This window comes from Podarcis liolepis, assembly GCF_965112155.1.
Source record: "Podarcis liolepis genome assembly, chromosome: 1".
Classification (NCBI taxonomy): Eukaryota; Metazoa; Chordata; class Lepidosauria; order Squamata; family Lacertidae; genus Podarcis; species Podarcis liolepis.
In genome coordinates this window covers 57,223,951-58,377,383 of record NC_139554.1, presented here as the reverse complement: position 1 = coordinate 58,377,383, position 1,153,433 = coordinate 57,223,951, and the positions used below count along the sequence as shown (strand labels likewise).

The 1,153,433-nt window shown below is 41.7% G+C and overlaps 19 protein-coding genes and 4 long non-coding RNA genes across 74 annotated transcripts in view; 9 read left to right on the top strand and 14 right to left on the bottom strand.

The window, feature by feature from the left end:
* The window catches only part of PPFIA1 (PTPRF interacting protein alpha 1), a 59,272-nt gene extending 34,010 nt beyond the window's left edge, over positions 1–25,262 (top strand). The window contains exons 15-31 of one of the 8 annotated variants that reach the window (XM_083462415.1): positions 228–451; positions 1,531–1,768; positions 3,167–3,196; positions 4,028–4,179; positions 4,635–4,807; positions 6,021–6,114; positions 8,221–8,302; positions 8,394–8,594; positions 10,525–10,587; positions 11,445–11,471; positions 12,500–12,675; positions 12,772–12,869; positions 16,471–16,646; positions 16,929–16,997; positions 20,449–20,614; positions 22,208–22,278; positions 23,865–25,262. In XM_083462415.1, coding sequence (XP_083318541.1) covers positions 228–451; positions 1,531–1,768; positions 3,167–3,196; positions 4,028–4,179; positions 4,635–4,807; positions 6,021–6,114; positions 8,221–8,302; positions 8,394–8,594; positions 10,525–10,587; positions 11,445–11,471; positions 12,500–12,675; positions 12,772–12,869; positions 16,471–16,646; positions 16,929–16,997; positions 20,449–20,614; positions 22,208–22,266 — 2,028 coding nt within the window. In that variant the 3' untranslated portion in view covers positions 22,267–22,278; positions 23,865–25,262. The remainder of the gene's footprint in view (positions 1–227; positions 452–1,530; positions 1,769–3,166; positions 3,197–4,027; positions 4,180–4,634; positions 4,808–6,020; positions 6,115–8,220; positions 8,303–8,393; positions 8,595–10,524; positions 10,588–11,444; positions 11,472–12,499; positions 12,676–12,771; positions 12,870–16,470; positions 16,647–16,928; positions 16,998–20,448; positions 20,615–22,207; positions 22,279–23,864) is intronic. The other 7 variants (XM_083462416.1, XM_083462417.1, XM_083462418.1 and 4 more) reach the window with 7 other exon arrangements.
* On the top strand, positions 22,208–60,027 carry CTTN (cortactin). 4 transcript variants are annotated; one of them, XM_083464311.1, is made up of 17 exons: positions 22,208–22,278; positions 33,177–33,260; positions 33,632–33,705; positions 36,225–36,354; positions 39,425–39,535; positions 39,743–39,797; positions 41,166–41,276; positions 42,180–42,290; positions 44,258–44,368; positions 46,117–46,227; positions 48,135–48,190; positions 49,191–49,260; positions 50,205–50,353; positions 53,665–53,778; positions 55,023–55,206; positions 55,867–55,935; positions 58,250–60,027. In XM_083464311.1, the coding sequence occupies exons 2-17, from the start codon at positions 33,177–33,179 to the stop codon at positions 58,384–58,386; spliced, it is 1,677 nt and encodes a 558-aa protein (XP_083320437.1). In that variant the 5' UTR covers positions 22,208–22,278; the 3' UTR covers positions 58,387–60,027. The 4 variants fall into 4 exon arrangements, with proteins under 4 accessions (XP_083320437.1, XP_083320436.1, XP_083320438.1 ...); XM_083464310.1 differs by lacking the exon at positions 22,208–22,278 and adding an exon at positions 29,513–29,646; XM_083464312.1 differs by lacking the exons at positions 22,208–22,278; positions 46,117–46,227 and adding an exon at positions 29,513–29,646.
* A 9,586-nt stretch (positions 60,028–69,613) lies between these two features.
* SHANK2 (SH3 and multiple ankyrin repeat domains 2) lies at positions 69,614–400,189 on the bottom strand. Of its 8 annotated transcripts, XM_083462298.1 has the most exons (24): positions 399,805–400,189; positions 358,806–359,034; positions 351,308–351,511; positions 347,805–347,876; positions 346,948–347,056; positions 346,630–346,781; positions 345,490–345,657; positions 339,117–339,233; positions 333,399–333,476; positions 314,459–314,525; positions 272,997–273,306; positions 266,707–266,876; positions 260,563–260,676; positions 222,563–222,638; positions 208,713–208,795; positions 207,000–207,124; positions 127,899–128,034; positions 124,571–124,651; positions 119,817–119,837; positions 97,704–97,763; positions 97,338–97,468; positions 92,573–92,684; positions 87,430–89,845; positions 69,614–74,056 (listed from the first exon to the last, which is right to left on the bottom strand). In XM_083462298.1, exons 2-24 carry the CDS (start codon positions 359,007–359,009, stop codon positions 73,483–73,485), a joined length of 5,580 nt encoding a protein of 1,859 aa, XP_083318424.1. In that variant the 5' UTR covers positions 359,010–359,034; positions 399,805–400,189; the 3' UTR covers positions 69,614–73,482. The 8 variants fall into 8 exon arrangements, with proteins under 8 accessions (XP_083318424.1, XP_083318417.1, XP_083318422.1 ...); XM_083462291.1 differs by lacking the exon at positions 97,704–97,763; XM_083462296.1 differs by lacking the exon at positions 97,704–97,763 and having other exon boundaries at positions 87,430–88,804.
* Positions 97,704–110,382, bottom strand: LOC310688678 (uncharacterized protein). Its single transcript, XM_083465476.1, has 2 exons — positions 109,070–110,382; positions 97,704–103,616 (listed from the first exon to the last, which is right to left on the bottom strand). The coding sequence occupies exons 1-2, from the start codon at positions 109,155–109,157 to the stop codon at positions 102,760–102,762; spliced, it is 945 nt and encodes a 314-aa protein (XP_083321602.1). The 5' UTR covers positions 109,158–110,382; the 3' UTR covers positions 97,704–102,759.
* A 44,235-nt stretch (positions 400,190–444,424) lies between the features above and the next one.
* Positions 444,425–472,763, bottom strand: LOC310688535 (actin, alpha cardiac muscle 1-like). 6 transcript variants are annotated; one of them, XM_083465079.1, is made up of 10 exons: positions 472,579–472,725; positions 470,978–471,153; positions 466,808–466,955; positions 464,631–464,759; positions 460,155–460,265; positions 457,978–458,062; positions 455,890–456,051; positions 446,780–446,971; positions 445,473–445,654; positions 444,425–444,680 (listed from the first exon to the last, which is right to left on the bottom strand). In XM_083465079.1, the coding sequence occupies exons 3-10, from the start codon at positions 466,934–466,936 to the stop codon at positions 444,537–444,539; spliced, it is 1,134 nt and encodes a 377-aa protein (XP_083321205.1). In that variant the 5' UTR covers positions 466,937–466,955; positions 470,978–471,153; positions 472,579–472,725; the 3' UTR covers positions 444,425–444,536. The 6 variants fall into 6 exon arrangements, with proteins under 6 accessions (XP_083321205.1, XP_083321203.1, XP_083321207.1 ...); XM_083465077.1 differs by having other exon boundaries at positions 466,808–467,012; positions 472,579–472,702; XM_083465081.1 differs by lacking the exon at positions 460,155–460,265 and having other exon boundaries at positions 466,808–466,996; positions 472,579–472,763.
* Positions 472,764–474,613: 1,850 nt separating this feature from the next.
* On the bottom strand, positions 474,614–518,869 carry LOC310687166 (uncharacterized protein). Of its 9 annotated transcripts, none has more exons than XR_014516287.1 (25): positions 517,914–517,960; positions 513,566–513,623; positions 511,753–511,896; positions 511,151–511,297; positions 510,508–510,600; positions 509,691–509,855; positions 509,264–509,449; positions 506,857–506,979; positions 506,062–506,175; positions 505,146–505,449; positions 504,406–504,515; positions 504,004–504,121; positions 503,198–503,289; positions 502,477–502,628; positions 497,554–497,707; positions 497,146–497,269; positions 495,422–495,552; positions 492,605–492,714; positions 491,774–491,942; positions 491,121–491,225; positions 482,286–490,391; positions 478,629–478,723; positions 478,269–478,404; positions 476,841–476,952; positions 474,614–475,157 (listed from the first exon to the last, which is right to left on the bottom strand). XR_014516287.1 is itself a non-coding variant. In XM_083461901.1 (25 exons), the coding sequence occupies exons 2-25, from the start codon at positions 513,608–513,610 to the stop codon at positions 474,999–475,001; spliced, it is 11,175 nt and encodes a 3,724-aa protein (XP_083318027.1). In that variant the 5' UTR covers positions 513,611–513,623; positions 518,307–518,869; the 3' UTR covers positions 474,614–474,998. The 9 variants fall into 9 exon arrangements, 8 of the variants coding, with proteins under 8 accessions (XP_083318027.1, XP_083318030.1, XP_083318032.1 ...); XM_083461901.1 differs by lacking the exon at positions 517,914–517,960 and adding an exon at positions 518,307–518,869 and having other exon boundaries at positions 478,288–478,404; positions 497,554–497,708; positions 502,478–502,628; XM_083461904.1 differs by lacking the exon at positions 517,914–517,960 and adding an exon at positions 518,307–518,869 and having other exon boundaries at positions 478,288–478,404; positions 497,554–497,663; positions 502,478–502,628.
* On the top strand, positions 478,730–481,189 carry LOC310689206. Its single transcript, XR_014517402.1, has 2 exons — positions 478,730–479,629; positions 479,682–481,189. It is a non-coding gene; the product is annotated as an uncharacterized lncRNA (long non-coding RNA).
* A 2,887-nt stretch (positions 518,870–521,756) lies between the features above and the next one.
* Positions 521,757–529,728, bottom strand: LOC310688843 (guanylyl cyclase-activating protein 2-like). Of its 2 annotated transcripts, XM_083465648.1 has the most exons (5): positions 527,859–529,728; positions 527,535–527,684; positions 525,593–525,701; positions 523,412–523,540; positions 521,757–522,731 (listed from the first exon to the last, which is right to left on the bottom strand). In XM_083465648.1, exons 1-5 carry the CDS (start codon positions 528,051–528,053, stop codon positions 522,562–522,564), a joined length of 753 nt encoding a protein of 250 aa, XP_083321774.1. In that variant the 5' UTR covers positions 528,054–529,728; the 3' UTR covers positions 521,757–522,561. The 2 variants fall into 2 exon arrangements, with proteins under 2 accessions (XP_083321774.1, XP_083321775.1); XM_083465649.1 differs by lacking the exon at positions 523,412–523,540 and having other exon boundaries at positions 527,859–529,719.
* Positions 529,729–534,795: 5,067 nt separating this feature from the next.
* Positions 534,796–544,404, bottom strand: LOC310689025 (CD59 glycoprotein-like). The gene is made up of 4 exons (XM_083466248.1): positions 544,248–544,404; positions 540,710–540,802; positions 537,661–537,762; positions 534,796–535,336 (listed from the first exon to the last, which is right to left on the bottom strand). The coding sequence occupies exons 2-4, from the start codon at positions 540,771–540,773 to the stop codon at positions 535,137–535,139; spliced, it is 366 nt and encodes a 121-aa protein (XP_083322374.1). The 5' UTR covers positions 540,774–540,802; positions 544,248–544,404; the 3' UTR covers positions 534,796–535,136.
* Positions 544,405–548,471: 4,067 nt separating this feature from the next.
* On the bottom strand, positions 548,472–558,746 carry CD59 (CD59 molecule (CD59 blood group)). The gene is made up of 4 exons (XM_083466288.1): positions 558,564–558,746; positions 555,101–555,178; positions 553,633–553,734; positions 548,472–551,143 (listed from the first exon to the last, which is right to left on the bottom strand). The coding sequence occupies exons 2-4, from the start codon at positions 555,162–555,164 to the stop codon at positions 550,950–550,952; spliced, it is 360 nt and encodes a 119-aa protein (XP_083322414.1). The 5' UTR covers positions 555,165–555,178; positions 558,564–558,746; the 3' UTR covers positions 548,472–550,949.
* A 2,504-nt stretch (positions 558,747–561,250) lies between these two features.
* Positions 561,251–575,691, bottom strand: FBXO3 (F-box protein 3). The gene is made up of 11 exons (XM_083464726.1): positions 575,298–575,691; positions 572,438–572,527; positions 571,356–571,510; positions 569,280–569,394; positions 568,945–569,149; positions 568,075–568,120; positions 566,125–566,209; positions 565,626–565,748; positions 564,959–565,074; positions 563,672–563,862; positions 561,251–562,090 (listed from the first exon to the last, which is right to left on the bottom strand). The coding sequence occupies exons 1-11, from the start codon at positions 575,402–575,404 to the stop codon at positions 561,959–561,961; spliced, it is 1,365 nt and encodes a 454-aa protein (XP_083320852.1). The 5' UTR covers positions 575,405–575,691; the 3' UTR covers positions 561,251–561,958.
* LOC310688909 (uncharacterized protein) lies at positions 562,063–643,554 on the top strand. Of its 8 annotated transcripts, none has more exons than XM_083465911.1 (7): positions 562,063–562,117; positions 605,987–606,066; positions 624,225–624,323; positions 637,476–637,571; positions 639,729–639,824; positions 640,674–640,756; positions 643,370–643,554. In XM_083465911.1, exons 2-7 carry the CDS (start codon positions 605,999–606,001, stop codon positions 643,453–643,455), a joined length of 528 nt encoding a protein of 175 aa, XP_083322037.1. In that variant the 5' UTR covers positions 562,063–562,117; positions 605,987–605,998; the 3' UTR covers positions 643,456–643,554. The 8 variants fall into 8 exon arrangements, with proteins under 8 accessions (XP_083322037.1, XP_083322042.1, XP_083322039.1 ...); XM_083465913.1 differs by lacking the exon at positions 562,063–562,117 and adding an exon at positions 598,805–599,268 and having other exon boundaries at positions 640,674–640,769; XM_083465912.1 differs by lacking the exon at positions 562,063–562,117 and adding an exon at positions 598,807–599,021.
* LMO2 (LIM domain only 2) lies at positions 583,970–595,268 on the bottom strand. 3 transcript variants are annotated; one of them, XM_083466007.1, is made up of 4 exons: positions 594,805–595,268; positions 594,441–594,640; positions 587,727–587,942; positions 583,970–585,046 (listed from the first exon to the last, which is right to left on the bottom strand). In XM_083466007.1, exons 2-4 carry the CDS (start codon positions 594,479–594,481, stop codon positions 584,827–584,829), a joined length of 477 nt encoding a protein of 158 aa, XP_083322133.1. In that variant the 5' UTR covers positions 594,482–594,640; positions 594,805–595,268; the 3' UTR covers positions 583,970–584,826. The 3 variants fall into 3 exon arrangements, with proteins under 3 accessions (XP_083322133.1, XP_083322134.1, XP_083322132.1); XM_083466008.1 differs by having other exon boundaries at positions 594,971–595,268; XM_083466006.1 differs by having other exon boundaries at positions 594,441–595,268.
* Positions 643,555–658,450: 14,896 nt separating the features above from the next.
* LOC310689238 lies at positions 658,451–663,580 on the bottom strand. Its single transcript, XR_014517417.1, has 3 exons — positions 661,503–663,580; positions 660,767–661,141; positions 658,451–659,525 (listed from the first exon to the last, which is right to left on the bottom strand). It is a non-coding gene; the product is annotated as an uncharacterized lncRNA (long non-coding RNA).
* On the top strand, positions 662,451–698,026 carry CAPRIN1 (cell cycle associated protein 1; the record flags this gene model as incomplete). Of its 9 annotated transcripts, XM_083463951.1 has the most annotated exons (19): positions 662,451–662,700; positions 663,213–663,465; positions 676,619–676,681; positions 677,025–677,111; positions 678,456–678,694; positions 678,809–678,891; positions 682,298–682,432; positions 683,395–683,447; positions 683,532–683,618; positions 686,040–686,195; positions 686,664–686,772; positions 687,223–687,284; positions 687,977–688,087; positions 688,363–688,512; positions 688,717–688,870; positions 689,353–689,400; positions 690,403–690,503; positions 692,318–692,381; positions 693,796–698,026. In XM_083463951.1, 18 exons carry the CDS (start codon positions 663,220–663,222, stop codon positions 693,858–693,860), a joined length of 2,013 nt encoding a protein of 670 aa, XP_083320077.1. In that variant the 3' UTR covers positions 693,861–698,026. The 9 variants fall into 9 exon arrangements, 7 of the variants coding, with proteins under 7 accessions (XP_083320077.1, XP_083320079.1, XP_083320075.1 ...); XM_083463953.1 differs by lacking the exon at positions 683,532–683,618; XM_083463949.1 differs by lacking the exon at positions 683,532–683,618 and having other exon boundaries at positions 689,353–689,547.
* A 4,042-nt stretch (positions 698,027–702,068) lies between these two features.
* On the top strand, positions 702,069–729,356 carry NAT10 (N-acetyltransferase 10). 2 transcript variants are annotated; one of them, XR_014516575.1, is made up of 30 exons: positions 702,069–702,473; positions 702,815–702,937; positions 704,249–704,340; positions 704,533–704,704; positions 705,469–705,591; positions 706,460–706,521; positions 707,484–707,598; positions 708,187–708,294; positions 708,804–708,937; positions 709,732–709,825; positions 710,461–710,559; positions 712,346–712,482; positions 713,007–713,131; positions 714,020–714,170; positions 714,415–714,511; positions 715,129–715,245; positions 716,076–716,177; positions 716,288–716,362; positions 716,915–717,031; positions 717,350–717,483; positions 719,527–719,575; positions 720,664–720,760; positions 721,033–721,143; positions 721,709–721,881; positions 722,986–723,105; positions 723,802–723,900; positions 725,314–725,387; positions 726,496–726,579; positions 728,112–729,054; positions 729,148–729,356. XR_014516575.1 is itself a non-coding variant. In XM_083463252.1 (29 exons), the coding sequence occupies exons 2-29, from the start codon at positions 702,830–702,832 to the stop codon at positions 728,203–728,205; spliced, it is 3,063 nt and encodes a 1,020-aa protein (XP_083319378.1). In that variant the 5' UTR covers positions 702,069–702,473; positions 702,815–702,829; the 3' UTR covers positions 728,206–729,356. The 2 variants fall into 2 exon arrangements, 1 of the variants encoding a protein (XP_083319378.1); XM_083463252.1 differs by having other exon boundaries at positions 728,112–729,356.
* A 5,976-nt stretch (positions 729,357–735,332) lies between these two features.
* Positions 735,333–885,367, bottom strand: ABTB2 (ankyrin repeat and BTB domain containing 2). The gene is made up of 17 exons (XM_083463236.1): positions 883,879–885,367; positions 787,695–787,841; positions 783,167–783,380; positions 761,635–761,787; positions 758,148–758,313; positions 757,344–757,433; positions 756,767–756,868; positions 752,364–752,460; positions 751,606–751,741; positions 748,236–748,462; positions 746,529–746,707; positions 745,633–745,738; positions 745,426–745,528; positions 744,146–744,236; positions 742,793–742,861; positions 739,213–739,326; positions 735,333–737,453 (listed from the first exon to the last, which is right to left on the bottom strand). Exons 1-17 carry the CDS (start codon positions 884,750–884,752, stop codon positions 737,256–737,258), a joined length of 3,066 nt encoding a protein of 1,021 aa, XP_083319362.1. The 5' UTR covers positions 884,753–885,367; the 3' UTR covers positions 735,333–737,255.
* Positions 885,368–885,497: 130 nt separating this feature from the next.
* Positions 885,498–931,768, top strand: LOC310688255 (catalase-like). 3 transcript variants are annotated; one of them, XM_083464525.1, is made up of 13 exons: positions 885,498–885,655; positions 917,774–917,945; positions 920,410–920,520; positions 921,264–921,394; positions 921,866–921,970; positions 922,972–923,097; positions 923,718–923,909; positions 924,031–924,183; positions 926,641–926,779; positions 928,181–928,311; positions 929,173–929,280; positions 930,325–930,411; positions 931,006–931,768. In XM_083464525.1, the coding sequence occupies exons 1-13, from the start codon at positions 885,632–885,634 to the stop codon at positions 931,066–931,068; spliced, it is 1,542 nt and encodes a 513-aa protein (XP_083320651.1). In that variant the 5' UTR covers positions 885,498–885,631; the 3' UTR covers positions 931,069–931,768. The 3 variants fall into 3 exon arrangements, 2 of the variants coding, with proteins under 2 accessions (XP_083320651.1, XP_083320650.1); XR_014516823.1 differs by lacking the exon at positions 885,498–885,655 and adding an exon at positions 908,284–908,561 and having other exon boundaries at positions 929,173–929,793; positions 930,038–930,411; XM_083464524.1 differs by lacking the exon at positions 885,498–885,655 and adding an exon at positions 908,285–908,561.
* Positions 896,534–903,203, bottom strand: LOC310689187. Its single transcript, XR_014517388.1, has 4 exons — positions 903,162–903,203; positions 902,023–902,207; positions 899,581–901,509; positions 896,534–899,051 (listed from the first exon to the last, which is right to left on the bottom strand). It is a non-coding gene; the product is annotated as an uncharacterized lncRNA (long non-coding RNA).
* Positions 931,769–935,924: 4,156 nt separating the features above from the next.
* On the bottom strand, positions 935,925–963,286 carry LOC310688308 (catalase-like). Its single transcript, XM_083464684.1, has 13 exons — positions 963,084–963,286; positions 949,654–949,825; positions 947,823–947,933; positions 946,581–946,711; positions 945,305–945,409; positions 944,594–944,719; positions 944,129–944,320; positions 943,861–944,013; positions 940,559–940,697; positions 939,630–939,760; positions 938,120–938,227; positions 936,864–936,950; positions 935,925–936,072 (listed from the first exon to the last, which is right to left on the bottom strand). The coding sequence occupies exons 1-13, from the start codon at positions 963,147–963,149 to the stop codon at positions 936,067–936,069; spliced, it is 1,527 nt and encodes a 508-aa protein (XP_083320810.1). The 5' UTR covers positions 963,150–963,286; the 3' UTR covers positions 935,925–936,066.
* On the top strand, positions 963,189–1,059,705 carry LOC310689226. Its single transcript, XR_014517409.1, has 2 exons — positions 963,189–963,313; positions 1,059,493–1,059,705. It is a non-coding gene; the product is annotated as an uncharacterized lncRNA (long non-coding RNA).
* ELF5 (E74 like ETS transcription factor 5) lies at positions 993,030–1,020,225 on the bottom strand. Its single transcript, XM_083465633.1, has 7 exons — positions 1,020,094–1,020,225; positions 1,014,169–1,014,296; positions 1,008,652–1,008,885; positions 1,008,122–1,008,172; positions 997,786–997,854; positions 994,463–994,658; positions 993,030–993,932 (listed from the first exon to the last, which is right to left on the bottom strand). Exons 2-7 carry the CDS (start codon positions 1,014,293–1,014,295, stop codon positions 993,836–993,838), a joined length of 774 nt encoding a protein of 257 aa, XP_083321759.1. The 5' UTR covers position 1,014,296; positions 1,020,094–1,020,225; the 3' UTR covers positions 993,030–993,835.
* A 17,539-nt stretch (positions 1,059,706–1,077,244) lies between the features above and the next one.
* On the top strand, positions 1,077,245–1,127,439 carry EHF (ETS homologous factor). Its single transcript, XM_083465571.1, has 9 exons — positions 1,077,245–1,077,462; positions 1,102,249–1,102,348; positions 1,107,413–1,107,658; positions 1,109,389–1,109,448; positions 1,111,926–1,111,994; positions 1,112,095–1,112,163; positions 1,120,332–1,120,394; positions 1,121,629–1,121,824; positions 1,122,619–1,127,439. Exons 2-9 carry the CDS (start codon positions 1,102,252–1,102,254, stop codon positions 1,122,716–1,122,718), a joined length of 900 nt encoding a protein of 299 aa, XP_083321697.1. The 5' UTR covers positions 1,077,245–1,077,462; positions 1,102,249–1,102,251; the 3' UTR covers positions 1,122,719–1,127,439.
* Positions 1,127,440–1,153,433: the final 25,994 nt, after the last annotated feature.

Here is a 1,153,433-nt window from a genome sequence, read left to right as displayed (position 1 = left end):
ATATCTTGATTTTTTATAATCTATCTTATTCGATAGAAATAATAATGACTATGAACATGATATTACAATTATTGTTTTGGTTTTATTGCATTCTTAATATTGCTGCCTTGATGGATTACTGCAGCATGTAAGTTAAGTCTTAGTGATTTTATCTGTCTATCTTATCTTATCTATATGTTAACTGAGAGAAATTTGCAATTAAAACTCAGATCACATATATTAAACAGGTTCAGACTCTTAATGAGCAAGACTGGGAGCGTGCGCAACAAGCAAGTGTGTTGGCAAATGTTGCACAAGCCTTTGAGAGCGATGTTGATATCTCAGATGGTGAGGATGACAGAGAAACAATATTCAGCTCAGTTGACATCTTGTCACCTAGTGGTCAGGCAGATGCCCAGACTTTAGCCATGATGCTTCAGGAACAGTTGGATGCCATCAACAATGAAATTAGGTACAGTATACATTTGTATCATTAACTTAAATTTCCACTATTTGATGTGAGAATGTATTCTTCCTGTACGTCTAGTTTGTTTACTCTCATTTCTTTTCGTTCACAGAAGTTATAGCAATAGGTGTGTTTAATTTAACCAGTGCTCTTCATTTGTATGGATATAGATATGATTTTTCTACATTGTCAGTTTGCCAGAGTTCTTGAAAAATTAACTCAATGTGATTATTTCTAACTGCTGTGGTAGTAGCATGGCTTCTCCAAACAGCATGAATCTTTACTTTTTCTTAATGAAGGACCATGTCTGTGAACACAGAGCAAAAATTTAAGATCTGCTGTATTTGGTTATTTTGTGAGTGTTGAATCATTTGCCTTAAAGACAAGCAGCAAATTATTTTTCATGAAAAAGAGCTTTAAGTAAATTTAATGTCCCTACCTAGCTTTAATAGTAGCTACCACTCTTGAAGAATTCACCCCCCCCCAAAGGGATATATATGCAGAGAACAGTGTAGGAGTTAGTACAGAGGCTGCAGGCTGGGGGCAAAATGCAAAAATAGCCTCACTATCTTATTTCCTCACAGAAGTCTCAGTTAGATCAAATACTGCATATATCCATGAAGGGATAGTGTTGGATGCAGTCTCAAATGAGTACCTGTTCAGTAGAATTCCAATAGTAATACTGTACCTTTCATGAGGACTTGTAAAGAAGTACAGTGGAACCTTTGTTCTCGAACTTAATCATTTCCGGAAGTCCATTTGACTCCTGCAACTGTTTGAAATCCAAGACGCGGCTTCTTATTGGCTGCAGCAGCTTCCTGCACTCAAGCGGAAGCTGCGCCAGACATTTGGCTTCCAAAAACCGTTTGAAAACCGGAACACTTACTTCCAGGTTATCACCGTTCGGGAGCCGATTTGTTTGTCAACTAAGCCGTTCGAGAACCTTAAACTGTACCCTTAAACAGCTTATCATAACTTGAGTTATTGATGAAAATAGCAAATGTTAATTGATGGCAGTGAAACTTTGATAACATTGGCAGATACACTGCATAAAGGAATTGCATTCTTTCTTTCTTTCTTTTTAGACTGATACAAGAAGAAAAGGAAAACACGGAGCAGCGAGCAGAGGAAATTGAAAGCCGTGTTGGTAGTGGGAGTTTAGAGAATCTTGGCCGGTTTCGGTCATTGAGCTCTCTTCCTCCTCCTCCCTTTCCTGGTGGCTCCCTTTCTGGCTCCTCTCCACCTGGCAGTGGTCGTTCCACCCCGCGGCGAATGCCACATAGTCCTGCTCGAGAAGTGGACAGACTAGGCATCATGACGCTAGTAAGTGTTTCTGTTTTCCTCCCACACACCCCAGGGTGGAAATCCCTATGATTAGCTCTTGTGTTGTTCCCCATTTTTCTGTGTGTCTTGTATTCTTGTGTTTGCGTACTGGTCAACTTTATCAGGAATTCCAGACTGTTTGCATGTAGCATGCAGCCACCTAACCCACCCATCAGAAGTTGTCTAGTGTATGTTCAAGTTAATTTGGAACGGAATGTTGGAAACTTACCATGAATGTTAAACATGAGTTGAGTCCCTGGGAGGTGTCCAAGGCTACATCCTTCTAGGTAGAGATAAAAGATACAGGTAAAGGACCTCTGGACAGTTAAGTCCAGCCAAAGGCGGCTATAGGGTGCGGCACTCATCGAAGGAGCTGGCGTTTGTCCACAGACAGCTTTCCTGGTCATGTGGCCATGACTAAACTGTTTCTGGTTCAATGGAACACGATGAAGAGTGCCAGAGTGCACAGAAATGCTATTTACTTGCACTGGTGTGCTTTCAAACTGCTAGGCTGGCAGGTGCTGGGTCAGAGCAATGGGCGCTCACCTCATTGCACGGAGTCAAACTGCCAACCTTCCGATCAGCAAGCCCAAGAGGCTCAGTGGTTTAGACCACAGTGCCACCCACTCTAGGTATAGAGTTGCAATCACATTTACACTGCTCTCCACTCTTACCTAGCTTTTCCATCTCTCTTGGCTTCCTTCCAAGGTCTCTAGTCCAGGGCCTTGGGTACTTCTTGCTTGTGCTGTTCCTTTTCCTCGTTTCTACAATGCATTTTGCTCAGCTTTGACATCAAATGTTCAGCAGGGGGAGGGGATTGTGATTCCCATTTCCTACCTTTCAAGCAGGAGAAACGAGAATTTACTTGGTCATCTCCAAGGGACTCAGCTCAAAACCAATGTTTATGGAAGGTTTCTGACATTTTGGTCCATGGTAGAAGAAGCAGAAAGAGCACTCTACTTCTGTCCTTTATTTTTGTGGCTTTTAGAAAATTAGTTAAAAATAATCCCTCATGTAAAAAAAAAGTCATTTATAGCAATGCTTAACTAGCATTAAGAATCCAATTTTTAAAACTGACGTGTGATACTGCAGCAACAATACATGAAGGTAATTTACACTCCAGAGTGATCCCTTACTTATGGTTAAGGTATTCCACCCATTATGTCTGCATCAATCTTAAATGCTGCTTTCCAGGGTTATGCTTAAATATTTTCAGTATAGAGAAGTGGTCTGTTTGAGCAATGGTTTCATGAATAGGTTAAATAGAGCATATGGCTTGTCTTCTCCTGGAGAATGTTTTATAACTGCGAAAATCGTCCCATGTGTTCATGCTTTCTAATTTGAATAATCAAAATACCTGCTTTATCTTAATTTCTCTTCTTTGCATGCTTCTGTCAGCCTAGTGATTTAAGGAAACATCATAGAAAGGTAAATCTTCAGCCATTGTTCTCTGTGGAATCTTGAACAATAAAGTCTAGTATAATTAAACTGTATTTTAAAAATGTAAATGGTTTTTCATCAGCATGACCAGAACAAAGGGTACTCCATGCATACCTCCACTGCTCTCTTGCTTGCCAGGTGTGCTCATCTCCCTATACTATTTCTATGGTAACACTTTGCTATTAAGGGAAGGTGCGGGACAAATAAGGATATATGCAGTCTACACACCTGCCATTTAGACTGTCTTCCCTTCCAGTTGAAGAGCTATGTTTGCATTGTACATAGTACGTATTCCCTGTGTATTTTCTCCATGGCTGATTAATCCCCTTACAATCCCTGCAGTGGTAGAGCAGATATTAGAACAGGTAGAAGTTCAGTCCTATTCTTCACTTCTTGTTTCTACCAAAGCAAAGTGGGAAGGAACCTGAGCCATGCCAGAAAATAGTACATGCATACCATCAGAACTTGGAACAGATGCTCAAAGCAAGTCCATGGAGAAGAGAAATCCGTTTAAATACCCCTCTGAATTCTGGGCATTGACTTCAGAATTAGTCTCAGATTCCACCAAAGTCTATTTCAAATGTGTTATAACTGCAAGAAATATGAGTTCTGTGTAAACTGGCAGACCCTAGATATACACGAACTTGGTTTGGTTAGAACAAAATATTGTATCATTGCATACAATTTTTCTTTGTTGAAACAAAAGCATATAGATGTAGCAGCTGTTGAAATTATAAAATCTATAACACCTAAGAATCTTTACTGTGAGTACTCTGCCTCTTAGAGATGAAGTAATAATTAAATTGTGTTTGTTTGCAGTCTCCAGTTTCAAGAGAAGAAGTTAGAGATGACAAGGCTACAATAAAATGTGAGACCTCACCACCCTCTTCACCTCGATCTCTGCATTTAGATAGAACCTATAAGGGTGCCTTGCATACAGTGAGCCATGAAGATTTAAGAGATCTAAGAAAGTAAGTTATGTTTAAATAGAATATAGCTAAACTGAAGACTGTCATCCTATGTTTTGTTGTGTAACATAAAATCAGTATATGATATTGGCTTTTTGGAGTCCTTGGATGCAAACTCCTAGCTTCAGGATTTCTCATTGACTGCCAACAGCTCATACTGTGTGTTTCCTCAACTTCCCCTTTCTCCTCCTTGGCTCCCTTTCTCCTCAGACTTCTACTTCCATTGTTTGCTATTTAGTTAGTTATTTACAGAATTTTATACCAGCTATTACTGGTTTTGGGTAGTGTACAATTGAAACAGAACAATACAGAAAATAGAATACAAACAGAAAATCCCAAAGACACTTTCATAGAAATACCTGTGTGTGGACAGACTAATTTCCTTAGCACTGTGTTCAATAGAACTCAAAATGTGTATAGTGCATATTTTTATAGACTTAACTGTATCTGCTCTACAGTTCCACAGGTTCTCAAGATGGACAAGTAAGCAATCCCAGCAGCAGTAATAGTAGCCAAGATTCCCTTCACAAAGCCCCTAAAAAGAAGGGGATAAAATCCTCAATCGGGCGCCTATTTGGTAAGAAAGAAAAGGGTCGACCTGGACAGATCAGCAAAGAAAGCGGAGGACAAGGTTGGTGCATTATTGTACCTAGAACAGAAGGCACAGCAATTCTTAGGCTAATCGTTGTATAGGGTATAAGGTAAAGAAGTCCTAGCTGTGTGGTATGCAGATTACACCTACCTATGCTAGTATAGGCATAAGTGGAAGTTGGCTTCCTTGGGTATGCAGATGACTGTCTCAGCAGAAATCCAAAATGCAAGGTATTAGACTGAGGCAAATGACTGTGATTCTTCCGGAACTGACCTTAGTAAGCATTTTATATTTATTTGATTGCTGTTCAAAATACTACTTGTGCTACTTATCGTGTAAGCACCATTGTCTTGCACCTCACTGCCATGAGACCCCAAAGCAGTGACCAAGCAGTCCCTGGCCTTTGCCTACCCATCTGGGTCAATTCATAGCATCCACCACTGAGTATGTTAAGGAGACTAGGGGTGGGCTCTTAAGTGGATGGATGGATTTATTTAGAAGTATTTCCAAGTGGTGTATAAGTAGTATAAATCGGCATACACGATAAAGATGTAGAAAAGCAGATACAGGGTCCAATTTTACATATCAAGGAAAGTCCTTTTGTTCTATTGTTACGTGGTTTTGAAATCATCAGATAAAGCAGCTGCAGGAAATTGATAGCAACAGGAAATATAGGTGTATCAGTTTCTACTACAATCATAATATTTTATTTATTACTACTGTGTTTATATCCCACCTTTTCTCTAAGGAGCTCAAGGTGTCTCCATTTTATATTGATGTTCACTGTTCATTGTCTCTTGGTAAACAAAGGTTTGCTGGCTTTTGAACTATACAGTTGGAACCTGAGAGTCACTTCCATAAAGGAAAGAGTTCTTTTTGCTTGTGGGACCAACTGTGATCCACTGGAAGTTCCCTGCTGGAGAAAGGGTCCCCATCCACTAATTCCCTCTTCATCCCTCATCACTGCCTCTTATTCTGCTCTGGAGAGCCCTCCAGTTCTCCAGAGCAAATTTTCAGGGGGAAGGACAAATGGGCAAAAATTGCCTGCCTCCCTCTGTCTCTTCTAACATAAATGTAACTGCTGTGTTTTAATTCTGGACCCTGTTCAATGTATATATAACATTTTACACTGTTGTACTGCAAACAAACTTGTATGTTGGAAATAAACACAAATGACATTCATTACTGTAATTCTGCTGCGTGCTAAAGTTAATTCCAAGAAGTACATGACAGGTTTTTTTCATTCTTGCAGTTAGTGTAATGGAAGCAGACAGTTCAACTCAGGATGGCTTGGGACTTGGAAAATTGGGAGGACAAGCAGAAAAAAATAGAAAATTGCAAAAAAAGTAAGTTTTAACTTCTCCTCAGTTCTGATATCTAAACAGTGAATGTTCTGCAAACTGTTTCTTCAAGATAGAATTGAATGTTCCTGTTACCAAAAATCTCAAGAAATCAAGAAAATGGATATAAAACTATGACAAAAAAATCAGGTTTATCTTAAGAAATGTCTGCTGTTTTCCTTTAAATTATGCAGCTTTACTGAACCTTTAGGAATAGCTAGAGTGAAAGATGGCTATACTGGATTGTATCCAGTGCTGCTGTTGAGCTCAAAAAACAGAGTTCCACTTCCACAACTTACCCCTTCCTTCTCTCTCCTATAGCCGTCACTTGCAAATCTACTCCAGGGTGTTGGGGGATCCTCTGGAGTAGATTTTAGGGGCCCATAGGAGGGGAAGGGGAAAGTCCCAAATACCCATGTCTGTATGCAGTTTTCCCATAGCATCATGATTTGCAGCTTTGAGTTGAGAACTTAGTCAGCATGCATGGTCAGCATGCATGGCTGCACTTGAAGAAGACTTGGAAATTTCAGCAGGGCTAGATTGCAGAGGCCTGAAGGTTACATACAGGATTAAATTACACCAGTTCTGCAAGAGCTCTGCTAACTTTCTGCATTTCTTAGTGAGATTCAAGGTTCCTTTATGCTGTTGTCTTTTTAAAATACTGTTTCCTGTTCATTTTATCACTATTATTATATGATGCATTGGGAACTGAGATACAGCTGTAAGTTGAAATAATAATATAATAATATTTCAGCGAGTCTCAGGACCTGAATGAATAACATGGGTACAGTGTGGGACAGGGGAAAGGTTGTTAGAGGAAATTCATTTTGTGTTATCCTGTAAGTAGAAAAATAAATGCATTACTCGTCTTGTCAGTCAGTGTTCTATCTTTTATTCACCCATAGAGCATCACCATACACTATCATATTCACTTTTATCTAAATTAAGTACTTTTCAAGTTTTAGTTTTACATTTTATTTTCTTTATTTCCTTTTAAATTTTCCATTTGGTGTGGTAGTGCAAAATCAGGGTAAGTTGATTTTGATTTAACTTTTGCAGATTGTGAATGTGTGATGTATTGGGAAACTCTTGTTTAAAAGATTTGTGATAACATCAGCCATTACCTTTTTGAATTATTTTCCTTGCAAGATGAATATTAAAGAATATTCTGCTGAAACATTTTCAGCAAAATCCTGTCAGCATCTTCATGAATTAGGAATAATTCATGAATCCTCCCATAACTTGTCAGTGTGCTGTCAAACAAAAATTATTGACATAAATTTTTTAGTCCTAGCATTTGATTTTAAACTGTTTGAGTTGATTTTATTTAAAAAAAAAATGTATTGCAGAACTGTACATTAGTAGTGAGTGTTGTTGTCAACCGAAGAAGAGTGAATCTGTTAGGCCAAGTTCCTCAGCTCATCTACCATTATACTCCCTAGCATTTTCACATACAGTTTCTCCCTTCACTGTGTCTAATGTGTATTTAGAAAATGAGCATATGTTTTAGATTAGAGAACATGCACTCCTAGTCATATAATAAAATAAGGTAGAAAATAGTTTCGGCCCTCTTCTGCTTTGTTTTCAAACTTTAAGGGATGGTACTTCTCAAATTGTGTTAGCAACCCTTAGAATCCTCAATGTCATAAGAGTTCTTCAGGAAAAAGATCACTAATAGACTTTCCCAAAAGATAGCATTCCCCACACTGCTTAAAAAAGCAGAACCCCAAAAGAGTGTATATATATACTTGTCAGTGGCTCTTGGTAACAGTAAATACAGGTTCTGAAACCCCTTCATATTGAGGCTGCCCAAACCTTTCCTGTAGAAACTATTCCCCCCTAGGTAGTGCTTGTCTAGTGCACCTGCACATGATAACTAATTTAGACCAGGAGCTTCAGCAGTGTAATGGATTCTGCTTTCCAAAGGTCTGGTGCAATCCATTATTCTAATGTTACTTTTCTACTTATCTCATGCAGTGTGCTTGCCATGCTGCTGTCGCTCTTGGACAATTTGCTGTGTTCATAGAGTTGCTGAAACAAAGGGGGAAATCGCTGGAGGACAATCAGTGAAAATATAAGCACTTCACAAGTGTATTTTGCTGTTTTTTAAAGGCATGAACTGCTTGAGGAAGCCCGGAGGCAAGGTTTACCCTTTGCTCAGTGGGATGGGCCAACTGTGGTTGTCTGGTTAGAGGTAAGGAGTCATTACAATAATAAACGCAGTGCAGCATGGCTTCTAACTTGAAACTTGTAGGTGATCCTCTTCTTGTTTTTCTCCTTGCCAGTTGTGGGTTGGGATGCCAGCCTGGTACGTAGCTGCTTGCCGTGCAAATGTGAAAAGTGGTGCTATAATGTCAGCCTTATCTGATACTGAAATACAACGTGAAATTGGAATCAGTAACCCTCTACATAGGTTAAAGCTGAGACTTGCCATTCAAGAGATTATGTCACTAACAAGTCCATCTGCTCCTCCTACATCGAGAACGGTAAGTTGGAAAGCAATGAGGTCTCTTAACTAAAGAGAAGCTAGCATATCTTTTAGAATTCTGCTTTTTGTGGAGGTCTGCATTAAAAAAGACAAAATAAAAATAAAGTTAGGGATAGTTCTTAGAAAATGACAAAATGAAGTGACCTGTTGAAACAAGTTTGCAAAAAGTTATGTTTAGTAACTGTGTAATGACTGCAGGAAGAATGTCAGTTTTAGGCAGGTTCTTGGGATCATTTATGGCATGCTAAGATTTAAAGGCATGTTTGAAATGTTAGGCAATGCTAATATTTTTAACTAGATGTTTGTTACTGTAAGCAGGGGTCCACAATTTTGCTCACCATGATGAGTATCCTGTGTCCTTCTGTTGAGCATGACAAGCCTCCAGCCTCCCAAATTTGGAGCTGGAGAATGGGGCAAGTATCATCCACACAGTACTGCTCCTTTTCTAAGGCTTTCCAAGCACTTTGGAAGCACAGCAGCAAAGCAACCCCCAACCCTCATCTCAGTTTAGAATATTTTGGAGCAGAGATCCTTTTGTGTTTCTGGCTCTGGAGAAGAGGTGTGGGGCTTGATTTTACCGTGTTCTTCCAGGACACTTGGAGTACCTTGTATAACACAACACAGTTTCTGGGACTCAAAATGGAGGAGGGGATTCCTTTGAAAGGCACCCAACTTAGATTGGGGATAAAACCTGTCCAGGGGGAAAGGCAGAGTCCTGACAAGTCAAACCTTTGGTTGGCTACCAAGGCCAGCCAAAATTTGTGAACCCAGTATTTAAAGATACAGTAACACCCTATTTCAGGCATGTTACATGAAAGCAATCCCCTTTTAAAAGTGGAACTAAAGAAAGTTGTACCTGTGTTGTATTCTTGTGTGGGGTGGGGGCACATGTTGAAGGCAGGTTGTTTTGCCTGCCACAATTGAATCACATTTCATTATTTCTATCTGGGGTGCAGAATGTCAGCCAGTTCAGTGGGGCCTTGATAAATACTGTGCTGTGGATGTGCATACAGATGCAAATCTGCATCATATAGCCTACATATGCACATCTCATTGTGGGGCTGGAGTGAGAGTGATGGTGACTGCGTCTTGTGACTATCTGCTGTGTTTGTAGAGTGATTTGAAAGAAAACTGACTGACAAAGAATAAGCAGGATCCATTTCATGTTCGGATCCAGAGTTCCTGTGCTCATGGAACAATTATTGCCACATATGCTCTTGGCTTATCATAAATATATGTTATGTATATTTATGTATTATATTATGTATAAACTTAATCTGATTGCATTCTATATAATTTGGTCTCAAAAGCAACCTGCCTAAACTGAGGTGGTTCCCATATAATGCCAGCCATGATTTGGTGTTACATGACTGATCTCTGGTTTGCAGTCCTGATTTGGAGCAAAGGCAAGCCATAGTTTTTCGGATGTAACAAAAATCTGTGGTTTACCACAAACCTGTAAGTGCTTTGGAGTGTGCAAGGGGAGGCATGAGTACACAAACACAACTTGTTCAAGTACTGCCAACCATGATTTGGCATTGCATGTGAATTGGCACATAGTATACAAGGGGATACAGTAAATTTCTTCAGAAGGATAGATGCACTCTAAGGAACTAAAATGAAGTATCCTACAGTATTACTTGGCACTGCTAAGTGTAAGGAGTACACCTAGAAGTCATATTATGAGGAATTATAATTTTTCTAATTTTGCTTAAATACTGGGTATACATTAAGTTATTATTTGAAGGGAAATGTTTGCCTGCAGGCTTGCATCTTACATCAGTCTGTACTTAACAATCTAGAAACCATTGCTTTTGCCCATGCCTGCTCCTTATATGTACCTGTTGCTTATATATTCTGCAACCTTTCCTCTTTGTTACTGCTTTCCTTTCATTGGATGTGATTGGTTCACTTTGGGGTCATATTAGACCACAGGAAATGTCTGGGTAACACATGAAGAAATGGAAAATCTTACATCTACACCACAAACGGTTAGTTATAGCACTGAACCTTTTTGTTTTTACAGTGCTTTTCCCACTTCTTGAGTGCTTGAATCATGTGCCTCTTAATGTCTCTGAAAAGAGTAGAAATATTAATTCTTCTTGGTTATGGCCTATTTTAATTACTAACCTTATCTGAAATGTATAATTATGCTGTAAAATGTTTTTCCACCAAGGTCATCATGGGGTTGGGAGAAATTATGTGCATTGAAGGCAAAATCAGTGCATTGATTTTGGAATTCTTAAGATGTTGCCTAATATTTTACTTGGGTTTACAGCTAAAGGCTGCTTCTTGTGTGGATAAACTAAGCAGCATGTGGTGTTTCAATTTACACAAGGGTATAAATATATTGAGAAATTCTTATGTACATAACTTTGAATGCATGATGCTTGCATTCCTAACAATTAGCATGCCATTATTTTGCCTTTCCTTTATGGCCACATTCCAGAGGTGTCATTTTATGCACAGAAAGGACCATGTACACTGTTCATTGCTAGGATACATATACTAAGTGTGACATAATTTTATTATGTATTTTGTGGTTTTATATCTTGATTTTATTCTGTAAACTGCCCTGAGACCCCTGGGTATAGGGTGGTATATAAATTCAATCAATAATAATAATAATAATAATAATAATAATAATAATAATAATAATTTCAACAGCCATAATGCTTGTTTTGAGAAGTTTATTGACGTCAAGCCTTCTACAGGTTTGCACAGTTCAGCCATTTGATTATTTTTTGCACACTGGACTGCGGCCATCACCTTGAATTTTCTTGCATTACTAAACTTACAAATACTAACATTTGTGTGTTCTTTTGCTTTTCTAATTACGTAACATCAGGAAGATGTGGAAGGAAGCTGGGCTCAGGTTGGAGACTTTTCTTTTAAACCTTCTGTGTAAAACATGAAAGTTTATTTAACCATAGAAAACTTTTTTTTTAAAAAAAAAATACATTGAAAAACATTTTTGAGGGGAAACTAATGAGTAAATATTTCAAATGTTAACTCACCCAAAATTTATTTTGAGAAATTATTTGGCATGTAGGTTGGCATTATATTACCTACTTTTGAGGCTTGTTCTCCTGGAGTTCATCACCGGCTTGTGATAGCACAGCAACAAAATGTGTGCCTTTTGCTGATTTTTGTTTCTGTCACAACGCATTCAGATTCAACTAAAATCTGTTTAAATAAGTTAATAACATCTTTCTAACAGCAGCCACTTCCCACTTTGCGTAGCTGGCCAATGCCAGTGATTCACATTGTAAACACGTGAAGGATGGCTTCACATGACATGGTAAGCCAAAATACGACTTCAGTGAGGCTGTGCAAACATGCAGGGGAGCTCAGAGCTCATTTGCCCCTCCCTACTCATTTTTACAACTGCACCATGCTGACTAAGCTAAAGTTTGGCTTTAGTGTATCATCCAAACCAGGAATCATGGTTAAGCCATCCTCTCACTAACCATGAGCTGTAGCCAAGAACAAACTTCTCTGTAGCTCATGGTTAGTCAAGAGAGAACTTAGTTTTGCTCAGTTCAAGGCAGCAAAATGAAAGTCCAGAGGAGAGGAAAACAGCTCCTCTCCAAGAGCAGGTTCTCACAGTCTTACTAAGTCATTGTTTGCCGTACCCAGTTGTGCAAAGCAGGTCAAAGTTTGAAATGGGGAATTGAAATGTACCAGGAAGCTGCAGCCCTGGCACTATCAGAGAGTTTCACTGTTCACCTAAGTAAATGCTAGCTGCTGTATAAATAAAGTGTGAAGTGGTTTTAATTTTTAAAACATTGCTTTGCATCTTCAGTAGTTACAACCTCTTTCTTGTGTGAAACTGTAAGGCACTGACTAAATATTTTACACCTTCTTATTTAAAATTACACTTCAATGGTTTTCTTTAAATAGACCTTAGCCTATGGTGATATGAACCACGAGTGGATTGGCAACGAGTGGCTTCCCAGTTTGGGGCTCCCTCAGTATCGCAGCTATTTTATGGAATGTCTTGTTGATGCTAGAATGCTGGACCATTTAACTAAAAAAGATCTCCGTGGTCAACTTAAAATGGTTGACAGTTTTCACAGGTAAATAGATTTAAAATAGTCTTTATTAATGAGCATTTGGTCTGTGCATTTCAACATACTTTCCTAATGCCTATTTCCTTTTTAACCTTTTAACAGAAATAGTTTCCAGTGTGGCATTATGTGTCTGCGGAGATTAAATTATGACCGAAAAGAACTTGAAAGAAGAAGAGAAGAAGGTTTGAATGAGATTAAAGGTAGCCATTTTCTTTCCTGGATTGACTCTACTTATGAGAAATATATGAAATCATGATCCTATATTTTCTGTTGATTGAAAAATCTCCCAAGTTGCAAGTATGTTCAATGGTAGATTCATGCCAGTGTTATATTTTGTATAGAGCTGGTGTTTATGGGGTCTAGCATAGTGTTGTTAGGTCCTGTGTTCAGAATGTTATGACTGCATACTGGAAGCACTAAATCTATGGTGTGCTTTCTAAAATACCCTTGAACTGTAAACAAGTGCCTATATTTCTTTTCCTTCCTAAACAATTATATGTACAACTACTGGCCCTATTCATTTGTGAAAGAAGGAAGAATCTGTGCAGTAAAAAACTAATGCTGTTCTGATCTCACCCTTGTGGTGCAATTTAACGGGGTAAGATACAGGTATTCTAAATAGTACTTACTCTCATAGTTGCAAGAATACAGTAGTTAATAATAATAATAAACAATTTTTAATATGCTGCCCATCTGACTGGTTGCCCCAGCTATTCTGAGTGGCTTCCAACAAATTAAAACACAATACAACATCTAACTTGAGTGGAAATATTTAACTAAAGGGAGTGGGTGAAATTAATATAATAAAAGCGCATTTGCAATTCCAGTGAGAGAGAAATGCTAGGCATCAAAAGAGACTGGAATAGCTGCACAAGGAGCTTGAAGTCAGATTTTGAATGCTATGGATGTTTTTGTTTCTTTAAAGGATACATAAAGTTTACTAAAAATGAGTTTTAGAGACTACTGTGATTAAACAGTATTCAAATTCTTGAAGCAAACAAATGCAAAATAATTAATGTTTAGAAATATTTGCCTTGCAGTTTTTTTAATATTAAGAGCTGTATCCAATATGCAATGAGCAAACACAGTAGATTTCAGTTCACACAGCAAACTGAGCTCCTGCAATGATATTTGGTTTTCCTTTCCTCTCCTACTGCTACCTATGTGCCTTCAAGATCTATTCCAGAGTGCTGGGGAGTGCTCTGGAACAATTTTGGGGAGATTACAGGGGCGAGGGGAGAAAGGTTTACGTCAGTTGCCTTGTGCAATGTTAGATTTCACCCAGTGTCTACAGTGTTGAAGGAATATTTCATAACCATTACAGTGGTACCTCGGGTTACATATGCTTCAGGTTACATGCGCTTCAGGTTACAGACTCCGCTAACCCAGAAATAGTATCTTGGGTTAAGAACTTTGCTTCAGAATAAGAACAGAAATCGTGCTCCGGCGGCGCGGCGGCAGCAGGAGACCCCATTAGCTATAGTGGTCTTCAGTTTAAGAACAGTTTCAGGTTAAGTACGGACCTCCGGAACGAATTAAGTACTTAACCCAAGGTACAACTGTATATGCCAGTATCAGACATTTAGCTGCTTCATAACTTCTGTATTTACAGTTCCATCTGTATTTGGTGCAGAACTGTATTTGGTGCAGAACAGAATACAAACTGTTGACAATGTATAAAACACTTCATTTGATACTAATTTTAATCAAGTGGCAATGCAGTCCCAACATTTATTTCTAAGCTTCAGTAGTATGCAATACAGGAACCACACCTGAAAGAAATTGTATTTTATATATATTGTCAACTTTTTAATGACTCATAGAAAGTCATTAGGCAGAATGGCAGAAAACTCACTCCGAATCTGACCGGACACAGGTTAGAGCTCAACGTCAAGCCTACCAAGTGGCAATAGCGACGGCGAAGAAGACTTTCTTCACCGCCTCTATTGCATCTGCAGAAAATAGTAGCAGGAGACTCTTTCAGGTGGTCCGCAATTTAACGGAACCACCTTTACCACCGGGGCCTTGTAAAGACCCCAAGATCTCCTGCAACGATTTTGCAAAGTTTTTTGCAGATTCGGAATATGAAAGTTTTTTTCATATTCGGAAGGAGCTAGACACCACCGTGGGAGCAGGGCTGGGGCGGGAGAGTGCTAGAGCCCTGTCTGGTCAAGTTGCATGGAATCAATTTCAATCTGTTACGCCCGAGGATGTGGACAGGCTGCTTGGACTTGTGAAACCAACCACCTGTCTCCTTGATCCTTGCCCATCCTGGCTAATAAAAGCAAGCCGGGAAGGGCTAGCCGATGGGCTCTGTGGGGTGGTGAATGCTTCCCTCTGTGAGGGAACATTCCCAGATCCGCTGAAAGAGGCGGTCATTAAACCGCTTCTTAAAAAAACATCTTTAGACCCGGCCAGTATGGCCAACTATCGCCCAGTCTCAAATTTTCCATTCTTGGGCAAGGTGATTGAGCGTGTGGTTGCTGAACAACTCCAGGCACGCCTGGAGGATTCGGACCATTTGGATCCCTTCAGGCCTCATCATGGGACTGAAACTGCCTTGGTCGCGCTGGTTGATGATCTCCAGCAAGCTAGGGACAAAGGTGAGAGTTGTTTCCTAGTTCTGCTGGATCTCTCAACGGCCTTTGATACAATCGACCATAACATCCTTCCGGACCATCTCGAGGGGCTGGGAGCTGGGGGCACTGTTATACAGTGGTTTCACTCCTTCCTCCTGGGCCGTGTTCAGAAAGTGGTGGTGGGGGATGAGTGTTCAGACCCCTGGGCTCTCACCTGTGGGGTGCCTCAGGGTTCCATCCTCTCCCCCATGCTTTTTAACATCTATATGAAGCCGCTGGGAGATACCCAGCTCTACCTCTCTTTCAAATCAGAACCAGTGAAGGCGGTGAAGGTCCTGTGTGAGTGCCTGGAGGCGGTTGGAGGATGGATGGCGGCTAATTGATTGAAGTTGAATCCTCACAAGACAGAAGTACTGTTTTTGGGGGACAGGGGGTGGGCTGGTGTGGAGGACTCCCTGGTCCTGAATAGGGTAACTGTGCCCCTGAAGGACCAGGTGCGCAGCCTGGGAGTCATTTTGGACTCACAACTGTCCATGGAGGCACAGGTCAATTCTGTATCCAGGGCAGCTGTCTACCAACTCCACCTGGTACGCAGGCTGAGACCCTACCTGCCCGCGGACTGTCTCGCCAGAGTGGTACATGCTCTAGTTATCTCCCGCTTGGACTACTGCAATGTGCTCTACGTGGGGCTATCTTTGAAGGTAACTCGGAAACTACAACTAATCCAGAATGCGGCAGCTAGACTGGTGACTGGGGGCGGCTGCCGGGACCACATAACACCGGTCTTGAAAGACCTACATTGGCTCCCAGTATGTTTCCGAGCACAATTCAAAGTGCTGGTGTTGACCTTTAAAGTCCTAAACGGCCTCGGCCCAGTATACCTGAAGGAGCGTCTCCACCCCCATCGTTCTGCCCGGACGCTGAGGTCCAGTGCCGAGGGCCTTCTGGCGGTTCCCTCATTGCGAGAAGCAAAGCTACAGGGAACCAGGCAGAGGGCCTTCTCGGTAGTGGCGCCCGCCCTGTGGAACGCCCTCCCATTAGATGTCAAAGTGATAAATAACCACCTGACTTCAGGGAAGTTTTTAATGTGTGATATTTTAGTGTATTTTTGGTTTCTATGGAAGCCGCCCAGAGTGGCTGGGGAAACCCAGCCAGATGGGCGGGGTACAAATAATAAATTATTATTATTATTAATATCATAACTTTACTTCCCCCCCTACAGATGTCCTTGTCTGGAGCAATGACAGAATGATTCACTGGGTGGTGTCGATTGGTCTCAAAGAATATGCAAATAACCTTATAGAAAGTGGAGTTCATGGCGCACTTGTGGCCTTAGATGAAACTTTTGATTACAATGCATTAGCTCTTTCTCTACAAATTCCCACTCAAAATACGCAGGTAATAATGAAGAAATAATTTGATGGGGATGATTCTTATTCATTATCAGAATACAGCACTGAATAAGAATTTGTAGTGTGTGGCCTATTTTAACCCTGAAATACTGTATTGGTGTCAAAGAGCATAATGAATCTGTGGGATTGAGATTTAATGTTTTTTAAGGCAGAAGTGGGAAACATATGTTGACTCTAGGTGCCAGATATTCAATATCTTATACATAAGAGATTTTCCAACTGTAACCCAAAAGTTTGAAATAAGTTTTGCTAATTCTTGTTCACTTAGGCTCGTGCTGTGCTGGAACGAGAGTTCAACAACCTTCTAGTTATGGGCACAGACAGGAGGTTTGATGAAGTGAGTATTTTGGTTTTTAGTTCTATGATTCCATCCAGACTTCTTATTTGTACATACAGCCACCACGACTTAATGAAATCCTGCAGCAAACCTTGGGCTCAATTATGGGGACTTTTAACTGGAGTGTGTTTTTGGACTCCCCCTCCTGCACATTCGCTGCCGAGAGATGCAGTCAAGGGGCTCCTAGACAAGTGAGAAGATAATCTTTCCCCCCTCTGGTGTCACAGCACCTAAGATTAAGAACAGTTTTCCTGTGCAGGCAGCTGACTCACTGAGATCAAAGATATTTCCACTATTGATCAATTTCTTTGTCTTAAATTTTAGGAATGGAGTTCTGTATAACCATTTATTCACTATTAGATGTTCAGCACTTATAAATCACCAAGAACCTTTCACTACTCCCTGCTTTATGGTAGCAAAGTCTTCAATATAGCACTAAGGTGAACATTCCGTCAGGGCAAGGATTTATCCTTGTGCAGCAGAATATGTCCTGTCCACCTCCATCCCACCAGTGCGAGCAGATTTTAAGGATGGCACAGGCTGCATGCAGGGAGGAGGAGGGGACCCCTGTTAATCCTTGCACTAATTAGTGCAGAACTGCCCGTACTGTATTGGCTGTGCTTCATTTTAACATAGATTTGCTCTGTTCTATCTCACTAGAAGCAAATAACTCTAGCCCTCTAACAAGGTTTCCCAGTAAGCTCCACAAACTCTGCAGTGCAGATTCTTGTGCAAACTGCACCACAAGTGAGAGAAAAACAGTGTCTCTCTTCTAAGCTCTCTGCACATTCTGGAGGTCTCAGGAGAGACAGAATCTTGTTTCACTTGCAGGGAGGCGTGGGTAAGTTAAGGAACAGGAAGGACTCCGGCTGTTTTCTTATTGAAATTTCTGTGCAACTGACAAAAATCTCCACCTCTCATTGAAGCCATTTGTTCTCACTGCATTTAGGAAGCTTGGGGGTGAAAGTGGAACTCCTTCTGACATGCATAGCAGTTTGAAAAAAGGGGGGAAGCAGGAAAATTCCTGTAGGTTCCTTTTTTCTTTTCATGCCACAGTGCAAGTGAGAGGAAATGCCTCTGCCAATGTCCTCTCTGCATGTGCCAGAAGATTTGGTTTGTGGAGGGAATTGAGGTTAATGAGGACAGATAGAAGTTTGGTAAGCCGTCAATATTTGTTGATCCCTATTTTAACATAGGAGATTTAAGACGTTTAAGTAGAGTTTTCCATCCTCTTGTTATAGCTCTGCATTTGCTGTACCATGTTGGGCAGTGATCATGGCATGTTTTGTTTTTTGAATAAGTGTCAGGCAACTGCGAGAAAGAACTATGCCTCCTCTCTGTGTTGTCTTAGTGGGAATTGTCACGACACTTGCTGTGCTAAAGCATAGGGAGAAAGTGGATAGAGAGATGTTTTTCTGTCTCTCATAATACTAGAAAACTGGGTCATCCAGCAAAGACAAACATTGGAAGATTCGGGACAAACAAAATGAAGTACTTCTTCATACAGCACACAGCTGAATTACGAAATTCACTGTGGAGTGAATATAAGTTGCTAGGAAGCACAAGTGGGAAAGAGGGCTGTTGAACTCAAGTTCTGCTTCTGGCCTTCCTTTAGGCATCTAGTTGACTGCTGTGAGAACAGGATGATGGACTAGATGGGCTTTTGACCTGATACAGCAGGTCTCTTACATTCTCAGGACATGTATGCCACTTCTACATATTCAGGGAATAAGCCCTTCAAGTATAAGAGTAGCTTGAGGAATTTATCTCAAATGTGTACTAATGAATCTGTTTCCCACTGCAACCCTGGCTGTCTTCTGCTGTTTTCAGTCCAGTAGAGCTGGCCCAAAGTAGCACACTAACCAAAACACAAAAACGATCAGGTGTGAATAACTTTAGGATCATTTAGTTTAGGTGGCAAAGTGCCCACTTACCATGGCGAGTAATGGAGATGAGGTCAGGGCTTTTCTAGAACTGATGTTTGATGATGGTTATGCAGCACTGGAAAGAACTGAGCAGTCATATAATCAAGTAAGCCTTGATTTTAAAAAAGCAGACTAAACATATAAGAGTGAACAGGGGCAAATGGAAAGGTCAAATTTTAAAAGTGTTGGTTCATTTTTGTTCAGTATCTCAACAGAACAGAGCACAATATACACCCTCCAAGCCCTCTTGGAGATCTGTGGGTGCTGTGGTTGCATGGATGCTATCCCTGGCTTTCTTTCTTTATGAGACAGCTGAGTTTCTGTAAATTGTACTCCTTCTCAATGAGTTTAAATAGTTTCTTGATTTTATCTCAAAAAGGATGATTAACTATTGAAAGGCTTTTTAGAGGGAGAGCACAAGAGGGTGAGGAGGAGGAGTTGTGGGATGAATGGTACAGCTGTGCACTGTAGCTTTCTGCTTCTGAGAAGAGAGCTGGTCGGAGGGAAAGGCTTAAAAAAGGAGAAATATAACATCACCTTGTCTTTCCTTCCTTACATTCTGTTGGAAATGCCAAAGAAGGTGATGGTGATTCAGTGAGGTGCAGGACAGACCAGGAGGGCACTTGCAAACTGGGTGAGGGACAAGGGATACTCAGGGGAAAGGGGAGTGGTCAGTGGAAAAGGGAACTCAAATTCAAGGGAATTCCAGCATGCCAGAGCTGTTAAGGCTGAGTGGAAAGAGGCTTGATTGAACAAAAGGGTAGCCCTGCAAAGGGAATTTCCAGGCACACAAAAAGGAAAGCCAACTGTCTTGTTTGTAAAAAAAGGTGGTAAGCTTTTCATTGTTTTTTTGAAGTTCAGTTTACAATACTGCTTGGATAGCACTCTTTATTTCTCAGGGCTGTAGGTAGCCAATTAATAGGCAGTACAGTGATTGAATTAGAACCAGAGGAGAACTGTAGTCCTGGAGATCTCAAGCTATTTGAATCACTCTCTCGTCCACATCAGTGAGAATTTTGTGGGAAACTCGCAGCTTGATTCGTCTGTCCAGCTAAATTTTTGCTTAGCTTATTTTCTCAGACAAAGCAAAAAGGAAACTGTTCAAGGTACACAAAATGGCAACAGAATTGCCCTTCTCACAAAAGGCTGCAGAAACGTTTCTTTTCTGCATTAATTTGGAATTCAGCACTGAATATTTGTAATTAATGTAGTATCTTCTAAAATTGCTTATCATATTGCATAGTTTCAAATTCCTATTAGACGGGGGAAAGATGACTAAACTTCTTTCCTTCAGATACTGACAGCCATGGGAGTAGATAGTCTTTGAAAAGGATGCATGAATATTGGATTTTTAAACATCACCAATAAAACGAACAACGTGCAAAATATGTGGTTCCAAAGCATCTAAGAATCTAAACCAAAGCACTCTTGAATATTATGGTTGTCTTGTATATTAATCATATATTAAAGTGTATTGCCTTTCTTTTTTTCATGTTCAATCTTCGTTACACTTGTTAACTTGATAGGATGATGACAAAAGCTTTAGACGAGCACCTTCATGGAGGAAGAAGTTTAGACCAAAGGACATACGGGGTTTAGCAGCTGGATCAGCAGAGACTCTCCCTGCAAACTTCAGAGTTAACACCTCAATGTCTTCACCTTCTATGCAGCCAAAGAAGATGCAAATTGATGGTAATGTAGTGCTTATTTTTTTTAAGCATGATGATGATTTATGCCTGAGGTTGTAAGTGTAATCATCTGCTTTCTTTGTATGGGGAGTGGGGAGGACTTAACCCTGTGCATGACTTTCAGTAATGCTTTAATTTGTTAGTGAATGATGGCAGCATTAGTAATACTATTTCAGCATTAATAACTGTTGACTTTCTGTGATATCTAATGAAGCAAACTTTAGGATTGTCTTCAAATGATTTAGAAATCTTTTTAAAAAAACATTTATCTCTGTGTGGTAATGGAACACATCTGAATCTATTATCCATGTAGCACATAATGCAATATTGTTGCATGCAATCCACAAAGTATTATTGCTGTACATAATCCAGTTTCAGCTGAGCTTGTATGGTGTTCTGCTCCAGTCCTCTTGGTGGATAGGTATTATTCAGCAGCTGGAAGTGGTAGATTCCACCAGGTATGCAAGTCTTACCAGCCAGTAAACAACCTGATTCCTTAACAAAGGGTGGGGAGTCTCTGGCCCAGATGCACTCTCTTAGTAAATGTCATTAGCCAAGACAGCCAAGGCAGTTTCAGTGAGGTGACCAGGGCTAAAGTCAGTTTGGAATGGATCCGAGTAATCAGCTTTCTCCAAGCATTCCTAAGGCTGGGCCACCATCACCTTCTCAAACACCTTGCTCCAAAACGGTATATTTGCCACTGGGCAATAGTTTTAATACTTCTGGGTCCAGGGAGGTCGTCTTAATGAAGGGACGCACAGCTGCCTCCCCCAGGGCAGATGGGACACCTGCTATAGTGCCATCTCTCATGTTTTATAGAATTGTAGAGTTGTAAGTTACCAAGAGAGTCATCTAGCTCAACTCTCTGCAGTGCAGGAATCTTTCGCCCAATGTGGGGCTCGAACCCATAATCCTGAAATTCAGAGTCTGGTACTCTACTGTCTGCGCTGTCCCCTTTCCTCTCTTCATTTTGGTTAGTTCTTTTATGAGCTATGCTAGTCAGGTATATGGAGAGGAACTGTGTCAGTATTGGCACAGGAGCATAAGGCTAGGAGTCACCTGACCTTAAACACCTAAGTGAGAAGCTGCCATGTGAATATAGCTAGTACGAGGCTTATAAATTCATGACCCCGGGCACCACATTGAATGCTGCTCTAGGGATAAAGCTGTTAAAGAACCTAGGAAGCTGTCTTACACCAATTCAGAGCGTTGGTCCATTAGTATTGCTTCCAATTCCTGAGGCCCTCTGCACACAAAGTGTGTCTTTTGGCATTGAGCTGTGACACCTTTTCCAAATTTGTGATTGGGGCGTGTGGTTGTTTTGACCTACTTAGGAGAATGGAAAGTATATGCTGGTGTAGTTTGGTGGGCTGCAGCCAATTTGACAATTAACGGTGGCCCTCAATATGAGCAAGGTTTTCCCATCCTTTTCATAAAGTGGCTTACAAATACAAAGTAGTGAATATGTAGCCAATTACTTTACATTCTGCGTAGCTAACATTTTGTAACTTTATGTTGTTACTGTAACTGCATTGATATGTGATTCTAATACTAACTGCATGCTGTGTTCTGCATGTCTTCCTGATTGTTGGAATAGGCAATGTATCAGCAACACAAAGATTGGATTCTGCTACAGTAAGGACTTATTCATGTTAAAGCCTTTTATTGGTAAGTAACAGTGATAGCCTCCTTGTGGTGCATTGATGTTTTTAAAGTTACAGTATACAGTGGTGCCTCGCAAGACGAAAAGAATCCGTTCTGTGATTCTCTTCGTCTAGCGGTTTTTTCGTCTTGCGAAGCAAGCCCATTGACAGATTAGCGCTATTAGCGGCTTATCTGCTGATCGGATCAGCTGATAAGCAGTTTAGCGGCTTAGAAAAGGGGGGGGGGAAGGAAAAAAAAACAGCAGGAACTCAAAGACATTGTTGTCTTGCGAAACAAGCCCATAGGAAATTCGTTTTGCGAAGCACCTCCAAAACGGAAAACTCTTTCGTCTAGTGAGTTTTCCGTCTTGCGAGGCATTCGTCTTGCGGGGCACCACTGTACAAATATAGGAACACATCCTTGACATCTTTCTGGTTGCTGTCTGTGGCATGCTGAAGTCCACATTGATTCGGAAGATGTCCCCCAGAACCACAAACTGCTGTCCAGCCTCATGAATTTCGAAAGCAGTTTTGTGATTCAGCCAAGCAGCTGTAAAGAGGAAGCTGGTGTAATAGTCCACATACAGCCTCAATATATAATCCCCCTTTGAACAGCTGTCATACCTAGTCCCCAAACTACTTTTTAAACTTCGTAATTTAGACATAAGTTTGAGTTCTGTGGGGACACCTTTTGAAAGGCTCTGGGCGCAGGAGTCACACCCCCTTCTTTATTTATTTCTGTATTTCTGTTGTCTTTGTGAAATGGGCAGTATATAAATATTTTAAATAAATCTACATTAGATAAATGTAAAAAAATAAATATTTTCATGCGCTGATAACTGTACTTTCAGCACCAGGCTTTCTAGTTTGTTTTTGGAAGATTGAAAAGGGGGAACTTTTATGTAATGTGCAAATAACTTGTATTGGGGTTTGTAGTATTGTAAGTACCAATACATCTGTATACTTCAAAAATTTTATTCTGTTGTACTGGGTAAGTGAATGAACAAAAAGCTATGCAGGACGCTGCTCCTTACCCTTTAAAATTCTGTCCAACCCTTAAGGACTATAACCCTGCTTTAAGGAATAAAGGCTGCCTTCATGGGTGTTACCAAGGGAAGGCAGGGGGGCGGCCTGGCTATGCCCATGGCTAGATCAGCCTCTTCAAGTAAATGGTTTGGTTTTTGTTTAAAATATGTCTGCCTTAATTATATCTTTGGGGAAAACAGTGCATGGGAATACATAACATTTTATTGTGAAGGAAGTGCTTCACAGCTGGTTGTGCATCTGGTGCAGTTGCACTTGTGGGGCTGAAAGGAGTAGCCCACTGGTGCTGTGACACTTCTGAGTAAAGTCATTCCATACAACTGATCAGCTTTTGGATGTAGAGGAAAAGGGAAGTCTGGGCAGAGTTTGGTTCCCCCCCTTCCTTTGCCTAACAGCCAGTTGGCACTGTGACAGGCTTTCACTGCCTCCCTTGACTGAGGCTGTGAAAAGAGAGTAAAACTGCATGTAGTCTCCCCTCTGTGCTTGTCATTCCATGGGTCAGAGAGATGGTGCATACATTTTCCTGACTTGACTTCTGCAACTAACTGAATCTTACTTTATTTTCAGTTTATCCCCACTATTTCTACAGATGACCTGAAACATTTTGAATCAAAGACCGTATTTTGGAAACAATTCAAATCTTTAATCTTGTTAATACTTGTTAAATCAACACTTTGAAATATTTTATTACAGAGTTTTTAATTAGATGAATTTGTGAGTACTATAGAGAAAGTATTTTAGACTTAAATGTTTCTTATATTTATGTAAGTGTATGTGAGTCTTATTACTTACCTTTGTATTCAGTCTATAAATCAAATTACTGCCGATTTGTTAATTTTAGTCTCTTCAACTGAATGTACTGTAATGCTTGTATGTATCTACCCCTATAAGCAATGTAGGGTTTTTGTAAATTATGCAGTTATTGTAATTATCAGTAATAAGTTTTTAATAATAAACACAGGTGAAAAGGATTTTACTATCTTTGTAAAGGTATCCTGACTCAAGCAGTATATATATTTTGCCATTTGGAAAATGCTAGCTAGCTCTAAAATGTTAAATAAATCCCATTTTTTTCAGAGAAGCATATGTTTATTAATAAAGTGGGCATGGTACCTGCTTCTATTTCCGTTCATAACTCTACTTTTTCCACCTAGCATATGATTTTAATGTGGATTTATTTAAGTCTTCTGTTCAATATAACTTGCTTTAAATGAAATTCTAAAATGTGGGATTTATTTGAATACTATGAAATGTGTGTGAGACCTGGTGAGCTCATTTATAACTACTTTTTGTGGCTATATTTGTACAGTCTATGTTCATTGACTGAGCATAAGCCATAAGCGGAAATATTTTCTCTTAACCGAGGATAGCTCCTAATAGTACTCAATAGGCAACGAAGTGCTCTCCTGTATTTTGATGTGAAACTGTTTTTCAGAAAAATACTGATGTAATTCTTCTAAGTGGACCAATCATGATGCGCAACTGTCTCATGACGAAAATGCTGATGGCCCATGAGGCTAAAGCGTGTAGTAGTGCAACTATTAAAAAGGCCTTATTTTTCTTATGCCATCTTTTGCATATATTTATAAACTTGTTTTAAATTCTGGACAAAAGATTAATTGTTAATAGCGTTAGCCATTTCAACCAATATAAGTAGAAAATGCATCATTCTTTTTTTAAATAGCATCTTAAGAGGCCAGCAAGGAATGAGTTCAGATTATGGTGCATTATTTATTATGCAATAATATATACAGCATGTCTTTTTCTGTTTTGGTTTTGGCTCTTTTTAATTGTACGACTGAAATCCATTGTTACTGTTTTGTTGTTTTTTCTATTAATCTTTTATGTGTACTTCTGATTATGTAACAAAATATGTACAGACTAAGTACTTTTGAACTATTTTTATCACAGTATTATTTATTGCTTTCTTTCAATAAAGTACTGAAGCATTTTTTTCCACTGCCAGCAATGGGGCTTGAAGTGTTTTGAAGTGAGATTTCAAGTAATTAATTGATGTGGATGAGATTTCTTGTGAAGCATCCAGTCATGTTCCCTTTTGCTGAAACCAGCTTTCCCCCAGCCCAGGTGCCCTCCAGATGATTTTGGAGCACAACTTCCAGAATTGGAGTACAACTTGGATGAGGCTGGTCTGAACTGAGGCAAGTCCCATTTCCTTCAAGACACTTAAGCTACCCGTGGTGTAGCACAATGTGATGTTCTAGTAGCTTTGCACTACAACTCCCATTCTCCTATTGCCCATGCTGGCAGGGGACTGATGTGAATTACCCAGGACATCTGGAAAGCACCGCCTGTGCTGTGTCACAGTCTGTTTACGTTCCTAAAGTGTAGCCCTACATTAGATTGCGGCTTTGATGGTTAACTCCATTGGACTCCAGTGCAACTTCAGAGTAAGCCTGCATAACAGTGCATGGCTGAGCACCTCAGCTGTGTGCAGGAACCCTGCTGATGAAAATTTGTCTCAAAATGTGCTACATAAAACAAGCATTTCTAAAATGCTTCAGTAAGTGGGTTGCTTTTAAACCTTTTGAAGTTCACCCCACAGTTGAACTGATGAAACTGCTGTTGCCTTCTGCCATCCGCTTGTTTTCTAAATGGCTGCTTAGCCCTGTGACCAGGAGCTATTGTCATGTAATCTGGGGATTATCCCCCCCCCCTTTTTTTCCATCTATGCTATTCTAGCACTTTAGTGTAGAAACAGATTAATATTTCTGGTAGCTATAGCAACTCTATGTTGAATGTGCTTTCCTCAATATTGAATGATAACAGGAACCAGTCTCGGTTCTCTCTGCAGTTATTTCAATGCAGATGAATCACACATTTCCCCTAGCTTTTCCTTTCTCAGTGGTTCACAACTTGCCGCTCGCATTTTGAGGTGCAAGCACAGAATCAAACAAAACAGCTGTTTGCTACCCTAGAGGCAAGGAGTTGCAGCTTCTTTTCCTTCCATACTTGCATCTAAAACCCTGGAAAGGAGGAAGATTGATGTTCCCAGCAGTTTCCCCTTTTAATTCTGTATCAGTATCTTAGACCTTGGGTAGTCAGTGTGGTGTCTGGGCAAACTCCCTCAGTAAAAATGGGAGCAAGGTAATATGACCAGGTTGGAGGCACTTTAAAATTTAAAACACCTCCTGACAATAATTATTGAGAGGTAGGAGATTCTCTGTACATGGTAGTGTTTACTAATGCAGCAGCAAGGATTCTTTATATAAAGGAAAACCTGAGGCCACTTATCCCTCAACCAGTAGATCAAAAGTATGAATGAGGCATGTTGGAAACAAGACTGGAATTTTATTTATACACATTCAGTGAGGGTTAAAGCTCAGTGATTGCTCTGGGAAGGTACAACATTTTGTTTGTCAGATCACTTTACAGAAGTAATTAAGAACTTTACTTAAAGCTTTACTTTAAACCTGTTTCTAATTAAACTAATTGTTCCAAGAATGGTTATTTACCCAGCCAGTAAAACACTTTCAGACTCCTAGAATCTTTTCCTTCCCTTCAGAGAAATAATCTGGGGTGCCCAGCCTAGCGAAACCCTGACCACCCAGCCAAGCCTTTAAAAGCCTAAAATCCATCTAAGCGCTATCTGACCATTTATGTCAGGTTCTCTTCTTTAACGCTCCACTCCCTTGTGATTGGTCAACACTCCCCCCCCCCCAGCCCTCATTGGCTTCTGGGTCTCCAGGAGCTTGACCCAAGGCCCAGTGTCCATAAGGGTCCTCCAGATAACTATTCCCATCATCCCTGACCATTGCCCATGTTGGCTAGGGCTGGTGAGAGCTGCTGTCCAACAGTATCTGGAGGGCATTACATTGCTTAGCCCTGACTTAGATCCGTATGAGCCTTTCCATCACTTGAGATCTGGCTGGCTCTTCTCCCCATGCCATAAGAAAAGTTTTCTGCTTCAGTTTTGTAGAATATTCTCTCCTGGAAACGGTGATGCTCTCTGGGCAGAAGTCCAGGGTCCTATTCAGCAGAATGATAGACACACAGAGAGAGCAGGGCTAGATTTGCACATTTTGAAGCAATGCGATGTAGCAAGCGATGGTGCTAATATTTGGAAATCTTGTTGAGGTCAGCCACAACAGTTTTAAGAGAAGCTTTTAGAAACTAGTTTTTTAGCATATAAGTCATGTTCCAAATTTCATTCAGCTATAAATTCCATAGATGGAATAAAGTTGCTTTTCTAGACTCTTCCTCACATTTTTACCACCATTTAACTGTATTGTGAGTCATTGCTCTTCTTTCCCAATGGTATAGCATCTCTCATTTACCCTAAAAAAGGTCTGTAGGAAATTGTATCCGAGAACATTTTTTTTTAAGTTGCAGGTTTCCAAAGAGTAGAAAAGTGTTCCTTAACAGTTTCTAATACATACATACATACATACATACATACATACATACATACATGTTTTTAAGCAGTCGGTCTCTGCTCCGTGCCCCAAACATGAGTTTCCAACAGTCATCATTGCTATTATTTGGAGTTCAATAGACAACTTTTTTAAGCTATAGAAATGCCATTTTTAAAGCATGGATCTCTGAAGTTTGGACTTACAGATGGTAAAAAGAGTGTTCTGTTTACCTATTCTTCCCATTCACATGCCTGGCAAAAGCAGCTAGAGGGCTTCCCTCTTCTACAGGAGCTTGGCTGGGGAGAAGGGAAACAACCTGAGGCAGAAAAGTGGAAGTGACCCGTTATTCTAGGTCAAAGACTGTTGCTTTTGTCCTCCCTCTGCTGAAGCCCGGGATCCCTCCAGCTCCTTTCTTCCTCATTTGTGATGGCCCTACACAAACGGTCATGTGAGGCTGTAATTTTGGGGGCAAAGTGCCATCAGTATGCTAGTGATACTCAGCTCTATTTCTCCACAACATCTCAATCCGGAGAGGCCGTGCAGGACCTGGACTGGTGCCCAGACACAGTGGTGGGTTGGATGAGGAAAAAGAAACTGAGCTTTGAATCCCAGTAAGATGGAGGCGCTGTGGGTGAATGGTTTCCTGTGTCTGAGAAATTGGCCAGTTGCCGTCCCTGGATGGGGTTGTGATTGGAGGCCTCAGTGGCTAGGAGTGGCTTCTGTTTGCTTTGACTGGTGCAATAACAGGATCGGTATAGCTTGTTGCACATTAATGTTCAGGCATTAATGACTTCAGTATTGGATTACTATGCAGGACTTCCCTTGTGCTTGACCTGGAAACTGCAGCAGGATCGCTGACAGGAGTGAGACCCTCTCAGCATATCTTGCTCAGAGATCTGCAGTAGCTGCCGGTATGTTACCAGGTCAAGATCAATGTGTTACTGTTAGTATATGGCTCTCAACAACTTGGGGCCAGTTTTCTTAAAGGGGGGCCTCACCTCATATGTGTCCAGTCGGCCACTTCAGTCTGTGGGACTAGCGCTTTTACAAGTACAATACAGTGTTCATTCCACGCTTGCAAGAAGCCAACTTTTCAGTGTTGCAGCACCTACACTTTGGAATTCTCTGCTCATTGATATTAGGCGGGTGCCTCCTCCAAATGGTTTTTCCGTGCCTACTAAAAACTATTTTAGTTCCAGCAAGGCTACCCAGGCATGTAATCTTAATACGCAATTTTAATGCCTCATTTTAGTAAGTACAACTGTTTTAAAATTACAGATGTTATTTTAAAGCTTAGCTTTTTATGTGACTTGTTTTTAATGATTTTTTAAAAAAAATAATGTTTTAGGCTATCTAAGCCTAAAATTAATGTTTTAGGCTATCTAAGAGGTCTTTTGTTCTAGTGACGGTATGCAAATTTTGTTAAATAACCCCATGCCCATTTTAGCTGAGAGCCAACCCCACTGAAATCAGTGAGACGTGGTTTACTTTTGGATCGACGTTGTGACCCAATTGCTAATAAAATTTCCCGCCCACCCACCGGCCGACTTGAACGCCTGGGTTCCCCCACTCCCACCCTCTGAATGGCAAAAGCCATTGCACGCTTTGGTAAGAAACGATGCTCCCATCGGGACCCGAGCAAGCGCGTTAGGAAGAGGCGGCGCAGAGAGAGGGTCCGGGAGCTTTGGCATAGGAGATGCGAGGGGCGCATCGGGGGGCTTCCAATATAGGCGACCCCCGTTTCCGCGGACTTGCTGCAAAGCCCGCTTGGAGCCGAGTGCCAACCACCACCGGCAGCTCGCTTTAGTCCTCTCCCACCTGATGACGCGCTGTGATGAAAAACAGGAAACGGGATCTTGGGAGAGGCGGAAATTGCAGCACCAGCCGAGTTAGGAAGCCCCAGCAGGGGAAAGCGAGGAGACGCTGCATCGGGAGAGGAAGGCGCCTGGGCAGCCAGGAAGTGGGCTGGGAACAAAGTAAGTGGCAGGAGCCCGGCCAGGTGCTCCCTCGCGCCGCTCGCCTTTTGCGCCAGCCACGGGGAGGCTCCTCGGCGCAGCAAGGTCCGCAAGCCGGGAGGGTCCCTGCCGCCCGCGATCCGCTTGCTCGTAGCGGGACTCGGCTCTTGGCTGGAGCGGGGAGGTAAAGCCGTTCGTGGGGGCTTTAAAAAAAATAAAAAATCAAGTGGGCGGGTGGGGGTGCCTTGGCTCTGATTTCTGCGCCACGCGCAGCATGGCCATCCCGGGGATCTAACTAGGGCATCGGCGCTGCAAGGTGGGGCCCGTACCTGGAGCAGCCCAGATTGAGATTTGTGAGGGGAGGAGGAAGGAGAAGAGTCGTATAGGGAGGGAAGAAGTGGGGGCTGGGGTGCCACATGGCATCTCCGTGGCTGGCTGGGTGGGCTGCCTCGCTTTGATCGCCCTTTGTTCTTCGGTGGCGAGGAGGCAGCGGATCGAAGGGGGTTGAGCCGCTCTTGCTTCCTTGTCTGGGACGCTCATTCCCGAAGGGAGGGGAGCGCCTTCCCGGCTCGCTCTTCCGCTCGCCGGGCGTGCCCGCGCTCCGTGCCTGCTCAAGGGGGCAGCATTGTGCTGGAGAGAGGACTGCCCGCCCCCCTGGGCAGTTGGCATTTTCCTGGGCACATGGATTGCAGTTCAGGCTAGTGGATGTGGATGCGAAAACTGGATGGGCTTGTCTGGAGTAGGAGAATATCATTGTGTGTTGTGTTGGATCTCAGGGGAAGGAAGTTATTTGACAGCTTCATCTTGGGGGTGCTGCTCCCCGCAAGCTTAAAGCTGGTAAGAACTCTGGCAGGGTGAACATCAAAATAACCCGTAAGTGTCTCTAGGATATGAAGCTGCCAGGTCCGCCCAGCAATGGTCCATCTACCTCAGCATGTCTACATGCCTGCCAAGGTTTCTCCAAGGCTACCTGGAGATGCTGGGGATGGAACTGGAGACCTGAGTGCAAAATAGGCACTCTGCCACCACGCTAATAGCCCTTCTCTTTGTCCTGTGATCGAACCCTACCCCCACCCACTTCTCAGCCATTAATGCAATAGGGAGATGCGCAATGATTTTCCTGGAGCATTGAGGGGATGCTTACTTGCGCTTGTTAGACACATTTCCATGTTTATAATTACCGAAAGGCCACGGCATGTGAGCCAGTAGTTTATGGAGGCAGCAGGTCATGAGCGCTGCCGCAGATCATGTGTCTGAAAACTACTGCCTAGCTGCATGTTATGTTCATCCTACGGATGTTGATGTGTGCCGGGCCTACTCTTGTTATCTTGGTGAGACAGTGTGCTTTCGGAATCCAGATAAGAGCACTGTTCAGCTGGATGCAGATACTGTCCTTTGGAAATGGCTTGTAATTCTGTGGTAATTCATTGCCTGTGATTCAGTCAGTCACACAAAATGTTACTCATGGTGCAGGCAGAAGTTGGACTTATTCATTCTTTCATTCTGAAGTCCACATACCACTGGACTATCCACTGTTTCAATGAAGAGTGCTGATTGAAGCTGTTTATTTCTGTTGTGGTCATTGCTTTGCCTTTTCAGCTTTGCATCTAATTGTCTATGTCCCACTCTGTTTTATTTCCTACCTCATTGGACTTCCTAGAGCAGGGCTGGCAAGCCTGTCCCCACCCCCAAATGTTCCTGGGCTACAGTTTCTATCAACCCTGACCATTGGTCATGCTGGCTGGGGTTGGAGAGAGTTGGGAGCCCAACATTCGTTTGACCATAGATTCACTCATTCCTCTTTTTCTAATCGACGTGAGAAGTTGGGTCCAGACAAAATGTTATCTGATGGCCAAACCATGGTTTAGTGATCAAGAGTGTATTTATATTTTACCTAACACTAGTTGGTGGCAAACCGTTTTCCTGATATTGAACTAGTGATATGAAAAGCTTCATTTGTTCACTATTTGCATGCCATACTGTTTTTAAAGGCACAGAGAAGCCTGTAGTCCTAAAATTAATAGATGCTGGATGTATCTGACTTTCTGACCCAAAAGGCACATACAGTATATGTAGTATACCTGCAGAAATGTGCACAAGTCAAGAATACCCATGAAAGGGAGATTACTGACAACGGTTAATTTAAGGTATTATTTTGAGGCCTGCTCTTTGCTCACTTAGGGAGGATATGTACACAAATGCAGTAACCTTATATTCTATAGCACAGACCTATAGGATGGGTAGATAATGTGAAAAAATTCCTCTGAGGCAATTGGGGTTGACTTGCTACACCACTTTTTACTTTCCTGATGTATAAAATACACTCTGCATGCCACTCTCCTTTCTTGACTACAGTCTGGATAATTTCTTTTAATGTTTTATTATGTTTTGATATGTTGGAATCCACCCAGGGTGGCTGGGGGAACCCAGTCAGATGTGTGGGGTACAAATATAATAATAATAATACAGTAATAATATTCTTCTCTGGCTGCTGTAGAACAAAGTAGCCAGCATGTCTGATTGTCTGAGTTCTCTATTCCCCACCCCCTTACCCCTTTTCCAGAAATTGTGTGAGTCAATGACTCATGGATAACGTTTCTCTCCAGCCTGGTTTGAAAGAAATTGGCCAGAACAGCAAATTGCATAGGAAATTTAAAGCCACTGAGCTGCTAACCATGTTCAGTGGAAAACTAGAAAGGTTAGAGCTGGAAAGGAAAACTCAATATCTCTTGCGTCTGCAAAAGAAGAGAGGCTGAGATGTTGTCTGTTGTGCAGTACCTCTGATCCTCTCTGAATGTTGATGACTGTATGTAATCCCAAGCACGCTTACTCTAAAGTGAGCTGGCTGAATTCAGTGTGGCTTACAGAGCATTGCAGCCTTATTTTTGGTCTGGTATGTTTTGTGGGGAGAGGATTTGAGCTATATGGAACTGGGTGGTCTTCAAACTGCCTGTGTGGGGAGGCAAGAAATTGCTCCAGATTGTCCACATGTCTTTAATTAATGCCCATGGCCATTTTTATCCCAGTTGAAACTCATTTATATAAAGAGAAGCTACCTTTAAAATCACCTATTTCCATAATTGCAATAAATAATAGTAGAAGCAAAAACTACCTTATATTGCTGTAAGTGTGCAGAGGTGAGCTGGCTAAACAGTTCAGCTTGTGCCATGCCTTCTCTGAACTGGCCTCCCTTTCTGTGGCTGGTTCACAATGTGTTTCAGATGAATGAATGAACCAAACATATGCATGTTGACTCTTACCGGAATGAATTTCCTCCTTTTCCTTTGAAATGGTGCCAGTAACTATTCCTAGCTGTGGAATAATGGCAAGAGTATTCAGCTTGCAACAATGTGGGGTTAGCTAAATGTACACCCATTAGAATTGCAGTTGTTGGCAGTATCTAACCATAGCAAAGTCATTAACCAACCTTTCATTGGGTGGAATCTATATATTTTTCCTGGCAATAATAATGTGATTCTTGCAGAACTATTTTGTACTGCAAGCATGAAACCTTTTTTATTCTAATGTCACTGTTTCTTCTGAAATTTCAGATGTGGAAAGCAAGTGCAGGCCACACTATCAGTGTCAGCCAAGATGATGGTGCTGATGACTGGGAAACGGATCCTGACTTTGTGGTATGGTTAGAAACTTTCTCTAAATGCTAGCCATGCTAGTTAGAATCAGAGCAAAGCAAGTAATTTAGGGCTTGCTAAGTCAAAGTCTGAGAGTCATCGGGAGGGACATGCTTATGTTTGTACGCAACAAATAAATGAATTTAACTGGGTTTTTTAGTAGCTGGATGTTTATCCTGCTGAAGGACTTGTTGGAAGAGGGCAGGATATGAAATTGAAATTAGCCAAAATGACCAGTGACAGATGGGAAGAGGCAGGGAGGATGCAATTGTAGGATTTGCTTTCATTACAGACCTTAAAGTCTCTGTCACCTCTGAACGCTCTGGTTCAATTGTAATTGCTGCTTAACCTGTTTCTCTCCTGTGTACTTTCAGAATGATGTGAGTGAAAAAGAGCAGCGCTGGGGTGCTAAAACTGTGCAGGGATCTGGTCACCAAGAACACATCAAGTAAGCCACTTCTTTCATGGCCTTAAAACTGTGATTCTGGTGATAGTTTTGGCACGTTATTCCTTATTTAAAGCAGAGGTGGGGAACCTTAGGCCCTGGGAACCAAATATGGCCATTGAGCCCTCTCCATCTGGCCTTGGGTCTCTTTCCATCTGGCCTTTCTTCCTCAAGTGTTTTTGCCTGGCTAGAATGTGAATACTGAGCATGTCTCTTGCAGGGTGGAGTGTATGCATATATAGAAACTAGCCACTGTGCAAAGCTAAAATGCATATCTGTTGCTCCTCTCATTTTTGCCTCTGGCCCCACCCACCACAAATATCGCCCTGAAGGAAATGCGGTCCTCAGCCTGAAAAGAGCCTTGCTCTGGGAAAACAGCAAACAGGCTGTGCGCACGTAATGGGCCTCATCTTTTAACCCAGGGCTCTTAACCAAAGTTTGAAGCTGGTCAAGAATCCTTGGCTAAACATGTAGTTAACATTAGATGCTGATAATATCGGTGTCGAAATGCCCTTTAACTTTGGGTAAGGAGTTTGCTTTAGGGAGAGACTGTGGGGGTATGAGCATGTTATCAGACAGCTCACTCTTAATCTCTTAATTGTGGTTTAGATATTAATTGCATGGCATGCTCACCAGCCCACTGCTGTCACTGTGAGGGCTCATATGTTTTTATATGTTCTAAAGGGAAGTGAAAAACTGCTTCCAGCTACCACCTTCATTGCTACATACAATGTCTCAGAAATAGAAGGGCAAAATTTCAGGTCTTCTGCCCTAAGTCCTGTGCATTGCAGCCATTCTTATTTCTCTGGTGAGAGTTCAACTTCAGCTGGGCCTGCAGCTGGCGAAAAACATAGCCGTATGTAACTTCTCTGAATGGTAACCTAATGATCAGTTCTGAAAGGTAGATAGTATTGCTGTAATGAAATCTGAAGGTTATGAAAACATCAGTACAATCGTACCTTGGAAGTCGAACGGAATCCCATCTGGAAGTCCGTTCGACTTCCAAAATGTTTGGAAACCAAAGCGTGGCTTCTAATTGGCTGCAGAAAGCTCCTGCAGCCAATCGGAAGCCATGGAAGCCCCGTTTGGATGTTCAGCTTTCAAAAATAGTTTCCAAACCAGCACATTCATTTCCATGTTTGCGGCGTTCAGGAGCCAAAATGTTCGAGAACTAAGTTGTTCGAAAACCAAGGTACGACTGTAATGGCCTTCTGCTCTAAATATTGAAAACAAATGTTTCTTGAGCATGTGACACAGTTGAGGAACCAGTTTTCCTACTCGGCTCTGGTCATTTGGTCCGTGGTATGCTTCAAAACATAGTTTGGAAATTTTTGCGACAATTGCCTGTTCCTAAAGGCATGTTAGAACAGACAATTGCCTGTTCCTAAAGGCATGCCATAATAGCAGCATAGCTTCTGGTATTGTACACTGATGCTTGAAGTAGCTCCGTCTCTGGAATAGTACAAGAATGCAGATTGCGCTATCGGGTAAGGTGGCAGGGCTGACAGCATCTGCATGTTTATTGTTAGGAGGAACAGCTTCGGATGAACGGCCCTTTTCTGAACAATGTCACGGGCTGTAAACAGGGTACACAGGGCAGTAGAAAATGGTGGCCCTTTGCATTACAGGTGACTGGGGCCATATCTGGAGTACTGTGCTTAATTTTTAGTCACCATGGTGAAGAAGGATGAATTCAAGGTGGAAAAAAAGATGCAAAAAGGAGCTACTAAGAAGGTAGCAATAAAACAGGGACGGTTAATTTAATTTTTTTCATAAGTAATTTTTTATTAGTTTTCAAATATTCCCCCAATAATAGCCAAATTGTAACAATATCAATTTGCGGGACAGGTAGTTTAAAGGCAGCTCCACACAGTGTGATATAAATGATACGATGGGTATAGCCTGTGACTTCTTGCACTTCGGTCAGCACAAGAAATCCTATTTTTGCCCTGCAAAATCTTGGATGATTGAAGAACTATCTGAACAGGATGGTGAAAGCACTGAAATATTTTGCATTTTGGATGTGTAATGCACTGCAGTATTAGCATTTGAATTTTCTTACTGCAGACTTCTCAGGCAGCATTCAGTTAATGAGTTCCATCAGCAGAAGCTAACTTCTGTTTGCACAACAGGGCTTTCCCCCGCTGCCCCCTGTGTGCTCCCCAAAATTGGTGGGCTCTGGGCAGGTTGGGTGAACCTCAAGAACAGCGCAAGGAGAGGAGGGATTGCTTTGTTTGGCAAGCTGAAACCTTAGTACGACATTGAACTCATCCCCTAGGTTTCTTCCTCTCTTTAAAGCAGCAAGGTATGTGTGTGCAGAGGGGTGGGAATAACGTAGAAGGATTCTGAAACGGGTATGCAAATAGTTGTTTTTATTTAATTATGGGAGTTGGTGTAGTTTCTTTCTCTAAAGATAATTAAAAATGTTAAGGGCAAAAATGGCACAGGAGGCGAGAGCTAGATCAAAGTGGCATCTTTTAACTGCAATTTCTCTTGTTTTTAATTCTTTTTGTCTCAAAAAGCATTCATAAGCTGAGGGAGAATGTATCCCAAGAGCATCAGACTCTCAAGGAGAAGGAACTTCAAACAGGACCAAAAGCTTCCCATGGCTATGGAGGAAAATTTGGTGTGGAACAAGACCGCATGGACAAAGTAAGTGCAGAAGATTTTGCACGGCTGATGTGCTGTGTACAGGCATGATTTGCCAAACAGGGGCCTCGTCAGGCTTTCTTGGACCCTGCCTCATGCTCAAATGTCCTGTCCCTCTTTCTGCTTCTGGGTGTCTGTTGTTGCATTCCTTTGACAGGGATCTTGGGATAGTGGAAAAGTTGGTCTGACTTGACTTGGCAATCCGTCCAGCTCTGTTTTGCTTTCTAATTGCAGGGAAGTGAAAGTACCTTGTGTCATCTGCTGCTCCTGGGAAGGTGCTTAATATTTACAGTACGCTTTCTAAATTGAGGAAATGTCTACCTCACATACATAATTGATATTCATGCTGACTTCCCTTCCATTCGTGAATCAAGCCTTTGACATCTTCTCCCTCTCTCTACAGACCCTCACTATCACTGCCCAATAACAGAGTTCTCAACAAGAAATAAAACAAATTCAATAACAAAACACTTAAGAGTATAAAGACAGTGGTGGTGGGGAAGTCATATTAAGAACATGAAACTAAATTGAATTAAAAATAAATAAAAATAAAACCTCCTGCCTGGTGCTGAAATGACAGAAGGGTAATACTGCTGATAGACTTGAAAGCCGCTGAGAGGTTTAGGAGAACCCACAGGATTGAAACCCTCATAACTGCCTTCTGGGAAAGGTGATCTCAGAGGGCAAACCAAGACCATTTCTGTGCTCAAATGGGCTAGAATGACAACGGAAATTGATTGAGAATGCTGAGGATTATTGGCTTAAAAAGAAAAAAAAGTTGTTATTGATTGAGGCATAGAGGTAGTAGGAGTCTAAAATAAGAATTGCATAAAGCCATTGGCCAAATTTGCTAAGAGACATGTTGCCTCCGTGCTTGATGAGTCAGTGTGGTGCAAGTGGAATATACACACCACAATACTCTAGGCCTGCATTGTGGCATGCAGTAAATGGCCTCTGATCCTTACAATTCATGAAGGAGAATTGTGGTTAGTAAATCTGAGTGTGGGTTGCAGCAACCACAAGCTCTTACCTCAACAGACAGATGATGAAGAGGAAAATCCCCAAGTATCTTAATTCTGAACACAGGATATGAGGAACTAGCTCTTGGGTCAAGGTGAAACCACCTCAGCTGATGAAAGAGGCTACTAGAACTCTCTCTTTCTCTTTAAATCTGATCTGCAGGTTGACTTATGCAAACCTGGTACAATCATTTAATTGCTTATCCCACAGTCCCAATAGATTTTGTTTCTGGTCATTGCAGTTTGGAATAGAAGCCTGTTGTACCTCCTCCCATGCTGAAAACTCTGTTATTATTTTATTTTGAAACTCAGAAATGGCAAACTGCGCGCTAGAAAAGCTCCTGTTTGATAAGGCACATGCTCAGCATCTCTCTCCTGCTCTGCAGGAAGACAAACGTGGAGACAAAATGTGGAGGAAGTTGTTAATGCTTGATAGAGACTTTGGGAAAGGAAGAGAGTGTCTGGTGGCTTCCTGTAGGATAGCAACACAACACAACATAGTGCACACTGAAGGCACAATTTTAGCTGAATTCTCTTGCAGCTGGAAGATACTTTCTGGTAAAATAGCTGCCATAACTGCTGATGCATTAATGGCAGCCTTTATTTTATTTATACTTTTTCTTTGTAACAATATTTAATATACTGATGACTTGTATAGAAAAAGTTGTGTAAAGCACATATACAGTCACGCTAAGCATCAAAGAACAGAAACTGTCATAAGAATCTGGCCGATCACATAAAACTTATCCAGCTGAAACAACCTATTGGCATAAGTAAGTCTTCGAAAGACATCTAAAAAAATAAGAAGCAGAGACTCTTGTTAGAATTCCAACAGGAGGGCATTCCACACTGATGGTGTAGCCACACTAAATGCTTGATTTCTCATAGATACCAAGTGGGCCTCATTCACACAAGGATAGTTCAAAATGAAGTTTGTAGAGTTAAGGGCTATCCTTTTTCTTGCGTTTCTAGACCATGATACTCCTAGTGCATTGGCTTTTTTCCCTTTGCTATTTACAGTTGAGTCTGCATATATTTTGGTAAATGGAAGTACTGACTCCTATAAGCTGAGGTAATGGAATCCCCCCCCCCCCCAGTTCACTTTTAATTTGTATACCGCCTTTCTATATTGCTGTACACAAGGCAATTTACCAAGTTGAAGAAACAACAAAATATGCAACAAAGATCACACATCCTATAATAGTCCAGTCCATGAAGTGAACAAATACCTCCCAGTCAGTGACTTGCTCAAGAGCCTTTGCACCTATAAATACATTTTGAACTTGAAATTTAAGTCTTATTTGGAAAAGTAAAAATAACAAGAAAGCTGGATTTTTACAATGTTCACATCATATCAACTGAAGAGATTGTGTTCATATATATCTTGGATGGGGACCTCCAGGCCACAAGCCAGACTTGGCCCACCAGCTTCCTGCATCTGACCCAGGAGGCTGTTTCTCTGAAACCCGGCCCACCTGATGTCATATGTGATGTCAGGTGTGAAGCAGGTAGAGATGAAGCTGCACAAAGCAGGATTGAACCATCAACTGCATCAACTGATCCACAGGGAGTTCAGTCCCATCTAGTTCAGTATGACAACAGATGACCGACAAGTAGCTGGTCCCAGCCACCTGTCAGAGGTGGCCTTCTGGCATGAGGGAGATAAAGATCTGGCCAAAAAGCTCCCCCACACTCCAATATACATGGAGCCAAGAGACTGCAATCTTTGCTTGTCTTGTACAATTTAAGTAGAAAAGGCACCCAAGGTTGAACCTTTAAAGTTACGTGTTTTCTTAGAAATACAGAGCAGCCGTGGTTTGACTTGTTTGAATAATCTTAAAAGTGCTCTTAATTGTTCATTGACGCCCTTAGCTTTCTGATGTCATTTCTATAGTTTCTTTGGGGCTTATACAAACTTCAGGTTCCACAGGGAGGACCCAGTAACCATAGTACTTGTTCAATTTTGTGTTGAATGAATAGGTTTTTCCTTCCTCTAGGTGGAAGTTAATTGGTTCATATGTTTATATTAAATGTGTCTTTTCTTGTTCTTCCAGTCAGCTGTTGGTCATGAATATCAGTCTAAGCTTTCTCAGCACTGTTCCCAGGTGGACTCGGTGAAAGGTTTTGGTGGGAAGTTTGGTGTGCAAGTCGATAGGGTTGACCAGGTAAACGACTTCCTGTATTTCTAGAAATGTGTTTGATAGCTGCCTCCTACATTTTTATAGTGTAGGTGTTGATGTGGCTGTATTAAGATGGTTCACATGTAAGTGTCATTTATTAATAACACTTAGGGTTGTTTCTTCATTTAGAATACTCTTGTAATACTTTTTATTTTTATTCAAATAATTTTCTTTCTTTATTTATTTCTGCAGTCCGCTGTAGGATTTGAATACCAGGGGAAAACCGAGAAACATGCTTCTCAGAAAGGTAAAGCATTCTGAGGAGTTTGTGTAGAATTCGTCTTCTCTTCTTCACAACAAATTCTGCTGCAGAATTCTATTCCAGTATTTCTTTCATGAAGGCTTATGGAACAGGAATGTTAAGCCTGTCATTCCATGTCACTGTTGGCAAATGACACAGATAGAAGAATTGACCTTTTAAATAATGTGTTTTGGCAAATCCTTTCCTTTTTTTAGGGTTGGTAAAAAAAAGAAAGATGGAACCCTTTAAACAAGAGGACCTTTTGTTACAAGAGACTTTCTACAGAACCTAAGTATTGAGTCTATTCCTAACTGAATAGCCACTCAGATGGAAGCCCTATTAGGGCATTCATTTCCTTCACACATCAAAATCATGTGAGGAGCATGGCGGTACACTGCCTAGGCCTTACCCCAAACATATCACAGTTCTCCTGCACAGTACCCTTCATGAGGGGTGAATTTCTGCAGCAGGGAGTCGTCCTGCACAATTAAGAACCCTGAATAATCCTAATTTTTTGTGCTTGATATATAACTTGTCAGAGAAGTCTCATGGGTTTTATTCACCCCTGACTTGTTGGAAGAACTTTTATTCTAACAAACTACTGGATATTTCCCCTTCAAGACCAGGACAACCCACATTGCCATGAAACCTGTAGAAGTTACATTTATTAATGTTGGAAGATTCAGGACTGGCAAAATAAAGTACTACCTCACACAGCACAGAGCTGAAGTATGGAATTCACTGTCACAGTAGATAGTGATGGCCATCATCTTGAATGGCTGTAAAAGAGGATTAGGCAAGTGAATGGAGGATCAGACTGCCAGTGTCTCCTAGCCCCAAATACTATGTTCTACCTCTAGTATGCCTCCGAATAGCAGTTTGGGGAATTACAAGTTGGGAGAACACGATTCCATTCAAATCTTGCTTGCAGGCTTCCCATAGATATCTGGTTTGCCACTGTGAGAACAAAATGCTGGAGTAGATGGTCTTTTGGCCTGATCCAGGAGGGACATTACCACCTTTAAAATTTCTAAGCTTAAAGACTAGTGGCAAAACCTGGAGGAAGCATGAAACCAGTTTTTCATTTGTGGACACATGCCAGCTATCCAGACAGGTCCTACGTGGGCCAGGAAAAAGCCAGGAAAGAAATCAGATATCAACTTATCTTCCTTCAGTAAAGTTACTGTAACTGTGACTATTACATAAATGCCAAATATTTACTCTTTAACATGCTTCAAACCACTCTTTTCATAGTTATAAGGGTGGCAGGGAGGTAATTATTGAAGGAGGTGCCACTAATCAGCATCATCTTCAGAATTGTTCAACCGGCATCCATGCAGTTTCTGACATTATTTCAATGTGCTTGTTTCTCAGACTACTCAAGTGGATTTGGCGGGAAATATGGAGTACAGGCTGACAGGGTAGACAAGAGCGCATTGGGATTTGACTACCAAGGGAAAACAGAGAAGCATGAATCGCAGAAAGGTTTGTTGCTTGCATTATATTCTGTGCATTCTTTAAAATTTCAGGAGCTTGTGCTATGATGGTAAATTTGTAAAATCCCCCCCCCCCCTTTAAAAAATAGGGCAGAGACTCGTTTTTATAGCATCAACTCAACAAATAACCTTCCTTTTGTGTTTGAAAATTCTCACGGTTTAGCTAACACAAGAGTCCTCTTCAATCCAGAGTTGTCATTAGAGGAGGCAAGAAGCTTATCTAGTAGATTTGATGGAAAATCTTAATACCTGCAGATTCTGAATTCTGAGTTCCAGCTGCAGTGGTGGAAAACCAAAAAAAAAGTGTCTCTTTTCAAAAGCTTGGTAATGGGTTTCCAAAAAAACCAACAAACCCTTATTTGCCTGTTTGTGGAAAATGACCTCTTATTCCCAGTTCTCTGGGATGGGGGGTGGGGGGGTGTTTGCCAGGGATAAGAGGTAGTTAGGCTTTTGTTTGCATATTTTTGTTTTTGCTGCTGCTGCTCCTTGCTGCAAAACCATGAGCAGAATTATGCACTTTTATTCTCTGTGGAAGAAACCAGTCTCTTTCTGTTTCTGTTCAGTTTTTGCAGGAGGCAGCGAGAAGCTACTGCAAGCATTTGTTCTCCAAAAGGTCGTTTCTCAGGGAACAAAAAGCCACTTCTCTTTTCCTTCTCCAAAATTTATTGAAAAATACGGATGAACTCGATGTCTTGTGATGTGAAAGTGTCCTCTGTGGTGGTTGGGTAGTGATGGCTCTTTCACACATGCAAGTCAGCACTTGGAGTGATGAGCAGGAGAATGTGCTAAACTGACCACTGCTAGCCAAATAGCTATCAATAGAAAGAATTTAATGTCTTAGTTTGTACTGCTATGATGATTTTTTTTTGATTTTTTTCCATTCCATCTCTAGATTATTCCAAAGGTTTTGGTGGTAAATATGGTGTGGACAAGGAGAAAGTGGACAAAAGTGCTGTTGGCTTTGAATACCAGGGCAAAACTGAAAAACATGAATCACAGAAAGGTTTTTATTTTAAATTTTATTCCATGAAATTGTTTTGGGTTGGCCTTCTTTAAGTCTGAGCCTTTTAGTATACTTCAGTATCCCTGCATAAACGGAAGCCTTCAACTTTTAGAAGTAAAAAAATCCTCTTCCCTTTCTCTTTATTCTGTCTTTCTGTTTTGTTTATTTTGTTACTTTTATATCCTTCTTTTCCTTAGAATCAAATAAAAAAAAAACCCCACAGCAGCTGACACCTATGAAATAAATAAACTTAAAGTTGATTACTTAAGCAAGGCCTGTGTGAGAATACACAGTTGTATTAAAGTTCTGAACTAACTTCACAGCACACAAGTTCCTTCATAAGGATTGTGTTGTGTTTATGGATGTTACGGATTTTGATTTGTTTGCTTTACTGTAAACCATCCTGTGGCTTGTGCAAACGGTGGTATATCAATCATTTCAATAAATCATCTAAATAATCTTATTTGTACAAGTATTTATAAATGTTTATAAATACAATACCTCTGTAATATATAGATATATACAATTTAGAAGTGTAACAACCATTAAAAGCAGTATAGAACAATCATTAACATGACTAGCTACCTATGATTATTTGTTTATTTATTAAATTTATATATTGCCCTTCATCCGTAGATCTCAAGGTGGTTCATAACTTAAAAATATCAAAAACCCCACAAATATATCCTGTGAATACCTCGGCTCAGACAGTTTATTGCATCCAGCAGGAAATCTGGATGATAGAACTAGTAACTGCTGATGTGGCAAAACACTACTATTTTTGTTTGTTTTTTGTTTGGTATAAACAGCTGCCTCTTAAGTTTGCACCTCATAAGATGAGCAGTATTCCTTCTTGTGCATTTCTGTAAATTGGACTATAGTGAATATTTGCTGAGTTCTATACAGCAGTGGCGTAGCGTGGGGGGTGCCAGGGGTGCCGGCCGCACCGGGCGCAACATGGGCGGGGGGCGCGCTCGCACTAGCAGCTCTCTGCCCCTACTAAAATCCACGGGTTAGGGAGCCCGCGCTCGCTTGGCTTGGCGAGGAGGTCGCGGAAGGGGGAGAGCGAAGCCTTCTGCCGCGGGCAAAAAAAGGAGAGGAAGCCGGGCGGGCGGGCGGGCTGGCTGGCTGGTGGGGGTCTGGCTGTGCCTGCTGCTGGCGTTGCCGCTGCTGCTGGGCTTTGACAGCTTGGTGAAGCGGAGGGAGAGGAGCTTTATGGTAATTGCGGCTCTCTCTCCACTGGCCGCCTGGGTAGTGAGCCGAGCCGAGCAGGGAGTCTGGCGAGGGGGCGGGAAGAGACTTTTCCATCTCGCCTGGTCAAAAAGGAGAGCGGAGTCTCCTCAGGGCGCCCTCAGGCAGGGCAGGGCAAGGCAAGCAGAGCAAGGAGGAGAGAGAGGGGAAGGGGGGGAAGCAGCCAGGAAATGCTGCGGTGTGGAGGAGGAATCAATTAAGGAGAGAAAGCGAAAAGCCTTGGAGAAAGGGAAAAAAGGAAAGAAAAGAGGCAGCTCCAGGAGAGCGCGGGGGAAAGAGAAGCCTCGCTGCTGCTGCTTGGGAGAGTAAATTACTGTACTTGCCTTGCCCCGGGTTAGGGGGCGCAAATTAATTGCCTTGCCCTGGGTTAGGGGGCGCAAATTACTTGCCTTGCCCCGGGTGCTGATAACCCACGCTACGCCGCTGCTATACAGTAGCATTCTCAAGGCACTGTGGAACCAAGTAGCAGAGTAGAAATTGCAAAATAAATGTCCTAAACATGTAGTTTAATTCATCTCAGTTCACTGAGTCCTTATGACTGCAGCTTTGTGTACTAATATTTTCCCACCATTTAAAAAAAATCCTACTCGTACATTGAGTTGGCAAGGGAACGAAGACCTCTAGCTACTCTCTCTTAAATATATAAATTCACTTTAAACCTCCTCCAGGACAAAAACATTATCTCGGTAACACCTTGTGTTATTTTATCTATCTAGATTATACAAAAGGTTTTGGTGGAAAGTTTGGGGTGCAGACGGACAGACAGGACAAATGTGCCCTTGGCTGGGATCACCAGGAAAAAGTACAACTGCACGAATCTCAGAAAGGTATATACATATTTCTTGGCTGTACATATAAAGGAGTATGATGATTACCATCCTGTATACTGTACTGTATATTATACTGTTGTCGTGTTCATATAGAAAGAAGGTATATGCATCACATTATCTCTAGCAGAGGTCACCAAAGTGGTGACCTCCAGATTTTAAACTACAGCATCCCTAACCATTGGCTGAGGCTGATGGAACTGGGAAACTTGTGAAAATATTCTTCAGAGTTTTCAGACTCAAACTACATGTTCAAAAATATTACATGGGCTTGCACCATTTCATTTGTATATTGTGAGGTGGAAAGGGAAATAGTAGTATGCCTGAATGCTTTCCCTTGTGAAAAATGTGTTCTGCTTTTGAAAAGATGGGTATATCAGAGAAAGTTTTAGCACATGCTTCTCCTTGGTGTGATTGCTGTGTATATGCAGGGGATTTTTGGCATGGGCTTTCAAACGTGTGGCATTCCAAGCTGTGATTTCTCCCAGCTGCAATCTGAAGTAAAACAGTCTTGGAACCATAAGATTTCTCAATGTGTATTTTGGTTCTGAATTGCATGATGTGTTCCTGAAAGTCGTTATGGGAGGCTACTGTTCAACGCCATGGGAGTCATCCCGTGGTGTCCTGCAGGGTTTCATCTTGTTCCCCATGCTATTTGACCTCTATATGAATCCACTGGGAGCTGTCATCAGGAGATTTGACGTGCCATCAATATGCAGATGGCATCCACCTTTCTCTTTTTGTACCATCTGAGTTGGGAGAGGCAATTGCTTGGAGACAGTGATGGACTGAATCTTGGAAAGACAGAGGTGTTATGTGTACTGAGTTCTTACACCCAGGAAGTGAGGAGATGACCTGTCCTGGGTGGGGTTACACTCCCCTGGGAGGAGCAGGTCTGTTCCTGGATTCAGCACTGTTTGTTCCTGGAGGCTCAGGTGAGCTTAGAGGCTAGGAGTGCCTTTTTCCAGATCCCGCTGGTTCACCAGCCTCAGCCCCTTTTGGGCAAAAATGACCTGGCCATTATACTCCATGATTGGTAACTTCCAGATTGGATTATTGCAGTGTGCTCTAAATGGGGCTGCCCTTGAAGACAACTCAGAAACTTAAAATTGTCGAAAATACAGTGGCCAGATTACTGGCTGTGGCTCCATTTAGATAGCACATAACTCCTGTTTTAAAACAGCTGCACTGGTTACCATTTTGTTTCTGGCTCCAAGATACTCATATTAGTGTTTAAAGACCTAAATGACTCAGCCTCTAGATACCTGAAAGACCAACTCCTTCCCTACTGGACCCCCTTGAGCTCTAAGATTGATAGAGGGGGGCACTCTTGTTTGTTCCACTACCCTCAGATGCTATGGGGAGGGGGTGGCCCAGGAAAGAAAATTCTCTCTGGCAGCCCCTAAGTTGTGGTTCTCCATCCCAATAGAGGTGTCTGGCAACTTCTTTATTTAGCTTCTGTGATACTTGAGATGCATATTTTTAGGACCCACCTTACTTTTGTGATTTTTTTTTTAATTATTGTGATTGTAAGTTGTTTTAATCTGTTTTTTAACATTGTGTTTTAATTGTTGCAACCTGCCCTGGTACCTTAGGGTTAGGGGCAGGTGATAAATTAATACTTTTTGGGGCTTTTTAATGGTGTTTGTTTTTTGGTTCGTCCATGTTATATCTAAATATGTTTCTCTTCTTCCTGTCCTTCTCTCTTCTTGCTTCTTTTTCCTCGTGATATAACCTGGATTTCTCAGACTATAAGAGTGGTTTCGGAGGGAAATTCGGTGTTCAAACAGAGAGGCAGGACTCCTCAGCTGTGGGGTTTGACTACAAGGAGAAACTAGCGAAGCACGAATCGCAACAAGGCATAGTTTCTAGTTGTAACTTACCCAGTGCTGCCACTTCTACCACAGACTTAAGTTGCTCTCTTTGAAAGCCCCGCACCTCCCTCGGGCAGTTTCACGGCAACATTTCTTTCTCTCTGAATCATATCATCCCAATACATCGCCGCAATCTTTAGTTGAATGTTTTAAAGCTAATGGCAGCCATTCTTCATTATTATTATTTTTGGCAAGTGCGCATCAGGTCAGTCGTCTGCAATAGTATTGCTTGAGTGTGGACTCTGTGATATATAAGGAGTGGACCTCTCCCATGCCTTGTGTAGTTCTTGATTCTGGCCTACAAAGCCTGAGTCTTTGCCATAGCAAGGTTGCTTCTGTTCAGGAAATGTCACTTGTGATACCCACGTCTTTAAACAGTTGAGTTTCTTCCGTCATAACAAGAAGCCAACATTTTAGGTTTATGCTGAAATTGATAATACTGCTTAAAAATGCAGACATCAATGTCTCTTTCTTTAAATGCAATGGGTGAAATAGCATAACAGGCACCACTGTGAGATTATCTTCTTTTCTCCATGTGCTGTGAAATCAACCTAGCCAACATTACATATAAATATACAGTGGTACCTCAGGTTACATATGCTTCAGGGTACATACGCTTTAGGTTACAGACTCCGCTAACCCAGAAATAGTACCTCGGGTTAAGAACTTTGCTTCAGGATGAGAACAGAAATCGCGTGGCGGTGGCGCAGAAGCAGCGGGAGGCCCCATTAGCTAAAGTGGTCTTCAGGTTAAGAACAGTTTCAGGTTAAGAACAGACCTCTGGAACGAATTAAGTACGTAACCAGAGGTACCACTGTATATATATATATATATATAGAGAGAGAGAGAGAGAGCGCTCCCTTGCCTCTTTCTTCAAAGGAAAACCCATGTGCAATTCATTTCCTAGAACTAGTACAGTAGTTTCCATATGTTGCAATGTTAAAGTCATGCACCATCCATCCGATATAAAATTATGCCCTGATTTGGCTGTTAGAAGGTTTGAGATTTTGTTTTTAGTGATCACCGCTTCATGCAGTGTATCAGTTCGATATAAAACATGTGAAATAATGTCTTCATTGAAACGTTAGGCAAAGGTGATTTGGTTCCAGTGTTTTGGGCGGATAGATAGATATATAAACTCTCTTTACATAGAATCTCCTTGATGAAAATAAGGCAAGGTAGCCCATGAGATCCTTCCATAAATAAGAAGTATTTCATTCCTTCAGTCCCCCCCCCCCCCAGTGTGTGTGTTTTGTAGAAGTTTGTCTATCCAGCATTTAATTGTACTTCTGTTGTCAATCTGTAATGAGACAATGCCCTGCTCAAAGTAGACTCTCTAAATCGGTGGGCCTGACTGATGTCAGTTCAGTGCTTTTCAATGTGTCTACTGAAGACTATGGCTTGGTTGGATACAAAGCCAATATATCTGGTCACTATATCTGTGTCTTTTTGGCATTTAAAACACTCATTCATTGACATGGTGAATGCCAGAAGTGGCGAGAAGTAAATGCTAGAAGTAGAGTAATCCAAGGCTATTCTATAGAAGTGGGGTGTGGCAGGCAGAGTTGTTGGGTCCAGAGAGGGAGAGCATCCTTTTCTTTGCTTGATTCCTGCCAGCGGTCATCCAGTGTCATTTCAGCCAATGAATGTGGAAGCATGAATCTGGCCCACTGTAGCTTGCACATCTGCCGACACTTCTTCCAAAATCTTACAAGTATATAAAAATATGTATATCTATATTTCATCTACTTCTTTTCTGTTTTTTGCTTGGCTGCAGTCATTAGGAACTCTTAAGCATGCAGCTTCTTTCAGTACTCATCTGCATTTGAGAAAACTCAAAAGAGGGGTAGAAACAATCACCTCCAATTAGTCTTTTTTTGTCCTGTTTTTAGACTATTCGAAAGGCTTTGGTGGAAAATATGGCGTGCAGAAAGATCGAATGGATAAGGTATGACCGTAAATAAAATATTTCTTATGGCAAGGATGGGCAACCTTTCATTTCTGTCGGGGAACTGATGATGGGTGGGGCCGGAGATAAATTGTCTGCATTAAATAATGTGGAATAAATACCCCCTGACATCAGTTTTTATAATGGCTGCCTCAGATTAGAATCTCCAGTCCAATGCAGAGTTGCTCAGAAATAATCCCCTCTGAATTCAATGAATAAGTATACAAAGGAGCTTCTTACTTTATTTTTTAGAACAGCGGACTAATACAGATACTGTTCTGGAAAATAGATCCTTTCTTAGGTATATATACATACTCACGTGTGGCTGGTGGATGATGAAAGCGTTTTTTTGTTGTTTTGTTTTTAAGAAACAAAAATCGTGAGGAAATTCATATCAGCTGCAATTTTTGCAGCTCACAAGAAGTAGAAAAACATTACAAAAATGTAGCATATAAATGTCCAAATGCATAAACAAGAGTGTTGCAACATAAAAAGTATCAGGGATCAGTTCATAAAAGCATCCTCAACCTTCAGTGCAATTGTGACCATGTCTACTCATATGTTGAACCTTCATATATTTGTGATAGAGGCATCTGCTCCCCTTGCTACCTCCTATCATTGTGCACTTAAAGCTTCTCTACTGCTTTTTGAAATTGAGATTTGCTCTTTTGAGTTCTCTGCTCAGTTGAAATTTAGCTCTGTGTTTCATTTTACTTATAAAAAAATGTCAAACACCTCTTGCATCCAAGTTTTTTCATTTGTCATTATATTGCCAAATGTCAGGTGGCATTTTGCTTTGTCTGGATACTTATTAAAATCACACAGCCTTTTTACTTGTTTTGAGTCCACATGTCACCTTTGAGAACATGCAGCTTCTACATGAAAAGCAACTTTGGAGCATAAAAATGACTTCTTTAAATAAAACTGTTGTATGCATTTCTAATGGCTTGTTATCTTGTCCCTGAATATGTTTGTGACCTCATCTGGCTTTTATTGATAGAATGCATCAGCTTTTGAAGATATTGAGAAATTGTCTTCAACGTACCAGAAGACCAAACCGGTGGAAGCTGGTAAGGCTATATTTTAAAATGCTGAAAATCTCTCTCCAGTGTTTTCCTTGTTTATGGTTTAGGTTGCCCTTATACCTAAAATATCTTAACTTCTTGATGGCCTAAGTGCCTAGCATTATGAGGATGAGGGGCTGTGAATCTCAGGCTTGTGTGCTCCTCTCTTCACCTCTGACACAGCCACAAGGAGATTCCTGAACTTTCAGCTTTTGTTTTGGATTAACCACGGTTTAGTGTTGCAACTGAATCCCAAGTTAATCTTAACTATGGTGAATAAAAACAAGACAGCTTCCTAAATTATGGCTTGAAGGTGACTAGTTTCTATTAAGCTAAGGCGAGCCACAGTTTCTCCCAAGTTCAGATGGCTGATCAAATGTGGTTAATGTATAAATGAAAGGAAAACTTCTCAACTCCTTGTAGCAACATTTCAGGGGTGGTGGTAGTTTGTGAGCCTGAGGTTTACTGCATTTTACCCTCATAATGCCAAGCCATGCTTAAGCATTACATGGGAGTGCAGTCATTGCATCAGCATAAGTACTAAATCTCCTAGGTGTATTTAGCTTTCTATGCTTGGAATGGCGAAATAAAAATTGGATGGACTTTCTAATGTATTTTCTTTTTTGTCTGCTCAGGAAGGGAGTGATCATTTTAAATTGAACGTGTCAGCTAATCCATGGCCTTGTTGCTGGAACGACTCCCGAATTCCTAACTTTTAAGTCAGTCATTTAGGCCTGAACTTTCAGTATGTTCCAATTTTTGCAGCATCTGTTTTTAGTAGGAAGGTGAATGAGTCAGGCTTCTCAGGGGATTACATTACTTTTTCTAAGTATAAAGAATTCGCTTAGTCTTAATTTTGGTTACCAGTTAACCCTGGATCTGCATGTTGTGGAGGTTTGCATAGGAAACTGCCCTGTAAAATGAGCGTCTCAATATTTCTACTATTACAGCAACTAACAAAACGAGCAACATCAGAGCTAACTTTGAAAACCTAGCTAAGGATAAAGAGCAGGAGGATAGAAGGAAGGCGGAAGTCGAAAGAGCTCAAAGAATGGCACAGGACAAGCAAGAGCAAGAGGAAGCCAGGAGGACGCTGGAAGTCAGTGAAATTCATTGCTTTGCCTCTTTGTTCCACCCTCCCCCACCCTTGAGAAAAAAGTCAGAATTGGTTTGGTTTTGTTTTTTGAAAATAATTAACTTTAAAACTTCTAGAAATCTGTCAATTTTTACGATTCAGAACTAGGATACATATTATAAATAGGTCTGGTTATTGTTTGCTTAAAGTCTTCCTAGTTCCAGGATTCATTAATTAGGCTGTAATCCAAACTATGGATTCAAAACTATGAGGAGGGAAGGAAGCTATTTTTAGATATTCTTAGGATCCCTGCTTTCTGGTTGTCACTGCAGTATACATCTCAACTGATGAAGCTCATAAAAAGAAAGTTTCTGCTGATAAAATGTGAGCTGTTGTCAACCAATCCCTTTGTGTCTGGACTGGACACAGAAACCTCTAGCCATGTTGTGTTCCCTGTTAGGCCCTCCACCTCCGCCTGAATTGCTCCTTTTATTGTTAAGAAACCTCTTGGTGTAACTCCGTATTTCTAGCATCCTATAGGCCACTAGCTTTACTTGTAGCAGAGACATTCAGCCCCCTGATTTCCTTGCTCTGGTGCTGGCAATAGAATCATTGCTGAGCATTTTGGAGCTGCCGAGCATTTTGTAGCAGGGATAGAATTGGGTGCTGAAGATGGTGGGCATGCCTCCTTTATGACCCTAAAGCTTGATCCTATGACAGGGGCACACAACTAGACAATAGAGAAGGATGTTTGCATGGGGCTGAGCAATTTTAAAATGTTCTCACCCTGTAAGGTTTGAGTTAAGTAGTTGGCAAAATGCAGAGGCAGTTCCTCAGTAAAATATGTAGAGCCAGCTGGAATAAATACACTAGAAGGGTTTCTTTCTCCCGCCCCCCATCTCTTGGAAAGCGTCAACCTCTGTTGAGTGTTCTCTGTTAAAGAAATGTAACTTGGCTGTATCCTTGCTCCCAACCAATTCCTTTCTTCATCATATGATCTGTGTCCCTGATGATGTCATTTAAATCTAAGAAAAAGCAAAGTGGTGGTTTTTACTTTTATTTCTAATGAGCAAAGATACTAGATTATTGCTCCTAAATGCCTACCTCTTTTGGACTATCTTTAAGTCCTAGAAAGTGCTGTGCAGCTTAATCTGGAGACAATTACTAGCAGCAGCACCCAGCATGGGTCTTCCTACTGCCACCCACTCTGACTCCTGCCTTTGAGACACTGATGTAGAAAGAAATTGCCTGTCTGCCTACAAAATATGTGGGCTCCATGAAATGAAATGCAGCAGTCCTGTACTGCTTGCATTCACAACACCTGGTAACAATTTAGTGTGTCAGACCACAGCCCTGGGACTACAAATGAAAAATAAGTTCCTCTCCCAGCTTTGTAGTATGTCTTGTCTTGTTAGTGGGTTAACTAGACAAGGGAAGACTTACAGACTTGTTTCCCATCAATGCTTACTTGCGGGGGGTGGGTGGGGGTGGGGAGATATGTAGTAATCAATGTTATAGTCATCGCTCTTGTGTATTGTAATTCACCATTAGGGAAATGCACAGTACCTAAATGTTTATGGCAGGAACAATGAACAGATCACTTATAACCCAGTGCTACTAATTTTATGTATTCACAAATCTTATATCCTGTTCTTCTTTCAACGTGGAACTCAGGACGCCTGACGGCCAGTAGATAAAACAACTGTACACAGTAATATATCATCTAAACCACAAAGTCATGGCAGCAACAATTCATCAGTACAACTGCAACTAAAAATAGTTTACCTCTTTGTATAAGCACCTGGCCAGTGTAAAAATATATATAGTCTCCTTGTAAAAGCAGCATTCCTCCATGTCTTGTTGCCCAGACATATATTGACTTAAGCAAACAACTGAGACTTAAAAGTGCAGTGGATAATAAATCCTACCGCAATTTCACTAATCAGCCATGGTAGAGAAATAAAGATACATACAGCGAAATAATCAGCTAATAGAAGAGTATAAAAATACAACAAATACAATACACTAACAATAGAAAGCAAAAACACACAATACCCTCTTCCCTCCCTCAGTAGCAGCAGCAATGTGGAAATATGGATAAATAAAGTGAAATGTGTAGGATATAGCAGATTTAACTATTGCTGTTTCCACAATTGTTTACAATAAGCAGGTGACCACAAGTGTACTCGCTGTACGTACCTTGCTTATCTAGGGACAAAGGGGCTGCTCTTCCTTCTGTGACTCTTTCAGCTTTCACCCAGAAGCATTATATGATCTCCTATCCTGGGGTGCCTTTCTTCCCTAACTCTGACTATGGAATTCCTCCACCCCATTGGCAGTTGTCATAGGGGTGCTGCACACTTGTTGCTCCAGAAATGGTGACCTGTGTCACCTGTGTTGCTCCACCTCACACCAGTTGCTGTTCATTGGCATCATTGTTTCTGGGAGTCTCGGGAACAGGAGGCTGCAAAAACCCCTTTCTGACTCCCACTGTCTTGGTGGCAGCTGCTGCCTCTGACAGTGCTCCACCTGGCAGTTCACATTTAGGCCATCTTTCATCTCCCTGTCCTTTACCCTTAAGTCCAACCAGCTTGTCAGAAAGGTGATGTTTGGTGCATTGGAAAATGCGGTGCCTTTATGTTCCGAGGCCATTTCTAAAAAAGGATCTTGAAGCCTGCTTGGTGAATTAACGCAAGGGAACCAGCCCCCCATGCTTTAAGGATACATAGAAAGCAACAAAACAGGTGAAGGAAGAACTTAACAGACAATACAGGCGTCTTGCCTTATGGTGTGGAATTCTCCTTACAAGTGCATCCTGTGAAGGAAATAAAATACTTGCCAGCCCATTCACACTGCCACAGTGCTGCTTCATGGGGCAGCAGTGATGGCATAAGAGTCAGCCCATGAGTGGGGTAACTTGGTTGCCATATTCATGCAGCTTGCCACTGACTATGTTGAGTTGCAAGCTCTCAGTGTGGTCACACTGACTTACATGCTCCTTGTAGCTGTAACTGCAGGGTAGCTCCTTGTGGAGGATTTAAAGGACGACCTCATCATAGTCTTACTGTTAAGTATTCTCCTCACTGTGCCTGCTTTCTGTTTTAGCCTCCTGCAGTGTGACTCCATAAGTGAAACTGCTGCAGAAAATAAGTTACCTTCCTTACAAATTCTCACTTTTTCATAGAGGGGCAAGTTAGTGGTGGTGTTGCGTGTTAAGTGCAGGTCACAAACTTCCTGCTCTTCTTGTTGTGTCATGTCTGTGCTACAGATCTTGCTTTGATCCATATCTCTTCTCCCTCCCACCCACTCTTGTTTTCTCTCTCTTTCTTTTAAAGGAACAGGCCAAAGCCAAGAAACAAACTCCACCTCCATCTCCGGCTCCTGCTCCTGTTCCTGCTCCCACACTGCAGCCTGTGGAAGAAAAATTGCCATCAAGTCCAGTCTATGAGGTTAGTTTGCTAGCTATAGTCATGTAGCCAAACAGGAAAAAACCAGAACCCTAGCTGAAGGGCAAATGCTTTGCATGCTGAAGCTCCCAGGTACAATCACTGGCATCTACCTGTCAGGTAGGAAGTGCTGTGAAAGAGGTCTGTGCCTCCTCTGCTTGTGAGAGGAGACAATGTTGGGCTATATTTACAAGTACTCCAACAGGGGCATCACCAGAAGCTGCCTTATACCACTCAGGACAATAACACTGTAATAAATTTAATCACATTTGCTATGCTAAATTTGGAACATTCGACAAGGGAGAGATCATGGGGAGAAATGAGACAACGCTTGAATGAATTATCACGGGGTAGTGAAGAGCAGACTTTCAGCTGTATAATGAACAAATATGCTGTGCAATTGTATTCCCACAATGACTGTGATGCGGCTGTTGCAGTGCACCATCCCAGCTTCTCCTCGAGTCTGCCAAATTACTTTGCCAAGGAATTGATCTGTCGGACTCTCATAAGGCACTTGCTGTGTATCTTCACAGGAAGGGCACTTGCAAAATGTCAGCTTGCAGCAGTCTCCAAAATGCAAGCAGTCTATGGGCTGTCTTCATGTGCTCCTCATTTTTGAAAACTCTGATAAGGACTTGTTCCTGCTCCTGGGGAGGCTTCTAAGCATGTTCAGCTGAAAGCACTTAGGAAGGTCTAAAGGGGGCTTCTGTGTCAGGTGGAGCAGATGAGCATTTGGGGGTGCGGGGGGCTGGCACAGAGGTGTCCTTCCCCTGCACACTTTAGCCATATATGCATTCATGTGGATATGGTGTGCACTGTGTCCTGTGTACCAGGGGTGGGGCACTTTTATTAGCCCAACAGGGACATTATGAGAGCCTCGTGCCAGCTGTGTGTGGGGGGGCAGAGGCAAAACAGATGGAGCTATGAATGTAACTTCCACTTTTGTAGTGTAGCATATATGCAAAAAAAGAGGTTTCTCTGTGTGTGCTTGTGTACACATGTGCACACACTCTGTGTGCACTTTCCTCTCCACCCTATGTGCAGGCAAGCAGCAGTTCAAGAACACATGCCAGTCCAGGCTGTGGATTGGAGAAGGCCTTAAGACTCCCTGCATTCCCCACCACCCTTCCTCCAGAGTTGAGGTTTCCTCCTCCTAAAGGAAGCAGTAACAACTGCATTTCTGTAACAACAATGTACTTGAAGTTCTCTCTGCCTGTTATATTCTGGCTGCCTCTCCTTCCCTCTAGGATGCCGTTTCCTTTGAGTCCGGCTACAAGAATTCAAATGCAAATTACTCAGCCGCACACGAGCCCGAAACCAACAACAAAGTTGAAGAATCTGACTACCAAGAAGCAGTCAGTCAGCGGAAGCCGGAGTATGAATCTGAGACGGTGTATGAAGTGGCTGGGGCAGGAAACCAGTATCAAGCAGGTTCGTCAGCTTGTCTTTTGACCTAGGAGAGAGCTCTTGGGTCATGGCTTTAGGCAACGGTAGACTGTTCTCAGATCTGGTAGTTTGAGATGTTCAGGCTAGAAAACACTCAATAAGTGACAGGAGCTGGGAGGTAATACTTTTGAGTAGACGGTTCCTTCTTTTTCTAAAGCTATGCAGGGCTGTGTCTAGCTAATGCTGGGCAGCAGATTTACCTGGGAAGCCTCTCTGTGCTGTATTGAGCTCCTTAGAGTAGCATCAGATACAAACCTATAAATATTTGGGGCCTGTGCTTTCTGAAAAACAAAGCTGGGGAAAAGGCATATTAGCTTGACTTGTAAGGTGCTAACGGTGTTACATATAAGGCATTTGCTGGGCCAGGGATATCTAATGATTCTAGGCATCTGAAAGTAAGTCCCTCTCGGTGGGATTTATTCTCCAGTAAGCATGTCTAGGATTGCAACCGCAGCCTACTAGGTCTTGGCTTCATGCAATAAAAATGATCTTAAATGGTGATTAGAACCTATGTTGGGTGATGCAACTGAATATGGGAGAGACCAACTTGTAAGTGTCAGACTACATGTTAGTGCATGAGTTTAAGAAATTCATATATCCATTTATTGTGTCATGCATAATAGTAATGTGTCCCTTTCCCTTTAGATGAAAGTACTTACGAATATGAAAACGACCTTGGAATAACAGCGATAGCCTTATATGATTACCAGGCTGGTAAGCAATACATATCCTTAGTTCTGCAGTTCTGGTTTTTTTAAAAATATATATATTGCATGGAGATATATTGAGCATATACAGTGGTACCTCTGGCTGTGAATGGGATCCGTTACGGAGCCTCATTCGCATCCTGAGTAGAACGTAAGACACGTCTGCACGTGCGCAGGTCGTTCCGTGCATGTGCGTGACGTCATTTTGAGCGTCTGTGTATGCGTGAGCGGCGAAACCAGGAAGAAATGCGCTCCGTTACTTCCAGGTCACCGCGGAGCGTAACTTGAAAATGCTCAACCTGAAGCACATTTAACCCAAGGTATGACTGCGCTATCTCATATAATGCAGAACGTTTTCAGAGCTGTGTCATAAATTTTGCAGTTTTCTGAACACAGCACACAAGCACAGGAATGGTGGGTGCGAAATTCAGTAGGTGAGAATATTGACTAAGTTTCTAATCCTCACAAGAGGGAAGTAATGTTTCTGGGGGACAGGAGGCGGGTGGGTGTGGAGGACTCCCTGGTCCTGAATGGGGTAACTGTGCCCCTGAAGGACCAGGTGCGCAGCCTGGGAGTCATTTTGGACTCGCAGCTGTCCATGGAGGTGCAGGTCAATTCTGTATCCAGAGCAGCTGTCTACTAGCTCCATTTGGTACGCAGGCTGAGACCCTACCTGCCCGCAGACTGTCTCGTCAGAGTGGTGCATGCTCTGGTTATCTCTCGCTTGGACTACTGCAATGTGCTCTATGTGGGGCTACCTTTGAAGATGACCCAGAAACTACAACTAATCCAGAATGCGGCAGCTAGACTGGTGACTGGGAGCGGCCGCTGAGACCACATAACACCAGTCTTGAAATACCTACATTGGCTCCCAGTATGTTTCCAAGCACAATTCAAAGTGTTGGTGCTGACATTTAAAGCCCTAAATGGCCTTGGTCCAGTATATCTGAAGGAGCGTCTCCACCCCCATCTTTCTACCTGGACACTGAGGTCCAGCGCCGAGGGCCTTCTGGCGGTTCCCTCACTGCGAGAAGCCAAGTTACAGGGAACCAGGCAGAGGGCCTTCTTGGTAGTGGCACCCATCCTGTGGAACGCCCTCCCATCAGATGTCAAAGAGAACAACTACTACCAGACTTTTAGAAGACATCTGAAGGCAGCCCTGTTTAGGGAAGCTTTTAATGTTTGATTGATTACTGTATTTTAATATTTTGTTGGAAGCCACCCAGAGTGGCTGGGGAAGCCTAGCCAGATGGGTGGGGTAATAATAATAATAATAATAATAATAATAATAATAATAATAATAATAATAATAATAATAGTGTGTGGGCAACACCTGACGGTATCTCAGAAGCCAAGAAGGTAGGAATGAGGCTACATCTCACAGCTTTGCTATATGGCAGAGAAGTATTTTCTGCTTAAATCACTTACTCTGATTGAGACCACTGAATTTCAGTTTGTGGTAATTCGTTACACCAAATAGTTGGCCACATAGCGTTCCAAAGCAGAATCCACATTGTCTTCTGGGGAAAGAGTTATTAGTTCCACCTCTAGGTTCAAAAATATATTTCCACATCTATGGCAGGAGTGAGTAGATGATAAAAATAACTGGTAACTCTCCCAGTTTTATGAAAGATTTTACGTAAGCATTTTTGTTTTGCTCTTGGGATTTGGATTACCCTTTCTTCTGCAAGGTTTGTGTCACTCACCATACTGAGTATGCTGAGTATATTCCTCTGAGAATCCTGGCCAAACAGTCTCCCTTTTGCAATCTGCTTCAAAGGGATTTCCCTTTTGGTAAGCATTCCACTGCAGGATTGCCATGCTAGGTGATCTGGAAGACAAAGACCCCAGTGCCACAGCAAATCAGCAAAGGGCCTGGCAGAGTTCTCATGTGAATGTCAAACACACTTATTCATCATGCCTGACCATTAAAAAACAAGTATCCTATCTGGAAGTAGTCCTTGGTGATGGCATGATCTGGCACACACATGCCACGAACAATCTTCAATGATTTCGATCTTGTTCTCGTGTACCACCTAGGCAAAAGAATCGCACGTTTCTCATAGAATTAAGGTATTTCATATGGAAGTTTGGAATCTCGGGTGCAATCTAGAGTTGTGTTCCCATGTCTTGGGTGTAACCCATACCCTGCAACACCAAAGACCCTTTCCCTCTTTATAACCATCAATGAGAACCCTGCTTGAACACAGATTAACTAATTGCAAATACTATTATTTAGTACCTTACCCGTTCCCCCACCCCACCCCCTTTTATATCTGTATGAGATACTAACTGGAGAGTTGCTTCTGCTCTTTCCACAGCTGGGGATGATGAAATTTCCTTTGATCCTGACGACATCATCACAAACATTGAAATGATCGATGATGGCTGGTGGAGGGGAGTGTGCAAAGGCCGATACGGGCTCTTCCCAGCTAATTATGTCGAGCTGAGGCAATAGGAAATAATGTCCTACCATTTATGCCTTAATACCGTGATCATTCGTCTGATTTATTACACTACAAATCATGTTCTTTTTCTTCCGGAGGATGGAGGGGGTCTATACATATTCCTTTTATATTTAAGATATTTTGCCGATGCTTTTACAAATGTTTATGGGCTCAGAAATCGCTTAATATATTGTAACTCTCGCGTTCCCCACTTCAGCCTGTTGTCATAGGTTTTTAATGCGGTTTGAAAATGGGGGCTTTTCCTTTTGGCCAAATTGGTGATGGTGTTCCCGACAATTTCCAAGGCATTTTTAGCTCTTTCTGATGGCAACTGCATGTCTCATTTTGTAGCTGTTTGTGTGCTGAATTCCCAAGTAATTATGTCCAGCTGCTCTAGTACTCTGACCGTACTCTCAGCTACTCATTGTCAGCTTCCCAGAGCTCAGCCGTGCAAGCTTATATATCATATTTCCATATATAGGGAACATAGCAGGAGGAGCTGAGAAGAGTTGCAGTTGATGGCAATTGCTCCATAGGAAAAACCTTTTTATATTGATAATAGGAAGGATCCAGTGCAGATACATTTAAAAAAATATTTTCTTGAGGACTGCAATCCAGTGGAAAGTTCCCTTGTGCAGCCACCATTCATTCAGTCCACGAGAGGGTTGATGCCATTGCCATAAGCATTTGTTGTCTTGTGTTCTCCTCCAGTGGAAGCCTCCCAATATATTGGCAAAAGAAAACCCTGTTTTGCTTCTTCTCCCTGTGCCCAGAACACTGTGAGATTTTTTGGTCCTTAGAGACTTGCCAAGAAGTGACCGTTGTCATTGTCTTGCAAATAACACCCATCTGTTGCATGCAGTTCATAACACGGCTGCCTTGAAGGTTAAAATGAGGCAATAGGTATATACATACATACTGGATTTTTATGATTTGGAAGTGGGAGAAGGCTGGCTGTGTGGTAAGCTGGTTATGCAACCATTTTTCACTCAAGGAATGTTAATAAGAGGAGCTTAAAACCTTGCAGATAATCTCTACTAAGCAATGTGTAGAAAACTACCACCTTTTTTTTATAAGTTCAGCTGAAACTGCCAGTAACACAAATCAGTAAAAGTGTGTCTGCCTCTTGCCAAATGTTAAGCTGAAGTTCTTGCTACTACTTCAATGGGACAAGTCAAATATTGGGTTAGTCACTAATTTTGATCACATGAGCATCCCTACCAAAGACGTGTTCAGTGTGTGTGTCCTGTCCATTTCTACTTGACTGGAGGAATTCAGGGAGGAACTGATTGAGCAAGAAAAAGTGAAAAAGTCTCGTAAGTAAGCCCAGTGGAATATTAAAACAATATTTATGTAAAATGGCAGTGTACAGTGTATCTAGGAAGGCGGCCTTGGGGGTGGGATCGTGGGGTGGTGGTGGTGGAATTAACTAGTTGGGACAATCTTAAAGAAGAATGTCACTTTTACCTGATGTTTCCTTTCCCACTGGTTTCTATTTGTCTCCTGATTGCATTAATAGTATTACATTGGGTTGGGCCGGATTTTATATGCAGTTAATCTTACCAAGTTTTGCATAGGACACCTCATAGGGTACATTATTCCTTTTTTCCTTTTTTGTAAATTAAATATTCAAATAAAATTTTGGAACCATCTGCAGAGCCTGTTTGTGTGTGTGTTTTAAAGGTTTTCTCACATACTGAGCTAGTTTTAAAAAACACACAAAACTATCTCAGAGTATGTGAGAAAGCCTTGGTCACTCCAGCTCTCAATGAGGCATCCACAACCATTGGTAAGCCACATGGACAGCCCAATTCTAGCAGATTTCACCATCCAGGAAGGACTCTAAAGTCAAAGGAGCACACAGTAGACCTTATACCTTTGAGCACATTGTCTGCATCTTTGGGTACAACATAATCAATGTGCTAATTCCACCCATCTCTAGCTCTGTATTCACTAGGGCAACTAAATTGGCCTGGATATGAACTGCTTTCTCTGCAAAATATGTAGCTAATACATCATAGTGGGCTCAGTGTTAGCCAGCAGAGCTTTTTAAGATGGCAAGAGGCCTTGGTGTAGACATGGGGAAAGTGAAGGGGACTGGTCTAAATCACTGAGCCTCTTGGTTTTGCTGATTGGCATGTCGGCAGTTCGAATCCACGCGACGGAGTGAGCTCCCATTGCTCTGTCCCAGCTTCTGCTAACCTAGCAGTTCAAAAGCACACCAGTTTAAGTAGATAAGTAGGTACCGCTGCAGCGGGAAGGTAAACAGCATTTCCATGTGCTCTGGTTTCCAGCACAGTATTCCATTACACTAGAAGCAGTTTAGTCATGCTGGCCACATGACCCAGAAAGCTGTCTGTGGACAAACGCCAGCTCCCTTGGCCTGAAAGCGAGATGAGCGTCACAACCCCATGGTCGCCTTTGACCAGACTTGACCGTCCTTTACCTTACCTAAATGGAGAAGCAGGCCCTAGAGCCCTCAAGGGCTGAACAAACTGACCAGTTGGTGTGATACCCCCTCCAGTCTATAACTCTGGTACACTTGTCAGGGGGCTAGGATTGACGGACTTGATGATACGACTAGGACACACACACACGCATTCATGTTATGTAATTTATGAAATGGTTCACAACTGGTATATATGGAGGATTTGTGCTTGGCGTAAAGTCAAGTCATTTTCAAGACCCCCTGTGTAAATATATTTTAAAGGTATACTTTTTTTGTGTGGGGTGGATGAAGGCAGTATAGCTGTAAATACATTTCATTCCACCTGATGAAGCTTCCTATGTTGCTTCTGTGAAAAACCTGGGGTCCATTTTGCCTATTTGGGAGAATTTCTCATCTCTGTCAGATTTAATGATAGCAGGGGGGGAAAGAGAGAAAATACATAATTTGGAAACCAGCGGGGTAGCTTACAGACAGCTTAATCAATGTGAATCACCCACCAACAACATGATTGTGTTTGTGTCCTCTGATTATTGTATTGAAAAAGCTTGCTCTATTTTTTGAAAGTCTGTGGTATATTACTGATAGTTGGCGGCAGCTGCTGTGCAGAATAAACCCATTACATACAATGCTCCCTTGTTGCGTCTGTCATAGTTCTGCCTGGATAGGAAGCTTTTTAAAGCCAAGAACGACACATTTAACATGCAAAGTCACCTTTTCAAGCTCTGGCTCCTGCTCTCTGCTGCAAAGCAGCCATGGCTAAGGGCAGTTTTTGCAACAAACAGGATGGGCCCCTAAGCAGTTACTTTTGCCCTAGCCAGCATTCCAGCTAGTCAGTTTGCTGTAGAAAAGGAACAGCTGTAATTATGATCTCCTGGGACATGATGGTGGTATTTCTGAGGATAGGCATCTTTACAATTAACAGGTTCCTCTTCTTACCTTTAAAATGTACAAACACATAGTATCTTCTGAAGATTGCAGAAGCCTGAAACTTGAAAGGATAGTCAGTGAAAACAGCCAGACCCTGTAAAACCTAGCTGATAGAAGAAAGTGCTATGAAGACATAAACCTCATATTGTAGCAGGCTGAGATCCGAAAAATGTGGCTTCACTAGTAAAGACCCTGGAATTTTTAACTGTTTCAACACAAACTTGCTTTTATTTGCTAGCACTGCCAATAAAATAAAGACTCCCTGGGGGAAAGGTTTTTGTTACATTCTGTGTTAAGAGTGAATACAACTCCCTCTGCTGTTTGTGTTCTTCCAGTACAGCCACTAACTCTGACCCACCCTCCTTTACAGATCAACAGAATAAAATCCTGAAGGTTTCAATAGCCTGCGAAGAAAAACAGAGCGCAATCTTGGCTGTGGTGCTCAACACTGGGAGTAACCTAGCATAATTTTTTTTTCTTGAGAGAGTCCAGCCAATCTTAAGGCATTTCTGTGCTGCATTTTATAAAGCCCCTCTTTAAGCTGCTACTTTATTTTTAGCTTGCACAGATGGCAAGATTTAAGGAGATGGTGGAGAATGTTCTTGCATCCAATTTATTTTATATAAAGCCTTGAGGCTGAGGAGAATTTTTAAGGGGTGGGGGTTGGGGAATCCATTACCCAATGTGTTTAATTTTCAAATGTGGTTTGGAACTGGGAAGAAATGAATCATGGTTTGGAGACTTGCTTGCATCTACCTCAGTGGTGGGTTTGCACATCTTGCTCCTCCATTCTTTTCTTTCCCTTGCAGAGTCTTCCTTTTCCCTCCAGGGAAAATAAGAAATTTCAGATTTCAGAAGTGAAACCCTTGAGGCTGGTCAGCAGGAGACGGGGCTGCAACGAATGCTTCCCAAGCCAACCATTTCTGCTTCAGATGTTTCTGTTTCAGTGGATAGAAGTAATTACTCCCTGTTAAAGCAGGCTCATATTCAAAGCCATTTTGTTTCACTTAGAAAAACTAAACTAATTCAATAAATAGACACATTAAGCAAATTGGATTTTAACATGAAAGTTACTAATGAACAGTGTAAACAGGGCTAGCGGAAGAGAAGGGAAGGCCATAGTCAGCACCACCACCTTTCCAAGCAGAAACATGAGCTTCCATAATGTGATTATGTTGGCCTCTTTTAAAATCAATGATAGCAAATGATTAGCGGATTTCTGTTATGCTTTTAACCAGTTGAGTAAATAATTTATAAACGGCACTGCTGGATGAAAATTGGTTAAAGTGCTTTTGAATTGTCTAAATCAACAGCTATGTGACCAGTGACTTCTCAGCAGATGGTTTAAGATGATTTAATATGACAAGTGAATTATAGTGCAACCCAATGCTTCAGTTGCATGGTCTGGAAGGCTTTAGGATCTGCTCTAACTCTCCAGGGATGGAGTATTTTGGATGTGCTATAGCCAGAGACCCTGCTGATGGATTGCCAAGAGGCTGCAAGGCCAACACACCCCACAAATAAAAGGGTAGGGGGGAAGGCTCTTGACAAATTTCACAAATCTGTTACTACTCCTGTGCAGAATGATGTAGTCAGATGGCATGAGGTGGAAGGGGACTGTGGGCAGCAATGTTTGTTTGGGCAACGATCAGCAGGTTCAGGCAAATCGGAAAGGAAAGGTGTGACTGGATAGAATCGCAGAATCATAGAAACACAGAGTTGGAAGGGACCTTGAGGATCATCTTGTCTAACTTCCTTCTGTGCAGGAAACATAGGACAGAAACTATATAAGAACATAAGAACCCCCCTGCTACACCAGGCCAAAGGCCCATCTAATCCAGCTTCCTGCTCTTCCAGCAGCCAACCAGATGACCACGCCCAGCAGCATTCTGCCCAGTTGTAATTCCTAGCAATTCGTATTTAGAGGCCTATCACCTCTGGTAGTGGGAGCAGGACACAGGCATCAAGGCGAGTAGCTAGAATGATGCTTAAAAGCCAACCTGGGGGATATGAGAACCAGGCCATCAGTCCATGCAGTAGTCCCTGTGCTCTAGCACCTCCCAGCCTTTTCTTAGTGGGAAATCATAGTCAGGCTTTGCACGTGGGTTCTCCTGCAAGCAGAACATGTTTCAAAGCAGCAGGGTTGGTTGTGCAGCTCTTTTTGTCCATATACAGCTGTGGGAAGGTATTCTCCCATGGTGCATCCTTCCCTGAGCTGCTGCGTCTCATCTATCCTACCTCACTGTGGTGGTTTTCGTTTGTTTGGTTTTTTGAGGATACAATGGAATGAGGGAGAACCGTGTATGCAGCCTCGAGCTCTCTGGAGGAAAGACAGGATATCAGTGTAGCAAATAAACAAACAACTGGCATGGCTGCTGGGGGAGCAGCTGGTGCTGCTACATTCCCTGTGGTTTGGTGTGCTGCCAATTCCTTCTCAGGTAACTGGAAGCATTGTAAACTTGCAAGGCAGGTTCATTGGCTACCCAGAACACCAACAAACTGTCAGGCTTACAGCTCAGATTAATTTTGTTCATGAATGGGATAAGTGAGGGGAACTCATTGTAAATTACAGTGTAATGGGTTCCAGTCCAATCTCCTTGTATAATTAGAGCAGAATAAAAATAGCCCAGCATGTTTTCAGGTGTGTTTTGAAATGCTCAGACCAGTAGTTCCTGGAAAGGACAAGGATGGCACTTCATAGACTTTCTTCCACTTTCCCCTACAATTTGTACTTTGATGGAACAAATTGCTGTAGCGATGGGACTCATCTGCCCCATTGTCAGTCAAATTCTCACTAATGGATTGTGGCCTCTTTAGCTATTGCTTCTAGCATTAGCTACAATTCATTTTGTTGTTTTTATTAAAAGTTGAGTGCTTTTGCCTGATTCTATACAGGCATTTAATTTCAGGAGGCTTGGGCACATCTAAATCTGCATAGGGTTAGTTTGATTATATGTAAGATTATGTACTGTAGTACTGTAGTTCTTGTTTGGGAATCACAATTCTGGAACATTGTTTCTGCTCCTGCTAGTCTAATGTGTGAGATCCAGGAGAGCAAATGTGCTTATACATGCAAATAAATATAGACTATTTCATGGGTAGGCAAACTAAGGCCCGGGGGCAAGAGCCGACCCAATCGCCTTCTAAGTCCGGCTCGCGGACAGTCTGGGAATCAGCATGTTTTTACATGAGTAGAATGGGTCCTTTTATTTAAAATGCACCTCTGGGTTATTTGTGGGGCCTGCCTGGTGTTTTTACATGAGTAGAATGTGCTTTTATCTAATATGCATCTCTGGGTTATTTGTGGGGCATAGGAATTCATTCATCCCCCCCCCCCCAAAATATAGTGTGATCCCCCACAAGGTCGGAGGGATCAGCCCTGCTGAAAAAGTTTGCTGACTCCTGGCTATGCACACCTATAAAATACACACAAGCAGAAAGAAACAGACTTTGCAGCATAAGCATATCCCAACATTACAGATATATGCAAATGTGCTGTTCCAGATAGGGTTATGTGCTCCTTGAAGCAGTTTGCTATAAGTGTAACTGTTCAGTGGAAAAGGAACTGCATGTTCAAATACACGCTATGTACACATTTGACTTATTGTTTAAATTTAAACTAATATTCCATTAGTGTTTATTATGATTCTATATTATAAAATATAAGTGATACTACGTATAATGTCCTAGTCAAAACAACAAAAACAAAGCAAAACAAAACAAAACAACAACTACCACCCCTGGTTTAATTTGTAATTCATTTTTATAATGAAATGTTTTAAAAAATGTTGGATTATTTGATTGTTGTTAGCCGCCCTGAGCCCAGCTTCGGCTGGGGAGGGCGGGATATAAATAAAATTTATTATTATTATTATTATTATTATTATTATTATTATTATTATTATCAGCCTAAGCAACCTCACAATATTTGTGAAGGGGGGCCTGTGGAGAGGAGAGAAAATGTATACCACCTTGAGCTTCTTGGAAGAAAGGCAGGATAGAATAAATGAAATAAACAAATCAAAATGACCAGAAGGGTCGCCACTAAGAATCTCATTAGTTTTTTTTCATCCACTCTTTCTTAATCTTTAGGAAAAAGCAACATGTTCTGCTCACCACCAGAAGAAGATCCCCCTCTTTTCTATGTTCCCCCCTCCATTGAAAAGGGGCAAGGTATCAAATGCACTGTTGTCTTTGTCCATGGACCAGCATGAGTTTGATCAAACTGTGGGAGGCAGTGGAAGACAGGAGTGCCTGGCGTGCTCTGGTCCACGGGGTCATGAAGAGTCGGACACAACTAAACGACTGAACAACAAATGCTCACATAGGTTGGGGAAAATGTTCCTAGCATTTCAAACCTAAAGAAAGCATGGCATCTGAAATATAAGCCATTTGTTATGATATCTGAATACTGGATTAATGGATCTGATCCTGAGGAAGTGGGCATGTGGAGTGTTATAAACATACACATTCTTACCTAAGCCAAGCCACCTTCTCTGCATTCTGTATCTGACAAACAATGACCCAGCTCAGAAGTTTTTAAAGGCTATTTTGCTTTGAACCATAGACTCTCAAGCTGCTTCAAAATCAGTTTGCTATGCACCCATGCTCTATAGCAAGCTAGTTTTGAAACTCCCTTCAAAGTAAAGTATCAAACATTGGGCTAGAGTATTACAAGCCCCTTGCATAATTACCCTAAGCAGTACCTAGATCCCACTGAGTATTCCCCATTTCCAACTGAAAAATCCATCCACCATGATGCTCCTAGGCAACCTTCTGGAAAATTATATTTCCACAAACAAAATGGCCTTCCTACTGCATACCAACTTACGTACTACAATGGAGACAAAAATTAAATGAGACTTTCATCCCTTCTCTTTCACAACATAAAACAGGAAATGTCTCACACACACACACACACACACACACACACTCCTATGCACAGCTTGTTCTCTTAAAAAATATACCCAAATCAGTAGGCTCCCAACTGCATTTTGCTCTAAATATGTCACATCTACTTATTTAAATAGGAGATTCTTAAATCACATGCTGGGACCTTACCACTGAAACCAATTAGAGTTAAATTGCAAACTTATTAGTCTCTGGGACAGCATCCCAAGGGGCCATAGGACACTGTGGATTTCTCCCTCTGTGGATGGAAAGCCCTGAGTTGAGCAGAAGCCAAGCCCCAGAGATCTCCTCCAGCTCTTGCAACTGTCCCTCCACTATCACTAGTACTCTGACAATGGAGAGGGCAAAATGAACGCATTACTGGAGTGGGTAAGGGAAGGCTTTTAATCTGCTCCTTCCAAAGCTCCTTCCTTCTCCCAAGCACACCCCCAGAAGAGAGGGGCCCTGGGACACGTTTACTTCGTTTCCCATCCATTGGGAGCAATACAAAAACTGTAAACAACAACACGGAAACCACAAAGCTGATGGAAGGGAAAAAAGAAAAAATGTGGACCTACCTTCTGCTCTGTTGCCACAAGCTCACCTGGGCTTTGGACTGGGTGATTTCTCTGCCTTTAATTCTCCCCCCCTTTTCGATAGCTGTGTAACTTGCAAATGTATTTATTTAAAAGACGCACCTGTTGCCTTTTAGGGCACTATTCTCCAAACCTACTTCAATGCTACATTAAAATACAAAATTTTAAAATATATATGTTCAAATAATAGGTTAGTAAAATAAATGTGGTTTTTATTTTTTTAAAACCAGATTCCTTTATAATTTATCGTTTGATAACTTTATATAAATTGTTCCCTGACTTCTCAAACAACTGCCACTAGGAGTCAGCAGTATCTATCTGTAAAGAGCTTGAGTTTGATACGTAACAGCGACGTGTACACTGTTAAATTAAGATCTGCATAAAAGTACAGAAATTATATCCCTACGTACTGAACAGATGTTGTACATGTTTGTTATTGGGAAACAACTGAAACACAATTTTATTTGAATTTTTTATTTCATTTTGGTGACTCATCAAGTCACAGCTTTATTAGAGAGGGCTGCAAAATAATGTTTTGATTCCCCCCCCCCCCAACATTTAGCAATTTAATTTTTTGTTAAGCTGTGCACTGATGGACTTCTTGATCCAGAATACAAGGCACTGTAACTACAATACATGGATGTTGAAATGGTATTTCTCATCAAAAGATCAACAGTTTGTAACATGATTTGTACAAGTCAGGTTCAAAGTGTCCGAGGCCCGCACTTCATCCTTGTATTTACTGCGTTGTGATGTACAATTTCAGTATACAACTCATGGTCAGTGCTGGTACTGTTCTTGAGTATTATCCTGTTGATGCAAGTCTTCACTCTGTGCTGTAAGGTGGCCAATGCAATATGTTTGAAATTAACCAGTTTCCTGAATGAAAAAGCTTTAACAAAGATGTGTAAATTACTACCTGGAACCATACCCAGCACTAGTATTTCCATAGCATGGTGCGAGGCTAGTTTTATTATTATTATTACAAAATAATAATGTGTGCAGGTATAACCATATCTATAGCTAGATAAAGATATCCATGTATCTTGGCAGTTAGAATAACTGAATACAATTAAACACTGAAGAAAACAAAGCTACAGAATCCTTTGAATATCAGACACAATGGACATAGACCAGAAACCCATGCATGGGAGAAAACTAAACCTCCAAACAAAGCCAAATCCCATCTATTATGGAACATAAATTTCATAACTGCATTAAGGCATTTTCTTCCATGAATCTTCAGAATTTAAACCAAGGACAGGAAACCTGTGGCCTCCCAAGTGTTTTTGTCCTCAAACTTCCACCAGCCCCACCTTGCATGGCCCATGGTCAAGGATCATGAAAACTGGTGTTCAGCATCTTTTGGAGGGCCTCAGGTTCCCCACATCTGACTTAAAGGAAAAAAAGGTAGGAGGAATCAGAGGAAGAAACAGAAAGCTTAGAATATTCAACATTCTTCCCATGAAAAGGGAAATGCAGTCCTTCCATAGGAATTGATGAACTCCAATTGCAGAATACGAGTGATGGAAACATAATGCACTTACACCTGAACTGCGTTAGGAAATAAGCTTCTGTTTCCCGATTCCCCTTTCTGACTATAATTCTGTATATGCAAACGGTTGCTGAACAAAAGGGGAGCGGGAAAGGCCTTCATTTAGCTTCACATTTAGTAAAATGCCTTCATGCAGCGCACAGTTAAACTTTGGAATACTCTCGCGCAGGAGGCAGCGACAGCCACCAACTTGAATGGCTTTTAAAGAGGATCAGGCAAACGGTAAAGGAGATATGTTTGGAATAAAGGCGTCAAAATGGTCTGCTGTTAAATCTCTCGTCCAATAGGGCAGGCAGTCCCTTCCTCCTCCACACGGTCAGCACGCTGAGAGGGAAGAGCAGAGGTGGGCCTTCTGTGCAATGGCGGTGCTACTTATTTGCAGCCCAGTGAGGAACGTGAGAACCTTTGAGTCACAGCCCTTGCGTCTCTTTCATAAGGTGCCTTAACATGGGGGCCTTTCACTAAACTATAATGATTTAACATCTGAAATGACAACTAATTGTCCTTTGGGAAGCTCAGAACACTGAAATCACTACAATCGGGGGGGGGGGGGGATCGCAAAAACATCCATCAAAGCAAGAACTCAAATCACCCTTACATAAACGTGTGTTCTCTCATATTTCTACAACACACATTTCTCATCTGAAATTCGGATTTGGAATCCACAATAATGATAAGTAGTCAGATATCTTGTGGGAGCTAAATTAAAGGTAACTGGAACAGTTTTTAAAAAAAGAAATATTAAACAGCAAGTTTTGGCAACTCTTTCCAAAAACAAAAGATTCAGACTGTTCTTACTGTTTGTAATCAGAACCACAACCTTAGTGCAATATTATATTTATTTCTTACAGTAATTTTGGTTGCCATACAAGAGTAGTAAGGATTAGGGAAAGTGCAAGTTACAGGAGCTTGATTTTGTTGTCATCAATTTGAAATAAGAGGAATTAAAGCACAAAAATTACAGCAACAAAGATAACATGAACACAAGTTGTTACACAAACTATAGCGAGAAACATTACTATCTAGAAAATAAAATAAATGTAATGGAAAAATTATCAGTATTAGAGGCTCATACACAGAGTCATTGCCAGATCAACTGGGTAATGCTTGTTTGTAAAGGAACTCAGAATCAGAAAATCACTTTTATTAACTTAGGTACCACAAATAGTTAGCTTTTGTGATATGTAAATTCTGTAAATCAACAGTCACATATAGTCATTTTATAATATATGAATTAAAACTTAAAATGTTCCCAGACACCCAGGGAATAGAGTCTGTGCAGTTATACACAATTTACATCTTGTGTGATTTTGGTATTGTATACACAAATATTACAGAAACTAGGCATGTAAATGCAATTTATTTAAATTACAGTATATAAACAAAAGTTGTTCCTAAAACCTGGAATATCATTAACAAGATTATCTCTAACACCTTATTTTGCACCATCATAGTAGCAGGAGATTAGAAGGGCCTTTCCTGCTCCCAACATTTTCAAAACTGATAAAAATGCTAGGAGGAAACTGTATCTGTTACTATTGCTTTCTGTGATAAAACCATCAAACAGTACTAAAGACTACTTCCTCTTGGCAAAGGTGTATTTTATTGATAAAAGCAGTTCCTTGTAGACCCTATTACTCTTTCAATCATAAGACACAATGTAAAAATAAACTATTTCATTAGCTCTTTGATGTTTAAATCTCTTTTCTACTAATTCTATTGTACCTACTATGTAAGTGCCTGAAAGAGATACGTATCTAAGAGACCCCTTTTAAGAAAGGGATTACCATCACTTGTAACTTCGGTGTACACCATCATAAGATATTCAACAGTAAAAGGGTATGATTAACAGCAGCTTAGAAATAATTCTCTCTATTTTCTTTTCCTACCATGTGTCCTTTTGTATTTCCTGGCACATATTGTAGAGGTAACACCAACTGCATTCAAAGAAGCAAAAAGGAGCATGGCGTTCGTGGTTTATTTACTGAATTCTGCAATATCACCAAATGGAAGACAATGATGGCTGAATTATCATTTCCTTTTTTACACCCCCACCACCACACAAAAAAATATTTGATGGCTTTTTGTAGCCACTGAATATATGAATGTCATCCTCTACATAATCCATATAATTATGGAAATTTCAGGACTTTTGCATTTAAACTAGATTTTAATTATAAGGTTACTTGGAACTTTCAAATGCAAATAGGAACCTGTGAAGGATACAACAACAGATGTTAAGTCAAAAGACCAGTTTTTGCAGAAAGTGAAGTGGGGGGAGAAGAGAGAGATGAATATTAGTTTTCATAATTAACCACTGCATTGTTAATTGTAACCATGTTTGAAGAAACACTCATCTTCTGAAGAAGTTCTAGCAAAGATAGAAAATATAACACAGCTCTGCTGGTTCAGATGCATCCAAATGAGGTTGATTTAAAAAGGTCAAGACTTAATAATTATTCCACAGAAATAGTAGTAAACCACAAAAGTTTTATTTTATTTTTTTAAATTTCTAGCATTGAAGTGGCACAAAGGCTGCCCAGTAGACCAGCCACTTATATTCTTAAAATATTGTGCTTATAAACTATCTGTACAACTATTTAAACTTGCAGTAAAGAAAGATATTGAAATTGCTAAATTTTATGTACTAGTTCTAGACCTAATTAGACACTTCGTTGTGAGAAAATATAATTAGAGATAGGCTGGGATGTATTAAGGAAAGAATTTAGATGCCTTCCAAAAATATGAGGCCTTCTGAAAGTTAAGTAGTTTGATGACTGAGTAACCACATATGATTTAACCTTCTGTTATAGGCTGAAGTCTTCAGGAAGGCGGGAACCACAAAATTCATAATGTGTATTACTTACAGTGGGAGAGAGAATAAGGTGGGAGAATACTGCTAATCTCCATAGGTTACGAAATCTCTAAATATATATCCCACAATAAAGACTATCATTCTAAGTATGCATTCCAACCAATTCATAGCCATTACATTGGTTTTCAACTCAGTGTCAAATAAACTCAACCCAAGTTGTGAGAACAAATGTATTCTCCTGCAATGCTGCTCTAGTTCATGCAGCAATGCAGAAGTGAACTTTGGGATTTTTGATTTTCAGTCAAACTGAAGCCAAAGTCAAACTGACGGTGTGCCAACTTTAGGTGGCTGACGTGTCTTTGGCACCCTGAATATTTGTTGGAATGGGGTCGGGCCCTTTCAATGTTGAGTGGGTCGCATGCTGCAGTATCAGTGGCTGGCTCCTCCACAGCACTCGGCCTCCTCCAGGTGTTGTGATGTCGTAGTGCGCATTGCCTGTGACACAACGTGTGTGCACCACGCAAGACATCACACGTGTACAAAGCATGCCAGGACCCCTCAATCTGGTGGGCAACCTGGCGCCTCTGAACTGAAGCTAACTTGAATTTTTAGAAATTGATCCTTGCATCTATAATAGGTGCCCACCAGGTTTCTGAAAAAAAACAACCATGCATCTTGCTTATAGTTTCAGTTTCTGCAGGCAATCGCTTTTAGATTTTCCTCTTCCTGGTGCCATAGACTAATGCCAACACATAAAGATACACTTCTGCATGTAAAAGCAGGCTTTGTGCCACGTGGATTCAGCAAGAGCAGAAAGATGATCTTTTGAGATGGAAAATCCTACCCTATGCACAGTTGTGAACATAGCTTGTGCAAAGGTTTGTGCATTCACATGCAGAACTGTAGAAACAATATATATTGTTCTTTTATTTATACTTTGGATCATAGCAGTAATTGAGTCCCTCGCCACACGTGATCACTTTGACACAGCAAAAGCAATCGGTGCATAAAAATACTTTTCTTTGCATGAACAGCTCATTCATATCTGAATCTAACTGTGTGGGAGGGCAAAAATTAATGAAAGCTATGTGACTAGTTACAAAGGATGACAAGAACTAAATTCATTAGAGATAAACCAAGGAATGTAATAAACAAGCCAAAAGGATGTCAGAAAGTTGTTTGTTTGTTTTTTGAAATCTCTGCTTCTACAACCCCACAAATGTATTGATTTTTAATTAAAACCAGTAAATGTGCTATGAAAAAATGTGAATGTTAGTATGGTGTCTAATTGGCAGAAGTGAGAATCAAAATAGGAGGAGCCATGGAACTGAGTGCAATGGGCATGTGGAATGACTGGGGGTGGGGAGAGCAGAAATTGCAAAAAGAGCTGGACATAATACTTTATTGTGAAAGGAGAAACACCAATATGTTTCAAACCAAAAATAAACTGGCACAGTATTGTTCAGGCAGAAGGGCATTTCTGAAGGGCAGGAAAACAATTCATGAATACCAAAGGATGAATGTTATTCCCATGCCCCATAAATAAAAATACTGTAATAATTTTAGAAATATTTTCAGTAAGACCAGAGCTTACACACACATGTATATATATAAAAATTAGCATTTCCCCCCTTTCCTTATTCTCTCCCCTTTCTTCCTTCCTCTTTGAAATATATAGTCCCTTTAATAACGTACATTTACTTGGGGCTGCTCCCGGGCACCAAACTTACAATCTACACTTGCATATCAAAAACTATAGCAACCAACTGATGCTTCAATTTAGTGGTACTCTTGGGGAGCCAAGGCATTTGGGGTGTTTCAGTACCAGCCCATCTCTATTTATAACAAAGGTATGTGAGGCAAGCATAGCCATTCTTATCTGTCCAGTAGCTGTTTCAAGGCTCTTTCTATGTTCATTCTGTGACCAACTCTAGTCACTCCAAGGTCTATCAAGTCTTCCTTCTGAAGGTTTGGTAAGTGAGTGCCATCTATTTCATTATCCATAAAGGTCTCTTTATGTTCACCTAAGTTTAAACTCTCCAACCAATCTGCCACATCTGGCTTGGTCCACAGGTGGACAGGCTTAGTTGTAAAAGGCTTATTTGATATTGGCTGTTGCAAGATTGAGGGAGAAGGAGACCTGCTGCGCCCTGTGTTCAAAGAGAAGAGGTCCCCCGAAGGAGGCTGGCTGGGTAGGCTAAAAACATCAGAAAGTGTTGGAGAAGGAGATGCAACTGGAGCAGCAGCAGTCAGAGGAGCTGGCATGATGTCCTTACTTATTTCTGTTGGTGAAACCACTGGGCTTGGAGCATGTCTTGCTCCTGGTGTCCTACTATCATAGTCTGGGGATCTGCTCTGCAGTGTGATTGGCTGGCTAGTCCCAGGCCGGACAGTAAAAGTGATGGTTGAACTTCGAGTACCTGAGACAGTGCTCATGACTTCTGTGCCCCTGAAATAAACAAATAAAAATGAACAGGAAATATTCAGACTCTCCACGTATTAAAAATACAAATCAGCTCATTGCTAACTTATGACACGATTACGTATTAAAGATATATATAAATGCCAAAGAGATACCATACGACTTTATGAAAACAATAGTGGCAGAAAACTATGAGCAAGCTTTACAAATATTTTAAAAGTCAAAGACAATCTCAAATATGCTGCTAAAAATTAACTCTAGCCACTGAATCATTGCCCCAAAGAGCATTATGGTAGCAGAAGGCACTTAAGTGTGGTGAATCTCACAAGAGAGTTCCAAAACTGGACAAAACAACCAAGGATGCTTCTCTGTGTCATTGTTCTAATTTGTTGCACAGATGATGCACTAAGGAAATTACATCTAAGAGATCAGAAGACAGAAGGGTACAGGGTACAGAAGAGGAGGCAGTTCCCAAGGTAAGTTATATGCTGAAACCTGTCTTGCTAAGCACAGGCCAGAATCCTAGAAGAACCCAGTTCTGATGCTTGGGAACTTCACCTTCAGGAGGCAGGCCATTGTGTTTTGAAGTAGCTGAATGCTCTTAGTACAGTGACCTGGCTCACCAGGGGTAGTCCTACGCATTGGCAGAGCAAGCCAATTGGGCGCCTGGGGTGGCATGCGTGCCCTGCACCCAGGGGCAGAGCCAGCCGCCTATGGGGTGGGGCGAACCAGGACACGACGCTCTGCAGGGCCTCCGAGGAATCTGCCTGCCTCCTCCCACTCAGCCGCCCTACAGCTGACGGGGAGGAGGCGGGTGGACTGTTTGGGGCAGCGCAGAGCCTGCAGGCGCCCAAGCCACCGTGTCATTCCCAGACGAGATGCATGGCTCGGGCGTGCTGCAGGCCCCGCGGTGAGTGCCGCTCAGCGTTTTGTCACCCCCCTTAGTGGTGACACCTGGGGCGACCCACCCCGGCACACACCCCTTCCTCCGCCCCTGGTCCTATGTACAGTATATTAAGTGACAGTGTCCAGAGGTGGGGCAGATATTTGCATACCCACATAGTAAATCAAAGAGAGCTGAAGTCTCCAAAAAATCCAGAGGAAATACATTTTGCACCAAGTGAATCGAATTTGGTGAACAGAAACTTCACTCAAAAAAACATTTTGAGAGAGTTTTAGCTTGGAGATGGTCTTGTTGACATGCTAACAAGTAACCCTAAGGTCTATGCTTAGGCAGGGTGGAAAGCAAGAGGGGTTTATCAATAGGTAACTAAAGGATGAAAGACACACATTATGTATCAATTGCTGTGAAGATCTGCCTGCCTGTTTTAATGTTATGATCAGGGCTGGCTCTAGACACATCAAAGAAGAATTGCAGTTTAAAGTGGTGTAAATTTAAACAGGGAAAACAAGTAGAGAAAAATGGGACTCCACATCGCTATCTGGTGACACAATGTTATATCGCACATACAACACATATAAATCGCTTTTTCTTTACCAGTCTAGCGGAGTCCTGGGACTAAGAGTAAATGAATGTGTATGGACTATAGATTTTTATTCATCCTTACTTTTGGCATTTCTGATGCATCCTGTTTTATTAATATACAAAATAATGCATTTTAAATTTTTTAAAGGATAAAAATAAGAGCAGCCCCTGTTTTTATTTGTCAAAGCAAGATTCTATTACAGATCCAGCTCATTTGAAGGCTCTTTTTAACCTGGGGAAATCTGAAGCTAGTAACACTGCTAGCTTTCCACGTTCAAAGGAAGAAAGTTTACCATTCAGGTAGGAGGTCTCTGATCTCTGACAATTACATGAATCTAGCCTTGAGGTCACGAAGCATAAATAATTGGTAACTAAAACAAAACTGAAATAACAGGTTGCAGTAAACTTGGCAAAGAGGACTTCTACCTACAACTGTAATTGGGGCATCAAGATGGAGCAACAGATCCAAGGAAGTCTTAGCAATGCAAGCCTGACTAATCAGAGGGGATATAACAGGTGTTAGTGTCCACTCCAAGTCACAGCACATGCACATTTACAATATCTCAGACTTGCTTTTATTCAGCTTCTATCCGCTCAGCTGCACTCATTGCCCCTCCTTCCACAACTCCCAATCCATCTTTAATCTGTTTTTGATTTGAGTGAGAACTGTGCCTTTCTGGTGCTTTTTAAGATTGTTGTGTGAATAACTTTTAAGTATAAAAATATAGGCTTGGATCTAAATAGGTACTTCAGGCATGTCAAGTGAGAATTTTACTTTTTTCCTTCATACAGCAGAGACACATATCACATTACAAACTACTTCTGAATACCCCTTCGTTTTCAAAATACGTTTGGCATGCAATGGGTAAAAAAACACAAGCACAAACTCTCTTGAATATGTAAAGCAAGTTGCACAGTTCCTGGGATTTGGGCCATAATCTGTGCATTTTAAATTATCAACACAGAGTTGATTAGTTGTATTCTAACATTATTTTCAGTTAAAAACGAAATCAACTTCTACACCAAATGATAATGAGACCTCAGGTGTCAAAATGTCTTGGGCCAGCCTTGGTCACAGTTTATCTCCCCCAGACAAACCATGTGTGGTAAACCATATAATTCTTTGCTAACAGATCACACTTTGTCTGGAATGAGATAAAGTTTGGCTTAGCATTATGCAGGTCAATGGACGGAAACAAGTCTTGCCTGCCCCAGGTTTGCATGCTTCCCCCTTCCATCTCTGGTGTGGTCATAAAAGGGAGTTCAAAAGTTCATTTGTGGCACAACTTACGTAGTAGTAGTACAACTAATGTATGGGACATCAGAAATGTCAAATTCCTATACAGAGGAGCAGAAGGAGCGATTTAAAGTGCAGCATGGATGGGCTAGTATTAATAGCTCTCTGTATGGATAAAGGGAATCAAACAGTGAATCTTCCCAACATGGCAGTAAAGAATTAACAAGAATGCAAAAAATGTTATTTGTAACTAAAGAAAAGGTTTTCTAAGGTCAGTGTTCAATTTCTGCAGAAATCACTGTAAATTACAGTGGGTAAAAAATAATTTAAAAATACTGTGGATTCTAGAATGCTGATGCTTAGAGCTTGTCGACACTTCCGATTTCCCCCTCACTTTCCCCTGGGAAAACCCATGGTTTAATACTGAACTGGAACAAGTGGCAATTGGGCTTTCTACAGATTGCCATGTGTTCCAATTCAGCAGTAAACTGTTTTTTCAGGGCAAGAAAAAAACCTCTGGGTACTGTGCTTTCTAGGCATGGGACAAGCAAAAGTGTGGGCAGGCCTTCAGTCTCTAACATCTTGTTTTATATCCTTAGCAGATTGTTATCTCAGAGAATACAAAGACTAAGGAGAAGGGTCAAAATGTGCACAGCACAGGCAGGCTCCTTTCTTCCTTTCTGTGCATTGCTTCTGGCCTTATCACATACCAAACTGCATGTCTATAGTGACAACATGCCTTTGATGGCATGCTAACAAACAGGCCAATGGGGTCTGGGTTGGTTTGTACCATATTCTCTGGTACAAAGAAAAACATGTCTCAGACTTAAAAATGTACCCTGAGGAGACTTTGCCCATGAAGCTATTTAGGTGAATGGGAGGAAGAAGACAACTCGGAAGTATTTAATGCTGCACTTTCCACTGCCAAGTTGGAAACATCTGTTAAGTTTAAAAAGTAGCTTCTCTCTTTGACAGAAGTGCTACAGGAAAAATGTCAAATACGAATCACCAGCGCTTACAATTCCCAGCATGTCTAAATAGTTTCTTTGAATTTGTGATAATTATTTTACAATCACAGTGAGAGAAACATTGGTCAAAGGTTATTGATTTGTAATTCAAACACAAAGGACCTGAAAATTTACCCAAAATAATGATTTATATTTAAAAAATTACATTAAATGGCATCCAGACCAAAGCTGTGCATTTTATTTAAGATAGAGCAGTTAGGGATTTTTAAAAAGTCTTTCAGAAATAAAAAAACACTAAATTGAGCTGTTTAAAATATTGATTGTCAGAAGTGGGGAAAGAGTTTCTTCTAGAAATATCAAACACAACCACATCCATAGCTGTGAGAAATAAAGTATCCGTTAGCAACTTCGGACTATACCCTTTTCTGTAAATTGTCAATAAGCGGTTATTAGACTAGAGACAATTCTTTCCAACCAAATTTACTTTTCTAATATGGCTTTTTATATTGTCAGGAATATATATATATATATATATATATATATATATATATATATATATATATATATATATGAAAAGCTGGCTCTATTAGGAATAAGCATACAGTGATATTTTGTTGCAAATATTCACTTCCTTTGATTCCTCTGATTGCAATACACATTATGTTGTCTTAGATTATTTCACAATATGTAATTACTGTGTCACATCACTGAATTTTCCCAGGAAAAGCAGTCTGTAGGCATGAATTCCTATTAAAGTTATTTTGAGCCATTTTAATAGGATTTAAATATAGTACTACATTTTAAATAAACGTTTACTAGAAGTAGGACTGGGCGATATATCAACATGCCCAATCCATATAGTGATATCAGTTTCATAATTTTTGACCTGGCAATGTATCGTGAATCACAATATGTGTGTGTGTGCATGCATGCTATGAAAAAATTACAGTATGGGAAAAACCATGAAGCCAGCCAATGCCTCTACATAGCTCCATCCTTGTTTCAGACATTGTGATATATCAGTATATTGTGATGTTTAGCTGGTGATATATCACGATGTTGAAAACCAGACATTGCCCAGCCCTAACTAGCAGAAAGCTTCAATATACAAGGTGGTTTTTTTCCTGCTAAAATGAACTACATGGACACAAGAGTTATTTATACGCCAAACTGTTGCCCAAACATCTTTTTAAGATGTACAATGTGATCCTATGTATGTTTACTCACAAGAAAGTTCTCATGAATTCAATGTAATTTGCTATTTAGCAAGTGAACTAAGGACCACAGGATGTAGAGCCAAACTGTACATGATGTTCATCTTTATTTTAATATGCATTTTAAATAATTCAAATACCAGCTACCTGGTGTGGGGCTTATAATGATCAAGATTGCAGCAGTCAGTGGGTGGGGAGAGTGAGAGATTAAATCATTATTTCCCTGCTGGAGTCATGACGAAAATAATACATTTGAAGCGGCTGTTTGCATTGGGAGGAAATCCTGAATTTGTGTTGAAGGTCTCTTCCCCCAACTTCTGCAATCAGTCCCCTTTCAAGTGGCTGTCATTTTGCAGCTCAAGCTGTCTTACTCTGGCGACCAACCTGGATGCCGAATTCTGCACCTGCTGAAGTTTCCAAATAGTCTTTAGTGGCAGCCCTACGTATAATGCGTTGCAGTAATCTAACCTAGCGGTTACCAGAGCATAGACAACAGACGTTAGGCTATCCCTGTCCAGATAGGAGTGCAGCTGGGCTACAAGCTGAAGCTGATGGAAGACACTCCACGCCACTGAGACCACCCAAGACCAGTCTTTCAGAGGGAGTGTAACCCCATCAAAAGCAAGAAATCTCCCATTCATCCGATCCAGGGACCATCCACTAACAGTGCCTCTGTCTTATCTGGATTGAGCCTCGGTTTATTTGCTCTCATCCAGTCCATAACTGAGGCAAGACATCAGTCCAGCACATCCACTGCCTCACCTGCAGATGCAAAGGAGAAGTAGAGCTATGTGTCACCAGCATATTGCTGACGACATACTCCAAAATTCTGTATCTCCACTCAGGGGTTTCATGTAGATGTTAAACAGCATAGGGGATAAAATTGAACCCCAAGGAACTCTACATTGAAGATTCTGCAGGACCAAAGCACAAACCCTGCATCACCCTCTGGAAATGACCATCCAAGTAAGACCAGAACCACAACAAAGGGGTACCACGCACCCCTAATTCGAACAACCACTCCAGAAGGATACCATGGTTTATGGTATCAAAAACCACTGAGAAGTTGATAATTGACTGGAACACATTTCTTTCCTGACAGAGATCATAATGTAGTTTCTGTGCCAAAGCTTGGCCTAAATGCTGACTGAAATGGATCTAGAAAATCAGTTTCCTCCAAGAGTGCCTGGAACCCAGAACACCTCGCAGAAGAAGCAGCTGCAGTGCAGGCTTCTGAGTTCTGGTGAGATTTTGGTGGAAGCCGGTTGCGACCACATCTCTGGGAGGGGAACCTGGAAGCCAGCGCTACAGACATGTAACCTGGTAAGCCATGCAACCCCAGCTTTGGTGGGAAGTGGGGAGGTGGAGTCAGCAGATGCCACCACTAACACAAATTCCAATCTATGTATCTCTTAAATGAATAGCAGTTCCATTACAACCTGATAGTCTTCAACCCAGCATAGTCTCCAGCCCTCCAGAAGTGACACTCAGACTTCTGTCTTGCCACTATTGTTCCTAGGCCCCATCTGAAGTTTTCATTGGCTCTTGTTTTCTTAAACTCCCATCCCTTCCCCACCCATCGTTTCCTCAGACCTCTGCTTTTTAATGCACTGCCTACTTTGTCCCACTGCTTTAGCCAATCTGCTGCATGTGCAGATTCTCCACAACATTCCTCTCTCTTCCCCCATAGACCTTCTAGTCCTTAAGCATTATGCAATTTCTTCAGAGGTCCTCCTTGCCTCAGAAAATATTCTGACAACACTGTTTCCTTGGCAGTTGGGAAAGTGCATGAGTTTGCACCAGCTCAGCCAACAAATACCAGAGGCTTCTCTATCATCATAATTATGTGCAATACAATTATAGACTAGAAGAAATGGCTGCCTAGAAAATCTCAATATGTGAAATACAGTCACCTGCACTGCTTATTGATACTTGTTGCCAGTTCACAACGCTACACTAAAGGCAGAATTAATAACTGGCAGAATTTTCTTGGTGTATCTAGATTCTAGATAAGTCTTTGCCAACCTGGCCATGCTAGCTGGGGCTCATGGGAGTTGTAGTCCAAAACATATGGAAGGCACCAGTTTGATGAAGGCTGTTATAGACCTAACAGCTACTTTGTTACCTATATTTTTCTTAACTAGCCTACCCAGCTCTCCTTCTACAGCATATGTCAGGAGTGACATAAGCTATGTGAAGTTTCTTCAGAGACCACTTTTGCCACAGTTCTGTCATCTTTGCACCTTACCTCATTCTCCGCTTACTTTACTTTCAAGATTGTCCTACTCAGAGCCTTCCTTCGGATTCCTTGTCTCTAAATTTTCTGTCCAATAACTTCTCTACAACCCAGGACCTATTTTCAGTCCTAAGTCTGCCCCCGTGCAACTTCTTACTCCCAACCAAACTGACACTCTCAATTCCCCTCACAGAAATTGAACTGAAAACTTTCAGCAACCTGAACAATAACTTCATCGTTCGTGCCAATAGTTCATGCCACCATACTAGGCAGTGGAGGTTGGTCCATTGGGGTTAATGGGCATTGCCCCATCAACCTCATTCTGCTCTCAGGCACTGATATCTGTTTGATGTCCAACTTTTAACCAGTTAGGGGATGGCTCTGCCAATCTCTGGCTCTCTCTACTGTTGGTCACCTGGCCTTCTGGCCTATCATTCCCAATGGGCACCAGTCATCACTGACGCTAGGTAAGAGGCTTTACAAGTACAATGCAATATAAATTAAGCATTTGACTGTGTCATTGATTTCAACAAGGCTTAGACATGGCTGAATTTTATCCTTTGGCTCAATTCCTCATATTTTAATTTATTTATTTTTTAACTACACACTTTCACTAACTCTAGATTTGGAGTTGTTGGAGGCAAATTTTCCCTGGCGGCAGATGACAGAACCACAAGACTGGTGTAAAACACTCAAACAAGAGTTTTATTAAGGCTATACAAACAACAAACACAAAGCATGTGGGTGTTTTCTTTTTGCAGGCAGTTGCAAACTGCAACTTCTTCTCTTTATACACACCACCATCTGTGCCTAATTAGCCTGGGAAACCACACCTAGAACTCATAGAAAATGTCCTTAAAGTTACCTGACCCTTTTCCTATTTCTTGACGAATGATACCTAACAGGAGTACTAGTGAAATTTATGTAAGGAAGGGTCTAATGTTGAAGGCCTATGGTGAATTTTAAAGAATGGCTACCACTTCTGGATAGGAGAAATATCTAATCCAAACTATGAATGAAAAACGAACAAAAAGTAACTAATGTGAACCAATGCATGGATTAAAAAAAGAAACAACCCCCAAATAAACCCCCTTTGGTCGTCACTTACTTCATGGCACTTCAGAATGCCCCTCTTCTGTTAACGGCAGTCATGAGAGCAAATAAAATGACAAAATGGAATGACTGAGACACTGTAGAGTTACAAAGCAAAAGCATCTGCAAAATTGGCCGACAAACAGTTAACAAGATGAAGTGAAAGTAAAGGATGTAACAAAGTTCAGCTTTTAAAAAAACACCTCTCTGATTGTTGGGTTATTTATGAAACTCTAAGGTTATGAAGTTCAAAGGTGACCAATTCAACATCTGCCAATGCATATACTCATCTTCTTGATTTACTTTTCACTTACCTGTCTGGGGCAAAATTGTGTCAACAATGAAACATTTACAACTCAGTATATTAATGCATGGCAATGAAACACTTGAATACCTCCTGGCTTCAGGAAGGACTGAGGACAAATAGTAAAAAATATCACTAGCGTACAAAAGAGTGTCAGAAGAACAGAATCTTCCCTGAATAAGACATTAAGTCAACAGTTTCAGGCTGGCAACCCTGCAACTATTGTAACATCATTATGGATTAGAATAAACCTCCAGGATAACAGATACTGGTTCCAGCCTAAATTGTTCAAGATGCTTCCTGCCCCTTTCTTTCCCTCTTCACAGTTACCTCCTTTACTCTATTGATACAGTAATTATTCAGTGGATACTTGATCATTGTGTTTTAATACAACTATTTGGTTCAGAGGTAGATTAACCTGTTTATTTACTTGCTAATGTATTTACCTGCGTATTTATGAATGGGTGGTGGTGGTAGGGAGTACAGAGTTTATAATAAAAGCCGGGGAGAAGGAGCTCAAACAGCTGCTCTCTGATAATCAACAGGCTTTTGCGAGGTCTTTATAATTTGCTTTTTGTAAGATTAATTTAACAAAGATTATGTGGCAAGGACACCCAATTTCTTCCTATAAACAGCTTAAAGCAGGATGGGAGTACAAAGAACAAAAACTAACCCATCTGCTCAGGGATTGATTTTTTATGCTTGTCATTTACAGATTGAATTCAGCTAAGGACTTAATTCTTTTATTTTGGCAATTTTACTATGCACTTGGTTTTGATGGCATAATTTCAACACACACACACAAATGTGTCTTTGAAATGCATAGTAGTTGAAATATATTTTTCCCCTCCAAAGGGTGGAAAACCTGTTTGGAAACATCCAAACTCTTAAGACTGGTATGGAGGTAGGCTGGTTATATCTTTTCGTGTGTGTGTGTGTGTGTGTGTGTGTGGAAGAGCACTCTTAATTTTGCCCTTTATACACTTCCCTGGAGCAAGAGGAGCAAGAAGCAATTGCTGAATGTGTGAATTGCTGGGTGTGTGTTTGTGTGAATGTAAATTAGTGAGAGCACTCTCCGAAAGCAATTTTCAAGGCTTTGTACACTCTCAGAAAACCACTGTTCTACAGCTGGTGGTGCCTTCTAATGCACACATGTATGGGTGTAGCCAGGACTTTTTTTTGGGGGGGGTACAGAACCGATGTGATTGGCCATATAGTTAAGTAATTCTGTTACCCTTGACTATGCCCATGCCTAAATCAATACAATAAATCGTGGTACCCGGCGTTTTTGAAAAACAAAAAAGAAGAAACAACATTCAGAGTGTCCTGGTTTTTACTTCTTGAAATATGACATAAAAGTCAATAAGGAAAAAACCCTTCCATTGTTCAAATATCAGTATATGGAAGTATACAGATTTTTATTTCTAGAACCTACAAACTATAGCAATGCAGAAAAATAAACAGTTTTCAGAGAAATCTGTATCCAAATGATACTACAAGATAAGCTTGTAAAATTGACAATGACATAGTCAATATAGAGTGGCATCCTTTTTCTTTAAACTGCCTTAATTCTGTCTAGTTTAATTCATATGTTTTAGCTATGTTATATTTGTTATACCCCATTAGGGAAATCTGATTAAAAGATGAGTGTACTGGCACCATAGGAAAGAATCGCACTGATACAATTACTGTGAAGTACCTTAACATTTAAGTTGGTTTATAATTGGGACTTACACTGCCAGCTGAGTGGACAAATTTTTAATAAGTATGCAGCACAGGAAGAAATTACCTTAATTTGCTTATTAAAATTAAATGAATCTTCATACTAAACTGAAAGTTGCAAAGTTAATCAACACTACAGTATACTGTTAGGATTGCTACATTTCCTTACTGAAAGCCACAAATGTCATGGCAAATTTGGCTGCCAATTCTACATACGCTTTCCAATGTTATAATTTCCAAATACTGCTAATACACACTGAAGACACACAAACCACACTGTTCACATCTCTACAACAAGCAGAAAGCTAGCCACATTTTGATTATTACTTAAACTTCATGATTTAGCAAGCTCTTGTGGATATGACTCTCCGTGCCTTTGGATTTTCCTCACTCTGTGACCTAAGCCAAGAATAGAAAGAGTAAATCCTGTGGTGTTTTAGCTCCCTCCATTGAAACTAATGGAAACCAACATTTTTTTGGAATTCCATGTGCACCTCTGAGTGTCAACAGACCCCTGGAACAGGGAGAACATTGTAATTTATAGAGTAACAGAAACTTAGCAGTACTTTTGATATTACAAGTTTGGTTCCGATTTGGCCTTTCCTGAACAGAAGGGCTTCTTCCATATATGGAAAGGACGGAGATCCAGAGAAGATTTCTACTGGAACTGGAAGAAATGGCTGAGGCCCTTTGTATGATCCCACCCCACTTCTTCCCATAGCCACAACACTGTTCTGGAAGGTCCACAAATCTTCTGGAGCATATTTTCAAGGGGAAGGGGGAAATCAGTAATGTGTCCTTCCTACACCTAAAAGTTATGTTTTATAAAAAGGCAGGAGTGAAATAAATAAAATAAATACTTTACAAAGAGTACACCTTATGAACCCTTTGCCTATTCACTGGTAAATCAGATTGCTAAATGAAAGGGAAGAACAAATAAGAACTGCTAGGTTCACTAACAGGAGTATAATTTTTAGGTATCCATTTGTGGTTTAGATATTCACTTGGCTTAATATATTGGAGAAGCAGAACAGCACACACACCCGTTCGACCCATAAAGTAACATGATATGGAAGCTCCACATAGAAATTTCATCACTGCCCCACTGGTATGTCATCCCTAGTTTGAGTGAGAACTGACACAAGAATTGAGTGTCTGTGCACATAGGATCCCTGTGGATCATTTGTATTATACAATAAGAAGTATGGTAATGGGCAGAGGGACTCATGACAATTCTCTACCACAGGCATGTCCAACTTTCAAGAGACTGAGATCTACTCTTACTATTAAAAAAACTGGCAGTGATCTACCAAAGTTGTTGAGCTTTCCTTTTTTTGGGGGGGGGGGGGAGGGTTCCACGATTGACTGCGATCTACCACAGACCCCACGCAATCTACCAGTAGATCGTGATCTACCTGTTGGACACCCCTGCTCTACCACATAAAACCTGTCCCCATGTAGCTGAAGCTTAAACTTTGCTAGGAAACAGGTCATAATAATAATAATAATAATAATAATAATAATAATAATAATAATAAAAAATAATAATATATAGATTTTTTTTGTATCTTGCCCTCCCCGGCCAAAGGCAGGCTCAACAACAGGTAAAAAATGGTACATTCAGAGTTTGGGGTTTCTTACATCACTCTACTGTTCCGCTACCATGGGTTGCCACCTTCAGTTGAAAGTCCTAGAACCTATCATAGCAAGTGCAACAAATCCATCCAAAGGCTCAATAAATTTCACAATATTGACTTTAAAAATATGTCTGATAAATGCAATCTTTCAGTGGTACTGGCTGTAAGGCAGGGTGGTTGAAGATGGGATGCCAAAGCTGACCCTGCCACCATATACTACCACCATGGAGAACATGTTTTTTTTTAAAAAAGTAATGTATTATTCACCATGGCAGTTGTATGCTCTGATGAAGAGGAGAGGATGACAGACCTCTCACATTTTTAATAGCTGTGTAGAAAATGATTTTTTTGAAAGTGCAGCTGCTTTCACCCTTTCATGATAAGATGCACACAACAAAATTCCACAATTGAGAGAGGTGCAAAAGCCCTTGTATCCTTTGTCTCTGGCCACCCTAGAAAAGACTAAAGGACAGGCTTTGTGACTACTCTTCTTCCAACAATTAAAACCAAACAGCTCAGACAACAAATCATTAATGTACCTTGATCGCTTTACTGGAGTAACTGAATGTGCACAGTGTGAGAACAAGATGCTAGACCAAATGAGCAACTGGTATGATCCAGCAGGAAACTTGATTTTAAAAAATGAAACCAGAATATGGTCCATTAGTACATTCTCCTTTCTTGCATGCGCTGAAGCCCATGCAATAAAATAAATATTTTTGAGATTAAATGTGTCACTTTTGGTTTTTTCTAAAGTTGCATTAGAATATTTGTTATCAAATAAAGGACAGATTTTTATTTCATTTACTAAAAAAGCATAGAGAAATTCTGGCTGGGATCCAAAGGTGTGAGCAGAAAGCACTTCTACATTTGCATGTGGGACTGCTGATTTCTCTCTTTCCTTCCACCTCCAACTGGATTCTCAGGAGTGCTTTGTTGGAGGTTGTAATGGATTGCAGCAGGAAGACGAAAAACCTTGGCAAATACATGCAGCGCCACATGTGGCCCTTTGCATTGTAAACTAAACATATGTATCATGCAAAATAAAACACACAAAACTACTCAACACATTCTAAATAAGATAGCTACTGCTGAAGCAATATCAACTTGAAATTAAATCAGAACTATAACCAGTCAGCTGTCACTTAGAGCCACTTTGAAACCTTTTCATTAAATGTGGAGAAGTTAGGGGTAAACCATAAAACACATAACCAGGGATTCTAGAAAGGAGAGGTGAAATTGATTCTTAACTAGCAGCATAGTAAAAGATAGCATGTTTCAATACGTGTTAATATCATAAACAAAGAAGGGCAAAGGTGAAAAATGATAATAGCAATTAACGTATTTTGTAGATTTTTAAGAGGGTCAAAAATTAACACTGGAGCATTAATACCATGCATTTTAAACATAAGATTAAATGGTATTTAAGACATTATTAATGAAAGCAAAGGCAATTTAAACTTACGGAAACTATAGACTTAAAAAATAATTTAGTTGCATTTACCTTGTACTAAGACTTGCTGTTTTTATTCCTGGAGGTGACTCCAATCCTTCCCCTGGCTTTGATGATTTCTCTCTGTTCATTTGCTGCAGTATTGAGTTCAATTCACTAATGACATTAGCCTTTGGGCCTGAGAGAACTGGGCTTTTAACCTCCGTTACATCACCCCATAGCTTAGAGGTCCTTTGCTGTACAACTTTAGCCATACCGGGCTGTGCGCTGATAGGAGGTGGGGGTGGGGCAGGTGGAGGAATAACAAAACTATCTACAGTTTCTTCAATTAGCGCATCCTTGTAAAGTGCATTGCTTTTGTTGATTATGGGCTTCATTTTTGGCTTAGGAGGTACTGGGGGTTTGTCCACCAGAAATGTTTGCCCATCTGCATAGACTGTACAAGTATCCAAGTTCTCACCACCTTCAGAGGATAAGGTAGAGATGCTGGACACAGTTGAGATAGTGCTGGTTGTCTCTAGGTGATGGTCACTACTGCTTCGACTGTCCACCTCTTCAATCCCAGAGTCAGTGACATTATCAAAATTTTCAGGCGGTGGTAAAAATGAGGCAGGCAAACAGTTTGAAAGACCCACTGGTTTCTTACTGTCTATTGAATTTGAGGGTTGAGTAGGATTGAATGAAGCAGGCGGAGTTCCATTTTTTCTGTGTTTGAGCAAGTCTGTTAGTGCAGAGCCTGGGACAGAATGGTCATCAGGGATATCAAAACTGTTAGCAAATTCTAAAGGCGGTGGTAATGGCTCAGTAAAGATGAAATCTTCATCAAGGTCAACAGATGCTAAAGGGGGTGGAGGGATACGGAACGGTAAAATGATTGGATCATCAACGGAGCCAACTGCTACAATAGTTTTGCAGGGAGATGCAGGTAGCTCAGGCATGTCAGCTTCATCTAGTCCACTTTCTGCTGTTTCTGTACTTTCCTGCGCCTCTGGTGGAGGCTTTTCAGTATCCACATCTATCTCAGCACTTTCCTCTTCCTTTTCATCAGGGGTCTCATTGGACTGTGCTGTATCTACCGTATGAACCATGAGCAAACCAGCAGACTTCTGCTGTGAGGTATCCACAATATTGATCAGCATGTTCTTCTTTTCTTCAGGCCTCCTCTCTTTCCCCGTATCTGTCTCATATTTGTTCTCCGTCTCCTGCCGCCTTAGTGGACCACGCGTATTTTGCCTAGCAATTGTAGCTGTCACTGGAAATGTAGTTTCGATGTTGGACCTCATCTTTGTATCTATATAAAGGGGTTTATTAAGGTCTGCTTTGCCAGATTCTCCTTTCCCTGGAATTTGCTGGGTTTGTTCCTTCATGGCTCTATCTCTGGCAGAAAGGGCAAGGGCTAAAGGTGAATTTGGATCCAGTAATTTCCCTGTGAGTGGATGAACATAGTTATCCAAACTGGACATACCAGCATTCTGAGTTGCCAACACATTATTTTCTGAACCCATGGATGTTGGGGTTGGAGGGTTTGGTGTCCTTGCATCACTTTGATTACTTGATTCACTGCTATTAAAAATATTTTCAGGCTCTCTAGGTGCTGGGATAGGAGATGGTGATACAAGTTGCCTAAAGTTGTCTTCATTACCAAACATTCCCTCATCACTAAACTTAGACTGTCTCAAACGTGGCATTGGAGGCGACAGCCCAACATCCTCATCTCCCAAATCTGTGGAAAGGAAAGCTGGAGAGTTACGCCTGGCTTCTAATCTTTTCTCCCTATCCCTCACTGCCCCTGCAATGGCTGCTGCAAATGGACTACTGACAGTCAAGTTATCTTCAGGTCTGAGCTGTCCTGGTTGCTCTGAAGACTGTGGGTCAATTTCCATGCTGCTTCCTTGACTACTTTTCCCACTACTGCTGGTAGATGGCTCTTTAACAATGATAGTTGGAATTGGAATAGAGCAGGTTTTTTCTGGACTATCCTCAACATTAGATTGTTTCACTAGCATTCCCTTCCGTCTTGCTGGCTTGGCTGGGACATACACTGCTTTGCTTGCTATTTTTCCAACTTCAGAGTATGGGTTCTCCGGCATCTGACCTCTCTTGTTTCTGAAGCTTGCCTGAGTTGAGGCATTTCTGCTATATAAGTCCTCAGAATCTAGAGAATAACGGTCCATCTCTCTCCGGTAATATATCCCTTTGTCCCTTATCACCGTTCCCATATTTTCAGATCTACCTGAAATAGCTAACTTTGCACCTGAATTCTGATTAAATGCAGGCTTAATTGTCCCATATATTCTAGACACTGGAGATTTGGGGGAGTTGTAAAGAGAAGGAGATGGAGGTGGTGGTGATGGAGGTAAAGACTGTGGAGGAGGAGGGATATCTTCAGAGGTGTCTGGCATGGATAGACTTCTGGTAAATTTTAGCATGGGAGGAGCCAAAAATTGCCGTTCTTCCTCTGTTATCCCTTTAAAAAAATCACAAGCTACAATTTTTAAATTGCTCTTGAATTTTAATTATCATCCATTGTCACCAAAGACATAGTAAACCAGGTACAGAAAATACTGTATTATATATTACTATGCATGGTTTGGTTTTAGAATATGTCTGCAACTAGATCTTCAGTTTACATTTTGGCTTGCCTCAGTGTCCCTATGCTGATCTTCCAGCATTTTCTTACATATGTGCACAGAGAATTGTGCATCCCTAAAGTAATGTTTTTTATGAACTGTGCATAAAAGGAAGTTATCAGCCAAAAGCTGTGAAAGACTGGAAGAAGAAAGGAAAGGAAAGCTTAAAAATAAATGTATGCATGTTGGCATTTGTGAATAGGTGGCCATGCATGAAACATGATAAAACAATGTTTCTACATGGGTAAAGAGAGTGGATTGAGAGGCATTGTGAAACAACCTTCCAAACAAACATATGTAACTTTGGAGTGAGATTGCTACCTGTTGTATGAGGTGCTAGATTTCATGCTGGAAAGCTAGACGTGAAGCACTAACCAGGGCAGGTCACAGCATGAGGCAATGGCTTCACAAGCTACTTGTGGTACTTCCTGGTACAGACAGAGCAAAGAGATGCTCTCCTTACACAGAAAGTCTCTGAAGTAATAATTAATATAGCTGGCTTGCTGGTTTGTGTTCAGGATGAAACAACAGCAGCAAAAGGGTCTATCTAAGCTATGGGCTGATTCCTATTCCTTGTAATAGTTGATAATATACATTTCTTTCACTGTATTTCCCGTAACTATTTTTATGTAGAGAGTTGCAAAGAATAACTTCATTATTTCACCAGGGAAGAGAATATCCCTTCAAACATAAAGGACAAGAAAGGACAAGAAAAACGTTGCCTCTCAGCTTTAACTCCCATATTGCAACCTGCTCTAATTAAAGTTTGGTGTTAAAGTTTGGTGTCTCTGCTTGCCATTGCTATTACAGCAAGAATAGCAATTGAAATTGTGGGGAATAAGACCTTTGACTAAGTTTCCAATATGACTAAAACAACATCATTTTGCAGAAAAATACATTTCCATAAAGCATATGTTGACTCTGTTTAACTTCCTCATTGTACAACCAAATACTTCTACAGCAAAATGGACCAATTAATATATATTTTACTAAAGCTTTCTGTAATTATTTTGAACAAAAATACCATCTTATCACATATACACAGATTATAAAACACAATTATAAAGCAAAGAAGAATGATTGCATTTAAAACTAACTTCTGAGTAACTTTTACCAATATAGTCTTTTTAAAAATTATTGTTCTTCTTTTTGTAGTACGAATTTGGCATTGTGATATAAACAAAATTCTACACATGGAAATCAGAATGCTAAAACATTTTCAAATGTGCAAAAGTAGATGCTTTTGATTCAATAAACATAAAATTTAAATGTGTATTAAATTTGGTTTGGATTTTACCATACTTTATAGGGATTGTCTGCTGTTGGTTACTTTGTTACTTATTAATTTATAAATGCATTTTGTATGCTAAGAAATTCTGATATTAAGCAGTAAATAAATATTTGAAATAAACAAGCTAAAAAAAATGAATTACTTAAGAAATTGTATATTTCAAAGAGCACAAATTCCAGTTGCAATATTCAGCCAATGTTATTGACAGACACTGGCCTCAGCGGTGTCACAATGGGGGAGCGGTGGGGGCGGTGTGCTCCCGGTGCCACGTCTCCAGGGGTGACAAGGCAGTGCCCCACCGTGGCGGCGCAAGCAGCCATCACGCTGCTGCAGCTGCGAATGAAGGACCTTCTACATGCGGCTGCAGCCACGAGCAGAGGATCCCGACACTGTGCTGCCGGCAAACCGCTATGTAGTGCGCTTGCGCACATGTGTGCTACGTAGCGGTTTTGTGGTGGCACCTAGCGGTTTGCTGGCCGGCATCCTCTGCTCGCGGCTGCAGCCGCATGTAGAGGATCCTCCGTTCGCGGCTGCAGCCGCGAGCAGAGGATCCCGGGACCCTGCCGCCAGCAAACTGCTACGTAGTGCGCTTGTGCGGCGTTGCTACGTATGGCGCATGCATCGTACGCAGCGATGCCGCACATGTGTGCTATGTGGCGACGCCCCGCCCCCGGGTGCACATCATGTTTGCTGCTCCGAGTGCCCGAGCGGCCTTCTCTGCCACTGACTGGCCTGGTTCACATGTCACATGATATCTTAGTTACAATTAGCTATGGTTTAATGTGAATGTGCTGCTGCATGCTTCTAAAAAGCAGAGATGCTTTGCTCTTCTGCTGCTCATGCTGTGCTTCCACGAAACAAGCCATGGTCTGGTATGTCATGTTGTCTAAACCTGGACTCATAATTTGTTTTCCCCAAAGTAAGCCAATAACAAACCTTGGCTTCTGCTCATGGTTTGTTTGGATAAAAATAAACCATGAACTTGAGAAGCAAAACCACATCTTGTTTCACAGCAATGCGGCAGCAGCAGGAGCAGTGGGGGAGGAGCAAAATACCTGCCATTTCTCAAACATGCATTTGCATGCTACTCTCTCACATTAAAGTACAGCTTATTTTATGGTTCAATATGACATGTGAACGGGCCAGTTTGTTCTCACGCAATGGCTATTTGATCAAGACTCAAAATCAACCCATGAACAAATGCATTTGAAACAAACACTGTAAGCAATTGTTGAAAACAATGAAACGTCGCTTGTAGAAAGTTTCATTTTACCTATTGATTTTTGTCTTCTCACGGTACCTCGTGGTACACCCAGAAACGGGCCTTGGGAACTCCCAGGGACTGTTGGTGGCATCACAGCAATCCCTTGTCTCTCATACATAGACTACAAAAGAACAAAAAGAAAAAATAATTGTACCTGAAGCCATAATTTAAAGTTCTGTTTCATTCTCACATATAGGCCTGGTTTACACAATACCTTGGGCAGTATGGTTCCATGTCTTCATTGTCACTTTCATGCCATTCTATCATCTATCTATCTATCTATCTATCTATCTATCTATCTCTATATCTATCTCTATTCCTGGCCATGTCAAGAGAGACAGATTGCATGCTGGTGATTGGGGCAGATGTGAATAGTGTGGTTGGTAATGATGTAATTTGGCCTAGGCAGATGAATTATATGTTACTGGTGCAGAACGGTAACATTTACAGGAGGTAGTGGCAAAATACATGCTACAATTCAAAGAAACATGTCAACTTGGCCATAGCTTTGATATTCACTTCAAATAGTAAGTGACAATTCGGAAAAAAATACATCATACTCTACACAATTTGGCCATTATTTTGAGACATCCAAAATATTTGTTTCATTGGATATTTGGGAAATTGGGCAGATTATTTCTATATTACACAGGAAAATGGCAACACAAAAAGGAAGGTTTGATAAACTAGTGAACTATGAGCTTTTGCTATGGAAGGCTTTATATTTTTACTCAACTGGCAAAAGAGAAAGCCATTTCTATGGATCACAAGTTTATTTCTTACAACTGATCTTCTTCCAGAGCTGTCCATACCTGTCTGCCACATATGATGGCTCACAAAACCTTTCATAGTGGCATCAGGTGTTGCAAGAGGCCCTCCCTCAGTCACTTGCAGTAGCAAAGTTAAACATAGGTAGGGGAAGGATCTATTCAGAACCGGACAACTGGGATGAAGGAAAACCTGGCTAATGGTACCAAATGGATTTTTGGACTACAGTATGACTAAGAACAGACATCCCCTTTGAAGAAAAGCACTTATAGGAAATGATTGTTATCTTCTTCAAATGGTGGTATGTGCTACCGTACACATAGGTGACCAGAATATTGCAAAGTAAGAACTGAGAGTAGAAGCCATTAATGTAGAGCAGGTAAGGCACCTTTCAAAACCCTGACTTGTGTCTGAGATCAATTATTAGATCAATTATCCTGCACACCTCTCCTAAACATCTCAAGGTAGGAAAAGGAATATAAATAAGTAAGCCATAACATGCTATCCAGAAATCAACAGGTCTACAGCCACAATGTGCTAGTATTCAGCTCTGGTATGAACAATCTCTCTCTCTCTCTCCCCCCCCCCCCTAGGAAGAAACAGAAGTATATTGTTAAGTCCCCGTGATGCCTTGATATACATGGTTCCTTAAGGAAAAGGTATGGGAATTGAGGTCATATCCACAGAGGACTGGCCAGGTGGTACAAACTGTTGGACAAGAGTATAGCACAAGACCGCAGAATGTGTCCCTCCAAGGGTCTCTTCTTATACTAGGCCTGCATGACAGTTTCTTGTCTGCACCTTGGTATGTGCCACTTGTGTCGACATCAAGCAAAGAGTCAGAGCTCCCGGACTAAGGAAGTTTAGCAGTGCACCCAAGAATAAGCAGGAAAAGGAAACACTCTACAATACAATACAATCACATTTATTCAGAAACCACAGAACAGAACTAGAAACTTGTTTTCCTTGTTCTTTTACAGGGAGTAATAAAGAGATAACAACCTAAGGTATACTGTGAAAGGATAACGTCTTCTATTAGAAAACCTCTCTAGTCTTCTCAGGTGACCTCAACAGTCCACAACACACTGACCTCAATCTTCTTTCCCTTCCTCCAACACAACAAACACTGTGAAGTGAGTGAGGCTGAGAGAATTCAGAGAAGTGTGACTAGCCCAAGGTCACCCAGCAGCTGCATGTGGAGGAGCGGGGATGCGAACCCAGTTCACCAGATTACGAGTCACCCGATCTTAACCACTACACCATACTGTTTTTTATACAGTCATACCTCGGGTTACAGACACTTTGGGTTGCGCGATTTCAGGTTGCACACTGCACCGAACCCAGGAGTACCGGAATGGGTTACTTCCAGGTTTCAGCACTTGCGAATGCCCATAAGTGCTAAATCGCGCTTTGCGCATGCGCAGGCACGGTGCTGTGCGTTGCGAACATGCTTCCTGCACGGATCACATTCGCAACGCGAGCGTGGGTCTTATGTTTTTGGCTGTACTGGTGTACCTCCGGTTATGAACTTAATTTGTTCTGGAGGTCTGTTCTTAACCCAAAACCGTTCTTATCCTGAGGCGCACTTTCGCTAATGGGGCCTCCCGCTGCGTGACTTCCACTCGCATCCTGGGGCAAAGTTTGCTACCAGGAGACCTACTTCTGGGTTACCAGAGCTCATTACCCGAAGTGTTCGTAAGGAGGACGGTACGTAACCCAAGGTTCCACTGTATTGTTATTTGGAGTGGGCAAAACATGAGCCAGGGTCACATACAATACTACAGATACCTTCAGAAAAATGCTGAATGCAGCACACCAACAGCTAACTAGCAGTTAACAGGCAATTTGTAAGACCAAATTTATGTGCAAGTATGTGAGAAAATTATGCACACAGCTAGAGGTTTCTTTTGTTTCCACTGCAGTGGCTCACACTCCTGAATTTGCAAGCACTTTTCAATTTAAAATGCAACCTGTCTCCTCATTTCTCTCTCTCTCTCTCTCTCTCTCTCTCTCTCTCTCTCTCACACACACACACACACACACTGAGCTTTACTCAAAAATTCACATTTTTTTTTCATTTTAATTATAGATTTGGGACTGTCCTCCAGTCCAGAACCTACACTCAATTCTTTTCTTTAAAAACAAAACGCACAAATAAAAGCAGCACATGTATCAGCATCTATTTTCCTCCTGAAAGAAGAATACAGCACATCTGAAGAAAGCCCGTCTCCACTCCCCAACTCTCCCCCCCAAAAGTAAGAAAAGGTTCCTAGAGGAAGTAGATGCTAAACAGCTGGAATTTTACGCGAGAAGGAACAAGACCACTGAATAACATAAATAATTTTATAAGGCATAAGTAGTGCATAGAGAATAAAAGTGAAAATGATTATTTTGCAAATGAACAGTGAGAGAGATAAGAAGTGGGGTTCATTCCATAGCTTTACTGAAAGGCCAGCTCTATCAGACACCGCCTGTCCCTAAACTGATTCCATTCCGCCTTGTCATGATAATAACTACTATTTAAACTTTAAGAATTGGCCTCTGAGTTTCCCCACCCTTCACCCCCTGGACACTTTTCCTTCTGTGCTGTTGTTTTTTTTGTTGTAAGCTGACAGACAGGGACTATCTTGATTGTATGCAAGCCACTCCAGGAGCCTTTTTGGCTGAAGACTGGGGTATAACTTTTCTAAAGAAATTTAAAATTAAAAAGATTTTTTTTTAAACAATGGGTTGGGGATGATAAGTTGAGGTGGACAGGTGGACAGTCTCAATTCTTCAAAAATATTCTCAAGAGATTATGCTTCTCTGGCACTTTACTTTCTGGGAAAAGCTAAACATCTGCCTCAAGCACCTAAAAAGCACAGAATCAGAAGTTCCTGAAGTGAAGGAGCCACAGGATTTAATGCCATCTTTTGTCCTGTAAACTGTGATTGAAGGAGATACAGTTCAGAAACCGTATCTTTATACATTGAAATAAACTGTTATCCCAAAAGCTTACTGAAAAAGGGAAAACTTTAGACTAGCTAGAAGTATCAAAGCCAGAGCTGAGCAAGACAATCAGAAGTTTCATATTTCTTTGGCATGTCTTCCCTGAGGAGGAGAATATTTATTATTCCACCCAGCTGAGGTCATTACTTCCTGTATGCTGTCCATCACCAACCAGAACACACAGCAATCCAACTAACAGCAGGTCAGTTTCTCCCCTAATTCTTTCTGCCTCAGTAGGTGGGGAATCAAGAGTAGCGGATGCACACAACTTGTACAAAGCAGAGCCTTCCACACTAGTCGTGGTATTTGAACTAAGAGCTTCTAAAGTCATATCAAATTCTATGAATGATAGTATTTGTGAAATATGTGGCAAATTTGTCATCCTGGACAGAACATATTTCTTGGTCTGAGCAGGATTTCTGATGGGAAGGAAAAGAAACACACCATACTGCACTGTAAAAAAGGTAAAGGGATCCCTGACCGTTAGGTCCAGTCGCGGACGACTCTGGGGTTAGGAAGACCTTTAAGTTCATTATGTGTGATTCTGGGACAAGATCTGATTCAATATTTTGATCTACTTCATATCTAGATACAGTCCCATCGCATCATTACAATAAATCATGAGAAAGGTTTTGATGTTGATTTCAAACTCTGGAAATTCGCTATTAAAAGGGCATTTGAATATACCATTGCTATGGATCCAGTTCAAGAATATGGTGTAACAAAGGTGTAATTTTATAGAACATGAATATATCACACTTCTAGAGGTGCCTCTCATTTACTTCAATGGGACTAACTTCCAAGTAAATTTTCCCAGGAAATAAATCTTAATCCGTTACAGTGAGGAGTGTCATTCCAGAAGGTGATCATGGGCACAAGTCAGAAGAATTAAGGATAAGTGTGCAAAAAGAAAAGGAAAGCTTGGAGGATTATCCTCTACTATTAGGAATCTGGAAAGATCTTAATTTAGTCAAAATATCAGAACTCTTAAGTACATTTTACAAGAGCCATTACTCACATTCATATCTGTAGCCGAGGGAAAGCATCTGCTGGAAGGTCGTTGTTTAATTGTTGCCACTCTTGAGTCCACGGCTGCATTGTCTGGAATTCTTGATGGCTTGGAAACTGGTACTATTTCATCAACTTTATCTGTAACACAGAAATATTTGCTAAAATAAATCTAATTTGTCCAAAGACTGAAAATCTAAATAATGCAATGTGAAATTAAGAGTTTAACTTTTTTTAAAGATGCAAATAAAAAGGGGACTTTGGCAATTTAACAAGGCAATGCTTCAGCATCGTAAGTCGTGCAAGCCGAGCACTTTTATTGTTGCTGCGTAACATGCATGCTTTAGTTTTAAGCCTGCATGCATTTAATGTTTACTTAGTGTGACTCGAAAAACAATCCTCTTCTTCAAACCTTCAAAATGTGAAGGGAAAATATCTATATAGAAATGGAAAGAAAACCTTTAGAAATTTTACACCTGCAGAGCACTATTCCACACAGTAGTCACTAGAATGCTAATGAAATTTTAGACAATAATAGGTATTTTTAAGTGCTCTTTATGCTATTACTTTGTAACCTATTCCTGATGTCAGGCTATTAGACAAAACGATTTGGCACTGTTATAACAGCACTTTTTAAAGTCTCTTAAATATGCAAATACTTAATTTTCTATGGACTTCTAAATGTTAAATGAATCATACTTAGGTCCAATGAGTCAAGTTTCAAATCTTCATTAGAAACTTTGCTATAAGCCTGGCAATTAATATCTCAGGGCTAATTCTCATGGCCACGTTGTTAGTAGCAAACCACTTTCTAAACTCTGGAGTACTATTTTCCTGCATTTGCCCATGAGGAAGTAGTCATGAAACATTTTGACCGCAAACTCAGATGGTGTTACTGTTTGCCACAAATGTTCAAAGAGTATGTTTGAGTGATGGCCATCAAACTGTGATCTCAAAGTCATAGTATGACCACTTCACTATGGACAAAAGGTAGGAAAACTAATCTGAGCTGGATAAATAAAAGCAGCCTGTCACAGATAAGGTTATGAAGAGAATCAGCCCTCAGTTTTAAGTGTGCTATAGAGGCCAACCACACAAAATTTATCTCTACCCTTTGTAGCACAGGAAAATTTGGATCCAATCGGCACAATGCAGAATGCGACAAATTACAAACACAAACCAAAATAGAAGCAATCGATACAAGTGATTTCTTTTTAAGATGCAAGAGGAATGTTCAAATCTAGAGTTAGGCAACAACTGGATTATAGCATTATACAATGGGTATCATCCCTTTGTATTTATGTTGAAACTGAGTCATTTTACTGATCTAAGATCACACATCAATTCATCCTCCACACTTGGAATAAGAGCCAACCTTATACTATAAAAAATAGTCCTATATTCTTTCTTTGCCACACCTTCAGTATCAATGTTCAGAGAATGCAGTCAGATTATATATATGCAGTGGTGTTTTTTTTAACATTTAGATTATCAAAGCAAAGTTAGCAAAATATTCATCCTAACCACAGGGCCCTGGATACTCAGCATATATGCATTCATAAAAAGTTATGTAACAACTGGAAGAGACTCCATTGCCCACCAATTTCTTTTTTTCATCATGTCTGACAACTGAAGTCTGAAAGGCATCATACTTCCCAACTGATTTTTCTAGAATTAAATACAAAATACCTGCATTGCAAACTGCTTTAGGAAGAAAGAGAAACTAGCCCATTAGTTACCAACTCAATGCAGTCACCTCAATAATTTTCTACAGACAATTCCACCCATGCAGAGTGTTGAAATTAGAGATTGTAATTAGATATGTAGAGCATATTCATCTCTTAAGAATGTGGTTTAGAATGGTATATGGGAAAAGGAAAATGGCTTTTAATGTAGCACATCTAGTTAAATGCAGAGACGCTTCCTGAACCAGAGCCCCGTGTGTGCTGCAATGTGCACAAGGAGCCCCTGCATGTGTGGGTTTCTCAAATCACAGCAGTGGATGGAAAAGATCTATGTGCATATCTCTATGCATGTGATACCAGAGATGCCTCGACCACTGAAGTGAATGGAGAAGATCCTGTGGCTGGGTGAGTTCTGTGCGTGCATCAGAGCCCTTGGGCCCACAAGGGATAGCTGGATCAGGGCAATGGTGTTTATAGGAATCACAGTTAACTTCTCTACCTGTGAAGAAAATTGTCATGGAAAATCAGATTCTTAAGTCACTGAGAAGGCTCAAGATCTACTGCCAACATCATGGAACTGGACAATGCAATAGATTATTTGTAAATATCAATATCTTTCAGTATTCTATATTTTTTTGCCTGCTTTTTAAAAGATTCAAATGTGATAGATTTATACTCAATTTAGCAGAAATCTGAATTTTGTCTTTCAAACTATGAGTAAACCTTTCCAATTTGCAGTAAAACATAAACCTTACAGGTTTCATCTTTGACATTTGGGTTTGCTGGTATATCCACCACCAAGAGGGAAGATTTTGTGTTATGCCTCTCTAGTCCTGTAAATGATGCCACAAACCTTTTGTGATCAACAGTGAAAGATTTTGAAGATGGGAAGTATTTGTTACTCAATGTCTGCACGTAATGTAATATTCCACATAAAAACTCATAACTTTTGTAACTGAAAAGACACACGTAGCCATATTTCTAGCCAGACAATGAGAACTACAGGGAAATAATGAATAGGCTTTGACAGATACAAGAAAAAAGCATGGGTATATTCACTTTGAAAATGATAAAAACCATGCATACCTCCATTATTTTGCAAGACAGTATTGGAAGTCTGATCCAAGCACTAGATCTGACTACAATATCAGTTTGCAGGTATTCGCTAACAAAATCTGATATTGCCACCACACATTAGGTTAGTGGGAAACTCTATCTTTTGTTGATCTTATTATTGTCAGCTCATTTCTCCTTGCCCTACAGCTTCTTCCACTCAAAATGGCAGGTATTACAACCCTTTCTAATCACAGATAGCTGAAACAAGTTGGAATGGGGAGGGGGCTTTGTATATTACTGCAAAGAATGAATTTTGTGCTGATTTTTTTTTTAATCGCATAGTGAAGTTGGGATGCAGTAAAACCCAATGAATTAAATGTATTAAATTTAGGGAGGAAATCTGGACTTTCCAACAATGGTTATGTTTGAACTGTAGTATATTTGTCAAATTCTGAATACCCCCCCCTCCCCAATTCCATCACACTTTTAGAGTGACATAATGCAAATAAACACATCTTCATTATATTGTAGATCTAGGCTGATCTCAGGACGTTTGTGGAACTCCATGTATTTCCCTTTTCAAACATATTAATAAAAGGCTAATTTTCAAAGAGCTCTGCAGCTTGTTTTTGTTTAGGACTTTGAAAGCTACATTGGAACCTTAACAAAATCCATTGGACTGGACGTGCGTTTCATACTTGCTTGTGACACTTCCCTTTGGTTGTTGTTTTTTAATGTAATTTTGTAAGAATGTGTATTCTTGCATCATGATTCTTACATGCTTCAATTTGAACTGTATTTATTTATAAAGGCATCTATATATACCATATTTTTCCGTGTATAAGACTAGGTTTTTCCCCTAAAAAATAATGTCAAAAATGAGGGGGCGTCTTATACATGGGGCCATCTCCCCCCATTTTCTTAAATCTGAGTCCCCCAAAATAGACTTATACATGGAGGTGTCTTATAGACGGAAAAATTCGGTATATTATGTTTAACAAACAAACAAGAAATAAAACAGGCACAGATGGGGCACAAGTGGTTTGCAGGTGTGAAAGGTCATCCCTGACAGACCGGGTGCATTTAGAGTTTATGGTCAAGACAGCACACCCATGGCAGCTCACCTCAGGACAGATACCTGAACCGTACGTTGTGCCTGCATGAGGGGTTAGCCCACACTAGCTGCACCTCACCATTAGCCCAGTCACTTAGCAAAAAGCAGCCACAAGCAAATATTTCACTAAGAAGCATATTATGGCTGGTTTGTACTGCAGCAAAATGCTTCTTGCTCTCAGGTTTTCTTCCGTCTGAAACAAGAGTAGGTGGAAGAGATGGCCCACATGGTCCACAGCCTGTTTAGATACAGCCACAAACTTGGATTTAGATATGGGCTGGATAAATATGCTCTCACAAATATGCTCTTTAGGGAATTTAGCTCCAAAGTGAAACTGGAAAGTGAAGCAGGGCCTACACTGTGCCTGTAACAGTGGTGGCGACCACACAACCCAGTTTGGTGGTGAAAACAGGATGATCTCGAGTACCACTCAGAAGCCACTCTGTATTCCTGATATGCATCTAGATGCTTTTGTGTCCCGCTTTTTAACCAACCCTCACAGAGGCAGTCCCAACAGTAATAAAAATGCTCTCCAACCCATGTGCATTAGTTATCTGCCTAGTGTGCTAGGACCACTCTTAGCATCAGTAAATGAGGTGGCCTAAAGGAAGAGGAGAGATTTTCATATCGTCTGCAATGCAAAGCTGTTATTTAGACATTGTGGCACAGAACGCAACTGCGTGTTATGACTCTTAAATTCTGAGAAGGTCTGGCTAAAAGGAAGACAATTGCTTTGATCTGTAAGTATCTGTGATAGTATTAGGGATAGTTTCTCCTATGATATTTCTTTATGTGATTCACATATAATAAATGCATTGCTATTTTCCTCTGTTTCTAAATCTCCAAACTTCCCCATGGGATAACAATGTTGCTCGCCAAACCATCAGTTCAACAAGGAAGGAGCTTTTGAAAGTGTAGTTCATGTGCCTAGATAGGTTTGCTGGCACAGTTTTTGTACAAGTCACAAATGCTGCAATATAGTCCTGGCATGTTGCTTATTACACAACCCAGCCAAGATATGTAATTTCCACAAAATAGGCAAGAGATTAATCTGGTCAGACCCACAGAGGATAAGATTATTATCAAAAAAGGCACTTACAGGCTAATCCCAACACCTCAGGCCAGCATGCCAGAAACACCAGGCAAAGACTGATCGAACACAATTTCTGAGGCGAATATTGCCAAGACCCACATACTTACCAAAAACTCCAGAATGCTTGCTCAGAGGGAAAGGGGGAAGGGGGGATAATGGAAAAAGAAAACTCAAAAAACAACTGTGTCCAGAAATGATTTGTATTTGTAAGAAAAGCAATGAATGTCTGGCACAGTGTAAAAAAATGCTCTCATGAAGCTGAAGTGAAAGAACAGAAGCAAATGTTCTTCAAATACCAGTAGCACACATTGTTAACAATGCAAATATAAACTACAAAATGTAAGACTAATCTAGTCAGCCAGAATACAATGTTAGCCAAATGTAAAAATGGTCAAGTTCTGCCACTCATGGCCTTATGGCTAAGAATTAAAAGGACAGGCACATTAAAAAAAACCCTTAAAAATACTATCACTAGTGTGATAAATTATTTTTTCTTCCCTCCCCCCTTTGCTTGGCGCATGGGCATGGGCAACGAGGCCCTTTCTGTTATGGCTCTCTGCATTCGGCCACTGCGACGAGGCAGTGTGGCTTGCAGTGTTTCTTGAGAGTCATTAATCCCTTCATCCCTTGGTAAGTATCCAGTGGGCATTGCCACTGCATCCTCACCAGTCCACGTTGAGGCACTCGTTAACTCAACATGAGGTGTGGCTCTTTGGGAGATACGTGTTTCAAGGACCTGTGTCCTTGGTTGTTTGAGGAAAGCTAAAATCTCAGACAGGTAGTTATGGATGGCTCTTGTGGATGTAGCCACAATGCCTAGCTGCAGCTCCATCCGGCCCATGGACTGTGACATGAGACCCATGGACTGTGCATGCTCTCTCTTGATATTTTCCAGCAGCTGTACAATCCTACTATTGGTTTCCATTAATAACCTCTCTCCCTCTGTCAGCTGAGTTTGCCCTCTCCAACCCCGATCCCTAGGGACAGGCTGAACACCATGGTGCTCTTCGTTCATTTCATCATTTCCCTCCACAGGAGAGTCACTCTCATATTGGGGAGTCCTACTGAGAGACTGATCCCCAGGAGATTGTATGTCCATTGTACACTGCGGAGTCCGCTCTGGTGTTGGAAATCCCTCAAAATCTTCCCCCAGGTTGCTGTGTGTTTCAGATGATGACAATGGCCATGGCCAACTCTCTGTAGTTCTGGCTGGTGAATCTTCATCAGAAGCTGGCACTGAGGATTCTTGCTCTTCTGCAGGTGTGGATGGTGAACTTCCTCTCTGGTGCCTGGGCTGTCCAGAAGATCCAGGAACCTCCCCATCTTGCTGCCCAGTGACATCTGGCAATCAAATAGAGGAGCAACAACCACTGTATCTGAGGCCAGGCAGATGGAGGAATCTACATACATCGGACAACACACAGAAAGAAGCCAGTTGGGAAACCAGAGTGTTTGTGTTTGGGCAAATAATTGGGCAGACTAAAAATTGGAGACTGAAAAGTGCAAGTGGCACTTCATAAAATGCACACGGTGCTACACCCATAACACATACAACTGTACTGGATCCCAAAGAACATCTTTCAATACACCTTATTGTGATTGTGACAGTAAATGTCTGTGAACCTAGCAAAAAGCTCACCTATGCATTGTAGTGATGTCACAGTCAGAAATCTCTGTGATGAACTTGGAGTCAACTTTCCAAGCGACCTGAGCTTCCTGTGGTGTCAGATGTGCTCCACCACTGGCTTGTGTGGCAACTTTTGAAGCACTGCTTGCTATCTTCTCTTTTGTCCGGCGCTTCATCTCACCCCTAAACTCCTTCCAGAATTATTGCCACAAAATCTGTGTGGCAGTCAATCAAATTTATCCTGTGAACAATGTCTCTTAGGTCTTCTGTATGCATTCATTTCCTTTTTGTTAATATTAAACTGAAACTAATTATGCACAATGGCATTGTTCACCAGGATGCCTTTTGTTTGTCTGAAGATAAATATTTCCCTTGCACTTGCCTTGCTGACTCCTTGCCTGAGTACTTTTATAAAGAGTTATATAACACGTGTACAATGCAGTTTACAAAGAAAGGTCAAGCATTAAATAAGGGCATTTGTCCATGTATGTTATTTAAATTCACATCTACTCTTAAGAAAATGTATCCCCAAACACTTTAAAATGATTATATATTGCATGCACTTCCTAACTAAGCAGTTACTTTATGCATTTATATATATTATGCAGGCTAATGAAGAATGAGAAAATGTCCTAGGTTGGGGGGGAAAATAAAGTAAGCCTTCTGCCTCTGGGACAATTTACCCATTCATATTTATCTGAGATGTCCTCTCAAATTATCATAACAATCACTTATTCAAAGTACATTTCCCAATCTTAAGCAAGATTTGTGTGTGAACAGCATGATTCTCACTAAGTCTACCTAGTAAACAAGAGTAACTACTACTAATCATTCCTGGTGAACTGGTTGCTCTGTGTGGTTGGTGCTAAGTAATTTGCACCTGCTTTGCAGAATCTCCAAATGAATTTGTATTTGGTTAGGTGTCACTCCTGCTCATTGACACACACCACATGCTGCTCTTATGAACTTAATTTGGAGTTGTGTATTTGCACCAGAGGGACACGGGTGTATGTGTGTATGTATGTGTCTGATTGTAACAATGTTTCTTATTATTTCTTATCCTTTGAGATCATCCATCTTATTTTAGTGGGAGCGGGATGTTGGAGGTGGTTCCTAGAGAAAACCATGGTCTCTCTCACCACTCCAAATCCTGAACCCCTCCAACCATAGATTCATTTAAAGGGCCTTGTACATTTCATGATTCAATATAACTGAATATTTAATCTCAACATTAATTACGTTGTGAGTGCTAATAATTTCTCCATCTATTAATTAACGTATTCACATTCAAAGTATTCACACCTGCTTGTGTTTGTTTAGACTGTCCAGTTGCATGTTTATGGAAAGTGAGAATGAAACTGTTTGTATATAATATGCATGAGTTCCTTATGAAAATGGATGTGGAGACAGAGCGGCAAGCAAGCCTTGGATATTCCACTGCATGGATACTTTGTAAAGGGACTTCACAAGACAATTTAAATGTAATACCTGCTGCTTTTGCACTTTAATTCCCACCTTTGCTCCACCAGCCCAGCGACAGCTGTAACCAGTGATTCCTATATCCCTTAGATAGATAGTGCGGGACCACAAAACCCACTTTCCAGAATTCTCTGCTAGGGTACACATATAAAACAGGGATGTTTTTAACCACATGAACAAATGTCTTTTTCAAAATTCTAACTGAATCTCTAGAGCAGGGATGGCCAGCTGAGGCCCATGAGCAAGATGTGGCCCAGGAAATAATTTTATCTGCCTTACTCCCTGCTACATTTCAATCAGTAATAACATTTTATATAAAAAGGAATTTTTTTTTTTTAAAGGTTGTGTGAGAAGCCTTTCACGTTGTTAGCTGTGCAAATCTATGATTCTATCTCCAGGTTTTGAATGCAACAGCCCAAATCATGATCCAGCACACATGCACCATAACTATGAAACCGCTTTTCCTAGGTCATGCTGAATACAACTTCTGACTAGTTGCGAGAAGGTCCAATTGGACAGCAAAATATACTCCCCTTCCAGGAATGGAATCTAGAGAACTGAGTGGCCGCTTATAATGCAGAAGGTGGCCATCCCATTCTAAAGAAGGGATATTATTATTATTGGATATCATTGATCATATGAAGTCAGGCATTTTTCATATTTTAAAACTCTTTGTCTGAACATTTACAACAGAACCAAATGGAAAATAGTAGACCTGATAAAATAATCTGAAAAATATAACCTATCCCACCCCCAGCTGATGTGTGAACATTGATATACAAATAAAATAATATTTTGGCATAGTTTGTTATTTATGTAGATGGTTCATTTGCCATTTACTGGTGAATCCAGTTTCCTAACTTGAAAAAAAAAATCCTTATTGCTCAGAAACATTTTATTCACTGCAACGTCTTCCTAAGCAAATAACTTCAGCCTTCCAATCAGAGAGATTGGCATGTGTGGCCAATCACACAAATAACAAACTGAGTAAACAGTTTATAAACAATCAATGGACTTAAATTCTGACACTGTTGTCGAATACTTATGAATCATGAATACATTCAAAGAGGTTAAGATGGGTTGTTAGACTAGCCATTAACAATGAAGGGGCTGAATCAAGAGGCAACATTAACAACAAAGTGTTCAAGCATCTCTGATAACTAGGATTTACAGCCTTTATTTAATATTATTATGGGGCACAGAGAACCTTAAGCTGATTTTCATTCAATGCAGAGCAACTGTGGCAACTTGGGATAATGGTTGATGCATCAGGCTCTGCTTGAAAGGTCATTTTCTTGCTGTCTGCAAGTTGGCCTGATAAAATTCAGGACTTGGAAGTTGTTAAGATGATGGCACCAGTGCTATGTTGGTGGTGTGAAAGAAGTGCATTTGGTAATATGGAGACAATGGAAATTTGGTGTGCCTAGAAACTGTGCTGCTCAGCAGCAGGACTGAATGATCAAATGGCTTACGCTTCTGCACCATGTGACTAGAAATATTAAAATCAAGTTAACTTCTCTCTTGAATTAGGTGCCTTGATCTTGCATTGTTGCCTAGTTCTTCACCAGGAGCATACAACAACTGGACTGCAAGGATCAACATGTAAACAAAATAAATATTATGCATTTATCTTCTAAATACTTTTCATCTACAGATTTGGTTTCATTACAGGGGCACAAATCACTAGCTTGGGGTTACGCTCAATGAGATGTAGAAATAATAATAATGAAAAGAAAATGAAGCAATTATTTATGCCCAGTGCAGATGCAACACTGTTGATCTTTTACTCATGGTTAAGAGACTGGGAATAAGCTGCACATAAGATCATGCAGGAGTTATTTACTGAGCTAACCGTAATGCTAACGCTAACCATGATTAACGCTCAACAGCTTTACAGGGTTTGCCAGCTTATTGAAGCCTTGCTTCAAATCCTGATTAATGCTTAGCGAAGGCAAGCTTTTAACCATGCTTAGTACCACTGCAGATTATTTATTATTCTCAAAAATATTTGACTTTCTATAGGAAACCAGCACATAAGCTGACACTACATAAAAACATGTTAATACAATTGAAGACAAAATGTAAGACTCTGAGATGAATTTAAAATAGGAACAAATAAACCAAAGCAGATGTAATGATAAATATAATTAAAGTTCAAAGGAGAAAGAATGCCTGAGACAAAAGGAGACAGAGGAAAGAGAGGGTTAGATTCAGACCTGCTGTTCAACAAATCGAAGGCCTCCTTCTATTCACAAAAGCAAGTCAATTCCTGCAGAGGCTCCCGTAGGTGAGAGGAGGAAGATAACTTTTGATAGTTCCCCTCTCCCCCTCCAGACCCATATCCATGCTGTTCCGGAGGATCCCCCCCAATCCTCTGGAGCAGATTCTGGAGAGCACAGAAGGCTCCAGGAGGAAAGGAAATATTGAAAATCATGTTTCAGCTTCCATTTGTGGGAGCATCCAGTTTGCATGGCTGCTTCCTCCCCACCAGGGAAGGAGGGGTGAATGAAAACCTACATCAGGAACAGGACGGGGGAGGAATAAATATCTGCATTGGGATCTGCTGTCCATGTGGATCCTGCCGCCTGAGTCAGATGCCTCACCTTGCCCTATGGGTGGGCCGACCCTGCCAGTTTGTGCAATTCTGCTCTGCGCAAACCTGTACCCAACCCAAGGTATCTGTGCATGACCAACTCCCACTCTCTTAACCATGGTTAAGAAATCAGCACCATCATGTCTGCACTCTGCTTCAGACCCCAACACCCTTACATACTACATCTACCTAACCAAACAATGTATTTTTAAACCACTGCTAACTCAATCGCTTTCTTTCTAGACATACAGTGAGTTATAGGGTATGTGGATGCGTGGCTTCCTATACTATGGTTTAATCAATATTACCTGGTTGCATTTTGTTCTGGCATGCCTACCAGAGTTCTCAACTATAAAGATGTATTTGAAAACAGACGGAGAAAGCAAGAGGACTGTGCCAAGAGCCTGGTAATTTTTTGGACCGGGTGCTCTTTTAGTTTTTCATTCCATAGTGTTATTGTTTCTGAATTAAAAACAAAAAAACCCAGACAGTGTGTTTGGCTTCTTTTCAGCATCTCCCCTATAACATTATTTTATTTGTCAACTGGCTGAATTTTTAAAGTGTTGTGTGCAAAGAGGCAGTGTTAGACTTCTCACAGTCCCTCTCCTCAGTGTGATCAGATGCCTCCTTCGTTTCTGTGATTTAGTACATCTGTGTCATACACCTCGGTGTATTGTTCTGACCCCTCCATGTGCATGATACACCTCATAATTTTGTGTTCACTATTCGTAGTTTGCCTACTCCCTGCCCTGAAGTATAAGCTGCCTTGGACAGGATGTTTGTCAAATGTTGCCAGAAGTCAGGACTACACCAGCTCCATAGATGCTTGGGTAGGATCATGGTGCTGGTGTACTGCTGGCTCCTTGAACATGGTTATCATGCTTCTAGTTTCTCAGTGAATGTAGGATACCATTTACAAGTTATTTGTGATATAAAAGCTACAGAAGAAACACCAAGGACAACTTAGTTCTAGGAAGTATATGGAAAGAGCACAGGCTACAGTACTTATAATAATCAGAGGTTTCAGCTATAAGAAACATATTTAAATTGATTCACTGAAAATAGTTATCTCTTTATGGCCATGTTGAGTCTTACCTGCCACTTGTATTGGCAGCTGATCCCTCCCCTGGGAAGTGCTGCTCTCAAAGAGTCCTTCCTTTTGAGATCCCACCAGATTTTTCATCTCCACTACTGGATTGCTTTCTTTTCCTTATATATTCTTTCCTTTCCCCCCATATGAACAGCTGGATTGCAGGAGTAGGTATGATCTTCTTTGTTGCCAGATAACTGGAAAGTTCTTTGGGTACAATTAAATACAGCTAGCAATGCAGCAGCCATAGTAGCACGCTTGAGAAAGTTCTTGGAGCCGTGAATTGTTCCTCTGCACTTAGGCCCATGTTTGCAGCATGCCCCTTCTTCTTACTGTTCAAGCTGCTTTAGATAGGATGAAAGTTTCTGAATACCTAAGACAGATACAGATAGAAACTGTGCCATGCACAATAGGTTACATCAAACTGGGTGCAACATCCATTGCACCTTCATACTGTGGCTTCAACTACATTATTAACTTCGAAAATGAACCATAACCACTATTTTTCATGTGTGTTGTTCTTCCTCCCAGTATACCCACCCAATGTACTAATGAAAGGACGATACATCACATGCTATGAGATCTATATAAAAGTAGAACTTGTGAGGCGTTCTAGCACATGTTCATTTCCCCCACCAAAAGACACACAACTGACAGCCTGAATCTTTAGGGGTTGCCGATCCCATGGCCTGGGAGCCATTCACAAAATGAAAAAGCTTTGTATAAATTCTACCATACAGTAGTGCAAAAATGCATATTCTGAAAGGTGTTGTGTGAATCTGCATTCAAGTTCTAGACCACATGTCTCATGTCAGTGTAAGATTGCAAAATCCCAAGCAAAGTACAATTCAAGTGTGCTTTCTACTTATTCAGAGCAATTAAAAAGAAAACTATTCCATGTTATCTAATATGTGTTTGAAAGAAGCTAAAACTTACAAAAGGTACCTGCCTAAATATTAGAGCATAAATGTACATTAAAAAGTCATTTGTAAATTCTGTGCATATTTAGCTATCGATGGCTTTTGAAAGCACTCTTTTTGGCAGACATTGCAGATGCAAAGCAATAAACACGAGCATGTACACTGCAGAAGAAGTACCGTTAAGTTGTCTCTCAACAGCTTTAGGAGGGAAAGGGAGAAAGGCATGGCAGGGGGGAAAGAAGAGGGCATATGGCGTGTGATAAAGGAATAATGTGGTGTGTTTCAACCAAAGTTAAGAATTTCAAGTCCAACTGATTTCAACTAGGAAACATATGCATGCTTCCTTAGAAGCAAATCCCACTAGGTTTACTTGAGCTGTGCACAGGACCACAATTTTAAACATGTACTCAATTCACCCACTAAAATCAATAGGACTTAAAACTACTTTGCTGTGGCTGCTGGTATCCATGACATTCTTTGGACATTTTAAATTTATGATAATTTAATATTTTTGATTTTGTGGGTGTTGCTAATTCTCATTAAGGCAAAGGAAACTTAAGAAATCTCTCACTCAACTGAAACATTTTCATGTTAATAATTTCAATAATAAATAATAATAATAATAATATTTTTTTATTTATATTCCGCCCTCCCCAGCTGAAGCCGGGCTCAGGGTGGCTAACAACAATAAAATAATACAACATTCTAAAATCATTTAATTATAAAATTAATTCAAATCAAATTGATGGCAACCATTGGGCTAGAGTTCTGTGAAGATTGCCAAAGGAGGGAGTCAGGCTGTGCCCTGGCCAAAGGCCTGGTGGAACAGCTCTGTCTTGCAGGCCCTGCGGGAAAATGTCAAGTCCCTCAGGGCCCTAGTCTCTTGTGGCAGAGTGTTCCACCAGATCAGAGCCACAGCCAAAAAAGCCCTGGCTCTGGTTGAGGCCAGCCTAACCTCTCTGTGGCCTGGGACCTCCAAGATGTTTTTGTTTGAAGATCATAAGTTCCTCCGTGGGACATACCAGGAGAAGCGGTCCCGTAGGTACGAGGGATCATCAGAATCTGGCTTCAAGACTGGCCAAAAAACCCCAACAACAGTAATGGTACTTTGGAGTGATTATGGCCAAGAGCCAAATACATCTGTGCTGATGTGATTGAAGTGCTTCTGTAAACACGTGAGATACTGCTGAGTTTTGCTTTCAGCTGCAGTCCTTTGCACTATGCTAGATACTGCACTGGACAATTGTCTAATCTTCCTAAGAGGCTTCTCAGGGAGACACCGAAGGCTGCTGTGAAATGTGGAAACCGGAAATCTTGGTGTACACAGAGAAACAAGGCAGAAATTTTGAATTTCAGCCCAATATAGACACCCAATGTACTTAAGAGCAAGATATAAAAGTGACAGCTTCAAATGGAAACTCACTTCACTTGAAAGCGCTCCCCACCTTGTTGTGGGGGCTGTCCAACATAGATCTATTCCATGTCTATATATACTTTAATTTAAAGTCTACATTGACAGGTAAATTGAGATAGTTTCTCAATGCATTGTGTACGTGTATTAGACATGGCATCTCTTAAACAGCTGACTAGCATTAAGATGTAATTTTAAAATTAAGAAAAAGGATTTTATAGCCTGATCTATAACCCAGTAAACCTTGAATATTTGCATATCAACCAGTATGGTTTCATTGACTAATTCAAAGATTGAAAAAGCACAAATTCAAGTGTTTAATCTTAGATTAGTTCCAGAAAAGGATAGTCATGAATGGGAAAAGCAAGGGGGGAAATGTTAGTGCTGTTTGAAATGTATGTAAGATTAACTTATTTGATTATAAAAAGAACAATTTCCCTCTTTTATTATTACATAAATTTTATTTGTTAACAAAGTTTAATAAAGCAAACTTAAAATAGTTACGGGTCAGACTGTTAATTACATTTGCTCACAAGAAATAACCACTGATACCATATTCAGTTTGTGGCTAATTTATTTAACATTTGCAAGCTTTTTACAGATGCTAAAAATGAATGCAATCAAATTATTCTTATTTTATATGACATTTTAAGACACAAAACACAGATTCTCTCCATATGTGAAATGTATAACATAAAAATGTTATCTCAGGGGAGTCTGATATTTTGTACATAGAAGTTCTGTAATTTACGAAAAGAATGCTACTAAAGATGAACGGATGGTATCAAGATAAAATAATCTAAATCTGGAATCAGACATAATGACTCAAATTCAGACACAAATCAAACCATGATGTGATGCCTGAATTGACAACACACAGCCTGTGATTATCCAGCAAATCATATAAGAAACCATGGTATGAATTGGTCTTGCAAGCCATGGTTTCTGCTATTATGGTTTAGCATGATAGGAGGTCTTTCCTAGGGTGTGCACAATGCAGGACAAAGTACGTTGTTTAACCTCCATGACATTTTTATACAGGTGAAATTCAACCAAACCAGGAGGTAGAGAAACCACAATTGGATGTCTTGAGAAAACATCTGGAAGACACCTAAAAGCTAGTGTGGTGTAGTGGTTAGTACCAGAGCAGAATCTGGAAGATTCAGGTTCAAATATCCACAGAGGAAAGAAGCTCACTGGGCGATATTTGGGCCAGTTAGTGCTTCTCAACCTAACCTATGTCACAGGGTTGCTGTGAAGGGAAGGGCAGGAATCATGTACTCTACCTTGGAGGAAAGGTGGGATACAAATGTAAAAAATAAATCAAATAAAGCTTTTAGACAGGTGCCTGAGTTTGAATCTAGAACTCTGTACAAAGCATTTCTAGGACATACACCTTAACCACTTACTCTATAAGATAGCTTTAGTAACAGCAAAATGTAGAATTGATATTCTCTTTTTACACCTTCATTATTCATACATTATAAATATAGCATGTGGCCTTATAAAACAGTTTCAACATACGAGATTTTAGTAAGAAATTCTGTCCAATTCCACCCCCACTCCAAGAAACAGAAAAGAGCAGAGAGTGCACTAGTAATAACTTTCACTATTAAGAGTAAAGGTCTTTAGTATAATGCCATTTATGTAGGATTACTCACAACAATATTTGGTTTTACGCAAGTAAATATTATTGAATTAGTTGAATTCAGGATTTGCGAGCCTCAAATGCAGTTTAAATAGGTGAATGTGGTTGCCTCACATTCTTGGAGTTCAACATGGGATGAGACGCAAAGTAAGTAGGGTAAAAAATAACAATACCCCCCCTACCCCACATGGGAGAGGGAAAATAATAACTTTTCTGTCATTGTTTATTTGAAATAGTTTTCTCTTAATGCAGGCATGCCCCTACCCCATGCCTGCATTTCCTGGAGCCACAAAAGAGTGACTGAGTGCATGGTTTCTGCCTAGCCACTGGCCAGCTCTTTGTCCGTGTACAGGACCTGTAGTCATGTGTGCTGTGTTACGGTGTGGGCCCCTGAGAGCACTGGACCTAGGCAGTTACCTATATTTGCTCCACATGGGAAGGAACTGACATGATGTAGCAGAGCAAACAAAAGCAAACAAGCAGCTCTAACTCATGCGTTGTCTTTACATATGGAAGCTCAAACCATGGTTTGGGTTCTAAGCTACAATTAGTGCAAAGCATGCTTTGGTGTGAGGTCTGAATCAAGCCAAACTGTAAGATAAATGAAATTAAGACAGTGTATTGTAAAGTATGCAACCGTACAGCCCAACATAAGAAGTTGACAATTTCAGATTATGCAAGAGGGCTTCTAAAATGGGTAGTCTGTTTAAGAGAACTGGGAGGAGATGCTTGCATTTCTTGGCACACCTCAAATCAGACATTGAACAGGATAGAATCATTGTACAGGGTGGGGAAAATGGTATATGAAACTAATACCAAATATTAATTCGAAAGCAACAGATTTACAAATCCTGTCACCTAACATCTTAACACCTATATACCTCTTATCTGGAAGAGGTGCAAATTAAAAAGGTATCTGGAAAATATGATGTGTGCTTCAGTAATCAGATTTCACTCTAATGCATGAAAGATAATATTTATAGATTAATAAATTATACTATAATCAATGGGCAGAAACTAATAAGAGATGACTGGGTCATATTAGATACATATGCCGTGCTTCAAGAATAGTTTTTAGTAAAAACGTTTAAGACTTAGGGAACACAGAGCCACACAGGTTGAATCACTTGATATTCATTTGAATCGTAGCTAGGGATCCATTAATTCTTTGCTGGCCAAATTTTAGACTACCTGCCTTTTGGGAATATTTACTAATATTGCTGCTGAATTAATTCTACTGGGAAGTTTTATGAACATACTGACCCCCAATCTCATCCTTCCTTTCTGTAATGTGGTTTCTATCGAATGAAGAACCAAAGGAAAAGTCATTCTAAATTAGTCATTCCAAACAACCAGCTGCTAGGGATAAGATAACCTCATGATAACATTGTTATCTAATGCTAGATTATACCTTACTCCATCACATGGAATGACAACTCAAATCCCCAGATGCAGATGAAAAAATATATTATGTGTGAATGTATGCATAGATGCTCCATATGTTTGTAATCTTACAACACAAGAGATATTCTACATTGCAGAAGCAACAGTTATTTTAGAAATACAGTATTTATTTTTCAAAAAAAAAAAAAGTTATTTCATTCTGAAAACATGGAAGGTTTTCAGAATTGAGAAAATAAGTGGAAACAAAATGTGCTAGATTTGAGCCAGCATTCGAAGAGATGGAATTTGGAGATGGGGAATCAATCTTCCAAACATTATAGTAAGTTATGGTGCAATTCTGCAAACACATGAGCCAGCTTGTAGAACTGAGCAAGGCAAATGAAAACAAACTACAAGATGCCTAGAGTAATTTATTTTACAGTTTTAATTAGGAGTCAACATGACATTGTTAACAACTGAAAAAACAAACAATGTGGAATGGGAAGAAAAGGCCTTGAAAAAATAAGGAAGGAAATCAGGAAGAAAGGAAAGAAAGAATGAGAGAAAGGAAGAGTATGCTGTCCACCTCTCTGGTACCTTAAATAAGGCATACTGAAGTTTAAGTCACAGTGGCAGCATTACAGCACCTGAAAGACAAAAAGATTAAAAGCTTTGAAAATGTGTTCTATGTGCAACCTTTAAATTCTGAAAATCTTAAATAACAAACTGTCTAAAAATATATAATAAAGTCTTACTCATCTTTCAGCCAACAATTTCCAGGGGTTTTGCTCAAAAATTTCACACCTAATGGCCGTAGTAATATGATTCTCTTGAATACTTACGATTCCATCACTTTATTTTCTCTTGCAATGTTTTCCTCACTGGGATGGCAAAGTCACCCTCAATTACTTTTCTCTAGTGAAGAAAGACAATGAAGTGCTTTACATGTGGGGATGCATGACTAGTTATAATTGTATGAGTATTCTGCTCATAATAGACAGCAAGAACAATGGCAACATGGAAGCTTTAAAAGCCCTCATGTATTAAGGACTGCAAACATTTTCAGAAGCACTACTAATTTTCACCACCTGATTATGAAATCATGCTGAATGTTTCAGAAATATTCAGCACCTGGATTCATTATCTCTGAGAACTCCCAGAAAGTACTGAACAGAACTCAAAAATTCACCCCTTGTATTTCTTTCATCACTAACTCCTTTGTACCTCTTTAACAGATAACATTCTTACTGATACGTATTAGAAAACAAGTGAAGTCTGATTCCTTGCTATGCTAATAAATATGGCTTTACCTCATTGGGATAAATGAACAGTTATTTAATAAATTTGGTAAGAGAAGACGGAATATCACCCCTTAAAAATGATTAAGTGTGCATTCAACACATCTCTATCAAAACTTAAAACTGCATACCATGAAATAGTAATATTAACTCAGATTTTCATTTGGTGTCAGCAATTAATACTTACACAAATATCCTTCAGAGGATCCATGTTAGATTGGTAACATCAGGAATATCCATATCTTTGACGGCAAGGTTTCTTTCTGATGACTTAAATAATTCTGTCCAAAACACCTTTCCGAGATTATCATCATATTTGAAGGTGTGAACACTTTAGAGCTGGTACCATGTCTGCTTTCACTATTCCTTGGTTGTGAAAGTCCTGTGATCTATTCCACAGTGCTGAAATACCTGTAATCGCAGTGTGTAGCCTTTTCACATCAGGCCACTTTTCGTTCCCTATTACATTTGGAATTCAAGTATTGGATTTAATTTATGTCTTAATTGTTTCAAATGCCATCATTTCACACTTTTTTCTGGAAAAAATGATACTATACCATGTACTATAAATATTATTGCTTTTATTATTAATGCCACTGATACGTTTCTTTTAGAAGATACCACTATTAAACATTGTTCTGTTAGGTGAGTTGCATCTCGTATTAAATTGCACTATGACCTAACCTAATGTTTCTGCAGGTGATATTGTAATATTCTTCTAGAATTAAAATTTATACTCCCAAGAGAAAGATCAACAAAAATAGAGGAAGGCAAAAATATTCCTGTTTCAGAATTATTATTATTTGGCTAGCACCAATTCAGCAGTAAAAATCCCCTAAACGCATATCCAATTATTCTTGTCACAAATTAACATTTTGGAAGCACTTATAGATGGAGTATTGAACAATATCCAGTTTAGAAACTGTTCAGGGGGAAAAACCAACTAGCTAGGCTTAAAATCTCAAATAAGATCAAAGGAAACCTGACATTGCTTGATACACCAAATTTGCTAGGATAAAATTTGGTACTTATGAATTAGAAAAGTGTTCCAAAATAGCTATGCAAAACCTGCTCCCCCTACAAATTCCATAGCTATCTGGTCATGTAAGCCATCGTTGCCTCATGATTTCTTTAAAAAATAATAATCTATAGATAGGCTGGTTTATTTTGTTGCTGCTTCATTTTTGAAAAAATGAATTAATAGGCTGGAATTATTTAATTTAAAAATTCTAGTCATATTGTGCTTATACTGGTGAAATAATCATATTGCTTGTTGTTTGGGTATGTTTTTGTTTGATTCAGTGGGGATTTGTTGGGAATTGCATTATCACATGCCCTGATAAATCTTGTTTTCACCAAGACATGTTAATGGAATTCTCTGTTCATTTCAATGGAGGTGCCCTATCCCCATATGTCCTATCATTGGCACACTTAGTTTGGGTCTATCCGCTAAAATGAAGAAGTCCTTAAAAAGATTGGGAGACACCATACACATACATATACATAACCTACCATGTGTATATGTGATCTCTTGATCGGGGCAAGGATGCATAGACATTAAACAGAGGAAATATATTGCTATATAATATATTGTTCTAAAACTCTATGAGATACAAAAGGTATGCAAAAGTTTGGTCTGAATTATGCAAAAATCTCCCTGTGTTATTTGTTTTGCTAATTTTAAGATTCCCCCCCCCCATTGAGTTCATGGTCTAGACTAGCCACCTTGCTAAGCAGTGGATACTCCAAAAAAATTCCTACAATTTAGATTAATTCATTTATTAATACATTCAACTGAGTATTTTTCTGGGTCAAATTTGTATTAATTTTTCAAAATATTGTAAACCAAAAGAAATAAGACCAGTTTTCAAGTTGAAATAATGCGTATTTTAAAGTTGAATGGCTTAGTTCTGAGTTTGAGAAGGATGATGAAAGGGAAAATAGCAATGTAACAGTGCAATCCTGTAAAAGTCTACTCAGAAGTAAGCTCCATTGAGTTAAATGGGGCTTACTGGCAGGTGAGTCTATAACTGGAAGCTAAAAAGATGTATTACAGATTGAGAAGTTGGTTTTTTTTAGTAACACTATGCAACATTCAGAAGTAAAGTTAAAAGTAGCAGAAAACATAATATTTGATTTTAATCTTACAAGGAATTTTATCTCTTAACTGTATTGCTAAACCACGGCCCTGATCCAGTGGCTCCATTGTAAATAAGGGGCTCTGATTAAGAGTAATAAGGGGCTACCTTATTGTCTTCAATTTCACGGGAAACACCAAATATATCCATATGAACCTATGCCTGCTATTGGGACAGCCCCTGCCTATGCAGAATGCCATGCAAAGTACAATGCAACTTCGCATAAAGGAAATTCTACACGTGAGGTCTGCTTTACAAGAAACATATATGCTTTAAAGTATGTGTACATGTGGCAGAGACAAATTCTTGACTCTCTGGCACAAGTAATGACTTTTGTGTCAACGTATACATCGTTCAAAGTGGATGTCAGTTTGAGAGTATGGACTGCATATATACACTAAATGTTATAACACATGAAGTGGACCTGGCTGTGCGTGGTTTCAAAAGCCATATCCAGGGCATTTATCCTCCCCCTAAGTGAAACAAAAGCAAGCAAACACACACACACACACACACACACACACACACACACACACACAAACATTATACTTATTGGAGAACCCATCTACACTACAAAGTGTTCCAAGTCACTGGGGCTCACAACTAGTTACAAGGTTTTATTCTATATGGGTTTCTGTAGAATGATTTGAGTGGCAGTGCTGTAGGTGTACTTGGAGCTCTTGTTAATATGATCAACAAAAGGAAGAGAAACGAGAGAGTTGGGAAAAGTGTAAAACAAAAAACAAAATTAAGTAAATTTAACTCCAGCCACTTTGCTTCACCACTGTAACATAGCATCAAAGTTAATGCTTCACACAACTCTGTAATCTACACATGACTTATCCTCAATTTCTTCTACCTCTATGGATTAGCAGTGTGCTAGGCAATCATATATACAAAAAAAAACAAAGTTCCCTGCCTTGAAGAAAGCAGGTGACATACAAAGGGTAAGGAAGAAAAGGGATGCAGCTAAATATATGCAACCTTTATATACATATATTTATTTATAATTAGTATTACTACAAAATGTCAACAATCCCCATCTGTCCTTTCACATAGCAATCTGTCATTGCAAGTTGTGCAATAGGCTCAGTAGGCATTGCAGCAGAGGTGGGTCTCAAGGAGATAAAGGAGAGGAGAGTTGTGACCTTATGGATCAGTTCAGGGAGGGCATTCCATGCATACGGGACAGTGTGGAAGATGCTAAGTTCAACCTGAAATTATGCAGAGCAGCAGTTCTCCAGGTAAAGACTCAAGGTGTGTGTGAGGTGCCTATTTTTGAGACAGAGGCAGTGTGGTTTTTGTAAGTAACGACTGGCTATTAAGCAGGCAAGTGAAATAAGTGATGCAGGACTACACCAAACTCCTGTTACTTGCCACTGCTTTTCATAGGGCTGCTTCATTCATGAGTTTCCTACATAAAGGGAAACTCAGTGCAGAAAAATATGTGTACACCCACATACATTGCTGAGCATGAAAACGGCACAAGTGTTTATTCTGCCTTGGTTACACATGTTCAGAAGCTGCAGCAGGTGGTTCCAAATACAGGTAACCACAGCAGAACAGACATACAACATGACGTGTGTGCACATATTTTTTTCCTACCCGGGGACATGCCATGCATGAAATAGCCCTAAGTGATCACCAGTTAGCACAGTAACTTTGAAATAATGACTGGGGAACAACTGGGAAGGGATCTTAAACATATAAAGGGAGAGGAAGTGGGGATGAAGGAGGCAAGACAAAAGAAAGAAATGGGATCATCTATTTCAAATGTGAAGGAAATTAGGTTATTTTATGTGATTTCAGTTCATTATCTAAATAGCTAAAACATATTAATAAATTATTTTTATGACTGACAAACTGGACCATTTACAACTATGTATCCTCCTTTAATATGAAAAGGTGTAGGGGAGAAAAAACAAATTAAAAGAGATAAAATGCTTCCCCTTACCCTTCTTCTTCCGTACTGAAGCTTGAAAATAGAAAGGGAATGAATGGTAAATAAAATGTGAAGAGAAGGTCATTCTAAAATGATAAATCCCTGTTTGAGTCTCAAGCACCAACACTGAGCATACTCAGTACTATGCTTTCCCTTTTTCAAATCACCATAAGCATTAGCAAAACTAGCACAGGCTATGTTTAAACTCTAATTCCGAAAGATACAATCTAAAAGGCAGAATACCATGGCTATGCCGAAAAGGAAGATCTCATCCTAAAAGTTAAACAGCATGATTTAGATTTTTAAAAATATCAGCATGATTGTGGAGGGGCGGTGGCGGGGAATATTTTAAGAGTTTGAATTCAAAGGGGAAAGAATTGTGACAATTTCTTAGGCCATTAGTTCCTGACAATATTAGTGCAGATTCTAAAGAGGGACAGACATGAATTAGAGCTTGTGCAACACTAATTTGGAAGCAGCCGTGTAATATTACAGGGGGCACAAAGCTGAACATGAGCTCCACAGAACCACTAAATTAGTTCCTTGACCCAATGGGCTGTTTCCTCAAAAATAGCAGCCCCTTAATACACAGAATAGCAAACTGGTTTAAAACTGAGGGGGAGTTCTTAAACAAAACAATTCATTCACAAGAAGGGGGACACTGTCATGTATTCAAAGAAAAGAAAAGAAAAGAAAAGAAAGAAATTCCACTGGAATACCACAAGGTAAGAAATATTATTGGTCACAAATAAGAAAATCGTAGTGTTGGACATTCAGCCCAGACTATTGTTGCTTTCGAGGTGGGGAAGAATAACACCCGCCCCTGAAGATCCGAATCAAAGAACTTTAGGGTGGGAGTGAGCTTATCTTCAGGCTGGGATGGGAGAGGATATTTGCAAAGGACCATAAAAAAACTCTGCCAAAGTTTCAAGTGGCAGCTTGGCTGCCCTGAGCAGCGCATTGACACTCCTTTGTAATTCAGTACAGAATGGCCCCTGAGAATTATGCTGTGTCATGATGTAGTATTATTCCTAGAGGTATTATTGAGGGTGGTGGTGGTGGGGAATGGTGGCTGTTGTCATTTACTGTGGCAACAAAGCTTTTCTATTGTTAAAAAAAATAAAGTATTCATGACTGAAGTGTAGACCCACATGGACTCCAAAGTTCTTTGATTGCTTCCCACCCATGCACTATAAAAGTCACCAACATCCCCCCACTGCTTTCAAGGGGAACGAATGGCCCTGTGAAAGTGGAGTGGGGGGAGGCTGGTCCAGTTTAAGAAGAGAGAGTACAGAGAAAAGTAGGAAGAGGAACCCATTAAGAAGAGGGACAATACAAATACACTATCAATGATAAATAGTGAGCACATGCTTTCCATGCAGAAGGTTCCAAATTCAATCCCTGGCATCACCAGATGGGACTGGGCAAGATTCCCATCTGAAACCATGGAGAGTCATTGTAGGCAATTTTGGATATATGGACAAATATTTGTACTATGTTCCTATGGCAGCTTCCTGTAAGTCTATCTTTTTTATATACTGGCAAATAAAAAAAAATTTTAAAGCCATTTAGACTAGTTAATAAAACATTTATATGCACAATAGATATAGTTTTTGAACTATTTTTGTTAGACATCACTGATGAAAGGAAGTCGAAAAACAGTAACAACAGAAGCAACAATAATAATTTAAACTTTTGCCATGACTAAAACGTAATTTTCAACTCCATATTCTGTGCAGCATGAACGTTTGCATACTCTTATAAATGGTAGGTGGTCTTTCAAAAGACACCATCACATCTACAGCCTTATCCTATGCAAGTTTACACAGAGGAACATACAAATGACATTAGTGGTATTTACTCCTAAGTTTGCAGAGGACTAAAGCCTTTGCATATTTAGCAGCGTTGGTAGGAATATTTTAAGTATTGTGTGCTCTTTCCCTGTATAATCAAGGGGGTCCTGTTCTCTTCAACACAATTCCAGAAAATCTTGCTTACAATTATGTCATGGAAGTAAATAAGGAAGTTCCAACTCATACAAAGTTTCCTGTGTGCATTCATGGACTTTGAATCACGTTTGGTGTGGATATCTCTAGCTATTAAGACAATTTTTCATCATAGCAAAGTACTTAATTTTCTATAAAATTATATAACCATTTAATATAAAAATTATGAAGGACGAACAAACCTCAAATTTCTATATTATAATGGCCAGGAAGACATTTTCTTTATTGCCAACTCCTTTAAGGTTATTTATGCCTATCCTTTCAGTGATAGCCTTCTCAAAAATAAAACACCCAATATTTGCAACCAGAAGGCACGAGCTTTTCTTGTATTTCTTTAGAGAAAATGTGAACTAACTAGAGTTACACTAGGTAGGACAGAGTAATTATCAGGCTGACCTGTTTAAAGTGTTAAAACGTGTAGCAATTGATTCTCTCCATAGTTGCTTTTATAGGTCTTAGCACTCTACCAAGAACTATAAGAAAGAACAAGTTTTCCTACAGACACACCTAGACCTTCCTGCTGAGCTTATATCATTCAAGCTCCCATTCAAATTTGCCCTCCTTGGCAGGAAGACCATCCCCTGATACTGCTGGCCCAGGGGAATTTCCCCAGCAGCTGGCCAGCAAGCGAGTGCGGCCTGGTAGCCAGGGATGAAGGCAGAGCGCGAAGGGGCCATAATGATCCCCCCCTGTGGACATGGTGAGCAACCATGATATCCACATGGTTCCAGGATTAATCATTCAGGCATTTCCTGATCTCATCTTTGCTGACATCGTCTTTTCACCACTGCCTAGTAGGCAACATCTCCTCTGAGGGAAGGGAGTGGAAATTGCTCAGCCCCTGACAGAAGCAACTTTTCTCTTGCAGGTAGCTGTCAGGTTCCCAAGGATGACCTCTGATGCAAGCGAGTGAGACTGAGCTGCTGTGATTCACTCAAGCCCATGGTGGAGGCCAAGTCTTCCCTTGACGGCAGTTGATTTCAAATTACAGCCGAAGAACTGCCATTCCTTTGAAGTTGTGTGATTTTCTTGGGGAAAAGAAAGGAGCTCAGAAGGAAGGTGCAGTTGTGGCCCAAAGAAAGCTTTTTCCTGAATCTCAAAATGGTTCATGAGTCGGATGCTAAGACCTATAAAGGCAGCATGGTGAGGAAGTCAATTACACTGAGTTTTAATAGGTCACCCTGGTGATTACTCTCTCTGCTCAGGTGTAACTTCTTGTTAGCTTACAATGTCCAGATTGAAGAAAAATGTCCTAGTTAGCCAACAAGATCATTATTTTTATGGTTCATAAGGGAGCCTTTCCCATTTTTCCATGGCGAATGAGCAAGGACTGTGCTATGATACAAAAATTTGTTTAAAAGGATAACTTCATGATATTCAAAACAAGTGAAACAGGAATTTTATGGTTGGCAAAAATTTTTTAAAACCCAATAACTCTCATATAAAATAGCCCCCTATTTCCCACCTAATCCCCCCCAAACCTAAACAGTATTAATTGCAACTGGTCTGTTGTGTTATTTAAAGCAAGAAATAGCACAAAGGAAGGCATATTATCAGCAAATTGCTTGCTGGTAATTCACAATCAAGCAATAAATTTAAACGAAGATTATATAAAAAGTAAACTCTTCATTTGAGAAACATCTGTAATTTCTATTTTAAAATGTTTCAGCTTAATACCCCTAAAGGTGTTAAATAAACAAACTCGATGTTACCTAGAACTCAGTGAGACTGGTAAAGAAACAGTGATTGATATGCGTTGTATGTGCAATAATGTGCCACCAGATGTCGATGTGGAGTCCCTTTTTTCTCTACCTGTTTTCCCTGTTTAAATTCACGCTTTAAACTGAAACACTTCTTTGATGTGTCTAGATCCAGCACTAGACATCAGGATATCTAAAGTGTTTTCTATGTAACAAATATTTGATTGCTAAAAGGTAGGAAAATGCTGAACTGTTTTCTTTAAATAAAAAAGACCTTATATCAGAAATATTTTAACTAGAATATTGCAAAAATGGATACTACTACTACAGCACTATTTTTTTCTGCACAAAAATAGGTGAAGTAAAGATTAAGAAATGTTCTTGTCCATGCAAATTCAGGCTGCAATCCTACAGACACACACCTGCAAGTAAGTCCCATTGAACTCAATGGGATTTACCTCTAAGTACACATCCATAGGATTGCACTGGATCAAATAGATAAATAGATAATGGTAGGCCCTAATCCAGGAGGAGAGATTGAAATTATGGTAGGGAACATCTGAGAGCCAAAACCTGCTTTAAGCTAACAAATTGCTTTTGCTGGATTGGGGGCAATGAACACCAATAAGAGATAGTTTCCTTTCAGGTACAACACTTTGGTTCTGGGTCAGCTTTTATACAACGACAGCTAGCAGCTTACCTTTGTCCACTAATGAGAGGCCACAGAAATTTAAAATAAAACAATATTAGATAAACTGATTTCTTAGGGGGGGGAAACAAGCTAATAAAATATGCTTATAGCTTTAAATTAATGTGTAAAATAACAATGCACATAAATGATAAAACACATTCTGTCGCAGAGCTTGAAACAAAATTAAACACAACAAAATCACTCATGCTCATCATGCACACGTGGGAATCTCCAGAAAAGCAACATTCCCATGTAATTTATTTTTCCAATACCACGTTCTGTACAGGGTGCAGTTCACTTTCAAACAGTCTTAACATTGCCTTTTCATCTCTGCTATTGCAGCATGCTCATTAAGAAACACTTTCTTACCAAGCTCTTCAAGTTCTGAGGTCATTGACTTAGACCGCAAGGTCAGTGCAGTGGTTGGAGCCCGTTTTGGAGGTGGTGGGGCTTTGCATTAAACAGAAGGACATACATGATAAGAAACAGCACTCACTGCATGCTCATATATGCATTATTCATATTCAACACAAAAATGCATTACTAATTAAATGAAAATATGTTTTTCTCTATGTAGCTAATCAGTTAACTGATCTCTGGAAACAACGTTTACAGCAGTTTACATACAGCAGTTTCCACACATAGGAAAGGAAGACGCCACAGTATTTCTTTGACATATATTTTATTTTAGGAGATATTCATGCCGCGTTCACAACTAAGCTTATGCTATTTAATCTTATATGCTTAAAGGTTTATCAAATGAGACATGGTACTGTAGAAGTCTGTAAGCTCTGCATTTCTACGTTACTCAAAGAGCCTCACATGAACAGCTCATGTCAACAGCAGCAAATGACCTGAAAGTTATCTGATTGACAAGTGGGTTTGACCAGAAATCATGACTGGACACAAGCAGTGAAAAGGAGAACCATAGAAAGTGACAGTTTACAATAATGCTTCTAAATCTTTGAAAAGCAGTAGGCTATACGCAACTTTTGTATTGTAAACTGAACTAAAAAGAAAATGATTGAAGCTGTGTTCATTGATAGTTTGAGTTAGACACGTAAGTCATTGTAGCCTACAAAACAATGATACATTAGCTGTGAGGAGCTCAAAGCAGTCAAATGCTCCAGAACTTACAACAAGAGATTAATATTTAAGTTGTTACATCCAAGGTGTATTAGATCAAATTTTGCTACCCTGCCCAAATCAGCTTATCTCAAGTAGCCCTTACTACGTTTGTTACTGAAAGTCACATATATAAAACTGGCAGCCGTTTGAGCTTAATGGGCCATGCATTCAAACTGTACAACTGACTTATGCCCTGCTTCAGAAGTAGATAATGGAGAGCAACTCCAAGCAGACATATTTTTGGTCAAGTTTCAAAAGGAAATGAGCTTCATACGTAAATGCACTATGCTGTTGACCCCTTTTTCATAGGTCCATGGCAAATGAATATGCAGGAAATGATCATGTATATAGGATTCAAATCAATCATGAAAGACCCATTAAACAAGCCCACATGGTTGGGATATTCTTGCACATTTTCCAAAAGTGCAGAACTGCACCAGGAAAAACTAGTTCTCGTGTCAATTAATCTCTATTAAAAAAGAGCATTTTTTCTACTTTGGAAATTAACTCTTCCGTAAAATAATACAACACATATTAAATTGTGGGAGGAAGCTCAAATTGTGCAAATTGAACTTAATCTTCCATCAATAATTGAGGTCATATGTACTCCAACTGTGCTGAAAATAAAAATAAAACTTCTGTGCAAGACTTCCACAATTCCAGGTTCTATGTATTCTTCAACTATTATGAGGTTTGAACTGGTATGTGGTGTTCCAAGTCACTCCACCTCACTGGAATGACTAAAAAATTGAAAAACCATGCACATTAGGTGCTAGGGGTCAAAATGACCTCACAAAATGCTGCTTAATTTATTAGCTACTTGTCATGTCTACATATACTTAGCCTAGAACCTTTTATTTCAATTTCTTGTGAAAAGGAAAATAGAAGATGAAAAAAGTCTATTTTCATATCAAATTACTTACTTTCCTCAGTATCACTACAAATTATATTAGAGGTCAATAATACCCAAAAGGCTAATAAAATTCATTTTCAAACCTTAATACTGTATATTAAACATTTTTATCAGTGAGAAGGTCCTTGTTTACCCAGCCAAACTATTGTTTTCCTCATAGCTACTTGTAGACTTCATTTGAACAATACTTATTTATTCTGCTTTAGGGGTCATTTTCACCTCATTTGCATCTTTAAAATTGCAAACAACTTGCACCTCCCCCTCTGCAGGTGGGCAGACTTAATGGCAACTCTCCATAGAGAAACTTTAGATTTTATCTGTTTACATGAAGATATTTGCAAAATGTGTTGTTGAGAGCTGCCTTGGGCATCTCTGCGATCAGCAGCTCAAATTCCAGGTCGGACAGTGGTTGACAAATGAGCAACCCATTTACAGTCTTCTGGACAGAATATAACAACTTTTTCACCAATAAGCAATAAAAAAACCTGACTATGGCAACAACATTGAAAAAACAAGCAACCAGAAATCCCCCCAGAGTTCCTTTCGCACAAATTCAGAAGTGTCAACAGCAGCATTTTTTTGTTTTTACACTTATATATTATGTGCTAAGGAATGGAAGGACAGTGATTTTCCTTTCTTCAGTGCATGAGAATGTAGCAATCTTAGTCCACAAATACAAGTCTGAGATCATTCTTTCTTATAATAAAACTAAAGCTGGTATGCACAACTGTGACCTGATGGTGTCTGTTTAAATGCCTATATTTGCTGGGAAGGTAAGCAAACCACAATGGAGTGAACATCCCAAAATCTTATTTTCCTGGTATACCTGTATCTGGAGTTGATCAAACTCTGAGCTGAGCATAGACACATAGCCAACCTGCCTGGGATGTCAAGCGGCAGCTCCAAAATTGGTAGAGCCTGCCTATGCTGACACCAGGAAAAGGTGAAGGCATGATATCTATGATTGACACAATGGCAGAAAATCACAGCAACAAGGTGCTTTATGTAAATATTCTGCCTCCCATATTCATGGTGCTGTAAATGTGGCATTGTGGCAGAAAATCACAGCAACAATGTGCTTTATGTAAATATTCTGCCTCCCAGATTCATGGTGCTGTAGATGTGGCAATTGTGCATAAGCTGCTCGAGTAAAAGTCATTTGCAACTCACAGTAAACTGCATTGTTATACTCACGTAACAATTTATAATGAGGTTATATGTATGCTAACAACACACGATTCCTTTGCTCCATTTTGGAGGAAGGATGGAATATAAATCTATCAAATAAATAAATAAATAAATAGATTATATGTTGCTTCGTGTTTTAAAAAAACCTCTGGGATCAATTAGACCCTACACACCATTCTTGTGGATTTATGCATTTTATGTTGTGGGTTTTTGTTGTCCCTCATTAGTTATTTTCTTGTTTTACTGCAAAAGAAAACTTCTCAATAAGGACATTTTTCAGAACACTTAGATGGGACCTTCCTCCAGCTATTTTAAAAATGTTTTTCTTGGGATATATTTGATTTCAAAACTGCTGTGATACACTATTTTTTCTATTAATGGAGGGTTACATATTTCTAAATAATTTCTCATTTACATTGTTCTCTCAATGAAATACGATAAACAGTTCAAACTATGAAAAGAATGTACCTTTCTTTCTGGCTGTGTCATCTGGATCAAGATTCCTGGTTACTGTGACAACTTTAAGAACTAAATGATTGCCTCCTTGCCGAATCATGTTCACCACTTGCCTATGGCCAACTTTAACTACATTTTCATTATTAACCTGCAGGGGGAGAGAGAGAAAGGACAGAGTTATACTAAAACACGTGGAAAATAATACTTGATTGTAAAAGATAAAGTAAAACAATATCTATAAGGTTTTGAAGAGTGTTCAAAGAATTTGATTTTGACCTAATCAGCAGCTCCCTGGCTAATCTGCAGATATTCCTGTTTCAGAATTATTATTATTTGGCTAGCACCAATCCAGCAATAAAAATCCCCTAAACACATATCTGATTATTCTTGTCACAAATTAACATTTTGGAAGCACTTATAGATGGAGAATTGAACTCCACTTATAGATGGAGAATTGAATCAATATTTTTCCACTGCAGTGGAAATAAGGTACAACAGACCAAATATATTGATATTAGTTTAATTTGACTCATTTTCTTTATATCCCTGTCATGCTTATAAACCATAATGGCGACTTCCAGCCCCCAGAAACATCTATTGCTTGCATGATTTGTAAACACACTGGGAAGCCAAACCATAATCGTGACAGTCTTTTAACGTGTACCCAGACAGCTGTGAGTGTAATTTAATATAAAGTGTCTTTGATCAAAATTTGCTCTTGACACAAATCTGCACAGGAACCACATTGGATTTCCCCCCCACAAGTACTTAAGTACACTTCAGAAGGTCTGTACTTTATTTTCATAAAATATTATTGTTATTTAAATTCATTAGTTACTTGCTACGTAAGGAATCTCTAAGCAACTTACATAACTTAAACTTCTTAAAGTCAGAAAAAATGACAAAACAAAAATCATTAAATCTTTTAGTGTAGTCAGGCAGGTGGTGGTGGTGAGGAGGAAAGGTTCCACATTGGAGGCCTCTGGGGTCTGATCTCCAGGAAAACTATGGATAGCCATCTTTATTATAGGTTCCAATCACAAGGAGTTTCCTGATGTGGATATCCTTTTCCTCTCTGCAATTGCTAGTGCCACATTAGGGAAAGCATATGGGTACATAGCTGATTTCCTTAAGAAGTCAATACCAGCTTGGTGATTTAGATTAAGCAAGTGACATGGGAAAAGAGATAAATCTTTTCTCTCCCAGTACCACAGTCTTTATCCAATTCACCCCTGCTTTGGCCACTACTAGCTAAGACTGCTTTTTAAAAGAGATCCAATCTTCTATGGTTTGGTCCTAAACAAGCATCTCAAGAGAAGAGGGAAGTGACAATATGGCACAGGAACATAAAGACTATAAGCCCAAAGACAAACATTATAACTGTCAAAGAAAAAGATAGCAGCAGCAGCATACAATAGGGTTGTACTATGCTGAAACTTGTCTTTCAATTTCTCAAAAGTTTCTTCCATTGTGAAAGAGGCTACTATTTTTCCTTCCCATTTGCTATCACTCTAGAATTTCTTTACAATTTTGGTGGGTGTAGGGTTGAGGTTATAGTTCTCTGCTGCTCCTTTGTTCCTTATCTGACAAAGCCCCATGGAAGCAGTTACTTGACAAGTCCATTCCATGGCTTTAGTGGAAGCTCAGGAAGCAGGGGGCGTTGGCTAACAAGCACCTGAGATTGGTGCACTCTGATTTGGTTTTTAAGGGAAGTCCTATTAAAGAAAAAAAAATATATTTCTGCACCAATTTCTTTATAACAAAAAATACCAGAACTTTAAAAAATAAAAAACCCGTTAGGTGCATGGTACGCAGCCGCTGTTTTTTGTGAGTTGAAGACCCGCCACCCACATAGGATTATAATAAAACACAAAGACACATTATTTTAGGTTAATGGGCAAAATTAGGCCACAACTTTATTGGTTACAGCATGTGAGTGGTATTGGCTTAGGCATTGGACAAAACAGCAATACATGACTCCATCCCGCTCTGCGAGGAGTTGTTTCGGGGGTTAAGAACCAGTGGGAGGAGCTTGTTAGGCAACTGGAAGCTTTCCCATGATGTCACTGGGGGTTGTGCCATGGCCCTAGCCACCAGCAGGGCATCGGACAGGATCCACAACCATCGGATTCCTTTAATGGAATACCCAAAAGAGGAGGGGTAGATGATGGCCATACCCAAACCTCCAACACAGTACACATATTCTAATGCCTAACCACCAATACTAAAAAAGTTGTGATGAGGCAAAAAAACCAAGAGGCTGGTGCCAATTTGCCAAATTGATAAAAAAGTTCTACCAGGCCCCTTGGGCAACCAAGGTAACCAACCAAAGTCCATAGCAAGGTCAATAGGCAGAGGAAGCTGACCTAAAAGGGAGGGAGGGCGGGAGAGCCGATGCAAGCAGGAACTGATTGGGGAGCTAAACCCTGCCCACCAGCCGGCCCTATTGGCCAGCTGAAAGGCTTGGCCATGGCAGCAAAGGCAATCAGAGGCAGGGAGCCGAATACGCCTCCCTGCTGCTATGGGAAGCTGCTTCCGCTCACAACTCCTCCTCCCCGGGAGGAGGAGAGGTCTTCTCAGCCAAAGATGTCATGATGGGTGCTTTTAAAGAAGCATAGGTACCAGGGAAGACTATACAATACAGACCCACCAGTCATCTTATTTATAGACTCTTGCTAAAACCCTAAGCTACCCTGAAAGTTAGGTAAAGGCAACAAAATCCTGTGCCACAGCCATGAAAATTCCACTGAAATTTTCTCTTCCCTTTGATAATTTTCAGATCCTTCCCCTTTTCCAACAAATTGATAATGGTGGAAATATACAAAAGAAAATTTCAGCACAGCGGTAGCAAATAATGAAGTGTGACCTCTTCTGCAGGTAATGCCCAACTTAAACAATTGGTTACCTCTTGGGGCTCCATGCCAGCCCCAAACTGCCTATATTATGTAAAGGTTTTCTTGTTATCTAACATGCTTCTAAAACTGCTGTCCACGACAGAGAAGAAAGCTAGCAACATAAGCAAATGAATCCAGGAAAAGATGGGATTATCTCAAACATATTCATAATCTGTGAAGTGGAATGGTAGAAGGAAGAAATTGGTGAGTTCAGTTTGATGGCGGAAGCCTGGTCAAATTGGCTATATCAGATTATGTGGGGGAGACCTGAATTGCTAGTATGAGGTCATATTCAGTGCCTGTCAACTAGAAATCTGGGTAGGAAGTTGCAATTAGGTACTGGGCAGATATATTTAGAAAACTGGTACAGAAGACTCTTGGAAAGTGGCATTATCCTACGATAATCTTTGTAGTTGGGAGTGTGTGTGTGTGTGTGTGTGTGTGTGTGTGTGTATGTGTATTCTAGGCTAGATGGGGAGTTTTGATTAATGCATTAATGCACCAACCCACACACAAAGCAGCTGTGATTACGGTTACATTTTTCTTTCTCCCCCTCACCAACAAGATTAGCTGTAAATGGCTCAGTCTCAGTACAGCTATTGCATCTACTTGAATGTTGAGGTGGCAAAATAATTTCTAGAAGGGAAATGTTCACAGAAGGTGATTTTAATTGATATCCTGTTGCTACTGATGTGGGTTTTTCTTGACACAGGTAGTAGAAATTCAAAGACATTTGATATGGGTAATTTTGAGAAGGACTGAAAAAAGAAAAATTCTGGCATGTAAAATATTAAAGGACAATATATGCAGGAGCTGATTTTGTTCACAACAAAGGAACCCACTGTAAAATTAGTTCTATACCATGTTCTTTGACAGCTAATCGTTTGTGCTGCATTTTAGAAATAGGAAAAGCAGCAGATGAAATCATCTAAACTTCTGGTCTAAACTCCACCTAGACCGTGAGGAACTAGATGAAGCAGCCATATTTGAAGCACTGGGCACTGCATTGGCAGAAATAAAGATGGTGGAGGAAACAGTCCAAGCACTCTTCATTGGGGGATGAGAGGAGGCACAACTGCAACTCATTAGGGACAAACACAATTGCCCCAAGATTAAAACTGGCTACACTCTTTGAGCAACCAACTTGAATAAATGAAAGGCAGGGGGAAGCAACTCAAGCAAACACACTTGGTACTGGTAGGCTGTGGGACTTGCTGAGAAGGACGGTGTGAGAAAGCAGTGTGAGAACAGCTACAGCTGCATGACGGACCTCCGGAACGAATTCAGTTCGTAACCAGAGGTACCACTGTAATACAAGAGGATCCACCTGATGTTGACCACAGGTAAGGAGGGCAATGTGGTAGGCAGGACAACTCAACCTGGAGAGGAGCAAAAAGGCTCCACAAACTCTACCTTTCATGTCCAGTAGGAGTCATCCCTACCAGGAATGTCCTCCATTCTCCTCTTGAAAAGGCACACTCTGAAACATACATACACCATTTCTAAAGAAGCAGCTCATAAATATCACACAGTTGAAGTCATATCCCAATGTGAATAGCCAGATTTCTGCCACAGCCACACTGTTACTGAAGCTGCAGAACCAGAGTGGTTAATATTACAAATTAGCATCCCTCACTTATTAGCGTCAAACCAGTCTGATCCAATTTGTTATTTTTTTATCTAGTCATAACACCATTCCATAACAAAAGTTTAACTATGAAAGCAACATAGGGCAACATCGATAGCATTTAACTCAGACCCAAATGAAGCTATGTATTGTCCCAATGTGTTCTTCTCAATATGTTACATCTGTTTTTTTGAAGTGTTATAAGTAGGCAATACTGTATAAAATAATATGTACAATGTAAATCAACTCAGTTAAAACCACAAGAACTGGTACATTCAGAATTTTTCTGAGACTTCATTCTAAAACAGTTGATGATAACAAATTCAACCAGGATTTAGTAAAGGCCACCCTCACTTTGTTTCTGCAAATTGTTGAAATAAGAAGGAAAATTATTATACGATGATGCTACTTTAGAAACTGATATGGTTGTCCTGTCCATCTGAAGGGAAGCAACAGATAATTTCTGTTCAAAAACTAAAAGTATACTCCATCACCAAAACTCTAAGTCCTAATTTCACCAATATGTAATGCAAGCCCCTTCCAAGAGTGATTGTTCAAAGCGTTTTCTCATGTCTGTCCATTATTTCATGTTCATATTGCTATTATAACTACAGTGGTACCTCAGTTTATGAACTTAATCCATTCCGGAAGTCCGTTCTTAAACTAAAACCATTCTTAAACCGAGGCACTCTTTCCCTAATGAGGCTTCCTGCCGCCAGTGCCCTTCCACTGTTCGGCTTCCGTTCTTAGACTGAGGCAAAGTTCGCAAACTGAGATACTACTTCTGGTTTTGTGGAGTTCATAAACCAAATAGTTCGTAAACGGCTGTTCTTAAACTGAGGTACCACTGTACTATACATGAAGGTTAGAAGAGAATTTTTCATTCTAGCACTAGATTTCACATACGTATGATATAACTGGTAGATTGTGCTACCCATTCTCTCTCTCTCTCTCTCTCTCTCTCTCACACACACACACACACACACACACACACCTTTCATATCTATCATCTATCTATCTATTTGCCTCTACACACTGACGATTCACAAACCTGTCAAAATGTTTGGGACAAATTCACTAATCTTCATCCTACTTTCATTTTACACATTTTTACCAGCTGCCTCAAATTTGTACATACACTGGCCTCTACACATAAAAGATTCGCAAACCTGTCAAAGAATTATGAACACTTTCATGAAAAATATTACCTTATTACCAGCTTTGCAAAACAGTTACATATATACATCTGTCTTTGGTTCTTTATGAAAAACTAAGATTAATTTAACAGGCAACACTAATGTTATCTTTGATGAGCTTGATCCTATATATCAACTCCTACTTAAAAGTGTTACAGCTATTTCTGGTGTTGAAGCAGAAATGCATTCCTGTTCCAGGCAATGAGACAGAGCTGCCTAGTTCTGCCATGCTTGAAAGCATATTGCTCCTTCTCCCTGATATGAAGGATGGGTGGGATGGGTGAACATTGCCCTTAGCCCTGGATATGGCAGGACATGCTGGCATTGGTGTGTTTGGATGCACACTGTACACCTTCCTACTTTCAGGGTCAGCACAACTTCACCCACACAGACCTGCTAAACAGCACCCACACCCCAGGAAACAGCTTCAACTGGCTGGCTAAACCAGGTGAGGATAGCTTATGGGCCTCAAACCCTTGGTGAGTTAGGCATTTGCCCCTGTATGTGAAGACAGGCTCTGGAGAATTGAGTGGGTGAGACCAATACGTAGGTTCAACAGCCTACAGGAAGATGGCTTCAGCACGTGTGGAGAGAGAAGTGAGGTGCAGATGGGACTCATCAACCTGGGAAGGCAGTGCATCTAGGAGAAGGAAAGCTCCAGTTGTAAACGTCTGCTGAATTGTGGGATATCTTCAGAAGAAAAGTCTCAGGATTAAACCCTACACAAAGACAGTTGGATGATATCTTGTATGTCTCCTTCCAGCAACTCCTGCAGCAAAGCTGGTGCCAAATATATTGTTCTGCTTTCCTGTGGATCACATCAGCGAGGTCAAGATGGGAATCCTGCTGTCTGGGCAGCCCAGGACACAATACACAATGCCCAGGCTTGCGCCCCAAGGAAGTCACTTTGGTGCTGCTAATGTAATGGCTTGACTTCACCCCTGGAGGCACACTCCATTGTCTCTCAACAATGCCAACAACAGGAGCCCTGGAACTTGCAGATGAAGGGTAGGCAATCATCACCATCATCATCATAGTGATCTGGGCAAGACTCATTCTCCCCTAGGAATGGGGGAGAAATTTGTTCACATTTTAATGCAAATCTATGTAATTCATGGGGTTTTCTTGGCAGGGAGACTGGAGTGGCTTGCTGGTTCCTGCTCCAGGTGAGAGCTGGACCGTAAAGAAGGCTGATCGCCGAAGAATTGATGCTTTTGAAATATGGTGCTGGAGGAGACTCTTGAGAGTCCCATGGACTGCAAGAAGATCTAACCTATCCATTCGTAAGGAAATCAGCCCTGAGTGCTCACTGGAAGGACAGATCGTGAAGCTGAGGCTCCAATACTGTGGCCACCTCATGAGAAGAGAAGACTCCCTGGAAAGGACCCTGATGTTGGGAAAGATGGAGGGCACAAGGAGGAGGGGACGATAGAGGACCAGATGGTTGGATAGAACACCAGCTTCAAGTGTTCTTGAAGCTACGAACATGAGTTTGACCAAACTGCGGGAGGCAGTGGAAGACAGGAGTGACTGGTATGCTCTGGTCCATGGGGTCATGAAGAGTTGGACATGACTAAAGGACAACAACATGAACATGTAATTCATCCTTCCCCAAACCAATATAGGAACGGAAACACAGCTATCCTTCAAAATTCACACTGTGAGAAAATTAAAATGAGAAAGAGCCCTGAGGCCACAGAGTTCAAAGTGCTTAAACCTGTAAATTACCGTATTTTTCGCCCCAGAGAACACTATAACATGCCCGTAACATTGACAACTATATTGACTGTTTAGGCAAGAGGACTAACTGCTGTGGCAGGGTTGGGAGGAGATAAATATCAACTGAAACAGATGGCTCTAGCCCATTGCAACTTAGCTAAATAATATACTTCAGCAACTATTTATTAGAACAAGAAGTCTAGGGAAGCTTGTCAAAAGAACTGAAAGACGTTGTAGTTAAACCACCACATGTTCTCATTTCAAATTCGGCAACTTATTAGTAGTGACTTTTGGGTACACACACATTCAAACACACAATGCTATTCAACACTCTCATTGCAATTGCCACTGTTAGGTAAAGGTAAAGGTAAAGGGACCCCTGACCATTAGGTCCAGTTGTGGCCGACTCTGGGGTTGCGGTGCTCATCTCGCTTTATTGGCCGAGGGAGCCAGCGTACAGATCATGTGGACTAAGCCACTTCTGGCGAACCAGAGCAGCACATGGAAACACCGTTTACCTTCCCACCGGAGCGGTACCTATTTATCTACTTGCACTGGTGTGCTTTCGAGTTGCTAGTTGGCAGGAGTTGGGACCGAGCAACGGACGCTCACCCCGTCGTGGGGATTCGAAATGCTGACCTTCTGATCAGCAAGTCCTAGGCTCTGTGGTTTAACCCACAGTGCCACCTGCGTCCCTTTTAATTGCCACTGTTAGAAAGTGTAATAGCAAAAATATACTTCAGGTTAATTATAATAATACCATCAACTGCAGTTGCCTCTTTATCAATAAACCTCTCAAAGGCCAAACTTTTATTTGAAATATTCCAATCCATGCATTTCTCAAGGCTTACCATAGGAATTAAAATCTGGCAGTTAAAAAAAAAAGCCACTTAAAAAGGGATTTTATGCAATAATGCCAACACACAATGTTTTGTTGCTTTACAATACCTCAGAACTGCTAGACAAACTAGAGAAAAATAATGAAGGTTATAAGAAAAGCAGTACTGACATCTGATGAAAAATGTATATAAGAAAGGGGAGTACCACAAGTTCAAGTGGCATGGAATACAAATGCCTAGTATGTTTTTGTTTGACAGATTTAATAAATAACAAATGGAGGTCAAAGGGTGAAAAGATCAGGGAAACTTCATTGACATATACCTAATAAATTACTAATCAACATGCAAGTGACTCAGTCATTGTCTTTGGTTGGGTGCTGAGAACATGCAGGAAGATTTATGAGTTTTTATTTAATGTCTTTCTAGAGGGCATTACTGAACTCTCAACTGATATAATCCCCCAGGTTCTACTTAATGCTCTGGTGCCAATGGAACTACAGCACGACAAGCAGTCACTCAATTAGTTAAATGTTTGAGACTTCCGGGTTTTTTGCAGAGAGGAATGGTGGCGCCCAGCGCTTCATCCTGCTAAAGATGCCTGGTACTGAAGCCACTGCCACCATTCTAGGTGCTGGCATGCATATGCATGTCATGCGCACTGCACGCCAGCATGCAGGGGCAGGGTGGCAGAGTCCTTTTAAAGCTTGCATCACCTTATCCTCTGTCTTGGCTGGCACCCTCCTTTCTACTCTCCTTTTAACACAGTATCACTGTGGTGGTTGCTTTGGGGCCACAATGGGATTTTTCGCAGGTGGGGTTGTTTGTTTTTTGCCTACTGTAAACGTGGAAGAGGAGACTTTAAGGTGTGGTGCCTTAATATTCAGCTCTTCTAGCTGATAGGTTGATCTGTATTTTAATTGTAGGTTAATCTGACCACCTGAATGTTCTATTTCTTAAACAGATTTATCTGGTCACTTTGGCAGGAAAGCGCTGGAAGGGCAATTTAATAGCATAGCTTGATGGCCCCTGTTAGCTTCCATTGAGGATGACTTGTGGTTTCCAAGGCCTGCAACCCAGGGCTGTAGGGCCTGGGGGTAGGATAGGGACCACCTCTTGAGGCCAACTCACCCCAGTGTTTGAAGTTGTGGGAGCCCAGAGTTATTTTATTTCAAGGATCTTAAAAGATCTTTAAAATGGTGGTGCCAAAACAACAACCCAGACACTAGTAAAACCATCCTAGGGATGCACTGCAAAGGCGGGGTGCCAAAACAAGAAAGATCCTGTGTCCTGTGGTCACAATTCACTGCACCTGAGAAGGAGGGGGAAACACCTAGAACAGATAATTCAACAGTCACTCTGTGAGCACTTAGAAAAGGGTGTCATGCTTACTAAGATCTCATTTCTTTTTCCTTTTTTTGATACTGTTACAAGCTTTGTGGATCAGTGAAACACTGTGGACAGAGTGTATCTTGATTTCAGTAAGTCCCCTATGATACTGTTGTGGAGAAGCTGGTAAAATATGGGCTGGACGAGGTAACTGTTAGGTGGATTTGTAGCGGTTGACTGAATGAACCTCAAGTGATCACTAATGATTCCTCAACATCGTGGAAAAAAGTGACAAGTGGGGTGCTGCAGGGTTCTGACCTGGTTCCATTGTTGTTTAATAAACATCATTTATAAATGATTTGGATGAAGGAATTGAGGGGGTGCTCATCAAATTTGCAGATTATACCAAACTGGGAGGGGTAGCTAATGCTGCAGTAGACAGAACTTGGATTCAAGATGATCTTAACTGATTGGAGAGCTGGGCCCAAGCTAACAAAATGATTTTCAACAGGGATAAATGTAAGGTTTTACACTTAGGCAGGAAGGACCAACTACACCCATATAAGATGGGGACCACCTGGCTTACGAGTACATGTGAAAAGGATCTAAGGGCCTTAGTAGACCATAAACAGCAGTTAAAAAAACAAAATCCATAGCTAATGCATCAACAGAAGTATAGGGTCCAGATCAAGGGAAATATTCTGCCTTGGTCAGACTACACCTGGAGTACTGTGTCCAATTATGGGTGCCACAATTTAAGGAGGATATTGGCAAGCTAGAATGTGTGCAGAGGAGAGCCACCAAGATGATCAAGGGTCTGGAAACCAAGCCTTATGAAGAATGGTTGAACGGAAGTATGTTTAGCTTAGATAACAGGAGACCAAGAGGGGATATGATAGCCATCTTCCACTATCTCAAGGCTGTCACATGGAAAATTGTTTTCTCCTGCTCCAGAGGGTAGAAGCTGAACCGATGGCTTCAAGATACAAGAAGGGAGATTCCGATGAAACATCAGGAAGAACTTTCTGACAGTAAGAGCTGTTTGAGAGTGGAACAGACTCTCTTGGGAGGTTATGGACTCTCCTTCATTGGAAATTTTAAAGCAGAGGTTGGATGGCCATCTGTCATGGATGCTCTAGCTGAGATGCCTGCATTGCAGGGGGGTTGGACTACATGACCCTCTGGGTCTCTTCCAACTCTGCAATTCTATGATTCTAAGTTACTGCTGCTTGTGAAGTGATTTGTTTTCATGCAGTTTTGATGACCAATATTTAAACTTTTTTCTTCTATATGACATCCAATACTATTTCACTGATGGCTCCAGTTTTAAAAATAGAACTGTACTTTAATATTCATGATGGAATATCTGTCTCTTGAACTACAAGAACAATTCTGCATTCCACGTACAGCTTGTATCCCATTACTGGCATTTGAGAAATATGCTGTAGTCTGTTTAAATCTACAATGACAGCCTGATTCCAAAAAGCAAATTAAAACAAAACAAAACAAAACCCCAACTGGCTCAGTGTATATATCATACAATGACAAATCAGCAAAATACTGCCAGGGCAAATATGCCTTTTATTATTTGATATGATGTGACATGCCCAGTTCAGGCGGTAACACAAGAATGTTCCTCAAACCACTGCCTATATGCCAAAAATTAATCAATATGGAATGTATCAGCTCTCTTTTTAGAATACTCCCTCCACATATTTGACTCGGTTTGCATTTAATGCCAAATTTATAAAAAAATAAATAAATCACACCTATCTGAATTTTGCGATGCAGTTCTCTAATCAATGTTCACAAAAATACATTTACTATGGGGAAGTGTGCATAAAGAAATGCCAAAATTGCTTGCAGAAATGTGTACATTACTAAAAAATGGCATATAAACTGTGTTTATTAGGAGAAAAATCAGACTGAAATGAGGAAGAATTTTCATAAGGATTTTTTTTAAAACTCAAATTGCCACAGAAATGTAGAGAACTGAATTTAGAATTAGAAAAAAAGAGAACCTAAGAGAACTGAAATTGACATATTATTCCATCCCTACTCAGGATATAGTAATCTTTTCAACTGCACATACTGAGTTCTTGTGGGTAGTGGTGGTTGTATGGTAAAATAATTTTCAAAAGCCACACACTTGTAAACATTTCAGACAAAAACATCTGAATGTATAGATCTTGTTCTATCACCTGGAGCAAATGTGGAACCAGGGCTGACCCAAGACGTTTTGATGCCTGAGGGGAACCACAAAATGGCACCTCTTCCCTGCTAAGGAAAAAGGGTTGAGTGAAGATCTCCATCAGGATCAAATGGGGAATGAAGATCTACATTGGGATCTGCTGCCCCTGAAGATCCTGCCACCCAGAAAGTCGCCCTACAGTCATGGGTAGGCTGGTTCAGTCTGGAACTGTTTTTGTACTAGAGTACCTGTGCCTGGGACGCGGGTGGCACTGTGGGTTAAACAACAGAGCCTAGGACTTGCCAATCAGAAGGTCGGCGGTTCGAATCCCCATGACGGGGTGAGCTCCTGCTGCTCGGTCCCTGCTCCTGCCAACCTAGCAGTTCAAAAGTACATCAAAGTGCAAGTAGATAAATAGGTACCGCTCCGGCGGGAAGGTAAATGGCGTTTCCATGCACTGCTCTGGTTCGCCAGAAGCGGCTTAGTCACTCTGGCCACATGACCTGGAAGCTGTACGCTGGCTCCCTCGGCCAATAAAGCAAGATGAGCGCCGCAACCCCAGAGTCGTCCAAGACTGGACCTAATGGTCAGGGGTCCCTTTATCTTTACCTTTACCTGTGCCTACAAAAAGGAAAACGAGGACAATAGCCACACTTCCATGGACCTCCCCAGGCCCAGTGCTTTTGCACTAGCTCACTGACTGACCAGTTCCTTCTTCCTGAGGCTGGAAAGTTCACTGGGCATGTCTATCTAGGGTTTGTTTAGGAATTATATTGCTTGAGGAATTTTTCCAGTGCTTCCTCCTCAAAACTCTTCATTAACTATGAAGGGGGGTGGCAAAATATAAGTGGCATTCATCCTTTCCAGCCTATTTTTACTATCACCCGTTACTAAATTAATCCTGTTTATGGACTTATGTTTTTCAGATGGACGAGGAGTAGTTCAACTGAATAAAACTGTCTCATTTCACAATTGCTCATATGCCTGCTACCTAACTGTGAAGGTACTTGAGGACCATTGCAGGCTTACACAAATCACAATATTTGCTCACAGCAGTCGTTTGTGTTTGGTTGCTTTTCATCTGATTTGGTGAAGTAAACCTTTCATGTGTGTCACAGCTGGGTTCATCCACAGGCAAAAACCTTTTGTTACGCCATGTTTTATTTGTAAACCATTTGAAAGTGAAATGTTACTCAAAAACATGATATAGCGCGCTCTACAAAACATTTGGTGTATATTTTACTTCTTTAATTTGTGCATGTAAATCTAATGCCTCACTTAACAATGCCAATAGGATGATACAGTTTGCCCTTGGGGAAATTTGTTCCATAGCAACATAGCTCAGCATTCATTCAGTGAAGCTAATATATTTATGCAGGCGTCTTTTTGCTTGACAAAATGTTAAACCAAAATATCCTGGCAATTCTTAACCAGAACAAAAACTACAGAACTGACTGCCACACACAAGACGGATTGAAAGTGCTGCAAAGTATCAGTTGACAATTTGCGGATTTTGGGTTTCTGGAAGAAGAGTGAGGATATAGATACTCAGGGAAACACACACCCATAAATAAAATACATACAGACCACAGAAATGAATATGGAACCCTAACTAGAGAAGGATGAGAAAGGAGAAAAGAACCTGATGTGCTTTTAGAAAATTATTTGTAAAATATAATTTCATCCTAAGATATAATTTGTTTCAGATATCATTATCATTATATAATTTGATTCAGATAATTATTTTTCTCCACACTTGCACAGTTATTTTTACAGGAATCATACAGTGGAATTCAGTTAGGCTGGCAGCTGGGCAGCAACTGCTACCAATTGTGCTGGGAAGCACAATTATTGCATCTTGATGGAAACACAAAAGCATCAGAAACCATGGGGCTGGATCCAACACTCCTGTTCCACTAGTGTAAGGGATGTGTGCTAGAGAAGTGGAACATTCCCATTCCCTACAGCCCCTCCATGTCCTCAAAAGGGGGGTTGCAGGACCCTCCAGAGGTGATGGTGGGGCACAAGGAGAGGAGAGGAGAGGAGAGGAGAGGAGAGGAGAGGAGAGGAAATGGAAGTGCTGCTGTACCAGCAGAAATTCTCTGGCACTGCCTTGGATACAAGCAGTGTGTATAAGATTCATTCACACAAGACACAGTGAAGTACCTACCAATTATTATATCCTATTGAAGGGGGGGGGGGAACCAGATGTATAACATCCTTAGGCACTAGGTCCACTACTGTTCATTATGGCTGAGTAGAAACAGCACAAGCTGATTTGCCTGACCCTATTGATTCTATCCTATTTATAAATAAATAATACTTAAAAGCACAATATCACACAAGTATCCACAATTAATTAATGCTTGAATTTAATTAAGTCATTGTGCAAATGGAACAACTTCTGCAAACACAAAGGAACCTCCCTTCCCACACTGCACCCATATCAGCTCTTGAGGGCTGAGGAACTTCTAGAGCAGATTTGGGCAGGTGTGCTGGGGAAGGAGCGGGAGAAGAAGTTCCATGGTACTCACAGAAGCACAAGCAATGATTTAGGTGAATAACTCTCAGACTACAAATACTTGAAGTGATGAGGAATTCAACAGCTGACAAACTATTGTTTTATCAATAGCAGGGATAGGGGAATCTGTAGCCCTCCAGATATTGTTGGACTCCAGCTTTCATCACTCTCTGCTAGCATTGCCAATGACCAGGGATGATGGGAGCTGGAGTCCAACAATATCTGGGAGGTGACAAAATCTCCATCTCTGATCTATAAAATAATAGTAAGTCCAGAATGAATAATTCTACATGGAAGTTTTCAAGAAATATGTTTTGATTCATGCATGCAATTGACTAAAATCTCAAACAAAACAATGCATTGCATTTGTTATAGATCACTGCACTAAGAAATGAGATTCATTCCCATCAGTCAGATGCTATTTAATATTCATTTTTACTCTTTGTACATGCATGCATACATACATACATGTAAAGTTTCTGACATTTCTGGCAATGGAATACATCAATCCTACAGGGAAAAAATGCAGTACTGCCTTTTGGCTGCTATTGTTGGGAATCTAAAATATATAATTGCAACCACATCTTAATATAAAATGTATTTTAGATCCTACTAGGAAAATCCATCCTGAAAAATAGCATCAGTGTATAAATGGCCAGGTTATTTCCATCTCTTTCTTATTTCAAGCACACTAAACGAGAGTTGTTTCTTTTTTATATTTGCCTAGAAACACTAAGAAAGTTATTTGAGATTCAGCCATTAATGTCAGAGGGAAGAAACATTCCACATAATTGAGTTGCCAAATGGAAATAACTGTTAGGCAATGTTTTATTTAACAAGAGAGCTTGTGGCCTCCAAACGTCATATGTAGGGGGAAAAATGCCAATGATCCAATAGACGGCAAGCAGAGAAATGGATTAACTTTCTTTTCTTGGGGAAATTACAACTACTCTCTCTAAGATGTCATTTGAAAGCAATAATAGGAAATTATCAAAGAGAGAATTTGTTTTTTAACCTGGCACCCTAGATGTCACATTATTCCAGTCTTTAACTCAGTGTTATGTACTTAGTCTTAGTTAAATAACAGTATGTTTCCCCTCATGAGCAGCATCAGGAAAGCACAATTTCAAGCCTTTGGATGTGAATTTTTGTTGATGTTGCTTGCTGAAATATGTCCAATATAGATTTTCAACTTGTGCTTCTGTTTACTTCCTAAAATAAGTACCACCTGTTTAAAAGGCATGCAAAAGTAATACCACATTTAGAAAGAAAGGCATTTACTTTCCACCCTTAGACCATGCCAATCCCTTGCACTCACAGCTCACCCCACACCTTCCCCATCCCTTACAGCTGGGATGAGGATCCCCCCCCCCCACAACTGAAGGGCCATATTTTAATTTCCTCCTCTGCTGGCAGGCCAAAGGTGACAGGTAGGTGGGGCTGCCCAACTGCCAATCATGTGGTGTCTGTGACATCCGTGGATGCTTCCTATTGACATATTAAACAATTACAAAACATTATCAACAGTTTTATTTCTCATTCTCAATTTCCTAGAGTTATGTTTAAAGCAACACCCCCCCAAATAGAAACCACCTTGAACCAAGCAAAAAATAACAAAACAAAAAGAAAGAGGATGATGGTTTAGTAATCCCTAATATTGTACTGGTTTTCCCAGTAGTGATGTACGGAAGTGAGAGCTGGACCATAAAGAAGGCTGATTGCCGAAGAATTGATGCTTTTGAATTATGGAGGAGACTCTTGAGAGTCCCATGGACTGCAAGAAGATCAAACCTATCCATTCTGAAGGAAATCAGCCCTGAGTGCTCACTGGAAGGACAGATCCTGAAGCTGAGGCTCCAATACTTTGGCCACCTCATGAGAAGAGAAGACTCCCTGGAAAAGACCCTGATGTTGGGAAAGATTGAGGGCACAAGGAGAAGGGGACGACAGAGGATGAGATGGTTGGACAGTGTTCTCGAAGCTACAAACATGAGTCTGACCAAACTGCGGGAGGCAGTGGAAGACAGGAGTGCCTGGCGTGCTCTGGTCCATGGGGTCACGAAGAGTCAGAAATGACTAAACAACTAAACAACAACAAAAATATTGTGCTTCTGTTTTAGTAACAATGCTACAAAGAGTTGATAATATTAAAATTGGAATCACAAGAAAACGGAGATATTATTACCTCGTAATTAATGGATCTGGGAGCAAGACCAAGAGATCTTGGGATCATCAAATGCACTTAAAGATGCACAAAGGAAGATAAACTGGAGTACACTGAGAAGGAAATTGGTACAAGAATATTGCCTATAATGCTGTTCCTTCCATAATACATTCTAATGAGTAAGGATCTATAAGAGAAAGGAATTGGGATTAAGGGATATATTAAAAAATATAGATTTATTTATAAACAACAGACTTCTTTAATATTATGAATTAATTCAATGGGAGATATGCATTTCTGGTTTTGACACCTTAGGACTTAGCAAGTCCGAAGTATCCATTCAAACTAATCATAACCTAACTCTGAAAAAAAAAAATCTTTCTGCAGCAACCTCTCAAAGAGAAATAGAACATACAAACTCAGGAGTTAAATAGTAATAGAGGAAAATGCTTCAAATAGCTATTACAGACAGCCGCAAATTCCCGACCCCAATGCACCCTGCAAACTAGCAGGATAGAATGAATGGACACGACAACTGTCTGGGATTTGAAAATGGCCACAACTTTATTGATCTCAGGTGTAGGTAAGTCTTGGCATAGGCATTGGGTGTGTATCCCTCTCAGCTCCCTGCTGGGGGTCTAAGGCATGACAGGTCTAGTTTGGGAAGGTGGGTCCATCGCAAAATGCAAGTTTATACAGATGGCCCCCCAAAAATGCTGAGGGAAGTTCTATGGCCCGCTTCCTGCTCTTTGGACAGAAACTTCACTCAAGACCCCACTAACAGGGTATCCTGTTATCGCCAATGGAGTTATTTACTGCAAAAAGCCTTGACTAACACCCAGAGGATCACCTAGCTATTGGCCCCTGCCAACAGAGCAGAGGCAGAAGGGAGCTGACATTGTGCCCTCTGCTTGGCACCCCTGGGCTGCCAGCTCCTGGGTAGCATGTCATGCTGCTGTGTGAACAGGGCGACAAGGCACCTCTGTCTTTGTGCAGGATTTTGCCCCTGCCCAACCTGCTTTCCCCCCATTCAGTTATTGACAGTGCGAGGAGGAACTGGAGTGTGGCAGCCAGCTGAGAGGAAGAGGAGAATGCATGAGCAAGCCTGGTTGAAATATAAGATGTAAACAGAAAACCAAATAGCTACACTGCCTTGGCAAATCTAACACAAATGGTTGACAGCTCATTTTCAACTTAAGTTTGTAAACTGACATTTCTCTTACTTACAGAAAAGGTAGTTTCCTTGCCACTCCAATTTCCTAACCCCAGCACAGTTTGAAAATGCCTCACAACCTCTTCCCAACTGCCTACTAATCTTTTTTCTTTTCTGTATATAGATGTATTCATATGCATGTTTTCCTTTTATCTGAGTAAACTTTGTGTGAGTTCCAGTAGTAGATAGGTAGCCGTGTTGGTCTGCCATAGTCAAAATAAAAAAATTCCTTCCAATAGCACCTTAAAGACCAACTAAGTTAGTTCTTGGTATGAACTTTCGTGTGCATGCACACTTCAGATACACACTTCTGTGTATCTGAAGAAGTGTGCATGCACACGAAAGCTCATACCAAGAACTAACTTAGTTGGTCTTTAAGGTGCTATTGGAAGGAATTTTTTTATTTTGTGTGAGTTGTAAATGAGGAATCAAGAGGCTCTGGCAAGCTGGGGTGACTGAGGTGGGGGGGGGGGAGAGAAAACAGGCAGCTCTGAAAGGAAGAATTCCATGGGGATTACTCCCTGATAAGTATGTACAGGAGTGGAGCTTGAATTGGTTAATCTTAAAAGTGCCACACAGTTGAGGTTTACTGTTCTTATTCAGTTAGAATTGAGAATCCCTGCCCATGGTCTTTTTATAGTTTCTGCTTTTCTCATGAATATTGCATGGTTAATTATATTCCATTTATTTAGTCACTACTTCTAGACCAGATTGAAACAGCAAACCTAAAATTGTATACTAGGTCCAACTGAATTCACATTGGATTTACTTATGAGTAAATTCTGCAGCACAATCTTATCCACACTAACACTGTAATCCTAACCCTAATCCTAACCAAATCTACTCAGAAGTAAAGCTCAGTGAGTTCAGTGGGACTTACTCCCAGGTAAGTGGAGTTAAAATTGCAGCCTAACCTGGGAGTAAATCCCACTGAATTTAATGGGATTTACTTCTGAGCAGACATGCTATGGCTTGTGCTGTGTTAGTATACTTATATGGAAGAAATAACAAACTCACCGGGATCTACTAGATGGCAGAACAGTGTGTACAGGAGTGGTTGCTGTTCAAAAACTGCAACAATTTTTTTAAAATAGGTATTTTAGCCATGGGGAGAGACTTCCCTGGGCAATGGTGTGTTGGGGAAATGAATGCAGGGCTGATAGTGCAATCCTATTCGTGTCTACTCAGATGTAAGCTGTCGTTGAGTCCAATAGGATTTACTCCCAAGTAAGTGTGTGCTAAGGTCCCAATAAAGAGGAGAGCCCCCCCCCCAAAGCAGGCACAGAGTGACACCTCCTTTCTCCTGTGTAGTCTCAACTCCCATTTAGCACAGATTAAGGGCAGAGGCAAGTAACAGAGAAAAAACTATATGCTTAATTCTTTTCTGTCTGCCTGCTGATTAAGACCCAAAAGCTGTTTTTTCCTAATCCTTTGAAAATTAGATTATATATTTCTGTCAAAGCTCCTGTGCCTGTCTGTGCCTCCCACCCTCATGCCACCCTCATGCCTTACACCAGCCTTTGCCAACCGAGTGCCCTCCAGATGTTTTGGACTACAACTTCCAGTCTTGCCTCATGCTCACTCCTCACTTGGGTTGTGTAAACAATTTTTGGTGTGTGTGTGTGTGTGTGTGTGTGTGCGCGCGGCCTATACAGCCTCTTTCCAAGGGTACAAGGGATCCTAGGTACGCCTTTGCCAACAGCACTCTATCCACTGATATATAGTCAGGGCTATTTTCAGCTGGAACTCACTAGAACTCAGTTCCGGCACCTCCCAGGTGGGCTCCATTGCCATTGTAAGAGAACAAGAAGGGAGGCATTCATGGTGAGCTCTGGCACCTTTCCCCCTAGAAAAATAGCACTGTGTGTAGTGATTGTGTCAAGCTTGCTACAGATACATTTACACAAGGAATATGAAACCAGTTCATAAGGAGAATAAGGCAAGGTGTTGTTTTTACTAGCTTAAGTGGAGATTGCTCTGCTCCACCAGATTAGAATTATCCAGCTACAACAGATGATCAGAATGTAACCTTGCATGTAAAACTATGTATGACTTGTATACCCTCTGGGATGAAAAAAGATTGGACCTGGGATAGCTCAGTTGGTACAGCATGAGACTCTTAATCTCAGGGGTCATGGGTTTGAGCCCCATGTTGGGCAAAAGATTCCTGCTATGCAGGGGTCTGGAATAGGTGGCCCCTTCCAACACTACAATTCTATCATTCATTCCTCTGAAGTCTCCCTCCTTGCTTATTGCATAAAACTCTAGAATGCAAGGACTTTGCTCAAAGGTTTAGGAAAGTGCTCTGTTGGATCAGTCTTTTGCATCTTAAACAGGTTCATTTCTTCACTCCCACTCTCCAAACTCCTTAAATCTCTCAGTGAAATGAAAGAGACATCTTCCATTAATGACCATTGCTTCTGCTGGATTCTAGGATACAATCTCATGCACAGAAGGCAATGAAACCTCATGGACATCCCATCAGGTACCAATACACTAAACTGAAACAGTATACACACAACAAAACATTTAAGAGGCCAAATGGCTCCAAATGCCATTGTTTATATTCATGGGCTAAAAGTGCATACTTTAAAAGATTATGGTATAAATACTGTATAAATGGGGGTTCTGAGCTTTTATAGGCCACCAGTTTTGTAGTATTTTGCAAACAGTACTTCTAATCAGCAAAGAAGAGCTTTATGTGACACCCTGACTTCCAACTTCACTGCAAAAAGGAGAAAGGAAAGCTAAAAGAAATGAAGTATCTTAAGATATAAAAATGCCACTTCCTGTCCAAAAGACATGATGCCAGTCTGAGATGTTGGGGAGGGGGGCTCCCTCACATAGCAATATCAGATGATTGACTTTTCCTTCCAATGAGGAAGAGCTATCCCAGATGTGAAGACTGCCCTCTGGACACCTAAGAAAGAAGCAGATTTTTTTTTGGTCTGTGTGTATGTGTGTGTGTGACCCCCAGGGTCACCATTAAATTTAACTAGGCAAGAAGATGAATTTTGTTTGACATAGCGGAAGCCCATCTGGAGGCTTGCAGGAGATCAAGAAAGGCCTACGGCAAGGACTTAAATTGTGTTACGACAGCTACTAAAAAAAGCTCACTGAACCCTACATAGTTTCCCCTGTGCACAACATTTATTGCATTAAAGTCCTACTAGCGATTATATTCACCTTTGCCATTCGCAATTATAAATGTATCATTAATATTTACACAGATAAATGGCTTGAATTCAAAGATCCGGGTGTACAAGCAGAAGGCATTTCTGTGTACACATGGGGAACCATCAGTGTTATTTATTCATCTACTTTAACAAATTTATAATCTGCTTTTCAAGAAGACTCTTAACATAGTGTCTTACAAACACAAATAAAAATACAAATCTCGCACACAACTGCATCCCATGCCACTTCTGAGTGTCCCCAAGTCCTGAGGACTGGTTCTCCCACCCCTGGAAAATCAAAAACTGCTATTGGGGAAATAAAACTGGATGAAACTTGCAGGATTCCTTCTGCTAACGCAAAGGAATCTTTAGCACTCTATATAATAATTAGGTATTGGGGTTATCGTCATTGAAATATGACTTTTAGAGTGCTGTATTCATTTTCAGAAGCTGATAAACATGTGTAACAACTATAACAGAGTTATATATTTATAAAAATAATGAGAACTTTCTTATATAACATCTTACAATAAGTTAGCATGATTTTGAGCTTAAAGCTGTGGAGAGGCATGATATAAATGCTGTAAACAAAACAAAAACACCATCATGCCCAACATGTAAGCCATACATTTTGAATATGAAGGCTAGTGCCAAAAATATATTGGAATCCAATCCAGCTGCTGTTTCATCACTCCAAGGACCTGCCATGCAACCTCCATTATTTTCCCTGCCCTAATGTAGTAACCAGTCACGCTGCTGTCTGCTACAGACATATGAACATGACCACTTAGCAACTACCCAGTTTATGGTCCCTCCGCCAGCTCACTGAACCCTACAAAGTTTCTACAGTGGTACCTACGCTTCAGGTTACATACACCTCAGGTTACAGACTCCGCTAACCCAGAAATAGAACCTCGGGTTAAGAACTTTGCTTCAGGATGAGAACAGAAATAGCATGGCGGCAGAGTGGCAGCAGCAGGAGGCCCCCATTAGCTAAAGTGGTACCTCAGGTTAAGAACAGTTTCAGGTTAAGAACGGACCTCCGGAACGAATTAAGTCTGTAACCAGAGGTACCACTGTACTGCATACATCATTTATTGCATGAAAGTCCTCATAGCTACTATAGTCACTTTTGCAATTCACAATTATAGATGGATCATCGTTCCAAACTTCTTTCTGAATGCAAAGTAGTGCTTTAATTTGAAGGATTTAGTTTGAAGGATTCAAGATATAATTAACTGGCTGCCACACTTCCCTCATTGGACAGGGCCACACTCCAGCGCACAATGTGAAATATTAAGATTGAGCTTTTACAGGCAATGCATCTTTGTGCTACCGGGCCTTCAGTGAATAGCATCTCCTCGCTCCTAATTGCTCCATACCTGCCTCAATTCTAACCTACTAAGAGCGAACCAAGAGGAATAATCTGTCCATCTTTTCCCTCCTCTATGTGCTCTCAACAAGTATTATAACGATAAGGATGCTTCTAAATTTCTCCTTTTATCAAATGTACCTCTGGGTTCCCTGTACAGTTCCCCAGGAGGGGCCTGCACATTATGGTGTACATTCACTACCTGGAAGCATTTAAAAGGGGTTTTACTGCACAACCAGCAACAGCACTGCTCTAAGCAGCTTAAAATGTTCAAAATGTGTTTAAGAGGCTGTCTGAGTCTTGTATGAGGCTTGATGCAGCTGAACCGTGTCTCCATGGAGCCTCACAGTTGTGTGGGAGGCACTTTCTCTCCTCGGCAGACTATAAAGAGGGAGTTGAGAAGGAGAGGGGAGCTGCAGGAGCAGCATAGATTTGGAAGGAAGAGATGCTTAAGCTATGTCCTCAATAGGACACCCAAGTGTACATGACTCGCTGTTTCTATGTGCATATTTGTACATCAGTTTTATGCCACAGAAATATTTCTCAACATCTCCTGTCCACACCAACGGGTGGTGCTGGGTGAGATGTATTTGTGCTGCGTGTTTCTGTCCCCTTCCCTCGTTTAGTACTTCCCCACCCACCACAGGTTCCGGAAACCTGAGGTCTGCTATGGATATGTACACCTGTGCGCACACACCTTGCAACATTAAATAAATACAGTACTCAGATATGCAGAGAAGAGCATTTAAATATGAAAAAAAAAGTGTCACATGAAGTCAGGCAAGAATTTAGGGAGTCACTTACACGAAAGATTTCCACTTCCTTTCCTCCCCATTTCATTTCTCACCTCCTCTAGCTACTGCAAGGGCAATTGCTATTTTTATTTGTAATACAGCTGCTTTTATGCAAGAGCACTTACAGCTGTTTTTAAAAAATATACCATGAACGTGCCACTTGCAACAACTGGTGCATCCCTTCCTTTGCACTAACAGAAACAAAGGTTGAGGGTGGTGGTGATAGATGCCACCTAGTGAAATCTCCCCATGCGTGTAAACAAAAGCCTACCTGCCCAATACGCTTTAGGGCATCCACATCTGGGTAACATGCAATTTCATATAGTATTTTCTTCCCTTATTGGATTATTTGTAGATCAGGAAAATCCGAAGTTAGCATGGGGAAAGTGCAGGCTGCCACTAGGATGAGGAGGATCCTATACTCCTATACTAGGAGCTGTGTAGGAGCCACCAAAAATAAAATAAAAATAGAGCCACGAGAAGCTTCAAGTCCACATAAAACTCTAGTGTGCATGAGTCCTTAGAAAGCCAAGAATTCCCACAACACAGGAGATGCAGCAGGGACCAACAGGGAATTATTTCTGGATTAAAGAGCAGGGAAAGAGAACTTTTTAGAGAAGCCAGATACTGAGTGAGCAGGAAGGAAAAATGGAAATTGATCCAGTAGCTCCAGGGAAAGCTTAATACTGAGAAGAGTCTCAACCCTCCTATACTAAGAGCCAGGGACTCACCAAGTCCTCTCTAAAGCAAAGACAGTATTGTGGGGCTCAAAGTGCCCTCCCATGTTGACTGCTCTCATCTGGTGGAGATTTCATAACAAGGAGGGGAGAAGGCAGCCATTGCAGCACCTCCTAAGTGCATCCCACCAATTATGTGGACTAATATGCTGATCAATGTTCCAATCCATTCATGGGACTGTGGTGGAGATAAAGCAGGGTTTGCTCCAAAACTCAGAGTGAACTGGAATTCTTCCCAGCCCTCAGTATTCTCTATCTCTTTCCCTCCCTCCCTCTCTCACACTAACTTCTCAAACAGCAGGCCCCAGAGATGTGTTTTTGCATTTCCTACTCATGTATTATGCTTGTGCCTCAATCACATAATATCCTTTTGCATTAATTTCAGTACAATGCTTACTCAGAATTAATTCCCTCTGAGCTCAACAGAGTTTGCTTCTTGAGTCAGTGTACTTAAGACTGAAGTTTTCATCTTGTTTCTGAACTAATGCAATCATAAATATTTGGGGTTGACAAGCAAAGTGCACTTAAGAAAAAAATTCAAATGTTTGTGAGTCCCAATAAAAAGACAATAATTTTACAGTATTTCACATACTAAAATGTTTGTTTTGTAAAAATAACAGAAAAAGGAGACAAATGTAAGTACCAAATAACATTAGTATAACAATATCTTTGAGAGAAGAAAAGGCTAAGGAGTAAACTCTATTCAAATCTGGAGTGGTGTCCCTAAGATGGTTGGATGGCGCCTTGTACACCTCCTTCCGGCAACTCCTGCAGCCAAGATGATACCTAATGTATTGTTCTGATTTCCTTTGGACCACATAAGTGAAGCTGGGGGGGGGGGGTTGTCATCTAGGCAGTCTAGGACCTCCACACGCACTGCCCAGGTTTGAGCCCTGGGGAGGTCACTTAAGTGCTGGCCACTGGGCCCACCACCTCCTGGCAAATAGAAGGGGAAGAAATGGAGGCAGTGAGAGATTTTACTTTCTTGGGCTCCATGATCACTGCAGATGGTGTCAGCAGTCACGAAATTAAAAGACACCTGCTTCTTGGGAGAAAAGCAATGACAAACCTAGACAGCATCTTAAAAAACAGAGACATCACCTTGCCAACAAAGGTCTAGTTAAAGCTAGGGTTTTCCCAGTAATGATGTATGGAAGTGAGAGCTGGACCATAAAGAAGGCTGATCGCCGAAGAATTGATGCTTTTGAATTATGGTGCTGGAGGAGACTCTTGAGAGTCCCATGGACTGCAAGAAGATCAAACCTCTCCATTCTGAAGGAAATCAGCCCTGAGTGCTCACTGGAAGGACAGATCCTGAAGCTGAGGCTCCAATACTGTGGCCACCTCATGAGAAGAGAAGACTCGCTGGAAAACACCCTGATGTTGGGAAAGATTGAGGGCAAAAGGAGAAGGGGACGACAGAGGACGAGATGGTTGGACAGTGTTCTCGAAGCTACCAGCATGAGTTTGACTAAACTGCGGGAGGCAGTGGAAGACAGGAGTTCCTTGGCGTGCTCTATTCCATGGGGTCACAAAGAGTCGGAAACAACTAAACAACAACAAATGCAGAAGTTTTATTTTACCCCCAAAGGCACACTCCATTGTCTCTGTTTAGGGAAGCTTTTAATGTTTAATAGACTATTGTATTTTAATAGGGAAACCCAGCCAGATGCATGGGGGTATAAATAATAAATTATTATTATAATATATTATACCTCTAGACTGACTGATGCCAACAACTATCAAAAAAACAAAAGGGGGTGGGAGGGAGTGGAAAAGTAATGCAATGTTCCAAGTACTGACAGGCCAAATGCCATTGTTTTGCATTCCAAACAAGGATAACCTCTCTGAGACACATGAAGATTACAGCTTTTATTCTGACATGCCATGTTGCTAAGATAACTGTACCTAAGTCCATGATTAGATGCATATTTTGAGAGGATTTTTTTTTTCTAAAGAAGAAAATTGTGAGCTGATGACAGAAGACAGCAGAGTTGAATTCTGGGAGCACAACTGCAAGGCAGAAAGTGAGGCAAGAAAGATAGCAAGTGAGATTTGCTCATCACTAAACCCTGGGCCTTGACACTGCAGCTCACCTACCCAGCAGACCGGATAAGACCATGGCACTTTCTCCATTGTAGTCAGTCTATTTATGCTATACAGTTTGGGTTTCTGGTGCCATACAGTTACATTTTCATGCTGCTGGATGTTCCTAGGCAACAATTAGCTTGAAGTAACATATGAACACTTCAACACACAAAAACAAAGGCCAACACACACAAAAAGATAGCTTCACTGTGGTTCAGATATTACAATAATATGTTTCACTTCTGATCATGATTTGAAGTGTGCATCTGTGAAAATACCCTGCAAAGATTTTTTCCCCAGAACAACAAAACTCATACATTTCAAAATAAAACAATATTAAAAATTACATAGGATTGTATCAAATGGCCCCCTCTGACAACATAAGGCTCTTTGATCCAACAGAGGCTTCTGTCAGCAGAACAGGGGAATGCAGCTACTTTTGCATACGTACCTCGGGTTACAGACGCTTCAGGTTACAGACTCTGCTAACACAGAAATAGTACCTCGGGTTAAGAACTATGCTTCAGAATGAGAACAGAAATCGCACGACGGTGGCACAGCGGCAGCGGGAGGCTCCATTAGCTAAAGTGGTACCTCAGGTTAAGAACGGACCTCCAGAACGAATTAAGTTCTTAACCCAAGGTACCACTGTACTCTTCTCCCTGCAGTCGCAATCACCCGTTCCCCAATTGGCTCCAGTGGGTTGGGGAAATCATTGTGACAGTGAGGCAGATGGGGTCTGAAAAAGCAAGGGCAAATTGGTGAAAATGGATCTCTCCCTGTTCTGTTGATGGGAGCTTCCACCACATTCTGTCAGCAGAGGAACACCTCTGGATACAACCCATTAAAATTAAAAGATAATGTCAATTAGAATGTCAGGGATTTCATCAATTATTCAAGTTCCAAATAAATACAGGAGCCAAACATCTTGTGAGAAAAAACCGAAATCAATATTTACTCACCACAGATGGCTAAAACTATCTTCATTAATCACACTTCAATATTCAGAATGATTTTACAGTAATTCTTTGCTGTATAATTTCCTCTCTGGTTCTGGCTGTTTTTCAGTCTCTCTCCCATTGCCCTGAAATGAGCATTTATTACAGGGCAAGGAGCTACAAGCATGCAAATGAAGAATATTTCAAGAGCAGTACAACAACCTGGATCCAAAATCGGGAAATGAACTTTTGAAAGCTAGTATGAATGGAGACAGGTATGCACTTATAAGCTATCTTCATAGATTACTTTAGTCCTACAACATTCATTTTCTTACAGCTCCATTCTTATTCTTGTAACTGAAGAATGTCCACTGGTGCTCAAATTAAGCTTTTCCTATACCAGTTTATGGTATTTGGCAGGATTTGGGGGTACTCAAGTGCTGGCATCTTTTTTCTCCAAATGTTAAATGTGTGGCACTTACTGTAACAACTTCATGGTGAGTACCGGCCCTTCTCCCTCCTTTAAAGCACTGGTATTTGGCCTTTTGTTTTAGCAACCTCTTCTAGTGCTGCATACACATCATACATTGAAAGCACATCACTTAAAGACGGAGCACACTTGTTTTCTCCTGCTCCGGTAGTCAGGATCCAAACCAATGGATTCAAGTTACAAGAAAGCAGACTCCAACTAAACACCAGGAAGAACTTTTAGTCAGTAAGAAAGAGCTGTTCAACAGTGGAACAGACTCTCACGAGAAGTGGTAGACTCTCCTTTCCTGGAAGCTTTAAAGCAGAAGTTGGGTGGCCATTTGTCATGTATGATTTAGTTGAGATTCCTGCTTGGCAGGGGGCTGGACTAGATGACCCTCGGGACCCCTTCCAACTCTACAATGCTATGATTCTATGGAACAACTTACAAGGGGAGAGGAAAGAAAGAGCGAAAAGCTAAAGTCACTCAGTATCTGATGTGATACATTCCTCCTGACTCAAAACAGAACAATTAATAGCTGAAACCAGCCTTTTTGATCTGTCATCCCTTTACTCAACAGAATTTATGTATCTCTTGGGGTCCCTTCCAACTCTACAATTCTCTGATTCTATTACTTTTCCAAAGGAATCATGGGAACTGTAGTTCATTTTTATTATGTTTTTAGATATGCTGTAAACTGCCCAGAGTCGCTGGGGAAACCCAGCCTGATGGGCGGGGTATAAATAATAAAAGTATTATTATTAAGAGTTTTGTGAATTGTAGCTCTGCGAGGGGTAAATAACATTTTTCAGCATTCATTGAAGGAAGTCACGTGCTTTCAATGCATGGTGTGTGTGCAGCCTACATTTCCTTAACTTTATGGACGTCACACTTTCCTTCATATTATTGCTATCCTCCTTTGAACTTGTCTACAGTATGTGACTACATACTATAAGAACACAAGATCAGACTTACTGCATCAGTTCAATGACCCATCTAGTCCAGCTTCCTGTTCTCAGTGGTCAACCACAGGCCTATGGGAAGCTTATAAGCAAGACCTCAGTACCAGAGCACTTTTCACTCCTGTGGTTTCCAGCAGCTGGTATTTCGAGGCATAGTGCCTCAGACAGTGGAGGCAGAGCATGGTGGCTAGTAGCTAATGATAGCCTTATCCTCCATCAGTTTGTCTCCTCTTCTTTAAAAGCCACTCATGCATGTCAATACAAATGTTGAATGCCTATTACTCTGTGATTTCATTAGATTCCTCCTCCTCTCACATTTGGTCTGGTTATATTGCTCACCAGCAAACCTCAAATTTCAGAGTGACAGGGCAAACTGTATTGATTTCATGACAAACTGAATATTCAAGCATTACAGTGGATGGTAGCATGCTGGAAAATGCATTGGCTTTGACTATAAAGCCATTCTCAAGAACCTACTGTAAGCCTTAAATCTTGTTGAATTTTCACTTTGAAGTTTTGAAAGATAATTCTTTAGGTCCAGCATTGCTTTCGACTCAGTGGGGGAAAGCCTCATTTCTTGGGAATTTAAACCAAATAGGTGCCATATGGAGACTTCCAACTGATCTTTGGCAATCTGACAAGGTACAGGATGAGAGACAGACTCTGAAACAGATGGGTGATAGTTCATGAAGATCGCTTAAAAGACCATGTGCACTTTAAATACCACTTGGAGTTATGGGAAAGCTAACCAGAGCAATGCAAGTATCCTGTTAATAGTGACCGAATTTATTGGATAATTGGTTTATAACAAATTCCCAAAAGTGGCGACAATTTACATCCACAGTATTTGAGCTGAAAAGGCATTCAGGGTATGGAGTCTTATTCACTTGAAAAAATGGGAAACTACACCGTCCTATCAACTACTGAAATATAAGAAAGCAAGAGCAATATAAGTGCATCAGATTGACAGACAATTCCTGAAATGATAGAAGATCTTGATTACAGTGGTACCTCTGGATGCAAACGGGATCCGTTCCAGAGCCCCGTTCGCATCCAGAAGCAAATGCAATCTGCGTCCACACGTGCACGGGTCGTGATTCACCGCTTCCGGGCATGCGTGTGACGTAATTGTGACCGCCTGCGCATGCGTGAGTGGCGAAACCCGGAAGTAATGCGCTCCGTTACTTCCGGGTCGCCACAGCGCACAACCCGAAAATACTTACAGTATCCCGAAGCTACTTCAACCTGAGGTATGACTGTACATTGGTGTAGCCTTACTGCTGAAACATAACATCTTTGAATTAATTTTAGTAGACTTTAGTAGACCTATCTTTGGGTTTCCTTTTCAAAAGTCTGGATCCTCTGTTGAATGTCTTGGGACTGAAGCATCTACTCTGTGATTTCTGCACCCCCATGCCCTTTTCTGTTTATGCTTTTGCAGTACCATGTTGACCTGCAAGGTCAACATGAACACGACAGGAATTTAGCTGCACTTTGGATTCTCTGGAAGAATACTACATTTTTATATATGAGGCTGGGTGGGGGTGGGGAGCAGTAGGAAGCTGCATTCCTCCCAAAAGAAAGGGGACTGGAACTGCAAAGAAGCTCCAAGCAGTAGATTAAGTAGCAAAGGCAATAGTGAATGGAACAGGCAGATTTATCCCACCATGCATTGCTTAAATAAGGGGATGCACCCCCCAAAAAAGGAACAATGAAGTAAAGCTTTATAGCCTTTATGCTTCTGGAGGCAAAGAGAATTTTAAAGTACTTTTAAAGGACATATATTTAGTTTTGGCTACTACATCGCATAAATAGATCTGGGAAAAGGAATGCAGGATTTTCAGCATACAAATGGCAATGTGGTAGAGAACATGTGTGGGAGAAGCTGCTACGGTCTCTTTGTTTGGGATCAACTGGGTGCCTGTAGCACTACAATATGTGAAAACCCAGCACTGCAGAAATTAGACACAGTGCCTTACTCATAACCCCAAATACAATGTATTTATTTCTACTAAAAAAATTGAATTAAATAAAAGAGAGAAAATTATTTTTATTACAAACAAAGCCATTCTCGAGAGCAGGAAAGCAAGAAAAAGAAAGCAAAAAAATGTGAGAATTTTATGGAATCTATTAAAGTATAAATTGTACACAATGTGTTAAGATATAGAACATTTCTCCAAAGGTACTGCCATCCTACGGAAGCAAAACAATGGCCACATCTGAAGGCAGACCTGTTCGGATAAGTTTTTAATGTTTGATGTTTTAACTGGACATTAGTACTGAACTCAAATGCAGGGGTGTTTCAAGAAAAATGTTTAACTCTGATGCCCAAACTAGATGATATGTTAAAGTTCATTAATGGATTTACCGGTAATCTGCTTACTTTCTACCTTAAAAATAACACAGGGAAAGCTTTGGTTGGTGTTTAAATTATTTATCTCTGCACTATGGCCTGGTGAAAACAGCCTCTTTTGGAATGGAAGCTGCCACTGGCACCAATGGCAGCTTCCCTGCCAGTGAGTACAAGGATGTTTTTCTTTTAAGGGGGGGATATTTTCACTGCAAAAACTCTTTAAAATGTTTTAAGCTCTCTGCCTTCTGTGTGTTTCATTTGTGTGATTTCAATTGGAGAGACCCTTAGACATTTTTCAGGGGAGTGACCAGAGCTTATTTTTAGCTGGAACTTGCCAGTGCTCAGTTCCAGCACTCTCAGGTGGGTGCCCTGAGGGTGCCTAAGAGAACAATGGAAGCATTCATGGTAAGTTCCGGCACCTCTTTTTCAAGAAAAATAACACTGATCCTCAGGTAACTGCCACTGCCAAGCCACTCTACCTTGCAATCCTAGCAATTTTACTCCACCAGGCTGCTAGAGGAGTGATGACCAGCCCCCAACCTAAGAAGGAAGTACAGTGGTACCTCTAGTTACGAACATAATTCGTTCCAGAGGTCCCTTCTTAACCTGAAACTGTTCTTAACTAGAGGCATGCCTTTGCCAATGGGGCCTCTTGCTGCCGCTGTGCTGCCGGCACATGATTTCCGTTCTCATCCTGGGGCAAAGTTCTCAATTCGAGGTAACTCTTCCAGGTTAGCGGAGTTTGCAACCTCAAGCGTTTGTAACCTGAGGCGTTTGTAACTCGAGGTACCACTGTACAATTACATTACCTTATATATGGATTGGTTTAGATGTTTTACTTTAGAATACCAATAAAGATTTCAGATTTATATTCCTTGGGTTTTCATTAAACAGACCACAAAACAAACAAAAACTCAAGGTGACTGTCTGCTTTTATCAGTTTCTTCTACATCATCCCGAATGAAAGTAAGCACAGTAAGAAAGATATATGCCTTTTAAAAGATGCATATTGCAAAGCAGTCTGTAGGAAATTTTAAGATTTATATCCCACAAAGTTATGTGCTTCTGTGACAGTGCAATATGTTATGGGTTTAGAACAGCAACTTCAGGCAAGACCTTTCCGTCTGGACTCTCAGTTTTGCTTACCTTCTATAGATAAGCAGAAAAAAAATCTGTTGACCTTCTGTACAGTCAGCAGCACTATTTGTTGTTTTAGCAGATGTTTAAAATAGGGTGTAAGTATATTTTATTTGTTCAAGGTCAACAATTTCAGATATAAGAAAGTTTCTTAAAATGTGCATTTTGTTAATGCAGAATAGCTGAATAGCTCATCTTATCTATAGCTCATATCTAGCACAAACTCCTTGTCCTTATCTTCAGTGCCCTCCATGACCTTGCCCCTTCCTTTATCTTTATCCTTTTATATCCCAATGCCTCTCTGCCCATAACCTTCACTTCCCCAGCTCCACTGCCTTGGACTCTGTTAACTTCTGCAGCTAAGCTTCAGCTCTGTAGCAATTTCTGGGAAGGGGAGTGTTTTCTCTGAGGTAACCCCCTCAAGAATGTGACATGGTGGTGATAGCAACTCCTTACCAAGGTATGTTTGTGATCATAGGAAAACGTAAAGATCTGTACTTCCTCAGGTGAGAGATGGAAAAGGGAGCGAGAAACAAACTACACATTATGTTAAACATGTAGTTTGTTAGCACATGCATCTCTTAAAAAACAAAATCTGTAAATAACACCTTGCCAGATGCTGGATTAGGATTATTGCATGTGCAAAATGAGGGCGTTTAACCTTATCTTCCTGTCAAGGTCCTGACAAACTTCCTTCCCCAAAGATGCTATTTGGTATGGAAAGAAAGTTGACATTGCCATCTACCATATTACCCAGCCCAAATAAATGATTTAAATTTATAATATGTTGAGTTTACAGTGGTACCTTGGTTTATGAACTTAAACCGTTCTGGAAGTCCATTCTTAAACCAAAGCGTTCTTAAAAACCAAGGCGTGCTTTCCCATAGCAGCGAAGGACTCAATTTACAAATGGAACACTCTCAATAGGAAGTGAAACCTGTTCTTATTCCAAGGCAAAGTTCACAAACCAAAACACCTACTTCTGGGTTTGCAGCGTTCTTAATCCAAGTTGTTCATAAACTAAGCTGTTCTTCAACCAAGGTACCACTGTTTTTTTCCTTTATCAACTGTTTTTCTTTTGTTTATAGCAGTTTTTGGAGGCAATGAAATAATACAAACTACAGTGGGGAATGCATTTTGAGTGCAACAAAACCCAGTGCAGAGATAACAGTGCCTGGTCTCCAAGCATTGGCTAAAGCTCTCACCCATATAATTTTCTGCTTGCCCCACCAACATTTTCCCTGCTAATTATAGCTTGTGTTACATGTGCATGTATCATAATGCTAAGTATAGCTAGTATAGGTAGCTCAAAACAGAATGTGCAAACCTGATTCAACTAGTTACAAATGCTGGCTCATAGCTAACCATGATTACCATTATCACTGGGGTGACTCTAACAGTAGTGCCAAAAAAGGAAGGAAATGAGTGCGAGACAAGGGAGGAAGGAGAAGAGGAATGCACAAACATTGGGAGTGCCTCCATCCTTTTAAACATGACTATGAGACTAGACAATATTACATGTCAAGGTGGACACGTCAAAGTGTATTACTAAAACTGAAAGTTGGAAAATAATCACGGATAATTTACGTAGATGGTGGAGAAGCATTCTCTACACACATGCAAGTCATTGTAACTCATAGTAGGGAAAAGTGAAATGCACTCTGAAAATCATTTTTCCAAAGCACATGCTTCTCTAGCATCAAAGGGTAGTTTCTCTTAATAAAATAACTCTCAACACTTCATTTTTTAATTTTTGTAATCATCTTTTTTGTAATCATTCTGCCATATACCTAGATTTTTACTATGTAACTTTGCTTTTGAAATACACTTGGGCGTTATAAAATCTCTGGTTTATGAAATATTTCTAGACCATTGTGTTAACTCTTAAGCTGGGAAGGCAAGGATGATACACAAAAAAGAAAACAATGTTCGTTCTGTAACAGAGCAGAAATTGTCACGTACAGTACTTTACTGACTGGCTGAATATTATTCAGGTCTTCTTTGTGGTCTAGAGCGTACATGTTCTGTGAATATGTAATATTGTCTGCCCTCCCCCACAACAAAATGAAATCTGGCTCCTTCTTGGAATAAGAAGCATCTGTGTTTTATAGGCTTCCAGCCAAAGGCATCATCTGGCCTTAAGAGAGAAAACTCTGGTTCACATAGTAACTTCCACCTCCTGAGAAGTATTGAAGTATTATTGTCAGCACCTAAGTAGTCTTGATAAAGATGTCAAAACCCTTGTTTTGATTCTGAAGAAAGAACTAAAAGAACAGATGTAAGCTGCAGAAGGCCAAGGTGAGTGTGCTGTGCCACTGCACAAATTTCAGTGAATTAAAAAGGTTACTGTGGGAAGGGGGAGGACCACTGCATTTGTTGATACAGAAATAATATTATTATCCTCATTCACTAGGTAAACCACAAGATACATGTAGAGAAAGCTACCTATCTATGACTTTCAGACCATATATATATATGGATTATATGAACAAGCTGGCTGTGAGAAATTGGGAGCACCAAAAAATGCAGCACAAACTCCATCCAGTCCTATCCCAAAGTGGCTTCTTCAAATTCCCCAGTCACACTATTTATTTTCCACACTGTTTTATAACATTTAACATTGACAGGAGTAAAACCTTTAAAAGTAAACAGTGAAAATTGGAAGTGACTGTCCTGAAGTCTCACTGGGAACATAACTTAGGTGAAGCAATAAATGACACATTTTAGGAAAATATCTGAGATAAAGTAAGTTTTTGTTCATAACTTCTGGTATCCATGAAAATGAATTACAAATGCATCTAATTAAGCAGACAAATGCTGTAAACTGCTGGAGAAAATGTGACCATGACTCCCTCTTATCTAGTGGCCCTGCCCAAGGATCCAACCATTCTGGACAAAAGTGTTCAATGAATCTGAACTAATTACTAACCAAACTTTTGTCCTAGAACCAAATATACCTCTCTTGACAAAATACAACTTTGATATGTAAGATCTCATCCAAAAGAGACCTCATCACGAACTTCGTGGCAGCAGCAAGATTAACTATAAATAAATTTCACTGAACTTCATGAAAGAATGACATAACAACTTTGGATATAATATGCTACACTTGTCTGTGGGGTTTGGAAGAGGGGCTGTACTGGATATGTTATGCCATCTTGATTCAATACTCAATAAAGTATCATTTAAACAAAAAACAATAAAAAAACCTCCATCCACACACACATAAAAAATAGAGTCCAAATGTCCTTCTAGTTTTTTGTTGTCTATACTGATTGGTAGGAGCTCTCTGGAATTCCAGAAAGGGGTCTTGCCCATCAGCCCTATCTAGAGATGCCAACAACTGAATGTGTCACCTTCTGAATGCAAAGAATGTGCTCCGCCACTGAGCTGTGGTCTAGTCAGTTCTCTGGCTTCTCCCCTCTCCTGACTCCGCAAGGTCTCTTACAGCACACAGTCTTCCCTGTCTTTAAATCCTATGTCAGCTTTTACATTTCAGTTAACTTGGCATTTCACTTGTCTCACTGCAGCTGCACTTTCAAAATTCTGTTGTCAACAACTCTCTCACAACTATCAATGATATCACAGCTTAAACAATACTAGGGGATCTCACCAACAGTTCAGTCAAGAAATTTAAAAAATTGTGCTGCATATATACATCATCTTATTTGTATGCCACCTTTCCATAGCCAAAACCATGGGTAGGCAAACTAAGGCTCGGGGGTGGATCCGGCCCCAATCGCCTTCTAAATCCGGGAATCAGCGTGTTTTTACATGAGTAGAATGTGTCCTTTTATTTAAAATGCATCTGGGTTATTTGTGGGGCGTAGCAATTCGTTCATTCCCTCCCAAAAAATATAGTCCGCCCCCCCCCGAGGTCTGAGGGACAGTGAACTGGCCCCCTGCTGAAAAAGTTTGCTGACCCTGGCCAAAACCATGCTCTTGGCAGCTTACAATGCAAAATAAATAAATAAATTAAAATGCATAACTGCGAACATAACAAAAGTAGTCATAAATAATAAATGCACAACCAAAATGAACAATTTCCACATAAATCATAACAAGAACCATAACAAAGATATAAAAAATTAAGATCAATAACGGCAGCAAAGACTCCCAATAACTACTTCCCTAAAAAAAAATAAAAAAAAATACCCCAGCCCAAGAGTCTGTTCAACAGTCTCAACTATTGCAGCTGGAGTCAGTCAGCCCCCCACCTGCCCAAGCAAGATGGAAAAAGTCCTGTAAGGTGGAGAGCAAGTATTCCAGGACTCTCAGCCAATATGATCTCCTGGAGCTGGCACATCAAAGTGCCCCATCTATAAAATGTTTTGAGATTAAATCTAGCAGTAAAAACGAGTAGAGCTGTGCACAGAGCCTAGTAGTGGAGCCATTCATGGAAGCTGGGGGGGGGGGGGACCTTAGGAAGCATGAAAGGGCTTGCCTTAGAATTAATGGTATGGCCAAGATGATGGGCAGAGACAACCTATGGCAGGAAGTTCTATCCTATGGGACAGCTCCACAATATACTCTCTACAAATTAGGAAACACCCATTTGATTGCACTCAACACCTTTAAAATATAGATGTTAAGAATATGGCTTTCCAAGACATCAAACAGATACTGCTATGCTTCTCATCCTTCTGTATAAAGAGAAATCAAATGAATGTTGCAAAATGGAAAGAAAGCACCCACTTATGACAACAACAGTCATGCGTGATACCCAAACTCAAGCCATCAGTAAATATTTTCATAGGCCCTCTTATTCATCCAATTTGTCACTGGATTTCTAAGTTTCATTAGAAGCCAAAAAGTGAAAATAAGCAGCTGCTATTTAAAGATGCTGCTACAGATATCAGATCCAAGCTTATAGAAGATGTAATATTTTATTAGAGCTGCAGATTCTGCCCTGGCTGCACAAACAGTACAGTGCCAAATGGCACAGGATTTCTGCTTCTATGACAATCATCAGGATACAGAAAGATGGAAAGTTGATCCCCACACACTATGAGGCAGCATAAATTGCAGGTTCCAGTACTGAACACTGAGGAGCCAGGGACTGCAATAGTCCCTGAAACAACTGATTCACTGTTTAAAGGGCATTTGCACCACTCTTCATGTATTACCTTTCGGATTAGGAATATGACATTGAAATGTGTGCTAAATTGGAATCCCATCCATGGGGTTATACCAAACACCTTTTAAATACAGCTGTGAAGAAGATGGCTTTCCAAGACACCAAGCAGATATACCGTACATGTTTCTGTTTGTTGGAGGTGATATGGGTTTTGGCTAGCTTGAATGAATTGGTTAAGTTAATATTCTTTTATTCTTGGTCAGTGCTGGGATCTGAAATCAGCTGCAGTCTAAACAGCTGTAGTCTACTAGGTGAGTTTGAGAACCAGTCTTAATGTGAGAAATACGATTATATGGAAAGTTAGGAAGTCATCAATGTCAACAGGAGTGGATCCAAAATGGGGCACCTGAGAAACAAAATGGAGTCTTGGCATGGAGGCAGAAACAGTTCACATAGTGGGACATACCTTCCAACATGCCTCAGGAAAGAGTGACATTTTGAGGAATGTTAGAGGGTATGGTAGGGCAGACCATCAGTAGCCTCCTAGCAGCTGAATCCTTGCTGCTTACTGGAAGGTTAAGAGGTGAGGAAGGGATCGGCAAGGTTTACCTCGCCTGGGCCGGTTCACTCCAGCAGAGATCCTTCCGTGGGCTGGACTGCACATGTGTGTGAATTCCAGCGTTTGTGTAGACGTGATTTCCAGCATCTGTGCATGTGCAGATGCAATTTCTGATGCCATGGAAGTGAGTCCCTGTGCCGTGCTGGTTTAGTGCAGCACGCGGGGACTCGCCGAGCGGGTGGCTTGGTTCGTGGGCGGATCATGGGCCGGTTAAACGACCTCTGTGGGCCGCTTGTGGCTCAGGGGCCTTAGGTTGCCTGCCCCTGAGGTGAGGTACCAGTAAGATAGGAGTTGTGTGGCACTCTTGCCCTCAGGCATGCAGAAGTGCAGGTCTTTGTAGTAAACAAAAAACCAGGGTTTGCCCAGCTCCCTCTCCCCCCCCCACAAGCCAGACCTTTCTCCTCCCCAAGTATCTCTCTCTTCCCACCCAAACCAGTTGCGCTGCAGTGCTGTCCCAAGTGACGCTTCTTCTCCCCCGACCCCCAAACCAGCGTATGATCTCTCTCCCCCCCCAAAGGGAGTAGCGCAGATGATGTGGATCCCAATAGTGCCTGTCCTCCCTCCGTCCCCCCCGTCATAGGGATCCTTTCCCTGCGACTCCTCCTCACGACTCCCTCCGTATTTGGCAGCCGCCCCCTTCCCCGATTGGGAAATAATAATAATAATAATAATTTATTATTTATACCCCGCCCATCTGGCTGGGTGTCCCCAGCCACTCTGGGCGGCTTCCATAAAAACCAAAAATACAGTAAAATATCACACGTTAAAAACTTCCCTGAACAGGGCTGCCTTAAGATGTCTTCTGAATGTCAGGTAGTTGTTTATCGTTTTGACATCTGCTGGAAGGGCGTTCCACAGGGCGGGCGCCACTACCGAGAAGGCCCTCTGCCTGGTTCCCTGTAGCTTTGCTTCTCGCAATGAGGGAACCGCCAGAAGGCCCTCGGCGCTGGACCTCAGCGTCCGGGCAGAATGATGGGGGTGGAGACGCTCCTTCAGGTATACTGGACCGAGGCCGTTTAGGGCTTTAAAGGTCAGCACCAACACTTTGAATTGTGCTCGGAAACGTACTGGGAGCCAATGTAGGTCTTTCAAGACCGGTGTTATATGGTCTCGGCGGCCGCCCCCAGTCACCAGTCTAGCTGCCGCATTCTGGATTAGTTGTAGTTTCCGAGTCACCTTCAAAGGTAGCCCCACGTAGAGTGCATTGCAGTAGTCCAAGCGGGAGATAACCAGAGCATGCACCACTCTGGCGAGACAGTCCGCAGGCAGATAGGATAGGCCTCCCCTCTTCCAGCAGCATCACACAGACCTCTCCGCAGCTCCCTCACACCTGCCTCTGTCTCCCTGTGCACACATGCACAGCTCAGGGTTGCATCGCTGTGAAGACTGCTGCTGGTGGTGGTGGCGGCAGTGGCTGCCATATCTGAGGTAGCAGAGAAAGGTCTTGCGATCGACTATAAACAACCCTGCAGTCCACTGGGGGCTCACGATCGACGTGTTTTACATGCCTAGTTTATACTATGCTCTCTTTCTTTCCTTTGTCACTGTTGTTGTTTACTGAGCCTGACCTGTTCAGAGTGAGCTTGATAAGTAATTTTGGAAAATTGTCTTAAAACACAAGACTTTTCATTTTTGTAACCCAAGAAATCTTTTAATAATTTTTTTAAAAAAATTCTTTTCATTCAGTGGAGGCTCATGTCAAATGATAAATACATATATGGGTCATCCCATATCAAGTGATCCAACCTAATGTCATCCAGTTGTCTTAATATTTTGTACACTTGTTGAATGATTGAAACTAAGTTTAAATCAAAATGTTTAATTTTTTATTTCATCCCCTTTGTGAGATGAGGGTTTGAAATTTCAAAAAATTGACAGTTTTGGCCCTGTCGGACCTTAACAACAGCCCAGAACATCAAAACTAAAAACACCAATCTCTTCAGAACTTCATGAGCTTTAATATGATATGTCACATGATGGACTTACTTTAAAATTGAAATTTAAGTTACAAAATTGAAAATCGATTTTTTTAAAAAAGTGATTTAAGAAATAATATGATTCAAATTTACAAAAAAGTATCAACTATTAAACATTTATAAGAGCCACCTGCAAAATTTCATCTTGGGATCATATTTTTTTAAAAAACGTTTGTACATACATGTCTGCCTTATTGGGTTCTACAAATTTTACTCTTCTTGGAGTAAAATATAACAGAATAAACAAGACTTCAAACTGTAATATCAGTTACTTCAGGCATTTCTTTAGAAAGTTATTCAATTAAAAGGTATCTGAAAAGCTAGTCAGGCTTTTCTTTTAAAAATGTCTTCCAAAGCAGGGCGATCTTTCAACAAGTTTACAAAATATTAAGAAAAATTGGATGACATGAGGTTAAAAAGTTGGATCTCTTGATATGGAATGGCCCATATGTGTAAAATCAGCCCTAATATATTTAGCTATTTAAGGATGGGCCTTTGAGACACCATGCAATGTTTATAAACGATCATGGCAACAACTCTTACTGTAAACAGTATAAACACGGAAATGTGGAATTGCATCCTGTATGCTAAGTAATTAAGAGCTTATAATAATTTGCTGCAGAGGTTTAACACTCATTTTAAAGACATACAAAGCTTATTAAATTGGATTAAAAGGAAGGGGGGGCACTGTTGCCATAGCTATAATTTCTGCAGTCTGCAACCACCTCCACTCCCTATCTTCCTACTCCTTCCAATGCTGGTATTCTGAACCTCCTGCTCTTTAGAAAAAGCCACACATAGAATGCCACCTGCGCAACTGATTATGCATGTTCAAAGCACTTGGGCTGAAAGGGACTAATTCTTCATTTCTTAATTAAGAGAAACTTGCCATCTATCCATGCCCTCACATTTAATTATAATTTCAACAAAGAAATCCTTCAGAATCAATTGGCTCATTTTTATTTGTTTAAAATGCCCTATGCCGTAAATATACATTTCTATTGGAAATAAATACTTAAAATGAAACAAAGAAGTCTTTTCAGACACACATACACATAGCAAAACTGTGTTAACAAGGCCAAACTTTGTCTGGAGGCTGACACTCTGACAAAATTGACTTATAAAGAAAGCAAATATATGAGATGTCCAAGACAAGAAAATTGTTGAGAAACACTGGGTAGAGGTGCCTGGTTTTCAAAATATTGGAGACACAACACCATTTTGTTTGATAAAAAATGCTAGTCAACACAATAGCAAGCAGTAACAAACTATACTTGTCAGTCAGTCTTTCTGCATTCAGTTCTTTCCTATTTTCCATATTGCTTGCCTAAGCTGATTACAAAGTTACTAGGAAGTGTTTCTTCTGCCTGTTAATTGATTAGAAATAGAAAGTAATTTAGGGGAAAATGAAAACCAAACCATGGGAAACAGGTGTGTGTATGTGTGTGTGTGTGTGTGTGTGTAAAATCTGATGCTTGATATTCCCCCCAAAAGCATCAAAGCAGTCATCAAGGGGAGGACTTTGTTAAGACTTCCTTCCTACAAACTCTTTCCCCATTTTTCTATTCTCTTTTTATTGCTTTTCCTCACCTAATCCAGTGCTGACCTTGACAGTGAAGCTACGAGTACACACCTGACAGGGTGCAATATAGAGTTGATGGGTTGAATGAAGGTCATTAGTGGCCCAATATTGTACAGGCGCAGCCTTCGGCCAGAAAGGGCTGCATGCTGTTAAGTAAGTGGATCAGGAAGGGAGCAAAGGAAGCTAATGGCATTGGAGGCCAGAGCTCTGAAGAAGTATAAAGTCTATGGGTATGGATGAGGAGAGACAGAACCCAGTTTCACTAAGTTCTTTTGGCCCCTGGAGACTGTTATTTTACTGTGGGTATATTCTGCAGCGGGGTGTACAGAGTGTTAAGGGAGGGGTAGTACATCTGGTGGGAGACACATCATGCTCCTTTGTTCACCTTTGGTTCCCACCCCGCACTCAGCTTTCACCTGTGGCTCCTAGAAGATGTCAGCATTCGACAACGGCCACACCCTACGAAATGGCTTCGACTGGCCAGCTGAACCAGGTGAGGGCAGCTGATGGGCCTGAAACCCTTGGTAAGTTAGGGACTTCCCCCTGCATGTGAAAACAGATTCCAGCAGATTGAGCTGATGAGATCAATAGTAGTCAAGACAGCGGTTTCTGCACATGCTGTAGAAGGAAGTGGAAGGCAGATGAAGCCTATCAACCTGGGATGGTAGCCCACCTAGAAGAAAAACTCTGGGAGGAAAAAAAATCTAAGAAGTAACCTTACATAAATCTGGAGTGAAGTCCCTAAGATGATTGGCTGGCGCCCTGTACGTCTCCTTCTAGCAATTCCTGCAACCAACCTGGTGCCAAATGTATTGCTCTGCTTTCCTTTGGACCACATCAGTGAGGCGGAGAGGGGGGTCTTGTTGTCTGGGCAGTCCAGGAGCTCCCTACACATTGCCTAGGCTTGTGCCCCAGGGAGATCACTTCAGGGCTGCTAATGTGGAAGTTTAACCTCCACCCCTGGAGGCGCATTCTATTGTTGCAGACAGATGGATGCCCCCAACAATATTCCACAAAAATACAGTGGTACCTCGGGTTAAGAACTTAATTCGTTCTGGAGGTCTGTTCTTAACCTGAAACTATTCTTAACCTGAAGCACCACTTTAGCTAATGGGGCTTCCTCCCTCCGCTGCGCCGCTGCACAATTTCTGTTCTCATCCTGAAGCAAAGTTCTTAACCCAAGGTACTATTTCTGGGTTAGCAGAGTCTGTAACCTGAAGCGTATGTAACCTGAAGCATATGTAACCCAAAGTACCACTGTAGTGCATTAGAGGTGCATTTATTCTGCTTTATTTGTTGTACTACGATGCTTCCCCAATGCTACCTCATTATTACTGTTCAAAGGGTCTATAATGCAATAAAAGGACAAAACCCAGAATGTTTGTGGTATGGAAAGTAATGGGATTTTAGCAGCAGGTTACTGAATATGCACTGATTGGAAATGAAACCGTATGGACACCCAAAAACTTCTGCAAGCGTAAATAGCATTGAAAGTAGGATCACGTATGACCGCTCTGATAACTTCATGAGCACAAATCATTATTTAAAGGTCACCCAGAGGAGCCCTTTGAAATAATTAGTTAACTGTTTTTCAATAACTGTTCAGTTATTTAATAGCTACATTGATACTAAACAAAGCCAATAATAATAAATATTAGTCAAAAACATTTGAAGGGCTGCAGTGTTTAATAATAAAGATGAACATATGCTTATTATGCATTTAGTAGCATCTATATTAAGATATTGGTTTTACTGTAAACCATATGAGTAACTCAAAACTGAGTTCAACCAGGACACAATTTAAAAATATAGAGGGTCAAACCAGCAAATTTAAAATACCACCCTGCTCCCCATAAATTTTCTGTTTTGAAGGAACTGTGTAACTCAGATGGGCTAGCAAGCATATGGATTATTTTCATTTTTTAAAAATTCTGTCTGTAGCTCTTCCCCTGCAATGGTCTTTCCAACCGGAGGGCAGATTAAATAAAGCAAGATGATTAATCCCAGGCTTCATTTTGACTGGAGCACCACCGTCCATAGCCAATATAACAGATGGTGGTGAGTGCTTGGTGGGTGTGCCCACGAGCCCAAAAAAGCTGGCCACCCCTGATTGATGGCAACCAAAAGCTGGTAAGAAAAGCATAAGTGCATGCACATACACACATGCATCACATTGAAATAAATTCCGCTTGGACAGCATTCACATTCATAGAGACAACTCCATTTGCATACACTTGCTCATCAAAAACTACTTTTGCAACATATATAGTTCAAGCCTCCCACTTGAATGGACTTGGTTTGTCCTATCTGCTTATGAATGTGCACTGCTACCTTCTTCTAAATAACCTACCAGGCATGAAAACAAGCATTTTTATATTGAAACAGACTTAATTTTTATCTCTGTATATTTAAAGAAACATCATCCTACCTAACAAAAGCAACCATGTATTACTGCCGAATTCCAGCCATAACACATAAACTGAGGAACAGCTACCCATATATACCTGATTTGATTGCTTTTTGAATACATTCAAAAGAAATCAATGACCAGTTTTAGATTAAAACCCCATATTCCAACCATTTAATTTTACTGCTATATTCTGTACAATATGCTACCGAAAGGGCGGGGGGAACCAAGCACACGTCCAATGAATTTCATGTGCTGAGACTAGAGGAATAGCCAGAAGCTTGTTCTGATCTAGTGAAGTGAGTATCGTTATTGAAGATGACCAGCTATTTTTATTTCAAGTTCATTATGTTTGCCATTTTGTTCACATCTTATGAAATAGTAGGCGGCAGAACTGAATCAATTCTTCCAATACAGTTCCCTCAAAGATGTGTGTAATACACTGTACTTCAAATTATTGCATACTAGTCTTTATTATTATTTAGAAAGCACTGCAGGCACACCACCAAATGAAAAAAACTTCAACTCTGCAAAAAGTGAGACAAAGCTACATGTAAATTTTGGAACAGAAAACAGCAACCTTTCAGTTCTTTGAAGCAGACACATGTTGCTGGGCTGTATCCAAAGCAGCGTCAGTGGAATTCTGCAAGTGCAGCAACACTTTCCTTTCCTCTCCTATCCCGAGCCAACCAGTTCTTATTCAGAGTTCCCCAACCCTCCAGAAATTATTTTGAGGGTGCGCTGCTGGGGAAGGTTAAGTTCTGCTACTGCTAGTCTCTTGCAGTAGTGGACCAGGAGAATTGGATATTGCCTGATGAATTTCAAGCACCAGCATAGTTTTACAGCAGGCATGTCCAACTCCCAAGGGACTGCAATCTACTCTCAGTATAAAAAAAACTGGCAGTGATCTACCCATTGTCATAGAATCATAGAATCATAGAATCATAGAGTTGGAAGAGACCACAAGGGCCATCGAGTCCAACCCCCTGCCAAGCAGGAAACACCATCAGAGCACTCCTGACATATGGTTGTCAAGCCTCTGCTTAAAGACCTCCAAAGAAGGAGACTCCACCACACTCTTTGGCAGCAAATTCCACTGTCGAACAGCTCTTACTGTCAGGAAGTTCTTCCTAATGTTTAGGTGGAATCTTCTTTCTTGTAGTTTGTCATTGGAGAGAGGAGGAGTGTGCATGGAGTGGGTGGATTGCACAGTTTTTTTAGCTTTCCCAACATTTTGTACACAGTAAGGATCCTGTGATCTACCAGGATCAGCTGGGGATCTGCCGGTAGATCACGACCTACAGGTTGGACATCTCTGTTTCACAGGTCACTGTAGATAACTTTGGACTTGGCCATCAACAAACATGCTTTGGGGCTTCCAAGATTTCAAACCAAACCAAGTTGTAGCAAATACTGAAAAGTAAATTTAAAACTTAGTTGTGTGATTCCTGTATAAATAGTCTAACAGTACAACAGGCAGTTGAATCTGGAGGCGGCCTTGTGCCATAAAGGAAAAAATGGGAAAGATTCAGTGCTATTTTTCTAGAAAAAGAGGCACTGAAATTCACCACAAACACCTCTTATAATGGCAATGGCACCCACCTGAGAGGCGCCAGAACTGAGTTCCAGCTAAAGTCTTGTCTATATTAGTATTGATGTCTATTCTATGGAGTGTTAATGTCTGCATTCCAACTATATACAGATACTGCTCAGATTCATATGTTTCTTTTGTAACAGAGGAAATTGTTTTTAATGATCATGGGCTTAAAGACTTTCAACTTAAAGTAACCACTGATGCAGAACCGATGCAGTAAACATGTTGAGTGAATGAGCCCTTGTGGCTTTTTGTTGTTGTTTTTAATTAAAATTTTAATAACACAGAACGATCCCCTCATCTCTTAGATGAGGTGAGGGGAGTCTAAGATTGGGCAGGGAGAAGACAAACCAAAAGCATTAATCAATCAATCAATCAATCAATCAATCAGGAAGGCCCATTAGTAAGTATTAAAGCTCAAATCTAGAATTTTCATAGCAGCCAGAAAGTTTTGTGTGCTTTGTATTTCATCTTGATTTGTATAAACAATAAAACAGTGCCAATCTGCCACAAGCAAGGCTTTATATTTCATTCATTTAGCCAGACAGATTATTTATTAATTTTTCCACCTTTGCAACTTGCCAAACTAACTTATACCAATTTGGTGCACCCTTTGGGTCCTTTCAATACTGAGCAGTGAGTAGCCTGACAACTGCAAGAAGATAACCAATTAGAGATCCGAAATGACAATACCCACTGGTTTCTTACATCTCTCCAACATAGTCCTGAATTAAATATCTTCATTTGAAAGAGTCTCGTTGGGTCTTTCTCCACTATTTTTAATGCCTGTTCCCTCAGGCTTGATGATACAGATTTAAATGGGAACTTTAACCACTTAGAATTTCAACAATTGTCATGAATGAAAATATTCAATTCACATCCATTTCAGGCCCTTTACAAAGCCCATATCAAAGCTAAGATGTAAATTAAAAATACAAGACACAAACCCCTTTTCTTTATCCTTAGAGCTAAAAATCAGTGGCTTAAAAGATGTGAGATCCTACAAAGCTAGCTGCTTAATATGCTCCTGTCTAATAAAGGATCCCACCTTTAATGAGCCTTCATGTGAGGACAGCTATTAGTTACCACACCAGAGTAAATCACTGAAGACTATTGCTCTCACATGGTAAATATTAGTGTGTGTCAGATGAGGGCATATTAAAACACCTTGCAAAACTGACTTGCCTCAATCCTGAAAATTTTAGTCTCATTCAGCAAACTTGGCCACCTCACTGCTCACTCTTAACAGTAGAACATTTGTAAACATGCTAAAAAGCATAGGGTCCCCAAACCAATCCTTATTTGCTTTTGTAAGTGTATATTCTATTGCTGTAACTTGCTCTGGGACATTATAATGAAGGAATACACATTTCCTTCCTATATTTGCTTATGGAACACCTGTGGATAGAGATTTCTCTGTTTCTCATTACACCAGAGCTTGTGCACACCCAATGAAGCTGAATGCCGGCACTGGCGGAGGAAGAGGAGTGCGGGGGGAGTGCACCGCCCCCGGCAGCGTGATCCCAATGGGGTGCCATCGTGGCTGCCTCCCCTGCGCTGGGTGCCACGCCCCCGCAGGCGGCGCGCCATGCCCCCAGGACGCACACCAGCCCTGCCCCCGCCTGCTCTCCGCCCCCCCCCCGGTGCCGGAGCATGAAGCTCCGCCACTGAATGTCGGAAGATTCAGGACAAACAAAAGAAAGTACTTCATGCAGTGCACAGTTAAACTATGGAACTTGTTCCCACAGGAAGCAGTGATGGTCACCAACTTGGATGGCTTTTGCTTAGACAAATTCATGGAGGAGAGGCTAGCCATAATAGTTATCCTTTACCTCCACAGCTGAAAGCAACAATGCTTCTGAATAGTGGTTGCTGGAAACCACAAGAGGAGAAAGTGCACAGGTGCTTGAAACCTGCTTGCTGGTTTCCACAGGCATCTGGTTGGCCACTGTGAGAACAGGATGCTGATCTAGATGGATTCAGCAGGCTCTTCTTATGTTCTTACACGTGCTAATGATTTCTCAGAACCATGACCGGTATTAATTGAGTTATAATGGAAATAGATAAACTTTTCTGTCGTATGTTTTTCAATTCTATGTTGCAAGCTTACAATTAATATTATGAAGAAAAAGGAAAACACCTGCACATTAGTCATAAAGTTGTGTGATTTAAGAGTGTACCTATAATGTCAGTTCTTCCATTCATTGGGAAGTAAGAGAACACTGTGACCAGCTTTTTAACTTAAGGTCAGAGATGTTCTATAAAAGAAAATTAGTAACAACCTACTTTTCTGCCATGTTATGGTAAAGGTTAAGAAGCACCATAGGCATTAGGATTACTCAACACCATCTGTCTCCTCCTCACCAATTTGGAATGATTAAGAGACATACATTTTAGTTCACACCCAAAGAATACCAGATGGTTTTCAAGAGACAGAGGAAGTGAAAATATCATTAACCAACTGTATGTCTTGAGGTTCCTATGATAAAGGGACATGGAAGAAGAGTACAACCGTCAAAAGAAAAAGTAACTCAACCATAAAACAGGATTTTCAAATTCACAGCGAGTAAAATGGAAGCAATGTAAGAAATGAACAAATTATCCATGTAAATTCTACAAAATTCCTACGAAGAACAGGTGCATATCATGAATATATCATACTAATTATGAGTTAATTGTATCCGGTCCTATAGTACCAGGAGGGAATTATTCTGCATCAAATTCTTCATTATGCAGGAAAAGTGGTCAGGGAATGGTCATTAACAATAATCAAATTGCTGCCTGGTCATCTAACCATTTTAAAGAGCCTGGTTGGCACTGGACACACCAGTTGTTTGCCCCTGCTCCTTATAGAACAGTTTATATAAGAGCTGAGCAGGAATGGAATATAAGTTTCCACATACTATTTCAGACTATAAGGCATGTCAGAGGAAAACTCTCAAGCTCCATATATTGCTTCACATAATTGAGAAGGAAGCAGGGCTAGCTCTCCTTATTCTAAAACCTACTCAATCTTTATATAGAAATTATCATCTTACTGCATGCTAATTGCATCCAGTCTTAGTGAATTACATTCAGTCTTAAATTATGTTCAAAGCCTAATGACAGAAACCAGTGATCTATTAGGTGGAGTAACTTACCAATGTAGCATTTTTAATATACATAAACCATACGAACTTTTTTTTTAAGGGAATATTTCCTCTTAGAAACAACATTATGTTTTATACAACAAAGCCAATTTTTGACACTGCACTGGGATGTAGGTTGTCCATCATACAGGATGTAGGAGTAAGCCCTGATCTTGTCTGTCTTCCCCAACCCTAGCATAGGCTCCTGAAATGTAAGTCGGGTCCTATGGACAAAAATACTTACATGCATATAAATGTGCATATGCTGGCTCATATTCTAGGTCTGAAAAATGTTGGGGAGACTCAGTCCAGAATATTGCTCCACTGTAAGTTCACTGGGCCATGTCAGAATTGCTATCTAATATTTCATCAGCTGTTTCAATCAAGTTACTAAGAACTGTTGAAACTTCAAAGTGATTGACAACAGTGGCGTAGCGTGGGGGGTGCAGGCGGGGCCGGCCGCACCGGGCGCAACATCTGGGGGTTAGGGTTAGGGTTAGGGGGCGCAAATCCACGGGTTAGGGGGCGCAAATTACTTGCCTTGCCCCGGGTGCTGACAACCCACGCTACGCCACTGATTGACAAAGTGATGCTATATTGCTTTGACAAAAGGTAAATACAACCATATGGCAAGCCAGGTTTTCATAGTTTTCATCACCCACAAGTGAGGAGACATACTACAAACCCGCTCCTGATCAGGGGAAGGGAGTGGCATCTGAATCAGGTGTGGCTGTATGAGCCCAGAGCCAGTGCTTATACCCAGCGATCATCTGAACAAGGGCCTATAAACTGAAACTGAATCCCTGAAAGATGGTGGTCCTGTATGTGAGCGGTTTTATTGTCAGAAATATAAGTTGCTTACCTCTTTTGGATAGGGTTGTACTGCCTCTGAAGGAACAAGTGTGTAGACCAAAGCCGCTCACTGTTTATCACTATAAAATATAGTTAGGATGCTAGCCAGTCATGCCCTTTGTTTGGGAAATTGCTTTTTAATAGATGAGGATGTCTCCTTGATCAAAGCTAATGGTTGAGGTGTATAAAGATTATCCCCAGAATGTGAAAGCCACCAGACCTAGGAGAAGTTGACTTATTGTTCCTGCTGCCAGCTAAAAGGCAGCCTTAAGGTCTGTGCATGAAAGAAATTGCCACTGTAAAGCAGAAATGGAGAACATGGCCCACAAGGACATTTCCCTTGTACCTGATACCTTAGGTGATGTCAGGTGTGGGGCAGGTATGTGGCTGGACTGGCTGTAGGATCAAGATCCCTGTGGGGAACTCAATCATGCAGCCAATCCCTGCAGGAACCAGGCTTGAAGTCACTGCTCATCAGCTGTCTGACTCCTGGACTGGTTGTGAGACAGAGTTCTCCATAGGAAACCTGATCAGATAACCAATATTTGTGGTGACTGTATACCTGCTTTCTGCAGGGATTGACTATGCAATCAAGTTCCCCATGGGCAATCAGTGGATGGGTGAGGACTTCAAGCCTGCTGGTAAGATCAGATTCTGGCCAGAAGGAGATAGGGAGAAAAAGAGAGGCAGAACTCAGTTGGAAACTAAAGGCAACTTGGGCGGCGACCATTTCTCACTGGGGATGGGAGTTATGTATCTGCTAGAAGTATGTACTTTTGGTACCTGCTTCCATCTAGGCTTTACTTGTATATTTATTAATGAAATAATTATTACCCTTGATGAACCCACCCAAATAACCTCTCTCCATCCATAAGGAAGCCAGACTCGGATAAAATTATTGTTTATTGGATTTTCTACTCAGCGTGAACCACATTACAGTTTAAGCCCTTTACAATTAGAAAAATAGAATGGTTTCTCTCATCTGTCTGTCTGTCTGTCTGTCTGTCTGTCTGTCTGTTTATCTATCTATCTATCTATCTATCTATCTATCTATCTATCTATCTTGGGCATCAAGGGCCAGAGAAAAGAGGTTTGTTTGTCTTCTGCATGTGACAAAAGCTATCTAATGAAGTTCCCAGATAGACCTTCGTGGGGAGGGAATGCCACCGCTAAGAGGCTGCTATGGAGAATACCTTCTCCTGAGGGTAGTAGTGTCATTGGCACTGCACACTGCTTGGGGGAGTGCTGAGTGTATGATAGGAATAACTGACAATCACATTAATGTTTTCCACAGGTAATTAAATAGGATTAGGCACATTTAATTTTTCTGGGTTATACTAAGGTCTGTCTGTCAATCAGAGAGAATATGAAAGAGATGTGTGTGCAAACTTAGAGCAGTATGACATTCATTATGACCTTTACTGAATACCAACATTATCTATACCCAGCAATCCCTAAGCAGTGTATACCGTATTTTTCGCCCTATAGGACGCACTTTTCCCCCTCCAAAAATGAAGGGGAAATCTGTGTGCGTCCTATGGGGCGAATACAGGCTTTCGCTGAAGCTTGGAGAGCAAGAGGGGTCGGTGCGCACCGACCCCTCTCGCTCTCCAGGCTTCAGGAAGCTATCTGCAAGCCTGGGGAGCCCGCGGGAGTTCCCGCAGGGCTCCCCAGGCTGCGGATAGCAGCCTGCTGCCCGGCACGCAGAGCGCCCTGAAGCAGAGTGCCCCGCGCGCTGGGCAGACATCCGCAGCCTGGGGAACTCCCGCAGGGCTCCCTAAGCTGCGGACAGCAGCCTGCTGCACGGAGCGCGGGGCGCGCTGAAGCAGAGCGTCCCACACTTCGGGCAGACATCGGCCAGCCCCACAAGCTCGGGGGACAGCGGGGAGGCAGAGCGCCGCCATACTGCTGTTCCCCGACCTGGTTTGGTTTCCCCGACCTGGTTTTTTGGGGAAAATTTTTCCTTTATTCCCCCCCCCCAAAAAAAAAACTAGGTGCATCCTATGGGACGGAGCATCCTATGGGACAAAAAATACGGTAAATGTGGGCAAGGTAAGCCTCATCTGCATGTGAGTTTTGCAATGGGTCACTGGTGATGTAATAACTACAGGAGCAGCAATTTATTTTTTGTATCCTGCCCACTTGACTAGGGTTGCCCCAGCCACTTTGGGTGACTTCCAACATAATATACAGAAACACAACAACAACATCAGAACAACATAACACCACACATTTAAAAGCATCCTAATACAGGTAGCACACCTCATGACTGCCTGAAGACTTGGTGCCATGTTGTAAAACAAAAAAACAAAAAACAAAAAAAAACAGCAAAACAATATCCCCCCCCGCCAAATGTCCTACTAATTTATCAAAAATACTCTGCAATCTAAGTACCACAGTTCCACCCCACATCACACATTATGCCCTTGGTCCCCCCCCCCCATTGCCCCCTGCTTCAAGTTATATGATTTGGATGTTCTCCTCTTCCTTTTATGCACTAATGAACTACTTTTCAGATATTTCAGGGGGGTAATACAACACAAAATTCACCTTCAAGCTCCCCAAGGAGAAAGATGACTCTCAATGAATTTTTGACCCAGGCCTGGCCCGCCCATGAGGCAGGGTGAAGCAGCTGCATTAGGCAGCAGAAACCCCCAAGGTGGTGCCCAATGGGTGCCGTGCTGCTGGCAGAGAAGCTGCACTGATGCTGGTGAGATCTTGTTGGAAACCAGTGCTGGCACTGCTTCTCTGCTGGCAGCGCCAGTGGTGGGGTGAGCAGCACACCCCATTTCGCTTCAAGTGGCAAAGCAGGATGTGCCACCTCTGTGTTTACCAGATATCACAGTGTAGGAACTGCCATTTGACCTATTTTTTACCCTACGGTTGGTTTATGATATAAAAATATCCTAAAAAGTAATATTGGTACAAATGAGGACAAGACAGAGATGCCACCAGGCCCGTTGATTATTTAAGCGGAAATGGATTACAGTTGCATCAATTTCTGGATTTATATCTGCAAGACACTTTGTCATCTGTACACCTTTTAAAAATAAAAATGCAGGCAGTTCTATCTTAGACATTTTCAAAGCACCTTGGATGTAATCTGCAGGTTCAGTGGCTAGCATCAAAAGCTGCAACAGCTGTCCTGTGTCTCCCCCCCCCCCGCCTTCTCCTCCGCAAGTCTTACATCTCAGCTAGTGACACAGTGCAATGCTCGTTGCTAGGAGACTGTTGCTCTGAGTTACTAAACTAGCAATGTGAAATAGTGCTGCTAGCAAGAATATTTGTTATAGTCTATTATGCTCACATTTTGCTTGCTGTCCAGTCACTCTTATCTTCTCACACATCCATTATAAAGGATTTATGTATTTACTGATTTGAAAATCATTTTTAAAAATATCATTGATTGGAACGAACTTCCTACAGTTTGTTACAAGCTGTAAGAGAAGAAGAATGATTTATAGAAATCAGTGGTTATGCCTGATCATACCTAGATTTGAACTCAAAATATAGCCTGCTCTGCTTCTCAAATTCAATTCATATATACCACAATTTAGGCAAAGACTTGAAGATCCCAAATTTTCTCATAAATGCCACCATATACACCTTCAAATTAATGTACTACTTTTGGCTATGGCTGTCATTCTTGGAGGCATTACATGCACAATAATATTTGATATGTGTTTCAAATTTAGTCCTGAGGTACAACCAAGCATCCTTGAAAATCCAAAGTAGAACCAATAGATTCCCCCTCCCCCAAATAATAGTAGTTTTTGAAAGGCATTTGTTTATTGAGAGCCCCTGACAGGAGGGATTCATTTGTCAATTGACACAACTCATTCACATAACAATTGGTTTCTTGTAAGTTTATAAGCTTCCCTTCCAACATAACAACACTGCCTAACTGGGGGGAGGGGGGGAGGAGGCTTGATGGGAAGTCATCTGAGAGAGATATACTGACTATTCAAAACAAAATCATGGCAAGCTTTTGAGTTCTATAGAACACTTAATGAGGAAAGAAGTTTCACTGTTGGTGGTGGTGGAGAGAAGAAAAAATAAGAACAAGAATACAAAAATTAGGCGGGATGTTGTAGCCATACCGTCAGCTTGTAAACTCAGTTTGAAGACAGAGATTTGTATGCAAAGGAAGTTTCTGCTAGGTGTTACAGGAATCAAGTTACACATCTAGGATTTGAGGCAGGTTGAGGCAATGGCTACTCCCCATTTTTGAGGACATAAAGCCTGACTTGTAACCCAGATCTGTCCCATTCCTTACACACATGTTCCTGTTAAGCAGAGGACAGAAGCAAAGAGCAAAATGGCAGACTTTATATGATCAAATATAGGGATTTAATGTGGATGGCATACTATTAGAGCAAGGAAGAAGATGAATGGTGGGCATTAATGAGTCACCATTATCATTCATAATAATATTGGTATCCCATCCTTATTCCAAGGTGGTCAGGGGGCATTATTTGGAGCTGCCCAGTCCCCTCCCTCCAGCAGTATTTTTATAAACTAGGTTAAGGCTGAGAATATATTACTAGACCAAGCACAACTTCATAGCTGAACAGCCAATCTCCTTCATCACATTGTAGAAGATACACATATCATGTATGACAAGTTTTTAAGTAAACTTGTTCAATGGGGAAAAACCTGATATATTCAAAGAGGGAAAGAGAGAAACAAGCTTCAATACAAAAACATGTCAGAAAAGTGATCGGAAAATGAAATTGAGCAGAAGGACTGAGTGCATCAGGTGAGGCATCAAGGGAGATTAAGAAATACAGAAAGAAAATGATTGAACCTATCTTTGAATATTATCTTCTTACGTTTCACATTTCAAGAGGAAATGTACAGGCTTTATATTGTGACATGAAAATGCTTATTGCAAAGTATTGGAAGACACAAGACTTACCCACTCTGGAAGAATGGCAGATGAAAATGATGGACTACATGGAATTGGCGGAAATGACTGGCAGAATCCGAGACCCGGGAGAAGAGTCGGTGGAATAAGATTGGAAGAAATTTAAAGACTATTTACAGAAATATTGCAAAATTAACGAATGTTAGAATGATGTTTGATTGAAGTTAAGTGGTTTCTAGCTGTAATGGTATAAAAGAATATGGAAAAATTGGATTTTTAATAGGTAAAAATTTAATGCTACAATATATTAAGATTAAAGATCAGGATAATAAGGAGGGAAAGGAATTACCGAACTAATAAATTGAACTGGAATACAAAAAAGGGAGGTATGAGGAGGTCCGGAAAACAAGTAAATGAAAGATAAGTGACGAAAAGATGGAATTATTTTTAACTGTTTTTTATTTTTTATTTTGTATTTTTTCTTTTTCATTATGTAATACTGTGAAAACTTTAATATATATATATATATATATATATATATATATATATATATATATATAGTGACATGAAAAGGCATTGGCGGAAATATATAAAGTGAAGCCAACCAAGATAGGCTATGAAGTGTACAGGATCGGCAACAGCCAAGAAGATTACAATGACATTGTCCATGAAGAAGTCAACACAGCACGTAGTCCAGTCAAACTATGAAATAATTGCTTGGAGGGTTTATTACTATGGTGCTGAAGGGAAAGGGAAGCTTATTAAAGCAGACTCATTGCCTTGATCAGCATTGCTCCAAAGTGACCTTTTAACACATTTCCAAGAGCCATGCACTACCTGAATTCTAAAAGAAGAAAACATGATACTGTCACAGCAAGACCACAGGAGATTTTATTTATCACTTGTGGCATTTGTATTCTTGCAGCAGGGTATCTAGAGTTCAGCAATGAAAATTTGTAATTTTCTTATTTATTTTGTTGCTATTCATTATCCTGGAGATGCAGATTTTAATTGTGTCCTGACAATTCAGGTGTTAAAGACCATCTTGGCTGTGGGTCCTGAAAGACCTGCTCCTTGCCTTAGAGGCCTTTGCCCACCTGTTCTGGGAGTGCAGGGCTCAGACTGACTCCAGCTACAAAAGCTGTGGCTGCTGAAGGAGCCATAGACTATCTTGGCTGTCTTTTAGTGCAGAACCAGGTCATCCAAGCCTGAGTTCCCACGCCTGCTGCCTGCCATGAACCACCATTGGCAGGATTGGCAGAACAGCAGCAGATATGTGCTATGTGTATGATAATATTTTGTTCTCTTGTTAATTATGCTGTTTTCAATATGCATTTTTATATTTGGCTTCCTTTACTAATGTTTAAGATTTTTAAAATTAACTTTACTGCATTAAATGTGCATTCAGTAATTGACCTCATTTAATGTTTTATTTTGAAATTTCTAAGATAATATTTCAGTTTCCTGTTAATTATTCTGCTTTGAATGTATAATTTATTTTTGACTTTCTTCAGTAATGTTTTATTCTGGATTGTTTTATTTGATGTTTTAATGTGTTGTAAACTGCTTTGAGGTTTTTTTCTTTAAAATATAAAGAGTTATAGAAATGTAATGAATAGTAATAGTAGAAGCAGTAGCAGCAGCAGTAATAATAATAATAATACTAAAAATTAAAGACTATAGACTGATCCTAGCCATCATAAAAGGAAGCCTCAAAACACAAAGATTGTAACAAAACAAAACAAAGGAAAAGACTTGGAACTTGAAGATGCAGCTTGATTTTCTGGGATTGGTAAGGGAATGGTGAAAACCTAGCATGACATCTGAGTGCTCAAGCTATGCAACTATTAACATATTTTCCCAAAATGGAACATCCATGTCCCTATTATTCTGTCAGATTATACCTTGCAGGCAGAACCAAAAAGCCCTTGAACACTGATGCATCTATGTAGCATCTTTGTCCTCAATCCTATGCTATGCTTAAATTCAATAAAAGTATGGCTGGTTTAAAGAACAAGGAATTGTAAATTGCCCATCAGAAACAGGATGGTTTCTGTTAATGGATTGCATAATGAGAGCAGTCAAAAGCAAAGAGAATCCCATGGTGCAAATGAAGGTAGCTAACCACCAAAGAACGCCAGAGGCATTTTTTGGAAATATAAAAACACTGCTCTCACCTTCAATGCACATATATATGGAGGAATTCAAAGTCAGGCTAAGGCCATTGTTCCATCCAAGCAAGCATTCCGACTTGCCAGACAAAATGATCCTCTCCTCCCTGCGCTGTTCCAGGGGTTCTCCTTGTTGGTGCAAGGAAAGAATAAAATATAGAAAGGAAAATTCCCAGGTGTGTGGCAAGTACTCTTTGGTGAGAGAACCCCAGCAAATATTTTAAATCACAAAATATGCAGCAAAGTAAAGCAGGGAGCTATAGGCTGTTAAACCTTTAAAATTTGCCCTTGTGAGTTCCAAAACTCCCCTCTTCCCTTAGCATAGAAAAAGACCGCATGTTTGATAAGTTAAAAATGGTTTACTTACAAACTCTCTAAAGGTCAGATTCATGTACTTTTCCATACAGCATTCTGAAAACGTTGAAAAGGCAGTAAAACTTGACTTAGGTACAGTGGTGAAAGTTCCTAAATTATTGCTGCAGGAACTCAAGAGATACTTGTTAGAGCCATGTGGTCTGAGCTGCAGCAAGCAGCTAAAAGCCTATTCAGATATTGAGCTTCTCAGGTGGACTGAGGCGAGGGACGACAACAAAAGCCTTGATTACCTTCCTCCCAAGATGAGGGGGGAGTGACCTAGCTAAGCCTGGCAGGACAGCTTACTCTATAGTATTAATTAGACTTAAACATGTTGGTTATATGAGGCTGGTTATCCCTCACTTTTGATCCCCTGCACCAAGCCAATTTTCATGGGTGCTGAGGAGGACATGGGAGAGGAAAGGGAGAGCTCTGTTGTGCAAGCAGAAGTCCTTGTGTAGGGTTTTCACTGACAGGACTCATTAGTTGAATCCCGCCCTTTGTGAATGCTCAAAGATGAAACACAGTCACAATCATGCCCACAGGACTTGCCTTCGAAGTGGACTGCATCCAAATGCTACATTCCAATAATTCCAGACAACAGAAGAATAAAAACAAATGGATTGTAGAATGCCACTAGCAGAGAGCAAGAGGGTGGAGCAAGCTAGTTTTCTGCTGCTCTAGAGGCTAGGACCCAAACTAATAGATTAAAGTTACAAGAAAGGAGATTCCGACTAAACACTAGGAATAACTTTCTGACAGTAAGAGCTCTTAGAAAGTGGAATGGACTCCCTCAGAATTTGGTGGACTCTTGTTCCTTGGAGGTTTTTAAGTAGAAGTTGTCATGTATGATCTAGTTGAGATTTCAGCACTGCAGGGGTTGGACTAGATCACCCAATGGGTTCTTTCCAACTCTACAATTCTGTGATGCTATGATTCTATGAAACAACCTACAAGGAGATAGGAAAGAAAGAGTGAAAAGCTAAAGTCACTCAGTATCTGAAGTGATACATTCCTCCTGACTCAAAACAGAACAATTAGTTGTAGAAACTAGAGCATGCATGGAGGACCAGCCCTTTTGATCTGTCATCCTTTTACTCATCAGAATTTATTTAGCACTTTCAGAAGATAATCATATTCAACAGCACATCTTCAACAGTGGCCCTTTTAGGTGAAATGTGATAATAGAACAAACTCTCTAATAAGCAAAAAACGAAGGATAAGGTATTAGGCAGAAATACTGAAAAGATGGTATAGAAAACAGATTGACAGTGAATCTATAATATAATACTGTCACAATAAAATGCGATTAAAGCTCTGGTATATAGAGGAAATAGAATGTGTGTGGTGGTGGTGGTGGGGAATCTACCTTACCTGAACTATGCTAACAAAATTTGGAAAGAGGGCTTTAAGAGAAACCAGCTAATTATTATAAAAGAAGGCTTAGGGAGGAAAATTATGCATTTTTGTATTGTTTTACTTTGCCCCACACTGGAAGTAGTACAAAATATGTCCTATTCTATTTCTAGTAGACCGGAGTGAGCAACCTTTTTCAGCCATGGGCCAGTCCACCATTCCTCAGACCATGTGGTGGGCCAGACTATTTTTTTTTGGGGGGGGGGGAATGAACGGATTCCTATGTCCCACAAATAACCCAGAGATGCATTTTAAATAAAAGAACACATTCTACTCATGTAAAAACACGCTGATTCCCGGACCATCTGTGGGCCGGATTTAGAAGATGATTGGGCCACATCCGGCCCCCGAGCATTAGGTTGCCTACCCGTGTAGTAGACAGTTAGTTCACACATTACAGAGAACACATGTGAGAGTGCCTGCTCTGCTTGTTTGGGAATCCTGTGGGAGTCTGCTACCTTTCATAAGGACCCAAAAAGCTAAGTCAGAAGCAGAATGCCTCTGAATGCCAGTGGCTAAAAATCACAAGTGGGCAGAGTGTTGTGCTGAAGTCCTGCTTGTGGGCTTCCCACTGGCATCTGATTCGTCACTGTGAGAACAGGATGCTGGACTAGACAGGCCTTTATCCTGATTCAGCAAAGCTCTCCTTATGTTCTTAAGGATCAAACACTGTATTATCCAATAAGAATTCAATAAGGTGTAATGTATTTAATTTGGATGAAAGTGAAGGAGGATTGCTTGGGGAATCCAACCTTTGCCAACTCAGACCTGAACCACACCTCTTAAATGTGTACAGATCAGAAATTTCACACATGTTGAAAGATCCAATTTAGTTCTCAGCTAAAACAGTGTTTTGAAATACGCTTAAAATGCATATTTTTAAAACAGAGACACAGTAAAATATACTATTAATAATAAGGATTTTTGTTTCAGGTGAGTGAATTCATGCAAAGTGACACAGACCTGAAACTGATTGATATATTCATCCCAAATGAGAAGGAACCAAGAAAGTTATGGAAAGTTATGGAAGTTATGGAACGAACCTCCCTTTTCAGAAATTGTTGAGATTATACATAAATAAATATAATTGTTGAGAAATTGTTGAGAAAAATATCTGCAGTATATACTACTTAAATAATTCTATTTCAGTTCATAGGATTGAATAGGTTTTTCATGAGGAGTCTGAGTTCTGAGATTTTATGATAAATGACTTCTGGAATTATCACATCTGTTACTTTACCTTTTAATCAGTTGAGGAAGCCTTTTAATATAATATGCTCTACTCCATCAGCATCTCTTAAATAATTCCTTTAGAATTAACAGAGCTCACAGAAATGGGTTTCAGGACCAAAATTGATTTGCAGTAGGACTAAAGGAGAGTACATGGCTTTCTAGCCTTTTCTTTTAAAAAAGCAAAGTCTAAGTTTTCACTGTTTAAATGATGCATACAATTAGAGTTGGTTCAGACATCATGATAAACCATGGTTTACTGTGACAAGAATGAGCTGCGAGAAACTTCATGCTTGCACACTCCCCTCTTCCTCTGGTGTGGCCATGAGACTGGGTGTTTTCACTTCTGTTTCTGATTAACTGCAGCATTCAATTTTGTCTAAACATGTCAAACTATGGTTAATCTAACTATAGCTTGTTTAAAAGAAGCCAACTTCAAACCATAGCTTGTTTCAAGAAGAAGAAATGGAGTGGGGAGATTGTTCCCATTATGATAAACCATGGCTTTATTATTATGTCCAAGAGATTCTTTATTTTGTATAAAAAATGTGGGGTTTTCTGTGTATGGTTTTAAAACTGGACAAAATAGGCATGTATCTACCATTCATATTGAGAATGTATATTTACCATTTATACATCTTTCACATTAGCATACTTTCAGATGAGTGAATTTATAGTACTGTACAGTGGTATCTCTGGTTATGTCTGCTTCATGTTATGTACTTTCAGGTTATGTTCCGCAGCGACCCAGAAGTACTGGAAAGGGTTACTTCTAGGTTTCGCTGCTCATGCATGTGCAGATGCACAAAATGACATCACACACATGCGCAAAAGCAGCAAATTGCGACCCGCATGTGCGCAGACACGCCGCTGCGGGTTGCGCTCTTTTCATGTTGCGAATGGGCCTCTGGAACGGATCCTGTTCACAACCAGAGGTACCACTGTAGTCCTCTTTTACTCATCTAAAAGCTTCATTTCACTGGCCCTTGGTTGAGCATTAAGGGGCCACTTATATCTATCATACAAGTATAACAGGAAAGCCAAGAAGATGCCACTGGGCTAGACTAGTTATTGCCCAATGATGGAACGAAACCTCTAATATACCAATAGAGGCTTGGGTTCATAATATCTGGAGTATTGCTGTATCAGAACGCCTCACATACAGTGGTGCCTCGCAAGACGAAAATAATTCGTTCCGCGAGTCTTTTCGTCTTGCGATGTTTTTCGTCTTGCGAAGCACAGTCCATCGCAACTGCGCCTCTTCAAGCGGCTTTTAAAAAAAAGCGCAAGACGTTTTCGTCTTGCGAAGCAAGCCCATAGGGAAATTCATCTAGCGAAGCAACACAAAACCGAAAAACCTTTTCGTCTAGCGAGTTGTTCGTCTTGCGAGGCATTCGTCTTGCGGGGCACCACTGTACCACTGGCGACTAATCAAGGGAATCTCCAAAAAAAGATACCTTTGATACAATCTGGTCTCCTTTTTTTTCCTTTTATTGAAGAAGAACAGGATATTTTAATGCCATCATCTCCAGAGAGGTGTCTGTGCAGAGGATATATTCATTGAAAATGTTAGCTTTTATTTCTTTTTTTACAAAGGAACCTACCTGTTTGTTAAGTCTGGCACCAGAGGCCCTTCTCTAAATATCCCTGCCAGTCTGTAGGCTTTCTTAATAATAATTACTATTATTTATAAGCCGCCAGCCGACTGGGTTGCCCGGAGAGTCACGTTTTAGACATTCTAAAATAAAATCAAAACATTGCCCATTATTTTAACTGTTTCTGGTGTTTTTGATCTGTTTTATGGCTCTTTTTTTGTAGGCGATCTTGAAAATCTAGATCTGTAGGCTATCTTGAAAATCTAGATTAATAAAAATATGTTTGAAGAAGAAGAAAATGCCACTGGACTGACTACGGAAGTAGGATGTATATTGTTTCCTTCAGAGATAGTGACATCCTATCCTAGTTTATCACACTAGTTTTTGTTTTATGTTGTTGCATCTATTCCTTTCAGCTTCTCAGGGGCAAGCACAAAGCAAGCTGATCTAAACTGAGCAGCCCTCTTCCTTGCAGTATTAAGAAGCATAACTCAGAGTGACGTTAAATAAATTTGAATCTCTGTTCTGCTGATAGCTCTAAAAATGTGTGGAACTGGCTGCTCTGCTAAGGTTCACTGCAAGTTAGAGTTCAAAGGTAGCTGTTTCAGGGCTCACTCTGGAAGTCCTGGAAGCCATCCTAGGAATTACTGTTGCAGGGCTCTATGGAAATTTTCTACAAGAAAATCAATACAATTCATCTACTTATTTCATCACAATGTTCTTATGCAAAGTGATTAGTGCTTTATCATTTACACTTCGTCCAAAGGCTCACTGAAATTGCCTAACACAACAGTGCAATGGAAACATAGGAAGCTGCCCTCAAACTGAGCCAGACTCATTAGTCCATCTAGCTCAGTACAGTCGACACTGACTGGCAGTGGCTATCCAAAATTTCAGGCAGGGTTCTCTCCCAGCTCTACCTGGAAAGCTTACTGATATTATCGTTCCTGTTATGTACTGAAGTTCTCACCCTGGGCCAGCAGGGGGATACTGTAGATAGTTCAGGTCCACATATGCAAATAAGGGATCGAAAGTGACATTCAGTGATTGGATAGTTACAGAAAATGGTTACTGTTGCGTTCTAGTGGAGCTCTATATAAGCAGGCTGGCTGAACGCTTCAGTTCAGTTCTGTCTGACCTGTGAATAAACAAGAGCTGTTTGAAGAATTGCTGTGTCGTCTGATATGTTCACCCACTTAACAGTTCCTTCTTGGATTCCTTAAGCACTTCAGTGGCACCATTTTAGATAATCTGCTTAGATTATCTAAAACAGGGGTGGTTCATCCCATTTCACCACTTGAGATGAAATGGGAAATGCCCTGCTGCCTCTGCAAAAGTGGAGCTGGCAGCGGTGCGCAATTTTGGTTACGTCTTGCTTGAAATTGGTGCTTCTCAGCCAGCAGCAAAACACCCACAGGGACACCACCCAAGCCAGCGGCCTCACCCCAACTAATGGACGGACTGGCTCTGATCTAAATGAAAATTAAAAGCAGTGGAACACATGACACATATCTGAATACAACCGCATCAGATTGTGGTTGAAATCAATCTATTTCTGCTGCAATATCACCCTTCCTCCACTTCCCCCAAACCCACAACCCTCGACTTTGCTTGTTGTGAAAAATATTGGTAATGTTTGCTCTTGTATACTTCCTGGGGATTTTTTTTTAAGGTGCAGACATAATGGTACAGAAAGGCATGGGGCATGACCAGAACAGGAAAAGATAGTAGACAGTGAGGTAGAGGGAAGGAACAACCTCCCTACAAAATGGGTACAGTATGTAAAGCTCTGATCACTGGTGTGGATGGGAAGCAGCAGAATAGCAATGATTATTAAGGCTAGGGGGAAAATGGGAATGCGTGGAAGCTAAAGTGCATACAAAAAACCACTGGGTTCACATTACATGCTTGCGGTATTTACCTCCTGTCTGAAAGCAGCCAAGAGAATGGTTTTGGTACAGCTTAAAAATGAGCCAAAATGTTAACTAAACAAATTACAGCAGCACTAGCCATCATGAAGTTTTACAAAGACAAGTGCTTCAAACAACTGTCAAACACCTTTTCAGTTTACCATTCTGCAAACCTGAACTGCTAAACTATAAAAGATCTAAAGCAGCAAAGTCAGAGACTGACAACATAATAGAAAAACGACCAAAGAAGCAATTTCTGAGTTTCAAACTATAGCATCATGCAGCTTTTTAAACATTTATATTGCACCACCTTCTACTCCTTTTACTCAAGGATCTATTTTGGAAAGCTGAAGGCACTGCCATGCTCAAAAAAGGAAACGTTATTTAGAGAATACCACATTTTGTTTGTGTTCTCTCCTCTATGGAACAGGTTTTGTGCAGGAGAATATACAGAATAATTACTGACCAATTATTGCAAGCCTACTTTTTAACTGTGCCTGCAGGTTTGCTCACGAGGTAAGGAAAAATCCTGCAGGGAGTAATTGAGGCTATGGCTGCAATCCTACACTATTAAAATCAACGGGAATGGCATTAATCACTTCAGTATCTGTAACATAGGGACATTTGCCGCAAAATGGTGGTGAATACAGTAAGCCTAAACAAGATTGCTCATTGATTATACAGATTTGGAAGGTTTACTACATTTCACATCATCATCATTATTAGAAATCAGAGCAAAAGGATCTGTTCCTTTATTTCCTCATTGTGGGAATCGCTACAGCACACTGCATCCCCCTGTCCCTGATAGGGCCTTGCTAGATCCCCTCAAGTCACATGGGAGAGGTCAGCAAGCAATGGAGCTCTTCATTCTCTATCACTGCAGAACACACATGCAATAGCATCTTCTCTAAAAACAATACTGTAATATTTGGAGAGCCATCTCCTATACCTAGCTTGCCACCCCAAAACAGCTATTCTTAATGGATAGAAATGCACCTTAGCCTCTGTTGCTGCCAAATTTATTACTGCTAGGTTATATGATATGTGCACATTAACAGGAAAGTAGGCAGCACTCTTTGACTTCAAGGAAGTATCTTGCAAGTAAAAGAAGGCTCAAAATCCTGTTAAAGTCTCTATGCTGACAGGGAGTCAGATGCAGCAGAGAGAGAATAAAAGGCCCACTAGACCTTTGAAAAATCTAGAAGATTGGCTAGAAGAACAGCTGCTTGTTGTTAATTGGGTGATAATATGCTGACAGTGTGGCTAAATGAATGTTAAGTGATGTGGTAGAAACACTGCTGTCTTTCAAGTGTAAGAGATAAGTAAATATGTCCTTAATTAGAGTATTCAAGGAAATAACGTGAAGTGACTTGGCTAAATGCAAGAAATGCTACTATTCTACTGTGTAGCCATTCTAGTACAGTTTCCAGTTCTAGAGGCTCCTGCTATAGGAAATGAAAGACAGAGCCTTACAAACCTGCTTGTTTCATGTGTTGAGCCAGGCTACATAATTATTATAATTTATACCCTGCCCTTCTGGCTGGGTTTCCCCAGCCACTCTGGGCAGCTCCCAACAGTACACCAATAACAATAATAAAAAAGGAACAACATCAAACATTAAAAATTTCCTGATACAGGGCTGCCTTCAGACGTCTTCTAAAAGTCAGATAGTTGTTCATTTCCTTGACATCTGAAGGGAAGGTGTTTCATAGGGCGGTCGTCACTACCGAGAAGGCCCTCTGCCTGGTTCCCTGTAGCTTCACTTCTCACAGTGAGGGAACCACCAGCAGGCTCTCGGAGCTGGACCTCAGTGTCCGGGTCGGACGATGGGGGAGATGATCATCAAGAATTATATCAAAATGGTCAAGTTTTGAGAAAGAAGATGCAGTATAGTACCCAGCACCCACTATGGAAAAATTCAGAGTAGGAACAATCTCTGAGAGATTTACAGTCTGTATCCACAATCAACAAAGAGATCATTTTGACCGATCTATACTGCATATTTGCAGGGTAGGGGGGCCTGCATGTCTAGTGCTCTTCATCATTCAAAACTTGGGAAACATCAACCCATGATGAGTTGTTGTTCTGTTCCAATGTTGTTTTGTTCCAATGCTAGGCCTCCCATTGTGCAGTGGGGAGCATTTTCAGTGTTGGGGAGTCAAATCTGGGGGAGGGAAGAGGTAATCCTACCCTTCCCAGATTTTCCGCTCCCACCTCCAATTGTAATTAGGCTTGAAAGAAAACTTCTACTGCAGCCACCAGAAGGCTAATTGTGGTGCAGGGGCATTTTCAGAAGCTGCCTAGCTGTCTCCCTCCCTCCCAATATTGACCCACCACACACCACACTTAACCCTTCTTCTGGTACAACAGGATATTTCTTTCAAGCCTAGTTTCACAGGTGAGTGGGAGGGGACCCTACAAGTGCCAGGGAAAGAGTCTGCAGGGTCAAGTGCGCATCACAATGGCAATCTATGGCCAAGATTCCTACATAAAAGGCTCTGAAGAACCATCATGAAGCTGACTTCTTTTTTCACCTGTGCAGAAAATTAGGCAAGTACTTTCACTACATTCATGCAATCAACAGGGGTATTCAATTCCTCAAAATGTTGCAGCTATGACAATAGGAAATGTGTCCCTTTCACCATAGCTCTTTGCAGCTTTTGAATCCCTGCTTCCCCCGGAAACATAAATTAAATTGGCTGGTGCTAAACATAAGGAGGTTTGTTAGGAAATTCCTCTCCTCACAGAGCAGGGTTCCCAGAATTACTGCTGGGCTACCATACACCACTTGCATGAGCATAACCAAAAGAAGATTGAGAATCATCTTAGGCCCTGTTGACACTCTTTGGAAACTGGTCAAGTTTCTGAGCCTGAATGATAAGCTCTTCTTTATCCCAGCCCAAAATCACAGGATAGTTTAGCAACACGTTTTCTCAATATCTCTCGTCATTGTGTATTTGTAATACATTCTGAACACCACCAAGTTATCTAAAGATGGCAGCTTTTAGTCATCCCAACATTTCCCCCATAAGATGAAAAGTGACAAAGATACTAAGGGGAAATGGCAGGAAACAGCAGACACATCCCCATGTAATCTTGGAAGTTTCATATCTTGGTGGGTTTTTCTATAAGCACCAGTAAGCTGACAGGACAAACACTGTGCACATCAACTGCCTAATCCATGAATGTCACCTAGTCTGAACGCACTCAAAATGTTGAATGGCACCAGCAATACTTGCAGGTTTACTTGAAGACTGCAATAATTTGCAGTTCTAATAAATGTGAACTCTCTGATGGGTGCATACCAGGCACTTACCGGAGCCAAGAGGTATCCAAAATATACAATCCAGCTTCTTTGATAAATTTGCTTATGTGACTATCCACAATTGTCAAAGTTTTCTGTGCCCGAAAATTTGATTCATCAATCAGATGAATAGCAGTTGTGATACTGCATCAATCAGTCACTCCAACAATGCCTGATCTCAGTGTCCTCTCTGAGGGGAAGCAGTGACCTTCCACAGTGTTAATCCAAAGTAATCGTAAATATCCTCCTTCCAGGCTGTGGATGTGAACAAATAAGATAAACACCTACACCAGCAAGAACCTATTGGGGTTCCCCGCCTAACTGAGGTGAAACACAAGAGGTTTGCACATGTTGACTGTTCCCCAAAATTCTTTAATTCACACTTATAAAATACAACAGGTAAAATTACTTTAGAACAAATGGGAAAGAATAGAAGCACCCACTCCTACCTCAGCAACATCCCAGTTTCTTCTGGCAGTTAGACATAACATTTTGAAAAGCAAGGTTTGTAGCCCATTCTCTAGGTTTGCTTGTGGGGGTGTCCAATTCATTACCGCTGTCCATCTAGTCTTTACATCCCACCCCATTTCCATTTTCTCCCTCCCATGTACCCTTTTTACAGTGGCTGGGATTGTGTGGTGAGGCTTCCATCTTCCGCTGCTTGCATCTTCCGATGCCTGTGCAACTCCATCCAGCCTAAGTACATTTAGACCTGGTCTCAAGGCATAGACTTGTAGGGTTGCTGCATATCCTCTTATTTCGAGGACATGTCCTCTTATTCATGGGTAGAGTTGTCATAACGATCCATAGTTAAAAGTAGAAGTCAGAAAATGTGTCCTCTTTTTTATCTTCAAAATATGGCAACCCTAGAGGACTCTGTAGGGTCACAGTGGTGGTGGTGCTGCTGCTGCTGCTGCTGCAGCAGCAGCAGCACATCAAACGGGAGACAGAACAATTTGTTATAGTGAGCAGCCCATCCATGGGAGGGAGATACTCTCTCTGGAAGAGCAGGGAGACCTGGGGCTGCTTCTGAACCCACCTTTGCTCCTAGACTTGCAGTTCATTTCTGGTGCCAGAGGAGCCCTCATCAGTTATATCTGATACACTATGGCACCATTCACGGAAAGCCAAGACCTTACTACCATCATTCCTGACTTCTGACCTTGTAATGATTATTGCAATGCACTATATAGGCTTTGCCCTTGAAGACTGCACCTGCTGTAGCTTCTAAAACAAAGTGCTGCAGCCGGTCTCCCAAGGGTACAATTACAGTACAGATAGGGTGAGCCTACAGAATCAGCAGCTTGCCGCAATCAGCGCTGGGGAACTTTCTTATTTATTAGGTCTGCTCACTTTTAAGGGAAAAAAGGGACACGGGTGACGCTGCGGGTTAAACCACAGAGCCTAGGACTTGCCGATCAGAAGGTCGGCAGTTCGAATCCCCGTGATGGGGTGAGCTCCTGTTGCTTGGTCCCTGCTCCTGCCAACCTAGCAGTTCAAAAGCACATCAAAGTTCAAGTAGATAAATAGGTACCGCTGTGACGGGAAGGTAAACGGCGTTTCTGTGTGCTGCTCTGGTTCGTCAGAAGCGGCTTAATCATGCTAGCCACATGACCCGGAAGCTGTACGCCGGCTCCCTTGGCCAATAAAACGAGATGAGCGCCGCAACCCCAGAGTCGGTCACCTGATGGTCAGGGGTCCCTTTACCTTTACCTTTACTTTTAAGGAAAGGGCTGGTGCTGTGATGTTTCTAGTGTTACAATCTGTTTATAATCTTTTATATGTATATATTTTAATTCTACTGATGTTTAATTGTCTTTTAATGATACTTTTAAATATGTCTTTAGCTGTTTCTATTTTAGTAGAAAGCTTGAGTCCTGTTAGGGAAAAAGGTGAGATAATAATAAAATAATAATAATAATAATAATAATAATAATAATAATAATAATAATAATAATAATAATGGTGTAAGCAATATATTTCACTTGCTCATGCTCAGCTCCACCAGAAGTTAGATTGCTTCTGTACTTCATTCAAGTTGCTGACTGAGATATAAAGTCCTGCATAGGGAAAACCTTGTGTATCTGTAGCATCTTTATTTTCCTTCATTGTGTATATGCCTTTCTACTAGTATCATCATATACAACCCTCTCTGTTCTTGATATCATAAATACATGAGGCTAAGGGGCAAACCAGACCTGATATTACAATGAATTTGTATGTGTGTGTGTGTGTGTGTATTGCAGATACTAGCCACTGAGGGAAGTGGGGCTGATAATTATCAATATTTCAGTAGGCAGGGAAAGTTCCCTGTTGTGGTCCTGACAAAAAGAAAAGAAAAAAATTTTCTATTGAGAGGAAATTCACAATTAGTGAGTTAAATTCCCTCTCCCTGCCACTATGATACTAATAATTATCAGACTAAGTCACCACCATGCTCCATGGATACTATTTGCATTTAAAACAAACACGCAAAAGGCAAATAGGCATTTAACCGTAATATCTAATTTAGTTCTTCGTCTGTGAGAAGAGTAAAGAATTTTCTCTCTGGAAGATCAGCCACATGATTACTCTTTTATATAGCCTCCACCAGCTTGGTGCCCTCAGCTATGAGCTGCACTCCAAAACATCTGGAGGACACCAAGTTGGTGAAGGCAACTTTATAATTTCAAACAACTGCTAACACAAAACACTTATTTTAACCAATGCCTTTTACATTTCCTGCAATTGTGGGTTGCATGCTACTGCTCTGCTCTACTGGTTTTAGTTATTTTGTCTTTTGTATATGTGGTGCAGCTATTTAATGATTTTATATTTTAAAAAAATATTTGTTGTTGCATTGAGGTTTTCTTTTTTAAAAAAAAGATGGCCTAGAAGTTTAAAAATAATAATTTCATACATTTTAATTTTATTAATTAATTAAATTTTAATGCATCTCCAAGGGATGATTGGAAAACTATTTCTGAAATGGGCCTCCATTTGTCTTGGTGAAGCACCAAGCATGCTGTCCAGGAATAGATGAGTAGAGACAATACTGCCAGCGTCTTTTACAATTCAAAGGAAGCTTGCTTCTTAAAAAGGAGGGCAGCCAAGTTGGCAGCAACAGAAATCTGGAAGTTGTTGATTTAGGATGGACATTAACACAGAAGCTCTGTGCCTTTTCAGTGGTATGTAGATAGGGTAAAAACTTAACGTTCCCCCCCCCTTCTCTCTTTTTCATACTGCCTTTCCTCTATTTTTACATTTCCAATTTTAAAGTCATGGCAAGATATCTAGAAATCCACACATGGACACTCAAATCCCCACCCCCAAAGAAGCAGCTCATGGAAGACCCTAAAATCATGCTATAGGTTTCCTTTGGCTCCAGCCATTTTCTAAGCAGCCATGTAATTTTGCTCTTTGTAATTTAAGATGCCTCTTAATTATAACTAGATTACTACCACCCTCACCACCCCAAAAGAGCCTCTGTTTTATGGAAGAAAATAATTGTTTCAATATGTAGCGCATGTGTGGACTATTCGCCAAACAGTAAGAATTCCTCAGATTATTTAATGATTTCTTTTCTTTTGCTTTTCATTCTTTTTATCTCTACAAAGATGAAGAGATTAAAGACGACAAGTATGGGGAAGATGGAGGTGTCAAGGTGAGGGCCAGAGTCAAAAAGAGCAAATCATAGGATTATAGCGAGGTGTGGGGAGAGAAATGGATGAAAATAAAATGTTTCATATTCATGGACTGCCAAACCAAGCAACCCAAACTTACATTATGTCAGGACCTGAGATATGCCAGAAATATGCTGGTGCAATAATTGCCATATTAGATGCATGTTTAACCCAGGACAGGAAAAACATAACAAGAGAATTAAAAAATGGAATAAAAATGGCTATGGAAACACTGGTCAGAGGCTGTTTCAGTGTTGCTACCACATACTGGCCACAGATTGGGTGTGAGGGGTGTCAATGAACTCACAACGACAGGTTCCCAGCACACATCCTTGCACCACAAAAGATGACACACTGCAGCATCCTCACTCCATTAGCACCAGTGGCTCAACCCGAAACGACCCCGCTATAGCTAGTCCTACAGGCAGAGATCTGAATCCTTTCATAGCCCTCACAAGTACTGGTTTATGAACACAGCATGCAAAGGGGAGTAAGGAGAAGTCACATAGCACAGCACCCATATAGCTCCAAGGACACACTCAGAGAACACACTTAGCTCTACTGGGACAAAGATTCAAGATATACCCAGGGAGGAGAAATTCCTCTGACATGCAGGTCCGTGGAGAGGGGCCAGGATTTAGGACAAGGGCAGACACACACTGACTGCAGCACACCAGCAGCCTCCAGTGGCTTATCGCATGGGATTGGAAGCAGGAAAAGGAGTGCAGCTTCCCATCAGGACAAGCGATGGAAATGCCCCCTTTTACCTTTTGTAAGCCTGGCCAAAACAATTAATATCAGGGGCAAAAGAGAGGGAGCTCCAGAGATTTGGAGCCCCACAGCAAGCTCCACAGAGCAGTATCCTAGCCACAAACATACCCCAGCACCAGACAGGAATAAGACACATCATGGGGCACTTATTTCTCTTGCCCTCCGCCACATCAGGGTACCTGAGTCAGCAGAGAAAAGAGGGCGCTAGTATAGAATCCATAAAATTGCCTACCTCACATCATGTGAAGGAAAGTGACCACGATCGATCAATCTTGGCAACCAAGAAAAGCCTTATGTGGCACAGGTAAAGCCTTTATTGATCAGCCTCTGGGGTAAGATACATCCTGAAGGGGAGGTTTCCTTCAGCAAATCAGAGGTGTTTTGATGGCATAACTATCATGGTGACTGTGCACATAGTGTTCTGCTAGCATATTGGGACATTCTGCTTAATGCCTCAAAAGCGGCTCCCCAGTATATGACTGTGCCCTAAAACTTTAACTTTTGCTTTTTTCCTGCTGAACGGTAAAACCAATGCTTTTCTTAAATTCTAGTTATTCTGAAATTGTCAGTGCTAATACATAGTAACCTATATATAGAATGAGATAGAAATGTTACCTAAGAAACAGTAACGTAAACTTAAACACTTCACTAAACAGAAGAGAAACAACATCGTTTTGGTCAGACATTCCTGAAGGAGCTGTCCCTGCATAATGGCTGTGATTTGAATTTAACTAGGAAATAATTCACATGTTACGTCACTAAAGTCATGACTACAGACAGAAATATACATTTACATCCAAACACTTGTAAAATAGCCAGATTAAGTTGTTACTTAATTGAACAATAAGCAAGGTAAATCCATTTTCAATGAAGAGAAAAATCCGTACCTCAAGAGTCATAGTGAACAACACAGAATTATAATCATTTATAAGTATACAAGTGATAACTTGAAGAGTTTAATAATATGACTTTTCATTTTGAGAATTTGAGTCACCACTTTTTAAAAACAAAAAGCTTTAAAATGCCAATGCAGACCAAAGCTGACATTTCACAGAATCATAGATTGGTAGAGTTGGAAAGAACTCCAACGATCATCTAGTCTAGCACCTGCAATGCAGGAATCTCAACTACAGCATCCATGGCAGATCACCATCCACTGGCTTGGTTTCCAGACCCTTGATCATCTTGGTGGCTCTCCTCTGCACACACTCTACCTTGGCATGCAGTTCAATACAGATCTTTAGGATACAGTGGACGCTCACACTCACAGATACACGTGGGTTGAGATTTGGCGCTTCTGTGCATGTGCAACCGCCGAAACCCGGAAGTAACCCATTCCGGTACTCCCAGGTTTCGGCGGTCCATAACCTGAAAAAAACGCAACCTGAAGCGTCTGTAATCCGAGGTATGACTGTACATGGTTTTACTTACACATAAATACAACCTGAGCATATCAGGGAGTGGTTTACAGCAGTAACACTCCAAGAACAGAGTTAGAAACTGAGATAGAAAAGCTAGGAGCCAAATTGCTCCTGGAACCTGGGTTCTAGGCACAAAAACAGAATGGCTAGTCGCTATTTTTCCCTTAACGCAGCAGCTCTTTCTATCTATTTTTTCAAAATGCATGAACTGAGTCATAATTCACATCAGTGGCACATTGTTAACATCACATTTTTAATAGCAATTCTTAATTGGACACCACAAACATAAATGGGGCTCAGTCCCTGCAAAAGCAGTCAAAACCACAAGTCATTTGAATAATTAATATTTACAAATACTGATGTGTATATGTGTCTGTGTGTATTGTGTTAGATGTGAACTTACATGCTGGGGTGGGGGCAGGAGAGGCAAAGGGACACATGGAAGGCAGCAGCCAGCGATCTAGAATCAATTTCATTTTAGGCTGGGCAGGGAAGGCGAAACATATCTGACAGGGGTGTTGTAAGGCTTAAAAGAATATATACCTGCAGCATCTGAACACTTGAGCACAATGAGGGCACATATTATTGTTACTATATTTAATTTTTAATTGCTTTAATTGCTGTTTTAACTCTTAACTGTTGCACTATTTGAATGTCTTTGCTTTACTGTATTTTTATGTTTGTGCTTATTTTAAAGTTTCAATGAAATGGTTCTATTGTGCATATTTATTACATGCATATATATATATTATTTTGTAATTGGTTTTATACTTGTAAGCTGCATAGAGGCCAACTTTGACAATAATTACTACGATGCTGAACTTGAAAGAAATTTCAGAGAGAAAGTGAAACAAGTGTGTAACTACTAGAAAGTTCAGCAAGGACAGGCCTTGGAGCCCTCCTCCCCTCAGCCCTCCTCTCATGGTGCACCAAACAGGGACATGCTTGATGGGGCTTGAAGTGCCGAGAGGGGAGTTGGGGCCCTTCTCCCCCAGCCCAGCCCTCACCAGGGCAGGCTTGGAGCACCAAGCAGGGATGGGCCTTGGAGACCAGCTCCCCGAGGGCTTGGAGGAGAGTGCTGGCGTACCATGTGGGAACAGGTCCTAGGCTCAATACATGCACCCACAGATCTAAAATTGGTCACAATTGGACCATAGCAAGTTGCAGAATGTGCCTAGTCCTTAGGAAGTTTTGAACACTTCCCAAGAAGATCTTGCTTCTCCTTTGGGGTTCCAGGCGAGCCCTAAAGTCACAGCTTTGCAGCACAGAGCAAGACATGTCTCTGTAGGTTTCTGCTCTCACACACAGCTAGTCTGGCTAGTCTTCTTCTGCCTAGGATGATGATGAGGAGGAGGAGGAGGAGGATGATGATGATGATGATAATAATAATAATAATAATAATAATAATAATAATAATAATAATAATATATTTATACCCCGCCCATCTGGCTGAGTTTCCCAAGCCACTCTGGGTGGCTCCCAATCAAGGATCACATGGCCTGCAGTCAGGTGAGGTGTGTGTGTGTGTGTGTGTGTGTGTGTGTGTGTGTGTGTGTGTGTAACACCAACCCACCTTTCCTGGAGAGCACCATCACTTACTCCATTGCTTGAGATGCTGATGAGCACTTAACTGGCCAGTTAAAGCTACTACTTTGACAAAGGGGTTAGTTGGGCAAACTTCCTTTTATACATTCCACCCTAGGTAAAGGTACCCCTGCCCGTCAGGGCCAGTCGTGACCGACTCTAGGGTTGCATGCTCATCTTGCTCAAGAGGCCGGGAGCCGGCGCTGTCCGAAGACACTTCCGGGTCACATGGCCAGAGTGACGAAGCTGCATCTGGCGAGCCAGCACCAGTGCCGCACACAGAAACGCCGTTTACCTTCCCGCTAGAAAGCGGTCCCTATTTATCTACTTGCACTTAGGGGTGCTTTCGAACTGCTAGGTGGGCAGGAGCTGGGACCGAACGATGGGAGCTCACCCCGTCGCGCGGGGATTCGAACCGCCGACCTTTTGATCAGCAAGTCCTAGGCACTGTGGTTTAACCCACAGTGCCACCCGCGACCCCCACATTCCACCCTAAAGGTACAGAATTGAAGGGTTGGAAGGGGTATCTGGGTTTCTTCCAGACTGTCTCCCTCCCAAATTCATAACAGTATTTATTATTAATCTGCAACATAAAAAGCAACTCATAAATTGGTTCCTTGCAAGTGCACATCTTGAAAAACTGAGGAGCGGAAAGAAGGGATAATACTTCACAGAGTATTTCAATAAAACAACAAATATGTGAAAATAAGTATTTGCACTGCACCTTAGTTACTAGTATGTTTAGCAAAACTGACTACAAGGTTTCTCGCGATCTACCATCATCTGTGTAGAGCGGTCTAAAAAGTTTTAGAAACATGGAATTTGGAGAATTCAGCACAAGTGATCTTTCTGCCCTTAATTATTCAGTGGCTGTAGTGCCTGCTGCAAAGGATTAACACACAAAATTTATACAGAGCAACAAGCTTTGCAGCAGGTAAATGCCAGAGTATTTGCTGATATGAGTGTGGAAAAGAATGTGTGTGTGAGGGGGCGGGTTGGGGGTTGGAGAAAGAGATTGAGAACTTAAATAAACCTGCCAAAACTCACAGCTTTAAATACTAATACAGAATATGTTTAGAACTACTTTGCTCAATCGTTTTCCTTGCAAAGAATAAGTAAATAAATCTTAGATACCAGATAGGTCTCAATACAGTTAAAGCATAACACAACCACACATCACCCACTGAAATATCATAAAACAGCTAAAAATCTCGGTTCCTCAGCTCAAGAGGTTTCAGAATATGGCATTAGGATCGCAGGGCACATGGGTTGCTTCCACATTAGAACACTTTAGCACTGCTGAGACATCATCCCCGCCCCAAATTAGCTGTGAACAGAATTAAAATTGAGATTCTACACAATGACTTAATACCAGTATATTATGCACAATTAGTATATAATGCCTCTCCCTATAGTATTTACTCTCACATTAAGTCCAGTTCAGCAATGCTGCTTAAGTTTCCTCTTTTAAGTTTATCGTATCTGATTGCTTCATGATGAGTACAAGTGGTAGATAAATGACATATGAATTACTTCTTGAATAGCATCAATTTCATTCATACGTTTGGGAGGGGGTAAGGGAGAAGGATCTTACCATTTTTTTTCTTTCTTTTTGGTTGCAAAATTCCACTCTTAAAAAACAAGGCGAGGAAACTACCTGTTCCAATAAATAGCTTCAAATCTCCAAAGGCATAGGAACCCAGAGAGCCTTAAAAGTATCTTGCCTGCCAACACTTGCCCAGCTGGTGCTGGAATTGTGCTTTATTATAAACGTTGAAAAAATGCCCAAAATCAGGACTAGGGGAAAGGGAAGGAGACCATGCACACACAAAAACAATGCAATGCAAGAGGCTGATAATCACATTGTCTGGGTGTTCCCCCAAAAGTGAGTGAACAAAGGATTACCATTCCAGTAAAATGGCTGTTGTGAAAGCAACTTCACTGCACTTGCAGCTAAATCCCAGTTGACTTGTACATGCTGTATTCCATGTGAACACCCATGCACACCCTGGGACCAATGACTGGGCTACTACTTGTAAGTGGGGCAATGCCTGAAAAATGAATTTTAAAGACCATCCATCGTTTCACACTTGACGCATTTGCTGCATGAAACACTTGCTTAACACACAGTTGTCACATTAAGCAGGAAGTAACCCTGAGGAACAATATGACTATGAGGAAGAATGCAACTGCTCTCCTGGGGTGCAAGGCACTGCCAAAGGCTAATAACTGCTTAGTTTCATCTTTCCTCTGATCCCCACATGTCAGTGGGTCTATAAATGAGAAAATCTGCAAAAGATGCTGAAAATGAATGGAGTAGGTTTTTTGTTGACTTGCTCATTTCTATTCACTAATGATAAGATACATGCATGAGGAAGAACATTTTAATGTAAAGGAATGAAGCATATTTCTATACCGCAAATTATAAACAAAGCAGCAGAAAAATAATCCTCTTTGAAAATAATAAAACAAAACAAAATAAATCTGGCATAAAATAGCACTATATGAAATTATCAAATAGTTTACTTTTTCTTTAACAAAAATGGCAGCCCAGCCATATGCCAGAAGCAAATAGTTGAGCTTCAAGCATGTAATACTGTGAACGTCTGAGTCATTGAAGATTTTCTATCTCTTGGCAACAAGAGATAAGGCCAACTACATCCAGTATTATCATAATGAGGTTTCACAGCAATTAAAAGTGCATACAAACCTTTCTAATTCTTCTTACTGCAAAACAGCTATTTCTGGGATAAAAGTTTTTTTAAAAAAAACAGAAAAACCCTTAACACATTACAGTTTCCAGAAAAACTTATCATGTTAGGATGGAAAATTCACTACAATTTGTTTATAGAAGTATTCCTCAGTAACAAATGTGAGCCTGGTTGACAATGGTCAAGTTTCTCAATTATCAGTGGGATTTTGAAGCATCAAGAGAGAAAAAATAGGTGATTTGTCATACTGTTATGGTATGTGATGGACTTTGCTTTCAAAACATATTGAAGGTTTTCTTTATTTTGCTACAAAAGTTGGCCTGATTCAGCAAAATATTCAGTACATTCTTATTTTAAAGATAACTGAAATGTCTTGCAAAGTTCTTGGTCAGGGTAAGATAAAAACCTATGCTTAAAAACACCCACCTTAAAATAGTTTTTTTTAAAAAATAAAAAAGTGCCTTAAAGAATAATCTGAGGCGTTCCAAACGAACATTCACACTTCCGGGTTTAAGGCATTTGGGAGCCAAAACATCCGAGTTCCAGGGCGTTGAAGATCCAAGGTACGACTGTACCAGAGGTGTACTTTGTGGGGTCAGCCCCCCCATCACGTAATTAAATTTAAATACTTAGCTGGCCAATTGCGTTGCAGATAACTTGGTTCTGCCCCCCGCCACTTAATGCCTGCATGACAAGTACCTAATCAAAGACTCTAAACTAAGTTTAGTAGTTGTGAAAAAAGAGATGAGGTCCTCTTCTGGATCAGAAAGTATCAGGAAGCAGAGAGTAGGAATAAATAGACAGTTTTCCTGATGAAGATATGTAGAAAGCAGTGTCCAAAGGACTGGTATTGGGACCTGTGAATGGAGGGCCAAAAAAGATTCTTAACTCATATGCTCATGGGGTCTGAGGTCCCACAGGAAAATAGGACTTTTTCTTCCCTTATTTTGCATGTGTAGAAAGAGAACCAAGAAGGTTGGTCTCTTATCAATACTGTAAAGAGGTTCACAGTGCAAAAAGAAAGTGGCCTATATTATCCAAGGTTTTGGATTATGCTCCTGGATTATAAAAATGTTCTATTTAATTGCAAACCAATATGTACACACCTAGTACACATGCTTGCTCATGAAATAAATGCACTTTAAAATGAGAAACTTAACTTAAATCAATAACATAAATTGACCTTTATTCCTGTTGATTTACATCATTCCACCACACTTTGTGCCTGTATAACTTTCCCACACCTAAAGTATTTCAATAGTATTTCAATTGCTTGTGATAAAAGACCCCTGTTAGACCTATTCAAAGTATCTTATGCTTTCCAGGGTACTATTAATTCCAAATATTTCATTGTACCATTTACCAGTATCCTAGTCCTAAATATTTCTGTCTATGTATCTTCTACCAACAGTGGAGAACATCACTGCAGTGCTGGCATACACTTACAGTTTGGAATCCTGGCCATCATCCAAAAAACAAAACCATGCAACTACTTCCACAGACAAATGTCAGCTTTGGGCTTGTGCTTCTTGAACAGCAGTTTGCCCATACCACCTAGCAAACTGAGTTTGAAATTTTGGAGAAATTAAAAAGTAGTTTGAACATCGTTATTCAGAGAAGAAGAAAAACATGAAAATTCAACAAACCATGTCAAACCATGTGCCAAAAGTAGCTCTTTATATAATGAAAGTTAAACCACATGCCAATATGCCCTATCATAAATATTTATCTGCTGGTGCAGGAAAAGTTAGGATCAGTGGTTTATGAAGTGTGATTCTCAGGTTTAACTCCCAAGGAAGTCCTCTAAATAGGAAGCTGTCCATCAATTCACTACCCAGCAAAACTTATAAGGCAATGAAGCAAGGATGCATTATAACCATAAAGAATTTACCAATACATTTTGTATTGTATCACATTATTTCTAACATGTTCCTGCTAAAAACTTGACCTTACTGTGACTTGTAAATGCAAAAGATTAACATGAAAACTTGAGAGAAGAAAGCTCAGTCTACTCTTCAAGTCTGAATGCATAAGGGAAAATGACCAAGTACTGTATCCTAATCCAGTTGTACCAGAAATTGCATAGATTAGTAAATGGCATTAGGGGGGAAAAATTCTACCTTTTTATATCATATGCCACAAAATAACTTACTCATCAGTCTGAATATCGACAAATGCAAACTAAAGAATTATATGGGTAAATGACATTCAATAAAGTATCACCATTTGTTAAAACAGGGGAAAAAATGAATACCAGACTATAATTCACATTGTATGAATAATTCTGAATATAGCCAGATATATACTCAAAATCCAATAAAGTAACAACCACATTATTGTTCTGATGTTCAATAATTTCTTTGAAACTGATGGAAAGAGTATCCAAACCATTGCTAATTTCACATAAGAATTTTCATTAGGAATAATAACACTGTCAATTCCAAAAGTTAAAATGTGAACTAGAAGCTAACAAGCAAACAAACTGGTCTACTTAAATCTGATACACAAAAGCTGCTTCCCCTTTCATGAAATGCAATCACACATTTTCTCACTAATATCTTACTCTCTATCTAATCACTTGATGCATTTTTCACTGTTAAATGGTGTACAGCAAATACAGGATATTATCCATTAAAAGGGATACATAAAAGCTTTATTTGGTGTTGGGGCAATGAAATAAAAGAGGCCCTGTCACCATAGAGATGAGATTACTAATCTCTATGGAAAGGAGGAGGATATCATCACACCACCACCTGCTGTTACACGCATGATGGATCAGGCTAGTAATTAAAACACAACCCTTTCAATGTTATACTGCAGCACTAGACATCCATTCAATTATCTTCAAAATTAAATTTAGTCAAAACTACCAAAAGTAGAATTAACAGCATCCTCTCTCATGGAGGTTTCTCACACGTATTAATGTGCTGCCTAGAACTACACACATCTATATTCACACAATTTGTGTCAACACAGCAAAGGGAGGTTTGAATAATGAAGCCATGAAAGACTCTGCAACTAGGATTTGCATCAAACTGCTGAATAAGCCTCTTCGCCAGTAGTTAGAAGGACAAGTTTAAAGCAGCCAGTGAACCTTGTGCAAACTGATTAAACTACAGAATTTTCCTGAACAGGAAAGGTTAGATCACATTCAAAATTCTCCTACCTCGATCAAAAAGTCTCCTGTTCTCAAGCCAGCTTGCCATGCTACCCCACCTTCATCCACTGATTCCAGATACTGCAAAGCAGGAAAGGCTGGAGTGGGGGTGAATTCTTCAATTGGTGTATCAGCTTTGGGAATAATATTTTTTTAAAAAAATATATTTTAATAAAGAAAGATAAATGTTTGAAATATATACTTAATGTGATTAAATGATTACTTATGCAGTGCCAGAAATTCATTAAGTACAACAATCCCTTCTCTACAGATCTCCCTGCTCTATAGTTCTCTCCCTCTCTTTTTTCTTATGTATTCATGATCACTTGAATTTAGTCAGCAAATAAATGAAGCTCAGTTCTGATAAATTGCTATATAGCCAAAAAAGCAAGTGATTTGGTGGAACAGGACTCTCATTTGAAACCAGTATCATTAATTTTCAAATATGGGCATAGCATGGAGAATTCAGGCATTTAAAATTTCAAGTCTGTTACCAGCTAATTACCTATAGCTACAATGAAAACAGTACGAAGTAACTGAATTTAATGGTGTAACATTGTATTTGCTTATGCATCATGTACATATTTATATGCTGAATGATCTGACATGCATACACTTTCATAGACAATATGCTCCAATAAGGTCTCAAACATCATTTATAACAAATGATACATGAAGCTGGATATTAGCATATGCTTTAAAGGGGGCCCTTGAATATTCCACCTGGAGAGCTGGGGCCCATACAACATTAACATATATAGTAAGAGAATAACCTCTGTTTGCTGCAGAGATAGCTCAGCGCCAGCTGATCTACACTGTGATGAAGTCACAGAGTCTCTAGAAGACCCCGCTAAAACGTGCATTTAGCCAGGAGGGTTAATCAGGAACTGTTACATAGCTAGGGAAGCCCAATAGGTGTCTGCCATGCTAGCGAGGAATGATAGAAACGGTATTCCCAGAGGAAGGGTGTGGAGGATCCACCATAAGCACATATGGGCTAGCCTTGAAGCCAGGCTGTGTGAGGGAGAGCCCATCCAGCAATTGAGGGGTGTCTCAGTGGCAGGCACTGGGATGTACCACCACTTTAAAAAATGAAATGCAAAAGCAATAGAAAGAAAAGCCTTAAAAATATATCTTAGGCATAAATCTACTGGAGTACATTTGGCATAAGAAAAAGCTTAGCACATTTCAACACATGAAGCCAGGCATCCCTCACAACAGAACACACTAAAAAGGCCACTCAACATACATGCAGCTTCTGAAGACATAAAAATGATCTGATTTTCATACTAAAACTGCAGTAGTTCCACCTTGAGCAAGCCACAGATCTATTTCAAGCTTGTTGGCAACATGCAGCTTCACTCCGCAAATAATTTTAACACAGGAACACTTTAAATTAAGCAATTTTGACACCCCCACAGCCAGGTTGCTTACAGTGTGAATAAACTGAACAGTAACATATACAAAATATGTAGGCAACCTTCCCCTCAGAATTATTCTCCATATCTATTCTATACATATATCTATGCTGTAAAAATATACATGCATTCACATACCCCTCAAAACTGCTCAATCAGAAATTCATGTCAGTTTTACTGCACAGAGAACACTGTTGTCTAGCAACCAAATGCATAAGGAATAATGCCTGTTTATTTTCAGAAATGCATGCCATTTTTCACATAGGCACTCACCCAATCACACAGACACAGAAAATCCACATACCTTTGGCCCCTCTGAGCACAAACCCAAATCCTTCATTGTCTTTTTTCTGCAGGACCACAGCCTTTTCTTCTATAATGCAGTCACTGTAGAGAGAATTCCGAGGATAGCGACCATTATTACATCCCTTCATCACCACAGTAGTAGCTGCTCCTCCAGTGTGTAGGTTCATCATCATCACAGCCAGTTAATCAAATAATATTGCAGTAATCAAACATGGGGAAAATATAACGGCAAACAGAAGGAGGAAAGAGACAAAGACAAGGCTTAATGGCAAGGGGGAACATGACAGTGCAACTTAACGGAGGAGAAAATGCAGCAAAAGCAGAGGACGAAACCATGCATGGTGGTAGCTGAACAAATGTGTGATCATGTCATCTGTGTGCTAGCTAGGAGTCGAAAAGAAAAGAAAGTGAACTGAACGACAGTAGCATGAATAAACTCCTCAATCGTGGATGTACCAGATGCATCTTCTAGTGAAGCCAAAATGAAACCAACCAGAAGAAAAATGAGGCAGCATTTTAAAACCTAAAGTTAGCTTGGTTTGCTGTTATAAGTAGCTAAAAGGCACGGATATATTCAGAAGCTATGCCTTGCATCAAAAGCCCTTTTTCAATCCTATTGAATGTTGCATGCTGCAAGGATCCCACATGATCATCTGACAGCCTACAATGCTAACAACGTGCAGCTGCCTTGGCGTCATCAAGCACAAATTTTCACAGCATCAAGAATCTGCATAATTTAAATAGTAACAAGGCATGTATGTTCATGATCACCTTTTTCTATAAAAATTACAGAGCCTTCCTGAAAGCCAGCACAATGAACTGATAATGAGAGGATCCTCTGAAAGACAGACATTTCATTTTTTTAAAAAAGGCAGCTTCTTAAAAATTATCTGATAATTACTCTTCGATAAGTGTTTTTTTTTAAAAAAAATTAAAAATCCAGTTATTCAAAGAATAGATTGAGCGTAAGTTTCTAAGCCAAATCACAACACTTCAAGAGATTTAAGCCGATCTGAGTTTTTTATAATAAAATAAATATTTTATATCATTAAATGGCAACACATTTTCAAGAAATTGTTCATGTAGAGCTTTCAGGTACACCCTCATTTCTTTTGCATAGTAGGCAATCTTTCCTTTAAAAAACAGTAACATGCTTCAAAAAAATGATGGTGCAGTGGCAGAAAACCATTGCTCTTGAGGTAATAAAATATAGGGAAACTCTGGAATCTGACCTGACAAAATATAACTAGCTGATCCCCAAGACTACAATCCTGTACCCATTTACACACACTTGTTTAGTTAGGCTTCCATCATATCCCCAAGGCTCTGATTAGCTTTTGCACAAATGTGTCTATATTCACAGCTGAAAGGAATAATGGAAAGTTCCCTCAACATTCCAAAATAGCCAGCACCCTTTGGCAAAAATCCACAGAGCAGCTGGCAGTTATGATGGAGCTCTTTCTGGGAGAGAGGCAGGGCAGGTTGCCAGAGGCAGTTGGTTTCCTGGCTAGGGGTAGGGCCAGGATTCCCTTTCTCTTGTTCCCAGATGATGACACAGAAGCACAAGTAGATAGGGTGCAGATGAACAGGTCTGGAGTAAAATCCTTACACAACTGGATTCTGAGCAAAAACTGCAGTTTCTGTCAAAAGGATTTACAGTGAGAGGCAGGAGGTGGGAGGGGGAGGGGGAGGGAGCATTAAAGAAAAAAGGAAGAAAATTGTCTTCTCCCCACCCCACCTGGTCACCTCCAAGTTAGCAAATTTAAAAATAATGGCTTAAAGTGGCAGGACTGAGGCTTCCATTGCTGCTCATCATACTCTTCTTTCTACCCTGTCCCTCATTCCCAGGAAACTATTTATCCACCCTTTCCTATAGCCTCTATTTCATCTTGTGTGTGGAGGTGGGGGAAGGGACTGAGAAATCCCCTCTACAGCAAGTGACTATGGTTACTATAGCTACTATGGCTAATTATAATGTAGCATAAATTGCTAATGTTTGAAACCTTTTGGGGCCAAACTACATACAGTGGTACCTCGGGTTAAGAACTTAATTCGTTCTGGAGGTCTGTTCTTAACCTGAAGCACCACTTTAGCTAATGGGGCCTCTTGCTGCCGCTGCTCCACTGCTGCACAATTTCTGTTCTCATCCTGAAGCAAAGTTCTTAACCTGAGGTAATATTTTTGGGTTAGCAGAGTCTGTAATCTGAAGTGTATGTAATCTGAAGCGAATGTAACCTGAGGTACCACTGTAATTTGTTGTAGTGCTGCTCCAAAAGTTTTTGGATGAAAATGGTTATTTAGATCACTTCTAGAAACCAGTTTCAGACTGGTTTTGGCTAACAATAAAACTTCCTTGGTTACCTTAGTGCAGGCATAGGCAAACTCAGCCCTCTAGATGTTTTGGGACTACAATTCCTATCATCCCTGACCACTGGTCCTGTTAGCTAGGATCATGGGAGTTGTAGTTCCAAAACATCTGGAGGGCTGAGTTTGCCTATGCCTGCCTGTGGCGATCACACAGAGTCCCCGGACGTTTGACGGTCTATTGATCCCTGTGCCACCACTGTGATTGTTTTCCCGCTGCCACCAACCCGTTTCTCTCGGGTACACACAGAGTCCAGACAGTTGTTAACATTAAATCAAATAAGCAAGTTTATTTTATAAGCCTTAACAAGTTTATGGTTTCAGATAATTTTTCTTGTCAGTTTCTTAATCTTAGTTTCTATCCCGGCCTATACCTTTCCTAATAACTAACTGATTATCCCAACTGTCTATCTGACTCCTATCAGTTTCTCTCACACTCTCACAACACAACTCGACCAACCCAGACTTATCCTCCCTCTTCCTTCTCCAACTCCCAACTCTAACTCCTCCCCTTGGGTTCCCACTGGCCAATCACATCACACTCATTTAACCCCTTCCTTATGACCCACCTAGGAGGGCAAACATCACACTGCCTTAGTGGATGATCTGGGCTGGGAGATGAATTACGTTTATTATTTATTAAATTTGTATACAGTTCTTCATGCAAAGATCCCAGGGTGGTTCACAACAGAAAAATACAAAATGAGAATACAAAATACATAATAAAACAAAAACAAAAGCAACAGCAATCAGGTGGTTAAAAACCCTAATCAGCAACTCATTTCCCAGGAAGTTGAATGAGGTGCATGTGACCCTGTTGATTCTCCTGGACCTCTGAGCTTGTTTACTGATCCATTGACCATGTTATCTACCTGGGTTTTCACAAAGGGATGGGAACTGTGGTCACAATGCTAAAGTGGCTTCGTTCATTCCAGAGAGATAAAACCCAGAAGTGGTGCTAGATAGAAGATTATTGCTCTTCCCCATGTCTGGTGGCCTGTAAGATTCTGCAGGGCTCCATCATGTCCCCTATGGTATCTACAACTACATGAAACTGCTCAGAGAGGACAGTTGGATTGCAGAATCATCAGTATAAGCTGATAATACCCAACTCTATATTTTTATCTCATTCTAGGGAAGTAGTTCAAAGGTTAAATCACTGTTTGGTTGCTGTGAAGGACTGAATGGGGATGACGAAACCAAAACTTAATCCAGACAAATCAGAAGTACTGGTAGTGAGTTGACTCAGGTTTGGATTTGCAGCTTGTACTGGGTGGTGTTACACTCCTACTGAAGTGTACTTCTTGCTCAAGTGATTCTGCTAGATTATGTAGACGGCATCAATAGTGAGGGGTGCCTTTTTCAGCTTTGGTTGGTTGATGATCCACAGCCCTTCCTAACAAAGCTGAACCATGGTCATCCATGCTCCAATTCAGTGCTGGGAAGCAAGTAGGTCATAATCTACTGGTAGATTTCTGGTTGACTTGCAAAAACACGGCAAAGGTTTCTGACACCCAGTTGTTTCAACAACAGGAACAACAACTAAATTACGCTTTACACTTAAGTGATCCTGCTGCTATGAAGGAAGTTAAGCAAAAGTAGACTTTTGTGTGAAAAGACTGTGGGGTCAGTTCAGTTCTGGTACACTGGTACCTCAGAACTTGAATGTAATCCATTCCGGAAGACCATTCAAATTCTGAAATGTTTGAGTTCCGAGGCGTGGCTTCCGGCTGGCCGACAGCTAGGTTTTTGCACAGCGGAAGCCGTGTTGGACGTTCATGTTCTGAGGAACGTTAAAAAACAGGAGAACTTCTGGGTTTTCGGAGTTTGGGAGCAAAAGCATTCGAAAAGAGAGCCATTCGAGTTCTGAGGTACCACTGTACTAAAAAAACTAATTCCTAGACTCAGAAGGTGTTCAGTGGCACTCACTTTATCCTTTAATTCAATTTGTATTTTGCACCTGACTGATTGGTTTGTATTTGCACTTGGTTCTGGCTGGTAGATCTTGGAGTTCTACAAAGTCTGCCTACCTCTGCTCTAAAGATCTCCAAATTAGACTATTGCAACATGTTCTAGGTGAGGCTGCCCTAGAAAACTGTTGAAAACTACAACTAGTACAAACTGCTGCAGTCGGGTGGCTGACAGGTCAGCATGTTTTTGCTGCATAATCTCTCTCTCTCTCTCCTGTTTTGTATGATCTGCATTTTTTTTACTGGTTTATTTTCAAACTGAATTTTAAAGCAATCTTATACCACACAACCAAACAGAGCTACAGTTCCCAGCACTGTTAACAAACTACAGTTCCCAGGATTCTCCAGGACTGTAAAAGTGGTATAAAAGTGCTTTAAACGTATGGTGAGGATGTGAGCTACGGCCTGTGACCTGGGTACCTTAAGGATCACATTCTTTTGTATGTTTCTCCCTGAATGATTTGATCATTATCTGAAACTTTACACCAGATCCCTTGACCCCAGGAAGCATGGCTGGTGATAACCATGGTCAGGGCTTTTTTGGTTGTGGTGCCCACCCTGTGGAAAGCCTTGCAAAGTGAAGCAAGTCAGGTCCCATCGCTGAAATGTTTTTAGGCAGCTAGTAAAAAATGACAGTTGAAAAAGTTTTTACCTCATAGTTCTCTTTTTGCTGGTATAGTACTGTAGGCTGTTCTGGATTTTGTAATGGGGACTTGGCTTTGATGTGTCCATATCTGTGATTTTAATGGGAATTGTAATATAGTTTAAAACAATTTTATTGCTTTGTGTTTTGTTTTGTTTTTTGTTTTTATATAACGCCGCCGGATCGCTAGTCAACATCGTTTATGGTCGGAACTATGACAGTATCTGATAGTCTTCGAATTGCTTTGTGTTTTTGACTGTAAACCACCTTGAAAATACATATAATAAGTAAATAAGAAGTGTAGGAATAAAAAAGGAGACTCCACCTAACAGTGTACACCTCTATTAAAATCCAGTTTTATGGAAACAGGTTTAAAATGTTTCTTCATTTTATCAGAAGTTTTCAGGGTGGTGTATGAAAGTGTGAAAACAATTCACACAATAAAATAAAGTGTAGAGGAAAAGCAAAACAACAAAACTAAGGCACAGGGAAAGCAGTACCAACTAACATTTCACCTAAAGTATCTGAGCCAAAAGGATGCTATAAACCACATACTGGGATAGCGTACATAAAGTTCTCCAGGAAATGAAATATGAATATATATAACATTATTATATAAACCATTTAATTGTATCATAAACTTGTTGCAGGAGAAGCAATATTACTAATATCTTCCAAAATGCTGACAAATTGGAGTATGCTATTGGCTAACTAATGTAGAGATCTTTGGTATGGATTTGAAACATCCATCCCCGGAAGGTCACATTTAGATTAATATCTTATGCGATCCATGTAGGAAGCAGAAAACTGAAGGTTGCAGATAACTCCGCTTTAAGGTGATTTCTAGAGTAAATGTTGTAACATGAAGAACATTTTCTACCACTACAGGATTGTGGAGAGGTGTCTATTTATAGCTTTCCCCCCTGTTGCAATGAACTCAAAAATGAGTGGATGATTCTAGTAATTAACGACTTCAAGATTAATATAGACCCTGCATTTGATTGATTGCATTTCCCTGGGCACTGATCATCTAGTTGAGCAATCTGGTACTATAGAACGTAGCACTGAAATAATTCAGGAAGGAAATGTTAATTACTTGTTGAATACCAATAGTGCATTCAACCCTGAATTAAAAACAACCCCCACCCCCAGACACACAGTCCCTAGCTCTAAACTATTTAGAACCGTCAAAGCTACATTATCACTTACAACTTTGGAATAGTTTTAGGTTGCAATAAAAGGATGCTTTCAGACATTGGTGGCAGCCCGGGTCTGGTTGACCAGAGTTGCTGCCAACAGAGCAGCACGCAATAAGATGTGGGGAGGAAACAAACCCCAATCCCGTACTGTGTCAGCCTGTTCCTTTTTATAGGCTGCAGCTGACCTGAAAACAAGCTTGGTCAGCTAGAGCTCATAGAAAAGAAAAGATGACATGACAGAGTGAACACTGTTTATATTGTCTCTTTTTTCTATCATATGCTGAAAGTGGATCCATGTTGCCACAGATGCTTGGAAGGATATCTGAAACCATTCTGTATTAGCAAAGTATTTTAATATCACTGCAACACTAGCTAGTATTACAAACACATGCTATTACTCTCATAGATATGAACAGAGTAATTTTTTTTGGGGGGGGGAGGTCATGGTTGTTTTTGGAAGTCTATTAAAAGAATGCAAATCATTGCTGAAATTGAGGGTGGGGGAAGTGAAGCTTTTATTTTCACACAGCAAACACTACAGGTATGGTTTTACCAACACCTGAGGAATTTTGCATCTGTTAAAGTAGGATTTTCATTTTTCTTGTTAAAAATATGCTATTTTCAGTTTTAAGCAAGATTGATAATAAAGCACTAAACATTCTAATTGGAGAAGCATTCCGTTTTTTCAAAAACAACATTTGATAAAACAATTTATCAATGCAAGCTCTTAAATGTGAGACTTTCTTAAAGAAACAAAAACACCAGGGAATGTTGAGGGAAATGGCCTAGAAACTACTCCTGTTCCAGGTAACTAAGACGATATTGCATAAACTAGTGTAACACTGATGCACTATTCATTTGCACACACACATTTTAATGAAGACTTGTATATGACATAAAATTCTTAAGTACAGCAGAAAATAAGATTCCACTTCCATTGAATGAAAAGGAAGAAGGAAGCTATGCTACTTATATGAACACACCTTACTGTTTCTTTAAGGCAAGTGTCAGTAGGTGTGTATTCCAGAATCCAGCTTTGTAATTTTAGTTGCTAGCTGCCTACAGACAACAGCAATATTTAGGGTTGGCAGTCTGCAGGGAAGCAATCCCAAACAAGCACATAGTTAAGCTAAGAATGAGGTAGGCAGTCAACCTGTAACTTGTTCGGAATGAGTCAGAACAGAAGCATTACTGGACTAGGTGGACTCCTACTGAGCCTTGAGTTACCACATCCCTTCTAAATAGGCAGTTGCTTTATCAGCCTCCAGCAATGTGGTGATAGCATGACCCTGAAGGACCAGGTGCGCAGCCTGGGAGTCATTTTGGACTCACAGCTGTCCATGGAGGCCCAGGTCATTTCTGTGCCCAAAGTTGCTGTCTACCAACTTCACCTGGTACACCGGCTGAGACACTACCTGCCCACAGACTGTATCACCAGAGTGGTGCATGCTCTGGTTATCTCCCACTTGGACTACTGCAATGCGTTCTATGTGGGGCTACTTTGAAGGTGACTCAGAAACTCCAACTGATATAAAATGTGGCAGCTAAAGTGGTGACTGGGTGTGGCTGCCGGGACCATATAACACCGATCAAATAGGATCTTCACTGGCTCCCAGTACGTTTCTGAGCACTTTAAAGGTGCTGACCTTTAAAGCCCTAAATAGCCTTGGCTCAGTATACCTGAAGGAGCATCTCCACCCCCATCACTCAGCCCGAACACTGAGGTCCTCCTCCAAGAGTCTTCTGGCAGTTCCCTCACTAAGTGAAGTGAAGTTACAGGGAACCAAGCAAAGGGCCTTCTCATCAGTGGTGCCTGCACTGTGGAACGCCCTCCCATCAGATATCAGGTACAAAATTTTAGAAGACATCTGAAGACAGCCCTGTATCACTATGTTTTTATATGTAATGTAAGCTGCCCAGCGTGGTTGGGAAAACCCAGCCAGAGGGGAGGGGTGGTATTATTATTATTATTAATTCCTTCCTGAATCTCCAGATGTAATTTTCTTCTACTAAAAGCATAAGGGAGGTTATTGTGGTCCACTCACTACTGATTTTAGAAGAAAATACACTGGCATGGTTTTTTAAAAAAACAACAAAAACATCAAAACACCAAATACATACATTGACGCTTATGCGGCCAAACCACATGATCCTATGATTACAAACGCCAACAGAATCAAGTTTGCTTATGAAGTTCACTTGGTTTAGGACAGCACAGCTGAAGATTAGCCAGTGAATTTTTTTGGCCTATTTTATCTTCCTGTAGTTAAAGGAGGATGTCTTAAATCAGTAAAATATTTTTGACTGGGTTTCTACTTCAGGAAAAGCTGAAACTGCTCCACAAACATGGGCTCAATAAGCTTCTGTCCAAAATAGGTTATTATAAACCAGCCTATAACCTGCTTGTCTTCACAAGGATAGTTTCTTGAGGTGCAATCACTGTCTCTTTAGGTCCAGATTGAATCATCTCCTATCCAAAGAAGCACTGGCCAGAACTGAATTCCAGTCCCTTGATTGACTATCCTAGATATGAACTAGAACATATTAGACTTCCTGAAAGCAGGCACAGGAGTGTAAAAGCATGACATCAAAGTGATAAGAGTTGTAATTGGAAAATTCTCTCATCAAATTTATATCCATTATTACCAGATTTACACTGCCACTTTATTATGGACCATTGGAAATGGTCCTAGAGCCTGGCGTTCTAACCGAGTTCACAGAAATGAACTGGTGATCCTTTCTTTGAAGAAAATGATCATCACATATAATACAACTGATTATAATTGAGCAGATATTATCTCACAAAATATAAAGAAAAGCAACATTGTGAAAATTCAGATAAAATACCAAATCTAGGAAAAGGAGCATAAAGAGATACGGAGAACAGATTTTAAGCCATATTTAAATAGCACCAGTTCTCTCTTCAGTCATAGCATAATGTTGTATTGTGAGCATTCAGGTAGCATTTTATAACAATGCAGTCAGCCGATCCAAAAGCAGTTGTCCAATCACAAAAGACAGTAGTAATAACTACACACACACACACACACACACACACACACATGCACACCGTCAGTGTTTGAAACTCCCATTGTTCTAGGCGCATTTTGCGATAGGGGATTTCATTAGCGTGAGCAGGTTCTGAGCCTAAGATTTCAGATTAAAACTGCAGAGTGGAAGGAAAGGAGGACCTTTTTCTTCCTCCTCACTTCCAGCTACTCTCTGAAGACTGGAGAAGAGACCCTCTTAAGAATATTAGGGGGTGGGCAGGGGAAGGACCATGTGAAAAATTAACAATAATATTTTAGCTGCAGTTCATTCGTTTTTAGCTTTGTATTCTTGTTATAAAAAGCACTCCTAGACATTCTGTTGTTGCACCTATAATGTAGGTTTAAGGTGCCTCTTAGCTCCTAGCTTTCATATCTCAGTTTCTAAACACTGTATATACCAGTACTAGTGATAGTAGCTAAGCCTATATTTTGACCCCCACTTTTGAAAAGTAATGTCTGTGTGAAAGTACACAAGCTTATATATTCACATATAAAAAGTACAAAAATCCAGGTTCCCCTCTTTTCTTCCCATCCCCTAGCAACTGCCTATGCTACAAATAGCACAAATCTCATGAGAGACAGGGCACAGAGCCAGGTGGAAGAGTTAAGTCCCAACTTCACATCCAACAAGTATGATATACCAAACTTTGGGATAGGGTGAAAATCACAAATTCGAAGGAGGCACTTGGAAACACTGATTGGAAATGGATTCAGTTAGACATTCACCTAGATTGTCTTCAGGATGAACAAGTCACATCTTTCTGTCCACATCCTCAGGTACCCCAGGCTGAGACTGATCCAAGCATAATTGAGAATGCTTCATTACAGTCATATTCTTCATTACAGTAATATGCATGCTCAGAGGACTGCCAAATGATGAGGTGTGTACAAATGGTAAATTAGTGAAAGCTGTGAAATGCCAAATTTTGTAGCAAAGCTATGATTGGACCCACCACCATCCACTCTCTGCTTAATGAGAATCTACTTCTGAAAAAGTTGTTTCTAACCAGGCAGGAGATACTGATATTTGTCAATATCTCATTTGGTTTTTGTATAAACCACCAGGTAACATGGAAAAAGGATGGCTGAAATCTTGATTACATGTAAGGGGTGGTTTTACTTACAGACAGGCCAGCTCATCATTACTCATTTTTGAACTGCGTTTGGAAATGGTGTGTAGCACACTCATTTTTTCCCATCTTTTGTCACCCATCCAACCAATCAACCACAGTGTTACAAAATCATCATTCCCCCCCCCCAGCCACTTTGACACAATTTAATGACAAAGATGATACCAAGTGATGTTCACATCAGATTCAAAAGGTTTCTGGTTGTGTACACACCAGGTGTTGTTGATGAGATGGATATGTTTTTACCCTATGCAAAAATATTCACACCTTGGCTAGAGACAAATTAGGAACGGCTTAAGAACTCCAATCAGTGTGAAGCTGGTTTGAGAAACAACGCATCAAACTGTAGTATTTTATAACCAAGTGCAAGGTACATATGCATTTTGGATAACATTGTGTAAACGCTGCATAAAACCCCAGCACTGGAAATGCAGTGAATCCATAGTAATTGGGAATGTGAACACAACCTAAGATGACACCAGTGGCAAATGTGAGTACAATTCCCTACATGTTTCCCACCTTCCTGTCCTAGCAATCCACTCCAATCATGTCACAAGATACGCTGTCCTTTCTCTGCCCCCTTCTGGCCAAAGAAAAACAGCAGAAACTATTGAAATCCTTTACCAAGCTGTCAATAGCAGAACTGTATAGCACCCTAGTTCTGAGCATTGCACCTCTCTTGAGCATCAGGCCTCTCTTGAAGAAGGTCTTTTGCATTGCCCTTATAACTGAGCAGGGTCTCCATACAGCCCAACAATAGAACAGCACTAAAACACTTCCTCCCAACTTAGTTTCAAAGAACTGACAGTTTCTATGCTCCACCAGGCCTTAAATTATCTCATCTTATAAAAAACAGCAGTGGCTGTACAACTCTCTGCAGTCATTGGAATACCAATTGTACAATTTTTCAATTGCCTTAATTTTAAAATGTGCAAAAGTACTAACTATCCAAAACAGGCTGTGGAAAGAGAAACATAATATGCAAGAAAAAAAAGGACAAGACTTAGAAAGAAACATAAGACAATCTCTCTAAGGAAACAAGAGCAGAAAACTGTATGACTTATTCACAGGTCCTCGGGTTCAAATAGAAATATAGTACAATTTATTCCCCAAGATTCTAGACAATTAACAACAAAGCCTTATAACATTGGCTTCCCAACTTCCTGTGTCACATTTTGTTTGCACACCAAGTGCATTTTTGAAGAAATCAAATGAAATGCAGAATTGCGTGCTCTTTTTAGGCAACAGCTACTAGTCAGAGAGCAAATTTGGGTGACGCCAACAGCCTGTGAACAACATCATCCCTCTAGTCCCCCTTCCGAATGCTAAAATTGCCAATTAGGAAACTCCCCTAGGTAACTTGTTTTGCCACACATAAAAGTTCACCACTTTGGTGCTGGTAAATTGACTGCTCAAGTAGTCACACAGACCTATCACAGATTGTAATGTGTATCTCTTTTCAAACATTAAGAAGCACCACAGATAAGGTGATTGGTACGTGAATAAACTGGCTGAAATCCAGACACTGCACATTTGCTCCACATGGAATTTCTATTATTACCAGATCTTTATAGTGCAGTTTTGATAGCTCAAAACAGTGATTGTAATAACTTAGTGATGCTTGGAAATATCTGAGGGAATATTATAGGTCCAAACTGTCCCTCCAATACACAGTTAACAGTTCCAGGTAGCAGCAAATTATAACTAGCTCCCAGGGATTTGTTACTACAAATGGTAACAATGAAGCATAAACCTGCCATTGTCTTACAAGAATCCAGGTTGTTGAAAACATTATATTATGCAAAAGCTGCCTGTATTAGTTTTGACATCTGGATCTCTTCTCTAAGATAGGAAATTTTACCCTGACAAGCTTTTCTTTGGCTTTCAATATATTTGAACATTTCTGCCTCTTTCCCTCAGCATATTTTTTCCATTTCTGTTGTCTCTCTTCCTAGATGGAGGTGGCCAAAATTACACGCAATGACATGATCAAACACTTAGCATATCTAGACACCCAGCAGCATTTGTATTGTTTTACATTCCTTTCATAATGCATAATATTTTGTTCTGTCTGCACCCCCGCCAATGCAATCAGCTGATAGCCTTGAGGAGTTTCCACACAACGACTCCTTCTAAGCTGGTGTTAGCCAATTCAAAATGTTTCCATGTGCATGTATTTGTTGCTATTTTCTGCCAGAGTTGCCTACAGTCCCAGTTTCATGAAAGCCTTCACAGTCTGCTTTTGAAAACACTGTCTTAAAGTGTTTGCTTCTATGTGCAAATGTTGCTGTTAATATATTTATTTATAAAAATGTGTGTACAGTCGTATCTCAGCTCCTGAACACCTTGGGAGTCGAACGTTCCGGCTCCCGAACGATCGAAAACTGGAAGTAAGTTCTCCGGTTTTCAAACTTTTTTTGGAAGCCCAACGTCCAGCACAGCTTCCGCTATTGTTTCTGGCGTGTCTGCGCAATCGGGACCCAATTGGAAGCTGCACCTTGGTTTCCGAACATTTTGGAAGTCAAACGGACTTCCAGAATGGATTCCATTCAGCTTTCGAGGTACGACTGTATACTGCAATTTCAGGAGGGGGAATCAAATAAATCTACAATTATAGTACAATAAAAACCCACTGAAGGAAAATGTGACAAGAAATGCTTTGTTCAGCCCACCTGCATTATGCAATAAGCCACATGCATGTCCTGTGCTCCAACTAAATACATATAGTAACAACTTCAGCTAAATTACAATTTGTCAAACAATCACTATTAATTTCAATTTAATTTACTCAAATACATGTGTGTCACTCAAGTTGCAGAATCTGAAGCACCTTCTCTTGCTTCTATTATTATGTGGTTGCTGCAACCCAAAAAAACACATGTGAAGTAATAGGGACTAATCAATGGGGCCTCTTAGGCTAAGATTGATAGAATGCCAGCAAAAGAAGCATACCCTGCTGTTGAAATTGAATTATTTCAATTGGCATTAGGATGCAAATCCAAAAAGGGGAACTGACAGAAGAGAAAAAACAAAAAAGGAAGCATCTTGAGATGAAAGGCGAAACAATGGGAGTAGAACTGTAGGGCCTGTATTTTTGTTCCTCATATGGATTCCTAGAGAGGAGCAACTTTCTTAAACATCCAACGGCCATGAGTAAGAGACCACCCAAAGATATTCCCCAGACCTTACAACTAGAAATGACAATAGTGTGCCCCACAAGGCCTCAAGCTATTAGTGCCCTGGTGAGGGAAGAGAGTGCCTTGATAACACAAGTGCCTTGGTTCAACCAAACAAGAAAATTTAGAGTATATAAATCTTTGTTTTCTTTCAAAAGGTGTTTGGCTGCTCTCTGTTCTAGTGAAAGGCATGATAGAACAAAAATAGCTTTGAGACAGAAGGGAAGTTGAGGGTGCTCACACCTTTTTGAACTCAGAACACCAAGCCAACACTTACAAAATATTTCAAGTATGAAAAAAAAATGCAATCTCTTACCTTGAAGCATCAAAGCTGTCATATGATCCAACAGTATAGTGTCTAAACAATTTCTTTGTTCTGTCTGCTCGAGTTTCTGTTCCAAATGAAGAAAGAATATACTTAATAAAAACTTTCAATTGTCAAGAGAAATAATCACGTGCTCTCTTGTTTCATAAATTACCATTAAACTTTTTTTCTTTTTATGGGGTAGGGACTGGAGGGAGAGACTGCTGCCTCTTATCAGTGCTGTTGTCCCAATATTTACTTTTATTAATTTAGGCTCCTACAAATACTACACTTACTTGTTTTTATAAATATTTATACAGAAATGTATAAAAAGAAATTCCAAATCATACTTAAAAATTAAATATGCAGTAAATTAATTCATGTCTGAGAGACATGCCATAACACACGAAAGGGAGTATTATTGTAAAATATCCTTGAATTTTTGACCCAAGAGTGCACTAATCACAGCTTCTGCGTGGCCTGAACATTCACCACAGTCAAGGCAAAAGCCCAAAGGTTGGTTTTTAAGGCTCAATGGAGTTCGCTGTACAAAGGGGGTCCACTTTAGCATTCCCTCACCCCATATGACTCCTTAAAGCAGAGGTATGGGCTCTTATAGACTAGGTGGAGGATTTACAGAACTGTATGTCTAAGTGTTACCTTAGTTTGGGGAGGCACAATTCCTTTGCTCAGGAGCTTCCCTGTCCTTCAGGGATAGCTTTAAAACACAGCTTTGAAGGCTTTTGCACAGCTATGTGTGAGTTCTGATTAGAGTCCATGCCCTCCCCCGCAAAAAATAAAATGATGGAAGGAAGTTTTAGGAGCTGTGTGAAAGTGATAAGGCAACATGGTTATGCACATCACATGCCGGTACACGTGCCAACAATATGAGTGAGGAGAGATCTCCCAGGGGAGGCAAGCTTTTTCCCTGAAAGGTCTTGAAGAAAGCTCATAAGTATCAGGCTAATTCTCAGCTGAGTCCAGTGGAGTTTGCCATCACTTGTTTTAAAGTGTGGAGTCACATAATGGCCAGTCTTTAAGGTGAAATCCCACTCACTCACCGTATTCACTCTGACAAAACCTCTAAACTCTAAAATTATTATTTGACTCTTTGGAGGAATCGGTTGCAGCAGCAAAGTAATTTCTAAGGTATGATCTCACCCTTCTATTATCGTACTCAAAGTGGGTGGGAGCAAACGCAACATGTAGTTAGAAGCTGTACTGCTCAGCTACCTAACATGTATAAAGCAAGCATTCCACAGTGTTCATTTCAAACTTCCTTTAAATGCATTTGCAGGATACTGTATATTACTAGCGGGGGGAGGGGGAGGGGAGGGGAGGGGACAGCGACGCACAGAATCCAAAGGATGAGACAATAGTACATAGCTCTTGGACTCATAGCACATAGTACTTCCAATCTCTCTCATTAAATGGAAATTCAAAGAGATAATGAAGGGGGGCAGGGACGGAAATAAGGGAACTCTCTTAAAATGGAAAGCAACTTCAGAAGCTGTGTGATATTTTTAAATATAATTTCTTATTAAGGGTTTTGGAAAAGGGCAGCATTAAAAAATCATGACAAAGACATGGGAGAAACTCAAAAATCGCAACACAGTTAAGTCAAAGAAAAATTAAACAATGATCGTTGCCTGTTCTAATTATTCCGTCTCTTTTCACAGGAGCATGAAGATGCAGGATAGAGTTCCAGAGATACTGTTTCACTGAATTCAGATATCAAGTCTCCCTCATGTGAAGAATTCCACAAGCTTGCGTATCTTGCTGGTGTATTTGGGGCCACCGTTCTCTCATTTACGTATTTAATAAAATTAAACAAAACTGGATAAAATGTGCTCTTTTTTGTCAGTTCTCTGTCAAAATGGACTTTTTGGGTTAGCGTTTCTGAGATAACTGGTAGCCATGCTCTTTTTCCCCATTCCAAATTCCTGCCTTGGTTTCTTCCAAGTACTTCCAAAAGTGTGTGACAGTCTTGTCATCAGCAGATTAGCAGTTAATTATTTATTCTTGCATTTTATATTTTGACCATACCAGGTATTTAGAATCACTAAAGTGGGGGTTGATAATCTATATTGATGAGTAATCTGGGGCATTTGTTCAGATAACTGACTCCAAAAGTCTGTTAACAAAAATGCCTCAATGGAAAAGGCTTAATAAACTTCTCATCCAGCACAAGTACAATCACATTTTTAAAAGTACTTAAAGAGTGAAAACAAAACAAATCAAGAACCACATCTTTACAGGAAATAAAACCAAAATTAGAAAAAGCATAAACTCCTGTCTTCGGGATATAATCAATATAGTTTTCCCATTTGTGTAATGTAAGGACTTCCGCCTGCACAATGAAACTTCCTCTCCCCTCCCTGCCCACCCCCATCTGCTCCTACATTTTGTGAGTTTCAGTTTGTCTGAATTTTTTGGTAGAGGGAAAGGGCATGCTGTTGTTTAATTATAGCTACACTAAAATCCTGGATCGTCCCATTTCCATTGTCTTCCAGGAGTCTGGGGAAATTGAGCCAGATTGTGGAATTGTCAGCCTAGTAGGTTTTTTAAAAAATTGATGTCAGACATGTAATTACATTACCATAATCCTTTCCCCACCCCCACCTCACTCCAATTTATCCAGTCTGATGTCACATGATGTGTTAAGCAACTGACCCACAATGTGATTCACAAATATCCCCCCCTTGTTTTCTACTCTTATAGCAAGTACACAACATTCTGCTGTTCCTTGTTCCAACGTAAGCAGATTTCAGAGAAATTATTGTTAAAACACAGATAAGAGCATGCCATTCCTTTAGGGAAAACATATTTTCAACTTGAAAGGAAACCAGATTTACATCTTCAAAAGATACCTTAATTATATAGCTAAAAATGTACTGCTGTATTTGCGCCCGTTCTTAAATTTTGAACTCTTGTTAACCCTAAAGTTGGAATAGTTCAATGAGCAACTTCTGAGATGTAATAGTTATAGAAAATATTAAGCATAGCAATTGACACCCAAGGCTACCACTAACATTGATATCTGTAGATTGTCTTGAAGTAATTTACTTGAGAAAATAAGGAGAGTTGGGGAGGGGTTTGTTTTCTTATTTGCTTTTCCCCTTTCTAGCGTTTGCACTGCAGTCCATTTCAACAGCTGTATGCTAGTCACCAAGGAAACTACTGTGGGCTGATCTTTGATTGGATATGTTGTCAGTGTTGCCAGAGTTGTGGGCAATGTTTAGTGGAAGAATGCTACATACACTTTACATATTTCTGAAGCAGGAAGCAGAATAATAAGATTGCCAAAGGTGAGGAGGACGTTCTGTGTTTTAATTGAATTCAGTGGGTATACTATGGCACAGGCACACTTGGTTACTTCTGTATTGTACACATTTTGGAATAAAAGACTTCTCATCTCCCAGTTAGCATGTATATAGCACTCTGCATAACCCCTCATATCAGGATATCACACAAACAAGTACTTGAGAAGAAACTGTGTAACAGCAGAAGATGATTTATAGAATATTTTTGAACAAGAAACTGTGAGCTAAAAATAAAATAGATGTATTTTCATTGAGTGGGAAAGAGGATTATGGGGTGCCAAATGTAATGTACAACTGGTGGGTTAACATACTCCCACTGCTTTCAACTTTCTGTGGCTACTGGACATGCTGAGTTCTCATTTGGTTGTTGGGATGGAGGAGAGTGCTGCCTTTAGATTTGAATTTTAAAATTCGGCTTTTACATGCATGCATACATGCATACATGCATACAGTACATGTATGTATGTATCACTACAAACTAACTACAATATGCTTTAAATTATAGTAATACATAAAGGTTTATTTTTTTATTTGCAAATGTAACAAAAACAGCTAATAAATAATAGTTCCTATGGTAACAAAAGGACATGGGTGGCACTGTGGGTTAAGCCACAGAGCCTAGGACTTGCCAATCAGAAGGTTGGCGGTTCGAACCCCCGTGACGGGGTGAGCTCCCGTTGCTCGGTCCCTGTTCCTGCCAACCTAGCAGTTTGAAAGCACGTCAAAGTGCAAGTAGATAAATAGGTACTGCTCCGGCAGGAAGGTAAACGGAGTTTCCGTGCGCTGCTCTGATTCGCCAGAAGTGGCTTAGTCATGCTGGCCACATGACCCAGAAGCTATATGCCGGCTCCCTCAGCCACCATCGAGATGAGTGCCGCAGCCCCAGGGTCGGCCACGACTGGACCTAATGGTCAGGGGTCCCTTTACCTTTACCTATGGTAGCAACAAACTATGAAAGCAACAACACAAAGCCCTAGTAAAATGGCATTAACAGTAAGACTTATTATATCAGCAACAATAGTGGGTTATGTGAGTCCTTCTGCTGGCTAAGAGACATATACTGCAAGGGTGGAAGGACAAACATCCACCATCTCGCTCCTGGTGGCTTGAAGATCTCACTGCCCTTTCTACATCAGAATGCACAGTTTATAACCATCAATTTCATTTAGGTACCTATTTGGACTGCCTGCCCCATCTGCCCCTCACCAGGACCATTCTCTTAATAATAATAATAATAATAATAATAATAATAATAATAATAATAATAATTTATTTATACCCCACCCTCCCTGGTCAGAGCTGGGCTCAGAGCAGCTAACACCAGTAAAATTACAGTAAAAACATAATGGGGGGTGGGGCAGGGGACAATTTAAAATACAGGTTAAAATGCAATTTAAAATGCAGCCTGATTTTAAAAGTAGCTCATAGATCAAAACCATAAGGGGAGGGAAACATAAGGGTCAGACTGAATCCAAAACAAAGGCCAGGAGGAACAGCTGTGTCTTGCAGGCCTTGCGGAAAGATGTCAAGTCCCGCAGGGCCCTCTTGTGACAGAGTGTTCCACCAAGTCGGGGCCAGTACTGAAGAGGCCCTGGCCCTAGTTGAGACCAATCTAACCACCTTGGGGCTTGGGACCTCCAAAATGTTGTCATGTTTGGACCTTAAGGTCCTCCGTGGGGAATAACAGGAGAGGCCGTCTTGTAGGTACGTAGGTCCTAGGCCCCATATCCACTGCCAGAAACTGCAGGAGGGCAGAGTGATTGCTCTCTGCTTGGGTCCTGCTTGTAGGTTTCCCGCTTTTGGTGGACCACAGTGAGAACAAGCTGCTGGATTAGATGGGCCATTAGCCTGATCCAACAGGCTCATTTTATGTTCTCTACCGCACAACACTGTCACATCTGTAATTAAAGGAATATGCATTGCACATCCCATCCACTCAACGGTTCCCTCTGCAGATACTGGCGTAGTGGAAGCATAATAATAATAATAATAATAATAATAATAATAATAATAATAATAAATTTTATTTATATCCCGCCCTCCCCAGCCGAAGCCGGGCTCAGGGCGGCTAACAACACTAAAATAGTGCAACATTATAAAAACATCATAAGAATTAATTAAAATCAAAATTGATGGCAACCATAAACTAAAGTATTGTAAAGATTGCCAAAAGAGGGAGTCAGGCTGCGCCCTGACCAGAGGCCTGGTGGAACAGCTCTGTCTTGCAGGCCCTGTGGAAAGATGTCAAGTCCTGGAGGGCCCTTGTCTCTTGTGACAGAGCGTTCCACCAGGTTGGAGCCACAGCCGAAAAAGCCCTGGCTCTAGTTGAGGCCAGCCTAACCTCTCTGAGGCCTGGGACCTTCAAGATGTTTTTATTTGAAGACCGTAAGTTCCTCTGTGGGGCATACCAGGAGAGGCGGTCCCGTAGATACGAGGGTCCTAGGCCGTATAGGGCTTTGAAGGTTAAAACCAGCACCTTAAACCTGATCCTGTACTCCACCGGGAGCCAGTGCAGCTGGTATAGCACGAGATGAATGTGATCCCGCAGCGAAGACCCTGTAAGGAGTCTCGCTGCAGCATTCTGCACCCGCTGGAGTTTCTGGGTCAGTCTCAGGGGCAGCCCCACGTAGAGCGAGTTACAATAATCCAGTCTGGAGGTAACCGTCATGTGGATCACAGTGGCTAGGTCAGGGCGAGAGAGGTAAGGAGCCAGCTGCTTAGCTTGGCGGAGATGAAAAAATGCCGCCTTTGTTATAGCTGCAATCTGCGCCTCCATGGAGAGGGAGGTATCAAAGATTACACCCAAACTCTTAACGGACGGTGCTGGCACTAATTGCACCCCCGCAAGAGATGGGAGTTGTCCCCTCAATCCTATATCGTCCTGTCCCAGCCAGAGGACCTCTGTCTTCGAAGGATTTAACTTCAACCGGCTCCCACGTAACCATCCAGCCACAGCTTCCAAGCATCTGATCAGTGTGTCTGGGGCCAAGTCAGGATGGCCATCCATCAACAGATAGAGTTGGGTGTCATCAGCATACTGATGGCAGCCCAGCCCAAAACTCCGGAGAAGCTGGGCGAGGGGGCGCATAAAGATGTTAAAAAGCATCGGGGAGAGTATCACACCCTGGGGCACTCCACACACCAAGGAGTGGCGGGATGACAGTTCCCCCCCAAGCGCCATCCTCTGTCCCTGACCAGAGAGAAACGAGTGCAGCCATTGAAGGACTATGCCCTGGATCCCCACGTCGGCAAGGCGGTGGTCCAGGAGTTTGTGATCGACCATGTCAAAGGCTGCTGACAGGTCTAGAAGAATCAGCAGCCCCGACCCGCCTCGATCCAGCTGCTTGCGGAGATCATCTGTTAGGGTGACCAGAGCCGTCTCGGTCCCATGACCACCGCGGAAGCCGGACTGGAATGGATCCAGAGCCGATGTTTCATCCAGAAACCTACCAAGCTGTTCAGCAACCGCTCTCTCAATCACCTTACCCAGGAATGGAAGATTCGAAACTGGGCGGTAATTGGATAGATCTAAGGGATCTAATGATGTTTTCTTTAAGAGCGTACGCACCACTGCCTCCTTCAGTTCCCCTGGGAATGTCCCGGTGCCAAGGGACAAATTGATGATATCCCCCAGGGGGGCCCGCACCTCGTCTGGACACGCTCTAATCAGCCAAGACGGGCACGGGTCGAGAGGACAAGTGGTGGGCTTTCCAGCTCGGAGGAGTCTGTCCACATCGGCTGGGGATATCCGGTCAAAGTGGTCCAATACTGGACCTGAGGACAGTCGAGGGGCCTCTAGTTCCTTTATTGTATCCAAATTGTCAGGGAGGTCATGGCGGAGCGACAGGACCTTCTCCGTAAAAAAGCTCGCAAATGCCTCACAGCTGTGTGTCAAATTGTTATTTAAATTTGGCTGTCCTTCGAGGGACGTTAAAAACCGAATTATACTAAATAATTGTGCCGGGCGAGAGCTAGCGGATGCAATGGAGGCCGAGAAGTAGGACTTCTTAGCGGCCTTCACTGCCATCTCGTAGGTTTTCATAAAAACCCTATAAGATGTTCTTGAGGCTCCGTCACGGGCACCCCGCCATACTCGCTCTAGCCGTCTGAGGTCCCGCTTCATTTTCCGGAGCTCCTCAGTAAACCAGGGAGCCCGGTTTCTGCGGGGTCGCAGAGGGCGCTTAGGTGCGATCTCATTGATGGCTGCCAGGAGCTGGGTATTCCAGCCCTCAACAAGCTCAGTCAATGAGTCGCCAGGGGGAGAAAGGTCCCGCAAGGCTTGACAGAATCTATCAGGGTCCATCAGCCTCCGCGGGCGAGCCCAAATCACTTCAGCATCAATCTGAGGAGCACTAGCCCTTTTGCTTATGCTAATTGGTATGTATAGATGCAAATTGTAGCATCTATGCATATCAATTAGAAAATAAAAAAGAAGTATCAAAAGAAAACACAAATTCTGCCGCTTGCTGTCAGAGCTTAATCTGATCTATAAGGTGCCAAGAGTATTTTCTGGGACAGGACACTGTATGTGAACTGGACTCCCTACCCTACCCACAATCAATGGGGAAAAACTGCTGTTTTCATACATATCAAAACTAACATGTCTTTTCTAACATCTAACATGAGTTCATTTGCTCTCTGTCATTCTGTGACACACCCTTCCCCTCTGCTTGCCATGTGACTATTGCATAAGTCCCTGGAGAAAGGTGGGAGTCAAGGTTTCACTGGCATTGCTTTACTATGTGTCCAGTCACCTTTTAAGGAAAGCTAATATTTTAAATAAAAAGCTTAAGGTGTTTTTTTTATTTTGAGAGAGAGAAGGAGAAGCAAGAGATCCAGAGTACAGAACAAAACACTTGGTGCTTTGGGATAACCCAATAATGTTTTCTCTGAGCATGCACCATATACCTTTGCCACCAGAAGAAGAAGAAGAAGAGTTTGGATTTGATATCCCGCCTTTCACTCCCTTTAAGGAGTCTCAAAGCGGCTAACATTCTCCTTTCCCTTCCTCCCCCACAACAAACACTCTGTGAGGTTGTTCCTATAGCTTTAATGGGCCAAGGAAACCTTAACAACTTTTGAACTTTTGCTCAAAATTTTGCCAAACCAGAGAAAGTGTGCCTTCATTGACAAGCCTGAATGAAATACATCAGTCGATTTCAATAAAATGGAAAAGCAAAATGATACGCCTATTAAAAAAAAATAAAATAGGGAGAAGAGGTCAGTGTGTCAACTTTCGCCATTTTGTACCTGTGGCAATTTTTATACAATCACTTTGAAATTTGGTGCATTTGTTACCTTATCAGGTAGATCATATATGTCAGGTGGCATTTTATAAGCTGTAGAATTTTGAGACTTCTAATAATGTATTTTTTACAATTATTTTCTTTTACTGGTTGCCTTAAGTAAAGGGGGCTTGTACTATCCACAGAGTAAAATCATAATTATATTAATATATTAAAATTAGATTACACTTGCTACTGCAGAAAATGACATAAAACACTAAAAGAAAAAACAGGGGGCTGCAGGAGGGGAAGAAGTCCTGTTCTGCATACAGCTGCTTGATCTATGGAATTTTTTATTCTTGAAACTTTTGCCAATTTTCAATAACCCTCAATATCAGAAAGCACTGACATGATAGTGATACAATGGCATTTACCTTATTTGAAATGGCAGCAGAACTACAAAATTGATCATGGCAGACACTAGTGTTATGCAAGAGATAAAGGTGATTTTTACCATTTGTTATGGTTGTAGAGGTTTTAATTTTGGGGAAAACCAAGATGAAATTTATGAGATTAAAATAATCTGAGATTATCTAGTCTGTCTCATTAAATTATGTTTAAATTGATAGTTCCATAAAAATGCATGTGTCACTGTTGTACACATTAACAGCTGAGAGGCTGACATTAATCAGGCACTGTAAAATGAAAACAACACAAAAAAAGTGAGTGGCTTTAAAAGGTTTGGGAAATGCTTATTATAGTTCATTTAACTGCTTCCCAAACATCACCAAGACAATATCATTGTATAATGGGTTTGAAAATCAACTATTTCTTGTATTTCAAGTATAGATCATCAGTTTTAGAATGTGTGATTAGAATTTCAGGGGGGGTTGTCGTCAAAATATTTTTATTTATATATACAGAAAGTTTACAATTAAAAAAAAGAAAGAAATCCAGGGGCATAAGATCATTAAGTGAGAATGTTTAGGTCCTCTTAGAATTTCACAAGTTCATGCTTTAATGTAGGAAAATATATACAAACTGCATGTAGAATGCATGTAGATGGAATCACACCTGCTTTCATTGTGCTGGAAACCATGGCTGGCTGTAGCATTCAGTATGAGTTATGTAACAAAATAGCACAATGAAACGCCACCACAGAGTGAGTTCACATGTTGGAAAACCCAGCAATTCTCTGTGCGCACGCCAGCGGCGTAGCGTGGGTTGTCAGCACCCGGGGCAAGGCAAGTAATTTGCGCCCCCTAACCCCTAACCTGCCGTCGCTGCCAGCTTCTTCTTGCTGCTGCCTGGTCTGGTCTGGTGTGGTTCTCTCCCGCGCTCAGCGCTGCGCTGGGCGGCCGCTGCACTGTCCCTCCCCCAGATAGTCCCTCGCTCTCTCTCCGCACCGCACGCCTGGCACCCACCCCCTCCACAGTGGGCGGCGACCCAGCAGCTCGGATCGGATTCGCACAGCCAGCACTGCAGTGAGAGAGAGTGAGTGAGCCAGGTAGGGGCAGAGAGCTGCGAGTGCGAGCGCGCCCCCCCCAGATGTTGCGCCCAGTGCGGCCGGCCCCCCTGCACCCCCCACGCTACGCCACTGGCGCACGCAGCACTGCACAAAGGAAGCAGTATATGACTCAAGCACACACAGTCCATCTGAGAATATGATTCTGGATATCATATGGATAACAATGTTTAATTAGAAGAATTCTGTCCTATCAGGATTTCTCCCAAGAAGGTGGAGAAGAGAATTTGCATTAGAAGGCATCTATTTTGACTGGCATTTTTCACATTAGCTCTGCTTCTGAAACAATTTATTGCATACAATGAAATTTTCAGCACCCTAAAGTTTGGTGCGGAAAACCACATGAAACTTTGCTTACTTTAGAGAAAAGAACTATTCTACAAATAAAACGCTCATACTTGAGAAGGGTGGGTCAGAGGTGCGCCTCAATATATATATACCTTGGGGTACACACCTGCCTCTTATTTTATTTTCAGCACACTGAACTGTGCCTGAATATGGCACTTAACTTTTATGTTGATATACAAAAGAATAATGCCATCTATCAGATATGAAAATGAATGGCGCCTGCAGATTCAAGGTTAACTCCCACTATCCATTCATTTTTTACATATCATCCATGACACTACTATCTGTCATACTTTCATAGTGAATGGCCAATTCACGCTGATAGCATCCTGTTATCTCCAAATCCTACATGTCTCAAAGTGAACATTTTAATTATTCCACTGACAACAGTCCAGCTGAAGTGGACAAGATACCCAAGTCCTGTCTTTTGGTGAGAAAAACAAACAAAGCAAATAAAAGGGGCAAAGAACAAGGAAGGGTTGTTATTTAGATATAAAACAGAGTATGGACCAGGTATTTGACATTTGTAATTTTAATTTTAATTTTACATCTTCTTCCTCATTGCTTAATTTGCAATAAATGCTACTGTCTGATTAGGATACTAACAATCAAAATTTCATTTTTACCACTAATCATACTTTAAAATAGCGGAGGAATCCATTATTTTACTACACTGACTGTATTTGGTTGGTTATATGAAATATCGGAAGGGGCTCATATCTATAACACCTCAATAGTAGATGTACTGGCTCCTCCCCCTCATCACCACTCCAAGCACAAACTTACAATCTATACTACATGTCAAAATACCTTCTAAACTCTTATTTTCAAAATAAGATACAGCATGAGACACAACTGCATGCAGGAGGCAATGAAAATGTCACCTATGCATTCAAGAATTTGCCATAATATTGGGGATAAAAAACAATGAACAGCAGTTTTCTCAAAATGAAAAGCCTCTTTAACATGAATTTATAATTACAAAGCTGTAAAGATCTGTATAAAAAATAGTAAAAATGTATCATATGTATCATACGCTAATCAAACAACTTGTTTTAGGAAAGCTAACATTAGAATATTCATTAGCAATTCTGCCACAAAGCTGCACTCCTTGTATAAAATCTAAAAAAGATGTCTGAAGCAATCTTTAAAGGAACTATATAGCTAACATGATGACATAGTGACTACTTAACTGATTAGTGTTCAATAATTTTTCCATTAAGTATATTAAATGTAAAGTTTACTGCACATTTACAATGCAATCCTATATATACTCAGAGTTAAGTTCCATTGAGGCTTAGTGCCTGTTAAGTGCTATAGAATTGCATCCTAAGTTATAAATACATATTTAACAATCATTATGGTAGTTTCCTAAGATTGTGAAGCTACATTCTGATGTGCAATATATTGCTGTCAATGCAAGGATTTCTAATTTTTGTTAACTTCAAACACAGTAACAACTTTCAGACCCTGCCAGTATTATAGAACTATGTCACAAATGCAAACACATTTTGTATTTATTTTCTTTAGATTTTCATCAGCCAAAAACATTGTAAGACTGTTGCTCTTTTATAATCTAGAATACTCTGAAGTTAAATCAGACACAGAAAAATTGGTTCACGTGAATAATATAAGCACTGGTTGGGGGTGGGGAGAAAATGGTCCATGTGACAACTGAGATCTATTCAAAAGTGACAAACCAAACATGAATACTTGCCTATACTTCTGAGTTCATTAACGTGTCCTAGATAACTATGTTTCACTCAAAAACAGATTGTCATAACTAGTCACAAACAACATATTAACAGTTCTTTCCAAAATTGTGATATCAAAAATTTTAAACATAAATGTGCAAAACTCTAAAAACCCTCAGTTTTTTAAAAAAAGAAAACACACCCTTTTGTATAAAATATTCTATAGTTTTATTTTAGATTAGAAGCAATTATACCAAATAGTTACAGAACTATGAGTCCTATCCTATACATGCTTACTTGACAGTAAATTAATTTAAGGCTGTTGGCATTAGAGTGCAATAATATACAAAACAGTAGAGGTGTACATCACTATGAAATTTTACATCTAATTTTTAGAGCACCTCTCCACATTTAGACCACATAGACACACACATACACTTATACTTTTCAAAGTTACACAATACCTCCAAAATGAACTTTCTTCTTGAATCTTGAATTTTCAGCCATGATTTCTAACCTAGATGTAACCATCTCAGTTGCATTTGTTGTGTATTTGCATCACCATCAACATACAAAACCACATTTCCCAGGTTTCAAGTTACTTGAACTGAGTTTTTCAGCCCTATTGTGAGTATAGGAATTCTTTCAAGTAAAAAAAGGCTGTTTTAGAAAGAAGGAAAAACGTCTTCAAACTTTTAAATCCATCTTGATACTGACTATAACAAGGACCTTCAGAGATCAAAACATCAACCTTAAAGCAAGTTGTTTTATACAAGTTGTATGCTCAGCAATAGACTCCATATCCCTCTAGTTTCACACTGTACCATTGGATTTTTCTCCCTCTTTTATTTAAGGTTTCCATGGAAATGCATCAGTCACTAATCTAAATAAGTGCGGGTGAAGGACGCCTGAAAACCTAGAGCAATTACGCATGCCATTAGAGAGGAAAAAGAATGATTCAGCCCAGCTGTACTGTGTTACTAATAGCTATCGTTTCTACATTTTGGTTGCTCGACGCCAAACAAAATCTGCTCTAGCAGCTTTGAAAACCCACTCTGCTTGCCCTGTCTCTAACACGCCCATAATAAAAATAACCTTGATGAGTGCATGTTAGGAGTTAAAGCACTTCAGATGCAAATCCTTTCTCCTCCCACAAATGCCAAATATGCTTGTTTTGCCAGGGCTGTAACACTGTATGTTAATTTCCTCCAGAACATGAGGTTATTTTCAATCCACTAGTATACTACAAGAAAGGAGGTGTTTGCTTCTTTGATCTGCATTAAAAGATCTCCAAGCCCTGAATTACAGCCATTTAAATATAAAAAAGCTGAGATGCAAAGGATGTCATTTTTGTTAGTTAACCCAATTTCATTGTCACTGACTGTATCTCAGCGTAATATAGCTGAGCTATAGTATCCAATATATTTTTAGTACAAGGGCATAGGAGTGCTTCCTCTGGTATTTGATGGAGAAAAAGAAGTACATTCCTTTCATTAGGGCAGATGTAGGAAACCTCTGGCCCTCCAGATACTGCTTAACTGCAGGCACAGGCAAACTTGGACCTCTAGATGTTTTGAGAATACAATTTCCATCATCCTCGACCTGTGAACTAGGGATGATGGGAGTTGTAGTCCCAAAACATCTGGGGGCCGAGTTTGCCTATGCCTGGCTTAACTACCACTCCCATCAGTGAGCATGGCCAAGGCCAGGGATGATGGGAGTTGTAGTTCAGCAACATCTGAGGGTTCAAAGGTTCCCCACACCTGACTTACGATATTTTTTGCTCCATAGGGCGCACCGGACTATAGGGTGCACCTAGTTTTTAGGGGGGGGGAATAAAGGGGGGAAAATTAACTCCATCCCACTGGCTGTCTTGGCCTCCTCTTTAGCCGCGCGCAACCTCTCCAGCCGGAGAGGCAGTTATCCGAAGGCTTGCGGATAGCTGCCTGAAGCCCGGGGAGCGCAGCGGTAGTTGGCACTGCGCTCCCTGGGCTTCATGCTGCAGGCTGCTATCCGCAAGCCTTCAGAGCACGGGGGGAACTCCCACCGCTGCCTGAAGGCTTGTGGATAGCTGCCTGAAACCCGGGGAGCGAGAGGGGTTGGTGCGCACCGACCCCTCTCGCTCTCCAGGCTTCAGCGAAAGCAACGCGAAGCCTTCGGAGCATGGAGGGAGCGCTCCCTCTGCACTTCCGAGGCTTCCCGTTGCTATCGCTGAAGCCAAGGAGCCTGCATTTGCTCCATAGGACCCACACACATTTCCCCTTCATTTTTGGAGGGGGAAAAGTGCGTCCTATAGAGCGAAAAATACGGTAAGTGTTTAAGGCAGAGCTTTCCACTTTTCATGTTGGTGACACACTTTTTAGATATGCATCGTTTTGCAACACAGTAATTCAGTTCTACTAGCAAACCGAAGGTTAAACTAATGCAGCAGATTGTCAGTGCTTACAACTGAGTTCAAAACAAATGGACAAACAAAAATGGTCATCCATCATAATTGTGGCACCAGGTGGGCAATCCCACCCATTTGTCAAAGTTGGCCTGTTATCTCCACCCCTGGCTTATAGTATCCTAGAGGGGGCTGGTAGGGTGCTTCTCATGCATTTTTTTAAAAAACCTCCTCTGCTCCCTGCATCATATGGAGAATTGTCAGAAGATGTAAAAACTTGTTTTTCTCCCTTCACATTCTCTAGAAACCTCCTCACCCCATAATATATACAGTGGTACCTCGGGATGCGAACGGGATCCGTTCTGGAGCCCCATTCGCATCCAGAAGCAAACGTAACTAGCGACGGCACGTCTGTGCACACATGCGTTGCTTTTCGCTGCTTCTGCGCATGCACGTGACGTCATTTTGAGCGTCTGCGCATGCGCGAGTGGCGAAACCCGGAAGTAATGCGCTCCGTTACTTCCAGGTTGCCGCGGACCGCAACTCAAATGCGCTCAACATGAAGCATATTCAACCTGAGGTATGACTGTAGTTTCTTACCTACCCATCACCCTCAGCTCTCAAGGCAGGTTACAAAATTTTTAAAATACAATATTAGAAACAATTATTTCAGAATTAGAATCAAGAGTGTTCTAAAATATATATCTCAGGTGTCAAAGGACAGGGTAAACATGTGCATTTTAGCACTTCATAACAAAGTATGTTAAGGCTTCAGGAGCATGGGAATGAAAAGTTGTGTTTTATCCCTCCTTATCCCTTCCAAAGAGGGACGCGGGTGGCACTGTGGGTTAAACCACAGAGCCTAGGACTTGCTGATCAGAAGGGCGGCGGTTCAAATCCCCATGATGGGGTGAGCTCCCATTGCTCGGTCCCTGCTCCTGCCAACCTAGCAGTTCGAAAGCAACGCAGTGCAAGTAGATAAATAGGTACCACTCCAGTGGGAAGGTAATCGGCGTTTCCATGTGTTGCTCTGGTTCGCCAGAAGCGTCTTAGTCATGCTGGCCACATGACCCAGAAGCTGTACGCCGGCTCCCTCGGCCAATAAAGCGAGATGAGTGCCGCAACCCCAGAGTCGGTCACGACTGGACCTAATGGTCAGGGGTCCCTTTACCTTTACCTGTCCCTTCCAAAAACATCCCACTCCTGAACAGCACTACAGTGCTTCTATTCAACACCAGATTCAGATATGCTTGCTCTGCCTAAAAGCAAAACACCAGAATGGTGGCAGGCCATATCTAACCCCCTTTCCCAATTAATTCTTGTGCAATCTCACCACACTTTCACGTGTGCCTCCACATTTCCTATAATTTTCCCAGCAAAGTCCATTTGACCTATTATTTTTTCCTCCATTGCCCAAGCTGACAATACCTTCTTGAGCTCTAGTTATAGTCTATGTTTCTCTCAGTGTAATCACATATGCCAGTCTATTTCATAGAATTAAAATATTCCCACATGTAATGAAATGGAACCAGCCAAGTGTGGCAAATAGGTTACAAAACCTTTATTGGCCTGAACCACAACCAAAGGAATAACTTCACTGACAGCTGAACTCAAATTGAAATTAAACCAAAATTTTGCAGCTTGACTTCCTTCATTTGAGGGTTTCCTATAAGTATACTAGTTAAGATTTTATATAATTTGAACAATAAAAAATAGGCTTGATAAATTATACTAAGGCTCATTAGGGCTCTTGAGGCACTGCCTTTACGCAATCATCTAGAAGAACTGAAAGAGTGACTCAATAAAGCACTTAATATTGTAATACCCCCCCCCCCCGTAACACTCATTCCTATGGCCAGGATTCTTCTATGTTTACCCAGATGTAAATTCTGTCCTGCAAATGTCTCCTAAAACATTAAAATTCATTTCTGGTCGCTTTGAGCATTTTGACTTATTGCTACTGACCATGGCAATTATCATTCAGAAACAAGTAATAAAGGAGACAGATAATGCTTGCTCATCACAACAGCTCACTGACCTCTTTCTTTCATTGCTCCTCCATCTCTGCCCCAAATATATACATTAGTATAACTATAATGTTCATTTAACAGATTTGAGTATTAGGAAGTCAAAGGTCAAGTTACCTGTCACCATGGGTTCCTCCATTTCTATGAATTCATCTCTTTTTAAGATAATCTTCTATAAGTGAAGGTGCGGTACTAAATAGCCAGGTGAGACACATAAATGCCTATACTGGATCTGCCCCCCCCCCCAATAATTGGGAAAATTAACACATCCCAATACACATGATTTTCTGAAAGAGATGTTTACTCCAAGTGAATAAATTTCATCGTATGGATGAAGCCATTTAAGCAGTAACAGAAATGACAATAAAACTGGGCCCAAGGACAATATCTGCAAACAAGCATCCATTTAACCATATTACATCTGTGGATCACAGTGCTCTGCACAATCAATGTAAGGGAAAGATGAGCATGAAAGTAGAAAGGGGAAAACATACCAGTGTGGTTAGTATATTGGTAACCAAGGAACAAGAAGTACAAACTCGGAAAACGTTTATAAAGAGCAAAATGTTTTGCTAGACCAATATATTGAAATTAACATAAATGGCAGAATTACTACGACTACTACTACTACTACTACTACTATTCACCCAACATTCAATCTAAGCTGAATGCAGGTTACATTAATATACAATCTGAATGCAGATTACATTAATATACAATCATAAAAGCAGATAAAGCAATTACAATTACAAACAAGGAAAACTGTTTCAACTGGAAGAGAACAGTATAAATTCAGCAAAAACAGATGGGTCTCACAGAACAAAATCCCTGAGCTATCAAAGGCCAGGCTAAATAAAACCCCAAGGTGGTTGTTACCGATGGAAGCAAAGGCTCAGAAAAAGCTCAATATGGAGACCAAATGGCCGAAATATTGGGAAATTTTGGAACAAGAAGGAGACAAATTGAAACTGCAGTTTTGAGAAATTAAAAGATAAAGTGCGAGACTGGCTTCATTACTATCAGATAATGGAGGCATACAATTTGGACAAGAAAATTGGCTTCCAGGTGGAAAAATCAAAATTAGAAACAGAACTGTTAGAACCTAAAACTAAGATTTTGTCAAAGATGTATAACTTGCTGTTGAAATGGAATACTCAGGATGAAATGGTGAAATCTGCTATGATTAAATGGGCACAAGCTGTTGGACATAACATTATGTTTGCTGACTGGGAACAGTTGTGGACCACAGGTATGAAATTTATGGCATGTAATGCCCTAAGAGAGAATATTATGAAAATGATATACAGGTGGTACATGACACCAGTCAAGCTTGCAAAAATCTATCATTTGCCCGATAATAAATGTTGGAAATGTAAAGAAAACGAAGGTACATTCTTTCACCTTTGGTGGACGTGCCCAAAGGTTAAGGCTTTCTGGGAGATGATTTATAATGAAATGAAAAAGGTATTTAAATATACCTTTCTGAAGAAACCAGAGGCCTTCCTGTTGGGCATAGTTGGCCAATTGGTACCAAAGAAGGATAGAACTTTCTTTATGTATGCCACAACAGCAGCAAGAATACTTATCGCAAAGTATTGGAAGACACAAGACCTACCCACCTTGGAAGAATGGCAGATGAAGGTGATGGACTACATGGAACTGGCAGAAGTGACTGGCAGAATCCGAGACCAGGGAGAAGAGTCGGTGGAAGAAGATTGGAAAAAGTTTAAAGACTATTTACAGAAATATTGTAAAATTAATGAATGTTAGAATGATGTTGGATAGAAACTAAGTGGTCTCTAGCTGTAATGTTATAAGGGAATATGAGAAAATGGACTACTAATAGGTAAAAATCTAATGTTACAATATTTTAAGACTGAAGACTAGGATGAACAAAGAGGGGAGGGATTTGCTGAACTAACAAATTGAACTGGAATACAGAAAAGGGAGGCGTGAGGAGGTCCGGGAAATAAGCAAATGAAAGATAAGTGATTGAAAGACTGAATTGTTTTTAACTATTTTTATTTTGTATTTTTCTTTTTTCTTTTTATTTTGTAATATTTTGAAAACCTTAATAAATATCTTTAAAAAAACAAAAACAAAGGCCAGGCTAAAGTGGGGCAACTTCAGCATATGGCAAAAGCTGTGCAATGAAGATGCTACACTAAGTGTGGGAAACCTTTGGCCCTCCAGATATTGCTGGTCATTTGTCATGGTTACTGGGGCTGCTGGGAGTTCAGCAATATCTGGAAGGCCAAATGTTCCCAACTATGTTAGACACACCTCTTTAGGGCAGGAATACCACAATTTAGGGGCTGTCACAGAGAAACCCTCTCCCAGGGCGCCATTCCCCACATTTCTAAGAGTGGTGTTACCATCAAGAGAGTCACCTCTGTAGATCTTAACACTGTCTTAAAACAGGTTTTCTATGGGTTCTACATGGAACTCCAGCCAGTAATATGGCTGTTGCATTTTAGACCAGTTTAAGTTCCCAAATTATCTTCAACAGCATGCCCACACAGAGTACATCACAATAGTCCAGTTTTGAAGTTGTCATGGCATGGAGAACAGTGGCCCAGTCATTGGAATGGAAGCATTTACACTCCATAATATTTTCTTTTCTAAAAGGTTTGCTACAACATTTTACATATAAACTAAAGATGGAGGGCTATCCCCATGGTGATATTATCTAGTGACAGCTTAAACTAGTGTAGTCCAACTGAAGTTTGCAGGACTATACTAGCATAAATTATCATGGAAGTATCTCACCCACTAGTATAATTATTTTCACTACCATCTGCTTTTCATGTCACAACAAGTGCTCATACAGAATCTAATGAAATCCTTATAAGATCCATTACTTACTTGCAAATGTTAAAAACTAGCAGATCTATTCAGAAAGCCTCTGTAAATGACGGAACAAAGCTTTTGCTCATTCTTCAGTAAAAACAGTATCCTTCATGCAATATAATGATCCATTGATAAAAGAGACCTTTGTTACCAGGGGAGTAAAGGAATTAAGAAAAAACGATCGGCAGAAAATATGGATAAAGCGTGTTCTCCCTAACAGAGAGCACGTGTTGCGGTTGGGGGAACAAGCCACCCTGCCATTACTGGGCAGATTTGGTGAGGAACCCAAGCCTTTAAGTGGTTAAAATTGGGTTGCTGGGGAGTTTTGATTGTTGCCAATTTGGAGGAGGGGCCAGAGTCTTTAAATACAGGGGCCAGACGTTGGATGTCCTCTTGGCCGTTTTGCACCAGATCACCCGCCCTCCCTCCCTTTAATAGGGTGGTTTTTTCTTGATCGCTTGACCTTGCTATGCCTGTCATGGGGTCGTCCGCCTTGGAGCGGGGGCCTGGTAGGAATTTTGCCATCTGGCTGATTGGCTGGTGCCATTTGGTTTTTGCCCACTGCATAGCAAATCATCACAACTTGTAAGGTTGGCGGTTAGGCATTGGTTAAATTGGTGCTTGGAGGGGTAAGTGCCTACCCCTCCAAATGATGCGGAAAGGGAATTCCGTTAAAGGAATCCAGGGGCTTGCCATTCTTTTCGTCCTTGTCCCTGGAATCGGACTTGGGCCGTGCAAGCCCCACAGGAACATGAGGGTGAGAAGTGAGGGACTGATGCCCAGCTTCATTTTCTCACCCAATACTTGTTTCCCACGCTGGCTTCCGTTGGTGTCCGGAAGGCCAGCTCTGTCCCTGAGGGCAAGGACAGATAGTCATAACCAATGCCTAAGCAACCACTCACATTTTTTGTATTTTGAATAAAGTTGTGGCCAAAATTATGCCAAAAACCTTAACCAAAAATTGATGTGTGAAGTGTGAATTTTTTGGGGGGTGGCATTGTGGGACTCAACACGCAAATGAAATATATGCTGATAATGTTTTATCAAATACAGTGGTACCTCAGGTTAAGTACTTAATTCGTTCCGGAGGTCCGTACTTAACCTGAAACTGTTCTTATCTCATCCTGAAGCAAAGTTCTTAACCTGAAGCACTATTTCTGAGTTAGCGGAGTCTGTAACCTGAAGCGTATGTAACCTGAAGCATATGTAACCCGAGGTACCACTGTATAGTTTAAACAAGCATAATAGTGACATTTATACAGTGGGTTGCAGTAAATCACCACTTTCACATTCAAAGTCTATTCCAATCAGCCCCAGCCATCATGCACAGTTGTCAGGGGTGATAGGAGCTGTAGTCCAGCAACATCTGGAGGGAACCACATTGGCTAGTCCTGCAATGCACATCTACTCAAAAGTTAGTCCCATTTAGTTCAGTTAGCCCTACGCATAGGTAGAACTGCAGCCTAAATGCAGCTGCTTTCCCCTCCCCTTCCAATTTAAGTTGGGACTGTGGTGCTGGGGAAGAGAGATCAACTTTTCTCCTCAAGACATTTTTTACTCATCCAAATCACTTCCTCAATATTGCAGTTCGCCCTTTTCTCTGCAGCTAAGCAAACAGAATGAGAATTGAAGTAGGGTCCTGTCCATCAGTCTAACTGACTCGACTGCCACCTAGATCTTCTCTTAGCAGCCAGTAACTCAGCATGGAACACAGAGGGAGAAAGAAACCGTTCCACTGGCCTGTGGTGACAGATATTACCCTGGCTTTCCCAGACTGTTTCTTCTACTGCTGTCCTTTCCTCTGTAACAGATCGTGTCTTTATCTTTAGACTATAAACCTGAGGGCAAAATGTGTGTTATTTCCCACTTTTGTACAGAACCGAGCAATTCTAGGCATTTTATTATCAACAGCGACAAGATCAACAAGGCCTCTAACAGCAATAAATGCTGGGAATTGCAGTAGTAGTCATGGGAACTAGAGAACACAGAGGGAGACAGTTAAACCTGTAAATGTGATCTTAGCCTCTGAGTTTGCATGTCAGGAAATTACTGGATATAAGAACAGCAGGAATCAGCATGTGAGTACATAGGTCCCACCTGAGTTAGAAAGAAAGAAAGAAAGAAAGAAAGAAAGAAAGAAAGAAAGAAAGAAAGAAAGAAAGAAAGACTCTGAATGGTCCAGCAGTTGCAGACTGACCAGCATCTCTAAGGAGAAGCCCTAGGAGCTGTAGAAATGGAGTCTTTGCTCCCTTGGCTTAACTGAAAGAAAAAAGTTTAAGCACCTGCTGCCCTGTAAGTTGTTTGTATGTGTGTGTCATCATGCAAGTCACCATAACCAAGTGGGCAGATGGTAGAGATCTTAACTGGAATTACACAGGAGCAACAATGAAGGTGTCAGGCTCAACAGCAATACTCTATGCATGCTAGAGAAGACAACACTAGCAACCTGATCAAAAATGAGCTCTACTGTTTTCCTAGGGCTTGCTTCCTAGTAATGTGTTTTTCTAGGTTGTAATCTTCTGCATTTTACCTACCACATGCAGACCCTTCAAGTGTCCTTATTTTCCAGGGACAGTCCCAGATTTACAGTCCTGGTTTCTGATTTGATCCCAGAATGTCCTGCTTTTCCTTAGGACAGAGCTTTCTAAACTGTGTCACAACACATTAGTGTGTCAGCTGCAGCATGTTGGTGTGTTGCGAGAATGTTCCCCATGCTCCTTCCAGGGCTGGTAGTAAAACTGAATTACTGTTTCACAGAATGATGCATGTCTAAAAAGTATGTCACTGACATGAAAAGTTTGGAAAGCTGTGCGCTTAGGGTGTCCCTATTTTCATCAAAGTTGGCGGGTATGAAATAGGACAGCCCCTTTTTTAGAGGGGAAATGTTGGTGGGTATGCCACATGTTGCCAAAATACCATTCTTAAATCCTTATTAAAAATATAATATTTGTCATGCCTTATGACAGAAATAGAAAAGGAGATAGGTATATTGAATCGGATTCCACTAAATGGTCACACTAGTGGGAGCTAGTAGAACAAGACTTGCTAGCACAACAAAACTATTCCCCCTCTTCTTCCCTTCCCCTTCCCCTGAGTGTCCCCTACTGCACCCCCCAAAAATCAGCTCTGGACTGTCAGAAGAACCCCTGGAACAGCATGCAGAGGGAGGAGAGTGGAGATTGTTCTGTTGGCAAAGCAGAAATGTTTGTGCTGACAAAATTACACTATTAATGCAACAATGAATTCCACCCATTGAAGATGTGGCACAGATAACTCAGTTGCTTAGAGCATAGTGCTGAAAACGCCAATGTTGCAGGTTTGGTCCCTATAAGGGACAAGGTTGCATTGCAGGGGGTGGACTAGATGATCCTCAGGGTCCCTTCCAACTCTACAATTCTATGATTCAAAAGATAGGCGTAACTAGGCCATACTGCACCACACACTCGTCTTTGTTGCCCATGCTGGAAAGGGGGGGGGGGGGGGAATCAAAAGAATAACATTGTCAAATCTGTGCTAGTACAGGGATTCCTCTTAATAATTTAAAAGTAGTCTTTTTTGTTTCAAAGCCTGTGTCGTTCCAGCTATACAATTAATGAATGCAGATCAGTGGAAATATAAAGGAAATATATAAAAGTAGCTGTGAAGACACACTTAATAACTATCAACTTGTTGGGGTTACTGTTTCTGTAAGGATGGAATCAGACATTACATAACACATGATTATATTTAGTCCATCAAAAACTTGCATGCTAATGACCTGAACATAATCCTAGACAATAAGCCAAGAATAACGCTGAGAAGATACTTCAACTGAAAGACCATATTGTCTCATCCTTGGGGAGGGAGGGAAGTGGGGAATCCCTAAAGAGCTATGCTGCTAGAATCAGTTGGAACACACATGGGTTGTATTTCTCTGCTCCTTGGGGAGGGCATGGGGCCAAGCACCAATTCATGCTGCTGTTAAGGATATATGGAAATCATTCAAGTCCCACGAGGGTCACAAAGTCCAAGGCAGCTGCTCCTTGGCATATGGTCCATTATATTTGCCACTGATAAAGAGTCTTAACGGGGGTAGTAGAAAAATGACTGCTGCTCTACATTCACTTGTATTACACACACACTGATGAAACTTCCCTTCCTAGACTTTGGTAGATCATGAAGAGTATGATTCAGGATGTATGTGGGAAATGGTGTAATATTTTCACCACTAGCTTTGTTTCTTTAGAGTAGGGTTTGCTTTGTTTGAGAGCTAAGGAAGAGAAGCACAAAAGGCTTCAGTCTATTTACCTTTGGGGCATTGCTAGGGATGAGGCCACATTTTTTGTAATTAAGGTCCAGATTCAACAAAACAGTAGTCAACACAATGAGTCCCACTACAGCAACCGGGCTTTCCTCCCACTCTGCCCTATGCGCTTTGGGAGAAGCTCCAGAACAGTGCATGGGGGAAGAAAGTAGAGATTGTTCCATCTGGGTAGCAAAAACGCTTGTCCGGACTGAACTATGATAATATTGTGACAATGAATTCCTCCCATGGTGTACAAGTGTTTCTGGCTACATACTGAATTTGGGGCAAACTGAACTGAGGGGTGCTGGGTAAGTTTTGGCAGACAGGTCACAACAACTTGCCTGCTGCTCCTTCAAACTTGCATCCTAACTGGGAAGTGGTCATGATAGGCCTGAAGTGGGGAGGCAAGCCGGCAACACAATTAGGGAGGGAGAGAGAGAGAGAGAGAGAGAGAGAGAGAGGAGTAGAAAAGGGAAAATGGAAGAGGAGAAAGTAAATGGGGAAGAAGATAAGAGGGAGATAAGAGGAGGTGTGGAGGAACAGAACTGGCAGGCATTGCTATAGAAAGAAAATAGAGAGAGGAGTGGGTGTGGAAGATTTAGGGGCCAAGAAACCTCCAATGATGAGCTTAAAGGAGATGAGAAGGAATTTTATGAGACAGGGAAACTACTTTACAGTAAACTGTGCGGCTGTAATCAGGAGTACATGGCTGCAAAAGTGAAACATACAACAAACAGGATTGATGATGACAAGAACACCCAGGGCTGTGTGAGTAAAAGGAGAGACACCCTGGGGCTCTGGAGATCCTAGGGATTCGCAGGGAGGGGCAGTGCAATAATAAGCACTCAATTGCCCGTTTCTGTCAGTAGTCATGTTGCTATGTTCTGCTCCCACTTTATCTTCTGAACATTCATGGCAATTACAGAGACATGAATTATGGTCACATACTTTTTACAAAACAGAACTGATGGAAAATGTTCCCAGGCAATGCCACCACACAATACTTTAAGCAAAGCAAGAAATTTTGGCATGTCATGTTTCTGTGCATCTGAACAAGACCAAAAGGAATGAAAACACGAAAACACACACATATTGATAGATAGACACACACATACACAGAGAGAGAAGAAAATGAAGATGTTGATAATTCTATTTTGATTCACAAATGAAGAACCACATCACCTTGTCGTACCCAACACAGCCTGAATACAAATAACTTGCTCTCTCAGATGAAACTCCCCCACCTCCCATATTTCTGAATGTGAAATTATTCTGTCCTCAGGCAAACCACTCACAACAGATGCCTTTCCTCTACTCGAAGACAGATCATACAGGGCCATTATCACCTCGGTTTTGTTTGGAGACAACCTAACTGTCCTCTGAGGCAGAACACACATTTTTCACTTGTCAAAAGTATACATGTGGCAAGTGATTCCTGTACCATCTTGCTATGGATCACTACTATCATGGCAGAGTCACATCCACCCACATACTAGGCTATTGACTATAGGCAAGTGAAGACTTTTTTGTTTCAACAGGCTTTGGGGAATGTTGCTGTTGTTTAGTCGTGTCCGACTCTTCGTGACTGCTTTTAATGAAAGGACCGGTGCCATGCTGTTTTTATTGTAATTATTTGTATGTTTTAAACAGAGTTTATATGTGGATATAGTTTTAATTCTATTAATGTTTAATTGTTTTTCCATGATTGTTTTTTCCTATTTCCCAACTTTGTTTTTAGCGATTCTTGTTTTTATCTGTAAGCTATCTTTGAGGAATTCAAACAAATAGCCAGCACGTGTAGACACAAAGTCAGAAAAGCTAAAGCACAGAATGAACTCAGGCTTGCTAGAGAGGTTAAAAGCAACAAAAAAGGCTTTTATGGGTATGTTCGTAGCAAAAGGAAGAACAAAGAAACAGTGGGGTCACTCAGAGGAGAAGATGGTGAAATGCAAACAGGGGACACAGAAAGGGCTGAACTCCTAAATGCCTTCTTTGCCTCAGTCTTCTCTGATAAAGAAAACAATGCCCGACCTGAAGAATTTGGAGCAAATGATTCAGCAAAGGAAACACAGCCCAGAATAACTAAGGAGATAGTACAAGAATACTTGGCTAGTTTAGATGTATTCAAGTCTCCAGGGCCAGATGAACTGCATCCAAGAGTATTAAAAGAACTGGCAGATGTGATCTCAGAACCACTGGCAGTCATCTTTGAGAATTCCTGGAGAACAGGTGAAGTCCCGGCAGACTGGAGGAGGGCAAATGTTGTCCCTATTTTCAAAAAGGGGAAAAGAGAGGACCCAAATAATTACCGCCCAGTCAGTCTGACATCAATACCAGGGAAGATTCTGGAGCAGATCATTAAGCAAACAGTCTGTGAGCACCTAGAAAGGAATGCTGTGATCACCAATAGTCAGCATGGATTTCTGAAAAATAAGTCATGTCAGACTAACCTGATCTCGTTTTTTGACAGAATTACAAGCCTGGTAGATGAAGGGAATGCAGTGGATGTAGCCTACCTTGATTTCAGCAAGGCATTTGACAAGGTGCCCCATGATATTCTTGTAAAGAAGCTGGTAAAATGCGGTCTTGACTATGCTACCACTCAGTGGATTTGTAACTGGCTGACTGACCGAACCCAAAGAGTGCTCATCAATGGTTCCTCTTCATCCTAGTGGGGTGCCACAGGGTTCTGTCTTGGGCCTGGTCTTATTCAACATCTTTATCAACGACTTGGATGATGGACTCAAGGGCATCCTGATCAAATTTGCAGATGACACCAAACTGGGAGGGGTGGCTAACACCCCAGAGGACAGGATCACACTTCAAAACGACCTTGACAGATTAGAGAAGTGGGCCAAAACAAACAAGATGAACTTTAACAGGGAGAAATGTAAAGTATTGCACTTGGGCAAAAAAAATGAGAGGCACAAATACAAGATGGATGACACCTGGCTTGAGAGCAGTACATGTGAAAAGGATCTAGGAGTCTTGGTTGACCACAAACTTGACATGAGCCAACAGTGTGACGCGGCAGCTAAAAAAGCCAATGCAATTCTGGGCTGCATCAATAGGAGTATAGCATCTAGATCAAGGGAAGTAATAGTGCCACTGTATTCTGCTCTGGTCAGACCTCACCTGGAGTACTGTGTCCAGTTCTGGGCACCACAATTCAAGAAGGACACTGACAAACTGGAACGTGTCCAGAGGAGGGCAACCAAAATGGTCAAAGGCCTGGAAACGATGCCTTATGAGGAACGGCTAAGGGAGCTGGGCATGTTTAGCCTGGAGAAGAGGAGGTTAAGGGGTGATATGATAGCCATGTTCAAATATATAAAAGGATGTCATATAGAGGAGGGAGAAAGGTTGTTTTCTGCTGCTCCAGAGAAGCGGACACGGAGCAATGGATCCAAACTACAAGAAAGAAGATTCCACCTAAACCTTAGGAAGAACTTCCTGACAGTAAGAGCTGTTTGACAGTGGAATTTGCTGCCAAGGAGTGTGGCGGGGTCTCCTTCTTTGGAGGTCTTTAAGCAGAGGCTTGACAACCATATGTCAGGAGTGCTCTGATGGTGTTTCCTGCTTGGCAGGGGGTTGGACTCGATGGCCCTTGTGGTCTCTTCCAACTCTATGATTCTATGATTCTATGAGTTACGTAAGGTAAAAGGGCGTGGCATGCATAAATGAATTAATGAATTATTATGAGAAGTTGCAATATAATGGTGATGTTCATGTTCAGGCATTCTAAGTGCTACACCTGAAACAAACTGTTTCCAGCAATGCTCCTATGGTTAGTGTTACATGTCTTCCAATCACAGATGCATTGGAAACATTTCATAATAATGCCAAAAAAAAACAAAAACAAAAACAAAAAAAGCCAAGACCTCCAATAAGAAATAAAATAGCTCTTTGCATGAAATGCAGATGTAATACTGGGCCAACGTATTGCAGATGCGACAATTTGTTTGCTGCAGTAACCTTCTCAAGATTGTGCTATTCTGACAGCAACATATTAGATTCACCTGTATCCACTCCCTATGTCAACATGCAGTTCACATCAGCCAACCTACAGGTGAGCCATGCAGAAGGTTAATGGCTATACCTTCTAGAAAGTATTGGAATCTAGTCAGCTCTGCAACTGACTGTGAATCAAGTAGCCCAAATGCTTCAGTCTATAGGAAGACAGAGATCTTTGCCCTCAGAAACCATGAAAATAGTGGGGGTTTTCAAGTGCTGTAACAAGTGGATTTTCCAGGTTTTGTAGGGCCCTTGGGAAGAATATACTCTGTGGGGCCCATTTCACCAGGCACCATTCATTTGTCCTCTCCCTCTGGACCCAATTCACTGGGCGCACAGGGAATCAGAAGGTGCCACTGCAGCCCACGCCTGTCACTATCTGCATACTTTAAAAGATTAAGGCTGCATTCACACAATTATTTCAGTTTTCCCAAAGTTTCACTAACTTCTAATTTTTGCATTATATTTGAGCTTTCATGTGATGTAAAAGTCACTTCTGAAAATCAAGCAAAATATAATGCCCATTTCCGTGTTAAAATCAGTTTTCGGTTCTGGAAAACTGGAAAACTGCAGGAGTTTTGCTCTATGAGTTTCCCTTATGCCTCCTATCTGAAGCAGCCTTTGGGTGGAGGGTCCTTCAATAGGCCATTTCTCCAAAATTTGTCCCTGTAACCTTTACATGCACACACACCCTCACTCTACAGTTGGGGCAAGCATTTCCTTTGCCTTGCATGCCACTGTGCAGATGCTACAGCCAAAGGCCACAGCTGAAGGTTCACTGGCCACCATCCTCACTCATGAGGAGATAAGCCAATGGTGCTGAGGCAGCTTCATTGTGCCTGGCAAGAAGGAGCGCTGTGTGTGTGTGTGTGTGTGTGTGTGAGAGAGAGAGAGAGAGAGAGAGAGAGAGAGAGAGAGAGGGAGAGGGAGAACTAGGTGTTGGGATAACAGTATGGGAGGGGGAGTTGCTGAGTGGGAGAGGAAAGGGCATGAAGTGACCAGCAGGTTGCACTAGCAGAGCAGAGGGGGGACACCTAGAAACAGTAAGAGGAAGGCAAAACCAAAGAACAAAGGAAACAAAATCCCAAAACAAAAAAATAACTAAGGAAAACCGCGAGGGGGGAAAGCAACCGGGAGGGGGTGATTTGGAGCAGGAAAGCATTTCCCAATTCAGCGGCAGATTTAAAGGTGCAAGAGGAACTTCTACATTTCACTGGGGAGCCTGACACAAGGCATCTTCCTTGACCTATTTCTTCATCAGTCCATTAAGTTCAACAGAACTACTTAGAAAGAAGCTTAGGATCATTCTTATTTGGATCAGGAACATATTTCACATTGCCTGTTTTTTTCTTCAGAATAAAAGGAGCTGAGTTGAACATGTCATCAACATCACAAGCAGTTTGACCCTCACAGCTTGACCGGGGAGAGACCAGATATGTTTGGACTGAACAGCTTTCAGAATGGCCACTTTCACCTAAAAATGTTGTCTGTTCTTTCACATATCTTAACCAAGGAATGGTAATCACCTGCTAAAGGAACAGGTTATTGTTATAGTATCACTATGGTGAAAACCTTCACAGAGACAGGAGAGGGGTCTACTTAAGATAAACCTCCAGAAGCAAGTGGTGAACACAGCTGAATCCAGTTGGCTTCTGAAATGCCCTGGAGTAGCTAAGAGTTGGTGCCAATAGCTTGGCTATTGACAGGGGCGCCGACTTATAAAAAATATTGGGGGGGCCCATACCGGGGTCCTGCCGCTGGTTCGCTCGGGTAGCCGGGAGAACGCAGTTTGAGGTGGCGGTGTTGGGGAGAGACCCTCGCTCAGGGAGCCACGAGACTTGGCGGCCGGCGGCCTATCTGGGGGGTTTTGGAGCGTATTTTGGCGGAGCGATTGGGGAGGAGGGGGCTTGTTGCCGGATTCTTCAGCTGGGCCGGAGATCCGCTGCTGGGGGGTCCCTGGGCCGAGTTGTGAGCATGGCCTGCTGAAGGGAGATCCAGCCGATTGCGTGACGGGGACGGCCGGGGCTCTCCGGCTAGGGCGCGCGGCTGGCTGGCTGGCGAGGGAGCAGGTGGGGAGGAGGCGGGGGTCTCTTGCAATAAAAAGATCCCAAGATCCTGTGGAATGGCATGGAGGGAAAGAGTCGAGGCTTGCACCACAAGAGCCGCGGCCTGGACGCGAGGGGCGAAGGGGAAAGGCATTGGCCTCTGGCTGCTCCGAACTAACTCCCTAGTGGTCTAGGACCTCTTCCTCCCGGGTAACCGGCGGAGGGAGCCAGTTTGGGCGCGGGGTGGGTGCTTCGCTCCGCTTCACACCCGATCGGACCAACCCCAAGCTTTCGAGGAAGGATGGCTCAGACGTCAAACTCCAGAGCACCAAAGACTGGGAAGGATTCCTCCAAAAATGGAGTCCTCGAGTGGCAGCGCACTGCTCCCTAAGAGAGTGACCCTGAGCCCCCTACAAAGCAAGTGGGGAATGAAACGGATCTTCTTGCGAGCAAGAGCAGTTTCAGGCCCACCCCACCCCCCGCTCTCCTCAGCAGCATTAGATCAACCACCCATGTTTCTACGAGTGGTACTGCTTTGCTTTGCTTTGTTTTTAAAGTAACCGCGGCGGTGGCGCTCTGCTGGAGGGGCGTCCGAGATTATTGGGGGGCAGAGCCCCCCAAACGAATTTTTGAGGGGGCTCGGGCCCCCTCTGGCCCCATGGAGTCGGCGCCTATGGCTATTGATGACTTCATTGACCCAAGCCCTAGACTGAGTTGCTATGAGATGCCTTTTCCCAAGGCTTCAAGATTCCTGGCAGCATTCTCTGTGTTTAATGACTGGGTTTTTCACTGTAGTGACTGGCTTTTAAAAGGTCTCTTCTCTCTTGTCTAATCAGAGCAGAAAGACAACAGTTTATACAACCAGCAATTATCTGGAACCTGCCCTTCTCAAAGTTGGTAACCTAAATCCTTGCTCCCAAAACACGATGGGTGTGTGTAAGACAGAGAGCAAGAGAGCACATGGGGAAAACAGATGAAGCAATTTATTTCAACATTAGTTCAATCACAGTTATAAATTAGAGGAATGCTTTGAAATCAGGGCAGATTGCTCTATTTAGCTTTGCTCTATTTCCACATGCCAAGGCTGTTCCAACACTAAGGAAGCAACCATAAATAAGACACAGCTCTCCTGATCAGTCCAAAACCTACTTGGATGTTTAAACACCTGGGTACATTAATCTTAGATGAAATTAAATGCAATGCTGCAAAACCACCAACAAAAAAAATCCATACATTCTATTCAGCTATTCATATGAAACTATATTTACTCAACAGAATACAGAGAAATAACTTATGTTCCCACAGCCTGCTGTAGCAAAGGGCAAACTAAACTGATTCAGCTGAATGCAGATTTTTCAAGTTTTTTAAAAAATGATCAGTTAATAAGATGTTTCAGTGTTTCAAAATGCTTATTGAAGTATTTTTTTAACAACCAGAAAACACACAAAATTTGAAATAGAAGAATACCAAGTATAGCTCAAAAAAATACTAAAGATCTTGAGCTAACAAGGCTGGGTGGGACTTGTGTTCAAAGCTCTATCTTCAAAATTCACCCACCCACCAGCCCTAACTCCCACTTTCCTTGTTCATAAAGAAGTACAGCGGTACCTCGCAAGACGAATGCCTCGCAAGACAAAAAACGTGCAAGACGAAAGAGTTTTCCGTTTTTTGAGTCGTTCCGCAAGACGAATTTCCCTATGGGCTTGCTTCGCAAGATGAAATGTTTGTTTCCTTTTTCTTAAAGCCGCTAAGCCGTTAATAGCCGCTAAGCCGCTAAGCTGTTAATAGCTGCAAAGCTGCAAAGCCGCTAATAGCCGTGCTTTGCAAGACGAAAAAACCGCAAGACGAAGAGACTCGCGGAACGGATTAATTTCGTCTTGCGAGGCACCACTGTATAAATTTCTCTTACTTTTAGTGATTGGGTCTACAGATCAGTCAAAGGAACAATGTGCTCCTCTCTCCTTCTGTGTTCTCCAACCCATACACAATTAAACACCATACAGAATTAAACAGTACATATATGTTTGTGCATGCAATAGTAAACATACAATAAGAGTACTCAGCTACAACATTTCTACTGCATATTTCAACAAAGCAAAAGGCCAATACTGAAAATATTCAGGTATTAGTCCATTGCAGAGTTTTAGAAATCAAAAACCACTTTCAATACAGCCTAGAAACTCACTGAAATCCAGGGCAGGTGCTGTGTGAATTTTGTTTTTTTGAAGTGGTAGAGTTGCCTCAGTGAGAATTATGCTATTGGTTCCATATTTCCCCACAACCATATGCCTCTAAAAACCTTAAGGATACTCTGTATTAGAGAACAAATATATATATGAAACACAGCAGTTTTCATAGCTCCATATAGATGCAGCTTCAGTTATTACAGCATTGTCTCTCTCTACCCCCAGTTGCAAACATTTACTTTAAAAGAATGGCTAATTCAGTTCTGTTAAAACATTTTAGATCAGTTACCACTGCTTTTTATGTATACATGGAAAAATCTAAGAACGCTTCTAAGAGGAACCACCTAGTATTGACATGCTTCTGTTTTGTACATAAACAATGCCACCTAGTGATCATCTACAAAACTGAACTGTTTGGGGAAAATAATGCATTTCTAATTGTTCCTGCCAAGCATTTGATGCAGCAGACTATGGCCTACAAAATCTTGTGAAACAATAAATTTAAGAAGGACTCTATTGTTTTAAGTATAGGAATAGCTGCTATGTAATTCACAGGCTGCTAATGTACAGTACTTTGGAAAATTGGAGAGGACACTTAAACAGGGAGAAGCTGGTGCCCCTGAATGCCTTAAAGACAATAAGGAGACTTAGATTGAAATCCTATACACACCGACATTTTCTGTTGTCAGTTTGTCTACTAATATGCATCCTCTACAAAGCCCTGGATCCAACATGCCCTGGGCCCAAGGCCATGGGGCAAAAATGGTGGCCATGATAATTGGTATTTGAATAAATGTGAATGCATATTTGAATAAATGACCCTCTTTTTCTAGGGCATGGAGGGAGGGGAATCTTCTGAGATATTTTGGCTTGGTTCTAAATATTCTTCTGCTTAAATTTCTACTTAACTGATATAGAAGAACCAAATGATTATGTGAGAAGTAAGTGATTTGATCTCCCAGCTTTTTTGTTTGTTTGTTTTTGTTTTGTTACTACAATGCAGCTCAGATCCTGAAGCTGAGGCTCCAATACTTTGGCCACCTTATGAGAAGAGAAGACTCCCTGGAAAAGACCCTGATGTTGGGAAAGATTGAGGGCACAAGGAGAAGGGGACGACAGAGGAGAAGATGGTTGGACAGTGCTCTCGAAGGTACCAGCATGAGTCTGACCAAACTGCGGGAGGCAGTGGAAGACAGGAGTGCCTGGCGTGCTCTGGTCCATGGGGTCATGAAGAGTTGGACACAACTAAACGACTAAACAACAACAACAACAATGCAGCTGCAAAGGTTTGATAATTTGCCCATAGTATTGGTGTTTGGGGAGGTGAGCTAAATTCTGTCTCCCTGTACGTTTTCCTGATCTAGATGGACATCTCCCAACTCTTGTATTCCTTTCCCTCCATACAGCCAGTGAGCACACTTTCCTCTACTGCAGTGGAACAGCTGTTACACACTACTCCAAAGAGTTCCAGAGGGAAAATCGTTTATTGTGCCACTATCAGAGGCATTCAACTCTGTTTCTGTTACCCAGGCATTGTTTCTGTTACCCAGCAGCCCCCAACAACCCCCAGGCTTAATTAACCATGTCTTAGTGAAAGAAGCTATAAATCAGGCTTCCTCAACCTCGGCCCTCCAGATGTTTTGAAACTACAATTCCCATCATCCCTGACCACTGGTCCTGCTAGCTAGGGATCATGGGAGTTGTAGGCCAAAAACATCTGGAGGGCCAAGGTTGAGGAAGCCTGCTGTAAATCATCCCAACAAAGGTAGGTAGGTTTGATTTGTCATCTGATCCTCAGCTAAACTTTAGTCACTTATCAAACTTTACCTTTAACATCTTAGTGTGGAAAGCTTCAGGATGAGACTCCTAGGTTCATCAAGATGCTTTCCCTAAAGTGAAGTTACTGGTCCTGCTTTTTCAGTGCTGTGCTTTTCCTCAGCTGCACAAGGTTTCTGAAGGTCTATATCCCCACTAGTGTAAGGTTTAGCATCTCCCATCTAGACATTTGGCACTCAGCTGAAAGGAAAAAATGAGATGTCGCTGTCTGGCAGGGTAAGGGAGAAATTTTTCTTAACCATTCCTATCCTTCCTTGGCAAAACCACTGGAATATAAAGCAGCAGGATTGCCACTGGGAACAGAGCCCTGCGGTACAATGAATTAACAAGATTCAGTTGCAGACCAAACAATGTGAATTTCTAACTTCTGTGTTTTTTCTTTAAGGTAGATGTAATTTGTTTTACAGTTATGCTATATAAGCGTAACTCATCTGAGATGCCCTCTGATTACAGAGAGCAATTTAACTAAGAACTGTAACTCCTGAGCTGCCCAGAGTGTGGCTAGGGAAACCCAGCCAGATGGACGGGATAGAAATAATAAATTATTATTATTATTATTATTATTATTATTATTATTATTATTATTATTAATGTAGCCCAATCCACCTTGGATGATGAACCACTACCACTATACCAGGCTTTAGTTTAGATTCTTGCATTGAAGGGGGTTGGACCAGATTACCCTCAGGATCCCTTCCAAGTTCGTAATACAGTGGTACCTCGCAAGACGAATGCCTCGCAAGACAAAAAACTCGCTAGACGAAAGGTTTTTCCGTTTTTGAGTTGCCTCGCAAGACGAATTTCCCTATGGGCTTGCTTCGCAAGACGAAAACGTCTCGCGACTTTGTTTCCTTTTTCTTAAAACTGTTAAAACAAAGGGTGCTTAGCTTGAACAGCTACAGTTGCGACTTGACTTCGAGGAGCAACTGTTAGCACATGGTTTTGCAGCCTTTTCTCAGACTTTGCTCACTTTTGAAGCTTTTCCAAAACTTTTCCAGAACTTCTCTTGCATCCATTTGGTAAGTTAAACTTTTAAAACTTTTTTTGGGGGGGGGTTGGATTTTGGGTTGGGGTGTTTGGGATTCAAGGACTTGGTGTTGTGGGGGGGTTTGCGATAATCTGGGAGCTTGTGGGCCTTTTTTGGGAATTTTTATGATTTTCTGTGACCATTGGGCCAGTTTGTTTTTTTTCAATTTTCCTGAGTTTGAATTTCTGAGTGCTGGCTGGCTGGGGGAACAGCTGGAGAGGTTTCTGCAGGAATCTGGGAGTTTGTGGGGCTGTTTTGGGAATTTTTATGATTTTCTGTGACCATTGGGCCACTCTGCTGTTTTTTTAAAAAAATCTGGATTTGAATTTCTGTGTGGTGGGTGGCTGGGGGAATAGTTGAGGAGGGGGTTCTTCAGCAAGAAGCAAAGAGTGGAAGAGGAGCCTTCTTCGAGTGGTCCCCCAGAGTCTTAGAAAATGTACTGTACACTTTGTTGATTTTTAAATGTTTTTCTGTCACGTTTATAAAGTTAATTTATTTTCCCTTCAATTTTTGAACTGCTCTTTAGAGTATGTGTGACTTTAAAGAGCAGTTAATAAACTCTTGTTGTACCAAATTTGGCTTTGTTTGGACTTTTTTTGACCATAGGAACGCATTAATTGATTTTCAATGCATTCCTATGGGATTTCGTGATTCGCAAGACGAAAAATTCACTAGACGACAAAACTTGCGGAACGAATTAATTTCGTCTTGCGGGGCACCACTGTACTGTACACAGTCTCAGTAGGGCTGCAGCATGGTGCATCCTCATATCAGACACCACTACAAGTATGGTAAGATTTTGACTTCTCTATATCCCCATCTCTTTTCCCTGTTGTCAGTTTCTGTAAAGATTTTGACATGGAAGTTTTGAAATCATACTTAAATAATTGTCTACAGATGTGAAGAGTACAGATGGGTAGGTCTAAGAAAATCTGTCATGCTTGTTGCTGAATCTCTTAAACAAAGCAGCATATTTGTGGCTCTAGGATAACTGTGTTCTCAAAGCTCACAGTCTTGCATGAATCATAAGTATTAATTATGGCCACATGGAAATATATATGTAGTTAACTGACTGTATATAGCCACAACAAAGGAAGTTTTATGCAGGTCCTTAGTGCGTCTACTTATGCACCATACAGATGTTATTTGGCTGGTGCTTATCACAAGTCTGTAAGTATGGATAGTTTCATCCTATTCAAGCATTTCACACTATGGAGCAGTTTATACAGAATATTTCTAAAACGTATGACACAGCATCACTTGCTCCCAAAGGAAGGTATTTACTGCTGAAGCAATGGTTGTACGCAGAATGCATCTGTATGCGCATGACAAGTTAGTCTACAATATTTCTGTAGGACAGAAGGAGGGATAATTTACTGAACCAAAGCAATATTGTACCTTTCCCTCAAAAACAATAGAGGTGACTAAAGAAAACATCTTACAACTGTTCCTATCATTGCCAGTACTAGTTCACATTCCTTAGTGTTGTTAATTTTGCTTAAATGGCAATTTGGAGGTTTCTGCTCAGGTGACGTGAACCATTTGTAGCAATTTAAAAGAACTTCAATAGCCCCAGCAGGTTCCATTTGTAATTCTCACTACTGTGACAAGCCCACGTCTGGCCTGCACCACACTTCAGCCTGTGTGTGGAGATTCAATGTGGCTGAACATTCGTTCATACCAAAGCCAAAACCCTTCACACAGATGTACAGAATAAGACTAGACTGGACCCCTTCTCTACAACACCTAGTTTTCTAGAGGATCCCAGTAGCAGTTTGTGGGAGCATCTGGGCATTCAGCCAAGTCCTATTTCAGTTAAGGTTCAAAAAGAAGTGATGGGAAAGGCTACACCTTAGGAAACCAGTGTTGTATCCACATAGCTCTTGGAGGGCTATGTCACATCAGGACCTGCACCATGTTTTCGACTTGATAGTTACAGTTAGCTAGAAAATATTTTATTATTTTTCTAAAAGAAAGAGTCTGGGCTCCATTTAAATAATGATCTAGGTGAAATAATGAACTATTGTGCTAGAGAAATGCTGAATTCTGTAATGTTATCTGAAACTCTCAGAGTACATTCAAACAACGTAGAAGCTTTTATACACTGCAGAGACCATAGTGTGAATTCTCATAATTTATGGAGGTTTTTTCACACTTCTCAGCTGACATCCTTTTAATAGCCCCAGAAGGTGGTATTTAATCACTAGTTCCTTCACTGTTCCTCCTAATTTATTTTCCAGGTTTCGTTAATAGATTTAGTCCAAGGTAATACTGACAGATTGCTTGAAAACAATTACCTGACCTTGCATTTTCTTCCAAAGCAGAAAACAAATAACAGCCATGTGATTAACTTTAATCATAGGCTACTTTTAATCCACATCTGATGCATTTTTTATAATTCTGTCTCATTTAGGAATTATTCCAAGTCTCAATTTGTTTCCTAAAATAAAAAAATATTAATTCCTATATCCACTAACAACTACTTCTGTTTAACATTAGAACAAGCGTCAAAGCCAAATACCATTATTTATGATATGTGGGAAATACTAATGTAGAGTAAGCACAATCCCAATTGCGGAGTACTTGTGACATATTTGGAGGGCAAAGGGCATTATCTTTTAAACAACAACAACAACCTAAAAGCAAAAACAAACAGCAGCGAAGAACATTTTAACAATATTAAAACATTTACTCCTTATCCAAAATTCTATAAATACAAGGATGCATTCCAAATTCCCTGTCATTTGTAGGCAAGTAAATATGTCAAACTCAGTTTAAGGCTCATTTTCACTACACCAACTAACATCATTATACTCTCCACAATACAGCCAAAATGATGCAATTATAAAGTTATATAATTCTCTCCAATTTAAATCAATAGAATGAAAGGTACATCAATTTGGCCAGAACCCTTTACATAGCGCATGTATCAAATACCCAACAAAAGATACATATGAGTATTATACTACAGGGAAAAAAATCACACATTTTATTACTTCTGTTGTAGATGTTTAACCAAAGCTTTGTTTTCACATACTAGTACGGGGTGGGGGAGCACAACCCAAATTTATAGCTGTATCTTTCTTTAAAAAAATAGCTACTCCTTCCCTGAGGGCTAAGCAGCCAGTATGAGACAAACTCTTATCGTCAATTAATTACGGGGGGGGGGGGATGAACATGGAAAAATAATAGGCATTTTACATCATTTGACATGGGTTACAACTGAATATCACCATCTTACCTGGTTTGCTTTCATTTGGTTTACACTGCACTTCCTCAACACATTCTGCAGGAAACCATCCAACATGACCTCGAGTGGTGCCTTCCCAGAATCCACCCTCGCCAATGCTCAAAACTAGGCATAAAATAGGAAAACGCCATTAGGTGTTTACTTCTGCATAAGTTTATTTTATACACAAGCTTAAATGCAAAGTCCCATTTAACAAGAAGTAGGCCACATTCAATTGCACCTATTGGAACCTATGATTTCCACTGTCTGTATGTTGGAATAAAAACTTAACAGAACATGATTAGCAGTTGTAAAAATGTGTAAAATTCAGAATGAACAAAAGAAAACCTCATCTGATTAAGAACTAGCACACAGGACAACTGTTAGCAGGTAACATGAAAAGAACTCTAAAGTGATGCAGAATGAGCTACTGAGCAACCTCACAGTCTAAGCATTTCCCTAAAATGAACAGTACTCAATATTCTGCTATACTTAGAACATAAAATTTGGGTAAGGAAAAACAGTACATTCCCACTCTTCAGTGAATCCTGAAGATGGAATCCAGAAAATCAGTTAATGCACAATAGATCTGGAAGAAACTTACAGTTACTCCTTTCTTGGGGGCTAAGCTATACCATGGGTAGGCAAACTAAGGCCCGAGGGCCGGATCCAGCCCAATCGCTTTCTAAATCCGGCCTGCGGACAGTCCAGGAATCAGCATGTTTTTACATGAGTAGAATGTGTGCTTTTATTTAAAATGCATCTCTGGGTTATTTGTGGGGCATAGGAATTTGTTCATTTGCCCCCAAAAATATAGTCCAGCTCCCCACAAGGTCTGAGGGACAGTGGACCGGCCCCTTGCTGAAAACATTTGCTGACCCCTGAGCGATACTAATTTCTTTGGGGTGGGGACTCCTAGTCAAGACAAACTTGTATCTTCAATTAAGTAAGGAGAAATATTTCAGAGACATCAGAGAAACTACTCCAAAGTATGTACTATATGAATTGTGACCTATGGATTCTGAGCATGTCATAAACGAAGTTGCAAGCTTCATTACTTGCAGATTTAATAATACTTTTAATTAGTACGACATTAATTAGTTAATGCCAAAATGCCAAAGACTTGGAATCCATCTTTGTTTGTGTGGGGTTGCCATGCGTCCAGAATTTCTCAGACATATATGGAATACTGCAGACAGCGGCAGCGTCCGGGCGGAAATCAGTCAAATGTCCAGAAAAACCCAGACATATGGCAGCCCAGCTTTTGCCAATTCCCCCCCCCCCCCCAGTAGCTCAGAAACGGCATTCCGCCCCCACCCCCCATGTTTGTGTGAATGTAAGCTTGGGTTGATGGATAATCACATAATTTGTATACACAGCTATAATACGTTTTAAAACATTTTGCTGGTTCTCACAGAGGAAAATGGCAAAGCAGAGTGCATCGCGACTAAAGCTCAAGTGTGCATAGGTGTTAAGTTGGAAATTGATCCTATGACTTGGCAAGAACTGTGAAACTGAGAGATGCAGAAAGGTGTAGAAAAAACCTTGCCATTGCTAAGGAGTTTTTTAAAAAGGTGAATTAAGACAAGCTCTTCTAAAGCTATGAAATGTTCTCAAGTCAGTCCCCTGCAACACGCAGCACATAAGTGTCTCTTAACAAGGAAAATAACAGCTTTGGGGGGTGGAGGTAATTGTCATCAGGAAAACAGCACTTGGCAAAATGGTTCTGCCTCTGCGCTATAGTCCTGATCTGAATCTCTCTTGCATGAATGTACACACAGACAGAGAGCTGCTAGAAATTAAAAGAGAAGGGAGATTCCATCATGGTTTCTGCTGTCATGTCTACTTAGATCCTAAGTGTAAGATTGCTGGCCCTGGTCTCAATGTTCTGCGACTTCCCTGAGCCCATCCCAATATCCATGTGTTGCCTGTGGACATCTGCACAGGGAAAGCCAATATGAACACACCTCTCTACTGTGCTTTAACCCCAATCATGCAGGGTTCCAGCTCATATGGGAGCCTAAACATAGAGAGGTCTACACATCTAGTCTCTCCCTTGACAGATTCCTTTGCTGAATATAAGGAGTGTAGGAACAGGCCCTGGGAAGTCACGTAAAAGCAGCTGGAGGAAGAGGACAGGACAGAGGGTGGAAAAAAAGAGCTGTGAGTGGAGCAAGGCCCTTTGAATTCTTTTTACTCCCTGGAAAACTCAACAAACCTGATCTACCTGCAACTTAGTATGGAGAGTGCAGCTGAATGGGACACAGTTGTGGGCAATCTGAAGAAGTACCATCCATTTTAATTACAGATGGGTAGCCGTGTTGGTCTGCCATAGTCAAAATAAAAAAATTCCTTCCTGTAGCACCTTAAAGACCAACTAAGTTAGTTCTTGGTATAAGCTTTCGTGTGCATGCACACTTCTTCAGATACACTGAAGAATATCTGAAGAAGTGTGCATGCACACGAAAGCTTATACCAAGAACTAACTTAGTTGGTCTTTAAGGTGCTACAGGAAGGAATTTTTTTATTTCATCCATTTTAAGCAAGTCTAGAGAGACTAGGATGATGTCTGCTATTTCCAGGATCTCTTCTCATTGTGAGACCTTTTGTAGGTGAGCTTAGAGTTTCTTTGGACCCCATAACTGTGTTTTTTTGTAGTATTTTGTTTAAGTTGTCTTGTTGTTGCTTCAGTTTTTTGTACACCGCTTAGATATATTTTAGTATGTTTTTAATATATTTAATTAAGGAATTAAATAATCAAATCATAAAATTAGGAGCAGGGCCAGCAATGCACTCCTGCTTTCACTTAATCACATGGACCATCCTTGTGATCAACTTTCATAACTTGAAAGTGTGAAGAGGCTTCTGTCTTATCTACCTATCTTTTCTACATACCATATTGGCCCGAATATAAGCTGCACCTTTAAAATTCAAGGGGGTAAAAAGACAATATCTGAATATAAGCTAATCCCTTATAATTCTGCAGGCACTCACACCTGTTCCGTTTTACCATATGTCTGTTTCAGCAGCAATATTGTAAAAGCCAGTTTTTGTAAGGTCACGAATTTAAGCCGCACTTTAACTTTTCATGGTCGGAATTTGGAAAAAAAGGTGAGGCTTATATTCAGACCAATATGGTATTTTAAGAGTAAGATTTCTGATTCACTTAAATAAACCCCATTAACAGTTAAGAAACAGTCACTTTATGGAATTTTCAGAACAGAGTCCCATTATAATTTTTAACATTTACATACATGACAATCCTAATTATGTTCTCATTTTTCAGATGCATGGTGAATGAAGCTGTATTCAGTTGAGGCTTTAAAGCTGGTTGCTACCATAGAAAGCAAGTTTTGGTGGAAAGGAAGAAGATGGAAAAAGTTTGGAACAGATTGAGCCAAAATTCAAAAAGTGTTTGATTCCAAATGTAAATAAACTGGTTTATGAAGCTGATTCCAAAATTCACTGACATCACTAAATCCACTTGGTAACAGTGGTTTTAACCAAGTAGTTGGGGTCCGTCCACACTTATGCTTGACCTAGTATTATGTACCAATTAATTCCCCCAGGGCCAAGAGGTTTTCTCATTCTGTGGCTGTGCCTAGCAAAAATCCAATCTGAATCCAAAGAGCTGTTGCTTAACCAAGCTTCAGTTCAGCGGGTAAGATTGGAACAACCAGAAAAGCTCTCAAGACCTGGAGGATTTAATCAGTATAATATAAGATCGAAATATGGGTTAAGTGAAATTGGATGAGCCCTTACAGCGGTTCTCAACCTGTGGGTCCCCAGATGTTGTTGGACTACAACTCCCATCATCCCTGAGCTCTGGCCTTGCTAGCTAGGGGTGATGGGAGTTGTAGTTCAACAACATCTGGGGACCCATAGGTTGAGAAAGGCTGCATACAGATGACCAGCATGCCATTCAGTTATCTACAATTAACTTTTAAGCAGTTAAAATATTGCTGTATATTTGAATTCACCTTATTATATGAGGGGTATCTAAGATAGCAGACCAGAAAATATATAAGAATATTTTATGGGGACACCTGACAAAACATTCTAGCTGCTCACTATGCATACCTCAGCTTTGTCTTGCAAACTACCATTTCTAATTTGCAACCAGTGTTATGGTTCTAATTTGTAACCAGTGTTATGTGGTTTAAAAAACCTCACTGAAGGTAAGATACTGCAGTCGTTGAAACAAATAGACCAGCTAGAACTTTTTAAGCCTTGATCATGAATGTTGCTTTTGGGTGGGGTGGGGTGGGAAGAGACCAAAACAAAATATCACGTTTATTTTTAAAAGTTAGCTGTGGTTTTCTTAATATCAAGAGTGGTAGACACAAAATGATGTCAGTGTGCATGACTAATGGACAAAACTAAGCGTTATTTTTAACTACATTACATTATACTCTATTAATACAATAATTCACATGTATTTTTAAATCTACCTGAACTTGACCCACTTTCAGCTTTCATTTAATAATTGGTATGCCACATATCATTTGATTATATCGGTTTAGACATCCCTTAGCTACTGGTCATGAAGAAAAACCACCACCAAATTATTCCAAAATGTTTATGAAAGATACACTTTATGCTGTTTAATGGGGTTTCTGATAAAACTTTATAATAGTGAAGCACTAATTGAAAGTTCTCCTTTTTATTTTTATGAGTTTTTCCAATCCTTTGGTCAAGATAAACCATCTGTTAGGTTTTCTCCATCATATCCTAACACCTATCTCCAGACACATCTTGTCCAAGGAAGATAAAAGTGGCCGAATATCAGCGATATATCCTTGTAGTGATGAGAGTAGGAACTTACTCCCTGAACTCAGAGGTGAGCAAAGAAGCCTCAGCTGTCCCTCAACTCTGCTGCAATAGTATATCAGAATCAGACTAACCGTGCACAGAATCAAACCACATCAATACTAGCACACAAACCCATGGTAATGATTCCTTTACTTAGATGAGAAAGGGACATTCTCATTTCTTGTCTCTCTCTGCAGCCCCCTCTGCACTCCCTGAAAATACACTCAATTAGGAGATGCAATTGTAGAGGGAAATCCCTACGTAACTGGAAAAGGCAGAGCATAGTTACTTTTGATTCTTTAGGAGCAGTAGTTGCTTTCCCTGCATTTTCCTGTTCTTTTAGCATTATAAGAATGTTTCTGAATTGCTGCTGAATTCAGCTTGTTCTGTCTGGCTTGTTCCTGAGCAACCAAGATATCCTGTGACTCCCAGGTAACTCAACACATACTTTTTCAGGCAGACTTTGAAATGTGGATCTTAACAGCCACACATTTTCGCTGCCATGTTGTGTGTATCCCATTATAGATTCAGAAACTCTCTACGTTTGGCTAGAACCTATTAGTTCAATCTGTTTACAAGCAGCTTTAATCAAGCTTCCTTCTATTAATATAGGTCTTTTCCTTCTGCCTCTACTGTGATTATTAGAGATTAAGATTAGCTGGCCATCCTTCAAGTCTTTACAATGGCCTGGATAGCACGACATGCTGAGCAAAACTTTGGCTTAGCGAGTCTGTGAGAGCTTGGCAAGCTCTCAGAGTGGAACTCAAAGCTACATTGCTTTTTCCCCCATGGTCTTTTTTACAGCTACATTGTTGTTGTCATCATTGTTGTTGTTTTTTGGGGGAGGAACCTTGGCTGAGGTTAGATCTTAGCCACAACTCAGAGTTTGGACAACATACTAAACCAAACCTTGTCTTACCACAGGATTTTCACTAAGTTCCTCTGCAGACACCCATAAGGGGAAAGGGCAGATCAATGAAAGTCACCCTCCCCAATGAGAGCCTCAAATATGTTACTGAGGTGCTCCCCCACAATTACATTTGCAATTGCCTATCCATTGTTTAATTGAAGGCATGCTTTAGAGTGTTTTAGATCCGGCAAATTGCTGCACAGCCCTCAACCTGGCATGGTTGAAACACGCTTATTAGTCTGATGGGTGCCAGTTCAAATATGTGTAGGGAGTATAAAACCAGTTATCGAAATGTGCATGGCCTAAACTGGGACTGAATATTTGTCATTTAGAACTGGGACTCAATCAACAAATCTGTATGTTCATCTCCTTGCTTCAACTAAAGGGGAAAGCTGATCTGATCATTCAGGAACATTTAAAGGGAAGAGACTGACCTTTCACCCTGTCCCCTTTGTGCAAATGAATCTCCCCTTCTCCTTGAGGTTGATATGGCTTCACGACAATAAATAGTCTTCCAGGTACAGCACTATAAAGTTTGCGTTTTGGACCCTGATAATCCAAGGCAGATATAGTATCCTTGTTGGCACTGGGGTTATAACTGGCACTGGAAAAGAGAGCAAAATGAACAGCGTTAGTTTCCCTTTTTTTATTTTTTTATTTATTACATTTATTTCCCGACTATTCCCTAAGGCGTTCAAGGTGGTGTATATGGTTCTACTACTCCCCATTTCATCAGGAAAAGCTTATCAGATTGCTGAAGCTCCATTAGCACCGGCTGCCTGGTAGTCTAGACAATCCTTTCTAACCTTCAAATACATTTCTATGTGGAAAAGGTCAGTTAATTATAATGATTGTTTTCACTGTGGACACAAAAAAGGCAATAACTGACTCCAGGTTTCCAATCCACTGGTTAAACAAAATGAGAGAGAGCAAGAGAAAGGTGTAGCTGGGTGCAGCACTTAATGGTTAAGCCTGCGTCAGAAATATAGTAGGAGGCAACATTATAGAAGAAAGGCAAAGCTGAAGACTAACAATAACATTCATTCATATTGGAATTTTATTTGTACCAGCTACATTATTGGCCATAATGACTTTTTTAATTCAACTCTATGCTGTGGGCATGGGAGAGGCTTTAAATGCATACATTAATCCTAAATATATTTAACTGGGAAGAAGTTCAACTGTTTTCACTGATTTAGGGAAATTGTAAGGGCAAGTTACATATCAGAAGCAATGGTGTATAATGAAGCCCTGCCATTTCTTTTTAAAAATTAAAAGCACTTTGGGAAGTTACACTAAGATGATCAAATCTTGACTTAATAAGCAGAGATATAAAGAAGTTTATATATAAGTTTCATGCAACAGTTATCCATTTGCATGAGCAGCGAAACAAACCAGGAGGCCACAGTTAACCACATATTTGTATTATGTCCAAATCAATAAACTTCCAAACAAACCATACATTGAAAGCACACCCACACTCACACCCAAAGGGGTGACTGTAGTTTAGCCCTCACAGAGCTACAGTTCAGGTAGGTAGCCGTGTTGGTCTGACGCAGTCGTAATAAATAAAAAAATAATTGTCCAGTAGCACCAACTAAGTTTGTTCTGGGTATAAGCTTTTGTGTGCATGTACACTTCTTCAGATACACTGAAACAGAAGTCACCAGAGCCTTATATATAGTGGGAGGGAGGGGTGGGGTTTTTCTCAGGAGGGTGAAGTGTGAGCTACAATTGTCAGCACTACAATTTCCAAACTACTTTTCTCGGTATTCTTTGTGGGAGGTGCTTTAAATGTGGTACCTGTGTACTCGAACGGCTTGGCTCCCGAACAAATCAGCTCCTGAACAGCACAAACCCGGAAATAAGTGTTCTGGTTTGCAAACGTTTTTGTTAAGTTGTGGGCGAACATATCAGACGACACAGCAATTCTTCCAAAGCAGCTCTTTATTTGTAAGCTGGAACAGAACTGAACTGAGGAGCTCAGTCAGCCTGCTTATATAGAGCTCCAGAACAAGGTAACTGTTGCAACTTTCTAAAACTATCCAATCACTGAACATCACTTTCGATCCTTCATTTGCATACAAACTATCCAATCACTGAACGTCACTTTCGATCCTTCATTTGCATAACTATCTACAGTATCCCCCTGCTGGCCCAGGATGAGAACTTCAGTACATAACAGTTTTTTGGAAGCCGAACGTCCAACACAGCTTCCGCTTGAGTGCAGGAAGCTCCTGCAGCCAATTGGAAGCCGCACCTTGGTTTTTGAATGTTTTGGGAGTCAAACAGACTCCTGGAATGGTTTAAGTTCAAGAACTAAGGTACCACTGTATGGAGCACATGAGTTTCTCATTTCAGATATAACAGGAAGCTATAGTTAACTGCTTCCAGGCTTCTTTTTTGTGCTCACATGAAGGAAGGTCCAAAGTGACTGTGTAAGTACAGTACAGTCATACCTCGGGATAAATGTGCTTCAAGTTAAGTATTTTCGGGTTGCGCTCCACGGTGACCCGGAAGTAATGGAGCACGTTACTTCCGGGTTTTGCAGCGTGTGCATGTGCAGACAGTCAAAATGATGTCATGCGCATGCGCGGAAGCGGCAAAACGCGACCCGCGCATGCGTAGACGCACGGACGCGGGTTGCGTTCACTTCAGGATGCAAACGGGGCTCCGGAACGGATCCCGTTCGCATCCCGAGGTACCACTGTACATAAAACTTGTTCATATCTCAACTTAATGTGGCCTTTGAATGGAGAAGGAACAGGCTGGGGGTGCTTAACACATTCCCCACTGGCTGTTTTTTGTGCTCATTCTCTGTCAATCTCTGTTAACTTCCATGCAATTCCAGATATGTGCCTACAGATGTGGAACAACTTTGAGTGGAAAAAGACAATCGGGGAAAGGCCTAAGCACCCTTATCCACTCAATCTCCACCACATCTACGCTCAAAACTGCAGCCTCCTGCTTTTTGTTCTAAAATGCTAGAGCTTCATTACATACATTTGTATGCAACCATCAATTTGCCCCCATTGAAACAGGTTACACAAAAAGATTGGGAATATGAGAGTGAGTCTTTAGGAAGCAAGGGGTCTCAGAATCTGAATTTGAAAGTGCTTAAGGCATCATAACTTTCAAACCATAACATTAGGTAAGTATACACACTGCACATTTTTAAACACTACTGAATTTAACATTTCTATCAGATTTTACATTTCTATCAAATTTTACTTATCGTAATTGCCAGTGCAATATTTTATCAGGTAATCTAACTTCCTAGATTATGCTTTGTTTCTTTTTAAAATAATAATTAAAAATGTGGGTTCCAGTACACACTTTCCTAGTGCCTGGCTTCAATTACATACTGAGAAGCAGCAGGTGTCAGTATTTGGAATATTCTAATTACATTGCCTAACAACTGGCATTTATGTGTAGTCATTATATAATGCATCTAGAGACTGAACAAATTTAGAGCAACGTTTGGGCCCATCATCCTGATAAATTATCACTGTTTCTTTGCTGTAATTATACTTGACACAGGATGCAATGTTTAAAGTGTTCACATGAATTCAATATGCAACTCACAGAGAATTCCCATTGAAAGATATAAGGTGCCTAAACACAACATTCAACCAATGAATATTTTGCATAAATAAATTTGTGCTTAAGTAAAGGAGTGTTCCTGGAAGATGTCTGTCTGCATATGCGAACTTTCACAGATTACGATAAAAACCGACAACCAAAAATGCAAAGAGTATTGAAAGGTGAGGTACAAACGCAGAATGAAACAATCTTGGAATTCCTGTGAGCCAGAGTAAAATGGCAAATGTGCTTGCTATAGAACGACTGGACTGAAATAATTGATTAGAGCAGAGCACAGTGATGATACATTTAGGATTAATTGGACAGTGAATTCAAAATGGGATCCTGGATATTATCCCTGCAGTTAAGCGAGGGGATGGGGGAAGCATACTGTTGAGAGAATTAGCCACATGATATAGTTCCTGCTCGAGCAGCTGTCAACTTAACATTCGCTCTTGGCAAATTTACAAGGATGTAGTTCTGAAGCCTGATCCCAATGGCACGTGTTCTCTTCAAATGGCTTCATATACGACAGAGACTGGAACATAATGAAAAATTATCCTCTTTTCATTGCAGAACATATGCACTATCTGTGTTTACGACTTCGCATTTAGGTAGAAATAATTATCTTGACTGTCAATTCTATGCAAACATACACGCAGTTGTGACATACCAGAAAAAATGCTTCATGGTGATATGCTAGTGCAACACCTGGTATGCCACATCCTAAAAAGATATTCATTAGCTCCATGGCACAAGCATGTAAGGGGAAGTGGGGATAGGTTTACTGTGGCCTGGGGATCCAGACGGCCTCTGATTATGGGCTGCAAACCCATAATCATGAAGCAATCATTGAGTCAAACCTAGTTCTATTTCTCTATATGGATCCAGATTTTGAAGTATCTTTGCCTCCAAGAGCAAAGATGGCAGTGAACAAAGTGGAAGCCTCAGAGTCACTGTAGGATAATCTGTTTGGCTGTCATAATGTTCTACTGCCAGGGTCTTCATGGAGGAGAGAGAAGAGCCAGATGCAGACAATGATTGAGCAGATGACCAGGAAGAGGAAGAACTGGCAGTGACAATATAAAGTTCCTCAGTTTCCTTTGGATTCTTCCTGGGTAAACAGTACCCTATTAAGGCAGGAGCCTTCACTGTGCTCTTTTCAGTGACTGCTAAAAACATATTTGTTTAGACAAGTCTACCGAGATATGTAAAACAATGACATGTGCTTTAATCTGTTTTTCGCTTATTGTAGATTTTAATTATTTTGAGATGTTTTAAATGATTGGTTTTTTGTTTTCTGATTAATTTATTGTTCCATTCTTTTTGTAAACCACTTTGAGTGGTATGTCAATTTTATGAAATTAAATTATTAATTAAATGAATAAATATACGTGCCTGCAGCTGAACCCCTAACCATCCTCTTGATTGCCTTGTCTGCAAAATGAGGTATTTTCTTCTTAATGTCCAGCTCACTTGCTTAGCTATCTAGAGCTGTCTCACTTAGCTCAAGCATTCCCTTACTCAGTTCCTAAACCAGCTGAAGCGCCAGCTGGTCTTTCATCTGCAGGTCCTACGGTTCCTTGGCAGTATTTTCTGGACTTGGGCAGAAGAGCAAACAAAGTGTAGAAACTCACCACCAGCAGAGGGAACTATCATAATGGCAACAGCTGGGGAAATTTCAAGGCCCTAGAGCAAATGTGGGGAACTGGATCCAGCCAATGGACCAGATCCTAATGTTCCCACCCCTCAGAGGCATACAAAGGGGTGTGTGGGGCGTGCGGTCCGCCCCGGGTACCACCCTGGGGGGTGACAAAATGGCCTGCTGCCTCCCCTCCCCCAGCTGTAGGGTGCCCAATAGCACTTGGGTGCCATTGGTATGGGCACCGCTCGAGCGCCACCCATATGGGTGTCGTTTGCGCGCCGTCTGTATGGGTGCTGTGCGTGCACCGCCGGGCAGTTTGCCCTGCCCCTCAGCACTGGGTGCTGGAGAGGCTTTTTCTGCCATTGCCCACTCCTCTCCCCGCACCAGGCTCTCTGACAGATATGTGAGGCTGCCCACCTGTCAATCAGTTTAAGTCACCATAACATTATGTGAATAATTTCCCTTTGCAGTGTGGCTTGAGATGCTCCTTTGCTCCTGCACAGTTTGATTTGAATCAGCATTCAGGTGTAATCAGCATCAGAGAGAGCTTACTAGAAACAAGGCATTTCTGGCCTCTCCTTAAACTGGATTCAATCTGAGAGGTGGAGAAAACTACAAATCCCTTGGTCCCTGGCAGGAAAGAACACTTCTGAGCATCCTGTATAGTTGGGGCTCAAAAGCCACTATTATCTCAAGAGAGCTCTCCCTCTGCCTTTTCAAGTCTTGAGTGTTCTTTGCTTTATTCAGCAGCGGGCCAGCAGGCTTCTTTAAAATACCCTGAAAATACTCAACATTTTTCTACCATTTCCCAGAAAACAAAAATAAGGTGAGTTGAGGGAAGAATCCACAGGATATTGAGTAATGTTGAAGGAGCTACATGCAGCACAATTGCTACATGCCCAGGCTTAGGGAAATGGTACCAAAGCAGCAAATCTCATTTTTAAGAGCTATCCTAGTGGCCAGAAAGGTAATTTTACAAAACTGGAAATCAGCTGCTGCATCTAACAAAATGTATCAACGCATTGGATGACTATATACAGGACTAGGCTGCAAAAGAATAAGCAGTTCTTAGTAAGAAAAAGAAAGCACAAAGAAGCTGTGCATCTCTTGTCACATGGATGCTGCCCAAATAATCTTTCTTATAAAACAAAAAGAAAAAAGAACAGAAGTTTGAAAGCATCTGGCAAAATGTCCATGTGAAAGGAGTTGTCAGCAAACATCTGACACCACCTTGTTCCATTTCCCCCACCACGCTGCAGTGTCTCTGCTAACAACCACGGTAAAATTTCTTTCCTCTTTTTCTCCTTTCTTTTTTTTCTTTTCCAACTTAATTTGGGGTGATGGATTGTGGTAGGGAGAAAGAAGAAACCAAGGACAAGGAAGAGCAGGGGGTGAGGAAGAGCAGGACACAACTAACTGTGCTCTCTCTCTCTCTCTATATATATATATATATATTCACAAAGTCAACATTTAAAAAATGGAATATTGAAAAGTCACCTAATGTGCCGGTGTTGCTGCCGCTTTGCATCTTCTCCTCCTAACCTATTTAATGATGGTGAGCGGCTTCGAGAAGATGGCGTGTAGCTCCCAACAGTTTTCACAGTTCCATTAGGATTATTCTGCATCTGTTGGAGTAGGTTAGGCGAAAGGCTACGGTGTGAAGAAGCTAAGGAAGAGGCTGACCAATCAGGAATGTTGACGTTCAGATTGTTATCACTATTCGACCGAAGCAAGACACGAGGTGCTGTCAAGGTGCTCTGGGGTCTCCGTCTTCTATTTGAGTAGGTAGGAGCCTCTCTAAATGGCACTGTATTAAGAAGGAAGAAAGAATGCAAAATGATACTTCTGATTTTAGGCACATGCATCAGACCACCCACCCGCTTCCCCCAAATCAGTACTATATACTTTCAATTCTTATTACATAAAAAAGAGATCTCTGCCTTGGCTGATTGTCTAATCAAGATGAGCACTACCATTATATTTAAGATGCAATTAAAATTAAAGATAATTTTCATAGGAAATCACCTTTTAAAAGCTAGAATTAATAAGCTCTATATTACTGAAAGTTCCATATTTTATTTCACTGTAAGAGTGCAAGATTGGGGAATGGTGTTCAGCATTGGCTGCTGGCAGTCTCTGATTTATGAACGGTAAGCAACTATTAGCTTTCACCAACAAATGTGGACAGTCTCATTAAAAAAGAAAGAAAAGAAACGGAATGGCTCTTAGTATGGTATGGGCAAAAATGGGTTTTTTAATACTAGAATTAGAACTTCTTTTCCTTCCTTCCTTTCTACTCTGTAGCATAATTTTATAGATTTGCATTACCCTAAACATGTGAAAACTACAAAAAACTGACTTTTTCCAAGGCAATAGCTTCAAAAGGCAATCATATACAAATTAACTCCCATTATTCCCCAAATCATGCAAAATCTCTCTAGGCCAGCACCAGTAAACAACTGAAAGGATAATCTGGTAAGCACTAAACCTTACAATGCAGATTCGGATTTCTAGAATAGGCAGTAAAAGGCTTAACACGGTTTCTGTTACTTCACTCTTGTTCCTTTACACAGCACAGCTTAACACTTGGTTCATGAGCGAGGGACGCTTTTTGACAGTTACCCAACTTCTTAACAATCTCACCCCTGAGGCATTTCCAAATAGTATAACTGGCCCTGGAGGTCACCACACCCCTTTTAACTGGTTTGGGAGACTGTAAGCCACACAGCTTCTACTTCACCTGGCTCAAACTCAACCCTCCAATCGACTCCTGTCTGTGAACTCTCCCAAGACACTCAACTTCTAAGCTATGAGGCTCCTTCCTCTAGCTATAGATATTCTCCTCAGAGTAGATGTTAAACTCAAATTTGAACCAACTGTCTCAGACAAACGCTATTCTAATGCCCATCTCCCATCTTGAATCAAGCCCTAGCCAAACACTCCCTCAGAAACGGCTCCTTTTATTCTCCTTCCCAAAGTGCTGCTCTGCCCCCCTCTGGCTAGCTGTCTTGGTAGCCAATCAGAGAGAGGCTCCAGCCCTCTGGTAGAATTCTGAGGGACTGCATCATCAGATTCTGGTCTGGCTCCGCTGTCTGTCTCACACCCTACCCCCAGCCCTCAAGGCACCAGTTTAAGCTGGGCTTTGGGAAGGAGGTGTGAGGCTCTGGAAAGGTCCTAGAGCCCTCCTATCTCCTCCCCCAAGCTTGCTTTGGACAAGCACCACTCGCACTGCCTAAATCTACCTCTACCTCTCGCATAACACTAAACCATAGTATAAAAGGTAAAGGGAGCCCTGACCATTAGGTCCAGTCGTGGCCGACTCTGGGGTTGTGGCGCTCATCTCGCTTTATTGGCTGAGTGAGCCGGTGTACAGCTCCAGGTCATGTGGCCAGCATGACTAAGCCGCTTCTGGCGAACCAGAGCAGCGCACAGAAACACTGTTTACCTTCCCGCTGGAGCAGTACCTATTTATCTACTTGCACTTTGGCGTGCTTTTGAACTGCTAGGTTGGCAGGAGCAGGGACAGAGCAACGGGAGCTCACCCCATTGCGGGGATTCGAACCGTCGACCTTGTGATCAGCAAGTCATAGGCTCTGTGGTTTAACCCACAGTGCCACCCACGTCCCAAAAACCATAGTATAGCAGTGCACTAAAACCAAGGTTGCAAACTATCAGAGAAATGTGACTTTCTGATGTTGGATCTCTGAACAAATGTCAAAGTACCAAGGGACTGTGCAGTCAGGTACAATAAAGAGCATGGAGGTTAACAGGGAACATGAGCTCACCCACAAAACCAGTAGTTTGCAGGAAACCAGTGGGCTGAGCTTAGGCAGACCACCTTCAGTTCCCAACCAATGATCTACAGGTAATAACAATGGTTTAGTTTACAGGAAGCATTCTTGAGATTATCTTTGTGTGAGCGCTTAGCAAAAGTGTTAAATAAATTTGAAATGGGGCAAAGCCAAGTAGCCAGTTCACGCATAGGAGCCTCATGATGGGAGGGGGGGAGCTTCAAGAAAACAGTCATTTCACTTACCCAGCATGCCACTTTATGTTTCCCTTCTTGATGTGACTTTAAGACATAGTATAGTACATGCTGGGAATATTCCTCCCCCTCCCCAGTCATCATGATGACTGATCAGATCTTTATGCCACAGTGACCATGGATAGTTATCCTTCAGCGCTGAAGCTATGGTATTTATGCTTTTGAACTACTACGTTATTGAGATGAAGCATTCCAGACTATACAGACGCCTCCTGAAGTGGGTGAAGCTGGAAACCTCAGCAGGACTTTTCATTTGCTTGTTTTTCAGCAAGACTAGGCAAAATTAATTTGCATAAGGCTGTTGAGACTATCAGCCTGACTTTTCATCCCCAGAATGGCAGATTATCAAACTTGCTGGTTGATGCCAATATGCCCTATGCCCCAAAAGCTTTCCCATCAGGCAAGGGTTCTCACCTCTTTTGTAAGTACAAAATTGGATTTTATGCTGCTCTTGGAATTAAGAGTTTGTTACCCAAGATGCTGCTTAAAGGTTATGTAAATCTGTGGCCCTCTTTAACACAAGCCACAGTGTTTATGCATTTCCGTCTGTTTATCCACAACACTTGGTGGAGGTTTTTTAAATTTGTTTCAGTTACTGTCACTAAATTATCAGAATATGGCCTGTAAAATTCATACAGTACACTAAGTTTTAAAAATCAAAACATTCCCCACCAAATCACAGATTATCTCTATGCAAGGTTGTTTACTGAGAACGGAAAGGTTTTACAGAACTGTAGCTGAAGCTGCTCATTCAGAGGTTTTGGATGCTGCAACTGAAGCAAAATCCTAAATTTGGCAAGTGGGGCAGAGTTATACAGCAATTCTGTACTTGGTGCTAAACTCTGCTAATCCCTACTACTGCTATCAGGAAGGGTACAAGGCTAAACAGGCACAGTGTGGAATGGAATGGGGTGAGTGAGAATATGAAGCAAGCAGCTGGAATGATAGCTGTTGCACTAGGACTGAGTTTTGGACCAAAGACTGCTATAGGGAGAGTCATTCTCTTACTCCAAGGATCATCACCAGTACAACCACCAGTAACTCCTATAGCACCTGTGAAAGGTCTTAGTAAATACCCCTTCAAAAATCCTTAATCTTCCTGTACAGTTGCTGTTTACACTGGCTCCCACATTGAGCTCCCTCCACTTATAGTATATAACTAGATGCCAGGATTTGACGTTTGCCCTCCCATTGGTTCCAAACAAAAGGAAGGTGTGAAAAGCTTATCTCTATGAGCAAGTGTAGTGATGGCTGAGATAGGTACCTTTTCCCCAATTGAGAAGGGCATTCCCCTACCATTTTGTGGTCCTGCTCCTTTTCCTGTTCTTTTAGATTTGGCAGCCATTATGCCCTGCCCCATAGCAGCCATTTTGTGACTGGCATCCATAGCACCTTCTCAAAATTCCAAACTTGACTATTCTTGGTCAAAAAGGACTCCTGCTTTCCACCATTACTGGAATCCCAGCACTTGATCCAGTGAGGCATTTATCAATGTAGCATCTCACAATATCAGGTTGCAAGACTTTTGAGTTTTGTGTTAAATAATAGCAAATACAGCTTTTATTCCCTACATTTAGAATACACAGTTGCAGTGTAAAGGTAAAGGTAAAGGATCCCTGACAGTTAAGTCCAGTTGCAGACGACTGTGAGGTTGTGGCACTCATCTCACTTTACAGGCCGAGGGAGCCACTGTTTGTCCGCAGACAGTTTTTTTCAGGTCATGTGGCCAGCATGACTAAGCCGCTTCTGGCGCAACGGAACACCAGAAACGCCATTTACCTTCCCACCGGAGCGGTACCTATTTATCTGCTTGCACTTTTTTCACGTGCTTTCAAACTGTTAGGTTGGCAGGAGCTGGGACAGAGCAACGGGAGTTCACCCCGTCATGGGGATTTGAACCGCCGACCTTCTGATCGGCAAGCCCAAGAGGCTCAGAGGTTTAGACCACAGCGCCACCCGCGTCCTAATAAAAATAAAAGAATAACAAACTTGTGAAGGGGGAAATCCCATGAATATGTAGCTAGTCTTATTATGTCTCTGACTGCTACTACAACTCCCATTCCCCACTCTGAAAATGCCCCATGTTCAGACGCTTCTCGCTACTGGGAGGTGTTGAGCTATGTATTGTTTGAGAAAATAATTTAAACCATTTTTATATATCCACGAGCAAAAGAGCCCACGAGGCCTATGCATGTATGTTTCTATAGATAGATCGCTAAAACTATCAATGCACACAGTCATTAAGAAACCCTGATGCAACATCACATGAATCGTTTATTTAAAAGGTATCCTGTTGTTTCACTGGGACTTGCATGTGACACAATGACTTGAAGATTCAGCAAACCTAAAATGACCTATATCACTTTACAGCAAAATCAAAATGATACCATAATAGTTTCACTTATAGGCAGTCAAAAAAGGATGAAAGATATTAACAAATACTTTTAGGTTTTTTTATATTAAGGTCTCCCAAGAACCTGACACCAGAGACCTGCAAGCAATTAAAATGACTATTAGCTCCTGTGTTTGCATTCTCACAGAAACAATATGAGCTGGACAGAAATAGCCTCCACAACCTCTACTAAATATCCCTCGAGAGGGACATTGTGCAATGGGGGTTCCTGGAGCCCATGTGCAATTCTTCTCTCTCTACTCTCCAACAGCAGATCAACATTGCAAGAAATTTCCAAGCGGGTCCAGTTACTGCACTGCCACCTGTTACACCAGGGGTCAAGAGCCCTCCAGATGGTGCTGGATTCCATCATCCCTGATCATTGGTCATGTGGCTAAGACTGAGGTGGTGGAAGTCCAACAAGATCTGGAGGGTCATAGGCTGCCACCTATGCTAGGACAAAATGATCGTTGCTCTGATGAACTTCATTGAAAAGCCTCCCCAAGCAGCAGTGATGGGTGCATAAATCTGATGTAAGTACCCCTTCCAACATTGCCGGAATTTGTGTATGCACTAAGTCTTAACTGCATGAAGAAATTGGTTTACAAGAGTGGACTTCTGCTGGATAAGAACAAGCAGGTACAATTCATACCCCATGGAAATCAGTGTCAACTTTCCCATTGAATTAATAACGCTGGAATGCATTTACCAGCTAGAACTGAGTTACCAAAATTAAATTTAGAGCGTGTGGTTTTCCCCTCATACTTCTAAATGAATGCTAATATTTCACATGCATTTTAAATGAGGAAAATACTATTTCAAGGTATTCAAAAAAACAAACAAACCACAAATGTGTTTTACAGGGATGAGACGAGTGAATTACAATCAGTATTGCTACTTTGCTTCCCTGTGAACAGTTTAAAAAGATCTAATTTTAACAATTTAGCCAAGTCAACTCATGTTTTGATTTTAACAAAACATTGTGTTTGCTGATGTAAATGTAATGTATCCCTGCTTGTAAGTGTGTAGGCCTACCAAGCCAAAAAGTAGGGTATAAATATATATATAAAAACTAAAAACTACATGGCTCAAAAATTGTAAGACTTAGGCCAAAACTGAGGTCAAGGAAAACATGTAGGTTCCATAACGCATGTTCATGTACATTATAAAAAACACACCCTTCACTGTACTTTTTTATTGCCCTACTGATCACCCATTTAAATACACGTGGTCCCTTTGAACAATATATATTTCTTTACATAACTAAATGCGTTACGTTACACGAGATTTCAAACGCCGTATCTAGGTAAAGGCCCTTGGAATTTACATCATCAAAATACCAAAAATGATAACAACATTTCAAATCTGTGTGGTACAATACTTACCCTATAAACATTAATTCTGCCTTACAAAGCATTTAACTCAAGAGTGCTGGTATTTAATTTTACTCTGTCACACTGAAATCAATGGAAGGGTCTTAGCTTAAGCAGAGAGCAAACGAAAAAGAAAACCACATTTCTCCAAGCACTTCAATAAAACATGCTTGTAGACTGTATAGTGTATCTGTCTCTGTTTGGGACTCACAGATTTCAGGAGAAACAGAGCCAGACCAAAGTGATTTCTGCATTTTACACAACCTCTTTCCTCTTATCAGATGGTAAGTGTAAGGGGCTTTAAATAATGAGTTAATTTCTGCTTGATGTTAACAAAGCACTGATTTGAAGACCAGCTTTTAATTAGTGACTTTTTTATTAGAAGATGCAAATGCCAGGAATGTAATATGGATAATTAGTGACATAAACAACCAACTCCAACTATGCAAGTGCTTTCTCACCTTTTCCCTATATCAGTTTGCATGCTGCAAGTGGGTAGATACATTTAATACGATTCATGTTTCGTTTACGATAACTAATGTAATTGTATCCCACCTCCCAAAAAATCCCCTTTTCTATCGAAACAGAAAGTACATGTTTTAAGCTCTCCTGGATAGATTTCCATATACTGTATATATTCATTTATTTAATAAAATATAATTATACAGCAAAGCTTTCAGGTGAAAAGATGTGAGAACCAGCAGCATGCTTCAAAGTACCACTCCGTATGAATTAAAAACACACGTTGTTTCATAATCTACTGGAATGTTTTCATCAAACTGCATACATCTGAAATAAACACTCATGAGCATTCATTAGTAATATAAACCTAAGAAATCTCTTCTCCTTACTCAAAAACAGAGCTTTTCCCCTGTGAAAGGAACACAAGGCTTCTCTGATATAAACTAAAATGAACAAAGTCACACCCCGCTCTTACAATGAGTTGTCTAAAAGGACAACCCAACATAAAGGAATTCTGGAAAAGATACGGAAAGAACTTAGAATAATTATACAGTAACTAAGCAGATCATATTAAGCATGCAGAAGAAAATAGCAGTCCTCCAGCATCAAGTGCTTTGCGTTCAGTGCTTACCTTCTTTCTTTGTTAAGGCATTTAACAAAGACTTCATTTTCCTTTTTACTTTAGCAGCAATCCCCTCATTATATAACCTTTGCTGAGATGAAAAGGAATAAAAGCTACCCAGTTTCTATGTGTTTTAACTGCCTGCAACCTGACATAAGCAGCAGGTTACTGGGCACTGTATAACTACAAGCATAGCTGGGCATGCAGTACCCAGCGTTCTGGTGACAAAGCCCACCCCACATTCTGTCTGTCAGCTGTGAGCCAACTGTGCTTAGACTGGTGCTGCTCAAAAAACCTTGCTATCTTTCATAGTATTAGTCATGTGAACACCATCGACACAGAGCCTTTCAAACATTCTCCTGCTTTTGTAATTGAGACGTTTATGTGTAGGAGAACAGGGATGACTGAGGCAAGGAGAAGCAGGGCAGGCCGAGTGGGGTCAAAATTAACATTTGGAGAAGGGGGAGGAGGAGGGAGAGGAATCATTCATCTTATCTCATGGCAGCATTACACAGGCTAAAGGGGAAGTCTTGGAAGAGGCGGGAACTTGTGGAGCTGAATCTCAGCATTTACACCTAAAATGCTTTTCAGTACTTATACGCCGGTTTCTAGAATTGCCTTCTAGACTCTGTTGGTTCACTGGTATATAATTAACTGCTTCCAAGTTTCACACCCTACCTAAACATCGGGGGAAAACTGACAGTCACGTTTTGTTTTGTTTTTAAAGTACAATTGCTTCTTACCCTTACCCACTTTATGGAAATTATATTCAACTAAAATGTAGACTTTCCATACTTCCACCGTAAGAATGGAAACCTTACAATTTCACACAGCTACTTAAAAATATGCTTTATTATTAGAATTACCACAGCTTTTGAAAAGCGTTGTTTGGTGGCTTTTATACGCACCTGTGCAAAAGCTCCTAACAGCCCTATCCTAGAAATACTTATCTGAAATGCCAGTGATGTTAGGAAGGAATGTGTCTCTTTATGTTTATAGAATATTAGAAGTAGCACACTGCATTTAAGAAATCACAAAACGGAGGCAGAATTATATCAAAAGGTGTGAAAATTTCTGAAGTATCATGCACAGCAGTGGTTCCCAATTAGCCAATTACTGAGGACTCCCTATTTTTCAAAAGCCAAGCCACGGACCCCCTACTTGTGAAAATTTTGATAACTCCATGGTAGTTACCTCTGCAAAGCAATTTTTTGAACAAAACATTGGGTAGCCCCTAATAAGCAAATGATTTTAGGTATACTAAAAACAGACCATAAAATGTGTGAAATTACCATGCATAAATGACAAAAAATTAGTTGGGGGGAGGCAAGGGATGAGGCCGAAGACCCACTGGGTGCATTTCGCAGACTCCAGGGGTCCACGGAACCCTAATTGGAAACCGCTCATGTACAGAATCTGTGGTCTGGTAGCATTTGCCCTAAACTTGAATAAATGGATACATTTACTAAGAATAGTTCCTCGTTCCACTGCAACAGTATTTGCCTGCTGTTGGCAAGGTATCTGCTTTTAAAAGTGTGCAACTCGTTTTCTTGCTAAGAATAACTCTTTCATGAATAAAAAAATAAATGGAAATAAGAGCCGCTAAGCTAAATTCTACCTTCTTTCGCTTTTGATAAAATAGCTGTAAAGAGTTAGCCAGCATAAATAAGTAATGAAAACAATTTAGGATTCAGTTAATATTACAGTGTTTATGTTGTTGTTAATATTTAATATAAAAAGCACCATCCTCTAGAAGTAGTAGTTTTTAGGTTTCAAGGGTCTGAACACACATAAAATTCAGCAAAATGATTTTAATCAACAACTTATATTTGATGAAATACACATAGCCTAGCCTGGGAAAGTAGGAGAGCACAAATATACATAGGCATCATCTGCACTGTCAAATGTGTGAAAACTCCCTTATTATTTGTCGGACATGTGCATATGCAGTTCTTGCCCTCTATGTATCACAATTTAGGTAGGTGTCTGGGACAGCCACTATCCTGAGGAAGCCACCCTCATCTCAATTTTGAAGAAACAGAAATAGCTATGTATTTCTCCCCAACTAACCATGCCTAGGTTATCTAATGCCCACATAATGACTTCAGAAAGGAACCACCTACCAAAGGTGTGTGTATTTTTAATTTTAAAAACCTCCAAATTTATATGTCACATAAAAAATCATCTTAGTTATTTACATAAAATGGCCTAAAATATTACTTAAAACAGCAATTAAAGCCCTGTATAACAGTAAACAGAGTAAAATTATCAAAATAAAGGGGGGAATCAAGACATTTTATAAACAAATGTACAAATAAATGTACAAATTACATGTCTGCGAACAGCTTGTCCCCCATGCAGGCCATGCACTCTCCCCAAATTTGTTTCAGAAGGTTGAGGGAAGTCTGAAAACAGATTTGGGGGGTGCACTGGGGAAGTATGGGGAGATGATGAAACAAGAGACTGAGCACTAGGTTGGATTCCACCTTGCCGCAAATCTTATAATGGCTTTCCATAGGTATTAAATAACATTGTGGATAAAATTGTTTCCTATAGCACACCACAGATTAACTGCTGTCGAAAATAGCGTCCTGGCAGAATTTCCAAAAATTGGTAGAAATGTTCAGGAAAACCCAGGTGTATGGCAACCCTTCAAAAATTTTGGGTTTTTTGGGGGGGTGAATTTCCTAAAAAATAGCTCAAAAACTTTGCTCCCTAATCCCCCCCCCAAAAAAAGCTCAAGATGTTTTCCAAAACAAAGTTTGGCCATAACTTTTGTGTCCGAATTTTCACTTTTTGAAATATGGCAACCCTATTTTATGCAACTGTGCATATGTTTATTTTGTGATTCATAGATATTCTACTTATGAATGTTTTTTAGATATATTTATTGCCTTACGTGCTCTGGTCCATGGGGTCACGAAGAGTCGGACATGACTAAATGACTAAACAACAACAACATTGTTATTTTATTATTTTACTGAGATATGGGGTTCTTAATATTAGCAGTAGTGGTGGCGTTGGTAGTAATGTTGTTTGGGTCTGAATTTGTATTGGTTTTGTGTGTTTTTCACTCCCTTTACATTGGATATGTAAACCACTGAAGAGATTTCTGTTGAAATATGAAAAGTTGATAAATGAACTAAATTAATTAAGCACACATACATATATATCATTCATCCACCAGTTCCTACATGGATCTGGCCAATTGTTAATATCATCTTTTGAGGTCTTAACTTGGTACACATAGCACCAGTGATCAGGGAAAGGGCCTTTTTAGCATTTACACTTTTCTTTTGTAATGTTCTCCCCCAGGGAAAATCTTCTGATGCCAAATTTAATGACCTTTAGTCACCATACAAAGACCCTTTAATCTTTCCAAGCCTTTAAATCTTACAAATTTTTCAAGGCAGCCATTTGCTGTGACTCTGCCTGCAGGCCCACACAGTGTCGCCCCAAGCCCATCCTGGTAAGCTGCAGCAATGCTAGTGTTGGGGAGGGCAGGTCTGCTACTAGGAAAGATGACAATAAAGGTAAGGGAGAAAGCTGGTGTGCAAGGAAACTAATCACTTGAGAAATTAATGAGCATTCATCCACCCCACCCCATACCTGTTGCTGTGTAGACTCGACTCTACCTCCACTGTCATTGTTCATGTATTAAAAAACTGAGGCCTTTTAATATCTTTTCAGTGAAAGTGCTCAAAATTTATTTGTGTGGCTTATTGCATGTCATATTGTTTTAGTTTTGCATTTAAGACTGATTGGTAAATAATGGAGCAAAGCATCTGTGATTCCAAGTGTTGGTAGAGTCAATTTTATTTCAAAGCGTAGCACTGTTCTTATGGCTGTAAGCAGCATGTAGTACTAAAGAGGAAGAGTCTTATAAGCAAATAATCTACCATAATCCTCCAGAGACGCACTACATTTTGCTGATGCCGGTAAAAACCATAATCCTGTGACTTGGATACACATTTCAGGGGCTCACAATGCTCACCTCAAATAAGAGGTGGACACTGGTGGCCTCAAATATTTCTCCAGCTTGAATTTAAATCCAAACCATGGAAGAATTCCTAGACTGACCCTACCTAGACAAATCCAAATCCAGTCTCCACTCACTCACCCAGCCTCAGATCCTCCAAACACCATGCACCTTCCCTATAAACCCTACTTGTTCACTGGACAAGCAGAAAAACTGGCACTTCAGATGTGGGGGAGAGGGAAGGAGGGAGTCTTTTCCTCCTGTAAGGACTACTGATACTGCATATTGTTCTTATATGCTGTGACGCAGTGCAACAGGAGTTGGAGAGATAAGGGAGGGATAAGTCTCCATATTTTCCATTCTATGTGGCCAAAGTGTCATTGTTGCTACCAACCAGTAAATATGAAGTGAGCTTTCACAGAAAAGCAGAAAATTCTGCATTGTTTTGGCATGGTTTGGAAAAGCTACTTCCCGGTGTTCTTTTTTTTTGGTGAAGTAGCTAGTCTTCTTCAACCTAAACACATGAAACCTGAAGCTTATTCTCATTAATTACATGCGTACGTACATACATAAATTAATTGAACTAGTATCATTTATGGAGGGAGATGTACAATTTCAGGTCTTGCATATTTAGTACTACTGTTTCCTATGCCTTGTATCTTTTGTAGTCATGAAAACAATGTATAATGACTGGTGCGCCTAAACCTCTCCATGGTAGATTGCTGAAAGCCATCTTAAACATCTGCAACTTTCTCACAGAACACATTTAGAAGAACTTTCTTACAGAAGATGCAATTGGTAGACAGGCACCGAGTATAGATAAAATGATCATTTAGTATGCTTGGTGGCAGCAGACTGCCAGTTTGTGCAGATGCTCACCTTGCAGTAACCTTTGGGAGGGGGGTGGAAGTCTGCATTCTTGTACTTATACACCTAAAGGGTAAAGGTAAAGGGACCCCTGACAATTAATCCAGTTCCGAACGACTCTGGGGTTGCGGCGCTCATCTCGCTTTACAGGCCGAGGGAGCCGCCATTTGTCCGCTTCCGCAGATAGTTTTTCCAGGTCATGTGGCCAGCATGACTTAAGCTGCTTCTGACAAAACCAGAGCGGCGCATGGTAACACCATTTACCTTCCTGATCAAATTTGCAGATGACACCAAACTGGGAGGGGTGGCTAACACCCCAGAGGACAGGATCACACTTCAAAACGACCTTGACAGATTAGAGAACTGGGCAAAAACAAACAAGATGAATTTTAACAGGGAGAAATGTAAAGTATTGCACTTGGGCAAAAAAAATGAGAGGCACAAATACAAGATGGGGGACACCTGGCTTGAGAGCAGTACATGTGAAAAGGATCTAGGAGTCTTGGTTGACCACATACTTGACATGAGTCAACAGTGTGACGCGGCAGCTAAAAAAGCCAATGCAATTCTGGGCTGCATCAATAGGAGTATAGCATCTAGATCAAGGGAAGTAATAGTGCCACTGTATTCTGCTCTGGTCAGACCTCACCTGGAGTACTGTGTCCAGTTCTGGGCACCACAGTTCAAGAAGGACACTGACAAACTGGAACGTGTCCAGAGGAGGGCAACCAAAATGGTCAAAGGCCTGGAAATGATGCCTTATGAGGAACGGCTAAGGGAGCTGGGCATGTTTAGGCTGGAGAAGAGGAAGTTAAGGGGTGATATGATAGCCATGTTCAAATATATAAAAGTATGTCACATAGAGGAGGGAGAAAGGTTGTTTTCTGCTGCTCCAGAGAAGCGGACACGGAGCAATGGATTCAAACTACAAGAAAGAAGATTCCACCTAAACATTAGGAAGAACTTCCTGACAGTAAGAGCTGTTTGACAGTGGAATTTGCTGCCAAGGAGTGTGGTGGAGTCTCCTACTTTGGAGGTCTTTAAGCAGAGGCTTGACAACCATATGTCAGGAGTGCTCTGATTGTGTTTCCTGCTTGGCAGGGGGTTGGACTCAATGGCCCTTGTGGTCTCTTCCAACTCTATGATTCTATGATTCCTGCCGGAGCAGTATCTGTTTATCTACTTGCACTGTGTGCTTTTGAACTGCTAGGTTGGCAGGAGCTGGGACTGAACAATGGGAGCTCACCCCAATGCGGGGATTTGAACTGCCAACCTTTCGATCAGCAAGCCCAAGCGGCACAGTGGTTTAACCCACAGCGCCACCTGCTTATACACCTATTTATACGCAAACAAAATGTACAGCATAGAAAAATAATATTTGAATCCAGCCTTTCACTAAAGCTGTGTTTTCCACCACAGTAATTTTTGTACACATCTACTAGAAATTTGCACTCCTCGTTGCAAATCATGAACCAAACCCTAAACAAGTGGGTCTACCTTCCTCAGTGGCAAGAACAGATGTGATTCGGAAGACAGAGCGGTCATCACCACACAAGGAAGGAAATGAAATGAAGCAGCCGGCTGCCTGCTATGACGTTCTTTCGTACCCTTTTGAAGAAGCTTGCTTAAGTTTGCCGTACCTTCTTCTCAAAAAGCCAGGGGTGGTGGTAGTGGGGTGGGTGGGAGAACTCCTTTATTCCTCTCCTGTCATTCCACTGTTGCTCTGTGCTGAGCTAAGGCAAATTATGGCAAGTTCTTAAAGAAATGGGAGTGCCTGATCACCTCATCTGTCTCCTGAGAAATCTCTATGTGGGACAAGAAGCTACAGTTAAAACTGGATATGGAACAACTGATTGGTTCAAAATTGGGAAAGGAGTACGACAAGGCTGTATATTGTCTCCCTGCTTATTTAACTTATATGCAGAATTCATCATGCGAAAGGCTGGACTAGATGAATCCCAAGCCGGAATTAAGATTGCAGGAAGAAATATCAACAACCTCAGATATGCAGATGACACAACCTTGATGGCAGAAAGTGAGGAGGAATTAAAGAACCTTTTATTGAGGGTGAAAGAGGAGAGCGCAAAATATGGTCTGAAGCTCAACATCAAAAAAACGAAGATCATGGCCGCTGGGCCCATCACCTCCTGGCAAATAGAAGGGGAAGAAATGGAGGTGGTGAGAGATTTTACTTTCCGTGATCACTGCAGATGGTGACAGCAGTCACGAAATTAAAAGACGCCTGCTTCTTGGGGGGAAAGCAATGACAAACCTAGACAGCATCTTAAAAGGCAGAGACATCACCTTGCCAACAAAGGTCCGTATAGTTAAAGCTATGGTTTTCCCAGTAGTGATGTATGGAAGTGAGAGCTGGACCATAAAGAAGGCTGACCGCCAAAGAATTGATGCTTTTGAATTATGGCATTGGAGGCGACTCCAAACCTCTCCATTCTTAAGGAAATCAGCCCTGAGTGCTCACTGGAAGGACAGATCGTGAAGCTGAGGCTCCAATACTTTGGCCACCTCATGAGAAGAGAAGACTCCCTGGAAAAGACCCTGATGTTGGGAAAGATTGAGGGCAAAAGGAGAAGGGGACGACAGAGGACAAGATGGTTGGACAGTGTTCTCGAAGCTACAAACATGAGTTTGACCAAGCTGCGGGAGGCAATGGAAGACAGGCATGCCTGGTGTGCTGTGGTCCATGGGGTCACAAAGAGCCTGACACGACTAAACAACTAAACAACAAGAACTGCTCATGGGTTTCACCAGGAGAGTTAAACCATGAGGCCAGGTTTAGGTGATACGTGAAGCCAAAGCCTGGCTTGCCTCAGTGCAGTGCAGCAGCGAAATGGCAAGGAGCAAACAATTTGCTACACCCTCTCTGGAAACTCACACATGCGCACTAAGCCATGGTTTGTCTTAGCCCAATGTGAATTATATCATTGATTTACATCAATCTCACCCAAGCTTGCAGCATCAAATCTCTTCTGAGCTTTGTTCAAATTCACTTTCTTGGTAAGCTCTATCAAAGAGAAAGGAGGCTTAAGGACAAATGAAGAGGAGGAGGAGGAGAAAATACCTGGTTTTTCAGAAAAAGGATGTTTTTTAATTTAAAAAAATCCATCAGGTTATAGTCAAAAGATCTTTCAAGATCTTTTCTTTATAAAAAAAAAATCTGAGAGAAAGAAAAGTAATGAGATGATGCTCTTTTCAGTCCTCAAAATAAGAGTGTTTTAAATTGTATTAGTAGGCTGCAATTCTCCTTTGCAAAAATAACTGTTAATGAATCATACTTGTATAAATAACAGAAGATTAAAAAAAGAATATCACAGCAGTAATGCGGGGTTCTTTTTGTACAAATATGGAGGTGTTGGTAGCATTTGTAATGTTCTATACGGTCAGCCCCATTGAGAGAAGGAGGAAGTGAAGATACGCTGGGATGGATGAATAACTGAATTGAAATTGTGCCTATTTATAGTAGGAGGCACTATGATTTGCATTTTGCTGTATGCATTTTTTTTTCCTTTTCCTTTTGTCTGCTTTTTCTTTTGGCCTGCAAATCGTCAGATTCAAGATGCTGCAAATATAACACAACTGGAAAGATTACTTTGTAAACAAGAAAAGAGAGCAATAATCAGCAAAAGGATCCAATGCAAACCTGATATAAAAATGACTTGGCATACATATTACCTTGAATTATTTTCTGCTTCCTCCTAAAATCTTCATAAGTGGGAGAGACAATTTCTATTAATTCATGTGTAAATTCAATGCACTGTTGTGAGAAAGGTAGAATTATGAGTGCCATTAAATGGAATAAAATTAGGAGTTCGGTGACAACTTTGTCTCTTTCAATTTACAAAAACCAATTGTTCCACAAGATTCTTGAGGTTTTACATTCCTATTTGTTAAACTGGCAATTATATGTGTGAGTATGTAATATCAGAAAAAAAATATTCTATCAGCAATGAAGTTACATATATTTTTTGCTCAAACTGTATACTATGTAACCATCTTTAACAACAATATACTAAGCCGCTTCCGGCGAAACCAGAGCAGCACACGGAAATGCCATTTAACTTCCCGCCACAGCGGTACCTATTTATCTACTTGTACTTTTTGGTTTGCTTTCGAACTGCTAGGTTGGCAGTAAGCTGGGACCAAGCAACAGGAGCTCACCCCGTCGTGGGGATTCAAACCGCCGACCTTCTGATTGGCAAGCCCAAGAGGCTCAGTGGTTTAGACCACGGCGCCACCTGCGTCCCTTATGATAACATAATAAACCATTAAACATTAGAAAACTTCCCTATGTGGGATTGCCTTCAGACGGCTCGGGTGTCAGGTAACTCCATACCCTCCAACATTTCTCCAATGAAAATAGGGACATTCCAAGATCAAAACAGAAACCGGGACGACTTCTCTAAATCAGGGATGTCCCTGGAAAATAGGGACACTTGGAGGGTCTGGAAGGACAGACAAACATGCTCCCTGCTTAACTGGCCCAAACGTCTCTAAGGAGAAAATATTTTACCCAAACCACTGATGTTGGCACAGAAGATTCAGCGTAACAGAGAAGAGGTTTCCTGAAGAGGCAGGGAATGGACAAAGAACATGACCATCAAGAGGGAGCAGTCTTGGCTTGGGCAAGGGCCCATACCTTGGGGCTAGGGACCACAAAGGAGCATATTTTCTCCCTCTGAAGGCTGCAGGTGGAAATGAAGCACTAGAGGGAAAGGGAGCAGTGATTTCCACACACAATATTACAGTTGCTGCAGGTGGCAGCAGGAAACTACACAACATCACTGGATGACAGGAGATCTCTGACAGTTCCTCATATTTGCTCTTATGGGTATTTCACTTTTTATACTGTGATTCTTATGTTTTATTACTGTACTTTAACTATTTTTTTATGAAAGCTACTAAGAGAACTTTGATTACTGAGTGACATAGTAATAGTCTTACTAAATAAAGCTGAACTTTTGGATAAAGCAGACATGCTTTTTAACTGGATTTTTCAACTGTGTTGTGCCATCTTGCTGTTTATCTCTTTTGCAAGCTGTGCTTTGATTGCCAATAGGCCACTTAAAGGCAGGATATAAATTCCCAAGCTGAATACAAGATCCCAAAGTGGTACAAATTAATTTACCACATATTATTGATGCTACACGTTGTGTTTTTAAAAGTGTTGGAGAGAAGAAACAACCAGTAGTCAAAAGTGAAATGGAGGGGAGGACATAAAAGCGATACTTGTAAATGTGACAGCACAGAAGAACCAAAGATTCATAAGCACTGTTTCAAAGGACTTGAGCAATATAAGATTAAATAGCATGTGGTGATGCAGAAAAGTAGTGATGCTGCTAAGCTTCATAAATACCTAGTTTGGAACATGAATTTGCTATGTTCATGTTTGTCAGTGCAAGCTAAAGAACTAGAGGGGAATCCTTCCTCTACTCTCACCTGATGTGACTGCAAAGCAGCCTCCCTCCCTCCTCTCTTCTTCCTCTTCAGCTACCTTCCCCTCTATTTCCCTGGTTCTTGGAAAGGCATTGCAGCATAATTTCAGGCAGCAGGGCTCCTAGGACATGTAATTTTTTCCAGGGGACACAGCAGTGTTCCAGCCACCAGGAGGGAGGGAGAAGTTGAAGAGCTGTGGGGCAGAATATGGACCAGGGGTGGGGGTGGAAGGTGGAGAAGGTTCCTATCTTCCTTGCTACCATTACAGCAGCTACAGCTGCCAGATAAGGGAGCCTGGCAACTCTCAGGTAGTGGAAAGGGCAGTTGAGGGCTGCAGGGTAGAGAAGCAACCATTGCACTTAGACCTGAGAGTCCTTATGCAAACCTGTCTGGTAAGACAACTGAAACTGTTCCTGGATTGGGATAGCTTGGATCACTATGCTTCAGACATTGGTAACCTCAGAATTGGTAACCTCTAAACAATTAGACTACAGAATTAGGCAGCTGCAATGCATTCTATGTAGGACTTCCCTTGTGTTTAGTCAAGAAGCTACAGCTTGTGAAGAATAGGGTTCCCCATCAACCGCATCATGTTTCAGGATCTGCACTGGCTACCTATATGCCAAGAACAACACAAAGAAGCTGTTCTCAGATATAGCGTATCTTGCAGCTCTTGTAACAGGGCTATTTTACATTAATGCAGAAAGCTACATGACCAGCTCTAATTCATCCTGACATCAGGTGAGAGAATTTATCATTGACAGCCTTAGGCCTTAAGAACCACTGTAGCATGAATATAAGGCTGTAGTATCCACAAAAGCAAACAAAACACCTGTACGCGGAAGGTGGGCTACAGTGAAGACGATATGCAAAGTAAAGCAACAGTATTTTCCAGGAAATGTATTTTAATATGCATCCTGAAATAGGAAACATTACAGTACTAGATTCAACTTCTTAGCACATTTAATGCTAATAGGGAATGCAATAGTCCATCACATTATAAGGTGCGTAAGAAGGTTTATTTGCCAGTGCTTTGTTTCGGGGGGGGGGAGTACTCTTGGCAGTTGGCCCTGGGTGCAAAATTTCCTTGGGGCCAGAAAAACCCCCAATTACATGTAAAACAATTACATATAAAACAACTTCATTAAGATCTTGGTATATAGTTATTACATGATGCATGTAGTAACTTAATGCAGCATTTCCCAACCTTGGGCCTCCAGCTGTTTTTGGACTACAACTCCCATAATCCTCAGCTAGCAAGACCAGTGGTCAGGGATGATGGGAATTGTAGTTCGAAAACAGCTGGAGGCCCAAGGTTGGGAAACACTGATAATGACTTGCTACAACACCATCCAGAATCCTCTTAGAACCTCATGCCTCCTTCCCCAAGCCCAGGAAGCATTTGGCCAGCTCAGGGAAGGAGGTGTGATGCTCTGACGGGGTTCGAGAGCCCTCCTGCCTGCCCCCCCCCCAGGTGGCAATACTACGTACCACTGTGTACCTTCAGAAAAAAAGCACTGATCTTTGTTATGTTCCTTTTATAAAGAGATTTTTTTCCTTCTCTGTAATTAAGGCAATAGCAAGAAGCTTATCTAGTTAAACAAATGGCTTAATTTGCTTAGCATTTCACAAACAATAGAAAAGCAGTGCAAAACATTTTTTTAACTTCAGACATGTATAGTTCATCTTAAGGTTAAATTATTGTATTAAGAATGAATCTTCTTCTTTGGTGATCACTCGTAGCCAAGTAAGATTGTCTTCCATAAATATGGTTTTAACAATGAGTCCGTAAGTGACTGTGGAGCTCCCGTTGCTCGGTCCCTGCTCCTGCCAACCTAGCAGTTCGAAAGCACGCCAAAGAGCAAGTAGATAAGTAGGTACCACTCCAGTGGGAAGGTAAACGGCGTTTCTGTGTGCTGCTCTGGTTCGCCAGAAGCAGCTTAGTCATGCTGGCCACATGGCCCGGAAGCTGTGCGCCGGCTCCCTCGGCCAATAAAGTGAGATGAGCGCTGCAACCTCCGAGTCGGTCACAACTGGACTTAATGGTCAGCGGTCCCTTTACCTTTACCTTTCCTGGTTTGCACTTGAATCTCTCCTACAAAATACTGACAAGCTGAAGGTACTTTAGAATTTTCTGAGGTGCCATGACTATTAAGAAGAAAATCCTGTTAAATTCAATGGGGTTTACTCCTCGATGAGACTGAAGCTTCTGAGTCTCCTCTTGCTTTATATTTCTACAAGTTTGACACTAAATTGATTGGAATTTAATTCATAGAGGTAAATGCTGGTGGTCACAGTTTTCTAACAAAACCAGCATAATGATTTTTGGATGAGGCAGCTGCACTCATCCAAGCATTGCTTTGCCTCTGTCTTCTATAGAATGGAGATCTATGTTCAAAATGCTAATTTGTTTATTTAAAAAAGCCTCTTGCCTTTTAATTTTTTTAAAAAAGGTGACTCAGTGTTAGGTTTGATCACATCTATCAAAGCAAAATCAGAAGTGCAGATTTTACCCAAGGATTGGGTTACTGAATGATAATATTACCTTCCACATATATTTCTCAAGTACTGCACACAATATGGCAAAAAGATAAAAGCTGCACACAAAATAACAGCAAATGTACTGGATAAGAAATAAAATGATACAGGACCATCAATCACATCAATTAACATATTATAGCAGCCTTTTCTTAAGCAGCTAGCGCTTACTATTCCTAATCAACCTGATGCATCAAACATTTTAAAAAGAGTTGTTCTATTTAAGGAGACTCAATCCACTGAAATCAAATTACGTGTGAATGGCAGCCTATAATTTTTATCATCACATGGTATCTGTTTTAGGAATCATGTTCCAGTCCTGCCCTGCTGGCTCAGCTGGGGCTAATTTGTCTGCACTGATTTCAGACCTCTGTTTCCCAGGAGCACAGCCAACAGCTTGAGTAGAATTCTGTGGCTATGCATGCCTGTGTTCTATATTTGAACCTACCTTGCCTTCTCCTGCTTTTTCTCTTTCTTTAACCCTACTCCTTCTGAGTTCCTTCTGCCCTGAATTATTCTTAGCCTTGGTTTTCTTTCCCCTGCCTAGGGTAGCCAGATGCAAAAGACAACAGCTGCACCTGTTAACTAAATATGACAAACGGCACCTGCTGAAATTCACTCTTCACCACAGCTGTTAAAGGTGCAGGAGCCCAAGCCCTTTCCCCACCTGGCCACCCAATGCCTATCTTTGAAAATGCTGGTAGTGGTCTTTATCTTTCACAACAATCTATGACCATCTACGATTTGCTTCTCTCCCCCTCCAAACCCTTGGGTAGATTTCAATTAAACCTTTTTAGTTTAGACTTAGTGCTGTCATGTTTTAACCTGCATCTAGTGGATACTCCTCCCATTCATCTCCTCAGTGAAGCAACAGAGTCAGGGTAGGTGTGAAAAGCTCATGACACACACATCAAGTCAAATGCAGTCATCCAGCCATGTAGCGATCAGGTGTTCAGTAAATGCCTGTCTGGATTAAAAAACAGGGGGACTGCCAAGCAATCAACTAGCCAAAATGTGTGATTGATGGACTGTGATTAGTCATAAATTGTGTAGGCCTGGATTAGAGCATCAAACACATTAGAGCAGACATAGAAAAATGAGGGGTCACCATATTTAAAAATTTAATACAGAGTAATTACTTCCCATATGCCATTATAGTCCCTTATTATCTTGCACAGTAATTTCAGTTTCATGCACTGAAAGCTCAAGAAAAGGGGGATTTAAGTTAATCTGTACACAATTCAGCCTTCAGAAAAATACTATGAAGTTCAGTCAACAGATGGAGATGTTTTATACATATTCTAGAGAGAGAACCAGAAATATGAAGCAGGGAATTAAGAACTGATAGCAACTTTATACTACTTTGATCTGGGAAGGGATAGTCAGCCTCTTCTTACTGTCATGTGCAATTGCAACAATTGCATTTACTTAGCTATTGCCAAAGAAGGGGGAAGGCCAATTGCGAACAATGTTTGTTTCAATGGTGATGCAATTTGATGGGTGCATTGTGTAATGTCAGATAATGCCGCATGATGTGTCCTAGTCTAACCCTGCTTTAAGATCTGAGATTAGAAAATATCTGCTTCAGAGTCTGCGAGTGGTGTTCTCAAAAATTTTGATTCCCACCCTACACCCAGATAACAAATAAGACTTCCAATATTTGAATTTTTTATATGTTAGTAAATCAGCAGCCAATCCACTAACTAACGCTGCAATTCTTTAATGAATTGGCAGTATCTCCATCTTTCTTGAATGGCACACCAGTGTACAGTGGACGTTCAGGTTGCGAATGTGATCCGTGTGGGAGGCACGTTCGCAACCTGCAGCACCGCGTCTGCGCACGTGCAGGTTGCGATTCAGTGCTTCTGCGCATGCGCAAAGCGTTCCGATACTTCCGGGTTCGGCGAGGTGCACAACGCAAAAACGCAACCTGAAGCGTCTGTAACCCGAAGTATGACTGTACAGAATTGAACTATCAAAATGAGTCAGGCTATGACATCCAGTCTACCCAAAAGAAAAAACCCTCTGGTGCTTGATATTGTTGGTGCCTTCATCTGCCCCAAATTACTCTTTGCTATATATTGGAAGATTAATAAAAAATATATCTTTTTTTTTTTAAGGCTTCCTGTTTCTGGTGCGCCAGGAATGGTGTCTCTCCCAACACCACAGGAGAGAGACAGACGTAGATGATCCGATGATGATGGGGGAATTTCATTATCTGCATTCCTCTTCAGTTGGAAGAGGAACCAGGCTTTCACTCACAGTTTGCCTGGCAGTCTGGCACTCGCTTCCCCATGGAATGTGAGGACAGGCAAAGGCACTGGATGCACAGAGCACTCCGGCTGCCGCTCCCCTGCCCTGATCCCATTCCTGGAAACACAGGTTAACCTGTTAATTGGACTCTAATTGGAGTAAACTACAGGAACGTGCCAGAGACAAAGAGATAAGAAACAATCCAGCTACAAGGATGTAAAAGGTTTGGACTGAGAGCAGATTTCATTCGGTGAAATGATGGGGTGAAATGATTCCGAGATGATGGGTGTGTGTGAAGCCCATGCTTTGCTTATTTAAAGTTTTTCTCTACATTTATGATACAGCAACCCTCTCCAGAATGCAAGGTTTATAAAAAATATTTGCACAAGTTAGGACGAAAGAAATTGGGATATAATATGGAATGTAACAAAATTGGAACTGCGTGTGTGAGAGAAAGGAACTGAGAGGGAGTGGGGGGGGGAGAGAAAAACACTATGCTTTGAAAATATAGAGCAAAATCATCCCTAACCTCCATTATCCGCAAATAAATGTGTTTGAGATAAGGTAATTGGCCATAAATCAGCGGCAGGGAGGAAAGGATCTACCAGCTGCGGGAATAGAAGCTTTTGGGTTAGCTATCTGCAATCTGGATTCAGACTATCAAACGCAGGAAAGAATACAGATTACAACTAAAGTTCCTCACTTGAAACTTTATAAATTATCTATTATACCAACATGAATAGAAATCATGAGATTGTAGCTGTCATATAAGGGATTATTATATCTGAATGGAATGGAATGGAAATTATTAAAATTTTGTAACGCAGAAAAAAGGTAGAAGAACGAACTCATCAACTCTGGCATGAGAAGGGGCCAATTTAATTAAATTGTATAATTTGACATTTGAATAACTGGCTTTAGTAATTGTATTAATTGGATAAAATTGGTATTGTTATAATGAGGCTGCTATTGGAACGATATTGGAAAATCAATAAAAAATATATCCAAAATTACTCTTTTCTGTTTTGTCAACAGCCCTGTTCAGGCATTTGACTTGACACACAAGGAACTGAGCACGAAGTGTGGGGGGCATGCATGCAAGCTCATGCGGTGTGTGGTGGTGGTCGGTCTCCTCCTCAGATCTTAATGCAATCAGCACAAAATACATTTGGTTAAACACAATGAGATAGCTCCCAGTGACCAGGAACCCAGTCTCATCCATGGTGTATCCAGTTGCAGGAAGGCTTCAACATATGGACATCCAATGAACCTTGGGCTAAATGCATCAAGGTATGAAGCAGAATCCTTTCATGTTGGGAAACACCCCAAGGGCAGGCCTAGCATGCACAGTCTCTCTGTTGAAGCTTTTATGTGCCCAAATAGGGCATATTCACTTATGAATGAATGTCTTCTTCTTTGCTATATGTTCTTGACTATCTTTATCTTTGCTAGAGGAATCAAGCTTAGATACCCATGTGGGTTTAAATTTCTCATTCAAAAATTGTCATGACAGTTTCTGACAGGAAAAATAAATTCTAAGAAAACTAATCTGTTCTCAAGGCAATTGGCACATTCTAATAAATGCAGAATATTATAGAGCTACTGTATATCCTTTCAATTCAGAGGCTGTAACTCAACAGAAAATGCTACACAAATGAAATTCTGAGGAGAACAGGTGATCTTTAGATAGTGCTGAATCAATAATTTTGACCTTTTTTTTGGTCCCTTGTCAGGCAGGCAAAAATCAAAATCCCACAATGCATTCTTTTAGATGTTGTGAGCCATCATGCTTACCTTTTTGACTAAGTTGTAGCATAGAAATTTGACAAATAAACAGGAGGAAGAGGGAGCTACAAGGGTAATAATGGTTGGATGTGAATGAAGATGCAGTTAAAATGCAGTTCAGTACATTCCCATAGTGCACTTAAAACTTGACTGTAGCTGGAAACCATTAATTGGTTAAGCCAAAGGACTCATGCGATAGGTGGGTTCTGAGGAGAAATTTGAAGCAAGGAAATAAAGCAGTGTAAGGTGACAAGGAGTACAGACACCTGAGCATACTTCATGTAATATAAATTTGTTTCTTAGCAGGAGAGTTTTGAAGATCAAAGCGAAACACATCAAGAGAAACTAGACAGGTATTTGAAATACTACAACAAAAAGGTTATTTAGCTTCATTAGCAGGGTTGTGACATATTACTGGAATTTGTTAACACCATTCAGCTAATCAATTGCCATACATTAATTGAGAATACATGTTAAGTTTTCCCAGTTTGGGTGCCAGATCTTGTACTTTAAAGCTGTAGCATCCTTTTACTCTAAACTCTAACTGGACTCTTTGGCTTTAAAGAGCCTCTCCTATAGCAGTGTGCTTCCCTATTCAGGATAACTTAAATAAATAACAAGCTATTTCAGATACCATGCATTCCAAGTCTTCCAGGTTTCACATATGTTATCTTAGTAATCTCTATAATGGTCAGGTAAGACTGGGCTGAGCAGAAGAGAGTAACAGATTAGCTAAAACCACCAGTGAGTTTGATGCTGAGGTGACATAGGAACCACTTCATTTTATCAGCCACCTGCTATATCAGCTCACCAAGATGTAGTTCCATTTGTGATGCTAAGCAGGCTTAGGCAGTATCTGATTGGTGGATAACTTGGGTTATATTTACTGGCTCCAAGCTTTGATAACAGGAAGGATATGATACAACAAAAATGCATTAAACATACAGCCCCTGGCAATTCTAGGCAAGGGGCGAGGGGCTGCAAACACCAGACCCTCAGTTATATTCTGCACAGTATTGAGGGTTTTTAATGAGAGAGAAAACCCCTAAAAGAAACAAATCACAGCAGAATCATCCTTAAATGTTCTTAATATATAAGGAGGTGGTCAATGCAAGCTATTGTTGCACAACATATTTCAAAGAACCATTACCATAGCAACTGCTGTGCATAGCACAGAAATAGTGATATGTAAAACTCTGTTCAACATGAAAGATTCCTTCCCCCCTCCCCCCCCATCCCTATATTACACTTTTGTTTTAACAATTAGAAGTTTGGAGATTTGGCATGAGAACATTTCTAAAGAGAAATGATTTTGGTGCATGTATCTAGTGACCTCCACCAATGCACCCCCCCCCCAAAAAAAATCTCCTTTGAAAAGCTCTGGAGTAAAATCAGATGCACAGTATACGCCTCATTCCCTCTGGATCATGGCCAGTCTTTTGGTGATGATACCACGGTATGTTAAATAAAGGAAGTTCTGAAAGCAGATTCGAACACACAGCGGTTTTACTTTACAATGCTAAAGTAGTACTTATCTTGCTTTGAGACAAAACATTCATTTTCTTTACGTCAAATTGATAATTTAAGAATTAATGAAGTCTAATAGTATCCTTCCTATACACTAAAGATGCAAACTAGCAAGTTAAGAGTGTACAGTATTCTCTATAACTTACTTACTTATTCCCTTTAACTCACTTATTTGCATGCTACCTTTACTTTGTATCCAGGTTCAAATGTTAATTAATAGCTAGTGGCACAATGCCATTACTTATGTTAAAAGTGTGGCCAAACCATCTGTCAGCAATGATCACAGAATAAGATGTCAGAATAGTACATCTTAGAGAAAGTTGGTAAATAATATGCACTGACAAATGCCATAATATTGCACATTTATGAAGAATTTTAAAACCTAAGTTTTAATTATAAACATTTAAAAGACAGAAGGCAGAGCCAGTCTCTCAATCAATTATAAACTTTAACCATATAGACGTATTCCTTTTCAGATCAATAAAAGAACCAGCCAAAATAATGTACAATTTTAATATATCACAGATGTGAACGTCGTATGTTCCTTCTCTGTAGGAAGGGGATCTTTTGTGGGTTATCGCAGCCCACCTCTCCACTGGCCAGAAGTCAAACGTTTGAGATAGTACACCTGGTGAGCAGGGCAGCCCCCTCACCGGTTCAGTTTGTGCTTAAGCAAGTAGCTGAATAGCCCCAAAATAAACAACAGAACAGGAAGGAAAAGAGACCAACTTGTTAGGAGAAAAGAACTCAGCAGTCCCACAGTGGGATTTACCACTCTGTTCCCTGGGGTCCTAAGAGGCCCTAATGGACCCTGTAAGGGAGCATGCATTCCTTGCATATAGTAGCATTGCATTGGTACTATATTGGTAGCAATGTTGTCGGAACAGATCATCACATGCTTGCCCTCCACCAGTCTCTCCTAATGGAGGAGAGCCAGTCTGACCACTCTGAGATCCAACCAATTTATGGGTTGACTGGCTTCCTCCATGGACCAGATCCCTTGGGCATACTGATTTTCTGTGTGGGCTCCCCAATCCGAGAGGCTCGTGTTGCTGGTTATCAGCACTCGTAGCTGCTCCCTGAATGAGTGCCCCCTCTCTAAGGCCAGGGAAAGCCACCATCCAAGGGACCGCTTGGTCTTTCTGCACAACTGCAGCCTGACATGCCTCCATTCTCCAAGTGGGCAGCCCTGGGAAGGGAGAGGGTTTCCCTATTTTTCCTGTTTTGCCATGCCTAGAGCTGCCAGCAAGAGCAACCTGCAGTGGAGCTGGCAGGGAATTGAGCTGGTTATGGGGTGGTCCTGCTCACCAAGTGCACCCTCACAAAACTTTGACTTCCTGCCATTGGAGAGGTGCATAGTGACAGCTCACACAGAACCCCCTTCCTTCACTACAGGAAAAAGCACAGTTCTCTGCCCCAAGAGAGAGCAGCAGAAAACAAAAGTTACTAAGAACAAGAATATGAAATTTGTCTTTACGCTACTTGTATTTTCTTCCAAAATATGCTATTTGAATGTAACTCTACAAAGTTTGTCAGAAATGTATTTTGGTGCCAGTCATTTATTTATTTATTGTACAATCCAAAGTGGATTACCCAGCATTATAAAACATAATTACAAATCCAATAAAGCACAAGTTAAACAATGAGAGCATAAAAATAAAACCCAAGTGAAACAGGAAGGCCTGGCAAACACTGAGGGAATCCTTTTTCATGGAACAGGAACCCCCGTTATGTCTTTTCCAGCAGATTACAATGGATGAGAGAGCAGGGAATGAGGCCAGGGGTGTCAAGGCTCAAACCAGGATCTGCAAGAGTCAGCAGAACATGCACAAGTGCAAGTAGGAAACCCCCCACCCACCAAAACACACACCCTCAGAGACTGATGGATTGTTTTCCACTGCACCCCCCACAAACCTTCTGGCCAAATCCACCTGGTTCTATTGGCTGACCTGAACCCCACAGCCAGCCCACCAACTTGAGCTGAGGCTTTGCTGCTCCACCATACCCATGCTTGACAGCCTTCAGCAAACTAGGACTGCAGACACTGCATACATTTAAACCACCCCCTAAGAATCCTGGGGACCATGGTTTACCCCTCACAGAGCTAAAGATTCCAGCGTGCTTAACAAACTACAGTTCCCAGGATGCTTTAGGGGGGTGCTCTTTAAATGTATGACATGTACACAGCCATGTAGCACCAAAGGGGCTGTCATCTCTACATCCTGAACTATCTGGCAATGAGGGACGTCAGTGACTAACAGAGAGATGTCACCAGGTGCCTGCCATTGCAACTTGATCAACCTGATGCCACATGCCTGCACTCGCTGCCAGCTATGACCAAAATAACAGATCAGCCAAATTAAAATTACAAAGCAGACAGTATAAAGCGAGTGAAAAAAGCCACTCTAAAGTACCCCTCAACCCTCCAAAGGAGCAACTCAGCTGAAGTCCAACTGTCTAAGAATTGGGCAGAGTGGCTGTCGCACTAACCCTCAACTGTCAAGAAGCGAGGCACAACACTCTGATGAAGAAGAGCTGAACTATAAGAGGCTGGAAAGCTGGTAAGAGGGAGACTTAAACCTCTCCTTCATTAAAGGGAAGGGAAGCAAGTGTCCTTAGTATCAGGGTATCTACAAGGAGGAGGTGGAAAGAACAGGCTTTCCTCTACTGCAGCAAGCCTTCCCTGGGCAACGGTTGCTGCAGCAGGCAGTGCAGAGATGGGCAGCCTAATAAAGGCATTTCAAAAGCAAGCAGGGCTACTCTTGAAATCACCCTGATTTTGAGGATCTAAAATCAGTTAGTTTTAAAAGCCAAGCACAAGAAGACTGGGATGTCCTCTTAAGGGTGGTTTCCAGGTGAACAAAAGAGACAGTGGTGATCTTTTTCAACATGACAAGGGGATGTGTTTCACCCCAGGTGGTTGTGTTACAGTACGACCTGAGCGATCACGCAAAAACTCAGGGCTCTCAATAGCCAATGGATAAGTGATATAGCCATGAATTCAATGCTGCACTTTGTTGAACATTCCAACCATGCAAGCATTTCAGCTTGCAAGACAAAATAACTCCCATCTTCTCCAAATGTGCACTCTTCTAGGGGCTTATCTGACACCCCCCCCAAGCCAATTTCGGGTTGTATGTGAGGGAGGGGAGGGGAGCCCCATTGTGCAAGTGGATGTCCTTGCCAACATTAGGTGAATCCGCTCCCAGCCTTGTCTTGATTGAACTAGGAAGTGGAGTAAGATGACAAGGATTTATAAAACCAGCACCTCAATGTTCTCCTCCTCTATGTTGATGCAGTTTACCATGAAAGACCGTGAGGTGCAGATTAGGAAGCCTCTGGTTCAAATCACACTTCTTCCATTATCTCACTATGTAGGCACAGGCAAAACACTTTTTCTTTCTGGGCCTCAGTTCCTCAGCCTGCAGTTTGTGGGTAATAATGCTGACTGGCCTTAAAGGGTTATTGTTATTATTAATAATTATTCATAGAATCATAGAATCATAGAGTTGGAAGAGACCACAAGGGCCATCGAGTCCAACCCCCTGCCAAGCAGGAAACACCTTTCAATAAGAGTTCTAACTTAACTGTAAGGACTGAAATGGGATAATGCATTGTACATGAAGTGTTTTCAACACTGTAATTACAACGGAATCACATGCCTCGCTCTTTGTACCACCACACTATAGCTTTCTTTTCTTGTCATTTCTTTCTTGTGACCGGCAGCTTGCTTGTGAATCCTATTCCAATAAGGCATGGAGAAACACTGGTGCTGATGTGAATATTGTTCTAGCAACTATTTTCATCTTCCCAATCACTTCTGGTTTGCAATAGAAAGTGATACAGGGGATATCCATCTGCATAATTCCCCCAATTCACTTCTTTCTGCAAAACAGGATTCGTGATGGCATAGAGGCTATGGCGTCTGAAACAGGAAAAGATTATATGCATGTTCTTGGGTGTTCAGTGGGTCAGCTGCCTGCTGCCTTAGGTTGCACTTGGCCTAGAATTTCTCATGTATTGACATCTCTAAACAATGCCTATGGCCTGTATTGGAAATGTACAGTTCTTGAAATTCCATATCTCACTTTAAAGCAAATGCACTGTTATATACTGTCTCAGTGCTCATCCTCTTGCCAGTGCTCAGCAAATTGATGATTACATGTTTGGGATCAGAAAACCATGACCATCAAACCCCTGCACCATGTGATATTTTATATCACCATATTTTATTATGCATTTATTATTACAACTGTATTTATATAACTGCTTTGATTTTTTATGTTGTATAGATAGAATGCTATGGCGTTGACATTGGTGTTCTATACTGTAACCTGCCCTGTGGTCTTTTGACAAAAGGAGGAAGGAAGGAAGGAAGGAAGGAAGGAAGGAAGGAAGGAAGGAAGGAAGGACCACAATACCTCAAGGACCGCCTCTTCCCTTATGAACCTACCCAGACCCTGAGATCATCTTCCAAGACCCTCCTTTGTGTGCCACCTCCTTGAGTGGTCCAGAGTGTGAAAACATGAGAATGGGCCTTCTCTGCAGTGGCTTCCCGTCTATGGAATGCTCTCCCCAGGGAAGTTCGCCTGGTGCCTTCATTATACACCTTTAGGCCCCAGGCAAAAATGTTCCTTTTTTACCAAGCCATTGGTTGATCTTATTGCCATCCAACACCCTTTTAGAATGTGGATCTGATTTGGGGGTGGGGTTTATTGGATTATTGTTTTTGGTTTGATTTTATATGTTGTGGTCTTGTTTGTGAACCGCCCTGAGACCTCGGGGTATAGGGCGGTGTATAAATTAAATAAATAATAATAAATAATTCTTATTTTAAGGGCCGGTGTCAATGTAGTGCTTCAAAGATGGGCCAATAAAAATACCAAGCCACTGAAAAGGTACACTAAAAATATATGAGAACAACGTAAGCATTCTACTGCATGAGGCCAAAGGCCCTTCTAGTCTAGCATCCTGTTCTCACAGTGGCCAACGATACACCTATGGGAAGCTTGAAAGAAGGAACTGAGCACAACAGCACTCTCCCATGTTAATCCAAAAGAAATGTAGACAATACAGCTCATATTGTTGTTCTTCCTAACCTACTTTTGTCTCTCTTGATTCATCCCTTCATTGCAAATCTATCCCCACCTTGTTTTTGTGTAAAGTTCATTTTTCTTGGAAACAAAAGTCTGTTGCCGGGGGGGGGGGGCATTCATTACTTCCTATGAAGTTATCACTGCCACTTTCATAATAAATTATTGCGGGGAATAATTAAAATTTCAGAACTGCTCAAAGCCCCAATGTCCTCAAATAGCTGAAGCCCAGAAATTCCTTTGTTACTAATCCTGTGCTCTCTGGAGTCAGTGGACCATCACAAAGCATAAAAATAACTGGTGCCTCACAGCAGACCTTTACTTCTTGCCATCTTAAATTTCACTGTGAGACTTGATGGGCCTTTTAAAAGGGGTTGATGTTTTCTCTTAGTAAGCAGCCAGAAGCCTTAGCTATTCAATTGCGACTGAAAGATTTCTTTAAAAACCTATTCGTGGGGTGTTTCTTTGTTTAAACACTTTCCAGTGATGGACTGTGTGCCCAGCAGAAACCTTTTAAAAATTCAACACACACCTAGACTACATAATAAATCTTTACTGAAAACTCATTTCTTATGAAAATAATAATTTTATACCTTGAACAAACATCACAGTCACATGTGATTTCCTATTTAGCTTACTGTATTGGTTGTTCACTCTCGTTCCTATTTCTTCTACTGTATATATTTCTATTTTGTAATAAATTGCAAACCTACAGAATAAAGTTTTTCCCCATACAAGCTGACATTTAAACAATTTCACAGCCACAACAGAGAAAAAGTTACTCAGATTGCTACTACACTTTTCTTTCCAAAATACCTTGCTTTTTTATTCATCCTTTATATTCCCAAGTTTCATCTTTTTTCATAGTTTCGCTTAGAGATATACAAGTTATCTCCTTGCCTTGTGTGCCTTTTCTTTATTGTGACACATATTATTATTGCTGTTAGGGCTAAACTAACAAAGTTTTGCAGGGCAAAAGGAGTAAGGAGATAAGTTATAGAGGGGGGGGGGGTCCAGAAATCCCTCTTGCTCAATTCTTTCCAGTAGTGTGTGTGTGTGTGTGTGTGTGTGTGTGTGTGTGTGTGTGCTTCAGCACTGTATTATTCTATCATTAATCTAAGGCACATATATAGTAAGAAGTAACAATAACCGAATCTAACAAAGGCACTAAGAAAAAGAATGCTTCTGAAAATCCTTATTTAATTTTGGCCAAAGCTCTACATTGAGAAAGTAAAGCAGCCAGCTACAAGACTGACTTGCTGATGATCTAATTAGAAAATGTTGGTGAAACCAGCAAGGTAAGAGCAGATCCTGAGATATGATCTGCATAAGGTAGAGAGATAAAAGGGTCTATAGAGCACAAGACATTACTTCCAGTAACTCTTACTGGGAGGAGTGTCTGGACAGAGGAGCTGCAAGGAGATAAAATGGGGGACACCGTAACATTATTTATTTGCACTGCTAGTCATTTAAATATATTTTTTAAAGTCTCTACACAACTAACCCAGAAAATAAAATCCAAAGGCATTGCATAAAACCAGCCAATGCTTTACAATAAAACCATTAGAAAACCTATAAAATAAACCTAGAAGATGGAAGAAAACGTAAGCCGCAGAAAACGTTTCATCAATAAACAAGAGTACAGTTTATATAATCCATCAAATACAGTATAACCACATCTTACACAGCATTTGCTTCCAAGGGTTCCATGTGTACTCAAGCCTTTGGAAACCCCCCCCCCCAGGGCATCCCAGGGCTTCCAGAACCAGTGTGCTGCCTCCATAAGCCCCAGAATGTTCTCACGAGATCTCACGGGAACACGCAAGTTCCTCAAATATCTCACAGGAGCATTCCAGGCCAAGCAAGAAAAGAGAACATTGCTTGGAAAGCAATATAGAGTTTAAAAGCTCTTTTTGATCTGGGAAAATCTGGCGCGAAGAGTTTTTAAGCTCTCTGCCTTGCTTCTCAAGCAAGGTTCTCTCAACATGCCAGTGCCACATATAACTTGAAGGATTTCAATCAGTCAGCTTTCAAATACATATAGGTGAAATTGCACAAGTTGAATGTGCTTAAGAAGTGATCATATGTACTGTAGATTTTACCTGGCACCAAAAATGATGTTAATGATGGTGCCAAGCAAGCCTCCCAAGGGAAAGCATTCCACCATGGGGGAACCATAGCTGAAAATGCCCTCTCCCTTGTTGACTTTCCTCAGGGGAGAATCTCATATTAAGACCAAAATGCCCAGGTAGGTTTACAGCAGGAGAGATGCTTGAAAAGATATTGTGGTTATGAGCTGTACAGAGCTTTATAGGTCAATACCAGCATGCTGAATGAGCTTGGAAATGTATAGGCCGCCAGCGTAGCTGTGCCAGGATCGGTGTTATATGATCAGCTTGCATTAAGCCTATCAGAAATAAGGCAATCATATTCTGCCACCAGCTGTAGTTCCTGAAAAGTCTTCAAAGTTAGCCCCACGTAAAGCACGTTACAATAATTTAATTACGAGGTTACTCCACATGACTGAGGCTACGTATGCCTCAGAAGACAACAGAAGATTCTGGAGGATCTCAAAATTATGGACCTGCTCTTCCTCAGCTGTGCCACTCAACTGGACGCCACTCAATAAGTGGGACAAGCCCACGTTTAAACTTGATGGAGTTATCATGTCACATCTCATTTGACTGTAACCCTAAGCATGCCAACTCTCCCATGACCAAAGGAATTGACCATCCCTCCCCTTGACAGGGTTCTGTGAGGAGAGAAAGGTCAGAGGTAACAAGTGTGGAAGCTGCAGTGCCCATGGCTGCATCTAAAGAGTCAGGGCCAGCCCAACCCTGAGATAAGGTGAGGCAACCACCTCAGGTGGCAGGATCCACAGAGGAAGCAGATGAAGCCTCCAAAGAAGGCATCACTGGCTGCTGTAGCCACTGCCACGGTAGCAGCAATGTTTGTGGCATACTCCTTGGAAGCTGGACCTGCTACCTCCTTGGCAGTGCTCCCCCAATGCTGCCTCTACTGCAGCCTCTCAGCAAATAGGAGGCCCTGCTGGTCGTCTCCTGCCCCGCCCAGCATGATTCAGAATGGGCCCCTTTCCCTTCTGCAATTTTCTTTTGAGTCCCACTTCAACTGCCAGGCAAGATTGATTTGATTCCCCTGCCCTTGTTCCTAGAATAGAATAATAGAATCATAGAATCATAGAGTTGGAAGAGACCACAAGGGCCATTGAGTCCAACCCCCTGCCAAGCAGGAAACACCATCAGAGCACTCCTGACATATGGTTGTCAAGCCTCTGCTTAAAGACCTCCAAAGAAGCAGACTGATATAAATCTTCACTCACCCAGTCTTCTCTGGCCAAAGTAGGGGCATTTTGTGGTTTGCCTCAAGTGCCAAAAAGGTAACGACTTAATTCATAGAGTATGTTGTAAAACGTGATAGTCAGTATGGTTTGGTGACGGACCAGAAAGACCCATGTTAAAATCCCTCCTTACTGGATGGTTTTGGATCAATGACTCTCACCGTGCCTAACTTACCTCAAAAGATTATTGGGAAGATAAAATGTGGGAGGAGAATGAACACCACCCTGAGCTGCTCAAAAGAAGGGAACGATCAAAATATAATAAACAAAGCATAAATGATACAGGCTGTGAACAATGCAGAGGAACTTTGGCACCTTTCTCAAATCCTAAATGTTACTATGAAAAATAAGAACAAATATCTAATTTCCAGCTTGGCTACCTAACATGTATGTTTTGACACGCCAAATAAATTGCATGCATTTATAATTATATTGATGCATAACTGGAAACATTCATGTACTCTATTGAAATACATAGAACTGATTTTAGATATTGAGGTTGTACTTGCCTATGGATGTTACTTTGGGGGGGGGGGTAGGTACTCCTGGGCTCAAAATAGAAGTTGGAAAAGATTATCCTTAAAAAACCACATATGACAAAACTGACAAGTTTTTAGATTCATAACATCTTGCACTAAACATAAAACCATGAAGATTTCAGGACTATTATTCTGGTTAGTATTATTTTAAAAATGCACTTTACATGAGAAGTTATTTGTAGAATATGAATAAAGGTTAAGATTACTCATAACTGAAACGGTGAATGAACATGGCTACAATACATACTTGTTCTTGCTCCCCTTTTTAGTTCTATTAAGCAAGGCAAGATAAAAATAGAGCCACTCACACATGCTGCTCACTGTCTCAGGGATTTATATTCCTTTTTATTTAATGTTCCTATAGTGTTTGTGGTTTTTGTTTGCTTAAAGCTGTTTGCTTTTTAAACTGAAACATATACAACAGTCTGCAAGAATCTGATTTTTTTAATGAAAAAACCTCAATGCTGAACAGTGCGTTTTAAAAAGCCAGAAATAAATGGTAGAATTAAACCAGATGGCAGTTAATTTAAATTCTTGCTCAGGAATCAACAATATTGACCTCAATCACACCAGTTTCAGAATAACTGCTTGAAAAGCAAACAGAGATAAACGACACCATTGCCTATTTGTTCAAAATATAAACAAAATGCATTTTTCATTTTATGCAGCATGTCGACTGTCCTGATTTCTGGAAAACCAACATACTTTTCTTTATTCCAAAGCAAATGCCATACTAAAAGCACACAACGTACAGAATAAGCTCAGCAGCCATTTGGTATCTACACACACAGAAAAAATTAAATTACAAAAAATATATGCTTGAAAACACCCACAAACCATCACATATACACATCTCTGCATAATTATAGAGGAATACAAGAACTCTGACTTGAAGCCTAGCAACAGTATCCAAGTATTAGTTAGTCTGCTAATCAACTACCCAAAACTCACACACCACCACCTCAATGTGTTTCATATTTAAAAATAAAACCCCTCTTGTTTCTATCTTCAGAGCTGCTGAAGGAGAAGGTAAACGATAAAACAAACCTTGTTCACTTGAGGAAGAACAACCCATGTCATTTAATCCATCTGATAATTCATCTCACCACAAAGAGCCAAGGCAAAACAAAATAAAAAGATTTAAAAATAGGTTATCCAAGTAAAGGATTCTCAGTTCGCAGCATATTTAATATGTGCATAGCTGTATTTAAAGAGACCTTCAAGATTCCTATATATATTATTGCTGGTTTTTTGTATCTCCATCCTATAGAAGCCATAGTAAAAGCTGTATAGCAAATGCTTTCTAAACCTTCTGTGCTCATTTACTTGCAGACAGCTGTAGACTGGATGAAAACAATCAGGGATTAACTTTTCTATTCATCACAGCTTTTAATCCATTGCTTTCCCTTCAGTTTTCAATAAAAATAAATAGATAAATAAAAATAAAATGCTGCAACTAATTGCAGTAAGAAGAGGGCAAATACATGTCAATCAATGGGGTTTAGCTGCTGGACAGTTTGTTAAAGCCTTGCAGTGTTCAAAGATGCAATGTTGGTTTTCAGCCCAAAAATAAAATGGTATTGTACAGACACTGAACTGTAAGATCTTTCCAGATCTCAACAACAATTGACAGTGCCCAGTTATTTTAGAAAATGCTCCAATATATCAGAAATGTTTATAAAAGCTTATTACTGGGAATGTAAGATTTGAAGAATGCAAGGTGATAGGTTGTGTTCAGTGTGATGCTTGAAATACAAATGTGTGTAAAAGAAATTTGTGACAGATTAACTGGATACCTTTCACTCCCTGAATGTCAGTAAACAATAAAGATGTCTTGTTCTTTCAAATCATGTCATAAAATAAATTACCTTGAAATGTGACTTTCAGTCTTAATATTTTATCTTTTTGCCCCTGCCTCTTATCGTTCCAATGAAGAATTTGATCAAATATGAAACTGACAAGTGTTAATGATATAAGAATTCATTTCTTATAGGGCAAGGGATTCTAGTCCAATCCTTTTCCCATTAAGTACTGGAAATGGGGTGTAACAAGTGCACTGGTAATGAAATACCCCAATCAAGGGGCTTATTTAGATGTAATTTGCCCCTCAAAATGGGAGGGGCACTCATGGGATCTCCTAGCTCCACCTCTTTACCCAAGGAGACCCTAAAGAGGTCACAGAGGAGAAGCTCATTGAGAAAGGTGGGGTGGATAGAAGTTCCTTCAAACAGGCCCCTTGGTGTTATGTCCCTGTTGCAGGATGGTACTGCGAGTTGTGCAAATGTTTAGCATAAGGAACTGCTACTCAGGGTTGTGTTTTTCTTTGACACAACATACACAGACACACACACACACACACACACACACAGAGAGAGAGAGAGAGAGAGAGAGAGAGAGAGAGAGGTGTGTCCTGGGATACAACCTAATTGTTGTATAAGCAAACCTCAGTACAGACTATGATGCAAGACTGATTGAGGATAATTATCAGCAGATACTGAAGACGTGTTCCAGACACAATTCAAAGTGGTGGTTATGAAACACAGCGCACTACATGATTCGGGGCCAGGTTATCTGAAAGACCACATTCTCCCTTAAGTTCTTAGCCTGGTTTTATGATCTTGAGAGAGGTCCTTCTGTCTGTTCCATCAACATCTGAAGCTCGTTGGGTAGAACTTGAGAAAGAGTCTTGATGACTTGTTCCAAAGGAGGCTCAGATAGTCCTGTCTGTAATGAACTTTCTCCAGGAGGCAAATATAATAATATTAAAATAAACCTTTGACTCATAAATATTTTATATATGTTGAAACTGGTTTTAAGTGGTTCTTTTTATTGGTTTTACCTGACACATATCTTTTTTACTTTGCGTTTTATTGCATTTAGGAGTATATGGGATGTTAGAGGAGGGATAGTACCTCTGGTGGCGAACACATTTGGTCCGCACCCTGCACTTACCTAACACCTGTGGCTTCTAGAAGCTGTCAGCATGTGACAGTGGCCATACCCTGGAAATGGCTTTGATTGGCCAGCTAAATCAGGCAAAGGTGGCCGATGGTTCTCGATGAGTTAGGGACTTCCCCTGCATGCAAAAACAGGCTCTGGCAGATTGAGTGGATGAAACCAATAGTGGGTCTAATGGTCAAGAAGGCAATTACTGCATGTGTTGTAGAGGGAAGTGAGGGGTAGATGGGGCTCATCAGCCTGAGAAGGTAGCCCACCTACGAGAAGGGAAACCTCTGCTGAGTGTCTTGCAGGATATCTTCAGGAGAGTAAACCCTACACAAATCCAGAGTGGAGTCCCTAAGATGGTTGGATGGCGCCTGGTATGCCTTCTTCTGGCAACTCCTGCAGCCAAGCTGGTGCCAAACATATTGCTCTGTTTTCATTTGGACCACATGAGCGAGGCCAAGAGGGAGGTCTTGTTGTCTGGGCAGCCCAGGACCTCCATACACACTGCCCAGACTTGTGCCCCAGGAAAGTCACTTTGGTGCTGCTAAAGCACCGGTTTCACTTCACTCCCAGAGGTGCATTCCACCGTCTTTTGAGACAGATGGATGCCAACAATTATATTTTGTTTGTATTGTGAGTCACTTTGAGTACCATTTAGTGGAAAGGTGGATCACAAATTTTTTTTAAAGGATAAATAATGAAGGAATGGAAATCTAACAGTGCATCCCGATGTATGCAAACACAAAAATAACCTCCTTGAGATATAGGATGAGGGCTTGTCCAGTGATATATTCCTTTTGGTCTGAAGTTGTTACTCATATCAATTTTGTATTGGCAAAATGCTTGATATTTTCAGGTATTCATCTGCTTTTAACTCTGTAGTATAAGGCTTAACAAGTGGAAAACAGATGTAGATTGCAAACCCTTACGGTGAAGTGTAAGTATTAAAGCCCAGAAGGATAAATACCCACCGTCTATTACACAATGGTTTTAGACCTCGCTGTCCTGGCTACATTCAAATATATTGTATAGAGACATCAATTCATGTGGGAACCTATTTGGACAATGGGAGGGTTTATATTAACTTATATGTTTAATTTAAGATTTGTGTCTTTATGGTCACTCTAACCACACTGTGAGCTGATGGTGGTGTCAGCATGGGAATGGCCTGTGAGATCCCGCAAGGGCATCTCTTGACTTCCAGATCCAGTGCCCCAAGTGGACCTTGCCCCGCCCCTGCCTCATTTCCATGTATACATGGAACCCTTGGAACCAAACACCCACGTAAGATGTACATAGTGAGGTTCCTGCCTAATGTTCATGAGGTGTATCTGAAGTGCAATCACCAGTGAATGGAATTCCAAGTACAGTCAGACTATATTTTACTTTCTTGGGCTCCATGATCACTGCAGATGGTGACAGCAGCCACGAAATTAAAAGACGCCTGCTCCTTAAGAGAAAAGCAATGACAAACCTAGACAGCATCTTAAAAAGCAGAGACATCACCTTGCCAACAAAGGTCCATATAGTAAAAGCTGTGGTTTCCCCAGTAGTGATGTAGGGAAGTGAGAGATGGACCATAAAGAAGGCTGATCGCCGAAGAATTGATGCTTTTGAATTGTGGTGCTGGAGGAGACTCTTGAGAGTCCCATGGACAGCAAGAAGATCAAACCTCTCCATTCTTAAGGAAATCAGCCCTGAGTACTCACTGGAAGGACAGATTGTGAAGCTGAGGCTCCAATACTTTGGCCACCTCATGAGAAGAGAAGACTCCCTGGAAAAGACCTTGATGTTGGGGAAAATGGAGGGCACAAGGAGAAGGGGACGACAGAGGACGAGATGGTTGGATAGTGTTCTCGAAGCTACCAGCATGAGTTTGACCAAACTGCGGGAGGCAGTGGAAGACAGAAGTGCCTGGTGTGTTCTGGTCCATGGGCTCACGAAGAGTCGGACACGACTAAATGACTAAACAACAACAATACTAGAATTTATGTTCTACCCCTTCTAACTCCTAGCATGGCTGTCAGCCCAGCAGCAGATCTATGATGTCCCCAAAGGCCTCAGCTACATATCTTTCTGTCCTTTTGAGCATCAAGGTCAGCTAATGTGACTTTATGGAAGCAAATGTTCCCTGAGAGCCAGAAGCATGCACTCATAACTGCCACCCCACAGGAAAATAAGTGTACATATGATGCTGTGTAATATATTGGACATTTCCTGTAAAAACAGGAAATGGTTGAAACATGCTTATAAGGGTAGCATGGACCTCCATGACATGGAAATGGATACAACTGCAAAGATCTCGTGAAACAAGCATGTTTCAGCCATTTCCCCTCTACCACTTAGTAAACACTGAGCAAAGCAGTCCTTAGCATTCTTCAGTGTAACATCTATAGAGAAGGCTCTAACCCATGCCCTACTCTATAGTAGTCCCTAAATGACAGAATATGGCACAGCATCTCCCCAGATTATATTTCAGCTGATAATTGAGGATATCCAATGAAAGAAGAAAGTCTTTAGCCATACTCAGAGTAGATAAATTAAAATCAAGGGACAAGTCCACTTTTTTAAATAGGCCTTTTCTGAGTATGGTTAACATTAGATATTATTACCCATTGTTACTACAAAATGTACAAAATGGAAACATCTGGTATCTCCACTGGTCACAATCATCTATGAGTATGTATGTATGTTCTTTGCTTACCTACCTGTGTCTCTAACACTGCCATTAGGCTGGAGGTAGGCCAACTCCCTATTAATGCCAGGATATGGATCCTGAAGATTCACTTCTGGCTAAAACTCATATTTTTCCCAGTGGGAGTGGCTCCATTGACTCTACTAGACCCGTTCCAGTCTAAATGGAGATTGTCGCTTTATGAAAAATTGAGGGGCCTGGGGCTTTCCCCACAAGAACTCATAGCCTCAGGCTTTGAAAAGGCTAAAATGATGGTGAGCCAGCGAATAGGAGATGTAGAGCTTCAGGACCATATGAGCAAGATAGATAAATATCCAGCTATCCAAGATTATGGAAAAGGGTTCAATCTAACCCCATATTTGCTGGACCTACAAATCGCAAAATATAGGCGGGCGTTTACCCTTACCAGATTTGATGTATTGCCATCTGCCTTACTAAAGGGCAGATACGAGGGCACACCCTATGCTGAACGAGTTTGCCCATGTGGTCTGAAGGAGGTGGAAACGGCTTCACATGTGCTGTTACACTGCGACCTTTACGGGGATATCAGGTTACTGTTTATCTCCCCTATCGTTCAGAAATTTCCAGGTCGATCTGAATCTCAGCGGCTGAAAATCCTACTAGGAGATAAAAACCCAGAAGTAACACTGAAAGTGGCCAAGTTTTCTGCGGCCGCGATCAAGCGGAGGGCATTAGCTGTAAAAAAGTAAAAGATCTGACCCCTGGATAAGCCCCCCCCCTTTTTTAAGCCCATACATATACTGTAGTGCATATATGAGTATGTATATGTGTGTGTGTGTGGGTGTGTGTGTATATGTGTATTGTTTTTATGTATAATTTTACAACTTTTAATTGACACCATCATTCCCTTGTAAATTATTGCTGCCTTTTATGTTCTTTTTCTTTTCTTCTGGTCTATGACCGTAATAAATTTATTCATTCATTCATATGTTCTTTGCTTATAATTGAATATAGTAACTTTATTGATTAGAAGTCATAATTTACATGCTGATATATATATATTTATTACATACCTATATCAGTTTCCTTGTGATTCTTGATATATTCAGCGAGCTCAAAATTTCCAGCAATTATTGCCACCTAAAAGATGAGAGAACACAGTGTATTTAAGATTTTGGGGTTAAATTTTATGTCCCATATGTGATTAAAATTCTAGTAGCAGATACAGAGAAATATTTAGTAGATACTTTCCCCTATATAACATCCTTGCTGATGCTTATTTTTAAACTTTCACATACAGTTCATACGCATGCTGGCTGTAAAACAGATGCCTTGGATTTTCCATAAATGCATATTTTAACATCATAGGACTCATGTTGCCCAATGGTGATTCATAGAAATAGTTTTTTGGCCACAGAATCGGTAGAAGCACAGTTGGCACCAACACCTCCAAATATTGACATATTCTTCCATCAACAGACAAAAAAGTAATGGATTACAATACACAAACAAAATAAAAGAAAATTCACTGGAGGAGGCCTTATTAAGATTTTGCAGAAATTTACTTGGTTGGGTTCTGATGCAAAATATTGTGATCAATCAGGTGTTTTTGACAGTAGGGACACTGAAAACTGCTTTATACCAGGTCAGACTATTTGCCCATCTTAACTGGACAAATCAGCTACTTCCTGATCTTCTTTTTAACTTATGATACCAGTAACTGAACCCGGAACCTACAGCACCCTAAAAGCATGTTCTCTGTCATACCGTATGATTATCTCTGTTGCAAATGCCACAATGCTCCCCACTCGAATATTTGTAAAATAATCATAAAATTTACCGCTTTTAAGCTGTTCAGTTTGAAAAGCTTTTCTGCTGTGTTGTATTTGTATTGATTATACTGTATTTCATATGTTGTATGATGCTTTAATGGCCCTTTGGGACAAAAAGTGGCAATCAGATGAATAAATAAAAGGGAGTCAATGTCAAGGCAGTTAAATGTGTGTTCACATGGCAAGATGGAAATTGTAATTGGCTCTGCAAATACCTGCAAACATTATTCCTTAACCTGTCTTTGCTTTAAGGAGTTCCTGTAAGGCAGGTTAGAGAAGAGAGAGTGACTGACCCAAAGTCACCTAGTACTCTTAGGTTATACAACATGGACTTTCAAGCTAAATTAGGAAGACTGCAGCATCTTCATCTAATGAAGGCTATAATATTAATCAGTTAAAAACCAGATAGGAGGACTAAATGGATTGCCCTTATAATGGATGAATGAATGTAAGAATCTCTATTTCCCCAGGAATCTGGATTGGAACCAACGCTTTTTAACTTCTTAGTAAATGATCTAGGCTTAGGGCTGAGCACTGAAGTGGCATGTTTACTAGTAATGACAAATTATTAAGGGAGCAAAATCAAAAAAGGGATTGCAAGGCACTCCAAACTGAGAGAATAGGGAACAACATGACTAATGTGGATCAATGTTAAATGTAAAGTGATGCATGATGTATATACAGTAATGGGGTCTGAGCTGGCAGTGACTGACCAGGAAGGAGAACTTGGGGTTGTGATGTTTAGCACAATGAAAACATTGATTCAGAGTCCAGCAACTGTTAAAAAGGTGAATTCCATGTTAGGGATCATTAGTCAATATTGTAAACCTGAGGTGCAAATCTATGGTGCACCCACACCTGGAATTTTGTGTATAGATCTGGTTACTGTATCACAAAAAGTATATTTTAGAGTTGGGAAAGGTACTGTAAAGAGCAACTGAAATGATCAAGGGACAGAAACAACCCCCCTGTTACCATTATTTGAGCACTCTTAGTTTAGAGGGGGAAGGAAACAAGAAAGGGAGACATAATGTGTGGGCAGCGTAGTTATGCATGTTGTGAAGGAAGTGGACTTTAAAAAGCTATACTTCCTGTCATATAAATAATAGTAGAACCTGGGCTCATCCAAGTAAACCAAATGCTGGAAGATTTAGGACAGACTGTGAATAGTTGGAACTATGGAATTCATTACTGTAAGATGTGGTGATGACCACCAACCCAGACAGCTTTTAAAAGGGATTAGACAAATTCCTCAAAGATAAGATTATTAAGGACTGCATACTACCTTCAGGAACAGATGCAGCATGCCTTTGAATACCAGCTTGCTAGGGAACAGCAGTGGGAGAGAGCTATTTCCCTCATGTCCTACTTGAGGACTTCCCATAGGCATCTCGATGGCTACAGCAGAAATTACTAGGCTAGACAAGTCCCTGGCCGGAGGCATCAGGGCTGTTCTTATGTCCTTAGAACAGACCCACCGCCAAAGGGAAGGGAAACCTGCAAAAATGTTAATGCACGTGGCAGGATTCAACTAATAAATCCCTGCACAAAGGCTTCTGCTTGTGCAGAGGGTTTCCCCCTTGCTCCCCCACCCAAATTGGGGGCTGGGGGCTTGCTCTCCAAATTGGCTTGGGGGCTGGGAGAGTCCCTGGAACGGCATGTGGTGAGAGAAGAGAGATTTTCTGTTAGGGGATTGCCCTAGTGGAAGAACTGCCATATTACAACGTTGAATTCCCCCCACAGTAATTTCTGAGTAAATTCTGATAGTGACTTTGATTGAGTAAATGAGGGTGATTGGGGGGTGGGGTTTCATATTTATTTTAGTCACCTCTTTACGACTGTGTGCTAACCTTCCTACATGTCTAATCTGCCTCACCGCTGAAAATTTATTCAAGGTACTCTTACCTGATTGTCACTTTTTAACTATGATATCTAGCAAAAGAAGAGCATTGCCTTTGCAATTCTAAGAAACAAAACTTGTCATGTTCAAGAGTTAAATGCTCTATTTTATATGTGTACCATTTCCTGCAGTACTGTGCACTTAATTCACAGATAAACATCATATAGTGTGCTAAGGTACAGAGAGAACGAGTGATTTGGCCCAGGTGGAAAAATCAAAATTGGAAACAGAACTGTTGGATCCCAAAACTAAGATTTTGTCAAGGATGTATAACTTGCTGTTGAAATGGAATACTCAGGATGAAACTGTGAAATCTGCTATGATTAAATGGGCACAAGATGTTGGATATAACATTATGATGGCTGACTGGGAACAGTTATGGACCACAGGTATGAAGTTTACGGCATGTAATGCTTTAAGAGAGAATATTATGAAAATGATATACAGGTGGTACATGACACCAGTCAAGCTTGCAAAAATCTATCATTTGCCCGACAATAAATGTTGGAAATGTAAAGAAACTGAAGGTACATTCTTTCACCTTTGGTGGACGTGCCCAAGGATTAAGGCTTTCTGGGAGATGATATATAATGAAATGAAAAAGGTATTTAAATATACCTTCCTGAAGAAACCAGAGGCCTTTTTCCTGGGCATAGTCGGCCAATTGGTGTCAAAGAAGGATAGAACTTTCTTTATGTACGCCACAACAGCAGCAAGAATACTTATTGCAAAGTACTGGAAGACACAAGATTTACCCACCCTGGAAGAATGGCAGATAAAGGTGATGGACTATATGGAATTGGCGGAAATGACTGGCAGAATCCGAGACCAGGGAGAAGAGTCGGTGGAAGAAGATTGGAAAAAGTTTAAAGACTATTTACAGAAATATTGTAAAATTAATGAATGTTAGAATGATGTTGGATAGAAATTAAGTGGTTTTTAGCTGTAATACTATAAGGGAATATGAAAAATGGATTACTAATAGGTAAAAATTTAATGTTACAATATTTTAAGATTATAGACTAGGATAAACAAAGAGGGGAAGGATTTGCTGAACTAACAAACTGAACCGGAATACAAAAAAGGGAGGCGCGAGGAGGTCTGGGAAACAAGCTAATGAAAAATAAGTAATGGAAAGATTGAGTTGTTTTTAACTGTTTTTTATTTTGTATTTTTCTTTTTTCTTTTTTCATTTTGTAATATCTTGAAAACTTTAATAAATATCTTCTTAAAAAAAAGAGAACGAGTGATTTGGCAATACCCACTGCAACTGACATTGTTATGATTCTCTCCACGGTAATAGTTTTATACATGTAGTGAAGCTAAATAGGACTCTCTTCCACAAATACACTCATTAACCTCAATAAGATAAGCAGCCAATCAGTGTAAGTATTTCTGAACCTGCCCTTTAGCAATGAATGCGCCATAATTTTAAGAAATATATGATTATTTCTTAAAGCTCTCTGTAGCAATGGAGCTTGGAAAAATAAACATCTGTCTTAATTCAGGCTGTTTCTGGCAGGCTCCATTCATGTAAGTTCAAATACTGTAATGTTCATTTAGAGATAAGGGGTATGGGCTCATCATCAACTTATGCTCATCCAAGGACAACAATTTGCGTGGACAGGCGGAGTCCCCAGATCCCGCGCGGTCCCCTCCGTCATGTGAAATAACGACTCATGACAACGTGCTATGGGATTAAATTGGCCACAACTTTATTAAATTTCAAATGTGGGTAGACCTTGGCTCAGGCATTGGGCGTTCTCCCTCCCCAGTCCCCAGCCGGGGACCTAGGGAGCATCAGGGTTATCCAGTGTGTGGGGGGGGGATGGGCCGGCTCTGGAGAACATATGTTCAAGCAGAGATAGCCGCCCCCGTTACGCCGCCGCCGCAGGGGAGAGCAATGATGACCTTTCGGTGTACGGTCAAAGCCTCCCTTCAGAAACCCCTTTAACGGGGAACCCTGGTATCGCCGCCGCAAAGAGGAAGATGGACTAAAGGATTCCGCCCAAGGCCTGATACCGCCAAAGTTGTGACGTTTTGCTACGGGAAAGGCGAAACCTGCCAATGCAAGGAAATTCCTTTCCGGCCCTTTAACAGCGACCTTAACGTAGCAGCGCCCGCATACCTGTGAATAAAAGTTAACCTGCAAATAAAACATTAACTGAGGGTGGGTAGGGTGGGAGAATCTCTGGAGCCAAGTGAGGATTCCCAGGTAAGATCCTCCCTCTATTGTGTGGGCAGGTAATCCCTCCCCTACCTGGCCTGGTCTCCTTGACAACGCTTCCCCCAGGTGGGATTGGACAACTGACTGAGGTAGGCGGAGACCTCCAGGTATCCCACCTGAGGGAAGGCAAACCAAGCCTATGCTGTTGGAGCCGCTCCAGATCTAGGGGCTTAACGCGTCCACGCAAAGGGTGCCCCCCGTTTTAAGCGTGGAGCGGTCATTATTTTAAGCAACACAACCTCTCAGTCTTAACAGTCAGAACTCAAACACTGAAGAGTTACAGCTATTAAATCTAAGACACATTTTTTAAATGACAGAATATTTGATGTGAAGCAGTAAATCTCCTCCACACACAAAAAGGTAAATATGTTTTATAGCTCCAGAGAGAGACATTTTCATTAATACTGCTCAAGCATTAAAATGGAAGAACAGTAACAGCTCCCTCCTGATCTTGACAGCAGCTCATTTCCAAAGGAACCGTCAGTCTCAGCTCAATTTATCTGAATGTGGCTGAAACATGGTGTCAAGGTGTAACAGCAAAAAAGGAAAAATATTTCCACACTTTATGACAAAACATTAAAAAGCACTATGCATAATAAAAAATGCAATACTTTAACACAATCAGTTCACTGCCTGTGTAGCTTAGAGATACCTTTGGAAAAGCTGGCATTCTTTTGTAATTTAATTATGTCTCGAATATTAGGAGCCTGCGGCCAAATAATTGGCTACTTAGTTTTCATTAAAGCTCTTAAAACTCCATACAGTGGTACCTCTGGATACGAAAGGGATCCGTTCCGGAGCCCCGTTCGCATGCAGAAGCAAACACAACCCACGTCTGTGAGTGCGTGGGTCACGATTTGCCGCTTCCGTGCATGCGCGTGACATCATTTTGACCATCTGCTCATGCGCAAGTGGTGAAACCCGGAAGTAATGTGTTCCGTTACTTCTGGGTCACCGCAGAATGCAACCCGAAAACGCTCAACCTGAAGCACATTTAACTCAAAGTATGACTGTATTTCTACTTACAGTTTTCAGCCCACTCCTTACCTGGTCCACTTCATTAAGCAACTCTGCCCTTGGCCTTTTAAGGATTCCAATCTCCCCACATGCCCCATAACCCCAGTGCATACAGGTCCTCTCGACCTTAAACACCATGCAGGTTCTTCAGAGCCCTCCCTTTCAATTCATCCATATTTGAGCTCCTCTGCCTTTTTATTCATGCCTCCTCCTTTTGCCTACTTGTCCTTTAGGTCCATGTTTTCTCAATTAACTTGTGAGGAGGCCATACCTCTCCATTCTGATGGACCTGCTGGATGTTGACTTTAACATACAAAGCCCTAAATTACTTAGGACCCAATTACTTGAGGTTGGATCCTGTAATATGCAAGTCCCGTGGTCATATCTGCAAGCATACCTTGATATGTGATAGAATGGGATAGGACCTTCTTTCGGTAAGCCCATTTGTGGAACTCCTTCCCTATGCTACCCCTCACTGATGGCTTTTAAAAGACTGCTTAGAAACCTTATTCATACAGGCATCGAGGAGAGGGCTGTGTGTTGGTCTGGCTATCTTTTATGCTGCTGCTACTATTTTTTATTATTAACTTAATGTGATTTGATTGTGTTTGACTTAATTCTAATGGGTCTATTGTGTGCATTTACCACCTTGGGAACCTACAGGATGAGATACTATTTATATTTATAAACAAATAAATGTTGCTGAACTTTCATGAATCCTGACTTTTGGCCACGCTGGTTGAGGCTGTTGAGAGCTAGAGTCCAGCAACCTTTGAATTAATTCCAAGTAATTTCAGTCCAAGAGAAGAGCTGTTTTTACCTGACAGAAAGATCAAGTAGTTTTATCTTGCTTTGCTATGGCTTCAATTGAACTACCCCGGGGAGGTGGGGAGTGGATGAAGTATTAGGGTTGACCAATGGCAAAACCTGCTTCTCATTCCAGATATTAGGGCACCATCATAATGGTGCTTTTCAGTACCATACATGCGCCACACCATTGTGGGATTATTGCTAGCATTCCAGAATCCCAAAAGACTTCTGTGGATCATTCACACCTGTGCTTACATTGTGTAAAAAAAGGGGGGGGCAAAGTGTGGAAAAGGATAACTGGTGGTAGAAGAACTCTGCTACTTGGAGCAGGGGGCGGAGGACAATTCATCTCCATCACAATTCTTCCTGGTTCTATTCTAATTTTTATTCTCATGGGCAATAAAGTTGCATGAAATTATGCAGAAGTTTATTTTATGATAAAAACATTTTTTTTCCTTTGAGGCATGAGAAAGCAGAGTAAGCATATTTCTGTACTGTATGGTTTAATAAAGTCTAAAACCTGCTAAGACCCAGCTGTATGCAATTGTACTGTGTATTGTAAAACGAGCTCAATGCCATGGGTGCTGATTATAATAATACAGTAGAATGCCACAAATCTTAAGTGGTATCCATTATCAGATCTCTTGTAAGAAGAACAGTTTCAAGATACAAATTGGGTATTGTTTGGTGATCACTGAAATCATTCTGTGTTTCAAATCTCTGTAGCTGGTGTAGAAGAAGTCAAAGTAAAATAAACCCATCTAGTAGTGCAGCCTTCCATAATTCCATATCATTTTAATGCCAATGTATGCATGTTTGATGCATGAAAATAAATAACACATACCTATGGCTCAATTATTTTGGAAAATATAATTCTTCGTAATATAAAAATGTTCTTAAATTCAGGGAACCCCCCCCCCCCATTTTAGAGCTAAAATATTACATAAGAGCATGATGTCCCATTTCTAGGGTGATTGGTAAGGAAGCACATGATGAGATTCCATACAGCTTTGCTTTGAGTGACCAGACAGTACTGTACTTTTTAAATCACAGATGATCATATCTTGGCTTCATAAAATTTAAGATATGAATGAGGCTTGCGGCCATGTATGCAGCCTCTTCACTCTTTTGCTTCACATGAACCCAATAAGTATTTCATTAACTATACTTTCCCATTTCATACAGATCAGGAAAGTATGGTTAAGTTAATCCATTCAGAAGAAGCCAGGATACAAACAAATGGTTTGATGAAACAGGAAAATGTAGGTGTTTTTTTTTTTTAAAAAAGAAAACTTTCTGGGTTGTTTTGTTCAGATGATTTGAACCAACACACTCACCAGGTTCACACATAAAGTTAAGCCAAACTATGGCTTAGAACAAATGCAAGTGTTCCCAGAGAGATCATGGTTGCTATATTCCTCCCCTGGTCCTGCCACTACTGGGTTAATAATAATAATAATAATAATAATAATAATAATAATAATTAATATCCCACCCTCCCCAGCCAAAGCCAGGCTCAGAGCGGCTAACAACAGTAAAATGATAAAACATTCTAAAATCATTTCATTATAAAATTAATTCATATCAGATTAATGGCAACCATTGGGCTAGAGTTCTGTGAGGACTGCCAAAGGAGGGAGTCAGGCTGTGCCCTGGCCAAAGGCCTGGTGGAACAGCTCTGTCTTGCAGGCCCTGCGGAAAGATGTCAAGTCCCGCAGGGCCCTAGTCTCTTGTGACAGAGCCTTCCACCAGATTGGAGCCACAGCCGAAAAAGCCCTGGCTCTGGTTGAGACCAGCCTAACCTGTCTGTGGCCTGGGACCTCCAAGATGTTTTTGTTTGAAGACCGTAAGTTCCTCTGTGGGACATACCAGGACAGGCGGTCCCGTAGATTAAGTCAGGGGTTAAGTCATGGTTTGACTTGCTATGTCATCCCAACCTTGGTTGATGGTTTGTCTGCAATATGCAAACCATGAGCCCCTGGAGTGAGTAGCAGGTGAGAAGCACATAAACCGCAATCTCCTCTCTGAAAACCCAAGGCATTCACACTACCATGGTTTAGCTTCGTGTTACATATAAACTGAGGCAGTATGTAGCACAGGGAATTTTAGCAGGTTCAGTTTGTCACATAGAGAAGTGAAAAGCTGTGCCTATTCCTCAGCTGCCCTGCTCTTAAAGGTACACGAGTCCTGTACTCTGTGTCTCAGGACGCCCTACCAATTATGATGCCAAGTTTGTCTTGATTTTTGGTTAAAGAATAAATGCAATAAACAGGACCCAGGGGCCTATCTATATTCCTCATGACAGAATTTCCAAACAAAATGAAAAAACACAATCATCTTGTCCAACAGTGGATAGGATCGATTGTGGGAAATAAATAAATAAATAAATAAATAAATAAATAAATAAATAAAATTTATTATTTATACCCTGTCCATCTGGCTGGGTTTCCCCAGCCACTCTGGGCGGCTCCCAACAGAATTAAAAGCACAATAAATAGAACATCAAACAGTAAAAACTTCCCTAAACAGGGCTGCCTTCAGGTGTCTTCTAAATGTCAGATAGTTGTTCATTTCCTTGACATCTGTCGGGAGGGCGTTCCACAGGGTGAGCGCCACCACCGATAAGGCCCTCTGCCTGGTTCCCTGTAACCTCATTTCTTGCAGAGAGGGAACTACCAGAAGGCCCTCAGAGCTGGACCTCAGTGTCTGGGCTGAATGATAGGGGTGGAGATGCTCCTTTAGGTATACTGGGCCGAGGCCATTTATGGCTTTAAAGGTCAGCACCAATACTTTGAATTGTGCTCAGAAACACTTCTAATTCATGTAAACCTAGGCCTGACCAAGTTAAAAGACCACAACCCCATACAATGTGGTATAATAAAATGTCAGGCAAAATATATTTTGATAAAGGTTTCATTCATAGGGAATGTGAAGTTATTCAAGATAAATGACAGTATCATTTAAAAGTAGCGCTTCAGAAATTCAATGGGGACTGAGTTTTATGAATTGTGTGATAGATGATAGATAGATAGATATAAAATCACTATATACCGTGAAAGTTAAGGACATGTAGAATGGTGGTATGTTAAACCTAGTACTAAACAGTAATCTCTGGCTGGTTTCCATTGAACTCCAGAATTTGTGGAGGCGGTTCAGATTACTGAACAGATGATAAAAGACAAGAATGATTGGTTACATGAAAACTTTTTGCAATTATTTCCCAAGTATCTGGATGCATTTCAAACTTGTTTCCAACCTGACCTTTGAGCATGAACTGCCTTAGACCTGCTGGAACTCTGCCAGAAAAAGGACAGCAGGAATGTGACCCTGTTAAAACTCCTGGACCTTTCATTGGCTTGCAATACAAGGGACTATGGTATTCTTCTAGACCACCTTTCTTGTTTAGATGTTGGAACTCGGTTTTTGCAGTGGTTCTGCTTCTTTCTGGGCCACAGATTTCAAAAGTTGGTGCTGGGAGGTTGCTTTTCCTGATTCTAAAAGTTGTACTATATAGTTTCTCAATGGTTCAATTCTATCTCCCAGTCTCTTTGACATATACATAAAAGCACTGGATACCAGAGAAGCCAATGCAACATGGAGGAGTCCATGTTATGGATGCTCCTCACACCTCCTGCTTCCAAAAACCAGTACAATGCTGGTATAGGGGGAAGGCTAGGCTCCTGCTACATAGCTCAGGATGTTTGATGTTTCAGGAAGCTGTCAAGCTGCAGCAGTTCCAGTTGCCATTAAGAAGGGGCCCTAAATGACAAAGACCCCATTAAGAAGGGGCCCTAAATGACAAAGACCCCCTTTTAAGGGTTCAGATTGACAGTGTTTGCGAATAACACCATGACATTCTCCAAGCCTCTTTTTCCAGGCTGAGCAACCCTAGCAGAGCCAGACAGTGTTACCAAGTTAAATTATGACAAAGCTGCTTGTAAGGTTCATGTGATTTCATAAGCCAAACTTTCATTTCAGAAATAAAAGTTCAACTTGCATCTGTTAATTTTATCTCCTATCTTTATCTGTATCTTATTGTGTACATGAACTTCTAGACTATGTTAATTCAAAATGCATACCTAGTTTCACTTGACACAATCTTCTAAGGAAAGCAACTAACATTTGCTCAACCCATTTACTACCTTAAACATAGTTGTTGTAAGATTGTTAGACTTAGCTTCTATCTACATTTTAAAACTGCAATTTTGGACTATTAAAAGGTTAAAATCTTCACTTGTAAAATATTTTGCAAACAGCATGAATTATTGTTTGGTTCATATTTAGCAACTGACATAATATATTAATGGCATATTTAACTAAAACAAACAAGAAATATCTGAGAATCAACCAAGTAATTGATAATTACATTTTTCTTAAGTGGCAACTATATGTAAAAGTGTTTGCAAAGTTGCCCCACAGTATTCAGAACAAGAGTAGTCTACAATTTTGTCCTCATACATTAATTTATACAGATTTTGGTTATGAAGGGCAAATATAATAACATTTATATGCTGGTCCAGAATATCTCACTGCTGTTGAGCAACACTACTTTGCATCTTCAACACTAAACAGCCTGCTTCACCATGCAAAATCTGCTCTTCAAACAGTCCAATTACATCATTGCAAATACACACACAGTTTATATACAGTTATTATATACAGTTTTAAAATATTTGACTTGGCATGGTCATGTAACTTTGTACATGCTTATTATGCAGAGGAATGAAAGGTATTAACAATTTGATTAACATCAAGTGTCAGAGGCACAGTTTACATAATCACCCTTCCCCCAATCAAATTATTTCTGCTGTGCAGTTCTAATTCTCTTGCTTGATCTGTTCTCTTGCTGAGCATTACCTTTTGGATGCTTTCAACAGGCTATCTGGCTGAATGTAATTTCATCTTCTGTCCTTGATAATACAGACCACGCTAGCGTTATCTTCCTTTTACTGGTCTTTTGAGTGTGATTTTTCTTCTACCACTGAAATTTTTCAGCCAGAATGCATGCTGATACTGTTCTAAAATTTAGCAGCACATGTGGTACACTGTGCCCAGAAATTCTCCTAGCAACTCTGGCATAGCGTCTAACATTTTCTTTCTTCAAGCTATGATTCATGGTGCCATCTGTAGTCAGATATTGACAGGCAGTAGTCTTAGAATAGCTATTATACATTTGCTCAACAACTAGTTTTAGCAACTGCAAATATAAATCATGGGGAAAGTCCAACACTTATTTATTAAATGATTTTACATTTGCTGAAACATTGTAATATCATTGCAATGCCTTTTCACTATTCAGTTCTGTAAGGATAAACACAAAATATATTTCAGCAATGTACAAAGGCAATGCTGAAATATAATTACTTTAACATGATATCCAAAAGCCATCTTCTCTGAGGGTCAAAATAAATATGACCTTAATGATGTAGTTCCGCCTTAGATAGCAAATTTCACATTTCTAATGCAGGATTTCTGATCCAGATCAGAACCCTAGCATGGGCGCAAGGCATCTTTAAACCTATGGTTCAAATCCAAAGTAGGCTTCCATCAATCTTCACTGCAAAAACCTCCCCTTTGGTTTTTTGGGGGGGAGGTGCAATACAAAATGTAGGCAGGGGAAGGGGAATTTTGGATAAACCATGCCAACCTGTCAGTTGCAGAAATCTAGGGCTTGTGACAGTTTAAATTATGTTACAATCCTACACTTAATGAGAGCAAGCCTTTGAAATTGTTTCACACAGATCTCAGAAAACAACAGATAGAATCAGGCTGCACAAGTAATCCCTCATGGGTAAATGTAAACAAAATAAAAAAAGAAAAGGATATACAGCAACTTATGGCAAATATTTATATCTAGTCCTACCTCAATTCTTAAGATTTGGGAGCTCTATGTCTATAGGAAGAGGAGACAGATAGCATTTAAAGCACTTGTCAATAGATGGCAGGTTTTGGTACAGCCTAATCTATATACAATGTACCAAGCTCAGATAAATCTCTTGGCAGCTCTACCTATGAGGATCCAAAGGCAGACAACAGTTTGCTTTTTCTATATTTGAACCAGGGTTAACTGCATAACACATTCAATAAATATGTTACATTTGCCACTCTCTAATGGGTTGATGATACAAATATAGCTTTACACATGAAAAACAGAGGATTGTATATGCAAGCTGCCATCTTGTATTGCAAAAGTTAAAACTGACAAATATTAATGGTGGGCTATAGTTTGGCTAAGAATTTTAATATTTATTTCCCCAGACACATTTCAAATAAATATATTTGAGAGAGCGAGGCTTTAGCTGCAAACATTTCATTATATGCTCCTCTACTTTTTTAAAGTCCTTATTCTATTACCGTAAAACACCAAGCTTATGAAATTCTAATGTTTGCTCAATTAAGTAAATATGAAGAACACAGTGGTGCATTCATGTATTCCACTGCCTTTTGATAGCTTAAAATGCCACCTAGAAAACCATTCACAAGAAAGATGCATTCTGAAATCCCTTATGATTTGCTTTTAATAAATTAAATGTAAAAAGGAGCAAATACAGGTGTGTATTTTTCATGGAGAAATCTAGGTCATACTGCAAAGAAATACCAAGGCAAGTGATTATATAACCCCTATTACAACTTACATGACTGAGCACTAATTTTAAAGGAGATTTAATGAAACTAAATAATGCCTGGCTGTTACTCAATATGAAACACAAAAGAGAAAGGCAGCTAATAAGAAAATACATTTTGACTTCAGATTTCTATTCCCTCCTCCCTCTGTTCTTTGAAAAGTATCAAAGCAAAATAATATAAAATTGAGTTCTATTCAATCTGGTTCTGAATAAAATATAAGCATTGTTAACCAAAATTTCTTTTAAATTTCCTTTCACTGGAGATATAACCGGTCGATTCATACAGACTGATATGGCAGGTATACAACCCAGTATGGTTTGGCCATATGGCGATGTAGCCTTGTTTAGAAATCAACCCACAATGACCACAACACTACAAAGCTGCCACGTAGTGGAGCACTAAACTTACAGCAAGTTAGCATCAACATGGAACCACTACATGCTTTTTTACCTCAACACAGTACAGCCTTTTTACCCCAACACAGTACACTCTACCAACCTACTCTCCATATCATAGAAATATCCAGTGCATCTGATTCCTCCATAGTATCAAAGTCTGAGGCTGATTTCTACAAATTTAAAACGCCACCTCTGTGTATAGTTACATAAGTCCTGGTCTAGTTGTTCCCCAACTCCCCCATCCCCCATGCTCCACTTGAAAATTGCTGAGGGTCTTGGTGGACCACACAATGCTTTATCTGCTTGTCATAGCAATTGTATTGTGCTGTGCAAGAAGCTGTATGATTTTAACTTATGTTCTTATGAACATGCCACGGACCACAAGCAGTTGGGGAACCCCTGCCATATTCAGTCATGTCCTCCTCACGTGAATACAATATGCATTACTGGGGCTGTGCTTGCAGGTTCCACCCTCACTGTTGCATGATCACATGGAGTTATAAATCACAGGAAGAGCCTATGTGCATTCAGCAGGCTTTTCCTCTACAGGCATGCCCCGTCCCCAATGTATAGGCTGTGGGAGGGCATAAACAATGTGATGTGGCAAGTATGGTGAGTCCTGCAGTTAATCCTGCAAAGGAAAAAGATACTTCTCATGATTTGAGCCTTTTCCTTGTTTGTGGTTGCGTAAATTCACACTTAAGACATTTGGTTCCACAGCAGAAACTAATACTGGGGAAAAGTTTCTGGGCATTCTGACCTATAAATTTTGCACAACCTGGAAAATGGTGAGGCTCTGAGCTACTGCCTGCTATTGTTCTATATAGGAGCTAATATTTCTGATACAAATAAATTTCACAAACATCAGACAGTTTATAAATTACACAGTATTGGTCAAAGACCTAAAAAGGAACATGGGGACAATACGCAAAACGATGGTTCCATAATTCCTATTCATGCAGTTTGATACTACTGGCAGTAGCAAAGAAAGTTCTCCTACTAGGGCAAGGACTTTTGTCTGTACAATGAAACTTCCCCTCTCCTTGTGTGCCCCCCTAAATCTGTTATGGGTATTCCCCCAATCCTCCAGAGGCGCACAGGCAGAGGAGAGGGAGGAGACATTCCATTGAGCAAGCATAGATCCTCGAGTTAGTAGAAATACTTCACTGGGTACCACATACTGTATGTGTTTCCATTCAGAATTAAATCCCAGTGACCTTAATGGGGATTACTTCTAAGCAAAAAATGCAAATCTAGTTATAAGTCTTTGAAAGAACTCTTTACATAGCTTTGCGAATCGCTGGGTTTTGCAACACCTAAACTAAACCTGTAGTCCTATACAAGGTTGAACTCAATAGGGCTTAGTTCTAATCAGACATGAATCAGATTGTGCCCTGCCTTCTGTAATTCTAGAGACACACCTTCTTAAAACCTTTGGAAATCCTCAGCATTTTTATGATATATATATTTTAAACAGTCTGTCATCTTCCCTTCAGGCTGGAGGCAATTTCAATGCCCTTCTATTTACAGCTAATGGAAGAACAAACCCACGTTCATAACCTCACTTCTTCAAAGAAGTAGAAGCTTTTTATCTAGTATGGTATTTTTCTTCAATTATGAGGATAGTTCTATTTTCCAATTTTCGCTAACCAAGGAAAAATGATCTTATCGCAGACGCAGAAACACTGAATAAAATTCTACAGACGGCCTGCCTCTCTCTCTCTCTCTCTCTCTCTCTCTCTCCTTTTCACAAAAGGTATTTTAAATTAGAGGTTTTGATACAAACTGAATACAGTATTTAATAATAGCTAATGAATGGGCACTTGATACGTTGCATAGAGTTCACTGCTACAATGTACTGATTACAGGAGTATCAGTTTAGTATGCAAAACCCCATTAACTCAAGAGGATCCCATGTAATTTTGTGGTAGTGTAATTTGTATCAAATAGGTCAGCAAAACAAAGCAGATAGCAATGAATTGAGGGAGAAAGACATAATAAAAAAGGTTCCTAGCACTGCAAACCAGCCTTTTCAACTTAACTGGCTGATATGTGTACCCATCCATCAGCCTTGTTTCTCCCTTCACACTCCTTCCTTTTCATTGCTGTCTCTGCCTCCTATTAGGAAAAAAATCAACAAACTACCCAACAACGAAGTGCCTGAGATTAGATGCTTCCTATTTAAGGCACCTTAATGGCTTGGTCTGATACTAGTAAGGTAGACAGGTGGAGCACTGGTGGCAGAGGGACTCAGCAGGGGCAGTTTCACCCGCAATATACCACCGAGTGAAGCAACCATGGTGATTTGGCCCTCATACAGGTCCTGGGCGATGGATCAATATGTTGTCCAGGCCTAATGAACCTAGGGCCAATTCACATAGCAGCTGACCATATGCCCAGTGGGACATAGCCAGTGCACACACATCAAGAGATAGGGACAGGGCTGGCCTGCATGACCCCACAACCCGATAACATGTGCTTTTAACATATGAGGTGTTGGTGTGAGCCCCTTTGAGGTACATAATCGGAATGCATTACTGCCCTCAGCCCAACTGTCATTAAGCTAATAGGCCCAGTTATTTTCCCACTTCGTTTCAATTTCTTCTTTCATTCAAGTACAAATTGCCATAATTCCACCTTCAAAGCACAACTTGTCCTTTCACCTGTATATAACTGCCTTTTCCCCAGTGGCCACTGTTTGCCAATTGTTTCTTTTCCAAATGCAATGGCAAAATACTGTATCAATGTGTTGATGTTGAGGTAACAACAACAAATTTTATGTGTAAACATTCAAACAAATCCCCACCAGTGGTTTTATATCCTGGTTGTGAAAGATGCCATCTAAAAGAATTTGAGAGTTGTGTGTCAAACTGCTGCAAACTTTTGCTGTTTTCATTCATTGTTATTAGAATGTTTAATTTGTATTTTATATAAATGGATTTGGGGCTGACTTAAGGCTTTGCCCTGAAATGAAAGTTAGCATATAAGTACCTGGTACTTTAAAGTATAATAAACTAACCATGGTTTGCACAAACTAATTTCCCATATACAGGCATAACAAGGATTTGGGGGGAAACAACAAATGGAGGATTTCAAACTTCTCACCTGGTACATGAAGGGTGGCAAAAGTGGCAGAGCAGCATGTGAACCCAAGGCTCTCTCTCTTAATCAACCATGGTTTGTTATTTCTGAATGCAGTTACTTTAAATCTGAGGACAAATACCGGCTCCCTTGGCCTGAAAAGCGAGATGAATGCCACACCCCATAGTTGCCTTTGACTGGACTTAACCATCCAGGGGCCCTCTACCTTTTTTTAACCTTTTTAACTTTAAATGACCTGTGCGCCAATTCTTTTAAGGAAGCAGGGAGCGACTATTTGTTTATATGCTTGGGGAGTGTGCAAATTAAAATGGGCCAAAGGGAAAACTGAGTGGTTCTGTAAGCTTGACAGGGGTCTTTATTCACAGTAATGACTCCCACCCTTACAAAAATGGAGGACTGAAAACACATTCCTATCCTCAGTGACTGGAACAAGGCAAATAAATGCAAAACTATACATTTGCACTAATTGCCTATGAAGATACTGCATTCCGTTTTTATGCTGAGTGAATCAAAACAATCAGGGAGGGAGAGAGTAATTGTAACTGTAATTATAATTATTTTTGTTGTCTATGTGGAAGAGGATGGTGGTTCTGCTTATTGTTTTCTGTTTACTGTTGTTATGAAAACTTAATAAAACTCATTCAATATAGTAAGATAGAGCATCTAGGGAACAGATAAAATTCAACCCTAGCTGACTACATTGATTTCAATGGTACATACAGTGGTACCTCGCAAGACGAAAAGAATCCGTTCTGTGATTCTCTTCGTCTAGCGGTTTTTTCGTCTTGCGAAGCAAGCCCATTGACGGATTAGAGCTATTAGCGGCTTTTAGTGGCTTTTAGTGGCTTTTAGCGGCTTATCTGCTGATCGGATCAGCTGATAAGCAGCTTAGCGGCTTAGAAAAAGGGGGGGAACCAGCAGGAACTCGCAAGACATTGTCGTCTTGCGAAGCAAGCCCATAGGAGATTCGTTTTGCGAAGCACCTCCAAAACGGAAAACTCTTTCGTCTAGCGAGTTTTCCGTCTTGCGAGGCATTCGTCTTGCGGGGCACCACTGTACTCCAAGTTAAGCGGGTAAGAGATTGCAGCCTAGGAAAATGTGTTATGTAGGTGAGCATTAAAAATATTGGGTTGTATTCCACATAGCACTAAGGCTAAGGTTCCTTCAGTGCAGGGACTTTCCATGAGAGACAGAACCTTCTCCCCCCATCACCCACCTCCCAAAATCTGTTTTGGGGGTTTCCTCAAAACTTCAGAATAGATTGGGGGATGGCGTAGGGTGCATTGTGAAGGAAGAGGGAAAATACCTGTTGCACTAGCAGAGATCCTTGTGCTGGTTTCTCCTAGTGCAAGGGTGGGGAACCATCCAGTTCATGGGCCAATATTGGCCCATTAAGGATGCCAAGTTGGTCCATCAGGCCTTCTTCCCCAAACCATGCCCACTCATCAGCTGGCATCACTGGGCAGGAGGACAGGGCTTAATTCTACATTGCCTGCACCACCCTGTTCCAAGCGAATAGGAGAGTGCAGTGCAGCCTAAATTGCCAGATTTAATCTTGGTTCATCATATGTTAATTTGAGATTAAAGCCCTTGGCCTTCTCCTTTAAGTGTAGGGGGGGTGGAAAGCCCCCCCTCCACAGCCCACTGCCATGCACCCACTTATATGAGAAGTGGAGCAAAGTACCATTTGATAAATGGATTCTGACAGCTGGACAGACTTGCCTACTTAACAAATTTAGCCTGATAAGCATCTGGCCCATGGAGCCAAAAGGGTTCCCCAATCCTGCTAGCACAACCATTTAGTTGAACACACCCCATAACCTCCAACCTGCAGTGTGAAGTCATACAGTCCACAGTTCCGCCACTTCAGTCTCCTGAGCCTAATCTACATGAGTACAGAATTCAATGAGTACATAGTTGAATAACCAACATAAACCATCATAAATTACCTGAAGATGAACGAGATACAAATATGACAAACAAGTATGTGCAGTAACTTGGTTGGTGCATTCATATTTTTCTTCTCCCAGGTAGAAAATGCGTCAACAACTCTCATTGGTACCAATATGCAAGTTGCCCTGCATCCCCCCTTTTTTTTACCTGAAATGGAGATTGGCTATTATAGTTCTTCAACTCCTTGTTAGCTCCCCGTAACAACAAAACTCTTGCACAGCTGTCCTGTAAATAAAGCACATAATTTGTTACAACCTTGTAATCAAGTTGCACTGCTGTTATTCAATACACAAATAGAGCCAAACTAGTCATGATACTAAATGTGCACAATTCTTTTAAGAGCTTAACAGCTACCAGTGGGAGGCAATTTTCATCAAGAGTATGGCACAAGGTGAGAGATGGTTTAAACCTTTCCACCTATGCCTTGGTTCAGACCAGGCTTCCTCAACCTCAGCCCTCCAGATGTTTTGAGACTACAATTCCCAGCATCCCTGACCACTGGTCCTGCTAGCATACTGGAAGAGTGTACTCCAAATACAATCATTTCCAAAATTAAGAGATATACCAAAGAAAAGAAAGTTATCTGCTTAGATGGGTTTTTTTAAAGAATTGAAGCAATAATTAATGAAGAAGCAGATGCTCTAACAGATGTTATATGAGTTATAACAGGCCTCATTACTTGTGTATTTCTAAGGCAGTGCAGCATTAGAATCACTATGCCTATAATGTTGAAGTTTTATTAAAAATAACCTAAAGCTTTGTTTGTTGTAAGTTTTTGAGTATCAAACCTTTGGTATTAACAAATCCAATAAAGAGAGTCTAATGTGACACAAGTATTTGTTGTTTAGATACCACATCAAACTACCACAGATTTATGGCTATAAAAAGGCAGCCATTTCATTCATTAATTTACACTGTCCACTCTAATTATACAAAACAAATTACCAAACTGGTTTCCTGCCAAGCCTATAGGCCAGGTGACCAGGGAGAACAAACCAACAGCTTCATAGACCTTATATTCAGGCCCTATAGCTGCCCTTCAGTCTGAACAAGCTATAGTCAAGTGAAGTCATTTGACTCCCTCCTCCTTTCACCCTGCTCACCTCTACCTTGTCTGCTTGTCTTGTGTGTTTACTGGTTCTCCACCTTGTCCTGCTTCTCTCTGTCTTGCCATCAGTGCTCTGCCCACAGACCACCACTATGCTTTTGGTGTTTCACCCAATCCTAGAATCACCAACTGTTTGCCACATCCATAAGTACCACACCAGGCTGGACTAGGGGTTGAGGCTATTACTACTGTCTATAGGTACACCTCCCCTTAACCAGGAAGCCTCTTGACCTTTGAATGGGCTTAGAGGGTCTGCAGCCAGAGACACAGATCAGGAATGCTGTTGGTCTATTGATCACTCTGTTGCCTGGCAGCATCCCTGGTCAGGCTGGCCAAGATAGTCTCTGATATATTGTTGGAGGACCCTAACATGATAATCCTGGGTGACTTCAATATCCATGCGGAGGCTGCTGTCGGGCTAACTGGAGACTTCATGGCCTCCATGACAACCATGGTTCTCTCTCAGATGGTCATCTTGATGTAGTGATATGAGGGATGGACCAAAGATAGGGGGAGTGCAATCCATTCCCATGTCACAGTCGGACCATTATCTGGTTAAGTCTGGACAGACAATTGCAGTAGAGAAAGCTGGCAATCCTGCTGAAGCCCTCATCTCGCTATGGAATGGCAAGATTAAACAGGTGGTTGACACAATTGCTCCTGAGCAGTCTCTCCAACATTTCAGAGCATCTGAGGAGCTCTGGACTATGAAACAGGCCAGATGAAGACTAGAGTGCAGGTGACACAAGTCTCACCAAGCCGACCAAACACTTTGGAACTCCCTGCCTATTGAGATCAAGCAGGCACCTTCACTGTACTCTTTTTGGCACCTGCTAAAAACATTCCTGTTTAGACAAGTCTACCCAGATGATTAGAAAACTGAGGTAATCTTAATCTGTTTTTATTTTTATTTTATTTATTTTAAAGTAGGGTTATAATTTTTTTTCTTGGTGTTACTGTTGTTTTATCTTTTGTAAACTGCTTTGAGACTTTTTACAATCAAGCGGTGCATAAATTTTATGAAATAATAAATAAAAAATCAGTCATTGCTATTGTAGCTTAGCCTTGTTATGGCTCAGAGATGCTTTAAGCCAGGCATCCCCAACCTGTGGCCCTCCAGATGTTTTGGCCTACAACTCCCATGATCCCTAGCAAACAAAACCAGTGGTCAGGGATGATGGGAATTGTAGTCCAAAACATCTGGAGGGCCGAAGGTTGGGGGTGCCTGCTTTAAGGACTCCACACTACATGAAAATATTCTTCATGAAACCAAGAGTTCTCCCATTCAAACAGATATACTGAGAGCCTACGTTTCAGAGATGGTGAAAGGTGGTCCTTACAGTCTATATCTTCCTATGGAAGGCAAAGGTGGAAATGATCCACTGCAATGCACCTGCACACTGCTGAAAAGCATTTTTTTTTTAAAGCCCATTTGGAGATCTGCCAAAACTCAATACATGCAGAGCTGTATGAATGCTACTAATCTGAACAAAACTTCGTGGTCTGTGTATGGTCCATGGGCATGGTCTGATGGCACAGGTATGATCATACAGTCACCTTGCTGAAGTTACAAAGTCTAGGAATCACATGTACATTGCCTTGGATTTTGTGACAGGAGAAATGTGGGATAGAGATGTAAGAAAATAAAGTGAGTATGTGCAGCACTCACTGCTAAGTCAGCATGCACAGCTGCTGCCATAAAACCTGTCTCCCACTAATTACTATAAAATGCATTATTGACATTTGTAAAGGGCACCAAATTAAAAATGGCAGCTTTATGTTTCCACTCCAGATTGAGGAAGGGGGAATTTTCATTAGGATAACAATATGGGGGGAGACTTAAATCCCCTTCCCCCAGAGACACAGTCCCAATCAGATTAAACCACATCGACTCCCACTGCTGCCACTATTCAGCTTCATAAAAACAGCAGAATGTCCAATCACATATTTTCCTGTGTCATGCCTAATGTGGCCCTAAAAGCAAACACGAAATGTAACATTAAAACTTTAAAAGGTTCATCAAAACAAAAGTACATCCCTTTGCTCTCACAGACAAAGAAAAATCGGCAGCAACAGATCACTGACCCACTTTCTGGACTGCAGTTAGAGTTCTGTTGCAAGTCCCTCTTACTTGCAGAGTTTTATGTTTAGAGATGCTAAGATAGCAAAACTAGTGCGTAAACCAGCAGTTTTGTTGTTGTCGTTGTTCTTAGTGAGGGAAAGGAGATGTGTCCGGGAGGAGAGATGCTGAGGAGAGCAGAGGGGCAATCACAGTGGTTCAAAATAAGGGGAGGTAGGGTGGGGCAGTAAGGGGCACACGATACAGACAGCTGATGACTGTTCCATGTGCCAGCCCCTCCTCCAACCTGGGGAATTGCAGTTGTCCTATCAGCCAGCCACTGGGTCTGCAGCAGCTGTTGCTGAATGCCAGGTCAGCTCTGAATAAGACCTCCCTCATCCATGATCTGATTATGGATGAGGAAGCCCATCTGGTCTGCATCACTGAGACCTGGGTGGCTGAGCAGGGTAGAGTTGGTCTCGCCCAGCTATGTCCACCATGTGATCATCATCTGAGGCCCTTCTTCGTGTGCCTCCTCTGCCAGGGAAGGGAGTTTCTTGATAAAGGTACATATTCATATTAATAAGAGTTCAGGTTTTTCAGATAACTATTGCACTCAATAGTTGAAAACAAAGGACTGTGCATCCCAGCTTAGAGAAAAAAAAGCACCTAAACTTCAGCGAACGTTAATATACAACATTAAGGGCCCAAATGCACATTTTGTTAGACATGTATTCACATCTGTGTGGTGTAATAAAAAATGCAGTGTAGGTAGTGGATTGGGGGGGGGGGGAGTTTACGTAACCCTTTCCTTGTGCCACAGAACCAACAAAAAACCCCACACCCTACCTCAAAGCCCCGGACAGAAGCTGCTACTGGCACCAGAGGAGTAGAGCAAAAACTAGTGGTATAAAACTGCTTCTTTTAATTTGTGAAATTCGTTAATTGTATTCCATTTCTGTTATCTATTTAAGCCTCTTGTTCATCCTACATAAAACAGTGCTTGGCATCTGTATATTAATTAGAAGTGGAAGAATTGGCCAGGCTGTGTTTTCAACTGCCCCCATTTATCTTCCAACAACTGACAGGCAAAAACAGCTACATTTCTGATGCATTACTCAAGGATGCCATTCACAGAGCAGCATGAAAGAGTTGCTTCCTAGGGGTGCTAGCAACAAGCCTGCCAGAACTTCTGAAATGTTATCTTCAAACATATGCTTTCTGGTGTCAAATAAAGTACATATTTGTGTTTAGATGTCATAGAATAATACAGCACGTTAAAACTCACTTCCAAATATTAAGAGTTTTAAAATATATCCTACACAGGTGGAATTGTAAGATTTTCTAACTATGTAAGTCAGATAAGACGCCACTCAAACCAAATAACTTAATAGAATTAAACACACCACTGACCACCTAAGAGTTTGTTAGTTAATGGTTTGGAAAATATAAGCATAGTTATAACTGACATTCACCTCCCTTTTCAAAATATATGAAATATTATTGCAGGAGCCATGTGAGTTAGCCAGCATAATATGTATATGTATATAATGTATACAGTATATAATTATATACTGTATCATTGTTAATTATATGTATAATATAATGATGTTATGGCTGGTGTCCAATGAAGTATGTCTGCTAGCAAAATAATTTCCACTTGCGCAATGGAACTTCCCCTTCCTCTCCTCTCCCTACGTCTCCTCCCCAAATCTGCTCCAGATGGTTGGGGGGAAACCCAGAACAAATTTAGGGGGTATGTGGGCAGAACTGAAGGATGGGGTGTTCCATTTCACAGTGAAAATTACTTATGCTAACCAAAGTACTTTGCTGGATACTTCTAAACATCCCAGCAGTGTAGCTTCCAGGTTGCTGAGTGATTGAGAGAAGTGCCACAACCCACCTGGGGAGTGTTTTTGGCCATGCCCCACCTAAGCATCTCTAAAATCCTGATGCCCCCCCCCCTCATGACATATAATTCTTATTATTCAAAAAGTGAACTCCTATTTACATGGAGGAAGCCTAAAAGGCCATTAATTTGGTGCAACTCATTCTCAAATTCCCCCCCCCCCCCGTGACAATCCATATTGCACTTGAACATGATTTTGGTATTGCAGACATTATTTAAAGAAACGGACATTTGGTGGAATATAAATGTCTTGTTTTTACATTTTGTTTTGGGGAAGTTCTATATAATTGCCTACAGAGTTGTGTGAGCTGCATCAGGGAGCAAAGCCAGGGTGGCCAAGTTAAGGCCAGTTTAGTCACAGCTGCAGTGCCCTTAAAAGTTTACAATTTTTAAAGAATTAAAGCCAAAGTATCAGAAAGGGCATACATACTGTTCCATACCAGCTTGCTGTAATGGTTGGAGTGTTGGATTAAACCAGGGGAACCCAGGTGCAAATCCTCACTCAGCCATAAAGCTAACTAGATAATCTAGGGCAAGTCATGCTCTCTCAGCCTAGCCTACCTCGCAGGGTTAGTGTGAGGATGAAAGGGAAAGAGAGAACTGCCTTGAGCTTTTCTGAAAGAAAAGTGGAATATTAAAAATGTAATTTATAATTAATACCAGGGAATGGAAATGACTGAATTTTGATCCTTGCAAGGCTTTTTAAAAAATATATCTAGGAATGATTTCTGTTACCTGCTTCATTTCAGTAAGTTATAGAAGAAGAAGAACGAAACTATAACAACTAACCTGGTTGTAAAGTGCACAGATATGTAACGCTGTGTTTCCAGAGGCATTTTGTGCTCCCATATCAGCTCCATAAAACAGAAAATGTTCTAAATGCTGGACGTGCCCATATCGACAAGCCTATGAACGTAAAAGGTTCAGATTTTAATTATGAGATCTACATTTTTAACATAATTCATTTCACTTATACACTTCTTAGAAAGGTATTCTGAAGTTTTGAGAACATATTACTATATACAGTGAGGTGTATAGTATTACCAAGTGTGTTGTAAGCTGAGACTCCAAAATGCAGTGGTCATCCGCTGCCATTCCAACAAGTCCACATTTTTAGAAGTTGTGTACGGCTTGGTGGTGAAGTATCTACTTCAGTAGAGTTTCAACAGCAATACCATACACAGTTTTAACATAGAATTGCTTTAAAAAAAATCTGGAATAATGATCCTAACCAGGGAAGCTTGTGATAGCACGATCCTTTTCAAGTAGCAGATTGTAATAAAGCAGTTTTACTCTCATTTTCCAAAAATTGTCAAGCCAGAATACGTGGGTGGGGGGGAATGTACGTTAATATCCTACAACATGACTAGGTTACACTGAAATAAAATGTTAGCTTGATCCTAAGTATAGCACTTTAAAATAGTATAAAAATATAAAAGGCTCTAGATCTGTCTAGTCATTGAAAGAATAGGGAACGGCATAAAGTTTATAGGGAGAACATGCACTATCTCCACACACCCACCCCAATGCCTCTGTCCCTGCACTTTCCACACCAACACTGAGTGAGAAGCTCTAAAAGAGGCTGAACCTGGAACCTTCCCCACAATCAGGAACCCTGATAATGTAGCCTAACATGCTTAGCAGGCTCCATCAGACCCTCCTGGTCAACTGGAAGGATTGGGAAGTGCCTTGTTTCCTGGTGGCAAGACACTAGCAGAAGCAGGAAAGGAGCAGAGCTTGTTTACATTTAACCATTGTTTGTTTCAAACTATGATTTAATGTGACCCGTGAACTGAGCAATTAATGAGAACCTGCTTAGCAATAAAGCATCCAGAAGAACTTGAGAAAGAGAAAATAAAGATCTGTGTGATAGTGTCTCCTCAAATGTCTCACTATCCAAAGGTTCTGAGCTATTCCTGAAACTTTTGCTGTTCTCGTCCTCACTAAGAAATGATCTGGAAACAGGGATTTCCCTCTTCAGCTAAAACGTCCCAGTCCTGAATTTGTTTTGCGCCTATTGCCCTTTGGGGGACTCCTTCCTATATAATAATTTTTAAGGTGGGTTCTATTTTCTACCAACTACTTGTAAGTTATTTGGCAAGTTTGGGGATCTAAACATACTGGGCTTTATTTGTTTTTCAAGAGATAATGAAGAACGTCCCCCCCCCCCTTTCTCAAAATCAGTTTTTACTGGGACTATCTTTCTCAACAGGCTTTTTACTTGCCTTGCTACAGGACTGTTCCGAAGCTCTTTAGAGGTTAGAAAGGCCACTGGGAACACCCTTAGAATTTCTCTAGATGATAATATTTTTTATTGTTGCTTGCCTTCTGACTGGATCTTCTTTTCCTCCAAAGGGAGGTATAAGGGGTTTTCCGAGGTGAGTGAGAGTTTGTTATTACAATTGCTGCCCTGAAAAGGCTGTATCACTCACTCTAAACTGTAACAACAACAATCTGACATCTTTGTGCCTTTTTGCCTCTGTGACTTTTAGCATACAGTAGCCTTTTTTCCAAGTTTTCTGCATAGCCAAAGAAGCCAAAAGATTTTACCTTTCCCCCAAACCAAGTATACAATTTGCAGAATGTTATAAATTAATAATCAAAGGTGGTGTTCCCACTGTTATTCCTACCAGTTTAATAATATTTTATATATTTGAGCTCTTAATACAGAAAGAGTAACTATATACCCAGTGCTTTTTTCTAAAAAAATTAAATGTTTAGGGGTTCTCTCATTTTTCTACTCATATTGAAATACTGTCCCTCAATGTGGCCAAACTTAGATTCACAAAATGTTTAGGGTTATGCATACCCCTGCGTCCCCCCAGAAGAAAAGCACTGTATATACCTACAAAATTATTATTAAAGTTAGTATTATTGTAAACTGAAGCTGAAAACTCCTGGGCATGCCAAATAAAATGCCAAGGCCACTAGATGGCACTAATGATCATACTACAAATCCGGTTTTTAAGGGATGTTGAGAAATAGCTAAAATTATTATAAAAATTATTATAAATGGCTTGCCTTACAAATACCACAAACCAAATACAAACTACAAAAACGTGCATTGACAACAAATTTTACTAATATGTACAAGAGTTGCGCGTGTTATAAATTATTGCAAGTAAAACATATTTTCATATACTGCATATGTATGCTATATAAGTGACTGATTCTGTGGAGAAATTATGCAAAAAATTAGAAAACAGGCCACAAGATGGTCAGCTGATGATTTGGTCTTGAGGAAGACTCTGAATGGCCATTTCGAAGGCTGAGCATTTGCCTGCAGAGTTTGATTTCAAACCATGGGGGGGGGGGAATCACCTGACTTCAGGGAGATGAAATATCTTATCTGCCTTTCAGATCCAGTTTCCCACCCCTGTTCTGGAAAGTTTAATAGCATTTTTAGGATGCTGCATGTTCTAGGTCATATCCAGAGCATCCATTTAATTCAAATGTAAGGTACATGACTTCCCCCTGAGAACTCTGGAAACTGCAGTTTAAGGTGCTAGGTATTGTGAAGGGAAACTGCAGTTCCCATGATTCTTTCTGGGAAGCTATGTACTTTAAATGTGTGTTAAATGTATGGTGTGGATGTAACTATAGCTAGAATTTTCCAGCCTGTTAAAAACTGATTTGCTGGAGGTCTGCTGAAGATGCAATGCCATCTACCTAAAATTTGCATTTCTGGAAAGTATTACCTGCATTTTTGTTGTTGTTTTTTTAAGGATGAAACACAATTTTTAAAAAGCCATCACTTAAAACAAAGAAAAGCCTATCCTAAATTTCTCCTATGATACCCTCAATCCTTAGGTTAAAATACTACTCCAAATTAAACTACTGTAGCATGAATTAAAATTGTCTACAGACACCTCTAGTGGGACCGATTGTGTTATATCATCTTTATATAAAATGAGACAGGAAAGCTTCCTGTCTCTATGTAGAACTGCAGGTACAGGTAAGAATAAACAGTGCTTTTAGAAAAATTTCTAGAAGGCAAGTGGTGACTAAAGGCTCCTTCACTGTGCCAAGATATTTCACACCTACCACGACAGATAAGACCAAATGGAATTGCATTACAGTCTTCTGAATGATGACTCCCCCCCCCCCCATTAAGCATGTACTCTTCAATTAGCCCACATTCTTGATGTAAACCAACCTGATTTGTCTCCGATTACAACTACAAAAGACCGCTTTTGATTTCTTATGATAGTTCCCGGTGCAAACAAAGGCCCTGAGGTGCACACAGGGCCTTTTGAAAAGGAAATTATGAATTAATATATCAGGTTCAGCAAGTGTAAGAATTCACAATGAAGCTATGTGCAGATAGAAAGACATAGAAAACTAACTCAAGGCTTGCCGCTACTGTAAGTGCCAGTGATGGGCTGCGTTTGGAAGCCAGAACAGCAGTGACCTGCACAGCTTCACAGACTGCGACCCTTCAACATAGGGGAGTTTCCCCACCTGTCTTAGGGACTCCACTCTGGATTTCTGTAGGGTTTACTCCTTAGCCTTTTCTTCTCCTGAAGATATCCCATATAGCAGGTTTAGGATCAGAGTTTTCCTTCTCCTAGATGGGCTACCTTCCCCAGTTAACTAGCCCCATCTGCCCCTCACTTCCCTCTACAGCTTGTGCAGAAACCTCCTTCTTGACTGTTGGGCCCAGTCTTGGTCTCGTCTGCTCAATCTGCCAGAGCCTTTCTTCACCTGCAGGGGAAGTTCCTAACTCACCAAGGGTTTCAGACCCATCAGCAGACAAACTACCCTCAAAGAAACACAACATGTCTCCCACCAGAGGTAATACCCCTCCATCAATTTTTCCACTTCTTACCAAAGAAAAAACCATGCACACCTTCGCAAAGCCACAGAAGAGAGATGAGTGAGGCATAAAAGCTGTTTATGCACTAGTATGCCACACTCCTTCCACATAAAGCCAAAGGGCCAAATTGCATGTTATCTTAAGCACACAACCTCCATGTCCAATACATAATTTAAAAAAGGGACTATATGGTCCCGTTTCCCCAACCCCAACTTGATCAACTATTAAAACTGGCCTCAAAGGCCACCTGGAGTAAAATATGGAGTGGGGCTTGGAGATAGGACTCTTTATGTTTTGGCACCTCACCTCAGGAGCTCCCTTCATAGAAGTTCACCTACTGCTGTTGTTATCCACAGCAGTTATGTTTTAGATGAAAACTTTTCTGTTGTTGAGTTCTTTTAGCTGGAGAAGGTGAACTGTTGCTTTTATGGTGGTTTTATTTTTAATTGCCGGCTAGGATTTCTAAAGAGTGGCTAGCAGATTATTCAAACAAATAAACAATATGGTTCGAAGATGGCGAATACATTTTGAGTCCAACAAAGTGACCCACATTTCCCCATTCCACCCAACAGCGTTGTAAAATTATGTAAATCTGCTGCTCTGGCTGATTATACTAGTTGGCACCTACTGCAGAACCATCTTCCATTTACTTTGCATAGCTTGAACGGGGAAATGGGAATGTGAAACTGTTATGAAACCCTTCTCTGGAGTTTGGTAACACTAATTACTATATGTTTGGCACTCATTTAGACTTATGACTCTCCCAGACTACTAGCATTTCTAGCACTGAAAGCAGTGAAGACACACAGTTATGGATGCTATGGAGATGAACAAATTTTAGCATTGCCTAATTAATATTGAATTATTCATTCCACTGAGTAGCTCAAGAGGGCACCAGAAGCACTGCTATGAAGTAAGATCCAGAAAGCTTCACCATTCTAATGATAGAGCAGATGGTTCAGCCTGCTAAATACTGTATTTAACCGTGTTCTATTGCAATTGTTTCAGAGCTTCATTTACAAAGTGAGGGAGACCATGATTCTTACAGCTTTATGTACTATCTGGCTGCTCATAAAGTGTAAATTTAGAGACTGGTTTAAAAACAAAGGATCCAAAGGGTCAAATTTCCACTGCAACACATACAATGATCACAGCACCTGGCATGTCAAGAAATGTGTTTTTTCTCATGTCATTCCTTATCAATAATCTACATCATTTTGCCCACATAGATAAGGTTCAGACAACTTTTTGCATTCTAGTGGCAGAATTAATTATCAAGAAAAGTAGACCAAAAATCTGAAAGAAGGAAAAGCATTTTAAACTATTTTATTTTATGTGAACATTTTAAATTATTTTATACCTGAGACCTTCAGGTATAGGGCAGTATAGAAAACAAACAAACAAACAAGAGTTGTACCATGTATTTTATTCATTTCAATATTTGATTTGAAAGGATCACATTTGATGAAGCCAAACAAACTTCACTTCACCAAAGTGAATTCTTTTGTACTCTTAGCTACTGTTATTTCTTATTGGCACAATCTCCCTTCTTCTTCTTTACTGTAAGTGTCCCAATTTTTGAGCATCCATTATATCATTACCTGAACAAAATCACATGGCTTATCACAGCCAAGAAGATTAAATGACAGTCGGGGAAATGGGGATGAAGACATCAAGAGAAAAAGAAAGGGAAATATCACACAAAAGGGCAGCACTGAAAGAACATAAATGTATTCACATTGAGTGCCAAAAATCACCCAAAACTGGCAACCTTTTTTCAACAGCCACAGAAATTACTACAAATGATGTAAGTAGGCTCAGGTCTACCCTAATTGAAATGGCTTACCAAAATAGAGTAATGTCTGTACAAAGCTAAAGGAGCGACCATGTGCTAGGTGTAGATTGTTGGAGATGCTTCTAATATATTTTAAGATTACAGAAAAATAAATCTCACTCTGCCAGGGGCGGAGGAAGGGGAGTGTGGAGGCAGGCTATCCCGGGTGTCACCCCTGAAGGCAGTAACAAAATACCGGGCCTGCAGCACGCCAGAGCCACACGTCTCTCCTGGGAGTGACGTGGTGGCTTGGGCACCCGCAGGCTCCTCACTGCCCCAAACAGTCCGCCCGCTGCCTACTCCTCAGCTGTAGGGCAACTGAGTGGGAGGAGGCAGGCAGACTCCTTGGAGGCCCCACGGAGCGTCCTGCCCCAGCTTACCCTGCCCTGGGGGTGGCTGGCCCCACCTCTGGGGCAGGGCACGTGCGTCGCCCCAGGCGCCCAATCGGCTTGCTCCACCGCTGCACTGTGCACCTGGACTTATCTTAATGCACCAAAGTTAATTTTTCCTACCTGGTGAATCTCTTGCCATCCATTTTCATCTTTGCACCCTACAGTAGCATGTTCATGAAGCAAGAGCTCGCAACAATATGGATCTCCTCCAACTACGGCAGTGTGATACAACGGTGTCAGTCCACAGCTGTCTTTATAATTGGGAGATGCTCCAAGTTCTAAGAGGGTCTGTAGGTAATGATAGGTTTTGAAGAATTAGACTAATAACTAAACAAAGATGATCTGCAGATACTATGGTTCTTATTTCTGTATAAGGCTATGTACACACCATACATATACTGTTCAAAAAAAAGCCCCGAACATCATGCAGGAGAGGAGAGGGAAGGTCGGGCGGTCAGCCAAGCAGACATGCTTGTGCTGACAGAATGTTTGCTTTAGTGCAACACTGAATTTCTTGCAAAGCTTTAATGAAATTTTGGATTTTGTGATAACGGCAAAACATAACATCATATACTGTATGTGACCAAGAATGGCAGGTGACCATAGAAACAGTATTGTCAACAAAATTGTTACTTCCAACAGCACATTCAAGTAGGTTTTGAATTTTTCTAGAAGAAATGTTGCTCTTATGTCAATCTATATTTAATGTATTGACTTTGGGATTAGAGTTTTGTTGATTATTGCAAAATGTTGTTAAATGAAACAAAGTATTAAATAAGTTAATATCCAAAAATGGATAAAACCTAGCACCTTTCTGACCTAGTAGGTCCCTCATCAGGAAATTTCAAAATACAGATGCTTATTCTTCTGTTCCGCTGTTTGAACAACATGGCCGAAACCCCAACAAATTAAGAAATCCATGCACATTAAGTTTAAAGGGCAAACACTACAAAAGATAGTAACCCGCTGAAATGGATATTCTCTTCCAAAGTCAGATAAATGGCTGTAGCTCTATTCCCATTTTGCACAAACAGGTATTACCTATCAGGCAACAAGGTAAAGTTTCACCACCCTTTTTAGTTCCACCAAAATGAATTCTTTGTTGAAAGCTAATCTTGGAGGTCCGAAGCCAACAAAAGAAACCTTTGAGTGAATGCAGATTAAAAGATCCATTAAGGATGCTGATAATTAACTCAAGCATTTTCCTTCGTACACTCTTCTATATAAAACAATGCATAATGGACATAACATATGAATTACCTTCAGGGTAAGTTGGTTCTTGGCTCTGGCTGCTTTGTGTAGTGCTGTCATGCCATCTTTAGCTCTGAAATCTAAATGAGCGCCTCCATTTTTCAGGGCTTTGATAACTTCAACAGTATTGCTAAGCTGAGCTGCCAAAGTCAGTGGGGTTTCTAAAGTGAGAAAGAATGAAAAGAAATAAATAATTATGCAACTCCTCTTAAGTCATATAAAGAATATAAATTCAACTCACTTCATATACACTAGACATTTCTTCTTTGCAATTTACTAAAGATGTGTGTATTTTCTGCTAAAACGTGAGAATTATTTACTTCATACCTCCACTTTCCAAGTCATGATAGTTAGGATCAAGTCCCCGGTCCAGCATCTTTGTTAGTTTTTCAACAGACAGGTGGTGAACGTGGTCCATACATTTTCGAAAATTAGCCTGAAAGATAGCATTATGTGAAATGTTTTACTACTGTAAAATATACAGTTTAGTTATAAGCAACAATCGTCATCTAGTGTGTATCCAAAATCATGTGTAAACATTAATAAAAGTATGCATATGAAACACACCTTACTGCCCATTTACTTTTGGTTTATTATTTTACTATTTTTTAGATTTTATATCTCACTCTTCCTACAAAAGGAGCCGAGGATGATATGCGTTAAACAGCTATGCATAGGAATCTATTTCATTTATACATCTTTGTGCGCACACATATTAGTAAATGGTGGCAAGTGCACTGCAGGCTTAAAATAATGCTTACCCAGGGCAATAGTGTTAATGAGGCCCATGCAGAGCTTGTCTGAGGCCTGACAGTGTAAGTCCAGCAGGTTCCTGGCATGGCCCCTGGGCTGGCCTAGCCCTCCAGGGCACAGGCCAAGTGTACCTGGCTGCCTCTCACCCACCTGCATGGGCCTGATGTTAATGCTCTATCATAGCCTTCAACAATCCTTCAATATATTAATGATATTAGCCTCTTAATGTTTCACCAGATCAACTAAATAAATGAAAAAAATGTGCACAGTATCAGATCTTATTAACAGCCTGGTTGCTATCTGCATTGTAATTTCCTTAGCTTGTTCCTATTATCAGGGGATTTTAACAAAAGTCGATAAAATACACCTCAAACGACATTTTCTGCTAGTCTTTATTCTTACCACATTAGAGGTTCTTCACTTAGACATACCTTTGTGTGGAGCTTGGCTAGCTGCTTTTCATCAAGATTAAATTGTCTGTACACCCTTTTCTTATACCGAAACTGCAATGGCAACATTATTTGAATGTTACTTTTCATTTTAGAAATATTCTAGAAAAAGATGGTGACTATCATTTTAAAAAGCAATCAGGTAAATGTTAACATGCTTTGAAGGGTCAGTTTCCATAACATTCAAGATACTGGGACAACCAACAGAATGCTTATGAGTTAATTTAGACAGCACACAAAATCATATTTCCGTACTTACAAATTAACCATGGTTTAGAACTGCTTGTCAGCTTTCATTTTTTTCCAGTTTCTTTCTCTATGTGCATCTGTCTGTAGAAATACTTCAGATATCACAAGCCATAGTCTACACAAACCATAGTTTGGAAACTTACTTCAACCATGGTTTCCTATTCTGTTTTGCTGGCTGATTACAAAGCATTATTTGTCCATTTATTAATCACGCCAAACCACATCTTATCATGAACTGAACTTATAAATGTCAAATATCATGGGTGCATGTGCATCCATTAAAAACAGCAGGCCTTTAAAATGCCCAACTATAGTTGATTGCGCCCTATATACTGTATTTTTCCATGTAAAAGACTATATTTCCCCCCCAAAATTTTAAAGTTTAAAATTGGGGGTCGTCTTATACACAGAATGTTGCAATTGTTTATTTCTTAATTCTGGGTTCAAAAAATAGGGGTCATCTTATACATGGGGCGTCTTATACACAGAAAAATACGGTATTTTATTGAGTTTCTTTAAAAGTATATGTTTAGGCTTTCATACGCTATGGCACTTTTCATGAGGAATTCTTATGCATAAAGAACACTATGAAGCTTCAAAGTTTGAGTATATTCCGTAAGCAGAAATTTAGGACAGCACAGCAATAGCACAGCAAAAATTGGGATCAGATGGGTTCAGTTTCTTTCCCTGTTGTTCCTTTTTTTCTCAACTCACCTGTGTTATCACTTTAGATCAGGGATAAGCAAATAAGTCTGTTTCAGGTCTGTATCACTTTTGTGTGCTTTCATTCATTATTTGTTCTGTCCCATTTCTGCATTAATATGTGCTTTTAAAAAATGGTTCAGCACAAAATGTGCATCTAAATACATATTTTAACTTTTCTCACAAGATTCAAATTCCTAACGTATTTTCTCCTAAAACATACATTAAAATAGACACCCCCCCCCTTTGGTGCATGTGTGTTTTAACTGAAAACTACATAGCAAGATTCAGTGTGAAATCTGAAGGATAACAGTCTTCAAATCTGTACTTTAGTCCAGGAGATAATGCTCTAATTCGGTCTGGATCATAATTCACAATGAATGAATTCCACGAGATCCATACTCTAGACACAAAGAAATGGGTGCTGCTGCAAATAGATGGTTGCATTCTGGCCCAACAGTAAGAAACAAATTGTTTATGATCACCCAGAATAAACTGAAATTCCTGTCCATAGGAGAATATAGTTAACTCCTTCATAAGAAGATGGAATTGTAAGATATTGTCATTTTGTATTCAAGGATTAGAAAAGAAATGCTTTTTAGAATAAACCTGCTCTAGTCCCCTGAGGCGTGGCCTGTCAACTCACATAATTATATCTCAAATTTGAAAGCAGTGGAGTTCTATATTCTTGTACCATTCTTCTTTTAAAAATAACCTCACTTTCCCACACCCCAGATTTCTTCATTTAAACTATACAGCAGTTGCTGTTCATGCTCTCAACATGTTGCAATTTCCCCAAAACGTGTAATTATACATTGGAACCAAAGTCAAAAATAGACTTCTGTTTACTAAATGAAATTCAAAAACTACTATGCACAGATGATGAAGAAAAGGAAGATTGTTAGACATGTTGATGAGCAAAATTGCCATCCTTAATCATTTACTTCAAATCTGGAGGAAGAGAAATGACCATTAGTGTTGCCAATGTTTCCTTTTAAAAATAGTCTTGCTGCCCCATTCTCTTTCTTCTTCCCATCTCTTCCCCCTTAGGAAAGAAGACTTAGTCCAGACATTCCTTCCTCATTAACTCTGTGACAGTTGTGTCTAGAAGCAACACTACCAAAAGGTAACTCTTGCTTGTGTTTTTCAAGTGAGACCCTCCTGACCCACAACTGGCTGCAGCCTCTGCTGGGGAAAGCTAACTAGAGCTACAAATTTAGGGCAACCTGGTAGGGAAGCTGCTCTATAAGTAAGTGAGATCCAAGTGATGAAGCATCTTGGTCCCACTGACAAAGCAAACATAAGGTAACAAACGGAGTTGACAGCTGTGTGAGAAGGGCAGCATGGACTGTGTTTCCCCCCTTTTGACCTAACAAATTCCATGCACCAAAGTAATTCTATTCAATATTGACAGGTATGCAAGTAGAAAGTAATGCACAAATATCCCGTCTGCTAGACACTGAGCTCTTGGACCTCAGGGGACTAGTTCACCTCTGTTGGCCAAGTTGGCTGACCTGGAGAAGTTCAGAGTTGTTGATGGATGAAGCCTTCAGGGAGGCAATAGTAGCATCCCACTCCCAGGGTCTCAGGGAGTGCAATGTTACTCTGAGGAAGAAGAGACCTACTCCTTGAGAGACTAACAGATACCCTCTCACAGTGAGAAATTTTCTGGGGGAGCAGGAGGCTCCTTGTAGTGTGTAATATCATCATTAAGGTAAAGGGACCCCTGACCATTAGGTCCAGTCGTGACCGACTCTGGGGTTGCAGCGCTCATCTCGCTTTATTGGCTGAGGGAGCCGCCATTTGTCCGCAGACAGCTTCCGGGTCATGTGACCAGCATGACTAAGCCGCTTCTGGCGAACCAGAGCTGCACACGGAAACAGCATTTACTTTCCCACCGGAGCAGTACCTATTTATCTACTTGCACTTTGTGCTTTCAAACTGCTAGGTTGGCAGGAGCTGGGACTGAACAACAGGAGCTCACCCCATTGCAGGGATTCGAACCACCGACCTTCTGATCAGCAAGTCCTAGGCTCTGTGGTTTAACCCACAGTGCCACCCGTGTCCCATAATATAATCATAGTGGCATCGATAAATTGGGTTGGTGACAAGCAGGCACACTGAATGATTTTGCCTGAAGATGTTGCACATTGTTTAGAACAGATAGCCTGCTAGGTAGGGCTCAGGAGGAGTCAATGGTCACAGTATATGCTGGCACTAACAGCATGGGGAAATGTGGTTGTCCTGGAAGCAAAATTTAGAGCACTTTGTCAAGGATTACCAAAGAGCAAGAGACATCCTTGACATGATCCTATGTAAATGCCCATCATATTAATTCCATTATTTCAGTTGTAACTTTTCTCAGATCCTCTCTCTCCCCACTCAAAACAGCTTCAGAGTACCAGGATGTGAGTCTTCTGTATATACATTATACAAATACCTTAGGGTGAAGGGCAGTTAATAAATTAAAATCAACAACAGCCTTCATACTGTTGGTACTCAAACCTTAAATAAATGATTGTTCATTAAAATACCTCTAAGGTTGGAACACCCTTGTTTACAGGTTGTGGGTATTCCATAAGAAGTCTTTCTTCATCCAAAAATTTCCCATCTCTCCCATTGTTCGCAGGCTGAAACAAGCCATAATTGAGAACATCTTTCAAACTTTGATTCAATGTGCAAAGAATTCGCTGTTTTGCTACCCATACAGAAGCTTCAGGATTAAATCTAATACACTTCTGAAAAACACAAAAAAGTAGAAAAGGCAATTAATACACACAAAACATAAATCAATTCACATAAATTATCAGGGCTGCTACATAATACTCTTTAATTATTTAATATAAATGCTGATTCTTTATATAAAACAAACAATCTTGTCCATCCCACAAGAGATAATGACATATTTCATATTTTTCTCCTTTACCTAGACATATCATATTTAAAGTTTCTGATTCACATTAGATGCTATTAAAGGTAATATATGAACATTTTCAGTATACAAGCATTTCCATATGTAAACTAGACAAATATTGTGATATGGTGACTACAATGATGCAGTTCGTATGTAATATCAGGATACCATGATTGAGTGGTAGCCAAGGAAAAGGGAAGTCTGTACTTATTGTCCAAATCTGCCAAGCAGCAAGTACGCAGGTGTACCAGCTCATGGCTAAAAGTTGCACCACCAGCTATAGTTGAGTATGCATCTACATATAGCCCTCCTTGTTCTGCTGCTGCCATTTAACTGTGGCCTGCTAACAAGGCCTGTGTGCCCACAGAGACTGCAGCTGATTTGAATTGACATTGCAGTATACGCTTATGACATTATGAGCTGCATTGGATATATTATGTTTACAGATGGTCATCCATTTGGAATACTATAAGTGCTTACAAATTTCTGTTTAAGGGATAGTAGGCTGTGCTTTAGGTTCTGCTAATTACTTTTCAAACCAAAATTGAAGAAATACCGCTAATGATATAGCAGGAAAATATACAGCTGAGCAGATGCTGCAATAATACGTATCATACATTAATGCATTTATCAATGAGATGATTGCTCATGAATACAGATGTAAAGCTGTCTCCAAAATGCTTCTCTGCATTGATTTGTTTCAGAGTGTCTTTCAGTAGCAGAATTATAAGAAACGTCCTTTGGCATTGGTATAAATACTCTGCCTCAAGTTTTTACATCATAGATGGATAGTGAGAGATGTGAAGCTTAAAGCATAAAATGGGAATTAAACTGAAATAAAATCAATGGAAATTAAAATATTTCATTTTTAATTTTCATTATTTATAATAATTATCCTTGGGTGTTGTATTTATAATTGTTGTTTCTGGGTGCTGTATCCAGTGTTAGTCCTACTCAGAGCAGACCCATTGAAGTTAAGGGACATGACTAACTTAGGTTCAGTAATTTCAATGGGTCTACTCTGAGTATAATTTAGTTAGATACAACCCACTCATTTTAACAATTAATTGTTCATTAAAACAAGTTAATCAATACCAAAAAATTTGTAGCAGTAGGCCATTAAGGAAACTGCTGCTGAAATTCTACATACATACATACATACATACATACATACATACATACATATATCACAAATAGTTTTTTTATACTTGTCACATGCTATGTGAATGTAACTATCAATGTAACCCCAAATCTGGAATTATAAGCAGTCCAAGTACTCTTTCATTTGGGACTCTATGATATTTCCAGCACTGACTGAACTGCTGTCCTCTTTCCCTGCACATCCAGTAGAATTCTGGTAAATCAGATGCCCAGAGAAGGAGTTCCAAGTGAGAGAAGTTAGCCAGCAGGTGGTAGCTTTCTAAATCAATCAGTCATAATCAGCAAACTGGCAGCTCAGCTGCTGCTGCTGGCCTACTGCTGCACCACACACCAAAACCAGAAACCTTAAATACTCCTGGGAAATGGCATGATATGATGACATTCTCTTGCTTCCATTTCCAAGGGCATTCCATGGAAAAAGGAAATGGTTTTGATTTAAATAGGATAAGTATATGGCTGGATCCACAGAACTGTGACAGAAGTAGAAAGACTAGGCAGTTTTGCCTGAGGATGAGCAAGCTTTACGCAAGCTATACATATAACTTAGTCGTACATTAAACTTGTATATCACGTTCCACTTCCTCACATGGTAGAGGATTTGATTTTTATCTTACCTGCGGGAACTACCAGCAAAAAGAAAATAATAAGTGGAAGAGGAACTTTGGATTCCAGCCTAGGCTTTCTACCTTCCTCAAATGTGATTTTCACCTTGTCATACATACTGAACAGCCCTTATTAACCTCCAGGCAGGCAGTCCATTTAATGTAGTGATATATGAATATGTTTGCTGGCAGACATAACCCCTCCATGGAATAGCTGTGTCTAAACTACAGGAAAATAAATGTTTGACGTGGCCGGTGAACTACTATCAGTGTCTGCAGGCAAAAGAGAGAGTAAAACAATGTCAATTACTACTCTAGAAAGAAATTCCACTGCCAGTGGATAGGACAGCAGAATTGTGGTTAGGTGTTTTGAGTATGTTGCACAGTACAGTAATATTAACAAGAAGAATAACAATTGTGTTACAGTGGTACCTCAGGTTAAGTACTTAATTCGTTCCAGAGATCCATACTTAACCTGAAACTGTTCTTAACCTGAAGCACCACTTTAGCTAATGGGGCCTCCTGCTGCCGCCGCGCCGCCAGAGCACGATTTGTGTTCTCATCCTGAAGCAAAGTTCTTAACCTGAAGCACTATTTCTGGGTTAGCGGAGTCTGTAACCTGAAGCGTATGTAACCTGAAGTGTATGTAACCTGAGGTACCACTGTATCTGAATCGTCTTGCTTGAAGAACAACTGTGGTATGGAAACTGTGTGGCTACTAACTTTCCAGTGTGATGGCTACTCAGATATAATCATTGTAATTTAGAGAGCAGTGCAAGTTGAATTATAACATGCTGCTTAGAAAACATGCAGTCTTTTTAAAGGTTAAGTACAACTTATCAGGCTTTACTCAAGTAGTAAGAGACTGCATCTACATCAACTGTTGTAAAAACTGGCATGGACTTCAGCTGAAGATTTGTAGAATGACTGGCTAAACTATTGGGGTGACATTCAACTAAGTTTTACTCAGGGTAGACTCTGAACATGCCTAAATTAAGCCCCTTTCATTCATTTCATTTATTTCATTTATTTATTTACGGCTATTAGCCCATAAATTATGTACAAGTTAAGCCCCTTAATTTCAGTGGGCCTACTCTGTTAAAGCTGGATTAAATATCAAACTTGTTATTAAGATATAAGGTCACAAATCATGACTATACAAAGTGGTCAAAGGAGAGTCTTAGAGCAAGTAAGCCTGTAGCACCCCAAGGGACCAGTGGCCATCAGCTCCATTTCAGGATGTGCTGTTCTCAACTATAACTGCTCCATAGCTTCTGCAATAATGGGGACCAGCTTCCTCCCCCACCCAGCTTGGGTTGCAGCATGACAGCTGGTCTCCGGACTGGAACAGGCTACACACAGAAGCTGCCAAGTATCTGTATCTCTGAATGGAAGATGATAGTGTTGGTGAAGGGGCCCAACTAAGCAGTAGCAGACCAGGATCTTGAGCTGCATGGAATGTGCAATGCTAGCCTGAAGCACTGGAAGCCTTGCCCATTCAACTCCCAGTGTATTTGAAAAGCACTGATAAACTAGGAGCCCTGTGGATCGTATTCCTTTTGTCCCACCAGGACTACTACCAAAGGAGGTAACTGCTTACAGTTGAAAATTTTACATCAGGAGCAACTGGGGGGCAGGGCAGGGCCACACTGCAGTCCTGCCAACAGCAGGGTCACTGGTGCCTAACTGGACAGTGGGGGGCTTTGCAGGCACACTGGCAGCTGAAAGGGATTGGCTTCACCACTCCACCCATTCAGCCTCTACCTTGCCACTGCTGTGTCCCTGCATCAGTGGCAGATTTGAGTACTACAGCATCTTGTGCAAGGCCAAAATTTGGCACCCCACCCCACTCGTGCTGTCATCCCAAAGGCAGGGCTGAGAAAGTACTAACTCGGCTTTGGGAAGGAAGACTCTAGGAACTGCCAGAGCTCTTGTGCCTCCTGTCCAAAGCCACACTAGGTTTTGAGATGGCACCCCATCAGCTCAGCTCTTGGTGCATGCACATCTGTAAAGGTAAAGGTAAAGGGACCCCTGACCATTAGGTCCAGTCGTGACCGACTCGGGGGTTGCAGCGCTCATCTCGCTTTATTGGCCGAGGGAGCTGGTGTACAGCTTCCGGGTCATGTGGCCAGCATGACTAAGCCGCTTCTGGCGAACCAGAGCAGTGCACGGAAATACCATTTACCTTCCCGACAGAGCGGTACCTATTTATCTACTTGCACTTTGACGTGTTTTGAACTGCTAGGTGGGCAGGAGCAGGGACTGAGCAATGGAAGCTCACCCCATCGCGGGGATTCGAACCGCCGACCTTCTGATCAGCAAGTCCTAGGCTCTATGGTTTAACCTACAGCGCCACCCATGTCCCTGCACACCACTGTTGTTGTTGTTTAGTCGTTTAGTCGTGTCCGACGCTTCGTGACCCCATGGACCAGAGCACACCAGGCACTCCTGTCTTCCACTGCCTCCCGCAGTTTTGGCACACCACTTACACAGTCCTAAATCCACCCCAGCCTGCACCATCCCTGTCGGGAAGATAATGGCACAGCATTGCCATGCCAGCGACTCCTGCTCCTCAGCAAGGGAGGTCACCAGATATTATTTCTACATGATCTAACAAGTCAGAGCCATTTGATTCCCATTAAATGGAATAACCAGTGAAACAGGGGGGATTTGATTTAAATCAAATCAATTTAAATCACTAGTCAATAAGATTTGATTTAAATCTTTTTTTTTTAACAGAAAAACTTATTCTTGCTGGTGTCATCTTAATATTTACAACTAGAGGAAGGTTTCATTTTTGGAATAATAAATTTTCAGAGCAGTTTTTACAGTTATATCAAAAATTACTGATTTGGTTATACTATTAGAAATATATAGACCGATAATTATGAAATTATTGTGAGGTTTAAAAGTTAACTGTTTATATTTGGACAACTTTTCTGCTGTGCTTTATTGGAAGGAGAAAAACAATCATTTCCTTAATAACAATTTAAACAATTTATTTAACTTAAACAATAACATTATAGCATATGTATATTTGTTAACTGATGTGGTTAAACAATTTAAAAATAAAACTTAGACTGAGTTTTAGCACACATGAAAAACTTAAAACAAATCATTATTTCCTGATGAATAGCCTTTGGACTATAATGTAACTTAAAGAGAAAACTACCGGTATCTTTAGAAAGATTTTCCCCTAGAAACATTTTATTTTAAAAATCCAATTTAAATTTAAAGAAATCGATTTAAATTTTAAAAAAAATTAAAACAACAACACATTGCTTTCTATTCACCCTGCAGTGAAATGGCTGTGGACCGATTCTCTTCTTTTCACTCTCTTGTCCAGCCACATCATCAATGTATGGGAAAGAAAACAGACACAACATGCCAGATGGTACTTCTCTACAGACAGCAGCAAATGAGCAACACATCCCCTGTCTCAGGCCGGAACCTGGAACACCCCTATGCCTCTGGGGCAAACACTGAACTCTCAGCATCAAACTAGATGTGGAAAAAAGCAACCACAATTGTTTATTCATGTGTTTGCCTCATTCACATATAAAGCATATGAGGATCCATTTTTTTTTACATTAAAAGGGGTGCAGAGATGAAGACACTGTTTTCCCAGCTACCTGTCCACAGTCAATTACTTCAAATCTGGGAAAAGCGGAAAAATGTACTACTAGTAGGAGGCAAGGCAGGAGAAGGATTTAGCTCCCTACACCTATGTGCACCTTTTAATGTTAAAAAAAACAAAACCCACCCAGATCTGTCATATCTAATTTGACTCTCAGATTCTGCAGCACTGAATGCCACCTAAGAGATAAGACACTGCTTTTAGCTAGAAGAGAGCACTCATTCTGTCTACATCAACATAATTTAAAGTATATTTTGCCAGACTAACTGTTTTAGTCAAAAAAGGGAAAAATAATGAAACAATGTGGTGGAATAGCAGACGATATTATATGTGTCACATCTACCAGATAGTTGTAAAATGCAAATGTAGGCAATCGGAAAACTGTTTCCAGAGAATTAATGGTGATCTAGCACAGGTCACAGTTCCAGGTAAAGGCAATAATTAACTCCTGGCAAATAGTCAAGGCTAAAACTGGTAAGGTGAACATAAGAGATTAAAATGATGTCGGGATTTTGTAGTCCTGCTACCCTGTGCACTTTGGCATCTCACTGGTTTCAATGGGAGAGTTATACACATGCCCAAATCTCCCTCTCTGAAATCAATAAGACTAAAAAACACTTAATTGTGCCCTCCATTCATCCCCCAGTTTACTGTGAATTTAGTTTCAAGTCCCCAACCATGCCTGTATTGAATAAAACCAAATGTCACTACAGTGGAGCCTCAGGTTACGTTGCCTCTGGTTTATGTCACCCTCGGCTTGAGACAGGCACAAACCAAGAAGTACCAGAATGGTTTACTTCCAGGTTTGCACCGTTCGCGCATGCGCAGAAGAGCTAAATCATACTAAATCGCACATGCACAGATGCAATGCATCGTTTTTGGGTTGCGGCAGGGCCTCCGGAACAGATCCCCGCCCTAACCCGAGGTTCCACTGTGTTGTCCTAATCTTTTTCCTGACTTATTTCTGATATACATAATTATTTTATTTTATTTACTTTTAAAAATACCATAATCAATTAAAGCAATGATTCTTGCAGCACTAAATCTGTGACTAAAATGGAAAATTAATGAGGACATACACATATTTCCTGTCAGCCCAAAGTACCCTTCCATCTCACCAGATGGTTCTTGCACTACCCATCACTTAGGAGTAAGAAAACCACATTCCTCATTTCATTTTTGTTAATTTTTATTGAATTCCAGTGGCTAAGAAGTACTTCTGATAAATAGAGATTAAAGAATCAGAACATAGAACCCTTTCATTTAGGATTTTTAAAGAGTTCAAAATCTACATCTCAATCCCTTTGAAAACATATTGGAAAAACATGTACATGAACAGAGGGAATATGCATAGAAACATCCACAAAAGGTGAGGATTTAACTCCCTGTATTCTAGATAGCCTCTTCTTGCCAGATATGAATGAGCAAATGAAAGAATGCATGCCATAATGATTTTCAGCCTACTTACCAAAGTAACATGCACAAGGTACATTATGCATTCCATCTTAGTTAATGTAGAAAACAAAACTGCTCTAAAATTATTGCCATACCCTATAGCTTCAGTTTATGCTTCTATGATTCTACATGACAGAACTACTACCTACATGCTTTAATCATTAAACATCCTGACCAGACTCTGACATAGTTTAATTGACTACTTCAGCTCAAATCTGATGTATGGCCTTGGTCAATAAACTTTTTAATGGAGTTCACCTTACCGTCTGCTGTAGGTCAGGTATTATAATCCGCATCACTAATGTATTGCTCTTGGAGTCTTCCATTCTGCTACTTGGCTTCTCTGCGGTAGCCCTGATAGTATCGTAAATGGTTTCTTCTTTGGAGCTGTCCGATTCAGATTCCACTGAATAGTCTGAAAAACTCTGAGCCATCTCATCTTCACTTGACGTTGGACTGCGAGGCATGTTCAGCACCTCTTACTGCATTTGGCTAAAATAGACAAAGTCAAAATCAAATTATATAGGTTAAATTCTGAATGTAGTTCAGGCAGCAGAAAGGGAGTAGGGTTGGGGGTTTTTTAATCTATATAAATATTTTATCTATTTCTATTTATCAGTCAAACCAGTGTAACTGAGATATAAAAACATTTGCAGTTTAATAAAATGTGACAGAGGATGGAAAACATGGTATAATGCCCATGTATATTTCAGCCTGATTTCTTTAATAGGAGCATTGGAAGAATAGCATGCAGTCCATATCATGTTAGATTTGTCCTTTTCAAAGCCATGGCAAAAGTCTATTTATTTGTCTATCTGTTTATCTATCTGTAAACATCCACATAGTTAACGGCCATTATAGAAAACAACTAAAAGTTAACCGGCTATTGAAATATCATATAAAACACATCAAGCTTGCATGATTATTTCAATAAATAGAAGCAGCCGCAGCAGCAACACCGGCAGCAATATGGCCAATGATCAATAGTAGTTTCTTCAGGCATTCAAGTAATGTATGTGAGGGTAAGGACCAGGATTGTAGCGGGAGCCCCTATGTTCATTCATATGGACAAGGTCTATGCAGACTTTCAGAACTAACATGCATACATCCGGGTGGGGACTGACTGAAGCCATGATCCTGCTGGCTCCCCACAAACATACGTTCCTTGCATGTATTCAGTGGTCTAGTGTCTCAGGCTCTGTTCCCTATTCCTAAAATGCAAATTATAATTACAATGACCAACTTTTGTAAGGTTTATTATTTAATTATTAAATTGGTATACCTGAAGATCATAGGGTGATTTGCAACATAAAAACACAAAATACCTAATAAAAAAAACAAAAAAAAACTAGTAACACCCACTCCCACAATAACCTGATTACAGGGAAATGTTTTCACTTGGCGCCTAAAGATATGTAATGAAGGCCTCAGGCAAGCCTCCCTGGGGAGAGCATTCCACAAACAGGGGGCCACCACAGGAAAGGCCCATTCTCATATTCTCAGTGGTCAGGGATGATGGGAATTGTAGTCCCAAAACATCTGGTGTCAGTCAGGGTCCTACCCTCCCAAGCCAGGTGGAAGAGGCCTGCAAGGCAAGAAGCAGATCTTCCAGGACTCACAGACAAAATAAAGGTAATTAACAGTAGCAGATGTTTGCTGTGTACTTTGCCAATATTGTAAAATGATCTTATTTGTGGCAACAGTTTTATACATTCGAGCAATGCTATCTTGTATGCAGTTACTTCAGATATAATAAATCCATATTTAATAATACATGTTAAAACATTGCTTTGAAATTCCGTGTTTGAGAAGAAATCAATTTACATTGGCTTTCTTTTGAGCAGAGAATTCCTCGAGGGGATATTTCATTTTAGTATGCTTCAATGAGTTGTGGATTAATACAGCTCTCTGAAGTATTGTCCCTTAAATTCAACAGAGAGCATAAACACTGCACTGGCTTCTCTGTTCTCCCACAGACAAATGAAAAAAAAGAATTGGCCTGCCTGCACCATTTAAAAAGATAAAGCAAACTTCAACATGGCTAGAAGTCAAAAGATATTTTAAATATCAGTTTCCCCCCTCCATAAAAAGCAGCTTGGATGCATAGTTCAATGGGAACTCCAGTGAAGAGGGGGGTAAATCGCATTTGACCAGCCTACAGAAGTAGAACTGAGCTGCGCAATATTCATGACTTACGCTGAATACATTTGTGAAGGTGAGCACACTCTTAAACTAAGAGGAATCAAATAGACAAGTTTTGTTTATTTAATACATTTATGCCCCATATTTCCAAAGATTTATCGAATTATTCATAATGTGATATCAGGAGCCGGAGTCAGGTGTAGGTCAGCAATAAAAAACACTGTCAGTGAAGTTAATGCTTTATTCCAAGGTTTCCCCCCAAAGCAATCAGAGACTGTGGCTGCACACAACCAATCTCTCCTCTGCTCTTTTCATTCCTCTGCATGTTCTGGGAGACCGGGGGGGGGGGGCGGAGAGCTGGTCGCAAGAGGAGAGGGAGACTCCCTGCACTCTTCGGCAGCTGGCCTCATCTCTGTCTCTTTGCCCTCCTCTCCAGCCTCTGAATCCCGCTTCTTCCTGATCACCCAACCCTATTACCTCTCCTGCTTCCAACACCTCTTCCTCACAGTCTGCTCCTGCTCCTTCTGATTACTCATCATCATCCCACCACCAGTCCTCTGGCCCCCAGCCTTCTTCCCATGGGGGTTTCCTAGCTGGTGCCTCCCACCACTCCATGGCATCCAGCCAGTCCACGACATCTGGAGAATTTGGACAGAAAGAAGTTGTTCCTCCTTTGTCATATATAAGTACACAATGGCCTGGTTCACACATTATGGTAGGCCAAACTATGGCTTACAAGGACCGCATGAAAATGTGGACTCCTGACAAGCAGCCTGCATTCACTTTGCTCCTCTGCATTCTTCTTTACTCCTGTGCTACAGTGAACTAAGTCAAGGTCTGGCTTAGTGTATCTTTGAACCACAGCTAATAATGAGCCGCAGTTTGTTTGTGTGGTACGAATGTAAAAGAGAGAGCAGAGCAGAGTCATTTAGCTGTAAAAGCTTCTACGGGACTCTGCACTTTTGTGTGGCCTCAGTAAGCCATAGTTTGGCTATCTGTGACATAGACACATCATTGACATTAAGCCAGTGTCAGAACCTGAGATAGATATAATGCTTTGTACTCAAGGGCTGGCTCAAAGACAACCTTGTGAAAACATTTTCATAATTGTTTTATCACACTGAGTCATCTTTTAGTAAATGACTCCATCACTCATGGCCTGAAAACACATTTAAGGAGGCTTGCTAGGAAAAATTCTGAAGGGAGAAAGAAAGTAAAAGGCAGACTTTTGTTTCTTGTGGTCCAGTTTGCACACAATTTTCAATCATAGTTTATTTCAGTAAATGAGCAGCATGCTTATTAGATACTGTTGAACTTGCTCTTTCCAAAGCCAGGAGGCAGCAAACCAGAGGTTGGCTTACCAATAGCAGATGTGGCCTCTTTTCCCCAAGTGAACCAAGTGGTAAGACAAAGAACAAATCTTGAATTTTTGCTTGTGGTTTGTTTGAAGAGAAACAGAATTCAAGCAACAGTTCACATATAATGCTAAACCAGCCTTTGGTTTTTCCTCCTTCCAGCTTTCATCAGCATGCTGCTCATTCACATTAAACCCCAATTTACTTTTAACTATGATTTAACATTATGCACAAATCAGGCCAGAAATGGCTTCAGACATAATTGCTTTCTCTGCGAGCTCCAAGATTTATAGAAACAGTGGCACTAAGAGTGTAAATGAAGAATAGGTGTTTTTGTAATCCAATCTTTTGCATTACAGGAATAAACATATTAAATGCTGATTTCAATCTTCATTAAATACACACAGAGAGAAGGATTTTATTTCTATTGCAATATATTGATACATTAGTGGTGCAGATTTACCAAACAATGTTACTGCAAATGTTACAGAATTGCATTAACACATCATTAAGATGTGATGAACACCAGCATGAGAAAGAAATTTAAATTGTTCATTCTAGCTAGCAGATTGGCATACTCTGAAAACACACAAATGAGTAGTTCGGCACAGAAACAACTATGCCTCTAATTTATAAAACTTGCTGAGTATTATTTTTAAACTTTTTAATAACATCTTCTTAAAATACTTTCTTTTCCTTAAAGCTTTTAAAATGCAACCAATGCAAAAGTTTAGATCTAAAGAACTAAACTCCACTTCATTTTAGTGATGGTGCTAACATTTGCATTTTCTTGTCTTGGAAATATAAATCGGAGGCACTTGCCTCAGGTACAAGAGTAGCTTTACAAGTCCAAAGGTTCTTCCGTGGCTCATAGCACACATGCTATCTCACATCCTCTATACCACCTGGTCTTCATCTCCTGATGCTAGAGAACAGACGTTCTCTCATACATGGCCCACTGTTGATTCTCACATGTATCTGATAAAGGAGCATATATTTCAGGTACAAATTACAGTAGTGCCCCCTGCTGAATTCAAAAACAGCTGGGCTACAGAGAAACTGTGTTGCTTGATCAGCCAGGAGAGAATGGGTACTTAATAATTTAAGTAGAAATTCAACTCTCCACTGAATGTCTTATTCATTTACAATGTTTTAATCCCACTTTTCATTCCAGAGACCTTCAAGGTGGCTTTTGATGACTGGAGAGTGGAACTCCTAGGTTGGAATTCAATACCAGTGGTAAGGCAATGATTCCACCATCACAAGGATTTCTGTCTGCACAATGCGATGTTCTCCTCTTCTCCTTCTTGCCCCCCCCCCCACGTACCCTTAAATCTGTTCTAGGGGTTCCCTCAACCACCTGGTGATGTTTAGAGGGAGCAGGGCATGCGGGGGAGGGGAGTTCCATTGCACAGGAGGGAATCTTTGTGCTGGCAGGACTCATTCGTAGAATACTATCCCTAGTATTTTGTAGATTAGTATATACAAAACACCTTTCTTAGATGACAACTATAGTGACGTAAGGTATTGCTCCTGTGATTTATATGCCATGAACTGCTTGCCTCATTGGCACTTACCACAATAATGTTCCTTGCCCCTTCCCCCTTTCTTCCCTTATACTGCTCTTTATTGTCTTACCAACTTCAATGAAGACAAAAGACTAGTCCAGCTACCAAACAATGATGACATGAATTATTAGGAGCTCCTTTTGTTTCGGGTAATTTGATAAGAGTTATAGAGTTCATATATTTGTTTTCCTGGATTTCAAAGTGTGTGGTGTTTTTTTTAATTTTTAATATAAATTATTATTTCTCTATATTTTATCATTTTGTTGTTGTTAAAGGTAATAGAGAATCACACTTAGTTACTGGTTTAAAAAAACTGAAGCTAGCAGGAAGCTTAAGACTGAATGATACATTATGACATAAACACGGGGTTCCAAAAAAAGGCTTGCCTCCTTTTCATGCAAAAGCCCCCTGACAGCTTTCTGAGGCTAGGCTGTGAGATGGGGAAATGATTGGCAGGTGAGATGGCATTTGCAGGGAGAACTGGTAAACAAAGGAAAGGTTTCTCCTTCCAATTTCCCCCTAAAAATACACCTCCTACATTCACATCACCTTGGCAAGAACATATATTTGAACAGGCAACAACCGATTAACACACATCCAAATGATGCACAATCGTACACACACAAATGGTGCTGAACCCAGAAAGGGTGGGGCAGGGCATGTTTATATGTGTTCCGCCAATGGGTGCAGAGGCTGGGGATGAACCCCACACACGAAATGATTGACAACTATAGTTTCACTCATAGGCAATATCAAATTTCAGCCACTGTGGTTGGCCACAGTGGGAAAGAGAACGCTGGATTACATACACCTTTGTTCTAATCCAGTAGCATTGTACCATGAGATCTCGCAATAGTATCCCAAAGCAAGGAAGATCTTAAAAGCTCTTTTTGCCCTGGGTAACCCCAAGCAAACCCTTCCTTGGAGTTTGACTTGTGTGATACCTCCAAACACAAATTAATAGGTGCCATCTTCATTGCATCATTTTAATAATTCCTCATCTTAATATCTCCAGTACCTTCTTCATTTCAGGGACAACAGGATCCTATTTATACAATTTCAAGGCTATATTCTATCACAAAACAACTTTCCTGAAAAACTTTTCTTTTTAGATACAGGTAGGTAGCTGTGTTGGTCTGCTGCAGTCAAAACAAAATAAAAAAATTCCTTCTAGTAGCTCCTTAGAGACCAACTAAGTTTGTTATTGGTATGAGCTTTCGTGTGCATGCACACTTCTTCAGATACAGTGGTACCTTGGGTTAAGTACTTAATTCGTTCAGGAGGTCTGTAACCTGAAACTGTTCTTAACCTGAAGCACCACTTTAGCTAATGGGGCCTCCTGCTGCTGCCGCGCCGCTGGAGCACGATTTCTGTTCTCATCGTGAAGCAAAGTTCTTAATCTGAAGTACTATTTCTGGGTTAGCGGAGTCTGTAACCTGAAGCGTAAGTAACCTGAAGTGTATGCAACTCGAGGTACCACTGTACACTGAAACAGAAGTCACTAGACCCTTATATAAAGTGAGAGGGTGGGGAGGGGTATTACTCAGAAGGGTGGTGTAATACCCCTCCCCACCCTCTCTGAGTAATTGTAGGGGGTTCAACAAGATGACCCTTGGTTATAGTCAGTTGTTGTAGCTTGTTTATACTTACCCTGACCCACTGCCCTGCTTACAGTTATGAAGAGTGTTCTTATGTTATGAATGGTTTGTGTCACCATTAAGAAAAAGAGGTGGGAATAGGCCAATATGCATATGAACTGTCCCTGGATAAAGTGATTTTTCTTCTTTGAGCTTCTAAGTTTTTAACCTAGCTCAAGGTGTCATCTGAACTAGCCCAGATGTTTAACTGATAATCAATCACAGCCAGTCCATTATTTGAAAAATAAGACTTTAGAGCCGTCTTGCCCAAAATGGCAACTAGACATTCCATTTTGGCCACTGAAAGCCTGGTTTAAGGAGCCATTTGGCACCTGGCTTATATATCTGAGTTTCTAACACTGTCGCAGAATAAGGAAAGTACTGCCTATATTTCATTATGAGAAATAACAGTGCTTTGCCCTTTTGTTTTAAAAATGCTTTCTACTGTCTTTATGCATAATGGGTGAAATAATCTTTCTTTACAAAATTATCCCTTCCCCCATTCCCCATGAATTTTTGCTTTCGCTAAAGCACATTATCTTTCAAGTCTGTACTCTCAGCCTATACTTTGATATGAAAATATGAAAAGGCTTTAAAATACTGGAAAAGAAAGGGCATAAGGGATTAAATAACATTTCTAACATAATAGACTATAAAAAGCTTACAGAAGATGTTCTGCCCAAGCCCAGGTCCCTAGTGTTAAAGAAGCACAGATGCTTATTAATTTTATATTTGTGCATTTACTTAGTTTTACTCTCTGTCCAAGAGGAAAGTATTTTTTATTGTCCACCTACAAGTGGACTACATCAATGAGATATGCAAGGCTAGAGTTGCTAAGTATGTGAAATCAAGGCATTCAGGGGATTCTTCCTTTGTTTCCAACAGAATATCCACTGGCAAAATCTACTATAAGTACAAGTGAAAGGACTTTCTCATTACACAAACAGTAATAATAGGCACATTCAACAGGTAGATCATGATCTACCGGTAGATCACTGGACGTTTGTGGTAGATCACTGTCTCCCCCAAAGAAGCTCCCCCCAAAAAGCTCAAGAACTTTGACATGAACCCCGAAAAAAGGGGGGTAGATCACTGCCAGATTTAACTCTGTGAGATCGCAGCTTCTTGGGAGTTGGCCACCCCGATCTATAATATCTCTCATCGTTGTTGTTGTTGTTGTTGTTGTTGCTGCTGCTGCTGCTGTTGTTGTAAAAAGGCTCCCACAGCAGCCCTGCCCTCGGGCTCACAGTCTGAGAGCCAGGACACAAAAGGGAAAGAGACTGGAAGGTAGGATGAAAAAAGCAAGCTCAGGCACTAGTTCTTAGTCACAGCGATTTTGCAGTGAACAAAAGGAACGAAAAAGTTTGAAAAGGGGGAACTAAACACTGCTGGTCTTTCAGCAGAGCCAGTGGAGGGGACCTGCATTCCTGACTCACCCTCTGATATAACTTGATGGAGGAATAGCTGTTGATGGTTGAGAGAGAGGCCTGTTGTTCATTCAGCAGAGCCAATGGAGGTGCAATGCCACCTCCTGCTCTCATTATATAAATAGCCTTGAGATGTTTTAAAATGTACTATAAAATATACATAAAATATTACATAACTATAATCCCAACCCAGCCTCACATTACAGGGACTTAACTCCCTCTTTCACCACTGAGAAGTAATAAAAACTTATTACATCCATCTTAAATAGATGAATAATTGCTTCCACATACACATTATTAAAAGAGTAGGCAAAAACCTTTTCTAAATCCCTGTCCATATTTATTGGCACTCCAAGAATCTTCTGTCACTTGGTGCTTTCCTTACATAAACACATTAATAGCAGACAGAAAGGCCTGTTCAACCGCCTGTTCAACCTTTCTCCATGAATACAAACCGTGCATGGAGAAGAGGACAGCAGGACTATGTTGCTGACCTCAGCCTCAATAACCTGCAGATGTGGAAGGCCTCAGGGATTTATGCACTTGTCAATTAATTTCTACCAAGAGGGATTGGCAACAAAATGTTGCAGTGCAGAGTGCTCCTGTTCTGGTTCCCAGACCGTCATTCAGTCTTCCAGGATACAGTATTCCATTCCATTTCCCCACCCTGCTTATTTGATTCCCCCCCTCAATGGATACCTAGTTACTGGGCATTCACAATTATCTCTAGGCTATTTGGGGTGGTTGCCCCTTCAGGTTTTATTCATCCTAGAAGATTTGTTGTACTTCTCTAGTTTCACAGTGACCTTGTTTTGGCTTCAATTCTGTCAGAGCTATAACAGGAACTCATTTATCTAACATTTTAGAAATGATTTTTGAATTGCGAACAGTGCTCCTGAATGTTACAATTTAAAGTAGCAGTTGTGAAACATTTCTAATATATATTAAATGAAGAGATAATGCATACCCTTTGTGGGCTGTTTCCATCCCCTACAGATTATCATTATTTGTGTTATAGTTTTATAGCACAACACCCATCCTCCTTGCCTTCCTACAATACCATTCCTGGATTGTTTTGTGGTAAATTCTGATTGCCGACAGAAGCAAGTTTCACGTGTGTTGACTGCAAATACAGTGGTACCTCGGGTTAAGTACTTTATTCGTCCCGGAGGTCCGTACTTAACCTGAAACTGTACTTAACCTGAAGCACCACTTTAGCTAATGGGACCTCCTGCTGCTGCCACGCCGCCGGAGCACGATTTCTGTTCTCATCCTGAAGCAAAGTTCTTAACCTGAAGCACAATTTCTGGGTTAGTGGAGTCTGTAACCTGAAGCGTATGTAACCTGAAGCGTATGTAACCCGAGGTACCACTGTAACAGGTTATAAGACTGGTCTCTTGAACCTTCCAGCATGTGCTGGCTATCACAGCTCAAAAGAAAAAGCTCACATATGAGTGAACCACAAGTGGTAACTGAAAAGAATAACTAGCCTACTATAGCAGATATGCAGGGAAGATTTCATTGGGGCTCACACCATATAGATTCTATCCCGGCATCATTGGAGAGGAAGGGAGGTACTCAAAACAGACCACATAAAGGCTTCTGAATAAATCCTTCACTGAACTGGATTCAGTGGATATGAGATGGGGATTCTTTTGCTGTGCATTTGAAACACTTATGGTTCCCATCTCATTCAGCACATGGAAGGGCTGACATACAGTACAGCAGAGGATCCAGCTGAAGAAAGTGGACTTTCCCCTCCAATGTCATCCAGGAGGAGGCTGAAAACAACAAAAATGCCTAATTCTGTTCCTCTAGTGGGAGCATCCCATGAATGGAGTTCTGCTCACAAGAACACTGAACCCAAGCCCCACATGAATTGTTTACATGAAACACGCTTCAGGGATAACAAATGAATAATTATGTAGAAGTGTATTTATTCAGATTTTAATCTGTTTCTGTCTAAACTGTGAACATGCAGAAATACCAAGACCGTAACCCTATACATGCCTACTCCGAAGTCCCATTTAGTTCAATGGGACTTATTCCTAGGTAAGAGGTTAGAGGAATGCCACATAAATGAAATAGATTAGGACTGTGAGTTTAGAGGGAAAACTGAATTTGCTGCCCAATGACTGGGCAGAGCAATAGCTAAAATATATCCACCCCAGAAACAGTGATATGACAGGCAAAAATGTTATTCTAATCACAACTTCAGTTCATTACAATTTATAATATTATTAAGAACATTTAGAGAAATCAAGGAACAGAAATGATTATAGTTTTATAATCAAAGTGTGCAGAAAGCATTTAGAAGCCCTTGCAGGAAACAAACAACTCAATCTTGCACTGGAATATTTAAAAAATACATTATAGAAACCGAGTTAAATGAACATATTGCATTATTTTTCTTCTTCTTCAAATAAAGTTCTGTCTGCTATGGATATTTATCTTGAAGCTGTACCCACAACAAGTACAGCTACAGAGCCATATTTTCAATCATTTTTCAATCTGCCTGGACACTGAGGTCCAGCTCCGAGGGCCTTCTGGCGGTTCCCTCACTGCGAGAGGCCAAGTTACAGGGAACCAAGCAGAGGGCCTTCTCGGTAGTGGCACCCGCCCTGTGGAACGCCCTCCCATCAGATGTCAAAGCGATAAACAACTACCTGACATTCAGAAGACATCTGAAGGCAGCCCTGCTCAGGGAAGTTTTTTATATGTGACATTTTAGTGTATTTTTCATCTTTGTTGGAAGCCGCCCAGAGTGGCTGGGGAAACCCAGCCAGATGGGCGGGGTACAAATAATAAATTATTATTATTATTATTATTATTATTATTATTATTATTATTATATCATGTGAAATTGAGCTACAGTGAATTAAGATGTCCTGGCCAAGCAGAGACCCTTGGAGGTTTTATAGCTGTTTTCTGCTTACATTTGTGTAAGTGTTGTTGCTGATATAAGAAACAATCTGCAAAGGAAATGTGCAAGTTTAAAGATGATGTCGTGGGACAACTCAGCACCAGCACTGCTGAAGACACAGATGCAAACACGTTGACTAAGGAAGTATTCAGACATGGCAGAAATCCCTTTTCTGCTATGAAAGATTAAATGAGCACAGGTTGGGGCAGCATCACAGCAGCAAGTTCCTCTTTTTCTTTGTGTGTGTTTTTGTGTGTGTACATGCAAAGGTAAGAAGATAAGAAGAGCCCTACTGGATCAGAACCAAGGCCCAGATATTCAGCATTCTGTTTCTACGGTAACCAACCTGATGGCCATGGAAAGATTACACGCAGGACATGAACATGGGTTGCATGTATAATGGGTTGTATCTATCTACACAGCGGAAACCCAATGAAATTAACGGGCCTAGTCACTCTGAGGTATGACTAATATTGGATACATCCCCTTATAATGAATGTACAAGGGAGCAGGAGGACTCTGCCACTGTGATGTTCATTTAAAATGTTTTTAATAGCTGAAAAGGGGTAAAGTGTAAACCAAAAGCAAACTGTAAACCAATAACCTCAGTTGCATGGATTGATCACACATCCACAGTCAACCTCAGCAGCAAATCTGCACTGGTACATACAGAGCACAAATGCCATAGAAGAAATAAAGGGGATTAAGCAACAGCGCTGTCTTTAGCATATGCGCCACCGGGGTGCAAAGATACGCCCAGCACCCCCAAATTTAGTTTAGTCCCCAAATTAACTTTTATTATGGTTATATCAGACACTACGCTTATCTCTTGTTTACAAAAGAAGGGAGGAAAGAGAAACTTTTTTATTTGCTCATTTATTTACAATACACTTATACTTAAGTATACAACAACACCACACTTAAACTTATAAGTATTGTTTAAGCACCTACTTAGGAGAAACATCAGTTGTGTCAAAGGTGCCACTGACCCCGCTGTGACATAGCAGCTCAATACAATACGTAACATAATATTTTGATGTAAGAGTTAATTTCGTGTGCACAGCCCCGTTGTGAATGACAAGCACCATTGCTGAGTCTGACAAGTGCCGCCATTGTGAATGACAAGCGCTGGGGCGGCACCTCTTTGGTAAATGAGCGCACAAAGTCGAAAGTCCTTTAGTGAAACAGTAGGTATACATTTCAGCAATACCTAGGTATATCTGTATTTTGTTTTTCTAGCTTGATCAAAATTGTTATTTCATAACAGGTAGATAGTTAAGAGCTTAGGCGGGTTCAGCACCTGGCACCCCCCAGAATTCACCACCCATGGGCCCCGCACCCCTTGCACCCCCGGGTGAAGACGGCCCTGATAAGCAAGCACTGGAATAAGCAAGCATTGATGTATTTTCACTTCTCCCAACTGATATGAAATGTATTCACAAAAATATCACTAGCACCTCTAGAGTTTGCCATCTTGACAGCACTATGATACTGCTAGTCCTGAGTTTGCTATGAGAACACACACACACACACACACACCCCTCTCTGTTTGCCATTCTCCAGCTGACCTCTCTTTTCCATGGAGGGGAAAGGATAATTAAGTCAATTCTGTGAATCATATCCACCAGACCATATCTATTTCTATGATTTACTGGTCTCTAACTCACTGCTAGAGGGAGTAAAGGACACAGTGAACAGAAGAGAAACTCCTCTTCAAAGTCAATACAAAGTTGAAGAAATAAAATTCATAGCTGACTTTTATAGTGCAAGTTCACTTTCACAAAAAGAAAAAGAGAGAGTAGTGTGCTTCTATTAAGAGAGGACCGTAAAACACTTCTGCGGTGAACTATTTTTTCATCTACATTACATAAACGGAACTTTCATACACATCCCAAAAATAGCATACCTTTGTAGCGTAAATGAACCAATTATTATGTGTAAGGCTGCAATCCTACATATACTTACCTAAGAGAATGTCCTATTGAATGCAAAGTGACTTACTTCTGACTAAATATATTATTAGGATCACATTGTCATGCTCCTCTGCACTGTGAATAAACCCAATTGAACACAATTTAATGAATCTAATATGTTAAAATCTATAGCTCCCTTGGCTCACTTATTCCTTCTATACTAACTGGTTGCCAGATTCAACACAGGATTTCTACTTCTTGTGGCTCTTTAAAACTTACAATTGCATCATGACACCTAAGGTGAAAAGGGAGATTTATAGCCCATCTCTGACATTGCTCCATCCACACATTGCTTCTGATTATGAAGCAGCATGGTGTTCTCATTTGCAGCTGCCTTTCCCATTTGCAGACTCCATAAATGTCAGGAGCGTGAACAGAGAGGAAAGAGAAAAGGCATCCTGGAATGAGAAAGTAAGATAAAGCTTTACACCTTCATGAGCAAAGCTCAAACAAAATTACAGCCAATAAGCCATGAACTATGCTGATATCTATCCTTGACGTTTAAGAACTTTTAAACTTACTTACAGAGCAACTTCAATTCATCATGCTACACGTTTATCTGAAATACAGCTAAATGGAATAGGCTATTCACTTTTATTTGTTTATTTATTTTTTACACCTGTATTGATGGAGCTATTTGCTGAATGTACGGTTGCCTTCCTCCCCTCTCATGTACATATGTTCATATATTACACTTTTCCAAATAGCTTTATTAATGCCCTTCAGAAAACTAACACAGTACATTTATGATGTACTAAATTAAGGGAAATAAGAAAAACGGGGGAAACATTTCACATGCTTCTTTTTATTTAAAGCATGGGCTACATCAGCCCTGGAAAGTGGCCCAGTGTTGCAATACAGTACTAATATTGGGCCAGAGGGGGTGTTGAGAGAGAGTAGTGTATGAGAACTCTGCAGTGTAGTCCGGTGTTTTTATCCAGCATCTTGCTGTGTCGTATTGTTTTTGTCTTGCTTTGTTTTGTAGGGAAATGAAGGTTGGGATGATGCCAAATTTCCCATGGGGTGAGGGTATCACTGGGGTTTTGGGGTGTGGATTGTTTCTGTTTGAATAATTCTAAAATGGGTATGTTTATGTCAAATCATTTCTACTCAGAAAAGAAAAGGGTGGCAGTTTATGACTTGCGTGTCAAGGTCCCCAAGCCACCCCAAATAACTCACACATCACACAGAATTTTTGTTTAAGGTTTTTGGCATAATTTTACCACAACTTTATGAAAATACAAAATGTGAGTGGTTGCTTAGGCATTGGTTGCGACTATCTGCCCCCGGTGGGGACAGACTGACATTTCGCAAGCCTGCAAAAGTCAGAAAAGGGGAATACATTTCGGGGATAGCGACAGAGCTGGGAACCTGCCCTCAGCCCTCCCCAAATGCACCCAGGGGCTCTTACGTGGCCCTAACCCCTTGACAGGGTTCGGACAAAAGCAGTGGTGAGCCCCTGTATTCCTTTAACGGAATACCCTTGCAGCAGCAGCATTAGAGGGGCAGGCACAGCCAATCCATGCCCCTCAACCAACCAAACCAAAAACCAATGCCTAACCGCAACCTTACAAGTTGTGACGATTTGCTACGCAGTAGTCAAAAACCAAATGGCCCCAGCCAATGAGCCAGATGGACAAAATTCCTACCAGGCCCCCGCTCCAAAGCAGACGACCCCATGACAGGCATAGCAAGGTAAAGCGAACAACCCTAATTCTAGGGGGGGGGGCAATCCGATGCACGGAGCGAAAAGAGGAAGCTCTACGCCTTGTGCAGGGAGTTTTAACGTTTCTAGCTGTCAGTCACAAAATGGCAACATTAACTTCTTCCCAACAACAAGGGAAGCCCAGTCACAACAGTGGCCAATAAACAATTGGCCTGCCCCACAATTTTGGAGTGTCTTGTCGGCCCCCACCGCAACCTGTGCTCTCCATGAAGGAGAACACACTTTGTGGTGGTAACGTTGCTGCGGTCATCATGAGGTATAAATAAATAACCAGCAAATGGAGACACTGTTTGCTTTTTAACCACTGAATCATGAATTAATTCAAGCATGGGCACCTGAATCTTGCTTGCTGTAAATGTTACAATCTCTTTGGATGCACACACCCGCCAACCACCTGAAATACCACAACTCACCTTGAGCTGAATGTAGCATTGCCAGCACAAATTAACCTGCCAAACAGTAACATAGTTTTACAACACTATGAGATTTTTGCTTCACTAGTTTACATTCCATCTGTCAGACATCTCATTATTTCTGTGGGGGTGTTGATTTATTTCTGGGAACTCCACGCCACCCAAAAAAGAGGGTAAAGTTTTTGTGTCCTCTGTTGTGCTTGTGACAGAAGACCCAATTCACATACAATGTACTGGGTCCAAAATATCTTGTTAGGATACCTGTACGCACCACCAATGGTGCCAGCTAGGCACTTGTGATTCACTAGCTGGATGGAGGAAAAAATTGTTTTACGTTTCCTTATTTATTTTCTTAAAGAGACTTTAAATGCCCTTAGAGAAGAATACACTGGGAGAAAAGGTTAAAACGTTTTCATTATGTATAGCCAAATAAAAATATTGCTATAGTGTAAATAGTGTAAATAAGATTTTATTTTCTGATTTTTCAAGAAAATTAAGACCTTCGTTCATGGCTCACAATCCTTTCATTTTCTTGCATACAGAAATGCCATGCACTTCTTAAGAAATGAATATTACATGAATTTTAAAGCAGCTGGAGCGGACTTACTTGCTCACTGACTCATAAAGACCAAGTCGTAAGAACAATATGTCTTAAGTTTACAGTTTACAAATTCTGCTCTTTTTGTTTGTTTGTCATAAGCAATTATTATTCAATTCAATTCCAGGGAAATTAAACAAATAGATTCTATATTAGCAGCATTACTGCTAAGTGTCTTTCGTGGATTGGCAAAAGTTAAATCTGACTGACTGATTGAGAATATGAGGATGGTCAAGATCTTAGAAAATGGGAAAACAACAACGAAGAGAGCAGAAAATAAATGAAAGACATTATCTCCTGAAATTCAGAACACGGGAAGGCCCCCATTTGAAATTTTTGAATTCGGAATATATAATTGGCCATATTGTTTGTATTGTGATTTGATATGATTTTGTATGATTTGTTAATAATTAGTTGGTTTTTTATTGAAAATGAATAAAAATTATTATTTAAAAAAAGTTAAAGCTGCATCTTGTTTTGGAAGATGAGGCAAAACAAATTCTCCCAGCCTCCTTCTGTTGAAAAGCACCAAAGAACTGGACTAAGAATTACAGACCCTGCGCTTCTGAATATTCGGCTAAGGACTTCTTTACACAATACTTTTTTAAGTGTACCCCTAAAATATATTGAGTGCATGTCACAAACAGGTGCATGAAAACGTACTTATTATACTGGTTATACTGGTGCAAGTTAGAGAACTAAAATTAACCCCAATCTGGATTTTTTTCATATATTTTTTTTAATTCTCTGATGAATTTGATGTTCATGGAAGCTGCATGTATGAACGCATATCCTTCGAAGTGAAACAAGGAAGATTTGTTTGTGTAGAATCACCCTGTATGCACTGTTACTCTCATGGAACCTTCAGTTCGGAGGTTAAGGCTGCAGTCCTAACCTCACTTACCTGTGAGTAAGCCTCACTGAATCCAACAGGACTTCTGAGTACACATGCAGTGTCAAATCTCTAGGACTAAATGTAGCCTTAACCTTACTTAGGAAACTCAAACAATTTTGGCTTTTAATGCTTAGCTAATGCAAGAAAGTGTTTTGCTTGGTTGACAAACTAATATGGAATGCCTGCAGTTAACAGTAAAAACAGCTCATACACAAAACACATTTCAATTAATTTCTTCCCAACAGATGTTTATAAATAAAATGACTTTCTGGATCACTTCACTCTAGCAAAATGTGTGATTGTGTAGCAGTCCAGATGGCTCCATTTTGTTCTTCTGCACCTTTGTGAGCAATAATTTATATGGTTCCCCAAATGCTCGTTAGTTATCATTTCTCTGCAGGGCAGCAAGACCCACCCCCAGTAATAATTAATATTTTGCAAACTATGTGGCACATCTGGCTTCCATTCACTAGAGAATTTAGATTGTGCCAAATTCTGCCCCAATGTGCTATTTCTATTGACATATGGTCAAAGGAAAAAAGCAATTAAGAGGTTCCTTTTATTTAGTTGTTTGTTTACTTACATATTTAAAATATTGATATACCAACTTTCTCATATCAAAGCCATTAAAAATCATAATAATGTAATCAAACAATAGAAAACTAAAGTAAAATAAAATAGTAAACAATGGAAACACTGCCTAACCACTACACCACTACACTGCCTAACGACAACACACAGATTCAGGAGCCCACCCTGCTACAAGCCACCTGAAATATTCAGGTCTATGATCCCTTTCAGAAAACTATAAGGAAGGAACAGGTTTTGATCTCCAGGAGGTCATTTCTCAGCTTTATGATAACTGCCACTTCTACCCATTTTTTAATACTATTTCACATTATCTATATTATCAACCCTGCCATGTGGGAATCCCTTCCAGACGACCGCAGCACCTGGAGACAGACAGTCAGGTTGTGCATCCATAATAATAATATAATGATTTATTATTTGTACCCCACCCATCTGGCTGGGTCTCCCCAGCCACTCTGGGCAGCTTCCAACAAAAATTAAAAATACATTAAAATGTCACACATTAAAAACTTCCCTAAACAGGCCTGCCTTCAGATGTCTTCTAAATGTCAGGTCATCATCATCATCATCATCATTTATCATCATTTATCTTATCATCATCATCATCATCATCATCATCATCATAATTTATTTATATCCTGTCCATCTGGCTGGGTTTCCCTAGCCGCTTCCAACAGAATATTAAAATACTATAGCCTATTAAACATTAAAAGCCTCCCTAAACATCTGATGAGAGGTCATTCCACAGGGCGGGTGCCACTACCGAGAAGGCCCTCTGCCTGGTTCTTTGTAGCTTGGCTTCTCACTGTGAGGGAACTGCCAGAAGGCCCTTGGCACTGGACCTCAGTGTCCGGGTAGAACGATGGGGGTAGAGATGCTCCTTCATATATACTGGACCGAGGCCGTTTAGGGCTTTAAAGGTCAGCACCAACACTTTGAATTGTGCTCGGAAACATACTGGGAGCCAGTGTAGGTCTTTCAAGACCGGTGTTATGTGGTCTCGGCGGCTGCTCCCAGTCACCAGTCTATCTGCCGCATTCTGGATTAGTTGTAGTTTCTGGGTCACCTTCAAAGGTAGCCCCATTTAGAGCGCATTGCAGTAGTCCAAGCGGGAGATAACTAGAGCATGCACCACTCTGGCGAGACAGTCCGCGGGCAGGTAGGGTCTCAGCTTGCATACCAAGTGGAGCTGGTAGACAGCTTCTCTGGATACAGAATTGACCTGCGCCTTCATGGACAGCTGTGAGTCCAAAATGACTCCCAGGCTGTGCATCCATAGCAGTGACCAGAGGAGAAATGACTGCTGGATGAAGCACAGATACTGTAAAAGAAACACCATGGAGCATCCGCAGCAGCACAACTGGCACATCTGCCCTAGCTGCAATAAAACATGTCTCTCCTGCATCAATCTCCTACATATTCAAGATCCATCATACCAAGGTTTCATTGTGCCAGTATGTTTTGTACTGTGCTCCCCAAACGTTCCCAGAGCATCGTCATCATGAAGATGGGTGGGATTTTAAAGTCACAAAGTAATGTAAACAGTGTAGAACAGAAGCTATATAAAAACCCTATAAGAAGACCCTATGACAGGAATCAACTATCCATACTAGCTATACATAAACAATATAGTTTGAGTTAAACAGAGTTATCTCAGTATATTAAAAATCAGAATAAGGGCAAGAACCCAGGGTGAAGGACTATGTACTCATCTTTAGATTCGTACAGACATCAAAATTACTGTGGAAAGAGTTACGTCATGACTTAATATTTGAAAATTGCATATTTAAAACAGCTTGACGGCAGTACTTATCCATACAGGTATGAGAGGATGTCACACTGAACATAAAAGTGCCATTGTCTAATAAAACATACATATAATTGAGCTGAATATCAATGTTATTTGCTGGTGGCTGTGGATACACTACATACAAGGTTTCTACACTGGCCTTAGCAGTCCAAAATATTAGACAAAATTTCATTATACATCATGGGATCCAATATGCTGGGGACCACTTATGCTTAAAATATACTTCCATATTGTATTTCTATAATTTTGTGGTGATCAGTGGTTTTTAGCAAGTTAATCTGACTGACTGACAAACTGATTGACTGCATATCAACTGTAGACAGCACTGATAATACCTGATTTTGTTTTTTTAATGTTGTGTACTTTGAATTTACTAATGCAATTCAAATGAACCACCTGTTATCTTTAAAAATAGGTTGATCACATTCTGGATTTATCAAGTAAATTATTCTAAATATGTTAGGTTACAAATATGAAGAAGTGCTGTATAATGTATGGTATGCAATCAGATCCCCTTAATTTTATGCTGTGCAAGTTCTCTTTAAATGGCAGATATTACTAATAAAAAAAAGCAATGCACACTTACTTGAAAGTAAATGCTACTAAACTAAATGAGACCAACATCTCAGTAAGTATGCTCATGTTGGGGCTGTAAGTAAATTCATTTTCAAAGACTGTGACACAAAAACAGCTGTTTGCATGAAGCAAACTATACATACCATTTTTTAACATTACCATGGCTGACAAAAGTATATAAATTATCTATTATTATTATTTGAATTTCTATATCACCTTATATCCAGAGGTCTCAGGGTGGTTCACAGAATAAAATCAAAATATAAAACCACAACCCAATATCCCCCCCCCAAAAAAAACCCATTTTAAAAGGGCATAGGGTGTCAATTAAATCAACCAAAGGCCTGGTTAAAAAGGAACGTTTTTGCTTGGCGCCTAAAAGTGTATAATGAAGGTGCCAGGCAAACTTCCCTGGGGAGAACATTCCACAGATGGAGGGCATGTACTCTTTAACAATTTTCCTTTAACATTCACAGGCTGTATAATTCAAATGTTTCGATCCACTGAGTGGTTATAACGATGAGCAGCCCTGCAGTGCTGAATTTTTACTATGTACCATCACAAATTAATTATGTGATGTCTTCTTAGCAAATTGGAAACGAAGCATGAATTAACTATGTAAAATTGTTTCAAAGGGGGCAAAAGTAACATCCATTAGAGGTTTCATTACTAGAAGCATTGTCAGGTAAAATACTGTATTGATGTGTTGAGCTTTTAGCTAGAGTAGTCTGTTCATAAAGAACAAGCAGAAGACTGCAAATTGCTTACAACACAAGCTATTCAAGGCTTGCATGGCTTTAACAAGGTGGAGTGGCTTTATAAGGTATAGGTAAAGGGACCCCTGACCATTAGGTCCAGTCGTGGCTGACTCTGGGGTTGCAGCGCTCATCTCGCTTTATTGGCCGAGGGAGCCGGTGTACAGCTTCCGGGTCATGTGGCCAGCATGACTAAGCCGCTTCTGGCGAACCAGAGCAGCACACGGAAACGCCCTTTACCTTCCCGCCGGACCGGTACCTATTTATCTACTTGCACTTTGACGTGCTTTCGAACTGCTAGGTTGGCAGGAGCAGGGACCAAGCAATGGGAGCTCACCCTGTTGCGGGGATTCAAACTGCCGACCTTCTGATTGGCAAGTCCTAGGCTCTGTGGTTTAACCCACAGCGCCACCTGTGTCCCTTGGAGTGGATTTATAGGTGGGTATAAATAATAAATTATTATTATTATTATTAAGAAGAGAATTAAACAAATGCATGGAGGACAAGGCTACCAGTGGCTACTAGCCATGATTACTATATGTTCTGCCTTCACTGTCAGAGGTATTACGCCTCTGAGTACTTAGTTACTGGCAATCACAGGTGGGCCAAGTGCTGTGGTGCTCCTGTCCAACTTTAGGCTTCTCACAGGCATCTGGTTAGCCACTGGGAGAAAAGGATGCTAGGCTAGAGGGGCCACTGTTCTGACGCACTTAAAAGTTTGAGCTTTGTACAGAAAACCAATGAACAACAGGTCTTGAAATTAATGAAGTATGTGATTGTGTGTCAAGGCCCTGCACACCCCCCCCAGCTTGATGAATATGACACGTGGACACCAGTATTTTAGGTTAATGGGCTAATAAAGGCCACAACTTTATTGGTTACATAATGTGAGTGGTATTGGCTTAGGCACTGGACCCTGCTCACAACCTCCCCTCCCATAAACAAGCTTTTCAAATGCCTAACTGCCAAACCTTACAAAGTTGTAACGATTTGCTACGAGGTAGGCGAAAACCAAGTTGCTGGTGCCAATCTGCCAAGTGAAAAAATTCCTACCAGGCCCCTTCAACAGGCGACCAACCGAGGTCCATGGCAAGGTCAGGGGGTCGAATGCAAGAAGAAAGGAAGGGCAGGAGATTTGTGTTAGCAGGAAGCTGAAGAGAGAGCTTCCGGCCGTGCAGAACATACAGTAATTGGGGGCAACAGGTTCTAGCAACCATGGCGTCTGGGCTGGGGAATAGTTGTGTCCCACCACAACAGTATTTCCAACAGCAAAACTTCACTGTAGAAATGAATTATTACTGCTCACTTTTACTGCTCACTTTTATAGTAGAAAACAATAAGGACATAGGTGGGGTCATAAGAAAACCACCTGACAACCCTGACTCAACGCTGAGGAAGGGGGCAACTTGTGCTCCTCTCCCAGTCATTTCTATGGCAATGAACAAAATGGCAGTGTAGGAGAAATGGAGAAATAGAGGGCACAGAGCACTGGAAGTCCAGTATGATCCACAAATGAAACACAACTATAAGCAGTGCTAATTGAGATTCATCACAGAGTGCTAATGCAATCAGATGATGATCTAATTAGCATGGGGAAAATGATTAATTTGTGCAAATGGTATGAAAAACATTTTCTTGTTTCTTTGTTGTTGTTCTCTAGGGCTATAATAGCAGGGTCATACATGGGGAAAGAAGGATGAGAAACTGGAAAATGGGGCTCCCAGATCTCACCTGTGCTGACATTTGTTGCTTTGAGCTTCACAGGCCTCCTATGCTACCTTGAGCTCAGAGCATCAAACCACAAGCTGTGGCTTACTGTGTGAACCACTACTAGTGGTTTATTTCTCCCAAACAGATCACAATCAGTACGCCAAAAACAATGGCTTACTAGGATGATTCATTTGGTGGGGAAAGTGTGGCACAGGAGCAATCCAGAAGCATGCTTTTGTTCAGTGTAAGCCATTGTTTATGGCTCACCATGTTGTGCAAATTGATCAATGTATTTAGAAGTACTGGTTTCAAAGTGTCCTCACGCTATTCAGTATGAATTTTCACTCCTGGGGTGAGCTTTGCAAAACAGTTTTGCAAGTTTTCATTGTGCCTCTGCTTGACTCAGGGGAAACTGTGGAGTGGACTCTCCTATCACCAACACATCTCCACAAAGCCCACAAAGCAAATTTGTAACTGTTTTTTAAAATGCTTGTGCACATGTGTCACTTTAAAATCATTTTAAAAGCCAGACAGAACTTCTGAAGCATGAGGTGAGAGGTAAGACTGACAGCTGACCCTGTAGTCGATTTGCTGGTATGTCACAGAAATTGTGACATTAGAATCACACTGCAGGTGAAGAAACTGATTGTGACTGTTCTGTGAATACCTTGTCTTTGTCCTTAGTCTTAGTTTTTGCAGCAGGAAGCTGCAGATTTTCAGTCCCTATAGATAGCTAGATATGGGCTTGCATTCCTATGGCCCCTGGGATGGTGTCCCAGGGGCCACAGAAAAACAGAAGGTGATACTGAACTAAGGCCCACTGAACAGGGCCAGATTCAACTAGGTTGTTGCGCTAGCAGAAACCAACGCAACAAATCCTTTAGCCGCAATGTTATTTTCTGCCTTCTCCTCCCCAACACACCCCAGAGCCCTCCCCAAACTACTAAGGAGAACCCCCAGAACAGCACACAGGGGGAGGAGTGGGGACGGCAAACAGAAATGCTTGTGCTGACATGATGATCGCCTTAGCGTGGAATTGAATTCCACCCCATGACGAAGTTAGGCTCATTAATTTCAATACCACTCTAGATCTCCCTCTCTGAGGATGCAGAGAGAGGTCCAACCTCAGAGAGGGACAACCTATGTCAAATGCCTTCTTCTCATCATCACAAAAAAACCCTCTCTAGCCCTTCCCCTACCAACCACAGAGTTCTAACATTGGTAGAGCCAAAAACGGGATGGACCAGAGGTGGCTTGGGGGGGGGTTGTGGAAAGACATGAAGTATCCATAGCATTTCCATTTTCCTGACATGCCCCCAAACCATGCCAGCAATGGGCTTGTTTAAATGAATTCCCATTGAGAGGGAAATTAGTTGGCGAGAGAATGGTGGAACTAAGAAAGGTCAGAGAACCAAAGAACATGAAAATATTTTGCTAGACCGGGTCAATGGCCCATCTAGTCCAGTATCCTGTTCTCAAAGGGGAGAGCCAGGTGCCTATGGGAAGCCTGCAAGCAGGACCTGAGAATGACAGGGCTCTCCTCACCTGTGATTGCCAGTGAATGGCAATCAGAAGCATGCTGCCTCCCAACAGTGGAGGTGGAATATAACCTTTGTGATTAGTACCCACGCACAGCCTTATTCTCCATGAATACTACTTTAAAGTCATTCACGTTGGTAGACTTTACTGGGTTGGACTAGATTGCCCTTTGGGTCCCTTCTAACGCTACGATTTATGAGTCTATGATTGCATAAAGCAGATCAACCACTTTTGGTTTTCACCCCTCCCCACCCCACCACCTTCAGGATTTCATTCTTAATGCACTCTTTTGTAGCTTACATTTCAAGCATAATGGTGACCGAGTGTGTGACAGAGAATAACATGCACAAACTAATCTGGCACCGAAGTTTGTTCTACAATGTCACGGAAGAATGTCAATACAGAACTGAGCCTATTGGAAAACAAAGTCTCCCTCTGTTTGCAGGTATTGAATGCTGTCTTTGATTGTACACTTGTAGAAATGTGTTCTTCTCTAGATTTTTCTTCCATTGAGAAACTTATGGCTCCGTTTCAAAAAATAACCAGGTTTCATTTATTAAAATATCTTACGTTTTGTGTCTAATAGCCTAAACAGAAGAATAAGCCACACCAGATACAGAGTTGCCTGCAAAAGAAAGTACCATCTTCCGTTTTAACTTTTTATTTCTTTATCTTTGAATATGTAAGCATTTTCCAAGCAGGGTTTTATAAAGTACGGTAATAATAAACGTTGGCACATGGTGTGAAACAGGCAATCGGTGTAGTGCAATGCGCTACAGATCATAATTCAGGAAGAAATACATAGTTGCCTTCATCCAGAAAATACAAACAGAGAGGATTTACTATCTTCCTGGGAGACACAGAATTCCTCATTCCCATGGCACAGGCATGTGGAAGCCAAAGTGTATACACAAGTTTATTTGAAGCCATTTAAAGGGCAAACTGTTACTGGGACAACAAAAGACTAGGAAAAGTACTACAGAAGGACAAAGTGAAACATGAGAAAGGCCAAACGACATTATATTTTGCAAAATCACCGTAACAACTCCAGCTTGGAGATGTCTCTGATAAACAAATGAATAAAATGAAAAAGAAACCTTTCTAAAATACCCACAACCTCTCACTAAGAGTGTGTTAAACATGCTATAAAGTGCCTGCTTCTTGTTCAATCCTATTTCTAAGGATAGGATTCTTAACTGGTATAATATAGCAAAGTATATGCATTTTAGTGGATCTGCACTGATCATGGGAATTTTTCATTCCACTGATTTCAGTGGAAGGGATTGGAGGGGAGGCACCTCAATATCAATGACCATGCTGCCACCATGGCAAAGTATAGGATATGATGTTACGCAGGACCCAATCATAACAAGCTACCAATAATATACAAAATGCACATGGGGAAACACTAACGGGTTATACTCCATGTAGTTCTACCTCTCTGGCCCCAGGCACAGAGATTCCAAGGAAGTATTCTGGTAGTTCCCATGAGCAAACACAAAGGGAGCACTGTCTCAATTTGAGCACATTGTTTATACTTCTCAGCCCAGAACTCTAACAGGTACCTTGCCTTTGCACTCCAGAAACATTCATCTAAAGCTCCACAACAAACAAGAGAAAGGGGGGCGAAGGAAGCTGCCTTGTACTGAGTTAGACCATTGGTCCATCTACTGTAACTCAGATTTGTCTACGCTGACTGGGAGTGGCTCACCAAGATTTCAAATAGGGTTTTCTCCCAGCCCTACCCACAGATGCCAGGGTTCAAATGCAGGGCTTCCTGCATGCAAAGCAGATGCTCTGGCACTGAGCTATGGCTCCCATGGTTCTCCTCATCTTTTTTGGTGTTCATGAATACTGTGTCATGTTTGAGTGTGAGTGATACTGCTCTGGTACTCTCTCCTCTGCCCATAACAGCAGGTTACATACAAGGGAGGCACACAACCACCCATGTAAACAAAGTCCCAGTCCAACCACTCTACTCAAACCTATTGCCAGCCAAACACTCATTAGTGTTGCAGGGTCACAGCCTAGATGCATGAAGCAGAACAACCAGGTACTGAACACACAGTGTATCCCTACAACCTGCAACAGGGGTGGGGTAAGTCCCCACGACCACCCACCCTGGCAGAAGAGGCTGAGGCCTGGCTAAGTACCCAGGTGGCACCGCTCTTCTCTGTCAGTCCCTCGCACCTATTCTGCATCCTGCTCCAGGGACTACAGTACAGTGGTACCTCTGGTTACGTACTTAATTTGTTCCGGAGGTCAGTTCTTAACCTGAAACTGTTCTTAACCTGAAGCACCACTTTAGCTAATGGGGCCTCCCGCTGCCACCACGCGATTTCTGTTCTCATCCTGAAGCAAAGTTCTTAACCCGAGGTAATATTTCTGGGTTAGCGGAGTCTGTAACCTGAAGCGTATGTAACCTGAAGCGTATGTAACCCGAGGTACCACTGTACATGGTACAGCTGGTGACAATTGCTTGTTATTCTCTCAGCACCTCTCCCTTACTCTCCACAAGCAATTGTCCTATAGTCACAGGATCCACAGGATCAAGTGCTGATATGTGTCATCCATTAAAGAGGTCCAGCCCACAACCAGGATGCTTCCAACTCTTCTCGTGGGGTTGTTAACCTATTTGCCTCAATAGGGCTCAGGGCCTATGGTGCCTCTACACCCTGCTCACTCATGCTAGCTGGAGTGCAAGGGTGCACAGGCAGTATGGTGCTGCTGCCAAGGTGTATGAAGCAGTCAGGTGTATGGAGACGGAGATAGTACATGACAGGCCTGGCTTATCAGGCATATAGTATAGAAGGAAAGAACTGATGGAGCAGAAAGTCTAGAGCAGGCATAGGCAAACTCGGCCCTCCAGGTGTTTTGGGACTACAACTCCCATCATCCCTAGCTAACAGGACCAGTGGTCAGGGATGATGGGAATTGTAGTCTCAAAACATCTGGAGGGCCGAGTTTGCCAATGCCTGGTCTAGAGGGTTTATGCAGGAGCCAGTTCATTGGTCCATGCAGCACTGTTCCTGCATGCCTCAGTTGCACCTATGAGGTGGACCCTTCCCTGCTTTTCCAAGGGCTTGATCACCCTCTCCTGTTCCCCAACCCTGTGTCCTGTGCATGAGCCACTGGAAGCTGCTACCATCAGCACATGTCAACTGTACCCTTGTTCTGTCTACTTGGCTGCTTCCCAAAAGACCCTTTGCCTTCCTTCAATGGTCTTGGACCCTTGTCCTAGGAAGGTTGTGTGTGCTCTCTGAAGGCATCCTGCCCAGCAAGCTAGGTGGGTGCTTCTCTCCTGCCTCTTCCTTGCATGCATATTGTGTGTTGCAATGCAGGGGTGTGTGATTGGGACATGTCCCATTCACTGTGAGTTAATTTGATTCCATGCTGCATGTAGCTGTCATAGACTGATTGGTGGGAATTGGTAGAATTTCCAAGGTGTGTCCATCATTTTTACACAGTTTTTGTATTTTCTGGCTGTGTATTTTTACTCTTCCTTCGCAGGCTGTGCACACATTGGATTCATCAGGTTTTCAACTAGTGCAGAGGTGGTTTTAGCATCCATCCCAATATAATGCTTACTTATTGATCGGTTGGTTAGAGTAGCTTAGGAAAGACACAAAATGCCCACTTTGTGTTTAAGATGGAAAAACTTGTTTTCCACCCTGAACACACACTGATAGGTATATTAGCTCAACTCTTCTAACCTCAAGAGGAGACCAGGTGAATTAAGGTAAATTAAAACAAGAGTATGGGTCATTATTTATTGTTTATTAAACTATAATTTACCTTCGAAAAGTAATTGTGTTCAATATTCATAGTGCAACAGCAAGCAGCTTCCAAAAATTAAAAAACCACAGTGTACTATGAGCCATAATGGCCTCACAAGTTGTTTTCGGATGGATGAATTCATTCTACCATTCTAGGTTAGATTTCCCCAAAGACAAATTCAGTAAATTGTGATATTAAAAAAAAAAAAACCAAGTCTCTGCTCCATTTCTTTTAATCAGCATGTTACATAACTGTTTTACTGCTTTAATATTTATTTAACTTCAACTGTTAAAATGTTAAGTTTGCAAAACAAACCAGCTACTTAGAATACAGTAGTACGTCTCATTATTTTAGGAAACAAATATCATATTTCACATTATCCATTATTTTAACCAATTTACTAATAAACCTTTACCCCCCAAAATTAATAGGCATTGGAGACAGACAATGTTAAGGCCTGCATTTGAATACTATTGGTTCAAGTAAGAAAGCACTTTGAAAAGTTAGATAGGTATATTATTCCTACTTTGAGAATATAAACTGTTTATATGTCTTCAAGATATACTTTTTAAAGTCAGCTACCTATTTGCCATCCTCCAGTTTCATGAGCATTTGTTATCCAAAATTTCAAGTTACAGGTTGCATTTTATGAGACATCAGTTATAAGAATATATTCACCATCCTTGTACTTGCTCCATAATTTAAGACACGCATAAAACAAACAATTCACAGAAGCTGTCTTAAGAAACAAGAAGATTTGAATAGTTTCTCATCAAGCAAGTTTTCTGCATTCCAATCTTCAGATTAGACTCTGTTTTCTTGTTTTAAGAATTGGCACAATCCAAATGATGTCATTAGAATGGCATTTGCCTGTTATCAATTGCTAGTCAAATATTAACTTGAGCTTTTGCCTTGCTTAAATTGCTAGATGCATTTTAAATCAGTTTGGAATCCAGATGTGATATACAGCTGTAGATACAGTATGTATATATATAAACAAAATCAGAGTAATGGCCATTTTTAGAACTATTTAGCTTTAGTTAATTTGTTTAAAATAAGTAACAAACCAAACTAACTCCAACCAGAGAGCAAATAACTTCCAATGTAAACTCTTTACTCAGGTTTTCTGCTCAGTGGCAAATTACTGTGGCAGCTAATTAAATTTTGTGAACATGAAGTCATTCATTTGTGCACATAGAGTTCCATCCTATTCAACACAGTTCCCCATTATATAACTACCTAGCCTGCCAATTGCCACTCTTACCTTTCTCCCATAAACTTTACATTATACAGTTCTCAGCAAACTATTTTGATTACAAAGTTTCTCTCTCTCTCTCTCTCTCTCTCTCTCTCTCTCTCTCTCTCACACACACACACACACACACACACACACACACAAAATTGAATCAACTTACATTCTTAGGAACCTTCTTTCATTCACTCTAAGAAAGGAAACAATAGTGGAAAACAGGAGAATGTGGGAACTGAGCCAGAAAAAGGGCTATAGTCAAGTTGGTAGCAAAATGGCTATGAGGGCATTTTAATTAGTCATAACCCAAAACTTCGACATATCAGGTGGAATTCAACATTGCGTTAATTTTATAGTTCCATCAGCACAAGCATTTCCACCTGCCAGCAGAACATCTTCCATCTCCTCACTCTGTGTGATGTTCTAGGGCAGTGATGGCGAACCTTTTAGAGTCCGAACAGCCCAGACCACAACCCAGAACCCACTTATTTATCACAAAGTGCCAACACAGCAATTTAACCTGAATACTGAGGTGCTAGATTAGAAAAAACTCATACATTAACATCTTTTGTCTTAAAAGAAAAACACAATAACAGAGCTTTGAATGATACAAGCAACTTTTTATTGAAAGGTAAAAGTTTGCATTTGGCATGTTTTGAACAATTAATGTGAAGCCTCAACCTCACAGCAGCAGGAGGAGGAGGAAGGCGGCCACTAACTCTCAGTGGCCCACCAACGTGGCAGCACGCCTCTGAGAATGTGCAGAGTGGTGTGCCCTCCCCATCGACAGTGGAGGCTCCCCAAGGGAAAACACATGCTCTGGGGGTTGTGGCTCCATTTTGCACACACACCCCGACGCCCCACCCGCAGCGCTTCTACTCGGACACAAGTACCAGGATCCATGCCCAGCCTCTGAAAACAACATGTGCGCCTGCTTGGGGATAGCATCACATATCCAAATGGGACCAATGCCCCACCCAGCCCTTCCCTGGCCACAAGGGCGCCTTCTCGGTCTGGGCATCCCGTGAGGAGTGGCTGAGCAAAAGGAGACCTAAAGGTGCTGCAGCAGACGGGCCAGTTTGGGGACTTCAGCTCTTTACTGTCCTGCTCGTGCAACATCAGAAACTGAGGGCCCACCATAATCATTGCCGCAACCCGCTCACACAAAATACTAATTGCCACAATATGCTCCAGAAGCCTCCATGCAATTGGGCACAATGAACTCAGGCCAAAGAATAGCTGCAACCCCCATTTTGGAGAGTCGGCGCCCTGACGGGCATTACATCCTGCTCCAGCCGTGCAGTTTCCTGCATCGACCCACCACACACTTGTCGCTCCAGCTGCCCAAGTTGAGCTGAGGACTCGACACGCCACCCTCGCCTTCTGCTGGCTCTGTGCTGGGGTGACGGTGCCCACAGAGAGGGCTCTGAGTGCTCCCTTTGACACTCGTGCCATAGGCTCGCCACCCTGTTCTAGGGTCTATCCATGGGGGGAAGGAGCTAGCACTAGTATTTAGTTCAGTCCGGCTTTTCATTTCTATTTTTTAAAAAAATTAAGTGGCCCGTCATTTCCTTGCTTACCCACTTAGATTATTTCCATCCATTCCCAGTCTTAATTATCTCCTGAAAGTGGTCCTGCTGAGAAAAGTATTGTGATTTATTATTCCATTTCCCTCCCCCTTTTTTGCAATTTGATTTTGAAATTATCTGTGGAAGCAATGTCATCAGAAACCATTATTTCAACTGATGGCTACCTTTGATGTGACTTTCAATAGACAGGCAGACCTGACTCTGCCCATACAACGTGTGTTCATTTCGGCCATGCCTATTAATCATCAGTGCAAGATGCTCAGCCAGTCTCTTAACTTCTACATAGAACTGTAGCGTTGGAAGAGATCACAAGGGTCACTTAGTCCAACCCCCTGCAATGCTGGAACCTTTTGCCCAGTGTGGGGCTCAAACCCACAACACTGAGATTAAGAGTCTCATGCTCTTACTAACTGAGATATCCACATGACACCAAGCTAAACCAATTTTTAGTGAAGATGTCTGATGAGTAGAGTTATGTCCAAGAATCAAGTTATTCACCCCAGTTTTATTTTTCGTATGGAAACAAAATGGAATACTGGTGCTACCCACTATCTTGTGCATTTAAGACAACCCTTCTTCCTCACCACCATGTCTATTCTGTTATCAAACAGCACATATCTTTGCACTTGTGTCCTGAAAATATAGTTGGAATCTGTTCTACATGTATTTCTGAAGGAGGCTTCAGTGTCCCATCTATACTCCTATTCCAGTATACCGTGTACACTTCCTATTTTTGGCATTTGCAACAGTCATTCTAATCTAAATATCAGCCTGAATGTCCACATTGGTCTGTGATGCATTGTTGTGTTTACCTGTTACTTCTGTAACTCTCCTACACTGGTTAAAAATTAAATATGACATAAGTAAACAATTCAATGGCTGGAATCCAGACCTACCATAGGTGTAACCAGAGGCTTTTTTTGATATGTCCAGTGGGAATTTATCCTTTTTTTATTGAAAGGCAGAAGGCAATGTCATATCACAAACTATGTTTGAAACTTGTTTCAATTTCAAAAGTTGTTTGCTATGCAGCCTGGGAGGGTTTGCTGTTTGCATAGCCTTTAGGTACACAGAACTAGTTGTGCCATTCTTTGGATATCATTAAAGCATGCTTTTATTATATATTATTATTCACATCGATCTTTATGTATTAATATAATAACATTGCCAGAGGTTAAACTTTCCTAAGGCATGAAATTAAAAAGCCTTTGAAAAGTAATTATAGCTCTTCATTATTTAAAAAAATGCTTCTAATATCGTTTGTAACAAAAGGTAGATTTCAAAAGCACTTTCTATTTTATTTTCTCACAAATGAGCATAAAACATACTTTATACATAAAACCTGCCATTAACCAAACTAATGGGTGTGACAGCGCATCAGTTTTTCAAAGAAAAGGCCCAAGCTATGAACTTCTGTAATCTTGGAAACTTCCGCATATAGGAAATAAATTGACTTAAGTACATAGCAGCACCACTTAGTTTATCTTCAAATTAATAGAGTATTCAAGGTATCCCAAAAAGTAGTGTATACCTAACATTGCAAAGCATGTTTGAAAATATATGTATCACAGAGGTACATATCAGCTGCAACCAATCCTGCATCACTGAGCATTCAGTGGCTAACCCTGGTTTGCTGCCATTTAATGTGTCACATACCCTGTGTATACAACACAGAACACAGCTAAAACTATGAAAATCACTACCACAAGACGTAGTGGTGGCTTCAGAAGCAGACTAGACAAATTCATGGAGGCTAAGGCTATCAAGGGCTACAAAGCACATCCAGGACCCCTGGGTTATCCAATAAAAAGGCACATGGAGGTCTCCTTCAGACATGTTCAAGCCACAGTAGGGGCTGAATCTGGATGCGCTCAAACCCAAAGCAAAAATCATATAACCAGCTCATTAAAACTCTGTGCATTAATATACTGCAAAAACTGGTCATCTGTCAAAGCTTTATGTAAAGTTCATTGCAACTTCCATATTATAACTGCCTTCTACAATCACCCAAGATACATAAAAAAGGTGCTGCTACTATCAGAAGTCTGACTGGTATAACCTTCTTACTGGTGATGTTACTCTGCTAACCCAGGCCCTGGAAAGACCTTTTCTGATGAAGAGGGGACCCCATGCAAGGATTTCCATTTGCACAACAGGACTCCCCCCCCCCCCCCGACCTCAGTTCCTCCCTCTGTGCCCTCCCCAAATCTGCTCTGGAGGATCAGGGAAACCCCCGTAACATATTTAGGGGACATGCAGATAGAAGAGAGCTGGGAGTTCTGTTGCACAGGTGGAAATCTTTGCACTGATAGGCTTACTTAGCACTACTTTGGATACAACTCTTTGGCTCAAGTCCTCACTCCTGGTGCTTGCCATAGACATGCCCCTTGCGGAGAATACTAGATTGCCAATTAATTGTTTAGGAGGATGGTGAAGCTTTTTTCTGCTAGTATGGAGCAGCTTATTGCTGAAATTATGCTGCCTATTGACATTTGGAGTGTTGTAGACCAATTGTACTTTTTATTTTTTGCACGATTAATTACATAAGCCACTAAGAGATGTGAAGAGCAAAAAGACTTTAAAAAAGAGTGAAATATAAATCTGAAAATGCCACCAAAGATTCCCACTTAAAAGAAATACAGTGGTACCTCGGGTAACAGACACTTCAGGTTACAGACTCCGCTAACCCAGAAATAGTACCTCAGGTTAAGAACTTTGCTTCAGGATGAGAACAGAAATTGCACGGCGCTGCCGCAGTAGCAGCAGGAGGCCCCATTAGCTAAAGTGGTACCTAAGGTTAAGAACAGTTTCAGTTAAGAACATACCTCCTGAACAAATTAAGTTCTTAACCCGAGGTACCACTGTAAAAGAAACATAAATTATTCAATGCAGGGTAGTCTTTTCTAGAGGGAAAACAATCCAATTATGCAACTTTGTTACATCTTGAACCAGGCTCTCTAATTCTTTTCTGAAAGTTCCACATTCAGAATTAGTTAGCATGATCTTTTTATGGTTTGTGAAACATTAAAGAGCTGTTAGAAGACCACTGGGGTAATAAAGTCAAGTGTGCTAAACCTTTAAAATTCCAGAGTAAAGCATTCAGTGTAAACTCAAGCCCCTTCAAAGCTGATTATCAGAATGAATCATGATACAGCTGGAATACATGGTTTCAAAGGACAGGTGCTGAAGGATTCAGAAGGTTTCAAGAGAAAGCACAGAAAACGATTCTATCAAAAGTCAGACTCTTAGCAACAGCAGTTGCTTCAAGAGAAAAGTCACATTATCAATGGCCACCATGAGGGTGTCCATGCTATCTTTTTCTTGCCTGGCTTGCACAACAGGGAAGCACAAACACAATTCAATTACAAACACAAACTGGAATGTCATCAGAAACATCTAATTCACCCAGTGTCCCAAGGGTCCCAATTGAGTGGATCCGTATTGCAGTTGGGAGTGTGGCAAAGCGACCAGAGCAGACCATGGTCAACTCCCTGACTCACAACTGGGGACCACCGTTGCAGCCATGGGCATTTGGTTGGCTGGCCACTGTAAGAGCACGACAGTGGATGAGATAAACCTTTAGCCTGATCATCTTATGTGTACCCAGATTGCTTAGGACAGGGCTTCAGTTGTGCCCAGGATCAGCTCCACAATCTCCTTTCAATAACTTAATATGTGAAGCAGTAAAGAAGAGGGAAGTGCCTTTTTGAGCACGTAAGGAGAGTCTTTCCTTAATTATCCTGTTATTGCTGTATACCCCCATACACTCAGTACGGAAGCACACAAGTTACCCAGGAAAGAGATGGAAGGCTTCAGCCATAGTTCTCTCCATTTATAAATTAGGTACTGGCTAAGGTTCACTCATTTCATCATGGAGAGACCAGTAATTTGATCAAATGCTGAGGTAATTGGAGAACCAACAATGCACACTTGGCAATAATGCAGATGAACTCAGGCCATATTTGGCACATGCAAAGGCAACTGTGGTAACCGGCTCTCAGTTTTCCTTTTAAATAATGTTAATGTGGAAGCATTTTAATTCTTGAAAAAGTCAACGTATCAAACTTTCCTAAACAAAAAATCAGCAGCTTTGCCATGCATCAACAAAACCGGCTTAGGAAAGCTAAAAGTTTGCATTAATAAAAAGTACTTTGTTACACGTGCCTTTCCATTTTGAAGAAGTGAAAAAGAAGTTAGCAAAGAGAAACAATAGCCATCTTTAGCAACTTTTAACCACTGCATCCATGTGGGTGGGTGAGCACATACGAAAACCAGAAAAGAAATGATCGCAGATCGCAGACCCTTGTCCTATTCTCCTACTGAAAGATTAAACACTAATCACGCAGTAGTTTTGTTCTTCTTGAACAAAACCAGGGGTTTGATCAGACATTTCAAAAGGACTTCCAGTCTCTGAAAGGGCACTAGGTAAACAAGAGTACTATTCTGTGCGAGGCCCCTCCACCTTGTAAAACAAAGTAAACAAAAATCTTTCAGTGAAACTGAAGCCAGGAGCATAAGAGCGCAATGGGCAGCAGCTGCTTGTGTAATGCATTTCTCCTTTTTAAAATGGATTTCACTTGTTGAAGGAAGGAGCATGTCTATAACTCATCTTGTTACTTTCCAGCTTCCCTCTCCCAAACCACCCATTTGGTACACAGAACCCTTACCTGTGGCATGTCTCAAAATATCGGTTCTTATGAGAGCTGGCACAAGGAGGAGGAAATGTATTTATAGAAGGCAAACTTCCCAGGGAGTGCTCTGACTTTCAGCTGAAACTGTAGAACAATGAGCCCGAGCCTGTGTTATCCAGCCCAGCCTCCTCTCTCCCCTGCCAATCACACAGCACACCAGAACCAATTGATATGTAAAAGGGAAAAGGCTGAGGGGAAAGTGCAGGTCTTCTCAACAGAGTCACCAAAGGTGCTGCCAGATGTGGACAATTTAGCAGCATATGATCATTGCTATTCTGCTTATTCTGCTAAACTGGAAATGGAAAAGGAACTTTGCTTTCCAACTCTTAGGATACAAGTAACATTCTATAGCCAAGTGATCAGCCCATTTCCACAACTTCCAAAGTTTGGGGGAGCACTGGAAATCTCACTGCACTCCAGAACAAGGTTGTTCCCTTCCTGCTGGAATTTACAGGCAAGGGGAACTGATATAAGAGCAATGATGTTTGGAAAGGGGAGGGTTAAAGTGCTAGAACTGCTTCCTAGAAAGGGGAAAGAGAAAGAGACTACAGGAAAGGAAGTGGCTAGAGATTGACATCTATACAGCCCATTACTGGTCTATCTAGGCTAGAAGAGGTGTGCCATCTACAGTTGAGGAAATCGTATGGATGTTATTGCATATTAAAATGTTGGATTTTCTGACTTCAAAAAAAGAAATTAGAAGCTGAAAGGGTAAGATGTGGGAAAGGCATGTCTTGATCATGAATCATGCAGGTGTCCTATTAAAAATGTGTGAATAAAGCGTGATTGTTTCACAGTAAATGCCCAGTAAGGAAGCCGTCCAAAGGAGATAAGATAGTGTGAAATTTTGCCTTTGGAAATGGAACAGGAAGGTTGAAAGAGGAAATAAATGCATTTAGAACTAGACAACTAGAAAGTAAAAAAGAATGGTTTTTAAAGTACTTTTTAAAGGGGGCGTTATGTGAGAAAGGACCAAATCCACTTTAATATGAACTTGAGGGACTTGTGACATGACAAGGATTTTGTCTTAAAACCAATGGAAACATGACACAGACAGGCAGCAATAACGTGACTGCAGAATGCACACATCCAGTGTACCATTTAGAGGAGGAACTCAGGCACTACACGGGCACTGTTAGAACACCTGGGATTTGTAACCCAGGGAGCTGCTGCATTGATTTACTAATGGTCCATAGCAGTGGAGGTTCCCATTTAAATGTGATGGCAGGTACACCCAAAGGCACATAGGTAAGTTCTGTTACCCACATCTGTGCACATTTTTAGTAAGGATAAGCAGCTAATAAAGAGAGGTGGGGGCCTTTGAGGGAGTAATAACAAGCACCATGCTGACATCAGAATGCCATGGACTGCAAATTATTGGGCAGTTTTCAACTACCATGTCCCATCAACACAAGGATTTCCCCACTCTCCTCACCTGTGTGTGTCCTTAGCCCTCCTCAAAACCTAGAAGAGATTTGGAGGGTGCACAGAGGAAGGAGAAGGAGACGACCTTTGCTACAATTTTTATATGTACTGTAAGCCACCCTGAGATGGGTGAGGTATAAATATTATTATTATTATTATTATTATTATTATTATTATTATTATTACTACTACTACTACTACTACTACTACTATTATTTCTTTTATACACAGTCAGAAAAGCTATGTAGTGCAGCTGAGAAGAAGTCTCTTGTCTTCACCAGCCACCTTTCCCTCACAACAGAAGGGAAACCAGTCATGAGCCACCTGATGTGGTGTCTAGTTGGTGTATGGTGGCCGTTCCCTTGGGGAAAATGCAACAACCTCAAAGGCCTAGAAAGCAGTTTGAGGCTTGCCATTGTAGCCATCTCCCTTCAATGTCTATTTTCTAATAATAAATAGATAAATCACAAATTTATTTTCTCATTTATTTAAAATATTTATATCCCACTTTTGTACATAAATACCATGGCAGGGAATAGAACATAAAATAAACCATCACATAACAGAATAACTCAAAACCAATAAAACACACAACAATGGCAGCTAAAAACAAGAGGACTGGCTAGATACCAGCATCCGATAGCCACGGGAACTCAGCAAGCCACCTTTCTAGTGCTTCCTTTCTACAGAGGCAAGTCTGCAACATCCAAGGAGGCCACACTCTATCCTCTAAAATACCTTACCTTCAATTCAACATTGCATGTTGGCCTGACTGTAGTTACTCAGTTGTGGAAAAGAAATCACATGCTCAGATGCACTCAATTCTTTGTAATGACTTTGTTATGTTCCAGAGATGATTTCTGGTATTACTCCTTAAAGTTCTAAATTAAGCCTTGGATTCTGCCTGCAGTGATAATTCTCCACTGGGAAAGTCTCTTGTCCCTCTGGTTATGAAGATCCACCCACTTCTGATTGACATGACCCACTAAGGTGGAATCGGAAGTAAAGTCAGACAAAAAGCAGAACATAGGCGGGAAATGTGTAAATGGACCGTTGACATTAACTATCACTCTTTCATCATAAAGTCATCTGCCCTGTGTTAAATTACACATTAACCAACGCATTACTTTTTTGTTTGTTTCTTTGGAAAGTAAGCATGAAAGAAAATGTTGTAATAGACCTAGTTGCTTTTTGATCTATCTCTCGATCTCTCTCTCTTTCTCTCTCTCTCGTAATAAACCAGTCTAGCTGAACAAGGTCAAATAGGACACAGAAAGGCTGGACTGGATACAGGACAAACAATGACAGAAAAAGTTAAGGAACAGTGTGATTCAAAGGAATATCCACTTGGGAGGCTCCCATAAAAAATAACAACAATAAAACCCTTCTAAGGTTTTTCACCTGAACTAGGTCCTCACCAAGATTATCCCAGCTCTTATCCATTTCCAGTACTCCCATACTACTTCAACCAAATCAGTGTAAGCATTAAGGCATCATGGTCCAGCACCATCCTTTCTCAATCCATGGGTTTATTCCCCCACCCCAAAAAAGACACTAAATCATATAATGGCACAGTGTGCCCTTTTCTTTCCCTGTAAGCAAGGTGGGGTGGGGTATTGGGTTGTTGTTTTTATTTTGATTATGTATTTTGTAGTTTTATATTTTGATTTTGTTCTGTGAACCACCCTGAGACCTCTGGGTATAAGGCGGTTAAATAAATAAATAAATAAATAAATAAATAAATGGCCAGGGATGGCTAACTGGTGACCCCTGGGCCAGATCTAGCCCCCCAGTATTAAATACTTAAGCAGTATTTCTTATCCTCATAAGGGTCCCGGGAATAGGATGTGGGAGGAGAAGGGAAGGCAGGTGGGAAGATTTAACACTTGATGGTTCCACTAGCATCTCCCACAAAGTAAAAGCAAACCTCATCAGATTGATCTGATGGGCAGGGTAAAGAGGCAATATAGGTGAATAGTGAACAGTGAGAGAGAGAGAGAGAGAGAGAGAGAGAGAGAGAGAGAGTGGAAAAAGTGAGTCTGCTGCTTGTTATGTATGAGAGTGTGTCTATCATCTGTGTGTGTGATTGTTTGTGTCTTCCTCTCTGTGACTTTGAAAAAGAGCTACCCCCTCATCCACTTTGGCCACCCCCACTTTGAATATGGCCACACAGACTGCTAGCATTCAGCCTTCAGACAGAGGGTTAGTCAATAGGGAATGTGCCCCTTGAGCCAAAAAAGGGTTAGGCACAGGTTAAGAAGTATTCGGTACACCCTCCTGAGAGAAGCACAGTGGTACCTTGGGAAGGGAAGATACACAAAGAAAGTTAATTTACTACTGCCGTGTGTGTGTGTGTGTGTGTGTGTGTGAGAGAGAGAGAGAGAGAGAGAGAGAGAGAGAGAGAGAGAGAGACACCCCATCACTTTAACTCCTTCCTCAGGCATGGTCTACACTTGCAGAAGAATTAAGTGGTAGAAACAAGGAATGGAGTGCAGCACTTCAAGCTGCCATTAGGAGACCCCATACTTTGAATGCTTCCTTGTGTGGAAAAAAGGTCTTACCAAGTAAAAAGCTAGAGCACCTGAGAAAAATGTTATAGCAGCCCAGCTCACAGTGCTAGACGTATACCTGGAAGGAATTTATGCATTCAGAAATGGCATCTCCCACCCGCAGTCTGAATTAGCACCGCCCATTTTATCACTCTACTTTGCTGCATGCGTACTAGAGCCAGACCCTCAGTTTAAAGTCCAGTGCAAATGCATATATGGATAGACTTCAGAGAGATGAAATGAGTATGAAACTAGAGGTAACTAGCCTGCAATATCCTCTTGAGAAGTCTTTGGGAGGGAATGCATCAGGATTTGAACTCAGTGGATTCCTTTCCTCTCAGGCAAACTGATTAATACATATTCCTTTTGTATGGTCTAAGAGGTGACCATATAATCCGTTTTCTTAGAAACTGTCATGCAGCAAACAGTCCAGTTTTGGTTCAGTTATGAGCAAGCTCTCCATCGAAAACTGGTGCTATGAAAGCTGAGTGCAGTGATGTTGCAGCCACTGAAGCATACTTCACAGCCTAAATCTCAATTCAGCTCTTTAAAACAGGGACTTAGCTACTGGTTAAAAAGAATGATAGCAGCATTAATGCATGCAATTAATGGGAGTACTGTGACCTGAAAATATCAGGAAGTTTTACTGCTCACAGTATTGCCTCTGGCTAGGCAGCGAAGCGGAAGCAGCATTTGAAGGGCTGTGTGGAATTACAACTTTCTCTTGCCCTGTTTATACTAGGCAAAGTTGAAGAATGGAGGGGAAGCCCCCATAAACACACGTTTCAGCTTCAAGTACCAAAACTCCATGCTCCAAAACTGCCTTGCTATGTCAAGATTGTGGAAACCCCAAATTTCTTCACAAACACCAAACTTTTCCTCGAGCACTTGATATGATGAGGCAACAGAACCTGCATTAGCAGTACGATGTGTGGATAGAGCATATTAATTACCTCCATTTCTCTTAGTGAAGGCCTGGGTCCTAAATGTGAAATTAAGAGTCTACCTCTTAAAGTAGAGGCAGACTCTACTTTACAATGTTACAATTGTAGATTGCTATAATGACAATTTGGGGAGCAAGAATTGCTGTACTTTTTCCTGGCAAGGCACTTGCACCTGTTGACTTTCTATTAAAGGTTCAAAAAGAACAGCAGCAGCATAAAAGCCAGAAATTCCCCATCATTGATGGGAGGAGTAAACCAATTCTTTCCTTATCCAACATAAACTACATACAGTGCAGCTAAAAACAAATACCAGAACTCTCCAAGAGGAGCTGCCTGTTGTCAAGGTTTCCCAGCGTACTCAATGGAATACTCCCCATTTGTTCTTCTACCTGAGCTACTTGCCATGGGTCTTATTTCAGAGTACACTGAATTCTTTGTTACCAAAGCATAAGCAATTGATAAAGGGCAACTTAAAAGACAAGCGGGAACAACAGGGAATTTATTTTCTCCAGCCACCTTTTCTTTTTATTTCTCAGCCTTCCCTAACAGAGGAAGAAACTTGTGTCCATGGATTGATAGATCTTGTTCTTTGCACACAGAGTTCAGGCATACAGAGGCTGGGTCGGTCTCTTTTGTGGGGACCCCAAACACAATCTTGCTTTTGCCACTGAATTCTTCTCTGAAGGAGAGGACAAAGATGTGCATATCAGAGGCAACACCCAAAGAAGACCAGACTGTGAGGAGAATGTGTGCTCAGGAAGAAGGCAGAAAGACTTGAATTCACCTTCCATGGACAAGGTAAAGTCCTGACCTTGCCGCATACAATTTGCACAGGGCATGGATGGGCTTCCCCTCGGCGAGAATGAACCCCGACGGCTAAAATGCTAAACGCAGTGACTTACGACGTGAAATCCATGGCATTTTACTTGCACGAAGTGTATCTGTTCTGCTGCACCCTCCCAGGCATGCATCTCTCAGGAATAACTCATTTCAAACACGCTCCCTGGTAACACTGAGGTGCCTCCTTCCTAGTTGTTAAAAGTTATCCCCCCCCCCCTTTTATTTTGTTCCTTCATTCACACAGCCGAGAGGCACTGGAAGGGGCGCAGAAGGGGAGGAAGGGGTTAACTCCGGCTCCTCGACATCTTCCCGGGGAAACCAGCCTCCCCGTCTCCAATGGGGGACTTGCTCCCAAGTAAGCGCGCAGAGAGAATGGTTCCTTCAAAGTTGAGAGCGAAGCAGGCGAACAAATTAACCTTGTGAGCGCTGAGGCCGCCTCACGTCTCCCTCAAAACACCCCAACAGACGGCAACCAGCAGCACAAGCCCCCCCCCCAAAAAAAACAGCCCTTGTTTACTTATCCCTCAATGGGGCAGAGGGGCAACGAAGCTTCTCCTTACCTGCGACCGCGGCCGCGTGAGGCGGCGCGGGGCTTGGCGAGCTTTCAGGCCGGAGAGGGCGTCGCTCTCGCGCTCTCCTCCGCGCGCCTCCCAGCTTCCCCCGCTACTACCCCAGCCTCAGTTCCAAAGGGTCGGCGCGGCTGCTGCTCCTGCTGCTGCTGCTCCTCCCTCCGCCGCCACTTTTGTAATCCGTCATGTTTGTTTTGGAGCAAGGCGACGTGAAAGTTGGGCTGGGGGTGTGGAAAGGTCCGGTGCGCAACGGCAAGGGCGCCTCGCAACTTGCTTGGGAAAGGGGAAGGGAATGGAGAGGAAAAGGAGAGAGAGAGCGAGCGAGCGAGCGAGCTGGGCGCTGCGCTCCCGTGCACACGCTGCAAATGGATGCGATGTGACAATAGGCGACCGGTGCCCGGCTTCTTCCCCTGCCCGCCCCCCCTGAGGGGAGAAGAGCTCTGTTCACGCCTCACTTCCAGCGGCCCACCCCAGATCAAGGAAGGCGCGCGCAGAAGGGCACTGCAGCCGAGGCTCGGCGAGAGGCAACGTTTCCTGAGGGCACAGATGACAAGAGAAGAGCCAACCTTGCTCTTGATTTCATACGCATATGCAGCTCGGATGGGGGGGGCGGGGGGGAGAGAAATCTCCACAGAAAGTGCCGTTGTGAGCAAGGAAGGAGCAGCGGCCTCTCTCTTCTCTCCCACAACAAGTCACCTCGGAACAAAGCGTGGAAGAGCCGGTTGAGTGGGACCGAGCTCTCCTGTTTGTCATTGACACAGTCCTTTCGCGCACCTAGTTGGGCGAAGAAGGCCATTATCTAGCATGCAGGTTATAGGGAGGAGCTAAGGGTGTCTTCCCAAAAGACTTTTCTTTTCACACACCCTTTTCATTGCATTTCTTGCACTTGTCCTACATTTGCATACAAAATGAAGGTCGCCTTGACCAGAAGATGCACATTCCAGATTTTTATATATATCACACACACACACACACACACTGCTTTTTTTCTGAGGGGACTCGGCTGGACGCATACCCCTAAACATTTTGTGAATCTTAAATTTGGCCTCACTGAGGGGCAATATTTCAATATGAGTAGGAAAATGAGAGAACCCCTAAACATTTGTTTAAAGGGGGGGGGAAGCACTATATATTTGCATGTGTGACACTCAGGTGTTTGTTTGTGCCTTTGGAGTGCCTTAAATGCATATGGGAAAACCTGAACTGGTGCCTGGAATGCATTTGGGAAAATCTAAAATGGCTGAGCTTTCAGCTTAAAATTAGGTGTCAAGCTATGGACCACAGTAGTATTAAAGAATGTCCCATGTCCACCTACAGGCTGGGAAAGACCTCCTCCTGGAACCCTGTAGAACTGCTATCAGAAAAGACAACATAGGAAACAATTTCCTACATATAGAAAACTATCATAGTTTTCTACATGTAGGCAGTCCCTACCTTTGTCTCACTGGGGGACAGGACACTCTTAACATTGAAAAATTGTAATATCCCGCAAATCCATACCTAAGAAGGGGCAGGGAAATTCAGACAATTTGCCCTGTCATCCCTGCCAATCTGTTCCAGGGCTACAAGCTCTGAGCTTTGATATCTAGGTGAATGGTCAAGCTTTTGAGCTTCCAGAGCCATTGGACAGCAGTTCTTGGGAACTGAATGCAGAACTTAGGGTGACCATGTGTCCTACTTTGTAGACAATAGTCCTTTATTTGAGGAACTGTCTGTTCAAGTCTAGCTTAAAGACATCATATGAAGAAGAGAGAGCAGGAACCTTGAGTTGCCCATCAGCAGTGGGCACCTGGGGAGTCAACTGATCACAGCCTTCACCACTGTGATGAAGTGCATTTCCCCCCCATTTAAATTACAATAGTTATTTAGTGTAATTTAAATAGAGTTATATGCAAATGTTATGCCAATCTCTGCCCTCTTTTCCTTTTGGGGGGATGTATGTGTGTTATTATTTATTTATTTTAAGTACGTTTGTACTGCCTTTCTGAGCAAAATCATTCCAAAGTTCAGGGGCGGCCGGTGCCCTATGGGACCAGTAGCATGGAAAGCAAGGAGAAGTGGGTGGAGCCGGAGCCAAGGACAGGCAGAACCAACTAATTCTAGTTCTGTCCCCACCTTCCTGTCTGCTGAGTTCTACAAAGGCAACACTGAGAGTGAAAAGGAGGAGGCTGATTAGTTGGAAGTTAAGGCAGGCTGGTGACACTGGCTGAGGGCAGGGTGGGGCAGTGCCCCATTTGCCCTAATGTGCCCGCCTCCACTTTGAAAGTGGCTTTAAAAAACACAATAAAATTACATGTATATAGCAAAATCAATATTAATAAAACCAGGAAGTGTTTAAAATGTCAACTTTAGGAAAAACAACAACAATTAAAACAGATTCAGTCAGAATTTCATCAACATAATGATCCACCTGTTTCCATCCAGCAAGTATAGCCGCCTGGCCTGCTATGTCTCTATTGGGAACTCTAATGTGGGGAACTATATGGGGATATTCCCCCTTGAGTAAATCTTGGCATTGCATCACATTGCCCTGCAATATATATTTTTCTCTGCCAGAGTGGGAAAACCTTAAATAAATTATAATCTTACCTTGTATGTTCATTTAACTACCACCCCAGGTGGCTTTGTAGTAATACAACTGCCCTCCTCATTACTGCCTTTAGACAACAGTTAATTTGACCACTTAGGACTTTGGGAATTAAATGCCCAGGGGTCCAACAGTTTGTGTTTCTAGATTTTTAAAGGTACAGTGAAATATGTGATAATGGCTTTAATTGTATGGCACACCACACTGTGCAGCTAGTTCTACAAGACTAACCTAGGATCTCTTGTCTTCTTAAACATTTAGCCATCCCCCCTTTTTGCCTAGAACTGCCTTTTAGAACATCTGCATTAGTCGTCCAGAAATTGCCGGGCTCCCCCACCCCATGGCAAATAAAAAATACAACAACTTTGCAAAGAGTCGTAGTCATGTCTCCTGCTGTGCAGGAGGAACTGAAGTCCTGACATTCACTGTAGAGTTAGCTTACACTACAATAGTAAATGTAGACAGCATCTTAAAAAGCAGAGACATCACCTTGCCAACAAAGGTCCATATAGTTAAAGCCTTGGTTTTCCCAGTAGTGATGTATGGAAGTGAGAGATGGACCATAAAGAAGGCTGATCGCCGAAGAATTGATGCTTTTGAATTATGGTGCTGGAGGAGACTCTTGAGAGTCTCATGGACTGCAAGAAGATCAAACCTATCCATTCTTAGTGCTCACTGGAAGGACAGATCGTGAAGCTGAGGCTCCAGTACTTTGGTCACCTCATGAGAAGAGAAGACTCCCTGGAAAAGACCCTGATGTTGGGTAAGATGGAGGGCACAAGGAGAAGGGGACGACAGAGGACAAGATGGTTGGACAGCGCTCTCGAAACTACCAGCATGAGTTTGACCAAACTGCAGGAGGCCGTGGAAGACAGGAGTGCCTGGCGTGCTCTGGTCCATGGGGTCACGAAGAGTCGGACATGACTAAACAACTAAACAACAACAACACAATGGTAAGCCATTTCTACTCAGAAGTAAGTCTCTGTGTCTAATCGGGCATACTCCCAGGTAAATGGGTACAGGATTGCAGCCTAGGCTTTCTTGTGCAGAAGAGACAGAAGGGGCATGGTGATGTGGTCAGTATCAATCCGCTGTGTGAGACACATGTGAGACATATGCATCTAAGCCGGGGGTGGGGACCCACAGGTCTAATAGTGGGTGTCAGCTGATTGGTGGTACCTGCAAAGCACTGTGCACAGGACTCTGCAAGTCTTGCTAAAAGGGGCTCCTTGGGTCTTGGTAAGCTGCTTGCAAAGTGTTGCTCAAGGTTGTCCAGCCCTAACTGCTGATGGGCAGCTTCAAGGCTCCTGCTCTCCTGTCTTATATTTCTTTAGCTTCGATCTGGACTTGGACTAGACAGTGTTTCAAAGAGAGGTCCATTCAACATGTGACCACACTATGGCCCTGCCTGTCTTTTCCTTCAATTTCCTCCCCAGAATCTATGTTTTCACCTCCAACAGCAATGAAGTTTGCATGTAACTCACTGTCAAAACTGGTAGAAAAAAGGAAGGGGGTGGTTAGGCAAGACTGCCTTAAAAGAACTGGAATGGCGTCTCATCCCATCCCACTTTGAACACTGGTGTAACTGCATTCCTTTCTTCTTATACATTTCTCCTTGCATTTCTCCTTCCTAAGTTCTCTCCACTTTCAAATTTCAAACTATGAGCTCCTTGAGACAGAGGTCTGCTTTTGTTTTATTTTACTGATGCAAAAAGGCAAAACACAATACATATAAATCACATTGTACACTGACGGCAATGTGAAATAATAATAATAATACAGTGGTACCTCTGGTTAAGAACTTAATTCGTTCCGGAGGTCCGTTCTTAACCTGAAACTGTTCTTAACCTGAAGCACCACTTTAGCTAATTGGGCCTCCTGCTGCTGCCGCGCCGCCGGAGCCCGATTTCTCTTTTCATCCTGAAGCAAAGTACTTAACCTGAAGCACTTTCTGGGTTAGCGGAGTCTGTAACCTGAAGCGTATGTAACCTGAAGAGTATATAACCTGAGGTACCACTGTAATAATAATAAAATGTAAAAACATGGTTACCACAAAAGTACAGATAGAGGCATTAAATGCATTTGCAGGTGTAAAAAAACATTTTCACATTTGCTAGTTACAAGCCATGAAGCTATTTTATAGCATTTCTGTTTCTGCCGTTGGTTGTCCCTTTCTGTTGCCTGTTGTAAGCAAAAAAAAAGGCAGTTTTGAAATTTTATCCAGAAAATGAAAGAGTAGAACCCATCTTTTAATGGAAGGTTTTCATTCCATCAAACATGGTTAACCAAGGTCTTTAATTTTTAAAGCATATGAACATTTCTTCTTCTTCTTCTTCCAGTTGACGAGAGGAAACTGACTAGCTAAATCCTGTTTCATAACTCTAGGGATATCACTGAAAATAGGACAGCATGGTTCATGAAGAGGGATTCCTTGTATTCCATTTTCAAGAAATGCATTGAAAGCTGTGACCAAACGAAAAATGAAAACATTAAGTTCTTATTCTGGTAGAACCTGAATCATTGTCATAATAATGCAGAAGATTTAGGAGGCATGTAAAGGTAATCATTTAGACAGGAAAAAAATAGATGGAAAGAATAAGGCTTTGAGTGATGTGCCAAATATAAGCTATATTTTCTGCAGTGTGAACTTGGTGGCAATTACACTAGTTTACCTCAGTTAAAGATCTCAGCTATTTCTGAGTATCACTTCATAGTTAAAGTACTTCAGCCTCCTGTTTCTGTGTGAGTGTGATGCTAATAAATATTGACTATTCCCCCAATCTGTATTGAAAAAGTACCACATACACTCACATGCACACACACTGTTTTGTGCAATTAAAATTTGAATTCAGTTTGGAAAAAAGACCAATATTAGGATGCTACATTTGCCTTTCTTTTTTGGTAGTATTTGTATTGATCAATGTCTCATGATGTAATAATGATAGATTATGACACAGCATTGACAGGCACAATCATTTTCACGGCTCATTTTAGCTGAGTGTAATAATGCTTGACTGTTTCTGTTACCATCAGACAATTAATATATGTTCCTAACTTTCCAGATGATAAGTGAGAGCACTGCTTTATTTATTGAGTATACTGCCCTTTAGCATCCAGAGTGGCTAACCATAAGCATAACAATTTGAACTGTTCAGAAGCTCATCTGAGCATACGTAGAGAGGAGTAGGGATCATGCTCACGATCACTAGCCCTATACAAACTTAGGAACATTCAGTGCATCTCTGAAAGAGCTTAATTGTTTCAAAAGCACCCAAAGTGTATACATATGGGCTCAGGAACTCTAGCTATTCAAAGTTTCCCCAAATGCACATACAGTTTACATGCACATAGGTGCTTTCACACACAGGTGTGAATGCAGATAGGAATGGAGCAGAGCTCTTAGACCTAATTCCTCTCCCCACTCCTTTCCCAAGTCTGATGAACACTGTTAAGATCTTGCCCAGGTTGAGTGCTCCCCAGGGCCAGCACCAGGAGGCAGTACTATCAGACACCTGCTGAAGCCTGCAGCCCAGCAGAGGGACTGCTGATAACATCAGGAGCTTCTTGGCCCTGCTCCTGTAGCTGCATGTTCACCTTGACCTCTGAGAGAGTGCAAGCAGTGGCAAGTAGAGATGGGTAAGTTCCCCATAAACTTGAAGCTGGAACTGAGGCATCCAATGAGTTGTTTTGAGATTACTGAAATGCATCATGAAGAAGAAAAATGTTATAATTGTCTTTGGGTTTGGATTTTATTTACCTTGTGAGAGATGCACTTATTTTTAAGGTTTGTTTGTTTGTGTTGCCAGTATGGTTTTCTAAGATTTATCATTCAATGCAATTGTGATGTCAGTGAGGTATACTGTTTTTTCTCTCTTTTAAACTACCTCAGTACCAAGCCTGTTTCATTTTATTGTCAACTTCTCTCTCTCTAGTGTGTGTCTATATAATTATACACACCTTATTTTCTCCTGTCACATAAAATACATGTTGTATGAAACTTAATTTTATTTGTATCAAAATAGACATCCTGTTGAAATCACATTTTTATTTTTCAGATAATCTGTGTCTATCTAATGTAGTGTATACCACTGCAACACAGAACCAGAAAATTGAAGAGTTGGGAGGGACAAAGAGGAAGGGACTACCTCCTAGCCCAACCCCCTGCAGTGCAGCGATATTTTCCCCAATGTGGGGCTTGAACCCACAACCCTGAGATTAAGAGACTCATGCTCTACCAGCTCTACCAACTGAGCTATGTCAGCTATGATAATGTACTTGTATATCAAGAGCTGGAAAGGAACTTGGAAGTCATTTGGTCCAACCGCCTGCTCAGTGCAGGATCTACAATGCAGGATGCAATTACAGTATCTTTGTCAGGTGGCTACCCAGTCTCTGCCTTTGAAGGACAGCCCATCGCCTCCCAAGGCAGCCTGTTTAACAGCTAAAGAGCAATTTACCTTTAGGAAGCTTCGCCTGACATTCAATTGCAATCTACTTCCCTATAGTTTCCACTCGTTGGTTCAAGTCTTGCCCTCTGGAGCAAAAGAGAACAAGTCTGCTCCATCATAGACTGCCATATATTCAAAGACAGTTGTCATGTCTCCCCTCAAGACACTGACCTGACAGTGTGAAAACCATCCATATTTATTTATTACATTTATGCTCTACCTTTCCTTCAAGGAACTCAAACCTGTGAGGTAGGTTAGGCTGAGTAGTGCAACTAACCCACAGTCACCCAGTCAGCTTCATAGCCGAGTGGGGAGTCAAACACTGGTCTCCCAGACCCTAGTCCAACACACTAACCACTACACAACATTGGTTCCCTTTCTATGTAGCAACTAGATGGCTATAATATAATAATAATAATAATATTTTGCATGTTTTTGATCTGTTGTGCTTTATTCCACTGATTAAATCTGGGAGAATTTACAGGCAATACTTCTCATATGTCTTTCCCACAACAGAGATCAAGATAGCAGTCTCATGCTACTCTTCAGCTTCCATAGGCAGTTGACAATCACTCTCTCAATCCCCTTGTGATCTCTTTTATTTCATTACATATTTCCAGTACTGTACACAATATGCTAGCGTAGTGTCCATTACAATGGCACCCAGATGCCCATGTGCACTTTTCTTACTCCAAAGTCAAAACCCTTTGGATTGTATCATACATTACTAGCAGTGGTGGCAGAACTGCTTCCCAATGAGTTCTTTCCATGTATCTCTGATAATGCTTGGGCTCAAAAGGGCCAGTTTGTTGCATTCTTCTTCTTCTTCTTCTTCTTCTTCTTCTTCTTCTTCTTCCTCTTCCTCTTCCTCTTCCTCTTCCTCTTCCTCTTCCTCTTCTTCTTCTTCCCTATTTATTTATCCAGGGACTCAAGGCAGCTTACATATTAAAATAAATACAGCTAAAAACATTGGGGTAAACATTAAAAAACTACACACACACACACACACACACACACACACACAATCTGTTAAAAACTATCCAAATTATAATAAAAAGAGCACAGCCCTTCAAAAACCGTCAGTTCCTGTTGGAACAAGATAGTATTCAACTGCCAGTGGAAGGAACAAGGAGGGAGGCAATCTAGGTTCTCTGGGAAGGGCCTCTCCTGTGTCCTTACCAAGTGAGAGAAGGGCCTCAAAGCCTGGGCAGGTTCGTATGAGGGAATATGGTCTTTCAGACGTCATAACCAGCACTTTGAATTGTGCCCAGAAACAGACCAGTAGCCAGTGGAGCTGTGGGAAGCACCCTTCCTACTCCATTGTTGCTGGCTGTAAAGCTAGGCAAGTTGAAAGGTAAAGAGAATCCCACCAATGGCATTGTCCACAGGGCTTCTGGTCAGAAAGCAATCACACCGTGACTGACAGCCAGCCATTGAACTATTTTCAGAAATACATGTCGTGTATGGGATAACTCAGTTGCTGGAGCATGAGACTCTTAATCTGAGAGTTGTGGATTGTGGGTTTGAGACCCATGTGGGCAAAAAGATACCTGCATTGCAGGGGGTGGGACTAGTTGGGGTCCCTTCCAACTCTACAATTCTGTGACAGAGAGAGAGAGAGAGAGAGAGAGAGAGTGTGTGTGTGTGTGTGTGTGTGTGTGTGTGTGTGTGTGTGTGAAGTAAAAGCAGTGCATAAGTGATTGTGGCAATCAGTCATAAACTTAAATGAGTACTAAGAGCTGTTTTAGTCAGTAGCCTGGTGGCATAAGCAGAGGGGTATGACCACATGATCATAGTGATGCCCCTGTAGTTTTATTTCAGCCCCACTGGAGAAAACCCAAGCTCTGAGGATCTTATCAGAAGGGCAAATTAGAACAGGTGCAGAGCAAAGCAGGGCCTTTTCTGCAGTGACCCAATATTTTGAAATATACTCCTTGACAAACTATGGAAGTGAACTTCTGTGTTGAACTTTGGCTTTTTTGTTTTTTAAAAAAATCAGCACGTTTTAATTGGGATTTGAAGGTTGCCTGCCTTTTTATTGCTGCTTTGATATAATATAATGTACATTGATTAATTTAGTTTGGTTTTGAACATCTGAGTGTTGGAAGTCACCTTAGATGTTTTTGAAGGGAAGGGGAGAAATTTATAAAATTAAAAAATTAAAAATAGCTTGCTGTGTGATTAGGCTTCCACATTGTTCCAGTAGCAACTATATTAGCCAGATAATGGTTGCTGCTGAATCAGGTCACAGTCATCAAAGGGCTACAGACTTGTTAAAGTTAATGGACTGGATAATGTTTAGTATAATAATTAAAGGGTTATTAGGAGCTTTCACAGCAAAGCTTTTTTATGCTTTCAAAATTACCCCCTTGAAATTAAAAAGCTGTAACTATATGACTATGCACACGTATTCTTTTAAGGACACAGCCAATCCGGTGCAGACTTCTCCTAACTCAGGTTGCATTCACATTACTACTCATTCTGCATCCAGTGTGCTTCCACTGCTAATTTTTGAAGCCTCATTCACACAATGTTAGCCACAACACATATTGATCCTGTAATTTCTTGACAAATACTGCTGTTAGATGCGTCGTTCCTCCCCCAACCACCTTCAATCCAATTAGGAAACTGGATGTGGAGTAAGCGGTAAAAAGAGTATACCCCATCACTCAGGCACAGATGAACATGCAAGTTCAGATGACAGCTTAATGAATGAGAGTTCCAGGAAGGATGCAGGAACAGGGAAACCAATAAAGTCATGTGCGTCAGATGAAGACATCCCTGCTGCTTCTCTAATGTGAACAACTCTGCACAAATTTGGGTTGAAATGAAGCTGGTAGAGATGACCTTGTTGTGTTTCAAGCCACAAACAGGATTTGATGGGGTTTTTTGCTGCTATGGTTGTACAGATGAAACTTCTTGCCAGACATCAGAGCTGTTTGTTGTCCCTTTAGCAGTGCTGGCTATCTCACGCCCACCTCTCAAACCAAAAGAAAACAAATGAAGTTAGTTTGGTGTATCTGCTGTACAAAAATAACCACATAATTCAGAGACAAAACATTTCAACTGAAGCCCTGGAATGACTACACAGGCAATATGCCGATTAAGCAAGAAACATTCTGATGCTTGACTGTTACTAGTATTCATCATGCCACCAGAAGTCTCTCCTTCTAACTTCTCAGTGGTTGGACAGAGTTTATAGCCACTTTTCATCTTACTGTTTTGTGTTCCACTCCACATTGTTATGGAAACTTTGGGACCAGCTGTGAGAGCTGACTGCTTGCCAACATTCAGAAGACACTGGTTGAAATTCACTTCATAAGAGCTAATGGTCAGAGGACGTTTATCCTGAATGGGCAATCTACCTGCAGACTGTAAGATGGAGACTGAGAGCAGAGATAGAGGAGAATTTGGAAGTTTTGAACACGAAGAAGAAATATCTGAGAGTTAGCTACAAACTGAGGTGCAGCCTTGGAGGCTGCAACAACAGCTTGCTGAGAATTCAACAGAATGTCAGCAGGCATGCTACTTGTTCTACAATACTTTGATTATATATTTGCAAATAAAAGAAATAATATGTAATGGCTGAATTTAAATTTTGCTCCTGCCTATGAGAATATCTCCAGAACAGAATTATACTCAGTGGATGCCCTGCTGACAAAGCTGGGAAACCAACTTTTGCCAATTCTAGACTGCTTATGGGAATATTTTAATTACTGTATGTTATGTGTTGAAGTCAACAGGCCAGCATAAATAATTGCTGAAAATGTTTCTAAGATCTCAAATTTCCATGTCCAGGTTCTGATAGCTGGTTCAACCATTATTATTATTATTATTATTATTATTATTATTATTATTATTATTCATTGGCACTGTGCCAGTTAAAGAAAGGTTTACAGACAATATAGTCAGCTCCATGTAAGAATTAATTAAAACCTTTGCTTCTGTTCCTAATTTGTATGTGTTGCCCCATCTAGCAAAATAAGGCAAATGCCTCAGGTGGCGGATCTGAGGTATCACTGAAGGAAAAACATGTTGTTGATTATTAAATTTAGGATTGACATTCAGAGTTGCAGTCTCACGTCAAAGGTGCCATAATGATTTTGATAGCTCTGTTAGAAATTCTGATAGTTGTAACCTGTGGGAATGAGTGTGTTGTCTTATATCGCTGCTCTGTTTCCCAAAGATTTGTTCAGTTAATTAGCAACTTGCACCAGTCATTTATTCTAATCTGTGAGTTTCATTAATTTTATTTGGTAGTCATTTCATGACAATATCCCTGAAATGCTAAAAAGTTCCTTTTTACCCCCCCCCCCCCCGCTCTGCTAATTAACTCTCCTACATATATAAATTAAGGTAAAGCGTTCCTTGAAAACTCTGTATTTTGGGGATACTGACAAGGTATTGTCTTTCCTCATACTCTGAAATGAAAACACAAATAAAAACATAGACATCTTGTGAACAGGTTTGCAAACAGCTTGTCACACACAAATTATAATCAATGTGACATGAACATTCTACTTTGGTTTATTATTGAGCTGTAATTCTACCAAAGGGAGTTCTCTCATGCGAACGATAAAACCCAAATCGGCTGTTCACTTTCTATAATTTACCCGTGAGGTTTCTATACAGTTTTCCTTTTAAGGAGAATGGGGGGGTGGGAATTGAATAAACTGCCTCTGACTTCATTTAATGCTGTTCTTTTTAGAAATAAACATATTTCTAAGTTAGGAGTAGATTTGTTCAGTTTATACATTCAGTGGCGTAGCGTGGGTTCTCAGCACCCGGGGCAAGGCAAGTAATTTGCGCCCCCTAACCCGTGGATTTTAGCACTCGAGTCTCTTCCGCGCCCCCCGCAGATGTTGCGCCAGGTGCAGCAGGCCCCCCTGCACCCCCCACGCTACGCCACTGCTCCCACCACAAGTCTTCAGGACAGCCTTCCGAAGGCTGGTGCGGGGAGAAGGTCTCTCCGCCCCACCGCCAGCCTTCAGAGGAGGTCCGAGGACAGTGGGGTTCCTGCTTCCTCGAGGAGGGCCGGCCAAACGCGCCCCCCCCAAATGTTGCGCCCGGTGCGGCCGGCACCCCTGGCACCCCCCACGCTACGCCACTGTATACATTGCTTCCTGCTTTAAAAAAAGCCTCAGAATACGAAGACACAATGGAAGAAGAATGGATACAAAAACTTATGGAATATGCAGAAATGGCAAAACTTACTGGGAAAAATAAGAAACCAAGGTAACAAACTTTTTTTAAAAAAGAATGGAAATGGTTTATTGAATATTTACAAATAAATTGTAAACACATAAGAACATTGGCAGGATTACTGTAATAACCTGTAGTTTTATAAGAGTATTTATTTAAAGTAGATGAATAAATGAGTAGATTAAGTTAATTTGGAATGCGCAGAAAATATAAAAAATAAGTTTAAGAAATTGCAGAAAGAGGGGGAAGTAAGTCGAGTTTTGAAATGTTAAAGACTGTAAAATTATTGAAATGTATAAAACTGAAAATCATAAAAATAATAATTAAAAAGCCTCCAAATGTTTTTCAGCCAGAGTAGAAACATTCAATAAAATCACATAAACAATGTTAAAAACAAATTGAATAGGACAATATAATATCATTGATGTTGTCCAATACCCTGGGAAAACAAAAACGCCTTTATCCAGTACCAAAATGATGACCAGGTTGATGCCAAGTGGCTCTTCCAAGAAAGAGCATCCCCAAAACAGGGGGCTACCTTGGAGGCAGCACATAGAAAAGGCTTCAAATTATGAGGTCAGGAAAAAAGGCAAGCTCATGCGGAGAAAGTAGTCCTTTAGGAAAAGTGATCCCAAGCCACTACAGTGGTACCTCGAGTTAAGTACTTAATTTGTTCCAGAGGTCCATTCTTAACCTGAAACTGTTCTTAACCTGAAGCACCACTTTAGCTAATGGGGCCTCCCGCTGCCGCCGCGCCGTCGGAGCACGATTTCTGTTCTCATGCTGAAGCAAAGTTCTTAACCCAAGGTACTATTTCTGGGTTAGCGGAGTCTGTAACCTGAGCATATGTAACCTGAAGTGTATGTAACCCGAGGTACCACTGTATATGATATACATCAGATATGAGGTCTATGTGACAGACATCATTGCTACAACCTATATTTATAACAAGCTGCATATGTTTCATCTCAGTTAAAGTGTTTTGTGTTTACTCTTTACAAGGTGAACAGGATTTTTAGTTAGAACATAAATTGAGGTTGCAATTTTTAAAAAAGGGAAAAAAGCCAGAGCTGGTGTTGCATGGCTAAAGCTGCTGGGAATCGTAGACCAAAACATCTAAAGGGCATTAGGCTGGAGAAGGGCCACCTCCATATTTCATGTTAGTAACTTAAGCATGTGGAGGGTTTAACAAAATGCTTTGCTCTTACATGTCGTGTTTAGTGAGCATATAGAATTCAGACACTTTCATTCCTGAAAAAAAAGGCCATTGGTTGTAACAACTACAATACTCTTTGTGGCTCCCTGACTCTCTCCCTATTACCTTATAACCCCAACAGTGAAGACCTTTAACAGTGCAGTCCTAGACAGGAAGAACTTGGGAAAGGCCTTGGGACGCTCTCTCTGTGCACAAGTTCTGCCTGGACACTGAGGTCCAACACCGAGGGCCTTCTGGTGGTTCCCTCGCTGCGAGAAGCCAAGTTACAGGGAACCAGGCAGAGGGCCTTCTCGGTAGTGGCGCCCGCCCTGTGGAACGCCCTCCCACCAAATGTCAAAGAGAAAAATAACTACCAAACTTTTAGAAGACATCTAAAGGCAGCCCTGTTTAGGGAAGCTTTTAATGTTTAATAGGTTATTGTATTTAAGTGTTTTGTTGGAAGCCGCCCAGAGTGGCTGGGGAAACCCAGTCAGATGGGTGAGGTATAAATAATAAATTATTCTTATTCTTATTCTTATTCTTATTCTTATTCTTATTCTTATTCTTATTCTTATTCCTATTCTTATTCTTATTCTTATTCTTATTCTTATTGCACTAACAACCATGGGATGGAACAGCGGAGCCATCTCCCTGTGCTCTTGGCCAACAAACTGGAATTTTAAAACATTCCTTTTTCACCCAGACACATTATTGTTCCTTTCAGCTGTGAGAGCATGTGATTGTTTTTGCATGTTTTTATTTTATTTTTCATCATATAGTTTTCTCACTTGTGTGTTCGTAGCTTGGGCCTCATTGGAAGGAAAGAAGGGATATAAATTTAATTAACAAATACATAAATAAATACTTGCATACATATCAGATGTAAGATATATTAGATTCACCAAGTGTAAGGAGGCGAGTGCAGCCACAGTGTTACATCAATGTGATGTGACTACACTTTCCCCTTCATTTATTTTTGATGTACATGACCTACATGGCCTGCCATCCAGAGCTGCTGAGCAAACATAAGAAAAGAGAACTGTGAAATGAAAGTGTTAGTCTTGATCTGATTTAAATAATATTAAATCATTGCAATTAAATATTGTGAGGCAGCAGGGTAGATAAAAACATCTGTTGACCATATTGACAGTGCCCTGGGATATTATCTGAATGCCAGATTTTCAAATGGTGCAATCCAATTCTGTTAAAATCAATAGGAGTTTTGCTTCTTATTTTAATGAGTGTCTGGATTGCATCCACAGGCTACAAACCAATTATTTCCTAAAGTTCAAATGTTACATTATCTGTGCAACATTGTTTTTTCTCCATTGGTAACCCTATTCATCTTCTCCCACTTCCACTTTCCAGCAGGAAGGCAAGGCTGTAGGAGCAAGAATGAAAATGTGTGTTTTGCATTTCTGTTACTTTATGGAACTGGGATTACAGTAAAACCAACCTAACCACCACCACCTAAAAAACTACATCAAAGGAGCGAACTTAAATTTGGACTTAGAATTCCCGGGACACTGAACTGTGACAGAAATTTAAGAAAGCTAAACAAGTGTAGCTATATTCCTTCCTTTTGTGCTACCTCTAAGAGCTCAGCTATGTGACATTTTTACACCCTGAGAATTTGAAAGCTAATTTTTCTATGAAATGCTCAGGAGAAATGCTAATTTATATTCTGTGGTTATTTTCAAAAAATTATCTAGGTTCTAGCATTTAAATTTGAGGATAAGAACCAGAGTTTGAACAGTGATTTTTGGTTGTAGCAAACATTTGTCTTTTCCTGCTGGTACTGAACATGCACTTCAGAGCTATTAAATATAATAAAACCAAGTTCAGCTGTATATCTTTACAGTTTTTAATACAACAATTCACCACATTTAGCAACAGTTTAAAAATATATTTTGGGGGAAAGTTTAATACAATGGCCTGCAGAGCCTACAGTGTCTACAAGTTTCTTTCTAGTCAATTTTCTCTTGAATCAGGTAGAAGTTAAAAACTTTATAAGAACCCTGCTGAATTAGAAAAAATGTCCCTCTGGTTTGGTATCCTGGTTACTACAGTGGCAAACCAGATGCCTCTTATGTTAATTCAAGCACCTGAGATTCCGTAGCATAATGTAGTGGCTCCCAAACTCCACCCCCCCTCACAGGTGCCTTAAAAATTGCTGAGGGTCTTGGCAGACCACTTTCTAATTTTACTGCCTATTGTAGAAATTGTAGTGTGCTGTCCATAGAATTCAAACTGCAATGCTGTCGATTGCAATGTAAGAAACAAAAGCAATAAAAATACAATTAAAATTAAAATTTATTGCAATGGGTGTGCCATCTTCCATCTTCAGTCACAAATCCACAGACATGCCAAGTACCACAGGAAAGAGGCTCATGGACCACTGGGGGGGGTCCATGAGCCACAGTTTGTGAACCTGTGACATAGTGCCTAAGAGCCTGAAGGTTGCATATAATGAGTAGTAGCCATTGAAACAACTCTTTATTAATTCGTCAAACCCTCTTTTGAAAACATCTGAGAGGCCATAACCATATCCTGTGGCAGCAAATTAACCATTTTATTTCATTAAATGTTATCATTCTCTCTTCTTTGTTCAGAATATAAATGTCTCATGTCTTACCTTATTGTGATATGGTGTTTTCCTCTTTAGTTTTCTTTTTAAAAGGTAACATATTTCTTTAAACCAACACAATTCATGGAAAAGACAACCTTTTAGCATCTGTCTTCAGAAAGAGCAGCTTTAAGTTATAGAAACAGATTGAGAGGATCAGTAAGAAATGCAATTTCTTTCATCTCCCAGATTTCAGAACAATGCTTGGGGAGTAAAACATATGTTTTGTGGTATATTTCAGATAAGAGATAAACAAGCGGAATCACAAAACCCTTTTGTAAATTTGCAGAAATGACCATGGCTGTGATGGAAGTGTTGGGATGTGACTCATTTTGTATTGAAGGTTGGTGGTATGTCTGCATGGGAAAGAGTAGATTGATAGAGAGGAACCTCCAAATTTCCTAAACTGTCCTTTCTGACCTAACCTGTGCTGACTTTCCCTCAGGAATGATACTTTCAGGGTTGCTGGCCTCTTTCCCTTCTCCTTCCTTCTCCATCCTCAGCTTGAGAGAGGAGACATATTTGTGTGTCTCCTCTGCTCACAACAACAAAAAAAAAAGCATGGCTCTTTGTATCTCTACTGTACAGTGGTACCTCTGGTTAAGAACTTAATTCGTTTCGGGGGTCCGTTATTAACCTGAAACTGTTCTTAACCTGAGGCACCACTTTAACTAATGGGGCCTCCCACTGCCGCCACGCGATTTCTGTTCTCACTCTGAAGCAAAGTTCTTAACCCGAGGTACTACTTCCAGGTTAGCAGAGTCTGTAACCTGAAGCGTCTGTAACCTGAAGCGTATGTAACCTGAGGTACCACTGTAGTTAGTTAGAACTGGGATCTTTCCTATCCAGCATGTATTTTGTTTAACAAACTTAGCATTTCCAAATTTATATCCAGGGTAAAATGTGCTCCTCCAGTGGTGTGCCTTGGCGTGTTGCCAAAATATTTACAACATGAGTGCCGGAGTTTGGGGGCCACTGTTGAGAATGCTCTTTCACATGCCACCATACCTCAGACCTCTAAGGACACATTCAAGGGCAAGTTATACATAAATGTTGAAAATTCTGGACTTTCACCACACCATGCTATCCTGAGCTTTTTGAAAGATGAATAGGATTCAAATGTCATAAATAAAAACAGGAGCGTCCTCAGATTTACTGCATCTTCAAAAATTTGATTTGATTCGCACCAAGATTGATTGGTTTAAAATGATAATAATTATCAACATTAACATCGGAACTAATTTGTTTCATGGTAAATTTAACTTTAAATGAACTTTCAATGCCTCATCTGAGATACACTGCACACTCCTGAAAGACAATCATATGAACAATACAGTATTATTCGGCATTAACGGATTGATTTATAAAACATGCAAAACACTTTTAAACTAATAATTGATTTTACGAGCTTCACAATATTAATGCCATCAATACACAAAGCACTGTGGAGAAAAGATTTGCCTTGGCAAATCAGAGTATTCAGGCACCTAACTCAGTACCCTGGCAATCAGTGCAGGTACAATTTATTACTTTATTGAACAAAAATACAAGGCTAAGCAATGGCTAAGGATGATAGTCTCGTTAATGAATTCAGCCAGCTGAGAAGTACAAGAATGTGCTCAGTATAAACCTTGGGGTTTGAGTCATTATTATACTAATTGTCTCAGCATCCATGTCCAGCTAGTATTAGCAACCATAATAGGTGCAAAATAGACTATTGGAGTAAATGATAGAGCTGCTAGTAAGTTTAATTGAGCTGGAACATACCCAAAGTATAATACAGAACTAGCTGTTTCACAGTTATTAGCACGGCTGTAAAAACTGAAGCAATTAAACATAGCTATGGAGGCAGATCTGTGATTCACATATACAGAAATATAAGATAGGAAAGGAATGTTGTTACATGTGGGTATATTTAAGTCCTGATAATAAGAATAGTTGCTTCAGTTTAACAAATATTAACTCCTGTTGTGGTCTCACTGATGGTGAAGAATGCAGGTGGCAATTTACCAAGTAAGTATCATACCACAAAGCGCATGCAAACATGAGGAAATAATATGTGGAGTCTCAGCCTGTGGTAAGCTATGTAAATAAATTTTATTTATTTTACAATTTAAGCTTCAACATTTTGCATCAATAAGAAAAAATAAGAAATTGCCTATGTAGTAAGCAAGATGTTATACTTCACTGCTTTCCTAAAAGTTTTTATTAGATATTAATATGTTTTTAAGGTCTCCTGACTAAATGGGTAGATACTTTACAGTCGTTCTCTACACTGTTGTTGCTTAGTCCCTTTGAACAGAGATAAAGAAAGTGGAGTGTATTGCAGTTTAAATTTAAACTATTCCTTTTGCTGCACCATTTATTTATTAAACTGTAACTAGGGTAGGGTCTTTTACACAACTTCTCAAATTGTGTGGACCCACCAAAGAAACAATATTTATTCTTTCAGAAATGTTATCATAGCATTCATTAATAGGGCATGGACATTGTTGTAAAGAAAAATACAAACAGTGGGCCAAAGCAAAATGACATCAGATGGCCCCTATGGAGTGAATACCTTTTAAATGTGTTTACTGAGACAGGGTTTGTTTTATATACAGTAATACCTCGGTTTAAGAACAGTCTGGTTTTTAAGAATTATTTGTTTTACAAACTCCGCAAAACTGGAAATAGTGTCTTGGTTTGAGTACTTTACCTTGGTTTAAGAACAGAATCCAAATGGTGGAAAGGCACTGGCGGCAGGAGGCCTCATTAGGGAAAGCCCGCCTCAGTTTAAGAATGGTTTCAGTTTAAGAATGGACTTCTGGAATGGATTACGTTCGTAAACCGAGGTACCACTGTACAGTGGTACCTCAGGTTACAGACGCTTCATGTTACAGTCTCTGCTAACCCAGAAATAGTACCTCAGGTTAAGAACTTTGCTTCAGGATGAGAACAGAAATTGTGTGGTGGTGGCGTGGCGGCAGCGGGAGGCCCCATTAGCTAAAGTGGTACCTCAGGTTAAGAACAGTTTCAGGTTAAGAACAGACCTCCGGAATGAATTAAGTTCTTAACCCGAGGTACCACTGTACCGTGCATAAGAGTTTGCTGTAGGTGGGGTATGTGAAGGGCTAAATTTAAAATACTAAGTATCCATTGATGACTGACAGTTGGCAGTTACTTAGATGGATAAAATTAATCTGGGAAAAGCTGGGTTCTCTTTTATACTGAGTTAGAGAATTGTAAAATTTCACTTCTGATTGGCTTGCTGGATAGAAATTTATTGGATGGGGAAAGTGGTCTGATGAGGGGATAAATTCTATATCACTCAGATCTGATGGATTGAAGGATAGTCTAGATGGATATAAATAAGCTAGTTCTGAGTGTGATTGGCTGAGGCTGAACCAGAAGAAGCTGGACAAAAAGGCCTTGGGTCTGAGGCAGGTGAAAGACAGGCAAGTGGTTATTGAATCTAACGAAAACCCAGACATATGCTCTGAACTGTTCCACTGCTCCCGATGGAAGCTTCCTCTGTGTCTAGAAACAGCTATAGGTGGTGATTTTGAGATACAATCACAGGCAGTGCTATTTTTCTAGAAAAAGAGGTGCCTGAACGCCCCATGGTCACCTCCCTTGTTCTCTTATAATGGTGATTGGTGCCCTCCTGAGAGGTACCAGAACTGAGTTCCAGCAAGTTCCGGCTGAAAAAAAGCCCTGATCACAGGGGCAAAGACCTCTGTCCCCTAAGCACCATGGTTCTACTCTTCCTTAACAACAGTCCCTTAACTTGAGACATTCTCCATTCAAGCAAAACCTCTCCTCAATCCATGCCTATATGGGGAAAAACATTCTGTGATGAAAGTCTTTGCCTAAGACAGAAGGTCCCATTTAAGACCCCAATATTTAGCATATTTAAAATCTCGGCATGGGGAGCCCACCACAGGGAAGCTACACCATCATTTGAATTGTGAACACATTTGACCCCAGCCCTTTGCTAACTACATTTACCTTGTTGTCTGTTGCAGTTTGTCCACCTGGGATCTAGGACTGCACTCAGCCGCTGTTGTAAAACAGTCTCTGGCTCATTCTGTCCTATTTAATTTGAATGTTTTAAAACGTTTTCTCTATGTTTTTTCTGCCCTGCCTTATAAATTATTTCAGCATCTTTAAAAGCTCTTTTGTCCAAGGGTGGCAGATCTTAGAACACACTCTGACCAATTACTTTCTTTAACGGATTTAAATGGATTCCTTAAGTGACAAGGCTATAATTGCCATATTAAGCCCGCATTATTTTCACCATGACCATCTCTGAAATACATATTGATATGTTAAAAGGGCTATCCTGCATGCATGTTCATAAAGAAAGGATGGTCTGGTGAGATGGAGTAGATTGACATGAGGAGTGTTCATGTCAGAGTGGAAAGTACATTAAGTTTCATAGCCAAGGACAGAAGAGCAAGAGACTTATGTGCCTTATGAGCAATAAGGCTTTCATTTGGAAGTAGCGTCTGTTACCACAAACTGCAAGGAGACCTGCTTTTAAGGCCTAATGCTCACTGAAGCAGTAGATCTGTGCCTCTGATGTACCACTTCAGACTCTGGGGTGAAGCTCATATGACTGAAAGCTCTTCCATTTTTTAAAAAAATATCCCTCCACATATAAAAAGGCTAGGCGTTAGGGATACTAGATTACCTATCCTTACCCTGGACATTTTAAAAATGGGCTCTTCTGTCTGAAGGAGCATTGTCATCAGCCCCCTTTTTGCAACCTGAAGTAGTCACAAACCCAGGTTTACCACCTGACTGAGAAGTAAACCCGATAAGCAGGCAGACCTTGGATAGCAGCCAGACAGCAGTCTTTGGACTATGTTATGCTGAAGATATAGCTGATGTTCTATTTCCTGTGTCCTCATTTCTCAAAATATCTAGACGCCACTACAGTGTGTCAGTTGTTGTCCCATTTTGTAACTTACCAGCCTAGAGATACGTTCTTCTTCACAGCTGTGCTAATGTGGTCATTCATATGAGCAGATCTACAAAAACAAGTATCGCACATTTGCTGCAATGTAACGAAACCTAGACTTTTAGTTCATCTCGAAACCTTTACCTTTCTGTCTCATGTAACATTTAGGTAGCTTGAATTTTCCATCATGCACAAGAAAGGCAGCCACAGTTTATGTAAAACACACTCCAATTTTTTGAATGGCTGCAATGTGTTGATTCCCCACCCCCCCCAAAAAAACCTGGGAAGAGATAACATCCCCAAATGTCATTTTGCTTTGGACTGAGGTTGCACAATATTTAGCTATTTTGATAATGTGTTCTAAATTAGCTTATAAACAGAAGAGTAGCATTCCCTCCTTTTTAATATTGTATGTGGAAAACATAATTTCTACTGCCATATTAATTACAGGAAAGCTTTTTCTTTTGAAAAATTGACCTAAGTATTTCCAGAATTATACTTCTATTAAGCACACATGCTTCATCAAGAATATTTCCTTGGGTTTTTTCCATGAGGATGTACATTCATAAAAGCTTTGGTTTCCCATTCCCGTCGACTGAGTCCTTTTACACATATTATTAGGGCAGGATGGAAGTATAGTTAAAATCAGCTTATGTGAGCTTGCCTAGTTAGTGAAATAAGATACAGTGGTACCTTGGGTTAAGGACTTAATTCGTTCTGGAGGTCCATTCTTAACCTGAAACTGTTCTTAACCTGAGGTACCACTTTAGCTAATGGGGCCTCTCGCTGCCGCTGCGCTGCCGTCGCACGATTTCTGTTCTCATCCTGAAGCAAAGTTCTTAACTAGAGGTATTATTTCTGGGTTAGCGGAGCCTGTAACCTGAAGTGTATGTAACCTGAGGTACCACTGTATAGAACTGCATTATATTAGGGGAAATTGCTAGCCAAAAGGCATGTATTAGGGAAGTTGTGTACAAAAATGTACATGTTAGGATAAAGGCAAACAAAAGTAGACAGAAATGAAGTGAAATGGCATTAAGGTTGGAAAAATTACCGAGAAAAAATGAGCACCCATTACCTCATGATTAACTGCAGAAATGAATTGGTACTGTATGTTTTGCAGTGCAATGCAAACCAAAGATCTGCCAGGATGAATAAAGTTTGGGGTTTGTTGGATCTTTGGCCTTCCCAGCTGAGCTGGAGTTATGCCGCAGTAAGTACTGTATGTACCTTGTTCTGGCTGAGATGGAAATATGCTAATAATGTATTTATGACCCAATGCTACTCTGTGTACGTGACTGCACAGGTAGGAATCAACCATTCCTCAGATACCTCAGTGCTTCAGATACCCATCCTGAACAGATGGCCTGAGAGTATATATTGATCAATAATATCAAAAGACACTGAGAGAATGCGTAAGATGTTACTCCACCTGTCTCCCCCCAGTGAAGTTCATCCAGTATTTAATCTGACTGGTGCTGTTCAGCATTTCTGAATCATTTGTATTTTAAGTGTCATGTTGTAAGGATTGTGCTTTTGCTGATCAGAGTGGGCCTGGCTGCTGCTATCTGTGCACTTAGCTTTGGGAAAATCTCGTCCCAATTTCATTCTGTATTCTGGGGCAGGTAACAAAGGCCAATTAATCACTTTTTCATTCCCTTAAACATTCTCACCTTCTTTTGTCTTTGAGCTGAGTGAAATGCAAAAACTAGGTCATAACCATATAGGCGAGAGATTCTGTGCCTCCTTTTATATTCTTAAACAGATGTTATCGAAACAAAGCTAACAGGGTAGGATGGAGCAAAGACAGCTTTCAGCAGCAGCAAAAGTGTGGGGGGGGGATGGAATCAGCTGTACAATCTGTGCAAATCATATCCTCCCTAAAAGAGGGCACGTGTTGTGGTGAGACCTGGAGACTGACCTCCTGTGTTGTGGGTGGCTTGGATTGGTTAGCCACAACACCCGATTGGTAGGTCCCTCGATGTTGGGTTCAATCTGGCCAATGGGGCACAGTCTAAAAGGATTGAGGGACCTATTTATACCCATGCATGTGACCCAGAACTTCCTCTTTCGGCGCGTGCATTCGGAACAAGCTAACTGCGTGTCCTCTGTGCAGCCGAGAGACTTACCTTCAACGGATCATCTTGGTGATTTCTTTCCGTTATTCTTCCCCTTTTCGTTACTGCTTTCTTTATTGTTCCCCTTTTTAAGTTGTCCTCTTCCCCTCTTCCTTCTCCTTGCCTTCTTTCTAGCGGGGCTTTGCCCCACCAAGGTTCTGGTCTTGGGCGGGACGGTGATCCATCACCCGGGCATTACCTTCTGTGATGCGTCCCTTTACAGACTTGATGGGGTTCATCTGTCTGTAATTGGGAATGATTTGTGGCTGACCTCCGTGTCAGCCGGGTTAAGGGATTGGTTACAGGTGTGAGTGGTTGGCGGCGAGTGCGGTGCTCGTGTGGCGGATAGGCACTAGTTCAGGTGATAGGAATGGGAGATCAATCTCGCCATCCCTATGTGAAGGGTATTTCGTTAAAGCAATCCAGGGACTCAACCGGTTTGGTCAACTGCCGAGAGGGGGTTGTGTCCATGCCTGAGTCCAGGGGGCATCTGGGTGGTGAACATAGTCTGTTCCCGGCTTTCCACCTACGCAGGTGTTCACCCTTGACTGACCTATGCTGGTGCCCTGGGTCAGTGCCGCCTGCAAGGGTGCAGGGAGCTAGTCAAACCAGAGCCTATGCAACCACTCACCTTCTGTAATCAATAAAGTTGTGACCTAAATTCTGCCAAAAACCAAAACTAAAATTTGAGTCAAGTGTGAATATATTTATTTAGGGGGGAGGTATCTGGGTCTGAACACGGAAGTGGAAACTTCAGGGATGCAACCTATTTAGCAGTCTGATAACACGTATGCATCTGAGTTTGGAAACCCGGTGTGATGGCCTGGGAATCCGATTCAGAGGCGGAACTGGAGGAATCCCAGCCTGCACAGGAGTCCCCGCCTCCAGGGCCAGCTGAACTGGGGCAGGGCCTTGATTTTGAAGTGCCTGCACCTGTGCCGGATCCTCAGGAGCATGTACCAGGTGAATCCACTCTGGCTCACCCTGTCAGGGGAAGGTGAGTCTCCCCCTGGGTCCAGTAACCCTCCAGCCTCTCCTGAGCTGCAGAGGCTCAGGGCAGAGAGGCGGAGGGAACTGATTTCTCCCAGGAGGAGTGCTCGCCTTAAGGCCAGGAGAGGATGCCTCAGAGAAGATAAAGGCCGGTCCCAGGTTGCGGGAGCAACGTCACTGAAGAGCTGTTTCGGCCAGCACCCAGTCCTGTTCCTCCAGAGTTCCTGTCCTTGCCCGGCTCCTCGCTTTGGACCCTGCTTCACCCATGGAGGACTGTCTGTCGACCCTCGATTCAGGTCCTGGACCTCGCCCCACGGTAACCTCCCCCCGGGACCAGCACACCCATACAAAGGTGTGTGCAATGAGGCCCCTGTCTTCATGAAGAAAGCAATGTTGAAAATCACAAAAGTCATTTCCACGGCTCAACTTTCTCCTGCAATCCTTCAGATATGTGGGGAAATGGTCCCTGAGGGTCAGGAAACCTTTCAGAGCGGCATACAGTGAGGCACAGAAGATGGTCAATGGATAGTGGTGTTGGGTGAAATGCTTTTTAATCAACCTCAGGTGAACAGAAAACCAGAATGCCCTGGTGCTAATGTTTTGTTATTTATTGGTCTTGTGTTAGCAAACAGGGAACAAATAGACAATGACGTTACTGTGGTGTTTAGGGTAAAACAGTAATATCTGTCTCCCATCTGACTTTAGTCTTGTTGAATACATATGAAACACAATCAGCAATGGCCAGCCCTCAGGCAAAGGTACGGTAGATTGCGTCAAAGTATTAAAGGGCAAAAGAGCACATTGAAAATGAAAAAAATGTAAGGGTCACTGTCAGATTTAGAGTGGTGGGGGCAACCCCCTCCCTAGGGTGCTGAACCAAGGGGGTATAAAATTGAGAAGATTCATAACCGAGAAGAACTATTTGGGGCACCAAAATTTGGCCTTACGCTAGGCGCCATATTGTGAAAGATTACCAACGTCCACTCTCGTAAGGGCAAGCTTCAGGCATTGCTGCTTATTTCAGAAATGCATTTTCTTCGCAGAGAAGTGGAAAATAGAAAGCAGGAATTTTTTTCTTCCAAATTACTCCACATAACACTCTTCAGACATACCTAGGAAGCTTCTAGAATCTTTACAATTCTGATTGTAGTTACTGTGAAATAAGTCCCAGTGGAACTTGCTTCCACGAAAATCAGCTGGATCCTAACAACGAGAAGCAGAAATCTGTTCACAGAGCAGGGCCCTCCCTCCTCCTCTTCTCTTCTCAGTCCCCATTTGCTTCACACTACTCCTGAAGGCCTGGACACTCTGCAGTGAATGCAGTGTTTGAGGCGGAAATGGTGTTCAGTCTGCAGCATTTGGGAATCAATCAGCACAGATAGGGGCTACCCTCCTGTGATAATAAAAGTCTTCCACTCGTTCTAGGGCACTATTAGATCAAGTGAATGTGGTTAGGATTGGACTGAAGAAGACTGATGACTCTGATGGATCCCTTCCACCCGCAAGAAGAGAAAATTAAGGAACTACAAGCATGGCTGCCATAAGCAAGAAAGCCAATGCTTAAATAAAAAGCTAAAGACTGCTGTGCTGGGGGGGGTGGGGAAACCTACCAGCATCTAATGGGTAGTTCTTTGCAATAAATAATAAGGTTGTGGAGGGAATAACATGCATAGACACTAGAAGGCTGGAAATTAATAATGGAATGAGCAAGCATGGGTAATTCATTAACTGGCATCAGTTTTAATTAATGAAGAGGAAGAGTTCTGTGTAAGTGCATAATATTATTATATCCGAGGAGAGAAAGTTAGGGAAGCTACTCACAAAAAGTATTCCATGTAAGCACCAAGAATTGTACTTTGTTATTAAATAAAAGGGAAAAATCAATATGTAGTATTAAAGCCACATCTACGATAACACAGCTCCTTGTGTGGTTTTCACAACCTTTTTCGTGTCTGTTTTTGTTCTGGATATAGTTTTATTTTATTTAAAACTTTCCCTGAATGCATTTGTTTGTTGCTATAACAAAGAAGTCAAAAAGAAAACCAGTATTTCTGTTGCATACCTGGAAGAAAGATCTGGTGCAGGTAATAGGTGCTGACAGCACACATCACCTTGCAGATGTTAGTTCAAAATTTGTTAAAATCCCCCGAAACGAAAACGAAGCTGAAGGAGTTCCATGTAAACATCTGTCACAAGCCCTTGAAGCATAAGAATGCCTACATGCTGTTACTTCCTTTTGCAGGGGAAGGATCTGGCGGCCTCATCATATCAGCCGCTGAACTACGGCAGCACTAGGGGAAGCTGTAAAATCCCAGCAGAAATGCAAGGTCAAAATAATCGAGACAAGACTTCAGTCATATGCCTGGAATCGTACTTTATTGCTGTGGTACAGAAATGCCACAAAAGGTCATAGCTCAATAGCAGAGCGCGTGTTTCGCATGCAAAAGATTCCAGCTTCAGTCCCCACCGTCTCCAGCAGGGCTGCTAAGAGCACCTGCTTGAATGCCTGGAGAGCAACTGCCTGTGTTGACAATACTGAGCTGGATGGACAAATTTTCTGCCTCAATATAAGGCAGCTTCCTATGCTCCTTGCAATAAGGCTGGTTTTCTGTTGGGCAGCAAAGACTCTTTTTAGAACCCTTAGACTTTGTGTGGTGATGATATATAATAAAAGCGCTTCATTACTGCACTGCCAGGTCCCAAGAAACTATCTGGGAAACACTGAGCTATGTAGAAGACACATTATATAGATTCTCCCCAAACCAATCAAAACTTAGACAACCAAAGAACGTGCAAGCAACAGAAACAAAAAAAAATTGGCTCTTTTTGCAATGGAATCACAGCCTCTCCAACCCCATCATTCAGCCTGGGCATTAAGATCTAGCTCCAAGGGCCTTCTAGCCCAGTGTTTCCCAACCGGTGTTCCGCGGCACACTAGTGTGCCGTGAGAGGTTGGCTGGTGTGCCGTGGGAGGGAGGCGGGCGAGTCGGGCGGTGAGAGGCGGCGGCGGCGAGTATCCGCGTCGAGCCGGGGGCGGCTCCGCGGTGGTGGTGCCGAGGTTTCTCTCTCCATTCTCCCCTCACACACACACACACACAGGAAGATCAGCTGACAGGACCCAGCCAATGGGGCGGCAGCGGGGCAGCGCGTGCAAAAGGGAGGAGCGCGAGACAGCGGACGAGGAGGAGGCCGGCATGTCCGGGCAGCAGCAGCAACAACAGCAGCAGCAACTCCCGGCGACGGCTCCTCAAGCCCCAGGCAACCCTACTCCCTCACCGGCCTCGGCCGCCCTCCTGCTCCACCCGCCGCCACCTCCCCTGCCGCCGCCGGCCACCTCAGCCCCGCCGCCGCCCCCTCCTCCGCCCGCTATCGCCGCCACCACCACAACAGCCGCCGCCGCCTCAGCTGCCGCCGTCCCTCAGTCCCTCGCTTTGCTGCGCTGCCTCCTCCCCCCCCACCCCCAAAGCTTGGAGGTTCCCCGGCAAGGGGGAGGGGAAAAAATTGAAAACTTTCACTTTCGTGCGTCCCTCCCGTCGTGACGCTGCGCGCTGACGTCACGGGGCTGTAATGGTGGTGTGCCGCGAGATTTTTTTCTTCAAACAAGTGTGCCTTTGCCCAAAAAAGGTTGGGAAACACTGTTCTAGCCATTCCCTCACTGAGAGAAGTGAAGTTACAGGGAACAAGGCAGAGGGCTTTGTTAGTAGTCGTGCTCACCCTGTGGAACTCCCTCCCATTCAATAAACAACTGTCTGACCTTTAGAAGACATCTGAAGGCAGCCTTGTTCAGGGAAGTTTTTGGTGTTTGATGTCATATTGTGTTTTAATTTGTTGGAAGAGTGGCTGCAGAAACCCAGTAAATGGGTTTATATTATTATTATTATTATTATTATTATTATTATTATTATTATTAAACATTGCCTATTAACACACTGAGTTCAGCTGGGCTTACTGTCAAGTAAGTATTCATAGTGCTGCAGCTTTATGCATCCATTGAAGAGAGTGAGAGATTTTGCACAATGCAATATTGATTTGAAAATTATTGTTTTTAATTAATTAATTAAATTTGTATACTGCCCTTTGTCCAAAGATAACAGAGTGGTTCATAAAAACACAAAATAAGAACACAAAATACATAATGAAACAAAATTTCATAATGAAATAATAAAAATACAAATACCAAATAAGAACACAAAATACATAATGAAACAAACCAATAACCCCTGTCCCATAAGGAGGTTTAAAAGGCTGTCGAATGTTTAATCAGCCAAAGGCCTGGTTACAGAGAAAGTGGAAAAAGACATTATGCGAGACATGGAGCTGCGCTGCCAGCATTCTGTATTGCTCCCCATTTTTCCTCATATTTTATGGTTTCCTGTGGTATGGCATGTGATATCATTGGGTGGTGTGCTGCCTGCCTTTGTGTGCTGCTGAGAGGTGAGACGTGAGCTGTGGAAAGGACAGCACAATTGCATCATGTTCATCTACATTTTAAGAGAGAGACAGCAACATTTTAAGAGAGGGACTGCTGTATTCACAGATGAAAACACAGAGGGGAGAATTTTGCAAAATATTATATGGGGGCCGACAGTTTGGGCAATCTCTGGGGGTGGGGGAACCCAATTTTCCACAATTTTTTAATAGCAAATTTCAGCCCAGTTCTCTCGACGCTCTGCTATATTTTATTTTATTTTTCAAACCCCAAACGCCCATATTTAGAGCTGCTGTGAACAAAAGGATGGAGCCAGAAAATTTACAGCGAAAATGTGAATGCATAGCCAACCAATTTGAGCATAGCGGATGAAAATCAGCAGACTTTGTAAAAACAAATGCCAGAGTTCCCCATGAGTATGTTTTCCTGAAATCATAGCCAAGTTTTTCTTTCATGCTCTGCAGAAGTATCTTACGCAAGCTGCTTGCTAAATTGGGTTCTTTAGGGTGACCATTGGTGCATCGCCAAAAAAGAAGACAAAAGAAAACACAGATGTGCATAAAATTTGCATATGCTAATTTGTACGTATAGACGCAGTTTAGAAATAATTACTATAATTTAAATAGAAATACATTTAACATTGGCGGGGAAGATTGTGACCCAATGGGCTGTGTCCTTTGCTTGGGTCCTGTTGATGGGCAACTTCAGGGCTCCTGCTCTCCTTTCTTAGGGTTTTTATCTCAAACCAGACTTGGACAGTCCATTTGACAGTCCTTCAAATAGAGAGCTTCCCTACTTCTGTGCTTTGCTATAAAATCCCATGTGTCACCTCTGAAATGAGTGTCTTTATAACCTGTACTTACGTGTGCTTGTGACTTACTGTACCCAAGGCCAGATTTAGGTTTGATGAGGCCCTAAAAGCTACGGAAGGTAATGGGGCCCATTATATGTCCAGCTGTCCTTTGTCAACAACAAATTGTCGCTGTTTTTTGTGTTGAATACACGCTATATGGTAATTTATGGACCTCATAGATATCTAAAGCCATTTGCACATAACAAATAGGAGCCTACACAACACAAAACACTGTTGCTGTATGTAGGTTTTATTTTATTTGTTTTTTATCTTATATTTTAGAAATGTGCATCCAGGTGTTTTTTTCCTTAATTTTTTGGGGGGGTCTCCAAGAGAGTGGGGCCCTAAGCTATAGCTTGTTTAGCTTATATGTAAATCTGCCACTGACTGTATCCCTGTAGCCCAGGACACAGCCCCAAAGTGTGAGCTAAACTGTAAAACTTTTAGACAGAAGAGCATTTATTGAAAGGAGTAGCGGTGAGCCAGTTTGCGAGTTCTGCCAACTTTGTGTAAGTCTGACACCTGCTGGTAGGTGGAAGGAAGTAAACCCCGCTCAGAAAATTAGTGATGCAAGTTGACTACACAACTACATGTGAGATTAGCCATTTTTAGTCATAAAACATGACACTGTGCTTCAAAGGGCAGGCATCTGCCATGTCCAATGTAACTGTTTCAGGGAAGCATTAAGAATACATTCAAAGGAAAACAAAACAAAAATTATCTTTTAAAAAACTAGCACTGCTCTCTTGGAAGTCTCATATGCTCCATGGGGTCACAAAGAGTCGGACACGACTAAACGACTAAACAACAACACCTCCGGTTAAGAACTTAATTTGTTCTGGAGGTCTGTTCTTAACCTGAAACTGTTCTTAACCTGAGATACCACTTTAGCTAATGGGGCCTCCCACTACTGCCGCGCGATTTCTGTTCTCATCCTGAAGCAAAGTTCTTAACCCGAGGTACTATTTCTGGGTTAGCGGCCTCTGTAACCTGAAGCTTCTGTAACCCGAGGAACCACTGTATAGACAAAACAGGCAATCATTGTGTGTTATAGCTGTGTGTGTTTGTGGCTAATAAAATGTCCATAGTTTAAGGGACGAGCTAGGGTATAATGAAGTAGGGCAGATTGTAATGCACTATAGGAAAGCCACAGTGGTGTTTTATTTTTTCCTTTGCTTGGCTTAGACCACAGATCAGTTTTGCCCCAAATATGATCCCAGTACTCAAGGCCTGAACAGGCAAAAACCCAACTGAGCTTGAACAATGCTGGTGCCCAGACTAAACTTGCCGTTGAGTTATAAGTTCCTGTTTCCTATGCATTGTGGGGAATGTTGACATTGCCCGCATCAGCAGCCCTGACACATGCTTCTTCAAAAGGCTGATCAGAAGCCAAAGCAGCTAAATCTACAGAGCCTCTGTTCTCCATTTCTTGTTACGCTGCTGCCTCCATCTCTTCTACTACCTGTTGTAAAGGAGGGTAAGATTCCATCAATGTGCCAGGAAGGAATAAGGTGTGCATTGTTTAAATGGGCTAGAGATTAGTGGCATAAATTGTAGGCAATAATAAGCTGGAAACTTTTAAGTTTCTGGTTTTTGAGAGCAGAGAAAGTGTGATCCAGCCCAAAATGTAAACATCCAAACTAAAACACTGAAAGGCAAATTAAAAGTAAAACCTAACCTTACCTGGGAGTCCCAGCCTTTGGACATCATCAGCCTTCATGGATTAAAAGGATGACTGGAAAGCCCATCATATGAAAATACTGAAGTTGATTATTTAATCACCCTTCCACAAATCACATGGTCATAACCACAGTGCTGTCAGATATTATTAGTAGTTTCCAACGTTTTCTGAAGTAATTAAAAAATCTAAGCAGAACGTTTGGCAGCTTCCCATATAAACTAAAGCAATTTATGCAATTAACATAGTCTGGCATGGCTAGGATGCGAATGATAAATTAAAATTGCAGTATGAACGAGCAATAAATGAGTTTGCAGCAACAGTTTGAAACTTATCCTCATTGCATGGATCTGGGGCAAGATGCTATACAGCCGGATGTGAAACAGGATACCAGACTAGATATGCTTTTGAGCTAATCCAGCAGCTCTTCTCATGCTTATGCTTATACAATAAAATTCTTAAAAAGACAGTGCACAAGTAGTGCAATCCTATGCATACGCAATGAACTTTCTGCATTCTCTGAAACTCCAAGGTTTAAGCAGGTAAAATGTAACTAGCTAGTTTCTGTTACCCTCTCTAAGAGCCTTTTGGCTAAAGGGCAAGATATAAATTCCTTAAATAAGTATTTTTTTAAAAAATTAAATTAATGTTTTGTTTTCCTTGGCCATTTGTTTTCATTGGTTTAAAAGAAATTTCACTAAAAACTTCTGCCTGTGCTGGTCTGCACAGTTCGTTATTAAACTTTTCCTTCTGGATATTTCATAAGGTTTGGTCAAAAGCCTGTGTGTACTGGGTTTTGGGAAAGTAATAATAATAATAATAATAATAATAATAATAATAATAATAATAATAATAATAATTTATTATTTATACCCCGCCCATCTGGCTGAGTTTCCCCAGCCACTCTGGGCAGCTCCCAATCCGTGTTAAAAACAGTACAGCGTTACATATTAAAAACTTCCCTGAACAGGGCTGCCTTGAGATGTCTTCTGAATGTCAGGTAATTATTTATCTCTTTGACATCTGATGGGAGGGCGTTCCACAGGGCGGGCGCCACTACCTCTGTCTGGTTCCCTGTAGCCTCACCTCTCACAATGAGGGAACCACCAGAAGGCCCTCGGCGCTGGATCTCAGTGTCCGGGCTGAACGATGGGGGTGGAGACGCTCCTTCAGGTATACAGGACCGAGGCCGTTTAGGGCTTTAAAGGTCAGCACCAACACTTTGAATCGTGCTCGGAAACGTACTGGGAGCCAATGCAGATCTCTCAGAACCGGTGTTATGTGGTCCCGGCGGCCACTCCCAGTCACCAGTCTAGCTGCCGCATTCTGGATTAATTGCAGTTTCCGCGTCACCTTCAAAGGTAGCCCCACGTAGAGCGCGTTGCAGTAGTCCAAGCGGGAGATAACTAGAGCATGCACCACTCTGGCAAGACAGTTCGCAGGCAGGTAGGGTCTTAGCCTGCGTACCAGGTAAATAAAAAGTATGTGTAAAATGGAAAGATACCCTGGAAAGTGTGAGATAACATTTGCTTTAACATTCCTCACAAACAAATCAGAAGGAATGCTCATCAAATAGTTGATGTTGTCTAATCTCCCTGCAAACAAACCAGGATGAAAGCTCAACAAACAGGGTGTCCAGAACTACTCTTCTTTAGCTTAAGTGTGTTGGGTGCTCTATACATAATAAACTTCCTGGTTTTGAGTATCTGGGGGGGGGGGGGGCTCATCTCTCTGTCTCTCCTTTCTTTCTGTTCTCAGTAAGTGTTCTGCAAACCTTCTACCGATGCCTTGAAATGTAAATAAATCTGCAAAGCACCATTACCTTACTTCATTCAGAATACCTCTGTCAAAGCAAAACACACCATCTGACAGAGACCAGTGGGAAGAGAATGCACACCCCTGTGGAAGCATAGAAGGCCGTAACATCAAATACAATTAGGCAAAGCTAAAGTTAAACCTCGACATTAAATCCTAAACTAGCACTCCTTTGGCACCGCAATTTACCTGATTTAGTGAATGGATGCACATTAGGCCTGGGCTGAGTGATTAAGTGCCACTTCAGTATTGTTTGTGCTGGGAAATCCAATACTGCATTTAAACAATGCATTAGTAAAACTTACCCAAGTTCCATTAGGAGAGACTTGGATTGTCGCAAAGCAATACATCTTTCCCTTGCGACTCTAACATGAAGCACTCCATTTTTCACTTATTCTAACTAGGTGGGAGTGGGATGCATCCAGAATATTCAAGTGGACGAGAATCGTCAGTACCAATTTGGAAGCAAGTGTAGTTTCATTGTGCTGAATGAACTGAAACTCTGAAATCTGGATTGCAATGCGTCTTTTAATCCAACCATCACCACAGTCTTAAGGTTAGATGTAGCGGACAGTGTATCACAATATCTGCCTTTAACACACATAAAATATTTCATACCAACTGGAATTTACATTTCAAGCCAATCCAAGAAGTTCGGCTGCCTGAAGCAAAGAGGGCAAGATGATTCCTCCCTCATTCAATGTGCAGAAGCCACTCTGAATCTTCAACCCAGGTGACAGGACAACATTCTCCACTCTATTGGAGGGCAGCCGGCTAGGTGAGATGCTTCAGTGAAGGCTGTGTGGTACCCACTGCCCTGCTCTCCAACCCCTTGTGGCCACTGGCTCAGCGTTCTGCCTGGTACTTCTATGCTGTAATAGCCAGGCTAGTTTCCTGGTCCTCTAAGTATGGGCCATAAAGGTAACAAAGGAAGCAATTCTGTGTCGCCCCCCCCCCCTCAAGTCACTGGTGGTTAGAAAGGCAAAGACCAGAGGTGAGAGTTGAGTTAGAAGCTAGAATCTGGGAAGCCAGAGACAGAGCCATGAATTGTTTCTCTTGGAATCCAAGGCTGTGGCTAAGAGAGAAGCAAGCCCCTCTTGGGCTGTTGATGCTGTGAGCCCCTCCACCATAAGCTCAGGTTGTATATATGTGTAAATAAATCATATATCATAAAGGCAGCACAGCTTCCACTACTATCACACTAGGGGAAACCAAACCCTGGGTAAGCGACTGGAACCCCTGGAATCTTGCACTGCTGGGAGATTGCAGTGGCATGCAAGAATACATTTAAAGCACTTTTTCTCCACCCCCACCACCCTCAATAATCCCGGAAACTGTGGTTTACCATCACATAACTATAATTCCCAACAAACTACAGCACCCAGCATTATTTGGGGAGAGGAATGTGCATTGAATATACTTTAAAATCATAGAATCATATAATTGTAAGAGTTTGAAGGTACCAAGGGGTCATATTCTCCAACCCTCAGCAATGTAGGAATCACAGCTAAATGTATGTATGTAGAAAGCTACTCTGAGTAGTTGCTTTTTATGGGAGGACAAACCAAGAAATCTGAATACATGTGTCCTCCTTAGGGCCTTTTCCATTTATTTCTTTTTTAAAAAAAATCATTAGTGTCCTTGAAACATGACAGCTGCGCATTTATTGCACTATAAACTGATTGACCAGAAAGGCCCTCAGAGTTTCCTACCCCGTGATGTACAGCTTGCCACTTTTCCCCTTAGCTAATTTTCTACAAGGAGTTTTTACATTTCATGTGTGCCTTTTAAAAGAATATTGTCTGAACTGATTTCCTCCACATGAAAAACTTGCTCTTTAGTCTGCTTGGCTCTCTAAGCATTGGTGGTTGTCTTGGAAACGCAGCTCGCGTTCTCCCCTGCATTCAAACGCTGGTAATGAAAGAAATCCCTTTGCATCTCTGGGTCATGTCATGTTAATTCAGTGCTCGCTGTGCGTGTGGGCCAGACTACTGATTTAGCACATGGTGCGCAATTAAAAAATGCTCTTTACAAGAGTGCCGGGGAAAATAAAATAAAGCTGCTGAGTGTGGAGGACTTGCCTCCCGACATACAACAATGCCTGGCAGATGTACGAGGATCATCTGTGTGCAAAAAATATTACATACCACAGCTTGCTGCCATGGAAGCTGCAGGGTAACAACAGATACCTGGATTTCACTGAGCAATGACTTTCTGCAAATACAGCAATGCAAACAGCCCAAGGGGTGTCATCTAAGTATTCATTTGGAGTACAGCAGGCTTCATAACAAGATCCCAAGGACTGCTCTCGAGATTAAGTATTGCACACACAAAAGCACATATTTTAAGACTGTTACTGTTATGTACTGAAGTTCTCACTCTGGGCCAGCAGGATTTAAAGGACTATGTTGTTGGACATGTATCACTGTTGGTCTAAGTATGTGAAATGTAACCGATACGCTTGTGCCTAATTGAACCATTACGTGTAGTGCTGTATATAAGGAAACCATTACGATTGTAACTAACGCCTTATTTCGGTGGGGAGGGGTGTTATGTACTGAAGTTCTCACCCTGGGCCAGCAGGGGGATACTGTAGATAGTTATGCAAATGAAGGATCGAAAGTGACGTTCAGTGATTGGATAGTTTGTATGCAAATGAAGGATCAAAAGTGACGTTCAGTGATTGGCTAGTTACAGAAAATGGTTACTGTTGCATTCTAGTGGAGCTCTATATAAGCAGGCTAACTGAGCTCCTCAGTTCTGCTTACAAATAAAGAGCTGCTTGGAAGAATCGCTGTGTCGTCTGATATGTTTGCCCACAACTTAACTGTTACTTTGTCTGATTGCTTCAGAAGAGACAAGGGAAGGACTTCAGCACACCATGCATTACTACCTTGTAGAATTCGCTACCATGCTATATGGTTATGTCTGCTAGTGGTTAAAAAGAAGAAGAGGCAATTAGATAAATTATTGAGTATATATAAACAGGGCTTTTCTTCAGCTGGAACTTTCTGGAACTCAGTTCTGGCGCCTCTCAGGTGGGCTCCATTGCCATTCTAAGAGAACAAGGGAGGCGTTCATGGTGCGTTCCGGCACCTCTTTTTCTAGAAAAATAGCACTGTAAACAGTTATTAGCCAAGACAACTAAATGGACCCTCCCTGGCCAGGAGAGGGCTATACAGAGGAAAGCCCTCAAATTTGAAGGGGTGTTTTGTCCTCTCTGTGAAGGTTGTTGTCAGGGGTTCAGGGACAGAGGCACAGGTGAGGGGGGAGACGGAGAGCGATGGGGAAGAATCCCAGGACAGTGACAGCCCCTGACAGTTGTCTTCTGTTTAAAGGGCTGTCCAGACCATCGTAAAGATAAAGAACCATAAGAAAGAAGTACAAGGGACTCTGATGAAGGGAAAGCTGGAACCTTGAAGTTGTACATCTACATCACTGGCTCACAAGTCCAGATAGAAGGATCAGTCAGTTTCAGCTCCCCCATTTTCTCATTTTTTCCCACTCTCAAATTCAGTTCTGCAAAATTTTCAACAGCCCACAATTATTATTATTATTTTAAAAACCTCTTCAGCATTTTAGCATGAATAATAAACACAATTTTGACTAATTTGCATATTTCTACATTCAATTTCTGCTAATACCATGCAATTTTTGCATGGTATTTTCACTAATACACTCATTTCTACACACACTTCCTCTTAATACATGCATTTTTGTAAGCATTGTTTAGTTGGAGAACTACACCCCAAAATTCAGATGACTGTGAATTTGAAGGATTCTGTTCTCATACAGGCAACCCTCGTTTTTCACGTGTTCAAAGAACGTGTGACCGTACATGTGTGGGCTGTTTTCAGACCCAGAAGAGGGCAGAATGGGGTGGAACGGGGGCAGGCCGGGGGTAGAATGGGGCATAACAAGGCAGATTGAGCCAGCCCCAAAGAGCAGCATGGAATTGTTTGCTTTCAAACAGCTTAGCATTGGTCTTTGAACTTCCAGAAATCAAGGTTCAGAAGGACTTTCTAACAGTCCTGCACTGCACTTTGAAGTCCCAACAGTTGGAGTTTCAAAGCACAGCAGCATCTGGTGTCACTATGATGTCTGGTGATTGGCAGGTGGCAGCCCCATATTACAGCTACCGAAAGCATACACTGGGTGCTGTCATATGCACTTTGTGGACGAGCTTCACTAGAGTGGCAAACTGTGACAATAGGGTAGGAGTGGGTTAAAACATGTATTACATGGCATGCTTACTTCTACAACAGGGGGAATGAGGAAAATGTGTCCATTTGAATTCTTGTAAGGCCCCTTCCTGAAGAAGAGTGTCCACGCAACAAGTTTTCCACACTTTTCGGCATGTTACAACTTCTTTACTGAAGTACATATTCATAGGTGCACAAGTACACTTGCAAAAATTATCATTATTTTTGAGCATCTGGGAGGATGAGGCATGAATAGGAAAGAAGTAACTGATTCTAGGGGGGAACAAAGGACAAGTAAATTTAGCAGGAGTTCTGGTCTGAACACATTCTCAGCAAAAAAAGGAGGTTACATATTCTCTCTCTCTCTCTCTCTCTCTCTCTCTCCTACACTCAGCATTTACTTAATTCCTGTTTCACAATATATACCAGGCTGTTAATTGTGAATAGGATCCCACATGTAGATTTATTTAGGAATATATTCAAGCGCCTTCCATCATGAAAATGAAATCAGCTGCAATATGCAGATTCATATTCTGAGCATGGAGAATTCAAACCTCGGTCCCAGCTGGCCTGATGAATATAGCTACAAGACAAGGACTTCTGAATACAGAATGTTGTTTTGCCGGAAAGAGAAAGAAAAGGGGAGATTTCCAGTTATGTACATGGTTATTGCAATGCTATCCATAGACACTGTCCTTCAAGAATCTGCTTCTGCCTATAATTTCTAAAAAAAGAATCAACACAGCATTCTGGTAATATCCTTCAGCAGTATTTTCTAGAGGTTTATTTGCTCCTTAGAGAACTGCCTGCCTGTCTCAGACTGAGTGATTCTAAGCTGGTGACTTTGGAAAACAACCTCAAAGTCTAACATCTCATTACGGTAAGCTACTATATTAATATGATGTCCCTAGGACTGAAGTAACCACTGTGCTGTGGTGCCTCTATGAAGTGCATGGGGTTCCACACTCCCCTGCCCTGACTCTTTGAACAACCCTACAGGTCCCAGAATACTTCACAGGTGCTCTTGTTTGGTTATATGAAAATGATGTAAAATGTGCAGAAAATGTCGTCCATTTTAATGCATTGATTAAAAAGTAAGTGTGTTAATGATTAAAATAATTATTGATTTATTGGGAGTTTAATTCCATTAAAGGCACATAAAGGTACACAGATCCGAAGGTTTGCCTTCTGCAAGTCCAATAAGTATGTCATGTCACCAGTTTGTATAGTTAGAGCATGTTTAAGGGGGAGGAAGGTAATTCTAAGAATATATTTTAAATTATATATTTGGTCTTTGAGAATGAAAATACACCAGTGAGATTTTCCTTCTACACAGCTCCATTCTGGGGTTATTATGTATTGGCAAGTTGGACAAAAAATTGCTTTAGAGTTCTTCAGAAATGTAATTTTCTTTTGATGGGGTAAATTTTTCCACCGTTGAGTTTTTTATTGTCACTCTTAGAGCGACAATTTAAACTAACCATTTTCAGCATGCCTATTCTGAGAATATATATATATATATATATATATATATATATATATATATATATATATATAGCACTCAGGGTCAGCCTTGTTATGAAGCAATGTGAAACAACTGCTTCAGGCAACATATGCCAAACAGAGGCTGATTCCCCTGCTCACCATCTTCATCAATGTGTGACATAAAAGAAAGTTTCAATGCAGAATATGAGAGGGCAGCATAATTTTGACATCACTTCAGGCAGGAACATAGTTGCCACCACATCCACGGCCAACAACATTTTCCCAGTCACATAAATGATACTCAATCATGTACCTGATTCAGAAGAAGATGCTGGTGTACTGCTCGTCAACACTAGTTTCAAGAGTATAGTTGAATCGTTTTTCTTCCTTGAGGCGCTTGGCATTTGTCCTTTTTAAGTTAACGTGCGAAAATATATACCCCAGCAAGATTTATTGCTACAGACATTGGTACTGAAATAAAATGACTAAATATCAAAGGGAAATAAAAATCATGGTGCTATTATGAAAACTATTGGGGAGATGTAAAAATGGGGGAGAGGGAATGCAGGGAACAGAAATATGATTATTCTAAAAATATTTATCAGAAGTATTTTCTAATAAATGCATTCAGGGTTATATTGCTAATCTACTGGTCTGTGATAAAACATTAGCATTTTATTCTCCAAGCAACCACGATGGAGTACAGTACATAGGTCATGGATACTCCTTGCAAAAACAATGAAATCAGAAGTGGGGAAATAGGCATACGCCTTCTTTTACAGCAGAGGTAGAAATTCAGTAGTCCTCTAGATCAGTGTTTCCCAACCTTTTTTGGGCAAAGGCACACTTGTTTCATGAAAAAAATCTCGAGGCACACCACCATTACAGCCCCGTGACGTCAGCGCGCAGCGTCAAGCCGGGAGGGACATGAATTGCTAGCAAATTACATAATCACCTCCTTGAGGGCTGGCTCATCTTCTCCAAAGGCAGAACCCCATTAATTAACAGCACAGACTCACACCATAGCCAAGATGAGGGGGGAAAACCTCAGTCATGCACAGTCATGCACATGTGGGGGCTAAATGAGGATGAAGACCGGGCAGAGAGCAGGGTTCAAATCACCCCACCTGGCCAGGACAATCCCTGGGTGCTCCCTTGGGCCACTCGCCTGACCCACCTCGCAGGGCTGTTGTTGCGAGGATAACACGGGGAGAACCACGCGCGCCCCCGGGAGCTCCTTGGAGGAGAAAGCGGGCGATGAATGCAATGCACGAAATATATGAGAGGCGACTAGGTTTTGCAGGTGAGGGGCCCCCGCCAGCCTCCGCTTCCAACACCCGGCGCAACGACGCCGAAGTTTCCCCCCGGGCTCGGCTCGGGGAGCAGCGCTGCTCCCCCCCGGCTCCCCTTCGCCCTCCCGGCTCTCTCTGCCGCCCACTGGGGACCCCCCCTCACCTGCCAAGTCCGGAGCGCCGGTGGAAGTTGCATGCATGCATGCAGGGCGCCGCGTTGCCATTGCATTGCACTGCACTCCATGCAACGCCTGCACGCATGCATTGCCTTACACGCCCACCAAGGGGTCTCCCCGCGATCCGATGCGTCCCCTCCGGCGCGGATGCAGCATTGCAAAAATAAACACACACACCCCCGACGCAGCCCTACCTGGGGGGCAGCCTCCGCCTCCGCCGCGGGGATCCCCGGGCTCCATCCTGCCGCCCGATCTCCGCGGGGGCGCAGGCAGGCTGCGCGGGGTCTGCGCGGAAGAGCCCCTGCCCGCCCAGCCGCCGCCGCTGCGCTCATTCCATGGCCGGGAGAAGAGCGCTTCAAACAAAACGCCCGGCCCGCCAGGCCACGCTGGGAAACGTAGTTCGCGCACCCCGCGCGGGCGCGGAGCCCAAGGGTGAGGGGACTATGGATCCCGGCAGCCCCCGCGCCGGGGACGGAGGGGGAGAGGCCGGGTGCAGGGATGGAGGGACGGGTGGGCGAGCGAGTGAGTAAGTGGCAGCCGCCAAGCCTTGGCCGAGAGCCAGGAAGGGCCTCCCCGGAGGAGGAGGAGGGAGGTGCAGAGCGGGAGGGAGGGAGGGAACCCCAGGGGTCATCTAGTGACAGCACCCCAATCAAAAATTTGACTTTAAAAAAAAATCTTTCGAATTTTTTAATTTTTCCCGCGGCACACCAGGCAACATCTCGCGGCACACTAGTGTGCCACGGAACAGTGGTTGGGAAACACTGCTCTAGATGTTGATGGGCTATTCAGTTGGTGCTTTTTGCAGTGGCGTAGCTAGCACCTGGGGGCGGGCTGCCCACGGGGTGGGGTGGGCCACCCAGGGGGGAGATCGGCATGGTGAAACCCACCCATGGGGGCGATCAATGAGGCAATCTGAGACAATTCCCGCCCAGGGGGGCGATCGGTGTGGCAATCCCTGCCCAGGGGGGATTTTGTCACTCCCCTCAGAGATGGCACCCAGGGCGGCCCGCACCCACCGCACCCCACTTCCTACGCCTCTGGCTTTTTGCAGTGTGTGTGTGTCTTTTACTAAAACCATAATTTTTGGATTGTTACAGGCAGTAGTCCAGGCCTCTGGGCCTCTTTTCATGCCAGCTCCAAGACTGCCTCACTCTTTTGTTGTCTTTCACATACACACACCTACTTTGATGATATCAGCTCCAGGAAGGATGTGAGGTGGGAAAGACCTCAGAAGGGAATGTCTACCCACTTCATTTCTATGATAATTCACTGGCTTCAGACCAGCCTAGCTGTTTTTGTTCAGGTGTTAATTTTCACCATTTTAGTAGTTCCCCATCTCTTCATAATCCAATTTTACAGCTATGAATCACAGGATTGGGGAGAACCCCCCCCCCCAAAAAAAAAAAACCCCAACCACCCATTAGTTGGTCTAACACCAGTTAGTGACTGGTGCTAATCAATGCTGAGCCAAAAAAAGCTTGGGCTGTAATTCTCCTTGAAGTTTCACAAGCTGTAATCTTCATTTTAATTCCAGAAAATAGGGGTTGCTGGCAATTAAATTGCATATTGTCCCTGAAGGCTGGGATAGTGTGTGTGTGTGTGTGTGTGTGTGTGTGTGTGTGTGAGAGAGAGAGAGAGAGAGAGAGAGAGAGAGAGAGAGAGAGAGAGGAAGAGAGCTTCTCTTTCTTTATAGGAATTTCCTACAATTAGCTAGATAGTCGGGAGTTCTATAATGAATAAGGGCATATGACTAAATTCCTCATCAATGCAGATAATCAATTAAAAAGAAAATCACTGTGACAACCCACATAAGCAAGCTCTAAACAACCTCAGAGAACCACATGCCTACTGACTGAAAGAAAGGAAAGCCTTATGTCTTACACTGGTTCACTATGAAAAACAGAATCTTAACCGCTTACAGCCATTCCTTCCTATAGATCACTGTATTTCTTGCCACTGCAGATTAGTGCAGTGGCAGGAGGCCCCCTTTTCTGTATGTGAATTTTGAGGGTTGCTGTGGAAGCTGCCCAGCTGCCCTCTATGCCAGGCTTTTTCAGGGACTTGGGGAAGCTGTCAGGGTGAGGGGAGAGTCACCTTCTACCCCTCCATTCCACAGGTGCTTCTTTGGCTCCAACTCTATACCAACAAATGTATTATGATGTGTTACAAATGTATTGTTTGGCACTGGGTTTCCTTGGCATCTTAAGTCACGCTGATAGATTACTATTTGTTTGTAGACTTTTCTTACTTTAGTTAACCTGGTTGAGTTAACTAGGGACATTACTAAAACTCCAGGACACTTTGCTACGAATCGCATCTCAAAACAGCTTATTTTTTTAATAAACAAATTAAAACAGACTGTTCTGGTTGCTTATTCATATCTGTTTAGTGGCTGTGCAATTAATGCAAGTCACATTAGCATTACATGGTTAATTACACAATCATTAAAGCTCCCAATAATTATGGTAGCATATTTGGAAGGATTATTATTTATTTAGCAACCATTACTTTTGCCTAACAAGGGCAGCAACAGAAGGTTAATTAAAAGCCACTTAATTGGCCAAAGCACTCAGGGACAGTGAGAGGAAAAACAAGCCCAATGTTCTGGCAGGTAAATTAACCACACACTTATGATGATCTCACAAAAACAAATCATTATGCTGAGACTTGGGGGTGTTGAAATGCATTTCTGCTACAAGGGTGAAGAAAATCAAACATCTACAGTATGTGTAGCTGATTGTGAACCAGTTTGGCATTGTGGGATACAGTGTTGGACTGAGCCTGAGAACACCCAAGTTCTAATGTCTGCCCAGCCATGAAGCTCCCTGCATGGCAATAATGGCAATATTCACCATTCAGTCAGATGCTTTACACACAAGCATGCCATTCACACAGGAACTAGTCATCATTAAATGTGTGCCTGAAGTTGAAGGAAGCAATAGGTCTTTGTTCAGCATTAAATCCCGTATTCCTTGTATCCAAACATGGAGTCACATAACTATTCTACAGATGGAGGTCGCAATCCTGATGTGTGAAACCACCAGGCCAAAATAGTTGGTCTGTGGCCTTGGGCTCCATGATGCCAAAGCGCCGCTGGCTCTTCTCTTCCAGGGAGCAGCACATCGGTCAGACTCCTCTCACTAAGCCGTTGTGGCAGCTCAATTCAGGCCCATGAAGCAGTGCTACACCAACCTCAGTCTGCCTTCAGTTAGCACCCCCCACCCACACCTGCCTTCTTACTTATAACCAGGCCAGGGGGTTGCGTGGCCTGTCAGCTTCCTCCTCCTTAGGCCCTTGCAGAACTCAGCAGGGAGGAGAAGGAGAAGAACTAGAATGAATTGGCTCTGCCTGAGAGTTTCTCTGGCTCCACAGACTGTTCATCTCCCTGCCTTTTTGCCCTGCTAGCTGCAGTGGACACCAGTCACCATCTATAATAGATTTCCCTATCCCAACCTTCCCCAACCTGGTTCACTCCATTTCAGATGGCAACTCCCATCATCCCTGATCATAGACCACACTGATGAGAATTGTAGTCAGGGTGGGGGGGGCTGGGATGTTTTGCCTCAATAGGCAAGATGCGCCCCTGCCACCGCCACCACCAGATCTGAGCCTTTCCCTGTCCCCATCATTGCATCCGCACTGCCGCCAGCCCTGCCACAACTGCACCCACAGCTGCGCCTATGCTGCTGCCACGATGCAGTGGCAAGGGCACAGCATTAGTGGTGAGGGCGAGGGCACTGTGGTGGCAGCAGCATGGGCAAAGTCACAGTGGCGTTGGCAGAAGAGGAGCCGGGCTGGCAGCAGCACAATGGTGGAGATGAGGAGAGGGTTGGATCTGCCGCCTGAGGCAAATTGCTGTTTTACCTCATGAAAGCATCAGCCTTGGGCACAAGGTTGGGGAAGGCTGCTCTAACTAAATTGGCATTTCACTTATGTTACAGATGATGCACTGGTTATAACATAAGATTGCCGAGTCTTCAGAAGTTGGAATGTTTGCAAACATTCCATTATATTATAGCAACTCCACCAAAAGAAACTTTTCAATATATAAATGTATTAAAGGGAGGGGGGAATCCCATGCTGATATTATCACAATGCCAATGGGTAATTAATTAATGAGTGGCTACAATTCATCAAATGACAAAGTCCTGTTAATCTTAGTAGCAGGATTTTACCAACTGCTCTTAAAAAAAGTAGAAAACTAATAGTAGCTAGCATGCTGTGTTTAGATGTGACAAATGCTATTTCAAAACTCTACCTAGCAATGAAGTTGACTTGGTAGCCTTGGGCAAATCAGTCTGCTTAAGTCATTGGGATCTTGTGAGGATAAAATGTTCATATTAAAGCCGTACAGAGCTCATTGGATATTGCATATGACACTGAACATCATATTTCAAAGCATGAAGTATTACATCCCCTGGTGAGCAGTGTGAGGAAGCTTCCTAACTGCAATAACTTCTTTAATAACCAATGAAGGATTTTCTAAGGATCCTTGTCATTTGAATGGAAAATATGGGGTGTACATAATATGGGGTGTACGTATTTGAGGCATCCAGAAATGACAACATCTGTTCAGTTAACATCACCTTTATTGTATTTTCAGACTAGGCAGTGAGGGAAAGCTTAAACTAAATTTCCAGAGAAATCTGGTAGAGAAACACCACAAGGTAACATTTAGCATATTCAAAAGCATTTGCGATGGACAATGGAGGGACCAGATTCCTCATATTCATCTTTGCTGATCCACATTTGCTGGAAGGTCGAAAGAGAAGCCAATATGGATCCCCCAATCCATACAGAATATTTACGTTCTGGAGGTGCAATCATCTAGAAGAAGAGGGGAGATGAAGAAGGGAACATACAAATTAGGTGACAATCATTCTCATTTTAGTCATCATGTCTTCTAATCCCTATTATTCTCATTCTGGAATATGAAAGCAATACAAGCTTTTGGTTGTGTGACTACGATAGCTACAAAGTGGTATGCAAGTCAGGTCATTTGTAAATCAATAAAACCATAAAATTATATCTAATCCTCTGCTTTATGACATATTTGCATAGTGGCCACCAACTAAGCCAATTAGATTAATTCAAGGAGGATAAGGCTATGAATGGCTACCAGCCATGATGGTTATCCCCCCCCCCCACTGTTGGTGACATTATGCCTCTATATACCAGTTGCTAGAAATTGCAAGTGAGGAGGGTGCTGCTGTAGTTGGGTCTTGCTTATGGACTTCCCACAACATCTGGTTGGCCATTGGGAGGACAGAATGCTGGACTAGATGGAACTTGGCCTGATCTAGCAGGGCTCTTTTTATGTTCTTATCCATCTCAGCCTAGCATCTTCCAAAACACCCCCCAAGTATCTCAAAGGCAGGTCACAATGGAAATAGCTATATTCAGTTAGAGACTTAATTGTTAGCATGGTGTATATAGCCATTGACAGACCTATACTCTGATTAAAGTGAGGAAGAGCAATCAGGTGGCTTTGAACAAAAGCCACATAAAATCTGGACATAGATCTCTTGTGTTCTAGCTTCTCATCTTTTTCCCCCTCCAGAAATCACATGCTCCGGCCTATTCATGGCCTCTTAGATTGATGTTAGATGTAACATTGACCTTGATCTTCATTGTACTTGGAGCCAAAGCGGTAATCTCCTTCTGCATACGGTCCCCAATGCCAGGGTACATGGTGGTCCCTCCAGAAAGCACATTATTAGCATAAAGATCTTTACGGATGTCAATATCACATTTCATTATACTGTTATAGGTTGTTTCATGGACACCGGCAGACTCCATCCCTGGAAAGAAATGAAATTACGAGGATTGATTGATCACGTATTTCTAAGCAAGCCACTCTCACTTTTTAAAAAAGAGTGCGAGAATGTGATACTAAATAAGGAGAGGCTGATTTTAGATCTTTCCCATTATTTTTGATCAGTAGGGTGGGATATGATAGTGAAAATATTTTAGGTGGCTGGTCCAGGTGCTCAATTGGAGGGATAACAGCAATCCAGATTATGCAAACGACAACAGCTTTATAGTTATCAACCAGATTTAATTATTTAATTAATTTTGATATTAATTAATCTTGTATAAGGACCCCATGCCATCCGTATGTATGTGTGCCTAGAAAGGGTGGGGCATAATGTAAGTGTGAATGAGCCCTTTGTGTAACGGATGCTCTTCCCAAAACCAGTTTGTTTGCCATCAGAAGTTTAAGGTCGCATAAGGCATATTATCCAAAGTTTTAAATCGGCAATGTGAAACATCCATTTTCACAAACAAACACGTCTTTCCCTTTAAGATACACACGCGCTTGATCCTTTCCTGGTAATGAATGTAATTTTTTAAAAGAAAACAGTGAGAAGTCCCCATATACGCTCCTTAAATCTGATGCCAATAAACGTGCAGTGGACACTTGGGTTGCGAACATGATCCATGCGGGAACCACGTTCACAACCCGCAGCACCGCATCTGCGCACGCACAGGTTGCGATTCAGAGCTTCTGCGCATGTGCGAGCCCCGAAACCTGGAAGTAACCAGTTCCGGTATTTCCGGGTTCAGCGCGGTGCGCAACCGGAAATCACACAACCCAAAGCGTCTGTAACCCGAGATATGACTGTATTTAGTATTTAGGGGTAAACATTGTTTTAAGCTTATATGAAGCAAATTCTTGTTAGATTGATCTGTCTTCCAGGGTACCTCTTCCCATGTATACCAACTACTCAGTCCATTTTGTCAACCGGATTAATCTACAAGTGCTCATGCCAAATTAAATTAGATGCAACAGCATTTTCTCTCATCTTTACTTTTTTGTTCACATAGCAAATATGGTCATGGCAGTAACATCTCCAGTATAGCAGTACAATAACATGTTTTCTTTGCCTGTTAACCACAGCCACGGGAAACAAGCGCAGACCCACCTATGAACGATGGCTGGAAGAGAGTTTCAGGGCATCGAAACCGTTCATTGCCGATAGTGATGACTTGACCATCGGGGAGTTCGTAGCTCTTCTCCAGGGAAGAGGAGGATGCAGCAGTGGCCATTTCGTTCTCAAAGTCGAGAGCCACGTAGCAGAGCTTCTCTTTGATGTCTCGCACAATCTCACGCTCAGCTACAAACATCAAGCAGTGAGGTGTAAGACAATAGCAGGGACTTCCGGTCGGCGCCAGTGTTTAATGGCGGTCCTTGCCTCGAGCTCCGAGGGAGGACTGCTCCGCAAGTTCGGGTCTGACCCGCTACGGCGAGCGGGGGACCCCTAAAATCACAGGCGCTGAAGCCTGTGAGCAAGGAGACTCGGCGGGCACCTTTTGCGCCTCCCGGTACTGCGAAAGAGCCTTTTTAAAGGCTACGGAGCGGCATCGGGTGTGAGCGTGGTGCTGAGAGTCGTCACCCAGCCTGCGGAGTGAAGCCGCGTCGCCATTGAACAGAGAGCGCCGATTTCTTCCTGAAACTGAAATTGGACTGCAAAACCCGTGAGTAAAAGTGACAGACGGAACGGGACATTTAAAGTTGAAATTGAGAAATTTGGCTGAAAACGGGAAAGGCATAAAGTAAGGAAGTCTGCCTCCCCGGACTGCATGTAAATAAAGCAACGAAAGAACAAAGCTGCATTTAAATGAAGGTTAACTTCTAAGCTGTTAAAACCTGACATCGGACTTAAACTTCCCCCCAGTAAGCAGGAGAAGGGGGGAAGTAAGATTGGAAATTTATAAACCTGTTTGAAGGAGCGGAGGAAAGAGATCTTCCACTGTCAAAAACCCTGAGTCGGGCTGCCGGAGTAAGGCACCGGGCAACTGAACTGTCAATTTAAACTGGATACAAAGTTGGGGTTTTGACTGAAATAAAGTTACAAGACTTTAATGGAGTTATTTTGTGAACATTTGAGGATACTGAAACTGTAATAAGTGTTTTGACTGTGGACTTTTGGACTCTGTTTTCTGGATTCTTTGTTTCCTGCCTTATGTGTCTCTGACTTTCTAAATTGGATACAATTAAATGCTTCCTCTAGAGGACTTAAAGAAAATTTGTTACTGTGAGAGGAAAAGAGTGGAATTTTCCACTTCTAAGCCTTTCCTGTGAGAACTGACCTTGAGGACATGAGTAGCCAACCAGATGAGATAACAACTAGATCCAAAGCAAAACAAACTCAGCAAACTCAAAAGAAAAGGGGTTCGATGCAAGGCATAACACCAGCTGGACAGGAAAAAGCACCAACTGCATCTATGGAGTCAATGACACAGGCATTGCTCAAAATAAACCAGTCTTTGGAAGCATTGACAAAGCAGTCGGCGGAGAATACAAAAAAACTGAATGATCTGACAACAAGATTGGACTTGAATACGGCAAGCGTAGCTTCTAATACAGATTCTATAAATAAACTTATTCAAGAAAATTCTGAAACAAGAAAGATTGCTCAAAGTGCAAAAGATACAGGAGAAGAGACTAAGAGGGAGCTTGCACCAAATACAAAAAAGGTGAATGAACATGATGCAACTTTGTCTTTGTGGGAACTTCAGAGAAAGGAGAAAAATCTTAAATTAAGATCAGTTCCAGAGGATGAGAAAGACAGTCTTGCAGAATTCCTCACAGAAAATATTCTGGAATTTTGGCAGGACGAACTTCAGGAGGAAGAACTTGAAATAACAACGGCCTTCCGGTTGGGCAGAAGGCAAGGCAAGAAGCCTAGGGATTGCTTGATTACACTGAGATCTAAAGAAGAAAGAGACAAAATACTAAATCTACACTACCAAAAGGCTCTTGTAATCCAGAATTATCAAGTTCAGATCTTTAAAGACATCCCTAAATACATTTTGGAGGTGAGGGCCTTCTACAAAGATCTGGTTTACCTTCTGAAGAAGAACAGCATACCTTTCAGGTGGGAGTTCCCACAAGGACTGTCATTTAACTACACAGGAAGGAAGATCAAAATAAAAACAGTTCAAGACAAAGAATTGTTTTTGGAAAGAAACCAGGAGGACTTACAGAAAGGAACAGTAGATACAACAGTAGAGAAAGAATCGACAGATATTGCAAATCTCTCATTTGGACTTTTACCACCATCGGAGGAGGAACAAAAACTTGGAGCAGTTGGAGGAGTAGGTACATAGTACCAAAATGTCTCTGCAACTTCTTAGTTGGAATTGTAATGGTCTTAACCTCCCCAGGAAGAGACGCCAAGTCTTTCATATTTTGAAAAGAGAGCAATTGGATTTAATATGTCTACAAGAAACGCATGTGACCAGGACACACAGGAAACTACTTATAAATAAGAGGCTTGGACAAGAATTCATTTCATCAGATAAAGTCAAAAAAAGAGGTGTTGTGATTTATGCAAAAGAGAAATTGGCTCCCAAAATGATTTTTAAAGATGAACAAGGAAGATACCTGGCAATAGAAATACAAGTTCAAGGAGAAAAAATTATGATATTGGGAATATATGCACCAAATGAGGGGAAGGCGGAATTCTTTAAGAAGTTGCATGAGACTTTAATGGACTATCTGGACTTTAAAATTATAATGATGGGAGACATGAATGGTGTTGTCTCTACTAACATGGATAAGGCTCAGAGACAGACAATCTCCAACGATGGAAGACTTCCAAAGACTTTTTTTGAGATGACTGAAACACTGGACTTGATTGACATTTGGAGAGTAAAGAACCCTCTGGAGAGGGAGGGAACTTTTTTCTCTGAAGCGAAAATGACCTGGACAAGGATTGACCAAATTTGGGTAACTAGTTGTATGGCACCGAAGATAAAAAAAGCAGAAATCTGCCCAAAGACTTGCTCCGACCATAACGCAGTGAAGATAGAGATGAAACTAACAACAACTGGAACCTTCAGATGGAGGATGAATGACACCCTATTTAGAGATGAAGAGATCTACAAAAAGGCCCAAAAAGCATTGAAAGATTACTTTGAGATAAATTTGAGAACTGATGTGGAAAAAAGAACAATTTGGGACGCTAGCAAGGCCGTGATGCGAGGTTTCCTAATACAACAAAACTCCATAAAGAGGAAAAAACAGAATGAGAGAAAAGAAAAACTTCTGGAAAAGATAAAAGAAGCTGAAAAGAAATTGAGGTCCAAACCAAAGTCTCATGAGATTTTGAGAGAAATAAAGTATTATCAGACACAATATATGGAACTGATGAATCAAGAGATAGAATGGAAGATAAAGCAAATGAGACAAAGAACATTTGAATCGGCAGACAAATGTGGGAAACTCCTGTCATGGCAACTGAAAAAGAGACAAAAATTGAATACTGTGACAAGTCTGGAAATGGAAGGAAAAATTATCCACAAACCAAATGAGATAAATAACTGTTTTCAAAGTTTCTTTAGGAAACTATATGCACAAGGGCCGGTTAATGAGCAGGAAATAGAAGAATTTATTAAAAAGTACGGATTACCAAAGATCTCAGATCAAAGTAAAAGGATTTTGAATGAGAAAATAACAGGACAAGAAATAGAGGATGCCATTCAGAAGATGAAATTGAGAAAATCTCCAGGACCAGATGGTTTGACTGCTAGATATTATAAGGCATTGAAGGAATGGATAATACAACCATTGAAGGAAGTTTGTAACGAAATTTTGGAAGGGAAAAAGGCACCCGAATCGTGGAAAGAAGCTTTCATTTCACTTATACCGAAAACAATCAGGTCAAAAACTACCGCCGTATATCATTACTCAATGTGGATTACAAAATTTTTGCAGATATTTTAGCAAAAAGACTGAAGAGAGTTTTGGTGCAGGAGATTCATAAGGACCAAACAGGCTTTCTCCCAGGGAGACATATGTCAGACAATGTAAGGAACATTATAGACATTTTAGAGTTGTTGGAAGTAAAGATTAATAGAAAAGCAGTGATAATTTTTGTGGATGCGGAGAAAGCCTTTGATAACATTTGCTGGACCTTTATGAAGAAGAATCTTCAAGGGATGGGGGTAGGTCAAGGATTTGAAAACGGTATAGGTGCTATATACTCTAAGCAAAAAGCAAAGTTGATTGTTAACAATGTGGTAACGGAAGAGATTCCTATAGAAAAAGGTACACGACAGGGATGCCCAATATCACCCTTACTTTTCATAACAGTCCTGGAGGTTCTGCTGAACATGATTAGAGGGGACCAATTGGTTAAAGGCGTTCAGCTCGGAACAAAAGACTATAAATTAAGGGCATTTGCAGATGACTTGGTATTGACTTTGCAACAGCCAGAGACTAGTACTAAAAGAGTTTTAGAACTAATTGAGAAATTTGGTCAAGTAGCAGGATTCAAACTGAACATGCAAAAAACCAAAGTGTTATAGAAAAATCTAACAATGGCAGAAAAAGAGAAGTTTCAGAGTGAAACAGGTTTAACAATAACAAAAAAGGTGAAATACCTGGGTGTGAACTTGACTTCGAAAAATGTAAACTTATTTAAAGACAATTATGATAAATGTTGGACAGAGGTGAAGAAAGATCTAGAAATATGGTCAAGGTTGAGACTTTCCTTGTTAGGCCGAATTGCTGTTATCAAGATGAATGTATTGCCTAGAATGTTGTTTTTATTCCAGACACTCCAGATCTTGGATAAGATGGACTGTTTCAAGAGGTGGCAAAAAGACATATCAAAATTTGTCTGGCAGGGCAAAAAGCCCAGAATAAACTTTAAGATCTTAACTGATGCAAAAGACAGAGGGGGTTTTGCCCTGCCGGACTTGAGACTTTATTACGAATCGGCAGCTTTTTGCTGGCTAAAACAATGGCTACTTCTTGAGAATACAGACATTTTGGATCTGGAAGGGTATGATAATAGATTTGGTTGGCATGCATACATATGGTATGACAAGGTAAAACTGCATAAAGGCTTTAAAAACCATATTGTTAGGAAAGCACTGTATAATGTCTGGATAAGATATAAGGATTTACTGGAAAGTAAAACTCCCAGGTGGTTATCACCAATGGAGGCTAATGAGTCAAAAAAACTAAATATGGAGTCCAAATGGCCAAAGTATTGTGAAATGTTAGAACAAGATGGTGAAAGAGTTAAATTGCAGAGTTTTGACAAATTAAAGTCTAAGGTACGAGATTGGTTCCACTACCGTCAGATAAACGAGGTATTTAAACAGGACAGGAAAATAGGTTTCCAGATGGAAAGGTCGAAAATAGAGACAGAACTGTTAGAACCCAGTACTAAGAATTTGTCAAGAATGTACAATTTGCTGCTGAAGTGGAATACACAAGATGAAACGGTAAAATCAGCCATGATCAAATGGGCACAAGACATAGGTCATGACATAATGTTTGATGATTGGGAACAGTTATGGAATACAGGTATTAAGTTTACAGCTTGTAATGCATTGAGAGAGAATATAATGAAAATGATCTATAGGTGGTACATGACCCCAGTCAAACTTGCAAAAATTTACCATTTGCCCAGTAACAAATGTTGGAAATGTAATGAGACTGAAGGTACCTTCTATCACCTTTGGTGGACCTGCCCGAAGGTAAAGGCCTACTGGGAAATGATCTATAATGAAATTAAAAAAGTCCTTAAATGGACATTTTTGAAAAAACCAGAGGCCTTTCTCCTGGGCATGGTGGGCCAATTGGTGCCAAGGAAGGACAGAACATTTTTTATGTATGCTACCACAGCGGCAAGAATTCTTCTGGCAAAGTATTGGAAGACGCAGCAGCTACCCACTCTGGAAGAATGGCAAGCGAAGGTGATCGAGTATATGGGAATGGCAGAGATGACCGGCAGAATCCGTGACCGGGGGAGTGAGACGGTGGAAGAAGATTGGAAGAAATTCAAAAAATATCTTAAAGACTGTTGTAAGATTGACGATGGCTGAGATGTTATGGTTATAAGAAATAGAGATTTGCAGCTGTAAATCATAACTTTAAAGAATGTAAAATGAAAATGAGCGAATTAATTGAACTAAGGGTTGCTGAGAAAGGGCTAACATAAGGATGCAGAAAAAGGGAGGTATGGGGAAGTCCGGGAAATAAGGTGTATGAAAATAAGTCTAAGAAATTATACGTGTTTATTTGTTTGTATGTTTTGTATTGTTTTGTTTTATTTTCTGTTTTATATATGCTTGGAAAATTAATAAAAATTATTATAAAAAAAAAGACGATAGCAGAAGGCTCTTGGGTTATTGATCAGAATCCTTATAAGCACAGTCCTTCCCAGGATGGAAAATTGGTCTCCCTTGGCCCTGCCGTACAGGCAGAACAAAGAAAACACTTGGACTACAAGCTTTGTCCTTTCAAGGTATGTCTTTTTTAAGAGCTACAGCTTTCCTAACAAAGAGCCAGCCTCCATTTCTCCAAGGAGAACGAAGGATATAACTGCTGCCACTTTAAAGCACACGATTTGAAAATCCCTTCGAAATGTCATGTCTACCAGGGTTCGCCTGAACGACTTCCTTTTTAATTAGCACCTTTCCAGCCTAATCTCTTGGCTCTGAAAGGCGTTAAGAGTGCCTTCCTTATGTAAAAGTCATCTGACTGGTAGAGCATGCTGACTTAAAAGCCACCTGGGTCTAGACACATCAGTTTAAAGTGTTGTAAATTTAAACAGGGAAAACGGGTAGAGAAAAACGGGGCTCCACGTCGCCATCTGGTGGCACAATGTTATATCACACATACAACACATATAAATCGTTTTTTCTTTACCAGTCTAGCTGAGCCCCTGGGCTATAAATTTGGTATACGGTCCTCCCTTTCCTCTGTCACCTCCTTTAAACATCCAAGGTTGCTACATAGGTGATCCCTACCTGTGTGAGTATTAGGACTCTTCTTTAAGAACCTTAATATAGGATAACAAGCTTCTTAATTCTTAAGTACCCATCTGCTTTCTTTTAGCCTTTAATTATTATAAAACAAATGAAATACTCCTAGTAAAGGCTGAGAAAAGATTCTTATTTTCACATGAAAGCAGCACAAATCTTTCATTTGATTTCTTCCCATCAGATGAAAGAAATCACAGAAGTTATTTTAAAAGGTTGGTCAGCTCAGCATTCTTGAAAGGGTCCACTTTACTATTCTGGTGTCTCATAAGGGACAGATGAAGCCAGAAAACTACTGGTATACTATGAGTGGGGAACCTCAGATCTGGGACCAATTGTGGCTCTCCAAGCCTTTCTGTCCAGCCCTTGAAACTCTCTCCAGACTTTGCCCACCCATAGACCACCTCCCTTCTCTTGGCCAGGTCTTCAACCAGCTGTACTGCAATCCCACCTCAAGGTCTTCTGTCTGACTTGAACATGTCATTGAACTGTGGTATTGCCTCATGTTTGCCAGGATGGGAAATGGAGACATGTGTGGGTATAGAAAGCTTTGCCTTTTGTGTAGCTCAAACATAGCATACTACCCACTTTTTCCTCTGGTTCCTGAAAGGTTGCCTACAAAGGACTGAGGCCCCCAGGCTCAAAAAGCTTTCCCACACCTATGCTTGATTTATGAACTCTTCTTTTGTAAGAAAATCCAGCAGTACACCTGGACAGAGAGAGATCCTGGATGGATCATGCAATGAAGAAATCAGTGGCAGGAGCAGATACAAGGCCCAATACTTGAAGCTAGCAGTAAGAGCTTGATGTTGGGCTGACCTTCATTCTAACAACACTTGTATTTCATTTTTGCACATTAGATGGCACAGTGTTGGAAGTTTACTCCTTATTAAAATTAATTGGGTGTTGCAGTCTTAAACATTTGGCATAGTTTATAGGCCTTTTCTCTTCTTACTCCATGCCCCAGGCTGAAGATTTGACAGTTCAGCAAGCTGTATTCGCTCTCACCATAAGAAAAGTCCTGGATTGGACCAAGGCTCATCTAATCAAGCCTTCTGTTCCCACAGTGACCAACAAGCCTGCAAGCAGTACCTGAGTACTGCACCCATTTGTGATCTCAAGCTGGTCTAGAGAAGTATACTGACTCTGACAGTGGATGAAGAATAGCCGTTGTGGATGGTAACCATTGATAGCCTTATCTTCCATGAATTTGTCTAATTGTCTTTAAAGTCATGCAAGTTGGCAGCCATCATTGCATCTTGTGGAAGAAATTTCCACAGTGTAACTATGCACAGTGCTAAGTCATACTTTCCTTTTGTGCATGCTGAATCTTCCCACATTGCTTATTTTTATGTACCTCAGTCATGTTCCCCCTTACTCCCACTTCCTGTAAAGTAAAAAGCCACACCTGGTGTAACTTTTCAATGCAATGGAAGTATTACAGTCCTTTGGCCATTTTAGTAGCCCTTTTCTGAACCTTTCCCAGCTCTACAATATCCTTTTAGAGGCTGCAAACTGTGAAAAGTAATTCCAAATGCAGGCATACAATAGGTTTGTTTAACAGCACGATGATGATGGCAAACTTATTTTTAGTTTGTGTCCTAATAATCCTTAGCATGGATTTCACCTTTTTCACAGCTGCCACATAAGCTCAAACTATCAGGGGGTGAGGTGAGAAAGAGTGTGCTTAGCAGGTTGCTGTTAAATCTTTCTTAGGTTTTGTCTTTTTCTTTCTTTTTATTTTATTGACTGTTTTTATATTTTTGTATATTTGGGGTGGGAGTGGGAAGCATAAAGAAAATTTTGATTTTTTAAAAAAGAATTAGAAAATCAGAAAATCAAAGAACATAATTCATGCCTCGATGCTAGGTGGTTCTTCAATAACATCATGTTGATAGCGATCAAGCCATTTTTTGAAGAGAGAAATAACATATGATACTTATTTATCCAATATGGTAACAGAATATAGAATCTTAAGAGTTGGAAAGGACCCAAGGGCCATCTAGTCCAACCCCCTGCAGGAATCTCAGCTAAAGCATCCATGATGTGGCAGAATAAGACAAGACAGCATTATCAGAAGTAAACAGGAGGTGGAATTGAACTAATGAATCCCATTAGCAGAAGCCCTGCAGAAGGACTTCTGCTTTTGCAATGGGGCTTTCCCCTCCTCATGTATCCCTGAAATGGTGAAACAATTGCCTTAGCACAACACTATATTCCTCCCTTGATCTGTAGGAAAAGCACTGATTACCTGTAGTAACAAAAGAGTATCCCCTCTCTGTAAGAATTTTCATGAGATAGTCAGTGAGATCTCTTCCAGCCAGATCCAGTCTCATGATGGCATGTGGCAGGGCATAACCTTCATAGATAGGTACGTTATGTGTGACACCGTCCCCTGAGTCCAGAACTATCCCTAAGAGAGAGGAAGAAAATTAGAAGCGTCAGCATTCTTCTCCGTAGACCTTGCCCTGCCCCACTCTTTCTGCTAAATTAAACCCTTTGACAACAACTGGGATTGAAAGGAGAGACTGCAAATGATAATCCCTATTGTCTCCATGCTGAGTGGAACTCAGAGGGAAATTGCTGGCCTATACAAAGAAGAAATTGCCTTCATGAAAGAGTCAGAAATTGCATGGCATTGTTCTCTCTGAAACAGATGCTAATGATAATGATCTTCTTACATTTCTATAGCCTTTCACCAAAAAAAAAAAAAAAGATCCCAAACAATTTGCAAAGAATATCGAAATGCTGATGTATAAACATACAGATTTGCCACTAAAACGCGGAGGTTTTTTTTAATGGAACAATAAAACAGCAGCTATTTACAAGGTAACATATATTGCTACAAAAAGGCCCACCTGTGGTCTCCCTTCCACAGAGAACTTGTGGACTCTCCCTGAACCAGGTGTGAGACAGCCACAGACTGGCCTAATAAACTCAAAAGCTATAGCCACTAAAAACCCTGAATTTTTGAGCTGGATTTTTTTCTGGCTAGTTGACAACCCTATTTAATGGGTGCCTCCAGACTGTCAGTATTTTGCAGGAGGAATTCAGACACAAGCTGGAACTTCAGGTTTGCACCGTTTAAAATGGATTAAAGCACCCCATTGCTCTAGCAAAACAAATCCACTTTAAAATAGAGGACTTTTTGTGGCTTGGGAAAATCATGGAGAAATGCACTGAAAATTATGGGATGAATTCTGACTAACAAGAAGAGGAATAAATGTTCTGCAAGCAAATCAAGATGACTGGAGGATGAATGCTCAAGAAATATTGGATATAATCTAAACCAGGGGCCAGCAAACTTTTTCAGCAAGGGACTGTCCTTCAGACCTTGTGGGGGGGCCAGACTATATTGGGGGGAAATGAACGAATTCCTATGCCCCACAAATAACCCAGAGATGCATTTTAAATAAAAGCACGCATTCTACTCATGTAAAAACACGCTGATTCCTGGACTGTCCGGGGGCTAGATTTAGAAGGTGATTGGGCCAGATCCGGCCCCCGGGCCTTAGTTTGCCTATCCATGATCTAACTCTGAGTAAGTTTTGTGCACACAGATCTTGATGAGTGCTCAATAAATAGGTTGTCTGGAGGGGCACCCTGTATTGGTGAAGTTAGCCAACAAGTCACAGCCCTGGTTGGTAGGGTTGCCATGTACCCAGACAGGGTGGTGGCCGTGTGTTTCCCATTTCTTGGGGGGGGGGGGTTGCCAGGAATATATAGTAAATATAAGATACTTTAAGTCAAAGCCAGGAGCATCATCTTCACTATGTGTAATTTAGTAACTAACCCACCATACAGTCACGGTGTAGGCGCTTTCCTTCTCCATCTTTTTGATGAATAGTTAAGCAAGTTTTCATTTGGCATTTGAATGTATTTTATAGAGCTTGCTGAAGAAAATAGGTCATTTCCAATGCAATTAGAAAACAGGCTACAGTTAAATATGCAGCTATTATTTTGTAGGGGGGACAACAATTGCTTCAGGAACGTTATCTGGGATAAAAGGGTTTTTCTTCCTGTGCACACCAGCGGGCTGGTGGGGGGGGGGGAGTGGCTGGATTCCAACCACTTTGATTTTTTGATTGGAGAAGGGAAGAGTTTAACTCTACAAAACAGCAGTTCTGATTGGTCACAGGCAATTATTGGCTGGAGATTGAGTGTTCCCAATTCTCTCTCTTTTCTTTCCCGATGTTAATTCAGTATGGTAGGGGCTTATTAGAAGATCTGGTTTTCTCATAATAGCCTGGTAAGGAAAAATAGGGGCCAGTGTATCAAGATACATATATGTGAGGAAACCTTCTTTTTTTAAAGATGATGACATCAGTTTCAAACTCACCAGTAGTTCGGCCAGATGCATAGAGAGAAAGAACCGCTTGAATGGCCACATACATTGCAGGCACATTGAAAGTTTCAAACATGATCTATAGGTGGCAAATGAGAGGGTCTTAGGATCTCTCAACATAGAAAGAGAATGCTACAATGCTATTAAAATCTGGTTTTAGGAAACCCAATTTTCCTAGCAGCATTATATGCTTGGTTCCAAATTGTGCACAGGAGCTATAGTATCCAAGATAAATCATACTTGCAGTGGTGGACATATGAGAATAAAGGTGTAAGGAAGACAATGATTTCCATTCCATCCGATGGTTGTTCCATGCAGCGCTGCCTCAGTTCCACTGCAGTTTGGCTTCCAACAAAGCCTGTTATTTGTCTCACTGTCCACTGTGGTGGAATTTTACCAGATTAATTACACAACTAATTAAATTATCCTCACGTTATTCCACACCACGCCTAAGTCTATCTTTCAAAGTCCCTAGTGAAGGAAACTGAATGAGGATAACAAATGATCCCAGACGGTTTACACCAAACAAGACATGCAATTTCATTAACAGTATTGAGCGTAATAAATTGAAATAATGAGGTTTCCCCTCTGGATTTTTTAAATGCAGAATTCTGGGCTTGCTGTCTAATTGCAGCCTGACAGCGGTGAAACCCCTTTTATTCTAGCTTTAATCCCTGTTTCTTTTGACAGTAACCTGACTCAGCTCAACTGAAATGGCCTCTAAATTCGTTAATTCACAGTCTCTCCGAAATGAGCAGCTCAGCAGTATACTTCTCTGAGAAAAGGTGGATGACTAGCATTTCATTATCTTTCTCCACTTCTGAAGAGCAATAGACCTCACAGACCTACCACTTATCAGAAATCATTTGCTGCAAAACTGTGAAATTGCTCTTTTGCAGAGTCTGCACAGCCATTTCCACAGCATGGAAGAACAAAGGCAGGGAAGCTCTGCTTCTGATACTTTGGCAGCAGAAAGGTAAATAATTCTCTGTTCCCGGACATAGAAACTTAGAAATTCGCAATGCATAACTGCTCCTTGTTTCGGTGGTTATCTGTTTGCACTGTAGGCTAAGAGAGTATTCCAGATAGGGGCCTTATGTCTACTGCAAATGGGTCACAAAGGTCCTATTATTCTGTTTGTGCATCTGGTATACTTTCATACTTTCAACCTGTCAGGGGACAGCCATTGGAACAGGGGAGGGAGGCAGAGGAATACAGAGAGTCTCTGACGCTTCACTCCTCATCCAGCGCTGGGGAAAGCCACACCTCCAGTGGAGCAGAGTGGGAAGGGGCCAGCCAAGCAAGGAGAGGGCTTGAAGATGCTGCGGAGAGCCCAAGCGCCTCACCTAGCCTGGCTGGCCAGGAGGCAGATACGCAACTTCCGTCACCCAGTTTGCGCAGAGGGGTGAAACGCAAGGAGGGGAAGCAGAGATTTGGGGTGTCTAAGTTCTTATGTTGGGGAAGAAGCCAGAAGAGGCCACTCCCGGATTCTGCAAGTGACTAAGACGGACATGAACTTGTTGGTTCTGCACTGTACAGTGGTGCCTCGCAAGACAAAAAGAATCCGTTCTGTGATTCTCTTCGTCTAGCGGTTTTTTTGTCTTGCGAAGCAAGCCCATTGACGGATTAGAGGATTAGCGCTATTAGCGGCTTTTAGCGGCTTATCAGCTTATCGGATCAGCTGATAAGCGGCTTAGCGGCTTAGAAAAAGGGGGGGGAGGAAAAAACCCAGCAGGAACTCGCAAGACATTTTCATCTTGCAAAGCAAGCCCATAGGAGATTCGTTTTGCGAAGCACCTCCAAAATGGAAAACTCTTTCGTCTAGTGAGTTTTCCGTCTTGCGAGGCATTCGTCTTGCGGGGCACCACTGTAAATAGTTTGCAACAATAAAACCTGTAAAAGACAGGTCGGAGTCCTGCCTGGTTACTCACAAGCAACCACCACCCGCATCTGACACAACCCTAAATATTTATTGATATTCTGCAGCTTGTCATCCATACCAGTGGGTGGAGCTTGATGGAATGCATCTGAGCTGTCCCTGCCCCTCCCTGCCATCACTCCATCCCAGCTGCCCCGTCCCACTTTTGGGCATGACAGCCACAGCCACTTTTGTTTCTCTGCTAAAACTGGAGTTTTCTAGCTCAGAAGGGAAGCAACATCCAAATAATTACCTGGGTCATTTTTTCTCGATTAGCCTTGGGGTTTAATGGCGCTTCAGTCAGGAGGACAGGGTGCTCTTCTGGGGCAACTCGAAGTTCATTATAGAAGGAATGGTGCCAAATCTAAGGGACAGGTGGTTGAAGGCAAACATACAGGCAATGTGTGTTGAGTGTTGCCCAATGAATCTTTGCATTTCAAATAGCAAATGCAGCAAAATGAATACATATAGCATTAAGTCAGAGGTCAAACCAAACCCCTGGACAGTAGTGGCAAGGCTGGATAGAGTGGCACACCCACCTCTACTTCTATAGCCCTGCTACTAGTGCCAGTCAGGACAGAACATGAGGGCAAGGAGAAATGCCCTTCTGCTCTACCAGTTCCTAGGCAGCGAAAGGGCCTGGATTGGGCCCATTGCCATCACCTGATGGCAGCAGGGTCAGCACATTCCCCACCCCGAAACATCCCATGTTGTGGGTTTCTGGGACTACCCAGCATTTGAGTGGGAACACTGGGGGTTTCCTCCCTTCCCTGCCACAAATGAATCTCCTCTTCCAGTCAGTGGCGTAGCGTGGGGGGTGCAGGGGGGCCAGCCGCACCGGGCGCAACATCTGGGGGTTAGGGTTAGGGGGCGCAAATCCATGGGTCAGGGGGCGCAAATCCACGGGTTAGGGGGCACAAATTACTTGCCTTGCCCCGGGTGCTGACAACCCACGCTACGCCACTGCTTCCACTGAAGGCTGATAGGGCTGAGTGAAATTCATCTCTGCCACATTCAAACTCCTTCAGCACAGCAAATTGAGGTTTCCAATCCCTTTATTAGACCCCACATATTACACAGATATGCAAGTTCCCTCAATTTGCTCTGTTTCCTTGTGTGGAGGGGGATTTCACCACACTGTTCTTTTATGTGTGTGTTACATTTCTGGAGCTTCTCACATCATGAACATAAAAAGCTTTTTTATACAAAGATACACCATTGGTCTATTGAGCCAATGACAAGTTAGACATCGGTCTCTGTTTTAAGGGAAATTCTATCATACCTTTCTGCCAGAAATTTTCACTATCTATCACGAAAGTACCCTAACAATGTTGTACTCTCGTAAGTGAATCAGCCAGCGAGTTTCAAATGCTGTTTTAAATCAGATGAAATGAACCAATTCTTATGAGAACTTCTGGTGTTGTTTGGTCTCAGGCCCCACATCTACGAATGACACTTGGTCTCCAGCAAAAATCTACAAAATGCCAAGTATAGAGGCTCTCCTATAAAAGCTTTTATCTGGACCCAAATGATATACTCAAATGAGTCGTAGTCATATTAAATAAGACATTTTCCACACTTAGGGACCAATTCAAATGTGCAAGAGTGTACACAGTATAATCGTCCTCACATAATTGTGTCACGTGGGAACTGCATGACTGAAAAGCTCATTAAAATTCTCGTGCATATGGAAAATTAGCACAGAAGAGACGATCGCTTTTGTTTCTCCACAACATGCTATCTTCCCACTTGCTGGGAGATTCTTATTTAAGGGTACTTTCAAATAAGCAATCTTCGCTTGTACGCTGAGGTTGTACAGGCCCTCACAGCAGCTACCTACCTGCCAGTTTGAATAAGCTGTTTGTTCATTGACTGCTGCAGTTTAAGTGCCCTCATCCAAGGATGTTCAATTCAAAGCCTTTAAGATTTTATAAGAGTGGGGAAACTAGCGTGGTTCATGTGTGATGCATTACATACCAAACTGGGAGGTTTCCGTACCCATAGTACAAAGCTTTTTATGTCTGACTAGGTTCCATTTAAGCCCTAATTCCTTTGATTTTGTGAACACCAAAGAGAGATCAGATCTGTTCTCCACAGGCCACCATGGCATTCTCAAATACTTACAATTAAAATGTAAGATGGGGATGTGACCGATTTCCCTTCCATATGCCATTCAAGAGAAATGAACAGCCTCATTAGACATTTATGAAGTCAGAAGAAGAAGATAATGCCCCATTCTTGGGCTCCCCCCCCCCTTCCTACATTAAATGTGCAGTAGCTGTGAATGCGTTAACACTCCTCTAGTACCCTAAGTGAATGCTCACTCTGGAAAATGGAGCAGCCCAGATTTGAATATTGTGAACTGAAGTATATGAGCTGGAGAATGCTTCGTTTCATTGCCCATGCATTCCATCTCTCACAGCTCCCTGGGAATGTCCAAATGCCTTATGGCAATAAAAACATGCACATATTTATAGAAACATTGCAATAAATGTGTCCTTTCTGTGGCTTACATCCAACTAAATTGTACTGTAAGCCCACTGAAACCAATGGACTTAAGGTTGTCAGGTTCTTTTATTTCAGTGTGTTTACTCTTGAGTATGACATTGGCACCATACATGTAAAATGACATGATCCTGCTTTAAAACAGTCGTTGCTTCCTTCAAAGAATTCTGGATGCTGTTAAGGGTGCTGAGAGTTGTTGGTAGATCTCTGTTCTCCTCACAGAGCTACAATTCCCAGAGTTCCCTGGGGGACGGATGGATTGTTAAACCATGCTGGGAATTGTCACCCTGACTGGGGCCATGCAGGCTGGGGCTGGTGGGCAACGTCGGGAGGGAACCATGCTGGCTACCACTGATGTCGAGACCAATGTTTCCATAGGGAATGTATTTACTGAAATATTTCAGTACTGCACTTCACCAAAGAAGTTCCACAGTGACGTACAATATTTAAAATAAAACAGCTTTGGCAATGGAGCCATTGGTAAGTGTTTGGGGCCCAATCTGATTGGGGTGAATTAAAAGTCAATCCTTTGCTCCTGCTCTTCCCTAGCCTTGCTTGCGGCGATAGATGAGGAAGGAGAACTGGCAAAAGGACTATTAGAGGAACAGCATCTGCAACCACTCTCGTCGCTTGCTTTGTGCTTTTAAGGGGGTCGGCATGATACTCGGATTGCCACAGCTGGCAGCCTGAAGGACACGGCCTCAAGAGAGCACAGTGAAGAAGCCAATTCAGATGCTGCCTCTTAACTGCAAACCTATGTTGCGACACAGAAAGCTGACATTTTAGGAATGGCGAGGGTGAATTATTGAGATTTAGTGTATGTGTGGGAATCAGGACTGCGTTCCCTGAGGCAGTGAAATGAAGCACAACGAGAAGTATATGGAAAAGCTATACTTCCATCTAGAGGACGGAGAGTGTAGTTTTTCTTTCCTCTACAGACAAGCACAGGGCTGTTTCCAGATGACCTGAGCATGCATCCTCATTTGTTGACAGAAGGTTTGCGGGGAAACTAGATTTTGCTGACTGTTTATTGAGCATTCATTCCTCATTGTCTTTGGGGAAGACAGGTGATGTTGCATCAAGTGTGTGGATGGAGGAATAGGGAACGGCCAGCCTTTGCCAGGTGTGAGGAGTTGAATCTTTTGGGGCGGATCCAGCAGCATATATGCCACTATTAAGTTTAGTCAGGCAAAGCAATGGACTATAAGCTAACCAGCCAGACCTGTAAAGAAACCTTTTTGATTGTAGTTGGCCAGAGCAGATAATATGGTAAGTTTGGACCTCTACTAAATATGTCTGTGCTTGTGGCTATTCCCTGCTACAGATCTGCTTCATCTCTGCCATGCTTTTCCCCCAGGACTTTGCTTCCTCACAGAGGAATAAACACAGCCCCTTACATTTATTCTCCCAGCCATTTAGCTTTTTAAATGCTGAGCCAGCAGTCTAGGAACCATTTCTGTGTGGTGTGATCCCATGGTACCCAGAAGTGTGAGTGAATAATGCAATTGTGCAGCTTTTATATACACATATACACAGCACCTTAGCAGGGGGCGGCGGTGGGGGGGGAGTGCCAATTAGCTGGGAAAGGCCCATGCAATCAGCCCCACCCATGGGACCATATTGTTCACAGATGCTTTCCTGCAGAATGGGATTGCACCACATGGAAGCAGCTACCATGTGGTTGGTTGGGCATGAGAAAGGGACTCTTCCATCTCCCCCTGGATATGCCCCAGGTGTTTTTACTTGCCAATTCAAAGTGTTGGTGCTGACCTTTAAAGCCCTAAACAGCCTCGGTCCTGTATACCTGAAGGAGCGTCTCTACCCCCATCGTTCAGCCCAGACACTGAGATCCAGCGCCGAAGGCCTTCTGGAGATTCCCTCATTGCGAAAAGTGAGGCTACAGGGAACCAGACAGAGGTAGTGGCGCCCACCCTGTGGAACACCCTCCCTTCAGATGTGAAGGAAATAAGCAGCTATCCTATCTTCAAATGACATCTGTAGGCAGCCCTGTTCAGGGAAGTTTTTAATATTTAATGCTGTATTGTATTGTTTTTAACACTTCATTGGGAGCCGCCCAGAGTGGCTGGGGAAAATCAGCCATATGGGCGGGGTATAAATAATAAATTATTATTATTATTATTATTATTATTATTATTATTATTATTATTATTATTAAAAGCAGAAAATAATCACAAATAGTGACAAATAAACAAAGCCTACTGACCTTTTCCATGTCATCCCAGTTAGTGATAATCCCGTGCTCGATGGGATACTTCAGGGTCAGAATCCCTCGTTTGCTCTGTGCTTCATCGCCAACATAGCTGTCTTTTTGTCCCATCCCTACCATAACCCCCTACAAAAGCAAGCCATCAAAAGGAACATATCAAATTCAGTATCACATTGCAAATGTTTGCCAAGAGTCACTTCTATTGTCATTTCTGCAACATAGATCAATGATAATAGGACCAACAGTGCATGTCTACTCAGAAGTAAGTCCCACTGAATTCAATAGGATTCAATGCAGCTTACTCACAGCAGCAATGTCCTGTACGACACCAAAATTCACCCTCCTTGCCTTCTGTTATACATCATAGTTGCAATGCCCCTTATGGCAACCCCAAGGCTCTGTGCCCAGTGTGAAGGAACCAGTTGCTCTCCCTTAAAGCTGCCTCTGTTCACAGGAATGCGTGCATAGGATTGCAACGTGAGTAGTAAAAAAACAATTTTACATGCTTTTCCCATTTCTTTCTTCGACAGTTTCACACAACCACCTCCATTGTTTTACTCAGCAGAGTTAGTTCCTATTTTATTGAAATGACTTTAAAACAAAAGCGCAGGGAAATTCTTATCCAATAGTGTTAAAAATTAATTTAAAACCTTTTCAGATTATGGCAAATTATTTTACCATTTCAAATGCTGTATTAAAAGGTAAGCATTTGAAGTTTAGTGTCATCTTCAATCTCCTGCTCATTGGACTTTGGAAATATAAATACCACAGGAATGAAACAATAAAAGTGAAGCATCTTTTAAGCTGTTAGAATTAAGTGCTAACTTCACAATCCTATGCATGTTTATTTGGAAGGAAATCCCACTACTGTATATTCAATAGGATTACACTACAACCATTAAAATCAATGGAACTTAAAATGCTTAACTTTGGCTGAATTCCACCCCAGCAATAAAATACTCCTAAACAATTCTTATGGAAAGCCAATGTACATTCCTGTTACTCGGTCTCTGCTTTCTTTTGGCACTGACTAGTATGCAGAAGTTCCAAGACTTTGATTAGCTTCCAGGTTTGTTTGGGGTTTTTTTGTTTTTTTAAAACATACTATTTGATGTCAAATATTTTGGATTCCTTTCTTTAAATCTAAATTGCTGACAAAGTAAATTATCAAACTGTGAGACTGAAAATCAATTCAATGATTGCATGGTATCTGTGGAGGGGTGTTAAATAGTGGTACATATTCAGCAGTTTTTTTAAAATCAAAAGTTCTAAACAGCAACATACAGGTTACAAGCTTTGCAGCAAGAGTAAAGTAAATCTGACAACTGGAAAAAACAGATTTAATGGGCAATGCTTATTCTGTTCCCTTAGGCCTGCATTAATTAGGCAATTATAAGTTTTTTCCATTGTATACATATTTTTACTAGATGCTTGTTAATTTCTTGATGACCTATGGCATTACTTAACAACTATACTTACAAATCAAGCTACTAATAGGCATCACTGCAAAATAAGATCAACCATATATGTCGCTTGAAATGACATCCACAAAATTTTATGCAGCTCCAAAAATGGTTTATGTATTTGAGTAACAGTATGCACACAGCATTAAATTTAAGGACTTTTAAAAAAAATGTAAGAACTGTGTTGCAGAATCAGATCAAAGGTCTATCTATTCCAGCATTTTGTTTCCAATCATAACCTAGAAGCTTCTGGAAGTTGACAATCTTTTTTGCAGCTCCTCAAATCCAAACAGACTTGTTAAACCAAAAATCAAATGGGTCTGGGGAGAAGCACATCAGGGATAGGCAGTGGTTCTTCATGACAACATGGAATAATAGAGAGCAGATAAAGAGTTATCTCTTTAACACTGTTCTTGCTAGCAAAAAATGATGCTCTGAAGCTACTGCTGGTGAGCAATCCAACATATTCCGTTGAATAAGAACCCTGTATCTCATTGGGCACATGTACAATGGTTTAGTGGCCTACTTTATCCTGCCTTAAACATGCCATGGGACTTTTCCCCTTTGAACAGCAGACACCTCACCTCCCCAACCCTGTTTCCCATGCGCAATGCTATTTTGGAAGTTCTGTGTTTTGAAAGTGTCTTGCATGTGGAGTTGGAGATATTTCTCTTGATTGTGGGCACAATTTCCCTTAAAGTAAAAACTGACTTGGTGCCGGGGTCGTCCAACGATGGATGGAAAAACAGCCCTTGGAGCATCATCTCCGGCAAATCCAGCTTTGCAAAGTCCAGAGCCATTATCACAGACAAGTGCTGTGGTTTCTTCATCATCACACATGGCTCCTCAGTGTCCTAGGCTGTGGAAACAGCGGTTCAGGGGGAAGCCGGTCTGGATTATCTGGGAATAATTAAAACTACAAAATGTAATGTTAGAAAAATGGAGAGAGATAGAGATAGAGATAGAGATAGAGATAGAGATAGAGAGAGAGAGAGAGAGAGAGAGAGAGAGAGAGTAAGTTCTCTGGTAAGGTCAGCAAATTTATGAATCAATCCTTTAAAAATATACTGTATATCTAATTCAAGATAGCATACTCTTTGAGACCATGATTCCCAACATTCCAGGACCTACTGGCATGTCTTAAGCAAGCAAGTACTTTATTACGGTCACAGACCAGCATAAGCAAAACATCTAAATAAATAGCATAACAATACGAATCTAAGTGAATAATTATCAAATAAATAGGAGCAAGAAGCAAACGTAGATTTAAACATATACATAGAATACTTAATTAAGCATAGATGGGTGAGTAAAAATGTATAAGAAAAAATAAAAGATCAGTTAACACAGCTATATGTTTCGGGAAGTTTTTAATGTGTGACATTTTAATGTATTTTTAATCTTTGTTGGAAGCCACCCAGAGTGGTTGGGGAAACCCAGCCAGATGGGTGGGGTACAAATAATAAATTTATTATTATTATTATTATTATTATTATTATTATTATTATTATTATTACTACTACTACTACTACTATATGGGATAGGCTTCAGAAGTATGGATCTAACAATATGAGCCTTCAGTTTAGGATTGAATTGCAGCATAGACCATTCTTCGTCGAATATCTATCATGGCATATCTTGACTTTGGCCTTTTCTATCTGTTCCTAAAAGATCCTTTTTACTTGTGCTCCATCAAAATTTAAAGACTTACATTTTCCAGAAACTTTTGACTGTCATTAGCTGTTGTTTGCTCTCTGTGCTCTTTTTATGCTGTTTTAGTGATATGCTGTTATTTATTTGACTTTTTAAATTGCTGGCTATATAATTATTTTGATTTTGTTTGTTTGTTTCATATTGTTGACTCGGGCAGGAAAGGCGGGCTAGAAATTTTATTATAAATAAATAATCCCGGTTTACACATGAAGCCAAAATTTCCCACACTCCACATAACAGACGGCAGCATCACCCCTGCTGAATGCACTGTGCTCTGGTGGAAGGGAATATGTTTAGAGAGTCAGGGACCTTGAGCAAGAGGAGACGTCCTAAGATAAGTGAAGCTAAACAAAAAGAGGGTAGCAGTACAAGAAGGAAAGTGGGAGCGGGGACAGAAAGCCGAGTGGCACATGGAAAATAGACAGACAGCAGACAGAGAGAACCAGAGGTAGACAATACAAATGGGGGGAGGATGAGAGAGAATGGTAAGATTATGAGCAAGCATCAGGGATGAGACAGAACACAGGGAGCTGCTTTTTGCTGAGTCAGATTATTGGTCCACCTAGCTCACTAGTAGTCCAGTTCCAGCATCCCCAGGGCTGGTGTTTGATGCACATGAAGTTAGCCACAATCCAGGTAATCTGTAACTTCCTGATCAATGCTGTTTAATGAGTTGTCCCTTAAACCAGCTTCTATCCAAGTAGAAAACATAGCTGAGGTGTGTACACACACGACCACTGCATCTCTGCTGGTTTGCTAAACTGACAGTACAAAGGTGTCACCTTTGGACATTTCAAAGCACGTTTCAAAGCACATTTCAAATGCACACATTGTTCAAAATAACCATTTAAGTTAGGGATGGGCAACATGTGGCTCCATCTTGCCCATCCAGCATGGCGAATGGTCATTTATGATGGGAGCTGTAGTCCAGCAATATCTGGAGGCCATAGGTCCATAGGCCCCACCCCTGATTTAAAGAAACATCTTATTTAAAGCACCACCAAATCTCTACATTATTCCCAATGATATAAACAGTCATAGCAGCAAAGATCTAAAAATAGGCCTTCTCTGGAAAGTGTTGGTTAATGTTTTGGAATGGCAGCTGTTCTCATTAAGTGCTCACTTACAATAACTATTCTGTATCTGTGAACTGTGAGTTCCTTATCAAAAGGACTCTTCTGGGAAGTGCATCGAGACAAGTCTGGTTCCACTGACCAAAGACAACTTGCACATGTGCCTTCTGTTTGGGATTTTTCAAGTTCAGTTGTAAGGGAATAGGTACGTCCCTCCAACTAGCAACAACAGTTCTTGGCATCTGTCTTTCTTGAGAGACAATGGAGTGCACCTCCGGGAGGGGGGTCAAATTGCTGCGTTAGCAGCACCAAAGATACAAGCCTGGGCAATGTGTGTGGAGGTTCTGGGCTGCCCAGACGACAAGGCTCCTTTCTCTGCCTCGCTGGTCCAAAGGAAAGCAGAGCAATACGTTTGGCACCAGCTTGGCTGCAGGAGTTGGCCGAAGAAGGTGTACAAGGTGCCATCCATCATCTTAGGAACAGATTTGTGTAGGGTTTACTTCTTAGTCTTTTGTTCTCCTGAAGGTATCTCATAAGGCAGCAGAAGTTTAGGACCAGAGTTCTTCTAGATGAGCTACCTTCCCAGGTTGATGAACCCTATCTGCTCCTCACTTCCCACTACAGTACATGCAGAAACCACCTTCTTGACTGTTGGACCCACTATTGTCCTCATCTGCTCAATCCACCAGAACCTGTCTTCACATGCAGGACAAGTCACTAACTCACTGAGGGATTGAGACCCATTAGCTGGTTTAGCCTGGTTTAGCAAGCCAGACAAAGCCATTCCTGGGGTGTGGTTGCTGTTGCATGCTGACAGCTTTTAGGAGCCACAGGTGAGAGCTGAATGCAGGTTGGGAACCAAAGGTGGACAAACTACTCCAGAAGGAGCACGACATGTCCCCCACCAGAGGTATTACCCCTCCTCTAACAATCCATATGGCCATAGCAACAACAGAAACAATGAACAAATTGTTTCACAGCATAAAGCCAAAAACGAACAAACAAACAAAACAGAATAAAGCACACAAAACAAGCTCTTTAAAAAAATGGACGCATTTAGTCCACATTTATGCTCAAGTCGATTTGTTAGTTCCTTTTTAGATAAAAGATCTATTTTGAGGAGAGCAAAAAAGTGGTTCTGCAAGACTGAGAAAATTGGAGGCAAGAAGGAACAGGGGTGATGGTGTTAAAACATAGCTTGGAGCTAGGAGCTACAGTAGCAAAACTATCAGTACCAAGTGCATATCTGGTCTGGGTTGATATCCTACATGGAAGCAAGTTTCACAGAAATGTATTTAGGATTAGGATGCTAGCCAGCTGGACGCAAATTGATTTCTACTGATGCCTACTTCTGTATGGCGAAACAGGCAGTACTTAAATCATCTCCAAAGCTTCAATTCTAACATTTGGCTCGTCGTTTTTCTGTGACATGTTATCACATCCTGCATGAACACTTGTACTTCTGCCCCATGGAGAGATGTATGCACTCAAGACATGTGTGGAGTTCATCAGCCCTGTATGGGGTGATGAATAGGTTTACATTGGTAACTAATTCAATTTGTTTAGGCCTATAGTGTTAGTAAACTGCAGAGTATCCCACTGGAATAGCAGCAATTCATACAGTTCCATCAGATATCAAGTGGTTTTGACAGTCACCAAATGATAGTCAATCTAAAATCAAGGCACTATTTAATATGCTGCTCCAATGGGGTAACTTGAATTAGAAGGGAATGCAATTGTTTGTGTCCTCACAAGGAACAAGATCTTCAAGTATACAGTGGTACCTCAGGTTACATACGCTTCAGGTTACAGACTCCGCTAACCCAGAAATATTACCTCAGATTAAGACCTTTGCTTCAGGATGAGAACAGAAATCGCGCAGCAGCTGCGCAGCGGCAGCAGGAGGCCCACTAGCTAAAGTGGTGCTTCAGGTTAAGAACAGTTTCAGGTTAAGAACGGACCTCCGGAATGAATTAACCCGAGGTACCACTGTACTCAGAAGACCAGACACTCTCCCCCACACACACACACCTGCAGTAACATCAAGTCTTGTTTTATCTTCTAAAAGGTGAAACAATATATGGATGATACTTACCAAACACACCAGGGAATGGTGAAAAACAGCAATAGCTCCCTTGGAACAAATGAAATGATCTCACCTTCTATTTCATTTATATCCAGCTCGTGGAATGAAATTCATAGAACGCCTAGGTCTGCCATGCCATTTTTGGAAACATTTTTTTTTCTAGTTTGTGCTTATCAAAGCAACAGCTTAAAGCAGTGTTTCCCAACCTTTTTTGGGCAAAGGCACACTTGTTTCATGAAAAAAATCTCGAGGCACACCACCATTACAGCCCCGTGACGTCAGCGCGCAGCGTCAAGCCGGGAGGGACATGAATTGCTAGCAAATTACATAATCACCTCCTTGAGGGCTGGCTCATCTTCTCCAAAGGCAGAACCCCATTAATTAACAGCACAGACTCACACCATAGCCAAGATGAGGGGGGAAAACCTCAGTCATGCACAGTCATGCACATGTGGGGGCTAAATGAGGATGAAGACCGGGCAGAGAGCAGGGTTCAAATCACCCCACCTGGCCAGGACAATCCCTGGGTGCTCCCTTGGGCCACTCGCCTGACCCACCTCGCAGGGCTGTTGTTGCGAGGATAACACGGGGAGAACCACGCGCGCCCCCGGGAGCTCCTTGGAGGAGAAAGCGGGCGATGAATGCAATGCACGAAATATATGAGAGGCGACTAGGTTTTGCAGGTGAGGGGCCCCCGCCAGCCTCCGCTTCCAACACCCGGCGCAACGACGCCGAAGTTTCCCCCCGGGCTCGGCTCGGGGAGCAGCGCTGCTCCCCCCCGGCTCCCCTTCGCCCTCCCGGCTCTCTCTGCCGCCCACTGGGGACCCCCCCTCACCTGCCAAGTCCGGAGCGCCGGTGGAAGTTGCATGCATGCATGCAGGGCGCCGCGTTGCCATTGCATTGCACTGCACTCCATGCAACGCCTGCACGCATGCATTGCCTTACACGCCCACCAAGGGGTCTCCCCGCGATCCGATGCGTCCCCTCCGGCGCGGATGCAGCATTGCAAAAATAAACACACACACCCCCGACGCAGCCCTACCTGGGGGGCAGCCTCCGCCTCCGCCGCGGGGATCCCCGGGCTCCATCCTGCCGCCCGATCTCCGCGGGGGCGCAGGCAGGCTGCGCGGGGTCTGCGCGGAAGAGCCCCTGCCCGCCCAGCCGCCGCCGCTGCGCTCATTCCATGGCCGGGAGAAGAGCGCTTCAAACAAAACGCCCGGCCCGCCAGGCCACGCTGGGAAACGTAGTTCGCGCACCCCGCGCGGGCGCGGAGCCCAAGGGTGAGGGGACTATGGATCCCGGCAGCCCCCGCGCCGGGGACGGAGGGGGAGAGGCCGGGTGCAGGGATGGAGGGACGGGTGGGCGAGCGAGTGAGTAAGTGGCAGCCGCCAAGCCTTGGCCGAGAGCCAGGAAGGGCCTCCCCGGAGGAGGAGGAGGGAGGCGCAGAGCGGGAGGGAGGGAGGGAACCCCAGGGGTCATCTAGTGACAGCACCCCAATCAAAAATTTGACTTTAAAAAAAAATCTTTCGAATTTTTTAATTTTTCCCGCGGCACACCAGGCAACATCTCGCGGCACACTAGTGTGCCACGGAACAGTGGTTGGGAAACACTGGCTTAAAGGGCTAGATAAATTAGGGCAGAGTTTCTGATGCCATTGGATGTCTTCCCACTCTAAACTGCTGACAGTGGCTTCCCTCACTTCCTCCACTCTGCCAGTCTCCCTTTTGTCACTTCCTTTTCCAGTTTACACATAGGCTGAAATAATTTCTAAGCTCATGCCTAGAACTAGGGTTTTTGTTTGTTTCATCAGTACCTAGCTCTATGTTTATAGAGCTCTATTTATAGCTCTATTCATACTTAACAGGCACTGGTTTCAAAAGCAGAATTTACCATGTACAGTAGTGGTGAGCAAACTGTACATGTTGTTATCAGGATTCTGTAGTAGAGAGGCAGAAAATAGCCACCTTATCTTGAGATGAGGTGACTCTATGCTGAAAATGGGATATGACTCAGCAACTAGTCACTTACAAAGTGGTAATTGCAGTTACTTCAGTTCTGTGTCATGCACTTTTGATCTGTGTTGCCTACAGCACATTTTAGTATCTGATATCTCAAACACTGGGAAATGTATTGTGTGTCCGTCTCTTCAGGCATTGGGTTAACTTGGGGCAACAGAGTTGTACCCATCAGGCAACTTTCAAATCCAGAATTGTTCACAAATGCTTGGCATCAGTACCTACTTTTCAATAGCATTGTTGAATTTCCTGTGCTCAGAGAGAGCTGACACACACGTTAAAAACTTCTTAAAGGTGACTTATGCTTGTGTCAGAAGACCATTTGACTCACATATAGGGGTATTGCAAGTGGTGGCCCCTCACATCCAGAAAAAGCTACTCCAAAGGCCTAAGGGGCTGTCAGGGTAGTAAATAATGCAAGTGATGTGAGAGACTTACACTGGGGGTATGTGTGTAATTGGAGATTTTCTATATGAGAATGGAAGTGCTTCTACTCATGCAATTGGATCTATAGATCTAAGCCCTAGTCTGTGGTGGGGAAGTCCCCATCAACACAGCATGTGTTGAATACATGCTCCTTTCTAAGTGTGGGGGGGCCTTTCCTCTTTATTTGCTATATTTCCTCCTCCCATCAAGCCAGGACTATTTATTTTTAAACAAGGTATACATAGCTTTTTCATAAGAAATGTCAATTGTGGTGTAGGATAAAAAAAAATTAAATTAAAAACACAAAATAAAAAAATTAAATTACTCATTAAACAACAAACAAGAATTCAAAACCAATTCATCTCCCTGCTCCTTATCATATAAAATAGTAATGTTAATTAGAAGAACACACCTCCCCCATACATAATCAGTACTTCAGAATCTCTTTTGGTGGTTTCCATAGGATGATTAGGTCAGGAATTCCCTCTTCAAAGATGACAACATTGTTACTGAGAACTGCAATAGTCATGCCTGGTGAATGTTTCGCCTGGTGAAGACTGGTGAATGTTTCGTTGGGAGTTTTTGCTGCTGTTACTGATACTTATTTTTGTATCTTTATTTTTATGTGGAAATTGTTCAGTTTGGTTATGTAGCTTTTGATGTGTTTTATTTATTTTTATGACTATTTTGCTATGTTTGTAATTAGGTAAATCTTTTCATATTGTAAGCTGCCTTGAACACTGTTTTAACTGTGGAAAGGTGGCATACTGTACTAATAAAATGATGATCTCAGCTGCCATCTTAAAGGGCTGGTGAATTCAAACCCTTGATCCATACAGCATTGGGAGAGGAGCCACCAGAATGGCTGGATCCAAGGGTAATTCTCTCTGGATCCAAGGGTAATTCTCTCCAAATAATGGATTCCTGTAATTTCAGAGATGGTGCTTGGAACTACCTCCTCTTCCAACCATAATTTCACTGTGATTGCTACATATTTCAACATGGAAGAGATTGCTGAGTGACTAGAAGCACTTTCAGTTTTACAAGGCTTTATTCCAGTGACTAATTTTGGTGCAAAACCATTCTAGGTAATAATTTTTTTTTGTGTGTGTATTGTGATCACTACAGATCTATCTGATCTTGGACTCTTGAGAAATTATCGACCACATGCTATATTAGAATGATGCTATAATACAAGGACACAAACAGAATAAACACTTTATTTCAATATGCAAGGAACATTTTCAACTGTATTTGTGGATATCGGATAATTAAATAAAAACAATGGATAATTAAATAAAAACAACTTTGGCTTTGTCTCAATCTATCAATACAAAATGAATAAATGAACAAACAGCGGATAATTAAATAAAAACAACTTTGTCTTTGTCTCAATTTTTCAAAATGAATAAAGCACTCCATGGCCCTGGGCTAGTTTCTGGGAAGCTCAGAGAGACAATCCTTCCTTGCCGGACAGACTGGCCCAGAATAGGCCCAGAGGGATGGTGGAGTTAAACAAAAAAGAGTAGTTTGGCTAATATTTACATACTGATGATAAGGGGAAAGGTTGTCATTCTGAGCTTTTCCATTTATAAGATGCCTGTGAGACGCAAGAAAACAAAAAGATGCAGGGCCACTAAGTAACTGAGAAAGAAATAGCGAGATTTTGCCCTGCAAGTCAGCAATTGGGAGCGGCAAAGTCTTTGTCCCCGAATCCATCTCCTGAAAGAAAGGGCTCCTCTTTTTACCTGTTTAGAAAAGAAGCATTTGATCCTATTAGCATTGGGCATTCATGCTTTCCAATCAAACCCACAAAAATAAACACAAAAGGTGGAATTAAATGAGAAAAAAGTGTGTCATAGGTAAGTTGTGCAGGGTCTTTATTGCTTTCAATTGCAAGTGATCCACATCTATGCCATAAGATACTGAAGTATTTACAACACAACAACTTAGCATCATATTATGAAACTTGATTATTCTCCAGCAACCACTTTGTAATGTGGAGCAGTGGTGTAGAGACCGATATATATAATGACTGACATCTTGTGTAATAAATGCTTTTCAATTTTTAAGAGCCCAGGTACGGATCATTTATTTTCCATGGAGTTCCTATAGCAACTGTTGCATTTATTTATATTTCATATAGTTATGTACCAAAACAGTATCTAACTAGTTTACAAAAGATTACAACTACATCACTCAAAGACTCTTTTGGGATATAAATATATAAAATAAATACAATTCTAAAATACCCTAATCCTAGAAAGGCAAAGCAACCCCAAAGCGGACACTTTAAAGACATCTGATAGGCCAGGAAAAGCCTATCAGAACAGCTGAGTCTTCAGTTGTCATCTGAAGCTCATCACATTTGCAGACTCCTATACTGCAAGAGAAAGAGCTTCCCAGAAGGTCAGTGCTGCCACAGCAAGGCCCACTTCTGAGATATCATTATTGAGGGAAGGAGAACAGATAGCATGTGGTTCAGTAACAATCTGGGAATCTAAATTTCCCAAAATTGAGGTATGCTACCATTATAAAAATGGGGAAATCTAGTATTCCCACCCCCAACTTCACAGTGAAGGATTTTCAGCTATGATCCAATACGCTTCCTATCTGTCAACACCCCATTCCCCACCCTGCTCCCATCACCAAGGGGAAAGCAAGCTTTCTAAGTCTTTCTCTTTTTTTGGCCACCCTGATTTGCAGAGGGAAAATAGACATGTATTAGGGGGTGATCTGAAGAGCCATGAGTGGTCGAGTGCTTGCACATGAGGGCTTTAAAATTATCTCCCCATGGCCCATGCCCCAAGCCCCATGGCCTCAAAAAAGACTCCTCTAAGGTTTGGTGCCCTCTGGAGGGACACCCAATGACACTCAATGGGTCACCACCAGACCTGTACCTCTGTGCATGTAAAAGTACCGTACTTTCTATCAACTTCTGGGGTAGAGAACAGTGAAGTAGGAATAGGATAGAGGCCTAGGTAATTTGGAATCAGAACAGAAACATGCTCCAATTTAATATCTATATCTTTGATACCATAATAGCTCACCTTACCATACACAAACATTTTTATGTTTGGCCAACCAACCAATCAACACAAATCTTATCTTGATGATAAGAATGTATCGTTGTGCCCATTAACACTGCCTGCTGATGTGACAGGGGCAGAATCACTTACATAGGGCAAAAATATATACATCTTATGCCTTAGCAAACTAATGGAGAAGTGTTTTGGGGGTTTTTTTTAAAAAAAGTTGTACTGCTCTCTAATTCAGTTGCTGGAAACAATTTTAATATTCAGATATTTTAAGGTTAATACCAGTATTTCAGCGAAAACCCTTTTGAAAATAAATGACTTACAATTTGGTATTAGTCATCCACATTAAAGAAAATAATGTATCAGATTTACTTTTAAGATTTATAGGCTTACCTTACGTACTACCGTAAGTTCACTAGCGTTGATGATGAAAGGCTGCCTTTCCTCTTCTTCTACCTGAAAAGCACATTGTTCCGATGCTGACCTGGAATCAATCAGTTCAAGCCTTAAAAAAGAAATGCAAAAGGCTTATCAGATTCATGACACTTTTAAACTACTATTTATCTATGCTGATCATTCTTTGAATTTTAACTTGGGATATCAACCCTTTTAAAGAACCTGGTTCATCTGAACTGAGTCAGATCCTGTAGTTAAATGGAACAGGTAATTTCATTACAATTTTATTAACACTCCTTTATTAACGGAGTAGTAACCTTTATTCTGGAAACAGCAAGTAACTGGCTTTGAAGCCCATGCTGCTTGCATCATGTTCATAAGCATATACATGGATGGGATATACTGTAATATATAGGGCAGGATTCAGTGGAAGCCCTGCACAAGGACCTCCACTTGTACAACAGGGCTTCCCCACTCTCCCCACCCCCACCCCATGGAATTGGTTCAGTGGACCCATGAGAACCTCAAGAACAGCAGGGGGGAGAGGGAGGATTATTCTGCCTAGGTCTGGAGACGCCATTCAATCTACAGCAATAGCTGTATGAGATGTATGTGTCAAATATGGAGCACTTATTGAGTCTTATTGATAAATTGCTCCACTTCAATCAGCTGTTGGGCTTGGCCAGCACTGGTGGTGGGCAGGAACATTAAAAGCACACATATACTTATCACGTACACACACACACACACACACACACACACACACAATATACATCTCTCTAATAAATAATAATAATTTATTACTTATACCCCGCCTATCTGGCCAGGCCTCCCCAGCATGTGAGTTTAACACACGGACACATTCATTCATACTAACATTCATGCTCTCAGACAGCTGTTCTTGCATCCATTCTCCCCTCTTCCCAGCTCAGTTCCTACTTGCCTTTCTCTCAGATACAGTCCTTCACTATCTGCTATTGACCCATCTGATTAGCTGGGTGGTCAGGTCTGCCGTGTGGGGCCATGACATTGGCTGCAGTGGGCAAAGGAAGCCCTACTGATGAACCATCAGCCAGGTTCATGAAAAAGACTGCTGTCCCAGCACACTGGGCTGCATCTGGAGTGTTGTGGGGAGGTTAAAACAGCACAAGGACAGTAATATTTATAAATGGGGATGGGGATCACTGCGGGGGAGGAAGGTTTTAGCTTCACCCTGCCCCCAGCCTTCCTGATGCAGCCAGCAATCTTTCCCATGAACCAGTCTGACAGTTGACTGTCTGTACACTGAATAAAGGGGGGGCCAGGTCCCCTGAGAGTTTAGTGGGCTGCACTGAGAGTGACCAAAGATCGCATGCATGGGCACGTTACAGGTTGCCTGTTTCTGGCCTACGAATATCAGCACAGTTCGAGATCAGCCCCAAATACCTTTCACACGTGTTGCTACCTTTTAATATGTTCTTCCAAGAGCCCGAGGGCCTCTTCCGCAGCTTCCCGTCTATTCCTCTCTTCTGAGAGAGTCCCCATTAATTCCAATAAAGTTGGTTCTTGCCTCTGTGCAAGCCTAGAACAAACCCAAATTCCAAAGGAGGAAAAAAATAATGCAAAGCAAAACTAGTTTGCTTTATGTAGTAGTTTGTTCCTATTGGATTATTGTACAGTAATTATTCATCTTAGGTGGTTAAAATTTATGATATCATAATCTTACATCTTATCAAGAGAAATGAGCTCTAGGTTTAAGACCAGTTAATAAAGCATACTTTACAAATGAGTAGAAATAATTCTGACCTTCCGTTGATTTCAATGAAGTCCATGCTGTCCATTTCAATGACTTCAGCTCTTTCTTGAGGAGCTCCTGGAGGAAATTTTGCTTGAGTCTCACCCTAAACAGAGCAATATGGATATGCTGCTTATGTGGAAACTTCATAAAATCAAAATATTGTTTGTCTAGTAACATTAACTTATTTCACAACATAGTACTGTATGCAAACACTTCCATGTAGCTGTTTATAGTAATTCCAAAATGAATAATTAAAGTAAGAAGGATGCATGCCCACAATTGTTAGGAAGACTTCTGGAACGCAGGGGAGAAACTGGGTGCATGACAGAAGTGATAGCTCTGAAGAACTATGGAGTGGAGTGAAAACAAACTTTGGATAAGAAACTGGTTCCTGGTTTAATCAGACCTGAATCTCTTTCTTAAGAGCGGAAATCTCTGTCAGCAGACCTGAATGTCCTTCTTAAAGGTGGAAACCTCAGTCAGCCTGGACCGTGGAAAGCAGAGCTGTTAACAAAACCTAAGACAGTATACCAGTGTGAAGAAAATGTGGTTAGCAGCACTAGGCAAACCTCATGAGTGTTCTCGTACCCTGAGAAGACTTGAGAACAGATCAGTCTCATAAAACAATGTTTCTCAAAGGGTGTGGTGCAGGAAAGAATGATAAGTGTGGTAGGAAGATTCAAGGGCAATCAAAGAAACATTTAAACATTTCAATGTAGGATAGTATAGTTTAGTATAATATCATTTTTTTAAAAAATGTAGAATTTGGTTAGATATGGAGTTTGTCTCAAATTAGACCTAATATAAATGAGATTACTGGGCAAAACCAAGCTCACACCTCTCATTGAGTTTGTACACATACTTAAGGTACTTATGTAAGGGGCTTGTTTATAATTCTATTTTGGGGTTGATTCATGTTCTTATGTAGTTGCATTGCTTTATACTTTTTGGATATCCTATGATCACATTTTATTCTGTGAACTGCCCTGAGACCTCCGGGTATAGTGCGGTCAATACATTCAAAGAAGAAGAAGAAGAAGAAGAAGAAGAAGAAGAAGAAGAAGAAGAAGAAGAAGAAGAAGAAGAAGAAGAAGAAGCTGTGTTTTATGTTATAAATCAAGCACTGCTAGCTGTTTCTTTTGGTTCTCCAATATATTTCTTATGAATAATAAAAAAAAATTGGAGTGGCACAAGCAAATTTTAATCTGAAAGTGTGGCCCAGATAAAAAAAGTTTGAGAACTACTGTCCTAAAACAACACACAACTATTTCTGCTGGTGTCTGCCCCTGACCTGCCATTTGCCAATATAGCCGTACCTTGGAAGTCGAAAGGAATCCATTCTGGAAGTTCATTCGACTTCCAAAACTTTCAGAAACCAAAGTGTGGCTTCTGATTGGCTACAGGAAGCTCCTGCAGCCAATAGGAAGCCACGGAAGCCGCGCCAGACGTTCGACTTCCAAAAATCGTTTAAAAACTGGAACACTCACTTCTTGGTTTCGATTGTTCAGGAGCCAATTTGTTCGGGACCCAAGGCATTTGAGATCCAAGGTATGACTGTATAAACAATATTATGCTGTTATGGTTGCTTTTTCCCCTCCTCAAGAACCCAAAAGAAAGGCTGGAATGAGAGTGCTGCTGTCTTTCATCCTTGGCTTTAAAAGAGAAGCTCATTAAAATAGAAAGCACTCCAGGAGATTCATCAGAGAAAGTGTGAAGAATTTGACTCCAATTTATTGCTTTTATATTCTCTGCAGAAAAGGTTGGACACTGATACATCTCTTCAGGAAAAAAAGCAAAAAGCAGTCCCACAATATATAGTCCTCAGAAATTGATTAAATTGGGTTTTGTGGTAGGACAACTCCCCAGGCAAGTTTGATCATGGAAAGGAAACAATAAAAGAATTTTCACAATTAACAACAAAGTTTGCCAAAAAGTCAAAAAGAAGCAAAGCATTTTAAAATTGTGTTGGAAGATACAAGACGAGAGAGAGGAATTCATAAGCAACCTAGAGAAATCAAATATATAATTATTCAATATGAAAGAGATGTTAAGACATGTCAGTGAAGAAAACAAGCAACTATTGATCAGATTAATTAAGAGCAACCATTTCCAATCCCCTGGACAAAATAATTAAAAATGATACAGAAGTTGGTAATGTTATGTGGAACTTCTATATTTCCATTGTTTTTAAAACAATTTTTCTTTCAAATTGTGGCTGGAAAATTAGGCTTTTTTCTTAGCCAGGACAAAACATGTTTCTTCTTGCATTTATTTCTAATTAAATGCAAAGAAGGGAGGGGACTCCAACCTACTCACAGATCTCGGATCAACATATCTAAGCCTCAGAAAACTTCTGGGGCACAGATATATAAAACAAGTGGTCTTGCCTGAAGTGTAGATTTGCGAGTAGGGATGCTGGAGCCAATGGGATGGCCTATGTCCTCGTCATGTAACGCTAGGCAGGAGCAAAGAATTGTGTGAAGCAGGCTGGACTCCTCAGTTTTCCGGATTTGCCAAGAGGCAAACACTGATGGAGTCACTGAAATAAAAGGTCTGCCTACTTCTTCTCTCCATGGCTCAAAAATCTAAAGGAAGAAATGTACTAGGTATCTGAAAGGCAAGGAAATTATTATCAATAGGCTATATCTTCAGTAAAGTGCATCGGAAATCTCCCTTGGCTCCAGCATCCCTACTAGCAAATCCACACTTCAAGTAAGACCAATTGTTCTATTTACTTCGTGGGATGCTGGAGGCAATAGGCTGGGACATACCACAGTAGATGAACAGAAAATGGGTGGGTCTCAGATCTGAAGAACCCAGCTGACCTTGTTGAGTGCAGAAGCACCTGAGTTGGCTGGGGCAATTTGAGGGACTCATAAGCAAGGAAAATACAGGCACTAATCCACCTCACCAAAGTAGCACTGCTGACCCTAACCTCAAAGGACGATGGGTGAAAGGATAAAATACAGAGTCCATCTTCTGGAAAGCCTTTGTCCAATGAATGTATACTTTCAGAGCTCTGCAAGGAAAGTCATGCTTTTTCCCTGGGATATTTAGTGTTAGAACAAAAGATTGGTAAAACCAGTTCTTGTTGGTTGAAATCTAGAGAGTAAAACCACCTTGTCTTTATGAAAAACACATGTCAAGCTGTCGAAAGAGCAGAAAGTTATGACACTCGTCTAGCTGTGGTGATAGCCACCAAAAGACTTTAAATGAGAGGTTTGAGGAGAAGTTTGTTTGTTTGTTTGTTAAAGACAGAAATCTAGAGAAAAAGACAAGGAGGTGAAGATGAGATGAAACAAAATAGACTTATCTGACGAAAAAGGAGAGCCAGGAGGAATGACTGCTGCGTCAGGCAGGAGGAAAAACTCAGGAGTCCAGCCTGCTTCACACAATTCTTTGTTCCTCACGGGATAAGGACATAGCCCATCCTATTGACTCCAGCATCCCACAAAGTAAATCTACTCATCACACAGGAGGTCCAGCTCCTCTCATCACAACTCTGGCAGGACAAGACAAAGGATACCTTCTCTGCCAATGAAGTTGGCTCCCTGCATGCTAATGATCCACACTTTGCTGCCCATGCTTCTCTTAATACTTCCAGTGTCACTGCCAGAAAAAGCTCCCTGATCCCCTTATGAGGAAACGAGGCAAGCTGCTTTTACCTGCGGAAGGCTGAACTCCAATTGGCTCTCATATTCTCTCTTTCGATTTGATATTCTGTTTTCTTTCTTTTTAAGTTCATTTTTACTACGTAGGTTGTCATTTGCAAGTCGCTCTATTGCAGCCTTTGACTCATACAGTGAGATAGTCTGTAAAGAGAGTTTTTCAGTTAGCTTCTGCAGCTCTTCATTTGATTTTGCAAGCTTTCCTTCTGCACTGTTTAAATCTTTCTCAATTTTTTCACTTTCTGAATGTGACAATTTCACAGATTTTTCCAAGTCCAATATCATCTCCTGGTATTTAATAGAATCCTTTTGCAACTGGTTGATCTCCTGTTGTTTTCCCCTCAAAAGTTCTTGCAACTCTTTAGTTTTGTTTTTTGTCTCATGATTGTCTCTCTGAGCAGTTTTCAGTTTTTCTTCAAATACTCTGACAAGATGCTGCTGTTCTTCTTTTTCTCTTATTGTGTTGCATTTCTCTGCTTTCAAATTTTCCAACTGCTCTACAAGGAGGCTGTTTTGTATCTGCGTGGCTTTCAGTCTGTCTATTGTTTGATCCAATTTTTTGATGTGGTTGAGCAACTCGGTCTCCAAAAATTCTCTCTCATTTTTTACTTTATAAGATATTTCTTGAACATTTTCTAATTCTTCTTGTAAGAGACATTTATCATCCTCTAATATTTTAATTCTTTCACCAAGACTGACTATTTCCTGATTAAGATTTTTACAATCATTTTCCAACTTTAATAAAGAGCTTTCCTTCTGATGCAGAGATTTTTCAGCATCTTTCAACCTTTCTAACAAAGTTTTGTTCTCTTGCTTTAAGATCAACATGCTTTTCTCTTTTTCTGAAATCCCCTCATTTAACAAATGAATGTGTTTTAATAATGACTCTCTTTCACAGAGGGAATCACTTATCTTGGACTGAACATCACACTTGTTCAATTCCAACCGTGTTTGGAGGTCCCCGAGAGCAGATTTTGTTAGACTAAAATCCTTAAAAAGCTCCTCATTTTCCTTCTCTGTTTTCTCCAAGGCTTGCTTTAAAATTTCAGAAACTTCCTTTAATTGCTTATTTTCCTCCATTAGCTGCTTGCTCTGAACAACAGATTCATCAATTTTTCTTTGATAATCTTCCAAGCACAACTTGTGCTCAGATGCTTGCTTTTCAGCTGCAATCTTTAGTTCACTTATTTCCTTCTGTTTAGATTCAGTCAGCTGTTTCAGTTGTTCCTTTACTTGTACACTTTCATCAGCTGCCTTTTGAAGCAGCTCCTTAAGTTTATGTGTATCAGATTCTCTCTCTTTTACTCTGTGAAGAGCTTCCTGCTTTTCTTTTCTAGTGACATCAATAATGTGCCTCATTTCTGCTATTTTACTACTAATATTCTCATAGGCCTGAAGCAGAGACTCATACTCTTGCTTTAATTCACTGTGTTTAGCTTTCCAGCCTGTTAATTCAACTGTCTGAGAATCTTTTAAGGAATTCAATTGAAAAGAAAAAGCTTCCTTCTCTTGCCCTATGGTCTGCATGGTAGACTTCAGACTCTCACACGCAGCAGTTAGGTTTTCATTTTCAATTAACAATCTAGCATTTTCTGCCACAAGAGTCTCCTCTTTATACAGTGCAGTACTCAGGTTTTGTTTTTCTCTACCCAACTCAGACCTCAGCTGTCCAAGGGTGTGAACCTTATCAATCAACTCTTTGTTTTCCAAAACCAGTAACTCCATTTGATCTTTAAGAGTTTTGTTTTCCTTCAATGCTTCTTTACGTGATATTAAAGCAGCTTGGAGCTTTCTTTGGAGACGTTCCCTGTTTTTCTCTTCAGCATCATACTTCTGCAGTTGAGGTTGATAGCTTCTGCCATTTACATTTTCTTCTATCCGTTCCCAATCTGTTGGTAGAGGATCTTGATCACCTATTCTTTCAGTTAATGTTTTAATTCCTGTATTAGTGACATCTAGCGATTCTCTTTCTGTGCAAATGACATCTTCCAATGAACTACAGAAGTCTGGGCCTTGAACACTGTTCTCCAGCACATTATCAGAATGCGGCCACACAGTTTTTGCATCCTCTCTTACACCTGCCACATTTTTGTATGCACTAGAAACTGGCAAAACCTTCTCACGCAGCATATTGAATTCCATCAATAGTTGCTTGTTTTCTTCACTGGGATGTTTTTCAGTTTCTTTCAGACTTGTTAGGTGATCTTCATGTTTTTTGTGGAGTTGACTCTTTTCATTATTCACAGTTTTAACAGCTTGCAATTCATTTTTATATGATTCTAGTTGTTGCTTAAGCAGACCTTGTTCAATCAACATATTGTCTCTCTCTTGTTTATAGTGTTGTTCCTGTTGCTCAACAGAAATCTTCAGTTTTACTGCTTCTTGCTGTACGCTACCAAGTTCAAGTGACTTCTCTTTTAACTCTTCCTTAAACTTTTCTTTTTCTTCCATAAGTCTAGCATAGTTATCACGAAGGTTCGCCATCTCAGACTCTTCCATTGTCATCATACTTACCGTCTTTCCTGATTTTTCAACCCTGACATCAGCCTTCACATTTAGCTCCCCAGACTCTGTTTTCTGCTGAGCATTTTCACTGTGCCTAAGAGATGTATCGGTGTCCAACCTTTTCTGCAGAGAGTATAAAAGCAATAAATTGGAGTCAAATTCTTCACACTTTCTCTGATGAATTTCCTGGAGTGCTTGCTTTTCCTTTTTAATGAGCTCAAAGTCTTTTGTTAGTTCATTAAAATCTCCTCGTAGCTTAGCATGCTCTTCTTTTTGCTTCTGAATTTGTTTAGTGTTTTCTTTGCGGACCACAAGCAGTGCCTTAAGTTTCTTTTGCAGGATTTCCTTGTCTTTCTGCAGCTCAGTGACTGGATTCATTTCATTAGGTTGGTGTGTTTCGTTACTACAGGAACTTTTGGTATTTAGGGTAGCTTCCGACCCATTCGTTTCCTTGAATGTTTCATCTCTCTTTGCTATTTCACCTTTGAGGTTTTCTATGGTTAAGAAAAGTTGTGAACGTTCCTCTCTATGCATTTGATCTCTCTCATTCAGCACAGACTCCATTTGTGCAAGCAGACAATCCTTCTCTTGAAGATAGATCAAGTTCTTATCAGACATACTTTTTTGTTCAGCTATAGTAGCTTTGAATTCTGTAACTGCTTTCTCCAGCTGCTCCAAGTGTTCTGCCTTGGCTGATAAGGTTTCACTCATGTCATTTATCTTCACATCTTTTTCTAACAATTGTGTCTTCAGTCCTTCAAGTTGGGATTCGAGATCTTTGTTGTGAGCCTCAGCATTTTCAACCTGCTTTACTAAGTCATCAATTTGCTCCAGAAAACATTCAGTCTTTTTATCAAGCTTCTCATTTTTCTGAATTAAGTCCTTCCTTATTAGCAAAGCTGCTTGAAGTTTCTTTTTCAGATTCTCTTTTTCTTGATTTATTTTTTCCAAAGTAATATTTAGCTGCGCCTTCTCACACACCAAGTCTTTTATGGTAGCTTCTTTGTTGGTCAATACAACTTGATTGAGTTCAAGTTCTTTCTTATATTCTTCTACCTGCTGTGATAATGTACTTATCTCTTCTGTCATGCTCTTCCTTATGGCTTCTAGTTGTTGCAATTCGATAGCAAGCACATTTTTTTCCTCAGAGAATTTTACCATTTCATTAGACATGGATTCCATGACTTGAGTAACTGAGCAATCCTTTTCTTTTAACTGCTGGCTTAGAGAAGTAATTAAATCCTTCTGTTGGTTAGTTTGGGAACTAAAGTTTTCTATCATCTGGTTTTTATGCTCTATTTCTTCTAAAAGTTTTGCTGCTTTTTGACATTCGGTGTTCAGTGTCTTGCAACTACTTTCAAGCTCTTTTTCTAATTTATCTGTCTTCTCCTGGAGGAAAACCACCTCCTTCCTCATGTTTGATAATGCAATGTCCTTTTCTTCACGGACAGATTGCTGCCTACGTAATGCATCCTTAGCAGTACTCAGTTCGTTTAACAGATGTTCAATCTCAGATTGGTCAGCAGCTTTGGCCTTTTTAAAGTCATTCTGCATCAACTCTTTCTCTTCCTTCAAGGACAACATGCTTTCTAGCTGATTATTCAGATGATGTACTTCTTCCTCTCTCTCTAAAATAGTCTGCTGCAGTGCCATTGCTTCAGCTTCTTTGCTGATAATAGTATCTATCGCAGCAGAGAATTTTTCCAATACAGTCTTAGCTACTTGCTGACCAGCGTCACTGTCACTGTCTTTGAGGAAGTACCTACTACTTGACAATGCAGCCAGATGTTTGGCCAACTCTGTTTGAATAATGTCCTGTTCTTGATGCAAAGATTGAATTTGATCCTCTTTTGATTTCAGTTTCCTTTCTAAATTACTCAGTTGCTCAAGATTAACGTCATTTTGCTGAGTTGCCCTAGCAAGTTCTGCTACCCATCTGTTCTCACTGGCTTCTAATTTTTCATGAAGTTCTTTTAGTTCTTTAGATTTTTCCTCTAATTGCTTCTGGTACTTAACCAAGTCTTTGTTTTCCAGATTCAGTTTATCAAAGTTCTCTTGTAAAAGAGCTTTATCATTTATTAAAGAATCTATTTGTTGTTGCAATTTTTCTATGACCTCAGAATTTAAATATTCAATATGATTAGCCTGTTCAGTGCATTTTTCCTGTACAACCTGTAGAGCTCTCTCTCTCTCTTGAATATTTTGCTTCCACAGCTCAACTTGTTCTAATGCTTTATGATGCTCTGATTTTGCAGATTCAATTTCTACTATCAAAGAGTCAATTTTAATCTGGCTACTGGCAATGCTTCCATCCTTCTCTTGCAAAAGCTTTTTTAGTGTAGCAGCACTTTTCTCTAGCTCTTCTCTAAGTAGCTCAGTATCATTGGTAAGAGCCTGAACATTGCTTTCTGATAGTCGAACACCGATATCTTTAAGAAACCCCGTGATAATCTCTTCTTTTTTACTCAGGGAAGCACTGAGTTCATTTTTTTGTTCATACAGAGCATCAAATTTGCCCTGCAAAGTTAAGAAAATGTTTTCTTTTTCCTGGGCTAGTTCTTTTAACTTTTGAATTTCTTGCTTCAGTTCATTTCTTTGACTATGAAGTTGAGAAATTAACTGTGACTTTTCTTCATTTTTTTTTAGTTCCTCTCTTAGGGTTTTCACAAGATTAGTAGGATCCAAAACAGAAGCCTCTTTTTCTGCTAGCACCTGGCTAATGTCGTTTATTAATTTATTCTGATCACTTATTTCCTTTTTCAAACAAAGATTTGATTCTTCTGCATCAGTAGCTTGCGTCTTCAAAGTCTCACATTCATTCTTTTTATCTTCAAGTTCAGCCTTCAGTTCACTGTTAATCAGTGAAATGTTATTCACTGCTAACTCCTTCTCCACAATGACTGCTTTTAATATTTCTGCTTCAGAGGTCAAACACTGTACAAGTTTATGCTGCACAGAGGAAGTCTCAGAAATACATGTTTGTAAATCAACACATTCCTTCTCCTTTTGTTTTAAAAAGTTATTTTTCTCTGTAATTGACTTGTTTAACACTTCATTGTTTTCTATCATATTTTTAAGTTGACTCTGGAGATCAGAAATTATTTCCATATTCTCAGACAGTTGAACTCTAAGAAAATTAGACTCATCAGATTTACTTTTAAATAATTTTAACTCTTGATCTTGCTTCTTAAATTTATTCTCTTTCTCTTGCACTTCCTGAGTAAGGTGACTAACTTCACTATCTAGAACCTGTACTTGGCTTTGCAAATCTGAAATAATTTGCAAATTATGCTTTTCATCTACATCTTTCTTTTCTTTCATTTCCTGAATCAAAACTTCCCTCTGGGAAAGAAGAGCCTCTTTATCACAAAAACTGCTTTTTAATGTTTTCATTTCGCTAACTAAGGTATCAATTTGGTCCATAAAAACTAAAATATTATTAGTCTGCTGAGACAATTGTGCACTTAAGGGCACTAGTCCTTCACAATTTTTCATTAATGTAGCACTGGCTATTTCTATATCTGCTTTCAATTTTTCATTTTCTAATTTCAGCATATGAGCTTCATGTTTTGTGGACACAATTTCAGACTGGTGCTGTGTTAACTGATGCTGAAAAGCATCACATTCATTTGACTTAGCATTGCAAACAGCCAAAGCACTATCCTTCTCATGTTTCAAAACATCCATTTCTTTGACTAATAGTGCTAGCTGATCATTTAATTTGGTACACTCTTCTGTTTTTTGTGAAATCTGCCTGCAAAGATCCTCAAACTCCGCCCCTTTAAATAATAGAGTACTGTCTTTGTCTTCAAGCTGTTGAGATAGCTTTATGTTATCACATTTAAGATTTTCTACTTCTTTTTCTAACACAGTCATGATAGCTTGCTTTTCTTTTACTTGCTTAAGTAATGTATCACCATGCTCAGTTTTTTCTTCAATAGATCTGCTTTTTATTTTAAGCTCCTTTTCTAGGTCTTTAACCTGTTTCTGTAATGATGAGGTTTTTTCTTCCTCCCGATTAAGCTGTTGGACCATCTTATCATACTCTGTCTGAAGCAATGTTTTGTTTTGCTGCTCATCCTTTAACTGAGTGATATAAGACTGTCTTTCTTTCTCCAATTCCTTTGTTATCTCTCTGCTTCTGGAGAGCTCATCAGCTAAAATGCCACACTGTTTCTCTTTCTCCAGTAACTGCTCTGCAAGTGAATTTTCTTTTTGCTTTACAAGGCCTGAGAGTTCTTCAACTTTCCTTCTTAAGGTCTCTTTATCGTGACTGACCTCTGAAAGCATTTTCTGGTGTTCTGTGGCATTAGCACACAACTTACTCTCCAACTCAGCCATGGATTGAGCACGCGTTAACAGTTCACACTCTTTCACATCCAGTAATTTTGACAAACTCTCATTCTCACTAATCAGCTGTTGCTTCTCTTTCTCCATAGTATGTATCTCATTTCTAAGCTTTTCACTGGCTTTAAGCTGATCTGCAAAACCTTTTTCTTTCTGCTCAAGAGCTGCTTGTAACTGCTTGTTAGTCATGATGGCAGTTTGTCTTTCGGTTTCCATCTTATTAATTATTTCATGTTTTTCATGCAGCTCATTATTAACTTCTCTCCACTGCATTTCCTTGCTATTCAGTTCTCTAACTAACTTAAGCTTTTCCTTTTCATTTTGCTGCTCCACAACTTTAAGCTTGTCTTTTAGGGATAACACAATCTCTGCTTTTTCTTGCAGTGACTTTTTGACAACTTCTAGATGCTCAGTATGTTCAGCAAGTTGTCTGGATAAATTAGCTAAATCGTCATCTTTTTTAGCATTTTCTAAAGTGAGCTGGTTGTGTGAATCTTTCACTGATTTCAGCTCATTCACAAAACTTTGTTCTTTGTTTTCTTTTTCTTTTAGTAATTTGTTCAATTTCTCCTTTGCAGAGATATGTTCATCGACCTGGGATTTAAGATGGTCTGTTTCCTCCTTACATTTTATTTCTGTTTCTTGCAATTTTTTAGCTGATTTACTTATTTGTTCTTTAAGCAATTTAATTTGTGACTCACACTCCATGAGTTTGTTGTTGTAAGTAACATCACGAGTCTTGATTGCAGAATGAAGATCTTTAACTGTTTGGCTAGTCTCTTTGATTTGCCTAACAAATTCTTCATTCTCTTTTGTTTTACTAGCGTTTTCCATTTTCACCTCTGCCAGTTCTGATTTTATTGCACTTAACTGCTCAGAAAGTTCTGAAAGCGTTCTGCCTGCACTGTTCACATCTTCGGTTTGTACATCTTTCAGCAACTGGGCTTCCCTTTCAGCCTTGGACAGCGCTTCTTCCATGTCTCGCATTTCATCCTCTTTGCACTTGATCTGGTATTTCAGAATATTAATCTGCTCAGAATACGCATTTATATTTGAAGTAATAGCAGAAATTTCTTTGTCTTTCTCAGCTAAAACCTCTCTGAGGTTGTCAAATTCTCTTTCACGCCTCTGGAGGTCTTGAATTAGTTGAGACCTCTCTTCTAAATGACTTGTGTTTAATCTATCAAGTTCTTCATTTGTCTGTTCAAGATCCTGTTGCATTAATTCTATAGCAGCATCCTGTTTCATGGTCTGAAAACAAAAATAAAGAAAAAAATGTCTAAGTGCCCAAAATTTAATATTAACTCAACAGTACTATTTGTAGTTGGAATCCAAAAAGATGTTTAGGTTCACCCAGAAAACCATAATTTTGAGGAAGTAGCAAAGGGATGGTGCTAACGCAATTTAATTTTCCTTCTCTCCCCCCCCCACCAGATGAGTGACCACCTCCTATTTCCATATAATATACTGTTGCCATATACTGCTTCTTTTAACTGTTGTCACATCTTATCGTACACTATATCATATATACATGATATGACCTCTATACCATATACTGTTGCCATCTTGCTTTGTTTCAACTACATTTTGATATGATGCATAAGGAGCTGCTTTTCAGGAAAAATTAGCCTCTAAGTTTCCTTGGGCTAATGAAACCACTTTTACAGTTCTGTTTATAGTTAATCTTTATTTTATTGCTCATATATTACATATATCACTAAACAGACAATGGATTGTATCTAATGAAGTTGCTCTGTTCACCCAAGGACTTCCACTTGCACAGCCTGCCCTTTCTCTACTACCCCTGCATGCCTCCACTTCAAACCTGTTCCGGGAGGGTCTGGAGCAAATTGGGAGGGGGGAAGAAAGAGGGGAGGGTGAATTATGTTGCCAAAGCAGAAATCCTTGCACAAACCAGACAACTTCATTGAATCCAACCTATTTATGTAAGAAGCCACAACAAAAGTTTGCCTTTTTTACCTTTTCTTGAAAGGCGGTTATTTTTTCTGTTAATGCAGTAATAACTGCTTTCTGTTCTGCACACTCTTCTCCATAAGCACTGCACTTCTTCTGGACATCTTCCAGCTAGTTTCAGGGAGGGAAACATTCACTGTTTTCAATTGTGACAATTCAATTCAATTGTGACAAAAGGACAATATTGTCCATTATATAAGTATACTGACATTTATTTAGTTCAGGGTACAACCTACGGAAATTTACTTAACCTCGCCAGTGTTTATAATATGCTCCGATTGTTGGTTCACACATAGGAGGATTGTAGGGATTTCCAAAATGCCAGGGGAGGAAGCAATTAAATGTTCAAAAACTACTGAGTATTTACCAAAGATGGCAAATTGCTTGACCCAGAACACAATACAGTGGTACCTCGGGTTACAGACGCTTCAGGTTACAGACTCTGCTAACCCAGAAATAGTGCCTCGGGTTAAGAACTTTGCTTCAGGATGAGAACAAAATCGTGCTCTGGCGGCACGGTGGCAGCGGGAGGCCCCATTAGTTAAAGTGGTGCTTCAGGTTATGAACAGTACCAGGTTAAGAGTGGACCTCCGGAACGAATTACTTAACCCAAGGTACCACTGTACAACTTGACTGACTCAGAACTGTAAACAACTCACCTTTTGTTCCCTCTGCAAAAGCTTTTCACTTAGTTCTTTGTTTAGAAGGTCTCTCTCATGAATTGACTTTCTCATGTCTTCTGCCTGTTCTAGCTTTTCATTTGTACTTGAAAGCTTTTGCTCCTTTTCCCCAAGCAAAGTTTCAAGCAAGCCATTTCTTTCATTTAATCTGCCAATAAAAGAAATGATCAAATATGTTATGATAAACATTCTCAAATATATGTGGACATCAATTGTACTATGGGAAATATTTGGAGACATACAGTGGTGCCTCGCAAGACGAAATTAATTCGTTCCGTGAGTTTTTTCGTCTAGCGAATTTTTCGTCTTGCAAAGCACGGTGTCGGAAAAGTTTTGGAAAAGCTTCAAAAATCACCAGAAACCTCAAAAAAGGCTACCACACCACGTTCTATGAGTTGCTCCTCGAAGTCAAGTCGCAACTGTATTAACGGTGTTAAGAAAAAGGAAACAAATTGCAAGACGTTTTCGTCTTGCGAAGCAAGCCCATAGGGAAATTCGTCTTGCGAAGCAGCTCAAAAACCGCAAAACCCTTTCGTCTAGCGAGTTTTTCGTCTTGAGAGGCATTCGTCTTGCGGGGCACCACTGTAGCTCCCTGTCTATATCCAAAAGCAAGATCAACTATTCCATCAATTGCAAGAAAAATAACTAAGAATGAAAATAATCTTTATGAAAGGGTTTTCCCCCTTCAATTATCTGCAGCAGGTAAAAGTTTAAAAACATTTGACAACATATACACCAACGTTTGGATCTGAATAACATTGGGGTACAGGGTAGGGAGGCTGGGGAGGGACTATAAATGTTCTATTTTACCCTTTCAGTTGTTCATTCAAACTGGAAACAAGAACTTGGTGTTTTTCTGCATCACGTGCTTGCTGGTTGCGCAGCTGTGTAAGCTGGGACTGTAAACGGTCATTTTCATTCTGTAAGAAAATCATTTACACAGCTGGTATTTGCAATGACTATAAAACAGGGTTATCTTTGAACTACGTGAGTTAGATTCTACCATTATAGCTCATTTACTACCAGCAAAATATCATCAGAAATCTTTGTTCCCAGTAGAAACAGTGAGATTCCGTTTGAAATGCCTCATTTCTGGTGATCTTATCCTGTGACAGCCAACATGGAAAGAGACATCCTATAATATTGATTTCATATAAAAGCACACCATGCAAACATGCAACGTGTGGGAGGAGCTTACTTTTAACAGATGTTGCTTAAAAAAGGCATGTTTTTAAGAAGCTCCAGTGATGCTTAACAGAATTTTAATTTTAGCATAACTGATCCACACAGAATTAACTGAATTATATTTGTTTTTCTTTGCACTTGCCCAAAAATTAACCAGTGTGTGAAGCAGCAAGTTGTAAAATACATTCTGGAATGTAATCCACAGGGAATGAAGCAAGCTCCACTGACACAGTCAATTTATTATGGCATCTAAATATGTTAGTCTACCCAGCTTCACAAAACTAACACACAAGATTAAACTGCAAAAACACACCATCCAAAATCAGAAGCAGCTCAGAAAAATCCAAAATTGTCATTAAATGCTGGGTAGGTTAGACACAAAATACCACTTCTAAGTAAAATAAACTATCACTTGGGAATGGGCAGGACACACCTGTACAGCCCTCAATAGCTGCCCTTCTTCCTCTACACCAAATGCCACCTGTATTGAAATGCTCTGTTACAATGCAATATACATTGACATTCTGCTGCATGAGAAAAATATTTTGAGTGACTCCTCATTACACACATGCATTTTAGTATGTTAAGGAAGCTATTAGTCGAACCTTTAGACGAACATATTAATATTTAAAATTGCACACAGTTTGTATAAAACGTAGAAAACTATTTTCACTGTATGTTTTTCTTGTCTTTCGTGAAGACTTATGACTTTCATGGGTCTGATTTGGGGCTACAGTGTATTGTCAACAACACTGCACATTCTCCATTCATTTACACACACACCTGGGTAATTTATTCCTGCTGTAATAGTACTTGGCTCTCACCAGAAGCATCTTGTTGGGTGAGATGGAGCTAATGCACAAACGTCCTGGCCACAAACACATACAGGAAGTTGGCATGGGGACACATGAGTGAAGCCAATCTAGTGCACCTGCTGGTGCATTTGCAGCACCCGGGAAACAACAGTAACCCATCTTCCAAGAAGCTAGAGCAACTGCTCTGCACTACCCATTATGCTGCTTCTGCATTTTCTTCAACCAACAACACACAGTCCTTCTTTTCCAAGGACTTTGTACTGGCAGTTTAACTCATTAGCTATCAGAACATCTTTGAGCATTCCATGACTTCACAGTAGTTCAGCCAATGAATGGGGAAGGCTTATTTTAATAAAGTGAAGTCATTGCACTTGCAAACATTAGCTAGGGAGCAATAGAAAAGAGTATCAGCCAATTGATTAGATGTAACTGATCAAAAGTACTCTTTATTCCTGCTGTCACTCGTGGATCCAGGAATGGAACGAGAAGTAGTAGCAACTCTAGTCTGCAAATCTGTTTTTCCAGATGGGGAGAGTATGGTCCTTTTTACTGCAAGTAAACCCACCTTCCTAGGTCACAAGTGGCCCCTGATGCAATCTGTCTTGTTTGGCTTCAATTTCAATTTGTTTGCTTTCAACAAATCCTTTCTGCACTCCAACACTAATGAAGGATTTGCCCTACTGCACCTGGACATAATATCTAATGGTGGCCAGAACAGAACTTGGTGTCCTCAGCTTGTTGGAGACACTGCACACCAATCGCTTTGGATGGTCTCTCTCTTAGTGAGTTCATGTGCACTTTAATCAGTTACTGGTGACATAGTAAAACACCACAATGTAGTTTCCTCAAAGTCATGTAGTAGTCACCAATAGAAACTTCTTTGACCGCCTGCTTAGGAGTAATGGTAACAGGAATAAAGCAGTAAAAGTTAAACTGTATGGATTCTACTCTTGTATAACACATATGTAGATTATATGTTTTACCCTTTTAAATAAATTTGATTTAAAATATGAAACAGCTGGTGACTTAGAAGCAATATCGAGTAGCTTCTCAAGACAGTTTTGAGGGCAAAACTGGATGTCAAACAGCAACCATATGGATTTGATCTATGTCTGCCCAATTCACATCTGAAGTGGCAGAGAAGAGTATATTTGTTACATAAAATGGTGCACTGGAGAAACAACTGGCTAATGCTTATCCCCGCTTTATCTTTCTGCATTGTGTTCCTTTACACAGTTTTGTTGCAGTCCAATTAACTTTCAAGGCTGGCTAGCAGAAAACAACTTAAAGAAACAAAGCGCAATGAGGTAGGGTAGAAATGATCACCTCTCCTCTGCACTCCTTTTCATGTAATGAGTAATCCCCTATCTCACGGATTTAAGAGGCAGAAATCCAGGCATTATTATTTAAATTGCATTTCGGTAAACAAAATGGATACAGATTTAAGCATTACTTAGATTGAATAAAGTAAGAGAAAATAAGGTAAAATAAAGGTTTTGCTTTTATAAAGTTAAAATATTGCTATAAATATTGCATATCTCCCTCTTTTCTTAAAAAACATACACCCTATAATAGTGGCAAGCATCTAAATGCTCTTCCTCACATTATTTCCCATTCTAGCATGTACCTGTAGAGCTTCCAGTCTGCTCTGGAGCTGCAATCTATCTTCCAAGTCCCGGCAACGTTCCTCCAAGAAGAGAATTTGTTCTTGCAACTGATTTCTTTCCAATTCTAATTCTTCCACGACAGTCCGCAAACCTTTTTAATGTGAAACACACATTTTTATTTGAACTGCCACCAATTTAAAGACATTTTACTTAATTCATAGTATGATATAATCCATTAGTTTCTTAATTAAAGCTTTTTAAATGTGCATATTAACAATAATTCTGAAGAACTACAGTGGACCCTCTAGTTATGTACAGATCTGGATATGTAACTTTAGGGTTACGGACGTGGCAAACTCGGAAGTGTCTGCCATGTGCGCATGCACAGAAACGCTCTGCGTGCCGCACGCGTGTGCATAAGCGCTGCTTCTGCCTATGGACTTTTCGGGTTGCCGATGGACCCCCGGAACGAATTTAATTCATATCTGGAGGGTCCACTGTATACGCGCACAGTCCAGCCCGCCACAAGGTCATAGCTGTCAACTTACAGATTTGAAAATAAGGGACCAGCAGCCTCGAAAATAAGGGATCAGCAGCCAAAATAAGGGATTTTAGTCAACCAGATGAAATACGAGGTTAAAAGGGACCAGATAATTTGGGAGAGTAGCGCCGGTTTTTAACCCTTCATTTCCAGAGGCTGCTGCTCAAGACACCAGCTGATGAAACACTGCAATTAAATAACTACAAGCAGCAACCACTTTTCGCACAAAACAAAGTCCAAGCTACAAAGATGCTGCTGTAGTTCTGAATCTTTTCTCTCGTGCTCCATCTGCAGCTCTCAGTTCCATCAGGCGGGGCGGGAGGAAGAGGGGAAATAGCACCCGAAGTAAACCCGCAGATCAGACCATCTATGCTAGTCTACCACTACCAATCTATGGAAGAAGCGCTTGCGGTCCTTCCTCCACTTTCCCCCTCTATGGTTAGCCCTTGGAACACCTGCCCGCGCCTCCTTCTCCTTCTCCTCTCTCTGAACTGCTTTCTCTATGGTTGCCCTCGCTCTCCTCTCAAGGCTCCTCAGTCCCTGCGGGGAGGGGCTCCCGGGGGCCAAGGCTGGTGAGAGGAGACCGGAGGGGGGCAGGCCGGGCAGCCAAGCAACACAGTTGGAGCCTCCCTCCTCCCTGGCCGGCAGGGAGGGAGGGAGAGGAGCTGTTTCCTTTGAAACCCAGAAAATTTAAGGGACATCATCAATAAGGGACAGCAGAGGGACACAGCACTGGGATAAGGGAGTTTCCCGCCAAATAAGGGACGGTTGACAGCTATGCACAAGGTCTGAGGGATGGTGAACCGGCCCCTCCCAAAAAAGTTTGCTGACCTCTGAACTGGAACATGAAACAGAATTGGGAAACAAAGACTACAAATAGACTACAAGAGTAGAAGCATTTTCACAAGAACAAAAGAACTAGAACTTTAAAAAAATCAATCTTACCATTAATGACAATAATCTTTATTCACAAGTGAGAGTCCAAGATATTAAACCACGATTTGAGTTCTAGTTTTGAACCAAAACTAGACAGTTCATTCAGCACGCACATGCTTCAAAATGGAACAAAAAAGCAAGCCAAAAAAAATTTCAACTTAGATACAAACACAACACAACATGGTTTGTTAGTTTAATTTGAGAAACAAAAATGGGGCAAAACAGACGCTGTGCATGCTTTAATAAACTGTCTAGTGGTTGTCACACCTGCATTAGGGGAAGTGTACTCTGGCCACCAACCTCCCATGTTCTCTCCTTCAGCTGAATCTGTACTATCCATGGTGACATTCAGCTCTTCATAGCAATGTTTTCCATTAAAGCCATAGTTGTCCTACATGCGGGGGGGGGGGGGGGGCGAGGGTGAGAAAGAAAATTGTGAAATTAACAACCAGTCAAATGTTCATTGTAACATCCACGGCCAACACCACACTAGGGAGAGTTTCAATAATAGATTAAAGAAGGCAATGTTTCAACAGTACCAGTACCAAAGTCACCATTTTCAATCTCTCACTCCACATATTAAGGAATCACATATGCTTGGAGCACAATAGGAAAAGTCTTTCTACTGATTACACCATCAAATAAATATGCATACAAAAATGCAAACAACCTTACCTTGAGTTTCCTGCTCGACTGGGCAGTCATCCTTCCCTCTGGCTGCATTCTTCCAATCCCTTGACCTGCGGCCAGTTCCTCCTCCAACTCCTGCTGCCCTGAGACTATGGCTGGATCAGAGCAGCCAGGAAAGAACCAGTCATCCTCAATCAGTTTTGTGCCACAAGAAAGCAATCATACATCAGACAAACATACTGTACACATTCACAAAAGGGGATCAGTGATACAGACAGAGGCTTATGAAGGATTGGCAGGAATAGACACACTCCATATCATCATTCACCTTGTGATTTCCCTCTCTACACAGCACATGGGGACAATTTGAATGCTATTCTTTTTAATAGAAGCCATAGAGGATAAAAAATCTCAAAGGCAATTTCCCCACCCAAATAAAAATAATTTGTATATGGATACCAGCAAAGAGGGCAGCCACTTATATAACCAAATTAGGCCTACGGGTTTTCCGTGTTCAGATATAGCTGATATGTGATAAAATGCATCACCTATGCATATATTATTCAGCTATGCTTTCACTTTATGAAAATGAAGCAAGCCTTGCTTATACATTAATATTAAAGAAAGCTCTCGTTCCAGGTAATATGAGGAAGTCACAAGTCTGCATCATACACTGCAAACTGGCATCAAGCCATATCGATTAATTTGTCAATAGCACACAATAATTTCAGACAGTAATTTCAATAGCTAAAATTAATGCAATCTATTGAGAAAGATTATTTTTATTTATTTAATTTTATTTTAAGGACATTCCCATCTGTTTTGCGTGATCAACGCAGTACAAGTATGTGATAGATGTTTCATATAAAGCAGACAAAAGTCAGCATAAAGGAATGAAGGCAAAAGTTGGCTCCATACTTTATCCATTGCTAAAACAAGAACTCAATTGCAACTAATCATCTACAGCAAATTAGTATTTTTATTCAAGATTAACACTTGAATAAATTAACACCTGAATAAATTTGGTACAAACTGTGTCCCAGTCTAGATTTAATAAACTGTACAGGAATCTGTATAAGAATAAAGCAATTTGGTCTACTTTCCATATGTTGATCATAGGCTAATCAAGTCTTTTCAGATGTGCAGCATGTTTTTAGTTATATGGAGGTACACTTATCAGGGGCATGGGCTGGTTGTTGTTCTCTATTTGTTGTGTAGTATGAGAAATGTCTCATGGCCCACAATAAAATTTGGTTCCTGAGAAACTGCAACACAGCCTCTATCACAATTTGTCAGTTAAAACTCCACATTTATTTTCTCAGGCATTTCAAGAAAATTTCTAGAAAATAATGGCTGGTACTAAAGGAATGCCAATAAACTTGGCTCCAAATATTAAATATTTTCAATTTCTAGACTCCAGGAGTAGTCAGTGAGGAGGGTCAGAGTTGTGCCCCTAGCCTCCTAACAGCACAGTCACTTACTAGGAGGCAGAGTAGCAAGGCAGCAAGCAGGTTGATACTGTGTGGCTGCATTGGCTGGAGTATAGGACTGGCTCTGCTGATGCACCTGAGCATCGCTCCCCAATCACCTCAGCCCTTTTCCTCTAGGTAAGTGACAGCAACTCCACTGGCAGAAAGTTTGTGCATAACTACAGCCTTCCTCACCAACCACTGCTGCTACAATCTGTCTACCTCTCTCTTGTGCACACAGGACCTCCCATGTGTGCAAATTAACTTTAATGGCACTGTCAGGTTCATTTTTCACGATCAGTAGTTTCATTCATTCTTATGTAGTTTATGTTTGACTTGCTAGTGCTGAAATTTCTGTATTCCTTGGATGTATGCTCTGCCCCCATTACTGAAGGGAATATTTAGTAAATTAACATATGTACAGTATATGCAGGTTTCTCACAGCTCAAGATGGCTCACACAGAATCCTTCACACTTGAGCTTGGCTCTAAAGAAACCCAGAACTTTGCTCATGCAACAGGGTTTCCCCAACCCATTCCTCCTCAATAAAGCACCTCTGTACTCCTCCTTAAAGACACTCCTTAGAGTTGGGAAATGGTGCAGGCCATAGCATGAAGTAGTGGAAGCAGAAAGGCCAATCTCACACAGGTAGGTGTGCTCTCTGTTTGAACTAGGCACTTTGGAGGAGTCATGGAAATTCTTTGAGTGCCTCAGAGCACCCAGGTAGCTATGGAATGGTCTGATACAATGTGTGACACAAATGTGATACAACCCAGAGTTGAATACTGTATAGCTTCCACTGCTGATTACGGCAGGTAGAGCTATAACAGGGCAGCTTACTTTCGATGTTTGATACCAATATGCTTTCCAATTTAGACAGTTTGTGAACTTTTCAATACAACTATATACATTTTAGTTATGTGTCAATAAACATTAGTTATTATGAAGTTTCAGCACCTGCAAGTCAAAACACCAACCCACAAGAGCTAAGGACCAATGAAAGAATCTCATTACAAATTGCTCAAAACAATTTAGAAGTATTTGTTACTATTAGTCAAGCTCTACAGCTTAGGGGGAAAACCTGATTTTTTCAGATTTTTCCCCCAAGTTATGACATCGGACTTAGGGCTACAAACTAATGAAGCAGGCAATACCTGTCTGTCTAGCAATGCCACGCTGTTACAAACTTTGAGCATGATCTCACACAAAAAATCAGAACTTTTGATTTCACAAAGAAATCTAAGCTAGGCTGGAGATATAAAATAGTTTTCAAGCCACTTGAATGTGATTTTAGAAAAGCTCTGGTTCTTCTGGTATACACACATTTCTTTTCTTCCACTGTTAGCTCTAGTTAGACAGGTGTTAGAAATAAGATGTCTACCAAACAACCTTTACCAGAGGCAAAGGTGGTAAGAATGACCCTTTAAACCATGATCAACATTACTGGGGTGGGGAAAACTGACCATCTGTTTCTAGCCTTAAAACTCCCTGACTGAAAGAATACTTTCATGGGATTGTGTTCTAATGCCTTGAGAGCAGTGACATTTGCACCTATGTAAGTCCTGTTCATGATGCTTTGCAGTGGCCCATACTAGTAACATCATTACAGGGCTACGTCTTCAAATGGAAGCTTGATTTGTTAATAAAAAAATATGACTGCTGCATTTACTATTTGAATATTCTTTTGAAATATTTAGTGTAGTATCTATTCATATTTCTGGCCCCCAAAAATGTTAATTAAAAACCCCTACAGGCATACTTTTTAATACTGAAAGTATGACTTATTATAAATTGTGCAATTTGTCTGGTAAATATGGAGTCAGCTATTAGTACAACAAAGAATGAAGATGATTTTGTTAACATAAATGAAGAAATAAGCATCGCAAAGGAGAAGAAAATAGAGTTTAAAACGGCATTTGTTACTTATCTTAATAAAAAAGGGGGGGAAACACATGCCACCACAAACAACTGTTATACCACACTATTGAAGATTTCCCACGAAAGACTGTTTACAGAGGAAAATCAGCAACAGTACACCATAAGCTGTTGTGGCTGCAGAATCCTGCATGCACAAAACTGATGGGAAACTATGTTCTCAGTGGCTGACCAAATCGCAGTGTAGGTTAGGAGTGGAGGGGGAAGGGACACCAAGTGCTCATCAGGTTTAACCGCAAAGAGGGGGAGGGAAACAAAACAGAAACATCATGCTTAACCCAGGGGGGAAATGCAAAATTAAATACTGATCAGACACACAAAGAGATCAACATTTGACCATATTAATGCATAAGGGCTTAAACATAACAAAATATTTGAGCCCCCAAGCTCCCTTAATTTGGTATTGCATTTACATTCAAAATGTAATGGGCAAAGGTCCAGCACATACTGTATGCCTACTAGCCACTGGACCTTTATGGTATTCCCATAAAAAATAGAAACAGTATCAGTTTGGGGCTCTCGGGTCCAACTAATAGGCACGAAAGGGAAAAAATGACAACTAATAGCTAATTTAACTAATGTCCAAGGTAAAAATACGACAATCATGAGTCTTTGTACAAAGCTGGGTTTACAGCGTTCCTATGAATGCTAACATTTGCCCTTGCATAGATTGCTCCTGTTAGTTTAATACTGAAGACACTTCATGGGAATTGCGATGTTACTTGCTGCTCAAAGTGACAAGTGTCACTTTGATTAGGTCTTTTACATCCTTTATACATCTGTCTAGTTAACAGAACACGTAATAAGAAACTCTAGGACTCGTGAATTTTGTTAGGCAACTCTCTGCTCCATTATCAAGAGTTGTCCAGTGCCCACAGATAAAGAATTATGTGTGATTGTGGAAGTTCAAAGGATATTCCCCCTTTATAGTTCTAAAACCAGATTAAATCCTACAGCCTGATCATGAGACTAGATGACAGTAGCCCTATTGCAGTGCTCCTTTTCCAGAATCTGCATAGTACACACAATGGACTTATTCAGAGCGAAGCTGTCATAGAGAGATTGCCAAAAGAACCCTTTATAGTTGGACTCAAAGGTTGAAGTTATTCTGAACTTCCTGCACTCTTGCAATAATTTAGTCTAATTTCACTACTTTTTGATGGCACTGCACGCAGACTGAATAACTTTGCCCCATTAACAACATTTCAGACATTTTATTTATTTGTATTTATTTTATGGCTTATTTATATACCACTTTTTAGCCCAAAGCCCCACAAATCAGTGAACAGAATAGTAATAATACAAAATAAAATTACAATAAAATTACAACAAAAATTTAGCTGCAGTAGTAGGCAATTCTGGAGCTAAGTCTAACTCTTACGATCAGGCTAGTTCAATAAACTGGACAGCAGCAGCAGCAGTCAGATACTACTATATGTCCAGCTGCATAATTCTCACTACAACAGTGATCCATAGAAGACAGATATAAATTTTGGGTGACACTGTCAATTTGCTTTCAATATTTTCCAACCTAACAAAATGACCTAATGTCAAATCAAAATCACCTTCTCTCTCCTCTTCAATCTGTGACATTCTTAGAGCCATAGCAGATTTCTCCTCTCTGATTTGATTGTGTGCATCTTCAGACTCAGTTACAATTTCTTGCCATTCCAAAAGCTGACTCTGCAGCTCATCCACACTATCAGATTCACTAGCCTGCAGCAAGTGAAGACAGGATATGGAAATAATACAACCAATTCAAGAAATATGAGGAGCTGAATAACCTGACCATCAGAAACTCCATATAAATCAAGTTTTCTTTCACACAAACCTAACAGATCAACAAAATACAATTCTATGGTTCTGCGATATCCAGTTTAGGGGGAAATAAAAACTGAAATTTTAATATTGCATTGGGAAGGTGGGCTCCATGCCCTTTGATGGGGGCCTATTTTTGTCCAGTGGAGGAGAGAGTATAGGGGTGGGAGAATGAAGGCTAATTGAGACCATCCTTGGAATCAGGCCTGACCAGCACAGAAAAGTGGAAAGACTGGCCCATTCACAGGCTATAAAATGGGTTGAAATAAAAAACAGCAACAGGCTTTCTTTTGATGCAATAGGCAAACAAACCAATATGGTAACATAACAATACAGAAACCTATGCTAACAATTCACCAGATTTTTGGCACAGCATTTTTTTAACAGTTTCCCAGTTCTCTACATTACTACACTATTTCTACTAATAACAATTCAACTAAATTCAGTACACCCCAACAGTAGCAGACCTGCGAAGCTGCCCTCTTCGTAACTTGTTCAAGGTCTGCTTGCAATTTTTGCTGCTGCTGTTCGTAGACTTCCAGCTTATCCAGCAATTCTTCTGCAAAGACAATTATTATTAAAGACAGTTATTTACCGGGGAAAATATTTAGATGAAAAAAATTATATTCAAGCTACAATCAAAGAAATATTTAGTGTAAGAATGATTTCTACAGACAAAGCAGTGCAGTATTGAAAAATACGTCCAAATAATTTCTCTGTAAATAATCTCAGTGCAATCAGTGGTTGCTTTCCCTGATCCAGTGGGTCCCAGATGGACTGCCAATCTTTTGCTGAGTAATCAAAAACTGTTTTTTAACCTCCGAGCCTCCACGGCATATATGGCTGGCTATCTTGCTGAAGCTTCTCTGGATCAGGGCCTCTCAGGTGTCTTTACATTTTTAAAAAAGAAAAAGAATAGACTGCAATCATAAATCAATATTTACTTGGATGTAAGTCTCACATAAATAAGTGATGCTTAAATCCATGAAAATGTGGTTTTGATCACACAACATATAAATACCAAAGAAGTAAAATTGAGCCTGGAAGCCCAACTGGTTATATCTCACACAATAAACTTGCATACCAGGCTGACAATGATTCAAAATCCAATTCCATATATCTTGTGGATCTTTATTTGCTTACTTGTAATGCTAATTATTGTTTGCAATTTAGTAAGTGAAGGGGGGGGGGGGACTGAAACTTTAAACACTATCTTCTGACATTATCTTAAGAGACATCATCAGAAAGACAGAGAAATTTTGTCACTTCTTACCATTCTGAGCTTTAAGTTCAGAAAAAGCTTGTAGTGCAGACTGCAGCTCTTCCTTTTCCTGTTCCAGTTCTGAAATCCGGTCATGGAAGGCAGTTACACTCTTATTTGTTGATGTAGCCTATCCCAAAAAATGTTGGTTCCTTTGTTAATTTTTTCCCAATACATAGGTATGTTTAAAAAAAACCTTGAATTGAACCTCAGACTCTTCTAATAACATCTCTGCCACAACTGTATCAATCCCAAGTATTAATTTTTCTATAAACACTGTGATAAAATTAGTTTGTAGTTGAATGACTCAATAATACACTAACTGTTCAACTAATAACATATTTTGGTATACTTCAGGATAAATGTATTTATTTTTCTTGACATCTGGCACATTTGTTTTGAAGTTTTACATACATTTTTAAGCTCATCTTCAAGCTTTGTAATTCTGGATTTGTACAAAGCTTTCATCTTGAGGAACTTAGCTTCAGATTTGCTGGCCTCTTCTGATTTTAGTTTCGCTTGAGCTTAAACAAACAAAAATTTCAGTTATTATTCAGAGTTATTGCAAAACTATCACTATAAAAATGTGGTACTGGTTTAGCCAGGATTATATAGGTTTAACCAGGATTATTTAAGTATCAACAATACAAGTTTTAAAAAAGAAATTAATAAGCCATATTCAAATGTGACATTTCAGAATTACTAAGAGTTGCTTTACACTGACCAGGTTTGCACAGACCAGTAAGATGAACTATGGCTTTGCAAAACAGCATGAACATGTGGGTTTGTTCCTGGCTACAGCTCATGGTTAGTAAGTAGAGAGCCCCAGTTCAGATGACACACTAAGCCACACCTTGTCTTAGCACAGCACAGCGCAGCAGTAAAAAGCACCAGGAAGGAGCAAAGTGGCTGTGAGCTCCCATCCAGGAAACATATTTCTGCTGTCTTGCTAGGCTGCAGTTTGACTTACCATGTTGTGCATATCACTGTGATAGATTAGATACATTGCAGTACAAAGAAGCAAGCCTCAGGGCTGCATTCTTTCCCCATCCACTGGTCTATGAAAGAGGCTACACAGGATGTGTGTGTGATCAGAAGATTTAGTATGAATTCAATGCATTGAGCAAGTAATTGTAAGAACTACTGTAGTTTACCTTCTAGGTTTGCCAATGTTTGTTTCATTGCAACATCTAAATTACTTTTGTCACCAGAACTTAATTGTTCCAATTGCTTCTGAAGCTGAATCAGGGTTTGGTCTTTCTCCTGCAGCTCTGTTTCATGCTTCTCTCGGATCTCCTGCATGTCAGCATCATATTTCTCTCTGACTTTTCGCAGTTCAGTCTCATGTTTCTCCATCATGTCTCTTAGCTGGGCTCGCATTATATGCTTTTCAGCATCTAGTTTGGACTGGAGGTTGTTTTTTTCTAACTGAAGGTGATTCAGGTATTCATTAATTTCCTGGATTAAAAAACAATAATATTTTAAACAGAAACACAATTCCCTTTTTATAATTTGGGAAATGCATTTATTGTGCATACATACACACTTTTGTGTGTATCTCAGATATGTCTAATACTGCATCTGCCATAAAAGTACCCAGATCCTATTTTCTGAAGTAGGAGAAACATTATGTCAGATATATAATTACTGGACTATTTGCTTAGGGGTTTTTTCCTTTCTTTTCAGAATTATCTCAACACTCAAGCAGAAACCATATCCAATGTGAAATAATTAAAATAATGAAAAATTATAACCACTGCATTTTTCTTTGGCAAAGGTGATTTGTAAATTATGTGTTGTCTCTTCCTTTTGATTTTTTTCTTGTTTATAACATTTATTTATTTATTTTCAACTTCTATGTTGTTTATCACCCAACAGGTCTCCTAAGTATAATCAATACTACTACTACTACTATTACTACTACTACTACTACTACTACTACTACTACTACTACTAAAGCTACCCATGAATATAGTCAAATGCATGCAAATGCTATATTTTCTATTAGCCTAAATAAGGTTGGCAACCAAATTGCTTGTAACTTTTCAATCCTTGTCCCCTGTTCCTTACTTTTAGCTGCTGGTCTTTTCCATCCAGTTCTTTTTGCAACATGAATATCACCTGTGTCCTTCCTTGCATAACCTCTTCTTTTTCATGTAGTTTCTGTTTCAAGGCTTTCAGTAGCTGTTGCGGATGAAAGGATTTTATTTTATGGAATGGAAGAAAAGAGAGTTTCTCAAGAACTGTCTACTTGCATCCTTGCCAACTCTATCCACTTAATAAAACTAAATTTCACTTTTGTAAGATGTATGCAGTTATAGGACTCATCTGTTTCAGAAGTATTAACTATAAACACCAACAGTTCTTGAGGGTATCAAAGGCGGAAAAACTCAATCCCTAAAACTATGAAAAGGTATCTCTACATTTCCCACCAAGTCCTCTACAATTCTCCCTACACCACTATCAATTTTGTTTCACTTTGCTAAAACTCTGTTTATAGGACAAGTAACAACAGTGGAGTTTTAAACAAACTAAACAAGTTATTGGTACCCACAGTGAGGGCTTAGTGACTGCAGGAGAAATATCAGAGAATGTCCCAAGACAGATCCCATAACTCAAACTGAAGGCTGGTTAGAAAGGACAGGAAAAGAAAACAGAAGATGAAAGGAAGCATATATTGGACTGGTTTTGTTTGCCTAAATAAGAGAAATAGGGTGTGTTCGTGTGCTCTGCTCTCTAGAGAGAGAAATGACTCCATGGCTGTTGATTTAACTGAGAGGTTATGCACACCCATGAGTGTACTGACTATAGGTACAAAACGACACATAGATTATAGGCTGTTGACTAAAGTACCCTTTCACCTACCTGTTCTAGATCAGCACTAGCATCTGATTTGGCAGCCAGCTTAAAGAGTTCCTGCTCATGTTTCTGGGCCACTCCCATGAGCTCTTTTTCCTTTTCCAAGATCATATTCTGAAACACGTGGATCTTAAAAGCAGAACAAAAAAGTTTCTATAAAACTGATCTACAGTGGTACCTTGGTTCCTGAACTCAATCCGTTCTGGAAGTCCGTTTGACTTCCAAAACGTTCGCAAACCAAGGTGCGGCTTCTGATTGGCTGATTGGCCCGGGAAACAATGCTGGCAGCTGAAATGGACATTCAGCTTCCCAAAAACGTTTGCAAACCAGAACACTCACTTCTGGGTTTGCGGCATTCAGGAGCCAAGCCGTTCAGGAACCAAGGTACCACTGTATACCTAACAACATCATTAAAGCTTGAATTTTCAACTTTATCATTAAGTGACTACTAATATTCCCCTAAAATTTGAACAATTTTGGATTAAAACAAGTTAGCTCAGGAAACTCCTTGAAGTCCTACCTTGAAGAATGACATATAGATTATTTGTGCTGTGGGAACTGAGAAACAGCACAAATATTGTGCAAAAAAAAAATCACTCTGTGTCTAAAAAGGGGCTTTTCAGAATTCCACATTGGTATCATTTAACATACTTCAAAAATATTCTTGATTTCCATTATGTTCACTAACCAAGTTTCTTCAGGGCTCCTTCAGATTTTCCTTTTCTTTTTCATTAAGAAACTTTAGAATACAAAACAATAAATAGCGAACAGCTCAACAACAAAATGACATCACTTTTTTAAAGTTACAAATTCAACAGAAGAGCCTTTCCCATTTTCCAGCACTAAGAAATTATAGTGCTAATGATACCAGTACCGGTCTATGTGTCAACACCACTCTTCAGAATGTGAATTAGTGACTTTGCCCACTACTGATCTTTCCAAATTTAAGTGAATTTTTAAGGGGCAGCCTATTTTTCATAGTGTGAAAAATTAACTCATTCCACATAGCAAAATATTATTCTGTATTCATTATACCTTTGAACCTACATATCTCACAGGTAAAGCTTCTTGGATACAGCTGCCTTCCAAACATTACTACAGCATCAGGGTCTCTCCAGCCAGCACACCTAATTAGGCCCAGCAGGGTTCCTACTTTGGCCCCCAAAGCCATTTTCACCAACCCATTCCAACCTGCACTACATTTGACTGCATTGTGTCAGCAGGTGTGAACAGGTAAAGAAGCGGCCACCAGGGAACAATCAGGAACTTGAAGTGTGCTCCTGATTCTTCCTTGGCAAGAAGGCCTCCCCTCAGTACAGATCAGCTGACTAGTGCTGACAGGGAGTCCCACAGGGATCAACTGCTCTAGGAAGTTCCCCATCAGTTAATTCACTAGTGCAGCCTTTGCAGTCCTCAGCACCGATAAGCCTATGGACACCTAAAACCTCTCTGAAGTCTGTTTACAATTGTTTTGTATTTATCAAGTGATTGACAGGTGGGCAACCCAACCTACCTGTCAAAAATAGGCCCGTAGGGAGTAAGAGGAGGAAGGATCTGGTGGATCCAGTTTCCACACCCTTGGCTGACTGTATCAACAATCCATGGACAATGCTATAGAAGTTTTCTAATTTTGTGTAATTACAGTTCTAGCCACAACCAACATAAAGCATGCTACGTAGAGACTGTGTCACACGTTCTCTTGTCTTGCTCCCTATATAAAGATCTCAGAGACGAGACCATCACGCCGCTCCTATCTGCCATACCGGGCCGCTCTTGTGAAGCCAAATTGTTCTCACTCCTAGCCGACCAGAACAGCTCGACAACAGAGAAGGTTGCCAGATTTATCGAGAGAGCAATGAGACTGAGAGCTGCTATCTGAAGGACATCAGTGTCGTCACCCGGATTCTTCGCCTAGGATCTTCTTATTATTATTATGTTTTATTATTATCATTTTATTACCTCTGCTAAGTTTTAAGTACTGAGATTATTAATTTATCTGCATCTGGTTATTATTATCTTTCTCCCTGTCCTGCCCATCCCTCCGAGGTTATATTTATAATCTTTCAATTTGGCTGGTCTATTTACTTAACCGACCTGGAACAATCTACAAGAGAAAAGGCCGCCGCCCATGGGACAGAGGGTTATTGATGAATGATAATCCAGCTTCTACCTAGGGTTTTAATAGGTCATAAGATTTTATGGTAATTATATTTGTAATGTATTTTTGTCGGTGTTTGTCCTTTGATGCTATGGCCTGTTGGCTACGCAAATAAAGTCTATTAGTGTCACGTGTGTGTTGTCTGCTTCAAACACAGAAAGCAGTATATGAAAATTTTGCAATACTTTGCCCTATAATCAGGAGCCAAATCCCAAACATTGAAGAATTAATTGCTTTTGCCAAAGGCAAACTTACATTTTGTGTATACATTGCTTCTCTTTCCTGGAAATGCTCCCGCTCTTTAATCTGAATGCTTTTAAGGTTTTCATTTTCTTCCAGGAGGCAGCTGCATCTTTGTTCATCGTCTTCAACTTTCTTGATAAGGTTCTGAACCAGAAGTTGCATACTCTGCAATGAAGCCTCCTTTGTGGATAGTTGGTTCTTTGAAGTTCACAAGAAATGACAGTTAGAGGACTAGGATGAGAATCATCCAGATCAGATTAACAGCATGGACAAACAAGTATTTATAAGTAGGAGCAATTACTTTATACTTGTAGCAATTGGATGCTTATACTTTCGTGAATAATGCTCAACATACTGAGAAGTTGCCACATCAGTAGAGGAACACCCTAGGTAATGGGAAAGATGGCACTTTTTATATAGGTTCACAGCTTAAATATACCTTTAATTCACTGTTTTGGATTAGTACTTCTTTGGCATCAGTTGATCCACAGGCTAGCTGTAAATCAATTATGAAGGCTTCTTTTTCCATTAATTTTTTTTGCTTCTCAGCAAGCATAGCATCCATTTCAGCACCACGCTGGTGTGCAGCATCCAACTCATCAATCTAGAAACAATCAGAAATGTTGTCACTGGTCACACTAGATATCTACCCACTAAAATCAGCTTCATTTATCTTCTTTGTTTTCCATTACTTTCTCTCCTCTAAGTATCATTCCCTGTTTTCAGCTTTCCCCACCCACAAAATACTCAATAGCTAGGTTGGCCAAGATGGGCAAATTTGTTTCTTTCATTTCTGTGTGGTACTGGAATGCTACTAACAAGGATTTCTGCTACTGGTATTACTTCAAAAACACCAACATCATCAATACTGATTCCACAGCTGGTATCATTGTTGGTTGAATGGGCAGAGAATTATAGAATCATAAGAGTTGAAAGGGACACTGAGGATCATCTAGTCCAAACCCTTGCTCTCAACTGGAAGCCTGATATGGATGACTACTGAAAAGTCCACTCCTTCTCTGGAATTTAAATATTATCAACTTCAGGAATTCTTAATATTTTAGAGCCAATAAACATACTACAAGCCAGTTTGAATGAATATGGGCTAGCTTCACAAAACTGCCCTGTGATCCTCAAATGAACACTGGTATTGTATAGAAATCTAATTTAAAAAATAAAAATAGCTGCTCAGTTTTCAGACATAATGCAAACACCCTAGATAAACAAAATCATTACAACCTTGAACAAACCACTACCTTTTTCTGCAGCTCTTCATTTTTTTGGGCATTCTTTGTTTCTAGTTCCTCAACTTTCTTTTTAAGTACCAAGATTTTTCCACGACTTGCAGCCTCAAATAAGAAAAGGAGAATTATTTGCGCTATTATAAAAAACAGGGGTACTATAGGAGGACTATTTTTCCCCATTAGACATAATACATACACACTTATTAGGGAATAACTCTAGGCATGTCTATTCAGAAGTAAGTCTTACTGAATTCAGTGGGACTTACCACTGGGAAAATGGGGTTAGGATGGTAGCCTTAGTCTAACTGAACACAATGGGACTAACTTTTGAGTGAGCATGGATAGGATTGCACAGTTAAAACTTGGATCATAACCAGTAACATGTACACACAGCTAGAGCTTTGCTTGCTGTTTTCATCACAAACTTTCCACTGCTGCAAAGATGTCACTGTTTATCTTAAGAAGCTACTTGCAGTAACCACTTCAGCAAAAGCAATAAACCAAGCACCAGACAGAAGCATGGGATCACTCACTTACCCAAATATGCATATGCACACACTGTGTATGTGTAACCAGGTTTATAAAAACAGAAAATGAGAGATCAAACCAAGACATTACTAATGCCTATTTGATTTTTTTTAAGGATAGAACTCACTCTCTTTTGCTCAGAATTTCCTTCTTGGGTTTCGTCTCCAGATAATTGATTTTTGAGTTCCTCTAATTGCGCTGTTAAGGATGTTACTTTGGCCTTGTTCTGGAGCTTTAATTTGGAAATCTTGGCTTCAGAAGCTTCTTTTTGTGCCTGAAGATTGTTAACAGTTTATTTTTTTAGACAAAATGCAATTAGCCCAAACAAATACCTTCTAAGCATTAGAGAGAGATCTACATATATGAAAATAACAAAATACAAAGCCAATTTTTCCACTGAAAGAACAGCAGAACCAGGTGGCTTTAGGCCTTAAGTGGAGTTATACATTACAGTTACCATTAGCAATTTGGAATGGATAATCTTAACCCTGGGTTTATTAACAGCATCTGTTCATACTTGGAATACATTTTCATTTTGAGTGACAAACAAGTCTGGCAAGTTATCAAAACTTAAACTAGATGGAAACTGTACCTGCTAATTAACATCACTGTTAAGACACCGTTTTGAAATGCAACTTTCAGCTAATATTTAGAGCAACTTGTTCGTGAGATAACTGAGTTCATTTTCATTTCTATATAATAAACAAACTTTATGTGCATACACAATACCTTTAATTGCTGTTCTTTAAGGCATAACTCATTATCCTTGTCCCTGACAAGTTCTTTGAGTTGTGCTACCAGCTGTTCATTTTGGACCAGTTGTTCTGTCAAATCAGTCACAGACATGCTTGCTGCTTGAAATGGGCCATGAGCCTAGAGATAGAGGAGTTAAGTTTGCAACAACAAAATGATGCAGGCAAGACAATTTCAATACATTATTGGAATGTAATATTTCCCATATTTCAGTATAAGAAGAGAGATACAGAATAACTCTTAAATAATTTAAAGCTAATTGCCATACCTGCTATTTATTGAAGGAGAACACTTGCAGCACACACTGAAATTCCCTGCAGCAAGAGCTGCACCATTCACTTCAATGGAGAAAGAATGCCTTTGTGGAGGCAGAGCTTCCCTTCCACAGAAGCAAAAGCCAATGAAACAGTTTTTAGAATTGATCACTATTCTTCTACCCAGACCAGGAATGAGGAACCTCCAACCAGTAGGGTGAATGTAACCCTCTAGACCTCTCTATAAGGCCCTTGGAGCTATCCCCAGGCCTTAATGCTTTTGATCCTGTTCCATGCATTCCTTGAGTGCCTTGGGCTGTCTGGAGTGTGTAACTGAAATGTGATAGTGCCTTTTGCTTGCCTGGATGGAGATAAAATTGGGATTAAAAAACCCTGGCTTTAGTGTGGCTGGAATGTAGCCCATAGTACAAAAGTAAGAGTGACATCTGTTCAACATCTTGATACTAACACTTAAGGCCCTATACATCCCAAGACCAACTTACTTCAGTGTCTCAGAGACTTCTTTATTGGTTACGTATGCAGTTGATCACTACATTCTGCACTACAGTTTCTCTTTAAGTTCCAAAAGTAGTTGATGCCCACCCTAGAGCAACTTGGCACAGGGCTGTCCATGTGGCTGCCCCTGTTCAGACGACCAGCATTCCTGCCAAGATACTGCAGGCATCCACTATCTATACTTTCTGGAAACAACTGAATACTTTATTTATTTTTTACAAGCTTTTACAGCTGGATGAAAAGGTTTCTGCCATAGATCTTCATGTTATACTGTTTTAAAATCTATCTTAAGCGGGTTTTTTGTATTGTTTTCTAAATTATTTTTAGCTGTTTTATTCTATGTTTGTAAATGGCCCGGATGTACATGTAGAAAGGGACTCACAAATGAATGAATGTTGCTCCACCCATCTCCCTCAAAAGCATGCAACTCTGGACTCTTAGACTGAAGAAGTTTCCCCACCCATGACCTAGATTCAACTTGCAATCATATGCATACATACTTGAAAGTAAGCTCATTAACTCCATGGAGCTCATCTCTAAGCAGACATGTAAAGGATTGCACTGTCCATGTATTAAAACAGAAGTCTTGGTATTTTGTACAATTTATCTTGAGGCAATTTGAGTCTTGAAAACAAAGAATGTGCTGGGTTGCCCTTACTTTGTTTTATTAAAGCTGAAAGCACAGCATTCAGTTGTTTGAACCCAGTCCCTACACCCAAACAGCCAGTCAACTGGATTTCAGCTTCCTTTAAAGATAAACCAAACATGAATGGAAGCCTGCCCCCCCACGTCTAACCCTGCCCCTGCTTGGAAAGAGTGAGTTTTTAAAAGCTAAAATATGCAAACAAAAGTAGCCCAATGCAGCTTCAATGCTGAATACTAAATAAATATTTAATATTTGATACTTAAGAATCTACAATAATCAGTACAAAGGTTTTTTGTAAAGGTGTTTAGAATAAATGTATCATCAAGTACAGTGTATAAAATTCAAAGTCGATTCCCCCCCCCAAAGTACTTACTCCAGATTTAGTAGCTGAAATATCACCGCTGCCCCATTTCAGCATAGTTTTAAAATAGCTATAGAAAAGCAAAGAGAAATTAGTTTACATCAGTAATTTCAGTGCCAACTATTACCTTCAGCTAAGTTCTAGGTGTACAAATCTGTATACAGCTTCAGACCAGGATATAACCTCACGTCAACTGATCACTGAGGTATACAGGAAAGGATCCTCCTGGTGATACCATCTTATCAGAAAATTTGTTGCATACAACATAGGAATCAGGCCTTTAGGCTGGAGGCACCTTCTTATTGGAACTTCCACCTTTCTTTTTGGCAGTTATTGAGGACTTCATTTTCAACAAGACTTTTAAGTGGGTACATCGATCCCATTCTGTACATGCTGTTCCCCCTGCAATCCCATATCTGCAGCTGCTTTTCTGTCACGTGGGTTTCTGGACACATGTTTCCTGAGTTTCAAGGGAAAGTAACCCAGGTTGCTGTTAAAAATAGGCTGGAGCAGGAAGAATAAAGTGTCTGCCTTCTGCCCTCAAAGTGGGCTACTATTATTCACTACTATTTGTTCACTGCTTTTTATTTGCCTGACTTTGAAGGAAACAGCTCCACCTATCCTAAAATGCTAGCAATCTTCACATTATCAAAACACACACACACACACTCTCTGTCTCTCTCTCTCTCTCCTCAACTATATACAGACATGCATAATTAGAGTGATCAGGGTGCAGCATATTCAAAGTCAGGAGAAACTAGTTCTGCTAGCTTCCAGCAGAAGTCGACTGTTGATTGGATTCAGAGAAAAACTTGCAGGAAGGAACTGATTTTCCCCCTCCAGAAGCACCCCTCAACCTCTGTTAGGGGTCAGAGGACATATGGTGTGAAGGGTTGTGCAGGCTGCTGGGAAAAGAGGGGGTGCATATAACTAATGACTGACTAGCGCTTCCACCATCAGAGCAGTTTAAAATCATCACAAAACTTGTAAGGTGCTTTAAAAGTTTTAAAAGAAGGACAGTCCCACATGACACATAGCAGAATAGCCAAAAAGGCAGTGGAAATCAGCACCTGATTTGGAAATAAATATGTGTGTTGTCTAAGAAGGCAAAGAGAAGCCTCATAAAGAAGAAAAAAACTGCACTGACTCCTGTTTATACATGTCTGTACACACCCTTATGCCTAGACTCTTGATACAATAACATGGAATTAAGTCCCATTGATTTCAGCGGGGCTTGATTTCTCACAATGGCCATAACCCGAGGCCTATTAAACTTGTATATAGGCTTAGATGAGTACAGAAGCATTTTAAGCTTTCTGTTGTAAACAGCAGCTCTCCCATTTTTCATGGAATGCTGCTTCTAACAGTTTTGGAAACAGATTTTGATTCAGTACCAGGAAGCTGCTATTTAAAAGGGGAAAGTTTAACACATCATAGCAGGCATAGATATTATTACATCTAACTTTGGATCAGAGCCCATGACTTCTGCAGCTAAAACTCTCTAGTCAATCACTTGAGTTTTATTAATTGCATTAGGAATCTTAATAATGAAAGTTACTGTTCAGGACTCGCAAATGTCACTAAACAAGTTTAACAGCACACCAAGAAGCTCCCTACTCACTCAGTGTAAGTGGAGTTATTTTAGCAAAACAAGTTTTACTTTTGACCAACCATCAATGGTGTTTTAGCATAATTAAAACACCCAAAGGCTTGGGATAGGCAACTGCTTCTTTAAAAGCAATACTGGAATTACTAATACTCGATGATATCAGAATTGTACCATAAAGGCTTTTATTTTAAAAAGTGTATGTGCTGTGCTAACCTATGGGAAAAGTTTTTTTGTGCCCCAGGTTTCATGAGTGGTTGAAGCAGCTTCAAGTGCGTACACTGTTTTGAACCACTGGTGAAACTAAGGGAAGAGAAAATACCCTCCTTCGACAGTAGCAACATTAAAATTACTTTATTTACACACAAAAAGTTCTCTAAGCAGCTCTCACAATAAGAATAAATCTAAAAAAGCAACATAATGAAAATTCAGTAAGATATATCTTACTGAAGCAAAACACCAAATAAGTGCAAAAACAAATAAAAGCGAAAGGGGAGAAGATTATAAAACAAATAAACAGAGCTGGACAGGAGTATGTCTGGCACTGGACAGACATTAAAGACAATGCCAGGCTAAGCTCTATTTGGAAGACATTCCACAACCCTGGAACTACCACTGAAAAGGCCTGCTCATTCATACCCACCTCCTCCATTCATACCCTTCATTTGGCAGGGAAGGATTAGAGGCATACCTCTGAACTGCTTGGAATCACAGGTGGGAAGAGTGCTGCTGCACACAGGTCCTGCTTTGGGACTACTCAAATGCATAGCCGACCACTATGAGGACAGGATGCTGGACCAGATGGCCCATTTGCCTAATCCAGCAGGATTGTTCTTATGTCCTTAAGGGCCTCAGATGAAGAGGTAAGTAGCGACATGTGGGAAGAAGTTTCCAAGCTATGGAAGGTCTTACAGATCAAAAGCAGCACTTTGAATTGGGCCCAGAAATGGACTGGGAGCCAGTGAAGATAACAGAGTACTGGCATAATATTTGTGCAATACTCAGTTGCATCTATATTCTGTACCAACAGAAATATCCAGACAGTTTGTAAATGCAGCTTCACAAGCAATGAACTGCAATGATCAGAATGAAAGGTTACCAGGCATAGATCACTGAAGAAAGGCTGTAAGTAGGGTCATAGCTGGCATACCAACCTAAACTTGTAGAAGATGCTCCATGGCACAAAGAGCTTTTGTCTTTTTATGTGCACATGCACCTATCTAGAAGTGCTATCAATATAGGAAATGTGAAGCAACCCAAAGCATTTTTCTTTGTCCTAAAAAGAGCACAGAATATTGAAATAATATATGCTTTAAAAAGTGCAAAATACTTTATAACCTGATCAGGCTGTGAAGCATTTTGTACTTTAAAAAGTACATTTTATTTCAATATTTTGTACTCTTTTAGGACAATGAAAAATGCATTAACAGCTATAAGTTTGCTGTATTACTAATTCTTTTGATTCTATCATTACAAATAGATTCCCCAATGCTGTTGCACCTTGTGGCAAGATGCTCTGCTTGCCTTAAAGTTACTGTTGTATGAATAAAATCTGATACAATATTATCCATAACTTTAGGAGGTGTTCTTCAAATGTACTACATATTGACAGTTTTATAAGAACAGGTTGATTGGTTGGTTGCACAACACGTTCATCCACAAATGAAAAGGGCACACTAGAAGCTGGTTTATCTTTACAGGGGAATATTTTTACATTAAAATGCTTCCACAAAGGTAGTGAGAAGATCACTCAGAAGCCTAGGTGTGAATTACTTGAATAGAATACTGTGTTGTTTTACATGTTCTCTTGCAGAATACTTCCAAATGGGTGTATTGGGATAAAATTCCACATCCAGACTTGAACACTTACACATTCTTCATTAAATTATCTTTCTATTGATATATAATTTTATGGTATTACTCCAAAAAAGTGGTGTGATGAGCCATCATTGCCAAAAGAAGATGACACCTGATTGGCTCTCTAAATCATGGGCAGGCGAACTAAGGCCCGGGGGCCAGATCCAGCCCAATTGCCTTCTAAATCCAGCCCGCAGACGGTCCGGGAATCAGTGTGTTTTTACATGAGTAGAATGTGTGCTTTTATTTAAAATGCATCTTTGGTTTATTTGTGGGGCATAGGAATTTGTTCATTTCCCCCTCCCCCCCCCAAAAAAAATAGTCCGCTCCCCCAAGGTCTGTGGGGCAGTGGACTGGCCCCCTGCTGAAAAAGTTTGCTGACCCCTGCTCTAAACACTCCTTTTTCTGGTTATATAGCTATAACTATTGATAGAATACAGATAATTGAACAAACCTTGTTGCATTACATTCATCATTAAATTATCTTTCCATTTATATATAATTTTATGGTATTGCTCAAAATAAAAGTGGTGTTACTAGCCATCAAACCTCGGAAATACACTTTTTCCAAAAGGTTTCCACAATTTTGGACACTAGTGTATTTCAGCCCTGATGTCACCAACCCAATGCTTCTTCCATAGACCACATCAGGCTATAGAAAACTGACTCTCAGTCCTATATCCACTCAGAGGTCAGTCCTACTGGGTCCAACAGAACTTACTCCAAGACGGAGGTTCCTATGACTCTACCTAAGAAGGCAGCAGTGGCGACAGGAACTCCCCACCCGCTGTACCCAATGAGCAGTTACCGAGAAAGGAGCAGTTCCTGGCTTCTCAGGTGAATCCCAAACACCACTAAAACAAGGAAGCGGCTCCCTAAAGAACTCAAAAGACTAACCAAGCTAAGGAGACTTTCCTTTGCCCCTCCATTCCCCGCGAAGGGTTGTGGGGCGAAGGACTTCGGCTGCTCGAGAAACTGCTGAGCGACACAGTCGCACTTGCGGGGGGGGGGGTGAATCAATCTCTCTCTCTAGACAAGAAATAGTCCGGTTTCGAGAAGGATCTCAAAGGACGGACAGCCGTGTCTCTCGAAGGCATCCAACGGACTGGACTCCTGGACAACGGTCCTGCCTCCCTGGAGCTCCAGGTAAGAACCCCAAGGGCGAAGGGGGCGGGGCCTCCCTTCGGTTCCGTTGGGCAGGCGACCCTCGCGCGCTCTCTCTCTCTCTCTCTCGCCGCAGGAGCCCGGATGGAGGGTGTGGGGGAGGGGCCGGCAGCGCCCCGAACTCACCTGAGGGAAGGAAGAGTGTCGGCCGGGAGCGACGCGCTCACCGCCGCCTCAGCAGGACCCGAGCGAGCGCAGGCCGGACTTTATAGGCCGCCGCCGCTGCTCCTCTTCTTCCTCCTCGGCCTCCTCCAGGTGGAGAGCCAGCCGGGAGAGTCATCCCGACACACCAGCGAAGGCCGCTGGCCGGGACCGGGTCGCTTTTCGGCGTGACGGCCGTGTTGTGCGTGCGTGAGTACGTGCGCGAACCTGGCGTGCGTGCGCAGAGGCGTCGAGCGCAGCCAATCGGCGAGCAGGGTTTCCCAAACCCGTCCGGCCACTTTCCCCCTCCCTTGCGGTGTGGGGCCAACTCTTTCCATCCACCTGCCGGTAGGTGTCATGACAGACGGGGGGAAAGGCAAAAGCCTCGTATCCCGATTTTAATGCAGGTCATTTCTTCGCGTGGCATTCGGAAAACGAGAGCTAAAGGGAGCGTGGAAAGGGTGGAGAGCGTCGTGAGCCGAGTCTTCTGCTCCCCACCTGTAATTCGAGCCATGGGTCGAGCATGGGGTTGGGGGGGTGGAGAAAGCGCTGCGCAGAGGATCTCGAAATGCACGTGCGTTTTCGAAAAAGAGGACTATGATTTTTAATAAGTTACTCTGTTGGCTACAGCAGTGTATGGGGTGGTTTGGTTGGTTCCTCAGTTTCTCATATATTCAGCCTATACTTTTTACCATTCTAAGGCCATGTTCAAATTTGTTCTTTCACCAAATATGGTAATACCCAGTGCTTTTTTCTTCTTCTTAAAAAAAAGGTTAGCTGTGCTCTCATTTTGACTCAAGAAAACCACCATTTTACAGTTCGAATCGGGGAAAATAAATACAGTAAATGGACAAAAGTATGTACAAAGATTCACAAAATGTTTAGGGATGTGCGTACCCCTGTGTACCCACCCCCAAAGTACTGGTAATACCCAACTCTCTTCTGTTTAGGTCGTTTTTTCTTTCCTTTCCATGGATTCTAGAACGACCACTAGAGGTCCTCTCGCACTCATTCAGAATGAGTAGCCCAGGAAAAGCTCATGATTTCAAAACACTCAGTAATAGAAACACTTGTCATTTTCATCCCCTCTCCTCCTCCCTTCCCAAAGGTCCTTTACCTCTCCCGCCCTGATCTTGCCACTGTGATCCATGCAACGGTCACCTCCAGGCTTGATTCTTGTAATTCACTCTACGTGGGGCTGCCCTTGAAACTGACCCAGAAACTCCAGCAGGTGCAGAATGCCGCGGCGAGACTCCTTACGGGGTCTTCTCCACGGGATCACATTCACCCGGTGCTATACCAGCTGCACAGGCTCCTGGTGGAATACAGGATCAAGTTTAAGGTGCTGGTTTTAACCTTTAAAGCCCTATACAGCCTAGGAGCCTCGTACTCACGGGACCACCTCTCCAGGTACGCCCCACGGAGGACCTTACGGTCTACAAATAATAACGCCTTGGAGATCACAGGCCTCAGAGAGATTAGGCTGACCTCGACCAGGACCAGGGCTTTTTTGGCCTTGGCCTTGAACCCGGCCTGGTGGAACATTCTGCCACAAGAGATCAGGGCCCTGTGGGATTTGACATCTTTCCGTAGGGCCTGCAAGATGGAGTTGTTCCACCAGGCCTTTGGTCAGGGCTCAGCCTGCCTCCCCTTTGTATAAGAACTAATACAAGAACTAATATGAAAGAGGCATCCCAGCATTCTCACATGCCCATATAAGATCAACGTAAACACTTGGGCCGATGAGCAATTACTGTTCCCAACCCTAACCCTGCGGAAAGCCATCTTATTAGACTTTAATTTGATTTCGAACTGGTTTTAGGAGGTACTTTAATTCTTGTTTGATTTTATACTAATGTTACTATATATTTGATGTTGGCCAGCCTGAGCCCAACTTCGGCCAGGGAGGATGGGATATAAATTAAAGTTTATTATTTATTATTATTATCATTTAAATTTGCAGCTTCTTTTCACACTTCCAGGCATCCTGTTTATTGAGTATTCATCCTGACTTTTGCAGGGAGACCAGGCAACATTGTCAATATAATATGCATTTTACTGACATTTGTTTGTGGGGAGATTAAGTGAGGTTGCAGCAAAGCAAGTATTATCCCATACTTTCTAGTGCATTTTTCTGTCACATTCCTTGTTGCAAAAAGTCCAGTCTTTTAAGGAAGCTGGTTTGCTTTGAAAGACCTCCCAGACAATGATAATTGAGCAACCTGAATTCACAGTATGTGGTTGAATCTTGCTTAAAAATAGCAAAAGCCTGGAAGCTTCTTAAGTGTGAGGAGGAAAATTTTAATTTCTAAAAAGATACCATATTTTTCGCCCTATAAGACACACTTTTTCCCCTCCAAAAATGAAGGGGAAATGTGTGTGCGTCCTATGGGGCGAATGCAGGCTTTCACTGAAGCCTGGAGAGCGAAAGGGGTTGGTGCGCACCGACCCCTCTCGCTCTCCAGGCTTCAGGAAGCTCTCCGCAAGCCTTGGGAGCCCGCGGGAGTTCCTGTCGGGCTCCTTAGGCTTGCGGATAGCAGCCTGCATCTCGAAGCAAGGGGCGCGCACAGCGTGCCTTCCCACTGTCCCCCGACCTGGTTTGGAGGCTGGCGGCGGGGAGAAGCGCACTTCTCCCTGCCGCCAGCCCCACAAGCTTGGGGGACAGTGGGGAGGCGGAGTGCCGCCATCCCGCTGTCCCCCGACCTGGTTTGGGCTTCAGGCAGATATCCGCAAGGCGTGGGAGCCCGGCGGGAAGTCGGCTTGTGGAGAGCTGCCTGTTCTGGGGGCTGGGGTCGGGGGAAGCTCGGGCTTCCCCAGCCCCACGCCCGGGGGGGGGGAATAAATTTTTTTTCTTTATCCCCCCCCCAAAAAAAACTAGGTGCATCCTATGGGCCGGTGCGCCCTATGGGGCGAAAAATACGGTAGTTGCTGTCCTCAAGCACTTGCAGAAGTGCATTATATTTTAAGTGAACTGCTTCTCAAGCTAGGGTATTTCTTTTCCCAGAAAAGCATTTTTCTTATGTGTGAAAACTGGTAGGGGTCATTCAAAAGAATTCAACTTGTACTTTTTTTATTATCACTTTATGTGGCTCCTCTTATTAATTAAAAGAGATTCCAGAGCTAAGTACTGCTGAACATCCATACAAGTTAAGCCTAAGCTTGGGGGGTGGAGGAGATCGCAGTAGTTGCTTGACAGCTCATTGCTTAAAATAGCCTGGCTCAGCCTTGAGTCAGTTTGTTCTGATGCATCTTTCTTTTTTGGTGGCTGGAAATGCTGTTCAGGCACAGCAGTTGCTTGCCTTGATGCACACACACACAGTGCTGTATTTAGCTAGTTATATGAGTATGTATTGTTTCATTCTGACTTTCTGAAGCAAAATGAAGTTCAGCACAGCTTTATAAGTTGACGCTCCTTTAGAGGCACAAGCATTAGATTTTTTAAAAATGAATTTGTATTTATTGAAAAAATGATTGAGTTGAACAGACTTTATGAGAGTGTAAATGCAAGCTCATATGTATGCAGTACTAGTCCCCAAACCATGCCAGCACTATGAAATATTAAACTAGTTCCCTAGCAAGATTCAGTCGGCTGTCTTTTGGTTTCCTTGTACATACTCTTTGGAAATGAGTTTCATCTCCCACTGTGACAAGTGCTCAAAAAGTATTCTTTTTCTCTCTTATTTGAATGAAGGCATAATTGCAAGATTCTATGACCTTTGGTTATGCTTTGATCAGAACTAGGATGCATATTTGAGAAAATGGGTGCAAGATTTGGGTCAAAGAATAACCAGGAAACAATGGAACTGGATTTGGGACAACTTCCATTCTATTATAATTTCTTCCTAAAGGAGAACTATTTAAAAACCCTCTGTAAATGGCATTTAATGCCTTATGAATTGAATATATAAATTAGGATCTGATAAATGTTGGTGACGTGGAATGTTGGTAAAGCAGATTACATACATATATTTTGGAATTGTTCTCAGACAGAAATATTCTGGAAATATGTTCAGGTTAATATCTCTGATGTGTTAGGATATCACATACCCTTGGAACCTATTTTTTCTGCTTCGTTATCTGAAAGATGTTATTCTGGAAAATGATCAAGAGATAGTACTCAACTTCATAACTACTCCTTAGATTATATAATAGCTAAAGTGCCTTGACCCATTTTGTACTTCTCATTTCATGGGATCAAAGGGCCATCATGCTGAAAATATTTCACATACAATAACCAATGCTAGGGAAGGTCTGATGACATGTCTTTCTCCTCCAGTGTTTGGTCCTTTTCATCTGCATTCTTTTTTCTTTGGTGTTCAAGGATCCATTCTGTGGGATCTATGTTTAACATTTTCCTTACCCACTCATCTCTTTGCACTCCATCAACAAACTCTTTCAGTGAAATTTTTCCTGGAAGAATAATTTCAAAAATGGATTAAAAGAGGTTCGGCCATAACTTACCGTATTTTTTGCTCTATAAGACTCACTTTTTCCCTCCTAAAAAGTAAGGGGAAATGCGTGTGCGTCTTATGGAGCAAATGCAGGCTGCACAGCTATCCCAGAAGCCAGAACAGCTGCTTTCACTGCGCAGTGATCCCTCTTGCTGTTCTGGCTTCTGAGATTCAGAATATTTTTTTTTCTTGTTTTCCTCCTCCAAAAACTAGGTGCGTCTTGTGGTCTGGTGCGTCTTATAGAGCGACAAATACGGTAAACTAGTAGATCAGGGTATCAAACACAAGCTAGGAGACACATCAGAACTTTAAGGAATCTCCCGTGTACACAACAAAGGTCAGAATCATCTTTGGGACTGGGAAGCCAACACCTTTCGTATCATGGAAGGGATGGCTTGCCATTTGCTCTTACTGAATAGTGTAGTGACTGCAGTGTATATTCTAAGAAGAGAATTGCTGTGCATTCCCAGATGGGTGAGTAGTTATGGTTACTCAGGAAATTTGCTTTAGGAGCCCCCAGAGCACAGCAATATTTCATTTATTTCCCTTTTACTGCTATAAATGTTTAAAGAAAGAGAGCTTAAGCCCCCCAGCCCTTTAGTTGTATATCAGATTGAAATTGGTGGTTTGGCATCTTACTACATTTGTTGGTGAAAATATGCCTGTGACACTCCTGGTCCTCTACTAAGCATGAAATTTGTTCCTCTGAGCTCTTTGAGTTTGACATCCTTGCTTCAGAGCAAGTGTTCTGTAGAGTGGAGTCTTGTTCTGCCACGGAAAGACCAAAGTAGATTATCTGTTATCATTACCCATAAATGAATATTATCTTACATACAAAGTACTTCATTTGCTGAGCTCCATCATATTATACGATGGGCCAGTATTATTCCCATTTACATAGCAGAAATGGGAGCAACAGAAAGGGGAAACAAATGCAGAGTGTTGCTTTGCAGCTCTTCTTCCTCCCAGCCATTGTTGGTCAGACATGGAAGGACAAGAGGAGCCATGGGGGCATGTTGTACTTGCAGTTTCCTGAAGCCAAGCCACTGACCTCAGTTTTTAACCAGGATACTTCTTAATAAACAATAAAGTCAAAACATTATTTTCTGTATAGTTTTGGTGACTCTTAGGTTCCTCCCAGGGAGTCTTTTAAGTGAGTCACTAAGAACTGTATTGTTCTGCCAGCCAAACAGTTATGCAACTGAGCAGCTGTCCTGAGAAGTCTTATTTCGATAACCTCTATTGTGTATATATCATAGCTCACAGCTGAGGCATTATCAGAAAAGCTTAGCCCTTTTTTCTACATGATTGGCCATTCTTCCCAAATTCCCCAAGATAATTAACTTAGGCTGCAATCCTAAACAAACTTTCAAGGGAGTACGTCCCATTGAATAAGGTGGGACTTGCCTCTGAACAAACAGCTGTAAAGTTAGTGGCATTTGCCAGTCTTGCATAACTGGCAGCAACCAAGCGTCCATAACAGCTAATGCTCAAGACTCCGTCACACACCAGTGTAACCAAAAACTGGAAGGCAAAATGAGAGGGCTCTGCAAATAGTTTGCAAACTGTTATGTGTTTCCCTGGGCGGAGAGAGAGGATCCAGCAATAGGCAGAGCCTGGGGGGCACTTCTCTCTCAGCAGCAAAGCTTTAGTATAAAACCGACCAAGCTGCTGTGCTAAAACTGGAAGCTGCAGAGAGGCAGTGGGTATGTGGGAGCTTCTGGACAGAGGAGTTCCTCTCACTCCTGGCTAGGACGGTTTAAGCCCTGTATGATTAATTCTCAAAATGCAGGTCTTCATCCACAAATTAGTGAGCTACATAGCATGCAACAGTCTGTTGATATGAATAGCATTCGAGCCAAATGGCTTCAAATATTTGTCTTCTGTTCTTGAAACGTGATGTGTCAAGAGCAGAGATATGTCTGAAAACTAGTATTTCTGTGTTATACTGAAAATATGACTGCACTGACGGCACTGTGTTATGCAACAATATTAGAGCTTGCAGGCTCTTGAAATTAAAGTGTGGTACCTGACAGGACCTAGAGGCAGAGGCCAGAGTATTTGGATGATTAGGCTAGGGTTGAGCCCAGCACTCTTTTGTGGGTCCAGAACAGAACCCTTCACTTTCGGAGCAGATTTGGGAGTAGCACCTAATACAAAAGCCATCCATTCACTTAAAGTGCACAGCTAAAAGACACAGATGCTGGGGGAGAAACAGCCTGGCACTTTCCTTTTTTGGCAGTGAGCCTGAAAGCTAAAACTTGCCAGTTCATTTTTTCCAAATGGTCAGCATTGTTCCCAGGTAGTGTATCTCAACATATTTGTTTGCATCTCTCTGTCTCAGAAGACAATGGAATGCGTCTTCAGGGGTGAAGTCAAACCACTGTGTTAGCCGCACCAAAGTGACCTCCCCAGGACACAAACCTGGGCAGTGTGTGTGGAGGTACTGGGCTGCCCAGACTACAAGACTCACTGATGTGGTCCAAAAGACAGCAGAGTGACACATTTGGCAACAGCTTGGCTGCAGGAGTTGCTGGAAGGAGGTGTACAAGGTGCCACCTGTGTTAGGGACTCTACTCTGGAATTATGTAGGGTTTACTCCCTAACCATTTTTCTCTCAAAGATACCCTACAAAGCAGTTGAAGTTTGGGATCAGAGATTCCTTCTCCTAGAAGAGCTACTTTCCCAGGCTGACGAGCCCAATCTGCCCCTCACTTCTGCCTCTACGGCAAATGCAGAGCCATTGGACCCACTATCACTTATATGCCACTGCCACTTTTTGGAAGCCCACAGATAATTCTAACAATAAAGTACATTTACCGTCATTATTTTCATCCATAAGTTGAAATATTCTGTTACACACTTCCTCCAGGGTTGACATCTGAGTATCCATATTTCTTGCCCATCCTTGTTTGACATTATAGACACTCTGGGAGAAATTAATTTAATAATTAAAAAAACCACACGTATTTATATGGCACCGTCCATACATGGCACTTTACAAAGTCACTTACAAATTGGTTGTCAACACACAAGGGAAATAGAAGAAGAAGGGGACGAAGGCAGGGGTAGAAAGTAACAAACATAGCGAACTAAAACCCATGCCTGGGTAGGCTTGCTGAAATAAACAGGATTTCAGCAGGCACCTAAATCAATTTACAGTAGTGAGAGCATTTGCCTAATGTCAGTAGACGGGATTGTAAATGATAGATTTTGCTGCAGTAAAAAAATTGTTCCTCTCAAATGCAGAACAAACATTATATGGCATTTGTAAACTTCAAATTCCGTTGATCAAAGTGGTTGAACAGGTATGTATGAGGCAAGATAATGTCACAAGTAAACTAGTCCCAAGCCATTAGCAGTTTTATATACCAGCAGTAAAACCTTGACTTGGCCTGGTAACAAACTGGCAGTCCATGCAAATCCTTTTGCAAACCACTTAGAGACTGTTTGGGTATTAAGCAATGTATGATAAATCATCTTGCACAAATCAATGCTCCTACTATGTGTGCATTAATGACACACACACTGGCCAAGATCTGGTGCAACTTCTCTGGGGTGAGACACTATTTATGGACCAATATGGGCATGGATTCTGTTATTCTTCCTGGCATTGTTTTTAGAGGTTGTTTTCCCCATATGTTTTTTATAGGCTATCAGCACTTTTGGAGTTGATGTATCTAGCCATTTATTTTCCCAGGGGAGGTTGGGAGACTCCTGCATGCAGCAGCCAGGATAAAGCTTATTCCTGTAGTTTAGTGCCCTAAATGGAGGCATCATTTTGTCAAACTCCCACAGATGAGTCTGTGTCATTCGGAGCAGATGGAGGGACAAACCATGTACACCCCAACAGAGGAGGGTGCAAAATAAGGGAGCAGTTTGTGTCAGACAGTGAGTGAGGTGTGCATAACAAGGAAACAAGGCAGCACCAGCAAATTAGACACTAGTGACAGCAAGTCAGAAAAACTGAGAAATACATCCGCAAAGCCCTGGACAATGCAACCTGAACTTCAGGTCAAAAATTCTGGCACTGATTCTTTTCTCTACAATTGGGGTTCTTATAAACTAAGGCAGCCTCCCTACACAAGTACAGAAAGTTGCTAAGAGAGCTGGGAGTTCCTTACTCCCCACTCTCAATCCAGAATTTGTATATATACTGTATATATTTTTAGACTTTGTCCCAGAGTAGTGATCTGTCCCTTTCTTTCCATGTCCCGGTCAGATTGGAAAGGGCAGCTGTGTGTATGCATATTAATGATACCAATGAAAACAATCTCTCATTTTCCTCCTTTCAATATGATCATTGTGCAGCATTCAAATTTTGACTTAAATCATGCCATAAGGCTGATCTCTCCCCCCCCCCCCCCCCGTTCTTCATCTGACACCTGGGACGTATAGCCCACCTGCCATTCAGCTTACATTTCTTTTAGTAGTCTTTTAGATTCAGCTAAAAGCCAGTGTAGTGGTTAGGTTGTTGGACCCGGGAGACCAGAGTTTAAATCCCCACTCAGCCATGAAGCTCACTGGATGGCCTTCCTCCAGACGCCACCTCTCAGCCTAACCTACTTTGCAGGGTTGTTGGGATTGTGTGAAGACAGGGAGAATCATGAGCACCACCTTGAGCTCCTTGGAGAATAAGTGGGATGTAGATGCAGTGAAATAAATAATAATTCATGGTAAAGAGGTTCAACCAATCTCATGGTTTGGCGTAATCCTGCCAAGTCATTGCTGGGGCCCCTCTTCCTCTAGAAGGACTTCTTACCTTCACCATTTTCCTTAGTTCATCCTTATCAAGAAAGCCATTCCTGTTGGTGTCGTACACTTTAAATGACCACTTCAGTTTGTGCTCAAGTTTCCCTCTGAGTACTAGGTTTAAAATTGCTACGTATTCCAAAAAGTCTATCATGTTATCCTGAAACATTAATAGAAAAGCAATCACTTGAAAACATCAATATTTTTTAAATTATCCAAACAGAAATGGCAGAACAATCATAATTTTTGCTGGGTGCTTCTAGGATAATTCCAACCTGAATTAGATGGATGTACACAGAAGTTATCTACAAGTGTTTTTGAAAATTATACTCACCCCATTCGTGTCAAAGGATTTAAATGCATTCTCAGCATATTCAGATGCTTCACTCTGGCTGGTAATGCCAAAAAACTGCTTAAATTCATGCAAATGGAGACCTCCACTGGGGCATTCTAGAACAAACTTTTTGTACATATCCTGTAATTCTGCCACCTCTGTTCCTTTCATGTTACCAGTGTGGAGCTGCCCCATGCTCTAAGAACAGTTAAACCCCAGTGAGGCTTCAAATGCCTTATAAATATTCTACCCTGAAAGTGTAAGTAATTTACAGTGATGTTATGAAACAAATATTTGTCTTAAAGCTTTAAACCAGAACAATGGGCAGCTTCTATAATCCAAACACAATGCCTTTCTTATTGTGCCCAGACAATTGAGAGCATTTTCTCTTAGCAGAGTAGCTTGCATCATAGTTATATTTTTGGAGTTCTAATAATGCCAATGCTCTCATGTTGACCACATTGCATGCAGTCTTGGAACTGGGCTGCAACAAAGTACAACAATCCTTAGTAACAACATGGCTACAGCGGAGGCATCCTGCAATTGGAAAAGGAGGGCAAGGGCATTCAGTTAGATGACTTGTTGGTTGCAATCCCCCTGCACAGGAGCCAATTCCTAGGGGCCATGGGAGCTTTGCCTCCCACAGTAAAATATCTGAGGGGCTGCCTCCCACAGTTGATGGAGATTTCCATTCAAATGGTGTGTGTGCAATGTGTCGTGTGATTATGTGGGATGGGGCTTACCAGGGCTCCCACAATATTTTATTCAAGCTGGCACCCTTGTCCCCTTGTAAAAGGTTATTAACAAATAGTTAAAAACAATACACATATTATTTGGGCTATCCACTGTCCATGCAGAAATATGTATATTGGGGAAAACATGTAAGAAGCTTAAGACTAATGAATACCAAAGTAACATTTTTTTACGAAATAGAAGAAATGGCACTTCTTTGTGTTTGTTTGAGGCATAGCAGTGTATGATTCTGACAGCACAAGAAGATGGGGTTGTGGGAAATTCATGACTGGATCTCAGATTTATAAAAGGTTAAATATAGCTGCTAGGAACCCTGATATGGATTGGGACCATGGCACAAGGGAAAGCAGGTTTAGCAATCCTCACATATAACACACACAGATTTTGCCAATAGGTGTACAAGCATACATTGCCCTGCTTAGGAGGTGGAATAATATTTTTATCATCGCCATTGCTACATAGCGTTGGCCAACGTGGCTAACAACAACCAACATACAACTAGGAACAACATCAACAAAAAGATAAAAAGCCTGTTAAAAACAACAGCAGATAGAACATATAAACTTGACAGGTCAAAAGCCTGTTTAAATAAAAGGTGTCTTAAATTTAGTTCAGAAGAGCAACAAAGAGGGGGCTAAATGGTGTTCCCTGCAATGGAAGTTCCACAGCCTGGGCACCAAACATACTTCAGACATTGTTGGGACAGCAAGAAAGGAATCTTTCAGAGGTTTGTGTAGAAAGCGGTCCTAAGTGAGGTTAGGATATGACTGCATCCTGTTCCATTGTTTTCATCATAAAGCAGGAGCAGGGACCAGAATGACAGGGACAGAAGTCGTCTCTTTGGGATTTTAAATTGCTAGCTGTCATGAAAATGCTTCATAACCACCTAGTTTTCACAAGAAAAGGAAACAAACATGCAGGATGAATCATCACATGCCAGGTTTAATTAGCTGTGAGTGAGCTTTGATAACAAGAGCCTGAGAAAGGTCAATACAACACATTGCGTAAGGCTTGCCATTGTGGAATCTGCAAAGATTCAACATAATGGAAAATGAGACAGCTAGTCTGGAACCAGATTTTCTTCAGTGAGAAATTATTTACCATTGATTCTATTAATTCTGAATTACAGATAGGTAGCCATGTTGGTCTGCCATAGTCAAAATAAAAAAATTCCTTCCAGTAGCACCTTAAAGACCAACTAAGTTAGTTCTTGGTATGAGCTTTCGTGTGTATCTGAAGAAGTGTGCATGCACACGAAAGCTCATACCAAGAACTAACCTGGTTGGTCTTTAAGGTGCTACTGGAAGGAATTTTTTTATATTAATTCTGAATAAATACATAGTGCTGAGGAAGCTTAACAAAAGGAGACTGTGATGCCATCAATCAATACAGCTCTCGGTCTACCACAGGGAAGTTATTCCAGCAGATTTACGACACAAATGCAATGAAAACTTCAGATATCAACTTTAAGGTCAGGTTCCTGCAGAGAGGGATGATTCTGGGGGTGTGTGTATATAGTCAGGAATGCTGGCCAAACCCAGCAGGCAGGCCTGGCCATGCCATTTATTAGGAAGATATCCGTGATAGCTGGTGGATGTTTCCTCAAGAGCCAAGAAACAGCCAGAACTCACCTGACAGTTCTGAATGGGGAGAAACTACTGGAGAAGGTCAAATGCCTCCCACCGCCAAACTAAGGTGGACTCTGTGAGAAAGATCATTTTAGACCAAGCACAAGCTTTAGTGTAAGCTAAAGCATATAGGGACTCATGTGGGTCCTTTGGGGGGGAAACCATATAAACTTCCCTAGAGCATCAGCCACAGTCTGAAGGTAAGAAATCCTTACCTAACAGCATCTCCTCTCAATCCTGTGCTCCTTACAAGGAGGTGTTCAGTGTCTTGCTTGAGCTGAAGTCTTCTTACAAAGACCTTAACCAAACCAGGGCCTCCCCTTCAGTTCCTGGGGCAGCTGCCTCAAGCTACAGGTGTGGCTGAGTATCGAGAAGAAGCTACAGCTTCAAGTCCAACTTGGTCATCACTACCTTTCAGAATTTCATCAGTGGTCAACGCCCCCCAAACCCCACCTATGTTTCTCAGCCTCTTAATGCAACCTGTGTGTTGCCTCCAACACCATTTGCCATCTTGAGCTGTGTTCATAGCCACCCCCTCCCCAAATGGTTGTTTGCTTCCAGATATTTGTCACTGTTACCTTTCAAAACTGCGTCCATGGCCACACCATGATCTATATTTGGTGTTAAGTAGTGAAATGGTGCTGTGGGTTAAACCACAGAGCCTAGGACTTGCCGATCAGAAGGTCGGCAGTTCGAATCCCTGCGACGGGGTGAGCTCCCCTTGCTTGGTTCCAGCTCCTGCCAACCTAGCAGTTCGAAAGCACGTCAAAGTGCAAGTAGATAAATAGGTACCGCTTCGGTGGGAAGGTAAACGGCGTTTCCGTGCGCTGCTGTGGTTCGCCAGAAGCGGTTTAGTCATGCTGGCCACATGACCCGGAAGCTGTACGCCGGCTCCCTCGGCCAATAAAGCGAGATGAGCACCGCAACGCCAGAGTCGGCCACGACTGGACCTAATGGTCAGGGGTCCATTTACCTTTACCTAGTGAGGTGGCCAAGTTTGCTAATGATATCAAATTACATTCAGGATGTTAAAACAGAAAGGGGTTAAGGAGGATTCTACAAAGGCCACACCTACATCTTATATTTAAAGCCATATTATACACTTTAACAGTCATGGCTTGCCCCAACAAATACTGGGAGCTCAAGAATTTCTGGATGCCTAGATCCAGGTTTGGGGCAAGTACTCTTTGGTGAGAGAACCCCAGCAGAGATTTAAAATCACAAAATATGCAGCAAAGTAAAATGTGGAAAGATGGGCTGTTAAGACCTTTAAAATATGCTCTGCTCAGTGCCTTCCAAAGTTCCCCTCTTCCCTTAGCATACAAAAAGACCACAAGTTCAGTAAGTTTAAAATGGTTTACTTATTCCTTTTTTTATTTCTTCACTTTATTTCATTTAATTGAAATATTTTCAATAAGATATAAACACATTAAAAATGGTTTGCTTACAGAGGCCAGATCCATGTGCTTTTCCATACAGCATTCAAAAAAATGTTGCACAGGCAATAAAACTTGGCTTAGTTCTGAAGTAGTGAATATTCCTAACTTAATTGGTATAGGAACTCAAGAGTGGCTTGTTGGAACCATGCGGTCTGGCCTTGGAGCAACCAGCTGAAACCTCACACACTGAGCTTCTCAGCTACTGGGAGAAAACAATAGGCTTGATTGCCTAGTTGCTCCCAAAGTGAGGTAAGCCTGGCAAAATAGTTTTCTCTATGGTCTTACCCCTTCATGCATTAATCAGACTTAAGTATGATGATTGTATGAGGCTGGTTATCCCACACTTAATCCTTTTCAAGAGCAGCTGATAAGGTTCTGCTCAGGCTTTACCCTGGAGGATAAGATAGACAGATTCCCATTACAGGGCTTTTTCAATCACAACTCCCTTACTTTGCAGTTCACTTTGCAGGGACACAGTTGTTGTCCCAGGACTTTTTTGTTCAGGTAAATTATTTTTTTAGACCTGCCTATAATGTTTAATGATGTTTTCTCTTGCAATTATAACTAATTTCAGGATCAGGTTACATGCAAAGATTTATTGATTGCTTTTTACTGGTTTTATATGCATGCCAGTTCATTTGCTTCTGGAGATAAATAAAACTATGTTTTTTAAACATGAAGGTAATACCATTTTCTTTCACTAGATGAGCAGATGAACAATAAGCAGCAACACAGGGAATGCATTTGTGAAATTTGATAATAGCTCTGATTTTTTTTCAGGACTTCAGCAAACATTAATGAATTTATATTATTCCAAGTGTTTTGTAGTAAAATATGTAAACATTTCCAGTAGAATTCCACCAGCCCAACAGAAGTGAGCCATTCTCAGTGAACCATTAACAGACACTCTTGGTTAAACATTCCATGGAAAAAATGGTTGAGAATGACTGAATCATTGATGTCTGAATAACTGAACTGCATGATGGATGTATTTTTTGAGAGCAGTTGCCTAAAGCAATGCTCTTCTAAGTGAACTCCAACTGCAAATCTATTGCAAATCTCCATGTGATCTCCAGATGAAGGGTGGAATAGAAATTTAATTAATAATAGACAATTTATTACGGTCAGACCAGCTTGTATAACACAATAATGATAGCATTCATAAAGATAAAATATACAATTGGAGCAGTTTGCAGCAGTAGCTCCTGAATTGAAATTGAAATATATACCTGTACATATACGCGTACAACTGAGATTTGGGCTACCATAAAAATTGACCCTGAGGCACCCCAAGGGCGACATCAGCTTTCCCCTAGTAAACTATTTTACTCTAGAGGATGATTTGTGCCTACAAATCTGGGCGTAGAATCTGGCTACCAGCCAAGCTGTTAATAATAGTTTGTTTATACATGAGCATTATTGTACTATTAACCATAAGGAGTTGCTTTAGGCATATTTTAAAGGGGGGCATGGATCTAAAACTATTTGTGCAAGCAAGTATACTTATCTGTAAGCAAAGGGCTACTCATATTCCAGAGACAGGTGGCTGCAACTCCTGTGCTACATCATTGTGATGGGTTCCACAATCTTATGTTGTTGTTTTTCCAGGAGGAAGGAATTGCCAGCTGCAGTAGATCCACTCACCATGGAGGAGTTGAATAACTTTGCATGTATAATTGGGGGCTTCAATTTAAACCATAGTATTTTATATTGAAAATTATTAGGTACCTTGTTAAGTATACTGAAGTCCAGAGTCATGTCTCTGCCCTAATTACGGTATTGCGTGCTTTTACAACACCTTAGCCTTCAACATGGGAGTTTCATTTCTGTTATGTTTTATAGCACATCTCCTTGCCTTCGTTTTGATTTAAAGCCTATCCAAAAAGGTTAATAAACAAGCTTCAGCAGTTTCCTAAAGGTAGCCTATTTCGTCTCAGGTAGCAACATGTTATCCACGTCACCTTGAAAATGACCTTCATTTCCTTCTACCCACTTGTGCAAAATTTGTGATGGGTCCCTACTTTTAAACATGACAGCTTTGGTGAACCAGTTTCCTATAGCAGCTTTGGCATGGATGATGATAAATAAATTAATAATAATTAATTTATACCTCACCCATATGGCTGGGTTTCCCCAGCCACTTTGGGCGGCTTCCGACAAAACACTAAAATACAATAATCTATTAAACATTAAAAGCTTCCCTAAACAGGGCTGCCTTTAGATGTCAAAGAGAAAAATAGCTACCAAACTTTTAGAAAACTTCTGGTGGGAGGGTGTTTCACAGGGCGGGTGCCACTACCGAGAAGGCCCTCTGCCTGGTTCCCTGTAACTTGGCTTCTCGCAGCAGGGGACTATTGGGCAGTGTTCAAGTAACCTTCATGTTATCCAGTGACACTAATAAATAGCCAGTGACATCCCCATCATTGCTCTGAACTCATAGTTGGAGAGCATTTCAACTAATTTAGCAACCCTTATAAAGGGACACGACTTATTGAGTGAGAGTGCCATTGTGGTTTTAGAAATATTTTAAACATGTGAAGGTTGTGCATAAACAAGTATAAAAGCAACAAAACATCACCAACCAAGCTGCTGTTTGTATAGCAAATTATAAAATATCCCATCATGCTTGTTGGGTAAGTTAAACATGTGCTGCAGAACTGAGATTCCAAGGATTGTTGGCAGGCAAGTTAAACAGAACACAAAGAAAAATTGGCACTAGACAGTGAGTGTCTATTATATTATCTGTGAGCTGCAGATCTAGATAAAACATTGTCTGAAATGCTGCCCCATTTAATCCTAGAGTACAATAATACATTCGGACCCGTGATGGGATGTCACAAGACGCTGCTCAGGGTCACTGGACTACAAGGTTACTGCAAGCATTGGCATGAGGAAACTTATGATGAAGTGGAGATTAGGACTGTCCAAATAACGCCTTCTGAACTCTTACCCACCATGTGAAATATGCCTCACTAGAAATACTTCCTTATAGCCATGTTGGGAAGAAAGAATAGGAACCGTAAGTGTATTTGACAGTAGCCAGCAAAAATATGCTTTCTACGGGTGCAACTGGTTGCAAGTTGTGGTGTGGAAACAGAGGCCCATGATGAAAGGGTATGCAGTTCAAATGTCAAGTAGACACTTTTATTATTGAGATAAAAGTCTTACAGATAGGAAAAGATGAAAAATAAGTTGGCAGTTTCATTAGATTCAAAAACTCTGCTATGAAAAGTTGAAGTGCACAAAAGTGATACAAGTTTACAAGTAGAATGAAGCACCACAAAGAAAAACCCACAATGCAGTGACTACAATGTAGTAAACAAGTTTTGCTATTCTACTTTCCATTTTCCCTGATTTATTCGCTCTCTGTTCTCAATGTGTGGTGCTCTCTCTTACAAGGCTATTTGTCAATAGGTATGAAATGACTTCTTTTTGTTCAAAGTATTTCCTACTCCAGATCAGAAGCAGAGCATCTGGATTGCGATCAGCACAGAAGTTAAGCCAAGGACCATCTTACTACCTGCTGTAATTGGGCTGCCATTACACAAATCTTTTTGGCAGCAATGAAATCTGAAGTTTCCAGTCTTGAATTCTTTCTCAACAAAGTCAAATTCACAGTTGGAGTATTTCCAGCACGTAGAGATATTTCTTCCAGTATCTTAAAAAACAACAACACAAAGACAATATTTTATGGAAAGTAGTTTGCTTTCCTGCTGAGCAAGAAAATTGGGGGAGGGGGAGAAGAGTTTAAGAATGTCCATTTAAGTCTTCCATACCTTCCTTACAGTTATTTTTTAAAATATTGCCTATCTGTTCAAAACACGCAAGGTGGCTTTTAAAATACTGTCATAAAAATATAGAGACAGCATCTAAAAAGAAAAAAATAAACCATGTGTTTGCCCCCAAATCTTATTTGAGATATTTTACTTTACAAGAGCTATTTGAAGAAGCAGCCAGCTTCCTATTCCAGTAACAAAGGCAATAGTATCAAGCCAAAGTAACCATCCAACACCCATTTGCTTCTCGGCACAGGGGCAAAGGAGAAAATTAAGGGGAAATGAAAATGTGTACAATAATTTCACATTTAATCCAAGACCTACTTTACTTCTTTAAGTACAGCTGCTGCCGACAAGCTCTGCGCAGCTCTCCCTTTAAAGCAAGAGCTGCGTACAGTGTGTCTGCGGCTCTGGCTGGGTTTACAGGGAGGTGGGAGGAGGGACCGCCATCTGTCCCTCCTTCCGGCTCATTGTAAAGCCAGCAAGAGCCGCGGCTGCTGAGCCGAGCCGGGGAGGAGGGAGGGAAGGGGATTCCGTTGGTCCCTCCCTCCTCCGTGGCTCGCTTTGAAGCAGGAAAGTGGGAGGGGAGCAGCTTACACTTGCGTAAGCAGCTCCTCTCCCACTTTCCTGCTTCAAAGCAACCATGGAGGAGGGAAGGAGGGACCCATGGATCCTCCTCGCTGATCGAGGCTGCAGCGGATTCCCTCCTCCCAGGCTCCCTTTGAAGCAGAAAAGTGGGAGGGGAGCAGCTTACACTCGTGTAAGCAGCTCCTCTTCCACTTTCCTGCTTCAAAGCAGAGGGAATCCCCTCCGTAGCTTGCTTTGAAGCAGGGTGCGGGAGTTCAGTGGGGAAAGAGGGCAGGAAATAGATGCCGGGCAGGAAGACTTTGACCAGTGGAAAGTCCACCTCAGCCTCCCCAGATTTCCACTGAGACAGCCAGGCATGGCCATAAGAGCTGGAAACTTGCATGGGCTGTTTATTTAAAGACAAAAACATGCACTCATGTGAAAGAAATCCTCCCAGGTTCCTGGACACAACCCACACTTGATGTTCACACAGGTTACATGGATGGCATTGGCAGCTGGAGGAGCAGCATGGTGAAAGAGCAAATCCTGGTTTCAAGCTGAAGATCAGCTCTTTCCCTCCCCCCCTTAATTCAGGATGCTACAGTTTACAGATGCTGTGTCTGCCTGCCCTTTCCCCTGAGCTGTAAAAGCACCTTCAAGAGGGTGATGGGAGGTGACACAGTCATCTTCCAGATGTGCAAAGAACCACCCTCTTGACACTAAAAGTGACAGCAGGCCTCACGCCCAGATCTGAAGCATAAATGGGAACCTAGGAAGCTGCCTTATAAGGAGTTGGATCCACTACTCCATCTAGCTTAGTAATGTCAACACTGACTGGTAGCAGTTTGCCAGAGTTTCAGGCCTGGAGAAGCCGGGGATTGAACGTGTGGTGTTCTGCATGCAAAGCCACTGAGGTTACAGCTGTTCCCTTTAAAAACAAACTAAGAGTGTAGTCCCCATGGTTCTGAAGAAAGGGCTAATTTAAACAGGAACAGAGGGACCTTCCCTGTACCACGTCAGGACCCCTCAGCCCATTGAGCTCAGTTTTGTCTTCACTGATGGGCAGAGGCTCACCTGGGTTTCAGGAGACACACCCTCAGCCCTACCCGGAGAAGCTTTCAAGGACTGAACTTGGGATCTTCTCCATGCTCTCCCCATTGAGCTATGATGGCTCCCTCTCTTCTCCTCCCCTCCTCCTATGCAGGAGGCCTATCTTGGCTTGTCATTATAATGTATATATGTCAAGGGCTTTGAGATGCATATAAAATCAGGCTCAGCATTATTAACTGGACTTAGATAATCCATGGTTCCCCTTCCTTCCCTCCTCTGAGGCTCGCTTTAAAGCAGCAAAGTGGACAGGAGCCACCCGCTTTGCTGCTTTAAATAGTTTAGTACAACATTTGATTCAGAATATTTTTTTCATGTTTTCCTCCTCTAAAAACTAGGTGTGCCCTATGGTCAGGTGCACCCTATGGAGCGAAAAATACGGTAATTTGAAGAAAAGGCCTCACTTCAGTGAGTTGGGAGGAAAAAATGCATAAAATACAAGTGCTGACCATAATGAAGTAAAGAAAATAGTTCTTTTAAAATTGTACTTAATCACAAGTTACACATGAATCAGATAAGGCAGCATACTTACCCAACTTTACCAATATGCAAGAATCAGTATCACCCGAGCATGTGACGTTCGTTTTACATGGACCTATACCATTCAGACACTGATAACATTTTAAGGCAGCTCCTAAATGAAAGAGGGGAGGAGAATAGAAGATGGTCTTATTGCAGGCTTCCATCATGAAACTAGATTCCTGGTAACAAGCTTGAACTACAATATTGATGTAGAAATAATTAAAAGTTAAGTTAAAAGTGTTTAAGTGTACCGCAAAGGCATATCAGATGTCACAGCTCATCAGAGCACATACTGCTTTAGTAAAGATCATGCCACCTTACCTGGTTGCTATGTAAAACTCCCCACCACCACCTAGTTCACTTTAACAGTAACAATAGAATTCATCCTTAAGTTGCACTCTGAATGATGTCTGTTGTCCTTCCAACAGGGGAAGCTACAATCCTCCAGAGATTAAAGTAAAGGTAAAGGGACCCCTGACCATTAGGTCCAGTTGTGACCGACTTGGGGGGGGGGGTTGCAGCGCTCATCTATCTCACTTTATTGGCTGAGGGAGCAGGCGTACAGCTGGTCATGTGGCCAGCATGACTAAGCCACTTCTGGTGAACCAGAGCAATGCACGGAAACACCGTTTACCTTCCCGCTGGAGCAGTACCTATTTATCTACTTGCACTTTGACGTGCTTTCAAACTGCTAGGTTGGCAGGAGCTGGGACAGAGCAATGGGCGTCCGGGGGATTCGAACCGCCGACCTTCTGATCGGCAAGCCCTAGGCTCTGTGGTTTAACCCACAGCGCCACCCGCATCCCTCTCCAGAGATTACTGGACTTCAAAACCCATCAGTCCTGTCAGCATAGGCAAAATATATGAGATGTGGAGTCCAACTACCTCTGGAGGAACATCCCTGCCTGTATCATTGTATTCTATAATAATAATAATTTATTATTTGTACCCCGCCCATCTGGCTGGGTTTCCCCAGCCACTCTGGGCGGCTTCCATAGAAACAAAAAATACAGTAAAATATCACAGATTAAAAGCTTCCCTGAACAGGGCTGCCTTAAGATGTCTTCTAAATGTGAGGTAGTTATTTCTCGCTTTGACATCTGATGGGAGGGCGTTCCACAGGGCGGACGCCACTACCGAGAAGGCCCTCTGCCTGGTTCCCTGTAGCTTTGCTTCTCGCAATGAGGGAACCGCCAGAAGGCCCTCAGCGCTGGACCTCAGCGTCCGGGCAGAACGATGGGGGTGGAGACGTTCCTTCAGGTATACTGGGCTGAGGCCATTTAGGGCTTTAAAGGTCAACACCAGCACTTTGAATTGTGCTCGGAAACATACTGGGAGCCAATGTAGGTCTTTCAAGACCGGTGTTATGTGGTCTTGGCGGCCGCCCCCAGTCACCAGTCTAGCTGCCACATTCTGGATTAATTGTAGTTTCCGGGTCACCTTCAAAGGTAGCCCCATGTAGAGCGCATTGCTGTAGTCCAAGCGGGAGATAACTAGAGCATGCACCACTCTGGCGAGACAGTCCGCGGGCAGGTAGGGTCTCAGCCTGCGTACCTGGTGGAGTTGGTAGACAGCTGCCCTGGATACAGAATTGACCTGCGCCTCCATGGGCAGCTGTGAGTCCAAAATGACTCCCAGGCTGCGCACCTGGTCCTTCAGGGGCACAGCTACCCTATTCAGGACCAGGGAGTCCTCCACACCAGCCCGCCCCCTGTCCTCCAAAAACAATACTTCTGTCTTGTCAGGATTCAACTTCAATCCATTAGCTGCCATCCATCCTCCAACTGCCTCCAGGCAATCACACAGGGCCTTCACTGGTTCTGATTTGAAAGAGAGGTAGAGCTGGGTATCACCTGCATATTGATGGACACCCAGCCCAAACCTCCTGATGATCTCTCCCAGCGGCTTCATATAGATGTTAGAAAGCATGGGGGAGAGGACGGAACCCTGAGGCACCCCACAAGTGAGGGCCCAAGGGTCTGAACACTCATCCCTCACCACCACTTTCTGAACACGGCCCAGGAGGAAGGAGCGAAACCACTGTATAACAGTGCCCCCAGCTCCCAGCCCCTCTAGACGGTCCAGAAGGATGTTATGGTCGATTGTATCAAAGGCCGCTGAGAGATCCAGCAGAACCAGGAAACAACTCTCACCTTTGTCCCTAGCTCACCGGAGATCATCAACCAGCGCGACCAAGGCAGTTTCAGTCCCATGGTGAGGCCTGAATGCCGATTGGAAGGGATCCAAATGGTCCGCATCCTCCAGGCGTGCCTGGAGTTATTCAGCAACCACGCACTCAATCACCTTGCCCAAGAATGGAAGATTTGAGACTGGGCGATAGTTGGCCATACTGGCCGGGTCTAAAGATGGTTTTTTAAGAAGTGGTTTAATGACCGCCTCTTTCAGCGGATCTGTGAATGTTCCCTCACAGAGGGAAGCATTCACCACCCCGCAGAGTTGTTTTGAACAACTTTATGTAATTTTATTGTGTGTCATCACAGGTTTCCCATGGAAAGGAAAAAAGGAGTTATAAATTTGAACCAAATAAATAAAAATAGTTTGTGGCATTAATGCAAGGCTTTTCTCATTGAGGGGACCAAGTATAATCTAGTATGTATGCAAAAGAGCCATATGAAGAAGTCTGTTCTAGAGTTCCCGATTCAATTCTAGAAGATCTGACTACAATGCAGCTGGAGTCAGCACAAACCAGTTTCAACAGCAATACCGCAAGTATAATATCACAAGTATAGATTAAGCTATAAGCCATAAGCAGTGGCTGGCATCTCTGAAGAACTACCTATCTACAAAGGAAGAACCTACCACATCCCAGTAGGTTTGCCTCCAGGAGTCAAAATTAAGCAGTCCATGGCCTACTAGAATCATAGCGCACCAGAAACCGCCCCCCATATCTATTACTCTTTAGGGGAAATACCAGCAACAACTGTTCAAGTCCACATTTCTCTCCCAGCCCCTGAACCCCTTTTTGTGAAGCCCACCTCCTCTGCTCAGTGCCTTGCTCTAAGTTCGCAATATTTTTAATAGCGCACTTGCATACTTACCAAAGTGGCTGAACAAAGTCAGAACAAATGTGGCGATCAAAACGGTGGTAACAAGCGTCTTCATCTTCCAGTTATTATTTTTCCAGCCTTAGACTATAAAGCAAAAACACACGTTTGGTTGGTACTGGATGTTCTGAAGCAACAATTCAATGTAGCACTACGGCAACTGTTCTGTCAGCAGAATCTTTTCAACTTGCCAGATGGAACAATCTCCTATCTCCTCCCATCCTTGAGCTGTTCTGGAATCCTCCGAACCCCCACCAGAGCCAATTTCAGAGCATTTTGTTGGAGGAAGAGAGGCAAGCCCAGCTGTTAGTGGAAAACCTTGTGCAGACTTCCACTACAGCAACCAACCAACCAACCAACCTGCACAATACCACAAAAGCAAATGTCACCAGCCTTTGATAACATGCCTCACAATGAGCAAAATGGAGGCATGTGCTTTTTTGTGGGGCGCAACACCCATTTCTGTTTGCTTAACAGAGGTCTTACACAAGAGTGAAATTTGCTTGCATCTCTTAAATTGTGGGCAAATCCTCCCAATTTCTACACCAAACTCTCATTGCCACCCGTTAATGAGACCCCTTTACCCAGTGATGCACAACCACTCCAATCCCTCTTTGGTGTCAATAACTTTATTTGCAGCCACAATTCTATTTGTTTTGGCAAATCGTAGTTTAATCAAGCTGTTCTGGAGCAAGGAAAAAGTAACAGCACTAATGACAAGGCCAAAACAGCAGTCTTGCGCAAATCTGGTAACACTGAAAATGTGTGTTGCAAAAAAAATTATGAGGACTGGCATGTCACCCATTTTCTATATGCACTATCCTATGTTACCATAGGGGCAGAATGTAAGGAGACCAATTGTAGTTCGAGCCAGAGTCAGAGACAACTAAGTCTTGGCTTGTCCCCCACCCTCATCAGGCTAGAATGCCAACATTGAGGTGGAGGAAATGGATAGCCAGTGCCACCCTCTGGGCTGGTTCTAAGTAAGGAGGCAGGTGAGCGTTGACTGAAGTTGGGGTAGTGCCCCATTTGCCCTCATGGACCAACCTCCTCTGACCAAAGAAATCTAATAGCATATCATATATGGATGAATCTTCGGGTAAGGAAAATACAAAGTGGCTGTTATGTACAAAATTATAATCTCATGTACTGTAATCAAGTACAACTTATTTAACCATTGCTGAATACTATATTGGACCACCTAAACTCCACCAGTTTAAACACCCCACCTAAACACCACTAGTAAAAGCTTATTGCATAAGCATAGTTGTCCTAACTACTTGGCCTGCTGGCTTGAGAAGAATGTATCTACCAATGGAAACCCAGGAATGGAAACAAGCTCCTTAGTTCTTGGATTCACAGCCAATATATAGGATCCAGGAAATTCAAAACTGAGGATTAGCCCAGGTGAAAATCAAAGAAAAATGTTTCTTTACTAGCAGCAAGAATGGAATCTGAAAGCAATGTTTTTCCTCTGTAGACAAAATATACCACAGCACAAAAGACATCAGGAAAAACTTTGTGTGGAAACAATGAAACTAAGATTGAATCCAGAGGATAAAAATAAGACTACTCTGTTCCCAAACATCCAAAAATCTGTTTCCGGTTTGATGACTTGTTGCTTTAATTCTCTTTTACACTCAACTAAAATTCATTCTGTAGCAGTGACAAGACGAGAAAACTGCAAAAACGGTTTCCGTTATTTATGGGCTTGATGTGGTATCAAACCTTATCACCCAGCACCGCTAGCTGCATGGAGTAACAAAGCTCTTTTCTTCTTAAAACTGGTGTACCCTCTTATCTGGACTGCGGTCTTATCAGTATTTATACTTCTAACATAACATTTCTGCCTGTTTGACACCTCAGTCAAAGCTTCTTGGCCAAAGTTTCCTTCCTCCAGTTTTGCTTTCACAGTGCCTACAGACTGGACCAGAATTGAACTCAGCAATGCAGCTCATTCCCTTTTTTGGTTGCCATTTCCCCATACAACATTTCCCCATACAACAGTTCACTTTGAAGTAATAACAAAACAGGATGAATTCCTCTCCAACGGAAGAGGTGCTCCGACATGTTAGTGTGTCGGCTGCAGTGTGTAGGTGTGTTGCGCGAATGCTCAGGGTGCTCCTCCCAGGGCTGGAAAGAGTTTAACCTCTGGTTTGCTAGTAAAACTTAATTACTGTTTTGCGAAATGATGCATGTCACCAACATGGAAAGTCTGGAAAGCTCTGCTCTAGAGGCCCAGATGAAAAAATCAGCCAGGAGCCAGGGGCCACACCCGTACATATTCCTCAGTAGGCAGCAAACTTTCCACAAGCAAGTAGGGTTAGGTCACACCAGGCTGGGTCTGCAGCACCTTCGTGTAACATTTTGCCTTGTGAAATGTAGGGTGCTATTTTACACCTCCCCTGTTTCCTCTTGTTAAATTTCATACCTTTACAATAACATTCCCCCCCCCAGGAGAATAAACACTGGTGAGAGCCAGTGTGGTGTAGTGGTTAAGAGCAGTAGTCTCGTAATCTGGGGAATCGGGTTCGATTCCCCGCTCCTCCACATGCAGCTGCTGGGTGACCTTGGGCCAGTCACACTTCTCTGAAGTCTCTCAGCCCCACTCACCTCACAGAGTGTTTGTTGTGGGGGAGGAAGGGAAAGGAGAATGTTAGCCGCTTTGGGACTCCTTAAAGGGAGTGAAAGGCGGGATATCAAATCCAATCCAAATCCAAATGGCAGGAGGTGTGCACATTACAGGTTCCTACTGCGAGATATAGTCAGGTAGGTACCTCAAAGACCATCGCTAAGTAGACAAGCCACCGCCTCTAGAGACCGAGACAGACTTCCATTATTTCCCCCCAACTCCCAGTGCAACCGATCCGGATCATACAGAAATGTAGCGAATCAGTTCCCCACCAAGGCCCTGCGCATGGGCGTAGCCAGGATTTGCGGGGGGGGGGGGCAGCAAGCTTTTGTTGGGGGAGGACAGAGCCTCAGTTAAGCACTTTGATTGCTTTATTGATTATTTATATTTAAGGCTACGCCTATGGCCCTGCTCATGCGCCGGAATGAGCAACGAGCTTGGAAGGGTCTTATATACGACAAGCCATTTATTATATAAATAACGATAATGATCTCCAGCGTGGCGGAAACCTCTCCCCCAGCATCTATAGGCGCGCATTTCCCTTCGCTTCGTACCGCGGGAGGGGGGGGGGAATCGGCGCCGCGTCCCCCAAGCCCCGCGCTGAAACCGGGCATTGCTGTGCCTGCCTCGGCTTCTCCGCGAGACCGGCCTGCTAAGTGGGCAGCTATTTCGGTCCCACTCCCGCTCCCGCTCCCGAATGCCTTCCACGCGCTTTCCCCATGACGACCCGCCCACCTCCCGGATCCGCCCAGGGATCCGACCCCATTCGCGCCGCTCGCATCTTGCAACGCGGTGCGCAAAGGGACAGAGTGAAGGCGCTGGAAAGACTGGAGAAGAAGCCGCGGGAGTGTCGCTGATGATCAAGAAAACCCTGGCGGAGAAAAGGCCCCTTGCACTCACCCCTCCTCGGCTGCTCCGTGCTTCTATCTGCACACGCCTCTCAACTGCTCCGCTCGGCCCTGGGAAATTGTTCTTTTATACTGTATAGCAAAGGCCAGCCTCGGTTTAGCCTCATTGGCCGAGGGCGGGATTCCTGATTGGCTTACGGGCTAGCGGGGAAGATGACGTCATGGGTTAACTAGAGGGAACGGCTCGGTTGCCAGTAAATCCAAAACTGTCTTTGATAGGAATTTGCAGTTTAGGACTCCCATTAAAAAAGGGGCGGGGCTGTAGTTTGTTACAGGTGCTGGAAATTGTAGCTCGGCGAGAGGTAAATTATAGTTCCCAGGATACCTGGGGGACTTTATATGCTTTAAATGCATGGTACACAGCCCCTCTCTGTCACTGCTGAGAGAGAGGTAAATAAACGCTACTGATGGGCATAGCGGGGGGGGGGCAACTGCCCCCTCCTAAATCAAGTCAATCAATAAAAATATTTAACTAAATGTAGAAACCGTAGAAAGAATTTGAGAGATTTTTTTCTGAGCACTTGGGGTCAAAAGAAAGTAATTCAAAACAACTGTTATTGAATATTCCGAATCTGCCAGATAGATCCTAGATCAAATATCACCTGCTAATTATTGCTCAGCTGCAGCGCCTGGAAATAGAAAACGGGATGTTCTCTATCCAATTCAGCAGATTCCCCGCCGCTTCCTCCCTCCCCCGAGTAGGGTTTCAGTTTTAAGATCCGTATCTGAGTCTGCTGAAGGACGCTCTGCGTCTGTATTTTATGTTGAAGCACAGCTGGGAACCCGCCTACTGAAAACCAAATATCCAAAGGAGAAAATGGCTATCAGAGGAAAAAATCACCAGCCAGAGGTTTCTCGGTCGTTATTTAAACAGGTGCCACGTCGGAAAAACTAAAATGTGCGCACTGCTACTCCACAAAGTCAGTTCTGAGCACTGCATCCCTGAATTGTAGCGGCGGCCCCTTTTAGATGGGGTGTGTGAGAAGTTCAAGGCTGGCCACGTGGCCATAAAGGAAGACACACCTCCCAACATTTTGCGCACTGGAATAAACAGTCTGGCAAATTCTTGTGAAGGTTCAGTGGGCTGGGCTTGATCTGCACAATAAATGTGCTGTTATAGGAGATTGTGAAATGGAGGGAGAACCTTCAGACATTTTTAAATATGCAGACCGCATGTTTTATTGTACATATTAATGGGGTATTATTTAAATGTTCTGATGAATTGTTTATATTAATAATGTGTGCATTTTACAGGGACTGAGTTGTGGAGTTTATTGCTGGGATAATATTGTGTCTAATATGACATTGCCATTTAGTAGGTATTCATTAGATACAATTGTACCTGGCTCAGTTTGGGGTCCATTTCAGCTGGTCCTCATCACCTGAGGGTACTGTGAGAGGGAGTTATTTCACTTACCTGGGCGTAAATCCTGTTGCACTTGGTGAAACTTGGTTCTGAGAAGACATGTACAGTATAGGTTTGCTCTGTTAAACATCAAACCTGGGTGGGTGCGTATCGTCATTCCCTGGCTTACTTGCTTACCCCCTTTGGCCTGCAGCACTTCTAATTTCTTTTGGCACTATATCATTGTCCTATGTTCTCCATGAGAGGCTTAGGGGGTGTTGCTACTTTTATTTTCTTAAATAAAATAAAAAAGGTAAAAGAAAATCAAACTGTCTAGATTCCTGCTCTTGCATAGTGGTTTTGATCGCCCAGTGGGTGATCAAAACCACTATGCAAGAGCAGGAATCTAGACAGTTTGATTTTCTTTTACCTTTTTATTATCTTTAACCAGCAGAATAGCAGGTTTTTACATTGCCATTTACACTTCATACTTGCACAGGTAGCTAGTTACCCTTGCCTCTTTGGTGATATCTTGTGCAGCCATAACAGAATCTTGTTGTGTCTGTTCTTCTTCTGACTTGGGGCTCTGCTAATCTTCTGTTTCTTTTTTTCTTCAAACCAGTTAGCAATAACTGATTCCCAGGCTTGCAGCCAATTTTCACCACATTCCATATCTGTATCTTTTTCAAAGCACACAATATCTGTGTCCTTCCTTATTCTGGCTGGTGTGATGCTCTTTCTCTCTCTCTCTCTTTTACTGGGAAAATGGCTTTATAAAAAATTATTCAACCCCTTTTACTTACAAGAAGCATGCCTGTTTGTTTATCTATACTAGATTATTTCATTCACATTCATTCACAAAAGGGCAATCCTTGGGGATAAAGATAGGGTCATTTCAGAGCTTGTTAGGAACAAGTTGAAGAACATGGAGAAAGAAAACTGATTGCTAGGGAACTCACTGCAACTATGCCGATTTATATAACTCAGATGCTGTGGTGCTTAGGCTACAATCCTAGGCACACTTTCCTGGGAGTAAGCTCCGCTGAATTTAATGGGACTTAACTCTGAGCAGATGTATATAGGAATGCTCTGCTAGCAGCAACTGAGTCAGGTTCAAAGTGGGGCTTAAAATAGGGCTGTAGTGAGCCCTCAGTCTCAAGTTGGGTGCCTACGTGCAAGTCACACATTCCTGTACCTTTAATAACTGTGCAGGAGCAGGAATTTCAGCAGGTGTAGCTTATCAGGCAAACTACACCTGCTGGAATTCCCTCTGATACTGTTAAAAGTTTAGGAGCCCCTGTCATCTTTTGCACCTAGGCATCCTAAAGGGATTTTTATTTTCTTCATCCTGTGGATTTTCCCCTGACCCCTCAGCTCCTTCAGCCTGGGGTTGACCCAGCAAACACACACACACACACACACACACACACACACACACACAAACACACAACTTCCATATTGCCTGGCAACAGGCAACAGATCAACTGTTTTGTGCCTCCCTGCCCCTTTAAAAATGTGCTGCCTGAGCATTCTTTATATACTAAAACAGCCTTTGCCAACTTGATGACCACCAGATGTTTGGATTTTTTCTTTTAAAAAGTCAGACTAATTAGATGCAAAATTATTCACAAAATGTATATATTATGCACGTAATCATGTTTGTGTCAAGCTGTATGCAGTACTGGCTCTGGTAGAAATTTTGGTAAATCTGGCAACATTTCTACTTTCATTGGAATCTTTATTAGAAAAAATATTATAGTTACATATTATTGTAGTCAGTGCTCTTTTTTCAGGTGGTACTCAAAGGTATGCAGTACTGACACCTTTTTGTTGTTGTTAAGAAGTGTGCCACTTGCTGTAACAGCTTCATGGTACCAGCAGCTATTTTTCTAGAGAGAAAAAAGCACTGATTGTAGTGAGCTAATGGGTTTCACTGTGCCCTTAGGCATTTGTTGGACTCTTCTGGAAAAATTTCAGAAACCTTGCTGCTTTCAAACAGTGTGTCAGTGCTGCATAAATGCTTTGTGTGTGCAGCATAACCATTGACCGCAGCATAATTTTGCTGCTATTTGACAATGCTGCCAGCTGTGTATTATTTTTTTCACTGGACATTTGTTAAAAAAAGATTATAACAGAACATAGACATGTAATCAGTACAGGATAATGTTTTGATTCATAGTTGCTATAGGCTCTATGTGGCCTACACTCTATAGGAAATATTTGAAAAGCATTGGGAATATGAACAATTATTCCCAAATGTAGGTTATCCAAATGTAGGATTGCAGAAATATGACCTTTCCATTCATATACATTATGCTTCTTAAAAAGTGCTTTCACTGTCCAAGAGTCTTGGAGAAGGGTAGCCAATGTGGTGCCAGCCAGATGTTTTGGACGGCAATTCCCAGCCAGCATGTCCATTGGTCAGGGCTGATGGGAGCTTGGGGTCCTTATCAAGCAAAGGACATCACATTGTCTACCCCTGATCTTGGCTATTGCTTCAATGCAACACAACTTGGAAAGGGGACACAGCTTTGGTATGAACATAGCATTGGTAGAACATCTGTTTTGCACACAGAAGGTGTCACCCCTGGAATCTCCAGGAAGGGCTGGAAAGAGGCCCTGTCTGAAATTCCCTTGCCAGTTAGTATAAACCAGCCTTTCCCAACCTGGTCCATCCAGATGTTTTGGATCACCCATCATTTCTGAATTTTGCCTGGGCTGTATGGGACTGACAAGAGTTGTAATCTAAAACATTTGGATGGCCTCAGGTTGGGGGAAGTTGGTACCAAGCTATATAGACCATTGCCAAGGCTTCATAGAAGGCAGCTTCTTATGTTCCTAATTTCCAAACAACCACACATTACACAGAAGTGTGTTTTATTTACTGTTTTATAGTTGTTGTTTTAAAAAATAACCATCACCAGTCATGTTCCAAGTGATTGAACAGTTTGTTTAACAAATCCATGTTGATGAAACATGTATTGTGTATAAATGGAAAATGTGGCACTATCTGCGTACAATGGCTGAAAATTAGATGTGTGCTATCCTGGAGTGAAAGTTAACGGCAACTAAAGTTTTTGGGTGGGGAGAGAGAGCTTTTTGTCCCTACAACTAGCCCATTACCACCTGAAAGGATACACACACACACAAGAATAACATGGAAGACCAATGCATGGAAGACTATTGCAGAAGAAAAAAGAATTCTAAAAAGTAGCTACTGTCTATTCAATGGGTGTAATTGTAAACAAAGCCAATGTGCTCTTTATAGCAGGGATCAAGAACCTGTGGTTGCCCTGAAGTTGTTACACCATCAGTCCCAACAAGCATGGCCAGTGGTCAGGACTAATGGGAATCTGAATTCAACAACATCCAGAGGGCCACAGATTCACCACCCTTGCTATATACATAGTATATAAGCATTATTCACAGTAAATGCATTTATTGCAATTCTAGTAGTATATTGGCAGTTTAAAAAACATGGCAAGAAGTGCATTGTTTTTTGAATGACTATAGAAAGAGTAATAACTATAGGCCGTCATATAAACCAGCTAATAGTAGGCTAATGCGTTTCACATCTGATTACAGTATAAAGAGCCTTCCCTCATTGGACAAAGTCTTCACACTAAACTCAAAGTTGAAATGTCATTAGGCTGCAATTCTAAATGCACTTCCTGAAGGTAAGCTTCATTGCTATATGAGGGAATTGCATGAAAGTCTGCTATAAGGATCAGGAAGTAAGTGTTCAAACAGCAGATATAGGCTACTACACGTTTAACAGCAAGACTTCTGCAAATGAAACAATGATACAAGCATTTTGCTGCAGTGTTTTAGCATTTTAAAGCTGAGCAGTGGCAGATTACTCACCACCACTCCGGATGTTTATATAAGACTTTGACCAAATCAAACTACAGTACCAACAACATTGTCATCAACACAAGCTGCCTGTGAATCTAGTTGACTTACAGTCTAAGAAAGGGTCAGGGTATGTTCTTTTCAGCGAAGAGAGGGCAGCTGCCCCCCTAAATCAATAAAAATACATAGCTAACTGAGGTTCTGTCCCCTCCAACAAAAGGCCTGCCCCTCCTAACAAAAATCCGGCTATGCCCATGGACCAAGGGCTGAATTTTCTCCTTCCAGGGACAGCATGTCAATGGTGAGCAGGGCTAGAGACCAAAGGGATCAGTAGACACAACCCTTTTCTTTATAGGGCAGGCTTCTATGTGCATCATATCCATCGAAGGAAGCAGGAGGCATTATCACAGGTCAAGGACCCATTCCAGCTTCGAGGAAGGCATGGAGTAAGGATAGGGAGAGTCCCGAGGGCGAGATAAAGAGGCTGAGAGGGCAGCAATGGACTGAGAAGGACTGGCGGAGCCACCGTGGCATCCATTGCCCTGCCACTTATGTCAGTCATGGTGGAAGTGGGGGGCGGGCGGGAGAGGCAAATTGCTGCGTGCCAGACGGGAGCAGCAAGCAGACCCAGATTGGGCCCGATGCCGTCAAATGACAGCAGGAGGACTTGCATGGGATCCCAGCTGGCTCCGCTCCTCCCAGAACGCCAAATTTTGGGGCTTACTGTGGCCTACCACTGGTGAGGATCCCACCAGTAGTACTTCTGCCCACCCATTCAGCAGGCAGAATGGAAAGCTCTGCACCAGCAGAGGGACTCTGTAATCACTGGCAGGGCTAGGCAGAGAGACACTGCTGCCCAGTCTGAATTTCCCCCAGCCTGGTGCCAAGGGGGTTTGGATGCTAGTCTAAGCCCAGTAAGCTTCATGTCTTGGTGTCAATTTTTTCTTGCCGACTTAATTTTGATTTTATTGGGAATTCCTCTACTCTGCCATCAAGCACCTAGAAATGTAATGTGCCGTACAAATAGGGATGATTTACATATTAGGTCCATTAAGTAGATGGCTCTTTGCATACAGTTCTCTTTTCATCTCTGCAAGTGTTGGATATGAAAGATTCCAGATAGCTAAGAAAGAATGTGTTTGTTTCTACATAAGAACTGCCATCTGGAGCAGGTTAAAGCAGCCTCCCCCCCGCCCCCCCCCCCGGCTGTTGACCAGCCCTAAGAATCATGGAGTTGGCTCAGTTGCTAAAGGACATCAGAATACACTGGCTGAGAACATTTTATTACAGAATGGGTTTCTCTCATTCAGGAGTGTTTTCCAAGTTATCTGAAAAGGGGATTTTAACCTGTCCTGGCAGCTCCTTCTCTTTTGTGTATCTGAATACTTTTCTGGTTTAAGACAATGCACCCCTTCTCCAAATGCTGCAGACATATCAACTAAAAAAAGGATGGAAAAGTGTGATGTGTATAGACAACACATTTTTAAAAGCTCCACATCACAGGAACATCATCCAAATCACAGTCATTGCAGAAATGGCTAGAGGAACTGTACTGACCATGGTGTTTAAACTTTTGTTGCAGAGGTCTCTTTGGCAACAAAGGAATCTAAAACTGTCAGCGTTAAAGTAATTGGCAACTTGTTCTGTGGTACACTGTGACATTTTCCAGCAGCTATAGGTTCTCAAATGCACTGTAAAAGAAGAAAAAAGAAAAATGACACCCCAAAATAAGCAATTGAAAACTTGTCAGCTTAAAATACATTTGCTCTCCGTTGATTTTTTTTAAAAAAACAATGTTTAACAAAAGCTACTAATTTGATAACTTTATAAGGATACCATAACTTATAATATGGTTTATATGGTAAATAAGGAAGCTTTAAAAAAAATAACCAAATGTCTCAGTACTTTGCAGTACAGTGGTGCCTCGCAAGACGAAATTAATTCGTTCCGCAAGTCTCTTCGTCTTGCGGTTTTTTCGTCTTGCGATGCACGGTTTCCCATAGGAATGCATTGAAAATCAATTAATGCGTTCCTAGGGAAACCGCCTTCAGACCAGGTCCGGGGACAGTCTGTCCCCGGACCTCTTCTGAAGGCTGGGGGAGGGGACAAGGGCTTTTCTTCCCACCCCCAGCATTTTAAAAAACCCTGGGACAGCGGAGGACTTCTCCGCTGTCCGGGCGATCTTAAAATGCTGGCGGGCGGCATTTTAAAATCGCCCCGGGACAGCGGAGGACTTCTCCGCTGTCCGGGGCGATTTAAAAGCCCCTGGGAAGGCAGGCAGGGGGGACAAAGACTTTCGCCCCCGCCCGCCTTCAGAAGGTGTTCCCGCCCCCCCACCCCGCTTCGGAGCAGCGTTCCGAAGTGGGGTGGCTGGGGCAGGTGTTCCCGCCCCCCCCCGCCCGGCTTCGCAGCAGCGCTACGAAGCCCGGTGGCTGGGGCAGGTGTTCCCGCCCCCCCACCCCGCTTCGGAGCAGCGTTCCGAAGCGGGGTGGCTGGGGCAGGTGTTCCCGCCCCCCCCCCCCCGCCCGGCTTCGCAGCAGCGCTACGAAGCCCGGCGGCTGGGGCAGGTGTTCCCGCCCCCCCCCCGCCCGGCTTCGCAGCAGCGCTACGAAGCCAGGCGGCTGGGGCAGGTGTTCCCGCGCCCCCCACCCCGCTTCGGAGCAGCGTTCCGAAGCGGGGTGGCTGGGGCAGGTGTTCCCGCCCCCCCGCCCGGCTTCGCAGCAGCGCTACGAAGCCAGGCGGCTGGGGCAGGTGTTCCCGCCCCCCTGCCCGGCTTCGCAGCAGCGCTACGAAGCCAGGCGGCTGGGGCAGGTGTTCCCGCCCCCACCCCGCTTCGGAGCAGCGTTCCAAAGCGGGGTGGCTGGGGCAGGTGTTCCCGCCCCCCCGCCCGGCTTCGCAGCAGCGCTACGAAGCCCAGTGGCTGGGGCAGGTGTTCCCGCCCCCCCGCCCGGCTTCGCCCGGGATCTCTTTTGAAGCAAGCGGCTGCGGAGAGAAGCGCAGCCGCTTGCTTCAAAAGAGGTCCGGGGGCAGCGGGAAGCACTTCCCGCTGCCCCCGGACCTCTTTTGAAGCAAGGGGCGGTAGGGAGAAGCGATCTCCCCGCAGCCGCTCCCTGCGGAGAGAAGCGCAGCCACTTGCTTCAAAAGAGGTCCGGGGGCAGCGGGAAGCGCTTCCCGCTTCCCCCGGACCTCTTTTGAAGCAAGGGGCGGTGGGGAGAAGCGATCTCCCCGCCGCCCCTTGCTTCAAAAGAGAAGACCCGCTGTCCCCGGGGCAAGCTTCATTTTGCGAAGCAAGCCCATAGGGAAATTTGTCTTGCGAGGCAACTCGAAAACGAAAAAACCTTTCGTTTTGCGAGTTTTTCGTCTCGCGAGGCGTTCGTCTTGCGGGGTACCACTGTACTCTTGCATAGATGTAGGGTATAATCCAATTGAATATTGGAATGGATCTTGAGTTGCTCTTTTGTCGCTCATCCCATGTCAAGCAGATAAATCATCTACATCAGATTCTCATGCCACTCCTAGCTTCTACTCATCTCAAAAACAAACCACTTCTTTTTTTAAAAAAGCAACCCTAAACATTGGAATTAAATTATGCAAAAGAAAGAAGCAGATATGTAAAAATATAATATAACCTTAAGCCAGGCTTCCTCAACCTTGGCCCTCCAGATGTTGTTGGCCTACAACTCCCATGATCCCTAGCTAGCAGGACCAATGTTCAGAGATGCTGGGAATTGTAGTCTCAAAACATCTGGAGGGCCGAGGTTGAGGAAGCCTGCCATAAGCTAAGCCCACAGCGGTTCTCAACCTGTGGGTCCCCAGATGTTGTTGGACTACAGCTCCCATCATCCCTGAGCTCTGGCCTTGCTAGCTAGGGGTGATGGGAGTTGTAGTTCAACAACATCTGGGGACCCACAGGTTGAGAAAGGCTGATAAGGATGGGCCCCAAAGGATGATTGTATGAAACGGGCTCTCTGAGAAAAGGGCTTCTCATATAATGCCACTATGCAAATCTATGGTGCGGCTGCACTTTGCATACTGTGTGCAGTACAGATTGCCTCATCTCAAAAAGCAGATCGTAGAGTTGGAAAGTATTCAGAAAGGGCTTATTAGTAGTATAGGATTGTGCTGCAAGAGACACTCAAACCAAGAGTGAGACCGATATACTGCTGCATATTATACATACCAAACCTAATTTGCAAGCAAGCATCTTCTTCGTAGCTACAGGTAAGGTTTGTCCTACACAGGAATGGGCTTTGTTCGCAAGTGTAACATCGGAGTGCATAGCCTGAGATACAAAGGGAGATTTTGTTAAACTAACGAAATATCTATATAGCGTGATAATCTAAAGTATTTTACGTACACTGCCACAGTAAACAAACATTAGGCCAATATGATTACTCACATCATAATGAATATTGGAGGAGGAGAGGAGAGAGGATGGCAGCTTTCCTAATGCCACTTAAATAGTTTGTGGCTAGAGTAAGATTTGGGGACCTCCAGCTCACCTGAGTAGCTGTCGCTTCAGAACCCAATTCAATTTTTGGTAAAAGGAAAACTGACGACACATCACTGCTTTGATCACTACGCCAAAAGTTTCTTTTTTGCTTTTGTTGTTGCTTTACCGTCTCCAATAATAAAGTGTAAAATACTTTTTGCTTTTACAGACCTTATACAGGATATTTTTAAAGGCAGGGTTGTTGTTTTTTAAATTGATCTAGGATTCAACTAATAAGGAAATCTACTCTCCTGTCCAAGTTTGATCACTTTGACACAGTAGTAGGTAATGAGACAAATAGAGAGGAAGAGCCCCCTACTGGACAAAGGATTGAACTGGGCAGCTTTTGGCTCCTGTTGAGAGTTCAGTCTTAAGAAATCAATAGGCTTAAGTGCATCTGCATTATGAATTAGACAATAGTAGTTTGACATCTAAAGACAAATTATTCATTATGTAGAATATCCAGGCAGATATGGTGGAACATTTTGCCTCAACTGCCATCCAACTCTACCTGTTTCCACTAATTGCTGTGAAACCCTCTTCCAGGGACAGAGAAATTATAGCCTCCAGCTCCTATCAGCCATAGCCAGCATGGCCAATGGTCAGGGAAGATGGGAGCTGGAGTCCAAAAGCAGCTGGAGAGCTATGGGTTCCCTGTCCCTGCCATGCTGATTCCTGACTGACTACATCAAAGAAACTCACCTGTCATGTATGATGGAACTAAGCAAATTTCCCATTTTTGGTTCCTGCACATGGGATATGTAAACCCAAGCATATGTGTTAAGCACCTGATAGGTCACTATCACATCACTATTTATTATGTTTTTGCTGATTAACCTGCTGTGTTTCCTAGGCTGTGCATTAAATATAATAATTCAAAGTTTACCAACAAAACAATTATTTGGTGGACACCTCCACCAAAGGACTACACGAAATGCTTGCAAGGTTGCGTGTTGTTCAGGACCATTCCCCATCTTCTCCTCTCAGGCTTTAAAATCCCTTCTGGTTAACTGTATGCCAACCGCTATGTTCACATCAGTTGCTGTATTCTGTACAGCACTTGAACAAATACAACAGGAAAAAACTTTCTATAGGTTTCCATCAAATTTACATCACTGAGCCACTCCCTTCAAGGAGCTTCAAGGCGGATACCTACCAGAACTGCAGGAGACAGTTACAATAATGAATATTGTAAGCAGAATGCTGTTCATTTTGTCCATGGCTCCCCTGGCGTCTAAAAAGAGAAACACACATGAGACTGGCCATAATTTGTTTGCTCTAGTCAAAGCCTCCCATCCAAAGCTGTTATTAGCCTCTAGGAGAGAGAAAATCAACTGAGCCTTGACAAGGAGGCAAATGAACAAAGTTACCTTCTTACATTATTTTTTTTACACTAATACACCCCTCCCTTCCACTATTACATCAGTTTTAATAGTCATAGCTTCCATAGCTTCCCGGGAACTCTAGTTTGATAATGGTGCTGTTTTCAAATTAAATTATGTTATACATTTTAATAAGATTTTACTGTTTATTTATTTGCGTTTAGGCTGCACTGGAAAAGAAGCAGGTAGCAGCATGCTCTGGGGACCCTGCAGGAGGTTTGGAGAAACATGTACAAAAATATTTTTAAAAGAAAACCTAATAGGGGGGAAACAACCCAACTCCAGCCCAGCCCAAGAAGAACTGAGTACTGTATGCTCAGCAACCAAAAATATTGAGTCAGCTTGAAAAGAGAAACAGGAAAGGAGAACTGCAGAAAGAGACAGAGAGGAGGAGAATGGTTGGCTGGCAGTTTAATACTTCAAGGTCAGTGGTAATAGTGGCAATAATTTTAAGACAACAGCCAGAGAAACCAGAAAGCTGGACTGTTCCAAACTTCAGCTCCCAAACATCTTCTGTTTGTTCATACAATCCAAATTTCTGCTGAAAACGTATAACACAGACACTATATGTATTGCTTTTAAAGTGTATTTTGAAGATTATACATTCATACTACCATTACATGCAGTAGATGGCCCTGCAGTGGGTATAGGAGAGAGTAGGGATAGTTTCAATAAGAAAAGCTTGTGTCCATCATGTCTTCCTGAGAGGTTTACAGCTTCTTCATCAAATAGCCACCCAGCTATCTGTTTCAGATCTAGTTTACAAGCATTTAACTCTTCAAAATTTGGGTGGCTGTCGCAGATGTGCACTTGTTCTCTTGGTACGTCTCCTCTTAAGCATCCTGTCTTTCGATTAAGTTGGATAATGGAGGTCTGCAATCAAGATCCCTTTTCCAGGTTTGTATTTTGCAATATAGTACTTAGAATCATAGAATTGTGGAATTGGAAGGGACCCTGAGGGTCATCTAGTCCAACCCCTTGCAGTGCAGGAATCACGGAAAGATGGCCATCCAATCTTGCCTTTAAAACCTCCAGTGAAGGAGAGTCTGCCGCCTTCTGAAGGAGTCTATTGCACTGTTGACAGCTTTTATTGTCAGAAAGTTCTTCCTGATGTTTAGCTGGAATCTCCTTTCTTGTCATTTGGATTCATTGGTTTGGGTTCTGACCTCCAGAGCACTTGTACCCTTGAAGTTTCAGAATAATATATTTAGGGATTGGTGGTACTGAAATAGCAGGCACTTAGAGTATGCTCTCTAAAAGGTTTTTGGTCTGCTTCCACTGTGAAGATGGCCAAGTGTACAGACTTGTGATTTGTTGTTGCTGTTGTTCGTTGCTCTTCCATTTTTATTGTTAATTATTTAACTGAACAAGTAAGCAAACCAAAACAAATAAGAGTGTAAGCACAATATGCAGTGTTATCAACTGCCCTGTAATCCAAGCAGTGATGTGAACATGGTGTCAAGTCAAGTGTCCAGCCCTTCTGCTTCACCTTGAGTTCCCCGCACAACATTCCATGTGTTGATGGTGGCTGACAATTATATTCCCTTTTTAGAAGCATATGCAATAAAGTAGTCCTAGACTTCATTTTTAAAAATGCCTTCTGTATTTTGGTTTGCTAATGCTCTCACTTGTTTTGAAAGGTGAGGCGGTCCAAACATAATTTTTTTAACAACCTGATGGAAAGAAAGGACAGCTACGAAAATATTCTGAATGATCAGTACTGAAGATGCTGGATGCTTTGGAGATCCAGATGTTACTAGCTGCTGCTCCTGCTGCAAACCTGAGGGTAGATATTCATTTGGCACTTTATACAGATCTTTTCATATGCCAGTATTAATCTGTCTTCAACATATGACTGATTTAGATAGGATTCCTGCACTGCAAGGGGGGTTGACTAGATGACTCTTGGGGTCCCTTCCAACTCTAGATTACTACGTTTCTGTGAATACAGTATTGAATTTTGAATAGTATAAAATTTGTACTATATTTTCTAAAATAAAGTGGACTACATGGCAGGGCCATAACATATCACACATACCCTCTCAGCCAAAGTCCTCAGCTCCAAACATGCCATGTGTGTGGATACAACTGCAGGCTTGTTGTTGTTGTTATTTTGAAATAATTTTACAGACTGCTGCCAACTCCCACGTGGAACACCAAAATTTTGGGGTGGGAATTCTGCCTTCTAACATGCTAAAACATACACACAGTTTGCCATACTAACAGCAATGGCTCTAGGGATTCCATTACTTTATGTTTCAGTGATATTTTATGTTCTCAGAGAAAACGACCTGCTCTTTCACACTAGGAAAAGCAATGAGTTAACAGGAAGAAAACATAAAGTGCCTTGATTAAATTTGCACTATGCAGCACCACCATGGCAGGCATACTAAACAGAGAAGAGGGATCCTAATTTGGCGCGTTACCAAAGCTAGAATTATTGGGGAGCAGCAATGTATCAGGTGACCTTAGATCATGGGAAAGGGGACCAGAACCAGGGCTTTGATGCAGGCAGAGCATCCTTTATCTCTCAGCATTGCCTCTGCAGTCTTAGATACGTGCTCCTTCCACGATCCCGAGAGAATTCTCTTTGAGACCCGCAGAAAGCAGCAAGAGGACAGACCCTAGTTAGGACGGTCTCGGACGACAGGAAAGGCGCTTTGGGGCGGGGCTGTTTGATGGGATCGCCTTCTCATGCCAATGGGGAGGCAAAGGTTTGGAAAGCTGCACCAACCGAATGGAATCGCTTCTGAACGGACACAGCAGAAAGCACGGGAGCCCAATGTAGTCGATGCACACCCAACGCCCCCCGCCCGCCACACGCACCATATATCCTGGTGCGAATTCCGACCCCCCACCTACCACCGCGATTTACGAGGCACTCCGCCCGGCAGAGCAATTGAAGCTGCCTTACCCCGGCCATCTAGATCAGTATTGCCTACACTGGCCGGCAGCAGTTCCCCAGCTTTTCGGAAAGGGGGGTCTCTCCCAAGCCTAGTTGGAGAGGATGCTTTCTGCTCCCTACCCTTCCCCGCAAAATTAACCCCTAAATGCAACCTGCTTGGTCTAGGCTCATTTCGCCCCTATCCCTATCCTCTCCGGAGACCCGCCTGCTCTGGGGGTGTCCCTTTCCCACCTTCCAAGCGGGACTGAAGCGATTAAATCCTGAAGCAAAAAACGGAGGGCAAGCCCTTGAAGCCGGCCCTTCGCGCGCCAAGTGCCCGGCCCGCCGCTCACCCTCCTGCCCGCAGCTCGACGCTCCGCCGCAATCTCTCTGCAGCAAAATCCTGGCCCGCCGGTTTCCCTCGCGCCCAGAAGAGCGCGCCGCTTCTTCTCGGGCACCAGGACGCTCCGCCTCCCGCGCGGCGAGGCTGGTCTGCGGCAATGCGGAGAGGCAGCCGAAGCAGCGAACTATAAATAAGTGTTTCAATGATGGGAGCGAGCGAGAGGGAAAAGCGAAAAGAGGGCGGAGCGGAGAGGGCTCGGCCTGTACCTATGAACAGCTGGCCAGGAGGAGCGAGGCCTTGAGGGGGTCGTCGTCAGGGTGGCAAATTGAGCTTGGGAATAAAAACGCAGGCATTGGGGAGCGGAGAAAGGCCACCCGTCAACAACGGGATGGTGCGGCTCCCCTTTGAGAAAGGCTGCAGCATTGGGGACTTTTTAGTTCAAGGAAAAGGCGAGGGAGAGGCAGCACGGTGGGGTTTTAATTTGCTTAAAAGTGCGAAGAAAGTTGATACAGAAAAAAGGTTTTCTCCCTCCTAAGGCTAGAACTCATGGCTAGCCACCGAAGCTGAATGTTAAGACGATTCAGGACAGGCAGAGGAAAGGACTTTTTCCAACTTGAAGGCCTTTGAGAATTAAGACTAATTAGGCTGTGGGTTAAACCACAGAGCCTAGGGCTTGCAGATCAGAAGGTCGGCGGTTCAAATCCCCGCGACGGAGTGAGCTCCTGTTGCTCAGTCCCTGCTCCTGCCAACCTAGCAGTTCGAAAGCACGTCAAAGTGCAAGTAGATAAATAGGTACCGCTCTGGCGGGAAGGTAAATGGCATTTCCGTGCACTGCTCTGGTTCTCCAGAAGCGGCTTAGTCATGCTGGCCACATGACCCGGACTGTACACCAGCTCCCTCGGCCAATAAAGCGAGATGAGTGCCGCAACCCCAGAGTCGGTCACGACTGGACCTAATAGTCAGGGGTCCCTTTACCCTTTACCTAGGCTAAACGCTGCCTCCACATTGAGAACAAACTGGTTCTGAATACTGTATGTATTTGAAAGCAATACAACACCTACATCAGAGACCTTTTTATCCAGATTGCAAAGCTTGTTTTTAACATATATCCTTGCTTCCAGAAAGGATAGAGTAAGGCACATGGTATACAGTAGTACCTCGGGTTACATATGCTTCAGGTTACAGACTCCACTAACCCAGAAATATTACCTCGGGTTAAGAACTTTGCTTCAGGAGGAGGACAGAAATCGTGCAGTGGCAGCGGGAGGCCCCATTAGCTAAAGTGGTGCTTCAGGTTAAGAACAGATGCAGGTTAAGAAGAGACCTCCAGAACGAATTAACCCGAGGTATCACTGTATATCAAATGGGATGCTAGCTTCTGATATTCAAAGAACTTCAAGAACAGTTACCTACTGGGATAAGGAAGATAAGGATGACATGAGGTAGCCTAAAGCATATAAAATGTGCCTGGGCATATAAACTTCAAACCCTTCTCAAGTTGGCTGTATGCTATGCAGTTATGGGAACTGGGAATAGCATGGACTTCAGCATTGTCAGGTTTACTACATACAGTGAAAGTTTCTGTAGAGCTTACTTCCTCCTCAAGTTTAGCACTCAACTGACATGTAAACAAACATATATCGGAAAATATCTTAAACCTCCTGGAATGAGGATTTTTTTTTTTTTAAACTGAGGTTATCTAGCCTCAGTAAAATATCATCTCATAGGATAAAGGGGTCTGATAGGCCTTGGTAGCATGTCATGGTAAACGTCATCATAAACTGATCGTGGCTGTTTTGCTCCTTCCTGTAATCACAAGGGGGGGGGGGCAAATCAGAGGTGTTGGTTTATTTTAACCCTCTTTCCCAAATCACCATCTGCGATAAGTACTGTTTTTGTTCTAGCCAAAAGAAGAAGAAAAAACAAATTTAGAAGTTAATTTAAAAACTGTTTGCATCCTGACTTTACCTGGATTCCCTTTGCTGTAGATTATGCTGTAAATGTATAATACAAACTCTACAATAAATTATTATACAACTATGGCATTGAGAAAATTCAAACGCTTTCCACAATGTAACAAGTTCACTCTTTTTGGAAATTATAGTTGCAGTTTACTTCAGCTAGGAGTATCAATTTGATATTTTCTTAATTATGAATTTTACTTTTCTTTTTACCCCCCCCCCTTGTGTACCAAGTACAAGTTGGTAAAACCTAATTATATATCATTCGCAGGAACATCTGGGCCACACTATCAGTGAAGGGCTACAGCTTATTTGTATATCATCTGCACTGCAGGAAGACGGACCAAGGTTCAATCAGCAGCATTTCCAGGGATGATGGGAGTTGTAGTCCCAACAACATCTGGAGGTCCCTACAGGTCCCTATCCTGGCATAGAAGTCTATGACAGATTTTCCAGTTTTATTACAGGTGAATCCTTTCTACCACTGCTGCTTAATAGTACAGTCCTAGACATGTCAACTTGGGAGTAGAATAGGATTTACTCCCAGGTATGTGTGTATGGGATTGCAGCCTAAAGCCCCCACTACTTTATAGAATGGTGCAACTGCTGTACGAAACTACATCTCACCTATCCTTTGCTATATATATATATATTAACACCCATCAATGTAAATGTTCCAGTTAAGACTTATTTCAAGTTCTCTTCATTTTTAGTGAGACAGTTATAAAGAAAACCATTTAGTGTTCAAGAAAACATGTTTATACTTAAAATTCTAAACACATATCACAATAGTTAAATGGCAATTGAAGAGGAAAATCAAGCTATTTACATATTTATATTATATAATATATGAAGAAATGCAGTAGGCAATATGCATATTCCATGTTCAAAAAGGCGCATGATGCAGGATTTAAAACATTAGACCAGCTCCTTTCAAACATTTCAGAGTGTCCCATTAAAAACATACATATTCGTCCCAATGGCTATACAGATTTAACTTCAGTTATTTCATTCACATATGTCAAGAGATGAAATAGTAATACAAAATCATTGTGAAAATGGCACGCCTAATTTTCCATTTTGTTTGCTGCTTTAATTAAAAAAAGGAACGGGAAGAAAAATGGGCAGCACCATTCTGGTTTTAAGGAAGTTTAAATGTACAATGCTTACTTTCAACTGCAAAGCTGTTTGGAAGAATAAAGCGCACCACACTACTGTATTCCCACCTCTACCCAACATATTCTCTCTCGAGAAGCAAACACATGACAAAAGAGAACCCTGTTTGTATAATCTGCTCAGATGCAAGCCAGAACCAGCACTCATGCTAGTTGTTCCTCTGCCAAATAATGACTTAATATTCAGAAATATTTTTACATGGTATTTTCCACAGAAAATATTTTCTGCAGAATCAATAGGTCTTTGTTTTGTTTTTCTGGAAGTTTACTCAGGTTTGACGCGGACAACGGCCACGTCCAGAAGGAACAGGGATGTCCAGAATTCTGCGTCTGTCTTCATATTCATCAGTATCTGTTGAGTCTTCGTCTTCATCCATCGCGCATTCGTTATGATTGGTTTCCTAAATGCAGGAACAGAAGTAATATAGGTAAGCTCTTTGACAAAGTTTCCTTGCAAAACTACCCCAACTGAATGTGATCATGTTTATCAAGCTGCATTAAACAAACAAAAGGATCAATGAGTACCACAGAAAAAGTAAAATACTTTAACATCTCTTGTAATTGTTATGGCATTTATACAACTACGTCTGGTTTCCAACAGCTTGCCAAAGTGTTACCCAACAGAAAGCTTGGGACTGGGCTGAAATTCCTGTCACAGCCATTCAAGATAGCATTATGCTATATATTAGACACTAGACAGTAGGACACTTCTTTGGTTCTTTAGTAGGCATTGGGCAAGATCCAAAACAATGCCAGTGGACACAACAGATTCTGGGGGCATGCAGGGAGCAGCAGCAGGAAAGAAAAGGAAGGGGAGTTTGTGCAAGTGCGCTGACACTGTTGGATTTCACCCATTCTTAGCAAATTGTAGCACACACAACACTTGGGAGAATGTACTAAACGTGCCTATTCCAATTGTGTAAAGTGGTTAACAGCCTTATATCACTGGACTTCATAACACTCTATAGGAAGGCCATGCTACTCTCATTTTACAGAAAAGGAGCCAAGATATAACATGATTTGTTTGCTAAGTGTATTTTGGACAAAATGAATATAAATCCAGTTGCTATTTTATCATATTACCACTGAAAACTTTTTACTTTTGTGTAAGCCAAAAAGTTCTACTCATAAAGGCAGTCTATAAATATTTCTAATTAAAACTAAGTTCCGTATTCCATCTACAGTTTTTTTCAGTAAGAGCAGTCAAAGGCTCAATTTTAAAATAAGATATCCAAGTAGACAGTGCGTTTTAAAAAGTGGAATGCCCATCCAAACACTCTTCTATAAAAACATGTATTCTGACAATAGCTTTCCTGGAATGCTTAAAAATGTCCTATCCCCTGCCATTTGTGGAAAACAATGTTAAAACTATTTTCAAGACAAGGCACATAATGTGTATGTTGACAACATGGACAAGGGTTGAACAAGCAAAGCAGAACAAATGATCTGCTGTAACTAAATAAATGTTTCTATCCAACAATAAGTTCCCACTTATTTTATGTTATTCATTTAGCACATAAACAGCAGTGCAGTTATATAATATGTAGGCAATATCAAATTGTAAATATATCTAATATATTTGTTCTTCCCCAAACTGAGCATTACTCAAAAAACAAAGCAAAGCAAAGCAAAAAACAACAAAACAAGCAGTCAGAAAAGACATTTTACTACTTAAGCTTTTCCCAAATGTTCCAGGACCTTTAATAGCATTTCATAATCCCATATATGAGAAAGTTGTTATCGATCCCCTCACTGCATTTTCACTCATAATTGATAAAGAAGCAAGTATGATACTTGAGCACATGCATTTTTAAACTAGGTAAAGTGGTTTTTTTTACTTTACTCACCTTATAGCTTCTAAAAAATATTAACCTAGTTTTATGCAAAAAGGAGATCACTATTTATATTTAAACACAAAATCCAATTGTTTTCTGGAAACTAAAGAGAAGAGTTAAGGCCTAAAAACATCAATTTTAACTTACCATGCGTGCTGTAGATACTTTGAACGTTGGGCAAACCATATGAAATCTAGGAATGGTAACATTAAAAAATCTGTCTTTATAGTAGAGACAATGGAATGTATAGTATCCTTCCATGTACCCTGAAGTAGTGGCAAATGTCGTACAGCTGGTATATTCATAAACCCGACCAGGGCTGATTATGGGAAATTCTCCTGTAGAAACAAAGTTAACAGAGGACTTCAACCTCTGGAACCAAAAATACTTCAATTAGGACCAAACTTAACATTGCGATGAACTTGTTTAAAAAGTGTGCTTCCAACTAGTCACTTTTATTTCTAAAAGAAATACAGCCACAAGACTGGTTCCAATACAGGCCCCATACCAGTTTCTTGACAAAAACAAACAAACCCACCCTCCTGACTGCTATTTGCCCTCAAATGTGATATTTATCACATTTGGCAGTTTATCAGCCATGGTCATGGGGAGTGTTTTTCACCAAAAACTGGGCTCCAATTTAGACTGAGAACAAGTTTCAGTGCAGGGCCTCAAAGCTACTCCCCTTCGCCCCAATAAAATTGGCCAGTTTAAGCACGCTTTTTTAAACAGCATGTTTATTGTAATGTGTAGTTTGGCCCTTAGAACAGTGCCACAGACTTCGAAGAAACAAAGAGCGAGCAATCTATACTATTATAGATTTTAATTTTAGTATAAAATTGTAAGGGTGCTGCCATGCTGCAGTTTGCATGGCTTATTGATAGGCAATTGGTGTGAGGCCCAGGCAGGCAGGAAGACAGAGCGAGTGAGCAGGCAGCCCAAGCAAGCAGGTGAGTAAGTGTGGCAGCCACCTCAGATAAGCCACAGAGCAACAGGCAGGAGAGGTTGGGGCAGCTCCCAAGAAATCATCTTGCTCTGATGCCACTGCCCACCTCACATGTTTCTCCCCTTCTTTCTCCCCGCTCCTTGCTGAAGGAAGCAGCAGCAGCAGCAGCAGCAGCAGCAGGGAAAAGGGTAGAAAGCCTTCCCCTCCTTCATTCCCTCTCCATGTGCTGTTGCAGGGAAGCAAAGGAGAGAATGTCTCTTTCGTCTTCATCCCACTGTTGCAGGCTTCTTTCTCAGTCCTTCCTCAGTGATGGTGCACTTGCAACAAAGAAACCCTTTTTTTAAGTGTAATTGCCACACAGCGGGGGCACCAATGGTTGCTTATTTTGGGATCATGGCTGGGAAGAAAAGGATCAAGGTTCCTCTAACTGCACCCTGCATTTGTTGTTGTTGTTTTTAAAACAGTTACATTCTTTAAATATTCCTTACCTACTACTCCAGGACCTTGCACCTCCTCCACATCACCTTTGGCATTGGTTATTCTCCAGTACCGACTGTCTAGCTGACAAGCCTTCTCTGGAAGAGCATCTTTGGACATCTCAATTCTAAAAAATTAGGCAAAATACTCATTTTAGTGAGAGAGCAAAAGCACTAGTCAAAAACTATTACCTTCCTTAAAATACTATCCAGAATATTTTAACTGTTTTAGGGCCTTGAGAGGGGGAAGGAAATAGTTGTGACACTCGTCTGACCACATTACAAACAACACTCATTAGCAGGGGCATAAGAGTCATGTTTTTCTCTGACACAATGTAGCAATTTGACTGTCCAAGAAATACTACCCTAAGGGGGAAGATCTAGATCCTGTAATTATTACACAGGAAAAATAATAATTGAACAGATGTTAGAAGAAAGAATATGTTCTATAGAACACTACAGAAAAGGAAGTCAAAAGCAAAGAAGTAACTTCAGTGCAGTCTTGTAAAAAGCATTCAACATTTCCCCATTCTTACTTTTTATCTCTCACTGATAAATTGTGATTTTGGAAGGACTAGTTTATATTTTAGGTCGTTTAGAATTTTGCCAGTGAGCAAAGAAAGCTTCAAGATGTGTCAGTAACACATTTATAAAATCAGCATTCATTTACTGCTCCTACCTGATTCTGTAAGTAAAGAAATAGTGAGGTGGATGTACAGAACTGAGTTCAGGTAGAAAAGATGTGGAGACAGAGACAGTAATATCTCCTGTTGTTGCTACGCAACTCTTGTCATGAACGTATCTAGCAAATAAAGAAAAAGGCATTATCTTGTCTGATAGTTTAAAGAATAAACAAATACTGAAAAATTCATTTGTATAAAACCAACTTTCACCTTACAATTTGTGCATCTATTTCTCTCCATAATAAGAGAAGGCATTCTCTGCACCTGCTTAATGCCATTTAGACTATATCTGTTTCTGCAGAACATAGTGCAAATGTATTGCTAACATTACAATGTTATTATTGTAAATAATAAGTGTGCTTTGCTTTACCACCTCATTCTCACATACATGTCTAACAAATATTATAAGATGATAATTTATTTTTGTTACAAGTTTAAGATTATTACATTTTGTCTTAATAAGATACCACAGATTGTAAACCAAAGCCATAATACCTGAAAATCTGGTCTCTGATGATGGGATAGCCACCTGTTACTACATTGTTTACATAGGAGGTGAACCATTCCAAATAGGAGCTACCTAATGGCAAAGGGGGAGAAACATTTCACAAGGTCATAAAAAGGCCAGTATGCCGATTACATATTCTATGACTAAAAACAAAACAAAACAAAGAACAGTTCAGACCTCCCAGGTGGTGGTCACCTAGCTCTGACCATTAGCAGTCTCAAGTACATGGTAAGGCACTATAGCACTAGAGTGCTGAGGTTTAGGACTAGCGGAAGCTGCTCGTTCATCTAAGTCCAGAACTCAAAAATCTGAATGAAACTGGGGCAGGGGAGAAAGAGGAAGTTCCCACTTGTTTGTCCCATACCCATACTTCCTTACAGATCAGATTGCCTCATTCCATTTTACTATGAAGCTTCATTTCACTATAGATGGCAATAAATACATTGTTACGTTTAGCAAGATAGGAGGAGGAATTCAGTATCTCGGTATCAGCAAACATTTCCTCTTACCAGATGGAGTGATTTCCCCCCTTCTTGTCCCACAAATTGTTCTGGGATTTCCCCCTGACTCCCCTCCCCCAGAGTCAACTGGGAAAGCACAGGGGAAGAAGAAAGGAGGAGCCTTGTTGTGCTAGGGGACACATCACACTGGGTCCCTATTTGGTACAACTATGCTGGTACAACTATTTAATTGAATCTGGCTCTTGTTTTTTAAAATACAAATAAACCATCATTCCTCCCAATGCAAAGCACAAATAAAAAGCTTTGAGAGATGTGTGTGCATAGATGGTTCCATTTGTTAAACTTCCCTTCCCAAAGCTGTTCCCATCCTTGATCCTCTGAGCATGCTATTTTTGATTTGCCATAACCTTTGAAAGGTAATTATGCCTCAATTACATATCACAGGTCTATGAAAAGAGGGTCTGATGGTGTTACTGCAGTTGCTTTCTTCAAAAACCAAACTATAAGGACTGCAGAAAATGCAAGCTTGAGAAACCCTGATTGCTACTTCTCTAAGACAAAGCAGAAAGATGGGATGAAAGGCAATTTGCGTGAGCTGGCTGGTAGGGGCTGCATAATCCTCTCACCAAGTGCTTTCCCCAGCTGATGCAGCAAACATGAATCTGGGAAACCCAGGAGGAAGACGAATCAAGCACTCCTCTAACACCTACTTCTTCCCTGCACATCATCCCATCACTTTGCAGTGGAGATGTGACATCCAGCATTCCTAGACTTGCTGTTACTCTAATTCAGAGCCGCCACCACCATCACATTGAACTATAATCCCTAGCTTCCCATCTTTCATTTAAAACAATTGGAAGTAACTATATTTCCTTTCTAGAAACAATAAGCAAAAAGTACAAGTACTATGCTTCTCAATTTTTTTTTGAGCGTGCACCCAACTTTTAATGTTTTGCTACCCCTCTAAAACTGTAAAAAATATATATATTGTGGAAGCCCAGAGTATCAGCAAAATTTAACAAGCAAAACTTCATATTGCAATGCCAAACAAATGCAACCAAGATTTGCTTTTTCCTCCTCCCTCTCGAGAGAGGGCACTCCAAGCCAAAGAATGGAAGTGAAGTGAAAGGATGTGCTCTTATCTTCCACCACCTGGCTGCTTTTAGATACAATGCTAGTGCCCAAACTTATCTTGCAAATACAGAACTTGTGGGGGTAGATTTCAAGAGATATGATTTGGGTTCTAGACCTGACAAGTTACGCTTACTTTCATTCTCTGCTTATAAATGCACTCTCCCAACATCTTGCAATATTACACGTGATCACAGTTTAACAGATAGTTTGTCCTCTAATGTGCAAAAGATCTAGAATGAGCAAATGCTGCATGTTGAGGTTAGTGGATAAAGTTCCAGACATATTCCAATTCATATTGACTTCTCTAAATTGTTTCCCATTTAAGTTCCAAAATACTTTTACCTGTAATAAACATATCAATTGCAGATGGATTGCGGGCCATTTGATCCTTTAAAGGAAAAAGGAAAAAGTTTATTTGTGTCCTTAAAAACTGGATTTACAGGTGACATTTTTACCATACAATACTGCAGGAAAATATTAGTCTGTAACCAGTAGTAAAAAATAGAAAAAAATTAAGTGTTTCATCTGTGCAAGTCACTTTATGTTCCCATCTCGTCTGTGAACATTTGGTAGAAAACTCAACTTGAAAACTTAAGATTTATTTCTTTGAAATTATAGTATCAATGAAACAGTCATTATGTTCTTTTTTATTATTAAATAGCTTTCAGAAGTTCTTCTACTTAGTTATGGCCCTTCCTGTAGCTAAAAACCATTTTGTGTTTTATGTACTACTATAACAATAGGGTGCTTTGATCCCCCCTCAATGCACTGTTAATCAATAACTTACTATTATTTCAAAGTGTGAAGTTTGATTTTTATGCACTAGACACATTTGTATGAAGCCCATTTTTTGGAGGCAAACTTCTAATCAACTTGCAAGATCCTCCTTCCCCATCATCACATCCCCAGCTTCTTCACTAGTAGCCCTGCTTTGCCTGTCTCTCCGCTCCAGGTCCTAATGATCAGCCTTCACTTCTCTCATGGCAATTATAGCAATTGCTGCCATTTAAAAGCCCCTCTCCTTCACAAGTTAGAGCGTTTGAACATTTATGTGGCCTTTTGTGGATGGTGGGATGTAGCTCAGAGATGAAAGACAGCCGATTTTAGATTTTTTAAAACATTCTACACACATATACTGCATCAGTTTCATCTACTGAAGATAATGAGTAGCATTAGTGTTGTCTAAAGTGTCTATTTACAAGTCTTTCTTACTGGGCATTGGTAGAAGATCTCGTAACTATTGCGGCCCTCCACGCTTTCCAGAGCCATGTACTGACTCAATCCAGTGTGGATGCAAAAGGTTAAGGGGAGGCACTGTTTCAGTCCTAGCCGCTGCTGAAAGCCACCGGCTGCTGTGTCGATGTCCAGCAAATCTTCAGAGCGATAGTGGTTGGAAAGGGCCATGCTTCCCATCAACCTTTGGAAAGACAGAAAGAAAAGGGGGGGGAGACATTATTAACCATTGGAAGAAACAAATTTCAAGTATGTGCAAGCTTACATAGCGGCCGACTGCCAATTAGCAATGACAGTTAACATTAGCTTCTCACCCTGGAACGACTAGCTTCTGTCCATTATGGATCCGAAATGAACATCGATAGTCATCGGGGAGTTTGCAACCAATTTGTGCTTCCACAGCATCCAGATCTTCCTCCCGAACACTCTCTGTGAGCATTCAAAAACTATACCATTTAGCAGATTATCTTCAGACAATATAAACAATGCATTTTGCAGTAACTTATTTAAGATGTGATGTTAAAACCTCTTTAGCAAGCCCCATTCAAGTCAGCAGGTGTGACAACTGTGTTTAGAAACATAAATTTTCCTAGGGCTCCTTCAGTTTACTTTTTCTGAAACAGACATTAATACTTATGTCAGAAACACTACACGAAAAGCATAATGTCTTTTGCTTTTGGAAAACACCTATGTACTCCAAAGTGGTGGGCTTCTTTTTAAGACAAACCAGAGATAGAAGTCTGTCTTAATTCAAGCCACAGCATATAATTTGAATGGGGACACACTGTTGTAAAACAAGGAAGGCCAACTAGTAGTCTGTAGTCCAGACTCAGAAGCAGTTTTTGTCTGATTCTCCTGCCCTATGCAATTTGTGGCTAAAATATTTGCCAACTATTACTCAGGAGGAGAATAAATAATTTTCAAGGGCCATATAAGAGAGAAAATGGCATGTGGTAATGTTTGTTGTTTAGTCATTTAGTCGTGTCAAACTCTTCGTAACCCCAAAAGAGATTCATGTATTCCAAAGCCTACAGTAACAATCATTCTCACCTAGTATGGCTGCTTCCATTATAGGGTTTTTAGTAATGCTGAGACACTATCAGCTGCAAGTGAAATTAAAATGGCACTAGAGAGTTACATTCCCCTTGCATGTCTCTATAGTGAAGGAAAGAGGAACAACGAAACAGCTGCTCCAAAACTGGCTGCTAAAGAAAAATAAGAGACCACTTGCAATATATGGTTGGTTTTGCTTGATAAAAATGCACATCTGCTCTAGCATACTGATTAAACTTTTAAAAGCATGTATTGTTGTTTTTCCCCCCACAAGAAGAAAGGCAGGAAAAGGGCAGGGCATGTTCCAGACTCGGGGGGTGGGTGTCATTTGAAGAAGCTCCTCTGAGAAGTGGGGGAGGAAGAGCTGATCCTGAGGATTTGAAAAACATTTCTGCACTTCATTAGTGTGCAGAAGTGCAATGAAATGCCTTTTTAAAAAAAAAATTATAATTTGTTGAGCTTTTAAAAAACTCTGAATTTAGGGTTAAGGCTTCCTGTTGCCCCCCATTGTCTAGAAGCCTATAAGATTGAGACATAGAGCTGCTTTGCAAACCTCTTTGAAATTCAGTGCAGCTGAAAGGGATTCTCCTTTCCCCCCATAATCTTCTCAGATTTCCAGAAAAGCAGTGAGACCTCTGGGAAAAGATCCACACACATGGACCCCATTTTGGTATTTTAAGGAGCATCTCTACCCCCACCCTCAACAAACCAGTTGCTGAATGATTAATGGAAAGATGCAGCATTCAGGGGTAAGAACATCTTGTTCAAACCATTCCTCAAATCTCACAGTGTGTGCTTTTCATATCTACTTCTTCAAAACTTTATTGCTGCTGCACTTTTGCCTTTGTACAAAACTGGGAATTAGAATTAACAAAAATAAAATGCAAAATTCAATAGTGTTTTGCCTGTCCGCACTGGACAGGCTAGCACCGATTCAAATCAAAGTCAGAAAACCCACTACAAATCTGGTCCTTAAGTTTTCCTTAATTTCATCATGTTTACAGATACTGTACATTATTTAACAGTTTGTGAAAAATACCACACTCATTACTATATTATGCTTTTGAGGTCCATTTGGTTTTCCTTTTCCTGTTCTAGATCACTATGCCAGATTGACAGCTAAGCACAATTTATTGTGATTCACACACACAAAGAAGGCTAAAATAAAAAAGGGGGAGGACAGAACTGTTCTCATCTTAACAGGCATGTTGGCAATAGTTAAATAATCTAGGGTGTTCATTAAGTGGCACTTGACACTGATCTAAAACAATAACTTTAGAGAGAGAAAATGCAAGTACAACTGAAGTTGTATAAAACAGCAAACTTATAAACAATACCTTTCAAAGAAGTAATCATCCGAGGACAACGCTGAAACAGATATTTTTCTAAATCATCCCAGGCCTTTTTAAGTGTAGCATAAATTTGAATATACCTTCCGAGATCAGCATACGTATCTATAAAGATTGCTTTCCAACTCCGAGATTTCTCAGCTCTAAAAAGATAAAAAACAATATCTAAACATAAATAAGTAGTAAGAATATTGCATATATGCATTTTTTAAAACTCTTAGTACCCCCCCCCATTTGCTAATTTCCAATTTTTTAAGGTAAATTCCAGTTCAGAAGTTTGGATTACAGTTCAATGAGCAGGATTTGCATAAGTGTTTAACTATCCCATTAAAAAAAATCAACTGGAGTTGTATTTAATTTTGAATAATATGCACACAAAAAGCAGGAAGGAAGAATAAGCCTCATAATTGTGTAATATTGTACAGAAACAACAGAAATAAGATTTTACAAAAGGGAAAGCAAAATACCATTCTGATAATTGGGCTAATGATTTATGAATTCATTCTAGAGGATGTCACAAAAACAGTCAAGGCTTTGCCACAGGTGTGAATAAAGAATCCTTATGCATAAGAAACATAGGGCTGGCCAGCAAAAGGGGGGGGGGGCATAGTGCCATGTGAATTTTCATGCATGCTTTACCAAGGAAACCTGTAAAAGTGACTGTGTCAAAATGAGCGGCAATTAATCCAAGTTTCAAACTCAAACACAAACATACAATTTTCTGATATCCAATTAGATTCCAATTAAAACCTATGGGATAAGAATATTGCATCATTTTTCATAGAACTACCCTACGACTTAGACAAGCTAAGCTATTCTAGTATATCTACTGGAGAATCAGCACCACCTAGCATCTTTGCAGGAGGAAGCTATTATTTACTAACAGATTATTTCATATTGAGCTGAGCCTTGCATACTTTTTCAGCTATTTCAAAATTTATTTTTTAATGCACACAACTTTTAATCCAAGAAGTAGTTACAAAAACTTGTAAATTTACCAGACAGAAAACTGGTAACACAACTGAATATTTTTTCTCATTTTATGTAAATTAAACACTAGCCATACTTACTCAGACAAAAGCCAATATTTCTTACAGTGCCTCCTCCACAGTGGATCATGACTTGAAAACTGATTTAATCTACGGCTAACGCAACAGCAGCTGCAAATACAAAGTCAGTTTAAATTTCTCTACAAGTCAGACTAAAAGCAGGTTCAGTAATGATTGCACTTGTACTTTGTACAGAAATGCTGGAGAATTTCCTGTTTTTAAAGTTAAATTTGACACATGATTTCACACTTATCTTTAAGACTCAATTCTCTAAATTAACCCACATTTTTGTACATTTTCTATGTGGCAGCTGTGTTGTGGAATTCTGGACACTTTCATTTTGTGCTCCACCCCATGCTCTTTAGCATCTGTATGAAGCTGCCGGGTGAGATCAGAAGACGATTTAGAGTGAGGAGTCATCAGTATGTTGATGACATTCAGCTTTGTTTATTTCATCAGAATCAAGTGAGACTGTTCAGGAACTGGACAGGTGCTTGAATTTGGTAATGGGCTGGATACGGATCAAATTTTCAAATAACCGGAGTTCTCCAAGTTAGGGCATTAGCTTCCAACTTGTTATGATGAATATGAGAAAAATAGAGAGCAAGAGCTAAAAAAAATAAAAATACCCTAGCCCCTCTGTAGAGGGCAAGGGAGAAAATTAATCTTAAAAGCTAAAAGAAATTAACTTTGGTTTTTCATCTATTCTCATCAGAGATACCTCTCAGGGCAGGAGATTCAATTCATGTCATAATCACTACTTCAGGAAGAGCAAGTTAATTTAGAGTTTGTTCAACTGTATGTTCAGAAACCTATTTGGTATAAATTATTTGAATTGTACTGCTTGTGACATATATGGGAGGCAACATCATGGTAACATAAACCCAGTAATGTTGCATGTATGTATTTGCTATTTTGCCAAGTGTTTACGATTCTCAGCTTTGGTTGTTGTATTAGTCCTTTTGGAAAGGACTAAATGGTGTTAAGGTGGGCTCAGCATATAGATTTTGGACAGATGAAATAAATGGCAGGGAATGTGGAATCACTGCCATAGGAAATGAAAGGGGATACTTAAGTCCCATCTTCCAACCATTGGGAATTCTGCCAAGCCTTTGTTGGGCTGCTTATAAAGCACACCAATTATCTGTGCTTAACTTTGGCTTTAACAGATGTCAAACTCAGCACATTAAACAAGATATCCTAATACAATGGAGTACACACCTCCCTACAGGTTCTACAGAATTTCCATTAACACTGAAAAACTGTGAATTGTCATTTGGGTGCACAGTACATACAGCAGAATATATTTACCACCACCATCAGATTAAATCATAGTGTATAGAGACAAACTGAGGCAGACACTATATTATCTATAACATTAAACACAAAAAATACAAATAACTGGAAATTTAGGGACACTCCACAAGCCATTTTAAAGAAATTGTAAAGCAAAGGAGAGTAAAGCAAAGGCTTTTTCTTTTAAAGTCAATTTTATATTAATATATGGAAACTCCCTCAGGGGAGAGGTCCATCTATTTTGGCTCCACGATTATCTCAGGTTTTGAAACAGAGGGTCACAGAAACATTCTGGAAGTGAATAATTGCATTGCAAGGAATGCAGAACATGTCGAAGTTTTACTATGCTTTCATGATCAGACATTAACAAAACAACTCACTCTCAGCACTTTGCAAGCTTGGCTCAAACTAAAAGGTTCCACTTCCAAGCTGCATTGTCAATGCTAGCCTCATCTAAAGTATGTGCTGTCAAGGGCCAAACTAGACATAAATGCATCTCCCAGAAAAATAGTCCAGTGGTTTTGCTTTAAGTGAGAAGAAGCCTCAGCAGGTTTCAAATTTAATCAGAGGAATGAAGAGGGGCTACTTTTCTTCTCTGGTCACTTCTTACGGGAAAATATATGGGAGCCAATACATTTTCTACTGCATGTGGAAAAGCAGCCTGGGAAGGGACAATTCTGAGTTTAAAGAAGTAGAAAAGGAAAGGCTTAACTTCACCTCCTGCATTTCGCTACCTGATAAGGACAGCACACTGTGGCTACTTTTTGTCAGGAGAGGGTTACTTTTTATTTTTAAAAAACAATGTCAGGAGATGGTTACACTCACATATCACCTAGTTGGCCCTAAGCTTTGTGGTGCTCAATCAAGTCCAGCCCCCAGCTACCTTGCACAAAGGAAGACACACACCCCATATCATAAACCTTATCAATCTATTCCTCTGCCACCGAGAGGATTTTAAGCATCCACCATGTGGTGTCACTAGGGCAGGGCTGGCTTCGAGCACGTTGCCCAGAGCAAGCACCTGTTGACACAGCCGCGCTGTGGTGAAAGAAAACCTGTCTATCAGCGCAGGGCCAGCTTGGAAGCCACTTGGGACCCACGGCAGGAGCCTCTCCAGAAATGTGCAATGCAGAGCAGCCCAGAGAACTAGGAGCTCTTCCAGGGGGATGGGGGGAGGGAGAGATGGGTTGGGGGCTGCTTCCCCACAGACAGGGCTATCGACCCAGCTCCCATAACCAGGGCTATCCCTCGCCCCATTTCCCCACTCGGCTCAACCCAAGCCTCGCATCCCCTACTCTTCCTTCCCATTCGGGAGCTTCTCCATGGAGCTGTTTCCTGCACGCGCAGCCCCGCCATTGATGGGTTTTTTGGGTGGTGGTTGTGGTGAAAGGAGACGGATCGCCATGGCCCTCTCTTCCCCCGAGAAGGCGGCAGCAGCAGCAGCAGCAGCCGCCACCCTCCTCCTCTTCCTCCCCATTTCCCCACGGTTGGCGCCGCCAAGGGAACCCAAAGGCAGCCCCGAGAGCGCCGCCCTGCCCCGCCAGCTCCCCGCATTAAGCCCCGCCGGGCGCCGGGCTCCCCGCACCTCATGAGGTCCCTGTAATCCAGGAAGCTGAGGACGAGCAGCAGCGGGTCCGTGGGCAGCGACTCCAGGCTCAGGGGCTGCAAGTCCAGCTCAACGGACGCCGCCATCTTGACGCCTCTCTGGTCGGGCCTCGGCTCCGGAGTGGGAGGCTCCTCCTCCCCGCTCAGCTGGGGCCGGGCTGGGCTGGGCGAGGGCGAAGCGCGGCCTGCGGCTTGTTCCTGCCCGCCTGGCAGGCATCTCCCGCCCCTCACGCTGGTTTGTTATCAAACACACACACACAGGGCTGGGCTGGGCTCAAGGGACGCGCTGCTGCATTCAAAGCCTCGATCTCACAAAACGCTTCTCGCCTGGAGGGTTGTGGGCGCGAGGGCTGCTTTGAACAGCTGCACTGCAGCAGGCAGAAATGCAACAGGTGTAGCTTTCCCGTTTCCCAATTTTGGGTGCAAGATTTGACTTTCGAGCACGCGCAGTAGGCAAGGCGACGCACGTGCTTAGTTAGGGCGCCAGGAAGCAGGTTGAATTTGAGGTTTATTTATTTATTTAAAAAATTATTTAATTTTAATTAATTCATTAAATTAATTTTTAAAAAATTATTTTAAAAAGAACTATCAAATATTGGCATCACTGGGGGCAGGACGGGGCTTTATTAGACTTCCTCGCACCCTACTCCAGTAACTCCATTGTAGGCCACCTGAGCGACAGCATAGGATGCAGAAGTACTGCCAGGCTATGTACAAGTAGGAGCAATCCAAGTTGGACCTGAACTACAGCAAAGTGGTGCCACCCACCACTGGCGGAGGAAGAGGAGTGCAGGAGGGGGGAGCGCACCGCCCCCGGCAGTGCGATCCCAGTAGGGCGCCATTGCATAGCTGTCAACCTTCCCTTTTTTGCAGGAAATTCCCTTATTCCAGCGCCATTTCCCGCTGCTATCCCGGATTGTTAGATATCCTGTAGACTGTCCCTGGGACAGGTGAAGCTGCTGATCCCTTATTTTCGAGGCTGCTGATCCCTTATTTTCAAATCTGAAAGTTGACAGCTATGTGCCATCGTGACTGTCCCCGCCCCTGCAGATGGCATGCCCTGCCCCCAGGATGCACGCCCCGCCCCTGTGGGTGGCGCACCATGCCCCCGGGATGCACACCAGCCCCGCCCCGCCTGCTATCCTGCCCCCAATGCAGGAGCATGAAGCTCCCCCACTGTCACCCACCCCTAACTCAGACAGCTGCTCTAGAAGGAAACCATGGTCAGTAATATCAAAAACTCCTGAGAGTTCGATGAGAATTAACAGGGACATATTCCCCCTGTCTCTCTGCCAACAGAGGTCATCATACAGGGCAACCAAAGCAGTTCTGTGCCAAAACCGGGCCTAAACCCAGATTGAGATGGATCTAGAAAATCGGGTTCCTCCTAAAGCTCTTGGATTTTATTTTGAATTACTGATCTGGATTTTATTTTGAATTATTGGGGAGGGGGGCACCATAATCTTTTCATTGCTTAGGACCTCTAAATATCTTAATCCAGCCCTGAGCATGTGTCAGATTTGCCCAAGACACCAATACCATTCCTTCAAGAAAAACTCAGCTGTTTTAGGAGGGAGCTTGTAACTGTGTAATGAAGTAGCTGATAACCCTAATCTATGAAATGCACATTCAGTGTGCTGCACTTCTCAGAAACTTGGGTAACAACTTGGATTATGTAAAAAGAAGATGTTTTACAGCTGAAGAGCTTTAATGTAAGGGTTAAATAAAATGGTAATCCCAAAATTTGTTGCCTTCCATAGAACACATCTACTTTGGGTGGAATTAATAAAACCGCTATCGAATGGTTATGATAACTTTTGTTTATGCTATTTTTTAAAGTGGTCTTGCAGTCAGGCCTGAGTGCCAGAATATGTTTTTCATAATGTTGGTTCAGCCGTGGAATACATGAAATAATAATGGGCAGATTGCCCTTACCTATGTTGTCATAAATAACCTTTTTCACTACTGATTCCCAGATGCATCTGGATTTGGAGCAAGATTTCCAGGAATGTAGGATGAGATATCTAGACATATTTTAGCCCTAGTATCTTTTATTATGGAAAGTAATTACTGTGTACATCTTATTAACAAACCGCAATTCCACCCATTTCTATTCTAAAAGCATGTTAACTCAAAAGTCAGTCCCACTGAGTTCAATGTAACTACTGTAACTCCCAAGTGAGTGAGCTAGAAATTCTCCTTTGAAGTTCACTGATGCCATGTCTGCTTTCTGTGAACTCGTATCTATGTAACACATGTTGCCTTTTTTCTTTTAGAGATAGTCAAGTCAAGACTAAGGTGTAAACAAACTGCATGTTGATCGTTTGGCTTTCTAAATCGACAGTATGTGCCTGGCAGAGGTCATATTTACATCCCCAAATCTTTTGCTTTAGTTGCAATCCTAAACATAGGCTGGTCCTGTGGTTCAGCTATGCTGGGCTGATTGTTGTGCCAAGGCTAACAGGAGTGTATGAATTTATATACAGTGGTACCTCTGGATGCGAACGGGATCTGTTCCGGAGCCCCATTCGCATCCTGAAGCGGCGATTTGCCATGTCTGCGCATGCGCGAGCGGTGAAACCCGGAAGTAACGTGTTCCGTTACTTCCAGGTCGCCGCGGAGTGTAACCTGAAAATGCTCAACTGAAGTATATTTAACCCGAGGTATGACTGTACTTCCAACAGCAAAGGAGATAGCATTTGTTTCTACTTTTTAATTTTACTTATTTTACTTATAATTTACTTTTTCATTTTACTAACATAGCAACATTGGCAGCAGACCCCACAGCATCCCTAGCAACTCCCCTGTCATTGATCAGACACAATGTCACATTTCCCATGTGTGCTAAACACCAATAAATGTTCAGTGTCAATCTAGTCTGTACCCCTCCAAAGGCAATTCTTCAGCATACTTACCCCTGTAGCCACAAGTGTCCGAACTTCCCATGTACAGGGAATAGAACCTCATGGTAAGCCAAATGCATCCACCATCCAAATAAGGAAAGAGACCGCTAGTTTGCATTGTTGCTGGCGACTGTCCTTAACCTGCTCTTGTTTTTATTTACTGTGTTTTTTGTGTGTTTAATTTGTTGCATTACGTTGACTTTTATACAGAGGTACCTTGGGTTAAGTACTTAATTCGTTCCGGAGGTCTGTTCTTAACCTGAAACTGTTCTTAACCTGAAGCACCACTTTAGCTAATGGGGCCTCCTGCTGCCGCCGCGCCACTAGAGCACGATTTCTGTTCTCATCCTGAAGTTCTTAACCTGAGGTACTATCTCTGGGTTAGCGGAGTCTGTAACCTGAAGCATATGTAACCTGAGGTACCACTGTATTGTATTTGTATATTACTTTTGTTTTAACTGCCTTGGTGCCTGGTTTCAAAAAGACACAATATAAATTTAAACCATAATAAATTCCAGTCGCAATGTATTGCCACTTCCATTGCACAGAGCTTACTGGACCATTGTCTCCACACACACACACACTTAGCATGTTGAGAACACCAAACACAACTCACTGATGTGAAAGCCGGCTCACAACTTACTGCACACATATGATCTTGCTGATAGTTTAGTGAGAAAATTCAGAACCATTCCAAGAATTTTGCTGCCAGAGTCTAAGGGCAAGATGGTGCCTCCACAATTTTCATGTGCGGAAGCCAACCGGAAAGCTGATTAAGAAGTACTTCCAACACTGATGTGGAACATCATTTTCTATCACACCTGAGGACAGCAGGCTAGTGTAGGGCACCCAGGGAAAGCCATATGACGTGCTGTTCTGTCCCTCAACCCCCCAGCATCCACCACTAAAACAGATTACTCTTTTATTTAGCTGTGAGTCGTGCATTGCAGGGGGTTGGACTAGATGACCCCTGTGATATCTTCCAACTATTCTATTCTATTCTGTTCTATTCTATTCTTATTAAGTAACTTGCTGATTTGTTTAGATATTTATTAGATAGATTCCTTTTTCCAATGTCACAAAAGTTGATACAAGTTGTTTATGTGAAGGCTTAATCTAGGTGGTTACTGAATATGAATGTTAATTAAACAATCTGTGTCTTGAATTTTTGTTAAGTATTGCACTGTATTTTCTTTTTGGCAAAGAGCAGAAGAGAAAATGAGTTGTCCTATTGAATTTCCTCTGCCTACAAATGAACCATCTAATAAAAGAGGAGCAGGGGGTAAACCTACCATAGATGTAGTCAGTAGGTGCCAACTATATTCTAGTTTAGATCTATCAAACTTTTTGCAGATTCTTCTCCAAAGGCATATCTCAGAACTGGCATGAATCTTTCTGGGTGACTGTAATCAACTAGTCACCTTAATGCATAGTTTTCCATTCAAATTTACAGCATGGACAACCTCTGAGTATCCTGGCAGATATTTGAAAGCTACATGGCTCAGAGATGAAATGTTAGCTTACATAGGGTAGAGATATTGAAGGAAGGTGATTGAGGAGCAGAGAGACAAAAAGTGTGGCACCTGAGGCCTCCATATCTTGTGAATTTACAGCACCAGACTGACAGTCGTATAAATGAGTGATGCTGTACGATGTTCTTTTCCAAGCATACTATGGATCTGGCAGAGTGTCTTCAGTTTTCTGCTGATGTGTCCAGAATTCAAATAATTTGATTCCTGGGTATGACAGGATTGGGAGCATAGTATTACCTTGAGAAAAGAGGCAGGAGAGACAGCTGTACCCAGCTTTCAATAAAGATATTGCATTAACAGTAGCTTCCTGTTTTACTCATGTCACCAAAAAGTCCATTAAGCTGACATGATATTACCCTTTTTTTCCAAGGGCACAGAATTAAAAAGTGATACTGCCGGTAATACTCTCATTTTCCAACCATGACATTGAATAATGGAAAAAAATATTGAATAATGATGTACTTTTCAAATAATGCTGTTGCTGAACACATCCAAAGAACAATATAATTCAGTATCAAATGTCCCAGTTTTCCAGTTTTATTTTTGTGGCTCATGATGGGATCTCTGACGATGTGACATTTCTAAAGACTTTTTAAAAGGAATAGAAGGAAGTGACATTTTCCTCTAATTTCTTCATTGCTTTTCTGGTCTTTTTACAAAAGGAGATCTGCTATCTATTTCTTTTTTTTCACGTTTCAAAACAACTTCTCCAATAATTCACACTCTGTTTTGTAATAAAAACATATGTTAAATAGTGAGGTGCTGTTTTCGAAGCAATCCCAATCCCATCATTCCCTGCTTCTTTCTCCTCTACACCACTGAAGAAGACTCAAGAGACAGCATGTTGGTGGAATGGTTAAATTTATTGAAATATAGTATGAGATCTGCAAATCAAGAGCCAATTATTAAGCGAGGGCTGCTGAGTAGGAATTAGAAAGGACTCGGGCACAATACAGATTGTCTCCGCAACCTCCCAACAGTATAAAGGGGGGAACACCCCACTCGCATCCCCTGGGCATGTCCACTGCTGCATACAGTAGCTTTCTAGCCAAGAATTGGGTGTATCTCCCCAGCTTTTCCTGGTGAGCCTTGAGGTATGTGGAGGCTGAGCATATTCATCATGGCCCCACAACAAAGCGTTCACTCTAGTGTACCTGTCCATCCCTATGGATGCCCCAGAGCCCATCTCAGCCTGTAGCTCAAGGGGTTGACTCTTGTGTGCCCACAACCTCATAAACCCTCAGGGTGGCCTAGTATGTCCTTAAATTGTTCTCCTGCCCCACACCAAACACCCCAGGAGGTGATCACTTCTTTCTCAAGGTAGTCTGAGAAAGGCCAAATTTTCTCCAGAAAAAAATATTTCCTCACCATAACCTCATACTTCAGCACTTGAACCTTAACAACGGTCCCATTCATGCATCTTGCTCAGAAAGTAGCCATGACGCCTCATATTTCTGCAATGGAGGACGGGGGATTTTGATTGCCAAACTTGACAGTACAATTTGCCTTGTGTGATCTCATCCCTTGCCATCCTTCCTAATCTAACCTATATTTTATTTTTCTCTGGGGCACATATGTTGGGATATCTGGGCTTTCTTTAGAGATGTGTGGGCAAGATTGCCTGGCAGACACTCTTAGATTTTAAAAGGTCAATGAATAGTTGAGCTATTGTGCATTTATATAGGAGCAGCACTGTATATAGGAACAGGACTGCAAAAAATGTAGGAGCATGCTGCCTACAATGCTTGCGAGGCCAATTGGGAAATAAATAATAAAAATGAACAAGCAACAACAACAAATCAACCATGAGCCAGGCAGGGGAAGGCAAAAGAAGTGAGATGAGAGGCATAACGTCTGATTTGTGAGGAGTCTGTCTGCACAAATTTGGTGGTAAGCCGACAATTCAGCAGGGCTATCTGCCTGTCTTCATATTAGAACAATTATCAATAGCTCAATACCCAGGCCAATTGACAGATGTTTGTAGAGTAGAAATGAAAGGCTTTAAATTGGTACTGACAGGTATACAACTAGAGTTGGCAAAGCCTTCATGGACAGCCAGAACTACTTTTAGAAAACAGCAGATTTTGCACTTGTGCATAATGTTTTTGTCCATTCTAGGCACTATGTACGTAATATGTGTTAATTATAGATTATCTGTACAGTGGTACCTCGGGTTACATACGCTTCAGGTTACATACGCGTCAGGTTACAAACTCCGCTAACCCAGAAATAGTGCTTCAGGTTAAGAACTTTGCTTCATGATGAGAACAAAAATTGTGCTCTGGTGGTGCGGCAGCAGCAGGAGGCCCCATTAGTTAAAGTGGTGCATCAGGTTAAGAACAGTTTCAGGTTAAGTATGGACCTCCGGAACGAATTAAGTACTTAACCCGAGGTACCACTGTATTAGGCTGAAGTATAACACAGAGATTAATATGGAAGTCCTGTCTGAGGGACTCCTATCCAATCCTGAGGAGGGGAGGCAGTTACTACAGCTTAAACGGCTGTGCCAAAATTTCACTTGGCTGCTCAGCGGCCTATTATCACAAGCATTTTATCAAAACCCATCAGACTTCTGCTTTCTACACTGGATTTATTTTAAATCATTTATAGCCTGCTCTTCATCACTAAAAACACAGAGCAGCATCCACTAACAATTGTAGAATTCATGCCACTCCCCCAAATTAGGGGGGCTCTAAAGTTTAGTTAAAACCAAAAGTTTTAACTGCTCTCCTAAATAGAAGCTGTGAAGGTCATATTTGGGTCTACTGAGGTAGAACATTCCAGAGGTAAAGGGGCCACAAACAGAAAATGCCCCTTTGAGCACTGTCACTTTATGGTAGGGATATCAGTGGAAGGCTTCAGTTCTTGGGCAGGTTTATGTGAAGGTTCTGGTATATGTATTATAACAATTCCAGAGAGAGAGAGAGAGAGAGATGGATCATTATCTTTGGTTGTGCTGTACATGAACAAAACCCATTGTAAATAAACTTTCCAACCTTGTGTTTGATTAATCTGTGAGTTTTGCAGCTCAAGTAGATGGTTCACTTTCTTTGCAAATAAATGCTGGCAGGATTGTACCCAGTTTCCTTAAAGCATCTCCAGATAATCAGTGAGTGGATGCCTGAACTGTGTTTACTCCCTTAAGTTCCCATATAAAGAAATCAGTAAAATACAGTATACACTCCACATGCAATGAATAAGAGGGGATAGCTATAGCATTATTAAACCCTTTGAGGAGAAGTGAACAGTGTTGAAGGAAATAACACTCAACCTTTAAAGAACTCAAATAATATAAAATAAAAATTTAGGCTAAAATCCTAAACATACTTGTTATGGAGTAAGCCTTACCAAACATAGCCAGTTTTACTTCCAAGTAAGCATGTACAGTGGTACCTCAGGTTACATACGCTTCAGGTTACATACGCTTCAGGTTACAGACTCCGCTAACCCAGAAATAGGGCTTCAGGTTAAGAACTTTGCTTCAGGATGAGAACAGAAATCATGCTCCGGCGGCGCGGCGGCAGCAGGAGGCCCCATTAGCTAAAGTGGTGCTTCAGGTTAAGAACAGTTTCAGGTTAAGAACGGACCTCCTGAATGAATTAAGTACTTAACCCGAGGTACCACTGTATTGGGTTGCATTGAAAGAGTTATTGTAACAACAGTGTGTTACTGTGCACGTGGAGAGGATCATCTTTCAAACTCTCCCTCGTTTCATCCTCAAATTGGCAGGAGTAATTCCAGTAATTCCTCATTTTAGAAATCTTTTTGAAACCTATTACAAACCAACAAAAAATCTCAAGCAGCACAAGTACAGAGGAGAGAGAATTTATGCCACTCATTACCAATCATATCACAGGTAATATTCAATAGCCCACTCGTTACCATTCATATCACTTGATTGACACTCATACCATCACACTGCTTATATGTGGCAGTCACAAAAGCAACAGATGTACTGTCTGTGAGGGGAAATAGCATTTTCTATGGTGATGGTTAGATTTATGTCATACCCTTCCAGCACACTTGCATTTCTCAGGGTGGCTTACAGAAGATAAAAACAATAAAACCAACATGTGCAAAACATTGCAAATTCAGTGGTTCAGCATCCCTGCAACAAAAGAAATTAGTAACGGTTGGTTGGTTGTGTGTTTGTTGCACTAAAATCTGATTGGCTGGAAAAGCCACTAGTGTAATGAAATAAAAAATAAGGACAGATATCAAACCAGTCATTTTTTTAATTAAATCTGCAGGATCTTACTACACACAACAAATTATTAATATTGCCTAAGTTAATAAAATAGCTGGACAATTTTTTTCAATTAACATTTGTATAGAAATGAGTGGTGATATTTCTCACACTCAATGGCAGCGAAAGGCCTATCCTAAGTTCTTGAAATGATTGCTTAGCACTGAAGACTGCAGTCTGGCATTAGTCACATGCCATTAAGTCCCACTGACCTCACAAGTACTTAAACGTATAAAATAGAGTGCATCTGATGCAGCATTGCAGCCAAAGGTTGTACTTTTCATTCTCAAATGGGAAAAACTGGTTTCCATGCAAAAAGAAGCATTCTTTCCACATCCAGAACTTAAAAGAATGGGAGTCCCATTTTCCTTGCTCCTCTCCCCACCGCGTGACATTATCCCATCTGCAATTAAAGTTGGGAACATGGTCTCAATAGCGTAAACAGAAAGGAAGAAAATACCCCAAACCCATTTCGTTGCACAACCTAGTCTGCAAGTGTCGAAGCCATAATATCGGTTTACATGTCACTACTATATTTCCAGTCAAGAGAACCCATTGTTATTTTATATTGTTTCCCCAGCTTCCACCATCACTTCAGAGAATGTCAGTTTTATCACCAAAGCATGACTGCTAACAGAAATCCACCTGCCTGCTACTGTTCCAGTCCCCAATCTGCAATTGTACATGATGAGGTGCCTGTATATTCTGTTGTATTCCCCCCTTTCCTTAGACAAAGCACATAGATGTTGTGAGTGATAATCTCCTCACCACAGCTAGGTATTTGTGTCACCCATGAGATGGATTTGGAGACCATGAGGCACAAGTGAGCTATATCATCCCATTGATCTTAGTCCACTCATAGATGTCCTGCTCACAGACTATGTCTGAGTTGATGAGAAGGTATCTGTCACCGACACAAAAGTGTTTCTGGCAAGCGGCACACTTGAAGCATTCCAGGTGGTACACTTTGTCTTTTACTCGCATCGTCATCTCATAGGCCCGGATCCGCTTGTCACAGGAGGCACAGAGGCCATCTTGGCCGAAAAGCCTTTAGAGAGGGGGAAAGAAATTCAAAAACCTTCAGGAGTCAGATTATCAAATGTATTTCTAACTGCGTAAAATACAAGGAATGTTGCTTGTTAATTTGGCTGCGTTTTGTGAAGGCAAAATAGATTTGTGTAGAAGGACACCCAGAAATTTGTGAAGGGAGAAAGAGTAATGGAAAATGCTCTCATGATGATTGCCAGTTAGTATTTTCTCCCAGTCTGTTGATTGAAATATTGGCTTTGTCTTAATATGGATTTGTAAGCAATCAAGATGCATTTGTAGGTTCTAATAAAAGCATGTTGAAGTTCATAGAACCATTTTAATAAAAATGAATTACAGTGGATTCTGTGAACTGCTAGAAATTCTAGTGCAAATCCAAAAGTTTTATAGGATCCTTTATTTTAGCACAGGCATAGGTAACATGTTACCCTCCCGATAATGTTGGATGACCACTTCCATCAGAACCGGCCAGCATGACCGGTGGTCAAGAGATAATGGCAGTTGTAACCCAACAATTTATGGAAGGCACCATGTTGACTAAACCTGTTTTAGCATATTGCAGCCTCATGAAGACACCCCCATAGAGACCACCATTATGGTGCTATGTTTTCAAAGGTTTATCAGTGTAATGTGCAAGATACATATTGATAGCATGTGCTTCCAGATAATTAATTAATTTAGGCTACCGCCTGCTGAGTTTGCAAAAATCTAGTTTAATATTCCAGTAGATGATGATATATTGTATTGGAAATCAGAGGCCAATATAAATTTGCAATGTTTTTTGCAATCACACACATTTTGGAAAGGGCTTGTCAGTTTCCAATGCTGTGCTCATCATACAAAAAGCAGACTGCTTGATTTTTGGAATACAATTCCCTAGGAAACTGTCGCCATTTCCCTGGCCTTCCAGGAGATGTCACTGTTCATTGCTTCCTAGTCACTGTAACAATTGCTACATATGGATTATTATTTTTTAAGGTGGCATTAAAGAACCACCTTGAAATGCATTACTTGCGATAGTGGATTAAAAAGAGGAAGAGGGACTGTTTTAAAACAGACACACACACACACACACAGACACACACAGACACACACACACACACACTCTCCAGGCAATGTAGGCTTTTACATTTGAATTACAGATGTGGGAAATGCCAAAGCCAATTTAACGGCCTGTGTCTATGAAATTCTTCATTAGCAGACACAGATAATTAACACATTATGCTGTGAAAAGACGGAACACATCCAATTACAAGGCACAGAAAATGCATTAATTTAACAGCCCATATTTTCTGCCATTACAGTGAGAAAATATTCAGCTAGTGGAAATAGGGCTGAATTCTTTTCAGGATGTTGCACGTACACTGGTGATTTACTGCATATTATTACTTTACGCAAATGCAGCCCTACTCAAGCAAAACTGCTACTAGAAAAAGCTCTGAAGTGGGATAATTGGGTAGGTTAGCACTTTATTCCTCCCCATTGCCCACTGACACACACACCCCCCTGTGAATTTTTGAGGATGCTAAATACTTCTAGCTATAAATAAAGTGTCCCCCCCCCTGGCTTCATGGAATCACACATATGAAGTACAAAAGAGATGGCAAACAATCAAGATCCTTGATTTGTAGAAGAACATAGTTATTCTTTTATTCACAACTAATGGGGGGGGATTGTTGATGCTATTTTTAAAAGTAGAAAATGCAGACAGGATCCTAAGAAAAATTAACTGTGTGTACATAGTGTCTTATGAATAGTGATGGAAGGATCCATCAATTCCAATTTTCTTAGTTCCTTATTTTTCCAATCTTAATTCCAATTTTCCACCTTTCTGCAGCAATTTGTGACTTTTTTTAATTACAAAAAATCTTCATGTAAATTATTCAGCATTTTAGAGTATTTTTTTTCCTAATAAACATATTTTGTATGCACACATTTTGCGAGCAATTTCTTCTCATATAGTGCATACACACACACACACGTTTTTCAGTTATATTTTCAGTTAAATATTCATTTTTGGCACATTTCCCCCTAATGTATGCATTTTTGCACACATTTTTTGGTTAGATAACTGCATCACAAAATTTGGAGAAGTGTGAATTTTAAAGAATGGCTGTGCTTGAATTCTCATATTGTTCCGGAAAGTGTGGAATTTGATAAATTTGACTTTAAATATGAATGCAACTGACTTTCTCCCCCATCCATAGTTATGAACACTAGTTTTACATCTCTTTACAGTTCATTCAGCCCAAGGTTACACCCAATTCAGGAAAAGCACATGTTTTAAGTGCCTGATTTTAAACCTTTGGAATGGTAACATGCCTACCTGTGATGCAGGCATAGTTCTTCCTCCCTTCCCCTTACCATGCCATACTGTGTCTCAAATATCAGTAGTCAGCCTACAAAGTGGAGCCTTGCATAAGACTGGACAGCAATTTGTGGAGAAGGTTCTTGTGAGCCTGAAGTTCTCCCCGCCTCCTCATTTTAACTGACAAGGAACTTATCCAGACTTGGCTTTGAGACTAGTCAGTTTCCAACTACTGTGTCTTATACCTCTTCTGTGCAGACTGAGCCCAGATCTTGCACTAGAGTTTTGAGCATAGACCTACCTTCATTTTTAAAAGGAAGGAAGGAAGGAAGGAAGGAAGGAAGGAAGGGTTATGTTATGGTGGCTGGTATACCTGAGATAGTCTCTTCGGCACAGTTTCCTGCCCAGTTTATAATATAGCCGCCTTCCCACTTCTCCAAGTCTGCACCCGCATAAGTCACAGCTAAGGCAGTCTTCATGCCAGTACTGGTCGATGGCTTTCAGGAAGTAACGGTCCCCAATGTTCTGCTGGCAACCTCCACATGTTAACAGGGAAGGGGGGATTTGGAGCACCTCATCCACTGGCTCCCTGGTGGAAAGAGACAGCCTTTAGAATACACTAATCCAGCCAAACCAACCAACCAACTCATAGTCTAATCAGAAAATCTTCAGTCTGATTTTTCTCCCTTTGTTAATTTAAATTAATTTTAATTTTATATACCGGTACTACCCTTCATCAAAAGACCAGACAGTATTATATGGATGTTATATTCAAACATGACATAATATCCATACAATACAAAAAGTAAAACAATTACATAAATGCAATTCATAATAAGAAATGTACAGTAAAAGAGACACAATTTCATCTCAGCAATAAACTCTACAACTCAACCCCTGTAGAATACAGAGTTTCCTAACATATGTTATTGTTTGGTTAGGGTTATGCGTACAGGGTTTAAAATCCTTAGAGAATCTCAGTTTCATCTCTTTACAATAAAGTTTCTGTTCCTTAAGAATGAAAGGTAAGTGTGGAAAAGTAGGAAATGCTTGCAGAAGCCTCACATTCCAGAATGTAAGATCCCCTGTGGTAAATGGACTTGGTGACCTGCATATAGCTAGCAAATGTATGGAGGGAAAGCTCAATTTATATAATTTATACTAATGTAAATTCTAGCCTATTTCAGTGAAAAATCTTGGAATGAATATATCTATATATATATATGCACAGAATATATATGCTGCCCTAATGTATTTTCTTTTAATTATTGTAATTAATTAATTTTAATTAATTTGCGATACTTAATATACCAACAAAAATGGGAAAAGAAATTGTTTGGATTACTTTTGCTTTGGTCCAAATTCAGTCCAACATCTATTACAAATAATATATACGTACAGCTGTAATTAACACACTGCAAACTTGTGTCGAAAAGGATTCCCCACCCCCACCCCATGAGTCCTGTGGCAATGAATTTGTGGACGCTATAAAGAAAAACTATAAGTAGCCAAATCATTAAGTAATTAATATTTTCTTAAGTCTTTAAGAAAAACCATTGCTGTTCAATTTGTTTCCCTTTCCTACTCTGCTATATACATCAATGTTTTCACTGCTGTGATGAATATTTTCAGACATTTTAATAACATTTGTAAAGAATGCCATACAGGTATGATATCTTGACCATCAATATTCACATGACACTTGAATGTGAAGAGTTATTTAGCACCATAGTCTTACAACAACTGTGTGAGACTGGTAACTTTTATCCCCATTTCACAGCTTAACTAGTGTGAGGTATGTTGCCTCGCCTATGTCCATTTAGCAGATCTACTGCTGAGCCAGGACCATGGTTGCAATCCTTTGCACACTTACCTGGGAATAATCCCACTGAACATACCGGGACTAATTTCTGAGTAAGCATGTGCAGAATTGCACTGCATGTCATCAGATGATATGGGGAGTTTTCAAGGACATGTCCTGATAAGTACAGGGTTTCCCCCAGTAGGTTTTCTCTGATTTTTATTTTGTTATTTATTTATTGAATTTATACTACACCCTTCCTCCCTAGGGCAGCCGTTGAGGTTGATATTATGTGCGAATGAAGATGAGAAGGCTAGAAAATGAATATAGCCCCATGCTTCAGAATATTGAGTGTTATTAACTACCTCCTCCAATAGGAACCATAGGTATTGAGTGCTGACAGGAGTGGGGCCAAAATGGTGAGAAATAAGATATTGGTGTGCTTAGGAAAACAGAGATTTGCATAATTAATTTAAAAAAATAAATAAATTATGGGGCAGTCCCTTAAAAAATGCCCAGCAAGGAATGAGCATGCTCAGTAAACATAAAATGATGAGTGCAAATTCCAAAAGAAAACAGAGTTATAGAATGCCCTACTTTTCCACCTTATGGCATCCTGGAAGATAGTTTCACTTGCTGGCTGGCACACTGAACCATAACACCTCAATTAGGGCCAATGACATACTTCAACATTTTGCTGTAGGCCCTCCTGCTAAATGCCCAAAGGGAGTCCATACATATCAGTAACTCGTAATAGTTCCTGATTCCAAGGTAGAACAACTCTGTTATTGAGACTCAAGACCTCCTTAAAAGTCACTGTAGCCTTAAAAAATTGGAGTGCACCAGGTTGGAAAGGCTAATTTAAAGCAAGGACATTTATCTTTTGCCCCCGCCTGCATAATGAGAGCGCTTTTCAAATGTTATACCTGCACCCTGAACCTGACCGCAGCGTGGGAGATGGTTTTGTGTTAATGGCCCCCACAGTTAGCTTTGCCCACCTGATTGCCTTATAGCAATGCCTTCCAATAAGCTCATCAAAAGAGTCCACTGTCCAGCTGTAATATTTGAAAAGGGTGCAATGGGCAGAAGTATCTTCAAGGCTTTTTCCCATATGCATTTGTCTGTGGACTGAAATAGGTTTGTGTTTTTTTTTTTTAGTTATTCAGTCCTGTACTAACTTTAGTTTATAGGAAAGAATAAATAGAAAACTCTTTGAGTCTAGGTCCTTATGCCATCAAAATGGCACCATGCATGCATCAGGGGAAGGTATCAGCAGCCTCAGGAAAACCTTTGCAGAAGTCAAAGCATCTTCAAGGAAAAAAAACACTTAGGGCTGTAGGAACCACCTTCCCAAACAATAGGCATGCAATGCTTTCTGATAGTTGGAATCAGAAGGTCCTGATTGTTAATAATAGTCATCTCTTTTTTTTCCAGAGACTGCTAACAAGAGTAACACCATATACATCTGGGAAGATTCAACTCCAAATTATTCACTGTAGCATGGTATTATCAAGAAGTAATGCACTTTTCACCCCAGGGAAAAATATTATTTGGGGCTGGGGGCGGGGACAAGGTAAAATAATGACTGGATAAAATAAGAGAGAGGAGAAAAGACATTTCTTAATGTAAATGTATTATCTCCCTGAAAGCTTCTTTGTTCCCTGGATATTCCATTTTGCAATTTCTGTTGGGAATTATTCCCAGCAAAACGCCAGCAGCCTGCACAGTCAGCAACTCACAGCAAGATATTTTAGCACATGTTTAACCTTAAGCTCATAAACATTGCCACGGAGGAAAAATAAAACCCTCACATTTTCAAAGTTAATCATGTGATTTACTGGCTTACATTATGCCTCTTGCTCAAACCATTAACAATGTTCACGGTGTCCTTTTGCCTTTTTGCCCATGACAGTTTTTATGCTAAATAAGTTCATTTGAGTCTCTCTCTCTCTCTCTCTCTCTCTCTCAGACACCACTTATACTACATATGAATGATCATAATGCAGGATAAGCTTTTGGAACTAAATTCAAATGTACATTCTAGTCAAAGTAGATGCAACATTGGCCTTATAGATCTCTCTAAGTGCAGACCACATTAAGTCTGTAAAAAGGCCCAGTGGAACTACTCTCACTTAAATGTTATGTGACACAGTGTTGCCAACAAGAGATAACTGCAGTGCAGGCCTTGGCAAGTCCAAGGTGTTCCCATTTTTGCTACCACATATCTCCCACCAGCAACTCCATAACCCCAAGACAGTTTGGGTGAAATCCTGAGGTAAAAGCCTTCTCTCCACTGCTCTTCAACAAAATCTTAGCCCACCAGCAGCCATCTAATTTGGCAGCCTCATATTCAACTTTAAAAAAATTAGAAGTGAGCACTTTCCCATCCAGATCACAGTCAGATGCTGACTTCCAGTTGAGGCTCTACGCCTCTGAGGTAGTCTGGGTAGCCATATTCTCTCAGTTGAAGGCAGGCATTTCCTCCTTTCTCAACCAAATCTGTGTGACGAGAAGGCTATGTCTCACCCACCCTGCTCCTGGTTTTTCTTTAATCCCTGTTTACCAACTGGTACAATAGATTCCCAAATGCTCACAATAATAACAGCTAAATTCTAAGGCCGCGAGAGGACTTATATGTTACACTCAAGGAATAAGTAAGCTGTGTCACTGTATCTCGCTAAGCTCTCAAAAGCAATCTCACAAGAAAGAAGAATTTAACATAATGAAAAATGATTCAACTCCCTCAAAAACGCTATTCAAAGAAGTAAAACTTCCTCAAATCACATTTATCTGAAAAATAAATACAGCTGAATCTTGTCTACGTAAAGCTTGAAAGATGATCAAGTTCTCAAGGCATTTCATGCTAATTCTTGATTTGCCGTTATGAAGAAACACCTCCTGATTCCATACCTATATAGCCGTGTGAGTGTGCTACTGAATTATTTCACAGCTGCTATTTCTGCACACAAATCTATTTTAAATGATGTTTTAGCACACTAGTCTTTTATGGAGAATGCTGTCAGTGAAGACAGTAGCAATTTCTGTCAGAAAGAACAGAGTTTTTTCATTGTTGTTCATGACTTGTCATGACTTGTCATGAAAGCAACCATATATTTAAAAATGCATAGGATTGAGAAAAGAGGTGTGGGAGATCCTGAACCAATACCCAGAAACTATCTCCAAGATATCCTACAAGTCTGCATAAACAGGTACAGGAAGGCTTTGGTTTGCACAACTGTTGTGCAGTTTGGAATGGTTCTTTAAGACCAGTTTCATGTCCTTTTATTCCAAAACAATGAGGGACTTTTGCAATAGTGGGAGGAGGAAATGTTCATAATAAACTTTATGTTCTGGAATGCTGTATGCCATAACGATACACTGAAAATTGGTGTTAGTTGAATCTCAAGCCCCCTCCTTTGCTGGCAGTTTTGAAATATTGACGGCACAATCCTATACATGTCTACTAAAAATTAAGTCCCACTGAGTTTTCAGAGGATTACTCTTAAGTAAATGGATATATAGGACTGCAACCTAAAATATGAAGAAGGAGCTTTAACATAGCAGGGGGAAATAGGGAATGGAGCAACTGTAGCATATGCACAATGTTTCAGTCAGAACATATGATATATAAGTCTCTGTAAAAGTATCTGAAGTGGATGAGGCCAGAAACTGATTCTTACCACACTTAATATAAGAGTAAATTCAACTGAAATTAATATAACCTATTTTTCAGAAAGCAGAGACAGACTGGTCTGCAAGGCTTTCCAACTCTGATCGAAAACCTATGCACTGTTTTCTGCATGTGGATTCATTTTACAGTATTTCGGTGGTACTTACAGTGCAATTCTAACCATGTCTATTCAAAAGAAACCCCTATTGAATTCAAGGGTGCTTGGTACATGATAAGAAGGCTTATAATTACAGCCTTAAGCCTGTATAACCGAGCAGAGAATCACATCCTGTTTTTTTTTTTTTGGATACCTTATGAGAACAACTGACAGATGAATTAAATATACACATATATTTAATTAAGTAAGTAGGGACATTAAAAGTATTTTCTTGCTAGAGTACCACAAAGCTACTGCGGTCTAGACAAATAAAATATGACCACCCTAAATAGAGGCATATAGCTTGAATCCTACATCTGTTTACTCAGAAGTAAGTCCCACCAAGTTCAATGGGACAGGTAAATGCGTAAACTTTAAAAGCCCAGTTCAATGGCAGTGCTAGTGATACAGCAAATTAATCATCTCTGAAATTATGTATATCTGCATTTGTTTGAGAGTACAGTAAGATCTTCATGGTAAAAAGTCTACCAGGAAATCCAAATTTTATACTAACTTAAACATTTATTTATTTTTACTTCTTTAACAGCTACGGCTGGGGTTGTGAGTGACAGCAACCACTCCCCCCTCTTCTGATCTCGCTTGTGGCTCATGCACAGAAACTCTCTTGCTGGACATTTTGTTCCAAGTTTCAAACCGGTGGTTTGCATTATGAAAATGTGGAAGTTGAGCGCCAGCACACACGCATCTGATAACAACCTTGACCTTTCTAGTCTAATCAGCCAGTGTGTAGCCGGGCAGGGAGGAGAAGAAGAAGAAAGAGAGGCACTGCAGGCAAACTTGGGCTTTTTTACAACGGGAGTCTCCCAGCCCCTATCCCTCTGAAGCCACTTTCATCAGCATCACCTAATCTGCAGGACCTGATGCAAAGGCGTTTGCGACCCTAAATGCCCGCTCCTTTCTCCCCTCCCCACTCCCGCCCTCAGCAGGAGCTGGATAGGAAATCTGGTGGCTCTGGTAATTGGCCTCCAACTCAAAATGGGGAACTTGCCTGTGGCTCTGGGTTTCAGTTACCATCCCTGCAAGTAGCAGGCTGGCTGGTTTAGTGCGAGCTTAATGAGATCTTGCCTAGTCCTTGCTGCACAGTCCATCCGTATTCACAACGTGATCGCGGTACAGGGACTGGATCGGGATGGGGAGAGCGGGGTCTCTGAAACACACCTAGTAACCTGGAGAAAGGGAGATGCAGCCCCCTTGGTATTTATTTCTGTCTCTCTCCAAATGGCACTTTCTCTTAAGCCAGCGCTCATAATAATAATAATAATAATAATAATAATAATAATAGTCATTATTCTCTCTCTATCCCCCCCCCCAACAATCCAGCCCCACGGATTGCCCAGAATCCGTCTCCATTCCAAGGCAAAGTTGGCCCTAGCTCTGGAGATGCGAAGCTGGAGGGGACTTGGGGGGGTGGGGGGGACAGGGAGAGGAGGTCACTTACTCGGAGGGCTCGAGGCTTTTCCTTTCGATGGCCGAGGACATTGGCAGCTCCGGGGTCCTTTGTAGTTCGCCGGTGGGTTGGTCTGCGCCGAGATCTGCCCCCACAAAGGCTGCCTGCTCCTGAATGCCTGCTCGCTACCCGCGGCAGAGTGGCACCTCCGCCCCCCTCCCGCTCCCCAAGGACATTCGCAGGATTTCCTCCTGTAGCACCAGAGAGAGAGAGAGAGAGAGAGAGAGAGAGAGAGAGAGAGAGAGAGAGAGAGAGAGAGAGAGAGAGAGAGGTGGGCTGGTGCGTGCTGGATGCTGCTCCTGCGACGATGCCTCTCCTGCAAGCGAGCGCGCCTAGCTAACCCTTAGGATCTAACCTCCCATCCTGGCTGCGCCGACGCTCCTCCTGCTCAGGGGGCGCGAGCGACCGGGGCAGAGAGAGGTTGGAGCTGCTGCTGCTGCCGCCGATTGCTCCGCGCCGCCGTCTCCCGAGCTGTCACTGCTGCTGCTGCGTTGGATCCCGGAGTCTCCTCTGCTGCTTGCCTTAGGTTTGCTGCCTGGGCAGCTCCGGGCGCGCTCGAGAGAGGGGCTCCTGCTCCGCAGAGGCAGCTGCCAGCATCTCCACCAACAGCACCATCCCCATTATAGTCGAAGTTGCTGCTATTATTACCCCACTACTGCTGCTACTACTACTATTATTATTGAAGCTGGCTCCGCGGTCTGTCCTCTCTGGTTTCACATCCTCTTTCCTGCTCACGATTCAAATACAATAGAAGGAAATGACACTTAAAGAGACAGCTGTCTATTTCTTAACTGGGCTCCTGGGGATTCAAGCAAGCCCGAACAGCAGCATCTCTCACGACTGAGTTGGCTCCTTAAAGGGCCAGTCTCTCTCTCTCTCTCTCTCTCTCTCTCTCTCTCTCACACACACACACACACACACACGGGGGGGGGGAGGCTGGGACTCTGCTTAAAAAAAGGAGTGTGCTGGTGTCTTTTTAATTGAACCATGCAACCATTTGCTAGCAAATCAAGCTAACTGAAAGTTGCCTAATAGGTTAGGTTCATGTTTAAGTGCCCAGTATTTCATTAACCACAGCACTGCCTGAGGTCAAAAGTGTGTCCGTGGGAGGACACATAAAACTGAAGAAGAATTATCTTTCTACTTCAGATCTCATGAAGCATATTGAGTTTTGCTGATCATTAAGGCATGTGCACGGTCATGGATGAACATGGATGACCACTTGGCAAATTCACTGCATGATAATGAGTGGCAGGCTAGAATAGGAAGCAGTGTTTCTGCCTATCATCTATCTACCTATCTTCAAGTTCAAATAGATATACCTTCAAAAGGACGTGGATAAAGGAATGAGCAAACACCTAGGAACAAGTAATGGAAACAGCTCTATCATAATCTTTTCCAGCCTCTCTCAACAACCCCTCTTCAGGCGAGATGATTCACTCACACAGTGAAGTGATCTGCCTTGTTTATAAAATTAAGCTTCCCTGTAAAAGTACAGTCACAGCACCATGTTGGAAGCATGCCTGTCAACTAGATGAGGCTGTCTGCTCTGGTGATTCCAATATAAGTGAAGAAAAAAGACCAAAAGTTGTTAGTGAAAAAATACCAGACAATCTCCTGATATTTATTTATTCCCTACACAACCCCCTCCCCACAAAAAATAAAGACGTCCATTTACAATTGCTTAACTACATTCAGCCCCTTGAGCTTCCATTCAAAGTACTGGGGAATAACGGCAGGACCTCCTCTAAAGGCCAGTGGCTCCAGATGTAGAAAGCTCTCTTGTGGGCTTCACTGGGCATTGGATCTGGCCCTAGTGCCTCTTTGTTTGCTTCAACCAGCAGATCATTAGGAAACAGCTGGTGTTTAGGTAATGGTGCTCCTGGAGCCTTCACGTTCTGGAAGTCTGGAAGTTCTTCCCCATTAACTGCAGAGATTTGTGGGTACTCAGGAATGAAGGAGTGAATATGGTCAAACTATCTACCATCCATTTCATGTAAATATAGAGTCTGCTGGTCTCTGATTGCATGATGGTGCCAGATAACCATTCATAGTACCTTCTCCACTACAAGAACAAAACATTTGCACAACTGTTGAAAACCAGCTGCAAGCCAGTGATGGAGAGGTATGCTCCTCAATAGGCATCCACTATTGCCAGTTTTCTAGTACCCTTAATGTGCATTCATCTTCACTTTCAAAACATGCACAAGGTGCCATTCATACACTCACTACACAAGGGGTCTGCAACCCGCGGCTCTGGAGCCGCATGCGGCTCTTTTACACCTTTGCCGCGGCTCCGGGGCGGATACTAGCGAGGGGAGGAGGCGCATTGTGCGCCCCGACACTCCCCACTGTGGCGGGCGCTGTACTGGCTGTGACATTGCATGGGGGCGGTGCGTGCGTTAGTCACGCACCGTCCCAACGTCACCTTCCCACCTGCTGTCAGATCGGAGGGCACCGGCGTGCATGCTTTAAATGTCGCAATGGTTTTGCGGCTCCCAGTTGTTGTTTTTCTTCGGAAACGGGTCCTAGTGGCTCTTTTTGTCTTAAAGGTTGCAGACCCCTGCACTACACCGTGTGATTAAAGAATATCCACTTAGGGAAATGTTTCAGAAAATGCATGTGAGCCATCTCAAGTATATGCATATCTCTATGCCTAAAGAGGAGGAACAAGAGCTTAGGACAGCAGCATGGACTGGGGTTTAGGATTGTTCAACCTGAGAATATAATAGATTACAGTCTGTTAATGTAAGCTATGTACTGTCAGGTCAGAAGATGAAATAAACAATAAAGGCGAAGTAAGTTAAATGTAAGCAAAGAAATGAGTTAACATTTTAGCTATTTAATCTACATGGGAATTGAGGACCTATGTAAGTGTTTCAAATTATTTTAGGAAGCGGTTACAAATACATTTTAAATTATTTTTAATGATTCATGGTGGATCTGTTTTACTTTTAGGACTTTGGACTACTTTCATATATTTTTTGTGAATGTGCTCCTGAGGGCTGGGAAGCCTCTGGAACAGAATGGGGCATGCTGTGCAGAGCAGCAATGTGTGTGTATGTGTTTGTTTGTTTGTGTGTGTGTGTGTGTGGTTGGTGAAAATCAGTTGCCCTAACTTATAGAAGCATAAACACTTTCTGCTCAGTCAAAGCCACGGTTGAGTTGGATTCAACAGCAGCTGCCTCCTGGAGGCAATTCTTTTCTTAGGTCTCTTAAAAAGCCTTGAAGCACGTTTTTAAAACTCCAAATAGTTTATAATGTAGTTTGTGAATTTAAGCAAGAGAAGTTGCTGAATATATAACCCACGAAAATAACCCACGACTGCAAGCTTCAAGCCATTTACTGTATTAAACAGACTTGGCAACTTCGCAGGAGAAAATGGTTGTTAAGTTTATATTTGTTGGTGGATTCTGGGAAGATTTGAAGAGTAAGTGCATTAAATATGAACCAATGTTCAGTGTTTTGGTATAAAAGTTTATTTAACAACAACAACCAAATATCGACCATTCTTCTGTTTACTACTGATAAACAGAATAATTCCCCATATCAGATCCTGGCCAGGGTCAGCGTTTCCTTTAGGCAGGGTGAGGCAACTCAGACAGCACATGCTGGGGGTTAGGGAGAAGTGGGAGGCTCTGGCGGACAGGGCTGTGTGCCATGTGCCCTACAGTGCAACACCTAAGTGAGCTTGCTGCTGTCAGGTATGACGATGGATGATGCCGTCCTGTGGCTAACATTAAGCTTATCCAGTCAGCTTCAGGACACGGGCGCCATCTTGTCTTTCACCTAAAGCAGCAGAAACTCTCCTAAGGTCACACCTCTCCCTGGTCTGCTTTGCACCCTCCTTGAGTGTTTTCACATACCTGGAATGTGCTCTGGAGCTCTGACTGTGCATTTTACGTGCCTTGATAGAGATGGGTTTGCATAGAAACTAGCCTACTGTATGAAGGTGAAATTTACATTCATTACCCCTGTCCATTTTTGTCTCTGGGCCTGCCCATTCTTAGCATGTGACCCTTGGAAGCTTTTGTCCCATGCACACGCACACACACACACACACACACACCCATCTTAAACATTTCCAAGACTGTTATTTTGCTAGGCACTTCAAAATTCTGTAGAAGTATTTACAGTATCACAAAATCAGATTGTGAAGTTCCCACAGCAACCTAGTTCTGTGATTTGAAAATATCTTTATATTTTGTGTTGCTTTCCTGTGGAGAAGTCTGGTGATGACAGAGAAGTATTTTGTTTGAACTCTCTGTTTTACAGATACAACTGCCACCAGAAGGAGGAGGAGAAAGATGGAAACTCATAATCAAATATCCAGCACTCCAGAGGATCAGTGTGTCATTCTTCTGTGTTTGGCAATTGAATTAAATCTGGTTAGGCAAACACTTATGCAGGAAATATTGCCTGGAGATAAAAGTTGTCATGGAGGCTTAAGTTACCTGCATCATAGAAACACAAAGCAATGTTTGGGTTTTATGTGGCAGGTGCGGTTTTAAACCACACACCATCAGGAGGGCCCTTTTTAAGGAGTGGACAAAGCTGTTGTGAAGCCAGAAGGTGTGTGTGCCCTTTACTCATGGGTGTACTTCAAGCTGCAATTAGCACAAATGACATTTTCTTTCTGAGTGGCATTTCCACTCATATCTAAAATAAGCTTGTTCCCTCAGCTTTCAATGGCAGCACGCAATGTCATTTCCCAATGGATTAAATAACAGGAAGCAAAATAAGCATTTTTACAACGTTCTCAAGCCGACATGGATTAGCTGACTACTCTTTTCAAATGGAGGGAAAAAGAGACTGCAATGTAAGCTTGATTCACAGGCGCAAAATAAGATTTCTCTTATTATGTCAGATTCATAAGTAATAACTTTGCTGCTGTATTTCCCCCTTATTGAAAAATCTCCTTTTGTTAATGAATGGCATAGAATATGGGATGGAATTCTCCTTTCCAGCCATGAAGAATGCATTTTCATGTTCCTTCTCTTCTTATATATCATTCTTTTGGTCTGGCAGGTAAAGCAGCTTTTTCTGTTTCCATTACTGTACTATAATTCTACAGTAAATTCTGTAGTAGTTTAAAGATTTATAGTTTTATCAGCATATCTTTAAAAAAAGGACTGAAGTTTTCCATGTTCTGTTTAAAACAACAAAGAAACATAATTCCCTCCCCCTCTCTTGATCTGTCTTTGGTGAGACTCAGTGCTTTAAGGGGCTGTTAAGCTATAGATCTTCTTGTGCTGGGAATTAAGCAAGATGAGTTTCAGTTAACATTCATTAAGATGGATGATACTGTCTATTCTCTTTTGAAGCAAATCCTAGATGTTATTGATTACCTTTTGCATATGTGTGCCTGTGCAAGAAAAAGATCACCTCACCAACTGCTGATGGGCAAAGAGAGTTTTTTTGTTTTTTTTTTTGCAAACACGCATTTGGTTTGGGATGTATTTGCAAAGCCCCCTTCCTCTACTTAACAGATGGTACCTGAAGAAGCTCTGTTAGTGCTGATCACTGTATTAAACTGGCCTGAAGGGTAAATGGATGCTGAATTCACAAGTGACACCCTGTTACCTCCAGCTTGAGCCAAAAAGGTGAATCAGAGCTGGCAGCACTAGTGATCCACAAATGTAGATGATTAATGAAATCTCCCTTGACAGAATATTTAAATGAAGAAATAGGTATAACATCCAATTAATACATCTTTCATGTAGACAGATGCATCTGAATATCATGCATTTTGAATTGATAAAGACACATAAGAGTTCTCCTTAGATATTACGACGAAATGCACAAAGCAGAGTCAAATTTGCATCCGTTTTCTCACTGCTTCCTTTGTAAAAGATGTGCCTCGAATGAACTCTCTTTAAAAGCATGCACATTTCTGTTCCCAAAGTGGAAAATTCCTTGATGGAGATTGGAAATTCATTATTTTGACAGTAAGAACAGCACCAAAATCAAGTATCTAAAGAATTACCTTCTCTCTTTTGAACCTGCTGTTCTGCCAAGATCATAACGTGAGACTCTGTTCCAGGCTTTTCCTTTGACAGGTGGATGCCAGAGCAAGGCCTTTCCAGTGGTGACACCCCAATTTGGGGCTCCTTAGCCACATTCAGCTTGCTAGCACTTTACTTTGGGGGGGTCCAACCAAAAACTGTTCTAATGACAAATGCAATAGATCTGTTCATTATTTTAACCAATGTTTCCTTCTGCTGTTCTGTATATTTGTTATTTCAGATTGCGTTGTTTCAAATCTGACTTTTTACATGTCATCTTGAACATTCCTCTTGTCAGAAAGTTGAAGTAGCACATTTTGAAATAAACAGCACAATCCTATGCATATTTACCCAGAAAAGTACCACTGTGTTCAGTAGGGCTCACTCCCAAGTAAGCCTAAACACACACAAATCTAACTGCAATATTAATGCAACTGTCCCGCAGAAAAAAAATGTATTGCTATAGAATTTCATACTCAATCTGTTGGCTTGAGGCATTATTGATTTGTTGTTGTCGTAGGCATAAAAGGGAAATCAAGCATCTTCAACTTAATTAGTGACTGGTTTGGCACAATAATTGCCTTTCACTTTCTTGTTTACTGCACTGTAGGGAGGAAAACTCTAGCGTAAATGGCATTTGGGAAGTGGGAGTCAGGCTTCTCCTCATCACGACTGGCAAATGTTGATGTACAGGAAATATCCTGGCTGAAAAGAAGAATCCTTACCTTGAGCTTGCTGCTCTTATGCACATTTATTCAGAAGTAAAACCCATTGAGTTCATTGGGACTTACTCCAGGTAATTGTGCATAGGCTTGCAGCCTTAGACATTAATCCTGTCCCAGCGCAGAGGAGAGGATTTGATGACCCTTTAAGTCCCTTGGAACACTATAATTCTATTGTTCTATTGTTGGCCATATACTGGCTGTGGCAAGCTATTACACCAACAATATCTATTGCATTACTCTGAACGATGCTGCTTTGGGGGCTCTCAAGTGTGAAAGGCAACATATAAAAACAATTCTTTCTTTTAAATCTGCTATCTTTTCAAGGCTCCTCAAAGCTCCTTTATCTGTTAACTCAGCGCACTACATCATTCCAAGTGCTCTTTCTCTCATATGTGGGAAACCTATGCTCTCTCTTTTTGCCTGCAGCTTTACAAGGAAAGAGCTGCTATGCGTCATTCTTTATAAGCTTAGTAGGAAAGGACAACCTGTTATGGAGCCTCGCCTGAGTAAAGAGAGCAAGATATAACACTAATTGCTTTGTAAAACAGGTGATGAATCATGATCCAGAGGATTTTGGAAAGCTTTCCATTACGCAGGGGTAGAGAACCTCTGGATGCTTTCAGGCTCCAGCTCCCATCAGCACCAGGAAGCATGGCAGCGATGGTTGCAGGTGGAGTATCTAGCAACATCTGGAAAACCAAAGGTTCCACACCCTGGGCTACTCTTAGTCCACACACAGTCTAGATCTTGCGCCTATCTTTTGCACCCGAAAAGCCCTTCTTGAGAAACTGGTTTCATTTTGAAAATAAAACCACACTGCAGATTGCTTCTGTATTACTCTGCAGTGTGACCAGTTGAAAACAGATGTAGGCAGTCCCAACAGCAGCCGGGGGATGCGGGGAGATGTATCCACATATGTCCAATGATGTTGTGAGTGGGGATGTGCTAAGATTGCAGCCACTGCTTCCTTCTTCACTTACCTGAGGCATATGCAGGGAGGAAAAGGAGTGGACAACCTAATAAAGAGGAGAGTTTTCAAATGCATACCAGGCATCTACACCCACCCTTGTGAACAGCAGGATTTAGAATCAATCTAGATTTATTTTTTAAAAAATTAAATTTTATTAAAGTTTTCTTGGTTTACAAAGGTATGCGCAATGTCTCTTTTTTCAAGTTACATTTTCCATAGGTCAGTTTCATTTGTTGAGACATTAGGGTTACATTAGGAAGAAAAGAGGGAAGAAGAGGTGGAGGGGGCCGTGGTGGGTGGGGGTGGGGTCGGGAGGCAATATTTCTATTTTGCTTAATGTATGTGTGGGGTTTTGTGTCAGTGTCGCTTGTGAGGGTTCTCTTTGCTATTCACTTGTGTTCCTTTGGTGGCGAGAGAAATTGGGGTTGGCCTAAGGTGCGGTTGCTTGTTTGTGATTGGCTGTGTTGAACTTTGTTTTCGTGTGTGAGTGGGGTGGGTGGATGTTTTTGAATCAGGTTAGCCATATTGATTCATATGCTGTTGGTGGATTCTTGTCTTGTTGGGCTGTGTATGTGATGAAAGGGAGCCATACCAGAGTGAAGGTATCGTCTTCTATTTGTCCCTGTGTCAGTTTCAGTTTATTGGTTAATTTTCCTAGTAGGGCTGTTTCCCATACTATTTGGTACCATTGGTCTAAGCTTATTCTTGACAGGTCTCTCCAGTGTCTGGCTATGATGTTTCTGGTTGCTGACAGTAGGTGGGAGAATCAATCTAGATTAAAAGCAGCATGTTAAGGATGAGAATGGATGGTTCCAGATTTATCTTAGAGTTGGAAGGGACCCATGGGTCATCTAGTGTAACCCCTGCAATGCAGGAATCTCAACTAAAGCATCCATGACAGATGGCCATCCAACCTCTGCTTAAAAACCTCCAAGGAAGGCGAGTCCATCGCCTCTCGTGGGAGTCTATTCCACTGCCAAACAGCTTTTACTGTCAGAAAGTTTAGTCAGAATCTCCTTTCTTGTAACCTGAAGCCATTGCCTCGAGTCCTACCCTCCAAAGCAGGAGAAAACTACATGCCTGTGCAACAAATGGGTTAGTGTGTTTGCAGCCTCTGTTTAAAACTACCGTATTTTTCGCCCCATAAGACGCACCGGCCCATAAGACGCACCTAGATTTTTGGGGGGGAAATAAAGGAAAAAAAATTTATTTCCCCCCCAGGTGCGCTGCGCTACACCAGGAGCTTGGGGCGTGCGGAGCTCAGCGCGCCCCAAGCTTCTGCGTGCCGGCAAGGTCTCCGCTAGCGTGGGAGAGCCGGGCGCCTCTCCCAGGGCTAGCGGACCCCTGCGCTAATCCAGAAGCTTGGGGCAAGCTGAGGTCAGCGCGCCCCAAGCTTCTGCGTGCCGGCAAGCAGTCCGCTAGCCCTGGGAGAGCCGCGGGGCTCTCCCAGGGCTAGCGGATCGCTGCGCTACACCAGGAGCTTGGAGCATACTGAGCTCAGCGCGCCCCAAGCTTCTAGGTGCGCGCAAGCAGTCCGCTAGCCTTGGGAGAGCCGCGGGGCTCTCCCAGGGTTAGCGGATCGCTGCGCTATACCAGGAGCTTGGGGCCTGCTGAGCTCAGCGCGCCCCAAGCTTCTAGGTGTGCGCAAGCAGTCCGCTGCCGCCCCAAGCCTCGCGCACCCGGTGGGACCTCCTGCCGGGTGCGCGAGGCTTGCAGACACTCGCCCGAAGCAGGGGGAGCCCTCCCGAGCGCACCCCGATTTCCCCTTCATTTTTGGAGGGGAAAAAGTGCGTCTTATGGGGCGAAAAATACGGTATATCCAGCTTAAAGTAGTTAATATTTTTTTACTGCTTTACATGTGAGCAAAAATCTGCTCTGCTTGCACAATGTCAATGCTTGATACAACCCAGTTGGTTGCATCTAACAATAGTCATACTAAGAATAGACCCACTGAAATTAATGGACCTAAGCTAGGCATGCCCATTAATTTCTAAGGGTTTCCTCTGCATATAACGAGCAATGAATACAACCCAATGTGCTATCTTTCTTCTTGTAGGAATACTTCTTACATAGGGGAGAGTTCAAAATCACAACTCTCTCTCACACACACAACCACACATTCAGTCTGAACTGTACACTCCAGGAAGGACTCTACCACATATGGTAATTGTTCTGAATGTATAGTTCTGAGTCCCCATATCAGCCTAACCAATCTCTTACAGCTGATAGAAAGACAGTTCTGTACAGGAAACGACATGCAATCCACTTATAGATTGTCACATGTAAGATGAGACTAAAAATGTGCAGGGAACATGGACCCGATCAAGACTGTTTGTCCACTCCTATACATTTAGGCAGCCCTTATTGTTTTTGAGAGAATCAAACGAGATAATGGTAACCATTATCTGTGTTCCTGTGGCAGGAAAGAAATCTAAATAAATATATCAGACCAACCCTGGGGAGCAAGGATACCATCTTACAAAGCAGATAGAAGACAGAGATGGAGACATGATGTTCCCAAGGCAAAGTATCATCATGATCCACATGGGCTATGATTGAGAAATGGAATACTGACCAGGAAAAAACATGCTCTAAGTATTGATTGTGCCCATCAACAGCTGAAATGTACCAAGGCCACAAAGGCTTGGTTCATGAATTTTCCTTAGTAGGAGAAAGCATGACTTTTCATTTCATAAGGGTAGTGTGATCAAAGGCAAGCAAGTGCATCCTCACACCTACCAAACTGAGAATGGTATCCAACTAACAGTTATACTAGCACAGTGACTCTTTGTTGGGCAATGTAGGTTCCCCATCCTATCCTCTCCCCACCACAGTGTGACCCCTAAAGCTGCTCTGGGTTTCCTCTGAAGCAGATTTAGTCAGCATGCAGGGAGAGAAGAGGGCAGGGAAGTTACATTGTGCAGCCAAAAGTCATTGCACTAGTGTACCTGTTTTAATTGGATACTGCCCTGAGTGTAGCTCCTCATGGGACCATCACCGAGAACCTTATTTTGTTGCCTTATTCGTCCATTGGGGAACTACCATTTCTCAGTAGATTTAACTAAGCTATAACTCTGCTGACCTTAAGTTGTGTATTCTCTGCAAACTGAAGGAGAAAAGTCCCCAAACATTCCTGAAGTTATTAGTCAGGGACAGGGACATTTCACACAGGGGACGGTGGTGGCCACAAACTTGGATGGCTTTAGAAGAGGATTATGAGGAAATGAGGGCTATGCTCTGCCTCCGCCGTCAGAGGCAGCATTCTTCTGAACACCAGTTGTTGGAAGCCACAAGGGAGAGTGCTCTTGTGCTGAGGTCCTTTCTGAAGGTTTCCCGCAGGCATCTGGTTGTCCAATGTGAGAACAGGATGCTGAATTAGATGCATCAGTGGCCTAATGGAGCAGGGTTCCTCTTAGGTCCTTACATTTAAAACCAATATTTTGCATCCTGCTGGTTTAAGAGTTTCATAGAATCAATGGAAGGGACCACAAGGGTCATCTTGTCCAACTTCCTGCAATGCAGTAATCTTTTGCCCCGCGTGGGGCTCAAACCCAGGACCCCGAGATTAAGAGCCTCATGCTCTACCAACTTAACTCATATTTTTAGGGGGCCAAATTTTGGTCCAAGAGGGCTAAAAATGACTGGAGAAGATCCACAGTAGACTAAAATAATTAGTGGAAAGAAAACATTTGAGAAATGCAGAATAGATGGTTGGTCCTCCCTTTTTGTTCCCATTCACAAGCCTCATTGGGGGGGAGATGGAAGTCGTGCTGGAGAAAATTTGGAGGACTGTATGTGGCTGCCTGGTGAGAAGACTGTTTGCTTTATTTCTTTCAGCAGGCAACAAAGATGAAGCCAGCCGGTTTTTACAACAAGGAACAAAGATCCACTTCTACCCACACTAAAGATAATGAAAAGTAAGTTATAAGACATGGGAAAATGGAGAGATGTTTCACTAGTGTCAAATGTACAGGATCCCCCCACCCTCGTTCTACCTTTATCTTGTTTCATTGATTTCCCTTGCTCCCATCAAGACCTTTCTGCCTCACACACAAGTGGGATCCAATTATTGCAGACTATCTCCCTCTAGAAGGCCATTGCTCATCAGTGTCAGCCATCGAGGTGATTTGCACTTTCTTTGTGCCACTACTTTTACTCTTTCTCCGTTACCATCTTTGTCAATTCCCATGAGCCAAGCTGCTGGTTACAATTACTGTATCAAGGTGTGACTCAGATGGGAAAGCTGGAGTAAATACTGGACACCGAATGGGCCACTAACTGCAAACACAAGACAGTGGGCTTCACTGGAGGGCATTGTGAGACAAACTTTTGTTCAGTCTGAGGGCCCCGTTCCTTGATGGGCAACTTTCTGAGGGCCACATATCAGGCAAAAGCTCCAGGTCAGTGAGGCCAGAGTTAAAAGTGAGCAGAGCGACGGATGTGACCCTTTATACAATAGCCTACGTTCCAGACACACAAAAGTCTGAGGTCTCTACACTCCCTCCGCTGAACACACTTCAATCTCCCACTCTGTATTTCTTTGAAAATGTAATGTCCATTTATTTATCCATTCATTTATTATATTTGTAACCTGCCTGATCACAAGTTGATCCAGGGAATGGTACAATAAAACACATTTAAAAAATCCCAAACAATAAAACTAGTCAATACAATTATACCCTAAAACAAAAGCAGGTACCAAGTCAACACCAGCAGGTATAACTATACTTAACCCACACAAATGTCTGAGCAAGCAAGCCTGCCTTCAGCTGGTGCTGAAACTCAAGAAGGGGCCAGCTATATATTGAGAGGGAAGGCATTCCCCAAACAGGGCGCCATCGCAGACTAGGCCCTCTCCCATGCTACTACACAATTAATCTTATCTAGCTGTGGAAAACCAAGGGAAGATTGATGATGGGTGAGGCACTCCATTAAGTATTTATGCCTATGGCTCATCCCCACTTTCGGTGGACCCATATTTTGATTGTTCCATGTACTGATTTATTCCCCCGGCTCCAAGAGCTTTACTCATTGCTCTGTGGCCATGCCTTGTGAAAATCTGATCCTACTCTCTGAGCCGGATTTTATCAGCTGCACAGAAAATCTGCCGAGGGATTTTGCCCTGGCGACACTTCCCAGGCCCCTCCCCAGGCTACACCCTTCACTGGCCCTGCTCTGTACCCTTCCCTAGTGATTTAGTCAGCTACAATATGGTTTTGACCTGTGATAATACTGCTTGATTGCCTGGATGGAGAATGGAGAGTGGCCATTGGTATGTGGCCGCCAGAAGATTGGCTGTGAAGAAGAAAAATTCCCCACTCCTGCTTTATGGAACAAGTTAATCCTCATTGAGAATTTGGTCATGATACAATGTGACAATGGGGTGTGCGTGTGATATATATTCATTCAGTTGTTTTATATCTGTACTCAACACCTGACAAAGGCCCAGTCTGCATGTCACGCTAAGCCAAACGAAATGTGAATGAGTGAGTATGCAAATATACGGAGCAAGAACTGTGGTGACTTTGCTCATCCTCTGCTACTGCTGTGCAACCCAGAGCTAAGTCATGGTTTACCTTGGTGTTATGTCCAAACCAGGGATTCTGGTTTGTTTCTTCCAGACAACTCATGAATTATCATTCAATAACAAACCATGGCTAGAACATGTGGGTTGTCTAGAGCAAAACACACCATGAGCCTGGGCTTAGATATAACATGAAGACAAACCATAGCTTAGCTCTGGGTACTTATGGCAGTAGCAGGATGGTGGAAGGAGCAACACAGTTATGACTTTAATTTCATGAACTCGCATACTCGTTCTGTAACACTTAGACATAATTTGACTTAGCGTTATGTGTAAAGCTGTGTGGACTTCCAGATGCTGTTCTCTACAAATTATTCCCTAGTGTTCCACTCCCCAAACACCATTCAAATGATCTTCCAGCACTTCTTAACTGGACAGAAATCTCCTCACGGGGGAACAGTGGGTGCCTTATTGGGAGTTATTTTTTTGGGTACATAACAAGGTTGTGTTGCAGGCAATCCCTTAATTATTATCCTTGACCTTGGGAAAAAAAAACCTGAAAATAACAGCCCCAGTGAGATGAAGCAGCTTTGCAATTACATTGCATAATGTTGTCACACGAAGGGGTTGTCAGGGAGATAATGGTAAACACCAGGCTGGGTTCTGTCTGAAAAATAATTGGAGTCAGCTCCCTTTGTGGCTGGTGTAGAGGAGCAAAATGGAAGAGTAAATTAGCAGTTACTGGAGACATTAGCAACAACATTGTGCTTACCAGTGACCAGAACACTGTCTGCCTTTAACTACTGTGGCATGAAATTGCCTCGCTTTCTTTCTAATGACAGCCAAATTTTCAAATGGACGTCCTTTCGATTCAAGCCGCCCAAAAGCTGCCAGCAGCGGGATCTTTGTTTCTTATGCTGCTATTTACAGTAGTTGTAACATCAAGGGCATCATTTGACAGAGATTTCACTCCCACCCAGGAAATAAAGACAGAGTGTGTGTGTTATCGGTGGTGGCTAACGCGCATTATTAGAGGGATGAGCTTTTCTTTTCCGTCTGGCTGGATGTCTCATGGACTTCCTTGAGGTCAGGCACTGTTCCCGAGGGAAGGATTTAGCTCCTGGCAACTCCCTGTTATTTTGCCTTCTTGCTTTCTCCCTAATTGCTGCCGTGCAACACCTGTTTCATCTCAAGAGACCCTCTCCAGCTGTTGTCAGTGCCACCACTCTGCTCCGCCAGCAAAAAGGAATGCTGCGTGCATACCAAAGAGAAGTGTAAGAATCGGAGGATCTCTGCGTGGGTACTTTGCTAGCAATACTTCAGCGCCAGCAGGCATCCAGCTTTCTTTCTCTGACGATTCACAGAACCTGGGTCCGCATAGGAACACAGTGTGATAAGGACCACCAGCTTTGATGGCTTAAAAAGGCGATTAAGACAAATTTGTGAAGGGGAAGGCTCTCAATGACTCTATGTGACTGCCAGACTCAGAGGGGGAATGCCTGTGGAAGGCAGTTGCTGAGGTACAGCAGCAGGAGAGGGCTTTTGGCCTCATGTCCTGCTGGTGGACTTCCCATAGGCATCTGAACAATGCCAGAGTTCATCCTGCATCCTTAACTACATATGAAAACTGGCTTGGCCTGAGCATAGGTGCCAACTCTATAAGGCTTAGGTGTCTTCAACCCCCCAATTTTGAGGGCGCGGAGGAGGGCGAGTGCAGAATCAGCCACCTACCGATGCAACAGTCAGCACACATTGCCTGTTCACTGCCTTGTTCCCTAAGCAACCCCCCTCCCCCGTGCTGTTGTTTTTCCTCATAGGGAAGACCCACATCACTGTGGCCCTTCCGCCACCTGCCCAGCGTCTCTCTCATAACGAGGCAGCCAGGACTCTCCGGAGTGTCCTGGGGTGTTTCACCATGGGGATGGGGGCCCCTGCAAAGTCGCCTGGAGCAGTAGCAAAAGGACAGTTCCACTTCCTGGTCCTGCCATGGCACTGTTTTGCAATGGGTCGCTGCCTCTGCTGTAGCCTCAGGGCAGGCCAAGCAGGGACTGCGAGTCCCATCATGCCTCGGCCCCGTCTGCCCTCTCCGCCGAGCTTGCTTCCTCCACAGGGCCAGCCACAGTGAAGCAGGAGAGCCAGGAGCCGAGCACAGGGTCATGCCTCACAGCTAGGCTTTGTGCTCAGACTCCTCCCACTATCGGTCTCCTCCCGATAGGACAGCTGCATTGCACATGTGATGTCACATATGCACAAACACCGCCCCCCCCCAATGTTCGGCAGAACTCAGCGCCTCAGGTTCTGAGTCTGACAAATGGTCCATTTAGCCTTCTCCTATTTGCTTTAATGTGAAGCAGCTCTTCAAGGGTTGGGGCTTGTTACCTATGGTTGTTACCTGAGGTCTTTTTGACTAGAGATGCTGGGAATTGATTTGAACCTAGGATCTTCCACACACAGTCATGCGTTGTACCACCAAGCAGTGGCTACCACTTCACACAAAGCATTAGAGTAATGTAAGCTAGCACTTCCAGGTACTTCTGCCATGCTGAGACTGCCTTGCTCAGCAACTTCATCTGAAGAAGCAGCAGCTTTTTCAGGCTGAGTGGACTTTGTCTTTAAGGACATGTCATTTCATTTCATTGCGCCTGGGAAGCATGGCCTCTACTAGATCTCATCTAGTGGATGAGTCATTATTACATTAAGTTAGCAGCATAATAAACATGATTTAATATAACTTGAGTCTCTGCTGATAAGCGAGATAAGCAAAGCTGTCTGTACACTAAATCTGCCCACTTGTGGGAGAGGCATCGAACATTTTATTTCAGATGAGACACTGAAGAGCAGGAACAGGAAGCATAAGACATGTGCATTTCCTGGTCTCTCAGTGTAATTGTCACACCCAAAGCTGCTTATAACAGGCATGTTTGGAAGATGGACTGGTTATTTTCTTATACAGGGCAACTACTGGTACCCTGCTCATAAATATCAACTCCAGAATCATAAACAGAAGCGTATTTTCTTTGTTTATATCCAAATACCTGATCTTCATGTTCTTTCAGCGTCCTGTGAATAAATGTACTGATTTGGTTAACTACATTGCATTGAATTCTGCGATGGGCAATCATGAAAAAAAATTTTTTTGCCTAACATTCGCAACGTTCTTTGCTATTTCTGTGAAACTACTGAGGGACCATGTATTTTTTTTAAAGAGCAGGCTAGGGACATTGGATACCCATGCAAAGCAAGAATGAGGGCAATCAAGTTAGGGCAAGCTATGATAGCTAAAAATGGAATCTTCACACTCAGAGACAATGCAGACCTAATTATATGATAAACAAAAGGAACCAGCTGTTCCAGTTGTTATTTTTCTAAGCTCACTGTGGAGAGACGGAATTTTGGACTAGGTGGAACTTTGGTTTCATCTAACAAGGAACTTGCTATGTATTTATGCCCTTCAGGACTTCTTTCTGGAAATCCTTCCTGTCCTTTTGTCAAATTCATTCATGTTCTGTGTGTGTGTGTCTAAAAATGTTGGTTACATGTGAATGTATGTAATTTAACCCCTACACCACTTTTCAGAGTGAAAAAATACACTAGACAGGATAAATTTATACCAGAGATGCTGCAGCAGATAATGGAGGAAGCTTAACTGTTTCCCTGTCTGCCTATTCTCTTTTCCAAATTGCTGTCTCTCCCCCAAGTGCTTTCTGCCCAGGGGATTTCAGAAACAGCAAACATTACAGTATTCAGGAACTTTGTGGAGTGAAAAGCCACTGGTGTATGTATGGGGCAGAATTTATCACACAGAAATAGTGGGTGGGGAAAGGATTAAGGAGCTCTGCTTTCTCCATTCTAACCTCCTCCCACCGTAAGCAGTTTTTCATTTAAAAGTGATGCCAGGGCTCAGTTACACTTCTGCTTGTAACTTGAAGTTATCCCTTCAAATAGCAGATATTGGGGCAGGGAGTAATAGTTGGGGAAAAACTTGTATTTTTGTATTTTCAGACAACAACAACCACTATTAGATGCTTCATTAATTGGAGTGGCACAACAGGAACAGTACATTTTTAAAACTAGCATTTTGTCCAGTTTCACAAAGTGACATATTAGTGGCTGCAATGGGATGTGTGGTATAACACAAAATGATTTCCACATTTAAGAGAGCAGAAAAAGAAACAGGACTATAAATGGTGCGGACCTGCCCCCCCATTAGCCCCTCATAATCATTGGGGGGAAGGCACCCCCATGCTCACTCACAAAGTGATGCTCCTTGCACTTCTCCTCTGTTCAGAATGAAAGGGAATATGGGTGTCCATTCCTGGCATTCACTGAAAGGTGGGCATGTTTAAGGGCTTTGTGTTCAACGCAGGGAAGGATGAACCAAGGCAAACAGGAACTGAGGAGGAAGAGCAAACCACCTCTTGCACATTGTATATTTCTGAGGGGACATTTGATGAGACCTTTTGCAGGCGCCACAGGAAGTACTGACAGACACAATGGTGCCCATGGGTGCCCCAATGATAGACCCTGCTTTAGTTCATAGCATAGCAAGGAAGCAACTCATTGTTTCTGCTTCCCCAATTCACCTCTCGTGAGCTCTGTTTCTTGGTGTCGGCAGCACACACTGGCAGAAATACATCTTTCAGAGCTGTTCTCTGCTCTTCCTTGCTTCTGTCCAATTAGAAGACTGCCAACAAGAAGACCATCACTCATCCAGCAGCTCCTGACAGAGCCGGACAACTGCAGAACATGAAGTGACCCCTTCTTTTGTATTATCCTCTAGCTCTGCACTAGCCAAAACGCAATTCTTTTTGCTGACGAAAAGTGTGTGAACTTGAGTGTGCGTGAATGTATGTGTCTCTTCGATCCTGATAAGTACTGTCTTCCTTAAAAGGAACTTTGCATTTGACTGACTTCCATACACTTGTCAGCTTATGTGAATTATTTATTTTCGCGAGTGGCAGGAACTCATGCAATGCCACAGTGGCAACTTACGGGAGCAGGAAAGAGACATTTACTGGTTAAAATTATTAAAATTTAAATAAATTTGCATATTAGGAACACCTTGGTATATGGGCTTTTTAAAAAATGTATTGAAGGAAAGATACAGTGGCTGTGGCTCAATTCCAAGAGCAGTATTCAACTGAATAATTACACAAAGGATTACTGCTAGCATAGCATGACTTCCCCCATCTCCTCCCTCCACCTGTGGCCCACACCACCCTGAAATCTGCTCTGAAAGCTTGGGGGAACGGACAGAGCAGCTTTGGGGGGCAAACAGTGGGGAGAGGGAGGGAGAACATTTGCCTTGTGCCACATTGAACCTAGACTTTATTTTGGAAGCATGGTAACCACTGGAGACACAAATCACGATCCGAAACCATGCTGAAAAGGCAGCTGTTTTCAGCTGGCTTTATTTGTGTGAATATGGCCCAGGTTACATGAGAAGTAATTTGCATCTGGGGTGATATCCATATTTGGGTCTCCAGTGACAAGGGAGCAACTTTTCTGAAATTCTTGATATCAAGCTATCTCCGCAGGTGTTTTTTTTTCCTAATCCCCATTTCACTCTTTAATATTGATGAGAAGTGAGTTCCTCCCCCAGTTCCATTAAAAATACAAACAATTCTCACACATTATATGCATTACAATGGTACCTCGGGTTACAGACGCTTCAGGTTACAGACTCCGCTAACTCAGAAATAGTACCTTGGGTTAAGAACTTTGCTTCAGGATGAGAACAGAAATCGCGTGGCGGCAGCAGGAGGCTCCATTAGCTAAAGTGGTACCCCAGGTTAAGAACAGTTTCAGGTTAAGAACAGACCTTCAGAATGAATTAAATTCTTAACCTGAGGTACCACTGTACTATACATATGTAGCAATGCATACAACTGCATAATATATATATATATTAATAAAAATAAAATACAATTTTAGGTTGTAGAAATATAGTATAGCAAGAGGTTTGATACATTACACACACACATTCATACATACATACATACGGTACATACATACATTTGTGTGTGTGTTTTGGCTTGTAACTTTATATTCAATTTTGCATAAAAGTTGTTTTTTTTTAAACAAAGAAACTCTGACAATGCATTAGTGACTTGGACATACATGGGTACTCAATGCAAGAAGCAGTCTGACGTGAGCAAAGCTGTACCGGGTCAGAACCACAAAAATCCACATTGGATTCCCCCTTCATTCCTTCCAGTGAAAACAATGCCACTGGATAATGTATTTATTGGTTGCATTTATAGCCCACCTTTTTTCCAAGGAGCTCAAGGTGGCGTACATGGTTCTCCCTCTCCCCCATTAATCCCCATATATGGTTCATATTCCTAAAAGGAAAGCCACAGTGGTTACATTCTGCACTCTGACATCTCTGCAAAAAGACTAGGAAGGCTCCAGGTGCAAGAGAGATCTTCCTGATTCCAGGGTGACCTCAACAGGGATAGGCAAATATGTTAGTTTTGGCTTCTTTCAGTGTAGCATTTTCCCATTGAGTTCAGTTCTCCAGGTTTCCACATCAGTTTGCAATAATAAAAAAAAGAAGTCATGAAAATTCATCACCATTTTGGTGTGAATTTCTGCAAATATGCCTAATAGGTACATTTTTTCAAAGTAATTTCTCCTAAAATAATACACGTTTGAATGCTGTTTGCATTAATACATGCCTCTTATGCACACTTTCTCTTAACATATGCATGTTTTTACACATTTCTTGGCATTGCAAACTTTAGAAAGGTGCAAAATTCAAAAGATGGCTGTGTTTTGATCCAGATATTGGAAAGCGTGAATGAAACTAGGCTCACCTTTAAGTGCGACCTCAGTCGAACTTCTTCCCTCCGTTTCAGACTTGTTCAGAAATGCTGTGGAAACATGGCTCCCAGATTGCGGGGAGAGGGGATATTCATCAGCTGAATTTATCCTGCCATGTATTGTTTTACAATGCAGTCTCACAAAAAATAAATGAAAATAGCATCCGCCTTCTACCTGGCTTTGCTTGTTGCTTTGAGGAAAAGAGGCCTAAGAGCAGATCGGGCTAATTACAGTGGTTCCTCAGGTTACATACGCTTCAGGTTACATACTCCGCTGACCTAGAAATATTACCTCAGGTTAAGAACTTTGCTTCAGGATGAGAACAGAAATCGTGCAGCGGCAGCAGGAGGCCCCCATTAGCTAAAGTGGTGCTTCAGGTTAAGAACAGTTTCAGGTTAAGAATGGACCTCCAGAATGAATTAAGTACTTAACCCGAGGTACCACTGTATTAGATTATCCTTTGATAGTATGGAGCTAGGCTTTGTCCAGAGAAACGGCTGGACACTCTGGTTAAAGGAAACAGAGAATGACAGCCATATACGTTAACTTTATCACAGAGTATAAAAATCACCAGGTAGCGCAAAAGAAATGCTGCTTTAATCTCCTGAAGAAGGAGAGAGGCATACTGCTTTGTCAGGTGCTACAGAAGGAGTGATAGTCTTGCCTGGGAGTCCTGCTACTGAGTGTTATGGGAACTCCATCTGGGCAGCATTAAACAGTGATTCTGACTGGTGAAAAACACACTTCAGGCCTGCCCAAGCCGAATGCGACTCACAAGAGGGGTCACAAGTGGGTCAGTTCATTGCATGCTTTTACTGCCTGCCTGGGACTGCCAAATTGGAAAGAGGAGTGTCAAGTACCTGACAAACCACTTTATGGGGCTCCTGGGTTGTGTCTGGTTTGCTGGTTCTCACTGTGTGCAGGTCTGTCGTAGGTTAATGATGTGCCAGCACTTCTGGTGTTAAAGTTGACTGAGGAGTCTCAAGTGCTGGCTCCTGTAAGTCCACAGCTGCATATTCCTTTCATTATCTACTGTACTCTTCTGTACAGTTGCCACATTAACAAGTCAGCCATGGTTTAAATACCTGTCTGTCCATGAGGAATAGATTTGAATAATGGAGATCTTACAGGGCTGGGGTGTTGTTTGGGGGGTGTTGTTGTAGAGGGAGTTGTTGCTGTTGGTTTTTTTTAGATCTTGTTGTGATTTATCTGGAAATACACAAGTTTGGTTGTGTATTTTTTATTGTTTATAACTACTTTTGATATGTTGTTATGTATTTTTTAATGTTGTAAACAGCCTTGAGCATGATTTTAACTGTGGAAAGGCTGCATACAGATAAAATTATGTATGTATGTATGTATCTTTATTCAGAACATCCAGTATGTATCTTTATTCAGACCATATTTTTCTCTGCCTCTCCCCTCTCCCTTGTCCTCCTCAACTCCTAGGTCCTGCTCTGAATAATTTCCCTTCTTATTGCAAGTTCGCCATGTGTTAGACTGACTCCACGTCCAGCCTTTGGATTGGTTGGGAGCACCAAATAAACCAGGGGTGGAGAACCTGTGACCCTCCAGATGTTGCTGGACTCCAACTCCCATCAGCCCTAGTCAGCATGGCCAATGGTCAGGGGCGATGGGAGTTGCTGTCCAACAATCTCTCTGCAAGGCCACATATTTCTATCCCTAGTATGAACCCTTCCTTGCTGGTTTAGTCAAAGGCTGCATTCAGACAGAAGTTTATTCCATCTGCCTGATGTTTCCTTACCTGTTAATTTTCATGTTTTATGTGATATTTCACATGACATAAAAGCCACGTCTGGGAATCTAGTGGAATCTAGCAAAAATCTAGTGCTCATTTCCATGTTGTCATTGTCAAAAAATCTGTTTGCAACCCCATTAGCTTGGGAAATCACAAGCATTTTGCATTGTAATTTTTCCTTGGTTTTTATGATCATATCCCTGGACTCATATAATGAAATCTGGGGCACTATCCTGGCATACAGTTCTTTCCTGCCATTTAAAATTTAGCATGACAAGGCAGTATATTGACTGAATAGCCAACATCCACACCTCTGGTTGATTAGGTACCTCCCAAACACCAGACTTTTGACAAGGAGCACCCAACATTCCCAATTGGTTCCATAGCTCCAGCACTCCAATGGGCTGCAACAGTTAACAGTTAACTGATTCAGATTTTGTTGTTAGAGGACTTTTGCACATGCAGTCAACATGCAGGAGACCACAGTGTAAATATGCACCTCGATTAACCCCAAATAATAGAAATAAGCAACATACTACTTCCTTACAGAAAGAACATCTGCTATTAATTCATTTAAAATCAAATTCTGTTACAATCAAGTCAGCTCCACCAAAGACTGGAATGCAGAAAGAAAATAAATTTACACTGGCTTTGCGGCAATGCTGCTGAGAATAGAATTTGGCTCAAAAAGATTTAAAGATAAATTTCACTTGGAATTATTGAAGCCTCTACTTATAATAGGAAATGGATAGATATCTTTCTGTTAGATCGTTCTTCTTTCTGTCTTATTTAATCAAATCCTTGCTCTGTAATCAGCTCTGATTCTAAGCCTCTATCTGCAAGGAGCAGAATAAGCTTAGAAAATAAAATGATTTAACATGTTGTTTCCTTCCCCATTTCTGTGCTGGTGTAATATATTTCACAATTTTTGTCACTCCTATTTCTACAAAGAGGTATGTGTGAAAGTTGTATGGTGTTCAGTGGCCGCAAGGACTATTCTGTAAAATCATTACTGAGTGACAAAATGTTGACACATTTTCCCATCAAGGTTTCTACTTTGGTTGTAGGGATATCACTTTGCCTAGGACACAGACCATGATGTACCTAGGGATGTGCAATTCTTCTTCTAGATAGCTTACCCAATGGTGCTGTGTCAGATCGCTAGACAGAATGTGGATTTGGGACAGTATATAATCAGTGACATCACTTCTGATTCAGCTTCCCATTGTCAGCACTATTTTTAAACAAACATATTATTCTTGCAATTTTCTTGATGGTAATAACATAGTGTTTCATCAATGTACAAAGCCAGAACTAGAACCACTGTCTAGTCCTAGAAGAAGCACAAAAGTCATTTCTCTTCCATCCCACGCTGACCTGCCATTTGGTGAAACTTTCCTTTCTTTGTTTGAAAGTTTAGCTCATAATCCAGGCAAAATTGTTGTTGTTGTTGTTTAGTCGTTTGGTCATGTCCGACTCTTCGTGACCCCCATGGACCAGAGCACGCCAGGCACTTCTGTCTTCCACTGCCTCCTGCAGTTTAGTCAAACGCATGCTGGTCCAGGCAAAATTAAGAACCATAAAATCCAATTGAAATCAACTGGGCTTGAACTTAAGGGCCTTTACATTCCTGTATAAATCGACTACACATCTGATTGAGGGCTTCTTCCAGGCATCTGGTTGGCTACTGTGAGACTACATAAAGGACTACACAGGCCTTCAGGGCTTGACTTGTGTTTTTATTTACACACACACACACACACACACACACACACACACATACACACATGCCTCTCCAAAGCATTAAACTAGCAATTCGTTTCCATCAAGCAACCACCATCATGCATATTGCCATCCTTCTTTTTCTTTCCATCCATTGCATATCCCCCTTTTTCCCTTTGCATCCTGCATAACACATTTCTCATGGTGGCAAAGGACTCCTAATGGTTCTGGGGATGGGAGCTGAGGGACTCTTATGTGACGTGCACCTTTATCTCAGCATCGCACTGCAATCACCACTTCATTCTCTCAGCAAAGATTATCAAACCAACAATCCCAAAGCACATCAGACCAATTGGGTGCACAATATAAAGGCAGTAGAAAAGGAATTCAGTTTGCCTCTTCAGGCCATATTCATCTTCACTTTCCGGCTGAATGAATGAAAAAAGATTATATATATTTTTTTCAGTTTATAAGTGTGCTACAATAATAGATTTCTCATGATCTTGCTGAGATTATACAAAGGAAATTGTTATGTAGACTGCAACACTTCCTCTTTTTGGAGTACAAAATTCTCTGATTTATGACCAATATGACTCATGAGGTAGAAGAAAGGATATCATGGTTCTTGTAAAATGTTTGGCAAAATAACTATATTAACACCTACATGCCTTTAACTAGAGATTGAATTATGTGTGTGTGTGCAGACTCTCACACACTGAGTAGGCCCTATGATTCCAGGAGCAAAAAACCTCCTTTTTTATTCTGACCAACCTCCTTCCTTTAGCCACAGTGCTGAAGCTAGTAGTGACATTAGCAAGGGACCCAGAAATCCAGAAAAGGATATAGGCTGCCTTCTGGAGACAGAGACCTGAATGCAGTTTGAAAGAAGGAAAATTGTTCCTAGCTCTTCTCACTTTTGCCTCTGATGAGCATGTTTTGTAGGAGGGGGGAGGGGTGTTGTATTTTCCCCAAAACCTGTTTTATCAGATGTGCCAGCAAGACAAAGGATATGCATGTGTAAATCATGGAAACTTAAGCCTCCCTTAAACCTCTTTCAAATCTCCTAAAAGTCACTGCCCTTCCCCAGACTTAAATACAGAAACAAGATGGTGACAATGTTCACCTTAGAAACAATCGGTCTGCCAATGGCTAGTCGTCATGATGGTTAAATGGAGTTTCCATGTTCAGTTGCAGTAGTCCTTTTTATATGATAATCTCATATGAAAAAAATGCACGTAGGTCATGTTGGAAGACTGCTACTGCTGTGCTCTATCTGCTTATGTTCATGGAGCCTCTGTATGATTCCTGCATGAAAAAGGCTAGTAAGGTAAAGGGATCCCTGACCATTAGGTCCAGTCATGACCGACTCTGGGGTTGCGGCGCTCATCTCGCTTTATTGGCCGAGGGAGCCGGCGTACAGCTTCTGGCTCATGTGGCCAGCATGACTAAGCCGCTTCTGGTGAACCAGAGCAGTGCACGGAAACGCCGTTTACCTTCCTGCCGGAGTGGTACCTATTTATCTGCTTGCACTTTTGACGTGCTTTCGAACTGCTAGGTTGGCAGGAGCAGGGACCAAGCAACGGGAGCTCACCACGTCGCGGGGATTTGAACCACTGACCTTCTGATCGGCAAGTCCTAGGCTTTGTGGTTTAACCCACAGCGCCACCCACGTCCCAAAAAGGCTAGTAGAATACTGAATACTAGTGGCTGGGAAGCGGCAATAGGACCCTTTGGCATCCAGTTGGCCACTGCAGCAATGAAGATGCTGGACTAGATGCTCCTTTGGACTGAACTGGCAGAGCTCTTTTTAATGTCCTGATGCTCTGCTGCTTTCAGCAGACAGATAGCTGTTGATGTCTACATATTTTCTGAGCAAATTATTTTCTTCCCCTTCCATTTCTTTCACTGCAAAAAATAATCCTGCCCCCTTCTTCTTTGATATGATGTGCCCACAGTATCTTCTAATGAGATGGAATTCCTATTCCCAGAAAAGCACTTTAAACAAATTAAGTGAATATCCTGTAACCACACCCTAGAGGAAATAAAACCCAAATCTGCAATTCATCAGTCTGCCTACTTAACATACTTTGCATTCCGCAGCAAATCATACATTTTTGATAGGCAGCTGATTTCTTCTTCCACTAATGGACTTGGGCGCATTGCTAAGAGCAAAACAGGAATAGAGGCTTGTGTTTGAAAAAAAGCAACTGGCCAGGCATCAGTCACCTCTGCTTGACTTCCTGTATGCCTGACTTCCTGTACCACTACCACCCTCCCCAACTGTAAGCAACACACTGATAGGCCGGCTTTTTTTTTACAGATGGCTTCCTGTGATAGCTTTTCCTGGTCACCACAGCAAGCTGGAGAGATGAATGTGCCTTTCCCCCCCCTTTTCTCTAATACCCACCTGAAATTTGTCCTCTGAAAGCTGTGGTGGGCCTGTTGCATTTGCCGTACCCAAACACCTTAATGAAAATATATCCAGTTACCTTCGAGGAGATAAGCATTCACACTTTAAAACATGAATCTCTGCAGAAAGCAGAGGGGTTTCTGGTTTGTGTTTGTTTTGACTTGGACCTGACCCACAGTCAAAAAAGTTTTAAGTTGCATAGTGTTTTCTAGGACAATAGGCATGAGGCTTGTCATTGTGATGCTTGATTTATGAGGACAATGATAGATATGAAAAGAACCACAAGTTTAGTCACAAGGCTAACTTATTGGAACAGTTCCCTGTGCCCCTTTTGGGACAGGGATAGCCCAACGTCTGTTGTCTATGCTCTGGGAACCTCTAGGATAGATTACTGCAACACGTTATACATGGGGCTTCCTCCGAAGGCAATTCAGAAATTTCAGCTGGTGCAGAATTAAGCAGCCAGGTTGTTCATTGGGACAGTTTGAACACATAATCCCAATCCTAGCCTGACGGTGCTGGCTGCCAGTTAGTTTCTTAAACAGCTCAGAGACTCCCTTTCCCCATATGAACCAACCCAGCCCCTGAAATCATCATGTGAGGCTCTGTTTTGCGTGCCTCCTCACTGAAAGGTCTGGAGGTGGCAACACAAGAACTGGCCTTTCCTGTGGTGGCTCCCCGCTTGTGGAATGCTCCAGGGAGGCTTGCCTGGCACCTTCATTACATATCTTTTAGGTGCCAGGCAGAAACATTCCTTTTCAGCAAGGTCTTGAGCTGATTAAAGGTAGGCTTTTAAATGTGCTACTCTGGGTGGGTGGAGGTTTTTTGGTGTTCAACAACTTTGCAGGTGTCAGGAACTTTACTTTTTGAAATATGACACCCTTAGCATGTTAGTATATTATGTATTGTGTGTTTTTAAATACTGTAAAGTGTATGCAATGCTGGATAAAAATTTAGTAAATAGTCAGAATCCCATTGTCTGTAACTGTGAAAAGTGCTTCCGGAGTAGGGGAGTTAATACAAACGTTTTATAAATGCAGAGCTGATCAGTACAAAGGGGGTCCTTTGGGAGTGAATAGATTAGAACTTTTGCCTAAATTTCAGATTTCAGTCTCAACTGTTAGTTAAAACAGGGAATGAGGTGCACTTGTGCAATGGGACTCCCCCACCCCACCCCGCGACCCCTAAACCTGTTCTGGGATTTGACATCTCCAGTTAAAATAATTGCAGAACAGATTTCTCAGACCCCAGAGAACTAGACATTCCCCGGCAAGATGGATCAGTTGACTTAGAAGATGGTAGGTTCATATGTTCTGCAAAATGCAGATCTGTACCTCTGCTCTTTGCATACAGCAGTTGGAAGTCACACTTGCACAGGAAATAAAATATCACAATCTGATTGACACTGACATGGAGTAACCCCTGCACAGTTAATTTGCCTTTTTTTTCCTCCTGGAAAAAAACACCCTTGCCTTATTAAACTTAGCAATAGCAGGCAGTTTGCCCAGGCATGACTCTTGGATAATGAGGAAGATTTTCTAATGTATATCCCATCAGTGCCAATATTTACCTCCCTCCCTAGCTTTAATAAGCTCTGAGAGTTCTGAAATCTCATACGGATAGGTTTAAGGTGAAATTTGTTTCACTCGTTTATTCAGATTAGTTCATATGTTCCGATTAAGGCTCTACTGGGGGACACAGTATGTGAGGACATTCTTCAAGCAGTGCTTCTGCCACAGATCCCGGCATTGTAGAGTTAAGCTGGAGTAAATGAATGTTTCAGAGCTCTCTATCAAGGTGTTTGTTCCCTTGTAGATCCAGGACCAAACAGGGTGAAGATCGATGTAAAGGTTTTGGAAGGACAGAGGTGTTTTTACTGTTTTATGAATATACCTTTTCCCTGTTCCTGCACATGGTATTTTCAACATAGTGCAACTTGAGTTGGGAGAAATCCAGTTATGGAGAGTCTATAGTGTGTGTGAGATCATCAGCTCACCTCCTCTGGCCAAATACATGGTGCGGTTCTGCAACTTTTAAATACCGTAAATGTTAGCCGCCTCCCTTCTCATTTCTCTTCTATCTCCCTGTGTCTCTCTTTTTGCCTGTCTCACAAGGCAAGGCTGTGCATTGATTCAGCATTTTAGCTCCTACTATTTTATGTTTGTTGTGTAGGTCCTGACCCTGAGGTAAACACCTGAGGTAAACACAAACCAAGGGTGAAGGACCTGCTGTGGAAGTTCTCTAAACACTACATCTGTCTTCACAAAGTCTCAGGAAAGCGCAAATAATTCAGGAGACTCAATTCTTCTCTCGTATCCGGCATACACAGATAAACGTACTGTACATATAAATTCCAGTTATTTGTTAATGTTGAGGAAGAGAAAAGGCTCAGTGCCACCACCTAGCCTAAAAAGATGTGGCAGTAAATGTAGTCCTGTAGGAGTAGAAGACAATCAGTAGCTAGTGGGAAGAGAGGTGCACATCTGTCTCCCTCATTATTAAGATTGACAAGGCATTTAAAAACATTCCTTTTATTCAGGCATTTGATGGCTGGAAGTTGCTGCTCCTTGCAGTTATTATTAGTTTTGAAACCATTAGCTTTGAGGATATGTTTAACAATAGTTCTTTTCTTTTCTTTTCTTTTGTAACTGTATTAACTTTTCATGTTTGCTGCCCTGGGGAGGAAGGGTGGGATATCCAATTAATTCTTCATCATCATGGCTTACGTTTGTTATGATTCACTGCTATAGCTGGACATTGCTGTAGCCAAGACTCCTCCTGACAGTCCTGTGGGTCAAGGTGTGAACCTGACAGTGCCTGATATTTAGTTAGCTTTAAAACTCACCCAGGGGCTCAGGATGAGTAATAACAGTTTACCCAAATCCAGGTGTTTCTGCTCTCAGTGTGTGTGTTATGTGTTGAAGTTCTCATGCTAGCCACCTGCAGTATCGTGTATATAGTTTTCACTCAGGTCCACCTCAGTTACTTTAGGTGGGAAACCCTGGGTTGCTGTTGCTACAATGTTGACTGCCGGCTGCCTATAAAAGCAGGCCGGCTGAGCTGTTTGCTGTTCAGTTCTGTTCTGGTCTGTGAATAAACAAGAGCTATTTGAAGAATCGCTGTGTCCGTCTGCTATGTCTTGTTGTTGTTGTTTAGTCGTTTAGTTGTGTCTGACTCTTCGTGACCCCATGGACCAGAGCACGCCAGGCACTCCTGTCTTCCACTGCCTCCCGCAGTTTGGTCAGGCTCATGCTGGTAGTTTCGAGAGCGCTGTCCAACCATCTCGTCCTCTGTCGTCCCCTTCTCCTTGTGCCATCCATCTTTCCCAACATCAGGGTCTTTTCCAGGAAGTCTTCTCTTCTCATGAGGTGGCCAAAGTATTGGAGCCTCAGCTTCACGACCTGCCCTTCCAGTGAGCACTCAGGGCTGATTTCCTTAAGAATGGAGAGGTTTGATCTTCTTGCAGTCCATGGGACTCTCAAGAGTCTCCTCCAGCACCATAATTCAAAAGCATCAATTCTTCGGCGATCAGCCTTCTTTATGGTCCAGCTCTCACTTCCATATAGTGTGGACAATGGCCACTGTTGGGTGCTGATCCACAGTTGCAGTATGAGACGGAGCAGTGTTTCCTGGACATTTTAAAAGCAGTGTTCTCACAACACATGTCCTTTCTGTGTTGTTTTTTTTTGTTTCTTGCTTTTTTATGCTGCTCTTTTACGGGTATGCATTCAGATAGCCTACTACTAGCCCAGATAGGCTTTCTGCATCATCATGACCACAAGCTAGTATTTATCTGCACATCTCAAACTTACTTGATGCTTTTCCATTTCTCTAGGGCTGTGTCTACAAAGCTGAAGCAGAAGGCGATGGTAAAAAATGTACAGACTTCCCCTAAGTTTATGGTTGGAGGAAAGACCCTCATATTGGCCGAGAGGTAAGCATAGGCATTTGGTGGCAGCCTTTATGCAGTGAAAGACCACAGGAGTGCCAACTATCAAACTGCAGAAAAACCAGACTAAGGGTCAACACATCTTTATAAATATGGTAATGTTACAGTACCTGGACACAGTTTACAAACCAATAAATTGGGTAGAATTACTAGGAATATTTGGAAGAGACCTGGATCCTTTTCTCGAGGAGCTGTTGAGTTCTCTCCACAATGCCTCATTTTCATTGGGCTATGGTGTTAGCAGATTTTCTTTTCTTTTTCTCTCTCCCCCCCCCCCACCATGTATTGCTTTTATTGATTTTCTTACATGGTAAAAATTATATATTCCAACTGAGATACAGAAAATAAAAATAAAAAAATACCAAATGACCCTTAAATTCCAAAAAAAAGAAAAAAGAAAAAATTACTTAATTGTACAATTACTTTAATTAATTAATTAAATTCTCCATATGACTTCCAACCTCCTCATTGAGGGTTCATCTCCTCTCCCTCTTTTATTATCACTGCTTCAATGTTCCTTATCTCCCTTTCTTTTTTTAATCTGTTTCATGTATTCTTTATCTAACTTACATATTGCAGAGTTTAGTCAAAGCATGTCAGGGTTATTACTTGTGACAATGTTTAATTAAATATTCTTTATAAATTCCCCATTCTTTTTTATACCTTTGGGTTGGCTGTCTTCTAATGATCGCTGTCATTTTTGCTAGTTCAATATATTCAAACAGTTTCTCCTGCCATTCCTCTTTCGATGGTATCATTTCACCTTTCCATTTTTTGGCGACCAGTATTCTTGCTGCTGCTGCAGCGTATAAAAACATTCTTCTTTTTCCTTAGGAATCTCTGGTGTTAGCAGATTTTCATTCTTCCTTTGCTTCCCCTTAGCTGCTTAAAGGTTGTCTAGGTTTGTGGCCTTAGAAAGCCCTATAGCCAGTTATTACTCTCCTTGCAGACAGCAATGAGGACAACATTGTGTGAGCATGTGCTAGTGTACTTGGCTGGTGATGCCACAGAGTCATTCAGCCATCACCATGTATTGATTGGTGTATTCATACTAATGCAGAGCCTTCATTTGTGCACAGTGCTGCGATTAGTTTGTGGCAGGCGAGTTGCCAGAAACCCTGTGAACATGCCTAGCAATGCTGGCTTTTGTTTTTGCGGCTGTTGTTGTGTGGTTGCTTGTGCTCCTGGCTGAACATAGGATCATGATTCCTTTTTCGCTAGCATTGATCCTGATGTCGTGGGTTCCCAGACAGCCCTTCCAACCAGAACCCATAAAATTATGAGCAACATTGGAAAAAAAAAATATTCTCTAATGTTAAGCTTCATAGTGATTGTGAAGTGAAAGTAAGTTTAAGTGGCAATGTTATTTCAATACTAAAATAGCAGCAGGTTGAAAAGCCCTAAAAGAATAGTGACCAACATTTTTGGCAAGATGCCGAACGTTCAAAGCAGTGTCTGAAAAAATAGAGACTCAGTGAGTACTACTGTATTTTATCATATATTTTCCCCTCCAGCAGCCCTCTGAGGAGGGCTATGTAGAGAGAATGATTGGCCCAAAGTTCCCAATGGTTCTTCAAGGGCAAGAGGGAATTTGAATGCAAGTCTTTATGATCTAACACTCTAACAAGCCCACCACATTGTCCTTGAACTCTGTTTGAAATTCTGTATCTCCCTGTGCCATGGAATGAGCACTAAACAGCACAGCAGAGGAGCAGCAGGCCGGAGTAACAGCCAGATGCCATGCCAAGCCAGTTTCATAGACCCTGTCTAGGAATGCCACAGTTTCCCAGCTATCTTTTATACTTGGAGCACCAATGACTTAGATTGGCTCCCGTGCATAAAAGTGTCTTATCATCTCTACTGATCTCGGTACAGTGGTACCTCGGGTTACATACGCTTCAGGTTACATACGCTTCAGGTTACAGACTCCACTAACCCAGAAATAGTGCTTCAGGTTAAGAACTTTGCTTCAGGATAAGAACAGAAATCGGGCTCCGGCGGTGCGGCAGCAGGAGGAGGCCCTATTAGCTAAAGTGGTGCTTCAGGTTAAGAACAGTTTCAGGTTAAGTACGGACCTCCGGATCGAATTAAGTACTTAACCTGAGGTACCACTGTATTGCCTTTTTCACAAGCCGTGGGAGCCATTCGTGCCTACTGATTTCATGATGCCTTCAGTATCTCAAAAAACGGTCCATATATGAGCACTAAGATCCCTAACATTTTCATACATCAGACATGATGAGATTTATGGAAAGAAAGATGTGCTAGGCAAAGGAAGAGAAGCTGTGTTGTTGGAGAATCCACTGGTTAAGCAATTGAGCATCTGTTTTGCATGCAAACAGTCCCAGGTTGCCAGCATCTGCAGGTAAGGCTGGGAGAGAACCCTGCCCAAAACCCTGGAGAATTGCTGCCACTCAGTGTAGACAGCCCTTAGTATAAGACAGCTTCCTCTGACCCTGTGTCCTTTTTTAAATTACTGCATTATCTGAAATACAAAAAATAATATATATTTTTTAAAAATGCTAAGATTCACTGTTTTGTTTCAAACTATTCAAACAGCAGTCTCTTAAACTATATGCATATACTCAACACTACTATTTGCTTAATATTCCCTACCACATTTCCATGTCATCATATCCATTGTTCTCCAGACTAATTTATTTTCCAGCGTACTTGGTGAACTAGTAGCTAGCCCCAAATCGAGGACTTTCAGTATCTGGATTTCCCATTACTTCTGAGCAATTTTCTATTCATCAGTAAATGAAGCCAGTTTTGAAATTAAATCTCTATTCATTCTCAGGGTCAATTTTTCTCTCGTTCAAAAACTTTACAAAATTAATAACGGATCCTGCCTTTTCACATTTTTATGTCTCTATTTCCTTTTTGTTCTTTTTCTTAAAAGTATTCTGTCTCATTTTTATATGGTTTTTGCTTCCACTCTCATAATGTGCTGATACAATCATATGAGAAGGAGATTTCATGAGTTTCTAGATTGTCTCAAATCCTCCAGTAAGATTTAGTAAATCTCTTAAGTGCACTGTATATAACATACAGCATATTAAAGTGGCTTAAAAGACAGAGTAGGTGGGATTACATATTAGAGTATACATATGGGGGGATATAACATTAAATCATGGTTTGATGTTTCATGAGGAAATCTTCTGTTCAAATAAGCTCACACCTTTTGATGGTTCTCGTTTACTTCCTTGTTCTTTGTTCAAAACAAACCATAGCCTGTCATTACACCTGAACTGGTTTGTTCTTATCCTCTAGAATTATTGACAACTGTGTGAATTGTCACATGCTTAGGTTGGACAGAATCCCAACTGAGATGACAAGTTTGAATTCTGGGCTATACCTTTCCAGATTTGGGGCAAGAGGGGATATTTTCCATTGATACGTCATTGGAGAACATTTAGAATGTAGTTACTATCATTTCAGGATTAGAACTTCCAGAGAGGTAAGTGGGTTTTTACTGTCACGGCATGAACAACAAAGAGACTTATAGTATCTTGTCTTCACAGATTTATTGTAGTACAAGCTTTCATAGACTAGAACCAACTTCAACAGATACTAAAGTTTACACTGCAATAAATTTGCTAGTCTTTAAGGTGCCACAAGAGATTTTATTATTTCAGGGATAGGAGAATGCGACCTTTCTTCCTCTTCTTCTACTTGCATTTATTTTTAACTAAGAGGAACATAAGCAGGGCTTATCATGTCTAGCAGAGAAACTCCTAGTGACCAACCAGATCCTTCTGGGAAGTCCAGAAGCAGGACTTGAAGGCCATAGCCCTTCTGCTGTTGTTCCTCAATGACTGATGCTTAGCAGCACAACACCCCTGGTCCTGAATATACCGTATTTTTCACCCCATAGGACGCACCTAGGTTTTTTTGGGGGGGGGAATAAAGGGAAAAATTTTATTCCCCCCCAAGTGCGGGGGCTGGTGCGGGGGAAGCCTGAGCTTCCCCTGACCCCAGCCCCCAGAACAGGCTGCCGCCCCAAGCCTTGCGCGCCCGGTGGGACCTCCTGCAGGGCGCGCGAGGCTTGCTGACATCTGCCCGAAGCAGGGGGTGGGCTCCGCAGCTCGCCCCCTGCTTCGGGCTGCAGGCTGCCGCCCCAAGCCTTGCATGCGAGGCTTAAGGACATCTGCCTGAAGCAGGGGGCGGGCTCTGCAGCTCGCCCTGTACTTTGGGCTGCAGGCTGCTGCCCCAAGTCTCGGGCGCCCGGCGGGACCTCCCGCCGGGCACACGAGGCTTGCGGATAGCTTCCTGAAGCCTGGAGAGCGAGAGGGGTCGGTGAAAGCCTGCATTCAGCGAAAGCCTGCATTCGCCCCATAGGACGCACACACATTTCCCCTTCATTTTTGGAGGGGAAAAAGTGCGTCCTATAGGGCGAAAAATACGGTACTCCATAGTTGTCTATCGTGTTCTGGTCCCAACAAAGAGCCCATGAGGCAAGGCAACAAGGCCAACTGCTTGTCATAGCACAATGGGGAGCTTCTAGTGAGGCACTTGCTCCAACAAGAACTGCAGGGGAACTCAGACCTTTTGAGCTTCTGCCTCCAGTCCACCTCTCCTATATGCTGCCCCCTTTATTGGAGAACTACAGGCTTTTAAAAGGTCAACACTCTGGCCTGAATATGAATTCTTGCTGTGCTGTTGGACTGATAAGAAAGTGTGGGAGCCACTTTCATACCCTCCAACATGTCCAGGCCAAAAACTGGGCCACACACCTTCCGGGCCAGGCTCACAGGCGAGTCATGTGACCTGTGGGAGATTGCAGCCCCGAAATAAACATTTTGGGGTTGTGTGCTTTCACATGAGATCATGATCCCTCAAAAAACCCTTTTCTGGGGTGAGATTGTAGCCCAAGATCATCATGCCCAAACTGGTCACCATGCTCTTGCGCAAAAAGAAAAGGGATGTCCTGGTTTTTCTAGGACAGTTGCAGGGAACGCACTTGGTTCCTTAGACCTTGGAGAAAACACTGCAGGATTCAGTTCAATGGGCTCCTGCCTGCCAGGCTCATGTTCCGTGGACCCTGATCTCGAGCATCAAGGTCAGAGCCAGGAACCTGGTCCAGCTCCTCAGTAAGTGCCACTGTGGCTTCTGACACAAAGTCCTGATGACTGCCAGATTATGACACGCTTATGCCCAGCAGCCGTTGATAGCTGTATCTTCTTTGAATGGCTAGGAGTGCTTATTTCCAGCTATGGTTTGCCAGCTATGGTTCCCCTTTTACAGTGATAGCATGGCCAATGTACTCTATGGTCTGGTGACCTCCAGAATGAAGACAATTTAGAAACCTCAACAGATCAAAAATGCAATGGCCAAATTACTGACCGGGTTAAGTCAAATACACCCTGTTTTAAAACAGCTGCACTGGTTGGCAGTTCATTTGCAGGCCTGATTCAAGGTGCTCAGTAACTTTACCATTTAAAATCTTGAACAACTTAGGCCAATAATATCTAGAAGGCTGTGCTCCATCTCTATTGACCTTCTTAGGTGTTGAGATCTGCAGAGGGGCCTCTCTTGGTAGTTCTGACATCCTCAGAAGTGTGAGGAAAGGCAGCCTGGAGGGGGTTTTTTATCTGTGGAACTCTCTGCCCACAGCAGTGCTTCTGCCATCTTTGCTGTACAGCTTTCACAAAACGCTGAGGACGCTGCTCTTGGCCCTTCCCTTTGACGGTTGGGGTATATTGTTTTGGGAGATGCACCTCTTTTCCTGAATGTGTCCTCTTCTGTTCCATTCGGGAAGTTTTTATTTGTTTTCATAATTGCAATAGTTTTATCTTTTTATTTAATAATTGCGCTCTGTTGTTGTAATCTGCCCTGGGACCCTGTCATGAAGGCCGGGCAGGAAACCTAAAAAATAAATATAACCCCCTTTTGAAGTCATCTGTGTTGTTGATCATCATCACATCCTGCAGCAAATTTCTAAAAATATTTGGAGGTTTAAACTGCATATGCAGCTCATTTAGCAATGCAGTTTGTTGCTCTGTGTGCAGGTTAATGTTTCCATTGTGGCAACATATGTGCTTTTGCATCCTATTAGTGCTTTGTGCCAAATAGCCTGTTCCAGGACATCAAACTTTAATTTAAACAGCAGAGAATCAATAAGCTGAGCAAATTGCCTATGGAAACCTATGAATCCAGTGCTTTTATGGACAATTCAAAGGGCACCTTTATTTGCCCTAATGTGTAGCCTGTACTCATCATTGGCTTTGTTTTGGTGAACATAGCAAAAAAAACCTTGTTAGAGAATTTTGGTTGGCCCCACCAAACAGCTATATCCCACGTTTTTTTGGGAGAAACAATGGTTTTGAAACCAATACGTTTGCAGTGTAGATATGCCCTGAAAAAGACAGAGAGTGCTTTCTCAATCCTGTGTAACTGGTCCAGTGAATGCTTTCTCATTTGTTCCCTGTTTTCGCATTTATCTCCACAGCTATATTCAGAGTACATTAACATCATTATAAGTGTCATTTCAACAATAGTTATTACTGCAAAGTTTTGGCATATGAGAAGTACCAAAAAAGAATTTCAGCATTCGTCTTATAGAAAAAAATCTTGTAAATATGTGCTTTGCATCTGCTCAACATTTAACTGTCTTGAATAAGTGCCTTTAAGGTAATGCTCAAATAGTGTTTTACTCTGTCTCAGAGCATCTCAGTATAAGGAAACAACCCAGGATCATTTTGCCTGCAATTCTAGTCATGTGGGATGAATTTCCATTGAATTCAGTGAAGCATAATTCTAAGTAGACAGGTACAGAATGGCTTTGGTCCAAGAAACTTACATATATAGAGGCAGAATATATAAGGTAGTAGGGAACTGCAAGAGTGCTGTGCATACCAGTCCAGGCAGGACAATGAGTCAAGATGAGGGAATGTAGCATATTAAGAATGAGAGGAAATGAGAAATCAGTAACCACTCTAAGAATTTATAGGGGTCAGTAAGTTTATTTGGGCAAAAGCTGTGTGTTAAGTATCTAGCTGGTGTGGTAGGCCAAGTCTTTTCCCAGAAAAGTGCCCAAACGGCTATCTTCTATTTTTATTGATTGATTACATTTATTTCCCAAGGAGCTCAAGGTGGCATACGTGCTTCTCTCTATCCCCATTTTGTCCTTAGAACAACCCTGTGAAGTGGGTTAAGCTAAGAGACAGTGCCAGGCCCAATGCCACCCCATGGCTGCATGGGGATTGGAAGCCTGGTCTCCCAGGTCTTAGTCAATCACTCTAACCACTACACCACACTGGCTCCTAGGTCCATCTTTCTAGGTGGCTCCTCAAGTTATCCCCTTTCTCTGATCAGCCCTCAAGCACATTGTGTTTTCAGGGTAGCCGACAACAGTGTTGAAAAACGGTATACAACAACACAGAGATAAAAACAGCAGTAAAAGCAGCATAAAAATATACTCAAGGGTTTTAGCTATGTTGCTAGGTTACGTAGCAGGATTCCATGGTCAGTGGGCCAGGCAGCAATAAACAATTAGCCAGACTTGGCTTGTAGCCTACCATTGTTACCACTGCCGTACAAAAAGAGGGAGGCAATTCTGAAGATGGTTGCACATGATCCATTGGAATAGCCCAAGGATAAACTGTGGGGAAAGGTCAGGCTGGCTTAGAGCATTTCGGCAGGGAAAGGATATAGAATAAAACTTAAGTGTTTACTCTTCCCAGATCCATGGAGGGGAAAAACAGGGACCTGGTTGCTATTTTGCATATGTTTGCAGTGCACATATGTAAGGTGTTGTTCTGTTCTTGGTCACCTTCCAGGAAATTCTAAATACTTCACATTGGTTAGGGGGGAGACCTGACCAAGAACGTTCACTCTGTGATATAATGTAGGCTGCAGATCTAGACACACTTACCTGGAAATAACACCACCACCATTGATATCAGTGGGACTTACTACAAAGCAGGCATATATGAGATGGTTGTAGTTCTCTTTGCTAATGTATGTTGAGAAAAAACTGAACACAGATTTTTTTTAAAAAATGAATTTTATTACTTCTTTCTGGATCTGAACAATTACATTATTCTCTGTGCTTTCTGTGTTTTCTACTGCTGGATAGCATATGCTTTTTCTTCTGAAGGAATATTCTCACCCCATTATGAAATTGTAACTAAAAATGGTGAAGGAGCATAAATTGCTGTGTTTAAAAATAAAAGACTACGGGGAAAGGATGTGTAAGGCTTTTGCTCAGCTCATCAGCCACACTGAATCAGAAGCTGGAACTATCTCTTTCCCTCAGAGCACAGCTTATCCAAATCTTCATGGACAGAACATGAACGGACTCCGCCTTGATAAAAGGTTTTCCCCACACACAATCAAGCGAAGAGTGTCCCAAACGCATCTTATCCTTTGTGGGATACTCCCACAAATCCCTACAGTATGATATCCCTTGTAGACACATTTGGTTTTTTGGGTGTGTGCGCAATGAGACTCAAGAGGCAGATAGCTATGCTGCAAGCACAAGGCCTGCAGTACAGACTAGGGACGGCTGTTCTGTGTGAATGTGTGCAGAGGAAAGAGGAAGAGAGACTGCACGGGGCTTCTCAAGACTTTGCCTTCACACTGCCGCCTTGTCCACAAAAGTGAAAGCAAAAGTGAGAACTGTGTATCTACTTAGCAAACTGATTACAGTATCTGTTTTGTCTTCAAAGTGGTAAAATAATCGACTATGGAGCTCCACCAAGCCAGCTGTCAGTGTTTGAAAATGGGAACATGTGTTGAGCCATGAAGGGGTCCCTGCATGTCTACCAGGGAATGGAGCAGGCAGAACTGTTGGCCCTGCTCTCTGGATGTCTATGCCTGCACCTGCACATAGGTTTCAATAATGCAGATGTCTGTGCCAGCGCACGTCCAGGGAATGGGCTTAGCCGATCTTCTCTTTTTCTCTTTCTAGCAAACTACCATTACTATGCCAGGGAAAGGCGAAGTCTTTCTGTGTGAAGTCCCCAAGCTCCTCTCCGCCTCAGAGAGGTCACAGCTTCCTTCCTTCTTGGTCTTCAAGTTCTCACTTCAAAAGCAGAGACTTCCCACGAGAACAATTGTCCAATTATATCTGTGTAAAACAGTCAATAATCTATTTCTTTGCTGCTAGATAAAGCTGAGCAAATCTACTGAATCTATTGGGGGTGGGGTGGGAGAGTGTATTGAGGGCAGCTGACGCTCCACAATGACCCTTTGTTGAGCGGTAGAGAAAGAGGTTATCCCTGAAGGACAATGACTAGCAATCCCGCAGGGAAGTTTTACCTGTTGTCTTGCCTGAAGGCTGATACAAATCCTGTGGTGGGCTTATTTATTGAAAATAGGTAGGCAGCAGGAGCTGGGAGATAATGACTTCTCTCACACGGATGCATGCTGGGTGTGCGGCTAACCTCTTTTGAGTGCTTCTAGAATTGCAAGCACTGCAGTCTACTAATGGGTAGCATAAACTGTAGCACTGGCCCTTGCAAAAAGGGGCGACTTGTTTTTAAAATGTGTTTAGCTCTTAACTGGGCTCAGGAGTAGGAAATTACACAATGGATGTTGAAATGCAGGCTGGGTGAGAAGTTGTCATTTGAGTAATGGATGCTTTATTTCCTGTTTTTGCTAAAAGCTAGAGCTCAGCATAATTAGCAGGCGAGAAAGCCAGCTTGGCAGCCAAACAAAAAAAGCACATTTTGGGGCTCCTGAGCCAATTAAAATTGTTTATATAGCCACTGAGCAATATTTTTCACCAAACAATTAGAGCTCGGAGTATTCATCATAACAAAGTTTGGCCAGCTGTTAAAGGGCCCGATTCTGTGAAATGTGAGCACAAAAGTACATGGTGGGAACCAGCCAGTTCTTTCAGTACATTCTGCTGTGTTATGTTGAACTGACGATTATCTTTTGGTGGCACCATTTCAAGCAGCAGGCCCAGGAGCTGAGTAATCGAGTGATGATAGATTAAGTGAAGTTCATGCATGCGGAAACTGGCCCTGAAACTTGGTACATCAGGAGATTTCAGGGTAGAAGCACACAAGGGTTCTTTCAAGAGACAGACGCTGTCCACATGGTCCTTCCACAGTCCGTGCACTGCAGCACAGACACTTGTGTGAGTTAAGGCAAAGCCATGCAGATAGCCTCAGACTCAATACTTGGACCTAGTCCAGATGTTCAGCTTTTTTCTCACAACTGTCTTTGAGGAGACACTAATTTAGGAAACAAAAAGTGTTACATAAAAATCCCAGTGAAGAATTCAGTGAACACCATCACAGTAGCATCTCTCTCAGGAAGCTCTGGGCTGGTCCAGACATAGCACTAAATTATGGTTTAGCATTATGTGAATGAATTTGCACAAGCCTCAAGCTTGCAACCTCCTCTCTTCCTCTAATATGGTCACCAGAAACACATGCTTCCATTTTTAAGCTAACCAAAGTTCTCTGTTACATTTGAGCTCAGGAAACTCTTCTTAGTTCAGGCCCACCCCTTGTGTTTGAGGCCATTATCTATGGTGTCTGAGCAGTGATGGCTCTTTCACACAGGTTGTCACTTGATGCTGTTTTTGAGTTGTGAACATGGGTGTGTAAACAAGGTCTCAGACATCACCAGAGCACTGTGCCCTCTTTAGTACTGTGGAGGTCCCAGTCCAGCTCTAACAGTGTTCTGGGGCCCCAGTGCATTGTGGTTAATAAGGTTGTCAAATCTTGTCTCCAAAGAAAGCTACTGTCTTTAATTGCTGTCTGGAAGTATCAGAGCTGAACTGCAGGCAGTCATCAAGTGAGAGCTAGAAGCTGTAAGCCAAGAGTCAAGTCGCGGTCAGAGTCAGGAAACTAAACACACCATGAATGAGAGCTAGGCAAAGTCGGAACAGGAAGCCTTTATAGCCCTTCCTATTAAGAAAAGTCTGTGGTATCATGTACAGAATGTGTAGGAGCATAAGCAAATGCACTAACTGAATTGGTTTAGGAGTTTTGTGTGCATATTTATTTTGTTGTATTGATGCTCAAAGAAAGTTATATTAGGAAATCATTACAAGTGAGACCTGCAACAAAATGTTGCAGCATGGAATGCTGCTATTCAGTTTTCTGGCCAACCAGACATCCTTTCTTCCATTCCATTCCATCCCATCACTCTCTCTCTCTCTTTCCTGTTCCCGCAACCCCTCCCAAGTCAGTCAGGATTCTATGCCTACTGAGCCTGTTCTGTCTTTATTAAGCTGTTTGGGGCATTTCCCCATTAGGTACCCTGCCCTGAATATTTTTTGAAACTTTGGGATTTCTTCCAAGTCTAATACCTCCCTCTTTGAGAATCATTTCACCATTTGTATATAGGAAAACTTATTTTTGCTCACTAGAGTCTACTCCATGGGATCCCTTAAGGAGGCTAGCTTGCCTCCTTTATTATTATGGAAGATCTAGGTTCAAATCCCCATTCAGTCATGGAGCTCATTGAGTGACACTGGGCCAGACACTGTCTTTCAACCTAACTACCGTATTTTTTGCTCTATAAGACGCACCAAACCACAAGATGCACTTAGTTTTTGGAGGAGGAAAACAAGAAAATAAATATTCTGAATCTCAGAAGCCAGAACAGCAAGAGGGATCGCTGCGCAGTGAAAGCAGCAATCCCTCTTGCTGTTCTAGCTTCTGGGATAGCTGCGCAGCCTGCATTCGGTCCATAAGATGCACACACATTTCCCCTTACTTTTTAGGAGGGAAAAAGCAAGTCTTATAGAGCAAAAAATACGGTACCTCACAGGATAGTCATCATGAGGGTAAAAGGGTAGAAAGAACAATGTTTGTCTTGAAGGTAGTGTGTGGAGATGACGATTCAACCAGTCAAGGAAATGCAGCTTCAGTCAACTGCAGCCAAATGGATGAGAGTAAACAGACATTTACTTCATACAAATGGGATTTGGTGCAAGTGAGGAGATGTGGTGGCAGCAGGACCCCGGCTTTGGTGGGAGGGAAGAGGCAGCAACTTCCTGATTCACCTCAGGTGGCGAAAAGGGATAGGCCACCCCAAGCAGCAGGTACTGCGGTGCAAAAGGCATGTTAGAAAACAGAACAAAAGCACCAGCATTATAATCAGGAGAATGTAACACAATATTCCCCACAGCTAAGTACACCCCCAATCTCTGTGCACCGTCTGCAGGTGTATGGCTAAAAGTGGCTGAATGTGTGCTCTTCTTTTTAGAAACACTTTGCCTTGTTGACTTAATCTGAGCTTAATATATTTGTTTGACTGTGTTGCATATTTTGCTTTCAAACTGGCATGGGAGGGGGAGCCCCAGGAAAGTTTGATCAACACAAAAACACCAGGTGGGTGTTTGTTAGTTTTGACTTGTTGCTTGCCTGGGAGCTCTTAGAGGGAAAGTTAGAAAAATCAAAGTGGGGGAACCAATGGTTTTGCAATGTCTTTCATAAGGTCCTTTCCCAAGAAAAGGGATTTCAGAAGGTTGTCCCTCGTGCTGTCTTGGGAAAGGTACATTCTGATATCAAACTTACCAACAGCCAAAGCCAAAAGATACTTATCACTGTAAATATTCTTGCTCCAACTTGAGAATTCCTGCTATTCATTAGGAATTTCCCATATCAAAAACCCCATGGCCTCATACTATCATTACATGATATGCTAATTATAGTGTTTATCAAATACCTAATTAGTATTCTGTGCTACCACTCTGTTAGGTACATTGCTACAGATTGATAGAAGAAAACACAATCTTTAATATTTTGTTATCACATTTGAGAAGGTACGTAGAGTACTTCTGGTTACACTAATATAACAACAATAATCTAAGCAACAAATGCTGATAAAAGAAACAAGTTCAGTATGTTTCAGTACTGTGGAATAGTCCCATGTACAAAATGTTAAGACACCATTTTCAATCCTCAGTGTCAGTTACCTTCAGGTGCCTTTACTGTCATAATGAAAGCAAAAATGGCTTTGGGCTGAATAACAATCTCTTATTTGGAAATAAGGGGGCGAGTGTTTAATAGCTTTGATTATTTTTAGTCTAAATGTGGTATCAATCTGCTTTCATGAGAAATGAACTGATTTTGGTTTTCCAGTATTTCTTTGAGGATTACTTTATTACGCATTTACCTCATTTTGCCAAACTCCAGAATGATTCACAAAGAGCACATTTATTTTCAGATCTACAACTCAGAAAAGAGTTCAGGCACTGAAGCCACTGCTCCCTCCTCCAATAGTTAAGGACCTATGTTTTGGGAGAGGATTTATTCCAAACAGGTATGTACAATTGTTTAGCTAATACCTGGTTACTAATGGGGCCTGATGTAATCCTTCTCACTGTGTCAGCTTGCCAAACTAAATTAGCCTACCCATAGGACTAATAATAATAATAATATCCACTGAAATATCGTATGTCTCACTTTTATTAGGCAGGCAGGAGAATGCCCTTTTGTGTTTTAAAAATATCCTGGTGACTTTACTACAGATCCAATCACTCCAACCTCCCCATTCCATTTGTCACATTCTCCACTTACATACAGACTGCGTTTGTAACACCATGATTGACTTCAACATATTGTGTATGTGCTAACAAGGGTCACAACTAGCTGGTTGATCCCACTGGACCTTCCAGCAGCTTTTAACATGGTTGGTTACCGTGTTCTGTTGAGCAGCTGAGAACTAGGTCCACTCCTTTCTGGAGGGTCTCGGAAGTTAATGATGAATTCCACAGAGCTCTGTTGTATATGATGTATCTTTCTGTTTGAAGCCGCTGAGACAGATAATCTGAAGCAAGGTGTTATCATATCCTGATTAGAACCAGATCTGTTATTCTTTCACACCCGCTCAGGATTTATTGCATTTTATAAGCAAGCAGCTATTAAATATCTCTGTGCAATCACCTCCTTTTTACTTGCTTTGTGAATTCTTATATTCAGAAAAATAGTAATATATTTTAGCATGAGGGGTGGGAAGAAGCCTTGACTAAGAGGAAGAAGCGAACGTTTGGGTACAAATTATTATGTGCATATGATTTGAGTTAAAGAACAAAACCCACATTTTTACATCCATGGTAGTGGCGTTATTTATTAAATTTATATTCTCTGGGCATTTTACAAAATAATGGCAGTCAGATGTTTTCCACTAAACACTCTGCCAGCCATACAAAGGGTCTTGCAGCCAATTGGCTTAAAGCACTGTTGATTACTCACGATGCCCTTCCTGTGAGGACAGGCCCCGAAGTGTTGTCTTTTGATAACACTGGCTCCTTTAGAGCAATAATGCTGATACAGCTTCCTGTCTAATCGTAAAGCAATTACTGCACCTCCAGAGGGAAAGCACTTTAAAATGTCTAGGCTTAGCTTAGCTTAGACGGGATAGCCTTCCCTTGCTGGCCTTAAATGTCATTTCAAAATTGCCCATTTAGAAAATGTGTGACAAACCCACAAAGCAATGGATAATGGGCATACGATCTGCAGCATCTTGATAAAATAAGCCCTTCTGCAAAGGTTGTTGCAGGAGGAGATTGCTGTGATTTCCTGCAAGTTTCACTTGGCTCCTGTAAAGCAAACTGGCATCTCTTCTGCAGCAGGTATGCACATTGGGGAGCCACAATTGGCTTCCAAGGGTGTGTGTGCTTTAGGATTGGCATATGACAATCAACACGTGCTTTGTATGGCGTTTCCTGTAAAGCAGGGACAGCTTGCCCTCCATTTGGGGTCCTGGTTCAATTCCCCCAAGCCAATTTTTCTGCCATCCCCATACCTCAGGAGTTTTGGTGGCAGGGGCAAATATCTTTTTAAAGTAGGCCCAGGGATTGTCCTGATGATGATACACCCTCTTCCTGGTTATAAATTCAATAATGGAGGGCCTTTGTGTATGTGGAAGCCAGTTTAAGAGGAGGAGGGCACCTACTTTGACCATGCTCACCACCAGATTAGCTGCTGAGGACCACAGTCAAGAGGTCTTTAGAGCCTGCTTGGTTCCACAAGGGATGGAGCCTGTCTCTCAGGCTGAAACCCACATTCCACAATTGTGGAATTAGTGCTACTCTTCTAGAAAAAGAGGTGCCAGAACTCACCATAAACATCTCCCTTACTCTCTCTTTCCTGCTGAAAAAAAGCCCTGTGTGGGATACCCTCATTTTTAAAAAACATTTCATTATGAAATGACTGACTATTATTGCTGTAATGTGCACATGGGTACAGGATAAGAATGGGTGATAAAATGTCCTTGTTTTACTGGTTTATCTGTGTTATGATTCCCTCACACCCCTTTTTGGGTGGCTTTGGAGGGGGAGAAAGAAAACTGCATCAGGAGTCTAAGGCTGCATACACATTACCATTTACTCTGGCTCCAGTGTGCTTCCACTGCTGGTGTCTGAAGTGATGTGCACACAACATTAGCCACAATGTGTGGCTAATATCCATCCTGTAGTTTCTTGAAAAAATGCTGCTGTTTGATGAGTCTTCCCTCAAGCCAGCTTCTATCTGACGACAATAGAAGTCACATTCACTTTCCAGTTAAGCTAAGGTATGTACAATTCAGACAGCAATTGCACATGCGCAGATAACAGCTTCATGAACAGGAGTTGGGGAGTTGCAGGTGTGGGGAAACAAAACAGATAATGTGCACTGAGTGAAGTCACACACCCCTCTGGTGTCTACAGCAACATGTAAACATGACTTGAAGCACATTGGGTGGGAAGAGAATGGCCTTGCTGAATTTAAGCTGCCATGTGTGGATAGATTAATTTGCTTCGTTTGGATTTAAAATAATAGAATCATAGAAATGTAGAGTTGGGACCATGAGGGTCATCTAGTCCAACCCCCTCTCTAATGTCTAGTAGGGTAGTGGCCTTCTGCAGTTTGTCTCTTCAAATCTTACATTCCTAGACATGGTGCGTACAGATTATGTAATATATCGTCTGTAACATATCATTTGCGTGTCAAGACCCCAAGGCCTCCCCCTATGTTGAAAAAGACACATTGTCACATTATATTAGGTTAATGGTTAATGGGCAAAATTTAGGCCACAACTTTATTGGTTACAGAATGTGAGTGGTATTGGCTCAGGCAGTGGACTGAACCAACTATATCTGACTTCTGCCCGCCGTGCAGGGAGTCCAGGAAGGGTCAACCACCAATAGGGGGAGTCCCGCCAATGTAAATCAACTCAAGCTCCCCCAGGGTTCAAATTGAGGGCTGATTGAGGTTGATGAAGCAATGTCCCATTTGCCCTAATGGACCAGTCTTCCCTGGACACTGGGAAACCACCATCGAATGAAAGCAAGGATATAGAAACCGGCAGCATTATGTGGGAGGTGAATACGTGGTCTTGTGGGTGTCTGTCAGCTGATATTTGCTTAATTGCTTGCTCCAGGAGCCATGAACGCAAGCATCTCTATGTCAGGCCAAGGCGTGAAGTTCTGAGCACTCTGCTGGAGGACTCTCTGGACAGAAGGGGTGTGTATCTGGGGTGAGAGAAGAACTGTATCATTGAAGCAGAACAGAGAAAGGAAATGACTCAATCATCAAAAGGCCCTCCTTCCTCCGGGGAACTGTCCCTAATCAGTATTAGTCCCTTACAATAATACTATTTTAGAAGCACTGTGAACCAGAGCACTGCGTAGCCATGTAAACTGCTTCCTGGATTTGCCAAACAAAACACCGTCCGGCAATTAATAGAATTTTGCTATTAGCCCCGCTATGATAAAGCAATGCAAACTTTGCACGCTAACCGTACAGCCGTTCTGTTTTAGAAGGACATTGCTTACCGTGTGTGTGTGGTCATGCAAGGGAAAAAATGAGAGCTGCTTGGATTTTGTTTGGCTTAAAACATTGTGGCTATGGAAATTGTCCTTGTTACCCTTGCAAGAGTTATTACAAAGCTTCCTCGCGGGAATTCCCTGATTAGTCACCGCTTTAGTATTAAGCTTGGATAGTTTGTAGTGCATGCCAAGGATCCAGTAAAAGCTCTACCTTTTTGTGCTTGATAATGAAATGAGGCTGTGCCAAAAGTTGGCAATAAACACTGTAGGCGAAGCAACAAGCACACCATAGCTCCGGGACCGGGAACATTACTGAGACATGGTCCTTTATAATTAACAGTGATTAGACACAGAAACAGATGTGCAGCACCTCTGAAACAAATGAACTGTTTGTTCTTCTTTAATGCAATAGAAGGAAATTTCAACAAAGTGAACAAAAACAGAGGCTGCCTTCGAGCTTCTCCTACATTTTCTTTGCCCTCCCCCCCCCTTCATAATCAGCAGTCGCTCCTTCTGACCAAGATGGTGCCTCATGTGTCATGGGGCACTTCTGGACTGTCACTATTTTCAGGTGGGATCCACGTACCAGCAAATTCAAGTTGTACAATTTGTGCCCTAAACCTGCTTCCTCCAAAAAATATGGACTCTTCCCGATACGGAAAGTGACAGGAAAATGCACTGAAAGAACACTCTCGTTCTCTAGAGTAGGAGAACACTTGCTTGATGCAATGACACATATAACCTCCCCGCAAACAAACCACAATGAATGTTCAATAAATAACACTCAGGTAAAAATACCAAGGGATCTGCTTTTACATCCATTCCAATAGCCTTAGGATTCTTGAAGGCAAGCCCAGTGGTGTGCCGATGCTCCCAGGCTGACCTGAAAGGTGTCTGGATCATCTTGGCAAGTACAACCCTTAGGGAGGCCTCTCTGAACCTTGACTCACCTACTTCATAATGTCTAGCAGATGATCAGATCTGAAGTAAGAAACCGCTCATACAACCATTTTTTATGTGTTGAGGCTAACAGAACGGCTTTGATTATTATTGATAGATATAAATAAATGATAAATGAAGTACACTTGTTTTGTGTGTGATTTTGGGAATTGAAACTGTGGCTGTGCAGACACCATACAATTAAACTACCCCCCCCATGCAAATCCTGGGAACTGATTTACCACTCACAGAGCTGCAACTCCCAACACCCTTAACAAACTACACTTCACAGGATTCTTAAAACGGCATGTCCTTTAAATGTACCATATGCACATAGCCACAGGTGTGTGTGTGTGTGTGTGTGTGTGTGTGTGTGTGTCCCCACTTTCCAACCAGTCCTGGTCCCCAAAGAGTCTTGTGAACATTTAAATATCTCACTTCACTGTATCCCTGAAATATAGAAGTCAGGATGTGGTAAGTGAGGCTCTGGAAACAGGTTGAAATCATTCAAGACTTCTCCAGCATATGAAAATGCACTGGAAAAGCATATTTGGAACATGAAAAGCAGTAGTTTGATTTGGCCCTAATCATGATTTTACATTATAATATGATAATATTATAATGCAAAATCATGATTAGGGCCACATTATGAGGGAGTGACACATTTATATGATGATTTGTTTACCTGAGGCAGACTTCATGACGAAAACCTCTACCTAGCATTTAGTGAGACAGATGAACAATTGTGATTTCCCTTGGCCCACTTTGGATTTGAATACCGTTGACGTTACAGGAGCAATTGAGCATAAAGTAGAGTGTCACCTCTTACAATTATCATACTATTTAATTTATTCAAAAGCATTTATAGCTCAAAAATCTCTAAGCAATGTGTACATGGTAGTGAATATGGTTACTGACTTGGTTCAGACATCATGCCACACCTTGCTTTGAGCTTCCCAACATACAAACTGTTCCTGCTTCTGGGGTACAATTCAGACATGCCAAACTATAGCTAGCACAAACCAAAATTTGCAAAACCACTTCTGTCTGTGTTTCTGATTCTTCTTTGCTGTTTGATCACAGACTATGGTTTGAAAACTTGAACATTTCCCCAAACCTTAGTTGTGATTTCTTCACAATGTTTTGGAGTGATACCTGAGTTGAGTCTGTGGGATCCAACTGCATCACCACAAACTCCATGTTATAAGATGATTATCATTTGCATAGACTGTATGAAAACGTTATCTAGTGATATGATTTCAGGAGTGATACAGTGGCCAAGAGGAGTCAATTAGGGCAAAGCTGAATGCCTGTGTTGCAATATCTGGCGATTTAATTAAAAAATAATGATGATGATGTTTTCTTCCAGAACTTCCTGCTTCAGAAGTGAATAAAGACTTTAGCAGCAAAGAGATTACAATTAAGCCTGGTCCAGAGGACATTATGAGACAATGAAGGGGAAGTCTGAATGAAGAGCTGCAGGAAGAATCTGGCGAATCCGTAGCCTCTTTCTATCATAGTTCTGTATGCTATTAAAACACAACAGAAAGGCCACCTTCTGAGGTAGTTAATATTGGTATTCCTGTTGGCAAATGCTGGATATATACCATTCTGCATCCTAACAAGGGCTTTCTATTTGCTTCACTACATAAATCACTTTCCTGATTTCTTCTTTGTCATTGCAGTGCATGACTACTCTGAAGCTCCCCACTGCTGCCCACTGTTCTCCTGGTGTTTTGAATGTAGTCTAAATACCACTAGTAGGTTAGTTGTGACACCCAGAGTCAAGCTTGAATTCTACTTGGTACCCATCCATCTCGATTTCTGCCAACCACATTCTCATATTTACTGTTTGATTGTCTGCCAAGGATCCCAGAAAGCCAGCTGGATTAGTAGTGACTTGTCCCAGTGCTACTTCAGCAAAGCATACTTTAACAAAATGTTCCTTTTTCTTGCAATAGTAGCAAACAGAATCCTTTGCTAGGCAGAATCCTGCCACCGACATTTTTCCTCCCTGTTTTGTGAGTTTTGTGTGGTGGACTGTCCCTGTAGCTGTGACTTTCTCTTCAGAGTATGAATACTGTCAGTGTGAGGGTGGGGAATGCTGCTCCTTTTATGAAGGTCTAATGGTGGCCTCTTTACACTCTCTCATGCTACTTCACAGTGATGAACGCTTTTTCCAGGGTAAGTCTCTCATTCAATTGTAGTTTTTTTGGACACTTTGAGTTTTCTGACATCCACAACAATTATGTCTCTGATCATCTCACAGAGGAGGGTATCACATTCACAACGCTCAGCTAGGGAATATAGAGAGGTAATAAAATCATCCATAGCTTCATTTCCCTTTTTCATACGAGTATTAAATTGTGCCTGTCCATCAATCGCATTGCTCCTCACAATGAAATGTTTTTCGAAACTTTCCACTACTTTAATGGATTTCTTTAACCCTACCTCGCTTAGCTTGAATGACATCTGCCCAATCCTTCATTAGATAAATGAGTGTATTAATCCCCTCTTTGGATTTGCTTTTTAACCCTGAAGCTAGCCGGAGCTTCTCATATACGTCCCTCCATCTGGGTCACTCACCAGAGCGGGGACAGTCAACATGGCTCCCTCCAGATGTTACTGGACACCAATTCTCATCATCCCTAACAATGGGCCATGTTGGCTGGGGCTGACAGATGTTGTAGTCCAATAGCCAAAGGGCGCCATATTGCCTACCCTTACACTATAGTCAGAGGAAGCTTCCCAAGCTACAGGCCTCTTCCTCACCATTGCTGATCTTGATATGATGAGCTGTCTCTAGCACCATTCTTTTTCAGTCAGTTTGTGGGTGTGTGGAATCCACAGTACAGTACTGCCTCCATAAGTTATATGGGGTTCTTGATCAAGGTATCACTTTCTCTTTGCGCTTCACTCCAAGAACTTAAGAGGACAATCACTGGTTCACATTGTATTTATATGAATGACTTTATCCCTCCTGGCCCATCATCAAAATCTGATTTTGGAAGGAGGAGGAGGATACTTATTCTATTTTTCTTAATCAATGTTTGGTTTAGGATAGAGGAATCATATGTCCCATTTAACAAGTTTCCTCATTTTACTCCTCCAGTTCACAAATCATCACACAAACATCAGGAGGCTGCATTCAACTGTGTATGAGAATCTTTACACACAGGCCTCTGTGGAACAAACTGCTATTTTCGCATGGGTACATGTGGCTGTCAGAAAAGGTAGTGTAATTTCAGAAGGAGGGCTGCATTCAAAGATTTTGAGAAACGCTGCACTAGTGCAGTCTTTAGATTCATATACTGATTACTGATGGCTGCTTTATGGTTATATTTGGTGTGGCAATTTTGCTAATTTATTATAGATGCTATTAGGAAACAGAACTAATAAAAGCCATCATGGCAGGAGCCTAGAGGACCAGCAACATAAGGACCACATTTCAGGCCTCTTTGGGCTTTTCATTCTGTTCTATAAGAGAAATGTCAAGTTTTATTAAACACCATTGATCGTCACAAACATGGGAAACAAACACCATTTTATATACAGCTTATATGTCCTGCGAAAGGGACAGTATTGCAATTTATTATAAATGACTCCCTGCACAATGCAATGTATTGTGCAGGATAAATTTACACCTAAACCTTTGGGTTGCAAGGGCACACACAGCAACCTTGTGAGTTAAATGAGTTAAATCTCTCCCAGGTATCAAATGAATGGTTTTATCACTACCATTCAGGAATGAAATGTTGTCAAGAAGTTCCTTTAGAATTTTTTCCCCCAGAAGAGAACAAGAAAAAGGAATATGATACATATAACAGAATGTCCTTCATGTTTCCAGTGCCACTAATACATATGTGTCAACTCACAGGGACTTTACCATTCCTATGAGAGCTGGTATGCAAGGATGGGAGTGTGGTTTATTTTAAGCTAGAAAGCCAAGATCTACCAAGCAGAGCCAGGTGCAAAAGGTATGTGGTTAGAATTGAAGAACAAGGTGCCCCTGAGCACATTTTAAGTCTGGGAATTTCTTTTCCATACCAGAACTGGACTGAGCTTCTTCTTCTTTGGCGATCACTCGTAGCCAAGTAAGATTGTCTTCCATAAACATGGTTTTAACAATGAGTCCGTAAGTGAGCTTACAGTCCTTTCATTGTTAACTCAATCTTTCTGCATTTTGGCAGCCTGAATTAAGGGTGTGCATGTATTTCTTTTTGTTGTTGATTGTTGAAAAAAATGGAAATCAGAAATACTTGCCAATCTACATGTCACTGAAATCACTACTAAAGCTTGCTCCGCGCCCCCATTCTATTGCATGCCGCATTTTCCTATCAAAGAGAGGAAAGGGAAAACTGCGCCCAAGACATAGCACACTGGAGTAATTTGAACATGCCAGGGGACAGATGAGTGCTCTTATAGTCAAGTCTAAAGTTTGGCTCTCCAAAATTGTTTCATAGGCTTTGTGGCTTGTTATAAGCTATAGGCAATTTATCACTTGCAGGGATCTGATTTTTGCCTTTAGAGAAGAAATGCCAATCCACTGTTTTAGGAGGGCCAAGTATTTCCAAAGGGAAATAGATTCCAGTGGGTAGCTGTGCTGGTCTGACGCAGTCGAAATAAATTAAAAAATTAAAAAATTGTCCAGTAAGCACCTTAGAGACCAACTAAGTTTGTTCTGGGTATAAGCTTTCGTATGCATGCACACTTCTTCAGATACCAAAGAATCTGAAGAAGTGTGCATGCACACGAAAGCTTATACCCAGAACAAACTTAGTTGGTCTCTAAGGTGCTACTGGACAATTTTTTATTTATTTAATTTATTTCAAAGGGAAATAGGTGCACGTTATATGGCCTTCAAAATTAGCCATTAGAAGTCTTTTATTGGCTTAACACTGAAAATCTTTCTCTAAGGCAGTTCAAGCCTGCTTAGTGTGCCTGGGTGGAAAACTTCATGGGAACCCAGGATATACAGTGGTACCTCGGGTTACAGACATTTCAGGTTACAGACTCTGCTAACCCAGAAATAGTACCTCGGGTTAAGAACTTGGCTTCAGGATGAGAACAGAAATCGTGCGGCAGCGGCATGGCAACAGCAGGAGGCCCCATTAGCTAAAGTGGGACCTCAGGTTAAGAACAGTTTCAGGTAAAGAATGGACCTCCAGAACGAATTAAGTTCTTAACCCGAGGTACCACTGTACTGCCTTGGACTCAGTGGGAGAAAGCAGAAATATAAATACAATAAACCAGGAATGAACAACTGGGTGACCTATAGATGTTGCTGGACTTGATGGGGATTGGAGTTCAAGATCAGAAGGGTACCAGGTTGATTTCCCCTGCAATAAATAAATGCAATGGATGACACTAAAGATCAGTGATGGATGAAGAGGTTGATCTCACCATACATAATATTTTTTTCCTTTTGATCTGTGTTGCTCCTTTATCTTCATGTCTTTGAAATGAAAACAGCTGGGTTCCAGCTTTTTTGCATGTCTTAAATTCCACATCCTCTGGAACAGGGGTTAGCAACCTTTTTCAGCCGGTCCACCATCCCTCAGACGATGTGGTGGGCCAAACTATATTTGGGGAAGGGGGAAATGAACGAATTCCTATGCCCCACAAATAACCCAGAGATGCATTTTAAATAAAGGCACACATACTACTCATGTAAAAACACCAGGCAGGCCCCACAAATAATCCAGAGATGTGTTTTAAATAAAAGGACACATTCTACTCATGTAAAAACACACTGATTCCTAGACTGTCCACGGGCCAGATTGAGAAGGCGATTGGGCTGCATCCGGCCCACAGGCTTCGGTTGCCTACCCCTGCTCTGGAAAGACCCTCGGGTGGCACAGTGGGTCAGTGTGTTTGGCTCTTAACCAGAAGGTCAGTGGTTCGAGCCCACTCAGAGATGGCTGTGGGCAAGATTCCTGCATTGCAAGGGGTTGGAATAGATGACCCTCGAGGTCCCTTCCAACTCTACAATTCTATAATTCTATGAAATCATGAACTTTTCAGGTGGTTTGGCATGGGAAGAGATGGCCATGTAGGACACACAAGGAGACATCTCCAAATACTTTAGCAGTACTGTATTTGCAAACACCAAATGCACAATTTCAAAACGATCTCCCTCATCTGTGTTGATTAAACAAATTGATTAAACAGATGAGATTCTACGAATTCCATACTAGTTTCTGTGCTGTCTCTCACATTCAGTCCCACATGTGTAGAAAGAAGACGAGCACAATCCTGCTTACAGTCATGCACATGGCACAGGAATTGCTAACTGACTGAAGGACAGCTTTTGTGAAAGGCATCCACATGGTGTCAGCATGTTTATTATCTGCAGCGCCATGATAATGAGACAACAGCTATCCCTCCTCCCATACATCCTGTCACCCCAGCAGTGAGGATAAGAAAACAGCGAAGGAAAGGAAAAGACTTTGTGGTCAGACTGGGAGTGGCATTTCTCCCAACCCTCCTCTCATTATCACTCTCAACACACAAATACTTACCATGAAAAGAGGAGTTGCTAAAATGATACCAACTGAAGTGGGATCCAAAAAAGCAGTTATCATGTTGTTGTTCTGAACAGAGAAGAGGGCACTTTCTCCCCTTTGCAGCGACAAAACGGAAGCTGGACAAACTAAAACCCCACCTGTACTCTACATTTAAAGTGGTATTACACCACTTCACTCATGACTTCCCTCAAAGAAGTATGGGGATTGTAGTTAGTTAAGGCTGCTGAGAGCTGTTAGGCAGGCATAGGCAAACTCAGCCCTCCAGATGTTTTGGGACTACAACTCCCATCATCCCTGACCACTGGTCCTGTTAGCTATGGATGATGGGAGTTGTTGTTCCAAAACCTCTGGAGGGCCCAGTTTGCCTATGCCTGCTGTTAGGAGATCCCTACTTCTCCCACAAACATACAGTTCCCAGAGGAGAGGGACTGATTGTTTAACCACTTGGAGAAGTGTAGCCATTATCATTTAAAGTGGTGTGATACTGTTTTAAATGTATAGTGTAGAGGGACCTAATTCTATAGACAAAGTCAGTGCTTTTTTCTGGGGGGGACGACACAGGGGTACACCTACCCCTAAACATTTTGTGAATCTAAGTTTGGCCTCATTGAGGGGCAGTATTTCAACATGAGTAGGAAAATGAGAGAACCCCTAAACATTTTTTTAAAGAAAAAAAAGCACTGGACACATTTGATGTTGAGCTCTACAACCCTAACCTCTACTTGTATAGTGAGGTGTAAGAATGTGTTTCAGCAAAACAGGCATATGCAGACTGTACTATGATATGGGGGAAAATGTATGTGGCTTGACAGTTATCCATTTTAAAAAACCATTTCTATCAGCATCCAGGCCTTAATCTCAGCAACTTTTGATACCTTTGACCAGGGTATCCTTGTAGGGCAACTCTGAGTTGGGTATTGGAAGCACAACATTGCGGTGGTTCCACTCATATTTAGATGGATGGCTCTGTAAGGTGGTTCTTCAGGAGCACTGTTCAGTTCTAAAGGTTCTCCAGAAGAGGGTTCTACCCATTTAGGCCCACACTGGTTTCCAAGGGTCAACACAAAAACAATTATTTTTCCAGAAAAGCTGCCACATGCAACAAAATCAAGACATTAAGATGGTCCAAGCATTCTAAAAACCACTGCATTGTGATTTCAAATAACTTGGATATGAAGCACATGACTATTTGCAGATTTGAACCATCTGCAGAGGGACAGAATCAAAAACAGAGACTAATTTACATGACCTGTTGAAAAGGGGACTCAAGTTGACTTTTGTGCATTTTAGAACCTTGAATTTAGCCTTGTACACTGCACTCTGGAAGCTCAACCTGACCGAAATAGCTCTCTGCAAATCTAACTGGGGAAGGGGATGTGTAGAGGGAATGGCCTTAGACTTAACACATCGGAAGGTTCAGATGTATCAAAGAGCAGTGGGACACCAATTGGATGCAACACTTAATAAGGCAAATGTTCAAAGCGGCACGCTGCAGAGTTACTGCACTCCCAGGACATCAAACTGAGCACACAATGTATTTTTAGAAACAAGCTGATCTATGAGCCAGATGTGAGGAGGAGCCGCCTCCGTGATCTGGACAAAGTTTCATTTGTGTGAAAGTTGTCGCTTGGTCGCAAGCCACATCCAATTGCGACACAGAGAACCTCAAAACAAAGATGCCATGTTTTCTGAAGGTCAATGCCTGATTTTATCATTTAAGCACTGGTGCCACCTGGAGGCCACTAGAAAAAAACATTGGATTTAGCTGGAGAATAAATGAGCTCCCTGCTCATTTCATTAATGAGGCACAGTACTACCAGCTGCTTTCACTAAGCTGATTATAGCATTTCAAAGAGGAAAGACAATATGGTGGCACAAAACAAGTTGTTTACATTTACTTAGTGTCCCTCATTATTTAACTCAAGGCCTATCTGCAATCAAGGGCCATTTTCAACAAGACCGTCATTGAAAATTATTGAATTAAACGGCAAATACACTGTGCTAAGTGCAGAGTTAGGACATAAGGCTATGACACATTAAACCCAGCAGCCATGGACCATTTAGCACCTGCTCGTTGCTAGGATTCCTGCAAAGTATGCCTTGGGGAAGAACAGCAGCTCATTGGGAGAACAGATGAGTGGCAAGTAGGTGGTTCTAAATGCTCTCATTGTCATCCCCAGGTAGGCTCTGCCTGAACACCTGCAGCACTGCTACCAGCCAGAGTGGACAATACTGGCATTGAAGTCTCAGTATAAGGCAGCTTCCTATGCTAGATGAGATGGATCTTGATCAGATCTAGCAAGATATTTCATTGTTGAGCAAAGAGTGCTTAATCAGGATGTCTTAGCACACAGTGGTTATCCCTTAACTGGCTAAGGAAAACCTGAGTAGGCTGAGAATTTAAAAATGCATCAGAAGATCATGGCTGGAGTGCTTTCAAAGCAGACCATGTAAGACTGAAGTCCCCTCATCTTGGCTTTAAATGCTCATTGATCACTTCCACACAGTAGCCTAGACACTTGTGGAATTTTACATAAGATAGAAGAGTCCCTAATGAGTCCCACGAACCATTCATTAGCTGCAGTTCCCGTTTCAATGTTTCTAAGAGATTAAAGAAAAGCCACATGTTACATATGCAGCATATTTTCAATCTCCGAATATAACTGAAGTCAAATTGTCCAGGATACAAGAACTGGAAACGTAGTATAAAATTATGTCAATGACTTCCAAATATTCTTCACTGGACTTTGGAACTAGACACAAGATAATGAAATTATTGATTCCAAGCAAACATTATGGATGTCAAGCAAACACTTGGGAGCAAAAGGCTTTCAGACATCTTGTATGTAGCTAGGAAGAGGAAAATTTATCTGGCTCTACCTATCATTCACACTAAAATAACTTGAAAACTAAAAGTCAGCTTGCAAACTGATGAAAAACTGAACTATATTGTTGCTGAATATTCTGAAGCTTAGCTGCCAGCTGTCTTTAATAGTTCTCAAGGTCATGGGCCAATATTTCTCCTGAAATGAAAATTCATTAGCCTTTGAATAGGTTAGTTATAATGTTCAATTATTTTCCTCACAGAGCTCTCACCCTCTAGTGGCTGATAGGCAGAATATATTGTCTGTTTCTTCCTATTTAAATTAAACCGGATACAAGCAATTGAGTTGATTGCTTTGGGGTGAAATTACTTTTTAATTCCTTCGATTTATTTACTACAAGGGCAGCTAAGCAGAGCTTAGTTACCGTAGGAAATACAGGCTGTGTGTGAATTTGCATGGTTTTAGAACAAAAGCAGTAACATATAGTGCAATGTAAGAACCGTTTACTTATGCCAACTAATGATGTCTAAGTTTAGAATTATACTTGTTCCCGTCACTGGCCATTAGAGATGGACAGATCTGTCAATTCTTGTTCTGTCAGATTCTCATTTTTCCAATCGTAAATTCAGTTCTCCACATTCTGCATCAATTTGTGCTTTTTTAAAAAAATACTCCTAAAATGTGATTTGCATTTTAGTGTGAAATTCTAATACACACATTTCACTATGCAACTTTGACTAATGTACACATTTTTGCAAGCAATTTCCTCTAATATAACGCATTTTGGTATGTTATTTTCACCAATATTATTAGGCACATTTCCCTCTAATATATACATCTTTGTAAATGTTTGGTCGCAAAATTGGGTTGTGGAGTTTAGAGAGGTGTCAATTTTGAAGTATAGCTGTGTTCTAGCATTTTTATTTTTTAAAAATATTATAAATAAATGGAGCAAACAGCGTATAACAATTGTGTCATTCTTTACACCCCTATTACAGTTGGGTTACTAGAGAAACGAGATGTAGGCCAGATGTCAGACCAAAACGAGAGAAAGGCTTGGTGCTGTACCCTTTCGGTTGGTTTATAGTTATTAACAAAAAATGATATCAGACTGCCATAGATTTATCATTTTTGATTCCTCAACCCATGCCATTTTCTGTTCCTGCTAGTTGCCAAGTCTGTTGTACCGCTTTTTAAGGAAGATGGAAAGGAGAGCTAAAGTCTATTTGGGGACATTTATTTGGTTGATAAACTTTTTTATGTGACTGGGCAGGTTAAGCCAGAAGCCCCTCACCTTTTCACACTCTCACTGAAGGTGCAAATATGACCCACGAGTTTCACAACTCACCAGCATTTTGGTGAAAGTGAACGATGGAAATAGCTGAGCCTGACTGCAGTTAAGTGCAATAAATCAGTTTCGACACACCCTCCCATGTAAGAGCTGACGTTGCTTTAAGGTGAGAGCTGCCCCATGGATGATCCCAATCAGAATCACTGAATAATGGGCTGAAGTCTTTTCCCCAAGCTTTGCATGCAGAGCTCCCTGCTCCAAATTTAAGATCTAGTAAGAGTTTGTAAAAGATAGATAAAACCCTTCTGCCCCTTAGAGCCCAGTTTGCAGAGTTTTGGGGTTTTTTTTGTAAACAGTTAATGGGTGTGGCAGCTGCTCAGATCTATAAACTGACTGTGCACAAAAAGTTATTTGAAATATTGGAACCCAATTAACCCTTGTCCCAGAAAGGAGCTGCCATAGTTTTAAAGGGGAAATGGGCTTGCTCCTATCAGAGAAATCCTCCATCATAAGTCGTCCCTTTTGTCCACAATCCACTAATCGCTTATACTTGCCAGGATGCCTAAAGTTAGGATAGTCACTGAGGACCTAGCTTATGAGTCCATCTTATTCCAGACCAACAGCACGGGCTCCACAAGGGATGTGCCACATATTTAAAAGTGCGGAAAGAGATAGGAAGTGAAGGGAGGGGTTGCAATGTTGCACAGGACCCCTCTTAAGACTGTGATCCTGTCTGTGACTGCGATCCTGTTAATCTTCCAGCCAAACCTGCTGATTTGTTCAGCTAACCTGTCTGCATGCAGTTTTTTGGGATGGAAGTCAAATTCCAAGGCTTCAGCCACCATTTTGGAAATGTCAGCTACTTTTGCTGGAAGATCTTTAAAGGAAAATTCAAGAGGTTTAAGGGCATTCTGCCAATCCTTTGTAAGATCTAGATACAATTGTTTGATATCTGCTGCCAGGTCAGCAACATAGTTCTGGAGGAGTTTTTGATGATGTTCCTGCCTTTGGTTTCCACCATGTTGTGCTTTTAAATTTCACTTGCTGCAGAACAGTCAGATTTTGGTGCTGCTAAGACAGACTTCAGAGTTTCACTCTTTGGCCAAATGTGATGTCATGTGCATCCCCCAAAACTAGTGCTATTTACAAACGCTGTAAATGTCAGCTGAGCACAGAACTATATCAAGAATGAGATGGGGTGAGCTGCTGAGTGATCAAACTATACATCCATCTGGTTTATGGGCTACGATGTGTTTCATTACTTGTATTGTTTGGAAATGGCAAATTAAGTAGGTTCACCTTTAAATGCAAATTGAATTGAATTTCTCCTATATCCCCACTGGTCATACAAGGCATTTCTTTGAGTACACGAGGTTTTTCTTATCCCTATCTATGAACTGGATTTTTTTTCATTACCAGAAATTGGGGTGGGGTGGGGGAGTTCAGGAAAATGTGACTAAGTTCACTCTCAATATCTTTCCAAAATCTCCAGCAGCATAATAGAAAATGCTAATTTTAACTGCTCAGCAGAAAAACAGGGTCCAGAGAGAACTGGGTGACCCACTTCTGAAAATCTGGCAGCGTCAAACTCGAAAGACAGATTAAAGCTGAGAACAGGCAGTAGACAGTAATAACAAATGCCCTTATTGTTTTAGGGATGATTAATAGCTGGCACATCTCTTGAGTTTGACTGTGAGAGCATTTCTTCATTCTACAAATCTTTTTAAACCATTAAATAAAACAATTAACAGTTTAAAAGCTACAAACTCTTGTGTTGTTTTATTGCTCTCTGAAGTCTTTGTGAATTGCACTTTTGCAAAGACTAGACTTCTTCTGTTTAGACTCGGCCTGGCATGTGGTCATAGAACAAATTATATATGCTAAGAATCCCTGGCTTCAATGGGAACCAGAGCTTTTATACTGTGGTTACACTTATTCATACTCTGGGAAGAGAAATTCAAAGTTGTTTTCATGACACAATATAGACTTACAAAAGACATAAAGCATCATGTTCGTATTTTGAAACTTTGCAGCAAAATTCTCATTTCTAAAATGTAATAATTTATAAGCTCAGCAGCTAGTTGGTGTGCATGGAAAAGGTATGAATTAACTGACTAGCTACTGAGTCTGGTGGATTATAGTCTTTTTCCTTCCTATCATCACTGTGCATGTGTGAATGTTAGGACATTCCTAGCTGCCATTTCATAGCAATGAGCTAAATTATTACATTTATTCATGTGCTTTGATGGCTGACTTCTAAAATTCTCTCCCACACAGCTGGCCTGCCTTTAGAAATAGAAAAGAATGGAAATCTTTCTAGAGCTATTGACGGTAGGAAGGCTTTTTAATTCACACACATCAGTCCCAAGGTAGTCCAAAAGATGGAATGAGAAACCTATTTGGTACAGTAGCATTTTGTAAACAGTTGCCAAGTTGGTGCCTTGTCACACAAATATTCAAATAAAAAACTTAGTAACAAAACCAGCACTCAACTTCCACATTGCTGTACATTTATTGAGTACAGGACATAAAATTTACTCCCTTATTGAGTCAAGTATGGGTTAAATTTTCATGTAAAAAGGGACCTTTAACAGCTCCAGGGGAATATATTTCTTATTACATTTCTATCCCGCCTTTTGTCCAGCAAGCTCAAAGTGGCATACATGATTCTCTCCCCTTTCCTTGATATTTATCTTCACAACAACCCTGTAAAGTGGATTAGGCTAGGAGCCAGTGACTGGCCAAGGGTCACCCAGTGCATGTTTGAGTAAGGCCTCTCCTCTAACCACATTATGCAACACCAGAAGGAACACTGAGGTTCCACTTGCCATGATTTTGTGCCATGTGGGTTACACTGGACATCATCATGCTGTCGTTCAGAAAAGTAGTCACAAAGATGTAATATTCCTTTATTTCTGTGAAAATGTGTGTGCTCTAGATCATCACATTTTAACTGGGCCATTTTATCTGATGTACCTGTTTCAACTTTACTATTACAACTAATTTCGTGGAAGTGGTTAATTTTTCTGTTTCTGATGAAACTTTGTCATGTGAAAGAGGCTATGTGAGGTTGACAATTGTAAATGCGTAAGCGGGTCTAAGATAAGCAGGTCAGTAAAAACAAAGGCACAAGACCTAGACTTCAATGTGTTATGTTCTCATCTGAGTGCACAAGGATTTACACATGTCAACATTAATTATTTTGTTACAATGGGAAAGTTGGGGGCATTTTAAGCTGATACTGCAAGGAAGGTGCTGGCAAGTGTGCCAACTACATGTCTTCTCATTCATCACAGGTTTCTTTCCCACTTGACACAATCACTGTCAAAGGTATGAATTGCTTGCACCTCAAATACACCATTATCACAATACTTCGGTGTAGATTGCATGTGTAAAAATGGACCCAAGAACTGGCATCCAGGGCAAACCCTTGTAATATTAAGGGTTTGCAGTAAGGAGCTTGCCTTTTCTTTCAAGAAATGTGGCAACAAAACTTTTAAATAAAGCATTTTAAAACTAAAAAAAAACAAAAAACACCCTTCCTTGTTAAGATAATTTGTAATGTTTGGCCATCCGGAACGTGAATAATTAAATGTTTGGAATAGAAAAAAAATGCTTGGAATAATTAAAAGTGCAATTTCTGCTGGAATAAAACAATAATAATAGAATGGTCTGGAAAGGTGTGTTCCTGAGAACAGCAGCAAATTCTTATAGTGTCCAAAATACCACCTTAACTAAGTTTTCATAATAAAATTACATTCAAGTTTCATCCTCTGAGGATTAAAAGCTTGACAGTTTTGTAAATAAACAAGAATTATAATTAGGTCCTGTATGTTAAAACATTAATGCACCAGCAAGCAAGAGCAATAAAATATTCAAAGGCAATCCATTGAGAAAGATATAGAGGCACACATGGCACAGTAGTCAAGGAACTAGGAAGCTTAATCTCACAGTCGGATACTATATAAGGCTGAAGTTGGTTCCTAGTTTTCATTTCATTGATTTGAAGTGGCCAGATCTTGAGCAGCTACATGAACAGCTTGAGTAAGAATGCAGTCCCAAGTCATGTTTCATTTATTTAATGCATTTTTTGAGAGCTACAGTTATTTGCATGTATGCAACAGAAACAACAATAAACAAATAAAACTCTGGATCAGAGAAAAGGCCCAATGCTACAATGGCATGAACTAACATATTATTCTCTGTCACTATGGCTGTAAAATAGAAGGCAATCACTGTAACCACATTCATCAAACTGAGGGACTTAAAGCATCATGAACAACATTAACTAATTATAATTTCAAAGACACTTGAATAATTAATAGTCTTTCTAAATTGTTGCAAATTGGGCTGGAGGTGTCTTTGTACTGCCAAGTCTTTATGAAAAATAAAACTACTCCATTCTGCCTCCCACCCCCAAAAAGGGCCTGTTTTGTTTGTTTGTTGATGATGCAGATTTGATCCCTAAATTCCTCTGCAATGGCATTTTGCAAAGTTTATTGTACTAGAGATCTATAGAGTCCTATTGCTCTTCCACAACCATGTTACCACAAGCCTGGCAGCTAACATATTTATTTAAGTCCTAAAATACTATGTTTCCCCATGCAACTCAGACAGTTGAAGAAGCATTAATTTTGGTGTTTTAAGAACTGTTTCCCAAGTTACATTTATTTCCTTGAGTACCTCATCCAAAATCTCATGACATGTGGCACTCCCCATTGACCACAAGTCTCCAACAGCCAGGAGACACTGATAGGCATGCCGGGTACAACCTCACTGGAGTATAATGCTTTTAATTTATCTTCTCTCATGTATGCAGAAACAGATATAAGCAGGTTCATGTTCCAGATGCTATTCCATTAACTTGGTACAATCTCCTCCCCCAAAGCGCCCTAAAACTAGCCATTTCTCCAGTTGTATCTTCTGTTAATGCAGAGTATAACTTTAAACTAAACTCATCTGCCACGCCCCAAATCAAGGCCTCAAAGCTTACTCCTTAAAACCCCATCGGAAAGAAAATAACTGATCTGATGAACAGTAAGGCAGTTGACTTGGACATTGGCCAATATATCTCTGAACTGTTCTTCCATAAGTGGACAGATATTGACGGTGATATAGCTATCACACATAACTAACACTTCGTGGAAGGTTTACCTTTTGAACATAGCTATTCTGCCTAAAAGGGCCAACTATAAGCTTCTTCAAGCTTTACTTTCCTAATTCTTTTGAGCACTGGGTACAGTTGATGGCAGGTAGCTAGAATGGTGCTGCTTTTCCACCAGTTTAAAGCACTACTGGTTTTGTGGGGATTCTGCTACAGCAGCTAGACCAACCTAGACCTGGTAAACCAAAAGACAAAATAAACCTCATCCTCACTCAAGCTGCAAATGTTTCAAATGTGATGAAGGATCTACTGCTCCACTGACTCCAGCCAAGGTTAGAATTGTTCTGCTACAGGTATTTAAGGCTTATAAACCTCTGCACCTCATCATAAGCTTTGAGTCATCCCAAATCACATACCAGTATCTGGGAAACTGTACTCTTTAGGATGCTCTAGCACTATTTCTGGCCTAAGCACTGGTTTCACACAACACACTGAGGAATAAGCAGCTACAGGTGTTACAGTTAAAAGGGTCAGGCCACCTGACTTACATTCCTGTGCATGCCCCGTACAGGAGCATACCCAATAAGATTTCTGAACACTGTATTCAGCCCAATGCAGTGGCATAGTGTGGGTTACTGGCACCTGGGGCGGGGCAAGTGTTGCACCCCTCTGGTGAACTGGACATTTTTTGGACGATGTACCAGGGGTCACATGCAGAGCCCATGCAGAAGATGGATGGAGCCTGATTCCAACAGGCTCCTTGACTGCTGCCTCCATCCACCTGCTCATTAGATATGCCTCAGCTGCTAGGGCTCTGTGCCTGTCATGGGGGCGCCTGATTGCACCCCCTCAAAAATGTGCATCCAGGGCAATAGCTCCCCTGGCCCAATGCTCTGTGAAACATGCTTTCAAATGTGATGCTTTCCATGCAGTCATGGCTAATAAATCTATGACTGGGGGCTTAATATACATTTCTGGTTTTTTGTTTTTTTTTAATCATAATCAAATTTATATGATCCAAGCGAAATCTGGAGAAACTGTTTGCTTGCCTCATAATGGGAAAATGTGGAAATATTTCTTGACTCCTAAAGGCAAACAAGATTTTAGGAATCTTACCTAATTCCAATGCCTTCAAAGCTCTATCCACACACACATTAAATACTTTTAATTTAAATATATGGTATTTAAGAAGGGCACATGCTGAGGATGTCTGGTTTCAACTATGTACCTCCGAATGTAACTGGAGGAGCAGCTTGTTCCAAGAGTCTTGTTAGTTCAGAATTTGCATAGTAAGCACACATTGCTAGAACACACATAAAAAAGCCCATCTACTGCAATTGTTAGAAATAACTTTGTGAGGGAGGCAGTCTATTGCACCCTGCATTTTTTTGTATCTGAGCTGTCTCACAAAATCTTTAAAGCATTGCTTCCTTGCAAACAGCTGCTTTCTAACAGTTTCTACAGTTTCAACTCTCTTCTTCCCTTGCCTCTATACTTGCCACGGCTCTTGGAACATCGCTGTAGAACTGCTTCACAACTGCAGAAAAGATCTCTATGTAATTTTACGATTAAAAAGTAGAAGAATAAAACAACCTGTACATTTGCAAACTTGTATTCACAATGTTTGGAACGATGGTACCCTGATGTGGATAAAGAACCAGCAAGTTCTCTCAAATGGGTGTTGCTACAGTTTTAAGAGAGGTGGAATATATTTTGTGGCTGGCCCAAGAGTGGCAGATATTTAGTCAGAGCTCTCCTGACCTGCCAGTGTATCAAACCTACAGTGGTACCCCGCAAGACGAACGCCTCGCAAGACGGAAAACCCGCTAGACGAAAGGGTTTTCCGTTTTGGAGGCGCTTCGCAAAACGAATTTCCCTATGGGCTTGCTTCGCAAGACGAAAGCCCATAGGGAAATCAACGGGGACCTCTTTTAAATGCTAGCGGTGGGGAGCAAAGCCTTTCCCCCCCCCGGCCTTCAGAAGAGGTCCAGGAAGGCTGGCGGGGCCGAAAGGCTTTGCTCCCCAGCGCCAGCATTTTAAAAGCAGTCCGGGATAGCAGGGAAGCGCTTCCCGCTATCCCGGACGGCTTTTGAAGGCAGGAGAGGCATGCCGGCAAGTCTCGGCCAGCAGCGGCAGCGCTGCCGCTGCTGGCGGAGCGCTCCGCGAAGCCTGGGCGCGCTAATGTCAGCGCGCGCAGGCTTCTGCAGGCGGGCAAGTCTCGGCCAGCAGCGGCAGCGTTGCCGCTGCTGGCGGAGCGCTCCGCGAAGCCTGGGCGCGCTAATGTTAGCGCGCGCAGGCTTCGGCGGGCGGGCAAGTCTCGGCCAGCAGCGGCAGCGTTGCCGCTGCTGGCGGAGCGCTCCGCGAAGCCTGGGCGCGCTAATGTCAGCGCGCGCAGGCTTCGGCAGGCGGGCAAGTCTCCGCCAGCAGCGGCAGCGTTGCCGCTGCTGGCGGAGCGCTCCGCGAAGCCTGGGCACGCTAATGTCAGCGCGCGCAGGCTTCGGCAGGCGGGCAAGTCTCCGCCAGCAGCGGCAGCGCTGCCGCTGCTGGCGGAGCGCTCCGCGAAGCCTGGGCGCACTAATGTCAGCGCGCGCAGGCTTCGGCAGGCGGGCAGAGGTCCGCGAAGCCTTGGCCGGACAGCTTTTGAAGGCAGGCGGGGGGAGCAAAGACTTTCGCCCCCGCCAGCCTTCAGAAGAGGTCCAGGACCTCTTCTGAAGGCTGGCGGGGGGCAAAAGTCTTTGTCCCCCCTGCCTGCCTTCCCAGGGGCTTTTAAATCGCCCCGGACAGCGGAGAAGCCCTCCGCTGTCCCGGGTTTTTTTAAAATGCCCTTGTCGTCCCCCCCCAGCCTTCAGAAGAGGTCGGGGGACAGACTGTCCCCGGACCTGGTCTGAAGTCGGTTTCCCTAGGAACGCATTAATTGATTTTCAATGCATTCCTATGGGAAACCGTGCATCGCAAGACGAAAAACTCGCAAGAAGAAGAAACTTGCGGAACGAATTAATTTCGTCTTGCGAGGCACCACTGTATTTCTTGCTTTCTCAATGGACTTATTATTTAAGATCAAGGGATGTCAAAGCAACTCTAGGGAAACACAGCTATTGTGTTTGCCTGTGCATGTGCAGGTTGCAACCTGAATAGCAGGGTGTGTCGTCACAGTATGGGTGTTTCTACAGCTCAGTTCCTTCACTGCACGACTTAAAAATCCTGGTCATTTTCCTGCCTAGAAGGCATATTTTTATTCACTTAATTTATTTTACTACTGAACCTGAACACAACTTCTTGGAAAAAACTTTTGGGCCCTTCTCTATGGATCTGGTGACTACACCGAGTTGCAACAGGCCACCAAAAAGAATACTCCTATAAAGCCTTTTGTAAAACAAATAATTATCCACTATCACTTTAGATAAGGGACGCGGGTGGCGCTGTGGGTTAAACCACAGAGCCTAGGACTTGCCGATCAGAAGGTCGGCGGTTCGAATCCCTGCAACAGGGTGAGCTCCCGATGCTCGGTCCCTGTTCCTGCCAACCTAGCATTTCGAAAGCACATCAAAGTGCAATTAGATAAATAGGTACTGCTCTGGCGGGAAGGTAAATGGCGTTTCCGTGCGCTGCTCTGGTTCGCCAGAAGCGGCTTAGTCATGCTGGCCGCATGACCTGGAAGCTGTACGCCGGCTCCCTCGGCCAATAAAGCAAGATGAGCGCCACAACCCCAGAGTTGGCCACGACTGGACCTAATGGTCAGGGGTCCTTTTTATCACCTTAGATAATTTTCCTGCAATATTACGGTATTTATTTCATCATTTATCAAAAACAAGTGTACCAGTTCCCAAATATTCGGAATTTGAAACCTTGATTAGGCACCTCGGCCTACACAAGTAGCATCTCCCTCCACACCGACCGTAAATCCTGCTGGTTTTATTAATACATTAACCATCCCTTCTCCAAAGTCCAAAGGGCAATGTTTTGAAAAAAGCCCAACAACAACTCTAGCTATAAGGGTTTTACTAAGGCAGCCACTTACCCAGGATACATAAATTTATGTCCAGTTACCATGGCCATACCTATGTTGAAAATTCAACACCGCTAGAGATTTTCCAGTACACTTAATCACTGTTCCGAAATGGGTGCCACACTTTTCCCCAGAGGACCAAGGAGGCTTAGGTTAATACTGAATATGTTCCAAGTGCCAACACAAACAACCGCCTTCGCTTTCTAGTAAGCAACCCACAAAAAAACTTGCAAAACAGTCGCCAAGTAAATACCTGGCGAGCAGCTGCTGCCCAGCCAGTGACAGAAATCAGCGTCTTATTGATTTTTAATGACGCGTGTCTAAACCTGCAGATTCAATTTCACGTGGGAATGCAGCGCTTTCAGAGAGGCCCGCCTCCCCGCCATCTAAGGGCTCGGACGTAACACGCCCCAAAAAAGAGCAGATTCGCCGCCCAGCCCGGCCGGGAACTTTCAAGGCGAGGGCAAGCATCTCACTGCGCCTCACCATTGTGCTCCTCCGCTTTGGCGCCTGAAAGACCGGCGTCATAATATTCAGGCTCTCGCGAAGGCACACTCGGGAGACCGGCGTGAGCTGCTTTAGCCGCTTGCCGATCAGGCGCTCTGCGGAGGCAGCCCTAACGGATGAGGACCCCGCTCTCTCCCTCAGCCCGGTCGCTCGCCCCCTCCTTTTTTTGCTCCGCCTCGCCCCACCCCTCGCGTGCGCGTGCGCTCTTCGCCTTCCCTCCCTCCTCTTTCTCTTTCCCCTCCGTATCTCGGCGCAGAGGTAACAAGGAGGAGCGGTGAAAGTGACGGGGCTGGAGTGGGCAGAGGCGGCCGTCCCCCTCCCCCCCCCCTCGCGCGCGCAGGCACACACATTGGGCCGTCCCCTTCTTGCCCTCCCGCGCGCCCTAGGGATACCCATTTCCATTCTCTCTCACACACGTGCGCGCGCACCAAACACACACGGTGAGGAAGCGGGAGCGAGGAGTGAAAGGAGGGACGGACGGACGTGTGTGTGGGGGGGGGGGCTCTGTCGGAGAAAGGATTGAGATAAAGGAGGGGTGGCTCCTCCAAGACTGTTGGGCGGGAGGATGAGGGAACGGCGCTGCGGGAAGGCCGCCGGTCACGTGGGCGGTGCCGAGCACGCGCCCGCGCGAAGGGCTGCCTTTCTTTTTTTCCCCCTCCCTTCCGCTGACGGACCTTACAAGTCAGGTTGCCTTAGAATCGCTGGGCGCGCGCCGACAGGTGCGGTCTGAGTCGCGCGTTCGAGAAAAGGGGGTGGGGAGATAATTAAAAAAAACAGAATAAAAGGATTCCTGGCAGGAGGCGTTTCCTTTCTCCCCCTCCCCTCGCGCGCCGTGTCCCCTCCGGCGGCCCGTCCGTTCGCCCGCTTCCCTTCAAGGGCTGACTCTCGCGCTCTCTCTCTCTCCCCCTCCCTCCCTTTCGAATCCCGTAACGCCGCGCTCTTCTCTCCTCAGTTAAGCGATGCCCTCGGCCACCAGCAGCGCGATGGCGAGCAGCGGCAGCAGCGGCGGCAAAACGGGGAACGAGGCGGCGTCGGTGGCGCCTCCGGCAACGGCAGCCGCGGCAACGGTAGCTGCTGGGGCGGCTCCATCCCAAGCGGCGTCGGCGTCGGTTCCGGGCGGCAGCACGAGTTCGGTGCAGACCGAGGCCATGAAGCAGATTCTGGGCGTCATCGACAAGAAGTTGCGCAACCTGGAGAAGAAAAAGGTGCGGAGGCGCAAATCCCCCCCCCAGCTCTTCTCCCCCCCACCGGCCGATGCCGCTATCTTATCTTGTGGGGCCGGGCGGGAGGCGTAGTCGCATATCGCCGTGCCTTCCCTTCGGGGCCCTGCCGGCCTGCCCCGCCTTTTGTTTCCGCGGCCGAGGGGAGGCGGCGCGGCCTTCTCCCTTTGTTCTTTTTTCCGTCCCGAACGGGACGCATTTGGGGGCCGTTGGAGCCGGGGGCTTAGCTGCCTTTCCAATCCGCCCCCCGCCCTCTCCTTGCTTCCCGCCCGAAGGGAAGCTTTGAAGGCTCGGTGGCGGCCGAACTACGAGCGACCCTCTTTCTCCTCTCTACTCTTCCCGCCTCTCTTTCTCTCCCCCCCCCCCCGGTGCACATGGAGCCGGCCAGGACCCAACATGGCGGCGGCGAGAGGCAGCGGTTCTTCCCAGAGAGGGAGGCTTATTGTGTGAGCGACGGCGGGTGCTGCACAAAGGCCCGGCAGGCTTCCTTCCTGCCAGAGACGCGCAGCCTCCGCTCTCTGTGTGCGCGCAACACCCCACCTCTCCCTCCCCCCGTGCCCTCCCATTTTAGTTACTATTTCTATAATGTCGAAGCCGAGTCGTAGACGCCAGATGAAAACATGCCCTCGCTGCCCCGTTGAAGATGGGTGCGCCCTGGTTAACGGCGACGTTAAAGGGCTCCGGCGTGTATGAAACGCCTCAGGCGGGCTGGCTGCGGCTCTGGCCCTGGGTGACGAGAGCTCAGGCTGCTTTGTTGGGAAGGGTGTCTGTCGCAAAGTCTAGGCCAGGAAGGGAAATCAGCCTCGTGGGCAGCATTTTTAAATTATTGCCACCTAAGGTGCCCTGTGCTCTTTGTCAGAATTGCCTTTGCACCTGGGGCACAGTGAGACTTCCTCTCAAGTTAGCGTGCATTTGATCAAGCTGCACTTTAGAATTGAGTTTTTGGGGGAATACATGATTGGAAGCTGAGACTATGCTGCTGGAATAACCCATTCTAGTGAAAAGCTAGTCTCTTCCTTCCACAAAACTGATACATTGTATGGGTTTATAAAAATACTGGCACTACAGTCCAGAGAATCATTCCAGTTCATCTGCATGTTCAGTGGAACTTAAATGGCATGCCACTTCTAAAGCACCAATGAGTTTGAAAAGCTAAATTATTATAGTTGTGATGGGGGTGATGTGGTAAAAGTTCCACTGGCTGCACAGGAGTCTTAAGGACACCAAGCTCTTTGTATCACGTTAATTTGGTTAATATTAATTAATTTAAACAATGTTTATCCAGCTCTTTAGTAAAAAACGAAAAAAAGAAGCCACCTTCCAGGGTTGCTTCCAAATGTCCCTAGGTGTATGATGTAAAACATCACACAAAAGGGATTGAGGGGGAGGAGGAAGAAAGAAAACCAATTTCTTAAGAGTTCTCGCAATGGCCAGCTGGCATGGAAAGATCAAGTGTTTAAAAAGAGACCAAAATTATCAATGGGCTGGAGGAATTCCCTTGTGAGGAAGGTTAAGATTTATTCATTGACGATGGGGGGGGAGGAGTTTAGAAAAAAACAAGTAGAAAGGGACATTATCGATGAATAGAATTATCCATGGCATGGAGAAAGCAGACAGGGAATGTCTCGTTTTCTCAGTGTTAGAACTTGGGGTAATCAAATGGAGGTGAATTTTAAAGGGTTCAGCACAGAGTATGGAATTTGCTACCACACAAGATGTACCAGTTTAGCTTTAAAAAAGGATCAGGATCATGGTTGCTGGTCATGGTGGTGGCATACTGTTTCAATGATCAGAGGAGCAGTAGGCAGGAAGCAACAAGAGAGGACTGCTGTGTTCATGTGAAAACCAAAATGCTGCCCAGATAGGTCTTTGGCCTTATCTGGTAGGGCTCATGTAATTTTAAACCTGTTTGACATGGGAGTAATTACTGAATTTAGCAGAGTTTACTTCCAAGTAAAGGTGCATGGGAGTGCACCATTGGGTTAAATAGTATATATATTGAACCCAGAATCAAACTTTGGAGTGCAAATCTTTCAAATGAAAATATTTCAGAACCCCATGTGTAAGCATCATATTTCAGGCTTAGGAACTTTTCTGTATTGACTTGTAGGAAGCTCCACATTTATTTTGGTTTTTATGTTCCATTTTTCACTGAAAAAGACAACAAAATGGCATTGAATGTCCAGTACCAAAATTACCAACACATAATAAACAACACAAGCAGTTAAAAGCAGAAGTAATAAACACAAACAAAATGTCCTAAAAACTCAAAACATTATAGAAATGCACAGATTCAGGCAACAATTAAAATATAAAGACTTGTACATAAGAAGACTTAAACAGATCCAACACAGGACTGGGAAAATAAAGATGTATTGATGTGATAGCGGGGAAAGCTCAATAAAAGTGTAGGTGTCCATGCCACTAGGACAAGAGAGTTCCTTAACTGTGACTCAGCTATCACAAAAGCCCTTTCTTTCATACCTGAACAACAGTGAATACTTGCTGGAAGTTGGGTGAGAACAACAAGCAATCCTCTGCTGAACTGAAGACCAGGCAGGTCCCAAGTAGCTCAGGGCTTTATACGTCAGCGGTGGCATCTTAAATGAGGCCTAGTGGCATAAAGGCTGCCAGTGCAGATTCTGCAAGATACTATGTGGCGCTACATCAAAATTCAAGCTGGCACTCTAGAAGTAGCGTTCTGTACCAGCTTCAGTTTCCAAACCCTCTTCAGGGTCTGGCTGGAAACTGCAAAACTGTGGCCAAGCTATTCTGGGCTAGGGAAGGCTGTAACTGGAAAAAGGTCTTCCTGGCCATAGAAGCCATTTGGGCTTCCAGTGACAAATATTGATCAAGGAACATCCTTAAATGACACATGTTGGAGAGAAGTATAGATTAGATGGCCTAAGACCGCTTACTACAACCTGGTGCCTTCCAAATATTTTTGGACTGCAGCCCTCTCATCCAGTGTATTTCAGTTAGGGATAGGCATTGTAGGAGAAGCAAACCTGTGACCGTAACTGAAGATGAGAGGTTGGGTATGGTGCATTTCCCAGAACTAGGAGCAGAGGAAGGAACAACCGTGTAGGATTCATTTATTATTGGTCCCTAGTTTTTAATATGTGGCCCGGATTTATGTGAACCATTCACAATTGGATTGTGGTGAGAGGACTGATCTGGTATGTATTATGGAAGGTTGGGTACTTGTTACAGCACCAGGCCAGACTGGGGGGAGTGGGTGCTGCCATTATCCACATAAGTACCATCTCCTTTACCAGAAAACCTCTTGACATTTGGGTGTGCTTAGAAGGTTTGCACCTGGTGTTGTCCCGGAAAGACAGATTGGTGATGCTGCTGGTATATTGACCTCCCTGCTGGCCAGTCGCTTCCCTGACAAAGATGTTCTCTAGCATGGTGTTGGAGGACCCCAGGACAATAGACCTGAGCAATTTCAGTACCCACATGGCTGTTGCTAGAGGGCCAGCTTGGGACTTCATGGCTTCTATGACAACCATGGAGGAGTCTTAGATGTCATCAGTTTAACACCCTGGGCAGGGCACATGCTTGATGCAGTTTTTACCTTGAGTGATAGACTGAAGGTACGGGGGTAAAATGCACTCCCTGGCCATGGACAGATAATTCTCAGGTAAAGTTTGGCAAAATGGTGGCAATTCTCCCTGGCAAAGATGGTGGGCCTGTTTGAATGGCCACCCTTGGAGTCTGATGAAACCTCCTGGGTTCCTGAACACACTGGGGGTTTTCTAGTAGAGAAATCTGCTGAGCCTGTCAAATTTCTGGTCTTTTCTATAGATGTTGAAATATTATGGCTGTTTGGTTGATACAATTGGTCCTAAGCATCCTTTCTGGTGTTGCAGAGCCCAACTGGCTCCTTGGTATTCTGGAGAGCTACAGGCAATGAAATGAGTTGGACAAAAGACTAGAGCCCAGATGGTACACGACATAGTCTGAAGCCCACCAACAGTGGTTAGTGAACATAATTGTGCCTACCATGTGGCAGCACAGGTGGCAAAGAATGCATATTTCACAGCTTCCATTACATCTAGTAGCTGTTTGGTAGAGCTATTTCAGATCGTCCAAAGGTTGCTGACTCCCACTGTGGGGGAAGAACCTCTGGAGCATTCAGGGAGCTGCTGTGAGCAACTTGCTGCACACTTTGAGGATAAAGTTAGTTTACTTCAGAGTGACCTTGACACTGCTTTTGTTGCACTTGTAGTCAAAGTAGCCAATGCCAGAGTCTGTGATCTTTGTGGAATTGGTTTTAGTTTATGCAGCCATATAAGGGCAAAGTGCTTGCACCTATACTCTCAACTATGTTCACAACTATGTGCCCACTTGACCACTGTTCCTAAATCTAACAGAGTTTGACTGATTGTGTTCAGGATTTGTTAATTCTTCTCTGTGTCAGAGTGTGGTTCCTGCTGATTCGAAAGGTGTGGTGGGATGACCACTCTCAAGGAAATTAGCCCTGGACCTTTTGGTTTGGAATAACTACCAGCTAGTTGTAAATACCTCTTTTCTAGAAAGTTGGTGGAGAGAGTCCTAGTGGGAAAACTTGAAGACATTCTTAGATGCCACAGATTATTTAGGCCAGTGGCTCCCAATCTTCCCCCATGAAGCATTTGAAAATTGCTGATGTTCTTGACTGATCACTTAATTTTATGCCTGGTGTAGCAATTATAATGTGCTGTGCTAGATGTTTTGTGATTCTTAAATTTTATTACAGACACTCCAAACCACTTGTATGATGCTTGGGAACCCTTGATCTACACCCATTTCAATCTGACTTTAGGCCTGGCCATAACACCAAGTCAGTCTCAGTCCCCCTTATGGATGACTTTTATCAACAATGGGACAAGCGGAGTGCAGCTGTACTCCTGTTTCTTGATCTGCGCAGCTTTTGATAACCTCCAGAGTGAGCATGGGAGAGTGCTTTTCTGCTCTGGCATTTGCACTGTGGGGTGCTGCAGGGCTGTATTTTTAACCCCTGTGCTATTTAATATCTCTAGAACTGTTGGGAGTGGTCATTAGGAGTTTTGTGGCAAGATGTTACCAGTATACTGATGACACTCAGCTCCATTTATCTGAAGCTGGAGGCTTTGGACCAGTGCCTGAATGCAGTACTTGATATACTTTATGAAAGTGCAGATTATAAATAGTTAAATAAATTATTTTTTAAAAAACACATTGAGATGTATGAGGGAAATTAAGCTGAGCTTAAATCCTGGCAAGACTCTGGATGTGTGGATCCCATGTCCAAGAAACTGGCCAATTGCCTGTTCTGGATGGGGTTGTATACCCCAGCTTTGTCACTGGAGACATATGTAGCCTTGGTGGTTAGGGGTGTGTTTTACCAGCTTTGGCTACCTGCCCCATTTCTCCAGCGCCGGTAGAACTTGACAGAACACAACTGCGGATGAAAATTCTGGTACAAATTATAGATAATTATACTTTTAAGTCTTTAAAGATAAATAGTTTACTTTTTGTGTTTATAATTAACCTATAAGGGTACAGTACCTAGTCTGGTGGCTCATCCTGTGACTGCCCTAAGCAAAACCTATACATATTTTGTCAGCTTCTTTTGAGCAGCTTCTCCAGTCTAACCTCCAAATAGATAGTGGAAGGAAAGCACATGGAAGCTTGCCACCAAGGAACTCATGGAATACGTCTCATGTGCCAGCACTGTCACTAACACCTGTGTGCTAGCTCCATGGATAGTGTCCATTATGTTAAAAAAAATGATACAGTATATACTCTAGCATTAGCTATAAATAGCACCTCAATTTAAAACATGGGATCACCTAGGGCTACACAGAACCCTTTTTATAACTTAAAATTTCATATGTTATCTGACATTAAGGAAGGATAGGTGTGGGACCTGAATAAAATCCTTCCTCACCAAGCAGCAGGATTTTCGCACCATGGGTCCTGCAACTAGATTAGAGAGGGGAGCCACACACTGCATTTGTTCACACAATCTTGCTTTTGTGTATGTAATGGTCCCCATCCCCTTAAACTGGGACAGTGCTCTGCCATTTTCTAACATGGTTGACGTGGATATACTGATTTTAAATTGTTGCTAAATCTGGCTCCAAATAGCATCATTAAGTAGGAAGGATTACCTTTTTTATCTGCTGTGTAATCAAATATGGTCCACAATTATTGATTCAGATAATAAATACTTTGCAGGTTGCAAATACAGTGGTACCTCTGGATACAAACGGGATCTGTTCCGGAGCCCCGTTCGCATCCAGAAGCGAACGCAACCCGCAACTGCGTGTGTGCGTGGGTCTCGATTCGCCGCTTCCGCACATGCGCGCAATGTCATTTGACTGCGTATGTGCAAACGGTGAAACCCAGAAGTAATGCATTGTTATTTCTGGGTCGCCGTGGAGTGCAACCTGAAAGCGCTCAACCTGAAGCACATTTAACCTGAGGTATGACTGTATTTTATTTTATTTTAAATTTCTATGTTAAAATTGATAATTTCCTTTTCATTTATAAATAGGTTGCATTCATGCTAAAATAGAATTTAGAAGTAAGCACAGCAGTTTTCGGTGTCTTTGATTGCATCGGGTCAAGTGAAAAGATAGTATTTGTTAAAGGTGTAAAAGTTAATGTGAAGGAAGTAGAAGGCTTTATTTGGAATAGAAAGTGAAAATAACTTTTTTTCAATGTTAAAGCTAGCTAAGGATGTTTTGGAGAACTATTTCACACAAAGTTAAACTGCACTGTGAAAAATGTAGGCAAGCTGTTTCCTATTGGAACATTGTATTCACTCTTAAGGAGATTGTTGTGCCAGATAGCTTTTCAATTTTTTTAAAAAATCTGTTGCTCAGTGAAAAATATAAAAGTTAAATTGTAGTGGTTGTTTAACTCTCTTGTCTATTTGGTGAGTAGATGGTAAAATTGAAAATAGAGTATAATTGAGTATATCTTGCAAGCTTCTGTTCGTATCCATCTTTATGCCTGGATAACACTCATGTGATGTTCAATTAATTTGGTGCCTAAAACTAATATTCTTATGCTTGCTTTATTCTGTATATAAAATTGCTCCTTGATAGTTACGTTGATGACTTAGCTTTGATTCCAGTTGAACTCTTTGGTTGAAAGGTTTGAGAGTAGTAAACAGTTGTATAAAGGCAACATTTTCAAGCTTTATATTGTGCATTTATAATGAATATTTTTACCCCCATCTTTCTATGAATTATACTAAAGGTGGTAATAATAAATACAAAAATAAAGACAATACTAATGCACTAGCAAAAATACAAGCAACTGGGATTAATAGACTATAGCAGCTGTAAGAAAAGAGCAGATAAAATATTAACAGTAGACACAGTGGCAAGATCCCAAGACACATAATCTTACAAACCAAAGCCTGGGATAAGGAAATGAGGTATCTGCTTTTGAAGGGAGAGAATGACACACTTTAGGTGCAGCAGAATGCCCTTTTTCATTTCTACAGCTTGGAAACTGGTGTGATTCAATGAAGCCTCTCTAGAAGATCTGAACAATGGGGGACAAGGACAGGCTATCCACCAAATATCCTTGTTCTAAGTTGTTTAGGACTGCAAAGGTTATGATCAGCACTTCAAATTGTGCCTAGAAATAACATGGAAGCCAGTGTACAGTGGTGCCTCGCAAGACGAAAAGAATTCGTTCTGCAAGTCTTTTCGTCTTGCGATGTTTTTCGTCTTGCGAAGCACGGTCCGTCGCAACTGTGCCTCTTCAAGCGGCTTTTTAAAAAAGCGCAAGACGTTTTCGTCTTGCGAAGCAAGCCCATAGGGATATTCGTCTAGCAAAGCAACGCAAAACTGAAAAACCCTTTCGTCTAGTGAGTTTTTCGTCTTGCGAGGCATTCGTCTTGTGGGGCACCACTGTAGCTATTTTAGCAAGATGATCCCAGCTGTGGGATGAACCAGCTGTGCTTAAAAATCTGGCTGCTGCAGGCTGCACCAACTGAGGCTGCTGGACACTTTTCAGAAGCATGCCTATGTAGAGTGCATTGCAATAGTAAATCTGGATATAGTTTAAGGTGTGTGTCATTGGACACCTCTAGGAATGGGCACACCAGCTAAGATGGTTAAGGCACGCCTGCCAACACCTGACATCTCAGCAAGCTGGATCAAGAAGTACCCTAGACTAGATACCTGAAACTTCAATGGGAATGCAACCCCATGCAAATAGGATGAATTCCTATCATAGATTGGTTTATCTATTGAACAGAAGCACCTCTGTCTTGTATGGATTACGGTTCAGTTTGTTGATCCTAATCCACCTGTTACAGACATTAAACACTGGAATCAAATGGAAAGGAGAGAATTGGGTGTAATCAGCTGTCAAGGCTGGAGTCAGCGACAAAAATGATAAATCACCTGAGGCCAGTGCAGTTTAATATTTATTCAAGGAAACAAACCACAGCTCAGGCCTAGTGGTCTCAGCAACTCTTTCTAGGAGGTCTTGCTCTGATGAAGTAGTTGCGAGGACTAAAGGCCCCTACTTTCCTAGTGTCTACTAAGATGCCTCCTCTCCAGGGTCTTTCCCATGAAGTATCGGGCTGCGTCTGCGCACAACCACCTTCTGCTCTTCCAGTTTCATTTCTCTGCAAGTTCTAGGAGACATGGGGAAGGGGAGCTGGTCGCAGCAGGAGGGGGAGACTCCCTGGATTCTTCATCATTTTATTTCTATAGTTCCTAAAATTCTTCTAAAAGTGGAGCAGCTAGGTGTACTCGTAGTAGGAGAGTAAAATAAATCTACAAGGGTACCTTGGTTTAAGAACAGCTTAGTTTATGAACAACTTGGATTAAGAACACTGCAAACCCAGAAGTAGGTGTTTTGGTTTGTGAACTTTGCCTTGGAAGCAGAACATGTTGAGTGTTCCATTTGTAAATTGAGTCCCCCGCTGCTATGGGAAAGCACGGCTTGGTTTAGAAATGCTTTGGTTTAAGAACGGACTTCTGGAATGGATTAAGTTCGTAAACCAAGGTACCACTGTACTACATTACAGTGGAACCTTGGTTTCGAACTTAATCCACTTCGTAAGTCCATTTGACTCCCGAAACATTCAAAAACCAAGGCACAGCTTCCAATTGGGGCAGGCGCCCTGGAAACAATAGCTGACAGCCGCATTGGACGTTCAGCTTCTGAAAAACGTTCAAAACCTGGAACACTTACTGACGGGTTTTTGCCTTTCGGAAGTCAATTTGTTTGTCAACTAAGCCGATCGAGAACCAAGGTTCCACTGTACAATGGTACCTCGGGTTAAGAACTTAATTCGTTCTGGAGGTCCATTCTTAACCTGAAACTGTTTTTAACCTGAGGTACAACTTTAGCTAATGGGGCCTGCCGCTGCGCCACCACACGATTTCTGTTCTCAACCTGAAGCAAAGTTCTTAACCCAAGGTACTATTTCTGGGTTAGTGGAGTCTGTAACCTAAACCATCTGTAACCCAAGGTACCACTGTACTAGGTTATTGGTCTCATACAGATGTAAAATGTTCACTTTACAGCCATGATTAGGGGATCTTGCTGCAAGCTTGCATGCTTTCTCCAGTCTCTTCCGCAAATGATACTGCATTTGCTGTATTACACATGTGGTGCGGCAAAGTAGTCTACCTGTTCCGTACCTACCTACCCACCTACAAATTCATCCTGCCTTTAATCACAGTCTAGGCGTGAATGAGCACAAAGTACAATTAATAGTACAAACCAGGAGTGTCTTCATAAACAACAGGTTTGTGTGCTATGGTTATTGACACATTTTCAGCTCAGATACCAAGAGCTACTGTAGCATGCCTAGTGAAAGTTAAGCATTTTTCTTTAAATGACAGGCCCTCTGTGCCAGATTGCCTTTGAAACTTTCCAAATAGATTTGCCTTGTGGCATGTTGGGGTGGAGTGGGGTGGAGGAGAGATAGCTGTTGTTCAAAAAGCAGAAGTCCAAAATTTATTACATGTTCACTTCTCCTGGATTGCAGAAAGGCTAGACCTGGCATCTTGAGAACAATTAGTCTACAAAAAGCACTGAAATGAAGGCACATGGAACACTCATTTTTAGATTATTTGAATTTGTAATCTTGCTGATTAGTTCCCATCGACAATTGAAATTTATTGCCTGATACACTGTTTTTACTACAATAATTTGCAGCAATGCAGAGAGCAAGTCCATTAATAAGAGGGAAATTCAGTGTTTCGTGAGTTCCTATGCAAGAGGTAGAAGTACAGTTCAGTGCCACAATGTATCACAGTTGGCATATGGCACAAGAAGCAGTGAATAAGGACACACAAATAGTTGTGTGTAAACCAGCAGACCATAAAGATACTGAGAATGAGCTTTTGCAAATTATTATACAAAAGTCTGCACAAACAGATTCATTCCTCTGGATTTTGAGTTACCGTATTTTTTGCTCTATAAGACTCACATTTTCCCTCCTAAAAAGTAAGGGGAAATGTGTGTGCGTCTTATGGAGCGAATGCAGGCTGCGCGGCTATCCCAGAAGCCAGAACAGCAAGAGGGATCGCTGCACAGCGATCCCTCTTGCTGTTCTGGCTTCTGAGATTTGGAATATTTTCTTGTTTTCCTCCTCCAAAAACTAGGTGCGTCTTGTGGTCTGGTGCGTCTTATAGAGCAAAAAATACGGCACTTTTCTAATGAAGTGCTATTCTACCGAATCTGAAGACTGGGATCTATGAGTGGAAGAGGCTTCTCATTAGTTAGGGTTGCCAAATGTCAGGACACATCTGAAATACTGCAGCCACAACTTTGTGCAAAACTAAAAAAAAAGCTCAGCATTAAAAATAAATCTGTCTGGATTTTCATTAGTGAAAGGATACAGCACCGTTTTATCAAAACTGGAAGGAGTCATTCAGGACTAGTAAGGCCCATTTGGATATTTCAAGAAAGGAGGTTAATAGTTGAAAAGATTTTGGAATGCGGATAAATATTAACTGGCAGATTATTAAAAGAATGAAACTTGGTTGACAACTTGATCTTCCAGAAGATGGAAGAACAGGCAAAAAGAAGAGCTACTCTAGAGCTGCCCCTTAGGAACAGTGAAAAAATTCATGTATTTTGGTAGATAGAACCTAGTTTAACAATAGTATGTATAAAAAGATTCTAGGGTAGGGATAGCCAATGTAATGCCCCCAAGTGTTGTTGGGACTATAGTTCCTATCAGCTCCAACCAGCATGTCCTGTGGTCGGAGATGATTGGTGTTGGACAATTCAACATCTGGCGAGCACCATGATGGTACGTGGATTAGGATTAGGATCTAGCTAAAAACGAGTCACCAGCACAAAACTGCTGTTTGAAAGGCTAAAACAATTTTACAATGTCCAGATCATGAAAAGTGGTATCCCTATTTTGCCTTTATCAGATCTCATCTGGAATACCAAGTCTGATATTGGGCAGTGCAGTTTAAGAAGGATATTGACAAACTGGAATATGTCCAGAGAAGAGGGATGAATAAGTTGAGGAGTTTGGACACCAAGTCATAGAAGGAATGGTTGAAGAAATTGGGTGAACAAGTGACTGTTTAAGAGGTGATACAAAAATCAAATATTTGAAGGACATTCACATAAAGGATGCAGCAGATTTGTTTCTCTGTCACTCCAAGGAAGTAGAACCTATACCACTAGAATCAAATTAGAAATAAAATATGACTAAAGGATAGAAAGAGCATTTTACATTACTATAGTCTCAGGAGGTGATGGACTCTCCTTTAAGATAAAAGCAGAGGCTGGCTAGCTGCCTATCGGGAATGTTATGGTAATAGATTTTTGCTTTGTCGCGGTTGGACAGGATGACCTTTGATACTTCCTGCAACTCATGATTCTACAGTATACTACCTTAAAGAAAAGAACTAGATGACAATATTTCTTACTCAAAGCAAAATGATTAATTTTAATATAAATGGTCCTATAAGGAGCCTATATAAAACTGCTTTGTGTGATAATATTCCCCTGGGCAGGTACAATGCTTGAGGTTCTCTGTGTGGTGAATGTTGCATATGGAATCTGTGTGTTTGTGTGGGAAGGATGGGTGATATCAGACAAAGACTCGTTGAAATCCGTGGACGTAAGCAGCTTTAGTAACCTTTATTTCAGTGCGTCTACTCTGCGTATGACAAGTTGGATATTGCAAAGAATTACTAAAAAATGGAATGGAAAGCGGAAGAAAAACCCTCAAAGTTGTGGAACAAGTTAAAATAAACAAATGTGTTCCTTAAACTATTGTATAAAGCCTGCAAGCTCAAGCCTACACATGGCTACCCAGAAGCTAACACCATTGAATTGAACGGGGCTTACTCCTGGGTAAATCTGTGTAGGAATTCTATAACTTCAAAATTTTATCAGCTTTTAAGTATCCTGCTAGGGTGGTGAACACATGATACAGAGCATCCTTGGTGGTGGCCCCACAGTTGTGGAATTCTCTTCCAGTTAATATTTGTTTGTCTCTTTAATTTCTGGCATTCGGTAACTCCTTCAAAACTTAAGGGTAATATCCAGCTAAGTCATACTCAGTGCTACTTAAGCAGCACCATTGATTTTAACGGGACCAATGTTGGAATAGCACCATCTCCTTTTCTGTTGCGTTTCTATAAGAGAACTTGGGTGCTTAATTCAGTATGTATCTGTTTGTGCTTCACACTGCCTGTTATGTTGCCTTTCTTTTCTTTGTATGTTGCTTTATAACATCCTGGCCCTGAAAAGCAGCTAATAAATAACTCATTTATTTCAGCAGTTCGATACAATGTTGCATGGTCAGATAAACATTTAAACTTTGATCTTACAGTACATGTCTACTCCCTTTAAGGTTACAGTGTAGCTGTTTTTCTTTTTAAATTGGGAAAATGCATATTATATTTTAAGAAATAATACAAATGTCATCCTAGTACTGTTTGTTTACCAGATGTATTCTAGTGGTTCATAAATAAATACCTAATCTCAGAAAACTCTTGTGATTATTTTGTCTCTGAATAATTTCACTTGATTTCTCCTGTTAACAATGGAACATGGCAAACTGGGCTTCTGTGTTCTATAAAGTATATAACATAGTCAGTTCCATTTAAATTTGTTTGAGGTATATATATTGTGAAACTTTTTTCTTTCTTTACAGGGCAAACTTGATGATTATCAGGATCGAATGAACAAAGGAGAACGCCTTAACCAAGACCAGTTGGTAAATGTTTTGACTGACATATTGAAAGATTTTTCATAAGAGATTGGCTTCTTTTAGCCCTTGTTCTTTTATTCTAATTGTTGCATTATCATGGATAATGAGAGACCTTAATAACAGTACTTTATATTATTATATTCAGCAGAGGTGCATTGTAACCATATCTACACACTCTGCCATTAGGGAAAATATGGAACTATTCTATGCAAATGACTAGGAGGAAAGTCTGTACACTAAAGTAAAGACTAGCGTACAGTAGATTTCTTTTTTGAGGATTAAAGTTGGGAAAGTCTTCCAAGTTTTCAAACTTCAAAAGAGGCAACATTAATTTTCCTCCCTCCCCCAGGATGCTGTGTCCAAGCACCAAGAAGTCAGTAATAACCTGGAATTTGCTAAGGAACTGCAGAGGAGTTTCATGGCTCTGAGCCAGGATGTAAGTAAAAAGTTGATGGTTCAGTTCAGACGACACTTAGGGCACTGGCTGCATAGAGGCAACAAACTGCTTTGTGTGTCATGGCAAACTGACTACTGTGAATCAGGAAGTGGAAAAGGGAATCATTTTAGCAAGTTGAAATAAAATGAGCACTCACCATGTTCCCAAGCCATGGTTTGACTGTGATTTGTGAACTGGACAGTGAGATTTTTTTTCTCTGTTCATGTTTAACGTTTTAGATTGCACTCCTGATTCCACTTACTTGGGAGTAGGCCTATTGATTTCAGTAGGCATGGTTAGTTAGGATTGTGCTGTTGGTCAAAATGAATGTGGTACCTGTGAATGACGTTCCTAAAATATGGTTGATGTGGATAACCCCCCCCCCCCATCTTTCATGTATCTAGTACAGTGGTGCCTCGCAAGACGAAATTAATCCGTTCCGTGAGTCTCTTCGTCTTGCGGTTTTTTCGTCTTGCGAAGCACGGCTATTAGCGGCTTAGCGGCTATTAACGGCTTAGCGGCTTTAAGAAAAAGGAAACAAACTCTCAAGAACTCGCAAGACGTTTCGTCTTGCGAAGCAAGCCCATAGGGAAATTCGTCTTGCGGAACGACTCAAAAAATGGAAAACTCTTTCGTCTTGCGCGTTTTTCGTCTTGCGAGGCATTCGTCTTGCGAGGTACCACTGTAGCAGTGTTGGGCTGATTTTTCTTACATTTGAAAGAGCACAAAAGAAGTCTAATAAAGAAGCACTCCCACTTTTAAATGATGACAAATCCTTTCCTTTTATCCGGTGTTGTTGTTGTTGTTTTAAATTGACATAGCTCTGCTGAAAAGAAGGAATAGAGGAGGACAACATGAGTCAAAAGTTGATTTTTTTCCCCTATTGTTGAGATCGCAAATGTTGAAAGATTAAAAATGTCTGTGATCCTATGTAGTCTTCACATACATTATGCAGATATTAAAACAGGTTTTCTAGAATCTCTTTAGACCTTTTTGATAAGTTCCAGCAGTCTGGTTCCATTATGCTTCAGTATTATTTTAGATGATAGTGCATGATGCTGCAATGCAGTATGTGAGGCAGAGATACAGTTCTAGAAAGGTGGTAAACCACAGATGATGGGGAGTGGAGGACTTAGGCAATGGACTGGGAAGAATGGAAGTAGAGAAAGACAGCTGGCATACCTGTTTGTCCACATTCCATAAAACTTTCTGGGAAACATTGAGAATATTTGAAATGCTGATAAAATTGGGAATATTTTACTTTTTGTTCATTCATAAGTGAAGAGAGGGTAACAGTTTAAACTGGTCACAATTAATTGTTAACCTAGTGTACTTTATTACTAGATTCAAAAAACAATAAAGAAGACAGCTCGACGGGAACAGCTAATGAGAGAAGAAGCTGAGCAAAAACGTTTAAAAACAGTACTTGAATTGCAGTTTATTTTGGACAAATTGGGTGATGATGAAGTGCGAAATGACCTAAAGCAAGGAACAAATGGAGTGCCGGTATTAACAGAGACGGAACTGTCAACACTAGATGAATTTTACAAGCTAGTTGAACCTGAACGGGACATGAATGTGAGGTATTGTGATTGCCAGAATGATTCTGATATGGTTAATGAAACAATCCAATTAATCTCCTTTGCAACATAGGTGGTTTGAGGTATCTTATGCTTCCATTAATATTTTTGTTGAAGGTTGAGTGAACAGTATGAACAGGCATCGATTCATCTGTGGGACTTACTGGAAGGGAAGGAAAAGCCTGTATGTGGAACAACCTGTAAGTATGTTTATCTTAACATTAGAGCTAAAGTAGCACTTCAAATACCAAGCTATTCACAGTGATTCTGTTACATGCTATTTCCAGTGTCAGTAGTTATATAGTAGCTGAATAGCTGACAATATGTTAATTTACAGCAGATTGTATTCTATTATCATGTAACCTTACTCAGCACTTAATGAAAACCATTGCTGGTTTCCGTTTGTTCATCAGTATTTTGTGACCGCTTAGCAACACTTGCTTTCCAGAAATTGGGTTAGCAAAAAAGCCTTTCAAAGTTTCATTTGACGTAGTAAAACAGATAATTTCACAGGCCTATCAAGTCGTAACTGATAGCTGAAGTAAAATTTTGCAGCAAATACACTAAAGAAACTAGATTCAGGTGGTTTGAGGGAATCTCCCATGTACAGCGTACAGATGCCTAAGTACAATGTGGTCATACATAAAAGGTATGGAATTGCTGTATACAGTCATAGTTGGTATATTATATAAATCCAGAGCCTTCTGAAGAATTGTTCACAGTTAAAGGAGTGGAGAACATTATTTCAAAAATAATTAACTGTTACAGTGGCTGAAAGAAGCTATGGTAGAAGATATATTTAGAAGTGATTACATACTTCAAGAACCAAATCAAGAGTAGTGTATTTAAATCACTATATTTAGTCATATTTGCTGAGGAATTTTGTCATTAAAAGTTTATCTAAGCTATTTTTGTTTAAAGGGTACAACTTGTGTGTTGAAACTGTTTGTCATTTTAATAATCTAGGTTTAAATAGTTTTCATGTTTCAGTTACTGGTTTAGTGGTTGAGATCATAGTTTATCTCCCATAATATTCATTTGCAGTGCATATGTAAAATTGAGTCCAGAATGTTTGTGTTTAGATTAAGCCACCTATAGGATGACCTGCTAATTTTGCTATGCTAGGTCTCATGAGTGATCTGCATAGCTCTCAGACAGGACATAAATACACAGTACATTTGGTTGCTGAACACCACTACTTAGTGTTAATTGGAGGTACTGTCTCTGTGTATGGAAGCTGCTCTCCTGAATGCTATGGCTTCCTGTCATTGATGGAGCTCTCTCCTTTTGTTGTCTCAGTGGGGGAAGTGCTTTGTGTCACAATGTATTTCTTTTTGTGTCTTAAATCTGCTGTCTGTCACTTTAACTGGGAAAATTCAACTTGGTATTAAGTGAACAGTTGTTGGTTTGAACACAACTTTATAAACACTTCTGCATTGCTGTCTCTGTCTACATTTTACTCATAAGATGTCTTAAGAGTTTTGCAGGGATGCATCACTCATACATGCTTCTACTGAATCCTTGGGGAAGGCTGGACCTTAGAAATATGAACTCAACAGCTTTTTCTGTTCCTTGGAAATGCACATCATGTCTAGGGGATTGTTCGATCCCTAGACTGCTTACTATGCCATGGCATTTTTTGGTAGAATTGTCAAGATTGTTCAGATGCAACTGATAATTTTTTTTCCTGTGACTTCCTATCACACCTGCAAAAGCACACTCAAGATACGATTATATCAATGCTAGGCATATACTTCTCGTCTTTTTCAAGTGTCAGCATCTAGTCACTTCACCCAGAGTTTTGAAGTTGCCTTTGGTGAGCATCAAGGTAGCATTTCAGTGGAGACAACTGTCCGTACTGCATGTTGGTCTGATTGACCAAGACCGAATAGTTACCTCCCACATATTTGAGCAGGTTTGCTGTGTTCTTCTTCACTCAGAGGATTATCAGTAAAGTTTATACCTTAGAATTTGGGATCACTTCCATATCAAAGTCCTTTCTATTGAGAGATTCCTATAGGTTTATGTCCATTGTCCATATCCTTTCTTTGCAAAAAATACTGTTTCTTCTCTGCTGATCCTGTTTTGCTTTATCTGTCAAAATAGTATACAAATACCTATCAGTTACCTGTCATCTTGCATGGTGCTGAAGGAATGGGTTTCCCAAACCCAAAACTTGACTGTGCAGGCATTTTAAAACTGCACCAAAATCCCCATTTCTCCTTAGCTAAAATGCATAAACTTTAGCCGTTGAGCAAATGCAAAACAAGAACACAGCTCTCTCCCTTATCAGTTTGACGGCAAGACTGGCCTTGACTTTACCAGTAGAACAGATACAGACATATCTTATGTTCTGACCACAAATGACGGGGAGACCCAAGTCTGGGACTAACGCCAGAGCATGTTCTCGGAAGTAGTGACCTTTTGCTCCAAGATAGGAGTAGGAACAGGAATATCCTTTTATGGTCAGGAGTGTAGAAAGGAAATCCCTTTTATGGTTGAGAGTACCAGAGCAGGAACATATGTGATGTCAACCTGCATACATAGGCTGACATGGTTGGAAGGAGGGAGAGGGTGCCTGGAGGATATAAATACTGCATGAAACTTGTCATTTATTTGGACTTGCTGTGGACTAATCACGCAAGTGCCTTCTGCTATCCGGAGAGCAGAATAAACTCTTTCTTTGAACAAACTCGGTGTCATTTTGACTTCCTTCCTCCTGTCCCGGAGCAACGCAGACCCAATCAGTGAACTCCAATAAGGCTACAGTGCTACAAGTTCACACCCTTCTCAAAATGTTGTTCATTACCGACATTTACTGGGATCCTCTATCTACCTGAGACCTTAGTTTAGTCCTGGCTACTCAGTTCCTCTATTTAAGCTTGAGCTTGACCTATCAGTTTTTTCCTTATACTTCATATACCTGTGGCTTCAGTGACAGACAAATTGCACCATATAACACTACAGAAAAATGGTCTCATTCTTGCTAATGTAGAGGTTATGTTTCCTTTTCGCTCTTTAGATGATTTATTTTTGTCCTTGCCCATTTTAATATGTGGCATGGCCACTTAGGATAATACCTGACCAAGTCATATTTGGAGTAGACCCATTGAAAGCAATGTTACTTACGTTACTTGGAGCCACTGATTTCAGTGGGTATGATTAACATTGGATATTACCTTTAGACAAGTAATTCTTGTTTTTATTCTATCATGTGCCTTTCTTCCATTCTCATGTTAGTGAAAGTTAACAAGTCAGGAGTTCTTATTCCTGCATGTAGGCTTTGGATAGTTTTTAACTTCCAGAAACACCGAAGAGCCAAAATTCTAATTTGTTGAATTGTGTGTGCATCATCCATTGATACACAGATTTATTCTTGAAGAATTTGGATTTACATACAATGACTTTCATCTTAAGTAAGTCCTTATTTAAAAATAAGCAATGTAGAAATCTGCAAAATAGATCATTGTGCTGTGGGTAGTGCAAGGTATTAATCTGCAATGCCCTTTGTTAGTGTTATAATAATAAAATAATCTGATAAAATTAAAATGCTCAGGTATTTAGTGGGTGAAACAAGTTTTAAAAATATCTGTGTTTTTATAACAGATAAAGCCCTAAGAGAAGTTATTGAACGTATTCTTCAAACAAGTTACTTTGACACTCACAACCAGCAGAACGGATTATGTGACGAAGAGGAGACGGTGCCTGCACCTACAGTTGAAGATGCTGTTGCAGAAACTGGTAACTAAAAATATATATTAGGAGCCTAATCCTAGGTTTGTTAATGTGTTTTATTTCCAAGTTAATGTGAATAGAATTGCAACTTCAGTAGATTTATAGGCTTACTGAAACCTTTAGTATTTTATTGGAGCCGGCCATGGAAAACAAAACTAGAATCTCGTGTAACTGGTTATATCTATCCTACAAACTTAAACTGATTTTAAAAAACTTTCTGTGGCTTTCCCCAAACAAGCTGTAGTTCTCTAAACTAGGTAAAGTTTGTAGTGTGGGTATGTTTCCTTTACCGGGTGCTTATTATGACCAACCTTCATCTTGTACGCATACTAAATTCTTAAATACTTAAAATTTAACTACAGTGGTACCTTAGTTCTCAAACTTCTGGAGGTCTGTTCCAAAACCAAAGAGTTCCAGAACCAAGGCACACTTTTCCATAGCAAGTAATGCAAAACGGATTAATCCGTTCCAGTCTTTCAAAAACAACCCCTAAAACAGCAGTTTAACATGAATTTTACTATCTTACGAGACCATTGATCCATCAAATGAAAGCAATAAACAACGTACTGTACTATAAAATAAATAAAACAGTATTGTAGATGACAAAAATTAAAATTATTTTTTTTCTTACCTGCACTGATGATAGTCATTGTTTGGATGGGGGGGCTTTTATCCATTTCTGCAGTCACACAATCAATCAATCAATCAATCAGTAGCTGAACTGGGATCCACACAGTCACAAAAACAAATTAACCGGAAAAGTCTCAAAATAAAAAACCTCCAAAATAAATAGCAAAAACAAAAGCACCAAATATAAGCTCAGAACACTTCAAAAAGTGGTTTCTTGAATGAATGTATCTCTACTAAAATTGTTAATAGTAAATTAAAACTATACGGTAACGGTAAACTAAAAGTTATGTATTATGTTTCAGTATTGCATTACCTAAAATCATGTATTTTCCTCTTAGAGCCAGAACCAACGGAAGAATACACTGAACCCAGTGAAGTTGAATCAACAGAGGTACTAAACAGTGGAAAGATTGTAGGCACCTTTTAAAAATGAATGCTGCTGTCTTACTGTTGTACTCTCTCACTTTTATTTTAGTATGTAAACAGACAGTTCATGGCAGAGACTCAGTTCAGCAGTAGTGAGAAGGAACAGGTAGATGAGTGGACAGTTGAAACTGTTGAGGTAAGGTGTTCTGAATGTTTAGGTAACATTACAATCTGTTTTCATTCCCTCGTAGTTTGAATGCAGCTGTAAATCTAAAGAGAATTGTGGTCTTTTAGCATGATTGAGCTGGTAGTCCCCTTGTCAGTGCTAGCTATTGCCCACAGTTAATTTCGAAAATTCAGTATGTAAACTAAATCACATTTCATAAGCTAGTACACAACTAAAAGTAGACTGACAAGTTAGAAGAAAATGGCTCAGATACAAGTTCCCTCCTCTTATTTCTGCCAGTATCCCACTTCCTCTGTAGCTCTCAGTGCTACTTCTGACACTGTTCTGTAGAATCTGAGACTTAGAAGTAGTTTTTTAGATTGAGCAGGGGGTTGAAGTGAGCAGGAAGGGGATCCAAGCCTATATCTGTTATTAAACGCTCTAGTGCTGCTTTAGAATTTCCTCCTACAGTCACTGAACCTCCCCATATGTAAAATAGTGTAATTGAGATTTATATTTATATTCCAGGAGTCTTTGTATTGCTGGTATTGGGAGACTAATTACAGCATGATGTCTGTCCTAAGATAGTTTCCATTAACAAATTGGAATGAACCCATCCATTAGGGAGAACAGATGTTTTCAGAATGGTAGAACTCTATAAAACATTGGTTCACTCTAACTCTAGAATAAAAACTAATTGTAATTTTTACAGCTTTGTCCACAGTTGTCTTCAGCCTTTGAAGAGATGGTGCATCTGTCAGTTGACTATCTGAAGTAGACTTTGTAACATTTTGTTCATCTACCTTAAAGCCAGGATGCAGCATTTTATGTGGAATTTCAATATACCATTAAAAGCCACAAGCATTTAACATTTGTAGTTGCAAGGCTATCTGTGATAAATGTTGATAGTTATCAAATGAAAGTTTTTTTTTAAAAAAAAGAAGAATTGTTACCTAAGATTGTAACAGTAACTGTGTGTGTGTGTGTTTCTCCTGGTCCTGAGATAAAAATGTTACACTTGAAATTCTGGATAATAAGAATATTAAAGCTATTTTAATTCTTCATGGTCTCTGCAGTTTCACATATGGATTCTGCCTGCTCAGTGAAACACTCAGAACTTTCTAGCACTAGAAGAACACCTTTTGGCAGGAAACCTAGCCCCAAATGTCTGCATTAGTAGACAAAGAAGAGCTAAATTTAAATAGAATAAAAAGTGCAATGAACTATATGTACAAGTTACATTACTACAGCAATATTATCAGTGCATATTCAGCCATGGTGTGACTTTAAATGTTGGTTCTGGGATAACCAGGTTTTGAAGTCCACTCTATTTTGTTCAATCTTATAAAATTTGAAGGTATTGGATAATCCTGATGTTTCCTTGACTATTTAAAACTGCATTGCTTGCCTTAATGCCTCTAACATGCGGCACCACAAGTGTTTAATCAGAGCAGGGTTGAGTGTCCTTTGGCTCTCCAGCTGGCTGGGTTTGCTGGGACAACATCTGGAGAATCAGAAATTCCCTATCACTGCTTTAGATGCTATAGGGCTAATTGTAGATATACTTTCAGCAACTTATACACACGAACACCTGTTTCCTGTGAAAACAACTTTATTTATTAGTAACACCGCTCAAGTTTCACCTTCCATTTTCTCCCCAGGCATTTGTACTATAAAGTTCCTTAAAATAAAGTATCTCTAGTCCAGTATTTCCTGAGTCTGCAAAAGGCAAAAATAACTTTGAAATCTCTCTTGAAGAATGGAAATAATTCAATGCACAACTGAACTTCAAGCCTTACCTTACATCTATTCAGTGCCTCAAATGTCAAAATGCAATTGCATTCTAAAAGCAGCATGCATGCACGCAGTTGCAAAACGCATGGGCACATTTTACATATTTTCAAGGAACACAAATTAACTCTGTTGATACATTTTCCTTTTTGCTTTGATCTTGCAACATATATTCTTGCAGAGGAAAGAATTGCATTTATAGAATTTGTACAACATCAGAACCAGTTTCCCTCATATTCCTGCTGAATAACTGATGCGTGGGAATGTTTGATAAAGATTCTTGAACAGAAGCAGAACCCATTAGATTATTTGTCAGTCTGGATTAAAATTAACATTATTCATTATATTACCAATCAACATCGAAAGCATGTGATCAAAATACATGCTGACAATAAAGGGGTTTCAGTGGTAGATTGTCAGATGTTAGTGCCCTTGACTTTCACTACAGCCAACTTTCACTTCTCTATCTTTAGTGAAGCTGAACAAGCAGCAATACTAAGTTAAGATACTCATTTTTAAAAGAGAATGCTTTCCTTTGCAGGAAATGCATTCTTTTACATATCATATTTTGCACATCCAGTTTAGCGGTTGTGATAATAATAGTGGGCCAGTAGCGGAAACTGACAGACTGACTCTCAGTGTTGGCCATTTCTGATGTAGGTGGTAAATTCGCTCCAGCAACAGCCACAGGCTACATCTCCTCCAGTTCCAGATGCCCATACGCTTACTGCTGTGGCTCAAGCAGATCCTCTTGTTAGGAGACAACGAGTACAGGACCTTATGGCACAAATGCAAGGCCCCTACAACTTCATGCAGGTGTGTTGTTTTCCTTATTCATAGTTGGATTTGGTCAAAAGGGATTCTCGGGAATTACAGTCCAGTTGAAATTGGGCACATTTCACTTGCATTCATTTAATTCAGAGAGGTCAGCCCTGGCTGGCTTGCTGGTTACCGTATATACTCGCGTATAAGCTGGTTCACCACACCACAAACAGCAGTGGAAGAACAAGCAGCCCAAAAGGCACAGCACAGCGCAGCGCCTCTCCCAACCGCGGCTCCTGTGCCTGCCCTTGTGAGAGGTGGTGGGACCAGCGATGAGAAAGGGCTCATTTCGGGTCGCTCGTCCCTCTGCCACTGCCCGCCTTGCTCAAGTATAAGCCAAGGCGGGCTTTTTCAGCATAAAAAATGTGCTGAAAAAGTTGGCTTATACTCGAGTATATATGGTACTTTTGAAGGGATTCTGTTTCTTGTGTACCTTGCTTGAATCTTGTCTTAATTATCTAGGACTCCATGTTGGAATTTGAGAATCAGGCACTCGACCCTGCTATTGTTTCAGCTCAGCCTATGAATGCAGCACAAAACTTGGATATACCCCAGATGGTTTGCCCTCCAGGTTGGTAAAATCGAATTCATATCTAGTTGGAGTAAGATTTTGGTATAGTTGGAAGTACTAAGTTACTAAGAATTCAGAAATCTAAATCTAGAAATGTGCATTATTTAAACATTGTCAAGGGAGTTGATTGGTAGAAACGTTTGTCATCTTATAGGTTTTCAAGTGAGGCTAGTAGGATGTGAACTACTTTTTATATTCTGATGAAGTCTGTTTGATGCCAGGCTTGTAAATACTGAACAAAAGAGCAAGTAGTTGATTAATAAAAAATCGGATACAATCTGCGGCTGTGCTTGCAGCGGTTAGGTTTTATGTGGAAAACAAATACGTTTAATTTCAATGCAGTATTCTACAGCAGAAATATATAAGCTTATATTAAACAAATAGACAGTAGTTCAGATAACATCTAACACACACACTATTTTATTATGGGTAATATTATTGTATTTCCAGTTCATACTGAATCGAGGCTTGCGCAGTCCACCCAGGTTCCTGTCCAACCTGAAGCCACACAGGTAAGAACTGTACTTGGGCAACTACTGGCTGAATTTCCTCTCTGTTTCCCCAAAACCCTGGAGAGTTGCTGCCAGTCGGCATAGGCAAGTGAGCGGCACCAATCTTTTGGTGCTCTGTAAAGCAGATTCCTGTTGCTACATATTTGGGCCTTGGATTTGTCCTCGGGATTCCCCATATGAACGTTTTGCCTATCTGTGTTTTCTTCCCAATCCACAGGGAATTGAAAGAAACATCCGTATCTGATGATTAATGTGTGTATTGTAAGCTCAGTTCACCTAGCTCATAGCAAGCTTTTAATTTGAGTGTTGTCAGGAATGTCTGAGGCCTATTCCTGCCCCCATCATGTGAAAGTCCTTATTATAGGCCCAAGTATTTTGAAATTAGTATTAGCCTGCACTCAGGTGTATGAACATCTATGTTTGCATGCAGTTCTGCAAATACTAAAATGTGGCAAAATTTTAGCAAAACGTTTTTTCATCTGGCTGTGATGGAAACTTGCAAAATAAAACTTTTGGCAAAACTTGTAATTGTTTACTGGGAGTAATGAATACTAAAGGTAATCTAAAGGTAATTGAACTGAGCAAAAGAATGTTGTTAGCGCAGGTGTCAGTAAAACCATATGAGATTAATAGCAAGAAATTTACCCAGAGGCCCTGGCAGGAGTATCTGCTTAATTTTAAAACTTTGACAGGTCCCCTTGGTTTCTTCCACAAGTGAGGGATATACAGCATCCCAGCCCATGTATCAGCCTTCTCATTCAACAGAACAACGGCCTCAGAAAGAATCAATTGACCAGATTCAGGCAAGTTCATTTTGCTTGGCAAGGGGAGGAGGGACATTACTGATTCAGTGTAACCTGCTCCAGAACTTCATGTATATGGGTGTAGTGTAGAGGGACAATGCTTAGGTCCATATCTCAAAGACATAGAGCATGATAATAAGTGTTAGATAAGTAGGGATCTTAGCTTATCCTTGTCTTGGGAACGCTTGGCCATCAGTTACCTATGCTTTTATAATATGATATCACACGAAGTTGATTCATGGCTTGCTAACATCGGATTGAAATTTATTTGGCAGGCTTCAATAACCTTAAGTGCAGATCAGACACCAACATCATCGCCTCTTCCAGCTGCATCCCAGCCTCAGGTATTTCAGGCTGCCTCTAGCAAACCTTTGCATAGCAGCGGAATCAATGTTAATGCAGCTCCATTCCAGTCCATGCAGACAGTAAGTACTAAACAATCATATTTATTATAGACTGCAAAACATTTGGAAGTCAGCATCTTGATTACATAATGGTTAATTGTACCGTGGACAGTAGTAGTAATTTCCAAGACATTTAACTTTCTAAAAGTTGCAAGGTGTATTTGGTAATTTATCAATTTATTCAGAATATTGAATCTCTTTGCTTCTCATTTGCTTCTCATATAGGTATTTAACATGAATGCACCTGTTCCTCCTGTCAATGAGCCAGAAACTTTAAAGCAACAAAATCAGTACCAGACCAGTTACAGCCAGCCTTTCTCCAATCAGCCTCACCAAGTAGAGCAATCGGAACTTCAGCAAGAACAGCAGCTTCAGACAGGTAAACTTGTGAAAGATAGAACTTAAATGCTTCATTCTGAAAGGATAAGTTTTCAAGATAATGTAGACCAAACAAGCATATCTTGATTGATGCTGTTGAAGTAATATTTCGAGTATGTATGGTGAGGTGGAAAGAAGTTTTATAGTATTTGTAGGGACTTAGGAGAAAAGTGCAGTTTATGCACTACATGAAATAAAAATTCACCTCCCAAATGTTAAGCACTATCAAATTAAATCTGTGTGGTTATGTCAAAGGACATCCAGAGAACATTCTCAATGATCAGGGTATTTAGACTGCAATGTTCAATTTAATTCTGCAAACAATCTTTCTTTAGGTAGGTAAACATTTACTGTCGTACTTGGTGGCTCTTAAGCAAAGTTCATTGGTGAGTTAGCTTGATATTATTTGAGTCTTTAGGAAACTGGAATTATAAGTAAATTCAAGCTTTTTGCACTTCTTTCTTCTCTCTCTCTTCATTTTAGTGGTTGGCACCTACCATGGTTCCCCGGACCAGTCCCATCAAGTGGCAGGTAACCACCAGCAGCCTCCACAACAGAATACTGGGTTCCCACGTAACAGTCAGCCTTATTATAACAGCCGAGGAGTGTCTCGTGGTGGATCACGCGGCACTCGAGGCTTAATGAATGGATACAGGGGACCAGCCAATGGGTTTAGAGGTAAAAACTTAAAAACCTTTTGAGACTAATTCTGAATGTTTTCCAGAAATGCAAACTGTCCAGAAGCTTAAGCATTGTAGTAGCATGCTTCGATGATTTTTTAAAAATTATTAATTTAATATACTACAGATTGGTCAGCTTGCTGCCGCTTTTGCTCTGCTATAATATTAGTGCATATGGTACTAAGTAAAAATTACATGACAGCAAACTATGAGTATGAACTAACAATGGAGTTGTTTGACTGGAAACATAACATGATGTAGTATGAAACTGACTTTCCATTTTTGTAACCTGCTAAATGGCTGCATCTTTTTCAGGGCTTGTTACTTCCTTGGCTTACAAAAGCAAGTCTTTCATTTATTCAGCCTATGGCATTTTGTGGGATTCTTTATTTTGGTGCCTGCATTTATTAAATCACTTTAAATAATGACATTGCTAAATATATATTACACACAGTATGAAGTCTTGAACAAAACTGAAGACAATGAATAGTGTCCAGGAGCCCAGGTGCAGTTTAAACGTGTATCCACTTACTTTGTATCAGGAAGGGTTAGGTGTTACATATTTTCCTGCTGCACATTATTACATTGTAAAAGCCTGTCACTGTGCCTTTTAACCTTGGGTCCCAAGATGATATTGGACTACAACTACAATGTCTATACTGAAAGTTTACCAGCTTGAAATTTTTCCTTCTGGTGTTTCTTTTCTCTCAATCTCTTAGATGACCTTTGGATTGCTTTCTTTAATACAGAATATTTTTTCCTTAAATTGAATATTGTTTTATTCTGAATATATACATATATCCTTTATAATGTATGCAATACTTTTCAATTAGTTTTCCCCTCTGATTTTTAGGAGGTTATGATGGCTACCGCCCTTCATTTTCCAACACTCCAAATAGTGGTTACACACAGGCACAATTCAGTGCTCCTCGCGACTATTCCACCTACCAGCGGGTAAGTTGATGGAACAGTGGAAAGAGTTCCTTAGTTTATAATGCTTGAGAAAATGCATATTTTAATAAAAGTTTCATTGCATAAGAAATTTATATTTGGATTGATTTTTAATCTAAAGATAAAATCTACTTTTAGAAATCCTTGGTTAACAGTTTTCCCATTGGGTACAAATAGGCCACTGCCTATATACTTTCTGCCTCCTAGTCTGCTTTGTTAGACTGCATCCATTTGTCATCATACTCCATTTAGTACTGACGTTACTAGGTGAGGGGCTTATCAATTGAGAAGCAAAATGAGCTCACCAAAGAATAAGGGAGAAGTTTCTACATAACTCAAGTATGTAGAAGTATAGAATTATACTGCTAGTTATAAGGCAGTTTGTTAACTTGAGTCACCCCAAAATATCTGACAGCAATCTGTGAACTTGAACTGCTAATGGCCAAGAGAGAGGAGGGTCTAGAGCAGATGTGGGGGGGCTTTGGTCTTCTAAATGTTTTTGGATTACAATTCTCATCATGCCTAGCCAATGGCCATGTTTGCTGAGGTTGATGGAAGTTGTAGTTCAGCAGCATCCGGAGAGCTAAAGGTTCCCCATCTGTTGCCTAAAAAACCAGAGGTCCAGCAGCCTTTGAGAATTTTACCAGTTATACCTCTTGTTGAGTTGGGATACAGAAAGTGTGTCATTTGAAGGGAGGGAGAGGGCAGACAGGGATAGGAAGTTGGCCTACTCAAGCCCCTGGCGGCAAATAGTAAGTGCCCTGGAGCTGCAGAGGGTTCAAGTTGGGAGGGAATGAGTGCTGTGTGGTTAAGAAGACCAACTCTTCTCCCTAAGTGAAGTGGTGGCTTTCTCAGGAGGAAGGAAATGAAAAAAGATGCCTGTGCTTCCCTTCTCCTGCCTCAAATAATAGTTATAAAATACTGTGGGTTGGGGTGGGCAGCTGCCTAGTCCTATATGGAACGACATAGGATCACCAGGGGATGGGTGGAAGTGGAGAAAAAAGGTATTCTTTCACCACTCCAAATTCTTGTCTTCTCTCCCCCGCCACCCCTCCTGAACAACATTGCAAGTCTCTTGTTCTAGATTGACTAGAACTCTGTTCTTAGGGACATTGCAATATTGTGTTCAAATTCCAGCTAGTCGTTTTCTGGGTTTTGATTCCCTGGGGCCAGAATTCCATCTGCCCCATGTGTGAACAGAAAGCATTTCTATGTGTGCACAAGAAAGGAAGGGTGCTAATGGCTTTCTCTTTTAGCTGCATCCCCTTGTCACCCAATCTTCTGAAATGGTTTTTAAGGGTGTGACTGAAATAGCACATATGCCCATTTGAATCCTGGACAGGGACTTCCAAAAACTAACTGTATTTTTCACTCTATAAGACCGTATTTTTCACTCTATGACGCAACCCCTCCTAAAAAGTAAGGGGAAATGTGTGTGCGTCTTATGGGGTGAATGCAGGCCGCGCAGCTTTCGCTGAACTCAGGAGAGCAAGAGGGATCGGTGCGCACCAACCCCTCTTGTTCTTCTGGCTTCGCTTCGCTGGAGAGGCGCTGTGCATCTTTCCCTCTCTGCGCAGCGCCCCTTCAGCGAAGCGGGAGGAGAAATGGAAGGGGCTCCGTTTCTCCTGCCACTTCGCTGAGTGGGAGAGAATTTTTTTTCCCTGTTCTCCTCCTCTAAAACTAGGTGTGTTTTATGGTCGGGTGCATCTTAAAGAGCGAAAAATACGGTATATCCTGAAATAAAATACTGAAATGACAACTTTTAAAACCATTTTAATGAAACTTGTTGCCCTTCTCTTTGGTCATCTTTTTTCTAGGATGGATATCAACAGAATTTCAAGCGTGGCTCTGGACAAAGTGGTCCTCGGGGAGCCCCTCGAGGTAATATTCAAGTGGTGAATCTCTGATTGAATCTGTAGAGAGGCTCTTAGGAGTTGCAGACTTTCAGCTGTTTCAGTTCACATGTGTTTAACTGTTGTAGACATTTGTTGAAAGTTGTTCATGAATTTGATTTTTGAACTGTATATTGTTAAACTTCCTTTCTTGGCTTTTATTTAAGGCTACTAGGTTGCTTTTTATTCCTTGCCCAAGCCACTGTTGAAAATGCAAGCTTACCCAATTGTGAGGTGTGTAATTCTGCTGTGAAAAATGTTTGGCAAGCTCCAATAGTGTCTGCTTTTGTATTTTGCTATTGCTACTTGGATTTCAATAAAGATCTTGCATTATTTGTAGCCTGTTCAGAAATTCTGTTTTCAGCTACATAAGATGCTATATTCTTGTATCCAGATGGAATCTGTTGAAAAAGACCTACTCAATTTCGCATGTAAATAGCATACATATTTACAACCTTACTCTGTTTGCTGCTTTATACTTAAGTGTACAAAATAGTTTGCAATTGGAAAATAAGCAAAGCAGTGGCTGCAGTTCAGTCAAGTGTGGGTGTACTCCCTGTGCAAGAATTCATTCCAGAGGGCTCAGTAGAGCCTATTACCCCACCCCAAATTTCCCTTGCCAATATGAGCACAGGATGTGCAGAAGGAAGCTGGATGGTGCTATAGGAAGCACGTAAACAGGTATTTAGTTCCCTGCAGTGCCCCCTTATGTCACCAATGTATGCACACTTGGTGGGAGGAAGGGCTCTTTAGTCTTGTGGGTGGGGGACTCTACATGTTGGCACTATGCCTGCTCTTGAGTAGATAGAAGCCAATCATTTTTAGTGCACCAGCTGAAAATGGATGTAGGACTTAAGATGAGGCAAAAAAGATAGCTAAATCTCATCTAGTGCAAACTTTATTATAAATCCTTCCAGAAAATCCATTGAACGAAAGTAAATTACAGGAATTTCTTATGGTTGCTTTGATGTACCGAAATACGAAATAGAACCACCGGAAGCAGTTCTAACCAGATACTGCCCTTTTAGTGTCTTGGATCAGCACACTGACAATTGTCTGTACTATATTTTGTTTTAGAACTGTATACAATACTGTCATTCAGTTACTACATTTCAATAGTACTTTGTAGTTGTGTTTACTGAAATATAGTTTATGGCTTATTGGTAGTAGATTGGTAGGCATTTGGAACAAAGGTTAGATTTAAGACTGATGTAAGTAAGTTGTTTGTGTACATTCAAAGCCTGTCTTCACCTGGTGAGCGAATAGGTATCATTCCTCTTCTTATTGTCTCTAGGCATTTATTAGACAAACATAGTAGGGGACCAGACTTTAGAGAGGCAGCCATTCTGACTATTAAAGGATCTCACTTGATCCAAAAATAAAATGCTATTTTTATTTTCTAGGTCGTGGAGGGCCCCCAAGACCCAACAGAGGGATGCCTCAAATGAATGCTCAGCAAGTGAATTAAACTAATTCACAGGATTACATTTAAACGCCAAAAACACACTGGCCAGTGTACCATACATGTTCCAGAAGAGTTATCTCTTGGTTCTCCTTTATAGGAAGTTCATAGTAAAGGGATTATTTTCATTGCCCATAAAGACAAGACTACAGTTGTCAGCTTTATACCTGGATATGGAAAGAAACAACGTTTACTCTGCATGTTCTATCCTAAGCATCATCTTGAGCCTTGCACATGAGATCCAGAATTTTTACCCTTGCTCTGATTAAAAGCAAAAAATGGCAGTTTTAGGGTTATGAAAATCTCCATAGTTAACTGAACAGGCAGAAATAACCCCACTGACTCCATTGACATTATATAGTGCTGCAGCAAATTCGGATAAAAATATCTAAATCCCTAAAGGTTTTACTCAGAAAATTGGTGTATTTAAACTTTGACATGAAAGGAAGATGGAAGAAGCGAATTGTGGTTTGACAGAGCAACTGCATTTCAGCTTTTTCTGTTAGACTGAAGCACTGAACATCTGTGATGCATAATAAATGATGCCTATACCCCAATTAATAAGCTGATGGACAGCTTAGGGCACACCCTTAGTTACAGCATTTTTTTTTATTAGGCCTGACTTGCTGTGGCAAAGGGATGCATTAATTGTTTTGTGTAGCTGTTGATATAATTGTGTAAACCCAGAATTAGGCTTTGATTGGCACTTTAAATTTTTCTGTAAGAAATAGAAGATGTAATCTGAATGGCCACATTTGTTTGCAATGTGAAGTGTTAAAGAATTCTCTCCTGAACACATTTCTGGGATAGCAATGACATTTGTAAGGATTGGTATTCTTATCTTTCCTTATTTTCCCCCCTTGTCTGCCACTGATACTTGATCTTGCTGTATTATTGCCCAAATAACTGATGTCGGTACTGATGGGAATTAATGGATATTCATAACACTTTTGGTTACATTATTTCTATTTTGCAGCCTGAAGGTTTTAAGAAATCTCAAATCCCTGCTGCTGCCCTTTTAAATTGCTCTCTTTTGAAAAGCACCAGTATGTGTGTGGATCGGTTTCCCCTTTAAGGGAAATTACAGCCAGCAGTTACAGATTTAAGCAAGATAAATAAAACATGTTTATAAAAAAATGTATTCTTTAACGTATCTTAAGTGACTACTGCAAATGTAATAGGGAAACAGAAACTTCAGAAGCACATTCCCAGATCTTTAAATGTTAACGTTCAAAGATATTCAGAAAGTTAGTAGGTGTATTATCTTCTGTGGAGTCTTGAAACTTATCTTCTGAGGAGATGCAGTCATCTCCCTCTCCCCCTCATTCTCTCTCTTTCTCTTTCTCTGCTTCCCCCCCCCCAACCAATTGAAGACTGTTGAAGCTGATCATTCAAGCCATCTCATGAGCTGTACATAATAGTTTGAGCAGGTAGTGAGAATTGTATTCATGGCACCTGTTGAATGTAGCAGTCCAGCCCATGGAACCCACTGAACAAGAGTTTCTGAATTATTTGGGAATATATTTGCAGAAGGCTGATTCTGTGTGCACAGTGCCCTTTTTGTATTGGTGCTGATCCCCTTTTAAGACTGTTTTTGTTTCATGGATATAGTTAATTGAACTGAAAAAGAGAATAGATTTTTAAAATCTGATTGGCAAGTAGTGGTTTCTTCTTAAATTACTTAGCATCTGTGCCCACCTCCATTTATTTAGAAAGGAGAAATTACCTACTTTCATCTTTGAGGCTGTCCTAGGTTGTAATTACTAAGTACTTACAAGTAGCATTTTTGCATTTCTAAAAAGTGACCCCCATCCATTTTATACAGCTAAGCAAGTCTTCTAACAGGTTGGTACAGTATCTGAAGCCGAAGGTTCAGATTTAGGAACTAAATAGGCAGAAATTTGTGGTGTGATTATACACACAACCACACACCCAATTTTTGTCTAGAAAAGCTGTGCAAGTATGAATTATGCAAATAGCATGCTTTGGGGTTATTTTACACATTTTTTTGCAGGCTTTGGCTGTAAGGAGCCATGCAGCACAATCAAGCCATACATTCTGAATACTTTGGAAATACTGCTAACCTCCCTCTTTGGCTCCTGAGATTTTACCCAACTATTTTTGTACTTTCAGGGCCAATATTGTAGCTATAAAGGCCAGAATCCCTGGGCACTATAATCAAACTAAAGTACACGTCTTAAAGTTGAGCTCTACTCTTCTAAATATTATTGATTCCTTATGTTCTCCATAGTGACTCAGCATGACCAGAAGGCATTGGGTTGTATCCATTTTGTTTGCCGAAGGGACATCACCATAATGGACGCTTCCGCTGAAGGGAGGGAAACAGATTTTTCATTTCCCCTTTCCTTAATTGTTACCTTCCATTCTGTTCCAAAGGGTCATCTAAGCCTCTGGAGCAGATTTGCAGGGTGCATAGGAGGCTGCTGGGCATGAAGAGGAATAAAACCAAAACTATCACCTCCCCATTGTCCATTGAAGTGTACAATTAATAGAGTTCCGCTTCTGGATGCAACCCCTGAGTTGGAGACCAACGTGGTGATGTTTTGACTTCACTGGTGGTAGTCTTTATGATCACTGGATCTTAAATGATTATATTGAATTAGGAAATTGTCATCCACCTTCATAGCTTGGAAAAAAGTGAAGTACTATTTAATAGAGGCCTATTTGTGATAGAAAAGCTACAGTTCAAACAACTTAGGAGCAGTATTATATGTATTTATTTGCCTTATTCAGATCGTCACTTTGTATGTTAGAATCCTGTCTTCTTCCGTGACCAGCCATCAAAAAGACATGAGATAGTGCTTCTCCCAAGAGAGAGAGATGCCAACCATAGTGTTTTCCTCCAATTATTTTTCAGGATCCAAAAATTCAGTTATGATCTTCAGACTCTTAACTAATATATTGATACAATAATACACTTGTTAATTCCTTTTTAATCTGGCAAAGCTACTGCCCTTCACCACAGTCTCTAGTAATGAGATCTACAGATGTTTTGTGAATTGTTTTAAGAAAGGTGTGTCTGTTTGTGGTGCCCATTCTAGAGTTACTGCTTTATCATCAAAATAGAATTTCCGTGTTCAGTCTTCATGATCGGTTCACTGTTCATCTACATCCTCTTAGACCTTTCTCACAAGTCAAGATGAAAAGCAGTTTGAGTCCCTCATATTACTATTTCTGCATCTGAATGGTGTTAAAAGTGGGGCAAACAGCTTAACAGAAATCAAATACATATTGAAGGCAATGTAGGAGTTATATTTGCATATGAGACTAAGGAAAAGTGCTCATGTGTAAAATCTGTAGACATTAAGTGAATGGAACTGTTTTGTCTGCCTTGGTGTTTTTGCGCCTTGTTTTTTTAACTGCAGTACCTTTAAGCTGATGACTTTATTAAAAAACAATGACATTTAGAATCAAACACTCTGGATGTATATTTTTAAAAAATTCCACTGCAGCCTACATTCCTAAACTTCAGTGTATGTTAAAATACCACTGGTGTTAAAAAAAACAACTTTCAAAGCTTTGCCCTGCATCTTTCTCTGGTATTCTACTTTTTGTTAAATACCATCAGTACATTCAAATGTGTGTTGGGTCATTCCTGTTTCTACTGCCACTTAACAGAAATTACATTTTAAAACCTTGCCTGCCTTTTCTGTGATTTCGGTGTTGCCATTGTAATGTTCTTCATCTCTCTTCACCCACACAAAGTTTACTGTTGCAATCAGCTTAGCATTCTTTTAATTAATGTACAATCTTCATTTTTAAAAATTACACACTTCATTTGGATAGGAAGAGGTGCTTACAGTAGTACATTAAAAGTATAGTAAGTTGCCCCTCTTGTGACTGTTGCCTAATGTGACTATTAAATTGCATGTTGTGTTAGAATTGTTCAAAGCCAAGCTTGTAATAATATATCTATGCAAATATTGTGAATTTTAAAAATTAGAAATTTGAGGGTAGTGATTAATTTGGACGTTCCTGGAAGAAATTGAAATTAGTGCCTATGCAGCTGTATTCTGCACTTTTGACTGCAGATCAGATTGGTGAACCATTGCCTTTTACTGCTCCAGCCCAATGAGGCATTTATTTTGTAGTTCTTGTATGGGAAAAGCGTGAGAACTGGGATTTTCATTAAAACAATGTAATTTAAATTATTATAAGCTTTATTATTTTCACACTGACATCACCAGCAATCATGATTTTACGTGAAATCTCGACACCAGTTTCTTCCAAATGAACTTCTGCCAGTACAGATAATTTGCATCCTAGATCACAGAAAGGAAGGAAGCCTGGTTTTAAACACAACTGGGTGTGTATGCAAAGAAGAAGCGTGTGTCTGTATAATTTCACACCTTTTTGTGATTGCATTTTTGTAATAACTTTTTAAAAACTTTTAAATGTATTTTAAATCGCAACCTGTCCTATCGTTTTAGGGTGAAAGTCAGGTAATATTTAAACAACACTGCTGGCGTAGTTGTGAAATTTCAGCATATAGTAAAGGGATCTGACATGGGACTACACTTCTAATGTAAATGTTGTTTAGGCATTTAGTCGTGTCCGACTCTTCGTGACCCCATGGACCAGAGCACACTATGTGTACCTAATTGCCTGTAAATATAGACAGGCAATTAGGTACATATAGTATTTTCAGGAAACCTGAGACTCCCATCATTCCTGAGCATTGAGCGTGCTGGCTGGGACCGATGGGGGTTGGAGCTGAGAAACATTGGAAAGGCCACAGGTTCTCCACCCCTGTCTTCAGAGTAATTACTATAGACACAAGTTACTTTTTCAGAAGAGTCAAGACTAGCTTATTAGGTAGTACAAAGTTTTCAAAAGATAATGCTAGTTAAAAAAGGTTCCAGAACTGATTTTAATAAAATTGAGAAGACTTTCACAACACTATAGTTAATGTAAAAGTGGATATGTGAACGAAACCCATGTTTCAGGGTGTTAATGCCCGAATAGAGAAGCTGCATAATATTTCATCTGCAGTGAAATGAACTGAGGGTCAGTTCATTTGATACCACAAGGAAGATGCTTTCCCACCTCTGTTTATTCTGCAGCATCTTTGCTGTTATGCTGTTTTGCCTTGATTCAGGAAGTACCCAATACTAGTCTTTGGCTATTGGAAATTCATGCTAAACATGTTTACTCACTAGCTTTTTTGTCAACCAAGCCCCCCTTTTAAGCACCATTCTACAAGCAAAATTCTATAATGGCAGCAGCACAAGCCGAATAGTTGTCAACCTAGCAACACCCATCTGTTCTAAACTGCATACATAGGGCTGATATCTGCAGATCCAACTCTGAAACTAATGTCAAATTAGCCATGTATTCGTCTCCAGTTTGTTACTCTTTTTAAAATCAAACATTAGGAATATAAATCTCCATGAAGGTTGTATTTCCCGTTGAACTGCCCTGTGCAACTGCCTAATGTTCAACACTTCCATTCATCTTAAGCCTGCCTCCTTCCTGTGATGTTGAATCTTCTTAATACTGTGGTTCAAACAATGTTCATGGATACACTTCTGAAGTTCACAATGATCATCCACAGTGGTAAAGGCGACATAGAAGAAACAACTACACTGGGATACTTGCTTCATTTGCAGCAACTATTTCAAGCCTGAATAGAGAAGGAAAACCCAGAGAATGGCCACGTTCATGCCATATATTTAAAACACTGATAGCACTGTAAAACTTGTTAAGTGTGCCGAGACTTCTTGGAGACCTCTAATCCCCTCCCAAAACTAGAATTCCCAGTGGTTTAACGATCCCTATTCCCAGGAAACTGGCAAGGGAACACCGGTGGTCTCAGCACCCTTAAGAGTGATATCCTAGTGTGTTATATATATATATATGGTGTGAATGTGACCCATATTACAAATGGCTGAAAAATGACACATAGTCCTGATAACCATTATGCTATATATTTGTCTTTTGAGAAGTTATATTTGTTTACTGTGTAGTCGTGTTTTATATATCTTGAGTGTGAATGGAGAAAAATAGGACTCCTGCTTTCCAGCCCTGCACTTCCCTCCCCACAAATAGACATCTGGGACTAAATCCAACTTCCTTGATCTAATTGGTGGACTACAATGAAAATATGTAGGGTGTGCTACGTGACACTAAAATGATTTGTTCTATTAGAGAAGGTGATTTAAATAAGTTATTTACCTACACTTCCTACTCACTAGGCACTTGTCCCATGTAGAGCTCACTTCAGAGTAAAGCACAGGCTTATGTTGTAAAGCACCCGCAAACTAGGGAGCAGTGCTATTTTTCTTGAAAAATAGGTATCGGAACTCTCCATGAACTCCTTGTTTTCTTGTCATTTTAGAGGTGCCCATCTGAGAGGTGCTGGACCTGGGTTCTGGCTGAAAAAAGCCCTGCAGGGGAGCAATTTGAAAACACAATCGTGTACATGTGAGGCTTGCATCTTGACAATACCATCAGTAAGGACCAAGGCTCTGTGCGTGTTTATTGGCAATGCACTTTAAGGCTCCCAATTGTTCACTGGCTACCACAGCCACATCTCCACCTGCCCACAATGTAGATCTCAGGTGTGGGGCAGTTGGTGTAATCTTGGGTAAAATGCCTTGTAGTTGGTGTAATCTTGGGTAAAATGCCTTGTAGCAGAGCCAGCCTGCCTATGAGATGTGATGAAATACCTACTTCCGGTAGCGGAAGCACAAGAGGCAGCGTTCTGTCCACTTTCACCACTGCCAGAATGCCCCCCCCAGTGGCAGTGAAAGTGTGTGTGTGTTGAGGGTGTGTGTGTGACAGTGTGGTGGTGGGGACAGGAGGTGGCAATTCCTGATTCACCTCAGGTGACAAAATGGACTGGGCTGCCCCTGCCTTGTAGGCTAAACTGGAAATTGTGCCATACCTGAATCACACCCCCACCCGGCCAGTGTACACAATACTGAGCTAGATGAATCAATTGATTATAGACTCTATAATGCAGCTGTTTTCCTGAATCTCAAGTTAATTTGCTTAGCCTTAAGACTACGATGCTATACATATTTATCTGGCAGGGAGTTATCTCTGAATTCAACAAGACTTATGAGTAGACAGGCCTAGGACTGTACTGTTCATCCTTATCCCAAACCTGATTATTGGAAGTTGATTAGCTAAGTCTTACTACTGGAGATTTTGAGTTTTCTGTTCTAGGGGAAAAGTGGTTTCTGTAAGCTGTTTAAAAAGGTAGCTCTGTTACAAATGGTAAACAGGAATGGTGTTTGTAAACACACACACAAACACTTCAGTCAAGCCAATGATTCAAAAACTTAAAATTCAGCAGAAATAATTGCATGGCCTGTATATATTTATTTTTGTGTAGGCTGAGGAAGAGGTAGGAGAGACTGGCATCAAATTTCGGCCATGATTCTGAGCCTTCTTGCTAGATAAGGCTACCAGGGACTACTGCCCGTATCGGCTATGTGCGCTACGTCTAAATGCCAGTTGGGAATTACAACGTGGGAAGAGTGTTGCTGTAACACTCAGGTCCCGATTACGGGCTTCCGAATGGTTGGCTGCTGTAGGAACAGGATACTGGACTCAGATGGACTTTGGGGAGCTCATCCTGCAGGGCTTGGTTCTCAGCAACACTATTTGCGTTGTGGCGACAGTAACGAAAGAGTGCATCACAGGGCGAGATCTTTCTTTGAGAGGATGAAATACACGGGAGCCCTTCGAGGAACTGAAGCGGGCAACGCACATGGCTGAGACGCAAAGCTGGAAACGGAACGTGGAGGCGCTCCCGGAAAAAATAAATGCGGGGTTGCAGAATGAGAAGAATATTTGCATCAGCCACTAGCCATAGCAATAAAATAAAATGTACTGAAGATAGAGATACAATGCATTTTGGGGGTTTACATCCACAATCAAATAGTAGATCTTGCTCTAACTGCCCCCTCGGAAAACCCTGCAGTTTTTGCTGTCACCTGAAATTAGCGGGGTTACAGTCTTATTGGCAGGTTTCAGCTCAGCGCTATGCGCGCGTGGTTATGCGGTAGAGAGGGACCAAGTGGCTAGGACTCGGCTCGAAGGCACCGGGACTCTCAAGATCCGTATGTAATGGAAAGGCCCGCGGCTACCAATTCCAGCCAGCTTCGCAAGCGGGCGGACGCTAAACGCACGAGGACCGCCGGCGCCTCCTGCTCCTCCTCTTCCTGCTCGTGGCGAATACGATATCAAAAAGCGCCCAGGCGAAAAAAGCCCTTGGCTGGAATTCCACCCCCCCCCCGCTCCGTACCTAGAATCCTTTATAGGCCTCGGCTCGGCGTAAAGCCCTTGCCGGCCGTGTTGCGCCTGGCGGCCCCAGCGCCGCCTCTTTCCGGAAGGGCATCCTTGCAGGCTGTGCCTGAGTCAGCAGCCCGGGTCCTTCCTCTCTGCTGCGCAGCCCATGTGGGCCCCCTCCCCCTTGCACGTGGGAAGCTGGCACCAGAGTTTAAAGGCATCAGGGTCCTCTTGGCTTACAGAACTGGTTTCTGTAAGGAAGGAAGCAGAAAAAGCAAGGGAACAGTCTCCGAGTCAGCGGCTGGGTTTGGAGGCATCTTCCTTGTTTGCACGTGTCGATTCCAGTTTTGTGTACCCAAGGTATTGTTCAGAGCAGCAAGACGGTCGCGAAAAGGGCAGTAATCATAATGATAATGTTAATAATTGGCTGGGCAATCGGAATGAGCAGCTGGTGGGGAAACTCCTCTGTGAGAAAAGGTTACAGCATTGAGGGTTTTTAGTTTAGGGGTCAGGGAGACGAGTTGAGGTGGGGAGACGTGTCAGAGGTGCTGGAGGATTGGTGTTCTTATGCTTAGGATGAAAAATGCAATCTTGGGATGGATGGTATTTGCTATTCCCCCCCACCCCCCAGACTGCTGTCTCCGTGAAAACTGAAGCCACCCTGCACTGAATCGCTGCAATATCTCTTTAAAACTTTACAGGATCTCTAGCTGAGAATGCAGCGCAAGAAAGTGGACAATCGCATCCGGATACTGATCGAGAATGGAGTAGCTGCACGGCACAGGACACTTTTTGTTGTCGTAGGGGATCGTAGCAAAGATCAGGTGAAGTGCAGCCCGTGACTTCTTTTCTCTAATGTATATAACCTTCATCCGGGTGCTGTTAATGCGCTTGTGGAAAGTGCTGGCTTCTTATTTGGGAGATTTGTGCAAGCAGTTAAAATAAAAGCAGTGGCCACATGTGGTTGCTTCATTCAGCTTGGGATTGCTCATCATAAATCTAAATTGGGGATGGGGAACCTGCAGCCCTTCAAAAGTTGTTGGATTACAACTCCTGTCATCCCTAACCTTTGGCCATGCTGGTTGGGGCTATGGGAGCTGGAGTTCAGCAACATCAGGAGGGCCACTGGTTCCCTACCCTTGAGTAACATGGTCATTTTCCAGGGACTTTTTACACTGTGACCCATTTCTTCAGAGAAGGTATCTGCTGCGATTTCCATTGTTGTTGTTTTGATACCCACCCTTCACCCCCAAGCCCCAGGGGTAATTTAAAAAGACAACATTAAAACCAGTGCAAAACTAATTGCATTTCTCTCCCAAGTGTCAAAGGCCAGGGTAAAGAGCTGTGCCTTCTTCAGCATATAGTAGAAATACAGTGAAGATTTTGGATGCACTTCTGTGGGGAGGGAGTTCCATAACTTAGGGGCTGCCACAGATAATTCCATCTCCTGGGTCACAGACCTCCTGAACTGAGGGACTACCAAGAGCGTCCCCTCTGCTGAGGGTCTGTAGAGAAGGAGAAGCTAAAATCATTGCTGTCTGTGGAAATCTATCTGTATATTGCTGGTTCACTTAGGAAAAATGTCATGAGGTTATACTTCCATGTGTGCCCACAAATTACTTTTTGAGTTGGAACTTTAATTGTAATAATTACAGTGTGTAGTTCACCCAATGAAGGATCTGGGAGTATTTTACTGATGACAGTTTATATTCCATCCTCATAACTAGTGTTCTCTCAGCAGATTAATAAATAAATGCATTCAAACTATAAGCTATAGAGCATGAAACTTATCGCAGCAACATTCTCAAGCACAAAAGTCTTGTTGCGTGATCAGACCTTGTTTCTCGCACACATTCCCCACCTAGTGCTGCATTGAATTCCATACAGTATCTGTCTTTTCAGTTAAGGTTTCTCTTTTTTTAAGTCTCTGTCATGAGTGTCATTTTTATTTTTCCATACCCCATTGTTTTGTAGCACAAGATTATATGTGAAAGTTCTGACACTTCTTTCAGAAGCACAGGCAAAGCATAAATCTAATTGTACAGTATTTCTAAAATCTTCCTGTTTGCTTTCCAGATGCTTTATTTCAGTGTTGTCTTTGTTTGGAGGTAATGATAGATTTTATTGCCTTACAGGTAGTCATACTTCATCATATGTTGTCTAAAGCAGCTGTAAAGGCTAGACCATCAGTATTATGGTGTTATAAGAAAGAGCTGGGCTTCAGCAGGTAAAAACGTTTGTATGATTTTTTTTTCTTTTTCTTTTTAAATTGCAACTATGTGGTGAGGCTCTAAAGTATTTAATCCTTGAACCTGGTGGGACTTTATTCTGAGTTAACACACACAGAACTGCATATTTGAGTATGTGATAATTTCCTCAGTGAGGACTTCAAATTTAATTTCCTGTATCTTCCCTCCAGCCACCGTAAAAAAAGAATGAGGCAGTTGCAGAAGAAGATTAAAACTGGAATGTTAGATCTGAAACAAGATGACCCGTTTGAGTTGTTCATAGCAGCCACAAACATTCGGTACTGTTACTACAACGAGACACACAAAATTCTTGGAAATACTTTCGGCATGTGCGTCCTCCAGGTAGGAAGGTGTTCAATACAGGAGAGTCATTTTCTTCAAGTTATTTGGGCAGTTTACTTGCTCCTTAACTCTAGGCTTCATCTGCACTATCCATAAAGAAACTCTGATTATTTGCAGACCTTGATTCAGATACACCACAAGGGAGAAGGGACCGCATGTATGAGCAAAAGTCTTGCTTCTATCTCTGCTTATTAAGTTATGATCCATCTAAACTGGACCATCATGTTGCAGATTGTTGCCTGACTCCATTTGTACAAGAATAATGAAACTCCATACCGGTCATGCCTTTCGATAAGCAACTCCCAGTAGATAAACTTAAGGAACATTCTGTTTCCTTCTGTATTACAACTCAATTATTCCACCAGCCCCCTAAAAAAAAAAAGCACACAAATCTGCAAAGGCTTTTAAGGGTACATTGTCCTGCGGGGAGAAGAAGGCATTCAAGCCTGCATCGGTTCAAAGTACTCAAGGGTTGGGAGAGGCTAAGTATCACAGTGGAAGAGTGTGTGCTTTGCATCTCAAAGGTCCTGGGTTCAGTCTCTGGCATCCCTAAGCAGGGCTCGGAGAGACCCGTGTCTGAAATCCTGAAGGGTTGCTGCCAGTCACTCTTAACAGTATTGAGCAAAATAGATCAGTGGCCTGATCGCTGTAAGGCCCCTTCCCAAGTTTACTGTTCCATCTAGCACGTCCATTCTTGGCACTGCGCATTTTTTGCCGGCACATTACTGAAGACGGTGCGTCAATTTCCGGCACAATATTTCCAGGACTTTGAAGCTTTGACGCCCAATTTGCTGGCTCGTACAGTTGAAACCGTGGAAGGCGGTGGCATCGTGGCGATTCTTCTGAGAACAATGAACTCCCTGAAGCAGCTCTACACCATGACCATGGTATGTATACCTCCTGAGATGTTTTTATCTGCGCTTAACAGAAAATTGGCCTGCTCTCCTATTCAGGACCGTGGCTCAGTGGTAGGACCCATGCGTTGCATACGGCAGGTCCCTCGTTCGATTCCTGGCACCTCCAGTTAGAAACAGATGAGGTTGCATGTAACTGGAAACATTGAGGGCCCAGAGAGGCACTGCCAATCAGAGCAGACAGTGCTGGGCTGCATGGGAAAGTAGTACGCGTGTTCCATTTGAAATGTACTGCTGGACTAGGGCCTTGAGATAATGCCAGCTTAAAAGGAGCTTTTCAGTGCTGCAACCTGTTTTGTAGTGCTGAGAAATATGTGGTGAAACATACCACATATTGGATGCAATGAGTGTCCTTTCTGAACATGCGTATCAGAGTCATTAAAGCTGTTTGTTTATTTCTGCACTTAGCTGCTAAGAAAGCGGCAAGCACATGGAGTTTTTCTCGGTGTGGAGATGCAGTTATGGGGAAAGCTTTAGATGCAGAATTTCTAGACATGCAGGTGCTGGAAGCGCAAGCATCCTGGCAGAAAAGTAGGCTGGCCTACTCAGTCACACGATTGCAGGCAGCACACTTGCTCATTCACCCTAAGTCATAGACTGGTCTGGCTGAGGGCTATGTGCTAATGAGGGCCAGTGTCCATCTCTACTTGGGCCTTTGCTTGGGAATTAGAGAGGTAAACTTGAGAGCCTTTTAAAGAGCAGTCGGTAAAATGTGGGCATTGGAAAGGAGCACAGTCTAACAAGACAGTAATACTTGGCTGTTCTGTGCCTGTGCTTCGTTGAAGTTGTCAGGTTCAAGGCTTTTTTCAGGCTTCGTACAAACAACATTTCTTCTCCCCAGGATGTACACTCTCGCTACCGGACAGAAGCACATCAGGATGTGGTCGGCCGATTCAATGAAAGGTAGGCTGCCAAACTATTTTGAGCACAAATATTAGCAATCCTTGGAAGGGAAAAGTGTGTTTGTTGAGCCTTGGGTTAGAAGGGATTCCATGCTGGCCCAAGTACTTGTTGCCCTCTAGTGGAAGTTTTAAGGAATAGTATGTTCAATTTAAGCATAATGGGGTGGTGAATCTTAGAAGCTCTAGCCCTGTTGCTTAGATTTGGCTCATTGTTTCAGAGGTCTGCATGATTCTAAGTGCATGTTTGTAACTTTAAATGTGAATTCTCCCCACCCCAATTGCATTCATTATTATTACCCTGTGTCCAAGAGATCATTCATGAAGCTGTGTACAATCTTGACTAGTAGGGAAATGCACAGCAAGAGTGAGGAACTCCTGGCTCACGAGATACCTTTGGACTCCAATTCCCATCAGTCCTTGTCAGCAAGGCCAGTGAACATGGGAGCTGTGGTCCAATAATACATGGAGGGCCACAGGTTCCCCACACCTGTTGTGTAGGATGGCTGTGCTCAGACTAAATTAAACAAAGTCTAATTTACAATAGCAAAATGTTGGGACGTCTATGATTTCTGCTATGTAGATTCACTTTGAAATTTCCCAACAAATGCTCTGCCAACCCCCACATTTGTTTTTTGGAAACTCACCTGTGCAGTGAAATGCTGTTGAACAAAGTGTATTGTTGCATGTTGGAAATGTGGCTTTGAGTCCCAAGGCTAACTCTTCCCTAAGCTTTGCTGTGAAGTTGGCAGGGTCTGTGTGTTAGCACTGTATTAATGCTGAAGGGAGCTACTATACAGAAGCAGTCTGTGCTATCTGGCTTGATGTGCCATCCAGAAACACTATTCTTGGATCACCTTATCTATCCACGTACATGAGCTGTAGCTCGAGGAATCATTTTGCAGGCGGAGAACCAGTCAAGTACAACAGCGACAATGGTGCTGTGTCCTCTGTCTCATCGCACAGGTTCATTCTTTCTTTGGCCTCTTGCAAAACCTGCATGGTGGTTGACGATCAGCTTAACATCCTCCCGATCTCTACCCATGTAGCAGACATTGCTGCTATTCCACCCCGGTCTCAGGTAAGTAGTTTAAATTCATATAATTCAGATTATAACTTCAGATTTTTGGATGTTTAGTTTGCAATAACAGGACTTGCCTTTTCAACTTCTTTTAGGTGCTTGGTAAAAGAAATGCATGATTTCTAGGACTTGGCGGAAGGTTCTATTTTGCTTCTTCTTGTTTTCCGACAGGAGAGCCCCCTGTTTCTTCTTGCTCCAAAGGCACAGGGCTTAAAAGCTGTATTTCCAGAAGTACAAATAAAGTTTTTGGAGTTGTGCTTGGAGCAGCAGGTCCTAATAACAATAACAAACAGGCCTTGGAAAAGGAGTGAAGTGTTGGAGGGTCGTCCCCCCGCAACCCTCTTGCCTTCGTCACTTCATATATATTCAAAGTCAGGATTGCTCCTATGCAGCTAATTTTGCACACTTGCAGGTGCTCTGAGTTGTATCCCTCAAAGACAATCCACCATGTTTGGTTAATGAGCAGTAGGATGCTCATTTTCCCATCAAAACAAATCTGTGCAGGCGAGCTACTTGCGGATCGTGGTGTCTCTTTGCATTCAAGGCAGCAGTCCTTTCTGATTTAGGTGACACTTCTCTTGCTCACAGGAGGAAAGTCTGAGTCCTCAGGACATGGAGCTGAAGGAACTAAAGGAGAACCTCCAGGATACCCAGCCTGTAGGAGTGCTTGTGGATGGTTGTAAAACCCTGGATCAGGCAAGTATTACATTGAAACAGGAATCAGGTGATGCAGTTATTTGAGCCCCTCACCCCCATGTGTCCTGTTCATGAAGCTTGGTGAAGCTCAGGATGGTGAGAGGAGCCAGGATATGAGGGGGATGAAAGATATTGCCAGCTGCTGGAGAATCTCCTCCTGCTCTCAGCAGATGGGGTTTTATGCATGAAATTGGTGTCTGATATTAATACAGAAGTACGTTTTGCACCGTCATTATTCAGTTTCTGTATGCCAAAGACCCTTAGATAGTTAAGCTACTTTATTGGACCAGTTTCTATTTTTGTTTAACCCATTCTATGCAGCTTCCATTTGGAATTATTTTTACTTGTCTGCTCTTTTTTTATAACTATAAGGATGTGTAAGAAATCTTACTGAATGAATAAATGAATGAACTTGAAATCTTACTAGCATATGCTATTGCTTGCAGCTCTCTAGTTTTGTGGTCTTGCTTTTCTGGCCAAACTGTTCTAATATGCTTCCCTGTTGCTAGGCCAAAGCTGTTTTGAAGTTCATTGAAGCCATTTCTGAGAAGACGCTGAGAAGCACTGTGGCTTTAACAGCCGCCCGAGGTCGTGGTAAATCAGCTGCCTTGGGGTTGGCCATAGCTGGAGCAGTGGCTTTTGGGTAAGTTGCTCTGGGGTGTTTTAAGGATGGGTGGGTGTTTAAAAGGTAAAACCTGAAGGTATTTTTTGGAGAACTGGACTCTCCACATAAGTCTGAAAAGAACTGATTCAGTAATAATGAATATACATAGGTAATTGCCCCCTGCTGCCAAGTTATGAGCCATAAATAAAAATAAAAATGGTCCATATGCTCACTTTTGCCACATTTAGCTATAGAATTAGTGTCAAACCAACGATTTACTTAGTTAAGGCTGAAATCAGAAATGATTTCAAATATGCTGCGCTCTCAGCCCAGAGGCAGCAGTTTAAAAAACACTGCAAAATAACTGATGTAAAAATTTGTAACTTGTTCCTCCTTCAAGAGGCTCCAGTGATGTTAAATCCACATTCTCTTTTGAGTCTGGAGATAGCTGAAAATGTAGCTCGTTACTTGTTCAAAATTTGCTGTAGCTCTGAAGTGCCACAGTACAGAAACAGATTTACCACTCCAGTGAAAACATGACCAAAGACTACTATAGGAGTACTTCAGTACTTTCTTCTGTAGCACATGTGCATGCAATAGGGGAGCATTTTTCTTACATCAGGTTTTTATATTCTCTTGTAAACTCTGCTTTAAACCACCTTCAGTTCCAGTTTCTCCAAAAGCTGGGTCATGTTATAACAATATTTCTTTTAAAGAGCTGATAAATTATTTTGCCGCTTTTACAACATGCCGAATTATTTATATTACTGTTTCAATAATAATAAAAGATTGTAAAGTTCATTTCTGTCATGTTTTTCTTTCTTTTTTTGCAGCTATTCCAACATTTTTGTCACATCTCCCAGCCCAGATAACCTTCACACCCTGTTTGAATTTGTATTTAAAGGCTTTGATGCTCTGCAGTATCAGGTAATATAAGCAGATATTGACTGGTTCCACAGAGTGCCTCTGTGCACATTGCACACGGTTATCCTCCTGAATTTCTTCCCCCTGCCCCTTACAACCACCTGTGTATAACCCACACAATTCCAGAAAGTTCTCTGACTCTCATGAGCTGCTTTTAGGCTGTGCAGATTTCTGCAGTGGCAATGGAAATACAAGAAACCTGTTCCATTAGTGGTGTTCTGGTCATGTTTTTTCTAGATTCAGTTCCTTATTTTTGTATTTATTTCCCATAGGCTTATATCCTGCCCTTCCTTCCAGTGGGTTGCAAGCGTGGCTGACAATACAAATTGCAATAATAACAGTCAAAGCCATACTGAAAATGTCAAATTATGCAACCAATGGAAAAAAACAACAGCAGAACCATCAGTGGGTAGAGGGAAAATTCTTACGCCCTAAGAGCCTGGTGGAATAATGTTTTTGTGGGGTTTTTTTTTTTTTTACAAAGCATGGGGTTACCAAATATGTGGAACAATTTTAGATAATTATAGCTTCAGATGACCTTTGAAACCAAACTAGCTCTGAAGGGTTGGGTTTTTTTGTAGAAGCTAGGTTTTATTTTCTTTGGTGTTCCTAATGTGGTTTATGTCTGTCGTTTTCAGGAACACTTGGATTATGAGATCATTCAGTCTCTCAACCCTGAATTTAGCAAAGCAGTCGTCAGAGTGAATGTGTTCAAAGAGCATAGGCAGACTATCCAGGTAGATTTATCTTTGATAGAAGCTTTCTTCGGTTTTCCTTCAGGCAGGTGTAGACACAATTACTTGTTCCTGGCACTCTTCAAATGCTATAACTTCTTTGCAAAAGCTGGACAAGGTTGCTTAACTCCTAATCAGACTGGTTTACCAAAGCGAGTCTTCAGCTCCATGTTTTCAGAAGACATAATATATTGTGCTGCACCCAATGCCAGGCCCTCGGGCCTAGGGTTTGAATGTGGCGCTTGGACCCCTCTTTCTGGCCCTTGGAATTCTCCTCAAGCCCCACTCCTCACTGCCCCTGCTTTGCACTGTGCTTAGTGTTTTTGCTTAGCTGAAATGTGTCCCTGAGCTCTGATAAAGCCTATTGCTTGCCTGGATAGGAAAGTATAGAAACAAGGAAAATGTGCATTAATAGCTCTGCCCAGCACTGGCCTGTGGCCTCCAGAAGGCTGCTCTCTCCCTCATTTAATCCCCACAGCAAGCTTGTGAGGTAGGTTAGTCTGAGAGGCAGTGACTGGCCAAAGGTGAGCTTCATGGCTGTGGGGGGATTTGAGCCCTGGTCTCTCAGGTCCAAGAACAACTCTCTTAACCACTACACTACACCTACTCACACTCAATTTTGCATGTGATCTGATGGTCCAGGATGAAGGGCACAATCTTTTTTCTTTTTCTTTGCAAAGGTGGCCACAATTTCCACTGTGGTCCTTGTGCTAAAATACTTGCTTATCTATGTGAAGAACAGTAAGGTAAAGGTAAAGGGACCCCTGACCATTAGGTACAGTCGTGACTGCCTCTGGGGTTGCAGCGCTCATCTCGCTTTATTGGCCGAGGGAGCCGGCGTACAGCTTCCAGGTCATGTGGCCAACATGACTAAGCCACTTCTGGCGAATCAGAGCAGCACACGGAAACGCAGTTTAACTTCCCGCTGGGGCAGTACCTATTTATCTACTTGCACTTTGACGTGCTTTCGAACTGCTAGGTTGGCAGGAGCAGGGACTGAGCAACAGGAGCTCACCCCGTTGCGGGGATTCGAACCGCCAACCTTCTGATCAGCAAGTCTTAGGCTCTCTGGTTTAACCCACAGCGCCACCCACATCCCGTGAAGAATAGTAGGGTGCAGGAAATAATAATGTACAACATAGATACACTATGCTACACTTTCCTGAAGCCACTTGGTTAGTTTGGCAGCACAGGCAAGATTTGTACCTGGGACGTTTAGTCCTTGCACATACACTGGGCTCTCTTTCTGCCTCTCCCTCTTTTCCTCTTAAGTATGCTAGCTCTGGTGTCCAGGTGATGTAAGTTTAATTTTGAGGTCTTTCATCCGTTGTTTAGAACATCTGCTTATACTTCCTCACAATTAGACTGTACCCATATTCTAAAGGCGTTGTCTGTTTCTGTTAGCTCAAAGTCCCCCCTTTAAATCTTTTTCCTTCTCTGTGGAATTATATTGCATTAATAAACAACATCAAAAATCTTAAGGAAAACTAGGTGATTGATCTTCAAATGGAGCTAAGTCTTCTTTGGTGCTCACTTGTAGCCAAGTAAGATTGTCTTCCATGAGTATGGTCTTAACAGTGTGTCTGTAAGTGACTGTGGAGGCCAATTCCAGAATTCTGGAGGGCAGTTCTGGAGCTAAGTGTGAGTTAAAGAAATAATTTATATTTGTTGTGGATTCCTTTCTGATTGGTTGAACGCTCAGGAGAGAATGGTCATTTACTTAGAAATAGTAGTAGTAGTAATAATAATAATAATTATAAAAAATATTTTTTTCTCATTTCTTGGCAAGTATATCCACCCTGCTGATGCTGTGAAACTGGGGCAAGCTGAGCTGGTGGTGATTGATGAAGCTGCTGCTATCCCACTCCCACTGGTGAAAAACCTGTTAGGCCCTTACCTGGTCTTCATGGCTTCTACAATCAATGGGTAAGTTCTTCATTCTAGCTCACTTGCCTTAAATCTGCTCTAAGGGTTTCTGTGACTCTTGGCAGGGCTGCTCCCACACCATACACTTAAAACACCATGACACCCCTTTAAACAGTCTTGGCTTTCCCCAAAGAATTCTGAGAGCTGTAGTTTGTTAAAAGTGCTGCTGGAAATTGTTAGGCAATCCTTACCCCCCCCCACCCCTGCTAAAATTCCCAGGGTTCCCTGTGATTGATTATAAAAGCACTCTGGGAAAAGTAGCTTTCTGATTCACACGCAGGTTTCCCATCGCTTGATTTCCCATCCCCTAGTTTCTCCTACTTGCCTGCTGAATACGTGAATTATTTCCCCCAAAATGTATTGTGCTGTAGCCTAACACCTGATGATAACTAATGCTATATCTTTGGTCACTAATCTGTCATGGCGCGTGGAAGTCTTCCCTTGATACTACAGGAATCAAGAGCTTTACTTGTTTTGTGTCTCTCTCTTTTCACTCGACTGCTTTGTCTGTTTCTTCTTAATAGGTATGAGGGTACTGGCCGGTCCCTCTCCCTGAAGCTGATCCAGCAGTTACGGCAACAGAGTGCACAAGCACAGGCCAGTATGACAGCAGAGAACAAGGCGACGACAACGCTGAAACTGTCCTCAGGTATAGTTGAGTTGAGAAACCCCAGGCTGCATAATGTGAAATCTGCACTGCGGAAGCACAGCATCTACGATTCTCAGATATGTGCCAAAGAGTGGCTCTTGACGCAGGAGAAATCCCCCCCCCCAAAGAACTGCAGGAAATGGATGCAAGAGCTTTGAGCTGCTGTCACCATTAGGTGTCTTGGACCTGAAAGTGCTGAATTGAGAAAATCCAAGACGACTTCTTGGCTTTTAGTTCATTTTAAGTGCCTGGGTTGTGGACCAGCTTTTCCTGACAGGCTGCGTACTTGTTTTGTCTCCAGGCAGTGGACCAAACAGTAGGTTCCAAGCATCATCTACCTAACATGGAGGGCTGACAGTACGGCAGTGTGAGAAGCTGTTATTGGGCAGTGTTAAGAGGGCTTTCAGGGCTTGTGAAGAGGACACAACCTGCTGACGCATTCTTGGGAGTTTAATGTGAAAACACTTCCCATCTGGGGCTTTTGGAGCCGAGGGTGGTTAATTTCTGGACTGAACCCTTAATTTTTAAATTTGTTTCGTGCACTGCTCAGTTTTCTTTGTGACATACAGTTCTATGTTTATATCACGTTTTAGGTATTAGGAAATTTGATTGAATATTGTTCTCTGTGTGTTGTTTTTTATGTAAACATAAACCACTTGGCGGTTTTTATTTCATTAAGTAGTGTAAAATGTATAGAAATAATTCTTTGGACAAGGCAGCTTTCCCCAATCTGTTGCCCTCCAAATGGAAGGCACCAGTTTAGGAAACACTGGGGTGTAGGAGTTGTGTTCTTCCCTATCTCCTTTGTTTTGGTTTTTTTATGGATATGAATTGGCCGTGGACTTAAATTTTTCACTTTTGCCCTTTTGCGTCTTTCTCTCTCTCCAGCTCGCTCGCTGCATGAAGTTTCCCTCCAGGAATCCATTAGGTATGCCCCGGGAGATCCAGTCGAAAAGTGGCTGAACGACTTGCTGTGTTTGGATTGCCTCAACATCACAAGGATTATATCTGGCTGCCCGCTGCCCGAAACCTGTGACCTGTATCCTTGCTGCTGGAGCTTATTTTCATGCCATGTGTGGCCTTTAGCAGCCCCACGTTGAGTGAGAGAGATGGAAAATTGACAGGAATTCAGTATCAAGCTCTGTTGATCATTCCACCAGGGCAAACCTTTCAGCTTGCCTCTCTCTCCTCCTGCTGCATTCTGTTCCCAGCAAATTACTCCCTTCCCAGGTCCTTCCTAGAGTGAGCCACAGGTGAGATGGCCCTTAACCCATGGCACTCAGATACTACGTGAACAGGGACACCCTCTTCTGCTATCACCGAGCATCAGAGACTTTTCTTCAAAGGCTGATGGCGCTGTACGTGGCTTCTCACTACAAGGTTGGTGGCACTGTTCCTGTTGCCAGCTTCGGCTGGAGATTGGGGGACCTTTGACCTTCCTTGCTGAGCTGTGGTTGGACAAAAATCATAAGTGCTTTTCCTTGTGGTTCTTTTTCTTTCTGATTCCTTCAGTTCCCCTCTTTCCTTCGGGCCACCTCTGTCACTGTTCTGGGCAGACTCGCAACCCTTCACAACAGTGAGAGAGGGGAGTGTTGGGGGCTGGCGTAAGGAGAGACATGGCAAAAGTCACCCCCGCTGCCCTGCCAACAGGAGTGATCCCTCAGCTGAATGCCACTTGAGACGCTCCTGCTGGTTGGAGCAAGATCAGTATTTGCACTTGGATGGAAGAAAATAAAATCTATTATTATATACACTCTTATATACTATATTCACTTTGCTGTATCAAAATGACCCTATATAGCTTGGCATTTTAAAAAATCAGTTTGATGCTGATGGTCTTCATTGCTTCAAAGAGAGTTCTCTGTGCAAAAAACCCTCCAAAAACCCACAGTGCAGATAAATCAGACGCAGTGAAATAGTTGCTCATCAGATGAGAAACAAATATAATTGTTTGTGTTTGGAGAGCTAATTCTGTGACCCAACGGTTGTCTTTCCAGAACTCTCCCAATGACCTCCAGATGCTTTCAGATGCTCCTGCCCATCACCTCTTCTGCCTCCTGCCACCTGTTGCACCTACCCAGAATTCTTTGCCAGAAGTGCTTGCTGTCGTTCAGGTAAGAGAGGGCACAGAGGGCTGGGTGCAGACTAAATTGGCTTCGCTATTGAAATCAATGGGACTTGCTGTAAATGGAACTAACAGAGCAATCCTAACCCCCATCCGGGGACCAGCAGGGCAGAGTGGAGGGCCAGATTGACAGCTGCGTCACAAGCCCTGCTGCTTGTGTTGGCTAGGGCAGTATTGTGTCTGGGTGGGGGAGGAGCAGCTTCCTTTTTGTTGTGCCACCTCCAAGCTGATGCAGCTGAGAGAGAGAAAAGAATTGGATCCCTTTGCGGGGGACTCAATGAGTTTGATGGTCCCGTCCCAAACACCCCATTGGGGTGCTTTCTGACGGCTAGCTCTGGTTGAAGAATTGCCGGCGGTACCTTCCTGTCCCCCAGGGTGAAGTGTTGGGTCTCTGCCCTGGTGGAGTCTCCCAACCAGCCGCACTGCTCTTCATGGGCAGCAGAGAGCAGCAGAGGGGCAACTGCACACCCTCCTAAGCTCTCTCATCAACATCAGGATGAGTGTTTATATTGCACCCAGAGCTTAGACTGGATCCAACCCGAAGCCTTTTGTGTATAAAGAGCTCCGATTAATTTGCCCAGAAAGCAAGCTGTGGAAAATTGGGTATCTGATAAAGGCTACAAATCCTACATCAGAGAGCTAACCTTTTCATCAGTGACTCCTAGGGAAAATTACTGTATTTCTCCCCCATGTATAAGACAACCCTTATTTATTTATTTATTTATTTATTTATGGATTAAATTGCCCTAGTCTGTTGAGTACTGTGCTTTAGTCTAGCACTAAATCCCATGTCTCCTTTATTCTCCCCACTTTTGGCAGGTATGTTTGGAGGGAGAGATCGCCCGTCAGTCTATTATGAACAGTCTGTCTAGGGGGAAGAAAGCATCGGGAGATCTCATTCCATGGAGCGTCTCAGAGCAGGTAACTGATCAGCTTCTCAGTTGCATCTCAGGTGTTTTGCACTTTAATGTGTTCTTATTCTTCAATTCCATTTGATGGTTGCTTCATTTCTTCTAAATTTTTATTTCTAGTTCCAAGATCCTGACTTTGGTAGTCTGTCTGGTGGGAGAGTTGTTCGCATTGCAGTCCATCCTGATTATCAAGGGGTAATGTAATTTATTCTTCTGTTGCTAGCATTTGAAAGAAATCCTTTTTTGGGGATCTTATTCTTTTCCTGCCTCAGAAACGTAGGTTGTATCAAAACTAGGTTTTTTTTTTTTAAGCAAACTGCTTACTTAAGACCCATTAGTTTGGGCCTTATATCTCCCACTGCCCTGGCTTCTTTGGGCAGGATATAAATTTAATGAAAAAACAATATGTATGAAATGTGTATTCTGGTGTCTGTGTGTGTTGGCAACTTTTTATAACTAATAACCATCTGTGGTTGCAGAGTGATGCTGACCTGGTCATGTAAATCAGGGATGAGAAACCTGTGGTCCTCCAGATGGTGTTAGACTCCAGCCCCTGCCAGCATGGCCCAATGGCCAGGGATGATGGAAGTTGTAGTCTATGAACATCTGAAGGGGCCACGTGTTCTTCATCCCAACGTGAAACGGGCTTGATGCTTGATGTCTGAAATGCTGAGCTTCCTGAAGGAGCCAGGTTGTAAGAGCTTTCTCGAATGTGCATCCTTTCTTTCAAAACCCTTTTCTTCCCAGATGGGTTATGGCAGCCGAGCTCTGCGTTTGCTGCAGATGTACTATGAAGGCAAGTTTCCTTGTTTGGAAGAAAAAGTGACTCAGAAGCCAAGAGAAATTGCTACCGTGAGCAGTGAGGTAGGAAGGCTAGCTTAGCCAGTAGAGCATGAGACTCATAATCTCAAGGTTGTGGGTTGTGGGTGTGTGCCCTACCTTGGGCAAAAGATTCCTGCTTGGCAGGGGGTTGGACTAGATGACCCTTGTGGTCCCTTCCAACTCTATGATTCTGTGGCATTCTACAAAGGCTTCTGTTGAGATTTGCTTTTCAGAGGTCCACATGGGGATTTCATTATGTTTATACCTCTTCGGACTGCTTTCCACTGAACAGGCAAATGTTTTTGGCCACTCATCCGCTTGCTAAGTGATCTGCTGGGTTTTTGTTTTGTTTTGTTTTAGGCGGTCAGTTTATTAGAAGAAGCTGTGATGCCTCGGAAGGATTTGCCGCCTCTGCTTCTCAAACTGAGCGAGAGGCAAGCTGAGAATCTGGACTATCTTGGTGTGTCTTACGGTTTGACACCAAGGCTGCTCAAGTAAGCATTTGGATGCATTTGCATCTGTTGAAACTTTGAAAGCCGTCTGAACCTTTGAAGTGCTTTCGCCTGTTGCACAGCTTAGCAGAGTATAGCAGAGTACTGCAGTGATTGTTGAGCAACTCTTGAGATTGCCCAGGCAGGATGAAGAGCAGGAACCAAACAGATCACTAGTAACTTGATTCTTGTTGTTTTATTATTTACTGCAGCAAACATACAAGTCTATCTACAAGTTACTATTTACAACACGACTTCTTCACTCTCAGCACCTCCTCAGCACTAACCACACCACACTAACACTCACTCACACCAGTGTTATAGGTCATAAGGGACCTCAGCTAATCACTGGGTTGTTGCTGGGTCTCCTTATCTCTAGGCAGATTCCTTTCATGCTCTGTTTTCCCATGCTGTGGAGACTCTAATTGCTAACTTGCAAAGCTGCATTCAAACCATGGATTCCAACATTATCCTCTGCTGGGAGAGGTTAAGAGATGCCAGTGCCATTATGATACCAGGTATACACAGGATTCCATCAATGGCTTCTGGCCACAATGGGCTGTTTTCTGTTTTCGCTGTTGGAGGCAGTATAGCTCTGGGTACCAGTTGCTGGCGATCACAAGTGGGATACCTCCTTAGGGGTATCCTATACGGCTGGCTACTAGGAGAAGAGGGTGCCGGATGAGCCTTTGACCCGATCCAACAGGGCTTTTCTTATGTTCTTAACAACTATACTGAAGTCGGGTATCGGTGTGTTTTGCAAAGCATGAAATCTTAGTGGTTCAGACCTAGTGCATTTTCTAACCTTGGAGTGCTTTCCCTGTTTTGGATTGTTCAAGGTACAATCTGGTAAAATTTGTGCACAGCAGAACATGTCTCTCAGGGGTTCTTTAGCTGCGATTCCTGAATTGCAGGGAGTTGGACTTAGACGATTCTTGGGGTCCCTTCCAACTCTATAATTCTAGGGTTCCAAGTCCTATTGACATGAAGGGAGCAGTACAAGAACATTTTTCTGCATCAATGTGCAGTTTCTGGTTACTTCAGTTAGCTTCTTCCATACACCTGGATACTATACTTAGGACTGTGCTGAAATATTCTCCAGTGCACAGATCAAAACAACTTATTTTCATGGCAATTTGGGGGGGTTGATTTGATCTAACCGGTGCCAGAGTGAGGGTTCCCCCCTTCACTCCCCATGTGCCCCCTGCACCTCACCCAAATCTGCTCTGGAGGGCCAGAACAGCAAGCGATGGGGTGGGGGTGGGGGAGCAGAGGGGAGATAATTATTTCTGTCAAGTAGAAATTCTTGCACTGAATGGCACAATATTGAATTGCACCCACAGATTATCCAAATACTTCACTTTTTCAGTGGCACTGGCCACTGCTGCTCCAGTGCCATTTTCCCTTTCGCCCTCTTTTTGTTGCTGCTTCCTTCCTAAATTAATCACAAGAAATGTGGCGAGGTCACAGGGCCATGGACTGCATCACATTCGACAGTGTCAGTGAGAGCAACTAAGAGTGAGGCCAAGGGAAAGAAGAAATAAATGGAGATGGTTGCAAGGAGTGGTGGAAAAAGAGGGAAGGCTTGGCATCCCCCATCGTTCTACCCGGCCACTGAGGTCCAGCACCGAGGGCCTTCTGGCAGTTCCCTCACTGCAAGAAGCCAAGTTACAGGGAACCAGGCAGAGGGCCTTCTCGGTAGTGGCACCTTCCCTGTGGAACACCCTCCCACCAGATGTCAAAGAGAACAACAACTACCAGGCTTTTAGGAGACATCTGAAGGCAGCCCTGTTTGGGAAGCTTTTAATGTTTGATGTATTATAGTATTTTAATATTCTTTTGGAAGCCGCCCAGAGTGGGCGGGGTATAAATAATAAATTTATTATTATTATTATGCCTGAGGGAATCATATGTAGCTTTGGCTCAGCCCTAAGCATAAATATTGAGCCATATTGTGCAGTTATTTTGTGTTTTATAGACCATCAGTATACGATCAGCATTCTCTTGACAGGCTATAAGTAAGTTTTTGTTTCTCTCTTCTACCAGGTTTTGGAAACGAGCTGGATTTGTACCAGTTTATCTGAGGCAGACTCCTGTAAGTTTCATTTCATTGCCCAAGACCCTAATAGTGCTGGAATGTTTTTTGGTTCTGATGATCCCTGTAAGGAAAACAAAGATTATATCGCTACGGCAATGTGAAAGCTTTTTTATAATTTTGTTTTTTATTTTGACAAAGTAATAATAATAAATAAACAAACACGAATAAAAATGTTCACCCCACCCCCGAGACCATTCCACTGCAACTTTTCAACCTCCCAAAATTTCAACACCTCCTGCCATGGTTTGATCCCCTTTCCAGTTCAAATTCCACAAACACCCTGTACAAGTACAGCTGTCTATAAATTTGTGAGCAAGTCCTTCATAGTCTGTGAATCTTCCACCCCATCATAAATTGATAATAATTCTACCTCTGGGCTTTTGGTCAGCTTTAACCCAGTGATTTCTGTTATTTCTGTGATAGTTTTTTGATTATTAAGCTGTAGTTTATCCTATACAAAAATGTTTGGTGTATATTTATTGAACAATCAGCTAGGCATTATTTAATTGGTTGACAGCCTTACTATAAATCCAGTGAGTGGCATTGGTTTGCCTAGGGTGGGGTTTGTTTGCGTAAATCAGGTGTTTGGTTTTAAAATGGTTTCCTTTTGATCGCTTCAGTGACTGGTTCTTCGTAGTCATTAGACATACACAGTGAAATAATAGTTAATAAGTTTTCATTTTTCACCAATGATGTCCCTGAAGTTTGGAATTCCATAGTCTTCTACTACACCAAACTGGGCAACTTATAATGCTCACCTCCAGTCTGAAGTGAGCATTGTGACCCTATGGTTCTCCTCCAGCTCTGATAATCTGAGCCAGAAAATAACTCCGGTTTGGAACCTCATCATTCACCTGATGTGATCTGAAATGGAACAGTAATTTGGTTCTGAATTACCCAAGCTACCTTTGTGTAAAAGCAGAATCCAGGTTGCACTGGGACTATGGTGATGCGCCACAGTTATTGCTGTTGACTATCTTGTGTGTTTTCTGATAAACTTGTTTATTTTTTGCTGCTGTTTATTGTTGAAAAGACTCAACAGCTCATAAAATGTTGCAGCTACAAGCAGTACCTTTGTTTTCCAGAATGATCTGACTGGGGAGCATTCATGTATCATGCTGAAGACCTTGAATGAAGAGGAAGAGAGTGAGCAGGAGAACTGGCTAAGTGCCTTCTGGAAAGGTGACTAGTATGAATGATGTTTCAGTGAGCTGCCATTTTAGGGTTTGATGGTAAATTTACCGCCACATTCCTATGGGGTGGGGAGTGGAGTTCCTCTGAATAAAAGGTATAAAGGTAAAGGGACCCCTGACCATTAGGTCCAGTCGTGGCTGACTCTGGGGTTGTGGCGCTCATCTCGCTTTATTGGCCAAGGGAGCAATTACTGTTAATCAGCCTTTAGATCAGTTGTACATGAAGTAGTAAACGAGGTTTTGTTTCCATTCGTCCTGCAGATTTCAGGAGGAGGTTTCTCTCCCTTTTGTCATATCAGTTCAGCACTTTCTCTCCTTCATTAGCTTTGAACATTTTGCAAAACAGGAATATCAAGCAGCCACCTCAACCCCGTAAGTAAATGTCTGCAAAGCTCCCTGGAGGGCATTTTGTGAAACTAAAGCAGGGGTCAGCAAACTTTTTCAGCAGGAGGGAGGGAATAGAATGAATTCCTATGCCCCACAAATAACCCAGAGATGCATTTTAAACAAAAGCACACTTTCTACTCATGTAAAAACACGCTGATTCCCGGACCGTCCATAGCCGGATTTAGAAGGTGATTGGAACGGATCCGGCCCCCGGGCCTTAGTTTGTCTACCCATGAACCTAAAGAGTACTAAAGCAAATCCCAGAAAAAATACATGCATCACATTAAAAAATAAAAAAGATCTTCAATAAATATACACAGTACTCTGCTTTCTCTGGTCCAAGAGCAGTCTCTTCCTTGATGGACAGCTTGTTGCATTTCCATGCTGAGAAAGGGAATCTTTTACGGAAGACATCAGATGGGCTATCCCTGTCTTACAAACGCTTCTCTGCTTCCTCTTCTTAACACCTAGATAGCAAGTGTAATTTATCTCTGTCTTGCTTTTTTCCTTCTTGCCACTCCACTCAAACTTTAATTCATGGTTTGCTAAGCAATCAGTCGTAAAGAATTAGAAGCTGTTTTTATCCCTTACGACCTGAAGAGGCTGGAGATGTACTCAAGGAACATGGTGGACTATCACTTGATTATGGACATGATTCCAGCTATCTCTAAGATGTACTTTCTCAACCAGCTTGGAGATATGACCCTTTCTGCTACTCAGTCTGTAAGTATCATGTGTTTAGCTAGCGTCTTGTTAATGCAAGTCCTCTCATTTGATGACCAGTCTCTGAACTGAGGTGTGTGTGTGTGTGTGTGAGAGAGAGAGAGAGAGAGATTTAGTAATCTCCAAATCTTTGCTACACTTGTGACCTTGACCTTTCCCCCCGGAACTCAGTGGCATGCTTGGGTTTTCCAGTTGTCCTCTTAACCTGAAACTCACCAGGACAAGATCCACAAAGCAACTGTCTTGGAACTACATCAGGTGCCTTTGAACCCTAATTTAGAGCCCAACTTCTGAACCAAACAGTAACTGAATTAAGGCACTTGCTCAAGATAATTCATGCAGGTTGATTGCAGCACCCCTTATCTGAAGACCTCTTTAACCTATTTGTGGGATCATTTGTGGCTCACATAGGCCATCAACAGTCAGCGGAAGAATGCAGAACGTAATGCAGGCATTGGGAATTGATGCCATTTTTGGCAGTTTGCCAGTGATGTTTTGTAGCCTACCTGCATCTGAGACTCTGTGTGTGAAATTAGTGGAGCAAATGAATGCTATATGTTTTGTTGCCACTGAACTTGGTAAGGGGCAGTAGACAAGTTTTGCGGGAGCAAAAAAGAGGAAAAGGAAAGGCTAAGGGAAGAAAATGAGAAAATCTGGCATAGGTAGATAGTGCAGATCTTGCATGTGATAAAACAAAAATGGGGGAGTAACAAAAGGGGTGCAGATCTTTGTTGTTGCATATTGAGGAGAGCATAAGTGATGTACTTTGTGGACAGAGGAAAGAGAACACACAGATGTGGTCTGTGGTGGTTTGCTAGGGGACTTTGCAGTTTGTTTTTGGGTGGTTCACTTTGCAAAGAGAGAAGAAGGGGATTGGCAAGGAATGCGTTAAAAATGAGTATGGAGTTAAAATGGTAGCAAAATGCTACTCTACCATTGATGTGATGTGATCTTCCTGGACTAAAAAAAATGTAATGCGGCCCTTTGAGTTTTGTGCACCTAAATTTTTGAAAAGACAAGGAAATTACTGGACAAAAATAATAATGACAAAGGCCAGACTTTTCCTTCTGCTGAATCAAAACCAGGAAACTCCCTTTCTTCCAGGCTCTTCTTCTTGGGATTGGTCTCCAGCACAAATCTGTGGATCAGTTGGAGAAAGAGATAGAGCTGCCTAGTGGCCAATTGATGGGCCTCTTCAACAGGTCTATCCGCAAGGTGGTTCAGGTAAATGTAGTTTTTGTGAGTGTTGCATTTGGGAGGATTACCTGTATGGTGGAACACTGTTGGAACTTAACTGTATAAAAATAACTTCAATATGTTTTGCTTTGAACAACTCCCCCTTGTATCATAGGCTCTCTTAGGTTGGTTCTTCAGATGTGGGTAAATGTTTTTGAGGCTCAAACTCTGTATGATCCTCAGCTGTGTGTACATCTCCCTTGCTTTCTTTTTTTAATAAATGAGAAGCAGCCAAGATTTAGCAAAGTGCCGATGGGGGGGGGGGGGCACGGGACTGCTCAACTCTTTCTATTCCTGTTGGTTTTCTACTCAAAATGGCACCTCCTCCAGGTGAGAAAACACTATGGTGGAAGAGGATTTTGAATGGACTGATGGTTGGAAGGGAATGTGTTAAGCAGCTCCTCCCCTCCCTTGAGTATTTCACTCATTATTTCAAGATGTGTGCGTGATGTCAGGGAAAAATTGCACTTGGCTGACCATTGCGTACTGTTTGAATATGGTGCAGAGCAGAATTTAATTTTGCCAGTTGGTTATGCAAAATCTTGTATTTTTACCATATAAGGGGCCATTGCATGGATGGTCATTAGTAACTTCTAGGGAACCAATGGTACCGCCAATAAAATGTATCAAGGATTTCATCCTTAACCATGAGTGATGACCCTGATGGTAATTTCTCCCTCCTAGTTGTTCAACACTATCCTGGAAAAGGCTGTGGAAGAGCAGATGGCAGTAACCAAAGACGTCGTAATGGAGCCAACTCTGAAATCCTTAAATGAGGATTTGGTAATTTGTGTTTTCATATTGAGATTCTAAATACTAGTGCTATGTATGTAGAGGTTTCTACCACCACCCCTTCATGCCAGTGCAATATTTCTTTAATTATTATTTTGCCAATGGCTATGAGCCCTGATAGCTAAACAAAACCTCCATTTACAAAAGCAGTCACCTCTGAATATTAGACATTGAGGTCAAATAGCCTTTTTGACTGCTGGGGATGGTGGTAGCTGTGACCCCCTAGGTCAGGGGTCAGAAAACTTTTTTAGAAGGGGGCTGGTCCACTGTCCCTCAGACCTTGTGGAGGACTGGACTATATTTTGGAGAAAAAAGAACAAATTCCTATGCCCCACAAATAACCCAGAGATGCATTAAATAAAATGACACATTCTACTCATATAAAACACACTGATTCCCAGACCATCCGCGGGCCGGATTTAGAAGGCGGTTGGGCCGGATCTAGCCCCTGGGCCTTAGTTTGCCTACCTATTCTCTAGGTTTTGTTGGACTGCAAGTTCCACATCCGTGAACTGGTGGGAACTTTTGTCTGGTCTTGCAAGCACTGTTTCTTTTATTTATTAAATTTCTAAATCTAAAGATCACAGAAAGTTTACAATATAAAGTTGTTTATGCTACAGTCGTACCTTAGTTTTCGAACAGCCTAGTTCTCGAACGTTTTGTCTCCTGAACTATCAAAACCCGGAAGTGACTCTTCCAGTTTTCGAATGTTCTTTCGGAAGCCAAATGTCTGACGGGGCTTCTGCAGCTTCGGATTGGCTTCAGGAACTTCCTGCAACCAATCAGAAGCCGCGCTTTGGTTTTCAAACGCTTTGGAAGTCGAATGGACTTCCGGAACGGATTCCGTTCAACTTCCAAGGTACTGTATTATCTTTTAAAGAAAGCTTGCCAATAGCTTGCACATCTCAGGTTTTTATAACTGGTGGTGCATAACACCAATACCTGGTGTTAATCATATTATGGTGAGACAATCTTCCTTGGAATTATCACTGCTTCATTTAAAATCCCAAAATGTCACATTGGGCAATGCCTTCATTAGAACTACCCAAAATGTCACAAAATAATGGCAAGCTTTAAAGTTCTCTGGAACTCTTCCTCAGGCAATATGTTATGCAAAGCCACAGTTGAGAGGACATGGGGGGAAATATAAAAGATACAGAAGAACAAAGAAAGGGCTGGATGTTGTAGCCATTAGATCAGCTTTTAGATTTGGTTCCATTGTGGAATTTGCAGATGGGATAAGTGTGTCCTAGGTGCCAAAGGTATCAGGTTACAAATCTAGGATTGTGGGGCAGAGAAGCAATGGCTAGTCAGCCTTTTTTGTTGTGTGTTTGGCTTCAGAACTGTATATTTTTTCATAACCCTATTTAGCATCCTTTTTTAAAAATTGCTTTTTCAATGCAGGAAGAAGCAGCAAAAGAATTTCAGGAAAAACACAAGCAAGATGTTGGGAAGTTGAAAGATCTGGACTTTTCACAGTAAGCCCTCGTAATTTGCAGTAAATAAATCCACAGTCTCCAGGAAAGGAATCAAGGGGTCTAAGCTAATTCACCATGTCATCTAAATAGCCCAAGGATGCTACGGGGAAAATACAGTCTTGCTTTGGTTTCACGTATAAATGGCCACCCATTCATACTATCCATTGTGTTGGCAAAGGCAGATGTTGACATGATAATACGGATCACATTGCTTTGTTTAGGAACCAAATGACTCCATAAAGCTAGCCTGATGGGTCTTAAGCAGTTCAGAAGAGCTTTTTCTGTTTTCCCAACGTCACTTGGTCACTTCCCCACAAGCTACAGGGGAATATGCTCAAAGCCCTGTAACCTCTTTATGGAAGTTGATGGCTACAGGGAGCCATCTTGTCTTACTTGTGGATGGGAACTTAGGCCTCTCAAAATAGGTTTGCCATAACTCATGTGGCCTTCTGAGGCACAGGCCTGCAGTTCCAGAATTTTCTCACTGGTGCCCTTACCAGGACAGGCATTCTCCAGATGTTTTCCCCCTCCCAAAAGGTCATCAGGAAGACACAACAGAATTTTTATTGTCTTCCAGCTGTGGTGTAACTCTTGTGGCTTTTTAATGAGATTGCTGTCAGTTTCTGAAAGTCTTGCGAACAGGGTTTGAATATCAAGATCCTAAAATTAATTTCTGTCATCCCTTCTCCAAAGGCTGCTGAGGTTTTTAAGAAAACACCCAAAAACATGTGGATGCAATGCTAACTTAGGTATCAAACTATGGTTGGAGGAAGGGGTTGCAGGATTGGGTCCCATCAGCCCTATCTGCCTGCCACCTCCTCTGGGCTGATTTTAATTTAGACCATACTAATAAAGATGGGAGGTTTTTAGTAGTTGTTTGGATGGTGACAGCATTTGAGTCATTTGAAGGGAGGGTTCAGATGTCCATTTTTAATTTTTTTTTACTTTCAACTTGCACACACACAGCTGAATGTGCCTGATCATGCTCTTTCTTGTCGTTAACCAATGCCTGCATGATCACTAGCATTGCTGCAAAATAAACCAGTATTTTCTGATCAAGTGTCCTCCATTTTAAATCTAAAAAAACCACACAATTCTTCTCACTTAGGTATGTTATCCGAGGAGATGATGAAGAATGGAATGAAGTGTTGACCAAAGCAGGACAGAATGCTTCCATTGTCAGCCTCAAAAGGTAGTGACGCACGCTTCTCAAAGGGTTGACAATACTGGGAAACTGAAGGATTAAATGAAGAAGAGAAAAGTTTCTATCTCAATACATTCTCTTCCATTCCCAACAAACCGGAGGAAGGAATCGGAGAAAGTCTCCCTTGTATGGGTGCTACACAATATTGGGGCCACCACTGAGTGTGCCCTGTCTCACAAAGTCAGTCGCATCGGGTGCTGGGATGGAATATAGAGCAGGGTCTTAGAAGATGGCTTGAGCCAAGTGGAGTAGCTTCTTAGTGGAGAAGGCAGTCCTCAAGTTCCCTTTATGAATCTTTTTATTTTGGAGAAGATCTGTTTGGCTCTGCATTAGACCTCCGGGTATAGGGCAGTACAGTGGTACCTCGGGTTGCATACGCTTCAGGTTACATACGCTTCAGGTTACACACCCCGCTAACCCAGAAATAGTACCTCGGGTTAAGAACTTTGCTTCAGGATGAGAACAGAAATCATGCTGCAGCGGCATGGCGGCAGCAGGAGGCCCCATTAGCTAAAGTGGTGCTTCAGGTTAAGAACAGTTTCAGGGTAAGAACGGACCTCCAGAACGAATTAAGTACTTAACCCGAGGTACCACTGTATATAAATTCAATAAATGAAATGAACTCCTAAATCTTCAGAAGCCAAAATATTTAACTTTCAATCTCAATAAATGTTAATTTAAGGAAGCTCGTGGAAGAAAAGCTTCCCATGCTGTCTCCTGCCTGTGCATTGTCCTGCATTACTCAGAAGCTCCCACCCCCTAGGTGCCCCTTCACAAAGCCTGGGGGGATGCGCAGGACGCTGTAAGGAAAAGGAAGGGATGGACAACTTTCCTAAGTTAATGTAACTTGGTATAAAAAAAATTATCTCCACCAGAGCTCTCTCTAAAGTGGTTTTTTCTTCCTGCCCATTCTGTTATGGAGAGATGATACTAGGGCTTAATGTATTTCACTATGCCATAAGTATTGCCTATTGAATACTGAAATAGGTGTATTCCAGTTGCATTTAGAAAAAAGATTGTTTCTAGGCCATATTGTTGTTAAAGAAATGAAAATGTTTGAAAAATGCCTGTTTTGCATCTCAACACATGGGAAGGTCTATGACATCAAGTGGTTAGACTCTCAAGCTTTACGTCAAGGTCTTAGTGCCCTGCATAGTTCCTTCCTCATCTCAATGTCTGCCGTAAGCGGAATAAATCATGTAAACAAGCAAATATAGTCAAACTTGCTTAAATCAGAGACCACTTTCTAGAGGTTGCATCCATGAACAGAAGGATTTATTCTGATTATTGAAATGACCTGGAATCCAGCAGAGATTACCTACTAGAGGGATGGAAGGTAGTTTTTCCTTCCCTTACTACCACTTTTCACACCATCCCCAAGTGAATTCACCCCCCCCCCCGCCCGCCTGGTGATCTTCCTGCAGAAGATGGGAGAAAACAAAGCTATATTACGTTTTCTAGCTCAAAAGTTCACAATACCCACAAGCATTTTTGTGATCATTGTGTTATGTTTTTCTCAGTGACAAGAAGAGAAAATCAGAAGCAATCACAATAGGATCGAAACCAGAGAAGAAATTTAAAAAGAAAACTCCAAAGCAGAAGTGGAAGAAATGATCTCAAAATCTGGGACATGGAGCTCTTGTTTTGTGGGAACCTGAAAAGCAAATCACTGTAGGCCACAAAGAAACCATCCATCGAAGTGGGAAGACATGAAGGTTTTTCCTCCCCTTCATATAGGGGCAGCCTGAAGCTAAACAGTTCAGAAGATCTTTTTTATATTATTGCTGCCAGCTCAGCATTTGTGTTATGCTAAAAGAACTGTAGAGCAGTAAACTGGATTGTTCCCAGGAATTATGACTCTTTGCAGTTTAGCCTTAAAAAGCCTCTGTCTTGTGTGCCTCGGAGACCTATAAACATCTTTCCCTTCTCTTTACTATTTGTTTCCTTAATAGCAATTTTGGAGAGAGGCCTGGGCCCCAGTGCTGTGCATTTTTTATTTTTTATTGAAAGCTGGTATTTTTTTAGAAGCGCCAGTACAATGAGCTGTAAAAACACTCTGTGGGATTTTGAAACGGTGGAGTTGCATTGCGGTCTGCTGTATATCCCTTTTGATAAAAAGGGAAGAATCAGAGGCCTGAGCACTGCCTTCACCTTTGCACTCTGGGTTCTGTGGTTAATTCTAGACATTGGTTTCTCCTAGCCAGACCGTCTACTGGTATTTAGAAAAACAGAGAATGTGGCAGGGAATCCTGTCCTTTGAAAAGCATCTTCCCTGCTTTTCAGTACTCTTACTTGATATCATGTCCCACAGGACATTGATTAAGGAGTCCATCTGGATTCAATTTCTTGACCATCAAGAAGAGCTTGTACCGCAAACACCTTATTGGGTCTTCAAACAACACATATGTAGTAGGTTGCTTAATATAGGACTTTGTCTTCTGCAGGGATATTATTTGAAACAGAGTATGATGCTGCCAAGAACATCCCAAGTTTTCTTCTTTCTGTTCTCCAGAAAAAAAATGTTTCTGGTCCTTAAGACTGAGGATGTCTCGGCAGTATCTGGTAAAATATCAAAAGTGGGAAGAAAAGTTGTGATGGTCTGTGGTGTGTCTTCACTGATATCCATGGCAGCCCTCCTTTCCTCTGCTTACTACAGCCTCTAGTTTTTTCCTTCCCGCCACTTATTTAAATTGTAAATAAATAAAACGCCAGAAATGCAAGGTCTTGGAAGCGAGAGAAATATGCAAAATAAAGAGATGAATTAAGCTGGCTTGATCTTTGTACCTTCCTTTCTGCCATGCAGCGGGTCAGGGGAATGCAGTTTGAGGATCCCAGGGTCTGTGTTTTTGTTGGCCAATTCCGCAGCAGCAGCACCTCTTGTTTCTCTACATGTTGAAAGCATATTTTCCAACTCGCTTCAGCTTGGATTGAACCACTTTCCCTTGGCCTGAAGCATTCAGGGGTTTGAGGTCTGGCTTGACAACAGTGAACAACAGGTTTGTCGAGGATTAGGCAAGGTTGCATGCAACACACACATAACACACTGGCCAGATGTTCCCAAACCCACAGGCCACCTAATCATAAAATCAGCTTACAGTGTGAGACTTTTAAAAGAAAGGTTTCTTTCAGTTTTGTGGCTTTTTTGCCTGTGGGTTTGGAGTAGCTGTGGGTTTGTAGTGGGTTTTTCTTCTTCCTCTCCCCCAGCTTCCTTTTAAAGCCCTGGTAGTTGAGAAGCAACTTTAAAAGCAGAAAAATGTTAAGGCTTCCTTTTTCCCAGACCTGTACTGTGAATGCAGAATTAAGGCATCTGCTGGACGTGGGGCCTGTGCTATAACAACTAGAAATGGCCACCCTGGGACATGGAGCTGGTAAATGTTTCCAATGATATATTTTCCCAGCAGCTGCAGGCATAGAAATGTCTTCTGGCTCCACACACCTTTCAGGGTGCCGTGTATGGAGAAATGTATTAATGTGTGTGTGTATACTTCTCTGGTGGTTAGGAAGATCATGGTAGTGGGCGATTCGATCAGTAGGAACATAGCTGGGGGTGTGATGGGCATGCGGATGGAAGGATGAATTGCCTACCTGATGCAAAGGTTGCAGATGTTACCTGTTGCCTGGATAGCTTGGTAGGTAGTGCTGGGGAAGAGTTTGTGGTCATGGTGCACGCTGGATCCAACAATACAGGGAAATGTGGTTGTGTGGTCCTGGAAGCGAAATTTAGGTCGCTAGGTAGGATTCATGTATCCAATGAAGTGCTTTGGCTTGCACAATAGAACTTCTCTCTTGCTTGTCCCTCCTCACCCCCACATGCCTCCCCCCTAAATCTGCTCCTGAGGTTTGGGGGGGGAACCCCCTACCAGATTTAGGTGGGTACAGGGAGAATAGAGGAAGGGGAAATCCCATTGTGCAGCCAAACATCCTTGCACTAGCAGGAGCGTTTTGTGGGATACCACCCTCTTGGGTTACGGTGGCTATGTGCTGCCACGAGTGCAGGAGGTAGTATGCCTCTGAAAAACAGTGGCTAGGAATCACAAGTGGAGAAGATGCTGTTGTGCTCAGGCTTCCCATGTGCACCTGGTTGGCCACTGAGAAGAGCGTGCAGGACTACATGGACCTCTGGTCTAGATGGACCATCAGGACTCTTCATCTTCTTAGGTTCATATCTCAGCTATAACCAGAGTTAAGATCCTTTCTCTCAGCTCAGCAGACGCAAAATTTCTGAGAGTTTGAAAGCTCGCTGGTTCCTTTTGGGCCATTTTTGATTTTTTAAAAATAGTCTATTAATACACACACACACACACCTACAAATATACATATATTTGTGTATCTAGGGAGTGCCCCTCTGCATTTAGAGAAAACACAGCATTATTATTTTTTGGTACTTGATTTTTGCTTCAGACGTTTGAGTTCACTATTAAGAGGAAGCAAATGGAACGTTCAACAAAATGTCGCAATGGTCTCCCATCACCCGACAGAAACGCTCTTGTGTTCAGGGTTCCAGCTGGCCAGCTTTGCCCTTTGCTGCAGCAGTTACGTGGAGGGCCCTGCCCGGCCAAGATAAGCATTGACATCCTATTGAGACTCATCCTGATGGGATTTCAAAAAGGACACCAACACCACTCTTCCTCTGGACCGATGGATCAACCCAATATATAAGGTACGTGTCCAATGGATCTTTTGTGCTAGTGAATGGAGTTGAGGCCGATGTGCTGGTGTTGTGAGTGGCTGAGGCTCGCCTTTAACACAACTGAAGCCAGAGGTAGCAGGAGTTTTAAATTGCTTCCAAATGCATCCTTTCGCCAGTGCCGACTGTTGGGATTAATGTACACAGATGTTCCTGTTTTATGGACTGTGTAGCTTACTGCCCATTAAACCAGAGTAATGGGAGGCCTCTCCTTGTGTGTATCACTGTTTGGGGGCAGTGGACTCTAATTGAAATCCTGGCTGTTAACTTTATATAAAATGAGGAAGAAAAGGAACTCGGTGGATGGTAAGGTAATTAGTCTTCTAGCTCTGAGAACAGCTGTAGAAGAGAATATGTGTTGGCTAAAATAAAGGGCAGGTGAAGAAAGAAGATACAGTAGGAGTTTAAAAATCTTTTTTTGAAAAAAATTGCTGCTGGCTGTCCCATGCTTCCACCGCTGCCTCATATTGTGCTGCAACGTGTTAATTAAATGAGCAAAGCTATTCGCATTTCAGAAACAACCTAGTGATGAAATCAATTGGTAAGAGCACCTGATTTATTGCAACATGGATCTTAAATTTGAATTACGTGTGCTTACCTAGTTTCCATAGTTAATCCTTTTATATTTAATTATATTTTAAATTCCTTGATGTTTTCATTTTTGTAGAGAATTGGGTGTGTGTTTTTCCAGTTTCTGATGACCCCATGCAATGATATGATTTCCATTCTGGCACTGCGACATTGCTGCACTTCCCATTTCTGTCCCTTTTCAATATTTAGAGCACAGTCCTATGCTACTTTACCTGCAAGGAAGCCTCATAGAACTAAGAAGGGCCTACATCTGAGTGGACAAGCATAGGAGGTTAAACTTTCCCATAAAAACGCCTCTCTATTTCTCAGCAATGCTTTAATACTGAACGGTACTGACTCTGAGGTTGCAGCATCTCTGATCCATTTGAAACACATCCTCAGCTGTATGCAGCGTAACCTTTCACATGTGAACACACAGCAAAATAGATACTTCTGCATTTTTTGCACGTTTTAACCATTCATCTTCAAGATCTCCAACTCTTCCTGCCTTTGTTTTGCCAAGATCAACCAGCAGGGGGAACTGTGATGTGTTAAGATGATACCATTCCAGCTGAAAAACCTTTCAAGGCCAAAGCTTGAGTCCTCCACACTTGAGAACTGTCAATTCATTTAAAAGGGTTGGCAGGCAGACTTTTGACATTGCCTACCAGGGGTCATTCCCACGGCTCAGAGCACCACCTGCAAGTGAGTGATCTCAGAGGGGTAGGAGCTGGGCCATTAGCCCAGGTAACTCTCACAAACCTTGGCTGGAGATGAGAGAGTGCTCTGATTAATTAGACTAAAATGGCAAAGCTGTGTCGGGCCGGTGCTGTTCCCAGCAGGAGGCTGGGAGGTGATGTGACCTAGTTGTCAGTGTGATCATTCCTCTGCGTCAGAGAGCCCTGAATGGTTTTGACAGCTGGCAGCACCTAGCTGACTTGTGGGAGAGGTACGTTGCAGGACTAGCGGTGCCCTGGCAGAACGTTAGTGGAGCCTGTTCTTTTTGCAGCAGGAAAAATGACAGCCTGGTGACAGAGTGGTAAAAAGAGCAGAGGAAATCACCTCTTGGTATTTTCTCCCCTATATGAGGGGAGTGGCCTTTTTTTATGAAAAAGCAAGCAAAGGATTTGCTTATGGTAGCCTAATATTTTTGCCAGGTTATTAAGCAAACGTGCCTTTGGTTCAGGAATTTTTAAGAGGGTGACAGGTTCCAACTCTCAGGCTCCACCTCCTCACCCCCCCAAAAAAACACACCCAAACTTCACCCTCTGATCCATCAGCCCTGCCTAAGTCTAGCTGTAGCTACAGCATTCGATGATGCAGATTCTAGTCCACAATAGCTCATGCCTTCATCCATTTGATAGGATTTAAGGTGGCAAGAGACTCTTTGCTGCAACAGCATAATTTGCTGGAAACTTTAGGCTCTGAAGAACTCACCAGGGCTGCTTTTTGCTGATTTTTTAAAAAATACCCAGTTAATGGGCACAGTTCCATTAAAAGGGTATTTAAGCATCCCAAGATGCCAACTCTCAATGGTGCCTCTGCCTATTGGTTCAGGCATTCTGGATTTTTGTATTCCTACGGCTTTCCATTCATTTCCTGTTGTTCTCAGATGCAGTGCTCTTGACAATGAGAGCCTCTCTGTTTACGTTACAAGGCTTCAGGGAGCTTTTTAAGATGAAGCCCCCAAACCGCCCCCCCCTTTGTCCATCTTTTCTCCCTTCCTTTGTTAACTAACCCCCAAATGGCTTCTGCTCTGGGCCTACTCTGATAGCTGCAGGCCATGTCAGGAAGCATCAAGCTTCTAAGGGGGAAAGGAGGGGGGGGGAGGGGTTTCCTAGGGGATGTGCATGGCAGTGGAAGCTCATTCAGGAGCTGCAGCCTGTGGTTATAGCCAAGCCCCCTGGAGGATACAGTGTGCATTCGGCTTGGCAACTTTGGGTTGCTCTCCTCGACTGTGCTTAGAGACATGTGTAGGCTAGAGAGAAAAACAGGTACAGCCTGAATTTGGTGCGTTTGCTATGGTGCTTTGTACTGACAAAGAGGCAAGCTGACTTGAAAATGAAAACATAAATTAAGGGGCTTTCCTTCTCAGCAGAAAGAACACCTGCAGCAAAACAAGCAACATTCCAACTACAGATACCATTTTCTTCCTTGCGCACATAATAAACCCCTTCCACCCTTAACCCTTATTTGGATTCTAACCCATGGGCGGTATTTAATGCTGTGCCTTGGCTTCTATGCACATAATAGGACTTCATACACCCTCAGAAATCTGCTACGGGGGACCCTCTGGAGCAGATTTTGGGGATGTGCTAGAGGGAGGAGAGGAAATGGAGCTCCTGTTGCGTCAGTGAAACTTAAGTGTGTGGAATGCTGGGTACATGTGTCTTAACCTTCCTCTTCCTCTTCCTCTAAGCAGCCACTTTTTCATTGGGGCTACTTTCTGTCTAAGCCTCTGGCCGAGCTGCTGGGTCAGGAACCGGCCCTACCGTTAGGGGACGTGAGCCAGCTGCTAAAGAGTTTGCGTGTCCTGAAAGGACAGCAAATTCTTAGCTATTTAAATTATTATTCTTGGGTATTTTTACTCTTAGGGAAGTGGGGGGAGGCACCTGTGTGATTTGATCTGCTTCAAGTGCCCACTATGTACCTTGACTGGTAGGAGGTGTGTAGGGGGAGTGATGACATCATTTGCTGTTCTGTCTTGGGCAGTAAAATGCCTTCAGCCAGCCTTAGTCTACAGGCTTCATTTGAAGGCAAGTGAATGAGGTGATAATCCCAGTCCTGGGAGATTTCTAGCAGGGAACAATCTCTTAGAAGAGATTGGGCTTCTATCCTTTTGAGGGCTGTGAAGCAGGACAGATTTCAACAGGAGCAATAACCCCATCTTTTGAATACTGTGGTGGAAGAAGCTGAGCATTTGAGTGCTTCAGGCTCTTAAAGGGACAGTTCCCCTTTCTTCATTTGGGGTACATTGGCTGCCATAATCCCATTTTCATAGGAGTCAAATGGATGTAGGGGCTTGAGACCACAGGTGCAAACCTAAGCATGCGAATTTCTACAGAGGGGATAGCAACACTTACCCTGAACTACTGGCCATCTCAGAAGCAGCAAGGAAGCTCTGCTTTAAGGATTCTTTCAGCTGAAAACCAGCAGCTGAAACCTTTCCTCTAAACCTCAAAACTCTATTCCTTGCTGAAAGCTATTCTTTCTATAGGATGGCATAACCAAGGCTAGTAAGGCATTAAGAAGGCAGTAGTATCATAGAAACTGTTTAGCTGCTGAAACAAGACTACCTGCATGCCATTCGCCCAGTCCTATCTGAGCACAGAATTTGGAAGAAAATCTATTTTCCTGAGCGTGTTTGTGTATGCAGAGCCCATCTCATGCATAGTTTATCATAAGGCACTCTTGTTTTTATCTCTTCCTTTTCATCATAATGCGTTCCCTAGCCGCCTTAAAATAACTGAGCTTATACCATCTGTAAAGTTTAACAAAAGTTATGTTGTTAATAAAATATGGTACATTTACATAAGTGACATTAATGTACAGTTAATGTAGCAGACAACATTACAGCAATGAAACAGTATCTATAATATTTTTTTTTGTACAGATAGCTGAAACAGCTTTTTCAAAATTATTTTCCAGAATTACAACTTTTGGGGATATTCCCAAACAAGCTTGACCTTTTCTGTGATTTCTGGGGTCAGGGAGGGAAATGTGAATTTGTGGGTTCATTTCTGGTCCAAATTTCAAAAGTGATTGATTGAAGGGTGTATAATCTTACCACCTAGTTTAACAACTGCCTCAGACAGCTACTGTGCAAGAGCCTGTTTGCACTGAGCATTTTTCAACTTTTAGCATTCTGATCCTCTCCCTATTCCTGGCCCACTTACAACATGTGCCGCTCATGAAGTTCCTCCTGGCTTTTTGAAGGGCTGAATTCTTTTACCTTGGCAGCAATGACATTTCAGTACTGTGTGATGTTGGTGTATTATGCAGAAAGATGAAGTAGAGAGAGACAAATGGTTCAGTGGTGAGTGAGAGATGCAAGAAAGTAGGCTTGATGCCTGAGAATAGGTTTCTATCTCAGAGTTAATTTTCTCAGCCATAATATGCTGAAGTGCTTTGACCTTTATCATCCTCAAAACTGATGAAATAATCATTTACAAAGATGCTTAGTTTTGTATTGAATGCTCTCCCAACCTCCCAATGACATGTTAAAACGAAAATGCTTCAGCACGTGGGGAGGGCAGTTCACAGGGTCAAAAAAAACCTAGATATGATTGTGGAGAAAAACTTTCCTCTAAAACATATATTCACACCAAGCAGTCCCACATTTCTATTACACTTCTAGTAACTTCCCTGAAACACTACAACAGGGGGTGGGGAGCCTGTGGCCATCTGGATACTGTGGGACTGCAACTCCCATCATCCCTCAAGCCTGGCCATGCTGGCTGGGGCTGATGGGAGTTTGAGGCCAGCAACACCTGGAGAGCCACAGGTTCCCCATCCACGCTCTACAAATACATTTGCAACACATCTCTCTCCCCCTTGCTCCTATACAGCTCCCCTCTATCCTTTTCCTCCTTTAGTCTATTAACAATACGCCCTTCACAGAAGAAGCATCGTTCACTTGCAAATCTCTCCCCAAACAGTGAGCGCTTTGCATAGACGGCATGATGTCTCAGTTTTTTAAATATTCCACTCTAAATGTTCATCCAGTAGAGAATGCAAAGGTGGAAGCAACCCTTGACAAAGGTGTTGGGTGTTAGCAGTGCTATTTTTCTAGAAAAAGAGGTGCCAGAACTCACCATGAACTCCTCCCTCGTTCTTTTAGAATGGCACCCACCTGAGAGGTGCTGGAACTGAGTTCCAGTGAGTTCCAGCTGGAAAAAAGCCCTGGGTGTTAGGGAGGAGTTTTGTTCCCAGTTAGCAACTTCCCAACCCTGCCATCTAATTTTCAGTACAGATCAAAGCATTAAGGTACCGGTTCAGTTTTGTCACACCCAAACAAGCTGTTGACGTGCAACTAAATGCGGTGGAGAATGTACATTACAACATATTTCAGAATGTGCATCTCCTTCACAAAAACGCAACAGACTGCATGTTTTCCTGCCTGAATGATTTACACTTGCAGCTTCTAATCCAGCAAGCAAGGTTTCCTGAGCTAGACTGGAGCATTTGCTTTGGGTGTCTGTGCCTATAAATCCCAGCTGCACAGTGAACGGTCAGGTCTTTTGTACTGGGGATTTTTGGATCTGGTGGAGGAACTTTCAGCAATCCAGTTGCTGGCGAGGGAAGCCAGCAAATTTGGGCCAAAATCCCGTCCTAGTGCAGTTAGATGAGCAAGTGCTTTGAGCATCCCAGCTTATCCAGACAGGGTCACTGTTGTTCCTCTTGGCAATCACACCCTTGAGGTGATGTAAATGGAATGAAGTCTGCTGGCCAGTGTGGACTGCAAGTCCTGCAGGGGATCCAGACCCTGAACTTTACTGTTCCTGCCGTAAATGAGCTGTTTGAAAGGCTCCTGGTCCAACAAGGCACTCATGTGTTTGAGGAAGAACCCCTCGCAGAAACAGACTAGTTCCTGGGCACTGTGGATCTGAAAAACAGAAGAGCATCATGTCAGATTGACGGATAAGTGGGATTTTTTATGCAGCTGTCAATTATCGCCTCTCTCTCCCCCACCCACTCAGACAGCTTCAGTATATGGGGAGGCTTAAATGCTGACAGCAAATGGTTAAGAGGATATTAATCCCGGGGTTAACGAATATTTTCTGTCCCCTGTGTGTGTGTGTGTTTGGGGGGGGGCAGTTCTACTGGGATATTTTAAAGAGGGTAAAAGTCTCCCTCTTTCTAATCCCTTTGTGATCTCCTGCTGCTTGTTGAGCCAAAGTCAAGTAACTCTTAAAGGAAAAGAGCAGCTGGTCAATGAAATAGCCAAGATGATACCTGTTTTGTTATGTGAGGGTGCAATCCATGTGGCACCCCATGACAGCATAATGAGCAGTACCAGATGGCACATGGTATTAGCAGTCAAAGAAATTCTGTGCATATACGATGAGCCTTAGAAAAAGTGGACGTTTAATAAAACACACAAGAGCTACTCTAAGGTACCCTGCTGCTGTGTTGGGAAAGATGGTTCCAGCCCCTGATTATTTATGATCTACTGGGCTGCCACCTCATTGGTAGAAAAACGTTCTGATGATATATCTTGATAAAAAGTATGTATGATGAGGGAGTCTGTTTCTGGTGTTTCCCTTCCACAGCATCCTTAAAAATATAATATGGGCGTCATGAAGTCCACCTTCTTCCCAGTTCACAGAAGTGAAAGTTCCAACGAAGAAGCAATAAATATTTGAAAAATTCTTGTGGTGTTGGATATACCAGGCCTAGTCACTTGTGTCACCAGGATGCAACACCTGCATCATACCCCGGTTCATGCTGGAGTAACTGCCTGCTTCTTAACATGATTCTGGTGCTTTTAATAGTGGGGTGCTGGGCAGAAATTAAACAAGTGACACTTTCCTTAGAAGGAAGATGCAGTGTGGACTGAAAACATCTACTGAGCATCTACAAGCCACGGAGCTGCTTGTGGGATAGGAATCCTGCCACAGAAAGGTAGACCAATGTAGGATTTATGAACAAGGCCTAACAGTTAGTTGACACTAACTTGTTAAGACTATGTGCTGCTGCTGATAACGTGTGCATCATAACAACAACACAGCCTTTTCTCTCCTTTTCTCCCGAGCAGCAAAGTGGCAAGTCTGTGCCTTAGCTACACCACTTCACACTGCAAATGGGAGCTTAGAAGATGGACTGCTAGAAACTTTCTCCACGGCATGATGTCACTGACATCCCAGTTTTCCGTGGGTGGCATTCAACTAAATAACTGAGCCAACGCAACAACTCCTCTGCTTGTGCAATGGGACTTTCCTTCTCTCCTTCCTCTGTGTATACCCCATGCCACCCCCAAATCTGCTCTAGAGGAGCAGATGGGGGGTGGACATGGTGAGTGGAGTGGGCACAAGTGGGAAGTCATTTCGCTCATTGTATTATTTAATCAAATACCACCCCTTAACGTTCTTCTATGCAGAGGAGCATCTAGTCTGGGATTGCTCAGCTGACATAATTCAAATACAGCATACAATATTGTTGTGGGCAAGCAAGAAGTGGTGAACTGTGGCCTTTGTGTCCTTCTGGACTTCTCCAAAAGCAAAGCTGGCCAGCCACTGATTGAAACAAGGAGCAAAACTAGATTACTCCTTGCTCTGATCAAGCAGGGCTATTCTTACGTTCACAGCACCTGAAAACACTTGCAAGTCTTATTGAGGCTGAACGGAAGAGGACTTGTCCTTTACCTTGGCATATTTATAGATGTTGACGCAGCTTTCGGTGCTGATGGTTTGGGCGCAAAGTATTTCACAGTGTCGCTGGAGGCCGTCCAACTGGAATAGGCTGGCAGCCGAGAGCAGCTAGTGAGGATGAAAGAGAAATCAGTGAAGATGACAGCGGGTGATTGACAAGGGAAGCTGTGCACATCAAGGAAGCAAAACTGAAACTTGTTTTGTTTTTGCACAGCCTTCCAACTTCCTTGCAAAACTGAACTGTGTAATTGGTGCTTTTCCTTATTCTTGAGCTACAGCATTAATGGGTCAGGAAGCATCTCCCAAAGCCTTAATCAAAATGTTAAGCTCTACAGATGGTAGAATCCTCCTTTGGATTGCAGGAGGGTTAACTTGCCTGAAAATGCCCCTGTCATAATTTCTCTTGTCTATTAGAGAGAGAAAAATGTCAGGGAAATGTGCCAGTTAATTCAATATGGACATTAAGTCCACAGATAACACTGAGTACGATGTAAGAGTGTTTTGGTAGCGTACTATGGCTGTTCCACTTTAGACTGAAAGTGTATTCCCTCACAAAACAAAACAAAAAACAAAATGCATGTAGGAAACCAGGGCATTATGAGGTTTAGTTCAGTTCTCTTCATGGATGTACTAGTTTTACTGTTTACAGAGCTTTCTATAGGAGGAACACTTAAAAAACAATTGCTTGGCTATGTGCTGCACAGCGGTAAAATCCAGAATTTAGCCATCTATTTTTAGTATTGCATACAATGGCTCTCAGCATTCTGTGTGGATGGAAATTTTCACCAAGGAGTCCACTCTTAACACATATTATGAGGCGGTCCAGCTATGTGAAGTACTGTACTATGTGTGTGTCTGAATGGCTGGATCAGGTTTAAGCCCTCCAAAGTTATAGGGAACTGGAACTGTATACCCCACACCTCTCCCTGTCCATTAACTCGAATGTCTAATCGCTGTTTCAAATTCCATGTGTATCAGGCTGAACTGCTTATCTTTGCTGCCAGGGCTAATTCTCCTTGATTACTCTCCATATCTCTCAGCAACCTTTCCTCCTGGCCACGTAGGCAGCCTTGGCTTTATCTCTAAGACCTCCCTCTCCTTTGCGTTGGTTACGCAGCTGTGTCACTTCTCCCCAAAAGCCCTCCAACTTCTCTCGGTCTGGTCAGCTTAAATTCTGCTATGCCCTGGCCATTCACCTGTGTCTGGGATGACTGCCATTTTCTCCCCCCCTCCAATCATACAGTAGTTTCTCAGTCTGTACTCATTTATCACACCCTCCTTCTTAAAACCCAATTGCTTGCTTCCCTCACAATCTCTGCTCCTTGAACCGAGCCAATCTCAGCCTCCCAAAGGTCTACTGCACTCTGTTGTGACTCTACTCATTATCCCATACACCCTTTCTAAAGGTGCATGTAGTATTATATCTCCTTCAAATCCCTTCTTTAAATCTCACCCTTGCCATTAGTCCTTGATCCTCCCCTGAGCTTTAAAGGGTTTTAAGTAAGTAAAGCTGCATTTACCCCACATTTCTCTGTTGCTGCCCCTTTCTCTTTTGTTTCCCTGTTGCAAATTGAAATCTCTTGCCTATTTTTGTCACACTGTTATTATTTTTTTCCAGTTAAGGCTCTGTGTACACTGATTGGTACCGTAGAAAAAGTTAAAAGTGAACGGCCTTGACTTCAAAGCAAAACAATACAGAATAAAGCAGCATGGAGCAATCTTAAACTAGTCTAGACCAGCTGCAACACGTGTGTGTCATGGCATGTCTGTGCCATTTTCTTCCATAATGAACTCTCCCTACTCATGCTGTGATGCAATATGATCACATTTTGAGTTTTCACACCTGCGCATCACATCGCTTTTTTTTGCTGGATGCTCTTCTAAACTGTGTTTTGTTTCAATGAATCTCACAAACAGGGCAATAAGATACAGGTGGAAACATGGACTAGCCTTTAAAAATAACAGCTTAAAACATCAGGATGAGAGGTAAGCGGCAAATACAGATTGAAAAAAAAGAAACAGCAGACATAATGCTCCCCAGATTCCAAAACTGTGGAGCATCTAACCCGGGGTGTGGGGGAAACCTTTGGCCTTCCAGGTGATGCTGAACTATAATTCCCATCACCCTTGCTGACTGGCCATGTTTGTAAATTACACTGATACCTCTAGATACGAACGAGATCCATTCCTAAGGCCTGTTCACATCTAGAGGTAAACGTAACTAGCGACGGCACATCTGCGCACGTGTGCGTCACACTTTGCCGCTTCTGCGCATGCGCGTGATGTCATTCTGAGCGTCTGCGCATGCGCAAGCGGCGAACCCCGGAAGTAACGCGCTCCGTTACTTCTGGGTTGCCGCGGAGCGCAACTCAAACACGCTCAACTCAAAGCGTATTCAACCCGAGGTATGACTGTATAACAACCTGGTTGTAGATTTTAATCTAGCTGGCCCAGTATGTTAAACTGACAAAAATGAACTTCCACCTAACATGAACCTTGTACTATTAATTTTCTACATAAATGCACAGATCAACTAGTCTACGGGCTCCCCATTTCCAGTCACTGAGCCACAAAGTGGACTATCTGTCCTCAGAGTATCACTTTTCCTCATCCCATTATTATTATTATTATTAATTATTATTATTAATACCCCACCCATCTGGCTGGGCTTCCCCAACCACTCTGGGTGGCTTCCAACAAAATATTAAAATACAATAGTCTGTCAAACATTAAAAGCTTCCCTAGACAGGGAAGTGCTCTTTTGGTTTCAGAATATATCACATGGGCAAGTCTAAACTCTTAGGAAATCATTTGTCAAACAGTGCAGTGTGCCTGCAAAGCGCAAATATTGTGGTACAGATACACGTCCTCAATATTATTGATACTAACATTTCTATCCCGCCAGTCCTATGCAGCCAATTAAGAGTTCATCCTTCCACAATGCTCATTTTTAACCTTTTTCCTTTTAAATTGTTTTTAACTTTTGAAGGCTTTTATTGTATCTTTTCAATGCAAACTGCTTTGAAGTGTGCTCATGGTTTACTGGTATATAAATAAATAAATAATCCTGAACCAGCACAAGATGACCAACAGACCAGTGGTTCTCAAACTATTTTTCTCTGGGCTGCACTTTCAGAATAAATATTTGCTCACGCCACACCAAATTTCTTACTGATCAGAAATGCATTGGAAAACATAAAGAAACAACTCCTAGAAGTGCTTGATTTATAACACAGAGCACGACTATTTTATAACATGACCATAGAACACCCAGAAAGTATAAAACAATGCAGCTACATAAGAACATGAATCATTCCCAAAATATAATGATAAATGGCAACCAGGATTGTCCTCAGAATCACTTGATGCTCTTGCTCTCATTTTGAAAAGATACCTATCCATATTCGGGCGGGGGGGGGGGAGAGATTGGTGAAACTATACTATACTACACTGAAATGTTTAAAGGTTTCTGTAATTGTCTTTGCATCTTCCTGCCACACTTGCCATCCTCTCCTGCTACACCCTTTGAGAACCACTGCAATAGACTGAAAGGGATTGGGAGAAATGCTCTCACCTCTAAAATATCAGCAGTAGGAATTTCCATAGATTCTGTTCCTCCATAATATAAATATTGCATCAGCATCTGAAACAGGAACACAGCCAAAGCAGTGAGAAATACGAACTCGCAGGTTTGCCTTGGGAAACTCACACAGCAACTTGGCTCCCAATACAGAAACTTTCAGTGATTATAAATTAAAGCAAGTGCAATATGCAATATTAATTTCCGTGTAAGCTCTTTACTATTCAGCTCTGGCGATGGACCGGTCTGGCCAGCAAAGTCTGGATGCAAACATAGCAATTACAACTCAGCTCAAGATTAAAATACAGAATGTCTCCACTTTGCAAAGTGAGCTGCAATTGCAATTTTCCTATATAGCCAAAGCACAAAAAATAAGTGATTGATGGCTGAGGAAAGAGTGCAAATAAACGGATCCTTGTGTCAGTTCTACAGAATGTTACTTTTAGGCTTTCAGTTTTCCAGCTTCAACACATTTTCCTGTAGATCTTTAAAAACAGATCTGGAAAGTGGGAAGAGCTCCTGAGTGCTGGATTTCAGTGGTGTATATTTTTGTTTATACGCCAATGCCAAATCTCCCTTTTCATGACATACTGGACATTAAGGTTTGCAGATGTTTGAAAAAGAGAGTAAAAGTTAAATATTCCAATCCTTTTAACCTTTTGACCATTAAACAGATTCAACACAAAGGCTGCACATTTTCTGACTCTATTCAGACCTAACTTGCTTAACATGGCATAAAAATTATGCCTCGTAACTTCCAGCAGATTTTGGTGACTGTTTACACAAGTACAGTTTGAGCTGTGCTAGAAGTCCCAGTTACATAGCTGTCAACGTTTCCCTTTTTTTAAGGGAAATTCCCTTATTCCGAATAGGATTCCTCGCAAGAAAAGGGAAAAGTTGACAGCTTTGCCCAGTTATCTCTGGTATACATTTGCTGTCATGGACAAAAGTAATGTGTGAATTAGAAGATCTTGGACATGGTTAATAGCAGTTCATCACCAATGCAAAAAGTGACACCATGACATGGAAACTGCTGGTGAGCATTTTAGCAATCTAATTCACAAGCTACTTTGTCCACATCAACAAGTAACTGGGGATGGATTAAAGTGTTTGGTTGGACAAATGAATTTTGGGTAGATCTCAGTTTGATGAATGAATTTTAGAGTTCATTTATATTGGTTTCTTCTTTTGAACATAAGCAAAAGCCGCTTCTTCAGCCAAAATTGTTAATTCTTTTGAATGACAGGTCCCCTAAACCTGAAACTTTTCAGACTATGGTGCCCCTGAATCATACTCAAGTTTAGCATTTGAAAAGGGTAACAGTGCAGATTATTCTTAAATACATACCTTGAAGATATTGTACTTCATATCACTAATTTCTACAGTCTTGCTGCCTTGACTGTCTTGTTCAGTTTTATTGGTCATCAGTGTCTTAAACCTGTGAAAGCAGAGGAAAGATTTCAGAAAGAGCCTTTCAAGCTTTATTTGCTTAGATTATTTTTCTATATGTGAAGTGAAAAAAAGGGCCTATAGCTTTAGGAGTTTCAACGACACCTTCTTTCCTGAAAGAAACATCTATGTGAGAGGCAGAATTAAAAATATGTAGGTAGAACCATTTTTTTGACTACCTCCTGGTATATGAAAGAAGTTATGAAGGTCTGATTAAGATTTAACATGAGGCCATGCCGGGAACAAGCCGTGGGATTGCATGCACCCTCCTGCCTCTCATTATTTCCCCTTGTCCTTCAAAGCCTGGTTTTGGCTAATATGTGAACTTATCCAACTCTGGGTAAAGTGAAACATGAAATACTTGTCAATCAGCTGACTGCATCCAAGTACAGACAGTCCCAATGGGGGTTGCATTTGCATCACTGACTGCAAGCCCCGCTTTCAGCAGGAATGGACTCCCTTCTGGAGCCCTGATCTAAACTTCCAAAGTGAAACCAATCCCAGTGGGGCTTACATTTGGTATCAAATTTTAAAGGAGATGAATGCCGGGCATGTTTTCCAAGAAACAATCAGGAGCACAGTTTAACCTTCTTGAGGTTGTTCCTTCCCATCAGTACCTTTACTGCCCTGCACCTGACAATAGGTAATGGGCAGTTGGTTCTGGTTGAGAAAATGGTCTCGTGGCAAAAACCAGAAGGCATGTTAGGTCTAATGAGACCCACAGGCAGTAGGTTTCCCATGCCTGCTACATACCATATCTAATCCTGTTTAGTCCTGTTCTCCTTGAATGAAGAAAAGCCTCCCTCTAGTTTTGTTCTCTGCCATTCTGAGCTGCAACCATCCATTATTCTATTCTATGATTCTATGATTAATCCTCCTTCTACAGCTTAAGTATTTGCTGTTCAGGTTTTGTTCAAGTTATCAATGAAAGCTGAAGACTGGTTTACATGAAAGTGTAGATCGGATGCGATAGATACACAGACTAATGTGTATGGAGAAGAACACAGCTGCCAAGACAGTGATGCTTCCTTGCATCCATATTCAAAGAAATGACAGCTTGGCATTGTGAAAAACTAAAATAGGGATTACTTATTTGAGTAAGCAACTCAACCATTCATTTTTCTTGATCTTGGAATGACTCTGCAAAGGTATCATGTGCCACTTCCTAAGTATCTCACCTGTTTGAAGCAGTCACCAGAAGAACTTTGTGTGCATAAAACAGTTTTCCTTCCACTAGAAAAGTAACATCGGACATATCTTTGTTATTTAAAAAGTGAGGATCTGTGAAGGAGAAGAAGAAGAGGAGGAGGAAATGGTTTAGCAAGGCTTTACAGCTACAAAGTCAAAAACAATACCCTCAAAATCTCTGCTGGTGACCATCTTACCTAGGCGTGCTGGAAGTGTCTTCCTGATTTCAGGAATGCCAGGGATGGGGCTGCTTCCGTAGCAATGAGCGAAGATAGAGGCAAGTTGCTGGTTGATAGACTCATTCTGTGAATAAGAACAAATGGAGATCATTAGAGCTCTGTAAGGACCAATCTCAGACTGCTAAAAGCTGCCTATTTTCCTTGCTGTTCCCTTACAGTATATAGAGGAATATGAAGGACAAGGAGTTAAAATTCAGCTCTCTGCAGAGTGTAAGGTTCAAACAGAGCTAATTTTAAATCCATTCCTACTGGAATCTCTCTTTGCTAAGAAAAATACAAATCTGGACCCCACTATGTGAGCTAGATGTCTTTTCTGAAGCATATAGGGATGGGATTCCACAGCTGGGAGGGGTGATTTTTGCAACTAGTTGTGAATTGCTTGAGCTGGAGTAAGACTAGGGCTTGTATTATCCTTTTGAAGTGTCTACCTACTTCTGTATAATGCAGTGTGACTATTTAGATCTTTGCAAATTAAATGCATTTAAATTTCCATGTATGCAACTGTGTGGCAGAAAGGCAGAATAAAAGTATTTTAGCTAAATTTTGTGTGTGTGTGTGTGTTTTAACGAAATCCTTCTAGAGCAAACTCACTACAGATATCTCAATTACTATTAGAAGGAGGGTCTCTGCTTAAATGGAGACTTTGTTGAGACCTTTTACATTTGATCCCTGGCAAAATTGTGTTAATCAGGCTCAAGTAAACACAGCATGGTATTGTCCCCTGCTTCCAGAATTAACTGGGATCCTCACACGTCACTGATTCCGCCCAAGCAAACTACAGAGCCCGTGGAAGGAGCCGAAGATTTTCTTGAGCCAAACAATGCATATCTGAATATAGTTTTGAAACTGATTACTTTGCTGGTTCTGAGGATTTCAAACATCAGCTGCAGTCCATCATTAACCAGCTCTTCATTGTAGTCTTCTTCTTTAATGGTGACGAATTCCCGTAGAAGATTCTGCACTACTGAGTAACGAGACTGATAAAAAGTTGTTTGGAGTGACTCAATCCACACGTGGAGCTTCCATGGGATTCCTGTGGCCATTCATTAGAAAGCAAAAATGATTATTTTACCATGGAGAAAGCTCTGAATTGATGGCAGCAAAAGAAAAGGCAGAAAATATACACATTTTCTTTTTTTTGCTGAATCAAACCAAGTGATTCTTCTCAATATTCTAACCAGATGTCTCTGGGGAATTTACTTTCAAGGTATGATAGACATAGTGGGTTGTATATAAAACTAGTCCTACTCAGAGCAGACCCACTGAAGTTAATAAAGGTAAAGCTAAAGGACCCCTGACAGTTAAGTCCAGTAGTGGATGACTCTGGGATTGCGGCACTCATCTCGCTTTTCTGGCCGAGGGAGCCGACATTTGTCCGCAGTTTTTCCAGCATGACTAAACCGCTTCTGGCGAAACCTTCCTGCCGGAGCGGTACCCATTTATCTACTTGCACTTTGACGTGCTTTCGAACTGCTAGGTTGGCAGGAGCTGGGACCAAGCAATGGGAGCTCACCCCATTGTGGGGATTCGAACCACCGACCTTCTGATCAGCAAGCCCAAGAGGCTCACTGGGCCGGTCCACTGTCAACCAGACCTTGCAGGGGGCCGGACTATATTTTGAAAAAAAGAAGAAGAACGAATTCCTATGCACCACAAATAACCGAGAGATGCATTTTAAATAAAAGGACACATTCTACTCATGTAAAAACACGCTGATTCCCGGACCGTCCGCAGGCTGGACTGAGAAGGCAATTGGGCCGCATCCAGTCCACGGACAGGCCTACCCATGTCCTATACATTGTTTCTAAAACTGAACATTGCTACAACTAGATGTTTACAACAAACACAGTGAGTTCTTTGGCATGGGTCAAATTAGGAACAGATGTGAAACGATTTTAAAAAATCTTGGAGATCTGTATTTATTTATTTGCTCTGCTTTTAGAATGTGCAAACAAATGTTAAAAGTTGAGAAATCACAGGGCAACATTCTGTTACTTTGCAATTCTCATGTGTTACTCCAACAGTAAGGAGGGCCCTCTTTCTACTTCAGAAACACTATAATTAATAAATAAAATATGGATAAACACAGAAATGCAAATATTTCCTCTCTCCACTACTTCTGTTGTCTTGCCTTTTAGAATGTAAGCTTTCAGGCAGGTGCTGACTTATTAAAGTTTTATGTAATGTATTCTAGAAACATATTTAGAGGAATTCAACGCTGCACTCGTTCCAGTGGTGCAAGCATTTTGGCTTGCCAGATAGAGCGATCCCTCACATGCTGTTTTAACCCTACCCCTCAGATCCAATTTCAGGAGTGCAGGGGCATACGGGGAGGACAAGAAGGGGGCACCCCATCCGTAAACAGAGGTCCTTGTTCAAGGCTTATGCTGATGGGACTCAGCGGTTGAATCTCGCCCACTATATAAGATGCACTGAAACACCTCTTTTAAAAATATAAATAATAAATAATGTTTATAGACAGAGTGGGAATGCTCCCATATCTTAAAACCACAGGCCTTGTTGTTCTTGAAGCAATGTGTCCGGAAATGAGCTCCCCTTACCAAGCGTTCTGAGCTCCATTGTGATGTCGACGTAGCCATGCTCAGCACTGTAGTACATGGCCTCTTGCAAAGCCTTCATCCTGGCTTTGCATAGCTTAACCTGGCCCTCGTTGGAGCTTCCTTGGCTGGAGGTGTCACTGTCCACGCCCTCTGCTAAAATCTCTTCCAGCGAGAGGACATCTCCCTTGGACTGCTGCGGCTGGGTCAAGAGCTTGCGCAGAACATTTCTGCAATAAAGGAAAACGAGAGATGCTATTCGCGGTTGGGTGTGGTATCCCAACGGGTTCTCTTCAGGTGTTCAGATTCTGTGTTTGTTAAACATGGGATGTGGAGGGTGGGGCATGAGAGATGAGTGTGCTATAGCAATATTCCCCATCGAACCTGTGGCCCTCCACAAGTTGCAGAGTGACTGTCTGAAGAAGAGAGCTTCCTGTACCCATAGAGGCTCCACACAGATCTTGAAAACCCCATTACAGTGGTAGGTAAAGGTAAAGGGACCCCTGACCATTAGGTCCAGTCGTGACCGACTCTGGGGTTGCGGCGCTCATCTCGCTTTATTGGCCAAGGGAGCCGGCGTACAGCTTCCGGGTCATGTGGCCAGCATGACTAAGCCACTTCTGGCGAACCAGAGCAGCACACGGAAATGCAGTTTAACTTCCCGCTGGGGCGGTACCTATTTATCTACTTGCACTTTGAGGTGCTTTCGAACTGCTAGGTTGGCAGGAGCAGGGACCGAGCAACGGGAGCTCACCCCGTCATGGGGATTCGAACCGCCGACCTTCTGATCAGCAAGGTGGTTTCATCCACAGCGCCACCCGCGTCCCTATTACAGTGGTACCTCAGGTTAAGAACTTAATTCGTTCCAGAGGTCCGTTCTTAACCTGAAACTGTTCTTAACCTGAGGTACCACTTTAGCTAATGGGGCCTCCCGCTGCTGCCGCACCGCTGCCACGCAATTTCTGTTCTCATCCTAAAGCAAAGTTCTTAACCTGAGGTATTGTTTCTGGGTTAGTGGAGTCTGTAACGTGAAGCGTCTGTAACCTGAGGTGCCACTGTAGTCTAAAACACACAAGAATGTACTCCATGGGTACAGAAGTCTCCCCACTTCAGAAGATTGCCCTCCTGCTTGTGGAAGGTGATCCCAATGGCAACTGGAGTGGTGGTGGCAGAGCTAGCATGCTCATTGTCCCCTCACCTCTTTACTCAACATGTACAGGTATTGCCTGAAGAGGGCTAAAGTATAAGCTCATTCCAGGTTATGCGAGAAGTTTGGGTTAATAGACCCTTATCTCCACAGATACGCTTTAAAGATGGCAAAGTGCCTTTCCATATCAGCAGGATAAATATAAAAGCAGACTTCAACATTAAATCCTTTCAGTGCTTGCATACTTGTTTTGTCCATCTGTGTTTCCCACCCACCTACCCCAATTTGTATTCCCTTCTTCCTCCAAAGAGCAAGAGAAGCATACATGGCTTCATCTTCCTTTACCATCATAACAATCTACAGCCACCCCATGAGCTTCATAGCTCAGCAGGTCCACATTCCACTGCACCACACAAATTTACACGACAGCCACACCAACTGTTAGTGGTTGATCTAAATTACTGCTTGCCGCTGTTCTCTCTGCGCACAAGCTGGGCACATGACGTTTTCTGTATGAATACAGAGGGCACAAATTTATCTCTCCTCTATGCTCTCCTTGTGCATTTTTCCCAGAAAGAAGTAACAGATAGTGAAATTTTCTGCTGCTTTTCCCTAGTGAAGAAAGTAATTGATACTCTGTAGTTCAGGTACCCATGATTTTAGCATGGGTGTCTTTGGGGGAGTGAATTCAAAAGCAAAAGATAGCAGCAGAGACATGAGCTCATGATCTTCCTAACTTAGGACTTATATCATACAAAATCATAGAATCATAGAATCATAGAGTTGGAAGAGACCACAAGGGCCATCGAGTCCAACCCCCTGCCAAGCAGGAAACACCATCAGAGCACTCCTGACATATGGTTGTCAAGCCTCTGCTTAAAGACCTCCAAAGTAGGAGACTCCACCGCACTCCTTGGCAGCAAATTCCACTGTCGAACAGCTCTTACTGTCAGGAAGTTCTTCCTAATGTTTAGGTGGAATCTTCTTTCTTGTAGTTTGGATCCATTGCTCCGTGTCCGCTTCTCTGGAGCAGCAGAAAACAACCTTTCTCCCTCCTCTATGTGACATCCTTTTATATATTTGAACATGGCTATCATATCACCCCTTAACCTCCTCTTCTCCAGGCTAAACATGCCCAGCTCCCTTAGCCGTTCCTCATAAGGCATCGTTTCCAGGCCTTTGACCATTTTGGTTGCCCTCCTCTGGACACGTTCCAGTTTGTCAGTGTCCTTCTTGAATTGTGGTGCCCCGAACTGGACACAGTACTCCAGGTGTGGTCTGACCAGAGCAGAATACAGTGGCACTATTACTTCCCTTGATCTAGATGCTATACTCCTATTGATGCAGCCCAGAATTGCATTGGCTTTTTTAGCTGCCGCGTCACACTGTTGGCTCATGTCAAGTTTGTGGTCAACCAAGACTCCTAGATCCTTTTCACATGTACTGCTCTCAAGCCAGGTGTTGTTTTCTTCTGTGTTTGTAAACTTTGAAAAAATTACTCTGTTACTGTCAATGTCAGGATGCTGTCAGCAACTCCCAGCTGTTGCCCAGGAAAGTATAAAGACAAAGGAAGATTTCTTACCGTCCTTTTTTATTCAGTATTTACAGAGAGAGGCTATTGAGCCCAGCCTCTTGGATAATGGCGTTGTCCCGAGTGAATCGCCACCCTCCGTCTCTCCCACCTCCTCACTCGTCATTCTCATCATCTCCTCTACAGGTGCTGCTATGTGCCCTCTGTCTCTGAGTTCTTTGTTCTCCTACTTTCAAGGCTCTCTGGGTTCTGGGAGATGGAGGGGCTGAAATGCTGTCTAATGACAACATGTCAGCTGGGTGTTGTTCTGGCTCTCCCATGATTTCCCAACTTCCCCCCTCATCTGCCTCATCTGCTACCTTCCTCAAACCCCTGTCGTACATATTTTCTGTCTTCCTCCTCCCTGGAAGGGTCGGGATGGGGAGGCGGTCTCCACCATTCCTCCTCTGCCCAGTCCCTGACTGTCAATACCAGTGAAGTTCATCCTTATGATGCCTATACTGAAGAGGGCAGAGCAGTGGCTAAGAGAGTGTGAGTTATGCTAGCCCTGCAAAATGCCCCTGGTCTTGTTATACCCATATTGCTGGAAGGAGAGGGGAGATAGTGTACGACCACCTTGAAGTGCAGTCCATTGCTGTTAACCTGGCATTTTAAGCATCAGTGTCTGCAAACGAGTGCCTGTCCATGAGGTTTACCTGTGTCCATGTGCAGCGGCGTGGCTAAAGCAATTCATGTCCTCGTGAAGCGATGATGACATCCCGTTGGCTTCCAGCATGCTGAGAAGAGGATCTGCTCCCCGGCTCAACAGCAAGCTGACTAGCTCATAATTGCCTAGAAAGACAAACCATTTTACCTTTATTGGTGTTTTCAAAGGATATACTATACTGTATAGAAACCATCTGATTTATGTATTCATTCATAGAGAGAAAATGGGTTATAGGTTAACTGATGCACACCACACATTAAAATGCTGTACAGTAAAAGACACACAGCTGAGAAGCAATCCGGGTATAAAAGAACACACATAGCGTGAGCAGAGAATCCTGTACGTAGGGTGGGACACGTCCCACTGAGTGTACAAGAGAATGTGCAGTCTAGGAAACAGGTATACAACTTTGTGCATTTGTACAGCAGACACCTATGACCATTCCCCCTGAAATAGGATGAAGAAGACCGGATGGACATGCCTCCACTTGGGTCACACACAGCCTTCTACACGTGGTGCAACTTACACATCATCCCAGTGCCCTACCAAGCACACAGAATGCTCAGTCAGCAATTGCATGACAGCAGCCGTCATCTTAAAAATATTGAAGGGTGCGGGAACAGATGCGTTTGGCAGTTTTGAAAACATTGCTTCTTCCCACTTTTATGTGTTTTGACACCTACTGCGCATTAAGAGAGCAAATTCCTGCTTCTGGGGAGTGAAAATGCAAGGCTTGCTCAGACTTGCCTGCTGCTGAAGCCAGCTGGAGTGGGGTCTCTGCATAGTTGTCCTCTCCACTGTTCACAGCAGAGCCTTCGACGTGGGCTCCAGCATCCAGGAGCAACTGCAAATGCACAGTAGGAACAAAGAACTCAAGAAACGGAGTAACAGAAAAAGTACAAGAGTAACCTCCCTTGGCAGAAATCCACTACACTCGTACCTCTACTTACGTGTCCCTCTGGATATGGAATCTTCAGGTTACGGCCACGGCAAACCCGGAAGTGTATACTTCCGGGTTTTGCCGCACACACATGTGCAGAAGTGCTCAATTGTACCACGTGTGTGTGCAGAAGAACACCTCTATTTATGTTATCTTTGGGGTGCGAACGGACCCCCAGAATGCATTACGTTTGTATCCAGAGGGTCCACTGTACTAGGCTGATAGCACCCACCTCTCTTCTTTTTGGAGAATGCTGTGTGGAAAACTCCTTCAAGTTTACTTATGTTTACTGCCTTCTTGTTTACTGGCTCTAAAGGTCTCAGTGTGTATGTTCTTCAATGAAACATTACAAAAATATGAAAAAGGGAATGCTGTCATTAAAAGGAGCATTTTGATTTGTACTTCTGAATGTTCCTCAAAGCTGCATTGTCAGTTACACAACTACCACTGAGTAATCCAAGCATGTGTGTCTATAGGATCTGCCCACATTGTGTTTACTCTGATATCAAGGAAATAAACAACTACCTGACTTTTAGAAGACATCTGAACGCAGCCCTGTTTAGGGAAGTTTTTAATGTTTGATCTTTTATTGTGTTTTTAATATTCTGTTGGGAGCCGCCCAGAGTGTCTGGGGAAACCAAGCCAGATGGGCAGGGTATCAATATTATTATTATTATTATTATTATTATTATTATTATTATCAGAATCGGTCCTACAATTAATTCCCATGGGTCACTGGAGACACCTGAAAAACAGAGCTTCCAAAGATTAAATGTTTACCACTGAACAACAGGGAGTGAGTAAACATTAATTGCAGTTAACAAAAACATGGCTTAGAAAGCCCAAGGCTTCATTTCTTCTGAAAGGTTCTGTTGACAGGATTCTCAGCGGTGTCTCTGGGGCAAAACACGCTTATTATCATTGCATGTGTAAATTAAGTGTGCCCGGCCTTTGCAATACTAAAGAGTGCACTGGCAATGTTCCAAGTCTTTGAAGGCAAAATCTCATTTGCATGGACATTTGCATTTATGTATAATTCGAAATTGAATGAACTCTGTCCACAATTGCTTGCTAACTTATGTGAACAGAAATAGCAGAAACAGGAAAATCTCTACCCTTGACTGCTACTTGCTGTTGTTCATTTTAAATTCCTATTGACATTAAAGGGAGAAGATAGCAGTATTTCAAGAGCCCAAAATCCATCACTGGACCCAAATTCTACAAAGCCTTTGACCACAACACAGACAATATAAGCAGAAAGAGGACATACACAAGGCAGCAGCTAACGTGTTTGGGAGTGTAAGGAATGACCAACACTGGTTTTTCCAATGACATATTAAAGAAACATTTCAAACATGTTGCTTTGCAACTTCTGGATATATTGTTAGATTTCATTAATCTAATTTTTAAGATGTAGACACATTCTGGCTACCAAATATACTTATCAAAATATCTGTTCATATTGCCTCCTCATTATCTTGGAAGAAGAAATTAAACAAATAAAAGCTAGTTATAAGTGGAGCATCATTCCTTATTCAGTGTGGAGGCACTCTTACCTGGGGGTAAGCCCCACTGAAGTCAATGGGACCTACTTCTGGGTAGACATGTATGGAATTGTGCTGTAAATTTAAATTCTACATACACTTCCAACTAGACCCACTTAGGATCATACTCCAGGCATTCTTTTTATTACTTGGGAAGAGGGAGGAAACTTTTAGACTTCTCTTCTACATGTAAAGGTCAATTCTGCTATAACTACTGGAAGAGCCTGGATAAGCATAACCAGTGCGATGCCACCGTTTTATAAATGCACAAATGATTTTACACATATTCTTCCCGTATCCAGATATAATTAATAACAGCAAGAGGATCTGTATTTCCAGATGTCTCTATTGTCCTGCTGTAACTAAGCATGTGATCAATCCTGATCTTAAAACAATCATATTGTGGGCAGATCCCTTGGAAATATATCATGATGGTACCTTTGCAACTGGTCCATGAAAACTTTTAAAACATTCAGATAAACAAATAATAAGGAGCAAAACATTGCATGAACAAATGTTATGCCATATTTATACTGCAGACATAGCATATCAGCACTGCAAACTTGCTGAATTTTCCTTCCTTCTGGAAAGCTGGGAAGTACAGTGGTGCCCCGCAAGACGAACACCTCGCGAGACGAAAAACTCGCAAGACGAAAGGTTTTTTCGTTTTCGAGTTGCTTCGCAAGACGAATTTCCCTATGGACTTGCTTCGCAAAACGAAGCTTGCCCCTGCACCCCGGACCTCTTTTGAAGCAAGGGGCGGCGGGGAGAAGATCGCTTCTCCCCGTTGCCAGCCCCGCAATCTCCGGGGGCAGAGGGGAAGGCGCACGCGCGCCTTCCCCTCTGTCCCCCTACCCCTTTTGAACCAAGGGGCGGCAACGGGGAGAAGCGGTCTTCTCCCCTCCACCCCTTGCTTCAAAAGAGGGGATTCTCCCCGCTGCCCCTTCCCTTGCTTTAAAACAGGTCCGGGGACAGAGGGGAAGGCCCGTGGCGCTTCCCCTCTGTCCCCGGACGGTCTCCATAGGAACGCATTGATTGATTTTCAATGCATTCCTATGGGAAACCGTGCTTCGCAAGATGAAAAACTCGCAAGAAGAAAAAACTTGCGGAACGAATTAATTTCGTCTTGCGAGGCACCACGGTAATACAAAACTGATATAAGTTTATTAGTGTGGTATATTTGTTGGAGATGCCAAGATCATGTGTTGAGCTGAAAAATCAAGTCAACTTATAATAGATCTGTCTGCAGATCCAGTCCTAATTGCAGTTGGGTTATGTGAAAGATTTAATATTCTGTAAAGATATAGAATTTGAATCTATTTTTTAACAGAGAGACATATGATAATCTGTCATAACTGGGGAAAAGTAAGAAGTTCTACCTTGGATGAATGGATTTTGAGGTTTGGGGAGTTAATGAATGTAGTAAAATTGACTAATATCCTAGAATCATAGAATCATAGAGTTGGAATAGACCACAAGGGCCATCAAGTCCAACCCCCTGCCAAGCAGGAAACACCATCAGAGCACTCCTGGCATATGGTTGTCAAGCCTCTGCTTAAAGACCTCCAAAGTAGGAGACTCCACCACACTCCTTGGCAGCAAATTCCACTGTCGAACAGCTCTTACTGTCAGGAAGTTCTTCCTAATGTTTAGGTGGAATCTTCTTTCTTGTAGTTTGGATCCATTGCTCCGTGTCCGCTTCTCTGGAGCAGCAGAAAACAACCTTTCTCCCTCCTCTATATGACATCCTTTTATATATTTGAACATGGCTATCATATCACCCCTTAACCTCCTCTTCTCCAGGCTAAACATGCCCAGCTCCCTTAGCCGTTCCTCATAAGGCATCATTTCCAGGCCTTTGACCATTTTGGTTGCTCTCCTCTGGACACGTTCCAGTTTGTCAGTGTCCTTCTTGAACTGTGGTGCCCAGAACTGGACACAGTACTCCAGGTGAGGTCTGACCAGAGCAGAATACAGTGGCACTATTACTTCCCTTGATCTAGATGCTATACTCCTATTGATGCAGCCCAGAATTGCATTGGCTTTTTTAGCTGCCGCGTCACACTGTTGGCTCATGTCAAGTTTGTGGTCAACCAAGACTCCTAGATCCTTTTTACATGTACTGCTCTCAAGCCAGGTGTCACCCATCTTGTATTTGTGCCTCTCATTTTTTTTGCCCAAGTGCAATACTTTACATTTCTCCCTGTTAAAGTTCATCTTGTTTGTTAAAGTTCATCTTGTTTGTCCTGAGGGTAAGGGAAAGTCTTCAAGTCAAGTCAATAACTTGGTTATTGAAAAATGGAGTGTGTTCGTAATGTAATACAATGCAAGGAAATATTCAACCACATACACTATTAAGTATATTATAAATATAATATGTAGACAAAATAAAATGATCATATGAAGTCTTTTTAGGAGTAAGTTCATTATATGTTGTTATTTGTGTGATGACCTGGTACTGCTGTTATTTAAAAAAAAAACCCTATGCTCTATCCTGTTTGTGTTTAATAATAATAATAATAATAATAATAATAATAATATTTACAGGATAGATATGTGTTCCAAAAGCAACAAAAGCAACTAGTTTCTGAACTTTCATGCCCTGCGTCTCCCATTTTGTTTCTTGTTATTTCAAACTGCAGATTGACAACTTGTCTTTTGCTCACCTGAACTACAGAGATATGTCCATGTAACACAGCAAAGGTGAGTGCAGTCCAATGCCGGCTATCAGGATGAACTGATGGGTATCGGGAGGAACTACCAGGGACCTAGGAAAAATTGAAAGAATGCTTAGCCACTGCCATCTTTCTTCTCCCCTTAGAAATGTCTGGGAGTGGCACTTCCCTAGTAAATTACGGCCCCTGGGAGTGACAGGCTGACACGACTCAGAAAGTACTGCCAACACCAATCAGCGTATTCAATCCCTTGGGTTCTTCTACTGCATCTACTGGTTTCCTTCAGAGGCTGCTTTTGCAGGGAGGAAACATTTACTCCCTCTATTTCCCCATTACTATGCCACTGTTAATCATGACCTCATCTGTGGCAAGCTTTGAAGGTGATTTAAGCTTTATTGCTCTAGAATCCATAACAATTATTTTTCAGAGAAGGAAATCTCTCTCTCTCAGAATGGCCTTCAGTACATGCAATCGTCCCAAAACAAGACACTGTTTCTGAGGGATAATAAGCAATGGTTCTTGGTCAGACCTTAAACTGGCAGCGTCCCTGGGTTCAGTCTTTACTTACTGGTATATCTAGATTTGCACCAGCATCAATCAGCATCTGGACCATGGCTTCATCACCAGCAGAACAGGCATACATGAGTGGAGTCATACCCTTTAAGGACAAAACGTGTGGTCAGCAAACTTCAATTGCTATGCCCAAAAGCAATGACCATCAAAAAGCCTGTGATTCAGATTCTCACATGGAGTTTATAGGCACACTTTTGAACCTTATCTGGGAATACTAACTGCATGAGAGAGAATCGCATAAGGGAGAGAGGGATGAGCATGCTAGGTCTGTTCCCCTGCCCCATTGTCACTGCCCATCCTCATCACCCCCCATGAGTTGGTCTGCACTGGGGAGCTGGCCCTACTTTGTAGGGGAGAACTCTGCAAGAAGAATAGGCTCCCCTCTTCTCACAACCAACTGGGGTCCCTGAAATGGCAGCAGGATACAGCCATTTTGCCTTCCCTTTGTCAACATGTCCATAATGGCTGACAACCTCCAAAGAACATCCATGGAGTGAGGGGTGTGTGCCTGCTGATGTTCTTGTTGCTGCTATGTCGCCCTATGAGAAATTTTACTTGGTTGCTGCTGCCCATGAAATTGCCTCTGTCCATCACTCCCCAGAATATGATAATGGTGGGCAGAAACAGGAAGGAAGAGTATCAGTTCTCATGAACTGGAATGTCCTCTGCAACTTAGAATCACAGGGTTGCAGAGCTGGAAGAGACAGTGTCTGAGCTATCTCAGTAAGTGCTTTGTTTACTGATCTGCCTAATTAATTTTAGATACACCCCCACCCCCACACCCCGTCCTTCTACATACCTGATCGTCCATTGTATTGACCCCTTCCGGACCCAATGCTTCTATAGCTTGGTTGATTAAGTCAGTCCTTCCACAGTTCAGCATTCGAAACCCCAAATCCTGCTGGAATTTTTCAGTGGCAGCCTTTGCATCCATTCTCCGGAAGGAACTGAAGCAGCATTCAGGCCTGTGGGGGACACATAGCCAGAAAATATAGCTGCAATTTTAAGCTGTGCGTTGCTGGTTTTAAAGAGGGTCATATTATTAATATTAAAGGGGGTTGTATTATTACCATTATGATTATTTATAGTCCTGAATTTCAGCAGGCCTTGGTTTGACTCGGCTCAGGGAAGATCAATAGCAGTGGTTGTCGACCTCTTTTCCCCTTTTGAGCGCCACATTGCCTCAGGAGTAATCTGTCCACTACTGCCCCTGCATTCTGAAATGCCCTTCCCTCTGCCATATGTGAAACATCATTTGTCAGTTGCTTAAGATGTCTTGTAAAGACTAATCCTTTTGCCCAGACTTTCCCTGACCACAGGGCTTCAGCCTGTTACTACAAGATATCTGTACTTATTTTTGTTTGTATTATAACATTTACACCCACACACCCCACACCAGAACCCCAATTATTTGTTTGCAGATAGCTGAGGAAAAACATTTTCACACAAAAATATTTTCACACAACCAGGAAAAAGCTTTTTAAGATACAATTCATTTTCTTTCAAATAAAAAGCTACCCCTTCTAATAAAATCAAGCAGGGCCTTATGACCTAATGAAAATCAGAGTTGTCTCATTCCTGTACTATATGGAACAGTACTCAACTACCCCATCCCATCTCTTGAATAATAGGACTTCCCCCCTGCTCCCCCTATGCATTTCACACATCTTCCCCATATCAGCTCCAGAGGGTTGTGGGAACCCCTAGAACATTTTTAGAAGAGGTGTGGAGAAGGTGAGGAGGGGGGAGGGAATGTGGTGTTGTGCAAGCATAAATCCTTGCGCTGTTCTGAACTTTCACAGAGGGCTACATTGGTAGGTGGGAATCATATTTCTGAATGCTCCCCCATATGAAAGCTCCATACTCTTAGAAAACTGGCATTAGTGAGCAAGCTTACCTATAATGTCTCATTCCAGAATGCTAGTTTTGTACTTGCAAGATTTTTTTTTTACATGCTGAAGCAATAAAAAATGGCACTAGCCATCTGCGGCCCCAAGATTTACAATGTAGTCTATAGCATGCTGTTGCCCTTTTTAGACTAGATCTAACACACTGGACCATGTGACAGTTCTCTTGCATGATGGCCAGCACATTCATTTGATGCAGTCTTCCGTGTAGGCAAACTGGGCCCGTTAAACTGAAATTAACGAGTAAGGTCGCACGGTGAGAAAGAAGGATCTTTATGAAGCCATCTGAGCTTATATATATATATATATATATATATATATATATTCTTGTATTTTTAGCCCACCTTTTTTCCATCATAGAATCCACAGCAGCACACATGCCGTTCTCCAGCAGTTTCCCAGCCAAGCACCGACCAGACTAGGAGCTGCTTAGTTTCAGCAAGTTGACAGCCACATCAACAAGCGTGTTCTATTATTTGTTGCAAGTTTCCTGCTTTTTTTTTTTTTTTTACTACCTTACAGGATGTTTGTGAAGATGCATTAAGGTCTACTGTTGGGCAGAGGGGCTTTAGAAATCTCGCTGTGTGATATTTTATTCTATTTTTAATTTCAACTTCCTATTAAAGAATTTGTTCCATAAAATATAGCACTCTATTAAATTCAAAATGTCTCTCCCTTTCTGAGATTAATGTTAGCTTGACTAAGAAGAAAAAAATCTTGCAGTGTATTTTGAGCAATTCATTCATCTGACTACCTAAGGGAAATGCTAATATTTTCCCCAGTGCATTTCATCTAACTATCTTAATGTTCAATAAAAAAGCACGATTAATCTTTGCAGTACCTTTCTTCTCATAATGAATACTAAACCTTTTACGAGATTTACATATGGTCACACTGGAGGATGTTTGATGACTTGTCCAAAGCCAAGCAGGGACTCAGCGGCAGCATCCAATAGAAGGTTGTGAGATAAATAAAACTCTTCCTTCGTGCATAAGATGTATTTATAATCAGCAACAAACACTGCGCTGAGCAGCAATAAATAGTGGAATTAATCTCATCATCAAAATCATTGTGTAGCAATATTTAGATTTCTATACAATCTAAATATTTTTCGTATTTAAAGACGATTGTGGCAGTTGTGTGATGCCAGGACCACTGCCAGCGCCTGCAAAACTGCCAGAGTGTAAATAGTGTCTGAAACACAGATGGCTGTTTACTATGAGTTTATCTACAGTCTGCAAGGGAAGGAGTGGGGAACCATGTTCAGGCTGAGAGCTGCATCCCCTTCTGGGCAACTTCCTGGGTGCCACATGCCAGCACTGAGCAGGGCAAGGGGCAAAGGTGGACAGAGCAACAACTGTGGATTTCAATCATCATCATCATCATTTATACCCCACCCACCTGGCTGGGTTTCCTTTGTGCAGCAGGCTGCTTTCCCCCTACACCTGCACAACCCTTTTAGTCTCCATTCAGGCAAGTAAGAAGCATCTTTAGAGTTCAAAGACACATTCCAGGCAGCCAAAAACATTCCAGGATGGCGCAAAGCAGGGCAGGAAGAGGGCTGCAGCCTGGGAGTGTGGCTGCAGAGGCTGAGAAGAGATCCAAGGGCCAGATATTTCCATTTATATGTGGCACACGCACTGGGACACCGGGGCCCATTTTAAGTTCCCAGTGTGTGCATTCTCTGCCAAAGTCATGCATGTGCCAAATGTGATCATCTACCCATCTCAATCCAGTCCATGATAAAAGTAGGTAGATGGAAGAGCATGAGAAGTTTTGAACCATTGCTGTAGTTTCCAAGCTTGGGATTTTTGCTACCAATCCTTTGTGTATTTACTCAAAATAAGTGCCACTGACATGACAGGGACAGGCAAGCCCATTGGTTAAATGTCTGCCCAGTTTACACAGATCACAGTTTACACACATGAAAAGGGGGCAACCACTTTTGATTCTGTCTCAGAAAATATTATCACTTAGGAGGAGTAGCCAATGTGGTGATCTCCAGTTCTTGGAAGACCCCAGTTCCCCTCACCCCTCACCATTGGCTCTGTTGGCCAGGACAGATAATAGTTAAGAGTCCAAAAACTTTCCTAAGGGAATATGCCCCTCAAAAGTAAAAGGTTCTCTGCCCATTGTGTACGGTATTTGGCTAGTGTGAAATGATTCTTAATGGCAAAGGATGATCCTGAAGTTTAGGTACACACACACACACACACACACACACACAAACACTGCAACATTGGACAAATTTCAGACTTCCTCTGCATGTGTGTGTAAAAATTGTCTGAAACCTACAAGCTGCACAAGAATACCCAGTGATTAAATTTAGCAGAGCTTTTTGGATTGTTTTTAGTCAAACAATAAAAGCACAATACTTACTTCAGCTGCCGAGGTTCACAGTCCAAGCCAGGTAAGAGTAGCCTCGCCGTCTGCCTTATATCATCGCTGTCCACTGTTAAACTCCTCCGGTGCTCAGCATATGTTATAGCAACTCGCATCCATTCCATCAGTGGGGGAAGAAGCATGAATGGCCTTCAGAGAGAAAGGGAAGTCCCATTAGACCTCATGTGGTTGTTATCTGGGCCAAATATATTTCAAAGTGCCCTAGAAAGTTAGGAAGAAAGTTAAGAATCTTATTCACTTCCAAAATATTTCTTCTTAAAACTCCACACTTAGCTTCAAACTGGAAAGTAAGCTTTCTTTGATGTCAATGGGAACTACTTTCAAGTAACATATGATTAGGGTTTGGGGCCTTTGCATCCAGATTGGCAGCCTGTATGTTCTGCAGGTAGGAAGAACCACATTTGAAATAAACAGCACTTCTGTAGATACACCAGGATTTATCTTTTTAAAAACCCACTTAGAATTGAAGTGGTTAAGGATGTGTGCTGTGAGTTCCTACTTAAAATACTGCCTGAGTCGTGCACTCAATAGCTGGCCCACACAAAACTGTCCCCAACTGCAGTATTTTGTTTTCCATTGTAAGAAATCATTCACTTACATGGGGAATAGTGAAATGATGTGCTCTGGGTCACCACTAAATATAATTTCTAACTCTCCAGTCACTGATGAGCGAGCCTTCTTTTGTTTATCTGGCCTCTGATGGTATGTATTTCTTGGTCAAACTCAAGAAGGAGAGTATAGTAGAAACTTTCCCCTATTAATTATCATTATTATCGCTTCTCTTACCAGAGCACTGCCTCAGAACTAGAAACACCAAGACTGATTTGTTTCGTTCCACCGAAAGAATGAAACTGCCCTTGCTGATAGGCTTACAGATGCCAAGTGTATATTTTAAAGAAACATATTCTCAAATCCAATTCAGTTTGTTTTATGCTAGAAAAATATGCTTCCCCTTTGAGCAATTGATCCGTGGGGCTAAGAGGATAGACTTCTTCCTACTCTTTAAAGTTCAGATCAGAAAGGGGGGGACCACAGATGTGATAGAGGGAAAGAAAAATGAACTGGGTATTAAGAAAAGCGGATGACATCATGAAAGGCATTTTCAGATTGATGCGTTCGGAGCGGGGAAGAAGAGCAGGAAAGACAAATCCTGTTAGAAATCATTGCAAATAATAGGATTTGCGAGTGGAGCTCCCTCTGCCAGGCTTTCAACATGTACACTTTCAACTCTGCTCATCAAAAGTGTAACATCTGTTTCCATTTTGCCACAAGCAAGGTGTGTTTTGCACAGGCAGCCCATAAAAAGCAACGTGCACCCATTTCCCTTCTGTGTTCAGCTATCTAGTTAACCCTCCTAATCCACAAAGGAATTTTCCCCACAGAGCATTCCCAACCATTTGTTCCATCTGTTACCTCACCAATTAAATCAAAAACAATATCTAAGTATTTATTTGTAGCTTTCGTCAAGGAGGTGGGGTGGAGTAGAGTAGGGCACCCACACACAGTGCTTGCGCAAAGTACACTGCTCAGCATGACAGCATCAGGAACCTTCTTTGTAATTTATCAGTTGGTTTAGAAACTTTTATCCTGCCTTTAATCCAACAAAGGCCTCTCAAGGTGCCTCACAAAATGACTAAAGCTGTGTACAGATGTATGTAACCTGAGAGGTGAGGTTGCTGGAAAAGCGCACTCACTGCATTGTATACATACAGCTTTTCCCTTAGGCTCAACCTATGGGAAAACCAACCAGCTCTGCCTGGTTTCCAAGGAACCTAACTATAGAGGGTGGGTGCTAACTGGTTCCCCCGCCCCATTATGCCCCTGGGTCACAACTTCCTCACTCCCCCCCCCACGCTTCATGGAAGCTTTTAGGAAAAGTTTATAAAACATTGATTTCTACCATTCTTTTTGGAGAAGGAGAGAAGGGGTGGGCAAAATAGCAGAGTGATTTGGTGTTCGATTTGCCAGCTAGGAAGTCTGTTAAAAGGCTTGAAAAGATGGAGGCCGGGAGGTGTGTATGAGCTGCAGTAGGAAAAGGGAGTGGCATACCCTGTTTTCAAGGTAGAGAAAGACAAATCTGTCAACTTTTCTCAGTTTTCCAGTCTCAGGTTTATCCCATTTCCCGATGTTTGCATTAAAAAAAAGAGTCTGTATGAAAATTTATAAACATTTTCATCTTCATTTCCTGAAATATGCTAGTTTTTCTAAGCATTTGCCTTTCCACTAATAGTATGTGCATTTTGGTATGCTGCCCTGAAAAATTCAGAGAACTGTGAATTTTGAAGGAGACCCGTGTAAACTGGGTAGGTTCATATCAAAATGCAAACCAAATTAATTCTTCTTCCATCCCTGTTTCTAGGTCTGTCCATTCACAGGCTAAAGTCACATCCACTTATTATAGCAGTCCTAACATCTCTGGAGAATTCTGGAAACTGTAGTTTGTTAAGCGTGGTAGAAAATGGAGCTCTGTGAGGGCAGCATTCTTGACAAACTACAGTTCCCAGGATTCTCCATGAATGTTAAAAGTGGTATAAGAGTGCTGTAAATGTATGATGGGGATGTGACCAAGAGTCCTATAAAACAGGTTGAAAGAGTTGGCAGGAGTCAGTGAGCTACTTTCAAATAAAGACAGACAAAGTGCTTTTGATTACAGGGCATTTAGCCATTCTACACCAGGCACAGAGGTGACCTTCCAGCGAGCAGAAACCAATTCTTTGGGCACTGAAACATGGTGTTTCCCCCACAAAAATGACATCAGAACTGTGACAGCTCAGCTCCTAGGTTTATCTTCCTGCTTGCCACATATATATTATCACAGACACAAAAAGAAATACAATCTCAGGCGGCCCATTCAGAGTGATCTTGCCCCTGCTTGTTTAATGCTAGAGTGTCAAACTAAGAGGCAGGAAGCTGACTTGCAGATTTCTCTTTGGACCAAACAACGTGTAACTGGATCTCCCAATGGACTTTAAAAACTTATTCATTCATTCCTGAAATGTATAACGTGCCCTTCAATAGCCACTTGGCATTCCCAAGGGCAGTTTACAAAAGAAGAAAAATTGTGGAGATTACAAAATATAAAAAAGAAGAGCATGTGTCAAGGTAAAACTCTAAATTCTTAAAAATCCACATTAGCTTAAAAGAAATAAAACAGAGAAAAGTTAGCACTATCAAAAAAACCCCTGCAATTTTTTTTAAAAAGGACTTGAACTGATAGTAAAGTGAGTGTCAGGCAAGCCTGTCAAAGAAGGGCCATCTGCAGGTGGGGTGCCACTGTGGAAAAGGCTCTGTTCCTGGCTGCCACTCAACCAGGGATTTGGAGAATGCTCTTAGGTGTAGATATATGCGCATGGGTTAAGTGACAGGAGAGGAGATGAACCAGCAGCCACTTGGCTTCTATGATGCAGAGGGCTACAAAGGCAAGCACCAGCACTTGGAACGGAGCCCAATTTAGTTGTTTTAAAACAGCTGCAGAAATGGGAAATAGGGAAGAGGGTGGTGATGTTTTACTCTTCTCCACTGTGCAATTTTCCTGATCAAAATAATTGCCTACACCTTCATTTTAAAAAAGAAGGCAAGTGACTGTTTTGTACCTGTCTTACTGCCCCACCCCAGCAAGGCTATTAGCAATGTGTGTGTGGTGCATTTTAACAGGGAAATCAACGGATGAGAAAGGAAGAAAAGCCCCATTTCCCTCAGTCTTGCTCTCTCAGTACATTTCTCCCCATTCCAAAGGATGCTTTTAAGCTTTACAAAAGAAGCTGAGGTACCTGATCAAACATAGCCCTCAACTGCTGCAGTAAGAATATGAGGTAGCCTTTTATAGAACTGAAACAGAGCATGTTCTGTGTGAAAATATCCAAGGTGAAATACTCTCCTAATGCTGATTTAGCACACACATAACCGTCACTGGCAGAGGCAGTCAAGGATCAATGTCAACTCATGTCCTGTGAATGGGCTCTTCTTCTTTTATTTAGATGAAAATGGCATACTCTAGTGTCTGATTTTAAAAGAACTGACCCATAACTCATTCTTTGTCATGCTCCTCGAGATGGAAATGTCTCCTAAGTCAATTGATTACTGGTATGAGGAAGCGGTGAACCTGACCACAAACTGCTCAGTCATTTGGGGAAGAGTGGGAAGGCTACTGAGCGCCGACACCAGAAGTAACACTTACAGAGTGGAAATTACAATGCTGTAAAAGCTGACAGAGGCCAGAATTACAAACAGCAGCTGGCATGTCAGAGCAGAATCTGAATGGAAAGCATTCGAGGGGTGAGACGTACCGACTGGCATGGAGGAAATCTCACTGCTCTGTGGAAAGGTTTGCTCCCCTTCTGTCCAAGATAGTAAATGGAGAATGGTCATGTTCACACATCACAGCAAGTCATAAATAAAGGTGTTGCTATTGGTAAATGAAGCCCTCAGCCAGGGACCAATTTACTTGCAGGATCACCTTACTCCATAGGTGCCCACCCTACTGCTTGGCTCTGCAGTTCTGGCATTGTTACAGGTGCCACATAAAACCCCCTCTGTAAGAAGTAATTCTTTTTATGTGGAAGCACATGTACTTTGTTCTTGGCTTGCCAACTGTGGTTTAAAGAAAACAAACAACGATCCCTGGTTCAGATGTACCACAAAGCTAGGAATTGTGCCTTGTCTCTTCCCAGCGCAAGTTGGGAGAAGCAAAGTGAGTGAGCACAGAGGGCTCATGCACAGTAAACCATGACGACAGTAAACTGTACTGGCAGGTAAACCATGGACAACATGATTGTAAGAGCAGAAGCAACTCCCCACTTTAGCTTTTAGCTAGCAAAAATAGCTTGATAGCTTGATAAGTACAATGAAAACTGAAGGGGATCTTCTGGTCCAGTCAGCTTCACTCCTAATGTAAACATTTCAAAGCGCTGGAAATGAGGAACACAAACAGGTTGTATCCACTGTTAGTCCTAGTCAGAGCGGACCCATTGGAGTTAATGGACATGACTAAATTAGGTTGAAGGATTTCGCTGGGTCTCCTCTGATATGACTAACACTGGTTACAACTCTGTTAAAGGGAAAACTTTCTGCAATGGTAGGATATTGATTTTTGGCATTGAGTAGTCATATCCCAGTATTTTCTTAAAGTTCACAACAGCCTTCTCTAAACTGGTGCCCTCCAGATGATGATGATGATGATTAATATCCAGACCATCTGACTGGGTTGCCCCAGCCACTCTGGGCAGTTTCCAATAGAATATAAAAAACACAATGAAAGCCAGACATTAAAAACTTCCTGATACAGGGCTGCCTTCAGATGTATAAGGAAAGTTATACAGTTGTTTATACAATTCCCATTAGTGTCTTAAATGCATGCAGTCCATCAAGCCCTAAGTAGCACAACCAATGGTCAGGGACAATGGGAGTTGTAGTCCATCACATTGGGAATGCATCACACTGGGCAAGGCTGATATAGAATGAAATAAATGTGGATATGTCCATAAACGGATAAATGGCTGCACATGTATCCTTTCCTTTGCCAGCTAAAAAAATTAAGGAAAACTGGTCTGGGCAGGACTGTACAGAAACCTGCACACCCAGATCAACCAGAAGCATAAGTAATAAGATGGAGAAAAATGTGTGTGCATAGGCACATATAATGACAGCTCTACAGTTTCAGCTCCAAATTTCCAAAGATATAATCTTAGTCTCCCTGGAAATCTGTGGCTCTGTTCAGCTAACAAAGCATGCCTCATGGTATCATAAGGTCCAAGAATGGATACAGGGAAGGGTGACCAGTTTCCACTGAACCCTTCAACACTCAAGAATCATGCCGTCACATTCTTACTATAGGGATTCTGGGCCTGACACAGAGAATGTTCAATATTCTTGAATTGTTTCAGCACACATGCATCAGGATACCAAGACCTTCAATTGCTGTGAGCACTCTCTGCTGCCCCTAGTATCAATAATATGTGCATATATATATGCAAGTACTTTCAACTTAGTTGAAATGACTTAATCCAGCCAGATGGGTGGGGTATAAATAATATATTATATTATTATTATTATTATTATTATTATTATTAATTGTTAATCCCCCAGAAAATATTTGCATTAAAGAAATTTGATACGTAAATGTGTACAATATGTTTTAATAAGCAATTCGGAGTATTAAATCCATGCAACCCATCAAGAGCCATCCATCAGGAAGAAGCATCTGCTTTGGACAAAGTCTGAATATTGAACCAAATCAGGCTACTTTGGAGATTTTCACACCTCCTCCAAAGCAAAGCAGATCTTCCCCAGAGAAGTGTGCTGGTCCTGAAATGTCAGACCTTCATAGGTCCTGCTAACATTGCAGTCCTAGGCTTGTCTACTCAGAAGTAAGACATACAGAACTGTGTAAGACTTGCTTCTGGCTGTCTATAGGTTTATACCCTTTGCCACATAATTTTTACCTGATAGCGCCTCATATCCATATTTCAATATCATTTATATATCTTCAGAATTAAGTTGCTTCCATCTTTGTACACATCTCCCCCCTTCAAATTCTGATATTATTAATTGAAATATCTGACTTTTAACCTGGGGGTGGGGGAGGGTAGAATCATCTTTTTCCCTTCAATATTTTAGTTTCCCCCATACCTTAGTGTATTTTTATGTAAAGAAACCTGTTAAGGCCAATCAAAGAAGAGTTAAGCTATTCTGCTGCAAGAGTGAAACTTGACCATGAGATTTTTATCCTGGGAATACTTTATCTTTTTTCCTCCACAGCTCATTAGCATTGCTCTCAGAAGCAGTTTGATATGAGTCTGCTTAATGAAAATCCTGTAGTGAACAATATAATGCACTTATTCCATTCGCAAGCTAGGAACTACTTATGTGAATCAGAAACTAAGGCTGCAATCTGATCCACACTTACCTGGGACTAAACCCCACTGAACACATTGAGTCTTACTTCTGAGTAAAACATCCATAGGGTTGCTCTGTAATACTATTAGTATCTGCCTATAAGCTTGCTTGCATCCCTGATATAGCCATAGATCGCCCCTCCTTGTTAATCACATCCTCCCCCTCTGAACCAGCAAAACTGCAGATGTGTGTCATGAAAATATGATTGAGCTGCACCTTACAGGCTTAACGATGAAATGACAAATACTGAAAACAAAACTGCTCATTTCTACAGTCTCCCGCAGAACCCAGTACAGATTACATGTACCCTTGATACATATAAAGTCAGCCAAGGTCTGTCTTCTGGACATTTCATTCAGTATTTTTCACTAGAATTATTTCACCTGCTATTTGCCTACCAGTGGTAGGGCCCTATTTATTTTCTTTAAAAATAAATAAATTACAAGTTACAGAGGAGGAAACCAAAAGGCAAGACAAACATGAGCAAGGTACCGTTTAGAAACAGCATCTCAAAATATTCATCACTGAATGGGAAGTCAGGCTTGGTAAGTCAAGAGATTAAGAATTAATGCTTTCTTCCATCTACTTCCCCCATGTGTATATGTTGTTTAAATACCGCTAAACCTTTGCCTTGCAGAGTATACATACATAATAGGTTGCATAGCTCAGCTTTCTAAACCGCAATGATTCCTTGTGCAATTTATGGAAGGGTTTTGATTTGCTTTTGCAAGGCATAGCACATCATTCTAAACCAAGGTAGCCAAAAGGATGCTCCTCCAATTCCTGCACTGACCTGAAGTTGACAGGAGCTGGAGTCATATATCCGGACAGTATCATGTTGGCTATTCCTGCAAAGGATAGCCAGCAGAGATTGGGAGGCACAAAAAGACCCTTCTTGCATAGCTGCCAACTCCTAGGGGCCAAGGTCCTTCAGCTCCCCCAATAAAATATTTGAGCCTCCACTGTTAATGGACATCGACATTCAAATGGTGTGCATATTGTGATTGATTATGCAAGGTGGCGCTTACCTGCCCCCTCCTAATATTTTTTTCAAGTTGGCACCCCTGCTTCCGTGAAACTGGTTTGCACTAAGCCGAACCATGGCTGAGAGCTCCTTCACAGGTTCCTGTATGCAGTCACACTAAATCAAAGTTTGGCATAGCATGATGTGCAAACCAATACTACTTTCTACTTTCACCACCTAAGATCAAGAGCAAAAATATGCCTCCAATTTAAGGATACAAAGATTATTGGACTGACCCAGCAAATTGCTGTAGGTGCAGAATAGCCCTCCAGATATCTTGAGACTACAATTCCCACCATCCCTGACCACTGGTCCTGCTAGCTAGGGATCATGGGAGTTGTAGGCCAAAAACATCTGGAGGGCCGAGATTGAGGAAGCCTGGTGCAGAACCTAGAAATGCCCAAAGAGCTCCCTTTCCCATAAGGCCTGTTTCATTCGTTTCAACAGGGCTGTGTTCTGACCTTGCACTGCTTTCCATTGGAAGGACTGGCACCTGCATTTAAACAGTGATCTGCACTGAACAGGAAGAAGTTGTGTATTTTTCTTTTGTATATTGCTTTCAATACTCAGGATTCATCTGCAACATTCAACCCTGCAATTAATTTTGAAGAGAATGTTGGAGAACCCTTTGGACAGAGAGATGCCGTAGCAAATTTCTGAAAGCATGCTTACTAGGGAATAAGTCTCAACAAATTCAGAACTGCAAACAAGTGAAGGATTCAGCTTGTATGTTGCAAAATCAATCAATAATAATAATAATAATAATAAAAGATCCGTCACATAAACATTTGATCAGTTCTGAAGGATGGGGGAAATGGGCCATTTTATTAATTTTGTACTAAAAGTTTTCAGTGTGGCAGACTTAATTCGGTTCTTAGGCCTATCAAGAACATAATGTTTCCAAGAACAATTTCCAAAAAATAAATGAGTTTCTAATAAGCACCAGACAGTCTAAGATGAAGAAAAGTAACATGTAGGGGAACTGGCTGATCAGCACCACTGCAGAGGAGACAGAATTATTTTTGAAGTATTTGATTGATGTTGCATTTGTACACAATCTGTTGTTGCTGCGTGTGCAATCTTTGTGTAACTCAATTCCCATTTGAAGTAGATGCCAGTGTTTTCCTAGTGGAATGTTAAATTAGGGTGGGTTCTTTTTTCCTCTGCAGCGGATAATTAACTGGAGTCTCTCAAGAGCTCCAGAGATCATTTTTCCTGTAAAGTTGCAAGTCAAATGCTAATATTAACAATACATGAGAAGCGCTCCATTGCTGAAGACGTATAGTGCAGTACGACAACCATCCCCTGAACCTGAAATCAGAAACAACTAGATTAATAATAATAATAATAATAATAATAATAATAATAATAATAATTTATTTATATCCCACCCATCTGGCTGGGTTTCCCATGCTCCCAACAGAATTAAGAGCACAATAAAACATCAGTCATTGAAAACTTCCCTAAACAGGGCTGCCTTCAGATGTCTTCTAAAAGTCAGATAGTTGTTTATTTCCTTGACATCTGATGGGAGGGCATTCCACAGGGTGGGCACCACTACCAAGAAGGCCCTCTGCCTGGTTCTACTTCATGTTCTTATGGTTTCATAGCCTCTCAAAAGAGAATATCCTGTTCTTAAAAGCCACTGTAGCTACACTAGCTTCTTCTAAGTTTGCTGGTACGCACCTAAGTGGACTGCTATTTCAAGTTTCAATCCTTCCACAGGGAGTACCTCATGGGTTGGGTCAAGACTTCCCTTCTGCAAACAGAAGGGCTCCATCTATCCTTGGAACAAACAGAGTCCTAGTAGTGGCTCCCCCTGCAGGAATGGAGAAGGTAGAGATTTTCCTTTAAAATAGCTCAACAACTTTGCCCCCCTCCCCCCACAAGCAACTTTTCTGTCTGGATTTTCACTGTTTGAAATATGGTAACCCTGTATAAAACTAGCTAATTACCAAAATAAAACTCCAACTGTGGTAGTTACAGACAGACAGATGCAGAGTAAATGAATACAACAGGAGGCTAGTAAAGAGCAGCCTTGTGCAATGTGTTATGGGGCTTGGTGTAACCATCTTCGATGTACAGAATAGGGATGTTACAAATACACAAAGAAGAGTCCATCTTTTCATTTATAAAATGGTGGCAGGTATGCAAAGGGAGTTTTATAACACTCATTCAGAAGGTAAAATAATTTTTGGAACAAGGCTATGTGGTTGTCCCAGATAATTGACAAAGCATGTGCAGCACAGAGAGGAACTTGTGTTTCCTGTTACATGAGATTCCTTTTCTCTAACCACAAACTTGTATTTTGCCCCAGGGGCAGAATCTAGGAAAAGCTTGTAATCACATTTATGTGCCTGTTACAGCCATGGCCTAGAATTCTGTTCTATGCCACCCCAATTTCTAAGTGGTGAGAGATTACCCAGGGTTCGTGTTTCCATTGGAAATGAGGCACAGCGGACTGTGGTGTCTTTATGATATATGGTTTATTTACACATATAGACAACCTCAGCCTACAATGGAGGAGTCCATAGCACTGAACTCCAAGTGGGTTTCTTGCTTCTCCCAAATCCAAAACAGAAAACAGCCATGCTCTCTGACTCCTTCCTGCAACACAGAAGCAGGCAGCCTGCTTTGCGCTCTGACCCCAGAACCAGTGCCTGTTGGCACTAACAGACTGAAAAGGTTTTCATTCCAACATCAGGCAAAAGGCAATCTTAAAAACTACCACTGGTCTTTTGTCTTACTAACTAAAGCAGGGCCCAGGAAGGGGCTTCAGCCATTTTGCTATCTGGCACTGAATCTCCTGATGGTCCCTCTGCCTACCTTTTGTTATGTTAATGATTTGGTCATTATCAGGCTTTGTTTCCCTAACAACCCACATTTAGCAACTCTCACTAAGCTGGCCTGGCTTGCATTTTCAACAAAAGCTGAAACCAGGGGTTCAGTGTTCGGCACAGTTCAACTTGCCAAACCTTGATTAATTCTAACTTTTATTGAATTCAGGAATTTAGGGTGTCTTGTACCTCACAAACTCATGCAATACTATCAGCTTCAAGACTGTGATACTTTCTGTTTTCAAGTTGTGTTTTAAATGTAGAGTCTCTTCTTCCCATTTGCCACCCCCCTACTAAAAAATGTTGAACTCACAATTTAATGTTACTGCCCCTCTTTCCTCTCCCACAATAAAGAGACAAAGAATTGTAATAAATGTAGACAGGTAACTGATTTGAGAGGGATTTGTCTGACACAGAGCAGTTATCCTTTTAAAAGAATTCACCTGATCTATGGTTACAAACAGGTATGCAAGTAGATAGGCATATTATTGTCGGGGTGGGGGGTGGGGGGAGGAACTGCCTTTCAGTCTGATTATTCCCCTATCCTGTTCCAGGACAGCTAACAACGGTCTTAAGAACACAGCAAAAAAAAAAAAAAAAAAAAAAATGGCAATGAAAATTATCAACAAATCATTAAGATAATCCTAAAACAATACAGCAGACAATGAGGCATTTCTGTTATAGAAATATATAGCAAGTTCCATTCCTTCCTCAGCTCAGTGATTAGTGCCTTCTTTGTGATGAAGATATAAACAAGGAAAGAGGAAGCCCAAGTCAAACCCAACTATAGACTATTGTCAAAGGCAGGCTCAACACCATGTGCTTATGTTTAGGACGACTTGATTGTTTCAGAACAGACCACATTTTTCCTCAGGAAACAAGAGATCCCTGCACCCTGGGATGTGTAATTTAGTCCAATAGGAAATTATATTAACCTCAAGTGATGAAAGGGCAATTATTATAATGTTTGCAAACTGCTAAAATGACACACGATGAGATTATTGTATATTCAAAACTGTTTAAGTAACTAAGCTTGTGCTCAGTCATGCTGCCCAATTTGGCTGTTACGTGCTCTCTTGTATGTGCGATAGTCAGTAACCGTAGACCAAATTTGTAAAGTGCAAGGGCAGAGCAATCCTAACGCTAATCAGTGCTATTTTTATGGAAAAAGAGGTGCCAGAACTCACCATTAACACCTCGCTCTTTGAATGGCAGTGGCGCCCACCTGAGAGGTGCCAGAACTGAGTTCTAGTGAGTTCTGGATGAAAAACAAAGCCCTGACTCCAAGGTCCAACCTTAATAAGTTATAGGCCAGAGACTGCGAATTCGACCCTACTTAATTGTGTCCTGTAGTACAATCCTGGCATCACTGATACATTGGACACTTCCATGGTTTAGTACTGCAGCTTAATAGTTGAGATCCAAATGTGTTTGAAAGCCTTCTTGGAAACTCCTACCCCTAACCCCACCTGGATGTGGTTGGTCAGTCGTGAAATGAGGAGACATGTCCAGAGACACTCTTCTGTATACTAGCCACAATGGCTATGTTCTGCTGCCACTCTCAGAGGCAGCAAGCTTCTGAATCCCAATTGCAGGGAATCACAAGTGGTGAGAGTGTTGTTGCCATCATGCCCAGCTTGCAAGGTTCCCACCGGTCACTGTGAGAACAAGATGTTGGACTAGATGGGCCACTGACCTGATCCAGCAGGCTCATCTCACCACATGAGAGCCAGTGTGGTATAGTGGGTAAGAGCGGTGGACTTGTAATCTGGTGAACCGGGTTCACGTCTCCGCTCCTCCACATGCAGCTGCTGGGTGACCTTGGGCTAGTCACATTTCTCTCTGAAGTCTCTCAGCCTCACCTCACAGAGTGTTTGTTGTCGGGGAGGAAGGGAAAGGAGAATGTTAGCCGCTTTGAGACTCCTTCGGGTAGTGATGAAGCGGGATATCAAATCCAAACTCCTCTTATTATTGCTTCCTCTGTTTCATGGCTGAACCGTCATGGTAGACACAAGCTCTGAGACTAAGCCTTGATGAGACCTGCCTCAAATTATGCCAGAGATCCAGTCTGCTGTTCATTTGGGTTGTTAATAATCATTTTGTGCTAAACAAACAAGCATCTGATTTGTACCATTGCCATTTTCCTCCGCTGCCTGCTTGCGTATCCATCAGCCGTTTTATGCTCTCCCATTAGTCTGTATGGGCTCTTTAAAACTGATTTGTGCAAGTGGCATAGCCCCACTGGCGACACCTGCCATGTTTCCAGCAAGTGAAAGAGCAGTGAAGCACTATAGCACCTAATGCCACATGGGATGCATGCTGCCTCTTATGCAAAAGGGCTGCTTGTCACATGTCCTGGCACTCTCACTTGATTACTTTAGTATGGGCATTGTGTGAAGACCTGTATTGTATGAACTGGGACTCCACAGATGCAATTCCAGTCATTTCTGTTAGTGTGGCAGCTTCACATCCTGCTGTGATCAAGGGAACTGCAGAAGGAAGACAGAAGCTTGCAGTTTTGAAAAGTACAGCACAGCATAACAAACTGTGCTCTTGGTCAGACTAAGCAAGCAAAATAGCTTGATTTTCCGCCTGCCTTTTTGAGGCTTATTCTGGAGAGAAATCCAAAAAGACACTGCACGCATCTGCTAATGCAGTAAATAAAGCTTTAAGAGGCTATGTTTTATAAGCAGTGGCTAGTGAGGGCAGGTAAAGCTATTTGCAAACCTGTAAACATCTATTTAGTCATGAACCTGATGCCTGAAGAAAGGCCTAAATGTCTTCGTGGCTAGAAGCATTCACTACTGTTTTCAAAAATATAACCCTACCTCATTCCCATAAAACTAGCCAAGAATATCCCTGAAACCTAGGAAAGCTAGCAAGGACACAGTTTTGGACAAGCATAGCAGGGATGGTCAAGGACAGAGACTGTTTTCTAATGAGTCCCAATTTTTAAACTACATAAGTGCTTAGATTATGTTGGGCAGATGATCGGATGTCTCTGAGGTCATAGAGGCAAGAGTTGCCACATAGGATTTAGAGTTAAGTGGGGAGCCTCTATGGCCTTGTTTGAACGTAACAGTAAGCCAAACTAGGGCTTGGCATGAATGAGCAAGCATGATGGCTGCACAGTGAGAAACTCATGGCTAGTTGCTCCTCCCCGACTCTTGCTGTTGTCGCGCTGCTAAGGGCTAATCCATGGTTTGGCTTAGAGCAAGACAAACCACAAGCCTGGTTTCAGACATAACACTAAGCCAAACTATGGCTTAGCTCTGGGTAGAACTGGAAGCAGCAGGAGAGGAATAAGGCAGCTGAGATTTTCTCTCTGTGCACCAGCATACAAACCAGGCCAAATAAGTAGAAACGGCTCCCTGCTGCAGAAAGTACTAGTGAATTTGTGAACAGCCAGGAAGATGACAGCAGTGTACTTAAAAGCATGGTCCCACAGCCCCTTTGGACTCACTTTCCCTCATCTGTGTAGAGAAGGAGTATTACTGGTTAATTCTCTGGGGTTTTCAAAAATGAAATGTGATCTCTTCTGATGTCGTTTTAGAAACTCAGATGAAACATTTCATATTTTGTGCATTATCCGATGTGATCTGTTTTACAGGAAAATGCAAAATAGTCACAAACCACAAATAGTCTGATCTGAGACTTGGAGTCTGGGAAGTAAATGCCTTGGACAGGGCATGTGGATCGCTGTATCTGCAAAATATAAGTAATTATGGCATCTTCTGCAGGCTGATACCCAGCACAGACATCTAAGGCAGACATGTAGATGCTGAGTAGTTTCTACTATGGTAACTTCTTTCTTGACTATAGCTGATGAACATAAGGCTTAGGGTAAAGTCTAGTAGTAGGGTTGCCTGCCTTAAATATTCAACCATCTCTAAATTGTCTACTATTGTAAACATTTGGTTTTGGCTACAATCTATCTGTCCAGAGAATCACACTTTTGTTTACTAGAGGCACAAGTTTAAGGAACATACTGTTAAAAAAAATTAGATTCACTGAGTCACATAAGAATCTCATGATGTTAAGTTTCAGGAAAGTCTCTTGTGCTCTGCAAGTAAAAACGGTCAGCTAAGTCCATGATGTTATGTAAAGTCAATGGAGTTCTTGTTTCATCAGTTTTGCTCATATTATATAAAGTCTTAGGAGACATAGGAGGACCCTTCTGCAATCCTAGGGGGTTGATTATGAACAATACAACTTGACTTCTCACATAAGACAGATGACCTAAATGGGAGTGCTGCTTACACAGGACTATCATGTCATGGGGGAGAAAGCAAACAGAATGAGTTTTTATCATCACAAAATATGGGTTACAGGAATCTACCATATTTATTTTTTTTAAAAAACATTCATCCTAAAATAAGGCCACTATATTAACATGGCAGAATTCTGTCCTGTCACCCACCCCAGGCCTCAAAAGCGTTGTTTCTCAGTCTCATATAAAGGTAAAGGGACCCCTGACCATTAGGTCCAGTCTTGACCGACTCTGGGGTTGCGGTGCTCAACTCGCTTTACTGGCCGAGGGAACCGGCGTACAGCTTCCGGGTCATGTGGCCAGCATGATTAAGCCACTTCTGGAGAACCAGAGCAGTGCACGGAAACGCCATTTACCTTGCACTTCGATGTGCTTTTGAACTGCTAGGTTGGCAGGAGAAGGGACCGAGCAACAGGAGCTCACCCTGTCACAGGGATTTGAACCACCGACCTTCTGATCGGCAAGTCCTAGGCTCTGTGGTTTAACCCACAGCGCCACCCGCGTCCCCAGTCTCATATAAGGAACAACAATCTTGCAGAAATTATTGTAAGAAATATTCCAAAGGCAGAAGGCACAGGAAGAAGGATGTTCTAGTTTGTCATAAGAATGTAAGAAGATCCTGCTGAATCAGACCCATCTCACCGAGCATCCTGTGCTCACAGTGGCCAACCAGATGCCCATGGGAAGCTCACAAGCAGGCCCTCATCACAACAGCTCTCTCCTTTCCTGTGCTTTCCAACAATTGGTATTCAGAAGCATATTGCCCCCAACAGCAGAGTCAGAACATAACCATCAGGGTTAGCAGCTACTGATAACCTTATCCTCCACAAATCCATCTAATCCTCTTTTAACGTCATCCAAGTTGGTGGTCATCACTGCCTCTTATGGGAGTCTTCTAAAGGTAGCCAGGTGGTCTTCTTAAAATTAGACAATCCACTATATGAGCTGCTGTCTGGGAAGGTGTCCATTTTATTGCACATCTGCTAAAATCAGGTGCTGTGAAATCTTACCAAAGCCAGACCAGGGAATGGCCTGAAGACATTAGAGGCCACCCACCACCTTGCTGAAGAAAAACAGGCCTTGGTCTGGTCAGTGCCTGGATGAGAGACTGCATTGGAGTCTTGTATTTTAATTTCACATGATGAAATTTAGGGCAGTACCTGGCATACAGTTCTTTCCCACCATTTAACGAGACGTGGAGTTAATTTCATTAAAAAGCCACAGTTCTGTAACGCAACAGATATCACAGGTACTATGCTTCTGTGAGAATCCATGCACAACCCTTCTACAGGCTTTTTCAAGTCCAGGGAAGTGGGGTCCATAGTGGCAGTGGCAGCTGTAGGGATTTCCCTTACTTTCATTTCCGGGGAGGCGGGGTGCTGATCCTAGCAAATTTCCAGCAATATCCTAGTCTGATGTTGACAACCAAGTTGCAGGCATCAGGTGACAACAACAACGCTTTACATTTTTCTTATTAGATCTTACAATGCTTTCGGATTTTAGCCCTGTGGAAGTAATAAGTGTAAGAGGAGGCATCTCTTTGAAACAAGAAATTTGCACATCATTAAAAAATAATAATCTGGTACATAACATCAGCACCACCAATCTCCATTGAAGTGCACAGTGGACAACTGATACTGTATTGCTTTGCATCCATCTCACAAACACCCTTGTTGCAACAAAACCTGACACATTTTGAGGGCCCCTAGTGTACCAAAACCAGAACAAGGTCTCTCTTGTTCAAGCTAGCTGGCCTCCCTGCATTCATTAAAGCCTCCTCCCTCTTTTTGCAGCGCTCACAGTTTTTCCAGCCTACATTCCGTTTCCACCAAGTTGGCAACTTCTGAATTTTTATTTCTAGCTGGACGGCATACTCCCCCTCACCTCTGAAATAAAATGCTTACTGGCTTTCATCAAAAGAACCTAATGGGGGTACCAAGTTGGACCACCTCCAAGCTTGCAGATTGATTGTTTTGTTCCCTTGCCGCAAGTCAGAACAAAATGCTACACTCTTAGCAAATTTTGAGCATTTTGTACATTGTGGTGAGTTGGGAAACAGGGCAGTGTGAATGGACTGAAGGGTCAATGCATCCTTCTCTCTGATATTTTCACAATGTACTCAGGTCCATTTAACGTATAACCAAATGATGCTAACCTTAGTGATGGAAAGGAAACAGAGCAGATGTTCAGGTGCGTCGTCGCCACACCTCTGCTTGCTTTCCACATATCTCATCAATTTTCAGGATCTCTCTGAGAAACCCAAAAAGTGCTGGAGCAGAAGCATATGCGTCCTGTCAAGATGTGTTTGCCGATAGTGACATCTGCAAGGCACTGGTCCCCATCAGGCAACAGGGGATTTGTTGCAATGTGAAAAGAGGCTTGTACTCACATTCTAGGACACAGGTGTAGCATTCTGAATATTGCAAAACACCTTTCCATGTAAGCGCAGTTTCTAACGCCAGAAAGTCAGAGTTCTGTTGGTGTTGTAGTCGTTACCCCTTTAAATGGCCCCAAATTCATAACAATCTTCCAGCAAATGGCGTAGCATTAGTTGACTTAGAAAGCAGAGGCAGAATGGTGCCACAGCTAGTACCAGGCTTGGGAAATTGGGTTTCACATTTGTCTTCAGTGAGTGGCCTGGGGCTAGGAGCTAAATTAGCTCACAGGGTGGTTGCAAGGGGGGGGGGTGGACTGGAAAATAAATTAATAAAACCACACGGGCTGCTAGCATAGATTCCACTAGGTTTTCAGAGAAATAACACATTTGTCAAACAAACTCATAGCAGTGAAGACACCACCTGGTCATTAAAGGTGGAACTACATGTCGTATTGGCTGATGTATGTTTCCAACCCATGTTTGCAGGGGTAACGCAGGACCTTGTTCTGAGCAGGGAAGAACTAGCAGGTAGGAGGTGTTTAACCCTTCCCACATGCACAAGTTCTGACTTGCATATACTGACCTTGGTGCAATTCCCCACCTCAGCCCCTGCCACTGGGAGAAGAGATTTAGCCTCTCCCCACCCCAGAGTGTCTTCCCAGTCTAAGGGTTATCTTCAAAGCATTGCTAAGGAGAATGTTCTGTGAGTTATGTCAAGGTAATGAGAGTTGGCGCACTGTAGTGGCTAAAAGACTGACCTACCAAACAGAAGGCCCTAGTTGGAATCCTGCCGCTGTCACAAGCCACTTTCTCTCAGCTGCCATTACCCATCTACAATATGGGGAAATAGTAATACCGATTACTTTCCAAAGTTGTTGTAAGGATTATAACTAGATAGGGCACATGAAACACTTTGAATTCCCAAAAGCCATAAACAAACATTAAATACTATTTTTATTCATGCAGAGATTTGAAGGCCCAATTCTAACAAGTGCTAAGCAGACTCAATTTTTTATGCCCACGATTCAGTAGACAACGGCGTTCTCAAAAGTACAGATGGAAAACCAAAAAGGGGTGAACAAAGGGGAGCAAGAGAAAGGTAAGCAATCAACAGACTAATAAGTAAGGAATTCTTCCGCCCAATAGTTTCTTCCAGATGAAAAGGAAGTTTACTTTTTGCAAAAAATGGGCCTTTGCCAATAATTCCCTTTATATTTCTTCCTATTTAGAATGACTGTTTAGCACCAGTAGGTTTTGGATGGCAACTAAAAAGCCACAGCATAGCTGGTAATCACCCCTTATATGTGACTAAGATTGTTCCTGGGTCTACAATGCACATCGAAAGCACGTTCCAGAAAACAACAACAACAGCAATGCTACACAATGCAGCAGTGCAGCGTTTGCAGCTGATTTACAACAGACAGCTAAAAGTGGGGAGAGGCGAGGGTTGACTCTACAGCCTTGCCAAGACAACGTAAGTGAATCAGTGCCTTTATGCATCGCGCTGTGCGCCTGGCACACTCACAGGCAACCTCCGTTTACTTTTCCCTCTTGCTGGAAAGGAAAGAATGGACTTCGGTGCAGGAAAGTATCCTCTGCAGTATTCACCCCACTGGCCACATTAAATGACAGGCATTGAGGGTCATTGTGGTAAAACACACAAAATATACTTTGGAATATTTTCAAAGGCTCATTGGATTTTTGTTGACTGTGGTATAGCTGGCTGCCAGATATTTTGGGATCTTTGTTCACTTCCAGGTTACATTAAAGCCTGTCATTTGTTCAACCTGTTTTGATTAAAAACTAAACTGCATGGAACCTGGCTTCCTCAGGCATATCCCTTGCTAGATGAAAAATGGATCTGGCACACACAGTTCCCCAGTCTGAACCAGGCAGCCAAGGCTTGTGTATGCATATCCCTATTTTTTTAAAAAAACGGAATCCCACTGATCAGCTGTTTGGAGCTAAATGGGAGGCTGCACTCAGTCACCCCCTCCCACACAGATGCAAACTCTCCTCTTCCCTGCCAAACAGCTGATTAATGGGATTGAAGCTACAGTTGAAGTGCACTTGCTCTGTTGAGTCAAAGCCTACAAGTGCATATCGTTTAAACATTACTGTGCAATTCTTGTACATGGATTCAGTCAGTAATAATAGAGGCTTCTGCAGTATATATAACATTGATTTAAGAAATAAACTAGAGCCGCAGCCTGGAAAGGAATCCTGGTGTTTTTCCTCTCTGGCACGAAGCCCATGAGAAGAGGAGTTTGCGGGGAGGACAAAAAAAATAAAAAATGCTTATATATGAATGTGCATCCCCCTCTAATCAGAGCCCTTCTCTGTATGCAACAGGGAAAATGAGATGTGGTCAGCATGATGGCATCACGCTGAGCTGTCATAGGAATAATGACATGTCAAGAAGAGAATATGAGAAAACATCCTCATATTTTCTGTCCCACAAAGCCCTCTTGCAAAACGATGGCTGACCTCTACACTAGGGATAGCAATTCAAGCCCCAGAAGTGCTCTTCAGATCTCTTTTTAACCTTCGCGACCATTACATTTACAAAAAGAAGAAGAAGGTTGGAGATGCTCTTAAGAGAGTAACTCTTCCTTTGTGGTATTGTCAAGGGCAGTGAACCTACCACATTTGCCTTTTGTGTTACATTTCCTGTGACCTCCTGGGAATTTTTTTTTTTTTTAAAAACCACTTCCATCTTTTCTTCTAGCCACAGCAACATAAAACAACAACAACTGTGGTCTTCTGTTTGAAAGCCCATGGGGAGAGGGTTCCTTCATCATTGGCAGTTTCTTTCCCTTAGAATGTATCTTACTTAAACACACAGTTTCTTCTGAATAACCAGGACATGTAGCTGTGGTGTTTTAATTGCACAACACCTTCCAAAATGCCTCCATATAGAAAGTCAGGCTCTACAGTTCACAAGATTTGCTCAAATATATTGATTCCTTCCCCAGGCCCCAACTCCATCACCAGGGGCCTCTTACAAGGCCAAAGTGTGTTGCTATGAGGGCCAAGGGAAGTGAGATGAGTGATGATGTCACGGGGGAAGTGCTGCCTCCCTTGGCTCCTCAGAGCAGTGGGTATCTGAGGTCAGCGGTTGGAAAAGGAAGCTAAGACTCATCCCCTCTGCTCTGCAGAATTCTGAGCCAGCCCATTTCAAGCAAAACTAGAGTGCTTAAAAAATTATGCTGTGATGTCAGATGGAGGGATGAGCAGAGAGGGGAACACAGGAAGCTGTCTTATACTGAGTTAGACCACCTAGCCCAGTACTGACTACACTGTCTAGCTGTGGGGACAGATCCACACCATACATTTAAAAGACATGCTTCCTCAGCTAATTGGGAACCACTGCATTATGGCCTTTCTCACAGAGCTGAGGAAAAGGAAGCTGGGTGCCAAGCAGGATTAAAATAGTAGGGATAAAACAAGAACTGAAGGTAGAGTCATACTCTTGTTTGGTTTCCAACCTCCTACCATTTAGGTGTCAAATTAAAAACATCTAATTCCCTTGAGCTCTTGGCAAGTGATCACATGATCTTTGTTATTTGTTACCTTTCTAGTTTGCTGCTGAATCTACTATTGTCTGGTGTGGGTTTTGCTGTTTTGACGTGTGTGGACTGGATCGGATATTGTTTTTTTCTTGGACTGTAAGATGTCTTGAAGACTTTTCAGTGCAAAAGCCAGGGCACAAATATTTCAAACAGATAAGCAAATAACAATTTCAACTAGATATTATGGTTGCAAGGCAGAAACTGAGCAACCACCATGGGATCCATGCCCAGAGAGAAATATGTTCTGGACACTGGAAAAGGCAATTTCTGTATTGTCCAGGCCAATTCTGGACATCTGGGAATGGCTGCTTTGATAAACGTATTGAGAATAATTTTACAAGGTATGCCTTAGCTGCACAAATCACTGACCAAGGTAACTACTCACTTTCCAGTTCCAGTTCCAATTAGCTGCGAAAGTGAAAAAAAGGCACAGGCCATCTTACAGGAATCACTGATACATGAAATTTAGCAGAACTATCAATATGGCTTAAAAGGTTGTGTGCCCCCAATGAGGCTCTGTTAACCACGACCTACCGTTCATTATTCAAGGCCATCCTTGGTGGATCCAGGTTGGGGTTTTCCATAGACTCCATCTGAGGGCAGCGTAAAAAATAATAAAGGGTGTGGAGGGCATCAGGGGACCAGGAGATGGGTTGCTGCTGCTGCCTGTTTTGTCGTACAGGACTCATGCCAGGGCGGAGCGTGTTCAAACACTGCATATGGTGCATTGCTCGTGACACTAAATCACCTGGGAAAGGAGCAGAGGAAGAAAGAAAAATAGTATCATTTACTGAAATGATATATTCACCAGTTCCAGAGAGTGCCTTTCAGCCACAGTCACTGCAAATACAATCGAGAGGGAGCCATTTACTGTTTTCTGTTCATCCTCATAAAATTGTTGAGGCTATAAATTAAGCTAACTGGAGCTTTCTGCTAGAATTATGAAAGCTGCATTTGACTGTCAAGCACTGGGACACTACTAAATCTTCCAATTTACAAGACCACCCCCACCTCGCCAGTGTGCATCTTCTATATGAGACCTTAGAAGTTGTCAACTGAAGTATGACACTTTGGTGGCACATTGGGTCAGTGTGTCTTGCTGTTAACCAGAAGGGTGGTGGTTCAAGCCCACCCAGGGATGGTTGTGGGTGGGATTCCTGCATTGCAGGAGACTGGACTAGATGACCCCTCTGGGTACCTTCCAACTCTATGATTCTATGACTTCTATGACCTTATAGAAGTAGTCTATCAAAGGCTACTAGCCATGAGGCCTATGTTCCACTCTGAATACCAGTTGCTGGAATCACAATCTGGGAAAAGTGCTGCTGCACTCAAGTCCTGCTTGTGGCCTTTCCACAGGCATTTAGTGAGCCACTGTGAGAACAGGATGCTGGACAAGATAAGCCTTTGGCTGGATCCAGCAGAACTTTTCTTAAGTCTATGGTTGTCAACAGCTACTTTATTTCAAGTAGGCCTGCACACTGTGAAACAGCAAGCAAAACGCAGCTGGCCTGCCAGGTACGGTGGCCCATCAGGGGCCCAAAAAACCCTCCTGTTTGTTTGTTGCTGCCTGTGTATGACTGCAAAAAGGAGAGGATTGCTAAGCACCTGGCAGCCTCCCATTCAGCTTGATGGGTCAAAGGCTTATAAGGGCAATACTACATTTTATATGTACACAGGTAAACTACAAATTCCTATTTTTCTTTGGGAATCCTCTTATTTCTCAGGAAGCTACAGCAGGAAAGAGTCTTCCGTTGTTCTTTTATGATTACAATGCTGGTAAAGGGTAGAAAATTGCGACGAGTCAAGTTGATTCCCGAAAAGACACCTAAGGGTGTCTTTCCAACCAATGAAGAGAGGAAACCAGGTCGCAGTCATAAACACTAGGATGCTTAAGGCGTTTCTGAGGCTTGTTCTTTATTAGAGAATAATCTGCATTGGCATCAATGGTGCTTCTAAGTAGATGCAAAAAGACTTGGGCTGCAGGGCTGCATTCCTATGCACATTTACTCATAAGTAAATCCAATTGAAAACAGTGGAACTTACTTCTGAGTAAAAAACCCCACACAATTAGGCTGAATATTCTCGAATCCTGAGGCTGGATATTGAATAGAACTGAAAAATTGTAGCCACATTAACATCCTATGAATTTTCTGTTGGTCTAATCTGCAATGCTGCAAATTTATACAAGAGGTACATCTGGAATTCAAATTTTCAGTGCAGAATAATACACATATCCCTTACCCAGTATTCCCTCCTTGCTGTACTGGCAACTTCTGACCACATTTTTTAAAAAAGAAAGCTACTAAGGAAATGTATAAGGAGATCCATTCATTAAATACAATCACTGAGCCAGCCGAATAGAGAGTAGGGAAAGGAAGCTGCATTCAATCATGGACTTCTGCTACAAGTGCTCTCTTGTGTCACAGAATATACAGAGGTATGTAAAACTTTTTTTTTTTTTAGAAGGGGGGGGGATGAAAACTCAAATTAAGGCAGGTTGTGAAATAAATGGTGAGACCCATAAGGTATGCGCTGGCTTCTGACAGCAGCGTTTGCATGGTGGTGGACGAGGGGAGGAATGCCAAGAAGAATGTTTTTCCAGGAAGAAATAAGCCAGCAAAGCACAACTTAAAGGGTCATTGTTCAGCAGCACAGGCTCCAAAACGTAGTTTGCATTAATCAAAATATAAACAGACTTTCCAAACCTAGCATGAAAAAAGGTTTTCATGATTTTCCTCTACTTAAAAAAAGAATAGAAAACATTGAAGTTAGAGGAAACTTTTTTAAAAAAAAAACAAACCCAAAAACTAGAAGGCAAAATTGGCTGCTCAACTGGAGGACTGGCCCTTTGGCATTTGTGCATTCCCAAGCCGAAGGTCAAATAATCGCCTGACTCACAGCATTATCAAAATAAAAAAATTCTTTCCTGTAGCACCTTAAAGACCAACTAAGTTAGTTCTTGGTATAAGCTTTCGTGTGCATGCACACTTCTTCAGATACACATAATAATCTGGAAATACTACACAATTAGTATCTATTACTCGTGCTAATTGTGTAGTATTTCCAGATTATTATGTGTATCTGAAGAAGTGTGCATGCACACGAAAGCTTATACCAAGAACTAACTTAGTTGGTCTTTAAGGTGCTACAGGAAAGAATTTTTTTATTTTGACTATGGCAGACCAACACGGCTACCTATCTGTAACTGGAAGCATTATCAAACTCACAGCTTTTAGGCTGGTTGTCACATGCCAGCCAAATGCTACAGCCCACCAGGTGCTTAACAGCTCTCCTCTTTGTGCAATTCCAGGTAGCTTCAGAAAAGAAGCCAGTAAGATGCAGTGGTTAGAGTGTTGGACTAGGACTTGGGAGGCCAGGGTTCAAATGCCCATGCAGCCATGAATCTCACTGAGTGGCCTTGTTCCGGTCACAACCCCTCAGGCCTAGCTGTAGAGTTGTGAAGAGGAAATGAAGAGAGGGAGAACCACATACGCCATGGAGGAAAGGCGGGGTATAAATGTAGTCAAAAAAATATAAAGTGGGTTTTATCAGGCATTCTGGGTGAGCAATCTATAACTCACATAGTGTATGTAGCTGAGAGATAGATAATTTGAGATGCCCAATTCTGCCAGAGGTATACAGCCCCATGTTTACTACAACAGGGGCAATGCTGCAAAAGCCAAAGCAAGTGGTGCAGACATAAACTACTATTGCACAGTTGGGGGGAAAATGGTCGGAGGTGAAAAGTTTTTAATGCCTCCAGCTCTAGGCTGGAGAGAGAGCCAGTGTGGTGTAGTGGTTAGGAGCGGTGGACTAATAATCTGGTGAACCGGCTTTGCATCCCCCTCCTCCACATGCAGCTGCTGGGTGACCTTGGGCTAGTCACACTTCTTTGAAGTCTCAGCTTCACTCACCTCACAGAATGTTTGTTGTGGGGGAGGAAGGGAAAGGAGAATGTTAGCACGCTTTGAGACTCCTTTGGGTAGTGATAAAGCAGGATATCAAATACAAACGCTTCTTCTTCTTCTAGGCAAGGAAATGGCTTCCTGACCACACTGTCACCTTTCTCACCTCAAAGTTTCTCCCCTTTGCCTTCAAAACCTTCCACAGCCATGCCTCCTTTATATTTCTGCTCTTATATACTGACACATTTCTAGTCATCACCCTTGCTCCTCCACTTCCACACCTTCCACCACCTGAAAGTTTCCTGCAGAGTAAGGTAGTTGCCTCAGGTGGAAGATGCAGGGTGGGCAGGCAGCCTGCTATTCATTCCTCCCAGGACCCTTGGCCATTTCCTTCTTTGTGAGATCAGAGCTGTGCCCATCATGCACCACCTAAAGCTAGCCAAAGCTGTTACAGTTGTAGGTGCCAGAGACAAATTTTCTGTTGAAAGTCTTTCAAGACTTTCATGATGCCTAGACTCGAGACCACCAAGGTGAAGGGTTATTTAGGTGTTTTAGCGGAGTCAAATTTTAGTCGTGGAGATCACATTATTGCATTTTTATTGTTAGATCAGGGGACTGCTGAATTTCATTACAGTAATGTGATGCACCTTGGCTTGTTGTTCATGGTTACTTAAATTTAACTTTTTGATTATGGAAATGTGGCATGCAAATTAATGATGACAATGTTATAGACTTGCAGTGAATAGGTTATCTACAGTACATTCATAGAATCATAGAGTTGGAAGGGATCCTGAGGGTATGTGTAACTGCAATAATCTCTGCCTCCATCACTTTCCTCTTCTTCCTCTGTTTCCTTCCTGTGTCTAAGATTGCAAACCTGCTGAGAAAGGGGGCTCTCAGGCTTTTATTTCTAAAGCATAATGTACACTGACAACAATTAAACAAATAAAGATTGAGCACTGTAGGAAATTATATTTAAAATACCAAGTGAGGGAATCTGAATTTTCCTGAGTAATATCCCAAAACGCTAATACCTTGAACAACATGGGCCCAAGCAAAAGAATAGCAAAGCCAACACCAAGATTTCCTCTGTGTTCACTATGGAAGGGTCCCATATTTTTGAAAACAAGCCATCATATGTGGGTGGAACTCACTCAGTTCGGAGATGCTTCCAACACAAGTTGCCAGGAGAGACTGTTCTAAAGTTCTAAGTTCTAGTTGGGCGTAAGCATCAGCTCTTCCATTGCTGCACATGGATCCATCGTTGTAAGGACTGAAGTACGCAGGCAGAGAAAGTACACCTAGAAAGAGACAGAGAAGAGAAAACATGCCTGTTAGAAAGCACCAGGATAAATAAAACAACACAGAAGAAAGAGGAAGAATGGTCAAAAGTGTGTGCTGCTCCATCTTTGTACCGCTTCCTCTGCGGCAAGCCACAGTGCTGACTTATGAGAAGTAAATAAGATTGATCCAACCCATCTTCATTCCCGGTGAACTTCCAGAGCACGACCCAATCAAAGTGGTCAGTCACATCTTCTGCTATCTTGTAGGGCCTCTCAACATGCCTAAGAGTGGTAGAATTAGCAACTGTACCTGGATTGGAGACCTCTGAAGTCTCTTAAATAACAAAGAATGGGTTCCCACCTATCTAAATCACTTGTTTAGCAGTCAGGCTGTTACAAGTAGAGATAAGAATGTTGTGCAAAGTAGACTTGTGCCCACAAACGTCCCTTGCAGAACTTAGTAGGATCCAACCCTGGGTTTGGTTTCATGGTCAGCATTTGCCTGAACATCTGGACTACAATTTGCTCCATATGATTTGTGTCAAAATGTGGTATGACATATATAAGCTGTTTTGTACAAGGATGTTTGCAGAATCTTTCCACAAGACAAAGGCTGAAATAGAAGACTGTCTGGTCACTTCTATCCCAATGATTCTGGCGGTGGATGAGACCATATGTCAACTTAGCATTAACACTTACACCACTACACTGGATGTATGAGTTCTAGCATTAGTTCTAGCATTAGACAATGCAATGAAAATGAGGTCATTATCAGTGAAGGTTGAGCCAATTAGTTCTGTTAGGTTGACACTAGAATGGTAAAGGCAGAATAAAAGGGCTCTAAGAAACTATCGCTCGGGCTGCTGCCTGTATGTGCCAGAAAGAAACAATGGTCAGGATCAATGAGAAATAGAAGCCCCTTCATTCAGTTTTCAAAAGACTGTAATGCTGCATTGGGCAAAACAAGTGATCTGTACATAAACTGCTATTACACAATTGTAGCAGGGCAGATTGTTTTAAGCACTTCCAGCTTTGGTCAAGATAATAGGAACTGAGTGCAGACTACGAAGTGAGTTCAGTGGACTTCTGAATACCAGATGTTAGGCACAAACAGGCAATGTTGCTGCCCTCATCCCTTTGTGTGCTTTTCAAAGGTCTCTGGCTCATCTCTAGTTAGGAAAAGGATGGTGGATTAGATAGGTTGCCCTCACATGGAAGGATGGTAACATCAGGGGTGGGGCAGAAGAAGTAATGTGTGTGTACTCTCTATTTTTCTCCCCTCATGTGCAGGAGAGCCATTGGTTCCATATTGTCTGATTATGGACTTTGTGGACCTCCATCCACAATGGATAGAGAAAAGATGTGTTTGAGAGAAGGTTGGATAGTGTTTCTGTTACAGATCTGAGCATCTACGCATGCTCTCTGGAAACATACTCCAGTCATGACATACAAAGCTATGCTGCTATATCTTCTAGAGATGGCAATTCAGGTGTCCTTTTGGCATGTTATCTGGTAGGCACTGATAACATTTGCTATCAGCAAATCTTGTTTGTGCTGATGAGATCATTCTACAACTGCAATCGTATCTGGCCAAATGAGTGTTGTGCTAATTTGAAGCAACACAATTGTCAAAAGAAAGACATATTAGGATACTTGGTTTATTCATCATGATGTTCCTGCCCTTCGACTTTTGGCTGTAGCATTTGTTTCCCTCGCTGATCTCACATGCCTTCTTTTCACATGCTGGTGAGTAGGAAAGCCAACAATGACATCAGCAAGGACTTCCTGGGTATTCTGAGGAGAAGGAAATAATGCAATCTGCTGTGTCTCTGCACTGTACATCATTGTGAGCTAATGGGAAAGCCCAGCCAGCGGACTAAGTCATTTGCATATTTGGAAAGCAGAGAATAAACAGAAGCAGCACATGCCAACAATATATATTTTGTTGGAAAACACAGGGAAAACTACCCATCTTCGCCCCCACCACAAGAAGAAATCAAACTGATTTCCCTTTCCCTATAATAATACCCCAATGTTTTCCCCCTAGTGCACATACTGATCTCACAACTGTGGCAAGGTGAAAATGGGCTGATTTCCAGATGATTAATTCAGAAGCACACAATGCCATAGAAGGTGGAAGGAGAAACTAAGGAATGTGCTCATAAAACAAAATGATCACTTAGAAATAAACAAATAAAGCTACACTTACTTCTTTGTCCCAGGAAATTTTGATGTCTTTTTTTTAAAAAACAACTATAGGAAATAAATATTTTTATAATGATTTAAACTATCATTATCAAGTCAAACCACATAGTCCTTGTTTTTCAAAGTGAAGGGTTTGATGAATGATGTGGTGAACTTAATGGCTTAGTAACTGGGTCTGTCATTCATATCATCAACATAGTATCAGCTTGAAAGAGAGATTTCAGATACATCTTTTCTTGGATTGGGGAAAGGCTAGCAGATAGACACTTCTTCTGTGGCTGCTACTATGAGAAAACAGAGATATTCTACTGTTGAAGTTCCCAGGATCTAAAAAACAGCAAAAAGACTAATGCCAATCAATGTGTTTACATGATCCTCTGATATGCCAATGCTGTTTAAGTGTACCACTTTCATTTGTTTGGATAAATGGGGGCTTATGGTTTATGGCTTCTTTTCAAAAGAAACCAGTTAGAAATTCTAGTCTTAACACATTACCAGAAGAAAATTATTGCCAACCAGAAACTGATTCAGAAGCTGTACCAAATCCATGCTGCAGAGAGGATTTTGCTGGCCAAACTCCAGCACAGAATTAAATGCACTTAAAGCTTAAATGTTGTTGGATTGTGGTGGTTATCTCTCAGATAAGTGATGTTCTGGTTCTCTCACATCTCCTGAGGTTTTGAAGATTCTGGCCATAAATGGTGGCCCTTTAAGTTGCCAATTCATATATGCGAGAATCTGTAGTGAAACTGTACTCATAGCATCTCTGCAATGTGGTGATCAAGACTGAACTGAGCAAAAATAATTAGTTTCTGGCATTTGTCAAAGTCTTTGAAATAGCAGTTGGGAATAAGGTATGTTTATTCTACCTCACTCAGTACAGGAAACCTGCTTATGGGCTCTGCCAGTACCGTTAAAAAGCTGGCGCGACAGGGTGGAGTTCCAGTAAGCCCTTTCTTAAAAAACAAAATTATTTTGCCAGCTTAAAAAGTTTTTTTTAAAAGATTCCTGTCTATAACATGATACTTTTTAAAGGAACTGAAATATTTCCAGCTTCCTAGGCAAAATCAGTTCAAGGAAGGGGAAGGAGGAAATTGATTTCTCTTGCCCCCCCCCCACTTCCATCACTTCATTGCTTCTGGTTTCAAACAAACTAGTTTGTATGTGAACAAAGATGAGCAAACCATCTGGAAGCTGCAATATGAACTTTTATTCCTGATAAGGCCCAAACTAAACTTGAGTTTAGATGTATTTTTGCATTTAACATGCAGGTTTTTAAAAAATGCAAATATCATCAGCATGTGTGTGCGCGCGCATGCTGATAATTTGTTGGTACAGTGGTACCTCAGGTTACAGACGCTTCAAGTTACAGACACTTCAGGTTACAGACTCCGCTAACCCAGAAATAGTACCTCGGGTTAAGAACTTTGCTTCAGGATGAGAACACATATCGCATGGCGGCAGTGGGAGGCCCCATTAGCTAAAGTGGTACCTCAGGTTAAGAACAGTTTTAGGTTAAGAACGGACCTCCGGAACGAATTAAGTTCTTAACCCGAGGTACCACTGCATTATGGCAGACACAGAGGAGGATTTAACCCTTTGCTCCCCTGCTGTGACCATGAGGAAATTTATTTGGTGGATGCCTCACTGGGAATTACCACAGAATTACCACAGCTTCTTTGGCCAATCCAAATAGGAATCTGAAAACCATTTTAAAAAAGGTGTTTTACAGATGCTAGGGGAAAGGTATTTCATAGTGGAGAAGAAGCCTCTGGCTGTCTAGCACTTTGCATGATTTCAACATTAGAAGGCAATTTCCTAGTCTTTTCCTTGTCAATTCTTAGTAGCTTTCTGAACAATTGCATGGCATCCAGAGGTGAAGACGGGGCTATTCCAGGAATGGCAAAGAGCCAGTAAGAAAAATATGAAAAGCTTAAAATTCCCCGCTCCTGAGACTCTTGTTACTGATTTGTACAAGAATGTGAGTTTAAAAATCTGACTCTCTTAGAAGTACGCAGAGACTACGTATGTATGCCCCGTGGGCTGGTGGCCCATGATCACTGCAGGGCACAGGTCAGGAGGAATGTAAAGAAATCAAGGTGTTCTGCTCATTAATAAGGTTTAAAAAATCCCCAAATACAATTACATCCCCCCCCCCATATTTCTCCTCTGGACAGAACAAAACAAAACAAAAAGCAAAGAGAAACTATAGTCAGTTCAGGAAATTAAAGGGAAAGAAAAACATTTGAGGAAAATGGCGATACTCAGGAAAAGCCCTGAAGGTGTGCAGTATTTGCTCAGTTCTAATAAAAATTAGAAATTGCATTCATATATAGCCTAAAATAATATTTTTTAAAAACCCGAACCAAAAAAGACAAACATCATGTGCCAAAGCATACTGCCACTTCACCAGTGTAAAATCAAAGCTAAAAATTCATATATCCATTAATTTAAACAGACTTAAATGAATACGTAAGGACAATGATAAAAGCTAATAATAAGTTGGCAAACGTACCAACTGAGATGGCCACGACAGGATTAGTATGTCCTTAAAGCATGCTTTATTTTATTATGATGGATAGAAAATGCAATTTATGCAATTTAGCAAAATCTGAATGCAATTAATTGGTTAATGTGCTATTTAATAGCCAAATTTTAATTTTAAGGCTATATTAAACACCTATTTGCACTTTAACGTATTTTATATAAGATACTGGAAGCATTTAACAAACAGTAATGAATTCAGCCACATAATATACTTTAAAAGTTTAAATATTTAAAGAACCAAATGGATATTAAAGTATGCTGATGCAAGTAAGTAAGAATTAATCCCTTTATGGGTTAAGGCAGATTTTGCACCTCATATTCTTCTAGACTAATTAATGCTGCTGTTTTTTTAACCCCATGCAGATTTGACAGATCATATACATTGATTTTTGCATGAATTTTTTATTGGATTCTTTTTTCTGCTGTTAGTCTTGTGATGATAGAGCCAGTTCCAAATATCACCAGTGCATCAATCTTCTGGGCTATTTATTAACTGGTATGCAAATGTATGACTTTTGATGAGGATTCTTGGAATTGAGATCCGTTTTAGACTAGAGACCTTCTGCAAGGCCTTTCCTACACAATTTCCAAGCGTGCTCCAATCACAGTTCGTCCTTTGAGGGATATAACTGCATTTCCCTAGTGGTTGTAACAGTGTAGCATGATAGGCCCAGCTAAATGCACTAGATTGTGGTAGGGGCTTGAATAACCCCTAGATAATCTGAATAAACAAGGTGGCCTCACACAGTTGAGGTCTGCTTTCTGAGACATAGCGGATGCTGAAAGTTTATGGCTTTAGAGATAAACAAACAGCACTTTGAATGGTACTTGAAAACTTAACTGGGAGTGTAGTTATCATAGGTATATTATGCTCTGTGATTCGTCCAGATCAACAGCTGGGCAGTCAACGTTCTTAATCCAGCTACAGCTCCATATTTAAGAAGTCAACTAGGCTACATAGCAAAATTAGCAGGAAACTTTCTGGGGCCATTATAAGAAACTGTTTAGATCTATCAGAATCTAGGGCAGGTTATCTTAACGAGGGTCATCACTCTTGCCAGGGTTGGAACCCTTGAGATATTTAGGAAAGTTTTTAATGTTTGGAGTTTTATTGGTCTTTTAATTTTCTGTTGGGAGCTGCCCAGAGTGCCTGGGGAAACCTGGCCAGATGGGTTGATGATGATGATGATGATGATTACCTTACCCAGGTAAAGCATAACAGTATTACTTTACAAGTCTACAGTGGTACCTCTGATTAAGAACTTAATTTGTTCCGGAGGTCCGTTCTTAACCTGAAACTGTTCTTAACCTGAGGTACCACTTTAGCTAATGGGGCCTCCCGCTGCCACCGTGCCACTGGCAGGACGATTTCTGTTCTCATCCTGAAGCAAAGTTCTTAACCCAAGGTACTATTTCTGGGTTAGCAGAGTCTGTAACCTGAAGTGTCTGTAACCCGAGGTACCACTGTACAGTGGTACCTCGGGTTAAGTACTTAATTCGTTCTGGAGATCCGTACTTAACCTGAAACTGTTCTTAACCTGAGGTACCACTTTAGCTAATGGGGCTGCTGCTGCCACGCCGCCAGAGCACAATTTCTGTTCTCATCCTGAAGCAAAGTTCTTAACCTGAAGCACTATTTCTGGGTTAGCGGAGTCTGTAACCTGAAGCATCTGTAACATGAACCGTATGTAACCCGAGGTACCACTGTACTCTGAAAGTTCTTACTGCTCACACAAGGAATTCTCAGTCTATTAGATGCATCCACTAATATACAAAGATGGCTGGTAACTTCCTCTTTTCAAGTTACACACATTGGCTACGGGGCTAGCACTGAGCTGCATCTAGCAGCATTTTGGATCCCTGGTCTGCAACTGGTTTTCCCAACAGGTTACTTTGATAAGGAGGTCAAAGCCAAATCCCCCTCTCTGTCTGCTTCTAAGTCCCATTGCAACAAATGCTACTCCTAACCATCCCAGTTTTGTCTCTGGAGTGGTGACTGGGGGACCAGATGGCACCCATCAGCAGGACGGATCTGGCACCCAGTTGCTGAGCCCAACTGTCAATAACGTTTAGAACTGTTAATTATATCCTGCTCTAAGGCATGTATTTGGTATTCTAGGTTAACGTATATTGGATCGTGATGAGTGACGTTTATCATTATCAAAATAAAAAATTCCTTCCAGTAGCACCTTAAAGACCAACTAAGTTAGTTCTTGGTATGAGCTTTCGTGTGCATGCACACTTCTTGTGTGTATCTGAAGAAGTGTGCATGCACACGAAAGCTCATACCAAGAACTAACTTAGTTGGTCTTTAAGGTGCTACTGGAAGGAATTTTTTATTTTGACTATGGCAGACCAACACGGCTACCTATCTACTACTGTTTATCATTATATTGGCGATATCCTCATAATTGTTTCAACTGAGCACAGAGCAGCGCATTTAACGCTGCACAGGAATATTTCTGTAGCAAGTAAAATCTTCTAATCTAATTGAAACCGCAACTCCACGCTGGAGTTGGGCCAAGCCATCAAGAATGAAATCCTTATGCAAAGTGTGCCAAAATATTTTAAAAGACCACAAATGGTCAGGGCTTCCATTCATGTGCCTTCCTCATCACACCAAAGACTGCATTGTCCTACTACCATATTCTGAAACACTGATTCAGTGCTGTCTCCCAAGGCATAAACCCCACCTGCTAACTCAAACCCATTTCCTGGAGACACATATATTTTTTTCTCTGGGAAATTTCCCAAGCAGTTTCTAAAAATGATGCCTATAAAGCTAGGAGAAGCCAAATTTTAACTAGATCTCAGACTCTGATTAGATGTCAGCCATTGATAATTGAACAACCGTTCTGACAATATAAGCCATTGTCAATAATTTGAACGTCAAAGCTTTCTTACGAAAGCTTAATAATAGTAAACTTATTATCCTCATCAAGGAATAAACAACTATTTGACTTTTAGAAGACATCTAAAGGCAGCCCTGTGTAGGGAAGTTTTACAGTTTGGTGTTTTATTGTGTTTTTAATATTTTGTTGGGAGCCACCCAGAGTGGTTGCGGCAACCCAGTCAGATTAGCATATAAATAATAAAAGTATCATGATTATTGTTATTTCATTATCAGTGTGCTACAGTCAAACATAAAGCAGTTTCCTGCCCCTAACAGCTTGGAACTGATTTATTTTTAAAAATAAATAAATTTAGACTTTGTGAAACATACCATATTCAAGACTCAGGTTCAGACATGCAGCGCTGGGAACTGGGAAAGCATTTTTTTCTAACTAAGTTTGACATTATTGGTTTTATGTATGTTTTCCCAATAATGTTAATAATAATCAAGTGGTAATAATATTTAGCGGATCTTTCCAGCAACTGGAGTCCAAATTAAGTAACTGAGTAAAATCAAACATATAGATATTAAGATAATAAGGAATGGCAAAAGAAGAGGCTCCAGAACTGAGTCAGTTTTCCTGTCTACAACTTTAAACTCAGTTGTGTTGACAACACAGACAGTTGGGAAAAAAGTAATAAGGCAGTGTGTTAAAACTCTGGTACCAGTCTGACTGGTACGGATTTGGCCAGGCCATGGAAACCATGTAAGTTTAATGGCTTTGTTTGGAACCAACTTTCTTGCCACATTCAATTTAATTTCTCTTTTGATTTTGTTTCTCCATGACCTCAACTTTTGGGTCTCTTACAGTGCAATCCTATACTTGTCTACTCACAGTTCCACTGGCTTGGATCCTAGCATTTTGCTATGTGAATGGAAAGAGAGTTAGGCTCACTGAAGAGGTCCTTCTGTTCCTTCCGTGTATATATGTAAGAATAAATTTGGCTCCAAATCACAGTGTACTTTCAGGTAAACGTATATAGGATTGTAGTCTTAAATTGCCCTAATTTACTTTATGTCCTCCTCTCTGTGTTATCTCAAGCAATCTAATATAACTACATGCAAAAGTGCTCTCGTTTATTGGAGTTTTCTACATATGTGTGGCAACCCTTTTTAGCTTTAGATCCCATGAACCTAAAAATATCCTTACTACTTCCCATAACATCTAAGATTATCCCCAAGGGATTGCTGTTTAACTAATTGACCTAATAGGAGCCAGATTGCACAGTCTCGTGTGATCAGATGACATCATATCCTGAGCAGATAATTTAAAGAATACTTGAAAAACAAGGTATGCTTCCATTGCAGCGTAAAATCCCCTAGCAACTCTCAAGTTATGCAATACCTTGTATTCCAGGCTTGAATATCCTTAAGGGCATCATAATCTCCAATGTATGACAGAAGGCAGCACAGGGAGATTAAGCAATATTTCTAAGTTTTAAACAGTGATTCAGCATTAATCATTAATCCAACCACACTTTTCAATTGCTGTAACAAATGCTATTTCCTTTATTTTTTAAAAAATCAAGATTTTATCTCAGGTGGCAAATACAACACATCCTCTGTTTTTTATCCTCACCAACAGCTCTGTGAAGAAGGTTAGGGCGATACAGTGCCTGGGTCAAGGTCAACCAGTTAACTTCATGGACAGATGGGTGGGGATCCCATTGTGGGTTGCACAGGCCCAGCCTGAAGCTCCATTTATAATTTATGCAAGCAAGGCGTAAAGTGTTTACCTGTGTAAATGCTCCACATATGCCTCATCATATGCACTGGCCCATTTGCCTGTAGCATTAGCAATCTGCGGCCAGGACAGATGTGCCACTGGCATGCAAGTTCTACGCGAAAATGGGTCAGCACATTAATGAGTCAGTGCATTTCAATGTGACAGGATGCGTATGGGTTACCTCTGCAATTCAGCACTCTACCACAGGTCCAAAATTCTAACCTAACTCTCTCGATGTATTAGCATAACCCATTGAGAAATTATTCTTCTCCTCAATTTGTTTAGGAGTACGGGTTTGCAATTTTCAAAAAAACCCCATAGCTTTCAGAGCACATTATAAAGAACATTTGCACGTATGGCACAATTTAAGAGTTTGGAAATTTTGCCAAGATTTGTTTGATTTAAGGATGTGCATATTTTTATTGATCTTGTAAAGGCTTCCGGTGTAAAAAAACAAACAAACCCCAAGGAATGGATAGCAATGCAATCAAAAAGACAAAAACAAGTTTCTATTAGGAAGCTATTCTGCACAACCTCTTGCAATAAATGGGGCTCTTGAGTCAAGTTTGCAGAAATACTGAAAACATGTATAACATCAATTACAGACTGAAGAGTAAGGTTCCCAAACTGCAACGCTTTTAACTGGCCCGTGAACATGTTCACCCTACCTAAGAATTAAAACCGGTCTAAAAGTGAGTGGTAATATTAGGCTGAAGAATGCAGGTCACCTTGAGTTTACAAACTTCTGCTTACATACTCCAATTAAATCCTTAAAAAGAAAAGCCTCTATAGTGCTATAAATGTCACATGGACAAATGGAGAAAAGCTTTATGAGGTGCAGTATAATGTGCCACTGGCCTTGTGGACAAAATGGAAATAGCTGCCCAACACTGCTGTCAATAAGCACTGGACTAACGAAGAAACGGGGCTCAGTTCTGAGAATGGGACGCTTGAATTCTGCTCCAAGTTCTGCCACTGAGCTGCTATGACTACCTCATTTTATTTGACCTCCATGGCTAAGTCCATTCATGTGTAAAATAATATTAATGCATCCCTTTCGCACAAAGGCCGCTATAGACAACTGTAAAATGTATTCACTCTTCCTTGATTTAATGTGGAGTGCCATGCCACCACTTGGGGGAAGGACGAAAGGATTATTCAGCTGGTTCAAGAACCTGCTCCTGGATACATTCAAGGTAAAAGCGTGAAAAGCATCCTATTTTAGGAGCACTTTCACTGTGACATTTCCCCAAAGATTACTGAACTATTAGTAGGTACGTTTGTGATAATTTCCTCATATACAGATGACTCCACTGCAAACCAGGTGAGTTCTCTATTCCACCTATATATATCAGCAGATTCGTACATGTATATGAAGCAGGGGTGGGTGGGGACCTTCTGGTTGTCTGGATGTTGCTGAATTACAATTCCTGCTATCCTTGACTAGTGGCCATGCTTGCTGAGGCTGATGGGAGTTGTAGTACAATGTCTGAAGGGCCAAGCGTTCCCCCCACCTGATATTGAGGGACTCCATTTGGTGAAAATGTATGTGACCAGGGGTAGTGGGAGAAGGTGTTTAAAATACAGAAATAGCACTAGGCTTATTAGCCCAAACATCATGTAATGAATGAGCTCTTACAACATATCCAGGCAACAGCCTAATGTTCAGAAGATCTAGTAAATAATAATTTCCCACTTCTTCTAAAGAGGTCTCACACCCTGAACATCTCAGTTTAACTTGCTGCGTTTCACTTTCACTTGCATTTCAAAAAGTGGACTCATACATTATCCTTTTAGTAAGGCAACACAAGTGCGAAAGCTAGTTTTGTGTATGCTTTTGCTGGCCTCCAGTCCTTTAGCCAGTGCATGCACTAAAAATATTGCCCCAGAAGAGATCAGAAAGAAGAAGAACATAGAAAACCACAACCCCTCCTTGTCTAGCAAGGAAGCTGCGAAAGATTATTTCTCCTTGGCTGAATGTTTCTTCTCTTGGAGTGAGAGAAAGTCAAGGGGAAAGGCCATTTCAAGCCTGGGCGGCAAGAATGGGAAACCTGTGGCCTCCCAGATTGTTGGATTTCAGTTCCCATCAGTCACAGCCAGCCTGTGGGCAGAGATAATGGGAGTTGTAGTCCATTGACATCTGGAGGGCCATAGGTTCCCCTTACCTGCTGTATCGTCAGTTAGTAGGAAGGAGCCTTCAGGGTTCTAAACAAGTGGAGTAAATCTGGTTTTCATGTAATCACTTATTAAAAGTATAATGTGTAGCAACAATAGCTAATAAGAACCGGAAATATAATACCGTCCAAACTAGTTTGAACTTGACCAAAAAAATAAAATAAAAATCACAGATCATCATCAGGGCTAAAACAAGCTCAGGGCTCAAAGTCAGCCTTTGTAATCCCAGTATTTTAGATCAATATCCTCAAGTCTATTCTGAAGAGAAATGCTTGTGTTGGAAAATAAAACTCCTATGTCTCTTGACAGACTTATGTACGATGTTCAGTATCATCTAGAGAAAGATCTGACTCTAGGTCAGCCGTGTATTTGAAAAGAAGCTGTCTGCCGCTTGAGTTTAGATGTTCTCAGATAAACACTTGTGACTATCTAGTAGGCCAAGTTATTTTATTTTCTTTACAATACACTTCACAGCGTTCAAATAATTATCAGCTCTTAGAATAAACCTCCCAACCTCACTGTAATGAGAGGTTACAATAGGGTCAGCCAAAAAAGAGCTGGTATAATGTAGTGCTTAAGAGTGTGAACTGTGAGCCGGGAACTCCTTGGCTTAAATCCCTCTTTAGTCATCAACTCATTCTGGGGCCGAAGGCATGTCACCACATGTCCACCTCAGGCCCCACATCTGCAATATGGGAATAATACAGTGCTATTTTAAGGATTACTAACACGATACTGTCTGGATTATTGAAAGGATGTATGGGAAATGCTCTTAGGTGCTGCGGATTGTTATTAAAAAGGGAGAAGTTACTTTACAAGTTGAAATATGCAAGAATACTGTAAATAAATATATAAAATTAATTTCACCTTTCTACAAAAGGCTAGTTTCTACACAGGCTCACACATCCTTCTCTATCCTCAATCCAGGGAAGCCAGAGTGATGTTCAGAGTTCAGTGACACATTCCAACCAGGCAAAAGCCCTCAAGGAGGATGTGAGGCAAGGCCAAGGAGGTGTGTGGCTTGGAAAGAAGCCCAAGGGCCAGCCAGAGAAGTCTGGAGGGTCAGAGCTGGACTGCAGGCCTGAGGTTCTCCACACCGGACTAGAGGGAGGATCCAAGCTAGAGACCAGCATCATTGGGTGGCTGGCACTCAACAGAGCTCAACTGCTCCATGACTGGAAGTGGGCCAGTATTTATATATGACTTTTGTATACAAAGCAGAATACTAAAATGCCTACAGTTGTCTTTCAGAAGGTTTCCCAAACATTAACCTGGCAGAAGCTGGAGCTTCATTTCTGTACATAGTGCTGGGTGGCTAGCTAGACCACTGAAAGTCTCCTTCCACCTCCTCCTCCCTCCTTGCGGTTACCTATTTCTTCCTGGGACAGATCCCTTCCTATTCTTCCCTTACCATCCCATTTCTTCAGCCACATTATCTCCCTAATGACCATAGCATATGACCCCAGATCCAATCTGTCTTTCCTTCAGGCCATCATGTTCATATAAGCAAGAATACACACTATAATTATTTCTGAAAAGTGCAGTTGTTTTCTCAGTGTCCAAGCAGTCATGGGGTGTGTTGGTCAGTTTGTTTGGAGCCCTCCAGTAAATCTGTGTTGCAAGGTTTTTTCTCTGGACTCCATCATCTGATACAGAGGCTCGTTTTGTTCTACGCCACTTGCCTTTGGCCATTTACAGAAGCACAAGCAGCAGAACTTGTACTTTACCACTGAACGATCACCCTTCTTTAGCATCCATTCAGATTCTATAGTAGTACCAAACTATATATAACTCCTTCAATGTGCAATTCAGTTTTCAACAATGCTACTTTGAGTTTTGTTTTTAGAAGAATGTCAATGGTCACTGGCATTACTGACATCCTGAGTGGTTATTTTTTTACAGATCATTTTTAAAGAACACGAGGGAGGAAAAAGCGACATTCCTAACGATATTCTGATTTGCAACGCACTGTTCTTCAAAGTGCTCAGCATTAAAACCATGTGCTAGGAGTTTGTCCTGTGCTTTAAAAGACAAGGAATTGGCAGCCTGTAATTTTTTAAAAAAAATGGTTTTGCTAAATCTATTGTACCTGTAGCCTAGAATATTGAGACCATGATTGCATGAAATATACTTTAGGAGTACATCAACTTTTTAGATCTTTCTAATTAATTGAGGGTAGCTCTGCTAATTGGACCATGCAAATCATAGCCAGAAGCCTTAACCTAATTAGAGTTCTAGTAGACTGCCAGCAATTCTCTTCCTGATACAAGTTTTTTGGAGGGGACCTCCACTGACTGGGATGCTGCCAATTCAAACAAAATAAGAGCTAAAAACAACCACAAGCAGCCTCCCACAATGAGCAATATTGTTGTAATGCTGCAAGTAAAAATATCTGGCCAGTTAAGTATCACTTAGATTCATTTGATTCTGTAGCTGTCAAACCAAGGACTTGAACATCCTATTAAAGGCATCTATCTAGTTCTATCATTTCCATTCTTTTGGGCCCACCCAGTTCTGACATGGAAATGAAATTGTCTTAACATCTATTGACAGGAGACACACCTATTAAGATCCCAGTCTCTGATAAATAGTTATGAAAGCAGTGTGTGTGCAATATTCAGGGAATCTAAAGACACCCATGAATGGAACAGGGTAAGCATGCCACTTTAATCTTATGTCTCAAGTTGGGAAAGAGTTGTTCTGTAAACAGAAGCAAAGCAGTACGTGAGTTTACTGATTCCACCTGGTGTAAATTGGCTAGAATAGGACCGGGTATGAAAGGAGGTCAACCCTTTTCCTTCCAGTTCTACAGTGTAAAATGGGGAATCTTTGGCCCTTCATAGAATCATGGAATTGTATGTATAGGAATATTTACTAAAAAATCCAAGGGAGTCCGTTTCATGGTTGACCAGCTTTTACCGCCAATGAAGTTCTTCCTGATACAGTGGAAGCTTGGGTTGCGAACTTGATCCATGCGGGAGGCACGTTCGCAACCTGCAGCGTTCGCAACCCGCAGCGCCACGCCTGCGCACGCGTGGGTCGCAATTCGACACTTCTGTGAATAGCGTGATTTAGCACTTCTGCACATGTGCCGAAACCCGGAAGTAACCCGTTCCAGTACTTCCGGGTTCGGCGCGGTGCACAACCTGAAAATACGCAACCTGAAGCGTCTGTAACCTGAGGTATGACTGTATTTAGGTGGAATTTCCTTTCTTGTAACTTGAATCTTTCGGGGTCCTACCCTCTGGAGCAGGAGGAAACAAGCTTGCTCCATCTTCCATGTGACAGCCAAGAATATATCTGAAGGTGGCTATCATATCTCATCTCAGTCTCCTCTTATCCAGGGTCAATCAACTACAACTCCTATCAGCCCTAGCAAGCATAGCCAATGGTCAGTGATTTGTTCTCCAGCAAATCTGAGTTGCTTTTCAGCAATATCTGGAGGGTCAAATGTTCCCTACATCTAATGTAGTGGAACAATGGATACATCTCTGGCCTCTAGATTTACACACACACACACACACACACACACGGATGGGAAAGGTTGGGGATTCTCAGAATCACTGAGGTATTCTATGGAGAAAGATCACGTGACCTTCCATTATGTTAAATGTAACACAACCTACTGGTTTTCTAGTCTGCATGGAACCAACAAACAGTGGGGGTATATTCAATATTTGGCAGGTGACATGACATTGCTAAACTTGACTTGGTGGCTCACAAGCTGTGAAAGCCTGATTTAAGAAATGACAAGAAAAGGGGAGAATATCTAGAAAATAGAGTCAGAAACAGGAGTTTGTATCTATATGTCAGAAATGCTTCTTTGTAATTCAGATATATTTTGGACTCAATGCTTTTTCTTTTTTTAAAAGTCAATTGCTGTTGGTAATGTATTGCTAAGAAAGAAAGCAGCCCTCTTTATCATCACTCTGATCCCTGGTAAGCTGGGAAGTGCAAGAACCACATTTGGCGATTGACAAGAGCAGTGTTGCAGCAAAGTTGGGATCAGGTCAATAATGCCTTCCCTTTGCAAGCTGCCTTGGTGGTCCAATGAGTTCAGTGCCCAAACCCTGATACTAGAACCCAGGCTTAGTATGTTACAAGTTGTTATACAGAGAAAATTATGTTCTTTCTACTCTCTGAATCCTGAATCACTCTACTTTTTCTATTCTCTCAAATAATCTATTGATTTACTGTTACATTCCTCAAACAAACACTGCCTCGTCTTCTCCATGGGAATTGAATAATGATTGAGATGCCTACATATTTGACTTCCCTCCATCACAGAAGGACGAGGAACAAAGTATCTGTGTAAATAGCAAAAATTAAAGATTTCTATACGTTAGAGAGTTGTGTTCTGACATGAATTAGCACTTTTCATTTGATGTAATAGTTTCATGCAGTCTTCATGCTGACAGCAAGTAATGTTTAAATCAGCTCCTGCCTTGTAGGAAACCTGTAGTTAGACTTAATTTTCATCATTAAAAATAATAATAATCTGGAAATACTACACAATTAGCACAAGTAATAGAAGGATGGGTCACAGCCTAGTGAAAGAATTCCTGTTTTGTATATAAAAAGACTCATATTCAAATACTCAAGCAGCACACATGATCAACCAAGGAAGAATCCTTCCTGAGATCACAGAGAGATATTGGAGATCAGGATTAATAGATCCAGTTACAGATAGGTAGGCGTGTTGGTCTGCCATAGTCAAAATAAAAAAATTCCTTCCAGTAGCACCTTAAAGACCAACTAAGTTAGTTCTTGGTATGAGCTTTCGTGTGCATGCACACTTCTTCAGATACACTGAAACAGAAGTTGCCAGATCCTTCTCTATAGTGAGAAGGTGGGGAGGGGTATTACTCAGAAGGGTGGTGGCAAAGGGAGATTGGCAGATAGCTGAGATGAGCCTGTTGACGACTCTTAACGACTGCAATAGGTCTTACAGGAAAAGGCAAGGGGTGAGAAGGTGAAAAATGTCTTAGTCATGTATAATGAGATAAGAATCCAATGTCTCTGTTCAGACCAGGTCTCTCCATGGTTTTAAGTTTGGTAATGAGTTGCAATTCAGCAGCTTCTCTTTCCAGTCTATTTCTGAAATTCCTTTGTAGTAAAACAGCTACTTTGAGATCTTGTATAGAATGTCCTGGGAGATTGAAGTGTTCTCCTACTGGTTTCTCTGTTTTGTGATTCTTGATGTCTGATTTATGTCCGTTTATTCTTTGGCGTAAGGTTTGGCCTGTTTGTCCAATATAGAGAGCTGAAGGACACTGTTGGCATTTGATGGCATACACAATGTTAGACGATGAGCAATTAAATAGTCCCGAGATGGTATGTGTGATGTTGTTGGGGCCAGTAATGGTGTTGTCCGGGTGTATGTGGCAGCAAAGTTGGCATCTGGGTTTATTGCAGGATTAATAGAATCAGTCTAGTGGTCTGCTTCAGTATAAGGCAGCATGTTTTAACCCATTCTGGAGTACAAATGTATTCTATTCTGCCTTGATTAGACTACAACAGGAATACTGTGTCCAGTTCTGGGCACCACAATTTAAAAAGGATATTAGCAAGCTGGAGTATGTTCAGAGGAGAGTGACCAAGATGACCAAGGGTCTGGAAACCAAGTCTTACAAGGAACAGTTGACTGAGTTGAGGATATTTAGCCTGGAGAATAGGAGAATGAGAGGAAATATTATAGCCATCTTCAAATATCTAAGGGGCTGCCACGTGGAAGATGGAGCAAGCTTGTTTTCTCCTGCTGGAGAGCAGGACATGAACCTATGGCTTCAAGTTACATGAAAGGGGATTCCGACTAAACATCAGAAAGAACTTTCTGATGGTAAGAGCTGTTCCGACAGTGGAACAGACTGCCTCAGACAGTTGTGGACTCTCCTTCTTTGGAGATTTTTAAGCAGAGGTTGGATAGCCATCTGTCATATATGATTTACGGTAGTTGGGATTCCTGTATTGCAGAGGGTTGATTCAATGGCCTTTGGGATCCCTTCCAACTCTATGATCCTATCATTTTAAGTTTGATTGTCCAGGAGTGGCAGGGACGTATTGTTGCTTGGATGGAGCCATATACAACACTCTCCTTGGCAAAACTGGGTCAGTATGATTTGTGGAAGGGAGAGATATAGGTTAAGCATTTTCTAGGGATCTAGACAAGAACCTCTCCCATCTAGGCTGATCTTCTTGAAGCAAACTTTTTTTCAAGGACCCATATCACCCCATAAGACATATTAAGCAAAACATAGCTACAGCAAAATATGTATTTGGGACTACGTGCCTGCTTGCACTTCATTCCTGGGTGATAAACCCCACTTTTGCCTTGCTTGTCCTTGTCAAGATATGATACCTTCCTCTCCCCATTTGTGTGCCTATTAGTGTCATGTATAAAGGGGTGGTGACTAACAGCTAGTTGAGAGAGGGGCACCCACCCATATGTCCCCTGGCACAAAGCCACTTCCTTTCTACCTTAATGACCCATACTTATTATGAAGAACCTGTCCTGGTTATTCCAACAATTAAATCTTTGCTGGATCCAGGAGTTAGGAGGGACTCAAAAACACTGTAAAACACGCGCCCTACTCAAAACACTATAATGGCCCAAGCAGGTTTGTAATGCAGTGCAAAAAGAAACAGCGATCCTGCAGGTGGACAGCAGCTGCATATAGCCTTCTAGCAGAAGCAGGAAGCCGACACATGCAGAATTTCAGGTGGGGAGCCCAATGGTTGTGTGAAGTGATCCTCAGTCTATCCCCCACAAGAAATAGAAAAAGAAAACCCCAGTATTTTGACATTTTAACAGTGGCTTTCCTTTTCATTGAAAAGAAGCGGAAAGAATTCAGAACCGAAGTACTCTGGTGATACAGAGCCAGCACAAAAGGCAATACGGGAAAAGAAACTTCAAACAATTCTCAAAGCCCCCTTTGAAAGCAGATCCAAAACGCTGCATGGAGTTGAACACACACATGCCAGAATTCTTTTTCTTCTTCATGGGGACATGACCTATTTTTTCACCCTGAGACTTCCTTGAAAGAGGATTTTATCACACCCACTTGTAAAGTCAATAATAATAACAACAACAATAATAACAATAATAATTTATTTTTTATACCTCGCCCATCTGGCTGGGTTTCACTCTGGGCTGATTCCAACAAAATATTTAAATAAAAACATCTTCACAACCATTGCAAGGAAAAGTTACAACCTAGCATTGTTTGCCTGACCCATGCCAAGCCTTGGGAAAATGCAAGTTAAAGCCTGGGCAGGCAGAAAGAAAACACATAACTTGGTACCTTACATAAGGAGAGACTGGGGAGATTGGAGACAACTGGAGGTAGCTGACTTTAAGGACTATTCAGAACAAAATTGGAGACCCATTGTAGCGTAGCCTTCCCCAACCTGTTGCCTTCCTGATGTTTTGGACTTCAGATCATTGCCAGTCAGCATGGGCAATGGTCAGGGATGATGGGAGTTGTAGTCTGAAAGATTTGGCAGCCCTGTTTAGGGAAGCTTTTAATGTTTAATAGGTTATTGTATTTTAGTGTTTTGTTGGAAGCTGCCCAGAGTGGCTGGGGGGGGGCGACCCAACCAGATGAGCGGGGTATAAACAAATTGTTGTTGTTGTTGTTATAGAAAACCTGGTGAGGAAGACTGGAGTTGTGGCTAAAAACTTACCTCATAGGACTGTTAGGAGCCTAATGCTGCACTTCTAAACACATCTAGTCAGAAGTAAATGCCACATAATTCCCAGGTAAATTAGGTTAGGATTGCAACCATAAAAACTGCTCGGAGCTTCTTGGATAAACATGTATACTTTGTGGCATTAGATGGACAGGATATGCCTGTACAGATTCAAGATGTTGTCCTGCGGCAACGTGGTTAAAACCACATAGCAAAAGGCTGAGGGGGAGAAGCAGGAATCCCAGATGCTACGTAGTAGTCAAAGCTGTGCTCCTCTGACAAGAGAAGTGGTATCTGAGGTCCTGCTAAGCATCAAGCAAGGAGAGTGTGATTGTCTTGAAATGAGGTAGAACAGAGAGAGGCTCCTTATTCTAATGCTTTTGAAAAGGTTTGCTAATTTTCATAATGAAGTGATTCATCATAGTCCATACTTTGATAATTTTACACAGTCATCAATAAGACATTAAGACATCAGGGGTTTTTTTGTATGAAAACAAAGAAATACAGTGAAGTGCACAAATCACAGTTATTACTACCCAAAATAATTTGAGTGTTGCTCAGTTATTAAGTTCTGCTCATTCAAAAAGTCTATAAAACCTGCCATAAATGCTGCTCTACAAATGTGCCATCTTTACAGTGTGCTCAATTTTTATTTTACTCTTCTCTTGCAAACTGCTTTTATTCATCTTTCTTATCTACAGCTATTCAGTTGTCTTTAAGCCCTGCTCGTGTGCCCAACTGCAACTATTTATGTGAAGCCAGTCATATATATATTTTCTGATTTAATCAGAATGCAATATAAACTATCATTTTAAAAAGTGGAACCCCATATCACTTTTTTTCAGTTCCCCATATTTGTGGCATATTGAGCACAACCAGGTCTTGGGACTCTAATCCAAGTCACTAAACATTAGCTCTTGGAGTCTCTATCCCATCTGAGGTTTGAGGTTTAGATCAAACGCACATCCCATGACAGTCTAAACCATCCTTTCTGAGATGATAACCAAAGAAAAACAGCTTATTTTATCTGATGTTTATCTAGAAAGGGCCCAGGAGGCACTCAGGGATTTCCATAGCTTTACAAAATAGGGAAATAAGCCGCTAATTCACCTTCTTTTCTCCCTTTCACAAGCAGTGCTGCCTTGACTATAGCTTAGCAGACTCACTGCCAAGATACAAAATGGACAGAGTTTTATTTTCCTTAAGAGCCCAGCCGCTTGGCTTGGTTTAATGCCTCTTTAATTGCTTTTCAGTATTTGCACAGCCTTTACTCCTGGTCGAAGTTATATGCTCTTGGATGTTATACTCTCCAGGTTTTTAAAAGAAAGAAAACATTGTGTCTTGTTTTTTGAATGCAGCAACATTGCAATGCTTCTGCAGTACATGCACACAAAAGGATTTAATCAAGCTATATAAATCAAGCCAAATAAAGTAGTGGCTTTTAAAAGATTTATTTTATGTCCCTCCAGCATGGGCAGCGTTATGCATTCTGGCTCCAACAGCCTGCCACTTCTAAAGTCTGGTTAGTTCAGGTATCTACAAAACAAAACAAAACAAAAATCCTTGTTCATAGCTTCCTTTTGCAGTGCACCAGTTTTCCAAATGAACTTCTCATATAATGAATGGTTCCCCAGCAAATCATGCTAAAACAAGAGGGAGAATTTGTTTGGTAGTTATGCTGTGTTTTTTGTGACTGAATGCAACCTTTGATTTCTCTTCATGATAGATAGCCGTGTGGAAAGTGTATTTCTAGAAATATTTCCTTTCTTAACTATAAGTAGTATTGGGCTCTTTCACTCGCTGCTATGCCTACAGGTTGATGTGTGGCTTCATAACACCTGACAAGTGAATAGTGCCAGCTCTGACACTGGCCCCCTGCTTCACCCACTTATGAGCCCTCCAAAAAGCCATAATAGATGCCAGTGAAGATTTGAGGTTACTCACTGCATCACACGGACACAGACACTGCGCAAATGCTGATCCACTGAAAGTCCACTACAGTTCATGCATTTTTTGGGGGGGAGAACAAAATGACAGTCTGCAGATTAAAAGCAGTAGCAAATCTAGTGGTCCTTGGTTCTTCTTCAATTTGATGTTCAAATCACACATATTCCCAGTAATAACTAAAAAAAACAAAGTAAGTCATAATAATATGAAACCCTAATGATACTATAGCCTGCTATTTCACCACTCCTCAATATAATCCTTAATTAATTAATTCTTAGTAGCTTCTGCGTCTTTATCTGAAACCAACTTAATAGGCTATCCAGGAACTAGACACTGACTGCAACCCTACCTTCAGAGAAAGGGAGGTTCTCAACATTAGAGAATGCCTCCATGCACTGTATAGAATGGCCTTAAAATGACTCTGAACCAGCTGCTTGTTTGGGAGACTAAAGAATGCTCAGCAGTGTCACCTGAATTGTGGATGGCCCCGTGTCTGGTACACAGTGGAGAACCAACCCAGTCATAGGCTTCAATTGACAAAGGTTCATTCCCTCTTCCATCAGGATGACCTACAAATGGGCTTAACTAGCTCTTTTTGTTAAAAGCATACATAGGCAGTGTGCTGAATCCATTAATATTACCAAGTGTATATTTTGGGCAGGTCATCGATCTTACTTTATTAACAACACAGTGGCCTCTACAGTTCTGAAGCACTATCAAGAAAAAAGATCTTGTGTATAGAGCCAAGAGCAAGGTTGTGGGGGCTGGTGGGGAAAGACTGACAACTGGGAAATTTGAAATACACTAAACTAGAGCTGACATCCTTCGTAAGTAATGACCACTGGCTTCAATGCAACTTCATTTCAAATAAGTGTGTCTAGCATGGCGCTTAATATGGCTTGCATTAGTAGCAGGAGCAGGGACGCACAGCAGTTTGATCCCTGACCAGCGAGGATAAAGCTGCGCTCTGTTCACTCAGAGGGAGGGGAGGGTGGGAAAGGAAGAGAGCCAGAAACATTTGTCATTTCTGACCACACTTGCTCTCCGCAGTCAGTCTCCAAGTCATTCAATTTTTATTACAACAGAAACAAAACAACTAAACGGGTAGTGAATGAACCCTGTGGGTGTGAGATCAGGATATAAATGACATAAGCTGGTATTGCAGCACTCTGTGAATGAGATGTTAAGGAAGGGAGAAGTTCCTGCCCAGACACTGCACCCAGTGTTAGGCTCAGAACGAGCATGTGAGTATATACCACGTCATTCATATAGCAGCAATAAGAACAAATATGCTGAAGAGGCGAACTGAATGTAGGGTGCACAATTTGTTTGATTCATTCTGAGTGACTTCTGTCATTCTAAATGTGGATGTCTGAGTGGCTTCTTCTTCCTAGGCTTATTTGCATGTCTAAAACTGAGCCCACACATCTCCCGCAGCAATGAAACGCATATGTCCCAATCCAGAGAAAGCACATGCACCACACACAACCATCGCTCCATGTATCCTGAAACAAAACATGACAAAAGACGTGAAGCTGACTTGCACCTTGCCTTTCCCAACTTAGAAAGCTTGAAGCTTTTCAGTGGTTCCTAACCAACAGTGATGCTTCTCTTCATTTCAGAACCTGTATACTAATTCAGTATCACACTACTACTTTGTATGGCGAGACTGGGTGGAGGTTTGGTGAAGATGACAGAGACCCACAGGGCCAGCACAAGAGACTAAGGCAGGCAGAGCTCTGCAGCTATTGCAGCCCTTCCCCCACCCCCGCTGCCTCCTTCTATGGCTCCACTGACTCTTTCATCTGTACTGCGGTTGCTGTTTCACCACCTCATTGCAGCCTTACTCTGAGGAAGGACCCCCCCCCCGGCCATTCCTCAGATCAAGGAAGAATGGAAGGGGTGGCAGAGGGCTGCACCAGATGGGTGACTGGCAGCAGCTGTAGCAGCAGAAAGGTCAAAGAGTGGGTGACGAGGTATGTAAGATGGAGCCCAGAGCCACCTACCATTTCCTTTACCCACTACCTGTCTCAGCTTCCTTCAATATAATGTCAGCCCTGGATACCTTACACAATCTGTTTCTGAGGGCATTATTAGCCCTGACTGCTGTGGTCATGCTGAGGACAGGGATGAGTCCTTCCTTTGTTCTGACCAGAATCCACAAATCATTATGGGTGGCATTCAACTGATTTTTTTGCTAGTTTTGTGCTAGCACTAGCACAAGGGGTTTCCTCCTCCCCCCCCAAAAAAAATCCCATAGAACAGATTTAAGGTGCACATGGAGGAGGAGAATATTCTGTCACATATAGAGAAATCCTGGCACTGATGGAACCTTAGCACAAACTTGAATACAACTATATCTACTAATGACAATTGTACAGTGTGTCTCAGTGGTTTACTTTGGTTCAGTCAGTGGCTTTCTTTCTTCTCAGGGAAGCACCACAGCTTGGTGGCAGAGCATCTGCTTGTATGGAATAGGCCCTGGTGTCTCCAGGCAGGGCTGGAAATCTTGCTCTTGCTTGAAATCCTGGAGGGCTGTGGCTAGTCAGTGTAGACAAAACTGAGTGAGATAGACTAATGGTCTGACTCAGCTTCCTGTGTTTCTAATATTTCCTCAGGCTCTGTATTATCATACAACATAGGTATGGTTTAGTCGGGGAGGCTCACCTCTGAACGCACCAGTTTCTAAAATTATTATACTTGATATATATATATTTAAAAGCCTTCAACAGGATGTTCTAAATGATTAGACCAGTATCGGATCCTCTCAGTCCTCAGGATGGCAGGCCCTTCTCAGATATGACCAGTATTTTCAGGCATATTATTTGATTCTAAACATTCCCCCTTCTTAGGCTTCACACGACGCCATATTGGTAGTGGATATTCAATTTTTCCATTAGATCATCAACAATGTGTTTCTTGGGCATGTTGGAAGATATTGAGCTCTATATATTATACTGTACCATTTATTGCCCCAGAGATATATATTTCTGGTTTTGCCCCTTTATAGGGCTGTCCCTAATATGGAATAACTTGTGCACAGCTGTTAGACATGGATGTTTACTACATATAGAATAGTATTATTGGCTGTAGCGGCCGAAACAATTTACTGGAAATACTTAGTTATTTGCATACTACATATATACGGAATCTGCTTCATTTTATCACAGTAATTTCATATAAAGAAGATTTAGAGAGGGAGAATAGCAGCTTTTCCCCCACTGCTCTTTTTATAGCCCATGCAATTGTGTGTGTGTGTGTCTCTCTGTGTGTATACCCTTATGAGATTATAAATATTCTACAAATGCCATTCAATAGCTGCTTAATCACAGTCACTAAAAACTAGCAGTTAAGAAGGATTTACTATATCTCTGGTATATGATTTGGATTAAAGCATTTAAATTCCAGTTACAAGTTCCATAATTGTAAAGATGCACCGGTAACTCAAAGAACAGCAGCAACTGAATTCCTACATCCACTTTCTTTGCAGTAAGCTCCCTCAGTTCACTATGAAATAACATATACAGGATTGAGTGATATAGACCAGGGGTGGGGGATTGTTTTCAGCCTGAGATCCGCTTCCCTTCCTGGGCAATTTTCTGGGAGCCGCTCAGCAATGTTGAGGAGAGCCAGAAACAAGTGGGTGGCGCAATGGACAAGACCCTTACCTTTATAGAGTAGGCCAAATTCCAGCTAGGCAAAAGTCAGAGGTTTCCACACTCCCTTCGCACCAACAAAACTCCCTATCCAAGCAAGCAAGAGGCACCATCACAGTTCAAGGACACAATTCAGCAAAGGCAAAAGCACTTGAGGGCATGGAGCAGGGCCTCTGAGGGGACCTGGGCAGAATACAGAGCAGCTTGGAGGGCCAACATTTGACACCCAGATTTGAGGTTCTCCACAATGTAATTAGGGACGCGGGGGCCCTGTGGGTTAAACCACAAAGCCTAGGACTTGCCGATCAGAAGGTTGGTGGTTCGAAACCCCACGATGGGGTGAGCTTCCGTTGCTCAGTCCCTGCTCCTGCCAACCTAGCAGTTCGAAAGCACGTCAAAGTGCAAGTAGATAAATAGGTACTGCTCTGGTAGGAAGGTAAACGGTGTTTCTGTGCGCTGCTCTGGTTCGCCAGAAGCGGCTTAGTCATGCTGGCCACATGACCCGGAAGCTGTACGCCGGCTCCCTCAGCCAATAAAGCGAGATGAGCAACCCCAGAGTCGGCCACGACTGGACCTAATGGTCAGGGGTCCCTTTACCTTTACCTTACAAAGTAATTGGTTAGAGCTACAACAGATATATAGTGGTTTGGAACAGTTACCAAGGAACAGAGGTGCCCACACCCTGTTTGCTTACTGCTCTTCCATCATCATCTTCACATTCACCCCATTTCCCACGGAAGCTTTGTAGTGTACCTCTTGTATTTTACCAGCGTTTTAAGGTACACCCAAGCCTTAAAATCCTCTTAATCTATGTAGCTAAACAATGATAGTAACAATAGCCATTCTTCTTTCGTTTCATCAAAAACATAAAACACTCTTTCCTTATGCAAGGTCCCCTATTGCAGCATCCAGGGACTGAGCCTATGGCAAAGTTTCCATCTCCCTTATGCTACCTGACCTTTGCCACAAGTTGCTGCTCGCTGCAACTTTTGTTCCTGATGGCAAACTTCAAAAGGTGCCGAGTGTGGTCTCCATTTAGATAAGCAAGCAGTCCTAATGTCTGGATTCTTATCTTCTACGAAGAAAAGAAAAGTCTTTTAGAAAAAGACTATATGGGTGGCTTGGTATATTTTTGTTTATGGCCTCTTGCTTCCATAGGAATGGTGACTGTGGAGCTCACACTTTCATTGTGAAACGCTATCTCTTATTTAGACTCTACTGATTCTATGGAGCTAGTGCGTTTTCACCATTAATACCCTAGGTTTGCTAATAAAGGAAGTACGTTTTTTGTACCTGTGCTCTTTACCTTACAAGTAACCTCTGAGTTCTTATTAAATGCTAGAGACTAATTCAGATAACCACTTTTTTTACGTTTTAGGATTGCTGTTTTTAAAAGTTCCTGTACTGATTTTCTATGTTTTAGCAGTCTTCTGTGGTGCAGTTGAAACATGCAGTGGACCAACGTGGTAGAATTATGAGACTGCACAGTAGACTATACCACGTCAGGCTGCACTTCAGGTTGACGGCTTTGACATGCTAAAATGAATATTGTAAAAGTCCTAGCTTGGCCCTTTCCCTTATGTGCTGGATTTCTATTTGCAATGAGTTATTAACGTAGGGAAGCAACCCCCCAAAATATGATAACTTATTTGAAATCTACTATTGCATTCTGTTCTTTTGCATTCCTTGACCAGGAACAACTCAAGAGGAAAAGCCTATTATTATTTTTTGAATTTTCAAAGTCTGGCAAGGCAGCTGTTACCCAGCAGCATCTTGATAGGGCTAGAAATCAAAGCAGCTATTTTCATCCTTCAAGAACATTTTCATGGTGTTATTAGTAGCACCTGAAGGGAGAAAATCTTCATTTCTTGAAAGGTGGTGGCAGGTTCATTTAAGGGGATAAGTATAAAAGGAGTTGCAAGTATATATTTATATTGTTGGGTATGAAAAAATTTAATCTTCCGTCCAATATTCCTTTTTAAAAAAACAACTTTTAAAGGTGCCCAACACACACACACATAAAACCCCTGGACCCATTTGTCTGTAATTTGGTAGGCTGTATTCACTGGAAGGGCCACTATGCCTGCAAATTTCACCCACTTTTGTCAAAAGGAGGGAAAGTTATAGGTGTTGTTGTTGTTATTTCCAATTATTGTTGTTGTTGTTGTTACCCCGCCTATCTGGCTGGGGCGGCTTCCAACAGATATTAAAATACAGCAGTCCTCTTTTTTACACAAAAGAGAAATTCAGTAGGCCCCTAAGGCAAATCAGCCAGCCTGCTTAGTGCTTTGGACTGAGGTTTTCTAAAACACCAGACTGGAGTCCAAACCGAATCTTGCACCCCGTGCACACTTCAATGAAAACATCTCTGGCTATGTGTGTGAGCTTCTATCTTGCCCACTGTCTAGAATTGGGGCCCTTATCTCCCAGAGGGGAAGAAAGAAGGTAAATGTACAACTTGACAGAAATATGCCTACTTTTGCACTGTGAACAGAAGAGCTTTAGAATAAAGTAAATCCCAGCTGTGGCAGCCTAATAAAAAACAGACAGAAAAGCCTAACATGTTGATTTGGTCACTCGTGACCAGTTTGCTCTGCAGCATTTATTTTTCTCTTATAGTATCCCCCAATGAGTGTCACAGAATAAATCTTACTTAGAGCCTATAAAAAGGGTCTCTGTGTGTGAGAAGGAAGCAGGTTTGAAGGAATATCAAAGCCTATGATTTGCAGAAAAGAGAAACAAAACCCAGTTTTGTCATACCTTCTATTAGCAGACGCAGCAGGTCTCCCCATAATAGCATATCCGTATGGGGGAGAGCCTCCTTAAGAAAACAATGTGTGATGAATGCTCCAAAGCAAACCAGGTTTTCTTGACCTTTTGGTTGCTAGAATCAGCTTGAGGATAGGCAGGGGGAGAAATTAGCAATAAGAAGCAATCTAACAGGCTTGTATCATGCAAGAGAATATGGCTGAGAGGGGAAGCAGGGGGCGAGAAGACACCTGGGGGATTGTAGTAGCCTCAGATTTCAAAAGGCTCTGCTTAATGCATTTTGTCTTACAAATTCAAATATGCAGAGGCTCCACCCTGTAATTTAACCATCATGGTTTACCCTCCACCACCTCTTTGGCCTTGTTTCATCTGAAGTGGCCCAATGGCCAACTCTTAGAACTTATTCTGTCATTTGTTTATTTTTGCTCCAGGGCACCTTGCAAGCTCATATTACTTTAAATAAGTTAACTGGTTCAATGAAAGACACATGTACTTTGTCTATGCTCCTAACTCTGTGGGACCAATATAGCTACAAAGCCACCTTGGTTATTTTATACAGCAGAGTCAACTTTCCTTAACTAGAAGACTGAAATCCAAAATTGACTGCTTCATTCAAAATATGTTTGTGAAATTCAACCACAGCCAGACTACCTTCAAGTCCTTGTTGTTTGCCTCAGAGCTGCAATGCTGCAGTTATGAAATTCTTCCTTTTATTCCCCCTGTGAAGTTGAAAGCACCCTCTCAGGATTTCAACTTGGAAACTCTGTCTTCCCTGGGTTATCTGTCTCACTGTGCCTCCGTTTCTACAGCTCCTTTTCCTGTCCATTTCCTTCATATTGCAGTGATTTCCAGCTCCCCACCCCACCAAAAAAACAAACCCCTCAATGGTTCTATAGTTTCAACAACTGGTTTAGACTACATGAAGTTTTAGTATCCTCCCCTCCCTCACTACCACTGTGATTCTGGTTGTAAAATGGACTGTCAAGAAATCAAACCAGGTAGACAAACATGTCCTGGCATTTGCCTTTTTTGTGATGGGAAAATGGGCCTTTGTTTTACTGAAGAGATGGCCAAATACAGTTGATGTGCTCTACATAAGCTAAACAGCTGAATATCCTTCAGGGAGGATATGTGGACGTGTATCTTTCTTCCCCCTCTCCCCTGGCTGGAAGGTATCTCCCTCTGTGTGAAAGAGAACAATATTTTGGCAGTGCTGGAACTGAGTCAGCAAAAGACAGTGACTTCCTCTCTGTGTTGGAACCAGTGCTCTAAAACTGGGGTCCCTCCTAAATACCTAATCAGGGAGCAGGATCTGCTGTGGACATTAATGTGGAATGTGTGCAGAGGAGAGTAACCAAGATGACTCTGGAAACCAAGTATTATAAGCAACAGTTGACCAAGTTGGGGCTGTTTAGCCTGGAGAAAAAGAGACTGAGAGGAGATATCTTCTGATATCTTAAGGGCTGTCACATGGAAGATGGAGCAAGCTTGTTTTCTCCTGCTCCGGGGGCTAGGGCCTGAACCAATGGCTTCAAGTTATAAGAAAGAAGATTCCAACTAAACATCAGGAAAAACTTTCTAATGGTAAGAGCTGTACAACAAGAGAACGGACTCCCTCAGAACATTATGGATTCTCCTTCCTTGGAGGTTTTTACATACTATCTACGTTTGCTCAGAGGTATGTCCCCACTGTATTCAATAGAGCTTACTCTCCAGTAAGTGTACACAGAATTGCACTAATCACTGATGTCAGGTTACTCTCCTGCTGGTATTCATGACACTCTGACAACTACGTTCCATGTAACATTTCGATGTGTAATAAAATAGAGGTGTACATTTAGAGCAGGAGTGTAATTTTCTATCCACGAAATATTTTCGTTCAAATGCTGGGTAATTAAATTATCCCTGCAACAGAACTGCCACCTTGGGGCAAAGTCTGGATCCACAGCAACCAAGGAGTAACAAATGCTCATTCATTTACAGAAAAAGCAAAGGACACCCAACAGAAGAAATAAATAATAATAATAATACCTAAGGCACAGCAGAAAGACTGCCACTTGTGTTTATTAGTTCACCTGGAGTTTTTGGAAAGCACTAGAGCCCAAAATCTAACCTTGGCTGATTTCTTTTGCATGTTTCCCTGTGGAAACAGAGTATCTGACATGTTTGAAAAGATAATGCTTTGCACCCTTTAGGAACAGGGAATTATCTCTCACTGGGGACAGATGCTTCAAAGCTTTGACCTATGCTGTGATCATCTCAAAGCAAATATCCAACTGAATGATTACTCTGTGCAGCTTTTACTTAGGAAACTCATAAGGCTGAAGAAGGAGGAGGAAGAGAAAGAAAGGAAGAGGATCAAATATAACCTGCAGATGAAAAGCACCTATTATGTGACAGGATTTCTTTGGGGCAAGTAAATGACCTGAGTGAAAACTCAAATACCTGTGGTGTATTACCTAGTGAATGATACATGGCTCCACATTGAAACGGATGAAATTCAATAGGAGTCTCTTCTGACATTGCTAGTCAGCTTGATCTGAGCTTTCACAGCTAGTGCATAGAGGAAGAACCCCAGATCAAGTGACACGTTTTTTCATTTCCCTTGGGAAGTAGACTGGTTACCTGACACATGCATCTCTTTAGAAAGAGATCCAGTTTCAGTCCAATTTTTCACCCTGAAGCATGTGGCCTTACTATAGCTTTCTGTTACAAGTAAATGAAGAGTATTTAGGTTGCAACTATACTGACTTTCCTAGGAGTAAGCCCCATGGTACTGAGTGGTACTTACTTTTGATGAGCTATGTATTGATCACACCATTTTTTGTTCATTAAAAGCATGCCTGAAGGACTGAAGGCCATGTTCCATCTAGAGTCCTGGGGGCTGCACACCAGGAGGGGTCAGAGGGGAAAATTAGGCAGAGCAATGGATGCAACTCTTACCTTTGTACAAGAGGCTGTATTTCAGCCAGTCTAAAGTCAGAGGTATCTACACACACCCACACCCACACCCCTCTCTTTCACCCAGGTAAACAAGAGGCATTAACATAGCCCAAGGTCACATCCCAGTCAGACAAAAGCCCTCAAAGGCATGGAAAGATTTACAGGCCAAGGGTTTGCCATCCCGATTTAAAATATGTATATCCACAGAACCCTCAGGGTATAATATAAAAATACTGGTTGACATATATAACATTCAGCACAAAGGACAAACTTGTACATATTGATACAGGAGAAATGCACTAGAAGAAAAAAGTCAACATCAGAATTTGCTTTCAGAAAGTTTCTGTCAAATTCAAAGATGTCTTAGAAGGTAAAAATGGAATAATTTTTTATCTAACCTTTCAACTCTCCCATTGCCTTTTGATCTCAATTCTCCCCTAAGCTTTTAATGACAAGTAATGACTCCCTAATTGTTCTTGTGTTTGAAAATTATTAATGCAAAATCCAATTTAGCTAGATTAGTCTTTCACACACCTGTCTTCAAAGGCTCACAAACTGCATGATTCTCCAAGCTCAATGCAGCTAATTGGTTTCTGAGACTGATGTCTATGTAACATATAGTTTAGACCTTTACACATAGAGGACACTTCCAAGAGTTATTTCATGTTTTCAAAAATCCAGTCCTTAAAAAATATCTTATGATACTTTAGTACTCTCTTGATGGGCTGACTTGTGGCAGGAGTATGCAATTTGCATGAATGCTGAATCCCAGGTAGATGTCGTTAGGATTGCAGTCCTGGGGTAGTAGTCAACAAAGGTTTACTTAGAGTAGACCTACTGAAATTAATAGACATGGCCATGTTCGTTAATTGCAATGGTCTACTCAGAATAAAATTTAGCTGAATACTACCCCTGGTCTTTAAAGTGCCAGAATGTGGTTTATTATGTCAGAATAGGCAGATACTAGTAAAATCCAGTAAAGTAGTATCCTCTGAATCATTTTTAAATGATTTTTTTTAAATGAGCAGAAATATTGCAGTATCTTCAATCCTATCTAGAAGCTGCAAGCAAGATTTAACCAATTTCTTAAGGAGTGTGCTAAATTACAACAGCTAGGATTATTTGAGGAGAGCCATGGCATTTTAAACTTCTCCAAAGCCAATGTAATTTGTAGCACAGATATGCTCTGTCTGATTCCCCTTTTCTACCAAGACTGACTTTTCTGGCCAAGACTCAGTTGGTTGTGGCAGTGAAAAGGAATAAAATTTGCTCCCTCTGCTCTTTTAAAGGTATTTTACATATTTTAATTCCATTGATGCATGCTCCCGGACTTCAGAATGAGAAGAGTGCAAAATGTAAATGAATAATCTGTGTGATATATGGGCAAATCATTCCTCATGACTGAATTGCACATCAGCTTGACAAAAAATAAACAGGTATGGAAGCTGCAAATGTCTTGTTTAAGATCACCCAGCAGGTCAATGCAAATATTGCAATTTACTTGCATGGAATCTGGCAGATTGACTAGTGATGGCTCTTTCATATCAGGCACACCAATTTACAATGCCCATTCCTATATGAAAAATACATAACAATGTATGGCAGAGTCCCCAAAAGGGAAAAGAAGACTGTTAAAGAGATTAAATTGATCCAGATTGATAATATACTCCAGATTTGTTTTGAACAGAGTGCATTCTTAAAAAACTGTGGCTTTTGTGTTCAGAACTGGGAATGTTTTGTCATGTTCTGGGTTTCATTATCTTTGTGGGAAAGCCTCAAGTGTCATTTGTCAAATCCAGCCTTAGCTGGAGAGACAGGAGTCTTAAGGAAACAGGACTGAGTGGAAGTTGGTGTTGGTGAGTCAGTATACGGGTGAAAGCTTTTCTTTGATATTCATTTGGTCAGCTCTGGAGGGGAAGAGGTTTTCGCAAGAGTAACAAAAATAGCAGAGGCTGGGCATTCCTATCCTCTGGAACATGTCCTGTGTTCCAGTGGATTTATAGTATGCCCTGAAAGGCAGGTTTAAAATCTTTTTAAGAATGAATGAATGAATGGTGAGGTGTGGATTTGGGAAGTGGGCCACATTGGTCAAGGAGGTGTGAATCAGGTGAGTCTACTTTGGAACACTCTCAAGTCTCTCTGAATTCCTCTCCCATCCCTACTGAAAGGTCCAACAGAACCAGTATAGATTATCCACCAGGACAGGCAAGGGTTCCTCAATCTGAAGCCAGATTATATTTTATTTATTGATTATAGTTATAATAAACCTTTCTGCACAAGCTTCCTAATTTATTTATTAGCAACACAGCAAACAGTCTATGATGGATTCCAGAAAACCAGACACTTTCAGAACACACACACACCATTCATTCCTTTTGGTTACTTAACAATAATGCAGAAAATGTTACAGAGAACCCTGAACTAAATTCACAAAAGGTGGGCACCGAGAAATGGAAGAATTTTGCTTTTTGTTTTACCTTGAACCCAGCGTGCATGTACTGAATACTGAATGTTTTCCACGCTCAAAAACAAATGAAATACTTTTACCTTTGGACATCACATGGATGCTTTTGAAAGTGCAATTAAATTGGATCTCTTATGTCACATTTGAAGTGAAGTCTCTCCATGTGCAGTTGATTATTCCCACAAGATACCAGTGCACACACACACTCTCTCTTCTTTACTAAGTGGACTCCTCCGCTCAAGTAATCAAAATCCCAGCAGGACCACTCTTGTCCTCTATTTCAACTGGATGTGTGAATGGCTAGGGCTTGGAGTAGAAAGCAACTGATGAGATACTTTCACTCCTGTTGAAGGCAGTGAGGGGAAGAAGTCAACACGCTTTCCATCCTCAGGTCTTCATTCTTTGTATATTAAATGTGGCAGTGACATCACAGCCAGAAATGGTTGACTGGGTGGGGCCAAGCCATTACACTAACTTTCTGGCAGGTGAGTCACTGCTGCAACTTGTTTGCCAAGATGGGAGGTCGGTGCAATGCAGACGCACCAATGGAGCCAATCCAGCACCCCTGCCAGGGCATTATGCTGACCTCCCTGCTGCTTCGCCTCTCCCCTTCCCTGCAAGCAACAATGACGGAGCTGCCAGGAAGCTAGTGTAGCGGCTCCACCCCACCCAGAAAGCCACTTCTGATATGGTTAGGTCTGCTTCTGGGCAGGGATCCTCTCCAAACTGCCCCTCTGACCCACAGCCTTGGCAAGCTGGCTGCATCTTCCTTATAGTTTTGTCCTTTCCAATTCCACCATCCCACCGGAGTCCATGCATTTACTCATCTCAGTAACTAATGGCTAGCGTACTAAACGCAGAAATGCTACTGTGCTCCTTGGATCGTTCCATGCTGCTCTTCTTCTTCCCCACCCCCAAACATGTGTTAGCAGTTAGGAGATATTTGCTAAAGCACAGCACTTGGCAGTGGGGCAGAAAATGTTATGTTCCAACCATACAGCACAAAGTATGAATTTTATTTCAATCCTGCCCTGCGGAAATACACTCACTTGCAGCTCTGTGCAGAGCTACATAAAAATCAATCCAATTATTATGGCACTTTGACTCTAAATGCAAGATAAAAAGCATAAGTCAATCAATACCTTGGTGCAAGAGCTCTCTTACTTCCGCACCATGCCATATGTCCTGAATACTTTTGAACTTCACTTGCCAGTGTGTAAAGAATGTGGATTCTGGAAACATCATAGCAGTTAATTCCATTCCAATCGCCACTCAAATGCTCACTGATTTAATCTTTCACTAAAACTTGCTTTTTGAGACATACTCTTTTCACCTGGAATAGTCATGACAGTCTGTGTGCTGGGCAAGTTGGGAAAAACAAGTAGCGGGAAGTGTGGAAGGCAAAACAGGCATGCCCACCCATCTCTTGAGACCTCAGGAAGCATTCTAGGAACAGGAATCGTATAAAGATTTGAACCGAGATAGTGAAAGGGAGGGATGGGAAAAAAGGAAAACAAAATGAAATGTGACAATAGGTCTGAGCACAGCCTAAAATGCAAACATACATACATCTGCCTTGCAATGGGGAGGGGAATAAACTAAAAATGAAAACCAAGCCCAAACAACATCCCATTCACAGTTCCCAGCACTATGTGTTGCCATCCCTCCCTCGAAGCCTGAGAGAAAAAGGACTTCAAACATCAACACATCTGGAACGCTGCCAATATGGGGCCTTGTTTCCAGACACTCCTGAGCCTAATATAAAACACTCCCTCACCAGTACTGTACAACGCTGTTCCCAACAGCTCCATGATGAAATGCAAGAGGCTTCTGCTTAACTACTGAATTAAAATGTGAACAACAAGACCTGGCCTGTCTAACCCAGTACTACATTCTGAGCGGCAGTAGCTTCCCAGGGTCTTTCTCAGGAGATGGAACCTTAGATCTTCTGTACGCGAGGCATGTACCCCATTTACTCCCTGGGAAACATCAGGCAAATAGAAAGCTGTCTTTATACTGAGAGTACAGTCTTTGCACAGAGGAAGCTCCCAGGTCTATCCTTTGCACCTCCAGCTGAATCCTCAGGCAGTAAGTGACAAAAATAAAACAAATAAAAAATCTGCTAGAAAGCTTATGCTAGTCAAAACAGACCAGGGGCAGCCAATGTGGTGCTGCCAGATGACATTGGCCTACAACTCCCATCCTCCTTATGATAGGCAAGGCAAACTGGGGCTGATGGGAGGCAGAGTCCAACAACACCTGGAAGGCACAGCATCGGTTCCTCATGGAATTGACAACGGCACTTGGCTGGACCAACAGTATGATTCAGTAAAAAGCAGCTTCATCTTTGCCTATTGCTTCAGTTGAAAGAATCATTTATACCCTATTACTATGACAGCAGGTTTACAATGCATGCTTGTTGATGTGCCAAACCTCTGGAATACCCAAGGGCTCCCAGTTGTGGGAGCTGTTTCCTGTGCTTCCATAAATTATTTTAGTCACTCCCATTTATCTTTAGATACCATCAACTAATTGCCTTTCTAGATGCAGGGGATTAAAAAGGATGAATTAGCTGGCATTTGTCTCCATCATTACTAAGGGAACATTCACAAATATGTGAACTGTCAGAAAAACTAAAGATAACTTTATTATTGGCAAACAGAATTGCTACTGCGGAAGAAACACTCCAAAGCTTGGTGAGGATGTGGAAGAAATAAGTACACAAAACTGGGGGTGGCAGGTTGGGGAGGTGTAGAGATGACTTGCTAAACAAAACAGGCTGCAGCATGTGCAGTTCAGCCTTTGCTTCCTTTCCATAGCAGGGGATTTTCTGTTGGGGCAAGTGATGACCACACTATCGTGATCACCCAAGATCTAGCAGCAGGCTGATTTGTGATGGCAGCATTTTGTTATGAAATGCATGAAGCAATAATTAATGCATATGCTAACCCTAGGAGCTGCTGGTGAGTGGCAGGTAATGAATTCAATCATCATCATAACAAAAACGATTTTATGACTTAGAAAATATAAAATACTGCAGATTGTCCTTGCGCTTGAAAGCTTCAAAAGGCCAGCCTGAAGCTCAGTGACTAAGCACATGCACGGCAAGCAGAAGCTTGCAGGTTCAATCCCAAATATTGCCACTGAGGACTAGGAAAGACTTCTGACTGAAAGCCTGGAAAGCCACTGGCAGTCAGTGCTGACAACATTGTGCCAGGTGGACCATTAACCTGACTCAGCACACAGCAGCTTTCTATGTCTTATTTGCAGGGGTTTTTATTATTATTTTGTTTTGCTAGAAGAGAATCTCATGAGTAACACAGATGACCAAATTATCCCAGTGTGAAGTCTCTCTTGTATCTGGTTTTGCTTCCTGTTCTATCCTGTCCTGCCAAGTGGAAGGGCAACCTTGCCACATACCTGGAGATGGACAAATCTGTCCAATTTGGTTTCACTCAGCCCCCTCCCTTTTTTTGGCAATCTTGAGGTTCAGTTCTCCACATTTTCCCATCGCTTTGCAATTAAAAATCTTCATGAAGAAAAGTGTGACTTTCTCCTAATATACACATTTGTGTGCAGTTACCCCTCATGTAGACATTTCTGCAACCAACTTTCTCTAGTGTATCTTTGCTATTTTCAGTAATAAATGAATTCTTATGCACACTTTCCTCTAACATACACATTTTTGAACACCTTTTATTTTGCATAGTAAAATCTGGAGAAGCGTGAATTTGGAAAGACAGATTTGGGATGTGCAAATCACATTAAAATGGAAACAAAACTGATTTCCCCTGTTGCATATCCCTCTGTATATCAGATGCAGCTATGTGAACACCCTTGCATAATCCAGTGGTTTGGTCCATCTGTCTCTTTTCCCAATCTTCCTAATATTAAAAGCCAAACAGAAGGGTTTTTACACTTGCACCTGTAGCTGTTAAACTGAGTTGGCTCAATTAGTAGTCTCTGGGCATAAAGACGACAATTCTTGGCACACTATGGAAGAACTGCTGGGCAGTGTACAAGATATAGATTAATTTGTCTTTGAGCTAATTTAAAACCAGCCCTAGTAAATCATGACAAAAATCTGACATGCCTTAAGTGACCTGTGAAAAATTAATTCAGGCTCTCAGTTGCATTTCTAGCAAATTGAAAGGATGTGGTTGCGAGGAGACTATTCCATCTAGAATTTACTCTTGCAGAACAGAAAGCATTTCTAGGAATAAATGTGCTACTGTCAGATCTGCACCCAGCCGTTGGAAAGGAAGCAGGGAGGCAACATCTCACTGTCTGGTTCACTCTCTGTGAACAGTAACTGAAAAATAAATAAATAAAAATCTTTTTTTAAAAAAATTAGAAGAGTGAAAGTGCATATGTGATAAATATTCTAGATAGCCAAGGGCTACAATCCTATGCATGCTTATTTGAAAGCAATTTCAGTACAAATCAATGGGCTTACTTCCAAATAAATGTATTAAGAACAGGCTGGATTTCTCACATAAAGACTCAACCCTGGTAACGATCTTCCCTTGTAAACAGCATTTTTAAAAAGCAACAGCCCACTTTTATACACCAAGCAATAAAAATTTGTGCTGCCTTAAGAACAAACAAACCAAAAACCCAAGAAGTCGTGATTGTGTTTATAGTTGACCAGGATGGCATCTGAAGGTATTTCACTTATCTTGCAACCTAAGCTTTCCCAGGGGAATATTTCATTTTATGAAGTTGAATACAATACTTCTATTCATACTTTGCTTTTTCCATTAGCTGACATGCTGCCAGTGGAGGGGTGTGTGTGTTCTCCCTCCTTTCCTCTCAGCCTTCCCTCCCACATTCTGTAACTTATAACAGTGACTTTGTATTCCACCTTACCTTTTCAAATAAATAAATAAACAAATCTTTAGCACTGTTATCCTTCTGATATACATTTCGTGTGTGCCTGACCTGTAAACATCTGACTTCTGTTTTGATTAACACTATCCTGCAACTTTTTTTGCTGGTGGGGGGACGGACATATGCAGCTATTGTTGCGCATAACCAGAAGAAGCGTTTGGGAAGCTGCAGTATCTCCCCACTGGGAATGTCCCAGTGCCATGTTTATTTCTATAACCAATAACGGGGGGGGGGGGGCAGAATGGCTGAGATTCAGCTGGCCTTTCTATTCAAACAGTGCTGTACAGAAGCCAATGCTCATCTCCAGATTGGCCAGGCAACAATCTCGGAAGCTTTCGAGGGCCCTTCCATTTCCCCCTGTCTGCCCAGGTCCCTCCATTTTTAGTAATAAAGTGCGTTGCAGAACTAGCAGCAAAAATGTATGACATAGCTAATGAATGAATCGAACAACCATGAAGCACATACACTGAAGAAGCAAGCAGAGTGTGTGGGATATTGCATGTGCTTCTATAGCTGCTTATGCTGCATTTTTACAGAGACAACTGACAAACTCAGCAAGTGTTTGGTGATGGTTCACAGGGTTTTGTGACATGAAAAGCTAATAGAATGTTCTGTTCATCTCAGGTATTTCCAAGGCATTCCAGAATTTAATATATTAATTTGGGAGGCACCCAGCCAAAGATCCCCTACTCTAAACTCTGTGGCTTTTTAAGAAATCGAGCCAGGATCCATAAAACCAATTAAACAGCAGCAGCAGAATTACCATCATTACTAGACTCAGTGGTGAGAACCTAGACAAGAACTTTTATTTTTCTGCTGTTCCAAGTATCTGCTTGAACCTGGCTAATGCAATGCAAAAAAGAAAGAAGGGGGGGCAGGTTTGTGGTCTTGGTGATGAAGCCTTTGGAAATAAAACACATTCCCTCCCCTAGCATTTATAGGATGCACAAGAGAAACAAAAAAACCCAGAATCTTGGATCCAGAGTTGAGGCTAAAATGCTCGAACGAGCTCAAAAAGCAATGTTAGAATAACACCCTCCCTTACATATTTTCAATAAATAAAATAAAATAGGAAGAATATGCAGTGTAGACTTGAAAGGAATGCAAAGAAAACTAGACTTCTACGATAATTTTGGGAGGACAGTGGCTCCATATGGAACTATTACTTTAAAACATTAGAAGAGCTTGCTGGATCAGGCCAGTGGTACATCTAGTCCAGCTTTTTGTTGTTCTCACATTGGCAAACCCACAAGCAGAATTCGAGCACAACAGCACTCTTTTCTCCTGCGGTTTCCAGCAACTGCTATTCAGAAGCATTACTGCCTCGAACTGTGGAGGCAGGGCTTAGTCATCTGGGCTAATAGCTTTCAGTAGCATTCTCCTCCATGAATTTGTCCAATTCTCTTCTAAAGCCACCCAGCCATCACTGCCTGTTGCAAGAGCGAGTTCCATAGTTTAACTGCACTGCATGAAGAAGTACGTTCTTTTATCTGCCCTGAATCCTCCAACAATAAATGAGTTCTAATATTATGAAAATGGTTGCAATGGAAACTACAGCGTAACATCCGCCTATACAGTACAGTGGTACCTCGGGTTACATATGCTTCAGGTTACAGACTCCGCTAACCCAGAAATAGTACCTCAGGTTAAGAACTTGGCTTCAGGATAAGAACAGAAATTGTGCTCCGGCCGCGCTGCAGCAGGAAGAGGCCCCATTAGCTAAAGTGGTGCTTCAGGTTAAGAACAGTTTCAGGTTAAGAACGGACCTCCAGAACGAATTAAGTACTTAACCCGAGGTACCACTGTATAGAGATGCTCCTAGTAAAATACTACGCCTAGAATAGAAAAATAGTGGCTAATTACACCAAGCCTTATTTAGAAGCTCTATAAACACTGCACCAGAACTGTGGGACAAGCCACTAACACCTGAACGGCACCTTATTTCTTATTTCTGTTGTGAACTTTATTCTAAAAGGAGAAATATGTGGCAAAAACCTAAATATTTTGCTTAATTTCACTGTTTCATTGTCCTTCACACCTAGATTGCAGAAATATTGCAATATTTGCATTGCTTTAGCATTTGAGAAACACCATGTTCCACAATGTCAGATTAAATTAACACAGCCAGCTAAAGGAAAAATAGAGAAAAAGAAGCTGGATCAAATTGCATTACTTTACATTCAGAGACTGTACCATAATCCTACAGCAGAAAGGTGTTGGAGCAAGCAGAAAGTGATAGCAAAGCCAAATAGTTGGAACATTTTCTTCTATGGTTTATTTAGTCATATATTGAATGCCGCAACTTCTTATAAAATACATATTCTTGTCACACCAAAGGATTGATTTGTGAGGTCTGTATATATACACAGTAGATCAGAAAGTCCAATCGATGTTTGTCTGACTAAACAGGAATTTAAAACCTCAAATTAGGCTCTCCAGATTATTTGTTTGGAGATTCTACCCTACTTTTATCTTATCATTACAGTTCTTTCTGGGTGGCCTTTGAGCTGATGCAGGGCACTGGCAATAGAAGGTTACAATCAACATCTTCCCCTCCTTCGGTAAAACACACACATCACAAGAGAGTTGAAAATAAACGATTTGATCTGTGTGAACCAGTTCTACTCATGCCTGTAAGCAAATCCACAAACACACACTGGCGATTGGTGGAACAGGCCTGATGCATTAATGCAATTTGATTTGTCAGCTCCTATTTAACTAATTTGTAAGAACAAATACTACAACAGCTGGGGGATATGTAGTAATGGGGACAGAGCATGTCAATGTGTTACTACGACTGACCCAGCATTGTAGAAACATTTTCTAGTCCAGCACATTGCAGCGGAAGAATAGATTCAACTACTGTATCACTTCTGCAAGCTTATTGAACTTCCTAATAGGATATGCCTGGAGAAATGATCTCTGCCAGTTCAAGACTTTTCTGTTCTTTCCTCAAATTTTATTTACCCTTGCGTTGAAACTGCTGTTATCTTGATTCTACGGATATACAGATTAGTGGGTCAAGAGGGACAAGTGGAGCAAATGAGATATGTTCCAAAGCACACTACATCAATATTGACAATGATATTTTAAGCTTTGCATCTATGCATCTGCCTAAACAAAATTCCAGCATGAAAGAGTGCTAATTTCTTTTTCGTCTACAGCATCTTGATTTCCCTGGCCAAATCAGAAAAGGAGGGGGGAGACCTAACTGTTAACTTGGATCTTCTTTTATCTTTATTAATCCAAGGTTTGTATGGCATGACTTCAGTGTGAATATTCCTGTCATTTATCTTAATTTATATCAATTGGTATATACAAGGACATTAGAACAGAAGGCATTACTTATATACTGTTATGCTGTTGATGTGAATAATATGTGTAGACTTTATAGAGGAACGACGGATGTGATTCAGCCAAAAGCTAAGCACATATGACTCCCATTGATCTCACTGGGAAAGCAAAGCAAGGGCTTACCTCTTTCCAGTTGAATTCTATGGGACAGGGGAAATTCTCAGATTTTACCTCAGTACTTCAGAAACTGCTGCATTGTGTCACTCTGCTGAGGAATTCTGGTAATGCTGGATGTTCGAACAATTGATTTGACCAGGATGATCCAAGACCCTGTTGTCCTGGCCAGAGCATAGAGCAAAAGACTCTTTGCTTAGCACACTGCATTTTTATGGTATTAGCAAGCAGGTAAAAGGTAAAGGTAAAGGAACCCCTGACCATTAGGTCCAGTCACGAACAACTCTGGGGTTGCATGCTCATCTCACTCTATAGGCTGAGGGAGCTGGCATTTGTCCACAGACAGCTTCCAGGTCATGTGGCCAGCATGACTAAGCCACTTCTGGTGAACCAGAGCAGCGCACGGAAATGCTGTTTACCTTCCCGCCGGAGTGGTACCTATTTATCAACTTGCACTTGATGTGCTTTCGAACTGCTCAGTGGGCAGGAGCTGGGACCAAACAACGGGCGCTCACCCTGTCGTGGGGATTCGAAAATAAAAATAATAGTGAGCAGCTAATAACTTTTATTTCCATGTTCATAATACTTCTGTCCAAGATAAATCAAGGATTGAGACACAGCCTCAGTTTCCAGATGCTCAGTTCCCAGTTGTTTTCTTTTAAGCAAAAGCAAGCTGTAAATTCTGGAAGAACCTGAAGACTGATATTTATGTCCCAATTGCACCACTTCAGATTTCAGCTAGGTCCTGAGGGAAGCATCCATTTATTTATTTTTTTGCTGTTTTTCAGAGGATTAATTTATGGTCGCTCCCCTCAGGACCCCTCAGGCTCGTTTTTACTTTTAGTATTGCCCTAGCTCTAAAGTCAGCAGAATTCTGACACACTGTAAACAGTGTTAGAAATTGAGATATGAAAGCTAGGATCTAAATGGCACCCTAAGGTTATGAGCACCTCAATGGAGTGTCTAAGTGCACTTTTTTATAACAAGAATACAAAGCTGCAAAACTTATGTTCATTTTCCACATGGTCTAGTCCTCATCTGAAGACTGCAGAAAACAAAGCCATACTTCCCCTGCCCGCCCCCCTAATATTCTTATTTGGGTCCCTTCTCCAGTCTTGGGAGTGGCTTGAAGTGAGGAGGCAGAAAAAGGTCCACCTTTTCCTCCAGCAGTGGCAGCTTTAATCTGAAATCTTAGGCTCAGTACTGCACCCAGAGCTCAGAAACTGCTTGCATTAATGAAATTCCCTGTCACAAAACATGCCTAGAACAATGGGAGCTTCGAACGCTGACTGCAAATGAGTAGGGAGTGGCTTTAACCACTTGGAGGTTATTTTGGAAGAGGTCCCTGGTTAACTTTTTTTGCCCTACATATTCAAGTGGCTCCTCATGGCAATCTATAGCTGCCCATAAACATTTCAGGTAACTTGCCATACGATATTTACATAAAATAACCGTGCTATTTGTCAGACAAAACCAGAATACAAAACCATAATCTAAACAGAGGCCCTTCAAGAGTCCCAGCTTGCTAGGAATTAGAGAAAGACCACGAGGGTAAACATTCCAACTTGTGAAGTTGTTCACTGGTGACAAAGAATAAGGGAAGTTAATCAGGAAGAACAGAAGAAGTGTTGAATTCAACACTCTGTTGTGGCATTTCTGTTAGTAGCTTTTTTGGATGGTGATCATCACACAAATGTGACAAGACTCTCCGGGGAACTTTAATAGCCTTTGAAGAGCAAAGAAGAACTATCTGTTTACAAGCCATCAATGTAAAAGATTTGAAAATAAAGCCACATAATCGCCACTGTAATAACCTATAGTTAATCTAGCAATACCCATGTTACTAAGAACTAATTTTCTGGTCTTTGGCTGTTAAGCCAGCTGTATTCTACATTTATGTGTAGTATTTCAGTACCATGCATAAAAACACACTCTACATCCTTAGTTATCAATCGGAGGGAGATTAGTTCTTAACTGCCTTCCAAACAGGATAGATAGATGAGAAGTGTGTGGTGAAGAAGTGTGACACCCTGGAATTGCTACTTGACACATAATTTTACATATTACCTAATTGCTACTTGACATGCAATTTTACATATTACCAAAGCCCAAGTAGGTCTCTGGATTTTAACACTCCCTGGTGACCTTCATGAATCAATTCAGTTATGTGACAGCATAGAAGCCATGCAAATAAAGCAGGAATGGTGAACCTGTGGTCATCCAAATGTTGGAAAGCGTGTAGAAATTTTAATGATCAAGGAGTATATAAATGCCTTAAATGAAAATAAATAAAACTCCCATGAATCTTAGCCAACATGGTCAATGGTCAGTGATCCCAGGAGTTGTCAAACATCTGGAGATGAACAGGTTCCTCCAGCCTCTATTATTCACTGGCCTGTGAGCGCTCCAGTTGGAGAACAGCCTTTACCAAAGGTGTCATGGGCTTTGAAGACATTCGAACTCAGAACACAAGGGAGAAATGCACGCTTGGCAAATCCACACCGTGATCAACTCCCGCCCGGGAACCAATGTCCCCACTGTGGAAGGTTGTGTGGATCCAGAATTGGCCTCCACAGTCACTTACGGACTCATTGTTAAAACCGTGTTTATGGAAGACAATCTTACTCTGCTACGAGTGATTGCCAAAGAAGAAGAAGAATTTTTGAGGGTAGACTATTCCACATAGTAGATGCCACCACTGTAAAAACTCTCTTCCAGGTTGTTGCAAGAAAGATTTCAGAGGGCTGCAGTGTTACCAAAGGGATGTCACCTGGTGATCTCTGTGAACAGAGAGATCTGTGGGAGATGGGTGTTATCTCAGAAAAGCTGCCCCCAAGTTGTTTGGGGCTTTATAAACTCAACAACAAAACCTTAAACTTCATTTGTTGGCAACTTGGCACCCAGTGCAGTTCCCTTACTAGGACAGTTACATGCTCATGGTAAATCACCCCACCGAGTAACCTAGCCATTGCATCTGTGCCAGCTGCAGATTCTGAACCAATGTTAAGAGCAGTCTCTCACAGAGTGCAATGCAGTAATCCAACCTCAAGATTCCCTATTACAGAGTATGCAGACTGCCAAGAGGTCATTCTCGTTCTTTACATTGTGAAATGACTGGAGAATATTGGTGGTTAGATAGTGCAGTCTACTGAGCAGGATTCATCTGGATTCATCTATAGCAGCTTTTATATGCTTCGGGAAATGCTTCAGGAAAGGCAAGTGAAAGGAGAAAGAGGATATGTGCCTCTTCTTTGTCTGCAGTATCATAATTAGTATCTGTTTCAAAAGGAGTAGCCAGCTGGGTTCTTGTTACCAGGTTGAGATATGGCCCCACGGTTGTATTTGGGAATTTTAAGTATTCAATGGTCAGTATGAACTGGTGAGTGAAAAGATGGATTGTTGAACATGGGCTCAAGAGGAGAAGTTTGTGATTATCTTAATTCATTACAGTCACGAATAGGTGGGAAATACTAGACACACAAGGGACTGGACCTTTTTATGCATGTGAAACTTGTGTTCTGCCACCAAGTTACTATCTCTCCCTCCATCCTTGTATTATTGGGTCTTCTTTTTATCTTATCCACAAATTTACAAACTCATGCAAGCTGGAATGATCATATCAGGGCTCATCAGTGATTTCTCCTTCATGTTAGTGTGCCTCCCAGAATGTGTACTGTTGAAGGTGCATGTTTCCATGCTGCCAGAAACAGATTTTAAAATCATCACTGTCTCCTGTGTCAGATAATGTTTCAACACTGTGGTAGAAATTACTGCCTGCAAAATGTAGTAGAATAGCAGATTTGGTGATGGCAGTCATCTTCTATAATTACGAGAAGCTCATTTTCCAGCCTTTCAACCACGGCTCCCATGTGGGGCCTAGAGTGCAAGGAGACTCACGAACAGGAAATTCAGAAAATTAGAGAACATACTGGAGGCTGGAACACTAATTGGTTAAAACTAAAAGGATTTATGAAAGCAGTGGTTGAAAGAAAAGCTAGCTTTGTTGCTTTTTCATCTGATTTAGATGTTACTAACCCTTCCAGACTTCTGACTGAAGCTTCTGCAGTTAGGGTACACTTAAAATAGTTGGGTGCCACACCTCTACAAGGGCCTGAATTTATACAGCACAGCAAGATGGTTGCAACATATGGAAAGTCTGAGCAGACAAGCAAATATCTCAGTTGAAAGGGAAAGGGTGTTCCTTCTAACTGGCTGACAGATTAGGCTCCTTTGTTTTCAGATCTTGTAGCAGTGCTGGTGCCAGTACAAGTGGTGGCTGAAAGACAGAAGAAGTCCTGCATAATCTCAGAAATGTGACAACGTTGGGATAGCTGCTGAATGGCAGGGAGATATGAAAAGCGGCCTGCCTCTTCTGTCTTGTTTCATTTCTGTTCTCTCGCTGCCCCACTCACTGCTTTCCTGTTCTCTCGCTCCATTTTCTTTCTGTTGTGCTTCCGTTTCACTTCCATGACCACTGTTGTGTCTCTCTGCATGAAGAACCTCAGAAACAGGCATGCTTTCAACAGTCAGAAAGTTCTTCTTTTCGAAGATCCATAAAGGCACACAGCTAAAGCATTCCAGGCTGCTGCTTTTCACAGAGTGCCCCTCTAACAGAAGAGTCAAAATGGATTGCCCGGCCATGTGAGTTTTCTGGAATACAGAGTAGGATTGAAATGACAAGTTTGGGTCATTTCACATCCTCTCCGGTGGCAAGTGACAGGAACGGAACTACAACAGGATCAATGACCTCCCACATCCACCCCAAGATCCTTTGGGGGAGCCCTGAGGAAAGAATAAAGTATGTTCAAAAGAAACAAACTTAATGGGCCGACATGCCCTCCTCGAACAGCTAAATTATGAATTTATAGTGTCAGTTGGAAAGAAGGAAAACTAAGGGAAAAGAATAGAATATTTGCTTGGAGGGGAAAGCAACCAAGCAGAATCGAACGCATAGCACCTCAAATAACCAATGCAAAGGATGGTTATTTGTGGTGCATTGCATTTAATACTGCGCTGATTTCCCAGAGTGGTTCTAGGGCTTGACTATGTTATAAGCCTGGAACTTTGCCCCGGTGACTATATATACTTAGATGCTGCCCTCTGTTTGAACACTCCTCTGTTGTACGTTGACATTGAGTCAAGTGACTTGCAGAAAGACACAACAGGGCACAGTGCCAAAGCTGGCAACATTCCTAGGTCTTGGAGTTAGAATCTAATTGCTGCCACCACAGTCTTCTTTTTTAACACTATTCCTTTGGCCCTCTCCTGCGCCTTCTGTCTATCTCCGTCAGCGATATGATAGGCTCATGACTTGGCTTGGCTCTTTCATAGGAAAGCTGAATGCTGCAGCGGGGAAGTGTCTTACAATGGCAGATGTGAGCACTGGCCCTGCAGCACAATCATCTGATAAAGAACCGCTTATGGGCTATTGTAATAAAGAGCAGCGATCTTACAGATCTTTGACTGTCAAATAATACAACATTCAGCAGAGTTTTGGAAGCAAGCCTCCCGGCTTCCCTTCCTAGTGGGCATGCAGCCATCACAGTGACAAGAATTTATCTGGGTGGAAAGAATTAACAAAGCATAATAATTAAATGAGTACACCCATTGATAAAACCAACTGGGTTGTAAATTGCTATGATAAGCAGAATAACACTGGAGAACCCAGAGTGCTGTGAAACCATTACAACATCTTTTTTCCCATCCAGGAACCCAGGTGCGACTTGTAATATGGATCAGGAAAGAGATTTATAGCTATTCCTTTTAACTGATATATTCAATGCCAATTAAAGGTCTGCTTCCAGAATCCCACGAAATCTTTAATAAATGTGCCAGGCAGGTAAATATGCCTAGGCTAAATAAGGAGTAATTATGGGAAACATCAGGATTTAATTTTTTTAAAAAAATTGTTTTGATGCTGAGCTTGTTCCCTGAACCACTATCATCTCCCAACCCCCAATCACCCAAATTAAGTTTCCATTACTATAAGTGAAGCAATTGTGAAACTAACTGCTTATTTGAGGTAACTGGACCACAAAGTAGACAAATGGTTAATTTCAAAATATATAACAAAATATAGAAATTGGGGTTCCATCAGGTTGGGTAGAAGCAGAAGAGGATAGGGACTCCTGCACCTTTAATAGTTTAGAAGAGGGAATTTCAGCAGTTGTAGATTGCATGATACACCCAGCTGTACACAACTATTAAAGGTGCAGGGGGGCCTCTATCCCACCCTACCCTACCCCATTAATTAATTAGTTTTATACCACTTTTCCTCCATTAGTTAAACTTCTGCAGTTAGTTTTAATAAACTTGCCTGCCAATATATTCAGAAAGGGATAAAGCAATTGTCTTCTCCCACTTAGTGTTTTAGCTGCCATTAAGTAGTAGATTTACAATAACTTTGCCAAGGTCCGATACCATTAACCTAGCCTAATACCATTAACCTAGCCTAATTCAGGTAGGTAGCCGTGTTGGTATGACGTAGTCGAAATATATTAAAAAATTAAAAAATTGTCCAGTAGCACCTTAGAGACCAACTAAGTTTGTTCTTGGTATGAGCTTTCGTATGCATGCACACTTCTTCGTATAGGGTTTTACCTTATACCAAACAATTTGTTGGCAGTTACTTTTGAACCTCTTTGCTTGTTTATTTTTGTTCAAGAATGGCAACTTGCTTTAGAAAGTCCTCAGGGATAGAAATGATCACCCACTGATTTGTATCCATTTATTCTCTTAGAAGGAGGTTGTAACTGCCAGAAGGGCACTGTTGGCAGATGAAGACAACATATATCACATTGGAAAATGCACAGGTGAGAAACCTTTTACAGTACAGTGGTACCTCGGGTTACATACGCTTCAGGTTACAGACGCTTCAGGTTACAGACTCCGCTAACCCAGAAATAGTACCTCGGGTTAAGAACTTTGCTTCAGGATGAGAACAGAAATCATGCTGCGGCGGCACAGCAGCAGCAGGAGGCCCCATTAGCTAAAGTGGTGCTTCAGGTTAAGTACAGTTTCAGGTTAAGAACGGACCTCCGGAATGAATTAAGTACTTAACCCGAGGTACCACTGTAATAGTTTGGCTGAGTTCCTAAGGAAACATGGTTGACATGTGGGTTTGTATCTACATTGAGCGTCTCATTGTTGCTAGTGAGTAGCTGCATCAGATGGAGGGACTCTCTCTAAGTGAGGATGGATTCAGCCCCCAAGGTCTGATGAGGCTCTGGAGAGGTTTTAGCTGAGAATTGTTGCTGACAACCCTCATTGTTTTCAGCCATGTACCAGTTTTTCTGATTAGATAGAATAGGTGTAGCATCTGAACTTGCCTAATACCGTGAGACCACACTTCTGTCTCATCTGACTGGCAGCCTGTCTCTGAGGCCCCAGGCCAAAGTCTTCCACAAGCCCATTCATTACCTAGGATCTTTTTTCCAAAGGAGGCCAGGGAATGACATGTAGGCATGCAAAGGATATGCTCTGCCACTAAGCCAGGCCCTTCTATTCTCAAACAACTATCCTTTAAAAAAAAACCAATGTAGCCAACAAGACCAAGGAAAATGGTTCATAACAGACAGTTCTCTTGTATTTAGAATAAAGTCATTTTTAAATGTGAAGATTGATCCCTATTTGATGAATCAGAGTGAAGCAAACCTTAACAAGGATGTCAAAAATCACAATACGTTGATTCAAATGACATCGAAAATAGTATCTGTGGACACTGGAGGAAACCTGAAGCGCAGAGAAAAGTACTGCTGCACATTCATTACTGCAATAAGTTGATTGGAAACTGATCCTGAGAATTTTTACTTGGAAGCAAGTTCAATGGGACTTTCTTTCCAGTATGCATGCCTAGAACTTCAGAATAAAACTGCAACCCAAAAATTGCCCTATTCCTCCCCCCCAGAGTATTGTATAATTAAAAATGAACAATATCATTTTTCACCTTATTCTGCAAGACACAAGAGAGCAAAATTCCATTGAAAAGCTCTACAAAGGAAAGAAGCAATGCAATGCCATAGCGATTCTTGAAAATCAAGTCTATGGATCAGATGCAGGTTCCCCCCTCCCCCACATTTCCAAGTGCTCCTGCCCTCACAAGGATTTCTCATTACAACTTGTATATTAATGAACTTCAAATGTCTGTGAGACACACATGCATACACATCTCACTGGGAACAGGTTTTACATTTACAGCATGAGTATGAACTCAAGATAATTGAGGTAACAGTAATCTCCTTTCCATACCAACTAAGAAGATGCTTTGTTGTTTTTCGCCCAAAAGGACTAGCATTCACATTGCTGGCTGAGCTCATACATTGGACTCTGATTAAAAGCTTGTCTGTATAACACATTTAATGCTTCCTGCACAGATGGGAGGGTGCTGGGGAAAAGAAACACACACACACTCCTATGTTAGGAAAGGGCAACACACCCATTTTATCAGACAGATTAAGTTGTAATGCATCAAATGGTGATACTCTTAGAAATATCTATTTCACCAGTATGCAAATTGTTCTGGGTCCAGCAGGGATACAGTATATGCTATGGAAATCTGGATAATACAAGATTGCTTCTGAAAGTGCACCTATGTTTTAATTTGTGTAAATAGCTGTCCCAGAAAAAGAGGAAACACATGTTCCTATCACAATACAGTCGGCTTGACTAACCTGTGGCACTTCAAATCTTGGACCTCAACTCCCAAACAGAGTGGTCAGTGATCAAGGATGATGGGAGCTGTAGTCTGGTAACAGTTTGTTGACCACAGGTTGCAGCATCTCTTCAGTATAGCCCCATGGAAAAGCTCCCTATGTAGAGTTCTGACCTCTAACTCCATTGAAATACAATACAGTGGTGCCTCGCAAGACGAAAAGAATCCGTTCTGTGATTCTCTTCGTCTAGCGGTTTTTTCATCTTGTGAAGCAAGCCCATTGACGGATTAGCGGATTAGCGCTATTAGCGGCTTTTAGCGGCTATTAGCGGCTATTAGCGGCTTTTAGCGGCTTATCTGCTGATCGGATCAGCTGATAAGTGGCTTAGCGGCTTAGAAAAGGGGGTGGGGAGAAAAAAAAATCCGCAGGAACTCGCAAGACATTGTCGTCTTGCGAAGCAAGCCCATAGGAGATTCGTTTTGCGAAGCACCTCCAAAACGGAAAACTCTTTCGTCTAGCGAGTTTTCCGTCTTGCGAGGCATTCGTCTTGCGGGGCACCACTGTAGTGTATTTCACTGTTGCAGTGAAATACAACAGTGAAATTTTTTCCACAATTGGATTTCCACCACTCGTACCCATCTCAGTGCTTGCTCCACTAAGGGACTCCCATAGGCCAAGCCTCCAAATTCTGCATGTTGCAAGCTTAAAGAGCAATCCCATGCACACTCTCTGGCAATAGGTATTATTAAGCACGCTGGGACTTGCATGCATAGGATTGCAGACAAAATTTAAGTCCTAGCAAACTACAGATTGGTGTGGAGTTATTAAAAATATATATCGAAAGTGTTGAGAGAGAAAGAAATGGGGGTGGGGGACATTCATCTACCTCAGACACTAGTATAACCAGCAGGAGTACAGCTTAACAAGAGATGCATTCACTCCGACAGCTCTGCTTAAGGTAGGCAGCACCAGGCTCCACATGCTGGCCTCAGACAAATGAAAACGTTAAGTGATTTGGTCCAAGTGCTTTAATGGAAATCCATGGTTAATTGTTCCTAGCTGTGAAAAAAGGGCTCATTCTTCTTTCTCGAGGAAAAAGGAAACAGAAGCATGAAGGACTGTCTGAGTGCTCTGGGGAAGCACACTGGCAAAGTGCCATATAAAAATGCTACACATTTGACTCAAGGGAGCAATCCTACAGTGTCTAGTGGGAAGTCAGTTCCATTCCGTTCAATAGTGCTTACTCCCAGGTAGATGAATGTGCAAGCTCATTTATTCAAATATCAGTAATTGTTGTTGTTTGTATTATATTACAAAAAACAAACAAACCCCAAACAGTACATTGTGCTCATCTCTAGTGCCTTGGCAGTTGCCATGGCCGCACTCTCTTCTTGGATTCTCCCCATTTGTGAAGGGGGTACCTCTTTGCATTTTGCAGTAATGATGCAGAAGAAAAGAAGAAGAAATGTGGGGGGGGGGGAGAGAGGCATTAAAGAGATATCCTAACCTACTTGAGAGAGTTGCTGTGAGGATGGGGCAGAAGGACTTTGAGTTCCTTGGAGGATCAGTGGGATACAATAAATAGCATATTGGCAACTGGTTATATGTTATTAATGATAATACCTGTAAACACCTGACAAATGTTACCAAAACAGTGGGGGGGGGGGGAGAGATGAAAAAGAGGACATGACATTTAATAGTTCTTTGGAAGGACTGCTGAATTCCCTTTTCTACACAGCTATTAAAGATGGCATGAGACCCATTGTCTTGTGGATCTTGCCACTCTATATTAGACACAGACTTGCTTCCTATTGTACAATCTTTCTGCATGTCTACTGAAAGTAATGCCCACTGAATTCAGAAAGATCTAAGCAAGTGACTGCAGCCTTAACACAGTGTGCGTTTCAAATAGCGCAGGTGTCCTCCACCTTATTTTCACTTCACACACCCGCAGTTCATCTCACCGGCGCATAGGCACGTAAGAATAAATCGTGACAAATGTGCTGTTTTCACTGAATATTTCAAACTTGCTATTCCCAGGTAGACATGTATTTATAGCAGTGAAATTTACACATCTGTAGTTTAGAGAGTTACAAATGCTGATTATATTAAAACCATACCGTAAACATCAGAGCAACCAAATGTTTGAACTGCATTTGCTTTGCCGAAATAACTTTAACCACAGCTGAGTTTCCAACATTAACAGTATGCCTAAGCAAGCTATTTGTTTGGGCACGATATAAACACAACTAGCTTATACAGCATTGGCTTCTTTGCTGCATGTATTGTCCAAATTGGGCTCTACTTGTGGGTTTTCGTTTGTGAAAATCAGTATTCCATGAAACGGGTTTTAACCTTAACACAGTGTTCCATATGCTTCTCCATACACAGATCAGTTTCGCTTAACTCTGCCACTGCCCTATTTCTTCACTGTCGGAGTTTCCTTCTTTAGAAGCATACCCATTTTTCTTCTTCTTGTTCACATCATCAGCCCTGCATATTTCTCAACCCTGCAGCAAGCAACACCCTCCCATTATGCAATTTCCAAGAAATGTACTGGCATCTGAATAAAGTTATATGCCTGATAGGCAGTAGGAACCTCCTACAGGAGAACTGGAAGAGGGAGGCAACATAGCAAGGTGCATTTACCTTGTTAAGGTTGCCTAGGATGACATTGCAGCCACATTGGCACAAACCACTTTGTGTGTCACCACAATTATTCATACCATTAGGATCTGGATTCTAGGAAAGCATTGCTACACCCCAAGCATTTCATTATTTATATCTACCAGAAAGGCATAGCTAAGAAGCACAGTAGGGCGTTTTATTTCTTTTTTTTTTACAGATATGCCCCTCTTCCGTAGTTTGCATCAAGACTACAACATAAGATGAGGACCTTTGCCTACCCAGCTGTGATCATGACAAACATCACCCCCCACTGCAAAATTAGCCTTTTTTCTATATAAAAAAGCTCCCATTGGTTCCAATGGGGGCTTTTCTCCTTGTGGTTCTGGGGCAATCTTCACCAAGCTTGTGGCTGGCAAAGGAACAGTCACATTTCCCTTTCCAGATGCTACAGTCCCAGTACAAATTTATCCACCCAGTGTCTGCAACTGACTGCAGCTGAATAAAACATCCTATTGTGTTTCTTAGAAATGAAATTAAAGCAAGTGCTAATTTGGTCCTTGGGACATGGGTGGCGCTGTGGGTTAAAGCACAGAGCCTAGGACTTGCCGATCAGAAGGTCGGCAGTTCAAATCCCCGCAATGGGGTGAGCTCCCCTTGCTTGGTCCCAGCTCCTGCCAACCTAGCAGTTCGAAAGAACGCCAGAGTGCAAGCAGAGAAATAGGTACCACTCCGGCGGGAAGGTAAACGCCGTTTCCGTGCACTGCTCTGGTTCGCCAGAAGCGGCTTAGTCATGCTGGCCACATGACCCAGAAGCTGTACCCGGAAGCTCCCTCGCCAATAAAACGAGATGAGTGCCGCAACCCCAGAGTCGGTCATGACTGGACCTAATGGTCAGGGGTCCCTTTACCTTTACCTTTAATTTGGTCCTTATTTGAATTGCTTGTTACCTTTTTGTGCTGTTGCACACAATGTTTTGCACTGAGATGTTCACACACGCATGCCCATCATTTGATTTTTCTTAACCCTTGATGACTCTGCAGAATCAAGCCCAGCCAAAGAAATGTTGCTGCCTGAGGCAAAGGACAAAATGGTGTTTACCCCATTTGACAGACAGAAGCTGATCACACCGAGACTGTCAACTGAATCTGACTTAAATGCTGGTGATGGGATAATGTCCCCCACCTCACTCGAGGTCAACAGACTAGCTTAGTAGTATACACAGCTCCATCTTCCAACACCTTGCTGCCACTCCCCTCCTCTGGCGTTTGCCACCTAGACCAGTCATCCCACTCTTTGCAATGTGCCACATGACTCCACAGAAAAGCATTATACATAAAATGATATGAAAGTTCTGAATGTGACTTTTGGTCACCGGTGGCTCAAACGCATACTGTTCAGCAGTTCTCAAGTTCTAAACAACTGCTCTATGTAGTGCTAAACAAAACCTAGAGAGAGATCTAGATGCAGCTGACAGCACTCCTTTAGTGTTTTTCTTCTTCTTTTCAACTGGCCATTTTCAAATAATCTTTCCAGTTACCTAATATCTTTATTTCTAAGCTCAAACAGTACTACATCTGACTCGAGTACAGAGGGTGTACTCTGTTCCCCTGCTGCAATCTTGCTAAATCTGCAGACTATAAAACATGCTAGCCAGGACTGACAGCTGAAACAGTAAAGAAAAATAAAATAATGAACAAATTATAAATCCTATGAAACCAATGTATGCAGCCCCTTAAATCTCTGACTATATTAAGTGCAAACCAAGGAAATGCTATGCTGAAAGAACACAACTTAATGAACGATCTGTTTGATCTCTCGGCCAAGATTTCTTAGCACGTCAAATTTCCTCATTTGGGAGAGCTGCTTGTAAAGAAAACCCTGGCAATATTCCACCTGGATAACAATGAGGCGAGCTAGCCATTTCAAAAGCAAAAATGGACTTGGATGTCTCGTGAATGTCATTAAAAGTATTTCGGCAAGTCGGGGAAAGCACTTCAGCCAGCAGCTGGGGAAGATATGCTACCACCACCATCAAGACAAACACAATCTTCTCCAAATTTATAAACTTTTATCCTAAACTGTATGCCAGAGTGAGGAAGGAAGAGAAAACATGTACAATGTGCTGCTGATGCCTTGGAGGAAGTAATAAACAAGTAACACATAACTAAATTGCCTTTTAATTCCTATTCCTCCCTCTCTCTCTCTACACACACACACACACACACACACACACACACACACACACAATATTGACGGTCCACAGGATATTTTTTCAGCATCACCACTTCTAACAGCCAGATCAGAATCATTTAAGAGTTTTCATAGAATCATAGAATCATAGAATCATAGAGTTGGAAGAGACCACAAGGGCCATCGAATCCAACCCCCTGCCAAGCAGGAAACACCATCAGTTTTGTTTAATGCCCTTCACCAACAGGCCCCAGAGTATAAAAGGCCCCAAAATATAAAATAATACATTGGGCTAATAATAAAAATAATTCAATAACTTCAATAGGACATGGGTTCTTCCTTTTCGTTCATCTTCTGTTTTTAATTTGAACATTTTATTGGTTTTGAACAACCACATAGCATCTGGAATATAATTATTCCCACAGTAAACTCTTATAAACTCTTATTCATCCTGCCCTAGATCTCCTTAACCCACAACTATGGCTTGTCAAGGTGGTGATTGATTGTGAGGCAGCTACTCTTTTGTCCTAAATTGAATGCCGTACTCTTTGTTAGAATGAAACTGACCTTCCTCATAAGACATAGTGATATGAATGCCAGAGACACAATAGGAAAATAGTTATGGGGATACTGTCTCAGGGCTTTGCATCTGTGTCCACAAAGTAGCTTTCTGTGCTACTGACTGGGCAATGTAGCAAACAACTTGGAACAAAGGAAGTGTCTCCTGAAAAACAACATTCCTGGGCAAAAGGTGGCAAAAGCTGCATCATCTAGTGTGGCTGTGAGCACTAGGAGGAGCACTGAAGAGGGTTTTCTATGGAAATCCATTTCCAGGGTCTTTCCATAATATCAATGCAAGATTCTTTAATATGAACTTAAAGCTTGAAAGAACCGCATTAGTTCTGTCTCAACTGAATCCATAATTTGCAGCATGGGAATAAATTAACAGGAAAAGCACTGAACAATCCAGTTGGTGTTGCGCCACTGACGGTAAGTGTCCATCAACAGAATGGGGAGGAGGGTGGCCATTTTAGACATTTCTTCCTGCAGCTCTGAATGGTCCCCCCCCCCCAATGCTCCCACAACAAAATGTGGCAGGAGGAGAAGGAATTGCTCAAAACTGACTCCCTGCCCATTCTGCCGATGGATCTCTTCTATCAGCAGGGCAAAACCAATGGGATACCACCCAATTTATGGAATAATAATTTGCTGCCTTAACTCTGTGTCTTACCAGATGTAATTGAGATTAATGGGAGATTAGTCTCTAGAACTCTGCTGTGCAAGCAGAGCTGCAGTGTTCAATACAGATAATGTAATTCACTGGGACTTAATCCTGGATAGGTGTATATCAAATTGCAACCTTTTTTTAAAAAAAGCATGAAATATATGAATTGGATTCATATATAATATCTCAATCCCAATATAATCTGACTTGTACCCTAAACTAAAATTTTCATTTTCAGCTGAGCTGTAATTGGTTTCTTAATCCAAACACTTGATAAGATCTTAAAATTCTTGCTCTGTACACTTGGCAGCTATCTAATATGTTGTTGTAACATATTTAGCAAAACACACACATTATGCCTACTGACCAGTTGGATGATTTTTAAATAACTAGACTTATTTTGGAAGATCTAGCTTTTAAATACAAAACATATATTCCACATATTATATATATTGAATGTTAAAGGAGGAAAGCACTCAATGGTGTTGCATTGGTCCTAATTTGGATCATGATGGAAGATGATAAGCCGACCAGAAAGACTCAGTGACAATTAACTATGGTTTACTGTGTCATGCTAATGAGGCCACCATATTCAGTGGAAAAAATAATTTCCAATTAATGGTTCATATCAAGCTTTTCAGACATTTATAAAAAAGCAAGGCAACAACAACATGGACAAATATGGAGCTGAGCAACTAAGTGCAACTAAGATCTTAACTTTCACAGAACTTTGAAAACTAGCAAACTCATTGCGGCTGCAATTCCTGAACTCCTCTTTCTATCAGCAAGTCCTTTTCTGTGTCTCCCTCTGTCATTATCTGAACACAACCAATGTTACTGGGGACCTCTTCTACAGCTGGCACAATGTATAAAGGCTTGTGGCCAGACTTAGATCTTTCTAATGGCCCCCTCATTAACTGGTTGTTGGTCAGTGTCAAATGATACTGAGTGGCTAAGGCATTTCTCTGCAGAGAAGCCTCTTATGAAGAATCCCTTTGGAGCTGTGCGTTTGCTGAGCATGCTGGACTGGAGAGCTGAAGGTAGGAGGCCTACACAGAGCCATTGACTGGCTCCTGCCCGCCTGCCAAAATCCCTTCTGCGGAGTTCCCAAGCACCCAACAGCCAGCTGCTTGGTTTAGCAAAGACATGCATGAGCAGGAAGAAGAAACTGCAAGCTTTGGGCTACTGCTGTTCCCTCCTCTGCTCTCCACCTTCTATGCAGCTGGGAGGTCTATTTCTGGAGCTTTTAGTTTCGCTTACACTCATGGCTGGCTTGACATGTCATCCAGACCAGGAATCATGCTTTGTAATAGCTACGTGGCTTCAGAACCATATATTGAAGACAGCCTACTCTGAAACTGGACAAGGGATCCTGGCTTACAAAAATCTCTAGTCAAACACCAGAAGAGCTGCTAAAGTCCTCCTCCCAGTCTCATGGGGTAGAAAGCAAGGAGGAAGACACAAGCCTGAGGATTATGGCAGCTCTGTAACCTATGATCTAAGGCACATTTGGAGAACCTGTGATCATGCAGAAGTTTGTTTGTTATTTCAACAATTTATATGCTACCTAATCACAATTAGGTCAATGAACAACCCAATACATGAAAATAAAAATCAGTTAAAATTATAAAATTGTTCTTGTTATATAAACCACCCTGAGACCTCCAGGTATAGGGCAGTATATAAATTCAATAAATAAATAAAAATCAAATAAAAATCCAGTTACGTTGCCTGTCAGAATAACGTCTATCTGCCCCAGTCAGTATGCCAATGGTCAGCGATGTTGGGAGTTGTAGTCCAACAACACCTGGAAGGCTACAGGTTTCCCATCCTGGAGTTAGTGTGGCATGTGAATCAGCCCTTTGTTAACAATGTAAAACAATGTAAAAATTGCCTTCTTATAGTTGACAAATGACAATAAAGCTCAGTGCTACTATGCGTTCAACAGGAGCAAACCTCATGCCTTTACAAGCAGGGAAGAATAGTGGTTATTCCTTGTTGCATTTGCTTCATAAGGCTAACTTAAAAATCACAAGATTGAAACAAACATGAAAATCTGGTTCATCTCTTAATGGATAACAGATTGGGGGGTGTTTTGCTATCACCTTTGGAAATGAAAAACAGACTTTAAAAATATTTCTTTTTAAATCTAGAGATGTAAAACAGCTGCCATAATCTGCTGCCACAGCTGGTGGAGGTGAAATTCCTTTCTGTGTTTTGATATACTATGGAATGGCAGGAGGAGAAAGTGCATGAATGTATATACTTTCTCTTTTTAATCTAAACCTTTAAATGGCTGGCTTCAGCAAAAACAGAACTGGCATTATCTTGTCAAACAACTAATAAACTGGGCAGCAACTGAAATACTACCATTTACAGCTTTTAAAAAATGAAATAATAGTAATAATCCCAGTTTTTTTAACAAAGGAGAAGCTACTCAGATAGCAATTGGTTTATTAGACTTTGGATCTTCGCTCTGGAAGGATCTTTCCATGTGCATAGCCAATGCATGAGTGCACTCTCATCCACACTGCAATGCTCACCTATGCTACATTGAACTGCCTGGTGTGGGTTTACGTCTGCATGGGGATGTGGATAACACAGTTGTTATTTGTGACTAGTTGGGTACAGTTCAAGTTCTATGGTCTACTGAATGTTATGGGTTTGACTGGGCCCAGCTCTGTTTGGATTGTGGCCCAGATGCCATTGATTTGATGTGTTCTTTCATATCTCGGCTAATAAGTGGCTTGTTAAATTTCTCTGGACTCCTCAAGGCCTGTTTTAAAAAATTATTAAGTTGTTGCAATTGCTTATAATGGCTAATAAAGGTGCAGGGTGTGAACACAAAAAGAGTCATTGTGGCTGCTCTGCTTGCTCCCAGAACAGCCAGTTTAAATGCTGTGGAGTGAAGAGGAGCTTCATCCAGTCCATCCCCAGAGCCCTGCCTTTCAGAAAGGCCATGATTGGCCAATTCGAATTTAGATTTTAGTGGAAAATCCCATAGAACCCTGCAATCGGCTGAGGCTGATGAGGGAGTCAGCTGCCCGTGTGGGAAGGAACCCGCCCCCCCGGCTCCCCCATGGCCACGCCAGGCCACAATCACAGGGTCTTTGTGGGTGAGCGTATTAGCCCAGACCCTGTACAACAGCCTTCCCAACCCTGATGCCATCCAGCTGTTTTCAACTACAATCCCCATCAGCCCCAGCCAGACCAAAAGCTGTACATAATTTCATGGCATGCTTCAATTTTTGCAGCACTTTTAGCAAAGTGAATTCAAAATTGTGCAATGCCTACAAAATTGAAAACCCCCACATAAAATAACAAAATCTGCTGGCAACATACATTTGAGGTGAGAGGAGAATCGTTGAAGTAGTGTTTTGCGAAGTGTTTCTAATCTGATGTAAGGCGATCATTCTAGGCCAGTTTTCTCAGCTTTGTTATCTTTCAGCAGCATTGTTACCAGGGTAAATTTTGGTTAACCAGCTTTTGATAAGGGTACTACCATATCACATAACAAACTGAAACTTTATGAGATCCAGATCAGTGTGAACCCTGATAGTTCCAGCTCTGCATTGGCCGTGACAAACATTTTCAGCTGCATTGCCACGAGTGGTTTCATACCTCGTGTGTTTTGTTTTAAATGTATATTTCTTCTAGGAAACTAGCTATATAGAAATGGGGGGGGGGGGCGGGCAGTTCTTCCTCATCAGGTCTGTTTTATATTATCCTGTCTGCATTCATAATCTGATCTGCAGACCTTGGTGACAACTCTTCTCAGCCAAACACTGACACAATTAAGAGAGGAAAAGAATAGAGAATATTCCCACCCCCAATGCATCAATAAAATGATTTACTAAACTCCAAAATCTATACATGAGTGCCCCAAGAGTCCCTGAGGGCTTAATTAGTCAGTGATGAAGGTACCATGAAGCCACGGAGGGCACAATTTGATGCCTGAACCCATATGACTGATATATTGGAATAACAGAATCAGTCATGCCTCAAAGCAGTGTGTGCAGAGATGTGTTTTTTAAAATGCATGCAAGTGTTAGGGAAATTGTTAGGCATTCATTGTAAAAAAATATTTTCTGGAATACTATAGCATCATTCTTTTGGTCCACTTCTATTTCCCACTATGAGTGCACAGATCATTATAACACATGAAGCTGTTTGACGCTGAATCAGGCCAGTGGTCCATTAAGCCCACTACCCCTGCACATTAGTGGCTCTCCAAGATAAAAGGCAAAGTCTGTCTCATGTGTAATCCTTAACAGAGAAGATGCTATGAACTGAACACGGGATTTAACACATGGGCTGTATCTAGTGCAGGGGTCTGCAACCTTTAAGACAAAAAGAGCCACTTGGACCCGTTTCCGAAGAAAAAACAACAACTGGGAGCCGCAAAACCATTGCGACATTTAAAACAAATATATCTCCGGAGCCAAGATCTGACAGCGGGCGGGAAGGTGACGTCGGGACGGTGCGTGACTAACGCATGCACCGCCCCCATGCGACGTCACAGCCAGTACAGTGCCCGCCACAGTGAGGAGTGTCGGGGCGCACAATGCGCCTCCTCCCCTCGCTAGTATCCGCCCTGGAGCCGCAGCAAAGATGTAAAAGAGCCGCATGCGGCTCCGGAGCTGCAGGTTGCAGACCCCTGATCTAGTGCAATGCCAGAAGTTTCTTACCATTCTCTACCAACTAAAGAGGAAAAAATGCATTCTAAAACTATCAAAAGGAATAGGGAGATTATCATGGGTGCAGAATTTTCATGATGCTTACCTTGTTTTCGGTACAACTGAGGGGTTACAAGTGCCCTTTCTTTCATTCTACAAATCATCTCTCTGATGGTCTGCATTCTGCAACCTTCCTGGGTGCCTGAACTTTCTGAAAACCCCATGACGTCCTCAGCTGGGCCTTCCTGTAAGCACAGGAAACCAGAGAGGCTGCCTGTCCTGATCATGTCTGCTGGTCACCATCATTTTTTACTGAAGTGAAACCTGTTTACTTTTAAAGAAATCAGTGTAGAAAGAATTTTTTTAAGGTCACTCCTTGAAAATTAGCAAGCTCATCAATCTCAGGTGCTTGGTAGCAGCTGCCTGTGCTGGAATTAAAACCCAGAGGAAGTTGCCATGAGGTTAACTCCTCCAATAGGTCTTTTTCATATCAGGAAGTTCAGGCAGCCTAAGAGGCTTCAAAGAAAACCACACAAACCACCCTTAGTCACCTCTCAACCATGATGTAAAATAAATGAGACAGAATGAGACAGAAAAGAAAACAGGAACCTCATTTGCAGGGGAAGAAAACTTTTGAGAAATGAGGGGACAGGTACCGGCACAGTGCTAGTTCCACCAATAAGTTATGATATAAGAATTGTTTTATACTATTGTTTTACCTGACCATTGTTTCTTTAAGCTGTCAGTTTTGACCCACAGTGGTTCTTTGAGTCATCAGGAAGTGGTCTCTCAACCACTGATTTTCAGCTTCAGACTCTCTAAGTGTCCCTATTTTCCAGGGATGTCCCTGATTTTGATAAGCCATATTGGTTTCTGATTTGATCCCAGAATATCCCACTATTCCTTAGGATGTCCCAATTTTCATTTGAGAAATGTGGGAGGGTATGGAGTTATCTGTCTGAAGGCAATCCTGTATTGGGAGCTTCATTTAAATGTTTAATGTTTTATTATGTTTTTTATATATGTTGGAAGCTGACCAGAGTGCTGGGGCAATCCAATAAGATGTGTGGGGTATAAATAGTAAAAGTATCATTATGGGACATCCCTATTTTCATCGGAGAAATGTTGGAGGGTATGCAGCTGGAGATGATACTGGAAGTTTCTATATACAGCCTTATACTGTATCAACAAAATACAGTCTTAGCAAATCACAGGGTTTTAAGAAAAGTTAGATAAAAAATGTGCAGTTGGAAAAACAAGGTGGGGGAAACAAACTAGGCACCTTGAAAACCTACAAGAGTGTAGAAGGGTTGGAGAAAGAAAGGTAACCCGCAGACCCTGAAGAAAGAATTGGGGCCCATCCTGTGATAGGGTTCTGAAGTGAGAGAGAATTAATAGGGAAGAATCATCACTGTAAGAACTTAACAGAGCCAGGGCTGCAGAGCTGAGCAGGAAGACTCAGGGCAGAGGAGAACGGTAGCAAGTGAAGATAGCTTTTGTTGTTTCTTCCTGACTAGGACAAGTATAAACCAAGTTCTCTGTCTGACACTGTACAGGAATACCTTTAGTTAGGAACCGAGTGGTGGTTATCCTGCTTTCTTCTTTATGGTGTTGTATGGTGCTCTCCCCATGACCACAAACACCCAAACAATAATACCACACGGTATGAGTGGTTATCCTGTTTCCTCTATTAGTTAACAGCATTTGGGGCTTAAGGGTGCTCAAGCCACCAGATCAGATGTGCTTAACAGAAGCCCCAAGCTTGAGAGGTACTAATTTTGGCAGCACAAGTTAGATAAGCCAGTAGGAATAGATAGATAACTTTCAGGATGGGGCCCTCGCACTGGTGTTCAAGTTACTGAGTTAGGATTTACATTGCTGCAAGGGCCATTGGATTGTCCTGTCAGTTACTGTATTGTAGTAGATAAGAACCAATTTCTCCTACGGTATGGAGAAAACATCACTGATACAGGGTGTAAGGAAGAAGTAAAGCATACTTTGTGTTTCTTTCTCCCATGTGGGCTGCGTGATGGAATTTATGCAGCTGGAAAATTTGATTTTTTAAAACCCCTGATTTTATGTACTATAAGTACCCACAGCCTTGAACAAGCAGAAGGCCTATCGGTATGGCAGCAGCAGTTATTGGAACCGCGGACTGGGAACCGGGGACTAAGAACTTCCTACTGCCCTTTCTAAGACAGAGAAATAATTTCTATGGATAGGGAAGAAGCTCTAGCTGAGAGACCTCTAGCTCCTTTCACAGCACCTTATATGGGTCATTATGAAGTATCAACTGTGGGAGTAGAAGTTCCCCTCAACCAAAGTTACAGCCAGTCTTATTTTTAATTGCTTGTGGATAAAGCTGGTGCTTAGGGCTTGGTTGCGGAATTGTAAAGTTGAAATATGAACCACCATTTTACCTCTTGAATAGTCCTCGAGCCACAAAAGGTTATACAGTGGTACCTCAGGTTAAGTACTTAATTAGTTCTGGAGGTCCATTCTTAACCTGAAACTGTACTTAACCCGGAGCACCACTTTAGCTAATGGGGCCTCCCGCTGCCGCCGCGCCACCAGAGCACGATTTCTGTTCTCATCCGGAAGCAAAATTCTTAACCCGAGGTACTATTTCTGGGTTAGCGGAGTCTGTAACCTGAAGCGTATGTAACCTGAAGCGTATGTAACCTGAGGTACCACTGTACAGTCATGGCTGGAGTTCTAGCAGGAGACATTCAAGGAGGCATAGCCAACATCTGGCCCAAATTTGCTTATCTTAAAACAAGAAGAAATTGATCTAAAAACATATGTCCAAATATGAATATATCTCAAAAGTGTCAGAATTAATGTTGGGCTTATGCAAGCACCCCCGCCCCCAAATAATGTCAGAAAGCATTGAGCTTGAACTGGCTACAAGATACAGGGATTTTAGTAGGTAAGTTAAGGCATTCAAAATTGGTTCAGCTAAAAAAATGAAGAAAGGATTGTAAAATCATTGCTAGTATAATAGTATCATTTCAAAGCCAACTGCTTACCTTCATAAGATGTTAAGCTGTAAGATTTCCATAGGAACTGCAGTTTGGCCTGCCTGACATTTGAGTTACACGTAGATAGGTTTCCAGTGACAATCTCTACATCATGCCACTACTTCCTTCTTTCCAAAGTTTCCTGGACAGTTTAATTAAATCTTTAGTTACAGAATTAATTTATTAAACAGATTGTTTCTGCTGTTGCCTGAGGTAGCTGTATGAGCGATTAAACTGAGTTCATTAAACAAACACTATCAATCTTCATTCTGATTGGAAGCAAACTAGGGCAACTGAGATCATTATCTGGACTGCTCTGAGGAAGTTAGAGGCTGCCCCATTATCAAAATGTCCTCCAATCTAATCCCTTATCTCTTCCCTAAGTTTTTTGTAACTGTTGCTTGTTTTCCACTTATATTTCAAGATTTTAAAAATGTAGGCTTAGATGCCCTCATTTTTTTTTCTCCAGGGCAAATTATAAAATGAATTATTTCAAATGTATTGGAAAGAAATTTCTCCCTTTCTCTTTTCATCCTCACTTTAGAAAATAAAGTAGATAATAATAATGAATGATTTCCCAAAGAATCAGGGCCAAACTGAGGAGACACATGACAATTTCTCATTTTTTAAAAAGTGAAATGAAGTCATTTGTGTATCAAATTGGATTGGAACAGAGAACAGATGAAAAGCATGGAAAAGAGGAGACTGAGAGGAGATTTGATAGCCACCTTCAGATATCTTTAGGGCTGTCACATGGAAGAGGGAACATACTTCTTTTCTCCTGCTCTGGACGGCAGGATTCAAACCAATGGCTCCAAGTTACAAGAAAGGAGATTCCGACTAAACTTTTGGAAAAACTTTCTGACAGTAAGAGCTGTTCAGCAGTGGAACAGACTCCCACGAGAGGCGGTGGACTCTCCTTCCTTGGATGTTCTTAACCAGAGGTTGGATGGCCATCTGTCATGGATGCTCTAGCTGAGATGCCTGCATTGCAGGGGGTTGGACTAGAGGACGCTTGGGTTCCTTCGAATGCTAAGATTCTATTATTCTAAGAAGGTCCATGGCTCTCTTTCAGTCTAGGTGATCCTCTATAGATTTTTCCACCCACAGGGAAAAAGATAAGCAGTATCCACTGTTGCTCTTATCAAGTCTGTAATTCCCTGTGGCCATATTTCCATAAAGACAAGTAATGGTCTTATTCTCATGTCTCCCACATTTTATTTTATTTTTTAGGTTGGTCCTGGATCTATACAATTGGATTTTTCATTTTCAGAAAGCATATTTACTTATTTATTCTTCTTACACACATATATTCTCAAAATTGAAATGACTAGGGAGTAACTTCTCCAGGCACTGTAGTGCCAACACATGAGCCTGAGGCAGTGCCACCCAAACAAAGTACTTATTTGTGAAGGCAAGCAATGTACTTGGGTGCTATCATCGCACCAGGTTATTATGGTGTCTATTTTCCATTTCCATTGGCTTGCTAATAACCAAACATGGAGCTCAGCAGAAGCACTTTTATTGGGTTGCTGGTGTCAGAACTGCAGATTCAATGTCACATGGTACTAATAAAATAAAATAAAATAAAATAAAGAACTGCAGATTCAAGGGCAATTTATATTCCCAAACACCTCCGGTTGTGAGCACCTAAAGATATTCCAAGCTTTCCTGATTCAGTTTGTGTTCATGAGCTGGATGTCTTTTAGGCAAGGGTGCATCCGTTTGAACAGGGAAAGGATTGTGTATTCACTACACATTTTGGAGCAGGGGCCAGCAACCTAAGGTCCATGGGCCACAAGTAGCCCATGGGGGGTCATTTAACCAACCCAAGGCCCCCTGCTTGGGGACCCCCCGCCACCCGGCTCCTGTGCGACGTACTAAACTGGCGCAGAGCAGAGCAGGGTCCTCCTTCTATGACGCTGGCTGGTTTCCCATTGGCTGCAGGAAGCTCCTGCAGCCAATGGGAAGCTGCACATGCCTCCTCCACGCTGGAAGGAGCGCCAGAAATAGTGTTTGCGCATGCATGCATGCGTGCACGCGCGCACACACACACTGGCCCACCACGGCATCTGCAGGACCGGGAACTGGCCCAAGCCACAAAAACTTTGCTGACCCCTGTGGAGGAACCCAACTGATTTCCTCCTACTAATCCACAGCAGATGAGAATAAAGTAATAATGTCTTCTTCCAGGCAGCTTTAGGACTGCTAGGAAGCTAGTATGCAGTTCTTCCTTTGAAACAAACCCAGGGTCATGGTCATAGCCAGGATTTTTGTTAGGGGGGACAGAACCACAGTTTGCTATGTATTTTTATTGAATTATATTGATTTAGGGGGGCAGCTGCCCCTTCCTGCACCCCCTTGGCTATGCCCATGCCCAGGGCACTCACTGATACTTTGTGAGACTATAACAAATCAAAGCCAGGACGCTCCATTTCCTTTTCTGGTTTGGATTTGTGCACTGTTTTGATCTTGCACTGGTCCCCACAGTGACATGGTACACTGTAAAACAAATCCCCGTGGGAGTAGGAGAGAAGGTGACACACAGACCTTTCTCTTCCAGCAAGCATTGTTTTTGAGCAAGACAAAAATCTGCAGCTTCATGGAATTTGGAAGAAGCGGCAATCTGGTTGCTCCAGCTCCTACTGCTACTGTTGTGCCAGTTCAGCATAGATAAGCTCAAATGTGCAGTATCAGTTATCTTTCTCTTGCGATCTCATGCAGACTGGGAAAATATTTAGCTGTTATGTAGGTACGCACAGGTGCTCAAGTAATGTTTATGGTGCGCTTTGTTTTTTGCAGTCACAAAACTCTCAATTAAGATTTACTGTAGATGCTATCTTGCCACAGGGTGTGAGTGGATACTCTGAAGATTAACTGATTTAAAATATAGTCATCATGCATTTATGCTATGTGTCATATTCTCTCTCTATCCACACACACACACACACCCCTCTTCTTATGCAGCCAGAAAGCTTTAGTGGTCTATTTTCATTATCCTATACAACAGGAAAGCAGTAGAGGGTGGAGTGTTATTCTTGGTATGTATTACTCAGTGTAATGTGATAAAGCCACCAAGACCAAAACAGTTATCCTATCATTACAGAGCGAGAGATTTTCCCATAATTTTCAATAAAGGAAGTCACCTTGGTTTACCATCAAAAAGAGAAATCAGAGCATACAGCTTGTTGCTTAGCTGAGCAATTGTTTGTCACAGGATGGGTTACCCCTAGGTTGTGTCTGGAAGGGCTCTGCGGTGAGCTGGAGGAACATGCTTTGTGTAATTACCTCCGTGCATGGTAGCTCGTCATACAAATACAAAAATGTTACTAATGTATGGGTGAGCGGCAGAGTGGGGAGGAATGCGCACAGCTCTTCAGAATGTAATCGCTTGCAGCAAGCTGAGTGGTATTACAAGCCAGAGAATCTGTTTGTAGAAATGACAAAAAGGTGTCATATCACAAATCTACCTTTCTTGAGAAAGCACACCACAAATACACCCCCACCCCACCCCCCACACTGGGTAGTGGCAATATGACCAAGAAATCAAATTCTAGAGCCCACTCTGATGTACTTTACATTGTGCATTTATGATGATTTGTGCTTACAATGGTATCAGGTCCATTATATGTGATCTCATTTTCAATGCAGTTTGTGCCTTCAAGGATTTGAGGGTATACAAAATGCTTTGTCTCCAATAAGTGAATGTCTGTGGCTTCTTGCTGAAATCCTGCAAGTTTTCATATCACAAAAGTTCCCCTTTATTTTTTATCCCACTTTTGCTGCGCTATAGTGCTAGGGTCCCCTCCTGATTGCAATAATGTGCTATAACATTGGGGGTGCATCACAGAACCACCAATAAAGCAAAATGGTGTGTGGCCAGCTCAGTATAAACCTAGCCCTTTTAGTGTGTTCATTTCTAATGAGACAGGTTCAAGGACTGCCATTCCAAATGCTTTTCAAAGACGAACTGCTATGATTCTTTCCTTCATGGAGACTAGAAACACATCAAGCATATATCCTCACTTCTGCCCATGGGAATTTGCATGCATTCTTGGCAGGGAGGAAATCTGAGGCTCAGAGCTCCTTGCTGTTCACTTTTCATTCAAAAAGACATGTGGCAGAATAGACACATATATATTCCTCACAAATGTTGGCAGTTATGCTATGGAGATCTATAGGGCTCTGCTTTTATATACCATGCTCTTTAATAGCCACGTGAAACTGCTGGGAATCTGGAGGTGGGAACTGATTTGCCTCCAATACGTAGATGACGCCCAGCTCTATCTCTCCTTTTCATCTAAACCAGATGTTCCCAAGCCAGTGTCTAGGTATGGTAATAAACTAGTCAAAGGCCAATCCAGACAAGATGGAAGTTCTGTTGGTGGTTGCTTTGCCTCCCCAGCTAACCCACCTGCTTTGAATGGGGCTGTACTCCCTCTAAAGGATCAGATTCATGGTTTGGGGAATGCTCTGAAATCCAGTATTTTTGCTGGATACACAGGTGGCCTTGGGGGCTCGGAAAACCTTCTATCAAATTAGATTGATACACCAACTCTAACCCCATCTGGTCCAACAAAGCCTAGCTGCAGTCATTCAGAGGTAACTTAGCAGGCTCTCATTTGGATTACTGCAACCTGCTATCATGAGGCTGCATGGAAAACTGGGTGGAGATTTCACATGGTTCATAATAGGGCTGCAACATTATGCCTGTGCTTTGACATCTGCACTGGCTTGTACTAATTTCCAATTCAACTCAAAATTCTGGTATTAAACTATAAAGCCCTAAGCAACTTGGGACCAGGTTACCAGAGTGCCAATTTCCTCCCATGTACACCTGCACAGGTTCTAAGGTCATCTTCCCAAACCCATCTCTAGGCAGCGCTGCCAAATGAAGTTAGGCAAGTGGCTACTAAGGAGAGGGCCTTTACAGTAATGGCACCCTAGCTGTGGAATGCCTTTTCTGAAGAGGTTCCCCTTAGTGTCTATGTTTGGTACCAGGTGAAAATCTTTGTATTTTGTTTGGGTTTTCAGGTGAATGCTATTTAAATGACAGGTATCTGCTGGTTTTATTGTGATGTAAACATGATTTTCATTTTACGCTCATATTGTAGTTTTATGTAATACAGGTTGTCTTCTTTTTTTAATCCATTGCCCACAGAACATGCTGAGATGTATGTAGAGAAATGTTAACACACAGGATTTACACATGGTTTCATGCTAATTCCTGTGCAGAAGCACTTTTCAACCAGAATACTGAAATGTGTGAAGTGACCCTAATTTGGTTTGAATACTAGCTGGTATGGGGGGAGTCAGACTATATGTATCCAAGAGACTGTGTCTGCCCTTTGAGAATTATACACGTAAATGTTGCTGTACTAATGGCAAATATCTCTGAAAACCTAAACTTCCAGCACATTCTAATGTTTAAGTAAAAACAGAGCCATTGGAGAGAGCCCCTAATTACCACATGGTGTGAGCTATGATTAAAACCATCAGGACACGGTTCCTGAGTTTCACTATATAAATACACCAAATTCTGCTTCACTGTTATTTTAGTTGAGAAGTTGGGCTGGGGGAAGTCTGTTCCCATGTGCATAAAATTCCCATTACCCGTGTCACCAAAAAAAGCTCGGAATAATGCAGGATTTTACTTTTACTTTTAACAAAAAAAGTACATTTGCTTAGGTTAACATAAAACCATAACACATGGTCAACATCTTAAACTTCATAAGTTTGTATGGAGCCATTTCTTTTTATGTTCAGTTACACTGATAAACAATGCTACTATAGAAATGGGTTTTTTAAAAAATTATAGTTTTGAAACATAAGACAACATTACAGTTATAATAGTGCATTCAGTATTGAATTACAGTTCATTTGAACCCATGAAGGGCTGCAGAAGTAGGAGAGATTAGATCCCAATGGTCTCTTTTGAAGCATCAATCCTAAACATACTATAGAATTGCACTGTAAATTGGGTCATGTATTGATAATACTGGATAGGGTAGGGTCAAGTGTGGAGCTACAGGCCTGCTCATAGCTAGATTTCCTCTGGGTCTCCTCCCAAAACATCAGTCCTTCCTTCAGTGGGATGCAGCTGAAAGGGGAAAGGACTTTGATGTTGTGCAAAGCCAATTGCAGCTCCTTCGTCTGCAAGAAGATCTGCTGCAATATCAATGCAGAGGGGATGAATGTCTCAGCAGATCTGTGGGTTTTTTTTGACAAATGTGCAAAAAGTGAGCATTTTACAATTGCATGCATGTAATTTTCAGGATGTATCTGCATTTTTAAGTTTGAGGCTTTCTATAGCTGTGAGGCTGGGTTCAGCCATACACCAACCATTTTTGCATTCTTCTGCTGGGATGCCTGAGTTCTTTTTGCCCTCGCACAACTGGACAGATAAAAAAAACCTTTAGAAATGTGTAGGCGGGAAATTCTTAAGAAAATGGAAGGTGAAACTTGAATGGTGTTACTTTGTCTCCATGTTAAATAGCTCTCTCTGTGTTTGTGTGTGTTGAGGGTGTGTGGGTCTGGACCTTCCCACTAGTGGAATGTGGCCCTTGTCAGTAAATGAGCAAAACACAAGTATATATAGTATTTGCAACAGTAGCAATGAATGTGTTATGCCAGCACAATAATCACAAGCAGAATAATAAGAGTGCATCAGTGCAATAGAGTATAGACAGTGTATCGACTCTTTTGGGAAGGTAGCACTCATTTCTAAGGCCACATCTTCAGGAACGTTGTAGCAGTCAATAAACATCTATCTTAGGTTGTGGAGGTGGGGTTAATGTACATAACAGACTTTGTTATATTTAATGGACATGCACAAACACATATATACTGCAGCTGCAAGCCACATCCCTCTGAAGCTAATAACAACATTCCTACTGACTTTAATGGATCTGGACTCCATCCCCAAATTGAAACATTATCTTCTTTTTCTGATGAGCCACCTCAAGGGGGAGAAGAAAAAGTAGCAAGGACTCAGTTCTGCTCTCACTTACCTAATATACCATCTCTTTGAGGTAAATGGGAACATTTCTCAGTTTAGTGTAACACAATATGATACAAAGGGCCTACCCATTACTCTCAGGATTGTAACAAAAGCTAAATAGCTTCCCTGTTACCATGTTTCAAGTAGCCAAACAAGTTTTACAGATAGGGCAAAAATAACTCTGGGGTTGAGACTTCTCTGTAGCCAACAAACAAATCCTGACATGTTCAGGTGCATGACTGCATAAAGGAAATGCTGGCACTGCCTTAAATAGACGCATTGATACAAATGTTGTAAGATAAAGCACATTTCTGCGCAAAGGAATTCAGCTGGGAAAGATGTGCAAGATCAAACGTGCAGTGCTGTTCCATGGCAACCAGGCAACACTCAGATGTCAGAGATAGGACATAATATGAGTTTAATGTGGTTCATTTTGTTTTGTATCTTCAGCAATGCATCTGGGAACACCTGGGTGGGAAACGCCGCTTGTGAGAATTCCAAACCTTCCTCAGGCATTGATTTGTTTTTTCGCACTGATTTCTGTCTATAAGTGGAGACTGACTAATTTATTATATTCCAGCTGGAAGAGAAAGTCTGTGTATTTGAACTCTGCATTTGTCGGCTGAATGAAGTGGTCCATAGTGGTAGACCTTGCCTTTGCTTGTAAAACCTTAAGTTTGAAAAAATATCAGGATATTGGGAAGAAATTTGGAACACCAGTTCAAGGCACAATTCTACATTTCAAGTTTCAAATCTAGTTCAGTCCCCAGATCCATCTCCAAGGAGGAAACTAATCAGCAAAATACTAAGCAATGGGGTATGTCCCTTTGTAGATGGGAATACTGAAATGAAGCATGGCGAGTGTTTCAGGACACTATGTTACAGTTCAAGTTCAACCCAAGATGCAAAATGCATTGGAATGCATTATCTGAAGTGAAGCCTCTCAAGCCCTGGGCTTTACTAGATTGCTGTGAAGAAAAACACAGTCTGGCATAGTATGTTTGTAATTTATTTGCTATTTACCAGAACATTTTATTAGCAGTTGTTGGAATGCACCCAACTAGACATCTCTCTTTCATTTCTGCAGAAGAAGCTAGTTCCTCTAACGCACTGGAATTCCACTTTATAGTACTTAACTCAATAAATCTGTGGTGGGTGGATTCCTTCCTGTAAAATGCATATCCTATTAACAACTGGCTATTAAGTTGTTTCATATTGAGGAAGGGTGGGGTGGGGACAAAGCACTGAGTTATGTTCTTGGCCTGGAGGCTTCATTTCTTCTGTTTTTCTTTCCCCCTAATACCTTAAGGTGTTCAGGGATCAATAGATCCACAAACGTCTGAAACTAAAAGCACTGGGGAGCTATTCACATACAGCTCTCCCAAGTGCTCTGGTGTGTAATTTTCAGTGAACACAGCAGCTGACCTCTGTCAGGAAAAGGAACACAGAATACTGTAATAACGGTGTTTCATTCATTCCAAAAACAAAGTCCGTTACATAAAATTTAATATTAAAATAAATAACAAACCATTATTTGCATCAGGAGGCTGGTTTCGAGGAGCATCTAGACCTTTCCTGTTTTAGGCTACGTTTGACCCAGATTGCAACAGGGAGTACAACAGTGATTCATGTTGACCGGAACCAAATCCCTTGCCGTTCAAAGGAACTTACTCCCAAGGTTGCAATCCTATGCACACTTATCTGTCACTACCCCCCACTGAACAGAGTGGGACTTGCTTCCAAGTAAACATGCATAATACTGCATTGCCTAACTGTAATTCTAAACAGACTTCCTTTGGAGAATACCCAACTGAAATCAATGAGATGTACTTTTGAACAGTCGTGCTGTTTGAATCTTTCTTTAATCTGATTCAACGTGATGTGCCAGGTCTCGTGATTTCCTCAGGCACTTGATAGTCCCCCTGCCACAATGTGCCATAGCCTGTTGTCTACCTGTGGAACTGTCTTGTCTACTGGCTTCTGGGCTACGACAAACTACGTACATAGGGAATATAATGCATTCCTGGATGTAAAGTGTTTTATAATTTTGCATTAAGTCTTTGTAAAAGCCATGTGTTCATGTAGAAGATACAGCAACATGTTGTGCTTTCAACAATGCTTTTATATATTAAATGCTAAACTCAACTTGGTCACTTTCTCTAGTGTTGGCATGTTCATTTCTGCGTGTAACTGAATTACCAAAGTGGCAATGTTTCGAGGAAGATAATACCATCTTCTGTAAAAAGAAGCAATGGCACAGCACATCAATACTTACGAAAAATGCACCAAAAAGACAAAAAATGTCATCTGGTTTTTAAATGAGCCCATATGAAATGGAGGCTTAATGGTCCAATAGCCAAGTGCTTTGACAACACTCCAGCCTAATTTACTAATATCCTGGTTGATCCCATTCAATCCACCCAGCAGGAGACTATTAGTTTAGAAAAATCAAGAGCATTAGCTCTAACACTCCCCCCCCCCCGCCTTGGCATTGTTAATACTTATATTTTCATATGATAGTGGATATGGATACATTGTCTTTAAAATGGAAAACATGACGCATGAATCCAGCCAGGGGACAGATATGAGCTCACTAAGCAAACACAATCTGGAACAATCCTGTCTCAGATTTACAAGCCAAATCAGATATAATCTCTTTAAGTGTACTGATCCTGTGAAGCAGTTGTCTAAAAGTACTCATCGGTGTGATCCAGAACTTGGAAATTTGGACTTCAGTCGCACACTGCATCTTAACCATACACATTGCATTTAATGGTTCTGAAGTCCTAGTAACCATGTGCATCATTGCAGCTTTTGGATTCAACACATCTCTTAACTGCAATAAGTCATCTGTAGAAAAAAAAATGAGAATGTTTGACTTGTATCAGCTGTTGATGCAAAGACAAATAGGGTGGCCAACTTTTTTCTGACGGGGTTCTTATGCATTGAACAGCTGCATGACAAGCCAGAATTCAACAAATGTAGCTTCTATGCCAGAAAGGGCTATACCCGCTGAATTTCTACTTCTCATTGAGTTATTTAAAGACTCATGGATCCTGAGAGAATATACAGCTGGTAACTCTAAAGAAGAACAAGGACTATAGTTTATTTTGCAGATTAGGCTGTAACGCTTACTTAGGAGAAGGCCATATTCAGGGTCAGCTCCAGAGATCCCCAGAAAATTGCCCTTGGGTGGGCCTCATTCTGGGGTGACACCCCCTTCCCCTGAAGCCATGAATTCACTTGATTGCAGGGGTGGGCTGTGAGCCTCCATTTTAAATTCACCCCAATGTAGGGCACTGACTGAAATTCAAAACAGCTCTAAACCCCTTGCAAGGGAATCAGTGCCCCAGCAGTTGCCCTTGGGTGTCAGGTGCTGGTACAGGTCTGGTCTCAGTAAACATAGCTTTTGTCATCTGATTAACTGGACTCTAGAAAATGCAGTTTGCCACCTTCCTTTCAATTCAGAGTTTAGTTTATGAAAAACAGAAGAGGGAGGGACCCACAAGCCCAATAAACCAGTTGTGACAAGCAAGGAAGCAGCTGTGTTTCATTTTCATGGTGTCCTATAATAGCACATAGTTTTCTCTTGCACTGGATGAAATAAATTTTATTAAGAGCTCTCTAAATGCATATCACCACCTACTTTCTTTGTTCCATAATAGTGATGTCTAAGAAAATGTTGATCTGCCACTCTGAAATGGAACAAGTAAAGAGCTGTGATTAGGCTGATCACACATTTTGAAATCTGGAAATATAAAAGGAAACAAAATGACAGCAAAAAGTTATAAACAAAGTTGAAGTTTGTTTAGGGGCCAACAGAGAAATTAACTTATCAAGTGCTATCTGTTTTGTTGTTGTTGTTTTAATAAAAGGACATACAAAACTACTCTGCTTCCTTTATGATTACTGTATACATTTATATAAAGAATATTGCAGTTCCCTCAGCAACTCAGTAACCCTAATTTTTCATTACTCTGGAATCAGGGCAATCCTGGTATTTTACTGCAGAGTAGAACAATATTTCTATGCACTTTGTGGGGGGGGGGGAACAAGCAAGTCCAGTTTAAGGCATTTTATTTTCTATTTCAAAAGAGAGATAATTTTTAATGACTACACTTCAAGGCAGGATGTGGGCAGGGTTGAATGGGCTGAAAGATGCTGACAATTTCATTACAATCCAATTAGTGTCAGTGGGCATAACAAATTCATTTTGGTGCACGATGACAGCAGGGAATGGACCTACTTATGCAGCCAGTTGCCCAAGCCTCCTAAGTGAAGGAAGGAAGTACCAAAATGGCTTCTATGCAGTTATGACAGGGATAGGGGGAGAAACCCGGAAGACCACACCTAAGATCCCTTGTTTAATTTGCTGCAAATGATTCGCTTTGGACAGCAATGGTTGAGTCTGGAACCTCAAGGTTTTCAGTCTACCTTCCCAACAGACAGATTTCATGGAGTCTCCAGCTGAAGACCCCAGAATGGAATTTGCTTCAGTATTTACAGATATTTGGTGCAGTGGCCTAATCTGCTTTAGGATGTTGTCAGGGGCAAGTTACAGCCATTTAGGAAGGACGGCAGGAAGGAATACCGGGCATTGCAAAAGATTAAAACAGACATTAAAGTGATCCAACATTCCTAAATTTTAACTTTTGCCATACCAGCTCTTTGCGGCAGCATTCTCTTTAGTTGGGTTATGCAGAGGGGTGGGTCTCTTCTTATCACTAAGCAAAGCTCTTGTGGGACAGGAGTGAAATCTGACCCTACATCACCTCACCTCTCCATGCTCAGCTTTTTTCCATTCTACACTATGCCTGGCTCCAATACCAGAAGTGAGCTAGGGAAAGTCTTAAAAGGTAAAGGTACCCCTGCCCGTACGGGCCAGTCTTGACAGACTCTAGGGTTGTGCGCTCATCTCACACTAGAGACCGGGAGCCGGCGCCGTCCGCAGACACTTCCGGGTCACATGGCCAGTGTGACATCGCTGCTCTGGCGAGCCTGCACCAGCGCAGCACATGGAACGCCGGTTACCTTCCCACTATAAAGTGGTAGCTATTTATCTACTTGCACTTTAAGGGTGCTTTCGAACTGCTAGGTGGGCAGGAGCTGGGACCAAAAGACGGGAGCTCACCCCGCCGCGGGGATTCGAACCGCTGACCATTCGATCGGCAAATCCTAGGCACTGTGGTTTTACCCACAGCGCCACCCGCATCCCTGCAGGGAAAGTCTTAGAGCAGTGGTAAAATGGTAGATTCACTACCATCACCACCAACCATGCTGCATTTAGTGATAAAAGAAGACTTCACACCTACTTTATACCCAAACCAGACAGCATGTGCTTAGCAAACACACACATGTCTGGTTTGGCCTTTATTTCTTATCTTATCAGTGTGTTTAAGACTGGAGTGTCGTTTCTGTCAATTACATTCTCCTGCATCAGTGTGTGTTCACTATATCCATGTTGTGAGGGTTATATGCAGCTCCATACAGTGGTACCTCGGGTTACAAAACACTTCAGGTTACAAACTCCGCTAACCTGGAAGTAGTACCTCAGATTGAGAAATTTACCTCAGGATGAGAACGGAAATCGTGTGCTGGCGGCAGTGGGAGGCCCCATTAGCTAAAGCGCATCTCAGGTTAAGAAGTTTCAGGTTAAGAATGGACTTCCGGAACGAATTAAGTTCTTAACCCGAGGTACCACTGTATTTTTCATGTTTACTCACATCTGAGTCCTACTGATTTCAATCACTCCCAAGTAAGTACTGCTGCACTCAAGTCCTGCTTGCCAGTTTCCCATAGACATCTGGTTGGCTACTGTGAGAACTGGATGTGTTTGATGACAGGATTTGGTGAGCATTCTGGTGTGTGTGTGGGGGGGATCCCCAACGTCTTTTCCCTGGCTTGCCCCCTGGCCTACTGCAAGAGAGCTCTTACAATTTTGTCTTAGCAACATTCCATCTTATTCCACAATTTCTCCCCCTCCTGCCAACAGTGACTTGTTTCAAATGAATTCCTCCTCCATTTCTGCCATAGGATGCCTGGCTTTTTTTTTACTTACATGAAAAGCTCAGGAAGCCAAGATTTAGACCCAGTGTCCTGTATGCGATACAGTTCACACTGAAAAACACTGCAGAACTGCATATGGAAAGTTTTTAATTCATGCAATTGACAGCTCAAATCCATAATTCAGAATTTGACAATATCCCTGCAGGAAGAGACAGCGAATGAACTCTTGAGGTTGGCGGCTCTGTTTCATATGCTAGCTACAAGAAGTTCAGAAACTGTAGAAGTCAAAAGAAGTTTAGAAGATTAATAAAGTCATGCCAAAGTCTTATAAATAATGAAGTCATGCTTACATGCCAAGTATGAACAATTTTTCTGACAGATCTCCAGGCTTGTAGCTGCAAAGTACAAGCTGTATTTCCTTCCCTGCTTCTCTACTGGTTTGATGTAACTTCTCAGGAAGGAGCAGGAAAAATCCATTCCTTACGAATGGGACATTTTGGTGCACATTTCTGCAAATCGTGCAATAACAACTGAACTGATTTTGGGTTTGGCTTACTAATGGTTCCTTGCCATCCTGGAAAAAAGGGACAACTGGGGTGCTGCAGTGTTCTGTCCTGGGCTGGTTGATGTTCAGCATCTTTGTACAGAACTTGGATGAGGGTATGCTCATCATATCTGCAGATGACAGCAAACAGTGAGAGGTAGCCAATGCAGCAGAAGACAGAAATGGGATTCAAGATGACCTTAACAGAACAGGGCCAAAACTAACAAAATGAATTTCAATAGGGACAAATGCAAGGTTCGACACAAATGCAGGAAAAACCAGCTGCACAAACATAAGATGGGGGACACTTGGCTTGCCATTAGTACATGTGAAGAGGATCTAGGAGTCTTAGTAGACCACAAGCATAACATGAGTCAATGAGAGGTGGTGGACTCTCCTTTCTTGGAAGTTTTCAAGCAGAGGTTAGACGGCCATCTGTCATGTGTGATCTAGTTGAGATTCCTGCATTACAGGGTGTTGAACTAGACGACTCTTGTGATCCCTTCCAACTCTACAATTCTATGATTCTATGATTCATAAAGATAGCAGTTTAATGATTAGGGAGCACTGTGTTCCTGAGGAAGAGTATTAATACTCAAGCTGTGAGTAAGGGATTGATGCTGCCCACTGCAGAGCCAAGTAGATAACATGAAAAGCAACGTGCAGAAATGAAAGTGGAGTTCATTTTGATTCTTTACTAGGATCAAGGCTACAACTTTAAACGGAAAGAGTCACATGAGGACACACTGAACTCTATCAAGCAAGCAAGTCCTTAATTCTCTTCCACCCAGATCTTTCCATGCACTTAGATCTTTCTACGTTGCAAAAAACAAAACAAAAACCCAAACACTGAAATCTTCATTTTATGCTATGAACAGAGTGAGAACTAATCCAGTGTACCCTAGGCTCAGCAATAGTCAAAATGGCAAATGAGTGTATGGTGACAATGAAAAAGGTGAATTCCATGCTAGGCACAGGAACAGGACTGATAAGAAGATATCCAGTATCATAGTGTACTTTGAGCATATCTATGGCGCACATTTGGAAGACAGCATGAGGTTCTGATACTCCTATCTCAAATCTGGAAAAAGTGCAGGAAAAGTCAATCAATATGATCAAGGGGTAAAGCACACTATCTGTAAAACAAAGCAAGGATGAAAACATCTTTTGCATCTTTTTGGTGTAGATGTAAAAAAAAGATGACCAAGGTTTATAAAATTGAACAGTGTAGAGATAGCAGACAGATCAAAAAAGAAAAGTTATCCCTCTCTCGTAACGTTGTGACTCTGCAGCGATCAATTTAATTGATTGGCTGTAGATTGAGGGCTTTCCCAAGAAAGCGCTTATTTTAAAAAAATCACAATTAACTAACAGAATGCAGTGTCACAGGATGTGTTGATGATCGCTAACTTAGATGTCTTTAAAAGGAGATTGAAAATGTATGTAGGGTAGTCTATCTGTGGCCGTTTGCCATGGCAACTAAATAGAACCTCAATATGCTAAGGTCTGATCTAACATGATTCTTCTTACATAATATAGACTGGTTCCTTTGCCATCTCTAACTCACCACAGGTGTTCAAGTGGTAAGTGAACTGACTCAGTAGGGTCACAGGGTAATGCGGCTATAAATGAAGACCCGTATATATGAAAGCCTAAGTTAAAATTGCAGTGCCTGAGTGTGGAAAACATTAATGCTTTTAAAATAAAGAGACTAAAATATGAATTCTACTAAAATCAAGTCAGTGCTGCTCTGCGTTGCTTATTTGGTAGCACTGCCTATGCTGTTCTCTCAGGTTCTGTTAACTAAAAGCTTGACACTATTTGTGTGTATTTTGGATCTTTTCCCATCCTACCATGATTTCCTGTCTGAGTCTGCTGCCCGTGGCAACAGGAGAAAATTGTACAGGGTTTGCAGATGGTTCCAGTCCAATTGATTCTTGCCAGTTTAGCATCTTCTTCCATAGCAAACCCATTACCTAGGTCTTGGCTGTGTTTCAAGTGCTGGCTTTCTGCTAGTAAAGTCAATCTATCTTAATTCTGAAGGTGCTGTTTGCCTTAAGGCAGCTGTGACCTTTTGTGCAGTGAAGGGGGGGGGGTGGAAACAAGGAAAGAAATACCTAAAGTAGCTGCAGCGTAAGCCAGAGAATTTAAAGCTATCATTCGTGGGTAGCACTGGTATTCCACCGGCTGGAATTAGTTTTCTCCAAAAGTCTTACACAGATATTTGGCTCATAGATCATTCTACACAACAATGACCTGTAATGAACACCACTAATTCACTGTCTGCAACAAACAAAAAAGACATTCAAATTATAGGCAAGTAGGAAGTGGCAGAAAGGAATCTAAAGGGTTTTTAAGTGGAGATTTCAGCTTGCGGGAGAAATGTCCAACCCACTGCACTAAACTGATTTTTCTTCTCTCTCTCTCTCTCTCTCTCTCTCTCTCTCTCTCTCTCTCTCACACACACACACACACACACACACACACAATCTAATGGAAAACCCCCAAAGATGAATGATGAATAAAAGTAAAATTAGGTCCTTTTTCCTATGAGGGCAATTTTAGAGCCAAGCTAATTTTTGTGCTGTGAGAAATGTCAAGATCATTTTTATGCAAAAGAAAAAGCAGTGGATAATTGCAAGCCTTATTTGAAAACATTTCAAGGGCATCGGTGCCAGTAATACTGTCTGCTAATTTCTTTTCAGACCACTGACCATCATTTTTGGGCATTCTCACAAATGAGAAAAGGTTGTAGCTGGCTTCAGTTTTCTAATTAAGGCTTCATCCTGAGCTGTCACAAAAGACTTAATACTTCTGGGAACAAGATATCATCTACAATGAATTTCGGGCCTGGCTTTGCCTACATTAAGTCTCATTTATTTCAGTTAGACAGATCCAAGCACATTCTTATCTCCAACCCTGAAATCTCTGGGATGTAGTGTACTTAATCCTTGACTGGGTGGTGCCCAGCAACTGTGTCTTTCCTGATGATTATGTATTTTGAGATTATTGACAGACCACTCATCCAAATGCTGCTCAAGACTGTTTTTCTAAGGACTTGCGCACATATTATACTTGCCACGGGTAAGCCTCATGCTTAGAATGGCTTACTGCATAGAATGATGACTTTGCATAGGGAGTCTCCACACACCCACCCACTCACCCACCCACCCACCCACTGTGGCCTGTCCAAGCATCACAAAGGAATAATTACAACCATATGCGCCAACAAGAATAAAAATGAGATTGCAAAGAAATAATAAATACTAGTAAGATGTGTGTGAATATGTGTGTGTGTGGTTGGTGCCAAAATATCTCTAAGATTTGATGCGTTGGCAGATTTGTGCGCTTATGTTTCAATGAGACTTGAGGCATGTCTATTCCCCCCCCCCCCCGATTGCAACCAATATAGTTTATAAATCAGCTGCTACCAAATGGTGCACCGTGATTCACCTAATGGATTCCTGAATTTTCTTGATAAATTGCCAGACTTGGCAGCAGTTAATTGGGAACGAGTCAACAAAAAGAGTTACAGATATATGACTTCATTGTCACCTTTCGAAATCAATACATGGTTCTTGGCAAGGACAAAACTATCAATGAGTAGACTTGCAAGAGCACTAGAAAATAATTCTATAAATTGAAGAGGGGGAGAGTTCATGAGTTCCCGTACAAATTGTTACTTATCAATTATATTTTCCTGCTCTAAACTGTCAACAAAGAATGTTGTTGTTATTTGTATTTATAACCTGCCTTTCTGCCTGGAGGCTCTTAGGACGGCGTGTAACATTTCATGAAAATACAATGCAGCAAATATAACATAAAAACCGTAAAACCAATGGCGATCATATAACAGCAATCCAGCAGAAACCAATTCTTTAAATCTGCCATCTCCACATGCCTGAAGGAAAAGATGTACTCATGAACACTAGTGTATTTTTGACAATTCAATGCAAATTCAAGCCAAGAACTTGCTGAAAATATGCAAGTGATCTTCAGACTAAACAAATACGATAAAGCAAGAGAAGAACAAAATGTAAGTTATTGTGCTGGAAGCTCCTTAGAATACACGCACGCTACTAATAACTATAAAATCTCCCATTTTAAAACTGTTTAGGCTATGATCAAGTTAAAATGTTGGCATAAATATTAGCGAAAGCTTAACCTCTGTAAGTTTATTTACACAACTCTGCTAAATCATAGAATCAAAGAATGGTATGATGACTAGATGAGCTATTTTGAAAATGGATGCAAAATGGGGAATAATGCCTATGCTTCACCTCAAACCTAAGGACATTTATTTGGAAATAGTTTCCACTGCATTCCGCGATATCTGTTCCTATACAAGAGTGTTTTGGACGACATCTTGGATGGCACAAGACTATCACTCCACATGCAAAGCTATTGTAGTATAGTACAAATCTCACCTCTACCACGAATCCACGAGATTGTCTTAGGCAAGCCATGTCCTCAGTCCCCAAAATTTAGAGAATAAAAAATGACTTTCCTTACAAGAGTGTTGTCAGAAATACTGAGATAATATATATGAAGCACTTGGAAAAGTTTGGAATGTTATATAAATCATTGTCATTACATCAAATATAGGATAGCTCAGTTGGCAGAACATGAGACTCTTAATCTTAGGTCACAGGTTCAAGGCCCATGTTGGGCAAAATATTCCTGCATTGCAGGGGGTTGGACTAGAATGATGATCCTAGTGGTCCCTTACAATGCTATGATTCTATGTTCCAGTACAAATACAGAACTCTTGGGCACATGGCACAGATCTTTGTACTATGCCAATCAAGCTGTTCAGTTACTGAACATATCTATTTCAGATCTGGATCCAATTGTGTCTGCATATCATGATGTGGACCATAGCCATTTATTTACAATTCCCCATCACTCATTTTCAGAATAGGAACTGGCAAAAACCATTCATAGTTGAGCTAAGGGATTTGCTACCACAAGATGCAGTGATGGCCACCAACTCGGATGACTTAAAAAATGGATTAGGCAAATTCACAGAGGATAAGGTTTACCATGGCTGCTAGTCACAATGGCTATATATCACCTCCAATATCAGAGGCAGAATACATTCAAACAGCAATGTTGGGGAGCAATAGAAGGAGAGTGCTCTTATGTACATATCCTCCTTGAGGGCTTCATAAGGTGTGGTTCCCATAAGGTGTATAGTTGGCCACTGTAGGGAGAGAATGCCGACCTTTGGGCGTGTATTTAATTCTGACTCTACATGAGCTCCAGATTAAATCCAGTTTGCTTTTTAGTGTGCTAAACTGTGTTCTGTAGCGATAGTTTCTGCTCTTGTTCATCTGCAGAAGACACCTCCACTCCTAATCCTCTTTGTACAATCCACATTGGTCTAAAGGCTCACTCCTAACTTGGTACAGAAATATATATTTCATGCATGATGACATAATTTATGTTTACATGTATCATAATAAGAGGCAATATAGTGGCATTTGTGTAGAAAAATACAAAACCAGTATAACCACCAAAACACCACTTCCCTCCCTTCCTTAACAAACAGCATCTTCCCTGCTTGAGTCTTAGGTGCCATTCAACCAATACCACCACTTATCTTGGATAAGCAAATCTGCACAAGAAAAATTATGGGATTGCTTTTTTAAACAGTTAAATATAGTACTTCACAGTTTGAAGCAACATCAAGCGACAATCAACCCTGTAATTACTGGATTGCAAAATTACAGTGTAATGTGACACAATATGGTTCACACAGTTTTGATTTTGCTACATAATCTAGGAGCTCCTGATCGTTGCTTATCATGCAAAACAGAAGTACCATGAACAAATATTTCCTTATAGATCATTTCATGGAAGATACATGCTGTTACTTTCAATATGTTGCCTTACTCGCCTATTATTAGAGCTGTACAAGTTGTTGTTATATTTCCTGCCCTTTATATGGCTAACAACATTTGAAAATACAACATTCAAAACAAAATTAAACCCTAATCTAAAATACAATAATTAAAACATAAAACATTCAGCAATGCAGTTATATCAATAAGTCTCACTAACTGTTGCATTTGGTTGTGCTGGAACACATTTTAACCTGGCAAATGGTGGACAGTCCAGCCCATAAACTTTTCAGTAAAGCAAAACAAGCAAGGGGTGAGGGGTTTATTGGGATTGCATTGTAATCCTGGGTGTCTCATCACATTGTTTTAAAAGCTTCTACTAACTGCTACAACTAACAGCCACTAACGCCTACTGGGCATTGTAATTACTTAACATGCAACACAACAAGTTCCAGTTTTCAAAGTGGGCATATAATATACAAAGTGTGCATTGTATTTCCACATAACAAGTTATTCTCTCTCAGTTATTCTCAGTCCGGCACTGGTACTCAAAGCAAATTATTGGGCTCTAGTTCCCCAGTCCTCAGTCTATGACTTTTGCACCAAACTGGGTTCGTGGATCTTGTGGTTCAGGTAAAAAACAAATCTGATCTGCTAAGCCTTAAGTCTGCCTGCCCCTAAGATAGGCTGCTGTAAGTTCCGTGTTTATGGGGCCAGTCATACAGACCAAGTGTCCCAGGGGAGTAGCGTGGTGATGTCACCCCCCTCAGGGATGACACCCAGGGTGGACTGCACCCACCCTTCCTCCATCAGTGATCCTGACTTCAGACTTGGATTGATCCTGAACCTTATTTCCTGACCTTCAGCCTTTGCTGGTGGTGATTGACCCTCTGATTTTGAATGTGGATTTGGCATACCGACCAGCTGCAAGGTAGGTCTGGGAATCAGAACAAGCATTTTAATGTCCACATATGCCATTGTAGTAGCCACTGTGGGGAAGCAGAGAACAGTTGCCAACAGTACCACAGTCAGTAATGAGTCCCTCTGAATCATAAAGCGCTGTGTCAAGGTGTCCTTGCACTTCTCCCTTCCATCTTCAACACGGAACAAGTGCCCGAAACAGCAATGCCAAGTCAGATATCTACATCCTCAAATATTCTACATACAGCACCAATGAAAACTAGACCTCCAATTCCCAGATGCTTCTATTTAAAAGGGAATCAGCCAGGGTTAGTTTTTGACTGTGTCTGAACCCACCAGATCCTTTGTTTTCAGTCAGGGCAAAAGAGCAAATGTCAGAGCACAGCCCTAATCGGATGGGCTTTGACTGGAGCACACCTCACTCTGATGATAGGCAATGACAGGTCTCATTTTTCTGAATGAATGCCTGCAGGAGGGCTGTTGGTTTTTTTAATATGTAGGTGGTTTCTTTACCATGATTTCCAAAGACCGACCTTCAGTTTCAGGAGGAAATAACTTTGCAATAGGAATCCCTCACGGCACCTAACCTGCATAAATCTCAGTGCTTGTAAAAGAGTAGGGACTTGCCACTGTGCGATGCCAGCTGTTGTAAAGCTAAGCAGTCCACCCACAAAGCCCAGCGAATGTATTCTGGTGCAGCCCTGCTGCAACTTGGTGCTGTTCCAGATCTAAGCCACTCCATGGCTGTGACTGCCAATTGTAACAAGTAATGTGTAGGTTTCCTGAACATGCACAATGATTCCTTTGGGACTACTGTGAGAACACAAAGTCCCCCCCCCCTCCTTTTTTTTAAAGTTTACCTTAAAACAGAGCTTGTAACTCAGAGGTGTAAAACAGAAACATGGCCATCATTTTAACCTATTAACTTTCTTGCTTGCTTATCTATAGCATTTTCTTGATATTCTTTCCAAGTTACCATCAGGCAATGGCAACAAGTAGCTTTATTGAGCTAGCATTATTGTTGACAGCAGCAACTGGTTGATCACCAACCTCACATTTCTTGTGACACATATATACAGATAATTGCACCAGGTTTCACAATCTCTTTCAGCTCCCATCTTATACACACTAGAGCTCCAGTAATATACTTTTCCTCCCTCCGCCAATTCTGATTCTGAGAATTGAGAAGTTTAAGAAGATAAAGAAATTATGACAAATAACTGGATACCCCAGAATGTCTTACTAACACTTTGCCATGTGACCAAAATATAAGACAGTTCCTTATCACATTACAGCTAGTAAATCTGTGACAGGAATCCACACATGCCCTATAGTAGGGATGGAGGAGAAATTTAAAGTCTCATTTAAAGTCAAATGTACAAGATTCACACTTTCTGAAACTATTTGAATCCAAACCAAGCAATTTCTCAAAATTCACACTTATGTGGATTTTGCTATACAGTTCACCAATCAACCAATGTATATAAACATGGATAAATTAGGGGAATATGTGCATGTGAAAATGCATTATATGAGGGGAATCTGCTTACAAACAAGATGAATTTTAACAGGGAGAAATGTAAAGTATTGCACTTGGGCAAAAAATAAAAATAAAAATGAGAGGCACAAATACAAGATGGGTGACACCTGGCTTGAGAGCAGTACATGTGAAAAGGATCTAGGAGTCTTGGTTGACCACAAACTTGACATGAGCCAACAGTGTGACACGGCAGCTAAAAAAGCCAATGCAATTCTGGGCTGCATCAATAGGAGTATAGCATCTAGATCAGGGGAAGTAATAGTGCCACTGTATTCTGCTCTGGTCAGACCTCACCTGGAGTACTGTGTCCAGTTCTGGGCACCACAGTTCAAGAAGGACACTGACAAACTGGAACGTGTCCAGAGGAGGGCAACCAAAATGGTCAAAGGCCTGGAAACGATGCCTTATGAGGAACGGCTAAGGGAGCTGGGCATGTTTAGCCTGGAGAAGAGGAGGTTAAGGGGTGATATGATAGCCATGTTCAAATATATAAAAGGATGTCATATAGAGGAGGGAGAAAGGTTGTTTTCTGCTGCTCCAGAGAAGCGGACACAGAGCAATGGATCCAAACTACAAGAAAGAATATTCCACCTAAACATTAGGAAGAACTTCCTGACAGTAAGAGCTGTTCGACAATGGAATTTGCTGCCAAGGAGTGTGGTGGAGTCTCCTTCTTTGGAGGTCTTTAAGCAGAGGCTTGACAACCATATGTCAGGAGTGCTCTGATGGTGTTTCCTGCTTGGCAGGGGGTTGGACTCGATGGCCCTTGTGGTCTCTTCCAACTCTATGATTCTATGATTCTATGATTCTACAAAAATGTGTAAATTAGTCAAAACTGCATATGTGCATTAGGCGAAACAGGCACAAAAATCCTGGTGAGTTTTCATGAGGATAAAAGAAAATAAATCATAAAATGCAGAAAACTGAATTCATGATTGGGAGAAAACCCCCCTGAGAAAACAGACTCAGCTTTCCACCCCTACCTACAGGTAATATGTCAGTTCTACATAATGGGCTGTTATGTACCTAACATAATAAAATACTCTGTGATCTCTGCATAAGAACTTAGCTTTTACCTGTGCTGCCTCATTAACAAGAGGAACATATTGGGACCTGTTCACACATGCACATCACTTCATATTTCTACACTTGAAGGCTGCATATTTGTTCACATATTACATTCAATGAATGCACCATCTGTATTTACTGTATAAATAGTTGAGCTGTTATTCACTATGCAGTTATTTACTATCATGCAGTTATTCACTATGAGTGTACACTCTATGAACCTATGCACACAAGAGCTGAGCTGCACACATCAGCAAGTGTACACTTTTCCCACACAAACACCTGTACATGAGTGGAGACAGAATATACCTGCCTTTCAGTGTGACATGTGAACCAGCCTTTTAGGGATGTTTGCTGAGTGTGAAGATCAACTCCGTTGAAAAGCATTGCATTTTAGTGATGTTCTTATCTGTGGTGCTACATTTATCATGGCCAGTTCACACAACCAAGTCATCGCTTGATGTGACAGTCAAGGGACAGGCCTGCATGTGAGAAGAACCCATTAAATTATCCTGGCAGTTTGATTGCCATTGGAGTGTCAGAGGATGTGAGAATCTAATTGTGTTTCTAGGCTGTTTTTGTATTAAGGGCTACCCATATGATTCAGACTGACTGTACCTGTTGGGGAAACCTGTCATTTTGCAAAGAGGGTGGGGACTGCCCTGGCATAGTCAACATGTAGACAGTCCTTCCAAGCAAACAGCTGACTGTATATGATTCATTTTATTGCTGAAAATCAGACATTCAGAGTAACACATGATGAACCAGGCCAAAGAGTTTTTGAACAGTTTTGTATCGTGATGCTGTTGCTATCCAGACACTTCTAGCAAACCATAAGCTGAGTAATGTTCTTCTACCTTGCTAGTTTATTGATCACATTTGCAGCTATTTCCCCCTGGCGCATAGAATCCCACAGAATGTAGCAGTGACAATAATAGCTTATTAAAATTAATGAGATGCTCTATGAGCACTTCAGTTAGTTCGGCTCAGCTAACCAGAAAGCAGTTTGAATACATAACACACATTACAAGGTAATTTCACTGTTCGGCACATGAATCTCAACAGAGAATTAGAACTGTGGCTTTACACTGAAGAACAAACCAGTTTTCAGTGTTGTCATTAAAATGAAATGCAACATCAAAATAATAATGGCCCATTCCTATCAGCACAATTTAAAATACACCCTAGCTTTTCCTCTGTATTTAACTTGCAAAGGTGAGAAAGGAAATAAATATAAAGAGATGTGCCATTAATCAAACATAGCCTTGGATGTTTTCCACAGGTCTGAAGCTTTGTGCTTCATTATTTAAGGAGCTATAAATACACCATCCATGTTCCTGTCTGATATGAGTTCATTTAATCAGTAAAATCAATGCACCCATACAATTAAGCAACTGCTTGACAATGTTGAAGACGGGGTCTACCTTTAACGTGGGACCCGCTACTGCCAACTTGTAACATAGGATTGTCTCCTTCCCCTCAGCTGTAAACTCTTTGTCTTTTTGCTGCTTTCCCTCTCTCTTCTTTTTCTTTCCCCCCGAAAAGCAGAAGAGTAGTGGTGCCATGGTGTGACTCGCCTTAAGTTGGAATCTGACCCCACTTTAGTCATGACACACCAGTTGAAGACCAACATTCTGAAGGACTTCCTTACTTTATGGGAACTGGGTCTCAATGCCTTCGGTTGCTCGATACTAAAAATGCAAAGTAGAAGCGGCATTGTAGCTTTCTAAGCCAGCCTCACTGCAGTAGGTAAGTTATTGGTCTGGTATAATATTATTTTATGGAGTGACACAAATAAAACTAGACCAGGGATTTGATGCATGTTCATGTTGGAGAGGAAAGAAAGAAATGTAATGGTTGGCCTTACCATTAAACTATGTAAGGTGGCCACCTCAGACAGCTGATTTTGAGTGTCATGAAAGGGCAGCAAAGTTTTAGTTATTTAATTTACTAGTATTGTATTTTCCTGGCAGAGAGGAGGAAGAGGTGCCTTGAGTACTAGGCACATTGATTTGGAGAGGGGGTGACAAAAAAATTATGTTTCACTGAGCAAAACATATTGGGCAGACCCTGGTGAAATTATTCCTATTGGACAACTGCTTTAATTCTTGAAATACTTACTTGGCCCATAATCTGGTTTAGCTCTTCTAAGAGTATGAGCCTTTATTTGTTTGACTGACTATCTACACACTTTCAAGATGAGATCTATAATAGTATTATTGTATGTTCATGCTGCCCCACTTACCTCAGCTGGATTAAGTTCCAAAGGAAGCTATTTACAAGCTCTGTTTCCTTATTAGAGACTTATTGTAGCTTTGTGATTCATTTATTTACAAGTATGCACATATTTATGTATGCAGAACTGGCAAGCACAGGGAAATATAGTGCTTTAAAGCAGCATCAGTTTTTCCAAAGCAAATAACTTGCAGGCTCTTTCCAATCATCTCTAAGACTCAGAACACTGTCTCTTTGCTGGTCACATTTTATCTCCCAGCTGCTTCTGAAGCCACTTCTCAAGGGCATGTTGGGTCCCACCTCAGTGGTGACTATCAGTGCTCATTGAAGAAACATTTTCAATCAAAAACCACTGAGCAAACAAGCATCTTCAGCTGGTTTCTAGAGGCATCAACCAATAATCTGTGGCCATTAGTATGCAAACAAATTAATCAGACTGTGGGCTGGTTTATACATCATGCTAAGCCAAACCATGGCTTTGCTCAGGATGGCACAGGAGCAAAAAGGGCCTGGGAGAAAAGTGATCGCGAGTTCTGCTCCAGGAGGTTACATGTCCATGCATTCATGCTACATGAACCATGGCTATATGTATAATCCCTCTGTTTTGTTTTTAAATGTGTATGACAGTGGTTTTCAACCAATGTGCTGTGGTACCCTGGGGTGCCTTGAATGATGGTCAGGGATGTCGCAGGCAACACTGGCTTCTGTCCCTCTTTCCTTCCCTCCCTCCTCTGATGCCCTCTCCAGTTTTTGCTTCCCAAAGGCTTGCACAGCTGTTTGTTTTAGCAGTCCTGGTGACAAGCTCCCCAGGTGATGCTGCCTCTGGGGCTGGCCAGGGGGTGCTGGTTGCCAGGAGCTGAGGCGGCCTTGGAGTAAGCAAGCAAGTGGGTGAGGAAGCCCAGCCAGCCAGTTTCCCAGCCCTTGATGTTGGGAATGGACAGACAAGTCCTAGGCCCCTGTGGGGAAGTGTGAGGAGGCACCTCTTTTGGGGGCAGAGGGATGCAACTCAGAGACCAGGGGCAGCAGCTGCCTGCCCAGAGGACTCCCAAGGGGAGGAGAGGTGAGAGAAGGCTGAGGGAACAAGGGAGGGTATTCAAAAAAGAGTGAGAGGCTGCCAGCTCTACAGGCAAGGGGTTACATAACTGGGCTCCTGAGCCCCACAGGGGTGCCGCAGAAATGTTGATCAACGGAGCAGTGGACTCAAAATGTAGAAAATCTTTGGTGTATGCCAATGGCTATATCTTTAATGGCACCATACAGCTTTGTTATCTTCTGTTTATCATATTGATGTTTCTCAAGCTTCATAATGTCACCTTTCAGTGTCTGGTGGTGAGTGATATGGGGGTCTAGACAATTGAATTTTCACTGCTTGGTCAATCAGCTTTATCTATGTAATTCTTAAAAGGAGAAAATAGAGGTGTCAATGAAAAAATATCTGTGTACTGTATATCAACTGCTGTTCATAAAATTTGCTAGATAAGCCTTTATACAACCCATGTCTTCATTCATGTGTATGGAAGAGCTAAAATTAGAATGGAATCTTGCTTCTCATATAAAGATTTTCAAAAGGGGGTTCAATTACAAAATTAACCATTTACATTGATATAAGCCACTTTGAACTCTATGAGAAAAGCAATTTAACTAATTCATTTAAGAGTTAAATGGAGTATGTTTATCTCTAGAATCTTTTGTACACTGATTTATGTGTGTTCACTAGATATGTATGCTCTGTATATTAAGGTTCTGATGTCCCTTTTATCTGTGTGGCATAGCATATTTTTTTCATTAGGACTGACAAATGTGCTGTTTCTAATTGTACACACACACAAAGAGAGAGAGAGAGAGAGAGAGAGAGAGAGAGAGAGAGAGACTCCCTTTTTACAAAGTGTTTGAACATAGCAAATATTGCTTCCAGAAAGAGAATATGGATGTGATTAATTAACAGACGTAATTGGCCTCCTCCACATTATTGTAGAAAGTTATCCTGAAACATTTGCATATATACACAAATAACTCAGTCCATTCAGCAATTAATAAAATTGACTCATGAGATGTTGATGACAATATAGAAACACACACTTCGCAGAAAATATTCCAGCCTTCGCCTTCTTCACAATCCTGCAACTTTCTATGTAACCAGCATTTTTCCGGGCCGTAAGTACTTGTCTGCATGTCACTTCAAGACATAGTTAAACTAAACTAAACTAAGCTAAACTACAGTTTAAAAGTGAATGTACAACTGTACCCATATTCTGTTCTTGGCTTATCTCTTGTGCTTTGTTTCCCTCAAACAAGCACAGGTTCAGACATAACACCTCCCAGCAGCACATCAGCAAGAACTGGGGATGAACTTGTGATGTCACCAGTATGCACCAGCATGGTCATAGTTACATGTAAACCATAGTTTGGTTTAACTATGGCTTAAAATACCATATTAACCAAGCCATTGTGAGTTTTGAGTATGCAACATATAGAAGAAAGCTCAGTTTTGCCCTTGGTTTCCATGGGATCAGAAAAAGAGGGTTCATCTACTAAGCACATTAAGGTGGACTCTTCCTAAACTACTTGTTCATACCTAAGCACCAAGCAAAAGTGTGAGCAGTCCCCATAAGGAAAGGGCAAAGGTTTACACAGATGTTTTGTCTAACCATTGCCAGTTTCGGCAGTGCTAGTGATACTGACTCTACTAATCCCTCAGGCTGTCATTTGAACTAAGGGAATCAGCACAGGAACTCAGGTTTGCTGAATAATCACCCTGACACACAATTTCTCTGCCCAGAAGCACCCTAAAGAAACTCTGAAAAACACATAGTCCAGATGTTCAGCTTATTGTAGTGAAACTGCTAAAACTAAATAATATATAGTGTTAAGTATATAAACACTACCGACAGCTGAAGGTGCTTCGCATGCATTAGCTTAGTCGTCTTGCAACCTTATAAGGTAGGTCAACACTATTATCCCCAGACTGCAGATGGAAAAGGATGGCTGATGTTGAGAGATAGGGGCATGCCTAAGGCAACCAGTGAGATAATGGGTGAGCCGAACCAGGGACAAATCCACACTTCCAGCGACTACACTGCACCTAGTTAACAACTGTTCCTGCCTCTCCAAGTGCAATGAATGCAATTTTGCCTGTGGATAAGCAAGAGAAGGAACAAAGGCACAATTTGATTACTGTGAGATCCCAAGTAGAGAGATACAACGAAGCGCACAAGGTGTGTTACTAATTGATGGTTGCCCTACTGATCCGCAGCAGTGATAATTAGCCCAAAGTGCAGTGCATACAGCAGGCATGGGGAGCCTCCGGCAGGTGGCCCTTCAGGCATCTCTGTCTGACCCTTGAGACTCTCCCCAACCACACCCCTCACCTGTTCTCATTTCACAGGCTCCTTGAATGTTTTTGCTTGGATGGGATGTTTCTTTGAATTCTGGTGACTCTTGCTTGCCTGGATGAAGGACTGAGTGAGTGTGTGCAGATACTAGCTCATTGTACAAAGGGGAAACGGGAATTAATTGCTCTGTCCTCGTTTGCTTCTGACCCTGCCCATCACTGTCATGTGACCTCCAAAAGGTTGCACAGAAGAGAATATGGGTCTCGGGATGAAAAATGCCCCCTATCCCTGGCATCCAGCTTAGTTATTCATAGAAGGTGGGCTAGCACCAAAGAAGAGATACTCTGAGGACCAGAGAGACGGTTATACAGTACCTTCTGCTATAATCATTGCCTGCATCCTAGTGATGATATATGAAAAACCAGTGACACAAGCAATAGAATGTGAACTGTATTCAAACATGAAAGAAAGACTGCCTTCTTTGATCTCTTATAGCCCCAGGCAACACAGTCTTCCAAAGTTGTAGTATTTTTGACCTAGACTTCACATTTCATAGAAAACAACGATCAGATCACCTGACTTTTGGGTTTTTTTCCTTAAAGGCAGCCATGCGGCCTTCAAACTTAAACAGAGCAGTAGCCTCATGTGGTGTGTTGTCTCTGCACATATAAAACCCAACAGAGTCCATGGGTTGGTGCAGTGGTTAGAATGCTGGACTAGGACCTGGAAGGCAAGGGTTCAAATCTCCACTCAGACTTGAAGCTCACTAGATGGCCTTGGGCCAGTAACTAACTCACAGTTTAAGTTACCTCACAGGGTGTTGTGAGGATACAATGGGGAAGAAAACTATAATACACAACCTTGAGCTCCTTGGAGGAAAGGTGGGATACAGGTGTAACAAACAAACAAGTTGTTAGTAACATAAAAGAAGATTGAGTCTATTCAGACAATCCACTGTTCTCAGTAACTCTGGGATGTGCATATTAACTTCTAGAGAGTAATCCAGCATCAACTCAGAACAACAAATGTGTTAGGAATAAGGTGACATTTCCTCCTCATACTTTTATTCTTAGTTGAAAGAGAGAGAGAGAGAGAGAGAGAAGAAAATTCAGCCTCAACTCTTCTCCTATCCAAGGACCACGAAATCAATGTTGTTTTGCAAATTGCAAGTGAAGGTTATTAGAGTAGTCAGAGTCTTGCATTCCAGTCCCGTTAACACAATAAACACACTTCTGGAACTGAATTAAATGCACATGTAGGCACAGGGAGATCAGAATTTATAACTCAATAAATACAATTTGACAAAATGATCTAAAAAAAGCATACAACATTGTCAAATGAAACCAGTCCCTTGCATGACTTATTGACGCTTGGATGCAACTTGTGAATGTTACATAACTGGCAACTTAAATGTTCTGAATACTTATAACCATTTCCTTTCATATCTGTTTATATTTCCATGTAACACAAGCCTCTGTTCATTCAGTTTCTTCTTCAGAGATAACTCTTTCTCTCTAGGGACTCTTTAATTCAGCAACATGCTTAACCATATTTATTCTTCTGTTTCTCTCTATAATGCACCACAAAAGTAGCAGTGACACAAAACAGTTAAGATATAAAATATATCCTTGCATTTCCTACTGTTTTACTTCTGGCACTAAGGATAGCGAGTGGGAATAGATATTACTGTATCTAGGTAGCACAAATATCAAATATGGTTTGAAGAAGGACCAGCGAAACACATTATAAGAAGTATGCATACATTGCACATGCATCCAGCAGAAGAATGTACAACACTGGGAAGTTTGGTGAATTGACCGTAGTTTATACATATTGGCTACACAGATAGCATCTTAGGCACATAGAGTAGTATAACATTATCAGTTTTTCTTTCTGCCTCAGCGGTACCTATTTATTTGTGCTGGTATGCTTTCAAACTGCTAGGTTGGCAGGAGCTGGGACAGAGCAACGGGAGCTCACCCTGTCATGCAGATTCGAACTGCTGACCTTAAGATCAGCAAACCCAAGAGGCTTGGTGGTTTAGACCACAGTGCCGCCCTGGTTCCATCACAGTGTCCCGTTGCGCCAGAAGCAGTTTCGTCATGCTGGCCACATGACCCAGAAAAGCTGTCTGCAGACAAACACCAGCTCCCTCGGCCTGAAGGCAGAGATGAGCGCTGTATCCCATAGTTGAAATTGACTGGACTTAACCGTCCAGGGGACCTTTACCTTTTTATAACATTTTAAAAATAACATTATCCACAGTTCTCCTTCTCTCACAATACTAGATCCTGTGGTCATTCAATTAAACTGATTCATGGCATACAAAAGGAAGGACCAGCACACAGTGGTCAGTTAAAGTATGGAATTTACTCCCTTAAGATGTAGTGACAGCCACTAACCCTGTTGGCTTTAAAAGGTGGTTAGACAAGTTCATGACAGATAAGGCTACCATTGACTCCTAGTCATGACATCTGGTTGCCACTGTGAGGGTGGGATGCTAGACTTTTCTTCGATCCAGCAAGACCCTTAACTACTTGTCCATGGCATGCCCAAACTGATGCAAGCTAAATTAGAGTTTGCCTATGCCATGCATATGACCACCCAGCCACAGGCTAATGCAGATGGGATTTGTCTATGGGTGGAGTGTTTTCCCACAGCCACCAGTTGTGGCTGAAGTAGTTGTGACAACATGCCCTTAAAATGAGTTGCTGTACTTCCGCATACAGCTCTGTTTCTTGCCCTAGAGGAGTTTATCAATCTCACTTGTGCAATCAAGAGCAGGGAAGTGAAATTGATGAACTTCAGCTGGAGTTGCTGCTATGGTGAAACTGATGTGGGACACCTCCAAAGATGCCATGGTAGAGCCAGGCATCCGAACATTGCTTCTGTTTCCTCCCCACATGGATTCCTGAGACGGCTTCTCCAACTGTTACTTTTAATGTTCTCAATGATATTCATAGAAATGGGGTGGGGGGAGGCTGGAGTGATGGAGCTGTATTGCTGGTTATCTTGCATGGCACTTAAGATATGTATGTAAGCAAAAAAGACAGGAGTGAGGAACCATTTATTGCCCGAAGGCTGCATTTCCTTCTGAGCATCCTTCCTGAGGCCACATGCCAGTGGAGGTGGGGACTGAAGAAAAGGTGGGTGGAGCAGCGAATGCCGATTTTACCTTGGTACATTAGGCTAGTTACGGTTGGCAATCTAACCTTCTGCAGAACAACCATGGCATTGTTTGAACACTCATATAGCTCAGTCAGTAGAGCATGAGACTCTTAATTTCAGGGTTATGGGCTCGAGCCCTACGTTGGGCATTGCAAGGGGGTTGGACCTTGTGGTCCCTTCCAACTCTACAATTCTATAATCTAGTTTGTTTATACTATTTATTTAACTTGCAATTCTGCGAATGTACCACTAAATGCAGTGAATGTAGAAAGTTCCCTTATACAAAATCAGACCATTTGTCCATTTAGCTCAGTGGTATGCCCAATGATTTAGCTGTGGCTCTTCCCCAGCCCTGCCTGCAGATGCCGGGGTGGAACCTAGGACCTTCTGCATACAAAACTGATGCTGTACCACTGAGCTACAGCCTTTGCCCTCAAAGGCAAAGGCAACTCCATAAGATCAAACTCATATTCTGCCCATTGGAAAGAAGCAGAATCTTTGGAAGTCTTACCGAAATAAAAGTTTCGAACGCAATCAGAACACAAAAACCAACCATGAAAGGAAGCAGCATAAAAGTAAGAAGACAGGCAAAAAGTATGGATCGGGCCCATTGGATTTGCTAAATTGACTCCTTACCATTTGCATTCTTCCCGCAAATCAGGTGCTCATAGGGCTGCAGCACTCCCCAAAGCTCCGCATCATTGTTGATGACCATCTCCAGAACTTCTGCGGAGATCTCACTTCCCCCTCCACCTCCGTCGGGGCTCTGGCTGGCCACTACTCTGGCCTTGATCTCCTCCACCAGGTTCTCCATGCAGGACGTCAAAGAGATGGCCGCGTACTCGTGGATCCTCACCGAGATCCTAGTATCCACCATCCACCTGAAGAACCTGCCCACGGAAAAGGTGAGGCCGCACCTGGCCGACTTGCCCTTCCTCAGCCCGTCGCCGGCGCTCATGCTGTAGAGCGAGAGCGCCTTGACGGTGGCCAGGACGCAGCTCTCGGACAACGACCAGCTCTGGATCAGCTTGATGGCGCTTTGGATCTCGAAGCGCGTGCACTTGGAGTGCATCACGCTCAGGCGCTGCGCCTCCCTGGAGATCCGGATCAAGGGTCTCCGCAGTAACACGGACAGCCTCCGCACCGCTTCTTGGGTGAAGTCCCTCTTGGTCCCTCCTCCTGCTCTCCCTTTCCTGAGTATCTTCCCAATGTCCTCCTCCGTCCAAGGGAATTCCTCCAGGTCGGGCAGCTTGGCGCATCTGGAGAAGATGTCCGCCACTTCGGGGTCCTCGGGCAGGACGGTGTTGACGGTGTCCCAGCTGTTGTTGCGACTGTTCATGGAGCCCGAGTAGTACCACCAGTTGCCCCTGGGCTGAGACGACGCGAAGGCTTGCGAGTTGGACTTGCAAGAGGAGAGGCTGAGCGAGCGGCAGGAGTCCCCAGCCCCATACCCGGAGTCCAGGGTCAAGTCTTCCAGGGTCTTCAGAGTGGAGCTGTATATCCCAGCCATAGGAAAGGAACCTGCGATCTCGCGCCAAGCCAAGGGAGAAAAGAAAAGCAGCAGCAGCAAGCGCAGGACTCAACTCACTAGATCGGGGGCTGCTTCCAAAAGAAGCCCGAGGCGAGGAGCTGGCCGGCCCCGCTGGTCCTTAGGCTCCCGGAGAGGAGTCCCGTTTGCGCTCGAGCTCCTGGGGCTCCTTCAGGTTCTGCTGGGTGCCAGCTGTCTCCATTCCACGGCGAGGGGTGAGATCATTTATTTTCCGCCTCGAGCAAGGATGGAAAATACTGGGGCCAGGAGGAGGAAAAAAGAAGAAGAAGAAGAAGGGATCAGGCAGAGAGAGAGAGCTCTTTTCAGAAGCTCCAAGAGGGCAGCGCCGTTCCCAACGGGGCGCCCTTCAGCGGCGGAGAGAGAAGCCTCCTGGGTGGCTCAGGAGGGCGGGTCAGCCCTTCCCCAGACGGCGATCCGGTGTCACACCGGGACTCCTCCAGAAGGCGAAGAAGAAAGGGAGATTGGACGAGGCAGCCCTGGGAGCTGCTGCTGCTGCTGCCGCCGCGCGTCCCCCGCCCCGTCTCAGACACTTGCAGAAGCTTTGAGCGAAACTTCTCTGGTGCTGCCCGGCTGGGCGCACCGAGTTGCAGGCGGCATGCAAATGACCTGCGGGGAGCCACACCAATCGGCGGCTCCGGGGGCGGGGCCCGCCGAGGAAAGGCGAGCTGGGCGGCCCGTATGTAAATCTCGACGGGCGGAGCCTGTGACGTCGCGGCGGGAGGAGCGCGCGAGAAGAAAGACGGCCGGAGAGAGAGGGGCGGACAAACCCAGGAGCCGCGACGACAAGCGGGGAGAACTTGGAGCGAGTCTGCTGCGCGACGAGAAACCGCGTGTCCCGTCATGTCCCGCTCTCGCCAAGCAAAGGTAAAGAGGGTGTTGGCCGCCTGCTTTAAGCCCGACACGTGTTTATTCCGACCCCCGATTCCCCGTGCGGACGACGCGTAACTTGCAAAACGTGGTTTGCTGGGGAGGACGATTTATGGAATTTCCTCTCTTCCGAGGGAGCGTCCTTTGAATTGCACCTGCCGCCCTCTGCACAAGCTCAGTGAACTGGGGCGGTGGGGGAAATCAGACGTCAGCGGCAGGCAGACCGGTCAGTTTCCACAAGACAGACTTAGGTGCTCCAGGTGTTTGCTCAGTTGCAAAATCTGCACAGCTAAAATCCAGTGACAACTGAACACGCTCCTCTCAATGTCCCGCAGTTCAAGGTGTTTCCTTTGCTGCTAAACGCTGTCGACTTGTGCTTTTAGCAGGGAAGAAGGCCTTTGAGTTTTCTTCCTTGGGCCACTTGGGAATGTTTTTAAAGTAGGAAGGGCGCAGAATGAATGCACAGGCTTGCCTGAGCTAAGAAAAAGGTGCTTTAAGCCCCAGGTGTTGAAGGCCTTTGCCTCCAAAGAGGCGCTTCGGAGTGCTGCTAATGTGGGATAAAGGGCAGGGGAGTCTTTAGCATATGCACTGTCAGGGTGCAAATATCCGCCCAGCACCCCCAAATTTAGTTTAGCCACCGCTGGCACAGCGCGTCTTTGGTAAATGAGTGCACAAAGTCGAAAGTCCTTTAGTGAAGCAGTAGGTATACATTTAGGTAATACCTAGGTATGTATGTATTTTGTTTTTCTAGCTTGATCAAAAATAGTATTTCGTAACAGGTAGATAGTTAAGAGCTTAGGCGGATTCAGCTGTGGGTGCCCGGCGCCCCCCAGAATTCGGCACCTGGGTGCCCCTCACCTCTTGCACCCCTGGGTAAAGACAGTCCTGATAAAGGGCATAATTTCATGAGTTCCAGAGTGGGTAGCTGCAAAGTTCCAGAGTGGGTAGCTGCAAAGTTGTTGCAGCAAAATTAAGAGTGTCCTTTATATGTTAGTCTTTAAGAAGTCACAAGACTTTTTTTTGGTCTTGTATTGCTTCAGTGTTTTTTTAAAAAATAGTTCAAGTCTGTATTTGAAGCTAAAAGCTGTGTTGGCCCGTTCCCTTACGCACGCAGTAGACCACTGTGAGAATAGGATACTGGATCCAGCAAGCCTTTCTTACATTCTTAAGTTTGAAAATTAAAACAATGTATTCCATTTTCTACTATGCATTAACAATTTAAAATGTGTTTACACCATTTCTGGTGTGGAAATACCTAAGGGTAAAACACCCACTCTCTGAAAAACAGATTCCAGAAAACAACATGGCAGTGATATGTTGAAACTAAGACACATTCTTAATGCAACTTTTAATAAAGCTCTTGGCTACTTTGTTATTGCAACATGGAAAGATGAAAGGGTGGGAGGAGTCAGGGATTTGGGTCAGATGTCATGATTGGGATCAAGCAACTATAGTCCATGGAGGCAGGATAGTTAGACCAAGATAACTAGCTTAGGCAAGCAAAGGAGCTTCTCTTGCTTCCAAGAGAGTATTTTCCAATCATTTGCAGGAATGCAGAGGCCCTGGATTTATTAATCTGGTTTATTATTGAGATGCCAACTCCCCAGGTTTTTGACATTGACTGTAAGAAATGTATTAACCTTTAAAATGCCACAAGACTCTTGGTTGGTTTTGCTGCAAAAGGCTAAAACAGCCGCTCACTTTGGAACAGAAGCCAATGTTCATCTGCCAAGTAGACCTCTAAAGCTAAGAAATAAAGTTGCACCTTGGTTTTCGAATTTAATCCATTCCGGGAGTCTGTTCGACTCCCGGAACAGTTCGAAAACCAAGGCACAGCTTCCAATTGGCTGCAGGAGCGGGCCAGACTTTTGGCTTCTGAAAATCATTTGAAAACCAGAACAATCACTTCTCGATCGTTCAGGAGCCGAAATGTTCGAGTTCAAAGGCGTTCGGCTTCCGAGATTCCACTGTACATAAATCACAGCATAACACATAGCTAAGTTGGTTACAACGTGGTGCTGATAACACCAAGGTTGCAGGTTTGATCCCCAGATCGGGCAGCTTCATATTCTTGCATTGCAGATGGTCCCTTCCAACTATATGATTCTAAATAGGATACACCAAGCAAAGGGCCTTCTCGGTAGTGGCACCCACCCTGTGGAATGCCCTCCCATCAGATGTCAAGGAGATGAGTAAACATATATCTTTTTGGAGACATCTGAAGGCAGCCCTGCATAGGGAAGCCTTTTAAGGTCTATTGTTTTATTGTGTTTGTATATATGCTGGAAGCCACTCAGAGTGGCTGGGGCAACCCAATCAGATGGGCGGGTTACAAATAATAAATTATTATTAATATGCAAGTATGCTGATGTACAAACAAGTAACTTAAGGCTGAAATCCTAATGTTCCACACCATTTACTTGTGAGAAAGCGCAACTGAATGTGGTGGGGCCTGCTTACAAATAAACATTGGATTAAGTTTATATCTCTGCCATGAATCTCATAACGTGAACGAGTGGATTGTCAGCCTGTTCATTTACGGCAGCATGCTGCACTCTGAAAAAAGCCTTTGTATGGAAGTTTACACACTTTTGACCTTGAACCATGAGCTGAGTATGGAATACAGATACCTTTCTCTCTTACTTAAAAGGTGAGTTTGCCCCACCAATAGCTGCTTTTTATTAGTATTTTAGATGAGCTGTTCTGTAATTGCTTGATACAAGACTGCCACCTTCTGGTAAGAAGGAAGTTCAGCAATGGTAGTGTATTTCCTGTAAGAGACTCCACAGCAAACACAGAAATAGTTCCGATATCCCTCCGTCAGAGCGGGTATATAATGTAGCTTGGGGCTACTCCTGGTTCCTTTGCTGTCACTTGAGCTTCAGATGGACTCAGTGGCATGGAATGCCTTTCATCAGTTCGGGCTGGTGGCCCAGACGTACCCCTATCCGGACAGGGATAGCCTAACTTTGGTTGTCGCTCTGGCAACCTCTAGGTTAGATTGATTGATTACTGCAACACATTACATGTGGGGCTGCCTCTGAAGACATATTGAAAACTTCAGCTGGTGCAGGATTCAGTGACCAGGGCAAGACGGTTTGATCCTATTACACCAATCCTGCTCTGGCTGCTGATTAGTTCCTGGGCCCAATTCAAAGTGCTGGTTTTGACCTATAAAGTCACAATACCTCAAGGACCGTCTCTCCCCCTATGAACTGATCCGGATCCTGCAATCATCATTTGAGGCCCTTCTTCACGTTTCTCCTCCATTAGAGGTCTGGAGGGTGGCAACACAAGAAAGAGCCTTTTTCTTTGGTGGCTCCCTGTTTGTGGAATACTCTCCCCAGAGAGGCCTTTGTATTTAGGCACCAGGCAAAAACGTTTCTCAAACACCAGGCCTTTGGCTGATTAAACATTCTATGGCCTTTTAAATGTGCCTGTGTGAGAGGAGGTTATTGCTTTGTTTTTCGTTTGTTACGTATTTTGCTCTCATTTTGCATTTTTATGTTGTGAACTGCCCTGGTATTTTCAGATGAAGGGCAATATACAAGTTTTAGCAACAACAACCACCACCACCTAATGTCAGTGCAAGCAGATCAGCTTATTTTCAGAAACAAATTATTTCATAAAGCAAAGCTAATAAAAAGCCATCAAAAGAATTACAGTGGGTTGCATTTTGGTGGTTTCAGAGCACTATCTTACTGCTAGAGGTCTGTAGTCTGTTCAGTGCACGTTCACTCCTTTTTTGTGATTATTTTATTGCATGCTATATTTATATTCTCTCTTTTTCAGCATTAACATTTACGTTGTGCTTTAGAGCAGGCATGGAGAAGCAGTTGCCCTTCCTGTCGGCTGAAGCCAGTAGCCAGGGGGTGACAGAAGTTTTAGTCAAGCCACGTCTGAAGGTGTGCAGGTTTCCCATCTCTGCTTTGGACTAACCAAAGTGCTTCATATGCTTGTAGATTAGGGAACCATATATGTTGCTGGATTGCAATTCCCATTATCCCTGATCAGTGGCCATGCTGGTAGAGGCTGATGGGAGTTGAAGACCTCAGATTCTCTATCCCTGATAGCAAATTCTCTTGTCATATTTCTAATGCAGAGAAGAAGTGGCTAGCCTAAGACCACCTTCTGGTTTTCGGAATACCCCTGAAGGATACTTGATTCTCATGTTTCAAGATGGCTGCTATGACTGACCCTCCTGTGTGGCAAAAATTAGGTCGCCGTGGTACATTTAATTATTCACATTTGGACCCTGCTGTTCCGCAAGAACATGTCCAAGTTGGCTAACAATAATAAAATAAATACCAGAAGTTAATCACATATGGTAGTTGCCAAAGTAACACTAAGCAACTCTTTGTACCAGCGAAATGACTTTTGCTTGCGCAACCCATGCCCCCTAAAATTGTTCTGGGGCTTCCCCTACTCTTCTGGAGCAATTATAGGGCTGGCATGCGATTGGGGGGGGGGGGGGAGAGTCCCATTCTGCAAGCGGGAATATTTCTACTCGCTCAATTATTTTGTTATATATACTGCCCGTAAAATATATTGCTAAATATGGTGCCTAAAAGAGGCAATATAAAAGCCAAGTCAATAAAAAACAGCCAAATAAAACCAACAAAAAGAAAGAGACCCACAGAGACATTGGCGAATAAAATACAAACCTGCCTTAATAAAAAGGTCTTTTTCACCTGCTGGGGAGAAGGGACTTGCATTTGTTTTATTTGTTTTATCTTAATTTATAAACCACTCTATATTCAAAGAGTACCCAGGCAGTACTCAGGAAAAAAAATATAAAACACAAAACCCAGCAAAAAATAAAACTGTGATGGTAAAATAGAATAATTTGGGACGAGTGAGGAGAAAACAAAAAGTTTTCAATGAACATACAAAATGTAACAATGTGGGGGAATTGTTTCACTGCTTAATGTGCTGGTTTTCTCATTTGCTCTTCCACCTGAGCACCACTTGGGGTCTTTGGGTGAGGCTCTGCTTCATGGTGAGGAAAATGGGCTTTTATGTTGTGGTGCCTTGCCAGAGCTCAGAATTTGTTTATAAAGTTGGTTAACATATTCCGCTTCAATAAGTCATTTGGCTAACTGACAAATGTTGCTGCTGAGGTTTATTTTTTCGGTTCCGATTGGTGATTTTAATGTTTTACTGCATTTTAAATGCATTTTAACTGGTTGCAACCCACACTGAGAGCCACTTAAACTGAATAATGGTTTGGTTTTTTGGGGGGGGGGGTTAAAGAAAAAGTAAAACATGACACAGCACTCATCAAGATAATGAATACAGGATAGCTGCTTTCATGCATGTTTACAAACATTTTGCTTGATGTTTTCAATTATCTGGTACTGACAAGTTCTACTGCTACTGAACTGCAAATGAAGACATCTTTTTATTTTTATTTTTTAAAGACAAGCTGCTGTACAGTAACATTTTTCCTCTCTCCTTTTCTCATGCACTTTCTGCAAACTGCTTTTTATGGGCACACTAAACATGATAAGGGAGACTTCGGATCAGATCCCCCAACATCCTTTTATTTACTTAAAAGAAACTGTGGAACTGGCACTTTTACAAGTGTAACCTTTTGTTCATTCCATACCTGCAAGAAGTCAATCTTTTTAGTGTGGCAATACCTATCCTCTGGAATTCACAGCCTATTAATATTGGGGAGGAACCTTCATTGTAGTGTTTTTGATATCAGCTTAAAAACTTTTCTTTTTAGGGAATCCTACCCAAATAAACCAATTGAGGGGTTGTTGTTTTTTTGGCTATAGAAAGCTAGCCAAATAAAAAACAAAGTAAAAACAGCTGCTGTTGTGACAGGCTGGATCAGGATTGTGGCACTGGGTGGGGGCAGATTGAATCCCTCCCCTCAACACTCTGACTTAAATTGCTGTCCTTCTGAAGCTGTTATAATCCATCAAAGGGATAGAATAAGTCCAATACAGCTAATATCAGCTTTGGAAGAGGTCATTTCAGTTGGGGAAATGGTTTGTAGCACAAGTTAAACCAGGCATCCCCAAATTTGTTTTTTTTAAAAAAAAGATATTTATTGCAATTTTTAAACAACAAACAAACCACCAAACATATAAAATACCGTCACCATAGACATAGAAAAAGTCAAAACAAAATTAAGGAATAAACAAAGAATGAAAGAAAAATACATATAAAATACAATTATTCATAAATCATATTTTCATAATCTTTGGACTTCCTCACATCACCCTTCCCTGCGTTCTCAGTCACATAGTTATAGACAGCAATTTATTACCTTATTTCAGTTCTTATTTTATAAGTCTCAGATATTATGTCCCAAATTTTAAATAACTTTATCATAAATTAAGCTGCTTAGTTTGAACATAACATTGCTTCCAATTTCATCATTTCCTTAAACCTCACTTATTCTCATGTATCTTACAACAAAATTACTGCTGCCGTGTTGCTTTCAATCGTGCAATCTCCTAACATTCATACAATTTATAGTGTTTTTGTAGATAGTCTTTAAATTTTTTCCAGTCCTCTTCCACCGTCTCTTCTCCCAGGTCCCGAATTCTGCCAGTCATTTCAGCCAGCTCCATGTAGTCTATCAGTTGCGTCTGCCATTCTTCCAGTGCAGGCATCCCCAAATTTGGCCCTCCAGATGTTTTGGGACTACAATTCCCATCATCTCTAGCCACTGATCCTGTTAGCTAGGGATGATGGGAGTTGTAGTCCCAAAACATCTGGAGGGCCGAGTTTGGGGATGCCTGATTTAAACCCTCCACCCTTCGCTTCCTACAGCTGTTTCTTAGCAAATAGAAAGTTGTAGAGGAATCAAGTCATAGATCTTGCATTTTCTATATAGTTTGGTTCTTAGTTCCTTTAAAAGTGAGTGGTTGAGAAAACAGGCTATTTGTTGAAAGCTGTCATTTTTTAAAAAAAAGTCTTTGTTTTGTTTTAGTTGGTTTTTCATCATACTAAAACTTGTTTAGAGAAATGTTTACTTAAGTTTGACCTGTCTTTAAAGCTGCTCTGACTTAAAGAAAGGGGGGGGGGGGACAGAAACAGGAAAATCATCAGAGTCCCATGGCACCTTAACCACTAACAAGTTTTGCACACCTTTGGCAGGCAAGAGCCTACTTCAGATGCATGAGCAAGAGCAAAACAGGAAATGTAGTTCTCACGTGTTTCTAATGGCTCCAATATGTGAACATTACTCATTGTGGATTCTCCCCCAATTTAAGCATTTATTCTATTTATACCCTGCCCTATCCACTGAACTCAGAGCAACGTACGGCAATTTCAGTAGAACGAACATTTCCACTGCTTATGCAGGACTCACAGTCTTAATAACGCTGTAGTCCTAAACCCACATCTGGAAGTAAGAGTCATTGAACTTATGGGGTTTAATTCCAATTAGGTATGTATAGATGGGGACTGTAAATATTGGACATGAATGGCTTATGGAAAGAAGGCTGAGAGAGGGGGGGGAAGGGGAGGGGGGAGAGAGAGAAAAAAAAAGAGAAAAAGAGGGAGCGAGGGAGGCCTGTGGATGGGTGATTCCCATGTGCAGAAGATTTCCCACTGACACTTTTGGAGTTACACTGCCTCTGAAGGAATGGTTTCATAGTTTCGGGATAAAAAGGTAAAGAACCCCTGACAATTAAGTCTAGTCACGAATGACTCTGGGGTTGCGGCACTCATCTTGCTTTACTGGCCGAGGGAGCCGACATTTGTCCACAGACAGTTTTTCCAGGTCATGTGGCCAGCATGACTAAGCCGCTTCTGGCGAAACCAGAGCAGCACATGGAAATGCTGTTTACCTTCCAGCCAGGGTGGTACCTATTTATCTACTTGCACTTTGAAGTGCATTTGAACTACTAGGTTGGCAGGAGCTCGGACCGAACAACGGGAGCTCACCCCATCGCGGGGATTTAAACCGCCGACCTTCTGATTGGCAAGCCCAAGGATCAGTGGTTTACACCACAGTGCCACCCACGTTTGGGGATACTCCTAGACAAAAAAAAGAACAAGTTATTAATTCAGTGCAAAATTAATTTTAAATAGCAGCTTGTTCATATTGATGTTCTTGGTGTTGGTGTTAACCTTTAAAGCCCTAAATGGCCTCAGCCCAGTATACCTGAAGGAGCATCTACACCCCCATCATTCTGCCCGGATGTCCAGTGCTGAGCGCCTTCTGGCGATTCCTTCACTGCAGGAAACAAAGTTACAGGGAACCAGGCAGAGGGCCTTCTCGGTAGTGGCGCCCGCCCTGTGGAACGCCCTCCCATTAGATGTCAAAGAGATAAACAACTACCTGACATTTAGAAGACATCTGAAGGTAGCCCTGTTCAGGGAAGTTTTTAATGTGTGACATTTTAATGTATTTTTAATCTTTGTTAGAAGCCGCCCAGAGTGGCTGGGGAAACCCAGCCAGATAGGCGGGGTACAAATAATAAATTACTATTACTATTACTACTCGGTGCCACCTATATTGATTTATATTTAAATTTTCCTGCCACGTGTGCTTTTAGGAAATGCCTTTCAGTTCTGCATTTGCAGAATTATGAAGCTGACTGGTAGTTCTTTTCTTGTTCAGCAGATGGCGCTTCGGATCATTCTTACGATGAGAACCCCGTTTTATTCTACAGTTGAAAACTGGCTGCAGAAAATAGTTCCTAGAATCATAGAACTGTAGAGTTGGAAGGGACCAAAGTGCAGAAATATGCAGCTGTCCCTTACGGGAATCAAACCTGTGACCTTGGCACTATCTGCACCACACGCTAAAGAACTGATCTGGCGGGTATCTTTTAGAATATGTAATAACAGACTATTCCAGATACAGCATCAAACTCTCTTACTATTGAGTAAGCATGCGTAGGATTGCACATGCATGCCTAGAAGTAATCTCTGTTGAGAACAGTGGAGTTTAGAGTGCAGTGGCTGTTGATGGGGTGGGGAGGGCATGGGATTGCTTGCAGTAGACTCTCCTCTGGCCTGCATTGGCAGAGGAGTACCACTAGCTGGGTGGGCCTGCCACAGCGGGGGGTTCTTCTAGCAGAAGTAGCAATCAGAGAAGCTCAGAACAGGGTGTTGGGGGTAGCCTGGGGACAGGGTGCCAGAAGATTTGCTGGATCCAATCACCCACAGATCAGGCCCTTCAGCTATGCTAGCTTGGAGCTGGGGGAATGAAAAATCACGATAAGCCTTACTGCTCTGGCTAGCATGGTGAATCTGCTGCTCCAGTGCAGTTGGAAGGGACCCCAAAGCCTCATTTAGTCCAACCCCCTGCAATGCAGGCATCTCAGCTAGAGCATCCTTGACAGATGGCCATCCAACCTCTGCTTGCAAACCTCCAAGGAAGGAGAGTCCAGCGCCTCTCATTGGCGTCTGCTCCAGCGTCGAACAGCTCTTACTGACGGAATCTTCCATCTTGTAACTTGAATCCTAGCCTCCAGAGCAGAAGAAAACAAGTTTGCTCCCTCCTCCGTGTAAAAGCCCTTTAGATAGTTGGTGATGGCTCTCGTATCTCTTCAAATTGCTACTCTTCAACTTTCCCAGGAGGAAAGGTTATAGCAATTGTGTTTGGATTTTAAACAAAGTTTTAAAAGAAAGCTGAATAAGAGGGTACATGGTAGAGGGGAATGTAAAAAAAAAAAAGTCTGCATGATATGAATAAAAGAGATGAGACGTTTTTCTCCCCCTCCCTGACAGAACCCACCAATTTCTTCTTATGTTACATAGGCTTGGCCTGCTACTCCTTCACCAAATCAGTTTATAAACCCAGTAAGTCATACTAAAGATTACTTATGCTGCTGGAGCCTTAAAATAAAGCTTTGTTATAATAGTGAATCCTTAAAAAAAGAATTTAGAAATTTAATGAAAGCAGTTAGAACCGTTTAGAAAAGCAGAGGCCTAATAAGCAGCTCCCTGGAGCATCCAGCTGATTCCTGCTCAGCCTTGACAAACATGGAATCTTACTTTGGGTGGTTTCGAAATCCATTTGTGTAAATAACTTGGAATGCAACGGCCAGTTTGTTGTCTGCTGAGCTTACATAACCTTTCTCTGCGTTGGCAAAGGCTGCTGAGCCCAGATCAAGTCCAAATAGATGCCAGTGTTTCTAGAATAAGGAGGTTTCATGATCCAGCTGCCATGCATCTGCTGGAGAAGTTGTTGTGACTGGTAAGAGGAACATATGCTCATGTCACATGTTGCTAGGAAAGGGGCATAGATAAACAAGGAGGTTTTTCTTCTGTGTTGTTTACTTGCACCTCTCCTTTTCCACCCAGTTAGCCAAAACCAGGGGTGGGGGGAGTTTATAACCTGGTCCAATTTTTCTCACTCTCACACACAACATGTATACATGTATGTAGGCTAGTCACCTGTAATGCCTGCCACATGCATGCCCCGTTGCTGAGTACCGTATTTTTCACCCTATAGGACACACCGTCCCATAAGGCGCACCTAGTTTTTTGGGGGGAAATAAAGGGGGGGATTATTTCCCCCCCCCCAGACGCGGGGCTGGGGCAGGGGAGGCCCAAGCTTCCCCCGACCCCAGCCCCCAAACAGGCAGCTCTCTGCAAGCCGTGGGAGCCCAGCGCTGGCTCCCACTGCTTGCGGAGAGGTCCGCGAAGCCTGGACACGCTGATCTCAACACGCGCAGGCTTCGGCATGCCGGCAACTCTTCGCAAGCAGCGGGAGCGCTCCCGCTGCTTGTGGAGAGGTCCGCGAAGCCTGGAGAGCGAGAGGGGTCGGTGCGCACCGACCCCTCTCGCTCTCCAGGCTTCAGCGAAAGCCTGCATTCGCCCCATAGGACGCACACACATTTCCCCTTCATTTTTGAAGGGGGAAAAGTGCGTCCTATAGGGCGAAAAATACGGTAACTGAAGGAGTCTGGAGATGCTCAAGGCAAGACCACAACATTATCCATATTTCCTCCTTTCTCCTCTTCTCCTGTAAAAATTTAAATTTCAGGCTTCTCTGGATGGAAGCCCCCTTTAGTTATGTAAGGCACCATATACACTGGTGACATATATTTATTTCTATGGGGGTGAGTATGACTAAAGCCAAGCGCCACTGTGTCTGTAGATTTAACAGTTCCAGTAATAACATTGTAGTACTTGGGGAAGTTGAGACAGCTTCACCCTAACAAGTTTTTCAGGCATTGTGAGTGCAGTAGAAAAGGAGTGTGCCGCTGTTCCAAATAGGATGGGACACAATTTCATTTGTCTTCTTACACTAATGAATTAATTACAGTTTGATTTTTTTTTTTAATGGGTAGATAGGGATACGGACATGTTAGCAAAACTATTCCAGAGGTTAACGTTTGTGTCTCAGGGATCCATGTATGCTCCTGATCCCTGCCCTTATATTCTTTACATTGCTGTTGAAATGTCTTCAAGTATTTAAATTATCTTGAAATTCCGAATCTTAACTTGGAAGAAACGTAAACACATATGTGAAAGGAACAAGTTCTTAAATTCTATGCTACCAAAGTGAGTCTGTTAGTTAATACTCTTGTAAATTGGTCATATCCAATGTGGTTTAACTATGGACCTCTCTCCCATAGGAGGCAATGATAACGACCAACTTAGATGGCTTTAAAAGAGGTTTAGACAAATTTGTGGAGGCTAAGTCTTAATCAATGGCTACTAGCGATGATTATGTTTTGCGTTCACAGACCTTGGACCTTCCACAAGCAGAGGGAGCATGCTTCCAAATACCAGTTGCTGGAGATCACAGAAAGGGAGTGTGCTCATGTACATCCTCAGGTCCTGCTTGTGGGTTTCCGACAAGGCACCTGGTTGGCCACTGTGAAAACAGGATGCTGGACTAGATGGGCCATTGGCCTAATCCAGCAGGCGGCTTTTATGGTGCCTTCTGGATCTTGTTGGATTCCAACTCTCATTGGCCCCAGTTTGAGGGTCTGATCTTTCCACCAAGGGAATCCCCAGCCCAATTTAGGAGACAGTGGCTGGGGTAGGCAGAGCCCAGTGCCCTGACCATAGCTGTCAACCTTCCCTTTTTTGGCGGGAAATTCCCTTATTCCAGCGCTGCTTCCCACTGCTATCCTGGATTGTTAGATATCCCATAGACTGTCCCCGGGACAAGTGAGGCTGCTGATCCCTTATTTTTGAGGCTGCTGATCCCTTATTTTCAAATCTGTTGACAGCTGTGGCCCTGACCAATGTAGGAATCATCCCTCCCTTGTGATCAGAGCAGTCATTTGAGCAAAGAGGGTTTGTCAGCTGTTCTGTGCAGATATTGGGCTGACTTGCATAAATAAATAGTGAAGCTCAGAGCAGATTATGTAAAATCTGCATAACTTTGGGAGGAAAGCTATGAATTTAATAAGTAATAAATAAGCTCTTACCACTTTTCTCCACAATAACTGGCGTCAAGGTCACTTAAAGTGCTCCTTCACTTGTCGTACATTTTGTAAGAAAAGCAGGGTATAAATCTTTTTAAAGTAACAAAACAATGCAATGTTGAGAGCTAATAAATATAAACATATCTTTTTATGTAGCTTGTACGTCTTGTATGTACGTTCTTGCAGCAACGAACATATTGTTGCCTTGAGGTCTAATCTGATGAAGCATTTAAGTATTCTCTGGTGACAGCCAACTGAAACTCTTAAAATGAAACCAGAATGATATATGTTGATATGAGATTGCATAACGATTCACATGACTGTATGACTTACCAATAATTGTGTGGGATGGCAGCTTTCTCAAGTAGATGCTATCATTGTCCACTAACACTGGGATATCTGCTGTATCTTAAGAGCAGATTTACTGATAGGTCCAATAAGATTCCTTGCCTTATATTGCCACATATGCTCACCTTTGTAATTACGGTATGTTTTGGGAATGAATCATGTTATTATGTAGCTGCATTGTTTTATACTTTCTGGATGCCCCACAATCATATTATAAAGTATTTGTAATCTATACTAGCACTGCTAGGAGTTGTTTCTTTTTGTTTTCCAATGTATTCCTTGCCAATAAAAAATTCAGTGTGGTGTGAGCAAATTTTTATTCTGAAAGTGTGGCCCAGAGAAAAAACTTTGAAAATCACGGCTCTAGCGGCAACTAGTGCAACCAGAAATAGGACTTGTCCTTCTTTTTTCTCTTCCCAAATCTGCTTGAGAAGGTCAGGAGAACCTTCAGAACAGAGAGAGGAGAAGGGTGATACTTCCATCCAGCAAGCAGAAATGCCTTTTGGAGGTTTGGAGATTTTGGCTGACTAGTAATTTCCTAGCTGTGAGTTGATAAGCTGTAACTGTCCCTAGTTCTCTTAAAGACTCCTAGGCATCTTAGAAGTTGGGAGAAAGTAAAGAAAAGAAAATATACTTTATTTTGGTAAAGCTTCTAGTTCAAAAGCGTAGTGTTGCCTGTTGGGATACTGCCAGGGAGATAAAGTCCATCATGGCCCCAAGCCGTCTGCTGGACGATCCATCGATCTCCCGTAGGCACGCAGTATCAGCAATTAGCGACATGAGTTTCTAGAAAATATCTTGCCACATTCTAGAGCTCATGCACACTCTATCAGCAGATAATGCACAGCGGAAGTCGCACTCAGGAGAGCATTATTTACAAGTTTTATTCAGCGTTGATCAGAACAAAGAAAGACATGACTGCCTGCGTCAGTGTCTCCGACACAGAGAGAAACGAAAGCAATAGAAACATAAACATCCTGTGAACAGGACATGCGCAGACTCTCTGACTCACAAAGCCTGCTCCCTTTTAAGGTGGAACGGAAATATCCTAACATCCTCCCCCTTTCCGTGTAACCTGTAGTACCTGTGGTTTAACCCAATTGCAACCTTTGTACATAAACCTTAAGTTGTTCTCTGTTAACAACCAGCAGGAATTTCATTTCCTGGCATGTAGGACACCTGAATGAGTCCTTTCTGAATACACCCTCCGAATACTACTCTGCCAAGTAGAAGCCAGATTTCAGGCGGTTTTAGGTGCCTGGTTGGTTTCCATTGGAAAATCAAGGCACAGCGGAGTCTGGAGTGTCTTAGAAATATGATTAACTGACACACATTTTCACCTGGAAAGCTTAAGTGAAGGGAGTACACCCAGGAGGGTCTTATGTTTCTCCCCTCACAGCTTCAGCAAGCTTGGGTTCAAAGCAGCAGCCAGTCAGGGACTGGATTGCAGTACCCAGTGAGATATTATCCTGTGTAACTCACCTCAAATTCATACACTTTGCTTTCTTATCATTCTGCATACGGTTCATTCATTTGCAAAGATGAGCTACATATGAATAGATCTTTTAATGAAAAATCACTTATAAAGACTTCCTCCCTCCCCTGTCCTTGCCAAGTAGTTATGCACCTTCATCCTATCAAACAAGACTGTGAATTGCTGCAGCAGCTCTTCCCTAATGCAGAATACACAAATTACCCATGTGTCCTAGTTCCAAGTACGTATCTGATTGTGTTGGAGGATGTTACAAAAGAAATAGCCGCACCTAGACAAGGTATTGATAGATATAATGACTCATGAGCTCTCTTAATTACCTAGTGAGATAGAGTTAAGCAGTTCAGCACCACAGGTCTTTCAGATACCGAGTTGCTTGGTGGATTATCTTGATACATTTCCCACAGAAAATGCATTTCATTCACTGACCTAAAATGAAACATGGATTAGTTGAGAACCAGTCATTTACAGCTGTGAAATACTTAATGCTTTCCAACAGCAATGAAAACAAGCAAAAGAGTCTTGGCAATTAATTTTTGAAATCCCTGTTTTTATGCGAAGAACCCTAGATATATTAGACTCATATACTGCCTGGAATGTAGTAGCTGGATCTCATGTAATGAATTGGTATGTGTGTATTCTTCAGAGGAGGCTAACCTTGCTATGTTTGTGTAGAGGCAACAGCCACACTGTTGTCAAAGGACGTCCTGGTGCAAAGGACAGGCTTCTTGTACCTTTTAGCAGCTGTATAAAAAAGGGAAATATGCACTGTTCTTCTGTCTGAAGTTGCAATTGGTAAAAAAAAATCTTTTTTTGTTAAAACGTGACCCAGACATCTTCTATAGTTTTGCGGTTAGATGCCTGTCCTGAAATATCCACCCCTTTATCAATAACACCGCCGCTGTGATCCCTCAAGAATGCTAAACTCTCTTTTTGGGGGAACATAGTCCTATTCTAGGATTTGGAACCACAGTCATAATGTTTTCCCATTAAAAAAAAAAAATTAAGGCATGCACAAGCTTGCTGTTTATCACTGTATCCAGAAAAATGGTTGTGGTTATATAGCTATAATACATTTTTACAGTGCTTTGATAACAGCTCATGTGCGAAACCTCTCTGTAGAATGTAGGTCAGATCTGCAAACCGTGCAAAAGGTTGGGCAGTGTTGAGAAGCAACCACACCTTCAAGTGAGCACTCCAAACTTTGTATTGTTTACTTAGTGTTTCTTCATCCCTCTGTAGAGAAAATGCTTCAGTATCTTTCATATTTAATGCTCTTCATTAATGCAAACTTGGAGGTAGTTCCAAGAATAAGGAGCAGAATCTTATTCAGAGACATACTCAAATAACCCTGCAGAAGATAACTGGAATATGCACCACATGCAGCTAGCATGGAGAATAGCTGTAAGCAATTTAGATCAACACGTCGCTAGCCATTTGGTATATAATGCATCTTCCCCCTGCCCAAAAAAATCAGTTGAAACTACACCTGAGCTGCTTAATTGATACTTGTCACTACTGATGTTTATCTCCTGGAAATAGACACGGTACAGGTAGAAGTGGAGGACAGAGATTAATAGTTGTTAAAAATTAGGGTGATGAGTGACTTTCTTTTTGTTTTCTTCTCCGTGTGATAATGTCCTGTGTATTTCCTGTGACAAAGATGGCAGCAATCAATTGGACTTGATTGTATAAGCAGCTTATTAATTAACACAGCTTTCAAAGTCTATTGAACTTCATGTTCAGTGCCAGAGTGTATTTTCACTTGTGAGAGGTTTAGAAAACTTACTCTGGGGAGCAGATTACAAGTTTGAAAATGCACAAAAATTGTTTGGCTCTCGTTAATTAAAGAGGTGGTATAGCTGGTGAACCATCTCAAGGTGGTAAAGACCCTCCTAGATATAGCTGCCACGTGGGCAGCCAGGAATAACGACTAACACAGTGCTACTTTTACATCATAAACTTGGCTTTTTGAACTCAGGCAGATTTGAACCTGGCTATCCCCTACCCTCAAATCTGGATTTAGGTCCATTTTATTCACACTCATCTAGTTTTATTGGCAAGGCTGTTTTTTAATGTACAGACTTGTTAGCAAGAGTAGTGAAAACAGGAGGGTCATTCCGAATTCAGTTCTATGTTTATTACGTATCGAATCAGAGAAGTACCTGCCCTGTTGGATGAATCATCTCAGGTAAGATAACTGGGTGGTATGTAAATCAAGAGTAGATACCCTTCCTCTGACAACAGAATGTGGAGAGTTCATCTCATGTAGTTCACGGTTTGAAGTTTGTGCCAGCGCCTGCTTTGAAAGCAGAAATCACAGCCCGCTTCTCTCGTTCAGTTAATTAGTCTGAAAGTAAATATGAGGTCTGTAATGTTAAGGGTTAAGAGCTTCCTTTGAGAGAAGACTGCTTTTTCTTTTCTCTTTTTTTAATCTAAATTAGCTTCTTTTATCTTACTGTATCACAAAAAGCTTTATCAAAATCTTATTTAAAAACCCAAGCTTACTTCAAAACCTGTTATTACCCACAGCTGTAGATAATTACATATTCTATTGCACAAATTAGCAACATATATATATATATATAATAATAAAAAACCTCCTTCCTACTAAAGACCCCCGTACTCTTTTAAAAGCTGGGGTTTGTGGGCCTATCCCAAGCTGTGGGGCCTGGGCAGGTTGCAGCAAGCTGAGAGAATACAGAATTCATGCATTATAGGTGCTTTTGCTGCACCCACCTAGAAAGCACTTTCCCATATCAACCCTAAGTGGCAAAAGAAATCTTATGAAACTTTCTCTCCCCTTATGTTTTTGTCTAAAACTGTTCATGCCTAGAACAAGTTGTAAATGGGTGTTCATGGGTGTTGGATTAGACAGCTCTAAAGGGATCTTTTAATTATCCAAGCAAAGGTGATATGGGCAGGAGGCAAAGAAACACATAATTACTATTTTGCCTAGTCAAGGTAGGTGTCCGTAATATAGCATGATAAAGGTCAGTTGGGGAGCAATTTCTCTTCAACATTTCCTAATTAACCTAAAGAAGCAAAATGGGCAGAACCTATATATTGTAACTGATCAATAAATACTGTTTTTATCAGTGTTAGAATACTCTCTCTCTCTGTGTATATATATATGTATTTCTGTGCCACCATATCGTAAAACATCAGGGAAATGCACAACATTAAAACATGAAATACAATAATCTTTAAAGTGATTGGCTAATCAAAAATTTAAAAATTAAAGAGCCATAAAGGACTGTCGGCATAAAAAGCTGTTCAAGAGAAGCCTAAAAGTCAAGGGTACCTGCTGGATCTCTGTTGGACGATGCTCCATGACATAGGAGCAGAGGCTCATTAGGCCTTAATATTAAGGCCTTAACACAGAATTCTTTTTTTTAAACAGAACTAAAACAAAACCCCATGTACAATTAGTTAAGTGCTAGTTACTATTCTTGCCCATGTAACATTCATGCGCTGCCTGTTTACTTTTAGCAGTGTTGACATGATTTATGCTATTAATTCAAAAATGTTGTTTCAGCAGTATATTGAAGAAGGTGGGTTGGGATACAAAGTTACTTACATATGATTTACTAGTTCAGAGGTTGTTAAGACCTGAGCAAATGTGCATAGTTTGTGATTTACCAAACTTGAGAGTAGACAACATGATATAGAAATTCAGTTCCACTTCCTTCAGATTACAGATTGTTAGCAATGGTACATTAGTTTGCTGACACCAGGATATGTGTGTTATCAACAATATTTTCTTGTCAATTGCTTTTTGAGATATGTCTGTTCTTCTAAATTTTGTTTCCCATTGACTCCCCTCTATTGCCAACCCTGAATGTGTATATGTGTCTGTCAGTTTTGGATTACATACATCTAATGAGTATACTCTGATCCACAATTGTTTATGAGAAATTGGTTAGTGTCTATGGTAGACACTATACCATGATATGGTATAGTGGTCACGTGATGTGGTTGGTCACAGCCTGTTTTTTTCCTAATCACAACCAGGCAGGAAAACTAGATGATTTATCAAGCTCCTGGTGAGTTGCCATAAATAGCTGTTGGCTACATTTAGCTTCCTATTACAGTGGTGCCTCGCAAGATAAACGCCTCGCAAAACGAAAAACTCGCAAGACGAAAGAGTTTTCCGTTTTTGAGTCGTTCCGCAAGACGAATTTCCCTATGGGCTTGCTTCGCAAGAAGAAAGCCCATAGGGAAATCTCCGGGGACCCCTTTTAAAATGCTGGCGGTCGGGAGCAAAGACTTTCGCCCACCGCCAGCCTGGACCTCTTCTGAAGGCCGGCGGGGGGCAAAAGTCTTTGCTCCCCCCCCCGCCTGCCTTCCTGGGACAGCGGAGACTTCTCCACTGTCCCGGGCGATCTTAAAATGCTGGGGGGCGGCAGCGAACCCTTCGCTGCCACCTGCCAGCATTTTAAAATCGCCCCAGGACAGCGGAGGCTTCGCTGCCGCCCGCCAGCATTTTAAAATCGCCCCGGGACAGCGGGGGCTTTTAAAATGCTGGCGGTCGGCAGCAAAGCCCTCCTGTCCCCGGAGCTTGCGGGGCGGGAGGTGGGGAGAAGGGCTTTTCTTCCCACCGCCAGCCTTCAGAACAGCCTTCTGAAGGCTGGCGGTGGGAAGAAAAGCCCTTGTCCCCCCCCCCAGCCTTCAGAAGAGGTCGGGGGACAGACTGTCCCCGGACCTGGTCTGAAGGTGGTTTCCATAGGAACGCATTGATTGATTTTCAATGCATTCCTATGGGAAACCGTGCTTCGCAAGATGAAAAACTCGCAAGAAGAAAAAACTTGCGGAACGAATTAATTTCGTCTTGCGAGGCACCACTGTATAGTTAACAGAATACTGCAGTCATAAATTATGTACATATTAGATACGTATACAATATGCAGTTGGATAAAATATTTGTGACTTGTGATAGATTCCATTAAAAGAATATGAATGCAGTTATGGGTGTTTATATTGGTTGATTTCAGTTACATAAAGGTTATTATTAAAATAACTTATGGCTAGATTTATAGTTATTTAATTTTATATAGTTATCCAGATTTATATTCATACCCGCTGCTATAGGGAAAGTCACTCAGTGAGTTTCATGACTGAGCAGGGATTTGAATCCTGGTCTCCCAGATCCTAGTCCAACACTCTTAACATGAGGTATTTTGAGTTTCTACAAATGCATGAGCGAAATCATGCTCTTTAAATTAGTCTGTCTAAGTGTTAAATACACCTCACAGTTGGTCAGAATACAAAGACTGGTGGAATTTTCCTTTGAGCCAAAAGGAGCTTAGCAGTGCAATACCAAGCAAGTCTAAATCCTGTTGGATTGCGTATAGGATTACAGCCTTGTTTTTCTTCATGAGTGTGCGTAGTATGGTTTTAATTTCTGTTACACACTATAGACTCTGGGGAAAGGCAGGATAGGAATGTTTTAAAGCAAATAAGTAGCAAAATGCTGTTGAAATTTCAAAGTTGTATGTGTTGTATATGATGTGATAAAACTCAGAAATGTTTTTAGGCTAGCCTCTTGCAGGAGTGTCAGTAACTCTCTGGATTCTTGCTAGTCTCTTTCACTCACACCAGGAGCAGCCAGTGCAGTGCAGCATGGATGTGGATGTACCCTTCTGACAGTCGCATCACTGCCACTTACCAGAACAGTGTGAAGGCAACGAAGGGCAGTGGTGCCAGTACAATGCTCACATGGGTGTTTTGAGAGAGGTGAGAGGTTGGGGTGAACTTTTAATAGATTGGAGGGAGGTTCACATGGTAAGCATAAAGTATGTTTTATTACAAATACAGTGTGGAAACATCTGAAAAGGCTTTCTCTAAAATTGCCAGTAGTGAAAAGAGCATTAAAAAGATACCAGTGTCTACTCTGGCAGTGTGTGATTAATTTTGTTTGTTGCTTTGGGTGTTATGTCTAGCAAGTATTAAAATTGTTTTGTTATTTATTGTATTTCACTTAGAGACCTTTGTTAATGTGCTGGCATACATCTCTCTCTATATACATACATACATACATACATACATACATACATACATACATACATACATGGTTAAGTACTTCACTGTGAGATCATCATATTTCTATTTTGGTAGGTATTACTAAGTCTAGCACTACAAAACCATCATGCCAAAACGTCTTTAGTTAGCCCATGCAGTCCTCTTCTTCCATATATATAAATCTGCAGTGAATGGTGCTGAGCATGAGCAAAGAGTACAGATCCAAGAAGCTGCCTTACAAGCATAGGGTGGCACTGGATGCTGCTGCACATGAATAATTCATTCGATACATACAAACCTAGGTGCAGATTTAGTGAGGCACATGTGTATCCAGGTGGCCATTTGACTGCACTTCAAACCTGTATAAAGTGATGCTCCCCAACACAAAATAGATGAAAAAATGCACCTTCCAAATCCTGTTTTACATACATCTAACACAGTTAATCATGAACTGAATCTGGCAACCATGCAAAGGGCGGCAGGGAAGAGTTTCTGCATAGCAATGGAAAGTTCTTGATTTATGATTGCATGTTTAGCTCTGTGTACACAGTGATATAAGAATATGTGCTTCAAGAATAACCAGTGTTATGCAAATAGAGACAGGCTATAATAATAATTTTTCTTAATTAGTTTTCCAAGCAAGAAGAGATTAGCTCCACCTACTCGAGTTAAAAGTATTAGGTGTATTACTTAGCCATCTTATACTCTGGATAAGGAGTGTTTCATGCTATATACAAAATAAGCCATGAAACCAATTTCACCCTGACATACTTTCTGACAGATAAACTAAACTTATGGCTGCTAGTAATATGCCACTAATGAAAGTATACAATTACATTTGCTTGTTGATGTCGAGAAGAAATTATTGTGGCATTCTGGGTGATTTTGTCAAGTTATCATCTATTTACGTATGCTCATTATTTTTCTCCCTATAGGACGTGTGTACCATGATTGTGGGGGTGTGGGTGGCGCTGTGGGTTAAACCACAGAGCCTAGGACTTGCCGATCAGAAGGTCGGCGGTTCGAATCCCCTCGACGGGTTAAGCTGCTGTTGCTCGGTCCCTGCTCCTGCCAACCTAGCAGTTTGAAAGCACGTCAAAGTACAAGTAGATAAATAGGTACCGCTCCGGCGGGAAGGTAAAGGGTGTTTCCGTGCGCTGCTCTGGTTCACCAGAAGCGGCTTAGTCATGCTGGCCACATGACCCGGAAGCTGTACGCCGGCTCCCTCAGCCAATGGAGTGAGATGGAGCGCCGCAACCCCAGAGTCGGCCACGACTGGACCTAATGGTCAGGGGTCCTTTACCCTTTACCTTGATTGTATTGTACAGTAAACCACAGAGGGGACAGTAAACCACAGATAAACAGACCCTTGCACCTTTAGTTTTTGCTCCTGCTGCTTTAGGCTTAAAACTACAAATTAAGTGGGCTTACATGGTTTTTTTATAGTATTATTCTTCACTGCTTATATGCTAAAAAGGCTTTTCTCTGCCATCTGTTCGTGTTCTTTGCACAATGCAACCTTTGTGCAGCTAGTTGCAACAGAAAGCTAGACTTTTTAACCCCTGGATAGGAAGATATAGCGACAGCGTTTCTTTTCACTGCGTAGATGAGAAAAGCAGTTTGGGGTGGGTGGCTGTGCGAGCTTGAAGAAACACAGGGTTATGTCTCACTGTGTAAGCTGCTTACACAGATTTTTAATTTCGAAAAGGAAAGAGTAGCCCTCACGGGTCTGACTTAGTCTGTGTTAGTCGGCGTCCTATGTTTCCTATGCTACTTTTGGAGCATCTCTCTCTCCACACCGAGAGGGGAGTGGGACCGGGGGTCGAGGTCTGCAGAAGACGAGGGCTTTTCTGCAAAGAGCAGCCTCCTTTTGCTTTCTTGAAGGAGCCTGGGGTGGGAGGGAGGATTGTTCCAGCGAGCCTCCCAGAGATGAGCTCGCTCTTCTCTCTTGGGTTCCGCCATGCATCCTCTCTCCAAAGGGAGATTGCTGCAGGCTTATCCATAACCTTGTGCTGACCTTGGCCGCCTTTGATCCTTAAGTGTGAATTGAAAACTGTAAAGCTGCAATTCCAGACACGTCTACTCAATGAGCAAAGGGATAATTGCTTTTGTTTCTTTTAAGAGTACACATGGGCAAGAGGAACAAGATGTTTTGCTGCCGTTTCTCCTCTTCAACCCTATAAGCTTTCCCGCCCCCCTTTTCCGCCCTGTATCCCGCTTCCAGCTTTCCCTGCGGGTTCCTCAGAGCCCTTTGCCAAACCACTTTTCTCTTCACACCCTTTGCCCTTCCTGACTCCTCCTCCTCGCAAGCTCTTGCTTTTCGGCATGTTTTCCCCGCCTCTAACTCGTCCGACTCCCAATAAGCATTCGAGAAAGGCTTCGGTGAAGAAACCTTCTAGCCAATCGGGACTGAGAAAGGCGGGGCTCGGGTTTGCTTTCGTTCCCAGATTCTCTGCCGCCTCGGAGGTGGACCGGGTGGCTTGTACTTGCTGGTCGCGGGTGTGTGTGTGTGTTTGTAAATCGCGCTCCTCAGCAGAAACTCGCCTCCCTCACAGGAGCTCGTCGGTGCCGAAAGTAATCGCGCGTCGCGGCAGGGGTCTCGCCCAAGTGGCACAAAATGGCGGGCAGCCGAGACAATGCAGCGGAACAGATGAAGCGCTGGCAAGATCTGCGGGGCTCGCAGGTACAGAAGGGACACCCACCCCTCATAAAGCCATTGGCACGTTCTACCCCGCGCTCGGTCGCTACGTATCGGCTCTGCATTCAGCGGGCTGTTCGGCGGGCGCGACCACGTTCTGAGAGGCGGCGGGGGTGTGCGAGCAATGTTGAAGGGTATTGGACTTCTGTGGCTCTGACATTATGGCAGGCGTAGCTTTCGCCGCTCTGTAGTGTTGCAATGCCATATGCCAGCATTGTTTGCCCCGAATCTCCTCTCCAAAAGTAGAGGCGGCGGAGGAGCTCTTGTCCAGCGTTGCTTTCTGTCCCCCTTGTGCAACATTGCACTTTGGAAGGGGCGCTGCTAAGTAGGTTGTTCAAAGGGTGACAAAGGTGCAAGCTTGAAATGCTCCTAGCCCAAGGATTTCTGTTTGCATCATGGATCGACGGTCGGATAAGAAAATGATACTGTTGCCCTTTGGGCTGTGTTCCTGTGCTGCTTTTGTTGCAAAAACAAAACTTAACATCCATAATCTCTGGAGGTTGGGATTGGTTTGTTTATCATGGCACGCAGCACCAGCTGTCTGCCAAAAAGATTTCCATTGCTAAAGGGTGGAGCAGTTCGCAAAGTGTTATCAAGAACTGCAATACAGTAATGCTGCAAGGTTTAATCATGATGGAAGTTGAACTTGCGAGAAACCTATCTTACTATGTTATTTCTATCAGGGAGAGTAATATAATCATTTGCAATTAGAGATAGAGAGTCAAATATGGCAAGTTGTTTAGTGTATCATTTTAGATAGAGAGGTACTAAAGTACAAGACCAGGTACAACCCACCCAAAGTGAAGCACTTCCCCTGCTCCTTTGATTTTGATGGAAGGAATTTAAGAGCATAATTCTCCCACTGAGTACTTAATTCCCTCACTGAGATCAATAGCCGTTGTTAATGCCATGGGTGAGTGTGTGCTGATTACACAGTTTCCTAACTTATCTGGCCAACAATACGAAAGGCAGTAGAAAATGGAGACACAATCTGTGGCAGTAGTCTCAAAAGATATAAGAGGGAATGCCAGTGATTTGTACAGGAATCAATATGAAATGGCACAAATTAAAAATAACTGAGCTCAGGGGGCTACAAGCAATGAGAGGTTAGTGAAGTTGCTGGCATCTGTCTGTCTTGGGAGACAATGGAAGATTGCGCCTTCAGGGGTAAAGTCACACCTCTGAAGAGTTACAGCGCCTGCTGTGGCTAACTGTACTATTTCTGGGTTAGCAGAGTCTGTAACCTGAAGCATCTGTAACCCGAGGTACCACTGTACAAGAAGACATCGAAAGGGACCTTTGAAACAGGTTTCACAACCATATGTTCTTGTTATGAAGTAGCACTGGTTAATAATTTTGTTGCAAAACATGATGGAAACTAACTGGAGCTAGTTAGTACTGTAATTCTGATAGTTGGATCCTGTGGTTCAACTTGGATCATGATTTGGATTTGCATGCTTATCTTTCTGTTCTTGTTTACAGTTTCAGTATTCTCTTTAGTGCTAGCCATAATCTGCTGCCCAAATTGGCAAATTATGGTTAGCCTTCATTCTCCATATTTGAAGCAGAAGCCAATTTTAAGCCATAATTTCCAATTCTGACTTGGAGGTTGAAGGCTAACTATATATATTTGATATTGTGGTGAACTATGGTTGGTGCTAAAAAAAGAAATGGACATGTAGGCAGTGGAGAAGAGTAGCGTATGTCAAATGTCACAGTTCTATAATTGCTTTGAGAGATTCCCGCCCTGCCCTCAATCAAGTAGTATGTAAATTTTATGAAATAAAACCATGGATTTGAAGCTTGTTTGAATTTAGACAATGTGATAGTAGGTATCAAGATAATAATAATAATATGCCATCTATCTGACTGGGTTATCCCAGGCACTCTAGGCGCCTCCCAACAAAATATTAAAAATGCAGTAAAACATCAGTCATTTAATTTAAATGCAAACAGCTTCAAATACTGTTTTTACAATTTCTGTTTGTGTAATGAAGTTGTAGCCCTGGCCTCTTAGTTACTGTTTTGCAGACTAACCCCATTATTGACTCATTGTTGCTGAAGACTACAGTAACCGGTCAGAGAGTAGATACAGATGAATCCTTCGTCTGATCCACACAAGTGTCAGGGCATGCCACTTTTGCTTTTTAAGAAACTCTACGAATGTAGATGAGAGTGTAGCTAGGAAATTGTTTATTTGCATCATATATATGAAGGGATAGAAATTAGATCAACTTTAAGCTGTAAATCAGGGGTCAGCAAACTTTCAGCAGGGGGCTGGTTCACTGTCCCTCAGACCTTGTGAGGGGCTGGACTATGTTTGTTTTTTTGGGGGGGGGGGAATGAACAAATTCCTATGCCCCACAAATAACCCAGATGCATTTTAAATAAAAGCACACATTCTCCTCATGTAAAACACGCTGATTCCCAGACTGTTCGAGGGCTGGCTTTAGAAGGTGATTTGGCTGGAGCCAGTCCCCGGCCTAAGTTTGCCCACCATGCTGTAAATACTTATTTGGCATAAGCTCCATTGAAAGCAATGGAATGCACAATGGAGTGTACTGTATAGCATTATCCCCCATTTTACATAACCCACCTTTATTCTGTCATGAATGCAGAGCAGAATACATACAGTTCATGAGCAGTCAGCTGTCCAGACACTAACGAGACTCAAACCTGCTTAACTTCAATTAAGTGGCCTCATGTGCTAGGGTATTTTGATGCTCTGAGTCTAAGTTGACTCATTGGTCCAAAAGCAAGAGCAACTTTCCAGTGGTGGGGTTTCATGTTCAAGGTTCTATATGTTGTTGTTGTCTATTTTTAAGCTCTTTTAGTTTGTGTGTGTTGTAATAGAGTGAAAAGGCATTTAAAGATAACTTACGTTTCTATATCCTTCATCATCTCAGAAAGGCATCTATTATCTACTGGTAGTCTTTAATGTAGGGACAATCTCCTCCTGGCTTTCAGCAGGAATGTAACCAAGGGGAGCAGCTTTCCCCTCAAACCAACACTGCGGCTAGCAGGAAGCAGGCTTCTGTCATGGCTCGTATCTGACTTGCTATGACACTGTTTGAATTCTGCTATTTTCATGAAACAGGCAGTCTTCCAAAAATGGACCCTGGGTTTGGCTCTGCATACCCTGACCCCAAAGTCCTTTGAAACCACGTTTTGCATTGTCTTATTTCGTTCAGCTATTTTGTGTATGAGGAGCAACTTTCTGCCAGCCATACTCTACTGCTGTTCATATTTCACACCTGCTTTCATGTTAGCTGTTACTGTTGTTTTCCATTGGATTTATCGTATAGTATGCTATGCATGCATGTGTTAGTGTTCAAAAGTGAGTTCCACCAAGTTCAACAGCACTTACTTGCAGGTAAGTGTGTGCGGGATTTCAGGTTGCAGTCCTACATCCATGTAACTAGGAGTGCAAAAGGTATATAATAAACATTTTGGATTATGCTTCTAAGTATGTCAGTGTAAAGTTGTGTTTTATTTGTTGTAGTAACGAAAGAAGATCTGCATGCAAATGGATAACTTAATTTAAATTAGATATTTAAATTTTGTCTTGCTTATTTAAACCACTAAATTAAATTACATTGATTAAAATTTGTCCACTCTGGTCCGAATACTTTATTACACCGTGACTGTAAAGTCATCTTCTGATGGAGAACAGCTGAATTTGGTTGAGAGCTTCCATCTGTCTGTCTTGGGACACAATGGAGGAGTGCGCCTTTTGGAGATGAAATCAAACTGTTGGAGAGTTACAGCGCCAGTTGTGTCTGTAGAACTGCATCACAAAAGGGAAAATCAACTACAGCTATGCCAGTGCTAAAGGGATAAAATCAGGATCTATAGTTTGGAGGTTCAGTGATTTCTCTCTGTCTTGATATTCTTTCACAGCACCTGAGAAAGCACCGGTAACCTAAACAGTTAGGGATAGAAAGAGAAAGGGGTAGAGATGGATGAAAGGGGTAGCTCTTATGTGTACTATCCAAAAAGTTTATTTGTTGCAAGCACACAAACACTAACATTGTGCGAGCAGAAAATGCATTGCTGTCATTTGACTCAGTGCTGATTATTTTTCAGAGTGTGGGTTACAAGTTATGTGTTTCTCTGCCAACTTTGCCATACCTAATTTAGAGCTATTGGGTGAATTGGTTATGAGTTGCTGTATAACAAGCAATATTGTTCTTCCCTAAATCTTGTGACATGCTTTAAGTTGGTTTTCTTTTGAATACCCAACACCCTAGAGCTAAATGTTGTTTATTAGAAAACTTTTTCGATTTCACAGTGGTCACAATGCCATGGGGATAATAAGTTCACATAAATTGACAATCATTTGGAGCTCGGGCAGCCTTCATTATCAGAAACTCTTCAACAACCTCTCACAGTAACATGACTGGAAGAACTTCACTGTACCCTTAATGGTATCTCTAATGAGCCACTGTGGAGTACAGAAAAATCAACAGGATCAGACTCCTCCAGTTGGTTTCCTGGTAAATGCCAGGAGCCAAGACAATCTCGGTTTCAAAGCTTATCCTGAAACCAGGCTGACAAGATCCAGAATGACACTTATCCACCTTTAAAGATCAGACTGGAAACCTCAGCGCCAATTGCATAAATACCTAGGCTCCAACAGTGTTGTTGTTTTTTTTAAAAGGAAATGTCTGCTTTCTTCAGGACCATTGAAAAATGCTGCTGTAAGAAAGATGCCTTTAAAACACCCCAATAAGGTTGGCAAATGTTTCCTAGTTGGCCGTTGCCAGTCAATATAGGCATAGATCAAGAGGGCAAGTTGTGGCATGAACTTCTCCAGGCATCTTGCCTGCATCTTCATGTATTTTGCTATTACAATTCCCCCCCACCCTCTCCACTTCAAACTATAGTAAGTGACACAAAGAAATTTGTTAAATGAACCTACAATTCTTTTAGATTGAAAAAAGATGTCAGATGGTGCAGAACAAGAACCAGGTCACTTGACACTGTGTAACTAAGTAGCTATTTGTAACTCTTGGCTACTAGAATCTGGATGATCTGCAAACATTTTCATGACAGTTTAGACTGAGTAACGTTTCTGTGATTGTTAGCTCCTTTTAAAGAAACAGACCCTGGTTTCTGATTGCAGTGAATGCAACAAATTTTCTTTCTATGTGTGGTTAAGTATAAACTGCTTTCTATCTGAAATTTGAGCCAGGTTCTTGCAAAGATTTCATTACATTCTAACAAATAATATGCTTCTACTATTCTCCTTGAAAGAGCTTATTAAATGTGAAAGGGTTATCTAGCCTTAATCCTAAAGGTGTTGTCCAGTCCACAGAACATTACTTTGATACACCAGCACCCTTTTAAGGTATGCTGCATGAAACTGCACAGAAGCACATAATGCTGCTTGCCTTGTTTTATGTGGCCTTAGCCATAGTCCTGTTTTACGTAAGGAATACATGATTTCACACAACCGGTTTTTATGGCATGACTGCAGTTGTCATTCAAGACAGGTTGACCAAAATACGTTGCTCCATCCGTTTCTTAACTTCTTAACTTCTAGCATCCATATTCTTAACTTCTAGCAATTCTTATTCATATTCTTAACTTATCCATATTCTTAACTTCTAGCAATTCTTAACTTCTAGCATCCATACATTGCTCCATACATTTGGAAATTGACTGAAACTCCTGTCGGCCATAGCCTATCCAGGGTAGCTTACAATGAGAGATACATATGATGGGGCTCAGATAGTAGTAGCTACCGTATTTTTTGCACCATAGGGCGCACCGGACCATAGGGCGCACCCAGTTTTTAGGGGGGGGGGAATCAAGAAAAAAAAAAATCCCCCCCCAGCCCCAAAGAGCAGCGTACAGGCTGCACACAACCTCTCCCTGCCAGAGGGGTTGCGCGCAGCTATGGAACAAGCCAAGGCGATGGATCCCGCTCGCTGTTTTGGCTTCCCCTTTAGCCCCATGCAGTCTCTACCTCCTGGGAGAGGCTGCGTGGGGCTAAAGAATCCATAGCCCCGTGCAGCCTCTCCTTGCAGAGGGGTTGTGCGCAGCTATGGAAGAAGGCAAGGCAGCGAGCGGGATGGATCCTGCTCGCTGTTTTGGCTTCCCCTTTAGCCCCGTGCAGCCTCTCCCTGCCGGAGGGGTTGCGCGCGGCTATGGCACAAGCCTGCATTCGCTCCATAGGACGCACACACATTTCCCCTCAATTTTTGGAGGGGAAAAACTGTGTCCAATAGAGCGAAAAATACGGTATTTCATGGGAGTGATGATTATCTGGATCATGACAAGTGAGAGAGGGAGTTTGGTGCCAATGAAGGATTTCCTCCCAATGCAGATGGCAGCTTCAAACAAGTGAGTTTCAAAAGGATGAGGTCAAGGGACACAAAGGTTAACTTCCCATGCTACCCCCCCCCCCGCCTCCTGATATTTTTGTTTTTGAAAAGTGTACATAAATTGCAAAGTCACAATCAGCATCATGTATAGTTTGGCTCTGAGTTTTTCTTTCTAGGAGGTCAGTTATGGCTTTTCTATTTCCATGTGTATTTTTTCTGTGGCTGCTTTTTGGAACAAACATGTCTTTAAAAATTACAACTACTAATTCTTAACTTTTAGCACACTCTTTTATCAATTTTTGGGGCTCAAATATTTCAAAGAATCTTAGAATTGTAGTTGGAAGGGATCCAAAGGATCATCTAGTTCAACTCCCTGCAATACAGGAATCTCAACTGAAGCATCCATGATAGATAGGCATCCAACCTCTGCTTAGAAACCTCCAAGGAAGGAGAGTCCATCAGCTCTCATGGGAATCTGTTCCAGTGTTGAACAGCTCTTATTGTCAGAAAGTTATTCCTAATGTTTAGTCGGAATCTCCCTTCTTGTAAGTTGAATCCATTGGTTGGGGACCTAGCCTCAGGATCAGCTGTGAAAAAGCTTGCTCTGTCTTCCATGGGACATTTGAAGATGGCTATCATGTCTCCTTTCAGTCTCTTCTTTTCCAGGCTAAACATACCAGCTCCCTCAACCATTTCGTATAAGGCTTGGTTTTCTGACCCTTGATAATCTTGGATGCTGCCCTCTGCACACAACCCAGCTTCTTAAATTGTGATGCCCAGTACTGGACACAGTACTCCAGGTGTGACCTGACCAATGCAGAATACAGCAGGACTATAACTTGATTGGGACCCTGTACCTCTGTTGACGTAGCCTAGAATAGCATTAACTGCTGCATCACACTGTTGACTCATGTTAAGCTTGTGGTCTACTAAGACCTAAATTTAAATACTGCAGTACATATTTTAATAATCGTTTCTTAATGACAATGACATATTTGTTAAAGTTTCTTCACATCTTACAATTTTCCCAAGACTAGCAGTGCTGGGTGTGCTAGAATGTTTTCTCTTTATTATATTGGACAATGAGTATACATGCGTACAATTATACTTAACAGAAAGTTAAGTATAAGCTAGAAATAACCTTTTTCTATATGCCTTACTCAATGCCCTTAGGGTGAATGAGTATTTGTAGTCGTAAGATCAAGAATCTAGGTGTAGTTCTTAATGCATGATTAAAACAACTGAGAGTTGAAAATACAATTTCCTTTTAAATACTCTGTAAAGGAGCGAAGGCACCTTTTATCCTCTGAATGAGTGGTGCCAGGGTGCTAAAACACGCCTGTGTAGTTATTCCAGAAGACTAATGTGCTCAAGCGGGTGGAGCTGTAGGTGCTGTGGGAGACACTTAAAAATTAATGCGAAGTTACTGTTGTTAATTTAATTGGCAAAGGTTGAGATAATTCACCTGGTTGTCAAGCTTGTGTCATCACTTGTTATCCTCCATGTGTCTGACTTCCAATATATTAACCACCTCCCCAAACTTCTGATAGTCTCTTTTGAACCACCTGTTCTCTTTGCCAGCTGTGAATGCCAGACTTTCTATATTATTGTACTGTACTTGCATAATTTGCATTTTTTTATGGTGAATGATTCAGGACTTCTTACATTTTTCCACTGGGTTTAGTGTGTTAGACAGCTGTTTATTAAACAAAATTAACATAGGTTTTGGACCAGAAGAAGATGGCTTTAAGATAGTGCTTTAGAAACCCTATTTTGGGCATTTTATTTGTTTTAAGTGTTTATCGTAAGATGATATTCTTAGTTATATTCTACCTATAAAGATGACATTTTTGTAATATGAGAAGGTATAGGTGGTTCGACCTGATTTCTTTGGAAATCAGTTTTATGAAAAGATTTAGCCTTAGGAATGGACCTAATAGCAGCGTAGTGTTCATGATTTATATTGGGAATTCAATTACTTTTCATGTCTGAGTCTATTTTGTTAAGGCAATACAGTGGTACCTCGGGTTAAGAACTTATTTTGTTCTGGAGGTCTGTTCTTAACCTGAAACTGTTCTTAACCTGAAGCACCACTCTAGCTAATGGGGCCTTCTGCCGCTGCACCACCGCTGCACGATTTCTGTTCTCATCCTGAAGCAAAGTTCTTAACCCGAGGTAATATTTCTGGGTTAGCGGAGTCTGTAACCTGAAGCGTCTGTAACCTGAGGTACCACTGTATGTGAATACAGTGGTACCTCAGGTTACAGACGCTTCAGGTTACAGACACTTCAGGTTACGGACTCCACTAACCCAGAAATAGTACCTCAGGTTAAGAGCTTTGTTTCAGGATGCGAACAGAAATTGCATGGTGGCGGCACAGCAGCAGCGGGAGGCCCCATTAGCTAAAGTGGTACCTCAGGTTAAGAACAGCTTCAGGTTAAGAATGGACCTCCAGGATGAATTCAGTTCTTAACCCGAGGTACCACTGTAATCTGTTAAATGCTTAATACACTTTCTAAATCTGATGACATTCAAGCTTGGAGGTGCAATTGGTGCTACTCTTTTCAGTTATTTCTGCTTGAAAATCAATTTAATAATCAGAACTCTTTGAAATGATTTTCCTCCTTCACACATCTGTTGGCCATTTAACATTTAGATTATTATTATTACATGCAAATTTTACCTTTCCTAATAATTCCTGTCATGAAACAATACTGTTTAATGCCAGAAGCAATTCTCCCTGTAGTCAGGAAGCACAATATGTCTGCCAAGTTAACCCATAAGCATTTTCACTAAATCACGAAAAACGTAATAGCACTGTGTAGTTTTTGGTGTCCTAATTTTATTTTATTTTTCTTTTGAATTTAGAAACCGGATGCCTTGACCACCGGAGCTGGTGTCCCAGTGGGAGACAAGTTAAATGTCATGACGGTGGGTCCGCGAGGCCCCCTTTTGGTTCAGGATGTGGTTTTCACAGATGAGATGGCACACTTTGACCGAGAGAGGATTCCTGAGAGAGTTGTGCATGCCAAAGGAGCAGGTTAGTGTTAGAAGTTGCTTGTTGTTTTAAAAGGAAAAGGTGGAGAATTGAATATTGTGAACATAACTTTGCGTACAGAAGGAACAAGAAAGCAAAGAAGTTCGCAAAATGTGTTTCCCTCAGTTTTGTATCTTTTGGTGCTGAATTCAGGATGATTACTATTTTTGATTAAACAAAAATCTTGCACAACACGCTTTTGCATATGTGGACCTAATTTAGAAAGGCAGTCCATTCACAGAAGTAAGCACAAGTCACCCTTGCTCAGTCTGGGGGGGGGGGGGGATGTACAAGGACTATAATTGCTTAATTTGTTCAGTGTGCCCAAAGCTTCTTTAGACCTGTGTTTGTGGAACAGCAGCCTTTAGGTTGCGTGATAAAAGACTTTGTATTAAAAGTGTGGTTTGGCATAGGGGTATGGTGGACGTGGGTGGCGCTGTGGGTAAAACCTCAGCGTCTAGGACTTGCCGATTGCATGGTCGGCGGTTCGAATCCCCGTGGCGGGGTGCGCTCCCGTTGCTCGGTCCCAGCGCCTGCCAACCTAGCAGTTCGAAAGCACCCCCGGGTGCAAGTAGATAAATAGGGACCGCTTACTAGCGGGAAGGTAAACGGCGTTTCCGTGTGCGGCTCTGGCTCACCAGAGCAGCTTCGTCACGCTGGCCACGTGACCCGGAAGTGTCTGCGGACAGCGCTGGCTCCTGGCCTATAGAGTGAGATGAGCGCACAACCCCAGAGTCTGTCAAGACTGGCCCGTACAGGCAGGGGTACCTTTACCTTTACCTATGGTGCTGAAAGGGGAAGAAAAGATCAAACATGCCATTAGGTGAATGCAAGTGTTTGGGCTAAGAAGACTATTAGCTCTGAGGCAGCTTGTGAAACTGAAGCAATGCTATTCTTAAAACAGGGTTATTGCTTTCTAAGGGTAAACAGAAAAAAGCAAAAAAAAAAAAGGTTACTTGATCGGCAACATATAATACAAATCAGTACTATAATTTCAAATCAATGTATCCTAGGTGTGTTATTCACTAGAAACCATGAAGGAATGATTGTAAAATGAAGAGTATCTTACATTAAAGCATAATTACAACATGGTTATCACAAGGTGATGGTAAAAGAATAAATGAAATATAAAGCTAATTGGGTTAATTAGTCCAGGTATAACAAGAAATCATAGGTGATATGATATATATATATATCAGCAGCTTCTCAAAGTTTCTTGGTTTTTGTACCTTTTCCTTTGCGTACTTGTACTTTGTACGCAGATACTGAATGCCGAAGGAGGAGGGAACTTGCCCTCACTCTCAAGTTCTGCTAAAGCCCAAGGTAGAATAGTGGTAATAATACTAACCACTGCAACAATGTTCAGGACTAAAGGAGAATTTTTGAAATCAAAGCTACTCATCTCTTCCAAAACTAAGATCTACTGCCTTTTACAGGGCATTAAAAGCTGTCATATGAAAGAGCGTATCAAATTTTAAAGCAGAAAAAAAGCATTAGCTGTGTTCTGTTTGTTTTAAAACCTCATTCAAATCAAACACAAAATCTGTGGTGTTCCAGGCTAGACAGAACTGCTTCAAAAATACAATTATGTTTCTGTTTATTTTGAATAAAGGAGCCATCTTGTGATCCATCAGGCTGTTAGACTGCTGTCTGCCCCCAAGAACTGTAGCTGGAAGGAAAATATACAACTCGACATTGTGTTTCAGCTTATCTCAAAAGTTTTCTAGTAAGAAGCAGACCCCCCTGTATTCACAGATGCTGTGCCTTCAGTTGTTCAGGTCCTTTGGTCTAGGCATAAAAGGAGAATCACTGCTTCCTGAAAACAAATTTTGGCTCATGCCTTACGTGACCCTTCTTGTTTCCCATAGCTCGCCAGAATCCATAACAGATAGGTAGCCGTGTTGGTCTGCCATAGTCAAAATAAAAAAAATTCCTTCCAGTGGCACCTTAAAGACCAACTAAGTTAGTTCTTGGTATGAGCTTTCGTGTGCATGCACACTTCTTCAGATACACTGAAACAGAAGTTGCCAGATCCTTCTATATAGTGAGAAGGTGGGGAGGGGTATTACTCAGAAGGGTGGTGGGAATGGGAGATTGGCAGATAGCTGAGATGAGCCTGTTGACGACTCTTAACGACTGCAATCCATAAGAATCCATAAGATAGGTAAATAAATTAATAATAAATATTCCCTATTTCCTGCCTGCGTGTAAAGGGTCTGTTATGGAAACTCAAGGTCTTTTGTGTCCTATAACAATGTCTCAGGGTCAAAAAGGCAATATGCTAAGGTGTACGCCAGAAACAGCTGCAGCAGAAAAGCACCACATTATATGAAACAGAGATATTTATTCTTCCCAAACTGCACTGCCATTTCTGATATTATTACCAAAGCCATTGATATTTAGATGGTTTGTTTGTTTCTACTTATCTTTAATTTTTAATAAAAGCAACAATTTTAAACATTTTTAGGAGCTTTTGGCTATTTTGAAGTGACTCATGATATCACCAGGTATTGCAAAGCAAAGGTATTTGAGCATATTGGCAAAAGAACTCCAATCGCTATTCGATTCTCTACTGTTGGTAAGTCTTAAAAACAACAACCCCTCTTTGCATTTCCATTTTATTTGTGTCGTGTGTACACACTCATTTATTAAATGGGGTCCTTAGAGGAACTAATTTTGTTATACTTTATTCATTTATTATTTATAAATTTGTAAACTGCTTTATTGTAAAACACACACACACACACACACACACACACACCTCAAAGCGATTGACAAAAGATAAAACAGTAAAATCAAAGGGGGGGGGAGGGACAACCCTACTTTTGTATGTTTTAAAATTAAAATAATAAAACTGATTAAAATTCCCTCAGCTTTCTGGGAACCTAGGTAGGCTTTTCTAAACAGGAATGTTTTTAGGAGGTGCTGAAAAGAGTATGGTGAAGGCATCTGTTTGATCTTGATAAGCTGAGAGCTTCAAAGTACAGGCACTTCCACACTAAACAACCTGGTGCTTAAAAACAAAGAGTTTTGCAACGAAGGAGGAAAGTGTCACATAAGGACACTACATTGCGCAGGAAACCATTGTGCAATGTCCCCTTTCCATTCAGTTCCTCTTAAAAGCTGTAAACGACAACATACACATACGATAATCATCCTTGGAATTGGAGCGCTATAACATTCATTAGGTGAAGGCTGGGAGGACAATTTAAACATGTGATGGCCATTCCCAATATTAGAATGGATGCCAATCTCCAGGGTTGAAGGGGAAACTGTGTGCAGTTCTCAGTGTGTTCACGTTTATAAACCTTCCTTTTCTAGCTGGAGAATCGGGGTCAGCCGATACAGTCCGTGACCCTCGAGGCTTTGCAATGAAGTTCTATACAGAAGATGGTAACTGGGACCTTGTGGGGAACAACACCCCCATCTTCTTTATTAGAGATGCGATGCTGGTAGGTCAGATATTTATTTGGGCACCCAAAAGAAGTTAATGGGTGGTGAATGAGAGGGAGAGAGAAAAGTGCAACATACATGGATCTGTTTCTTCCATGGGGCTTCTTTTCTAATATCAAATTGCAGTTCTTGTACCCTAAGGAATAATCCACTAATATTAGGGACTCGTCTACACTTGTCAATTATATCGTTATAACTGCGTTATAAACATGTGACACCAGGTGACGCTGTAGAGCTGTTATCTGTCGCCAACGGGTTTTTCCATTAAGAGCTTTTATAACACGTTTTTCTGCTTCTTTGATTCCTTTTTTGTTTTAAGATTTATGATTATGTAATTTTCACAGTAGATATAATTTTATATGGAACTTATCTGCAGGTACATCTTTTCAAAGTGAACTTAGTACAAGGGACTGTGTAGATAATGCAACTACACAGTAATGCAAATCTTCTTTTTATCTTCTTTGTGTTAGTTCCCATCCTTTATCCATTCCCAAAAGAGGAATCCACAAACTCATCTGAAAGATGCAGACATGGTATGGGACTTCTGGGGTCTTCGCCCTGAGTCTCTGCACCAGGTGGGATTTACTCTTTTAATTTCTATTCATTTTTTCCTTCACCTTGCAGGTTGAGTCAGCTGTGTCTCCTTTTCGCATCCTCTGATTCAGAGACTAAAAGATTCATGTGTGAAATTACATATTCTCTTTTACATTGGTGTATTTGGTCTCTTGTGAGTGATACACAACACAACCCTTCCCTTATCAACTCTGTGCCATTTTCTATAAATTTTATTCTTTAAAATGTGACAATATTTGTATCATTTACAATTGGGCAAGCTATGACTAAAACACATACCTGTCACCCATTCAAGAAAACTAATGGTTGGAGGACATAAGTTTCCCCTTCCCTAAACTCACCTGAACTGTGATGGGTCTGGAAGCCTTTTGCAAGAAATACCTCTGCTCACTCAGAGATATATTTACAGTCTTTATATACATATTATGTACCAGGTACAGAACATGGCTTCATGTGTCCAAGTCCTCGGTATCAGATCCAGGAAGTGGGGGCTTTTGGTTCCTCTTCCAGCAAAGGAGCTTGGGAAGCCCCAGATGCCTCCTTTGTTCCCTGTGTTTTAACCCCCTCCTGTCCTGTGCTGAAGGAATGGGCACTGACTCTCCCTCTGTTCCTGAACTAGTTGAGTGGTGTTGCTGCTCTCCAGCATTTGGGAGCATTCTCACCGCTTGAGTTCCTTCCTTTGGCTTGTCCTCCCCTCCCTCTCCTGTCTTGTCTAAAGGCTCCTGTTCCTCCCCCTCCCTCAGCGCCAGGTCATTCCCTGGCAGCCCCATGATATGAACATAGTTCTCCAACCCCCTCAAATGGATTATGTGGAAATGATGTATTGTACTATTGTTGCAGGTCAAAGTCATCAGGGGTGAGGGCAGAATATCATGCCAAGAATAAACCATGGTTGGAGCATTCTTTAGTGCAGAGAAGTCCACAGGTGTACCTAGCTTTAGTTACGTGAGCTTTCATGAAAGAGAGCCTACGTAGACTTTTGTTGCTCTTGCTTTATATTTAGGTATCATTCCTGTTCAGTGATCGTGGCATTCCAGATGGATATCGTCATATGAATGGCTACGGATCACATACTTTTAAGCTAGTCAATGCTGACGGAAAATCTGTATACTGCAAATTCCATGCTAAGGTAATGATTTCAGTTTTCCTGTTTCGCATTTGTTAATACTAATTTCCTAAATTGCTGGACGTACCCCACACCTGGAGTTCTTACCTATTCCTACTTCAAGAAATGAAAAATGGGTACTGTAACATGTTTATCCCCTTGTAGCATCTCCATTATGCAAAGATTGAATACTGCACTTGAGATACTGGTTTAGGAGTAGTGATGCCTGCCATTCTATCCACCTCTGCATATACTGTGGCACCTTGGTTTACAACCATAATCTGTTCTGGAGGTCTGTTTGTACACCAAAACAGGTTGTAACCCAAGGCATGCTTTCGCCAACGGGGCCTCCAAAAAAAATTTGTTCATAATCCAAAAAAAATGGGTTGTAATCCAAAAAAAGCTTGCAAACCGGGACATGCACTTCCGGGTTTGATGTGTTTGTAATCCAAAACGTATGCAAACCAAGATGTATGCAAACCAAGGTACCACTGTAGGCTTCTTTCCAGTATGGCAGCTTCTTGTGCCCTCTCCCACAGCAGATCTTTAGACTAATTTTAACATTTCTTTCATCATTACTAGGATGCAATTCTTAATTTATTAATGAAAATTTCTAAGATGATTTTTTTATTTTATTTTTGCAGACTGATCAAGGAATAAAAAACCTTACTGTTGAAGAAGCAGGAAGACTGGCCTCTGAAGATCCCGACTATGCTCTTCGTGATCTTTACAATGCTATTGCTAATGCAAACTACCCTTCTTGGAGTTTCTATATCCAGGTGATGACATTTGAACAGGCTGAGAAATATCCATTCAATCCTTTTGATGTAACTAAGGTAAGCGTAATTTCCATTCCTTTACCCTACATATTGGATATAAGGAATAAAAGTTCTGCATCTCTGTGGAAAGATTTACTTGGAAAATATCTGTAATAAATTGTATTCTTGCATTTTGTAGATTTGGTCCCACAAAGACTATCCTCTGATCCCGGTGGGGAAGCTGGTCTTAAACAGGAACCCTGTCAACTATTTTGCTGAGGTGGAACAAATTGCCTTTGCTCCAAGCAACATGCCTCCAGGAATTGAACCTAGCCCTGATAAAATGTTGCAGGTAAGGAGTATAGTATGCTTTCATGTTTATTTAACAGATGGTGGGCCATGGGAGCACTTTTAAGAGGACTTCAATGCCACTGCCTGTTCAGTGCCTCCTCACTTGCCTGCCTCTTCCATTAGCTATGGCGTAGCCTTTTACTTAGACTAATGCAAACATCAGCAAGTTATTGCATGATGAGGAAGGGTGACTGGTTTGGTCTGCGTTGATGGGGAGATCTTCTTCTGAAGGGAAGTGCCAGAGGAAGTGTTCAAGGATATTACAAGGTGGAAGTTAATAATGGCCAAACTCTGCCACCGCATTGTGACTCCTTCTGCCCCTGTACCACCAGTTTGTAACTGCAGGTGGGCTTTGATGGTAAAAAGTTTGAGCACCCTTTCTTAAATACAGCTGGTATTTTCTATTTAATACCTGTAGTGTCAAATATAATGAGAAAAGATAACACCAGGATGATGTCTTAATGGGAGGTTTCCCCACTCTATTCCAATTTTTCCATGGTGTGTGGTGTGTGTTTTGTTCTCTTCTCTTACTTCCCCTTCCCATTTTTTTTTTTAAGGGAGGAATTCAGCCCAGTGCTAAAGAGTGTGAGCATTTCTGATTTTGCCTCCATCACACATGCTATTCTGGGGCTTATCCCTCCCCCTTGAAGCCAATGGAGCACAGGAGCATGTGTGGAAAGGGAGAGCCCAGTTGTGGTTACAGAAGTCTGCTCTGCTTGCAGGACCTATTAGTTAAATCCAGCCCATAAAATCCAAATACAGTGGTACCTCGGGTTACATATGCTTCAGGTTACATACGCTTCAGGTTACGGACTCCGCTAACCCAGAAATAGTACCTCGGGTTAAGAACTTTGCTTCAGAATGAGATCAGAAATCTCATGGCGGCAGCGGGAGGCCCCATTAGCTAAAGTAGTGCTTCAGGTTAAGAACAGTTTCAGGTTAAGAACGGACCTCCGTAACGAATTAAGTACTTAACCCGAGGTACCACTGTACTTGGATCAAAAGTGTGTGGTCATTATTGGAAGTTCAAATCCCTAGCATGGTAACAAGGGTGGGCATGTGATCAGCACAAGATCTCATTGCAGATAAACATATTGAGCGGAAGATTTGTGGGTTTTCCACTTTTATGTATTCATAATTTAATATATTGGATGTTTCTCTTTGACACTTTGCCCCCATTAATATAGGTTAAGACAGTGAGCAGCAACTTTGGGGATGTATTTAGTTAGAATTACCGTATGTTTTACCTATAAAAATGTTCAGTCAATTTATTGTGTGTAGCATTTAACGAATTTTTTTTTTTTAAACTCTTCCAATATATCAAGCTTTAGCTAAGGGAATCTTGACGATGGTTCAGCGGTGAGGGTGGAGCTTCTTTGGCAAATGAGTCACATATTTTGGACCTGTGTGTCTCCCATTGCTGTTTCATAACATAAAGAAAATGTCAGCAGAATATTTTGGCTGTCTAGCTCTAGTAATGTATTCTTGCCAGTAGGTCAGAATGGCTTTGTTTATGCACTGCCAGTTCAATTCATGTACAGCCTGGAAGCGTACAAAATATTTGAGCCCCCCCTTAAATAAAAGCATATTTAACAAAACAAGACCAAGCAAAAACACAAAAGTCTCTCATGGCTACCTTTGACTGTGCTTTTGGGAGTTTATTAGCGAATATATAGTAACGTCTGTTGTAAGCTGTTTTAAATAAATATTGAGAATGTAACTCCACAGTGGCATTCAACAGTCTCAGAGACTAAATTCCCAAATCAGCTTATAAATTGTTCAGGAAAGTAGTCCTGATCTCACCTGGTGAGAGCAGTCAGATTCATACACTTGAAAATTACATTGATTTCCAAGTCGGGAAGCGGAATACTGGACTGAAAGATTTCTTCTGATCCAGCAGGTCTGCTCTTGCATTATTTATTTATAAAAATATTTGTATACCACTCTATCCCCAAAATTTATCAAAGCAGTTTAGAATGGTAAAAATAAGATGAAACCATACAATAAAATCATAAAATATTGAAAGCAAGTTAAAACCGTTAAAAATAAAGATCAGGAACCTATGGGGGGGTGTACTCTTAATTGCCTGCATAGGCCTGGAGGAATAAAAAAGTTTTCAGCTGGCATTTAGAAGTTTGCCAGTAGAGATCAGGCGCACCTTTTGTGCCGAGTGTTCCACAGGACTGAGTTAGTGACACCAAAGGCTTGGTTGGCACTCCTGCAACTGATCTTGGTGGGATATAAGGTTCGGGTGGTCCCTGCTGCACCCTGGACCTAAGTTCCTATTATGTTCTTATTGCCCCTGTGAGAAAGAATTATTGTGTAGACGTTAGGAGCAGGAGCAACTTAAGAAGAATGGATATTGTCATAATATAAAGCATGGAGCAGCACGGTGTCAGCATCAATCTAAAGAAAACTTACCCCCCTCCATTCTTTTCTCTCCATTATATTATTCTAGGGTCGTCTTTTCTCATATGCAGATACTCATAGACATCGTCTGGGACCCAACTTCCTTCAAATTCCTGTAAACTGTCCTTACCGAGCTCGAATTGCCAACTACCAGAGAGATGGATTTATGTGCATTTCTGACAACCAAGGTACCGTATTTTTCGCCCCATAGGGCGCACCGCCCCATAGGACGCACCTAGTTTTTTTGAGGGGGGGAATAAAGAAAAAAAATTATTCCCCCCCCCCCCCAGGCGCAGGGCTGGCGCAGGGGAAGCCTGAGCTTCCCTCGACCCCAGCCCCGAGAACAGCCTGCTATCCGCAAGCCTATGGAGCCCTGCGGGAAGTCGCACCGGGCTCCCTAGGGCTGCGCAGAGCTGCAGGAAGCCAGGGGCTGCGCAGAGCTGCACAAAGCCCCGGACTGCAGAGGGTTGCTCAGAGCTTCCTCAAGCCTGGAGAGCGAGAGGGGTCGGTGCGCACGGACCCCTCTCGCTCTCCAGGCTTCATCGAAAGCCTGCATTCGCCCCATAAGAAGCAGACACATTTCCCCTTCATTTTTGGAGGGGGAAAAGTGCGTCCTATAGGGCGAAAAATACGGTAATTCCAAAAGGTGTCTTCTGGAAGTAATCTGCAATACCATGTGCAAGGACATTTTCTTCTGAATTTCTAGCACGGTTTGGATATGTGTTCTAATTTTGCTTCATGTTAGATTCCTAACTGTGGGTGAAATTCAACATCTCATGTGTGTTTAGCCCCCCAGATCTGTTCTGGAGAATCCCCAAGCAGCTTCAGAACAAATTTGGGGAATGTGCAGTTGTCTGTAGAACAGATGAAGGGGAGGTCCTGTTGCGTGAGCAGAAGTCTGTTTAAAATGTGTGCCCTTTGTGAACTTTTTTAGCCATATGGATGCATAAAATAGTTTAATCAAAAGTGTATTGCCTTTTGAATGGAGAAAGAGGGAACAGATGCACAGTTATTACTGTAAACAGTTATTTTGGCTTCAAACATTTATGCCTATTATTTCAGAGAACTGCAATAAAATTATACTTAAAGTCACGCCAAGGTGATTATACTGCTTCAAAGAACTTCTAGAAATTGGCTTCGGTGCCCAACCAAGAGCTTATAATAGGCAGGGAGCTGATCTTTCTTGAATGTTCTACTAGATTCCATTTACAGTATTCTGTTTATCAGTAAGAATGAAGAAAGGGAAGCAGTAGTCTTATTTTATATCAAGTAGTCTTATTTCATATGGAAGCAGTTACTGGGAAACAATACCCTGATCACCTCTCGCTTTGGAAATCAGAATCGGATAAGGATTGTAGAGTGAGAGTGTTGAGAGACTCTAGCTGACTTTTTCCTCTAGAAGGAGATTATTGCTGTATACTGACTCCCCCCCCCCCCCCCGCTATTAATAGCTAGGTATGAGGCACATTTGAAACACATCTAATGGATTCATATCTATAGCTAAATCTACATCTACGTCTCTATCTGTCTGTCTGTCTATCTATCATCTATCTATTTATCATCTATCTGTCTAACTTTCTTTCTTTTAGGTGGTGCCCCAAATTATTATCCCAACAGTTTTACTGGCCCTGAAGACCAGCCCAACTTGAAGGAGAGCCGTGTGCTTCTTTCTGGTGATGTGCAACGCTTCAATAGTGCAAATGAGGACAATGTGTCTCAAGTAAGCAGATTAGAAATGGAAAATTATTTTGAACCTGAGTTGGATCTATACACTGCTTTTTTATGGAGTGAATTGACTTTCTTGAGACATCTGCAAAACACCTACCTTGAAAGCAGGTTAAAAGTTGTTTTGTGATCCATCTGGCAGAAACTTAGCTGTGGCTTCTCTAGGCCATTTCTGCATTACCCCTTTTGTTACTGTATCAAGTTGTAGAGTTTCATATACCCCCCCTCCCAAATAGATCAATGAAAGCTCTTTTCTAGGCCTGTATTTCTAGGCAATCCTAGACCTACCCTGGGGAGATCTGCTGGCATTAATGAACTTGCCTAATTCAGGAGCCTCTGGGAGGGGCTACCAGTAGCTGACCCGACAGTTGAGTGTTTGCCCAAGCTTTGATAATTGGGCCCTAGGTCACATGGCCTAGAGTTTGGAATATATGCAAGTGTTTCCTGAAATGCCACCCCCCTTTTAAAAATAGAATAATGCCTGTGTAAATTCCACCAGCACAAGTTCAACCAGCTGAGCCAGGGGGAGTGATATCTGCCAGCATATGTTGGGCTCGAACAGGATGAAAGGTTTATGCTTGGCCAGGAAAGCTCAAACTCTACCAAATCCAAACTCTCTCATCCTGGTAGATCCTGCCTTTAGATTGAGCTGTAAATTGTAAATGTGAGACACATCTCGGGGATAAGACTATTGGCCATCCCTTCTGTTCCCAGTGTTGATGGTGGAGTTTAAAGTCAGTAGTGAGACTCTCTCAGCTGAAAGTTTTTATTTTATTTTATAAAAGAGCTTAATAATTATGCAGCACAGGATACATCCATAATGTGAGAGAAATTTGTCCTTCATTTTCATTTAAAGGTACGAGACTTCTATACTAAAGTGCTGAGTGAAGAAGAACGTGAGAGGCTTTGCGAGAACATCGCTGGCCATCTTAAAGATGCTCAGCTTTTCATTCAGAAGAAGGCTGTAAGTGATAAATTGCTACTTTTATCTGATGACATCTGATCTATGCTCTTAATGTACACCCTACAATAATTTTAGACTTGTGTGCCACCTTATTTTAAGATGCATGAAAATATGAGACAGACAAAAAAAAGTTAAGGTAGAAAAAAATAACCCAGATATAAAAGGTAAGCCTTCAACAATCTCTTTTTGAAATATTATTTAAATTATAAGGATAAAGTAATAGTAGAGTAACTACTCTGACAGGGAGTCTTGTCAGCTGAAATACAGTAAGCCTCCATGCTTACTTTTTCAAGTAAGACCTGGATATATTTAGGGATGTTTTGGTCCATGCTGTAGCACAGAAAGCACATGGAGAAAGCTATGACTTCTGCATGCAAAAATTAGATTTCAACTTTGGAGGGAAGCTGTGTAATACTGTGGTCGTAGGAGGTAAATTGGAAGCTATTTCATTCAAACCCAGTTAGTAGTTTCAAATCTCCATGTCAATAGCAGATGGCATAGTTTACATATACCGTATTTTTTGCTCTATAAGACTCACTTTTTCCCTCCTAAAAAATAAGGGGAAATGTGTGTGCATCTTATGGAGTGGATGCAGGCTGCGCAGCTATCCCAGAAGCCAGAACTGCAAGAGGGATTGCTGCTTTCGCTGCACAGCGATCCCTCTTGCTGTTCTGGCTTCTGAGATTCAGAATATTTTTTTTTCTTGTTTTCCTCCTCCAAAAACTAGGTGCGTCTTGTGGTCTGGTGCGTCTTATAGAGCGAAAAATACGGTAATTTGAGAACATAAGAAGAGGCTGCTGGATCAGGCTCATGGTCCGTCTAGTCCAGCAACCTGTACTCACAGTAGCCAACCTGATGCCTGTGGGAAGCACCCCAGCAGGATAGGTGCACAACAGCACTCTGCCCACCTGCAGTTCCCAGCAAGTGGAATTCAGAGACTTACTGCCTCTGACCATGAAGGTGAAATGTGGGAAGCGAAGGGGCTTTGGAGGAAATCTTAATGCAGGCTCATATTTGCTCTTCAACTTTTCTTTGCCAATCTAGGTGAAAAACTTTACTGATGTTCATCCTGATTATGGTGCCCGCATCCAAGCCCACTTGGACAGGTACAATGCTAAAGGGGGCAACAAGGTATGAAAACAACTTCCATTCAAATTACTGTGCGCTGAGGGGCTAAGGCATTAATCTGTAAATTGCCGTAGATGAAAGTGCATGATCGAAAGAGAGGACTGTGGAGTTGGGGGTGGGGTGGGGGTTTAAAATGCAAACTTTAAATGCTGCCAGTTCAAGTGGCCAAAGCCCCCCTTCAAGCTTGCCTTGATCAATTGTTCCTTTTTAAGTGTCATATCAAAATGTATTGCACAAAAATGTATTTGCCAATATGCCAGCAAATCATCGTATTCTTAGGATAATCCCTTAGTTCTGGGAGAGTAAAGCCCTCCTGTTCCCCCAACATAAGCAGGGGGGAAGTATGGCAGCTGTGGAACTGCCATGCTTATTTTCCTTCTGTTTTGTGGTCAATAGGAAGGAAAATCTGAGGAGATGGAAGGAATGAAAAAATTAAAAAGAAAAGCTCTCTCACTTTTACTCTGGCGTTTTAGGATTTGGTAGTTCCTTCATCCTCAGATTCTCCCTCCAGGCTCTAAAGAATTTCTCTGTTAGAAACTTGCTCCTACAACCCATGCTGACTGTCAGTGGTTTAAACTATTTTTGTCTTGTTTCTAGGATTGTATTCGTACCTACACCCAAGCTTCTCATGTTGCTGCAAAGGAAAGATCTAATTTGTAGAAAGTATGACCTGTGGTCCCATTGATCACTGTATTTGCATCCGTCCAACTGGAAAACAAGCCTTAATCCTGCAAATATTCATGTTTTTCTTGATATCTCCTTTGTTGTGGCAGTTGCAAGGCATTACCATTGAAGTTTGCATTTGTGATTAAAAACTAATTGCATTATAATCTTATGCCTTGTAAAGCATTCTGTCTAGACTGTTAAAATCGATCTGTACTGGCAATCACTTTTCAGTGGTATGACTGAAATATATGGCTACAGTAACTTTTTGTCTACTTTTGCAAAATTAATCAAATGGTTTGCCTTATTTTTGTATTCTTGTAACTAACCGGGCATTTATTTACCCAAAAGAACTTGCATAATATTTTGATGGTATATCTTCTACTGACTATGTTAAAATCAATATAGTAACAGATGAATAAAATTCTTACTCATAGAGGTATTAACATTTTAAAAAGAGCACATTTTAATAAATGCTCCCATTATGCAAGCAGTTTTATCTTGCAATGGCGCTAAAATTTATCAGACTTTTGCTTGATGCACGGTGGATTACAGGAGCTTGAAACACATATTCAATCATATTTTCTTCTTTTTAACTTCATTTTGACATAAATATATTTACAGAAACAAGGTAATCCATTATACTGGACAATTCTTACAGTGCCTATTCTCAAATAAAATTATTGTTATAATGAAATGTTTCACATTTATCTATGGATTTTTGGTAACCGTGTACTTTTAGATCTAGTTCTGTGGGTCAACCTACATATGATGGTGTCATCATTCATAAGTAAAGTGTGGGTGGGTGGGAGTTGAAAATAAAAGGAACAGGCAGGATTCTTTCTCCCAATCCTGTAACTTAACTCACCAGTCATTACTTTTTTGTTCTGATAAGTGGAAGGAGCCAAATCAAATTTGTACTCAGTGTACACATCAGGATGATTTGATGTGTATTAGTATCTCCTTAACATATATTCACACCAGTGAGTGGAGACAGATGTCTTCACTCAACACATAGTACCTGGCAATTCTGTTTCAATTGTACACACCCGGGATAAGACTACACTTTTGAGCCAAGCTTGCTTGGGAAAAACAGCATTAAAATGTACTGTATGGGAAGAAACTACAGTGGTGCCTCGCAAGACGAAAAGAATCCGTTCTGTGATTCTCTTCGTCTAGCGGTTTTTTCGTCTTGCGAAGCAAGCCCATTGACGGATTAGCGCTATTAGCGGCTTTTAGCGGCTTATCGGATCAGCTGATAAGCGGCTTAGCGGCTTAGAAAAAGGGGGGGAAGGGGGAAAAACCCGCAGGAACTCGCAAGACATTTTCATCTTGCGAAGCAAGCCCATAGGAGATTCGTTTTGCGAAGCACCTCCAAAATGGAAAACTCTTTCGTCTAGCGAGTTTTCCGTCTTGCGAGGCATTCGTCTTGCGGGGCACCACTGTACTGAGATAGCTGTGACCCACAAATAACTTCTTATCTACAGGGATTCAAAAAAGAGGTGGGAATGTACTGGTGCCAGAGTAAACAGCCTGACTACGTACATACAAATGTTAGGATGACATAACACAGTCTCCATTGGATAATTTATATCTTCCCTCCCTCCCTGCTAGTTTATAGCCCCGTTCCCCGCTCAACAGTCCACAAATGTTCTCAATATGAGGGGTATCGGCTGATACTCCAGGTAAAGAAGGGTAAAACCGAAATATTTCAAGGCTTTGATGCCAGTGAAATAAAACACCAGCTTCCTTTTCAGTAAAGGTGCATGGGAGCAAACTTCTAACGTTGCAGCCCTATGCACATCTGTCATTGAGCGTCGTAGGGATTATTTCTGAGTAAATATGCATGGGATCAGCTGCAGGGTGAACTTTGGTGAGAGAAAAAGAGACAAAGCTGCAATTATGTTTGAGAGAAAAAGGGCAAAGGATGAACAGAGGAAGTGCAGCTTTTAAGAGATTTTTATAGATAAGGGGAGATCACATCAATGCAAAGCTTTGAGTTCAAGCCTTTTCCGCCCTTCCCTACTCTTTAAGCAGATGACTCTGCTTTTGCAGCCAAACACTGTATTCCTGAATAGCAGACCACAGGAAATGACATTCAATTGTTTCATAATGTTCAGTGAAAGCCAAAAACAGATCACAAGGCTTATAAAATGTACTTTTGAAAGTAAGGTTTGTTTGTTTTTTAAAGGCACATTTTCACATCAGTTTGCCACAAAACCTGTTCTTAACCACCACAAATGCAGCTGTCCCAGACGTCTAACACATTCTGTCTTCATTCTGCTGTAAGGGTGCTTGAAACATGTCCCACCTTTTTATCCCATACTCTCATACCCTATGATCACTTGCTTTAAACACTAGGCAAGCTCCTTTTCCTCTTGCCCTTAAGCAGCTATGAGCAACCTTAGGACAATCACAGTCTAACCCTCAAAGCATTTGACAAAGTTCATTGGCGTGCTCTGGTCCATGGGGTCACAAAGAGTCAGACACGACTAAATGACTAAACAACAAAATTTACCATATTAGCTAATGCAAACTTTGGCAATGAACTTGTACCTCAGTAGTAGAGTGGTGGCCAGGGTGAACAGACAATATTCAGAAAGATTTCCAGTACAATGGGGAGCAAATTCTGGACTTCACTACAATGATTACCGTATTTTTCGCCCCATAAGACGCACCGGCCCATAAGACGCACCTAGATTTTAGGGGGGGAAATAAAGGAAAAAAAATTTATTTCCCCCCCAGGTGCTCTGCGCTACACCAGGAGCTTGGGGCGTGCGGAGCTCAGCGCGCCCCAAGCTTCTGCGTTCTGGCAAGGTCTCCGCTAGCGTGGGAGAGCCGGGCGCCTCTCCCAGGGCTAGCGGACCCCTGCGCTAATCCAGAAGCTTGGGGCAAGCTGAGGTCAGCGCGCCCCAAGCTTCTGCGTGCCGGCAAGCAGTCCGCTGCCGCCCCAAGCCTCCCGCACCCGGCAGGAGGTCCCGCCGGGTGCGCGAGGCTTGGGGCGGCAGCGGACTGCTTGCGCGCACCCAGAAGCTTGGGGCCAGCTGAGCTCAGCCCACCCCAAGCTTCTCGGTGCGCGCAAGCAGTCCGCTGCCGCCCCAAGCCTGGCGCACCCGGTGGGACCTCCTGCCGGGTGCGCGAGGCTTGCAGACACTCGCCCGAAGCAGGGGGAGCCCTCCAGAGGGCTCCCCGTGCTTCGGGCGACAGGCTGCCGCCCCAAGCCTCGCGCACCCGGTGGGACCTCCTGCCGGGCACGCGAGGCTTGCAGGCATTCGCCCCATAAGACGCACCCCGATTTCCCCTTCATTTTTGGAGGGGAAAAAGTGCGTCTTATGGGGCGAAAAATACGGTAAATTTTAATCTCCATTTCAAAGAACTTAAAAACAAACTCTAAGCTTCGGCCGCAACCCATATGCCGTAGATGAACTGGGTATCAGCTGTGAAAATGGTGGCACTGAGAATTTTTGTCAGTTTCATTTGAGTGTTTAAAGAAGTTAATTGTGACTTTTGTCCACCAGGGCAAATGACCTGGTTTGAGATTCGGTTCTTGGTTTTATATTGGCCCTCAGCGAAAAAAGGGCTTCGTTTACAACACCATCAGGGATACTGTGAAACTGCCCACCTACATAATATTGTAAAAATTATACACAACCCTAAGGATTGCTTATGCCTTCATACAAAAAACCCAAGTGACTCTTAGCCGTACCCTTCTTAGTCCATTGTAAATCACTTTTGCACTCAAATTTCCAATCCATTTACACCTGCAGGTCTCCAGGTGTGGTGCTCCTAGATCCCTAAACCCCCAGTCTCACCTTTGATTCTGTAAAGGGTATGAGTTACTCGTGCGTAAACTGGTGCCTTTCTCGGCTAATTTGCCTTGTTAAAACTTTCTGACTGCACAGCCCCTTCTCATGGTGGCTGCCTTAATCACTGGCAGAATCCGTCAGTGGGCGTTTCTTGAACCTCTTCCAGCATAAAAGTTGTTTGACACCCAGTCTCCTCCTCCTCTCACTGCACGGGAGTCTTCTGCGCAGGGAAGGCGTGGGTAGCGGAGGACCTGGGCTCTCCTCACTGATGTCCAGTGAAGAGTCCTGGAGCCCTCTCTCCACTTCCCCCGTCTGCCTCCCTTTATCCCCGGTGTTGCGCTGATTGGCTTCCCCCTCTACTGAGCTGTTTCTCCCCCTGCTGCTGGGACCTTTGCTAGCATAATCTGGGAGCCTCCCCTTCGCCTCTCGCTCCGATGTCAGTTCCCTGACAGATTCCTTTCATATTCCACTCACAGTTTCAAAATCAAGACAGGGAGCAGCATGGCAAGGATCAGCAAGGATACATGGCAAGAGTTAAGAGATCTATGTGATAATAATTTACCCATAAAGGCCGATGAGCTGGCTACTAAATTACCAGGCAGGCAGGATATATTGGTCCATTTTGCCACCAATTGGTGTCCTTTCCTTATCCATCAGAGCACAAACCCCGGTTGAAAACTTAGTGCTCAATTCAACCTCAAACTCAAAGAGGATACTGTCTATTCTTTATAAAATTATTTGTGATATTAAGACAGAAAATTTCAACTCTCAAACAAATTTTGGGTATCTGATCTGTGGATTCAAATGGAACAGGGGGACTGTTGTAATGTGAGCCAAAAACCTTTGTTATCTGTAAAGACAAAAATCAGAGACAACACCTCTAAGCTGCTTTGCCGCTGGCTCCACAACAATGGCATCACATCTACCCAGCACCTTCTTCCCTGCTGTGTTGGAGAGAATGTGGCAGGATTGGAAAAGCACACACCAAAGTGTCATGTTTTTGGACTGAGGTTCATACAGAAATAAGTCTCATCTGACATCAAACGGTTCAGTGTTCACCACAGCTCACTTTATTGTCAGTTTCCCATGATGATCCAAAAGATTAAACCTAGAATAATGGAATAGTTTCCTCCTCGTAACAGCATGGAAGGTGATTGCCCAAACATGGAAGAAGCTGGAAAACCTGAACTCATCCCTGTGGGGAGAAAAAAAGCTCACTAAGTATCTGAAAGCTTCGAAAGGTGAATAGGAATCTGATGACTTCATAAAAACATAGCATCACTTTATAACTTTTATATGAAACAACACCACAACATGGCATCCCCACCAGGATACACATGTACAACTCTGGCATAACATTTCCCACTGATAATACTGTCCAGTTCCACTTTGGGAGGAGAGAGGTGGTTCCCCCCACCCAAAGTCTAGTTGCTGTGGGGAAGAGCAGTGGAAGGAGGGTACACTAAATCAAGTGGAAATGCCTCCCAGACCAAATCCAGATTTACTCCTTATTTAAAGCTTTGACCTATGCCCAATATTTGTTTTCTATCATGATTAGTAAGTTCAGAACTGCCATTTTAATTAGAGGGAGGAACACTCTGGTTATTTTGAGGTATAATAAAGTAGCCACCATAACAAATGTACATCACTTTAAAACTTGATAAAAACAGAGTTTGGTTTTTTTACTCTCATTACAAGATTGCTATGTTTGCTTTTGAAAAAACAACAACCAAATTAAGCCTGGTAATATTCATGAATTTACGCATAAAAAAACAGAGGAGTTAAGGGGACTACACGGGGAAGGAAGAATCAATAAAAATGACCTCTTCCTCCAGTGGGGCCATTCTGTGTGAGTGGAGTTCTTTTTGCAGTTTTACATTTCCAAAACCAAGCCACTGAAACTTACTGTAAACATTTGGTCTACTGCAAGTTACTTCTTAATGCCTTAGCCACTAAACACCAAGTAAACTGAAGATGCCCCCATACCTTTTTACTGCCTTTAGCATTGTACCTGTCCAGGTGGGCTTGGATGCGGGCACCATAATCAGGATGAACATCAGCAAAGTTTTTCACCTAGATTGGCAAAGAGAAGTTGAAGAGCAAATATAAGCCTGCATTAAGATTTCATCCAAAGCCCCTTCTCTTCCCACATTTCACCTCCATGGTCAGAGGCAGTAAGTCTCTGAATTCCACTTGCTGGGAACTGCAAGTGGGCAGAGTGCTGTTGTGCACCTATCCTGCTGGGGTGCTCCCACAGGCATCAGGTTGGCTACTGTGAGTACAGGATGCTGGACTAGACGGACCATGAGCCTGATACAGCAGCCTCTTCTATGATGTTATAATAATAATTTATTATTTATACCCCACCCATCTTGCTGGGTTTCCCCAGCCACTCTGGGAAGCTCCCAACAGAATATTAAAAACACAATAAAACATCAAACGTTAAAAACAACCCTAAACAGGGCTGCCTTCAGATGTCTTCTAAAAGTCGGATCGTTGTTTATTTCGTTGACATCTGGTGGGAGGGTGTTTCACAGAGTGGGCGCCACAACTGAGAAGGCCCTCTGGCTGGTTCCCTGTAACTTTGCTTCTCACAGTGAGGGAACCACCAGAAGGCCCTCAGCGCTGGACCTCAGTGTCCGGGTAGAACGATGGGGGTGGAGACGCTCCTTCAGGTATATTGGTCTGCGGCCATTTAGGGCTTTAAAGGTCAGCACCAACACTTGAATTTCTTAAATTTACCTTCTCAAATTATATATAAACTATGCCATCTGCTAGTGACATGGAGATTTGAAACTACTAACTGGGTTTGAATGAAAGAGCTTCCAAATTACCTCCTGTGACCATAGTATTACAAATCTTCCCTCCAAAGTTGAAATGTAATTTTTGCTTTGTTCGTAGCTTTGTTCATGCACTTTCTGTGCTACAGCATGGACCAAAACAGTCCTAAATATATCCAGGTCTTACTTGAAAAAGCAAGCAAGGAGGCTGTCTTTCCATAGCTAGAAGTACTGTGCTAGCTATTCTGCTATTATTTATCCTATTTTAAATAGTATTTCAGCACTTTCAGTAATTAGAAAGCTGGATAACTTTACAAGCTTAAACATTTTCTCTGTCTTACATTATATTTTTATGCATTTTACAATATGTTTATATAGAACTCTATCTTCTAAAATTATTGTAGGATGTACATTAGAAGGATAGTTCAGATATCATCAGATAGAAGTAGCAGTTTCACTTACAGCCCTCTTCTGAATAAAAAGCTGAGCATCTTTAAGGTGACTAGCAATGTTTTCACAAAGCCTCTCGCGCTCTTCCTCATTCAGCACTTTGGTATAGAATATGCGTACCTTTAAATGAAAATAAAATTGTCTCTCGTTATGGGAGCATCTTGTGCTGAATAATTATTCAGAAGTTTTCTAAAATAACATTAAAACTGAGCTAAGAGAAAGTCTCACTACCGACTTTAAACTCCGCCACCAACACAGGAAACAGAAGGCATGCCCACCAGCCTTACTCCTGAGATGAGTCTCAGGTTTTCAATTTACAGCACAATCCAAAGCCACCACCAGGGTGAGAAAGTTTGCTTTTGGCAGATCTTGGGCTTTCCTGGCTGAGCTGGTGCTCAATCAGGCCTATATTAGCATAAACCTTTCATCCTGTTGGAGCCCGACATATGCTGGCATAAGATGCTCACCTTGGCTCAGGTGGTTGAATTTAAGCCAAAGTAATTTACACGGGCCTAATTCAAAAAAGCGGCAGAGGAGGCAGTGGCAGCCAGCGCTGTCTTAAGCATATGCGGCACCAGGGTGCAAAAATCCACCCGGCACCCCCCCCCCCAGGTTGCCCAGTCCCGGGTGCGCAGGAGGACGAAGCCAGCCGGCCGCCTCAGCATCTCGCTGGCTTGGTCGCCCCCGAACTCGTGGCACAGAGCCTGCCACAGCAGAAGAGGCCACCGTGGTGCTCCGACCAATGGGTGGGCTCTTCCCTGGACTCAACTCTTGGGCCCCGGATTCTTGGCCTGGCGCCCCTGAGAGCGTGGTGCTCGGGTGCCCCGCACCCCTATGGGTAAGATGGCCCTGGTCACGGAGGGGGAATTCCAGGGCCAAGACAGGACAAGGACATACTTGCACCTATTCCAAACCTTGCTTAGGTCAGCCATTTGACCTTGGACCCAATTCTCAAAACTCTGGCAGAAACTTACCTGCGGCCTTAGCCTGCACAGCTCCTCCCAGAGGCCCCTGGACAGAGTCGGAATAGGGGTAACTTACAGCACCCTCCTGTAGTTAGGAGTGCTCTGTTGGAGAGCTTCTGCCTGCTGTTAGGCACAGGTTACCACGAGTTGTATCCAGTAAAGTTTTGCTCAGAGGAGACCCATTGAAATTAATAAAAATGATTTAGTCATGTTCATTGATTTCAGTGGGTCTCCCTAGAGCAGGTCTAGGATTGCATACAGGCCTAGAAAAGAGCTTTCATTGATCGATTTTGTGTGTGTGTGTGTGTGTGTGCATGTGCATGTATGAAACTCTACAACTTGATAGGGTAACAAAAGGGTAATGCAGTAATGGCATAGGGAAGCTACAGCTAAGTTTCTACAAGATGGAACTATATCACAAAAAACCTTCAACCCGTTTCAAAGCAGGCATTTTGCAGGTGTCTCCAGCAAGTCAATTCATTTCATTAAAATGAATTTAGCTTGTATATTCAACTCATGTCCAAAATAAGGTAATCTTTCATTTTGACTCTGCTTACTTGAGACACATTGTCCTCATCTGCACTATTGAAGCGTTGTACATCACCGGAAACAAACATGTTGCTCTCCTTCACACTGGGCTGGTCTTCAGGGCCAGTATAACTGTTGGGGTAATAATTTGGAGCACCACCTAGAAAAATATATATATTTGTATGCGTTTTTTAGGAGTCCCACATACCTAGCTATCAACATTTGCAAAAAAAGGTCAGTGTACAGCAATAGCTCTTTTTAGATAAAAGGTCAACTGGAGTCTCTCAACTCACTTACTCTCCAATTCCTATGTGATCCTGATGTCCAAGTGAAAACTGACCAGGATATGGTTTCCCAGTTACTTAATTTCTTAAATACTACTCTTGTTTGCATGTCCTTACTGATAAACAGAATACTCTGAATGGAATCTAGTAGAACATTCAAGAAAGATAAGCTACCTGCCTATTATAAGCTCTTGGTTGAGACCAAAGCTTAATTTACAGAAGATCTTTGAAGCAGTACCGTCACCTTGACATGACTTTAAATATAATTTTATTACATTTTCCCCACCAGTAGGTATATGCTTCAAAAGAAAAGTAAAAGTCCACAGAGGGCAATATTCCATTGTGTCAGGGCACAAACTTTAACAGACTTCTGTTCACACAACAGGACTTCCCCTTCCTCTGCTCTACTGACCACAGCACATCCTCCGAATCTGTTCTGAAGGTGTTGGGGGATTCTCCTTAACAGATTTTTGGGGGAGGGGGGGGGCTATAGGAAGGAGCAGAGTAAATTAAAGTCCTACTACATGAGCAGAAGTTGTGATGGATTTCAGTTAAGCGTCTAACCTGAAGGAATATTAGATCACATATCCATACCATGTTACAGACGCAGAGGAAGAAAAAGTCCTTGTACATGACATTGCAGATTACATCCAGAAGACACCTTTTGAAATTACCTTGGTTATCATAAACGCACATGCGTCCATCTCTCTGGTAGTTGGCAATCCGAGTACGGTATGGACAGTTTACAGGAATTTGAAGGAAGTTGGGTCCCAGGCGATATCTGTGAGTATCTGGATATGAGAAAAGACGACCCTAGAATACATCAAAGAGAAAAGGTTCAAGGTCCTCTGCTTTGGGTGGGGGCTGAGACTATGATGCTCCATTCCTCCTGCTGTGCATGTATAACCCACTGATGTACATCACTCAGACAAAGCTGCACATACCCAGTGGGAGAGGTGAGGCATAGAGCTGTTACTTTTATGGGCAATTAGCTCAGAACCTATGGGACGCCGGTGGCGCTGTGGGTTAAACGACAGAGCCTAGGGCTTGCCGATCAGAAGGTTGGTGGTTCGAATCCCCGCGATGGGGTGAGCGCCCGTTGCTCGGTCCCTGCTCCTGCCAACCTAGCAGTTTGAAAGCATGTCAAAGTACAAGTAGATAAATAGGTACCACTCCGGCGGGAAGGTAAACAGCATTTCCGTGTGCTCCCCTGGTTCACCAGAAGCGGCTTAGTCATGCTAGCCACATGACCCAGAAGCTGTACGCTGGCTCCCTCGGCCAATAACGTGAGATGAGCGCCACAACTCCAGAGTCGGTCACGACTGGACCTGACGGTCAGGGGTCTCTTTACCTTTACCTTAGCTCAGAACCTCAGTTTGGATGATAGCTTTCGTCTCCATTCTGTAATGTCCTAAGCCATTAAGAGCAGTGAGGTTTCCCTAAACATTTTAAATTGAGTTATGAATTTTCCTAGTTCTTTAAGTTCCTTGTTTGCTGATGTACTTTATGTTCTAAGAGGCTGTAAATGTTAGTTCCCGAGTGCCAATCCATTTGAGAGAATGGCTGTGGAATGGAAGTGGACAAGAAGAGATCATTTCCCCTCCAGCCAGCATAAAGCTGAATCTTCAGGAAGATACAACCCAAAAGACAGAACTTTAGGATGGAGCTCTGTTTTACCGATTTCATAACACATGCCAACTATATTTTTTATGTAAAATCCTTATGTGCTGTTTGATGTGTGAGTGTTTCGGGCGATTTATATCTGTACAAATTATTTGCTGCGAGTCCCCACAGAAACTCTTAATAAAAACATTCTGTTAAAGCAACAATAATAAATAATAGTTATATATGGTTTCAGTGGTGGCAGTATCCATTCATTTTAAGCTGTTCCTTGCTCCTACTGCCAATAGAAGGAGGAATTGTTTCTCGCCAGGGTGATAAGAACATGCAAGAGAAGACAAAAGGTCTCAGTCCAGCATTCTGTTTCCCATAGTGAAAACTAGGTAATTATCAAGTTTATAAATCTGATGGCTCTCCCCAGGTGCGATTAGAACTACCTTCTTAAAGAATTTATGAGCTGCTTTGGGACTGTAGTCTCCGAGACTATTGAAAGCCATTGTGGAGTTACATTCTTAATTTTGATTTAAAATAGCTTACTACAGAAGTTACTGTATATTCGCTAATAAGCAAACTTCCCACAACACAATCACATGAGGCCACAAGAGAATCATGTGTTTTTTCTAGGACTGCCTTATATTTGAAAAAATAAGATCTTGTATATTTTGCATGTTTCCAGGCAGTACACATTTGAACTGGCAGTACATTAACATAGTTATTCTACCCTAGAGAAGGAAAAAACAACTACTGACAATAATGCAGTATTCTTAGAACTAGATTATTAGAATATTCTGCTGAATATTTATTTATGTTATGAAACACCAGTGATACACACAGCTCTAAAATGTGGGATTTAGTTTCGTGAACCTGAACAGGAGAGTTTTAGACTAAATCCTGAAGGGAGAGAGGGGACAATATTACAGATGACAGGGGAGCACCTGGTACTGGGGATAATAGCTTCATTTTTGCACAGGAAACTGAGGCGGTGCTAAAGAAACCTACTAAAGGTGAGCTGGGAGTTAAGGGCCTGTATAAGAAATGGAAGAAAGGGGAAATCACAAAGGAGGACTATACACAAGTAGCCAACAAGGATGAAGGTGAGGATAATAATAATAATAATAATAATAATAATAATAATAATAATAATAATAATAATTTATTATTTATACCCCGCCCATCTGGCTGGGCCTCCCCAGCCACTCTGGGCGGCTTCCATAAAACCAAAAATACAGTAAAATCACACGTTAAAAACTTCCCTGAACAGGGCTGCCTTAAGATGTCTTCTGAATGTCAGGTAGTTGTTTATCGCTTTGACATCTGCTGGAAGGGCGTTCCACAGGGCGGGCGCCACTACCGAGAAGGCCCTCTGCCTGGTTCCCTGTAGCTTTGCTTCTCGCAATGAGGGAACCGCCAGAAGGCCCTCGGCGCTGGACCTCAGCGTCCGGGCAGAATGATGGGGGTGGAGACGCTCCTTCAGGTATACTGGACCGAGGCCGTTTAGGGCTTTAAAGGTCAGCACCAACACTTTGAATTGTGCTCGGAAACGTACTGGGAGCCAATGTAGGTCTTTCAAGACCGGTGTTATATGGTCTCGGCGGCCGCCCCCAGTCACCAGTCTAGCTGCCGCATTCTGGATTAGTTGTAGTTTCCGAGTCACCTTCAAAGGTAGCCCCACGTAGAGTGCATTGCAGTAGTCCAAGCGGGAGATAACCAGAGCATGCACCACTCTGGCGAGACAGTCCGCAGGCAGATAGGGTCTCAGCCTACGTACCAGATGGAGCTGGTAAACAGCTGCCCTGGACACAGATTTGACCTGTGCCTCCATGGACAGCTGTGAGTCCAAAATGACTCCCAGGCTGCGCACCTGATCCTTCAGGGGCACAGTTACCCCATTCAGGACCAGGGAATCCTCCACACCTGCCCGCCTCCTGTCCCCCAAAAACAGTACTTCTGTCTTGTCAGGATTCAACCTCAATCTGTTAGCCACCATCCATCCTCCAACCACCTCCAGACACTCACGCAGGACCTTCACCGCCTTCACTGGTTCTGATTTAAAAGAGAGGTAGAGCTGGTAGAGGTAGAGGATGGCTAAAGCTCATAATGAGCTTTGTGGAGAAGACAAAGAAAGGTTCTAGAACAGATAATTAAATAGCTGGTCTATGAGCACTTTAAAAAGGGTGCTGTGATTACTAAGACCCAGCACAGTTTTCCTGAAAACAAATCATGCTAGACAAATCTGATTTCTTTTGTTGATAGAGTTACAGGCTTGGTGGATCAGGGTGTGTTGTGGATATAACGCAAATTGATTTCTGTAAGGCTTTTGTCTATGAAATAAATATAAAAATACTATACTCATTACCTGTAACATTTTATCAGGGCTAGGTTCAATTCCTGGAGGCATGTTGCTTGGAGCAAAGGCAATTTGTTCCACCTCAGCAAAATAATTGACAGGGTTTCTGTTTAAGACAACCTTCCCCACCGGGATAAGAGGATAGTCTTTGTGAGGCCAAACCTATAAAATGCAAGATTACAATTTATTACAGATAGTTTCCAGGTAAATATTTCCATAGAAATGCAGAACTTGTATTCCTTATATTTAATATGTAGGATAAAGGAATTACACTTACCTTAGTTACATCAAAAGGATTGAATGGAAATGCCTCAGCTTGTTCAAATGTCATCACCTGGATATAGAAACTCCATGAAGGATAGTTTGCATTAGCAATAGCATTGTAAAGATCACGCAGGGCATAGTCAGGATCTTCAGAGGCCAGTCTTGCTGCTTCTTCAACAGTAAGGTTTTTGATTCCTTGATCAGTCTGTAAAAATCAAAATAACATCACTAAGAATTTTTCATTACAAATTTTTTTTGCTTAAGAATTGCATACTAGTAACAATGAAAGAAAAAATATTAAAATTATTAAGGAGACCAGTTTGTGTGTAGAAACTGTAGCATCATATGAAAATCTTACAATACTACATTTTCAAAATCATGTAAAGTAAACAACAATGTGTTAATACTCCAGTAATACTGATTTAGAAGTAGGAAATGGTTATTAACAAGTGCTGAACAGGAAAACTGAAATTATTACCTTAAAATGAAATTTGCAGTATACGGCATTTCCTTCAGCATTTACCAGCTTAAAAGTATTAGATCCGAAGCCATGCATGTGACGAAATCCATCTGGAATGCCACGATCACTGAACAGGAACGACACCTAAAAATAAAGCAACAAATTAATAATAATAATAATAATAATAATAATAATAATAATAATAATAATAATAATAATTTGATTATTTATACCTCGCCCATCTGGCTGGGTTTTCCCAGCCACTCTGGGCGGCTTACAGCATATCTCAAAACATAATAAAAAACCATAAAACATTAAAAGCCTCCCGATACAGGGCTGCCTTCAGATGTTTTCTAAAAGTTGTGTAATTCTTTAGCTGGAGGAAGGTGTTCCACAGGGAGGGTGACACTACTGAGAAACTAACAAATCTACCTCGGCTATCCTCAATGAAAGCTCACATAACTAAAACCAAGTACACTTTTGTATAGCGGACCATGGACTTCTCTGCACTGAAGAATGCTCCAGCCATAATTAATTTTCAGCATAATATTCTGCCCTCACTCCTGAAGCCTTTGCCCTACATCAATAGTGCAATATCTCGTTTCCACATAATCCATCTGAGAGAGCCTGAGAATTATGTCCCAAGGTGCACACAAGATATACGGAGGAAACAAAGGTGACTCAGTCTGCAAGGCAAAGAAAAAACAGGTTAGAAAGAGTAAATCTTACCTGGTGCAGAGACTCAGGGCGAAGACTCCAGAAGTCCCATGCCATGTTTGGATCTTTCAGGTGAGTTTGTGGATTTCTCTTTTGGGTGTGGATAAAGGACATGAACTAATACAATCAAAATACAAATGAAAAATACATTATTGTGTACATCCCTTATTCTAAGTTGACTTTTATCTGTAAAGCAAGTTCAATATATCTGAACTTACTCTGAGCAATGATAGAACCATAAATCTTAAAAATAATCAAAGAAACATATGAGAGCAGTGACTGTTTGGGACAATCATCAGGAGATCCTGAAAACTGCAATATTATATCCTCCTGCTTATTCCTATTTTGTTAAACTTTGACAAAACGCATTTGTTCACAAAAACAAAAAACCGAAACTCTGAAAGACAGAGATGTTCATAGGGAGAGGATCAATGAACAATGGAACTTATGCCCTCCCTGCCCCTCTTGAAGGAACAGGTTTGTAATTTGGGGAGCTGTGTTGAGTCCATCATGCTTTCTGGATTCTCAGGTAGGTTTGGTCAATATACTGGTTACAGCTGCTCCAAAATGTATGTTGCAACACCCAGCAGCCTGGCTTTGAAGACTTTTACGAGAAGACTTCAACTAGTGAAAATGCAACCGTCACTTTAATTAACAAAATGAGTGGAGGAGAAAATTACACCAGCACTAAAGCAACTGTATGGCTTCCATTGCTTTTCTTGACACAATCTGAAGTGCTGGCATTAATCTTTAAAGATTTAAATGGTCCGAACCCAGTGTATAGAAGGGAACACCTCCCATTTCAGTCCACAAGCACCCAACGATTTTCAAAGGTGAATGTGCTCAGAGATAAAGGTTTCTCATTTTTAAGAATGCTCTTTGGAACTTGCTCTCCAGGAAAGCCTGCCTGAGTCAATGATCCCTCTCAGGCAATTCATATTGCAATCCATATTGTTTGCAAACATTTGAGCAAGCAGCTCATTTTTCAGAGCATCACTTGAATGTGCTCACCTTAATTAAAAAATCTGAAGTGAAATGAAACACTGAAAGGCAACCTCAATGCTCAAATTACACAGAATACACATCTGGACAAAAACAATAATTATGACCATTCAGAAGCTAACAGAAAGGTACTTTATGTTAGCAGATGATTCCTCTGGGCACAGGAACAGTAATTTGATTTTTAAAAATAAGCCCCACAGAAGAAACAGATTCAGGTACTGTATTTTGTTCACCACCCATTAACTTATTTTGGGTACTCAGATAAACATGTCATGAGTTGACCTACCAGCATTGCATCTCTGACAAAGAAGATGGGGGTGTTGTTCCCCACAAGGTCCCAGTTACCATCTTCTGTATAGAATTTCATTGCAAAGCCTCGAGGGTCACGGACTGTATCAGCTGACCCTGATTCTCCCGCTAGAAAAGGAAGGTTTATAAACGTGAACACACTGAGAACTGCACACAGTTTTCCTTCAACCCTGGAGATTGGCATCCATTCTAATACTAGGAATTTAGTACGAAACATTTAAGTTCAAAGCCAGTCATGCAAAGGGCTGACATAGCTGCTTTGAGATCGCAGCTATGAAAAGCATGAACTGCACATCCCAGGGCCATCACATGTATAAACTGCCCTCCTAGCCTTCACCTAATGAATGTTATAAAACAGCAGGCATGATCTTGATCCTGGCAGATCAAGAGGAGCAGATGGCAACAAAGGTTGCAAGGTTTTTAGCTGGGGCAATCAGAATAAGGTCCACCATTTGACTGCTGACTCAGGACCCTAAAATGTGTTTTATATAATCGACTTTTTATTTTGTTCTGTGTATATTGCAATGTGTATGTTGCTATGGCTGATGGCTGATGCATTCATAAAGCACCAATTCAAAGGATTACGCTGATGATTGTACCTATATGTTGCCATTTCTAGTTTTTAAGAAGAACGGAATGGGAAGAGTTCATTGCACAATCATTTCCTAGTTTGGTTTGCTGAGAGCTGGCAATGAGTCCCTAAACTGCCTCGGTCCAGTATACCTGAAGGAGCATCTCCACCCCCATCGTTCTACCCGGACACTGAGGTCCAGCACTGAGGGCCTTCTGGCAGTTCCCTCACTGCGAGAAGCCAAGTTACAGGGAACCAGGCAGAGGGCCTTCTCGGTAGTGGCGCCCTCCCTGTGGAACGCCCTCCCACCAGATGTCAAAGAGAACAACAACTACCAGACTTTTAGAAGACATCTGAAGGCAGCCCTTTTTAGGGAAGCTTTTAATGTTTGATGTATCACAGTATTTTAATATTCTTTTGGAAGCCGCCCAGAGTGGCTGGGGAAACCCAGCCAGATGGGCGGGGTATAAATAATAAATTATTATTATTATTATTATTATTATTATTATTATTATTATTATTATTAAATAGCCGATAGCTCCTAAATAATAGACGAAGAAAGTCGAACAAAATTAGCTCCTCTAAGTACCCATTTAATGAATGCATGTGTACACATGACACACAAAGAGGTGTTTTTTAAAGACTTACCAACAGTAGAGAATCGCATAGTGATTGGAGTTCTTTTGCCAATATGCTCAAATACCTTTGCTTTGCAATACTTGGTGATGTCATGAGTCACTTCAAAATAGCCAAAAGCTCCTAAAATGTTTAAAATGGTTGCTTTTTATTAAAAACTGAAGATAAGCAAAAACAAGCAGTCTAAACACCACACACTTCAGTAAAAATATCTGATTCCAGGCTGCAAATAAAGGACAACAACTGGCCAAATTTTTTGTTGGATTCATAATTAACAGAGAACTAATTTTTAATAAGGGGAAACTATTCAGGAGATAACTGTAGAGATAAATCAGAATGCAGGCAAAGTTTGAACAACTATCAGTTGCCAAGTATTGATACACAGACCAAGACAGTTGGTGGAAGATCTCTGCTTTTCTTGGGTGTATCGTTGCTAATGTTTTGGCCTATTTTCTCCCCCAGATGAAGGAAAAGGACAATTTATGTATAGATGCTTGCAGAAGCAACTCTTCTTTTTCACTCTCTCACACAATGCCTTGGTTTGCTCACCACTTTAAATCATAGTTCAGCTTAACTATAGTTTAAAGTTACAGATAGGTAGCCGTGTTGGTCTGCCATAGTCAAAATAAAAAATTCCTTCCAGTAGCACCTTAAAGACCAACTAAGTTAGTTCTTGGTATGAGCTTTCGTGTGCATGCACACTTCTTCAGATACACTGAAACAGAAGTTGCCAGACCCTTCTATATAGTGAGAAGGTGGGGAGGGGTATTACTCAGAAGGGTGGTGGGAATGGGAGATTGGCAGATAGCTGAGATGAGCCTGTTGACGACTCTTAACGACTGCAATAGGTCTTACAGGAAAAGGCAAGGGGTGAAAAGGTGAAAAATGGCTTAGTCATGTATAATGAGATAAGAATCCAATGCCTTTGTTCAGACCAGGTCTCTCCATGGTTTTAAGTTTGGTAATGAGTTGCAATTCAGCAGCTTCTCTTTCCAGTCTATTTCTGAAATTCCTTTGTAGTAAAACAGCTACTTTGAGATCTTGTACAGAATGTCCTGGGAGATTGAAGTGTTCTCCTACTGGTTTCTCTGTTTTGTGATTCTTGATGTCAGATTTATGTCCGTTTATTCTTTGGCGTAAGGTTTGGCCTGTTTGTCCAATATAGAGAGCTGAAGGACACTGTTGGCATTTGATGGCATACACAATGTTAGACGATGAGCAATTAAATAGTCCCGAGATGGTATGTGTGATGTTGTTGGGGCCAGTAATGGTGTTGTCCAGGTGTATGTGGCAGCAAAGTTGGCATCTGGGTTTATTGCAGGCTCTGGTGCCAGTGTCCGTGTTAAGTCTGGTTGTAGTATTATTGTGGGTTAGGAGTTGTTTAAGATTGGGTGGCTGTCTGTAGGCAATGAAAGGTCTTCCTCCCAGAGCTTGAGAAAGAGAACTGTCATTGTCCAGGAGAGGTTGTAGATCTCTGATGATGCGATTTTTTATTTTGACTATAGTTTAAAGGTGAACATGCAGTGTGCTGGTACACCAAAGAGAGATGGGAGAATACGGTCGTTTTACTACTCCACTACTCCTGCTTTTGCTACTCTGCTGGGTGCTGGGCCATGATTTGGCTGAGGATTGTGTCTGAATCAGGCCCATGCAGAGCTTGTCTGAGGCCCACGGCAGGAGTCACATTCTTGGTATAACAACATAAGTCCAGCACTACAAAACTGAGTGAAACACATTCTGGGAACTTCTTTGCTTTCTTGTTCGCTCTGTACACAAAGCCAGTTCACAATATTCAATTCTCCATCTTTTCATTTTAAAACAACAAGCAACTTCTAACACTAACCTGCTCCTTTGGCATGTACAACTCTCTCAGGAATCCTCTCTCGGTCAAAGTTTGCCACCATATCTGTGAAAACCACATCCTGAACCAAAAGAGGGCCTCGTGGACCCACGGTCAAGAGATTTAAACTGTCTGCCACTGGGATACCGGCTCCTGTGGTCACGTTATCTGGTTTCTAATTACAAAAGGGAAAAAACATCAAGACTAGAACAAGGAAAAGTACACTCGGCTTTTTACTTTTTTTGTCGTTTAGTGAATGTGCTTATAGGTTAATTTGACAGACATATGATGTAATATGCTTTCTTACACTACAGGGAAAATTACTTCCAGCATTAAACTCAATCATTTTATAATAGGAATTATTAGGAGAGGTTAGCTTTGCATGTAATAAGAATCTAGATGTTAAAAAAGCAATAGAACCAATAGAAATGTGAAGAAAGGAAAACCATTTCAAAGAGTTCTCATTATTAAATTAATGTTGAGGCAGAAATAGTTGAATAAGTAACATCCTGCTGCACTTCCAAACTTGAATGTCACCAAATTTTGAAGCGCATAGTAATTAAGTACTTAATTGTGTTTATGCTTTACCTTTAAACTTAATAGAATAGACTGCTTGGTTTTCCAGCAACTTACGGAAAGTTAATAATTTAAAGCCTGAGGCATGAAAAGTAATTGAATTTCCCGCCTACGTCATGGGTATTACACATGGTCTATTACTAAAGGCTAAATGTATCTTTTTATATAATATATTTCCATAGCAAATTCTGTTTGTGTAATATAAGACTCGTATATGTTGGGTTGTTTAATACAGGCAGCAACCATTTTGCATGCTTTCAATTGATATCCGACTGGTGACATGTGAATTGTTTAGGACACAGAAGAGGGCAGGGGGGGCAGAATGGGAGGGCGGGTGTAATGAGGGGGGGCTTATGCACACTCCACCGCTGCACGCAAAGGCCAGGAACACAACCCCCCCATGCAAATCAGAGCTTACCTTTACTGTAAATATGAGTTCAATAAACACTTTTTTTAAAAAAGAACACTGAAAACAAATACAATGCCCAAATATGGCTTCTAAGGCACCATAAGTGTAGCAATACCTGCATCAACATTTGGCACTTCCCAGAGGCTTACCAGCATTGCCCTACCAACACCTGCCTTTGGGAAGAATGATGTGGGAGCTAGCTGTTTGCTATCTACCGTTCTCCTTCTGGCTACTTGGAGTACAGCCAGAACAGAACAGAAACTTTTCTGTTGGTTATTTCTTATTTTGCTTTGTATTTATGTACTTAGTTTGGTGAGGGGTTTTTTGGTGACACTGATTTTTTCCCCTTTGCCAAATCATTGATTTTTGTCAGTTTTGAATTTACTGACATGTTCTATGTTTTGCATACTTGTATTTCCAAAGCTCTGTATTTCGGTGCTTTGAATATTTGCTGTGAGTTGCTTTGGGGGCACAACTCAGCCAACCAAGCTACAGCTACATACAAACCAATATTCAATTTGTTTAATAAACAACTATCTACTGAGCTAAAACTAAGTAATGGAAATAAGGATGCAGGCCAAATTTCACTGGAGAAAACTGCAGGTTATGCCTACAGTAACATTCATAGTTGCAGGTTATTCATAGCTAGCAGAGAGACCAACAGAGCTTTTGAATGGTAGTCAACATAACTGGAAGCCAGACACAAGGAAGATAACAAGCCATAACACAATCCTGAAATTCAGATGTCTAATATCAACCTCTGCAGATTAAATTAGCAAAAGTAATCTTACATTAATTTTTAAGTGTCTCCTACAGCACACACAGCTCCACCCGCTTGAGCACGTGAGTCTTCTGGAATAACTACACAGGGGAGTTATATCACCCTGGCACCACCCATTCAGAGGATAAAAGGTGCCTTCGCTCCTTTACAGATGATTTAAAAGGATATTGCATCTTCTATGTCTGCTTTAATCATGCATTAAGGACTACACCTAGATTCTTGATCACGGACAACAAATGAACTCAACAGATTTAAGTCTCTCTGCCATTAAACTTTCTGTTCTATATAATAACTGCACATATTAATTTACAAAAGTAATAAAGAGGAAAAGAAAGAATTCTTGTTTTATTGCTAGACATGTGAAGATGAGAATGGAGGTGGGGCAGTGGGGGAAGACAGGCAAACATAATAGCACGCACTGTCCTTGGTATGGGGTGATTGTAAAACATGAAGAATCTTTTAATGAATATTTTATTTTCTATCACAAGGGAAAGTTAAGAGAGCACCCCACCATAGTTTACAGCAAGATGGCCCTATTTTGTGATGATGGCATACACCTTTCCGATTGGGGGAAATGATATCTGGTTAGCCGATATTGCAGAGGGTGTGAGGCATTGGTTACAGGTGTGAAGGTATTTGGCGGCGAGCCTTTAGGCTCTTGTGGTGGTTAGGCATTGTTTGACCTTATGATGGAGGAGGGGAGGTGTGGCCATCACCTGCCCCTCCAAGCTTAAGAGTGTTCCATTAAAGGAATCCGGGGGTGTGGATCTTGTCCAAAGCCCGGAGCGGGGCTAGGGCCATGACATGACCCTGTCGGAAACCCCCAGGGGAGCTTGAATTGGTCAGCATCGACAGGGCTCCCCCTTCTGGTGGTTTACCCTTACCGGACTGCCTGCGCAGCGGGCAGGAGTCAGATATAGTCGGGTCCATTCAATGTCTAAGCCAATTACAGTTCACATTCTGTAATCAATAAAGTTGTGGCCAAAATTTGCCCAGTAACATTAACCTAATATCTGTGTCTTTGTGTGTTTTTATTCTTCAACGAGGGGGTGGTTGCAGGGTCTAGACACGCAACTGCCATTTGCATTAGAAGGAAATTTCCTATTGGCATGAAACTCCCTCTCCTACTTGCTGCAATCCAGATACTTATCGCTCCTCTGAAACAGCTACTATAATCTAATTTGGTTCTATGAGCTCCATCATATGCACTTGTTGCTGTGAGAGACTTTCCCAGAGAAGAATCCAAACTCAGCTCAGGTGTCTCCTTTTTCCAGCGCAAGACAACACCTGTCACTATGAGATGCTTCACAGTGAAACTCCTCAGAGTGCTAATCTTATATGGGGTTAGGTAGGAGGCAATGAAGATGATGCCCAGCCCAAGTCTAGGGACCTACTCCCCACAGTTCCTCTCCTACCTGAACATTCACAGAAACTCTGCCTAGTTCTGTCTGGTCAACAAGAACCACAGATGAAGTGCCATCTTCACAGAAACTCGGTCAAAGCAGTTACTATGGTCAGGCTACAGCTGGCAGGAGTGTCAGTCAATTCCCAAATGGAATGATGGAGCAACATATTTTGGTCAAACTGTCTTGAGTGACAAGTGCAGTCATACCATAAAAACTGGGTGTGTGAAATCATGTATTTCTTACTTAAAACAGGGCTAAGGCTGAGGTCACATAAAACAAGGCAGGCAGCATTCTGTGCTTCTGTGCAGTTTTATGCAGCATACCTTAAAAGTGCCTGGAGGGCTGAACTTGGTTTCAAATTGCCAGTCAGTCAGGAAGCTCACTGAGGGTCATTGGGAAGTGTGGGTTCTCAGTCTGATCTCTTTCACAGTATACATGTTTTGAGAAAACCCCACATATATTGCTTTAATCAAAGAGCTATATGGATCATGTTCAATGAAATCCTGTGTGAATGGCATAGAAGTGTGCTGTACATTTCTTCCCAGGAGTGAAGTGTGCATCATATATATGGTAGACAGAAGCAGATCAGGAAACTTTGAAAAGGAAAATACATTGGCAATGTTCTATGGACAACCCACTTACGATTAAGCGTAGATAACCCTTTTGCACTTAAGTAACAGACATCTTGTTTGCATTAAATTAAAGCTTTGCAAGAACATGGCTCAAATTTCAGACAAAGAGCAGTTTATATTTATGCACACAAATACATTTGCTGCATGAGCTGCCATCAGAAGTTGGGGTTTCTGTTCCTTTAAATAAAGCTAACAATCTGGACTATTATTCTATTGTCATGAAAATATTTGCAGATCATCCAGATTCTAGTAGCCAAGAGACACAAACAGCTACTTAGGTACACAGTAGATGTGACCTGGTTCCTGTTCTGCACCATCTGGTAACTCGCTTTTTGACAGTACGGGAGAGACATGTTTTATTGCAGATGGGGCAAATGATGGCATCAAGTTTTTCTGCTACAGGTACACCGTGGTGTTTCTTCTCTCTGCGCAGTTCCCAGCAGTCATTCCTCCTCTGGTCACTGCTGTGGATACCCAACCTGACTGTCTCCAGGCACTGTGATCGTATGCAAGGGATTCCCATAAAAAAAAGGTAAAGGACCCCTGACAGTTAAGTCCAGTCACAAACGACTCTGGGGTTGCGGCGCTCATCTTGCTTTACAGGCCGAGGGAGCTGGCATTTGTCTGCACCACAGACAGTTTTTCCGGGTCATGTGGCCAGCATGACTAAGCCGCTTCTAGTGCAACAGAACACCAACAGCAGAGCAGTGCACGGAAACGTTGTTTACCTTCCCGCTGGAGTGGTACCTATTTATCTACTTGCACTTTTGGGCGTGCTTTCAAACTGCTAGGTTGACAGAAGTTGGGACCGAGCAAACGGGAACCCACCCTGTTGCAGGGATTTGAATCACCGACCTTCTGATCGGCAAGCCCAAGAGACTCAGTGGTTTAGACCACACAGTGGGGTTAATGTTGCCAGTCATCATGTCACATTTGCAGACATCTTCATAACACAGAGTTGGTCTGCCAGCATGCCTAGTGCCTGAAGCCAGCTTCTCGTAGAGATTCTTAGCGAGCCTGCCTCCTTTCATTCTGTGTACATGACCAAGAAACTCACCAATGGTTTGACTTTACCCCCAAAGGTGCACTCCTCCATTTCCTCCTGAGACAGTTGGATGCCAACAGTGACAACCACCGCCACCAAAGAATTGTGGATTCCTTTAGCAGATTTCTTTGTGTCACTTACTATGGTTTCCAAGTGGAGGAGGTGGACGGAAGAAAGACTGTAATAGCAAAAGACATGAAGATGCAGACAAGGTGCCTGGAATAGTTTGTGCCATGGGGGTTTCTTCTTTGCTTTTTTCATTTGTGACTCACTTTTGAAATTGATACAGAAATTAATATAGAGAAGTATTGGTTTAATTTGGCTGGGGGTGGGGGAACCAGATACAGTAAAATAAAAGGAGAATTCCCTGGATGCCTAGATCCAGGTTTGGGGCAAGTGCTATTTGGTGAGAGACTTAAAATCACAAAACATGCAGCAAAGGGTGGAAATATAGGTTGTTAGGCTTTTAAAATATCCCCTTCTAAGTTGCTTCCAAAGTTTCCCACTTCCCATAGCATAGAAAGAAAAGACCTGTTTGGTAAGTTAAAAATGGTAAGTTATAAACTACTCAAATACTTTCCCATACAGCAGCAAAAAAAGACAGGAAGTATAACTTAGATTCCAAAATGGTGAGAGCTTCTAAGCAATTTGTACAAAGATTGCTTGCTTAAGTCATGTGGTCTAAGCTTGGAGCATCCAGCGTAGACTTCCTTACTAGCAGGGATCATGTGGTGGAAGTGAGAGATCAAAGGGTTTGGTAACCCTTCGTCCCAAAGTGAGGGGGAGTGATGTGGCAGGTTAGCTTACTTTATGGTCTTAACCTCTTTGTGTATTAATTAGAATTAGGCATGTTGATTATATGAGGCTGATTTTCCCCACTAGAAGCAGTACAAAAATGTTTTAAAATAAACAAAACAGAGCTAAGACAAAAAGGAATGGGGGAAACAAAGCAAAGGGGGGCGGGAGATGAATCTGCAAGGAGTTACCTTTCAAGATGGCCACTGAAAAATACTAATATGCATGCAAAAAAACAAAAAACAGTAGGAAATCAACCCTGAAAGTTGACATGCATTCCCACCAGCATGGAAATGAAGGACTCAACAGGAACTGACTGGTCATTAGAGATACTCTTAATGGTACAGTATCATTCCTCAATTATTATTATTATTATTTATTGTTTATACCCCACCCATGACCGGGTTTCCCCAGCCACTCTGGGTGGCTTCCAGCAAATTATTAAAATACAATAATTTATCAAATATTAAAAGCTTCCCTAAACAGGGAAGTTACTGTAAGCGGTTGTTGAAGAGTTCCTGGCAATGAAGACTATTTGCCTGAGATTAAAAAGACAGTTTATGTGAATTTATCATCCCCATATCATTATGACCACTGTCATTTCAAAGGCGTTTTGTAATAAACCATATTAAGCCCCTGGGTGTTGGATATTTAAAAGAAAACCACTTAAACATGTCACAAGATTTAGAAAGGCAATATTGCTTGTTGCACAGAGACTCGTAATCAGTTCATACATGAGTTCTAAATTAGCTGTGGCAAAGTTGGTAGAGAGGCATCTGACTTGCAAAACACACTTTGAAAATTAAAATAATTATCACAGAGTCAAATGACAGCTATGCTTTGCATCTTCACGCCTCTTGAAATGCATCAATTTCCCACAATTTATTTGGGGAAACAGGTATTCAGAACGATGAAATGCATCTCAAAATGTATATAAGCATGTTTTCCATGTGCTGGAGTTGAAAAAATTATTTAGACTTTCCAACATAATCTAATAAAAATGTCTGAGATATGCAAGGCCAGCAAAGAGCTCGCAGATTTAAACTTGCTAATGGTTTCAGGAAACAGTGGATAGCCAGGCATGGTTATAGCAACACGAACTTTAGCTATTTGGCATTTTGAGGTTCTTTTTACCATATTTTAACTTATTTCACGGATAGGTTTCTTTTATTGCAAAGGATGCATTGTGAGCTGGCTGCTTTGTGGGTGGGAATCTGGGTCCTCGCAGCAACCGTGGAGTGGGCGGAGGAACGCCGCCCACGTCATCAGTATCCCTGGCTGTGTCACGCCCCCAGCCAACCAATGGGTTTGGCTATGCCTGTTTAAATTGCGGCGTGGCCAGGGAAGCAGCCTACTTCTTTTCCTTCATTTTTGGAGATCTCCCAGCCCGCCCACCCTTGTTTCTTGCGTGGATCGACTACGGCCTTGCTATGACTTACGTCGTCGCCTGATTGTCGGGGCTGGGTAGGACTTTTTCCACTTGGCATAATTGGCACTAGCCATTTGGTTTTCACCTACCTAGTACCATTCGTCACAACTTTGTAAGGTTAGGCATTGGGTAAGCTGCCTTATGGGAGAGGAGGTTGTTCCTCCACCTGCCCCTCCACATTAAGGGTATCCTGTTAAAGGGATCCGGGGGTGTGGTTCCTGTCCGAAGCTTGGACATGGGCTAGGGCCATGCCACGACACCAACGGTGACCCTGGGGGTGCTCAACTGATGTACATCATAGGGCTCCCCCTTCTGGTGGTTGACCCTTAAGAGACTTCCTGCAGTCAGACAGGAGTCAAGATATAGTCTTGCTTCACCCAATTGCCCAAGCCAAACCGCTCACATCTGTAACCAATAAAGTTATGGCTTTATTTTTCCCATTAACCCAATATACTTGTGTTGCTGTATTTATTTCGGAGGAGCTAGGAGTCCAGGGCCTCGCCACGCAACAGGATACTGAACTAGATGGGCCACTGATCTGATCTGGCAGGTTCTTCTTATAGCATGCCCTGCTATATCCATTAACAGCAATACTATTGCAGAAGGTTAATAATATGGATTATATCCAGTGGTCTCATCTAAAAGCAGACCAGATTTCCACTGGTGCAACAGGATTTCCCTTTCCTCACCCTGTGGCCCCCCATGAACCCCCACATTTGCTCCAGAGGGTTGGGGGACCCTCGGAGCAGATTATGCAGCAGGGAGTTGCAGAGGAAAGGGGGAATTCTGCTTACACAATGTTAAATGATATCCTGTCTTTTTGTTTGTATGAATCGATGTGATTGTGTCCAATACAGTACAGAGGGTTACAAAATGCCTTTAGGATGGCACACAAATGAACTGCATCTTTCATCTCTTTCCACCCATTCCTTTGTCTATCCATAACAATTTATGTTACCTGTACTTACACAGGTGCTATTAAGAACATGGTGACAGAGAGGAACCACTCCATCTCCAAACTTCAGGCTTCGATTTTATCACTTCAGCAATGGTGTAGCTGTAGTCTGTTTTCTCATTTGCATTGCAGTGAATCTCAACCAAATTCTATGGTTTTCCATCACAATATGAGTTTGCAGTCACCTTGTAAAGAAGTATTCAGACCACAGTGGGCCAATTTAAATCAGTGTGATTCAATTTAGTGATTTAAATACAAGGTAAAGTTTAGCTAACTAATTTAAATCAAGCTCTCCATTTGAATGCACATATTATTTCCTTACTACAACAAAGAGAACCCAGCTTTACAACTAAGGAGCATGTTCCAAAAATTTTGTTATGGCATATACACCCTTTGCACTACATAATTTTAATCTGCTTGTTCATTCCATACACATGCAAAGATACCAATCAAAATTGGCTGGCAGTCTTCAAGTAAACAAAAGGGCCATGAAACTAGTTCAATGAGCCCAAGGGATATGAAGTCATTTGTTCAATGCAAAGTCAAAACGCCGTTGGGCTAGTGCAAGCCTTTTGGATAAGCCTAGAAAGCTCTTAAGAGCTTGGCCAAAGTGCTCAGACTTTCCAGAAACAATCACTAGTCTATTTCATTAGAAGAAAATAAGTGTTCATGTTAGGAGGTCAGTGGTAACAAATATTCACAATTTGTCACAAAAATACAAAATAGTGACATAATGAAAATACTTGACCTCAGAAGTCATTTCTCCCATAATTCAATCAAAGCTTTAATTTGCTTTAATTGGGGTATGCTTTAATCCAATCCCTTTGACAGTCATGAATTCAGTTTTAATAGATTTGGATGTCAAGACTTAAACACATTTGCTTGTAAAATGTCATTTTAATGATTTTTTAAAAAAACTTGTTTTTGAAATTATTTTTTTTAATGATGTAAGAAAACCATATGCATCAGTATTTACCTTCATACAACCATCCCAATTTTGCAAATAGTACAACATATATTCAGTCTGTAAATATAATCTAAAATGTATATTCCAAAATCTCTGGAATTTTAAAATTAACAGTGAACGTCTTTGCTTGGCTACTCAGAACTTTCACTTCAGTAGGACTAACTCCCAGATAGAGGTATGTAGGATTGCAGCCTGAAATAATACACAAGCTTATCTGCAAGTAAGTCCCACTGAATTTGATGGAACTTAATTTTGAACACCCATGTATACATGCATAGCATATTATACAGTAAGTCAGATGTGAAATACAAATAGCAGTAGATGATGGTTGACATACCGTATTTTTCGTCCCATAGGACGCTCCGTCCCATAGGACGCACCTAGTTTTTGGGGGGGAAAGAAAGGGGAAAAAAATTCCCTTTATTTCTCCCCCCCAAAAGCAGGTCGGGGAAACAGAACCAGGTCGAGGAACAGTGGGATGGCGGCGCTGCGCCTCCCTGCTGTCCCCCGAGCTTGTGGGGCTGGCCGATGTCTGCCCCGCGTGAGGGGCGCTCTGCATCAGGGCGCCCCCCCCTGCAGGGCGTCAGGGTGCTATCCGCAGCATGGGGAGCCCTGCAGGGAACTCCTGCAAGGCTCCCCACGCTGCGGGTGTCTGCCAGGCGCGGGGGGCGCTCTGCTTCAGGGCGCCCCTTACGCTGGGCAGCAGGCTGCTATCCGCAGCGTGGGGAGCCTTGCGGGGAACTCCTGCAAGGCTCCCCACGCTGCAGATGTCTGCCTGGCGTGGGGGCGCTCTGCTTCAGGGAGCCCCTCGCGCTGGGCAGCAGGCTGCTATCCGCAGCCTAGACAGCCCTGCGGGACCTCCCACAGGGCTGCCTAGGCTGCGGATGTGTTCCTGAAGCTTGGAGAGCGAGAGGGGTCGGTGCGCACCGACCCCTCTCGCTCTCCAAGCTTCAGCAAAAGCCTGCATTCGCCCCATAGGACGCACCCAGATTTCCCCTTCATTTTTGGAGGGGAAAAAGTGCGTCCTATAGGGCGAAAAATACGGTAAAGCTGCTCCTCATACCCAAAATAGCTTAAGGAATATGTATTTGCATTCAATCATGGTGACTAAGGGTCTGCAAATGTGGATTCGATCTTTTTAGACTTTCAGCATTATGCAGCCTTTATAAAACTCTTATCACCTGTAGTCTTAAAATAACTACCATCTCATTTACATTCCTTTTTTATTAGAGAAGTAAAATTGGGGAATATTCAATTAAAAATGATAAAATCAATAAACCAGCACATGCTGATCAAAAGCTTTTCAGAAAATAAGAATCCCTGCCTTTGTCTCCCTTTCAAAAGTAAAATTTAAAAGCCCTGGTCCTATATGCCAATGTTTCTCAAAGAGCAAGGTATGGACTTCTGTAATTGACAGGTGTAACTGAGAAGTGGATTCTTCTGGGAAGACACATTTTCTCATATGCTTATATACCCCTCTGGTCAACAAGTATAATTGTCATGAAATTATCCATATTTTAAAATTCTGTTATTGTAATTAGAAAATCTTGTAAGCTATCATGAGAACTTTTTGAAAGGCTGGATATAAATTCCTTAAATAAATGCTCTATTAAATTACTCTATGCTCTATTAAATCTGTAAACTGACATATTAAATATTCCTTAGTTCATAGTAGTAAACTAAATATTTTCACCCCTTCCTCAGGCAGTGGGATAATCTTAACTTGCATAAAATCAGTACTTCTGCAGTAACTATGCTTTAATCATATACTTCCTGCACTTTATTTGCATTAAAGTCTTGGAGGTATATGATAAAAACATATATATCACAGAGGTTCTGCTGTTATACAAGTGAGTGCAAACAGCAATAAAGCACATTCTTTACTGTATTTCGGCTACCGTAGTGGTTATAATTATTTCAGTAGAATCATTCAAACTGTATTAAAATTTGCTACATTTACCAATGCATAAAGATTCACTTGGGCACTAGAAACTAATAGCTAATGTACTTGGTTTTTATTTTGTGGTCTGTTTTCATGTATTTTATTAGGTTTATCAACAAACTAAAGAATAATACATTGAAGCGTCTCTCTTATAGCAAATAAACTGGTTAAACTTTCAGTTACAATGCCAATGTATGGAACTGTATCAGTAAACAACAAGGGTATGCACAGCTATTTCCAGGGTCCATTTCTGAAAGACTTCCCCCTGCAAAATGAAATAAGTTGCTGAAGTAGAATTCAAATAGTGTCACAACAGGTCAGATACGAGCCTTCCACAAACCAGGAAGAAATTCTTCAAAGGCTGCCACTAGAGAATAGGTGCCTTTTTAAGAAGGATGTGCAACATACATTTCAATTTAGAACACAAGTAGCATCACTCACACAAAGGTAAGCCCATCTTTAAATGCTGTTTGGCTTCGTTACAGCACCTTAAAAATAGGCAACAAGAATAGTCTGAAACACACAACCTCAACATTTAACATTTGCACATGCTGATGTGCAGCAACAGTGCCAGGTTTAGGGTGGTGTGGTTGGTTGCACAAGGCACAGAGGCGAGGCACTTCAATAATAATAATAATAATAATTTTTATTTATACCCCGCCCTCCCCAGCCAAGGCCGGGCTCAGGGTGGCTAACAAGCAATAATAAAAACAAATTGAATGAATGCAACTTAAAAACAAGATTAAGCAGGTCTTGGCACAGCACAAGGCACAACTCAGAAAGTGGTATTCAATCATTAGAACCAATTGTACCAAAGTACTTATTGTGAAAATTAGAACTATTTTTTTTTGAGGGGGGAGCACCAAATTTTGTCAGGTCACCATATTACCAAAGTCCTCCCCTGGCACCAAGGAGCCAGCTTAGAGCATCAAACGGCCCCAGGGTTTGGTCCAAAAGGGCCATGAAGTCCCTTAGCTCAGTGTTTCCCAACCTTTTTTGGGCAAAGGCACACTTGTTTCATGAAAAAAATCTCGAGGCACACCACCATTACAGCCCCGTGACGTCAGTGCGCAGCGTCACGCCGGGAGGGACATGAATTGCTAGCAAATTACATAATTACCTCCTTGAGGGCTGGCTCATCTTCTCTGAAGGCAGAACCCCATTAATTAACAGCACAGACTCACACCATAGCCAAGACGAGGGGGGAAAACCTCAGTCATGCACAGTCATGCACATGTGGGGGCTAAATGAGGACGAAGACCGGGCAGAGAGCAGGGTTCAAATCACCCCACCTGGCCAGGACAATCCCTGGGTGCTCCCTTGGGCCACTCGCCTGACCCACCTCACAGGGCTGTTGTTGCGAGGATAACACGGGGAGAACCACGCGCGCCCCCTTGGAGCTCCTTGGAGGAGAAAGCGGGCGATGAATGCAATGCATGAAATATATGAGAGGCGACCAGGTTTTGCAGGTGAGGGGCCCCCGCCAGCCTCCGCTTCCAACACCCGGCGCAACGACGCCGAAGTTTCCCCCCAGGCTCGGCTCGGGGAGCAGCGCTGCTCCCCCCCCCGGCTCCCCTTCGCCCTCCCGGCTCTCTCTGCCGCCCACTGGGGACCCCCCTCACCTGCCAAGTCCGGAGCGCCGGTGGAAGTTGCATGCATGCATGCAGGGCACCGCGTTGCCATTGCATTGCACTGCACTCCATGCAACGCCCAGGGGTCATCTAGTGACGGCGCCCCAATCGAAAATTTGACTTTAAAAAAAAAAATCTTTCAAATTTTTAAATTTTCCCCGCGGCACACCAGGCAACATCTCGCGGCACACTAGTGTGCCGCGGAACAGTGGTTGGGAAACACTGCCTTAGCTGAAGTTAAGCAGGTCTGTGTGAAGTTAGTGACTGGCTGACCACTCAGGAACTCAGGACCAGCCGGAACAAAGTATCTTGCTTTGCATTCATGACAGAGGAAACGTGGGTGATAAATTTAAGGGGTGGGAGGATAATACTGAACATATCTACTCAGAAGCACATTCCATCTTTTTCAATGGGGCTTCCAAGATTGCAGCCTAAAGTTGATGCCAACAAATTCCTGGCTTTGAACATTTTTTTATTGCATTTCGCCCACGTTTAAACAACCTCTTTGCAGCGTATCTTCCCAAAAGACTATGCTCACCTCTGCTGCCTAGCTATTAAGGACACCCAAGCCCTATTCCCTTCTACAGCTATTAGGTCTCCGCCCACCCCAAAGAGCACTGGCCACTTTGTTCCTTCTTTCCCGTTAACAGCACCCGAGATCGACAGTGGATTGTTAACTCTCCACTCTGAGTCTAGGGAAGCACCACTCCTATGGTCCTTACCATCCAACCCCACCCCCGCCGCCTCTCAGATGGTGGTCGCGCCCGCCTAACTGCGTCCTAAGGCAGCTGCTTAGCTCACTGAATGCAGACCACTGCGTGGAACGTGCCAATGGGTTTTTAGGGGGGGGGGCTTTCTTCTGTACCTGACAGCCCCGCAGTTCTTGCCAGCGCTTCAGCTGCTCGCTAGCAGGGTCCCGGCTCTCGGCCATTTCTCGAGACGGCCGCGAGGATGACTTTTGGCACCGACGGGCTTCTTGGGAAAGAGGCGAATGGCTTCTGCGGAGCGACTCCCGCTTCGCGCGCAGCGCACTCCGCGCTCACCTCGTCCTCTTGCTCAGCGCTGAGGTGGCGGAGGATGCGAGAGCAAGGAAAGGTAAGCAGCCCCAAGCCCCGCCCCTTCTCGTTCCTGATTGGCCAGAGCTCCCTCCCCAACGGCTATTGGTAAGTAGCAAAATTCACACCTTTTCTATTTGGACTTAACTTGCTCAGCTAAGTGGAGCTTTTCTTTCTTTGCTCTGAACACCAATTAAGTATAGTGATCGTTATCTCCCTTTGCATAACATCGGTCCTTCTTGCAACACATGTTTTCATCAATGGGCAATCGCTATGTGCAGAGAGCTAAATATCTAATCATAGTCAAGAACTCTTCAGCTGCTGCCGAGAGGAATCTCTTCCCAACCTCCAGTGTGGTCGGTGAGGCGGAATAGGGAACAAACGTGTCTGGAAGTGCAGCCTTAGCTTTAATTCTCGTAAAAATTAAAGCTAACCAGAAAAGAAGTAACATAGACTTCCTGATTGGTACACAAACACGCACACACAGTCTATCAATATTTTGTTTTAATTTCTTTTTGCTTTTTAACTTCTTATTATATTGTTTTTTTGTTTTGTTTTGCGTATTTATATTGTTGTAAACTGCTGTGATAAAGATCTATATGGTGGTGTATAAATATTTTTAATGAATAAATAAATGAAATGTTGCGATGAAAATGTACTTACCTCTATAGCAGTGTTGCAAGTTTGTGATGTGTGTTAGGCTGTATGTCTGAGTTCCTTCTAATTGCTGGATCCTGCAAGAATTCAATTGTTGGTAAAAGGCGAAAGATTTATACTAACTGAAGAGAAACCAGGAATTGGACAGGACTATAAGAAAAAGTGATACAAAAGAAGGGAAGCTACCTAATGCCTCCCCCCCTTCAGATGACAGACAATTGTTTTTCAATACATTGTTTCAATGTTTGGCAAAAAGATATTTCTAAATATATCTGGCAAGGGAGAAAAACCAAGAATGAAATATAAAATATTGATAGATGCAAAATAAAGGGGAGGATTCTTCTTGCCAGATATGATATGATATTATGAAGCATCTTGTCTTTGTTGGTTGAAAGAATGGATGACACTGGAGAATCCACATATCTTAGATTTAGAAGGTCATGATAATATTTTTGGTTGGCACATCTATTTGTGGTATGAAAAGGTGAAAGTACACAACAGATTTACAAATCACATAATTAGGAAAAAATTGTATAGAGTATGGGATAAAGACAAAAAATTATTTGGGACAAAAACACCACTTTGACTCTCACCATTGGAAGCCATAGCGGTAAAGAGGAGGAATATGATAGAAGGTTGGACAACTTCTAGAAATCTCTTAAAATAAGAGGGAGGAGAGTTTAAATTAAACGAATTTAAGGATTTATCAGGAAAGTTAACAACATGGATACAATATCAGCATTTGAATGAAGTATTTAAGAAAGATAGGATACAAGGGTTTGGGGAACAGATATCACAGAGAGAGATCTGTTGGAATGTAAAGTTAAAGTGTTATTACTGGAATGGGAGACAAAGGATGAGCAAGTAAAATCTTCAATGATATATTGGACAATAGATATTGGTTATAATATAGATATGGAAGCGTGGGAACAATTGTGGAATACAGATATAAAATTTACAGTGTGCTATGGTTTAAGAGAAATCTACCTAAAAATGTTATATAAATGGTATCTAACACTGAGTAAATTAGCAAAAATGTATAAATCAAAATCGAATAAGTGTTGGAAATGCAAAGAGAAAGAAAGCACTTTCTATCATATGTGGTAGCCTTGTAGTAAGGTTAAAGTGTACTGGGAAATGCTATATATTGAATTGAAAAAGATGTTTCAAATAACATTTGTTAAAAAAAACCCCAGAAGCTTTCCTTTTGGGAATTATAGGGATAGAACTACCTAAACAGTACATAAATTTATTCATGTATGCGACTACAGTGGCAAGAATGTTTTTTTGCCCAAAAATGGAAAGAAGAAGAAGTCCCGATGAAAGAAGAGTGGATACAAAAACTTATGGACTATGCAAAAATGGCAAAACTTACTGGAAAAATAAGAAATCAAGATAACAAACTGTAGAGGGGTATGAGTTACTCGTGCGTAAACTGGTGCCTTTCTCGGTTAATTTGCCTTGTAAAACCTTCTGACTGCGCAGCCCCTTCTCATGGTGGCTGCCTCAGTCACTGGCAGAATCCGTCAGTGGGCGTTTCTTGAACCTCTTCCAACATAAAAGTTGTTTGACACCCAGTCTCCTCCTCCTCTCACTGTGCGGGAGTCTTCTGCGCAGGGAAGGCGTGGGTAGAGGAGGACCTGGGCTCTCCTCACTGATGTCCAGTGAAGAGTCCTTGAGCCCTCTCTCCACTCCCCCCCGTCTGCCTCTCCTTATCCCCGGTGTTGCGCTGATTGGCTTCCCCCTCTACTGAGCTGTCTCTCCCCCTGCTGCTGGGTCGTTCGGCAGCATAATCTGGGAGCCTCCCCTTCGCCTCTCGCTTCGATGTCAGTTCCCTGACATCCACCTCCCCTCCAGGACCCCCTCCAACCCTGGACCGACCTGTGGAATCAACTTCGTCCCCTTCGTCGGCCAACGAGACAGGGAACCCCCGGAAGGAACTGTCACCATCTTCTGTGGATTCGAAACCCGCTTCCCACCCGCTCTTATATTTGCCAACTGGGTGGTCCTCCCCGTCTGATTCTTCTTCTTCGGAAAAACCCTCTCCTCCCTCCTCATCGGAGTCAGAAAATCCCTCAAACCCCTCCTCATTGTCTGTGGGTCCAAATTGCTCCTCCCAGAACCTCTCTAGGGGTTTGGGTTTGTCCGGGCACCGGCGGTGGAATTCCTCCACCAGGTAGCTGTCATTGAAGGCTTCCATGGGAACCCATGTGTTTTTGGACCCGGGTTCCCCCCTCCCAAGCTACCAAATACTCCACCTGGCGCCTTCGCCACCTTGAGTCCAGTATTTTCGTGGCCCTGTGATGGTGTTCCCTTTCTTCTACCTGCGGGTGTGTGGTGTCTTCTCCCTCTTGCCCCTGGAATCCCCGCCCCTCCCTATACGGTGAGAGCAGGGACCTGTGGAAAACCGGGTGTATTTTCATGCTATCAGGCAACCTGAGCTTAAAGGCCACGGGATTGACTTGCTGTGTTACCTCAAAAGGTCCCAGTCGTCTGGGTTGCAACTTCTTGCACCCCCCTTTGAAAGGTAGCCCTTGGGTGGACAACCACACCCGGTCCCCCACCCGTATGGTCTCCCCTTCCCGGCGGTGCTTGTCTGCCTGCCTCTTGTAAGTTTCCTTAGCCCACTCCAAGTTCATCTTAAGTTGCTGGTGCAGGGCCTCCATTTCTTCCACAAACTGCTCTGCCGCGGGTACGCTCCAGTTTTCCTCCCCACTCCCTGGGAAGGCCCTGGGATGACACCCATGGTTGGCCATGAATGGGCTCATTCCCCTGGACACGTGTTCAGCGTTATTGTACGCGAATTCGGCCAGCGCTAGTTTCTCTACCCAATCATTCTGCCTCTCGCTGACGTAGCAGCATAGGTATTGCTGGAGTATACTGTTCACTCTTTCTGCTGCCCGTTGGTCTCCGGGTGTCTCGCCGTCGAGAAACCCACTTCGACCTGCAACAAGCTCATGAGCTTCCTCCAGAACCGGGAAGTAAATTGTTTTCCGCGGTCGGACAGAACCCTCAAGGGGGCGCCATGCAGCCTGAAGATGTGCTCCACAAACAACCGGGCTGTTTCCTCTGCCATTACCGCATGCGAGCAAGCTATAAAGTGGCACATTTTTGTTAGTAGGTCGACCACTACCATTACTGCTGTCTTTCCCCGGGACTTGGGCAAATCTGTCATGAAATCAATGGACACCACCTCCCAGGGTTTTCCCGGCGTGGGTAAGGGTTCCAGTAATCCTGCTGGGGCAGCCCTCTCCCCCTTTGCCCTTTGGCAGCAGTCGCACCCCCGTACATTCCCGTACATCCTCCCTCACCCTGGGCCACCAGAACTGCCTGGTCACCAGCATCATGGTTTTGTGCTGTCCAAAGTGCCCCGCTGTGGGGTTGTCGTGGAGTTGTTTGAGTACCCTTCCCCTTAGGTTCTCCCCCAGTACGTACAGCGCTCCCCTATAGTACAGTACCCCTTCCTTCTCCTCAAACCCTTCTTGGGTCCCCCTTCCGTCTCGGAGCTCCCGGATTTTAGTTTGTGCGAACCCGTCGTTTCTGGTCAGCCCGGCTAGTTCTCTTTTCTCCACCAAAGTTCCCCCACACACCCATCGGTCCTCGGGGATCACGTGTCGTTTCTCTGGCGGCCCCTCTCCTTCCAAATACTCCGGTTCGCACGAGAGAGCATCTGCTCATACGTTTTCCTCTCCGGGCACGTATCGGATTTCAAAGAAAAAATTGGAGAACTCCTGTGCCCATTGAATCTGTCTCTGGTTGAGTACTCGTGCTGTCGTCCAGTACTCCAAGTTCTTGTGATCTGTGCAAACCTGGATCTGTTGTTGCGCCCCTATCAGCAGATGACGCCAGCGACGAAAGGCCGCGTAGATCGCCAGCAGTTCGCGGTCATACACGGTATAGTTTTGCTCTGACTTGTTCAGTTTTATCGAGAAAAAGGCGCACGGTTTCCATTCCTTCTGGCTCCTCCCTGGCTGCAAAAGGACCGCCCCAATGGCTCTGTCGGATGCGTTGGTCTCTATCCTCATGGGTTTCTCCAGATTTACGTGCAGGAGTTGCTCTTCCGATGCGAACGCCTTCTTCAGTTTTTCAAAGGATTGCTGGGCCTCTTCTGTCCACACAAACTTCCTTTTGCTACTGAGACAATCCGTGATGGGCGCTGTCAAGTGGGCGAAGTTCTTGATGAACTTCCTGTAGAAGTTGCTGAACCCTAGGAACCTCTGCACGTCCTTCTGGGTTTTGGGAGCCTTCCACTCCAGCACTGCCTGCACCTTGCTTGGGTCCATCGCTAGGCCCTTGTCAGACAACTTGTACCCCAGAAACTCGACTTCTCTGGCGTGAAACTGACATTTCTCCAGCTTGACCCACAACTGGTGCTTCTGCAGCCGTTGCAGCACTTCCCTGACGTCTCTAACATGTTGCTCCTCATTGTCCGAATAAATTAGGGCGTCGTCCAAGAAGGCTACACAGTTCTTGTACAGCAGAGACCCCAACACGTGGTGCATGAAAGCTTGAAAATAGGCGGAGCCTGACTGTAATCCAAAAGGCATAACTAGGTACTCAAAGGCCCCTAGGGGTGTGAACATTGTGGTCTTACATTCGTCCCCCTACCTCATCCTGATCAAATTGTATGCGCCCCTCAGGTCCAGCTTGGTAAAAATTTTCCCTTTCCTCACTCGCGTTAAAATGTCATCAATCCTGGGCATTGGGAAGGTCACGGGTTCCAACACCAAGTTGACCCCCCTATAGTCCACAACGAGCCTGGGTTTATTAGTGTCCTTTTTGTCCACAAAGAACACCGGACTGCCCCCCACCGCTTTTGATTCTCTTATGAAGCCTCTTTTCAGGTTCTTGTCAATAAATTCCCGCAACTCCTTCATCTCCCTGTCCGACATGGCATACAGCTTACCAACTGGCAGCTGAGCCCCCGGGAGCAAGTTGATCTGGCAGTCAAAGGGCCTATGGGGTGGCAGTCTATCTGCCTCCTTCTCGCTGAAGACCTCCCGCAGATCTGCATATTGCGGCGGCACCTCTGCCTTCCGCTCCACAGCCATCCCAGCCACTCTAGCCATGCTCATCCTTGGGGTTTCTCCTCCTAGACAGTGTTCTAGGCAGTAAGCTGACCCAAAGGTGACTGTCCTCTGATGCCACGCCACCACTGGATCATGCTGTGCCAGCCAGCTCATTCCTAATATTATTGGGGGCCCTGCTAGTGAGGCGATGTGAAAGGCGATGGTCTCCGAGTGCCTGGACACCCTCATTCTCATTGGTGGGGTTTGGTGTGTCACTTCCCCTCCTAGAAGCTCCCTGCCATCAATAGTGGTTACTTGCAAGGGAAAATCCAAGGGTAGTAAGTGGAGCTGGTGCTCTAATGCAAAATCTTTGCTGAAGAAATTACATGAGCTGCCTGAATCCAGCATCCCTTTCACCTTGACTGGGTGCCCGTTTGGGAGTTCTAGCACCACTTCAATGGCTATTGCCGCCTTGAGGGGGTCTGGTTGGGGCACTTTTACTGGTTGCTGGCCTGGCTGCTGTGCCCCTTGCGTGGCAGCCAAGCGTTCCCCGTTTCCCTGTTCCTGTTCCTTTACCACCTCCTCCCCCCCCCTGCGGCTCCCACCATACCTTGCCAAGCCTTTCTTTGAGGGCAGGCTCTGGCAAAATGTCCTGGCCGCTGGCAAAGGAAACACTTCTTGGTGGTTTTCCAATCCTTTCCCTCCTTTTTGCGCCCTTCGCTGGTGTTTGAAACTTCCCGCGTGTGTGCCCCATCTATTTCCATTGGCTCCGCTGGCGGGGAAAGCTGCTTTGGTATCTCTGGAATGCGGTAGTCATGGCAACGTTGCTCTCTCCCTTCCCACCTCTCCTGGGCCCGCGCTTCCTGCCGTACGCCAATTGCAAGCACAGCCTTGGTCAGCTGATCCATTCCCTGCGGGCGGGGTGCGCGGGAAAGCTCATCCTTCACCGTAGGGGATAACCCCTCCTCGAATAGCATTTGTACGGGTTCAGAGTCCAGTTGCCACCCGAGGCGGTGAACTATCATGGCAAAGCACGACCAGTAGTCTTTAACTGACTGGTTTCCCTGTTTACAGTTCATCAGTTTCCGCTTAGTCACACTTTGTTGTACATCACTGGAAAACATTGTGTCCATCGCCTGAAAGAACCTCCTCAGGTCCTGCATGGTGGCATTCTGCATTGCCATAAGGGGCCTGATCCATTCCCTGGCCCCATCTTGTAGGTGACCCACCACATATGCCACCCGCGCCTCATCGTCTGCAAAATCGCCCTGCTGCAGCTTCAAGGCGTACTCTATTTCCGTGCAGAACACACTATATTCCTGCGGGTTTCCTCCAAATTTGTGCACCAGTCCCAGTACCTTCCTTGCTATGGGGGAGGGCCTGACCTGTGCATCTTGAGATCGCCTTTCATCCAGCCGCGCCGTCAGGATGGCCACATGCTGCTCCAACTCTCGGTTCCTCTCCACCAGAGTTTGCTCTCCAGCTGCTCCCTCCTGGGCGTTCGCTCCTCCGGTCCTGCTCATGATGCTCCCTGCCTGCTGCTGCGCACGAGCAACTTTCAGGGATTGACGGATTGCTGTAGAGGGGTATGAGTTACTCGTGCGTAAACTGGTGCCTTTCTCGGTTAATTTGCCTTGTAAAACCTTCTGACTGCACAGCCCCTTCTCATGGTGGCTGCCTCAGTCACTGGCAGAATCCGTCAGTGGGTGTTTCTTGAACCTCTTCCAACATAAAAGTTGTTTGACACCCAGTCTCCTCCTCCTCTCACTGTGCGGGAGTCTTCTGCGCAGGGAAGGCGTGGGTAGCGGAGGACCTGGGCTCTCCTCACTGATGTCCAGTGAAGAGTCCTGGAGCCCTCTCTCCACTTCCCCCGTCTGCCTCTCCTTATCCCCGGTGTTGCGCTGATTGGCTTCCCCCTCTACTGAGCTGTCTCTCCCCCTGCTGCTGGGTCCTTCGCCAGCATCATCTGGGAGCCTCCCCTTCGCCTCTCGCTTCGATGTCAGTTCCCTGACACAAACCTTTTATAAAAGAATGGAAATGGTTTATTGAATATTTACAAACAAATTGTAAACAGATAAGGAAATTGGCAGGATCACTGTAACAACCTGCAGTTTCATAAGAGTATATAAATAAAGTAGATTAATAGTAAGTTAAGTTAAGCTGATTTAAAATATGCCGTTAAGTTAATGCAGTTAAGTTAATTTAGAATATGCAGGAGATGATAAAAATAAATTTAAGGAACTGCAGAAAGAGGAGGAAGGAAGTCGAGTTTTGAAATATTAAAATAACTGTAAAACTATTGAAATGTATATAACTGAAAATCATAAAAATAAATAAATTAAGAATTCAATTGTTGGAATAACCAGGTCCGCTTCTTGGTAATGAGTCATTAACGTAACAAAGAAAGTAGCTCTGTTCTCGACAACAAATGGGTGGTCCCTATACTCCCTCAACTAGCTGTTAGTTAGAAGGGCAAAAACTAGAGTTGTGTGTGATAGATGGCTAGAAGCAGGGGGCAGGCAGAAGCATAGGGGAAGAGCCAAGCTTGATTTCGGTTTGAATCCAAGACTGTTGCTGTTGGAGAAACAAAACCTTAAAAAGGTAAAGGGACCCCTAACCATTAGGTCCAGTCGTGGCCGACTCTGGGGTTGTGGCACTCATCTTGCTTTATTGGCTGAAGGAGCTGTGTCATGTGGCCAGCATGACTAAGCCACTTCTGGCGAACCAGAGCAGTGCATAGAAACGCCGTTTACCTTCCCACTGGAGTGGTACCTATTTATCTACTTGCACTTTGACGTGCTTTCGAACTGCTAGGTTGGCAGGAGCAGGGACAGAGCAACGAGAGCTTACCCCGTTGCGGGGATTCGAACTGCTGACCTTCTGATTGGCAAGTCCTAAGCTCTGTGGTTTAACCTACAACGCCACCCATGTCCTCTATCATAGGCTCAGGTTGTATATATATTTAAACAAACCACATATAATAAAGACACCACAGTCTCTGCTGTCCCTCATTCCAAGGACAGCAAAACCTGGGTAAACAGCTGGCACCCCTGGAATCTCACACCAGTCAGAGATTGGGGTGGCATGCAACAGTATGGATACCTCAGTGATGACTTTCCAAGTTTGTATGTTGGTTCCCATTGTTTATTATCTTTCTCTACGAAAGGCAAAACGTGATAATGTTCATGTGAGCATAGGAACACAGGAAGCTGACTTATACAAAGGTGAGACCATTGATCCATCTGCCTGCGTATTGTTTACATTGATTGACAGCAACTCTGTAAGGTGTTGGCAGGTGATATTTCCAGTCTTGCAAGGAACTGCTGAGTACTGAAGCTGAGACCTTTTGCATGCTATCAAATGTTCAATCACCAAGCTATAGCCCTTCCGCATATAAGAACAAATGCTTGTCAAAGTAGGTGCCACCTCTGCATACAGTTGCCCATTTTCTCTAGACAGATTTTTTTTGAGTGGAGGGTTCATCAGGTCCGGTTGTCTCCACCGCATCAACCCAAGGTGGCAAGTGGGAAAGACAGCTGCAGTTGCTGCTGCTTATTGGTTGCTACCTTAAGCAGCAGTTTTCTTTTCCTTGTAAGAGCAGCTGCTGCCTCCTCACTCATGTGCACATATGCCCTGCTCTGTGCCATATCCCCTCTAAGCTTGGGTGGCAGAGGGAGAGTAGGCATGCAGCACTGTGGCACAGAGCAAGTGGTTTGACCCACACAAGTGGGCGCAAACACACCATCTAGGTATTCTCATTGGGTGGTAGTAGCTGCTGCATCTCAGAAGGGGCAGCTAGCACAAATCTGCATCTGCTTCATCTTAACATTGACAGTAACTTTGAAAGGTAAAGGTAAAGGGACCCCTGACCATTAGGTCCAGTTGTGACTGACTCTGGGGTTGCGGCGCTCATCTCGCTTTATTGGCCGAGGGAGCCGGTGTACAGCTTCCGGGTCATGTGGCCAGCATGACTAAACCGCTTCTGGTGAACCAGAGCAGTGCACGGAAACACTGTTTACCTTCCTGCTGGAGTGGTACCTATTGATCTACTTGTACTTTGACATGCTTTCAAACTGCTAGGTTGGCAGGAGCAGGGACCGAACAACGGGAGCTCACCCTATTGCGGGAATTCGAACCGCCAACCTTCTGATCGGCAAGTCCTAGGCTCTGTGGTTTAACCCACAGCACCACCCGTGTCCTAACTTTGACAGTAAGCTTTTATTATTACTCATTTGACTTCATTACCAAACCCACACTGAATAATGTACTATTTTATGACATAGTAGTTAAGTGGGATTAGGGTTGCAACTTTAGTGAAAGTCAACGTTATCATACCTTGTTGGGTATACGTTTGGGAAGAGAGAAAGCTACTTTGCAAACAAGACCTGACCCGTGATTTGCCAATTTATCATCCTTAATCCGGAGGGGCAAAATAACTCGAGGGAAGGAACTAACAGTTATTAGCAACTAGGAAATACCATGGGGGCTAAAACAGAGTTCTGCTATTATTTCCTTTCCTTTTGAAAAAAATATATTTTGTTTTTCCAGCTCTCAACCACCCACCCCACCCCATGTTTCTTTCTATGGGTTAAAAAGCCTAGCCTTCTGCTGAAAGGTAGCTGCGCAAGTTTACTTCTGTTTAGGATTATCTGTCATAGGTGTTTTGCTTGAGATTCCTACATTGCAGGGTGTTGGACTAGATGATCCTCACGATCCCTTCCAATTCTATGATAATAAAGTTTCAGGATGATGTACAAAATTACCGTATTTTTTGCCCCATAGGACGCACCGGCCCATAGGACGCACCAAGTTTTTTTGGGGGGGAATAAAGAAAAAAAAATTATTCCCCCCCCCCGGCGCTTGTGGGGCTGGCAGCGGGGAGAAGCGCTCTTCTCCCCACCGCCCGCCTGCAGACCAGGTCCGGGGACAGCGGGAAGACGCGCTGCGCCTCCCAGCTGTCCCCGGAGCTTGCAGGGCAGACAGTGGTGAGAAGCACGCGTCTCCCTGCCGTCAGCCTCCGAACCACATCGGGAGACAGTGGGATGGCGGTGTTCCGCCTCCTCGCTGTCCCCCGACCTTGTGGGGCTGGCGCTGCAGCTCTCCTGAAGCCTGGAGCGCGAGAGGGGTCAGTGCGCACCGACCCCTCTCGCTTTCCAGCCTTCAGCGAAAGCCTGCATTCACCCCATAGGACGCACACACATTTCCCCTACATTTTTGGAGGGGAAAAAGTGTGTCCTATAGGGCGAAAAATACGGTAAATCATAAAGCACAATTAAAAGGAAAACAGATAATCATTAAGGTGATTGGTTCATCAACAAAATTAACCTCTGAGGCACCCCTAAAAATTATTTTCCTTTGGCATTGGACCCCTTTGCACTTAGCCAAAAATAATACAACTCCCTCTCATCTGTAATACTTTCATAAATATATGTATATTGTCATTCTGACATTGATTAAAAACAGTTTTTTTCTCTCAATTCATTATAATAAATAGGTTCTGCCAGTTTTGCTTTTTTAGGAGAATATTAGTAGCTACTTTAGAGAAACTGCGCTGTGAGATTATTTTTCTCCTACCCCACCCCACCCTACCCCACCCCACCCATATAATTGCTCTTCCTAAAGCCATATTATCTTTTGATACTCCCAGTATTTGGTTGATTATTGTATTTTTATCAGCTTACATGGGAACCCCAGTGGTCTTATCCAGCCCCTGATCTTTATTATATTTGGTTGGCTTCCACACTATTAAGAAGTTTTGAAGTGTTTTGCCTTGGGCTGCTGTTGGGAGGGAAAGACACTACCTTGACTATACAAAACTAATGACACATTTATTTGGATCCTGTCCATGCTACATTTGATTGGATAATTGGACCATACCTTTAGGGCTGTCTAGTTCAAAATCAAAATGCACACTTGCAAGATCGACTGTCTAGTTCAAAATCAAAATACACACTTGCAAGATATTCTAGGCATGAACTATTTTAGACAGGACTTACCAGGACAGGGGGAAGTTGAATAACATTTATGATGCAACTTATTCCATGGCTCGGTTGTTCTTACAGTTGGAAAACACTTTCCAATATCAGTCCTATGTGGATGTAGTAAAGGCACATATAATGTATGAAATCTATATTAAAACAAATTTATGCTTCTCTGGCTTGTATATGTAATAGGCTGGCATAAGTAATATTATGAATAATATACACCCATTGGAAGCTTACTGCTTAGGTCTATCCAAATCATTTTGTTATTGTATTGTTGCAAACCACCCCAATCTCTGCTGAACGGTAGCAAGATTCCAGGAGCTTTGGCACTTAACCAGGGGTTGTGTTCTTTTGCAGTGAAGAATGGTTGCAACTGTAGTGTCTTTACGAAATATGGTTTATTCACATATATTTACACCTGAGTTTTATGGCGTTCACAGCAGAGAGGACAAGCAATTCAGAGGGATCCTAAGCACCGTCCTCGTGTCTCTCTGTAATGGCCTGCTCCAGCCACCCAGCATGGCTATTGCCCTTCAGTCCCTCCGTGGAGTTTTGCTCACTTCCTCCTTCTCCTTCCCAGCTGTACTTGCAGAAAACAACCCTTCTCCTTCCACTTTGAGCATCCCCCTCACAGCCACCCTGGCAACCTCCCTTTCCCAAGCCCATTGTGAAAGGTATTTTGTCCAGCTGCTTACACCAGACCAACGGCAATCCTACCCCAAAAGCTACTGGGCAGGGGGTCTTATGTTTTGCCGATGTCTTACTGTTATCAAACAAACCAGGCCATTATCAGTCTTTTCTTTCTTCAATGACCTATCCTTGCCAGACTGGCCTCATGAGGAAGCTAGCCAGTATTAGTTCCAGCCCTTGCTAAATTTACAAATTTATGAGTTTGCTCAAATTCCAACCCATCTCTTAATATAGAGATTATTGGGGGGGGGGTTCTGCCCCTATCACTCATAACAGTTTATAGTTTGGACCTTAAGATGCCTTTCACAAGTGAAAAGGCATGCTTCACCTCAAGTCTGCCGATTCTGTAGCCCTGCTGCAACCCTGCACAGGCCCTACAACTTGGGATGGTTCCATAACCCCCAGGAGTGGCATTTTAACGGGTTCAGTGGGCCTTTAGTTAGCAGAAGACTCATTGTTGCTAATTTGTTCAATAGAAAATGTCAATATCTGTGGAAGTAGATAATAACCTGTTTTGAATTTTGAATGAATTAGTTCTTGTTCAAGCTGTTTGTCTACTCCTCACAGAGCTACAATTCCCAGGACTCTTAACTACATCCCCCCAAATTCTTTAAAGCCATGCGCTTTAAATGTGTGATGTGGATATGACATGAGTTATGCCAATACTAGTGTTTAGATGAGGTACACAATGCCAAATGCTTAAGACATGAAAAACATAGTATACTTGAACTTTCAAAAAGCTTTCAACAATGTAGCTCACCAACAACTACTAAGCAAGCTTAGTGGTAATGGAATAAGTGGAGAGGTCCTCCTGTGGATCAGGAACTGGTTAAGTAACAGGAAGCAAAGAGCAGTTATCAGAATGGAAGGATGTAAAAAAAAGTTGAGTTTCTCAAGGATTGGTATTGTTCATAAACAAACCAGCTCTTCGCTAATGGAGAAGACACAAGTTTCTCATGTGTCCCAGTTCCAGGTACTTATATGACTGTGCTAGAGACTGTTACAAAAGAAATATCCACACCTAGATGAGTTATTGATTGTTATCACGGTAAGCTCTCTAATCAGCTAGTGTGGTAGCAGAAGAACACGAGGAGAGCCTGCCGGATCAGGCCGATGGTTCATGTAATCCAGCATCCTGGCCAACCAGGTGACACTGGAAAGCCCAGCATTGATAGCTATAGTGCCACAGGTATTTTAAATACTGAGCTGTTTAGTGGATTATCCTGAGATATTTCCCACAGCAAATCATTTTCACTCCATTTTAAATATTACTTGGAATGCAGTATCCAGTTCTCATGTAATAAATGTTAAAAGTGTATCCCTAAGAGGAGGCTAACTTTGTGTAGGGGAACTAGCTATACTGTTGGGAAAAGGTTCTGTTACATTAGGATGTCCAGATGGAGAGGACAGACTTCTTGTACTGTTTAAAGGTAAAGGTAAAGGGACCCCTGACCATTAGGTCCAGTCGTGACCGACTCTGGGGTTGCGGCGCTCATCTCGCATTATTGGCCGAGGGAGGTGGCGTACAGCTTCCGGGTCATGTGGCCAGCATGGCTAAGCCGCTTCTGGCAATCCAGAGCAGCGCACAGAAACGCTATTTACCTTCCCGCCTATTGATCTACTTGCACTTTGACGTGCTTTCGAATTGCTAGGTTGACAGGAGCTGGGACTGAGCAACGGGAGCTCACCCCATCATGGAGATTCGAACTGCCGGACTTCTGATCGGCAAGTCCTAGGCTCTGTGGTTTAACCCACAGCGCCACCCGCATCCCTCTTGTACTTTTTAGCAGCTGTATAAAAAGGGAACATGGGCTGTTCTCCCCACTTCTGATTGGAGTCAATATTCTCCCTGTTTACTAAAAGGCCATTGAGCAACATCATATTGTTTTGCTTTTAGAAGCCTGTCTTGAAATATCCACCCTTTCATCACTTTCAGTTCTGCTGTGACCTCTCAGGACTGAGAAACCCTCATTTTAGGGACATTAAGAAAATGGAAACAGAGTCATTCTATTTTTCCATTTAAATTTTTTTTAAAAGCATGCACATACTTGCTCTTTATCAATATATCTAATCCAGCAAAACAGTTGTGGTTATATAGCTATTATGCATGATTACAATGATTTTATAATGCCTCACGTGAAGCTTCTCTGCAGAATGTAGGTCAGATCTGCAAGCTGTGCAAAGGGTTTGGCTGTGATGAGAAACAGCCGCACCTTCAAGAGAGTAGTCAAAGCATATTCACTTAGTCTTTCTTCATCCCTCTGTACAAAAGATTCTTCAGCATCTTTCATATTTATTGTTCATTACTGCAAACTGGGAGGTAGCTCCAGGAACAAGGAGCAGAATCGTCAACAATTCAAATATTTTTGCAGCCTAGCCACAGACATACACAAGTGAGTCTCCAAAATAACCCGAGAGAAGATGAGTAGAATATGCACCACATGCAGCTAGTATGGAAAATAGCTGTAAGCAATTTGTATCAACAAACTCTGGGCCATTTGGCATATAGTGTGTCTTGCTTGCCTAAATCAGTTTAGACTGCAGCTGAAATGCTGAACTGATGCTTGCTGGAGAGCAGAGTTTAGCTGCTGTTAAAAAGTAGGGTAGTGAGCAACTTGCCTTTTGTTTCAACTGCTTGTGATACAGTCCTGTGTATTTCCTGTGACAAAGATGGCGTTAATCAATTGGACTCGGTCATATAAACAGTTTATTAATGAATGCAGCTTTCGAGATTTCTGTAATTTTGTTTGATTTTCAACTTGATTGTTCAGTGCCATTGAAAAAGGTGCACTTTTACTTTCTTTGGGATGCTGGCAAAAACTCCAAAAACACACACAAACTGTGTTTGGCTGCAGTTAAGTGGTGTAGCTGGTGAACCAGTTGATAGCTGCCACCTGGGCAGCTAGGAATAATGGCTAACCCAAGGTTACTTTCACATCACAAGCCTGATCTTTTAAGAGGCCATGTGAATTCAAGCATTTCCAGATTATCTGGCCATCCACCATACTCATATCTGGATTTAGTTTCATTTTATTCACTCTCATCTAATTAAACTGACAAGGCTATTTTTATTGTACAGACTATGTCACTTAGCAAGTATAAAATGAAAAGTGACAGGAGAGTCCCTCTGTATTCAATTCAATGTTTATTACCTATGGATTCAGGTAGGTAGCTGTCTTGGTCTGACACAGTAAAAATAAATTTAAAAATTTAAAAAATTGTCCATTAGCACCTTAGAGAGTGAATTCAGTGTAATAATAATAATGATAATAATAATGATAATAATAATGATAATAATTTATTATTTATCCCCCGCCCATCTGGCTGGGCTTCCCCAGCCACTCTGGGCAGCTTCCCCCCAAAATATTAAAATACTGTAATACATCAAACATTAAAAGCTTCCCTAAACAGGGCTGCCTTCAGATGTCTTCTAAAAGTCTCGTAGTTGTTGTTCTCTTTGACATCTGGTGGGAGGACGTTCCACAGGGAAGGCGCCACTACCGAGAAGGCCCTCTGCCTGGTTCCCTGTAACTTAGCTTCTCACAGTGAGGGAACCACCAGAAGGCCCTCAGTGCTGGACCTCAGTGTCCGGGTAGAACAATGGGGGTGGAGACGCTCCTTCAGATATACTGGACCGAGGCCCACCTACCACAGCTGACAGCCAAGGATCAGACAAGAGGAGTTCCAAGATTTGGGGTGGGGGCACGCTGAAGAGCGACTTGCTGGAGGGAGCAGCCAGTCTCGTCCATCATGATGCTTTCTGAGAGCGAGGCACTGGCCAAAGAGGGCTTGGGAGGTCCAGAACGTAACTCCTGCGCAAAATGAGGATTGCCTGTAGTCTCTCATATTCCCATGCCTCCCCACTGCAAACATGGAACCCTCCACTGCCCTTGCTGCTCCACAATCTTTGAATAGTGGTAATGGCAAAACGGGAACTTTTCAGGGCCAGATCAGGAGTGGACTGGGTCCACCAGATCCATAGCCCTCCCAAGCCTCTGGAAGGTGAAGGGAAAGTATCCAAGCTCTGGAAATGCTGTGTTTAGCAGAAGGAATCTTGGTCAACTTTAAGGAGACTTGAAGCTTTCAAACTCTAGCATCTAGTCTGGGACACGGAGGATGGGGGAGGTACACAGAAGGAGAAGGCAGCTTCCAGGACTTTGGAAGCTATTTTTACTATGAGTTGTAGGAGTGGAATTCAGGGCAGGCCTGGTCCACCTCGTTACTTTAAACAGTAAGTAAAAGGGTGAAACCTGATTGCCTAGTGGGTTTTTATCTTGATTTATTCCAAATTCATATGGAGGGAGCAGCATGCTTACCATAAATATGTGAATGTTTTTAATTATAACTGTTGTTTCTAGAGTACACTATAATAGAAACATAAGTTAGGAATTCCACTTTTCTTCAGCTGCCCTGCTGGGACTCTTCACCTTTCCCAGCAATCCTGTTATAAAAACTTAAGATGAGCCTGATGTATCAAGCCAGTGACCCATCTAGTCCTGTTCTCACAGCGGCCAATCAGATACACCTGTGGGAAGCCTGCAAGCTGGACATGAGCACAATAGCCCTCGGCCAACCTGCAATTCCCAGCAACTGGAATTGAGAGGCATATTGCCTCTGACAGTGGATGAAGAAGGTAGCCATTGTGGCTAGTAGTAGCCATTGATAGTCCTCTATGAATTAGTGCTTCATAATCTCTTTTTGTTTTAACAACCCTGAACAATTTGGTAAACTTGGCCACAGCACTGCTCACCCCTAACTCCAGATGCTTTATGAACAAGTTAAAATGCACAGGTCCTAATACTGAACCTTGGGGGACTCTACTTTGTACATCCCCGCACTTCTAGAACTGTCCCTTTATTCAGACTCTCTGCTCCCTGCAACCTAGCCAATTCCTGATCCACAAGAGGGCCTCCCCTCTTAGTCCATAACTGCTAAATTTACTCAGAAATCTTTGGTGAGGCACCCAGTTGAATGCTTTTTGAAAGTCCAGATCCACTTTGACAACCAGATCTTCTCAACTAGTGCTTGTTGACACTCTCGAATAATTCTAATACGTTTATAAGAAAAGATTTGTCCTTGGACAAGCCAAGCTGGTTTTGCTTCAGCAAGGCTTGTTCTTCTATATCCTTTGTTATTTTATCCTTAACAATACTTTCCACCAGTTTTCTAACTGGTCTGTCATTTCCAAACATAAATTTATTATTATTATTATTATTATTATTATTATTATTATTATTATTATTATTTATTAAAAGGACATGTGTGTTGCTTAAAGATGGAAAGGGGGGCACCATTTGCCTGCAGAAAGACTCATCTCAAGACTCCACTGCAGAGATGCTTTCCCCTCTCAGCCCTTTTCATTTCCTGAGTCTGTCAGAGTCCTGGATTCCATTTGAATTCCTTCTCCTTCTGGGACGTTTGTGTTGGATCTGTAATATTGGCACTGAAAATAAAGACTATGCGGTTCTGGACCTCCATGTGCATCAGCGGAGCAAGCATAAGCTCCTTCTGCCTGCCTCCATTCCACCCTGTTCTGCCCATTTTCATGTCTTTATGAGGTTTTGGGGTTACTTCCAGATTCAGTACTGTGCACATATGCGCAATCATGTTTCATCTGGACACACCTAAATTGGTTGTTGCCTGTCTCTTTTTCTCCATGACTGGAGCAGAAAAGCTGTCTTTTTCTGACAACCCCTGAGATGTTCTCCCAGACACAGTAGGCTTGTGCCCTAAGTGACAAAATTATAACAAATTATAACAAAATAATAATTATTTTAATGCAACTGGAGTCTGATTTGAAAGTACTTTTTTAAAAGAAGTTTTATTGCCCACTCTTCAAGAGTGAAATATTAAAAACAGTGGTAGATGTGCAACATAAAGCCAGAGTCAGCATGATAAAAACAACAACATGGAATGAAAATGGTTAAAGTTCTCACATGGCTGGGAGTTGCAACTTGCAACCTTTGTACTAGGCATTGCCCTTTAAAAGTGCAAGCATTCCTCATGTTATGCACTTCATTTTATCATGCTTCGCAGATACTGTGCCTTACGAGGACACGGGTGCAACTACAAACAGGCCATTGGCTACAAACAATTTACTGATTAATACAGGCAGCCCAGTCCCTCTAGGGCTGCAGCTGGGTTTCCCCCCTCCTGTCTGTGTAGGCAGTGTGGCCTGGCTTAACAGACAGTATTATAATGCGAATGTGACTACTATATGCACTGGGAAACCAAAAAGATTGTGTGACTTGCTTTGGGATAGAACCGGATGGAATTTGCTGAAATGTTGGGGAGGAAATGGGGGGAAATATTGGGAAGTGTAGATTTTGGTGAATTTCCTTAAGAATAACTCAAAAACTTTTTTTTTTAAGTTTTGCAAAAGAAGCTGAACAATTTTGGACAAAACTAAAAAAAAACACCTTTCACTTTTTGAGATATGGCAACCCTAGAATTGCTTTTGAGAACCAAACCCACAATAGGGTGGTATCTCAGGTTACAGACGCTTCAGGTTACAAACTCTGCTAACCCAGAAATAGTACCTTGGCTTAAGAACTTTGCTTCAGCATGAGAACAGAAATCACATGGTGGTGGCTCAGCGGCAGCAGGAGGCCCCATTGGCTAAAGTGGTACCTCAGGTTAAGAAAAGTTTCAGGTTGGGGGGCCGCTAGGGGCACATTGGAAGATGGCCAACAATACCATCTCTTTGGCTCACACGAGGTAATTAAGAGGCTGATATGGGAGTATGCAGCCTCCCTTGTTACCCCAAGGGAATGGGGAATACTGCCTCACCTGCGGTTGCCATAAATCACCCCCGAGTTCAAAAGAAAGGGGTGAGGACACAAGGTGCACAGCACTCATGTGAGACGGCTCTGATCGCGCGGCCTGGTTGCAGCAGCTCAAAATAAACAATTAGAGAGAAGCAAATGCACATATTTCGAGTGAAGAACGGGAGTCAAGACTGCTAATTGAAGTGACCTCTGTGAAGTGGAGCGATGGGCTGGATTTAACAGGAAAATAAATCAAGAAGAAGATACATCAAAGGGTCGGTATGTTGGAATGGGGGGGGGACTTTTTAAAAAAATCTTATGTGATTACCTAACAATCCCCCCCAGGAAGAATCGTTGCAATTACTGATTATAAGCGGGATGATTAAGAACTGTGTGGAAATGAATTACTAATCAAAGACATGGCTTGTGGAAAATTTGGAAAGGAATGGAGGACCTTTGGAATGACGCAAATATAAAAAGTGACTTGTTAGGAAACAGGCCTGGTGGCAAGATTTACAATCGAGGGGGAGGAGACCATGGTTTTGTTATTATATCGGACTGTGAGTTTGACCTGGCAGAACCTCCTAAGAAACTCGAGGAGAGAATGACAGGCCTGCGAGGATTTATGGGCAGACTTTAAGAATGTTTTGTACGAAAGTGTTGAAATGGCGTCTGTCTGTTTGAATATGGCTCTTGGAGGAATGGAAAATCCACACAGGATATAACAACGTCTGTTTCCAACCCGCTTGTGGAGACAATCAGAGGTCACAAAGAAAGGGATATATGATAACAAGAAGATGAAGAAAACAATAAAGAGAAGATTGGACAGAACTGTGAATACTTTTTGGACAGAACTGTGAATATGAAAGCAGCAGCAAGAGAGATGTTTGGATCCCTTTCGGAGCTCGAAGCATGGGTACCCCCAACAAAAATTTAAAAATTTGGCTTTGTAATTTGGAATTAATGTGATTTGATTGGTTTGTTAATAAAAATTATATTTTTTAAAAAGAAAAGTTTCAGGTTACGAACGGACCTCTGGAACAAATTAAGTTCTTAACCCTAGGCACCACTATATCTCCAAGGTATGCCTGTAGTTATTTTTGCATTTTTTTTGCTTTTTAAAAAGCTTTTTTTCCTTTTGCCTTTTTTGTTAAAAATATTGAAGACCTAAAAGAAACAATTTTTCAACCTGAGCTTTTCAATATGATAACAAGCAGACACCATATGATAAAACTATTACGTATTCACCCATGCTGGCCCAAGACATTTAGGCAAGTAAGGTAAACTGGCAATAGTATCCCTACCCCAACCAGGGAAGAAGGGTGAGGTGGGGCGGTTAAGATCTACATCAGGAAATATGGTGTGTGCTGACGGGGAATAAAGATCGACATCTAGAACAAAGGAGGGAAGATAGAATCATAGAATTGTAGCATTGGAAGGGTTCCTGAGGGTCATCTAGTCCCGCCACCTGTAATGTAGAAATCTCAACTAGATTGTACATGATAGAAGTATTAAAATGCTTAAAAACCTCCAAGGAAGGTACACCACCTCTCATGGGAGTCTATTCCATGGTTGAACAGCTCTTACGGCTAGAAAATCATTCCTCATGTTTACTTGGAATAGCCTTTCTTGTAACTTGATCCATTGGTTCAGGTTTTAGTCTCCAGAGCAGGAGAAAACAAACTTGCTCTATCTTCCATGTGACAGCACTTTAGATATTTGAAGATGTCTATCATTTCTCCTCTCAATCGCCTTTTTACTAGGCAAAAGATACCCATTTCCCTCAACCCTTCCTCAAAAACCTGGGTTTCCAGACCCTTGATCATCTTGATCACCCTCCTCTGCACACATTACAGCTTGTCAATATCCTTCTTAAATTGTGGTGCCCAGAACTGGACATAATACTCCAGGTGTAGTCTGACAAAGGCAGAATTATTTCCCTTGATCTGGACATTATACTTCTGTTGATGCAGCCTAGAATAGCAGCTTTTCCGCCACTCTCTCTTTCATTTCCAATTATCTGGTTCCATCTGCTGGTGACAGCATGTAAGCACCCCAATGAAGACAGACAAAGATGGATGACAAATTCGCATATTCAGCTGTGAAAGCAGAACATGTCAAAAGGCACATACAGTGGTACCTTGGGTTAAGTACTTACTTCGTTCCGGAGGTCTGTTCTTAACTTGAAACTGTTCTTAACCTGAAGCACCACTTTAGCTAATGGGGCCTCCTGCTGCCGCCGCGCTGCTGGAGCACGATTTCTGTTCTCATCCTGAAGCAAAGTTCTTAACCTGAAGCACTATTTCTGGGTTAGCGGAGTCTGTAACCTGAAGCGTATGTAACCTGAAGCGTATGCAACCCGAGGTACCACTGTATACAGTTAAATATTTCAGCATGCTTAATTTTGAACAAGCCAAGGCAGCACAAAAAGAACAAATTCATAGGTAAGCATATCTTTGGAATATGAGGTTCTGGTGTTTAAGGATAGAGATGTTCCTTTAGCCCTGTCCTCATTGTTTCACAGTTCATACCAGTTTCACCATCTTCACCTGTAACATTGACAGCTGGGAGTCTCTTTTACGTGCAGAGGTGGCTCATGCCATTAAGAACCTTAACCTCCCAGGGTGTTCCTTCATGTTGTAATGCTTAAAGAGAGCTCAGGTTCGATCAAAATGCCAAGGTGTGGGCTCATTCAGACTTCCATCCATGCTGAGCTTTGCAGGCACAGGTCTACACTTTTCAGGTCCATATCCAAGGGTTTGGTTCCACCACCCCCATCACTTTCCCTGGGAGAACCTGCACCTGAACTGGAACAAAAATAAATCTGTGGGAAACCTGATTGCCATTTGTTCCAATCAACAACTGCTCAGACCTGGGCCTGGAAAGCATGGACCTATGCCTGAGAAACGCAGCACAAAAGAAAGTCTGGATGAGCTCTAGGGTTTGTTGAGAACACAAAAGTAAGTTAAGAAATCGTGACACACAGGAAGAAGAGGAACCTGGGGGAGGAAGCCTGCATGTTATGATTCTATTTTCAGATAATACTGAACCAGTTTGGTATTATGTCTGAATCATGCGAATGTGTTGATGAAAGAGAAAGATCAAAATCCAAGGAACTATCAGCTTCTTTTAAGAAGAAAATGTGAATATTTGCTCTTTTGAATTACTTGGGAAGTGCAGGAAACCAATTCTATATTGCTGCCTGGGTTCCTATTTTTAATTACCAAGTTTCGCTCAAAGGCAGGTATGATGAATTTGATAAAATCCATCCAGAGTTTGAATTAATTTTTTTATTTTATTTTAAACTGTTTGTGTGCAGCAATCATCCTTGATGCAAAGAACTATGCCAATAGTTCCTCATTGGAGTTGAGGAATTTATGTTTCTCAAAGTAAACCCTTCCGGTTCCACATGTTGTTCAAACTTTGGGGAGTCTAATGTACCCTGCTATTTGAATTAAAAAGTGCAAAAAATTCCATTGTGGCCATGTACGCTGCTGTGTACATCTGAAGTAGGTTTTTGGGTCCCTGCCAGTCATTTGAACTTTTGCATGACTATCATGAGACTTTGAGGCGCTTGTTATAGCAGTACCAAGAATTTAACTACGGTATGAAACCTTTTAACATATCTAGCAAGATGCTGATTCACTCTGTAAAAGGAGCTGCAACTTTTCTCAGACTGCTTACAATATACTCTCTGTCAGTAAATTTACCGTGCAAAATGAATGCATGTCTTGCTGATGTATAATAATCAGATTCCTTGCGTATTGTCCAGGCTCCCGGCAGTGAAATCTCTCCTTTCTCCATACTGTTTGATGTGATTCTTCAATAATTGAAAACACTGGAGAAAGCTCTGGATTTTCAAGCAATTGCCCTGCCTATCTTCACAGGACTTTGCTAATCCTGTGCAATTCTATGACAGAATTCTATGCATCAATTTTCTTAGTTAGCACCATTATTCTGAAGGTTGCTCTAGACATGATAATTGTCCTATTAGCTTTCACTTCCATATAGGAAAAGGTCTTTACATTGTCACATGTCCTAAACATAACTGGTTGTGTCATTCTAATGGGTGTACACTTTATGTGTAGCTGTGCATTCATCATATGTGCGCTTCTCCCCCTACAAAGCAGAAACCCAAAAAGTTGCCAGCCCAGCAGCACTGGTGAAATATTCACAAGAATGGCAGCATGCTGTGTTTCATCATGTTGCATGTGGCAAGCGATATAGCCATTCCAGGCTGTGATTTACTGGTGATGCCCAAGACTTTGCAAAATTGGCTCTCCACTGCCAATGACATCAAAACAACAAAACTCTGCTCTTCTTCTACTACTACTTCTTCTTTGGCGATCACTCGTAGCTGAGTAAGATTGTCTTTCATGAACACATTCTTAACAATGAGTTTGTAAGTGACTGTGGAGGCCAATTCTGGACCCACACGTCCTTCCACAGTGGGGAGATTGGTTTCTGGGTGGGAGTTGATCACGGTGTGGATTTGCCAAGCGTGCCTTCCTCCTAGCATGTTTCTCCCTTGCGTCCTGAGTTCAAGTGTCTTCAAAGCCCATGACACCTTGGGTAAAGGCTGTTCTCCAACTGGAGCGCTCGCAGGCTAGTGTTTCCCAGTTGTCAGTGTTTAAACTACATTTTTTCAGATTTTACCTTGAGACAGTCTTTAAACCTCTTTTGTCGACCACCAGCATTACACTTTCCATTTTTAAGTTCAGAATGGAGTAGTTGCTTTGGAAGATGATCATCAGGCATTGGCACAACATGACCAGTCCAACGAAGTTGATGTTGAAGAATACGAAATACGAAGCAGTGGCACAACAGAGTGAGGCTGACTGCTTTGGAAGCATCTGTTGCTCAGGCCCACTTATATGTCACCACATCAAATATAGGGCTGGCTTAGTATAATATTCAAAGTAGCACAATTTGAAGATGTGGCTATGCTATTTTAGGATTGGTCCATGTTGTAGCCCAGCACACGTGGCAAAGAACTGTGTCTTGGCTTACATGCTCACCTTTGCCATTGGACGGAAGGCATCATTTATGTAGAATTTAATGTGTGTATGAAGCAATTGTATGTTTGATCATTCTGTAACAAAATGAGGAAGATAGACCATGTGGGCAAAACTTAGGTTGAACATATAAATTCCATTGCATGTGGTGGTGGGCGGGTGTGCATGTGTGAGGCCAAGAAGACCCCTGACATGTAGAAGGTTCACAATCAACTCCCCACCTCATAATATTTTTATTGTTTTTCATATATCCAAAACAGTACAAACAAACTCAATTAACTTCTGAGCTGGCCCAAATTTGCACTTGGATAAGTGTTTGTCTGAAAATGCCCCCACTTGGTTATGATGTAATGTTACTATATCAGAGAGAAGTGCATTTTACTATACCCCCTGAGATGTCACATCCCACAGTATTTACAGTTGTACCTTGGAAGTTGAACAGAATCTGTTCTGGAAGTCCATTCAACTTCAAGATGTTCAAAAACCAAATTGCGGCTTCTCATTGGCTGCAGGAAGTATTTCAGGCAATAACTCTGCACATGACACTGAGCTGTACTTCTACATGACAACTATCCTTCTTCGGTCAGAATTGCACTTATGAGCCTCTTATAAAATGCTAGCTGAAATTAACAAAGTCTTTAACTTAAAGGCTCATAATACAAATGCCCCTGAAAGCTCATGTTGCTTCACTTGAATTGAGGCAGGGGTTACAGTCCTGAAAGTTCTTTTCTGGATTGCATTGTAATTTGAAGCACGGAAGAACCCATTCATTTCCCCAAAGCTACGTAGTGGGGTCCCTGCAATGGACACAGCCATCCTCAGTGCTTTTTAAAGGTGCCAATACACACCATGAAGTTGTTACAGTAAGTGTCACACTTGGGGTGCCGGTACTGCATACCATTGAGTACCATCGGGGGGGGGGAGCACTGGTCTAGATGAGAACTATGTTTCCTAATGTCAGCAGCACAGTCTGGTGATGCTGTTGTTGCAGCATTCGACACTAGAGGGAGAACAGAAAGTCCAAAGGAGAAAGGCAATACCCACTTGGCCACTGATGCTCCACCCAGAAGTACATTTAGAGAAAAGGAAGGATAGTGGAGTGGTATTTTAAGGTTGGAGGGTGCATGGAGTTAATGCTGAGGTAATCGGAGGTGACATCACTGGGCGTGACACAGGCTTTCCAAATCTGGGGTGGGCTCAGGAAAAAGGTTGACATGAATTCTGTTCTGTGAACCGCTGTCAGACCTCCAGGTATAGGATGGTATATAAATTCAATAAATAAAAATAAATACAATGAATTGTAAAATAACATCTAACATAAATGACGCAGGTTACAATTACATTTTTTATGCACACTTTACAAACTACAGTGGTTTGGAAAATACACAAATCCAAAATTATTGTACAGGATTTAATATTCTTACACACACACTTCACACCCATGCTTCATTCTACATCATAAATTTATATGGACTTCTACGGCTGCTTTGAAAGGAATGTAGAATTCCACACTGGGTTCTGCCCCCTTAATCTGCCTTTGCCTCATGTAGCAAGGTGTTGCTCACCAAGAAAGTATTCTGTGCTACCTGAAAAAATTCTAGTGCAATTTTAGCCAACTCCAAGATGGTTGAATGCTTTAAAACACCAGCAGGCCTGAACATGGCACACCATCACACCAGCACTGCTCGCAAGTAACAAAATACCGTATTTTTCGCTCTATAACACACACTCGACCATAACACGCACGTAGTTTTTAGAGGAGGAAAATCCGTAGGCATGCCACCCGTAGGCATTCCCTCCATAACACGCACAGACATTTCCCCTTACTTTTTAGGAGGAAAAAAGTGAGTGTTATAGTGCAAAAAATATGGTATTTGGGGACCTGAATGCAGGAGCTTCTTTAGATGCAATTTTTCTTTGAATTGCAGCTCCTCACACAACCCCAGTATGCTGTGGGCCAAACTATTTTCGAAAGCCTCACTTGTAATGTGGGGATAAACACCGATGGGGCCCTTCACATCCCATCGGCGTTGAAAGTGTTCAAGGCCAAGGTGATCCCGACAATTGCTTATGCCATCTCAACTTGGGGGACTTTTGTCAACCTATCTCACCTAGAGGTTATTCAAAATCAATTTTTAAGAGGGATATTGAAACTGCCCAACTGTGTAAGTAATACAGCGTTACGCATGGAACTTAACACTGTATCCCTGGAAAACGCCCTGTGGAAGCATATACTTTGTCACTGGTTATCTCTATGGCACAATCTCCCAAACTTGTACTTGATACAATGTATGTGGAGAGATGATTTCCAGAGCCCATGGGTAAAAAATTTACAGCTGAAAATTACGGCAATGGGAATCTCCCCATCCAAATTACTAGAGCAGGATATAGTTCCAGCTAAAAGAACAGTAACCTGTAAACTAGAGGAGATGGACTTGCAGCAGAAAATGGTCTTGGGCAATGGTACCTGCTCTCCTCTAAACCTTGGTTTATTACCCCTCTTAAGGCTCCCAAATTATTTGAATTCCTTAACTTCTTTGGCTCATAGATATGCCTTTATAAAGGCAAGATTCAACACCTTCCCATCGAACGTGCTGAGAAATAGATTTTCCAATGGACAGATATCGCTCTTATGTGATTGTAATTGTGGGACACCAGGAATCGTTGCATCACATAATTCTTGATTGTGCTTTTCACTCATTGGCTAGGAGCAAGTTTCTTGCTCAATATCTAAAGGGAATTGCTGATGATACGAATGAAGCCAAACTGAGATATCTATTAAATGATGAAGACCCCCTAAGATCACTCACGGTTGCCAGATTCTTGATCAGCGTCCTATCCCTAAAGAAGAAAAACGGACTCCTGTGCGGCTCGGATAACCCTTTTAAACCATGATCTATGTTTTAGGATGTAATTAGGTGATATCACCATTGATGTATTTTATTAATTTATGAGCAGAGGGCGATGTTTAGGTTGCAAATTTATTGTAATGTATGATGTGGTCTTTTGTTTTTGTTTTGCTTTGGTTCTTGTCTGTTTTTGTAAGTTTTGGCGGTTTTAAATTTGGAGGTTTAAGTACATTATGTTGGTATGGGAAACTGTCGTGTGACGGGCCAATGGCCGTAATAAATATCAATTCAATTCAATGTGGGGATAAAGGAAGGTTTAATTATGCGCTGGTTATTATTATTATTTTATAAGACAGATGCCCTGCTAGATGAATAGGGTTTTGACCTGCAAATAACTATGGCAAACATAGCTGAAAGTCCTATATATACAGCTCCGGGCCTTTTGTCTGATGGTGTACAGAAATCACTGTATGCTTCATTTAGATCTCAGGCACAGCACATTTTCTTTTAAATGTTTGCAATAACATGTCAAAACCAGATCCTGTGAATGGCAATGCAGCCTCACAATTGTCCTTTGCTGGGAACTGTCTTATTAATAAATAAAATGAAGCTTTACAAAGCAGAGTCACAAGCACCCACTAACAAGGTGTGGGGAAAACTCACATGAATTAAGATGCAGCTTTTTTGGCACAGGATTTAGCCCATTATTATATAATGCAGAATTCACTTGTAGTTTGGCAGTGACTAGAAGGGCACATGCTCATAGAAAAAGCAGTGCGAGGCCTGTGAACTGGCACCTCACAGATGTGGTAAACTATATTATTGATAAGCCTTCTCTGTTGATCTTTCTTTTAAAAAAGAAACTCATAAATGTGACGTATTCTCTGTGTCCCCTTACCCAGCACCACAAAAATTCCACTCTTGAAATCAAAATTGAATCTAGTTCAGTAACTTTAAAAGCAAGGCTTCCAGGGAGAAGCGTAAAAATTCTTGAGAAACAGATGCACGTAATATATGTTGTGGCTCAGTCTTGGTGCTGTGTGTTGTGCAATAAACTGGGCATTTCCCCCCATATAAAGTGCAGTTGTCAGGTGTGTACTACTGTGACCTCATTGAAAATATGCTCAGTGTTTAGTTTAGATAAATAAAAAGGTGATGGGGTGGAAGGTTTGGTACATTGGGCGAAATTACAGTACATAAATGAGGCATGCCAGATTTCTCATCCTATGACATGAAAAGGACAACAGGTTGGGAGAAGTAACACAGACATCACCAAACTAAATGCTTCATCGAAAGGATGCCATTTTGTCCTAGCTACAATCAAATGGTAAGGCAGGGATGAAGTGAGCCAAAAGAAAAGATACTAGGTCAACATTCAATTGGAAACCAGCACCTGCAGAAAAATACCTAAATTGCTCAAAGCAGTGAACAAACTTGACTTAAAATCTGTTAAGGATCAGGGAGTACACTTTAACCAGCTTTGATCTATTGTTCTTACAAGTCTTCCACATTGGTCTGGATGAAATCCCCACAGTTCCTTTCTCTGGCCATAGCAGGATGGCTCTCATGTCCCAGGCCATCTTATCAGGGTTTGAGTCCTGATAAAATATCCACTTGCCAAAAGGGATTTATTATCTCTGCTGGCTCCTTGTGAGTAACTCAGTTCCACATAGTGTGCTTAGGATGTGCCCATCATTAAAGGATAAAAGAATTAAAGCGAATTCTAAAACTGACAGGGTAGGAGAGGCCTATGTTAGTTTGCAGAAGCCCTGCTGCTTTAAAGATGAACAAAAATGCACAGTTAAACTGGTCAAGCACCACCTGAGGTAGAATCCTGAACCTAAAAAGCATAATTGCTATTAGGTTATAGTACAAATACACTGCTTTAAAAATAACCACTCTATTCATAATCCGTTATACAGTGGTACCTCTGGATGTGAATGGGATCCGTTCCGGAGCCCCGTTCGCATCCAGAAGTGAACACAACCCGCGTCTGCGCGTGCACAGGTCACGATTCGCCACTTCCGTGCATGCGCGAGACGTTATTTTGAGCGTCTGCACATGTGTGAGCAGCGAAACCCGGAAGTAACACGTTCTGTTACTTCCATGTCGCCGCGGAGCGTAACCTGAAAACGCTCAACCTGAAGCATATTTAACCCGAGGGATGACTGTATAAATTTAGAAGGATTTATGTAGCCTGAATTCTTGTACCTACATAGCCTTAAGTGCATGGCTATGCAATATTTTAAAATGTTTCAAATCTGTTTAATTGTACAAACTGACTGATCATGAAATGTTGTGAAGGGATTTAGGAATACAAATAATGAAACTTCAGTACCCCCAAAAACCAAACCTTCTAGGCTCTTTAGGAAGTGGAGAGGGGGGATATCACAGTTTTAAGTGCCTGATATAGAAATGCCTTAAGTTTCTGAGCCTCACTGAAGGCAGGAGTGGAAAAGACATGCTAGTTAGATAAGAATATGAGTGGCAGAAAAATGTATACACCGATGCACGTATGTCCTCTGAGTTTAATAGGGATTATGATTCAGCATTTGACCAAAATGCGGGAGGCAGTGAAAGACAGGAGTGCCTGGCATGCTCTGGTCTATGGGGTCACGAAGAGTCGGATACGACTAAACAACAACATGATTCAGCACTATTCTACTAGATTACAGCAGTGTTCCCACAAACTTATTTTTCATTATTCTTTGACTAGAACCACAGTATTAGCTTTCACAAATTCCAAAATGTGTGTCTGTCTGTCTGTGTGTAAAATAGACCCTCATTTTATTTTTTTATTTAATTTCTTTAAAATATTTATATTCTGCCGTCCCCATGCTCAATATACTCCACTCCATAAAAACGAATGTAGGACAATATGCAGTCAGATAGTATTTGACTTACTATAACCAACCAGCCCACTAACAGAGTATAAACAAGTGATAAATATTTGCACTAAAGTGCATACAGTGATGGAAGCACCAGAAATGGGGGAGGGGGGATGGATAAAAATTGATAAATATATGGGCTCATTTTGAAATTAGTTTTCAAGCATGTGTTCTTTTGAAATCTATGGGTTTGGCTTTTTAAAAGTGACAGAACTGTGGATTCAGCGAGGGAATCTGATATATAGCTAAGTTCATTGTACTTTCTTATTGACTTGGATAGGTTGGAAATATGGTGTCCCTTCTTCACATTTTCTAGTGTAACTGCATTTGCCGCAGGCTTTCTACTTTCTTGCTCCCTCATTGATCTCACCGCATAAAGTGTGAATTACAAATTCCTGCACAGTTTAGAAGATAGTCTGGGGAGCCCTGACTGGCAAACTGCTGCTCTTGGCATTGGGAACAATGCTACATATATAGCCCCAGAGTATGGTATACGTCAGTTTTTGGGTGTTAGTTTGATAAGTGTCAAGCATTTGATGATGCTAGTCCAAAAAATATGGAGAACAGTGAATTCCCCAATACAATCCTCAAAGTCTATTGTTGCTATTTTATCCAGTTATGAATCTAGAGAGGTCCTGCAAAGAGCTTCCCTTGGTGACTTCATGTTGCATATTTGGCAGTGAGTCTGAAGCAAAAGGGTATTTCATAGCTTGCTCTCTTGCCATCCATGTGCATTCTTTCCAAACTTGTACACTAACCTTCTGTCCACTCGTTCCAAAATACCAGTTTTATAATAGTATCTGCAACAACAAAATTGAAGTTGGACTTAGAAACAGCTTTAACATACATACAGTTAAATGTTTTACTATGCTAGTCAATAAGACATTCTTTTTGAGAGACCACTCTAGTCTTCTGGCAAAGGGGAACTTGCACACTTACAGCACAGTTAAACTGCTCAGAGTTCAACACTTTCCCAGACACCATGAAGTTCAACTCCCTCCTTTTGAAACACTGGGCATTACATTTGTTTTCCTAAGAAAACAGTTCAGAGTCAAATTCTAGGATTGTTGCCAAGGGAAATGGTAAGGTAATAGTATTAAGCGGCATATTCACTGGGTAGGTTGGCAAATGATCTGTTGACTAATGTCTCATTATCCTCATTTATTCTACTCACAGATTTGGCAACATGATCCTATCTTTAATCAAAAGAGCCATAGCTGTGTCTCATGACCTTTGCATTATACAGCATAACAAAATAAAAAAATCTTTGGAACAAGTTAAACTGTGAAATCAGCTGTCTTATATAATACCGATTAAATAAATAGCTTACCTGAGTGCTCTGCTTAGTTTTTCATAGGTCATTCTATCGTTTTTCTTTCTTTGCCCCCACATCTTTGCTAGAGCATCTGATTTAACAACTCGAAAGATGCCTTGGTCTCTGTCTTCCCATTCCAGAATACCACTGTTCTCCTCAGGAGACAGGAGGAGGTCTCTTACAAATTCCCATAAGTGAGAGCTCTGGAGACCTTCAAGAATTAAAAGCAGCACATAGATTTTACTAGTAAAAATTCATTTCAGAAGCAAGGCTGTCAGGGTTTTGAGAATTCCATTTGGGTAGGAGGATTATGATGCAGGGAAGGGGAGTGGCACACTACACTGCAAATCTGTAGAGCAAGCTGACATGGGCCATTACAAAAATAACCATGGTTGGCTGGAGATAGTGCTAAACAGCATTTGACTAGACCCCTTTAGGTGTCGCCCTAGGGACTTCTGAAGACTAAATGGTAATAATGCCACTGAGCACATTCAAAATGCTGTTTTCCTCACTACTGTGTAGAAGCCACAATCGGTTCTCAAATATCAGCAGTGACAACTGGGACCTGTAACAAATGTGGAGTGCTTCTGTTTAGTGTTCCAGCCCCCAATCATACTTTCAGGATAATACATTCACTTTGTTTCCTCTTGGTTTTTGTAATATTTTCTCCTGCAACCCCCCCCCCCCACATATGGACATTCAGAATTCCATGGCCTCTGGGCATTCTCAGTCATCACTGGTCTATTTCTGAATATTTTTAACCCTTAGATGTTGTTGTTTAGTCGTTCGGTCATGTCCAACTCTTCGTGACCTCATGGACCAGACCACGCCAGGCACTCCTGTCTTCCACTGCCTCCCGCAGTTTGGTCAAACTCGAGAACACTGTCCAACCATCTCATCCTCTGTCGTCCCCTTCTCCTTGTGCCCTCAATCTTTCCCAACATCAGGGTCTTTTCCAGGGAGTCTTCTCTTCTCATGAGGTGGCCAAAGTATTGGAGCCTCAACTTCACGATCTGTCCTTCCAGTGAGCACTCAGGGCTGATTTCTTTAAGAATGGATAGGTTTGATCTTCTTGCAGTCCATGAGACTCTCAAGAGTCTCCTCCAGCACCATAATTCAAAAGCATCAATTCTTTGGCGACCAGCCTTCTTTATGGTCCAGCTCTCACTACCATACATCACTACTGGGAAAACCATAGCTTTAACTATATGGACCTTTGTTGGCAAGGTGATGTCTCTGCTTTTTAAGATGCTGTCTAGGTTTGTCATTGCTTTTCCCCCAAGAAGCAGGCGTCTTTTAATTTTGTGACTGCTGTCACCATCTGCAATGTTCATGGAGCCCATGATCCTTCATGGATCACTGCCTTGTTGTGGCAAAGGGGCTTGAATAACTCAGAGGAGCTATGCCATGCAGGGCCACCCTAGATGGACAGGTCATAGTGGAGAGTTTTGACCAAATATGATCCACCTGGAGCAGGCCACTCCAGTATCCTTGCCAAGAAAACTCCATGGACAAAGACCCCCTTAGATATTTTCCCCTAAATATTTTCGTTTCTCAGTACCCTCATTTTTGCAACACAGCTGTTGGTATTAATATTGATTCATCTCATTTATCTATCACTATACATACCATATTTCCTTGAATGGAATGTGCACCATTTTGGCCAAATGACCTCACAAAAATTAGGGTGTGCATTAGATTTGATGGTGCCAGCAAATACTTTTTTGTTTTCAAGGTTTTGAAAATTGAGGTGTGCATTAGATTCGATGGCACATTAGATTTCCATAAATACGGTACATACATACAGTATATACAATGTACAATATGATTATTATGGCATTCTCGTTGCTTATGGGTTGATACCCAGCTGTGCTTGAGTGTTGACACTTCTATTGAAATTAACTGTTGAACTCCCCATCCCCATGAAGCTGGAGAACAAACAATTTAAGGAAATGAATGAACTATGAGTGTGCTTGAATCATCATCTCTTGAGTTCAAGGAGGTTTACAGTTGCAGGAAGCCAATGCTGATAATTTCTGCTGAATCTCTTCTGTTTCCTAAATCCGAACTTGAAATGCGGTGATCCCACTTCAGATTTTAATAAGAAGAGTCTGTATGCGTACATAATAAACTCAGGTTTTGCTCTGCTATATTTGAGACTAAATTGCAAAATCAGATAAATAATAAGAGCTGTTTTTTTTTTTTTAAAAAATCTCATAACGTATATGGATAACTACAGCTCATTCAACAATTTCAAATAAAAATATCTTTTTTAAAAAAGCAGTAATGGGATATATGCCTGTGGCAAACCTGTGAGAACTAAGCTCAAGTCTCCCTCAACTATGAAACTTAATGAGCGACTTTGCCCTAGTCAGCACAGCCTTTGTTGCATGCTATTCATTCAAACAGAAAACTGATATAATCACCATTTCCACTTTAGAGCTATTCATATATTTTATGCATATGACCAAATGCCTCCACTCCTACTGACTAGTAGCAACTGGTGTGGTTGGGTGGAGCTGTGGAGCTGCTTTGCTGATACTGCTGCCTCTGCTGCTTGCCAGGATGGGGCAGGGCCAACCAGGTGCACTGATGGCCCCACCCTTGCTGCTGCCCTGCTTCACCCCATCCAGGTAAACAGCAGCAATGCCAGCGCCAGGAGGGTGGCTCCACAGCTCCACCCTGCCACACACGCCACAGCTGATAGCTTCCAAACCAATTCTTCCACAGTTCCTTTGGATGCTATTCATCTCCTGTCTTTATTCATTCTTGTTTGTTCAGCATTCTACCAAACCATCCTCTGACTCTCTTATTTCTTTATTCTCAGGCTTCGTGCCTTCTCAGCTGCTCCACCCCTTCCTCTGCTTCTTTTCTCCTCCCGACTAAATGTAGAGTTGCCTTTTTTTAAAAAAAAAGAGTGTGAGAGAATTCCCTTGTGACAGGAATAAGTATGGAGCTTTCCCCACAACTGGGCTGCAGTGATTTTGTAGCTGTTGTGTCTCGAAACTGCTAGTAAAAAACAGGAAAAGCCTAGTTAGACATGGCTTCTTCTTCATCTTTGGACCTTCAAGGCCTACAACACCTGCTTTTTGAGTTTATTCTCCAGTAGGAATCTGAAAAGGTATTTGTCTCTTGGATACTAGGAGTGCCACCTGGTGGCTGTGTGATGCTGTGAGCATTGCAGTAGGTAACTATTGCTTATATATGAGAACTGGAATAAACATTTAAACAAAAACAAGCACTGTTCATACAGACTACAAGCGTATTTGGAGATGTACTGCAAACAGTGACGTTTTCTATGACGTTTCAAAGGCTATAGATGGTGGAGGTATACCTACTTGTTCTGCTGTGAGTTTGAAACTCTTGGCTCTTGATGCCACCTGTCCTCAAACATGCCTTATCAATATCTGGAAAACATTTTTTTAAAAAAGCATGGACATAAATAAATATGGATGAATTTCAGGGTCGGGTGACAATGTGACTTAAAGAGGTCAAAGTGTTCACCCAATAACATTCCATGCAATACTAAACCAACATGGGTCTGTGATTTATCTTAAAATAAAAAATCCAACTTTAACATAAAGATAAAGCAAAATGAATTATTAACCAGAAGCTGGACAGTTAGCTAAGCTGGCAGCCAAAAAAGAGAGAGAAGTACATAAGATACCAGTGGCCAGATTTCAATTATCTGAAAACATGGTTATTTGGAAACACAGTGTGTCCTGATTGTATCTCTATGTAAATAGTGCTTCTACCTACAGTATAATCTGAAGGCCATAGTTATGGAGTATTGTAGGCAGTGTCAAAGTTCATTATTGGACATTGGTACCTCTGTGCTGATCTTTAGACTGATGTTAGTGTTGATGTAGATTTTCCTTTTTTTGCAAGTGCTGGTGTTTTGTTTTTTTGTTTTTTGTTTGCAAATGCATGGAAAAGCACAGTGTAAACCTATGGGTCCGGTTTCTAAGAGACTTGCACAACCGAGAACCACAAAATATGATCTTATATTTACACAGGTCTTTGGTCATGTCCCATTTATTTATTTAATAGCATTTCCAAAGTCTGTCCAAAGTGGCTTGCAACAAAGAAAAAGAGGAAAGAAAAAGAGGAAACTTCAAGAATCAATAAAAACGGAACAAAATAACTAGAAATGCTTCAGGCAATCAAAAAATTGGTCTAGGCAGAAATCCCCAAAAGCCTGATCAAAAGGGGTATCAAACATTGCTCAGTTCCAGAAGGAATTGTTCCATAGCCTCAGGACCATGCTGCAAGGGCTCTGCTTCCAGGGTCAGATTTCACAGAGCACAAATATATGCAAACTAATGCAGGGCTTATTTGATGAACAAAGATGGCAGGAAGAGCAATGACCAAACTAGCCATTGTGATAAATGCTCTTTTTTGTTGTTGCATTTTATGTGGGAAGAAGAAGAAGAAGAAGAAGAAGAAGAAGAAGAAGAAGAAGAAGAAGAAGAAAGCAAACATCAGCCATACAAACAGGGAGATTAGCAGCATTGTAGTAGAGGTTTTTTAAACCCTTTCCTCCCTTGCTGCATTTCTGATAAAAAATACATTGGATCTTCTTCCCTTTCCCTGCCTATTCTGCCTAAATTCCCTTTCCCTGCCTATTCTGATCCAAAAATGACCTTGTGCACCTGCCAGTATTTGTATTTAAAGTGTATGTTAATACAGAATAAAAAAAATCCTTCCAGTAGCACCTTAAAGACCAACTAAGTTAGTTCTTGGTATGAGCTTTCGTGTGCATGCACACTTCTTCAGATACACTGAAACAGAAGTTGCCAGATCCTTCTATATAGTGAGAAGGTGGGGAGCAGGGGCGCCGACTTATAAAAAATATTGGGGGGGCCCATACCGGGGTCCTGCCGCTGGTTCGCTCGGGTAGCCGGGAGAACGCAGTTCGAGGTGGCGGTGTTGGGGAGAGACCCTCGCTCAGGGCGCCACTAGACTTGGCGGCCGGCGGCCTATCAGGGGGGGTTTTGGAGCGTATTTCGGCGGAGCGATTGGGGAGGAGGGGGCTTGTTGCCGGATTCTTCAGCTGAGCCTGAGATCCGCTGCTGGGGGTCCCTGGGCCGAGTTGTGAGCACGGCCTGCTGAAGGGAGATCCAGCCGATTGCGCGACGGGGACGGCCGGGGCTCTCCGGCTAGGGCGCGCGGCTGGCTGGCTGGCGAGGGAGCAGGTGGGGAGGAGGCGGGGGTCCTCACTCTCTTAGGAAACGCACCCGTGCGCCCGATTGCCACGAAGTCCGAAGGGTGCGTGTGTGGAATTACCGTAAATTTCGCACCAAAACACGCACTTTTTTGCTCCGAGAAAGTAAGGGAAAATGCCTGTGCGTGTTAAGGAGCGAATGCACGGATCAGAGCCATGGCTGCCGTCAGTCAGGCAAAGCGGGAGCCACTTACACGCTCTACGAGGCTCTCACTTTGCTTTCTTTAAAGCGACCTGGAGCCAGGAAGGAGGGAGGGAAGGAGAGCCATAGCAGCAAAGCCGGCAGCAGCCGCTTACACGGGAGGAGGGACAGACGCTAGCAAAGGTCTGCGCGCTCTCTAAACAGAGCAATGAGGCTGCAGAGAGACGGCAGGAAAGATAAAATTTAAGCAACCAGCAGCAAATTAAAACCAACCTCGAGCTCTGAGCCAGCGCAGTGAAAACCAGGAAGTAAAAAAAAAGGCTGGGGAGGGAATGAGGGAGAGGGGAAAACTTCGCAAATCCCCGCGTCTCAGCTGATCGGCTGGGATGAAGCAGCTTGTTTTCAGGCAGGATAGATTTGAGCATTGTCTGGGTCCTAGTGCCCCTACCGCTTTTTTGTGCTCCATTGCTGCTGGTGGCTGCTTATCATTCAGGCTGCAAGGAGGAGCACTTTAACACACAGCTAATGGTGAATCCCCTGCAATCCAAGTCCTCCTCACTTGCTCAAATCTATTCCGCCTCAAAACAAGGAGCGGAAGGAAAAGGCTGCAAACTGTTAAATGGAAAAAAAACCCAGGCACAGGGCAAATACCTTAAGTATACCTTTAAAGCAACAGTGCTCTTTCCCTCCCTCCTCCCCGCGGAAAAGCTCCTTGTCCCTTGAGTTCTTTTCCTTCCCTCCCCACTTAAAACGTGGTTACAAAGCACGGATCCACATGGATCCTCAGGATTTTTGCATTGCGCTACCCCAAACTCACTGTCAGATCACATGTCTGTGGCCACAGCATGAACCATAAAAATCATACATCCACTGTTTCATTTAGAATATTTTTTCCTCGTTTTCCTCCTCTAAAAACTACATGCGTGTTATGGTCAGATGCGTGTTATAGAGCGAAAAATACGGTAAAAAGCAAAAACGAGATACGGGCAGGGCAGGCAAAGAGTTTTCTGCAAGAGGATGGAGGGCAGGTTGAAGAGAAAATCACTCAGGATGAGACAGTCAAATCAGCCATGATAAAATGGGCTCAGGATATTGGGTATAACATCATGTTTGAGGACTGGGAAAGGTTATGGACCACCGGAATGAAATTCATGGCATGTAATGCCTTGAAGGAAAATATTATGAAAATGATTTATGGGTGGTACATGACCCCAGTCAAGCTTGCAAAAATATATCACCTGTCTGATAATAAATGTTGGAAATGTAAGGAGGCTGAAGGAACATTCTTTCACCTCTGGTGGACTTGTCCAAAAGTGAAGGCCTTCTGGGAAATGATCTATAATGAGTTAAAAAAGGTATTGAAGTATACCTTTCCCAAGAAACCAGAGGCCTTCCTCTTGGGCATTGTTGGCCAGAAAGTGTTAAAGAAGGATAGAACTTTCTTTATGTATGCAACTACAGCAGCAAGAATACTTATCGCAAAATATTGGAAGACACAAGATTTGCCCACACTGGAAGAGTGGCAGACGCAATTGATGGACTACATGGAACTGGCTGAAATGACTGGCAGAATCCGAGATTTGAGAGAAGAAACAACGGAAGAGGACTGGAAAAAATTTAAGGACTATTTACAAAAACAATATAAGTTGTATGAATGTTAAAAATTTACACGATTCGGAAACTATAGCTTCAGCAATTAGATTTGGGAAACAGGAAATTATATTTTAAGTAAGAAAAGGTCAAAATCTAAGGTAATACTATGTTTAATTTAAGATATAAGTAACTGATGAAAAGTATGTTAAATTTAGAGGTATAGTATTTGAAAAGTACAAAATAAGGTACGAAACAAGGTAATAATTTGCTGATATCTTTATTATAAAGAATGCAGGGTAAGGGAGATGCGAGGAAGTCCAGTTAGTTATATAAAAAATGTGTTGAATGGTTGGTTTTCTTTTCTTCTTTTTCTTTTTTTCTTTTTCTTGTTCTTTTACTTTTTTCTTCAGTGTATGTTTCTAACTTTGTATTTGAAAACTTAATAAAATATTTATAAAAAAAGAAGAAGAGAAAATCCTTTCGCTTTTCTGGGGCGCAGGGAAGTCTCGGAGCCGGAGGTTGGGGAAGGGACCCCCTTTGCTCTGCCCTCTTCTCCCGTCTTAGATTCGCATGGGGGTCCCCGCCCGAGCTTGCCTGGCCACCGGGCCACACAAGGGCCGCGCTCTACGCGGCGCACCTTGCTAGCCGCGCAGCTGTCCTCCGCAGCTGTGGAGCGGCCCTGCGCCGGTGCCCAGCCCCTCTGGGCGCCCGCTGCGCTGCCAATGACAAGCGGGCGACGTCGCGGGCAGGGAAGGCGTCGCTTTCTTTCCCGATCCTTCATCCTCCCAGTCTTCCAGCCCTTTTTTGGGTTGGAAGCTCGTCTCGTTCGCCCTTCTCCTTTCTTCACCCTGCGCGCAATTTTCCTCCCTCGTCTCCCTCCCCATTTCTCCTTCCTTCCTTCCTTCCTGACTGACAGACTGACGGGCTTGGGCTTGGGCTCAGGCTCGGGCTCCGGGTCGGGCTCGGGCTCGGGCAGCCACAGCGTCGGCGGTGTTGGCGATCGGCGGCGTGGGGGGATGGCCCTCCCGGGGGAGCCGGCGCTGCTCAATGGGGTTGCCAAGGAGACAGGCCGGCCGCCCCCCTCCCCCGGCCCGGCGCCCCCCGCCACACCGGTGCCCGTTATTGAGCTGGTGCGCGCCGGGCGCCCTATAAAAGCCGCGGACGCGCCCACCGCCGCCCGAGATTATTGGGGGGGCTGAGCCCCCCCCAAACGAATTTTTGAGGGGGCTCAGGCCCCCTCAAGCCCCATGGAGTCGGCGCCTATGGTGGGGAGGGGTGTTACTCAGAAGGGTGGTGGGAATGGGAGATAGGCAGATAGCTGAGAGAGCCTCTTGACGACTCTTAACGACTGTAATAGGTCTTACAGGAAAAGGCAAGGGGTGGGAAGGTGAGAAATGGTTTAGTTATGTATAGTGAGATAAGAATCCAATGTCTTTGTTCAGCCCAGGTCTTTTCATGGTTTTAAGTTTGGTGATGAGTTGTAATTCAGCAGCTTCTCTTTCCAGTCTATTTCTGAAATTCCTTTGTAGTAAAACAGCTACTTTGAGATCTTGTATAGAATGTCCTGGGAGATTGAAGTGTTCTCCTACTGGTTTCTCTGTTCTGTGATTCTTGATGTCAGATTTATGTCCGTTTATTCTTTGGCGTAAGGTTTGGCCTGTTTGTCCAATATAGAGAGCTGAAGGACACTGTTGGCATTTGATGGCATACACAATGTTAGACGATGAGCAATTAAATAGTCCCGAGATGGTATGTGTGATGTTGTTGGGGCCAGTAATGGTGTTGTCCGGGTGTATGTGGTAGCAAAGTTGGCATCTGGGTTTATTGCAGGCTCTGGTGCCAGTGTCTGTGTTAAGTCTGGTTGTAGTATTATTGTGGGTTAGGAGTTGTTTAAGATTGGGTGGTTGTCTGTAGGCAATGAAAGGTCTTCCTCCCAGAGCTTGAGAAAGAGAACTGTCATTGTCCAGGAGAGGTTGTAGATCTCTGATGATGCGTTGTACTGTTTTAACTTGGGAGCTGTATGTGATGACTAGAGGTGTTCTGTTATTTTCTTTTTTGGGTCTGTCTTGCAGCAAGTTCTCTCTGGGTATCAGTCTGGCTCTGTTGATCTGTTGTCTAACTTCATCTGCTGGGTATTTTAGTTCTGAGAAGGTTTGCTGTAGATCCCTTAGGTGAGAGTCTCTGTCTGTAGAATTGGAACAGATGCGGCTGTAACGTAGTGCCTGGCTATATACAATGGACTGTTTGGTATGTTTGGGATGGTAGCTAGAGGCATGTAGATATGTTTGTCGGTCAGTTGGTTTGCGGTATAAGGTGGTGTCTATGCGCCCATCCTGTATTTTTATAGTAGTGTCCAAAAAATGTATTTCTTGCATAGATTGATTCATTGTAAGGTTGATTGTGGGGTGAAAATCATTAAATTTCTGGTGAAAGGTGTCCAGGGTCTGTTGACCATGTGTCCAGATGGTCATGTGACACATGATCAACAGACCATGTGACACATGTGACCAGATCATGTGACGGTCATGTTGACACATGGTCAACAGACCCTGGACACCTTTCACCAGAAATTTAATGATTTTCACCCCACAATCAACCTTACAATGAATCAATCTATGCAAGAAATACATTTTTTGGACACTACTATAAAAATACAGGATGGGCGCATAGACACCACCTTATACCGCAAACCAACTGACCGACAAACATATCTACATGCCTCTAGCTACCATCCCAAACATACCAAACAGTCCATTGTATATAGCCAGGCACTACGTTACAGCCGCATCTGTTCCAATTCTACAGACAGAGACTCTCACCTAAGGGATCTACAGCAAACCTTCTCAGAACTAAAATACCCAGCAGATGAAGTTAGACAACAGATCAACAGAGCCAGACTGATACCCAGAGAGAACTTGCTGCAAGACAGACCCAAAAAAGAAAATAACAGAACACCTCTAGTCATCACATACAGCTCCCAAGTTAAAACAGTACAACGCATCATCAGAGATCTACAACCTCTCCTGGACAATGACAGTTCTCTTTCTCAAGCTCTGGGAGGAACAGTGGCGTAGCGTGGGTTGTCAGCACCCGGGGCAAGGCAAGTAATTTGCGCCCCCTAACCCGTGGATTTTAGCACTTGAGTGCGAGCGCCCCCCCCAGATGTTGCGCCTGGTGCGGCCGGGCCCCCTGCACCCCCCACGCTACGCCACTTGGAACAGCTAAGGGAGCTGGGCATGTTTAGCCTGGAGAAGAGGAGGTTAAGGGGTGATATGATAGCCATGTTCAAATATATAAAAGGATGTCATATAGAGGAGGGAGAAAGGTTGTTTTCTGCTGCTCCAGAGAAGCAGACACGGAGCAATGGATCCAAACTACAAGAAAGAAGATTCCACCTAAACATTAGGAAGAACTTCCTGACAGTAAGAGCTGTTCGACAGTGGAATTTGCTGCCTAGGAGTGTGGTGGAGTCTCCTACTTTGGAGGTCTTTAAGCAGAGGCTTGACAACCATATGTCAGGAGTGCTCTGATGGTGTTTCCTGCTTGGCAGGGGGTTGGACTCGATGGCCCTTGCGGTCTATTCCAACTCTATGATTCTATGATTCTATGAGGCTGTGTCAGATAGGGTGGAAATTTCATCCTTTCTGTCCCTCACATGGGAAACCGAAAAACACCCTCTCAGAATTAACTAGGGACCAGGATTACCAAAGCCCCATTCTCCCTGCAACCGCTTGGGTATCTGGTGGGCACCCAGTGAAATTATTTCCAACCACAAAGTCCAATACAAAGTATTTTTGTGGTAGGGAAGGAGTTTCAGCTTTGCCTTGTGGGCTGTTCCTCCAAGCTGTCTTTGCGGTGCGTAACAGCCTGGAAGAGAATCAGCGAGAGGATCTTTAGAATTCAGTGCAAATTGAATTTCACCGGAATAGCTCGGAGGTGCTGGCAGCCCGCTTCCCTCCCCCCCACCCCGCTTTTTCGTTTTCTAAACAAGTGATCGGACTCTTCCCCTCCCCTCAGCCCCATGAAACAAGTCCCCAGCGCGAAAAGAAATAATAATTTTTAAAAAAAGAAGATAACAAGGACGGGTTGTTTTCCAGAGCGAGGTGGAAGCCGCCCATCGCAAGGGCAGAATCTCTGCGGTGCGTAATTACGCGCGGCTTGGAGAGCTCTTTTCCCCCCATTACCCGGGCCCTAGCGGTGCCCGCGGCAAGGTGAGGTTCTCCCTCTCCGGCAGGCGCCTCTGCGCGCCTTCACCCCATTCTCCAGCCCCGCCACATCTGGGAACATCATTAAGGAGTCGCCTCTGCAGCTCAGGAAGTTTTCACACTTCACGTTTCATTAAACGCAGGTCTTGTCGGATTCCTTGGGAAAGGGAGAAGCGGGAGAGAAAGGGGAGAGGTGCTGGGCGCGGGTCGGGGGAGAGCGCCTGATTTGCAGCTGTTGGGCTTTCAAAGCCAAATAAAACGGCCAGTCTGCGGAGCGCAGCCGCAGCGGCGGTGGGGGGCGCGCGCGCGCGCGCTAGGGCGCAAGGCTGGCGGTGGCGGCGGGGAGCCCGGCGGAGGAAGGAACTTGTCCCTTCCCTCTGGACTCGCGCCCCCCGCAGATGTTGCGCCCGGTGCGGCCGGCACCCCTGGCACCCCCCACGCTACGCCACTGGGGAGGAAGACCTTTCATTGCCTACAGACAACCACCCAATCTTAAACAACTCCTAACCCACAATAATACTACAACCAGACTTAACACAGACACTGGCACCAGAGCCTGCAATAAACCCAGATGCCAACTTTGCTACCACATACACCCGGACAACACCATTACTGGCCCCAACAACATCACACATACCATCTCGGGACTATTTAATTGCTCATCGTCTAACATTGTGTATGCCATCAAATGCCAACAGTGTCCTTCAGCTCTCTATATTGGACAAACAGGCCAAACCTTACGCCAAAGAATAAACGGACATAAATCTGACATCAAGAATCACAGAACAGAGAAACCAGTAGGAGAACACTTCAATCTCCCAGGACATTCTATACAAGATCTCAAAGTAGCTGTTTTACTACAAAGGAATTTCAGAAATAGACTGGAAAGAGAAGCTGCTGAATTACAACTCATCACCAAACTTAAAACCATGAAAAGACCTGGGCTGAACAAAGACATTGGATTCTTATCTCACTATACATAACTAAACCATTTCTCACCTTCCCACCCCTTGCCTTTTCCTGTAAGACCTATTACAGTCGTTAAGAGTCGTCAAGAGGCTCTCTCAGCTATCTGCCTATCTCCCATTCCCACCACCCTTCTGAGTAACACCCCTCCCCACCTTCTCACTATATAGAAGGATCTGGCAACTTCTGTTTCAGTGTATCTGAAGAAGTGTGCATGCACACGAAAGCTCATACCAAGAACTAACTTAGTTGGTCTTTAAGGTGCTACTGGAAGGATTTTTTTTATTTTGACTATGGCAGACCAACACGGCTACCTATCTACTACTGTTAATACAGACGTGTTTTAATGTCATATCTAAGTTTGGCCTATGGTCTCTGAGACCACGGATCCCAGACTGTGTAAACTTTCATAGGCATAAACAAACAGCAAAGGCTGCACATGTTCCCTTCTATGCACTTTTAACAGGAAACAGACTGCAGCAATATTGCACCAACTGATACTTTTTTAGTCTTAAGAAAGCCCCATATAAAACACATTACAGTAGCCAACCTTGGAAATTTCAGTCATTATAGGCAAAGTTCCTATCCTATCAGAAGGTTGGAGGTTCAAATCCCCATGATGGAGTGAGCTCCCATTGCTCTGTCCCAGCTCCTGCCAACCTAGCAGTTTGAAAGCACACCAGTGCAAGCAAATAAATAGGTATTGCTGTGGCAGGAAGGTAAATGATGTTTCTGTGCGCTCTGGCTTCCATCACGGTATTCCCTGGCCCACTCCTTGGCCACTTCCACCAGCCCGAAATGGTTGTGCCAGAAGCGGTTTAGTCATGCTGGCCACATGACCTGGAAAGCTGTATGTGGACAAATGCTAGCTCCCTCGGCCTGAAAGCGAGATGAGTGCCACAACCCCATAGTCACCTTTGACTGGACTTAACTGTCCAGTGGTCCTTTACTTTTTACTGTTTTCCTGCACAACAGATTTAATTTCCAGAGTGTTGTTTTATGTACCACAAAACTTGCTTATCAGTCTATGGTATTTTAAACAATGTGTGTGTGGGATTATTGTTTTCATTTGTTATGTATTTTTGTGGGTTTTTTATTGTAAAGCATCTGTGATCTACGGATGAAGAGTGGTATAGAAATTTAATAAATATTAATAATAACTAAGCTCTTCAATTGTTGCCATATTTCACCCTCCAGGACAGTATCACCTCCAACTTTCCTGGATTCAGTTTCAGTCTATGTGTCCAAATCCATCTGATCACAGCTCATGAGACATAGAGCTGGGTGTCATAAGTACAGTGGTCACACCCAACTTCAAAATTCCCAGTGGTTTCATTCACATAGATTCTAAAGAACATTGGGAAGAGCACTGAGCTTTCAACACCAGATGTTAAATTTCATGGGACCAGTTTTGTCTCTCCAGTGGTCACCCTGCGAGTTCTGGTCCCTGTGGACTGCTGTATATTGAAGCTGCAGTTACGGCTTTTAGCTATGAGCTTTCACTCTTATCTAGAAAAACACACACTTTAAAAAAGTTTACTTACAATCTTTTTCAGACGACTTTGTATCTTCATTGTCATGAAAGAAGGAGACACCTATAGAGAAAACCATAAAAGTTTTTAATAATAAATGTCTGTATTGAGACTTTTGGTACATAAACTGCATTAAAAAACCCCAGCCCCTGGTCCAAAACAGACTCTTAAAACTACAATACTGTGCTACTGTTGTAGCATTTCAGACTCCTCCATTACACTTCATCAAAAACCTAGTTTCCCTTGTATATTCCCTTTTTAATTTCCATGTCCTTGTTCCCCTGTCCCAATCTTGTCTACCTGCCTACAGCACAAGATATGATTTTGTAAAAAAGATTTATTCTTGTGTAAAATTCACTTTCCACCTTGTTTTATTCTTGTTTTCCCCACACTGAGTGCATTTACATACATGCCCAGACCAAAGTGTGGTTCAGGGCAACGTATAAATCTCTGTGGATGTCAGTTCAATGCCTTGTGCAAATATTATCAGTCACAGTCAGAATGAAACAATCATACTCCAATTAAATCTTTGGCACACTGACCATGAGCCTTGATGTTTTGTAGGATGAAATACAGGTATTCACCACAAATGCCTGCAGCATTTAGAAACTCCTCTTGGGTCATGCTGCACAGTTGTTGGCCATTGATGTTAAAGTGGGAAAATGAAATACAGTTGGCATCCAGTTTGTATTGATCACAACAAAATTGTAGCCACTCGCATACGTTGTTTCTCGTCCAGTATTCGGGGTAAACAGATGTCCAGGAAGAATCAGAACCTGCCACAGTGCAATGAAGGAAAAAAAGCAGTACATTTAAACTGTGGATGATTTATTTTAGACATCAAAAGTTTAAATGGAAACACTGTGTTAACAAATATTGGTTAGGGTTAGTTCCAATATCTTTCTGCAAGGATCACAATCTGTGGCAATGTCCTATTATCATAAACAGATAACGGTATATCACACTTGTATAGGGTTGCCTTATAAACTGGGAAATTCTTGTAATGTCCTGGTGGTGGCGGCTAAATTGGCGCCCGGGTAAATGTAAATATCCAGGACTTTGTCTGCTTCCCATTGAAGTGCTCAACAACTTTTTGAACAATCACCCCCAAAAGCTGAGCAAATGTGTCTGAATTTTTACTTCTTGAAATATGGCAGCCCTACACTTGTGCAGCAGGAGAATTTCTGTTCCTAAGCTGGTAACATTTGGGGGGACTGGCAATAGCTACATGAGGAGTGTTGCACAATGTATTATGGGGCATAGAAATGGGAAGACATTGGGATGGAACAGGGCAAAACTGAGACAAAAATGACAATTTAGGCACAAAGTTTATGCAGAAATTCACAATCCAGCTCTCTTATTCACTCACTGATTATTCTTTATCCAGGCATTTTATAACATCTGAAAAGAGCTCTAGCCAATCAGTATTGGAGACAAACTATCAGACTAGATTGTCTGATCAAGGCAGGCAACACATATGCTTATCAATATTTATTAATCCACTTGGACCTAGTTTTAGCAGGAAATTGATTTTAATAGGAAATCTTTTTTTATGATAAATGTGTTATGAATCATGATTCCTGTTTCATTGCTATGAAATGGACTTTTCTCTCTATATAAAATACATTTCTCTCTATATTCTCTACAGTGTCTGTTCTCTACAGCTTGAAGAGACCAAGTCAACTGCTTTTCTGATGCTGAAATGTATTAACCTTGAAATGCTTTGGTGATTGTTTCTAAAACTTGATGGATTGACTCGATGGAGATAAATATCAGCTTTGCTAGTAATAAAAATGCTAAGGCATGTTCCTTTCTTTCATGAATGATTCTTGCCAGTTTAGTCTTCTTGATTGCTTTCACTTCTAAAAAGCTCAGATGATTTTTTTGAAGTCAGAAAACACCCTGTAGAGGTGATTATGTATTTAATCAGTCTGCCAAATATGGCAACTTTAAATCTAGTGTCTTCTCATTTATTTTCATATTCTTTTGTACGTTAACACTTTTGAGGGAAGAATCTATATCACCGACTTGGGCAAGAATGGATAGCAATAGTGACTTCAAGTGTGTGTGTGTGTGAAATCGTGGGCATGCAACACAAAATGTAGAATACCAGGATAACATAATGTAAAATGCTGAATGAGAGCAATGGCAGGAGAAGGCTATTGCTTGAGGTTTTATTTACTATTTCTGCCATTGGGGAATGGGTCTCTATCAAGAGCCACCGTATTCTGCTCTGGTCAGATCTCACCTGGAGTACTGTGTCCAGTTCTGGGCACCACAGTTCAAGAAGGACACTGACAAACTGGAACGTGTCCAGAGGAGGGCAACCAAAATGGTCAAAGGCCTGGAAACGATGCCTTATGAGGAACGGCTAAGGGAGCTGGGCATGTTTAGCCTGGAGAAGAGGAGGTTAAGGGGTGATATGATAGCCATGTTCAAATATATAAAAGGATGTCATTTAGAGGAGGGAGAAAGGTTGTTTTCTGCTGCTCCAGAGAAGTGGACACGGAGCAGTGGATCCAAACTACAAGAAAGAAGATTCCACCTAAACATTAGGAAGAACTTCCTGACAGTAAGAGCTGTTCGACAGTGGAATTTGCTGCCAAGCAGTGTGGTGGAGTCTCCTACTTTGGAGGTCTTTAAGCAGAGGCTTGACAACCATATGTCAGGAGTGCTCTGATGGTGTTTCCTGCTTGGCAGGGGGTTGGACTCGATGGCCCTTGTGGTCTATTCCAACTCTATGATTCTATGGTTCTATGAAGAACCTTGTTGCATTACTGAATAATTTTAAAATTATCTGGTGGGAATTCATAGCCACTATCAAGTTTTGAATGCAATTGGTGAAATTAATAAATTTATGCACTGTAATATTATACCTACAGCTAAAATGGTGCTATTAAGTATTTTCAGAAAGGAACTCCAGGACACAGTGCACAAGTCATAGATTGTCTTTCTTTTACTAGCATAAATAATATAAATAACACTCCAGTATAAGAGTCTGGATCCTCCTGCAACAGAACAATGGCATAGACAAATATTGTCCTAACAAAACAAATTCATATCTGCAATAAGTGACAAATTCCAGCCTCTTTTATGGAGGACTGGTATTCATCTAATTTCTGGATTTATTCTACTACATTAGTTGTTCTGCGATGCTTTCCCAGTACTACTACATTGTTGCTGTTGGTGTGTGTGTCCCTGGAAAAGTGCTTTTTTTTAAAAAAGGTGTGAAAGTGGCAAAAGACAGCAGCATCCAAAATGGCCACCATGATCTCATGAGAAAAAAATGGGATGTCCTGTTTTTTCCGGGACACTTGGCGGGTATGGGATTGCAGCTGGAAGTTACAAAATATGCACTGACTGGAAATAAAGCAGTATAGCTGCCAAAACGTTTTGCAGGCACAAATAGTATTGAAAGTGGGATTGTGTGTGACTGCCCTGATAGCATCATGAGCTCAAAAATCATGAATGTGCAGTAAAAATGATATCTGGAAGGAACCTAAGACTACATATAGCCAAACAATTAATCAGGTCAATTTTGCATAAGGAACACTTCTACTGCATTTGGTACAGTAGTACCTCATTGTGAGTCCGGCCCGTTTAGCGTCCATTTCGTGGAACGTCCGTGGCAAACCTGGAAATACCAGAATATGTTACTTCTGGGTTTGCTGCACACACAGAAGTGCTAAATTGCGCAAAAACATTCATGTGCGTGCGCATAGCCGTGCTTTGTCGAGCGTCCATTTCATCGAGCATCCGGGGCTCCAAAACGGATCCTGGACTCAAAACAAGGTACCACTGTAAATTGCTTTTTCATTAGTCATTGCAGCTTGGCTCTGTACAGCCTTTCCCAAGCAACAGGGAGCTAGGTGAGAGAGTTATGTGAAGGCGTTGGCAGGTCTAGCTGCACATGGGAACAGAACATCAGGCTGCTCCTTCCAGCCAATCAGGATTTCTGAAGAAACAGGAAGTGAACTTACTTCACCCTCTTTTTTCTCTTGCAAAAGCAGTCCAGTTGTCTACAAGGCCCTGCTGAAGCAAACAAGAACAGAAACTTGCACATTCTCATCCTCAGCTCCTGGACTTGTGCATAGTCTTTAATTCTGACCTGGCCAATTTGTTTACCATGACGAACTCAGCAGGGATTGGCTGCTGTCAATCTTAGTTTCTTGACATCATCATTTAATATTTGCAAATGATGCATCACAACCTAATGCTTGTAAAAAGGAGCCTAAAGTTTATGTGGCACTATACATATGCTGTACACAGAGCTCACAATTTAAACAGAAACAAAAACATGTTTACAGAAGAAGAAACCTTAGTGCAATTAAAATGAGAATGGTAAAAACATTTTTTGAAAGGGAAATCTGTTCAGTAGCTAACATGAAGAAGAATTAAAAAAGGATCCAAACCATGAGGGCGGAAATGAGATTTAAAAAATAATTTTCTGAGAAGCAGTTATATGTGAAATAGCCAAGAGGCAAGAGCTCATGCAGAGGTAAGGAGTCATGCAAAAAGCAGAGGGAACACAAAGATGAGAAGAGTACCAGAGGCAGATTTAGGGGAACGCGACCAGTTTGGTTGCACTGGGTGCAGAGCCTCAGGGACACCACAACTATGCTGTATAATGGAAGGCGAGAAGTGGAGGGGGTTCACCGAATGTTGACGCACAGGGCGCTGCTAAAATTTTAGAAACCAAGGTCTGCCACTGAGAGCATAAGGGAATGGCATTTTAATGAAACAAAAGGATGTGTTAAGAGAACAAGAAGGAAAATAAAGGAGAAACCATGAATATAGACACAAGCGAGGAAGGACACCAAGAGGCTTAAAAGTCAGAAGATGATGAAGTTAAGCTTGAAACAGTACAAAAGAAGAAACCAGTGAAGAGGAGTATGCGAACAGAAAGTTTCCCCCTATGCACATGGTAAAGAGTTGAGCCCCACTACTCCCTAGCATAAGGTCCTGATGCAGATCCCCCCCCAAATTTCTATAGCCCCCAAGTGTTATAATGCTGTGTGCCTCCCTCTTCTCACCAGCCAATGATGTGAGTATAAGTTGGGAGATGCACAGCACATATTAAGTTCCGTTTAGTCATGAGACAGATAAGAGGCTGTGCTTTCTCCTCTGCCCCAACTGTTGTGCTACTCTGAAATTCAGTTGTAACTTCCACGGTGGGGAGCCTTCTTTACTCATGGAGGCTCTCTGTGCAACTGAGATCCTTGAACCTCTCCATCTGAGAAGTTGCAGCAGAACATTTGATCAACTGGCATGAGCAGTGCAATGACAGGGCCAGGTCACATTAAGTACATCTGTTCTTTCCTCTGTGCAAGAATAATAATTGAGCTAGTAGTCAAAATAAAAAATTCCTTCCAGTAGCACCTTAAAGACCAACTAAGTTAGTTCTTGGTATGAGCTTTCGTGTGCATGCACACTTGAGCTAGTAGTGTGTTGTGTAAGATTTTACAAGGGAAAGCAAACAAAGAGAAATGAGCTGACAGTAGTTCCGCATCTAGTCAGGCAGAACCTCTAGTTCTGCTCTAAGATGCCTGAAGAGATGGTGGAATCAGCTACTTACTAGGTTCCCAAGGAAAGGTTAGTCAGGCTTCTCTTGTGGATTTCTAAGGCATAGATTTGTATTTCTTTGCATAGGGTTGAACAAGATAATCATCATCTCCCTTTCAGCTCTTCGATTGTATGATTTACATGGTAAGCTGCCCTTTCAGCTACCAGTCTGTCAAGCAAATAAACCTATTTTCAAGGTCTGAACCTGAAATGTCTTACATATACAATTAAAAAGGTAAAGAATGAAAGCAACAAATATTTATTTGCAATAAAAAATGGATACAGTTGTCAGTGAGCCAGGTCTCTGCACAATAAATGAACAAGGGCAGTGTATCTGAAAAGATGGTCAGACACAGAATATTACATCACTGGAAGACATATTTATTTGGGTAGAGGAAGTTTTGTTGTGGTTGCAGTGCAATTCAAATTATTAAGTAAAAGTAGTAGGTGGCAGTTACTGTGTTGAGTGCTTGTTAACGAAGCACCAATGTACCCACCTGTTAGGTGATCAAATGGAGGGTAGTTTTCTTCAGGTGCTCCAAACAGTTCTGACCAAGACATCAGGGATTCACATAGCATTGTGTTTGGCAAGAAGGTATTGTGGCTTACTGAGTCCAGCATCATCCTGAAATATAACATTATTATTCTCATTGGTTAATTCCTACACATGCAACCACCACAACAATAGTTCCCCAGTGCATAGTCCTAACCCTATCCTCTACCAAGTAAGCTTGACCACTCATGCCTTGAACTGATATATATTCTTAGTAGACTTGCAATAACATGTCACATTAAACTATAAACAATGTTTTAATGCCAACCTGGCACCCGCAGGTGCCGCAGCACCACTGAAGGCCTTCGTTGGCAGCCCCAGACAGGAGGTACAGATTCTGAGCTTTCATTTTTAAAGAAAGGTCAGTCTCTTTCCCCCTTAGAAAGAAAGTTGTGAAGCAAAATGTGCTGGCACCCCTCTAGCAATTTCTGTGAAATGAGCCAGCCTGGCTGCTTTTGTCTGTTTGTTTTTAGCCAACGAATGAAGTCAAAGCTGTGTTTGGACACCAGCCAGTGAAAATTCATGGAATCCTGAGAAGCTTCCCTTCCTCTTTAGTGCTCTGGGGTCATCCCATAAATCTGAATGGTGGAAGATTCAGGGCAGACAAAAGAAAATACTTCTTCACACACTGCATAATGGAATTTGTAATAAGATGTAGAAACCAACTTGGATGGCTTTTAAAAGGAAATTAGATACATTCTGAGACTCCAATACTTTGGCCACCTCATGAGAAGAGAAGACTCCCTGGAAAAGACCCTGATGTTGGGAAATATGGCGGGCACAAGGAGAAGGGGACGACAGAGGACGAGATGGTTGGATAGTGTTCTCAAAGCTACCAGCATGAGTTTGACCAAACTGCGGGAGGCAGTGGAAGACAGGAGTGCCTGGCATGCTCTGGTCCTTAGGGTCACGAAGAGTTGGACACGACTAAATGACTAAACAACAACAACAAATGGAGGATAAGGCTACCAGTGACTGCTAATCATGATAGTGATAGTTTATCTCCAATATCAGCAGCAGTGTGCATCTATGTACTAGTTGCTATGGAACAAAAGTTCCATTGTTGGTAGGCTTTCCATAGCAATTTGGTTGGCCAGTGCTTGGAAACAGAAAAGATGGGTGTTTGGTCTGATCCAGCAATATGCTGCATTTTGTTTGCATGGAAGTATATATACACTTCTCTGAGCTTTAAAGATAAGGAAGAATTTCTTGTAGTCAAAAGCAAGTATAATATATGAAAACTAGCCTTTGACTACAGCTGCCTTGAAACCAGAGCATTTTGTTCCATTTCATTCATTCCCTAGGCAAACAAAAGAATTTATTTATCTATAAAAATATTTATATACCGCTTTATCACAAAAATGTATTGCAGCAGTTTACAACAAGCAATTTAAAAACATAAAACCAAACAATACCATCATAAAAAAGCATAGGGAAGGGAAGTTTTTAATGTCTGATGCTGTATTGTTTTTGATATTTGGTTGGAAGCTGCCCAGAGTGGCTGGGGAAACCCAGCCAGGTGGGTGGGGCATAAATAATATGATATTATTATTATTATTATTATTATTATTATTATTAGCTAAGAACAAGTCAAAAACAAAAATTAATTAAGACCAAACACCTGTAGACTATTCTGGAGGATGTAATCTCAATTTCCTGCATAGGCCCTGCAGAATAGAAAAAAATTCAGCAGGTGTTTGAAAGTTGGCACAAAAGGGGCCCACTGAATCTCTATTGGCAGGGTGTTCCAAACGGGGTCCTGAAATGGACCTCATCAACTCAGTGAATAATAAAAGATGCTCCTGGATTAGAAACTTTGACATTCCACCCAATCAGGTTGATATTGCGACTCTACATAGTCAAGGGTTTATGTTGTGAACTGCCCTGGGATCGTTGGATGATGGGTGGCATACAAATTTAATAAATAAAAATAAAGACAACTGAGAATGAGAGCAAGTTAATAAATGAGCAAACTTTTTGTTAAAACAAAGTATCTTTAATCACTGCTTAAAAAGTGACAGCTTTGGCCCGACCTCTTCATAACCACCACATTTCGGATTATGTGGCACATCTTCATACTCAGAAAATTTCAGCTCTTTGGTAGGTTTTATCCCTGACATCTCTCTTAGATTGTCAAGCATAGTGAATGTCAGGGTAAAACAGATAAAAGAGGGTAGTACAAAATGTAAGGATATGTATTTTGTTATAAAATCCCTTGCAAAGAACTGGATATTGAATTGTTTGGTTCAATTGATTTCACTTACACAATTAGAGGGATGTGAAATAGGCTGAAGGAAGCAAGTGACTTTTTTGCATAGAGGCAGGACTACGTAATATGCAGGACACCCTTGCTAGATTTTCCTGTATCTTAATTAGCTACATAGAGAAGACAAAAGCACTCAAGGTGCAGAGGGCTTGCTATTTGTCAAGGGATATACTGAAGTTAATCAAGTATGATTCAAGCTACGGGAAGAAATGAACAACTATTTGAGTTATAGCCCTGTCTCACCACAACCTGTGGAGATCAGTTAACACCTTTCGCTGAGAAAGAAAAGCTGTTCACTGAGATTTTGAAGGAAACTTTATTATGGCTTTTGACACAAATCCAGCCCATTGACTGTTCCATCTCAGATTACAATCATTTCTGAGGAAAGAGAAAATTGTACTGGAAGAATTCTGAGTCATCCTATAATGTGGCTAATCAAATAAGAGTTGATGTTTGACAAAAGCAATACATCAAAGAGGGATTGCATATTTAAATTTTCTCTGAATGCTAACTTCCTTCCCTGCAATTGAAGTTGTATACAAGTGGATTTTCATGTGAAAATGAGGTGGCAAATTCACTTTTAACTTGGTCAGCCCAGGTTAAATGTTTGACTTAGCCCTTATTCTCAGATTTAATGAATGCAATTGCTCTTTCTGCTGTTCTAAGGAATCTGAATGGTTTCAGGATTCCTGTTGCCATAGATATATGCATTTGACATTGGTTTATTATTCACTAGTACATCCTTCATTCAAAGAAATCTGCCAGAAATGACTAGCTGAACCTCACTGGTGGATTCAAATTTTGCCCTTTTATTATTATTAGCATTTCCAAGCAAAACCAGGTGTGAGGCTGCTAGTACTTTATAAGGTGGAAATAGCAGTTCATAATTAGTTCGGCAACTGAAGCTAAGCTCTATCTACCGTTATGAAAGTTAATAATATTGTATGTTAGAACTATAACTGAAAGGCAAAGTGACCTTAAACATTTGACTTTAAACCTTTCTATTACTGCTGTTAAACCCTTTTGTTGCTATTCCATTGTGCCCCTTCTGGGGTAGTTTGTCCCCTTTTGGTCCCTACCCTGCACTCAGCTCTCACCTGGAGCACCTAGAAGCTGTTAGCATTTGACAGCGGCCACACCCTAGCCGGCTAAACCAGGTGAGGGTAGCCGATGGGTCTCAAACGCTCCATGAGATACACAATTACTGTATACATTTGTTTTAGTAAGTGCTGAGGACTTTGGTAGTAATAGTAATATCTATTGCTACAAATAAACAGTTATATAAAAAATAGCCTTCACTAGAGCAAATTTTACCCAAACCAAATTAAATAGTCCTCTCTCCTCAAATTCTTGGTCTATGTCTATGACAATGTACTTCAAGCCTAGAAGAATAGGCAGCAAAGATAACTGAAGCAGCATGACATTTTAACAAGACTGAATGGAAGTTCCTAGCCTTAAATTGCATTCCCCTACCTGTCTTCCCCCACTTCAGAAAAAAAAGCCGGCACCAAAGCCGGCTGCCAAAGAAGGTGACGATTGCCACTGTGAGCCACAACCAATTTAGCCTGGAATCTTGACTTGACTATCATAAGCTTAAGAAAAATGGTTTCTTCGCCCCCTGCTCTATTTCCAGCTCCTTATTTGTATTTCTAACAAAATAATTATTGGAAAAAGTCTGTGACAACAATATAGTTTTTGGGGTAAAAGGGATACAATACAACAAGGTGATTGTTATAATTGCAGAATCAGGAATCGTATGGTTTCCTGGCAATTACTTTTTAGATCAGATATGCAATATGAATCTAAATGCACCACTTCAAAAACAGTTCCATGGACCTCAACAAACAATTAGACAGTTTGAAGTATGCATGTACAGGACTAAAAAGGAAGGAAGAATTAATTTTATATATTTTACAATTTTGCCAACAATGTACTTCAACATTATATCTGTTAACTGAAGGAATACTCAGAAATAAAATCAAAATGAGGCTTCTGAAACCATTTTAGTTTCTAAAAAGTAGAATTTTGCAAGACTAATGAAGTCTCCTTTATCACATGATCACTAATATTCCATATATTCTATATATTCCAGATGTTCTATTATGAAAAAGCTGGCCAATATCCATCCAAAGTTTTTAGCACTGTTATGCCTCATTGGTTTCAAAAAGAGAATTAAGCATGTGCTTTAAATCTTTTCCATTGAATCCAGAGGGATTTAAACATGGGGCATCTTTGGGAGAAGAAAAGGCTAAGGAGTAAACATTACATAAATCTGGAGTGGAGTTTCTAAGATGATTGGATGGCGTATTGTATGCCTCCTTCCGAAAACTCTTGCAGTCAAGTTGGTGCCAAATGTATTGCTCTGCTTTGGATCATATCAGTGAGGCTGAGATGGGATCATTGTCTCAGCATCCCAAACTCACTGCCCAGGACTGCGTATGGGAGAGGTCATTTTGGTGTTGCTAACACAGCAAAAACATTGTGTGAAGCAGCAGTTACAGGTTACCAGTCTCTGCAGCCACAGAAGGCACTGTGATTCTCCCATGGTTTGACTTCACCCCCAGAGACATAATACTCCATTGTCTCTTGAGGCAGACGGATGCCAACAAAAATGTGAAAAAGATTGGCTGGATCATTACCAAAATAATATACCATTATACTAGTGAATAAAATTTCTTCTGGAATCATCTTTTACTCAGCATCTGGTGGATTATCAGGACTCTGGTTCTTTCTTTGCTTCCACTGGCAAATGGTCAAAGTGTATTGTGGTTAGAAACACATATTCAAAGTTATATTACTGTTATTGTTCAGACCCACATACATCTCCTAGAAAATTCAAGCATTGCCGTTTTTAGATTAAGCTTTGCGTGTTTCTCTTGAATCTACGCATCTTAAGGATAGCTTTCTTACCAGCAACCACCACCAGAGGTCTCAGCAGTACAAAAGATAACATTTATTTACAGAAGATCTCAGCAATGCCTTCCACACCCACTAAATTGATAAATTGGTTTATGGTGTCGATCCTCGATAAAAACACCCATTTGCATGTATTTGTTTGTAATCTGATTTGCAGGATTAATTATTTTTATACACCAGGCCTTGGCACCATTCATTAGAACGATGAAGATTTCAACATTACCCAGTGCTGTGTTCCCTCATGTAAAACAAAATTCATTCTTGGAGACCAGTGGCAAGAGCGGAAAGTTCTTTAATGAATATTTATAGCCTTGCCCTTGCCATCTTTTCTTAAAAGGAAGTCTTGCTGTTTTCAATGGAACCTGTTCCCAGTCACAAGAAAGTATGCATAGAATTGCAGTCTTAATGTTCTTTGAATGATCTTCAACACAAAAATTAGACCGGGTGCCATGATAGAAGTGCTCCTGTGTTGTGTTTGCTGTATGACAAGAGCACAAAGTGCATCAGATAGCAGTTCGGTTAAGAGTTTGAACAGATTAATGTTGCCAGCCTGGAAAGGGTGGCAGTTAGGGCAGAAAACACCGGTGACAGGTGATTTGCACTGCTCAGTTGATTTGCACTGCTAACACCACACTGCGCAGGAACCTCCTTTAAGACCCTTCAGCTAAATAAATAAACAGAGCTTACGTGCTGCTGGGAGTGCTTATTCTCTTCTCAAGGAATTGTTAGATCCAAAAGCAGGTCTCCAAAGCCAAGAGGCTTTCCGGCTCTGCGAGTTGTACACTGGAAGGAAGGCCACCTGTGGTTCTGTGATATATGGAACACTCTCCAGACAGGTCTGTTTGGTTTTTCAGGTTCTTATATACACACCCCCTTTGATGACAGTGATAATAAACAGTGTGACACAGCTGAAAGGAGAATGAGAGTAAAAAAAAATGGTCGTTTAAGTTCAGACCAGTTTCATTTTTTACCTTAAAGTTTTCCCTTCTCTTTATAAAACAGGCAGGTTTTAGGGGTTATGAGAGGTAGACAAGGCCCCTGATGTTTTGAATTGTGTCTGATCTTTATAAAGCTAATGGAGTTGAAGCATTTTACTTTTTTTAAAAGTAGTTTTTCCATTTAAGAGGCTGGCTTTATATTATTAACATAGAAGAACAGGGGGAAACGCTTCCCAAATTGTGGGCTGGGTTGTTTGTGAGAATTTCCCCAGAGGTGAGGAGTCAAAACAATGTAAAATACGTGATTTTCTAGGTAACTTTCTGGGTGACTAGGTGTTAGGAATAAGAGGTGTTATTTGAAAAAGAAAGCAAAGTTTCTTTGAAGTTTTAATTTAGTAACTAGTCTGTTAAACACCAGACTACAGTGACAGTGAAGGAACAGAAAAAAATGAGTTGCAAAGTAAAACTTTATTAGTTAGGCCAACAAAACTTTAAGACATTGAAAAGATGTAGAGTATTCCCCACAGCTGTCCCCACCCCCTTTTTGCTGTAAAATATTCATTATTAAAAGGTCTCAAATATAACTGTTACTGAATTTAAAATGACAAATATCTGTACTGTCAAAGTCATTCCCCCCCCTCTGTACCAGTGGTCAGCAACCTTTTTTCAGCCATGGGCCAGTCCACCGTCCCTCAGACCATGTGGTGGACTGGACTATACTTTTTGGCAGGAGGGGGGAATGAATGAATTGCTATGTCCCACTACTCATGTAAAAACACGCTGACTCCTGGACTGTCCGCAGGCTGGATTTAGAAGGCGATAGGACCAGATCCGGTCCCCGGGCCTTAGTTTGCCTACCCCTATTATTATTCTTGAAAATAAATAAAAATATACCAAAAAACGTCTCAATTGATTTTCATAATTGAAATGTTTTGTAGTTGACTGACAGAGTAAATTCTGTAGACTGTAAATGGTCATGTAAAATCTATACTGCAGGTGAAAAAAGGAGCTAACTCAGGGCCAGTTATGCCCCAGAACCAGGACTCCCACAGGTAAGCTCCTCCAGCAGCTCCAAGGAGGAAATGGATCCAGTCCGTCATCTGTCCTGTGACGCTTTTGTGGACAATGGAGCCTCTCTCCTTCCCTCAGCTCAGAGGAGACCACCAGACTCTGATGAGCTCAAGAGAGCTCTGAGGAGAGATTGCCACACTTGGAAACCCTGATACCTTGAAGGAACCAATGATTGCAAAAGGTGACACTGCTGTGTAAGTGGCCTGGGGTGAGGCTACTGTCAATGACGACCTAGCTTTGCTGTAAAATGTAGCCATTTGCTTCAGGCTTAAGGTGTTGCCTGAAGTGAGTTGCTTCATCCTGCAGTGTATATGTTTTGGTTAATTTGTTTTGAGGTTGGATATATAAAAAAAACTTTTCAAAATAGATGAGCAGTTCCACATGATGCCATTGTATAATGCAGTTTACCTTTAGCACAAAGCCCTGCTTCTAATTCAAGCACTTCTGCAAGCTTTCATTTGCCAGAACTTGCTTCTGTTTTGGAGGAAATGAGAAAGAAGAAAGGAAGAAACCAGAAACAGTTCCTAACATAGACATTTTCTTGGAACTGGAAATCCCAAGTACCAGATGGTGCCTCCTTTGCAAACTTGTGATTTACACACATTCTGCAAAATATTTGAAAACCTGTCCAAAATTGAATGTAAATCATGTGCAATAGAATCTTCCTATTCCTAATCAGCCTGGATGACTTTTTCATCAATTTAATAGAGCCATATAGCCCTTAGGAAGATATTATTCTACTGCTAGTAGGACAAATTTATTATGCCTGTGTATCTAAATATCTATGTGACAGCCGATTTTCCAGATAACCCACTATATAAATACAGCATGGATGCTGACTTTAAAAAAGGTATAATTCAGTCAGAGAAGCAGGTCTGATTACAACTCCAGGACCATTAATTAAATCATTTCTCTTCTTTGTTATGTGTGTGTGTGGGGGGGGGGAATGCAATTTTCAGCAATCCCCCTCCCTGCAGAGCCCTGCAGAGCCCTCTAAATATGTTCCAGGGATTTGAGGGAGCTTCTGGAGCAGATTTAGAGAGAGCACAGGAAACTGCAGGGGAGAGGAGGATTGCCTCTCTGAAGGGTTCTTCTCAAGGGTTCCCTTCCATTTGTGGACAGTCACTGATGGGTATCCCCCAGACAGTAGTTTGGTTCTTATAATAGGTGTACAGTGGTACTTCAGGTTAAGAACTTAATTTGTTCTGGAGGTCTGTTCTTAACCTGAAACTGTTCTTAACCTGAAGCACCACTTTAGCTAATGGGGCCTCCTGCTGCCGCTGCACCGTCACTGCATGATTTCTGTTCTCATCCTGAAGAAAAGTTCTTAACCCGAGGTAATATTTCTGGGTTAGCGGAGTCTGTAACCTGAAGCATCTGTAACTTGAAGCGTATGTAACCCAAGGTAACACTGTAATAGGAAATCAAAGGAAAAATGGCATTTCTTCCCAACAAAGTGGGGTAGGTTGTGCTTATGAAATTCTAAGTTGCCATGTTTGTCTTGATAATTGGGGGGGGGGCTAAAATATGTAAATATATTTAAATGACTAAACATTAGGAAGGACTTCCAACAGTGGAAAGAACTACCTTGGAAGGTGATGTTCTTGCCATCCTTGGAGCTTTTTAAACAGAGGTTGGATGGCCATCTGTCAGGGATTCTTCAGCTGTGATTCCTGCCTTGCAAGGGGTTGGAGTAGATGACCCTGAGGGTACTTTCCAACTCTACAGCTATGTTTCTATGATTCATAGAATCATTTGTAGATAGATTCTATGGAATTAATTAATGGATCAGATAAAAAAGTAGGGGATCAATCAATTGAAACACTTTAATTGATTGACAGTGTAAAAACAAAGAAACAGGGGAGTGGTATATATGCACACTTTCTGTAATGCCCCAGGGAAACATTGCTATTGTCTTTGTTGGGGCCTGTTCTTGAGTTCCTTTTCATTTTTCCTTGATCCTATTTGCAAGGCAGTCAAGGGAGTCTGTCCTCTCTAACTGCCACATTCACCTCCCCAATTTCCCCTTTTAACCCTGCCCCTATCGCTGATCTTGCCTGTGTTTGAACATACCACACAAATCTGAAAAAAGATTCCCAAGAATTCATGAGTTGGATGTCTGGCATGCCACAGTTGGGACTGAAATGGAGGGGGTTTCAAATTGCACTTGCTTTACTCCCTAATTCTAAACCTAGCGATGGATCTTTCCATTCTGTGCTCCCCTCTGAGCAAAATTCAGAATGCAACAACAACTGAGAATCTCAGGGGAAAGAAGTGTCATCAAGTCAGAGGCAGCCGTTTGGTAAACTGGTAGAAGTTCACATTATGGCCATGTTTATTCTGCTCCAAAGTATTCATGTGAAAAAAGAATACCTGTTCTAAAGATACCACATTTCACACTTGAAACCAACAGATTGCAGTGTTAAGTACCGTACCCTCAGTGCAAAGATTTCCATTTGAACATTGAGACTTTCCCCACCTTCCTTTTTCATTGCACCCCCTAATTCTATTCTAGGGGTTCCCCCAACCTTCTGGAGCAGGGTTTGGGCGGGTGAGGAGTATGTGTGGTGGAAGGAGAGGGAGGAAAGTCTTGTTGCATAAGCAGAAATTCTTGTGCTGGTGGGAAGTGTTTGAGGTTTTTTTTGCGCATGATTCTCTTTTATGTTATACTGCATAATATTCCATGTGGCCATAAGCAATGTATGCTACAGGTTGAAATGCTAACTTTTCATTAATGAATCACGTTGCTGATGTCCCAAGGTATGGTATAAAGGTGTGTGAGGCTACCATGGGTGCTGAATCTAAGCAGACCTGAGTCAAGCCAGTGCTTGGATGCCATGTGTACACTTGCCTTGGGTTTCATAACGGAAGAAAGGTTAGATGTAAGAAAATAAAGAATAAAATAAAATAAATGTGCAATGGCCTCCAAATTGTATGTATTATAAATTGTGCAAATATTGCACAGATATTGTAAATTGTATGAATGAAGCTGAATACTGGAAGACTAGGGAAAGACAAAAGAAAGTACTCATTCACACAGTAAAACTGTGGAATTTGCTCCTACAACTTGGTGGCTTTGAAAGAGGGTTTGACAGATTCATGGTGGATGAGGCCATTCATGGCTTCCAATCACAATGACTATGTTCTACCTCCACTGTCAGAGCCAGTAAGCCTCTGAATACCTGAATACCAGGAGAGAGCATCAGTTGGTTTGGGCTGGGTGTCCATCAATATGCGGATGATACCCAGCTCTACCTCTCTTTCAAATCAGGACCAGTCAAATCAGGTGGTGAAGGTCTGTGTGAATGTCTGGAGGTGGTTGGAGGATGGATGGCGGCTAACAGATTGAGGTTGAATCCTGACAAGACAGAAGTACTGTTTTTGGGGGACAGGAGGCGGGCGGGTATGGAGGACTCCCTGGTCCTGAATGGGGTAACTGTGCCCCTGAAGGACCAGGTGCGCAGCCTGGGAGTCATTTTGGACTCACAGCTGTCCATGGAGGTGCAGGTCAATTCTGTGTCCAGGGCAGCTGTTTACCAGCTCCGTCAGGTACGCAGGCTGAGACTCTATCTACCCGCTGACTGCCTTGCCAGAGTGGTGCATGCTCTGGTTATCTCCTGCTTGGACTACTGCAATGCACTCTATGTGGGGCTACCTTTGAAGGTGACCCGGAAATTACAACTAATCCAGAATGCGGCAGCTAGACTGGTGACTGGGAGTGGCCGCCAAGACCACATAACACTGGTTTTGAAAGACCTACATTGGCTTCCAGTACGTTTCCGAGCACAATTCAAAGTGTTGGTGCTGACCTTTAAAGCCCTAAACGGCCTTGGTCCAGTATATCTGAAGGAGCGTCTTCACCCCCATCGTTCTATCCGGACACTGAGGTCTAGCGCTGAGGGTCTTCTGGTGGTTCCCTCACTGTGAGAAACCAAGTTACAGGGAACCAGGCAGAGGGCCTTCTTGGTAGTAGCACCCGCCCTGTGGAATGCCGTCCCACCAGATGTCAAAGAGAACAACTACCAGACTGTTAGAAGACATCTGAAGGCAGCCCTGCTTAGGGAAGCTTTTAATGTTTGATGCATTACTATATTTTAATATTTTGTTGGAAGCCTTCCAGAGTGTTTGGGGAGGCCTGGCCAGATGGGCGGGGTATAAATAATAAATTATTATTATTACTGTAAATCACACATGTAGAGAGTGCTATTTCACTTAGGTCCTACTTTTGGGGCATCAGGCATCAGGCTGGCCGCTGTGAGAACAGGATGCTGGACTAGATGGGCTGCTAGCCTCATTCATTAGAACTCTTCTTAGATTTGTTTATGCACGCGGGTGGTGCTGTGGGTTAAACCACAGAGCCTAGGACTTGCTGATCAGAAGGTCGGCGGTTTGAATCCCCGTGATGGGGTGAGCTCCCGTTGCTCGGTCCCTGCTCTTGCCAACCTAGCAGTTCGAAAGCATGTCAAAGTGCAAGTAGATAAATAGGTACCACTCCGGCGGGAAGGTAAACAGCGTTTCTGTGCACTGCTCTGGTTTGCCAGAAGCGGCTTAGTCATGCTAGCCACAGGACCTGGAAGCTGTACGCCAGCTCCCTTGGCCAATAAAGCAAGATGAGCGCCGCAACCCCAGAGTCGGCCACGACCCCAGAGTCAGGGGTCCCTTTACCTTTAGATTTGTTTAGTGCATATGCTTCAGTCTGTCACTGAAATTGCTAGGATTCAATAGAGCTTAACCAGCTGCAAATATGCCTATTGTTGCTTAGCCAGAGTAATTTGTCGGGGTTTAAACTAAACTATGTATTTTAATAGTTTTAACTAGAGAAATAAATAAATTACTACCCTATTTTAGCAAGTTTCTACGCTTATTAAAAATGCAGCTCAGTTTTCAACTAACTCAACCTGATGGTCCAAGTCAGTGAATCGGTCTCATCTGTTATTTTCTCAGTTTATGACCCACTATTACTTTTTATCTCTGCAAGTCATCTAAGTGGCTCCAAGGAGGCAATGATATATATTATACGGGCTGGAAGATGTAGTGGTGAAACAACAGTAAAACCAGAAATGGCAGCAGGTTTCTAACACATTCAGGGGACTGAAAGACCAAATGCTTAATTATAGTCGGCACATTGCAATATGTATTAATGCTTGTTCAGTTCATTCATGAGATCTTTCCATTAAAAGTTCATGCTGCAAGCAACCATTTATGGTCTGATCTAGCAACAATATACAGAAACATATGTCCATGCGCAGATGCTTGAACAAGTAGAACTCAAAAAACTGTGCTGCAGGTAAAAAAGCCGCTTCACATACTAATCAGCCCATAGATATTCTAATGTGGGCAAATTTACAGCTTGTTTGAATATTCAGGGGGAAGGAAAGCCTATCTCAAAGTGACAGACTGAAAGCTAACATAGAAGTTACAGCTTTCTTACTGTGACTTGGCATCAGAAAGTCTGGCAGATCACTTGCTTGAAAAATGTTCCGATACTCTGAAGGTGATAAGAGGCAAGTGGGGGGGAGGACACATTGACAGTGGATGGGTTTTGTTTTATTGCATACAAGCAACAGCCATTTTACGCTTGTCTAATATGTGTGCAACCACGTGCATGCACATTGGCCCGAACCCAGAGGTGACCCCAAAACATCACAAAAATGTTACAAAATGGAGGTGGGGGGATGGGGCGGAACAGATTGGGGTGGTGATGTGGGCAAGGGGTCAGAACATATCACCCGCACAAATTGGTCAATGCCTATATATGAATACAATAGACACCATAGATGTTCCGGCAGTTTATATTTTGTTGTTGTTTTTGATGGTCCGATATTCTTTCTTCTATTTTCTTGGATCTTGATCTGTGTTACTTTTAATCGTAATGTATGTACTTAAGTTTATCTTGATTTTACTGTGATTTGAGCTGTGTTTTAATCAATTGTTTGATTTTGTGCTTTTAATGTATTGGCCGGGGAGGGCGGGGTGTAAATACAATTTTTTATTATTATTATTATTATTATTATTATTATTATTATTATTATTATTATTATTTTGATGACACCGATGTTGTGTGGACCCTGCCAAAACATGCTTGTATGAGGAGCACCCATCCCATAAACATCTGACTGGATGAATTACCCTAAGCTAGTTGAGCTTGATTTCCATTGATTTTTAAGGCATGGCTAGCCCCTTCCCTTTATTTCCGGGGCAGTGAAATCCTTCAAGGAGCAACCGGTGTGGTGTAGTGGGACTATGAAGCTGTCCTACCAACAGGGGGGTCACTGACACTTACCAGGACAGTGCAGGGACAAGACAGTGTGGAGATGAGGTTAGGGCAGTGCGGTCACACTGCTGATAGTGTTGGATGAGCTCTGCTGCTGTGTCTGCACTACCCTAGACCCACGACTGCCCTGTCCCACTTGAATAAGTATCAGCGATGCTACTATTGAGAGGCTCGCTCTGTGATGTTACCACACCAGCCTCTCCCAAATCTTGTGTGTGTCTTCTCCAGAGTAAGCTCTACTGAGTTCAGTGGAACTTGCTTTCAGGTAAGTGGATATAGGATTGCAGACAACTAGATCCAATTGCCTGTGCAATTTGATAACACGGGTGGCGCTGTGGGTTAAACCACAGAGCCTAGGACTTGCCGATCGGAAGGTCGGCAGTTCGAATCCCCATGATGGGGTGAGCTCCCGTTTGCTCGGTCCCTGCTCCTTCCAACCTAGCAGTTCAAAAGCACGTCAAGGTGCAAGTAGATAAATAGGTACCACTCTGGTGGGAAGGTAAACGGCATTTCCGTGCGCTGCTCTGCTTCGCCAGAAGTGGGTTAGTCATGCTGGCCACATGACCAGGAAGCTGTACGCCAGTTCCCTCGGCCAATAAAGCAAGATGAGCACCGCAACCCCAGTGTCGGCCACGACTGGACCTAATGGTCAGGGGTCCCTTTACCTTTACCTTTAACATTATACATACATAAAATACACACATACATCTTACATAGGTGGGGATCTGTTTACAAAAATCAAAGCAGACTTCTTAAATGTTAGCAGGGAATGAATTGGCTTTGAAACCCAACATGACAGACAGTGTATAATCAGTCTGGCCTCTAAGCGATGTATGATTGAATAGCCCCCTATTGCAGCCTCATTTTCTTCTTGTTCTTACATGAGTTCTGCAAGGTCCTTTGACATACGTTTAGTCAATTTCTATAAAATATGGGAGTTACTAATTTTTAACTCAAGGCTAATCATTTGGGCTACATGTTCTTTAGGCTGTGCATACATTACCAACTTAAAACACAGTCAGGTCTTTCTTCTTTTCAGTTCAGATGAAAGCTGTGGGCTTTTTGGGGAGAGGAGAATGCATCAAAATGCAGTATTTTATAAAGAATGACTACATAGATGTGGCTTGTGGCTAACATCATGTGTACTCCACTTCCCAAACCAGTGGTGGGAAAGTACTGACTTCAGAGTAAACAGGATCGTGTACACAGCCTTAGTCTTTATATCCTACAGGCAGAAAAGGTTACAATGATCTGAAATACAGATTGCTTATCAAAGCTGGCATAAATGGGGAGAATAAAGCTGATAGTTGTCACCACCACCTGTTAAGAGCCATTTTAGGCAAATACTTCCAGTGTAAATAATGCTAACCGCAAAGACTGCTACCTATTTAAATAATATCAAATGGTCAGTTCCAGGATTTAAACTTGAATTTCTTGTTAAATTTCTTGTTGATTACTTTTGCTGAACTAGTTTTGTGGATTTTCTGGGTGATTTTCTGGTTACTTTTGTAACATTATTCTATGCTGCTTAGAGACTATGGTTTCAGTGGTATGCAAGCTGTTTGATTAATTAATAATTAATAATATGTGTAAAATTAAGACCACCCAAAGAAGGTCTTAACAGTGAGTCTGTGAGTGACTGTGGAGACCAATTCTGGATCCACATGTCCTTCCACAGTGGGGACTTAAGTTTCCGGACAGCAGTTGATCATGGTGAGGGTTTACCAAGCATGCCTTCCTCTTACTACGTTTCTCCCTTTCGTCCTGAGTTTGTGTTTCTTCAAGGTCCATGACACCTTTGGTAAAGGCAGTTCTTCAGCTGGAGCGCTTACAAGCAAGTGTTCCCCAGTTATCAGTGCTTATACCACATTTTTAAAGATTTGCCTTGAGAGCATCTTTAAATCTCTTTTGTTGTCCACTGGTATTTCACTTTCCATTCTTAAGTTGGGAATAGAGTAGTTGCTTTGGAAGATGATAATCAGGCATCCAAACAACATGACCAATCCAACAAAGTTGATGTTGAAGTCATTGCTTCGACACTGGTGATTTTTGCTTCTTCCAGTACACTGGCATTAGTTTGTCTGTCTTCCCAAGTGAGCCTGGGAAAGACTAAGGGTTTTCATGTGTGTGTAGTATTAATTTTCTCTAGAGGTGATTTGGGGGAATTAATGGACTTACTTTGTGTGAAATGGATGTTCTGTGGATGCAGAACGTGTGTGTTCAAAGGAGTGGCTTAGCGTTTGGGGGCTCACATACCCTGCCTTTGCCTAATTTTCTTTTTAGCCTCACAAGTTTGAAGTGGATGTTTACTTTCTGTGTTAAAGAATGTTCACATTCTCACAGCCACTGTTTCATAACAAGCTATGTTGCCAGGGGTCTACCTTGCCATTGGCGAAGTTGGCCTCTGCCAAGGGCACAGCCCCAGAAGCATGTGAAAATTGTGCCACTGGTGAGTGTGTGCATGGGTGGAAGGGGTGTGTGAATCCACCCTGCCTCTCCATCTCCAACCTGGCCTGAAGCCAGGGCCATAGCCAAGGCTCCCCTATGGGTCATTGCTCCTGCCAGCTCCCTGCCCCAAGCAGGAGTAGGAGCAGGAGGTCTCCAATGTGGCCATCTTTGCAGTAACCTGAGAGGTGGCAGCATCAGGTGCCAGCATTGCACCTCTCAGACTCTGGGGAACTTGTCCCACTGAAGTGCGAGAATGATGGAGTCATGAAGAGGAGGTGGGGAAGCTGAGTTTCTCTTTGCCCCTAATGAGGACGGACAGACTGAGGATTGGCTGGGCTCTCTGGCACTGCTTGCAACACCTGGAAAAACTGAACTGTCCCCTTCCAACTGGCAGTGTCCTATCCCCACCTGCTCCCCACCCATGTGTGTGTGTTAAAAAGTAAAGTAAAAATGTAAAATTCACCCCATCTGTCTCATTTGAATTTAGTGAGACATACTCCTAGGCAGTGCTTTTTTTCTGGGGGGACACCTAAACATTTTGTGAATCTAAGTTTGGCCTCATTGAGGGGCAGTATTTCAATACAAGTAGGAGAGTGAGAGAACCCCTAAACATCTTTTTAAAAAAGAAAAAAAGCACTGCTCCTAAGTCAGAAGCTCTATTTTTTCCGCCTCATAGCCAGTTTGGTTGTTGGCTTCCACAGTCTCCCTCAGCTTCAGAGGTGCCAATATAGCTCCTTGCCAAGGGTACAAGGGAGCAGGGGCGGAGGAAGCCTCTCTGGTACCCGGGGCGGGGCGTGCATGTGCGAAAGCCCCATATGGACTGTGCATGTGCACAAGCTTGTACAGACACCACACATGTGAAAGCCCATACGGGCTGCTGCGTGCACGGCATCCGTACCTGTATGAACCTCAGCCACTACACAGCTGGGGAGAGGCAGTGGGCCATCTTGTCACCCGTCTCAGGGCCCGCCCCTGCCCCCCTTGTACGCCCCTGCAAGGGAGCCTAGGTACATCTCTGTGTGTTCTGCCATGCCAACCATTTTGTGGCAGTGCCCACACAACATTTTCTCAGGATTCTACATGTTTCTGAGTTCTTTAGCCCTATAATTCTTTCTGTGGGGCAATAATCATGCAGTACACGCTACAAGTTTTGATCTGTACCAAGATTTTGGAATATTCATGAGCGGCTGAATGAGAACTTGCCTACATCCTTATCTAAGGAGCAACTTGTTTGATCATTCAAAACAATGATGAAGTCAACTCAAGTTGAATTATTTTATGTGTCGTAAAGGGATTGGTGGAAGGTTCAACAGGTTTCCTAAGGTGAGTCATGAATATAGATGAAAGCGTTTCCTGGAAATCTATGTTTCCCTGGTATTCCATAGCATTATTTTCTGTCTGCTCTCACTGTTGATTGTGACCAACCATTCTGGAAAACTCTTCAGAAAGGTGGTTGAACCAAAGAATGGTAAGAACATTGCTTTTCTTTTTCAGGGGGTACTCAAAGGTATGCAGTACCGACATCTCTGTTTGTTGTTGTTGTTGTTGTTAAAAAGTGTGGCACTTACTGTAACAACTTCATGGTGAATACCAGCACCTATTTTTATAGAAAAGAAGCGCTGGGTAAGAATTGAGCCATTTACAAACTGGTTAAACACAGGGAAATCTACTCAACTAAGCAATAGCCATACATGAGCAGGCCCTAGGATGGGAGCTAAGATGAGAAGCATAAACAGATACATTCCCTACCCTAAAATTTCATCATAGTTTCAATCTCTCAAGTAACAATACTGCTGATGCTCTAGTTCCCAAATCCTCTGTGGATTAAAAATAATAATAATAAATTCTTGAGATGCATTTGTGCAACCTTGAAAACTTGTGTGTGCTGCTTATCTCTCCTTCATCTTCTTATCCCAGCTTCTTATCTGAGTCATATTGATCTGAAAGCCTATAAAAGATGATGCGCCTAATGAGATGTTTCAACAGGGTTGGCAACATGCTTTACATGTTTGCCTTCATTTCTCTCGAAGCTGTTGCAGGGCTTCATAACGGCCTACAGTGACACAGTTTAGGGTTGTGTCAGACAGTGACGGAGGCAGCAGTGATGTCAGTCTTGATCATCACCACGCCATTTCCTCAATGAGGGGGCTTATCTGAGAAGCAAATGGCAGCTGCTTCAGTGAGTTACAGATATAATGAAGCTATCTGACCTTGGACTATTGATTATACCATTTTACTGGTTTTTGTACATTGCTTTGGTACATCCAGTAATAAGCAGTTTATAAATTCTCTGAAATAATAATACAAAATAGTATGAATCATCATTTGTACGTATTTATATCCTGCATTTCTAGAAAACATAAAGGTGATTTAAAGTGAAGTTTACAATACACAAAACAGTAAGGTAACGGTAAAGGGGCCCCTGACCATTAGGTCCAGTCGTGACCAACTCTGGGGTTGCGGCACTCAAATCGCTTTATTGGCTGAGAGAGCTGGCGTACAGCTTCCGGGTCATGTGGCTAGCATGACTAAGCCGCTTCTGGCGAACCAGAGCAGCACACGGAAATGCCATTTACCTTCCCGCCGGAGCAGTACCTATTTATCTACTTGCACTTTTGATGTGCTTTCGAACTGCTAGGTTGGCAGGAGCAGGGACCGAGCAACAGGAGCTCACCCCATCACGGGGATTCGAACCACCGACATTCTGATCGGCAAGTCCTAGGCTCAGTGGTTTAACCCACAGCACCACCCGCATCCCTACTCAAAACAGTACTGTAATGCAAAAACAACAACACCCCAAACATCAGCCACAATGGGCCATGGCATTTGCTCCAACACACTGGATGTTTAAGCCAGTCCTCTAGGGCAGTGTTTCCCAACCTTTTTTGGGCAAAGGCACACTTGTTTCATGAAAAAAATCTCGAGGCACACCACCATTACAGCCCCGTGACGTCAGCGCGCAGCGTCACGCCGGGAGGGACATGAATTGCTAGCAAATTACATAATCACCTCCTTGAGGGCTGGCTCATCTTCTACGAAGGCAGAACCCCATTAATTAACAGCACAGACTCACACCATAGCCAAGACGAGGGGGGAAAACCTCAGTCATGCACAGTTATGCACATGTGGGGGCTAAATGAGGACGAAGACCGGGCAGAGAGCAGGGTTCAAATCACCCCACCTGGCCAGGACAATCCCTGGGTCCTCCCTTGGGCCACTCGCCTGACCCACCTTGCAGGGCTGTTGTTGCGAGGATAACACGGGGAGAACCACGCGCGCCCCCGGGAGCTCCTTGGAGGAGAAAGCGGGCGATGAATGCAATGCACGAAATATATGAGAGGCGACCAGGTTTTGCAGGTGAGGGGCCCCCGCCAGCCTCCGCTTCCAACACCCGGCGCAACGACGCCGAAGTTTCCCCCCGGGCTCGGCTCGGGGAGCAGCACTGCTCCCCCCCCAGCTCCCCTTCGCCCTCCCGGCTCTCTCTGCCGCCCACTGGGGACCCCCCTCACCTGCCAAGTCCGGAGCTCCGGTGGAAGTTGCATGCATGCATGCAGGGCGCCGCGTTGCCATTGCATTGCACTGCACTCCATGCAACGCCTGCACGCATGCATTGCCTTGCACGCCCGCCAAGGGGTCTCCCTGCGGTCCGATGCGTCCCCTCCGGCGCGGATGCAGCCCTACCTGGGGGGCAGCCTCCGCCTCCGCCGCTCCGCCTCCGCGGGGATCCCCGGGCTCCATCCTGCCGCCCGATCTCCGCGGGGGCGCAGGCAGGCTGTGCGGGGTCTGCGCAGAAGAGCCCCTGCCCGCCCGGCTGCCGCCGCCGCGCTCATTCCATGGCCAGGAGAAGAGTGCTTCAAACAAAACGCCCGGCCCGCCAGGCCACGCTGGGAAACGTAGTTTGCGCACCCCGCGTGGGCGCGGAGCCCAAGGGCGAGGGGACTATGGATCCCGGCAGCCCCCGCGCCTGGGACGGAGGGGGAGAGGCCGGGTGCAGGGATGGAGGGACGGGGTGGGCGAGCGAGTGAGTGAGTGGCAGCCGCCGAGCCTTGGCCGAGAGCCAGGAAGGGCCTCCCCGGAGGAGGAGGAGGGAGGCGCAGAGCGGGAGGGAGGGAGGGAACCCCAGGGGTCATCTAGTGACGGCGCCCCAATCGAAAATTTGACTTAAAAAAAAAAAATCTTTCGAATTTTTTAATTTTTCCCGCGGCACACCAGGCAACATCTCGCGGCACACTAGTGTGCCACGGAACAGTGGTTGGGAAACACTGCTCTAGGGCCTCAAGAGGTAGAAATCCTAATGTCACTTACACCAGCTAAAACAACACAATTGATTCAAGGAGTCAGATGGAAGAGCCAAATCATTCCCCATCTCTACTAGAGGGTTCTAAATGCTAATGGGGTTCATTCAGAAAATTGTGCCAGGAGGATGACTATCCCAATGACATACATACTTGTACATATATTAGACTGTGATTTTCACCAAATAACAATATTTTTGCAGCTTAATCCTAACGATGCCTACTCAGAAGTAAGTCTTGCTGATTTTAATGGGGTCTAGTCCCAGGTTAGTGGGGTTAGGATTGCAGGTTTAGTGAACTTTTTTTCTTACTAAGCTGTGGCCTCCATAGTATTTATGGATGTGCATAAAGTTTATTTGCATTGACACGAGCTATTTGTCTGTTTATATCTCATCTTTATTCCATCCTGGAACTCAAGGCAGTGCACCTTGCTCCCAGACTATTTCCCATCCAAACACTGACCAGACCTAAATCCCCCCCCCCGCTTCAGTTGCTGAAATGGCTGCTTTATGTGTCCTCATCTTGTATGTGTGCATCGAAGCCCTTAGATCAGGACTGATTTGGATGTGGATCAGAAATTACCTGCTCGATTTCACAAAGACTTGGAAACATGAACAAACCTGTTGATTTTAGACTCATGTAAATGCCACGACTTAGGTCTGCTTTGAGCAGAATGTTTTACTAGGCTTGTTGCTTCTACAGAACTCTTTCAAGTTTATCAGCCAAGGGATTTTTTTTTGCCAAGCCACAGAGATCCTGTCACCTAATCTTTTGTAAACCCATTTGCTTCACTGCATGGAGTACAAGCAAAGTTCACTGGTAACATAGTTTTCAGTACTCATTGGAAAAATCCTTAAATCAACCTCTCCAGAACCATCTTTCCATGACAGTTGCCTCAGTGTGTGAGTGCATACATGCGTACCTATATGCTGTGCAATCAAAGAATGATAAAGATGGAAGGGATCTTGGAGACCATCTAGTTCAACCCCATGCCTTGGACAAATTAACGAAGGATAAGGCTGTCAATGGCTACTAGCCAACATGGCTAGACTCTAGCTCCATGGTTGGAGGCAGCAATTCTTCTGAATGCGAGTTGCTAGAAGCCACAGAAGGAGAGTGTGCTCTTGTCCTCAGGTCCTGCTTTCCAGTTTCCCACAGGTATCTGGTTCGCCATTGAGATACCAGGATGCTGGACTAGATGGGCCATTGGCTTGACCCAGTAGGCTCTTCTTCTGTTCTTAATACAGGATCTACAATACATGTTGCAGCTACAGCATGCTTGACAGAAGGTCATATGGGAGCTTTTTCCAGTCTTGTGGCCTCCAGAACTCCCGTCATTCCTAAGCACTGACCATGCAAGCTGGGGCTGATGTAGTCCAAAGTGTCTGGGTGGCACCAGGCTGGGGAAAGCAGCTATACATCCTTCGCTTTAGTAGCTCCAGTGTAAGAGAGGACTCTCCACCTCCTAAGGCAGGATGTTCCACTGACGAATTGCTTTTACCGGTAATTTTTCTCCCCACGTTTCTTGGATCCCTTTCTAAAGCCTACTGTATCATTCATCACTTTCCAGTCCTCAGGTATGGAAGCTGATCTTAGGAACAATTTACATAGCTTTGTTAGAAGACCAGCAATTTGTTAGACAATTAGCTAATTGAACAGGTCAAAGTTTTCAAATATTTTGGCCTTATTTTCCAGTCTACAGGGTCATGGGGAGCACACCAGAAATGTGCAAAAGATAAAGCGTCCCAAAGCACCAAATTCTGACATATACCATCAGTCCTGGAAATGTTCCAAGCTAAACCCCTAGCACAGTTATTATATGGGGCTCAGATTTGGACAGGCACTCACCTTGCATCTATGGAAGCTATGGAATCAAAGTTCTTAAGGCAAATTTTATCTGTACCACCCTGTGTCCCAAATGCATCATTGTGCCTAGAGACTAATCTTCCCTCGGTAGAATTACAGATCTGGTGTAGGACACTTAACTATTGGCTTTGCTTAAACTCAACCCCCCCCCCCCCCGTCTAATATACCTAGTGCTGCAAGATTGTCACAAGAGTGCCTGGACTAAAATTGTCTATCAAAAACTTCACTCTTGTGGTTTATCACCACAACAGCTACTCACTTTGGGTTTTAGTAAACAGTCTAATCTGTCAGCACCTAAATGATATTGAGCGTCAGAACAACTTGGCCACAATAAGAAATTTTTGCCCATGATATGACTATTTTCCACCTTCCCATTCGACTCTCTGTCACCCTATCTGCATAACCTAGCAATTCTAAAATATAGACGCGCTTTTACTCTCGCAAGATTGAATGTATTGCCCTCGGCTGTACTTGAGGGATGATTCCAACAGATTCCACACGAAAAACGTTTTTGTCCCTGTGGAGATAGCAGTACCAAATTAGTGGTGCTTGCACGCTTTATAAGGACTTCTGGCTTGCACTCTTTATAAAGACTTGAGGAATGAGATTATAACCCCTTTTTATTGTTCATTCGGGGTCACCCGAATCAGAATAAGATCCACTATTTGACTATTGACCCTAAGATATATTTTATATAATTTACTTTTTATTTTTATTCTTTGTATATCATATTGTTGTTTTATTGCTATGGCCAATGGCTGACACAAATAAATATTCATTCACATATTCATTTTGATTTCTTAAAGAAATCTCAGGTAAAGGCCATCCAGACCCCATGATTTGACCATTTTTAATTTGTCAGCAAGGCAAATGAAAAATGTGGCTTAGCATCTATACAAATATTATAGGTTAGCACCTCCTCCCCCGGTGCCACAGGCCCAATACAAATTGTGCCCCTGTACAACAAATCATTTTTTCACATTTTTTTATATTATATATATTTTCACACATATATTTGGCCTCCATTGTTGTTTCTTGCAGTTAACTATTGCTACATTGTGTTTATGACTGATTTTTCCTAGAATGTCCATGGCTGCCTGTTTTCAACCCCCAAGTGCTTCATATACATTATCTTGGTAATTTTTACGGCAACCCTTTAAGGTAGACCAGTATTATCATTTGGTTGCACTGCAGATAGGGACTGCAGCTGAAAGACAATCACTTTCCTAAGGCCACCTAATGAGTTCTCTGCAGAGATAACATTTGAACCAGGAACTTCCTGATTCACAGCTCAGTTTCTTAGCCACTTCAGTACAGCAGCACTCATTTTATGGTGTAAAGATATTCTTGGATGTGGTAATCTGAGGCAGCCTACTATTTACAGTTAGTTTAATTCCTTCATCCCTGAAAGATTCCATTAGAGGCTATCTTCTAAATAATATAACCACACCTTGAATAATAGGAATAATTGGCCCTTGATTAAAAAAATAAATAAATTCTGGAAATACAAGACACACAGAACCAGGTCATGGAACTATTAAGTGACTTCCTCCTGAATATCTAGGAAATGAGCACAAGTTCTCTCCCACATTCCATGACAGCTGCCATGAAATACACTGGACAACTCATGACAAGAATATCACCTTGCTCTTCAGGTCTTCTTATTGGAAACTGTCCGACTTGAGGAAAGGAAATTATCCATGAGCACTGAGAAGCTCATGGTGACAGCAATGTTATAATCACAATTAGATTATCATTATAGTCATTTGGTGAATGGTGTAATCATCTACAGGATAGGTGAGATGCTGGCTATTCATTGTAGGATAGTGAGATGTGGCTGGCTTTTAAGTATTAGAGTGATATTTTACATTGGGACAGATCACTAAGAGATGCTGGCAGATGGTTCAAATCCAAAGCCCACTTTACCATAGGTACTCTGATTCTGTTGCCTGCATGAACACCAGCATCCCCTAATACCCAACCCACCACCAACATGTAATATTCATAGCAAGATGGAATTTTACTGTGATCTTGGTGGTGGTGGTGTCTGGAGCCTCTGTTACACTGAAGAAAGGAGGAGGAACAGCAGCTGGAATATATTATTGTACTTAAAAAAATTTAAATATGTACTTTTAATATTTTGCATTTTATATTGCATTCAATATTTTATATTTCTGCATGTTGTATTTTTGTTTTACACTGTAAGCCACACTGAGCGTTATTGTAATAGAGAAGCAGGGTATAAATACTTAAACTTAACTCAGACCTGAGGGCAAAATATGGAAGCTGTATTTTTCCAGCTGAAAACACCTGCTTACTTTTCCCTCCATGTGCACTGATTAGAAATGAAGCAGGGTGACTGCCCCCAAACCTTTGCAGGTTCAAATAGTATTGATAGCACCATGAGCGCAAATCATCATGAATGTGCAATATAAATGACATCTGGAGGACCCCCTGACACACTTACCTGTTTACAACTCTCATTTAAATGGGGATTACTTTTGAGTAGGAATGCATAGGATAGAACTGTAAGACTCATGTACTGGGAATAAATCTAATTGAAAAAAGGCATGCATAGGATCGTTCTGTAATTTCGTAGACTTTATCAAAAATACTTCCTTGCTGTATATTGGCTTAGTTCAGGTCATTAGTGGGTGAATAGTTTATTTTAAACCTTGTATTACTAGATATGTGCACAGTCCAGTTCATTTTCTCTACAAGATAATTTAAAATCATCTTCCAAAAGCCTTGGAGCTCCATTTCTGGCCATAGGTGAACCAAATACAGTATCCCCGAGGCTTCTGAAGGTGGGAAACCCCCAAGAAGGCACCTACTCAATTATGAAATGCTGTTCAGGGGGCAATATCCATACATTTTTCTCACCCTGCTTCAGGCTGAAGCAATAAAGAATGACATTTGATTGCCTATGTCATTAGCTCAGGTTGCATAACTGCAAAGGTTATTGTTTATGCTGGTCCAATCTTTTAAGACTCACTGCCTTATTTACTTTTGCGATAACCTCCTGTGGCAGCAAATTCCAGAGCTTTACTAGACCCTGCGTACAGAAAAGTTTCCTTTTAAGGATGGGCCCACATGACTAAATCACATACGTTATGGCAATGCGTAGAAATGATCATAAACCATCTTGCTCCCTGCCAGCACAATAAAAGAAACCAACCCAATTGGCTGTTCTTTTCCTTTTTAAAACTTCCTGCCATTTCGGTTTTCATCATTGATTTGCCATCTCCTCCTTTTTTTATTATTAATATTTTATTACGCTTTATCAATAGAAAAGTTCGGAAAAATACAAAAACAGAAAAATACAAAAATACAAAATACAAAAATACAAACATTAAACACAAAAAAGAAGAAAAGAAAAAACACATATAAAAGAAAACAAAACTCCCTCTTTCTTGATTTCTCATCTTTAGTTAACTTATTTTCCTGACTTCCTCACGTCTCCCTTTTTTGTATCCCTTTTAAAAATTGGTTCAGCAAATTCATATCCTATTAATTTATCTATTATCAATCCCACCTTACATTTTACCTTGTTGCTAGAACCCCTTCAATTCATTTCAATGTCATCAGCATTCAAAAATTTTACAATATTTCTGTAAAGATTTGCAATCTCCTTCTATTTAGATTCTAAATTGTAGAATATCCCTTGCGATGGCCAAAAGACTCTTGCTACCTTTGGAGAATGATTGCATTTGTCTGCTTGTGTACAACCATGCACCTATCCTTCCAAAATACATGCGAAGCACAAATCATGATCTATGCCCTTGCAGTAATAGGCGCACCCACAAATTTGACACAGAAAGCTTCTTAAATCTTTTTAATTGGCCCCAAATCGCTTGTGCACATTGCACTCCAGTTAATCATCTGCGTGACTTTGGATGACCTAGTACGGAGCTCCTCAACCATTGGAGGCTTTTGTAAAGATTCCTGTAGCAAATTTAGAGATTCATATACATCATCATCATTTATCATTAAATGAGAAATCCATATGAGCTAGGCCAGTATTTGACCAGTGTAGGATTGACCAGTTCCAGTCTAGCCTTTGGTTCCCAACTGTGGCCAGACACAGACACACAGACACTAAGCTTGTAGGAAGAGAAAGTCTTCGGTAAGCTCCTGGTACCCAGAAATATGTCACCACTGAATTAAGTTGGTTATGTATTGAATTTTGTTTTCATATTACGCTTTTCATTTTTAAATTCCAACACTATGTCAAATCAACACAAGGTTGCAAATGGAATTTTATATGCCCTTTAATTTTTTTTTTTGCATTTTTGCTTCAAGTTTAGGCATCAAGGGCATTCGCAGGAGAATTCTTAAGGTTCCCTTACATGTTACAAAAAGTGATGATTACATATGATTGGGGGGGGGGGAGGCCAGATGCTTTAATCAGCGTTCTCACTTGACACTTTGACAGAGTAGTTTTCCAAAGTTCACTGTGTGAGTCAACTGTTGTATGCAAATGGCTAGTGGCAAGCTCTAGGTTCTCACACTGACCTCTTCTTCCTCCCTCCCTTGCCTGAAGGGAGCAGTAATGTCTAGCCGGAGATGGTCCGGAGGCTGCAGTTAATGTAGAATGTGCCTGCTAGGTTGGTAAGTGAGGCAACCCGATGGGGCTGTATACTGCCAGCCTTGAAGGCACGGCACTGGCTGCCAATTCGAGGTGTTAGTACTACCATATAAAACCCCAAACGGAACCTAAAAGTACATCCCACAATATCAACCATTTATACCCCTACAAATGGGTGAGCCACCAGAGACTGCCCAGTCAGTGTTGCCTCATGACAGGTCCTTTTCAGTGGTGGTTCCTCATTTGTGGAGTGCCGTCCCTGGTGAGGTGCATCTGTCTGTATTATTATTCACTTTCAGGAGAATCCAGGTGTTTGGTAACTGAAGAATATTCTTCCTGGCAAGTTTGAGATCACTGGATTTTTTAAAAAAAACTTTAAAAACTGTAATTTAAAAGAATGCTTTAACTCTTTTAGAACACTTTAAAAATGTGAGTGTGTTTGCTGTCCTGGGCTCCTGTGGGAGGAAAGGTGGGCTATAAATTTGATAAATAAATACTTAAATAAATAAATAGCCTTGCTAACATTCATTACCAGAGTGCCAAAGCATGGTTTGGCATTATGTGTGAATTCAGCCATTGTGAGAGCTAGGCTGGCTCTTCTAGATAAGGATGCTAAATAATATTTTCAAATGCACTCCATCCTTAATGTTCCTCATCTTCTTGCACCCAACTTTCTTACTTTGCATATTCCTGCATGCCTTTCCTTATCTTTGTCCTTAAATGGATTATTTGGCTATAGAGTTTACAATTGACACCGTTTGGTGTCTGCTTCAGATGGACCATGATTATTGATCATGGATGATGCAGACCTTGCTTCTGTCTCTGACACACAGAGTTTGGCTCTCAGACCTTGTTCTCCCAACTCACCTCAGTGCCACTCCTTATCAGTCAATGACTGAATCTTGATTATGCGACCACTCCCAGCAATGAAACTAAATCAGAATTTGCCTAGGCAGTGCTTTTTTCTGGGAGGACGCAGGGGTACGCACACCCCTAAACATTTTGTGAACCTAAGTTTGGCCTCATTGAGGGGCAATATTTCAATATGAGTAGGAAAATGAGAGTACCCCTAAACATTTTTAAAGAAAAAAAGCACTGTGTCTAGGACCTAGCATGTGATGGCAGGTAGAATATTTGTGTGCACCTCAGTTAACTGTGTGGAAAAATGTTGGTTAAAGAAAAACAACATTCCCTCCCATTTCTACCCATTTCCAGACAGGATATCCAAGTCTGTCCAGTTTTCAAAGGTCTCCAGATCAATGGCAAGGGCAGGTCAAGCAGAAAACAAAATCTCTTTAAAAATCTGTCTTTAAACATTCAAGACATGCACCATGAATTAATAACTAATTGTTGGAGGCTGAGCTGTTCCCACCAGGTTTAATCTGTCCAGCTATTCAAACTCAGCTGATGAGAATCAGCTGCAGTGCTTTTCTAGACTGGTAGGTCATGTGCTGGTGAGGAAATTTGGATGGCTGTACCTCTAGGATGAATGTGCAAACGTGAAGGTTTAATGAGAGCGATGAAGGACATTGTTCTTGAGCTCCATTGACAAAGTTTTCCAAGGCAGATCATAGCACAAGAAGGGAGAGAAACCGTTACCCAAAAGTGGTACATTATAGGGTGTCATTGGACACAGTGAACAACCCTGATATGCTTGAATTTATGTTAAATGTTTCTTTACAGCTGAAGAAACATTCCTAGCAGTTGATAACAAAGGGTTTTTTGTTCTCTGATCACAGAGTTTTGAAAAAAGCCACTCAACCTTTATATCTACTCCACTGAAATTTTACAAAAGGGATGAACTTACTGAAGTTGCTTACTGAAATGTGAGTAAACTTATTCTATGATTGCTAGCCATTCTACTGGAATAACAGATGCAGCAAGATGGATGTTTTCCCCCCCTTTCAACACCCCCCCCCAAGTTACACAGGAAATAATGGCAGGTGAAAAGTTAAAAAAGTTTTTTGTTACAGCAGAGACTTTCATTGCAGGAATGATAGTTAACATCAGCAAATATTTTCATTTGTAAGCAGCCACACTCCTGGAGTCTCAGCCTACTACAGGGTGAGTCTTTTAAAAGAACATCCACGGGGCCTCTTTTAAAGGACTCACCCTGTACAAGCCCCTATGCTACTACTTCTAGAGTATTATTTTGAGACTGTGGGAAGCAGCCTGAAAAAACTGTAACCAGAACTTCAGTGTTCATAGATCAGGTGTCATGTACTCAACCTTGCCTTTTAATTGAAGGTCAATGTGATTGTCAGGTGAGAAACTCTAGAATGGAAGTATGAACAAAATGAGTGAGAAATGGTGCCAGGATTTGAAGGGATTAAAGGATTCAGTGAAAGATGAGAGTGAAAATGAGTTGGAGCCTCTATTTCTTAATCTCTAAATTTCAAAGGGGGGGGGGGAGAGGAAAAGTAGCCTGTTCTATATTATGCAGCTGGGTATCTGGGTTTGTCTTTTACAAACAGAGAGAAGTAGAGAGAAGGTACCCTAGGTCTCTGGACTTTGATTAATCTGATTTCCCCACAACACCTTGTGATTTTTGATGACCTGCACTTTGCAATTCACAAAGCTACAATCCCAACAAATTGCAGCTCCCGGGATTATTTGTGGGGAGCTGCAACACACATTCATCCCAGGATTCTTTGCAGGGAGTTTAACACACATTTTGTGTGTTAAATGTGCTTTCGATATATGGTGTGGATGAGACCTTGGCTGACAGTGCAGTGGAAAACTTTGATGCACTGTTTAAGATGGATCCGTTCCTTGATCCTAACCAGGATTCCAGAATTGTAAGGCAGTTCTTTCCAGGTTTTACATTGGACTAGCTGGGAAAAGGCTACTTTAGGACAAAGCACTAGGAGGCGGTGTGACTGCATTCAAGTCTAGGACTAGAGATTTTTATTTATTTATTTATTTATTTTTAAAAAACCACATTCTCTTTGCTTTTGAAACTTTTGAATTTTTCTATGTGTTGTTTCTGACAGCCCCAGGACACTACAATACTGTGCTATCAGCAGGGCTTTTTTTTCAGCCGGAGCTCACTGGAGCTCAGTTCTGTCACCTCTCAGGTGGGCGCCATTGCCATTGTAAGAGCACAAGGGAGACGTTCACGGTGAGCTCCAGTACCACTTTTTTTTTCTAGAAAAGTAGCACTGGTTATCAAGAAGACACCCCCCTCCTTCCCAAATTCAATAGCTGCTGGGTGCATTGTTTGAAGCATTGTTCTAGCATCCTTGATTTTACTCGTCCTGAGTGTTTGAGAAATGGAAGATTGTGATGTAACTCAGACTCCACCAAGACTTTGCATGGAATCTAGCCCCCCACTTCAAAGCAGCACACCCATAAATGGGACAGTCTGGATAAACGAAGCACTGTTTACAATGCAGTTTAACAAGCACAAACTGGTAATCTCTCACTTCAGGTGCAGATATAATGGACCAACTGGTTGAGTCAAATAAAAAGTAGTATTAAAGCCAACTCTTAGTATTCCTCTGTTCTTTTATAGCTTTTGGCATGCAAATATTTTATCCCTACTTTCGGAAGGTTTCTTCCTAAATATTAGTTTAAATAAATTGCCTGAGGCATACCTTGACTTATATTCTCATCTCCTCTAGAAACCTCCTGTTGCTAGCTGAACCTTAATATTGATTTAAACTTCACACAAGAGTGTATATATAGCTTTCTGGCAAGGCTCTTAATGCATGCTCTTTTAGTTTACTGTGCCTGAATACTGCAGAAACCCCACATGCAATCTGAGGTTGCACAGTCCCCTGAGAGGACTAATTACAAATGAATGAAAAGAAAAGGCCACCAAGCCATTCGTTGCCTCCCTTTTTCTATTTCTGCGATTGAGGACTGAAAGAATATTTTTCTTAATAGACAGGAAGCATTTAGAAGCAGTCTTTTAAAAAGTCACATGTATTTTAACAATCAGTAAGCTTGCAGTCAACTGTATATTTTTCTTCTTCACAAGGTTAATTTGTTCCTTGAGTAAAGAGTGTAATGATTCCTTGAGAGGGATATTCTTCATTCAAGGAGCACAATGGGACCCATTCACATGCATTCATTTCTTCAGCAAATACTGAGAATCCACTAATGCCAGAAAGACATGTGATGCAGTTCCTTCTTAAGAATCTCCTACAGCCGTAATGATGTAAGAAAATACTTTGTTAAGAACAGTATTCACTTGGCACTTCACTGATCTTTCCTTCCTATTACTATATTTTTTTGAGAGCCAGTGTGGTGTAGTGGTTAAGAGCGGTAGTCACTTAATCTGGGGAACCGGGTTCGCGTCTCCGCTCCTCCACATGCAGCTGCTGGGTGACCTTGGGCCAGTCACACTTCTGTGAAGTCTCTCAGCCCCACTCACCTCACAGAGTGTTTGTTGTGGGGGAGGAAGGGAAAGGAGATTGTTAGCCGCTTTGAGACTCCTGAAGGGGAGTGAAAGGCGGGATATCAAATCCAAACTCTTCTTCTTCTTCTTCTTTTGGAGGAGGGAGGAATACCAGCTCTCACTCCCCGCCCCCTTGCAACACCAGATAGAAGATGAAAAATGGCGGCCAACACAGTTGCTGCTGTGTTGCCACCAGATAACCACCTAGAAATACATTTGGCGATGGTGTGATGCCCACTGGCTTTTTAAGAAAGCACAGTGGCACATGTATCCAAATGTCATATGAACAACAAGCTGAAAGATGACAAGACTTATGTGGCCACATATTTCCTTCCCACTGCTTGCTCAGTGACTCTGTAGTCACCTTTTATGGGGGGATCTGCATGTGAAAGTAGTCAAACAACCTTGGCAATTTAACCAATTGGTTGGCGGGGTGGGGGGTTGATATTTGTGATTGCAAGGTGATGCTAAATGGTCTCTTTAAATTTGAAGGTTCATTATTGTTCCACAAGATGTGTATGTCTTTAAGAGCCAGAGCAAATAATGTGACCCAGTTTTACAGCTGTGAAGGAGTATAGCAGGTGCTGCTAAGTTGTGTTAATTAAGCTGTGTCAGCAATTGGGTATAGTATATAAAGAGCAGCACCTAGCTCTCTCAGTACCCTGGGGGATGGGTTGGTGGTTGGGTCACGCTTGTTGATATGTTTAGTGTAAAAGGAGTTTTTGTTTTTGTTATTAAAACCTTGTTAAAGATATTTTTGAGTTCCTTGTAATGCGTGGTCTCCCCAGCAAGCTTTCTGCAAAGCAACTAAACTGCAAATAGTGAACAGCTGACTGTGGAACCCAATGGTTTCCACATGGATTACACAGTTTTGCGAAACTAAGGGCTGATTCACACAATGACCTGACACGTAGAAGAAGTGCTAGAAAACGGAGCGCTGAACTCATGACTTGCTCCTGTGCCCTAGCCCAGGGGTAGTCAACCTTTTTATACCTACCCCCCACTAATGCATCTTTCTTGATGGTAAGATTTCCTTACCGCCCACCAGTGCTCGATGGAAGGAGGATTCAGCTTGTGCCGTAGAACCCCCTACTGCCCACCTAGAATCCTGAAATGCCCACTAGTGGGTGGTAGGGACCAGGTTGACAACCCCTGCCCTAGCCTATGTACAATCTATATGTTGGGATTGTATGTTGTCTGGAACCAAATTGGATTTATAGAAAGAAAAGGAAGAAGAAAGCAGCGACCCTCTCTCATTTTAAGCATGACCATGGCTGTCACAATTCTCCTCATGTGATCACAATGGTGGACAAAGGGAACACAAACTATTTTCTTTCTCTTTTTTTTGGAAATAATTTTTATTAGTTTACAACAAAAACAAAAACACATACTAATTTCACATCCAATTTTTCACAAATTATTTCTTTTCTGGACTTCCTTCAGCTTTTCCGTAAATGATCCATAGTCATTATTTAAGTTACGCATTCCTTAGGTTTATATTGTCATTATTTATATCTTTCTTTTCTATTCCCTTTAAACAATACTTCTCAATTTTTCACAGTGCTTCTTTAAATCCCTCTAGCATTATCTGTCCCTCACTTATACTTTCCAGATATTCCACAAATTTCCCCCAGTCCTCGATGAACTTTTGGTCTCTTAAATATCTAATCTTCCCAGTCAATTTATCCAGCTCAGCATAGTCTAACAGCTTCATTCTCCATTCTTCCACCATCGGTATTTCCTGTTGTTTCCATTTCTGGGCCAGTAACACTCTTGCCGCTGTCACTGCATATTGGAAAAATTTACAATCCTTTCTTTTTATCTCAATTCCTAATATTCCTAACAGAAAGACCTCTGGTTTCTTTATAAATGTGTATTTTAAAATCTTCTTCAATTCATTATATATCCTTTCCCAGAAGCCTTTCACTTTCTTACATTCCCACCACATATGGTAAAAAGAGCCTTCTTTATCTTTACATTTCCAACACTTGTTACATGTCTTATACATTTTCGCTAATTTTACCGGTGTTATATACCATCTATAAAACATTTTCATAATGTTTTCTTTTAACATCATACATGCTGTAAACTTTAAATTTTCTTTCCATAGTTTTTCCCAATCCTCAAATTGTATGTTATAGCCAAAGTCTCTGGCCCAATGTATCATAACCGACTTGACTTCCTCATCCTTCAAATTCCATTCTAGCAACAACTTATACATTTTGGATAAAATTTTAAAATCATTATCTATTATTTCAATCTGAAATTTAGAATCCTTGTCAGCATAACCATATTCTTTAATATCTTTCCTAAACATTTCATTTATTTGAAAATAATGCAACCAATCATATACATGTTCTTTAACCTGTTCATATGGTTTCATTTTCCATTTTCCTCCTTCTTTAAATAACAATTGACCATATGTGATCCAATTGCCTCTCATATTAATTTTCTTTACACTCATGACTTCTAAAGCAGATAACCAGTGTGGTAGTCTAGGTTCTAATAGGTTTTTATACCTATCCCATACTTCAATTAGAGGACCTCGGAAGATGTGGTTCTCAAAACCTTTATGGATTTTCTTTTTCTCATACCATAAATACGCATGCCATCCAAATCTGTTGTCGAAGGGAACACAAACTATTTTCATGAGGTCTAGCTTTCTAATAACAACTTGTCTGATCATGAAAATTTTGTGAGAGATGGATGCTGACAGACTACCAAAAATGCACAGGAATGAAAGATTAAGAGCTGTTTTTAACACTGTTCCATAAGTCTTGAGAAAGCTGAACGTCTCTCTTACATTATTTATCCTTTACTGCTCTGTGTTTGGTAGATATTAATATTCCAAAACCTATGCCCTTAGTTCATTTCTAAATCCTTGTCAAAAGTTGACAGGCATTAACATGCACATTCTGTTCCAGAGGCCAAGCCAGACAGCTATCAGTTGTCAAGGTTTAAGAACTCTTCTACTTATATTTATGGTTCTTTTTCATGTCTGAGAGGGTGTGGCGCTCTCTTAATTTCAGTTGAAGTTCCCAGGACTGTTTTGCTCCTTTTGGGTGGGACAGGACAGAAACAGAGGGAGCGGGCTGCCTTTGATTTGCACATTTGTAAAACATTTGCAAAATAACATGTTTAATGCATGCCCCAGTGGCTTTTTCAGCTTCTGTTTTCCTTCCCCAAAGGAGGCAGTCCACTGTAGGAAAAACGACGACGTCTTGTTGCACCTCAAAGATGAAGAAATACACGGTGACATGAACTTTTCATGGGTCAGAGCCAAGGATGTAGTAGTGCTGTGTCATGCACATCCAGACATCAAAACCTTTGTGGAAAGATACAGTATGATGCTGGCAGCAGGAGTAGAAAAGGAAGGAGATTTGATACACATTTTGCGTAACCATTATTGAATAAGAATAATATATAGTATCTATGTCACCCTGTAATGTTGTGAATGAACTTACTGTAGGGCTTCAAACAAAATTTTGCAGTGTGAGGCGGTTCTGTTCAGTGTGCCTTTTCCAGGAAACAGCTGCATACACACCACCAATTTAAACATGTTCCTTCCCCCAAAGAATCCTGGGAATTATAGCTCTGTGTGGAGTAAGCTACAGTTCCCAGGCTTCTCTCAAGGAGTGGGGAATGTGCTTTATATGTAGGGGGTGCTTGCAGCCTCAGTTCCCCCTCCATTTTTCTCCTGCCGCACTCCCTGTCCTCCAGAAATCAACTAGCATTCTGTGGCTACTGAGAATGCTGAATCCTCACAGGGCTGTTTTGTACCTCTATTTTTATGTTGTCATCATCTCTCAATTTTTGTTTGTATGTTTATTTTCTTCTTCTGCATATCTTTCAGAGGTTGCAAGACCATCTCTCACAGATGCTATAGTGGTGGAGTCCTTTCAGCAGGCACCACCTGGTATAACCTTTCAACGTCTTCTGAAAACTTTCTTACACCACCAAGCTTATGCAGGGAATTAAGAAAAATATATCTCTGTAATACTTGATCTCTGATTTTAATTTTTTACATAGCTGTCGTAAGTGGCTTTTATATTCGTTTTGATGAATAGCACTATACAAACATGTTTTTGTAAATAAAAAAATAACTTTGCAGGGTCGTTGGATTAGGTCACCTTTGAAGGGTCTTCCAATTCTATGGTCCTTTGACTGATAGATTTCATTTTATTTTGATTCTGTTTTCCAGATCAAAAAATGTACCAAAGCAGCATCTGATATGAACATTAATACAAATACTAAAAAGGAATGCAGCATTTAAAATAAAATGCAAGTAAAAATAAAAAGCAAGTAAAACCAGGAGAGAGTTATCCATCAAATGCAGATAAAATAAAAATGTCTCTGCAGTCTGTCTAAAAGGGGAAGTGAGAGAGTCTATTTGATAATTCCTAGAATTAGTACCTAACAGTGGTACTACCACTGAGAAGGCTCTATCCCTGGCTCACTTTCCCCTCAACTTCTCATTTTCCTGCCAATTTCTTGGAAGCAGCTCTCTGAACAATCACGAACTAGTGGCCATTCTCCTTCTGCCCCATTGTAATGCCCCAGGAATAAAGCTGCATTATGGACTCTGGGTACTGAAAGTGGGGAAACTGAGGGAGGAATTCAACATTGCACTTTTCTGATCGCTTCATCATCGCATGTATTTCAGCTTGCCAGATGAAACTATTTTCTTTCTTCCAACCCCTGTATGTGGTCATGGGGGTTCTCCCAACCCCATGAGCTAATTTTGGTGGGCATGCAGCGTGAGGAGAGGAGGGCAAGCCCTACTGTGTGAATACAGCACTTCTGTTGATGGGACCCATTCACTGAATCCAGCTCGCAGCTTGTTAACCACTGTCAGATCCATCTGGAAACACTGTTACTACAGAGAACTAGTGTATCCCAGTTTCTGTATGACAAGTTCCATATGACTGCATGGATTCCCCCCCCCCCCCCCCGCAATTTCATCTGTTTTGCTCTGCAAACTCCGTGCACTGCGCATAATATTATGCAAGATTTGAAATTACCTTTGCTACTGATTAGATCCAGAACCCTTGACATACTTGCTTCACAAATAGCCTACGAAGCACTAAACGAGTATCTGCTCATTGCACAAGGGGATGACTGGCTTGGGTTGAGGGCTTCATTTTTTTGACGCTGCTCTTTCAAGCTGTTGCTTTGTTTCCTTCAAAGAACAAGAGAAAAGTTGTGAATGCTAATGAAATGGTTGATGGAGTGTGACAGTGTAAAACAGGCATGTCCAAAGTCTGTTTTGGGGGCCTAATCCAGCCCACTGGCCGGTTTAATCCAGTCCCTGGGGTAAAATCCTAAAAAAACTTCAACAACTTCAATCCTAAAAAAAGGTCAACAACTCTGGTCGGCCTCCACGGCCCTTCACTTCATCAAATCTGGCCCTCTGGATGGAAGGAAGCTGGATGGGTTAGAAGCGAAACATCTACTTCAAGTTGTGTTTCTTAGAAGATGTAGCAATTAAAGTGTGTTTTTAAAAACAAAAACAAAAACATTAGTGGAGTTTATCAAGATAGTATTCCTTTGAATACCAGGACTGGATAATAGCAAATGTTACATCTGAGACACAGTTTCATTCAGCAAGCTTGAAAACAGGACTGGGTTTTTTTTTTTATTAAAAAAATGTTAGTTTTTCTTACAGCTCCCAATTCACCACCAGAGGAAACACACTGTGTTCACTGCATGGCATGAAACCAGGAGCATATGTTGCCTCTGATTGGTGGACGTGGCTTCACCGTAGCTCAGGATGAGCTTGAGCCACAGGCCAATCAGTAGCTTGAGATGGCTCCTGCGGGGAGGGCTTAGGGACAGAGTCTATGTGTGGGCTATAAATGGGAGTTTGGGCTGTGACTTTGGCATTCCCATCACCAACTTCACAGCCCACCTTCCCTTGGTTTCAGGTTTCTTGCCATGGATGATTGTTGGCCAATGGTTGACAGAGTCAGGAAGGAATTAACCATGAGATTTTCCCCGTTCCCACTGATTTACACAATATTGTTTCTCTACGGGGGAACATTCATAACTGGCGCTCTTAACCATTGTCCAATATGGAACAGTCCACATGACTGTATCATTTTCCTGCATATGTAGACTAGACCTAAACTTTTGGTATCCCTGCAAAAAAGGAGATGACAGGGCCAAGCTATGCGTAAACTGCAAATACTGAAATAGAGGGGGAGAAAGCATTACAAAATGGTGGATGGGGAAAGGATTAAGCATCTTCTCACTGCTATGTGCTCTCAGTTGTCTGTCTCCCCAAATGCCTTTTCATTTTTAAAAATCTATATATTTATAAAGTAAGCATGCAAAATGTGAAATAGTATAAAATAAAGCAAATGGTATTTGTTGCACTTTACCCAACAATACATTAAGGCTGTGCATTACCCTGAATGTAGTTATGCTCCATTTCTGCATAAAAAGGTTGTTTTGTTGCCTGCCCTCCCTCCAAAATGATTTTTCAAATTAAAAAAAGACTGTTTCAAGGGCTGCTTCCAGCTCACAATTCTATGATTCATACATTGACCCAAGGTAGGGTTGCCATATTTTGAAGAGCAAAAAAGGGGACACATTTTCTGACTTCTACTTTTAACTATGAATCGCTAAACAACTCTTATTTTAAGTACCCATGAAAAAGAGGGTGTGTCCTGGAAAAAGAGGATATATGGTAAGAGCTAAAGGTGTTGTCAGGACAAAGCAGTTGTCTACTACTAGTTGTCCAGCAGATGGTGCTATTTCCTGATCCTATGGATTTCTTTATTTCTGAGACGGTGCGTGCTCAGATATCTGTTTCCATGAATGATGGGCGATCATAAGGAGTGGGCTGGGACAAGCCAAGTAGTCGTCTATGCTCTCTGTGATATTTACACAATGAAGCTGTTGCAACTATTAAAACAAACCACACAACACTGTGTACTTTTCACACAGCCGAAACTAACCCCAGGTTGGCTCGGTGGAGTGCTTCTGAGGCTGGTTTGGTGCCATCTGCATTGAGTAACCGTATGACAAGACACTGATCAGGCCTGTGAGGGAAGGTGATCATTTCAGAGTTGTATTGTGAGAGCTCAGTGGTTCAAAAGTACACAGCTGTTTCTCAATCAGGATGGGCCTTGCCATTAGCCAGAGTGAGGAAGGCTCCTCAGGTGGAAGATACTAGGTTGTAGAGGGGGAGCAACACATCCTCACCACAGTCACCACAGCTCCCCAGTCTCTGTCCTCTGCCCTGTTGGAGGACAGTTGTATTTGCCACACAGCCTGCCCTGTGCTCCCTAAGCTAAGGTAATGGTAAAGGACCCCTGGACGCTTAAGTCCAGTCAAAGGCGACTGTGGGGTGCGGCACTCATCTCGCTTCAGGCTGAGGGACCTGGTGATGGTCCACAGACAGCTTTCTGGGTCATGTGGCTGGCATGACTAAACCGCTTTTAGCACAACAGAACATCCTGAAGGAAACCAGAGCGCACGGAAACGCCAGCCGTTTACCTTTCCCGCCACAGCGGTACCTATTTATCTACTTGCACTGGCGTGCTTTCAAACTGCTAGGTTGGCAGAAGCTAGGACAGAGAAACGGGAGCTCACTCCTTCTTGGGGATCCAAACCACTGACCTTCCGGTTGGCAAGCCCAAGAGGCTCAGTGGTTTAGACCACAGCACCACCCACATCCTAAGCTAAGCCTGCTTCCCTCAAGGATGGTGAACGAATTTGTTCCATGACCAGGGGTTAAGTAAGATTCAACTCTCAGTCCAGCCAGCTCCTGCATGTGGAAATGGTGGTAGATAGGCACTGTTTGCCTCAGGTAACAAATTGTCTTTTTATAATTTTATTTATAATTTTCATTTATATACATTACAACAATTATTCAACCAAAATTTTAACATTTCTGACTTTGACTCCCTTCCCCCTCTTTCTGCGGTTCTTTACATTTATTTCTGTCCTTTTCTGCATACCTTCAATTGTCTTAACTTAGTCTTTTATTCATCTATTCTCATACATATCTCATATATATATTTGAAACTGCAGGTTTTTACAATAATCCTGCCAATGTCTTCATCTGTTTACAGTTTATTTGTAAATACTCAATAAAACATTTCCATTCTTTTCTAAAAAGTTTGTTATCTTGATTTCTTATTCTTCTGGTAAGTTTCCCCATTTCTGCCTACTCCATTGGTTTCTGTAACCATTTCTCTCATGTCGGGACCTCTTCTTCCTTCCATCTTTGGGCAAATAACATTCTTGCAGCTGTGGTCACATACATAAATAAAGTTCTATACTGTTTAGGTAGTTCTGATCCCATAATTCCCAAGAATAAAGCTTCTTCTCCTTTTTACGAATGTTATCTTAAACATCCTTCTCAATTCATTATATATCATTTCCCAGTAAGCTTTAACCTTATTGCAAGACCACCACATATGGAAAATGGTACCTTCTTTCTCTTTAAATTTCCAACACTTGTTTGATTTAGATTTATACATTTTTGTCAATCTGTTAGGTATTAGGTACCATCTATATCACTTTCATATAATTTTCTCTTAAACCATAACATGCTGTAACTTTTATATCTGTATTCCATAATTGTTCCCATGCTTCCATTTCTATTTTATGACCAATATCTATTGCTCAATGTACCATTGAAGATTTCGCTTGTTCATCTTTTGTCTCCCATTCCAATAACATCTTATACATTTTAGACATCACTTCAACATTACCGTTTAACAGGTCTCTCTCTAGTTGTGATAGTTGTTCCCTAAACCCCTGCTTCCTATCCTTTTTAAATACTTCATTCAAATGATGATATTGTAACCATGTTGTTAAACAGCCCTGATAAATCCTTAAACTCTTTTAATTTAAATTCTCCACTCTCCTGTCTTAGCAAATTTCTATGTCACCCAACTTTCCAGCATATTTTTTCACCGCTATGGCTTCCAAAGGTGAAAGCCAAAATGGTGTTTTTATATTTCTATTTTTATTTATAAATTTATAAATTATTTATATTTATATATAAATTTTTATATTTATCCCATATTCTATACAATTTTTTCCTAATTAAGATTTTCCTAATTAAGATATTGCAAACACAATATTCAGTGATAATAAACCAGGAAATAGAGTGGAATATTAAATATTTTAAACAGAAACAATTCAAACAGGCCAACAAGCCAGGGAAACTATTAGCTTGGCAAATAAACAAGAAAAAACCTGTATTAATAAAATAAATACAGGAGGAAGATTTGTGGAAAAACCGAAAGAAATTGGAGACCAATTTGTGAGGTTTATACAGAACTATATCGAGTCAAATGGGGTGATTTAGAAGAAATTGGTAAATATTTAGAAGACAGTTTGGTCAAGACTTGCATGAATAATTTCTGAAAAATATGGAATAACGTTGTGTAATTGCACAAACAGCTTCGGTCTTACAGTCTTTTAAAAAGTTGCAAGTGCATGAGTCAATTAAAAAACAAGCCTGATTCAACCAGTTGTTTGTTTTTGGTGTTCCAAGAAACTACTCCATTTGCTGTGTCACAAGTTCACTGTAGAGTCTCTCTCCACCTGAAATTCTAGGCAAATGATTCAGGGAGCGGGGGAATTGATTGCTACAGCATTTCAAAGCACCTTAAATGGCTGCAGGGGGTATTGCCTCCTTATGGCAGCTGAGCCACCCATGGGTATTCTCTCCAACAAGACCCAGACTGGCCACTCCTGTTTGATCAATCTCCTTGGCTGTCATCCTTGACTGCTGTCATCGATACTTGGCGATGGTCTCTAGATAGGGAAGTTGGAGAACTCAGTCATAAACAGAAACAGAGAAATGCCACAATTCGTGTGTATGCCTGAGGTCAGGAATGGAACTCTCTCAAGTAAATATGAGAAGTATTTGCTATATTTTCTTTTTACAGTGGACACTCGGGTTGCGAACATGATCCGTGTGGGATGCATGTTCACAACCTGCAGCGGCACATCTGCACACGCGCAGGTTGTGATTAGGCGCTTCTGTGCATGTGCAAAGCTCAATTTAACACTTCTGCGAATGTGTGACCCCCAAAACCCGGAAGTAACCTGTTCCGGTACTTCCGGGTTTCGGTGGGTCCGTAACCCGAAAAAACACAACCTGAAATGTCTGTAACCCGAGGTATGACTGTATTCCACAGACAAATAATCATAATAATTGAATTGTTGTTTTTGACATTTCCCTTCTATTGAAAGGCACTGAATGTTAGCCATCTTGCTATCTTCTGTAGATGAAACTAACACGGGTTTCAGAAGAAGCTGAACTGTAGCAGAGCGGAAACAACAGTGATTGCAATGAATAGAGGACAGGATGGAAACTGCTGCCTTGTTACATCCCTATCTGTAGACAAACCATTCAGGACAATTCACACAGTGAGGCAGTACATACCTGTACACTACTGCTTGCCTCACGTCTGTAGTTTTCAAGTGCCCTTTGCGTGATAGTAGCTCAAAGACCTAGTAAGGCAATATAACATACTTATCTTCTATTGTGTGGAAAGTGTCACCAATCAATAGACCATTGTATACTTGGTGTTGGTCAGGTGCCAAACATTGTTTGGGTACATTTTTTCCATGCTAAGCATAAATATGGCATCTGCCAGAACTTTCAGGAAAACCTCTTGAAAATTATTTCCTTTCCTTACTGTGTGAGGTGCAGAGCACAGGAGAAGTTTAGATCACCTAGAGGACTTCCTCTATGCTCTCTGCACCTCACTGCAGTGAGGAAAGGAAACTAGACAACTCAAAGTAGGACCTGCTGGCTAGACTTGCGAGGTCTGAGCAAGACGGAATAAATATTCTCCTGTGATACCAGTTCTACAGTGATGGGGAGTAAGAGTCCATGGCAAGGCAAGTCATGACATCCAAATCTCTGCAGTCTTGCTGCAGCCAGAGTGGGAGGGAATAGGGGTTGCTTCCCCCTGCTTTTTAATTTGCCCCTCTTTCCCTCTTCCTCCCATTGAACTCAAGGGGAAGGAATTAACATCTCTGTGGATGGCAAAGTTTCAGGGTTTGTTTAGAAGCATATTCAAAGATAGGACAAAGTGTGTTCTCATTCAAAGAGAGCATGTGTTGCGGTGGGGTTTGCCAAGCCACCCCCCTGTTGTCAGGTGGGTAAGGATAGATGGTCTCTGGCAGTGATTGGTCACTTGAGTTGCTGGGGCAATTTTGATGTTGCCAATTTAGGGGAGGGAACAGAGGTTTCTTAAGCTGGGCACGCAGCTTTGAGCTTTCTCTTTCGCTGCGTGCACCGGATCACCCGCCCACCCTCCCTAATTTTAGGTTTCATGTGTTGACCTTGCTATGCCTGTCATGGGGTCGTCTGCTTTTGGGGCAGGGGCCTGGTAGGAATTTTGTCCATTTGGCTGATTAGCTGGTGCCATTTGGTTTTTGCCTACTGCATAGCAAATTGTCTCAACTTGTAAGGTTGCGGTTAGGCATTGGTTAAAAACTTGGTTGGTGGAGGGGTAAGGAGTGGCTGGGCCTGCCCCTCCAATGCTGCTGCTGCAAGGGAATTCCATTAAAGGAATTCAGGGGCACGCCATGCTTTCGTCCAAATCCCTGGAATCGGATTTGGGCCATGCAAGCCCCTGGGAACATGCAGGGAGAAGGTGAGGGCCTGTGGCACAGCTCCAGTTTCTCCCCAATATTGTGTTCCCTTACTGACTTTCGCTGGAATCTGGGAGTCAGTTCTGTCCCCAGGCGGGGAGACAGATAGTCCTAACCAATGCCTAAGCAACCACTCACATCCATGTATGTTAATAAAGTTGTGGCCAAAATTATGCCAAAAACCTTAAACAAAAATTCTGTGTGATGTGTGTTTTATTTAAGGGGGGGGTGTCTTGGGGACCTTGACACACAACTCATGATCCAAGTCTCCCCCCCCCCCAATTAAAAAGGACTTTAAGCATTCTGCTGGAAAAGCATGAATTTAAGAAATTATAACTTTGATCCAAAAAACGCTTTAGCTGAGGAAGAAGCATTACTGCTCCCACATAGTCATGAAGGGGGTGGGGAGAATAGCTGAATCCTGCCAGTTGTCTTGCCATCTCGTATGGCATCTCCATTTATGGTTGTGAGTGACTCTTGTCTGAAACTCTGGAGAGCTGTTGCCAGTCAGTATAAACCATATTGAGCTAGATGAATCAAGAGGACTCAACATATGGCAGCATTCTAGATTCATTCCAGAGGGACCTCTGATCTTTAGGAGAGTTTATTTTTAAGGAGGCAAGAGAGGCTGCAGTGGAAAGGAGGTAGGAAAGCCTTGTTGCACCTTCATAGCATCTATTGCTGTTCTTTGCATCCAAGCCTATATGATTAATGGAAGGCAGGATCTTGGAAGGCCTATATATTTTGATAAATGAGATTAAACTTGGAAATCTTGAAATAAGCTCCATATAATGAAACAGCAGAGGACAATTGTTTGAAAACAAAAGAATGCTTTTACCTGATATTTTATACAATGGGACATGTCATGCAAAACACTGAATAATACCTGCCTACTTAGTTACTGCATAGGGAAATAAGATGCAGATGCCATCTTGTCAAAATGGTTGTGTGAAAGGCAGGAGAAAGCTCAGCTACAACATCGTTTGAAATTGCAATACTTCTGTTTTCTAGAAAAATAAGGTGCAAGAATCTACATGGGTTTAATTTGTTGTAACAAGTTCTAAAAACAATAAATGTATTATAAAGTACTCACCACTATATATATATATATATATATATATATATATATATATATATATATGTAATTTATGGGTGTAAGTCTTTCTGTCCTAATTTTTTTTTAAGGCAGGATCTGCTTTGCATTCGGTATGTGTTAAAACTTGCAATGGCTGTATGACTCCTATGCTATCATACACTGTATCACTATTTCTGACTGGAAGCATATCTTGCCCTGAGTTGCACATAGATAAAAATCTATTCCCTTTCTAGGGTTTGGCTTTTATTGGTAAGTTCAAACAACTGCCAAGAACATAACAGACATAAGAATGAACCACATACCTCCCAGAAACCTAACTCAGAGCTGCATTTTGTGAGTGAAAGGTCTTGAAGGAAAAGTTTTGCTCGGGTAGTTTATGCTGAAAGAGGGTCTGCACTCCCAGAATGAATGGAACATTTATGGAATTTATTTGTTAGGTTCTTTGGAAAAAGCTTATATGGGTTATTTCAAATCAGTGTTCTAGTCTTAATTCCACAAGGATTGAAAAGTCCAAGGCCAGCACTTCAGGGTTTACTTGTTGGGTCTTTTTCATATCTATTCATGAGCACATAAGAGGAGCATTGTGGAAGCAAAAAGACTGCTGGAAGCAGCAAAAACCCTGATCCTTCATCAAATACCCCAAAAGCAGTTGTTTCAGATCCCTGCAGCTAAAAAAACACCCTGAGTTCCATGCCTTTGTTCATCACCACAAACAGACACAACCACTAGGATTAGTTTATGGCTGGAGACTTTCAATTCCTCCTTCTTTTCCTCTTCTGCTTTAAGCCGCATGTTGAATTGCAGGTATAAAATATCCACCACTTTTGCACTTCAATATCCTAACCTATTTAGGACACTGGTCTATATGGCTCTTTGATGGATGTCACATTTCAAAGAGGAAAGATTCCCAGTCTTTAGGACCATCCAGCTCATTTTGGTATGGCTCTTGCCACCCATGAAGGCTGTTGAGCAGAGCAACAGGACAAACCTCATTCATGCTCATCCAGACCACCAAACTCCTAACAATACAAAATCTAGTTCATTGCTCACTTGCCACCCTGCAAACAGGCCCACAATGAACATTGACCTTCTGCTGCTCTCCCTTCTTAGTGATCCATCCTCTCATCTCTCTGCCTTCTCTACCTCTTTCTATCTCTGATGCCCATCTTTTCCTCAGATCTGTTTCCCAATACTGCCTATCCTATCCTACTTTGCTCTGCTTCCTAAACCTTTTTCTTATGAAACTTATCAACACAGCCTGCCTGCATGATATCTCTGCCTCTTAATGTTCTCAGTCATGATGACTGAGAACATTAAGGCCTGGCCAAAATAAACAGAGAAGCCTTTTCTCTCTCTCATGCAACACTATAACTTGGGGCCTATGAAGCTGATTTGGGGAGAGATTCGAGACAGATAATAGAAAAGGCTTTTTCACACAATACAGGGCTGATGGGCCTTTGTTCTTTTTTTTTTTTAGGGATTACACAAATTCATTCCAACTGACAAGCCAATTGGAGGCTCTGTGAGCTGCTTAGACATTGAGGGTCAAACAACAGGATGTGAATACTTGATCGTGCATTGTCTTCACCCTTCATAATTACCTTCTTGTTTTTATTCTCAAAGGTTTGTCTACTTCACATACTATTCAGTCACAATTATAAAAAATTAAAATGATTTATGAAATTGAAAAGTTCACTCCTGTTTTCACCATTGCCACATTTCATTTGGACCAAAACCAGGTGAGATGAGAATTGTGTGATTGCATTTCCATCTTTTAAAACCTTTTCTCAGCAGGGAAGCCCAATCAGGACTGGGACTCTGGTGTGTGAGAAGAGGAAAGCGTTGAATGTTGTTTACAACTGTAAATTACTTGCAGACATTTTATTTAGTAAGAGATAAATAAATGCAACAAACAGCAACAATTTCGCTGCTTGCTGTTTTCCTAGCAAAAAGCCACCCACCTATCTTGAAATAATTTGGTCCTGATGGGGGGGAAAACCATATAGTTCAGTGCACAAGTAGTGAAGTATGCTTTTGTTCTGTACTGGAGTTGAACTTGCTGCAATAAAGAATAGAGTAGAGTTTGCTCCCCCCCATACCTATTACAGGTATGGTATGAAATACTAAGATAGTGTATTGATTCTGTGTTAGTATTATGTGGTGTATTTGCACTAGACTGCAAGCTTCTCTAAAGCATTCTGGAATTAGATGGGCTAAAGTCAAGTCTTCTAAGTCTCTTTATTATGTTTTTGATTAAAGAAAACAAGATTATTGGTAAAAGGCTCCACATTTTCTCATGTAAGCCATGTAAGACCCTTATAGAGACTTGGGAAATGCAAAGAGTGTTCACCTGCAGACATTATTTCAACAGCAACAACCCATATCTTATGTATCCACACATAGTTAAAAGCTTAGTTCTGCTGGTCCAACAAGGCTTCCATTTCCTCTCCTCCCTCTGGGTGTCCCTCAAACAGTCTCTTGAGAGTCCCCCAAACATTTGGAACAGATTTTGAGGGTGCACAGGAGGCTTGAGGGTACAAGAGAAGAAGTTCCAGCAGAAGTGTGTTGTATCAGCAGATACCACACAATGTCTGTTAATCTATACAGAAAGCCCAGAGCTATGATGTAAGGCACAAACCACCCTTGAAGCTAGAAACCAGAACTCCAATTTCTGAACCTCTGATGCAGCTGACCAGAAGATGATGATGCAGCTTCTCACTGCTGTTGGGCCAATGAAGCGTCTGGATAACTAGAGGTACTGTAATCTTCACAAAGCAGGCTCATCTGTGTTCACAGTTTGTCAAATGACCCAGGAAGCAATTGTGTTCAGCCTTGTGCTAGAAAATGCAGATGTTTTTCTTATTCTTCCCACTGTGCAGTGTGCAAGTTGGGAACCAAACTACAGCTTCACTACCTCTCCATAAAATTATCTACTTACTTGTCTGCTTATTTCTCCCCGTCCTCTGCTCTTGTATTAACAAGTACATAAAGAGGAGCCTAAGACCTATCTAATCCAGCATCCTCTTTGCGTGGACAGGCGGAGTCCCCAGATCCCGTGCGGTCCCCTCCGTCATGTGGAATAACGACTCAAGACAATGTGCTATGGGATTAAATTGGCCACAACTTTATTAAATTTCAAATGTGGGTAGACCTTGGCTCAGGCATTGGGCGTTCTCCCTCCCCAGTCCCCAGCCGGGGACTTAGGGAGCTTCAGGGTTATCCAGTGTGTGTGTGTGGGGGGGATGGGCCAGCTCTGGAGAACATATGTTCAAGCAGAGATAGCCTCCCCCGTTACGCCGCTGGCGCCGGGGAGAGCAATGACGACCTTTTGGCGTACGGTCAAAGCCTCCCTTCAGAAACCCCTTTAACGGGGAACCCTGCTATCGCCGCCGCAAAGAGGAAGATGGACTAAAGGATTCCGCCCAAGGCCTGATACCGCCAAAGTTGTGACTTTTGCTACAGGAAAGGCGAAACCTGCCAATGCAGGGAAATTCCTTTCCGGCCCTTTAACAGCGACCTTATCGTAGCAGCGCCCGCATACCTGTGAAGAAAAGTTAACCTGCAAAACCTATGAAGAAAAGTTAACCTGCAAAGGAAGACATTAACTGAGGGTGGGTAGGGTGGGAGAAGCTCTGGAGCCAAGTGAGGATTCCCAGGTAAGATCCTCCCTCTATTGTGTGGGCAGGTAATCCCTCCCCTTACCTGGCCTGGTCTCCTTGGCAACGCTTCCCCCAGGTGGGATTGGACAACTGACTGAGGTAGGTGGGGACCTCCAGGTATCCCACCTGAGGGAAGGCAAAGCCAAGCCTATGCTGATGGGGCTGCTCCAGATCCAGGGCTGCACGCGTCCACGCAAAGGGCGCCCCCCGTTTTAAGCGGGGAGCGGTCATTCTCAAGTAGCTATGGGAAGTCCACAAGCAGGAGATGAGTACAATAACACCTTCTTGCTCTTTTCCACCAGCAATTTGTTTTCAAACTTAACTAGTCTTTTCTCTGGTTCTTACAGACTGTTCACCTGGCTTGTTTTCTGACACATTTTATTTTTAAACTATACCTCTGATTTACAGCATTAGGAATGTCTGTTTTTTCCTTTCTACCATCCTGATGCTACCTAGGTTCGGGCTGTACTACCTTCTGATCCTTCTATTCAAATGTCAAACCTATTAAAATATATTAGGGTAGTTTTGAGAGAAGATGTTTTTGAAAGATTCAGAGATCCAAAGCCACTCATCTGAGGCTAAAGCTAGATTATGATGATGGTGATGAGCCCAGTATACCTGAAGGAGCGTCTCCACCCCCATCGTTCTTCCCGGACACTGAGGTCCAGCACCGAGGGCCTTCTGGTGGTTCACTCCCTGCAAAAAGTGAAGCTACAGGGAACCAGAGGGCCTTCTCGGTAGTGGTGCCTGCCCTCTGGAACACCCTCCCATTCGATGTCAAGGAAATGAACAACTATCTGTCTTTTAGAAGACATCTGAAGGCAGTCTTTAATGTTTGATGTTCTATTGTGCTTTTAATTCTTCTGGGAGCTGCCCAAAGTGGCTGGGGAAACCCAGCCAGATGGGCAGTGTATAAATTCTCCTCCTCCTCCTCCTCCTCCTCCTTCTTCTTCTTCTTTTTCTTCTTCTTCTTCTTCTTCTTCTTCTTCTTCTTCTTCTTCTTCTTCTTCTTCTTCTTCTTATTGTTACACTAGACTAGGACCCGGGAAACCAGAGGTCAGATTCCCACTCAGTGTGGGAGAAAATTCCCTCTGTGGGTTCAGTACAGAGGTTTACACCAAATTCCCAATTAGTCATCCTTCATTCGGCAATGCATTGCAGGACAGAGTCCAAAAGAGTCTGCAGAAGCATTTCTATTTGCACACACCCTATATAGGAAATATATGTAATCTGAGCTGTTTATTATCCAGCCAACTAGCCTACGCCACCCCAGCACCTCACCATCTCTCATCCAACCATAGTCCTTGAGAGTGCTGATTCAACCCAAGGTTTTTTGGTGTACGTGCAGAGCCTTATTTGTATCCTTGTATGAATAAATTTAAAAATAATATTTATATACTACTTAATATACAAAATCCACAAGCAGTTTACCTAAAACAAAGCAAGATCATAAAAAAGAAAGATCTATACAACATTGTAACAAAAATACCAAAAAAGAAAGGAGACTCTGTCAATAAAACTTCCAATTTAATATCAATAAACAATAAAACAGAGTAACCTATGGACAAGGGAAATATGTAATAGGGGAAGCAAGGATGCCGCTCAAAACAATAGCCCCGTGTCTCTTTCTCTCTGTGTGTAAAGTCCAGGAATTTTCACTGTATGAGGTGATGTTATCACATCGCTAATTCCCTTATCCCTGGAAGCAGCAATTGGTGAGGTGGGGAAACTTGCAGAGTGATGTCAAGTATCTTCTGATGTCACAAGGGAGAAAAGAGAATGAGATGGGAGTGCCACGTTCAGTGAGAGTTCGATTCACACTTCACCTTCCATGGATAGAAAAGCTGTTTCCAAAGGACTTTTGATCCAACAGAGGAGTCCTGTTGGTAGAAGAGAAAGCAACTTTTGCGGGCCTTGCCCTCCTCCTGCTGCTTCCTATGGTATCAAGGAGAATTCCCAAGTCCCACTGTGTGGGAGCTGATGCTGGAAACTGTAGTGATGGTGGGGAGGAATTGGCAATAGTTTCCTCCCCTGCTTCTCTGGCAGGACCAAAATCTGGATCCAACCCAACCCAAGCACTGCATCTGCTGTCATGCTTAGTTCCAACCTGTGGGAACACAGGGAAGAATTTTTTCCTCCTTCTGCATTAACCCAAACCGAAAAGTCCCAGGACTGGAGACAGTGTGCAGTTTTTCAGAGTTGAAGATGCTGTTGTGCAGATGACATTGTTGCTTTTGCAACAGTCAGCTTTTCTGTTTGCAGGACCTGCAGGTTTTTATAGTACTTCAAAAACCTGCCAAACCTGTTTGGCCAGAGATGATGGGAAAAGGAGGGAAGTAAGGAGTATCTACACCACTAGCAATGTTGTCTCTATTACATCATCTTTAGTTCTATTAAAAAGCTGTTGTCTGTGGCTCTGCATCCCATACCAAGGAACAGATCCAGTGGCTCATACTGCCAGGGTTGCCGTGGCAATGTTGGATTTTCCATTACACAATCCTATGATATGATCTCTGAATACAAGGCACCCGGAATGTGGGAACTTGATGTAATCATGTAATTAATTCCTGATGCTTGTATGTCCTGTGCTTCTGAACTCCTCGCACTTTGATTTCCTTATCTCTCGGCCCTTTACTTTGAAAGTGAGAGATTTATAAATAATAAAAGCCAGGACTAGCTTTAAATCATGCAGTTTATAATGTTCCTTTGCTGTGGAAACTGTAATGTGAGCTCAACAGCAGCATCACAGCAATGTTGTTGTCATCTAACACTGAACAGCCCAGCTTGTTAGCAGAGATACCAGTAGATGCATTCAATGACATACAGTATCTTTTAATTATATTTCTAACTTCAATACATTCCTTTGCTATTAAATTAAGACAACAATGCTATCATGTCACTGACTATATAGAGTATGCAGGATAACTGATTATACAGAAGGAAGCTTTTTAATGTGTGGGCAGAATAGTGTGCAGAATGTATTTTCCATAACGCTGAAAAGCTACAATTGTCTTGGATTTGGGGTAAGAGCTACCAATCTAGACCCTTGTGTTTTCTCAATACTCCTGGTATTTCTTGTTTGGGAATGAAGGACTGGAGACATTTCACATTTTCAAAGTACAGTGGTACCTCAGGTTACATACGCTTCAGGTTACAGACTCCGCTAACCCAGAAATAGTACATCGGGTTAAGAACTTTGCTTCAGGATGAGAACAGAAATTGTGCTCTGGCAGCACGGCAGCAGTGGGAGGCCCTATTAGCTAAAGTGGTGCTTCAGGTTAAGAACAGTTTCAGGTTAAGAACGGACCTCCAGAACAAATTAAGTACTTAACCCGAGGTACCACTGTATTTGTTAACAAACAAAAAACTGTACCATCTTGTTTTGTTGCCTTTGCAAAACTCGTATCTGCTCACACTTCCTATGACATTTATAGAGCAGATTTAGGCCAATGCCTAAAATGGAGAGAGATGGCTGAGAATTGTTTTTAGAGATTCCACTTTCATTCTTCATAAAGAAATGAAATTTTGAAACTGGTAACTAATCAGCTACTGATTGAGATAGTTACTACTTTTGACCAGAGGTCAAAGAAGCATGATAACAACTGACTGAAAATGTTGCCATCATTGTTTAAGAATGCACATGTATCCCAGTAGTCTGAGCACAAGCCAAAAAAAATTGGTCAGAAGGAAGGAACTAATTTGGAGGCCCATCATTACTTAAAAGGAAGTTGGAAAGCAACTATCACAGTAATTAACTGGATAATACTTTTCTCACTATCTTGGTCCCATTGCAAGACTATAACATGTTTTCCTGCTGGTTTTGGTGTACACACACACACACACACAAACACACTTAATGTTTTAGAATTGGAAGGTTCCCAATGAGAAAAACCACCTCTGGCTGAAAAAAATGTTCTTCAGTAATGTTTTAGACTTTCCAGAAACTTGTTAACAAAACTATTAGGAACACTCATTGTGAATTTTGTGGGAGGCTCACAGATTGCACTGGTGTTTCAGTAAAACACACACATACTTAATTCATATTAAATGTGACTGTCGTGTTAGTCACAGAGACAAGCCAATTATGCATTTGCCATGGGAAAACAGGGCTGGTGCTGACATTCAAGTCAAATTGTGAGTGCTTATCACAAAGAGAGGACAAAACCACAAGCAGAACTTTAGATTTATCGTATAGCATCTCAGAGTTTCATGTGCACCTTATGCAGTATCAAGAATGAAATCTGTCCAAGCAGGGAGTAACAAGAGCACTATTGCCTTGAAGTTAGAGGTTGGGGATCACTCTTATAGGTCTTTGATCTTCTGATTCATTGCTATACAAATTAAAAGCCTTTGGCTTCCAGCCCATGTCCAACTGTATTTGTCAGGCCACAAATGGCTCCTGATTTGAGTAGATGCTCTTTCATTTTCAAAATTCCTCTTGGCTCACCAGGGCCAACATTTATTATGCTTGCTCACTTGCGATTGCTTATCTCAGCGGTTCTCCTTCAAGGACTTGGTCGCTGATAAAGCTGTCACCTAAAACAATGAAGATTGTCTTGCCATCAAGGAGACAATTCACCTTTTCCTCGGCAACATCTGTCCTATAAAATATTAGGACTTGGTTTCTTAAAAAATAGGCTGCAATATTAACCCTGCTTACCTGGGAGTAAGCCCCACTGAATTCAATAAGTAGAAATAATTAGGAACAGGCTGTTAGTCAGCATAGAGGACACCTCAAGGTATCACAGATAAATCTGTTATTCCCCAGATAGTTGAATGCCATTGATTTTTCCAAGATGGGAGTGTACAAGTTGCGACCCCCTGAGCTGAGTCGGCTTCACCTACTACATGACAGCCCATTTGGGCTTAATAAAACATGTTTTTGCTGCCTGACTTACACTAGGGAGGGGAGGGAACCCAATGCACAGTCTGGGGGGGGGGAGTTATAAATTATGCCAGGGGTTCCCAAACTGTGATTCATGGGCTATTAGTGGTCCAGGAGTTTAGCTAAGGTGGTCCATGGAATCTTTACATTAAATATTAATATTGATTTTTTTATTGCTTCTTAATGCATTTTATTGTATTAGAATTTGAATTCTGTGGAATGCAAATTGTAATACAATAAAATAGAATATAAGAACTAACCAAATACACAATTACAAATAACACAGCATCTAGCACAGCACTTTATGATTGCTACAACAGGCAGAAAATCCATTAAGTGGTATGCTGAGACCATCAGCAATATTCAAGTGGTTTGTTGGAGAAAACGCCTGGGAACCAGTGAACTATGCAAGTGTAGTCTAGGGCATGGGATACTGAGCGCTCGAAGCTCACATAACTAGTTAGTTAGCCTGCTAGAATGTTGGTGGTTGCCATAATTAATATGATAGATGGCCTTTGCAAGCTAGGGATATTTATTCATTTTTCTCTGAAAATGCATGTGTTCAGGTGTTCTTTAAAAAAGCAAGCTTTAAGAAATAAAACACATAAAATATGACAATCACAGTAAAAGCATAAGGCAGGGGACAATTAAAATGGAATAGTCATGCAGCACCAACCACAGAACTGAGAAATACTTTTTAATCTGTCAAACATTTCAAAAGGAGCAGGTTTCCTTAAAAAAAGAAGCAAACCCTGTCCTGGACTTAACCCAACTCTCTGCTGAAGATGTTTTCCTGCTGATCTTTATCTGGAATCTAAAGCTGCTCCCGTTAAGAGGAATCTTTCTGAAGGAACATATATTTAAAGTGACTGACAGCAAGGAACTCAAATATCTTTAATACTATGAGGAAGAGAGGTGGAACAACAACAATTGGAAACACACCAAGTTCTGAGAGAGCAGATGTTTGCAGGTATGTTATGAACTGCTTGATCCCATTTGGGTTTTCATTTTGATATAAGGAGGTGGAGGTATTGTATCATCTTGCCCTGTTGCTCATTATTGTGTTTATTATTGATTGATAGCCATCTTGATTCTGATGGAACCCTAAGGTGGTTTGCATAATAAATAAAATGGTTTGGCATAAACATGTACTGCTTTAACTTAATGGTTCCTCTACTTCAGCTGTTATCTTGATGCATGTGTTCTTGAATTCATGTAATGCTGCCTCCTATGGACAATACAAAAAGCTTTCAGCTGTGCATTTCCTGAGAAAAATAGACAAGAAAACACTAGTATAGGTTTTCACTATGCAATCACACTTTCTATAAAGTGGTCATCATTGCAGGACCTTGGGACAGAATTCCAGGCCTTCACCCAGCTTGATGGGCCCGACATGTAGCAGGGTAGACTTATCACATTTTAAAGCAAGTGAACTCTAGTTAGTGAGGATTCCCCATCAGACCATGAAGTCCCAATTTTCTGCACAGAGAGAGATATGCACTGACCATCCATTCCCAGTAGATGGACCAGTCTTCCACATAGCAGAATCTCAAACTCTGCTCTTTTGTCCTAGGAGCAAGTTTGTGCTCAGAGTTGAGCTGATGTTCATCTGAATGCCTTAGATTCTTTCTAGAGTTGGAATGCTTTCATATACGATCACTTGCTAAACGAGTCAACTCAGTAGTGCTCATTGACCCTTTTCTTATTATGATAATCACCCAATAACAAGGTGGAGCGATTTAGCTTTGTCCTAGGCTGTTATAATCTCCTAACCACGTCAGGGCTGGTGAATATGAACGACTCATAAATAAACCACTGAAATAATTAAATGACCACAGAGAAAAATAATCTAATTTAAATAACAAAACCACAGCATATTGGGATGGGTGGGAGTAGTGGTTTTTTATCTGACAAACCTGTGGTTGCACTCAGTTTCTGCTGGGGATCCTGTTTATGCAGCCTCATGGAAAATATAGGCTTTAGAATGGAAACAAAATATAAATGAGATAAAAAGACAATACAATGTTTTCTTGGAGAAGGAGAGTATGTAGGTTTGTGAGCCTAAATTTGCCCCATCAAAGCTTAATCCCCAACCTGTTAGGAGAGGCAACTCCCCTCTCCAAAAAAATAAAAATAAATAAATCATTCTACAGGTTCCTAGATGCTAGAGCAAGATCTAGATAAAATCCGGTGCATGCTTACTCAGGTTCAATTGGGTTTACTCTCTAACAGTGGATTTAGAGAGTGCAGCCTTTAAGTAATCAGATATATCCAACATATACTATGGCTAGCCCTGGACAAACACCTGACATATAAGGGAAAAGTAATAAGATAGCTTTAGCTAAGCTGAGAAATTGCAGAAGTGTAGACCATCGTAACAGTTTAAACATCTCTAAAGGATTACTATAAAGAAGAAGAAAACCACCATTTAACAGGGCGTCTGAGGAAGGAAATAAGGATTACTGTACGTACATAGCACCACATGTCCAAACTTATTCCTATAGTCAGACATTTCTTGAATAACAAGGCATTATTCTTAACTGTTCAGTGTAATCCTGAGCAGCTGGCTAAATTAGAAATCTCTTGAGTTGCAGGTGCGAGAGTAGCCGGGTTATCACCAACGACTGAATTCAAGTTGCCACAGAGCAGATTAAAGTTGGAGATCAGCCTCCGAAAAGAGATGGCTAATAGAACAAATTGCCCAAGGAAGTTGTGGACTTCATGGATATTCTTAAGTTTAATGTAAAGTCCTGCTGTCTTGACCACTTTAACACTTTGCAGCTGTGGGAAATCTGGAAGTCAACATGGACACTTTTTGCTGTAGTCACCTGCCCTGAATGTAGGTAATTCTACCATTACAAGGATTAAGTGAGCCAGCTCTATGATTAAGTGATTGCAAATAGCTGTTGTTGTTGTTATTTTTCAAATGAAGGCTAAGACTGTCACTTTAAAAACAAAATGGGGTGAAAGCGTATAGATCTGTAAACCTTTAGAAATATTTTGTAAGTAATTTACAGTAAATAATTTGGGCACTAAATTAGATGGGGGTTTAAAATGTTCGGTGCAAATATAGCAAGGCTGATATGCTTGGTTTTATGGGTTACACCAAAATCCTATACCTACTTACCTGGAAATAAGCCCCATAAAACTCAGTGGCACTTACTTCTGAATGGACCTTGTTAGGAATGCACTGTTCATTCTTATTTATTATATTTCTTAGTAGCTTTATACAAAAAAAGCAACTTAATATTACGAAATGCAACCCAATAAAATAAGCTAAAACCTGCCACCATCATTTTATTTCAATCCTGCCATATTTTGTTTTCATCCTAAACCCTGTATCTTTCATGAGGCTGCATAATCCCTTATGCCAATAAAGATATAAAAAAGCAAAAACAAAACAAAACAAAACACCATGATCCACAGCAGAAAGAGGGTACAGCCATAAATTTGTCAGAAAGAGTTAGATACCTGGTTGCTTCAGGTAAATTTAATCTTCAACATCCCTGCAACTTTTTGAGCTACTTTTATCCACATCAGTGTATTTGTGCCACGAAAGATCATATGCAGTGGTTAAAAAATATACAAAAGTCCAGAAGCTGGATTCAAGTAACTGGTCCAACTAGCAGAAACTCATGCAAGGACTTCTGCTATTGCAATAGGGCTTTCTCCCCTTTCATCTTCCCATGTACCCCCCAGCACCCAATCGGCTCTGAAGGGGTTGGGAGAACTGTAAAACAAATGTGGAGAGGAGAAGGGGGTTGTTCTGTAAAGCAAGCGGAGGTGCTTCTGCTGATGAAACATTTGTAACAACTTCTCAGGTCACCTAATGTTCCTATCAGACAGCCATAGTTAAGTACTGCAATTTGTTCATTTATTATTAACTGAATTTATATAGCCATCCCATAACACGAATTCTCTGGGTGGTTCAAAATAAATACAACAGTTGAAAAGCTATCACAATAAAAGATGTTACAAATAAAAGGGACATTTTTTTTTAAAAAAAGATGAACATATTTTAAAATGAGAAGAACAATCCCAAACTCTAGATTCACTGACTAAAAGGGATTAGGACTGGAGAGAAGCATATCTCTGCCTGCTGACAGGAACTCCACTAGTGGAAAAGCTGTATCTGGCACTCCTCTAAGCTCACAGAAAACTCTTGGGGCAAATATGGTCTGCTGTTGGGGTTTCCACTGGCTCGAGCTAGTGCTAGACACAAAAGGAGGTGTTGTAAGGACAGGGCAAAGGCAGGGCAGGGATTCAGCGGCCTTGGATCCAGTGGAGAGTCCCCAGGAATGGACCCCCAATCCACACCAACCTGGAGTCAGTGAAAAAAAATGCACGGGGACAAAAGTAAGGTAAGTCCCCAACCCGCTCAGCTAGTGCAGAAGCCAGGATGACTTGGGAAGTGGGAACCAGTCCACTTGGCACCCTGCAAATACCCACTGTAAGAGGATCAGGCCATATGGCGTAAGGTAGTTAAAAGGTCTGGGTGGACCAAATGGTCTTCATCTGAAAATATTTTATTTATTAGCTGAATTTATATAGTCTATGGTTTAGATACGTTTTGCAAACGTAGTTGGGGAGACAATGATCTAAGGCAGGGGTCAGCAAACTTTTTCAGCAGGGGCCAGTCCAGTGTCCCTCAGACCTTCTGGGGGGGGGGCTGGACTATTTTTTTTGGGGGGGGGGAAATGAATGAATTCCTATGCCCCACAAATAACCCAGAGATGCATTTTAAATATAAGGACACATTCTCATGTAAAAACACGCTGATTCCCGGACCGTCCATGGGCCGGATTTAGAAGGCGATTGGGCCGGATCCAGGTTCTAGTTTGCCTACCCATGATCTAAGGATTTTAATTCAGGATATAATAGTCAAGGCCCCAAATATTCAGTAAAGGTGATGTGATTATTTGTGGGTCAGCAACAAGATCCTTAGGGTTTAGACACCTGCTGGGGTGCCTAAATTTCACCAATTTCCATTTCTAATGGGGATAATGAAACTATGGATAAAAACATGTTGGAAAGGTTTTAAAATGTGCATCCAGGAATGGATGAATGTGCATGTAAGTCGGAATTAGATGTAGACTCATTAAGAAGATGCAACTTTCTCCGGCCTGTATGTTCTTGGCATTTAGGAAGATTTGTTTGTTTGTATTAACTCTGTGTGGTTGTTGAGACCTCTCTGTTTCCTGAAATTCAGATTCCGTGAGCAAAGGGTGCACTCTCTGAATGCAGCTGCAAACGAGTATTTTTGAAAGTGCTCCTGATTCATTGGAATTTTAAAGCCGTTAATCATAAACCTGATATTTGCATATTAATACCACTGTACTTTGTGTTGATATTAGAGATAGGATGAACTGGTTCCAAAGTATTTGCCTGTGGTAGCTGTAGACAAAGGTGTATTCACAAGCATGCAGAGGGCTGAACAATTCAGAGTCCAAAGGTACTGAGCGAAAAATGAAAGCGAGCGACAGGCAGGTATGTCTGCGATAAATACAAAGAAGGAGGTTATTGATTTGCAGGTGCTTGACTCGTCTGCATTTTAAATTTTTTTGAACATATCCATTTGTATGTAAAGGTAAAAAAAAAACCCAAACCTCTTTTACATTGTAACCACTATGCAGCTGCACCAAAAATTGGAGATCCTAAGCAGACAGAAGGCAGAATGAATTTGTTTGTAGTCTGCGTCACTTTTGCCTGCAGACATCCATCATAAGTCAGGATCTTCTCTGTGATGGTCTCTGGAATGGTCTCACCCTAGAAGTAAGGCACGCACCAACCGTGATGCAGTTCCAGCGCATGCTGAGAACTTTCCCTTTTCTTTTTACCATGGCTTTTACAGGCTACTGATGATACCAGCTGTTATGGAATTTTAAGGATATTTAAAATTCCTGATTTTTAATTCCCCCCCATGCTTTAGAGTTTTTTATTGTATTTATATCATATTTTGTGCAATTGTCATACACCACATTGAGATGTCTGCACAACAATCAGTATATAAATATTTACACCAATAAAGTTGTGGCCTAAATTTGCCCAGTAACCATTAACCTAATATCCATGTCCTTGTGTCTTATTCGTCAACGAGGGGGCGGCTTCGGGGTCTTGACACGCAAATATTTACACAAATAAATGTTTCTTTTCCTTCAATTCTATTCCCTTACCACAAAATTTTGCAAATTTAAATACCTATTGTGGCAGCGCCAGTGCAACTGCCCAGCCCCAACCTTGCTGCCACCCAGTGCTGCTAGTGTCTGGAAGGTGCCCCTTTACCAGGGTACCCTGAGATATCATACCTGATCAAGGAAGTGATGCACCATCACTCACTCCCCCCCAATCAATCTGGGAGTAAACAAAGCATTCAACCCAATACCTTATCTACCACACATGCTGCCGCTACCTCACTGGCTCACCTCATTGGCTACCTACAGCTGCAACCAATTCCGCAGACCCCAGTATACATCTAGCAACCAAGCCTCCTTGCCAGCAGATGATAAATGCACACCATCTGGTTGATATCAGTCCAAATGTAATGCCTGCGTGCTGCATGACCCTACCACCCAGACGCGCCACTGCATACCGCATTGCCTGGTCCACTTTCCATAGGACATGACCGATACGCGCTGGCTCCCTTGCACCATGCCAGTGCTGGTGCTATGGAGCCCCCCCCCCAATTATGGGTAAACATGGATGCACTGCCTGCAAGGAGTCAAAGTCAGAAGCCGCTGCCAGGATAAGATCAATGAATGCACTCCTCATGCTGATGCTAAATGTCTGGTCACTGTGTGTGTGTGGCTGGCATGTATCACTATCCAGGGGGCCTGGCTTGCAGGCACAACCCCACTTTTCTTCACCCTATTGATGAACGTCCTGGGGAGTCTTCTGTGAATAACCCCACTCTTTGTGCCTTAATGCTGACCAATGAGAATGCACATTTGGAGGGGCACTGCAATAAATGGGACAACAGCATCTATGTGCTCATTATGTACAAAATAAGTGAACCATATTAAGTTGGAATCTTGTGGCCTATTTCTCAATCACCATTTGTGCCCCCTCCAATATTTAGAACAGGAAGAAGAGCGTAAACCGTTTGTCTCCATGTTCATATTTTCCTTCTTTCCACGATCATCATCATTCTGTCAAAGGTAGTTGGATGCTAATATAGTGCCTGTGCAAGTTGTTTGTACTTAATTGATCATATTTACTGGCACAGGTGAGTCACAATATTGTAACTATATGGCATGATGTATGCATATGAAGAAATCTTGTGTATTTTTGACCTACTTCTGGAAGCAGAGCTGGTTTGAATTGCATACCATCATGTGAAACTCACAGGTGGAATCTACTGGAGCTGAGGTCAACACTGGTCTTTCCTGCAGCAGACACAACACATAGTACTTACCTGAGCAACCCAGTAGAGGCTCAAAAGTAGAATCCGCCTACCTATGGGATACATCTGGCTTATTTGTTCTAACAGTTAGAACTGCACCTTGGCCTCATGACAGCAGTCAAACATCTCTGCTGCTGTTGCCATTTCCAATTGCTCCAGCTGTCCTTAATCTACCCACTGTGCCTAGTCAATTTCCTTGCCTGCAATTCAGATTCAGGTAGCTAGCCACGTTGGTCTGACACAGTAGAAATAAATAAATAAAAAATGTCCAGTAGCACCTTAGAGACCAACTATGTTCTGGGTATAAGTTTTCATGTGGATGCATACTTCTTCAGATTTTGTGCATCCACATGAAAACTTATACCCAGAACAAACATAGTTGGTCTCTAAGGTGCTACTGGACATTTTTTATTTATTTATCTTGCCTGCAATGTTGCATTTCATAGCAACCAGAGAAGATAGACTCCTCCATGTCCTTCATAGCCACCTAGTTGGGATTGGAGGAATGGTCACTGAGGGGAAAGGAAAACAACGATACAGACCTTGACCCATGTCAAGAGCTACAGCTAGTCTTGCTTAAAAAAACACTAATGTTTTACAACCATGATTTATGGCATTGTGTCACAAATTACAGCCCCTTGTGAGAATTGGTGTATCTCAGTATAAGAAACTGAGCAGCAGTCCTGGATCAGATATTGCATCCACCTTGAATGGATATTGATCCACCTGGATCAGATATTGCATACACTCCCTAGGTTGCCTTAAGCAAGTCAGTGCCTCTCAACCTCCTATAATCAGGACTGGTTTTGTTTGGCATAGTCTCCCCCTCTGCAGCATGAACTCCTCCCCTTCCCTCGACAGCAACAGCTGACAGGTGTGCAGCATGACAGTTTTATTCCACTGCTGTAGCTGAAGTGATGGTAGCAGTAGAAGCAAAAGGCCACTCTAGCTGCCAAGGTATGATGGTAGCAGTGCTGGCTGAAGGGGGAAATGGTGGCTATTCAGCCCTGAGAGGAGTGTCAGGCCCAGATAACTGTAGCCACCATTTTGGGTTGACAACGGGGTCAGTGGTGGGCTCTCAGCAGTTGTTTGATAGGGCTGACCTCTGATGTAGAGTCTGCTAACAAGTATTGGTAAAGATACAATAAATGACAACATAATCTGCTCAAGCAATATATGCTAGTGGTGTATTCTTGACGTGCAGGGCTGGAAATTTGGTCGGCCCTGGCGCATGATCCCTTTGTTGGCTAGGCTGAGACAGCAACTTGTCCAAGGTCACCTGGTGAACTTTATGGCTGGTCAGTAGGGATGGGGAAGAAATTTTATTGACGTTGCATTCAAAGGTAAACTTAGAAATATGTGTATGCTGATGAATTTTCATATGGACTTGAATTTTTTTTAAAAACCCAGGTTGATGTGGAAATATGGAGAACTGAACTTACAAATGGAAAAAATGGTAACTGAGAGTAACCAAAATTGACAGATTTTCCCAACCCTACTTGTCAGAGATGTGAACCCAAGACTTCCTTGCCAAAGTCCAACATCCTAACACCGTACCACCCTTTGACAAATTGCTATTCTTTGACCATCTGCTGATACAAATAAAACAAATGTCATGCTTATTTTGGGAGTATATAGCTGTGCAGCAGTTTTCATTTTTGGACATATCTTGGGGATATGGGTATGGACTCTGGGTATGTGGCTATGGAGGCTGCACAGATTAGCACTTCAAATTTTACGACAACACCACTGAGAAAACCAGACCAAAACATGCTCATAGCAGCCTTGAACCACGACCAGCTGCTCTCTTATGCATGCAGTACTTGGAGTTCTATGTACGCTACTCCCACCACGCTTTAGCTGAGACCACAACAGCATGGAGAGTAGACAACAAATCAATAACATTCCAGGGATTTTAAGTTCTGAAAGCAAACGTGAATTACATTCGTGAATAGAATTGAGGAGTCCAGATTTGTAGACTAGATCTCCCTCCCAATGGAGTCTAGTTTCCAGCCTCATGGGTAGACTATTGGTCAACAATGGAAAAGTTGTGTTTGGTGTCTCTGCGACAACTGAGCTACACTTTCTAATAGGGAAGCTCTGAACTCTTTTTATCCTGTGATGAGGCTATTCAGTTACATAGACCTGGCAACAGAATTTGGCATCTCTGTCTGCAGGCATGTGCAAAGGTGCAAAATTGTGCTACACCAGCCCACTCCTTTTGACTAAATGCAAAACTAAGCCCCCCTCCAATACCCACTGTGGCTGTTCTCTCTTAACAGTTTATATCCAACCACCAGCCATTTTTCTGAATGTGTCAGTCCCATCTATCTCTGATACTCTGTTCCTCATCCTAGTCAGGTTAAAGAGGTGCAGGAATTAAAGCTACGGTTTGCTCACACGTGGTTTCCTTCACCTGGAGCCAGTTGGCACTGCATTCTTCTGTACAAAGTCTAAAGCGCAGCTACTTCTAAATCCATTTGAAGAGTCCCAATTGTGTGGAGCTTCTCATGGACCCAGTACTGCATGGCCAGGGCTTGGCAAAGCAATGTACAAACTGTCTCTGTTCTGAGCAGATAGCAGAGGCTGGGTAGAATCTGAAAAGCACCATGGACACCGACACAAGTCTGACACTCTGGCTGCCCCTTTGTGCATTGATTGCCACATCCACAGTCACTCCTTGTGCAGGTATGCAGTTTTCGGTTTGTGCCAAGTTTTTGTTTTGTTCTGTTTTCTACTGTGCCTTTGTGGTGTGCGCACACAGAAATAATATGGGGAAAGGGAAGGCACAGAGACAAACTCTCGAATATATGACTTAGTTCAATGAGGGTAAGTGAACACCAGGGAGGAGAAAGTTAATCCTCCAGTGCTGGAACATTTGCTTGAGCTTGCAGTCAATGCAAATCTATTCCATACTGTTCGTTTTCTGGTTATTTCCCCCACCCACCCCCAAGCCGGTTTGAGCTGTCAGAAATGATGGCCACGTTTCTGGAGTTTGCTTTTCTTTCTTCAGGTTATATTAACTGCCTGAAATAACTTGTCCTTAGCAAAAATAAAATAAAATAAATGGGATCGTCTTAAACACACACACACACACACACACACACACACGAAACCAATGCCTCATCCATTAACAGGGCTCTTTCTCTTTTGTTCTTGGGACAGAAGTGTAACCTGGTTAGACTTGTTTTGTTTGTGCGGGAAGGTGTGAGTTGGCTGGCTGTATGCAAATGTTTGCAATCCCTGTGGGGTTTTTTAAAGTTTTATTTTAGACGATCCAATCAGAATAACAGGAAGTGACCTAAGGAATTCCACAATTGGCCAGCTAAACATTCTAAAATATGTTTTAAAATTCATATCACAAGCATCTGCCTTCACTGCTGTGAGGTTTTTTGAAGTGATAGCCTGCCACCTATGTGTACCTAACATCTGGCATAACATCTGATCAGTCTTTTCGCTGCTGCAGCTAAAGGATTTCCCCAACAGAACCAGCAGCTAAATGAGGTAAGGGCTTTGAACGGCGTGCTGCTCAGCTCCTTTTAAACAAAAAACTCTGCCACTAGGGATAAAATCTAGAGGTGCACAAGTATGAACTAATCTCTGGCATAATGATGATGTTCCAACCCTTGCCTTGAAAAACGCAACTAAAATGTTTTGATCAAAGGGTGTTGAAAAGCTCTCATTAAGAGATTTTGGCTACGCACGGGCAGCTCAAATCCCATTAAAGTAAATGGGTTTAAAATATCCTAATGACGTGCAGGATTCATTGGCTCAACCAGCAGGACAGTGGGCATTTTGTTTTTGTTTAAAGTTGTTCCACTAGTGCTGCTGCTGCTGCTACTACTACTGATATCTCCTGCCTTTAGTTACAATGATTATTGTGCTATTAGCCCTGATTTAGTAAGGTAAAGTAGGCTAATGTTCAGATAAAATGTAAACAATTCTATATGTTTTCAAGTATATGTTAATTTAGGACCGGGCACCCCAATTGTGGGCATGCCAGCTTCTGTATACTGAGTTGCTCCTAATTTCTCAAGGGTTTCAAATTGTATTTGTGGGTTAGCATTGAAGTATGGACATTGTAATCAGGCCTGCTGAATATAACATTGTTGCTGATCATCCACAAATATATTGTTTACCTGTCTGGTGAAGGAGATGTTGTAATGTTCTCACAAAACCACTGGTCTGCTTCAACTGGGCTTCTGGGTTCAGTTTCCAGATTGTTCCCTATCGCCCAATTGCCATTATAACCAGGGCTACTAATAATTTCGTATCATGAAATTGTCTCACTCCTGTGCTGTGTTGATCGACAACAAATTTACGCAAGGTTTCACAACCATCTTGGTCAGTTATTATTCATTTCTTAAGCCAAATTCCACTTCTTCAGTGGCAGGTCACCATGTTGAATCCATGCTCTTATAGTAATAGGTTAACATTCTTTGGGTTTCTGAATATAAGAATAGCGTATAAACAAAGTTATGACCTTCAGAATTTTCATCTGGCTGTATTGGTGTGTTCCTTTCCATTGGCTTTCATTGACATTTAGTTTGAATAACCATGAATCAACCACAGTAGTGCTATTTAAAACAATATTTTCTACTTGCAATTCTGTAATGGCAAACTGCACAAATTGAGGTACATATTATGTATGCTGAATAGGCACTTTAACTTGTTCAGTAACTTCTCAGTCATATACGTGCAGTTTTTTAAAAAATGCTTGATTAATCTAGAATACATTGTTTGGTGTACCAAAGAGAAAACCTGAGTACATAAAATTAAGATATAACTAACTGGCCAATATTTTAACCTAACCCCTTATTTATATTAACCACAATGGTGCTGGTGGTTAAAAAGTGTTTTATGTCAAGTGGTATAATGAAAGACATGCAGGCTTCTTGTTATAGAAATAAATAAATGCAAAAGAGTAAAATAGCTTCAGCTGTGATATGCTTTTCTTTGGGGGGGGGGATAACACAAAATGATAAGGTGTGCAGATATAAAGTGGAAAACAAAGATTAAAACTGAAGTAGTTAGTCACTCTTTTTTATCCGGTAGAAGATGTTCTATTTCCCATTCTCTTTTTGTTCTTCTTTTGACCAGCAGCAAATGCAAATTTGGCTGTGATTGTGTGAACACTTATCTAGAAGTCTTATCTAATATAGTGAAGTTAATTACTGAGTTAATTAATAGGATGGTGGAGTAATCATAAATAAGGTTGTAATCCTAAACATGCTTACAAAGGCTTAAGCTTCACTGAACACAGTTTTACTTCCAAATAAACATGCATGGATTTGCACTGTAAGGCACTATTTACAAGCCAAACCACAGGCTTGCTTCTTTCTTTCTTTCTTTCTTTCTTTCTTTCTTTCTTTCTTTCTTTCTTTCTTTCTTTCTTTCTTTCTTTCTTTTCCTATCCTTCTTCCAATCTCAGGGTAGCGTAACTGGTTTCCCCATTTTATTTTCACTTGGATAAACAGTCATTTAAAAAAAAGAAAGAAAAAACTGTTTTCACTGAAAATGGTCAATTAATTTAGAATTTCAACATAACTGCACAAAACCAATAACCTTCTTTATGATAAAGTTGACACATTTGTTAAGTAGTATTGCACAGACACACGGTTACTCCCCGCAAAGTCTTAAATTGATCACAAAGGAAGACTGATGGAGTACTGTGAAGAAAAAGCAAAGAAAGGTATTACAAGGAAATAGGAGATCATGTTATGTATGAAAAATTGCTGTGACATATGGTCTATTAATCCTGGAAAACACAATTCCCCAATATGCCCAATGATCATGCACCATCAGAGGAAATAAGCATAACATACCCTCCAATGTTCCTCAGAAAATAGGGACATTCTACTACAAAATATAATCATCAGAACACTGTGGACTTTTCTAATAGTATTTGTTTAAAAGTCAGATTGTGAACAGGAGTCTAGGGAGACATCTATGAAATCTAACTTGTCTCCAGCAAGGAGAAATATATTTCAATCAGCTGGTTGTTATGGTATTCACCCCACTCACTCCCGGCAACCAGAATTGCTGGAGAAAGGGGCTTATATGGGGTGGTAAAGGCCCACATGATTTGCCCTGCCTTCATAATTGCAATTTTTGCTCAAGCACTGCGAATTCACACCATGGAGAAGCCGTTCCCAAGCCACTGGGGGTGTGCTTGTGTGTGCAGAGGTTGCCAAGTGAGGGTATCCAGAGAGGTCTTCTTGGCAACTGCTCCCCAGCTTTGGAATTTACTTTTTCCTCAGGTTCATCAAAACCTGGAATGAAGGCCACAAATTAGCAAGCTTTTAGTCGCCTCTGATATGTTTGGCACTATGTTATTGCAATTCTCCTCCATTTCCCAAGTATTACAGGTAGGGAGGCTAAGTTATGTTGAGATAGCGACACCTGAGACCACTCAGTCATCTTCATAGCTGAGCAAGAACGTGAGTTTGGCCTTTCCATATCCAGATGCAACATTAGGCCTTGTGAACTCAATTTGTCTGTTTTTGAGGAGAGGGTGAATTAAAAGGGCTTTAGGCTGCAACCTATAAAGTAAATCCAAGTGATCTCAGGGGGATTTTTTGGTATGCACTCTTAGGATTGCTCTTGCATACAGCCAGGATCTTAAGACCTTTGGAAACAAATGTGACATAATTGTACAAAGCTAGGTTTTAATGCAGCATGGGTAGAGGCCATTGAGGACGAAGCTGCCTAAGCCACGAAGCATCGGACATTTTTTAAGGATCAATTTTCATGAGGGAAAGGAGGTGAATTCGAAAGGGCACTATTATGTCTTGCAAAGAGGCACTTTTAACATACATTTTAAAAACACACACGTATTTCAATAATGAAATGTTGTGATGCATGTATTATAATACCCAATGATCAGAACTGGGGGTTTTTTCTAGAAAAAGAGGTGCTGGAACTCACCTCTTGTCCTCTTATAATGGCAATGGCATCCACCTGAGGTGCCGGAACTGAGTTCCAGTGAGTTCCAGCTGGGAAAAAAGCCCCACAAATGATGATATTTCAGGAAACTTAGCACTACTCTAAAATGTGTACAATTCTGAAATAATTTTTATCACAAAAAATAATGCTGGCATAAATCTTGAATAGACTTACACACTTGTAAATTAAATATAGCTTATTTTCTGACCTATTTTCTGGGGTCTGTAAATTTATCAGCAGAAATGGCTCCCACTCTTTCTGGGGGCCATATATCTGCTTGCTTCTGCTTGTTTTCTCTCCTGCATTCAGCTGACTACTCTGTTGACCTCTGCAAACGTGTGTGTGTGTGTGAGAGAGAGAGAGAGAGAGAGAGAGAGAGAGTGCGCGCGCACACCAGCGGACAGGAGACAGAATTTGTAAAGTAGTCATAGCAATGAATTTGAAACATAACTATTTTAAGACTTCACACATGGTGCCGAAACACGTATATAAGCTGTCCCATGACTATTTTTGGAGATGTGGTGCAGGTTATTTGTACAGTATATAGAGGATATAGGAAAAAAAACAAGGTTGTTGGAGGCAAATTTTGGGCTACATTACTGGATATGAAATGCTGAGAAAACCAATAAATATTATTTTGAATTGTTTTGAAGGATATGTGGATGATGTGCGAATGGCCACCAACCCCCTGACTGTGGAGGGGTGGCGAAACTATCTGCTCCTCCTGCTCCTCAACATTATAAAGTTTTGTTGGATACAGCAATAACACAGTATGTCTGAGCAAAAGATAATGTGATTGAGAACAAATTGGTTGAGAAATTAGCATTTTTCATCTCTTTTTGGTGGTGATGTTAAACCATATTCTTTGCTTTTCTTGGTTTGAAGGTGCATTGTATTAATTAATTGGAAAATTACCATTTATTGTAATGGTTAAAAAAAGTCTTTCTCTTTTTTAAAAAGAAAATGTCATCATGAACTAAGGAACTCTGAGATGTGTTGTGCTTAAGATACCATGTCGGGAAGGAACACTACTTTTTGTCTTTCAAACAATAACACCTAGAGTTTCAATAAAGAAATATTGCCATTTGATATAAAGTCCCTGAAGTACTAAAGAGCAGCTGCGTCAGGGAAAACTCTTGGAAAGCTGGATTTCATTTCATTTCATTTTTTTAAAAAAAGGCTTTTAACTTATATTGTAGAAAAGTATTTCAAGAAATGGTTAAAAGTTAAAAGTTGACAGCTAAAAAATTAGCTAGGCCATTTTTCAAAAAGAAATGTTTAAACTAGGGAATTAATTAGATAATTTCCATGAGTGCTTTCATTTGTGATGTCTTGTGAACATATGCGATCTGATGGACATACAAAAACATGTCTAGGTGAGTTTCCCTATTAATTCCAATTGACTGGTCAGCTCAATGTTATTTTTTCTTTGCAAACATTTAGCTGCCTTCTCTAAATGAACAAGGAAAGCCACAAAGGTCCCTAGATCAAGGCACACATAAATACAGGTTATTGTAAGGTTAATTGTATTTCTAGTTCTCAGAAAGCATATATAACTCCAAGTAGTTGTGTTATTTGGTCAGCTTTTAAAGGCACAAAGTAAACACCATTAAGCAAATTAGATACATAGAAGTTGACATCATACAGTAAATGTCAACAGTGATAATAACAGCTTCATTGCTGAAGATAATACTTTTAAAAGTATAGTTCATTCCCTGCATATATGGATATAACCTAATTTAGATCTCTGTTGTACGGACTTCAATCGTGTCTGGATATATTTGCTTGATTGCATCAATATTTCAAAAAATGTCAGTTGTACCCTCATTTTAGCTTGTGAAATGCCAAATACCCCATTCCAAATTAAGGGCAACACATTTCATTCCCTATGCAAATCTGTCTCATTTGACTGCAGCTATGAAATGGGCTCAGTCCGCATCCTCAAAGCATTAGTACAAATACTTATTTGTGTCTGGGTGGGGTTAGAATTTTTCCTCTTTGATATCCTGCAGGCAAGAGGGTGGCATCTGAAGGACCACAATAATGTTCTCAAGTGGAAGAGTACCATCTGTTAATGTTTCAGCCATGGGAAACATATAATTGCAAGGTGCCTTCAAAGATGGGCAAAGGAAAAATAATTTGACAGCCTCTTCTAGACTGGATAGTTGTGAGCTGATGTGTCTTCTAGGGCATGTTGTGTGAGTAGAAGAAATGCAATTAAAGCTGCAATCCTATGCAAAGTTGGTAACCTATTGATTTCAGTGAACTCAAGTACAAACAGACTAGGGCCCACCTAAGGCATTTTGGCACATCAAGTGGACTCCAAAATGACATCCCCTTTCCTGAAAGTGAAGAAGGGGTCAAGGAATACCTACAACAGGAACAAGTGGGGAAGAAAGATTGATAACTGGATCTGCTGCCCTGGTGGACCCTTCTGCCTGAGGCGGTTGCCTTGCTTTTGTATCATGGGTGGGCCGGTCCTGAATAAAGATCTACATCAGAATCTGCTCATCTGTGGACTCTGTCTCCTGAAGCATTTGCTTCAACTTCAATATATATAGTGGGTAATGTTGTTCTGAAATGAAACTTTTCTGCTCAACTCAGAATTTAAAAGCCATAGTACACAACTATCTGAACCGGAGTAAGAAAACAATTTACCCAGAGCTCCTAATAAATTAATTTGTATATGGGATGGGTCACAACTCAGTACAGTGGTAGAGCTCATGCAAAAAGTCTTAGATTCTGTCTAGGAGAGCTGGAAAAGACTCCTGTCTGAATCTCCAAGAGATTCTGCTGATTGGTGTAGACAATATTGAGCTATATTGATCAGCTTAGTCTGACTTGGACCGTGTTCATGGAAGACAATCTTACTGGGCTATGAGTGATTGCCGAAGAAGAAAGAAGATAAATTACCTTCCTAGCTTCTTGTTATCTAACTTTATCATGTCGCTACAGTCCTATGCAGATAGCTACCTATTTTCCAGAACTTCTGATTGCCCAAATGTTTTGGAATGAGACACAAATGATTTGGATGTAGTCCTGCAAAGACATAGTTAAATAAAAATGAACAGCTATAAACAGAATCTAGGTAAAGGTGATGTAACTTGGACAAATGTAATTCAGACTTCTTTAGTATTATAATATATTACTACTGTATTGTGACATTCTTTCATAATTAAACCCCAAACTATATGTAGAATGCAGCATGCTTAGGTTACAGGTGCATTAAACAGGAAGTGTAGTTGAAAACATGGCTTGTCAACTAATGGAGTAATTAACTATCCTGTTTTATATAAAAAAGAGCCATTTTCCATTGGATGCAACTACTGAATTCCTAATTTAAAATAAATATGCCTTTATTTCCTCATTTGGAACAGATGATGAGTAATAATGATCTACTTTAATGTGATGGCAGGAGTGCAATTCTAAATTCAAAGATCAAGAAGCTTTCAAAGTCTATCAACTATACGTTTATAAAACTATCAGATAGAGTCTCAAAAGGGACTATAAGGGATAAGGAGAAAATGCTATGCAGTTTCTGCCAAGCTTCTTGGAGGAAAAGGAATTAAGGAGTAAAACGAGTGATACCGACTTCACATATACAGTGGTACCTCGGGTTAAGTACTTAATTCGTTCCGGAGGTCTGTATTTAACTTGAAACTGTTCTTGACCTGAAGCACCACTTTAGCTAATGGGGCCTCCTGCTGCTACCGCGCCACCGGAGCACAATTTCTGTTCTCATCCTGAAGCAAAGTTCTTAATCTGAAGCAATATTTCTGGGTTAGTGGAGTCTGTAACCTGAAGTGTATGTAATCTGAAGCGTATGTAACCCGAGGTACCACTGTACACAGTTATGGTGATGGCTGCTGCTGAAACACCTCCGATCTGCTCTTTGGGGGTAAGATCTAGCAAAGCTTCCCTGTTCTCTTTTCTTCTGGAGTGTTGGAAGACTATCTGCAGCTGACCGTGAAGCCATGCAGGGGGGATGAGGGTAACCAGAAATCCCTTTGCACATATTGATTTCCATTGTGTAAGCAGGTGGACATCATGGGATGTCATCCATATAGTCTCCATCCTAAGCGCTACATGGAGCTGTCTAGGGCTTCACTTGAAACTTTGTCTTGACCTTTATGCATACTGCTGAGGACATTGCTCAAAACAAGTGCCTCATTCTGAAATCCTGAGCAAAGTGGTGGTGTGGTGATGTTCCATATAGCATTATTATTATTATTATTATTATTATTATTATTATTATTATTATTACTCACCCATCTAACTAGGTTGCCCTAGCCACTATGGGTGGCTTCCAACAAATTAAAATAGAAAGAAGTTAGTAAGAATTAAGGAAATCCTAATGAAAATATTCAACTTTTGTTACTTGAGCAAGGTTCTAGCTAGTACTTTATCTGTACTGTAGCAATAAAAAAGATTAGAGCAAAGGAGTTTTATTAGTAAAAATCAATTTTAACATCATGATTCCTGAATCATGAAGCCAGAAGGCACCCTCAGCTTCTACTACAGCTGCAGCACATGGAAATTCAAAATTACACAGGAAAAGGAAAGATGATGCACTCTCCAGAGGCTTTCTTCCTACAGACCAGCATGAATACTAGCAACTAACATTTTTGTCCTGTTCTGAATAGGAAAAGATTGAATAAAATGCATACCTTTCATTCCCTGAGATGTGGGGCAGTAGATGCTATCTGAGTCACAATGACTTGGGGAAATAAAGGAGAAAGGCCACAATCCTTGCTGGTAACTGAATAAACCTGGTTTCTCAGCAGGTAGAGGAAAAGATGGGGGTGGGGAATGAAAATATGGTACTCTCTGCTTGGGAAAATTTCTTCTCCAGAAGAGAACAAATCTTGTCACAACAGTCCTACATGCTCAGGTACCTAGTTTTGTGTCCTTTGTTTTCTTATGTTCTTAGCCAAAGATCCAGCCAGGAAATATTAATATGATGATTCTTAAAGTGATTCAGCTATATGTAAAACCTTTTTGTTGTTAGATGCAACCCTGAATTTGCATGAGTCCTAAATCAGCTTTGATATAAAACTGAGTTTGGGCAAGTGACTAATTTATAATACAGTATAATTGCTCTCTCATGTCATCTAAAGACTGTGTAAAAATCAGCCAAGATGTTGTGGTTAGAAAATCCTATGTACCCAACATAATTGTCTCTTTTTTTATAATGTAATGGGTTTGACCAAAACATACAATTATTATTACACAACTGCATATAAATGATTCAGAATTCTGTTGGCTCATCTTTGTGGTGTAACTTCAGAAAACTTTGAGAAATACAAGCATCTGACTGTATGGAGACAGGAAACATTAGCACAATCTCCCTGGCATTTGAATGCAAAGTTCAGATGTTTGAACCTTTCTTCACAGGAATGAACCTTTGTAATATTGATAATATTTAGTATTATTTGGCATAGCTATAGTGAAAACATCCCTCAAAGCATTTATGAAGGGGCAGGGTCTTTCTAAGTGTGGCAATAGTGTTCTGAAGTTCGCTCCCCCAATAATCTAGGCTGACGGTTTTTCAATTAATTTGAAACACATCCTTTGGGTGAATTGTAAATATATTTTCATTTTGCTACAATCATATACTCTACTGACACATACACACTCTCAATTATTTTATATGTATCTATGTATCTTTTATTGCTTGTAAATCAGCTTGAGGGCCAGTTTGACCCAAATCAAATTGATGAGGCATTATTTCTGAGATAAACCAATAAATAATTTGAGTATTTAAAAGTAAGTATAGTAGTTGGAGAGTGCAATTGCACTGTGGATTTTAGAGTTGTCTGATCTATTAGCAATTCCTAGTTTTCAGAACTAGGTTTCCTAAAATTCTGTACACCAGGTAAAATAGATACACCAGCTTATTAGATTGTGTAGTGGGGAATGCAGGGGGCTTTCAGTCCAGTGGCCTCATCCAGCCCCCTCTTGCATATAAGGAATCTTGATGCAATGGTGCAAGATGGAATTTGTTTTATGCAAAACCACTTCTGTTCACCAGTAACCTGAAACAGCATAGTAACACGGAAAACTCTGTTCAGCTATGAAGCCCTCTGGGTGGCCTCAGACAAATCACTAAGGCTACAATCCAGTACATATTCAGTGGGGCTTAAGCAATCCAACACTGAAAGAGGACAACCACTGTCTTTCTACTTAATTTATCTTACAGGGTTACTGTTAAATACTGCTCTGAACTCTATTTGGGAAGCACAAAATATAAATATAACAAATATATATATCCCAGTAGTTGGGAGACATTGTTGCATTAACCATTCACTGGAATGCAAAAATTCACCACCAGCTTTAAGTAGTTTCCTGCCAACAGTATAACCATCTTTTAATTATTTTTTGGCTGGATTTTGTTATAATTTACTATCCCGCTTGGCCAAGAGAATCTTGCCAATACAGTGGTACCTCTGGTTATGTACTTAATTCGTTCCGGAGGTCTGTTCTTAACCTGAAACTGTTCTTAACCTGAAGCACCACTTTAGCTAATGGGGCCTCCCGCTGCTGCCGCACAATTTCTGTTCTCATGCTGAAGCAAAGTTCTTAACTCGAGGTACTATTTCTGGGTTAGCGGAGTCTGTAACCTGAAGTGTCTGTAACATGAAGTGTCTGTAACCCGAGGTACCACTGTAGTGCAAAGATGTGGCTCATGCCTTTGGGGCATTTAACACATGCAGTATGAATGCACATCAGAGCAGGCAGGCGTTTATGGCAGGCGGCTCAAACCCTACGTCTACAGAAGCATATGCTAGAGACAGAGCTTGCCACCCTAGAAGAATTTGTTCTATGTACTGAAAAGCTCCAGTCTCATGTGCATAGAGTACATTTTGACAATCAGGTACCTGCTGAAGCCCAGACAGGAGCCCAGACAGAAGCGCTGCTTTCTTCACTTCCACTTTGTACATGCGGTCGGTTATCTCCGACATAAACACACTTACAGTAAGAATCTGGGATATGATGTCTAGATCAGTTGCTGGCGTTTCCTGGCCTGTTTTTTTCTTTCTTTTTTGCTGCTTTGCCAGCTTGGGATTTGAATGTACGTAGAGTTGCCAGTAGCACTAGTACCTTAGTATTTGGAAAGACAGGTGTTGGTGCTCATAGGGAGGAGGAAAGAATGACTGACTCCATGCTTGCCATCTGGCGGTGGCTGTTTCCTCCTGGCTTGCCCCACCCTTTGGCCCTAGGAGCGTTCCTGAGAGAGCTGGTGTTTTTCTCTGGCCTGTTGTGTCTAGGTATAAATATTCTTTTTTTTGCTGGAGTTGGCGGGGTTTGCTTTGGATCTACTTGGGACATGAAGCTCACTGTTGTCACTTGTCCTGTTGGTAAGCTTTAGGCTCACTTTTGTTGCATTTTAAATGAACTGCTAATTACTGAGTTGTTTTGTGTTATGCTGCAGTGATAATACAACTTCTGCCGTGCGTTATAATCATGTGCAATTATTGTAGACTGCTTATTTCCAGTAAATCGTTTCCCCCAGTAAATCACTTTGAGCACAAATGTATTTGTGGAAAATGCAGGTATGTAGCTATGAATAATTGGCTACAGACTTTGCCCTGGAAGCCAATTGTCCCGGCTGTGGTTACGTAATGTCAAGAGAAAACACGGGGTGGAATTTAACATAGAACCAAGGAGATCATTCTATCAGTGCAAGCATTTCTGCTTGCTCTATGGAACAAACTCTCCTCTAACCCTCCAAGGCACTTTTCTAGGGGGGTCCTCCCAACCCTCCAAAATGGCAGGGTCAGAAGACAGGAGCAGAAGACAGGGAGAATCAACATTGCATTAGCAAGAGTTCTTGTGCTGGCTTCCACTAACAGCAGAATCCAGTCCACTCTCTTCTTTATTCATATGTTCTAGGGAGCCTTCTCAGCCCAGCAGACCAAATCCAGAGCTCCCCAGCAGGCGATTTTTACAGGTGGATGGCGCTTCCCACCTGTCAATTACCTGACAGCAGATGGTGGGTGGGCATGGCTTGGGGGAAATGGTCCCCTACTGCTGTTCTAGGTGTGTGTGGAAAATGGAGCTTGAGGGGACTCTTTGACAATCTGTTGCCTCATCACCTGGAGCTTGTTCTGATTCTAGCTTCCTGACCACATGAATACAAACACAGATGAGTAAATGTAGGATTTACCTTCCGATTTGGGGATGCATTTGGTTGTGGAGAATATGAAGTTTGTGTGTGTGTGCGTGCGCGCAGTTTTTGAGTATATTTAATTTAGCATTTTTTCAATGCAGTCTGCTCCTCTAAATGGTTTATTCTAACTTCAGACTTGTTCATCAGACTTGGCCCCTTCCCACCAACAACTCTCTGTTGAATGACTGGGAATATTGACTGAAATATCAACAGCAAGGAATGCTTATATACAGAATAAACAAACTGAAGCCATGTCACCCTGGCATCTGTGTCAATGGGTGGAAAAGACCTGCAGGTGGGCAGCTAGCAGCCAATCTGTGCTTCATCTCACGTTCCTGTGACTTTTTAAAATCTGTGGTATGTAATTGCAAATCTATGCTCTTTGGGGTTTCATTTGGCAATTTAGTTACATATCCTTTACCACGCTACAATGGGTCTCACCTTTCTCCTCTTCTCTGATAGATTAATTCAGCCTTACCTACCTCACAGGGTTATTGTGAAGATAAAATGGGGTGGAGAGGAAATGTGTGCACGACCTTGAAGTCCTTGAAGGGAAGGTGGGGTATAAATGCAAAAATAAATGCAAAAATAATACTAATAATAAATGCAAAGACAACTAGAGCAATCGTATCTTTGCATTTATTATTAGTATTATTTTTGCATTACCCACAATTTTGGGTAAGGCATAAGTGATAGTTCCAACCATTGACCTCAACATGAAATAATTTTAGTTCCATGTTTTACATTGCTTTGTTTTTCAGTACTTGCTGTTAGCTACATAGAAATCCATAGAAAAACCTTTTGATGGCTGGCTGGCTGGTTGGACTGTTTTCTTTTCCTTAGCCATGATTTGCATATACCTATTGTACCATGATCCTGAATTACAGAGAGCTTGAGAAGTCATTTGTTCCACAATGACTTCCCCTTTCATCACTTCCCTTTAATGCATTTGCTCATGGTATTGTCATTTAAGGGTAGTAGAGCAAAGGATATGGAGTGAATGAGGGGAAAGCTTGCTCACACTTCCTTCACAATTTGCACACTTGCTTATAGCTGGGCATTGGCTGTGTGCTGCTTGGGTTCTGGTTAATGGAAAAGAAGAATGTCACATCTCATCTTGGGAGACTGCTCCTCCTCCAATTGGACTCTGCATCTTGGAAACCATGGGATATTCACACCTGAAAGTAGAAAGCCATATACTTAGGAAAACTCTGTGGAAAAGTGCTCTCATCAAACCAGCTCAGGTTGCTGAGGCCTTTTTTTGCTTTTGTTTTTCAAATAGCCCAGCAAATCAAAGCATGGTGTGAGCTGTTATCAGGGCTAGGCAGCAGGTGCAAAAAATAATATAGTATAATAAATAACCATGCTGCCAAAAGGTAGGGTTAATACCCTTTGGAAGGCACTGAGAAGATAACAGAGAGCCATGCCAACAACTGAATTAACGTCTCTGTTTACGGTGAATTTTACCTTGACAACCCGTTTCCAGTCTTTTGACATATAAATGCTCCATTGTATTGAATCTAGTCTAATTTAAAGCAAGAACTGTGAGAGCTATTTTCTGCAGCAGCGTTGGAGGAGAAGCATTGGGAGGGGGTGGGGAGAGGCTTCTTCCTTGAGCTGATGAGCATAAATACCTTTTCCTTTCGCTGTTGTTGTGAGCACCACTGGTTTGACACATGTGCGGTTGGAGCCTGAGGAACTTTATTTGTGTGCCTGCTCCATGAGAGGTCAGGAGGGTGGCAACACGAGAATGGACCTTTTCTGCGGTGGCTCCCCGTTTGTGAAATGCTCTCCCCAGGGAGATTTCCCTCAGGCCAGGCGAAAACATTTCCTTTTAACCAAGTCTTTGGCTTCAGCTGATTAACTTTCTATGCCCTTTAAATGTGTTTTGGGGAGGATGTATTATTGGTTTTGGGACACGGGTGGCACTGTGGTCTAAACCACTGAGCCTCTTGGGCTTGCTGATCAGAAGGTTGGTGGTTCAAATCCCCATGATGGGGTGAGCTCCCATTGCTCTGTCCCAGCTCCTGCCAACCTAGCAGTTCGAAAGCACGCCAAAAAGTGTGAGTAGATAAATAGGTACTGCTCTGGTGGGAAGGTAAATGGTGTTTCCGTGAGCTGCTCTAGTTTCAGTGTCCTGTTGCACCAGAAGCGGCTTAGTCATGCTGGCCACATGACCCGGAAAAACTGCGGACAAATGTCGGCTCCCTCGGCCTGTAAAGTGAGATGAGCGCCACAACCCCTGAGTTGTCTGCAACTGGATTTAACTGTCAGGGGTCCTTTACCTTTATTACTGGTTTTGTTTTGTTTTTATTATGTATTTTGTATTCTCACTTTGTGTTTTTATGTTGTTGTGAAGCACGCTGTAATCTTTGGATGAAGGACAGTATACAAATTTAATAAATAACAAAAAAACTTTATTCACACTTTAATCCCATTGAAATCAGTGGGAGAAGCTGGCCGGAACTAACTTAAGTCCCATTGTTTTCAATAGAACTCAGGCTTGGCCAATGTCTTTTGGGTCACCCAATCTATCATTTTAAGGTTTTGTTTCTTCAGGGTGGCATTCTGCTTACCACTCGGACAAGTGCATGTGCAAAGGGGCTAACTGCAGTCATTTTTAACAGCACATTTCTTGAAGCTGCTGGTTTGATTTCTACTTACCGTATATGGGATCTGGAGATGTATTAAGAAAGATAGCGATGGCTGACGCCTTTATGCATGCACTGACTTGACACTGCCCGAAACTGCACATGTCAAGCTGCCCTCAATTTCTTTTTATATGTTGTGTTGGAACCGCAGCGGCAAAATTTTATATTGCTTTCTTGATCTTAAATAACATTTATAGAAAATGAGCAAACATCTAGCCAGCGCACTCTTTAAGTCAACACCCCCTAGAATAAGGCATTGTATTGAAGTCTGCTTCTGGAATGCCAGACTATTTGCTTAATAAAAGGAGCATGCTGCATTTGCAAGCACAAGAACATAACAAGAGCCCTGCTGCATCAAACTGAACTTCTGTGCCCAAATGTAGGGAACGAGTGCACCAGCACTCTCCCACAATCGCTTCCCTGCCTCTGATCCTGCAGGTGACATATAGCCATCACAATTAGTACACTTCGGGTCGTATCCGGTGTAGAGGTGGGGGAGAAACTGGATTCAGTTCCCATCTAAATGCGAACTTGCCAAATTTGCACTTTGTGAAACCACATGCAAACTGAAACACAATCCTTCAAACTATGCCATTGTCCCCATTTTTCACTGCAATTCAAAAAATGCATATGCTAGTTTAAAGTGTACATATAAATGTATACGGCAGTGAAAATAAAATTCAAAAATTGCATTAAAAATTGTGTATGGGAGAAATTTGCACTAAAATGCTGATTTTCCAAAAAATATTGCAAACCGATGTCTTGAACTTAAGACTGGGAAACAGAAAGAAACCAAAACGGACATCTTCACCCATCCCATATCTCGTGGTGAATTTGTGCTTGTGGAAATGCTTAAGGCAAGGCACCCTATATTTGCCAAATGCACTGTTCTGTGCCATATTCCTTGCTGTTCCAGTGGGTTCTCCAACTCACAGGAGAAGCTCTTGGGGGCAGGACACACAGAAGCTGCCATTAGGTAGGGGAGATCAATCAAAACCAGATGCCCTTTCTTTGCTCAGGAAAACCACCATTGAATACAATCTATCATAAGGTTGTATGGTTTTGTCTAATCTCCTTTTAAAGTCAACCAAGCTGGTGGCCATTACTACAATTTGTGGCAGCAAATTTCATAATTCAACTAGGCATTGCATGAAGTAATTCCTTTTGTCGGTCCTTAAGTTTTGTTGGTTAATGCTGGGTGCTAATAATATGAAAGAAGTGTGCATAATGTTATGCACCTTTATCATGTCTCGTCTTGCCCCCTGCCCCATGAGCCGAAAAGCCTCAAATGTTGTAAACTTTCCTCCAGCCCTTGATCATTTGGGTTGCCCTTTTAAGCTATGAAGCTAGACAGTGCTCTCCTTCATCATGAGAATGCTTTCCAGAATATATAACACTAGCATGAACATTCGTAACAAAGACAAAGAAGATATTCATTCTACCCAAATGCCAATATGTATAAATATTTACATGACTAGCAGCCGCTATTTGAACTGGAATGAAACCTTCCACTCCCACTACTGGGATTTTCCCCCCAATGTGAGAGGGAAATCTGGATTTGGACGAAAAGTGTGACAAAGGATGGAAGCCCCCCACTAATGGTTTTTCAGCACACATGCACCTTTTTTACTTTTAAAAATCATTCATGCAATTGCACAGTGTCTAATTTGGCCCTAAGATTTTTCTGAGTATTGTTATCGGATCTTGCCATGCTCATTTGAGTAGGTGACTTGCACAAGCAGGAATCTGTGTTTTTGAGCTGGCACTTATAACAGCTAAGTGCTAAGCACATCAAAACTGAAGATAGCTATGGACAGCTTCAGACTTCCCTTCAGACTTACCCTACCACGGAATGAGCCCATTGGATTAATGGGAAACCACATGGGGAAACAATAGATACTTTTGACGTTTTCCTACGCCACAATAATTTTAATCAAAACGAACAACTATGTACAATCCAGAACATGTACAATCCAGTGCACTGAGTATGATGTCATCCAGATGTTGTTGGATGACAGCTCTCATCACCCCTGACCATTGGTCATGTTGGAACACTTACAGGAAATAGTAGCATTCTATATATATTTTAGGCTAACCAACCAGTCTAGAGGAATGTTTGCTCACCTGCTCACCTGAGGTAGCGAAGGCTTTGGGGTAGATTCATATAAATGTAAGACTGAAATGCTTCTGATTGTTTGTCTTTTTCCTTATATAGTGGTACCTCGGGTTAAGTACTTAATTTGTTCTGGAGGTCCATTCTTAACCTGAAACTGTTCTTAACCTGAAGCACCACTTTAGCTAATGGGGCCTCCTGCTGCCACCGCGCTGCCGGAGCACGATTTCTGTTCTCATCCTGAAGCAAAGTTCTTAACCCATGGTACTATTTCTGGGTTAGCGGAGTCTGTAACCTGAAGTGTATGTAACCTGAAGCGTATGTAACCCGAGGTACCACTGTAATTATAAACTAAGGTGGCAGTGCATTAGTAGGTTAGGGTTACCCTGGTTTTTTGCTGATTCACTCTTTCCTCTACAGCCCACTACACCATATCCCAGGCCATTGTGGAGGGTACAGTAGCTACCAGGAATGGCTTTCGGGAAGGCATGGGTGACTAGAGTGGGGAGAGAGAGGCGGGAAGTCCGCTGACTGAAATCAGGATCCAAGTCATTGGATTTTATATCCATTCCATTTAACTTTAAGGGCTTTTAAAAGGTTCTCGCAATAATAACAGCAGGTTAGTTACTGCTGCCATCAAAGATGCTAATCTTTTCATATGGAACAAAGTGTTATATTTTAGAACAGTAATGTGAATTGATAGGGACCTGCTCATATTCTGTACCCCTTCTCTGGATTGCTACTGAAACTCATTCTCAGAGCACTCTGTCCTTCAAGCTCCCTCTTTTGTCCTACTGTTCTACAGTCAGCATTCATTTATTTCTCCACGCGTTCCTTCTCTGACCATCGCTAACCCTATTTGCTTTTTATTAATTCATAACCTTCCAGTCTTTTGCCAACTACAATCCATCTTCCATTTCTTCACCATGGGCCATAGAGCTGGGTGCCAATGACTTGCGCCCTCCTTTCAATGAGTTTTTGGTTTTTGTAGTTGTGTCTTGTGCCATCACCCCAATGCCTCACAGGATGGGAGAAGAGAGGCTGCATGGAAAGGCAAAGTACACACAGAGCTCCTACCTGCCACAATGGTCTCATGCATCATTGCTTGCTCAAATGTGCCAAGAGTTGGTGGGTGGGGTTGCAGGACTCTGTGGTGCCCTATGACTAAGCCACGTGCAGGTGCTGTGCCTCAGGGGGAAGGATCATGTCCTTTGTGTTTTATATCTTGGTCCCATGTGAGTCCGGGAGCGATCTAGTTACATTCTGTTCTGGAATCCATTGTTGATGAATAAATATTCTAATATGATTATATTTATTAGGGTTGGATTACATGTGAAGTTTGGAGTGTATTTACTTTCTTTATTGTAATCCCAGCAGCATGTGGCTGAATAGGTGGGATTTGTCTATTTTCAATAATGATGGGCCAGCAGAAAGTGGCCTCTTTCAACCCTCTAGTTTGATGGGAAAAGTCGCTCGATTTATTTCTCTGGAAAAGTGGGAAATTAGAGTTGAGTAAGCCAAGTTGAGTGGCATCCAGCGAACCCCAGTAATTGTAGTTTGTAAGCCTAACGCAATCGTCTTATTGCAGAACGTATACAGTACTTTCTCCAAGCACAATTTATCATTTTATTTACTTGCTCAAATGTTTAAGGCATTAAGGCACCACCACTCCAATAGCATAAGAAAACATCTTCCTCAAGATCTCGCTCCTGGTAGCCAGTTCAAATCTCACAGGCATATATGTGAAATTAAGAGTTTTTGCTCCAACATGCATCACTTTACACTTGTTTGCATTATTAACAAGAGAAAAAAGTGCAAGTCCAAATACTCATCCTTGGGGGACTTCACTTCCTACATCTTCCCTTCAGGAGAATTTTCCATTACTGATCCACAAGAGGATCTCTTTGCCTAGTCCATGATTGTTAAACTTACTCAGGAGTATCTGGTGAGGTACCATATTAGAAGCTTTTTGAAAGTCCAAGTGCACTATTTAAACTGATCACCTCTATCTATATGCTTGTTGACACACTCAGAGAACTCAAATAGGCAGAAGACATGTTGGCTCTGCTTCAGCAAGGCTTATCCTTCTATGGGCTTCGTTATTTTATCTTTAGCAATAATTGCCAAATGTTCTAGGGCAGTCATTCAGAGAATCTAGAAATTTTACCTCATTGTCATGACCAGTCGATGTGAGGATATTGAGGTTACCCAACATTGCAGCATTCCTTCTTTTGGACACTTCATTCTTCAGTCTAATACAAAACAATCTTATAATTGCCTCAAACTCCTGTCAGATAGAATGCATACAATACAACCTGTAATCTCCTCCGAAAGCATTGCCAATCCTTCCTCAGCTCTCAGCAAAATATTAAAATTTAGGATCTGAATTCAGTGAGCTTCCTCATTAGCAATTGTTCATTTATGATGAAAAACATACATAAATAATTAAAATTACAGATCACCTTATGATGCATATATGTTGATCAGTCAACATAATGCCACATATATGCATATCTTAATTAAGAAATACATATTCAATCCTACAAAAACAAATTAGAGTTCACAAGCCATTCCAGATTTTCAGGCTGTGACATAAAATAAAATACTACAAGGGCATCAAAAATATATTTACATAATTTAAACATACAGTTTATTAAAAGAAAACATTGCAGACCACTTATTCCTTAGCATTTTCTAAAACTAAAAGACTCAGGGCTGGGTTCAATTAAGAAGAACTGAGCTCTGAGGCCAGGGCAGGCTGTCATGAATGCTCTGGGAGTGAACCTGAGGGAAGGCCAGTTCCCAAGGGAAGCCCTGCATACAAGTCTGCCTGCCATTGGCCAGTCTGAAGGCAGGCTTGGGTCCAATTCTTGGCCAGCAAGGTGAATATTCAGCTGGCTGGGCAGCTCCAGCGACCAAAGGCCGGGCCAGACCATGGTGGGGGTTGCCAGGCCTTCAATGCTGCCAAACCGTGTAAGACTAAGACATTTTCATTCACCCAGGCCCTTATTAATACAACTAAGCCAACGTGATTGTGGAAGCCAGTGCAAGGACTCCCACTGGTGCAACAGGGCTTCCCCTGCCCCTGACACACAAAATTGCTCTGCGAGTTTGGGAGAACCCCAGAACAGCATGGAGGAAGGAGAGGGGAGATTGCTCTGTCTGGCAAGCAGAAATGCTTGTGGTGATGGAACATTGAATGTCTCCCTCTGTTGTATCTTCATCTGCTGGGGTTATTTTGGTAGGGCGATCTGTTGTTCAACATTGGGTAGGAGGGAGATTAAAAATTACTACTGGGCCTGCCCAAATCCCTAAAAGATATTCTGACCACAGTTTTCGAAGTGTGGCGTGTAAACCAGCAAATGGCTAAAATTCCTGCACAAGGGTGATATAATCCACTTGTCCCACACCTTTCAAAGTTGGAACATAAAGTATTGGTAGCCCACAAACTTCTCTATTCTAAAACCAGGAATTGGTGGTGCAAGCACCCAAATCAGAACAGTCTGGCCATCACAGCTAAACTACTGTTGTTGAACAAGTCAACCTTGTACACTCCCCGCACGGTGATAGTATTGTTCCCCACATAACATTCCCAGTGTTTTGGTATTACACATGTCCTGATTTAGCAAGACGATCCAAATTGCCACTAATCAAAACAGGAGTAATTGATTTCAAATGTACCATCCATCATCATCATTGTCATCATTTGTTAACAGGGTAAATTAAACATATATAAACAATGAAACAGAAAATGGAAAACAATCTATAATGCAAAGGGTGGAACTCAACATGGCTGTAATTGGACTGTTCTGTCAGTGCCAAACAGAATGAATTCCCCTCTCTTCCCCTGCATGCTGTTCTGGTGGTTGTCCTGTAATAGATAGTAATAGATAGCACACAGGGTGGAAGGAGAGGAGGAAAACCCTGTTGCACTAGTAGGAGTCTTTGCACTGATTTGCACTAGTGCACCGGGTTAGTTGAATCCAGCCCAGACTATCTAAAATGCTCCCCCAATAACATAATAATCACAGGTCTTCCTCACACTAATAAAAGATGAGAACCACCATCTTCATTACCTGAGGAAAGAAAAGGTCTTAGCCTTGTGCCTAGAATGATGGTGGTAGTGCCAGGTGTGTTTCCTTGGGGACAACATTCAGCAGATCAACATTTCTGGGTAAATGTAAATAGTCTTAAGCCTATGAATTCTGAAATTTCTGTTCAACTGATGTGTGTGTGTATTGCCTGAGAAATATATTCGTGTTTCTTATGGATTACTTATTTATTTCAATGCATTTCTAAACTGCTTCATAATCTTAAAATCTCTAAGTGTGCACACTATGTACAATACAAAAACAATGTCCATGAAAAACAAAGATACTGCCTACAGTCAATAAATCAGTATAAAAACGTAAATGCAAATAAGGCAGATTAAGGGGATTAATAGACAAAAATCAGGGTCCAATCTTATGGATCAGGGAAAGCCAGGACGAAAAGATAAGTCTTTGCAAGACATCGAAAGCAACTGATTTTTGCTGCTATGAGTATGCCAGAGGGAAGGCTATTCCACAAAACAAGGGCAACAGCAGGAAATGCCTGTTTTCAGGTCCCCATCCTATAATATTCTGTAGGATGCGCTACCACAAATAGATTTTCACCAGATGATCTAAGTGATCTTACAGGTCTGTACAGAGGAAAGTGGTATTTTGGGTAACCTGGTTCTGAGTTGTTGATGTCTTCATATGTTAACAACAAGGTATTGAATGTTGCCTGGTAATTGATTATTCACAGGAATATAGGTTAGCACAATGCTAAGGGGCATTGTTGTAGTCTAAGACGCTGAATGAAATATTGTGGCTACTGGAAATGCTTCTTAAAAAGTAGAAATTTTTATGACAGGTCTTCATGGGATATGGGCATCCATCTATCTCGGGACACAGTGAGGGAGTGTGCCTTTGGGGGGGGGGTTAATCTGTTAGAGAGTTAAAGTGCCTGCTGTGGTTGTAGAGACCAATTCAGGAGACATGTTTGGTTGCAGCTGGGTCAGATGAAGGTGTCCAGTTGTCCTGCTGCAGATACACCATGGTGTTTCTTCCTCTGCGCTCCACCCAGCAGCCATTCCTCCTCTGGTCACTGCTATGGACGCACAACCTGTATGTCTCCAGGCACTGTGGTCGTCTGCAAGGGATTCCCACACAGAGTGCCTGGTGCCCAAAGCCAGCTCCTCATAGAGCACACATCCTTGGGGATCCTGCCATTTTCCATTTGGTGGACATGACCAAGCCAGCTAGAAGTTGCCAAGACAGGAGTGCGAACGTGTTGGGAATGTGTCCTTGGGGGAGCACATCTCTGTTTGAGACTCTGTTCTGCCATGCAATGCCCGGAATCTTCCTGATGCATGTGAAGATATTAATAATCAACAATTCTTATGCAACTTCTTGCTGGGCTTTGCCTTCTCTTCTGTGGATATAGCTATTTCCAAGAACTTTCAAATGCAGTGCAGCTAGCTGCCCCACCTGGCAGGATCAGGAGGGCTGCTAAGCCAGGGTTTGGAATGAAGTGCTAGTCACCATATACTGTAGTCCCATTGCTCTTCATGACTAAGATTGGTTGGATTGGGGCCATTAGGTGTGAAACAAGTTAGTTGGTTATATTTCTAGTCCCGTTTTCAGGCAACTATTCTTTCCCAGGAGTTCACATTAATCAAAAATAATGAGAGACAGGCCCTGGCTTCAGGCTTCAGAGCTAAAAGACAAGAAAGTAGGGAGGGAAAGATATAAAGAAGGAAGGTCAGTGTGACAATGTCAAAACAATGTTGTGGGGTTCAAACCGGAATTTTGCTTTCAGTTTGGCCCTGGTCTGGTTTTGGAAATAGTAAAACACAGCCTAGGGAGGGGGCTTTACAGAGAGTTGGGACTATCATCACATCTGCATCCCTGCCATGCATGGTGGCCAGGGCAGAAGGGCAGAAGGGACACACAGGTTGCTACACCAACCTGGAACTGGTGTAGTGTTTGGGACAGGATCAGGACCAGTATTGTCATGTGACAACAGCCTGCCTGGTTCAGGATCCAATGGACCCTGAGTTGGTTCTGGCCCACCATTTCCCTGCCCCTCAAAAGCACTGTTTGGGGGCTTTATACAGCTTATCAACAGTGGCACACCCACCCACCGGTTTGGGCAGAAGGAGAAGCTCTATGCCAGGTTGGTGGCTGGTAGGTCATGAGTGGAAGCTACCAGGGCTCCAAATTACCCTTCCCCTGTCCAACGCAAAGGATGTTTGTTAATAAAACTCCACAATACTATTTATTATTATTAAAGATTTTCTTGATTTACAAAAGTGTTTGCAATGTGTCTCGTATTTCTTTCCATGTAACATTTTTACAAATCAGTTTCATTTGTTGAGACATTAGGTAGAAAAGGGGGGAAGAGGTGGAGGAGGGGCAAGATGGGTGGGGGAGGGGTCGGGTGGCGATGTTTCTATTTTACTTACTATATGTAGGGTTTGGTGTCAGCGTTGCTTGTGCAGGTTCTTTGCTGTTTGCTTGTGTTCCTTTGGTGGTGAGAGAGGTTGGGGTTGGCCTAGGGTGTGGTTATTCATTTGTGGTTGGCTGTGGTGGTCTTTGTTTTCATGTGTGAGTGGGGTGGGTGGGTGTTTTGGATCAGGTTAGCCATATTGATTTGTATGCTGTTGGTGGATTTTTGTCGTTGTCTTGTTGGGCTGTGTATGTGATAAAGGGGAGCCATACCGGGGTGAAGGTGTCTTCTTCTATTTGTCCTCGTGTCAGTTTCAGTTTATTGGTTAATTTTTCTAATAGGGCTGTTTCCCATACTATTTGATACCATTGGTCCATGCTGACTCCTGACAGGTCTCTCCAGTGTCTGGCTATGATGCTTCTGGCTGCTGAAAGTAGGTGGGTTATGAGTTCTTTGTGGTGTAAGTGGGCATTATTGTCTTGGAAGATGTTTAGTAAGGTCAGTTCTGGGGTAGTTTCTAATACATGCTTGGTTATTTTACTTATTTCTTGTATGCACAAATTTTAAGAAAGAGACCAGTAATTCTATAAAGCATTGAAAGCTTGTTTAGAACCATCTCTAGATTCCCTGAAGGAAACTTGGGAAACAGATGCTGGTTTAACAGTTCATATGAATCAATGGTGAAAGCCTTAAGATCTATTTCAATGTCATTTTGAAATACTGTATTGTTAGACTGATCCAGTGAATGATTGCATTTAGTATTCCCATGAGACTCTGGCAGAAGAATTTGGCAGTGGGTAGTAAATGTTGGTTGGTGCTGTGTGGCTCCGAGTGCTTTTCTAATTCATATGTTATGGAGCTGTTGTTAAGCCTGGAGGTTTTTCATAGATTATAGTATAATTCACAGGGTTGTATCCATGGAAAGCATGCCTTTTATGCAAAAAATCTTTGAAGTATTTCCTAGAGTCTGGGCTTGAGAAGATGCACACACATTATTGTTAAATCAGGCTTCTCCGTTTTTAAAAAGTCTTGTAATACTTGACATCAAATGTCTCTCTAAATATACAACATTACATTTCTGTTTTGCGTGTGTTAGCAGTCTGAGAGCAAATAGTGTTTATTAAGCATAGCAAGGTAAAACATTTTGATAACATTTAGAACACTTTCTTACATTGTCTTTCTGCTTATCTTTGGTCCAACTTTCTGTCTAGTTGGCTATTTGTTAATCAAGGTTAATCTTTAGCCTGCAGTTTATGTTGACATAATATAAATGTTGTTTATTCCAGATGTCTGCATATATGATTGAAAATAAGTTTTAAAACACTTTTATAAAAGAGTGCACAGCTGTTCAGAACTTACTGTATTTATGGCCCTTTATTCCAATGTTTTAATGTTTAATGTCATCAAGAAATTGCACAAATTGAGGGAGCAATCCAAATTTAGGGAGCATGTGCTTTATTTGAGGAAAAATATGGTTTTAGTATATAAAGCTTTTAAACTCAGGTTTTGGAGTGTCAAATAGCACGAATTACATTTTACTACTCAAAGAAAGATCGGGGGAGGAAATTCAGCTTTCTTTCTTTCTTTCTTTCTTTCTTTCTTTCTTTCTTTCTTTCTCCCCCTTAATGTCTTTCAAATGGGAGTACCGTAAGTAAAGGTAGGTTGCTGTCTTGTTTTTTTTGTTTAATTCTGCTTCCTTCCTTATTACAGCTTACTTTTTTATGGATGGGTGGCTGTAGAAACTTGATTCATGCATATGAAAATCAGGCACAGCAATGTTTTGCCAGTAGGAAGTTTTATTTCAGCCAGAAAGGGGTTGTGGCAACTTGTTCCTAACCTGGGCTGTGGCATTTGCCATTGTTTGCTTTTGATGGGATATTCTTGGTATTTGTGGAGCAAGAAGTTTGAGCTAAGTCAGCTGTTTGGTTCATTTGCAGATCATGATTTTAGAAGGAACTGGCAGAATGAGTCTTAATTCAGTCACAAGTCTTCTCCACGAGCAGCCATCCTGGACAGATGGATACCCCACATGCCATGGTAGGAAGAATTCACCCCTGGTGATCTGTGAATTGACTTGGGAGTTGTAAACCTTTATCTTGCCCTTATTCCACTTGGGGGGGGGGAACTATCCAGTCTACTTTACTGCAGTATTATTGTTTGCATTACAGTTTTACTGTATTCCTTAGAAAAACAAAACAAGAAAATTCCACGCTACCAAAATGGAATGCAGTGTAACCAATGCAATTTATATTCTATGGTAATTTATTATACCCTATTTCTTCCTGCTATTTATTTGGAAGATGATGATTATACTCTATATATCACAACATTTTTGGGGGGGCAAGAATCTCTAAGTGGCTTAGAAATTAAAAACCAAAAAACAGTAAAAATGAAAAAATTCCTTCCAGTAGCACCTTAAAGACCAACTAAGTTAGTTCTTGGTATGAGCTTTCGTGTGCATGCACACTTCTTCAGATACACGTGTGTATCTGAAGAAGTGTGCATGCACACGAAAGCTCATACCAAGAACTAACTTAGTTGGTCTTTAAGGTGCTACTGGAAGGAATTTTTTCATTTTGACTATGGCAGACCAACACGGCTACCTATCTACTACAAAAAACAGTAAGTAAATGATAAAAATCCATCAATTAAAAACAACAGAGTAAATGAACAGAATAACTAATATAATATAATATAATATAATATAATATAATATAATATAATATAATATAATATAATATAATATTTCCTGCAAAGGAGTGTACTGTCAACAGCAGCCATGATGCATACTGCTCCCCAATAAACACCACATTCTAATCTAGCCATGACATCAGGAGAGATCATTTCTACAACTTGAAATTCTCCATTCCAATTCTGACTGTTTTAGTTAACACTGAGTGGTGGTTGTTGGCACTGAAACTCAGGATGCCACCTATGGCCAGAAGTTATTTGGGGTGAGATAAACCTCTTCATTTGGCACATGACTGAAATCTACACTAGACTTGCTCTCAAATAGGTCACGTATGTAGGACAGACTCATTAAAGCCTTTCTGTCATTAAATGCTAAGCAATTAGACTAAAAGCCCCTAATTTCTGTATGTAGAAATATATTCAGGTGTTTATTGGAGACAGCAGTTTCCATTGAGTCTGCTGTTGACGGTATACACTTTTTCATGAAGTTTATTTGAGATATCTATCTATCTATCATCTATCTATCTATCTATCTATCTATCTATCTATCTATTAATCATCTATCTATCTATCCCCCTAATTTCTGTATATAGAAATATATTCAGGCTGTGAATCCATGTAGATCTAACTTTTAAAACGTTTTCCTTAACTCTAAATAATCCATTTATTTATTGCATTCATATCCCACCTTTTTCTCTAAGGAACTCAAGGTAACATACATGGTTCTCCCTCTTTTTATTTAATCCCCACAACAACCCTGTCAAGTAGGTTAGGATAAGAGGCAGTGACTGGCCCAAGGTCACACCCAGTGAGTTTCAGGGCAAAGTGGGCATTTGAACCATGGCCAACAGGACGTAGTCTGACACTCTAACCACTAGCTCACAACATTACCCTTAAACCTGGTCACATAAAGTAGCTATTAGTCAGTTTTCTTCTGACAATTCACCATACAATTATATTTCTCCAATATATATTTTTTAACTATCTCTAAAAGAATTTCTGGTTATTTTATTTTAAAATCCTCATAACAAACTCTTATTGCCAACTTTCCTTTTATCAGCAATGTTTCCTCTTGAAATTGATGCTTCACAGTTGTTCCAGTTTTTGAGTTGTCTGACAAAAACAGAATTTCTCAGTAAGGATATCGGATTCTGAAACTTCTTAAGATTCACTTGTAGTTTTGAATGCAAACACACCTAGGTTCCCAAGTCAGATCTTCCTCCAAAAATCACATGAAGTGTAGAAAAAAAGAGTCATTTGCTTGTCCATTTTTTTTACCAATTTGGTTATGCACATGGGTGTTGCCAGATGGGGCAAATGGGACACGTTTTGCCTACCTAGAAATATACTTTGCCCCACTTCTGTCCTCCCACCCTGATCCCACCTCCCCTGGTTCTGCTACTACCTATGCATTATTTAGATTTAGAGAAGCTAGACTACTCCTTATATAAAATGTGGTATAGAATAAAACCCTTGCAAATGTGATCCTCCAGACACAATGTAAATAAGTTAAGAGAAAATACATATATTCTGAGTGTATACGTCTCCGTGCTCCTGTGTTAAGTTCCTTTCAATTTTCCCAACAACTGGGAACATATTGACTATCTTATTTTATTGCATAATAAAGAACTGAGGCCACCATCACAGTTTTTAAATAATTCAATCCTCTGGTAGTCTGTCCACTTTGAGATACTATTGCAGGCTTTAAGTGATGACTTGCTGGGAGAGAGACTGCTTGCCTACATTTCAGAAACACAGACTAACTCCAAATTGACAGTGGGATGTTTAATATTTATTCTTTCAAGCCCTGTGTGCTTGCATGCCCAGATACATGTGCATACACAGATATGCTGTTGCACAGTATTGTTTACTTTTCAGGTGGCTGTTTTTTTAATATAAAAACCCCCAATATTTCAGATATTGTTTTGTTCAGTATTGGGATACTTATTAATATTTGGATATTTAAGAAGCAGCTTAGAGTTTGGCCTTGAAGGCCAGGGGAGGGGAAACATTTCTGCAAATGTCAGACCAGATCTAAAATATGCATAATACTGACTGGCTAGCCCAAACGATCTTGCCAAGAAATGCCCCTTTGGAGCAGTCTTGCACTTCAGAAAAGTTCCTCTTTTTATTAATAAAAGCTGATGAATGGATGGATAAATCACATATATATATCCCTGTGTTTTTAATGACATTATTGTAAATCTCCTTGAGATAGATGTAAAAACCGATTCAATCTATCAATAACAATAGCTATCAAAAGGTGTGTGTCTGCCATTTCTGCTGCGAAGTCAAGAGGAAGTCAGTCAGTATGTCTTCTTCGCTAATATGCTATCTGAGATCTCTGGCTTCACCGATAGAATGCTTGTATTTAGAACAAGAGCAACAGGAACAACAAAAGTGTTTCCAAATTTCCAAAGCCTTTCATGAACCCTAGAGCAGATATCTAGACTAGCTTTTCTGCACCTGCATTGGAATTGAAAACAGAGGAGAAAATTGGGTTAGAGAGACTTGGAGAGTAGAGACTCTGTAATATTGAGCCATATATGAATTTAGGATTCTATATTGCTGGGGTATTGCCTTCTCAAGGTTGGGGTGGAGGGTATACTGCTCCTTTCCTGTCATCCCTCGAGGATAGATCACAAATAATGATGGAGGAGATGGTTTCTCCATCTCATGGCCTTTAGCCTGCAGGGTGGTTCAAGGGTCTACCTTGGTGCCCATTAATATCTACATGAAACCACTGGGTGGAGTTGCCTGGAGATACAGGGTGTGGTGTCATCAGTACACTGACAACACCCTACTCTTATCTCTCCTTCCCATCTAATCCTAGGAAGGCAGTAAAAGTTGTGAATGGGTGTCTGAGGTCTATGATGAAGTGGATGACAGTAGAAAAACAAACAAACCCTAATCCAGAGAAGATGGATGCGCTGTTGACTGGAAATATGGCTGGGCCTGGAATAGGTGCACAGTCTATTGTGAATGGGGTTCGACCCACCCTGAAACTCAGATTTGCAATAGGATGTCCTCTTGGATTTAGTGCTGCTCTGAGAGGGTGACAGCAGCCAAGAATGCTTTTTACCAGTGATAATGCCAACTGCATACTTTCTTGGATACAAACAGCCTCGTCACAGTAATTCTTGCCTAATTGCTATAGTGACATCCAGATTACTTTACTGGAATGTGGTCTACATGAGACTGCCTTTGAGGAGTCTTAAGAGTCTAAAACTGCTTTGGAACACCAAGATCTTGCCTGGGGCAGTCCTTAGTAGACATGGAGTACCAATTGTGATACAACAATGGCTTCCAGTTGGTTTCTGGGCCCAATTCAATGTTAGCTTTGACCTTGAAAGCCCTAAATGGTTTCGGTCCATAATATCTGAAGACTAGGGGCTTTTTTTGCAAGTGTATTCTGCAAAATATACCATTGATTCAATAACATGCCTTAGTGGCGGATTTAGACTGTAGTATCCACACATAACCCCACTTTATTAGTTGCTCTGCATTGCTTCCCCAACTTTACTATACTGTTGCCATCTGGAGGGGCACTCTGGCACTATGGCACTATGGCGCACACACACACACACACACACACACACACACACACACACCCAGGATAAAAATTAAACCGTAACAGCTGTAGTATCAAAAAGATAAAGGATTTCGGCAGGATGTTACGGGACATGTACTGATTGGAAACAAAGCAGTGTGTCTGCCCCTCAAACCTGTGTAGGTGCAAACATCATTGAAAGTGAGATTGCATATAACTGCCCATATACCACCATGAGCACAATTTTTTTTTTTAAAAAAAAGACATCTGGCAAGGTTTCAAGGTTATCAACACCTGAAGTTTTTTCTCTCTCTCAGATGCCTTGTTCTCTCACCTTCTGTCATACAATGGGCAGTTACCTAGGACAGGGCCTTTTCATCAGTGGCACTAAGATTATGGAGCTGCCTTCCTAGGACTCACTTCACAGTGGATTTATAGTAACTAGATGGAAGCTGTTCAGAGGACCTTTGGGGACTTCTGCTTTTATTGTATTTTTACCACCTAAAAATACTTTTTTTGCTGCTTTTGTTGGCTTTTGTTGCTACTTAATCAGTTATAGTATTCTTTCTTCTGCTGTTTAATTATTTGCTGCTTAATGTTTGAGTTGCATGCAAACAAATTTTACTCAGAGCAGACCCATTGAGATGAATGGAGCTAAGTAAGGCATGCCTTTTAATTTCAATGGGAGAAATGCATCTCAGCTTGCCAGATCAAATAGTGTCCCTTCTCCTCCCCTTGTGTGCTGTTCGGGGGTGGGGGCAGGCAGGAAATCTGTATATAAAATAATACTAATGCCATTTTACCTACATTATTTGCTGACGATCAGTGATCAGGCAAATGACTCGAGTTTTTTCTTGCAGCATCAGGCAGCTTCTTTGGAACTCAGTGGCATGAGATACACCCTCAATACTGGACAAAGTATCAGGTCTGGGAATGGCTTCAGCACCTTTTGGACACCAACCAGCTCGATGCCACCTGCATTCCTTTCCAGGAGTTTGATATTGGTGGGGAACATCTGTGCAACATGAGTTTGCAAGATTTCACCCGAGCAGCTGGCACAGCTGGGCAGCTTCTTTACAGCAGCCTTCATCACCTGAAGTGGAATGGTAAATAAAGCACACTAAAGTATCAGGGATTCCAGACCGGATGTATACAATTCTGTAAATTACTTGTTCCTGCATGGCACATCATTATTCCCTGCAGAATTTGCTTCCAGGTCTGATGAAGTAGCAGCTGTGTTTCTTGCAGCTGGATTATGACGGTGCAGTTGGGGCTGTGGGGGTGAAAGATCGTACTGCACAAAACCTTTGCTTAGTGAGAAATTTTTATGTACTTTTTTAATGATGGGTTCAGTCATGTACTGTTCTCCCATCTCTCAAATTTTACTAGCACCCCTTCATTTTTTAAGGAGAAGCTTTCTTCAGACCAGGTGTGGGGAACCTCTCTCAGTCAGAAGACTATGTGCCTGGGTGGTGGGCAGGGCTAGAGGTAAAAGTGGTCAGAACAATGTTGGTGACTTTTACCTTTGTACAGTAGGCTACCATGCAGACACCAGGGCTTTTTGCACACAGCACGCCTCTCCACATTCCCTCCGTTCAGACAAGAGGCATAAGCAGAGTTCAAGAGCACAGTCCAGCCAGGCAAAAACACTCAAAGAGGACGAGGAACAGAGACAGTGAGGGGTGTGTGGCCTGGAAAGAGTTCCGGGGACCAGATAGAGAGGACTGGAGGGCCACATTTGAATTTCGGGCCTGAAGCCATAGCAGAGACACTAGCTTCTCCAGAGGATCAGGCCCCCCAATGTGATGCTGCGCAACATTATCTAAATATTGAGGGGGCCAAACTCCCTAAATTAGGGGAGCCAAAAGTGCCTCGGTCCCTAGGAGTCAGCACCTTTAAGCCCTACCATTTCCATTGCTTTCTAACTTTACGTGCTTCATTGACATCCCTCCTTAAAACTTATATGTGAACTTTAAATTCAGTGTTACCGGGATAACATTAGCTTACCACTCAGTTTCTGTATTGATATCTAGTATGCTAATGATCTGCAGGTTAAAACATGCCCTTCATGTTCCTTGAAACACCTTGGCATGATATCTGCATAAGTGCAGCATTCATTGAGTCAGGCAAATTCATCCTATTCCAGGTTTTACGAACCTCCAGCATCTCTTTTATATGGTAATCAGGGCAATATCAGGTCTTTAAAATAGCTGAATATCAAGACAAAGTTTGTAGCAAGGCCTTCACATAGCAAACTGAATAGTACTGAGCATGAAATCTATGCCTCAGAGACCATGCTGGCAGTCTCAGAATGGCCCCTTTAGCTGTACCAAGTAAATAGGGAGGTGCAAGCCAGGACGTGTGCAAAACCAAAGAGGATGGGCAGGGAAAACACTGAATGTTTCAGGTAAATATAAACCTATAACTTTGCAAAGGTTTTATATAGACTCCCAGCCCTTGTGAATCTGAGACTTGAAAATGTATTTTCATGAATTCAAAGTGCTGCATTAGGAAATGGTTGCTGAATGGCTGAGGGCTGTTTGCCGCACAAAAACCTCACACCCACAGGTGTGTTTGATACATGTGTTTGCTTGCGATTTTGATATGTGCATGCCAAGGAGCTGGGGGGGGGGAAGAATCCTGTGGGAAGACACTCTCATGCAGAAGTTATAAAGCAAGTGACTGCTTTTCTTTCTAGTTCTGCTATAAACCAGTGACTAGTAGAGCTGTCTGATAGCATTGGTTCTTCTTGTCGAAACAGACCAATTGGTTTGGTTGTGTGTGTTTAAAATCCTGCCCATATGTATACTGAGCTGCCCTTTGCATTCTCTTGCAGGCCAGTGTGGAAGTGAAATGTACCCTTCACACAATGTCATTGTTAAGACAGAACAAACAGGTGGGTGATGCCAGCAATATTGATGTCCCAATCAACTGCAAACAACTCCAAATAGATATGAATTAAGACGATGAGAAGAAATAAAGACAGGCACATTTATCTGGAAAAGGACAGGGAAGCACATTTCGATGTTACCAAAATAATAATAATAATAATAATAATAATAATAATAATAATAATAATATGCACTAAATATAAGGGAAATGATGTGACTCAACATTAAGCATTTTAAAAGTTTCATTGATCACAATAGATGAGAGTCAAGCATGTTCTTGTATTTCTTGTTGAAGTCAATGGGACCTCTTGTGGAGCGACCACATAAAGAAGGGCCTCAAATTATGATTCCGTGTTGGTTCATATGAGGAGAAGCGTTTCTTGAGGTATCGTGGTCTTGAGCCATTGAAGGTTTTATAGGTCAAACCCAGCACTTTGAATTGGGCCTTGAAACTGATTGGCAGCTAGTACAGTCAGGCTATGGTACAATGCTACTGACATAGTATATGTTCTTATCAAGCTTAGCTTTTTTCAGATATCCCTTTCTTTAGTAGAGATGCCATGGCAGTGCTGGAAGTGTAAGGGAACATTTTGAGCTTGACCTTTAGAACTGAAGGAATTTGATACTAGTATTGGCAATCTAGACAGGGCAAGTTCACCCAAGTCAAAATCCAAGGTGAGTGGGGATACCACCCTCCACCAGACCTGAGGGCAATGGGCTAGGTTAGGGAATGCTGGAGATGTTGAATGGCTGGCACAGCTCTGTCCTTCGGTGCACATTGTGGCTTTCCCCTTACCAACAGATTTGTCATTGACTTCAGTTAGACTGCTTGCCATATTTGGCATTCCTTGAGTTCAACTGTATGTGATTACCAATGGTGGCTGATGCCATTTGGGACTGGGTCCCTCCCCCCAAAAAAACCCAATTTAAATTAAACTAAAGTGAAGAAATAAAAAGGAAACAAAAAGTGCACATAAAGTACAAAACCCCCTGTAATTCCGTACATAATTGTCGAGCACAAAGGCATATGAGATGAAATTATCATTCTAATACATATACATTTATTTATAACTGACTATATTAATACATTCCATTCCCAATGTCGTTTTATTTGTTCATACACAATCTATGGCTATGAGCAATCTGTTCGCATGTTGCAAGAGTTGCCATATTTTCTATCCATTGATTAAAGGGGACTGGTTGAGTGGAATGCAAGCAGACCAATAGTTGGTGGAGACAAAACGAATGACTGGCAGAGCCAAGTCATTGAAGTCTTGTCCCCATCCTTCCTAGTCTTGTCCCCTGACAGGCAGTGCCATCCCTTGGACTAGCTCCATTTGCTCTAATGGACAAACCTCCACTGATGATGACTCTTTTTAACTTTCCGTAAAGGAAACAAACCAAAGCAGAATGCTACTGGAGATATTCTGATACCGTACAGAACTGCAAAAATAAAAATTCTTCCAAGCCCCTCTTGGGCGAGGCTTGTTTTTAGAGCAAACAATGGGTAGATCAGGTGTCTAAACAACAAGAGGGTGTGTGCTATTTGAAGGACATAGGTTTGGGATGCCCAAACACGTAGCTGGTAAGCAGAAGATCGGCTAAATTCCTGTGTCATAATGCTTAACCTAGCCAAGAACAATGACTTAGTAAGTGATTCATTTTCAGCTGTAATCACATTCATGGCTTTAAAAGACAAACCGATCCCCAAAATCACCTTGTATTTTGAAATACAAACGAAAACAAACTTAACAGCTCCAAATAAGTAACATGTGTTTGTACAGATTGATGATACTTTTGTAACAATACCACACTAGTATCATGCTTGTTATCTGTGTGCTACGGCTCAAAAGGAAATTTTGGAAGGTTTTTGAAACCTTTGTGTTTTTCTCTGTTGCAACAATACATTTTGCTTCTTGCAGTTCGTTGTAAGGGTGCCAGGTCAAGACTTTTGAACTTCAGGGCAACTTCAGGCTCAGTTTCAAATGTAGAACATGTGCAGAATTCTGCAGCTACAATCTCTCTTTCATCGTCAAATCACTATGAAACCATTGGGCCATATAAAATGCACTGGGAATGAATTTAAGGAAGAAAGCTTTGAGCAGGGCCATCCCTACCCTCTTGCCAAAGCAGTTGTTGTCACACTGGTGGGGGGGGGGAAGCATCCTCATGGGACCAGATCTGGCTGAAGGAACAGCGACCTGGACCTGGGTGTAGGAGTTATGATGATTGGCCAAGGAGAGCTAAAGTTCCTTATCTGCAAAGGGTACCCAACAAGAAAGATCAAGACACATGGAGGGCAGAATACCTCACTCTAAACATCTAGACCACTCAGTTTGCCCCACTACTTTTTTAAAAAAACAAGTGAGACATTCAAATGCTTAAGTTTGTCTGGATTTGTGCTGTGTATTCTGAATATGGAGCATTTAAAAAGTTGCCTTACCAACATTGACTCTTGTTTCTTTTTGTTTGCTTGTTTAAGATCCATCTTTAATGGCGTCATGGAAAGAAGAGAACTATTTCTATGATAGTGGATATGGTGGCACAGTAGGTAACTAACCCAACAACATATAAAGCATTTTCAAATGGTTCTGGGATCCTCTTTTAACAAGACATTACATCATTGTTACTCTTTCTTTTTGAATCCTTAGAATTAGTGGACAGCAAAGCGTATTGTCGAGCACAGATTGCAATCAACGCTACTAGTCACCAGCCTACTGGTAAGCATATTTAACATCTTATGATTTACAGTGGTACCTCAGGTTACATACGCTTCAGGTTACATATGCTTCAGGTTACATATGGTTACATACTCTGCTAACCCAGAAATAGTACCATGGGTTAAGAACTTTGCTTCAGGATGAGAACAGAAATCGTGCTCCGGCGGTATGGCAGCAGCAGGAGGCCCCATTAGCTAAAGTGGTGCTTCAGGTTAAGAACAGTTTCAGGTTAAGAATGGACCTCCGGAATGAATTAAGTACTTAACCTGAGGTACCACTGTAGTTCAGATGCTTCAAAACCTGGGCAGAGTCAGACGGCCACCTCATGATATCTGATTTCTCCAAAACTGGAATGAATATAAACATTGTTTTGCATGTGCATGGTTCGTTGCCAGTTTTGCGCATGGTTCAGTATGTATATAGACTTCAGAAAAACACGGACTGGTCTGTGATCTGAGAATTAGAATGAGAGTGGCTGTCTCTGCCTTGATTCTTCCTTACTACATTACACTTTGAGTTGGTCAGAAATAGAAGACTATGAGCTGAATCACACCTGCACATTCATCACAAGTGATTTATTTACTTACTGTTCCATCTCCCTCCTTCTTCCTGCAAGGAGTTCAAGGTGGCATACATGGTTTTACCCTTTTCTATGTTATCCTCAACCAACCGTGTGAGGTAGGTTAGGCAGAGATACGGTGACTGGCCAAGGTCAACTAGTGGATGACTTGGGATTTGAACTTGTCTTGCCCTTGTCAAAGCCCAGCACTTAACCACTATGGCACAGTGTGCCCATGCTGTGGACTTTGCAGTGCTTAATGGCTTCCTTTGTTGCAGCTGTTAAGGCACAGGAGCTCTGCCAGCAGAAAAAGATGGCCGTCCTATTTTCAAATAGGCTATGAACAATGGCAGAAAAAATGCATTTGAGTGTTTAATGTCATTTTGATCTACAACAGCTGTGCAACCTGATTTATCTCGGTGCACACACTTCAAACAAGTGAGCTCAGCAATTGATCACTCTTTCCCTTTTGCTGTCCACCCATTCTCATTAAAAATGGCTGCTAGCTCTTCAAATCTTTCCTGACAGTGATGAGATTCAGTCAAGCTCCCTGTTGTGGTGTGTTTATCCACTTCCTTGTTGGGCCTAGAGAGGTAGGATGGCATGCCAAGGGCACAGCTGTAAAAACCAAAATTGCATATTCTGAAAAAAACACCGATGTGGCTTTTTCCCTGAATCATATGCAATTACTGTGAGCACAATTCAAAGTGTTGGTGCTGACCTTTAAAGCCTTAAATAGCCTCGGCCCAGTATACCCGAAGAAACCTCCCCCATCGTTCAGCCTGGACACTGAGGTCCTCCTCTGAGGGTCTTCTTCTGGTTCCCTCACTGCAAGAAGCGAGGTTACAGAGAAGCAGGCAGAGGGCCTTCTTGGTAGTAGTGCCCTCCCTGTGGAACACCCTCCCTTCAGATGTCAAGGAAATAAACAACTATCTGACTTTCAGAAGACATCTGAAGGCACATCTGAAGCAGAAAATATAAAAATAAGATAAATAAAAGAGAGGGACACCCACAATATGCCTAGAAATAGGGTCAGTGCCAAGTAATCAGGGTATATGCTAGCAATCCTGCCCACGAGCTGGTCATACACAAGAGGCAGCCAATGACCTCTCAGTGATGGAGACACACCCCAGCACACAATCCGCACCCTCACCCACACCAAGCAAGATGAAGCCACAACAACACCAGTCCACAAGGCCCAGATGTACAACCAGTCCTCAGGCAGGGATTATAATATCTTTATCCAGCCACTCTTTTAGGAGCATAACACATGCTCAAGAGATGGAAGATGTGATATGCAGCAAAGTGCCAAATTGTGTCCTGGGAAACTCACACACCCTCCCTGGGACAAGAGTTTCAGACCCACCCAGAGAGGAAAAGAGCCTTTTGCCAATTGGCCAAGGGGAAGGACCAGGAGATGCAATAAGGAGAGTCACAAGCATATGCTGACATCAGTACCTTCCAGTGTCTCGCTCTAAAGGTTGGGAAGCAGGCGAGGAGAGTTTGAGGCCCATCGGAGGATGGGGAAATATGCCCCAATAACTGTTTGCATGCCTGGGAAAACAAAGCAGTTGCGTTAGGAGTGAAGGATGGAGGGAACTTCTGGTACTTCAACCCACACTGCAGACACCACTAAGCAGCAATAGGCAGCAATAAGACAAATCACAGAGCATTTGTCTTCCCTGCACCTGATTTCAACAGTCAATCCTAAGCGCCAGGAGCACAGAGGTTGCAAGAAGATTCTTAGGTGGGAAGAACACCTACTGTTTTCCATTCTTGAGTTCTTTGGCTCAAACCCAGAGTGCACTCTCGTAAAAGGAAAAGGAGAGGCCCTCCCACATTGAGGCACATTAAGCCAACAAATTGAGGAGCAAATAGCCTGGTTCCTCCATGTTCCAAGCAACCCCTTTTGCCTACCACTCCTTCTGGTAGGTAAATACAACCCCATGCCACACACTGTATGAGTTATGATCTCCCCATGGCAGTGTGCTATAATTAGGTATTGAGTCCTCTGTTCAGGCCATTGATGTGGGCACAGCTATTTTTGAATCCCTGCCCTTTTTGACTGAAGTCAATGGGGGGGGGTTAATTTCCTGCCCCAGGTCTGGAGATAGTAATTTGTGCTGCCAACGTATCTATGGGCATCAATTGAAGAGGTATAGGACCTGGAGCAAGGGTGCTTTCTCCCTTGTGCTGTGCACAAACTTCATGCAACGCTACCCTTGTTTTAGCTGCATTACAGGCATCTCTTCAACCACAGAGCAGCTCTGCCAACCAGGATATTCTGCAGGAAGGAATCACAGGCATTCCACTGGTGCAGAGGTTTTGAACCTTTTTGGGTCTACAGCTCCCTTGACCAACTACATTCTTGGGGCTCAGGAGCCCTGTTATATCACCCCTTGCCTACAGAGCCGACAGCCCCTCACCACTTTTTGAACACTTTTTGTGGAGTGTTCCTTCATCCTCCTCTCCCCACTCCTTGGGAGTCCTCTGGGCAGCTACTGGTCTCTGAGCTGCCCACCCTGCCCCAAAGAGAGGTGCCTCCTCACACTGCCCCACAGGGGCCTGGGAAACATCCCCTGGCTAGCCCCAGAGGCACCATTCACCTGGGGAGCTTGTAGGCAGGGCTGCTGTAAGAAGAAGCCATGAAAGTCTTTGGGAGGCAGAGATGTGAGAGACCATCAGAGGAGGGAGGGAGGGAAGGAAGGAAGGAAGGAAGGAAGGAAGGAAGGAAGGAAGGAAGGAAAGAGGGACAGAGGCCAGCATGGCCCATGGCACCCTGACCATCATTCAAGGCACCCCAGGGTGCCATGGCAAACTGGTTGAAAACCACTGCTCTGGTGTATCTGTCATGATGGCAACATAGCTGCCATTCTGCTGGCACAGCAGGGCTTCTACCGGATCCAAAAGCCTCTTTAGCGAGCAGAACTCCAGTATAGGATTGTGCCCTAATTTCAATAGATTAAAATAACTAGATAATTCAAGAGTAGTGAGGATTTCTTTTCCCTAGGAGAATAAATTTAAATTCCTCGGAGTCTCATTCTCAGGGCAAAATTCCCAATGGATTTCAGTTTTAAGACTGGTGTGCTTCCATAAAGGCAGGACTGTCAAGCCTTAATTAGATTTTGGGACTTTCCCACAAGCTCAGCAAATCATACAAGAGGATGGTGTTCTCTGAACTTGACAATGCAGAAGGAAGCACAAATGTAATTAGCTGGTTTTCAGCTGTGGCTACAGATTTCCAGCAGAACCTAATGGAAGGCCATTTTCCTGGAGTGCTTATCAGTGTTGCAACAAAAAAACGTTCGGACAAGTTTGTGCAGAAAGCCTGGCAGTTACTGTAAGTCATCTGCACATGCAAATAGCTAATTTCCATTGGTGACTGTTTATACATGTGTGTAGGTGGAAGAACACGTGTGGGCTTTAAGCTTCTCTGGCACTGATCTCCTGCAAGGCAGACACAACACAGGTTCCTGGCACTCGGTGATGTGCCACTGATAAATGGAAACAGATTGCCACTAGTAGATTAGGAAAGCAAGCCTTCAGCTTCTTTGGCTTGTTTTTAAAGTAGTGAGTGTTCAGCATACTAAGTGTGCTAAGTGATGAACAGAGAGAATTTCTACCTTTCATTACTCTGGAACTTCTAGTGTTCAGAAATCCGATTTCCCTCCCTCCTCCCTCCAGCATACTGTTGCATCAGTAAGGGGAAGGCGGACTTGTCCATGTCCGACTGACAACAATTCCTAACAACATTGTCTCTTATTCCCCTGAGACCTGGTGATTGTCCCACTTCCTGAAAAATAGGGATGGCTGAATTTGTCAATTTTGCTTTCTCCATTTTCTAGTCGGTTCTCCACATTCCACATCAAATTCTTTTAACTGATTTTTTTTTACTGTGAATTTCTCTTATTCAAAACATTTTTGTATGAGGTTTTGACTAATATACAGTTTTGCAAAGTGATTGATTGCCTCTCTTTGTATGTTCTTTTCACTAGTATAGGCACTTCCATGCATGCTTTGCCCTAGTGTATTCATTTTTGTACACATTAGTTGGCTGGGAAACTGCATTGCAAAATTCGGGGACAATGCAAATTTCAAAGGGTGGTTGTGTTTTAGTCCATGTATTGTTTCAGAAATTGCAAATGAGGTAGGTCTGCCTGTAACTGTGAACTAAACCCAATTTCTCCCCCAATCCATACTCAGAAACACACCATTATGTGCTCAGGTTGGTTGAGCTCAGTGCTTTTCTTCTAGGGGGGAAAAAAGTGCTAGTACTGTGTACCCTTCAGTACCCCCAGAAAAAAAGCACTGGTGAGCTAAAGGGGAAAGGTGCCTTTTCCTGTGGCTCACAGCTGAGGCTGAGTAGCTGGGAGGCAAGTGTGAAATGGCGGAGTTTGAGATAGAGGGTATTGAGCCAGGCAGTGTCTGGAACAGCCTAAGGGAGACCATATATGTGAAAGGTTGGTGTCTGGAGTTGACTGCCTTTGGGTAGATTGCAGAAGGAGGACAGCACATTCGGGTGGTATTTTGGAGTGTCAGAGTCTTGGAGACTTTGCTCTGCTGGGGACAGCAAGAGAGACAGCAGCTAGAACATATTATTGTTCTTGATACTATATTGAATACATAATTTCCATATTTTACATTGTATATTTGTTCTTTTGTTGTGTGAGTTGCTTTGAGTGTTATTTTAATTACCCGGTATATTAAATCTAATCTAATCTAGGCTGGATTCACACAGCACTTTCTTCTATTTCCCCAGAGTTTTCCTAACTGTGAATTTCTGCATTATATTTGAGCTAACAAATGAAGTAAAAGCCACTTTCATAAATCTAGTGGAATGTAGTGGGAGATTAGCACTCATTTTTGTGTTAATTCCTTTTGAGGAAAAAATCTATTTGCAGCTCCATTGACCCAGAAAACTACAGGGGTAAAATGCTGAAATTTGGGGTGCTGTACTCGCATACAGTTCCTGCTGCCTTTATGGGGGAATGATGGGGAAACAGAAACGCACATGTTTGGAAAAGGTGAGGGAGTAGCAATGATGTCCAATGTCCACTAGTATGAATGAAATTTAGTTTAGCATGCCAGTATATCAGTCAAGAAGCCACAGTTCCATAATGCAACAGGTACCACAGTACGAAAGGCACATTAAAAAAAACAGGACAGAAGAGCTGACCTTATAATCAGGAAAACTAATACAATATTTTCCATCCACCCCTGCTATTTCACCACTACCCACACTTTGTATTAGATCAGTTACCAGAAAATAACGAAGGAGGAAGTCTTTAATATAATTTCTGGAAATAATGGGCTTAGAGAGGATACAACAAAGGGTGTGGCAGGCCTAGCATTAGTGTGTCATTTAATTTCAGTTTGGTCTGAGATAAGTTTTCCTCCCTCGCTCGCAATATTAGAACTTGGAGTTATTCCTCAATCAAGTTGACTGGCAGTGGGTTCAAGTGTGAGAAACAGAAGTATTGCTTCACCCAGTGTGTCCTCCACTTCTGGAGTTCACTAATGTGGTGATAACCATAAACTTTGAAAGGCATATACATATGCATATACACATATATATATATATATGTGAGGTTTGTTTGTTTAGTATGAAGGTCTGGAGAGGTTTACAGGATTCCTTGGGGTCAGGAACCAAGAACACTAGGCCTGGGAGTGGAAGACTTTGCATGAGCATGCCTGGCACTAGCAGTCAGTCAAGCATTAGCCAAGGGCCCCAGTGATCAAAAGGGCCCTTCAGTGGCCTGACCTGGCTGTGCCATCTTATTGCCCTCATTGCTTGCCCCCAGGGTATCTGTTTTTGCCTTGGGCAGGTAGCGCTATTGCTTTTGAACAGGAGCCAACCTTGGTTCTTATATGTGGTAGATGCCTGCCATTTTAATTTACCTCAGATGCAATGACCCAACCTTTAGATTCAGGGCCAATGTGTTTTGGGTCAATTAAAATGATGGGCTGCTACTATGGGTAGGAGCCAAATGAACCTACCCTATTCTTTTGATTGTATTAGTTTTAAACTGATTTTAATATTGTATTTATAAAATGTATGTAACCTGCTCTGGGGCCTTGTGGTGAAGGGTAGGTAAGAAATCAAATTAACCTGCACCATTATGCTAAAATGCTGTCTGGATTGCTGCTGCAGAAAAAAGTCAAGTTGCATAGTGTGTGTGTTGCCAAGCAGGGGAGGGGGCATCCATGGTGAGGACCCTCTGAAATTTGCTGCTGTTCTAGAGTATGAGTCTACCTGTCCCCCTACCCACTTCAGCCCTTGTGTATCCAGGCTGAACACCTGGGGAGGTGAATATCCAACAAAGGAAGCCTAACATTGTCTATATGTTTTCCCCTCGCTGTCTTGGTGCTAATCATTATCATTTTGCACCCTTCCACCTCTGCCAATTCAGCTTTCAAAAGGCAAAGGGTTCAAGGAAAGGGACTGGGAAGAGGGACAGGAAGATTGTGCCTCTTTAATGAATTACTAGTTATTTTATGCTCCTTTCTGGTGTTCAAGCAAAGCACCTGGCTCCTGTTCTGAATGCTCCAGCTACTTCTTCACTTGACTGCTACAATACACTATCCATTGAACTGTTATAAAATTCAGTTTGGAAACCTCAAAATGCAGCAGTTCTGCTTTTAGCTGGAACCAAATAGCAAGCTCACATAGATCTTGTGTGACCTTTACTAGCTGCCAGTTTGTTCCTGGGCTCAATCCAAGTTGTTGGTTTTGACCTTTAAAGCCCAAAATGGTCTGAGCCTGGGTTAATCTGGGAGTTTCTCTCTCCATATATTAGTTAGAGAATTATATGTTAGATGGGGAACTGTGGTACTTTACATATTATTGAATTCCAGCTCTCACCAGCCACTGTTAGCTGAGCCCGTGGCCAAGGGTGATGAGAGCTGTAGTCCAGTAATATCTTCTGGAAGGCCACAGCTTCTTCATCCCTGACTTGGATCATCTGGATAATTTTTCCCCTTGATGCGGCACTAATATGCATTTTAATTTGCCCCCCTCCTCCCAGTGTTTAAAAAATAACCAGTGACAAGGGTCACAGACTGAGGATTGTAACTGAAAGAGATGTAATAGTTTATTGATACACTTGTGTTTATTGATAGGGAGAGGAATATTAAATAAATAATATTATGAACTTAAATAATTGCATAACAAACAAAAAGGAAAAGTCAATCAAGGCAGGACAATGTAATAGACAACACAAGGCAATGTAAATAAACAATAATAAAGACAGATGATGGCTTGGATTGTGAAAATTCCGCTCGGTGAAATTCATTGGACCTATTTAATGGATGCATTTAAGGACTTTGGGAAAACATTTTTGTTCTTTGAGCCTTTTGTGATTTTGGAAAGTGATAATTTTATTAGGTTTCTGCTGCTTTATTTTCAAACAGATTTGAAGGTTTGGCACTGAATGAAAATGTACTTTTATGCTATGTTTCTTCATCTTGCAAGCTACTTTGAGAACAGAATATAAACAATACATTTTTGTGTAGATAAGGCTTATCATGTGATTGTTTCTAGAAACAGGGTCATGAGTGTGTGTCCCATGAACAGGTGGAAGAACTGACCTACCCCCCTTTTCTGTTACAGAAGATGCTTCAGGGCTGAAAAAAACACAAGACCACCTTCCAAAATCTCACAGCAAGAAACACAGTAAGTTAGCTACTACAGAACTATTGCCCGGTAAGGTGGGGCTGAGCAAATATTTACTGACATAACAGATAGTGAAGAGAACCAGAGCCAACAGAAAAGGAATTGCACACAAAATGCCCACTGTAAACTTCATTAGAATTTAAATGTCTGAGAAAAAACCTGAAGGTCCTACTCTATTATACTCTTTTAAGCATTATCTCCTAGGGATAAATGGCAACATGATAGCCTTGGCTATGAACATCCCCTTCACCTTCACTGTCCAGTCAAAGTAAGGAATGTACTTTAAGACATTTGTTTGCATGTTGTAGCTTGCCAGCTATGCAACTTTAACCTTCTCCCACTGTATCTGGAGATGAGTTAGGTGGTTAGACAACTACAATGCTCAAAAAAGCACACAACTGCTCTTTTTATCTGTTCCTATTCCCATGAGGATGACCATCAGAGTCTGGTACTAATTTGGGAGTTCTTCTCAGAATGTCCCATTTGAACTGGGCTCAGTTGCATATTTTCCCTTCATTCAAAGCAGACAAGAGTACAGGAAATAACACTGAACGTAACTGATTTGCAGAAAAGACTCTACAATCTGAAATTAGAGACAAAAACAAAAATGAGTTAGGTATTTGTCCTTAGTGAGAACCTCAATACTACAAATAAACTTGTAGGAGATGGCTTGTTAGCCAAGATGTCATTCTTTCATAGAAATGTAAACTTTGTAGTGGTAGGCATGGATTGAATCTTTCATTGATTAAACATTTGCCATTGGTGGGGATGGAGGAGATAAACTGCATGTTGTTCTCGTCTGCTTTTCAAACTGTCCTCAGCTAAACAGTTAGTGGGGGGTGTTTCAGGGAAATGTGGCTTGGTTGAAAAAGATCGAGCACTCTCTTTCCTCTTGTCAATTATCCACTGCAAATTGCTTCCCTCTAAGTATGCTTTCAGAGGCAGAAGGAAGAGCCTTTGGGCTTCTTTATACACAGCTGCAGTGTAGCATGTCTTTTGCCTGACACCAAATGATGCTTCCTGTGGTCAGAAAATTTTCTAACTCTCCTAGATCGATATGCTTGTCTAAGGACAATATACCATCTAATTTTTCACCTGTTCAGAGAACTATTGGTTATTTCTATACACAGCATAAGGGATGACCTCCTATTAGGAACTGGGGGGGGGGGAGGATTATCCCCATGTAGTAGTTGTTGCTGTGGATAACTTTTCATTGTATTTCATTTTATTTTAGCTCCTCGAGGGACTCACTTGTGGGAATTTATCCGAGACATTCTCCTGCATCCGGAGAAGAATCCAGGCTTGATAAAATGGGAGGACCGGTCTGAAGGCATCTTCAGATTCTTAAAATCTGAGGCAGTAGCTCAGCTGTGGGGAAAGAAGAAAAACAATAGCAGCATGACTTATGAGAAACTCAGCCGTGCCATGAGGTAGGTTAACAAGAAGGGAGAAAGTTTGGGCACAGAGTAACTGTGCTTAGTTTGGAATCCTACGGTGTGATCAATGTATTTGATATAGAGCAGGAGAGTTGAGCACGTGGCCCTCCTATATTTTGTCCAAGGCCCATTGGCCCAGCAAGACCAATGGTCCTGGATTTTGGTAGTTATAAGCCAACATTTGGAGGGCACTGCTTCCTCATCCTTGATATAGGAGTTCCAATGAAATATAAGTAACCACACCAACTGATATTTCAAAAATTGTGATGCATGATATTGCAAAATGTTGCATGTAGCCTTTTATTGGCCTAGTGGCCATCACAGAGAATTGTCACAATTCCAACCAAGTTAGGAATACTTAAATCTCTGTGAGTTAATTGGTTTCATTGATTTAAAGTATGCCTAATTTCATATTGATTTCATATTGAGCTATGTTACTTTGAGCCTCTGTGTTCAGTAAACTAATGAGTCAATATTTGTTGGGGCAGGGGGATTACACTTGCCTGTTCCTGCTCTGACCTTCACCAGAAAGTGGGTGGTGGGTCTGCCACTGTAGCTTGTGGATGGAGTTTGGGGTTTCTAGACCCTGTTGCACTCCTGATCACATCATGCAGTGGGTTCTGAATCCCCTATGAATCAGCCTTCAAATAAGCTCACCTATTTTCTGTTTGGGGAAGAGGAATAACTTAATTTGCCAAATCCAATTTTAATTTGAGTTCAGGGGGAAATTCACCAACCATTCATTAGACAGTTCTGATATATCCAACTTCATTGCTCCTTTTTAACAGATACTATTACAAAAGAGAAATTCTTGAACGTGTAGATGGTCGGAGACTAGTATATAAATTTGGAAAGAACGCCCGTGGCTGGAGAGAAAATGAGAACTAAGGATCCACTTTAAAAACAACTGTACAAATTTTCACCAACAGGAACTTGTCGTGGATGTAAATATTTCAGAGACTATTTTCTTCTATTTATGTACAAAAAGTTGAGGGAGGACGGGCAGAAATCTACTTCTAATGGGAAGAAGGAACACTATGGTTTATTGATGTTGAAGTTATTTTATTTGACATATGTCCTTCTATGGGGAAAGATGTACACAGTTTTCTGTGACCTATGATATAATGCTGTATGGTTGTGTTTGGGGATGTGTTTTCCTTTCTTGTGAAGACTTTAAAAAATGTATTCCAAGAGAAATGTGATTTATAACAATACTGTGAGAGAAGAATGTACTAAGATGAACTCACAGGGCATTACTTTTTACTTCAGAGCCTGAAAATAATGACTATTGCTTTCTGCATGTAAGAAAAATTAGGATGCATCTATATATTGCCCTTCCCCAACCTGGAGCCTTCCAGATATTGTGGCAAATGGTCAGTAACAAGGGGAGTTGTAGTCTAAAACATCTGGAAGGTGTGAGGTTATGAAAGGCTGATCTATATCCTTTATCACAGTGCCAGGATCATATGAGAAGATCTGGCCACTCAAATCTTGTGTCTGTTTTAGAGGTAGCTGAGTAAAACTGTGGAATATGATGACTGTGGGATATTATTTCTGTAGTCAATGTTCCCTTGCCCTGTCTTGGTCTCCGTTCTTGACCCTCAATTTAAGAGATGGATTCATGTTCCTGGATGAAAGACTATTTGTTCAAATAACTGTCCTGGAACATGAGAATCCATGATCTCAGTAAAAGGGTATTCTTTTGTTCTGTGAACCACCCTGAGGCCTCTGGGTATAGGGTGGTATATAAACTCAATTATTATTAATAATAATTTTGTAATTTTTAGTGGAATTTGATTACCAGGTTTATGAATGCTTAGCTAGTTTATTAAAAAAACACACCAAAAAACTTATGGTGACAGCCTTCCCCAACCTGGTACAAGTTGTTGAAATGCAACTCCCATCACTCCTGCCAATTGACTATGCTGGCAGGGGCTGATGGGAGTTGGAGTCCAACAATACCTGGACAGCACCACATTGAAGAAGTGGTTGGCTGTTAACTTGAGACACGTTGAGTATCTTAGGCAATCACTGTGCCAAAATCTCTGTGAAAAAGTCAACTTTTTGGTCAGATGTAATCCTCATACAGAGAAGGGCTGTAGTTCTGTGGGGGAGCACATTCTTTCCATGCAAACAATCTTAGGTTCAATTTCCAGAATCTTCCAGTAGGGTTGAGAGGCTCCTGCCTGAAGCCTTGGTGGTGCCAGTCATTGTAGACAATACTGAGCCAAATGGTCTGACTCTGTATATAGTACCTTCTTATGTTTCGACTTAATATGGGTTTAATTCCTGCTCAGATGTAAGAGTAAGAGCAGGATAGAAATGTAACCATATACAAATATATATATATCAAAATCTAACAATGGTCTGATGGAGACCAGCATGGCTAATTGCCAGAGATTGTGGAACTTGTGGTATGGCAAAATCTGGAAGGGGCAAGATTATCTACTCCTTGCCTAATACAAACTGTTCATCAAGCACTCAAAAATTCTGTTTCTGGCTGCTATATATAAATTTAGGCCTAGTTCTCACTCAGGTGAGATCTTGACTGCACCACATTCCATAGTTGAATTCTCCTCCATTCAAAGGCCACTCCTTCCATCTGACATCTCAAGGAGAAAACTGACGTCTCAAGGAGAAGCCTAGGGTAGAACCTTACATCTAATTTCTTTTTGTAACGATTTCTTTGTTTTTCTTTTTTTATGGAAGACCATTCCGTCACATGAGCACTTACAGGCACTGTGAAATGATATGGTCTAGACACAGATTTACCCTATCAGGGGAAATTAGGCAATTGTTGCAAGTGCTTAACTTAAAAATGGTCACTTTGGGCTCATTTATATTTGCCCACATGATTTAAATCCAAACTGGAGTCTTAATTTCAAAGTTTCCTTTTAAAGTTCTTAGATGGCAGGTGATAGCTCGTTTTCTAGGTATATAATGGAAGAATAAAGCAACAGAGCACAGCACAAAACTGTCAAGGCTACTGGGGGACTTGGTCAGGTTTTTGCAGAAGCAACCAAGTCTTCTACAGCCTTAAAGGTCAATGAGTTGATTATGGCGTAAGCTTTTGTGCCTCCCTCTTTGGTCTTTGCAGAAAAACACACATAGGCATGTCAGGGAGACAACACCTTTTCCTGCTCAGTTATTGCCAAAGCTGTCACCATCAGTTATAGTTATGTGACATTTTTTACTTTACATAAGGTGGGTGGAGGCAGGTTCATCTTATTTACAAATGAAATCATAGGACTCCAGCCGTCAAAGCAAGCCTTTTCTTCTTGTGTCTTTTTCTTGACTTAACATTTGTTCTGTCTCTGAATCAGATTCCACCACCCCAGCTTGCTTCCTATTGCCATTGTTAACTTCATGGGTCCCCGCATCTAACCAATTATCTGATCCTGCATAAATGTTAGGCGATGGGTTGGATTTGTCACTGTTGGGAATTACCAGTATGGAGTGTTTCTGAGCCAAAAGGTTATACACATTTATAGCCAATCTATAGTCCTAATGAATGAAACACACTGAATGGATAATTTTGTACTTCTAATTTATCAGTGCTTGGGAATAAAAGAATAGCACTACACGATGGCCCAGATCACACACAAAGCTAAGCAAACTATGGCAAAGCGTTGCCCTGCTTCCCGGAGCTAACCCATGGTTTAGCTTCACATTACGTCTGAATCTGAGCTCATAATTTGTTTTCCCCAACAAATCATGAATGTGGGGTCAAGAACAAACCTTGGCAATATTCGTGGCTTGTTTGGAGCTTGACAAACCATGAGCCTGGGATCAGACATAATGCCAAACTCAAGCCATGCCTTAGCTTTGGGATAGCATAGCAGCAGGAGGACTTGAGGAGGAGAAAAGTATCTGTACTTTCAGTCATTTATAACTAGCCTTGGCTTGGATAACGTTACGTGCAAACTGTATGTGCCTTCTTCTGTAATATGTAATATGAGAAGGTAATTAAAAGAATTTCTGTGCCACATACAAAATGGCTGACAGTTGTGTTAGTATTTAATTATTGTGTTGGCTCAAATTCAAGCCCTCAGCTGGTTAAATTAGCTGTAGTCCTTTCTGGTTTCTTATTTTGTCCCACACCTTTCTTGCTTTGGAATTCTTGGAAGTAATCCACATTGACTAATGCTGCTATTTCACTGTCACATAGATCTTGTGGTAACTACTTATAATTATGCCATCATGTAAAAATACTTCTTTGATGACAATTTTACGGGAGCTAGACTGTTCCCAGCAGCTCCTCAGTTTGCAGAGATATTGTAATTAGGTGTGAACCTTTAGGACATAAGACTACATATTTGCATCGGTAAAATAGTTGTTCTCTCGTCCCAGCAATCCCTAGGAACCAAAATTCTATGAGAGGGTCTAGTGATTTATCTCAGCACCCCCTTCCCATACTATGCAACAGGGGTGGAGAACTTGTGGCCGTCCAGATGTCGTTGGACTACAACTCCTATCATCCCTGATTATGTCCATGCTGCGTGGCCAAGTGAAGTCCAACTGCACCTGGAAAGCATAGGTTCCCTATCCCGGCTATACAGGAGTCTTTGGTAGAAACTAGCATAAAACCAGCATAAATTTGTAGTGTAGAGAAGATGAGGAACAGTTCTTCCTCTTATAATGAGCAGGAACTGCGGGAATAGTCTCTTTCTGAGTTCATAAACAACCTTCATTAGATTATTTCTCAATCCTATAATATCAATCCACGATACTGAATAATAGTATCAGATATTTCCCGCTATTGTTCAGGACTTCATTTGATTTCAGGACTCTATAGATTTGGAAACAGAAGTAACATAAGATTTACTCTGCTATAAACAGAGACAATAGATTTATTAACTGCCACAGATCTTGCCAATTACATGCGGTCCCAGCCAAAAATGAACTTTTTACCATCTCTAACCAACAGGATGTTTATATGAATGTTTATATCATAAAGGCATTTCTGAGATTGCTGTTCTAATACGGTATGTTGGCAAGCAATGGAGTGATGATTTTTTTTAGAAAACAAAACAAAAACAAAAGGTTTATATATATATATATAATATTACTCTGGTAAGATTTGTATATATTTTTTATTTTAGCATATTTTTAATATGCATAAAGTTCTATAAAGGTGTTTCTATATTTATATTGGTTGCAAGCAAATCACATGGTCAAAGAATTTGTTGTGTGATCTGTCTGTGTTGTTTGCTACCTAAACAAGCTTTCTTAGCACATATTTTTTTTTGTGTACAGTGCAGTCTGATTCTGTGCTTGTTTATTCACAAATAAGTTTCACCTTGTTCAGTGCTCCTCAGTACATGCGCATAGGATTGTAGCTACAGTGAGCTTTTTAAAAGATACTTATTGGGAGCTGCTGAATGTCAAGTTAAATGTTGGGACATTTATATGCTTAGCATTCCAGCTTTCATGTTGCTGAATAATCTCAGTTTGTTGCTCCAACTTTGCTTTCTAAATGTTTTCCAACAGGACAATACTTTGGGTATTTTTGCTTCAAATGTCAGATTAAATACTGTCACAGAAGTGCCATAAAATGCTTAACACTGATTTCTGTTTATGAATGCTAATTAAAACAATGCTTTTCTTTGCTTCCTGTAGTTTTTTTTAATAAATAATTTGAATTTCCCTCATGGCAGTTGCTTGAGAAAGAAATAATATAGTCTTGATAAGGCAAGATGTGAAGTAGGAAATTAGAATCATGGCAGTTTGAGGCATCTCTATCTTTAGAGAGTTTAGAGGGCTTCAGTTGGAATCTAACAAAACAGAATGAATAAAGATGGGCATTTATTCACAAGTGGGCAATGTTAGCATTTTGGAAGAGGAAATAAATTATCTTTTATTTTATCTGTCACATATTCCTGACAGAACTGATTCCTATGTTTCAGTTAAAAAGTTTCTTTTAAATTATGACTCATACCGATTTCTGTTCACAATCTCTCTGGGCACAGTTCAGAAAACAACATAAGCCTTCACTGGTAAACATTGGTCCAGCAAAATTAATAACCACATTTCTATTGACATCAGTAGACACAATGACATTCTCCCAGCTCTCAGTTCATCATATCTATTTCACATCATGTTCTCTCATCAGCATAACTAAATCTCATCTGTTTTAATTAGCAACACCTCTTTAATATCAGAGTCCTCTAGCATAACATATGCAATTCTTGAGACTGGTAAGATCTCAGCAGACCATCCAGCACTAGATGATTCACCTGTTATACTTGCCAGATTACTTTAATAGCTTTGCAATGGATATGTAAAATATTATGAAGCTTCCATGTTGAAATTACCTTCAGGCTAGAAAGCATCTGGGACTTATTTGTCTCATGCCCAGATAGACCTCTCAACAACAAGGCAAATTCTGCAAGACAAATGTATTGATGATAGATAGATGAGAGATAGATACATAGATATACCCATAGAACCTTCCCTATAATTTGTAAATATGAGCTAAGGAGAAATTGATTACTCTAACTACCTCCAGCTTCTTGATTTGAATAGGGAACAGCCATTCAGAAAAAAATAGGCAAACATTCCTGAGGATTTTGGTCAAACCTGTTTGGGCTGCTGTGAACTATCCTAGCATTCTAATGATCCATCTGACATCCAAAGCTTGCATAGTTCTTCAGAGCAACATGTGCAGAGCTAATTGTTGAGATGGGAGGGCAAACAAGGAAGAACCAGGAGAGACCCTTTTGCAATTCCCATCCCATCCAAACTGATTGCATTGGGTCAGTTTTGACTACAGTCCTATGCAAGACATGAGAGAGCACGGGACTTCATTCTCAGCAAATATGCATTGCATCCCATGCTGTCCTAGAATCCCCAACACTGCTGATGCAGCCACCTCTGCTTCTTCCATATGGCTGTGCTGGCTGGGGCTTATGAGAGTTGTAGTCCAGAGCACCTTGGGGCAACAGGTTGGAGGAGGCTGGGCGAATGCTACAAATGTATTTCAAGTAAGAAACATCACTGCCAACTAGTTCTTCAGAAAGACACAGCAACACCACAGAAAACACTGCAATGCAACAGGTTAGCCACAGCATAATCTAAATCTCCCCCATTCAAGCTGAGGTTCAGAAAAAATGGCAGGTATGGAAGTAACTGTGCTTCTGATCATACAGTTTAGCTCATTGTGCAGGAATAGTGGTAAAAAGAATACTACCATATTCCCTGTCTTTCACAGCAAGAGCCGGTAAAGATTCCTGCAGTGCAAGGAGAAGAATGCATAGTGTTGGTGTAGCAGCAGCAATTGGTACAATTCCTTGCCCCAATGGATGTTGTCCCATCAGTCATGTGAGATCACTCTCTTATGAGCTGTAACAGAGCAGATCTTGGATTGGCCTGTATTAGGTATCTAGTATTAAGACTTACAAGATCTGGTGGTTTCATAATTATAAGGTATAAGGTTCATTATGTGGTACCTAAAGCCACTCAAGGTGCAACTTCCAGAGTCAAAGAGCAATTACAGCTATGCTGAGTTTTCAGATAGACCTGATAGAGGCAAGTGTATTTTAACTAACATGGGTAGATGTGTTGTAATAGATATTCACCTGTTGACTTCATCCTCTGTTGTTGTGTTGTTGTTGTTTTTAAATTGCATTGTGCTCATCCTGAATGGCACATCACCACATCAATCACTCAAAGAGCTTGGATGCCAATGAAAAGAAACCACAAGGAAAATGGATAATTGCAATACTTGCAACATCTTGGCTATAGTAGTTCAAAACAATGACTCTGCTGGCATTCGTCCTGTAGCTTAGGGATGAACTAAAGTAGATGAAAAACACTGAATTTCTGTAATAGCTCTTAACCGCTTTGGCAATTAAAGTTGGAAGGATTTTCTCATAGCAGAAGCAATAAGTGACTTCAAGCTACATAAACGCTATGCTAAATTCATGAAAGCAGTAAGCATGAAAAAGGACTGCTTTTTCCGCTCTGTTGGTGTTGCCAAATCCACAGCCAATAGAGATAAAATGGGGCATCACAGAATCTAGAAACTGTATCTTCATGAAGAGTCAGGCAGCAGATCCCAGCCTTGCTGTAGTGAAGTTCTGCTGTGGTTTTCTTTAGCCATTCTCCAAAATTAATGTGAAAAGAAAATTGTATTTGAAAATGATGGTGATGAAAAAACATGATGCAGTAACAAACAATAAGCCCCTACCACACACACACACACACACACACACACAGTTGAAAAGGCCTGGGAGAAGAGGGATGTTTTTGCAAGAAAGTCAATTCACTTTGCATTCATAGGTGAACTGCTGTAATCTGGGCTTTCCAAAACAGCGCAAGAACTAAAATACAGCCATCCTTCCAAATTCACACATTTCTGAATTTTGCAAGGCAGTTTGCCAGTCAAGGAACTCAAGGTGATCTACATGGTTCTCTCTCCATATCATTTAAGCTCCACAACAATCCTGTGTGGTAGGTTAAACTGAAAGGCAGTGACTGGACCAAGGACAGCCAGCGATTTTCATGGCCAAGCAGGGATTTTAATCCTGGTCTCCCAGGTCCTAATCTAACACTAAACACCACACCACATCGGCCATTGTCAGATACTCTCTTTGTGATTCTAGTTTTCTCAGCTCCCCCATTTGATGTCCTCCTCCTTTCTTTCCTGATGTTTGTCTATGAATTAATACCTTGGAAAGATAACTAGCTTTATTAAAACAAAACAGAATGGCACCCCAGGAGATTTCAGTATAACCAATTCTCAGGTGCCAATTTAAATGCTAAATGCAGAGTGTCTCAAGAAGATAGCCTTTTCTGCTGAAGAAGCATTTGTTTTTGAATTTTCAATTATGCTGTGGGAAGAAGGAAAGTAGTGTAGTTCAGCACTGCTCACAAGCACCAGAGCAAGGTGTTATGAAAGCTATTTTGCTACCACCAAAAGCCTCACCTTGTGTGTTTTCCCCTGCCCATGGGATGCTACTTGTAGGGGAGGACGAAACCACTTCATGGTGGCATCATGGCACACTGTACATTTTAGAGTAACAGCTGTAGGACATGCTCTTATTCCATAAAATTTATTTTGCCAGCTTGATGCCTTCCAGATGTTTTTGAGTACAACTCCCATCTGCCCCAGCCAGTTTGGAGGCACATCTGGAGAGCACAAGGTTGGCAAAGGCTATCCATAGAACATGGAATAAGTTGCCTCATAACATGCCAGACTATGTATGGTTCATTTAGCCCAGTACTTGCACTGGCAGAGGATCTCCAGCAACTCAGGCAGAGCAGTCTTTCCCACTTGCTGTTTCCTGGCCCTTTTAACAGGAGACATGAGGGATTGGACTTGGGACCTTCTGCCTAGAAAGCATGAGCTCTACCACTGAACTATAGTCCGGGGGAAAGGATAGAGGGTGATCGGTGGCTCCCATAACACCTACTTTTGTCCTCAAATGTTTCTAGACATATTTGATTCAACAATCATTTCCCAAATGTCTCTCATTTGATAGAATCTTGCTTCCTTCAAAGTCAATCCCTGTTCAATGGCAGTAAGCAAAGTACTGGGGTGTGAGTGTGTATGCATTCTGTGATAAACTTCCCAACCCTTGGAAGTCTCAGAATTCAATGTGTTTGTCAGGGTCATCGTGGAAGGAGTTTTTCCACACACACAAGTCATGTTGATGAGAGCAGCAGGAGAACAAAGCAGCAAAAACACACAGTTTTATGAATCTGTCAATTGAAATAACCTAGAGGCCACTCAATCAGAATTATATGAGTTAGACCCTCAAATCATGAGACTCATTTGAAGTGGTGAGCAGAATTAAATTGAATTAATGTCACAGATTCAATAAACAAACATCTGCATTGTGCATGTAATATTTATAATTTATTCTGGGGTTTCTTTTACTTGCTTTATGGTAGAGTACATACTGGTTCTTTTGTTTATCTCATAATATTATTTATATTTGATTTCTGCTCAGGTAAGGGTGATGCTGAACTTCACTGAAAGCAGAAACCATAAACAAAAGATTAGATGGTTCAAGGTTAATGAGCTCAGAAGCCATTTACCTCTAGGTCATTTGTTTTAGTCTGGAACAGCTTGATAATGATTTTTTTTTGTGTTGCAACTTATATGGCCTCAACTCTTAGTTGTTCATTGCAGTGAAGGGGGGGAAAGCATCAATCTTACCCATAGAAAACAAGTAGCATATTGAGTTCTATCAAAGTTCTACCTAGATTTACTGCTGATTTGAAGGATCCTGATTAAATAAAAAGGCAAGTTCATAGTATTCTGCTAGGAATAGTAAACATTTTCAGAGGTCTCTCACAAACAGGTCAACAACAGGTCAGGTATAAAACATGTGATTTTTATTTTTATTATAACATGAAATTACAATCACAAATTTATGTCATACTTTTTATCTTAATAACAGATTGTATAAGTTTTATTTTTTATTTTTCCTTCCCGTCTTAAGTTGTATCCTTTTTCAGTATTGTTTTGTGTATTATTTTTCTTGGTTATGTAACAAGCAAGGAAAATAAAATTTAAAAAAAAAGAATTCAGCAGGACTTACTTCTAAGTAGACATGATTAGAAATGCACTGTAAGCTAAAGAGATAAATAAATCAGCTTATTTCAGTTCCCAAATGTCATGTGGTTCTATTCCCTTCTTAGTTCATCATTCCTTGATTTATAGTTTCTGCATGCTAAAATGTGAATTGGGTATGCCATGCTGATATATATTTATTTTTTTAAAACTGAACTTAATAATCCTTCTGACAGTAAATTAGCAGTGCAATCCTATGTGTGTCTTCTCAAGTGCTTTTGGAATTGCTGCTGAAACTTCAAGAAAACTGTTGGGATAGAGTTCAAAGGTCTAGTTCACTGAGCAGATAATGATGGGATTATAGTCTTTTATCTGACGAGTTTCATTCTGCATTTGCAATGGTTGTATGTGAATCTACAAGCCACTTTATACACCAACTCCCACCAACCTCAGCCAGCATGGTCAATGGCTAGGGATGATGGGAGTTGTAGTCCAACAGCTCCTCCAGAGCCACTGGTTCTTCACCCCTTTTATACAGGCTAAACTCAAGGTGTTTAATTCATAATTTCCCCCCTCCCCCAAAAGAACACCCAACTGACACACAGTAAATTTCTCGGGATATAACCTATGCAGAACAAACTTTGCAGTTGTTGTTTGTAAAAAATAAAAAGTCTTTAGAACAACCTTGTTGAAAGAACGAGAAAGAGTAAGGGGGAGGAGCAGGGAAACCCTTTCTTGAAACAGAGCTGAAGTTGCAGTTTATGTGCTAATAGGATTAGTTTTTGCTCTGCCAGAGATTTCAACTGAACTGTCAATTGGTGCAAAAATTCACTGGGAAAAAAGAAATTGGAACCACTCCTGCCCTACCCCCGCCTCAAGTTCTCTTTTTCATCTCACAGGAGTATTGTGCCTGAAATTGACAATGAAAGGCTCTCAATTATTCTTAGGTTTTATCGTAAGCTTTTCAATGAACTACGAGGGTGGAGTTAATCACCTCAGCCATTGCAAAGCATTTCAAACTCTAGAGGGGGGGGGGAGAAGTTATGGGAAACAAAGGAGAACCCGGGGAGGGGAATAAACATCTCCTTTGATCATTATGGGATGGTTTACTTTGGCATTTTGTTTTACAGTGTTAAATTACAGGTGTACTTACATTATGGGAGTATTGAAAGTACCAGAACCAAGAGTATGTTTTCCCCTAATTCCCCCCCCCTTTTTTTGTGGCACAGACTCTTTAAACCACAGGTCCCTGATCCCTGACATAATGTAAAATTAACTTTCCCCCATAGCGGTGATCAGCATTTCTGACTAGTGGACCAAGAATTTAGCTGAGAGGAAAAGTACAATTGCTAAGTGTATTTATTGGGAAAGGAAGACATATTGTACCCTATATTTCTGTTCTGTATTGTCTTTATCAGGTTGAAATCTGAAGGGTCTGATATATTTGCAAGAGCCCTGTGTGCATTGTTATGCTGCTTGGTTTTGATAAAATGTAGTATTGTAGTTGGTGCTCTTTAGCTACGTCAAACCTTGCTTCACAGCTAATACATGGCATTGGTCCATACCACAAGTTGTGCAACTTTCTCCAGCAAAAATATTGCTGCTTTTTGAGGATTAAGATCATTATTTCAATATGAACTTTGTGAAAAAGAGAAGGGCAGAGGTAAAGGGAGTTTCTCTCTCACACTGGGGATTCAGAGTCACCATGAGCACAATAATATAGAAGAAAAAATCCTACGTACACCCAAAACTTTTTCTTTCTCTTGCTTCTTTGTTTAACCTTTTCTCCTTCAGTCTTTCCTTCCCTTCTATACTGGATGCAAAAAGTAAAGAGAAGCAAAATTATTATCCAATGCAGCTACTTTCAGTCTACTTTAAAACAACGTCATTTCAACGTCATTTTGGCAGTTCAGGTGAACTTAAACCTCTACAATTAGAAATATTAAATGACTGAAAGCATAGGAATATTTTCCAGCTCTTGATAAAAAAAATAATCAAGTTTCTTGGCATCCCTGTACAGAGTCAGTTTCACCAGATTTCTTGCCCTGGCAACAAGAATGTGTGAATCTGGCATACTGCACATCCCAAAACTGATTTGGTCATATCCAGCCTATTAGTAACTGCTGGGGCAGACCAAGTCCTAGAAACAACATGCCATCTGTATTGCAGAATCTGGAACAGGATGTTGAACCTGTGTGAAAGTCCTGCCAAGTAAAATAATAACAATCCATTTAGAACCTGTGTGGATGGAGCAGCATGAGAGATGAATGGGCCCACCAGCCAATGGCTTAGCATAGGGTTCCCACAACAACTGAACAAAGTACAGTGGTACCTCAGGTTAAGTACTTAATTCGTTCCGGAGGGCCGTACTTAACCTGAAACTGTTCTTAACCTGAAGCACCACTTTAGCTAATGGGACCTCCTGCTGCTGCCGCGCCACCGGAGCCCGATTTCTGTTCTTATCCTGAAGCAAAGTTCTTAACCTGAAGCACTATTTCTGGGTTAGGGGAGTGTGTAACCTGAAACGTATGTAACTTGAAGCGTATGTAACCCAAGGTACCACTGTATTGTGTTTGTGAACCAAATAAATGCACTTAGATCTAACATGCCTACTGAGAGGGATATTCAGAGCTGCTCTTTTCTCATGTAAGCACATTGGTTAAGACTGCATGGCTTTAATATTCAGATGACTGCAGTAGCTTCTGGGGGCCAGTATGGAGTTGTCTCTTGCCCTTGCTGCTGAAATTATCAATTAAATTTGCTATCCCACCCATGCCTACCTGGAAGCTAGGTCCATTGCAATCAGTGGGACTAACTGCTGAGTAAATATGCATAGGCACAGGCTGTAAATCTTGATTCATAAAAAAGATTTTAGTTTTGAACCATTGTTTATTCTGCAAAAGTTTGTTTGCTTCAGAATGAAACCAAACCCCAGGCATATTGACTTAATCTGAAAGTTGCAAAGTTTGCATTTGGTGTATGGGTTTATACAATTCCTGACTCAACCGATCATTATTTGTACAAAGTGTGGCCAATTTTTATGTTACAGAAACTTTGTAAAATAAAATAGTTGCCCCCCTCAAAAAAGAAAAGAAAAGAAAAGAAAAGAAAAGAAAATCCACATGAAAATTAGCAGCTACCAACTAATGGTAGTAAGAGGTGAAAGGTGTTTTTGGGGTGTGGGGCGTGAACCACAGAACTGAAGTACACCTTCATTCTTTCCCATATTGTGGGGAGTGAGTGAAAAATAAAGAGGTGACTGTCACTACCAATTACAAGCTCAAAAGCAGAATTTTCATCTCATCTCACACAGCACAGTACTTCTCAGGGGAGGCAGTTCACATCTTCAGATAAGACGAGTGATATGGATGCATGTGTGAACCAGTCTTTAGCAACTCTAGTTCTGAAAGGTAATTTGACATCCTAGCAGTCGTTCCTAGGGTATCCTCGGGCAGATTGGGTTTATTCCATTTTCCCATCATAAAACTCAATGGGACAAAAGGGGCTATTGTCAAAGTGCTGGTTTGGGAACATCTGACAAGCCTAACAACGTGTTTATTTTAACAGTATGAATAGGGTTGGCTGTCATAGCAAAAATAAAAGAAGTTATCACTCTGCCATGGGGGAAAAAATGACAGAGAAATTGTTCGCTTGGTAACAAACTAGTCCCTTCGCAGGAGCTGAGGGCTTGAGTCTTCCCTGCCCCATATGGCAAAGCATCGGACACCCTTTCTGTACAGTTAAACTTGCAAATATGTATTTGCTTTCTGTCTCTGAACTCTGTTCTATGGGTTTTATGATGTTCATTGTAGCTCACACTGGTAATACACATGAATTATTTTGGCCTACTGTTACTCAACTTTCTGGTCAATTTCTTTCCTTGATGTTTCTATCCAGATATTATAAGTGTAAAAATGACAGAAGTTCAGGAAGATCACCCCCTTCCCCAAACACTAATAATAATAATAATAATAATAATAATAATAATAATAATAATTAATAAATAAATAAATAAATTATGCTTCATTCATTCAATATGTGAAGGTATCTGAACAAACAATAGATACCTTCACATATTGAATGAATGAAGCATTATTATTATTATTATTATTATTATTATTATTATTTCTTACCTAACTTCCATCATAACAATCCTCAGGAGTCAAAGATGTCCATCTTCAGTATATGATGAAAGTGCACCTCTGTGGGGAGAAAATTCCACAGCTTAGGGCCTGTCAAAGAGAAAGAGAGAAAAGGAGGGAGTGAGAGACAGACAGAGAGAGACAGACAGACAGACAGACAGACTGAGTGTAGCACCACTGAGGCTGAGAGTTGCCAAGACCTTACTTGTACTAATTATCTGAGTTCACAGATGAGCAGGTATTTGTACCCACATCTGTGCAGGCACCACACTCTGTACATATTCCCTGTATTATGGAGCAAATAGGGAAGGCAGTTTAATGTGATACATCACATTGTTTGAGCCCACAATAAGGAGCTCAAAAATTATGTATTCTGTTTGCTAACTGCCCTTCCTCTATGAGTATCCCAGGGCTGTGTCCAAAAATATTGATTAAAAACAATTGAATAAAACCAGTTAAAATGTCCACCAGTACTTTAAGCAACAATCCAACCATCCAACCCTAATCTAACAAAAAATAACACCAATATGTATGATAGGATCAATGACTCTTGAACGCCTGAGCAAAGAAATGCATCTAAGACTTTTGCTGGAACCTCAAAAATGATCAGGTGTTGATCAGTGGTGCCTACAACCCCCTTTCTTGGCCCAGTCATGATTTTACATGCCTCCCACACAATGCCATATGTGACATCAGGTGTAGGGCTGGTGGACATGGTCATGGGCCAAACTAGAAGGCCTCGGGGTCTAATTAGGCCCATGAGCCAAAGGTTCCCTGCTGCTACTTTGTGTGCTTCACTGCTGTCCCTCTTTAAAACTTCTATTTGGACTTTAAGTTCTATTTTCTTCAGATTTCATTAGTTTCCCTTTCAATTTCTATACTGATATCTAATAAATAAATATATAAATCTGATGATCCAGAGTTTAAAACATATCCTATCGACCCAAAGGTGGTACTACTCACTTATCTCGAGAGTTTCACAGTTTAATGAATAAAGATTTAACCATGCATCTGCTAATTGCTGCAAAGCTAGTAATCGACAAACACTGGAGATTCATCAACACAGATCTTTTTTTGAAGCCTGGCTCTCAGAGATCTGGGACGTTATAGCCATGGGCAAATTAACTGCCTTAAGATGTGAACTTTGTACTGGAAAGAGGAGTACCACAAAACATGGTTTGATTTTATTCAATATGCGCAATCCCTTCAACACAGCTTTCGCCCACACATGGAACACAGTGGAATGACAATTTCAATTAATTACTTTATTGATGCTTGTGAAAACTTAGAACCGGAAAGAAGCTATGTCTTACTTAGAAGCAAATCCGGACATTTGTTGTTATTGTGTAATTCTGTTTATGATTTAAATCAATACAATGTCTTTTTAAAAACCCAAAACAAAACATATCCTTCATATTCCTTTGAAACAACCCAGCGGCTGCAGTTCAAGCTACAGTGCAACATTAGCTCAGACAAATTCATCCTACTCCAAGTTCTACAAGGCTCTGTGCCTGCACTTGTAATCACTCAGCCCATTCACTTCACTTGCTATTCAAAGTAATTTGAGTTCTGGCAGGGTCTACTTTGCTATGCTTTTCATCGTGTACCTCGTGTGCACCAACACTGGGTGTTGTCTCCAAAACAAATAACAGTGCTTCTTTTCTTTTCCTGGCATATTTGAGAAGATCTTTGTTTCCCCTTTAATCCTTTGAGCTAGAATTAACTCATCCTGCATACTTGCAAAGTTTTCCCAGCAAAACGTAATTTGCTTGTCATTCTTGTTTGGTTGTTATTCTGCTTCTGCACAAGAGGTTCTTAAAATCGGTTTTTAGCACCAGGTGCAAACATCTGAGCAGGTCTTCTTTTTGTACCCAGAGAAGATGTCCTGCTCCTGTATTTTAAATATTTGGTGGGATTATTTGTTAAAATGCATGTCATTCAATTGTACTAATAGTGAAAGGTCAATTCGTAGAATCATAGAATTTTAGAGTTGGGATGGACCTTGAGGGTTATTTGTCCAACTTCCTGCATTGCAGGAATCTCAACTAAAGCATCCATGACAGATGGTCATCCAACCTCTGCTTAAAGACCTCCAATGAATGAGAGTCCACCACCTCCCAAGAGACTCCGTTCCACTGCTGAACAGCTCTTACTGTCAGAAAGTTCTTCCTGATGTTTAGTTGGACTCTCCTTGTAACTTGAATCCACAAGTTTGGGTCCTAGCCTCCAGATAAGGACAATTCATTTTCTTTTCTTATTAATTAAAAATACAAAATAATGAAAATCGGTATGCCACAAACAGAAAAGTTATCCATCCCTTCCAATATAGAGTCTTCAACAATCACACTTGATCACAAACATTCTGTGTGGAAAATACTCCAGCTATTTGTACATCCATTTAAATTCCTATACATTAGCCCCAGAAATAAAACTATTGTTATGCCTGCCAAAAGCCAACGGTCCCAATTTAGGTGGATACTAAACACATGACCAAGCATGTTTACATGTATGTATCCTAAAGGATGGGGCATCATAAGCCCCCAAAAAAGTGCTGTGTGTGTACAATTTCCCAGATCAACCCAAATGTCAAAGCCCTTTTCAAAAAGCTGAAATCTCACCAATCAGCTGCTCAAGAAAGGGAGCTGCATGTGGGCTTCCCAGAGTCATCTGATTGGTTAGTCACTGTAGGACGCAGGACCAAAGAGGCCTTTTGTTCAACCCAGCAGGCACTTCTTAAACTCCATGTACCATTTGTGGGACTGGCTCCAATATAATTTAGCCTACCTTCCATGGATCAGCTTCAGCATTCTTAACACTGTCTAAGTTTTACATTTTTCTACCTGTACAAGTGGGAGCAATTTATTCTTCTGTTACTTTGCCATGACCATGTTTTATATATATAAATAAAATAAAATAAAATAAAATAGAAGACCCTTGGTACCAAGGCGATGGAAATTAGTTTTACATGGAAAAATACTTTCCTATGGAACTGTGGGCTGCTCTGTATGTAAGAATTTCCTCTAAAGGTATTGATGTTCATGTAGGAAAACATATGTGGATTGTAATGTATCAAGTGTGCTGTGAGTGATTTTCCTGCTACAATATTTGCTGTGGTTAAACCCATGCACCATACAGATCAGTGCACACAGGCAGACATATCTCAATGTAAAAATAGTGGGGGGAAATGTAATGTGCTTATTAAAAATACTATAATGAAGGAAGTGGTGGTTAGTGGTGATGGGTTAGAGTTACAGATGCTAGCATAATTACCTGCTAATAGACAAAAAATGAAAAAGGGATTGAAAAAGCAGACTTTGAATTTTCTGTTTGACAAAATGCATCTTTCCTTGATGAACAGCTATGTCTGGAAATCCCTTTGTGGTTAGGAGCCACAAAATCAGATTAAGTTTCAAGGTGCAACTCACTTTCCATCTGTATTTCAAGCTGATCTTGGAGAAGTCACTGTGTCAGGGAATGATTCTATGCTACCCAACCAAGAAGATAAAGCCACCAAGCTTTCATTGACAGAGTAATCAATGAATGCTTTACAGTGCATTCCTATGCAATATTATTCAGAAGAAGACTCCATTAAGTTCAGTGCCCTCTTCTCTGGGAGTAAGCCTTAGTGAAATTTTTAGAAGACAAACATTGTGCTGTTAGTTGGGTATTTGGTGGAAGCCAATTTTAATTAATAAAGAGAAGTTTTCATTGGTGGTGGATTTGATTGTCAAGAGCACACTTGAGATTGTTTAGTTTCTGGTGTGTAATTTTAATCCTTTTGTAGCAAATACAATTGCTGAATAAAATGTAAACTATCTCAGCTTTCCGTATTACTATTGAAATTTTGATAATATGCTCATGAACTGAACAGCTGAATTGTTTAATCAATTTATAATACTTAAATTAACATGTTTATTACCAAAACCTCAATATAACTGCATTTTTTTTTAATGGGAGGAAGTGTGAAATTAACTAGAAATTTCTTAGCTACCATTGATTGGCATAAGAAAAGGGCAAGTGGAGCCATTTTTACAAACTTGGAGAGCAACAATAGCTTCACTTTGCTTGGGCCCTGCTCTGTGGCCCATTTAGCACAATGGTTCATCCAGCTCTGATGGATGAGGAGACTTGGAGGACTTCAGATTCCTAGCGTGACTCATATTGATGCAACTGCTTGGGCAAAAGGTGCTCTTGTTTTTTCCTGGTCATTCCAACCTGTTTACTGTAATATGTCACTCACAAGTACTGCTGTCACTAGGAAGCAACGCCCCTCTGTTCTGTAACAACAAACAACAACATACCTCTGATAACTCAACATGCCTGTTTGCATGCCCAAATACTGACTTTCAAGCAAGATTTGGTGGTTTGTTGGCACATATCATTGGGGTGAGTTGGTGTGTGTTTGTTTGTGCCTTCAACAAAATGTTGCAATAGAGAGGTCCTGTTCAGAATTCTCCCACTCCCCTAATCCTAATCACTTTTTTATTATTCTTTGTCCTCAGTCAGCATTTCATGACCAGTGAGCATGCTCAGCCCTCACCGTGCATTTCCCCTAAATATTAATTGTAGTTCAGATAAACTTAGGCAATGAGCGCATGGTGGTGGTTGCAGTTTGGATCAGGAAGATGTAGGGTTGATTCTTTGGCCCATACCATTTTTCATATGAAAAACCACCACCACACGTATCTTAGAATGGAAAAATTGCATATAATGTAAGCAACCACAGCAATTATATGATAGGCATTGCAGCTCTTCTAAATATCAGTCCCCAAAGGATTCCGTTGTTTTTATTTGTTTGTACTCACACAGGGAAACTGCTAAAACTTTAAAAAAACTGTTTTAATTGTCACGCTTATTAATTGTTTGTTTTAGTCTATGTAGTTTAGTTAAGGACGTTTTGGTGCCCCAGTAGGATTGTTATTGTGTATTCTAATTATGTATTGTAAACTGCTTAGAAGCCATTTTGGCTTGACAGCGACATATACATTGATATCATTAATAAATAATTAGCAAAGAGAGCCAGTGAGAGGCAGTGAGAGATTTTACTTTCTTGGGCTCCATGATCACTGCAGATGGTGACAGCAACCACAAAATTAAAAGACGCCTGCTCCTTGGGAGAAAGGTGATGGCAAACCTAGACAGCATCTTAAAAAGCAGAGACATCACCTTGCCAACAAAGGTCCGTATAGTTAAAGCCATGGTTTCCCCAGTAGTGATGTATGAAAGTGAGAGCTGGACCATAAAGAAGGCTGATCGCCAAAGAATTGATGCTTTTGAATTATGGTGCTGGAGGAGACTCTTGAGAGTCCCATGGACTGCAAGAAGATCAAACACATCCATTCTTAAGGAAATCAGCCCTGAGTACTCACTGGAAGGACAGATCATGAAGCTGAGGCTCCAATACTTTGGCCACCTCATGAGAAGAGAAGAGTCCCTGGAAAAGACCCTGATGTTGGGAAAGATTGAGGGCACAAGGAGAAGGGGACGACAGAGGACAAGATGGTTGGATAGTGTTCTCGAAGCTACAAACATGAGTCTGACCAAACTGCGGGAGGCAGTGGAAGACAGGAGTGCCTGGTGTGCTCTGGTCCATGGGGTCACGAAGAGTCGGACACGACTAAATGACTAAACAACAACAACAAAGAGAGCCAGTGTAATGTGGTGGTTAGGATGCTGGGCTAGGACCTGTGCGACCAGGGTCTAAATCTCCAGTTGGCCATGAAGCTTGCTGGGCGAACTTGGACAAGTCATAGTCTCTCGGCCTAACCTGTAATAAATGTATAATAAATGTGTAATAAATGCAACAAATAAATACTTGGGAGCCCCTCTAGTCCATGTACTGTAGCACTGAGCCAGGCAGATAAATGTTCTGACTCTGTATAAGGCTGTTTACTATTGGTATCTGAGATGAGCAACATGCTGGCGAGGCAATGGAGTATGCAAGACAGGTTCACAACTGAATGGAATGAGGTTAGCAGGCACAGAGGAGAAGTGGGAAGAGCTAGGTGAGAAAGCAAGCAAAAGAGATGTCTACTCAGGTACTCTTGATGCTGTGCAATCAAGATGAACACAGTGGTGAGGATGCAAAGGGTAACAACTGCCAAAAGACACAGCCCAAAAGAAGCACTGTGGGTGATGGGAGAAATAAATTAAAGTTTAGGGCTTTCAGCCATGTTATCATTTCTGTCTCCAACAAAAGGATCATACCAAATGGGTGGAGGATTTTCACATAATTGTCAATTAAGATCTGTCAGGCAATTATATCTCCCTTCCCAATCTTTTGCTTGTTTGTCAGCATGTCTGACCTATTTAATTCAAGGAGCAGCTATTGCAACAAAATGAGATAGATAGGAGAACATCTTGACCGACAGACTGGTGAATATATATATATACAGCCACAGATTCAGTTATCAACAACAGAAAGTTATCAACAGCAGAAAGACCATGCAGCCATGGTTGTTGTTATTACAGAATCAGAAATGAAATTTAGAAACAGTCCTTATAAACTGAAGTCCTTTAAAAATGCAGGTCCAGGAGACCTTCTAGAAACCAGAATTAATGGCTCCAAATAAGACAGATCAGAAGAAGGTGAAAATCAGAAGGAGTTTGATTTTAACTATTAAGAAGTGTCAAATTCTTAGAAGATTTGTTGGGAAAGTGTGCAAAAGAAATAACCTCCCTACGTTTAAAATGCAGTTTGTGATTACACTGTTATAACACCTTCAGCTGTGTTCCATAATGTCAGAGATGGGTGGGAAATAATGACTGCTTTTGAAGCATTTGACTTACAAAATCACACAATTAACATTGCATGGAGGGGAATAACAGCACTCTGTCCCCTGGCTCCACATCCCTTCTGTCCATGCAGTGGGGGGCAGTGGGGCCTGTTCCTGGTCACCTGGAGCCCCTACACACAAGCAGGTGCTAAAATGTTGCATTTCCTCTACAAACAACCATATGCAACATAAGGTTGTTGCAGGAAGAAGCCCCAACAGTGGGGGTGAGGCTAAAGCACAACCCTGCTCTACCGCCAACATGGAAATATCCTACCTACAAATAACACATGAATAGGGGTTATGAATTCACAACTTGTATGTGCATCACAACTGCCCAGTCAGACTTTGGGCAAGTCAATTTTGGTGGTCCCCCGTGGCTTGAATGCACAGCTCGCATCGACTGGGTGCTATGAGTTCAGTATTGTGGGCCCAATTTTATGCAACTCCCAGTTTAGGCCAGATAAGCCCCCTTCCTACTGAATTTCTAGCACCTACTGGAGACCGCCGTCTGCAGCAGACACTATCAACTTATAAAACCATACAATAATATATTAAATGTATATGGCTGCCCATCAATAAATATTCCCAGAGCACCTCACAAATCCAAACAAAAATAAGAATATAGGACACAGTAATTAAAATTATATAATAATCTAGCTCATCATGAAGCTGCAGCTCTGTGTTCACAGAAGTCCACAGCCCAAATCATAGGTGCCAACTCCCTGAGTTCCTGGGTGCCCGAGCACCCACAAAATTCCCCATGAAGGGGCCGGGCACCCACAAATTTTGCTGCCAGGGCCAAGCACGCTGCATGTTCCTGGTTAGTCACAGGAGTGCCTGAGAGTACTTGTTCTGTCAACACAATGGGATTTCCCCATTTGCTGAGATACAAGGAACTGAAAAACTAGGTATTGATACATAATATTTCCAGTTGCTGGTTTATAATTACAAAAGAAGCAAACAGTATGTAGACATTTTTAACCTTCAGCTGGTATCAAATGCAGCAGCTTGGATGCTGGTGGGGGCCAACTGATTGCACCATATGACATCTTTAGTGTACCAGTTGTACTGATAAACTAATCAATTCTTGGCTAAAGAAAGCTCAATAGCTTTTGTGTCCGGATTTTTTAAATATGGCAACCCTGTTTAAAAGCCTGCACATGGGAGTTTGGCCTCAGAGGCTGATATTGGGTCCACCATTGAGATCTGAGATCTATTAGATTATGAAAATCACATGTGGGTAGAGTGCTGTTGTACACAGCTCCTGCTTCTGGCTTCCTGTGGGTAACTTGTTGGTCACTCTGAGAACAGGCATATGTTCTGGGCCGTCATTTTGTTTCTTTTTGCCAGGACTGAACCATCCCAGATACTCTAAATAGGTGGCTGGCCTTGAGACTTCCATCAAGGGCTAGAGTTAAATAAGAGGCTCTCAGCATGTACTGTTTTAGACGGATACATACATAGCTGACTCAGGAAAAAGGATAGGAAAAGCAACAGAATAAGTACGGCTGACTACTAAGAGATTCAAGTAAACTGGGTACAGTGGTACCCCGCAAGACGAATGCCTCGCGAGACGAAAAACTCGCAAAACGAAAGGTTTTTTCGTTTTCGAGTTGCCTCGCAAGACGAATTTCCCTATGGGCTTGCTTCGCAAAACGAAGCTTGCCCCGGGGACAGCGGGTCTTCTCTTTTGAAGCAAGCGGCTGCGGGGAGATCGCTTCTCCCCGCAGCCCCTTGCTTCAAAAGAGGTCCCGGACCTCTTTTGAAGCAAGCGGCTGCGGGGAGATCGCTTCTCCCCACCGCCCCTTGCTTCAAAAGAGGTCCGGGGGCAGCGGGAGCGCTTCCCGCTGCCCCCGGACCTCTTTTGAAGCAAGGGGCGGTGGGGAGAAGCGATCTCCCCGTGCTCCGAAGCCGGGCGGGGGGGTGGGAACACCTGCCCCAGCCACCCCGCTTCAGAACGCTGCTCCGAAGCGGGGTGGGGGGGCGGGAGCACCTGCCCCAGCCGCCGGGCTTCGTAGCGCTGCTGCGAAGCCGGGCGGGGGGTGGGAACACCTGCCCCAGCCACCCCGCTTCGGAACGCTGCTCCGAAGCGGGGTGGGGGGGCGGGAACACCTGCCCCAGCCGCCGGGCTTCGTAGCGCTGCTGCGAAGCCGGGCGGGGGGTGGGAACACCTGCCCCAGCCACCCCGCTTCAGAACGCTGCTCCGAAGCGGGGTGGGGGGGCGGGAGCACCTGCCCCAGCCGCCGGGCTTCGTAGCGCTGCTGCGAAGCCGGGCGGGGGGTGGGAACACCTGCCCCAGCCACCCCGCTTCGGAACGCTGCTCCGAAGCGGGGTGGGGGGCGGGAGCACCTGCCCCAGCCGCCAGGCTTCGTAGCGCTGCTGCGAAGCCGGGCGGGGGGGGTGGGAACACCTTCTGAAGGCGGGCGGGGGGCGAAAGTCTTTGTCCCCCCCCTGCCTGCCGTCCTAGGGGCTTTTAAATCGCCCCGGACAGCGGAGAAGTCCTCCGCTGTCCGGGGCGATTTTAAAATGCCGCCCGCCAGCATTTTAAGATCGCCCGGACAGCGGAGAAGTCCTCCGCTGTCCCAGGGTTTTTTAAAATGCTGGGGGTGAGAAGAAAAGCCCTTGCCCCCCCCCCAGCCTTCAGAAGAGGTCTGGGGACAGACTGTCCCTGGACCTGGTCTGAAGGCGGTTTCCCTAGGAACGCATTAATTGATTTTCAATGCATTCCTATGGGAAACCGTGCATCGCAAGACGAAAAAACCGCAAGACGAAGAGACTTGCGGAACGAATTAATTTCGTCTTGCGAGGCACCACTGTACAGATGGAAGAAGTGAATCACACCACACTTACTCCTTGATACCCCAATGGTCTTCTGAGTATTTGCAGGTTCTAAAAGGCACAGGGCATCTTTATGTGTACACCTTGTGTCAAACTATCTCCCTCCAATTCAAGGATAGCAATGGAAACAGTGAGCTGGGGTTCAAGCAAGCAGCGCTCGTCTCCACAGTCCATCATATATGTTATGCTAACCCTAACGTGTCATACCTGAATAAGACTTCTGTTGTCTTTCAGATATGAATTCCTTTTTCATTGTTTGCCATTTTTCTGGTTTTAAATTGCTTTTAGGTGTTGTATTTTACCTTGTCAAGTTGCTTTAAGCCTTTTTATTGTATCAAGTGAGTGACTAATAAATGTCGAAGTAAATGTTAATATTACTAATAATATCAACAGCTACAGTATTAACCATGATGACTGTGGAGAAACTTCAGCTTCAGAGGCAATGCTCTGAATATCAGCTGCATCAGTGATGCCTTCATGCCTTTCTTGTGACTTTGGAAGCATCTGGTTAAACATTGCAAGAATCAGGATGCTGAATGTTTGTTCTTATATAGGAAGCATGTTTATACCCATGCAGGGTTACTAACCAAAACCACCTACTTGAAGGCCAAATGTCCAAAACTTTCATAAACAAGGGCTCTACTAATCGGGCAAAAAGATTGTTGTTGTTTAGTTGTTTAGTTGTGTCTGACTCTTCGTGACCCCATGGACCAGAGCACGACAGAGGACGAGATGGTTGGACGGTGTTCTCCAGGGCAAAAAGATATTTCCCTTTAAATTGAAATATAAATGTTCCTACTGTTTTGTTGTTAGATCCTAAATAATTTGATAAATAAACACCTTACAGAGCTCAGGTAGTTTGGCAACATTCAATAGGAGTGTAAGATAACACATACAAGTTTAATGAGATATAAAACAGTGTTTTCTGGATTATACCAGCTATATCTGCTAATCCCTAGCCTAATACTAAATCCAAAATAATATACCATTCAGCACAATCAGATGCATCTTGACTTATTTAATTAGACGTTACTCAATCACTTAGACTTACAGTGTGTGAGATTGAAGTCTTATTGTATCATTTGAAGTGCTTAGCTTCAAAAATCAGATATTTTTGTACAATGGTTTTTATTTAAACAGAAAAGCAGCTTTTAATTCAATCTGAGTCTTAAATTATTATGATTCAGGATTCAGGTAGGTTGCCATGTTGGTCTAACATAGTCGAAATGAATAAAAAACCAAAAAAATTGTCCAGTAGCACCTTAGAGACCAAGTAAGTTTGTTCTGGTGTAAGCTTTCGTGTGCATTCTAAAGAAGTGTGCATGCACATGAAAGCTTATAACCAGGACAAACTTAGTTGGTCTCTAAGGTTCTACTGGACAATTTTTAATTGTATTTATTTGTTATGATTCAGTTACAGTATGTGATTAACAGTGGCATGTGATTAAATGTAAGCCTACATGTACTACCCTACAGGTAGTGTAGTAACAGTGTGAAATTGGGGAAAGAGACAGAATGTTGGTCTTTCTATCAACAGATGGGGAAGATTTCCATTCAGAGCCTCCCTGATTTGCACTTTCTAAAACAATACACAAACCAAAATGCTGCTATTCTTCAAAATTCACACTTTTCTGAATTTCCTTTACAATATAGTTCTTCAATCAAAAACTGTGCAGAAGCATTTAGATTAGGGGGAGTTGTGCATAAAAATATTTTTAAAATTAAAATAGCATACAATATGAGGGTTTTTTTTGAAACAACTGATTGCAGAAATATATATACACTGTATTTTTCGCTCCATAAGACACACTTTTTCCCTCCTAAAAAGTAAGGAGAAGTGTCTGTGCGTCTTATGGAGCAAATGTGTGGTCCCTGGAGCCGAATTGCCCAGGGGCAAAAAGCAGGTCGTGCTTTATTTTAGAAAGAGGGAAAGGGGTGTTGAAACAAAGCCGCTGAGCAGCTTCATCTCTCACCCCATCATTTTTTAATGTATTGAAGATCCAAATATATAATAGCCCCTGCAGATTAAAAAGTTGTGTGAGCTGGCCGGGACTGATAGGAACTAGAACAACATTCTTCACAAAAACCTTTGCCCACAGGAACGTCCAAGCAGGCTAATAATAATAATAATAATAATAATAATAATAATAATAACATACTATTTATACCCCGCCCACTGGTTGGTTTTCCCCAGCCACTCTGGACGGCTTCCCACAAAATATTAAAAATACAATAAAACATCTGACATTAAAAACTTCCCCATACAGGGCTGCCTTTAGATGTCTTCTAAAGTCAGATAGTTATTTATTTCCTTGATATCTGATGGCAGGGTGTTCCACAGGGCAGGCACCACCACCACCACCGAGAAGGCCCTCTGCCTGGGGAGTTGCACTGGATGTGGAGGATTCCAGTGTGTTTACCTGTGTGCTCCCTAGCCTAGATCTTGCAATTCTTTCACCGGAACCAAAGTTTGTTGCTCCCTGCTGAATACTGGACTTACCACCAATTTGCTTGCACTGGGTGCAGAGCCTTGGAGGCACTGCAACTATTATGTATAATTGAAGGCAAGAAGCAGGGGTGCCAAATTTAGGTACTGCAGAGGGTGCCATTGAAATTTGAGACCCCAAGGTCTGCCACTGCTCCCAGTGCAAGGATTTCTGGAAAATAATTTTTTGGTGTTTTTAAATACATTTTACAATTTATAAGGGACTGTCTTGCTATCATTTCATGTACTGTAGTGCAGTTTGGCCCTCAGCTGCTATATACTAGTATTCTAAGTAGTTCCTAATACTTGTTTGCCAGCCGCTTCCAGGATTGTGCATGCATGCATGATGAACCTCTTGGTTTAATGAGTCCTAACAATCAAGCAATTAGAAATTAATGAACTCTGATACTAAGAGTTACGCTTTAGAAAGGTACTGTTTAGCCACAACTCAAAGGTCAGACTGACTTCCTGCTGTTGATGTAGCATTGTATGACTAGCCTTTTGCGCGGTAGCTAGTTAAAAGCAAGGCTGGTTTGGTATTGCATTGGCAGCGTCTCATTAATATATATGTGAGCACTTGTTCACTCGGGAACAAAAATTAAAGTATCCTGAAACTGTGCAGTGGTGTATTAATCAGAAGCCCCATTTAGCCCCATAGGATGTGGTCCCAAGTAACCACTTACTGTACAGGATTGCGTCCCTAATGACATACTTTATGCACAGATTGTGCTTAACTCATAGAAAAAGCTAACATAGCTTCATTATATAGAGACTGTATAATGGGTTGTTCCATGTTGACAGGTAGATTAACTTGAAGGTAGACCAGGGTAAGTCAGAGGTGGCGCTAGCTGCTCCAGCACCTGGAGCAGCACACATGCCTGTGGGGGCGAGCATCCCAGGGGGGTGGCGCCTGCGACAAGCATCCCAGTGGGCAGGGGGGCGATGTTACCCCCTCAGGAATGACTCCCGGGGTGGACCACACCTACCGTGCACCCTTTCTCTGCCAGAGGGGTAAATCCACCCCACCCCGCAGGATTGAGCCCTGCCACAACACACATCAGCTGATGTCACCCAGTAATGCTTATTGACAGGTAGGCATGGTTTGCAGGGCAAATTGGGGCCACCTGGCGGATGAAAACTGGCCCCCATACCAGAGGTTCCCACATAACCTAGTTTCTAGGACTTCTTCAGTCCCGCCTGGCAATTCTGGGAAGGACTGTCTGGATTCACAGCATGTTCTCGTCTCCTCCTCCTCCTTTCTAATGGCCAAACCCTTTCATTAGGCTAGCATTCCATTTCAAATGAAACCAGTTCTTTTCTTTCTGTTAGAGGCCAAGCTGGAAAAGCTGTGGCAGCGGATATAACGCTGATCAGTTGCAGACAACACACGTCACCTGTCACAGACCTTAATCAAATCAAATCAAAATTGCAAACAAGCAATGCATTCTTAACAAAACTAAAATCAGTGGCCTATTCATATTTTAAAAAGTACCTCAAAGAACAACTGAGCCAATTAAATCAGATTGCAGAAAGATTTCCCCCTTTGCACATATTGATGGGTGTAATTATGTAAATTTATTTTCAACATTCAGTTATATTTCCTGGATCACAACCTCTGTGAGGCAAGAAGAATTTCAATACAGAAGATACTATTTCATCATATGTCCGCAGACAGGCGACTAAAAATGTTATCCTGTCATATGTGCAGATTAACCAGTCCTTTGGTATCAAGATCAGGTTTTTTTTAAAATGTTTTGTAGCAGTTTAAGCTGGTTCTCAATCCTGATTCCCAGGTATTGAAATTTCATCATTCATAAATGGAATATTTACACACAGGAAAAATAGGGAACATGTGTTGACCTCCCCCAGCTGTATAAAACTACATGATCACTGCTGAATTTCTCTAATCAATTCTATTCCTTCCCCCACCCCTCTAATTCAATTTTTCATTATGTCAGAGGTTAGGGGAAAAAACAACAAGTGGATCTACAGTGATTTGATTCCCCAATCCCTTTCAGCAGCACAACTGAATCCCTGGGTAGCTGAAGCTGAACGTCATTCAGCCAGAGAAAAGGTTCATCTGTACAGATCGGCAATGAAATCTACTACTGGGAAATCTGTTGACTCACAGTAGAAACAGCATGGAAATATAATTTCCTGGATTGCTGCAGGTTTCTAGCCAGTGGAGACTGGTACATGCAAGTCAGAGAGAAAAGTGCCAATTTATGACTGATAGGAGTTTTTGTGAGGGTTTTTTTTTAACATGGGGGGCATTCAGTCATATAACATCTGACAATACTATTGAGTCTGCACTGGTTGATCCATGTCTTTCATTGACCATGTCAATCATGTCCTATAATGGAACGGTAATTCGAACAACGTGCCTAAACCATGTGGGATATAACACCAGTCTTCTTTCATTTATCCTTTTATTAAAGCCAATATGTGACATATTATGTCAACCTGCGGCATGGTCAGATATGAAAGTGTGATTCAGCTACCGCTTCTGCAGCTTCCCCTTTCCTCATCCTTACTGACCCCTTTGACAAAACCATAAAAGAAAACATTGTATGGGGTGATGAGAACAGTCTGTCTCTTAGGAGCTGTGTGCAGCTTGTCAACTGGTTGTACCAGTTTTGAGCCGAGTACATTCTGTTAGGAGCATAACAAGAGACAGGCAATGCTCCACCATCTCGTCATAATAAATGACACTTTGAGTTAATTATTACTTTGTAATTCTTTATTTAAACTTTGTACCAAAATTCATTTGCAATATAGCCTTTCATGCACAACATGAAAGGCATTATTGTGTGCGGTCTGGGTGTGGCAGGATCCCAGGTCAAGTACAGAATAATTTTGTTTACATGCTTGAGTGGTGCAGTGCATAGTGTACACGTTGCACAGATAGCCACTTGATTTATAAGACTAATTATTTACATTGGGTTGTTTGCACAAAGAAACTTTTAATATACCTGGATTCCCTAGGCCAACTCTGTTCTCAAGGGATTGTTCTGCCCTGTGCTTAAGTAATTGCAGTTAAGATACCAGATAGAGCCTTCTGGTCAGAAAGCTGTGATCAAAACATTTGCGCTGGTATCTCTAAACTGCTGGAGTAAACTTTTGGTACTGCACAGAGACTTTAAGTCAGTGTTAAGAAATACTCTCCACATTCATAAGGTTCCAGGTTGAGTCTTAAGCATCCAATTGCACCTCCAACAAAAGGGGTGGGTCTTAAGACAAATCAAGTCTAAAATTGCCTGAATGTACCACTGGTAGTCAGATGTTTCTAGGAAGCCTAGGCCCAACCATCATCTGTTATTTTTTCCTCAGCATCTGGTAATCAGAATATGGAAGTTGGGTTTAGTTATCCTGGCTAATAGCTGTAGGCAGACACATATTTTCATGGATTTTTTCCATGACCTTCTAAAGCTTTCCAAACCAGTACATAAAGTGGCATTGAATTCATAAGATTCTTTTCATTATGGTTTACATTTACATTATTGTTTACAACTGGAACAAAAATACCTCAAAGCTACCTATCAACTGTTGTAAAACAAGATACATACAAGAAAATAAAATGTTTCTTAAGGAGTCTATTCAACAAGAATAAAAGGGATGAATCCTACTCCATCCCATTAATTTATGAATTATACACTTCTGTGAGTAATGTATTTTCATTTGTCTACCCTAAATCTTCTGCCAATCAAAATAATTGAGAGCCCTCCCTCCTGGTTTTAGTATTATGAAGGTGCAATTCTGGCAGGGTTGTGAGCAAAGTGTCCTCTAGTGGGCCCCATCCTCTGTGGGCCCTGATGAACTCCAGGTGGTGCCAGATTGTTAGGTGTAGCTGTCATTGTAATTTGCCCTCAGTGCCTCAGATGTAGCACCATTCAAAAGCAGTGGTAGCCAACATGGTTTCCCCCGGATACTGTCAAACTCCAAGCCCCATCAACCCCAGCCAAAATGGCCACTGGCCAGGACTTGTAGTTGAACTTTAAAGTTCAACAATATCTGGCTGCTCCTGCTTTAGGGCATTGTGGGAAATTGAAATGGCAGATAGAATAGGACTGGTCCCCCCCCCCCCATTTTGCTTTGTTTTGCATGCCTCCAAGGCAGTCCCAGCCAGGATACTGGGCTCTGGCTGCAACCCAATAATGTAAAGTACTGAAGCTGGTCCTGATTTATCTATCATCGATCATCTATGGATCTATGGATTGTTCTATATCTCCATCTGTCTATCTATTTCTGTTCTAATGTGTATATTTGGAAATTTATATATCTATTCTCTATGCATTTGTTCACCACTTAAAATATCATAAACAAATTTTGCATATGGTTCCTGAAATCCAGGAGCATATTTTCATCTATGTTTAGATAAAATTGGACACCACTGTGACTCAAGATGATGGACTGCACCTTTGAAAGCTGCATTGATTTCAATGAAATTTTGGGTGATAGGTTCTGAGATCAAGGAGAAGGTTTTCACTGTGTTTGGATACAATTGGACACTATTTCGAATCAAGATGGCAGACTGAACCTTTCAAAACCTCACTGATTTTGTTGGTTTCTTAGAATTTCCAAGCTACACTGAGTAGTAGGCTACTAGTAATTTTATAAATCTCTGTCAGTACTCTCTCCCTGCTCCCACTCCCAAAAAACATTAATGTCAGTCAGGTTTTTTAGACCCCTTCTGAAAATTACAAACATGTAATTTAATTACGTATGCATGTTTTTAAATTTTTGTTGCTTCTATCTGTAGATTTTATTAATTAAGCAGTCCATAGATTTTGTTAAACAAATAAAAAACAACTGCTTAAATATATGATTGCCAGCCTGTCAAAGG

What these genes read in the sequence shown, in the direction of transcription:
- CTTN (XM_083464311.1), top strand. Translation starts at nt 33,177, where the DNA reads ATGTGGAAAGCAAGTGCAGGCCACACTATCAGTGTCAGCCAAGATGAT. An exon ending in GGTCACCAAGAACACATCAA is followed by an intron (nt 33,706 to 36,224) that starts GTAAGCCACTTC and finishes TGTCTCAAAAAG; the next exon opens with CATTCATAAGCTGAGGGAGA. An exon ending in GAAGCACGAATCGCAACAAG is followed by an intron (nt 46,228 to 48,134) that starts GCATAGTTTCTA and finishes TCCTGTTTTTAG; the next exon opens with ACTATTCGAAAGGCTTTGGT.
- LOC310688678 (XM_083465476.1), bottom strand. Translation starts at nt 109,157, where the DNA reads ATGAAAAATCTGGTGGGATCTCAAAAGGAAGGACTCTTTGAGAGCAGC. An exon ending in GCTGCCAATACAAGTGGCAG is followed by an intron (nt 103,617 to 109,069) that starts GTAAGACTCAAC and finishes TTTGATTGCCAG; the next exon opens with ATGTCACTGGGCAGCAAGAT.
- SHANK2 (XM_083462298.1), bottom strand. Translation starts at nt 359,009, where the DNA reads ATGCCTCGCAGTCCAACGTCAAGTGAAGATGAGATGGCTCAGAGTTTT. An exon ending in CTCAGAACTTGAAGAGCTTG is followed by an intron (nt 119,838 to 124,570) that starts GTAAGAAAGTGT and finishes TCTATTTTCAAG; the next exon opens with CTTCAGTACGGAAGAAGAAG. An exon ending in ACAGCAAGTCTTAGTACAAG is followed by an intron (nt 74,057 to 87,429) that starts GTAAATGCAACT and finishes TGTTTATTTCAG; the next exon opens with GGGCACAGAAGTCATGAGCA.
- LOC310688535 (XM_083465079.1), bottom strand. Translation starts at nt 466,936, where the DNA reads ATGTGTGATGATGAAGAAACCACAGCACTTGTCTGTGATAATGGCTCT. An exon ending in TTGGACGACCCCGGCACCAA is followed by an intron (nt 464,760 to 466,807) that starts GTCAGTTTTTAC and finishes TTGCTTTTGTAG; the next exon opens with GGGGTTATGGTAGGGATGGG. An exon ending in ATCGAGAAAAAATGACCCAG is followed by an intron (nt 458,063 to 460,154) that starts GTAATTATTTGG and finishes TGCCACCTATAG; the next exon opens with ATCATGTTTGAAACTTTCAA.
- LOC310687166 (XM_083461899.1), bottom strand. Translation starts at nt 517,945, where the DNA reads ATGGAGGGGCAAAGGAAAGTCTCCTTAGCTTG. An exon ending in AACATTGGCAAACCTAGAAG is followed by an intron (nt 504,516 to 505,145) that starts GTAAACTACAGT and finishes TGTTTGTTTAAG; the next exon opens with CTCAAGCGAAACTAAAATCA. An exon ending in GATTGAAGAGGAGAGAGAAG is followed by an intron (nt 497,709 to 502,477) that starts GTGATTTTGATT and finishes CTTGTGGCACAA; the next exon opens with AACTGATTGAGGATGACTGG.
- LOC310688843 (XM_083465648.1), bottom strand. Translation starts at nt 528,053, where the DNA reads ATGGGGCAGCTCCACACTGGTAACATGAAAGGAACAGAGGTGGCAGAA. An exon ending in AACTAAGGAAAATGGTGAAG is followed by an intron (nt 525,702 to 527,534) that starts GTAAGAAGTCCT and finishes AATTTCTCCCAG; the next exon opens with AGTGTCTATAATGTCAAACA. An exon ending in TATGGATGAAAATAATGACG is followed by an intron (nt 523,541 to 525,592) that starts GTAAATGTACTT and finishes TTTCCGTGGCAG; the next exon opens with AACAAGACTCCACTCTACAG.
- LOC310689025 (XM_083466248.1), bottom strand. Translation starts at nt 540,773, where the DNA reads ATGAAGACGCTTGTTACCACCGTTTTGATCGCCACATTTGTTCTGACT. An exon ending in GACTTTGTTCAGCCACTTTG is followed by an intron (nt 537,763 to 540,709) that starts GTAAGTATGCAA and finishes TCTTTCATTTAG; the next exon opens with GAGCTGCCTTAAAATGTTAT. An exon ending in TTGCATATTGGTAAAGTTGG is followed by an intron (nt 535,337 to 537,660) that starts GTAAGTATGCTG and finishes TTGTTTTTTAAG; the next exon opens with ATACTGGAAGAAATATCTCT.
- CD59 (XM_083466288.1), bottom strand. Translation starts at nt 555,164, where the DNA reads ATGGACAAAATGAACAGCATTCTGCTTACAATATTCATTATTGTAACT. An exon ending in AACTGTCTCCTGCAGTTCTG is followed by an intron (nt 553,735 to 555,100) that starts GTAGGTATCCGC and finishes TTTGTATCTCAG; the next exon opens with GCTATGCACTCCGATGTTAC. An exon ending in TTGCTTGCAAATTAGGTTTG is followed by an intron (nt 551,144 to 553,632) that starts GTATGTATAATA and finishes CTTCTTTTACAG; the next exon opens with TGCATTTGAGAACCTATAGC.
- FBXO3 (XM_083464726.1), bottom strand. Translation starts at nt 575,404, where the DNA reads ATGGCGGCGTCCGTTGAGCTGGACTTGCAGCCCCTGAGCCTGGAGTCG. An exon ending in CAGAAGCTAGTCGTTCCAGG is followed by an intron (nt 569,150 to 569,279) that starts GTGAGAAGCTAA and finishes GTCTTTCCAAAG; the next exon opens with GTTGATGGGAAGCATGGCCC. An exon ending in GCAAGGTCCTGGAGTAGTAG is followed by an intron (nt 563,863 to 564,958) that starts GTAAGGAATATT and finishes TTGTTTCTACAG; the next exon opens with GAGAATTTCCCATAATCAGC.
- LMO2 (XM_083466006.1), bottom strand. Translation starts at nt 594,481, where the DNA reads ATGTCCTCGGCCATCGAAAGGAAAAGCCTCGAGCCCTCCGA. An exon ending in AAAAGCCTCGAGCCCTCCGA is followed by an intron (nt 587,943 to 594,440) that starts GTAAGTGACCTC and finishes TCTTTCCACCAG; the next exon opens with GGAGCCAGTGGATGAGGTGC. An exon ending in TGCCGAAGAGACTATCTCAG is followed by an intron (nt 585,047 to 587,726) that starts GTATACCAGCCA and finishes CCCTCTCTAAAG; the next exon opens with GCTTTTCGGCCAAGATGGCC.
- LOC310688909 (XM_083465909.1), top strand. Translation starts at nt 599,245, where the DNA reads ATGGAGGGAAAAAGAGACTGCAAT. An exon ending in CACACTAAAGATAATGAAAA is followed by an intron (nt 606,067 to 624,224) that starts GTAAGTTATAAG and finishes CCATTTCTCTAG; the next exon opens with GGCTGTGTCTACAAAGCTGA. An exon ending in AGAGGATTTATTCCAAACAG is followed by an intron (nt 637,572 to 639,728) that starts GTATGTACAATT and finishes TCCATCCTGTAG; the next exon opens with TTTCTTGAAAAAATGCTGCT.
- NAT10 (XM_083463252.1), top strand. Translation starts at nt 702,830, where the DNA reads ATGCAGCGCAAGAAAGTGGACAATCGCATCCGGATACTGATCGAGAAT. An exon ending in TTGATGCTCTGCAGTATCAG is followed by an intron (nt 709,826 to 710,460) that starts GTAATATAAGCA and finishes TGTCGTTTTCAG; the next exon opens with GAACACTTGGATTATGAGAT. An exon ending in CATGGAGCGTCTCAGAGCAG is followed by an intron (nt 716,178 to 716,287) that starts GTAACTGATCAG and finishes TTTTATTTCTAG; the next exon opens with TTCCAAGATCCTGACTTTGG.
- ABTB2 (XM_083463236.1), bottom strand. Translation starts at nt 884,752, where the DNA reads ATGGCTGGGATATACAGCTCCACTCTGAAGACCCTGGAAGACTTGACC. An exon ending in CCAGCTGGCTTCAGCAGCAG is followed by an intron (nt 751,742 to 752,363) that starts GCAAGTCTGAGC and finishes TTGTCTTTCTAG; the next exon opens with GCAATTATGAGCTAGTCAGC. An exon ending in TGAAGTACAATATCTTCAAG is followed by an intron (nt 742,862 to 744,145) that starts GTATGTATTTAA and finishes TTCCTGTTTCAG; the next exon opens with ATGCTGATGCAATATTTATA.
- LOC310688255 (XM_083464524.1), top strand. Translation starts at nt 908,496, where the DNA reads ATGGCGGGCAGCCGAGACAATGCAGCGGAACAGATGAAGCGCTGGCAA. An exon ending in GCCCTGAGTCTCTGCACCAG is followed by an intron (nt 921,971 to 922,971) that starts GTGGGATTTACT and finishes CTTTATATTTAG; the next exon opens with GTATCATTCCTGTTCAGTGA. An exon ending in ACTGCAAATTCCATGCTAAG is followed by an intron (nt 923,098 to 923,717) that starts GTAATGATTTCA and finishes TTATTTTTGCAG; the next exon opens with ACTGATCAAGGAATAAAAAA.
- LOC310688308 (XM_083464684.1), bottom strand. Translation starts at nt 963,149, where the DNA reads ATGGCCGAGAGCCGGGACCCTGCTAGCGAGCAGCTGAAGCGCTGGCAA. An exon ending in TATGCGATTCTCTACTGTTG is followed by an intron (nt 946,712 to 947,822) that starts GTAAGTCTTTAA and finishes TTCCTTTTCTAG; the next exon opens with CGGGAGAATCAGGGTCAGCT. An exon ending in TTTTTATTCAGAAGAGGGCT is followed by an intron (nt 936,951 to 938,119) that starts GTAAGTGAAACT and finishes TTGCCAATCTAG; the next exon opens with GTGAAAAACTTTGCTGATGT.
- ELF5 (XM_083465633.1), bottom strand. Translation starts at nt 1,014,295, where the DNA reads ATGATGCTGGACTCAGTAAGCCACAATACCTTCTTGCCAAACACAATG. An exon ending in ACAAAACATCAAGGCTCATG is followed by an intron (nt 1,008,173 to 1,008,651) that starts GTCAGTGTGCCA and finishes TTTTCTCTATAG; the next exon opens with GTGTCTCCTTCTTTCATGAC. An exon ending in AAAGTCGTCTGAAAAAGATT is followed by an intron (nt 997,855 to 1,008,121) that starts GTAAGTAAACTT and finishes AATGTTTTCCAG; the next exon opens with ATATTGATAAGGCATGTTTG.
- EHF (XM_083465571.1), top strand. Translation starts at nt 1,102,252, where the DNA reads ATGATTTTAGAAGGAACTGGCAGAATGAGTCTTAATTCAGTCACAAGT. An exon ending in TACTAGTCACCAGCCTACTG is followed by an intron (nt 1,112,164 to 1,120,331) that starts GTAAGCATATTT and finishes TTTCTGTTACAG; the next exon opens with AAGATGCTTCAGGGCTGAAA. An exon ending in AAACTCAGCCGTGCCATGAG is followed by an intron (nt 1,121,825 to 1,122,618) that starts GTAGGTTAACAA and finishes CCTTTTTAACAG; the next exon opens with ATACTATTACAAAAGAGAAA.